At 42.8% G+C, this 979,629-nt stretch overlaps 6 protein-coding genes and 3 pseudogenes across 9 annotated transcripts; 7 read left to right on the top strand and 2 right to left on the bottom strand.

The window, feature by feature from the left end:
* Positions 1 to 22,906: 22,906 nt before the first annotated feature.
* On the top strand, positions 22,907 to 48,266 carry GLO1 (glyoxalase I). Its single transcript, XM_033103071.1, has 6 exons — positions 22,907 to 23,114; positions 39,987 to 40,069; positions 42,389 to 42,529; positions 43,404 to 43,471; positions 44,168 to 44,257; positions 46,828 to 48,266. Exons 1-6 carry the CDS (start codon positions 23,031 to 23,033, stop codon positions 46,914 to 46,916), a joined length of 555 nt encoding a protein of 184 aa, XP_032958962.1. The 5' UTR covers positions 22,907 to 23,030; the 3' UTR covers positions 46,917 to 48,266.
* A 14,982-nt stretch (positions 48,267 to 63,248) lies between these two features.
* On the top strand, positions 63,249 to 446,859 carry BTBD9 (BTB domain containing 9). Its single transcript, XM_033103686.1, has 11 exons — positions 63,249 to 65,202; positions 106,260 to 106,471; positions 110,011 to 110,374; positions 111,461 to 111,725; positions 120,417 to 120,636; positions 123,636 to 123,755; positions 302,215 to 302,324; positions 344,532 to 344,721; positions 369,324 to 369,431; positions 424,145 to 424,223; positions 442,522 to 446,859. The coding sequence occupies exons 2-11, from the start codon at positions 106,287 to 106,289 to the stop codon at positions 442,717 to 442,719; spliced, it is 1,839 nt and encodes a 612-aa protein (XP_032959577.1). The 5' UTR covers positions 63,249 to 65,202; positions 106,260 to 106,286; the 3' UTR covers positions 442,720 to 446,859.
* Positions 446,860 to 459,617: 12,758 nt separating this feature from the next.
* ZFAND3 (zinc finger AN1-type containing 3) lies at positions 459,618 to 773,866 on the bottom strand. Of its 4 annotated transcripts, none has more exons than XM_033099911.1 (6): positions 773,790 to 773,866; positions 658,695 to 658,735; positions 539,603 to 539,785; positions 517,633 to 517,698; positions 488,771 to 488,938; positions 459,618 to 461,954 (listed from the first exon to the last, which is right to left on the bottom strand). In XM_033099911.1, the coding sequence occupies exons 1-6, from the start codon at positions 773,849 to 773,851 to the stop codon at positions 461,800 to 461,802; spliced, it is 675 nt and encodes a 224-aa protein (XP_032955802.1). In that variant the 5' UTR covers positions 773,852 to 773,866; the 3' UTR covers positions 459,618 to 461,799. The 4 variants fall into 4 exon arrangements, with proteins under 4 accessions (XP_032955802.1, XP_032955815.1, XP_032955805.1 ...); XM_033099906.1 differs by lacking the exon at positions 773,790 to 773,866 and adding an exon at positions 757,422 to 757,585 and having other exon boundaries at positions 461,559 to 461,954; XM_033099924.1 differs by lacking the exons at positions 517,633 to 517,698; positions 773,790 to 773,866 and adding an exon at positions 757,422 to 757,587.
* LOC117018208 (39S ribosomal protein L13, mitochondrial-like) lies at positions 551,984 to 552,572 on the top strand (annotated as a pseudogene).
* LOC117018709 (RWD domain-containing protein 1-like) lies at positions 640,820 to 641,521 on the top strand (annotated as a pseudogene).
* LOC117018742 (cytochrome c oxidase subunit 6C) lies at positions 766,019 to 766,408 on the top strand. Its single transcript, XM_033099938.1, has one exon. The coding sequence runs from the start codon at positions 766,047 to 766,049 to the stop codon at positions 766,272 to 766,274; it is 228 nt and encodes a 75-aa protein (XP_032955829.1). The 5' UTR covers positions 766,019 to 766,046; the 3' UTR covers positions 766,275 to 766,408.
* A 75,137-nt stretch (positions 773,867 to 849,003) lies between the features above and the next one.
* MDGA1 (MAM domain containing glycosylphosphatidylinositol anchor 1) lies at positions 849,004 to 909,014 on the top strand. The gene is made up of 17 exons (XM_033098992.1): positions 849,004 to 850,241; positions 879,116 to 879,255; positions 884,167 to 884,341; positions 886,031 to 886,227; positions 887,043 to 887,175; positions 887,430 to 887,699; positions 889,532 to 889,861; positions 892,676 to 892,972; positions 893,541 to 893,825; positions 895,459 to 895,610; positions 896,474 to 896,651; positions 896,903 to 896,926; positions 897,931 to 898,083; positions 898,704 to 898,838; positions 903,024 to 903,154; positions 903,356 to 903,464; positions 904,165 to 909,014. The coding sequence occupies exons 1-17, from the start codon at positions 850,175 to 850,177 to the stop codon at positions 904,254 to 904,256; spliced, it is 2,868 nt and encodes a 955-aa protein (XP_032954883.1). The 5' UTR covers positions 849,004 to 850,174; the 3' UTR covers positions 904,257 to 909,014.
* Positions 909,015 to 949,638: 40,624 nt separating this feature from the next.
* Positions 949,639 to 973,287, bottom strand: LOC117018846 (60S acidic ribosomal protein P0-like; annotated as a pseudogene).
* Positions 973,288 to 975,564: 2,277 nt separating this feature from the next.
* LOC117020811 (40S ribosomal protein S29-like) lies at positions 975,565 to 975,735 on the top strand. The gene has a single exon (XM_033103541.1). It carries the CDS (start codon positions 975,565 to 975,567, stop codon positions 975,733 to 975,735), a length of 171 nt encoding a protein of 56 aa, XP_032959432.1.
* The last annotated feature ends 3,894 nt before the right edge of the window (positions 975,736 to 979,629 follow it).

The following is a 979,629-nucleotide window of genomic DNA, read 5'->3' as shown; positions in this document are numbered from 1 at the left end:
AGAGAGGAGACAATGCTGCACTTTAACATTTATTAACTAATAGCCAGCACACTACCCGAGAACATTCTTACCTACACCAGGTGCATCTCCTTCCTGGTACAGTAATTTCAATGTCTTACAACCATCTTTCATAAAAAAATACACAAATGGTTCCACCTGTTATATAAAAGAGAAAATGAGGATCAATAAAATAGGAACTATCATAAAATGAACCAGGACCTGTGCTAGCCATTTTACATACCTTAATCGTCATCACTTTGTAGATTAAAAAAAAAAAAAAAAGAAATGAGGCTCAAACAGTTTATTCAACATACAAAGTGACAGGCGCATCAGAGGCAGGATTAGAATCCTAACTAATTTAACTCCCAAATTATGTGGAACACAGCATGAATTCTACTTCAAAACGTACATTAAGAACCTACCTATGTAAGCAGGTAGCCACTTACCTGATCCTCCTCACAGAATCTTAAAGAAGTAAATGGGTTAGTCCAACTGGAGTGTATAGAAAGAATTATTGTTAAGAGAAATCATTCTTAAAAGCTGGCTTGGGGAAGAGAAAACTTGCCTTATTAACCAACTGTTTTGTTTGAGCAATTATTTGATGAGTTATGTTTTTAGCAATTGTAATTTGACCCATATTGTAGCCAAACTAATATAAAAACAAATTATTATAATGAGTCTTCCATATTTTTGAGCATGAAGTTCTTATTTATTTACAAGGCAGCACAGTGTCTTAGTAAGTACTAGGTTGGTGCAAAAGTAACTGCGGTTTTTGCAATTATTTTTAACCTTTTAAACTGCAATTAGTACTTTTGCACCAACCTAATAGAAAACTAAATAGGTCACATAAACAAAAACCCTCCTACCTCATTTGGGAAATACAAACTTAGTGAACCCGCTTTACCTAGTCCCCCTAATTTCATACAGTAAGTGTTTCCCTTGGGAAGTGGGTTTCTCTTTACTTACTAACCACGGTGGGAAGTATCCCAGGTCTGGCAAAGACTCTCCCCCTAGCACAATGGTTCTCACACTTGAGAAGCATCTAGGGAGCTTTTTAAAAATACACACTGCTGGATCTGAGGATTTGCATTTCAAAAAGGTTGCAGGTAATGCTGATGCTGGTGGGACCAGACCCGTGTGGGAGTCACCACTTAGGAGATGAAAGAGAGCCACAGTGACGTGCAAAATTCTAGCCCTGAATTTTCTACTCTTCCATCTCACATAAACTTGACTCTCCTATACAATTATTTCAGGTTGTCACCAGAAAACTACAAAAGCTGTCAGTACAGCTATTCTTGCCCAGTTCCATAAATACTTTCTTGCTATCTGATATTTATGATCCATTGGCTTTGAAAGCATCCAAACACTCAAAATTAGAGCATGAGACTGTGATCAAAAGACATCTCAATACCAAATGCAATGAATTCTCATTTTTTTAGACACACTGTACTCCTGAGGTCAGCAGAGGGAATGCTGTCACAGGCCAAAATCCTGACTGTGGATTAAAAATTCACTTATAATATGTAATGTTTTACAAATAGTTCATCTGAGCATCACCACAACCTTGCACCAGGTAAGGAGGCATTATGCCCCTCTTGCCAAAGAGAAAACCAAAGCTAAAAAGAATTTGAGTGGAGGACTAAGGACACAAAACCACATTTCAGAGCTCAGAACTGGACACCATCCCGGGGCCTCCAGGTCTGTGCTCTTTCCACAGAACCTACTGTTGCTGCCTTGACTTTGGAAAACACTGTCACGTAAGTCAGGAAAGCAACGTCTGTGACTATCTTGAGCAGTGCTGAATAAAAGGAACAGCCAAACCGGAAGCGGCAGAAGCATGCAAGCTAATGTGGTAGAAACCTGTTATAGTCAAGGTCCTGTCAAGAAAAGGAGTCCCAACAAAAGGGTTTTCAAAGAAATTTTGTAATAAAGAGGCTACTTCTAGAGGCCAGAGCAGGGTCAAGCAAAGTTGTGACACTAGCAGCAACAACAGGACTAGCAAGAGGAAAACAGTACGACCTCAAAGCCTGAAACGGTGGGGGTGGGGGAGAGTGGTGGCGCTGGAAGCAGGCTGAGAACTGGGGGGCGGGGGTGGGTGGTGGGAAGCGGGGAGCTATAGTTACAGGAGGATGCAACGGTGGCCAGAAACAAGGCCAAGTGGGGAGGGGTCGGATTTCTCTCCCCTTCCATCCTCCAGTCACCTGCTGGTGCCTCCCAGTGGCTGAGCCACTTGGAAGCCAGAGAGCAAGGGAGCCCAGGTGAGGGATTCTAGAGAGGACAGCTTTCCAGGGCACAGAGAAGTGTGGGGCAGAATAGAGAATCGATCTGAAGGCAAACAAAATAACCATCACACCCTCTGCTGACTACTGCTTTGCGGTGCCTTCAGTAAACTGTTTTTGCTTTGGATTGTACACCAGGCTTCACACAAAAGGAAAACTTTATCATATACCCAGTTTCCTAAACCACCACAACAAACCATGCCACCCTGTGTTCCTTGTTGCACCTGTCCACAAATCTGGATGCCAATTTACTCTATGTCCTTGCCATTTCTCTGCAATCAAATAAGCACGCTAATCTCTCCCAAATTTTGACATTGGTTTCCCTCCTGGCTCTACTATCTTCCCTCCACTGTGGCTTTGCAATTCACAAACAACTCAAGGAAACACCTTTCCTCGCTCGATTCTTCCCTCAAGATCTAGATGTCCCATCCTTTACAGCCTAAGCAGTGTGTGGCCTTAATGGAAGAAGCTAACCACATAGACCCAAAGCCTGAGACATAACTCAGGAATGACAAATGGATTTGCAGGCAAATGGCACTGTCACTTCCTGGCCAGCATGCTAGCCAGTGAGAAAAACTTCCTCCAAGCACAGACCGCCAGTCCAGAAAGCCAGGTGGCAAATATTTAAGGATGAGGTTGCCAGCTCTCAGGCACCCATCTCCCTGACTTAGTCCTAGCAGCTGTCCTCCTCTGAAGGCACTAGCCAGGCCCAACGTCTACGTCTAAACCCTTTGCAGAGCTGTTGGGATTCCAACTGTGGGGTCAGTCAAATTTATGGCCTAGCCACTTTTAGACGAAACAGGGTTGATCACCTAACCGGTTCTCTCCCTACCAAGTGCAGGAATGGTCCTTGGGACAGGCCAGAAGCCTGGGCCTACTGAGAAACACGTTTTTATAAATTGGCCTTTCCTTCATCTCATAGTCATCTACTCAGGGATGTGTACAGGGTTGTTTTGTACCACTTTCTTCTACTAGGAGAATAGGTAGACACATAACCAGAGTTGCCAGAGGAGCCCAAATAGTGCAGGAAGGCTAGGAGAGTAAAAAAAAAAAAAAGAACTTGAGAACAACAAAAAATCCTCTTGCTGTATGGATGGTATCATCCACTGTCCAAACAGGCTAGAGAATTTGTGGGGTGCAGTGCAAGACTGGCTGTTAAAAAATATTAAGAATTAAGATGACAACAGGAGATCACTAAACCGAGAGCAGGGCCCTTCAGCACAGATGCCTATATAACTAACCAGCGTGCACGCCCATGAAGCCATCCATGGCTTCACCTATACCTTCCCACAGGGAACTTTGGTGACCCGGGAAATCATACCCTACTCCCAATTGTTTGTGTGGCACCTCGTTTTATGTACACATCTCCATGCATTTTTCTATCCTTTGCCATTAAAATAGCTCAAAGGTATTGATCTCTGCATCAGTCACATTACCATCTCATGTAACATACTAAGGGAGCGGAAAAATGAGTAATCCCATCATACTGTTAGGGAATTTCCAGTTGTCGTTTTATAAGGGTCCTAGAAAAAATAAAGGGCAGACGACTCTCCAGAATTTGGCAGCACAAGCAAGGGAGAGGCTCTTTTAGGAACCATCCATAGAATCGTGGCTCCTAGTACAAGCTTATGAGTTTTGCCCAAGTTTACTGGTCCCTGTAAAAGCAGGGGCATGGACCCTAATGATGACAACCTCAACCCAATGTCACCCGCCACCCAACTCTCTCACCAGTGCATTCAGTGAGACAATTGGCTCACCACCAGCATACATCTTGCTGGGACTCTAGCCAGTCCACTCTGCTAGTCGATAAAAAGTTCAAGCAGCTTTTTATTAGCAGCAGTTAATTTAATTATTAGTAGTAATTCTGTTGAAAATCAATTTAGAACCAGAGCTACCAGGAAGGAAGCTCTGATGCTGCTTCTGAGAGCTGCTAGGAAAGTCACAGCTTATCACACATTACTATCATTGAGGTGGCCATATAAATTTATCATCCCTAACTGGGACCCTTTTAGCAGTGAAAAGAGGGACTGTTAATAATTAGGCCAGGAAAGTAGGCATAATCCAGAACTGTCCTGCTGAAATATATGGTAATCACCTCGTTGTTTTCTACTATACTCATGTGCTAGTCACTGTTCCTAGCTCATATTTATGCCGTTTGTTTCTCTATCCAAATGATCTGCATATGCAGTGCATACAACCTGTTCTTTTAAAATATGACTCTACCTGTGCATGACTCTCCCTCTAACTTCTAAAGCCATTTTGAGTTAGAATTTTAGTCAAATTCTAGTTTCTGACTCTTCTCTTTCCTTCCTCCTCAACAGTAGACCTAATGAGAAATATCATTCAACTGGCAATAATATAAATATATAAAATAGTTTCTCTAGTCAGTAAAATTCCAGCCTTCTCTAAATGTTTTGTTCATGACAATGACCCCAGTTTCTTAAATCAATCACTTCTCAAAGATCAGATTAAAAATAATGATAACATTTCTCATGAAGATGGCGCTGAAAGCAAAGAAGGAAGCCCCTGCCCCTCCCAAAGCTGAAGCCAAAGCAAAGGCTTTGAAGACAAAGAAAGCAGTGCTGAAAGGTGTCCAAAGCCACCAAAAAAAAAAAAAAAAGAAAAAGAAAAAGAAAAGATCAGCCTGTCACCCACCTCCTGAAGGCCCAAGACACTGCGGCTCTGAAGGCAGCCCCAATACCCTCAGAGGAGCTCCCACAGGAGAAACCAGCTTGACCACTGTGCCATCATTAAGTTCCCCTAACTACCGAGTCAGCCATGAAGAAGATAAAGGACAACACACGTGTGTTCATTGTGGATGTCAAGGCCACCAAGCACCAGATCAAAAAGGCTGTAAAGACGCTCCATGACACTAACAAGGCCAAGGTCAGCCCCTGATCAGGCCAGATGGAGAGAAGAGGGCATGTGTTTGACTGGCTCCTGACTATGATGCTTTGGACGTTGCCAACAAAATTGGAATCATCTAAATCGAGTCCAGCTGGGAAATTCTAAATATAAAAATGTTTCACCGTAAGAAAAATAATAATGGTAAGACAAACTTACAGATGGGCAATCCAAAATTAATTCTTCAATAGCTACTAAGTCCAGGCCAAGGATTTCTGATAGAATTTCAAATATATATTTGTATGAAGGTTCAATTTTCAGTTTTCGGCCTTCCCTTGCTTCTCTAAATCTTGCCTAAAGAATAAAAACCAGTGTAAAAATTTAACTATGAAGAAAACTACCAAAATATTTCATTTGACATAAAAGTAACATATACGAAAAATCTTATTAGAAGCAAAACCTGTTTCTCTTTTAATGTTTCCTGTAGATTTGGAATGCCGCTCATACTTCGGCGAAATTTGGATGACCTAGCAGTGGAAGGCTGAGAAAACATTTCAGAAATCACTGACTGACCCAGTCGGGACACAGGCTTCGGGCGAACTCTATATGCCTCCAGCTCATCATTGTCTGGAAGAATCATACTTTCATCAGACGGAATGAGATTCAGAATATCACCTGCGGAAGGAGCAGGACCTTTTTTAGAAAAAGAGAACCCATGTTCTCCAGAGACTGCCTCTCCTGCAGAGGTTGCCTCTCCGGGGGCATCTTCCTGCGGTGCCTCTTCAGTCCGGGGCTCTTCACCGGCTTCCTCCGGTGGCGGAGCCTCTTCTTCCGAAGGAGGAGCCTCTTCTTCCGGACGGGGCGAAGCCTGCTTTCTCTGATCAATATCTTCTGAACCCGGAGGGGTTGCCTCTCCTGGAGACGGAGGAACTTCTTCTTCTGGAGGGGGTGGGCCACCTTCTTCTGTGCTCATGTTAACTGTTCTTTCCTCCTGCAGAGCACCTTAAATTTCAAAACCTAGAATTATAAAAGATTTTCTTTTAAAAAACTGTACAGTAAATTGAGTGTTAAACGTTTTCATTTATTTCTCCCCTTGAAGCTAAACAGGTAGCAAAATCTATTTCTCCTTTACTATGTTATCTAAAGAAGCTAAGTTTACAGGACTAGAGAGATGATTTTTTTAAGGGGGACACCAACACACGCACGCACACACCTGGGGGCTTTGTCAAACTAGAAGAGCTCCTCCTGATTATGATATGACACTAGGGGACTTTTTCTCCACATTAATCCCTGTCATAGTAACCACTGCAACTGATGAGCGGGCACCTGTCCTCAGGTTTGTAAGGACTGGAAAAGAGTGAGAGCCACTATATTAGAGGACAGACTGGTGACCACCACATAGATACTGACTCATCCAAGAAACCAAGCAAAGAACTACATAGACTGAAATGTTCCTTGCTTGGAAGAATGCTGTGATACAATACAACTCACCAATCAGACACTCAACTATCTAGCTATCTCATTTTTATGACCATAACCAAGAACCTAGCAAAAGCATAATATGTCCTCTTAGCAACCAAAATAAATATCCCAAGTCTAAATATAAAATTCATGCTAAAAGGCGATTGAGACTATATATTGAAGCAATGGTACCATATAAAGTGTAAAGCCAATCCAACCAATCAAAAAAACTCTAATTATAAAGGGGTTTGGAAGTTATCATGAGCACATAACCAGGAAAATTAGGGGGCACCTCTGGAACGGGAGAAAATGTGAGTTACAGGAAAAAAACACATTGTAGGACAATAATGAAGCCTCCATCAAAATAAACAAGTTTTCAGGATATGGCTAAGATCCAGAAACCAGAATAACTTGAAGAACAAAACGATAAATTTCAAAGCAAATAGTACAAAAGAAGACAAAGAGGCTTTCTAGTGAGAAATTCTGAGAACACTGATGCAGACTTGGCCTAAGTAAAATGGTACTTCTTAGGGGGGACACCAGCAGCCCTCCATGAGACACAGAGCACGCATGTAACCGGCACTCACAGCTGCCCTCTCCAGGTTTTCCAAAGAACCCATACACAGCTCAATTGTTTTCTCTGACATCCCAAATTGGCCTACTCAAGAACAGAAATACCCAATGTGACTTATCTTTTAGCTGCCAGCTAACCAAGATGTGCAAACAGGAATCATTGTTCCCAAACTGCAGGCATTTTTTTCTCATCCCTCTCTCCTCTCTCTTTTTTGTAAGTGCTGGTTTTTGTCTTTGTTCCTTGGCCACAATCTAAAGTCTGTCTTCTTCACGTGTGAGTGAACTCACTTAGAAAATAACTAATTAAATGTCTCTGAATTATTATTGGACACAACAATCTGCAATACCCAAGAGTTGTGTGTGCCTTACATTCTTACACTTGAAATTGGCCTACAGGAGTTGGTCATGCTATCTATTATAATAACTCATGAACAAGTATAATGATACAACTTAGTGAAGTTATATCAACTGTCTGTCACGCTGCCCAAATTCATGCTTTTGAATTCTGCAAAACAATTAACTTTATTCAGGAAGAAAATTGTGACTTCTCTCAGAGGATATCGGTAGCCATGGTTGTCTGGTTTCTGAAACCAAAGTAAAATTTAATTTCTATATGAGTATAATGGTAAAACACATGTACTGACTGAGCTCAAGAGAACTGGAGAGCTTTTCTGCAGGCAACCAGTGGTCTTTCTTGAGCCACACAGTTATTTAAGCCACTACAGAGCCACTATTATTTAAGCCATCGAGCAAAAGTTAAAACGGAATCATGATATTTTGTTTAAGAAATCAGGGAATTATGCAATAAATCCTAATGAGTGTTTTCATCTAAAAATTGCTACTATTTTTTAAGTGTTGGCATATTAAACTTTCAGAAAATATTATTATTCAACACAATTCATTCCTGAAGACTCCAGATAGTTGAGACTCATGGTGCATAACTTCAGAACAAGAAAAAACATCTTAGAAATCCTAAGTTCAACTCTCCCTTTTTACTGATAATGAAATTAAGATCCAGAGAAGTTACAGGTCTTACTCAAGTACACAGCCAAGAATGCTCTTTCTCAACCTCAGATCATACCATGTCACTGCCCTACTTAAAGTCCTCCTCCGGGTGCCAAATACAAACTCTTGTGTTCCTCAGGGCTTTCCTGACTCAGTTCAAATCTCTCCAGTTTCTTTTATTGCCGGTGCACTCTGTGCTGCCTGCAGTCACAGCAGCTCGAGTAGTTCCAGAAACAAGCACTATTTCTCACCTCTAGGCATTGGCAAGGAGGTCCCAGCCTAACGCGAAAGGCAAACATACCAACACTTATAGTTATATCAGAACCAGCCAAACTGTGCACAAGAATCTGTAGTATCAGAGGAGAAAATGTGGGAGGGAAATCTCTATGGAGGAGCTGTCACTTAAGTCTTGATAGGATATATATGAGTTCCATGAAGAAGATTCGGAAAGTAATATTAATTGCCAACAATTAAATGCTAGGTTCTGTGCTTAGTGAGATATATAACTGTGCTTGATAAATAAATACATACACACACACACACACACACACACACACACACTTCATAGGTAGGACAATTAAGTTCGCGAACTTGTTGCAACGATATTGCTAACCTTTTATTTGATATCAGAGGGATTATTCATTATGAATTTGTACCAACTGGACAAGCAGTTACCCAAGTTTACTATTTGGAAGTGCTGAAAAGGCTGCATGAAAAAGTTAGATGACCTGAACTTTTCGCCAACAATTCGTGGCTCTTGCATCACAACAATGCACTAGCTCACACGGCACTGTCTGTGAGGGAGTTTTTAGCCAGTAAACAAATAACTGTATTGGAACACCCTCCCTACTCACTGATCTGGCCCCCAATGACTTCTTTCTTTCCCAAAAGATAAAGGTAATATTGAAAGGAAGACATTTTGATGACATTCAGGACATCAAGTGTAATCTGGCGACAGCTCTGATGGCCATTCCAGAAAAAGAGTTCCAAAATGCTTTGAAGGGTGGACTAGGTGCTGGCATCAGTGTATAGGTTCTGAAGGGGAGTACTTCGAAGGTGACTGTAGTGATATTCAGCAATGAGGTGTGTAACACTTTTTCTAGGATGAGTTCGCGAACTTAATTGACCTCATATACACATATATACATATATATGAATGTATATGTATATATACATGTATATGTATATATACAGAGGATACCAAGAAACATACACATTTTAAGAAAGGAAAAAGCTGTAATTAAAATTATAATACTCAACATATACCGATAACAAAAGATGAATCCAAGGCATGTGTATACATTTTTTGGCATCCCCAGTATATATATATATATATATATATATATATATATATATATTTAATATTCAACATATATATTCCACAAACTATATACACTTTGAGCATTTTTTCCAACACTAATACACCTAATTTATTTCAGTCTTTAAACATTTATGTTCTGCTAAGATGATGGGTGTCATGCAGGGTGTCATGCGGGGTCTCTGGCCCCGCTCCCCACATAAGAACGCAGGACATGGTGAGGCCAAAAAGGAACACCCACGGAGCCATAGGTAGGGGAGCCATACCACTATACTCTCGCTGGCGGCTGGGTTGGAGACACAAGAAGCAGGAGCCACAGAATCTGCAACGCACACTCCGCCACACTTCGCGCTTGCTAGCTTAGCCACTGTAGTTACATCAGCGGCTAATGGCTAACTGGCAACAGCGGATGGCCGACTCGTCACAGCTGATGACCATATACTACCAGAGCCAGCACCTGTCCATGTGAGGCTGAGAGCCTGGAAAATGCTCTCTGGGACTCTGTCCCCACAATGGGTTTCGCTTCTTTTAAAAATAAACCAGCTAAAGGACTCACCCTTACCAATTTCAAAACTTACTACAGGTTATATCAAGACAATGTGATAATGGCATAAGTATAGACATATAGAACAATGGAACAGATTTGAGAGGCTAGAAATAAACTCATACATTTATGGTCTATTGATTTTTACAAGGGTAGTAAGACAGATGAATTGGGAAATAATAGTCTTTTCCAACAATTAGTACTGGGACAATTGGAAAACCATGTGGATGCACATTTAAAAAAAATGAATTTGGATCTCTAACTCATATCATATTTTAACTCAAAAATTAACTCAAAATGGATGAAAGACCTAAATATGACAGTGATAACTATAAAGCTTTTAGAAGGAAACATAGGTGAAAATCTCTGTGACCTTGGATTAGGCAGGCTTGCCCAAATCTTGGATTAAGGAATGTCTTTTTGTATGACACCAAAAGCCACAATCAGAGAAAAAGTAAATAAACTTCATCAAAATTAAAAACTTTTATCAAAGACACTATCAAGAAAGTGAAAAGACAACCCACAGAATGGGAGAAAAAAATTGCAAGTTATAGATTTGATAAGGATCTAGTATCCAGAATATATAAAGAACTCTTACAACTCAACAATAAAAAGACAACCCAATTTAAAATGTGCAAAGAATCAAAATAGGTATTTCTGAAAGAAGACCTAAAAATGGCCAACAAGCACATGGAAATATGCTTAACATCATTAGCCATTGGGAAATGCAAATCAAACCACAATGAGATAGCTTTTAACATCCACCAGGATGACTATATATTTTTAAAAAGACCAAAAAAAAAGTGTTGGCAGGATGTAAAGAAATTTAAGTCTTCATACATTGCTGGTGGGAATGTAAAATAGTGCAGCCTCTGGGGAAAACAGTATGGAAATTTCAAAAAGCTTTTTGGCACCCCCGGTGTATATGTATATATTACCATACGACTCAGTAATTCCTCTCCTAGCTGGAATTCTACTACCAATTCCACCCAAGAGAATGGATAACATATGTTCACACAAAAATTTGTACACAAATGTTCATAGCAGCATTGTTCTTAATAGCCAAGAAGTGAAAACAACACAAATGTCCAATTAGGTGATGAATGGATAAACAAAGTGTGACATATCCATACAATGGAATATTATTCAGTCACCAGAAGGAATGGACTATTACGTGGTACAGTGTGGATGAACCTTGTAAACATCAAAGTGAAAGAAGCCAGATGTAAAAGGCCGCATATTGTATGGGTCTATTTACATAAAATGTCCAGAAAAGGCAAATCCATAGAGACAGGATGTAGATTAGTGGTTGCCAAGAGGTTGGGGAAGGAAGAATTGGGCCTAACTGCTAATATGCATAGGTTTCTATTTCGGGTGATGGAAATGTTCTGGAATTAGAAAGTGGTTATGGCTGCACAACAGAGAATATAATAAAAACTACTGAAGTGTGTACACTTTAATATGAATTTTATGTTAGTGAAATGTATCTCAATTTTAAAATGCTATTTAAGAAAAAGAAAACATGATAAATGCTGCAGTAAGGAAATGACCAATTTACTGACAGTCTATCCGGAGGTTTTGGCTGTGAAAACTTCCCCTCCAACCTACGGTGGAGGGGGGAAATTTTGAAATTAAACAAGAGAAAGGTAAAAGATAGAATCATTTAGGTACTCAGGAACTGTTACCCATCTGTAGGCACCAGTTTCCCCCTTTGCTCAAATAGCTATTTGTAATCTTTTAAAGAAAGGGTATTAAAAGCTAAAAATGCTTAAGTTAGTTCTGAATGTAACCAGTTAGGTTAAACAATATTTATGGTTACTAAGGTCAGGCTGAATTGAAAGCAAATTAAAAGGAAAGGGGAAAAGAAAAAAAGGAAAGAGAGCTGGGAGGAAGATAAAGAGAGTAGGAAGAGAAGAAAAAAGAAAAGCTTCTCCCTGTGTTTCTGTACTGCAGCCACAGCTACTCCTCAGAGTGGCCTGAGTAGTTATTACAGGCCCAAGGCTATGATACTCACTTTGGGAGACAGAACACAAGATGTGGCTCTTGTCCTCAAGAATTCACAATCTTATTGGGGAAATAAAGTAATATCAATGAATCAGTCAATCAAGGGTGTACAATTGTGGAGTTCTGCTGGAAAAGGAATTTAGAGAAGGGAAAAATTGGTGTGGACAAAGTAAAGAAGATTTCATGAGGATTTGGACATAAATTGGCCTTGAAGGATAAGTAGGATTCAATAAGAAGGAGAGGGAAGAAATCTAGAAAGAACAGTAAAGGGATAAAGCTATGAAAAGCTATGAAGTCAAAAAGGGGTGAATTTAATGGCGGGAGGACTCTGGGGGGGGCTCAGTGTTTAGAGCACAGTGATCATAACACCAGGGTCACAGGTTCGATTCCCACATGGATCAGTGAGAAACAACGGCTTGAGCTTGGAGCTGAGCCGCGGTGGGTGGCCGGTTGCTCAGTGATTAGAGCGCAGTGTTCATAACACCAAGGTCACCAGTTTTTGATTCCCACAAGGGCTGCACCCTCCACAACTAGATTGAAAACCACAACTTGACTTGGAGCTGAGCTGCATGCCACAATTAGATTAAAAACAACAACTTGACATGGAGCTGATGGGTCCTGGAAAAACACACTGTTTCCCCAATATTCCCCAATTTAAAATATATATATTAGGATTATGCCACATTGTAGTTATTCTTTCAAAAGACCACATGTAGCAAGAATTCAGAATCAGTTACGCTAGTTAGAATAACAAATACTAAAACGTGGTTTTTATACAAACACAGGTTCTTAATGTTAACATGTTAGGGAATAGGCCCAGTTCTACTTAGTGCTTATTTTTCCCAGCACTAGGTAGTTTTTGAAAATCTCCTAATCAAGAATTTGTCAGGTTTATAATAAAATACACTGAAAGAGTTCATTGTGAGTTGCTCTGCTCATATGGTAATCTAAAAATATAATCCATAGCCTCAATTCAGGTAAATATTTAAATGTTAACAGACAAATACTTTCCACCTCTATACACCTCTTCTTCCCTCAGTTTCCTTGGAATTTAGGTAAAGCTGTATAAGGAAAAGAAAAAGCAGCAATGAATTTCTGGAACTTCAGAACTACTACTCACAGGGCACATGTTCTATGTAAAGAGTTCAATTTGTGCTCTAGTAATTGAGTGCCAACATATATATTTGTTGAGGGAATGAAGGAAACTCAGGACAGCATAAGCTCTTATTTTGTGAATATAGTCTTTACGGTTAGTAGTCTGTGAATACTGAATATAAGGAAACTGGTAACTAGGTATTAATCACGATCATGATTGAGAAACAAATAAATCCTAAATAATTTGTATGGTTTAAAAATGTTTAAGTAAACCGTATCATATATCTAAGACTCTCAAAATGAATAAATAAATAACCACTACCATTTTGGGGAGATTTTGCTTTGAGGAATTGTATAATTCTTCCTCTAACAAAATAATTTGAGATGCATTTTCTACATGGGTTTCAAGTGCCAAGTGGCATGTAATGAACCCTAAATATAAAACATCATGTTACCACTTGCAAAGACTGATGCAACTACTTAATTTTAAGTTAGAAAATGTATACAACTACATTAGTTTATAAGGAAGGATTCTTAAAAACTACAGCAAAATTTTGAATAGATTACATAGCAGAAATGGAAAAATCTTAGTAAATATAATATAAATGAGCTTACTATATATATACACACATATATCGTATACATTTGTATGTTCATATACATACACACAAGTTTGGTTGTTCACTTCAATGTGTTTGTAATAGCGAAAACAAACACACTTCATGAAAACAATGTCCCTTAATAAAGAACCCATTAATTGGACTGTAATACCCTGTTCAACAAAATTTTAATGCAGACATTAGCAATAAAAAGAATGAGGGAGAATATATATACAGATATGGGAAATTCTCCAACACACATTGTTACGTTAAAAAAAGCAAGATACATATAGTACTGTAATGCAGGGTCTCAGCTCCCGTTCCCCGCATAAGAATGCAGGATATGGTGAGGCCAAAAAGGAACAACAACGGAGCCATAGTTGGGGAGTTATACCAATATATTCTCGCAGGCAGCTGGGCTGGAGATACAGGAAGCAGGAGCCACACAATCTGCAATCCACACCGCCCGCTCCTCTGCCAACCAACTGCCTTGCCAGCACAGCCACGGCAGTTACAGTAGTGGCTAACGGCTAACTGGTTATAGCTGATAGCCAACTAGTTATAGCTGATGGCCACTAATAACCAAGCCAGCACCTTTCCACGTGAGGCCGAGAGCCTGGAAACTGCTCTCTGGGGCTGCTTCCCTACAGTACATTGCATTTAAAAGTGTGTATATGCATATACATGGTATTTCATATATTCTAAGGTACACATTTTTTAAAAGTTTAATTGGCAACACTTTTTTCTTTCCTCACATTTTTTTTCTTTATGCTCTTACATACAATGTGTAATTTTCATTTATGTTATTGCATAAAATGAGTAATAGTTTAGATTTGATAAAATACACCAAAAGTCTTCCAGGAAAGATACACCATAAATTATTAACAATGATCACCGTGAATAAGAAAGACTGAAGGAAGTAGAGGAAGAACTGTACTTTTCAATTTTATGACTTTCTGTATGGCTTTTTAAAAAAATACGTTTATGTGCATATTTTACTTGTATTATATGTGTGCATATCATATACAATAACATACAATATGTGTTTATATTCTTCCCCTATTTATCTTAGGACTTAAAATTTAGAACCTAAAATTCCCCATGAATTTTAGGATTTAGCAAGATTACTTCTGCAATGAAGAGGCAAGTCCTTACTACAAGCACTCACACTCTCCGGGCCATAAATGCACAGAGTGGATGCAGGATAAACACTTGTTTATCTTCTTCTTCCTGTTCTCCCATCTCCTCCACAAATTGTTGCCACATGCAATCATTTTAAATTCTCACTACCCCTTCTTAAGTTCAATTTTGGAGGTTCATTGGATGTCCACTAAGCCATCCCTAGTCATTTTCAGGAGCAATAAGGTGTTGGGACTCCCCCACGCATAGGAATACTGAAGTGAGTTGCCTGTGTGCTAAGTGTACAACCACTCCAACCACACCTTCCCTCTTGTGCCATTTCTGTAACCCTATCTCTTCATTCGTTAGTTCATTAGTGATTATTGAGGGTCTTCTGCGTGCTTGTTTGCTGTGGCTACATATAAAAACTGAGAAGCTTCTCCAAAGCAAAATGCACAAATTGGGAAGACAGACTGTTAAACACACACAGGGTGGTCAATGTCAAGAAAAGGCGAATTAAGAAAGGGCTGAGAGAGACAGGCAGAGAAAGAAATTTCTGGAAAAAGAAAAAAAAAACTTGACAAAGATGATAACTTTTGAGTTGGATCTGAAGAAGAGCTGTCCTGTCATGAGAGGTTGGGAGAGGGAGAGTGTTAGGTCTCTGAATGTTAGAGACCTTGACTTAATGTTAGGTCTCTGAATGTTAGGTCTCGGAGAACTTGACTTACAGACAGAGCCATGTCTGCCAAGAAAACAACAAAATGTCTGTTGGCCTGTGTCGTGCAGGAGACCCTGCTCGCTGCGCCATTTGTCGTGCGAGGGACCCTGCTCGCTGCACCATTTGTTGTGCAGGAAAACCTGCTCGCTGCGCCATTTGTCGTGCGGGTGGCCTGCAGGGCCCTCCTGTCCCGCTCCCCACCTAAGAACGCAGGATATGGCTAGACAAAAAAGGAACACCCACGGAGCCATAGATAGGGGAGTCATACCACTATAGTCTCACTGGCGGCACTACAGTCTCACTGGAGGCTGGAGCCACAGGACCTGCAATCTGCTGTCCACTTCTCTGCCTGCCAACCGACCGACTGACCAACCAACACAGCCGTGGCATTTATATCAGGGGCTAATTGGCTAACTGGTTACAGCTGATGGTCAATTAGCCACAGCTTACGGCCATCTACTACCCGGGCCAGCACCTTTCACGTGAGGCCAAGAGCCTGGAAACTGCTCTCTGGGACTCTGTCCCCACACCTGCACCTGCAGACAGAGCCAAACTTGCGATGACAAAAAACGCCACAAAACAGCTACTGGCTTACAGGCAGTCAGCATTTTCTGTTCAAACAAGGCTGTGCTGTCAGCAGAGCCCCTATAAAACCCTCCTCACCCCCTCCTTCAGGGTTGCAAGTCTCCGTTAGACATGCAGCCTGGGCTGTAGCTGTCTTTGCTCAGCCCGATAGACTTTCTCTTAATAAAATAGACTTTCTCTTAATAAACTTTCTTAACTTGCCTGACCGTGCACGTCCCTTTACTGGCCGACCTATCAGGGAGTATTCTAGGCAAAAAGATGGGGTTAGGGGGTGCAAAGACAAGAAAACTGTAAAGGGCATGGCTTGCTTGGGAAAAGCGGTAACTTCAGTAATAAGACTTTTGCGGTGCAGGGGAGTGAGGAGGATAAAGGAGCAGAAAAATAAGCCTGGAGTGATGGGTATTTTGTGTTTTACCTTTGAATTCTTAAAAGAGAGCGTAGGGTGTGAAGTCACTTAGATGTCCAAGGAAGATACTAGGATTTACAAAGGGCAGCGGTTTAGCTGGGGGTTTGTAGTTAAGTGTTAACTGAGCTGGTTGGAAGGATTAGTTGGAAGGTGGGGGACTGAATTTTAGCACCGACTCCAGTCCCCCAAAGGGGGACAGCAGGCCGGGCCTCAGCAGGCGGGTATCCAGCTGGAGGAGGGCTCCCCCGGCCAGAGCCCCCGAGCCCGCGCTCACAGCGCATTGCTGACCGCACACTCACCGCCGCTCTCGGCTCACCCAAGCCGGGCGAACGGCCGCGCTGCTGGGGGAGCTGATCCTGGCCTCGTCAGCGGCCTAGGCTCTGCCGGCCGTTGGGAGTCCGACACCGGTTCGCTTCGGAGCGCTCCGCGCAGACTCCGCAGGGCGCTGTTCCTCGCCCGGGGCGAGATGCCGGGCGCTAACCTTGCAGAGGCACGGACTTCCCCACCCCCACCCGCGCGCACTTATGGGCCAGGACGCTCACCCCACCTAGCGGAGAAGTGAAACTTCCTGTAGGGGCCCCCTCAGACCACTGAAGGACAGCTGCCTAGAGATGGAAATTTCGCGGGTAGGGCCTGGAGAGGATTTCAAGATGTGCTTCAAGTTATATTAGAAAATTTTGGCATAATTTTAGTAGCCAACCATTCAAATAAAATATACATAAATATTGAATAACTATCCACAGTTAATTCTCCCAAGCTTTTCTTCCAGAATTATTGGTTTGTGGGTGAAACAGCACATTAACATCCTGTTTAGTTGTCCATTCTATTTGGTTAAAAAAGAAAAAAGACCACCAATGCAGAAATCTAAAACACCTGACAATAGGAACCTAGGTAACTAATAGAATGATGTTCATTAAGAAAAATTAACAACCATAAAACTTTTAAACATACAATCTGAGCAGATTTTCTCATCTTAACTTTACTAATAAAAATGAAAAAACATGTATATGCCCCTTGTCATGGGTTGAATTCTGTCCCCTCAAAATATGTCCAAGTCTTAACTCCTGGTACCTGTGAATGTGACCTGTTTTGGAAATAGGATCTTTGCAGATATCGTTCAGGATCTCAAGGTGAGATCACCTGGACCGACAGTGGGCTCTTAATCCTGTGACTGGTGTCCTTAGAAGAGAAAGATGAGAGATTTCAGACACAGGAAGATGGCCATGTACAGACGGAGGCAGAGATTGGAGTTATGCTGTCACAAACCAAGAAATACCAACCACCAGCAAAAGCTGCAAGAGGCAAAGAAGAAGCACAGCCGAGCTGACACCTTGATTTCACTCTTCCGGCCTCCAGAATTGTGAGAATAAATTTCTGTGGTTTTAAGCCGCCAAGTTTTTGGTAATTTGTTAAGTCAGCTCTAGGAAACCGATTCCCTTCTACCAGAAAAGGAAACACTTCTAAACTCTTTGGAATTTGTCTTCTCAAAAAGTTACTATTCTGAACTACTGACTTACAATAGTTTGACTTATGATTTTTTTACTTGACGATGCTGTGAAGCAATACACATTCAGTAGAATCTAACTAGCTGTGATGTTCAGTAGGTTAGTGTATTAAATTCATTTTCAACTTTCAATATTTTCCATTTACGATGGGCTTATCGGAATGTAACTCGGCCGTATGTTGAGGAACATCTGTCCTCCTTCCCTACTAATGCTCTTCCCTTTGTTTCTATATGTGGTGCTTATTACTTTTAAGCTTTAAAAAAGTATATTCTATAATATTTAAGTATACAGAGAGGTATAAAGAACAATACAGCTTTTTATTTACCCAACATCCAACTGAAGTTATAAAACAATGTCAAAACATTTAAATCCCCAGTATGTCTCTTTTCTATGCTTCCTCTACTACCCCCTGAGGAGATTATGTTCCTGAATTTGTAGTTGTTTATTCCCAGGTACTTCCTGATCCCATTACTAGGTGTGTATTTAGCCCTAAGCAATATATTATATTGTTGTACAGTTTAATGTTTTGCAAAAACTGAATTGTGCCATATGGATTTTTCTCAACTTTTAATTATTTCATTTCCATTTGTGAGATTTATCCATGTTGGAATATGTTCCTCTGATTCATTCATTTTTACATATGTATAGGATTCCACAAATAACACAATCTATTTTTCTTGTCATTGGACGTTTAGGCTTTATCAATTTTTTTTTCTATTCAAACCATGTCTCTTATACTTAGGGTGTAGGCACAATAAGGATACATACGTACTGTCTAGGATACATACGTACTAGTGGATCCTAGGATGTACTATCTTTACGTTCCCTGGATACTGTGAAATTATTTTCCAAAGTGTTTATGATAACGTAGGTTTACACCAGCAAAGGTATGTGAGTTTCAGTTGTTTCACATCCATACCAACACTTGATACTGACAGACTAAATTTTAAAATTTTTGTCAATCTGAAGGGCATCAGAGGAGTCTCATTTTTATATTAAATTGCATTTCCCTGTTTACCAATGAGTTGGAACATATTTTCATATGCCTTTTAGGTATTTGTGTTTCCTCTTTTGTAAACTGCTTGTTTTTCTCTTTTGTTATTTTTTTTCTGTTGAATTGTTTATCTTTTTCTCATCGACTTGTAAGAGTTTTTACATAATGTGAATACTGATCCTTTGTTAGCTATGTTTGTTGGTCCACACCTTCTCCCACAATATGGTTTGTCTTTTTACTTTTTATGGTGGGTTTTACTCAAGATACTTTTTTTTCTTTTATACTTGGTGCGTTTACATCACATTTAGAAATTCCTACCATGAATTCTTAAAGATATTTTCTGAAGTTTTTAAGTTTTTAATGCTTTTCACATTTATATCTTTTTTAATTTGTGAAAAGATTCTCATTTCATATAATAAATTATTAACATCCAAAATGTGTAAAGGGCTCCTAAAAATAAACAAGCAAATAAGACACCATATTAGCCATCTGTTGCCACATATACGCCTATAACATGTGCGTGTCTGTGGGTCAGGGATGTGGGGGTGCTCCGAGGGTGTTTCTGGCTCCGGGTCTCCCAGGAGCTGCAGGGCATCCAAAGCATCCACTTCCAAAGTGGTACTGGGCAGCTGGGACAAGGCTGAGTTCCGGGCCACAAGGTTCTCACCACAGGACTGCTCTGCTTTCCCCAGAGCGGTAATGGGACAGAGGGAGAGGGAACAACTGGACAAGAGAGCAACAAGATGAGAGCCACAGCCCTCTATAACCTGATCCTGGAGGGGCTGTACCACTCCTCCTGCCATCTGCTGTTGGTCACACACCTGGGAGGGGCCACACAAGCTGTGAGTAGCAGGACAGCAGAATCATCGGGGCCATCTGGAATGCTGGCTGTAAGATTAGATGAAAGTTTCAGTTTGATAGCTTCTGTTATTGACCACATGTAGGCAAATGGGTGTGGTTACACCTTGTCCTGTAAGTGTACCTTGAAAGGACAATTGGCAGTCACCTCTGATGCAGTAATGCCACTTCTTAGGTAGCTCTCCTGAAGAAATACTGAATCATGTTCACATGATTTGTGTTCAAGGGTACTCAGGGAAGGAATGCGTGCCTGGCACGGTGTGATGAGGCTCCCTCTATCTACATTTATATCTTTAATACACTTGGACTTCTGTTTTTCTTTATAGTATGAAATAGAGCAATCTACCTTTTTTCATAAACTATGGTGTCCTAGCACCAGTGATTGAAAACTTTACCCTTTCCCCGCTGATCTGCAGCACTAGCTCTGATCTATATCAAGTTTGTGTGTGTGTATGTGTTAGTTTTGTATTTCTGCACAGCAAATTACCCCAAAACATAGCAGCTATAAACAACAAATATTTATTATCTCATAGTTTCTGTGGGTTAGGAATTTTTGAATGGTCTAGCTGGGTAGTTCTGGCTCAAGGTTGCTCATAAGTTCAAAATTAAGATGTCAACCAGGGCAGCCGTCATCTCAAAGCTCTACTGGGAAAGGACCCATTTCCAAGCTTACTCGTGTGGCCCTGGGCAGGCCTCAGGTCCTCAGCAGCTATTGACCAGAGAAATTAGTTTTATACCACACAAGTCTCTCCATACTGTTGCTCTCCATATGTGGCAACTTGCTTACCTTCTGCATGAGCGATTGGAGAAAAAGAAAGTGAGAGAGCACTCCCAAGAGAAGAATTACAGTCTTTATATAATCTAACCTCAGGAGTGACATTCCATCAGTTCTGCCATATTCTATTCCTTAGAAACAAGTCACTCAATTCATACTCAAAGGGAGGCCATTAGACAACAGTGTGAATACAAGGAGGTGGGTCTCACTGGGGCCATCTTACACCTGCCTACCAATGTTTCCATTTATTGATCTATACCAGTGCATTATTACACTGTGTTACTGCAGATGTATATTAAGTCTTATTATCTAGAAGGGTAGGTTCCCCTACTTACTAATTCTTCACATGTGCCTTGCCGATTTGGGGTTCTACAAATAGAATCTAGAATCAGTTTATTCAGTTCATAGAAAAACCCACAAGATTTTTATTGGATTTGCATTAATGATTTAATCTGTAAACAAATCAAATATTTATGACACTGAGTCTTCCTATCCATTTACATGATTTATCTCTCACATATTCTGGAAAGTTCACCAGAGGAGTTAGAGGGGAAAAAAGTTTGGGACATCTTTTCGATAAAATATCTCAGATAAATTTCTTTTGTCTAGGCTTTCTATTAAAAAATTCAGTGGTAATATATAGTGTATGGAGGATTTGTGTATTGCCTCAATTTCTAGGTTTAGAAACTTTAAGGTCTATCGCCATGTTGAAGTTCTGTAGTTCTAGTACATTGAGTTTTGATGAAACAGCCCTCAATAAGTTAGTATCAAATAAGTTCAAATTCTTATCCTGCCCACCTTTTTGCAGTGGACATCTATGGTTCAGTTTGCCCATCAACTCTTTTCTTTTAAGAACAGCATCCCTCTTCTTTTGGGGAACTGCTTCAGCCCCCATTCCAACCATGTGGTTCTAATCCAAGCTGTCAATGACAGTGCCTTGACCACAGGAATAGCATAGGTCCTAGCCTAGGCCAATCATAGCTTCACCCTGGATTTTATCAAAATAGAATTCAGGGAGGGAGCTTACTCCCTTTTCGTGAGAGGTTGAGAGCTCCAAGTTTCCAGACTTGTGGAGCAAGTATGTCTGACAAAATGCAGCTGAGATGAAGAAAAAAGCTGAAATGAGAGATGCAGACATGTTGGTGGTGGCCTGGTGCTAGATGTCTGGTGCCAGATGCATCCCTGCCCTGCTTCAGTTTGATTAGGTGAACCAATAAGCTCCCATTTTGCCTAACCTCTTGCAACCAACATTCCTGACAACCCTCTACCTTCTTGCTGACTTACTCTCCTATTTACTTAGAAACTCTCTTTCAAATCTCATTCCTCATTCATTTATCAACATGAAGTCCTTTTCTAAATTATGTATACAGTAGTCATGATCACTTAGTTTTTTAACAACAGGAAATATTTGTTGAGCATCTACTATGTGCTGGCTATCAAAGAACACAGTGATGGCTAAGTCTTCCAATGGACAACATTAAAATACTACTGTGTATCCCCCAAAATAAGACCTAGCCGGACAATCAGCTCTAATGCGTCTTTTGGAGCAAAAATTAATGTAAGACTGGTCTTATTTTACTACAAGACCAGGACTTGTCTAACATAAGACAGGGTCTTATATTAATTTTTGCTCCAAAAGATGCAGTAGATCTGATTGTCTGCTTAGGTCTTATTTTTGGGGAAACATAGTATGTGCCTTGGTAAAATTAACATAAAACACATGGAAAGTTACGGACCTTTGTCTCATAAATAGTGGAATCATTACAAATCTCATTCGAACCTCACCAAAATCCTGCAAGGAAACTCAGAGAGGGGTCTGTTATTATTCCAAGCTTCTAGAGCTAATAAATAGTGTACCTAGGTCTTTGACTAAGTCAGAATTGCTTTAATTGATCTTTGTTGCTTAAACTGAGACTTACACTTTGAAAAGAGTAATTCCCAATTTTCTTTCCATCAGATTCCAATTTCCCACCAAGTGGCAGAGATGGTTACTGAACTTTAACAGTTAAACAGCAACAAAATTAGGTCATTAAGCAACGCAGAGAAACCACTCTGCTTCTGGCAGGTGTTTTGGGGCTTGTGTTTTCTCCCCTCAACCGGGCCGCCATATGCGCAAGGCACCTTGGGAGTTGTAGTTTTGGGGCACAGAGCCCTGTGGCTGGAGGCGCTGACTCACTGGGACCCAATCGGCAGAGAGCCAACTTATTCTACGCTCAGCTATTGGCTGGAAGTCAGCGGCTTCGCAGCACCGACGAGCCGTCGCTACAGTAAGGGCAGCACAGGATCCGGCGGAGTACAGCGGGTGCCGCGTTCCTGAGGACGATCGAACGTGATACAGCAGTGCGGCCATGGCAGAACCGCAGCCCGTGTCTGGCGGCCTTACCGACCAGGCTGCCCTCGGTTGCTGCTCGGACCCGGATCCCAGCACTAAGGTGGGCGCAGAACCTATTTCTCCCGAGTCGGGGCCTTGCGTGTCTCGGTTGGGGTTCTAGGAGTGGGCAGATCACCGAGCTCAGTTCGGGCTGGCTTCGAACCCCACTTGACAGCCTCTGCAGCTTCGCCCGCCCTGGGCGGGCCGGAGTGGGCTGGGAAGAGGGCTAATGGTGTCCAATGGGGGATACGTGAGAGGATCCATTTCTTAAGGTTGCTTCAAAGCCTGCAACCCAACTTGCATTAACTTCTTAATTTTGGGATGGTAACTGGAAGCCACGACCAATCTAGGGTCAGATCCCTTGTCTGTCGGTGGGTGTATTCCCTGGGTCAATCACCGTGGCGGATAAAAAGAACAATTTCAGAACTCCCAACCCATGTTCGAAGTCCCCATCCTTGCCGGCCTCTCCCAGCCTGGATCATTTTTATGTAACTACCCTGGCCCCAGGCTTAACTCCTCCAAACCAGTTGATCGCTCCGAATTTAACCGCGCCCAGCGTTTCGCATTTGCTTGGCTTTTACGGTGGTCACGGCCACACTTCGGTCCTCCCTGTGCGTGGTGGTTGGTTCCCAGGAGAGACGACAGACTCCTGGAGCTTAGATCCGAAAGGAATCTTAGAAGTATCTTCACCGATCGCCTCATTGCAGATCCACTAGAGAGGAATGACCTGTTGCATATGAAGGCTTTCGTTCCTCCAGCTTACTTAACATGTCTGTACTAAGAGTCAGTGTAACTCATTCAGGTGTGGTGCCTCTCTGCGTTGTCAAAAGTAGACACGGCAGTCACCGCGGGGGGGGGCGGTATACTCATCAGTGTCAGTAAACGCCTTTGTATTTATTCATTAGACTGGGGAATTTCTTAATTCCTTGAAGATTGAATGTGCTTTATGCCGCCCTTTAAGAAGGGCGGATGACTTGGTCCTGCTTGCTCTTTGCCTTCAGGGCAAAGAGTCATACACCTCTGATTGCTAAAGCGTTTGACTGACACCTGGTAGTTAGCTTAGGAAAAATCTTAGTGCAAAATTAAGGGGGAAGAAATATATATATATATATATATATATATATATATATATATATATGTATATATACATATATATATGGTTGGTTCAAAAATAATAGCAGTTTTTGCCATTTTTAACCTTTTAAACCTCAATTATTTTTGCATCAACCTAATATATATATATATATATGCACATTGATAGTATAGTATATGTATATGACTACATATATAATTTATTATATCTACATATATATATACACACATATATATATCCTTTCACCCCATCTCACTTTTATAGCCTCTGATAGTAATACCTAGTTATTTTACATAATACAGAGTCATTCATTATAAATCAATTTCCCTGATAACTGGGGATTATATGTACTGGGCTATTAAAAGATTTCAGGGAGATCTTTGTAAAATGTGTTAAATACATTTCCTTGCATTCTTAATTTACACTCTTTATAATCTAAATTACTCTTGATGATTGGGAGTAGTTCATATGTTGAGACCAGTAATTTTTGGCTCTTGAAGTATGTACCATGTAGGAGACATAAAGTGGAATGCGTACTAGTAGCTGGTATACATTGAGTGTACCACACCCTAGGTTGTTGTCTTAAGTACATTATTTAATGTAATCCTCACAATAACCCTACCAGGAAAGCATAATTATCTCTATTTTACAACTAAAAAGACTCTGGCACATACCGTGTTTCCCCGAAAATAAGACCTAGCCGGACAATCAGCTCTAATGCGTCGTTTGAAGCAAAAATTAACATAAGACCCAGTCTTATATGCTAGGTCTTATTTTCGGGGAAACACGGTAGTAACTTGCCCAGGAGGAGTCCACAATCTCAGCCTCCGCCCTATTCAGCTTTTGGACTATAGACTTGAGCACTAATTTTGGAACTTGGCATGAAGGAAAGTAAAAAACCTAAATAAATTAAATTCAGCCTGATTGCTGATCACCTGCTATATGTAAAGAAAGTTTGGGGGATACTGGGATGAACAAGATGAGGTCCCTTCACCAAACATACAACAACATTAACACAAGATGGAACTGGGATTAATGTGCTATTGAAAGTATAAAGCACCCTGGGAGCACAGGAGGTGGAGAGTTTTGAAGGTGGCATCTGTGTTATGGTATGTGCACAGGGTGTTTGGAGCCTGAAGACCTTCATTTGAATCCCCAATTCTATCACTGGCTGCAGTGATTTTAGTAGCGCACTTGTAAAAGCAGCATAAAGAGAGTTGCTATGAGGATAAAGTGCACTGATGTTCTCTAAACTGTGAAAAGTGGTATAATTCAAGGTTGTATTTCAACTGTGGGGATCAAGGAGTGCATCAGGCAGAAGGTGGGGTGGGCCCATGCCTGAAAGATGGGTGAGATTCCAATACCACATGGAAGACAGGATTACATGGGGGGGCAGTCTAAGTGGAGGAAACATCTGAGCAAAAATGTGAGATGGCAGAAAGATGCAGTGTGGTACCTATTCTGGAGAGGGACTTACGTGTTTTTGGTTGAAATTCAGGTCATCTAAGCAGTGGAGCAGTAGTAGAGAAGGCTAGAATGGTAGGTTGGAGCCAGCTCATGAAGAGAACTTTGAGTGTCACATCTAAGGAAGCTGGATTTTATATATGAGGCCTGACAATTAAGTTCACGAACTTGTTGCAACGATGTTGCTAACCTTTTTTAATATCAGAGGAATTATTCATTATGAATTTGTACCAACTGGACAAACAGTTACCCAAGTTTACTATTTGGAAATGCTGAAAAGGCTGCATGAAAAAGTTAGACGATCGGAACTTTTTGCCAACAATTCATGGCTCTGGCATCACGACAATGCACCAGCTCACACGGGAGGGAGTTTTTAGCCAGTAAACAAATAACTGTATAGGAACACCTCCCTACTCACCTGATCTGGCCCCCAATGACGTCTTTCTTTACCCGAAGATAAAGGAAAAATTGAAATGAAGACATTTTGATGACATTCAGGACACCAAGGGTAATACGACGACAGCTCTGATGGACATTCCAGAAAGAATTCCAGAATTGCTTTGAAGGGTGGACTAGGCACTGGTGTTGGTGCATAGCTTCCCAAGGGGAGTGCTTTGAAGGTGACCGTAGTGATATTCAGAAATGAGGTATGTAGCACTTTTTCCAGGATGAGTTCGCAAACTTAATTGTCAGACCTTGGATGGGTTATGAGGAACCATTCAGGGTTTTGAAGCATTCTGTTGAATAGGTTGGAGGGATCCAACCCTGGAGGTGATGAGGATACCTAAAAGCCTCCTTCATAAAGAGAGATAAGCGAAGAGAGCCTGCTTTGCAAAGGAGAGAGCAGTGGTGGTGGGATAACTTGCTTTTTGATCCATTTGCATCTCTGTCATAAAGCCAGACCAAAGACTGCACATCCTGGGCAGTCTTACTTGGCTAACTTTCTCCATAAGGCCAAATACTTCTTTTCCCATCTGGTAATCTGAAATTCATTCTTTTTACTCTCCATCAGTGTTCTTTAGTACAGTAATTTGGAGTACAATCCCATCTGAATGGTAGGTGATAATGAGGTCGGGGAAAAATTTAGTGTCGGTGAGATCTAAGCTGAATTTTATCTAATACAAATAAGGTAGCCAGGTAGAGTTGGGTGCAAGGGTAAGGGAAGAAAGAATGGAAAAGAGGAAGAAAGAGGGATAATGGTCAGATGGACAAATGACTGTTCTAGGCAGAAAGAATCATAGTATATGTAAAGGCACAATAACATCGGGGAACAGATGCAGGGAATTACAGGTAATACAACGAGACTGAAGTTATAGGCGATGGGATTTGAGGGGAATATACACCAAACAGTCGCTGGGATGCTCAGAGGAAATCCGAGCACTCCCATTATGTTCACGTGTTTTTCAAACCCTGTAAAGATTTCTATTTGGTAAATATGTTTTATAATATATGTTTTATTAGTATATTGTACTTGTACATAACTAAAATAAATACACATTTATTGGGGGGGAATGCATGCTTTATATTTTTTTAACTGACAAGGGTATGAAATAAAAATGTTTGAGATTACCCATTTAGGGGAGTAGTGACAAACAATGAAGGTAGAGAACTATGCGTCAATCATATGTGCTTGCTGTTGGGACTTTCTCCTAAAAGCTGTGAGGCACCACTGAAGGATTGATTCGTAACCCAGAAATGACACAATTGGGTTTTCATTATAGAAAGATCATTCTGGAAGTGTTATAAGATCGCTCTGGATTGCATTGTAAGCCTACAAGAAGCAGAGAGACCAGGGGGGCTATTGCAATTGCCCAGCAGGATGTAATGAAGACATGAGCAAGGTAATGATCATTAGAAAGGCAAGGAGAAAGATTCCAGAAGGGTGTAAGCAGTCATGTTGACGGGACACTTAGATTAGATTACGGAGGAGTGGAGAGGGAGGAATCTAGGGAGACTCCTGGTATCTGACGGGCTAACAGGGATGCTGGATACAGGAAAGAGTGTTTAATTTGGCTGTGATCAATTTAATATTTTGACACAGGTGCAATTGATGAGTAGGCTCGTGAAGACTTAAGTCCAGAGCTGAGGTTAGAGGTTTGGCCTGGGGAATGCAGTTTGAGAAGCAAAAGCAGTAGTTGATAGTGGAACCTCTGGGCATATTTTATAACAACAGCAAGAACAATAATGAGTGAAGTAGTTTGCTCTGGGCCGTGCTAACCACTTTCTCTGCTAAGCACTTTCATGCATTATCCCACTTACTAGGGGGATATTACCCAATCCTAGGAGCTGAGAACGATAGTTAACCCCCTTCTAAAGATGTGAAAACTGAGGTTTAAGAAAAGTAATGATTTACTCAAGGTAACAGTGGTAGAGTCAGCATTGGAACCATATTGCCTCTGAATAATTATTTCTCTCACATTTGTGTGTGTTTTTTTCTCCCTTTGCATGAGATTTGAAAGGCCTCATGTTACTGAGGACTTCTAGAATTTTCCTGTTTCTCTTATCTGATGTAAGGTGTGTTTACTAATATCACAGGTCATTTGTAAATTAAAAAAAAACTTCCCTTTGTGTCTTTCAGCTTTTTCTGTGTCCCTTATCTATAGGGAAATTATACTTAAAGTATGTTGTTAGCTGCTGCCTTATAGAGTGGGAAGGAAAGGACCACATGAAACCAATTTAGATAAGATAGAATAAATGGAAAGGGAGTGGCTGAACTATTTTCTGGAACATTTGTTGCATTCTGACACAGATTGAGTTGGGGAAATAACACTAGAAGGAGGAAGGTAGTAGAGAGAAAAACATATCGCATCATATTGTACATCAACCATGTGCCCCTGTTGTCACATAGTAAAAACAATCTTGTCCCCCTCAGATATGTGTGTATTTTCAAAAGGATCTTTCACTGAAGGCAATTGTGATTTTAAAAAGTCAGGAAAAAATGAAACTTGACTAGTTTTCGTTTTATAGGAGATAAGACACTGGGAGTAAAGAGTTAAGCCCTTTCCCCTTTGATGAGAATCTGACCTTTGGTTAACTCAAGCTGTTTCCCAAGGAACAATAAAAAATGGTGTTTGTTGCTTGGGAATAATTGCTTATGGTAAAAATAACTCGATTGGTAAATTGCATCTGGAAAGGGAGAATCATTAAATACCTAATAGGAAGCTCTAGCTTTGGGCTTCCCTGAATGTAGTGACTCTTACAGTCAGTCATCCTTTGTGGAGATTCTGGAAGCTGTGCCTGTGGAGTTGCTCCTGGAGATACTGGGTCCTGTGGTACATAGGGCTTCTACACCAGGGTGGAACTTCTCCCCGCACCAGAGCTATCTAGACTTCTTGAAGGGCTCCAGCTGAAAAGGAACACCTTATACTGCCAGATCATTCTGGAGGTTTTATAAGATCACTGGGCAAGCTGTGTTTTCCTGACTGAAATCCTTTCAGCCTAAGGTTGTCTTGTGAGTCTGAATGTTTACTTGAACCTTAAGACTCCTTGCTGGAGGTGATGCAACACTTTTGAAAATTCCTTGGGATAGAGTGTTGGGCTGCGTTCCCGAGGAAGTTGGCATCCCTGCTATTAAGGCCAAAACACACACTTTAGGCCAAAGAAATTTAAGCGTTTCTGAAAATTTGGCTAAAGCCAAACTTAAGTTTGAAACTTCTCTTTTCTGAAGACCAAAGGTGATAGAGGCAGTGGAGATTTTGATTTTGAGTCTATTTTGATTTTGTACTATCATACAAAGCTCCTTAGTAACAGTTTTAGAGAAATGAGTGTCTTTGTCACTACAAACAGAATTTGAGAGGTAGAAAACACAAAGGCGAGCAACTTTTTTGCCATTTTTTGACAAGTTTTGATATATCCTAAAATCAGACATTCGGTGACCAAACATATCCCATTGTGGGGGCAATTGCATAAAATCCATTTGGAGATTTCTTCTGGGAATGGAGTATACATAGTTTTCCCTATTCCTCCTGCTAAGTACAGCTAAAACCTCTGGACATTATATATAAAACAAACATAGGGAGACTCTGAAAGGTGGAAGGAAGAAGGCAGACTGGCTAGGAACCTTGAGACCCTAGGAGCAACATGATGGTAAGTTTCCTGGGTTTTCTTTTTGCCTCATATAGCCCAGAGTTGGAGCTGAAGAAGCTAACAACCTGGAAATGCCAATAATGAGTGTAGACTAAAAAAGCCCAATGAAACCTGCCCTCTCTAGTCACAGAACCAGGAAATAGGCAGTATTTCCTGACAAGTCAGGAACTTTTAGACAATAACTGCTCTGCTACAACCAAAGACTATAGAAAAAGCTATGACTGCAGCCCCGCCCGTGCCAGGAAAGGCTGACGGAGAACCTAGCCTCCTACCCACTAGGCTGTAATGAGGTACCCAACTTCCCCTCTGCCAGTGGTATAGGATGATATATGGATCTTGATGTGTTTGTCTGGTATCAGGTCTCGCAGCCGCCGAAGAATGGAGACATGACCAGAGAGGTAAATTAAAGCAATACACAGTTTTATTGCAAAAGCACAAGAGGAAAACTCCCCGAGAGAGGGGGGATCCGAAAGTGGAATGCCCCGCCGGCTAAGCTGCGCTGGAGACTGTGTGTCCTTGAGTCCATAATCTTTAAGTTGTTTACCCGGAGCTGATTGGGCCCCCCGCCCCTCCTGACCTGGGCTGGTGCTTTGACTGCCTGCAGTCTGATGTGGTAGCCCCTCCTGCCCTGTTCCCTTCTCTACATTTTTTCTGTCAGCTATTGTTCTCTTTGGCCTTGCGGTCCTCTGCTGCGTGTCCCTCACTGCCCACGACTTTCCCATCTTACTTGAAACCGTTTTTCTGGGTCTTGATGCCCTCTACCGCGGTCCTGTCCCTGACTGCCCATGACTTTCCTATCTCAATCCCCCCCTCTGATGACCTAACCCTAACTGCGGTTGGTTAGGGGAAGGGGCGAAGACCGCTCTGGTTGCTTCCTACAGAGAAGGGGCGGAGTTTGGGCCGGCAGTGGGCTGGTTGGTCAGAGGGTGGTCTAGCGGTCTGTGGCAGATGCGTGGATTTTGGAGGTCCATGCACGGCTCTATGTTGAGTACCATTTGTAGCTTTATGGTTTCTAGGTGAGAAGAGATAAACCAAATGAGCAGATTGAGGATGCAGGGTCTGAATTGAGCAGAAAGAGGAGGAGGGGCCGAATAACTCCGGGCATGCAATTTGGATAGCATTTCCAAGGCAAAGCAGAAAGGTGGCAGAAGTATTAAGGCTCACCCTAACAAGCCAACCCAGAGTCTGGGTCTCATTGGAGCAGGGAGGTTTTGTAGGACTGCTGGAATGAGTCCTAAGAATACGATGCAACTCCGTTCCAAGCTCAAGCCTGCCCATGAGAGAGACCGTGACAGGGAACGGGTGTTAGGTCTAGGGCAGCGCAGATGAGAGTGATAGAAAGAGGAAAAAGGCCAGTATTAGGAGAATATAATCCCCTACTATCGTCCCTTTGGGGTTAAGTCCCATCATCCAGGCACTTATCTAAATGGCACTGGATTACTTTCAGATCTCCTTGGGGCTGGAGTATTCAGGGCTGGGATCTGTAGGTTCCAGTGCCTGACTGGAGAGTGGTAGATCCAGGAGTCGAAATCTGGCACCTTAATTGCTGTGGGAGTGGAAAGGATTACTGTGTAGGGCCCTTTCTAGACCAGATCTAGACTAGGAGACCAAGAGGGAAGGGTTTTAATAAGCAACTTCATCCCCTGGAGAAAATGGGGCTGCCTTTTTCTCTGGGTTGTGACCCTAATATCTGTTGGATGGCCTGTTGGAATTGGGCTAGAGAGGTAACATGCTGGATCAATTCTATGGTTTCAAGGTCTACTAGTAGGTCATTTGGTAGGAAGGGCCTGCCATAGAGCATCTCAAAAGGGCTTAGGCCCCGTTTGTTGGGGGTGTTTTGAATACAAAGGAGAACTATAGGGAGCAAGATGGTCCATCTTGGCTGTTTCTTGGGATAGCTTTCGCAGATATCTTTTAATAATGTCATTGGTCTTTTCTACCTGGCCAGAGGACTGGGGTCTTCACGCATAGCGGAGATGGTAGTTTATTCCCAAGGCTTTAGAGACTCCTTCAGTGACCAAGCATTTGAAAGAGAGTCCATTGTCATTTGGAGGGATCTGGGGAGACCAAACCTGGGTACGATTTCTGTGATTAGAGCTTTAACTACCTCTATAGGTTTTTCAGTCCGGCAGGGAAAGGCCTCAACCCAATGTGTGAAGGTGCCTACCCATACTAGGAGATATTTGTATCCTTTTGCTTCGGGCATGTGGGTGAAATCTAACTGCCAGTCCTCCCTGGATGCCAGTCCTCCCCTTTGTATTCCATGGGTGTCTGAGGATGTGTTAGGGGGTTGTTTCTGTGGCAGACCTTACAGGGAGGTAAGGATGTTTTGCAAATGTCTTTGCCTGTGAATAACTGTTGAGCCATCTATAGGGTTTTGTCCCGCCCTAAATGGAAGGTCTAGCGTAGGGTTTTTGAGGACCTTCCCCTGATTTGCTGTTGGGAGGTGGAGCCGGTTATCTTCACTTTGTAGCCATCCTGTAAGCAGATAAGTGTAGCCCGTCTCCTTTGTCCACGGTTGTTATTCCTGTGTGTATTGGGACTTGATATGTGTTGCCGATCCATCCCAGACTAGGGGAGCTATTGTGGAGCTAGTTTGGTGGTGTTTTTGGCCGCCTGATTTGCTAGATGGTTACCTTCAGAAACTTCGTCATTTCCCTTTTGGTGTCCCTTGCATTGTATGACCGCCATTTCTCTGGGGAGGTGTACTGATTGGAGTAACTGATTAATCTCCTGATGGTATTTGATGGAGATCCAGTGGCTGTTAAGAAATTTCTTTCTCTCCCAGATGGTTCCATGGGCATGGTAAAACTCACAAGGCATATTTGGAGTCAGTAAATATGTTAGCCCTCTTGTCTTTGTTTAGTTCAAGGCTCAGGTGAGGGCACTAAGTTCAGCTGGCTGAGCGCTGGTCCCTGGAGGTCAGACCTTTCCTTCTATGGTCTCATGCAAAGTGACTATGGCATAGCCAGCTTGGCGGGCCCCGTTTTCTATAAAAGAGCTCCCATCAGTGAAGAGCGTCCACTCTGGGTTCTCTAGGGGCACATCCTGCAAGTCCCATCTGGCCACATAGGTCTGTGCTAACATTGTTGACAGTCGTATGTGAGTTCCATGTCATCCTCAGGGAAGAAGGTGGCAGGGTTTAAGGTAGAGCATGTCCCGATCTGTGTGACCGAGCCTTCTAGCAGCAGGGCCTGGTATTTTAAGAGACAAGCATCTGTGAGCTGCTGGCTAGTTTCAGTGTTTAGTAATTCCCAAATGTAGTGTGGGGTGAGATTGAGACCTTCTGGTACTAGGAGAGTGGTTGCTGCAACCGTCTGGAGGCAGGTGGGCCACCCGCGAGCTACCAAGTCCAATTCCTTGCTTAAATACCCTACCAGTTGTTGGGCAGGCCCTTTTTGTTGGGTTAAGACTCCCAGTGCTATTCCTTTTCTCTCTGTGATATAGAAGTTGTAGGGCCCTCTGGTTTGGAGGCTCAAAGCCGGGACAGTTAGTAAAGCCTGTTTCAAGAGGTTAAAAGCCTGCCTGCCCTTGGGGGTTCCAGAGCATCAGGTGCGTCTTGGCTTCTTATTTGTCTTTGATTATTTGGTACAGAGGTCTGGCTATTTCCTCATAGCCAGGGAATCCATAGACGGCAATATCCTGTAATGCCAAGAAACCCCTAAGTTGTCTGAGAGTACTGGGGAGGGGGTACGTGGAAATGGGTTGGACCCTTCTGGACTTCCGAAATGCATGCCTGAAAGTGCTTCCTCTGCCAGTTTCCCATGGCAGTATCGGGGTCCCATTGGGGATCATTGGTGGGTACTGCCTGCTTTCCTGTGGGGGAAGGGCTCCCTGACAGGATCCCGTCCTGCCTGTTCATTATGGTGTATTAAAAAATCGATCATCCTCAAATCACTCGGTGGCTTGTAGAGCCACTTGTCTTTCAGAGCTGGTAAGTGTCAGATTAAGGATTAACATGGTGTCTTTCCACGAGAGTTCAAAAAACTTGAGTTAGGTTTTGAAAAGCCTCTATGTATTTGGGTCACCTGAAAACTTACCTAGGTCTCCCTTTATTGTTTGAGGTCTTGCAGGGAGAAAGGGACCTCGACTCAGACCAGGCCGAATTCTCCTGGCATCTCTTACAACGGAAAGACATTTGCTCTATGGGTGGAGTGGCCGGGGGCTGGCAGTCCAGGGAAAGGAGGACAGATAGAGGGTGCTGAGGGATAAGTTGGCTCGCAGGGGGAGGGGGGGTGGGGGGGAGAGGCCTGAGGACAGACCTCTGGTGGGTATGTTGTTCCTGTAACCCGACCTCAAGTGAGGGGGAAAGTGTTCTGTCCGAAGGCTTGGTGGAGGGCTTGAAAGGGTGGGGTCAATTTTACATTTTTTTGCATAAGTTTGGATTGTCCCTCAGGGCAAGAAAAGCCTGAACATGTGGAATTTCAGACCATTTACCTTCCCATCTACAGAATAGGTCTAATTATATTATGGTATTGTAATTGATAACTTCCCTCAGGAGGCCAGGTCTCCCCATTTTCTAATTTGTATTGGGGGCCATGCTATAGAGCAAAAGACTATTACACACCATTTCTTCAGGGTCTGGGCGTCAAATTTATCCCAATATCTCAGGATGCATTTCAGAGGGGTGTAGGCGGTTGAGGGCTGATTGCCTATTCTGAAAAGGAGGAAGAAGAGGAAAAGGCATCCCTTTGTCGCTCTTTCTCCCACTACTCTGCCTAGGGGGTCCCCTAGTCCCGTGGGTCTAACCCGCTGCATGACCAGGAGCTAGACGGTGGGGGGGCTGCAGGTTGCCAGGATTAGTCATGCTTACCTGGGCCGCCTGACCCAGACACCAAGTGAGTGCTCGCCTACCACCACGATCAGAGACCTATATAATACATGGCTGACGATGGGCCATCTCAGGGTGGATGGATGGAGGCTCCAACTCTGGGCATCCTGGAAATTGACGGCGCGATCTATGTAGAAGTGACTCAGTGTGAAGAGAACAGTGATGAGGGTGTAAATGGCCCAGACCTGGGGGACGGGAACCTGCCAGGGGGAGAGGGACTCTAGGGAGTCCCAGTCTGGATAGGGGCTGAGGAAAAGGTTGCAAAAGGCCTCAAAAAGGCCTCAAAGAAAGAGGATTCCTTGATGTAGAGGAAATCAGGGATATGGGAGGTGACCTTCATGACTGCTGGAGGGATGGCAAAAACAGGTGTAGGAGAAAGGCAGCGAAATATTTGGGGCCCATGGATGGAGACCTAAGTGAACATGAGCCACCAGGCAAAAGCTGCTGAAGCGGTAGGAATGGGCCAGGGAACAGAAACACCAGAGGTGCTGGGTGGGAACCTCAGGACAACACCACCTACGATTGAGGGCCTGGACGAGTTCCCAGTGGGACTCGAGGAGAAATTCTGCCAGACGTTTGAAGAGAAGGTCCCTGGTGACTAAGGAAGTACTGTAAAGGCAAAGATCCATTTTATTACCTTAGATATTGCTGGAATAATGTGTCACGCAAGTGAGGAGGTCTAATGGGGAAAGAGCCTGGACCAGTCTCACAAAATGTCAAAAGCAGGAAAGGCTGAAAAGAAAGCGACAGAATGGGAGAGAGCAGTCCAAGTAGTGTGCCGAGGACGGTCCGAGCGGCATGCAGCCGATGGATGTTCCCGATGCAAATCGGGATCAATCGCCTCCGGTCCCAGAAGACCTGTCCTCAGAATTGTAGAGACTGGCAGCCGTGCTAGTCGCCTTTAACTGGCTGACGGAGGCCCAATGTTTGTGTGACAGGAGAAAGAGATGAAAATGATGAAGGCCTGTGAGTGGACAAGTAGAAAGGCAAAGATAATATTTACCTCTCCTTAATCTCGGACGAGCCCCCAAATGATACAGGATGATATATGGATCTTGATGTGTTTGTCTGGTATCAGGTCTTGCAGCCACCGAAGAATAGAGACACGGACCAGAGAGGTAAATTAAAACTGTACACAGTTTTATTGCAAAAGCGCAAGAGGAAAGCTCTCCAAAGAGGGAGGGGGGGATCCGAAAGTGGAATGCCCCGCCGGCTAAGCTGCGCTGGAGACTGTGTGTCCTTGAGTCTATAATCTTTAAGTTGTTTACCCGGAGCTGATTGGGCCCCCCTGCCCCTCCTGACCTGGGTTAGGGCTTTGACTGCCTGCAGTCTGATGTGGTAGCCCCTCCTGCCCTGTTCCCTTCTCTACATTTTTCTGTCAGCTACTGTTCTCTTTGGCCTTGCAGTCCTCTGCTGCGTGTCCCTCACTGCCCACGACTTTCCCATCTTACTTTGAAACCTTTGAAACTATTTTTCTGGGCCTTGATGTCCTCTACCGCAGTCCTACCTATAACTTTCTTATCTCCCCAAGGTAGTACCAGGAAAAGCTGAGTAAGGAGCCAGAACTTGTATCTTGCCAGGAAGTAACAAGCTTTTCCCACCTTGCTGTATCAGTGGAGAAACATGTTAAACCTGAAATTCTGCCCCAACCCTGGCAGTGGAAATATTTAACACAGTTATAAGTGGGAGAGAGTAAAAGGGTGTAAAGAGAGGTTAGGTTTCTATACTTGACTCAAACTGATAAAATGATGACACCACACGTGACTGTGATAAGTTAACTTATATATAACGGAACACATAGAACAACCACTAAGAAAGCTATACAGAGGTACATGGCAAAAACATTCTAGGTAAATCAAACTAGAATTATAAAAAAGTGTTCCAGTGACCCATAGGAGAGCAAAGAAAAAAGAAAACAAAGTAAAAATGAATGGCCAACTTAAGTACTAATATTTCAATAATTACATTCAATATAAATATACCAATTAATACAGAAGTTGGCAGAGTGGGTTTAAAAACATGCCTCAGCTCATCTATATATGAGGTGATAGAACTGACTGTGGTAATCATTTTGCAAATACGTAAGTCAAGTCATTATGCTGTACACCTGAAACTTACACGGTACTGTGTGTCAATGACATCTCAATTAAAATGAAAGAAAAAATTAAGTTAAAACATGCCCCAACTTTATGCTATCTACATGAAACTCACTCAAATATAATGATAGGTAAGTTAAAAGTAAAAGGATGGAAAACAACATATTATGCAAACATTCATCAAAAGAAATCAGGAGTACCTATACTAATATCAAATAGACTCCAGAGCAAGATAATGATCATTATAGAAAAGTACATTATATAATGATAAAAGTGTCAATTCCCCTAGAGACATAGCAATCCTAAATGTGTGTGCACCAATTGACAGAACTGCAAAAATATATGAAGCTAAAATTGACGTAATGGAAAGGAGAAATAGGCAAATCCAGAATTATAATTGGAGACTTCAATACTCCTCTCTCGCCATCCGATAGAACTAGACAGAAAATTAGCAAGGACGTAGACAAATTCAACACCATCAACATTTCAAATTCAACATCTAATCAACATTTATAGAACACTACCCAATAATAACAGAATACACTTTTTTCCCGAGTGCCCACAGAACATATACCAAGATCGTGTCATGTGCCCTAAAACCAGCTTCAACAAATTTAAAATAATTGAAATTGTACAGAGGGTGTTCTTCGACTACAATAGAATCAAACTAGAATCAATAGCAGAAAGATAATAAGATCTCCAAACACTTGGAAACTAAATAACACATTTCTAAATAATCCAAGGATCAAGAGTATTCTCAAGATAATTTAAAAAAAACACATTGAATGAAAATGAAAAAGGAATCTCAGGTAACAGTGGTAAGAGGGAAATGTATAGCATTAAATGCATACATTAGAAAAGAGGGAAAGTCTCAAGTCAGTAATTTAAATTTCCTCAAGAACTTACAAAAAGAGCCAAATAACCCCAAGTACGCAGAAGGAAGGAAATAAAAAAAGAGCGGAAATCAATGAAATTGAAAACAGAAAATAGAAATCTGTTAAACGTAGCTGGTTCTTATAAAAAACCAATAAAATTGACATACTTATAGCAAGACCGACAAAAAAGGGAGAGGCACAAACTACCAACATCAGGAATGAGATAGGGGATAGCACTACAGACTGCAGACACCAGAAACGCAGTAAGGAAATACTAAAAGCAAGTCCATATACATTGACTCATTCAGTTCCTTTTAGTTGTAGGACTGAGGCCCCGGTTTCTTTGCCTGCTGTCAGCTGGGGGGCATCCTTACCTCGTTGCCCATGTGCACCCACATGTCCGAGACAGCAGTGAGTGGCACATTGGATCCTTCTCATCCTTGAGATCTGATTTCCTCTTCTGCCACACCTCTCTACTTTCTTTACTATCTCTCTGTCTCTTCTGGTTCCTCTTCTGCTTTCAAGGACTCATTGAAACCATCTGGATAATCCAGGTTAATCTTATTTTAAGGTCAACTGATTAGTAACTGTCCTTCCATCTGCAAAGTTCCTCAAAGCAGCATCTAGTGTTTGATGAGTAACTAGGAACATCTTTAGAATTCAGTCCTTGCCTGCAACTCCCTCCAGAGACTGCAGTGCACCGAGTTTGGTGTGAGGAAGCCAGCTGTCCGCACCCCCTTACCCCCGGAGGCCTGCCAGGGACAACTGGTGTAATTGCCTGGGGTCCGCTCACACAGGATTTTGGCCCAGAGCCGGCTGCAAGCAAACTCTCTGTAACTGGTAGAGAAGCCGCAGTCACTCACATTAGCCGGGAGAGGAGAATATTTGCTGTTGTGTAGTGCTCATTTGTTTTAATTTCTGCTTAAACAAGAGTGTGAGGTGGAATGGGTGTTGCTGCTTTTATTTTGGTCTCCTTTCATCACAGTCACAAAGTGACGTTGTAGGTGTATTTGCACTATGTCCAACAGAAAACCAAAGCTTAATTGCGAGTGTCTGCTGAGTGCCTGGATATGAGGAGATGTTTTTCTCAGTTTCAGCTGCTTGCTGAAACGGAGACCTTCAGGAGCACAGCACTTGACTGAGAGATGCCATCCTAATATTCCAGAACCAACTGCCTTATATAGGATTATAAACTGTGAAAGAAGAATTGTTCTTATATTCATTAAGCGCGGCTTACTAAAATAAAGTCGTTCTTTGTTTTAAATGAGCATTTTAATGCTTAAAATGATACTAGTACATTTTGGTTACTTTAAAAATTTAGCAAAACGAAAATGTAATTCTTAATGATGCTGAATGGATCAACTACATTTGTATTTTATATGATGTGAGTTATAGGGGAGAGATGTCTGCGTGGCTGTGAAGCGAGAGTTCAGAATTTTCAGGCCTGTTTTGCCCGTCTGTGGGTATAACAAGAATAAAGATCTACTAGGAAGCACAAGTGTAGTTAACAGACGCGTGGTCTGGAAGGTACCAGTAACAGAAGGAGACCTGAATTTAGAAGGTTGGGACAATTAATTTAATCACCCTGAGTATGTTTCTCATCTATACAATTGGGATATTAATACCTTATTAATAGATTGTAATACCGCGTAGTTATTGTACCTAATGAAGGCAAATCTCCTGATGATGACAGACCCTTAGGAAAGTATTAATGCTAATAATAATTTAATGCCCTGAGTTAATAATACACTCTCTACCCTTTTATCAGTCAAGTCAAGCCTTTTGTTTCCTGGTTTTTAAATTGAACAGTTGCACAGTGGTGTTAGAGACAGTAGCTTTTTACCCTTTTAGTTATTTAGGAGTCTGGGATGTTTTAACTCCTTGCCATGATTACCAATAAATAGATCTGGAAGGGTGTTTATGCATTCATTCAACAAATGTGAGTGATTGAACTCTTTATTTGTAACGTCACTGCTTCAGTTTGGGTCATCCAAAAGCCGACTGCAAATAAGGGTTTGGTTCTAAGTAGTTTATTTGGGAGGTAGTCAAAGAAATCTCTGTGGAGTAGGGAACAGAGGCAATAAACCTTGTGTCACAGTGGATTACCACTGAGCAGCGGGGCGTCATTGCTGCTGAGAAGCCTCAGAGACTGTGGAACGTGCCTCAGAATTGTCCCAATAAGAGACAAGGAAGCCAGGTTTTCTAATCCATTATTGGTTGAGGGTATAAACTCCCTGGCACTTTGGACCTGCCTTACCCAGGGGCCTGCTCTTGTGACCAGAAAACAGCCTTGGGCAGAGAGCCACAGGCAGGTGTAGGCAATGGGTGTAGGAATTGTTTCCAGGTGATCAGGCTGAGGGGACAACGTTGCTGTCTTAAACATTATGTTACAACGTGGACTGTTTGCATCTTGTTACAGAAAGCACAATTAATGTGCGTAAAAAGTGATGAAACTTAAAGGTGTTTAATAGCTACTGTTTCTCCTTAGGATTTTCTGTTGCAGCAGACCATGCTGCGAATTAAGGATCCTAAGAAGTCATTGGATTTTTATACTAGAATTCTTGGAATGACGTAAGTAAACTATTTACTGGTGCCTGTAATGTTTAAATGCATAGCTTTGCAAGTATAGGGAATGTTTTCAGATCTATTTTTTAAAAGTGTGTCCAAGTTTGTTTCATAAGTCACAAAAGTCTCCTTTTGACCAGGAGTCTAGGACTAGGTTTTCCTGTCCAGGGCGTCTGTCAGGTTCCTCTCCTGTATTTCAGCCAGGCTTGCTGGGCAACAAGACACCAATACTTGTATTTGCTCTGACTCTGAAAGCTGCCAGTTAATCCTTAATATGTCCAGACCCTTGTGAGTTATGGCCACTTTTATAGCCTCTTGTTCACTTCAGAAAAGGCATACATATAAAGACATATTACTTAGAAAATGAATGAGTTTACCAAAAACTGGCCATCTGTCCCATATTTATATGTGTTTTCTTTTGCTGAACAGGTAATATCCACTGATCTTATAATTCTCAAAGTATATTCGTTTATTTTTCTTGATTTGAGATATTTTTCCTTTGTTTTTGATAATATAAATAAAAATAGAATGATTTTTAATTTACTATCTGGATAACCTCCATTGACACTGAGAAAAATTCAATTAATATGGTGTATGTCTGTGTTTAGAAAATCTGACCAGTTCAGAAACATACAAAACGAAAAGTAATAACCTCCCTCTCCCAGTTCTTATCCCCAAAGATAACTGCTTGTTAACAGTCTCTTGTAATATTTTTTCCAGAAGAATTAGTTTTTTTATATATTTATGGCACATTTAAAGCTCAGACAAAAACGGATTTATTGCACACTTGCCCTTTGTCAGGATTTGACATTTTTCTTCATTCCATCTCTACAGCATGCCTATGACGTAGCTCATATCTCCATTTCACAGATGAAGGAAGAGACCAAAGATTAATTAAGTTACTGGACCCAAATTCCACAGTGGGCACGTGGCAGAGCTGGAATGTGAATCTCGGTCTGGTTGACGCTAGTGTTGACCTTGTTTTCAAAGAGCCCCCGAATAGCAGCCTTGACATTATATGAAAGATATGCTTAGCTGAGGAAAACAAGTTATGAGCGGTTCATGTGCTCCAGTTCCTATCCGATTGGTCCTTAAGGCTCATGCGGTCTGCTTTAGTGGGTGTGGAGATCGCTTTTCAGGACTACAGTATTTGAGGTGTTTATACTTTATTATAAACATATTAGAGTAAACCTTATTTGTGCTAAGCCAGTGCATTGATCTTAGTTGGCCAAGGCATATCACATAGCAGTGATAATTAAAAGGTTTGGACCAGAACTCCAGACACTGTCCATTTGCTATGTTTGAATCGTTCCCTCTTATTGATTATGAATGCGGTCATCTTGGAGCATTTAGTCCTCAACAATCTAAAGGAAATTGTATTGTATGCATCCTCATTCTACCCTACTCCTTGCAAAATAATCTTAACGTTCTTTGAACTCACTTTATAGGCCATAACTTCAATTAATTTTTTTAAAACCTCGGGATTAGTAAGTCATTCACGCTCTCATATCAGTCTCTCCTTTTCCACTGGCTCTTTCCCCTCAGCCTACAGAAAAGTGTAACTCTTCTCTATTCTAGGATAATTCTTGCCCTCTGCTCTCTTGCCCTCCTTCCCGTCATCACCGGCCGGCTACGTAGGTAGATCACGCTTGTTATTTCACTTGCTCACCTCCCATTCTCTCCCCATCCAGGGCAGCCCAGCTTCCGCTGCCCACACTGGCAACTGCCCTCACAGGACCTTTCCCTGTCTGGTGACCTGTTCTCAGTCTCAATCTTGTTTGACCTTTCTGCAGGATTTGATTCTGTTAGCCACTCTGTTGATATTCACGTCTTCTAATAGTCCTCTGCCCTTCCTTATCTCCTACTGCCTGTCCTCAGTTTCTTTTCCTAGGAGTTTTGGCATAGTACGAACTCAATACATTTATTTTATTTACCTGAATGCCATATATCTGAAAGAACAATAAAATAATGCATTATATTTGTCAAAAAATTAAATTTTCTTTTGAAGATACTTTGCCCATTTATAAAAAGTACCATAATGCCAGCTAAGTTTCATTTTATTTAAAGAACTGATGAATTACAAATGTTTACTTTAAAAAAATTTTTTTTTTATTTCACTGATATTTACAGGCGAATAGGGTTTTTTAATGAGTTTTTTGTTGTTGTTTTTTTGTTTTGTTCCCCCCTGTTTTTCCTATGAAAATAACCTCCATGCACACAGGTGTTATTCTTAACAGAACTTGAATACTGTCATTCAAGTTCTGATTTTAGTATGAGTCAACCTTTCCTGTTGTTAATTGATTCAGGCTTATTGTTTAATTTCAGGCTAATACAAAAATTCGATTTTCCCGCTATGAAATTTTCGCTCTACTTCTTGGCTTATGAGGATAAAAATGACATCCCAAAAGATAAAGATGAAAAAGTAGCATGGGTATTCTCCAGAAAAGCTACACTTGAACTGACACAGTGAGTATAAGGTTTTATCCTTTTATATTCTACATTTTTTTAAAAGCTCGTTTTCTTTTACATTTTTTTCCTTACCAGCCTAATTCAAACCAGATCTACTTAGTCACGTCGCATTTGTAACAAGATGTTTGAATGTGTTTTCATGGATTTTGGGGTCTTCGTATTCTTGTGGTACAGGAAGGGCAAGTGAGATCATTTGCTTTTTAGATAGAGAGCCTAACTGAAATGGCAAGGTATTTGCCAAACTATAGCTAACAAATGTTTAGGTGCTACAACTAAGGTCTTTATAATTTCAACATTTAAAAATGTTGAAATAGGTATTCCCCCTTCTTTCTTTTTATTTTTTATGTTGTTTCTGTGCACTCGTTAACGACTAATAAACAGCGTTTGTTTCAGGGTGTGTGATTTAGTGTGTCCCCTGATTCAAAATCGTTCTGGAATCAGACAGACCTAGGTATGAGTCTTGGCTCTGACAATAGCTCTGCGACCCTAAACAAGTTATATCACCTGTTACCATAAGTAACAGTCTCATTTATAATGGAGATGCTCAAATATATAGCTCAGGGAGCTGTCATGAGGATTTAATGAAACGTAAAGTACCCAACACAATAAATGATAATTGCTATTATTATTGTTATTATCGTTATCCAGATGCCTGGATCTATTATCATTATCCAGATGCCTGGATCCATACTTTGCCTGTTTGCCATTTCTGTAGTTGAAAACTTAATATTTATGGTAGCAGAGATTAGTCCAAGTATATATTAAGTATCCTATATACAGGGTAAGATTTCAAAGACAGATTGTTGCAACTTTGTTTTCAGAACATCTGTTCTACAGGTCACTTGTAATTATGTTTTCCCTTCTTTTGTAGCAATTGGGGCACTGAAGATGATGAGAGCCAGAGTTACCACAGTGGCAATTCAGACCCTCGAGGATTTGGTATGTTTACCTGTTTGTGTGGATATGGATTTGTGTGATTTTGCACTGTGTGCCTGTTTATGATTTGTAATAAATCTAAAACATTAAGTATAATCAATTTATTAGGAGTATGGTTATTTTTATTTGCACAGATAATTTTATTTAGGAGTTATTTAATCACAGAGTCTCAGTCTGAACTTTATATCTACTCACAATGATTTTACTTTTCAGTCTCTGTTGTATTTCCAGTAGACTTTTTACTTAAAAAAAACAAAACAAAAACTATGGTTAATAATAATCTCGATGTTTTGCTAGCATGTACTTCTGTAAAATCTTCAATCAAGACAACACGATTACAGGTTTAAATTGGCTGCTATGTTGTCAATGTCAACCACAAACCTTTTAAGTATGAGTAAATGATCACTCTTTTTTTGGTGTAGTTATTCTTAACAGATTGAACTATATATGAGCCAATATTGGGCTTATTTTAAATAATTTATAATTCAGAGCAACTAATTAATTTATTATACCCAGCCAGTTAGACTTCGATTCTTATTCTTTCATATATTATAGATTATGAACCTACTTGATTCAGTCTGTTTTTGGATGCCTTCTGTTTTGAAATATACTAGGTGGGAAGCGATTTGTGGCACTTGGCTGCCCTGTTGTAATGATTTCTTCCTTTTCTCTGCCTTATTTTGGGGGTGGTCACCTAAGGTCACATTGGAATTGCCGTTCCTGATGTACGCGGAGCTTGTAAAAGATTTGAAGAACTGGGAGTCAAATTTGTGAAGAAACCTGATGATGGTCAGTCTGCTACTTGTTTTCTTCAGGCCTCTCTTTAGTTATAGAACATTTACTAAGCACCCACAGAGAGGGTACTATTGTAGTAAAACCTTTTTGGTTGCAAGCAGCTTTGAAGATGTCTCTTTCAACCAGCTTAAGGAAAGAAGGGAAATTATTGGAAGAGTATCTGCTTATTTCAGGGAACTGAAAGACAGAAACTAGGGTGGCCTCACAGGTGACTAGACACAGGATATAAGGTGCCGTCAAAGACTAGTTCCTGTTCCCACCCTTAGACTCTACCACATTCTCTCGTTGGCCACCAGCTTTCACTGTCTCAGGTGTTGTCTAGCCACCCAAAAACAAATTCCTTAAGGTCTATTTTATCTGCTATTAACTAGACCAGATCTCTTTAGTTAATAAGTGCCTGGTATTTTTCACCCTTTACAACCTTTGCCTGTCCTTATGTTTTAAGTATGTCTCTTGAAATTGTATATATCCAGATTTTGTTGGATTTACATGTAATTTATTTTACTTAGATCTGTATCTGCCATCATAATTTATTATTTCAGTTTTCATTTGAAATATCCAGATATCCTCCCCAATAAGAAAAGAACTTGCTCCCGTCTATTCCTTTCATATTACTATTTCCCAGACTGGGATATTATTAATTTTTCTTGTTTCTTTGGCTTTGGCTCTTTTTAAAGATAAGAAATATACCAAAGTATTTGATCACCTTTTCTCCATGTATCTCTTGTAGCATCTTTTAGATTTTTCTGTCCCTTTATTAAGTACCTCACCCAAAACTGTTTCCAAAGGTTTTGTGAGGCAAAACTTTTGAGACTTTGTATGCCTGAAAACCTGCCTTTATACATGAATGACAGTTTTGTTGAATATAAAATCAGGTTTATTTTTCTTCAATCTTGCAAATAGAATTCCATGTCTCATTTTTCCATCCAGTGTTGCTGCTGAAAACTCTGCTGTATAATTTGTGTTCCTTTGTATATTATCTTCTCTTGTTCTGGAAGCTATTTATATTTGTTATTTCTTTGTCTTGGCTTTCTTTCCAGGAGATTTCCTCAAACTAGCATACTAGTTAGCTAATTTTTCCTCACATGTATCCGTTTGATATTCATCTTTTGTGTTCTCGTCTATTGTTTTATTAATTTCAGCTATTATAATTTTGAGTCCTAATTTTTCCTTGTTACTTTAATATTCTTGTTTCATGTTCTTTAATATTCTTATTTCATTATATTTCATATTCCTCATCACTTTTACGTGTTTTAATGGTTCTTGGTCCATTGGTCTAATATTTATTCTTCTGTTTGACTCTATAATCCATTGTTTGTTTTATGGTTATGTTCCTCGAATTCTTGTTACTTCGGTCTCAGAGGGTTTTTTCCTGCATCTATTAGCTGTTACAGTCCACAGGCAGTGTGAATAGAGGGGAAGGCCAGACCCCAATTTCTGAGGTCACATTTTTCCATTTCAGCAAACAACTCTACTACTAGACCTACTGATAGGGTAGGTTGATAGAAATGAGCAGGAGAAGAAAAAAATTAGCCCCATTAGAAAGCCCCTTGCTGCGGCTCCTACTTGGGTCAAGACCCCTGGCAGCTGCCTGGCAGGACTTCAGGCTGACACGTACTTCTACATCAAAGAGATATGTTGTTAAAAGTCAGAGGAGCGGGGAACTCATCCTGTTTGTCAGCAATACCTTACTAGCCCAACAGGACTCCAGGTTTTCACATACCCAAAGATGTTGTTACACATCCCCCCAAACCAAAGGACTGTATTTACCCATACCCCTACATAAAAGGGATACGTTTACACATGCCCCTAAATCATAGAAATGCATTGCTAAATGCCAGAGGACTAGGCACCTCAGGGGAAGGACGGATAAGAGAGGGGAGAAGGGGAGGCAATTCTACCCATAGAAATAAAAGCCTTCACACAACGTAAGGCCAGGCTGCTTCCCTCTCGGGTCAGCCCACTCCACACCTTGGAGTGTACTTGCTTTTACTAATAAACTGCTGTTCTTGCTGCACAAATTTCTGTCTCTTGGTTGAAGTCTTTCCTTCAAGAAGACAAGAGCCGAGGTTATCGATGTCATTTTCCCGGTAGCATTACTAACTAGCCTTTCAATCCCAGTTATGAATTGGTAGAGCTTGGAATACACAAAATTGTTTTTAAAGGGTTTGTATGATCCAAGCATCTGAGTCTTTTGGCTGTGCCATGCTTCCTTCTTCCTCATTTTTTCCTTCTCCTTTATTTTCTTTTTCCTCTTTAAAATAAGACAATTTCTGTGACTACTCAACTGGTAACATGAAGTGATATCGTGAAGATGAAGTAATTACCTGGTACCTAAAAGATGTAGCGAGTCCTATAGTTTATTTCAGGAGAGTTGTTTCCAGCTATTCATTCTGAAAAATGCATTTGGGCAACAATAACAATACAATTTTTTAAAGTTAAAACTATAAACAAATAATGTACTTCATTAAAATGCAAATTAAAATTTGAAGTAATAAAAAATATATTTAAATTTTTAAGTTTTTCACAAAGTCTTCAATAATGAAAATCATTTCATTTTACAGGTAAAATGAAAGGCCTGGCGTTTATTCAAGATCCTGATGGCTACTGGATTGAAATTTTGAATCCTAATGGAATGACAACTATTATTTAGTTCTGTGAGAATACTGCTGAGATTTCAGTGAAGACAGTGTGAGAGATAAAAAAGGAAACAATGTGATTCAAGATATTCAGATAACAGAAGCATCTAGGACTGATGGTTCATTGTCTCAATTCAGATTATTTTTAAGTCCATTTCCCTTTCCTATTTCAGGTGTTTTTCACCTATCTGTTCAGTCATTCTAGTAAAGTAGTTCCATCTTATGTCCTTGAATGTAGTTGTATAGAATTAGTTTCTTAGGTGATAATTAGAATCATTCCCTTCAGAGGCTGCATTTTCCTTCTATGACTTCTCTACCAGTCTGCCTTTGAATCATCACCTTCAAAAAAAACCATTTAACATGTTTTTGTTTGGGTTACCTTCTGGGGTTTCAGTTCCTCAGAAATAACTTTTCACAATGGAAAGTAAAGAACACTGAACAAAAATGAAACTTTATGTGGACTTCAAATAGTCTAAAGTGTTTCTTTTACAAAAGAGGAGACACTCTTGGGAGCAGTTCAGAATTCTGCTGACAAGGATGCTGATAGAAAAACTAATTTGTTGTTTATAAAGTGTTTTCAAAGTTCAAAGATTCAAGGACTAACCTCTTTATTTTGGGATGGGGAGGAAGATGGGAATATTATTTACTGGATGGTGAACACTGGATTAGGCTGTCTCATACTTTTATCTCATTTAATCCTCCCAACTGTCCTGTGAGAAAGAAAGCAGGCTAGACGTGTAAAATAACTTTGGAATTGAAGGCAATATAAATAGGCTCAAGTACCCAAGATTTCATCATTTTTAGTATTTAGCTAAAATTAGTACCTCACCTCCTCTCCTAGTCTCCTGTTGTTAAACCTTCAGTGAGTTTGAGCATTATTCTCTCAGCTCTCGGGCCTGAGTACCTCAGTAAGGCAAGAAGCAGTGGAGGAAGTGTGTAGCACACAGCCGCTCTGGGATGCCCAGTTGGTCTTATGTGAGTGGTGCCTGTATTACAGAGAGCCCCTACCCCAAGGTCTTACAGACGCCAGTAATCATTTAGGATAAATGACCATCAGTGATAACGTAACTTAGTTATCGGAAGTCAGCTCAGTGGTCTTCCCTGCCATGATTGACATTTGACGGGTTTGAAAAAACCAAACTGATTTTGAAACTCTCTTCCAGCCCCGAGAATAAGAACATCCAGTTGGTAGTTTTAACTATCTTTAGATTTTCCGTAGATCTAGTGGAAGACCTTTGGAGAGGCCATGCCAACTGTGCTTACACAGCTGAAAGCAATTTACATTTCCTTTTTGCATGGAATGGATTTATGTGAGCAAATCGAACAAATAGCAGTACTTGTAGACTGAAATAAAATAAATATTTAAAAAAGGCTATGTTTAATTTGTAAATTTCTGTCCAGCATTTTCTTTCTTAAAAGAAGAAAAAAAGCTGCCCTCAGAGAGTACTGTAAGAATTTGAAGGAGTTTGCAGGCTCATTCTGAACTGAGACTAGATGTGATTCTATATATCCTGCTAGGCAGATAGTTTTGATGGATAAGGAAGTGTGGGAAACGTGGGAAGAGGAAAGTAAATAAGGAATAAAGGATTGAGGGAGAAAAAGTACACAGGAGAAGAAGGTCAAATATCAAAAAGTAAGTTGTGGGAACCAATGGAAACCGGTTTCACATGTTGGTTATAGAATTGTCAAATGGGCGGGTTATTAGATTCATAAATTCAGTCATTTAAACATTATTTCCACAGAAAGAAGCCGTCTCTACTTGCTAAGTAAAACTTACCAAAAGATAGCCCTTGCTTATTCCTTCAATTCATTTTTATGTGCATTGAAAAATATATATTGTATCACCAGGCTTCACTAGGAATTAGGACAGTTCACTTAACTTCCAAATTAACTTACCTGAGAAGTGGTGATTTGAAAGGATGGAGTTGAGCACAAGAAGTTTTCTTGTTTCCCACAATTGGACAACAAGACTGTAGGTTACTGTCAAGGTAAAATCAGTCTCCATGAACCCTACACAGCTAAGCCTAGGACTCAGTTATAATACAAGTCATTTAAATTAGTGGGTGAGAGAGAGTCATGGTGCCCCTACATAGTATTCTAACCAGGATTGTGTATAATATACATAAAAACTACTTAGTAACACAACTGCTTGTGAAGAGAGTTATATCAGCAAGGATGCTTGCTGTTGGCAATAAGAAAAAAACCAAGTGTAACAAGCGCTTCAGAGGTTCTAGAATGGGTTGATGGAGGGTTCAGACATATCAAGAACCTCAGTTTCCTTCCATCTTTCCGAGCCTGTCATTCTCAGCATTTTCTTTTTGGGCTAATAATACTTGTGATCAAGGATGCCTACCATGATTCCAAAGGTGTCATGTATGAACCAACACTGTCCAGTGAAAGAAAATAACCTTATGTTCTTTAGCAAAAGGTTATTTTCTAATCCTGTCTCTGATAACTGGAAAGGGAACCAGACCACTGCATTGGATCATATTTACCCAAGTTGCCTGCATAAGGGTGTACACTGGATCAAAAGTGAGACTTCCAGAATGGAAAAGCAAATAAGAGCTTCTGAGTAAGCATAAATCGAAACTGCAACAAGGTGAAATTAAATATTGAGGACCTAGTTGGTGCAGGGTGCTGTAAAAATCATACATCTTCCCTCAAAGAACTTAGTTTAAGGTTGTGGTTGTCAACCATATCAGACTCAGACGACACTTTTTATTATAACATGGAGGTATTTAAACATTTATCCTAAAGTGAAATTCATATATAACTTCCCTATAATACATAGTTTCAGAAAGGGTCAGTCCAATGCCTTTATTGTAATGCAGAGGAAAAATGAAATCAATTTGTAATAAAATATGCACTGTAATACGTAAAGATCCAGATAGCTGCTACACTAGAAAACTGAAGCAGTCAGGTGCTTGCTCTTAAGTATGGAAGAAGTAAAACTGTTCAATAGAGTACTGTTAACACTATTTGACATTTTAAAATAAAGACTGAATTCATGATTCATTAAGAGCCAGTTACCATTTTAATTGCATACTAATAAGTGTGTTTCATTGGTCAATGACTATAATATTGCTGTTGGAAACATTTTCCAAAATGGTGATCAATTCTTGCTAAAGTTTTGAATAAAAGAATAACACTCCTGTTTATAGGATAGTTTTGTCCCTAATGAATATTGAAATTATATATACAAATAAGTAAAATAGAAGTTCTAGGCTCAGATAATAAAAAGCAAACTTCATAATTTTAAAAAATTGAAATAATTGACATAAAACATTGTGTAAGTTTAAAGTGTATGATATGTTAATTTGATACATTTATATATTGCAAAATGATGACCACCACAGCATTAGCTAATACCTCCTCACATCACGTAATTACCATTTCTTTGTGGGGGGAACAGTTAAAATACAGTCTTGGCAATTTTGAAGTTTATAATACAGTGTTGTTGACTATAATTACTATCCTGTGCATTAGATCTCCAGGACTTACTTATCTGCTACTTGCAAGTTTGTATTTTACAATTAAAAAAATTTTTTAGAGTAGTTTTAGATTTGCCCATAGCTCTGGCCATTGCCCTCCTTGTTCCTACGAAACCCCAAACGCAGTTTCCCTTACTTAAAAGACCTTACATCATTGTATGGTACATTTGTCACTATCAATGAACCTGTTTTGATACATTATTATTAACCGAAGTCTGTATTCAGATTTTCTTGGTTTTTACCTACTTTTTCTATTACAGGAGCCTCTCCAGGATACCACATTACAGTGAGTAATCATGTCTGCGTAGGCTCCTTTAGAATGATAGTTTTTCAGACTTTCCTTGTTTTTGATAACTTACAGTTCTGAGGAGTTCTAGACAGATACTTTGTAGAGTGTTTCTCAGTTGGGATTTTCTGAATTTTTTCTCACGATGAAACCGGAGTTACGGGTTTTTAGGAGGAAGACTACAGAGGAGAAATGCCCTTCTCATCACATCTAACAAAGGTACATGCTGTGTACCTGACCCATCACTGATGATGCTGACCCGATCACCTGGCTGCTGTGCTGCTTGTCAGGTTTCTCCACTGAAGTTCTCCCCACACCCCGTCTCCATCCTGTGCTCTTTGGAAGGAAATCAATATATGAAGCCCACACCTAAGGTTTGGGTAGTTATGCTCCTCCTTGAGGGAAAAAGCAGGTTTTTACCTAAGTGAATATTCAGTGAGACTACAAAGCTGTGCAGGCCATCACAGGAGGTCTCACGTCCCTGTCCCTAGTAGTGAAACCCATCCGAAAATGCCCCACGAATTTCCAAAACAATCCCTAGGGGGCAGTACTGGCCTGTTGAAAACCATCCATCTAAGAATCAGCCAAACTAAATTAAAAGCACAAAAAAAGTCTCTCCTTGTCAATCAGGAAGTATACATAACATGTACTTCTTTTATATTTCTTTTCTGTAAGTTTTCACTCATTCATGACTCTAAATATTGGAAATGTAGACATAAAGAAGAAAAAGTCTTTGCTACCGAGGAACACAAAGTCTATTTATTAAGAGATTTGGGAACAAATAGTCGCAACTCAACGTGGTAAATGTCAGACAAGAAACATAACCAAGGACTATGAAAGTACAAAAGAAGCATTACCTAACTCAAATTTAGGAACTCAGGGAAAGCTTCACCGACCAGGTAACAAGTGTACCTCAATGGACTGGTTAACCACCTAGAGAAAGGGCGTGAAACGGCATTTCAGACAGAGGGAGAGAATACGCAAAGGTACACAGATGTATGAGAGTTACAGACCCCTTCTCTGGCCACTGCCCTCCTTGTTCGCAGGAAAGCAGATACAAAATAAGATGTAACTTAGGGAACGACCACATTAATACAGGACTCTGATCCAAGCCACAACTGATTAGTCCAGGAATGAACTCCTGATCCAGTTAAGTCAATGTGAAGCCTTCCCCGAGAATGTTAGGACTGGAGCTGAAAGAGATGTCAATCTCTCCCTATTAACCAATTCTAGTTTCTTGAAAGTGGTGAATTTAAAGCATTTACAAAGGAATCTGAGTTCAGAATCTATGTTTTATGCGTCCTTCCTTATTTACATAGTTTTGTTTGCCACTAATTCAGCAGCAATTTATGTTAGCTATTTTTGCTTTTGAGAGTTCTTCAGAATGTTCAACTTTACTTTTACATAAACTCATTGTCTTATGTAATATTTCATTAAATTATATATTTATGAGGATAACTGGCTTGAACATATTGGGAATGGACACAACTGACTTGATAAGCACACAACCTACTGGGGACGTACACGCCAACTAGCAATAGCTACTGAGCCTGCCAGGGCATCAGTTATTTACTGAGGAAACGGTGAGTCAGGTTAATCCAATAATTGGTGAAGTAGAAACTGGTTAAGAGAAGTTTTATAGTAAATGCATTGATATGAGTCCTATCAAAACGATTATAGAACTTTTTAAAAATGCCAGAGTCTAGGACTGCTGTAATTGTCATGAAATGGGCACTTTCATAGACTTTATCAAGAATCAGTACAGAGAACTGACTCCGGGTGGTGAACACACAATGTAATTTATAGATGATGTGATACAGAATTGCACACCTGAATCTATGTAATTTTACTAACAATTATCACCCCCAAAAAATTAAAAAAAAAAAAAAAGAATCAGTACAGACTTTGAAATGTTCAGATCCTTTGATCTGGTAATATTGATATGTACTGGGGATTCTGTTTCCTAGAAAATAATCAGAAGATTTTAGGTTTAAAAATTATATCCAATTTGCTGTCCATCGTTATTCATAATAGAAAAAAACTAGCAACAACTTAAATGTCCCAAAATGGGGAAGAGGAGAACTGCTATAGCACCCACATAGGATAGAACGTTATCTGTTTTAACACCATTAAATTATTTTCAAGAATATTTAAAGATGTGGAGAAATGCTCATGAGATATTAAGTGAAAAAAGTAGTATGCAAACTAATGTACAATATGTTCTTTGTTTTGTTAAAAAAAAAAAAAGTATACAAAGAAATTACTAGAAGAAAATGCACCAAATTGTTATTCTCCCTGACTGCAGGGATTACCATGATTTTATTTCCTTCTTTAATATTTTTCTGTATTTTCCAAATTCTCTAAAATGAGCAAGTTCTCTTTTATAATCTGGAAAAGTGAGAAATACAGCTTAATTTCCTAACATTTATTTTTTTCACCTTTTGGGTAAAATGAGGTATTTTAGCAAACATGTTTTTTGTCTGCTACCTAAACTTCTATTCAGAATGGTAACTTCAGACTGAGTCCGAGTTGTTTTAAGATTTGCGCCTGAGATGTCACAAGCCCAAAGAGCACCCCAGCTGGCTGAGTGCTGGATGGAGGTTCATTGAGACTTATTGACCGGGGAGAATCTCTGGTGGCGGCCGGAGGGGTAGTGATCAGAGTGGAGAAGAAGCGAGGTTATACAGGTCCCGCAAAACAAACACGTTCCGTGGGAGAAACGGTCTGGCGGGCCCTGCAGGCCTCCTCTCATGCACACCGCGCCCCAAGAAGCCGGAAGACCTTGCCGGCTGGGCAGGCGTCCAGAACTGGCTGTCTGCTAAGCAGCGTTCCCATGGAGCCAGGAGACCCTGACTGCCTGCAGCTTATCTGCCTGTCCCTGTGCTAGGTCCCCTACAGTAACTTATATTAAAAAGATTAGAAAGATGCTATATATTAAGATATTTAAAGCTCTTTATATGGTTAAAAGGACAATATCTAAATGAGCAAGTTCAATTTGGTGACATTCAACTATTAAACATTTAGAGATATTGTTTAGTTTTTTAAAAGTTGGAACGTAGTAAGGCCATGACGAAGTTAGTCGGCATTATCTTTTTAGCCACACTGCCTGCTCTTAGCTGACTGCCTCTGAATGAACTTTTCTTTTTGTTGTTTACACTTCATTTTGATTTACCATAAGTCCATGGTACACCTTGGACCACAACCACCACCCTGTGTGTATTTAAGAAAGTGCTAGTCGATGTATGTTGCAAACCGAGGTAGTGTAGTCTTCCAGGATTCTGAATAGCCTGACTATTCCAGGCATGTTCTCTGTACCAGCAGCACCTGGGAGCTAGTTGAAAATTAAGACTTTCAGGCTTCATCACCACAGACCTACTGAATCAGAATCTTTATTTGCAAAGGATCCCCCCAAAGTTGATTCGTGTGCGTAATAAACTGTGAGAAGCACTGTTGGACAGACTCCTTTTAAAGCCACTAATATCGGAGAAGTATATCTCCAAAAATAGGAATTATTTTCTCCCACTATTATAAATATAGTAAGACACCCATTTGTTGTCATGACTATAAAGGATATGTATCTACCCACAAACTCAGGGGTGTGAGAAGTAGAATTTTTAATTGGACATAATTTAAAGCCCATTTTCTGAGCAGGTAGGTGGGAACTGAATCTCAATAAACTCAGGACCTCTCTGCTGCTTTTCTCTGAAGGAAGTCTGAAGTTCCTCTCATGTCTAAAAGGTTGGAGAAAGGTGAGCTTTCTGAGTCGTCCATAGGTGAACCATCCTGCTGGCATTTGCTAAAATGTCAAGTAGCCTACTCAGTTCTTTGTTGTAAATTTCTGCAGCTTGCTTAGAACATTATTCATTCTTACTTGGAGGCTATTTCAGGTTTGGCATGTCCCTTGCTGCTTCATGCTGCTGTTTTCATGCTATGTCAGCCTATGGGGAAATCACTGGGGCTAAGACCTCCACAGTATTTACCCAGGGAGCTCTGGATCATTCTGCTGCTCCAGCATCACATGAGACCATGGAAAACTAGCTGTACAAGGTTTACATAGGGTCCTGTCTTGTAGACATCTCTCAAGGCCATTTCGTCCCAGGAATCTTGATGACTTCCAGGGGTTTTACCTGGGAAGCCAAATTAGGGCCCCTCTCCTTTTAGATCTCCAGACACTTATATTTCAGGACCCTGTGTTCCCCTTTATCTTCACCCAGAGATCAGAGGAAGATAGGGCCTTTTCATAGGGACTCCCAGGTTTGGAGCTCTCCATACTGACTCCCTCCTTACAACCCAAAGCATAAGGGTTTAGATTTTTGAAAGTCAGAGGCCTTTTTTCTTTGTAACATCCCTAGGCCTATACTCTAGCTGTGTGATGCAGAGAGAAAAGTTGGTATTTCAAAATATCATGCCACAATAGGTTTACAAGGAATACTAACTACCCTATTGGGGGCTATGAGAGGCAATTACATCTCTGAAAGACTAATCTGAAGAGTCCACGCCTAAATCGGTGGTTCTCAAAATTTGGCAAGCATCTGAAACACACAGAAGGTTTGTCAAAACATGGGTGTCAGCCCCGCTCCCAGAGTTCTGTTTCAGTAGGTCGAGGGGGCTCTAGAACTACCATTCTAACAAGTTCCCAGATGATGCTAAAGCTGGTAGTCGTGGACCACACTTGAGAACCACTGCCCTAAGGGTTCAACATTCTCTATGGATTTGCAGGTTTAATTCTACAGACTCACTGTAAATCTGTCTATTCAGCATCACTTCCTGATTTCCCTTATCCTTTCACTTGCAGCCCCACCATTAATATGTGTCCCTTGGCTAGTCCCAACCTCCTTTCCAAAAATGACATAAATGGAATTCTTATTCCTAATAGGCGCTCTTCTGCACATTTCTTTAAAGAAACACGCTCCTCACTGTTTTCCCAACCACACCACTCCGTTCTCCTCCCAGCACTACGGGCAAACCCCGTTCCATTGTGAATATGTTTTCCCACATTCTCAGCATTTTGTTTTCACCTACTTTCCTTGTTCATTAAAATTTCCAGCATCTGCTTCCAGAATCTGCATGACTTTGGTGCTTGTACATGGACTGGAGACCAGAGTGAGGAATTAGTAAGTGAATTTAGGCAAGACTGCTGGATAGAAACTCAATATACAAAAAATCTACTGTATTTCAATAAAAGAGCAATAAACAATTAGGAAATAAAATTTTAAAATGATTTTATTTAAAATAGCATCTAAAACAGCAAATACCTAGGAATAAATCTAACAAGATATGCAAAACCTCTATAAACGAGAATATTATCAAACTTTATGAAAGAAATTTTAAAAGACTTAATAAATGGAAGGATATACTATGTTTATAAATTGGAAGAATCAATACCAAGAGGTAAATTCTCTCTAAATTGACCGTAGAGTCAATGAAATCCTAGTGAAACTCACAGAAGGATTTTTATGGAAATTGACAAGCTCATTCTAAAATGAATATGGAAATGCAAGGGGCCAATAAAGCAAAAGTGGATTGCTTTCTCTACCAGGTGTCAAGACTTATTATAATGCTACGATAATTCAGGCAGAGTGGTATTGGTATACACAATAGATCAAAGGGAAAGAATAAAGTCTAGAAACAGATCCTCATGGAATGGACACTTGATTTATGACAAAGGTAGTGCTGCAAAGCAGTAGGTAAAGGAAAATGTTGCAGGTAGGTGCCCAGGAAACAGACTTGAAAATGTACAGATGGTTTATTTGGGCGTGCTTTCAGGACTGTGCCTGGAAGGAAGTGAAAAAAGCACAACTGGGCAGGAGGAGAGGTTTACTTGTAATGCAGTGGCAACAGAAGCCTCAGCCAATTCCATGAGCTCTGAAGCTGGGACAGACTCATAGAGATGTTGCAGGTTGAGGCAAGGGGACCAGGCCTGGTCTTTGTACTATTATTATAATCATTGTTATCATTATTATTGTCCACTTGGTGCATCAAATTCTAAGAACTATATATTAAAGTCTCCTAATAAAATTGATACATAAAGGCTGGTTGGCCTTTTTATGATAGAAAATATCCTTTCTTTTCTGTATAAATGCCATTGGCCTTGAATTCCATTATATCTGAAGTTAATATTGCCACTTCTGTTGGTTAATAGCTTCCCTCTTCTTCCACAGTCACATCAATCTTGAAAAAACTTACATTAAAAAGTTGGTGTAGTGTTACATAGGTACTAAATTTATCAGAGTAATCACTTTGTAAGTTATATAAAGATCTAATCACTATGTTGTACACCTGAAACTAATATAATATTGTATATCAACTGTAATTGAAAAATAAAAAACTATTTAAAAGAATAAAAGTAAACTTAAAACAAAGTTGGTGTATATCTATCCTTCAACGTCATTTTCTATGTTCATAAGTAAATATAAACGTATTGTTTATAAGCTGAATAATGGTCCCCCAAAATATCCAGGTCCTAATATCTGGAGTCTGTGAGTGTTGCGCTTTTATGAAAAAGGGGATTTATTTGTACCTATGATTAAGTTAGGGAACTTGGAATGAAGAGGTTTATCCTGGATTATCTGGGTGGGAACTAAATGAAATCTTAGGTGCCCTTTAAAGGAGACTGGAAGGTCCAAGAAGGACCTTCCACAGGTAAACGCTATGTCTACTGCCTCTCATGATCACATTAAAATTACAACTAAATCATACAACAATCAACCTTGAGACTTCTGAGGACTAGCTGAGCAGAACAACTATAACTAAGGACATAAAGAAGAGGCCACATCGAGACTGGTAGGAGGGGTGGAGGCACAAAATAGGCTGACCTCACACCCACAGGAGTGGTTGAGCACTTGGAGGGACACCTGGTGGCACAGGTCCCCCTGAAGAGTGAGGGGTCCCAGCCCCACACTGAGCTCCCCAGCCCAGGGGTCAGGTGCCAGGAAGAGGAGCCCCCACAACATCTGGCAGTGAAAATCAATGAGGATTCTGTCCATCACTCCGGTGAAACTGAAGGCAGCTGTTAACTCAGATGTCCTTTTGTAAGGGCCTGCGCACAGAATCACTCGCTTGCAAGCACTCACCCTGGGCCCCGGTAGAGGGGCGGCAACTCGAGAGGCACCAGAGACATACAGGGCAAGACTGAGTTGTGTGGCTTCCACTCAGTCTTTGAAGGCTAGAGGGTAAGGGCTCGCAGGACAGCTGCCATTATCTCTGTGAGGACCTGCGTCATATGTAGTCTACAGGAGGGCACCGTCTTTCCTGTGTTGAATCCTCCCCGAAAGGGCCAAATCGGAAACCACATTGTCTGGGAAAATCCGCACACACCCCCCCTTGGGGACTCCCTGGACACTGCCCACTAGTGTGGTATCACCAAGGGCACTCTCAGTCCCACCCCACAAGCTGCTAGAGGACTGTACAGCAGCGGATGGCCCCTGGTGGCCTGGGAAACTTTCAGTGGCAGGTGGTCAGCTCCAGTTCACACTGTAATCTTTCTTGGGTAGCTCTCCGGGTTTTGTGGGCCCGAGGCAAACAATGGCTGGTTCTCAGGGGGGTTTGAGTAGTGGCCATAGGTTCAGCAGTGGCACAAGAACTGAATCTGTATTAACTTTGTGAAAACCACCAACCACACCCCCTGACTCCCTGGCATCCCACACCCTCCAACGGAGGCAGCATTGCCGGGAGCAGTCAACACTGGATCAACCAGACCAGTCTGAGGACCTAAGGAGGCTCTTTTAGCAGCTGAGCCTCATGGGCAGGCAGCCAGCAGGTGGCAATAGGCCTAGGGGGCCCTGCACCTTTTGCTAAGCTGCCCCAAGCCCGATACTGGTGGCAGTCGGCCTTGGTTCACAGCAAGGCCACCCCCACATGCCTCCAGGTCCAGCGCAGGCAGCAACCAATTGCATACAGCTTTATAGCTTATACCAGATAGCCCTGGGCTGCTCACAGGCAAGGCTGACATTGGCCCCTCCCAAGAGGCACCGGAAACCCAGAGGCTGGCCTCAGACCAAACCAGAGCACTCCTGATTAGCCCCACAAGTGGCACACCCAAAGGGTGGTCTCAAGAGGCACAAGAGCCCACTGGGGTGAATCCGCTGTGAGGGGTCAGCCCCCACAGAACCAATCCTCATAGCCAGTCAGGCTGAGAGTCAGTCTCACCCACAGAAGCTCCAAAAGCCGTTAGGGCTCAATTACTATAGGCGAATACACACAACATATACAAGGGACACTCCTGGAACGCGGGCACACGTGATCAGGGAGACTGTGCCAGCGGACCACATAGGACACCTATTCCGTAAGGCCACCAGGCAAAGGCTGAGAAACACAGGAGATCTACCTAATGCATAAAAGCAAACACAGCGTGGCAGCTAGAATGAGAAAACAAAGAAACATGTCCCCCAAAAAAGGACACAACCTCCAGAACAAGAACTCAATAAAATAGAGGCAACCACCTAACAGAGACAGAGTTTAAAATACTGGTTATAAGAATGCTTAAGGAACTTAGTGAGAACTTCAATAAAGAGATAGCCAGCATAAAGAAGGACACAGAAACCATAAAAAGTACCAGTCAGAAATAAAGACTACAATAACTGAAACGAAGAAGAAATCAACAGCAGAGTAGATGTAGCAGAGGACCGAATCAACGATTTAGAACACAGGTTAGGGTAGCAGAAAACACCCAAATGGAACAACAACAAAATAATGATGATGATGATGATGATGATGATGATGATGATAAAAACCGAACATAGTTTAAGGGACCTGTAGGACAACATCAAGTGTAACAACATCGCATCATAGTACCAGAAGGGGACGAAAGGGAGCAAGGGATCGAGAACCTATTTGAAGAAACAATGACTGAAAACTTCCCTAACCTGGCAAAGGAAATAGACATACAAGTCCAGGAAGTGCAGAGTCCCAAATGAGATGAACCCAAAGAGGCCAACACCAAAACACATTATATTAAAATGACAAAGTGAGAATCCTAAAAGCAGTAACACAAAGACAGCTAGTTACCTACAAAGGAGCTTCCATAAAACCATCAGCTGGTTTCCCAAAACAAACTTTTAGGCCAGCATTACCCAGTAGAACCTCCTACAATGAAAGAAATGTTCCACGCATGCACTGTCCAGCCACTAGCCACATGTGGCCACTGAGCTCTTGAAATATGAGGAGTCTGAGGAGTGAATTGAATTTACACGTAAATAGCCCACGTGGCTAGAGGCTACCTACCATATTGGACAGTGCAGGTCTAGACTGTTAGCCCTTGAGAAACAACTGCATCTTCAATCTCCGTATCCCCTCCGTGCCTGGCAGAGTAATCCAATAAGTAAAAACTGACGTATGAAATAGGACTGCACTATTTCCAAGTTTTGAGGTTCATGGTATATTAAGAAAAGAAGTACCAAACCAGGATAACAAAAATTGTGGTACATTTTCATTGTTCACCTTATGTTCTTTTTAGTCTTTTGATGAGGACTTTTAAGATCTCCTCTCTTAGCAACTTTCAAATATGCAATACAGTATTAACTACATTCACCATGCTATACATTACATTCCATGGCTTATTTATTCTGTAACGGGGGAAATTTGTACCTTTTGACTCCATTTACCCATTTCACCCACCCTTGACCTCTGGCAACCATCAATCTGTTCTCTGTATCTATGACTTGGTTTTTGTTTTGTTTTTTGGTTTTTTTAGATTCCACATATAATAAGTAAGATCACATGGTATTTGTTTTCTGATATTTCACTTAGCGTAATGCCCTCAAAGTCCATCATGTTGTTGCAAATGGAAAGATTTCATTCTTTTTTATAGCTCAATAATATTCCAATACACACATACCCCACATGCTGGCGCACAGAGGATACATCTGAATGCCATCCAGGATTTTCCTTAAAAAAACGAAAAACTCTTCAAAAATAAGAAAATTTAAGTGTTCAAGGCTGTAAAGTTCTATCCAATAAAGCAGAAGGGTCTGTAAACTCACAGAGATGTCATATATATAGACATATATATATATATATATATATATATATATATATATAGAGAGAGAGAGAGAGAGAGAGAGAGAGAGAGAGACTTTTTTTTTACAAAGTTCACATTAGTTACCTATATTTAGACATCAGTAAATTTCAAATCTGGCAACCCCAGATGCTCATACCCCCACATGGAAACCATCGGCTGGGCTGTAGAGTATTTACTCACCCCTGAGGCATCTGAATGATGTCAGAGAATGAATAAGATTTGGATTGAAAACATTCAAAGAAGAAATGATCAGTTACTCACTCTGGCTATAGAAAAACGTGAATAATACTTTGATAAAATATACGGCTTTTAGAAAAGTGACTGGTGGGTAAATCTACCTGGAAGAATTACTTGCAAAACATACCCTTAAGCAAAGAAAGGAATGTGGTATTTAGTTACTGGATGTAAGCCAATTAAATTTCAGGACATGTACCAAAATAACTATTTCAGTTTTAGAACAGGCGACCTTTTTTCATTCGTTCTGAAGAAAGGTAAACCACAAAAATGAACTATACATTAAAGTTAATTATAAAAGAATATCATCAGCATTAAGGAAGATAACTTTCTTATCTATAAAGCAAGGTGGCATATGTCCTAATAATCCAAAAGTGGTTTCAAATTATTTAGACACAGGTTGAAAACAAGGAGGGACACAGCTTACCTGTTTGATGCTACTTGAAATACTTTCTGATCTGTGTGAACACCAGTTTGATCTGTACTCTCAAGATCATAGCAGAAGTCCTAGTTTTATAAGAATTATGATTCAATATTGAACTCGTGGAACTTAGCCTGAAACTAGTTCGATTAGAGTCCAAGCGTGAGAAATCATTTCTCTTTTAAAAACCAAGGCTTACATTTTATAGTTATAAAATAAGTGTATGCTCTCAACAATTTAGAAAATAAAGAAAAATTTAAATTATTTTCCCCCAAACATTTTAGCTTGAATATTTTCAAACCAACAGAAGACAGATATGCAGGCCAGGGGTCCTCCCAGTTACTAATGCTAAGCCACAAAATGTACTCGGAGCTTCTCGGCGAAGTGAAAGCAGAAAACAGCCAGTTATACAATTTACATTGCCCATAAGGAGAAAACACATCAGTTACTTAAGGGCAGCCAAGTGTTTCCTGCCATGGGACTGAGAGAGAAAATCCTCTTGTGTTCATTTACAAAGGAATACAACGCGAGACCACACACCACAACCCGCCAGGAACTGCACTGCTGACTAGAAGCCCTCACTGTGAGCAGAGGGTGCCTGGTATGAAGGGACAGTGTGGGGGTAAGAGCACAGACTCTAGAGCCCAACTACCTGGGTTGGAATCCTGGCTCCATCACTTACTAATTGTGTGACCTTGAGTAAATTATTTAACCTTCTATGCCTTAGTTTCCTGACTTGTAAAGTATTGTGATTGGTATTCACCTACTTCAAAGGGCTGTTTTGAGGCTTAAATGACTCAATGCCCATAATGTACCTCAGACAGGACCTAGCGCTTAGTGAGCGTCTTCATTATTACAGTAAAATCTAAAATAAAGGCGTGCACATGATGTAATATAATGGTACAGAGGAAGGGCACTTAGCCAACGAAGGGCCTGAGGAAGGTTTCCTAGAAAGAGGAGGCTTACACTGGGTCTCAAGCTGATTCTTCTATTTAACTGCTGTTTTATGACCTTGGTCAACTTACTTAAACTTTGTATCCTCACCGGGTAAAACAGAGCTATGTCAGTCGCTGATACAGTAAGTTGATGTTAAATGAGGTAATTGTGGAGAGAATGTTCCATGACCTGACCGTTGTCTGTCCCGTGAGCTGGACCTGGGAAAGAACGAAGGTTGCTTTCTGCCAAATCCCCTTAGAGACTGTCTGATCATTATTCTGACATAAACAGCACCCCTCCCTTGCCTCCAGCTATGTGCTGGTTCCTAGGATAGGCTGTTGTCCTGACCTGGTCAAGCATGCAAAGTAATTGCCCGTACCTGGTACTTCCTGTCACTATTCCCCCCTTATCCTATATAATCCTTTGACCCCTGCCAAGTGGTGTGGGGATCCATTTCATCTCGCAGCTGCCCAAAACATGCCTTGTATGTAAGCCTGCTTTAATAAACTCTGTTAATTACCAGATTGGAGTGGCCAGCCTCTTTCATTGGTTGATCCCTGCTCTCTGCTTACCGAGGTCTATTTTCAGTCAGAGGGCTTTGCCCTGGGTCTGTGTGTACTAACAATAATACGTGAGGATCAGGTGAGCACATGTAACAGAGCATGGCATGGAGAGCAAATAAATGTTTCCTCTTGGATCTGGTGGAAAAGTAAATAAATTACTCTTGCATTCAATTTTTACACAATCCTTTTATTTCCAATTAAACAGTACGCAATTTACAAGCAGCTGAATATAAATAATTATTGAGATCATAAGAAAATTACTTAGAAGGAATGTTAAATCATCATCATAGGCTTAGCACAACTCTCCTTTGTTTTATCACCATCGAAACTATCATCTTTACTCTTGAGTGTCCTAGTTTCCTATTGTTGTAACAAATTACCACAGACTTAGTGGCTTAAAACAACACAAATTTATTACTTAAGGTTCTGGAGATCTGAAATTCTAAGTCAAGTCATTTGGCAGGGTAGTGTTCTTTCAGGGGGCTCCAGGGGAAATACTGTTTACTGGCCTTTTCCAACTCTTACATTCTTTGGATCCACCTTAAAATGTACAGATTTTTAAAATCTCTCTTTCTGATGTCTACTTCATCGTCATATCACCTTCTCTGACTCTCCTACCTCCAGCCCAGACGGATAATCCAAGATAATTTCCCCATCTCAAGATCCTAAAGTTAGTCATATCTAAAGTCCCTTTTACCATGTAAGCTTAACATATTCGCAGGTTCTAGAAGATGAGGACAGGAACGTCTTTTGGGGGAGGCATTATTCTGTATCCTACAACTGACAACGTTGGTATCGGATATTACCTGTGGACCAAGAACTTCCCAATGCCAAACTGTGGAATTAAATAGGTTTATGAATTTTGTAGCCCCGGCCCAGACAACCTCAACCCCAGCCCAGGCCCTGCTCATGGAAAAAGAAGAACACCAGAACAGTTCTGTGAACGAAGCTTTCTTTCAAGAGAAAAAGAATGACATGAGTACACGTTCTTTGAAATTCACCGATCATAAAGTCAGTGCTCCAGGGAGGAGTGAGCTGGGGGCGGTGCAGCACAAACCAGGAATATTATATTAATGGATGTTACTCCACATGGAAGGAGACATCACCCGTGGAGAATAAGTGTTTCCCCAATAAACACATCCACATTTGAACTCATCATCATATCCCACATCTGATCATCCTCCCAGATTATCACCAGCACTTTCTAGTAACTTAGATCAGAAACGTGTGGATAACCCGAAGACTCATTTGTCTTCGCATCTTGCTGAATTTTTCTACCATCCACCCCTTCACCCATAACAGAAACTTGGCCTACTTATTTGGCCCCTACTCAGTGCTGTCAATTCTACCACCTTAACAGCGCTCACATCTGCCCCTTCTACAAGCCTTGCTCTTCCTGCCCGTTTTCACTTTCATACATTTACTCATGAGCTCCCTTTGCCTGGAATTGTATCTTTTCCAGTTACTCTCTCTAAACTCCCACACTTTGCCCAAGCGTCAAGCAGAATTGATTATCCACCATCAGCCAGGATCAGACTTGAACCTGGCTTTCTGACTCCAAACTCCATGCTCTTAACTGCTCTTGCTCCACGGTCTTCTCTTTTAAAGCTAACAAGGCACCTTGGCATGCATTTCCTTTTAGCCTCACAACTCTCCAGCGGAGGTTCAATGGGCATTCTTATCCCTATTTACAGAGTGAGGAAACTGAGACGGGAACCCAAGGCTCGGCCCATCGCCCCCTTGCTCCTGAGTCAACGAGTCCCTCAGCCGTCTTCCCTGTAAGCGCGCCGTCACCGCCTTCCGGCTTTACTCCTGTGAGAGCCTCACTGCACTTCGCAGAACTACCGAAGGGGTCCGCGCCCGTCTGGACCAGGCCAGAGCTCTCTCCACCGCAGGCGCCCTGTCACTTCGAGGCGGCGATCAAGGCGGGGACTGTCCCATTCGCAGTGACGAAATCCGTGACGCCATACAGTGACGTACGGTGACGTGACTTACCCGGAGCCCGGTGCCGGCGGGACAGCCACACCCTGGGGACCCAGGCTCCGAAGGGCAGCGGGTAGGGCGGGCGGGGCAGAGTCGCCAAAGCCGCCTGAGGCGACCCCGGGGCCCTAAACCCTCGCCTCCAGCCCGCCCCGCGGCCGATGTTCGGTTGCTAAGTGACGCCAGCGCGCTGAGGCGCGTGCGCGGCCACGGCGGTGTGCGTGAGAGCGGGCGCGCGCCGCGGCAGCGGCGGCGACGGCGAGGACGGCGGAGACGGCCGCGGCCGAGGGGGCGGTGGCTACGAGGGGTGTGCGGAGCCGGCGGAGGAGGCCTCTGTGTCGGCGGCTAGGTCGCCGAGGAACATCGTCGGGGTGAGTAGCCGGGGCCCCGCGGGGGAGCTGGGGCCTGGCCGCACCTGCTGCGCGGGCCCGGGGCGCGGGGCCGCGCGCCCCCACCGCCCTCGCGCGCACCACTCCACGCCCCTCCGCTGCTTCCTCCCGGGGCGGGGGCTGACGAGGGTCAGTTCCGGGACGCGGGCGCTGCGGGAAGCGGCGGCGACGGCCGGAGAAGACTGTCTATAGTTGTGAAAGGTGTAGTCGGAAGTGGGTGCCTGCAGGCTCGGGGTGGCTCTGCCAGGCTCCCCAGCCCAGTCGAGTCGGAGAAGCCCGGCTTCCTACGGCAGCCTCGCCTCCTGCCTGAGACGTCGTTACTCGAGACCGAGAGGAGGAGGACCCGGCGAGGCCGGGCCTGGGGCTCGGAGAGTTCGGCGCCGCCGGGGCCTTCAGCGCCCCTGCTCGGGGGTGGGAGGAGCCGTTGTTCTGGACGGAGTCGTGAAGCAGTGCCCGCGCGCCGCGCAGACACACCCCTGACCGGGGGAGGCTTCCGTCGGGAGAGCGGGCAGCCCACCCGTTGCCTGGACTTGCCAACTTCACCTTGTGTGCACGTGCGGATGCGCGCCTCAAACTTTGTGGGCTCGGGGCGTTTCATCACATTGTTGCTACAGGTTGTGAGGCAAGGGGCGGGTGTCCCCGTTCAGTGCTTACTTCCTCGTAGGTGCAAATCAGCTGTTGTGTTTCCCAGACCCGAGTCGTGCTTCTGTCATTCTTAGGGCCCAGGAGGTGTGGAGGCAGTGTCACTGTTTTCCTTAAAAGTAGCTCAGGCTTGCTATTACCTGGGAGAAAAGACAGATTGTGCTCAACGTGCGGGCCGGACAGTGTGGATGGTTGGTCCAGCCTGAGTGTAAAGGCGCAGCAAACCATGAGCCCAGAGCTCTCCTCTGGGCGGGCTGAACTGCTCGTGGGTAGATGTGTGGGGGTGGTAGTTACCATCCTGGGGAGAAAGTAGAATTGGAGGTAGGGAGGAGGGTCAGTCTTTTCCGACTGTTGATTAAGGCAGTGCCTGGAACTGGGAGAAAGATAGACTAAGGTAGATAGACTTTTCTGAAATTGAATCATGAGTTGTGCAAGAAATTCCTTGAGCGTTAAAATTCTGTGATTCAGTGTCTTAGTTGAGAAGCTGTAAAGCACGTTGCCTGCGGTTCTCACATCTTGGAACCACTAATAACCTCACTCTGGAACACTTAAGAGTACTGGAGATTCAATGTCTCCTGCTCTCTGGAGTAGAATAGCTTTTAGGACAGGAATCACACCTATTTTCATCATGGTGATACGTCCAGTACTTACAGAAGTGCTTACCACAGAGTAGGCAAGCAGTAGATACCTGTTGTACGTCACACTGTGTAAGTGTTGAATCATTGTGTAGCAAGCATTTAGTTCAGATACATGTGCTCCCTCTGCCCAGTGTTATGCTACATGTGGGAGGAGGATTGTGGGATCACAAATGACGGAGAAGACCTGGATTTTTCCCTTCAGTTGCAAACAGCATAGAAAATAAAGCACATATAAGACTGTTTATCAAACCAAATGAGGCAGTATGTAAACAAGTGCTATGTGAGCTGCTCCACTTGAAGTGCAGTAGAAATTTAGAAAAGGTAAGTTAATGAACTTCGTGAACACTTCAGAAGAGGTTTGATGTGAGCTGGTCTTTGAAAGAAGGACAACATTTGAACTAGAGAAGAGATAAGAAATGTGTTGAAAATAGTGTGAGTTTGGCCATTGGGGTACATATTGAGGAGACTCGTCTGGTGAGAGGAGCAGAAGGTGTCTGATAGGGGAATATTGGAGCGGTGAGGTTTAGCAGGTAGGAGAGAGAGTTTTCAGAGCGAGCTGGCTTCTCAGCGAGCCACTGATAACATGATAGAGCCTGCTTGCTGGGTGGGATGGGGGTTGGGCTGCTCGGGGTGGCGTCTCGCACAAGAACACGTGTCATCCTTCCTTAAAATGAAAGGGGATTGTAGATGAACCAGCATCAGGTTGTTGTGTACTTCTGATTTCAGTTACTGATTTGAATAAATGCCTCACGAATGTGCGTGTCATCGCATGTGTTTAGTCAGCAGCGCATGTCCCCATTTCTAAAATCTACCTGATGTGCTTGGGACGTTCCGCTGGAAATTGACTGAAGTGATGTACCCAAAGCAATTACCCAGCCACTCTCAGAGACACAGTTTTGCTGGGATTATCTCTCATAGTGGCCTGTGAGGTTTGCAGTTACTGCTGATCCTGCAAGAATACAAATCATCATGATATCTGGGAAAATGGACTAGTTGGAGAAGGATACTAATAATATTGACCAAAAGATTTGAGAAAATTAAAGGTGCTGCTGCTAAATATTGAAACTTTGCTCTTTATAATATCTTATGTGAAAATTCGTTTGAGTGGTATGTAGACCTGAGGTTGAATTGTTAACCTAAGATGTGTCCAATTGCAACACTAAATGTTGCATTATTTAACGACTCAGCAAATATTTATTGGGTGCTGGCTGTGGCCAAACAGTGTGTTGAGTGCTGGGAAGACAGAGAGTAAGACACACTATACCGTCTGAGATGCTGAGTGTTGGTCAGAGGAGGCAAATCACTACCCGTATGTTAGGATAAGCGTTAATCACTTTTGGAATGAATAAAACGCTGAAGGGGTCGATAATCATTTTGGCTGGGGAAAAATAGATAAGAGTCAGGGAAAGCTTTACCAAGAAGAGGCTGGAACTTGTCCTGAAGGTTGAGTAGAATTTTGCCACATGTAAAAGCGGAACAGGCATTGCAGGCAGAGGGGAGAGAGCATTAGCGAGTTGCCAAACACTGAATAGGGCTTTGGAAAACCTGGAGCTGTTTCTTGTAGGCTTGTTGTGTGGAAGAAGTGATGACACAGGAAAGGTGTGGTTGGAGCCAAATTGTGAGGGGGTTTTTCATTCCATTCTGAAAAGCCTAGGCTCTCCCTTCCACCCCCACCTCCTGTAGGTCCTGGAGAGCCTTGGGAGGTAGAATAATCAGATCAGGAAGTTAAGTGGCAGTTTATGTACAGACTGCATTAGAGTGGAGAGGTCTGCAGAGCAGTTAGGATGTAGGTGAGAGTTCATGGAGCCTGGAGAACACTGGGAATGGATGGATTCTTAGAGATATTTTAGATAGTAAATCTCTAAATGCTAAGACCAGCTAGAGGTGAGAGTGAGAAGTCCAAGAAGACTTGTCCAACTTGAGTAACTGGTGATTATGACGACATTAAATTAGAAAACTCAGGAGGAAGAACAGATTTGCAATGGAGAGAAGAAATGATGGCGGTTAATTTTGAGGTCCCTGTTTGTAGTTTGTAGAGATCCACTAGGTAGTTGGAAATTCTAGTCCAGAGACAGTTTAGGAATAAGTGTAATTGAAGCGACAGCCTCCAAAGCTATAGAAGTAATACCGTTTTAGGAGTTAGGATAGTGGGTAACGCCGTGGACTTGGGCGTCGGCATAAAGCTGAGGTGAGATCTTCGTGACATCACTTCACTTATTGGTTGAGTTTGGTGACCTTGGGCCAGTTATTTATCACCTCTGCCTAAATTTCTTCTGAAGTGAGTGGTTATTAATACTGTAAAGAATTGTTGTGGAGATTAAGTAAGAAAGCCTGTGCACAATGATTAGCACCATGTCTAGCTTAGAAATACTAAGTGACCGTGGGTGCTAGCAGTAGTGGTCAGCGTTACGGTTGGTGCGGTAACAGAAGGAGCTGTAACTACACAAAAAAGCGGAGAGTGAGAACTGGAAGGGACAAGGAAGGGAACTTTCGGGAATGAACACTTAAGATCAGTGTCAGATGGTTCTTGTACTTGAGCACACAGAAATACCTAGAAGCCTGGGTAAAACAGTTTTCTGGGCCCCACCCCTATCGTTTGTGATTCAGAGGGTCTGCGTGGGGCTGGAGAACGTGCGTTTTGAGCAAGTTCTCAGACGCTGCTGATGCTGCTATCTCCAGGACCAGACTCGCAGAACTGCTGACTTAGACTAGGGATGGAAGAAGAGAAAGCAGCTGAGAGGCTGGGTACCAACGGGGCCGGGTCTATGGAGCAGCAGGAGAGCGTTTAGAAGAGGACAGGCCGTCAGAGCCTGCAGACTCTGGGATGCACAGGCTGCTTCCCAAGTCCTTACCTAGACCTACCTCATCCTTACTTCTGTCTTCTCCAGAATTTGGCATCATGCTTGGTATGGTCTAGGTATAGCATTGTTTCACTGAACCTTTGAAGTTTCTTAATACTGTTTTTGTGCATGACTGCACGTGCGTCACACCGATTTCATTCATCATATCTCTGCTGAGTCACAGAGAAGGCACTGTTTTTAATTTTACACACACGTGTGCGTGCGCAGTAACTACAGACAGTTTCTTTCAAGTAGCTGATGCATAGCTGGGTGCTTTGAAGGTGTGTTAGATGCCCTCCCCCTACTACTTTTTAATGTCAGAGTGCAGTTTGCAGAATAATTGTCAACAGCAAGTGTCAAGATTATAATCTGTCTCTTATTAAGTACTTTGCAGTTTGATAGGAAGACAAATAATATACTCCCTGTACTGGGGAAGTTTACAATAGGATGGGCAAAATGGGCAGAACCCAAAGGAAAAAAAAGGAGGAGATATCATCACAAATGTAGATGGAGAGGAACCTGAATATAAGTACTTATTCCTTATTTTTGCCAATATACTTTGGGTCTCACATGTGTCATATACTGAGGATTTTGGCATATAGCACAGTCAAATTCATTCAGCCTTATGTATGAAAGGAGCCATGGAAACCTACAGATGAGCAGAAATTCTTTAAGCAATCAAGGAAGATATAATTTGGTAGAGGAGGAAAAAACATCTACAGTACTGCGTAGACTATGATACGGGCTGTGTAAATGTTGCTCACAGACTAGGTTCTCCAGTGATTGTTGAGTGCCCGAGTGTTCAGTTGTGATCTCAACTCATAAGCTACTGCAGTGTTCCAGAAATGGTAACAGGTCATATACCCACATTAATCTCCTGGACAGCGTTTTGCATCTTTGTGTAATACAAATAAAATATCCTGGCAGTGTGTGCGTTTCTTTTCTTGGTTTGGGAAATGTACTTTGGGAAAGGCCCCAGTGCCGATTTTCCGGTGCAGACATGCTGTATTTGACCCAGGTTTTTTAATTGACTGACAAGAGACTTTACATAAATGTTGAGATGTCCTGCTTCTCTATGTATAGGTGCAAAGTCTTCTAGAGGAGGAACTGTACTTTTCCATGCTAATGACTTCAAGTAAATTCCGAACTCCTTTTTAATCACTTAGTGAAAAATATTTTCCTCTCACCCCAAGCAGTGTGTACTTGAGATTTACCGTATTTTAAAACAACCATAAATTCTTTGTTACATGAAATCCTATCTTCAGCTGAAATTGTCTCTGTTGTAGCACATGCTATAATTTTTCTGACTTGTATGTGCACAGTATTTTCTGGAAATGCTCTAAAGAAAAGGTGGTGGTTTTTAAAATCTAAAGCAAGATTTCATGAATTACAGGTTTTTTTTTTTTGTGATTTCTTGAAATGTTGCATCCATATCATGAGCTTTACTTCTAATACAGCTGAAATGCTTTCATTTTTATGCAGTTTTTGTGTGTATTCTTGTATACTTTAATTTACAATTAGTAGTTTCCATAATTAATCTCAATTAGAACCAAACATTTCTAGGTAAATTAATGTACTTTCCAAACTTTTAGATGAAGTGTACTTGCTTAACCACCGTCTGAGGTCATGCATTTCGTCTTGCATAGAGCATGACGACTTTGGGGTACATGGGTTGGATGAGTCTGTTAACTTACATTAAAGTCCTTTGGGAACTTTAGAAGCTCTTCTTTTTGAATAAGGTCCTAAAGTAGATCCATTTTATTCCAAATCATACTCTTTACAAGATGTATACAGAACATAATTAGTTTAGTCAGGGAAACGTTTCAGAACACATCACAGTTAGGTCTATATTCTGGAACTTTGTATCTTTAGATGTTGACCATGTCTTGCCTTCACCACCCCCACCCCCAACAGGTAGCAATTACCTGCTTACATTGCTCTTGTAACCTTTAATTTTAACCTGCACAGAAAAGAATTCTCATGTAACCTTCACCACATTCCTTCAAATGTTAACACTTTGCCACATTTGTTTTATTTTCTCTGTCTCTTTCCATATATATTTTTCCCTTACTGTTGAAAAGTTGCATATATAATGCCCTTTTACCTAAATCCTTTCCTAAAAAAAGAATATTCTTAGTAACCCCCTTCTAATCCTCACAACCCAGTAAATTGCCATTAACGTAGTGCTATTAGGGCATCCACAGGCCTTGTCCCCAATGGCTTATCCATGAATACCCTTTCCAGCAACGTCGACAAAAACCCAACCGCCACAGCAAAACGCTGCTCATGTAGTGACTTCAGGGGTTTTCCTTTGCTCGGCTTTCTCTTGACAGTTGCTCATCCTTTCTGTGAGACACTGACATGTTGGAAGAGGCTAGGCCAGGTTTTTGTTTTCTTTTTCAATAGAATGTCTCTCATTTGACGTTTGCCTGGTGTTTCCTCATGATTAGAGCCACAGTAATGCATTTTGGCGGGAATGCCACAGATGTGATGTGGTTTTCTCTGTGTGTCATTATATGAGGCCAGTGGTGTTGACGTGTCTCATTACTGGTGACATTAACTCAGATCATTTAGTGTAGCCCGATTCCGCCTGGTTTCTCCAGGGTAAATTAACTGTTTTTCCTTTGTAAGTAGTGTGCCGTCTGGGGAAATAATTTGAGTCCTGTGAATATCTTTTACACGTTAACCTTTCACCCAGTACTTTCAGGGTCCATGGATGATTCTTTCCTGAATCAATTTTGCCAAATGAAAATTTTCTAATTCTATCATTCCTTCTATATTTATTAGTTTACTTCCCCCCTTTAATTAGTTAATACCACTATTAACTCGTAGATTCGTATGTTATCCAATGAGTTACAATTCTTTGTAAATATTTATAAATCAAATTTATTTTCTTTCCTCAAATTGTTCCATATTTAACCAATGGAAGCCCTTTCAAGCTGGCTTATGTCTTTTTGATGTGTCCTCATTATTCTTTGAGCACTTGTTTATTTTTCAGTACAACAGGATAGTCCAGGTTCGTCTTGATTTTTCCCTGCCCCTGCCCCAGAATTGGGTCCAGAGAACCCTACTGCAAAATTGTATCTAGAAATAGAAATTTGCACTCACAGCTCTTGAGATATTGTTGCTTCTAGGTCTTGTTAACAGACAGCGGTGTGTGTGTGTGTTTGTGTGTGTACCCCACACTCATCTATATCTATTTTTGTGTGTCGTGTCTACCTGTATTAAACCCGTTAGTTCACACTGATACTTCCAATTCCGATCCTACACCGCAGGACTTATTCTGTCCATTCCCCTTTTCATATTTGTAACTTCCTTCTCCAACAGTGAGAACCTGGCTCCCCTTTATTGGCACCGTATGTACTTATTTGTGTATTCCTAATACACCTAGAAAATCGGTTCAAAACTGTGAACTTATGTTTCTGTGAAAATGAAACCCACTAACCAGAGTTCAATATTCATTAATGTAAGTCTAAAAATCAGTCTGAAGGAATATAGTACAGATACTTTGTTCAAAAGTTACATTATGTCAGATAAAGACAAATGCCATCGATTTCATTTATATGTGGAATCTAAGAAATAAACTCAGATACAAAGAACGAGCTGATGGTTGCCAGCTGGGAGACGGATTGGGGAAGTAAGTGAAAAGGGAAGGGGCTAAGAAGTACAAATTGCAAATTATAAAAAGTCACAGGGCTGTAAAGCACAGCATAGGGAGTGAGTCAGTAATACTGTAATAACTATGTATGGTGACGTGATGGTACTAGAGTTATCTGGGGATCACTTCATAAGTTATGTAAATGTCTAACCACTATTTTGTACACCTGAAACTAATATTGTATGTTAACTAAATTGAAAAATAAAAGATTATTTTTTAAAAAGTTACATTATGTAACCCCTTCAGTGTGGTTATGTTATGCATTTGAAATGCACTTTGGTTGTAGTCTCTCCTCATCTTTGTTGATTTTTTTTTTTTTAATTTTCCTTTGTTAAAAAAAAATTTATAGGGGTGACATTGGTTAGTAAAATTATATAGGTTTCAAGTCAACAATTCTATAATACATCATCTATATATTGCATTGTGTATTCACCAACCAGCAGTTCTCCTTCCATCACCATATATTTGATCCACTTTACCCTCTTCTTTCACTCCTCCTCTCTCTGTACACTTGTATGTACTAAACAGTTGGCCTACGGGAGATATAAAACATAAAGCAATAAATGAGCAAGAGAAATAAAGAAAAAACTCATAGACACTTACTGTCCTTCTTTTGAAAATGTGAAAAGATTAACATGGTTGGAAAAGTCAGAAGGCATTCTCAGATGAGTGTCACCCATTCCTTTTGTTCTGTCTACTGGTACCGTCTTCCTGTCCCCTGCCCCATAGATAATCATTGTTTCTGCTCCCTGTGCTTCTTTTCTGCACAGATAACCACATGTATGTATATTTTAGTTTTTCTTCTTTCTTACACAAAAGGTGTGATGGATATTCTTTTGCTTTTGCTTGTTATACATATGTTCTGGAAACCACCCCACCTCGGTTTATAGAGATCTTCATTGTTTCATATTCGTGTGTGTTTTTGTTGTTGTTGTTGTTTTCAATTTAAAGCTGCATAAAATCCCACTGTGTAGAGGTCACCTGTTTACTTTATGGGGTTTCTTATATTTACACACTGCTTTTAGAGCACTTCCTCTTGTATACACTTTAAAAAAAGTATACACTTTAAACACAGTTTACTTTGCCTGTTTTTGAACTTTTTCTGCAGACATCACCTTATTTCATTACAGTTCGCTTTAGTGTGCTTCACAAGTGTTGCATTTTTCATTAATTGGAGGCAAGAGCCTCCATTTCCAAAAGATTACCACTCGCTTTATTGCGAGACTCGCCTTATTGCTGTGCTCTGGAACTGAACCTGCAGTATCTCTGAGGTGTGCGTGTAAAAACAATCGTACGTGTATATTCTTAAGGTGTTTGGTTTCTTTAGCTTAATATTACATTGTAGGTTTATCCATCTTGTTGAGGACAGCCGCTTTTGTCCATTTTCACTTCTGTCTAGTATTCTACTTCATAACTATACAATTTATTTCACTCTTTCTGTTGCTTTTGGGAAGGTTTTGGATGACTGATTCAATTTCCTTACTGGTGATCGGTCTATTTAGATTTTCCGATTCTTCATGATTCAGCCTAGGAAGGCTATATGTTTCTAAGAACGTGTCCATTTCTTCTAGGTTATTGAATTTGGTGGCATATAGTCGTTCATAGTGTTCTTGGATGGTCCTTTGTATTTCTGTGGCATCCGTGATAACTTCCCCTTTCATTTCTGATTGTGTTTATTAGTGTCTTTTCTCTTTATCTTAGTGAGTCTAGCCAAGGGTTCGTCAATTTTATTAATCTTTTCAAAGAACCAGCTCTTTGTCACATTAATTTTTTCTATTGTCTTTTTATTCTCTGTTTCATTTAGTTCTGCTCTGGAACTCTTTCTATTGCTGATGGAGATTTCAGGTGTTTCTAGGGTCTTTTGTTTTGTGTTTTAGCTATGACATTCTTGTACTTACCTTAGAATAGAATTGCTCAGTCATATAATATGCAGATCTTCAATTTTGGTAGATAACATCAAACTTTTCTAAAGTGGCTAAATCAATTAAATATTTCTATTAATTTTTCAGCCTGTGTATTAACACAGTATCACTTACATCAAGCTTGCTGAACTTCACACTGGAGTTTCAGTACCTTCCTAAAGTCCCAGAGACAGAGGTTAACTTAAAGAAGAAATCCCTTTGTAACACTTCAGGTTTCATCAACTCATTACCTTTTTTAAAAAAAATCATTTTTTTTAAGGAGGTAATATGTGGACATTGTACAAAATTCAAAAATACAAAAGGATGTACAGTGGAAAGTACGTCTTCCATTCATCCTTACGCCACAAACATTCAGTTCCTTCTTCTGGAAGCAGCCGCTGTTACCAGTGCTTCATTATTTTATTCAACAAATTTTGTTGAGCGCTAGTTGAATACTAGGCACTGTTCTAGTGTTTGCAGTTAGAGGGGTGAATAAAACAGGCAAAGATCTACTCCCATTCACGGAGGCTTCCATTCTACCAGGGGTGATTTAAAGTAATAAAGATTCCTATATGTCTTTTTCAGAAATATTCCTTTATGGCGTATTCTTATATGATGCTTAAAGATAAATGTCACCTACAACATTACTGTACTGCATCTTGCTTTTTTCCATTGTATCTTGGAGTCTATTCCATATTAATACATGAAAGGGCTGCCTCATTTTCTTTATCAGTTGCGTAATATTCCATTTTATGGGTATTGTCAGGAAATATTATGGAAGACTGTGAAATGGGCACAAAAGACTGTCCTGTCCAGGTTATCTTCCAGGTTATCTGTATCTTTCGTTGTCTTTCAGTTGTTTTCTAACTCTAAATTGTAGAAAACTGATCTAATGTATGCAGATGTTCTTGTCTTAGAAACAAATGGATTTTGTCCAGTGGAATGCAATTGACTGTTGTCCTGGGGAAATTGACCAGTTTCACATGTATTTATAAAGTAATTTCAGCATTCCAGATCGCCCGTATATATCTATGTGTCCTTTGACATCTCTCTGAACTGATTATAATGTCTTACTGGATGTTTCATTAATTAGAGTTAAATAAAATCTTTGACATGTTTTATACTAGTTATGTGTGTCATGATTTCACTTTCTTATAAAAAGAACACCTTTTCACAAATGTAGTATGTCTCGTTTTGATGGACATTTCATTTCTTTATAAAGCAGCTCATCCCAGTTTTAGACAGTTTTAATCACTAGGAAAATCTGTGCTATCATGAAGCAGTAGTATGTGGTGCTTTGCCAAGGAAATGAATGGCTCAGACAGTTTTTTGGGGCTTTTTGCTACCTGAAAACAATTTTTAATTTTCACTTTGTCAAGAACTGGGCATTACTATTCATTACGGTTTTTGTAAATATTTAGTTATATAAAATTGTACAATTGAAATAGAGCATGTGCTGTTGACTTTGAAATTTCTATCCATCTTTGGCTCCACAACTAATCATGAACTATTTTGCAAGGAAATTTTTAAAAGGCAGCCAAAAGCAGGACACTTTTAATCTTTTAGATTTAAATATATCTACATTGTTAACTTCTCACCAGCTTATCTACCTGTTGGTCCTTGTCTTGAACTTAACTACTGTACTTTTTAGTTATTTATTTATGTATTTATTTATTGGGGTGACAATTGTTAGTAAAATTACATAGGTTTTAGGTGTACAATTCTGTAATACATCATCTATATATCACATTGTGTGTTCACCACCCAGAGTCAGTTCTCCTTCCATCACCATATATTTGATCCCCCTGTACCCTCATCTACCACCCCCCAGGCTGAGACAGTTTTGATAACTTTTCTGTCAAACATTAAGACCTTGTCCCTGCCCTCGAGTTTATAGACTGTCACATCCAGCGCAACACGGGCAGTGAGGGTGCGAGAAGGGGCGGCTGGGGTTAAGTTTTTAAGAAAGAAACAGAGACTTAATGCAGTTTTAAATCTCAGAAGGCCAGGGGTCTCTCAGTCTCAGAGGACTGGAGCCCAGAACGAAGCCAACTGGGGGCTTTTATTGGTAAGTATACAAGGAAATGTTAACTGTTTTTTGACATGGTCTGTGAGACTCATTTATTATGTTTTAGAAATAACCCAAACAAATTATGTTGATCTTTCAACAGCCGAAGCAGAAAGTACTTGAGGAGAGATATGTGACTCCCTTGAGGGACAAATATCACGTGTTGAAATTGTTTTACAGAGCTGAACAGAGAGAGCTTAATCTTACTGCTCTAAAGACTCTTCTCACAATTAAGTGAGAGGGAAAAGTCAGGGTCAGCTGCGGCTTTTCCCAGGCTGGGGGAAGGGGAGGCAAGGCCCCTTCCCAGATCTTTCTAATGCAGTTCATTGGGGGTCCCCGCTCGGTTCCGCCTGGCTTGGGTTGTATCTCACGTGAGATATCTTATCTGTGTTTGACTACAAACCATCTTTTGGGGACCAGATAGAAATACACAGTCCCAGAGATGCACCGTCTCACAGACTCTTCTTTCCGTAAGGAAAGACACGGGGGGCAATCGTCTAGGCTGTTATGTAACAACAATAGATTATGGAGAAGGAGTAGAAATGATATCAGATGAGTGGCAGGGACACTGAGTCATCCACTGAGAGTGAGTTAAGTTTAGGTTCTCCTAAAGGTGGGCAAGGACTGCATGGACTTGCTTTCCGCACAGCATCTGCTTTTTCTTGTAGGCCCCTGGTCTGTGCTGGCAGAACCGGATATCTCTCTCCTTGGGACACTGGGTGTGCCAGTGTTCTTGTTTTTTTTCTTTTCCAATTAAAGTTTATTGGGTGACAATTGTTAGTAAAGTTACGTAGGTTTCAAGTGTACAATTCTGTATTACATCATCTATAAATCCCATTGTGTGTTCACCACCCAGGGTCAGTTCTCCTTCCATCACCATATATTTGATCCCCCTTACCCTCATCTACCACCCCCCTTCCCCTTCCCCTCTGGTAACCACTAAACCATTGTCTGTATCTATGAGTTCTTGTTTCTCATTTGTTTGTCTTGTTCCTTTGTTGCTTTCAGTTATATACCCCATATCAGTGAAATCATGTGGTTCTTGACTCTTTCTGTCTGACTTATTTCGCTTAGCACAATAATCTCACGATCCATCCATGTTCTCTCAAATGGCACTAGTTCATCTTTTCTTAGGGAACAATAGTATTCCATTTTATTTACACAAACACACACACACACACACACACACATACACACACAGTGTTCTTGTGTTTTAATGCTGATTATGGAACTAGTCAAGTCTTGGAGACTCATGAAACCCCATGGCTCCAGTTAGCAGCAGAGAGGGTTATGTGTTCTTACAGATGGTAGCATCAGCAGGAGCATATAGTGGAGTCACATAGTTGGTGTGGGAGTGGGGTTAGTGTTTGTATGCGAAAGTTAGGATAAAATGTAAAAAGTACTGTAAAAATTTTCTTTAGAAGATTGCTTAATGCCAACAAAGTACCATGTAATGGTTTTCTTAATATAGCTATGTCATAAAATAAGCTACTTTGGATTATAAAAATTTAATTTTACTAGAAGTTTTATTTGACATCCCATGCTTTGGCTTAACACCTCACTCCATTAATGCCATCATTACTAGGCATTTCTTGGTCTGCCTCAAAAGCGCCACTGTGAGCTCTCTTTGCAGTTATGTAATTGGTGGTTGGGTTAAATTGTCTCAGATAGTAGTTTGCTACTTTGTAGTACAAATAATCTTGTGTGTAATTGTTTTCATTGATTTTGTTGCTCTCTCTACTGTTCTGTTATTCCTCCTTTAAACATCTAATTACCTAAACATTAACATACATACACTTTGTTAACTACTGATTTATTGTGTACCATTTATTTCAGTAGTTATTAAATTATTTTGATATGGAGAAATCACCCACTGAGGGTTTTTAAAGGAAGGTTAATTCTAAGGAGGGATATTCTGGTCTGCCACCTCTCTACCTCTTCATTGTCAGTGTTTTTCTAGAGCCTTTAAAATTAATTTTTTGATGCCTCCACTTATTTATCAGTGATTGATAAACTTCTAAAACCACTCATACCTTCTGTTTCAGGCTTGATTACGGCAAGGAGCACATACTTGCTGAGTGGCGTTCATTATTGCTGTTGCGTGTTTTTGTGTGCCATCGCGAGAATGTCTGAGCTTGAACTAGAGCAACGAACATACATTAAATTTCTTGTTAAACTTGGCAAGAGTGGAAGTGAAATCAGGAACATGTTAGTCCAAGTTTATGGGGATAATGCCATGAAGAAAACAGCAGTGTACAAATGGATTAAACGCTTTTCTGAGGGGAGAGAACGTGTCACTGATGAAGAGAGGTCAGGGCGGCCAGTAACAAGCAGAACTGATGAAAACATTGCAGAAATTCGTCGAATTGTGCGTCAAAATCGTGAGCTGACTCTGAGAAGCATAGCTGACCAAGTAAACATCGACAGAGAAACAGTTAGGAAAATCTTAATTGAAAATCTTGGCATGAGAAAGGTGTGTGTAAAAATGGTCCCGAAGGAACTTACCAATGAACAAAAGCAGAGGAGAGTCGAAGTTTGCCAAGACCTTTTGGAGAGGCAAGACGATATTTTGGGCCGTGTTATTACTGGTGATAAAACCTGGGTGTACCAATACGACCCTGAAACAAAGCGACAAAGTGCACAATGGAAGTCAGTCAATTCTCCACGACCAAAACACTTCGGTCAGTCCAAATCAAGAGTCAAAATGATGTTGCTAACCTTTTTTGATATCAAAGGGATTATTCATTATGAATTTGTACCAGCTGGACAAACAGTTAACCAAGTTTACTATTTGGAAGTGCTGAAAAGGCTGCATGAAAAAGTTAGAGAAAAACGACCTGAACTTTTCGCCAACAATTCATGGCTCTTGCATCACAACAATGCACCAGCTCACATGGCATTGTCTGTGAGGGAGTTTTTAGCCAGTAAACAAATCACTGTATTGGAACACCCTCCCTACTCACCTGATCTGGCCCCCAGTGACTTTTTTCTTTACCCGAAAATAAAGGAAATATTGAAAGGAAGACATTTTGAAGATATTCAGGACATCAAGGGTAATACGACAACAGCTCTGATGGCCATTCCAGAAAAAGAGTTCCAAAATTGCTTTGAAAGGTGGACTAGGCGCTGGCGTCAGTGCGTAGCTTCCCAAGGGGAGTACTTCGAAGGTGACCGTAGTGATATTCAGCAATGAGGTATGTAGCACTTTTTGTAGCATGGGTCCGTGAACTTAATTGTCTGACCTTTTATATCAAGTCATTGAGGGGAGTGGTGGGTAGCTCTCACTCTTTGTAACTCCTTCCATATAAGTAGTTGAATTTACATAAGTTAAATTTGAGTATAATGTAACTCCTTTATGATAAGAATTGACCTAATTCAGGTGGAATTGGGAGGGAGATTTCCAGGCAGATATCCTTTCATCCATTAAAGATGTGTTGACCTCATGTTAGGTTATGTTAAGTGCTGTGGGTACAAAGGAGAATCATTTCTGTTCCCTGCCCCTAAGAATTTATAATCTAGTGGGGGAGGTAGATTTAAACATAGACGCTTGTAATACAGAGTAGTAAGTGCTATGATAGAGATACAGAGGGTGCCAAAAAAATGTATACACATTTGAAGAAAAGAAAAAAACTATTAAAATTGTAATACTCAGTATATACCTTTTGTTATATATATCTTTTGTTATTGAACAAAAGATGAATACAAGGCATGTAGATACATTTTTTTGGCACCCCCTTTATATCCAGAAGCCTATGAGCTTAGAACTTCCATGCCTCGGATACTCAGCTATGAATACTTCTGAGGAGACATCTTGATAAACTCTGATGTGCAGAGAAGGTTTCCCGGTGAAGGTGACACTTCATGAGGCCTAAGGAATAAGGCCTCACTGTACAGCGGGTGAAGGGAACGGGGTGTTTTTGTCAGAGAAATGGCGGTGCGTCAGGGCAGGTGGATACTACGTTTGGTGTTATGAAGCATAAAGTGAGACACAGCGCATCTATCTGAGAAAGAAGGCTAGAGTGATAAGCGAGGGTCAATTCAAGGAGGGTGTGGTGCTTTGTCTGCGACTTGGATATCATCCAGTGACCGTAATACCATCATTATGATTGTATTAGTCCTAATATCACTATAATGACCATTCGTTAGAGTAAATGCCAGGAACAGTACTACGTGCTTTATAGTTATTATCTCATCTGATCCTCTGGGGCACGCACTAGTGAGAATATGGAGGTGCAGAGGGGTTGGGTAACTTGTTCAAGGCCACGTCTAATGGGTGCAGAGGGTGGATTCACAGTGCATAGGTCTTCCTACTCCAGAGCCTTGTAGTCAGAGCTTCATTAGAAAGAGTTAGGCGGGGGAGTAGCATGATTATATTTTAGATTGATTATTCTGTAAGCCGAATAGAGATGGAATTGACGGGGAGAACGTGGGCGGCAGGAAGATAGTTGGGAAGCGTTTGAAGTAGTCCAGGCGAGAGGTGATTGAAACCTGAAGTAGAATAGAAGTTATTAGATAGGCCTAGAAGGGATGAATTAGAGGAATATTGAGGAGGTGGAATTAGAAGATGTAGTAATTGAGTAGATCGGGTGGGGTCAAGGAGAGGAAGGAGTCAGGGGAGACTTACAGGTTTTTAGCGTGGTTACCCTGTAATGAGACTGCATTAAAATAAAGGACACTGGAGGAAGAGAAGCATTAAGGGAAGAGTGTAGATTTGAGGTGCCGGCAGGGCCCTGCAGGAGAATCAGACTGTAGGCACATGAACCAGAAATTCAGAAGGGAGGCCTGGCCAAGAGATAGAGCTTTGGAAGTTAGTAGGTGGTAGCTGAAACCAGGAGGATAAGTAAACTCACCGGGAAGGCGTAGCCCTGGGAAACACATCTCTTAAGGAGACATAGTGAAAATAAGACATAGCAGTAAAAGGGAACCGGGAGAGGAGAGGAGAGTGTCACAGAGGCTAAGGGAGTGGAGTCCAAGGAGGCATGTTGAAGAGTGTCGCGTGCTCCCTCGTGGTCCAAGAAGGTGAGGATAGACACGCGCCTCCTAGGTATTCCAGTTATTACATGGGAAGCACGAGGTGGAACACCTGGCTCTGAACTCTGCCTGGTCTCAATCTGAGGGAAGCTGGTTAGACTCAATCCAACAAGTTGAAAATCTTTGAAAACTCTGGGGAGTGTCGACTGCATTCCTGAGAGTTGGGTTTCGCTGCTTCCTTTATAGTGTCATGGTGAATCCTTCTGTTCCCAAATGGACTATAATTTGCTGTAATTTGTTTTCGATGCAACAACATACATATGTGCGAGAAAATCATCACCAAAGTGTGTCGCGCTATGTGGTATTTTGTGAAAAGAAAAATGATGGAAGAGATTGGTAGAGGAACGGGGGGAAGGAAAATGATAGTTACGGAATGGCATTAAGTAGTAGGCCTTGTACTATGTCATTCATGTACTTTGTATATTATTTTATCTCCTTGTTATAACCATCCTGTTGGAGGTGGGGTTATCCCTATTTTCTAAATAAGTACATTGAGATTCTATAGTCTATCTTTCCTTATCTTATCCCAGGTTCTGCCATTGATGCTGAGTCTTGGGCCTCAATATCTTCATCTGTAAAAAGCTGTAGATATGATCCTTAACTTCTTTCCAGCTCTGGGTCTAGGAATCTGTGAATATTTACTAATAGTGTTGCTATTTGGCCATGAAAAAAAAAAGCTATACATGCAATCCTCCCCCTAGTGACTTGACTTAATAGTAACACTGTCAGGTTGTCCAGAATAAATAATTTACTTTCCCATCACAAAGTGAGTACCTATTATATATGTGGGCTTAGAAAGCTACTGTAAAATAAATCAAGTAAATAGGCTTCGTGACAGGCTCTTCATCATTGCTGCTAGCCCTGGGCTCATGGGCCAATAGCTACCTGCAAGGTGGTGTGACGATTTTAAAGTGTGTAATAGGTTAAGTGCTAAGTAAGTACTTTTATTAATTTAGGAAGTATTTTGGCATGTGGCCTTTAAAATTATTATATTATCATAAATCTTGATTAAGGCAACAAACATATTTACTATGACAGGTTTCACAGCTAGGGTGAAATATTTTATAGTGTGTTTAATGAGCCACTAGATGGTGATTCTCTGTTCACATCTGAAAAATGAAAGTTGGGAAATAAATTAGAAGCGTTAAATGTTTAATTGTGAAAATTAAATTGAAGGAACAGAATTATGTGTCCAGTGAGTGCGTAATTATTGAGGAGGAAGGGGGAAAGGAAGTCATGAGGCTTTCCACCTTTTAAGTCCATTTTGGAAAAGGTTAGGATAAAAATACAATGCTAATGTGACTTTCAAAGACGTGCTGTACAACAGTGATACATAAAGAACCAAATTAGCAAATACTAGGTTCATGCTAGATTAAATATTCTCTCAATTTGGAGCCACCGTATTCTAGATTCACTGATGCTGGCAACAGTTTCTCCATGGATTGGAGTCTCCTCTCAGAGGGCATTTTGTAATTTTATATAAGAGCTTTTTTGTTTTCTCACGTGGGTGAGACATAATTTTATTGTTAATTATTTTCTATTGATTTCTGCCTCATAGCCAGTGTATTTTTTAAAAGCTTAGTAGGTTCTAGATCTATTTATTTCCGAATGATAGGCGTTGGTACAAGATATTTCTTATGAAAAGTGGGCATTGGGTCTGATAAGTTGATGGCCGTTGAATGAGATTTCTGTTAACGTGGAACAACGTACGACTAACTCACAGCTTAAAAACAGCAGTCACGTAGTCCCTCCCAGTTTCTGTGCAGAAGGCCAGGCGCAGTCGAGCTTCATTGTTTGCTCGGGGTCTCCCAAGGCTGAACTCCAGGTGTCTGCAGGGGCTGTGATCACACCTGCGGCTCCACCACGCTCACTGCAGGTTGCAGAATTCAGTTCCTTGCGATCATGTGACTGGGGTTTCGGGGCGGGAATTCCCGCTCGTTCTCAGGAATATTTTTTCGCTTTCCCATTCCCGAAACCCGAGAAAAGTTGCTCGGGAAACGGGAAAATCGGCTCCTTGAGCCCAGTAACCACAATGGGAATCAAGTACTACTCACGATGCCTCTCTTAGGCATTTTTCCTGTGAATCGCTAGGGTTTTCAGATGGGAATTTCCACCCTTTCTTGGGAATTTGTTTCACTTTTTCGTTCCGGAATCCCGAGAAAAGTTGGTCAGAAATCGGAAAATCGGCTCCTTGAACCCGGGTGGTATCAGCCATCCCTTTATGGAAACGATTCATCGTGGAGAACAGAAAACAGTTCATATCTGGATTCTGGAACGGGAAAGTGAAAAAAATTCCTGAGAATGGGCAGGAATTCCCGCCTGAAAACCCTACATGTGACTGAGGTCCTCGTTTTCTTGCTGGCTGTCAGCCAGGAGTCAGTGTCATCTCCCAGAGGCCACGCTCAGGTCCTAACCACGTGCCCTCTCCCAACATGGTAACTTCGTTCTGCAAAGCAGCAGGAGAATCTCAGTCGCCACGGCAGATCCTCATATAAGGTGCCTGGTCACTCCCGTGACTATCCCAGGTTCGCAGGTCCTGCCCACAGCGAAGGGGAGGGAAGAATACAGGATGCTATTCCCGAGGTGGGAACCAGGGGCAGCTTGGATTCTGCCGCCTGTGGCCACTAGTATCACATCTGCGTACCTGTATCTGTCCCGTATGCCGCGGATTTCAGTTATTTGAAACAGGACACTAGCTGCTTTAAGTATCAAGCACCTACAGTAGGCCAGGTATTTCTCTAGGCACTAGATGGACAGGGGCAGCGTCCTTGCTCCCATGAGGTTATCGTGTGGTGACAAGTGCAGGAAGAAACTAAAATGGGGTAGAAGATTAGCAGTCGGGTAGGGGTGGGTGTTTTTTAGGTAGGGTGGTCGGGGAGCAGAGACTTGAATGGTGAGTAGCCAGTAGTGTGGATTGTGACAACAGAACATTCCAGCAGAAGGAAAATAATTATGAGGACCCTGTGTTCAGGGAGAAGTTTGTGTTTGAGGCGCAGCAGGGTCGGTGGCCGGAGCAGAATGTGCAGGAGGGCATTGCAGGCGATAGTTCAGGGAGGTGTGTGGGTGGCAGCTCCTGCAGAGCCCTGCAGGCCCAGGTAGGAAGGCACTGAGGGCGTTTATGCTTGGAGTTGCCGATCTGATTTACATTTTCAAAACTTCCGTGTTGAGAAATGGCCTCTTAGGTGATGGAAATGTGTACATACAATGAGATGAGCCTATGAAGGAAATGAATACGTACGACGGCTGCAGATGACAAGGGACCCTGGCTAGTTGAGGTCGAGGAAGGCTGTAGAGGGAGAGGTACAGGGAAAGGGTTCATAATCACTTTTATCATTGGACTTGAATAGTGAGTAGCCAGTACTGTGGATTGTGACAACAAACAGTCCAGCAGAAGGATGGATGCCGAGTGGACAACAGTTTGGAGCAGAAGCGGAGAGATCCGTTAGGCGCTAAGTGATGGTCCAGGTGAGAGACAGGGTGGTACGCACTAGAATGGTAGCATGGAAATTGCCCAGAAGTAAATCGGTATCAGAGCTCATTTAGGAAGTCAGATCAGAAAACTTGCTGGTGGATTAGGTTGGGAAGTGAGGCTGAGCGACGTGTCGTTCTGGTTCCATAATTGGATTCACTGGCTGGGGCATGTTGCTCGAGGACAGGCTTTTAGTGGAAGAGACGACGTAGGGAGGATGGAGTGAGTTTTGAAATACATTGGGAGGACCCAGGTGGAAATGGAAAGTATGTGTGGGAGATAGGTGTCTGGGATTCAGAGAAGAATTCTGCTCACATGTGTATGGCCTTTTTGGTAAGTTTTGAGGACCTAAATATGCCAGACACTGTACTAGGATCTGGGAATGTAAAGACGAATAGTTCGTTCATTCAGTATTTGTTGAATACCTACAGGTGCTGTGTCTTGGTTATTGCCCTGTGGGAGGTTCCTTCCCAACAAGACAAGTCAGGAACCAAATCCAGGACAGTATAACGGGGCACTGAGAGAGCGGACCAGAAGCTGATTCCAGAGCATATGAAAGGGGCACTGACCGAGATTGGCAGCATCAGTGAGGGCTCTTGCTGAAGGCCATGAAGCCTATTCTGAGCCTTGAAAAAGGAGACAGAATGAGGAGACGAGGGGATAGAGGAAGTTGCAGTAGTGAAAGCCCTGATCATATGAGAAAAGGCAACGACATCTCAGAAAAGGAGTACTCTAAATCCCTGGCTTCCGCCGTAGGCTGAACAAGTGGGAAGGCAGTGCATTGCTTACCTGGGAGGTTTCTATGGTGGTGAAGTTACTCTGATGAAGCGATTGTTGTTCTGCACCCTTTTGGAAAGAGGAGAGAACATTCATGCTGGAAAGGACTTCAGAGAATTTTCTGCCATTTCTTCTCATTTACAAATGAGGCTGCCAGCAGGCAGCAGCAGAACTGACTTGCTGATACGTTGTCAGCACGTCCATGTCTCCCAGAGTCCCGGCTAAGGTTCTTTCCACTGCTACAGGAGCGTCAGTACCCTTTCACTGCGTATTCCTCCATCCTCTGACATCGTTCTATGGAAAGGGAATGGTCTGGAAATACCCAGACGATGCCGTGGAGTAATGTTAGTCTCCATGTGGGCTGTGTATTTAGGAGCTGATCCCAGCCTGGGTTAGTGTTTTAGCTGTATGGCAGCAAAACTAGGCTGTTCCTTAATGGGTGGACTCCTTCAAATTCAAATAAAGCGTTCTCTGGGATGCCTGTGTTTGTATCCTCTCTCCACTTTCCCCCTACTTGTGTCTTTGTCCTTTGTTTTCATCATGCAAATAGTACTATTACTATAGTAGTAGCAGTGATAGTAGTGGTTAATATTTATAGCACATTTATTATGTATCAGGTACCATAGTGATCGCTTTACCTCATTTAATTTTACTAACAGCCCTGTGAGGTAGCATTTTATTATTACCACGTTTTACAGAAGAGAAAGTGGAGGTTTAGAAGGAGGTTAAGTAACGTGTCTGAGGTTACACAGAAGTAAACGGTGGTGCTAAGATTCGAATTCAGACAGTGTGACTTTGGAGGATCCTTAGTGCCTTTCCTACGTCAGTTTCTAAAGCAGTGCCGTCCAGTAGAAATGTAACATGAGCTACAGAATGCAAGCCATGTTTGTAATTAAAAGTTTTGTAGTAGCCTTGTCGAAGGAAAAAACCCAGGTAACATTCATTGAAAAAGAGTTTTATTTAGTCCAGGTATATCTAAAGCATTATCCTCGCCAGCACTTGTTTGTTGATTTATTGATGATAGCCATTTTGACGTAGGTAAGGTGGTATCTCATTGTGGATTTTATTTACATTTCTCTAATGATTAGGGAGGTTGAGCATTTTTTCATGTCTGTTTGCCATCTCTGTGTCCTCTGTAGAAAAATATCTCTTCATGTCCTCTGCCCCTTTTTTAATTGGGTTGTTTGTTTTCTTGGAGTTGAGTGAGTCTTTTAATAAATTTGGGATATTAACCCCCTATATGATATGTCATTGGCAAATATCTTCTCCCATTCAATAGGATCCCTTTTTGTTTTATTGATGGTTTCCTTTGCCGTGAAAAAACTTTTTAGTTTGATGTAATCCCACATGTTTATTTTTTCACTTACTTCCCTTGCCTGAGGGGATATATCAGTAAAAATCTTACTCTGGGTAATGTCTGTAAAGTTTCTTCCTAGTATTTTCTTTTAGGAATTTTATGGTTTCAGATCTTACATTTAAGACTTTAATCCATTTTGAATTTATTCTTGTATATGGTGTGAGGAGGTGGTCCAGCTTCATTTTTTTGCATGTGTCTGTCCAGGTTTCCCAGCACCATGTATTGAATAGGCAGTCTTTACTCCATCGTACATTCTTGCTTCCATTGTTGTACATTAAATGACCATATAGGCATGGATTTATTTCTGGGCTCTCTATTCTGTTCCATTGAACTATGTGTCTGTTTTTGTGCCAGTACCATGCTGTTTTGATTACTATGGCCTTGTAGTGTAATTTGATGTCAGGTATCATTATACCTCTCACTTTGTTCTTATTTCTCAAAACTGTCGAGGCTATCCGGGTCTTTTATGGTTCCTTGTGTATTGTTGGTGGGATTGCAGATTGGTGCAGCCACTATGGAAAACAGTATGGAGGAATCTCAAAAATCTGAAAATGGAACTACCTTATGAACCAGCAATTCCACTCCTATCTGGAGAAATCCAAAACTCTAATTCAAAAAATTTTATGCACCCCTATGTTTATTGTAGCACTATACACAATCGCCAAGACATGGAAACAACCGAAATGCCCATCGTTAGACGACTGGATTAAGAAACTGTGGTACATTTATACAATGGAGTATTACGCAGCCATAAAGAAGAAAGAAATCTTACCATTTGCAACAATATGGATGGACCTAGAGAACATTATGTTAAGTGAAATAAGTCAGTTATAGAAAGACAAATACCATGTGATTTGTTATATGTGGAATCTAAAGAAAAGAATAACTGAATGAACCAATCAGAAACAGTTTCAGAGAAATAGAGGAAAAACTGAGGGTTGCTAGATGGGAGGAGAGTGGGGATGAGGAAGAAGGTGAGGGGATTAGAAACCACAGTCTGTAACAACAAGATGGCCACGGGGCTACGACAGTCAATTTGAGGAATGTAATCAATAATGTTGTAAATATTTTGTAGGGTATCTGATGGACACTTATCCCATTAGGGAGAACACCTCAGGGATGATGTAGATGCCTGATCACTGCACTGTACACTTGAAGCTGAAGCTGAACAATAATGAATGTCAACTATAATTTTATATATATATATATATATATATATATATAATATAAATCTTACATATAGTTACAAGAAGCGGAGTATAGCATTAGGAATAGAGACAGTGGAAATGTAATGGCTGTGTGCGATGTCAGAGGGGTAGTGGATTGGGGGAGGGGGGTTGTCACTGTGTGAGGGATATAAATGATAAATGTCTAACTAGTACATTGTTTTGTACACGTGAAACTAATTTAAAAAAAATAATACTAAAGCATCATTTCAACATCTACTCAGTATGAAAATATAAACGGGATATTTTACTAAGTCTTGAAATACAATGTGTGTTTTATAATTACAGCACATTTCAATTTGGACTAGCACATTTTGGGTGCTCAATAACCAGATGTGGTGAGTGGTTACTGTTTGGGGCAGTGCAGCTCCAAAGGGACAGGAAAGTGGATGAAAAGTTCTGACCGTGTTCTACTGTATGGGAGCCAGAGAGGAAAAACCTACTGAAAATCTGCAGATGAGACCAACTGAAAAAGAAGGAAGAGTAGTAATTCCTGGGTCTGACCCCAGTGAGGAGGGGGTGAGGTTGGAGGGGAAATTGTAGCGATCATTTGCTCGGTGATCTCCTAGGTACAGGTGCTGCAGCTCAAGGAGAAGAGTAAATGTTTTGAGTTTGTGTTTATGGGTAATGCTCATTACCTATTATTCTTCTCCCTGGAGCTAACCTCATAATAGGCCTTTGCCAGTTTTTTGTGGACTTAACTATTAGCTGAGAAGTAAATATCTTTAGAATTGAGCTATGTGAATTGTTTCCTCCATGAACTTCCATTCTGAAACATTTGCGCTTCCCGTGGGTCCTAACCCTTGTAAAGAGCAGCACAGGCTTATCCTAACAAACCAAGTACCACAGAAGTGTAGAAAGAATGGACAGACCTATCGTTTTTCTGTTCTTAACATGCAAACCTTGCAGTGTCTCAAAGCACATCAACAGGAGTTTTATATTTTTGTGAATCGATTAATACACTAGCTATTTTTCTGGAACAGGACTCCAGAAAAATAACTAACAAATGGAGACAAGCAATCTGCCCAATGTAGAGTTCAAAGCAATAGTCATAAGGATACTCAATGATCTCAGGGAGAACTTCAACAAAGAGATAGAAAAAATAACAGTGAAGATAGGAAACATAAAGAACCAGTCAGAAATGAAGACTATAATCACTGAAATAAAGAATACATGGAGGGAATCTACAGTAGATTAGATGCAGCAGAGGACCAAATCAGTGATTTGGAAGATTAGTTAGTAGAAAACACCCACCAGAGCAGCAAAAAAAAAAAAAATCGGAAAAAAGGACAGTTTTAGGGGACTCTGACACAACATGAAGCGTACCAACATTTGCATCATAGGGGTACCAAAGCGAGAAGAGAGCAAGTAAGCAATCGAAAACTTATTTGAAGAAATAATGACTGAAACCTGTCAAAGGAAATAGACGTACAAACAAGTCCAGAAAGCACAGAGAGTCCCAAACAAGATGAATCCAGAGAGTCCCACACGAAGACACATCATAATTAAAATGTGAAAGGCTAAAGACAAAGAGAATCCTAAAAGCAGCAAGACAAGAGCAGTTAGTTACCTACAAGGGACCTCCTATATGATGGTCATCTGATTATTCAACAGAAATTTTGCAAATCAGAAAGGACTGACACGAATATTCAAAGTGATACAAGAAAGTACAACCAAGATTGCCCTACCAAGCAAAGCTGTTATTTAGAATCAAAGGACAGATAAAGAGCTTCCCAGAGAAGGATAAGCTAAAGGAGTTCATCACCACCAGACCAGAATTACAAGATATGTTGTTAAGAAGATATGTATGTTCTTTAAGAAGAAGAAGAAAGATAAAAAATATGAATAATAATATTGCAATAACTACATACTTACCAGAAATTACTTTCAATGTAAATGGATTAAATACTCCAATGAAAACATAGAGTGGTTGAATGAATAAGAAAACAAGACCCTTAGATACCAGGTTGGGCAATTAAGATCACGAACTCATCCTAGAAAAAGTGCTACATACCTCATTGCTGAATATCACTACGGTCACCTTCAAAGTATTCCCCTTGGGAAGCTATGAACTGATGCCAGTGCCTCCTCCACCCTTCAAAGTAATTTTTGAATTCTCTTTCTAGAATAGCCATCAGAGCTGTCGTCGTATTACCCTTGATGTTCTGAATGTCATCAAAATGTCTTCCTTTCAATATTTCCTTTATCTTTGGGTAAAGAAAGAAGTCATTGGGGGCCAGATCAGGTGAGTAGGGAGGGTGTTCCAATACAGTTATTTGTTTACTGGCTGAAAACTCCCTCACAGACAGTGCCGTGTGAGCTGGTGCATTGTCGTGATGCAAGAGCCATGAATTGTTGATGAAAGATTCAGGATGTTTTCCTTTTCCTTTTTTTTTTTTTTTTTTTTAAGATTTTATTGGCAGAAGGGAACAGGACTTTATTGGGGAACAGTGTGTACTTCCAGGACTTTTTCCAGGTCAAGTTGTTGTCCTTTCAATCTTAGTTGTGCTCAGCTCCATATCCAGTTGCCGTTGTTAGTTGCAGGGGGCATAGCCCACCATCCCTTGCGGGAGTCGAACTGGCAACCTTGTGGTTGAGAGGACGTGCTCCAGCCAACTGAGCCATCTGGGAGCTCAGCAGCAGCTCATCTCAAGGTGCCGTGGTCAATCTTAGTTGCAGGGGGTGCAGCCCATAATCTCTTGTGGGAGTCGAACCATCAACCTTGTGGTTGAGAGCCTGCGCTCCAACTGAGCCATCTGGCCACCCAGGAGCTGAGCGACACCTCATTGACTTCATTCTAGTTGCAGAGGGCACAGCTCGCTGGCCCATGTGGGAATCGAACCGGCTGCCCCATTGCCCAGAGCTCGCTCTCTAACCAACTGAGCCACCCGTCCGCCCCAGGATGTTTTCATCTAACTTTTTCACGCAGCCTTTTCAGCACTTCCAAATAATAAACTTGGTTAACTGTCCAGTTGGTACAAATTCATAATGAATAATCCCTCTGACATTAAGAAAAGGTTAGCAACATCGTTGCAACAAGTTTGTGAACTTAATTGTCATGTGTTGTATGCTGCCTACAAGAGATTTATAGATCGAAAGGCACACTCAGACTGAAAGTAAAGGAATGGAAAAAAATATTTCATGATAAACAAACGGAAAAACTAGTGTAGCAATACTTTTACCAGACAAAATAGACTTTGAAACAATGGCTATAACGAGACACAAAGAAGGACCCAGTAATCCAACTTTGGGTATATATCTGAAGAAATCAAAAATGCTACTGTGAGGGGACATGTGCATCCATATGCTCATTGCAGCATTGTTCACAATGGCCAAGCAGCCTGGGTGTCCCTGAATGGATGAATGGATGAAGAGGAGGTGGTACATATATGCAATGGAATATTACTGAGCCATAAAAAAAGAATGAAATCTTGCCATCTACAAGAACGTGGATGGACCTAGAGGATATTGTGCTGAGTGGAGTAAGTCAAGCAGATAAAGACAGATGCCATATGATTGCACTTATATATGGATCTAGAGAAGAAAGCAAACACAACAAACTTATAGATACAGAGAACAAACTGATGGTTACCAGATGGGAGCGGGGTTGGGAGGGTGGATGAAAAAGGTGAAGGGATTAAAAAGTGCAAATTGGTAGTTACAAAATAGTCATAGGGATGCAGAGTACAGGTTGGGATATGTAGTTAATGAGATTGTAATTACTGTGTATGGTGTCAGGTGGGTACTAGACTCATCAGGTCATCAGTTTGTAAATTACATACATGTCTAATTACTGTGTTGTACACCTGAAACTAATATAATATTGTATGTCAACTGTAATTTAAAAATAATTATCAAGAAAACCTGTTATTGACTAAAAATGTATTCACATCAGTGTTCGCCCGTTTCTCCTCACATTGCTTCTCAGTAAAGTGCAACAACTCAGAGATCATCAGTGTCCATGATTTCATCCTTTTGGTTTTTGTAAAAGCCTCCTTTTGATAAACAGGGTATCCTGTCACTTTTTAAAGTTTCCACTTCTTAAACGTTTTTGAAATATCATTTGTAAAGAAGATAAATTAATTCTTGTTTCAAGAGAAGGAAATACTTTAGAAGTTTACTGAGTTGAAACGTAAAACTTCCCATTCATCCCTTTCGTCCCCTCACTCCCACTTCCCTCCCTGGACGTTACGGGGTTTAACAGTGTGGTCTGTGTGCTGTTCTCCAGGTATATACCTGTTTACTTAATCTGTTCAGTGGATACTTAAGTGCCTTCTCAAATAGATACACATACTCACATACACTTACATAAATGGATCCTATTGTACTGAGGCCTGCTCTTTTCACTTACAGTGTTTTAGTGCTCAGGTCAGATCATTCAGATCTAGTCCATTCGTATTAATGGCTGCGCTGTATGGATGCATTATAATTTATTTCCACTTGCCATATTAATGGATATTTAGTCCCCCAGCTTTTTGCTATTACAAGTAATGCCAAATTAATAACAATTTATTCCTAGAAGCACAATTGCTGGGTTATAGGAAATATGTATTTTAAAATTTGACAGCTTCTGCCAGACTGACCTTCCAAAACCTGAAGCAGTTTAAACTTCCAGCAGTTATGAAATCATTGTTTCCTCCATATGTGATTTAGTCCTAGAGTTTTAGAATTTGAAGGGACCGCAGAATGTAGCTGAGTCCTTCTCATCCATTTCCCAAGGTAGAAACTGAGTTTCGGGGACTGAAATGATTTGCCTAGATCTGACTCCGAAGAACTATGAGTACTTCCCAGCCCCTGACCTGTGTTCCCTTGGAGGCATCTTACTTTAGACACATTATGTATTGCACGGTGCTACCGTGCTGTTATATTGTCTCTTCTTTTCTGTTGTTACTGAAAACAAACTTCCTTTTCAGTCTCACATTTTCCGATAGTATCACGAGACTTCTGCCCTTTGCCATCTTGTCTTCACGGAACATCTTTCATTTAATATCCTTAAAAAGCTACCTTCTTCCATTATTTAACACCCACCTTATCCACAAGGTATATGGGTAACTTTAGTTTTGGCCATAGGTATAGCACAACAGAGTGTTTTATGAATCTTGTTTCCTCATGAGAAGCAGACCCTAACCTGTTAGCCAAGTAATATATAAGCTTCTTCGTGTATAATCTCGGAGAAGAAAATAGACCACAGACATTTGTTTATTACAGTATCGTTGGTACATTTGCTCATTTTATCTTTGTCGAATAACGTGATAGCATTTCAACTAAATGAAATCAACCTAATATTAAAAATTATTAATCACCGGAAGCTGAAAAATAATGAATGTCAACTATAATTTAATACATATGATCATATATATATGATCACAGGATGTGGAGTACAGCATAAGGAATAGAGACAGTGGAAATGTAATGGCCGTGTGTGATGTCAGAGGGGTAGTAGATTGGGGGGAGGGGGGTAATCACTTTGTGAGGGGTATAAGTGTCTAACTATTACATTGTTTTGTATACCTGAAACTAATAATAATAAAAAAAGAAAAAATATTAATCACAATTTATTTTTTCTCTTAGAAATGAGAAAGCATTCTGCTTCTAAGGTATAAATAGATTTTCCTCCTCTTGTGTCAATATATTTATTCCTAAGGAGCCTGTGTTACAGGCTTATTTCTCTTATAAAGGCATGGTCGTAATATCTTTTCTTGATGGGCTGTGAGAATTTGTGTCAGGGACATCAGTGGGTCACATGTCAAGATTATAACCTCAGGTAAAGAATGAACTGATGGAATTCTAAGGAACAGGGATCAGCCTTGATGTATATTATGATGATGATAAAAGAGATAGAATTCAATATTAGATGTGAATTACATTTGGTCCGTGAATGTTGTGTAAATCTGAGGATAGCAGTCTAATCCTAAAGTCATCAATTATTCAGGAGCATCTCGGGGGTATTAGTGCACGGAACACAAAAGACTCGTCCAGTACCCTTTAGAGGTTTTGTTCTAAAACAGAAGAAAAACCACATACATTATTGTCTTTTTTTTTTATGGGTTTGCTTCTCCTACAGTGTAAATGAAGTTTATATGTGCACCTGAAGAGGGTGAAAGGCAGGCCTCATATTTGCTTATTCATGGGGCTTTGTGGCAGATTTGGGGTCAGATTGAGTTTGGAACATGAAAGGGTGACAGTTTTACAGGAACGGTTCAATTTCTTAATCTTAAAAGACGTGGGATTCTTGAACATTTCCCCTAAGTTTTCCTGTTCCTAAAAAGAAAATTTGCTTGACATGTGCTGTTCATTTGCTTGTTCTTGAGTACACGCTATGGATTTGGATTTGTCTGTGGACTTCGCTTTGCCGATAGATTGGAAAGTAACTCCTAGACTACATCAGGATGATTACCTCTGAGTTCCATTCTTCTTTTTCCCCCATTGGAGTAAGAATAGTATGTTGGAGGATCAAAGACAATGCTTGTAAAACTAAAGGGAAGAAACTACATAGGAACAACAGGAAGACTAGTATAATTTGTGAACATTTCCTTTAGATTATGTTCTAGAATGGCAACAAGTAAACTCTAAATCAAGATTAGGTAGACTAGTTTCTCAAGAGTTTATCTTTTTTTTTTTTATGTCACAATTTCACGAACATCTCATGCCAAGATATCTGGGTTTAACAAACGGCATCAAAGTGTGCACAGTAGGACATTTTTATAACACGTACAAATGAAAAGCCAAAGTTTTTACATAGACAATATTGCAACTGTTCACAGTAGCTTTGCTACAAAGAAATTAAATTGTTGCAATTGATGATTGTACTGCTTTAATGGGTGTTCCTGCTATAATAACCTTTATTAATTAGGAAAGTATGGCATAATTTAAATCTGGGCAAGAATATTACAAACCCATAAGTTGTCCCTGAAGAAATTAAACAGAAATGGCTTGTTCTGTATTTTGAAATATCATTACAACTAATAACCTCTGCACTCATCATGACTTTTTGTTTTTGGCTCCAGGTGCATGTATATTTTTCTGTTCCCAGCATACAGTTCATGTAGTTTTCAGTGGACTTGGGTCCAATTAGGCTGAGAAGCTGAAAAAGGCAGTTAAATAAACTGAGATGTATTGAGTGATGGCCACTTGTTAGAGTTGCAGTCTGACTTGTTATCCCCAAAACCCATCCCATCTTATAGAGGTTGCCTTATAGGGAATTCTCCAGTGGAACAAACAGGAGCTGAAACACGGAGAGGAAGTTGGTGGCTGGATGGCATAGGACATTCAGAACTTAGGTTAATAAAATCTGATGCGAAGTTTTTGTACCTTATCCCTTTCTGAAGATGAGCTCAAGAAGATACTGTGTAGGGAAGAAGCAAGAAGCCTCAGTATTTGGGGAAACTTAAAACATAATACAATGAAGCTCACTTGGGTAATTTGGTATTTATTTTGTTCTAGGATACCTGATTTGTATGTTTTGGTTTATTTACAGGTATTTGGGAAAGATTGTTTCAATTAGAGGTAGGATCCAGAGAAACTGAAGAAGGCTTGAATTGAATAGAAAATAAAAATGATACTGCATATTATATATTGGGCTGTTTTTGCTTAGGAGTTATATGCTGAGGGTACCAAAATAATGGGGTGCCAAATGTATACACATGACTTGTATACATCTTTTGTTATCTGTATATATTGAATATTACAATTTTAATACAGCTTTTTCCTTTCTTAAATGCATATACATTTTTTTGGCACCCTCTGTATTTTGTGATTGAATTATAGAGGAGCGTCTCCCAACCACCACAGAATTAGATATCATTGCCAGACTGAGCCAGGGGTATTGCCTGGTCTAGGAGAACATTTCTCATGGCCCAATGCCACTGGTGGGCCCAGATCAAAAAATATTGGCTAATTTCAGGTGATCTCATAGAATCTCACACACACACACACACACACACACATATAAAATCATATATATTTATATATATATTTATATGTATATAAAATCTCATATATATGGATATATATATACATATATAACCATATCCTTTGGCAACTTATTAATAACAAATAATAACCAATCAAGTGAAGTACTGAGGGTATGCAAACTGTAGCATGCACAAATCCACAGCAGCATAATATAGAATTGATAAAGGATTCTGATTTAGTGTTCTAAGAAGTCTGGCTTCTATATGGTCTGTAGCAGCTTTGCAAAGCTCCTATTCCAGTTATGAACATACATAGGAGAATTATTTTGCATTTTTAGAAATGTACATATCATCAGTGTTTTTTGAGTTGGTTGTGCTTTTAGTTGGTTCTTTTTTTTTAATTAAATTTCCTGTTTAGCCTTCTCATTATCAATGTAATTTTGTTGTAGGTTTTTCAGTTATCCCTTTAATGTATATTGATGCATATTTGTATTAACAATATTCTTGGTCTGTAATTTTTCTATTTCTAGAATTAAACTACATTACAGTTAAAATAGGAATTAGTTTCTCTATATTAGTAATGTAGATTTCTATGTAATATCCAAATATTGGCTAGGAAATTGGCACTTTATTCTTATGATCCATGACATGTTTTCCCTGGTTTGAATAGGGTGTGTTAAACCTTTGAGAATTGCTGGTCTGAGGAGCTAGTTGGCAAGTCTAAGAGTCTGAGTCAGAATCATTTCTTATTCCGTGTAACCACAGCAGAACTCGTGTAAGTTCAGGGCCTTGACACACCTTGGTTTCTATCTACTATTCATTGTCTGTGGCCTTGGACAAGTTGCCTAATTTTGTCTGTGTCTATTTGTAAATTAGGATAAAAACAGTACCGACCTAGTCCAGTTCTTTGCATTAGATACGATGGTCTGTGTGAAATGCGTCGGCTCTGTCTGGCTCACAGTAAATCATGAATAAGTAGTAACCGTTATTACTACGTGAGAAGTACTTTCTGAGTACCTACTGCAAAATGGTGAATTTGCTACTAGATTGTAAGTTTGTTTTAAGCTTCTTTTGGGGTTAAAACATTCAACCAATATATATTTATTGAACATATGTTTTAATTCCTTTTGTATGGATGTTCAATGTTAATAATAGTGTATGCTTCAAATGATCTTGATTATTTCAAATTTTTGGGGGGAGTCAGTTTATTATTAAAATGTATGTGACGTAACATTGTATAGTAAATGTTCAAGGTGTATAACATGTTAATTGGATACAGTTATATATTGTAATGATTACCATTGTAGCAATAATTAGTACTTTATCATGTTCCATAATTATCATTGCTTTTTAGTGGTTGGAATAAAGTTCTAGTCTCGTAGCAAGTTTGATGATTATAATATAATATTGTTGTCAGTATTCACTGCACTCTGCATTAGGTTTCTAGGACTCATGGCAGGATCACCTTATAAACTCTAATTTTAGTAGAATTGTCATAGCAGCCATTTCTTCTTGTTTGCTTGTGTTACCGATATTATATTTTCTTCAATCAGTGGCATCCTTGTAAGAACCTTTTTTAATCCATGTGTAATTTTGTAAGTGGTAATTTAATTAAAACTAGATAACATTTGGCAAATTCCCATAAGCAAGCACCCAGGTAAACCTGATATTTCCCTTGAGCAAAGGATGACACTGCCTTCAGTCCTGCCACTTTGTGGAATTCCCCCTCTGCTCTCAAGATACCGCTTTATCTTATGACACAAGTGACTGTTTTTGACGTGCAGGTCATGAGAGAGAGGCTGTATCCATCCACATTAAATATTACTAAAGCTTATTTTTTCCTGCTTTTTCTAGTTAAAATACATATCAATAGAAGTGTTAAGGTTTTCTTACCAACTCTTATGATTTGTTTTCACTCTCCTTGGGATGTGAGCACCCCGTTTTGGAGAGCAAGTAGCCAGTTATTTGAATATTAACTGTTATTCTGATACAAGAGTGTAGCAATTTCCTGAGTTCCCATTGATTTAGTATTGTGTTTAGCACAACGGTAGTTGTTTGGGTATGGTATTACCGACGATCGGACGATAACTGTATCTGACTTTCTAAAAAATCATCAAATTGTGGCTCCCTAGTTGTAGACTTGACATTATTTGTCATGTAGTCCTACCTTCCTCCATAGACTGTGAGGTCTACAAAGTTAGCGAAGTTATCACTTATTAATCTTTGTGTTTCTGTCACTAGCATTGGGCCTGTGTTTATAGAGGGAGCGTAATAAATCTTTTATCGAATGAATTATATACAGATTCAGAAACTAGTTTGTCCCTCGGCAGAGAAGTGGACAATCGATGTGGGAATTGGTGAATGGAGTTACATACTCTCTCAATAAAATAATCTTGTCAAACATTTTTGTTATGATACGGTTCTTCAGTGTTTCAAGCTGAGCATATCTATAAACATTTATTTACAAACATATAAAATCATAGAGTGACAACAATTTGGATCTGGACTGGGTGTTAGTAATCATTTCATCTTTCCCAGGCAAAGACATTTCAGGAATCCTGAGACGAGAAAATGCCCATGAACTACCGTCATATTTCTCACGTTAGCACCTTACTGCCCGGGTGTTATTACTCTTCTGCAAGGTTGAGAATTGGATTTGCAGAATATCAGAATCAGGGTTGCACCTACCAGTATGGCCATCCTATACCTGCTTCTTCAAGCTTTTGGATGACATGGGTAGAGTATATATCAAAAGAAGTGAGGTATCCTTCCCATGGGAATGTAGATTGTGATGTTTTTTAGAGTGTTTAAGATGCAGACACGATATCATTTATCTCCCCAAGCGATACTCATTTAAAGTTTAAGGACTACTGCTTCAAATTACACCCCACTGGGTACCAAGAGCAGAAAGAAAGTGCTAAACCATATGCTTGTAAATGCCATCTCTTTCCTCAAGAGAAAGGTCTTTTATATTTTGCAATTAAAGAGCAGAAGGTCTTTTTTCCCATAAAGGCCTTTCAGTCAGGAAATAGGCAGGCGGGTGGAGAGAGAGGGCTTCCCAGGGGAGATTTATACAGCATTCAAGGACTCAGTGGCATCTCTACCTGGTGGAACTTGCTCTTTGTCATTTCCTGATTAAACTCTGGAGAGTAAACTGTAATTCTAAAAACTGTGGCAAACCCTTGTTAAGGAAGAGTTTGTAAACAGTTTTGCTGGAAATGAGCTTTAAGTAAAGAAACTGATATTTAGATCGCCGTGGTTTTTTCAAACTCCTGAAGAGGCAATTAAAACATTACAACATTATGCCCTACGTATGGTGTTTCACTTTATTGATGCACATTGTTTATTATTATAAACAAATGGGTGTGGGTTTCTCATTGTATCATAAACAGTCACTAACCCTGAGAATTTTATACTGCTGCTTTTGTCTTTTCTTATTTACTTTTTGATGTATTTGAATCAAGGTAAGTTGGCCAACCACAAAAAATAGTGTAGTTTCTATGTCACTATCCCTGATAAATAAATCCATGTGAAGTCCCAGAACCCTCAGCTAATAATTGTGTACGGTATGCTCAATGGTGAGGTTTCCTGGTTGAGATCTTCCTGTCCTCTCTTAGAGTAAGTCCCTGCTTCCCCTGCCTTCCTACTTTCTCCTTCCTCCCACCTGGAAGGAGCAGCTGGAGTGAATGGACTATCCCGGCCCTATCCTGTGAATGGCCGCAGGAGCGCCCCTTAGAGCCTTTTGCTTGCCTGGAGAAACTCTGCCTTCGGTCTAGAAGAAGTCATACCGACAATCCCTAGGTGAGGATCTTTATTGGGCTGTGTCAGATAGAGTGTCCTCATAGGCTACACTGCCCGGTAGCTGACAGTCATTGCTGTTTGCCTGTCGTAGTGTAATGAACTTTCTGTCCTTGCCTTCAAGTTGTTAATCCGTTTTTATCTGTGGGGATGATGTGTAGTCCCTCTGCTTAGCATTTTCTGTCTTAGTCAATCAGGCGCTACTGGTTGTGGCAAATTTACACACTTGCTGTCTCATACACAGGCGAATGTATTTTGTTATTGTAGTGGCCAAAGTTACTGAAATATTTGTATATAGTTTTCTGACAAATAAAATATGCTTGTTATAAAAATTTTAAACATTACAGAAATATGTAGCTCTCTGTGTAAAACTTTTTCCACCACCCTGATCAAATTGGGTTAACCCTCATTAACAATTTGGTGTTTGCCTTTTATTATTAACAAAATAAGATTTTACTATGATACTGTTTTACAGTTTGTCTTTCTACGTGCAAATACAGATATTTAAGATTTTTTTCAATGTCAGTAGCGTTTAACTTTATTCTTCTTAAATCATTGTATAATATTCCATTGTGTAGACTTACTATTACTAGTTTACTCAGTTCCCTTTAAGTGGGCATTTAAGTTTTTTCTAATTTTTTGCTGTTACAGAAAGTGCTGAAATTGACATCCTTATATACTTAATTTTGTGCTCTTGTGTGAATATTCAGCTTACTTTTTTCAAAGTGGCTAGCCAGATCTTTTAGTGAAAAAAAAATGCATATTTTTCTTCCACTGAATTTAAATGCTACATTTGTACATACCGAATTCCTGTGTATACTTGAATTTTTTCCTAGACTAATATGTTCCAATGATATGTGTCTCTAATATGACATTGTTTTAATTACTCTAATTTATGATTTGCTTTCTCATCCAGTAAGCTGGCCTCCTCTTACTCCTTTTTTTTTTTTTTTTTTTTAAGGATATATACCAAATGACATATTTATTCTTCCTGAAGAACTCTTTACACCAATTTACTGTAAAAACTCTGCTGTGATTCTGGTTCCTGTATTAATTAGAGCTGTGTCAGCTTAAAAAAAACCTCTTGATAAATATAAAATTGTGATTTCTCATTCTCAATTTTCCAATGTCTGCCAATTTGTCAAATTGCTTTTTAACAAGAATGTTTTGTTAAATTTTGCTTTCTGTTAGTAAAGCATTGTTTTTGTTCACAGTTTAAAGTACAATAAAATATTAAGTATGCTGTTTTTAATAGTGTGATTTAGGGATGATTGGTCTCTTTACAGCATTGGATCTTTCTATCTCCAAACAATGTATGTCTCATCATTCATTTTTCTTAATTCCCTCAATAGAGTTTTATAATTTCCTTTACATGTTCTATGAGGTATTTCTAGGTATTGCATGTGTTTTGCAATTACAAATTGCAAATTTGTTTCTCATATTTTCTAGCTGGTTATTTTGACAAGGAAAGGTACTCTTTATTTTCAGATAATAATTTTATGTGGTCATCTTAGTGAATCTTCCTTATTTCCTCTCATGTTTTCATTTGATTCTCATGGTGTTTCATGTGGGCAATGAGATTTATCAGCAATAGTGATTATTTTGCCTCTTAGTTTCCTCTTCAATTTACCTGTGACTTGGCTTTCTTAATTGCACTGTGTTTTGTTCCTGAAAAATGCTAATAGTGAGAAGAGCGGACCTGTTTATCTTATTTCTGAACTTCCTAGGAATGTTTCTAGGAAACATTCTTACACCTGTAACAGTTAGCTTTGTATGTATATGTCAAGGAAGTATCCTTTTATCCCTATTCAATTAAAACATAAAAAATAAACTTATTAATGTGTATATAAAAAGGTATTTGAGCTTTTATAATGCTAATTATATGATTTATTTCTCCTTTGACCTTTTAATTTGATGACTTAATTATTTTCCCTGATAGTCTTCCATCCTTTTGAAATTGACTCTGTCATGAATCCTTCTGCTTAATTTTGTTTTCTAATATTGTACATAGAATTTGTTTTCATTTATCCTGGTTTTTGAGTGTGTGGCTATGGTACATCTTTGTTTCAGGGTTACATTAGCTTCATAAGAAGCAGCAGAAAACTTTTTCCTATTCGCACAGGAATAGTTTACCATTGGAATTACGTGATCCTTGAAGTTTTGAAGAAACCTGTCCATAGAAGTTTGGATTTGGCATATGGGAGGTGAAAGGTCAGGTATACATTTGGGCAACTGTGGTAGGTTCTTTCCAATCTAAGATTACATGATTGTACCAGGTAGGTTTGTAGACTCCTTGTTGCTCACATTATTAGATCCTCTGATTGTTTCTGGGGATATACAAAAAAGAGTTCAGATAGTATTACTGAACTTTTATCTTTAAAGGCCTGCTTGCAAGGTAGACCCTTGTCTGGCATCAGGAAACAGATTTTAGAAGGGCTCCTGCCATTAATTGATGAGCTATGTAAAGTGTTTGTACAAACAGCATCGTTTATGTTGAACACCGCTTTCCTTCTTGGAGTCTGGAATTTGGATCCTCGCCAGGCAAGGGCTACCTGCAGTAACCCCCACCCCTCCCCCACTAAACACCCTGGGTACTGAGTCTCTATCCAGCTTCTTGGTTGGCAACATTTAACACTTATTGTCACACCTTGCTGGGGGAATGAAGCACATCCAATGTAACTCCATTGGGAAAGGGTCCTTGGAAGCTTGTCTGGTTTCCCTCAGACTTTACCCCATGTGCTTTTTCTAAACCTTTGCCGATTTTGCTTTGTTTTCTTTTGCTGTAATAAATCAGAGCCGTAAGCACAACCATATGCTGAGTCATGAGAGTCCATTTCACGTGACAAGCCCAAACTGTGATATTAAAAAGCAGCGGCAGAGTTAAAAAATATAACTTCAAACAAACAAAAAAACCACCTAATTTAACCATGTCATTATAGGTGTGGAAACAATCTCATGGGAACAATCACAGGGTAAAAACAGTGAACTTAATTTTTTCCCCCAATTTTATTTATGAAATTAAAATTGGTGTTTTAAAAAATTAAATTTATTGATGTGTGGTTTCTAACACAGGCTTTTTTTAATGCAAGTGGGTGGATCCAAAGTATCACTTTATACATAAGCTAGGGCATCAGGTGAAAATATTTTCTGCATACAAGCTTTGGCATTGATAACTTTGTTCGCACCATTTGCCTCTTTGCAATAAGATTCAACATGAAATTATACCCTAAATGAATTTTCTCAGCGGATATTTTGTTTGTGTATTAGTGCACCTGAGTAAGGGTTGTGAACCCGCAGCAGGCTGATGCAGTGGCTCTTCTGAAAGCTGGTCATTACAATCACTTCAGAATAGTGATTATACATTTCAGACCAATGACATCAGAATCTGATGGCTGGGCTCGAGCATCTTTGTATTTTTTAAGTTCCGCATGTGATTCCAATGTGTGGCAAGCTCATTGAGAATCACGGGTCTAATTAAAATTCTTTATAAATGCCAATAAAAATTGCATTTATTCCATACTAAGTGGCTATATTCTATACCTGGCAATATTTGCTTTATGTCTCCAGTTGGAAAAGCATAATTAAAATGTAAATTTACCATAATGAAATTATATGTATTAAGAAGTACAGATCTGGAGAATCTATTAAGGTGATATTTATACTTGTACATATAGTGTTGTTTATTAAGTATCATTTGAAGAATTATAAATTTACTTTTGATCCAGTTACCCAAAAAATCCATCATTGTCCATCACTTTGCCAGTCATTTGACTCTTAACTCATGATGTGGATAAAAGTTGAAGAGATAGTTATATCAGTGAATATATTTACTGGGTGCAGGCACACCTCCTTTTATTGCTCGTCCCTTTATTGCACTACACAGGTGTTGTGTTTTTTACAAATTGAAGGTAAGACCCTCCACGAGAAACCTAAACCAAAAACTAAAACAGTCTGAACCTTTTTCTAGATTATAGTCGATCTTTGATCACATGTTACAGCAAGAGTTTGCCAAGTATAGCCTGAGGGTTAAATCCCGCCCTTTTCTGTAAATCGTTTTATTGGAATATAGCCATGCTCATTCATTCACTTATTGTCTGCGGCTGCTTTTCGTTGAATAGTATTGTGACAGAGACCATATAGCCTGCAAAGCCTAAAAATATTTACTGTCTGACCCTTGACAGAAAGTTTGCCAACTCCTGTGTTAGATGTTGTATCACACATTACATGACTGATTTACACATGATTTGCTGACACTTCTAAATGGATCCTCTAAAGCTGCATTTTGTCTTTTATACAGGTGACTGGAGATATTCTGTTTTTAGAGTTTTCAAATGGAGGTGGCAGTTGAAGGAAAGGACTTTGCTCTGTCAGTGGGGGTTGGGGGGGAAGCTGCTAGCCCTCGGGTGCTCCTAGGTAAGGGGGCCAGGAGCTTGTGTACTGACTTACGTGGGGTGGGTGTCTCATTGCCTAAGGCTTCCTCCGGGGTCCTGTCCTCTGCATCACAGCCCTGGCTGTTGCTCCCTTTGCAGGGGTGGGCGTGGAATAGCAGTAACTGGAGAGCCTGGACCGTGAGGAGCTTCCACTGCAGTCACTGAGGATAAAGGCCATTTTCATACACTTTGCTAATAATGGATCTGGATGTGAAAGTTTAAAGATTAGGAGTGGCTTAACCTTTAATCCTTCCCGGTCCAAGTGGAGAGTTCTGGAAGGTGTGGAGGGCTAATGGAGAGAGCATATCTGGCTCAATTCCCCTACTCTCTGGTGTGGCACAGAGTAGCTGGCTCACCTCTGAGCTGTCAGCCACGTCTCCACCCTGGGCAGCAGGGTGCTCGAGAAGGCTCTCCTCCACGCCGAGTACTGACACCTGAGAAAGCAGTACCTGCAAATGCAGTGGAGATTGAAGAGTAGAAACATTTTTAGCCATCGGAGCATATAACTCCCCTTTCCAAATGGAAAGATGTTAATCAAGTTTTAGCTCTTTGATTTTCAGTTACATTTGTAGATAGGAATTGCATTCAAAAGCAAGGAAGTGCTTGTAAATGAGATTAAATGATGTTTGGTGTAAACAGGCAACATGATCATCAGCACAAGTTTGAGAAAAATACTGGGGGTTTTTCTTATTTTGAGGGGGATTAGGATGCTTGTTATAAACTTCATTAATAATGTCAAGTTAGTTTTGTAGATCCAGGGATTTTATAATTTTTTTATAAAATATTTAAGATGGTTTCAGACCAAAACCTCTGAAATTATTTGAAATGCAATGGTTTATTCTGTTTGTGATTGGAGTCTAAATCTCTTCCTGAATGACTGATATTGGGAGTGGTTACTAGTTATGCTTTACCTTAGTAAATAGATCTGCTAACAGACGAGTTCTTCTGGTGGTTGAGTTTCTTTTTCCTGAGGTACTGAGAAATAAGGGACCTGTATTTGGGAGCAGCTCTGTAGATTGTGAGTGCTCTAAGTGCTGTTAGTGTTTGAAAACCCTGGCTTTGATTTTGGCTTTTCTGGTGTGATAAGGCAGTGAAGATAGTGGATTTAATGGAAGCAAGCTGAATTGCTTTCCAGAATAAATGGGTTAATAAAGATACCAGTAAAGATGAACTTTCTCTCATGAGATTTTATTAAGTACTTTACATTTTTTTCTTAGCTGTGTTTATGGTATGTCGTTTCCTAAGTGCACTCCCCTCCCCCACTAACTCTCATTCCTTCTTTATATCCTAGGTCAGTGACTATCACCTGTTCTACAAGATGAGTAACAGCCACCCTCTTCGCCCCTTTACTGCAGTGGGGGAAATTGATCATGTGCACATTTTGTCTGAACATATCGGTGCTTTGCTGATTGGAGAAGAATATGGCGACGTCACATTTGTTGTGGAAAAGAAACGTTTTCCTGCCCACAGGGTAATTTTAGCAGCGAGGTGCCAATATTTTCGGTAAGTCTGTAATGCTTTTCGAAGATTGAAGTCAATTGTAGAAAACATTGGTATTTTCTAGTCTATGAAAAATATGTAACCAAGCATAACAATAAATACTGGTAATCCTTCACTTCAACATCTAAATGAATTTCATCTTTGTAGACTTTTTAATTTTTCAAAATTGCCTTTTTTCAGGAGCCACCTTAGAATGCTAAGGTTAGAAGGCTCCCCAGGCTAGACTGGGTGCCCAGTCAAGCGATTTTTGAGGCCTCAGGAGTATTTCTCGGGCTGAGTCTCTGTTGCCCTCACCTTCTCCTCACAGTTAGTGACCAGTGGAGCTTAAACTGATTTATTGGCAGACTGGCTTCTTGTTGCCTATAGACTGCCCTCTGGACTTGCTAAGGAACATGAATACCTCTTAGTTTCAGACTAGTGAGATCTAGGACCTGTAGAAAGCCCAGCACATCTGTCTCTAAGACAAGCAGTTTGATAACCCCAAATGACATGAAACTTAAGTGTTTACTGTTTCATAGTTATATTAGAACTAAAACTAAACAACATATTTATGTATTTAATTAATGTAAAAATTTATCTTGTATGTTGCTATTATTTGTTACTCAAACCCTTAATTTCCAGGGTTATAAATGTTAAACTGAGTTCTAATTACTCTACATTTTGCCTAATGTTAAAAGGGAATCATCACTGAATGATAATTTATTTTTGATAACATCCATAGATTCTATATCCAGAAAATCATGGATTTGCATGGGAAACTTGATATTGGGAAAATTGAGGGGGCCGATGGCTTAGAGAATATTTCCGTTACTTCTGGTGAAAACCAGCCTGAATTTTACAATCAGAATTAACCGACACAGTGAAACAACACCTAGCGTCACGCACATTGTAGTAAAGTGTGTCTCTTGGCAATATTTACTATTTAGCTAGTACTCTTCTAGTACTTTATGAACATTTTTAGAACATTCCATCTTGTACATAGAAAATACCGCTGTCGATGAAGCTAGGGCTCTAGAAAAGAGAGAGTCTGTTAAGAGTTCTAGTGAACTCTCTCCTGTTGGTCTTGATAATGGTCAACTCTGCCAAGGCAGCGGGCCTTGGTCTGCTCAGTGTTATCAGCCTCTGTCCTCTGCACACTTTTCCCTTTGTGTTTCTTTCCCTTTTCTTACTTTTGGTTCGCTCATTACTATTAAAATGTTTTTTAAGAGTCCATCCTTTCTGAAGTCAGACCTTTTTAGTTTATGTTTAATATTTGTTAATAGTATATACTATACCCTCTTTCAAAAATAATTTGAGACAACTGTACGTGGGTATCTTTCAAGTGATCTGTATATTCTTAAAAGAAACTCAAATACTTTTAGAAATTTAAAGGTCATATTGAGTGAATGGAATATACTCCCGTCATTTATTAATCTTGTTCTTGAGGTCTCTTTGTGGCTAATTGACCTTTACAGTATGTGATGGCTAAACTAGGCTGAACTCAGAGTCATTACCAGTGCCACCTGAGATTCTCCTGGCTGCCACTGTTCATGTGCGAAGGCTGAATTAACTGTCAGCAGTCGGGAGAGGCCTTACCAACTGTTGTCGCAGAGCCTGTCACTTCCCAGATAAGGGCCAGCTAACTGTACAGGAGGGAGCTTTCCACAGGGTGGGGGTTCATATTTAGGGTTTCAAGGGAGCCTCATCAAAACCGCTTTTAAGGCATTGAGAATGCAGGTAATAGCATGGATCACACAGGAGTGGGAGTAAATCTTGGCGAGATCTTCCCAGGAAGGTGTTCTTTAATCTAGTAGTAATTTTAAAGTTGTGGCTGGATGCTCTCTGGATTCATGAAAACCTTCACGGATGTTTTTAGGCAGAGTATAACCCAGTGAAGAGGTATGCTCAGAATATTCATGAATCTTTTGCTGGATGGTTTCAACTATTTTCCTGAGGCAAGCAAGAATGCTGGATGCTGGGGGAGGGTGGGAGGCGTTCCAGGCAGGCTTGGAGGGAACCCTGGAAATGCTAGTCCTGCTCTGAGAAGGTTAGGATCAGGCCGATCTCTTTTTGCTCCCTCTTCTCTTGCTGTCACTTCTACATATTTTCTTTCTCTCTCTTTGCTCTTCGTTTTCTGTACTCCTCCCTTGTCGTCCTCTGGTCACCCTTTCTTTTCTGATGGAGTGAAGGTTTAATTGGTTCCTATTATTTCTCATAGAGTAATAGAGGTAGAAATTCAAATTCATTACCTGACTGAATTGTCTAGTTTTCATTTTTTAGATGAGCAGATAAGCAATAATGTGGGTATTGTTTTATAATCTGACAAATACTGAGAGACAAAAAAGTCAAGTCATCCATAATTCAATCATCAGTTTCATTTTTAATTTACAAAGTAACAAGGAAAGTCCCTCCCTCCCAGCCGTCTAATCCCATTCCCCAGAGACAACCACTGTTAACAGTTTAGTATGAATTTCCCCTGATTTTTCTCAATATAAATAGACTATATATACTATGTGCATACATATCTAGGCATGTGCTATACACTTTTTTTCCTTAACACATATGGGTCTGCAACTTACCTACTATATCTGGACATCTTCACAACACAGTCTATATTGATCTCCCTTGATCTTTCTAATGGTTACACAGAATGTGTATATCACAGTTTTTTCAACCACGTTCCATGACATTTAAATCTTTCCTAGTGTTTCCATTATTTCAGTATATATTCTTACACGTTTATCTTTACCATGCTGCATTATGTCTGTAGAATTGAGTCCTAAAAGTGATCACTGAGTTGAAGGGTATGCGCATTTTATTTGAATAGGTATTACTTAAATTACTTTCCAAACAGGGGTGCCCATTTATACTGTCAAAGCAGTGCCTGAGAGAGCCTGTTTTTCCATTGCTTTTACAGCACTGAATATTAACAGGCTTTTTAGTTTCTGCCAGTCTAATACAGAAGAATGGCACCTGATTGTGTTTAATTGTTTGTATCTGTTTATATCTTTTCCTATAGAGTTTTACTTTTTAAATTGCCTTATTGGCCTGTGACATGTTTATATTGATTTCACTCTTCCTCTCAAAAGAGCACTTTCATCTTTCTGTTGAATGAATGTCTGTTACACGTCTTGAGCTCTCAGGATATTTCATTAGCCCAGTTGTTTATAGAATTCTTTTTTTTTCCAACTTTTATTTATTTAAGTGTGTTTTTCCAGGACCCATCAGCTCCAAGTCAAGTAGTTGTTTCAATCTAGTTGTGGAGGGCGCAGCTCACAGTGGCCCATGTGGGGATCGAACCGGCAACCTTGGTGTTAAGAGCACCGCGCTCTAACCAACTGAGCCTACCGGCCGCCCCCTAGAATTCTTTCAAAATATTTTAAAAATTCTTTTTCTTAGTTTCATTAGAGAACTGTTTAAAATGACTAGTGTGCATTTATTTACCTGAATCTTTGTGTCATTAAACACACTTAAGTTTGTGTCGTGTTGATATTCATTATTTCATAATTTTGTAGCAAATTGTATTTGCGGTTTTTCTCATGCATTTCTTCTCTGACGTGCAGAGCATTACTGTATGGTGGAATGCGGGAATCTCAGCCTGAAGCAGAAATCCCTCTCCAGGACACCACTGCAGAAGCCTTCACAATGCTGCTTAAATACATCTACACTGGGCGGGCAACACTGACGGACGAGAAGGAGGAGGTGCTGCTGGACTTCCTGAGCCTGGCGCATAAATACGGATTTCCAGAGCTGGAGGATTCTACCTCCGAGTACCTCTGCACCATACTTAACATTCAGAATGTCTGTATGACGTTTGATGTTGCCAGTCTCTACTCACTCCCCAAGTTAACTTGCATGTGCTGCATGTTTATGGACAGAAATGCTCAGGAGGTGCTCTCAAGTGAAGGCTTCCTCTCCCTTTCTAAGGTGTGTCCTTGTCTGCAAGGAATTTGCAGGCAGGCATTGTTTTATTTATATCTGTACTGTAGAAATACAGCGATGGACTTAGACGAAAAATAAAACTCGTAAGAGTGGAAGAGGTTGTCTAACCACCTGCCTCTGGCTTCTGAGACTCTAGGTCGTATAAGAGAAGCACAGTGCTTCTGTTTTCTTTTAAGGTTATTCTGGTAAATTCTATGTGCACAAGAGACTGTGATGCTGGATGGTTGTTTTCAATGTGATGACAGTTAAATAGGCTCGTTTGTGGTGTGGCATACTGCATTTTGGTTTTGGTTTTCTTTGACAGAAAATGCAGCTAATAGTTCTTTCCTATGAGAGGCGACATTCATAAAGGAGATCCGGCGTATCATTGGGTGGCTTTAAGTTACTGTTTTGTTTTTGGTTTTTGCTGGCTCAAAACTCACTATTATACAGTGTTTTACACTGTATAATAGCTAGAGTAAAACTGGTTTTCTCACATCTTTCTCTGAACCCTGCTGGTTGCTCCTCCTTTTCCTTTTGCTGTTTCTCCTAGGACCTGAAAATTTTGAATCAGAACACCTATTTGAATTGCTGCATATCTTGGTTTGAGTTTAAACTATGATTTTTATTGTCCTACTTTATTTTTAGAGGCAAGGGTCTTTGAGGGTTTCTCTAATGTTGCTGGAGGTCAGTCTGAAAATCTGAGAACCAAAAATACAATAGTGCAGTAATAGTGGGTAACAAAAGATTTTCAATTTTAAATGCCAGATGTATCTTACTGACTTACAAATGCAAACTCCCCTGAAGAACCTGTGTGGAATGACAGCTCCTCACGTTGCCATTTTTCTTCTTGTTGTTTTATTAAAGATGGGTGCAGATGTGTTGGAAAGACTAGATATGGGATGTCTACAGCTGTTTACACAGCCATAATGTGCAAGAGAATATATGGCACAAAGAATACAGAAGGATGATGGTCAAAAAGAGTTAATTGTTTAAATATAACTGATGCTTGCAGTTCTGTAAGACTTTACTGATTGGTCATGCACGTGGTTGAGCTCCATAATAACTAGAATTTTTTTGTATCGTTTTCAGACAGCACTTTTACACATCGTATTAAGAGATTCATTTGCAGCTCCTGAAAAAGATATTTTCCTAGCCTTGTTGAACTGGTGTAAGCACAATGCAAAGGAGAATCATGCTGAAATCATGCAGGCTGTGCGTTTACCTCTGATGAGCCTCACTGAACTTCTGAATGTTGTGAGGCCTTCAGGGCTCTTATCTCCCGATGCCATTCTGGATGCTATTAAAGTTCGATCGGAGAGCCGGGATATGGACCTCAATTACAGGGGCATGCTCAGTAAGTACCTGTATATTCTGATCTCACCAAGGAATTCGGTTTGCAGCTTAGGACAGCCTCAACTACAAAGCTGTCGTGCAGGTGTTCATGGTGTGTGTGGGCCTAAGAACATATACCTCTGCTTCCTGTGGAACCTCTTTCCCTGGGCTTCTCCTGTTACTTCCTCCTGAGAATGCATAGCCATGGAGACTCCAAAATAGGTATTTCTTGCCATTCATGGACAAATTTCTCCAGCTGCTCCCTAGAATAGATATTTTCCTGAAAAGCTGTTTCTCATCTAAAGACGTTTCCTCCTTTTCTCCATCAAATCAGTACTAAGAACATGCTATGTACTTATTATTATTTTAGGGACTGTGAACATGGAGAGTCTAAATAGTAATAGCTAACACTTATGTAGCATGTCCAACACTTATTGTGGTGATTTTCTTATTAATACAAGCACTAACAATTAATTATATTTATAAAGTGTTTGTATGTTCCAATAACAGTCCTACACAATCATTTAATTTTCATAGCAATCCTTTGAGGTGGGAACTGTTATTGGTTCCATTTTACAAATGAGTAAGTTGTAGCACAAAGAGGTTAAGTAAGTTGCCCAAAGTCACACAGAAAATTTCCAGGAGCTGAGGGTCAGACCCGTGTAGTTAGACTCCAGAGGCTATGTAATTAACCACTAAACTATGCTGTATAAGTGCAAAATATAGTCTCTGCCTTTGATCCTTTTAATTTTATTGTGGAAATAAGACATCCCCCCATGGAAAGTTGACTACAGCAGTGTTCAAGATGGGTACATGCTGTGAATTTCCGAAGCGGGCGTGGCTTGGAATGATTAAGGGAGATTTCTTGGCGATCACGAAGCTTGGGGTGAGCCTTGGCCTTTGACTTAAATGGCATCAGGGTCCGGTGCATTACAGATGAGAGAACTGGTGAGGTTAATAGAGGTTAGAGCATTTAAATGACCATGAACAGAAGAGCTTGACCAGAGTAGGAGGCTTATTACCGTGTTTTCCCAAAAATAAGACTTACCCCGAAAATGAGCCCCAGTTAAGATCGTCAGCCAGACGGACGCATTTAGTATGTTATGACGATGTTCCAGAAGAAGATGACATGACTATATTTGAATAAATGTAGATTGTTGCACATGATAAAATAAGACGTGCCCTGAAAATACGCCCTAATGCATCTTTTGGAGCAAAAATTAATATAAGACCCGGTCCTATTTTTGGGGAAATACAGTATGTTGATTAATAAGGAAGAAAGTCTGTAAAGATTAGATCAGGCAAAATCATGGAAGTCTGAAACTAGATTGGGATTTCTCCTATGCGCAGTGAGAAGCTGATTTTAGAGAGGGGGAGAGACATGAGTACAGTGGTAGTTTTGAAAGATTGACCCATGGTGCTGCACTCAACGATTTGGAATAGGGAAAAATGGGATTCAGAGAGACCAGTGAGGAGGGTATTTAACCTGTGCACAATTGATACACCCTTAACTAGAGTGGTGGCAGGGAAAATGGAAAATAATGGATATATAGAAGAGATATTATTTTAAAATATTAAATCTTGATGATTCAGGGGATTTAAATTTAAGGATTACGTTTAGGAGGAAGTCACTTTATTTTATCAAATCTAAGAAACCAGAAATTCTGAGGCACCGTTGTTTTATGTACAACTAAGAAAGGAAGCAATGTTGCCAGTTAAACCATGACATACCATCATGTCTATAGCCCAGTTTCAGAAATGTTAAAATTTGAAGAAGTGTGTGTTGTAAAATTAATGAAATATAGTAGTCCTTTGAAGAAGATCCTGATCTTATTTTTAGACATACTGAGTTTGAGGGTTTTGGGGACATCCAAGTTCTTTCTCATGTTAGCCATTTCCCTGAGCAATCTTTTCCTTGACGATGGCTTTAGACACTCTCTTGAAGTACTGATTGATCTTAAATACAGAGGGTGCCAAAAAAATGTATGCACATTTTAAGAAAGGAAAAAACTGTTAAAATTGTAATATTCAACATATACCGATAATAAAAGATGAACACAAGTCACGTTTGACTTCCACAATTACCATCAGCATCCAGACACTTCTGATTACTGTGAACTACTGCTTGAGCAACATTGACCAAAGTGTCCACTTGTGGACATTGTTTTGGCATCCCTGGTAGGTTCCCTAGCTAGGACTTCTCTCCTTACTCATCACATTTAGATTTCTTTTCATTGGGCTTAGAAGAAAAAGCATAGATTTTAGAGCTAGACAAATTTGACTTCAAATCCTGCATTAGTCGCTTACTAGTTGTATGACCTAGTATTAAATTACATAAGGAATTTTACCTTTAGTTTTATATCTCCTAGTGTTGTTATGAGAATTAATTGAAATAATACATACAAAGAATGTGTGTAAGCTCAATATAGGAAACCACTGTTATCATATTGTCATTCTTCTTCTTCTTCCTCATCTGTGTAGGAATTATCACATTGTTTTAAACATTTTTGTTTACTTGTCTTTTGTCCTTGAAGGCAGAGATGATCTTTGAAAGAAAGGCCTATTGATCTTTTATATCCTCAACATTTAACATACTGAATAGCGTGTAACAGACACTGGGTGAATGAGTACAAGGAGAAATGTCTAATAACACTGGAAGCAGGTTACTGGTGTTTAGGAAGCAGTCAAAGCTGGTGATAAAAGAGTTGAAACCTGGGCTAGAGAATAGAGAAAGAAGTAAAGACCCCAGCCTGCAAGTTAGAGAAGACCTACAGCCAGGAGGCTGAAGGGAGAAAAGGAAGAATTAGAAAGGTAGGAAGAAAACTGGGATCGGGTTACAGAAGCCAACAGAGGAGAGAGCTTTTACAAGAAGAGGGTGGTCAGTAGTATCTTGTGATGCTGGGAGGTCAAGAAGAATGTGAATTGAGAGAAAACTTTTTGACATAAATTTGTGTTGAGTCCAGACAAAAGCTTGGCTAAATAGGGAATTAAGCCATGGGTTTGAAAAGATAGTAAATACAATGTGTTGACCATCTGCTGTGTGACTTGCAGTGAAAGGTTGTAGAGAAATAGTATGGTAGCCAGAGGGAACGGGCAGGAGAGGGCCGGGAAGGGATTGGAGGTGCTGGAGAATGGTACTAACTGAGGGTCAGCTTTGCATAAAATGTGGGAGGATGGAAGGGGGAGAGGTAACGAGACAAGTAATACAGTTTGAGACGTTCTGAACATTCATTGTTGGATCCTCTTATATAAGCTCCTGTTTTCCCTTCTGGCCCTAGTTTTGATCTGAGGTGCTGGTAGGGCCCCATAAGTGGATTCGTTATAGGTCTCGGCTTGGGACATTGCTGCAGGATTTCGGAGGTGCTTTGCACATTTCGCATTGTCGCTGGAAGCTTGGAATTGGTCAGCTGCTCAGTATAGGCGTCAGACCTGGTTACAGTAAACCCATGAAATTACCGTGAAAGGGAGTAATCAACTAGCTGAGGCACACTCACTTCTGGAATGACATACTTACTGTAATTATTGCTCATAAATAAATGTTCTTCATTTTGAAATAATACAGTGGGAGCTCAAAGAAGAGATTATACAAATGTTTGGGAATCTTTTATTTAACTTCTAAAATTGAGAAATGATGAAATAGCAGGACATTTTTCTGATTTTTTAATTAAAAGAATAGTAAAACCATAATATAAATACTGAGGAAGCATACCGTGTTTCCCCGAAAATAAGACCTAGCCGGACAATCAGCTCTAATGCGTGTTTTGGAGCAAAATTAATATAAGACCTGGTCTTTATTTTACTACAAGACCCGGTCTATATAATATAATAATATAATACCAGGTCTTATATTAATTTTGCTCCAAAACACGCATTAGAGCTGATTGTCCGGCTAGGTCTTATTTTCGGGGAAACACGATATCATTTTACCAGCAGATCCTAAAGAATAGGTTATTTTCTAAGTAAATGTTATCCAAACATTTATATCATTATTTATTTCATAAAATTTCTTTACCGTTAGGGGAAAAAAGGGTCTAAAATTTCAGAACTGCTCTTGTACTGATGATCTGGAAAGGTAGTTCTGCTTATTTTGAAATTATTGAGCAAATTTGTTTGTTTCTTTGTTCTTTCCTGGATGCCAGTTCTTTGTCTTTGGGGACTTTTCATGAAATGTAGAGAGGTTCTTATTTTAGGACTAGGGATTAGTGTCATTCTTCTAATTCTTTTTCTTTGAGTTCATTAATTTTGGTTACTGGAAGGTTTAATTCTTAGACTTGCATGCCCTGATGCTTTTAAACCAAATTACAGCGATTTTCCCCATAAGGAAAACAAGGATCCAACGGATCTAACCTTTTATCTTACCAGTTAAGGTTAGTCTTTCTGGGAAGGTGGTTTAGACTAGCTTTGTACATATGTGATGATGAGCATTTGTCTATAAACCTGGGAAAAGAGAATTACCTTTTAATGATATTATTTTTGTTTCCTTAGGGTATTTGAACAACTTGTGCTCAGGCCATTCTCTTAATGTTTAGTTTTGTCTTAGCTGTAGAGATATTTATTTCTGCGTTGAAAGTTAGTGCTTATTCTATTCAGGCTGAGTTATACTTTGTTTTGCTTATTTCAGGTTTTAGACTTTGGAAAACAGATCAGCAATTTCTTGTTTCTTCATGCTTTTTAGCAGGGTTTGTATGACAGCTTCCATCCTCAAGATTTCCTTATTGAGTGAAAGTCAGTCTGTTCATAGGACTGCTTAGTTAAGTTATTGGTTAATGTGTGTGTGTGTGTGTGTGTGTAAATCTGTGCTGTAGGTGCATGGCAACATGTACTTATTCCCATAGTTAACAGCCCAGACCAAGGAAGTTTGCCACTGTGATATTAATTGTTGCTTTGTTTTTGGCCTCGGCTGAGCTTCTTGAGGACTGTAATTATGTCTTACAGTGCCTGAATCTAGACTTCTCAAAATACAGTAAATGGATGAATGAATCCATCCCTTGCTTCTAAACTAGAATTTAAAATTTCTCTCACTTATCACATAAAGACAATAACAACGAGCCTTTAATACTTTTAAAACTCTTTGACTTCTATTACTACTGTATCTTCCCAGCTATCGTTTACAGTATCTTCTTCTGTAAACTGGGGGGCTCACAAGTAACCGCTGCTGAGTATTCCTCTGTGGCGGGAGTTAGTATCTGAAATGCGTTCTTGTGTCCATGAGGTGCCAGCTCCTAGAGGGCTGAGTCCAGCGCAGTGACCAGCGTAGAGAAGGCCGCTGAGGAATTGTTTTCCCTTTAAATAAATAGGATGAAGGCCCGTTTCAGCTCTTATATGTTTTCATTCTTTAATCTTTACCAGTAACTTGCCTAAAGTTATTGAGTGAAATTGATGCCCAAGCTGGAACCATAGTGCTGAGCTGACTCCCAAGGCTGGTGTTCTTTGATAGTCTCCAGCGTGGGTTATGTTCTGTCATCTCTGTTTCGTGGTGTGTTTGAGTACCAGTACTGTGCAGTATGGAAAGGAGGCCTGCCGAGAGTGGAGATGGCAAGCACGTTCAGGTAAGACAGGAGTTGTCGAGAAAGTCTTATGTAATGCCACACGTGTTGGAAGGGAGGATCCATTCATTCTTCAGGGAAGTCAGGTTAGGGAGTAGAAGATGATTGAAGGGACAGAACTGGGGAAAGAGATTGCAGAGGGCAGAGAGAGAAGTGTGAATCCAAACAACCCATTGGGTAAACAACGTCTCAGCCTAGGTATAAGACAGGTCAATAAAGAATGATTAATAACAAAACAATTGAAGAAAAACACAAGATCATTAACCCAGCACCACTCAGATTTCGGCATTGTGTAGCCAGGGGCAGGCACTGCTCCATTTCTCCTTAGTTTTTCTTTCTAATAATTGGCTTGGTTCTGCTTAGCTGTGGAACTTCAAAGCTTAATTTTTTTCACTTAATGTTTAGAAAATGCATCAAAAATGACAAAGGTAAAGAAAACTATTATTGTTTAATCCCTGCCACCCTACATTTTTTTGAGCGCTATTTTCTCTACTGATAGACAAATATAAGCACTAAGAATATTTATGGTTTGAATTATTTTATTATGACTTGAATTTTCTCATGATCACTTTTTGTCTTAAATTCATCATTTAACTATAGAATTTGCCCTTACTTGGACTTATATTTTTATCCTGTGAGGTACTCAGATTATAGTTACCATGAGAGAATTTCCACTTGTATAGATGTTCCCCATTTTGAAGTGAAAGATGCTTTCAGGGAATCTTTATCAAGAACAGTCAGAAAAGTTCTCAAGTGCTCTTGAAATAAATATCAAAAGATGACTTAGACTTGTGTTAGAATTTCATTTCCATTTCAGACTTTTAGTTACAGTCACTTGAAACTCTTGTGTCAAGTATGTTATTCCTAGCTTGATAAATTTTAGAGGTTGAAGAAGTTTATGGTTACAGAAAATCAAAGGGTCCTGGCAGTTTCTAAATCGGAAAGCTCAGTTCTCCCTTTTTAGTCTTGGCCTTGACTGGTGGTGTCAGATTGGAGGAGATGGGTCCAGTGGTCAGCAGCAGCAGGCTTTGGACCCCCACATCTTATACTAGTAATAAGGGGTTCATTCCAGCACTGATAGCTGAAAAGCACAAATTTGAAGCTTGTGTTTGTTTGCTAGCTTTATAAAATGTTTTATGTCTAGTTTGGAGGCAGCAGGAGGGCAGGGCCCAGCTGTCTAGTTCACTGAGGTGGTCCCAATGCCTCACGCGGTACCTGGTACAAAATGAGTCCACAGTAAATGTTTTCTGGCTCATAGAATGCTTTATACTTACACAGTACTTCAGCATATATTATTTGTAGTATAATCTTTACCGTCATTCTGTGGGTGTGTTGGACAAAGTTTAAAGTTTCGATGAGAAAGCAAATTCAGAGAGACTAAGAGGCCTGAGTCTCAAACTTAGGTTTTCTCATTTGAAAACCAACTTTTTTTTTTTTTTTTAACTGTATCAAACTATCTGCTTCTTTCCTCTGGGTCTTAAATCACCTTAGAGGGAAGTGGTTAGAAAGAAGAGGACGTATGTTCTTTCCAACGAAACCGTTCATGAGGTAGGTGGCAGAGTAGGGCCCATGGAGGCAGGCTGCCTGGGTTCTAATTGCAGCTCTGATACTTGCTGGTGGGCAAGAAAGTCCATCTGATCTTTCTCTGCCCACACTTCCCATCTGCGAAATGGACATAGTAGTAGTAATATTACATTCAAAGGATTTTTGTGAGGAGTAGGTCAAAGGAATTAATAATGTTTGTTAAATAAATGAAAAATAAACAGGAAGGATACGTATGACTACCGTGAGCTAGTAGAACTTAGGAAGTTATAAATCTGTGGCACTTAAGCTTCTGGTGGTAAGGAGTTGAGTATGACTAGGTTTGGTTTTGTTTGCTTCTGAGTTGCCTTAGTCTTTTGCAAGTTAATAAAATCCAGCCCAACTGCATTTCGGTTGCATTTATTGTTGTCTTCTGGAGCCATTCTCTTACCTGTTTTCATTTGAAATTTTTTTTTAAACCCACATTTTCGAAGAAATCTGCAATGATGAATTATGTACCCGATTTCCCTAAGAGCCTAATTATAGCTCATACTTTCCCTTGTTCAAATCAGGTAGCCCAGATATATACATACTGTGAGAATTCAGTATTTATTTATAGTATGTAAACTTGCTTAGTTCTCTTATTATAGTGTGCTTTTTAAAATAATAATAATGGCAGTCTTTTTTTAGAGCTTACTGTGTGCTTTGCAAACATCCTCTCATTTAATTCTTAAAACAAAACAAAGAAACAAACAAAACACCTGGAGGATAGATATTGTCCTGCTGAGAAATTTCAGTTCAGAGAAGGTAACTTCCCCAGAGTGATGTACTTGATAAAGGTGGAGCCACTGTTTAAGCTTCTTGAAGCGCAGGCCCTTCGCATCTATTTTGTGCCGTCTCTGGTCTCTCCATGGAGAGTGTTGATTTTAGAATGTTAGTACATGGAGGGTAGGTTCCAGATCTGTGAAGCAAAATTTGCATAGAGGGTTTTAGAGTCTCAGTGATAATTGGCCTTAATAAATCTGTTGGAGAATGGAGGATATTTAATTATAACCATAATACTGATTTTGATGACAGACTGTCTGAATTTTCATTTTTAAAAATACTCAAGTGAAGTAAAAATGTATCTTTAAACGTAGTTTTGTTTTTGGCTGGCTTAATTGATTTAGCACATCCATGTATGACCAGCAGCTCTGCTGTATTGGACCTTTCTTTCTCTGTTGTTTTATCAAATGTCTGACATGTCTGCTTTGCCAGATGTGCTCCGTCCAGATGGCAGGTGTAGGTCATCTTACATGCTGTTTTTGTCCAGTAGGTATTAAATTAAAGCTACTCATAGTAGGAACTCAGCAGAACTGATTTGTTTGTGCTAGTACATGTTTTTTCTAGTATTACCAACTTTTTCTTAATAACATTAGTCCTAAGCACTTTGTGTCAGTGACGGTGTCGTTAAATTTAAACTGTGGGTGGTATCTTACTCCCCTTGGCGATTTTATCTCTTCTATCTCCATAGAATTGTCTTTGCCATTTTTAAATTAAGTGCTCCTACTAGAATCAACTAGAATGCTAGAATTTTATCTTTTTCCTCAAAATATAGAATAATAAGTAACCATTAACCTTGCTTTTTCTATTTTTTTTAACTGTAGTACCAGAAGAAAACATTGCAACTATGAAGTATGGAGCCCAGGTTGTAAAAGGGGAGCTGAAATCTGCCTTACTAGATGGTGATACTCAAAATTATGATCTGGATCATGGATTTTCTCGGCATCCAATTGATGATGACTGCCGTTCTGGCATCGAGATTAAGCTGGGTCAGCCGTCCATTATCAATCACATTCGGATCCTCCTGTGGGACCGGGATAGCCGGTGAGTCATTAGCGTGATTCGGACAGAAACCGGCACTGTGTCTGACTGAGCTGGCCTGACTTTGTGGTCCGCTTTGGTTTTACAGATGTGATGGTGTATTTCTTTGTGATCACTTGGGTGTTTCTCTTGAAGTTTAGCTCTGGGGGAAGAGTTAAAGGGTATATTCTTTTACAAAAACAACTTTTTGGTTTTTTTGCTTTTTCTGCTTATAAAAGTAATGAGTATGTGTTTATTGTGGAAAATGTAGAAAATATAGAAAAGCACAAAGAAACAAAAAGGGCTAGTAATCTCACCACCTGTTAATAATCTTTATATATATCTAACTGGTGTTTTTTGTTATGCATAGTATGTCGTTCACACAGACACACACACACACGCACGTGCGCAAAAACGGAAACCTGTAAAACCACACATAGCTTTACAAAATAAAAGTTAGATGTGTAAAAAACTAACTTCACTTGTAAATTAATGCGTTGTGAATATTCTACCCTTTAAAAAATATTCCTCTATAATGTTACTTTTGATTGATGTCTGGTATTCTACCTTATGGGTTCCCGTTATTTATTGACTTGATTCCTTACTTTTGGATATTGCAACAACTTTTAAAATGCATTTTATTTTATGGATGAAGAAAAATATGTTTTTTAGTGTGTGGATAAATATCCTCAAAACAAAAGAAATTTGTTTAAAAAATTTGGTGGGTTCCGTTTACTTTTACAGTAGCTTCAAGATTCTGCCTTCTTTCTAGCCATTCTGATGCTTTCACTCATTGTAGTTTCTGAGGTTCGGCAATGATAGCCGAAGTACCAGCGCGGACTGGATGACCAAGCACTGAACTCTCTCATGGCTGCTTATCATTAACCTAAACCCTACGTATCTAGAAACTGATGTATTGTCTCCTAGGATCTACTTACACCTCTTTGAGTCAGGGCATGAATTGCTTAATGGTGTTGGTGATGACACCCTGCAAATCTTCCAAGTTAGTTCATTTCTCTTGTTAGCACCCTGGCTACCACTCTGGCCTTTTATTTATTTTTAATAGTTTCAGGTGTACAAAACAATGTAATAGTCAGACATTTACACCCCTCACATTACACCCCTCACAAAGTAATAACCTCCTCCCCCAATCTACTACCCCTCTGACATCGTATATAGCTGTTACTATACCATTGACTCTATTCCCTGTGCTGTACTTTACATTCCGTGACTATATATATATATACATATACATAATATATGTACTTTTATGTACATATATGTACATAAAAGTACATATATATAATTATAGTTGACATTCAGTATTATTCATCTTCAGCTTCAGGTGTACAGTGCAATGATCAGGCATCTACACTGTCCATGAAGTGGGCTCCCTAATTAGACAAGTGCCCATCTGACATCCTACAAAATCTTTACATTATTGATTATATTCCCCAAATTTCATATCTGCGTGGCAATATCGTGGCTACCAATTTGTGCCTTTTAGACTCTGGCCGTTTAGACCATTTGAGCCAAGTCTGAAGTAGGAGACAGCATTTCCTGTGCACAGGTTTTGAGGTCCCCAGGTTCTCTCTGTCGGTTTCTTTTTTATTAAGAATATATTTTCTGATACATATCTTGTTGGACGTAATGTGATGTTTAGTTGGCAAAATGGAGTTAATTCACATATCATTTCTAAGAGTTTGATTAATACTACTACTATAATAATAGTACCCATGTAGCACTTTTATGTGGTGTGCACTGTTCTAAAATCTTTACATATATTAACTCATTTAATAATGAAATTAGTAAAAAAAAATAATAAAAGAAAAGGTTAGTATGTTTGAAACTGAAAGTAGTTATCATCATTTCCATGATTTAAATATTTATAGGCCATTTTGTTTTAGTATGTGCATTACATTCACAGGGGACTTAGGTTTACCACATAGCAGTTCTTTTCTCACAGAAGTTGTTAACCATTCTAAGCAAAGGTGAAAAATTCAGAATCTTAAGCCAAAAAGATTCTGACATGTATTGTAAAATTATATCCTGCATTACTGATAACCCAGAGAGGTTCAATAAAAGGTTATAACCAGTTTGAGACTGAGCGATAAAATGAATGGGAGTAAGAGGACAGCAGAAAATGAGGGGATGACACAAAATAAGCTGACCTTTTCTGGTCACAACTGTTGGTTGCAGGCTGACATTTATGGCCATCTAAATCTTCTGAGATTGTTCCTGTTGATATTACAGTACAAGTAATAACTGCATCTCAAATTTAAATTTGGCTTTTGACAGGGGAATATAGATTTGTTCAGTATGGGACCAGCATGTAATGGTCCAGGGTAGCTGACTAGGGGAGGATGATAGGCCATTTTCATTACTGCCAGATCATTAACTGGTAAATTTTAAGTTGTACCCAAAAGAAACATGTATTATCTCTTCACCCATGTCATTTATTTTTCTGCAGGCTGAATGTATGTATGAGAGTGAAAGGAGACTGTGAGGGCGTGGGAGATAAGCTGGCCTCTGTGGGGAACCACTGGAGGTGACTTTCCTCCTGAGAGCGGGGCGCTGAGCTCCTAGGCCAGGGAAGGGAGAGGGAGAAAGCACACACACCTGTCTTGTTCTGTCCTCTCTTTGTCATGGCTTTACTAGTCTGCTCATACGGTATGAGCAAGGCATCCTGGCCCTGTTGGAAAAGGAACAAATGTCTTGCATACGTGATATGTGCTAAACACCGTGTTAGACCCCGGATGGATGAAGATTTGTATGGCATGGTCTCTGTTCTTAAGCAGCTTGTGATCTAACAAGGCAAACAGACCTGCTGAGAGAGAATGTCAGTACATTGTGGGGAACGCTACAATACAGGGGTCTATACGGATATCATTATTTCCGAATTTGATTGTTAGGCAGAAAATGTAATTCCTGAATAGTGTATTTTTTTGTACCTTTTAACATTTTATTAAAGTATAATTTTGTATTGTTACTTTAATATGTACTTTTTTCCTTTTGATTGATAGGTCTTATTCATACTTCATTGAAGTGTCGATGGATGAACTCGATTGGATCAGAGTGATTGATCATTCACAGTATCTGTGTCGTTCTTGGCAAAAGTTGTATTTCCCAGCCCGTGTCTGCAGGTTAGTTCTTATGGCTATTAACTGATTTATTTAAGGAGATTTGGACTTTGAGAAACAGACTACATTTTTCTGTCTCATGGAAGAAGTTTTTCAGAGTATCAGCTACCAAATGCATCCCAACTAAAAACTTAGCGAAACTATAGAAAATTAATCATCCTAATATTTAGAGTATACTATGGAGCTATTTATCCAAAGTGTTTTGTACCATATATATGTAGTAGACACGTAAAGGAGTACGAAGGGATGGGGAACACCGAGAAGTAGAAATGCTTTTTCAGCCGCCTGCTGTACCTTAAAAGCAGTGTTACTGTTAGAGGGTGCGTTCTTCCCACAGAAGCCACAAAAGGTATTTCTGGAGGCTTCCCTGGCAACCTTCTGGCCAGGAGAAGACTATTGGAAGCCAGCGTGCATGTTCTGAATATGTATGCTCTTTTCCTAGGCCAGTGGCTATCAGTTGAATTTGACAGAGCAAGTGTTCCTAGTGGGGTTGGTTTGGGGCAAGGGAGGCGGAGCTGGTGGGGCTCAAGGTTCTCACCCTGTCTCAGTCAGACCACCTTAGCTTTCATTGTTGTTATGTATTGCAGCCCCAAGTTAGTTTGTTTTTATAAAGTATTGATAAGCTAATATTTCATATTCTTCCTTTAGGTATAAGCCTAAATTTCTTTCTGAAATTCTGCAAAACCTATAACGAATTTGGGAGTTGGGAAAGGTGGTTAAGGCCCCGCCCCCTCAATTCTGTTGTGTTTATTTCTGTTGTAATTTTCCCCTTGGAAATTGCCCTCAGATATTCTTTACCTCAGAGTCAAAGGATCTAAGGCAGAAATTGATTGATTCATTTATTTAGGTGTGGCAGGAAGAGACAGTGTTCACGGGGAATGTGGAAATGCCCCCTTACCCAGTCCCCTCCTCACGCTCACCTGTCACCTTGACTGACCTCCCACTGTGGCTGATCTGGAGCAGGTGGGGTGCCCCGCAGCACTTCTGCTCTTGGTCAGAAGACACCCTTATACTTTTTAAACTTATGATCTGTCATCATCAGGCTGAATTCTGATTTCCACCACAAGAACTCCACAAAACCTTTCAGCCTCTGGTACAGTAAAGAATGTTGTCTACATTTTTTTATTATGGGTATGACCAGATATAATATTGTTACCCAGGGATCCTCGTGTGTGAAAATGAAGAAAATCAATTTCATTTCCCCAAAGGGGACTAAAGTGTCTCAGGTCTGGCGGTTGCTCTTTTATCAGAGGAGTTTTGAATGGATTAAAATGAGAGGGACCAGAAATTGAGTGAAGATTCTGTACCTCAGAGCTGCCTAGGGATACTCTGATGGTGACAGAAGGCCCTGGCGTGGAGGAGGTGATTGAGTCTGCATCGACTCCGTTTATTACTGTGGTATTGGATTAAAAAATAAACAATATAACAACCAAAGCGTCTGATGTGGACCAGAGGACCGTGTGTTTGTATTTAATGTGATACAATAGGAGCGTGACTCCCGGAACAAATCATTGTGAGTGTAATACCAGCCATGACAGAGTCTATGTATGTGCTTTACCCACCTTAAAACCGCCGTTGTGGGAGGGAAACATATGCCCTCAGTTATGGTCTCTGGCTTTTAGAAAACATACTTCCCCTTATTAAGCAATAGGCTTTGTTTATACTCCCTTTTCCTTATTTCGTCTCTCCCGTGTGGCCTTGCCTTTGTGGGTGTAGCTTTTATATATTGCAGAGCCTGGCGGTGTTCATGGTGCTAGTTTTTGTCTTGCTATAGCCCACTCCAACTCTGGTCAAGAAAAACTGAGAAAAGGTGGTGGTAGAGATAATGATAATGAGGGAAAAAAGAAGGAGTCTCGGTATTCATATTAGTAAAAAGTTTTAAAAAATTTATAACCACTTTAATGTGTTATATTAATTACTACATTCCTTTGTAAGCTCTACCTTTTGTTTGTTTGGGGATTTTTTCTTGTTATTTCGTAATAGGTCGGAATTTTGGTAGTATTTAAAATGAACTTAAGAATAAGTCCCTATTGATTATCCAAGAGTGTCTTATACTTGGTGTTTCTTATCTTCACGATCATTTAATTGACTACCTAAACAATGTTTTAAATACACTTCTTCCAGGAACTTCACTGGCACATACATATTTTTTATTTCCTTAGCACATAAGTGTTCAGTTTGTATTATGTTAGTTAATTTGCACATTTGTATGTCACCTTTGTTCTTCAGTGTCCTTCTCGTGTTTGTCTTGCCTCTGATAATAAAATTACAAGCTCTTGGTAGCAAAGAATATGGATTCTAGTCTTCCAGTATTCTTGCATAGCACTCAGGCTATGACTTTATACGCAGTAGGTACTCTGTAAACGGTACTGCAGGTTTCGTGGGGTTAAAGCACTAATTGGGTAATGAAGAGAGATTGATGCAACATTAATACGTACATATATCCATTAGTACTTTTTATCCATGTATTTGCTAAAATGTTTATCAATGCTGAAAAACTCTCTGGAGTGGGAAGTTGTTTTGTACTGTTTGCAAAGGTTACTTTCTGGTTTTCTTCTTAAGAAAACTGAATTTTAGGGTTCATCCCAAAGGATGTGAATGTCATGTATTGACGAAAGATTACATCAGATATATTCACTAAAGAAGAGGTACTCTGTGAATTGGGGAGTGTGAGATTACCCAGCCCTCTGTCTGAGTCAAGGCTGGACTACACGAAAATCAGCATCGTGTAGTAGAAAAACCATGGGTTAGGGGCTTAGATAGAGCTCTTCTCAAATATCAGTTTCATCTAATACTGGCATTGTGATCTTAGTAAAGCTGTGCCTCTCTGAGCCCTCATTTCTATTCCAGTAAAAAACAGGAATAACACCCCCCTTCATGGGTCTGCAGTGGAGGGTTAGACAGCGTAGCACACGTACAAGTACTGAGCACAGTGCCTGGCCCAAAGTAGGCCCAGTAAATAGGTTGTTTTTATTTGTTTTCTGTTCTTATTAATTTTTTCTTAATTATTTTTTTTTCTAATTTCTGAGATTCTCAACTGATATTTGACCTTGGGAGAAAGAGATTCATCCCTGCCACCCTCTTTGGCCACGGTGGCTTTCACTATGAGGAAATGGTTCCTTACCTCGGAAGCCTAGTCTTTTCCGTGTGTTTCCACATTGCCAGTCTATGTATAGCAATCCAAAACATGCGTTAATTGGGTCTCTATCTAAATAACCTGCCCATTTGTATGTTTCCAGCAGTTTTCCGATATTTTGGTTTTGGTAAAGCATTTTTTATTGTGGTAAACAACATAAAAATTTCCATTCATATATCTTGTGGAATGTAATTCAGTCAGCATTTCTCCTCACCAAAGTAGTAGACATTATCTAGTGGCAATAGGGATGTCGTCAGACTGCAAAGCCAGAGTGATCGTTTGAACCGTAATAGTGAATGGATGGAAGTGATCTGCTCTGTCTTTCTGGGTCATTTTCAGGAATGCATTGTGGGTTAAGAGGGGACTGCTCTGTGTAGCCAAAAGCTTAGACTAATAATCTCTCCAACCCTCAACTGGGGATGAAGAAAAACCACTTGTCAATTTTGGCACAATGTTTCATATGCACTCAGAACCATGTTGTCTTATCAGCTTTCTCTTTCTCAGAAAAAGGCAATTTCTGCTTTACCCATAAATTCTCTAACCTTCACATTGTCTTCTAGGCTATCTAGTAAGCTCTCATCAAGCCTTTCCGCAGCTCTTAGGTGGTGGAGACAAGGACTGAACAAGAAAACACTAATAAGGAGGGACAGATATTGAGTGCCCTGGGGTTTTTAAAATATTTTTTTCTGGATGTTTCTCAACGTGGTGCTGTAATTTGGCAGCCATATAATGTTTCTGAAATATGAGAAGACTTGAAAACATGGGTGTGAAGGGCAGAGGTAGATTTCAGAGCCTGTATGTGGCTGGTAGCTGGCATTACAAAAGTGATCTTGGTGTAAAACCTGGGAGTTGAGTCTCAAAGCAAAGTTCTCCAAGTGAAGAGATATACCTATTGAGAGAGGGAAGCAAAGAGTAGGTGGCAGACATGCTGACTGCAGGGGCTGTTAGAGATATTAGAGGAGAGTCAGGTGGAGCAGAGTTTTCTGAAGACAAGCCCAGAAAGGGTGTTGAGAACCGCGCTACTTGACAGTTTAGAACATGGTGTAGGAGGGATAAACTCAAGTTAACACAAAACTGGGCTTCTTCTTTCTTTCTTTCCTTTTGTTTTTCATTATCAAAATAGAAATGTCTTTTTTGTGATGTTTTTATTATAAAATTATAATGTGCATATTTTATTTATTTTTTAAAGATTTTTTTTTTAATTAGGGAAGGGGAACAGGACTTTATTGGGGAACAGTGTGTATTTCCAGGATTTTTTATTGGGGAACAGTGTGTTTTATCCAGGACCCATCAGCTCCATCCAGTCAAGTTGTTGTTCTTTCACTCTTAGTTGTGGCGGGCACAGCTCAGCTTCAAGTCCAGTCGCCCGTTGTTAGTTGTAGGAGGCGCAGCCCACCATCCCTTGCGGGAGTCGAACTGACAACCTTGTGGTTGAGAGGGCGCACCCCAACCAACCGAGCCATCCGGTGTTTTTGGCTTGTGAGAACTTTATATTGGTATATTGATATATATATACATTGATTTTATATATGTAATGTCATATATGTGTACATATAAACATATACTGTGTTTCCCCGAAAATAAGACCAGGTCTTATATTAATTTTTGCTCCAAAATACACTTTAGGGCTTATGTTCAGGGGATGTCATCCTGAAAAATCATGCTAGGGCTTATTTTCTGGTTAGGTCTTATTTTCGGGAAAACACGGTAGTAGATGTATTTATGTGTATGTCTTGCCTGTCATGTATTGTGCAATTTGTTATTAGTTTTTTATGTTTTATTAGTGCTTTTTGCCAAACAGAATTTCACTTTTTAAAAAATGTCAAATCCATCAGCCTTTTTATTTCTGGTGGTCTGGTATCATGTTTAGAAAGGTGTTCTTCACTCTAACATTAAAGAATGTTATATTTTTATAAGTTTTTTCCTACTACTTATGATTTTCATATCTAAATAATCCAGCCAGAATATTTTTTGTGTATATTTTCAGGCAGGGATAGTCATTCAACTAAGACCATTTATTTATTTATTTTATTGTTTTCAATCCAGTTGTGGAGGGCGCAGCTCAGCTCCAGGTCAAGTCATTGTTTTCAGTCTAGGTGTGGAGGGCGCAGCTCACTGGTCCATGTGAGAATCGAACTGGCGATCTTGGTGTTATGAGCACTGCACTCTAACCACTGAGCCAACTGGCTGCCCAAGACCTTTTATTTAATCTTCGTTCCTTACCCCACTAATGTGAATGGCCATATTTATCACGTGCTGAATTCTAGCATGTACTCTGTTCCATTGATTTCTTTGACTCAAAGAAATTTTGAGTCAAAATTTGACTCAAAGTGTTTTAATTATGGTAGTTACTCTTCCTTCTTTTTTCTTCTTTTCTTAGAGTGAGAAGTTATAATATAGCCAGTGTGTCATGGAAAAAAAGAAAGGGTGTTACAGAGCATCTGCCCCCTGTCTTCCGGTCTCAGTGGTCACGTTAGAGGCCATAAATGATGATAAACACCTCATGAGAATGGCTCTACCTTAGGTTCTAATATAGGTATGCGTCCCCAGCTAAGGAAGTGTATTTTTCTTCACTTACTCATCTGTTGATTTATTCACCACTCACTCATTCCACAAATAAGCTCCTACTTTGTGCTGTGCATTATACTTGATTCAGAGGCCTCTGCACGGAAGACTGCCAGAGTTTCTGCTCTTAGGGAATTTGGGAGAAACAGGTGTAAACAAAGAGTAAGTACACATCAGGCAATGATAAGTGTTGGGAAGATGGTACTGTGATAGTGACAAGGGTCAAGGGGAGGAGGATGGTTATTTTAAATAGGGGGTCAGGGAGCCCCGAGAGAGAGGTGATTGTTTTTAGCTGAGATGAAAGGAATGATATTGTCTAGCCATTGTTTTAGATATTTATGCTTCCTTTGGTGTACATTTCATGTTCTTCCGGAGGATCTGGTCGACTATAGGAAGCCTCATTAGATGAGTACTAAAACTGTGCTGTTTTTTGGTAGAGAGCACCTTCATCTCTTTTATTGCTACCATACATTCCAAGTGCCCCCCAATCCTTGCCAACCTTAGATGCAGCATAATTTTTTTAACCCATCTTCATTAGATTATAGTTCCTACACAGTGCTGTAAATCTGCAAGACATAAAACGAATGAGAAAATAAACATTGCTATTTATGGCAGCATGCTTTTCCTACCATGTTAGCATTGTACAAAAGCATGTGTGTTTGCTCTTTTCTCTTTTGTTCCCTCCACCCCCATAACCAGACACTGGTGTATGTATTTACTTGTAAAGACAGGCACTTTTACACTAGGCGGTGGTCCGCCAGGGCGCTTGAGCACCATAGCTAGAATTACGCCGAGCATTCACTTCCTTGACACGATTGACGTCTTCAGAATTCAAGAAAAGCCTTATTTAGATGTAAATCAAAAAGGAATCATTTGAATTTTTAAAAATAGTCATTTAAGTTTATACCTAGTTTGAATTGTGCCTCTACCTACAACTTCGATACCATAAGTGAACGAGCATAGATAGAGCAATCCTGCATAGAGGAAGATTTTTTTCTAAGAATGCAAAGCAAAATGTAGCCACATGGTGTCACTATATCATTACAATTTTACTAGGGGCCCAAAAAAAAAAAAAAGGAAGGTTGAAATTGCTTCTTTTATAAAACCATATTTAAATATAAGTCGTTCTGAAGTCTGTGATTTGTGAAATAACATGTGAAACTATTTGTGCTATTTAAGCTCTTCTGCTCATGTGGAGCGTTAATTATGCCCAGAGTCCATAGATGTACATTCAGGTGCTTGCCAGCTCATGACGTGTCATCTGCAAAGTACGGCAGACACGTGCGCTTCTGGAGGACAGTTACTCGGTTTCATACAAATAACTTTTTAAAAACTCTTCCTTTGGAATTTTGAAATAAACAGAAGAGTAACTCAAAGGAGATAGATCCATTAAATATTTATAAGGAGTCAGAAAGCAAAAGAGAGGAGCAATGAGGAAAAGAGAAAGGGTTATAGGACCTCAGGCAAGACACATGAAGGGAACAGGCTACTGTTTGTTGAGCATCTGTATGGGCCAGACACATGTCGTTCGCTTACATGATTCTCACGATAGCTCTGTGAGAGAAATACCACTAACTGTCTTGTTTTTACAGAGGAGGAAATTGAGCCTCAGAGAAACTAAATTTGCAGGTCTGTCTGCATGCACAGTTAACATCCCATCTTATATTGCCTCTGCAGGATACAAGGAAAAGAAATAGCTCTGCTTTAGAGCAGGAGGAGACATGGAGCCCTGACGAGGCTCTGGTTGCCTCTTTGGCAGGAGCTGTTTCCAGGAACGCTGAGAGAGCGGGCCTGGTGTGGCCACCGTCTGGTGACCAGACGGTGGCCGGATGGCACCCGGACAACAGGGTTACTGGTGCAGAGGAGGGTACGGATAAACAACTGGGAAGGGCTTCGCTCTTAAAATGCTCCAGAGGATGTGTAGCAATCCTTTATCTCGGTCTGTTTTGTCAGTGTGCCAACAGAGCTTTGAATTTTTCTGCCCCTTAGTTCCCCATAAGGTCATTATAGATTTTATTATTACAGTGAACCTAAGGTTCTTAACTTCTGATTTGTTTTGCTTCAGCTGTGTTCAGAAACAAATTTCAGATATTATAGAATTTTTCTTCACATCTTGAATTGCTTTTCTTTTTAAGTTGAGGAGTTTTCTATTTATTATTTTCACCTAGAATCCTCTTATTAGCGCCCCCACCCCCCGCCCAGTCCACTGTGTTTTATATTCAGTAAGAACTTTGAGACATGGCTGTTTGTGCTTAAATTATTCAGTTGGATCCAGGGTTTTTTGGTTTTATTTTGTTTAAAGGATAATTACATGTTGAGATTCTTTTGTGTGTAGTATAAGAATTAGAACATGCTTTATATTTTTGCTTTATATTTTATTTTATAATTTTAGAATATAAATTGGTGTCTTTTAATAATCCCATTGCATGAGGTGTTATTACCACAGAAAACCATTGTCCCTTTTTTATCCTTGAAGGGCAAGAACTATATTTGGTGGTGCTAATAGTTGCTTGCCAAGCACTTAGGCCCAGGATTAAATTCAGACAGCACCTCCCTAGTTGATCATCAAACATCCTTTTTCTCATACTTTGCCTTTCCTCAATTACTCAATTATGTAAAGGATTTATTCATTTAGACATTCATTCAACAAACATTTGTTGAATACCTGCTATATTACAGGCACTTAGTTTAGGTGCCAGGCATAAAACAATGAACAATACACAATTGTTGCCCTCAAGAATTTTATGATATAATAGGCATGGCAACCTTTTAAAGATTGTTAAAGTAAAATATGATGGTGCAATGATAAAAGGGTGTGTGTGTGTGTGTGTGTGGTGTGCAGGAGCATAGTTACGGGGGATCCTACAGAAGAGAGGGTTTGAAGTGAGCCTTAAAGGACCAAAGAATCAGTCCTGAGCAGGCAAAATAAGAAAGGGCGTGCTGTGTATGCAGGACACTTCCTGAACTGGCCCTGGACATGGCCAGAGCCAAACTCTTCACTCAAAGCTCTCCATGAATGGGTCTTCCTGCTTCTCTAGCTCATCCTTGGTTCTTATTAAAAATGCCCTGTTTTGTCTCACTAGTCAGACTCATCGACTTACCATCCACCTACTCATACCTCCTACCTAGTGTGTCTCTAAGCTTGGAGACTGTACCTGACTCACTCCTCCCTTTATGTGACCTGCTATAACTGTTTCTGGTATCTGGGACTTGGTATTAGTTAAAGTTATGTTTTTTATTTAAACTTCTTTCAACAAGATGAGAAGACTTCCTGTGAAGAACTGTACATTGTGTTACTTTTCACAAATAATATTCAGAGAATAGTAAAAATTCTCAAGAAGTGAAGAAAAAGTCCCTAGTTCGGATCCAGGATTTGAGTCAGTGTGTCTTTTACTTAGAAAAATAACACATTTTTGTGGGCATTTCATTGTTGGATACATGCTTCATATAAGGAAATTAACATTCGTGTATCAGTTTTCCTATTGGAGATCGCCTTTTGGAATCTGTTTTGACACTGCGGCTCTCCCAACACTTACTTATGGAACTTAGGAAATCCTGAACCAGTAATCCAGGTACTATTGGCATGGGATTGTGGGTCTGTCAAGTAGAAAGCAAGAAGGAATAGAATGCCGAGCCATCTGGGACCTTGGGCTCCCTCTTATGAGCCGGGGCCTCCAGCCTAGGGAACAGAGACAAAGGTTAGCTATGGAACTGGGGACAGGAATCTGGGAATTAATGGAAGTGGTGGGGAAGACTTTTCAGGACCTTCAGCATGGCTTCTGGAGTGAATAAGAAAATGACATTAGTGGAATAATGCTTCATCTACTTTGCTTTTTGGAAGATGGAGAAGAGAGAAGGACAGCTAGATCTTGGAGGTCAAAAACAACCCAAACCCTTGGATGCACATTTATGTGTGAATTATATCATCATTTTCTAATCCTGTTTACTTTGGAAATGGTAACCTAAAGAAGATATTGGTTAAGTAATTAAAACTCTCTTAGTGGAGAGCTAGACCCATGTGTATTTAAATTGTACCCCACACTGCTGAGCAGTGATTGCTGTGACCTTTTATAGCATTTATAGCTTGAATCACCCAATTTAGCCATTAATTATATAATATATCTTGTATGCCTCTCTAATTGTTTTGTGGTTCCTGGACCTCACTTTTTTTTTTTTCATACTAGTTGCTCATCAGATAGCTTAGTCAACCTTTTTTAGTCCTCTAACTTCTCTGAATGCAGGTAGCTGGATAATAATAATTTTTACTGGAAAAATCCCTTTAACACTGTTATTTCCTCCCCCCACCCCCAATGTTAGAGATACCAGAAAACAAGAAGATTTTATAATCTTTATTTCCACAGAAAATATGCTTAAAGAGAACTGTGCGTACAAGTCCCATGGTTAATAAAATCATCAGAGCTTTCTCAGTGATCATATAAACAGTACAAGTTCCCTAGATCAGGGTTCCTTCTGTGGATACAAGGTTAGCTCAGGGGAGAGTGGACCAGAAGTGAAACCAGATTGCTTGTCGGCTGCCAGCAGTTCTGGGCAGAGTGCCAGACGCGGTTCACCTTCTAAAAATTCATCTCCTGGTATGAAAATAGAGGGCTCGATCTCTGCAAGGAATGGTGGTAGCCTCAACACTTGGACCGCCTTCGGCCCTGAGTGCTCTGCTGATGCGAGGAGAGGTGGGGGGCTGATGATCACTATGGACCGCGGCTTTGACCTCATTTAAGGGCTGTAATATTTCCTTTAGCAGCCTTACTTCATTATGTTGCAAATGATAATTTCCTAAGTTAATAATTGTTCTGCCAAATAATGTGGGTCATATACACACGAATATGTCCTGTCTGATAGGAAGCTGTAGGCTTAATTTCTAATATTCGTAGGAATTCTAGGCACATTATGAAGCTATTAGGATGTAACAGCTGTTTTAGTTCATTTCACTCTGCAAAAGAAATGTGATACAGACTAAAATGATCAGTAATTATGTATTTTGAAAGCTAAACCTTCAGTTATAGAAAGAGCTAATTTATACATTAGATACTGATAAAACTACAGTATGATATGAGTTTCAAAGTTAGTGTTATCTCCTGCCTGAGACTGTGAAAGAGAATCTGTGCAACAGACATTTTGCCTTCTTTGAAATCCTCCTTTTGGATTGCCTATTGTAATTTTGAAGTTGTAAATCAACAGTAGTGAAGAACTGCTTGATATTTTTCTAAAGAAAAAAAATTAGAAGGAATGTTAGCGGGAGTAGGATTTAGAAGGATTTTATTTTACTTCTGTTGATCAGTGCCTACCATCTGCCTTCCGTTGAATGTTGTAGAAGCATGCATGCGTTTCTCAGTTCTGAACAGATGATGTGCATGGTTTGTTGAGATATATGTGTATTCTGGATGTGTGTGTGTATATATACCTACAGTGCTTAAAATCACACTTGAAGTGTAAAACAGATAATGAGTCTCCATTTGGGGCTAATTTGCATATTCAGCTCTTGTACACAAAACAAAAGACTACAATGACACTGATTTTCTTTTCTACTTTAGAATCGGCACTAACCAGCTGTCAACAAATATTTTGATTAAACACTTTTCTTTATTGGGGAACTTTGGGGCACATTCTTTATATAAACATATTGTTTTCTTTGATTTCAAGGGACATATTTTCAGTATGATTCATGAATGCATCACACCGGTAAGCTGTCATGCACAAAAATATATTTTTCTCTGTAAACTTCCTTTTTACCATTGATTTCTCTAGGGCAAAAATATGGCTCAGAACAGAATATCCCAACTCAAGATATTTGCCAGAAATGGAGGTGGTAAATAAATATATAAGCTTGCTTTAACTAAACTGAAAAATTTAAAGCATAGATTCATAAATTGGACTTTTCCAAGAGATTTTTAAAGAAGATTTAACAATTCATCTAATACATTGAAAATATGATTTGACTGCAGAAATTTTGTTAATATTTTGACATATAGTCATCCAGTCTTTCTGTGTGTAGCCATACATAAACATGTTATTTACAAAAATGGTATTATATAGCACGTACTATATTGAAACCTTGCACATATATGTTTATATTCATGTGGTGGTTGTTCCATGTTAGTACATATATATCTGCTTTATCCTTTTTAGCAATAGCATAATATTCTAATGTTCTGGTGTTTACCTAACTAGTTCCTACTAAGGAACTTTTAGGATGCTTCCAGTTTTGCTGTTATAGATCAGTGTAGTCTTTGCACACTTTCCTGATTCTTTCTTCACATAACGAGAGTCAAAGGATATGATCATCTTAAAATGTGAAACATTGATTAATGCCATGCAAAAGCATTGTACCAGTTTATTTCCACCAGCATCATATGATAGAACTTATTTCCCCACATCCTTATCAACAGTGGGCATTCTCATTTTTAATCTTTTGTCAGGCTGGTAAGCAAGTCATGATCTCTCATTTGTTTTATTGTGCAAATTTTGTATTATTTGTAAAGGTAACTGTATATCAGCTTACTTATAAGCATCCATATTTTCATAGAAAAGATGAAATTTGAGTTGGCCTGAAAGGATGGGTTGAATTTTGACTGGATAATTTTAGAGGGCGTTTACCATGAGGTCTTCTAGGAAAGTGGTTCTTAATGTGTGTGTGGGGGGGGCGGGGGCGGGATTTTGTCTCCTAGGCAGTGTCTGGAAACATTTTTGGCATTCACAATGGAGGGGCACAGTGCTCCTGGCATCTAGTGAGTAGAAGCCAAGGACGCTGCTAAACACCCTACAATGTACAGGACAGACTCCACGACAAAGGATCATCCAGACTAAATGTCAGGAGAGCCAGGGTTCAGAAACTGATATAGGAGCAGGTTGCAGCAATTCCATATGTGAAGGGGCTTGAATTAAGATGTCTTTGCTTAAAATGGAGAACGAGAATAGATGAGAAAGACATTTCAAAGGAAAAACCAGTCCAGCTTGGTGACTAATTGAATATGGAGGGGGGAAAAAAAGAAATTGAGTTAAATAGAGCTTTCGAGTTTGGAACCTAGGTGGCTGGGAAGTGGGCTGACGTTGGCAGACAGAAGTTGTGAGGGAGCCAGTTTGAGCGAGTTGTAGAATTATTACTTAAGAAATGCATAGTGACACTGTTTGCTGTTTCATCTGCTTTGCTTTTATATAGTGAGATTTTAATTTTATACTTGGTGCCAGGATTGTTTGGATTTTGGATTACAAAATCTGTAACTGGTACCAAACATTTGGTCTCAAACAATTTCCTCTTTCTGAAATGGTCTTTCATCTCTACGACTGAAATCATGTCTATTTATTTGGCAAGGTGATGTGCCATTTTCTTCAGGGAATCTTCCTTGATCTCCCCAAATGAAATAAAGTCTTTTTCCTTCATGTAGTCAACAAGTACTTAACAGGTGCTTGCTACATGACAGGACTGTGCCAGGAACTGGAGCTACAGTGGAGAGCTTTAAACACACAGCCCTGCCCTTGTGGAGTTTACAGCTTAGTAGGCGAGTCAGAGATTGAATAAAATAATTACATGTAAAAGAAGAATTATAAGCTATGATAAATACAAAGAAAGAAAAATACAAGTGAGCATTAGTAGTGTAACAAAAGAATATACAGAGGGTATTGTAAGAAAGGAAAAAACTATATTAAAATTATACAATGAATCATGCTAGCATTCATTTGATTAATGCCATCTTTCGAGCGAACGTCATACTACACATTGCTACCGTAATTCAATTCAACTTCGAAAACTAATACATAGATAACATCTGTTAAAATGTGTACGTTTTTTTGGCACCGGTAGTTTCAACTGGGCAAGTCAGGGGAGAATTTTTAGGGAAGTGATGTTTAAGTAGAAACCTAAGTGATGAGTAGGAGTGAAAGCATTTGGAGCAGAGACAGGTCGGAAAGCCTGGAAGAAGGAAAGGACTTGGCTTGTTTAAGGAAATGAAATCATTGTGGCTGGAGGGTGGTGGGAGGTGGAAGGGAGAGGTCGGTAAAGACCAGGTTGTTCAGGACGGGAAGGACCACACTGAAGAGCTGGTGGCTGACCAGAAGTGCAATCCCTGGGGAGGGTGGTAGGCACAGATGTGGCGTGATCTGACTTAAAATTTGTAAAGACCTGTCTCCTTTGTGGGGAATAGCTTGAGGTGGGTGGGAGTGGCAGCAGGGAGACCAGTTGGGAGGCCTTTGCTTTGTAGTTCAGGAGTGGTATGGTGGTTGGTTGTATATGGATGGTGACAGTGGAGTTAGAGAAAAATGTCTGGCTTTCAGGTGTGTTCTTTAGCTTGTGAGACTTCTGAGGAGTGTTATTGCATATACAGTCTTGGAGCAGAAAAAGGAGGTCTGGGTTCGATTAGAGGATGGTATTTGAAGCCAGGGGAGTTGATTAGATTCAAAAGAGATAGAATGTAGTAGAGCATAGAAGGAGAAGAAAAGAGGGCTTAGAACCGAATCTGAGGTGCTCCAGAATTTGATCAGGTAGAAGAGGGGAAGCCAACAAAGAAAATGGGGGAGGAGCAGCCAGCAAGAAAAAGACAACCAGGAAAGTGCGCTTTCAAGGAGGAACAGGTCAACGATGCTGGATGTTACTGGGAGATCAGGTGATGAGGAATGAGAAGTATCTACTGGCCTTGCATTGGGAACACAGAGTGCACGGTTCCCCTTAGCAGTAGCAGTTTTACTGCCAGGGTTATGTGTGTGTGTGTGGGGGGGGGGGGGGGGGGGGGGGCCAGATGCGAGTTGGTTAAGTAATTAAATGTGTAATTTGAAATAGAATTAAAAATGCATACACCCATTGAGATAGCAACCACCCCCTCACACTTTTTTTTTTTTTAATTTTGGTAAAATTTATTCAAAGGAAATATGGATATCAGGATACTTACTGCAGGACTGCTCATAGAATTAAAAAACTAAACTACTAAAATGTCCATCAATAAGGGATTTCCATAAAAATTATTAGATGAAAAACACACAATGCAAATAGTGTGTTAATTATATTTCTTTTGTCAACAAACTACTTTGTACATGTATATGTATATAAATGTTTGCATGGATTTATGTAAGTATAGAGAATGGTTGGAAGGATATACATTAAACTTTAATATTGATTATTTCAGGAAAATGAAGATGGGGTAAGGAAAGTAGAAAGGTAGTATTCTATTTTTATTTATCTTTTGTTATACTTGCTATAACGTCATTTTTAAATTAAAAAGGAAGTTGAACTTTTAAAAAAGCTCTGGGAGGTGAGGAAATAGAGAAACAATTGATAATTCTCTTTTGAGAAACTTTGCAATAAAGGTAAATAAAGATACAAGATAGAAGCTAGAAGTGGATGCACTTTTTAAGAATGAGAGGTATTAAAGCATGTTTAAATGCTGATTAAAAGGATCCAGGAAAGAGATTGAAGAGGGAGAGAAAGATAGCCAATGAAATGAAAGACACCTTTGTGTTGTGTAACGGGCGGAAAGAAAGAGGACAAATCCAGTTCCAGACTGTGAGTGCCAGTGTGATGGCTTCTCCTTCCTTTAGGATGTGTGGAACAGAGTCATGAACTAAGAGTGAGAGCGAAGTTGGAGGTTTGAGTAGAGTAGAGAAAGGTAGGAAGTTATTGCAGACAGTGGGAGAGTAAGCTTACTAGGGAAACTAACATGCCAGACAGGGTTGATTGTCTGTTTGAGATTGGTAGGCATGATGTGACAGTAGTGATTCCGTGTGTCTTGTGTGAAATTCAGTTGCTCAGGCTGATGTTCAGAGAATTGAGTGGCTGAGGAGTGGGTGGGAGTCTGGCTAGTCCAGTACAATAGAAGATGGGAGGGGCAAGAAAATGGAGAGTGTTTGCAAAGATGCAAAAGAAAAGTCCAGAGATAATTGCTTCTCGGGCAATAATAATAATTTCTCACATCCTGGTACTGTTTTCTACTTTGTTTTTGTTTTATGTTGACACTACTGTCTCGACTACCACTATTGTTTTTAAATGCATTTAAACTATGGAAAAGATGTAGCTATTTCCTGGCTTTCTTTATAGCTCTTAAAAACAGATCCTGGGGCTTACCTTTCAATATAAAACTTACGTAAAGTTATGTGTGCACCCAGAATTTGGAAAGCAAACTGAAAAAAAGCAGAAGGTTTAATTGCAACTGAGAATATGGCCCAGACGGCGCTTACTGCCGTGGCCTACCACACACTTAGAGGATGGTGCAGTGTTTGCAGACTTTACAATTGCTTGGTCAGTTGAGAGATGATTTTGAACATTGTCAGTGAACAGTACTCATTGATTGCCTATTATCCCTTTGGTTTTATCAGTTTGTTATTTATGTTGTCATCTTAGAGAAGACATGACCAATAGATATGACATCTTCGGAACAGATTTTAGGAATGTGTTTTATTGCTGTCAAATGTATTTGAAAATATACTCTTCAGAATCTGGGTCTGAAGGACACTGGCTCACATGTTGATCTTTGGAGGTTTGGGATTTGTTTGGTTTTGAATACAAATTGTTGTTGTCTTATTTTTAAAATGGCATTATCTATAGAATGCTGGTAATACAGATGGATGCCTTCTGAGTACTAGGTGCTTTTGCATAAGTTATTTTTTTCAGTCCTTAAAAGAACTCTTGGAGATTGGTTTGATTATTCTCATTTTACAGAGCCTCAGAAAGGTTAAGTACATCGCCTAAGATCTCAAAACCAGAAAAGTCTAGGATTCTTAACTCCAATTTGGCTAGCTTCAAAGACTATCATGGCATACAGTATCACTGAGAAAGAACCCATTCACATATTTAAATAACGCCTTTCCTTTTATTTGTAAGGCTTTGCAGATACATGTGTGGGTATGGGACCTCACTGTTTTTGGGGAGCTTTGTTTATAATACTGGATTTATCAAGGGATTCTGACAAAGTCCTCGTGATGATATCCTAACACTTGCTTTTATAGATAGATAGAACCTCATTAGAGAGTTTTGGTGGTTTGAATACTGTCATAATGCCTGGAAGAAGGAGGAAAGTTATTGTTTATTAGCTAAGATATGGTTTATAGCACAGGTAGTGCCCACAATTTCCCCAAAACTGTAAGTATTTCGTTTGGTCTTACCGGGGAGCTAACAATTATTGTCCAGCTATTGTATTGTACAAATGAGGCAAGTGAGACTTAGCATAATGAATTTATAATCACACAGCTAGCACACAACATCTGGGATTGAAGCCCAGGTCTATCTCATTCTAAAGGTCTTTTTAACATGCAATGCTGTCTTTTCCATCTCTGTCTATCATCTTTGACATTATCTTTGTTTTTTAGTGAGACTTCAAAGATGAAAAAAATGGATTCTGAACTTTAGGATTCTGAAGTAATAGCGTTTACTGCAGGGTAATCAACACACGCACACACACACACACACACACACACATACTTTATAGGACAAGGATAATATCCATATGCTACATATTTTTTAATCTTCTAAAAGCATTTAGTACCCTCAGTACTATCCAGATTCTGGCAGCTGCCAGATGTACATTTGGATGCTTAAATAAGTCAAGATTTTAATTTTGCTGCTATGGTTAGTGCATGGTGCCAGATTAAAATAATTTCCATTAAAGAGTGCAATGCATACTAGGTATCATTTTATTCAGTGTATTTATGCTGTGATGATAGGGCATGCAGACACGCAACATTAAAATGTAAATAAAATGTGGACTGTTAGGACGTGCTTCTGGGATGTGCTTCTAGTCCCCCGAGAAACTTTCCTAGCTCCCGAAGACAGAAGCATTTCTATGATGGCTGTGGCCTTTCATATATGGGTGCCCTTCTTATTTAATATTCATTATCTTGTGCCTTGCAGGCACAAAGGTTGCATAGGGAAACAGAAGTCATCGTAATATAAAAATGTTCACTGATGAACTGGCCACGTGTAAAATTAGTTCCCACTCAAACATTCATCCCTGTTGAATACTATCCCTGCCTGTCCTGTTAGTTATCGTGTTCCACTGATTGTTGGAAAGATATAAAATCATTGTACTCGATTGTAAAGTCAAATTGCAGATTTTGCTAAAATATAGGAAATAAAAATTTAATGGAATCAAGAAAAGTAATGTTGAGGAACTGCCAGACTTGCATGTAAAGCTATTGGCAAATGAAATTCTGGCAGTGTTAGACCAGGGAGCGATTGAAGAAAAGAAAATCAGCCAAAATAATGACATGGTAGGCATTTCAAAAGAAGGATACAATATTAAAGATTAAGTGAAATTTGGTGATGTCCAAGTATTTTGGGAAGAATCTCTGTCACTATAATTGTGCTGGGAAAGCTAGTCAGGAAATGTTAGAAAAACTATACCAAACGGTTATCTAACAATTGTTTAGTACTGCTGCTGCTATTTTGGTTAACACATAGTTGCATTTATTATTTAAATTTTGTTAAGTATAAGATAAAATACATTTATATTTGATTTCTCAATTTTTTTAACGTAATGAAACTTTTACTACATTCACTATGAAAGTTTGGTTCCTGTTTCAAATGAATTGACTTTAAATGTCCTTTTTCAGATCTGTTGTCCTCGAATGATGAGAAGCTCCTCTAATGGGTTATATACTTGTCTTCATGTGTCTGTGTGGTGTTCCTCTCAAGTTAAGTTGGTCATGAACAGCAGCACCGAACACTGGCGGGCGAGTTGGAGACAGGGGTGCCTCATCCTGAGTGAGGCAAAGAAACAGAATCTTGATGACCGATAGTCTCTTCTAGAAGAATAGCTCACCAGTAGAGTATACTTCTATCTTAGAGAAAGGGCTTCAGGCCACTCTAAATGAAAAGGCAATACATAAAACAGGATTTCCATTTGGGGGGGTCATTGAGGGGAATGCAGTTGTTTTGGTTTTGAAGTCTTTGTTTCTGTTCAGTAGCAACTGCCCATGGCTGTAACGTTACTCAGACTCCCAGATGAATATATTTTGGAGCTTCCTAATCCATTTGAAAAGAAAAGCGTGTGTGTAACTAACTCTACCAGCCTTCATTGGCACACGGGTAGACTTGGCAGGCTCAACTGCAGCAGCCAGAGTGGGATCTGATGTACCCTGCAGCTGCTTTCACGGCAGCCGTTATTTCTGGGGATGATGTTCCTTTTTAGATTTTGTTGTTGTTAAGTCATGGAGTCTGTGTGCAATACTTCGTGGCAATGTTAGTGTCAGCAAATTCAGTGTTTTCTGGGTTTAAAATATGTGTAAAGGACATGTATCCATTGAAACTATAGTACATAGTTGATTTTCTGATAACTTAACATGCAAGCCCTGTTCAAAGCAAAAGCAGAAGACTGTTTTTTGAGACCTGCAAAGTAATGTGTACCTTAAAGCCATTCTCCAAATAGAGCTCATGCATTATGACCCCTATTTACATTCATGCTTCCCTTGAACTTAGGCTAGAATTATTTATCTGTGCAATTTAAGGAGCAACATGTTAGTTAAGTGCTTGATTTAGAGTAGCTGGCATTTCAATTTATTTTTCTTTATCCCTTTGAGAAGGGTTGAATTAGTCCTTGTGTGGTTGAGATAAGCCACTTGATCTGGGGACAAAACATTTCCTGGTGTGGAGATGTCTGTAGTACCTGTAAGAGGGACATGTCATGACTCTCTTAATAGTGGGGAGATTGTTTTTCACTGAAAAGTATGACATGTGTGATTGGCTTCTTCTCCATTTCATGGCCAATCATGTAGGTCATATATCATGCTAACCATAAATCTTGATTTATATTTTTCCAAGGATTTTACTCTGAAATTCATCTTAGAGCTGAAAAGGTTCAATACCATATGGTTTCTTTTTATTTTAGTGTGATTAAGAATGTATTTTCATTAAACTATGAGGTCTGACAGTTATGTTCGCGAACTCATCCTAGAAAAAGTGCTACATACCTCATTGCTGAATATCCCTACGGTCACCTTCGAAGGACTCCCCTTGGGAAGCTATGCACCAATGCCAGCGCCTAGTCCACCTTTCAAAGCAATTTTGGAATTCTTTCTGGAATGACCATCAGAGCTGTCGTCATATTACCCTTGAGGTTCCGAATGTCATCAAAATGTCTTCCTTTCAATATTTCCTTTATCTTCGGGTAAAGAAAGAAGTCACTGGGGGCCAGATCAGGTGAGTAGGGAGGGTGTTCCAATCCAGTTATTTGTTTACTGGCTCAAAAGTCCCTCACAGACAGTGCCGTGTGAGCTGGTGCATTGTCGTGATGCAAGAGCCATGAATTGTTGGCAAAAAGTTCAGATCGTCTAACTTTTTCACACAGCCTTTTCAGCACTTCCAAATAGTAAACTTGGTTAACTGTTTGTCCAGTTGGTTCAAATTCATAATGAATAATCCCTCTGGTATCAAAAAGGTTAGCAACATTGTTGCAGTAAGTTTGCAAACTTAATTGTCAGACCCCGGATACCATCTGTTTATTATAAGATGAAAATAGGTAAATGCAGTAGTCCCCTTTTATCCACGGGAGATATGTTCCAAGACCCCCCGGTAGATGCCTGAGACTATGGATAGTACCAAACGCTACATATACTATGTTTTTGCCTATACGTACATACCTATGATAAAATTTAATTTATAAATTAGACTCAGTAAGAGATTAACAATAATAACTAATAAAATAGAAGAATTATAACAATATACTGTAATAAAAGTTATGTGAATGTGGTCTCTCTTTGAAAGTAAGTACCTTATTGTGCTGTGATGATGTGAAATAGTAAAATGCCTGTCGTTGAGATGAAATGAAGTGAATGATGTGGGTATTGCTGGCTACTATTGACCTTCTGACCACACGTCAGAAGTAGGATGATTTGTTTCGGGTGCTCCTGGACTGTTGAGCCATGACAATGTCAATCGTAGGAAGTCAGGAGCAGAAGATAATGATGGTTGGGGATCCTCAATAGTTGAAGGTGTTTTTTGGGGTGTTTTTGTTTTTTTCTGAAACATTTTAGAAGGACATTGTAATTGGAAGTTGTCTCTTTTTAACTCATCAAAGTGTTGCTGCAGAGGTTGTACTCCTTCAGTAGTCATACAGGTGACTTTAATGTTGTATTCTAACTGAGGATCGCATTGCGTACGTTTTGTAAAATAAGTGTTACAAAAGTACCAGCACTGCAGTACCCTTGCGGTCAGTCTGATAACGCAGATGATTACAAGGGACTAACGAGCAAGTGTTGTATACAGTGTGGATACACTGGGCAAAGGGACAGTTCTCATCCAGCTCGGGGGGTGTTTGGGGGTGGGGGGGTGGGGTTGGGGGGAATGGAGCAGCTCAGAGTGAGATTTCATTACACTATTCAGAATGACACACAACTTAAAACTCATGAATTCTTTGTTTCTGGAATTTTCCATTTAATATTTTTGGACTGCAGTTGACTGCAGGGAACTGAAACCATGGAAGTGAAATTGTGGGTAAGGCAGGGACTACTTAGATACATTGATATATATGTACATATATTTCTTTTTAACCTTCATGCAATTAGGTAATAAATATAAATCTCTTAGATTTGATTATTTAGAAAATATGTTAGAAAAATTGTAAATGTATTTGTTGAAACAATAGCTCTTTTCAGGGCAGATTTAGCCATCTTTGTGACCAGTGTTTTTCTTGCAGTATGTCACATATCAGTGAAATTTCAGAAAATGTGTTGAAGTGCAGTTATCTATAACAGTGGTGTTTTGTGTTAGAAAGCTACAGAAATATGTTACCTGGTTGGAGTTACATTTAGCAGGCTGGGTAATTGATAGTTTCTCATTCCTGGTCCGTTGCCTGGCTCAGAGTTGGCATTCAATGACTGTTTCTTGACTTAGCTAATTAATTAATTGATTGATTCTTGCAATAATATAGTCTGATGACTAAATGAGATTTAAGAACAGTCATGTAACTTTTAGTATAATAATGTATTTTAATCATCCTGCAAGAACAGGATTTAGAAATAATTTTCTTTGTTACAAGTTTACAGTATTTAAAAGGTATGACATAGTCTCAAAAAGATAAGTTATTTTTTCTTACATTTACTATTTAAACCTCTGTAGAGTTTTACTTTTTTTTGTTGTTACTCTTTTCATTGAAGCTCATAGGTAATATTCTTTCTGCCTAGATCTCTGTGTTTCTAAATGAGCCTTCAAGGGTCCAGTTTATATATACAATGCAGGGGTCACTTTGTCTTCCATCCATGCAAACTGGGTAAGAGTGCCTCAAACCGCCAATTCCATGGTCTTGGAAAGTCTAAAACTTCTCCCAAGATAGCTGAGAAATCCCAGGACTGACTGACAGCTCCCCTGACTCTGGTCTCCTTTATCCTTACGTGCTAAATTCGTGCTGCATTGTGAAGAGTCCTCTCCCACGGAAGCATTAGTGACCGACGGAGACTTTTCTGAGGCTTTCACTGGGAGAGATAAGGAAAGGTTTAACATCATTCATCCCATTATTAATTGGCTTTGAAAATCTGTGTTAGACATTATTTATTCATTGAAACATATTTAATGAGTCAAGCATTGTGCTGGGCACTGGATAGTCAAGTGTGAGCAAAAAATAGATAGGTCCCCATTTTCATGGAGCCTGTAGACCAGCAGGGGAGCCAGGTAATCAAGCAGGCACACAGATTGATGTAAAACTCTAACTGTGATAAGTGCTGTGAAAAAGAGGTGCATAGTACTTGAGAACATTTAAAGGAGAGTTTTGACCTTACTAGGGAGGGGAGTGGGTGAAGATTAAAAGTCCTGATCTGGACGAGCTGGACGAGCTGGACGTGGGGGTGGAGTGGTGAGAGGTGAGAGGTGAGAGGCGAAGGCATGTTTCCAGAGTCTTTTCCCCATATGTTGTCGTCTTTATTTTTTTCTTGGACACTTCTTCTGTCTCTCAGTGCCCAGTCTTGTTGGCTGTCTTCTCCTCAGAACTTTCAAGTTCTTCTTCCTCTAATAGGCAGAGCAGTCCTGCTAATCTCCAGGTCCTATCCAAAACTTAATTAGTTTTTATAAAACACTCAATGTTCCTGCCACGATTTCACCCCCAGATCAAGGAAACTATTCTAAACCACACACTGGCAATGTCATTCAGTCATTTTTTAATTCATTCATTCAACAAATATTTATTAGACACTTGTTCTCTGCAATTTGCCTTCTAGGAGCTGGGGACATAATCCTCAAGGATTTTACAGTCCAGTTAGGGTAGCATTCAGGTAAACCTCCTTATAAGACCGTTGGGCTTATGAAAAGAAAAAAAATATTCTTTTGTGACATATGAAGTAGTTATATATGTACATCATAGATGCATCAGAATGAAATAACACCAAAAAAATTGTGACTTTCAACCTAAAATAAATTTAAAAATTTGAAAATTGCATATAGCTTAATTTTCCAAACTGTTAAATTACCAAATTAACTATTATGTAAATCTTTTAAAAATTTATGTATAAATATTTTTTAAAGCAGACTTGCCTGTTGTTGTTGCATCATTTCTGCCCAATTGACTTCTAAAGGAGTTAACATCAGATAGGTGGGTAATTTTGTAATAATTGGAAGAGTTTTTTACATTCCTGTTTTTTCTGAGTCTATATGTTAGAAATTCTCATTTTGTTTGGTATTATATATTTTTAAAGACAGGTGGGCTGTGTTAAAATCATTCCCTTTCTGTAACCAAAAGCCATACTTCTTTGATAAGACTCAGGGAGCTTTTCCAGAGGGATCATTTGGTCTGGCTGTTGGGGAGAGGTAAACTTCTGTAGCAGAAAACTTGACACTAAGACTAACCCAGTGACCGGTAGATTTTGTGAATGTCTTCCATGTGCCCAGTGTTAAGAACAGCTTAGAAATCTGCTGGATTCAGAACTTCCTCTTCTAATGGCTTAGTAGTCAGTCTTAGATCTTTTAAGTTGTATCATTCAGCTAGATTACTAATGGGAAGTCTTGCCATTATCTGTTTTTTTCAAGGGTAGAAGGCTCATTATCGATTGCTTCTTATACTAGAACATTGTCTAGAACTTTTTAAAAAGACTTTTTGCCCTTGATCTAGAGAGGCCATGTGTCCCACCCCTCAGCTAATATTAGGAACTGAGGTGTAAGGTCTGTCCAGATGTTTCTGTTCTAATACTCAAAATATCAGCCTAAAGATACTAGAGTTCAGGTAAAGTTTTCTTTTTTATCAGTTTTGATGACCAGCCTGCCCCCTCCAAATCTAGTCAGTATTGGGTGAAAATTATAGACCCCTTACCACTATCTTGGAATTAATTGGACTTACAGATGGACAGACCATGGTGTGATGATCCTGTTTGTCTTTTGCCCCCTTCATTTTCACCATACTTCATGTCTGGTGTCCTTTTCTAATATATTAACAATATGCTGATCTAAGTGGCCAGTGGCCAGGACATTGGCTATAGTTACGAGTGGGTAAGGTTGGTGGATATTAAATAATCATGCAGCCATAGAGTCTTCTGTCTTTCATTTCCTTTAGCTTTGGGATCTGGCTGCCCTTGCTATCTTGTTCTCTCTCTTGAGGGTTTCCTGCATCCAGGAGGTATCCTGCCATCACTGTCTCTTCCTGGACTGCTGGTGTACTCCCTCCTTGCACACTGTGTAGTAAGTTGAACCAGAATACTTTATATAACCCAGGCATTCGTCTCACGATCATCTCATTCTCTTTTGTTTTCTCAGCACATGAGTCTGAGCGTGCTGGACACTGACTGCTTCAGGTTTCTGTACTTGTAGTTGGCCTGAAAATGGGGAAATCCCAAGACAGAGAATTGGATTTCAGGGAAGATAGGGGCTCTTAATTGCATCCTGATCCTAAGCCAAAAGCTCTAGTCCGGCATCACTGGATTCCTGCTTGGTGGTATTTGGATGCTAAATTAACTAATTAGTGATAAAGTGATACTTTGACTTTCATTCAGCTCTTTCTTCTTTTTAAAAATGTAAATATATATGGAAAAAATGGTAAATGGAAGAGCAGAAATTCCTGTCTTTGGCCACAACACTATCAGAACTCCTAATAATTTCTATATTGTGGATGTTTCTAAAATCTATCCTTCTCCTTACTATTCCCTGCCCTAAATCCTGCCATCAATATCTCTCGCCTGGATCTTGCTGTTTGCCCTTTGCTAGTGCATTTTCCACACTGCTTTCAGGGTCATCTTCCTAAAATGCAAACTGATCGTGTCATTCCCCAGCATAAAACCTTTCAGTGGTTCCTTCTTGTCTATACTGTGAAAGCCAAGCTCCTTTGCACAAAGTCAATATAGTATAATAGTTAAGAGTGCAATGCTAGAGTCAGTTTGCCTGGCTATATATTTGCCTTTTATTTATTAGCTGAGTGACTTTGGTAAAGTCACTTAATCTCTCTGCCCTCACTTTGTACCCCTGTAACATAGAGATAACAATAGTGTCTTCTTTGTGGGAGAAAGATTGCTATGGTGATTACATTGTTTAAAAACAGTATAAAGGTATTAAAACAATGCCTAGCACATAGTAAGTACTTAGTAAGTGTTAGACCTCTGCTTACTTGTCTAGTCTCATTTCCTGCTGAAACATTCAGCCAACCAAACCAACTGCTTATAGATTCCAAATGTATGCTATACTCGTTCACTATTCTGTGCCTTTAAACGTGATGTATCCTTTGTCCTGAATGAACTTCACTCTGCCTGATGCCTGAGCATTACCTTCCCTGTGAAATTTCCCAGAGTAGTATGAACATGAGTACGGTAGGCATTAAAGACTCAGCAAAGTACAGATTGCAGAGAAATGCCTGTCTTAAAACAGGTTATGCTCTAATGGGCAGAGATAGACAGTTAAATAAAGTAAGTAAGTGAGGCAGGGAAGAAGGACTAGGGTATTTAGGGGGTGGTGTTTGCAACTTCAAATAGGCACGGGCTCATTAGAAAGGGGACATCTGAGTGGTGACCTAAAGAAGACTAGGAAGCAAGCCCATGTGGTGGGAGTGTTCCAGGCCGAAGGCATTGTAACTGGCTTTGATGTGGAAACACGCCTGGTGTGCTCTACAAATGGTCAGGAGGGAAAGGAGTGTAAGACAGTGTCAGAGAGGAAATGGGGCCAGATGGGTGGGGCTTGGTTGAGAGATGGGGAACCGGTGGAGGTGGTGAGCAGAGGGATCCAGGATCCCTGTGATCTGATCGTTCTAACTGCTGGGTGGAGGATGGGCTGGGCTGGAGGGGGGCGAGGATAGAAAGAGTAATTTAGGCAAACGATGGTAGTGGCTTGGAGAGGAGAAGCCGTGAAGGTAGGGAAAAATGCTTTCGATTCTGATAATATTTTGAAGGTAGAGCTGATGGCACTGGCCAATAGATTTGATATAGGGAAAAGAAAGGAATCAAGGATGAACCAGGGTTTTTGGCCCGAAGAACTGAAAGGATGGAACTGCAGTAAACTGGGATAAGGAGGGCAGTGCAGAGTAGATTTTAGGATAGCCCAGTTTGAGCATTTTAGATTTGACATGCCTTGCAGATGCCCAGGTGGAGATTTTGAAGAGGCAGTTGAATATATATCTGAAGTCCAAGGGAGAAGTCTTGGGCTGGATATATAAATGTGGGAGTTTCCAGCAGAAGGTGCTCATTAAAGCTGTGAGACTGGATGAGATCACCGGTGTTAAGAGGTTGAGGACAGAAGAAGCATCCAGCACATAAGACCAGGAGGAGCTGCTGCTGAGGCAGGAGACAAGTTAGGCAGGGACGGTATCTCGGAAGCCAAGGAACGGAGTGACTACCGTTGTGCTGCCGAGAGGTCACGTGGATGAGGACTGATGATTGATGACGGGCTTTGCCAACAGAGATCCTGAATGCCCTTGTGAAGTAGTTTTGGATGAGGGGTGGGATGAAAGCCTAATTGGAGTAGGTTCAGAAGAGAAGAACTGAGAACAGCATATACAGACAACATTTTTGAGACACTTAACTGTGAAAAAGGAAAGAAGTAGGGCAGTGGTTCCCTCCTTTCCGGAAGCTTAGCTGCACAGTCACTTCGGTATCAGCTGTCTGGGAAAAGTTGCTTTTGCAGAAACCTGGTTATTACCATTAAGCTTTTTTTCCTCTCCTGACAGCTGTCATGTTGGGTTGCTTCCCTCCTTGACGGGCCTACGTTAGGACCTACTGAAACCTTGCTTTCTTTCTGATCCTCAAATAGGATGCAGAAAAACTGAGCCAGCCACTGTGTGGGAACAAAGATACTGTCCTCCAAAGCAGGTTAACAGGAGTGTCAGTTTGGAGACACAGCGTTTCCTAAGACTTGGGGCAGTGCCACGTGCACGAGAAAAAGGGCAGATATTTATTGAGTGCTTCCCCTGTGCCAGCTGAGTCTGGGTGTTTCACATCATTTACCCATAATAGCTACTTGGGGTGATAGAGCTTTATAAAGAAACTCTTACAGGTAAATAACTGGGGTTTGTGACAACCTTGGTAGCACTATGTTTTATCTTACCAGTTTTGGTAGCTCATTGGGATGCCCAGGGGTGTTTTATGAATGAATGTGAGGTGCCAGACACATTTATGGAACTGGGCACAGAGGCATTTACAGGAGTCACATTGTGGGCTACTTTTAAAAAATATTATGAGCTTCTGGTGAAGAAGATAACTCTTTTTTTAACCGAGGGGCTAGATTTTGGGAAAAACACCCCAACCCAATGAAAATCATCCAAAAGATTTTAAATTCTTAGAATTTATGGGTCCCTTTTAACTGTGGGTTCTGTTGTGCCTTTCTGCAGTTATTGATTTTTCCTGGTGCCTTTTCTATAATGCCTGCCTGGCCATATCCATTTCCCTGTGGATTTATTGCTCATCTTTTTACTCTGCTCTCGTTAGAGGAATACTATGTCAGACTTTTATCCCTTCCATCAGCTTACAATAATTTAAAGGTACGTTGTGCTCCTGGCCCAAACCTGCTGACAGTGACCCTTCACAGTGTTTGAATTATTACGTGGTTTGCAGCTAAACACCTAGTCTGTTGTGGGTTTTGTTCTTTTTGTTTGTTTGTTTGTTTGTTTTAATGTATGGACCTCACTTCTTTGCTCATTTACATATCTCTATGGAAAAATAAATGCCAGAATTGGGCAAAAAAGGAAATCTTGCTTTGAAATTGCTCTATTTTTTTTTAAGGTGCCATCTAGGAATGCACTATTAAAAAATTTTTGAACTCTGTAGGCACATTTTCATTTTAAAAGAAGGGAAAATGACTTTTAAAAATGTGTTGGCAAAACCTGAAAAGAAAGCTCTAAAAAGAAAAAAAGGACTCTAGCCTGACAAGAGAACAGGAAGAAATGATTACTGATGATTTCAATTTCCAGTAAATTACAAAGCATACGTAATAGGCTTAGAAGAGAGATGATTCCTGTGGCATACTTCATGCTGCCTTCACAGATAAGTGTGTAAATGAAAGGGAAATGAATTGTTTCAGCCTGGCAAATCTATACCATTTTGGTAGAGTGAAAATGAATGAAATTGAAATAATTCTATTACTCCCCACTGAAAATAAAACATATAAATGTTTTTGATGTGTTCCCAGAGAATAGTGTACTTGTAGATTTGCTGCAAAGAAACATAACACTGAATCAGAGGTAACTAAATAAATATCAAAAATAAGAATGCAATAGTGTTTTATATAATTTACACTATAAACTGTGGCTACGAGTGATTTTTTTGAAACTTCTTAGAACTTAGCAACTTTTTCACAATGGGAAAGAAACTTCACGCATGTATTTATTAACAAAAATTGATTGGAAGCCTACAGTGTGCCAGGTAACATTATTATTAATGAATGCCCTGCCAGTAGGAGCTTGTATTCTAGAGGAGGAGACAGATAATAAGCAGCACATAGATAATTGTATCATTTCACTTATCACACCGTCAGGGCTGTGAGGGAAAAGAGGTCCTCCCTGAGGAAATGACGTTAGGCAGAGACCTGAGGAATGGCAAGGAGGTCACCGGGTAAAATTGCAGCCCCTTCCCTGCCCACACACACAGTCTCTGACACACAGTCACCACCCGCCCTGTATCCCTGTCCCACTGTCTTTTTCTTTAGTCTTCATCGTCTGCTAATACAGTATATTATTTATTAGCTTATTTTGTTTATTGTTTGTACCTCACTACTGGATTATAAACTCCTTGAGGGCAAGGTTTCTTGGCTGATCCCAGCATGTTGAACAATTGTAATGTATACTGGTTGAATGACAGAACCATGTATATGGTGTCCTAAGCCATAAAAGAGCTTAGCCTCTAGGTTAGTAGAAATGAGAAAGGGGTTGGGAATAGGTGTTGACTGAGCCCGTTTAAAGCAAGAACTATGATGATAGTATATTATTTATTTGACAAATATTTGCTATTCAGTGCTAAGCAGTGGAGTTAAAAGGTCAAATAAGACATTTGTGGCTCCTATTGTAGTAGAGGTTACATTCTAGAAGGGTTTTATATATATATATATATATATATATATATAAAACAGGTAAATAAATAAGCAATGTAATATTAAATAGTAATGACTTCTATGAAAAAAATAAGACAAGGTGATAGAAAATGAAGGTGAGTTGCAAGGGCATACTGCTGTATGTCCTATGGTCAGAGAAGACTTTTCTAGAAGGTGACATTTGAGCTGAAACCCGAATGACAAGGAACCAGCCACGTGTGTATCTATGAGAAGAGCATTCAAAGCTTGGGGACAGTGAAGAGAGAGAAGGATAGTACAGATGAAGCATGGTGAGTGAGGGGAGTGGCAGGAGATGAAATTGGGCAGCTTAGATCATGCAGGGCCTTGGAGGCCACGGTAAGAGTTTAGATTTTTATTTTGATTCAATGGAAAGTCATTAGAAAGTTTAACCAGGAGAATGATATGGTCTGCTTCACATTTTAAGTGGGAACTTGTACTGGAATAGGTTCACAAACTCATTTGTTTCCAGTGGTCACATAGTGTAAAAGTATGGAGCCGACCCATAGAAACAAAATAATATTGAAACTGTTGATAAATGTCACCTTTCTTTTGGCCTACGTGTTGGGATGTAATGGAGAGGTGGCTGGCAAACCAGACACCGCAGGCCCTGAGCCCCACCAAGTTAGGACAAGTGGAATTTTATGCCCAGCGTTGCCAGGTCTTTTAATTTTCCAAGAGAAGTCAGGGATCCAAATCGTTTTGTTAAACTTCTCAATTTATTACTGTTAGCAACTAAACCAAGTAGTTTATGAAAATGCTGTTGGCCAAACAGAACAGCCTTGCAAGTACAATAGAGTCTCACAGATGATGACACTTTGCAATCTCTGGATTAGGGTGATGGCAGCAGAGACACAGAAAAGCAGATGGGATTGAGATATATTTTGAAGGTGGTAACGATAAACGTGATGACAGAGTGAATGTGGAAGATGCAGAGACAGGGAGGAGAGGGAGGTCTCATCATTGACCTTGGATTTCTGGCGCGAACAACTGAGATAGGGAAATCTGGGGAAAAGTATATTGTGGGGGCAGGAAGACCAACGTTTAGTGTTGAGGCCTTTTAGGTTTGAGATCTTGTGAGTCATCTACATGTAGAGTTCCAGAGAGAGTTGGCTGTGAAGGACGGGAGCATGGAAAACAGGTCTTGATTGGAGATACAAGTTGGGAGTTACATATAGTTGAGTTGAAACTATGGGAATAGATGAGCTCAACGAGGGTGAAGGGCTGAGAGAAAGTAGAGAAGAGGGTATGTGTCAGCCTTAGAGTCATAACTGTATTCTCTCGGCAACCATCTCTGTTCTCCCTTTCCATATACTCTATATAAATTTGTGAGTTAAACGTGTGGTTAAATTTATATGTTTCCTACTTGAGAAAATAAATACTGCTTTTATCTTTTTAGTAAGTGTGACAGTGATCCTAGGAACCTCAAGAATTCTAACTCAAAAGGAAGAGTTACTGATACACAACCAGAAGAAATGACTGGTTTTATATCAAACATGCTAGAAACAGAGGAAGAAAGCCAGGCTTTGACTAATTCTGAGTAGCGAGTTCACAGTGCAGGTCCATCCCAGAATGAAAATTCTATAGTTGGCCTTCATATCCAACTTAGAAAATTTCTCCTGTTGAAATTCTTCCCTCCTTCCTGTTCTTCTTCCTATCTTCCTCAAATACTTGAGCACCTACTATCTGCAAGGCATAGAATAAGCATAGGTAACATAATAGTAAACAAACAAACCAAAAAAACCCACCATGAAACTTATTGTCTGTTTTCAGTAATAACATCTGTTCAAACATTCTATTGTTCCGACATCCGTTTTGTGATTTTTTTCATGCTTTTTATATGGGAGGGAGTAGTGTGGGAGGCAGAATAAAAATGAATAATGTGCCCTTCACGTTAGGAGTCTTTCACCTGAGACCACCAGAAACATTGTCATTAAGTTTCTATTTACCATTTCACCTTTGTCCAACATTAACACAGCTATTGTGTTTCCTTGACTCGCTGCCCCTCTGATCAAGCTGTGACTATATGTGAAAGAGAAGGACCGTGCTCAGTGCAGACCACCTGTGGGCGGTGCTGTGTGCCGGGGATCACCACGCCAGCATATGGCAGCCGAGAACCCAGCAGGCGATACATCACAGCTCTGCTTGGCTTTGGAGTTACATTCAGAGTCGTGATTTTCTTTTTTAAAAATTTATACTTAAACCTTTAGGTATCTTAACACTTGCTTCCAGTGAGGCTCTGCCGAAGCTCTCCTGCTACTTAGCCCGTCTTTGGTGTCCAGAGATAGCAGTATTTTCTTGAGATAGACTTTTTATTCTATAAATCTTTATAAAGTGAACCCTTTGGGTTGACCTTCAGGTATAAGACATACTGCTTTTGTTTAGTGCTTTAAAAAAGAACAAAAAGTAAATCTGAACAGAGCCTGGCTTTTCTTTTTGTTAGAATTTTGTATCTGCCTTTAAACCATACGAGCACCTGGAGGCATCTTAAGATGGACATGATTTTATAAATCTTAAATAAAAATAAATGCTTTATAAATTTGGGATTTGCAAGTGTGTAATACGCTGTAGTCAGTGAATCTGTTATAATACGATAAGTTTTATTGTAATATAAACCAATTTATCGAAAGTATGTATGGCTTATGGATTATTAGCCTAATCCGTAAAATGGGCCCCACTGTGGCACATTTCATATTAATTTATTACAGCTCCACTATGTGTAGTATTACTTAGTACTTATTCAATGCCAAAAATGTCTTAGGCACTGAACAAAATCAGAAAATGGAACTTGACGCAGACCAAAATGTTGTTTGTCACACTGACACAGCAGTTGGCAGAGGGAGACAAGTCCTGCTGTTCTGTGTACCTCCCGTGTGGGGCCTGCGCCTTTACTCTACTATTGGTCTCTAAACTATTTCAGTCCCGTTTTAAAATGTGGAGTACACATAGGGTCACGTGCTCGTGATCCACGTGTCCTATTCATTGTGGGTAGTAATAGCGTCAACATTGAAGAGGAAAGCGCTAATAACATCAACATCCCTACGCTTCACTCTGAGAAACCTGTAAGACCGGCAAGCCAACCACCAGTGACTTTCTAGAAATCTGTATTTCCCTGAGCTTGTGAACTCAAGTATAGCACAAAAATTTTCATTCGTTGCATCTCCATGAGTCCGATCTATATTAAGACTAATACAGAATTGTGTTGTAAAATATCTTATTTTTAATACCTGTGGTCAAGTCTCATTTATCTCTTATAATTGGTCTGCTTTCCATTTTATTTGTGGTGAATATTTATACCCACATTGAATTGGTTCAACTACCGATTATGCTCTCATTATTTGGCTTGTACCCAGAGAACGCAAGTCATTTTTCACATATCCTGAGAAAAAGATAATCAAATAAATCTCTTTTAAAAATTAATAGATATTTGAAAGCCAACTAGAAGTGATTTGCAGATTGTTTTTGATCATCTGTGCTTCAGTTAACATAAATAATCCAAAGTTGGCTGTGGTACAGTATCATTCTTGACTAGAACAGTGGTCACCTGGTTATAAATACTTTCAGACCAGCCACCTGTCCTAAAGGAATTCAAGCACCAGAGTCTCAGATTCTTTGCCTAACTTCTGACCATCTTGGAAATTAGTGTTAATCCTGAGTTCATTTGGTTAGAGGAATAAATACATTTAAATAAGGCTGATGTTGGTAACAGTCAGATGAACTAACATATAAACGTTAGTTAATGACATTAATTGTTGATAATAGTTAAATGTGGCACAGGTGATTAAAGATTTGGTAAACAAAGTGCTGTAGACTTAGTAAATTTCGATTAAAACACAGATGAAGATAATAATTTTACATGTAAAAATTACTCCTGCCTATATATAAGTAATGTTAAAAGAATGTTATGTAGATAATACCTGTCACTCCTAAAATGTACTTGGATTTCAGAGTTAAAATCACAATGAATACTTCTATCATTTCTCCCCCGCCTCCCACTCTCATTTCCTTTTTATTGCTAGTGTTGACAATGCATGTGCTCCTCAGAAACCCCTTAATTTCCCCAAAGTAATCTGTAATTTTCTCGTCTCTTGGGTTTAATACTATGGTCTCAACTAGTGCTTTTTTATCTGAAGAAACCAATGAATTCCTAGGCATCAGGTATGTAGGAATAGATTCATACTGAGCAACTTTTTTTTCTAAATTGGTACCTCAGTACTGTGAATTTGCAAAAGTGGTTATGGGTTCTAATATGCAGTTCTGATGTTTAATTTTATCCATCTCTGTATCAGTAAGAGTACAGATTAAGTTATTGCATCAAAGAGACCCAATGACTTTGATAAAAATAGAAGGTATTTTTCTCTCGCTTTACAATCTAGGGCTGATAGGCAGTCTCTCCTTCACGACCTCATGGGACTCAGGTTTGCAGGGTGGTTCTGCCATCCGTTCGCTGTGACTTGCATGATTCCTCTGGTGGACTCCATGATAGCAGAGGAGTGTATGCCCAATGTATTAACACCAAGGCTTGGAAATGTTATTCATCACTTCCACTCAAATTCTGTTGATGAGAACTTAGCTACTGGCCACACCTACTGGCAAGGGAAGCTGGGAAATATAGTCTCAGTTGGGTAGCCATGTGCCAGCTAAAATTTGCTGAAGAGGGGAGAATATATTTTGCCACTCCATCTTATATCTAATGTTTTCTTTGTTCATACATAAAATTCAATGTCAATTCAAAGTAAAGCACTTCCCCTAACTTCCCACCCCTACCTCTCAAAGAGAAATAAAAATGAAAGAGATATGCTTGCCCTTGTGTTAAAATGGAAGATTAACCTGATACATTAGATCTGCAAAATCAGCAGAAATTGCTAGAATTGTGTTTTTTTTCTTGCCTAGTACTCTCCCCTCGTTTGGTATTTTTAACTACAGAGGGGAAATCAGAATAGGGCTCAGACTGTGGATCGAATTATCAGATTTTTCGGACATGCTTAATTAGATTGAAAGACCAGTTGGAAATGCCTGACAGGTAGCTGGAAATAGAAGACTGAAACTTAGGAGAGAAGTCAGGGCTGGAGTTAGAAATACGGCAGTCGTCTCCTTAAAGCTAATATTTGAGCCATGAAAGAATCAAGATCTTCCAGAGGGAGAACAGGAAGAGCTGGGCCTACTCCTTGAGGAACATCTGGTTTAAGGCAACGTGGCAAAGCAGCCAGAGAATTGGGAGAAAACCATGGTGGTGTTAATGGACATCAAAGAAGAGAAGAAAGTGTGTCAACACAGTTGTAATGACGAGTGGGGAAAAGAAGGAAGAGGGACACACGCTAGAATGGGGCTAATTTATTTAATATCTGATTAATTTATTTAGCAATATGCAATAGCAAAAGACAAAGACAATTAATAGAATATGTTAACATCAGAAAGTAAAGGTGGTTAAGACTAAACTATATACATTGATAACAGTGTCATGTCAAAGGAGTACACATACATGTAAGTTTACGAGATCCCAACATATGTTTACTATTGATCAAAATCACTTAGCTAAATACACAAATAAGTAAGGAGTATCCAAAAGCAGTGATAAGCTCTATAGGATAGTAACTATTACAGAAGATGCCGAAAGCTCACCAAACTGGGGGAGAACAGTATTGGAAAAATCATAAATCAAAATCTTGCCAGGTCTGTAGCTGAGAGAAACTCAGGCATCTCCCACACCTCTGCTTGCTAGTTCCCAAGAATGCTGCTGCTGTTGTGGTCTTTGTTGTTAGAAGTCAAGGCGTCTTCTGACGCTGTAAGCTATAAGTTGCATATAAGTTTTCAAGGTGGTTAGCAATTTGAAGAATGTTGCTGTTGTTGTCGTTGTTGTTAGAAGTTAAGATGTCTTCTGATGTTGTAAGCTGCAAGCTGCATACAAGTTTTCTAGATGCTAACAAGTTCTCAGGAAGGCTAACCGTGGGGAACAACACTGGAGAGGCCGGGAGCCAGCCAGCCCTCACCAGGTTCGCGGCTGGAAGTCAGGACATCCCCTGGTGTCGTAAGCTGCATGTTGCTGGAAGTCTTCAAAATGGTAGAATGATGAGAAATCACCAATGACAAATGACGAAATAATAACTACACTGTCAACTGAGTTTTGTCATATATACATACATATATATATATCTATATATATATATATAGATGTTTGTGTGTGTGTGTGTGTGTTTAAAGATATATATATATCTCCAAAAATGTACCTTAGAGGTAGGCTCTTTGTTCCTGCCTCCCCCTCCTGGAGTGGCCAGTCCCGGGAGGGTCCAGCAGTTACTGATATGAATGCTGCCCATCTGGCCGAAAGGCCAATTCATCCGGATAAGCGATATCTGCTGTTCTTGCTTGGGACCATCAGCCCAAGGTCTTCCAAAGCCTGGCAACGTGCCTGTCACGTCGTCCTGATATAACTTAGCTACTTCTTCACTTCATCTGTTGATGTGGGCGAAACAGACAGAACAAAGAGGGAATTCTCTCTGATCGAACTAACCCTAAGCTAACCATCAATCACCTCGCAACACGGACAGGACAACAAACATCGTTTCATATCTCCCCTACTCGAGAGAAAGAGACCAAAGGGGTAACAGAAAAGCAACCTCATCCCATATCTCCCCTGCTCGGGAGAAGGAGCCCAAACAGGGAATTTACTCAACCCCTGATCACAGCACAGAAATCCCTTCACATGCAGGAACAGACAAAAGCTAATAGACAAAAGTTCACATCAACCAATGAAGGCAAGTTTTGTTTTCCTCAACATCTATCCTACAACAGTGCATAGTGAGCAGCGTTAGAAGCTGCATAACTAACAGACTGGGGCCTACGCTAGTTCTTGGGTCTGACAATAAGGAGGTCATAGTAAGTTGGTAAACGAAGTTTCAGTAGCGTGTAAGAAACCAGATTTGGGAACTGTCATTTGAGATTGGAAGAAGAAGGAGGCGGAACAAATATATGGTGGCTCTAGTAGGTTCACATGAAATTTTTTTTCAAAAAAATGTTAGGTGTGTACATTTTGAGGCACAGAGAGAGAAGCCAGTGGAGAGGGAGAGTAAAGATTTGGGGGGAAGGAGGTGGAATGAACTGGCAGGAAGCTAGAACAGATGGGAAGTATGAAGCAGAGCCTGTGGGCTTAGTGTCGGAAAGGAGGCCCATCGTCCTAGCCGATGGCAACCTGTGCCCCTGGCAGGGGTGGACACCTCGCAGGTATTTGGAAACAAAGGTGTGAATGAAAGATAGAAGGCAGGTAAGGTGTAAAAAACAGTATTTAGAAATAGGGAGGAAGTGGAAAAGAGTGAGTTAATAATACCTGAGGACTTCAATTCTGTTATGAAAGTAGGAAACAAGATCACCCGAGAAGATGTTAGTGAAGATGACGACGGTAGTTAACATTTCCTATGTGTCAAACACCATCCTAAGTGTTTTCCATGTATTATCTCATTTAGTTCTCAAACCTATAAGGTAAGTACTATTTCCCCACTTAATAGATTGACAAATTAAGGCAAGAAAGATTAACTGATTTCCCCCAAACCATACATTTTGTTTCACTGTTGAAAATAAGGGCGAAGTGAGCATTTGAACCAAGCTAGTCTGCCTTCATGGATCGTGATCTCAACCCCTGGGCTACTGCTTCCCAGGCCTGGGGGATGAATGGGAGAGTTCAAACATGCATGAACATTTACAACAGTTATGGTGGGAATAGTGCTCAGGAAGCGAGCCATAGATATATTATTAAAACATCTTTAATAGTAATGAGTTTTTAAAAAATGACTTAATTTTTTGGTTATTCTAAAAGTAATATATGCTTATTGAAGAAAAGTTAGAAAATAAAGTATACTTTTGAATATAATAATCCTATATCCAGAGATAACCAATGTTCACTATTTTGTATATTTTCATGTAACTTTTGTCTAGGTTTGTTTTTCTTTTTACAAAATTGTATCATAACGTATGTTTGTGTGTGTACACACACACATAGTGTTTTTTATATATATATATATATATTTACCACATATATATATGTGGTTTTGTGGGATTTTCATTTAAAATTTTATCAAGAATATTATTTCGTGTCATCAAATATACCGTAAATTTCACTATTTCTCTTTTGTTGAACAATCAGGTCATTTCTGTATTTTGTTCTCATAAATAATGCTACAGTGGCCATCTTCCTTTGCCTATAGTTCTTATTATTACTCAATGATAGTGTATTAGTTAGGACTCCTTGGTTTGTAAGTGATAGGAACCCATCTTGAACTAACTTAGGTGAAAAGAGAATTTTTGGCCTTAGGTAACTGGTGAGATGGCAGGGATGCAGATGGGCCAGGGACACCCCAGATACCTCAAACCCTCCACCGATTGTTCCTGGCTTTTTCTGCATGTTTTCTGAAATGGTTTCCCTCCATACCCTGGGAAACACGCCCACAGATAGCTTCTGAGCTATAGCTCACAGTAGTGTCAGCAGAGGGGGTCTTGAGCTTGCTTTTCCCCCCAGAATTTTATTTTGAAATTTTTCAAACTAAAGGCTTTACCACACATGCATATTACTGTACTTGCTTTATTATGTATCTGTCTATCTATCAGTCCTGCTGTTTAGCAGTGCATCTTTTAAAAATCCATTTCAAAGTAAATTGCAGACATCAGTACACTTCCCCATAAATATTTCAGCATGCATATCGTTACCTTAGACCTCACTATTTGTTTACATTTTTTTCTGTTGATGTAAAATTGTCATCCAAGAAAATGCACAAATCTTAAGTTTTCATTTGCTGACTTTTGACAAATTCACACACCTGTAACCCAAAACATTCTGAGACTCACTTTTTATGATTCTAAGATTTTTTTAAAATCTCAGGAAATTGCCCTAGTCCGCTTTCGGTCGGGGGCCAATCCCTGAGCTCAGAGAGTGAAGGAAGCAGCATTTCCCGCATGTAAGAGGATGCTTGGACAGATACAACTCTAGACATCTGTGGGAGAGAGCTTCCTGGAAGTCAAATTACATTAATTGAGTTTAGACAGCCTATCTTTATGCTACGCGAAAAGCGTGTTTGTTGGTTTCATCTTCTTTAGAAAACTGCTGCTGCTATCTCAGAGTAGTGATTTCTTTCTGTACCTGTGCCTCATCATTTTTTCTTTAATTGATATAGTACATGTTTTATATGTATTTAAAAAAATTGATTGTAAACTCTTGAGGGCAAAAACCAGTTCTTTTCATATCTAACCTTATCCCTTATATAACATGTGATGGTAGCTACTCAAATTCTTGTCCAGCCAGCCAGATTCTTTATGCATCTGTAAAGGTGCTTTTAGCTGCAAGTAATGGGAAACCCTGACTCAACGAGGCTTAATAATAGGGAAGTATACTTCCTCGTGTAGAAGTACAGAGACTGGCCAGCTTCACGGTTGGTTAACTTGTGGCTTAATGACAAGGATTTTGCTGTCTTTAGGCTCTACCATCATTTGTATTATATGTCAGCTTTGTCCTTAGACTGTATCCTTTTATGGTCATAAGGTGGCTGCTACAGGTTCAGGCCTCACATTCAGATGCAATAATATCTCTTCCTTTTTACCCCTCAAAAGAGCCAAGAAACCTTGCCCAGCGGCCTCCTAGCAGGCTTCCATGTTATTGGCTAAACTAGTTAATCCTAACAAGCTCAGGTCAGTTACTGGTGAAGATAATGGAACCATGGTCATTTCTGATCAAGATTTACTCCTCGATAGGGCATCCCTCCCCTTTCCACATGGGAGAGGAGTGGTCAGACACTGATATAATCAGGACTCTGCCTGTAAGAAAGAAAGAAGGTAGCAATGTTGTACAGGCACCGGTAGCAGCTATTACACAGCATTGTTCCTTAATATTGGTCCTTAATGATGATGCCTGATCTTGTCCTGTGAGGTTGGTGGGGGCGGGGGGGCACACTGAAGAAATTCTATGCTTGATTCTGCTTGATTCTTGTTGCTGCCTGAATGTTGTTTTTTTACCCTTCTTCTGCCTCCCCCCTCCCACTCTGATTCAAGCCATTGTTTCTCAGTGTAGTTGTGTAGGACACAGCTCCCTGGCCCATACTGGTATTATGAGCCTTGAGCTTTGCCCAGCTGAGGCAGTCGGTTACCAGTCATTGGTCGGCCACTCACAGCAGCTCGCGGCAGCTCTCGCCAGTTGCCGGCCACTCACGCTGGCCACCGGCCGCTCATGGCAGCACACAGTAGCTCACAGCAGCTCACGGCATTTCACACCGAACTCCGGCTGCTCACAGCAGCCCAGCTCCAGGGAGAGCCGCTGTGGAGAGCGCAGCTCTCTGGCCCACGTGGGAATCGAACCCACAGCCTCGGCATTAGGAGCACAGCGCTCCAATCACCTGAGCCACCACCTGAACCACCGGGCCATCCCCTGAATGTTTTCTTAATCAGTGACATATGGTATATTAGTGGCCCTGATCTTTTATGTTTTAGGTGCTTCATATTTTTTCTACTTCTTCCTAGAGTTAATCAGTTTTGACTCGTGTTTTATTTTGAACAAATATGCATTTTAACAGTTTCTTTTTAATTTCATCTGGAATTAATTCCTTTAAGCCTAATGTCTAAGCCTGAGTTCTCTGGCAGAGCTTGAGGCAACGATTAAAGTGTTGATGCTTTCTTTGAGAGGTGTACGTATAGGTGTATAAGGAAGGGTAAGGGCAGAAGGAAAAGAAGCAAGGAAAGGTGCAAAGAAATTGATTTGATGTATTGTAGAGCTAGCTCTTGCTTCACAACAAGCTGGGAAGAGACACAGCAGGTCACTCAGCAGGCACATTCACTTGCCAACACAATTTCTCTGAAAGGTTTGCAAGGAGGAACTACCCTTGGAGTGGTCTTGGGAAAAGAAAAAAGAAAAGGGCGGATTTACCTGCCTGGTTTCCTCCTGTACCCTGTTTTGAGTTGATGGGGTTTTATCTCATGGGAATGACCTCCTGTCATTTCAGGCTGCCCCATCCAGGCCCTCTGTAGGTACTCAGGATGCTGTATCCCGTGCCTTGCAGTGTGTATTTCATCCAAACCCAAAGGTGATGTGGATTAGGCATGAGCTGAGAGAGAGGAAGAGGATAGATAGACACGGAGGTGACTGTACCTGAGAAGGTACTCAGGTTTGTGTCCCAGTACACCTAAGAAGGTTGAAGTTGAACATTTTTGCTGTAGCATTACTTTGGTATTTAATTACTTGGAAATGTATTAGTTTCAGAAAACAAGCCAGCAACTGCTTTTGTGATCCAAGGCTATAAAGTTTAAGATAATCACCTTATGAAATGCTTTGCTTTTCTCTGGTCTGGGAATCTCATATAAGGAGTGTTGGCAGTGTTCCAGAGTCCACAAATCATATTGGCTGTTCTGGATCTAGGTCAACATCGATTTCTTCACAGTCATCTTAAAATATGGTTGGGGCTGAGTGGAGTGGCTATGGGCACCCTTAGATTGTCCAGTCGTTCCAAGTTTATCAAGATTGATGGATTCTTTGGAGCTCGGGACACTTGGAAATCCTCTGAGTGTGGGCTTTGAATTCTGAACGTCCTTACAAGGATAGCTTCTTTTTTAAAAAAAAAAGCCAATTTTTGCTTTTTATTCAGAGTGCAGAGAGAAAATTGTATTGAATTGGTGGCAGAAGAGACACAGTCTGAAGAAACGCAGGAAAGAATGTCCTTCCTGGGTTGGTTTGGTCTTTGCATTCCTTATGTTTCTTCCATTTTCTTGGGTTAAGATCTCTTCGTTTTTTTTCCATTAGTGTACTTTACTCAGATCACTATGACTGCTTAATAGGTATTGCAGAGTAATGGTAGCTGTTTTTGTGTGGGAGATTAAAGGATGAGCTTGTCAGAGATGAATGTTAATTGGGTGTATCTAATAAGCCTGAGGGGACTTCCTGCTTTTGTGTCGTCATAGGAACCGAGGCAGAGTGTTTGGACATTCATTGGCAGGTTGCTAGCTGAGCGCTCCTGCCCTGTTCTGAATTGCCTACAGTGGGTGGCTCTGGCGTGGCACTGGGGGGCCATGTAGCTCTTTGAGCTGCATTGGAAGCATGAGAACTCTTTGCCCATCTTTGGTTTGTGCTCCAAATTTTTGAAAGTATCCTGAGAGGATCTCTGTGCTTTCACCAGACTTCAACGTCTGGACTTAACCTAGGGACGTAGTCACATTAGGTCTGTTGGTGTCAAAACACACAGTTCTAACGTGCATCTGATTAGTTGCCCCTCTTTTTCCTATTTTTAAAAATTAGTGGAATGACTGAGTATTATTTATTCTAAGATAACCTTGAAAATAAAAGGCCCCCCTCCCATTTTCTAGTCCCGTGAAGACGATTGCCTCTCTCTTCCATTCACCTTGGACACTTGTTACCTGCCGTGAGGTGTGAGGCTACTTACAGAGCTGATATAAGATGGGATTTTTTTTCCTTCTTTTTGAGGCTCTACTTATAAGCGAGAATCATAAAAATTCAAGAATTGTGCCAAATGTTCTTTTGTTGATAACTGTGATTTAGTCAGTTATGTAACTGTAATGTATAATTTACACATCCCGAAGATCATCAGTCTCCGTACAGAGTGACTATATTTAACCCTCACTTCTTTGGAAAAGGAGAACATTACCAATTATCTTTGAAACTATGTTTGTGGGACAATGCACACTGATTCACCCGCTGTCTCCATTTTTAATTTTGGGGCATTAAGTGGTATTTTATGATATATTCTATGCTTTTCACGTATAAAGGCTCAGAGGAGAAAGAGAGAGCTTAGTAGCTGGTGACTGTATCTTGAGGCTTCCCTTGCTTATATTGTCTAAACCAAGAACAACTGATATAATACCACTTCGTCTCTATTAACGTGCAGGTCCCGAGAGAATGAAAGGGTAGATTTCTGTCCACGATTATCTTTTAGTTGCAGAAGGGGAGTGGAGAGAGAGGATGTTGAAATATTTAATAGTGAACAGTTCTACACTTAGTACTAAGAGAATAACATTGCCTTTTTCTGTATTGTGTTGCCACTCGTGCCTGTGTCGTTTGAAGACATTTTGAGAAAGAAAATGGTTAATGTTGATTTTCTTACATCTTAATCTTTGTAAGTTAAGTTCAGTTTCAAGCTCAAATTCCATAATGGTGTCTTTTAAACAAATTCTCTTATTTACCACCCAACATTTTGCTTCATTGCGCTGCCGCAGGCTCTGTTTATATGAAGTTGTCATGATGTAGAGGAAACGTTGACTGTGTTCACATAGGACTGTGTTCCCTTAAGAAAGAAAGCCTTGAATAAAAAAATGACGTTCTCATTAAAGCAGCTCTTTAAGAGTAGGTGGGAGGAATTGCTATCGATCTAATGGATTTAATAGTTCATATACAAAGTCTGTGGAATAGAAGTAATATTCTGCAGCTGAGTAACTGTAGATTAATCCATCTTCAGACAGAATTCTGGAAGCATCTGTAAAACTGGAAAATTACTTTTCCTTTCCCTTTTTCAGGCACAACTGGCCTAAATGTATTTCCCAAATACTTTAGAATTAAATTATATCTACAAAGTAGGTCTATTAAAAATTATATGAAAACTTGAAATAAAATCATAAAATATAAATGTTAGGTTCTTCTTGGCTGCATAGACTCTGTTGCTAATTTGTTTGGAAGGGCTGCAGTGTTGAAGGGTAACCAGAGGTCACTTGTAGAAATTCTTTCTTTGTTAGGTGGTGTAATAGCTAGTGGTGGTCTATTTTAGTTCATTTGGGTGAAGTAGTCCTTTTAAGGTGGGTGGTGAAGTCAGACGTTTAAGCTTCTCTTCATGCTCTCTGTCGTTGACCCTTTTGAAACCTTTTTCTTTTATTCCACTCACTGAAAGCACGTCACCAAGCCCTCCTTTTTTGTCAGGAAAGGCCAACCATTTCTTTTCCCCTTCCTGCTCTAACCTTTAATGAGCACTTGGCTCTGTGAAAATATGGGGGTTCCCAGGACCTGTGAGACTTTTGGTACGCATGAGCGACATGCTATGGGTGGAAATGAGGCGGGCCTTGTTCACGTCTCATTCTCATACACATTACGTATTCCGTTCGTGTTATACACCTATGAGATACTCGGTTTGGGGAGCATATCCTGTTTGAAGGTTCTCGAGGAAATAAATAGTAAAATAATAACAGTAATATTAACAAGTACAGCTTTATTTATGAGAAATGAAAAAAATGCAGAAGGAATTGGGACTTTTGATACATTTACAACTAAAGGAAGAATAGACCCATATTAGGAATAGCAGCAGTATCATATGTTTCTAGAGAGCAATGCGGTGTACAAAGCACTCTTCAGCTAAGTTTCCTGGCCTTATGTGATAGCAGCGGACGAATTGTTTGGACTCCCATGGTTTCTTTAGATCTCTGGTTCTAAATCTTCACACCAGCCATTTTAATTGGCATTGTTGCTGCATTGTATTATTAGACTGCTTGAATAGTCAGATAGTCTCCTATTGGTGGCAGCTGTTCTTCGTGTTTAATCCTTTCCCTCTTCTGCTTCTCTCATCTCTGTCACTTTCCAGCGTGAAACGTAGAGCATATGTAGCCATCTTTATTTACTTTTGTTCTATGCTGGCATTTGCTTTTCACTAAATGAGGATGTCCTTTATGAGACAACTGGCAATTTGTTTCTACAGCCAAGGATCATATACTGCCTTTCCTAACCTAGGTTGTGTTAGTAACTCTTCAAAAATAAAACCATCATCTGATTGAGCGCTGCACTGGTGCCGGTGAGCTATAGACGACCCCCCACCCCCCAAATACCTACCACCTGAATGTGTCTGGGTGACGGCATTTAGTGCTTCTGCCCTCCTCTCCTGATAGTGTTACAATCAATGAATGAATGTATATTATGTGTGTATGTCTTCATATTAATCTCTTTCCCCAAAGCAGAATCGTTCCTTGGGTTCATTTTTATTAGCATTACTCCTAGTTTGATTTTAACATCAGCCCAAGGAGCATTTCTTTTCTTCCATTTATATTAAGGTTGTTAAAAGCATCATGGAACTTTCATACCAAGATGAGAACACTTCTTAAAACATGCTTTTATTAAATTAACCTTATAAGAAAAATTCTGTAAGCCAGATAACCACAAGGTTCCCTGGGCTCTAGTGGGGTCCACAGTTTGGCATTGGATTAAGGGTGGGCACTATTAAGTCCTCAGAATTTATACTTGGAGTATATGGTTCAATCCAGTCAAGAACCATTGTACTTCTTAACATTACCTTTTGATTGGATCCTTGTTATATTTTTGTTCATTTTGGTGCTTTTAGACTATACATACTTTAAAACCTTGTTATTTTTACAGTACACGTATCACAAAGTTAAACTTCAGCCTTAGGCTACATGGAAATACTTAAGTCTCAACCACAAAATTCTGTCAGTATAGTAGGTAGTTAAACATTTACATAAAGAACAGTTTATAATGCTATGGGTTCATTTTTTTGAATCATAGTTAAAAAATGACTTCTGAAGGGTGATGATGTTTCCTCAAATTTATTAAACTATCGATGACCGCCTCTAAAAGGATGATTTATTGGTTTTAGTTTTTTTGTGTGTGAAAGAGTCAGGCAAAGTAGTTTACCACCAAGCAGCATATCTGCTCTGTTATCAAAGCTGGTAAAGACTCTGCAGAGCATGTTATGTAGAGTTATTAAAGAAGAATTCATTTCAGTCCATGAAGCAGGCCCCCCCCTTTGCGTGGTGCTGGAGAGACCGCGGTGAGTAAGCCCACGTCCCTGTTCTGAAACAGCTCTCACTTTACTGGAAGAGTGAATTTTACGTAGGTCGTCTCGGTTGATGGCACCTAATCGGTCTTCGCCATATGGTGTTTGGTGTGCCACGTGTCCCACAGTCACTCCATGATTAAACGAGTGATGCGAACCGTACTGTCCCTTTCCTCCCGTAAAACTTAGTGGATAGAGCTCAAAACCCCCACTCTGAGCTGTGAAGAGGGCCCCAGACCATTTCATTTACCTTTCCTGTACTTGTACACACCCAAGGTTTAGGTTTTCCCAGATTATATCTCATGTCCTGCCTTTTTATCTATCCAGGCAAATCTTTATTCTTTCTTCTTCTACATGAAAAATGTCCAGCTCTATGTGAAAAAAGTGAATGGTTTCCCTTCATACTTTGAATTGTGCATAATGAATATGTATGTAGTTAATCATCATAATTCAAATGGGATTCAAAAACGCGTACACTAAAGGTACTTACAAAATACTACAGAAGAACACAGGAGGAAATGATTAATTATTTCTGGGGAATTCGGAGAATATTGAATTCAGAGAATTATAAAGAAGATAATATTTACGTCAATCTTTAAGGATGAGTAGGAGGGAAGGTTATTTTGGGCAGAGAGAATAGTATATATGAAAAGTTAGGGCATCGTGAAAGAACACGGCAGGTTTAGGAACGTGGCTGGACTGGACGATGTGCCCGTTTGCTTGGCGGTGCTGGTGCAGGGCGACACGCCACCAATAGGGTTCGGATGGTGAGTGCCGAAATGCAAAACCAAGCTTGTGGGTTCTTTAGAACGCTGTGTACTAGCACAGTACAAGCAGGTTTAGACACCTGATAAGTATTTTTTCGAGGAAACATGAGGCTAAGAGTAGCTGGTGCTTTGATCAGGAGAGGAAAATGTGAGTGATCCTTTAAGAACCATATTCAATCATCAGGCATTCGTTCAACAAATAGGTGCTGAGGCTGCTGCTCTCAGAGCAACAATGGAGATAACGAGATGCTTCTGCCCTGTTTGTGTGATGTCTCTTCCCCAAATTCGGGGTTTTATTAGATGTTTCTTTTGAGAAGTGTTAATTCTGTGCCATTTTATTATGTTTTATGCATGCTTGCTCCTAAAGCACTGTGTAGTTATTGCTCTCTCTAAAAGGTTCAGAACCATTTAAGCCACTCCACTGCTTTATTTCAGTTCTCACTCTGCATTTTGAGGATAGTCCAGGTGCTCAATGGCTGGCATTTTTCTGCGGGTTGTGCCTTTCCAGCCAGTATTTCTAAGGTCAAGAAGGCGGAGCACACAGGGTTATAGATGTGAAAGCTGATTTGTACTGAACCTTTTCGGCCTAACATAGCTTAGCTGCCATTCTTTACTTAGAGTTGATGCAAAGAGCGTATAGTTTAGCATCAGCAAAAAAAACAACAAAAAACAACAACAACAAAAAAGCCCTGAATAACACTGAAAGCAGAATAAAACCTTTATTCTTAAAGATTGCACTCCTGGTAATATGTCCTTGTACGCGTGTGTGGAAGAACATTCAAACCTATTCTTGAGGATTATTTTAAATTAATTCATTCCTTCCCTTCCTTCCACTCACTGCTCTGTTCCCTTCTTTGCTTCACTACATGTTAAGTAACTTCTGTGTGTCAGTACTCTGCTGAGTGTTGGGTTATAATAGTAAACGTCATGCTCCCTGTCCTTAGAGAGGGTACAACAGTTCCTCTGAAGCCAGGCTGTGCATACACGGACGCTGGGGTCCCTGCCCTAGAGGTTCTGATTCTGTACTTCTGAGGAGGTGGGTAGTAGGTAGGGTTACTGACGAGTCAATAGGCAGTTGTAATCCCTGAAGTGAGCCGCAGGATAGTGAGTGGGTGCCGGGGAGGGTCACCTCGCCTCTGCTCGGAAGATCAGGATTGGTGGAGGAGTGAGGAGGGTGAGGGTGCAGGGTGGAGGCATGAGCCTGCTTTGGGCTTGTGGGGATAAGATGTGTGCACTGCAAGAAGAGAGCCTGGGACATTGGGGATTCATGGCGGTTGGAGCACAGTATAGGAGGCAAGGAGTAGTGAGAGATGAGATTGGAGAGACAGGCAGGGTCTGGATCATTCAGGGCTTTGTCTGCCAGGTTTCAAGACATTTGCATTTTATCCTGAAGACAGCTGGAGCCATTGCTGGGTTTTAAGTAGTAGAGTAATACAAGATTTATCATGTTTTCATATAATCACTCCTGCTACTCTATGGAAAATGGCTTGCAGGAAGATAAGAATATAATTTAAAGACTTTTGCAGAAGTCTAGGCAAGAAGTGCCAGTGATTTGAGTCAAGGTAGTGGCAGTGGAGATACAGAGAAGTGGACAATTTAAAGAAATAATTAGTTGTTAGAATAGGCTGACCTCAGGTAAAAGTGAATGTGTTGGGGGTGGGGTATATGTGTGAGACGTCAGTGTAGTAAGGACGAGGTTCTCAGCCTGGGGTCATGGCATGGGTGGGGGTGTCAGTCACTAGGATGGGGATCCAGGAGAAGGGGCAGCGTTGCAGGGAAAGGTGATGAGTTCAGTTTAAACATACTGAGTGTGAGGTATCAGTTGGACATCAAAGTAGAGATGTCCAAGCAGGCAGATGGTCTGAAGCTTGGGAGTAGGATCTGGGATGAAGAGAAAGATTTGGGAGACATTTCCATGTAGATAACAACTGAAACTATATGAGTACATGAGATGACTCAGCGTGTGTAGAGAGAGGAGAAGGCCTGGGTTAGAACCCTTGCAAATACCAACATTTTAGGAAAGGAGGAGAAAAGGGGGAGCCTTAGAAGGAGGCTGAGGAGGAGTGGTAAAAGTAGGAGGAACATTAAGAGGGTGAATTGTAGAAGGCTAGAGAACTTTTTAAGAAGGAAGGAGTGATCACCAGGCTTAAATGTCATGAAGAGGTCAAAAAGAAATTTCCATTTTCTTTAATAACAAGACTGTTATGTCAGAAGGAAGAACAGTTACATGGCATGGAGAGAAGTACTAGATTGAAGGGTGTGAGGTAAAATAATGACGAGTAACATAAAATCATCATGTTGTATACCTTAAATGAATACAATGTTATATGTAAATTATATCTCAATAAAACTGCAAAGAATAATAATGAGTAGACAATTGTTTCAAGAAGTTTGAGACAACAGAGATAAGACAGATGGGTGATAACTGAAGGTGGAGGGGTTGAAGGAAGATGGTTGGGGTGGGAGACATTTGATCATTTTGTTGATTCCCTCCTGGAGTGATCATTCATTAAAGGCGTCCATGAGCCAGACCCTGTGCTCTGTGCTGAGAGTAGATCCTGGTTCTCATGGATCTTAATTCTGGTGGAAGAGCTCCTTAAAAATTGAAAAACAGACAGACAAAAATCTTTAGAAGCACTATGAAGGAAATAAGCAGGATGCTATGGCTGAAAATAACTGAGGACCTGCTTAAGACACTGGGGTCAGGAGAGGCCTCTTTGAGGAGGTGTCATTTTAAATCGAGATTTGAAGGGTGAGAAGGAAACAGAATGTAGAAAACCTAGGAAAGAGTACTTCATGAACATGGGGAGCGGCGGGGAATGTAGGGGTGGGGCGGGGTGAGAGAGGACGTGCACGTTAAATGCACAGGTTCTAGGATGGGAAGGAGCTTGGTATGTTCCGGAAACCAGCAGGAACAGGTTTTTGTGGCCACAGTGGGGTGAGCTGGGGGAGAGTAGTGTGAGTTGAGGCATTTACGCATCGTATTAGTTTGTATTGTATTCAAGGATAATGGGAAGCCATAGGAGAATTGGAAGCAGAATGACACAGTCTAAGTTCTAAAAAAGTCACAATGACTGTTTTGTGGAGAATGGATTAGAAATAGAAATAGAGTGAGGATAGAAGCAGGAGATCAGTTAGTGGTGACTTGGGTTAGGGTGAAGATAGAGGGAAAAGGACGGCTAGGAAAATGTGAAGATAGAATCAACATGATTTGGCTAATTGTCTGAGGGGTCAAAGGACAAGGAAGAGAGAGCATTGAAGTGTCTCACTAGTGTCTGTATAAATGGTGACACCATTTACCGAGGGGGAAAGCCCTGAAAGGGGCCCAGATTTTCAGTGCTCATTGGGGCTAGAAGGATATGCACAATTAAGAGTTCCCATTTTATACACTCTACAATTCAGTTGTATTTATTTATTTTTATGGTTAGTAAAATTACAAAGGTTTCAAGTGTACATTTCTATAATACATCATCTATATATTGCTTTATGTGTTTACCACCCAGAGTCAGTTCTCCTTCCGTCACCGTATATTTGACCCCCTTTACCTTCCTGTACAACCCCTCTCCCCCTTATCCTCTGGTAACCACTAAATTGTTGTCTGTCTGTGAGTTTTTACTTGTTTGTCTTGTTCGTTTGTTACTTTCAGTTTTATGTCCCACACATGAGAGAAGACGTATGGTTCTCGAATTTTTCCATCTGACTTATTTTGCTTTGCATGATAATCTCAAGGTCCATCTATGTATGTTGTCACACATGGCACTATTTCATCCTGTCTGATGGCAGAGTAATATCCCATTGTGTATATATACCACATCTTTATTCAGTCATCTATCGAAGGACACTTTGGTTGTTTCCATGTCTTGGCCACCATGAATAATGCTGCAGTGGACACAGGGGTGCCCTTTACAGATAAACGTTTTTATATTTTAAGAGACTGCTGGATCATATGGTAGTTCTGTTTTTAAGTTTTTGAGGAACCTCCATGCTATTTTCCATAGAGGCTGTACCAATTTACATTCCCACCAGCAGTGTATGAGAGGATTCCTTTTTCTCCACATCCTCTCCAACACTTGTTATTTCTTGTCTTGTTGATAATAGTTATTCTAACAGGTGTGAGGTGGTATATCTCATTGTGGTTTTGATTTGCATTTCTCTAATCGCTAGTGAAGGTGAACATTTTTTTTTCATATATCTGTTGACCGTTTATCAGTTGCATTGACTTTAACTCAGCAATTAGCTATGCGGAAGTTAGAGGAAAGGTTTGGTCTGTAGGTAGAAAATGAAAATTTGTTGGTACATAGATGTGTTTCAAGCCATGAGAATACACAAGATCTCCTGAGAAGACGATGCAGGATTAAGCCCTTGAGGAACACCAGCATTTAGAAGTCAGAAAAAGAAGACAGAGCTTGCAAAGAAAATTGGGAAAGCGAATGAAGTAGGAAGAAACTCAGGAGAAGGTGGTATCATGGAAGTTGAGAGAGGGGTGTTTCAGGAATGAAGGGTTATTATGTTGGATGGTTCCAGTAAGGTCAGAAAAGTAGCTTTGGATTTAACATCATCTAGATTAATGGTTACCAGGGCAAAAGCATTTTCAGCGTAGTGGTGGGGGTAGAAGATGAGTGAAAGCAAGTGAGGAAGTAGAGCTGTACCAATTACACTAGATCTGTTAGAATCAGTCTACTTCATTCTTTGAAGGGTTGTGCGATGGTCCTTGGTGTGGTTCCACCATAATTTACTCAACCTTTCACTATTGATGAGCACTATTTGCTTTGTTTTCATTTTTTCCATTGAAAATAAGGCTGTAATAAGTATTCTCTCACTCTTCCCCACCCCGTGTGTGTGTGTGTGTGTGTGTGTGTGTGTGTGTCCATGTACATCATCACACACTGGTGAATTTATTTGTACAGGAGAGATTCTAGGAATGAGCTTACTGGGATGATGGATGTGTGTATTTTATTTAATTTTAGCTGGTATTGCTACTTACCCTCCCAAAAAGCAGTAAAAATTCACATTGTCACCAGCAATTTGTGAGAGATTGTGATACAAAGGAAAGGGGTCTAGCTGTAGGTGCAAAGTCCTTAAAAAGGTATGAGGACTTGGGGTGTATAATACATGTGAAAGGACTGGGCTTCCATAGAGAAAGGGACGCTTTCTCCATTGTAATGGGGAAGGAAGGCGAAGGAGATTTTAGATGCCCATGGTTTTGTAGTTTGGGTGGTAGTAGCATGAGGAAGTTTTGTCATCTCAGTGACATAAACTATGAAATCATCAGTTGAAAAGGAGGAACTTGCAAGGCACAAAGTATGAAATTGTCCCTAAAAAGTCGAAAAGGGTTATAGTAAGATTGCTGAGCCTTAATGAATTTAAAATGAAGTGTGCTCGTGTGGTTTCTCTCTAGCTGTATACTGTTACTTGGGTTTGAGAAAGTAGATCCTTGGGGTCATCTAGGGCTGGAGGTAGCCAGGCCAGTGATGGCGAGAAAGGAACAAGGGAGGAAAGTAAAGGCGCTCTGCAAGGGAGCGATTATGCATCGACCCTAAGAATCTAAGCTAAACAAAGGCAAGAACAGAGGGGGACAGAACGGGGTGTGAGATCGTGACAGGACCAGTGGTTAGAAGCTTGAATGACCAGGAAAAATTTTTAGCGATGGGGATACTAAAGCAGATGAATGGGGAGTATGGAAAGGGGTGTTGGCTGTCAGTTGTTTGAATTTAGAGTTGTGGCACGGGTATAGTTCCTGTGACCAAGTCAAGGTGTTGCCCATGGATTGGGGTCACCAAGGAAAGAGGGTGTCAGGACCTGGGAGGCCAAGATGTTGTTTGCATCGTGTATATTCTTGTTAGCATGTGATGATAGGAAGTGGAGTGGAACCAAAGTGAGTCAGGAATACAATTTTTCAGTTGAGTGTGAAGTTGGTACATGATGGTGACAGCAGGGGGTGGGAGTAGCATTGGGGAGCGAGGATCGTTGTTTCCCTCGACTCCTGGCCCTGGGATATATGGGGCATTGGGAGAAAAAAACAGCCGCTTCTTGAAATGGCTACTGGGGAAGCATGTTTAAATGCTGGTGATAAGGAATCAGAAGTGAAGGAGAGGTTGGAGAGCAGAGGTTCCTGAGAAGGAAGAATAGACGGGCTGTAGAGTCTCCCTGGAGAGATCAGCCTCCTCGTAGACGGCAGTGGGAGGGGGAGCAGGCTGGGCTGTGGGATACGAGGCCGGAGGCTGGTGCTTCTCTCTCTTCTGGAATAAGGCAGCGAGAACAGCGGCTGAGGGTAGGGCTGTTAGGGATTGGATAGGAGATGTGAGAGGAATGGAGGAGGTTTGAAATAGCTGTGGAGAATGGAAGTGACACATATGAGTAGAAGGATTGTTAGGAGATGGTAAGGGCTTGACTGAGATTGGAGGTTATGAGTTAGGCATAAACTTCTCTCTCTCCTCCCTTTCTATTACATACGTCATGTCTCTTCCCCCTGTTTCCTCCAGACTAATTTACTTTCTCATCTATGTTTCCATAGTATTAAACACCTACTTTTATATCACTTATCACATTTGTTACAGTTATTTACCTGTTTTCCTGTTTAGAGTGTGAGTTCCTAGACAGCAATGCTTATGTCTCATTTATCTTCTCTTCATGATCACCTGGAATAAACACTGAAATGTAGCAGGCACTCAGCTAATGGTCATTGGATTGAATCGAATTACACAAGGATCGTCACTTTATTTTTCTAGAAGTCCTTCTCCTTCATTGATCTGAAAGCATACATTCTAAACAACTTTACTGGTTTCTGTGGTCACAGTGTGCTCATTATGCCAAGCTACCGTGTGTCCCCGAAAATAAGACCCAGCCGGACCATCAGCTCTAGTGCGTCTTTTGGAGCAAAAATTAACATAAGACCCAGTCTTATATTAATTTAAGACCCGGGTAATATAATATAATATAAGACCAGGTCTTATATTAATTTTTGCTCCAGAAGACGCATCAGAGCTGATGGTCCGGCTTGGCCTTATTTTCGGGGACACACAGTATCCTATTTCCCGCTGTGTAAGAGTAAGGCCTGTGCAGAAGATGAAGATGCCCACTCGTCCCTGCAGGTTTGGCATGAATTCATTTGCCTTGGGAATTTCTGTCAGCAGAATCTTCGCCTTGCTGCTGACCTTACCGTTTGGCAGTGAGGACATTCTTTGAGCACATAGTGGATGGCGACTGTCTTCTGAGTGAATAGGACTGTGGTAGCATTCTTTCCCTCCTGAGTGAATGGTACTGTGCTATGTGATTTGAAAACTGTGGGAGGCTCAAATTGGAGGAGAGAGCTTTTCTTGTAAAAAGAACTTTATAAGCAAAATTAAAAAGCCACCTTGCTTCCAAAAGGTGGGACATAGTGTGCTGACATGAAGACCAAACAGCCATGGAAAAATATTAATTTGCCCATTGATGTGCTCATAGTAAAGTTTTGTGGGTAGAAAAATGAAGGAACGTTAGGTATTATATTCGATGTCAGTAGCCACAGCTTTGGAAGGAGGCTTTCTTAGGGTCTGTCTGAGATAGAATTGCAGAATCTCACGTTAGGAGGTACCCCAGAGCAGCTGGTCCAGCCACCCAGTGCTGCATTGGAATCCCGTCTTCACAGCCCCTCCAGGTACTGAGAGCCGAAACCAGGTTCCGCATTGGCACCAGGGCACTGCTTTCTCTATAGCAGTATTCTCAAACTGCTGTTCCCGGGAGCCTTTGATAGTCTTAAAAATTAGTACAGACCTCAACGAGTTTTTGTTTCTGCAGGGTATATCTCATCAGTATTTATTTATTAATTCAAAAATTCAATAATAGCCCCATTACATGTCAATATAAGTAACAGTTTTAATGAAAAAATAACTGTTTTTCAAAACAAAATAAATTTAGTGAAGAAAGTGGCCTCCCAAATCTCCTTGATATACTAAATAGAAGATAGCTGGATTCTCATAATCTATTTATTTCTCATTCAATTGTCGTGATATCATGGATCATGTAGCCTCTGGAAAGCTCAGCCATACGTACATGGGAAGCAAATAACTTCTGAAAATCAAGAAGCTTTGACCTCACAAACCTCCTGAAAGGGTCTCGGGACCCCCAGGAGTTCCCAGACCATACTTTGAAAATTGTTGTTGTCTTGTACACCAAGGAATGGACAGATTGATGAAGTAACTGGTAGGACTGGAATGAAAGGAAAAATGGATACAAACGGGGCCAAGAAAAACTCACAACTCTGGTCGTCAAGTATTGAGTGCCTGCCATGTGCCTGAATGGAAAGGACTGAAAATACTAACACTCATGTTATTTGTTGCCCATCTTTTTCAATATGAAGCCTCACTTTGACTTCCAAAATATTTCAGGATTATAAATTAGCTCTTTTACTTACAGCATCCATTAATTGAGAAAATGAAAAAAAGCTACTGTGAATTTAATTACGGTTTTTAATAAATTTCTGTTTTAATCATCACAACAGTATCTGTGAACATGAGAAAACAAGTACTGTGTCTGTTTTTATGCGTGATTCAGTTGGTCAGCAAGCAGTGCTTGGTGTCCGTGGGGATCGCAAAACCACTGCCCGTAACTCTGTGCCTGGTCAGTGTAGCTGCCCCGCCAAGTATGAGCCACAGGTTGGGAACCGTGGTTGTGTGGGACTTTTTTTTTTTTCCTCAGAAGTCATTCATCAGTTCTCGTCACCAGTGTTAAAGGTGTTGAGTGATAGAGTTGTTTTGAAACCATTTTGACTTTGGGTGCCTTGGAGTAAGATGGCTGGTGTCATGAGCAAAAGCCAAAGACAAATAAATGGGTGTGCTTCTGGGGCACCCAGCTCTTTTCCCTCGCACTTCTCCTGCCAAGAGCAATGGATGGGCGCTGCAGATGGAGCACTTTTCCGCTGCCCTGTAAGATGCTGCTGAGAGCTAATGGAAGAGAATTGTGTTGAGACAGTTAATACTGAGTTAGAGAAAAGTGGAAATGTGGTAATAGTGCAAGGGGAGGTGTGAGAAATTAAATGGTATCTTTTTAGAAGTCTGCCTTATTGCAGTCTGCATTGCTCCTTGGGGATTTTTCTACTGAGTACAAGAAAATCAGCAAGCACTTCTTGAAAAACCCAAATGAAATTACTGCCATAAATTTTTATTTTTTTTTCATGGTATAAAACCCTTAATTTAGATGGGGAGGGTTTATTACCAGTGTTGTCTTGGCATGGCTAAGTTCAATTAATTTCAGATGACAAGCTCACCCCCCGCCTCCCGCCTTTTTCCTTTTTTTTTTTTCCCAATATGTGGAAAGTACAATTTGTTATTGGTTTGCCTTTGGCTCTGGAGACCTCATTAAGGGCCCGAGAAAGGGATTCTATCCTCTTTCTTTGACACCTTTCTATTTTCTGTAGGATGCAGACCATTTGCATTGTCACATGGAAAGCATGTATGGTATATGTGAGGGGAAGGTTCGTGGATAAGAGCGGTGGTGCTTATACCATTTAAATACTGATTTGAAATGACTGTTGCAAGTTAAGAAATGGTTACCACGGTGTTAAACTAAGATAGGGAGCTCAGCGTAAGACAAGGTCTCTGAAAAGAATGTGGGCACATTTAGACAGGAAAACTTATTTAGCTGTGCTGACAGTTCATATGTAACATACCTGGTTGTTTGAAAACAGGAACAAGATGTCAACAGAATATTGCATTTACTCACACGCCTAAGATATACGTGCTGCCCCTTCCAGTTCTTGTTTCTATCGGAACACGGTGTGTGCGTATCTGGCAAACACGGGGAATAATCTATGGGGTTTTGTTTTGTTTTTCTCTGCATGGTAATATAGAATCTCTTGTAGTGTGAATCAAAGGAGGCGCAGGAGATTCATTACTGCTTGTGAAGTGTACTGTCTTTGTCTTTCGGCATGCGGTTCTTTATTTTACTTACAAAGCAGATATAAAAATTAAAATTGAGGTGATTGAGAATATATGTTGCATAAATAAGCAATTCAAACAAAAGTTTTTACCATTATAACAAATAAATACCCTGCTTCAGAGGTTGGAGATTAGAATCCTGTTATATTAATGCTTGACAATTAATTAGCTATTGTCTATTAAGTCCCCAAGATGACAAGTTACTTAAATACTATTATTAGGAGTAGCTGGATTCGTAATGGTAACGTTCAAGTGTCACTGGCAACAATAAGGAGATGTTAAAAATAAAGATAAATACGTGTGATCACAGACAAAGTGATGTGTATGCGGAATGCAGAGCGGGCGGTCCCTGCGCAGTTTCCTGAGGCCGCAGCGTGCAGGGCCCAGTGCTTGGCACCGTGTTCTGGGGAGGAGGAGACAGAAGTGCTTCATTTGTTAACACTTGTCTCTGCTTTTGTGTATTGCTTAACCCCTTGTCAAAATAGTGTTCACTTAGCAAAATTAAGGGAAAATAAGAAAGCTGACAGAAAACAGGCTCGGCAGAAGGCCAAGTGCAAAAGACAAACCTCCAGCCGTAGCTGACATGCATTGTGTAGACTCCAAATGTGCTAGATCATTCATTAGTGTGTGTGTGTGTGCTTTAAATATGGTACGTAATTGGTATGGAGCAAAACGTGTGGAGATTTAACTTGATTGTACAGGTTTTTGTTCTGCGGAATTTATATCCTTAGGGCTCCATTCGTTTTGAATGTAATTTTATGAGACAATCAGCATGGAACCAAGAAGTGGCCCAGTATCAATAATGGGGGGAAATTCCCAAAGGAGATGATACTCATGAGTCCTTGTGATGGACAGCGAAGCTTACCAGAGCAGTAGTGGGGGCTACTTGGTTTTCACAATCAAAGTATTTTAAAACTACATGGTGCGCAGAAGCAGGGGTGTTCGTCAGCTAACGCGGGTGTCCCCTTACAGCCCGCAGCCTGTGTTGCTGTTGGGTTTGGGCTGTGTGATCAGCTCAGGCCAGTAGACTCTGAGGGGAGGGATGTGGACACTTCCTGCCAAGTCCTGTAAAAGCCAGGGTGCCCCTTCCCACCCTTTCTGGTTACTTCCTGCTCTGGGACTCGGTAACTTTAGTACTAGGTAACAGGACAACATAGAGCCATGTGCATTCTGAAATATATATGTGCCTTTAAATAATGACAGAAATTCGGCTTATGATACATGTGCCTATTTAGCATGATCTGCTATTTCGAAGTATGTACAGCATTGTCTTCTCCATGAATATGTAATGTGAACGACAGACTAGTTCTGGTGTTGTGACTGGCCCTTGATGCCTCGTCGGAGTCCTGGAAAAATCTCACTGGGGAAAAAAACTGAGATAAGTTGAATCTGGCTTTAGATATTTAGACAGGTGCCTTAGGCAGCCAAATTCACATAGTAAACCACTTTTATCAATTATCAGATTTCTGTCACTCGAATGTTGACCTTGCTATAGATTTTTATTAATATGAAAGTAACTTTATAATTAGTGTTTCTGTAAAGCCAACAAAATTCAAAAATGCAGTGTTGCAACTAAGGGATGCCTCCATTGGAAACAAAATCCATTTGTTTTCAGCCTACCTAACACTCGTTATTTTCATTGAATGCTTTTGTATAAACCCAGCTGTTGCCATGTTGGTTGATTGCTGGTAGTTTGACTCTAGCCAAGCTTGTTTAATTAAGACTTAAAAAAATCCTTCAGCCCTGCCTGGGACTTGAGAGAATAGCCACGTCTGAGCCTTTGCTTGCTGCAGCAGTTGCTCAGCTCGTTGGTTGGAGTCTTGCAGCAGTAAGATCTAGAAACCCTCTAGTATATGATGATTTTCATCGTAATAGGTCTAGTTGTAAGGAGTAATCACCAGTATTGATAATAGTTCTTTTTTACTGAATACTTTATTCTCTCTTCCTCTCTTCTTTCCTCCCCTCCCCTCTCTTTCCCTTTTTCTTTCTATATAATGACCTGGCAAGCTTGAAGAAACAAACTCCATGCTGCTGTCCTGAGTGGGGTCCAGGAATCCGATCATTTTGAAGCGCCAGCCGGTTCTCACACTAGACTTAGGAAACGTCCTAATGAATGTGGCATCTTTTGTGATGGGTAAAATGATAGAAGAGGGAGTGCGACGTGAAAGAATAAGAAAGGAAAGCATATTCTTAGACCTACATCAGAGAATATAAATCACAAATCAATACAAAGTTCAGATGATACGCTATCCAGAAATTGTCTGTGATAGCAACAGGGGGTGGCAGCAGGTCCCGCCATGCATACATTTTGAGAAACACAGTGTTTCTATTTGGTACAGTTGCATATTCATTTCTAACAGACTGCGTCTTAAACGGATTGGCCTTTTATAGATTCTATGAATATTCAGAAAGTCACCAAAACCAATTCCGTCCTTTACCTCATGCATCTAGATCCATCTGTCTTTTGCTTGCTTGATGTTCCTAGCTCTGTGGTGTGAGATGTCCTGTTGAGAAAAAGATGTTTCCCGTGTGGATGGGTGGGACATGCTGGTACCTTTGCTGCCCTGGTGGAAAGTTCCACCCTCAGGGTGGGTCCTGGAGAGAAAGAGAGAGAGTGTGAGAGACCAGGCCCTCACACTTTTTTTTTTTTTTTTGATCGCAATTCGTTTTTAATACCACAAACCAGTTGGGGACGAGAGAAAGAGAGAGAGTGTGAGAGACCAGGCCCTGCCTACTTGGGGATCTGCCATGGGCTCTGAAGCTTCTGGGCCATTGTTCAGGATGCTGACACAGCAGGGAAGCAGAAGGGCTCTTGCCACCAGTAAGTCTTCAGGGTACTTGGCAAGCTGGCAGAAGTTGGAAGCCTTAACCATTTGCATTATAATTCATGTAGCCATTAGTCTAAAGCCCAAATTTTAAAAGTTGTTCCTTGAACCCTTCCTCCCTTTTACCTTTTCATTGTCCTGAAGCTGATATGTATCTTTTAAGAAAACATGTTTTCCCCAACAGTTAAAAATTCATGCCCTTTTTGATAAACTTAGAAATCTTACGCCTCCTTTAATATTACTTAAAATATCCATTAAAAAGTAAGAATTGTAACAAACGAATCAAGGCAATGACAGTCTTAGAAGGATGGGGTTCTTTTTACCTCAGTCACATGAGATCGGAGTGAAAGTGGGGTTTGCTTGCTTGCTGCAGTGTTTTTCCTGTTCTTGCTCGTGACGGAGCACAACATATCAAGCCTGTTTCACTGCTTTGTGTTCATGGTTACAAAGGGCAGAGAACCTGCTTTGCAATATGATCTAGTTTATTATAATTCCAAAAATGCGTGTTCAAATCATACATGCACCCATCTTCCCCAGAGAAGATTTTGATATGGCTCCCATACCATCTCCTGCCACCTCACTGCTTTCCATACTTAACTGTGAAGAGAGAAACCGACGCAAGTAATTAAGATGGGATAAGTGAGACATTCTTATTCATGAGCACATCTGTCTCTCCGCCACCATCCCGGTGGCACTGTGTTATGGCTCCTCCTCCTCGCCATCCTCCCCACCTCCCTCCCGACCTCCCGGCTCGGTCAGTGGGCCTGGTCCTCCAGCCTTGCTTGGGCAAGAATAAGCCAGCGTCGCGGATTCCAGTCACAGCAACGATTCTGCTGGGGAGACGCCTGCAGTGCCTTAACCAACCTAATGCACAGAAAGGCTTAGTGCCATGAGTCGTATGTGAAGCGCGGAACGAACGCTAGTTCTGTCTTCTTTCCTTTCCTTCCCAGAATTCAGGGTTTCTGCTTCCAGAATCAACTCTGACTCTTCTAACGTATGGTAGTAAAAGAGGACAGGATTTTCAGAGATGAAATTCCAAGTGGGCTTTGTGGATTCCTCCATGTGACTCCATACCTCCTAACGCTGGTCTAGTCCTCCTTGCGGGAAAATGGGTCTTCTGCATTCTGTCAGTGGTAAGAAGGGATAGAAGGAAACTAGCATTTTTTGAGGATCTCCCATGTGAGTGCATACACTGCGCTGAGTATTTTACTTGCATCATTACATTGAATCCTCAGCATTCCCATGAGATGGCAACGATTATCCCCATTTCATAGATGAAGAAACTAAGGCTCAGAGGTGTTATTTGCCTAGGTTGCTCTGCACTGGCAGAGTCAAAATCCAAATCCAAAGCCATTTCTCTTTACATTCTACAGAGTTGCTTCCTTGGTTTCAGTGAAATAAATGATTATTTTAAAATCATGTTCAGACTTTTCTGTTCTTTGGAGGAAGGTAGAAGAAGAAGAAAAATTAATTAGATAATCATTATTCTTTTGAAAACAACTACCTTATTCTACTCAGTAGTTGTTTGCAGAAGAGTCTGGGGTGATGCTTTCATACCTTGCAGTTTATACAGTAGAAAACCAAGAGTATTTTAATCATTTAACTGTTTTCAGTTGTTATTATACATAGAATTATGATCCCTTTGTATATGAGAAACCAATGGAATTTCAAGAGTAGAAGTATTATAAATTAGCCTAAGGGACTTTTTTTGATAACCTTTAAGGGCAAATATCTTTTCCTACCTCTTCAGAATAATATTTGAAGCTCTTAACTTCGGATCAATTTTAATAGGAATTCTAATGATGAAAAAATAGTGTACCTACAATGAATCTTTTATATGATCACATAAAAAAATTATTAGAAGACATTTCTATAATTTTGCACTTGTTATGTGTACTCATTGTATTGTATATCAGGTAAAATAATTGTATAATTTTTATAATCTCACTCTAGAGTTTTGATTTTTTTTTTTTTAAAGATTTTATTGGGGAAGGGGAACAGGACTTTATTGGGGAACAGTGTGTACTTCCAGGCCTTTTTTCCAAGTCAAGTTGTTGTCCTTTCAATCTTAGTTGTGGAGGGTGCTGTTCAGCTTCAAGTTGTTGTCCTTTCAGTCTTAGTTGTGGAGGGCGCAGCTCAGCTCCAGGTCCAGTTGCCGTTTTCTAGTTGCAGGGGGCGCTGCCCACCATCCCTTGTGGGAGTTGAGGAATCGAACTGTCAACCTTGTGGTTGAGAGGATGCGATTCAATCAACTGAGCCATCCAGGAGCTCAGCGGCAGCTCAGCTCCAAGGTGCCGTGTTCAATCTTAGTTGCAGGGGGCGGAGCCCACCATCCCTTGCGGGACTCGAGGAGTTGAACCAGCAACCTTGTGGTTGAGAGCCCACTGGCCCATGTGGGAATCGAACTGGCAGCCTTCGGAGTTAGGAGCATGGAGCTCTAACCACCTGAGCCACCGGGCCGGCCCTACAGTTTAGATTTTAGCACATAAAAATTAGTTAAATACTACTATAGTGCTAGCATCCCAGCCATTATTCTATGATTATAGAAAGTAATTCACTCATTGCAACTGTGTCTGTCCATGTAAGGTTTTGTTTTGTTTTACTTTGGTTTCTTTTTTTTACTCTCCAGAGCATTTCTAGGGAACAACTTAGATTTGAATAAAAAACTTTAAATTTGGTGAGGGAAATTTGGCAATGGAAACATGATCTGATACTGAAAATACATGCTGAGATAAACCATTGTATTAAAAACAGGAGCTAGCGTTATATTATTAACACCATTCAAAGTGAAGATTGCCTGCTTAACTTTGGCCTTTGGGAATTGCATTTGAGCCTTTGACCACTGGAGGGCGCTGTGCTACTGCAAACCACTTATCAAGTCAGAAGTCATGGAATCTCTTCATTTGTTCTTCTCACTAAAAAGATAAAGGATTTACATTCCTGTAATGCCAAATCAGTTCATACTTAACATTCAGCCTTAGCTGTAGAGACTTGTTTGAATGACAGTAATGGCTTCATTTCAAGTTATTTAAATGTTTAATGCTGTGTAATTTACTCAAATGTGTATCCTTTATTTAATTGGATGAAAATAATATACTGTTAACATTGTTTTTAGCATTAATTAATGTGACTAATTGAAGTTAAAAACTGTAAAACCAATTTCCCTATTTTGTTGATGATCAGACTGCAGAGAGGTTTCCCTGTGGCCCAGGCTGATCCCAGTTCAGTGCTCATCTCCCCCCATTCCTGCGCTCCGCCCCACAGGCATTCCACCTTCTTTCTGCTATTTCTGTAGTTAATTTGATTTCAGTGTACCAACAGCTACAGTTGGTAGCAAAACTGATTAACTGTAGGCCGTTTCCCCTCCGAAAACTTGTCTTGACAATGTATTATGATACGAGCTTTCAAACATTATTTCGTTATTTCAAAATGAATGTAGTCATGATTGAAATCACTAAGTTAATATGAGCACTTAAAAAGACGGAGAAAAGATAGAAGTATGCTTTCACGTCGTAGCCCTATCTGTCGGTGAGAACTCATTTTCAGCAGGAAGTGGCAGAACCTCAGTATTCCTGCCAGAAGGACCCGATCAGCACAGCTCTTGTTGCCATTGACTCATTTATAAGAAAAAACAAAACCAAAAGCCCCAGCTGTTTTCAGAGCTTTAGTCTGGTCTTGGAAATCAGATGAGTGTAAGTCAAAACAAGGTAACACCTTTCTGGCAGGTTGCTGGTACTGCTGTGATGTGTTATATTAAAACTGCCCATTACACTTCTGTTTGTAGGCATAAATAATTCTTTCTTCCTAAACATTGCTCTTCCAGGCTGCTGGAGAAAGGAACATTTTCACTATTGTAATTGTTGATAAATATCCTTTATTTAAAGTAATTGTTCGGGCCAGCATGCTTTGTTATTCTGAACCCCTTAGAAAGTTTTGTCCATAACCCGGATAATTTTTTGAGGGTTAAAAATGCAGAGTCTGTCATTCTTAGATTAAATGCTAGATTAGAATTGTTATTTTGTTTTTGTTTTTGTTTTTAAAAAAACAACTATAAACAGAATTGGTCAACAGCTAGTATTTTATATCATCATGTAATTCTTTATATGCAGTGGTGGTTTTATGAATAAAATCTTGAAAGCTTAAATTTAATTTCATGAGCAAAATGCATATTGACTTTGATTTGTTTAGCAACAGTTTCTAAAAAGAATTTATGTGATGTTTGTGCTACACCATAATTTTCCTTATCAAACTTTAAACATGTGTGTGTGTGATGTATAAATATATGTATATATGTTTTAAACATTGCATGTATTTGTATACACACTTAATAGTTATCTCAGTTGGGTAAAACAAAATAATTGAAACAAAAATTATGCTTATTCTTAAATATATGCTGTATAGCACTTTTACGAGATGAGCTTATGAAATTCACAAATGACAGAGTAGCACAAATTTAAAAATCGTTGTTTTAGTTGCATCATTCTTCTCTTTTAAATCCATAAACAACAAGAATGCCCCAGTACTTTATTAAGAGCCCTTTTTTCCATCTGATTCTTCCAAACACTGTATTAGGAAGTAGACATAAATAGTGTCCCCATTGTGTAGAGAAGGACGCGGAGCTATCAGAACATTAAAACAACTTTACCAAGATCACTGAATAGTAGGGTGTAAAGCTGGGGCTGAGATCAGCGTCCTGCTCTGTCCTCCTCCCTCCTTGCTGCTGTGAACCCTGAGGGAGACTCAGCAGAGCTCCTTCTGCAGGGATGGCTGGCCTGTTTGCCCTGTGTGTTCTAGACTTGCTTGCTGTGTGTCAGTGTTTTCACCTCTAAAATGGGATCTGGTTAGTTGTTTTCCAGTTCTATCCAAGACAGAATCAACAATAATGGAGTTTTAATTTATTGAGAAATTTGAGCCTGAGGGTAAAAAGCTACTTTTACGTGTAGTTTTTACCTTCTGTGTTTTTGGAAGGGGGAAGTGACTGTTTCCTTCGTCTTTACATAAAAGACAGTAAACAAGCTTGAAAAATACTGGAAGTAGACAGATGGATGAGGCATCCACCATTGTTGAAAGATGGGAAGTATCTCTCTGATTCTTCCTAACGCACCTCGTGGGCCAGGTGGAAGACTCCGGATTTGTTTTTCTTCCTTCATTGCTTCATAGCTTTACAGATTCTTACAGGGGAATGTGTGTGTGTGTGTTTTTAATGTACTTTTGGTGTGTGATAATAGATTTCTTTCAAGACATGCAGTGTTATCAGTGTTTGACTGCTAAGATTAAATTAAGCCATAAATTAGGACATAACATTTCCTAAAGACATTTTATGTTTTAATCAGTGCTAAGATGAAAAAGATAAATTACAAACATAGCAATAAAGTGAAGAAAACGAACCAGTGTTATTACTTAATATTATGCAAGAAAAAAACAATTGCTTGTTAAGTACATGTAAATACTACTAGTTAGCTAGCTACCAAATAAAGATAATCTCATTAATGCCATTTCTTGTGATCTTGTGTGACCTGGACTTGGGATGTCCTGGTGCTACTGTTAAGTTACTTCATCAACAGTCTACCTTTCTTTCCAGCATCGTAATACTTCAGAGCGTGTAGTATTTTTTCACAATACTGTATTTGCGGGTACTTCACAGGGACAGAGAACATTGCTTTCATCTCTACTACAATCCTGCCAGCCTGTTCTTGAGACCATTTCTTCTCTTATGCTTGAGTTTCACTCTTTTAAAAGTCCCTTTCCGTCTCTGGTATGACCTAATTGATGCCTGCGCTCGAAGACCTCCCTCTCAACGTGACCCTCGTAGAATCTTTTCCCTTTCACCTCAGAACTCCTACCACTTTTTCTCATCCAAGTTTCCCCCCAGCCCAGCCTTTTTCTTTCTTTCTTTTTTTTTTTTTTTTTAAATTCTGGCCTTTAGGCCCATATCCAACATTTACAGTTGACTCAGAGTAAACCACAGGAGTGTTAGCTGATGACTTCTCTGGGAAAAATCTACACACTAGTGTTGAGCCCATTTCCAGTTTTGGTTCCCTCTGCCTTTCACCCTGTAGATCACACTGACCTACTTGAAATGAGTTTCTCTAACCTACATGTCGAAAGGACTGTGAGTTCTCCCGTCAGGCATTGCCTTTGGCCGCCTCTCACCTTCTTCACCCTTTTCGATGGCAGGTCTCTCTGGGCTGTGGATTCTAACCAACCTGCAGCATCTAGCACTGAGGTCCCTTCCTTCCTGCCTCAGATAAGCATGGGCCTTAGAACTAGATGTGTCTTTTGAGATGGTGTCTCCACACTATCGTTTTAGAGATGATGGGTGATGCCCACAGAGACTGTGGGCTTACCTGAGGACATGCGGCGAGCAAGCTCAAACACGGGGGGAGCACCCCGGGGCCTGATTCTTAGTCCATCCTTGGCATTTCCACTGCACAGCCCTTCATTTGGCCACCGCTGGGCAGAACGTCGGCGGCTGTGCCGATGCGGGAGACAGACACTGGCTACTTTTCAGAGACTAACTAATAGATGGTTCCGTGGCCGCTCCCGCAGGTCATTCCTTATATGGCCCCATAGCAACACTGGGCTAGCACTGATCTCTATCAAAACCACAAAGAACAAACTCCAGGATGTTTGACGAGACAGAAATACTACATTTCTGAAATTAAATGCAACGAAATATTTTGAAAGACAAAATCAAAAGACAAATGGCAAAGTGGGAAAAATACAAAATTTATAACAGAAAGAAAGGTTAGAATTTTATGGTTTGGCTCTTTAAAAGAGTAAGATGAACACCCCACCAGAAAAATAGGACTAGGACATGTAACAGTGGGAATAGACAATTCACAAAAGAAGACATATAAATAAATGGCCATGCGAAGAAAAGATCAACCTCATTGTAAAGCAAAGAGAAACCATTTTATGCTTATCAAATGGGAAAATATTCTGAATTATGTGTATAATCATGTTTGTGAGGGCCAGGTGAAACGTTCTCTCATACGAGCTGGTCCTGGAAGGATTAATTAAAATTATCATATATACATACAATGGAATTGTATGGCAATTACAACTATCTTAGGAGAATTTTATATGACACAAAAATGCTCAAAAGTTAACTTGTAACAAGTTAAGTGGGGAAAAGATACTAAAATAAACAATATTCTGATTTTTTAAATGGCGTATGTGTATATGCATTTTTTAAAAAGCTGTAAGGAAATCCACCAAATGTTAAAAGTGTTTATCGTTGAAGGAAGGGATCTTGAATGATTATTCTTTTTTTTAATTTTTTTCTAAATTTCCTGTAATGACGCATACCACTTTTGAAATTTAAAAAAGAAGCAAATTAAACTTCTGTTTATAGAGGGGTTGGGACCTCACCTTCAGATCACACATTCTTTGCCGGTCTGCTGGCTCTTGTCTGACCTTTTGAAAAGCTGTCTCCCTCCCCTTGGTTTGTGCGGCTCATCTCTGTAGGAAGGTACAGGCCACTGGGCAGCATAGTGAGAATAGACCCAGCCTAGGAGCCAGGATGTGCCATTGTGCTGTGTGTGCTCTTTGTCACCTGAGGAAGTCACTGCCCTCCCCTGAGGGGGTTTCTTCATTTACAGAGTGTAAATGAAGGGTCCCTAGTTTCTCTGTTAGGCCCCAGGCAGCTCTAAAATTGGATCACCCTGATATTTTTCCAAGCTCTTAACACCCTCATTTCCTTTTTATGTCCCCTTATGTCATCTCACTGATCCTAGGTTTGGAGCCCAGACCCACTTTGAAATCTGACTTTGGGAAGTTTTGTTGTCTACGGTAAACAAATAAACAAAAACCTGCATAGATACTTTCTAAAAACTTTAAGGAGTCACTTTTTCTAAGCAGGTATTTTGTCCTCTATTACAGCTATTTAATAAATTGCTTCTATTTTTAAGTTCTGGACCAGGAGTCAGCAAACTTTTTTTGGCAAAGGACCAGATAGTAAATATTTTAGGCTTTGTGGACCACACAAAGTCTTTGTGACATGTTCTTCCTTTTTCCTTTAAAACAACCCTTTTAAAGGATGTAAAATCTAAGCTTGCAGGCCTTAAGCTGCCCATAATTTGCTGACCTCTGTTTGTAACCTTAGAGGAGCAAGAAATTATTTTGTCATACCTACTGATGCTTGCAAACTTGTTTTTCTTTTCCCACTTGAAGACAGGTCTTCAGACTGTAAATAAAGTAATCCTTCAAAATGACAGAAAAGAATTTATGTAATGGGTAACCAAAAGCACATTATTTTGTCCAGTTCATCAAATGTCTGTATAACCAAAAGCTCAAATATGAAATCTGCATTATAGGACTGTTTTAAGTTCTTTCTATCATGTTCTTTATACTAGTCTAAGAATATCTTAGAATTCTAGATTTGGGTGAAGATTCAAAAAGTTGACGCTCGTGTTTTCAGCAGAGCTGTATCCAGTGCGTCAAACTCTCCCTTCCAGACAGAGGAGTTGAGGTCACAGATAGCGTAGGCAAGCACACCTAGGGTGTGGTTCCAACCGGTCGGTGATGGACTGTGGACAGGCCTTTTCAGGTTAGTCAGCTGTGCTAAGCCTCCGTCTCCTCATCTGTCAACCGAGGACAACACTGTGTGTTTCCGGAGTCCTACAAGTGACAGAGGAGCTCAGGCTGTAACAGTCTGGGTCCAGCTCTTGGCACGTAGGAGGCACTCAAGTGGTGTAGGATTATTATTAGCCCTTTCTGTTTTGAAAGGATATTCAGTGTTTTCCTCAGGAACTAGTTATAATCTCAAATAGAAGTCAATCCCAGGAAGTGTTTTCAGAACTCTAACCCACAGCTCATCTACTGTAGAACTTAAACCCAGTCTACTGAACCTGTAGTCCATTCTTTTTATTTAATCCTCATTAGACATTTAAAAAAAAAGAAAATTAGTAATGACTCCCTGAAGAATGAAAATAAAATACGGTTTCCTCATTAATTCTCATTCTGTTAACCTTTTGCTGTAAATCTGATTTCCTTGTGCGTTAATTATTTTTATGTTCCAACTTCGTCCTTACTGTGCCTTCTGCAGTTGAAAAGCAAAGAGCTAGATGCAGTGCCCTAAGCCAGGATTTCACCGTCATGTCATTCATCCATTCAGTAAAGGTTTCCAGAGCAGCTCCTGTGTGCTGAGCACACCTGGAGCTGGACATACCGCAGTGCACGAGACCAGTCCCTGCCCTCATTCAGCCTACATTCTAGGAGAGGGAGACAGATGAAACGTGAAGAAATAAACGTGATACTTGCTGGTGATGGTTTAAAGAAATTGGAATGGGGTAACGAGCTAGCAGGTGACTGAGTGTGGGGAAGGGACCCTTGAGCTGGGTGATCAGGGACGGCCTCTCTGAGGAAGTCAGGCGAGCTGAGCCTTGAATTATGGGAAGCTGGCCATGCAGAGAGCTAAGAGAAGAGTGTTCTAGGCTCGTGAACAGCAGTGGCAAAGGCTGTGAAATGGAAACTGGCTTGGGGTGTTGGAGGAACAGAGAAAAGGCCCTATGTGTCTAACATCTGGTGGTAGATAGTCTCCAGGGTGTTGGGGAAGATCTGGCTAGAAATGAGGGCGGAGAGGGAGGCAGGAGCCAGGAACTACCGAGCCTTGGTAGTGTGGAATTTATTCTAAGGACGACGGGAAGCCATTGGAGGGTCTATGTCAGAGAAGAAAATGACTGGGTTTGTGTATTTTAAAGATCACTGTAGCTGCTGTGAACATGGGCTGTAAGGGAGGCTGGAAGTTAGGCAGGTAAGGCAAAGGGCATAGAGAAAACTGAAGGCGTTGCCAGTGAGACAGAAGGAAAACAAGGAGAGAAAACATGGGAGCCCAAGGAAGGCGGTCCTTCAGTATGGACGGGGGGCGCGATGGGAGTGGGTGCTACACAAGACTGGGAAGAACAGAAAATTCCCTAGTGGGTTTAGTAAGACCGAGCTTATGGGTAACCCTGCGAAGAGCGGATGCAGTTGAGTCGTGGGAGAGAATGGAAGGCAAGCTAACAGGGACAGCAGTAAATGGAGATGGAAAGAGTGTTGCTGAGAAGGGAAGCAGAGGTCCAGGGGGCTGGATGTTACGGTATGTTTGTATTGTAAGCGGAATGATCCCACAGGAAGGGACAATTGATAACGCAGGAAAGTGGATGTTTGCAGGGTGAAAGTCCCTGATCCGCAGGAGAGGCTGGGACCTTGAGCGCAAGTGGAAGCTGGGCTTTAGGTAGGGATGAGGTCACTTCTTCCCTTGTAATTGTAGGGAAGGCTGAGTCTAGATGTGCGTGGGTAGATTAAATGAGGCAAAAATGGAAGCATTACCTTCATGTTCACGGTCCTTGTATTTTGCCAGGTCTTTGTGCTATGTCATGGCCCTCCAGGTCTTTCTGTGCTGTTGTGCTGATTTATTTGTGCAATAAATTTTTTTCCCCCTCTCTAGGCCATGTCTCTCACATACAGATCTGTTTACATGTCTGTCTCTCCCACTAAACTGGCATCTCTTCAACAAGAGTGGTTATCTTTGTATCTCCAGACACAGCTCATTGTTTGGCAAGAGCTGAGTTGCAGGAATGACAGTTACATCAGTACAAAGGACACACGGAACAGCTACACAACAAACATGCAGTAGAAAGGAAAGTAATTAACGAGCATGAGTAAAATTGTTTACATTACTTAGAAGAATTAATATGATTTCTTTTTTTTAATTTGAGTGAATTGTTACTGATTACCAGAGTTGAGGGGTAACTATAAGGGTTAAAAAAAAGAAGAAGAAGACCACTTGGAAGAGGGTGGGATTTTTTTAACAGCCCATTAGAGGAGGGATAGTTCATGCCTGCCATGTTATGACGGAAAGCACAGTTCTAGATTCAGGAGGAAATGAAAAACCCAAGTGTGTGTGGGAAAAGCAACTCCGAGTAAGGTCAGCCTGCATGTGAGGATCTCAGAATAGCAGGAGAAGCCGTATGTTTACAACAAGAGTAAATGTTAAAGAGATATGACCTAAGCAGATTTATGCCCAGATGAGTGAGAACAACTTTATAGAAAGTTTCAGTTTAGCGTGTATAACTCTTCTCTACGCTTTTTTCTACTTGGATTGGGGGGGGAAACCCACAACAAAACAAAATAGTTAACTTGTCTCTTCAACATTATACAGCACATTCTAAATGAAACATGACTTTCTGAGTTACAAGCTGCCCCTGGCAAAAGAGGCTGGTTTTAAGAGCATAATCTCAATGTGTGCCCTGAAATTAATGTTCCGTGGGCACTGCAGATTTGTGTGACGTACTATATGCTCTGTCCAACCCAACTGGTCTCTTAACCGCCTGCATTAAGTGTCATGAAATGAGTGGCCCTGAAAGGAACCATCTGAATAAAGCTCTTAATGCCTGTGTAAGTCCTTACTGCATGACCCCAGCTCACCACTGTGGCACTGGGAGCTTTCTCTCCCACTTTTCATTCTTTTGCCTTTAATGGATGGGAGATCTCCACACCAGGCTTTCTGTCTCTCTCGGCTGCCCAGTCCTGGTAAATAGCACTGCCATCCCCATTGTGGGGAAAGGAGGCAGGCACTGGCCTGTCCATCATGTCTCTTCCCTTCCCAGAGGCCAATGGGATACCAGCTGAACCAAGGTTACAGTCAGAGCCTCCCACCCCACAGAGTTTATTTCCTCCAGATTCATTATCATGCTACCTGCATCTTTACCTTGGATTTTTACTTTTCAAAACATTTTCCGATGCGCGGCTTCATTTTATTTCACATTAAGCTGACAAGCTAACATCTCACTACGTATTAACTGGGGATACAATCCGCCCTCACTGTGCTCTGCCACCTTGCCAAATTGTGTTTGTTACTCAGCTCTCATTCAGAAAGGAATTAATTTGAATTATGTGATGCTATGGTTGTCTCCTTAAAGAAAGCTAGATTCTCACGCACACACCTTGGGAAAGCATCTGTGAATGTACTTGAATCTTCCAGATTATGTTCCTCCTCTCTCTTCTTTTCCTCTCACACCATCATGGGGCCCTGTAATGTTAAAATTAAATCTTCCTATTTTGCGTCTCTCTAGTCAATGGCATTTTACTCAAGGGGCTCATGGTTTCTGTCTTCATCTCCTTTTACCTGAGAGAAGCTGATACAAGTAGAAAGGCATTTTTGAGTCTAAATGTAAGGCTCCAGGTGTAAGTTAAGAGAATTGTTACACTGCTGTATATGCCCAGGTGCTAATTTACTTCCCCGGGAGGATTTTGAGCAAAGTTGGATTCAGAAATGAAAATTCTTGTTCCGGGGTATGTTGACCAAGCAGTCATGGCAGCAGCAGTGGCCCAGCCAGAAAGGGAGTGGTTCCCTGTACAGCAGTGACTCAAGCCTGGACCTGGATTATAAAATGTTGAAATATTTTAAAGAAATGGGATTGTTTTCTTCCTCCAAGGATTGTAATAACTTTGCCATTGTACTGCCTTATATTTGCCACATAACAAAGTTATGTTTTTACTAACTTTAAGAAGGTAGATACTAGGTTAACCAGAGTTTGGATAGCGCTGTGTGAGTGGGAAGCTGGGGCGGGCTGGGGGGGGGGGTGCTGAATGAGTCATGTGTCTGAACTCTGCTCACTTTGATGTGCACTGGGCCCCCGCTTCTATTTGCACTGCTGCTATCTACCTTTCATTGCATATTTGGAAACTATCTTATAGCTCGAACAAAGCCCAGGGAAATCTCTACTCTTACAGTTTTGGTTGTATTCTTGTGGTTTCCAGCTGATAACAACATAGTTTAGAGAGAACTTTTCAAGCTTTTTGAGAACTCCTGAGACTCTTATTTTGTCTTCACCTACAGCCAAGATAATTGAAGCATTGTCAATCTATTTCAGGCGCACTTCTTCAGGTAGAATGTGATACTATTTGTGATGTTCAAATAGACCAAAGGGAACACAACTTGTAGCTCTTCCTGGAGCTATAATTCTGGTTCTATGTGTGATGAAAATGAAATGGAATTTTAGCCCACAAGACACACCAAGGCAGCTTAGTCATTCCATAGTAACGGCCTTTCTTGTAATTTTCAAAGTCTCTTCTGATTTTTAGTCTGATGATTGTTCATTCCCTTCATCAAGGAAAACAGGATTTCCCAGCTCTTCCCTTCAGTTGCTGAGATAGATTCCCATAGAGTTTGAGGGGGAGTGAAGTAGGTGAGAGCTCATGCAGAAGCCAGGAACTCACATTTCTTCCCTCCTCTAGTCTTCTGCTTTGTCTGCCTGTCCATATGTCCTCTCAGTGACAAGACCAGAGGTGGTCCTGTACGGAGAGGATGGGAAGAAACAGCGTCAAATTCAGTGATACAGAAAGGGGAGAGAGTGATTATAAATGAATGATGAGATTTGGTATCGTCCTCACTGCCAGCCGTGTAACTCTCTTTAAAAAAAAAAAAAAATGGGAGCCAGGATAGAGATAGTCAAAGCATACTAATAGATTTATCAAGCGTCCACATGCCCGGAGATGCCTAAAACACCAGTAAATGGAGTTGTCAGATGATCCATGTGGGTAAATTAATATGATATTCAAATCAATAAAGTAAAACCAAGATATTTTAAAGATGGTATGGCTTATGAAAGCCCCGTGCTCACAAATGCATAACCTTCCTCTGCCCTTGACCCCTTCTCTCACACGTGTACACACTGGCGCCGACACTGGCAGTGAACTTTTTGAACCACTGATCCCCCCTCCCTAATCGAAGGCATTTGAGGAAACAGAGGACACAGCAACTGACCACATGCTAACTTTTTCTTAGGTACTTACACATGCGTTTGTCTCACATAATCCTGCAAAGCATCTCTGTGCAGCAGGGGTATTCTTATTCTCATAGATGAAGAAATTGAAGCTCAGAGAGGTTGCAGTGTTAACCAAAAAAAAAAAAAAAAAAAAGAAAAGAAAGAAAAGTGGTTAGATTTTCAAAACCAGGTCTGCCTGACTCCAGAGACCTTGAGTGGATTCTCTTTCCACTAAACCTTGCTGTATCACCAGAAAACTATGTCCGTAAATACATCTTTACCTGATGTATTTGTAGCATCTTTGCTTGGTTTGAGTCAAACTAGTGATTCTTAAATGACTCCAGGATAAGAGGAGCTCCAGTCCAGGCTTTACAAAAAACAGATATCCCCGTTAGTATTGCTTTCACCCTCACTTTCTGAACTCTAATCAGCATTGATTCTTTCTTATTCCCTGATAGCATTAAGTTATGATAACATTAGAGTGACAGAAAATAAAATAGGCAAATATACATACTGTTTAATAGATCAGTAAAATGTGAGAATTGGCAACAGAGTAGGTCTTATCTAAGAAGTATGGACATAAATATGAAGCACGGGCTTTAAAAGCATTACAGGTAAAGATAACTTTGTTTGCTAAACAAGCATCTTTTAGGTCTGAAGGAAAATACAGTCTGCTTCTGAGCGTCTTATTATAAGCGTGTCCTATAGACAAGGATTTGCTCTTACAAAAGGAGCCATGTCTATACAATTTTGAATAGTCCACAGACTATTCAGACCTTCCATCTCCCATAGCAGGTCTAGGTAAGGGTTATGTTATGATCTGAATGCTTGTGACCTCCAAAAAATTCCTAGGTTGAAGCCCTAACCCCCAATGAGGTGGTATTTGGAGGTGGAAGCTTTGGAGGCAGTTAGGTTTAGCTGAGGTCATGAGTGTGGGTCCCCATGGTGGGATTAGTGTCTTTATAAGAAGAGGGAGAAAGACCAGAGCTCTCTCTTCCTCTCTCTCCTGCCACATGAGATGCGGCGAGAAAGCCATCATCTGCAAGCCAGGAGAGAGCTCTCACTAGGAACCAAATTGGCTGGCACCTTGATATTGGCCTCCCAGCCTCCAGAATTCAGAGAAATAAGTGTCTTTTGTTTAAGCCATCCAGTCTATGGTATTTTGTTATGGCAGTCGCGCCGCCTAAGACAGGTGAGTTGAAATGAATCGATCTCAGTCTCTGATAAAATGTTGTCACCTTTTAACTACTTCATTTTGCTTCTGTTCCTTTTACCTCTGAATTGCTGTACTCTTCTCTAATTTTGACTGTCATTCCCAGTGATTAGGGAAAGAAAGCACAGATTAAGGTTTCTCTCTTCCTTTTTCCGACTTCTGCCTCAGTGGATTTCATGCCATTTCAGGAACCCTTCCGTTTTAGGAAAGACATCTGTCTTTGCCGTGTATCCCTGGTCCTCAGCTCTTATTTCTCATCTTGAAAATTCCACCCATCCCAGGTGTCACCTCGCTTAAGCCTGGGTGTCATTGGTAGGACACTTCACAGTGTTGTTACTGTCATTTCCTGAGATTATTTTTTAAATCATTTTTTAAAAGTTTCTATTTAAAAGCTCCAAGGGAAGATTAGGTAGAGTAATAACATTTTCATATAATTATTTGCCATATTGGCATTGAGGCAGAGAAATCTGTTAGAAAAACTGTTTGCTCTTTTCCCATGTGTCCGTGTTGAATAACGTAGAGTGGGATGTGCTATCTCTATTCTGAAGCTGTCACGTGTTGTAATAACTGGTTTGACACTTATTATCTTTTTTAATGCAAAGAGGAAATTGTCAAGAGTTTGCAACAGTAGAATGGATCCTTTGTTACTTGTATTATTTTCACCTGAAAGTATTTTTTACCAAAGTATGTCTTTGTCTTGATAAAAGTGAAGTTTATGTGTAAAAGATGATGGCATGACATGAAATGCCAGAATTTGGACAGTAGCAGAGCAGTGCAGGATTCAAATGAATCATTAATTGGTATTTTTTAGAACCAATGTTTATAAGCAAAGCTGTCAAATCACAGCCTAACCTCGTAGGATCTTGTACTTTATCTGAATAATTATTCATCAGTGATTTTCATATACCTTCCTGGAGTGGTTAAAGCGTCCTTTCCGTGCCAGTTCATAAGCACATATCCCACACCCTGGCTTCACTCAGGCCTGTGTACATTCATCAGAGGGGTGTGAGGAGGGAAGATGCAGCCTCACAGGGACACTGAATTATGCTTTTAATTTTATATCCCCGGGAGGAATTCCTGATCAGATTATTCTGGCTTTTGTGTTGTGCTGCCTCGAGCACAGTTTCTAAAGTGCCTAATGGTTAAGCTTAAAAACTACTTTCATGTACTTTCAGTGAACCTTTGATAGTCCACAGATAATACAGAGTGAAAAACACAATGGCAATCCCAAATTCATTTTCTCCAGCCTGTCAGATGGACTGTCGGGAAATTGAATGAACATTTCCAAACTTGCTTGCCAGTTTACACTGTTTGCCGAGTTAGAGAGAAGGGCACTTGGAGTTAGTTCCCTGCCATAGATAAGCCCACTGAACCTGATCGTCGTGTTACCAGGCCTGGCTCTGCTGCTGCCTCTCTCCCCCAGGGACCCACAGAGAGGCTCTCTGTGCTTTTAGAACTGTGTTTTATTAATTTCAGTGGTTGAGCAAGACCCCCATCCCATGTCTCTTCTCTGCCCCAACCATCCGTGATTCAAGGTATGAAGTATGGCATCACCTTTTGGCCAAAAAGCATCAGGAACCCGAGATCATGGCCACGCTAGTCTGATAGCCAAATAGTGTCCCCTGTATGGAATGATTTCATTCTGGGCAATCAGCAAATATGAAGTGTCTCTATAGAAGACGCTGCACTTGGTGCTGTGGGGCAGGACGGAAAACAAAAACGTAGTCAGTCTGACAGAGACATGAGAGCTAGAGGCACAGAAAAGAAATGGATGAGGCAGGCAGCACCTGCTCTGTCGTGTAGTAGGTGTGGGGAGCAGGACATGAGGTCCTGAGGGGGCCCTCCCACCTGGGAGCTGCCTTCCCGTATAATGTGGGCCAGGCAACGAATGGTAGGGGCAGGTCACAGCCAACACAATCACAGACTTTGGAGCAAAACTTGGGAGGGCAGTACCGAGCTAGGAGGTAGTTGTCTTCCTTTTGGATGTAACCATTACTGGGAGGTTTTTCTGAGAATAAAAGTGCGACTACTGTAGAAAATTTGGAAACGAGAAAAGTATATGAAGAAAGTTAAAAAATCACCCCTAGCATCACAATCCATAGATCATTGCTTCGATCTTAGATCTGTTTCTTTTTGATCATGTACATAAGTATGTATTATTTTAAAAAATAAATTTCAGGTCATATTACATGTTTTACATCCTTTTATCATCTAATGTTGTATTTCTTTTTTTTTGTATTACGAAATATTCTTTGAAAAAATTTTTAGGACTGTATATTCATTATATAGAAATATCATAATTTGACTTTTCCTGTGTTGAAACACATATAGATTGTTTCTGTTTTGATATTGTAAACAATGCTGTCATGAATATTCTTATATATTAATTTTTGCTTATTCTTATATATAAATTGTCTGATTAATTGAGAGTTCAAAAAATTATACTTCTGCTTTCATATAGAATTTAATGTGGCAGTTGAGGAGTTTGAACTTTAACTTGTAGACATTAGAGACCATCTAATATTTTTATCAAGATGTTGACTAAATTTGACTCTAGAAAATAAATGTAATTGTATCTTAGAAAGAAACTAGAGGATGCCTCTACCTTAGGCAGGTAGGAGGATCATATAAGAAGACTGTAAGAACTGAGGTTGATATTTATTGATTGATTCACTCGTTTGTATGAGCCAGGAGCTGTGCTGCACCCTGGGAATGGGGATGGCTTGGATGAGCCGAAGTCACTGTCAGCTGTCTCCAGAACTATTGCAATAGCCTCTTAACTTGTGTCCCTGCTTACACGCTGGCTCCCCTGTATTTTCCACCCAGCAGCTCCCGTGTTCTTTTTAAGACATAAATCAGATCATGCACATACCCTTTAGGTTTCTCATTATACCCAGGATAAAAACCAGAAAGCGTTAATACGGCCACTGGACTGCCCATTTACCTCCTCCAGCCTTACTGGCCTTTTTTGAATTTTCTAATATGTGCCGAGCTCTTTTCTACCCTAGGGTTTTCCAGCATGTTGTGTTTCTTCCTAGAATACTCTTCCCTGATTTTCACCTAACCACCTCATACTTACCCTGTAGTCTCAGCTCAGTTTTCACTCCATGAGAGAATCCTTTTTGACTACCATCACCCCTTGTCTTAATTAAGCCCTCTCATAGAACCCAGGTCTTTTTCTTTAAAGCACTTATCACAATTTGTAGTGATACCTTCATTTGTGTATTTATTTAACGCCTGACTCCCCCACTAGACTGGAAGCTCCAGAGGGCAGGGACCATGGTGTCTTGTTCACTTTTGCCCAGCATCTGTCACTGCCTTTGTCACATGGTGGACCTGAAAGAATAAATAAAAGGTGGATAAGACAGACGTAGTCCCAGTCTTCTTAGAGTCTGTAATCTTACTGAGCTTCCACGTAGGCTCTGAGGGTAAGAGAAGAAGAGTGAGCAGAAATGATGAATGCAAGACTTTAGATGGTCAGTAGGATAAAGATGTCATTGGCAGAAATGGTTAGGCCAAGTCAAATTAGGAGAGAAATAATGAATCCAGTTGTAAGTATGTGGAATTTAAGGATCAAAGGGGGATAATTCATTGGAAAAATCCAGCATGTCAAACACCGATCTTTTACCTTAATTGAAAAAAACCTTAATCCAAACCTATTGTTCTTTTTTTCATTTGGGGATATTATTCGTGAATCAGAGCTCTTTTTTATTTTTTTAATTGAGGCCTTGGTGGGTTTTTTCTTTTGTTTTTTAGAATATTGCATTTTTCCTTCTAAATTGCAGATGAGGAAATAGAAAGAATAGAGCCAGCATTTTAGTCTCACTTGAAGACATGGCATGCTGCCATCTCCATCACTGCAGCCCTGACACTTCCCCACTCCATTTGGAGGAGAACAAAAAGTTGGAACTTCCCTTCTTCCTCCCTACCCCAGCAACTACCATAAACGCCCACTTCAATTATATTGGAAAAATATCTAAATTACAAATTTGGGGAGCTTCTGTAGTGTTTTAATGTACTTACTAGGATCCAACCATATATCACACTTGTAGTATTAGATTTTGAATATAGTGTTTAAAACCTTGGTATTTTGCAGAATTGCAAAGATAAATTTAAATTGGAAGCTGATTGTCCCCTAGAAATATTCTTTGCTCTCTGAAATGGGAGTGATGCAAGAATGGACTGGATTATGACTTGAGCAGGATTATAGATCTTAGAAACCAAACCTAGGTGTAAGCTCATCTGTTCACATTGTAGACCCAGCATACTTTTTAGAAAATGACTGGAAATTTGAACCAAAACCCTAACTCATGTTAGTGCCTTTTAGGCTTGCATCTACAGAAGTTTATAAAATTTATCCCTGGACCGATTGGTTCTTTTTACCTTGTTTTCAAGATTGAAGCTCCCTTTGAGATGTTAGGTACAATCGGGGGTCATACATAATTTTTTTAAAAGTTATACAGAAAATCAGGGCATTGTCTTTTGCTGCTTGGGCACCTTTCTTGACAGTGCCCAGTTCTCCTTTTCAGTGTCCGACTCAGACTGGCACAGTGGTACTTGCTGCTTAACGCTCTGTAAAATGTTATTTAAATATTTCTAACTTACTGTTTCGTGCTGGGTTTTATGGAACATAAATTTCTATTTAGATCACTAATTTACAGTAGAAGTTTGTTACTAGTATCACTGCAGGCTCCATCCATCTAAAAATATGGCTCATAACCTACGCTAAAAATATGTTATATATTTGCACTATATGTAAACAGTGTTGTGTTTTATTAGTGTGCAGTGCTTTGTCTCTGGAAACATTGGCGTTGCAGCATATATTTAGAGGGGCTAGGAACTCAAGTATGGTCGGAAGACTACAGAAAAGTGAAATCGCTGCCGGCTGGGATTTATGGAATTTTCAGAGTGCTTTGCAGAAAATCTATATGCAATACCTCCATTTTCTACAAAGACTAAGTGGAATCTTGCAGAATGTTCTGGGAAGCTCTGTTATTTCATGTATTCTGCATATTTCTAAGTGGTTAATAAAGGATTGAAACTGCAAATATATTCATCTCAAAGGAGGCAGTCATTTTGCTTTAATGACCATGTTTTTACCTGCAAAAATTATTTATTAAATGGACTAGAAATAATGTAAGTTAGATATTCTTTCAGGTAGTGAAGAAACATAATTCCAAGGAATGACATTTAGTTTTCTTTCTTTAAGTGTCCTTGAGCTGGAGGAGATGATTTAGGGGATGGAAGGTTTAAGACTTCGAATCATTTTGGATCTAGTTTCTTCGGATCATTTTGACTGACCTTTAGTTATTACAAGTCATTTGGACTGGTTACCTAAAAGTATCAATTCTGAGCTTCACTAGTAATAATAAAGAAAAGAAAGTGGATTCACTATGATGAAATCCTAGTTAGACAAGCTAGTTCTGTTCCTGATGTCCTGATGGGTCTGACTCCCTGGCCAAGGAAGCCTCCTGGCTTCAACAGCAGCGCAGTCACTGGCCATTGCCTGGTGAGCAGGTGAAAAAATGATTGTGCCTCACCTTTCAAGGGTGTGTTGAGATCTGATGGCTAGTCTCAGAAAGGGAAAATCTTACATCTTGCTTTAAACACATTTGCAGAAAATTAAGGCCATTGGTTCTGCTCCTAAAATAGTGATGCTTTGGTAAGAAGTTTACCATCCTGTGTTTATATGGTGGTTCCTCACAGCTCCAAAACCCGTCATCTGTGATGAAGATTTTTTACAGACAACTCCCAAAGAGTTTTAATGTAGCAAATGAATCTTGGAAAACTGCTCTCTTTCTAATTTACTACTTCATTCAATGCATGTTAAAGAAGAAGCAGTGAGTCATATAATTGAATGTGATTTTAAAGGCCTCTGAGGTGGCACTTTCCAGTGGATCCTCACTGGCATTTTACTTGGCCTGTTGCGCGGGGAGGCCGGAGGTCTTCCAGAGCTCGTCTCTTCTAAAGGCAGGTAATATGAAGGGCGCTTTCTTAGCGATGTGCTGTGTGTCATGCCTCTAGGTGGCTCATGCTGTCCTGCTGTCATCACTGCGCTCTACACAGGCACAAACCCCTCCAGCTCCTCTCTTGTTGGTCGTCTTTTACTTGGAAGCTTCAAAACGATTCACATTAAAATGATAAAACATTTTTCAAAAGCTGGGCACTAGATCATTAAGAAAAAATGGGATAGTATCTGAGTAATAAAGGTTTTCAAAAAAGGACCTTTTTCCTGAGTTTGTGATAAAATGAGCACTCCTTAACCAACATGTGTATCCACAGACAAGGCATTGCCTGCGACTCCCCGAGCTGTAATCCACCTCACCTTCAACCTCTGCTTTCATTTTCAAGACCAAGGCATCCTTTGGCTCTTAGGAAATTCTGTGGCCAGGACCATGGCTGTCCTCCATCTAAGCTGTGGCCTGGCTGGGCGGGATGATAAATGGGAAAATCGGACTGCATTTCACGGCCAGGTTTTCTTTACTTTGTCGTGTTCTTTCCTCCCCTGGTTATTTCTTCTGTTCTTATAGAAAGGAACACAAAGCCCTTTGAACAATTGCAAAGCACACAGTCTGCAGAGGCCTTAAAGATTACTGGCAACAAAACATATTTATGTCTTTAATAAGGAATTGAAATTTACCACTCACTAGATAAATTTTCCCTCTCTGTTCTTTCTCTCTGGAAATCATTGGTATTGAGTGAAACAATTTGGTCTATAGGATATTTACATTAATGTCTTTTGATTTCTGAGGAAATATTTCATACTAGTGTTTCCTGCCAATAACAAAATTTTGAGATAATTCTAAATACTGGTATATATGGACAGTTTTCAGTTAAATATTAAAATATTTTGTGTGACTTCCAGTATTTGAAGACCAAGAATGCATCACATATAATGAATGCTGGTGGATATGAAAGTTTATTGAAACGGCAAAGAGGTGACTATGGAATACAAGTGGTATATTTCAAGGTGAAAAGAGAGTGATTCTTTGTTGAATCTACATTATAATCACTCAGATGAAGTGATCGTGTTGTCTGTGTAGCAGTCTTCTAACAATCTTTCTTGAAAGACAAGGTTCCAACACCCCGAAGCAGGCAGAGTGTTTTAAGAGTGGCCTTTGGGATTATTGCTCATCCCCCCCTTTCCATACTCCTCAGGATACAGGGTCAGGCAGGGCTCAGAGACTCACTTGCAGCTGAGGGATTGGGAAGCCTGTTGAAAGTCAGTGGCATATGGTAAGCCTGGGCCATCCACTGCTTTTGTTTTGCCCCATTTAGAATATTTACATGTTGGCCACTCAGCCAACATTTCTGAATAGACTTTGTTTTTTTTTTGTTTGTTTGGTTTTTTTTGGTTACAACTTTACATTTTTACAGACATACAAACAAGAATACTATTCTGAAAAATTGATGTTTTATTTCCTTATTAAGGAATAAATTTCTTTTTCTTTGTTTTTTCTTTTCCTTTCCTTTCCTTTCCTCTTTCTTTCGTCCTTCCTTCCTTTCTTTCTTTCTCTTCCTTCCTTCCTTCTCCTTTCCTTCCTCCCTCCCTTCCTTCCTTGTTTGCTTGCTTTGATAATCTTCTGAGTCCCAAATCCATCCTTGAGATTTCCCTTATATAGTCAGACATAGTTCAGTATTTTGAATGGTTATTAGGGAAGTAAGGCTAGCAGAAGTTTTGCTCAGAAAGAGGTAGTCAAATAACCTTTGAGAAGGAATATGGAAACTATATTTTTACCTATAAATGTTCTTTAATTAAAGTTTTACATACCAACATGGTGATATTCATTCATTGGCCATTCTCTAAATTTTTTAGTATATTCTCTGGGCCTACGGTGGTATACTGTACATAGTAGAGGATTCAATCTTTTTTACATTGAGTTTTAAAGTACTATCCTAGGGAACCCAGAGAGTTACAGAGGAGAATAAAACCTGATTTCTGCCTTCAAAGTGCTTACAATTTGATAGGTGCAAATTAACTCAATAAAAGTAGTACGTGTCAAGCGAGATAACAAATACAAAATACTGTGGGAGTCTAGAAGAAGGAAACCAACCAGGGAAGGCTTCCTAGAAAATATTTATACTGTGCCCTTCTGTGTGAAAAATCCCAGGCTTCTTTCAAGGCCTAATATAAATATTTTTTAGGAAGCCTTTCCTGATTATCCCTCAGTGCCCTTGTCATTTTCTAAATATGTCATTTCCCACTCCCTGTAACTCTCTAAATGGAGGACGGGCAGTGGAGGTGAAGGAGTCAAAGATGATGAAGTCGTGAAGTTTGGGAGATTTAAAAAAATTGTGGAGCCAGAACAAAGAGAAGTCAAGAGGAGGGACGAGAAAGCTTTTTTGATGAGTTGATCAATCTCTTGGGCATTTTGGAGCTGAAGTGCCAGCAACATATCAAATGGCTTTATCCAGAGGCAGGTGAAATCATGGAGGGTGTTGCATAGGGGAGATGAGGTTTTCAGTTGACACTGCACAAAATGAAGTCACGAGGATAGATGGAAGAAATTGCCTAGCAGGTTATGGTATCTCTACATTTCTGTTACCTAAGTTAAACTATCCTTAGTATTCTTGATTAATAGCTAAGTTGGTATTTTGAACTAATAATCTGTTGGTAGGATGAAGACAATATCTGTGATTTCTACTTTGGATTTATAATTGAGGTATTTGTATACAGAGATGCTAATAAAGCTGCATAAATTCAGAAACAGAACAATAGTTATATTTTTATTCTTGTGAAAATTACAGACATTTTTTCCCCTAGGTTTAGGGAAAGAAACCTGGAGGAAAAAGAAGGGCCTGACAGTTTTTGGAAACCAAAGCTGAGAGGGACTAAAATAGAATGAGAACCTTTTCCATGGCATTCTCTCTCCAGGATTTAGGGACTTGTCTAAATAACTTTTTCTAATCTGTAATCCTTTTTTTTTTTTTAATTCAAAACCCCAAATATGCAAATCTGTCATTTGCATTTTGGTTTAATCAACTCTCTCATTAGCACATTCTAATGTAAGTATTCCCTGATTTATTGACTGAAGTTTACTGGATTCTATATGTATATTTAGTTATTTATAAAATTGCTTCTGTTCTTGTTCTTGAATTTTAGTGCTTTTACTTATCAATAATACATCTTATTTGGGTGTTAGGAGTGTTCCAGATTTGAAGGATTTTCTAGCTGCTTTAAAATATGATTGAAAAATGCCAGATTTTTAAACGAGTGGCTGGTATTTCTTTTTAGCTCTGTTCTGTTCATTCAGTGTGACCTCCTTTCTTTTGGGTCTTGGGTCTTAGCATTGCCCTGTCCCACACCTCTGCCTTTGGCTTTTTTACCTTGGTTTTTAAAATATTGAACCATTTACAGATAAACTATATACCTCAATTTCAATAGTTTATCCACTTTTGTAAATGAATTGTACCCATAGAGAAATATTTTGACGTTTTAGTTAAAGACAACAAACAAACAAAACAAAACAAAAATCCACTTTGCCTTCTTTAAGAAGCAAAAGGAAGTGTGGAGCTCAGGGTTTCAATCAACTTGGGAGAGGTTGACAGCACTCCAGATTCTACAGATATAAAAAATAATAATAATAAGAGACTATTATGAACAATTTTGTGCTAATAAATTAGACAACTTAGTTGAATTGGACAAATTTGTGGAAAGACAAAAACTAGCTAAGTAACTCAGGAAGAAATAAATAACCAGAATAGCCATATATCTATTAAAGTAGTTAAAATTTACAGCTAAAAACCATCCAACAAAGAAACACCAAGCCCAAATGTTTTTACTGCTGAATTCTACCATACATTTAAGGAAGATACGACATGAATTCTACACAAACTCTTCTAGAAATATTGGAACAGAAGGGAGTATTTCTCAATTCATTCTTTGAGGCCCTAATACCAAAACTGACAAAGATACTATATAAACATAAAAAGAAAACTATAAAACAATACTATTTAGTTTTTCCTCATGGAACAGTGATTAAAAAGTCTTAGCAACGTTTTAGCACATTGAATCCTCTAATCCATAAGGATAGTACATCATAATTGGGGGTTTTAAGGGGTGTCCCAGGAATGCAAGGCTAGTTTAACATTCAAAAATTAATGTAATTCACCATATTAACAAATTAAAATGGAAAAATCATGTGATCGTTTCAATAGAGGCAAAAAAAGAATTTTATTAAATCTAACATCCATTTCTAATACTCTCAGCAAACTAGGAATAGAAGGGAACTTTCTCAAACTGATGAAGGACTTCCATGTAAAGCCCATAGCTAACGTAATGGTAAAAGACTGAATGCTTTCTTTCCACATCAGGGACAAGTCAGGGGTGTCCACTCTTAGGACTCCCCTATAGTATTGTACTGGAAGTTCTAGCAAGGGCAGTAAGACAAGGAAGAGAAATTAAAGGCATTTAGATTGGAAAGGAAGAAGGAAAACTGTTTTTATGCTCAGACAACATCATCTATGGATCTATGTAGAAAATCCAATGGAATCTACAAAAGAGCTACTAAAACTAATAAAGTTTAGCAAGGGTGCAGGGTACAAGATCATTATACAAAAATCAGTTGTATTTTTATAAAATATCTATAAACAGTTGACAATAAAATTTTTAAAAGTAATGCCATTCACAATAACATCAAAAAATTAAAATACTCGGGAGAAATCTGGCAAAAGATGTGCAGGTCACTGAAAACTATAAAACAAGGATGAGAGAAAGACTTAAATGGAGAGAGATACTATGTTTATGAGTCAACAGTATCCACACTGTTAAGATGTCAGTTCTCAAATTGATCAATAACTTCACACAATCCCAATTAAAATCCCAGCAGGCACATTTGAAGAAATTCCAAAATCCATGTAGAAAAGTAAAGAAGCTAGATTAATCTAAACAGCTTTGGAAAAGAAGAACAAAACTGGAGCCCTAACCCTACCGGATTGTAAGACTTACTATAAATCAAGGCAGTATGGTATTGGTGTAAAAGTTGACAGATTGGTCAAATGGGACCAAAGAGAAAGTCTGGAAGTAGACCCACGTGGTTATGGACAACTTATTTTCCACAGAAATGCAAAGGCAATTCAATGGAGGGGGAAAGTCTTTTTAACAAATGACGCTGGAGCAAATGGATATCCATATGCAAAAAAAAAAAAAAAAAAAAAAAAAAGAACTTCAACTTATGCCAATACATAAAAATTAACTTAAAATTGATCATTGATCTAAATGTAAAGCTTAAAATTAGCAAACTTCTGGAAGAAAACATAAGAAAAAAACCTTTGTGACCTTGGCTTAGGCAAAGGTTTTTTTAGATAACAGCACCAAAAGCATGATTCATAAAAGGAAAAAATTGATGAATTAGACTTTAACAAATGTAAAAACTTCAGCTCCTCTAAGGACACTGTAAAGACAACGAATAGATGAGCCACAGACCGTGGGGGAGTATCTACAGATCATATATCTGATTAAAAGAAACAAACAAACTTGTATTCAGAATACGTAAAGAATACTAACAACTCAATAATTCAAAACCAAAACAAAAACCCAAGAGTAAAAGGGCAAAAGATTTCAACAGATACTTCACCAAAGATTATATATGAAATACGCACATTGAAAAATAAGGCAAATAAGCACATTGAAAAAATGCTCACTGTCATTAATCGTTAGGGAAATGCAAATTAAAGCCAAAATGATATAACACTGCTAGACTGGCTCAAATTAAAAAGATCAGCCATACCAAGTGTTGGTGAAGAGGTGAAGGAACTGTAACTCATAATCAGCTGCTCTGCTGGTGACAATGTAAAATGGTATAATCACACTGGAAAACAGTTTGGCAGTTCCCAAATTGGCAATTTCCTAAAATGTTACACATGCAATTATCATATGATTTAACTATTCTACAACCCAAGAAAAATGAAAGCATATATCCATACGGAGACTATATGCAAGTATTTACAGCAGCTTCATTTGTAATATCAATAACCTGGAAACACCCTAATATCCATCAACAGATAAATGGAGAAATGAATTATGATGCATCCATGCAATAGAATACTACTCAGCAATGAAAAAGAAATGAACTGTTGACACAAGCAACACCATGGATGAGCCTCAAAATAATTATGTTGAGTGTTAAAAGATAAACTGAGGTACATTAAATTTTTGAAGAGTTTATTTATTGGAAACATTGATTCCAGTCAGGCAGCGCCAAAGCAGAAGTGGTGAGGAGCGCTCCAGCAGCAGGGGCTGGCGGCAAGGTATTTAGAGAGAAGACCTGGAAGCAAAGCAATGACATTATTTGATTGGGTATAGCTTAAGCGGTTGCATTATGTGGGCAAGCCTAGTTGGCTGTTTGTAATTGGGTCTTCTTCCTAACGTTGAGGCATTTACAGAAATTAACTCGGGCTCACATAGTGCCTTGGAAGCTGACATAAGCTACCAAGGCACTAGAGCCACCTCAGTCTAATGGCCTCCTTGTTTGATTACTTTAACAAGTAAGGAAGCCAAACCAAAAAAAGTATGTACTGTATCATTCCATTTATATAAAATTTTAGAAAACTCAAAATAATCTATAGTGTCAGAAAGCACTACACATTCGGAACAGCAGGGTGGGAGGTGGGAAGACACTGGAGGGGAAGGGATTACACAGGGGTCCAAGGAAACTAGCTTATAGTGATGGTTTCATATGTGAAAAATTATCAAATTACGCAGTTTGTTTCAGTTCAACCTTAATAAAGCTGTTAAAAACAAACAAAAACCACTTTCCTTTCTTGAAGAAGGGAATGGAATCGTGAAGCTCAGAGTTTTTACCAACCTGGAAGAGATTTTTAGAACTTGAGTCTGGGTTCCACTTGCCAGAGGTGGTTTTGGTGGAGACATCCAGGTTGGTGGCTATAAAACCTACTGCTGCCGTTGCCTTTACCCCAGAGGGTGAATGGTGTACGAGGGAAAGTCCTCCTCAGGACCCGGGAGGTGATTTCCTAAACAACAAAATTTAATCACTTTTATAGTTAGGTGACAAAAATTAAAGATTTCATCAATTACTAAGTTATACAGCGTTTTAAAAAGCCCCAACCGAAATAATTAGTAACAAATTCCAAGGGTTAGCCGACTGTCTGTATGGTATATGAGGAAACATTTCTTTTTGTTTATTATAAATTCACTAGCCATTAGTTTAAAGTGTCCCATTGTTCTTATATTACACTAGTAAATTCTTTTTTCTTTTCTCTTGGAAGAAGAAATAAATATGCAACCGCAGCGTGCGTAGTGACGTTCAGACGAATGTTGTTACCGACCAGAAAACAAATCGCAGTGTGTTGTCAGCTTCCTGGGTAGAAATGACATAAGGGCAGACTGGTTTTATCATTTTTCAGATCCAACTGTTTGATGATTGCTGTGATATTACTAAGTTGGAAAGGAAGAAAACACAAAACTTAAATACACAAACTCATGTAGAAATAAGATCCTTTGCGTTTTTTCACTGTGTACAATTTAGATGCAGACCCTTGGAAGTTTAGTGTTGTAACAAGAAGTCTGCTAACGTATGTGTTAAAGAGTAAGCAAATGTTATCTCTGAAGTAATTATATCAGCATTGACTCCCCGTTCGATTGAATAGGCTGCTTTGGTAGGGTTTTTAGTTGATGTCTATATCATGAGCTAGCTTGGGATGATCCCGAAAGATGAGGAAACAAATGAGACAACACAAAGCTATAACTCTGTCGAGGGAATGCTGCAAACCAGGATGTACAAACCAATTCAGGAGGTAACAATAGGAAATCAAATGACTCTTAAAATCAAAGACTGCCTGCTGACCTCTACTTTAAAAGAATTAGTCTTTGCAAATAATTATACTTGTAAATTGAATATAGTTGTGTGCAATGTGAAAGATTCTTTGACCAGAATTGGTCTCTGAATTTATCTCCCCCAGATTGTCCCTAATTCTAAATGTGATTTTCAATTGGGAAGGTCTATTAATAAGGTTAGGTGAAGCCATGTTGTAACAAAAACAAAATCTCAGTCACTTAGCATAACAAAAGCCTATTTCTTTTGTTATGACAAAAGAAACTGACATTTTTCTTAACTGACATTACACATTTACGTAGGTCAGAGATTCCACATGGTCTCCCAGGGACTGAGGCTGATGGAAGCTCCACTGTTTTATAGCTACACCATCTGGAACATGCGGCCTCCTTGGTCATTGCAGAAAGGGACGGGGGAGTTGCCCAGTCAGACACTAGCCTTTTTCAGCATGTTCAGAAACTGACATGTTCTTTTACTGGCAACACATTGGCCAGAACCAGTACTATGGCCCCACCTACCTGCAGGGTATCTGGAGAATTGTGCGGGAGTCCATGCATATTCAGTGATAAGTAAATGTCTTTGCTCTAGAAAGAGGGGCAGATTTTTACATCATAGGAACTCTGCTTTGCCCGACACCTTTGAAATAACACCTTTAATATAAAGTTTAATGGTACATAATTAAAGTCTCCAACTGGTAAAGATGCTTATAAAATGGCCTTTTTATGTCACACTTAAATTTTTTTTGTACTCTCATCTGTTAATAGGAATGGGGAAAGGGAACCAATATATTCTTCAGTTTATCATTGTTCATATAAATAGCAAATTGCCAGTTTCCATTTTCCAAATAATTAAAAGAAGTGACTGACCAAGAAGTGAGATTTTGTGGGTATGTTTGTGTAGAAATATGTAGCTACAGTGAAAACTAGCGATATATTTTGAAAACAGCTGGAGTGATTTCCGTATCTTTGGTGAGGAGTTTTCTCCTGTTAGGGGGTCTGTCTCTCAATCCCAGTTTTTGCTTTTTCCTCCAGTAAAGTTAAACCATTGAGGAAGAGAATCTTATATCATGATAGAATTATCTTGATCTTTTATTTAGCCCATTTCCTAAGTTTTTTCTTGGGGTTGGGGAAGATGGTAAATGGTGTGGAAGTAAACGTAGGGTAGCAGTGGCAGGGACTGTTGGAGTCCCTTTGCACCTTAGGAATGTCAGGGAGATTTATATTCGGATCATCAAATCCAAAGTTATTCAGTCTCAGTTTAACCCAGTCATCTAACCTATTAATTTGTAAACTCTAATAAAGGGAAAGAGCACATCATTATTTTGCTTATAGGAAACTAAAATAGTAGAAAAGAGAATTCTATGAGAGTTCTAATTGAAAACCAACTTCTCTTACACGCGAACAAATATTTCAATCTGCTGTTTTTAGGGCTCCTTTTTGCCTGAGATACAGTTGCCCATCGTGGATGCTGCAAAATTGGGCTTTTGAATCGGGCTCCCATTCTGGACCTCCAGGGTCCTCAGAGTCGCTCCTCTTTTCCACTCCAGGACCCCTGGGGGCATTTCCCTCATACATTGTGCCCGTGTGAGTTCCATAAGCGCTTTGTAAGCATCGCCTAAGTATTAGGCACCAAGATTTTTCCAATACAGATGTGAAAAGGACGTGATCTGTGCACTTGAAGAGTTTACAGGCCTTGGGGGAGAGACATGGGGAAATTGATATTTTAGTAGAATGTTGGGGTGCTTAGGGCTTTTCTCAGACTTGTGTGTGCTTCTAACTCGCACTTACAGCTTGCTGGGCCAGGCCTTTCCATTGTGTGCCAGCTATTGACTTGAACTCTTGACTTGAGTGTCTCTTAGACATCTCAAACTTACCATGTCCCAAATGGAACCCTTGGTTTTCACTCCTCAGTTAGTTATTCTCTATCCCAGTAAATGGCACTATGATCCACCTTATTTTCTTGGTCCCCAACCCTAGGAGCCATCTTTTATTCTTCTATTTTCTTGTTCTCCACATTTCAGCCCACTGGCGAGTACTGTTGGTTTCAGCTCTAAAATACAGCTTGACTTCATCTGTAGTCATTCTGCCCTGCCACCACTCCAGTGGCACCAGCATTATTTCTTGCCCGACTGTAGTGGCCTCCTAACTGGGCTCCTTGCTTGCCCCTCCAGTTAATTTTTCAAGTGTTTGCCAGACAAATTTAAAAGTTAAGGAAGATTGAATGACTTTCTTTGTTTTAAACCCTTTGAATGGTATCTCACCTTCATACTTCGCCGAGGCCTATAAGACTTTACATGGTTTAGTCCCTGCCTCTGCTTCTTCATCTCACGCCTCATTCTGCCTCCCTCACTGAGCTCCAGCTATGATGGCCTACCTTTTCCCCTTGAAGTTATCAAGCTCCTTCCCACCAAAAGGCATTTGCCTTGCTCTTCTCTCTGCCTGCTTGTTCTTCTCTTTGGCTTCTTATCATTTGGATCACAAATATTATCTTCTCAGAGTCTTTATTTCCTTCAAAGTGATTATTTTAATGCCATGCCAGATAATTAGTGAAAGGCTGTTACAAACTGTTTGAGCCAGGGGAATGATAAATAAAACAGCTGATATTTGAGGAGATAATGTAAAAAAGACTACAAGGGAGAGAATATATTCACAAGTCACATACATGACACAGGCTTTGTATCCAGAATATGTAAAGAACACTCAAAGTGCAACAATAAGTAAAACAGACAACCCAGTACTTTTTAAAAAGGCAAAGATGTAAACAGCTGCTACATCAAAGAAGATATCCTGATGGCAGATAAGCACATGAAAAGATGCTCAACATCATTAGTCATTAGGAAAATGCTAACTAAAACCGCAATGAGATAACAGAAAAACTGACAATAACAAGGCCAGGCAAGGGTCGGGAGCATCTGGCGTCCTCATTCGTTGCTGGAAGGAATGCAAAATGGGACAGCCATTCTGGAAAACAGTTCAGCAGTTCCTTATGAAGGTAAACATACAGCTACACCTGACCCAGGCATTCCACCCAGCCATTCCTCACTAAAACCAAAGTAAGAATGTTTATAGTAACAATATTAATGATTTACAAAAATTGGATATAACCGAAATAGCCTGTTGATGTAAGAAATGTCCCAATCCGTAGAGAATTTTTGTAAGAGTTCATTTGTGCCAAAACTGATGACAGTTGCCTGGAAGCAAGCGCTCAAATGCTCCAGAGAATGACAGTTTTGCAGCTTCTTTTATGCATTTGAAATTAAGGAGGGAAGATAAGGAAGATTACATGGAGGTGGGAGAAAGCGAGTCAGGGATCAGATTACAGGTTAGTTAACAAAATTATATGCTCTCTTGAGGGTAGTTACAGATTATTTCAAAGGTGAGTTGACCTAGATGTACGAGACCAATGGACAGGGCTGGCTTAAGGCAAAGAGACCTTTTGCTACAGAATTTACATGCCTGGGATGTGACTACCCACCACGACCTGCCCAGTTAGGAATTTATGATCAGGTCACCCTGTGAGGTTACTTTCAGTTAGATTTATTACAGAGTCCCTTTTTCATCCACGATGCCTTTAAAACTAACTTGTGGGAAGATAGTTTTTAAACATAAATTTTTCTAAGAGTGGGATGATTTTCAGTGCTTTATGATCCAGCATGATGTGAATTTTAAACTCTTTAACCTCAAAAACAATTAGACTAAAAAGTTACATAATGCAATGTTTCCCCCAATTTTAAATACTTTGTACTAGTCTCTAATAAAACAGCTGTGTCCACCAGAGGATATGAACACTGAGTTAACATGTATCAGAAAGGGTTTTGTACACTAACTTCATTATATTTTGTCGCAACCCATTGCGCATGTTAGGTTAATTACTTGAAACCCAGACCTACTTGCTTGAAGAATTTCCATTTTGAAGTGTGTCCGAGTCATTGTTCACTGCAGCTTTTGATCACCTTTGAAAAACTTCCCAGCATTTATTTTTCTGTTATCTCCCTCAACAAAAGGAAACTACTTTTCGTCCTGCTGATGCACGACCTGGCATGTATAGCTCTGTTTCATGAGTCTGTAGCATACAGGGCTGGATTTGGAATGCGTCCTCCCCATTCCCGCGCCATCTGAAATTTATCTCATTTTCTGATGTCTTCTCTTTCCCAAAAGCAACTTGATTTATTTATGTAATAGTTATTGCACTTGTAGTATTTTAATTCCCTCTATCATGTTCTCTCTTCGTCTAGGATGATATGCGATATGCAGGGGGACATTTGATGTTCCAGTGGATATCGTAAGAGAATAAAGAGCTAAGGAGGGAACATTCTTCATATAGAACCTCTCCCGTGATCAGGCTGCCCTCAATCACAGGCTGCTGCCGTAGCTCGTCTACATCATCACATCACTTTTAAAACTTGTCATTTAAAAACTATAAAACCAAATATTTAAAAGCACTCTGGATGTTTACTTTGCTGAGCCTTACTGTTGATTTTGGTGTTTTATGGAATGCTGTAGAGGAAGGAGTCCATTGTTAATTATGTCCTAACCCTATAAAATATGTACCAAGCTGCTGAACAGAATGATGGCAGCAGACAGAGAACAGAGTTTCATTTGAATTCATGCAAATGTAGAGGTTTCCCAGAAAGCCATTGTGAAAGTATGAGCCACATTTTGAAAATAAAACAAAGAATAACGCCGTGGAGTAGAAATCTGTAATGAAACCCATAATAGCTGAAAGAGTACAATAAATTCTGCGGGGAGAGCTTTCCATTTTGTTCCTTTTCAAATTCTAATGCTAAACTCTATTAGTAGTCAGTATAAAATAATGAGACATGAAGCCCTGCTGGTGTAAAACTATTACTAATCTGTTACTTTGCATAAATTTTCACTCTTAACGATTGTCTGTGGTCTTCTTATGAAGGACCTGTTATACGCTTTCCAGCTAAACAGATGAGACCTCTTACCCATCTCCTTTGAATGAGTGGTGTTGGAATTTGCAGGCATTGCACTTTTTATAAGTCAGGAAAAGAAAGGGATTGCATGCAAGGAACATAAGGGTATTTACTCCAACCAGAGATCGATGTTCTTATGTGACTATGTGAATCGAAGACCTTTTCATTAGTTTTAGTGTCACATTAAGGAAAAGCAAAAAGGCACTTTTACTCTAAAGATAGGTATATTCTAAAGTGATCACCTTCCTACATCTAGGTCACATCTTTGTGTTGTTTTTAATAATTATATCAAGAAACTTGTCATTTCCTCCCCCATAAACTCTGATCTTGCCCTTATCTTTCCTATTTCAGTTCCTGTTGTTTCTTGGTCACACAGACTTATAATTTAAGTCAGCTTTGATTCTTTTTCTCTTACTTCATCTGTTTAAGCAGTTGCCAAGTTCTTTTGATTCATCTTTCATAATTTCTCTCATATCGTCTCTTTTTTCCTCTTCTCATTGCCAGCATTCTACAGCAGGCCATTATGGACTCATGCCTAAATTATTACATTTTTAATTGGTTTCCCAACCTCCAGTTAATTTCTTTCCAATCCATCCTGCATATTACCACTAGATTTATCATACTGAAACATGGCTTTTCTTATACTTACCAATTTGAAAGTTTGTAAGTGATTGCAAAAACAATTGAAGCTATTAGTGTTATTAAGAAACAGCATAATATAGTGGTATATTGGCTTTGGAATCAAATAGACATGGGGTGGAGTCTGGCATTAGTCCCTTAGTAGTGGAATGACCTTAGGGATGGATTACTTGACCTTTCTGGGCATCAAGTTCTTCAACTAAAAGTAGGGAGAGTAATGTCATGGTTATTATAAGGGGTAACTACAATATGTCAAGTACCTAGTTTTAGTGGGCTTAATAGTTATTAATAGTGATACTTACTATTACAAGAAGTATCGTTGCTTCTTGTTATTGTTGTTTTTAGGACAAAATGGAGAAAGGGAACAGAAATTAGAAGATAGGACCAGGGGTGATGCCCTCCATTAGAAAGCATAAGGGAAAAGAGCCTTTCTACGCTGGCAGATGCTTGTGAAAGAATGAGGGTTTTACAAATTTGTATTTCTTACAATGTTTACAGTTTTTATATATCTAGGCCTCCTCTCCTCAAATAGACTACAGACTGTAATTTTTCAGATACTTGAACTCAGATTTCTTTGTAAACCCAAGGATCAAAGTTTGGTTTTGGTGATTAGGAACTTTCCAGATTGCGATTTCGTGTGGAACAATAGGTGCCAGATGGGAATGAAAAAGAGAGGTGCACAGGACAGAAATAGCAAAGATGAATCAGGAGAACTTCGTAGTAAATTATAGGAAGTAGAGGCAGAGAGTGGTAGACCTTTTATCCACTAAGTTTAAAGTGAAAATAAGGAATGAAATGGAGGCACTAGCTGTAGGAGGCAACAGGGACGGGGGAGGCTTTGCCATCACAAGGTGGTGACACAAAGTATTAGGTTGGTGCAAAAGTAATTGCGGTTTTTGCAATTATTTTCAACCTTTTAAACCACAATTACTTTTGCACCAACGTACTATTTAGATGACAGGAAGGAATGAGTGTGGAGAGTAAGTGCAGGAGTAAGGGCCCCCAGGAAACAGAAGGACCAATGATACTGTTTTTCACATGGTACGTAGGATGCTTTGGGGCACTATTGTTGTCTCCCTGTGTTCTCACTGTCCTTGTACCATAGAAGAAATGGAGTCTGCTACTCTTTGGCCTCTTCCTGCAACTCGTGGTTATTATAATCTCTGAGGAATCTCAAATTGTTTGCCATTTACAAATATGTCTGCGGTACTCATTTAAGGCGAGTTGTAAGAAGTAGTGGCGGTGGGCACAAAGAGGGATAATTGTTTGTGAAAATGCCTTATTCCCGAAAACCCATAAAGAAAAGGGCTGTCACTCATGAGTTAGTTTGAGTCCAGGTTTATCAGACCTTCTGGTCTCTTTAAGCACTGAGGAGAGCAGAGCACCTGCCTTCACAGACCCTACAGTTGAGTAAGCACAAAACATCCACGTGCATTCATTCAACAAACATTTAAGTTTGTTTAGAATACAGTGTGTGCCAATTCACTGCTAAGTAATGAGGATAAAATGGGGGAGGAGACACAGACCTTTCCCCAAAGGAAAGGTATTTGTAGTGTATGGGTATGTATTGTTTTGTAGTAACAAGTTCCATTGGCGTGGTACAAAGCAGTGATACAGTTTAGAGTTGTTAGGAATCACATGTGGTAGGAAAATCTGACAAAAATCATTTATCATTTGTTTCAGCTGGATCTTGAAGGGGTGGGTAGGTTTTCAGTAGGTAGAGAGCAGGGGTTCGTGAAACTTAAAGTGTGTTTTCCGACAGGGGCAACAACAAAAAATGATCAGAGCAGGTAAACTGTTTGGACAGCCCAAGTAATATTAGCGGGTAAGTGACAGACGAAGCTTCAGAGGTCACCTAGTCTAATGCTCAGTCTTGAGGGTACATTAGAATCACCTGGAGAGCTTGTGACAATGCAGATTCCCAGGCATTTCCCCCTTCTGAGTCATGAGAGCTAGAGAGTGGTCCAGGAACTTGCATTATTTTCTGAATTCCTATTATTTTCTGTTTAGTAAGCACTTTGGCTGGTTCTAATTCGGTTTGTCCTTGAATTACACTCAGAGAAACACTGACCTGGTCCCAGTCAGTCAGTGCTTAAACAAGCTCTTTCTATGCCTCTCTGCTAAGTGGTTGCATGAAATGGGACTCTGTCTTCTGAGACTGCCTATTCTGTCTTTGAATAGCCCCGCTACCGTAAGAAAGTTTTTCCTTTTATTAAAGTGCTGAGATCTCCGTCTATTCTATCCCTCAGTTTTAGCTCTCCCCTCCTTGAAGCCACAGGAAACAATAATAGACCTTTTCCCGTGTGAGAGCCCTTCAAGCACTAGAAACCTCTCTTCTGTAGGCTGAATACGTCCAGGTCCTCATTGGTTTGCTTTTGATCCTTTCCTTGTCTTGGACGCTTGCCTCTGAATGCTTTCCAGTTTTTCTGTGACCTTTGTAAAGTGCAGCACCCAGAACTAAACATCATTGCTGCATGGTCTCTGCGTCGTGAGTGAATAGTACCCAGATGGGCCATGTGGTTTTATCAATTATTTTCTCATATGGTCCTCATAAATATTGGAATGGCAACATGGGGACAAAAGGTTGATTGGAATAACCTTTATTAAGAGATTATGTGCCACCAAGAAAAGAAAGGGACTGGAACTGGCTCGGGTGCTTGGTTGTTTTGCATGTTATTTGAACTAGAGAGACTACTGTCCTTGTCCCTTCCCCCCCCCATCTTGTTTTCTAAAAATATGTATCTCTCGCCATCTTCTTCCCTCTTATGGTTTGCTTTCTCCCCTCCCCTTTTCTTTTTTATTCCCTTTCCTTTCCTTATGTGTTAAGAATTTTGCAGGTGTCAGGTTAGAGAGGTTATTATCTGTGCTTTCATGTCGTCCAGGCACTCTTAGGTAGGGCAAAATGTAATACCGTCCTGGAGAATTTGGGGGGCGGAAGAGGGGCTTCGGCTGAGGGCAGAGCAACGGCAGCCAGGTCCAGCCCTGCGCTTCCTCCTGTGTGGCCCTGACACACTGGCGTGGCTGCAGGAAGTTCTTAAGCTTGGGCCCTGGGGTTAAGTTAACCAGAGCTGCAGCTAAACAAGCTGCATTTAAATTATAAATTGCCTTTTGGAGGGTTATGTAAATGTACGTCTCTAGGTCTGTTTTAAAGCTATTGAACCAAGACCAAAGAACAGTCACGGATTTTCCTGCAGGCTTCATTCTCCTATGGCTAAATTTCAGCTCCGTTTTTTTATCCCACCAACTTCTTTGAATTTACCCTCAGAAAAGCTTAACTATCAATTTTTCAAGACGGGGTTCTTCTCCAACTTGGTAAACTATACCATATACCCTTCTTCTAATAAAGAGGTTGGTGGATAGGGAAATGGAGAGTGGGAGAGACAGTGTTTTTTCCTCTCATAATTTTTCTTATTTTATAATCTTATGTATTCAGAAAAGATGTCTAATAATTAGCTCTTTTGTGTCCAAGTGCGGTGGTCCTGGACAAAGTCTGTACTCAACATCCTTGAATTTTCCTCACTTGCATGCCCTTTGGCAGCATGCTAAATTCGTTGATGACTATTAGAGCTCTTGTTTCTTCTGATGTTTTTCTTTGAGAATAAGGATACCGGTGAGCTTTATAAGAAGTCAGGCACAGTTTCCAAATGTTACTGTTTTAGTTTCTTTTTGACTTTGCTGAATTATTTACATCTTTTGTTTGTTGCTTGTTATACCAGGTGATTGAAAAGTCCTTTGAGTCTCTTCCTATCTTTCTGATCCCAACATTGACAGCTGAATTGTAACAAATTGCTGTATCCACTGACCCAAATTCTCTGTCTCTCATTGATGGGTCATACATACTTCCGGGATTGTTAACAAAGCAGCAGGATTTTTGAAAGTCTTCACTCTACTGCAGTACTTTGTCTCAGTACTAGTCAACTCTTATAGAGCTTGATATATTTTCATTTGCTTTTTAAAATAATAAGGGCAGTGAAGTAATTATGGCAAAAATCCAAGCAATGACCGTTCTTTTGATGAGTTGTAAAATTGCCATTAATAAAGAAGAAAAATACGAATTACATGAGGAGGACTTATTGTTGTTGACTTTTTTTTTTTTAAACTGAAGACTTTTAAGGATCATTCAGGCCTTCTAATTAGCCAGGTATGCACAGGAATTATGCCTGCCCTGGTTTAATTTCCCTAGATTTCTGCACAGGATTTGACTTAGGACTTTGCAGTATGTGTTGGAGAAATTAATTCCACTCTGCTAGCTATTTAGTGTAGTCCAGTGAGCATTTGCTTGGGCATCAAACAGACCTGGGTTCATGTTCACCTGTGTGACCTTCAGTAAGCTACTTTTCTGAGCCTCCATTTCCTTATCTATAAATATAAAGTATGGCTATTACTAGACCCTACCTCATAGAGTGCAGGATGAAACGAACTCATAAATGTACTCAGCGCCTGGCATAGAGTTAGCAGTCAGTAAATGGCAGGTGTCAGCGATGAACGAGAGTTCCATGAACACGGCCACCTCACTGTCCATGGATAGAGACAGACACTAGGCAAATCCTTCTAAGAGTAGTTGTTTATTTCTGATTAGCTACACATGAGGGCAAAGTACTGGGTGCATTTAAAGAGGCTGCTTTCCTGCTTCCCTTGTGATGGTTTACACTGACCGAACACGCAGTGTCTTCAGCTGGGCCGATACCTTTCTGGAGAGGAGGCGGGGCCCTGGTTACCTGCAGCCTGTGGATGGAGTCCTCAGCACTGAGGCGTCTGGCTTTTTGTTTTCCTCTCGTATTTCACCAATGAGTTCAGTGCGAACTCCCTAGGAGGACCAGCAAGGCCTCCATTAGGGTAGAAGAATTAAATACTGACATTTACTATACTTTTCCAACTACCGCTTAGATTGTGTGCTTCTAGAACTGAGCTTTCCAATTGTTTTTCTCTTCAGTGCTTGGCACGATATTCCATATATTGGTTCTCAATACATTTTATTAGTCAAGAGATAAGCACATAGTGTTTTGTCCTTCCTGATGTACCCATCTCACCAGATTATATGGTAACAGTGTCACTACAGATGTCTTCTGGAATTGTGGATTCCATACATTCATTTCAAGATCTTCTGATGATATTTTTTATTTTAACGTGTAGTCCTTCAGACATTTTCAATTTTTCTGTTCAGGTGTCTGCAATTAATGAAAAACTGTGATGATACATAATCCAAAAAGAAAGTTTAAAAAAAGTCTTTTAAGCATTTATTTTATAGCGAATCTTCAATATTCATTGACTCTGTGATACTTCAGGGTAATCACACGACAATGCTGGAAAGAACAACTTCAGGGAGGGCCATGTTGGATCACACTAACTCTCTGTCAGGCTACACAACTTACTGCAAGTTCACACCGACTGGTTGGTCAGCCTCGCGTGCTGGACTGTGACTTTGACTTCCTGCAACCTTTTATTAGCCTCTTCAGTTTGACTGCTGGCCAAATATGGGGCCGTCAAAGGAAAAGGAGTTAAGACCAAGAATCCTATCTAGGTTTCTTCTACTGTGGATCACTCAAGAAAATAATAACCTGCAGACACTATTCTATCAGTAAGAATAGGCAGAGTCATCCTGTAGTAACAAACCACTCCAAAATCTTAGTGGCTTCTTTCTCACTCATACACCGGATTCAGTGAGAGTTGGGGAGGGGGAAGAGGGAGGCGGGTGCCCACTGTAGTCAGTGAGGGTGCAGGCTGACAGAGACCCCATCTCAGCACATGCTTCCGTGATCGCCAAGGCAGGAGAAAGAGGCCTGGGGGGGGGGGTGTCATTCTGAGCAGTTCAGTCTTCCAGCTCAGATACCACGCAGGTCACTGCTACTCACAACTTGCACGGCCCACCCAGCCACAGAGGAATAGGAAATTCAGTTTCCCATTAGCCCAGAGGAGAGGAGAACTGGATGTAGGTATCCGTAAGTAGAAATAAGGACTAACGGTGAATGACCAATTAGGGATGAATTAATGAGTCTTCTCTTAGTGAAGTTACCTTTTGTAATGACCCTATGAAAAAGGCACTATTTTCATCCCCATTTTATCGATACTTAATTTGAAGTACAGAGTAGTTAAGTGAGAAGTCCAAAGTTGCATGACTGGTACTTTCAAAGCCAGGATTTCAACTCGAGTAATCTGGCTCCAGAGTCCAAGCTTTTAACCACTAGGCTATATGGTACTTTAAACATTCCATAGCAGATCATTTTCCTCAGAAAATTGATTTCTTAAATAATTATTCATGTGCCATAATGGAGACTCCTAAGGCTGGAAGAGAACTGAGATATTGACAGGGGGCTGGACTAGGTGACCAAAACACTTCCTTCCAGCCATGATTCGATTATGATTCTGGAGTAAATAAAAAAAAAAAAATTATTACGTGTGCCAGGTACTGTGCTAGGCTCTGGGGATTGACTGTAGTGAATAAGACAGAAAAGGTCCCTGTTCTCATGGAGGTTTTGTGCCTGTGGAATAGAGAGTCACTGAAAGAAAACACAAAAAGTCCAGTGGAGGCCCATAGCCAGGGGACATCTTCCAGGAGGGTTAGGGAAGGCTCCGTGTCACGAGATGAGGCAGACAAGGAGGGGATAAGGAGATACTGAAGCCCGGTGCTGAGGAGCAGGTGGCCACGTGAATAGCTGGGGCATCTGTTACGAACAGAGCACAGAGGTCAAAGGCAAGAGCGTCACACGCAAGCCCGTGGATGCAGGAAACTATTAAGCAGGGAAATGAACCACCAGATCTGTGTGTGTACAGATCCCTCTGGCAGAGGCACAGAATGGATTAGACGGAAACCAGAGTGGGTCAGGGAGACCAGTGGGACTGGGACTGTAATTGTCCTGAGGATGCTAGTTAGGGGACTAGGGTGGTGGCAGCGGGGCTACTAGATGTAAATAGGTTTGAGAGACTCAGAAGGAAGCTGGTTTGGGGCTTGGTGATTAACTGAGTGTGTGGATGGGAGTCAGAGGTGGTTAGGATGGGGAGGGAGGGGAGAGGAAGGGGAGGGGAGAGAGGGAGTGAAGAGGAGGGGGGAGGGGAGGGGGAGTGAAGAGGAGGGGGGAGGGGAGAGAGGGGGAGTGAAGAGGAGGGGGGAGGGGGAGGGGGGAGTGAAGAGGGGGGGGGGAGGGGGGGGGAGTGAAGAGGAGGGGGGAGGGGAGAGGGAGTGAGAGGAGGGGGAGGGGAGAGGGAGTGAAGAGGAGGGGGGGGGGGGGAGAGGGGGTGATTGGGGAGGCGAGGTGAGGAGGGGAGCGGGAGTGAGGGGAGAGGGGAGTGAAGGGGGGGAGGGGAGGGGAGAGGGGAGTGAAGAGGAGGGGGAGGGGAGAGGGAGTGAAGAGGAGGGGGGAGGGGAGAGGGGGAGTGAAGAGGAGGGGGGAGGGGAGAGGGAGTGAAGAGGAGGGGGAGGGGAGAGGGGGAGTGAAGAGGAGGGGGAGGGGAGAGGGAGTGAAGAGGAGGGGGAGGGGAGAGAGGGGGAGTGAAGAGGAGGGGGGAGGGGAGAGGGGGAGTGAAGAGGAGGGGAGAGGGGGAGTGAAGAGGAGGGGGGAGGGGAGGGAGGAGAGGAGAGGGAGGAGAGGGGTGAAGAGGAGGGGAGGGGGGGGGGGGGGGGGGAGGAGGGGGGGGGGGAGGGGGAGTGAAGAGGAGGGGGGAGGGGAGTGAAGAGGAGGGGGGAGGGGAGAGAGGGGGAGTGAAGAGGAGGGGGAGGGGAGAGAGGGGGAGTGAAGAGGAGCGGGGAGGGGAGGGGGAGTGAAGAGGAGCGGGGAGGGGAGAGAGGGGGAGTGAAGAGGAGGGGGGGGAAGAGCAGGGATAAATATGAATGAAGGCCAATTTCCTGATTTCTGGCTGGAGCGGCTAGCTGAGCGCTTGCTCTTCCCTCCAGTGGGAGAATGGTGGAGAAGCCTTTGGAGGGGAAGATGAGCGTTGTGTACCCCTGTAGTGGGACACAGGAGTGGAAGTGCCAAGATAAGGGGTGAGTGACAGGGACAGGGTGTAAATGGGAAGTCAATGGGAAGACACGTGCCAGAACCCTGAGTGAGCAGCTCGGCGGTGACCCAGCTCTAGGCACTGAGGCATGGGAGGGTTCAGCCGGGGAGAAACACTCATGTCTCATCCTTCACATGGACCCACCCAGACTGAAATATCAGGGTTTCAGTCTCTGCTGATAGTCCTCACAGAGGCCTGTCTATTTTGCTCTGATTAAGTCAACGTAGAAGTATTGTCCAGTCTTTCTTGGGAAATTGTTTGTGTGCCCTTTGTGTCACAAGGTCATACACCACAGTCCATTTGCCTGTTAAGTCAATATTTACTTGTCATACAAAGGCAGAAATCACGAGGATTCCGTGCAGCTTGAGTGCCTTACAATGTTGTTGTTTTTAAAGCCTTGCTAGTTCTATATTCAATAGCACAGGTGACATGATTCTGCATCGCTCCCAAGATTCTTCCTCCGTAGGAAAGGGATCTCTGTTGCTGAGCAGAGTAGATAGGGTGAAGCTTCTGATGGCATCGTATTAGCATGGGTGTCTTCTTCCTCACTAGGTATTGCTGTATGAATTCAAGTTTATTCCAGACTAAATCTTGTCCCCACAAGATATTAGTTGAGTAACCGAAGCCCGTCCCCAGCGCCAGCATTACGAAGGTGCCACAGTTTTGTCACATATATTTCTATACATTCTAGTACTGGGGAGCCAGTATTTCCTGCCACAGTTTTGCGTAGGCCCTTAAAATAGGAACTTTTGTTCTTGCTCAGGAACTTGGGGAGGAAAACTTCATGCTTAGGAGAGTGGCTCTGGAAGCACACTGTCTGGGTGGGCTCCTAGTGCTCTACATTCTGGCTGGATGGCTTTACGCTGTGTCACGGGAGGACTTTAAGTTTTGTTTGTGCTGTAGGTAAAATGGGACTACTGGTAACATCGACTTCATAGCTTGTCAGGAATAATGAGACACTATGTGTAAAGCACTTAGAATAGTATCTGGCACATAGTAAGACCTCAGTAAATGTTAGCCATTGTTGCCTTCCCTGTATCTTCCAGGATGGAGGAGACAGGTTTTCCTATCCGTAACTCTCTGTAGCATCTAATAGTATTCTGGATTCAGAAAACTCCTGCAACTCCTTTCCCCCTAAAAAAAATCGTGGCAATTAGTAAAGAAATGGGAAGGACTCAGTACATCCAAAGGAACCAATAGCACCCAAGAGAAATGAAAACCAGCCGCTAACGTGACCTTTGGACAGCGCATAGCACCTTAGGGCTGGGGTTAGGTCACCCCCAGCATTCCGTGCTCCTCAGGAGGTTTCTCTTCACCTCAGTGTTAGCTCTGAGTTCTGGGGGGGGGGGGGGGGGAGCGGGCATTTCAATTAGAATTCCAGCTCCGACACTCATCCAGCTGTGTGACTCTGAAAAGGTCGCTTAAAATCTGAGTCAGGGTCTGACATGTCATCCTTTAACACAGGTTACTTCCCTTTGCCCTTTTTCTTCCCATCCCCCACCCAGGGAAGAAACTTGATTGCTGGATTTTTCAAACCTTAAATGCAGAACTCCCATTTGAACATTTTCCCTTGCTTTAACATTGTATTCTAGGTTAATCTAGTACATTTCGGTATGATCTCCCCCTTTAGTTATTAATGATACCATCTTTTCTACGTGAACTATTAATATATACTGAGTAGAAAGCCTAGAATCTTCACTTTATGAGGATTACAAAGTAAGACAGATGTGACATGGATATAAGATTTAAAGATGACTATGTCAGAAAACGTGAAAAGGGTATTAGAGGTTTCACAGTTCTTCTTAAAATGTCATTCTTTTTCAAAGAAATAACAGTAAGCCCAGAAAAAGACAGTGATTATTTTCACGCTTCTTCTTCTCAGCAAATAGAAGTAAAAATTAATAATAATGGCAAAAAGACCCATGAATTAAAATAAGGTATTTGCATCGTCCTATATTCTTCTTCCTCCAGCTGTTGTGAGCTGATAAATCGTATAGTTGATAACTCTAGAGCCATGGGGCAAGATACTAAAATTCCTTTCCCTCTTGTAAGGAGTTATGTTGCTGTCACCCTCCCATGGCTACCTTAAGATAGTGGGACCCATTCAGGGGCGCTTTGTCATTAATGTCCCTGTTCTCCCTCTATCTTTCTGTCACCTTGACCTTTCAATCTTAAAACATACACAGGTGGTATATGCAGCTTCACTATGTATTTATATATCCATACTCCTTAAACCTTGGGTTCATTTTAATTTGTATTAATACATTAGTATAGTATACAGTCTAACCAACTTAGCCCTTTTTGATACCATGCTTGATTCTGCATCTTTAGGAGGATAGAAGAAACTGACTTGCTTTAGATATCACAGGAAGTCAGGGGGAAAACTGGATGTTCAAAGAGTGGTACCCACATACATATTCCTATGACTACAACTGTCATTATTGTAGACTTGCAATTTGTAGCACTTCCTGTTTACAGATCCTGTGAGAGGAATTCACTCTGTGACTTGAGTAACGCCAGCAGCTGACTCAAACACTGGGATTCAGGTTCTTGCCGAGGGAAAAATGCTAGGGAGCAAGGCATCCAAACCTGTCTGCTCCCCATACACTTTTTTTAAAATGAAAAACTCCCAAGAATGAGAACGTTGACGTTCTCCTAATTAGAATTTCGATGGCTATTGCTTATTAGTTTCACTGTGGAAGCTTCTGTAGCTTTTTTCCTTACTTGCAGTGTTAGACAGTAAAGTATCTGGGGAGAAGTGAGTGGGAGATTTGCATTTAAGATGGGAAAATGGAATATGTCTGTTAGCTATGGCAGGAATCTTTAACTCTTTGCCTCATTGCTTTACCTTTAATAAAATGATATTTATCTACTTATCAGCACTAGGCAGCAATTCTGTATAACTTTCAGTTTCAAGATTTTTAAGAGATTCATGACATTTAATAATTTTGCTCCAAATTGTTAAATTTATATTCAGAATACTAATATTGGACACTCCCTTAGATCTGTGGTTATACCAGAATACTCTTATGCCTCGATGTATTATTAGAAAGATAGAAATGGAGCACTTCTGTTCTAAAGGTAGTTGTTTTTGTTTTTTACTGTGTTCTAGATTTTTTTTTTTAAAGAACATATCTTTAATCATTCTTTCTCTAAGATCAAATTTAATAGTCTTCTGTGTCCTGGCTTATGAAAGGCTGAGAGGAAAATTGTACATACAACACAAAGTGGTAGGTTTCTCTGGGCTGTAAGTAAGCCGAAGGAACACAACCCTTAGCTGTGACAAAAGAAGTCAAACCTCTATTAAGAGTTGTATATATTCCTAGAACTCTGCGGATACAGAATAAAAGCATAACTCCTGTTCTCTAAAAGTTTCTACATGGGGAAATAGAGATACTACTCGTATATCCTTATCTATATCTATATATGTATACGTACATATATACATACATACACGAAACAACTAAAACAAATTTAATGTGTAATCACAGACTTTGTAAATGCAGCAGGCAGCTATTGGGGAGAGAACATGGAGAGAAAGCGATTTGAATTTGGATGCACTCATTCCACAAATCTGGATTGAGTGCCAGCCACTCACTGTTCCAGTCACTGAGGATATATGGCGATGAACCCAACAGATACGGTCCCTGTTGTTGTGGAGTTTACATTTTATTGTGGAAGGAAGAAAGATACATAACAAAGAAGTTAAATAAATCTGGCAGTTTCAGATATGATGAATGCTAGGAGAAAAGAAAATGTGGTTGAGGATTAGGAAACTTTACATTGGGTGGTCAGAAAAGATAAAATATGAGCTGAAAATTACATGACAGGAAGGAATTGGGTAAGTAAAACTCTCCGGGAAGCATCCCAGGCAGAAGGAGTGCTCGCGAAAAGCCGCGAGGTGACAGTGAGCTTGGTGTGTTCAGGGACCAGAAGAATGCTCGTGGCAAGAGGGCGGGTGGGGAAAGGGAGAGCTGGAAATATGGCTAGGTGTCTGTCCTGTAGGGCCCTCGGCTTTGTCACTGAGTTTTTAAGTTTTATCCTAAGTGAGATGGGTACCATTAGAAGAGGATCTTAAGTAACTTTTTGAAAACTTAAAAAATGTGTTTTATTCTTGTGGCAGTGGACATACAGACACACAAGAGTGGGAGTAGAGAGACCGTGACTCGGAGGAGAAGCGATGGCAGCTGGGCCATGGGTGCTGGTAGTGGAAATAGAGAGCTACGGTCAGATTCAGGGTATATTCAGAATTTGTTGATGGAGTAGATACAGAGATGGGAGGAGAGAAATTTCTGGTGTGAGCAAATGGACGTGTGATGTGTGAGGAGGACCGTGAGGAGGGAAGTTTGAGGGATGGGAATCAAGAGTTTTGTTTTAGCCGTGTTAATTTTGAAATACATAGTTCTAGCATTTACTAGCTAAGGAATATTGAACAAATTGTTTCCGTGTCCTCGTGTGTAAAATGGGATGGCGATAGACCTGTGCCATATGGTTGGTGTGAAAATTAAATGAATTAATGTCCCTGAAGCACTTAAAACAGGATTGGACACATATTAAGTTCTCAGTAAATGTTAGTTGCTGCTGCCACTGCTGCTGTTACTGTTATTATCAGTATCTCCAAGTGAGACATTGAATAGGCAATAGGATCGATGAGTCTGGAACTCAGGACAGAAGCAAGGGCTGGAGATAAACTTTGATGTTTATCAGCATATAGATGAATATTTAAAATCATAGAATTAGATGAGATTGCCAATGGAAAGAGGGGAGGGGCGGGGAGAGAAGGGGCGCAGGGGGAGGGGAGGGGAGGAAAGAGGAGAAGAGAGGCAAGAAGTGAGGAAGGGGCCCTCTAGTATCTAGAGATCAAGAAGAAGAGGCAGAGGCAGCAAAGAACTTGAGGAGGAGCTATCAAGAGTCAGGAGAGAAACCTGAAGGATGTGGCATCATAGAAGCAAAGTCCAGAAAATGTTAGAAGACAAAAGTTGACCATATCAAATGAGCCTGAAAGTAAAGTAAGAGAAAACGAAGGACAGCTCTAACCATTGGATTTGACAAAGGGAAAATTAATGGTAATCTTGACAAGAGCCATTTCCATGGAATGGTGTGAATGAAAATCTCTATTGGAGTGGCTGGAGAGAATGGGCTGATAAGAAGTGGGGCCGTAACTAGAGAACGATGGGGGTTGGGAGATGTCTTGGGAAGGTTATTTTAATATGGAGGATTAAAACACATTTGTATGCTATTTGGAATGACTCAGTAGAGAGGGAGAATTTTATGATATAAGAGAGAGAGGGAACAATTCCAAGAACAAAGTCCTTAAGTCGTGAAAACAAAGGGTATTATCCAAGAGAGGCTCTGAAGCGGAACAGAGATACTTCTTCCATTGTAAATGGAGGCAAGGCAGAGTATGGATACGGCCGAATGGAAGATGGCGGGTTTGGGGATGGAATGATGGGAGCTTCTGTTTAATTGAGTATCTTTAAAAATGAAGTATCAGGTGAAGTTGTTAGCATGAGAGAGAGGAACAGAGTTGAAATATTCACAGTGAATTGAGGATCTAGACAAATGTGATAGACAACAAAAGTTGATTTTTTAAAAAATTCAAAGCTACTTTCTGAACAGTAAGGGATGGTCCTCACATAGCAAAAGTGTTCTGATATTATTTGCTACCAATGATAAAACAGAATTATTAAACTTCTGTCTTCCTTACATTTTATTCAGTAAGGAGTTTGGCCTTCAAACAGGAAAGGAAAAAACAAACGTGGAGGAGGGAATTGAAGCCCAGGGTTGGTAAGAAGGTCAAAGAGAAAGAAGTGTTTGCTTCTTTAGATGAGTCTAATCTCTGGGTTCTGTTAAATTACACGGCAAAGAATTTTCAGATCTGATTTTGGAATTTGCATTCACCATTTTTTCTAGCAAGAAGGCTGACTAATATGACAGGTGATTTTCTCTCCCCCCAAAAAGAGAAATTCTATGTATAAGTAACAATAGGCCTGACTTCTATCCCCAGCAAAATTCTAGAACTAGCGATTAACCTTACAGTTTATGAGCACTTAGGGAAAATTGCAAGTTCTAGTAACCAAATAAGTCATTCCCAAATAAATGGATTTCTCTTAGAGTTGTGTTGGAAAATCAGGGCGATGATGTAGAAACTGTGTACCTTGATTTCAGCACATTGTCTGATGGAGTTTCTCAGGATATGTTTTCAGATAAAGATGAGCTAACCTTTAAGGATCTGTGTGTGCAAAGCACTTGATAAGATGGGGAAATTATATTCAGAGTGTTGGTTCTTGAGTCAGTGACCCCCGTAAGGTTTCTAGTGGAGTATCCCAGGATGCAGTCTGGCACTGTCCTGATAATGATCTTCAGAAGCCTAAATGAAAACGTAACAGGCACGTGTAGAGAACCAATGCCGTAGATGACAGAATCAAATGAATCAGTCTTCTCAGTGACTGGATAAGCTGTATTATTTAACAGTCATTCAGGAGTCACTCATTAGTTCATTCATTTATTGGTATTTATCAAGAGCTTTATTTCAAATACTATTCTTGATGTTGGGCGGACATGGGAAAACAAAGGGAAACAAATCCCCGTCCCTGCCTTCCAGGACTGTGTGGTAAGCTAAGCACCCCTATGCCGAGCACGTTTCCCCCAGCGCAGTGCACAGACGTCTCTTAGGGCCCACGGAGGGCAGTGGCCAACCTAACTAGATGCTGCCCCAGGCAGTGCTGCTGTTCTTCCACGTGCCCAACTCCTGTAGAAGAGTCCTCACTCTGCCCCTTTTCTAAAAGTCTTCTATGATGCACCTCTTGATGTGTAAATGTCAGGATGTGTTTCAGTCTTTGTAGCCCCATTTTTTTGTGCCCCACCCTCACCCTCACTCCCCTCACCAATGCACCCTTCCCAGAACCTCCAGCCTTGTTCTCTGTTCCTCATACCTTTGAAGGGATCCAGTTACCTCTTTTTATGCAAATGTAGAAAAGTACCTTCACTTATGCAAATATCGAACATTAACACTTCCTCCTGCCCAGGAGCAATGTTCCCTTAAACATTACACTGTTCTGGAGTAGCAAACTATGAAGGTTAAGTGTGCAGGAACAGTTTAATCTTGTAATCAGATAAAACTTACTCTCGTTAACACAAAACTCAGAGTAACGCCCCTTGTCAGTATCGTGCTGCACTGTAATTATCAAATAGAGAATAGTTGACCTAAGAAAATGCAGTAGCATTTCTTTTGTACGTGAAAGTAGATCTTTGTGTGTTTTCTCTTCTTTTTGTTAGTTCTCCGTTACCTGTAATTATCTTTACCGTTGACAGGTTTTCTGGAGACGAGGATAACCTAATCGTTTTGTGCACTCATAAATACCACATAAATACTTTGACACACAGGTTAGAAAAACAAAAGTAGTACTTCTCGCTTCTGGGATTCCCTCTTCTCCCTTCTAGGGAGGTGTCTGTCCTGTGCTTGGTTAACTCTTGCTCCCTAGTGTGGACTTTTCTCAGCTCCAGCTGTACACTGGAATTATTTGGGCTGCTTTTACAAACTCCCAGTGCCTAGGTCTGGAGAGTCTGACTAAATGGGTCTGGGTTGGGCCTGCCAGCAGCATTGTTTTTAAGCTCCTCGGGTAGTTTTTAAGCTCCTCATAGACACGCAGCTAGGGCGGAGTGTCACTGCACAGAATGGGATGGACGTAAAACTACGTCCCAGACCAGTCAGGGTGAGCACTGTGGTGTTGCTGTACAGGGCAGAGAGGTCATGCCGGCCTGAGACGAAGGATGCAGAGTGGAGAGAGACTTCACCTGGGAATCTGGGGAGACCAGAAACTGAAACTTCATTCCAGGCATTTAAAGAAGTGTTGAAGGCTGGTTGGTTCTGTCTCCTAGTCTAGACATGATACCACATCAGACTTCTTTATTATTTCCTGCAGCACATAAAAATAGACTGTAGCAGCTCTAGACAGCCCATCCTCTTCTCCAGGAGGTCCATGCTGATCCTCCTTTTTATAAAGGCACCAAGAAATATGTCAGATTTAGCTTCTGGGCTGGGCTTGCCATTCAATACAATGTGATTGCGAGGGGCAACCTGAAACAACCTCTCCCGTTCCCCCACCTTGGAGGTGCCTTTCACATAGAATCTCGGAGCTTGAAAAGAGCGTGAAAGGAGCTGAACAGAGAGAAGTTGTCCTTCTCATTTTTAGATGAGACATTGGAACCCGTAGAAATTAAACATACTGCCTAATGTCACACCAATGTTATAAGTGTTAGAACTAAAATGAAAATCCATTTCTCTTGGCTGCAAGTTCATTGCTTTTTCTATCACATCATATTGTCTTCTAGTATATTCTTTTGAACATTTCAGTAGAAAATATCCCTATATTTTGAAGGTAGATTAACTTTTGGAAAATCTTGTAACTCATTCAGATTGAAGCCTACTAGGGTGAGAAATCAACCTGATATTTGTGGTCGACAGTTGACAGAAATTTTCAATGAACTAGAGCATTGATATCAAGCCAATTGGGGGGCAGTATTACATTTTTTTTAAATATCACAGAAAATTTCTCAACTGCTTCAGAATTTCTCCTTTGTAAATTGAAAGGATAGTAAGACCTTGTGGGATGAATTTTCCATGGACACTGCCATCTGCTTGCTGATGCCTGAAAATCCTTAAAGAAGACAAAGATTTTCATTTCACAATTAGAAGTAAAAGCCTTAAGATACAAATGCCTCTGAGGCGTACCCACCAAAAGTCATTCACAAGTCAATCAGTGAGTATAAAAATAATACTAATGGCCATCACGTGTATTTAGTTTCCTTTAGGTACCTAGCTTCTAGATGTTTTGCATACTCATCTGCAGTAATTCATACAAAAAGTTGAATGTCAACATCGTTTCCATTTTACAGTTAAGGAAATCAAGTTTCTGAAAGGTCAAGTAACTTGTCCAAGTGAAAGTGCTGAACATGGCACGAACCCTGTCATGAACTATTTAAAAATGTAATCATCTATTCTTGGATGAATAGGCCAACAGGTCTGGCTTAAATTTTTAAGATTCCAAAAATATTATTTTAACCCATTTTGTTATCTGATTTGTTGTTTTTTTATTATATGATTTAACTGTAGAATCCCAATACAGTTATAACTTTGATCCTTTGACCTGATGGATTTCAAGTTTTGTTAACCATTTTGGCTTTAATTGCCCAAATAAAAATGAGGAGTTTATTTATAATGGCCTGTTTCGTACTAGTGTGTTTGTCCTTGATCAGTTTATGATTAGTTCATGGATTTTGATAAAATCTCCTGAACCCTTACAAGATATCAAGGCACATGCCTAAAAAACCCTGTTTAAAATCATTAGGTGGGCAAGTCCTGACATCTGAGAAAGGTTTTTCAGGTGGGGATGTTCTCAGGGATTATCTTCGGTGAGTTTTGTTTCTCACAGAAGATGTCGTCTTAGAATATTAAACCCCTGCTCCACAGGGGAGAGCGCCACAGCCTTATGTCATGTAGAACATTCCCGTTTTATACGAAATAAGAAGTAACGGCCCTTACCAGCCAGAAATAAAATCGTGTGGAAAGTATAACCTACCCACAAAAGTAATGTTTTTTAAAAAACTCAATATAACCCCAACTGGTTTTTTAATAGAATTTAATAGGCTGATTTTAAAATTTATAAAGAAGTAAAAAGGGTCAAAAATAACCAGGTCACCCCAGAAGGAGAACAGGGTGGGAAGACTAGCTTGATTAGCTATCAGGACCTATCAGGGCACATGTCGGGCTTGAGGTGCTGGGAGGGCTTCATTTTACAGCCATTTGTTGCATTATGCCTTTAGGCTTTTCCCATTTTTCTGTATGTTGGTTATGTCACAATGAAGGGGGGGTGGTGAATAAATCAGAATTACGCTCTAGTTGTGGCTTAAAGAAGAAATTAAAGGATTAGACTGGAAGGTAGAAGTGCTCCCACAGATTTCCAGAATGTGCCTAGGGCGATGCCATTGCCATTGAAAACCCCTGATTTCGAACACTAACTTGATAGGGAGATTTTATAACTGTGTTTGATGGCACCGGGATTTTTGTTTGTTTGTTTAGCCAATTGAAGAGGTGTTTCTTAATTATTTTTCCTAAGTCCCTCATGCTGCATTCTTAGCTCATTACCACTGATCCTTAATGGAAACTGAAAGCAACTGATCACCATTTTCAGAGGCAAGCATGCATGTTTTGAGCCAAGCCTTCTGGTTTTTTTGGGGTTTTTTTTGCCTTCTGTATTTTAATATTTGTCCTCTCCATTTCCATTCCTGTCTTTGTTTCTTTTGCTGTACGGACATACCCTGTGCTTAAAATGACCGTAATTATTTATTCCATTGACAGTTGAGCTTCAGTCAGAACTTCTAGGGTCTGGCTAATGCCTTACTGCTTGGTGTCATCTCAAACTTCAGGGGAGTCTACTTGTCATCCATTTATCTGGTCATGGATGCAAAAGTTAAACGTGTAGAATTATTATAGTTGGCCGTATTACTATGAACCACTTAAATCCTTTGTTCCGTGTGGCTGACATACGGAAGTAGACATCTTTGAGATGAGCCGTCTCCTCTCTAAGGCAGTGGAGGACATATATACGAACAATGGAAATTGTTAGAAGATAAGAATAAAATTTAAAACCAAAACATATGTTTAGAAACATATGAATAAAATAATCTTGCCATATAAATAAATAATCCTGCCTTCTAAAACTAAAATATTTTCTATTATTAAATATTTTTAAGACATCATAAAAGGAAATAAAGAATCTTGAAAGTTTCATCCAATAATCTTAAAACTGTAACATTTAATTTTTTACCTTAATATTTAACAGTTATAAGGTCATTTAAAATTTGTATGCTTTTCTTTTTCTTATGTAACATTATTTTTTAAACATTTTCCACATAGCCATCACATGTACCACTTTTTATTGTTGCCCGGTAACCCAATTTTTTTTTTAAACGCTACCATTGACTTCTTGGTAATCTTAGATTTAACAAGTCAGAAGCATTCACACAGGTGCATTATCCAGGAATTTTACTGAGGCACTGAAGTTTGGGTCACTGCTGGTGTTGCCCCACAGGTGCCAAATGAGTTTCTTAGCTAGAGAGTGAGCCAGGTCCCTGCCCAGCATAGTGTTTCAGCACCATCGTGTTTTCTATGGGTCCTGTGTGCACAGCAACTCTTATAAAATGATTAAAGAAAAATACCCTCATAGAGTCATGTAAGTTCCTGGATATTGTTACCATAGTAATGATGCAGAACGGTGTTCATTTTAGTGGCAAAATTGGCTGTATTAGTCTTATAAATAGTTACAGTCGTCTACTTATAGAATAATTGAAAGCTTAAAAGGATTAAATTTTTTCCAGTTTTGTTTATTTATCAGGGAAATGAGACATTGTCAGAGGTTTTTCAGAATTTGTAGATTTATGAGTATAATGGGATAAATCAGTTTTGACTATTTCAGGTCTATCTAATGTAATGTGTTTATATTACCTTGTTGTTAGGCATTTAGTTTGTAGAGAAGGAAGCTTGCTTTGAACACCATTAAAAGTGTTAAAATGTTTTATCTTAATATTTCTAAGCCAGTATTTTAGAATCCTGCAAAATGAGCATTTCCTCTTCTTTCTGAACTAAATCATACTTTTAGATTCTTTTAGAAATGAATTTGAAATTTCAGACCAAGTAAATGGGACTAATCTGAGGGTCTCATAAATGCAATATCCAACCATTTCTGACCACTGCTTATTTTTTTGATAATAGCTTTACTGAGATATAATTCAAATACCATATAATGCACCCATTTAAAGTATACAATTCAATGTTTCTATTCACAGAGTTGTGCGACCATCACCACGATTGATTTTAGAACATTTTTATTGCCCCCAAAAAGGAACTCCTTGCCCTTTAGCACCCTCCCCATTTCTTCATTCTCTGTAGCCTCAGGCAACCACTAATCTTTCTGTATCTCTAGATTTGCCTATTTTGAATATTTTATGTAAATGGAATCATAAAATTGTGGTATTTTGTGACTGACTTCTTTCCTTTGGCAAAATGTTTTCAAGGTTCATCCATGTTATAGCATGATACATGTACTGATAAGTACTTCATTCTTTTTTATGGCTGATAATATTCCATTTTATACATATGCCACATTTCGTTTATACGTTCATTGTTTGAAAGTAGGATTCTTCAAGAGCTAGAAGTCTCTAGCCCTAAAACTGATGAGGCTCAATTGGTAATAGAAATACATATGGGATGTTTTGTCCATAACCAACCTCCAAAAAGGGTAATGAGCGATGGAAAGGGTGTCCTGACCCTTTTCTAGAGCCGTTCTTGGAAACAGAGATTACAAGCAAAAATTAAATCTGCTCAGTAACCTCCCCCAAACAGAATTCCCTTTGGCTCATCAGGATGATGTGCAGGGACAGCAGAGGACGTTGGGGCTCTGTAACAATGGAGCTCAACCAGGTCCAGTCTCAGGAAATCTGAAGAGAGGAAGCACCTAAATAGACGATGCAATACATGTTGAAAGAGGAAACTAGCACCATTCCTATGTAAAGGTAAATTCCATGCTTGAAATTCATCTCATTTATTTTCCTTGCACGCAAACACATAGCTATTTTATAAGAATGGGCTTAGTGGTCTTTGCCCTACTTAGCGTGAGAACGGTGGTATCATACTCATATCCTCTAGCCCACGCATGCTCACCCAGGGGTATGTCACTCCCCAGGCATGAAAACTGGCTCTTGGGGTCAAAAAGATCTTACTCTTTTTATGTATATAGCACAGATATACTGGGGTGCCAAAAAAACGTATACACATGACTTGTACTCATCTTTTATTATCAGTATATATTGAGTATTACAATTTTAATCGTTTTTTTCCTGTCTTAAAATGTGTATACATTTTTTTTTGTCACCCTCTGTATACACAGTACATAAAGAAGTATATAGTTGTACTACTAAAATTTCATTGGGGGAGGGAACAATTAGGAAAAACAAATCTAAAAGCTCCTTAGTGGGGATTATAATGAAAAATGTGTTGAGAAATACTGCCATGCAGAGGAAAATCGTTACTCTAGGGGGATCTGGGAAATTTCAGGCTCCATTTGGGGATTTTTCAAATCTGTGGATCTCCTGTAGCAACCAGGAAACTCACTAGCTCGCTCCATTCATACACACACATACTCTGCTGCTCCGTACCTCCTCCCCGACCTCCTCTGTAGGGGTGAGGATGAGATGTGTTGGGAGGATAGAGATGGAGAAAAGGACTGGAATACACTTGGGTAGATAAGTCCAGATTGTCTGGTTTGTAAATGGACAGTCTTATATGCATTTGGGCCAATTTCTGCATCTGGGCCTTAAAACATTTACATGTAGTTGTGCAACCCTGAGCATATTTCTTCCCATACTTAGAGTCAGAAAGAGTGATTTTGTGTAATTTATTTCCCTTGGAAGGCTCATCTCATAGCAACATTTTGGTTTCATCAAGATCCTTTATATTTTTCCCTTAAATTTTCAATGCAGTTAAATCTGACTCTTTATGGGCCATAAGCAAAGACATAAATGATAATAGAAAAAAAAAACACTCTTCAATTATAGCAGGCAAGAGTTCCAGGGTACATTGTTCAGCTGCTTTCTTTGCCCATGGTAGAAAGCTGATAAATGAGTTTTAAAGGATTTTCCTTCTTTTTTTCTTTTTTCCATCTTCGCCTTTGAGAAAAAATAAGCTGTGATGATCAGTTACCCAAAAACAAATGTTACTCATATTGTGGGAAAATGATAAAGGCAACTAAAACTTGTATTCGTATACTTATTCAACAAATGCCTCAATACCAGTTATTTGTGAACCTTTATTAGATACTGGGGCATACACAGAGGTGAATAAAACCAATTCTCACCCTCAGAGAAGTTATATTCTAGGCAGAGGAAATAGGTTTTAAAAAATAAAAACTCAAACCTTGTATCTCAGTGAGATACGTGCAACTGTAGTGTCCCGGGCCGCGTACAAGTCCTGAGGGGACACCCAACTCAGCGGCCTGGGGCTCACTCACAGGCGACCTCAGAGGAGCTGCCCGCACAGGTAGGTAAGGCACTCGAGCAAGGAGTGGAACCTGTGTGTCGCAGGCAGAGCACAGGAGATGACAGAACACAGTTCCCGCTCTTGGGCAGACCAGTTCCTCGCTACCTTTCCTAGAAATAATTAATAGTACTGGAGACACTGAGGGCTATCGAGGAAAAGGCTGAGCCCTTTGGGGACTGTGTCCCATATTGCAGTGCGTCCCCAGCTATGCTGTGTCGTTAAAGGCCTTTCTTGGATGGCAATTTCACACCTGTGCCACTAAAGAAAACTCCTTGGGTCTTTAACCTCTCGCCATCCCACATCCCAGGGTTTTCTTCCAAGCTCCTGCAGTGCTTGGTGCTTTGGAATTCTGTTCAGTGTAGTTTTCCTTCATCTCTTTCCATGTTAGCAATGTTTAGTCCACAGCAATGTTTTAATGTTCCATACAGCCAGCCTCTCTTCTGATAGGGCTTCGTAGGCTCTACCCTGGTGTGTGAACTTTATTTCTAAAGTCATTGAGGAGCCATTTGAAGAAATATGATCAGAGAAGGGAGTCTCTCCTCCCCAGGCAGGCAAGAAGTATCAGTGGATAAGAATGAAATTGGATGAGAGTACCAAACTAAAGACAGAAAAACTAATAGGAAACTGTGATCATAGTCTAGACAAGATGGGATGAGGCTGTGTTAATGTGGATGAAGAAGAGGAATTGGATTTGAAAGTCATTTAGGTGATAAATGCAGTAATACTTACAAAGCAATTGACTAGAAGTAGAGGGTGTCTCTCTAGCTTCTGCCTTGTGTGCTGGATTAGTTTCCTGTTGCTGCTGTAACAAGTTATCACAATTTAGCGGCTCAAAACAGCACAAATGATTGTCTTACAGTCCTGGAAGTCAGAAGTCTGAAATAGGTTTCACTGGGCTAAAATTAAAGTGTCACCAGTGTTGACTTCCTTTGTGGAGGCTCTAGGGGACAAACTGGTTTTTTGCCTTTTTCCATATCCTAAAGGCGGCCCACATTCTTTGACTCATGGTCCCCTTCCGTCTTCAAAGCCAGCAATGGCTGGTTTATTCGCATATTGTATCCCTCTGACTCTGGATTTCTGCCCTCCTCTTCCACACTTAAAGACCCTTGTAATTACATTCCCCCCCCCCCAATAATCCAGAGTAATCTCCCCATCTCAAGGTTAGTTGATTAGCAACCTTAATTCCCTTTTGGCAGTAACCTAATGTGTTCCCAGGTCCCAGGAATTAGGACAAGGACATCCTTGGGGATGCGGGGCATTGTTCTCCCTACCACAGGTGCCTGTGTGGATAGTGGTGCCATTGCTACTGAGTTAATGATTATCATCTTTCATATTTGGGGTTTAAAGTGTCTGTGGAACCTTCTAGGGGAAATGCCCAGTAGGCAATCGAAAGTATGGGTCTGGAGCTTAGTAATTATTCTTTGGGTGTACTTAGTTTAAGGATAATAGCTGAAGGTCATGATTACGGAGGAGATTGCCTGGGATGGGTACATAGAGTGAAAACAAGAGAAGGCATGGTGGGACGCTTAGATAACCCCGGTATTTAAGGGACAGAACAAAGAAGAGGACCAGGCATAAAAGGGAAGGATGCTGATGAAGAGCCTAGGAAGAGATGTGAAGAGTGAAAGGAAAGAATGGTGTCATAGAAGAATGCACAGCAGTCAGTGGGACTGAAAAATATCTGAACAGGTCCAGTGGAGTAGCGGGGGCAGAAGACCAATGGCAGCACACTGAGGAATAAATGGAAGAGGGAAAGTAGAGATTGATGTGAGGGAAAGAAACAAGAAAGGGCAGTAGCCAGAGGGAAGATACAGGTTTGCGAAAAGTTTGCTGTTTTTTAAAAATAATAAATGGTTGGGGGGAAAATGATGAATTCATATTAGCAGAACCCTGTGACTTGCATCCTCTATTATTCAGAGAATTAGTAAAATTTATTGGTAGAGCCACTATTAGCTATTATTTTTGAGATTCCATGGAGCACAAAAGACAGCTATAAAAAACTAGAGAATAGCTTTGGGATGGGACCCCTGTAATTATAGATGTCTTCCTATTCCAGACAGCAGGGAGGGTATTATACAGGGTGGACGATAATATAACATCTCATCAAACTCCCCTTAAAAGAGGCAACTTGAAAACAGTAGGCACTGACTAGCAATGACGGTGTTTTGGCAAATGGCAAATTTTGTCAGTTGTTAAGTCTACTTCTGTAGTAGACAGGTCATGAGCAAAAAGAGGAGATAATAAATGTAACACCTAAACTGCGGTGAAATTTTGGGGCTTATTCTGTATTGTGTGAGTGTTAAATGTGCAGGTAGCTGACATAGTAGCTGTAATGCCACTTTAGTCATTACAGTGTCACCTTCCCTGTTTCAGATCATCCAGTCTTCACAACAGCTCCGTCAAATAAATACTATGTTATTATTCCCATTTTATGGATGGGGAACTTCTCACAGGTCACACAGTAACTCAGTGGGACAGAAGGGCTGAATCAGGGATCAAAGGAGCTGGCTTCTAATCTGAACTGTTTAATTTTTTAAAAAAATAAGTAGCTCTGTGATGGTGGGCAAGTTCCAGCATAGGACGGTGCACTACTTTTGTTTCTTTCTTTTTTTCTAAAGAAAGAGATCCTAGAATGCTTATACAGGAAAATGACATGTAAACGTAAGATGTCACAATATACACCAGATGACATTCTTAGGAAATTATGTCCCTTTTTGATCTCTGTATTTTGACAAGTGATGAGTAACTGGCTGATCTGGAGAAGAACAACCCAGATAATTAATTGGTTAAAAAAATACGCCCCCTGAAACAAAGATTTAAATCAGAGCTTACAAACTGGAGGTGTAAACAGTGGCATTTTTGCTCGACCTATAGAGTATAAAGAAATCTGAACTGGTTGTTAGCTTTTAAAATTTGTGGAATTTCCTATAAAAACCAAATTACCAGCAGCCATTAGAAAGATAGGAAGCTTTGTCAACACTAGGTCCGCACTCCCCTTTGGCTGCAGTAAGTTTTAGGTGTGTGTTCCTGGTCTGCCTTCGCCCTCTCCCCATGCCACCCACAAGGACCTTGCAGTTTGCTATTCCTAGTTTAAGCCATGTGGCTGGGGAGGAGTCTAACTGTGAGAAAGAATGCTTTTTAAAAGAGGGATATTATGGTCCTCCTTGAGGGAATAGTTAAGAAAAAGGAAAGAAGGAAGGAAAGAGGGAGAAGGAAGAAACTTAATTCTAATCAAAATAAGAGTGTAGTGGGAAGAAATGATTTTCTAAGGGTTAGGCGGTTGCTAGCAGGGGCAGACACAGAACAACCCCATGGACACCACGTTGCATAGCCCAGGCGAAAGTTGCCCCTTGGGGTGTACATAGCCATCATATACAAGTAGATGCAGTGGGCTGGACTGGAAATTTCTAAGGCAGTTTACAAACTTTTCAACTGTGAAGTTTTTTTATATAGCCCAGATAGCTGCTGGTTCCACAGGGCCCTGGCACGTAGTAGAAATACCTCATCCCCTCACTGCAATGTTCTCTCAAATGCAGTTCCTACCTGTACTATATGAGAGAACTGTTTCCCACAACCTTTCCAACAGAATGAGTTCTTCAAACGTTTGGAAATCTACTAGATGAGAGATCTTTTACTCTCTTATCAGGAGGGAACTTGAGCATATTTTCATGGGGGTGCTTGGCAATTGTTTCTGTAAACTCTGCTTAGTTCTCCCAGTTTTCTACACGAGTTTTAATCCTTTATTTTTAGGAGTTCTTTATATATTGGGAATATTTACTTCTGTATGTGATAGGAGTTGCAGATAATTTTTTCTCAACTTGTTAATTTGTACTTTTCCTTTGCTTATGGGTTGTTGTTTTTTTAATATGTAGAATTTTATTTGATTTTTATGTAGTCACATTTACCAGTCTTCTTTCTATTATACTTCTGGATTTTGAGTCATCTAAAAAATGTTTCTCCACTCCCAGAATGTAGAGGAATTTACCCTTTTTTTTTAACTGGTACGTAATATTTTTTTCACTTTTTATATTTAAATCTCTGATTCGTTAACAATTTATCCTCATGTACGGTGTGAAGAGTCTTCACCTAACACCATTTACTAAAAACTGAGTATTTTCCAGCCCCCGATCTGAGATGCTAATTATTGTATAATATGCATATATTTTCATATGCATTTTGGATTTTCTACTCTATCCCATTGAGCCGACATCACATTATTTTATTTAGAGGCTTATCATATATTTTCACATCTGATCTTTTTTTTCAAGGTTTTTCTGGCTTTTCTTGCTTGATTGCCCTTCCAAAATAGCTTTTAATTAACTTGTCCAATTCCAGGGAGGGGTGTGGGAGGGGACTGATGGTATTTTTGTTGGGATGTCATATTAAGTTAAGAATGAGGGAGTAGTGATACCTTATGATTTTCAGTCTTCTCCAAGAACATTGCCCCTCAATTTGGGCCAGGTTGAATTTGGAGAGCTTAGCTGCCCAGCAGTTAGAATGTGGGCAAAAGGTCTCGAGAGACAGGTTGGGCTGGTGATATATGCTGGGAACCATTTGTATGAATCATATATGAAATGACATTTTCACTGTTGCATCTTTAGTTAGTCATTCAGTAACATTCTCTGAAGACCTTCCTCATTGAAGATGTTTTATTCGTAGTAGATATATGACTGGGTAACATTTTTATATTTCCTGATCAATGAAAGAAATGTTTTGGGACTGTTTTTAAATCCTGTGTACCACAATTTTTCAGTTTTGTGGAATAAAAAAGTTAACGTTTTGAGACTATTTCATTGACTACATTTTTTTTTTCTAATTCCAAGATAAAAAGATGGCTATTTTGAACTTTTTCAACTATACAAAAATATTTAAAGAAAACTCTTGGTGTTTTGAAGTCATCAATTTCTAGAGCAAAGAAAATGAGAGTATTTTTTAATAACTCATCGATGCACTATAGCCCAGAAAATGTAATAGTTTAGCCTCAGAACTTAATAATTATGGAAAGGGGTTTACTATAAGGAGATGACTAGATGAATTAGTTTGAGTTATGCCTTGCTTTGGATTTTATACTCAGGAAATCACATAGTTATAAAGTCACATATTCTACAGATAACCTTTTCAAGAAATTATTAATCAGAAAAGTAAGCAGGAGTTATGAGCATCTGTTTTTCTGTATTTTAGAAATATTTTTATAGATTAAAAATAAGGATTAAAAAAACAACTGGTGGCTACTCTATATTATGCATTGTCTTCTATTTTAGAAACCAGTTAACACCTATTAAAACTTAATAGACCATCTCGGGAAATAATGCCACGGTGCTGTAGATTAAGCTTGTGTGAGAAATTAAGATACTGCACCTTATGGGCCACAGCTATTTTTCTGTTGGATAGTTGTCTAGGTATCTATTTTTCTCTAGCACCAGTTCCTGCGGTAGTACCTAAAGCAATAGAATTTTATATCATTTTCTCTCTTGATACTTGCTTTGGGCTCTGTGTGTGCTGAGAATGGATGGGGCGGAGGGAGTAGAAATGCTCCTACCTTTAGCCTTAGTTTCAGAGAAAGAGAGGTAAAGACAGAAGTCATCTGGAAGCAAGACTTGGGAAATAATAAAACCTGTTGCCTCTTCTTTGCATACATCTCTCTTTTCTGTATGGATTCTACACAGAAGCTGTTTTCTTTGGAGTAGTTCTAGCTTGTATGTTAAATGGTTTTTCAGGAATTTTTCTTATTAAGCTACTATGCAGACATAATGACCCTCACGACTATATCTCTTGACACAGGGCTAAGGTGTGAATGTAGTAGTTTTAGAATTATTTCAATCCAGGCAGAAGAAAACCAAACTTTGGGAGGCTTATCTCCCTATCCACATTACAAACCTTTGGATTTATTCATCTTCAATACATTTAACCTTTGGGCATTAGAATAAGTGGGCAAAAGGAATAAGAGAAAGTAAGAACTTTGAGAAAAAGTTGAAAAATATATACGGATATTGCATTTTCACTCGGACTACATTGCTACTTTAACTAAACAGAACACCATGACGGGCAGCCTTTGGGGACAGACGTTGCAGTTGGCGGGGACAGAAGTGGGCTGCTATGCCTGTGTCTGGGGCCACCACAGGGAAGCATGTTCACTCACTACTGAGATGCCATGATTTAAAATCATGACCTTTAAGTGTGAATAAGTGAAAGGGCTTACCTTTACGTTATATATCAACCTTCACTGGGACTCCTTTTTCAGGGGGTAAAATTGGTTATCTCCAAATAAGAAAGCAGCTTTTTTTTAAAATCATATGTCTGAGCACACATTAGAGTGGGCCCATTCAGGTCCTTGAGTGCACGTTTTCTTGAATCAATCTGGATGGTTAGGCAAGCACCATGGATTTTGTTCGTCTTCTAATTGAATCCACTTTTGATAATCGTTTACACAGTGTTTTCAAGATTTCCTACTGATTATCTTTGTAGCCATGAACATAGGAAAACGTTGTGAAAATATCCTGGGAAAACAAAATACAGTCATATATTACATAATGACATTTTGATCAACGACAAACCAAATATACCACAGTGGTTCCGTAAGATGATAATAGAGCTGGAAACTTCCTACTGTCGAGTGACATGGTAACCATCTTCACGTTGTAACACAAAGGTTGCAGACATAACGAGGCTGTGGTTGAGTTGACAGACAACTGGAACCTGGGGGGGGTGTGAGGCGACACTGAGGAGCTCCAGAGGGGGTTCCTGAGGAATTGGCTAATGAGTTGTTGGAACTGGAATAGGAACACATAGCTGGGGAAGGGGCAAGAGGAAAGGAAACCATAGGAAAAGAAAAAGAAGAACCCCTAAGAAAATTCAGTGAGAGGTTGAACAGAAGTTTTTGGCAGACCCCAATAAGCTCCTTTCAAAGTTTGAAAACATGGACATCCTCCTGTCCCCCAGCACCAAAAGGTTTTCGTTAATAGAGAAGAATGTTCAAGATGCATTATCTGCTTACAAGCAAACTGATGAAAAACAGAAAGAAACCAAGCAAACTACCATGGACATATTTCTGAAAGGGGTGACACCTCAAGGAGGTCCTCGGGAGGTCTTCAGAAGAAGGCGTTGTTGTCACAGGAGATGACAGCTCCATGCGTGTTATTGCCCCTGAAGACCTTCCAGTGGGACTAGGTGTGCAGGTGGAGACTGTGTAGGCCTAGGCTGTGTGTCTGTGTCTTAGTTTTTAACAAAAAATTTAAAAAAAAAAGTTTTAAAGATAGAAAAAAGCTCATTGAATAAAATTTAAAGAAAATATTTTGTATAGCTGTGTAGTATGTTTTAAGCTAAGTGTTACAAAAGTGTCAAAAAGTTTTAAAACAAAGTTTATAAAGTAAAGAAGTTATAGTAAGCTAAGGTTAATTAATTATTGAAGTAAGAAGAATATTTTTTGTAAATTTGGTGTAGCCAAAGTGTACAATGTCTATAACGTGTACAGTTATAGACACTGTTATGTACAGTACAGTGTGTCCCAGGGCTTCACTTCACACTCACTCAACACTCACTCACTGACTCACCCAGAACGACCCCCAGCCCTGCCAGCTCCACTCATGTAAGTGCACCATTTTTTATCTTTTATACCGTATTTTTACTGGCCCTTTTCTATGTTTAGATATGTTTAGATACGCAAACACCATTGTGTTACAGTTGCCTACAGGATTCAGTGCAGTGACGTGCTGGACAGGTTTGTTGCCTAGGAGCAATAGGCTCGACCAGAGGCCCTGGGTGTGTGGCCGGCTATACCAGCTAGTTTGGTGAAAGTACACTCTGGGATGATTGCAAAATGATGAAATAGCCTAATGACGAATTTCACAGAACGGTTCCCCATTGTTAAGTGACATAGAACTGTATTGTTTTGCTTTTTGTTGAAAATAATCCCTTAACTGATTTTATTCTGTGTGTTTCCCCACATTTAACCACCCAACCTACCTTCCTTTTCCTAAATGAGAACTGAAGTCTAGCACGTTGAGAAAATGACTTTCAGTGCATGACCAGAATTCTTCAAAACCCTAACCAGGCTACTCAAGGGTTAGTCCTGCGGCCGATCGCACACGGGTCTGCGGGCTGGTCCGCTGCTTGTCTGGTTCACGCACAGCCAGGCTCGTGCGCAGGCATCAGAAAGGTAAACATACCTGATGACTAATTGGTCTTGGACATAAAATTTCAAAGAACCAGAACTCAAAATTGATCCCCCACCTAAAGAGCTTCCTCTCTTACTGCTCAAAAATGATCTTTCAATTTGAGCTCATTTTGAAAGCTATTGTTTGAATTGGACGGGGAATAAATTTATTGAAAACAACTTATTGCATAAACTCTGGCAATTTCATTTTAGTATGTGACCAACAGATGTGTTACAAGTTGGATTCAAAATGAAAACAAAAGTTTAAACGGTTTTAAGCAGCTTAAAACAAAAGTTTAAACCGTGTGGTCACCAAATAATTTTCCAGACCTATAGGAAAGTGAAATTAAAATCTGTTGAGAATTATTCAGGTGCAACATAGATTTTTATTCAGTTCTTTCTTTGTTCACTCCCATCTTTGTCCCCCTGGTTATGTTTGTGTGTGTGTTTATTTGCAGAAAACAGTCAGGTAGTGGGAAGAGAATGAGGAATTTGGACTCCGAAGATTTCGTTTCTAGACCTGGCTGTCACTTAGTCCTGTGAATCCTTAGAGTGGTCACTGAGATTCCTTGGTGATAAAAGTACCTGTTCTACGTCCATCATAAGGGCAGTTATAGATTTCAGATGATATGATGCATTTAGAAACTTGAATGTCCCCTGGTGCCATTCCTCATAAAGAGATCACACATCCGGGATCAGTCCTTTAATCTTCTGACACGGTTTTTGAGGGTCCGGGTATCAGAAAACTTACCCCAATCCTTCTACCACTGAACTCTCTGGAATTGGGAATGCCAAGTCCTTACTGTAAGAAAATTTAATTCCCTAATTTAAGAGGCCTTTCCAAGTGCCAATTCTGACAAGAAATGTAATGGAGTGGTAATGTATGTATATTCCAGTATAGTGTGATGTGGGCCTTGCTCCAATTTGCTGATAGTAGAATTTGGAGGGTGTTGTTGTTGTTATCAATTCTCCGACTGTAGATCAAAATTTCAGCAGAACTTACACCTTGACAAAGAATTTTGCCTTCGGCCTGTGGCCTGTGCGGATATTCCCTGCAGTTACTCTTTTCTGGGACTCTGAAATGTTAGCGCTGTGTTGTAGCCCCTGCCGTGTAAGAAGGTGCTACGTCCCCCTCCCACAGAGTTGCAAAAAACTTCTTTCCTTGTCTTTTACCCCTGCCTTTCCCTGAGGACTATGGACTCTTGTTGGATCTAAGCTTACATTCTGGGTGAAGAGGCCGCAAATGTAGCCCACCGGAAGGGTAGCTTACTAAGCCAGCCCTCCGCTGCTTTCGCTGCCCTTTGACGCTGTCCGCTGTCCGCACTTACTGGGCCGTGAGACGCCTGCACCTCACCACCACCCCGCAGCGTCTTCACCACGCTCTTCCTCCCCGTCAGGCTTTTAAAGTTTGCATTTGTGACTGTTGCACACATGTGACATGTAAAATGAGTCTGAATGCCAAAATGTTTATCATCTTAAAGATCATTATAATATTTGTGATTAATATGGGAACTCAAGTAGGCTTTCTGGCTACTTTTCCTGATTACTGACTTCTATTTATTTGAGGATATTTGATTGTTAGAAATTATAGAACAAATCGGGATAAAATAATTTGAAGGTACAGTCACAAAATAACATTTGCACTGGAGATGCAACTCTGTGTTTTCTTTCCGTTTTTTACAACAGAACCAATAAAAGGATTAATACGTGTTTTTGCAGGAGCTTAGTTCTCATTGTCACTTCCGTATTGGAGCAGAGATTTACTCTCTGAATTTGAATTTGATTTTTCAGATTTCCAATTTCCTATAAGTTTTTATGTGCTGATGTAGGGTTGCTCTTTTTAGGTCACGGTGATGGCTTTTCTCGAAGCTATCTTTTTCTACATGACTGACAGGAATCATTACTCTCTATGGCAAGAAACCAAAAGTTGGCAGGAGTCCTACAACGACTGTCCAATTGGATTTATTTTTTTTAACTGTTGTGCCAATTTCCAAATTATCTTCAGTTATAGGGCATCTGTTTCCTTAAAAAGGTTCACAGTGGGCGATCCACATGCAGTGACAGCCCTGGCCAGGTCAGCTGTGAGGGGACAGGCCCTTAGACAGAAGCCAGAGATCACAGGACATTCCTAGTGTTGTACAAGTCAAAGCCACAACCACCAGGCAGTTTTGTGTTGTTCCTGAAACTCGCACATTGTGACTGTGATTCCATCCGAGGTATGAAGCTGACGAGGATTCACAATAAGCACTAACAGCCTCAGTGATTATAGCAATATTTCCTGCCTCAGCCACTTGCTAGCAGGAATTGTAAAGAGGAAAAAGAAAAGGACCAGGGCTCTAATCTGAAGCAATTTCTGAATGTGCTTCTTCAGAGAGAATTAACTGAGGTGGAAAGTGTTTCAAGTGAGGGCACCTTTGGAGCTGAGCTCCATCTTTTCACCTGGAGTTAACCAGTCCCACTTCTCTTGCGGGCTTTGCTGGCCAGGGCCAATTTGACAATAACAAGCCCACAATGAAACTCCTCTGTTTAGTTTCCCTTATCTGCTGCTAACTAGAAATGTTTTTGCTTATTTGAACTTTGCTTCCCTAGAATCTTGGTACTTGTTTTGAATTTGGGTTTTGGCAGAAATAGAGCCCGTGCATGCCAGGCAGGCTCAGGGATGTGTGTTTAGTAGTGTGGGGTTTGTTTTCTTTATTTATTGACTTGCTTTGGGCTGAAGCTTTCAGTTTTTAAATGTCTGACTCTTCTCCCATTGTCCCGATTGTGCTGTCAGTAATGAATGCGTCCACTATTTTGGTACTGGGCTGGATACGATGCAAATTTGTCCACCCTATTCTTTTATCTAGTCAGTTTGCACAACTCGGCCTACTGCTGTTTTAAAATATTCAGGACTCACAGAAATTGTCCTGTGGTAAATGAAGAGCACTTCTTCTCTAAGTCTGCTGAGGGGAGAAAATAGGCTAGCACTTTTAAAGGAATAGATTTATATTAGCTACCTTTTTAAAAAAAAAATGGTTTTTTTATTGAGATGTAATTCACATACTATAAAATTCACCGTTTAAAAGTATACAATGAAGTGTTTTTTTAGTATATTCAGAGGTTTTGCAACCATCACCACTATCTAATATAACATTTCCATCACCCCCAGAACAAACCGTGTGTCCATAAGCACTCACTCCTATTACCCGCCCCCCCCAACTCCTGGCAACCACTAACATACTTTATCTCTATGGATTTGTCCATTCTGGATACTTCATATAAATGGAATCACATGCTATGTGGCCTTTTGTGTCTGACGTCTTTCACTCAGCATAATGTTGTTATGGTTCATCAGTGCTGTAGCATGTTCAGTACTTCATTCTTTTTTATGGCTTAGTAATGTTCCATTGTATGGATAGTCAATATTTTATTTATCCATTCATCAGTTTATGGATATTTGGGTTGTTTTCATCTTTGGGCTGTTATAAATAATGCTGCTTTTTGTGTGGACATAGGTGTCCAGTTCTCTTGAGTATATATACCTAGGAGTGAAACTGCTGGGTCATATGCTAATAACTGTTTAACTTTTTCAGGAACTTCCAGACTGTTTTTCACAGCTGCATCATTTTCCATTCCCACCATTAGTGTGTGATGGTTCTGCTTTCTCATCATCCTCACCCACACTTGTTGTTATCAGAACTTTTGATTATAGACATCCTAGTGGCTATGAAATGGTATCACATTGTGGTTTGCTTTGCATTTGCCTGATCACTAATGATGTTGAGCGTCTTTTCAGGTGCTTATTGGGTATTGTATATCTTTGGAGAAGTGTCTTATTCAGATCCTTTGCCCATTTTCACTTGAGTTATTTCTTCTTTGTTTATTTGTCCATTGTTTAATTGGGTTATTTGTCTTTTTATCGTTGAGTGGTAAGAGTTCTTTGTATGTTCTGTTCCTAGGCCCTTATCAGATATGTGATTTGGAAATATTTTTCTCTCATTCTGTAAATTGTCTTTTTACTTTCTTGATTATGTCTTTCGAAGCACAAAAGTTTTAGTTTTGATGAAGTCCAATTTATTTTTTCTTTGCTTGCTTGTGCTTTAGATTTCATATCTAAGAAACTATTGCCTAATCAACGGTCATGAGGACACACATCTGTGTTTTTTTCTAAGAGTGTTATAATTATAGCTTTTATATTTAGGTCTTTGATCCATTTTGAGTTAATTTTTATGTATGGTGTGTGTATAGGAGTCTAAATTCATTCTTTTGCATGTGGATATGCAGTTGTGCCAGCACCGTTTGTTGAAAAGATTATTCTTTCCCCTGTTGAATTGTCTTGGCACCCTTGTCAAAAATCAATTGACCATAGATGAATGGGTTTGTTTATGGGCTCTCAATTCTATTCTATTGGTATATATGTATTTCCTTATGCCAGTACCGCACTATCTTGATTACGGTGGTTTTGTAGTAAATTTTGAAATTAGTAAGTGTGAGTCCTCCAACTTTTTCCCCCCCAAGATTGTTTTGGCTACTTTCCATATGAATTTTGGGATTATGTTGTCAATTTCTACAAAGCCAGCTGGGATTTTGAAAGAGATTGCATTGAATTTGTTTATTGCTTTGGGGAGTGTTGCCATTTTAACAATATTAAATCTTCTAATCCATGAACACAGGATGCCTTTCTATTTATTTAGGTCTTCTTTAAACAATATTTCATAGTATTTAGTGAATACTTATTTCATTTTTATTAAATTTATACCTATTTTACTCTTTGTGATGCTATTATAAATGGAATTGTGTTCTTAATTTCTTTCATATTATTCATTGCTCGCATATTGAAATACAACTGATTTTTGTATATTGATTATATTAGCTGCTTTTAAGAATATGTTCTTGTTACAATATCAGATGTATTGGAACCAATTGATAAAGGCAGCTGTAGTTTTATTTGGGAGACTGTGACAAGCTAACATGTTTTGGCACAGATGTATCATGCACTAAGATCCATATGTTACACTGACTTACTCTCATCTAGTGCTCCCCTCTGTCTCCATTTTACAATGAAAAATTTTTGTCCATAGTCCTACTGTTAATGAATAAGTGCTAGAGTTGGGACTTGAACCCACACCTCTCACCCCCAAACCTGTCCTCTTAACCGCTTGACCATATTGCCTATGAGAAAGACTTCAAAGTAGTTCTATGCTGAAAGCTAGGTAATAGATTGCGCAACGTGGAAATATTTTCCAGGTCTCTAATTCTTGTCTCTTATCAGGGTTGATCGTTTTACTTTTGTACAATAGTGATTCTCTCCCTCCTTTGGAGAATTTTAATTTCAGAGATATCCTTCAGCAGAATGTGTGAGCCATTATAGCGTCTGGAGGCAGGAAGTGCTTTCAACAGGCAGGAGATACTAAGTAGCAGTAGAGAAGATGACGTCAGGGGGTGACTTTGAGAGGCATTTTGAAAGTCGAGTCAAAAAACCAGTTCTACATGGGGAATGAAGAAGGACTGAGGTGTTTAGCCTTCATGACTGAACAAGTGATGATGGCATTGGCTGAAGGTAGGTTAATTTGGTGGGAGAGGATGGTGGGTTCACTGGAGCGCAGAGGGAAGTCGGTGGTGAGAAGGTTTGGAATCTTAAGCGTATAGTGCGGTAGAAAGACAACCTGATTCATATTGTAGTTCATCACTCACTATAGGTTATTCAGCTTATACATTTAACAAATATGTTGCTGATTGTGTAATGGTAAATAAAACACACATGGTCCCTATCTCCATAGGATTATAGTCTGTTGAAGGAGTCAGACATAGTAAATACAAAGTATATAAATAACAATTGTGATACACACTGTGGAGGGAAAGAACAGAGAGTAATAGGATATCCTGATCTGGAAAGGGGGTCAGGAAGGAAGGGGCTCTAGACCTGTGAGCTGCCTGAAGGATGGTAGGAATTAGCATGGCTTAAAGTGGGGGAGAAGCCTTCCAGGAAGAAGGAGTAGTAGATATGCATCTCACAGGATTCTGGTGAGGATTAAATAAATAATATACATGATAATTCCTAGCGAGGCCTGTCACAAAGTAAATGCTTTAAAAAACAAAAACCTTTCTTCGAGGTGGTTACAATGAGCATGAATACTTTTATCATCAGAAAGCCAAGGAAACCTTATTGTTTAAAAGTAGTTGAAGCTCTGGGAGAGACTGAATAGGCCTTGGGGAGTGCATTTACTGGAACAAGAGAGGATCTGGGATGGTATCTAGGGAATGACTATTGAGGTAAATCAAAGAGGAGGAGAGTACAAAAGAGCCAGAGACAAATGGTCAGAGAAGCAGCAGAAGACTGGAGACAGTTATAAAAGGTGGAGGGAAGGAAGGCTTTTGAGAAGGACAGTGCTTAATCATGCTAGCTGCTCCTAAGGCTGTCAGTGGAATAAAGACAAAATAAGTCATAGGGTTGGCCTGTAGAAGGACATTGGATGACCTTTAAGATCAGTTTTAGGCAGAGCAAGGGAGGAAGAGGGCAGAAGCTGAGTGTGAAGTAAAGAAGTAAAAGGAGTGTGTGTATGACTCTGAGTTCAAGAAGTTTGATGGTAAAGGGAAGGAGAAAGGGAGTGATGGCTTACAAAGTGAATAGGGTGCAAACAGGCGTGTTTAAGGATCTGGTCTGAGAGGAAGTGGTTAGTGGAGAGTGAACTGTTAAAGATACTAGAGAGAAGGAATAACTGATGGGGCAGATGGAGGTAAAGGAAGCAGGACAGGATGGGGTCAGGAACACGGGTGGAGAGGTATCCGTTACAAAGGAAGAGTGACAGGAAAGGGGGGAAGTACTGAAAAAAGGAGAGTTGGAAGACACCATTTCTCATGGTCTCCATTTTCTCCATGAACAGGAGGCAGGGTCACCTCTGAGAGTGAATGGTGCAGGGGTTGGGTAGAGAGCTTTGGAAGAGAGGTAAAGGTTTAGCATGGTCCCCATAATGAAGAGAAGGCTATAGAAAAAGGAACTGCTGAACAACTGCGATGGCCCTACAAAATTAGGTAGACTAGGAGGTCTGGTAATATGTTTTTTTCTCACTTATATGGTATTAATTCACATTTGTGTAATATAACTATAATTTACACAGAGCTTTTACTGTCTTATACATACATCTTACTTTGCCCTCCAGTAACCCTATGAAACAGACAAATTCCTAGGTTCATTGACTATCACACCTTCGTTTGTCGTTTCTTCTTTCTCCTTTTTCTTACAGAGAAAGTAGTCAATCATTGTATAAGTAGCAGACAAGTAAACAAGCAGGTGTGGTAAGTATTAAAATGAGGGACGTACGTGGTTTTATGAGACCACATGGGAATAGTGCTGTATCAGAATTAGGTTCAGTTGCATATTGTAGAAAACCCAAGATAACAATGGTTTAAGCACACAAGTGTGTATCCTTATGTAAAAGAAGGTTGAATATAGGCATTCTAGGACTCATATGATGACTCCATGAAAACATGAAGAACCAGGTTCCTTTTATGTTTTTGTTCTGCCATTATGAGTATTAGCTTCTGTTCTATGCCATTTTGTCCAAGAGGGCTGCTGGGACTCCAGCTTTCATGACGAAAATTCCAGATATCCGGAAGACAGAAGGGAGCAAGTACAAAAGAGTGCATTGTCCTGCTGAGTCGACAACTTTTAAGGACGCTTCCTAGTTCTTTTGCACAACTTTCCTTCTTACATCTCTTTGGTCAGAACATAGTCAAATGGTTACTCCTAGATAGCTACAAGGGAGTTTGGGAAGTGTAGTTTTCATTCCAGGCAGCTATGTGTTCAGCTTACAAAACAATCAAGGTTGTTTTATTAAGGAAGAAGAGGGGAATAGACTCGGGTGTGCACTTCACAGTCTGACATAGATAACCAAACCCATCTAGGGTGGTTGGTGAGCATATATGGGGAATTAAAATTATTTATTAGTTCACCAGTGACGTCATTTTACTGACAAGTAAACTGACATTCAGGAAGGTTAAGTAGTTACAGTTCACATAATGAGTAGCTAGCATAGCAGAAACTAGTCTTTATACTCACAAACCCAGCATTCTTTCTATTGTACCATTGCTTTTCATGTGATTATATGCATACGTATTTGTATTTGTAGTTCAACAAATAGACAAGTTTAAGATTTAGAGCTTTACTTGCAGATATTCTAAATATTCTAAATCTAGGTAGTATTTTATACGTTATATTAAAGTCTAGAAAGATTAAGAAGTCAGTGGAATTTAGATGTGGTCCATTGAAAAGCTTTTTATAATGGATTTAATTTAGTTTTTGTTCAGAAACTCATTTGGCTTTTGAGACACAGTCATTTCTCAGGGTTTGCAAAGTGTTTGCAAATTCTTCCCACCATAAGACCTGCTATTATATCATAAGGAACACTGGTGAAGGCTATTCCTGAACACCATTTATTTTAAAAACAAACCTTTTCCTGCTAAAAGCAAATGTTTCTCCGTCTTAGTGCTATGAAAAATATTTTATCTTAGAAAACCCACAATGAAATGAAAATAGTGTGATGACAAGAGGCTCAGAGCTGAGGAGCAAGGCGTATGTGACTCTGTGCAAGTCACTTCTAGACATAAAATGAAATAAAATCATTATGTTGTAAAGAATGGGTACGGGAATAAATGAGGAGAAAAATGGTAAGTGCTTTGGCTCTTACATTTGAAATAAACAGATAATGTTAAACCATGTTTCAGCTATTAGCTTAATTTTCTTCTCCTTTATTGTTATAATTTACTTGTTCAGGGGTTTCCCCTTCCTGACCTGTTTGCCTATGAAGGGAGGGAAAGGATAGTGCAGTCATAGGAGCTGAAGAGCAGGTGGATGGAGGATGGTGAAAGGGCCTGGCTGTGAGCAGCCCGACTTCCATTGTGTCTTTTTAGTTTAAGTTCTCAATGACAACCCTCAAGAGGGTATTGACTTCCTTTTCCCTGGGTATTTTGCCTGATTATATGATATCTTCCTGCAAGTGAGCACTGTTTTCTTGGTATGCCCTCATATTCCTAACAGTCAGGCTTACCGTGCGTATTGTTACCTGAGAGCGAGTGAATGGGAGGAGAGGGTGAGGAAGGAGACAGGGAGGAAAGAGGGACTTACGAAATCGGCACAGGTACGTTTTAATACCTTTCTCACCAAACCTTTAACCAAGGACTGATTTAGATCAAACGAGGTCATGTCACTCCTCTACTTAAAACTTTTCACGACTCCTTTTTGCCTTCAGAATAAAGTCCAAGGTCCTTAGCTTCAAATACAAAGCACTTCAGGATTTGCCCCCTGTGTGCCCACGTGATGTTTCCTGTTCATTCCTCATACTTTATATTCCAATAGTGCCAGACTCTTGCTGCTTCCCTGGATTTGTCAGATTTTTTCACAACTCTCTGTGTTGTGAAAGAAACATCTCTTGATGTTTCTTCTACACAGAATGCTCTTTCTCTCTGTTTGGCCAGCAGTCTTCCCATCCCCAGACTTAAATAGCCACCCAACCCTATCCCATCACTCACTGTTTTGTTTTGTTTTTGTTAAAAGACTTCAACATTTTTTTTAAAATAAATTTTATTGGGAAATATTGGAGAACAGTGTGTTTCTCCAGGGCCCATCAGCTCCAAGTCATTGTCCTTCAATCTAGTTGTGGAGGGCGCAGCTCAGCTCCAAGTCCAGCCACCGTTTTCAATTAGTTGCAGGGGCGCAGCCTACCATTCCACGCGGGAATTGAACCGGCAACCTTGTTGTTGAGAGCTCGCGCTCTAACCAACTGAGCCATCCGGCCGCCCCCACTCACTGTTTTTTGATCCAGCTCTATTTCTGGTATAACACTCATCATCATCTAGAACAGTATTCTTAATGTATTTGTTTGTGTTCTCTGCTTTTCTCCCTCTGCATACTCTGCCCAGTAATCCCATGTGCTCAGGTGGCATCAGTCAACAAACTGTAAGACCCGGTCTTATATTGTATTATATAAGACCGGGTCTTATATTGTAGTAAAATAATACCGGGTCTTACATTAATTTTTGCTCCAAAAGACGCATCAGAGCTGATGATCCGGCTAGGTCTTATTTTCGGGGACACACGGTAGCTGTGTAGGAAGGCAGCAGGTGAAAGGGAGGCTTGTCAGCAATGCTGGCCTTACTTCCTCCCCTCTGAATGTGCAGAACCAGGAGTCAGTTACCAGGAACCCACTGGGATGAAAACAGTAACCCAGTAAATAAAATGGGGTTACGTGTTCCTTCCACTCTTCGTTTCTTTTAAAAATCATTGTCTTATTTTATATTTTTCTTTATTTTTATACTTAAGAAATCAATTCTCTATTTGTTTTTCGATTTTGGTTTTGTTGGACAACTTACTTGATGTCTCTGACTCATTATTTTAGTGTATAAGATGGGGATGGAAATGACGCCTTCATAAGGTTGTCATCAGGCTGAATAAATACCTTCCATCAGGTGCTTGGTGTGGTCTCCGCCATATAGTAGGCACTCAGTCAAGATTTCATAGCACCCTTTCCTAGTCTGTTTCCCTGTTTTGAAGTAGTGCTTAGCCGTGTGTCATGGTGATCAGGGTCATGGCGCCCCAGGAATAAGTGACTCAATTCTGGCAGAGAGGTGGTTCCCTAGGCCATCTGATAAAACGCAGCTGCCTGTAGTCTGCTCTCTTTCTTCATTTTCTTCCCAGACAACCAAAGTAGTGCACTCTGAATGTGTTGTGCGTTTCTAGTGTGTTTTTTCTTTTCTCTCCTTTTTTTGTATTTCCTTTCCCTCTTTGGCCTTGTTTTCTTCTCCTTCCCTTTGGTGATAACTGATATTTTTAGATCCCTGCTTACTTCCACTTACTGGTATCACTAAGACTAATCCCTCACCCCATCTGTCTTTACAAGACCACAGGATCTAGACTCTGAGAGAAGGACCCTCCTCCTGGGAAGTCTTTGCTCCCAAGACTCGCAGCTGGGATTAATCACTCAGGCTTTACTTGGTGCCCTGCCAAGGAAGTGCTTGTGTGGGTGATGTGTCCTCCTTTTCCTCCATATCATCTGCAGAGAGATCTGTCTAGAAGGAATGTGATGGGCCTCACAAATAAACCATCTAGGGCGTCCAAACCATGAGTTGAGTGGCCCCTGAAAACAGCTCCATGTCAAAAGTGATGAACAGTTTTTGTGGATTTTGAGCAAGTTGCCAATCGATCAGCTGCTGTTTAATGAGCGAGAGGCTCTGCGAGAGGAGCAAAAGCCCAGCTGCCTGTTCGGAGCCACCTGCCTTTTCTCTTTACTTCATTTTCTTGCTAATGAAGGAACCAATTGGTTTAGAGCGATCAATGCTGACCTATTAGGATCAGACATTGTTTTGGCATTGCCAAGGCAATTAAATTCAGCAGGGTGAGGATTAGAGAGAGAAAGGCTGTGGAAAAAGAGAAAGGAGACTTTTTATTCAGAAACAACGATGCGGGTGTTAGAGGTCTAAAAAGGATTAGTTAAAAAAGAATTAATCATTAGAGCATTTTCTTTCTTGATAAAATAATCAGAAGATTTGTTGACATTAGGTCTTAGATTTGGGGAGGTAGAAAGCGCTGCTTTACTGATCTGACTTAAGGTACAAACCTTTATTATTGCCCTCTTTCCTCTTTAAAGCTGTGACTCATCCAAAAAGGCTTCTTTAAGGCTTTTTGTACTGTACTGTGTAGTAGGTATTGTGACCTATATGTGCAAGGTTTTCCAAAGTAGCTCTGATTTTAATCAGTCTGGCCCCTCATCATTCCATTAACCAATGGTGTGATTCAGAAATTATTAATCAGTTTGTCCCTGAAGACTTGATGGAAAGCATCATATATAAAACCCTTGAGAGCAGGGTTCATGAGCCGATCGTCCTGGCATACACACACCTCCTCCTGATTCTTTTAGCCAAGCACCGTGCCTTCCATGTAGGTGCTCAGTAAACATTTGAGTAAACTGACTGACAGACTGCCTGGATGAAGAAGAGATTGAGTCTTTTAAAATGGGTCGAATTTGAAGACTTGATATTCGAGGGTTAGGGAAATAGCAGGAATAAGCATCTAAAAGGAGGAATGAGTCAAGTAAATTAGGGAGACCCTAGGTGCTTTCTAGAGTGGATGGAAGCCATCTACTAAAGCAGGAGTTCCCAGACTTGGGGATCTCACCAACCTGTGCAATTTCCAAAAGTAATTTTGCTAAGTAAAAACGTTGGCTATCACTGTTGTTCCTTAATACCAAAATATAGAGTGGCTATCATTTTGTTTTTTTTAAAAGGGCAGCTCTTTACATTGCTTATATTTTGCTATATTTTAAAAATTCTATGTAGTTCTTTGGGTTCTGTAGGAGAGCTGTTTACACAGACACAGGCAGTGGCCCCTTGGTCCTTGTGGAGTGCCTCCCTCAGAGTTGTCACTAGTCACCTTTCAGACTGCTGATGGGTGCCCAGGAAGTAACTGAAGCCTTGTTACCATCACGTCTTTGTAATAAGAGTGGAGCCAGGGATCAGCTTACACAGTGGTAAGTGTGAGTCTCTGAATGTTCCTCAGAATTGGGTAAGTTCTTTGACTTGGAAGTGGTGTCCAGATGGCTGCATCTGGTTGATCTTTGATTTCTGCCCCCCGCTGGTTTCCCATGCTTTTTGTCTTGATTTATATGTCATCTAAGGATGTTCCTTTTGTCTTGTCCGTGAAGAGCTAATTGTCTTGAATAGGAGCTACTGTTTTTATTTCAGAATGCTCCCTGGGGTTTTCATTGGATAACTGCCCCTGAAATTGCCAAAGAACTTTATACCAGTGGTCTTACAACTTTTTTGAATCACAAACACCATTAGTTTGAAAACCAGCATCATTAGCCATCGAAGAAATGCAAATCAAAACTATGAGACACCACTTCACATCCAGCAGGATGCTTAGAATCAAAAAAGTCTGGTAACAGCAAGTGTTGGCAAGGATGTAGAGAAACTCATAAACGCTGATGACAATGTAAAAAAGGGTACAGCCTCTTTGGAAAACAGTCTGACAGTTTCTCAAGAAGTTAAATATCAAGTTATTAACACCATTTACCCAACAATTCCACTTTTAGGTGTATACCCAAGAGAAGTGAAAACATGTCCACATGAAAACTTAAACATGTATGTTCATAACAGCGTTATTCACAATAGCCAAAGGCGATGAAAACCCAAATGTTTACTAATTGATAAATGGATAAATAAAATGTGGGATAGCTATGCAAGTGAAATATTATTCAACCTTAAAAGGAATGAAGTACATGGTACAACATGGCTAAACCTTAAAAACATTATGCCAAGTGAAAAACCCAGTCATAAAAGGTCATACATTATATGATTCTTTTTCTAGGAAATGTCCTGGATAGAGACAGAAAGTAGATTAGCGGTTGCTTAGGTCTGAGGGAATGGAGAAGTCGAGAGGTTGACAGTTGCAAGATACAGGGTTGTTTTCTGAGGTGATGAAAGTTCTAAAATTCTTAAGGTACTGGCTGTACACCTCTGTGAATATACTATAAACCATTGAATTATATACTTGAAATGGATGCATTGTATGGTATGTGAATTATATCTTACTAAAGCTATCAAAAAAGATTTTCAAGTGGACACCCCTGATACAAATATGTTTATTCATTTATAAATTATACATATGTAGTCCTGTACTATTGTGTACATTATAAAACAAACATTTTTAAAGTATACAATAAAGGTAATGGTAATATAAATCCTAGTATTTTCTTTTTGTAACCAATGAATCAGAATCTTACAATCCCCTGGAGTGCATGCATCCCACTTGGGAAACCCCTCTTTTTGACTACAAGGTGGAAATTAAGGTGTGTGAGCCAACCCTTATAGGAAGCCTCGGTTTCCCAAGTCCAAAGAGCCTGATATGATTGTACTGTGAAAATGTCTGGAAGTCAGGGAGAATGAGTCTTCTGTATTCGTATAGCCCAGCACATTCAGGTATGTGACAGCACCAGCAGAAAGCTATTTCCAGTCAATGTACCATCAGAAAGAAGTTTGAGTGGCATATGATGACAATCAATGATGGCCCTATAATCTCATATTTCATAATTACTACTAGAATATATTCAATATGTATGTAAGACTCTACAGAGAAAAGAAAAAACTTCTATTCCCAACTGAATGATATAAAGCTGTATTTTTATTAAGAGCTTTCACTGACAATATAAATCATAAATCACCAACATGAAGCTTGAGACACCAGAACCACAGAGAAAATATAACCTGTAAAATTTACCATTCTGGTATAGTTTCATAGTCATAGTGCCCAGGATTTTAAAGCTATCGTATACTAAATTAAGGCATTTAATTTTTTTATTCAGTATTTTCTTTTCTTCAGATGAGTTAGTCTTCTTGATTTTTTATGCTATTTCTTTATCGTATCAGCTGATGATAATTAATTTGGGTATTTCTGTATTTGAGTGATTGGTTCTTGAAGAAGGTGGTGGATAATCACTACATATTTTTTGTAAAATCTTTATGTACTATGAAGTCATTCTAAAGTACATTCAGTTGTGAATGGATGTGCACACCCAGCAATATCTCCCACAGGCCTGTAAGTGCCGTGCAGATTTTAATACATGTGTTGTTGGTGGTGATGTTGAAGGGTTAAAAGGAGAGTATTTTGAAATTTCCTGGCTCTATTTGAAGTCTAAAGAACATAGTACTGCATTGGCTTGTGTTTTGGTGCAGTAATGTATCATTAACAATTTACTGTGGTGTATCAAGACATGAAACAGACCACGACTCCAGCATATTTCTCTGGTGAGCAAAGGTACAGATTTTATGTATTGAGTTGAAGGAAATGAAACTTTCCCAGAGAGAGTAAGAAGAAAGAAATTTGGCTCTAGATGTAATATATGTCTTTAAAATGGGGTAAAAATAAGTTTAAAAGATTCTTTATTAAACCCTCACCTCTATTAATTAATCTCTATACTATAAATTATCACAGATTTCCTACCAGTTAAAGACAGTTAAAAGATCAAGTGGAGAGTTTGGTACATTACCTAGTCCTAAAAATAAATTATTATTGCTCTATTACCATTTTGTTTAAAAATCTTTGTTTAAAAATCTTTTTTGCTAGTATAAAACCTGTGATCTAACACAACTCAGATTTTATTCTTGAGAAAGGGTAAGACAATACATCAAAAACACAGTTTCTGTAATCTGTTAAAAATGTACCTTTTATGATGACGTTTTAATATTTCAGAAGTCATGAAGGTTTAATTTGAACTTCCAGTTTAAATGATTCTTGGGTTTTTGGTATTAGTATTTATTAGAAACAGAGTCACTACAGAGTTTCTGAAGTTTAGAAACAGAATAGATGTTTTTATACAAATACAAAGAACTACTGGCTAAAAGATTGATGGGGACTGCTGTTTTCAGCACACTTGGTGTGAAAAGGACCATATCAAATCTCTAAACACACTAAATTCAGTTGGTATGTTCCCTTTCAGTCAATATGTCTAGTAATACAGTGAAGAGATAGGAAAAAGCTAGTACAGCATACACAAATAGCTCACTATCCCAATAGCTCAAACATGGTTGTTGCTTCTTCCTCAGTGAAAAACATAAAGCTGTAAAACAAATCATTATAAGAGTCTGAGTAGCCTGTAACCCTAACAGCTAATACAGGTACTGAGTTATACCATCTTCCTTTTTTCTTTTCTTAAAAAGCAAAACAAAACAGCCCCTACCATTGGAGAGCCGATGCTACTGTCATTGTACAAGTCAAATAGGAGAGGGCCCTACTTACCAACAACACAGCCGGGCTGCAGCCAATTAAACTGTGAACCTCAAAGCTGTTTTGCTAAAGCAGACGTTTTGTTAGGACAGTTATACAGAAGCATTTTCTTGGCACAAAGTGCACATCTGAACATTTAAATCCAAATATGCTAACAGATGTCTCTTGAGCAAGAGCATCATAAAACCAGATTTCACTTGAGTGAGGAAAATACTTTTTCCGTCATTTTCTATTTGTCACTTGGAGATTACATTTCACTTCAGACGATAGCCCTGTGGGCTGTGATTAGAAAGGGTATCTGAGAAGCTAGAATTGGTGTATCCTATCAGTGTGAGGTGAGCACATGCATTTCAAATCAAAGAGATGCTACCTAGTCTGAGAACATGGAATGCTAATGAAATGGACCATTATTTTTCTCTCTTGGTTTTCAGGCTTCTTTGCCACAAACGTCTGACGCACTGAATTTGCCCTTCTCCTTTACGATTCTGCATGAATGTATTGGGCGCCTGGGAAAGTCCTTTTCCCAAGAATTTAGTGGAATCATTTATCTATTTGGCTCATTTCTCCTCTGAGCACAGATGGAATAAACAAAGCAAATGATATACTTTTAGAAGGTTTCACCCAAAACCATATGTTATATTTTGTGGCCATTACTCATAATTTCTGTCATGCTGACCAGATACTGACTGCTGAATAATGCATGTCAGGTACACAATCCCTTCATACGGCTTTTGTCTAGTAATTCTAGAGTTACTATAATCTCTCCCTATAACAAACAAACATGTAAAGATTTTCATTCAGAAACACAATGGTGGTTAAAAAGAAATGTGATTTGATTATTTAACATGAGTTCATAGTAAATTGAATATCCAAAAGTAAATTCTTAAATATATCATTGTTCATTCTATGGCCAAGTATCCTTTCTTTCCACCTGATATAAAATGTCACTTAAGAAGTATATCGGATACATAGTTTGACCAAATGGAACATTGAGACCAAAAATATCAGTCTGGACTATTGGCAAGTAAGAATAAATCTGAAAATGTATCCCAAATATAAATATCATTATAATTTTGTTATATTTTTAGTAGTCAGAATGTTCAAATTTGACCTAAAAATGCAGGAACGAGAATTCTCAGTGCGATGATCTGTTAAATTGATCCTCTGATCGTAGCCACTTTCAACTGAAGTCTGAGGAGAAGCAAGATATTTTGGGACAACTCATTTTGCTCTAATTGTGTAGTCTTTTCTTCCTTCTTTTGATAATTATTTTATTTAAATTGAAGATAATTTATCATGGGTGTTGGTCTGTGTTATTTTGGAGTCTTTCCTTCTTGTGAAATTTTGAGTTTGGCGAAGTTGACATCTACCTTAAATTTATCCTGAAAGGACGTGAAGATTTCTCAAATAGAACTGTTTCTCGAAACTCATAGCACAAATGGAATAAAATAACTAAAGTAGTTAAAGGGTTTCTGCTTAAGGTTATGAATAATAGTTTACCAAGTAATATTATAAAGATTAGAATTATGATATTTAATATCTAATAGTTGGCCTGGTATTTGTTTTAATTGTATAGGCATATTTTGATTTAAAAAAATGTTCTTCCTAAAGATATCTAGTAAATCTACTATTTCTTAATATTTGCAATATTAATCGTTTATTTGACCATTGTGGTTTGTAATAATTAATTTTATGCATGAAATTAATAATTTTCATGCCATAGTCATTACTGTTGTAGCATTTTTCTCTTACAATAATAACCACAAATTCAAACATCAGCTGATTAAGATTTCAATATAAAAAGCACAGAAGGAGCTTTCATACCATGTTGCATCTAGTATGCTTATCTCTATTTGAAGCTGAACAATCAGATATTAACTGTAAGTCCTAATGGCATCCTTTGTTCCTATTACTTTGGTTGTTATACGAATTAGATTTTACAGGAACCTACATGTCACATGATCTTTGATCACGAATACAGTCAGGGAAGCCAGAAATGACACAGATCTTAGGCTTTTAATACCCTTCCAAAGGCCAGGGTTGAAGACAAATAGCAGATCGCTGATTCAAAGCTAAAAGAATCCTAGATGTTTAGGTTTGATATGCAGCAAGTGTATTTTTGTCAGTATATTCCATACAAGATGAGACAAAATTCCCCATGAAGCCTGGAGGTCATTTATCCTAGAAATGTTTTTCTATTGAATTGGCCACCATATTCAAGTATTGTTGTTTGAAGTCATTCAGGAGGTATCACGTATACCCCACACCGTTCCCCAGACTTTGGAGGCCTGAAAACACTGTGATTTTCCTTATCAATTATGTGACTGTTAGGAAATACTAGTTGTGAAGACCTTCTAATATGTAGCTTTTGGAGGTGGTGGATTCCAGTTTGTGAATGCTAACTGATCTAACTTCTGTATTAGCTAAGCAGGCCTTTGCTGGTGGGATGCATTTTGCATATCCAGAAGGGCCATTTGTCAAAGGTCTAGGCTCAGAGGAAAGATAAAAAGGAATTTATATCTGACAGCAATCTTTGTCTCTTTTAATACCATTTTATTGAATTCTTCATAAGGTGAAAACTACTTGGTGAGTCTAAAGATATACAAATTAGGCCTGGAGAATCAAGCACATTTGATGTTACAGCAGAGAAGCAATAAAACTTTATATAATGCAGTGTGCTTTATTTTTATGTAGCCTAATTCACACTATCACAAGACACTTTACAGAAAGAATCAATTGCAAGCTTAAAAGTAAAAGGAAACTTTTAAGGTGAAAGTTAAGGACAGAATATACTCTTAATTTTGCACTTATCTTCCAACTGAGCCAGAGTCACTATGCCTTAGGTTAGTGAGGCTGAAAGTTTTCCCACTGAGCCCTAAAAAGCCAGCATGCCAAAGGGGGGTACTAGGTGATGGAGTAGGGTACCGAGTTCTTGTGCAGCTGGCCAGTCACCTGTCTCCACTACAGCCCTCTCAGGCGTCTTGGGGTTTGGGCAGAATTCCACCCAAGTCCATGGCCATCTTTCTTCTCAGTCACCTGCAGGCGGACACCTTCATCTTCCCTATTGTCTCCATGGTACCTCCTGCTTTTATCCCAGTTTTTCTACTATCGTTAATTGAGTGTTGTGTGTGCACGTGTGCATGTGCATGTGTGAGAATATTTTTTTCTTTTATTTTTGCTAAACATTTGATACACTTGTAAGGTTCATTTTTGGGGAAAAAAATTATTAACCTCTTTCATTCCTTTAAAATTTTCTTAAAAACGTTATTACCTGGACTTTAAAATTTTGAAGAAACATAACATACACAAGAATGCATATATTGTTTATGTACAGTTTAAAGAATGAGTTTTAATAAAATGAAGACCTATTATTCATCACTAAGTGTAAGATTGAATATTACCTGTATTAATGGCGTTTTTACAACACTGGGTCTTCCTATCCACAAGCATGATGTGTCTCTCCATTTATTTTGGTCTTCCTAACTGTCATTCAAAAAAATTTCCTAATTTTCTCCACATCTTCATATCTTTTGTTAATTTTTTTCGTAGTTGTAACATTTTTGTTGCTATTGTATACACTATCTTTTAGTTAATACATTCTGTACATTTATTACAAAAATGTGTACAAATACAACTATCTCTTCAATTTTTTTAAAAAATATTTTATTGGGGAAGGGGAATAGGACTTTATTGGGGAACAGTGTGTACTTCCAGGACTTTTTTTCCAAGTCAAGTTGTTGTCCTTTTCAATCTTAGTTGTGGAGGGCGCAGCTCAGCTCCAGGTCCAGTTGCCATTGCTAGTTGCAGGGGGCGCAGCCCACCATCCCTGGTGGGAGTCGAACCGGCAACCTTGTGGTTGAGAGCCCACTGGCCCATGTGGGAATCAAACTGGCAGCCCTCCTAGTTAGGAGCACAGAGCTCCAACCGCCTGAGCCACCGGGCCGGCCCAACTATCTCTTCCATTTTTGTCTGGCATCTGGCATCCTTGCTAGATTTTCTTATTTATCATACTTATTTGTAGATTCTGTGGGGTATTTTACATGGATAATAATTTAATGTCATTTCCCCTTCCCCCCATTTCTTACTCTGTTCTCAGGCTAATAATGAACAGAAGGAGTAATGGAGGTCATCTTTCTCATATTTGTTTGTCTTTAAATTTTAAAGGGCATGCTTCTATTTTACCATTATAAAAGACATTCGGTAATAGGATTTTGATAGAGGCCCATTTTAGGTTAAGGAAACTGCCTTATATTCTGGTTTGCTAAGAATTTTTTTAATTTTTGAATAGTGGTTCAATTTTATCCAATGCTTTTTTTGGAAATACTGAGATGATCATATATTTTTTCTTATTTAAAGTTAATGAATAATATTGTAAGATTTTCTAATGTTGGATATACATGGAATTCCTGGACTAAACCTAATTTGGTCATAATGAATTACCTTTTCATACATCATTTATTTGTTTTGCCAAATTTTGTTTAGTTTTACATTTGTATTTGTGAGTCAGGTCAACTAGAATTTTTTTGTACTTTTTTTGTTTGATTTTGTTTTCAAGTTTTATCAGCCTCGTAAAATGTGTTGTGAAGTATTGCCTCTTTTTCTTTCCCCTGAAAGAATTTGTATAATATTAAAATTGTTTCTTGAATGTCTGCTAAAACTCACCTGTAAAACCTTCCAGGCCTTGTGGGAAGATTATTAGCTATGAATTAAATATCTTAATATTTATAAGGCAACTCTGGTTTCCTGTTTTTTATTGAGTCAGTTTTAGTAATTCATGTTTTTTAAGAAATTTGTCCATTTCATCTAGGGTTTTAAATTTATTGACTTAAAGTTGTTCATAATTTCCTAAGCATCTCCTAAGCATCTTAATCTCCTAAGCATCTGTAATTATGTTCTACTTCTCATTCTTAATTTTATTTTTCCATTGTCTATGTTATTCTTGATCTTGTTGGAATTTTTTCAGTTAACCTTTTCAAAGAGCCAACTGTTTTTTTTTTTAATTCTCTGTATTACTGTTTTCTGTTTCAGTATTTTCTGTTCTTATTATTTCTTCTTTCTACTTTCTACAGCTTTTGTTTTTGTAAGAACAATTTTACCAATAATAACAACCAATTGATTGAATGTCTAATTCCGTAATTTTCAGTCTTTTCTGATGTAAGCAAACTGTAGACTTCCAACCAAGAACCACATTAGCTATAGCCTTCGGTTTTTAAGATCTTTGTCTAGTAAGTCCAATGGCCGGCCTTCCTCTTGGACAGTTACTATCAGTTCCTTTTTTTCTTGTGAATAGACCACTACTTTCTTGTTTCTTTGCATATCTTGTCATTTTTTCTTGAAAACTGCACATTCTGTGTATTATAATTATGAGACAACTCTGAAAATCAGATTATTTCCCCTTCCCAGGGTTTGTTGTTGCTATTGTTATTGTTTGCTCGTTGGTGACTTTTTAAACCTAGTTAGTGGTTTTAGAACCACTGTTTTTTAAAATGTATTTTTTGCTATGTATGGCCATTGAAGTCTGAGTTCTGTTTTCTTAATGGTCAGCTTGTATGTTCCCCCCCACCATAATGCCCTCAAAGCCCACCCATGTTGTCACAAATGGCAGAATTTCCTCATTTTTTATGGCTGAATAATATTCCATCATATACATATAGCACAATGTCTTTATCCATTCATCAGCCCATGGGCACTTAGGTTGTTTCCATGTGTTGGCTATTGTAAATAATGCTGTTACGAACATGGGGGTGCAGATATGTTTTCAAGTTAGTGTTTTTGTTTCCCTTGGTCATATTTCCAGAAGTGGTATTGCTGGATTATATGGTAGTGCTATTTTTAACTTTTTGAAGATCCTACATACTGTTTTCCATAGTGGCTGCACCAATTTACATTCCAACCAAGAGTGCACAAGGGTTCCCTTTGTCCACATCCTCATCAATACTTATGTCTTGTCTTTTTTATGATGACCATTCTAACAGGTGTGAGGTGATATCTCATTGTGGTTTTGATTTGCATTTCCCTAACGACTAGTGATGTTGAGCTCAGCTAGTGTTTTGACAGTTTCCTTGGAGAAAAAAAAGAAAGGAAACCTCTCCCATATTGGCTCTGTGTTGAGGCACTGCTTCAACACGTAGCAAGGCTGGTTGCAGCTCTGTCTTAGCCTTTTACTTCCTCTCCACACAGAGCCTGAAGGCCAGCCAGACGTGAAAACTTAGGGGCCCGCAGGCCTTTCTGAACATGCACCCAACCTTTGGAATGACTGGTGTGTTCTCCATTCCCCGTATGTGCAGGAGTTTTTTAAAGTCCCCCATGTATCTCCTTTTCTAACCTCTTCCTTCTCAGGTTTCTCAGTCTGTCATTTGTCCCAACTGTTGTCTCTTACCCCAGTCTACTGTGGTTAGTAAGCCTTTAAATGCTTCTGTTCAAAGCCATTCAGGAAGCCTCCTAAGCCCTGGGAATGTTCCAAGTTGGGCAAAAGAAAGGCAAACCCTTGCACCAGTCCTTGAGGGCACTACCAGGTGGATTGAAACCCACAACGACAATTTTTGGGGAACAAGGTCTGTGTCGCTCTGTCTGGCAAGGGATCTGCACCACAAGTGTGGGTTGCTGTCATGGCTGCTGCCAGTCTGAATTGGGAGGGATAGTAAGTGGGCAGTGTAGAATGCCACCGCTCTCTCATATTGCAGCAGCTTCTTTTCTCCACCTTGCCTTCTCTTGCTTGTGGTAAGTTAATTCCTAAATTCTAGAGTTCTGCAAAAGTTTATTATGACAGTCCTTGCCAGCTCATGAGTTGCTTTTTTGGTGAGATGGAGCCCTGGAGTTTCTTACACTGCCATTTTCAGTGACGCCACCCTATAATTTTTAGTGAGTGTTATTTTCATTATTGTTCTTATATTCATATTTTCTAAGTTTTATTACTTATTCCTCCTTTGACCTATGGATTGTTTAGAGAGAAATTTAGGTTGCAAATATATAAGTTTTTTAAAGCTATTTTGAAGGTGTGTGTTCGTGTGTGTGTGTGTGTATTACTATTTTTCAGTTAACTTGTTGTGGTCAGAGAATGTGATGATAGAGATCCTTTGAAAATTGGTGATGCTTGCCTAGAATGTAGCCTTTTTTAACAAAAAAGAGTAAATATCTTATGTGCGCTTGAAAAGAATGTGTATTTTCCAGTTAGTGGGAACATTATTCTTTATATCTGTGTTATTTTACTTATATTATTCAAGTATTCTATATTTTTTCTGATTTTTTTTTGTCTGGTTGAGCTATCAGTTGCTGAGAGAGAGCTGCTAACATCTTCCAATGATAATGGATTTGTTAATAGCTGTTGATGATTTTTTCCTGCACCATCCAATAGCCTCTAAATATAGTTTTCTTCGAGCACTCTATCAGTACCTTTTCTGTCACTTAAAATATCCCTCTATTTCCCATTGTTCTCTAAGCCTTATACACGGCTATTATTCTAGGGGTCTTCTTTTTTGTTATGCTTGGAATTCTATGCCTTTCTCCTGAGTTGGAGTGCCTTTTTTAAATTTATTATTTCTCATTTCTTGATTTACTCCATTGTTTTAGTAGAGCAAATTCTCTGGAAGTCTTGCAGATTACAAAGATTTCAGTGGCCAAGGGTATGGTGATAAGAGCCTTCAATATTCCTGTTTTTTGAGTTACTCTGATTGTTCAGATTGGTTGTCCTCTATGCCTGGGGTACAGTGGTCATGTCTCTTCACTGTCACCCTAGAGATTCCCCTTGATTCTCTTCTTTGTTGGATCTTCTCTTTCCTATATTCCATGATTTGGGATAAACCCTCATTTTTGTAGAGGATGCCCCTCAATAGTTTTCTGAAAAAGATTCATGTGAAGTAAACGTTCTGAGACCTTGGACCTTGTTTGACAGTTTAGCTAAATGTAAAATTCTAGGTTGAAAATTCTTTTCCTTTAGAAATTCAAAAGCATTTTCCTATTGCTTTCTAGAGAAATCTGAAACTGTTCTGATACAAAAACTGAAACTGATCTTTATGTGACATGTTTTTGTGTTTTGTTTACTTTTGTTTTTCTCTCTCTGGAAGTTTGTAAGCCTTTCTCTATCTCAATTTTTCAAAAATTCACAGTCTTGTGTCTAGGCTAGTTTCATTTTTATTATGGTTCTTAGCCCTATATTTAATTTTTTGATTTTAATTTTTTATTTTTTAAGGAGGGTGCAGCTCACAGTGGCCCATACAGGGACTGAACTGGCAACTTTGACGTTATTAGCACCACGCTTTAAGCAACTGAGCTAACTGGTCACCCCATTCTCAGCCCTTTAAATATGAAAACCGACATCCTTCAATTTTGTGAATTTTCTCCTATCCATTTTCTCTGATGTCTGTTTTCGAAACTTCTGTTATTTGGATATTCACCTTTCTGGACTGATCTTCCCATTTTCTTATTTTTTTTTTCTCCTATTTAACTTTTTTTTGTTGTTGATTTTTAAATTTTTTTGTGTTTTTGTCTTTCAGCTATACATTCTGGGATATTTTCATATCTTAATTTCCTGAGTTTTATTTTTATTTTTAAAATTTCGGCTATCCTGTTTTTAATTTCAAAAGCTCAGTTTTGTTCTTAAATAGTTATTTTAAGGTTTTCTGTTTCTTCCAAATTTCTTTTCTTTACATTTGTTTATTTGTTTGTTTTTGCCTCTGTCTTCTTGTATCTGTCTTCTTCATGAAGAGGGATTTCTTTACACATATAGTCAGCTGTGCTGCTGGAAATGGAAGTCCTGACTAAATCCTTTAAAAGATCTTTTGCAAGACGGAATCTAAAATTTTTTTTTTAAGGAAGAATTTACTATATTCCTTATTTATGCCACCCTATTGATTATGTAACAATCCATAAATAGAAAAATTAGTAATTCTATTAAAATTTTTTAAAATGTACTGTATGGAAAAGTAATGATTATGAAAAGAGAGAGGGGGGGAACAACCTAACAGTTAACCTTCTCAAATATTGTAACTGGAAATTCCCAGGAGAATCAAGAATTATGAAAGTGAGTGAGAGTTCATTGTGGGTAAATCTAACAGGAGTGGGGTGTGTGTGTGTGTGTGTGTGTGTGTGTGTGTGTACACGTGTACATGTACGTGCTCTTAATTTTTATGAATACAAGAATGAAATACACAGTAAATTGAGAAACAAAAACCCAAAGTAGAGGTTAAATCTTGTTCCTCATCTTTAGACAATAGATTACTCTGGTCTCAGCTATAACAGTTGTGTACTATCATTGGTTTCTGATATTCTTAAAAGGTACCGTAATAAATAATGTCTGTCTCTTCATAGATAAATAGAGAGGATGATTTTATTCTCTTTTGAGTTGTTTCTAATGGAAATACTAGTCCTAACTCCAGAGTAGTAGTTTTCTTGCTGCGTCTGACATGACTTCTTCTGAGAAGAATGTATGAGACAGCAGTATATAGTTACATGCTAAAATCCATCTTCTACAAAGGAGTAAGAAATCATTATGTAAAATGTTTACTTTTCATTTATCTACATGTCAAAATAGACTTGTAATAAGTTCAACTAAAAATTTATGTACTTTCTGAACAGAATAAGGTGGTTATAAAAGAAATATAGTGGGTTTAGGTAAGTGAACCTGATGAAATATTAGAGACCTCATCCATCAACTCAAGAAATTGGTTCAGATAAGCCCAACTTTGCTCAAGAAACTTATCTCTGCCTTGGAGAGCAGCCTTTAGTACAAGGCAGGATGGGAGGGGTGGGTATTGCAAAACAGGATAATGCACTTAGAAGAAATTATGACGCACAGTATATTCAGATGGAAGTCATTGTAATTCTAATTATCCAGTCCATTCAGGGTGCTAGATAGCTTTTTATGATTATAACCACTCCAAGAAGGACAACTGTAAGGTAATAAGCATTCAAAGCTATTGAGTACCCAGAGTGCATAGACTAGGTAAAATGAATGATATCAGAATATATCAGCTTGTCTCCAATTTTCTTTGTATACAACTGCAGTAAAATTTGATGTATATTGCAGGGTGTTAGGAGGTTTCTTAGTGGTTAATGATTTACATAATGATTTCCCTTTTATCAGAGAGTTAACAGAGCTCTTGTTTCTGCATTCAGAATAATTCTGTTACAGCCTTCATTCTGTTTAATTTAAATGTCTATCTGCATACATACCTTAAGATGTGTGCATTTTCTGTAGTACCCTCCATACATGGTATTTATATTGCATAGATTGTGGGAAAGTTCCAGCACTGAGGATAAATTTTCCTTCCCTTAATTTCATTCCTATTTCTCCTCAATTCCCTGTTTCCTACCACACTAACAAATATTACCAAAAAAATTCTTTATCCTTGGAATACCCTTCAACATTATTTGTAGAGAGAAAGGTCCCTGTTTAGCCAGTTCTTAGCCAAACTATATATACATAACTCCTGCAATCTTTCTGCTTGAATCATTTATTCCAAGTTTTTCTTCTCATGTATTGCTTTCTCTAAAGTTTGTTTACTTTATATAACATCTTACTTTTTTTTTTTTTTTAAAGAAACTTTCCTTTGTGGCTTCCCATGCTCATTAAGCAGCAAGAGGTAATTTGGAGTTTGCTTTTTGCCCTGGAATCTTGGGTATGATTTCTGGTTATATTAAACGAGACATAAGATTGCAGACTTTCCTTTATTTTCCTGTCATAGTTAACCTCTATGTGGTTTTTCTGATTGGCTCAAGGTTAATTGCTTCGGGGGAGTTTTAGCTAAGTCCAGATTTACATTTTTAGTTCAGTATGAACTTATGTTCGAAACATACTTCTTCTGTTTTAAAAGAATTAGAATTGCTCAGTGTACAGTGAGTGTGTGTGTGTGTATGTGTGTGAGTGTGTGTGTGTGTGTGTGTCCATCCCTCGCAACACAAGCAAGGGATGAACTTTCCAACTTGCCCTTTCCCACAGACCTTGTCTTCTTGAAGAAGTCTGTTCAATAATTCAAATGGTTAAATTCCTCGGAGCAAGCAAAGGTCTGATATTGTTGCCAGAGCTCAAACATCTGGTAACCCTTCACGCTGTGGTTAGCAGGGATAGACAACCATCTGAAGGCCGTCGTTCCAGGCCTCAGCTCTCTGACTTTCGGGACTGGCCAACTCCCTATCCTCTCTAGTTACTGGGTACGCTGATTAGCATAGAGCTTGCATAGAAGATGGTCAGTACTTTCAGGACACAGACTTTCTAACTTACACTAAGACTTCTTAAAGCCAACTCCTAGCACAATAGTGTTATCTTATGATTGCCCAGTAAATATTTGATGCTAAAAAAGCAGGATACAGGCCACTGAGTTGTCCAAATAAGCCTTTCCACAGTTCCTGTTGAACATGATTTTAACCAAATTTATGTTTCATTATTATATTGATTGTCTGCGCTTTGCATTCTGAGAAAGAGCTCATGTGGACAACTCAACAGGATTTCTTCCAGTAACTTTCCTGGTACTTACCTGGTCCCGACACATCTCACCTCCTGGCTGCTCCTTTGGTGCTGGTTTTTATCAAGGGACTTAGAATTCCATGGATGGAAGGAATATTGAGACGTGATTTGGTCCTTAGTCCTTCCTGAAAGACGACAACATATGAAAGACAAATGTAAGCCTCTTTCCCCCCTCAAATCTGTAGAGTGACGGCTAGCACATCTCTTCTGCTCCTAGAGACCGCCTTGTGTTTTTTGGACATTGTGTTCCAAAGATCACGAAAATGCCTCTGCTAACTCTGAATCCCTTTCCTTGTCACTATGTCAGGCAAAAAAAGCCAATGACACTTTTCTAAGACATGGTAGGTGTATCCATACGTCTGTCAGGGCTTCCAAAGCCACATAAAAGGTATTGATTCCAATGCAGGGTTCGGTCTCTGTGTGGGTCTCTAGCGAGTACACGTGCGTGTGCGTGTGTGTGTGTGTGTGTTAGGGGGTGGTATCTGCATGTATCCGTAACTCTTTTTTTTCAAATTATTTGTTTTAAAACATTTCATTAGTTAGTTTGTTCATTCTGATGATTATGCTAAAAATGAGAAGTCTCAGGGAGATAGTTCTTTTATTAGGATGCAGTAAGTTAAAATAATTTATTAGATTTTCAAATAATGATATTTTAGAATAATCTAGACATTTCTAAATATCACCAATCTAAGTCTGAAATTTACAGAATATACTTTTTCTGTGCTGTCTCCTCTGACCCTTATGTAGTTTTGGGTATTAATATTTTAAAAGCCTGTTTTTCAGAAGATGGTAGGCATCGAAGCAGAGTTAAGCGTGACTTACCTTGCTATCTATCTATATATTCCTATTCCAGTTTTGATTTTTAACATTAACTTTTAAACCTGAATGTTAAACCAATATTAACAAGTTTGTGTGTACCTCCCAACACTAAATATAGCAGAATGCTTTCCTAAAGTGCATATTTTATGGTCTCATTAAAACTGAAACTATCACAATGTTTCCTTCAACACAAATTGGGTGTTTTAGTAATGTACTCATAATGTTGGAAGTATGAAGGGGACTTAATCATGATTCTTATAGTCAGTGAACTTAAAAGCTATTAAACAGGTCCACCGCTTAGTCAGAAACTTTTCTGAATTCTAGATTATTTTCAGTGGTGTCTGGAAGCAGCAAAATGACACATTTTACCCTTGATCTCTGTGGCTGTGTAGCCTTCTTAGGACAGCAGCCAGCACGGACCAACACCATGGTCCTTGTCAAATGCTGGTCACCACAGATAGCCAGTGGCCCTGCAGCTTCAGAAAAGCAAATAGAAGGACCTAATTCTGCCCCTCCCCCAAAGATAACGCAATGCACGCACATACACATGCGAGGCCCATGGAGAAAAACCTAGAGGGGGTGATGGAGAAAAACATGGAGAAAGACGCAGGTGGAGAAAACTCTCAGCTTAGAGTTTTCAAAGAATCTGGCAGACCTTTGCTATACTTGTTTTATGGCAAATGTAAGATGCTTTTGGCTAGAGGGGAAGTCATTTGGATGTATGACAGGTAGAAAGTGGTAGAAATCATGTCAGGTTTGGGAAATTGTTGGAAGGAAGACTAGAAAGAGGCTCATGTGGTCTGAGTGGAGGATACAGAGGGAAAAGCCAGGGGGTCTGACTAGACTTATCAGGGCATCACTTCGTACGGTATAAAATGTCCAAGCACTATGTCGTACACATGAAATTAATGTAATATTGTATGTCAACTCTAATTTAAAAATAAGTTTAAAAAGAAAAGCCAGGGAGTCTGAACATCCCTTCTAGGACTTTCTAGCACCAGATGGGTGGGCCATGGTCTCAATGCTGAGAGTGCCAAGAAGGTATCCCCAAAAGAGGAAAAATACCGAAAATGATAAATTTGTTTTCCTTGAAATTATGAATGAAAGTGGTTTTATCCTGTTCTGCTTCATACTTTAAAGTGTTCTTCTTTTTGTTTTTCTTGAAGGATCTGTAGATTGATGGAGTTGGATTTTCTTTTAGCTGCTGTAGCACTGTGTTTGATTTTTTAGAAAATGGGTTATGTCATTCCACGCCAACCCACTAAACCCCTAGCTCACCACTGCAAAAATAGCCTGAGGAAGTGACAAATTAGTGTACCTCATCATACTGTGATTAGGCTTGGAGTCTTTTAATAATGAGTGTGACTCCACATGGGAAGAGAATAAACTGGCAGTTTTTACCAAGATATAATTTCCCTGGGATTTTAGAGATATTTACGTTGTAATCACTCTAGATTTGGGGTTATGAGTGAGCCAAAGGTGTGGTTAAGATTCTGTCACTCCAGGCTCAGAGACGCTTGTCTCATTGTTGATGCAGGTGACTGATGGCCCGGGAGATGGTGAAATGTGTGCATTGCATTTCCCATGGGATTCTTGGGGGTGGGCTGGGGTCAACATCTAATGGAACCTACTTCTTTTACACTGAGGTGTTGTGATTTGTTGTTGTTAGTCTATGGATAAAATAGCCTTCTTTTGTTTTAAGTTGTTCAAAACAACATACAAATCTCCCCTTCGGTTTTATAAAAATTAGAAATAGACATTGAGGTCATAAAAGGTACACGAATTTAAAAATTGTATTCTTCCAGTTGTAATCACAGGTTAGATACTATATAACAGTTTAGAGACGTGAAAGAAGATCAGTAACCACGTCATACTCACTGGATTCGCTGTGGGTGCATGCTTTATTTCATAAGCTCACCTTGCTTACATTATTTTCAGTGTGCTGGTGCGCAGATTACAGAAAGATCGGGAAGCTGAGAGATTTATTATTTACAGAAGGTGGACAGTACAGTCTATTGCTTTAGGAAAACACACAGCTCAGAGCAGCAGCCTGTTTGACATTAATGAATCATGGCGATGGCGGTGACCTTGAGAAGCCGTCTATCTCATTCACTGTATGCTTTTGCACAGGTCTGTGTCTAACAAACACCTCGGGGCAGAGTGGGCCTGTCATGCGCTGGACGAGGTCCTGGGAAGGAGGGCCTACGGTCTCCCCTGGTCCTGGCCAGTGGCCATCTGGTAATCCTGAGTGGGTTTAGCACCCATCACAGTCGCGCTGGGCTGCTTGTATCCATTGCTGCCTGATTATTGGAACACTTTCAGAGTTTAAATTTCTCTGTCTGTTGGAGAAAAAACAAAGTTAAACTCTAACAAAATAAAAGGTCTCATCTGTGCACAATCCATGGAATGGTAAATTGTCCCAGGCGGACTGGATCGCCTTTCAGGAAACTAATACTGCTGAGATCCATTAAAGCAGTGGGGGGCTGCCAAGTGCTCACATCCGAGACTCATCAACTTGTGTTTTTGCTGACCACTCAGTCAGTCAGCAATAGCAATGCGATAAGTCCTGGATGATAAACGTGGTTCTGTTGCAGAGACACAGTGGATCACAGCAGAGAAGAAGAAATGTTTCAGATGAGAAAAATAAATGCCAGGAGCAAGGTCCTCTTAGATTAGATCAAGTGCTTTCAGATCCAAGAGAGTCTCATTTCCCATATGGAAACTGTGGAGGGGGGTGGAGTGATGTTTTAAAAATGTCCCACGCTAGGCTCTTAGCCTTAGACACCTGCAAGTCTGCAAAACATGTTGAGGGAAACCCTTGACTCTATGGCACATTAAGGGCAGATTTCAGGCCTTGCTTAATGGAGTAGAGACATTTGTTACAATGAAATGCAGATCTGCTGTTAGTGTGAATTTATCGTGCTGCTATAGCATCTTTATTATTTCCTATAAAATACAATCTGATTTAAAAATAACCAACCGGTCCTATGACACTTACAAGGTTGAATCTGATGGGATGTCCATTGCAGATAAATAGCCCTGTAAATAATTTGTGCCTTTTGTCACTTGAATGTGCGTTCTTTTAAACCTACAGTAATTAGCAGTAAGTTCTGGAGTAAACTAGAGAGTGAAAAGTACCAGAAAGTCATGCAGGTTAGTGAGTTCTATTGATTGTTTAAAATAATTCTATAGTAACGACTATGGGAAAGAAGCCAGTGTTTTTCCAAGTCTGATTAATAGCTGATTTAATTCATAAGCCTTAAAGCCCAAAGCAAAGATTCATTTGTTTTCAATTCTGTTTTATGTTTTTTGGAGCATTGAAGCCTGGCTAGTTTATTTAAATGAGGTGCGTTTATGACTTTTAATATGATTGCCCTCCCATTTACACAGAAAGTGATATATTATATTCAAAGAGGCAGGATGAGAGCATGGCACTGGCTATGAAACATCAGGAGGCGGCCTGGATTCCATAGCGGAGGTCGGTTCTCTCCTGACGCTGCCATAATCAAGTCCCTTACATTTTCATGGAATAGAAATCTACTCAGACGGGCTGAAGCAAACAGGGAAATTACAGTCAGGGTCCAGGGAGGCTGATGGGTCCAAGGAAGATGTGGCCAGGCCTCAATACAGATCAGCATAGAGAAAATAGCAAGTGGTCGCGAGCTGTAGTATTTCTGTCGTGCTCCCAGACGGCTCCTGTCTCACCGCCGCTTCTGCCTGCAGACAGACAGACATGCTCTTCTTCATTGAGGAGTATGTGGCCAACCATGGTTGCCCTCATTTCAGATGTATATGACTTCCCAATTCAAAAAATTGGGGTGGCCGGGTGGGTCAGGTGGTAGGAGCGCTGTGCTCCCATTGCCTGTTCGATTCCCACATGGGCCAGCGAGCTGCGCCCTCTACAGCTAAGGTTGTGAACAACGGCTTGTCCACGCGAATTGCTGTCGGCAGCCCGTGGCCTTAGCCCGTTGGAGTACAATGCTCATTATACCAACACGGGCCAGGGAGCTGCCTGGGGTGGGGGTGGGGGGGAATACTAACCAGTTAGCTAGTACCCCGGCTCCTAATTCCAAATTCCTGGAAATAGCATCCGATGGATGGGCCCCACGTGCTCAGGTAGCCCAAGAGCTGTGGCCAAGAGCCGGCACCAAGGGCGCCAGGGCCAAGCTCCAGTTTTGCCGGCGGTGTTTCTTGTCATTCCTCCCTTACCGATCACTCGTCCCCTGTGAGTATTCCAGTGTTACAGACGTTGAGAGAACAGTTCCTTCCCAAGGTGCAGAGGGAAGAAAGACACTGAAGATGTTTCAGGCAGAGGAAGCGGCAGGAGCGTGAAGCCGCGCAGTGCGCTGGGCACCCAGGGGGAGTGGGCAGGGCGTGCAGACCGGAGGGGGGCGAGGGATCTGGAGCCGCTGTTGGGAATGTGTGGCTTCCCTGAAGGTCATGTGTGTATCTGTTTGTCTGCTCCTCCTCCCCCCATGGAGCTGGTCATTGTCGGATTTTAGGCAAAAACTGACACTGCCAGATGTTGCGTTCTCATGAGCTTACTTGGGTGGGATTTTGAAGAATTGGATTGGATGGAGAAGGGCCAGAGTAAGAGGCAGAGTCATCATTTGAGTGCAAGTGTCGGTGGGAGATTAGGGCCTGCACTGGGGCCAGGAGGTGAAAGGGAGGGACACAGTTGAGAAATATGAAGGAGGAACAGTGGGCAAGACTTGTTGGTCGAATAGCTGTGCAGTGAGGAGAGAAGATCAAAGGCAATACAAACGTCTGCTTGGGAAACGGGGGAAGATAGGGTGCGTGACCTGAGTTGGAATCCAGAAGCAGATTTGAGTAGACGACGATGAGTTCAAAATTGGACAATTGAGCTTCAGATGTCTGTGGGACATCTAAATAGATATTTCTAGAATTCTAAGCCTCTGAGTTTGAAACTTGGAGATCAGTGCTCAAGGTATGGATTGCAACTCAAGACTACTCAGGTGGTAGCTAGAGGGATGAGAATATATGCGATCACCCTGGGATAGTGTACAGCGTAGGGAAGCTCAGCCAAGGTCCGTGGCGGGGCTCCAGGGGCTCTGAGTGCCCGATTGTGTACAGTGTTGTACGTATGTACTGTGGGGGAGGGCGTGAGGAGAGGACACTTAGTTTTCATCAGATTCTCTAAGGGATCTCCAAATCAAAAACTGGCTAAGGAGCTTTGGCGTAGAACATGTATTCTGAAAGGGGGCAATGCCTTCCCCCCAATGGGGCAAAAATTGGTTCTTAGGAGGCAAAAAAAATCTCATTTCTCTTATGTATAAAGTATAGATATACATACATAAAACAGCTATACAATATGTCCATGGTGTTAAGTTTCATGGGGGCAGTTAGAAAGAAAATGTCTTAAAAGGCTCCTTAGGGAAGTGATGTAGGGAAAGAGTGCAAAACATTGGTGTGGAGTAAAAGGAGCAGTGGCTTCTCGTCTGTTTTGCTCTCAGTATCTAAAAGCTGAGGACAAAAGAATCGATAGTTTTTATTACCGGCAGCAATGTTGCTGGCCACGGCTTTTCCTCCTTCGTATTATCGCATCACCACCACCATCACCACCACACGTATCCACTATATTCTTTCTGAAAAGCTATCCTACAGTGGGGTAAGTTTACTGAGGGTACAGGGAATAAAGGAAAATCATTGCATTTTTCAGGAGGGGGTCTTTTTGCCAATGTCTAGTGTAACACTTTCAAGATGATACACATAGTAACTGTTGAGAATATCTAGTTAGAAGCACATTTAAAAACCAGTCTTCCACATTAATTGATACGTCTCCTTACCCTATCTGCTGACTGAGAAAGAAAGCACCATTTGTGGTCTGGGGTTGCTGGAAGCTTCTAAGAATTGTACTCCCTGAGCCTTTTCTCTCTCTCCTCTTTCCGGCTACTAATTTTCTCTGCTGAATATCTATCGAGCCCTCCTGAGTACATGACACCAGATTTAAAAATTGAGTAGCTTTACAGAATTCACGGAGGACCTAGTACTCTCTTTGAGGAGCTTCTCTTCTCCCCCAAAAGTAAAAGCAGCAGTTTATTTCAGAGGCAAGTCCTTGCTGCAGTATAGTTGTCAGCAATCATGCTCCGAGTCCCTTGTTCTCAAGAAAACCTAAGGCACCATAAATATCAAGAGGCTGTCACTTCACTGTGTAATGTATTATGTATATGTCTAATCTTAATTCTTTTATAAGTTGCTTATGAAAAAAGATGGTCAAATTAACCAAATTTCACAAATCTTTCCATTCTTTTATTTTAATGTAAATTATTGGCCACCCTTGGGCCAGCGCTGAGAGCAGCAAGTTTTGGAAGGGGAAAGCAAGATCAGCAGGTTTCTGGCACTGTGGTTCATTAAGTCAGGAATAGTTTATGTGCATTAACTCTTGTTCTAAAGTGTTCACGTTTTTAAACATATGTGGGTATGGGTTTTCATAGGGTAAGTGTCTGCTTTGTGCACTTCAAGAAAAACAGCCTGGCCCTTTGAACCTGTAATTCATCGTGAAGCCTTATTACTGACCGTGGAGGTATCATCAGGCTCCACAGTCAGGACTCTGAGCATGCTCTGTGTGTCCTTACCTTACCTCAGCAGGACCAAATGCAGCAGCGCCGCAGTAGTAGCAGTACGGGGGCACGGGAAGAACCTGAGCATACGTCATTAGAAGGAAAGATCATTCTTCTTTCTTTTCCTAGTGAATGCTCATAAAGCTGAAAGGTTTTTTGTTTTGTTTTTTTCATTCTTCCAAAAAGAAACTGGAAGGTAGATCACCATTACATTTATCATTGTTTTCCACTTTCTTTCATGGGATCAATCATAATTCTGTGCTTGAAACTATTTAGGAGCATTTCAGTGTTTAGCAACTTCCAAAATATTTGATTTTAAACACGTCTTTGGTTTTAATTCATAAACCAACAGTCCTGTTTGTGAAGGGAAAGCCAGGCCTGTTTTATATGTGCTCCGTGGTTCTGCCCTGTAATGAAGTGTACAGCATAGACGTGCTTTGGATGACGTGCTTTGGAGACAGCTTTCCTTTTCAGACTCTGCTTTTCATGTCAGCTGACTGGCACGCGCAGTGCTGGGGGATGGAGTGGTTCCTCGGTGACTCCAGATAGCTGTCAGAATTCATCTGTAGACGGTAAAAGATTTTCCTTGAAAAGAAGCTCGAGGAAACTGCCGAACACTGCTTGCACTTCATTCTAAGGATGCACTTCCTACCATGATGGAGGCAAGGAAGGGGGACACTTATTTTGCAAATCAAAATTGTGAGCCTCTTTTCTTGACAAGTGAAAATCAGATTCGGTGGGTTTTTTAAGAAAATATGTAACTTGTAAATCCTTTACATTTTGATAAAGCAAGCCTATTCACTTATAAAGCATGTCGTATTCTCCTTTTCATTCTGAAGAAGTAAAGCTGGCATTTTCTCACTCTTAACCACCAAAGAACCAGATGAGAGCCAAAATTCAATGTAATCTCTTCCTTTTGAGTGAGAGGTATCCAGTCAAAACAGAAACAACAAAATCTCTGTTTTCTGTTGTTTCTTCTGACCTTGTTTCAGGAAACCAGCAGTTGTCTAATTTGTGAGCAGTCTTTCCTTCCAGTTGTTAAAAGCAGAAATTATTTTTTAATAATGTATCTATAAATTATTCATTAAGGAGCACACAAAAATGGTACTCATAGATTGACTTGTCCTTGAGGGATTGTATTATCAGTTGTGGAAGCCTGCTACTCTTGCTGGTATGGTTACAGTGTGTCAGGTTTTTATAGCATGATTATAAGGGTGTCAGATTTTTTACTTCCTGTTTTAGTTCATGTCTCATAGCTACGCAGATTAGGCCCCAGGTCTATGGCCAGGGTCTTATGGACAAATGCAAATTTAAGTTAAAAAAAAATAAAAAGGACAACAGGAAACTACAATTCAACAGCTGTTGCCACTCTGTGCTAGCAAAGCACAGAACATAATGCAAGGTACTGAAACAAAGCCTTGATGTTTAGCCTGATTCAAAGCATAGCTCTTCTCAGTTTCTGAGCAAGCTAGTTAAACACTACAATTGTGCCTCCGTTTACTCATCTCTAAAAGGGGGATAGTGAGGGTGTCTACCTCATAAGTTATGGGGAGTTGGTGAGATAAAATGGGGAAAGTGCTTAGTTTAGTGCCTGGTGTAGACTCAGTGCTCAATAAATGTTAACTGCTTTTTTTCTTGCCATAATTATAATGTTAGCATTATAAGCCACTAGACATTAGCCTGGATGTGCTAAGTGTTACAGTTCAGCACAGTCCTGAAAACACATTTGGAGGCTGGATTCTCAGTTCCCTCAAATACTTCGGCATTTCTGTTGTCACAGGATTCAGTTTACACAAAACTGGTACCTTACTGCATGATTTTGAGGGATCTCTGAGAGAAGTCTTAGAGCAGAGAGAATCCATCACCTCTCACGAGCTACGGGACCTTGCCTTATTCATCAACCTAGTTGGCTTAGTTCTTCTCCAGCCTATGATATGCCAATAGTTTCATTTTATCCTGTTAGAAGAGCTAACGAAAGAGTAAGGATAAAAGATTTACTCTGAGTTACCTGAGTTTGGTAGCAGAACCAGACACAAAACCACTTTGACTGCTATTTGTGGATATGGTTTATAACACAAAGGCCTTCCACTGCAAAGATAACATATGTGCCATATTAGCTGCCAAGGTCAGCCAAGGAATATTGCAAAGGTTTTATCTCATGGATCAAATTGTTTAAATGTTAGTTCTAAACATTTCATCATAAATATTTAAAGCAAATAACCAATTGCCACTAAATCATAAAGCACAACTCTTGTTAGTCTGAAATCATGTGCATGGAAAATTACACATCACTTTAATGTATTTTCTGTCTGCTTTGGTGTCCGTATAAAAATAATAAACCACAGATGCATGATGACATCATCATCACTGAACCAAAGAAGGAAGAAAAGGAAATCATTTTGTGAGCTGAAGATTTTGTGAGCCAGGGATTTAAACTGTTCCCTGTCAGATCTTCAGCGCTTAGTATTTTTAAGAGGGAGTTCCCGTATGTAGAGTCAGCTGAAAGATCAAGGACAGTTAACACTCATTCCTGCAAAATGAGTCCAAAATTTAAACACAGTGTCCTCCAAGTGTCCCTTGGCACCAATGAATGTGACTTTTTTTTTAATGCTACATTAGGTTCTCTAGTTCATCCTTCTAAGCTCCATTGCATTTTCTCTAATGTTGTGTCCAGTTTTAAATGATTTGAGTGATGGACCCTCCATCTTTTACCTGGCCAGCATCACCCCAGAGTGCCAGGATTCACAGGGCCTCATTTCCTGTCGCCGCCACACTGCGGCAGACCAGAGAAAGGAGTGGCTGAGCTCACAAGGTTTTAATTACTGCCTAATAGGCTATAGCAACCTGAGCATTTTATTAAGAGGGCATTTAAAATTAGCATTTTAGTTCAGAAGATGCTTTCACACTACAGCAAAAATCCTGCTGAGAGAATCTCTGATATGCAACCTAACGTCACCATTTTCTTAATTTCTTCCCATTGCTTGTAGTAATATACCCCTCAAGCCATTTTATATTCTTCTCTTTGTGCTTCCTGATTACATAAATAACTTTGTCTCCTCCTTTTCCGTTTTTCCCAGTTATATTTGCCCAGAGTATTTGTAATAAGTATAATCCTGCAAATAGAATTAGAGTGCATTACATGTAGAGCTTTCAGAGTTAGAGTAACTTGTTCAAGTAAAGTAGATATTGATGAATCCCAGAGAAGTAGCAATATGTACCTTCTCATAGCAATAATCAGGATAGTTGTGATTTTTTTTTTTAATTTTACCTTCATCTTCTTCTCTTAAATCATTCAGTTTTGTCATTTCCAGGCCACTCTCTGCTATTACTGACACTCCCATGAGTGAAAGACAGATTTCAATATCATCATCTTTCTAGAGAGGAATTTTTATCTCTCCTCTGTGATGATATTTGAGCAACTTGCCATCATACCATGGTTATTTAATGCTATTGTATTCGTAAGCAATTCTCCAACCTGCTGACGGGTGTCACTTAGAAACCTTACTGGTGTTTTTCCTTTCTTCTGCTACGCCATCAAATCCAGCCACCTCATTCCTGCAGCTGTCCCTTGTCTCACCAGTATATGGCTACCTGATAGAAAGAAGTTTTGAAAAATGAAATACTGTCTAATTGAGACGTATGTATACACTGAGACATAAGCATCCCATTTCATACTGTATATGGACACCACTGGAATTCTTTGTCCTTTGCTCTTTGGGAGTAATTTATACTCCTCTAAGAAGTAATTTCATGTAAGTACGATTTGCTTTGATGAATTTTAACAATCTTTAAAAATTCCATTTTCTTAAATGCAGTTTTTATGGTTACCTTTTATTTATCCACTTTGATTCCTTCATTTAGCAAACATCTGAGGATATTCAGGGCACCTACGTGGTGCTGTACTGGGTGCTTTGAAAAGGGAAATGAACAAGGACAAATCTGTTTTCAAAAGATCAGAGTTCAGGAGGGGAAGCCCAAAAGTGCACACTTACCTATCGTACAGTGTAAGAGACCGTAGACTAGAAGTGATGAAGGAGAAACGAATGCTTCTGGTGGTAACTCAGTACTCAGGGGAGGCTACATAAAGTGTGTGTCATTGGAGCTGGGCTTTACAGGAGGGGTAAGGGCTCACTGAGCGAGGAAGGAGAGAAAGGTGTGCCCGGAGCAGAAACGCGTGACGAACGCATAGCCCCCTGAAGTACACCGCGGAGTGATCCGTGATTCAAACATAGGGCACAGGATTACAAGTAGCTGGTACTGGAGCCAGGAAGATACGTGGAGGTGTGCTGCAAACGCGAAGCAGCAGTCCACTCATCCAGAGGGGCATCGTCCCCAAAGTAATTAATCTTCGCTTCTGAAATGTGTGTTTTCATTGCTGTATGACTATAGGTGTTTGTTATGAGTTAGACTAATGGTTCCCTCCCATAGCTGTGCGTTAGAATCTCTGCCTCATTCCAGTTAAATTAGAATCTCTAAGGATGGGGTCCATATTTTTTTAAGCTCCCCAGGTGATGGTCAAGAGCAGCGAGGGTTGAGAACTACTGACCCCAACCTCCCTCAACACTTGAACAGGTTAGGGGAGGCACCCAAGGATATGCGACTCATTGAAACTGAAAAGGGGTACCTTTAAGTCAAAATCCACTCCACCCTTAGACTGGTCAGAAGCAGCAACCCCTGCCCCTACCCACAGCTCGCTCCCCTGCAACACTGACACGTGCTCACGTCACTTCCACTTGCTAATGGATAAACAAATCCCTGTCTTGACTGCAGTCGCGGGCTGGCCATCATCGGTGGTTCTTTTCCTAGCCACGCCCTGTGCGTCTGCTCTTACTCCCGCTCTGGCCCGGCCCGGCCAGGCCGGGCCCGGCCCCACGGCACCACCCGGCCCAGCCCAGCCCCACGGCACTGCCCGGCCTCCCCACGGCACCGCCCAGCCGACCGCCCCACGGCACCGCCCGGCCCGGCCCCACGGCACCGCCCGGCCAGGCCCTGCCCCACGGCACCGCCCGGCCCGGCCCCACGGCACCGCCCGGCCAGGCCCTGCCCCACGGCACCGCCCGGCCCGGCCCCACGGCACCGCCCGGCCAGGCCCTGCCCCACGGCACCGCCCGGCCCGGCCCAGCCCCACGGCACTGCCCGGCCGCCCCACGGCACCGCCCAGCCGACCGCCCCACGGCACCGCCCGGCCCAGCCCAGCCCCACGGCACCGCCCAGCCCGGCCGCCCCACGGCACCGCCCAGCCCGGCCGCCCCACGGCACCGCCCAGCCCGGCCGCCCCACGGCACCGCCCAGCCCGGCCGCCCCACGGCACCGCCCAGCCCGGCCGCCCCACGGCACCGCCCAGCCCGGCCGCCCCACGGCACCGCCCAGCCCGGCCGCCCCACGGCACCGCCCAGCCGGCCGCCCCACGGCACCGCCCGGCCTTCCCAGCGTTCCTACACTCTGCACGTGCTGGTTCTTCTCCCGGGGCTTTCCCTCCACACACATGTTCTCCTGGCATCACCCCATCATCGTTCAGTACCCAGAGATCACATGCGGGAAGCCCCCTCTGATCTTCCCAGTCTGGATTAGATGCCATTCCTTTGTGCTACCGTGCTATTTTCGGGTAGAATTTGTATAACATTTATTAATACATATTGTAATTACCTGTCCGCATTAAAACAATGCGCCTTTTAGGAATTCACTTCTTCATATTTGTTTCCATATATAGTACCTAACAGTACTCGATATATAGTAATTCCTTGATAAAAAATTGCTTGGGGTTTTGAAAATTAATCTGGGGAACGTAATTTAGTGGTTACCAGAGGGTAAGGGGGGTGGGGGGTGGGAGATGAGGGTAAGGGGGATCAAATATATGGTGATGGAAGGAGAACTGACTCTGGGTGGTGAACACACAATGTAATTTATAGATGATGTGATACAGAATTGTACACCTGAAATCTATGTAATTTTACTAACAATTGTCACCCCAATAAATTAAAAAATTAATTTAAAAAAATTGTGAAGTTAATGATGTGAATGAAACTCATTGATTTAACATTTTTGAGTGCTTACAATATGTTAGCTACCAATTACTGAGCGCTTAGTATGTGCCTGGTTAAGTCCTGACTGCCTAACCACATGTCTCACATAGCTTCTCAAAGTTGGGTACTGTTACTTTCCCCTTTACAGATGAGGAAACTTGAGGCTGTGAGAAGTTAAGTGAACAGCAAAACTGAATTTACTTTTTCTGGTATCTTTCTCAAATCGCTTAAGAGATTAAGTGTATGTCACACTTAATTTGACCTGGAGGGACTTCTGTCATTTAGCTGTAAACTTTCTAAGCATAGCATACTATCTTCCAGTTACATTTATTTTACCAATTGGCAGCATTGTCAGTTGTCTGTGGTGTTTGTCCAAGGTCTTTTTTCAAAAGATGGGATCTTGTGTGGTTTAACTAGTAATTTCTTTTTGTTAAAATATTTATACTTTTGCTAGCCCTTCAGTAAAAATAGAGGACCAGCAGTTCATTTTATTTTGGGATTAAGAGAAACCAAATGATTAAAATCAACAGATAGTCCTACAACCATCAATTCCCAGGCTTTTCTCCCCGCGGAAGAACCTCTTGAGCCAATAGCTTGAGCAGGAAACCTGCTCATGAACAGAACAATCGGCTACTTGGACTGCCCCTGTTCTTTCCTTCCTCTTCCTCCTCCCTGCTAATAAGTAGCAAAATAATGGCTAATAATGACTAGGGCCAGGAGGAAGGGAGAGCAGAGAAGGCAGCCCGAGCAACCCACACACTCGGTTAGCAGCCTCTGCGTAAGTTAGTTTTCTTTGGCTCTCTTCTCAGAGTTCAGCATTTTCAAGTTACTGAGGGACGCACTGTTTCTCCAGGCACCGAGGCGAGCGTGTTTTCCGTTTCTGCCATGATCACTTTGATTCAGCTGTGTGGGCCAGACGGCTTGTGCTTCTGACGGGCTCCAGACAGGAAGCGGAAAGAATGACACAGTTCCCTATCCCACCGAGAGGCAGGCCCAGAATGGCCTTTTCATGCCCCTGTCTGTTAGACTGTGCCTGATAGAGGCTGAAGAGCATTTGTGTGGCAGGATCAGCCCTGGAAGATAAGGACAGTGCTGAGCGGAATATGAATGCAGCCCCGCTTCGCTTAAGGCCCAGAAGGGGAGATAACTGTTGGTGGCATAGGGTGACCATTTATCCGGGTTTGCCTGAGTCTGAGCAGTTTCTTAGGCCTTGAGATTTTCATTACTAAAACCAGCACATTCCCAGGCAATCCTGGGTGGTTGCTCATCCCGTATTCTTACCTTTCCTTAGCTTACCAAAAAGTTCACAATCAGGTGGAAGTCATTTCCTATTGTCTATAAATTCTGTCTGGCTCACTGAGTAAAAACAAAGACACATGAGAATTTCCTTGGACTCCCTGGAATAAGCAGTAAAATTGAATGGATCCTTGTTGAAAGCTTTCTTCCTACTCCACCTGCACCTCGCCTTCCACGTGTCTGATTTAGAACCCTGGGCGCCCTGCTCCCCGTGCCTAGGAGGTTATCTCTTTGTTCTTCCTCCCCCTCTCCCTTCACTGCTGCTGCAGTAACTCCAAAGAGGATGTGTAGTATGTACTTTCTCCAACTCTGGCCCTTGCTTCCCAGGGCTCTGCTGAGATGCAGCTGGTGGAGCGGGGCATTAGGAAGCCTCCAGACGCCCCACAGCTGAATCTGTCAGGTCCCCTGCAACAGCTGTTATCTGAACGCCCTGGGTCGCCCCGACAGCAGCACAGGAAGGAGCCCTGCAAATGGCAGGAAGCACACCAGACAGCCCGTGTCTGCTCCAGAGTCTAGATCACCCATCTGCATGTGCGGCATGGTGATTGTTCTGGAGAGGGTGGGAAAGGGAGGCGACGGTGGTTTTCCACAGTTGTCAAGGTAAACAGTAGCCAGTGCTGTCTGTGCAGCTGTTTCAATGTGAGGGTGAGCTGAATTACTTTATTTTTACTCAGTGGGAACTAACACACACACACACGCATCCCTTTCTTTTAGAGAGAGGGAGACTGGCTAACAAATCACTCAATGATTTGAATCTTTCTGTAGAATGGTGATAATTTTTGGAATTGTCTGTACACACCCTGTTTGGACATTTAATTAGTGAAAAAACTAGTTCAGAAGATGAAATAGCTAAATAATCTGAAACAACCATTTGAAGACCTGATAGAAGGATGGGACAAGGAGGAGGATGGAAGAGCAGCAATGAGGCGAAAATGTTATTTCAAGGCAAGAGGGAATAAAAACGTGTAGTCCTCAGGCGGAAGGCAGGGAAGGAAATGAGGGGGAATGGTTCTTAGCTCCTGTATTATTGTCCTAAGTACAATTTTAGAGGTTGTGCCCTTGTGACCGTAGCAATTTGCAAGACCCACGGTCTCAGACTCAGTAAGTCCAGAAAAGATGCTTGATTGAGCCTTTATCCTTGTAGGAATAACCGCAGGGGTGGAATACTCTTGTGAAAAATAGTTAAGCTTTCAGGTAATGATGGCAGAATGAACACGTGATTCTCGCGCCCTTCAGAACAAAACCCCACTAAAATGACAGTAAAGGGATTTGTTTTAGGATTAACCTACAAGGATAAAGAAAATGGGGAGATAAGGTTAAAGAAAAAAACATGGAAGAGGAAGCTGTAAAACAGATAAACAAGTGGTAAGTGATCTAACAGTCTCAATTAATCTGAATCCTAAGCCACCGAATCCTCAAAGGCTTAGGATTTGGAGGCACCAGGCACCTTTGAAGCTGCGGTGCATGAAGTGGTAGCAAAAGACTAAAGTGAGGAAGATTGGTTAACTATGTGTTTATGGAACAGTGAGAGCTCCAGATTCTCTCCCCCACATCACAGTACTTGGACTGCTTCTGTGCCAGTCCAATGGAAAACTGGAAATTTATTCCTCCCCCAAATTTATTGACATATAACATTGTGTAAGTTTAACATGATGATGTGTAACATGATATGATCCACTTATATATCGTGAAGTGATTACCACAACAGGGTTAGTTAGCACCTCCATCACCTTACAAAGTACCTTTGTGTGTGTGTGTGGTAAGAACAATTAAGATCTACTTTCTTAGCAACTTTCAAGTGTGTAACACAGCTTTGTTAACTAAAGTTACCATGTTCCACATGAGATCCCCAGAACTTATTCAACTTATAACTTCCTTCCCTGTCTTCAAAAGTTTGTACTTGTTAACCAACATCTCCCCATTTCTCCCAGCCCCTAGCTCCAGGCAACCACCTTTCTTATGTGTTTCTAATGAGTTATGCTTTTATAGATTCCACATATAAGTGAGGTAATAAAATATTTGTCTTTGACACTGGAAATTTATTCTTTGATAAAAGTAAAAAGAGGGGCTCTAAACTAGGAAAGACACCATGCACAGTTGATAAAAGTTGTGCTATAGGAAGATTAAATGGTGAGACCCCAACTTTCAGTAACACCTTGCCCCCCAACCATCTTCCCCACACACAGAGACAAATATCCATGCTCTGTTTCACCACTTAACTTCTAGAACTCTAGTAGTCAGGCCCATAACTTCCATGCAGAGGATTAGAAACATCTTCCTAGGCAATCTGACCAGCCCAAGAGGGAAGAGCTAAAAAATCTGAAAGTGAAGTTTTCCTGACCCATTTTGGTAACTATATTTTCAGAATTTCCTATTATATGTCTAGGTTCCTTCCTGGAAACCTTCTTGACAACCAGACATCTGAAGAAACTAATATAAACAAACAGGAAAAAAAATAAATTATATAGGGAGATGAAAACTAAAAAAATAATAATTGCTACCTTCAGAAAGATTAAATATGGCAATCTTAGACCAAGAAGAAGATGCCATAAAAAAGGAACATTTGGAGAATAAGGAGTACAGTTGAAGATTTAAAATATTAAAGCAGAAATGAAAAACTCAGATGATAAAGTTGAGGAACTTTCCCAGAAAGTAGAACAAAATGACAAAAATGGCAAATAGAGAAAGTATAAAAATGCAAATGAAGATAAGAAGGTTCAATCCATCTAAGAGTTTCATAAAGAGAAATTAGACAAATTCCAGGGGACAAAGTCCATAACAGTAATTCAGAAAATTTACCAAAACTGACGTACATGGGTTTCGAGATTGCAGGGGCTTTCTGAGTGCCCAACCCAGTGGGAGAAAATAGACCCACACCAAGGTACATTATCTTGAAACTTCAGAATACTAGGGATGTTGAGAAAATCTACATGCTTCCAGAGTAGGACATGTTTTTTTAAAAAGGAGAAGGAGGAGAAGGAGGGGGAGAAGAAGGAGGAGGAGGAGGGAGAAGAGAAATCGGGTATCGTAATGACTACTCAGCAGCAAAACTAGAAGCTTTACAGGCTGTAGAATAAGACCCTCAAAGTTCTGAAGAATAATGACTTACAACTTAAAATTCTATACTCAGCTAAACTACCAATCAAATATGAAAGTAGACTAAAGATATGTTAAGACATGCAAAGCCTTAAAATTTTTACCTTCCAGATACCATTGGGAAAAGCTATTGGGAGATGCTTTCCAGCAAAATGAGAGAGTAGACCAAGAAAGAAGACAACATGAGATACAGGATAGGGACAGTTTATCAGCGGGGAGAGAGATGAAAGGAATCCCTAGAATAATGGTAAAGATAGATCCCAGGATGACAGCTTGCATAAGATTTAGAGGACAGCCAGACTGGATTGAAACCAGCCAAAAGTCTTTTTCAAGAAACTTCTAGAAATACCTGATATGTCAGAATCTTTTGAGAGGAGCTTTAGTTCAACTAAGGGAGAGTTGGGAGAGAGGAGGTGAATTTGTGCTAAGTGTATACAAAACTAAGCAAAACAAAAAATCAAGACTTTTTTTTTTTTTTTTTTTTTTTAAGATTTTTTATTGGGGAAGGGGATCAGGACTTTATTGGGGAACAGTGTGTACTTCCAGGACTTCCTCCCCCCCCAAGTCAAGTTGTTGCCCTTTCGATCTTAGTTGTGGAGGGTGCCGTTCAGCTTCAAGTTGTTGTCCTTTCAGTCTTAGTTGTGGAGGGCACAGCTCAGCTCCAGGTCCAGTTGCCGTTGCTAGTTGCAGGGGGAGCAGCCCACCATCCCTTGCGGGAGTCGAGGAATCGAACTGGCAACCTTGTGGTTGAGAGCCCGCGCTCCAACCAACTGAGCCATCCGGGAGTCAGCTCAGCTCAAGGTGCCGTGTTCAATCTTAGTTGCAGGGGGCGCTGCCCACCATCCCTTGCGGGACTTGAGGAGTTGAACCGGCAACCTTGTGGTTGAGAGCCCACTGGCCCATGTGGGAATCGAACCGGCAGCCTTCGGAGTTAGGAGCATGGAGCTCTAACTGCCTGAGCCACCCGGCCGGCCCAAGACTATTTTTAACTCTAGAAGGAAAAAAAAATTGTGCAGGAAAGGAAAGTGCTCCATATATTAGTTGTGAATAATGTTTACATAATCATAATGGAAACATTGAATATTGATTCAACCAAAGTTACAGTACAGTCTAAATGGGGGGTACATGTGTATGTGGAGAGGGGAGAGCTAAATACTTGTGTTGCGTGGTAGTAGATTGTTAGAGAAAGCCTCAAACTGAAAAATCAACAAGTAGCATTAAAAACATGATAATTAGAGCTGAGATAAATCCTAAAACAATCCACTAACACAGGTAGTAATGGTAGCCTCCGGGGAGGGGAGAAAATGCAGCGTAGAGGATATGTTTTATAATAAACCTTATAGGCTATTTGATTTTTTAAACTATGTATATGTAAATCTTTATTTTTAAAATGTAAAATAAGGAAAAGAAATAGCTAAGTTAGTTTTGTTTTGTTTTAATGAGGAGTCCAACACCACTGTGGTAGCAGTGTCTATTAGTAATATAATAGAATCTTCTTGTTTATTAAAAAATAAATTTTTAGGGAGACCCGATGGCTCAGTTGGTTAGAGCTCAAGCTCTTAACAACAGGGTTGCTGGTTCGATTCCCACATGGGCCAGTGAGCTGCACCCTCCACAACTAGATTGAAGACAACGAGCTGCGGCTGAGCTGCTGCTGGTGGGGCAGTCCAATGGCTCAGTTGGTTAGACCGCGAGCTCTTAACAACAAGGTTGCCAGTTCAATTCCCACATGGGATGGTGGGCTGTGCCCCCTGCAACTAAAGATTGCAAACAGCAATTGGACTTGGAGCTGAGCTGCACCCTTCACAACTAGATTGAAGGACAACGACTTGGAGCTGATGGGCCCTGGAGAAGCACACTGTTCCCCAGCATTCCCCAATAAAAAATAAATAAAATAAGAAAATAGATCTTCTCTTACAAAGTACTCATTTTACTTTATGTACATTCATCTCATAACTCTTTCTTTCCTTGAATTTCTGAAACAAGTGTAAGGACTGACATTTTCTTTCTGATCACTGGCTTAGCAGTAATGCTATACCAATAAAGTCTAGGTCACGTTTGGTTGAACTCTCAAGAAGCTTTGGGGAGGGGAAAAAAAGTCCTTGCTGAACTATTCCATCTCCCAACCTGTTTAGTAATCCAGTAGAAATATGGATTGGGGACAGGCTTCAAAATTGAACTTCAACAGTGTATACCGTGTTTCCCTGAAAATAAGACCAGGTCTTGTATTAAGTCTGGCTCCAAAAGACACATTGAGGCCCTTGTTCAGGGGATGTCATCCTGAAAAATCATGCTAGGGCTTATTTTCCGGTTAGGTCTTATTTTGGGGGAAACACATGTAGGACTCCTAATCCAAAAGGTGTGAGAATGGGGAAGTGTGTTTTAAAATGGTTGGAGAGACTGGTATGGGTTTGAAAGCGCCCTGTGTCTGCTCAGCCCCTGCTATAAGCTGCAGGTTCTGCAGACCACCAAATACGCCACTTGGAGCATCTTGCTGTTAGGTTGGTGCAAAAGTAATTGCGGTTTTAGCAATTATTTTTAACCTTTTAAACCTCAATTACTTTTGCACCACCCTAATATTTTCTTTTCTGTTTTGCTTGTGTTCAAGTTTTAACACACTGAGAGACTTTAGCAGCAAAATCTCTCATACCACTAGTGCTGAAATTAGTAATCTTTCATGCAATTTGGAAATTGGAGTACAGGCTTCTGCAGTGACATCAGTTACGTGCTTCCAGCTTTAATAATCCCTGAGATAGTACATTATACATATCCATACCAGTTTGGGCACCCAGGACAAAAATACCTCTCTCTCCCTCTCCCCCTTTCTCTTTTTCTGTTATTGTTTGCATTTCCTGTGCTGTTGGTGGTGAGCATTCTTCTCAAGTTTATTGTAGGATTATTTTTATTTACGTTGACTACTCTGCCTCTGGTTGGTTGCTTTGTACATAGTTATACTGATGCTTCAGTTATGTGCTAAGTAAATCTCTAGATCTTTTTCTTTTTTTCTGGTCCATTCTCTAGGTACAGGTCCAGAATTTCCCAAAGGGCAAAGAAGAGTCCCTGAAATTTCCCGTGAACATTGAAGCTGTGTGGGACTTTAATGAGCTGGGCTTGTTTTCCCCAAATACGTTTTAGTTAGTTCTTTGCGGATTGCTTGCAACACAGATTTCTTTACATCGTGTGTAAAGAATGCAGAGGCTTTGAGGGACGTTGTTCTGTGGACCATTGAAATCTCCAGCCTGATTGAGTGTGGGAGGCATAGGGTTCCATGAAAGGAAATGATGACTGCAAAGCCTAGCACGTGGGATGCGTTCAGAAGTTGGTAGCATTTCTTGTAATTCCAGTGCTAGTTCCTCAGGGGTCTGGAATGAAGGTTTGTGATTTCCTTACTCCCTGTGCTCTCTTTTTATTACTCTCTTGACTTTGGTGCTCAGTTTTCACTTCCGTTTTTCCGACTGTCTTGGGCAATTCCTGTCCTATTTCTCAGTGTGTCAAATGTTTACATTCTTAGAAGGATTCTTAGATTTTTATTTGGGAAGAGGCAAATTCTTTGTCCTTGTGTTTGCCTCTCTTCCTACTCTATTTAATCTTCTACTCAAAAGGAAAAAAGATTGGGGGGGGAGGCTCCTCCAGCCCTTCAACTTTGAAGTTACCATAAATGGCATATATCCACCATGGTCTTAGGTTTAAAAAAAAGAAACTTGCCTTACCCACAGTGATCCTAAAGCAGGCTTGCTACAGGTCATAGTCGCCAATGAATTCTTACAGATTCATAGGGAAACTAACAAATTTAATTTTTCTTCTGCTTTTTCTCTAGTGCACAATTCCATTACACTCATTTGTCTACATTCGTGGAAATGCACAGCCTGTTGGATAAACTGAAAAGATTATGCAGCCATTTTAAAGATAAAACTAGTGAAATTCTCTCCTCCAGTCCCAGCATCTCAGGCCAGGGGCAAAGGTTAATGAAAAAATGCAATGTTGAACTTTTGGTAATTTAGTTCCATTTCTTAAAATATACTTTGTGTTGGTTTCAAATGTTTTATTGAGCAATAAAATCGGTTAACAGCATTCCCACATGGGGATTTGTTCACGTTAGCACATAACAGAGAGAGAAGAAGGGATCGGCTTATTCATGTTCCTGCGCGCTCTCTCCCCTCCCCCTCCCCTCCCCCTCCCTCCTCTGCCCCTACCTTTACCCCCCCATCTTCTCCCTCCTCCCCACCCCCCTCCTCTCATTCATTTATTTTATATCCTCCACTTCCCATTTTGTCTCTCTATTATCCCTTGAAAATTACAATCCGAAAAAAAAGCAAAGATAAAAAGAAAACTAAGCTATGAAATAAATAAGACATTTCTTCCCATGAAATCCAAATCAGTTCCTCCTTGCGCATCCTCAGAAGCCTACTTAATTAGATTTTTGCCTATATCCTGCTAAATATCATAGGTATCCTGTGTCCACATCTCAGACTCATTAACACTGTTTCCAAGTTCTCAGGCAGAACTAGTTGTGCCTTCCCATTTGACCCTTCTTTTATTCCTGCAGGGAGAAGTTTTGGAACTGTTTATCCTTCCAATTTAGCAAGTTGGTCTGTAAAGTTCTGTGCTAAATAGATCACCTACCACCCAATGGATAATTATTTGATTTTTTTAATGTGTTGTCTCCTGACCTGAAATGTAAATTTCACAGGGAAAAGATTTTATCCTCATTGTTCAATCCCATGTCCCAGCACCCAGCAGCAGGCACTCAGTAAATACTCAGTTAATATTTGTTAGATGATTCAGCGATCATTTGTGTGTGGGGGGGGCAGGGGTATTTCTCTTTTAACCATGTTTGTTTTGTTTTGGTCCTTGAAACAAGAGTAGTTCACAGGGAGGACTTTTAAAGTTCATGTTGCTAAGTTTGGTGTTTTAAGGTTAGGCTACCGTGTGTAAATAGACAAGAAGCTGGTGTGTTTTCCCTCCTCACTGCTACCAGTGGTGTTTTAGTCTTCCCTTCTAAACTGCACTATAGACTTCTCTTAGATGAAGCTTCTATGTCCTGTCTTTTGAGTCCATTCCTCACAATGCTTAGCACAACTTCTCGTTCCTTGTAGGTGTTTATTAAATCTTGATTAAAAGCAGATTTACCCAATATATTGATTGGTAAATGTGCAAGCAGGGATTTAAAGAAATTAAATAAATTTTAATTTATTTAAATGATATAAATAAAGTAGTATGTCACTTTCACATGGTTTATTCGTATGTAAATATTATAATTACGTTATTTTGTGGTACTAATTCCAAAAATAATTTCATAAGTTGAAGTCATATTGTTATGGCAGGTTTTAGATTCTACCTATTTGGGTGTGGGAAAAAAAGCCTACTGTTCAAAATTCATTTATTTCCCCCAAATAAAAAACAGCTCTTTAATATTTATCTCTTCAGTTGGAATGCCCATCTATTATGGTAGCCCCGGGGTACGATGTATTAGTAATTATTTACCCATCTTCTCCCTTCCGCATACCTGATTCTCCATCGCATCAGTTTCTCTGGAAAACAAGGTGACTTCTTGTTCCCCTTGCCCCTCTGGTTGAATAGTGGAGGTGGCGCAACAGAACTACTCCCTCTGCAGGGCTGACGGTCAGTCGGCATCGGGACTGCTCTCTGGGACGGCAGCCTCTGCCCAGGCTAACTGGACCCAGTGTTTAACCTTTCAATAATTCTTCCTCTCTCAAGTAAGCAAATGCTGCTGGGAACCTTTGCTGAAGTCAGGAGAGGAGAATCTATAGCTCCACACATCAGCCAGAGGGAAGGTTTTCCAAGAGTAACAAATCTTTTCTGTTGCAACATGCTTTTTCTAGAAGCCTTTTGTCATTCTGGCAGTAAACTGTTTTCCATTTGCTGCCTTAGCGACAAGACCTGAAGTCACTTCCCCCTCCAGTGTGTGGTTTGAATATAAGAGCACTAACATTGTATCTAGAACGAGAGAAAGCTATCATGCTGGGAAGCCCACAGACATGACTGCTTATTGGGTTAGAGAATTATTCATGTACATTCCTAGTATCTCCTTGAAAAGAAAGGTCAAGTAGGAAGTCGCGGGAATGGTGAATCCGCACCCCACATGGTCACAAGTCCCTCGTAAATGCTAGAGTTAGAGTTTTTGTTAGTAGGTGACTACACCTGGCTGCAGTAAGAACAGTTTTACTCCTTGGAGTTCTCTCTGCCTCAGAGGAAGAACCAAAATGTTAAGACTCCCTTCTGGTGCACCAGTCTTAGGCTAACTCTAGTCTTCTCAAGTCTTTGTTTAACCCAAGGATACGAAGATCACTTTGAGAATAAAACTTTGTTCACCAAAGAACAGAATTCTGATGGATTCTGGCTGTAGTTGATCCCTTGTGAGCTCATTTAAATACTTCGAATTCCATTTTATCTTGAACAGAAGTTAGGTGATCATATAACCAGAGGCAAAGGTTAAGGATTAATTATAACCACAAGGAGGCTTGTGCACCGCCAGAACTAAAGGTTGTGGGATACCAAGGGGTTTAAAGTGGGAGTGTACAAGTTGCTGTTTTTCTCTATTTTCTTTAGTATGTTAAAGATGTATGTGATTTCAAAATTAACTTTGAAAGCATCCTGACAAGAAATGATGGCAAGATATGTTAAGAATAGGAATTTGTACCTTCCCAGAACAGGCAGGATCCAATGAAATCTCCAACGCAAATTGTCACAGTATTATGATATCTCTTTGTTGGGAAATACTGTTTTCTGAAACTTCCAGGGTTTGCACAAAGAAGAAAGGGCTTGTGGGTATGGGCAGCTGGACCAACATGAGCAAAAGATTCTCAGTCACATCCTCATGCATAGCTGAGTTAGGTCAAGAATGTTTTAAATAGGCTTTTCTAAAGATTCAGGGCTTAAAGCAAGAAATACCATAGAGCCAAATAATTTGCAACTTGGAATGTAGCTTTTTACTATAACAGGTTACATACTGATGTCATTTAAATATCCTGTAAGTTTTGTGTTATTGACCTCATTTTATAGGGAAGGAGACTAAGGTTCAAAAAGGTTTAAAGCATTTTTTCCCCACAGTGACACAGCTAAGTGGCGGGGATGGGCTACAAACCTGGTCGGTTAGACTAATGCACGTGCTTAGAACTTTATAGTGCCTTTCACTTTCAGCTGTCCTTGGAGATTTTAGGTTTCGTTTTATTAAAGAGGACAGAATCTCTTTTCACCCACAACATTATGGCTCCTAGAAACTTCTGCATTGAGACATCCTGTTCTGAACTGTGTTCTGGATCCAAGCTTTGCCAGTGGAAGACAACTAACATAGGGAAGGGAGGAGAATATCGGAAACAGACTGGTACACTGGGGCTCGCTCGTGTGGACAGCATTCGTCCTCACCAGAAATGGCCAATCTGTTGCTTATCTGCCTTCCTCAGCACTGTTTAAGTTTTAATTATCTTCCAGCTGTCTGAGCTGCTGTTGAGGACCTCAGAGAGAACAAAGGATTGCTGTTACATTTTCAACAGTGCCCCTCTCTGAACACTGATGAAGTCACTAGCTGTAGAGTCGGACTGTACATTGGAGAGATGATGGTGGAAGGAAAAAATTAATCTTAAATTTTGCCTTTTATTCAAAATCTTTTGCAAAAGAAAAAATTTATCTTCTCCTGTTCAAGTGTTGCACCCAGAGCAAGTTGCTTTTTTTTTTTAGGTAAAAAAAGAATAACTTCTCTTCTCCCTTGAGGAGGCTCTGTCCTGAGCCCCATTGAGGAAATCTGCTCATGCTCAAGGATGCTGTCTGCGCTGCCTCCCCTGCCTCTGGGCATCGCTCACGATGGATCAGGGCTCTGCTTCCTCTGAGCCGCGCAGGGTCTCTAAGTTCTTTGTGCACAGCTGCAGGCTGCCCTCCCAGTCTCTGGAGGTGGGGGTGAGGTGAGGCCTGTCTGCTAATTCTAGCCAAGGTCTCTCATAAAGGGCAGGCCTATGCTCTACAGCTCCTTGCTGGAGAAAAGGAGCATGGCTTCTTTCTGGTGGTTTCGTTACCATTTTTTAAAATATGTATTTGAATAGGGACTTTATGCCATTTTTGTAAATTATGCTATAATTTTATGGAGACGTAGAAAGTATTGTAGAACTAGTATAATTAAACTTGTTATGAGCATTACATATAAGAAGTGTGATACACAGTGGTGAAATGCTAATTTGACCTCAGATTATGCAGCAGAGATAACATTATCTTCACTTACATAGAACTTTTTATCTGGAGGCATCTCTCAGTGCCTTTCCAACCTTATATATTGTCTTGTTTGTTATCACAAACACCATCATTAAGGCTGTAAAATGTATTCCAGTACAGTTTTTTTTCTTTTCAGTTTCTTATGGTTGGAGGACGAGGGAGGGGAATGTTGCATATTTTCTCCCATTCCTGACATCAGGGTGAAACTTGGAAATGACTATTGTCTAAACTTGGAGATCCTGGTTCTACGTAATGTTTTAAAAGAAAGAAGGGAGGGAGGGAACATCCCTGCATCCCCTTAGATCAGCGGACTGTTACCCTCAAAAGCTGCCAATGGGGAAAGGCTCTATTCATCACTTCTTGGCTCCTCTGCCTTGCACAGAGTTAGGAGAGCTGCCCCTCCTTTGCTGGAGACGCGACGACATAGGGAACAGGAGAGTGATCTGATCAAATTCCACCAACCACATTCCTCAAAGGGCTGCAGACCACAGCACTTAGGCTGTCGTGACCATTGAGTGGTGGAAAATGCTGTGCTGTTGGAGTTCCTGTGGGTTTGAGGAGATGGACAAAATTAGATGCAGGCCAACGTGCCAGGCTTAACACACCCCTTCCCTTCCAGAAAGCCCAGAGAGTGTCACCACCAACAGTAAAGAGCAACACAATCTGTTCTACTCAGACCATTTAGAATTTATTTTAAATGAAGCCCACCTAGCCACCCAAAGCCGGTAAAATCAGCACCTTCTGCCTGAGGGCTCACGAGAGCAGATCAGGGCCAACTTCCTGCTTTACCAGCGGGCTCTGGTGATGCACCAGTTGCCGCGACTCTCCCCCCGGGGAGAAGCATAGCTCCTTGCAGTGGGTGTGGGCATGCTGAACAGCCAGTCCAGGAGATGGCAGTTAGATTGGTCATGGAGATGAGTGATCAGCTCATGTCAGGCAGCAGATGGCTCAATGAGGTGCGCGGGGAATGCTGTGAGTGAGATTCAGGCTTGAAGAAACAGGAGGGAAAATAGCCCAGGATATAAAAACCCCACATACAGTCTCCGTAATGTGAATTTTTTAAATCGGCATTTATGTTACACAGTTAACTCGGAGTGATGAGAAATGTAAGGAAATTACCGAATTAGTGAACAGCGATTAACTCAGAAGTAAAATTGTATCATCTAAGTCAAAGGTTGTTTTACGCAGCGGAGAGAGGATGTTGCTAAGCCCTTGCTCAGTCTTTCATCTCCTAATTGAAATCTGTTCGTGTCACATGCCCCGTCCTGCAGATCGCATAGCTCATAATTTGGGAGACTGTTATCAGTTAATCTAGTTATTTTTCCTTGTCCTTCCTTTGAATTCCAGTAAGACGGTGTGTGGCACATTCTCCGTGGATTTGTGTGATACTCAGAAGGATGAGTTTGTCTGTTCATTAACCTGTGAACTGTCAGGTCCCTTTGGAGAGTGAAAGGAGCAAGTCACTGCAAGGTTAATGCTTGTTTGTTGGAGGTGAAGCCTCCAGGGAAACACACAGGGGAAACAGGCCAAGATGCTCAAGACCTGCCCCGTGAAACTGCACTGTGTGCAGTGCCAGGTCCGTGTGGCCAGGAGGGAGGCTGAGCGCAGGCTGGGTCACCTCTGCAGAGCACTTCCTCTGGTCAGGAGAAGGCTGCCCAGCAGTCAGGTGGGGAACTGGGGTAAGTGTCTAGGGTTAACTTTGTAGCAAGAATTTGGGAGTAATATTAAAATACAAGAAACTGTGAGTGGTTTCCAGTAGTGTCTGTGGATTTTTCTTTTGAACAAGAAAGCAATATTGATTTCATGCATTTGTCTCCAATGGATGAAATCTCTCACTGAGTTGGAAAACATTAGATTCTGCATGTGTTTGTGCACCTGTGCGCACACACATTCCTAACCAAGGCGAACATAGAGGCTGTTTGTTATTCTTCAGCGTAAGTGTCTCATGGACATATAATTGTACTGGCACTCAGGGGTTACCTGGTGTGATTTTCCAGGTAAACCAAACCTAAGTTCAGTTTAATTCTTTGGAAAGGGCTTTCTCCCTCATTTTGCTATAATTCTTCCAGGCTCAGTTGGAGGTAGCCCTAAGGAGCAGGTACAAGGTCTGAAGTCAAGTTCAAAGTCTCCTTTACTTCATGCCTTGGTACACTGTATTTACGTAATGTATTTTAATTCTGTTATTTGGGGTTGGTTGTGATGGAAGCGCATTTTCAACAAATTTTCTTTTCTTTTTTAACCCTAGGTATATTCGAATAGTTGGGACTCATAACACAGTGAACAAGATTTTTCACATTGTGGCTTTTGAATGTATGTTTACAAACAAAACCTTCACTCTCGAGAAGGGCCTGATAGGTAAGTATTACAATTACATTTTGTACATATACTTAGATAGTTTATCTTCAGATATTTTGTTATTCCATTAATTCATTCATCATAACTCGCTTCACCTCTTAATCATCTTTGACTAAGAAGTTCGGTTGATTTGATTGCCTTATGGCTGAGTGACATAGGGGAGGGCTTATGTTTTTAGAAGTAGTCAAATACTAATTTCAGTTAAAAGAATATAAATATTTTACTAGTAGTTAAGAATTGAAAATGTTCCAGGGATTCATTCAGACTTGCTGTGTGGGGGATGCTTGTGGTAGTTAGGCAAAGCCCTCCACACCAAAGCTTTGTCTGTATTTAATGGTAGGTAACATCAGGGAGGACGTCTGTGTAATATTGATCCAACGCTCATATTTTCCAAGGCTATGCAGCTATTTGGGGTTTTGATTTGGTAGGAATGGTGTATTCAGCTGTGAAAAATATTTTTTCATGGACACGTCTGTCCATATTTGCCCTGTTTAGCCAAGTTTACCTCAAGAAAGAAAATGCCTGCATATAATTTAAATAAGACTGAATTATTGTGAAAGTCAAGTTACCTTGTGGGAAATACTGCCTGACTGCTCTTTCAAAAGGGTATTTTCAATTTTGGCTTAGTTGTTTGGTTGCTTTCTGTTGTGTTTTATTTTTGTTTCAGGTTTAGATACTGTTTAGTGTGGCATTGGGTACAGTCCATCCCAGGGCTTGACATTCTAGGTATCATGAGTGGCTTTTCCATCTAGAGTGGTTGTCCCTTTTTCCTTTTTTTTCATGCCTGTCACAGGTTTTTGCTCACCTCTTGCAAAGATCATAGTTTGACTAATTAGATCCTTGAATCTGTTCCTTTACTGTAGCTCCTTTGAAAAGGCACTCTTTATGTTCAGGTGGGGGTTATGAGAAGCCCCTGCCTTGGTGGACCTAAAATAGAAGCCTTTGTCTTTACAAAGGAACTCATTTTTCTTCTCCTTCTCAAGTCGTCTCCACGCTGGGGCACATACCATATTGGCAGATGTCCTAAAAACGTGGTGATGACTAGAATGGGAAAGATGAGTGCAACTTGCAAATGTTTTCTAATTCTTTGGTCATACATCTAAATTTTTATAACACCAGCTGTGCCCTAAATGTAATCCTTTACTTAGGGAAATTTAGAAGAATAATGTTAATAAAATAGGGAGAGTAGAAATTATTCCAACACACAGAGAATTTTTAGAGCTCAACTAAAATAATTAATTTGATTTTAACTTAGTTATGGATATAATTTTAATATTAATGTTAATAATTTTTGTGACTTTTAAATAATTTGAAAGTTAACAGAGCTGAAGCATTACCTGATATTACTAAGGATTTTAATTTTGGGGGGCCATGTGGTCTATTGGTGATGGGGGTTGTGGCGAGGGCACTTCTTTTCACCTGCTGCCCACGTCCTTTTCTAGACTGTAGACCTCCCTGTGTATCTGTAGTAAGGGGAGTCATTGCTGAGAAGGATCTTAGAAACCAAACCACCTTCATAGTCATAAGCCCTGTGGCATTTCACTACTCACTCATTTCAGCCCAGGGCACTGCATTTTTGAATGTGCTACACAGAAGGTTCTACCTACTTAAAACAGCCCCCCATTCTTACTGGAGAAAGAACACGTTTGTGGACACTGTAAATTATCAAAGAAACAGGCTTATCTGGCATGAGAGGCCATCACGGGAATGAAAGTGAGGATCACTTGTAGTGAGGGATGCATGTCAGCACGGTCAGCAGCCATAATAGTCTCAGGCATGTCAGAGGATGAAAGAAGACTGCAGAGATGCAGCAAGTGGTTTTGGTGTCCGGTCAAACACTTTGTTCCGAGCCCTTTTCTGTGGTGCTCACAAGTTTGACCGCAGAGAGCACTGCAAACATCTGCCTGTCATCATCCCTCAGCTGAATGGCAGCAGTGGAGCGGGCAGGCAGAGCTGTGCACGCCCCTGTGGGCAGCTGGCCTACAACGGGCTCTCCTCTGGTCCCCCTACCGCCTTCCCAGCTCAGAGCTGCTCCCGGGCTGGGCACACAGGCAGGTGAGTGAGTCCTGACGGAGTACCGGGATTTCATTCTCTGACATGGCAGCTCTGCCTAGTTTAAAGGGGTGTCTGAAATAGTAATGGCCAGTTTTCCATGTTGATAATCTCGGGTGCGTTTTGGCTGCACACAGGACCTCCAAGAAAGCAGTCCTCTAGTGAGGGCACTGTGTATATAAGAACCACCCAGAGTGATTTTTAAATTGTAGCTGCCAACTTCTTACTCCTTTCCATGTCCTGAGAAATGTGAACTCCTCCCTTGAGAACCACTGATACAAACTCCAGGTTTTCATGGGGATTTAAAAAAACAAAAAAGAATAAAACTAAAATAATGTATCCATGAATAACAAGTAGGGTATCAAACTCTACTTTTATGCTTCAAGACTCAGAACTTCTTTCTTTCACAGTTCCTGGTCTTTGTTTCATAGTTTTGGCTACTCTAATTAGAGTACTAGTCTCCTTATAGGCCTTAAAATTACTTTAAAACCATTTTAAATCAGATTTTAATGTTATTACTTAAACATAAAATGATGCAAGGAAACACAAATAAAAATAAACTGCACTAACTTTATAAGATTTTAGGGTTCCCCCCCATTTTTGTTGACAGCATTTCGTTCCTCGAGCTGCTTCACTGGTACAGGTTCCTGGGGAAGCTCTGAACCCTGTGGGCTCGTGTAGCCATGGGAACCGGCCCCACCTGACGACACTGACCAGACCTGTGCGTCAGACGCTTCCCCACAGTGGTCTTCCTCCGTGTCTGCTGCCCCCACAGCCACTTCTCCTTTGGTGGCAGCCTCTGGATCAGGCTGAGATGAATGCTTGCCTGGGAGAGGCAGCTGTGATTGGCTGTCTCCTCTTTGTAAGGAGGCTTATGTAGGAAACTTGAACTTGTCTTAGCCGTGAGGCATGGAAGGAATCATTAGGACAGATAGGACTGCTATTGCGTAAGCGTCCAACCTCCCAAAGAACGTGTCTCCTGTGCGTTGGCACTCCGCTTTGTGGTACATACATGGCATTTGCCAAGTCCTTCCACGATTTCATAATAATGGCCCAAAGGTCCTTTTCATTTAATCTTGTATTTAAATTCACTTCTTTGAATACCTGTTAATTACTCAGGTAGGGATACTATTACCCACTACCGAACTTACCAACTCACAGACAAGCTGCTTTTATCTGTATGCTACCACCTACTTCCTCCGCATCATATTATTTCGACGCCAGTCCCAGACATTTTATCATCTTATCTGTAAATATTTCAATATGTATCTCTAAAAATAAAGCCTCCTTTTTTGTAGCCATAATCACAATATCATTATAATACCCCCAAACTGAACAGTAATTATTTGAGTATTAATTATTCAATCAGTGTTCAAATGTCCCTAATTAGATGAAAGGCTGGGATGAATTTATGTGTTTTTAGAGATTGTTTAAATCAGAATTCAGATGAGGTCTATACTGTCAGTAAATAAATAGATGTTATGATTCTTTAAATCTCTTTACATCTATAGGTTCCCTTCTCTCTCTCTCTCTCTCTCTCTCTCTCTCTCCCTCCCCCTTAGTCCCTCCCTCCCTGTCACCCTACCTCCCTTTCCCTTTCTCCCTAATTACAGTTTATTTGTTGAAGAAACTAGGTTTTTATCCTGTAGAGTTTCTAACAGCCTGGATTTTGGTGATTAAATCCCCATGGTAATATATTTGTGTTCCTCTGCTGACTTGGTAGTTAGAGGTTTAATCTGATTCCGGTTCTTTTTCTCCTTCCTTCCTTCCTTCCTTCCTTCCTTCCTTCCTTTCTTTTTTCCTTCTTTCTTTCTTTCTTTTTTTCTTCTTTCTTTCTTTCTTTTTATAGTAAAAATGCTCAATAAGTGGTGGTATATGTGTCTATCAAGAAGCACAGAAAATCTTTGCTTATCTCTCTCTTTTCGATATTCACATCCATTCATGATTATTTCCTAGATTCATTATTTCATAATTTGAAATTGCGAAATAGTTATATTCTAATTCTATCATTTCTTCTTCAGTTAGTAGCTAAAGGAGAAAAATTTTCCTCAACACTCATTTGGTAATCCTGAGATGCAATTTGCCCAAGAAAAGAAGGATGAATGTTACATTCTTTCTTTTTATTTACCAGCTTTCAAATTGAAGGGTAGTTACGTAGCATCCTCCAAATGTGACCAATGAGGTTTGTTTGTGGGGTTTTTTGGAGAGGGAGGCAGAAGGAGAATACATATCATTTCAAAAATATGGGATTAAACAAATTGGACAACTTTTAATCCCTTGCAGTTATTATTGGTATTCAAATTTTACCCACCTCTAGCCTCTTCTGTTGGCCCCTGAGCCCTTCTGACATGCCCTCAGGAGTCCTCAGCAGTTCCTTGATTTCTGGCATGACAAGATAAACAAGGTTCATCTTGTACATTTCCTGTCCCTGATCTGGAGTCAGCCATTTCTACAAGAAGCCCTGGTTCCTTTAAGTGGGAAATGACATATGAAAACGTCAGTCTCAGTAGTTGCCACTGGGTTGGACATTATTTCTAGGCCTTCTCAGTGAACAGAACTAAGAAATATATGCATGTTTGTTTATTTATCATATATTTAACAGGTAAAATCTCTCATGAGTACACGCTGACATTTCTAATTAAAATGCAGTATGCAAAGTTTGTTAACCTTTTGGTCTTTCATCTCCTTTTTTCCATACTAAAAATCTTGGTTACCAGTGATACAGCATTGTAATTCCTTTGCTTTGTCCCCAGTACATACCAAACAGTCTCAGAATTACAGTACAAGTACAGTGAACCTATGATTACTGAAAATAGTTCAAGATTTTTGCAATTATTTTTTGGGCCCTTAGGGTATATCCAACTAGAGATGTGCAGTATAATTACTGTGTTTTAAAGTCACTTAAAATAATTCTTTGTGTGATGCCACTATTTCAGTATACAGTTTGAGTCTTTGTTTTATTTGCTTTCTGTATTTAGTGATTGCCTTCAAAATGTTTTTTGTTTTATATCTATAAGATATATACATGGTTCCAAAATCAAATTTACAAAAAAGCTGTATTTAGAGAAATCAAGCTTATATTCCTATCCCCTCTATTCCTGTAGGTCATCTTTTTTCCCTTTAGTTTTTTGGATTATCCTTCTGTTTTTGTTTTTTTTTAATGGAAAATAATTATATTTTGTATCCTCCCCAACATTCTTAAAAAATTAGCAGCATAATATATGCTATACATACTTTCTTTCTTAACCTTGCTTTTTTTTGTACTTAACACTTACCTAGAAATAGCTATATAGAAAAATCTTATTCCTTTTCTTTTTTTTTAATTTTTATTGGGGAATATTGGGGAACGGTGTTTTTTTCCATGACCTATCAGCTCTAAGCCAAGTCGTTGTTTTCAATCTAGTTGTGGAGGGTGCAGCTCACTGGCCCATGTGGGAATCGAACTGGTGACCTTGGTGTTATCAGCGCTGAGCTCTAACCACTGAGAAAACCGGCCATCCTGTTCATTCCTTTTTTATAGCTGCATGGTACTTCTTGGTATAGATGTACTGTATATTATTCAACCAGTTCTCTATTGATGAACCAGTTGGGCTGTTTTCAGTTTTCTGCTACTACAAGTTATGCTGTTGCCTTGTGCATAAGCTTTTTCCTATTTTTGCTAATATATCTTTGGGATTCCTAGAAGAGGGTTACATGGTCAAAGGATAAATATACATGTAATTTTGCTAGATATTGCCAAATTTACCTCCATAGGGATTGTACCATTTTAAAATTCTCATTGGCAATGTATGATAATGATTGTCTACCTAAGCCTGCTGGTGGCACATACTGTCAAACTTCTGGATTTCTGCCAGTTCGATAGGTGAGAAATGGTAACTCAGTGCAGTGTTAACTGTATTTCTCTTATGAGAGAAAATTAGCATCTTTTCATATGTTTGAGGGCCATTTGCATTTCATATTTCTTTATTAAATAGCTCTTTTTCTAAGTCGTGTAGATGAATAGAGAATATACTTTTAGTACGACCTGGGGGAGCAGTAAGCACTTTACACTAATATTTGAGTGTGATTTTTAGCATTGCATGAGTCTGGTTTCCCCTCTTAAGGTCTCCTAGTTCTTCTGGAAAACTCTTCATCCTCATCCTTGGTGCTACCTCTGCTTAAAAGATAATAACTAGAACATGGAATTCTAGGCTCAAAATTCAAAGTTCTTTAACCCTTTCAAAGAACAAGAAGAAGCTTTCATTACCAGCTTTAAGCCCTTAAGTGTTCCCTCTATGTCTGTCAGCACGCATCCCTGACGACTGGTGACTTTGTTGTTCTGGATTCTTCTAAGTAGTGACATAGGGCAATCTCAATAGACAGCACAAGCCAGGAAGTCTGCTTCTGAAACTCTGGGAGCGCTCACTGGGGCTGTCCGTCTGAACAGGACCCCAGGAGCCCGTAGGCACTGCCATTGGGCTCCCTGCAGTACCAGCAGCAGCAGATAGAGATGTTTAATTTCTTCTTCCCATCTTCCAGTCTCTCACCAGTTTCTGCTCTTGGCAGAACTTCACCAGGCACCAAGCTGGAAAGCACGGGAACCGTAGTTTGCAGAGTTTTATCCTCCAAGATGCAGGGTAGAGCAAGGGAAGGAATGGAGCTGAAAGCAGATAGAGGACTGGTGCAAAGGCAGAAAGTGTAAAAGGGGCTCTAGACAACAAGAAACTTACCATCTGATTTAGAGTAGCTGGATAAGCACATTGGCAAGTCATAGAAATACGCAGAGTGGAGAATACACACAAGGGCACAAGCAAGGGTGGACAAAGATTAAATATTTAGTTGGAACCTGACTTATTTTCTTGCCCAGTAAGATAAGGCTTCATGAAGAATGGTGTTTTGAGCTTGGCCTTGAATAATTCAGTAAACAATACAGAGCATTAAAAAAGTGCTAATTTAAGCCAGTATTTCTGATTAGCTAAGGTGAAACTTTTATTAGAAACTTTTATTAGAAGTTATTGATTCAGTTGGATATTCTGCATACAAGTATGTTTAAATGAGAAGTTTGACTTCACCTCAGTTGAGAAATTCAGTCAAAGCTAAAGGTGTATGTACGTATGTATATGTACACTTTTGTATGTGTATATACACACGCATGCAGTTTCTCAGGTTATATACAGAATTTCTGTTAAGATTTTAAAAATTGATAAGCAGTGTGGGATTGAAGTGTTTTTCTGATTTGATTAAAATTTTGTCACCAAATTTTTAAAAACTTATAGTCAAATGTTAAATGCTCTAGTTGGCTGCTGTTATATTTTTAAAATTGAGTTTAAGCACTGAATAACTGTTTCTATAATGCTCATTTGTTCCCAAAGATAATGAATGATTATGAAGTAGTAAGACACATTCTACCAGCCACTCTGTTTCACTACTTTTTGGTCAAACTGGATTTGTTCTTAGCATTCATTAATGAGAATCACAAAATAACTTGTACTGAAAGGCACAAATCACAGAATAAAAGATGGCTTAGTTGACATTCCATACTAACATACATTGTTTATGCGTTCTTTAAAATAACTAACCGAAAAAAATCTCAGAAGTAGTTTGCTGCTAATAGATACATATAGTATATGAAAAGGTATATTTTGATTTTGTTAATACTCTTGTTGACTTTTCTACAGTGAACATTTTTTTAACTTGATTTAATATAAATGTTAATTTTTGAAAAGAAGTGCTAATTTGCATAGCAACAAAAATGGCTGGCACTGGAGGCAGGAAATAGAAATAAGTGGTCTGTAGTTGCTACTGTCATCTAAAAGTATTTTAAAATTGGGATGGTGACGTCAGAAGCATGATGGCGTGAAAAGTCGTCTTGATCTCTTCCCTTGAAGTTACAACAAGTTAAACAGCTATAATTCAACAAAGGATTCCCTGCATAATACAAAAACATGTTTGAGAGATCTGCTCATGGAAACATCTGAAGGTGGGCGAATCAGAGGAGAGAAGGGGGAAGAGGAGAGATGAGTGCCGTGGACACAGCCCAGAGCTGACTGCAGGTCTCAGGAGAGGGGAGGATTCAGCCTGCAGTTGCACTCTCTGTGGCCCTGAGCATTCCTGCTTTAGAGATCGGTATATAATATGGCTGAACCCAGCGATCGGGCAGAGACCAAATACAGAAGTGCGACAGCTGTGTTCTAATAGCCACCATTGCCAGACAAAACAAAGCCAGGGAGCCTGGCCAGGTCCCTGCAACCTCCCAGAGCTAGCAGCAGGCCCCAGAAGAACCTGTAGCAGTGAGCGTTGGATTACAAAGCAGAATATCTACAACCCTGAAAACTGGAGAGATTTCCTGAACAGCAGATACGAACTGCAACTAATCCCAGTGACAAGTGGCCATACAGAAGCAAGGCAGCTGAGGTTGGGCAGTCGCCATTACTGGGAGACCAAAACCACAAACACACCAGTGGCCTCTCCCAGCCTACCCTGCCCCCACCGTTAGTGGCTGGTCCCAGCAGGGGAACCTGGGACAGCTCAAAAGAGAACGATACGACACTCCAGCGCCACCTACTGAAAAACAAAAGAAAGGCCTTTTCTTATCAACCTGCTTCAGAGTTAAGTCCTATAGATACCTAAGCAGAGACATAATCCATCAAATACCATGAACAACCAAGGTAACAAGGCACCTCAGAAAGAAAATGAAAAATCTCCAGCAGAAAATAAACTTAAAGACATGGAAGTATGTGACTTAAGTGACAAAGAATTCAAGATTGCAGTTCTGAAAAAACTCAATGCTAGAAAACTCAGATAGGCAGCGTAATGAACTCAGAAATAAAATCAATGAACAAAATGAATACTTTACCAAAGTGATGGAAACTTAAAAAAAAAGAACCAAATAGAAATTCTGGAGCTGCAGATCTCAATAAAAGAGATGAAGAATGAAATAGTTAGCTTAGGAGATAGAGCTGACCAGATGGAGGAAAGAATTAGTGATATCAAAGATAGAAATCTGGAAATGACGCAAATTAAAAGAGAGAGAGACTTGAGAATTAAGAGAAATGAACTCCACAAGAACTGTCTGACTCCATCAGAAAGAGCAATATAAGAATAATGGGTATATCAGAAGGAGAGGAAAGGGAGAATGGAACAGAGAGCTTATTCAAACATATAGTCAGCGAGAACTTCGAATTCTTTCAAACCTATGGAAAGAATTGGATCTTCGAATCCAAGAAGCAAGCAGAATACCCACTTATCTAAATCCAAAAAGGCCTTCTCACAGTATATCAAAATTGTCAAAAATTAATGACAAAGAAGGAGTTCTCAAGGCAGCCAGGGAAAAGAAGACAGTATAAAGGAAAGCCCATTAGATTATCATCAGATTTCTCAGCAGAAACTCTACAAGCTAGGAGGGAGTGGAATCAAATATTCAAATGAATGAAAGACAGAAATTACCTCCCAAGAATAATGTCTCCAGCAAAGTTACCCTTTAGATATAAAAGAGTAATAAAGACCTTTCCAGACATATAGAAGCTGAGGGAATTTTCCACCACAGGGCCTGTATTACACAAAATACTGAAGGAGGTTATTCTGCCTGAAGCAAAAAGACAAAAGGATACAAAATTATGAGTAAGATGTATAACAGACAGAAGCAGGAAATTGCAACCCCTATTCAGAATAGGGCACTATCCACTTAAATATAACACAAAGGCTAAAGGAAGTAACAACATAAAAAAGAAAAAGAGAAGAAGACAATTGCTACTGCAACTCGAAAATGAGCTCACAGCATAAACAGGAATAATTTGTGGCAACAAAAACATAAAAGGGGAAAGAGTAAAGGTCTGAATTTGCAAGAGGGAATGGAGAAAAGATGCATGCAGAAGAAAAAGAACTACTGTATATATGAAACTTTCTTTTATGTAAACTTAATAGTAACCACACACACACACAAAATTTAGAACTGACACACAAACATAAAAAAAGAGGAAACAGGGGGAAAATATCACAGAATACCACCAAATTAAAATAACAGACAGAGACACAAGGGCAAAAAAACAGTGGTGACACCAGAAAGCAAAAGATAAAATGGCTATTGGAAATCGTCATATATCTGTAATCACTCTAAATGTAAATGGATTCAACTCACCAATAAAAAGGCACAGAGTAGCAGATTCGATAAAAAAGCAAAACCTATCCATATGCTGCCTTCAAGAGACACATCTCAGCTGCAAGGACAAATATAAACTCAAAGTGAAAGGGTGGAAAACAATACTCCAAGCAAATGACATCCAGAAAAAAAGTGGTTGTAGCCATACTTATATCTGATGAAAGAGACTTCAAGATAAAAATAGTAATGAGACAAAGATGGACATTTCATAATGAGAAAGTGTACAATACAGCAAGAAAACACAATACATATCAATATATATGCTCCTGATCAGGGAGCACCAAAATATATAAAGCAACTACTAACAGAACTAAAGGGAGAAACTTGACAAAAACACAATAAATACGCCGTTGACAGCTATGAGTAGATCATCCAAACAGAAAATCAATAAGGAAATACCAGTCTTAAATGACACATTGGACCAAATGGACATAATTGACATTTACAGAGCCTTTCATCCTAGAACACGAGACTGTAAATTCTTTTCTAGTGCACATGGAACAGTCTCAAGGATAGACCATATGTTGGGACACAAACTTAGCCTCAGCAAATTTAAAACGATTGAAATCATGCCATGCGTATTCTCTGATCACAATGCTTTGAAATTGGAGGTAAGCTCCCCCCCAAAAAAAAAAAAAAAAGAATGGGAAAAACCACAAATACATGGAGATTAAATAAACAACATGCTACTAAAGAATGACTGGGTCAAAGAAGAAAAAAAGTAGAGATCAAAAGATATATAGAAACAAATGAGAATGAAAATGCATCATATCAAAATTATTGGGATATTGGGAAAACAGTATTAAGAGGGAAATTTATATCATTACAGGCCTCTCAAGAAACAAGAAAAATCCCCAATAAACAACTTAACATTACATCTTAAAGAACTAGAAAAAGAACAACAAATGAAACCCAAAATTAGCAGAAGGAAGGAAATAATAAAAATTAGAGCGGAATTAAATGAAATACAAAACAAAAAGACAATAAAAAAATTAATGTAACAAAGAGCTATTTCTTTGAAAGATTAACAAAATTGACAAACCGCTGGCTAGACTCACTAAGGAAAAAAGAGAAAAGACAAAAATAAAATCAGAAATGAAGAGGAAAAGGTATGACAGATACCACAGAAATAGAAAGGATCATACAAGAATACTATGAAAGACTATATGCCACCAAATTCAATAACCTACAAGAAATGGACAAGTTCTTAGAAATATATAACCTTCCTAGACAATCACAAAGAACTGGAAAATCTAAATAGGCCAATCAACAGTAAAAAATTGAAACAATCATCCAAAATCACCCCAAAAGCAAAAATTCAGTTACAGATGTCTTCACTAGTGAATTCTAGTGAACCTTCAAATATGATTTAATACCTGTCCTCCTCAAACTTCATTTCAAAGAATGAAGAAGAGGCAATAACTTAGGAGGTGAACATTACCCTGATACCAAAACCTGGAAAGGATAACACAAAAAAGAAAACTACAGACCAGTATCTCTGATGAATAGTTGCAAAAATCCTAAACAAAATACTAGCAAATCGAGTAAAACAATACATTAAAAAGATGATACATTACGATCAAATGGGGTTCATTCCAGGGACACAAGAATGGTTCAACATATGCAAATCAATCAATAGATACACCACATAAACAAAATAAAGGATAAAAATTATATGATCTTATCAATAAATGCAGGAAAAGCATTTGACAAGATACAACATCCATTTATGATTAAAACATTTAATAAAATGAGTATAGAAGGAAAGTACTTCAATATAAAGGCCTTATATGACAAATGCTCAGCTAATAATATTATATTCAATGCGAAAAAACTGAAAGCTTTTTCTCTGTGATCAGGAACAAGACAGGGATGCCACCTGTCACCACTGTTATTCAACATAGTATTAGAAGTCCTAGCCAGGGCAGTCAGGCAAGAAACAAAAGGCGTTCAAATTGAGAATGAAGAACTCAAATTGTCACTTTTTACAGATGACATGATTCTTTATATAGAAAACACTAAAGATGACACCAAAAACTATTAGAAACAATAAACAAATGTAGTAACGTTGCAGGATACAAAATCAATGTACAAAAATCCATTGGGTTCCTATATACTAACAATGAAATTTCAGAAAAAGATATGAAAAAAAAATTCCTTTTGCAATTACAAAAGAGTAAAATACCTAGGAAGAAACTTAACAAAGAATGTGAAGGATCTATACACTGAAAACTACAAGACATTATTAAAAAAACTGAAGAAGACACAAAGAAATGGAAAGTTATGTGATCTTCATGGATTGGAAGAATCAAAATAGTTAAAATGGCCATATTATCCAAAATAATATACACATTTAAAGCAATCCCTATCAAAATCCAAATGGCATGTTTTAAAGAAATAGAACTTGAAATCATTAGGTTTGTATGGAAGCAACAAAAGAACTCAAAGAGCCAAAGCAATCCTGAGAAAAAAGAAGAAGGCCGGAGGTGTCATACTCCCTGACTTCAGGTTATATTACAAAGCAACAGTAATCAAAACAGCATGCAAAACAGACAGCAAAACAGACACACAGACCATTGGAACAGAATTGCGAACCCAGAAATAAACCCATATGTATATGGGCAGATAATTTTTGACAAAGGAGCCAAAAACATGCAATGGAGAAAAGAAAGCTTGTTTAATAAATGGTGCTGGGAAAATTGAAAAGCCACATGGAAAAGAATGAAACTAGACTGCTGTCACCATACACCAAAATTAACTGAAAATGGATTAAAAACGTAAATATAAGACCAGAAACAATAATTGCATAGAAGAAAGCACAGGTACTAAACTTATGGACCTTGGGTTTAGATAGGATTTTACGAATTTGATCTCAAAGGCAAGTAAAGTAAGAGCAAATGTAAATGAATGGGACTGTATCAAACTAAAAAGCTTCTGCGTAGCAAAAGAAACTATCAACAAAACAAAAAAGCAACCAAATGAATGGGAGAAGATATTTGGAAAGCACACCTCTGATAGGGGGCTAATATCTGAGATATGTAAAGAACTCATACAACTCAGCAGCAACAACAACAAATCCAATTAAAAAATGGGCCAAGGGCTTGAACAAACACTTCTGCCAAGAAGACAAACAAATGGTCAACAGATATATGAAACGATGCTCAATTTACCAATTAGGGAAATCACTAGCAATTAGGGAAATGCAAGTCAAAACCACAGTGGGATAGCACTTCACACCTGTTAGAATGGCTGTTATCAACAAGTAACAAGTGCTGCAGAGGCTGTGGAGAAAAAGGAACCCTCATACACTGTTGGTGGGCATGTAAATTGGTGCAGCCTATATGGAAGACAATGTGGAGGTTCCTCAAAAAGATTAATAGAATTCCCATATGACCCAGCAATCCCTCTTCTGTGTATCTACCAAAAAAATCTGAAAACATTTATCTGTAAAGATATATGTACCCCTGTGTTCATTGCAGCATTATTCATGGTGGCCAAGTCATGGAAACAATGTGTGTCCTTCAATAGATGATTGGATAAAAAAGATGTGATATATATACACAATGGAATATTACTCAGTCATAAGAAAAGATGAAATACTGCCATTTGCAGCAACATGGATGGATCTTGAGATTATCATGCTAAGAGAAATAAATCAGATGGAAAAAGTTGAGTACCATATGATTTCACTCATATATGGGACATAAAACTAAAAGCAACAAATGAACAAGACGAAAACTCGTTGATACAGGTAACAGTTTAGTAGTTATCAGAGAGTAAGGAGGAGGGGATGGTAGAAGAGGGAAAAGGGGGTCAGATATATGGTGATGGAAGGAGAACTGACTTTGGGTGGTGAACACACAATGCAATATATAGATGATGTATTACAGAAATGTACACTTGAAACTTATATAATTTTACTAACCAGTGTCACCCCAATAAATCTTTTTAAATGAGAATATTTTTTTAAATTGTAAAATAGAAAAAAATCGTAACTGTGTTTAGAATTCTATCAAGTTCCTGTGAAAGTAAACAGAGTTGGAAATCTGCTGTGAAGGGCCTTTGGAACCCACTGAACTGGGAATATGACTTTTGTGCTTTACAACTGTGTCTGAGAAGTAAGTGTCCTCTGGAGCAGAAACAGAGATTTGTGCATGGGGGAGTTCATGAAGAGACGAAGGTGTTAGAATGTGGCAAAGAAGCAAACACGGTGGAGCAGCAGCAGGGCCCTAAAGACCTTGATGCACGTAGTAGTTTCCTAAAATGGTGCTATTGAGTCGGGACTAGCGCAGGCCAAGACGCTGTGCTTTTCCCAGCCTATTTCTCTAGCTGGATATTAAGGCTGGTTCTGACTGTCAGTGAAGCTTAACTTCTTTATCTACTGTCAATTACATGGCATTAAGCAGATATTTATTGAGAGGCTGCCAAGTGTATGTTAGACACTGGGGATAGAAAGAGACACAGGTAGTTTCTGCGTTGGAGGATCGTATGAGCTAATGGAGGAGAAAGACACTTAAACAGAAGGTGATGACGCAGCAAAATAAGTCACATCCTGGGAGATTTCAGCAGGTGCTCTGGGAACAGAGTTGTGGGATGATGTCAGGGAAGGTCAGGAGAGAGTCACCACACACGATGGTCAGCGTGGGCAAGTCGTCTTTATCTCTGACCGACTCCAAAGTTGGTGCCCCTTCAGTAGACCACCTTGTATCTGCTCGGGCGTTGGAGTATAAATTGTTATTTGTAGTCTCTCACCTTTCCCTGGAGAAAATTAAGCATTCTTTCTCACAAGATCATAAGAGTTACAAAAATTCAGATAAGTTAATACCCCACAATAATGCATACAGAATATAATGGAGTTTGTTGGTTTGCCTACTACCCTGGGGAGCCCGTGTTCTCAAAACAAAATGGGCACCAGTTCTTGTGGGAGGCGGGGCAGAGGGAATGATTAGAAAGTAACTTCCCCACAATCAATTAGGATTGTTGGTTTTGTGTGTGGTCCTTTATGTACATTTAAGTTCCCTTATGCTTTATACCTGGTTTTTCATTTGAGAATAAAAAACAGCCTGAAAGTTTTTATTGCTCTTATTTTATAGAATTTACTTCTACAGTTTACAGGATTGAATTTTTTTGGATACCCTACTTCTATATCACCTTGTTATAGAAGTTATATAGCAGTTTTATATATATATATATATATATATATATATAGAGAGAGAGAGAGAGAGAGAGAGAGAGAGAGAGAGAGAGAGAGAGAGAGAGAGAGAAGTTATATATAGCAGGGACATAGCAGTGTGTGTGTGTGTTTGTGTGTCCAGGTAAACATGTAAATATGCACAATTGTTTTTTAAATATGACATCTTAGAGCATATAGCCAACATTATGCAATAATAACACTTTCTCACAAATCATGGTTCTGCCTCAAACTGGCATAGCAGTAACCAGGTTATAAGTGGGAAAGGTGCTTCTCTGGGAAAGATAGCCCAGTGGCCAAGGGGATATAAAATCTGATTTTGTTCACCTAGTCCCTTACTCAGTACCTCAATCTACCCCAAACCTGGCAGGTAATTTTTTAATTTAATATTTTAAGTGGCTGTTACAAATATATATTCTTATTTCCCCTCTTTTTATTAAAAAATGTAGCACATGTTCACATATATTTTTTCAGTTAACAGTGCTTCTTGGAGATCTTTCCTTCCCAGTACACATAGAGCTTCCTCAGGCTTTTGTACGTTTGTGCAGTGTTCCACTGGACAAAGGGGCTATCATTTATTTAAGCAGCCCCCTTTGGTAGACATGCCAGTGTTTCCCGTCTTTTACAATAACAATCCTGATGACCCATTTTATAAATAGTAAAGTTTAATCAAAGGCCGTTCCAATAAGGCCTAAAACAAAAAATACCCATTATAAGTCCCAGGACTGTCGACATAATTTGCATGGCACAGTGCAAAACAAAAATGGGGGACTCTTTCTTTATAGAACAGGAAAAAAGTACCGCTAAAGGTACTTTGTAAAAAGCAGTCTTTTGACTTGGCATGGTTTTTTTATTTGCTGTTTAATATAATTCTAAGTAAAGAATAAATAAACTTTTAAATTATTAGCATGGATTTTATCATTCATCTTTGTATTGTGCAATGGAGGTTTTATATGCAAATATGAGAGAATCACCAAAATTACAAAATGCACATTTGGTAGCTCATATACGTTGTATGTATTTAGTTCTTATCAGAACAGTAGGAATTCTGCACAAAACTAAATTATTTTAATTTACGCATATTCTACCAAAACTTTGTACCTTGCGTTTACCAATGAGTAAGTAAGGACTAGCGAGAACAGGAACCGTGGGTTGCCTCATCTTTCTCTTTCTTTCTCTGTCTTTATTTTCAGCGTAAGCAGTTCGCTAATATAGGGAAATAAGAGTGAAAAAGGATATGATAGAGTTCCTTGGTCATTAGTGCTGCTTGGAACACTCTTGCCTTCTTTCTATATGTGAGGCAAGTTCTGGTTGGAAGGAAAAGTGTGGTGTCTCAAGGCTGTCAGCGTCCCAGCTTACTCGGTCACAGTTGTAGCACATTTACCTTGTCCTTGCTCCCTCAATTCCCACGTGTTGTGGGCCCACTGGGATTCTGTGCTCGTGGGGCATCGTGAACGCTATACACAACTTGGGGCATTGTGGACAGGTAAATGTTGGATATCTCCTCTGTTACAGGCTTGCTCCATTGTCCCATCAGACTTTACTTCAAAAACATAAGTTCAAATATAAGATTATTAAGAATTTTAAGACAGGAACAGTGGAGCACTGAACTAAGTGCAGTGGGTCACTTCTATGTACAGGGCCTGTCTGAAAGCACGGGGTGGGTGCCCGTGAAGCTGGCACTGATTACCACTTCTATTTAACATTGCTCTGGAAGTTCTGATGGTGGAGGGCAGTGTAGGGAAGAGCAATAAAAAGGTATGATAATTATTGGGGGAAGGGGATAAAATATCATTATTTGTAGATCTGATATAATATACCCAAGGAATTAACTGACAAATTATTAGGACTAATAAGAACTCTAAGGAATGTAACCGGATGTAATCATATATACAAAAATCAATGGTTTTCTCAAGTACCCACAATAACCTGTTAGAAAGTATAATGGGGAGGGGGACGGATTCCATTTATAATAGCAATAAAAACTATAAAATACCAAGTAACAATCCATGAGCCATACTTCTCCTTTATACCTAGTCCATCCCTAGCCGTATTACCAAGCATCACCCACCCCTGAACCACCTTATACCATTAGAGATGATAAGCGTCAGAAGCTGGGAGGCAGAAGAATGATGTGCGCTCTTAAGTTGTGTAGGTATGAGGTGAGCATGCCAGGGCGCTCTGCTAAAATTTTTTATTTTTCCCCCCACAAACAGCAATATCTACCTGGGAATAAAGTTAATAAATCCACAGGTTCTAATGTAAAGAAATGATAAATATTTAAGAAACACTAACTAATAAAAAGATTTTCCTGGATGAGAAAACTTAATATAGTAAAGATGTTGGTTCTTTCCATCTTAATTTATAAATTTAATACAGGACTTACTCAGAATCCCAATTGTGCTTTTTAAGAAAAACAAAAACAAACAAAAAAATTTTGACTAAGTTCTTTTAAAATTTTTCCAAGAGAATAAAATAAATAGAAATCCATCCCCCCTAGAATGAAATAAAATTAATGAAATGAGAGGGTCTACTACCACCAGGTATTAAAATTAGTACTGCATACTAAAGTAGTACAGCATTAATGCAAAAATAAATGGTAAATAAATTAAGCCGTCATCTAAACTCTGAATTATATCCCAGTATATGTAAGAATATAGCACAAGATAAAGATGACATTTCACATCAGTTGAGAACAGAAGCGTAATGCAGCAAAGGGTGCCGAGACAGTTGACAATTGAAAACACTTACATGAAATTCTTTCCTTATACTATATACCAAAATAGTTTCCTGTTAAGACTTAGATTTTACAATACTATTCCAAAAGAACTGTAGAGAACTATTAATAAGTCTTTATCTAATCTCAAGTTGAAGAACACTTCCTCAGCATAAAAGCAAAGGCAGAAACCATAAACAGAATTCAAAGGTGTTTGACAAGCTGGGAAAAAATAATTGCAACATACATGACAATGATCTATTCACTTTAATATATATGAAGTACATTCAAATAAGTAAGAAAAAATATGAATTCCCAATAAAATATATGTACAAACAGCAATTTATTAAAAAAACAAAGAAACATAATAGTCAATAAACGAAAGAACTTGGCCTCACTGATAGACAAAGAAATACAAATTGAAACAAGATACCATTTTTTGGCCTGTTTTATTAGCAAATCTTTTTAATTTAAAATGTTTATTTACATGAGTAAATTTAAAATGTTTATTTACATGAGTAAATTTAAAATGTTTATTTACAACAATCATTTCTCAGCAAAAACCAAACAATACAGAAGTATGCACAGTAAAATAAAATGTTTGTTTTAACTTGCATTAGCCTAGTTATTACTAAAATTGAGTATCTTTTTATGTTTCTTGACCATTTCAATTTTTTTATGAAGTGTAACTTCATATTTTTTGTCAACTTGCTATTTGCTTGCTTGTATTTTTTATTATTACCATATATTGCCGTGTGTAATGTGCACTTTTTTGCCCAAATTTGTGAGAGAAAAATAAGCATGCATGCTATACATGGGTAGTACTGCATAATTCCATATCTATATAGATGTTTTTAATTCTTTCATTTATGCGTATGAATTAAAAGTATAACTCTAGAAATCAATAACAATATCCATATGCAAAATCCGGATGATCCCCTGGAATGGCATCATCTGTTTTGTTGAACTTGCAACAAATTGGCTATGACGAAGAGTTCTTGGCCTTCTATGACGCGTAAATATCATAAATTTGTTACCAGTACATAAAATTTCTTGGACCTTGTATCTGTTCTTGGGTTTTATAATTATTAATAAATAATTAATAAAATGTCTTGTACCATAATATGTTAAAAAATAAAAGCTAAAATTCCTTTATAATACAAAAAAACAAGTATCTAAATATAAACAAATAAAAATTTGAATTAAAAAATTAAAACAAAAGATTTTTTTTCCCCCCTGAAAGTTTGGGCCAAAACCATGGGTGTGCATTATACATGGGAGCACATTGTATACAGCAAAATACAGTAATAGTAACTTGTAGATTATGGATGTTAAGTCTTTGTCTTTTATATGTGATGCAAATATCTTCTCCCAGACTGTTAGTTACTTTTTAACTCTGTTTATGATGTCTTTGTTGTACAGAAGTTTTTTATTTTGATTTAGTCACATGTCAGTCATTTCTTACTTCTTGATTTTGTGAGTTGCTTAAAAACTCCCTCCCCAGACCAAAACATAAAAATATATTCCGCTGTAGTAGTTGTTAGTGTTGATTATTATTTTGTTACTGGTTTTGTGTCTTTTTGGCATTTAGCTCTTTAATCCATTTAAATTTTATTCAGTGTTTGATCTGAAGTAAAGGTTTACCTTTTATTTCTAAAATATGTGACCAATTATTTTGAAATCCTTTATTGATTATTTCATCCTTTCCCTTATTGATTTAAAATAGTAGACATCATACATCTGTATATATATTCTAGATTCTCTATCACATAATTTAAAAAACTACAGCTTTATAATCTATTTTGCTGTCTAGTACTGTAAATCCACACTCATTGTTATTCTTTTTCTAAATTTTCTAGGCTATTCTTTCAAATTTTCTTTTCCAATGAACTTGAAAATCAGCCTGTCAAGTTTCATTTTAAAATCCTGTTGGTAAAGATGTTTTAAATTAAAATACATATATGGGTGAGAGTGTCACAAAATGGGCAGTGTCATATACTGCTGAAATATGTACAGTACAAGTTTTCTAGAAGGCAGTTTAGCAATATGTATTAAGAGTCTTAAAAATATCCATATATCTACTCCTTCTACCTTTAGTAATTTATCCTAAGAAAATATTCTGAAAAGGCATTTCTTCTACATGAATGTTCAGTGCAGTTTTATTTGTGATCACCAAAAAAGGGGAAGCAGTACAAACATCCAACAATGGGGCATAATGAAATTATGGCACATTCACACATCAAAATTTTTCTGTCCTCATTCATAACACAGGGAAATGCCCACATGCAATGTAAAATAGAAGAAGTAGGATATCTTTATATCCAGATTGGGTGCCACTTTTGAAATTAAAGATAACATATGTATTTTTATGTGCATGCATTCATTTGCCAAGACTGCCATAAAAAAATACCACAGACTGGGTGGCTTAAACAACAGAAATTTATTTTCTAACAGTTGCAGAGATTGGAAATCCAAGATCAAGGTGTCAGCATGTTTGGTTTCTCCTGAAGCTTCTCTCTTTGGCATGAAAATGGCCATCTTCTTGCTGTGTCCTCACATAGCTTTTTCTCCATACCCACGCATCGCTGAGGTCACCTCCTCTTCTTATAAGGACACCACCCTTATGACCTCATCTAATCTTAATTACCTCTTTAAAGGCCCTGCCTCCAATGCCGTCACATTCTAACGTGTGTGGGGGGCTGGGGAGGAGGGTGAAGATTACCACTTCAACATACGAATAAGGGTGGGACATAATTCAGTCTGTAACTGTACGTAAAAAAGAATATAAAGACAAACATTAAAATGTTAACAGGGGTTTTCTGGTTGGTGACATAACAGGTAATTTTTATTTTTTATTATATTTTTCTGCATTTACATATTTTCTTCAGTGAATATGTATTACTTTTATAATCAGAAAAAAATGTTTCTTTTTCAAATAAAGTTATTTCCACATTGCCTTTCTTAAGTGAGACACAAGGCAGAGTGGGCAGGGCCAGCGCCAGTGCCCCCCTTACACCTCTGCACCCCACGTGCTCCCCAATCTGGCCCACTAAATGAAGAAAAGTCCTGTTTTGGGGCTAGGGAAGGGAATTTCTTCAGAAAGTCTAGTGGTTCACCTGATGGTGCTATTGAGTAAACCAAGAGTTCTTGAGAATCTGGGTGAAAGGGGCAAAACAAAAAAGAGTATATACTCTATGATTCCATTTATAAATATTTCTAGATCATGCAAACTAATGTATTTTGTCAGAAAGCAGACCCATAGTTTGTGGGGCTGCAGGAGGAATTACAAAGGAGTGTTAGGAAATGTTTGAAAATGATGGAAAGCTTTGTTATCTGGATTGTGCTAATAGTTTCATGGGTGTATGCAATATGTCTAACTCATCAAATTGTACATTTTAAATATGTGCAGTTTATTATTGTCAATTATATCTCAAGAAAGATGTTGAAAAATGGGAAGAGGGAACTGGAAGGAAAGATCCCACTAGCCTTTGGGGCATTACAGTGTGACTTATTTATTAAAATAGTGATGTGAGGGCTGTGCTTTTGTGAATCAAATAAACCCTTTAGGATTTGGTGACTGTTGGAGCAGACTGCTGCATAAAAGGTTTTGGGAGGGGACCTCTAAACCTGATGGCCCTTTTCCTGCCTCTTAATTCAGTGTAACAGGGCTTGGGAGTGTTGCTGATTCGAGTAAAATTAAGTCATTGTATGATAGTGGGTGCCTGGTAGGTGAGCAGGTCTGGGATGCGGAAGGCTTTTTGAATTTATTGGCTCGTTAATATTGTGACGATGGGTATGTTTCTTTTATAGCTGTATTCGATACTTATCTTTTTAAAGATAGGAATCGGTACAGTGCAATGCAAGAGAGAAATGTACTTAAAAATTACAGCATTACCTGTGGTAAAATTATCATAAAAACTACTTAGTACTCAAGCAGGGGATTACTTCAATTCTGCCCACATAATGACAGGAAATGGTCGTTGGTGAAGTTGTTTTCCATGAAGCTGTGATGAAATCAAGTAAAATGGTAATAAAGTGGAGTGTAAAAGTGAGGGGCTCAAGTGAGATGTAAAAGTGCAGAAGGTGTTAGAATGTTTGAATTTGAATCTGCAGGAAATGATTCTGTAAAATACTAAATGTGAATTGATTTGAGTTCTCAGTTCAGAACTGTCAGCAGTGCAGGCAGGTCTCTGGGCCTGGGAGGTGGACCCCCCACGTCCCGACTGGGTAGCTCCCATTTTGCTAATGGCTACAGAAGCTAGTAGATGACAGAGAAATGGTCTTTGTTGGCAAATGATAGTTTAGGAAAGGGCTGAGAGCCTTGTGTCCTTCCTTCTTGCTCAAAACCAAAGCGCCAGTCACCCCGGGAGCACGAGCATACTTTTTGCCAATGATCCTTTGACGAATTAATGTTCAACAGATGCCTGTTATAAAAAATTGGAGGTACACCTCAGTAAAACCTCAGTGAGCTGTGGAAGCATACTAACATTTGTATCATCAGGGATATTTTTACATTATAGAAATCACTTCTCTATTGATGCCACATTCCAAATGTCAAATCTTTTTTCCTCTTGCCACCACTGCTGCCAGCCTAGTGCAAGCCACCAGCTGTATTGTTGTGCTGCCTGTCTGTCCAGTGTCCCTGCATCCTCCCTCGTCCTTCTCATCCTTCTCCGCACTCCTGTCGCAGTACTGCTTTGCTCACAATCACTCGGAGCCTTTCCATGGCTCCTAGGACAACGTTCAAAATCCTGACCATGGCCCCCCAGGCCCTGCATGATCTAAGCCAGCATATCTGCTTCTCCGTGCCAGTCCTCAGCTAACTTCCTGCCTTCAGGCTACGAGCCTTCCTTCTGCTGCTAGAATGCACCCTGCACTGCCTGACCTCAGAGCCTTTGTAGGGCCACTCTCTCTGGAACGTCCTTTACCCTCTCCTCATTCTTACCCTCGCCTCATCACACTCCTTCCCCTTTGTCCAAGTAGCCTCCTGCTGACCCTGTAAGTTTCAGCTTAAATGTCACTTCTTAAGAGAAGTTTTGCCTATCCTCCTACCCCCAGTTTAGGTGAAGTTTCTTTATATGATGCTAGTAGATCTGGGGATTTTCCTTCAAAGCAATTAATTTCATTTGTAACCAGATATACATTGATTCACATGGTTTGATAATAGAAGGGATTGTACCTGTTTTGTTCACTGCTATATTCCTGGCACGTGGAATCTTTATACTCAATAAATATTTACTGGATGGACGGATGGATGGATGGATGGATGGATGGATGGATGGATGGATGGATGGATGGATGGACGATGGATGGATAATGTATTGCATTCTGAAGACCAGAAGATCAACCCAGATTCTCATTCCCACTCTCTGCTGATTTGCTGTGTAATAAATAAGACACAATCTCTCTGAGCCTTAGATTTCTCAGCTACAAAATGAAAAATCTAACCTAGCAATCTGTTTTTTAAAATAATAATAAAAAAAAAGTATCCTTTGGGTGTCAATAATTGTGTTAATCATATACCTCAGGTCATAATACATCACCCTCAGTGGTCCAAGCGAGGCCTCTCTTTTATTTATATTTCATCTTTTCACTGAACCCAGCTCCTCCAGTTCCCCTCCCCTTATGATCACCTCTGGTGTGCTTGATTTTATCCTTAATATGCACATGTATTTGTAAAATAAGTAATGAGTTTTGTATATGTGTTTTCGTTTTCAAACATGTTTTTATGCTGTAAATCTTATTCTTATTCATATTTTCCTCACTCGATATTATGTTTTTAAGACCTAACCTATCATTGCTTCTTAATGTTACTCAGTATTCCATCATAATAATTCTATTATTAGCAAATTTGTATAGTCCTTACTATTCGCCAGATACTGTTCTAAGTTCTTTACATAAAATCATTGAACCTTCACAACAGTCTTGTAAGGTAGGTACTGTTATGATTCTCACCTGTGATTCATTCATTCCCCTGGTTATGGATACCTAGGTTACCTCCAGCTTCATGCTCTCAAAAACGACACTGCAGTGAATTTCCTTGTATCTGTCTCCTTTGCACCTACATGAGAATTTCTCTGTATTCAAAAGTATGGTCCCCAAGTACTAAAGCACACGTCTTTAATTTTGCTCTGTCCTGCCAGTCGGCCTTCCTACACAGCTGTGCCAGTTCCTGCTCTAACCACCTGGCCTGCACGAGAGCCCTTCCCCCGCGTCCTCACCCACACTTAATGTGTGCTCTTCTCTTGGACATTATATAGTATCTCATTGTTTTCATCTGCATTTCTCTGATGCCTGGTGCGTTTCCTGCCACTGCTGCTGCTGTCCCCTCCTGCAAGCCACCACCGTCTTTCCTCACTGCTGCTTCCTCACTGCTGCCATAGTCTGTCTACTCCCGGGGGTCCCCGCACCGTCTCTAATCCTTACTGCTCTCCACGCTGCAGCCAGTCATCTTTTTTTTTTTTTTTTTTAAGATTTTATTGGGGAAGGGGAACAGGACTTTATTGGGGAACAGTGTGTACTTCCAGGACTTTTTTCCAAGTCAAATTGTTGTCCTTTCAGTCTTAGTTGTGGAGGGTGCTGTTCAGCTTCAAGTTGTCCTTTTAGTCTTAGTTGTGGAGGGCACAGCTCAGCTCCAGGTCCAGTTACCGTTGCTAGTTGCAGGGGGCGCAGCCCACCATCCCTTGTGGGAGTCGAACCTTGTGGTTGAGAGGAGGAGCTCCAACCAACTGAGCCATCCGGGAGGCAGCTCAGCTCAAGGTGCTGAGTTGAATCTTAGTTGCAGGGGGCGGAGCCCACCATCCCTTGCGGGACTGGAGGAATTGAACTTGCAACCTCATGGTTGAGAACCCACTGGCCCATGTGGCAATCGAACCGGCAGCCTTCGGAGTTAGGAGCATGGAGCTCTAACTGCCTGAGCCACCGGGCCAGCCCCAGAGTCATCTTACTGGAACACTGCTTTGCTCAGAATCACTCAGAGCCTTTTTTTTTCTTTAATCCACTGAAATGATAGATGTTCTGATGATGACCCACACTTATGTTCCTAGGGTAATTGCTATTGGACATGATGTATTTTTAAAATAATTATTGGATTTGGTTGACTACTATTTTATTTTAGAATTTTTATACCTGTTTTCTTAAAGAAAATGGGCCTATAAATTTCTTTTCTTGACCCATCTCTAAGTCATTGTGCAACCAAAGTTATATTAAAATGACTTGAGCAGCTTTCCCTCTTTTTCTGTTTTCTAGATCAATATGTAATAAGATATAAATTATCTACTCCTTGAACTAAGTGAGTCTCAAGGCTCCTTTCTAACTATAAATTTGATGATTTGATGAGCTACTGTGAGTTTCTTACCAGTGTATCACTGGTTGTGTGGACTAGCCAAGCAGATTTATGTACAGCCAAGACCTCATGATGGCAGAGGGGGTTAACCCACTACGGGTGCTAATGGTGTTTTCCATCGTGTGCCCACTGACGGCTGTAAATAGGAGTCTGTCGTCAACTGGTATCTATTTTCATCCTTTCACTTGTTTAAATTTTAGCCACAAACATTTTGGTGTGTAAATTGCGTCTAATAGATCATAAAGGAGCCTTCCTGGCCCCACTCCCATCCCAGCTGATTTCCCGGCCTCTCCTTTCTTTCCTCATAGAAATACACTGTTTTCTTTTATGCTTATTTCCTCTCTTCTTTCCTGCTGCACTCTTCTTCTCATCTGTCTGATTTATGGTTCTAGAAGAGAATTGGCTTCTTTGAGCCAGAAGACAAAGAAATGACCAGAAGGGGTGGTTTGGGCAAGATTGGAATAAGTGGGTAACAGAGGGAGGGGATTTGGTCTCTACAGATTTGGCAGGTGATAGAAAAGAAGTTTCCATGCTGGTGCGTAGTGGTTTCATGATGGAGAGATTCCAGGGTAGACGTAGGGTGTTGGTGGCAGCACCTCGTGGCCTTAGAGACCTTGGGCAGTGCAGACTCACTCTTGTCAGTTTAAATTGAGAAGCTTTGCATCATGATTCCCAGGCCTCACTCTCAGAGCTCAAGTGAAATGAGAACATGTGACATTGCTATTCAGACATCTCCCACTCTTCTTAGCACATATTACTTTAAACCATAATAGTAATTTTTGTATCATGTTATTTTTATTTTTCATTTGCCTGAGGACAGAGTGCACACAGAGAAGATTATTCATCAGACAGCAACTACCTGGCACACGCAGTCCGTATAATGACAGTTAAGCTGCAATCCACAGACTGACAAACAAGCTATAAAATTTAAAAACCAGGATTTCTTATGGTGGATCAGTTATAATAATTTTATGTCTCAGTATTTTACATATGTGACATTTTGTGTAATAAACAATTAACTGCCTGCTTTTGACATTTGAAAGTTAATGTGAAGAGAGTTACAAAGCACACTGTAAACATCACCTCCCTTGCTGAAATGGTAAATGGCCATCGGCCTCCAGGAGGGTGAGACGTAATTACTCTCACAGTGCACTCTGTACCTTTTTGTGACCAGTTTGGGTTTCATTGTCTTTGATGAACAAGATAATTGATATAAATGAATGCTGTCCTGTAAAATGGTTCCCCAATTGCAGATTTTCATGCGGGAGGTATAATTTTCCTTATGGCACATTACTGCTAACCTTTAAATGGGTAGGGTGGTTGATCCGCCTTACACAAGAAGATATAAGGGGAGCTGGTCCTTTTCGGAGCTGATAAAAACATTGGGTGTAACCAGGACACAGGAAGAAATGCCTAATGTCACATCCATGAGCACGAGCCTGTGGTGTTTTGTGCGGGAGGTTTAGAGGTGGGACTTAGAAGAAAAGTCTGGAGATAAAAAGGAGATGCTGTCATGCTTAGGAGGAGAGCCAAGGCTGTGTGTGCTGAAGCAGGGGGTCCGGCCACACCTCCTTCCCGCTCTCCCCAGCCCCAGCTCTCAGCTCCCAGAAGGCAGGTCTGGCTGCACGGACAGACTTACAGGCTTTAACCAGGAAGCCCTAATGTGCTTTACTCCTCTTTTTTGGTGGACAAGGACCAAGGCTTTCCAAAACTACCATTTTGCCCCGTAAATTAATACTCAGCATTCTCGGAAGCTCTCGAGGAAACGTCAAGGGTCGGGTCAGCAGAAGAGGCGTGTACCTTTGCACCCAGTCAGGAGGTCTGGAATAAGATCATTGACAATCTGCTTTGAAGACCCATTTCTCTTTATGCATAAAGGATAACAAGGAAGAAGGAATGAAAAAGAAAGTGGGCGAAGGCTTAGGAGAGAGCGTAAAGTGACATATCCATGACTTCTCTCAGGGGAAAGTTGGGCAACTCATCAGTCAGAGTCATGGTGGTTTCAAAAAGTAATAATTAATAATCATTTATTTGTCTAGGGCATTCCAATATTTAGTTTTAAAACACATTTAAATTCATGGCAAAGGAAAAACCGTGGAAGAATGAAATTTCTCCCAGGACAGTTCTCTGTGGCAGTGTTCACACAGCCTTTCAAAGATGCGCATGCTGAAGGTAGTTTGCTGTCCAGTTTAATGTCATCTCTTCACGGAAGGGACGGGCTGCCTCCCCCCACTCCCGCTCTCGAAAGGTTAGCCTTTCTTTAGAATAGTACAGGTTTTCCCAGCAACATCTGTCAACTTGGCAACGAGCACACCCTAAGGAAATTATGAACATTTGAAGACCATCTGAATACTGCAGGAACCTTTCCTCGGTCTCTTCCTCTCCTGTCTCCCTGCTACCCCTCCTGACTTCCCCCAAGAGGAGTGCGGCAGCTACGTGGCATTTACCACCATCGTTCTCACTGATAAATGACAAGCCCATTAGTGTGTGGTTTTTTTTAATGTGTTTTGATTTCTCATTCAATTGTGATAGCTCATGAAACCCCAAAGCAGTGACTGTCCTAGAAGGCAAGCTGTGAACGGACCCCTTTGTCTAATGAAAAGAGACCCCTCGCCGCTGTACTGTTAGCAAAAGACGCTTCTTTGGTCTAATGACTCAGATCATCTTGATCTGATTCAGTGGGTCAGAAATTGCTGTCCCAGCAAATATCGACCAGAAGGAACTGCTTTCTTGGTTATGCTGAAACTGCCAGCTGCATGTTACGCTAGCAGGTGCTCATCGTTTTTTGCAAGTCAGTAGAATTATTATTGGTTCTTCTTTCCCTTGCCCCTGTCCTCTTACAATTGCAAGGTAGTTCATGGGAATACAAGTCTCCCCTCTTGTGTAATACCCAGATTTCTGAAATGCTCGTCCCACCTACCCATTCCTCTTGGGGGGAACCTGGCTCTTCCTGGCTGGGGAGGTGCCAAGCCTGGATCTTGCTTTCCTCTGAAAATTTCAAGATACTTTTGTAAACATCGCCTAATTTATTCTGTTAATATCATAAGAAAGTAAAAAGAAGAAGGGCTCATCCTCTTTAGAGGTAAAGAAACTGAGTCACGGGGGGTTAAATGGCTTCCTTGAGGTTGCCTAGGAAGCCGGTTGCAGAACTGTGGGTAGGTGTTTGGAGCCTGCTTTCCAGCCCATTGCCTTAGGCAGTGGGTGTCAGAGCTGAAGGTGGGCAGGGGAGAGCGGACATTTCTCTTCTCAGAACTAAGGTATGAAGATGTGCAAAGAGAGCTAGGACTCAGAAATAAGATGCTTCTTAATCAGCAGATTTGAAATATTTGTAATAAAGTTCCATATAAATACTCACACCCATTTTTCATGTCCCAAAGACTAAGTGTTAAACCATTAAAAGAATAATTAATTCAAAATAGTAGCAAAAGGCTCTTTTTAAATTACATTTTATTCTGTTTTAGACAAGACTTTTCATCACATACTATAAATCTACTGGAAAACTGATTCACAGAATCTACTGATTCTGTTTCCTCAATCAAGATTAATTTTAGCTTCCAGAAGGTAGTATAATCTGTGTGTTTTGCTGAGGTTTTTTTTCTGATAAACTACTTTACTTAGAGGTATGAATAGAGTTGTTCCAGGTCACTTGGAAGACTCTGTCAGTCTTTGAAGTTAGGTCGCCACATCCCCCAGGCACCCCAAGTTCACCTGTCTGAGAGGTATCATCACCTCACTCTCACCTGGGGGATTGCTCGGGCTCACCACAGCCGTGGGCTGGTCCCTCAGGCTAAAACTGGGAGAGTGCCGAGGGGGCAAGTTTTTCCCTCGGGCACCCTGTGTGGTTTGATTACTGAGTCTCATTCTGAGAGCCACGCATTCAGATGTTGACTCACCTTTACCCATATGTTTCTGCTCAATTCCATCCTGCTCCCTTGAGATTCTCAGAGATTCTTCCTTCTCACACAACTCATTCCAGGGTGGCTTGTGGGAGCTAAGACATGTGAGAATTTGGCGTCATCTCTGGCCTTTTTCTCTCTGTCTCCAGAAGCTGCAGCAGGAAGTTTCTGCCAAAAAGGAATTGTAGGAGCACACTTGTCAGATCTGATTGGGACATTTTCTGTGCAATGTCCAAGGCTCCACTTAATGTTTGAACACTCATTACTGATACTACTTTAATAAAAACTCAAATTTTATAGTTACTGATGCTTTTTAAAGAAATATCATTTAAGATCTTAAGACTGAAGAGTTATCCATTTGCCCAGCTTAAAAGTGTTTGAATTAGATGCATCCTTCTGCTTAAAAAGAAGAAAGAGGAGGAGGAGAAGAAGGGAAAAGCTACTACTTTGTGAAAGGGATAGTTTTTTAAAAATTCCTTACAAAACAGTATTAAGCAAACCACCACTTCTTTTGTGGAGCTTTAAAAAAACCTTTGCACATCCTTTGTTCTGTGCTCTTCGTGAATGAAAAATATTCCCCCAGGCTATGGTGACACCTCTGATCTTGAGTCACAAACCTTTCAACCAATAGCGTGGAACAAAAATAACTTTGTTGATTTCAACTTCTTTTAGGTGACAAGGAAAATAAATCCCTGTAAAATTCTTATAATACTAACAGAAAATGATTCCCTTTACACGATAACTTTTTTAATTTTTTGAGATAGAGTTTCCAAAACCTGCAAAACCAATTTCAGCAACTCTGTATGTTAGGTATTCACCTCACACCCTATGAATAACTTATCCCTAAGTGGGGGGCAGATGTAGAGTCTTTCTCTGGCAGATTATGTCCAGAGAAAAGAAAAGAGAACTCCCAATGAGATATTGCCTGTTAGTTCAAACACAGAGTTGGATGTTTGGAATATCGTTTTTCTTACACCTGGACATGCCTTTGTCCTAAATTTCAAGGCTCACCTACAGAGTGAATCCCTCTTTGATACGCTGCAGGGGTGACTGCTGTTAAACATCTGATGCTTGATTCTTTAAGGTCTTTTGAATTGAAGATTCTAGCAGCTAAAACCTCCAGCATTCCAACTACACATAAGAGAGTAGACCTCTTACGTAGTTCCGGACCGCACTTTCCTCAAAGGCTCCAGCGTGAGGAGAGGAAGTTCACTGACCCCAGTGAACTTGTACATTGAGAGCCCCGGGCCCCGCCCCACCTCACCTTTCTCCTTGGAGTAACCACCTCTGATTTCTCACCTTCATCTTCTAGAAAACCTCCATTTCTTCTGAAGTGTTTGGAGCTCTAGCTTTAAGCAGTTATAGAGTTTGACTATTTGGCGTGGGGGAGAGGACCAATTTGAACTTTGGGAACATGTTACTTCTTCCTGTCATTGGCTAAGTAGAGCCCCGTGCGATTGTCAGAGCCGTTATAAATCAATCTCAAGATGTGGTGTGATTTGGGCAACCTTGGTGATGTCAGACCTGGAGCTAGAACAGGAATGACGAGAACGCTAAGATTCATACTAATTAAAACAGGCAAAAATGAAAAGCAAACGGAGAAAAAGGCTCAGAGGACTGGGGCATGGTCTGTTTTCTTCCCGTGGGCTTCCCCTGCAGGTACGGAGAGGTGCTCAGGACAGAGTCCTTGGGAATTGTGTTCCGAAGCAGCCTTCTCACTGGGCTGGGAATGGCAAAATTGGGGGAGAGAAAGTTTAAAAGGTTTTACTTCAGCGATGTGATGTAATTATGATTGAAAAGTGATTTTTTTTAACCTGATAGATAAAACTGGGAATTAACGTAACTTAGTGCCAGTGGTGTAGAATACATTTGTGTAGCTTTTTGATAGTTTCCAAAAAGATGGGCTTGCGCTCTAACTAGCTATTGTTCTTTTACAGCTGCTCAGACACAACAGCTGCGGGTATTTTTTTCCTTTAGAATCACTTGACAGAAGGGTGGCTTGCAGTTGGGTTGGAACAGCAAGTTCTTGTATAGGCCAGGGGATTAGTACCCGAGGGTGAGGCCCCCTTTAAAACTAAAAAGTGTAGGTCTGTAGGGGAATATCTAGGTGTGACCTTCAGCTAATAGCCTTCGTTGTCTTTTTGAAAGAAATACTTTGTATCTCTGAAAATCTTGGCAGTAGAGAGGAATCTATGCTGAGACTATTAAGCACTTGTTTGCTGCGTGAAACACTGTGCTGTCAGAAAACATTCTGTAAGGAAAACAGGCAGGAAAACAGTGAATTAAGCCCAACACAAGCACAGCTTTTGAAGACGATGGTCCCCTGTAAGTGCTGAGTGCTATTTCATTTTTGAAAATTTGCTTCAAGTGGGTTTTTTTCCCCACCTCTCGAAGGTGATCCCTGGAGGCAGTTAAATAACATGTCAGTCTTATCTTTAAATATAGCTGGTACAGGTGGCCCTCAGGTCACGTCCTGGTGAAGTAATACTGCCTTTTAAAAAATTTATTACTCCCAAATTAAATTTACTGGCACGCTCTTGGCCACCCGGGTGCTGCGTAAGAACAGAGAGCAGTAAAATTGTTTTCAGAGCACTCCTTCTGCAGCTCCCACGGCCTGAGTCATCCCGATATTCATACACTGGCAGACTATATACACTTTGTTAACATGCAACTTTTGCTTTCAGAAGCAGCAAATTAAATTTGAGCAGAATTGCTATGTGCACAGAGGGGGAAAAGCAATTTCTGCCCCGGCCGTTCTCCCTTCGCCTTTGGCTCAGAGCACAGGCTATTGTAATAGGTGTGCGGCTGGCGGAAGGGTGGCAAAGGGAAACCAGAAAGAGACAGACGCGAGATGCTGGATTTGGGCAGTATGGTTTTGTAAACAAAGCGACACAAATTGGGGCAGAAATTCCAGTGGGACGGGGAGGAAACTGGAAGACTGGAAACACAGCACAAACCTGAGTCCCATCCAGATGGTGTTTTTAATAAATTTATCAGACGCATATGAAAGACGGTAATGAACATTCAAGTGGGGAGTGGCCCGGCCCCTATGGGGAGAAAAGCAGTATGACACCTTCTGTGCACTGCAGTCTGTTAGAATCACTCTCTAATTTTTCCCAATAAAAAAGACCACAGAACTTATTGAGACCATCGAGTAATTATTAGGCAGTCCAGCCAGGCAGACTGAGGTTTGTGTTACCAGGAAGAAAAATTAGTAACAGAATTATTTACTGCTGAAATGGAGGATGCGGCCTGTATGTGTTCCAAACCCAGCAGTGACATTTAGGACAAACCTCTTCTGTGAGAAGCCTGTCGTGTGACTAAAGCAGATAGCTGCCCCCCTCAGGCATGCGCTTTTATATTCTTTAAAAGCCACAGGGTTTATACTTCCTCCTCTTCCTGCACTCCCCAAAATGGTTTCTTCATCAGAAATATTTTAGCCTACCACCAAACTTTCTATGTGTGGATAAACTTTTAGGGGGGACGTCGAGAGCATTGAGAGTGTATGTGGTGCTTATATAGCAGCTCTTCTGCTGTGGGCATATCTTTTTTTTCTTTTTAATGTTTAGGTCAAGACCCAAAGATTGATTACACTTTACTTTTCTAAGAAAACTTTCACCGAGAAAGCAATTTTTTTCCTGCTTTATTCAGTAATTTTTAGATTTTCTGGCTTTGGGTAAGGAACTATGTTAGGCAAGGTTAAGTGCCACAGCCTGCAGAGGCATCCTTTTCCAGCTCTGATTCATTCATTCAGCAAATATGTACGAATTTAAGGCCGACTATATGCTGGGCACTGTAGCTTGGCAGTTGGGAGTATAGCAGTGAAAAAAAGAAACAGAAGTTCCTGCCCCTGTGAAACTCACGTTTGAAATCCCCTATTGTCAGGTTAGATGGGTTTTAAATACTGATGTGGATGTGGAGGATTAGCACAGTGCTGGAATGATTGCCTCATCGCGGTGATTTACAGGAGGTCATTCATTACCCACCGAGTTTGTGCCTGTGTCCCTGCCCTGCCCTTCTTTCCGCTTGTTGGCATCATTGGGTCATTTTATTATTAATTTGACTCATTATCAAAACATAGGCATGCAAATTAAGAAAAGGGGTAGTAATCTTTTGATTTTTGTATCTTATGAAGTAGATACAGTTGCTTAATCAAGTTGCTAGTAGAGTTCCAGCAAAAGCTATTTCTTGAAAGGAAATTTGGGACTTTGGGGTAGATTTCTCTGGTACAGTCCATCTCTGAGTGTCTATGTTGAGGTGTGTCTGTGCCGGGCCCCTTTTGTGCATCCTGACTTTGACTAGTAAACATTAATGAATAATTATGTCAAAATCCGAGGAGAAGCCATGGTATGCTATTCTGCAGCACATAGGTATAGGATTCCTTGATAAAAAGGCAAAATTCTTGAATGTAGCATGTATGTTATACCACCTCAAGATTCCAAAGGGACAGAGGGTGATATTACTAAAGCTGTTTTGCTTAGAGAAAATGTTAGCAACTGAAAGAATCTTCTCTAATAAGCCCATTTATAAATGTATCTATAGAAGAGGGATTCTGAGTGCTTACCCCAGACTTGTTTCCCAAAGAGCTGGAAACCATATCAGTAATGATTTTGTGGTAGTCCCTGATGCTGTTGTACTGATTGACCACAAGTTAAAATCAGATTATCTAGGAATAAAATTGTGAAGCGGTAAGATAGGGTAGGTGGAAATTGACCAACTCAGCAAGAGTCCACGGAGACGGCCGGTAAGTCCTCTGGATAGTTCAAAATAATCATAAAAGGTTTCATCCTCTCAGAGGCTTGCCATCTTTCTGTTTTTCATAAAAGCAGTGTAAAAACATATGAAACTGTTTTAATTTAAAACAACAAAAAACAATATTCCGTATGTGCAAAAGAACGTAAGGGACATATGTGTAAAGTTTGGAGGCCAGGAGCACACTCACGCCCACCACCTCGCTTTAGAAATAGAACATTCCTAAACCTTTAAAGTCCTTCATGTGTCCCTCCCCCATTTGCCTTCTCACTGCCCTTCTATCCAATGGTAACCATTCTTAGGAATTTTAGTGTTTACTATTTCCTAGCTTTTCTTTCTAAATTCACCACACAGGTATACAGAGGATGCCAGAAAAATGTATACACATTTTAAGAAAGGAAAAAACTGTATTAAAATTGTAATACTCAATATATACCAATAACAAAAGATGAATACAAGTCACGTTTGACTTCTGCAATGACAAGAGGTGCTCAAAGTGGTTACCATCAGCATAATTTTAATACAGTTTTTTCCTGTCTTAAAATGTGTATACATTTTTTTGGCACCCGCGGTATAGCACTAAATAGTAGAAGCAGAAGTATCTGTGTATTTTGCTGACTTACGCTTCTTAACCAACTTTCTTTGTGAGATTGACCTTTGTTGATACACATAGTTCTAGTTCATTTATTTTCAGTACTGTGTAGCTTTTATTTAGTAATGAAGTTTTAATAACTAAGTGTACAGGTTAGGAACACCAAAAGAGAATTAGTGAACGCAAATAGTAATTTATGAAATTACCCAGAATGCTTTAAACAAGAGGTAAAGAGGGAAAAAATGAAAGGAAGGTGAAGAAACAGAGAATGCAATGAAGTTTCAACAGAGGTCTAATGGGAATTATAGAAGAAGAAAGAACAGAAAATGAGGGAGAATCGATACTCAAACAAGTAATAGCCAAAATTTTCCAGACTTGATAAAGGCATAATGCTCATATTTAGTCCTAGGCAGGATAAATTTAATCTACATTAAAAGTACCACAATAAAATTGCAAAACACCGAAGAGAAAGCCTTAATATTAACTGTAGAGAAAAAACAATTATAACAGAGGAATAGCAGACTTGAGCAGGTATAACAATAAAAGCCAGAAGACTATGGAATGATATCTTCAAAGTGCTGAGGAAAAATAGCTTTTAACTTAGAGTTCTATACCCAATTAAGCTATTTTTCAAGAGTGGTGGCAAAGTCAGCAAAGGAAACCATCAATAAAACAAGAAGGGATCCTACTGAATGGGAAAAGATATTTGCCAATGATATATCTGATAAGGGATTAATATCACAAATCTATGAAAAACTTACTCAACTCAACTCCAAAAAAACAAACGATCCAATTAAAAAAATGGGCAGAGGACTTGAAGAGACATTTTTCTAAAAAGGACATATGAAGAAATGCTCAACCTCACTAACCATCAGAGAAATGCAAATAAAAACCACAATGAGATACCACTTCACCCCAGTCAAAATGGCTATCATCAATAAATCAACAAACAACAAGTGCTGGCGCGGATGTGGAGAAAAGGGAACGCTTGTGCACTGTTGGTGGGATTGCAGACTGGTGCAGCCGCTATGGAAAACAGTATGGAGGTATCTCAAAAATCTGAAAATGGAACTACCCTATGATCCAGTAATTCCACTCCAAGGTATCTATCCGGAGAAATCCAAAACTTCAATTCAAAAATCTTTATGCACTCCTATGTTTATTGCAGCACTATACACAATAGCTAAGACATGGAAACAACCAAAATGCCCATCGGTAGATGACTGGATTAAGAAACTGTGGTACATTTATACAATGGAATATTATGCAGCCATAAAGAAGAAAGAAATCTTACCATTTGCAACAACATGGATGGATCTAGAGAACATTATGTTAAGTGAAATAAGTCAGACAGAGAAAGATAAGTACCATATGATCTCACTTATTTGCGGATTCTAAAGAAAAGAATAAGTGAATGAACTAATCAGAAACAGTTTTGGAGACAATGAGGAAAAACTGAGGGTTGCTAGATGGGCGGGAGGGGTGGTGGGGGGGGGAGGGTGAGGGGATTGGAGGGCAGTCGGTGACCACAGGATGGCCACGGGTTTGAAAATTAATCTGGGGAACGTAATTTGGTGGTTACCAGAAGGTAAAGGGGTTGGGGGGTGGGGGATGAGGGTGAGGGGGATCAAATGTATGGTGATGGAAGGGGAGCTGACTCTGGGTGGTGAACACACAGTGTGATTTATGGATGATGTGATACAGAATTGCACACCTGAAATCTATGTAATTTTACTAACAATTGTCACCCCAATAAATTAAAAAAATAAAAATAAAAATAAAAAAGAGTGGTGGCAAAGTACACTTTCAAACAAAGACATCTGAATACTAATGAATGTGTCTTAGAAAAATGGAAGTTGAGCCAAGACAAAAGGACTATATAAAAAAAGTAGTGGTGAACAAATTGGCAAATGTGAATAAATAAGTTTTGACTGTATGAAATAGTAATAATAATAATGACTGATGTACAGAGTATAAAGCAAGGAGGAACGAAAATGTTAGGTAACAATAATAAATAAGGCAGGAGACAAGTAAATGTGTATTAAAATGTTAAGGTCTTCTATATTGTTCAAGAGAAGAGAATATGTGATTTTTAATTTTAGGCATTGTTTGGTGTGGTATGCATATCTAAAATTTAGTAAAAGAATAGAAATCTAGAGTTTCCAAATCAAATCAATGAAGATAGTTGATGACAGAAGTAAAGGCAACTATCAATCCATTCAAAACAGGGTCGGAGTAGATAGAGTGGTGGGGGAAGCGGAAAGAAAAAACTTGTAAATAGAAAGTAAAAGTCAATCCAAAGATATCGATAATAACAATTAATGTAAGTCATGTAAATCTGCCAGTTAAAAAACACTGAATTTTTTAAAAACCTAGTTATATTCGTATGTTATTTGCAAGAGGCCAGAAAAATAGAAAGTAGAGTGATACTAAGGAAACAGTAGCCAAAATAAAGTTGCTATTGTTATTTCACATTAGACAATATAGACTTTAGGGCAAAGGTATTATTAGGGATAAAGAATGATACTACACAATGATGAAAGGTTCAAACCACCAGGAAGATACTATTCTAAAACGATACACATGAAATGATCTAATCTCAAAATATGTAAAGCAAAAATTGACAGAATTATAAGGAGAAACTGACAAATCTACAGCCAATAGTGGGAAATTTTAACAAACCTCTCTCAGTAATTAATAAACATATAAGCGATTTGAATAATACAATTAATAAGTTTGATGTAGTAGATATATATAGAACCATACATCTCCCAAATAAGAGAATACACATTCTCTTCAGGCACATATAATATATTAATAAGACTTAACTATGTATGAGGCCACAAAGCAAATCTCAAAAAATTCTACAAAGTCAATATCATAAAAACCATGCTTTTTTTTAAATCCACGTTGCTGTGTAATTAAAATCAGTAACAAAAAGGTAACTTGAAAAGTTATATTTAGAAAGTTAAAAATATACTTCTAAATAATTTATGGGTCAAAGAAAAAACTATAATGGAAATTAGAAAATATTTAGAAATGATCAACTTTTAAAACACTACATATCAGACAAACCCAAACTGAGGGACATCCTACACAATACCTGACCAGTAATACCCTTCAAAATACCATACATCAAAACTTAAGGAGAGGGGGTGGGAGATGAGGGTAAGGGGGATCAAATATGTGGTGATGGAAGGAGAACTGACTCTGGGTGGTGAACACATAATGTAATTTGTGGATGATGTGATGCAGAGTTGCACACCTGAAATCTATGTAATTTTACTGGGAATTGTCACCCCAATAAATTTAATAAAAAAAAAGAGAGAGAGAAAAAAACTTAAGGAGAAAGAAAGATAAAGCAGGACTTAGAGGTAAAATATTACCTTTGAACTCATGTGTTAGAAAAGAAGAAAGGTTATGAGCTATGTCTTCTTTTCAAGTAGTTAGAAAAAAAAAGTAGAGTAATTGCAAAGGAGTAGAAGGAAGAAATAATAAAAAGAACAAAATTTAGTGAAGTAGGAAATAAAGAATCCACAAAGCCAAAAGTTGGTTCTTTGAAAACACTAATAAAGTAGACAAACCTGTATAGGACTAATCAAAAAAGAAAGAAAAGGTATAAGTAAAAATATTCAAGATAAAAAGAAGACATACTATGAACGTTTTTATAAGCTGGTATATTTGAAAACTTAAGGAAAATGAAATTTTTCCTAAAGGGCCAAGAATATCTGAAATAATTTTGAAGAAAAGGGAAGGCAGAAGTATTCATTTTACCAGATTTTAAGATAACTAAAAAACTGTAGTAATTAAAACAGTATGGTATAGGCACAAGGCTAGGCAAATCAGTGAAAAAGAGTACAGAGCACAGATCTTAAAAAGTGATGCAAATACATAGGAAGCCTTTTATGTGACTAAGTAACATAAATTAGTGGGGGAAAGGATGGACTGTTCGTTAAATGGTGCTGGGTAAATTAGCTAACCTTATTAATAAAAGATGAAAGTAGATTTCCATTTCACAGCATACCAAAAATAGATCCTAAATAAAGAACCAAACATGAAAAGCAAAATTAGAAAACTTTTAGAAGAAAATATTGGGAAAATATCTGTATGAATTCAGGGTAGGAAAGAATTTATAAACAAGAAAGGAAAAGCACAAATCACAAAGGAAAATATTAATATTTCAACTCAGTACACTAACCAACAAAAGAATAACAAATCAGTTAGAAAGACAATAGAAACAGACAAAAGATAAAGATAGGCAATTTACTGAAGAAAGGTGGAGAATGATACCAGAGGGGAAAAAAAGAGAGAAAAATATGTTCAACCTTATCTAACAAAAAAAAAAACTAAAACTAAAACCACATTGAGATATCATGTCATAATCATCTGTCTGATATTACCAAGAGTTGGAGAGAGGGAGCAATGAGTTCAAAGTGTAAATTTTTAGTCACTTCGGTGAATAATTTGACGATATCCCGGAAAATTGAAGGTAACCCATTGCCATAAGTGTAATTCCGTGTGTGTGTGTGTGTGTGTGTGTGTACTTGTATATTACATATGCACAGAGGGTGCCAAAAAAATGTATACACATTTTAAGAAAGGAAAAAACTGTATTAAAATTATACTACTCAATATATACCAATAACAAAAGATGAATATAAGTCACGTTTGACTTCTGCAATTACAAGAGGTGCTCAAAGTGGTTACCATCAGCATCCAGACATTTCTGATGATGGTGAACTACTGCTTGAGCAACGTTAACCAAAGTATCCACCTGTGTACATTGTTTTGACACCCCAGTATGTATATATATATATACCTTATGTATTCCTTGAAGAAACTCTTACCCATCTACACAAGAAGATACCTTTGTAATCACAAAGAAACCAATGGTAGCAATCTAAATGTCCCTTAGCAGGAGACTAGATATATAAATGTTTGTATATTTATACATTGAAATGTTTGATATACTTTACATGAATAAACTAGATTTATCTGTCTACTGAATGTTCCTTCATCCAGGTTTAATGCTTGTGGTAAATGTTAATATTCACAGAACATTCCCTTTCTTCTGGGTGCACAGCCAAGATGCACTTTCCCCCCCTTTGAAGTTAGGTGAGACCCTGAGACTTGCCTCAGTCAACCAAATGTGAGCAAAGTGACGTGTGTTACTTTTAGGGAAGACTTTTCAGAGCCGGTCCCCAGCTTGCTCTTCTCACCGCTATTGTGATTGAGGAAGCCCATATTAGTACAAAGCCTCTGTCACCTGGGTCCCTGCATGATACAGAGAGCAGGGCCACTTTGCTGATTGTCAGTGAACACACAGGGTAAGAAAAGGATAAACAAGTGCTGTGTGAAGCACCCAGGAGTGGGTGGCTGTCTGTTGCTGCAGCCTAAGTTACCTACCGTAGTATTTTATATGTCAGGTCAGGTTACTGTGCATCTCGTACCACTTCCTGAAGTTCTGTCCTCCAAATCACAAACTTCCTCTTTCCGGGGAGACGGAGGTACCAGGGTTTCGCCTCTAACTGTAGTTCTTCACTTGTCTCTTTTCATGGGGAGCTCCTCTCTAAGCCCCTCTGTCAGGAAACTGTCCTTACAGGTGATTTCATCAGTAGTTTTGCTTTTTGCTTTGGAGTTAAGCTTCAAGTCAAGGGATTCATCACCAGAAAATCCATCCTCTCTTCCTTCCTCCTTCCCTTACTCCCCGCTTCTGTATCTGTGGATGGCTGTCCTCATTCGCAGACAGCAAAGCAATTAGTGAAGAAGGTCTGTAAGAGAAGGGTTCAAGTACAGGCATGCCCAACTTTGCGAAATAAATGCATTGCATAAAAGACGCATGTAAGATTATTTACTCCACATCATTATAAGGTTGGAAATGTTTTGGCATGGTGGTAGTACTGCTCACCTCTCTCTTTTCAGAGAGTGTAATATACTGGAAAGTAAAGTATATTCCAATGAGAAATTGTCTTTTTTTCAATCTATTTTTAAATTATGTAAAGTAGGCTATAAATTTTGACTGTAAGTAGCTGGGGTTAATTGTAGATTTGGGTTAAATAACTTAACTATCTGAAGGAAAAACCAACGCAAGTAAATGCACAGAAAAGCTCCCGGGACTTAAAAGGCCTTCACCTCTTCATTTTCTTCTTATTGTGTAGAGAGTCTACCTCATTTGGGGACAGCTAGCATTTTGTGCAAGCCCTTGATTTTTATAAATGAACAGGCTGATATGGATTTGAAGTATATAGAGAGACTCAGAATCAAAACAAAGCTGATGTTTCGAAATACAGCAGTTTGTGAACAAAGAGAAGAGCATATGGGTTGAAATGCACGGAATAGTAAACAAACAAAAAAAGGGAAATGAATTGTGGCTGAGGGCAACTGTGTATTCTGAAAAGGGATTGGTACCATATCCCGGATTACTTCACTGCTTTATAAATTCTAAACTACTTTGTGTGTGTGTGTGTGTGTGTGTGTGTGTGTGTGTGTGTGTGTGTGTCTGAGTGTGTGTATGAGAGAGAGAGAGAGAATAAACATACATTTTTAAACAAATTTGTTCCACTTTTTTAAATGTAATAAATATGTAGCTTAGATAATACTAATAAAACAAGTGCCTGTGTACCCACCACCTAGCTTCAGAACAGAACAAGACCAGTACTTTTAAAGCTCCTCCAAGATTTCTTCCTGGAAATGAAATCAATTAATGGTTCGACCCATTGATGGCGGTCTCTCCAAGATTTCATCTGCCCCTTCCCGGAAAAATTGTCCTGAATTTTCAGTTTTACATTTACATGTGTATTCCTAAACAAAGCATGTTTTCAGTTTTGCTATTTTTTTTAACTTTGTATAAATGGACTCATACTCTGTGTTTCTGTGCCTTGCTTTTTTCAGTTAACATTGTTTTTTGCTGTTTTTTTTTTATTGGGGAATGTTAGGGAACAGTGTGCTTCTCCAGGGCCCATCAGCTCCAAGTCAAGTCGTTGTCATTCATTCTAGTTGTGGAGGGCGCAGCTCAACTCCAAGTCCAGTTGCCGTTTTCAATCTTAGTTGCGGGGGCGCAGCCCACCATCCCATTTGGGAATTGAACCGGCAACCTTGTTGATGAGAGCTGGCGCTCTGACCAACTGAGCCATCCGGCCGCCCCCAAGTTAACATTGTTTTTTGATTCATGTATTTGCATGTAGCTGTAGTTCATTAATCTCAATTGCTGTGTAGTTTCTTTCCCATTGTAGTAATATCTCACAATATATCCATTCTATGTTTTATGAGGTATTGTGTTTCTTTATAATAAAATTATGTAGGGTTAATTACTACATGTGGTTTAGTTTATTCCAACCTTTGGTTCAACTTTTTTTTTGAAGCTGTTTAGCGTGGAAAATGTGTTCATAACTTGATATAATCAGGATATTCTAATTCCCTTTTATTATTGATTTGAGATAGAAATTAATTAGTGTTGTTCATAGCACGCTATCGGGATATATTTGGCTTCTCTTATCTTGATGCTGGATCTTGCATTGGATTCACAGTTCCCATGGAGAACGTTGCAACGATTGCTGATTGTGCCAGTGTGATTGAAGGAGTCAGTCGGAGCCGAAATGCCTTGCTGAATGGGGACACCAAGAATTATGACTGGGATTCTGGCTACACGTGTCACCAGTTGGGCAGTGGCGCGATAGTGGTTCAACTGGCACAGCCATACATGATTGGGTCAATACGGTAAGAGGATTCCTGTTCACTCATTACTTTTAGAATGGAAGACACACGTGCAAATTGTGTTTCGGTACAACGATGACCCCCTAACGTCAGTGAAGACACTGTTCTGTTCTTTGCTCTCAGTATCGAGGAGAGAGGTGGAAAAGGGGGAACAGAGAGACACAGGTGTTTGTTTGGAGTCTCTGGTGGGGAGATGCACCAAAATTAGACGTGAGGAAGGACTAGGACAGAGACCTCTCCCTGGGTATAGCTTTCCCCTTCCTAAGTTTCAGTTTGTACCAGTTCAGGGCTTATAGGATAATGTCAAGACAGGTTACAGAGAATCAAAAATCGTTTTCAACTTTAATAAATGACATTACATAGGAGCCAAACAGATCTGAATATGAGACTTCTAAAACATCTTCTTTGTGCTCTTTATGTCTGGGTTTTAGTTGCTGTTTTCATTTTCTTTTAAGAAGGGAACTTGAACCCAATATTGCTTGATTTATAGGACCATGTAATTTTAAAATGTGAGACTGGTGACATCCCTAGAGGATAAACTTTTAGTTCAAGAGAGCTATCTGGGTCTTGAATAGGCTGCCTTTTTTTTTTTTTTAATGTTCTAAGAAGGTCTCTGAAAGACTAATGGTGTGTGTGTGTGTGTGTGTGTGTGTGTGTGTGTGTGTGTGTAACATTAGATAAAATACTTTACGTTACATCTTAGCCTGCCGGTTAGAGATGTTGGTGGCTGCCTTCGCACCATCATTTTCTCCACCACATTTGTTTTGTTGTTTCCTGACCTCATCTTAAAGTCAGTAAGTGTAAAGAGAGAAATAGCACAGAAAAATAAGGTAGTAGGATTCCGAAAGGTAAACGTTTGTTGATGTTTAGGCTAATCACCATAGGGGCTATTGTTACTTGTGCCAGTTCCTGAGGGTGCCCTGGAAAGTGATGGTGGATTTCGTGGAGAATTCAGACTGTGGATTTCTTCCTTTAAATTGTCAATCCCTTTTCCCAAAGAGTGAGTACTATATACAACAAATCACAGATAGAGAAGCCTTGAGTTTATACTGCAGACCAGACAACTCGCTTTGTGCTTAGGAAACGGGAGGAGATGAGCCACAGTCTGGACAGGCTACCGGTACAAATAAACTTCCGTCACATAGCAAACAACACCCCTGCCTTCCTTTTTCTCAGCTGCATGTATTAACTAAAGCATGCATAAGCCATCTATTTTATAAGCCACTCTAGAATTTTTGTCATAGGTGGTGTGAAACTTATCTGAATATTTCTCATTACAATCTAACCCTCTTCACTTTAAAAATCTGGAAAACAGTTGTCCTTCTCTTGTCACTGGCACTTCTTACTGTCTCCACAATTTCTTGAAGATTACCAATCGTGTCTCTGAGATTACATCTGCAATTTCTTTCTGCAGGCTTGTGGTGTAACTCATCTGAGCCAGGAGACTTGAAATCATTTAAATTGACTAGATACTCTCTTTCTTTCACTTCACCTATTTGGGGCTTCAATTTTCTCTTTATTATGTTTGTTCTGCCATTTCTCATTTGAAGACCAGTCTTCTTGACAATGAAGATGGAAGCAGACTGGCAGCTTAGTTGCTCTGCCCACTCTCTTTTAATATTCCCTATATCCTGTCTGTTTACTTGGTACTCCATGTCCCCCCCGAACCTGAAAATGTTCCGTGTGCATCTCAAACCAATGTGTCAGAAATGGAATTCCATTATCCCGCCTTCCCTGCTCAAGCTGCCTCACGGTCCTTCCCACTCTCATTCAGTGGCACCCCCCCCCCCGACATCTATCCATCAGCTAAGCCAGAAACATGGGAATCTTTCTAAATTTCTTCCTCACCTCCCCCCTCAACCAGTCGGCTGTAAAGTTCTGTCAATACCAGCTCCTCCACACCTCACAAATCCTCCCCACTGCCATCACCATAGTTACTGCTTGCCCCTTTGTAGTTTCTCTTCTCTGCCTGGACTTCCAGACTTTCCTCTGGCCCTTCCTTCCCCAGCTGTGGCCATCTCCCAGTCTTACCACAAATCTGATTTGGTCGTGCTCCTTCCTAAGAGGTTTCATGGCTACTATTTGCTTTCAGGAGAAAGTTCAGATGAAAGCACTGAAGAGGGATCTGATTTGCTTCTGGCTGTACAGCCTGTGTCCTGCTTCTCCGCCCGCCCTACACATGCCCTGTCTGGCCAGCTACTTGCAGTTTGCACATGAGTGTCACCTCTCTCTTACCCCTGTGCCTTCAGTTCTTTGAACGTGCTGTCCCTATTGCTTGTGTCTCTCACTACCTTCTCTTCACCCCATTTTTACCTGGCTCTTATTCCACCTTCAATACTCCACTCCTTTGGGAATGCTTCTTTAACCTTCTGTCATCTCCTGGGCTGATTTAGCCATTCCTCTTCAGTGATCTCATTCACTCTCTATGTAATTCCTATCGGAGCATGTGTCATCTTTATAATTGTTTACTTGCTGCTCCCTCCCAGCCTCAGCTGCTATGTAAAGCCTGTAGCAAATCGGAATAAGCGTCCTTTCACAGACTGAATATGCAGATAAGGTAGTCTGTCAAGATAGAAGGGGAAATTTCATAGGCGTAGTAGGAGATCTGGCGTTTTAGATCCAGCAGGGACTTTGTGAGGTCTTTGCCAAGGTGGCAACTCAGAGACAAACAGGCTCTTCACGTGACAAGGCCACCTTGGCCTCTAGCTCCTGTCAAAGAATCAGAGGTGTTGAATCTGACTCCAGAAAAAGGTGTGATTGGGGCTTCAGGCAAGAGAGAACAGTGCCCATTTGGTTTTCTTTAAATGTGGAATGAAAGTGGTCCTCCCAACACAAAATACTTTTCCTGACTCAGAGGAGGGATGATGAGCACAACCAAAGGCAGAATTGTGTATCTCAGCACAGTGGGGAGCCTCCAGCTTCCTGAAGCCCAGCTATTGTTTCTGCAGTGAGAAAATCCATGCAACTGAAGCCCTGTGTAACTGGCTGAGCGCTCCAAGAGACACGTATCTGTGAAACTCCCATTATGTTGTCAGGAACTGCATTTGCCTCTTCTGTGACATTATTAAGAAGGAAGGGAGAGGGATTTCTTGACCACCAATGCCTGTGGACGATGCTGGCTATCTTGGCAGGCCATGGTTAGCAGCCGCTGATGGCCCGAGATAGATGTTTATTGATGGGAAACTAGATCAGTGGCACCTCTTCGTGGGGGTGGGTAATTGACCAATGACAGGTTGATTAGTCAGTGGTACCTGACCTACAGCTTCCATTGCTTGTGATGACTGACTTGCTTTCCTAGTCACTGTATCCAAAGAAGCCCAGTAATTCTGAATCAACACACAGAGGGAGAGCATGACAGCAGAGGGACTAACGCTTTCCCCATCTAAAAGAGAGGAGACTTGGCAATCCTGGAAACTCTTAGTACACTGGCTTTAAAAATTGACATTTCTTTGTAGACGGTGACTACACATGCAGAGTTCTCAAACGCAGATTGTCTCGACCATTGCGTTCTTTATTCCTGAGAGAGGACATCATTGTTTTGTGGATAAAGTTTCCTTCTGTTTGTCTGTTATCATTCACAGAGACCACGTCTCTCTTTCCGGTGTTTGCCCTGTAGCTGGGTGGGCAGGCGGAGCCTTCCTCCCTGACGAGACAATGCTTGCTCCTGACCACACTGGGCAGGAACCCAACCCTGCGCGTGGGTCTCACACCCGCTCCCTTGTGGTGTCCTGGAGAAACTGGCCTTCAAATGTGGTTTCTGACCATCTGCACCTCCCGCTATGTTCTTTCATTCATTCCACAAACATTTATTGAACCTTTTACTGTGTGCCAGGCGCTGTTCTAAGCACTGGAGACACAGCATTAAGTAACGACACCAGTCATCAAGCTGGTGCTCTCGTGGAACTGACATTCTCGTGGGGAGACAAACAGTAAACAGACACTGCTTGTAACATGTCAGAGATTTCAAAGTGCTATGAGACAGTCAGGAAGGGGGACTTGGGGATGGAGACAGCGCAGTTTTAGATTTAGAAGAGCTAGCCAGCTGGGGACCTGGGGGATGAGCGGCGCGGGCACAGCGCCACGGCCCTGAGTGGGGAGCTTGAATGGCAAGTTGCAGGAGCAGCAAGGAGGCCACTGAGGGAGGGGCAGTAAGAGGCAAGCTGAGGGAGGTAACTTGGAGAGGTGACAGCCCTGAGATGTTTTGTTGCTGTTTCTACAGCCGGTCACCAGCTCCCAAACCGTCCGCCTACCACCACAACCACCATCCCAGTGTTTCATCAGCACAGTTAGAGGAGAGGAAGGGGAGGGCTGGGAAGCCATCCTGCCTGTAGATGTCCTTGCTCCTGACCTGCCTTCATCTGACCCGCTCTCGGGAAAGAAGCAGCAGGAGGCATCCCAGCCCTGGCCGTGTAAGGGGAAACTTTCTCCCCATCGGCTGTGTCTCTTTTCCCTACGAGCCAGAGCAGGTGGTCTAGCGGGGATTAAGGAGCTTGTCTTGCGGTTGCTCGGTGTCGAGACACAGCACAAGTTACTCGTTTTATTTGAGAGAAATTGCCCACAATGTACCTTAAAAGTGGGTAACTGAGTAGTAATTACATCATTTTCATGCAATTTAAAAAACATTAAAATTTAAATAACAGGAAATCTTCAGAGGCCTGGCCACATAAAAAGCTCAGGGTAGAGTCATAATAACTAACCAAAGCTACCTAGTGTCTTAGTTTATGGTCCCCCTGCCGCCCTGGTTTCAGACTTCCTATCTTTCATTGCTAATCACGATATTCTTCTGAGTGTTTTCAGGTTGGTATGAGCAGCCCCATCGACTGCATTCAATACGCCTGTCACCCAGTCTTTTTCAGCTAATAAATGACAGCACTTTGTTGAAACCCTAATTATAAGACAGTCAGTTAAATGAACAATTTTTGCATTAGCTTGAGAATGATGGTTTTGTAACTGATATGTGCAATACTGTAAGTAAAATGCCCATTATGCTTTAACTAGCAAACCTAATTGTAAGTAAGTAGGCTGTCCACAGATGAAACCGTGCAGACGGATGCAGCCAAATGAACCCATAGTCTCTCGGGGTGTCGTGAGGACTAAGGAGTTAATGACACAAAAATATTTTGAGTTCTTCAGCTGGAAACTGTTAGATGAATACAATATGTTAGGGCAAAATGGGCCTAGCCCAAAGTATGTTCTTGCTGAGTATTCCCAATCTCTTTAGTTTGTGGGGGTGAGGCTTTTTATTTTGCAGCAGGAAGAGCCAGTTCTACTGCTTATAAAGTGAATCTGGCACAGGGTGGCTGAACCACAAATCAGTTTATGGTTTGCAGTTATTAAACATAAAACGAAGCAGCAGCAAGTCGATCCTTTAAAAAACAAAGAAAATTAGGTATGCCACTGTGGTCCTTACTCATCCGGCATATTTTTCTTTCTCTGTGAGCTGTCAAGCCCGTGCCTGGTTCAGCTGCCTTTTCACTATTGTGTGGCTGCAACCAACTCTCGATGATTTATTTCGTTTGTAAATTCCTGAGACCCTTTTTGACTGCTATTTTCCCTTCTTCCCACTGCGCACCACCCTGCCAAACTATTGCTCATCCGCTTCCCACCCAAAGGCTAGGCCCAGAAAAGAGAAAGGAGAGGAGTCACGTACCATTCCGTTTTGTTTCCTATTTAATAGCTGCAAGTGGAGGCGTAGTCGATATGGGGTGGGGAGAGGACTCGGAGCTGGCTCGAAGGGTGTTTTGTAATGCTCTGAGTGTTTCCACGCCCGTGCTGCCCTCAGTCTCTCACAAGACCCCAGAGCATCTCCAGTTGAAGAGAGTGATTTTGTAGGAGTGAGATGGACGTGGGTCTTTGCCGTGATGTCCGAGCACCTGGTGCAGTACTCTGTGCAGTGAGTACTCAATAAACACTCATTGACGGAACTGCCAACACAGTATGTTAGTGCAGCTACGGGAGCTCTATCTATCAGCTAAATTGGACATCATATTTGCTCGGAGCGTCTGATCTAAGTATATGTGAAGAAACTGCTAAAGATTCGGCATCTCCAGCGCCTAACTGAGATTGAGTTCTGGAGTCAGGCACAGACTGACGCTAGCACCGGTGAGGATGCCTGCCTCACACGTTCCAGGCTGCCTCCATTTCATTCCATCGAAGGGCTGCTCAGGCAAGCGATACATCTATTTACATTACAGCCTCCTTCACAACCTAGAGAGCTAGAAATTTCCATTTTATAGTCTAGAGAATACAACAAACATCAAAATATATGAATCCTCTGGCTTGGATTAAGATTGCCAATAATTCTAGTCAAAATTGGAAAGATATTTTACAAAATTTGCTTCATCTCAGTCAGGCTGAGTGTCGTCTGTCACAGCTCTGAACCGAGGAATTCTTCCTTGGGTTGCTGATCCATGATTTATTTACCAAGTGTTGTTTCTCTCTCAGCCTGTATGCATTTCACTAAAATCTTCTCTTATCACCCTCAGACCTCGGAACTCTGGTTTCCAAAAAAATTGTTGAATAAAAAATTTTGTCTGTGGTTCCCCGTAGAGGTTGAAGTCTGAACTGTGTGAAGGCTTATGGGACCAGAAATCCTGGAGCCTGGACACAGATAGCAGAGTTTGGGAGCATGGGAAATATGCATCTGCCAGTTTCATCCTAGAGGTGTTTCAAGTCTGGAAAGTATTGCTATGGCAACTAAATTGCATGTTAAAAATACAGGAGGGACACTAGAATTCAGATGTTCTTTGGAAAATCAGTAAAGGTTAAATGCTAGAGGAAAATGTGTATATGTGTGTTTGTGTGTTTGATTTACCTCACATGTCAACCATTTGTCTCTCTTGAGTGATTAGGGAACTTGACAACTAGTCATCATAAAATATAGCTGGATACATGAAAAGAAAAATCCTCTTAGTATTCAAAGATTAACCCATCAAGAAGACATTTTTACAGAGTCTATCAGCCCCATTTGACCCAGTATTTCATGCACAAATGTATGTCTAGTGATTATCTGGAATTGGTATTTAAGGCCCCGCTCAACAACTACTTCACCAATAGAGCTTTGAACAGCCATTTTAAAAAACCAGAATCCTTCACCTTGGAAGGTCAAATGAATGGGTCAAAAGCATCAACTCACTCCTTCTGTGCTTTTACTCTGGCAGGTGTTTTACACGCTGCTGCCCTAGAACAGGCCATGCAGGGTCACAGAGATGTGGCTGTCTTCTTGAGGGCCCAAAACAGCATAGGCCTTTCTTTCAGCAAATTGAATGAAATGTCTACAAATTTAGCACATCACATTGCTTGAAAATACTTTTTGAGTATTAAGTGAACAAAGCAAATCTGAAAACTGATGAAGGGTCACAGTCATTTAAGGTTAATCCTTGAATTAATCCAAAGCAGAAATCTACCTTTGAAAATCTTCAATTCCTCAGGTATCCTTAAATCAAAGATTTACTTCCCCCAGGAGCCCAATTTTGTCACCTTGTTAAGATGCTTTTGGTACATCTCTGTAGCACCTGATGTCAGTATCTCTCTCTCTCTCTCTCTGTCTCTCTTTTTTTTAAGATTGTCCCTTTGTAAACTGGTAACCACAGGGCACTTAACCAAAACTTTCTTGTATTTCTGATTAAGAACAAGTAGAAGCACTGAGATAAAGAAAAACTCTCTACTTCCCCTTCTTACCTCTTCTACCTCCATCCACCTCCACTCTGCATCCTTCTCCTAGGAACAATGTTGGTGATGGCAGGCTGGTTGGTGCCTCTCTCAGACGCCTTTCAGCAATTTTTCTGGGCGCTCAGTGGGTTAGCTCCAGCTGAGGAATCATTTTTTTCTGCTGTGTTGCCTCTTTCAACAATGTATCAGATTCAGTATAAGAGTTATGGGTTACTAGATAACTGCAGAGTATGCTTTTACTTCTCCCTGGATTTTCTTTCCTTTCACCCCTAAGGCCTAACAGCTTCTCTTCCTTCCTTTTACCTTATGACATCTAAAACCGTGTCCCTCAAAGATGATGACATTGCCAGCCTTGCCACATTATCCTTTTATTGTAACTGAACACCAGCCAAGACTGTTTAGATTTTCTATACTGTTTAATGTTTTGAAATGGCTAATGGTTCTTTTAGTTACTTCATCTTAAAGTAGCTCTGGAACTTTAGCTGCTTCACTGTCTCCATGTAAGAGATGAAGAAACCAACATACACCTAATTTAATTCCTTCTCTTTCTTTCCACCGTGAACGTGGAGATGCACCGAGTGCTACAACTCTTATGTTGGAAGATTCCAATTTATTGCAAGATCCTACACAGCCTCCTATGGTCTTAAAAGGAAAATTAGACAAATATATGGTGATGGGAAGAGAACTGACTCTGGGAGATGAACACACAATGTGATATATAGATGATGTATTACAGAATTGTACACCTGAAACCTATGTGACTTTACTAACAATTGTCACCCCAATACATTTTAATTAAAAAAAAAAGAAAAAGAAAGAAAATTAGAGGAGGTATAGCACCTTTTGGTCAGCCCACCCTCATTTCCTAAGGGTATAAACTTTCTTTAAATGTTGTGGCTAAGAAGTAACAGCATGTATTTTTATTACTAGCACTCATTTACTCCAAGGAGCTTGCATTGAGGTTGCATTTGACTGCAAATAATAGAGAACCAAATTAAGAAAGATTCTCAAAACGTTGGGTTTTTCAATTTTTTTTGTTTTGCTTGTATGTTTTGGTTTCACGTGACAAAAAGTACACAGGTGTTGGCTGCTCGTATTGGTTCTGCCATTCAGTGAGCTCTTCAGTTTTCTTGGTCTTCCCACATGTCTGATTGCCTCAGAGAAATAAGACTGCTAGGGCTGTAACTATGTTAGCATTAGGCAGAAAGGAGGAGGGCCCAGCGCGGTAGAAGGGGAAAGAGCCCTGCCAGCCAGCTCTGGCCAGTTCTATTAGGAAAAACTAAAGTTTTATTTGAAACCACACGTTGCCGACTTCACTTAACTAGTCGGTAGAACTGTGTTTGCCCCAGCAAGGTTGGAGAAAAAACTGAGGGTCGTGGTAAGGGGCTGGCTCTTCCAGTCACATTTCTGCCACAAATCCCTGCCTCCTGCTTGACATTTCACATCTGCTTTGGAATTTTTATAAATCTCCATATTTCATGTGTTCTGTTTATTTTTCTTTAAACAGCCTTATTGAGATGTAATTCATATAGCATACAATTCATATACCATTTAAAGTATAGAATTCAATAAGGGTTTTTTTTTTTCCATTTATTTTTTTTAAAGATGCCCTTTAAGCCCACAACTTCTGGATGCATCCAAAACAGTAAATATAATCATTGTATTATATTATTATTCAGCCTCAAAAATGTTCTGTACATAAAAAGGCTATGTCTGCTTTCTGGGTAATTTTGATCCAAAACATGAAGCATTATTGATTATATATGTTTGATTTCTTGTTCAAGAAATTTACTTCTTGAAAAAAACTGTAAGTTTCTGTTACAAACTGTTACCTAGTATTTAATTGACTGATTTCTGTGACTGGTCTTTCTGTTTTATGAGCACAGTCATACTGGCTGCACCTAATGAAATTTGGGAGGCAGGGCGAGATCCCAGGTACTTTCCGATTGATCAAAAGGGGAATAAATTGTATTTGCTGTGATCTTACTGTAGTTAAGTACATTTTATCATGTCTGAGTTCTTATTAAAATTGGCGATCCACATGGAATCTGTTAACCAGACTTATCTGATTAACCAAAATACCTGTTTACTTAACCAGGTTATAGTGAGTTGAGTTTCTTTCCGTACATATATAAAATTCTAATATCAGAAACTTTATTGCACATCCATGTTATTTTGTAGTGGCAGATTAATTATGACAAAAGTCCTGCTAAGAATAACCTTTTTAGTCTTTAAGATCTGGAGTTAAAAACAATCACGTCCATCTGCCCTAGGATGAGCTAGTACTTTAAAGGACCTCGGACTTTCACAGGGGGTATTGGGCCAACACTGTCATACCACCTCCAGTCTTTCCTTCCTCTAAGTTCTTGGCACGTGGTGTTTGGTTTGTAGAATTCCACTGAGTGTTTCTGGCTTTTGGAACATTTCGAACAAGTACAGTCAGGGATGTACAGTCAGGGGAGGGTAATTATAGCAATCCTAGGATTTTAGACCTTGGGAGAAGAAATTCAAACACACTCTCCTTTTCCTTTCATCATTTCTTTGTGCCTCGCCCTGTCCCCGTTTCCTCTCCTCCCAAAATAGTGGCCATACGCCAGGCATGTAGCTCCTTCCAGGGGAGAGGCTGCTTTGGGTTGGGAGGTGGCGGGACTGGCGTGGGTCACAGTTCAGTGGGATCATGTCTGTTGTCTTCCACTGCACCCCAACGTGGCCTTGGCTAGTAAGAGACCCCGCCTTCCCTTTTTGTTCCTCCCTCTCTCCCAATCTCTCTGCCTTCCTCACAACAAAGTGATAAGCAGACCCCTCCTTTTCTCTCCTCAGGCATTCTTACTTCCTCCTTTATCATTTAGGGCAGCCAGGGTAAGGTTACTCCCTTAGCCCAGGGACAACTCAGTGCTACGGTTTCTCCAAAAATAAGACCTAGCCAGACCATCAGCTCGAATGCGTCTTTTGGAGCAAAAATTAATATAAGACGAATGCGTCTTTTGGAGCAAAAATTAATATAAGTCTGTTCCTAGCTTGCTCTGCTTGAAGCTGTTCAAGCATAACCATCTTGGGAGTAAGGAGTGCTCCATGTCCTATGCCTTTTACATGAGATTTTGGGGTCAGAAATTCTACTAGCAATGAACTATCCCTTTGCTTCCCACTTGTGACTTTCCTTGACATATAGTTACCTCAAGAACCTTGTGGGAAGGGGTCATTGTGGTCTAGGATGCTAGTTCTTATTCCTAAGTTCCTTAGGCGTATACCTTCTTATTGTCCCCTGATGTCTAATGCAAACCCTTGTCAATTCTTTTCTTGGTGTCTAACCTTCTGCATTAATTTCTTCCCTGAGGTTAAAAAAAATAAAGTATCTATAATCAAGTAGTGCTTTTATTAGAAAGTTCACAGTGGCCCTATTAGAAACAGCGAAAGCATTATATAGAGACTTGTCTGAGAATTGGCAGTAATCAGATAAATAAGATCTTGTTGATAATAGCCTTCTTGGTAGAATAGGGAAATGGCTCTGTCTCTGTAGTGAGATGTTAGCTGTATGTGTTAGACTCACACAACAAGTAGAGAATTCATGAAGATAGTTGGAACTACTTGGGAAAAACATGTTAAATAGAGTCATCCCCTGAAAATTGGTTTCAGTAAAGATTCCAAATGAGTAGTTCTGATAAAACACCAAGCACAGTAAGGTTGTTATTGTTCTGCGGTCTGAGTGCCTTGGTCAGCTGTCTTTGTAAGATGCCTTTTATAATCACAGTAGACAGAGCTGAAGCGATAGCAGGGGGACAGATCCATACAAATCCATTTTCTCCTGGTGACCAATAAACAACTCAGCACCGTCTATCTAATTGGTACAGCGTAGTCCGTGGTGTCATTTTCCTCCATAACTGATACGTTATTATCTTACTGGTATCATATTAACTGCCTTATCAATGACTATGTAACTTTTGTGTGTGGATTGTTTATTGACTTTAAACATCTCTCTAACGTCTCCACCCTACCCTACTCCTTGGAGGCCCTTTAGGAGGGATCTGGAGGGTCGTGCTCGGTGACTGTCCTGTTTGCACGTCTTCACTCTGAGAACGCAGCTCCTGGGCACCTCATCAGTTCAGGGAATAGGGAGGTTTGGGGATGGTTTCCAGGTTTTCATTTTTAATTGGAGCTTTTTGTTTTTTGGGTTTTTTTTTTGGTCCCATTTCTTTTCTTGTTTTTTTAGTCTTAGGAGAAATACCAAAAATTGGGGGTGAAAGGCAAGCCAAGAATAGTGAATAGTCAGTGCAGTTGTCACAGTAACAAAAACGGGATTAGGACTATGGCAGAATCTAAAAATTCCTTGTGGAATTTGCTACATGAAAATCTACTGAAACACTTTCAACAGAAGAGATTTGAGACATTTCTAGGCTAAGCTCAGCCTAGGAATGTACCTTTATTTTCTACCTTGATGCCGTAATTCCTGACTGCTCCATGCGAACACCTGTGGTTTTCTGTCTGTTCCTGACATTGGCAAACTTTTTCCATAAAGGACCAGGTAGTAATTTTAGACTTCATATGCTATAGTGTCTGTCACAACTGCTCAACTGTCATAAAACTTCACTGACAAGAAGAGGCCTCCATGGGCCATAGTTTACCAATGCTTAATCTCTTCAGCTCCTTTCCTCGTGAGTAGCTCTGGTCCACAGAGGTGAAAGCAGAGAATGAGGGAAGTCCGTTAACCTTCTTCCATGGTTTCAAAACTGAATAATGATACTTACAAGCCTGTTATTATAAGATATGAATATTCATATTAGCATTGAGTCTGGGGGACAAGATAAACACCACGACCCAGTGGTTTCTCCTCCTGTGTTTTGTGGGGGGTAGGGGGAGTGAGCCTTGGGAGCTGCCACAAGGAAGGATCAAGAGCAAGTCTGGCAAGTGAGGCCACAGTTCTAAATCTGACCCTAAAAGCAGTTTTGCTTTTATCTGTTACAGGTATTGGGGTTCTTCCAAAGCAATGTCTGTAAAAAAAAAAGTTCTGCTGTTAGCGAATATTTTTTAAAATACTGCTTTACAGTTTTTGCAATAATGATACTACCTTTTCGTGATGCATACTTTATAAGAAGTACCAAAGGATTTCTTAATGTCATTATTACAGTCGTCCTGTGGTCATCTCAGAGGACTGTTTCCAGGGCCCCCTGTGGATACCCAAATCCATGGGTGCTCAAGTCCCCAACATAAAACGGTACAGAACAATGCATACACTCAGCCCTCCACAGCTGTGCGTTCCCAACCACAGAACAAAAATATGTGCTGCTTTTGATCGGTGATTGGGTGAACCCACGGATGTGAAACCCGCAGGTATGGAGGGCTAACTGTACTTTGTCATGAAAAGAAAAAAAAGGATGTTAAAAAAGGGATCACAAATCATCTATGTTAAAAACCATCTCCCTCTCTTTCCCTTCCCCTCACACCCCACTGAACAGATTATAACTCTGAGAAAATAAGGTTGCAGGATAGAGGCAGAGTGGGGACTGGTCTCCCGTCAGACGCCACTGCTCCTGGCTGTCCCATGCTGCCTCGGGATGTCTGTGTGTCCATCGGCCCAGAGGAGAGTCAGCAGAGCCCTTCATGGTTCAGACAGGCCGGGAGGTAGCTTGACCCCATAATGTCACGGAAGCCACACCGTTTCTTCTTCCCAGCTGATTGTTTCTTCCTTTGAGCTTCGGGAGCCCCCAAGCTCCTGGATGCCCCGAGCTACCAGGGTAGAACTGTGCTTACAGCTGGGACAGTTCCAGCACCGGCTCCTTGGAGGTACCCCAGGATGTCTCCCATCCCCGGCACCTAAACACCCATTTCATTGTCTGAAGAACGGTAGGTCCAACAGTCTCGTGTGTGACTCAGACACGCTGCCTTAGCCAGTCTCCTCCCCTCAGCATGAATCTCAGTGTTGACTCTTGGCGATTCAGTGCCAGAATGGGAGGATTCAAGAAATCTGTGATCTCACCACACTGGACATGATTCCTTCCCTGGCTTGTGAGAGTTCTTAATCTTTTCTGTCTGTACCTTTCTGAATGTGAATTAGAGCAGTGGTGTAGAGGGGTGTGTGTGTGTGTGTGTCTGTGTGTGTACACATGTACGAGTACACGCGCATTGGGTGTCTGCATGGTACCAGGACTGTGTTCTCACGATGCCTGTGTGGGTCCTATCAGCCAAAGTAAGGAGAAAGTAAACAGGGGTCCAACAGATAGGGTTATGGGGCACAGGGAAGATAAATGTTTGTTCTTCTTAATGAGAACGGATAAGCCAGATGAACAAAAGAAACAGCTTAATTCACAGAGTGCAGTATTCTAATGAAGCCTCACGCTGTGCTTGAGTCCCAGTGGCAAGGGCTAGCTAGCTGCAGCAGGGCCTTGGGCGGGTAGGAGTGATTTATTCATATCTGCCTCCTTCGCTCACATTTCCTCCTTGCAGCCATCCAATATCCATCATCGGAAAGCCGAGGTTCTGCTCAGGAGTTTACCCTGGTAGCTCGCCTGGAATACATTTTGAAGGATTAGTGTACATGGCATAGAGACTGGCCCCGGTGCCCAGTACACTCTGGTGAATATTCATGTTGGCCCCTGGGAGGGTTATTTCTAAAAAGGCAGCTCATGTAGAATACATCTAAAGAGGGAGTGTTTTTCTCTTGCCTGCCTATCCTTCAGCCAAACAAATACGGGAGGGAGGGGAAGCTTCTCTGCAATTCCTGTGAGTACTTATGAGACAGAAACCGGCATCCTCACTTCTTCTGCAGCGGGGAGGGGGGGGCAGCCCCCCCACCCACCCCCCCCCCCCCAGTCAGAGCCCTTGCCTGGGCCTCCCACTCTGGGGAAAACAGTCTAGGTGATTCCAGAAAACAATGACAACTGCCCACTTAGCCTGTGAGCCTGTAGCCCACACCAGGTTGATTTAATTACAGCTGTTTAGCCGTTAGAAAAGTTAGAGTTATTAATGTTCAGCTGAAAACATTTGAATTAAAACTTACGATCCCAGCTTTGAAGACCTGGATCAAGAAAACTGTACTGAGTGGCCAGTGATCAAAAGAATTCCATTAAAAAACATAATTAGCCATTTTTCCTTCTAGCCGTTACCAAAAATTACATAAAATTTTGCCTTTTTTCTTGCTTCTTACCATTCTTCAAAAGATTTATCACACAGTTACATATTAAATTGATTAATTATCTTTTGTTTATAAGTACTTATAGTTAGGATTTTCACTTTTATATATCGGTGGAGAGGACGTTACTATTATTAGTCTGATTAATCTTGTCTTTATTTTAATGGTAAGTCATGTCCACATAGAGGATTATGATTTGTCAGACACCTCAGACTTCAAATAGAATAATCTACATATTCTGCATGTCTAAATTTTATAGCACTTGCAACTTTTTATAGTTTCATTTTTCTGTTTGAGAGGGTAGTTGTTTTCGTGTGAAAGCCTTCACAGAAGAATTCCATGAAGGAAGTTCATTAGGGAAGGGACTTAAAGGGAGGAAATTTAGTCCAGGTGAGAGAAAGATAGAGCGATAAAGAGAGAGAGATAGAGACAGAGATGAGAGAGAAAGAGAGTGCACGCAGGCAAGCGTTTCATTGTACAGGGCCTAAAAGAACTGTGAGATTTGGGAATGAGACGAGGGTAAGACAGTAACTTAGTAGGGAGAGAATCAGAGGAGAATCGAGCAACAGCTGGCCCAGGTGGCCTGCTGACGGAGGAGGACGGCCTGTATTAGATGGGCAAGTGTTTTAAAATCATTTTCAGCAAGAGCTCAGGACTTTGTGCACTGTGCCATGTGGAGAAGAGAATATGATTCAAAGCTGGAGCAAAGGTTGAAACCCAGATCTGATTTGGGTGAAAAGGTCAGGCTGAGAAGACAGAGAGAGAGACGTAGGAAAATAGTACTGGCTGTGTTAAGAGAGACCAGAGAAGAGATTTGGTGAGAACTAAAATAAAGAGATGACAGGACTGCATAGGAAGAGTTTTGCCTTGTAGTTCATCCCTGCTGGAATGTTCTCTCACCTTAATATTCAGAGTTGAGCCTCCCACCTCGTTTTTGCCCTTCCGTTCTCTCCCTTATCACCGGGCTGAGAGAATACAAAGATCTGCCTGTAGCAGATCGTGAGTTCTCCCATAGACAAGTAGACTCTGTGCATGTGGGCACATATTAGCATGTGGTCAGAGAAGGGGTGGAAGAATGAGCTCAAGAGATGAAATAGTCAGCATTGGTATATTCCGTAAATTATCTCTTATGTGAGATTCTCCAAAATGGTGTGGGGATAGAGGACTGCTGGGGGTGTTTTTGGACAGAACCGTATTCAGTCCATGGAGCGTTAAAAGCTGTACCGGGATGAGCTTCCTGGGTTTGGTGAGAAGGGTGATTTATCTGTAGTTCCCTCTCCACTGTCCTGCTCCCCATGTCTCCTTCAGTTCAGCTCAGTAGGGCTCAGGATGTGCTGGGGACAGTGAGGAATGCCAAGACCACAGCCGTGCATCGTCCCTGCATGTAGAAGCATGGTCAGGGTGGTCCCTTCTGATTGGACTTGGTCCTAAAAACTGAAGGGAAAGGACATTGGATGGTGTTATGCAGGGAGCAGGAGCTTCCCCTCCCTATTGGATGAAGGTCCACAGTGAGGCCATTTGATCGCATAGGAGTCATAAATATAAGTAAAGATCAAGGAGTTAGACCCCTAACACTCAGCTAGTAGGATAGCAAGCTTGGAGCTCTTCAGCATGCCTGTCCCTTCCTCTCACCCTGCAAATAACTTCAGAGATTTGGGAACAGGGAACAGAAAAACGCACACAAAGGCGTATTGCCTACAGCTGTTAATAGACGAAACTGATTCTGGCCTTCAAAAATTACAACAGCCCCACTAGCCTTCCTACAGCAAACGAAGCTGCAAGTGAGCAGGACTCGGTACCCAAGGAGCTAAGCCCTGTGGTCTGGCAGGACCCTCTATTTCTACCTCTTTCACGTGCTTTTCCGATCCTGCTGGTGAGCCGAATCAGGCCAGTGTCACTGACTGTGTATCCGAGTCATGATGAGGAAGCTGCTGAGATCAAGGAAGGTGGCCTTACTGCCGAGAGGGAATTGACACCGCCAAATTTAAACGCAGGCAAGGAGCTGTAAAAGCCGCATGCCTGCCTAGCGTGTCACTGCCGAAAAGGTCTGCAGTATAATGAGACTTCACCTTTTAAAATGGTTCCCTGTTTGAAATGGTTCCCAATATGTTTGATGCCAACACCTTGCTTAAGAAAGGGGCTGCATTGGAAAGAGTCACCTTGAAAAATAGAAGAAAACTGCTTTTCTTCTCAAGGGCTGTTTGGCTTGGACAAAATTTTCTCATATGTCCACATTGAAAGCATAAAATGAAAGAATTTTCATCACATTGGGCTGTGTAATGAAATCTAGATCATTAGCCTGGGCCAAAACTTATTTATTACTAACGAGTTTGCCAAGTGATTGAATAATCTGTGAAAGATTGCTTGGGCAGTGTTTAGTCCCTATAAGAAAATTAACCAAGTAACTTAGAAAAACAGATTTGCATTGAAAGCAGGAAGTGTGTGATTATAAATTGTTGTTGTTTTTCTAAATGTGATAATGTATGCAAAAACATTTTGAAACCCGTGCGGTGTGTGTGAGTGTGAGGTGGGATTGTGTTCACCATTTCGTCCACACTCTTAGATGTATTGAATCTTGCAGCTGCACCCATGCTATTTGGCACTATGCGGTTGTTACCTTTTATGTTACCACCAAAAACTAGAAATTAAAAACTTAATCTCTCCAGGGCGTGAAATGATGGTCTCAATTAACTGTTCAAAGTTGGTAGTTTCGTATCGTCTCCAGCTTTTGGGAAGTTTTGTCTCTAGCCATCCAGATAGCCATGTCCTACGGGTGTACTCTCCCTCGACATTTCTCTACTTTCATGTAATTTACCTGGATTATATTGTGTTAAATGTAAGACGTGATGGAGAGAAAGCCCCTCTTTTCATGCTGCCCTTTCTCAGTGAGCCAGCCTGCACAGTAGAGCCCCAGTGTGTACTTTGCCACCTCCTCACTTTTTGTCACCCTGGGGCTTCGGTGACTAAACACAGACATGACATCCGCGTATGCGAGACCAGTGAGAGCTTGCACTTGTCTTGCGCTCACCAGATACAAAAGAATATTGTTTACCAGAGCCATATTTCTTCCTCTCTTAGAGAAATCACCCTCTATGTCGAAGATATGGGAAATTAAACAATATCAGACAGTGTGTAGACTCTCTGATGTCCCCTGACTGACATATTTCCCCAAACCCTCTTCCATCTGGTAAGCAGCTTATATTTCCCTTCTCATACTATTGGAGAAAGGCTGGTGTTGCCTCTGCCCTGAAAGGTTATGGCCTCATGGTGGCGGCTCCCCGTGTCTGGAAGCTGCAGGGTGGCTACCGGGCCCACTTCGCACACTTTTGATAAAGCCTAGTCACTTGCTTTCAGTCTCTTGCTGAGAATCTTATTTAGGGCCTGCAGCCCTCCAGCAGCTTTTCTCAGCTTGACCTTGCTCCCCACTGGAGGAAGACGCTACATGATCGAACCCTGTGACAACCAGTTGTGAGGATCCCTCTCATCTTTGGGAAAATCCCAGTTTCTTACCAGTAAGGTTGTTCCTCGGAAGCTGTCTGAGTCCCTTCCAGCAGCTGTTACAGCTCCCTCCTGCCTCTCAACAGCAGAGATTAGAATAGAGCCTATAACGCGATGTTTGTCTTTCTGATCCTCATTCAGAAGAGTGAGAACTGGACTCCTCAGAATGAGGTGAAAACACTGTAATTTCCCTTTGTGGCCACAACTTCCTACTCTCTCCCTCACCTTCATGTCTATCACATCCGTTCTTCTGCGTCGTGGCCTGCAGTCCCTCTCTATTCTGAAAGTTACTCAGCTCCCTCTGACCGCACTTAACTCCTCGGCAGCCAGAACGGGTGCCTCCTCTGCCCAGCCCTGCCCTGCGTCGCCTTGTCACTGTCCACCTGCCTCTTCTCTCCTGCTCCTTCAGAACCACTGCTGGAGACAGTTGTAAACTCTGCCGATGGTTCCATTTTTGCCAGGGCCCCTCCCTGCAGCTCAGCTGGCCCCACAGAGCCTATTCCCAAGCCTGTTTTGCCTTTCGACCCCAAACTGCAGTCCTCCCATTCTCAGTTCTACAAAGCACCTCCTTTCATACTTGTGTGAAAAGGTTGCCATCCAGAATGAGCTTCCTCACCAGCCCGGGTCCTCCCCCCATTGTCTCTCTGGCCCTGTAGCCATCACGTCATCCTTGTCGTCTGAACATCCACTCTTGAGTCCCTTTTCTGTCTCACACACTCTGCGAGGAGCTTATATTGTCTTCGGCCCTGTAGGTTCCAAGCTGCAGAAACCAGGAAAAGGTGGCTTACGCTATAAATGATGACTTTATTTCAATGATTGGGAGATTTCTCATAGAACACTGGGACAGAAATTCTGGTGGCCCTCACAGGTACTAAATTAGGTACTGGAATTCTGCCAGGAGCCCAGACAATCTTCCCTGGGCCATGCCATCTGTCTCCTTTGCTTCTCACTGCAGGTGACTTCCTTCCTTTGTTTCTTTTGTGCTTCTGCTGAAAGAGGATCACCCCCAGAATGCCTGCATTTTCATCATTTCATTTTAAATGAACAGGGCCAGTTAGCTAGAATCTCACATAATTCTAAAATTTTTTAGAGGAAATCTGATTGACACAGCATGGGTAGTGTTTCTTCCTAGAATGCAGTCAAGTCTACAAACCAAGCTCAGGATATACATACCATGTTTACCTCCAGGTTAGGCCAGGAAGTCTCAAAGAGAGGAGTTTACTATGTAATGGACAAGTGTGTCAAAAACAAAAACAACCTCTACTGCATATTGCTGTCGCAGAGAATTATCAAATGTTAGAACCGAAAGAGACCTTAGAAACTATCAAATCTAGACCTTTAATTTCACAAGGGATGAAGCTGAAGTACAATAAATTATGGCACATAGTCAGTACTCAGTAAATATTTGTCTAATTGTTGAATGGAGGACAATTATTTCTGAAGAGCTTAATTTCTGAAGATGTTTAACAAAGAATAGTCTGTACAAATTTTGGAGGTCAGATTTGATTTTGACTGAGAGATTAGAAGTGGGTTTGATAATATAGTATTATCATATTACTAATATCATGGCAATTGATCTTCCCTTAGTTGTCTTGTTTTCACCCGAATGAGAAAACTCTGCAACAGCAGCAGTCGTGGCTCCAGGCCTTCCAGTGGAGTCTCCCCCAGACAACGGACAAGTTAGAAACAGGCGAAACAGACACTTGCTCGTCATCTAAAAGAGGAGCCAATTCAGTGGAGAAGCTGTTGATCTCAACTATTAAACCTCAGCCATTGTTCACAGTCTGGCACAGAATTAATCCCTTAAGAAAGGGATGAAAAAAAAATGCCATTCAGCACAACACAGTTTGTCATCGCATGCATAATGCAGACTTTCCAATTAGAATGCTACAATTTGGAAACTTTCTTCACAGACTGATGAGAGAGCAATTATTTTAAAGAAGGGAAAAAACTCAGTCCACTGGGTTTGCCTCAAGTCACTTCTGACTCGAGCCACAAAGACAGGAGTTTTGAAAACATATTCGCTATTGAATTTTGTATCAAAACACCAGCAAAGAGAGCAATTAGTTGCTGTAAACTGAACCGTAGTAATCAATGGTTTGCAGCCAGCCAGAGCATTTATGGGAGATGTAGGCAAAATCACATCTGTTAATCAATTTTTAAAAGCCCAGCATTTTACTGCTTTGAGGGGAAACTCCACAATGAGAATAAAGGAAGACGGAGGAGAGGCATTTCCCATCACCAGGCATTTCATGTGCTCATTAGGTGAGGGGTGTGTGGCAACAGCTAGACACAGACTGATCTGCATTTGGCCAGCGGCTTCCTTTGAAAAGGGCTTTTGATGTAGGGCTGGAGGTCTGCAGATGCAGGGCATCCACTTAAAGAGCTCCAGTCAGTTCAAGTCAGGGAGTGCGTGGGGCCGGGGCCAGCGCCCTGGGCAGACATTCTTCGGGCAGATTACAAACCGGAAATATCTCTGTGTTGTTGCAGGTGGAAAGACGTCGGAACAGACTTTGTGGGCAGGGAAAGAAGTGAAGGGAGTTGGCTTTGCAATTGTGCCTTCCAAGAACAAAATGCCTCTCCATGGAAAAAATAAATGGAGCCAGCTTTCCCTTTACTGTCCTTAAGCTGTGCTTGCTTTTTTTCAGTTGAATCAACAAAGGATTTTCATTCCTGGCTAAACCTAAATTCCAAGTAAATAATACCCTGGGCCCATGAATTCGAATCTCTCTTAAAAATTCAAAAGTGTAGGTGAGTCTGAGCCCTGGGCTTGATAACCTCAGATCCATTATCAGTGTCCCTTTTCCACTCAGGAGTCACCATGACCCCACATTTCCAGCCCCCAGGGACTCTTAATAGAGAAATAGAGAGGAGATGTCTCGACCAGCCTGTGCATTTGGCTGCTGTTCAGAAAAAAGACTTTAGGCCAGGAAAAATTACTGAGGTAGAGATCGATAGACTAGGCTAATAAAAATTAATATCTTCAGCATACAAACTATGATAGGCAGTGGATTAATATCTTTAGAATACAGAGGGCATCTTGTAAGTCATTAACAAAAGGATAAATATAAGTAGAAAATGGGTAAAATGTTCAAGTTCAATGACAAGTAAAAAGCTGCAAATTAAAGTATATAATGAGATATATTTTGTCTGTCAAATTGACAGTATTTTTAAAGATAAAGCACAGTATTGGTGGTGACTGACAGAAATGGGATTTGTTATACACTTTGGGTAGTGTGAGTATAAATTGGTACAGACTTTTGTTTGTGGGAGGGGGAGAGGTGTACAGCAATTTTCTAACCATATCAAGGCCTCATATGCCCTGCTCCAGGAATTTCACTTATGGAAACTTTCAGAGGCAGCAGTCATAGATTTAGCTTATAGAATGTTCACCGAGTTTTCATTAACAGCGCAATGTTATCAACTACCTAAGTGCCCCGTAATAAGAGACTGATTAAATAAAGGATGAGACATCCATACAGCAAAATTCTGCGAAGCCAGTACGTGTAATGAGGAAGACTATTTGATGATACAAAAAAGGTATTCATAATAGACCATGAAGCAAAACAAGCAAGTTACAAATAACTTGCACCGTGTGTATGTGTTTATGAAATTATTGGAATTACAGGTGATCCTCATTTAACATAATAATTTCCCTTGAAACAAATTGGAGGACTTTATAGAATAAACTACTATGGGACACAATATGCACAACTTGAGAAATTCTTTCAATATGCTGTCACTCCAAGAATCTCTCCGAGAACATTTATAGTACTCATAATCGGTCTTTCTTTTCATCTTCTCCATATCCCATATCCTTGGGGTGGTCTTTTCCCATGAAACATTTCGAGATCTGGATAGATTCTATTCCAAAAGGGCCTGATTGTTTTCATTGGGATACACTGGTAGGAACACTAACTCATTATTATGAGAAGGAGCGGGATTATGGTAGACTTGGCTCTCCATAAATAATCCAAAGGATCCATTGGGGAAATAGCCTCAACATTGTCTCCCAAAAAGCCCGTTACCAGAGCTGTTAAGTAAAGAGAATAATTAATTAATTTGAAATGTTTTCCTGGTTTGAATCAACTCTGGCAGAGTTATGAATGATTTCGGCCCAGAACATGTATGAGAGAAACTGACACTATGAACAGAGCACATATTTGGAGTAGAATTATTTTAAAAAAAGATCAATGGTCATTCTAAAAGGCTTATAATCATTTTGAGAACCATGAAAACATAGATGCAAAAAGTACACTTTTAAAAGTTACTAAACATAAATATAAATTAGCGTAGGCTAACTGTATCAACGTGCTGAGAGACAACAATAATATTTGAGGAAATGACTAATGAGGGAAATGATTCACTTTCTTACCAGGCAAACTGATATAATCTAAGAGTAGAATTATTGGACTCGTAAAAACAATAGGGTGGGATCCTGTCTGATTCATTCAGGGTACTCTGAGAGATTAAATATTCCCATGAATTAAAGGGAATCAGTAGGTGTAATCTGTTTATGCTTTCCAAAACCTTTTAATAGTTTTCTGTGCTTAAAAGATGAATTCCAAAATACTAGGTATTGTCGACTTAGTCATCAAGAGCAAAAAAAAGAAATGAAAACAAGGAACAAAGGGTAAAGGGAAAGGGGAGCACAGTGGTATTTCTTATCCTCAATAATAGCTTTATAGGTGAGGCTAAACTGAACCTTGTACAAAGGATTTTTATTGGTTATAATTGCAAGATTAAGGGAAAATCATCTGAACTACTTTGTAGAGTGATAGGTTACCGGTTGAAAATTGTGGCCCAGATCTATCCAGGGGGAGTAAAGGAAGCATTTGGCAGAGGGATTACAGAAGTAGGCTTTGGTGAGGACACCGGGTGAGAACCTGGTGTTTATAATGCCATCATTAACTGAGCTTAGACAAGTTGTTTAACAGCTTTACGCCTCACTTTCACCAACTATAATTTGATGAGAATAATAATGTTTGTTAAGAGGATTTTTGGAAGGATTTAATACGATAAATTACATAGAGCACTTAACATAGGGCCTGGTGCACAGTAAGCATCAAAGAATTGTTGACCGTTATGGTAATAATTATCGTTATTATTACCATATAATGTATTTGCTCAGCAAACACTCATTGAGTGTAGGCTCCGTGTGAGACACTATGCAAGTACTGGGGATGGAAAACCCAGTAAGACGTAGGTACTGCCTTCAGGGAGCTCACTGTCTTTCTAGTTGGTGGAGAAAGGAAATGTCATGACTACCTGTAAAGCAGTAAGATAGTATATTGTATGGAAGGACTTAGGAGGCTGCCATGATAGAAAATAATGATCTCTCATCCCTGTGGCACTGTCAGAAGCAGAAGCAGAATGCTGGACTGGAGTCTGATCCCGTATTACAATACTTAGGGTTTGTTTTTTGTTTTGTTCTTTGTTTTTTTACTCTATTTTTAAAAATTGAGGAGTAACACACATACAGTGCACAGATATTTTGTATACAGCTCAATGAATATTACATGTCACTACTACTCAGATCAAAATCAGCATATTTCCAGCATCCCAGAGGGTTCCCTTATACCCTTGTCCAGTCATTACCTCCCTCAGAGGTTACCGCTATTCTGTTTCCTGTCACCATAGATAAATTTTGTCTCTTTTGAGCTTTATGCAAATGGAATCATATAGTCAATGATTAGGTTCTTATGTGGGCTAAAGAGGGGATAAGAAGAACAGGACCAAGATAATTTCTAAATAATGGGAAAGTTTTATTAATGAATATATATTTGCCTGTATCTCTAAATCAGACAATCTTACCAAAACTATACAAACAAAAAGCCTACTAAGAATGAGAAGGAACCTAAAATATGATAATTAAGGTCATTGGGACATATTAGTTATTACCAATTAGAAAACACAGATTCTCCCAAGAACGTGGCCTCAGGATGTTACCTTTGGAGAGCCCAGCCCACTGAAGGTGAGAGTTGTAAGACTGGATGGAGGGATTTGGTGACATCTTCTCCCTGATCAGCCAATCAGACGAACTTTGCCACTTGGCCGACAGAGGCTGCCTGGGATGGGATGACTTGTGAAATAAATTCCTAAAGAGCCAAACTTCTTCCTGCAGACTAACTCCACCTTCTCTCACCAAACTTTTGTTGAGAGATTCATTTTGTTGGGGATTCACTTTCTTTGTCCATTCCTAGGGGCAAAGGAGGCAGGCAGGAGGGATGGGTAGACATGGATCCCGCGTGCCTACAGCCTAAGGAACAGCCCGTCAGAACATTCATAGCATCCTTGTTTGCCGTTTGTTCAGGTTATTGCTTTGGGACTGTGACGATCGAAGCTACAGTTACTACGTGGAGGTTTCCACCAACCAGCAACAGTGGACCATGGTGGCTGACAGAACTAAAGTCTCCTGCAAGTAAGTGACATCCTTTGAGGAGTTTATTCCAATTTAAAAAACAGGCTTTCCAATGGATTCCGAAAGTTCCAATGAAGATTCATGGAATCACCAAATTATATCTTATTTGGAGGTTGAAAACATTCTGATGATTCTTTACTTCGGTTTTGACTATTAAGTACTTAAATGAGAATTTACGATATATGACCAAACAAGCTTTCCGTCTTTTGTGATTTAAACTTGACCTTCAAAAATGGCATGTACCTAAGCAGGTAAAGAAAGATACAATCCTCTCTTGGGTCCTCCCCCCACATCCCACACTACCCTTTAGGACTTTTAGAAAATTTTGCTGATGCAGTACACACGTTAGTAATTATTCTGGGACTCTATCCTATTCCCCACCCCCATGTCATTCACAAGGTTAGCTTTAAATATTTATCTCTTCTCCGTGTTAGCTACACAGTTACCTAAACTGAGGAAAGCTCGTACCTTAGGTTCTTTGTAGGCAAATGGGCATTTCATGCAAAGGGCACTGGGGCTTTGTTGGAGTTTGCTCTGGCTGTGGGGAAGCCAGCAGGAAGGATTCTGCTCGTTCTGACCAGCCTGGAATCATGCCTAGAATGAATATTTACACGTGTGTATACTCATGTAACTACCACTGAGTTCAAAATTAGCACAATTCCAGCATCCTAGAAGATTCCCTCATACCCTTTCCAGTCATTACCGGAAGAGACCTCAGGTCCACATTCTCTGGGAGGCATGATAAAGCAAATAGCTGATATTTTTTTAATTGAGATATGATTCACATGCCATAAAATTCACCTTTTTAAATCATATAATTCAGTGGTTTTTAATATATTCACTGAGTTACGCAACCATCACTACTATCTAATGTTCTAGAACATTTTCATCACTCCAGAAAGAAATCTACCCATTAACAGTCTCCCCATTTCCCTCCAGCTCCCTCGGCCCCAGCACCTAATAATCTACTTCTGTCTGCATATTCTAGACATTTTATACAAATGGCATCATGTAGGAAGTGATCTTTTCTTCTTGGTTTCTTTCGCTTAGTATAATCTTTTCAAGGTTCATTCATGTTACAGCACGTATCAGCATTTCATTCCTTTACATGACTAAATAATACTTAATTCGATAGATAGATAGATAGATACCACATTTTATTTATCTATTCATCAGTTGATGAACATTTGAATTATTTCCATTTTTTTGGCTGTTATATATAGTACGTCCATGAACATTCCTGTGTAAGTTTTTATGTGAACATGTTTTCAGTTCTCTTGGGTATCTACCTAGAATTGCAGTAGAATTGCTGGGTCTTAATGGTAACTGTTTGAGTTTTTGAGGAACTGCCAGACTTTTCCACAGCAGCTATACCATTTTGCACTCCCACCAGCAATGTATGAGGGTTCCAATTTCTCCACATTCTTACCAGTACTTTTTATTGTCTTTTTGTTCATAGCCATCCTAGTGGAAATAAAATGGCGTCTCATTTTGGTTTTGATTTGCATTTTCCTGATGGCTAATGATGCTGAACATCTTTTCATGTGCTTATTTGGCCAAGATTTTGTAATATCATTGATGACGGCTTGTTTGGTGCGGTATCTGACGACCTCACCCTTATTAGTATAGTAATTATCACGTAGCATGTTTATGTTGGTTAAGGTAACACTTGCTACTATAACAAATAGTGGCTTCAACCTTTCAGGGGCTTACCACAATTGTGTTTCTCAGTCATGTAGCAGTGAGTATGGGTGTTCCCGGTTGTCAAGCAGCTCTTCTCCACAGGTGACTGAGGAACCCAGACATCTTTCTTTTGGGGTTCTGCCATCACCTAGGGCCTTGCCAGCATCATCCGCATGTGGGTGGCAGCTGGGGAAAGAGCAGAACGCAAGTCCCCCAGTTCAAAGCAGCCTGGGCCTGGGTGCCGTGAACAGCCCTTCCACCTGCACTGCACCGGGGAGAACTGGTCAGTTGCCACAGCACCTGCTATACGGCTGGGAAACACAGTTCCTGGCTGGGCAGCGTCTCAGTGGCGCACAAAGTCTGTAACTATCGCTGCCATAGCACAAGAACACTGACAATCATTTAATAATAGTATTCCAGTATTTCCATGTTTTATCTCATTTTGTCCCGAATACAAAATACCTTGTGGGATGTTGTCCTTATTTGGTAAGGAGAAAATGAAAGGCCCTTTCCACCACACTGCATTGCCTCCTAGAACCCAAAGGGTTCCTAGAGAGAGCTAAACCAAGCTAGATGCTGGAAACTGGGAAATGAAGTGGTTAACTTGTTTCCAAGCTCCTACAACCCTTTTTATACAAGAGGAGGCCTTCAGGGCCCACAAACAACTCATTTGTCCTTTCAGAGCCATAGCTTATGGGGTGTACAGTGCACAGGCCAGACCCTCTGCTTCTCTTTACACATCTCACTGCTTACCATCACTCATCTCTTCTGCCATTGTATGTGCTACAAATTGGATTCCTCTTCTCTTTCTTTTATGTCCCCTTGTTGAAAGTATTATACAATGTGGGGTTTTAGCAAGAACTGGCTGACTAGCTACTGACCAGGTACATATCATATTGATTTTATATTTATTTAAATGGGTTTTTTCTTGATTCAGAAACCCATTCACTCATTAGATCCTTTCGCAGTAGCTTTGCATTAAGTCATCAACATCTTTTTTTCCCTCTTTTTTATTTCTTGTTTCCATTAGTTGGTAGATTTAAATAATTTCTATGTTTTTAACTTTGTGTGTTAGCACTTAGATGCTACAGCAGTAAATGCTTTACACATTAATAAATAAGTGATACATGACAAGAACAAGAGTAGTAGCAAGAAGGCAAGTGCGTGTTAACCCTCTAAGAATCACTGGAACCGAAGGTTATGGTTTTATGTTTATAGGCATAAGCTGAATCCATGGTGTCTTCCATTTCTGAGTTAAGTCTTAAGACATATAATGGAAGATATGCAGATGATAAAAGAAGAAAGCCTTTCCTTTTTAACTAGTACACTCCAGAGCGGTCCTCAAGAGAGGATTCTATTAGTGTCAAGAGTTATAGCCTGCTTTTTATTGAAATAAAGAATGTAAGTCAAAAGAAAGTGTGAGTCATGTTATAAATGAAATCCTATAGGATCTTTAAAGATTCCAGCGTGCCTCTTGGTAATATTCTACCTAGTCAAGAAATCAGAGGGCAGATTTTTACTATCCTCTGAAAAACATCTAGGAGATGAGCTTCTTCAGTGTCCCCCTGTAAATCCCTCTGTTCTTGGGGGGTTGAGGGCAGTGTATTTTCCTTTATTGGTGTCCTAAGTTCTATCTGCTACAGTTGGATCATCTCTTGTTTTGCTTTCAGGATAAAGGCTCATTTTCTATGATAGAGAACCCTGTTTTTGTACTGACTGATTTTGATTCTTTGCCAGCTTTATTGAGATATAATTGGTACATAACATTGTGTAAGTTCAGGATGTACAGTGTCATGATTTGATATATGTATATATTGCAAAATGATTACCACAGTAGTTAATGCTTCTATCACCTCCTGTAGTTACAATTTTTTTCTTGTGATGAGAACTTTCAAGATCTGTTCTCTTAGCACTCTCAAATATTACAGTTCAGTGTAGTCACCGTGCTGTACATTATATGCCAAAATTTATTTATCTTACAACTGGAAGTGTGAACCTTTGGACCACCTTCACCCATTTCCCCCACCCCACACCCCCCTGCCTCTGGCAACTGCCAATGTATTCTGTTTCAGAGTTCGGATTTTTTTTTTTTTGATTCCACATATAAGTGGAATCATACCGTGTTTGTCTGACTTGTTTCACTTAGCATAATGCCCTCAAGGTTTATCTATGTCGTTGCAAATGTACTGACTGATTTCACTTTTTACCCCTCTGTTTTCACATAATCTATTCCTGTACCCATTAGCCTTATTCTAAAAGACTTCACTCTCCAATCTTTGATTCCTTTTCTCTACTGTCCTCCAAATTGTTGAACCTACGACTGTCAATACAGTAAGATACTAACATCAGTCTTTTTTATTATACTTGTAAGACATGCACAGGGAAAATTTAATACAAAAAGGTATAAATGAAAAGTGAAAATGTACCATCCCATCTTCTGTTCCATTGCTCAGAAGTAACTACCTTTGACTATTTTTTTTAGTTTTTATAACTTCTCCACTATAAATAATATTTTACATCTGTTTATTAACTATACTATAGTATAATAATTAACTATATTAATTCCTTGTTATAAAAAAATGAGGAATTTAGTTTACTTAACCACTCCTCATTTTTGGTTAATTATGTTTTCCTTTTTAGTTCTGCTACTACTGAACTTTTAAAATTAAACAATATACTTAAATCTCTATATTTTGATCCATCAATTGTGGACAGTATTTCTTGACTCGCTACTTATTAATAAGGAAATTACCACTCCTGTAGTTCCCTCTGTCTCCCCATTTTCTGTTAGCTGTCCCATCACATTGACATTGGAAAGATTTATGAAACTTATTTTTTGTTCTATTCTATTAGGTTGGTGCAAAAGTAATTGCGGTTTTTGCAATAATTTTTAACCTTTTAAACCTCAGTTATTTTTGCACCAGCCTAATAGTCAAATCTTCCATGTGCTAAGTATAAATTGATTCTGAAAAAGGAAAACCACTAAGAGTTCATTTTACTATTATAACTACATAAATATTGTTCACTACATATCTAATAATTCGTTGGATCTATTGTGAGGGAAATAATTCTGTCACTAAATTTGTGCCCCTCTTCAAAGAATTATACTGTGTTCAGATCAAGTAGACTCGATTTTCTCACCAGAGCTCAAAATTATTCCACAAATAATAAATACCTTCATATTAGCCAGCTTTTTGTTTTTCTAGAGTTCTTAATTGCCTCTTTTTCCTGTTAACAGAAGTTTCTAAAGCATGCTGTTTGGTCATTGTTTAGTTTTTGAACAGACTGCTTCCTAGGCCTGCCTACTCTCCTACAGTTTCTTTTTCTTTCCTATTTAGGTTGGTTGCACTGTTTCTTGGATTTCTTTTTATTTTTGTAGAATGTGGATAGAAGGTTAACAAAACCTGTTGTCCTTTACAGGAGGTACTGACCTAGGGCCCAGTTAGTTACCTCTCTCGATCAGTTCCCCAGAAAACCTGACAGAAGTGGAATGTCCGCTGTACGATTAGGCATTATTGCTTATGATAAAAATTACCTCCACTTGTAAATTGCACCTGGCCTGGGAGGACTGTAAATATCTGGTTGAAAGCCGTAGCTTTGGGTTTCCTGAGTGCGCTGACTTTTGAGACTAGGCATGTCCCTCCTGACCTGTGTTTGTGGAGCTATTGCAAAGAGATCATTGTTTTAGTCTGGAATATGAGGCTTCTAAGCCAGGGTGGCTCCACACTGCCCAATGTAAGTCGTACACTGACCTGAGCCGTCACCTGCATGCCAGCAGGAATAACTCCTGTACGTGGTGCAGACAAGGACCCCACTGAGGAGAAATGCCCATGCCCCCGAGTGGCGTCTGCACGTCCTGTTAGCTCTCCTGGGTGACTCTGAAACCAAATAGGACGTGGCTAGGTCTTAGTTAAGAAGATCCCTCATTGCACAGTGTGAATCTAGAGGGAATTTTCTTTAGAAAGAGCAAAAGCAAATTTTCAGAATTTTGCATGCCTGAACCATAATTTGACCAGGTATAGAACTCAGTTCCTTCAGGATTTTCGAAGCCTGGATTTATTGCCATCTAGCATCTAACATTGCTGATGAGAAAGCTGACATAATCTGATTCTTATTCTTGTAGTAATTTATTTTTTTTTATAGAAGACTTTAGGAGCTTTTCTTCATCCCTAGAGTTCTTAAATTTCACAGTGATATGGCTGGATGTGGGTTGTTTTTTGTCCTTCCTGCCCACTTTGCTTCAATATGGAAATCTGCCCAGTTCCTCCTCAGATTTATCAATGTTTCTTGTACCTACCATTTTCTAGAAATTCACCAAAACCTTGATTTGCTAATACACTTCCCTCCGATTGGCAGCACCTTTATGAATGTATTCCCTTTGTATTTCTTTGATGACACCTCATTGGTTTCCGGGAAGAGAGAAAGGTAACTGTGCCTGTGGGTCGGCCATCTTGAACCTGAACTCCCTGAAGCTCTACTGCAAGGGCTGCTGGTACTCCCCAGTGACCCCAAATCCTTTTCCTTTCCTTCCCTTCCTTGTGCCTGGCTGCACTTCTCCCGTGTTATGTATCTGCCTTGTTTCCTGCCCGCGTGCGCTCCTTAGTATATTGACCTCATTTGTGTTCATTTTTAACCATTTTTTCACTGTGTCATGGTCTCATTAACTAATAATTCTGTCTGCCAAAGCTTTAATGATCGCTCAGCCATCATCTGTCCAAGACTGTGCCCTTGGCAAACATTTTGGCAAATATAAATGATTAGATATAAAGAATTGGGTGATACTGAAATTTTTCTTTTCCACTTGAGCATTCTGTGGTCCAAATATTTGCACTGCCTAGTATATTCAGCTCTTTTCTTAATTTTCTCACAAACTGTTTATCTACCTTCCAGACATACTATCCAGATTTCCTTTTCAATAAGTTTTTGTCTCCAACCTAAGTGTTTATTCAAAATGATTTTGTAAAGAGTTTTTAATAGCTTAAGAAAACCGTTATATAACAGGATTTCTTAAAGGAAGATACAAAATTGTAGAAGTATTATCACTAGTAGGAATAAAATATGGAAGAATAAAACCAGAAGGAAGTGTTAATAATGGTTGCCTTTGTGTATTGGATTATGGGAAGTATTTCTCATTTTCTACATTTTTTGACCAATTTACATGTATTTCTTTTAAAAATCAAAAAGCAAACTTTTGAAAAGATTCTTTTCTTGCTGCAGCCATAAACATTGTGTAGATGTTTGTCCTTGCCATTATTTGAGGAGCACATGCTGGCAGAGTGGCATGTTTATTCACTGCCAGCAATAAATTAAAGAAATTAAGTAAGTGGCAATATCCTGGCAGCTTTTCCGAACCTCGAAGTCACTTACCCTCAGCACAAGTTGTGCTTCCCTGAAAGGACACTGGAGCCACGTTCTCCTGCTGCTCCTGCTGTTGGGCCTCGTGAAGCCCAGTTCTCGGAGAGCACTTCTTTCTTTCACCTTTCCCCAGGACCTCAGAAGCCCATTTCCACTGGGGTGTCCTCTCTCCTAGGGGCCTGGCCTATTTGCAACCGTGGAGCACCACCTTGGATCAGGCAATTTCTACTGCATCCTAAATTTAGAAAGTTTCTCCCCTGTAACTTCCCTGAGAAGAACTTGGGCCGTCTCTGTGTCACCTGGAAAGGCCTCTGTGGGTGCAGCTCGTCTGCTCCCTGGTCTGCAGCATGATACTCATATCTGAGAAGCAGTATGTCCCCTCACTGCATAGACTGTCATTTTGTCCTGGGGAAGGGCAACGTTCGCTTCTGGAGTCTGTGTCTGTAGCTGGTGCTGTTTATTCACTAGGAATCTTAGAACAAGGAGTCATGTTTCCTTTTCTAAGTGCTGCAGTGGTGGAGGGCAGTGAGATAAATGAAAGGTGGAGACTTACAGCCTTAGTAAACTTTTCCAAAGTGTATCAAGATTGAAAAACAGCACATTTAAACCTAAGCTATTTACCTTACCAGGAAGATTTTCTGCATCTTCCCTGCCATTGTTCGTGATAAAGCTAAGAAAGCATTCCTTCTGCCAGCTTTGTCCCTAGGCCTGACACTTAACAAAATGAAAATCTTGAGTTGGTCCCAGGAGGTCACTGTTAAATATGTGACCTGGGGGTTGTGTGTAGTTCTTGGGGTCAACTAATGTGATGCAATAAAAAGAAAATGGGTTTTAAAGGAGGAAATGTCATCACCGTGGAGGCGGCCGATGAGAAGAAGTTCATGTTTAGTGTCAAGTTTTAGTTTCCAGGATGGGATGGCAGCTCTTGACTGTCACAGAGGTCCTGTGTTGAAATATGACTATTTCTCGCAGGTCTCTGCTGTGGTAACAGATGGGCGGCTCTCCTTGGATCCCCTTTCCTGTGAGGTTGGAAGAGTGTACTTGCTTGTTCCTTCTTGACATGTGAGCCAATTAATGGGCTCTGGTTGTGTAATTGTCACCTTTAAAATGCTCGATGGAGATTTTATTTTTCTCTTTTCATACTTACTTTCATTTTTCTACACAGCATTTGACAGTAATGAAAAAAGCCAGTCATGTTCTTTCCTATGTTTCTTTTTAAAAGGGCAAACATTGGTGTTAATTTTGTCAGGAGGTTTAGAACTTGACCAGTAAAGGAACATGTACCTGTAAGAGGAATGGCAAAAAATGAAAATGAAAAATAACAGGTTTCAGATAATGCATGCACACGTGCGCACGCACAGACACGCACGGCAAGTCTGGCACCAGGCAGACTCCTGTGCCAACGATGACATATCCGAGCCCGCTCTGTAGAAGCCGTCTGTCTGTTAAACCCTACTTGAAGATGCCTGTTAATCAAACTGTTGTTTGTGGAGTAATGAAGTACCAACATTAGATGAATATTTTGGGGTAGAAAACATCATTAGGGAGGCAGTCACTCATCCCTGCGCATACAGACAAGGGACTTATCTTCTGTACTGCAGGAAGTTTTTATGCAAAAATTTACCCATATATTGGAAGCCAAGTGGAAAGTAGATTTTGATGCTAAGTATGTGAACGGAGTTGTAAATTTAGAGCTATCAGCAGGTTCTGTCAACCACCAGTGGAGAGGCTCCTCCCACCCAGAACATTTGACAGATGAAGGAGCTGGAAGGCAATGATGTTCCCGAGGCTGGTAAATGATCAGGAGGGAGAAGCTGAGAGAGCTCCTTCCTTCTTCCCCGCTTCATCCAGGAGCCACATTATTCTGGGAGGGTAATAATTTTTTGCACGCCTGTTATAAATAAAATGAAGCATACCTCAATAAAACTTTCTCAGTGAGCTGTGTAAGCACACTTAAAATGTCCATGGTCAGAAAGATTTTAATTTTATTATGGAAATAACTTTCATATTAATATCACATTCCAAATGACAAAAATCAATCAAGACCACCCTAGTCCAGCTGCCGTCATCTCTGTCCTCTCTGCTCCACTCTGCTACTTTCACACACACACACACACACACACACACACACACACACACATTCTCTGCACCCTCCTCAAGTTTACTTTACTTACTTAGCCAGAGTGACATTTTTCAAGCACAGCTCTGGTATTATACCTCCCTAGAACCATTCACTGGCTTCTCATTGCTCTCTGATAAAGACTAGCATTCTTCGCGTGGCCTAGAGTGCCTGTACATTCCGGCCCCATCCGGCCTCCCCAGACTCATCCTACGTCACTTTCCTCGTTCACATCAGCCTGGCTTCCTGTCCCATCCCACCATCCGTCTTGTTTCATCCCCTCACAGGGCCTTGCGCCCCTACCCTTTGTCTGGTTACCCGCATTATCCTATTGTTCTCAGCTCAAGGGCCACTTTCTCAGGAAAGCCTGCCCTGCCAGTCAAATCAGTCAGGTCACATTGTTATTCCCGCTTCCTGAACTGAGCTGCCTTCCTCCATAGCTCACATCACGGTTTCCGTCTGTGGTGATTGGGTTTCTGTTGTTCTTCCCCACTGGAAACGTAAGCTCTGTGGGAGTAGGGGTTCCATCTTCTGTGCTCACTCTTACCCGTGGTAGCCTGGCCGGGACCTAGCGGTTGTGTTGTCTGCATGAAGGCTGGGTGAGTGCTCCCGCTCTGTCTCCAGCCATGCACACATGCTGCTTACATTCATCTGGAGCCATTGTCATCACAGGGCCCACTCAGGAAGTCTGTCCATCCCAGCACTGATGCTGTCGCAGGGAGCAGGGAAGAGTTTGTATGAGAGAATCTATGTTGCTCATTGCTTCTGATAAGGTCGTCCTTATAGATGAGGAATGCATCTTCCCAACTCTCCTTATTAATCCGTTACTGCTCTGTCATCCTGGATTCATGTCCAGACTTAGTCCACAGATTCAGTCATTGCCAGAGGTTCAGTTTTCTCTGGTCTCCACATCTATCCTTGCCCCTCAGTTAATGACTTAACAGTTTATCACTTGAGACTGGTTACTAGCTGGAAGTCCATCACTTTTATTTTTAACCACTCTTAGAGAAAATAAAGTTTTCTTTATGGAGGGCCAAGTGCTTTAAAAACTGTTTGCCAGCTGTGCCCCTTTCACTTTGGAAATCGATTTGATTTAAAATCCCAAGTTTGCCAGGTAAATATGTTTTGATTGCTTCTCTGAGTTTTCAGAGTAAAAGGTTTAAAAAGAAAAAAAAAAATAAAAGCTGGCCTTAATCTCTGAAAAGGAACTCTAAACCATTGCCAAGGCATTCTGTGTAGCTCTCCAGCAGGGCAGAGTCTGTCCAACAGAACAGACCACTCTGGCTTCCTGGAGCTCTGAATCCCTCCCATAGTTTCGGGATGCTACAGAGGGCCCAGCCCCCGCACTGTGCAGAGAGGTGCGTGGGAGGCACCCCTTCCCATGACCAAGCCTTGACTAACCCCTCCCCTGACACAGGCATTGCCCACAAAGCAATGCAGTCTGCCCCTCAATGGGCCTCCACGAGGAGTCACCCCCTAACATAGGCAAGCCAGCTGAGCCCATCAAAACAGCAGAAGAGCAGTCATCATAGAAATCCATTTTTAAAAATGGATGGTCAGCATGCACACCTGCAGTAGCGGAAAGTAGAACCTATGAGGAAGGTCGGTACAGTTTTGATCATATCTTCTTAAAGGGACCGCCTCGGTTTGTCTCTGGGTCCTAATCAGCAGCACTGTCTTGGTAACCATGCTATGATTAATGCTGACTCAGCTCTGTCCCAGAGTGCTGAAAGGCTCGTGTTTTCTTCATAGGTTAGAAAAAGAAAGGAAAAAGAAAAGTGTTCCCTATGAGTTCAGGGGTCCAGCCTGCACATAGAATCAGTTTTTAGGTCTGAAAGGGCACTCTTCCTTGACTGTCTGATTTATTCTCATGGCTTCAGCTGTCTCTTCCATTCGTACTTTCCATTGAATGTTGGCCCCTTCCTCAGTGGCTTCTCAGACTCACCTTGTCTAAAATTAAGCTCATTGTCGTCTTTCCCCATAAAGCAGCTCCTCCCCTTCAGTGTCCAGCTTGTGCTGGTGGTAACCCCTTCTGGGCGTTGCTTGCTCTTTTGACTCTTTTCCTTGCCCTCCACAGCCAGTCAGGTGTCATGTCTTTTCTTTTACACCCTTCCTTCCTTTGTTTCTGTTCGTATTACCTCTATCTTAATGCCGCCCTCATGCCTCCCTCCCAGAGTATTGTAGTAGCCTCGAATGAATTTCCTTGAATCAATACTCTGTTTGCATCTGTTACTGGTCTTGTGTCTGGAACACTGTTGCTGGGTTGGCCTGGCTGATTCCTTACTCCTCCGTACAGGAGCCTCCAGTGCTCTGCTGAGAAAAGCCTCAGATCCTCACTCGGGTCATCTTCTGTCTCTTACATGACCAGCTTTTCCCAAACATCTTGTTTTCAAATATTTTGCCCCACTGTCAGATCTCATGTCCAGATTTCAAATATATAATTACCATGTCTGTCTCTCTGACTCTCACCAAACTTCCTAATCTTGATCTCTTTAATTCTTTCCTTACAGGTATCCAGTTTTCCTTTCAATCTGGCCCAATTACTATAGCCCAACAAGTCCATGCTTTAGATCAGCTAATTATTTTTATTTCCACCTGCTGATCTTCAAGTCTCTAGCTGTCCTCTGGTCCCTTCAAAACCCAGCCAAAAATGCTCTGAGAGTTTTTCCTTGATCTTGTTCCTGCCAAACACAAGAAACTATTCTATTAGCTAAAAGCCCACCGTAATTTGTATATAACTGGTTAACACTCACTTTTTCTTGGGTCTGTTTTAGAGAAGGGCAGAATAAGGGGCTAGACTGGGAGGAAGCTTGCTTTTCAAAAATCTAGCCGTTTTTCAAGCTGCACTGGGATTGACCCCCCTGGAAATACAGGGCCAGATTTTTGTTCTGTAATCGAATGCATAGCCCAACCAACTTTGATTCAATCTAATATTTGTTAAGTTAATGCTTCATTGTGAGGGAAAATACTGAGGAGACAGGAAGATGTTTCTCCTCTGAAGGAACTTACAGGTTATGTACATTCCAGACATTTGGGAACCATCACATACACACACACACACACACACACACACACACACATACACACACACAGTGCAAAATACAAAACAGGATCCTGTAATCATAAAATATTGTAACTGAAAGTACCTTGGAAATCATAGCCCAGGCCTCTCATCTGGCAGATTAAAATCTGAGAGAGAAGGCACAAGTGCCTTTCCCAAGTTCTCGTCTAATGGAAGGGTCCAGATTAGAACCCAGATGTCCTGATTCCGAGTCTCTTTTTCCAAGAATTTTGCATGGCCTGTAAGACCATAATAAAAAACAGACATGTAAGGGCTGTAAGAATATGTGCATGATCAGAATATGGCATGAAGTTAGGGAAGTTTTTCTGCAAAGATGCGTTTTGAGTCTAGTCACCTACCACCGGCCTCCATTGCAGCTGGGAAAACTGGTGATTTCCCAACCAAAGAAACCTATGAACTTCAGATTTAAAAATCATCTCAAGGAACAAATCAGAAATAGACTCACCCTCCAGATGGTATAATGAAGACTATAGATTACAAAGAAATCCATTTATATTTTATGTGATTTCCTATCTTGCTATCACTCTGCTTGCTCCACAGAATATTAAGTTGTCTAACCTATTAGCTGTATCATGATTCATACTTTACAAGCCGGTTTTAGAAGTATAGGCTCTACACTGGTGGTCAAGTCCACATTACCTAGGGTGTTATTATCCCGGTTGTAGAGTATATTAGCCTCTGCTTTTCTTCCCTGTTCCTTCCTGTTGCTTACTTTAAAAAAAAAAAAATCATTACTCTGTTCATTAGGCCATTTATTAGACTATTTCCTTCTATCAAAAGAGACTTGCATGTGTATTTTTACCCTCTGTTTTAAACCAAGATCCATACAGCATATTTTCCCCACAGTTGACATTTTCTTTTCACAATCCCTTGAAACAGAATGTAAGTGAATTTCACCATGGTGCTGTAAATTACGGACTGAGTATCAGTAATAACATTTCTTACAAAGTTTTAAAGTATGGTTTCAGAGTGGTGATCATCTGGAATTGCACACATTAACCAGCTGCTTTAGGAGGAGTTGGTGAGTGTTTTCTGCTCATACACTTTCACCTCTTTATCCAAATTTACACAACAATGCAGAGTCCACGATATAGATATAAACCTAAACTGAACAAAAGAATGTTTGTGCTGCACTCTAATGATGCAGCTCGGCAGTTTGACCTGGAGGGGTGATGAGTCGTCATCTCGTCTGTCCTTCTGCCACCAGGAGAGCTGTGCATTAAAAGTATCCCCGTGAGTTCCTGATTTCCCACTGGTGACAAAGACTGGATAATATCTCTTGCTTCCTCATCTCCTCTCTGAGCCTGTAACTGTACATTTGTTAAGTGGGAGGATGCTCGGGCAAGGGAGGGAAGCCTTCGTTGGTACTGCTGCTGTTAGATGAAAGTCACTTGTTCATACTGTTCTTTTTTCCTTCCTAATTCTCTAGAGAGTTGCTGAATTCTCTGTAGGGTTTGGCGGTGGATATATAGGCTTCATAGAAATTCTGACTGCTGAGGCTTGGAAATGTATAGTCCTTTCTCCAGGGTCTGCTGTGGGTGGGGGAAGGAGGGGCTCGTGGAAGCCTATTTGTTTGTTTCACATTTCTGAATCTTCTCAATTCATTTCTCCTGATTAAAATGAAAATTTGCACCTATACTAATCTAATGTGGAGATCACAGGTTTAAACTAACATGAAGATGTGATTCCAAAGTTCACCTTCTCACAGCACCATTGAGCCCTCGTTTCACAGCTTCTGCCTGTGTGTAAGTGCTTCAGGTAGATTAATAAAAGGCTCAGATGCACAGAGATGTGGGTGGATTGCCCTGTGAGGATGGAGGCCCACAATAACATTAAGTACAAGTTTCTAGTAAGACGTGGCATGTACTGTGATCTACAATTACAAATGCATTCATTTTTGAATTTCTGGTCTGATTTTCAAATTTACACCTGCACATTGCATTAATATCGCATTCTTACATTAATATTAATTAACATTATAAATTTCTGAGAAGATGAAAAGGGAACACAGGGCACAGTCTTTCATGTTTGGGGATGGAACAACTTATATTCTCAGGCACTGTTTTCTCCTTTTGTCACTTTCTTAACCAAGATTATTATTCAACTAGTATTCAGTCATTGCCCTGCTAAAAAACCCTCAGTTTGCAGGGCATGAGGCCATGTTCACTCAAAAATGTATTATTTATCCATCATTCACTTAGCAGACATATTTGAGCCACTGCTCTGGGTCAGGCCCTGGGCTGAGCACTTCCATCCTCTGGGCCCAGGTTTCCCATCTGCTCAGGGTCAGTAGGAACCGAGAGGCCTTGATCCAAATGTAAAGAGAGGCATTTGTGGATTCTGACACACCCAGGTAGACCAGATGTTCTCTGAACCGGTAGGGATAACATGTGTGAGCAAGCAGCATGTCAACCTGGGAGCGCTTGCTCCGCAGACAGCAGTAGCCTTGGCCTTGGTAGATACATAAAGGTCATTCCTTCTCCCTTCCGCCTGCTGGAGGGAAGTGCAAGTGTGCCTGTGAGCACAGGTCTTCCTGGAGATGGCGGGATTGCAGCCTGCACCCTCAGCCAATCCACTTCTTCGTTACCTTTGTATGGTTTACCTTTGTAAACCATAACCTCAGCCCTAGCGAGCCTTAGCAAATGGAGCATGTTTTGTCGCAGGCCAGTGCCATTGTTCTGGCTGCCCTCTATGATGATAAGTGTGATGTTCATTTTGTAACGAGCACTTGCAGTTTCTGTAAACTGTGTAATATCATATAATAAGCAATAATTTTCCACTTACCCTTGATAACAGGAGATTTCTGCTTGGCTTTTAGCTATAGCCAAACTGTGGGTGGTTTTTCACCAAGATGATGAATTTTCAGCGGCATCTTTTTGCACAAGATAGATTGACAAGCTCTTTTCCAAGTGTGTCCAAAATGTGTAATAGCTAATCTTGCCTTTAAAAAGTCAAAGTCAAACAAAATGATTCTGAAGTAGCCATTTGTAATAAAATGACTATATACATTCTTAAGCTCGTTTTTGCTGTCTCCTGGCTGTGCTTTTCCTCAAGGGATTAGTAGCTTGAAGCTGAGCCCAATAGCTTGGATGATAAAAGTGTCAAGTCTCAAGTTATTGTTTTAAATTTCCTATAAGAGATTATATCTTAAGTATAAAGTGAACTCGTCCTGGATGACTCGGTCCCCTCCCCGAGAGAGGAAGGGGGCCGTTATGCTGTGTGTTCTTCTCCCCTGAGTCACACACCGTCAAGATTGGATGCGGTTCTTGCTCTGATTTTTTTTTTCCAATCATTGGGAAATACTTTTAGAAAAGAAACAAACACAAGCTTTACCCTTTAACCCTCCTACCTCCGTTTAAAGTCATCTCTTGACTTTCCCTTGATGCTCAGAACACCATAAAATTCAGTGTTTTCCTCTAATAAATTAAGATTTCTCTTCCATCAGAACGCCTTCCCCCTTTCTGAGATATGGCCTGCATTATCTATTCATTCATTTCTGTAGGCTTCTGGGTAACCACTTACCCTTTCAGATGGCTTGAGCAAGACCAGCAGCTGTGGGTTTTGTGATCTCGGGGAAGTCATACGAGTCATGATGATGGGAGCCCTGGTACTTTCATAATCGCCGGTTACTGCCATTTATCTGTCACACGCTGGCCTTCCCGCAGATTTCTTGCCTGGCACTTCACATTGCCTGAGTTTCTAAAACTAAGATATCAGTGAATGGTGTCAACTAAGATGCCGAAGTGGCTTGAGCTGACCTCACATTTAAGAGATGATTGTGTCTTTTTGGCACAAAAGGTGGGATTTGTTCGTCAGGATGATAAATTTGGACCTCCCTGTGTGCAGAGCTCTGTATGGGGTTATGAAGAGAAGAGAGGCCACTTGCCTTTGGTCGTTCTAGTTTTAAAACAACATACACATATAAAAGACTCTGCTATCATCTGACTTCTTAAGTGTCGCCTAAAAAGCAAACTGGACTCAAAGGATCGTTTGCTTCCTATGTCTGCTTAAAAATTCATCCGAACCACAGAAGAAGTAGTGTGCAGTTTATGAAGTCAGTTTATTAGAACAAAAAAAGCGAGTCATAGCTTTAGAAAGTTAATTTGCTCATCAGTGAAGTGTGGGAGAAATACAAAGTTCTGACAATGAAGTTCGTGAACTTGTTGCTAACCTTTTTTTGATATCAGAGGGATTATTCATTATGAATTTGTACCAACTGGACAAAGAGTTAACCAAGTTTACTATTTGGAAGTGCTGAAAAGGCTGCGTGAAAAAGTTAGACGACCTGAACTTTTCGCCAACAATTCATGGCTCTTGGCATCACGACAATGCACCAGCTCACATGGCACTGTCTGTGAGGGAGCTTTTAGCCAGGAAACAAATGACTGTATTGGAACACCCTCCCTACTCACCTAATCTGGCCCTCAGTGACTTCTTTTTTTTACCTGAAGATAAAGGAAATATTGAAAGGAAGACATTTTGATGACATTCAGGACATCAAGGGTAATATGACGACAGCTCTGATGGCCATTCCAGAAAAAGAGTTCCAAAATTGCTTTGAAGGGTGGACTAGGCACTGGCATCAGTGCATAGCTTCCCAAGGGGAGGACTTCAAAGGTGACCGTAGTGATATTCAGCAGTGAGGTGTGTGGCCCTTTTTCTAGGATGAGTTCGTGAACTCACTTGTCCGACCGCGTATGTGTTTGGGCAGACGCCGGGGCTCCTGTGAGCCCGGCATTTGCAGTGTTGCTCAGAGCAGGTGCGTCCCGTTCGTTTGGCATAGGCATACCTTCTGTTTCCCACAGACACCATCTCAACTGCTCTGGGGTCTCAGGAGCTATTGTTTTGTTTCTCCCTGCATCTTCCTTGAGAGAGCGATTCTGCATGTGGAACTGAATCAACTCTGCCCATGAAATAACCCAGGTGGAAGCAGATTTTTAATCAAATACGAATAGAACAACCCATTTTCTACCAATATCTCTGGAGTCTTAGCATCTCTGGTGCCCATATTTTTTAGTTGTTTTCTGGGATTTGATTTCTAGCCCAGCATGTTGTCTTTTGGGGGTTATTTAGATTCATTTAATTAAATTAGAATTTTTAGTTCTTGGATCTCTCACTTTGGAATTTTACATGGAGACAGCCCACACACACACAACTCAAGATAGAACATTGTGTGTCAGCAGACAGTTGTGATCAAAATGAAGGTCTTTCCTTCAAAGCAGAAGTGATTTGCCCTACACTGGATTTGGGTGTTACTGTTTAGCTTTTGTTAGGATGTCGGGCATTTGGATTTCAGGTTTGGGGGTAACTTTCCAGGTTGTTAGAAATGATGTCACAGGTGAGTGTTCTTTAGAAATGTCTAGGTCAAATCATTTGTTAATTTTACTACAAATGAAAAGTAAAGTAAGGTAGGGGAAAGCTCAGGATTATATTTTCAAAGACAGAACCTAAAATCTGTACTAGTTTTGCCAATTCGTGGCCTCCATTCTGTTTGGAGGGAGGCTGAGGAGGGAAGGAAGGGACCTAACGAGAGGCTATGGGGACAGGGAGGAGAAAGCAATGGGAAAGCTGTTGGCATCATTATTGTTTCTTAAACGAGGCACTCCTTTCTTCTAATGAGAAGATCTAATTTACGTTTCCTTGAGAAATGATGATTCTGGCTGTAAAGAGATCTAGAGTCTGTTTCCTGGCTCTGAAGTCTTGTCCCAGGCAGCACAGTTATGTCAGGTATTGAGGCCTGACCTTTGAACCTCAGGTCAAAGGTCTGTCCATGTCTTTTTGCCCCAGGGGTCTGTGGGCAGCACTGTATTTCAATACATTGTTTCCCTGTGCATTTTGTTTTATGCATTTGAAAGCATTCTGAGAAGGGGACTGCCAGAGAGATCCTTGGCTCCAAAAGGAAAGATGTAAGGGTTAAATGAGTACTCACCTGTGAGAAGCTTCCCATAAAGCAGACACTTCCACAAAAACAGGGAGTACCGGTTACTGACAACTTTGTTACCGTATGATTCCTTTACTTCATTTCCAGTGGACCTCCTGTGACCTTGTCCATCTGGCGCATGTGCGCCCTCGGTCCAGGGCCATTTGCCGCTAAGATGAGCATGTCAGGCTCATCTTGGTCACTGACCTCTCCATCTTAAGCCTTGAAATGTGAGTGGTGCCCTCAGTTGTTACACTTCAGCCAGTGGTGCTGGGAGCCAAATGAAGTCCACAGTGAAAACTGAGCCCTCCTCACCAGGCTCAGCTTTCAGAATAATTCCTCTTTTTGCAGCTGCATTTCACCTCAGTCCTGAAGGTTTGTTCTCAAAGATCAGGGCTGGGCAACGTGCCAGCCCCTGGCTTTGCATCAGCCCTTCCTCTAACCCCCCTTGTCTGCCTGACTTCTTTGACGATTCCCTTTATACTGACAGGAAGCCTGCGCAGACATTTATCCCTTCATCCCACCCCTTTTTATGAAGTACCTACTATTAGGTTGGTACTATACCAGGCAAAAACCCACCTGACCACAGAATCCATGAGTCCATGGGAGCGGCTGGTGCTTGTACTTTGGCTGAACCGGGTGACTGCCAGGAGTGTCAAGTGCAGGCTCCCTGTGGGTTAGCAGCTTGCCGTGCATTCTGGTACTTAGCTGTCCCATGCACTTGGCTGGTGGCGGGTTCCGAGCCCTGCCCCCAAGGAAAGCGCAGGCTAGGGGGGTGAAGTAATGTGTGCATGAATGAAAGTGAGAATCTATTGGAATTGTTTGTGTTAAATGTAAAATGATTTCAATCTCAGCCTTTATATCCGTGATTACATTCTTGAAATACTAGTATCTCGCCACCACAAAGAAAAGTGTGCGACATTAACTGCACGTGAATGAAGTAAAAGAGGCAAAATAAAAATCCCCAAACTGAAAATCAGGAGGCCTGGCTTTCAGCCGTGGAGCTGCCTCTGACCGGCCAAGCGTCCCTGGGCAAATCCTTTACTCTCCCAGTACTTCTGTCTCCATATCTGTAAAACACCGTATTCCGGGGGCTGTTTTTACTGAAATAGTATTTTTTTGTTACGTTATCCAATAAAAATATAAAATATGACGGACTTACCTTTAAAGCTCCTTCTAACATTTCTATACCATGGTTCTGCAGTCCTAGGATAGTGTGTTGGCTGGACAGATACACAGACACTGGCCTACATATAAAATATATGTGAGTGAGTTTTTACCTCTTACTATGAGGTAGAACCAACCGCTGTGGCTGCTTCCCTCCATCTCCTTAGTCCCTGGAAACTGTCATTAACCGTCATGTACCTGGGCCCAAAAAGCTACAAGGAGCTCCACCTCTAGATAAAAGCTTACAACCTCAGATATTCTTGTTGGGAAGTTAAAAAAAAAAAAAATCTGAAATATGTTCAATAGCTTAAGTTTCTGGAGATGCACGCTGTTATAACATACATAGTTAAATTATATTTGAAAGAATATAGTCATGTAGAAGAACAAATAGATGAGTTTGTGTTGAAAGAAAGGTCAGGAAGTTAGCCTTTTCCTTCAAAAATCACCAAATACATACCTAATGATGGAAAGCCTTTTCCTAATGAAATATTAACATCCATTAGATGTTGGATATGCATTAAAAATGTCTTAACATTTGTATTTTTAGCATGGACACAGTGGTATCAGTTAAAATAATTAGCCCTTGCCTATAATCTAAAAGCCTTACCTCTTTACTCTTAACTTTTTTAGAAGGCAGATGTTTTAAAACTGATTTGAAAATCAAATTTGCCCTTCAGTGATTTCATTTGGAAGAAACATCGAAGTAAACATTATAAAGAAGGCTTTTCAGTACATTATGCATGCAAATGTGGCAGCTGAATTCATTCACAAGTGGAGGTGGGTGACTGTTCTGGTTGAGAAAGGTTGAGTTGTTTAAATGAATCCAAAGGTCACCAGCGCTCGGATTGCGCAAGTCTGTCCTTTAGTGCAGGGCTATTGCTTCATGTTAAACTCTACCTGCCAAAAGGTGAGACGTGAAAGCTTCCAGCAGGCAAAGTGAGGCCACGTTAGTGGTGAGTGGCTGTTTGAACACTGGAGCTTGTGCATCCAGCTCATGCTCTCTGCCTAGTGCTGTCCCAGATGCAACGGGATGGGGTCCAGGGGTGGTTGTGCTCTTCCCGGGTACCCCAATACTGGTGCTGTGAATGTGGGGGCTGTGGTCATAGAAATCAAATATGTGCTGCAGAGACTCTCTCTGATACATTTATAGGTTGTCTAATACCCGCTCAAGGGGCAGGGACTGGGTTTTATTCATCTTTCAATCACCAAAACTCAGCACAGAGCCTGACATGTAGTAGGAGCTGAGAAATGAGTCATGAACAAGTGAATGAATAAACTTATGAATGAATGAGTGGTTTTATTTGGGGGGCAGTTTTTTTAATCTAATTATAACACAAATTTGTTCAACTTATAATGAATTAAATGTTATTGCTATAGAAGAGTAGAAAATGAGATTTAAACTAATCCAAAACAAATTTTTGCTCTCTGTCCTGAAAATCAAAACCTTGACCCCTCCTACTGGTCTGGAGAGAAGAGTTCTCCTGCAAAAGAAGTATGACCTCCCTGCCTAAAATGTGAATTAAAAACCCAGTTGGCCTAGCTCCTCAGTGGTGGATGCGGGAAGGGGACTGTCACTCAGGGTGAGGAGAGTACCCATGGGGAAGGGCTTGCTGGAGCGGGTGGGGCTCAGCCTGGGCTTTCGGGGGAAGTGGCACTCTGAGGCGGTACTAAGCCACGATCCACAGAGACTTGTTTGAAAAGGTCTCATTAAATGAATGGCAGCTTGAAAGTCCACTCCTGCCCCTTCTCTGACTGGCGATTTCTAGGTCATCCTTTATGCCCTGCTCAATGTCACCTCCTCTATGAATCCCTTCCCCACCCTCCAGAATAAACTTGGAATAGGTAGGATGCCCAACTGAGGCAAAATGTGGGAAAGAAAGACCTGTTCTCCTTGATTAGTCAGGAAATGACTCACAGACTTGGCAAGGGAATAGAGGGTTTCAGGCTGGATGAAATGATAAAACCACTTTTAATTCTCACTTCTCTGTTAATGAGAAATTGAGAAAGCATTTTAATTGCATGGCTCCTCCCTGGTGATGAGGGAGGAGCTGAAGCTGGTTTGTTCACTGCTACCTTCTGCTGTTTGGTAGAAGCTCGGTGCCTGTTAATGGGCATGAATGGTGCAGGAGGTCAGCTGTTTCCTAATCTAGAACTTAAAAGTCACACCTGGTACTTGAGGAACTTATGGGTAACATAATAATTAAAAAGAAACTAGGGGACCCAGAAACTCTACTCCCCAAGGTATATCCCCAAGAGAAATGAAAATATATGTCCACACAAAAACTTGTATATGAGCGTTCATAGTAGCAGTCGTAATAGCCCAAAATTGGGAACAGTTCAAATGTTTATCGACTGATAAATGAATAAACCAAATATGGTATATCCATTGAATATTATTTGGCAATAAGAATTAATGAAGTCCTGATTCCATGGCACGTCATGGATGAACTTGGAAAACATGCTAAGTGAAAGAAGCCAATCACAAAAGATCACATATTGTCTCGTGCATGTGTATGCAATGTCCAGAATGGGCAAATCTGTAGAGACAGAAAGTAGATTTTTGGTTTCCAGAGACTGAGCATGTTGGGGAGTGAGGAATGATGCTAAAGAGTAAGGGGTTTCTTTGGGGGAGATGAAAATGTTCTAAAATTGATTGTGGTGATGTTTGCACAATTCTGTAAATATGCTAAAAACCTTTGACTTGTACACTTTAAAGGGGTGAATTGTATAGTGTGTGAATTATATCACAGTAAACCTGATATATATATATACACACACACACAGAGAGAGAGAGAGAGAGAAGTCTGTGGGACATTTCCAAACCAGGGCTGAAAGTATCCTGATAAGAAGGACTCTCCATGTCAGGGACCAGGGACATCTCTGTACAGTAGGAAAGCCCTTATTTTGCCCTGTTTTGTTAACAGGAATCCTCCGGGTTACAGAGCCCCCACCCTAGTTTTCATCTCACAGAGGGACCACATGGCTGTTGTTGGAGTTCTTAGCTGTTGAAGGAAGCTAGGCTAAAAGTGCAGCAGAGAAACATAACTCTTCTTTCCACTACGTTTTCTCTGCCTTTCCTTGTAATTCTTTGAGAAGGAAGAAGAGAGGGGTAGGTAACAGATTAATTTTTCCCATCTCTCCTGTTTCCTGCCCCTGCCCCACCTCCTCCTATTTCTTCTGGCCCTCTCTGCACAGATTGTGGATGGACCAGGCATTACTGCTTTAATACAATTTTAATTTACATATTCAGATCCAGAGATTTCAGTCTCGGGCTCTGCGGTAAAAGAGGGCAAAACACAGAGCAGAGGACTAGATGTCATAGTGAAAAGAATGGTCCTACCTCCCTCACAGGTGGCTGGACCGCAGCAGCCACAAGGAGCCAGTACGGGTTTGAGGAGGCTCAGCTCAGTGGTGTTGGGTTGATGAGCTGCCAGGCTCCTGATGGGCCTTCCAGCCCCTTGTGAGCCTACTGTATGTGTTGGCCACTAAGTCAGCAGTATGAATTCCTTCTGTAAACTGAGTCTTACACTGGCGTTGTAATGGGATTTTAAGTCAATAAAATTCAGATTCTGAAATCAGAATGATCCTAGCCCCTAATGTTGCACTGAAATAAGTACATGTAAATGCAGGAGTTAGAGACATTTGCATGAACTTGACCTGATTGAGCGGGAGTCCTCAGAAGTGACTCTTTTGATATGAAAACAATCTAATCCTATAACCACAGAGCTACATATGAGATATTAATTCTGCACTGACATCGTAGAGGTCTCTCACAGTCATGGATTGCAAAGAGCATGTCTGTGTTAGCCCACATAATGCATTTTTACTACCAGTTATTGTCTGGGCCAACTCAATACTGGTAATGCAATTTGATTTTTTGATGGCATCATAAGATATTGATAAAAAGTTGATAATTATAATACTGGAAGAATGGAACCAAGAACCATTTTTATTAATACAAGTGAAGACATAGCAAATCTATTTGATTACTCCTGATTCCATAATTCTCACTATTATTAATTCATTCAAGAAATAAATCAATTGAGCACCTACTCAGTGCTGGGCACTGAACAGGCAGACAAGATCCCTATTTTCATCAAGTTTACATGCCAGTAGGGGAAAGCAGGCAATAACAGATAAATAAGAAAGTTTCGACTACTGAGAAATGCTATGAAGAACATGAAACAGGGTAGTGGGTAGATGGTGACAGGACTACGACAGGCAAGAAGCAGCTATGAGGTCAGAAAAGCCTCTGAGAAAGTGACGTTTGAGCTGAGATAAGGGATATGAAGCCAGCCTTACAAAGGCTTGGGACGAGAGAATTTCAGGAGGAATGAAGGCCATGACGCAGGAATGAACTTGGTGTGTGTGCAGAACCAAAAGACGGCTAATGCGGCTGAAGCTTGGTGAAGGAGTCAGAGAGCGGCACGAGGTGCGATGGAAAGGCCGCAGATCTCAGATGTATAGGACCTTTAGGTCTTGGGAAGGAGTGTGGATTTTATTCTGAGAGCAATGAGGAGTTACTGGCGGGTTTTACGCAAGGGGGAGTAGAATGAACTGATTTCTGCCTTTTATAGATAGCTCTAGTTGCTGTGTGGCGAATGAATTGGAGGGAAGTAAATGTGGAACTGGGAAACCAGCAAGGAGGCCATTGCTATAAGCCAGACAAGTGATGACAGGGTCTTGAACTAGGACGGTGACACTGGAGATGGTGAGAAGTGGGTGGGTGGCTGTGGAAAACCTACTGTTGATTGACTGGATCGGGGGCCCGGGTAGGGATGGGAGAGAGGAGAGAAAGAGGTCTTGATATGGACCTTCTGGCTCTGTCCTTGGTCCTGGTCATTTCAACACTTTTATCAATGTCCTGAAAGAAGACAGAAAGCATGCTTCTTGGGTTTCTTAGATGGGAGGGGTGACTACCGTGATAGATGACACACGTGAGATTCAAAGTCTCTCCAGCCTCTAGTGTGGAACCAAACAAACAGGATGGGATTTAATGGGGATAAATGTGATGCCCTCCATTTAGGTTCAGAAAATCAATTCTATAAATACAGTGTGGGGCCAGTGATGCTTGGGAAACGTTTATGTGAAAAAAGAGCTGTGATTTTAGCTGACCACAAACTCAGCGTGAGGTAATAGTTAGGATGCAGCTGCTACAGACCTGGGGCAGTCTTAGCCTCCACTGGCCGCCTCCACTAGCCTCCAATGCCTATGCGACCTTCCTGTCGTGCTCTGTGTTGGTCAGGACACGTGTGGCCATGCTTAAAGAGGTGCCAGTACGGGCTTCAGGAGATTACTGCTTTAATGCAATGACCAGATGCTGAGAGTTCAGGAAGTTGTTTCATTGGGGGGGGGCGGGGTTAAACTGAAAGAACTAGATGTAAAACAAGACCCAGGTAAGACAAAACCAAGGGAGTTGTGAGGTCATAATAATTATCTGTAAGTATATGCAGGTTGGCACTAAATAAAATTTTTGTTCATGCCACCAGCACACATTTAATGAGCATCTACTCTGTGCCAGTTTCTTTTTTTAAGTCCCTGAATTTATGTCTCTCACGTGTGTTGCAGAGAGACAGATATATAAATGAATAAGCACAATAAAAGTATTCCAGGTCCCACAAGTATGCATTAAGTACAGTGGGGACACAGTGGAAGGAATGGCCATTCTGTTAGGTTGGTGCAAAAGTAATTGCGGTTTAAACGGTTAAAAATAATTGCAAAAAACCACAATTACTTTTGCATCAATCTAATACCTGAGGAGGGTTGAGAGAGGCCTCTTGGTGGAAGTAACCATATGAATGCGTGCTTGAAGGAGAGGCATGAGGGCTAAGTTGCGAAATAGCTGAGTGCATATTCAACTAACTAAGTACACTTCGGCATGAGTGGAGAGCAGAGTGGGAGGCCCAGGGACCTGGGTTTGAGGGTGAGGAGGATCTGTCTATCAGTGTTCCCTGGGCAGCCCCTGAAGCACAGTGTGCCAACAGGGAAAGAGCTGGAGACAAGGCTGAAAGGACAAACTGGGACCAGACTGTGGAAATCCCAGGGCAGTATGTCAGGGGTTACCTGGACAAGGGGGTATCCTTGTTCAAAACAGAGGAGTGCTATAGCTGTGCTTTGTATTCAGGCACATGTTCTTACCACAGTAAGATGAGTTGGGAGTAAGACTGGAGACAGGAAAACAAACCAGGGAGCAGGAGTTAGAGATGAGAGGCGAAACTAGAGCAATAGCAATTGGGACAGAAAGTATTGTAGGTAAGAAACTGGTGGAGTGAGCAGGGAAAAACTCTTTATAACTCTGTGCCCTAGTGCCAGGGGGGATGGGGTGTGCAGAATTGGGGCAGCCAGTCAGCAGGCTGGACAGCCAAAGGCAAACCAGTCAGAGGCCAAAGGGTTTCATCTGAACAAAGGACCACACATGAGTCCCGAGGTGCCACTGCCACAGAACCTACTGTTCCCAAGCCCGTCCGCCGATCAGACACAGGTGCCTGAGTTCTCAGCATGGAAGGACTGCTGGCCCCAGCCCGCCTTCTCCATCACACTCTTACTCAGAGCTCTGTGTGCAGGAGGAGCTGCCAGCACAAAGGAAAGTGATCCCTGTTTTTCATAAACACAGAGCTGTGACCTGCAGATGTCTCTGGCCTCTCCAGAAGCACTCGTGAACCTCTCCCATAACCGGCTAACTCAGCCCGCCACTGTCGCCAGCCAGCCCTGCTGTCTCAGTTGCATTCTGCTGCTGAGTCACCTTCCTGCCCTCCTGCCCCCTCAGAGCAGAGGGGCTGAGGACTGGAGCTGGATGTGTGTCTGGGGCTCTGCGACACCAGCCAAGCCTCACTGGACGGCTCTTTATTCTCCAGCTGTTTTTGAGAGGCTCATTGTTTAGGCCTTCAGGAATCTTTGGATCAATAATCTGAGGAATTTGAAGCCAGGAGGTGGAGGAATATAAGCTGCGAACCATATGATAAATATGTGCCCTTAAGACAACATTAAGTGGCAGCCGTGATGGCTACAGCTGGGGCTTCAAAGTACACCCCCCCAAGGTGGGAAAGAAATCAGGATCCCCGAATTCTCTGAAAACGTGAAGAAAGGAAATATCCGACCACCTGTCTAGACGATGTTCTGTGTGTACTTGCAGGAGAGTGGTTGGTTTCCCTGTGAAGTGACTTTGTACTGGGGGCGGGGGGGGGAGGGTGGGAGGACTTGAGACGCAGGTTGGATGAGAAAGCCACTCCAGGACACGCTTGTTAAGTGGTAACCCTCACACTGCCCGAACCTCTGCTTGTCTCAGCTGTGAAATCCTGGGTCAAATTGTGGTTATGAAGTCGAGTGCTTCCAAAGCAACCCTGTGTCTCTAGGTCTTTGTTTTACTCACGGCTGCTCTGTCAGCTATAGGCTTGTCTTTGATGGGCCACAGCAGTGTTTTTCATGTCTAACTAGTGTTTTAATGTTTGTGAGAGACGGTAGTTAATTGGATCCCTATGGTACCACGAATGGCTTCCAAAGCCTCTCATGTCGGGAAGGTAGCTCTGACTGTGTGTGTATGTGTCTGTACACAGGTGCCCTCACACCTGAGCAAGCACCACGAGATTTAAGTGTTCTCACCCAGATCTCAGATTTGAGTTTTTAATACTTCTTTTTCCACATCAAAAATTTTGGCATCTCCCCTAGAGTCTTAGCCGTTTTCCTCTCACACTCTTTCGCTTATGCGTGATGTGCTGGGGCCAGTTGGAGCTGCCCAGCCAGACTTGTCTTGATCAGTGTCTAATCCGCACTCACAGATCTGCCATGAGCCTCTCCCATCTGGCTGGCTGCTGTGTGCCAGCCTAGCCCCCTTTACTGGCTTCCCTTTCGTAGGGTTGCAGCGGCAGCAAGGCCCCCATTCTCATCTCTGCAGTGCTCTACTCAGCTACTCTGAAAACTTCCAAGTGCCAGCCCGTTGCTCCGCCTCGGGAAGGGTGGCCACAGGCAGTTCCTCATGCCCAGGCTGCCATGCTTTGAATTGTGCAATTCGACCAGCTGCGCCGCGCTCGGTATCTTATCAGTTCCCCACGAGAGAGGGTTTCGCACTCCCATTCCTCTAAGGTGACTTATTCTTAGTAACCTGAACAAGCTTAACTAACATACACCTATGGATGGAGCAGAGAGACCCAGAGAGGGCAGGTGGGGCAGGAATAGCTAAGTACCTGGGGGCAAGACAGTCTCAGGTTCTTTAGGATTTGGGATGTCTACGAAGTAAAGAAGCTAGTCCACCTCTGGCCTTTAGCCTCATATTCTGTCCTAGCCAGTGGACTGTGCTTGCTCATGGAGCACGAGTATTGTTAGGCTTCTCTTTTCATGTACGTGTCTGCCTCACATGAATCGGTGCACTTGGGGCTCGTCCGTAAGTGCTAAAACTGTATACAAATGTTAGATCGCTTCGACTAGATCATAAGCTCATTGAAGTCCAAGGTTGCCCCTCATACCTCTTTTGCACTCTCATAGGTAGTCACTAATCTCTGCTCTTTGCCTGGCTGGTTAAATGACCATTTCCAGCCAAGCTAGAATTGGCCTTCTCTGTTATCCTCTCTCATAGTTCTGTGTTCTTCTCCTTCATAACACTTGTCACAATTTACTGTGTTTCCCCAAAAATAAGACCTAGATGGCCAATCAGGTCTAATGCATCTTTTGGAGCAAAAATTAATATAAGACCTGTTATTATATTATATTAGACCTGGTCTTATAGTAAAATAAGACTTGGTATTATATATTACATTATATTACATTATATTATATTATGTTACATTACGTTACGTTATATTATATTATATATTATACCTGGTCTTATAGTAAAATAAGACCGGCTCTTATAAATCTTAATTTTTGCTCCAAAAGACGCAGTAGAGCTGATTGTCCAGATAGGTCTTACTTTCAGGGAAAAACGGTATAATTCTGTGTTGTCTGTAATTTACTTATTAATGAATGTCTTTCCCATTAGGCTTTAAGTTCCATGAAGGCAGGGACCCTGTCTGCTTTGTTCATAACTGTATTCCCAGCACCCATGTAATGCCTGGCACATACCAGTATGTTTTTTCATTATAAAGGTGTGGTTCCCCTGGTGGACAGTAGTAAGTTTAGGGCCAGAGATTGTCTCTGTTCTCCTAGATCTTACCAACTGGGAAAGTCCATGGCCTTTACCTTCAGGTTCTGTGGAGCTATGTGTACCCTAAGCATTGCTGCCTCTTCCCTCTGACTGCCGGTGGCTTGATTCAAATGAATCTCAGAGCCTGTAGAACACATCGCTGGGTAAGCGGTGGCAGCTACCTTAGCTGATCTGCCCCTGTCCCATTTGTCCATGGAGGACCTTAGGAGATGAAGGGCTGGATGGCTTTGGGGCTACAGATGCAGAGAGGTGGGTAAGTGTACAAGTAGGGGCGAATGCAAAGGCTACCCTGGGTGCACCCACAGGGGAAGTGTGCTCTTTCATATCTTCCTGATATGACCATATGTACCCTCATAGGGGAGCTCCTTAAGACATCCAGTCACCATATACCAGCAAGAATTCCATCAGAAGCTAGTTATCTTCAACTAAATGTGTCTTTCTGATGCACATTTATGGATTTACCCAAATTAGATTGTGGAATTGCAGCATCACACTTCATTATTACCTTGAAATCACAATTTCATTCTGAATGACCAAGCCTTGTAAATAATTTAAGCACCACCTGTCATGCATACTCTAAAACAAGCTGCAAGTTGGTAATGGGTGATATTTGGATAACTGATTAAATAGATTGATCATGGAAATCAGAAATGAAAAAAACAAAACTCAGTTCTATACTTGAACCAGCTATGCACTGGTCTTTGATTCAGTAATGAACCGTCCTCTCTACTGCAGATCTTGCTCTCACTCAAGCTTTTTCTCTTCCTTTTTCCCTTTCTTGCATGGAACTCCCTTATCCCTCTTCAGACCTTGCAGTAGACAGCTTCTCCCTTTCTACTGTTTACACATTGTGTGTTCTTTGGCTGGTAATCTCTAAAAGCCTTTGTGTGAGGTTTTTAAGTATTTTTCATCCAACATTGGTATTGCCCCAAGGATCCTCTTCCCCTAAGCAGTGACACTAGATTTTGACAGTCCTTTTCTGTCTCATCGTTATGGGATGGCCCTTGTCCAGAATCATGCTTGTGGTCATATCTAAGATTAGGACTATTGCTTGGAAGGCCAGGGACTTGCCAACTGAGCCAGGCAGACAGACAAGAAGAGGAGTGACAACATAGAAAAGTAGGTTGTTCAGGCCATGAGACCCAAATAAATCTTATTACTGAATTATCCATATCTCAGAATTGTAAAGAATCCCCAGCCACTCCAAAAGACTAGGAAAAAGTAAGACCAAGTCAGGGATTTCCAAAGCAAGATTCTCAACTGGGGAAATTGGGGGAATGTGTTCGGACTGGGTGTAACCAATTTAAATTTTTTTAAAAGAAAGGAAAATAACAAAAACACAAATATATGGTGATGGAAGGGGAACTGACTCCGGGTGGTGAAAACACAATGGGATTTATAGATGATGTAATACAGAATTGTACACCTGAAATCTATGTAATTTTACTAACAATTGTCACCCCAATAAATTTAAAAAAAAGAAAATAACAAAAACAGAGAATGAAAGAAAATGTTTGGCTGAAATGATAAAATTGGACAGCAGTGTCACAGAGTAAGGGCAGACCTATATGGATAGCTGAGGAAGTAGGTGGAAAGAAAGATAAGGAAATATCTAAATTCAGAATTCCTGTGCAAGAATACCTTCCCATGTTTTAAAGGGTGATTATTTGGCACTATAATTTACCGTTTTTTTAATAAGACCTAGACAGACAATCAGCTCTAATGCGTCTTTTGGAGCACAAATTAATATAAGACCCGGTCTTATTTTACTATAAGTAAAATTTATAGTAAATTTAAAATTTAAAATAAGACCGGGTCTTATCTAGCATAATATAAGACAGGGTCTTATATCAATTTTTGCTCCAAAAGACTCACTAGAGCTGATTGTCCAGCTAGGTCTTATTTTCAGGGAAACATGGTAGTAGGATCAACTGTTAGGATATTTTCAAATTATTTGTTTTGATAATATACAAATCTTCCCCAAAACTTGGGATTAGAACTTCATTTCTGCTGGCTTGCCCACATCAAATCTATTTTTTTAAAAAGATAAAGAATAAGTAAAGAAAGCAGCAGGAGGAAAGCTAGAGTGGGAGGCTGGCAAGGACATGTGTGGCCATACACCTGCTGTGTGTGTGTAACACACCTCACTATAAATGTGTATTTTACATGTCTGTCTGTCTACTTTACACTTGACATATGTGGGTCTTCCTATTTTTGAGAGACAGAGATGAGTGTTACATGTTCTTCCACTAGAACCTTTACACAATATGCTACATCTCATTTTGTCCATTATTAAAATCAGGGTTCTTTTGTTAAGTAAATAAACGGAATGAATTATCAGTGCTAATTTAGACCTTTCTCCCTTCATCACTGTGATTTTTATTAACACTTTTAAGCATTGTATTTGAGTGGCTAAGAGCCCTGTTTTTTTTAAGACAAATCTTATATTTCAGTGTCAAATGTATCCAATTCATGACAAGTGCTTAGACCAGTCTGTTACCTTCTCTGGGCTTCATTTTTTCCTTGAAACAATGACTAATTATTCCAGCTCCTCGCGGCACTGTCGGGATCTTTGGAAGGTAAATGAGATCCTATCTCTGACAGCATTGCCTGATCTTCAGAGGAAATCTGCAATATTATTATAAGTTGTTACTGTTCTCACCCAAATTGCACCCCATGTAATGCTCGTGACACCCAGTCTAGCTAGGCTTTCACTGGCAAAATGATTTAAACACGGTGGCTCATCTTGGGCTGTGCTCAGCGTTCACTGTGACATTCTGTGGGCAGCAATTTAGTGGTGCTCTTAGCCTGTGTGTCTGCACTGGGATGTCTGAGACCTAAGTGAAGATGGAGGCAGTGTCTTTCTGTGGGGGAGGCTTTGGGTTGGGAGGTGGCTAAGTGATTACAGGAAGGCAGGTGCTGGTTTACCTGTTTGCCAGTTTATTTTCTTTGGGGAGGCAGTGTTTCAATTTACTGCATTCCTTGGAGGTTTGACATATCAATTAGATGTTATCGACAGTAATAGAGGGGCAGTTGCTGTAAATGTGAAGTTTTTACTGGTAAGCCATGAAATGACACCCCAAGGGACTATAACAGTGGCGTGATGAATATCATGTTACCTGCACACGGCAGAGGGACTGATTAATAGGGGAGGATGATTCTGTCTCCTGCACTAAAATGTTATTTATTCATTTGCTGTCAATCAAACCTTCTGTTCTAATTGGCTGAAAGGTTAAATCATGAAGATCTGCTCATAAACCAAGTTAAGGTAGGAAGAAAAACAGCATTAAATCATCCTCAGTAGTTTGTTTATTTACTGCATTATTGCCTCTGTGTGACCTTGGAGAGCCTTTCTCTACCCTCTGGTTACAGTACCAGCCTTGAGCTGAGGACTCACACGCATGGGTGGAGGTTGTTGGACAGAAGGAGGTGTTTGCCGTGCCTGGCAGTATAGCTGAAATCTGAAAAAGGCCGCGCTCGGTGCCACCGTCCCTCAGCCCGGCGGTGCCAGAGCTCTTCTTTCTGCTACAGTGTTAACGTATGGCTCTTGTATTGTAGAGCACTTGTAAAAAAGGAAGAATTATTTTCAACAAGATAAATATATTTCCACACTAACAGTTTTATAAAGATGTCAGTGAATAAGTATCGGCATCATTAAATCACATTTTAAAGGCAGGCTTCTCGTTGTGATAAATCTGTATTATCAAGTCTCATTTCTGAAATGAATCATACATTGTAAAACTTTATGAGAGTTGAATAAAAGATCCCTTGTTGGCCAGTATAAGTGTATATTGTCACACCATGCAGAAAGGATAGCTTCAAATCCCAGTGAGAACACCAGTGGGTTATACCCCTTCCTTATCAGCAGTGTTTTAAGGACGAGCTACTTTGGGGTGGTAAGGAACTTGCCTCACTGCCCAAGTAGCTTATTCAAAGAAAGTCAAGAGTAAACTACCATTCAAAGGATCACAGTGCAGAGGGAGGTGGGGCCTGCTCACCCTCCAGGGGTCTGTCCTCACCACGCACCACGCCGGGCTTCCTGCTCATGCGCTCCCACCTCCACTGCCCCAACCATAGAGGCAGACACTGCAGCCTAAGAAGTAGACTGCTTTTCCATTAAATTTCTTTTCTTTTTTAAGTGCTCAACAATTTGATATGTAAAATGAAGCAGTCAAATCAAGACTTTTGGGGCACTAGAGTTTTTGTGTGCTTTTTTTAATTAAAGTTTATTGGGGTGACAACATTAGTAAAATTACATAGATTTCAGGTGTACAATTCTGTATCACATCATCTATAAATCCCATTGTGTGTTCACCACCCAGAGTCAGTTCTCCTTCCATCACCATATATTTGATCCCCTTTACCCTCACCTACCACCCCTCACCCCCTTACCCTCTGGTAACCACTAAACTATTGTCTGTGTCTATGAGTTTTTGCTTATTTGTTTGTCTTCTTCCTTTGTAAATCATATGTTTTGGTGTGCTTTTAATAATGCCTTATGTCCATCATCTTGATGCTTAACAAATTCACTTCCACGGTTGTTTATTTCAGTATTTTAAGCACAGACTGCCATGTCAGCCCTTGAATCTGACATACCATATTATCATGATAAATAATGTATTAAATAACATTGATATACCACATTTAATATAAATTAGCCAAAGATAGTCTATTTGTCAGCCCTTTGGAGAGTGTCTCTGAGATGGCAGGCGTAGCTGACTGAATGCCTTCCTTTGTGTTTGAAATTATTTATATTTGTGTATCTATTTTAGGCTATCACGTTTATGAAAAGGTGTAACAAATGCCATTGGTGAGCCATATGGTAAAAACGGCCAGCATTGTCTGCTTTTGCATCTTTTGGTGGCTGCTGGGTTCATTTACCGTAGGCACACTCACCCATCTCAAGACCACCTGGCCTTGTTCATTCATGGTGAATAACAAAACTTTACAAGTGGAGTGTTCCAAGGTTGGATCACACGGGAGATGCATGACAAAACTCCTAGATGGTATGACAAAACTGGAACAGTTTCAAATCCGGGGATTCATCAGAAAGATGAAAGTGAAGAAGCTGGAGTTAGGTGGCTAATTTGTAAGGGGAGAATATTTAGTCCAAAGAAGAGAAAGTGACAAAGCAATGTCCTTATTTTCCTTCTGAAGGAACAGATAGCAGCACTTGGATACATGCTGCTTCTTACTAGACCTGCACAAAGAGCTAGTCAGTCAGCAGTAGCTGTCGTGTCACCACACCTGGTGCCGTCTCGGTGGCACTAGCAGAATCTGTACGAAACAGTGATCTGTCTATAAAGTCACACTCAACAATGGATTACTTTTCCACTGATCAGAAAGATAAAATGTCATATGTGACTAGAAATTAAACTTTATACAGAGACAAAGTAAATGTCATATATAACTAGTCATTAAATTTTCATGCCTGAGAAATATACAATCTATTGATCGTGGGGATTTAAGAATAAAACAAATTAAGTCAAGATAACCAGTGTTTCCTTTATGAAGTTGCCCAATCGTAGCTTCACTATGTCTGTCCTTCGTGTGAACTTCTGTCCGTGCCTCACACACTCAGCCTAACGGGCAGAACCCAGGCAGTCGGCAGTAGACGTTCCAGACCAGGAAAGTTGGGACCTGGACATGGGGCCAACCTACTGCTACAGAAGAGAATATTCCGGAAGGCCTCTTCAGTAGGAAGGGGTAAAGAGCAGGACAAGCAATCCTCAGGGAAGTCTGTCACTTAGGGAGTATTCCAGGCAAGTTCCTGCCTTGGAAACTGGGGTTCAGAAACAGACTGTAGCCCGAGGAGGACTGGAAAGGTTATGGCAGGACCATAGGGTGTCCAGAGGAAGGGACAGAGCAGAGGTCAGGCCCCAATTCATCCCATAGGCTGTTTTTGTCTGATCTGTAAGCTTAGAATGGTTTTTACATTTTAAAGAATAAAGAAGTTCTTAAAAAATAAAGAAATATCTGACAGGGAGCTGTGTGGCCTAAAATACTTACCATCTGGCCCTTCACAGTAAAAGTTTGCTGACCCTGGGAGTGGCACAGACTTGAGTACAGAATAATTGCTGGGACCAGGGGTATGACATGCTTGTTGAATTACCCGGAGTGAGGTGAGAGCCAGTTCTTAGGACTCAAGCTCACAAGAGCAGGACCTAGAGTAGGGCCCCGCTTGCTGCTGAGTGACTTCCCGTACCCCCCCGCCCTTAGGGATAAGATGGAAACAGGGCTCAGGTAGAGTCTGCAAGTAAGAGAGAGTCAGGCAGGTCCTGCAGCAGGAACTCTCAAGGTGTGGCAGCAGAGGGACACCTGACATTATAGTGGCAGTTTACAGAATGCTCTCCCAGCCTCTGCCTCGTTGGACCTTCTTAACTACCTGCAGGATAGGTGTTTTCCAGGTGTGACAGCCAAGACTCCAGAGATGAAGTGATTCACCCACGGCCCTGCAGCTAGTGAGTGGCAGAACCTGGGCCAAACCTCAGACACGTGACTCCTGCCTCATGGACTTCCTGCTCCACCGTAATTCCTCCCCCAGTAGTAATCCTTGGCCAGCAGACCTCGCTTCCTGGCCAGGATACCTATGGAGTACTTTTGAAAGCTGGATTTGGAACCTTCCCACGGTATCACCTCCGTGTCAGTCTCTCGTCCTCACCGCCACTAAAATTACCTTCCTGAGTTCTTCTGATTCCCTTATTCTAAAACCTCCCATGATCTTCCCAACTCACTGCCTTTCATCTACTAGAGCCTCAGCTTGTCTTTGTTATCTTCTAGAACCAGTGGGTCTCCAAGTGTGGCCCTCAGGCCACCACCATCCCCTGGGACCATGTTAGAAGTACCAACCCTCAGGCCCCAGCCCAGACCTACTGAGGCAGAAACCCCGTGGGTCCCGTCCCACTGTCCCCCCATATCTGTTTGGCACACGCTCCAGGCGATGCTGGAGTTCAAGTTTGAGACGCCCTGAAACGGCACGTCAGAATATGGGCACACACCCCCTCCCCCCGTCCCGCCTGTGGGACGCCCTGAACGAGCGCATCGCCGGCGTTCTCTGTAGAAGGTCATTGCTGCACTCTTTGCTGACAGCGAAGGTATTAGTGACAGCTACAGCACAGTCGTTGCGTGTTGGTTCTCTCACGAGGACCAGTGAGCATTCCGCTTCCGCGGCAAATTCTTCAGATGCTCCCCAGCTGCTAAGCACTCCCATCCTGAGGACGTAACAGAATTGAGGAGTACAGGACGTAAATCCATTAGCATACATGCGGTAAAACCATCTATCCAGGGACCAGACTCGGGAGTTCCAGCATCTCAGATCCTCAGAGGGAACCTGTGTTTGCCAAATGCTGCGTTTCTGTAGGACGCGCATTAGATCATCTGGCTAGACTCACTGCTACAGAAAGGGGTCCCAGCCGAGTGCTCCCCAAAGTGTTCTCACAACCCAGACCCACCTGCTAACAGGGCCTTTTGGCCCCAAGTTGGGAGTTACGATCCTTCCCACAAAGGTTATAAAATTGAAGACAAGAAAGTGAAAATCATAAACACCAAGATGGATATTCCAGCCCAGTCATGTGCTCTGAGAAAACAAACTGTACAGTGTCCATTGCATTCTCAATTTAGTGTGGCTCCCTCTCACGGTATTTTGTCACATCCAGAAGAAATGGCTCCAAGAGGACTTTTGTCATCTTTAGGTATAGAATAGAGCAGTGGTCCTTCACAAGGAGTGAAGGGCAGAAATATATTCTCCCCAAAGCCTTAACATGGATACGGAGGGCCCTTTCCCTGGGGTAGTGTTTAGGCAAGGGTTGGAACTGTTATTAGCAGCAATGGTGTTAGGGGGGGTTTTGGTGGTGGTTCATCTCTCGTTTAAAGGCTCCTCAGTACAGAGTTTCAGATCTAGAATTCTGCTGACTTGATAGGGGGGAAAAAACAAAATAGCTGAATGACAAAACGACTGAAATATCATCCATTTCTCCCTCTCAGACCCCACAGTCCTTCAGGCCTGCCCAGCAGGACACCAGTGTGATCCTGATGGGGGCAGACCCATAACAAAACAGGGAGGTGACTAAATTGTCTAGCAACTTTCGCAACATCTACTTTGTGCTTTCACACACTTGGTTGAACTTTTCAAAACTATTGACGAAACAACTTGCCAGCTGTGATTACCAACAGCTCTATTTGATGGTCTTTGACAGAAAGCCAATGGCAAGTGCAACGTCCTCTAGCGGTAACAAGGGCCTTCATTAGCAGCTGCTGAGGGGCTGCATGTCCTCCTGGACCCGGGAGAGTGATTCCTGTCCCCTAGCAGTGTTCACTCGAGCATCGATAAACTGTTTGCTCGGTGTGCCCAGGGGCAGACATGAAGCCTGCCTGTACCTCTCCATCACTCGGAGGGTTTTTTATGTTCCGATCTCCAGGAACACAAATAATATTCTTTCTAAGCCGCTCCAAAATACAAGTGATAGAAAATATCATGGAAAAGGTGAATTGCCAGACAGTAAGCCCTCATGACTGAGAGCTTATTCATAAAATGATGACAAATTTATTGCACACATTCACTGCTGGCTTTCTGAGATTAATAGCTGATCTATCTGATTTTAAAGCCTGACAATGGAATCAGAAAGAGTTACTGGTCAGTTTTCACATCCATCCCCTTCACCCAGCAACCTTCCTCCCCAAGAAAAAATACCGAAAAATAAGCTGATTGAGCCTTAGCGACAGCCTTACAGTATTTCACTGCAGGAGAGTTCCATGTGCCAAGGATAACTTTTAACCTTGTTGAATGTGGTTTGACTTCTTGACATCTACCTTCAACTCTGCCAAACCCTGAGGGCAGGGGCCTAGAGCTGTGAATAGCTAGGGGTAGATTGAAACACACCCTGAAAGGAAGCCATATTTCTGTGCGTCTGGAGGCTGCTTGTTTACTATGAAGTAGTAAAGAAGTCATTGTTTGATGTCTTAGCCTTGGGGGCATGAACAAAATTCAAAGCAGGTGTTAAGAAAGCCACCGCATCAAATCTTGTGCTCGCTGATGCGCACGCACACGGCCTAGGTTCAGAAAGTATGGGGAAGGAATCGCTAAGGTTACTGGCCTGAGGAGAATCAGGATTCATCCCAAAGAGTGAGGTGCCTCTTGTGCAGCTTCTTTCTCCCTGATTTTGTTCCTCTGGCTAAGAAAAATGATCCCATGATCACCCCCGGCCGCCATACCACCAGCCTTTCTCCTGGCCCAGCTAAATCCTGCTACCTGTGTGGGCATCTGACTTTTGTGTCATAAAGCATCTAAAATATTGAACTTAATTTATGTACTTAACACATGCCCTGGCTGTCACCTGTCCTGTCTCATTGTCCACCGTGCTTTGTGAGTTCACAGGGAGACCGCAGGCTGCCTTTTTCCTTCCTGCACTGTGACACCAGCACGATGCCACACGGCAGCCTGGCTGACAAGCCTGAGATGGGCAGAGCAGGGTCTCAGGGGAGTTCCTTCTTGCCTGTGTCTAGGCCAGTGTACAGCGAGACTCTGGGGAAGGGGTCAGAGGGTGACTTGGAACCAGCCCACAGAGACGGGGTGAGGGGGCTGCAAGAGAACACATACCTCTTATAAGTCTTAAGGGAGGGCTAAGCCAACAAAGGCTGGACCCAGAAAGTCACCAACACCACGATGAGGGTAGTGGGATTTGTTTTTTATCACGAAAAGTGTTGGAAAGAGGAAGAAATGATTTTTTTAAACTCAACTTTCTTACTGTCAGAAAATGTCCCAAAGAAAGATGCCCTGCACTGCCTTCCATCAGCTGGCAGGCCATTCACTGTCCTGCTTTAATTGTGTCGAATGTGGCAGTTTATGCAAATTCTGGAAAAGGCCTTGATGGGACTTGCCACAAACACTTGCTACCTGTTCATTACCGAGCTCACACTTCGAGATTCCGTGCGTGAAGTGGCTCTAGGCTAGTCTTGGGGCAGCTTAGTGCTAAGAGCCACAGTTTTCATCATAGAGAAACATTTCTCTGTACTCGGGAGATTTTTAAAGTTCTCCCCATTGCCCCCAATTTCTTACCTGTTCAGCTGCAAGTATTAGGCCCTAAATGGCTGGAAAGGGAGAGTCTATTTTTAAGTTTGTACTGACTATACCCCTGCTGAGTGAATTTGGCATGTCATCAGATCTGAAATATCCGCAGGGGCTTAGTGTAATTTTTGGGTAGAAATTGGCCGGGTTTGATTCAGAGAATGTCTGGCGGTCCTTCTGGAGAGCTGTTGGCTTGCTTAGCTCTGTGTGCTGGAGTGGGTTTCTGAGGTCAGAGCTAGGCTTTGTTCTCCACTGACTTTGGGCATGAATTTCATAAAAGCAGCCCTTTTTTTAAACCTGAAATTCAGGGGGGCATTTAGTCCTCATTGTGTTCTAAATGCACTTGGTATTTAAAACACTAGGAAATGAAGTCACCAGATTCTTAACATTTAAAAACTGGCTCCTGCCCATGCCTGGTCCTCACATTTCCAGTGTGCATGTTGGAGACAGTGTGCTTCTGGGGAGAAGTGGAAGTGGAGCTGGACGGCCACACAGAGCCAAGGAGCCAGCGCGTTCCTCGGAGGCAGCCGTCTCTGCAGAGTGAGCTGCTCTCCTCATGGGCTGAAGGAGCCACTCACGTCATTCAGTCAGTAATTCTGTTGTGCTTGTCGGGGACAGGGAGACCTCTGGGGAGCAGCACACCGAAACTGCCCTCTCCCGCCAGCCTCCAGAGCTGCTGCTGGCAGGAAGTGTGACCACACTGCCAGCGTTTCCATCCATTCGTGGTTCTTAGGTTTCAGGCAAATGTCAGCACAATTCCCAAGCGCCTGAGCTGGGTACTGAGAACAAAAGTAAGAGCTTCCCTAAAAACGACATGTAGCAAATCAAGGTGTTCAGAGTGTGTGGAGCTGGGAGGGAGGAGACCTAAGTCCCCTCGCCCCACCACCGGCCTGGCCTAACGTAGCTTATTTCCCAGCACACAAAACCACAGCCCCAGGTAGGCAATTGCCCATGACATCCCCAGGGCTGGGTCCAGGTCATTCTACCCAGCTGCTGTCAAAGAGAAGGGAATGACTAGCCCAGAACCTGTGCCATGGATGGAGACCTTCCTCTCCCTTCACCTCCAAGGGAGGCCGGCTCCCCTCTAAGGACAGGACGCCACAACCATTCCTGGTCACCATGTTGAGTGGCTTTGAATGTCTCTGGTGGGCCAAGAGTTACTACTCAGACGGCCAGAATTGGCAGGTTGCTGATTTCCTTCTGCCCACCAGCCAGCTGTGGGCTCCAGCACAACAGGAGGGTCAGTTAGTGGACTCAACACAAGGCTGGCCAGTGTGGTCCAGCATACTCTGTCTGGCCCCTGAAGTCTGTCCGAGTGTTTATTTCCAGAGACAGCTAGGAATTTTGGCTTCCCACACAAGTGGCAGCAAGGATCCCCTTGCTTGTGAACTACACACACACACTCCTGTCCAGCCTCTGCCTGTTACACCTCACTGGTGCAGGGGCTCCTTAGTATTTATTTTGCAGTGGGGAAAAAAATTGCGTTTTGTCTCTGATGTGGACCTAGCACCATTTGAGCAATGAATTTTGTCTGAAGAAGACGAGTAACTGATCGTCAGCTAAGGGATAACCTGTCAATATCAGACAAGGTTAAGCCAAAGTGGATATTGATACAAAATCCATATCTGTCCGAGCCTTCAAGAGCTCCAAGAACATGGACGGAATCTGGAGAACTGGAGGTGAGGCCCTCCCACCTCTGCACTGAGCCTTGTGAAATGGTTTGTTCACGTTCTTTCAGGCCCCAGATCTCTCAACTTTGGGCAAGACTGTCTTTGATAGTAGCTATTTCTGCACCCACTTCTTACTCCCTTTTGTTCAGAAATCTTAGAGGTGTGAGCTTGCCACAGAAAATCTTTGTACCTTAAAAGCTCACTCCGTTGGCCAGCTCCACCAAAGAAACCAATAAACAAAGTCTCCTGAGGAATGAATCGCTTTTGCCCTGAGTGGGGAAGGAGATGTAGCTATTAGACTGAGGAAGTCAGATGGCCTGTGACCTAACTGGGGTTGGGAGGGTCTGTAGGGACTACTGCAGAGCTACTGCTCAAGGCACGCTCTCCCTTGGAAGAGGCCCAGGTTTCTCTCTCATGCCTGAGTCTCTTGGAGGAGGCAGACAATAGGCAAGGACAAAGGTCATTAATTATAAGATCCAGCTGTGACAGAAACCCCATTAGGAAGAACTCTTCAAAAGACCAGACATTTAGAACTGTTTCAACAGAGTTTAAATTTGCAAGGGAACCCATTAAACCTTGTAAGAAAGAAATGCCAGACCGAGAAGGTGCTTTACAGACACTAATTTGATTGACAAGGCCTCCCATGTTTGTACACCACACAAACGCTCTTGCCAGATGCAGCTGTGTGTGGGCCTGGGCACGCGCACACACCCAAACACACCAGCTCCCGCCACCGCTTGTGTACAAACATGAATGCAGAGGCAGGAAGAAACATGAATTTTCTTTTTTTCTGCATGATACTCAAAACCATTGCGTTTCTTAGCACAGCTGCTGCAAGAGAGAGAGAGAGAGAGAAAAGCACTTGGCCCCAGAGTCTGTTTATGTGTTTGAGCCGAGAAAGCGATTTTTATTGCAAGGAGCTCTAAGTGAGACAGACAGAGTCAGAGAATGAGAGAGAGAGAGATAATTATCTAAATTATGTTCGTGCTATTATGGAAGACGAATATAGTTAAAATGTAATTAAATATGATGGGCTAGCAGGATGTAAGCCAAGCTTTGGAATGCTAATCATCCATTACTGCGCCCCCTTGAGGGGATCAAGGAGCTGGATGGCAGAGGGCAGGAGTGGGGGCTTGGGGATTGGGGACTGAGTGCGATGTGGACTGTTAACACAGACCCCTCTGCTCACATCTCCCCACGTCCGCAGACACTCCACGAATGTCCCCGGGACGCACACCTGCCACAGGGTTAGAGTTCTCAGCTCAGCTCATCTGAGGAGCTGGCAGGAGGGTCCCGACCTTATCTTAGAGAGGAGATAATTCCAAAAGGGAAAATTATGCTGTGAGCAGGGAAAGCAAAACCCAAGGCCGATTCACGTTGGAGCTGTAAAGGCAAGTGCATTTACCAGAGAGAGACCTGAAGTTCCTTCCCCTCAGCCCGGAAGCATCAAATGCCCACCCAGGTCCAGAAATCCCAGGGGCAGGAGGAAACTAGGGGAGGGTTGATCTGGACTGTAGTTAGAACAAAAGATGACATGTGTCATCTTTTGCTCCATCCACAGCAGGAGGGAGGGTGCCATCCTGGCCATACCTTGAAATCACCTGAGGAGCTTAAACAAGACTGTCACAGGGCCCACCCCCAGAGATTCTGAGTTTTAATTGGTCTGAGGCGCAGCCTGGAGTTGGAATGTTTAGAATTCCACAGGATAACCTACTCACCAGACATGTGAGCAAGGAAGTAGCTGCAGCTGAAGACTGGATCAGGCGGTACGTCCTTCCTAGAAGCTCACTTGTACCTGTCTCAAGGCCAAGAAGAGAACAGTGTAAGAAGATCGATTTTTTTTTAACTGAAACATAATTTTTATATCAGTTCTGAGGCTAGATCCCCAAAGAATTTTAGAAGTGGCGGGATTCCTATGGAGGAGTTAGAAATTGAATTCATTCCGTTTTGCCGCTGCCTGAACTCTTTCTAAGGCTGTGATAGAAACCTGACCCCCTGCTTGGGCCAGGTGGGTGAAGTGAGCAAATACAGCAGACAAGGACAGGCCCCGGGGAGTGATAGAGAGGGGCCTGGGTCCAGTCACGTTCGCCTCGGCTCCAGCCAGTACTGTCTTTGCTGCAAAGAGGGCCCAAGGATGCCCGACCATCTGGTTTTCAAGAGAAAGCAGAGATTTGTATTTTCATTTGAAGTCTCCCAATTTTAAGTGGCAGCTAATTCAAATCTTACACAATACTCAGTAAACCAGCAAAATGTGTCTGTAAGCCTCCCATGTGTGACCTTTGCTCTCAGTAAGCATTTGGCTGATGAGCATGTGAATAAATAATCACTAATCCTGGTGCTTCCTAACCACCTCAGGTCTGCAGTCAGGTGAGACACACTTAGCACTGTTTTTTCCAAGCCTGGTACATAGAGGCCTCTTCATAAATAGCTGCTGCATGGATGGACAGACAGGGTGAATGGAGCGAGCCCAGAATTCTCTATAAGTCAGAGCAGTGAGACAGCTGTACTGTCCAGTTAAGCATCGTGCGAGACAAAAGAACTTTCTCCCCTGGGGGCCACATTCGACAGTGAGTCCTGTACCGAGGCTTCCTTTAGACCGTGTCAGACATCTGAGGACCAGGGAGCTCCTTGGAAGAGGTTAAGTGATCTGGGCTGCCTGCCACTCTCCTGCACAGGACACCTTCTCTCCGTCTGCTTCTGGAGCAAGTGAAGGCGTCCCAAGCTGGGAGTCAGCCGAGAAAGGGCCCAGGCTGAGCGCTGTGACAACATAAGGATTCCCACCTCCCCCAGTGTTGTGGAAGACACTCCCTCATGTGCCCAGTCCTTGGCACAGCTTTAGATATGATTTAAGAGATGCCTGTGCTCCACCCACCTCAAGATTGAAGAAGACAATAAGAACAAGTTGCTCAGAGGGATGGCAGGCAGCCGTGGGGCCAGCACGCGAGGCTCTCGGAAACAATGGTCTCTTCAGGCCAGTCTGGAGGCTCACTCACAGCCTCTCATATCCTCACGCCCCCGTGTCACACTGCTCAGAAAGGGCACCACCATCGCTGCATAAGCTCAGCTGATAGAGGACAGCCTTTGGTATTTCCTTCCTTTTTCAGAATCTTTTTCAAAGGTTCATGTTTGCCTTGCTGCCCTGTTCCCAAAGATTGTAAATAAATCTGTTCCCCACGTACTGTATTTCCCCGAAAATAAGACCTTGCTGGACCATCGGCTCTAAGGTGTCTTTTGGAGCAAAAATTAATATAAGACCCAGTCTTACTTTATTATAAGACAGGGTATAATATAATTAATATAATACCGGGTCTTATATTAATTTTTGCTCCAAAAGACGCATTAGAGCTGATGGTCCGGCTAGGTCTTATTTTGGGGAAAACAAGGTATCCTTTCTATTCCACATCACCACAGGCTTTGCTCCCTTTCTTGTCTCTGTGTTTTAACTTTTGAATTAAAAAAACTTTTGAATTTTTTTTATTTTTATCAAAGTTAAATATGCACGTAGTTTTAAAAATCAAGTAGAACTACAAGGCTTAGAACAGAATGCAGCAGTCCTCTGCTTCACCCTTTCCTACCCCAAGTTCCACTCCCCACAGGCAACTTCTTTCCTCTTTTTGTCTTTAAAAATGTTAATATTTTGAAAAGATAATACGTTCAAAGAAAATACATTTAATATAGTTTAAAAATTAAAAAGTACAGACAGTGAAATGTCTTCTTTCCACTCACCTCTTCCTCCAGAGATGATAGTTTACACATAAACAAATGTATGTGTTGTCCCTGTGTTTCTATACCTTGGAGATCTCTAGAGAGCCCCTCCTGTCCCGTGTGTGTGTGTGTGTGTGTGTGTGTGTGTGTCCGTGTGTCCTCCCACCCCACTGCGTAACTGCATAGTCTTTCCTAGTGTGGATAGAGACAGTCCCTAGTGACAGGCATTTCGGTTGTTTCTATCTCTTGTTCATATAGTGCTGCCGTGCTGCCCTTCCTCCTGCTCTGTTCCCATGCTGGGAGCATATCATAAGCTAACGTGATGTAGGAGGAATTGCTAGCTCTCGGGGGTATGCACATTGAAAATGTTGCTGGTTGGGTGTATGTCAGTTTGCACTTCCTCCGGCAGTGTGTGTGTGAAAGGCCTGTGTCCCGCCACTTGTCCATCATAGCACGCAATCACACTTTGAGATTTTGAGGCAAGCATGTTCATTTCTTTTAGACCTTTCTTTTGGTCTGTACCTTCATGTTTCTAAACTATATGCTTATTCTGTTTCTTAATTCTGTGACCAAAATCATCTGTTGTTTTCCTATTTTGGAAAATAGGAATTTAGCTTTTTTGCCCTCCCACTTTGCATTTATGAGGTCTGACAGTTAAGCTTATGAGCTCATCCTAGAAAAGATGCTACAAACCTCATTGCTGAACATCACTATGGTCACCTTTGAAGGACACCCCTTGGGAAACTATGCACCCACACCAGTGCCTAGTCCACCCTTCAAAGCAATTTTGGAACTCTTTTTCTGGAATGGCCATCAGAGCTGTCGTCGTATTACCCTTGATGTCCTGAATGTCATCAAAATGTCTTCCTTTCAATATTTCCTTTATCTTCAGGTAAAGAAAGAAGTCATTGGGGGCCAGATAAGGTGAGTAGGGAGGGTGTTACAATACAGTTATTTGCTTACTGGCTAAAAACTCCCTCACAGACAGTGCCGTGTGAGCTGGTGCATTGTCGTGATGCAAGAGCCATGAATTGTTGGCGAAAAGTTCAGGTGGTCTAACTTTTTCACGCAGCCTTTTCAGCACTTCCAAATAGTAAACTTGATTAACCGTTTGTCCAGTTGGTACAAATTCATGAATTATTCCTCTGATGTCAAAAAAAGTTTAGCAACATCGTTGCAAGAAGCTCGCGAACTTGTCAGACCTAGTATACTTATGTTCTTCCTGTCCCCATCTTCCCACTCTAGGCACGTCACTGTTTTCCATTGTATCATTTACCACAGCCATAGCATGACTGTGTAACTGGCGTTCAGAGCTAAGCCACATACTCTGTTATGATCACCTTTCTTTGTTCATTCATTTGTTTTTCCTGGGGTTAAAAATGACTTAGTATTATATTTAGAGACAGAGATAGATGCAGCACGAATTCTTCCCCCTAACTTTTGTCAGAGTGACCCGAATTCCCTGAACCTGGTCTCACACCTCCGGTAAATCAGGTTGTTTGTCCCACTAGAGAAGGCCTCTTGGAGCCCCCGCTGTCCCTCTGCATCTGGGCCGGTTGCTGTTCCCCATCGTCCCAGAAGTCCCCTCGCCTCTGTTCCATGCCAGATCCTCTGTTTTCTGGATTCCATAACTTTCTTTGCCTTTGTTTAATACTTTGTTTTTGGGGAGCATGTTTTCCAGTAGTTTTTTGTGAATGACCTGGAGGTGAATTTTTGAGATTTATGCCTGAATGAAAGTTTCTTTGTTCTGTCCTAATACTTGATGATAGTTTGACTGGGAATAGTCCTCTGGTTGGGAATTTTCCCCTCAGCATTTATTAGATTGGTGCAAAAGTAATTGTGGTTTAAAAGGCTAAAAATAATTGCAAAAAACGCAATTACTTTTTTTTTTAATTTTTTTATTGAGGTATAATTGACATACGAGATTTTGTAAGAAACAATGGGTAACTATGAACTTTGGTGTTTTGTTTTTTTTGGTTTTTTTGTTTGTTTGTGTTTAAGATTTTATTGGGGAAGGGGAACAGGACTTTATTGGGGAACAGTGTGTACTTCCAGGCCTGTTTTCCAAGTCAAGTTGTTGTCCTTTCAGTCTTAGTTGTGTCAGGCGCAGCTCAGCTCCAGGTCCAGTTACCGTTGCTAGTTGCAGGGGGCACAGCCCGCCATCCCTTGCGGGAGTTGAACCGGCAACCTTGTGGTTGAGAGGACGTGCTCCAACCAACTGAGCCATCCGGGAGCTCAGCGGCAGCTCAGCTCAAGGTGCCGTGTTCAATCTTAGTTGCAGGGGGCGGAGCCCACCATCCCTTGCGGAACTTGAGGAATTGAACTGGCAACCTTGTGGTTGAGAGCCCGCTGGCCCATGTGGGAATCAAACCGGCAGCCTTCGGAGTTAGGAACATGGAGCTCTAACCGCCCGAGCTACTGGGCCGGACTGCAATTACTTTTGCACCAACCTAATAGACCAAAGGGCTCCATTGTCTTCTAACTCCCAGTGTTGCTTTTTAAAAATCTCATGTGAGGGGAGGCCGGTTAACTCAGTTGGTTAGAGCATGGTGCTGGTAGCACCAAGGGTGCCAGTTCGATCCCTACATGGGTCACTGTGAGCTGCGCCCTCCTAAAAAAAGAAAGAAAGAAAAACAAAATCTCATGCGACTCTGGTTCCTACATCTTTATCTTAACCTGCTTTGCCCCCCTCCAGAAGCATTTAGATCTTCTAAAGTTTCATACACTTTGGTGTGAGTGTTTTCTCATTTATTGTAGTGGCCCCTTTAACTTGGAAACTTCAGTCCTTCAGATTTGGGAAAATTTCTCGTGCTACTTCGACAATTTTCTAGCTCATATCTTCTCCACTCTTTTTTTCTAGAACATCTACTAATTGGATAGTGGACCTGTTGGTTTGATTCTGTCATTCTCTTATCCTTTTTCTTCTACTTTCTGTCTTTGTCATTTTGTTTGTCATTGTGGGAAATTTCCTCAACTTAAGCTTCTAACTATTTTGTTGAATTATTTATTTCAACTTACCGTTTTAATTTATAAGAGCATGTCCTTGCTCTCCAAGTATTCCTTTTCCTATCATTTTATTCTTATTTCAACATGCAATAATACTTTCTTTTATCTTTCTGGAGGTAACACAGGGGTTTTTTTTCCTGAAGTTTTATTCTGCTAACTGAATTATACCTATATCCTCTGAGTTATTTTTCTTTTCTGTTTGCTTTTGGTCTCTATCTTTCATGTTAGACTCTTTGATGATCCTTGCCTGGCTGTTTACCTTTAAAAGTTAGGTACTGAGAAAGCTGTCTGGAAGCTTTTTGTATGTGGATGGTTTTGTGGGCTTCATTGAAGGTCATCAGACAGGGATCAGATGTCTCAGGGGGAGACCCCTGCCCGTTCATTCTTACCCATCCCTGGCTGCCTTCTGCTCCTCCTCACTGGGACGCTCTTCCCGCTGCATGGCCACTTCCTCCATAGGTCTCAGCTCCGTGTCACTGTACCAGAGAGAACGTCCTTAAATATGTTACCTAAAGCAGTGTGTCCCTCCCAGTCCACTGACACTGCTTCCTGTTTCTCCATAGCCCTTCTTTAACTCTGATAAATTTGTCTCTTCCACTAGAATGGAAGCTTTGTGGGAGCAGAACCGAAAACAGGGCCTATTCCATAGGAAGCACTTGATAAATATTAATGGCAGGAAGAATGCACAGAAAGAAGGAAGATAGACCAGTATCTCCACATCTTTCCTCTTGGGCTGGCCAGTCTCCATACCGAGCCTGCAGTCTCCTGCCTGGGGGTGAAGGCTGGATCACGGTGGCCTGAATGCCGAGGGCGGGAAGGGGCCTAAAAGTTTCCGTCTGGCACATTGACTTCCATGTAGTGCCTCCCTCTCGCCCCCTTCAGGTTCCCGCCCTCCGCTGTGCCTGGCGTCCCCAGAGTCCAGACCCTCTGCTCAAGGACTCCCGAGTAAAACCTGTCTCCTGCCAGGGGAGGGGCTCCTCCCCACGATGCAGGAAGAAGGGGAATTGGCGCTCCACCTGCTCCTTTTACCTGCTTTCAACTCTTGGTTCCGCCCCTGGCGCACCTTCCTCCCCAGAGGTGGCTGGGGCTCGAGGACATGAGCCTTTTTCGGGTTTTGCAGACGAATCCACTTGCTTCCTGTGTGTTTTCTCTCTGCGGTGTCGACATACAGAGTTGGGAACATCTCATCCTTTCTCTGTTCTGTGCTCATGTATGTGTTTATTATAACACATACATTTGATAAGAAACCTTTATTAAACTTCCTTCCTGTCCTTTTAGTGGAGAAAGCAAAGATTAACCCTTCTGCCCTATTTTACTGCAGTTTGGCCAGATGCTTTCGTGTTTCATCTCCCCACTGTCCAGCAGGTCTGCTACAGAAAATTCTGACATTTGCATTCTCTTTATAGCATAGGCAGCAGAGACCTGTAATTTGCAAGAGCTGAAAAGACCAGGCACCCTTGGCATAGGTTCCACAGAATCCCCGGAGAAGGCAGGACAAGGCTAAGGATGGAAAGCCGTTCTCTGTGTTCCTTTCTCCTATAGCCCTGAGGGCCTGTGCGCTCTTTCTCCCAGAGCCACTCACACAGACCCTGCACTTGCAGGTGGCAGCTCTGCTCCTGCCCCACCCGCCCTCTCCAGGCCTCTGCTCACTCCCGACAGAGGTGCAGCTGTCCTATGCGGTGCCACCTGGCAGAGCCACTCTCCCACCTGGGAACCACTCCCTCTTCTCCCTAATTTCTATATTTGCAGTTTATTTAATTCCACCTCTGGCAAATTCTTTCTCACATAAACACGACCATGGTTTTAGTCCCTTTATTCTCCCTCTTTCTTTTCATTTATTTCAAGAACTATTTAAAATACAGAAAAGAATAAAAAACAATAGAACATTCTCTAACATACTCATCCCCAGAATTGACTGTAGTGAATATTTTTCACATACACTTAAAGTCTTTTTTATTTTAATCAAATAAATTAAACATTCCAGTTAATGTGGGAATCTCCTGTGCTCCCCAAAAGCAATCCTATTCCCCACCCTCTCCTCAGAGACAACCACTATCATGAATTCAGCGTATCCCCTTCCAGAATATTTAAAAAATATTGTACAAGCATGTGTCTTTTCATGAGTAACGTGTACGGTTTTGTGTGTGTATCGTCCCACACTGGACGTGGTGTCCTCTGCCTTGCTTGTCAGTAGACCTTGTGTGGTTTAGGTCTCTCCGTCGTGATGTATATGGAGGGAAGGAGCACCTTCGGAGCCTCTTCTCCTATGGTCCATGGATGTGAATATAAAGATATAATAGTACTAGCCAACAGTTTCGGTGGTTGTACCATATGCCACGCACTCTCTGTTTCCTCATACCCCTAAATGTAACGCCTCTACTCTCATCACCCCAGTTTCACACAGGAAACCTGGCCTTAGGGAGCTGTCCTTTGCCTGAGGTCAGCTCGTAATCCACGAGTGTATGTGATCTCCAGCCCCGAGGCTAGACACCAACTCGTAGGTGACGTGTCGGTCATACTCTGGGACGCAGGTGACAGCGAACAGTCAGCGCCCCAGCCTCTCAATCACTGGAAAGGTTCTCACCGTGACCTTTGGTGGACAAACTAACCGTCACTAAAGCACAAACTAACCGTCACTAAATCTAGCTTCTGTGGTTGACTCGGACCTGGTGGCTCTGGGACGTTGACAGATAACTTACCTTCTCTTTCTGCCCCGTCCACACCTCAGAAATGGGCCTCCGCTTGGCTGTTCACCTGCCAGCAGACCGTGCTGGGAACCAGGTGAGGTCGGTCATGATGGGAAAGCACTTGGGAAACCACACAGTGGTCTGCGGAGGGAGGCTTTTAGGAGGACGGGTTGTGGCCTACTTTTCCCTCCTTCTCAACAGCCCACCCACCATATTCCAGCTACACCCCCATGGTTTTATGTTCATTACAGCGTTCAATCCTCATTCCTCAGCAGCAGCTTTTCAGAGATTGTTTTAAAGCTCTTGTTTTTTTCTGGCTTGTTTAATTACTACTGTGGCAACATCATTTTTTTCTTCCTTTTTTTAACTTTGTATATATCATATTTCAGCCTCATTGTGGGTTAAATTAAGTTTTATGGGTGGGCCTGGGAACCCAATCAAAATGTATAGCTTTATTTCTCTGGAAAAATTGCTTCCAAGCTTCAAACAACTAATTATAAGGGAAGTTTTGGAACACCACCAATTTGTAAGTTGGGACCACCGTACCATTTGCGGTGTTTTCTAATTAGTTCATAGAAGGATAGCTGATCTCCCCACAGAGATGGTACACTTCTTAAGGGCAAGCACTACCGCTTGCCTGGATCCCCCTTAGCACCCGGCAGGTGCCAAACTTAGGAGTGTATTCAACAAATACTGGTTTCATTCCTCCAAAGCCCGGCTACCTGTCTGCCTCCAGGAAATGGGCGTTGAGGGCAGTGCCTTGGGCTGCTTGGAACCTCTGCAGTAGTCATTAAATCACACACTATCAAACCTGGTGACTCACAGGGAAGCGGCGTGTCTTGTAGGGGTTCATTTGGCAGAATGGTAATTACAGTAGTAATAACAATATCAACTATTGGGGTTTTTAACACCTAGTATATGCCAGCACTGTTCTAAATGTTTTACACTTATTAAAGAATTTAATCGTCACCAAAGTTTTATATAGTTATTGTCCTCATTTTACAGATGAGGAGACTGAAGCCCAGAGAGGTTAAGCAGTTTGCCTAAGGTCACAGAGCTGATAAAAATACAAAACTGAAATTTAAACCCAAGCAACCTGTCCACCACTGGGCCATACTCTCTCTCATCCCTGAAAGGCCAGGATTAAAACCTATGTATTTGATCCCCTTTACCTTCACCTTCCATCCCCCTCCCCTTTACCCTGTGGTAACCCCTAAACTATTGTCTGTGTCTATGAGTTTTTGTTTCTTCATTTGTTTGTCTTCTTCTTTTGTTGTTTTCAGTTTTATATACCACATATCAGTGAAAACATGGTTCTTGACTTTTTCTGTCTGACTTATTTCGCTTAGCATAATAATCTCAAGAGCCATCCATGTTGTCGCAAATGACACTATTTCATCTTTTCTTATGGCAGAATAGTATTCCACTGTGTATATATACCACAACTTCTTCATCCATTCATCTATTGAAGGACACATTGGTTGTTTCCATGTCTTGGCAAACATAACTAAAGCTGCAATGAACATTGGAGCACACATGTCTTTATGGATAAATGTTTTCAGATTTTTGGGGATAGATACCCAGGAGAGGGATTGCTGGGTCATATGGTAATTCTATTCTTAATTTTTTGAGGAACCTCCACACTGCCTTCCATAGCGGCTGCACCAATCTGCATTCCCACCAACAGTGTATGGGGGTTCCTTTTTCTCCACAGCCTCTCCAACATTTGTTACTATTTGTCTAGTTGATGATAGCCATTCTGACTGGGGTGAGGTGATATCTCATTGCGGTTTTCGTTTGCATTTCTCTGATGATTAGTGATGTTGAACATTTTTTCATATGTCTGTGGGCCATTTGTATGTCTCTTTGGAGAAATGTCTCTTCAGGTCCTCTGCCCATTTTTTAATTGGATTGTTTCTTTTTTGTTTTTGAGTTGTATGAGTTCCTTATATATTTTGGATATCCGCCCCTCATCGGAAGTGTAAAACCTGCTGTCTGGACTGTCACCCCTGCCAACTGGAACTATCTTGCATTACAATACAGTGCTGGTGTTTTCACTTGCTTCGTATCATGCTATTTGTATTAAGTAAGCTAGGTACTTTTTTCAGTGCTTACATATACATTCTACCAAATTCAAACAGCACAAAAGGACAGTAAATGTCTCTTGAAATCCTTCTGTCCAAAGCTAAAATCTTGACACCACTTTGGCAAACATTCTTCCAGACGTCTCCTTTGAACACCTATGTGTGTGGGTGCCTGTCTGCAGTGTAATGGAATTGGCACCTCGTTCTGGATGCATTTCTGTAACCAGAGGGTGGTATTATTTGTCAGCTTTGGACACACGAGGAAATTACAGCTCAGGAAAGGGGAGTGACTTGTCCAGTGGAGAGGTAGCAAGTGCCAGGGTGGGGATATCGACCGCCGGTGAGTGTTTACGGTCTGCGGTGTCAGTTCTCAAAGCAAAGGCCACATGTATTTTTTGACACCCATCGCTCCTGTGCAGACACTTCCTCCCAGTACCAGGTCCTGCTCTGAACTGAGTGGGTGCCGTGCCCCGAATGCTCTAGTCTTCTGGGAATGCTGCCTACTCAAGAAGAGATTCGGGATACTTGGCAAGTAGAAATATTTATAATAAAATAAAAATGGCCGTTGAGCTTTTGTGTCGACTAAATGATGGTGACAGTTTCCTGGCCCTGTGAAACCTCGGCTGAGGCAGCCTCCTTGGAGGTTGCACAGTGATTGTAAATGTGGCCCCGATGTGATCATGACCGCTCCAGTGCCACCTACCATTTCCCCATCCAGCAGCACTGAAAGTTGTTTTGAAGAAGTTGAAGGTAAATGGAATCTGATATTTTGAGAGGGGGAGATGCTCATTACCTCATCCTAACCAACTTCCCTTCCTGCTGGTGCTTTGGTCTTAGGGTTGGTATCCAGTTTTGCTGAAAATGAAATCATCTGTTCAACTCTCAGGCTGTGTTAGTGAAAATGAACTCTAATGTGATTAGATATTAATGTAATGTAATGGAGGATTGGTATTAAATTGAGGCCTTCTGATCTTATTACTCCACAAATGCTCCCTCCTGCTCAGGCTGAGGCCCTGCCAGCCCTGCCTCCCCAAGCAGAAGCGAGGGGCAGTGGTGCCAAAGCCCCTGAGCCCACTGCAGGAGCCTGGGGTAGGGGGACAAGGGCAGACGGGCAGACGGTGGGAACTGCAGTACGTAAGAGGCGGGAGATGGGCTGCGGGCCCAGCTCTGCCCAGGACGGCCCACCCGAGGCCTCGCTTCCCTCACTGCCTGGGCCTCCACGTCTGTCTTGTGGAGGCAGGAGGGGCTGCACACTGGAGGCATAATTCTGGGCCTGCCTGGGCTCTCAGAGCCACAAGGACCGTGAGCTTACAAGTGTCAGATGTCACCTGTATATCCAGAAGCACTTGAAGATTTTCTCTGATAGGCCTAGGGCTAGAAAGCTAAGAACAAAATCTTTACCTCCTTCTCTCCTAGCCCCTCTCTACCCCAGTCTAATTTATGAAACTGATTTGAACCTAACAGTTGTCACTGGATGTTGTCACTGATCCTAGTTCTGTTTCCCTTTCCTGGAGCGGTGGTCTCAGAAGCAGGCGGTGGGCCCGTTTTGGTGTGCGCCGTAGCTTCCTACAGCAGCGGGCATAGGACTGATGCCCCACACAGTGTGGGCACCTCGCTTCCCAGACCTGCCAGAAGGCCATGAGTCTGTCTTCGGTCACACAGCTTAGCTAGGAAGTGAGAGCGAGGCCTGTGAGAGCCCAGGCCCCAGCCTGCCCAGCAGACTCCCCAAGAGAGCCATGTGGGTCTGGGAGCAAAACAGTCCCCGACAGAGCAAATGGGCCCGGAGTGCCAACTCCGGGGATGGTCAGATGGTATCACCTTCATGTATGAATAATATCATTTTTACAAGGATGGCGATTTCTCTTGTACTGTTTCCAGAAAACTGCTTGCAGAGGCACAGACTTTGCACACAGGATGGTAACGACTTTTTAATGACCTTCAGGGGCCTGGTGTCCAGGCAGCAGTGAATCAGTCTCAGTGGGAGGCTCCTAGCGAGAGAGAAGATGGAACACCTGAAGCCAAAGGGGGAAAAACAAACCACAGATACATATATTTTCTTTGGTAGCATTACTTGGTAATTAGACAATTACAGGAAACAGCTTCCCAGCAGCTGGCATTTCCACGGTGTGAGCGGAGGAGGGAAGGCAACTGTGAACTCCTCACATTTATTATAGGAAATATTATTGGCGTTTACAGTCTGGGTGCCAACGCTGTCCTCCAATGCGTCCTGATGAGCTGTGTGGGGTAAGCCCAGACCAGAGCCCCCCTGTCAGGTTTGTTTAAGGCCTGCTCTGCTGGGCTTTAAAGGAGCTGGCCCAGCCCCTGGTAATTGATGAGGAATTGCCTTTAAAATATTGGGGCTGCTTTGGGTCCCACCCAGAGACTGGGCAGTCCTAGAATAAACCGTCTGGGGGATGGATGCGTTTGGAAGCTGGCACGCGTCGGGTAGGGGACTCTTCTTCCCCAGGTGCCATCACTTGCATGGGGGGGTGGGAGGGAGATCAGACAGAAGAGCCCGGGGTTCACACTGCAGTGAGGGGCTCCACAGCCACCCCTTGCCCTGCCCTCCCTCGCCCACGCTCCTGCCCTGATCCTTCCCAGAACCCTTCAGTGAAGTCACTGTTCCCACTCGGACTCCTCCATTCAGCCGACCGCGTTCTGAGGCAGGCCTGGTTTCACAGCGGAGAAAATGTGTTTTATGAACTCCCGCCAACCCTGATCACTGTTACACGGCCTCGCTCTTGTCACAGTATGAGCTTGGTCTGCGCTTAGGGCTTGTTTATGGAGAGCTTTATGAGGACCCCGGTCACCTTCACAGAAGGGGAGGAGCGCCGTCTTGCATGAGAGTGGAGGCCGTGAATGGGCCACGAGGGACTTGCTGCCCCTCGGCCACACATCAGGCGCTGCCCCGCCGCGTCCCCCACCCTCCTGCAGCACTGGCCTCCCGGTGACAGGACAGCGGCCCCTCCTCCCTAGTTTGCAGGCAGGGCTCCCTGTGCCGTCGAACCAGGCCAACACTTGTGCTTCCTCTCACAGGTCCTGGCAATCAGTAACTTTTGACAGACAGCCCGCCTCCTTCATCCGAATCGTTGGAACACACAACACAGCCAATGAGGTAAGTGTCTCCTTTCTTGAAAGATGCTGTGACGTTTCATGATGCACAGGTAAACGCTGCGTCTCGAGGTAAGTGGAACTGTTTGTTCCACCCGCTAATGGCCTGGTGTTCAGACAGCGTGGTGCAGAAGGAAGCCCTGCTCTTGCACAGCGGGGGTATCGTCATCATTTCTGAATGTCTCCTCACCGGCACATGAAAGCCAACTCCTATGGCTTTGCTTTCTCCTACCCGCCTCTGCGGAACTCGCAACCATGGAGACCTTGAGAGGTCAGATGTCCTGTCCTCAGTCCTCCGTCGGCCCGTCCCAGCCGGCGGCTCCCTCAGACGTCCCTGGATCTCTGTGGTGTTCAAGACCGCCCAGGCCCAGGGGGCGGCATGGTGCCCAGCTGCTGGTTTCCTCTGCCTGCCTACTCAGTCCTGTGCTGGCTGCACGTAAATGTTGATGAGCGAGCCTGCCCCGCCCAGGCCTGCTCCCAGGGCCCGGCAGTCATTCCACGGACCTTGCTGTTGTTGGTCGATGTTCCCTCACCTTCGGATTTAATGAGGGAAGAGTAGGCGGGTTGTGTCCTCCCATATTTGGTCCCGATGGTCAGGGCAGCAGTCAGGTGAGGCCTCAAACATTGCCGTGCTGTTTTGTGTGGAATGGAAATGGCTCAGGAGAAGGGCACTGGGTTCGGGAGGGCGCTGATAGTGATCGCACCAGGACAGCAGACTAACGCAGAACCGAGCCAGGCTCACCTGAACTGTCGTTCCCTTACCATGGCTTCCCATCGGGCTCACAGAGGCACGCAGGATTCACTCACAACTTAAGGTGAGAATAGCATCCGTTTCCATTTGGAGTTTAAACAATCAATCAGAGTTAATTACCTTTTCTGTTCTGCAGTGGGTGTTGAGCAAGCACACGTGGGGACGGTTGGTATTTAGCCAATGGCCATGCTGTTGACGTAGTCTGCCCCTCTCACACTTTCTGTCCAGTCATATGTGTTTCGTGTGGACCTCTGAAGGACCGCTGATTAGACAGGAATTATGAGCAACAGTAAGGTTGAGACTTAAGAGGTAACTGAATGGCATAAAAAATAGTAACAGCTCTGCATTTTCACTGTAGCGTGATCTTTCTCAGATCCAAAGGGACCAGCTTCTGGGTGGGCAACCAGGGCATCTGCACAGGGCTCCATGCCCGGATGGGCTCTGTACTAGGGGTACAGCGCCCTGCAGCCATCTGGAAGTTCTTAGCGATGTTACCTTTGAATTATTTTGTTTAATAAAGGAAGCCCCCAGGGTCAGTGGAGCACCCTCCCAGTTCCTGGAGCCTCAGCTCACGCGCAGGCCCACCTCTGCCCCTTCTCGGCTTCCAGGAAGGGTCCTCAGCTGCCCACTCCCTGTCCTCAGTGCCTGAACCTGCCGGCCTCCCCCTCCTCAGCCTGCCCCACAGCCACCTCCACCCTCCACTCTCAGTGGGGCCCGGGCTTGTTGGCAGGGAAGGTCAGGGAAGGCACGAATCCTGCATGTGAGTCACCCGACGAGGCCCCTGGCACCTTGGGCGTCTGCCCTGGTCTACGGAGGTCCTCTGTGCCCGAGGGCATGCAACATCAAACAGCAAATGAAAATTCTTGACAAGTCAAGAGAGAGACTGAAAAAAAAAGCTTTTTCCTACTTTTCGAACAAGAGGCTCCATGTTTTCGCTTTGCCCTGAGCCTTGCACGTGACATAGCTGGTCCGAGATTCATACGCTATGTTTGTTGAATCAGAATTCTCCAGAGCACATTGAGATGTTTCTGGTACTTCAAAAAACATTTTAAAAAGTGAAAATGTTGGGATAATTTATATTCATTTTTGCCTTTTTATTTATTTAAAATAAAAACAATACACACCCAGAATGTATTTCTTACAGAAAACAATTTGTAAACTGAATTCTGAAACTTTTTCTCTTACCTCTTCATTTCAAAATAAACATGAAAATTATAAAAGTAAACCATTATTTTTTAAAGCATAAAATTAAAGAATTCTAAACATCAGATCATAAAAGCACTTTTTATTTTTTTTGATGATGTAACAAAAGTAAAATTTGAATCTGCATTTTTAATACATACATGATCCCCAAACCAAATATCATATTTTTTGAAATTTTGCTAATAAATCCCAATTTTTCTAACCACTTAAATTTAGGTTAAATTAATTATGTATATATTATTAAATTGGAAAACCATCTAAATTTATCTTTCCATAACAATATGTCAGGCTAAAGTGAAATGTTTTCACTTGCAGTCACTTGTTTCTTATATTAAGGCATCAAAAAAGGACCAAATTTTTCTTTATCTCCTCAATGGGGCTCTGCAATTACGTATTACAACAGAAAGCATTCTCAACTTGGAGAAGGCTGAGAAGCACTGAAGTGAGTCTGAGCAGGGCCTTCTTCCAGCTCAATCCCAAGCTCCTCACCTCAGGGACCAGATGAAGAATAATCTCCATAGACCTCTAACGTTGGAGTTCAAGGTCTTCTCTCTGATGAGTTTCCCAAAACTATATGTGCAGGGAGCCCAAGCCCCTTTGGACCAGTTAGTTTGGAGACTGAACCAGCCAGTAGAAATGGGTTCATTGGTCAGTCACCAACTGGTGATCTGTTGCATTTGGCCAAGGAGCAGTTTGCTTGGCTGCCTTAGTGAATCAGTTATTGATCAGGAAAAGAAGCTTCGATGTAGCATTGCCGGCTGTGAAACATCTTAAATCATTAAATAAATAGTGACCAGGATCATAAGGCAAGATCCATAAATTGTATCATTCTCAGAGCATACAAGAAAACACAAAAAAGTTGAATTTCACTGGGCATCAAGCATATACAGAGGGTGCCAAAAAAATGTATACACATTTTAAGAAAGGAAAAAACTGTATTAAAATTCTAATACTCAACATATACCGATAACAAAAGATAAATACAAGTCTTGTATATGCATTGTTCTGGCACCCCCGGTATAGCAAACCTTCAAAGGAACGTGCTTCACTGCAGCATAGCTGGATTTGGGGATGTCATTTGGAAGAAGTAGCGTCACCTACCTTAGGCACGGTGGGAGTGGGTGTAAGTCGGTGTGAGGGACAGGGGCTGCATTAAGGAGGGGGAGGTGACATGGGTTGGCCGGGCAGAACTCCTGGCAGAGGCAGCCCTGAGGAAGCACCGAGATGGCACAGATGGCTGGGGAAGGAGGCTGGGGCGGAGTCAGGAAACTAGGATGGCGGGGTTCCGTGCTACCCTGATCCCTAGTCCCACGGGAGTGACAACCATGCCATCAGAAAATGAGGGGCAGAGCACCTTCTCACAGTGGAGGGCATGTAGAGGGAAGGCAGGGCTTCCTCCGTCTGTCATTGTTTGTTTGCCAAGCGACACCCGTGGCCTCCATTTAGTCAGAGCCAGGACCTGTTTCCCTTTAAACATGGATGTTTACCCACCCGAAGACTTTGTGCCAATTTCAGAAGCATAGGTGGACTTGGTTTTTAGCATGGAACATTTAGACTGTCTATGTGACAATAACAGAAAGAGAAATGTGGGTGAATAAACTGCCACATCTCCCAGATAAGACTGCTTTCTGCAGGTGGCGCCCCATCCAGAGAGGGAGGGTCAGAGCAGGGCACAGCAGGGAACGTGCAGCTTGAAAAGCATTCACAGTAGCTGGGGTTGGGCTGTTCTGGCAGAAGGTGGAAAGTGGCCTGCATGGTGTGGAAGTGGCCAGAGCTGCTGGCAGCTCTGCGACTGTGGCAAGAGAAACCATGCCCACCTGTACACCTCCGGCTGTTGGAATAGCTGAGCCTCCCGCACTAAACCACATGGGGGTTTCTTGCCCGGTGTAGGTATGTGTCTGTCTTGCTCCGGTCGGCCAGCACGCAGGGCCCAGCGTCTGTCTACTGCACGTTAATTTCCCTCACTTCTCTCCGGCCGGGCCAGGGCCGGCTCGCAAGTGACAGACCCTTTGGCCGGCTGTGAAGATTCAGATTTCTTGATCACCTGTTTTGGCACACTGCTGATTTCCTGCGGCATTTCATCCCTCTCCTCTAGGAAGTGTATGTCTGCTGCTGGCTCTGTCTTTCATCTTCCTTTGGGAGCACTGCAGCAATGAATTCAGTTAATTTTCAGCTACGTTTATAACTTCTGTCGATAAATTCCCTAATGCTTACCTCTTAAAGGCTGTACCTTCCCTCAGTGACCTCCTGCTCCAAGGGTGACGCAGTGTCATCCTTGTCATTTATATTAACTTCTGAGAACATTTCCCTTTGGTTTCCCGTGTGTGTGTGTGTGTGTGTGTGTGTGTGTGTGTGTGTGTGTGTGTCTGCTCCTCTCGCTGCTCTGGACGCTCCCCTGAGTTGCCATATCCCTCAGTCACGTGCTTGTCCCCTTTGCCCGGGCCGCCTTCTTGCACACGCTCCCTGCCCACTCGCAGTGTATCCTTTGTCTTCCCCTCACACTCGGCACTAGATGGCAGGCACATGTCAGTTTGTCTTCCAGCACATCCACGCTCTCTTCTGCTCTCCTTCAGTTGTTTTCATTCACTGGCTTCTCCCCAGTGTCTGTAGCCAAAAAGGTCCTTCTCGCCTGTTTCCTCAGCTGCTTCCTGGGGGTCTCCATCACCAGCTCAGCAGTCGCAGGCTCATTCCAGCCCACCTGCCTCAGTGGCTAATCGACTCTGAGCGACTCAGGAGGCAGACACTGCTCCCCTTTCTAGGTCTCTCTTGTCCAAAACAAATTAGAAACCAGGCCTTGGTGACAACACTGCCTGTGTCCCAGCAGATCTGGGTTTCGCTCCAGGGGCCGCAGAGCCACGCTGGTTCTGACACAGCGCCTCCCACGGACCCGTCCTTTTCGTTCCATGAATTACCTAGAACAGTGGTCTTTCCCACTCCTCCATCCTTAAGGGGAGCAGCCTGGGCCCAAGGAGACCTGTCTCTGGACCCATGAAAAGAAGTTAATGTATTAAAAGAAATAGAAGTTACGCCTGTTTTTGGTTTTTGTTGTTGGGGTTTTTGTATGTTATGTGTGTGTGTTTGGGTTTGTTGTTGTTGTTGTTGTTGTTGTTGTGGTTTTTGTGAAAACCTGCATTTGAGAGCAAGCTTTGGAATGATTTTTCCTAGGCAGGGAGCTCAAGGGGCTGAGCAGCCCCAAGGGTTAAAAAGGACCAGGAACAACTAACTATGCCACATACAAAGCCTGGGCTCTTGCTCATGAGAACCCACATGAAAGCTTTTGCCAGTCAGTAACAGAAACCAAGGGTGGTATTGACAGTCTGTAGGCAGCTCTCAGCGTTCCATTTGCTTATCGAATTTATGTAGCTGAGGAGAGAGGCTGTGTCATATTTATCTTGGTATCCTCGGCACCAAGCATGGGCCTGGCAAGTACGCGGAGCACCTGCCAGCTGAATGAGTGAATGAATCATTCGGTCTGTCCATGCCTCTCTCCCTCTCCCTATCATCAGCCAAACAAAGGAAAAGAATTAGTAATTCAGCTTCTCATCATCGAGATACCATGGCATTCAGAGGCAGGGTTTCTGTTGTCATACTGAGGAGCTTCCTAAACCAGGAACTTTTGTAAACGGAAAAGTATGTGTGCCAAATACCTCAGCATCTCCTACTTTAGGGCCCTTATAATAATAATTATTATTACTACTATTATTATAAATTATAATACCTGGCACTCACTGTGTGCCAGGCCCTATTCCAAGCCCTTCATATTTATTATACTATGTAATCCTCATATGTGAAGTAGGTTCTGCTCTCCCTGCATTTTAATGAGGAGACTCATTACCAGGTGTCAGCAAAGGTGAGAGGCGATGGGCGCTTCCCGTCCAGTGTAGTGGGGGTATGAACGGAAGCAGCCACTTTGGAGAACAGTTTGGTACAACCTACCAATGCTGAACACTCGCACACCTGCCCTGTAAACACTTACCTGTGTTTAGTCTCTAAAGAAACTCTTACATAATCTCAGGATGCGAGAATGAGGGTGCTTGCAGCAGCACTGCTCATCCCAGACCCAAACACGTCCCTGCGCGACGGTGCGTCTGCGAGAGAAGGGACAAGCAAGTGTAGGACGCGGTCCAGCGGGGCCGGTGCGATCTGTGTGACCCCAGACCCGAAAGTACGTGTGGTAGGATTACATTCATGTCATTGTCCAAAAAAGGCAAACTAAACTGATTAAGGATGCATACACAGGTGCTGAAACTATTCTTTTTTTAAGCAGAAGAATGATCATTATTATTAAAGCCAGAACTGTGGTTTCCTCGGGCGGCAGGGCTCGGATCAGGAAGGGCCACGGGAGGGACCACAGGGGCCAGCGGTGCTCCCGGTCCTTCACCCACGTGGGGCTTACGTGGCGCTCACTGGATACGGTTAATTCAGCAAGCCGTGCAAGTGCATTTCATGCGCGTTTTAGTGCATGGCCTTCACATTTAATGTTTTGCTTTAGGCAAAAAAGGGAAATGGATGAGGAAACTGAAGCTGAGCGACGTTAAGTGAGTGATTTGTACAAGGTCAGCCCACTGGTGAGTGGCAGAGCCCGGATTTGAATGCAGGCAGTCTGGCTCTTAGTATCCAGGCTGCTCCATCTCCCAAAAAGGTGTAATAAATAGTAAAGCCACAGAAATGAGCCCCGCTCTGCCGTGGCCCGGTTATCTGAGTCACACCTTGGCGAGCAGATGGGTCCTACAGGCAAGTTTGTGCGCAAGCCCGTGCTAGATCTAGGAGAGAAACCAAGGCAGCGCCCCTCCTTAGGGGAACTGCGGCTTCACTGCCTGAGAGAGACCAACCCACAGGAAGAGCACTTGACTCTAGTGGCATTGCGAGTAGCAGTCGATGGTAAAGATGAAAGTGCAGTGGTGGGAACTGAATCGGGGGGCTGGTGTGGATGGATGTAGGGGCCCAGGCCTGCGGAGGGGGTTCCTCATCTGTAAAATGGATCAGATGAGCCCGGCCCTTTGGGATTGGGTAGCCATGAAATAGATGGTATGCGGAGGGTTTTGGAGGGGGAGGGGAGGGGGTGCAGGTCCTCCTCTCAGGCTCGATGCTTGTTGGGTGGGGAATAGTCACCTACCCACGAGCCTGAGAAGGAAGGAAGGAAGCTGTGCACGAGCCGGCACCTGCAGGACCGAAAGTCTGCAAGTGGCTACTTGAGCTGCCCTCCAGGACCACTCAACGCGGAGCCTGGAGTGAGGCACAACTTATTTACAGGCTTCTGTCAGGCCGGTGAGTGGCTGTGGGCTCCCAGTGCCATCCTTGTTCCCATAGCAACATGTGGCTCTAGTGCAGAAAAAAACAAACAGGGAAACGGACTCTGTTTTTTATTAAAGCTCTTTCCTGGCATAGCGATCGTATTTCCCAGACTCCACCCTCAGGTCTGATCATGCTCTCTCTGCCTCCCCAAGGATTTCCCTGGCAGTATCTAGAGGGTATCCTCTCAGGCCTGAAGGTGCACCTCAGTCACGCTGGCTCCCAAGGCCAGGGTTCCCAGCCGGCAGCACCAGAATTGACAGGGACATCCTGGTGGCAGAGATACGGAGCCAGTGGATGGACAGGCAAGCCTCTCCATCCCTCAGAGAGCTCGTGATCTGCACAGAGACCCCGTTCCAGCCCTCAGACTCCGACATCTGCCAGAGAGAACCCAGCAGTCCAGGGGTTGCATGTGGCAGTGATGGGCAAAGGGTACACACAGATAAAACCTGCTGGGAAATAGAAATCACTGAAATAAACCAGGTTTCAGACAGCACCTGGATGCCCTGTGCGGTGTATATGAGGCCGAGGTGGCATTTGCAAGGGCAGGACTAGCTGTGTGCAGAGAGAGGATAAGCACTGCAGCGGCAGAGCCCAGGGCCGGGCCAGGTAGGCCAGCCTGGCACCTGTGAGTTTGTACAGTCGTCCTAGCAGGAGGCTTTGCCTGGCTCCCCCACTGCACCGCACTTCTTGAGGGCAGAGACCGAGTCGTGGTAACTTCATGTCCCAGCACCCAGCCCAGTGTCCAGCACGCAGTAGCCTGTCCATAAATCAGACTGGGGCCAGAGCTTTGGTGCAGGGTGCTGAGGGAAATCAGCTCTGAGGACTCACTGGTGACAACCTGGATCTGAGGAACGAGGGAAAATGAAGATCTCACCAAGGCTGTAATCCCTGTGACCTTGGAGAATCGTAGGGCTGTGATGGCTATGAGAAGGTCTGGAAGCATTTACTGCGAGAAAATATGGGATGGGTGGGAGGTGGTTAAAGGTGAGCTTAACGTGGATTAAAGACTACACATGGTCAAAGTCAGGTGCCTCAGAAGAGTCAGGCTAAGAAGAAAGGAGGATGGAAAAGTAAGCCTGAGAAACAGGCATAATGCATGGGGCGGGAGGTGCGAGAGGGAAGTGGGTGGAAGGAAGGGCAGAGTCTCGGCATGTGGACCAGGAGACCTCAGCACTGGTGGCAGCTGCACCCTCCACCTGCTGTGTGACTCCCAGCAAGTCACTGCACCTCCCTGGCTCTCAGGACACTTATCTTTAAAATAAGGAGAATGAACTAGACCTTAAAGGTTCCTTCCCAGTGAGACAGAAAAACAGCAGAAAAATATTTAATTTGTAGCATAATTGTAACGGAAGACCTTTTTATAGGCATCTTCTTACTTAAATGTCTATTATGAAAGATGTCATTGGAAGAAGGGAGGGAAGGTGACACAACAGCGAGCACGTGTCATCGTTCCAAGCATTGCAGTCCTTATGCCTCTTGTATTGGAGCAGCGATAATTCTGCACCAAGCAACTGGCCCGGGAGCAGGTGCCCCCGGAACCTGAGCAGGTGAGTGCCGGGAGCCGCTGAGCAGTGAGATGAGGGAGACCTCCAGCCTGTGAGGATTATCTCAGATGGTCCCACTGCTGAGCCAGCAGTCAGGCGCTAGGCCTGAAATCTCCATGCAGCTGGAGCTCTTCCACACAGAACAGACGCACATGCCCTGGATGAGGTGAAGAACTGCCCAGGAAGGCGGGGGTTCCTGCACAGCCTTCCGGGGAGACTGGGGCCATGGCCAGGCTCTCTCGATGCCTGTCCGGCGGGAAGGGGGCCTTGATAGGGCCACATCAGCCAGGTCCTACCTGGGAACTAGGACGTTTCCCTTCTTTTGTTCTTTCACTTTTCAACAATAAAAAGATACCTTCTGCCACTCCAGAGCCAAACTAATTAATTAAGTGAATCGCTGCCCCTGCAACCCTAGGGTGTGCACGCATAGGAAACGGAATCAGGAATTCCGGGGCTGCCTGGGGTGATACATATTGGAAAGGCCCTTTTTCCAGAACGTTCCAAGCCATGGAGTTTCAGTTATTTGTGGGTGCCCTGGCCGATGTGAATATGGGATAGTGACATTGGAAAGTTGCCATGTGTAAGCAGCGTCACCACGAAACTTACTTGCATCCCATGAGAAGGGAATGCTGTGCAAAACGATTTGGTACCCGCCATCCTAGGCAGTGCTGAAGACTGCTGCTCGGTCTGCACGTCTCCCTGTGAAACGGGTTCCTTACCTGAAAGCGATGTTTCGGGCTGTTCGGATGTCCATATACAAAATTCAGATTTATAAAAGCGGTGTTTTGTTAGAAACATTTGGTCTTCATTTTTAAAGGAACCCAAATAAAACATCCCTGCAGTCTGTGGAAGGAGTTTTCTGCCCCCGAGAGAAGTGTAAGAAAGGTGTTAATTGTCACCATCATCAGGATCAGTTAAGTTGACTGGGCCGAGTGGGTGTGAGATGCTGCCACGCCCGCCGGACGCTGTGAGAAAAACAGGAAGTCCGTGGGGTGATATAACTCAGAAGCCATGTCTGTTTCTGACTTATGAGCAAATATCATTGAGAGGTAGATATCTATTATAAAGATACCTCGCCTTGTAAATGTAAGTTGAAAGCTTGGATCAGAAATCCTATTTGTATCGGTTGGCATGAAAGCGGTCTGTGAAAATTACTCAGGAGAAACCAGAAAGGCAAGGCAGAGCCATTGATCACCATTTATTAAATTTTCCTGATTTCTGCTGCAGTTCACAGTGGACTCTCAAGCCAACTTGGGAAAATTAGCAGAGGCTTCTCTGCTTTTAAAAACCTTGAAGACATGTCAAACAAATAGTGCTTGGGGAGTCCCTCTAATAAAAGGCAGACAGCAGCCAGCCGAGGAACCAGCCTGACCGAGAAGGCGCTGCCACAGTCCTGTGCCTCCTTTCCAGGGTTCCCAGAGAAAAGAACACCCCGACTACCTCCAGTATCCAGAGTTATGGCTCCCGGAGAGGAAAGGCAAAGTGATACCCAAACAGCTACAGAAAAGGACGCTGGATAGTGACCGAGACTGTGGCAGAGTCATGCACACGACTACATTCCAAATTAGCTGGCTCGTCTCGGGGGACAGATCCAGAGGCCATTGACGCTGGTTCAGCGAAGGTGCCCCTTTGTGAGCAGCGGCAATCAAACAGGCTAATGGGATACATGATTGCCGAAAAGGGGAAGGGAAAATGATGCGGCAACGGTGGTAATGGTTTTGCATAAATCAGTAGTGTGACTCTGCCCTGTATGCCTCATTCACTTTTGGTCACATCCTTTCCAAGGGGTATTGCAGTCTTGGGAAGGATCAGACGAAAGAAATTGGATCACACAAGCTTCTGAGCAAAGAGAAACTCAGGACCTGGCTGTTCCACCTAGAGGGAGGTCCCCAGGTGCTCAGTAGGAAGAGGGGCTTGGGGGTGTGATGGGACCAGCAGCACATTTCCAGATGGCATCCCCCCACCCCTGTCCCCCCACTCCTCCAGTTTCCCGGGAAAGGAGTAGAGACGCCACAGCCCCCCTCCCTTCATGCACCTCTGCTGGCCCCAACCACGTGCCTGCTGTCTGGGTGTCCATGTGCAATGCGTGCACATCTGAAGGGGGGGTCCCGAGGGAAGGAACCCCAGCCTGCACAAGATGCTGGGAGGCGCACACACGCTGGTGCTTGTGCTGCCTCTGCAGTAGTCCGGGACCTGGCTGGGCGTTGGCTTTGCACTGGTGCTGTGTTAGATGCAAAGCTGGTGGACTGGATTATCCCGAGATGGCTGAGCCAGCACAGGGCTTTGTAGAGGGGTGACAGAGTGGGTAGGGGACAGGCTGCCGGGAGCGAGGTGCCAAGGCCAGACCTTGATCCCGAAGTGCTCCCTCTGGCCCCTCGTGGAAGGCCACTCCCCTCCCTACCTGCCTCCCAGCTCTTCAGGGCCTAGTTGCTGCACATCTTCCTCTCTGACTTTCCCAAAACTCCCCTTTCCCGAGAAAATTAATTTCTCACACACCCGTCGTATTACTGGTCACATGCTATTGTGGTATTCTGTGTGTGAGGCAGGCATCTGATGCCGAGAGACCACAGGCTTTGGAGCTGCTTGGCCCTGAGGTTGAATGGGTGTGACCTTGGGCAGCCCGTCACGTCACCTGACAGGGGCGCCTCTGCCCCACCCTCTCCCCTGTTGGGCTGGGAGGTGTGTGCAGTGCCTGGGTAGTGTTTGTGCTCAGTGAGGTCATCGAAGTTTCAAAAACAAAAACAGCGAAAGGATCTGACGGTGACTACAGGTCCTTGGTGGTTACTGAGCCTGGAGCCCTGTGGCCCCCGCTGCTGCCACCTTCCATAGCACCACAGTCTGCCAGCCTCGTCCTCCCAAAGAATCCCTGCAGTCACTGCGGACCCTTTCCTTCCCTGTATCAGTCTTACTGAATCTGTTACCAAGTTCTGTTATTCTTCCTTTTAAAATGACTCTTTCCTGTTTATCCCAAATTGTTGAGTTCTCCATCAGGGGATTTCAAGTGTTAACCTAAAAATAAAATGCCTTTCAAAGTGAGAGGCAACAAGCACTTATTTGAGATCAAAGAATAGCTATTCGGGAAGCACTGATTGAGGCAGAAACCCGAATAATGTCCAATTAGGAGACAAAGGCAATGGGTGTTTATGAGAAAGGGAAGGGGAACAATTCCATCAATAGAAGGAAGGCATTTCTATTGGTGCAGAGAACATATCATAGTGATGCTAACTCTAAACAACTTAGGCGTCAGTCTGGTAGGCATAGTACCTGCTCTCTTGTTATCCTTGCAAACGGTTCTTTGGGACACCGTGTTGCTTTAGGCCCAGCCCAAAGGTTATTGTGCCCTGTTTTAACATTCCAGACATGGGAGGCATAACACGTGCGAGGCAGTTCCTCTGGGATGGCAGCTGTGGCTCTATTTTAAAGTGGTTCTGTTTATATTATTATGATTTTTTTTTTTTACACGAGGTTTAAGGGTTTGTTGTCATCTACTTTCTTTTGACACTTAAATTATTTGTCACCGTAAACATGTATTGCTTTTGCAATATTTTAAATTAAAAAAATACTCCTTTTTTAAGAGTCTCCTCCCTCCAGAGCCCCTAGCTGCCTGCCCAGGTCTGGGCCGGGCCCTCCTTCTGTCCCCCAGCTGTGGCCTTTTGCCCACACTGCCCCCAGCACCCCCTACCTCACACCTTCCTGCTTTCTTTGTCATCACCCTCAGCTTGAAAGCCTGCAGTGGTCTCCCCTCTTCTTCTACACTGAGCGTTCCCTCCTCTGACCTTCTCAACTCGGCTCAGACATCTTCTCCCCCAGGAAGCATCCTTGACTCCCCAGGCTGGCTGAGGACCCCTCCTCTACACCCTCATGGCTCCCCTTATACCCAGAGCTCCTTGCTTTTCTGCTAATATGTCTGTTCACCTCATTGGATGGTGCACCCTGAGGGGCCCAGACTCCCACGGTGGCACATGCAGGAGGCGCTCATAAGTGTTTGTGGAATGAATGAATGAATGAATGAATGCACTCAGACCTCCTGACCTCTGAACCCTACTCACACATTGGGCTCCTCCAGCCACGCCTACTGTACGTGTCATGCTCATTCTTCCCTCTGCCTGGCACATGGAAGCACCGGTCCTTTCCCGACTTCCATCTGCCCTTAGCCTGTTCCCTCTGATGCCCACTGCACACTCTGTCTCTTTGTTGACTTCAGGCCTCACCCATCTTTCCATTTGTAAAACACCCTTTTTCACTTAGAACCCTCACCCCTCAGTTTGTGGCTTAATAAAAGTAACTGTTTCCTGTGTGTCGCCTTTGAATCCAGCAGACCTTTGTGGCTCTCCAGAGATGTTCGGGGCGCCCGCATTAAAGTTAGCTGGTCCTTTAGTGACACTCTTAGGACTCCAGGTCACAGACTGAAGCATGGCTCTGAGCCGCCCTCATCCCTCACATCCGGCCTCAGAACACCCACCAGAACCCCCGGGGAGCTCAGCCAGGCGGGTCGCAGCTGAGGCTGACACAGCCTTCGGTTTCCCCCAGCTTAGGTGGAAGGGTCGACCATGAGCTGTGTGGTTTCAGGGAGAGGAGTGGTCATGATTCCTCTAGGAGAAATATTCGTAGGAGAACCCCCAACTAGCCTGTGGAGATTTGCCGTCAGTATTGTTAGGGGAGTTGGGAATAGCAGCCGTTTGCATTATGATTTTAAATCAGGTTGGTTACATGGGCTAAAGATGGTTGTGCAGTTAACATCACGCAAGTTAGAGAAGTGGGACTGACAAGGGAATGAGGCAGGAAGAGTCAGGCCGGTGAACATTAAGTGCTCACTGCAGGTGGAGTGGCTTCCCAGGCTTGTTACCAGCTCCGTGCAGAGCAGGAAGCTACCCTGCCCCTCAGGGTAGCGTCATCTCCGGGAACCCTTTCTTAGGTGAAGGCACGTTCTGAAGAACCAGCCGTTAGTTAGTGCCCGGCCACACTGAGATCCTTTCTAACTTTATTTTTCAATCCAGGATTTTCATTGATGTGTGCAAGGCCCTGAGCGAGAGAAAGGACGAGCTCACCTTGGTCCTTGAGTCAGATGGGAACCGACAGAGCAGCAGACAGAGGCAGGAGGGAGGCTGGGCCTCGGGCGCGAGGCACTGGAAGCCTCACGGGGCGGGTTGGATGCGAGCACAAGGAAAGAAAACCCACTGGATACAAGAGGGGAGTGCTCGAGGAAGGACGAGGGTAAGGCAGTTCCGGGGTTAGCTTCAGCCTGCAGCTCTGAGACAGGGCGTGAGCCAGTGCTGGGGTCACACAGATGAAGAATTAATAACACCATGGGGCAGGATAAGGAGCTCGGGGTCAGGAAGGCACAGGTGCAGTGAGAGGCCACATGTTCAGGGAAGGTGGAGACACGGGCGTGGGAAGTGTGACTGGGCCGCGCTGAGGAAGGGGGCAGGGTGTCCCCTTACAGACAGCTCTAGGGGCAGCTTGAGAGTGTCGGTGGGACGTGAGGAAGCGGGATGTGTTCGTGGGGGTCGCCCTGGCCACTCAGCCTGGCTGTGTTCCAACTGTCCCGTGCTTGGAAAGAGCAGTGTTCATAAAGCAAAAGAGACTGTCAGTAACCCAGCAGAAGGCGGTCTTGTCACTTCGAATGCTTAAAGGTGAAGCTGGTGCAGAAGAGTAGATTAATAGTTGCACTTAGGAGATTCTCTGATTTACCTGGCCTAGCTCAGGTCAGAGCCCATGGCCCAAATGGTTTTTAAATCTCCATAAAAGGCCCTCCCACCTGGCTGTTGACAGGTAAGCACCTGCAGATGGGCCCAAAGAGGGAGACTTGCTATAAAAGAGAGGGAGGGAGGAAGGAAAGGAAAAAGGCGAGATGGTGCTAACACCACAGGGCAGGGACAGCACCAGCCTGAGGTGTGAGGAGAGAAACCAGCTCACTAAGAAAAACCAGTCCCTGCCAGAATGACGAGAGCAGGCCGGAAGATGCATGCCTCACTTAGCCTTAATATTAGAGTTTGAAATGTGAAATTTGAAACAGTGGTAGATAAATGAATTGAAGTGGGAATATGGAAAAATAGTGATGCAGGAAGGTAAGCACAGAATTTATATTTTAAATGTAATTTCACAGTTGACATTATATTTGTCTTCTTTGCGAACTTGATTCTACAGTAGACGGGTGTGTGTGTGCCTGTGCATGTGTGCACACGTGTATGGTATGTGCATGGCGTGGGTTCGTGTGTACACACGAGGGCGTGCGCAGTGTGTGTGCACGTTCATGCTCGAGCTGTGCAACGTGTAAGCTCCCGGAAGAGGCGGGGGCAACCCCTCGTCCCCCCAGCTGTCTGCCGCAGCTGTACCTCCTGACCCCCTCCAGTCATCCAGTCACCTCTGCCTGGTCCTGACTGAGGGAGAGTGGCCGTGTCCCCCAGCATCCTGCCCATCCCCAGGGTGCCAGTGCCTTATCCCCTACAGATGGGCCTTATCCAGGATTGGACTCACCCAGCATGGGCAGATCCAAGGTTCAGTGGCTCCTCTCCAGCCAGCAGACCCCTGGAAAGGAAAGGGTGGGCCCCTACCCAAGGGAACAGGAGGGTTGCAATTCTCCTGGGAGCACTGGGTGGTGGGGGCACGGGGGGCAGCAGTGTGCCCCTGTGCCCCGCCCTCTGGGCTTGAGAACCGCCGGCCGTGCCCTTGTGCCACGTGGCCTACCTTTCCTGGCTATCCACACAGGCTCCAGGCATCGGGGCACCTACCTTCCTTGGCGTATCACCACAAACCAGTTACTCATGGTTTAGCCTCAGCATTTGCAAGTTCAACTACAGCCTTACAAGTTACATCATCTTATTTATCTAGGGCCTCTGGCTGGTGTAGGAGAAGCCTGGCGGCCAAAGGCAGCAAGCCTTGGCATAAGGTAGCGCCTCACCGTGTGGAGAGCCTGGGTGTCCCAGCTGTTTGTCCAGGAGGCTGTGTTCTAGCAGCGGGTCTTCTGCCTCTGGCCCCCCAGCCCCGGTCACCGGCAGCCCTCTGGCTTCCCCGGCCTCAGTGCCAGCACACAAGTTTCTTTAAGACTGGGGGGCCACCAGGACCCTCAGGAACTAGATCTGACCCTTACCCCATTCCGCTGAGGCCGCCCTCGCTGAGCTGAGCCTCTGCTCTTGCTGGGATTCTCGCTGCCAGGCCGCCCCCTTGAGCCTGTGCCAACTCGTCTCAGCCTGAAGGTTGGAGCCCCTCTTGGATTGATCCCGCTGCTCTAAACCTCACCTCCAACCAAGGTCCGTCTGGTTTTCTCTTTCAATGCCGCATGGACCCTAGCACGTCCTCCTGGCCTCTGGGGCCTCCTGCCCAGACCTCTCACCACTGGTTGGGGAAGGCGCTGTTGGCCCAAGCCGATCTCCCTCCCGCGCTGCCCCCCATCTCCAGGCCCTGCTCCTCATAGCAGAAGAATCTTCCCCCAAATCCCAGGACCATGTTGCCAGCACACACACTCCTGAGGCCAGCAGCTTTGTTGTTGGAGCTGATGTGTACTGGCCGGGTCCTGTGGGAAGCAGCCAGTCAGTGTTTATGGGGTGAGCGACGGGTCCTGGGGGAGTCCTGCTCCAAAGCCCTCGCCAGCCCCACCGCTGACTTCCCCACGGTTTGCTGCCGGGATCTGCTCGGACACCCTGGGCTCGTCACGCCCCAGCGTCTTCAGCGTGTCACCCCTTGCCTGGGACCCTTCTGACCACACCGTGCCCTCGCCCGCCCCCCAGGTCCTGCCTGCTGACTGGGGGAGTCTGTGCCGAGCTGAGGGTTTCCTCGGTGCCCTAATACCTTACTCACATTTTGTTTGCATATCTCCTAAAAGGGGTTTGGAAAAAAATGTAATCCTTTGAATATTTTAAGATTGAGAAGTAAAATATGTCTTCAGTTTAAATAAAATTATTTTTGTTAATATGAGGTAGGAAAAAATAAACAAGATGGAAGATGAGGACTAATTATTAGGAATAAATATTATATAGGAATAAATAGGATAATCAAAACATCTGTTTGATTTGCTCAGACAGATTTTAACTAACTCATTGAACAAGGTACATCAATGTGAAACTAATTCTGGAAAACTTACATCCATGAGTTTTAGCCAGAGTATCTTGAAAATGTTTTCATAATTCTGGAAAAATTCCAGTTCCTTTTTATAAAAAAATTACATAAGTCGGAATATACTTCAATTCTGAATTCAGAACATCTCCCTCAGGCCACGTGTCACCGTCACAGGGACTGGGAGACATCGGGGCCTGTGACTCACCAGAGGCTCGTGGGGGGGTGGTCTGTGCCCCGGGAACACCCCAGCCAGGGGCAGGGCGAGGCAGGAGGGCTGTGCTTTCCTTCTGTGAGGCGGGAATGGCGTTGTGAATTCAGTCACGTTCTCAGGCAGTTTTGGAAAATACAGAATTTGAGGATCTGGAAATTGATTTCCTTCAAGGTGCCAGCATGCTCCTTGGAAAGCAGATCTGAGGGTACCCCAGACTGAAGACCACCACTGCAGAGCATGTGGTTCCTCCCCTTCAGAGAACTCAGGACAGGAACCCCAGAAAGAGCAGGCACCCCAGTGGCGAGAGGGCTTTCCATGTTTGCTAGCGAGGGTGCGGGAGGTACCCCTGAAGGCCCGCCTCTGAGAGACTTCCTCTGATCCCCCTCCGCCCTGCCCCCCGCAGCTCACATCCAGCGGTGTCCTTTGCTCGTACCAGATGTGTTAGGCTCACACCGGCTTCCCACAACCGTGCTGTGTGTTGTCAAGGTCAGGGCAGAGGCTCCCCCTGGCTGAGCGCTGGGCTGTGCGGTGCCCTGTCTGCAAGTAGCACAGCACCAAGCTCAGAAAGGTTTCCAGAGAGACTTGCTGCGGGGGAGAGAACCTTTTCCTGGCTGCTGGGGGGTGGCTGGCTCCTCCTGGTGAGTGCCCAGTCCTTATCAGATGTGCCCCCCACCCCCACCCCCGCCACAGTATAATTATGCACGGAAGGCGGGGCTTGTTTGCACCTTTGGAGATAAGTCAGGTCCTCCCCTGGGGTAATGCCTGCTGACTTTTTTCAAAATAAGTTTTATTGAGATACACCCCATCCAACTCACCCATTTAAAATGTGTAATTCAGTGGTTTTTAGCATCTTCACCGAGTTGTCCCACCATCACCACCGTCAGCTCAACCCCTGTGGACTTTTAGCCCAACTGCTAACTGCAAGAATTAATTAATTCATTAATTTACAAAGAAGAGCGCCTGAGACAACAGAGTAATTCAGTGAGAACATTTTATAGGGATCCATGTGGTGCTGCCTGTAACGTTCAGACTGTCGGTCCATTTACTCCTGTCCTGATTGAAATGTGTTTACAACCTTCTAGTTGCTTCCAGGTGTGTACGCCAGGGGCAGGGGGAGTGGGAAGGACTTCCTCTCACTCCCGTGTGACAGCCCTCCAGAGCTGGCAGCACAGGGTCCCAACTGGTGGCAGCTCCAGGCGGGACACCGACCTATCACTCACGGCTTGTTCCCTTCTCTCCTCAGGTGTTCCACTGCGTCCACTTTGAGTGTCCGGAGCAGCAGAGCAGCCAGAAGGAGGAAAACGGCGAGGAATCAGGGCCAGGGGACAGCAGCCCGGCCAGCCAGCAGCTCGACCCCCATGCCCTGCAGGCCCCCAGCGCCAGCTCACTGCCCTCCAGCCCGGGCTCCAACTCACGCTCACCCAACCGGCAGCACCAATAAAGGAAGCATGAAGTGGAGGGACTCGGTGGGCCCAGATGGCAGCAAGACCGGGTGTTCCCCCCCACCCCCCCTAAAGGAGCAGGCCTGGCTGCAGGAACAGACACAGAGCAGGTTTCTCCCAAGGGCAGGAAGGGGCCGCTTTGTTCTCCTCAATTTGTTCAAATCAGACTGGCCTCCAGGGGGAGAAAATGGGTCTTCAATCTTCATCAAGTTCCCCGTTAATACCCTACCTCTCTAATCTAACCCAGGCGAGGGAACAGAAGGAAGGAATAGGCAGGCCCGGGTCGGAATACAAAATTGGCATGTGCACACTCCAGTGGAAGAGAATATGTGAGCCCTTATTACCTGGAGGCACCGTTAGGAAATGGGTTTCCGTAGTGGTTACTTTGTGGAACACATAGCCCTGGCAACTAAATAAGTTTTTATTTCTTTTAGCTATTTTCCATTTGCTGAATCCTAGGTGTTCCGGATCTTTTTGAAATGCTCAAAACAGCAAATCACTTGTTTGAATCCCTTTGACGCTGTAATTTTCCTGCCTTAGTTTGGAATGGTTAAGCCGGAGGTAGAGCCGAGACACATCATGTGCTCTCCTAAACGAGGCCCAGATGCAGCTCATCGTGCCTCCTGGGCTGAGAAGGAAACCCTTGGAGGAAGTTCAGCAAAGTACACAATGAGCAAACCAACCCGTGGACACTCGAGTTAATCACTCGAACTGCGGGGTCCTTAACCTGTCATTTCTGAAATGTACTCAGCCTTCAAGCTTGGGGGGCTGACAAGGGAATAGCTATCATGCCACCTGCTAATTTAATGGTCAGAAGCACGTGTACATAACTCTGTACCAGCTTCCGGTTGGGCTGGACCTGTCCTTGAATCCACACATTTGGGCCACGTACGGCGGCAGCCCTCCTGCCTGTCGGTGCCCTCCAGCCCTCCTTTGCAGCCCAGTCTGGTGTTTGTCCCCCAGACCACAATATTCTACCAGGATTGATGAAAAAAAGCAGTTCCAAGCTGCTTTCCTCACTGAAACAGTCTCGTCTGACTCGCATAGCTGATCTGCTGCTGTTGTCTTAATAATCGGAGTGTTGTCTGCTGCTGGCTTACCTGCACAGTTCTCCCTTGGCCGTGTCTGTCAGCTCCACCTGAGGCTTCTTCAGACGCAGGGTTCTCTGTACCACCTGTGACCTGGCTTCAGCTGACAGGGGCTTCCCTTCTGGCGTCTCCAAGACACATTGGTTGCGGATGTACGGAGAGCAATGGGTCGACAGTTTTCTCCTAGTGGAACTTAGTTCTGCGGGACTGTTGGGTACTAGAATAGTAGGGCAGCATCAACTGTCTTATTCTCGGGGAAGGTAGTCAGTCTGCTGTGTGAGTGCAGGCCAGGGAGGGGCGGTCCGGGAGAGGAGAAGCCGCTGGGCCAGCAGCCCCCACCCAGGGCTCTATGTCTCCTTCTGCGCCCTCATTCTGATCCATCCACTTCCCCTGTGTGGGGTGAGTGGAACCCCTGAGGGGCGCCCCGCACTTAGCAATGGGAGGCAGGCGGGCTCCTGTAACCAGCGGTGCCTCCGCCTGCTCGCCCTCTGGGGCTGGGCCTCGCCTCCCGCTTCCCGCCCCTGGGCGTGTAAGCACAGGATTCCTGTCCAGTCAGCACTTCCGCCAGCAGTGCATTCGCACCCGGCGGGGGACACAGGCAGCCATGTAAGTCAGAGCAAAGGCCAACTGCAAATGTTTTGAAAGTGTCATCTATTGACGGACTTCTTTTTAAACTCCAAAGTCACCTGTCCAGAGAGGAGCCCGGGGCTCAGAGGCCGCACTGAGGACCCTGGGATAGGGGGTGGGGGGCGGAGCTAAAGAAGGATCTGGAAGAGGTGACTGAACGCTGTTTCCAGACCTGGCAGTTCCGCTGCCACACGGCACACCTGGCCATCCCAGGCCCAGGTAACTAAATGCCGCCGGGCAGCTCAGCTTCACCCCTGAAGGGGCACAGATGAGTCTGCGAGCGAAGCTCCAGCACTAGACCCACGCGGGTGCCCTTCCTGCCAGGGCTCGTCTTCTCCCTCCTGCCTCCTAGGAATTTCCTTTGGTGTTTGCACTTGCCAGATACCTGTCCTTGAGAGAATGGCGTTTGGCTCCCTCCCACTCTTCTGCAACATTTCTGATGCTCCTATTATTAGATGAAGGGAAAGGAGGGGAAACCGAGGCAGTGCTGACAGCATGGCAGCGGGGAGGACTGATGGCGGGCTCTGTACGGTGGTACCACCTCCGTCCTTCCCAGAGGCGGTTGCCGGCTCCCCTTCCCCCAGGCTGGTACTGAGGCCTGGCAAAACCTGCCCTGCCCTGCCTCCTGGTACCAGGCCGGAGCGCTGCCTTCCTCATGGCCTTCTGCTTTGAGGAGCACGAGGGGCTCTTTCTGCTTGACCAGCTGGGCCAGGGCCTTCCTGAGGGGGGCCAGAGACCCCACTTGTCGCGTGCGGAAGCAGACACACCCAGAGCGAGGCCTGGATCACTAGGGAAAGAGGGATGAGTGGCAGCAGAGAAAAGCCCGCAGGCGACACGTTCTCTATCTAGAGCCCTGGCTGCCCCACCGGAGGTCTCCGCTGCGGCCACCTCAACCCAAGTGGCCTGAAAACTTGAAGAGACTCAGGGAGCTACCTGGACATGTGGGTGACAAGATGGGCTGGCACGCAGACGGAAGGATTCCCGGACCCCCGCGGAGTGAGCCCGGCACAGGACAGAGCTGCTTCTGTGCGTTGGCAGCTGTGGGGTTTGAGCAGGAGACACGGGCAGGGCAGGGGCTGTGGCTCCCCCGCCCATGTGAAGACACAGCCTGAAAGGTCAGGCGGGGCTGGACCCTCGGCTGAGATGGACAGGGGTGCTTGTGACTTCTGTGATGCTTGTCAGTTAAACTAAAATGGCAGCTTTGTAACCACCATCCAGGTAAAGGAATAGAACACTGCCAGAACCCCTGCCCTTCGTTTCAAATCGTGGTTTTTGAAGAATAAAGAGCAAACTTCATTAGGTCTTCTGGGAAAGCCTTCAAGGTCACCTTGTGGCAGCTCCTGGGAGGACCGCTGGGGTAGCATTGAGCGTGCCAGGCAGGGCACGTGCGCAGTGGGCTGGCACCCGGGTCAAAGCAGTCTTCAAGGCAGGGTTGCTGCCAACGAACCGGGTGTAACAGTAATGCGTGTGGGCGCGCACACACACACATAACTCCCCACAGCCACACACACAACCACCCCCACACACAACCACCACCCACACAGACAGTCTCCCACAGTCTCATTGCTTTTTCTATTTTTTTTCTGATTTCAGTTAGAGACATGAGCCCATGATGGATGGGGACTCTTCTCAATTGCTCTTTAAATTGTCACTTTTTAAATCTTATTTAATGACAAATACATTAAAAGTATTTCATTCCTAGAAGAGTTGGGAAACGAAATTATTTTCAGCAACAGTGGGATGTTTGTTAGACCGATTCCTTGGCAAAAAGAAAAAAAAAGAAAATGAAATGAGTTTTGAATTGTGCAAAAAATTGCTCAGCAGTTATGTTGTCGCCCCAATTGTCAAACTGCTGTGCAAACGGCTCCAACCTGCCAACTTCACCTGTTTTTTTTTAATTTAGAAGATAACAAAATTGTAATCACTTATCCTGTCCAGAGATACAGGGAAAGAGGAAGGTATAATATGTGCTAAAACGCAGAGAATCCTGTGTGCCGAAGTCACTGGGTGATAAAGAGGGAGCATTCCCCATTTGGGGCTTCAATTAAGAACCTCCCTTTGGACAGAGAAGAAAGGTGTCAAAGGAGAAAAGAAAAATTCGTCTCTTTCCAGTTTTTCCTCGTTAGTGTTTGCTTTTCGGTATTTTCCGTTTAATCCTGCCTTGTGTGTGGGTGGCCGGTTCCTGGGGAACCCGCTGCCGAGGTGGTGGGGGCACTGTGGCTGTCGGGCTGTGGCTGCAGCGGGCACAGGCCACGCTCCGTTTAGTTTTGTGGCCGCAGCCATCAATTCTGCATGTTTGTCCTGACAGCAGTTCCAGCAGGAGTCCAGTGCTCGTTAGTGGCCCTAGGAATTTAAAATGCAGTTCGTGGTTCTGTACCACCATGGTTTTCATTATTACGATATTAAATTAGAAGTCCTCTGGTGCCTGGTGTTTGTTCAGGGCTTTCTTGAAAAGGGTAGGGGAATGATTTGGAGCAGGCTGGGCAAGGCCTCCTCGAAGTGACCTGGTCATACCCGGTTACTGGACCGGATGCTGAAGCCCTGGTGTGACAATGAATGGAGAAGGTGGCGAGAAGGGATGGTTGGAGGGTAGAGCAGCTTCCCCTGTGCTGCATCCGGGCTCCCTTCAAGGTTGTAGGGAGGAGAGAGGGCGTGATTCTGCTGGTTTAAATCGGGCTGGCTGGAGGGGCCGAGACTCCTGGCCATGAGCCCACATCTGCAAACTAGGGAGCTGTGCACATGACCAGAACGAGCTCCCCCGCATGTCACCCCCACGCCCCTCAGGCAGGACTTCCTGCTGGACTAACATGGGCTGGGACCTATCTCCATGCTGGGTGGGGAGCAGGCACAGAAGGAGCCAGAAGAGCCCCCCCAATACACATTTGTTAGAAAGTAACTGCTCTGTCTCTTTACATTACTCATTTAAGATAATGATTAAAGTACTAATGCTCGTGGAATAACATTCCAGCCCCGCAGAAGGGGTGTGGGTGCCCTCGCCCTGCTCTCTGGCCTGGGCCTGGTCTTTCACGTCCTCTGACTGACTCACTGAGCCAGGTGGGCCCACCAACGGCCTCCCTCCCCGGGGGCTTGTTTCTTCAGCACAAATACTCCCCTAGAGGCGGCGGCCTAAAGACTCACAATCAGCCACCTGTAATTTATGATAAATGCTCCAGCGTTTACCATTTGCGTCTGAGTATTTATAGCCCTGAACTGGGAGGGCGAAGAGGAGGAGCCCACACCTGTCTCCACTGCTGTGTCCTGCTCCACACAGGCTGGGACAGGTGAAGAAAGCCACCTTCGGGGCCAGTGGACGGCGGCTCCATCCTACCTGCAGGGGCCAGGCACAGAGCAGCCTCGGGAGGAAGGTGTGGACGGAAGTGGGCAGCGGATCTGAGAGGCCTCGGGGAGCTGTGTGTGTTGGGGGGGTTGGACCTGGGTCCATGGACGCCCTGCGAACAGGGTGACATTGACGATTGCAGTCCATCCTGCCACCAAACAGTCTCCTGCTGCCATGTGAGTCCCAGGGGCTCGTGGCCCAAGACTGAGCAGTGCTGGGGTGGACAGGACCAGGTCACCAAGCCTGTCCCAAGGGCTGCCTGTAGTTCCAGGTTTACTCCCAGGCCACATGGCCTCCCACCTGGGTCTGATGCTGTGTGCAGCTCCTACAGGTGTGCCCTCGCAGCCCCGCCCCAAGCCATGGGGTCTTCCTGGTCCCCCCACCGTCCATGGAGCGGGGCACTGACAGAAAGATCTGAGACGCTCACAGGAGAGGACGGCAGGGGGCGCAGTGCTGGCCGGAGCCTGGCCTCCCCACGCCAGAGGGCGGCTCAGTTCTCAGAGCTCCCTTCCAGAAGTGACCTGAGAGGCAGCGCTGCTCCGAGGGGCAGCCAGGAGGCTCCGTGTCCGGCTATCCTGAGCACCGAGGTCCCAACCACCCCCCACCCCAGCACCTGGAAAAGCGAGAGGAGAGAGACCTCGGGCCCAGCCTCGGGCCTGCAATGTGGAGGAGGTGGCAGGAGCACCTCGGTGGGCGATGGCCCGTGAGCTACTCTTGCCCAACTGTGTATCCTGAATTCACCAGAGAATGTCACCTCTGAGTTTGGGGGCTCTGTGCGCTGCCCCCACTCCCTTTCCCAGGCCTCTCAGATGTAGGAGGGTGGGGGCCATGCTGGGCCTGGAGGGGGGGAGTGGCTCTTCTAAAGCCATTTGTAAAGGACTCTAGGGGCTTGTCCAAAATTCAAAGAAGCATAAAGGGTAGTGTTGCTGTTTGGAACATGTATTAATTTGTGGGCAGGCTGTGGCTTTTTCCTCATTTTGTGGAACAACCTAAGTGAGCAAATGTGCAAATTGTGTGTGTTCAGAACAATCCCTGAGACTGCTGCTGTGGGTTCCTCTTAGGAATAAAGTGGTGACTTTCCGTTCTGTTTGCATTCGTGTCGTCCCTCCACGGCCTGTCTGCAGTCCCCTCCTTGGACCGGCCCACAGTCCCCTCCTGTGGACACTGGCTACTCAGCGTCCCCGCCAGTCCCAGGGCACGGATGAGGTGCCTGCCCGCCCCCGTTGCTCTGCCTCTGGGTGGGGAGGCAGACAGCACCCAAGCAAGTGCTGTCACTTTACGTCCCCACACAGCCCTGTGAAGTCGGCCAGGCATCACGTGTCCCCATGGGGACAGCGAGGCAGAGGGCTGACCTGTTCCAGGACAGAATGTGGGACCACAGCTCAGAGCAGAGTCCCTTAGAGCTGCTGTCCAGGCTCCTGTGCACTGGAGACCTCCCTGTCACACTCTGTCCACGTGAGGTGGCTTATTCGATGGCATTTTTTGGTGGGAAGAAAATTCCATCACTATGAAGCCAGGTCTGTTTCCCTTGTCATTTCTCCTGCTCTGAGTTCAACCCCAGCTGCCATGTTTTTCTACGTGACCAGCTCACAAGTCCAGGCTCTAGGGGTCCCACTCCTCAGCTCTCTCTTATGCAGCAGTCTCTCCTTCGCCCGCGGCCCCAGTGTGATACGCTGGCCCCAGCTCCGCGGTGCCGTGCAGGGTCTGTGCCGCGCTGCACTGACACGGGTAGGCAGTTGGCCACCTCAGATCTTGGCCTACTGAGCTCTTCTCACTTCAAACAGCCTGAATCAGGCAGGTGTTACCATTCAATGTCGTTTCTTTTCTGAGCCTAAACCCAGGACTTGACGTTTCTCTTCGTTAACTTCCATCTGGTGGTTTTAGCCTGGCAGTGGGGCCTGCTGTCAAGGCCATTTCGAATCTTGATTTAGGCATCGTCACATGCGCTTACCCTCCGACCTGTGATAGGCCAGAACTGACAGTGCAACCGTTTGTTGATGTAAGTGTCCACCGAGGCAAAACCAAATCTGGAGAGCGCTGGGCTTTGCCATCCGCACTGCACCCCCCACCCCGCCCCCTCGAGCTGCAGCCACGCCCGGCCCACCACACCCACCACTCAGCGCAGTGGGCTGAACACCTGCCAGGCCAGGCCATTTCCTAAGTGCTGGGGACATAGCAATGATCAAAGTGGACAAAACACTAAAGTCCTGCCTTCGTGGCTCTTCCATTCTAGAGGGAAATCAGGAACAACACACGTGTGTGTAAATGTGGCCTACGCCCCGTGTGCGGATCTGCAGGTAGAAATCGGAGGTCCAGAGAAGCTTCCCAGGTGACAGCTGGGCAAACCCTGAGGGTGAAGGACCGAGACTCACGGCCCCACAAGGAGACCTTCCCCGAAAGAGGGAGGAGAGCGGGGAAGGCCCTTCCCTGCAGGGCAGCGGGTGGGAGATGAGGTGAGTGGGATGTGCCGTGGGCAGGGCGACCCTGGAGTGTTAGGGAATGCTGGGCTCTTCTCTGAGATGGGAGCCAGTGGAAGTTTCTAGGCAGGGTGGCTGTAATCTGACTCATTCTCTAACAGGCTCACTCAGCTGCTGAGTAGAGAATTCCTGTAGGGAGAAGTGGGGAAGCAGGGAGCAGTAGGGGGGTGGGGGGAGAAACAGTGACACCTGGACCAGGTGAGCCACAGAGGTGTCGCTGTCCGTTGTGCAGGAAGGGCCGATGGGATTCATGGATGTGGCGGTGAGAGGAAAAGCCAAATCAGGGTCAGTGGACTCTAGGTGGTACCGGGATGGGAGGAGCTGGCCTGGGGCAGGTCAGTTCCAGACATGCTGGGTTTGTCAAACAGAGAGAAGGACCAGCTCATCAAACAAGAAACCCAACAAGTATTTAAGGAAAACAACACAAACTTTACAAATGGTCAAGTTCATACTAGCATGTCTGTGATGGAAAAGGAGCGACTTCTCGCTTATCCTAGCCCCAGAGGTCATGACTTATCTTTTCACTTCGGTTGAGCAAAAGTTAGGGATAAAAGTGTCTTAACACCGGGAGTCTCTGTGGGAAATATTCAAGCTTCTATTATATCGGAACCAGAATGAGTCAGGTTGTCCCTGTTAATTTCAGTTTGTCTCAGGGTGTAAATTGGGTTTCCGTTTCTTTCTGATAGTGGTGTGGAAAGTGCTGTTGCCGTCCCAGCAGGGCAGAGCATGTTTTTGTTTCTACAAGTTGGAGATGAGGGCTAGAACAGCAGTCCTCAGACTCTGCCTTGCATAAGAATAACCTGGGAACTTGATAAAAAGCCACGTGCACGCCTGCCCTACAGGTTGACCCGGGCTGCCTGCTGAAATGCTCCACTGCATCTGGTTGACAGCCTTTGGAGGAACGCTGACCAGACATGTGAGCAGCTGGGAACCTAGCCTGGAACAGAGGGCCAAGGTCTGGGCCGGGGGTAGAACTGGGGCTCACCGGTGTTTATGGAGCCAGGAAGAAATCACCAAACTGGGAGACAGGTCCCAGGCTGAGCCCTGGCGCCTCCAGCGGGTAAAGCCTGGGGAGGTGGGAAGGGACAGTGAAGGCGGCTGAGAGACCGGACAGCACGTGCCTGGACAGCCGGTGGTGACAGCCCAGAGGGAGAGCAGGTCAGTAAGATGAGGGCTGAGGTCTGACTGTGGATTCAGGTTTTCTGGAATCGACCACCTTTGGGACAGTCCCTGAGGCTGGTAGTGAGCCCACATGTGGGCACCTGGGATCCACACTTTCTCAAATGTTTACAATCCTTCTGACACATCGCTCTTTCATTTTGCTGGGGATTGGAGTCAGGCTGTAAGGACAGCCTTTGCTGCCTCTAAGAGTCTCAGTGTTTTCTCCAGTGACAAGATTTCCCCACCAGTGACCATAGTGGAATCTTGCAATATCTGTACCCAGCATACACACGCCCAGGACTTGGAAGGATAAACTCTGCTGAAGTGGCCACACCTTTCACTGTCCATTCACCTACCTGGGACTGCAAAGCTTCCAGTATATTCTACTTGTTTCATCTATTTAAATTTTAAAGATCTAAAGTCTTGGGCTTTTAATTCAAGATGGCAGACTGCTATTAATAGTTAGGAGGGCAATTGGCAGTCTCGACTAAAATGTAAAATGTGCAAATGAGGTACAATGAGCATACACTGTTGCCTTCCCCTCCCTCTAACGCATAAGCAATGACCAAAAAGATGTATCGTGTGGAAAAACAAACAAAAAACAAACAAAAAAACCAAACCACAATAGAAAATAAGGTGGGGATGGCAGAAACTCAGGAAATGGTGAAAGATAAGCAGTAGAAGGAATTGCCTAAAACCATGGTGGGCTTGATTTGACATTTACATATAGAACACGATATACAACAAAACGGAAGACACACGTCTTCAGACACACACGTACGATTCACAAGTGGCCACGTGTCTGTGAGGTGGGTCCAGCGGCAGAAGAGGAAATGTGCAGGTTTCTCTCTCCCGGGCCCAGCTCAGCGGCTACTGTATTATGGGTAGAGAGGCTCAGGCAGGCATGTGTGGGCTGTGAGGGCCGGCACTTCCCTGAGCCTCAGTTTCCTCATCTGTCAAATGGAGCCGATAGTAATACACCACAGGACTATAAGGAGGAAATACGTGTGTGGAAGGCCCCTGGGATAAGGGCCGGCATGGAGCACGTGTGTGATAAATGCCAGCTGTTTTGATTATCTGCTAACATCATTCCACTGGCCTAAAGCAGTCTTTAGGCCGTTCTGTCTCCAGAAATAGTCCTAAAACTCCATTTCATCATCAGGTCCCTTGTCCCCAAGCCTCAGCTCCTCCATAGCTGCCTCCTCGGCTCCCCTCCTGGCCACACCCTCTCCCACCTTTTCCAGGTGCCCTGCGGAATGAATGCCCTTCCAAGCATGTTGAGTCATCACCCGTGAGCACCCCACCTCAGGGGTGGGGTCCCTTTGGGGTGGGCAGGGCCCTGGGGCAAACCTTTTGTAGCTGCTGTGGGGAAGCCCCAGCAGGTAAACTGATTTAGGGTGTTGGGGTAACAGAGCCTGGCTGGGCTGTGCCTTTGGTGGGACTAGAAGAACCCGTTTTGATCAGCACTGCTGCACGCGTTGGCGAGTGCCCGGGGACGAGGGCTCGTCTGGGCTCTCCCCCGGCTCCGAGCATGGTGGTATCAGGGCAGCCAGGCTGTTTTTCAATTGAGGTGAGATTCACATAAAACTTGCCGTTTTAAGGGAGCAATTCAGTGGCATTTAGTACATTTACAATGTTGTGCAAACAGCACCTCTGTGTATGGAGGTCCAGAAGGCTTTATCTCCCGTAACGGACGCCTCATACCCACTAAGCACTCGGTGCCCCCGCCCTGGTGACGGCACATCTGCTCCGTGTTTACGGATTTGCCTGTTCTGGACATTTCCTTTGAATGGAATCATATAATGTGTGCCTCTCCACTGAGCAGCAAGCTCTTGAGGGGCGCCCTGTTACAACGGGGCGGCACTTTACTTCTTTTTGAGGCTGCGTGTGCTCCACGTTTACCCATCCGCCCCTTGGAGGACTCCTGGGCTGTTTCCACTTTGGGGCCACTTTGAATAGAGCTGCTGCGAACGTGTGTGTGCACCTATGGGAGTCCCTGCTTTCTTTTTTTTTTTGGGGGGGGGTGTGGAATTGCTGGACGATACGGTGATTCTGCTTAACTTTCTGAGGAACCACCAGACCGTTTTCTACAGAGGCCACCGTTTTTCGTGCATGAGGGTGCAAACGCTCTGCACACTTGCCAACACCTGTTACCTTCCATTTTTTGATCCTCACATCCTGTGGAGGTGACTAGCCACACTTTTCACCTGTCAGCCCTGAGCTCCTGGGGCCCACGCTCGAGAGACAGCCAGGGGAAGAGGCAGCCAGGTGAAGTCTTATCATATGGCTTTTAGATCAAGCCTGGAGTCAGGAGACAAACTCGTCATTAGAAGCAAGTCCCCACGGCCAGCCAGTATTCAAGGGGAGGGGCTCCACTTTTTGACCGGAGGAGTGTCAAAGAATTGAGGGATATGTTTGAAAATCACAACATCGCCATGACTTTTCTCATCCACTCACCGAGACCAGTGCTACGTGTAGTGCCAGTGTGTACACCACACGGAGCCTATGCCAGGCCAGCACTCAGCACCCCGCTTCCTCCATCAAGAGTCTTGTCAGCTGATGTACGCACCACTCAGCTACCGGGGTGACACACGCAGACCTCAGCTCATCTCAGCCTGGGACAGAGGAAGGACCTGTGGGCCCCCTGGACCCACAGGTAGTGTGTGCTACCACTGTGACCCTAAATGGCTATTTCACACCCTCAATCCCCCCAGGTTTTATGGAGCCTAAAGTTTATGTATTTTGGTGCCCCCCCTTTAAGAAAAAGAATAAAAGATATGACTACAAAATTAGGTTCAAAAGTGAATACGAAGAATGAGAAATCGTGACACATTACACATTTTTTAACATTGACAAACACCCAAACATACCCAAATCCAGAATATCAACTCAACAGTCGTGATTGTAACACAGGTCTGCAGTTTGGGGGCCCTGCCTTGTTTGGCTGAACTCCTTGAGCATCCGAATCTTCACGTGATAAATGTTTCATAATATCGTGTAAGAATAGAAAGAGTCCTCAATCTTTCCTCCAGCACGGTTGATCAAAATTTGTTTTGAATCATTGGTGCGTCAGAAAAGTGTCTTTCATCTTCACAACTCACACCATCACATACGTAAATTTCGAGAACTGTTGGGGAAACAGTTACCGAGTTTCTTTCCTGTATGAACCGAAGACTCTGGGACATGGCAAGAACACCTGACCTTTCCTGCTCTGCACCGACAAAGTACGGAGCCATGGCTGTGATCACTGCATGGCTGAGTGGTCCAGACGAGAGCAAACGTCTGTCGTGAGCAGGCAGCAATGAGAATCGAGTCTTCCTCTTTGAAGGTCACACATCCGATGACTGCTGGAATGTCCCACGGACTAGCGTCTGGCTCCAAGTCTTGTTTCCTTCTCACTCCCCTACCCTCTGGGCCAGGTTCTGTAGGACACGTTCATATTGCAGCAACCTCGGCCCTGCACCTTCAAGCCATAGGATGATGGGTACACAGTGGGCAGAAGGGGTCTCCCTGGAAGCCATCCCGACCCCAAGATGACCATCAATAACCCAACTAAACACGGAAGTGACTGCAAACCACACAAATATGTCCCACTAATTCTGAACTAAGTATGTCCCCCACTCAACATCTCCTTAGCCAAATCCCCAAAATGCCCACATGGCCTCAGCACCACCCAACAGAAGAGGATGTGTGACGGATGGGAAGTTGGAATGGAAAGAGGCACCAGTTTCAACCAACTGCAGGTAAAGTGTCTCGTTCTTGCAGTTTATACAACCTGGGAACATGTGAACCCATCGCCAGGCCCATTGCAGGGCCACGGGCTCAGCTAAAACTTCATTTCACTGTAATTCCACCCCAGCTCTCCATCAAACCTGTCACCCTCCCTCATCCAACCTCACACACACCCGATGACCCTGCCTCCTCCTTCCAGGAGGAAACAGAACAGAGAACGTCCCCAGCCTCCCCGGGCCACTTCACCTGCCTGCCCGTGCCTGTGCGTTTATCTTGGGCACCGCTCTGGACCTGTCCCCTCCCTCCTACATCTGTTTCTCCCTCTCTACTGGTCATTCCATTAGTATAAAAACAGTCATTTCTCCTTATTTCAAAATTAACTCCGTCGCCCCCGTTCGCCACTCCACTACTGCCCAATTCTGTTTCTATTACAGCAAAATCCCTTGAGAAGGAGGCTCCGGTGGCTACGCTGCCTGGTTTCTCCGACCCAGTGGCCAATCCCCAGATGCCAGCCGAGCGGCACCTCCACAGGTGGCCACCCGCCTCTCCCTGAAACACATCAGGACTCCACGTCTTGGTCTCTGCCTCCCTTGCTGGCAGCTGCTCCTCAATCTGCTTTGCAGGGTCCTCGTCTCCCTGGACCTTGTAACACTCAATGTCCCTGGCACAGGCTCCGTCCATCTCCTTTCCTCCCTCCCTGACCTCAGCCAGGCTGGTGACTCTAAGTACTAACTATGTGCCGAAGACTCAGAAACGCACACCTCCAGCCACACAGGCATGTTCTCTGCACTTCCACCTGGACGTCTAGTCTGCACCTCTGTTCTCATCCAACCCCCAACTGTACTCCTGCGTGGGTCTTGTGATGGTATCTCCACCTCCCTGGTGTTCAGGCCAAAACCATGAGGTCACCCACGACTCCCCGCACTCTCCCACACCCAATCTGTCAGGAACTCCCGTCACCTCCACCTTCAAAGTCAGTCCAGAATCTGCCTCCTCACTACTGCCCTGCTACCTGAGCTCTGTCCGCACCCCCCTCCACACAATCGCCTGGGCTCTCTCTCAAGTAGCCTCCTCCCTGGCCTCTACTTCCCTTGCTCCCTTCCCAGCTATTTTCCTTAAAACCCAAGGCAGACCCCATCCGTCCACAGTAGTTGATGGGAAACACCCCCGATGGTCCCCAGCTCAGAGAAAATCCCACAGGTCCTGCACTTACCTATCCCCTTGCACTTACGCTTTATTGCTTATCTGTCCCCTTGTCATATGCTCTGCGCTTCCCTTATTTTGTCCCCCTGTCCCCTGTGTTTTTGGTCACCACTGTACCCCCAGTACCTGGAATGGTGCTGAGCACATAGCAGGTGTCGAATAAGAGCCACCACAGCCAGGGCTGGGGGCAGGAAGGAGCCCCTGATCATAGGCCAAGAGCTTCCACCCTTCAGGCTGTGTCCTGATCACTGCCCCGTTCCTTTCGGGTGCCGGGGGCTGTGTCACCAGGGCAGATCCCTCTTCCTAGTCTGGGGCCACCCTCCCCAGCGTTTCCTGCTGCCTGGGGGGCCTGGGCCTGTGGACACCAAAGCACCTCCCCAGGGGGGTGGCAGAGTCTCCTGCCTGACCCTGCGGCCCTGCTGTTCCCAGAGCCCCGCCCCCATCATGTCCACACTCCCCAGGCAGCCGAGGCTCTTCCCACCTGGGGGGGGGGGTGCTGCATGAGGAGGTGGAACAGGAGCCCCCACCCTGACCACTTGTCCAGCCTGGCCTCCCGTCTGTGAACCCAGCAAGACGGTTCATCGCCGGCCATGCGTGAACACAAGCCCCGCATTTGGGGAGCATCTCATTCACCAACAGCTTAATCCCCAAATCTGTGAGACCCCCTTGAGCCAGCAGCTGTGTGTCACCCCCTTCCCAGCCAGGCCCTCGAGCGCACATCCTGAGGGTGACCTGTCAGTGTTATTTTGCAGGCCTTTTCCAGAAGCTGCCTGGGCGCTGGCGAGGTCTGAGCCAGCGAGGGGGGGAGCAGCGTCTCCGAGGGAGGAGCCAGCTCCGGAGCCCGCAGGCCCCCGGGGGCCTCTCGCTCTTGCTTACTGCCCACCGCAAACCCCCTGCAGCAGTTGATGGGAAACACCCTGATGTATAAACCCATGGAACAGGATTTAGGCCATGGGAAAGGCGAAGCTCCAGGAACTGGCCAGCATCCCGGGCAGGTGTTTTGGGCTTGGGGACAGCGCAGCACTGAGCCCCACACACACTGGAGACTCCAGGCCTGCCTGGCAAAAATTAACCCAGTTCTTTCTCAGGAAGCACGTAAGGCGCGCAATGAACCGCAGCAGCCAGTCCCAAGTCCCTAGGTGTGCTGATTAAGGAAAGGTCCTGCGGTCAGTCCGTCATGTGCGGTGCCTGCGCTACACCTGCCACCTGCCTCTTCCCAAACCTGGGCTCTGGCCAGGAAACCAGCACCAGGGGACCTGGACAAGGGCCAGGGACCTGGAAAAACTCCACTTTGGGAAGAGCTGGGACACGCTGCTTTCTAAGACTCAGCGTCCCAACACCTTGGCAGGGCTGGTCCCTTCCGTCTTTTCTAAAATTTTTATCGGCAAATATTGGGTAACAGTGTGCTTCTCCAGGGCCCATCAGCTCCAAGTCGCTGCCCTTCAATCTGGTTGTGGAGGGCGCAGCTCAGCTCCAAGTCCAGTCTCCATTTTCAATCTTGGTTGCAGCCCACCATCCCATAGTGGGAATTGAACTGGCAACCTTGTTGTTAAGAGCCTGCGCTCTAACCAACCGAGCCATCTGGCTTCACCTCCAGAAACTCAGAGGCAGCTCGGTGTCTGCAATCTAGTTGTGGAGGGTGCAGCTCACTGGCCCATGTGCGAATCAAACCGGCAACTCGGCTGTTAAGAGCTCGTGCTCTAACCATCCGGCCGCCCCCCTTCTTTTTTAATGTGAATTTTAAAAATTAACATTATGCAGGTGTACGGTCTTAATAGTAGTAAATATCATAGTGCTTCATTTCCATCCCCCACCCCAAAGAAAATTCCTGGACTTCAGCTTTTTCTGCTGCATTTGTATTTCTAAATAATGTATCGCTCTCTTGAATTTTCTATTTCAGACACTGACTTCCTCTCCGAACAGGAACTTAGCCCTTTTGTGCTACACACACACACACACACACACACACACACACACACACACACTTTCCTTTGTCTCCCAATAGCGTTCCATCATCCATTTTTGCCAGAGCAACACTCATCATTATTTGTATGTGTTTACATTATTTGTATGTCGGTATTAGTCATAGCTGAGTCATGTAGGGTCTATGGTTCCTCTTCCTTCCGATTTTTTGTTTTGCAATAAATTACCTAATTTTATTTGTGTAATTTTCTATCTCAGATTTACATCCAAACCCCGTGAGAGAAGCGTAAATCAAGTGTTGACACTTTCAGCCCCATCAGAGCCGCGTGCAGTCCTGGCGCCCTGCCCGCTAGGTGTGGACGGGGCGCTGCAGGCCTGGCCCTCGGCCGTGCACAACACTCTTGAGTTTCTGCATTTTTCTCTGCTTATTCCTTTTTCTGGAGCCATTTCTCAGGAAGCTTTGAGACTGGCTGCAAAGGAGTCCATTTTCTGAGGCCCCTGCAGACTTTTCCTGGGTGTTCCTACTGCTCTGGTGCCTGTCTGGGGTCCTTGCTTCTCTGTAGCGAGAGGGCTCAGTCCCCCGAGCGTGTGGCCGGCCACTGCCTTGCTGAGCACGTCCCCAGCCCAGGGCTTCCGGTTCCTCACTGCTGCCCACGCAGAGCGCTCTCCATTCCCACTACGTCCTCCCCACAGGCTCCTGCTGGCAGACAAGCCTCCCTGCTCCGCCGGCAGTCCCAGCGCCTCCTCCAAGGGCACCAGCCCTGTGCTCTGCCCGCTGGCTGTGGCTTGTTCTCCGCCGTGCATCTCTGACTTCCTGAGGATTCTTCGTCATCATCACTACGACCACTGTGCGCCCAGGGCTTCTGCCTTACGGGTGGTGGGGAGGGATGCCACTCCTGTCACCCCCCACCTAATGTTTTTAAACATCGTAAGACGTAGTAAGTGTATCCTTTGCACCAAGGAGTTCACACAGCAAATACATCATTCTGATCCTCCTTTCAGGGAGACTGCACCCTCCATCCTCAGGGTTCTTCCCTCCTGGGGTGCGGTTTGGGTCCCGCAGATGCTGCCCCTCCCCCCCAGGACCCTATGTAACCTCCCTGCTGCCAGCAGAGGCCTGGCCCAGCCGACAGCTCCCGTGCCAGGCCCACGGCCGCCCACAGAGCAGGGGAGCAGCTGTTTGGCCTGGACGCTTGCTGGACTCACGACCCCCAGGCAATGCAGACTCTCTACACACAAGAGCCCCCCCATCCCTCCCCAGCTCTGGCCAGGATGACCTTTTACCATTTTACCGGTTATGTAGGTGGTACATAGGAGAGTGGGTGAAACAGAGAAATCCAAACTTTCATACGATTGGTTTAATTTTTTTTTTCAGCAGGAGAAAAAAAGAATAAAGTTACAAGATTCTTTTAATATTTTCACAATGTTAAAACTAAAACTGAGCTCTAGGCTATGTGTGTAAGTAAATCTAGAACACAAAAGGGTTAAATAAGATTTTCTCTTTTAAAGATACAAGAATTTAAGCTTTCCTTACATTTAACAAACTTCACAGAACAGATAACTGCCAGGGAACAAGCCCCCCTCCCCCCAGCTCTACCATCAGGAAGTGAACGAGGGCTTGGAGCCCTGTGTGCGGCCGGGCTCCCCAGGGAGCCTGCTTCCCTATCGCTGCCTGAAGCCGGTGGGACCTGAGGGCTGGAGGGCTCGCCTCTTGGGGATCAGAGCGTGGTGGGGGCCTAGGCGCCGCCTCACTGAGGATGGCCATGGACTGGCCAGAGGGCCGTGGCTTGACAACAGTGGTAAACGCGGGCAGACCCGGCCCCTCTGCCCTGGGCTGCCCGAGAGCAAGACACTGGTCTGGGTCCTGAAGCAAAAATTAAGGCTGGAGATTTTGCAGCGGATTCCACTCTGGTGGGGTGGGGTGGGGTGGGAGGAGGTTGGGAAGAACATGATTTCCTATTTCAGTATTTTGGATCAAATAACATTTGAAGTTACAGGTATTGATTTGCAGACAGAGTTGAAGTGCTTGCTGTGACATAAAAGGGCAAGTTGCTGGGCTAATACTCCAGTAGGCTGTGAGTGGGCAGATGCAAACGGCCTCTGTAGGAGCCTTCCACTGCCACCAACCTGGGTCAGACAGGGGCTGGGGACACTCACCCCTGCCCCGCTTTCAAGGGAATCTCGATCTACCTGCCCACCCCACCTGACTGGTACTGATCCCCAACATGGGCACACAGGCCCATCTCCACCCTCCCCACCTGGCCTGAGCTACTGCAGCTACTGAGCTCCTCTCTGCCCACGTCTAGAGGCACAGGCTGAAAATCGTGCCCTGCCCTCCCACTCACCTGCCAGAGCCAATGTCTCCCGGAGCTGGGCCAGGGCCACGAACCACTGTCCTAAGATCCAGCCCGCTGTCCCCCCCTTACTAAACGTGCTAAGTGGTAGATGTGGACTGGTGGTCCTTGGGCAGAGGGGCTGCAGACACGGGAGGCGGGGCCATTGTCCTCTCCGCGCCCCACCCCCACCCCAGGGGCTGAGCAGGCTCCTGCTGGAAGAGGCAGAGTCTGCGGGCAGCAGCGGCCCAGGCGCTCCCCAGCTCTTCCGCTGATTCCTGTTGGCTATGAAACGTCTTTAAAAAAACTCCAATATAGAAATCTAGCTGCAGAGGCCAGTGTGCAGACCCCAGCTGCAGCTGCTGTGCTGCGATTAGCCTTATTTGATCAACTGCCAGATCCCTGTACGTGGCAAAAGCAAACCAGAGCCAGTGGGTCAGGGGGCGCCCCTGGCCGCTTCTCATGACCACGGGGTCCTGCGTAGAAAGGTGGTTTTCGTATGTGGACTAGTCTTGAGTGGAGCTAATTTTCAAAGTGAGGTTACTGTTTCTCTTCTCGTATGATGAGAGAGTTTTTTCATAGCAAGTCAGGTAAAAAATTTAATAAGATTTTCCTAAGAACCTGCCACCCACCCCCATTTCCAGCTCTGCGGGAGAGCGAGGCCACCACCCAGCCCAGCCACGTGGCATCTCAGCAGCCTCCTGTGACCAAGGCACGCGTGGCCATCAGGTAACCTGGCTACTGGGAGTAAGGATAAGCGAAGAGGTGAAAGGCCGGACATTAACCAGAGTTTCTGGCAAAGCCATGTGCGTCGTGGGAACTTTCACATCAGCTTCCACTCCTCCATTCACTCAGAGTCTCCGTCTGGAACACTTTCCGCTTAAGGCTTTTTATAAGTTTGACTCCAGCAGTGACAGGTATGTGTTGTTTTAAATCCACTAGCCATGCTCAAAAAAAAAAATATTCTTCATGTTTTAATTTTATACAATGGCTAGCAGGCACCTTAGTAACCAGCCAGAAATCAATTTCAACCACCATCAACCCCTAAACTACAGTACCAGGATGGCTGGCTAAAGAAAGGAAACAGACTGGCTGTAGTCTGACGCGTGCCCAGTACAAGGTGTCTGGCTGACTTTGTCCTAGATAAGGCTAACATTAGTGAGCTAAGAACAGCGTCGTGTGGCGGCCGCCCCGGGCTTCAGGAGCACCCCTCCCCAATGCGCTGGCAGGAGCGCCCCACTTTCCGGTCCAGTTTCACCATTTTCATGATGGCTTCCTCTCGGCCGCGGCCCATGTGGTCAAACGTACAGTCGTGCTGCTCGGGGAGGCGGTGTAACATGCAGAACACGTAACCTGCAGCAGCGGGAGAAGCAGAGAACAGACCATCAGAGCGGCCGCCTGACGCCCAAAGCCCAGCTCTCACTCGGGTCCGGAGGGTGGGGTGGGGGCATCTCGGTGAGTGGATGGTCACGGCAGGGGCTCCTGCTGCTGAAGAGTTTATTACAATACCCCCTACCCTGTAACAAGGGGCCTGCACACCACATTTCACAGCTGATCCTTCCGTCAGTCCAACATCCTCAAAACGTCCCAGGGCAGCTGCTCAGAGGCTGGCTCTGCATTTACTGCTGCTCCTGCCTGGACCCTAAAGGAGGCTGCTGCAGCGAGATATACCCCCTTTCCCTAGGAAATGAGGGGGCTCTGAGCCCCTTCTCTCCCAGCAGCCGCCATGAAGGCGGGAGAGCACAGAGCTGCCAGCTCAGCACTTTCTCTGGCTTGGGCAAAATGTAATATCCACCCCAGGACACCTACCATTTCTAGGAGGCAGAGAGGGAGCAGAAATGATTATGGCTTAAATTACATTCTACCTGCTGTATAGCTAGGGCCTGGGGGGATGGTGGGAGTGATCAAACCACAGCCCACAAGTGAGTGGGGCATCTCAAAGGAAAATGGATTTCAAGTGCTGGAAAAGGTACTACATATAAACAGAGGAAAGAACAGAAATGCTGAGCTCGAATCATCATCTCAAAGGAGCCTGGTGCTCCTAACTCCACCTGGCAGGTAGGAGGCTGGGGCTCCCGCTCAGGCCTTTCCCCTCCACAAGTGGAGGGGGCTGCAGGGCCATAGGAGACACTGGTGGGGCTGGCAAAACAAAGGATGAAGGAGAGGCAGGAAGAGGGAGCAGATGAAGTGTCACCGAAAGGAAACAAGGAAAGGAAGCCTCAGGGCGTCAGCAGAGAGGCTCAGAGGTCCAAGGGAACACACAGCGGTGTCAGCATGAGATCCATTCCTTCGTCCCCTCTTCTGGTTCATTTCTAGAGATGCTGATAAGTAAGTGGATGAGTGTGGGGGTGGGCACCTCCCATTCCCTAGGTCTGTCTCTTTCAGGGAGAGTGGGGTTGGTGAGCTGGCTCCCCGCCACCTCTCACCCCATCAGTTGAATCTGGCCACACCTCCAGGCCCCTGGGCCTAGACCAGGTCCACAGGACCAACCTGCAGATGAATCTGAATCCTTTCCTAAACCTACCCCCACCCCGGCCCCTGGAGCGGACGGACCCTCGGCCCGGTAAGTGCTCCCCTCACTCTCCCAACGAACGTCTTTCTTTTAAGCCTAGATCCCGGTGGCCACAGCACCACTCCTTATGACCCGTCCATCTCCACACCCTCAATCTCTTTTCTTCTCAGCGATGAAGGGTAGAGGCAGTGATTTTAGAGGAATAACCGCAATTGAAGCAAAGGCTGAGTGACCAGGATGGACAAAGTTTCAACCGCCTTAACTTTAAGATTACCTTCGCCCCGAGAATTCCCCTCATGGACACTACAGCGCTGCCCTGGCGCCTTGGGCTCAAGCTGTGCACACGCCTGTGCACACGGCCAGGGAGGCCGGGCCCACCCTCTGTGTGCCAGCGCACATTATTAACCGCTTCCCAGGGAGAGGGCGGCAATGTTTGCTTCTACATTGGGACTGGGTTTAAGGAAAAAAGAACAGAGATGAAATTTTTGCCTCCTGAGAAGCGGAGCTCCCATTTGGTCCAAAAGCAAAGTTAAGACTAATGAGTTCATGTGTTCTATTTACTGATAAGTTCATTACTCGGAGATATTGGATACCAGTTGTCTTTCTCCTAAAGGATTTCTCCGCAGAAGTGTGGATGGCCTCAATATGCACCCTCCATCTAACAAACACCATCATCTTCTTTGTGGAGCAAAGCCCACCCGACGGGGGCAACCTGCTGCCAGGTCAGGGTTTGGCACAAGGGCACCAGCGGTAGGGAGGCCTGACGTGTGTGCATTTTATAAGGGGCAGGGGAGGCCTGCTGTCCCTTGTCTTCCCTTTCTTCAAGATACTGGGAGGATGCAGGGGAAGGTCCCAGGGGCTCCTCTCTCCTTCTGATGAATGGCACTGGTTGAATAAAAACAGCAGGAAATGGATTACCCCTGAAACTACCCTGGCCCTGGTTTCAGCCTAACAGCTCATCAGTCAAAGGCAGACTGGGGTGGCGGGGAGAGGCTCCGGTCATGTGCTCACTGTGCCCCTTGTAACTGTGCTTGGACTGCCTTCCGACAGCTCGGGGGCGGCCCCCTCGGGGGATCTGGCACGGCAACCACAGAGGCGTCCTCATATTCTCTCTACACCCAGGATCCTCCATCCAGCCCAAATACTTCATTTCTTTACAGTTCTGTGAACTGTAAGATACACCTTGACACTTGGCTTTGATTTTTGAAGGTGAAAGCCAGTAAACAGCAGCTAAGTTTTGGGAGTGGTGCTGGTCTCAATTCCAATATGTGGCACTGTAACTCACTGAGGGAAAGTCTGGAGAAACTTCTGGAAAGCTCCGTTTCCAAGGTGCTGCACTGAGGTGATTAGACAGCACAAATGAAGCTCGTTCCCTCTCCCGTCAGGATGGCTCACCGAGCGGAGGTTACACGACGGAACTCGTCCCCGGTGCCGAGCAGGCGTGACCCACTGACAGCAGCCAATCGGCTGAATGACTTTCGGTGTCAGTAGTCTCCGCAGGCTGTTCTGGAGACGGGAGGGCAGGAGTCTTTATCCTCTTCCCTTAGTACCCCACAGACCTATTTCTAGGAACCAGTGCAAGTGTCATGAGCTTTCGATGACTCTGATGGTCTTCTGGAGACCAAGCTGGGTGAGGAGAGAGCTGAGTTCCGGCTGCCGGGGAAGGTGATGGTCCTGAACTTCAGTGATGAACAGCCGTAAAGCACAAGGGACTTACAGCCTCCATCGTGGCCAGGCCGTCCTCCAGGCCGGTCATCAGACACCAAGTGGGACCTTTCGAGTGCGGGTCTAGCAAAGCAGAGCCCAGAAGGGACGAAAGCACAGAGGACACTGAACTGAGCAGCTAAGCTGTGACCCAGGCTCTGCTACTGTCACCCAGGGTGTCACGCAATTCTTTCTTTCCTGATTTAAAAAAGTTACATATCAAAATTGCATTCTTTCACTCGTTCACATACATGCAATCCACATCTACACTCTCCTTATGGGCCCCTAGTTCAGCATCACGTAGTTTTGAAAACAATTTCAATATACTTTTGCTTATGACAGCTGGACACCATATAGTGCTTCGGAGGGATAAAGGGTAGGAGAATATGAGGAAAAGGATGCTGACCCCCAAGAGAGGAAAACACCGAAGGCCAAAGTTTTTGAAAATATGATCTGCCTGCTAACTTCGGCTGAACCTCCGCCCTTTCCCTGCCACGTCACATGACTGGCTCCCCTGCTCCTCGGAGACCCAGATGACTGGTTTTCCATGAAATACTGGCCTAAGCGGAAGCTGCAGAGTTATCTGAACAAAACACTCAAGCACTTGTGTGGGCATTTCTTTGCTTGCTGGCATTGAGGGCAATTTGGGATGAGCCCTTAATTACAAAGAGAGGGTGAAGCAGCAGCTCCACGAGCACTTTGTTCCATGGCCTATCCTTCATGGCCCTCTCTGCCTGCCGCTACCAGGCATGTGACAGGCCATCCTGGGCATGGGAAGAGGGAGGAGGCCGGACCACCACAGGTGACATCAGTTAGCCCCCTGCGAGCTGGGCTGGAAGGTCTCCAGAAGGTCTCCGGCAGCTACACCCTCAGTGTGAAAAACCTTCAATTAACCAGGCAACATCAGGAGGGGAGGAAGACCTGCCTGTCTAGACAGCCAGTGGCGGAGCCAGCCGGGGCTCGTCCTGGGACCCAAGCCTGTGGCTGAGGACAGCGAGCGATGGGGCGACAGCAGGAGCTTCCCTGACGTCACCATCAGAGACACAAAATTATGGAATAAGGCAAAAACATACCATTCCAGACCCATCTACCCCTCTGTCCCAAAAGGGTTCCCTGTGAATGAGACACGCTGAAGGGAGCATTCAGGTCACTCGGTCACTCACCCTGGCCACCGGCCTAGGGGATTCTTGTGGGAGGACGGGCATTTCAATGGAGGCTGCTCATGGGTGCAAACAAGCACCTCTGGCCTCGGCCCTCCTGACTAGACCTGGGGACTGTGACCAGTGAGCCAAAAGCCACACAGACGACACACGCTGGCCCAGAAAACAATCGCAGAAAACGGAACTGAAGCTCCTTCTCCTCAGACTCATAAAGGTCTAACATGCAGGTTTCTAAAAATGCTCATTTGGCCAGAACCAAACTTCAGACCTGACCCCTGAGCTTTTAAAGCTAACAGCTGAAAGTTACACAATTTATTCAGATCCTTCATCCACAGCTAACACTCATCTCTGCTTACACAGGCAGGAATGTGGGTTTTCTGCGACTAAACAAAAAACGATCTAGAACACTCTGCACAAAGGCCATCATTAGGCAAAGATAACACAACACCCAGCACCTTGCTCCCAGTGCTATGAAAGGTGCAACAGAGTTGTTTCACTCACTTGTTTACAAAACCCAACAACAATCAGAGCCCAGGGCCGAGGGGAAGGGCCTGGGTTCCCCAGCGCCCAGCAGTGCTGGCCGGCAGGGCCCTGGGGCAGCTGAGCCAGACGGTGGCCTCAGCGCCAGTTCCCTTCCCTCCTGCTCGGCTCCCCGCACCCTCTGGCCACAGGAAGGGCTACTGCATTGGGGGTGGGGAGGCGGAGGGAGGAGGAGGCAGGCAGTGCAGCCCTTCCCCTTCCCCAGGCCCTGGGTTCCCAGGCCAGCACTTCCTTCCAAACCCTAAGGACTGAGCAGGAGGTGGAACTCTTTTCCTATTGGAATTTCCTAAGGGAGACAAAGAAAGCGATGCCAAAATTCACATTTAAAGTCTGAGCCCTTGTCATTTTTATTCAATCCCTGCCAGACAGAAATGTTGCTTTTTGGCTTTATCTTGGAGTAAAAAGTACCATTAAAGTTGGCAAAATTGGGCAGCTCTGGATACTTCTGGACTTTAATTAAACATTGTTTCCTTGCAGATCCCTGCCCCTTGCAGGCTCCCCCAGGGGCCGGGCTGTTTTAAAGGCAGGGACCAGGGTAGGCCTCAGCTCCAGCTGCTCGGGTGTTTCTACCTCACTTGCAAGATGTTTTACACTTTCTTGCTCATTTGACTTTCAAATTGTCTAAGGTTCAAGCAGAACCTAAAAATACTGACAAGCGTGGGGGCTGAGGCACTGTGAAATGATCCACTGGTGTGCCTGCGGTGGCAGTGCGCGTGCAAGCCGTCTGCACAGACCCCACAGCCCGAGGCACAGCCCCCCCCCCCCCCCCGCCCCGCTGGTGCAGCCCCCTCCGAGGCCCTGGCAGGTGTGTCCAGCTGGGAAAACCAGAGAGCGCTGCCACCGATGCACAGGGGCTCCAGCAAACGGAGCCTCGCCCAGGCCTCCCGAAGCTTCCTGGGAAACCTGGGTAAGACCCTCCAAAGCTCAGCTCGCTAATAGGCCCCACTTGCTATCCAAAGTGCCTATTTAAAAAATAAACGACAAACATGCCTGACCCAGTGTTTGAAATGAACAGGCAAGCTCGTTAGAAAAAAGAATCCGTTTTCCAGCTAGGTAAGGGTTCCTTAAAGCTCAGGACAGCTAACGGACCTCATAGCTCATTTGTTAGTACACCCTGGGAGCAGCGGGAGGCTCCAGGAGAGCTTGTTGGAAAGCATCAGCCATTTACACTCGCACGTGGCAGCAGCAGTCCCTGGACTGCACCACCATCCCCTGACCCAAGGCCCAAGGCTTGGTCTTAGCACAGAAATGTAGTAAAGGATCTTAATGCATCTTATTTCATCAGGCTCATGGTACAGGCAAAGCAGCAGCAGGTGTTTTGGGAATGGACTGTGTCTACTTTCCTTTCTTCCCATCCCTGACTTGGCATCGTAGAAGGAAAAGCATCGCCACACTCCAAGAAACGGAAATGGATCCCGGCTCATGAGTGGCTGACACAGAGCCCGGCTGGGCTGGGGGAGGGACAGGCCGATGGGCAGAGGTCAGCTGCCTGGAGAGCTGGAACTGAAAAGCCACAGCGAAGCTGGGTACGTCTGTCTGCTTTTCAAAGGGAAGGAGAACCTGTAATCTAGAAGAGCCCACTCAACAATTTAATAAAACCACTGAATCATACTGAGACAATTCTAAAACAGAAGCAATCATGTTTCCCCCAAACCAATTAAAGTACCAGTTACATAGATACGAGCTAAATGTTAGAACAAAAAGCAGAGTGATAGAAAGCAAAGATACAAGAGCCTATTGTGGGGACAGAGTCCCAGAGAGCAGTTTCCAGGCTCTCGGCCTGGCGTGGGGAGGTGCTGGCTCGGGTAGAGAGAGAATGACCATCAGCTGTGACTGGTTGGCCGTCAGCTGTAACCGGTTAGCCAACTGGCTACTGACGTAACTGCGGGGCTGCGTTGATGGTTGGTTGGCGGGCAGAGAAGTGAATGGCGGACTGCGGATCGTGTGGCTACTACTGCGTGTGTCTCGCCTGGTTGCCAGAGAGAACATAGGGGTATGACTCCCCTACCTATGGCTCCGTGGGTGTTCCCTTTTGGCCTCACCATATCCTGCGTTCTTATGTGGGGAGTGGGACCAGAGACCCCACAGGCCACCCCACACAACAAATGGCGCAGCGAGCAGGGTCTCCAGCACGACACCTGTGCAACCAGCTCTACAAGAGCCGTCAGCACGAGAGGGAAATGACACTGTCCCAGCCCAGCTTGAGGAAGCTTCCGACGCAGTGTGTACACACATCATTTAAAAAGTATACAAAAGTCACCACTCTTGGTATCCTAATGCAGCCTCTGCGGACCAGCCTCATTCTTGCAGAAACTCGAACGCCCTCTTTCCTCTCCTCTGTGTGATGTCCGCCCCGTCCCAGGTCGTCCTCTTCCGTCACCCAACTCCGGCAGCCTCACTTGGCCTGACACTCCCGAGAACAAGTCTTCCCACCCTTCATTCTTGCCTCTACTGCGGAAAAAGCCCTTCCTACTTCTCCCACTGGGGTGGGGTGGGGTGGTCCTGGGGGGAGGGTGCCCACACCAGGAAGGACACTGAGCGTCACCTCTGAGGGCTGAGCACCAACTCCGAGCAAACCCCTTACAAGGCCTCCGTGCACAGGGCGGAGGCGCGGCTGCAGGCTCACATTATGCAGGGCTGGTTTATCTGGAGATGAACATATATTTAAAAACCAAGAAAAAACAGCTCAGGGCAGTTTCTGCCAGAGGAATAATGACTTGCTTTCAAACCCCGTTTCATTTTAGCAGCTGAAAGCGGCAGCATTAGCCTGTTGGTACCTGGGGCTCTTTCTCGGATCTGAGAAACCCTAGGAGCTGCCCACAGTCCTGGATCCTCTCCATGTGCCTCAGGGGAACAGTGAAGCAAAAGCGGGGAGCTTTTGGTTTTGGGGGTAACCTTCTCCTCTCCTCAGCAGGCTCCTGATTTGTTTGGCCTTCTCTTTCAGCACTGCCTTGTCCTGTAAAAGATTATCTTCTCAAATGGAGAAGTCCTTAGAAACCCACCTCCACAGCTGCAGTGGAGACAAGAAACAGGGCCGTCCCCGTACCACCCAGTAGCCACTGAGGGCATGGACGGGGCCCAAGGCTCCCCACAGAACGGGGGCCTATGCAGACATCCCTGGAGGCTAAACTAGCAAGAGCCAGTTCGTCCAGTCACAGGAAGTCCAAGTGGAGATGCCATCGGGGGACATCAGACTGTAAATGCCAGGTGTCTCTCTCCGGGGCAACACTCGGAAAGGAAAACTTTCCCCATTTTTCTCTGCTGGCCTTTCCATCCACTCGTTGGGGTTTCAGGGGAGCACGAAGATGACAGACCAAAGCTGGGAGAGACCTATGGCTTAGTCCCATCCCTGCTGTCATGGCAAGTCCCTCAACAGGGGAACCTCAAGTTCTCTTTCTGGATAACCCAGGGAGGAGCTTGTGCTTTGGAGCCCACATGCTGGATTCAAGTGCCTTAGCAGTTCTGTGGCTGGGTAAGCCACTGAACCTTTCAGAGCTTCAGTTGTGTCTCCTATAGAATGGGGTTGTTATGGGCACTGAAGTTCCGTATTTCCCCGAAAATAAGACCTAGCCGGACAATCAGCTCTAATGCGTGTGTCGAGCTGATTTGTCCAGCAAGGTCTTCTTTTAGAAGAAACAAGGTAGCACATGAAGCCCCCGGCACGAGGAAGGCTGACTGTCGTAGCCACTGTCATCCCTGTCACCTCACACAGCACAACTAACATGCCTGGCTTCAAGGCTCGGAGCCCCTCCCCCCTGCTGCCCCCACCCTATGGCTTTCTTTCTGCGCCTCCCTTTTACTTCTCAGTTTAGGCTCCGGTTCCCTTATCCTTTGAGATACCACTACTGACAAAGGAGAATGAACAAGGAAATCTTCCTCTGAACATGTGATGCACAAGTTTCCTCTGTCCCTCTCCACGAACCTGTTTGTACAGACTACAAATGCATGGTAAGTGACAAGCTCAGTAAAGATTTCTGCTCAAGATATGCAAATTTTAGTGAGACTGATTTAAATATATGAAGACACAGCGGGCAGCCTGGAAAGCACCCAGTGGTTAAGGACACCATGAAAGGGACACGGCAACTTTCCAAGGACGGCAGAGAGCAGCTCCTTTGCTGTTGTGGGGGGCTCCTCCGAGAATTCTGCACGCCTCTTTCATAAGCAGAGGCAGAGCATGTACGTTTCCAAGTTTGGTCACGTCCTGACGTGTCTATTTCTCTGAGACTGTCCAGCTGGGAGGTGGAGCGTGAGGATGGGCCAGAGGAAGCAAAAGGCGGCAGACACTGCAAACAATCTATATTTTCACCCAAACGGTGCCAGCATCACATGCATTGTTTTATGTGCTTCTCTTAAGAATGAAGTCTCTCCACATGCTTCTTGTTTTCACCACAATACCTCAAAAAGGTCATTCTGAGGACCTCATGAGTGTAAGCATCCTATTTTCACAAAATTTGAACTTTAAGCTCGTAAGTCCCACAACACCTGCTGTCCACTGTTAAAAGTCTGTGTGTGTGTGTGTGTGTCGGGGGCGGGGGGGGGAGGTGCAGAGAAGCTGAGTTCTTGATTCTCTGTGTTTAAACTTAAGTTTATTTAAACACACCTCCCTGGAGGGAAAGAGGCTTATATTCAGTGTTAGAAGACTGTTTTAGCTGCAGACATGAGTTCAGATTTGAGGCCAGATTATGAACTATATATATAAAGCCCCCACTGAATGGACAGCTTACTCCAGGGTTCTAGAGACTTCCTACCTGGATGGGCAGCAGGTGCTGAACTAATAGCCCAGTTCCATTTCACTTGGGGAGTGGGTGTGGAGGGCTCAGACATGAAAACTCCACCAAATGGCTCCAGTCTGGGTACTAAAAATACCGCGAATAAGGCCTGAGATCACTGAGTCCAGAGCGTCCGGGACAGATGATTGAGCCACAGGCTGTGTGACATACTTACTGTCCTGAGTAACTTACTGTTACTCTTTCCCTGCTCGCTCCACATCTACTGTGCTTTACATACTACAACCATTCACTGCTGGACCCTCTTTCTGTCTCACCCCACGCTCTGCCAAGGTTTAACATTCTAACCATATATGCTAAAAACTCTGAAATCGGTCTCTCTGCCCCAGACCTCTTGGAGCTCCATGCCTCTGTTCCTAATGATCTTCTTGGCATCCTGGATATCACGGACTTAAGATGTCCAAAATGGAACACTTGCTACTTCCCCACAAATGCGCTTCTTCTTCAGTGTCCCCCATGTTAGAGAACCAGGCCACCATGCAGCCTCATGACACACACCGGGGGTCATCACGGGGATCTTCCTCATTCTCCACATTCAATTACCAAGTCCCATGGATCCTATTTCCAAAAAGTCCAATCTGGTGTCTTCTTTCCATTTCTCCTGCCACCAGCCCAAGCGACCAGCATCTCTTGCCCAGGTGACCCCAACAGCCTCCTCGAGGTCGCCCATGTCAAACCATCGTCCTCCCAGCAGCCCACGTGACTCCACACACCCCACCCTGCGAGGAGCACACTTGACTTAAAGCCTTCAGTGGTTTCCCTGACGACCACACCCCTCAGCCTCAGGGCGCCTCCCCGGTTGCCACTCGCCTCCTCTTACTCCGTGTTCTGGACACACTGACCTCCTCACTACATTCTTGCTTCTCTAGGCTTGTTCCAACAGCCCTTCCTCAGGAAGACCTTCCCAGACCCTCCGAGTAGCCTAGAGCCCGCTACCCACTTTTGTAGCATCTTGGACTTTTCCTTCAGTCACTAGTCGCGATTATAATTATAGGGTCATTTGTATATATATTTTTTTCATTTAACTCGTTTCCCTGACTAGATTTCATGAAAGCCAGAAACGTGCTTCTGTAATTTATCACACACACCACACCCCCTGTGCCTACAACAGTGTATAGTTCAGTCAAAGCATTTTGGTTGAGAGAATGAATGAGAGGTTAGTCGACCGTGTTCTCCCAACCTCAGGGGACAAGCAAAAGCCAGGCAAGAGCTCAAGTGGCAAACGCGATGCCCTCCCCCGGCCTTGCAGCAGCACCTGCCCACCCTGCCCTTGTCATAACCCTTGACGTCATGACCCCGCTCCACACTCCCTGTCTCCTCACGGAGGCTGCCCCTGGGAAGCCTTTACTGCGTCTAAAAGCCGCCACACACCGCAGTCCTGCATTTTCTGCTTTTATAGTCCCTCCTTCAAGGAATCGCATTTAGACCCAAGGCTCCAAGTAAACTCTACAAGGTGATGTCCCTTGAATTTATGTTTCCATTCAGAAATTCTCCTCTGAAACTCCAAACTCCTATATCCAACTGTCGATTTGACAAGCACCTCGAACTGGATTGGCAGACAGGAATCTCAGCTGTAACATGTTCAAAACAGGACTCTTAATCCTCCTGACTCCTGTATCAGCTCATCTCCGAGTTTCCCTGCCCCAGTGAGTGACACCACAGACACAGCTACTCGAGCCACGCAGGACTCAGTCTTGATTCCTCTTTCCCGTAGTCCTCACATCATCTTTTTTAGTCATCTTGTTGGCTGTGCCTCTAAATGATGTCCTGATCTGCCCTGCTTCTCTCTAGCTCATGCAAATGCCCTGTGGCAGGAATGAGTGCAGCGTGCAGATGGACTGGGAAGGAAGCCAGGAGGGCTGGGACGCAGTGGGGCCAAAGTTCCACCGTGGCTCGCTGGGGCCTACAGGGAACGTGCTGTTGCCCTGCGTGAGCCTCTGCTGTCCCCCAAGCCTTCTCCCTCACAGCAGGTAGAGGGACTCCTTCCTTCCTTCCTTCCCTCGCTCCCTCCCTCCCTCTTTTCCTTCAGGTAAGTGACCTGAGATGTGCTTTTTTAATGTGTTAATTCCTCTTTGAATAGGTAATACATGAATATAATAGAAATTCAATTTGTATAAGATCAGATTCGGCAAAAGTCTCTCATCCCATTCTCAGTTACCCTCCCAGGAGGCAAAGCAGAGTCCATACATACACGAGCAATTATGTTTATCTCCCAGAAGGATATTTTAAAAATGTAAACCAGATCATGTCACTCCTTTGCTTAAAACTCTTCAGTGCCTTCCCACTACTTTTACAATAAAATTCCAACTCCTGGCAGAGGCCTACTAGCCCATCCGGTCCCCGCCTGCCTCTGCTCTCCAGGGCCAGTGCTCCCACTCCACAGCCGCCTTTCTGGTCCTCAGATCTGCCCAGTCTGGTCCTGCCTCCAGGACCGATGTTGTTCTCTCCATCCTGGACACCCTCCCCCAGCTCTCTGAATGGCGGGCTGCCAGCTCAGCTTCCGTCTCCTCCCAGATGCGGGCCCCATCCCTACTTGCAGCCCCCACCCCTCGCCCTCCTCATTCTGTCATTCTTTACTTCATGACACTTACTCCCATCACAAAGTCTCTTTCATATGTTCCCTTGTTCACTGCATCTGTCCCCCAAGGAATAAAAGCACCACGTGGTTAGTACTTCGTCAGTTTTATCTCCTGCCATTCCTCTGGAACTCAATAAAGATAAGTAGATTGAGTAAATAAATAATGTGAATCAACATTTGACTCCCTAAAAGGAGAAACATTACTCTAGCAACAAAAGTATGTTTAAAACTGTGCCCCTCCCCCTACTCCTGGAGAGGACCGCCATCCCAGTCCACTGGGTGAACGGGTACAGTGAGTGATCTAAAAACTATTGTTGCCTGGGGAATACTCCATTTTTTTTTTTTTTTTGCAGTAGGTGTACTTTCCTAATTATGCTTTTCTATTGCCATTATTATCGAGAGCCTATATTTGCTGAGCTCACTCTGAGAGGCAACCCAGAAATGTCCAAGATGGCATCAGGTGCTCTCCTGGAATTACAACTTTGCTATAACTCATGACCACAAATTAAGTGAGTAGATAATGAAGAACTGAAAATAAATCACACAGATTCCCACTGACATTCTTTTCCTACCCTACTCTGGTATATTTCATTACCCCAGATTCCATGGAAAATTGGTTCTGGCTGGGATAACAGTTCGGTTCAAGGGAAGAACAATTTAATTGATGCCAGAGTATTAACACAAACCTGGCCCTTTAATTTGTAAATCTGGCACTTTCCCCGTTCTTCGGTGAATCTGTAACACTGCACTGCACAGCTCTTGGGAGCACATGTCATCCTGTGTTTTACTCACAAGGAAGCACAAACTCCCTCGTGCTGACTCACAGCTTCCATCTCCCAGGGGATACTGGGAGCCAGTGCGAGTGCGGAGAGTGGAGAGCGTGTCAGACACACAGCAGGTGTCCTTATAATCCAGTGAACAAGCGGCCTGCTCAACTCCTCCAGACACAACGGGGCAGTTGCTAGACTAAGCCTCCTTGACCCAGAGGAAATGTCTTCAATGGCAGTAGCCACTGCCTGTCACCTCCCACGCTACGGCCTAAGAACAACCCATCTCCTGCATCAAAAGCCATCTCCTGACTGATACTTCACAGAACATTTTGGCCAGAGGAGCCTCTAACACCCGCATGGTACGCCTCCCCAGCTCGCCTGCAGCCCCTACGTACTTTCCTGGAGGACTCATCACAACAAGTGAAGCCGGCCCCGCTGGCTGCTGCAGAGAGAACCAGCCATCAGGTGGCGATCCCCACAGGCGGCCAGCCCTATCTGTCCCCCAGCCGTCCACCCGGGCACCGCACATTTTAGCATGTACAACAGCTGGCCATGCCCCGTGATCACGTACCAGGAGGTACCTTCTCCTTCCAACTATGGCCAGGCACTGTGATGGGGCAGAGAATAAACTAGACAGCACAGGTGGCCCTACCGCTCGACTCCACAGGTGACACCAGAGAATACCTGTCACCTCCCAGGAGGGAATAAGCAACGGCACCCTCCCAAGACCACACCAACCCTTGAGGAAATGCCAGTGGGCTTCCCACACCTACCACAGCTCCATTTCTGCCCTGTGCCCACCTCCTCACAGTTCCCTTCTCTACATTGCTTTCCTACTTTCTTTCTTTCTCAAGGTGCCTCAGCAGCTACAGTTGCCTTCGCTCCTGAACTGACAGTGGAGGGTGTTTCTAGATGGCAGGCTCAAGGGCAGGCCAAGTCTAGTGATGCTTGTGAGCACCCATGCCAAGCAGCTTCTACGCGTGCACCTGTCATCGTCTGCAGTCCACAGGAGAGGCCTTCATTTCCTCCTGAGTTGCCTCACCCAACAGGGATGGGAAGAATGTCTGTGCAAATAAGATGTGGAAAGGGGAGCTCTTTCCTAGAGAAGCCAGTTGATCCAATTCTTTTAGGCACCTCTCCAATGAAGTATACGGCTGACTCATGCACCCTTTTCAGTTTTTGGCCTCTGAACTTTGCTCCAGTATTTCATGGTCAGTTTCAGCTACCCGACTATGCAGTGTGACAAGGACCTTACAGCGAGGAGAGTGCCATCTCTCAGCACTTATTCCCTGCCCACCCAGCACTTGTTTCTTTTGAGTCTCTGGGTCTCATGCCCCTCTTGGGACCCAGCTCCTTAGTGGCATGACTTTCAGTCTTGGAGACTGAACAGTTCTAGTGCCCCAGGTCTAGTGCCACCAGGCACTTCTGTGTGAGAACCAGCAACCCACGAGCACTCGGGTTAGTGGGCAGATGTACTGAGCTCTAAAGGGACCTTCTCTGTATCCGCCTTCCAAAGATGGCGGTGCCCCCAAACGCAGGTTCTCTTTTGGTAACACGAGCATAGTATCAACCACCACTGCAGAGCTGTGTTGGTATTTGTCACAGTCTTATCCAGGATCACTGCCAGCAACAAGAAAGCAAAATGAGAAGTGGCGAGGCTTGTCTTCGAGTCTGCCTCTCCAGGGCCCAACAGCAGAGGAGGAAGAGCTATCATGTGATCTTATCAGAACCTTGGTCTGCTTAGGAAAAAGCACTTTCCAGAAACAGAAACAAACTGCACTGATACTGATCTCTTCAGGGGAAAGGTGCTATAGAAATCTCATTTAATAAAGGAGTCAGGCTCCATCCAGCAAGGAAACGAAGCTACCAGGCTCAAGCGTCAGAAGCATGTACTGGTCATCTGTGCACTGTCCACAGAGCTCCAGGTTAGGGGCCAGTAGAGAAGGAAAGAAGAAGTCACTGGTCCCTGCCCTTAGCCAGCTGGAGACGCAGAGAGGAAAACAGCTGAAGGACATAGAAGCAAAGCAAGAAATCAGCTGCCAACAAAAGCAATAGCATCCAGCTCTGTGTAAGGAATTGGGCGCATGAGGTGAGGTTAGTATCCAGGGGGAGGTCAGTTTTCAGGAAAAATGAGGACACGAATTAGCACTTAGGAGAAAATGGAATGTACACGTCAACAAGAATTAAGTGCCTCCTATTACCGAGGCACAGTGGGAGACAAAACGGTGGCACCACTGGGCCTTGCGCTCCAGAAGCATCTATCTAGACGGAGGGACAAGTGGCACATGGGACACAACTGAAACCAGTGCCCTGGGACGACTCATGAGCACCATCTCAGTAGATCACACAGTAGGTCACAGAAATTTTTACCAGTCCATGTTCAATAAAAGGCATCTCGGAAACGTGGGGGTGCTTAAATACGGAATGGGCTACATGGCGGAAAATACAGACAACTCACTTTGCAGTCATCTCCTCACTGTTTAGTTCACCCCATGGGCCAGTTTGGGGACACGAAAAAGTGATGAGATTCCGGGAGCTCAACAGACCTGGGCTCAAATGCCAGGTGCTCCCTTAGTATTTCTGAGTTACTTCAAAGCTTGAGTTTTCACCTCTGTAAAAGCAGAGTGCCATCTGTCCAGTGATGCTCGTAGAAGGGGCCAACGGTAGCACGCAGGTGCAGGCACCCAGCACACACACAGCAGGCGTTCAGTGAAGCCGTTCCTTTTCCTTCCCCCAGAGAACCAAAACTACAATGGTACAGGGTCACGCCTTCATTCCAGTGTTTACTAGGGAGTAGGCAGCACTACGTGCCAGCAGGTGCAGTGCGAGCTGGGATCCACCAGAGAGCGTGATCTGGTCCCTGCCCTCCAGTGCTTACGTCTAGGAAGGACAGACGTGTAGACGGACAATTTCAATAGATTCTGAGAAGTACGGCAACAGAGGCCAGCCATGAACTCCACAGAAGAGAACACTTTTCAGCAGTCTCAGAAAGAGATTAGCAGGTGAAGGGTTTTGTTAAACAGGACACCCAGCTTCTGTGAGGGCCCCTGATGAGGAAAACTGTGGAGACACACCCTGAGCCCAGTCTGGAATTCCTGAGCCCCAACTCGTCCTGGAGGGCCCCATACCAGTTCTTTATCCCTGTGAATGGACTTCCTACTGCGGTAACTAGGGTGCTGGAAAGCCAAAGCCACTGCGTTCAAACATTGGAAGAGCAATCTTGCAGGAGAGGAAGATGATTTGTGACAGCTGCTCTGGAGGGCAGAGTGAGGAGAATGAGGACATACAAGGAGCTCGTTTTCTTTCAACGGAGGAAGTACCTATTCAGTGTAAACTGCCTGGCAACCAGACATGCCACACTCCCTCCAGGCTAGAGATGTACACGGGCTGGATTACCTGCCAGGGCACGGGGGATGTGGTTTCTGCTGCGTACGTTCAGGGGGCTGGACTGACACCAGGAAGGGTAACTTCTAAGTCACTCAAGTGCTTAGATTCCACATCACAGAGTAATAAGTTTGTGAGGTAGGAATGAGAGATTGGTGTGATGACACATAGTAGGGCTGTGACCTCCAAAGAGCCCATCTTATTCATGTGCAAGATGAATCCCAGGTTTTATTTATGCAAATACACCCACCCCCAAAGTTGAGTATTTAATTAAACCATAAGCATATCAAAGAATTTTAATGAGCCCAAACAAGCAATGCCACCCTATCTGATAGTAGGTATGTCTTATCTGACTCCCCCTCCAATAAAAATTCAAGGCAGAAAAATATGTAAAAATAAATAATGCTAAGGTTCTTTATCTAGACCTGTTCCTTCAGCCACATATTCTATTGGGAAACCCTTGGGTTGCTCACGTATCCTGGCTTCAGGAATTTGCATGGAGACAGACCCAGCCATTCTCCCGCTCCCCTGCTTGGCCCTGCCTTCAAATACTGCTACAAAAGGGCTTTCCCGAAAGATGACCAGCAGGCTCACTAGATACCACATGTCTCTGACTTCTAAGTTTTTCTTGTACATTGTTAGTCAACACTGACTGGGTACACCCTGGAGGCCCCGTACTCTACAGGGCGCTATGGGAAGCTACGGAACGACACATGGTGCTGGCGCCTGAGGATTTTAGCAGCTAGCAGGGGACAGACCAGTGGAGGAAGGCATGTATTACACACTCAGAAGATGTAAATCCCTAAGTGAAGAGAATGGAGTTGACTAGATCTGATATAAATCCTCTATGATGTAGATCACCTCATTTGAAATTTCTAATAATTCCACTTGGTCTTAAATTACCTTTGTGTTTCCTATGAAAAAATGAGCTATTAAGTACACAGGCAGTATATCAAACTTTGGGCTTATATTAGAATTACTTGAAAAACTGAATTTTTACTTTCTAAAGAGGCTGTATCCCCTCTATCCAGGGACTCTGAAGTGCTGGCCACAGGCCCCCATGTTTTAAGAGGCACTGCTCAAGAGGGAATCACAGTAAGAACCTATTAGGGAGACCAAGAGTGTCTGCTAGCAAGTTAGTTTTAATTACACACATTAAAGGCCCTGGAAAGGACATTTCTTTAGCAAAACTCTGTGAACAATTTGTTATCAATTTAAAAGAAAAAAATTAAAAATCCTATTATTTTTGTCTAAATACTTTATTTTTACAACTGGTCTAATTTGGTGACATTTTGGCATGAATCGTCCATACATGAGTCCCCAGTCTTGAGGAAGGCCTTGGAGGCCAAACTAAAGGCAAGTTAAAAGAAGCAGGTGTATTAATTTGGAGGAAAGACCAACAAATCTTCTGGGTCCTTCAGGAGGGAGATGCTGGGTTCAGTGGAGACCACAGAGTGGAAACCAGGGAGGGATGGGCAAGAACATGTGATAAGGAGCCACAGTTACGGGGCTGAAACATATGCTGACGGGGGAAGCGGGCTCTGCTGAGAGCAGTTAACTGGTCAGGAACTTCAGCAGTCTCTGGGTTTTAGATCAAAGGCTGCACAAAATACCAGTGTTTAGTACTCAGGTGTGACCTGAGATTAGTGGCAACCTCTCTGTACTCTGTTTCCTCATTTATTTTAAAAAAATGGGGTTGGACTAAATGATTGTTAAGGCTCTTTCTAACCCTGATAGTATTTATCTACCCACAGATTTTTATCATTTTGTCTTGTAGTAAAAGCACTTAATTCAAACAGCATTTCCATGCATCACACAGTGCAGTTTGCTTTCATCACCTCAAGTAAGAATAACCCAGAATAGTATCTTGGGTGTCTCTTATGATGCTGATTTGAGAAAAAGGAGTATTCTTAGGTCTCCAGTTTTTCCCACTACAGCCAGACAGACACATTACATGTGATTATGAACAAAGGGAATAACTTCAACTGTAAACAGAAATGAATCCATGGGATAGCAAAACTCTTTAAAACAGTTTTGCTGACATTTTAGGCCACACAGTAGCTCACTATGGACTCTATTATCTGTTTTGGGGGAATGTATTTGAACATTTCCTTTGTTTTCCTAAAATGTATTCAACAGCTACAACTATTACAATTTGTTGGGGTGTGGGGCAGAGGTAGGGGACAGTTGTGAAATATCTACAGCTAAATTACACTCAATGGAAGAGGATTGAATGCTTTCTACCTGAGGTCAAGGAGAAGGAGGTCTAGTCTCAACACTTATTTAAATATTATGCTAGAGATCCTAGCCAGTGCAATAATGCAAGAAAAAACTAACAGGCATTTAGATCGAAAAGGAGTAAAACTGCCTTTATTTGCAGATGACATGGTCCTGGATGTAGAAAATTCTAAGGAATCTACAATTAGTAAGTGAATTTAAGCTAGGCTGCAGATAAAAGATCACGTATAAAAATGACTTATTTTGGAGTGGCAGCAAAGAATAACCTGAAAATACAATTTAAAAATTCTATTCACATTAGCATCAAAAAATTAAAACACTCAGGAATAAATTTAACAAAAGATGTATGCTGAAAAACAGAAAATTTTCTTGAGACATTAAGTAAGGCTTAAATAAACAGAGATGTATTATATTCATGGGTTAGAATATTGTTAAGATGGTGTTTGTATAAATCTTTTATAAATGGGAAAAATATTTGAGGTATGAACAAATTCTTCACAAAAGAAGATATATGAGTGGCCAAAAAGCACATTAAAAAAAATGCCTAACACACTGGTCGTGAGGAAAATGCAAATTAATATACCACAGTGACACAGCACCACCTAACCACCAGGATAAAGTTAAAAAGAAGACAATGTTAAATGTTGCACATTATGGAGAAATTAGAATTCTAATACACTGCTGATGGGATTTTCTTAAAACATTAAATGTACATGACCATTCAACCCAGCAATTCCACCTCTACGTATCTACCCAACAGAAATTAAAATATATGTCCACACCGAGACTTGTGCATGAATATTTATAGCAGCTCTATTCATAATATTCCCAAACTGGCAACAACCCAAATGTAGGTCAAGTGGTAAATGAATAAACAAATATGGTATTATCCATACAATGAAATACTACTCAACATTAAAGAGGAATGAACTACTGATAGGTAACAACATGGATGAATCTCAACAACATGCTATGTAGACACATAAGACTATATACATACTGCATGAATCCACTGATATTACAACTCTAGGAAAACCAAACTTATACCAACAGAAAGCAGATCGGTGGTTGCCTGGGGCTGGGGTAGGGGAGTGTGGGGATTGACTGAAAAGGGGCAGAAGGGAACTTTTTGGGGTGATGGAAGTATTCTAAAATTTGAATTTTGTCATGGCTGCACAACTTAAACTTACTAAATGTCACTAAACTGCAAAAATAGGTGAATTTTATGGTATGTGAATTGTATGTCCAAAAAAAAATCTGTAAAGACACACCCCCCCCACCCCGTTGGGCAAAGAATTAACTGAAATTATTTACTCTTGGAAGTAAAACAACAACAAAAAAACACCAATAATTTATTTCTTTTTGCGATAATCCCCATAATGAAGTATTTTAAGTAGGGTAAGCTACCCACGTAACTTTGAGAAAGTCACTGTGCTATTATGGCTGCTAAGATTGGACTACAGAAACAGTTGCAAATTTGCTATCCATACAGGAAATATTTCACTTCATTGGACAAGGGTCTCCTGACTCACTTACCAGTAGGGTACGAGTGGGGATGTGACACAGGCTCAGCCCATGTGCTCTGCACACTGTCTGATGCGCTCTGGCTGGGGAGGGGAGCTGTTTATGCGCCTGAAATCTCTCTCCAGCTCTGTCAAAGGACACGTGTAGGCTGGAGCTTGGACAGTGCTGAACTAATGGACTAAGTATAAGTATATGGAGTTAGTGTTCAGTAAAAGGTTTGATTTGTTTTGCTCGAACACTTCAGCTTGCAATTTATGAAGGAGCAGCAGAGGGACTAATCTGTTAGGTTTTAGACTAGGGCTCTTATACATTAAAGATTAAATGGGGAATACAGATAGCACAATCCTGTTTAGGTAAAAATATAGTGAAAGAAAGGGAGTAGAAAAGGGAAAAAATTCTCTCAGAATGCCTCAAGATTTCCAATTACTCTTAGCTCTCACACATGTAATAACACTCATCAACAGGGTTTTTTTGTTGTTGTTGTTTTGCTTTTGGGAGGGTGGGCAGGGCACTTCCTTCTCTTGAGCCATAGGTAACATACACCCCGCTGCCATCTTAGAGATACTGGAGAAACTTTAGGCTTTCACTGCCAGACTTAGCATAAAAAAACAGAAGCTCCTAAAGGATGGGGAGCCATACTCTATGTACCACATGCAGAGCACGGGCTCTCCACTCGAGCAATAATGATAACACCTAACCAGCTAAATCAACTGGGTCATGATGAAGGATCTCAGGTGTTTCCCTGGATAGCAGGGTTTTCTGATGGATCCATACTAGAACTCTGTACATGGAATAAGGCCTTCCCTACGAACATCCTGCCTTGTTTTCTTTCAGAGTCATAGGACACAATGCCAAATGTTTCTGACAGGTTCACATCACACTTGGACTAGAGTTAAAAAATAAAGGGAGGCTTATTTGTAATTTTTGATGCTGCTGAAATGGGCCAGCCTGGAAATCTCATGTCACCAACGTGCTTCGTAATCACCACAGGTCCTTGCCCCACACGGAGCCTTAGGATGTCACTATTCGTTCACTGTGCAGTCCCCGATAGTGGCAAGGACGGCTGCGACATGTGCGTATTATTTAGTGAATCAGTTCACATATTCTTAGATCATTCTGCTAAAAAGATTCAACACCCACCTGGTTTTCCTGTGTGCTTAATTAAAAAAAAAAAATAGTCAAATTAGATAGTGTTGACCATATTCAAAACCACTGTTATCTTCTTACTGCAAACCAATGTCCAAACGCTATAGCCTGGAATCTGGAATCCTTTCTCTTCCTTTCTAGGAGGCTCTCCTTACTCAACCCGAAGGCTCCATCCAGCTGCACAGAGGTCACTCATCTTAAAACTCAGCTTTGTCCAAGCTCTTTCCCCATAGCTAAGTCCCACCCTTCCTTGTGGAAGCCTGTCCAGAATCTTCCAGTTGAAATTCATCGCTCTCTCTCCATATTCCTGTAACATATGGCTTACACCTTGGTTAAAACTCTTCTGATAGGCTGCCCTGGATGTCATTTATTTTATGTATGTATCTGCTATCCTGTCAGGCCCAGCATCTCCCTACTTTTAATGCATATTAAAATCACCTTGGGAATCCTTGGAAAAGAGGCTGTTTCCAGGACTTGGCAAAGGTAAGTACAAACGCACCCAAAATAACATCTTATTATGCTAGAAAGTAAGGAAATGCTAAGGAAAAAAATTAAAAAGATGGGTGGGGGCCACATCACAAGGACACAGAAGTCAGCTTGCAGGAACTTCCATCGGCCAAATGTGGGAGAGTCTGAGCACCAAACTAAGTTCAGTAATGAATTATAAACCACTAAAAACTGTAAGAGCTCATGAGTCCATACCAATAATAAATAAATGGTGGGAAGAGGGTTTCACTGACAGAAGAACACAGGATGCCAAATGGTAAATGTAGAAGAAGGGCTAGAGTTAGAAAATCAGCATTCCGTAACCTTCATAGTAAAGACTGATTCAGGCAACAAACATCAATGGATGCTAAACCTAGGAGACATGTTTGATGAAGAATGGGACATTTACATGGTCACAAAGCATTTTCCCCGATTGCGTTCCAGCTGTAAGGTTACAGATAGTGACGACACAGTGGAGACATCGACCAGCACCTGGACTGGGTGAGTGAATCACAATTAACACCAACACTGAGAGGCTGATGGACATCTGTGGCTCCCGGCGTAAAGCCCTGAGAACACAGCATCACTTACGTAATATACTGACTGGGACACATACCCTGAATCTCATCATGAAGAAACATCAGACAAACCCCAAATGAGGAATGTTCTATTAAAAAAAAAACTGTGGGCAGGAAGGTAGGGGGTGGAGGGGGTGGTCTTCAAAAACGTCAATATCATTAAAAACAAAGAAAGGCTGTGAAAATGTTCCACGTTGAAAGAGTCTAAAGAGACCTGACAACTAAATGCAATACCTGATCGTGGAATGAATTCTGTACTGGGGGAGAAAAAAAATGCTTTTATTAAAGACATTACTGGACCAACAGACAAAACTCGAACATGGACAAAAGATTTGATGAACGCGTTCTATCAGTATGAATTTACTGAAGGTGATAACTGTCCTGTGGTTATATAAAGTATCCCTATTCTTAAGGAACATTCATTATTGTTTATAGGAGAAAAGGACCGTGAGGTTTGCAACTTACTCTCAAATGGTCCAGGAAAAAACTTTTACTTTCCAAATAAAAACTTAAAAACAGTACCTGGTGACCTCTGATTTCACTGTATAGAGCAAGGGTGTCAAAACTGCGTCCCACGGGCAAACTGTGGCCCGCAATCCATTTTTAATTGGCCCGCAGCAAATTCCAAAAATATTTAGTTTACTTAAATAAACCAGGTGAGACAATACGTACTTCACCTCGAGTGAGTGGCCCGGCTGTTTGTGTATTTTACCGCATATGGCCCTTGGTGAAAACCGTTGAAAAAAGTTTGGACACCCCTGGTTTAGAGGAAGGCCCAGACACCATTTTTGGAAGCTTCCCAGGACTGAGAAGTGCCCAGAGCAGGGATTCTCAAAGAGCGGCCTTCAGATGAGCGGCATCAGCTGGGAACTTGTTCAACACGCACAGGCCCGCTGCCTCAGAACTTCCGGGGGTGGGACCCGCGGGCTGGGTCTTACCACACCCTCCATGGGGTTCTGATGCCCACCCAAGTTTGAAGCCACTGACCATGACTACGAGCTCCTACATTTTCTATTTCTAGCTCCTATGTTCCCACAGCACCTAGCAAAATGCTTTGTGCATATAGTTGTATCTCAATAAATGCTTGCCGAATTTAGTCTGACAGGGAATGATAAGCCAGAAATGACCACTGAGGCACTTAGAAATGGTAAACTACTCTACGGACTCCAGCTAAAGCATCACTGAGTTTCTAAAGTGAATACAAAATTTATTTCGAAAGCAATAAAGGAAATCAGATTACGAAGGTTAGAAAAAACACTGTTGTCCCAAAAGGGAGCGTATCAGCTTACAGTTTGTTACGTCACTATCAATTTAAAATACATGATAATTTATACAAGCTATTAGACTGGTATTTAAAAATTAATTTTGTGGTCTGGGATGCAACGAGAAGTGATTAAAAAGCCACAGGTGTGTATCACGCAAGACCTGCTAAGAAAACACAGTGTTCACCTGGACGGCCAGGCCTCAGAAGAACACCCTTTAGTGGGTGGCATTTGGAGGGACAAGACTCCTACCATGAGAATGACCTGATCAATTTGCCTACTGAGTAGAAAATGAATCAAGTAAATCCATTTTTATGCAACTGTTTTCTATCTTGAGAAGTTAAACTGTTGAATATCCTCTAGGATGGAGGCTATCCTCCCAGCCTCACCACACACCTTATCTAATTGGCACCCGGAAAGATTTCACAGGAAAAGGGTGTTACTTTGGTATTGTTGATTTAAAGGTTATCTACTCACAGCGGCAGAGGAGAACTCATCTTCGAAATTCACCTACTTATTGCAAAGCCATGGAGTGTCTTGGCAATTAACAATTCCTATCACCTCTAGCTGTTCCCTATGTGAGAAAGCTCAGAACTCGTCTTACAAATTGCTCTTTTGAAGATCAAAGGGAAGCTGAATGTGTCTGTGTGCGCTCTCCATGAGACTGTAATTTAATGGAATTTTTAGAGCAGGCTTGCTGGCAGTGTTTGGATGACAGCCCCAGGGCAGAGGCTTCAGGGGAGCTTGGCCACTCTTCCCTTTGGAGCGTCTTCCCTGTCTTTAATTGGCACCTCATTAGAAATTAATGAAAATGACATCCTCTGTTCTTCCTGCTCTAGGCATCGAATGCTACAAAAAGGCCCATCACAATTCATAACACATTCAATTTATATAGCAATGGCTCTTAAGCATTATTTATGAGATGTGAATTTCTTGTCAGCAGTTAATAACCTGTACAGAGTGGAAGGGGAATGGAAAAAAGACTGTGAATATATATATTTTCTACAGTGGAGAGTGTTCTGTTTGAGTTCAAACTACCTTCCTGAGTCTTCACTTTCAGTAGTAAATGACTGTGTTTTCCCCCATCTAAGACCTTTCAGGGCAGTTAAATGTCTCTCTAACACGCCATGCATCCAAAGGAAATAACTAGACACCTCACCCTTTCCTGGAGAGATCCAAGCAGACAGGCAGGACGAACACAAGAGCTGTTTGTCTACGACAGTCCCACCGACATATGTTCCCACTGCTGTCCTGCATCTTTTGCAATGTGGCAGTTGCCTCAGCCATTTTTCTGGTATATAAGTGTAATACTCTCAATGGGCCAAACTGAACTCCTGGTTCTCTCTGGGAAGGCTACCTCTGGAAGGACTGCAGAAAGCTCAAAATGTTCTTCACCACCAGAAAAATCCCACCTCTCTATAAGCAGACCCTCAGAACTGGGCACAAGCTAAGGGACTATGTGTGAGATCCTGTAAAACGAATGCATGTCTGTGGCAAACCCAATGGGCACTTAGAGTCCAGTCTCCTGCCCAAGAGGTGAAGAGAACAGCTGAGTAATCCACACTTACCAGAGACAATCAAGCTGGCTACACTTTAGGAGCAGGCAGAGTCATCTAACATGTATTTCTAGATTTTATTCAGCAGTGCCTAAGACCTGAGGAAATTAGGTGGTTTGCATCAATGCTGAATGAAGGGTAAACTGGGAGACTTAGTTACAACATCTCTCAGGGGCTAAACTGTGAACTCTTACTGCTTGCCTGACAAGGAGAGGAGATATCAGCCGCTGCCAGAGGCAAGAAAGCACACTTGATGGACCAACTGCCTGATCTACTAAGGCAAATCCTGTGTAATACCCAGGATTCAGTGACTTTCAAGAAGGAAACAAGAACACAAGGTACCGGAAAATCCCATGATTCGAATTTAGGAACTAAAGGCCTGTGTTATAAAAGCAACAGGCAAAATGGTTAGTTAGGCTTCACAACACTGGTAAGAGACGGAATTGCTGAAATGCTGCAACCGTTCCAGTGAAGACCAAAGCAAGTATGTGCACCACAAAAGATTAGATGAAGTTTCCCATGTGGGGAAGGCAGTAGCCTCCGACGTTCCTTGGCTCACCACAGTATTCCCTCCTTACCTCACCAAGAACTTCAAATTACCTGGCAGGTACCTGGCTGAACGCAGGGTTGATCAAGGAGCAGCCTAAAGATAAGATTCTGGGCTCACCTGGGCCATGTCACATGCACAAACAACACTGAAGTTTGAAAACTCTGCTGGCAGCCTCCGCCCCCACCTCTTACCCCACACCTCTCTTCTTTATCCTTTCACACAAGCACCTAGGAGGAAACTAAATGCAAGCGGAAAAATGAAAACTTGTCCGGTGACACCGGGCCTCCCCACGCTGGTCCCCATTTCTGCAGCGGAATGGAATGCACACTTCGGTTACGTGCCACACCCCCGAGCGTACAACAAAGAGATCTCTAGTGGAACAACAATCTCGAGTGTACAACAGGAACAGGAATTCCAACTTTGTTCCCATGAGAAACTGGCACTCCCTCATTTCCTTCTCATTTCCAACAGGGCAGGTGACTGAGGGACAAGAGCAGAAACCGCCGTCTCATCAGAAGATGAAGGACGTGGAGTAACTGTTCACTTCCTAGCTGCTGAGAGAAGCATCTACCCCTGAGTGCCGGCACTAGCCCTCGTGGGGTATCTAAGGCTATCCCAGAGGGGAAAGCAGGCGTACGCTCACTCCTAAGGACAAAGAGTACATGTGGGATTCTCAGAGGCGAGACCTAGCAGAGGCGAGACCCCAAAGGCCTTAAAGCACACTGCTATGCCTTAATATCAGGAAAGCACAACAGGGGCAGGACAATTATAAATCAGCCGAAATGATGAGGGAAAGAAGGGAGACTGGTTTAAGTTTTGTTCCACTGTGCGTCCACATGAAGTTTTAAAAAACACATCCCTGGGCAGAGATATGCAGAGTTGGCATTATACTGGCTAAGAGAGAAGAAAAGGTTACTTTAAAGCTATTTCCAAGGGGTTAACTGACAATGAATTACGGTTCAAAGAAAGTACTTTTCTAATCATACTTTAATTTAAAAGGGATATGACGGGAGGAATCTTCCATTTATTATACATAGTAAGAAGCTCATTCAAAATTAATTTAATATCTGAATTTTATGGTACATGGCCCCGGATTTTGCTGGTTTGGTTAATTTCTAAATAAGTCATCAATGAGAAGGAACCAGAGCAATGTGCAGGGGAGGGGAAGCTGAACGCAGAAAGCAGTAAGGGCAGCTCTGGAGGAGTGTGTGTCCAAGCAGTGAGGGTGTGTGTTTGGAAGAATCCTCTACTCCGAGTCCTCAGACTCCAAACCTCCAGCGCTCAGGGGGTAACTCAGGAGAAGGACAAGGGACTTCCACCTCCTAGGAATAATTCCAAAGCCATGCCAGGGTATCACGGGCAGTCACCCCCATGCCACTGGGGGAGATGCTTACCGCAGCGGCACGATCCCAATTCCTGCTGCACCAGCTCCAGTTTGGTTTGGCACTGGAAGCACCGGCGTCGACTCTTCTGTTTAGATCGGCTGGTTTCCTCGGATCGCTCAGTATTCTCCAGTAGTCGTGGCCGTTTCACTGGCGAATCCTCATTCTCAGACTGTGAATCTGACCAAAACAACACATTCGGGGGTCAGGTTAGTGCCGGGCCGGGCAAGCACAGCTGATTAATGTACTGCCAGGCGCTCTTCTGACCAGGCTACTGCCCTTCTCCAGGAACTGGACCTGTGTGAGCAAGAGCCCGTTCTGACTGGCTGCACAAACTGTGACAAGCATGAACCTGCAGCGTTGACTTCTAACAAGCTAGGCCCAAACCAGGAGAGGAGGGTGGGGGTGGCAAACAAAATCAGGTCAATGCTGTTTTTAAAATAGCTGTCTCTACAGGGAGACCAGACCATCCAGAAATGAGGTCCTCTCTGTCTGTGCCCCTTCGGTGGGTCCCAGCTGTTACCGCTTATACTGGTTATTTACCTTCTTTTGGATATTTGCATCCTTACGTAAATGTAATTCTTTAGAGAAGGGACTACGTCTAGTACTTCTTTATATTGCCATGGTCAGCACAATTCCACACCTAAAGCCCGTGTTTGGTGGGTGATCCATAATCTTTTCTAGTGAAAACACTCATGTTTCTACCCTAAACACACAAGAATCAGGCTCCAATATTGGAAATTACCCCACCTTTATTCAGAGTTAAGGAGTGTCCCTGCTTGTTCACCAGGGAGCTGTCCCATGGCCTCCACTGGGCAGTGGTACAGAGGCAGCCAGCACTTGGTACCATAGCCTTAGGGTTGGTGCCAAACTGGCAGGGGGATGGAGATGTAGTGTGTGACAACATGTGTTCTGTATAACCTTAAAAAAGTAACTAAAATGCAATCAGGCTCCTGTCATAGGTGGGCTGTAAATAACTCTTGCCTTACAGAAGATGTCAGCGCCTGGGGCTCTGTACTCCACTGCACAGAGGAAGCTCCGCTTGCCAAGGTTCCCAAGTGGTATGTGCTGAATCTCCCCTGGGAGGGAGTCTCCTAAACCATCTTCTTTAAAACGGATCCAGATGCCACCCCCTCACCCCTCCACCACCACGCTGGCCCAAAGCATCACTGTGTCCTCTAGCCTGGTCTACCAGCCTCTTAACCAGTCTCCCTGTCATCTCCCTGCCCTGCAGTGCCTTCTCCACATAGCAGCCAGCCAGTGACCCTGTTAAAAGTCAAGTCAGAATTACTTCAGTTCCCCGCTCGAAGCCCTTTAATAGCTCCCCTTCTCAGAATAAAAGTTCAGACACTTAACCGTGACTCTCAAAATGCCCTGCACGATTTGGCCTGCTCCCATCTCTCACACCCCATGTCCTGTGCTCACTCCCCTTGCTCCATCCACACTGGCCTCCTTATTACCTCCTACCTCAGCGCCTTGGCACCTTCTGCTCCCTTTTTCTGGAACACTCCTCACCCAGATCTACACGGAATCTAACGTCTTTTAAGTCTTTTAAGTTACATTTTCTTGTAAATTTATTTGTCAGTGACAGTTGGCAGACATTATTATGTTAGTTTCAGGTGTACGACAGTGATTAGACACATAACGTACCAAGTGATCACCCCTTTCAATGGAATCTGCTCTCCTGATCCGCCGATAGCAGACCACTCCTGTCCCCACTTCCCCAGCATTTCCCCTCCTCTCTTTACTTGCCCTTCCTTCCTCCATAGCTCGTCTTTTAAAATCACCCCCTAGGAGAATGTAACCTCTTGGAGGGTAGGAAGTTTCACCTGCTTTGTCCACTAATGTGCCTACAGCTCAGTATGTATTTCTTGAATGACTGACTCTCCTCCTCGCAGTGGCCCAGTGGGAAGCAGCAGACGGTTGGATGCACTTCAGCGAGGTGGTCCGTGTCCCTCTGCCCAGCCTCGCTCTGTGTAAAGAAGATGCCGCGCTTCATCAGAGCGTACTCGCTGGTCCTGATGGTGACAGTTCGCTCATAGCCCCCAGCCCAGCGCTCTGTGCACTGACCCACAGAAGGCACGCACTATTCTTAGTGACTGTAAACTTTATTTTTCATCTCATTTGGTTCTTCCTGTCCTACATGACATTTCCCCCCAATACACACCAACTAAACAAGGCCTTTGATGAAAACAATTGAAAGACAGTTCAGCTGATTTCCCAGCTCTGCTGAGAGAAGCTGTCCAAACCCTGTCGAGCAGTGACTGAGGCAGCCACAGACACACCAGGCCCTCTCCCCCTCCCCCTACATGAGCAACAAGCAACAATCTAAATGTAAATCATTACAAAGCACCGGCCAAAAGGAATTCACCTTGTATGAGCCATGCTGCTCTCGAGGGGTCCGTTTCCCACAAACCAGCAATGGCACTATTTGTATTAATAAGCCTATTTAGACATACTTTTTTTCTTTTTTTGTAACAAGAAAATTCTAGAGTAGAAGTTGTAAACAAAAAAATGGTGTTTGTTCTGAGGCAAGATCCTAAATCTGGAGCATCCTTCTGAGAAATTATCCCCCAAACCCAGGGGGCGGGGAGGAGGAGAGAAAGGTCCACACACGGGGAGGCAGCTGAATCCTCTGAATTGATGAACATGGTTAAAATCTCGAGGCCGAGACACGATGCCAGCACAGCACTAACGCCAAGCGGAGCACTCAGACCTGAGGCTTTCATTCACACCACTACGTGTACGATAGGCCCGAGCGTGTGTGGAAATGCAGATCTCACCATGCTGTTTTCCACATGCATCTGTCAAATGTGCTGTCTACCTGCAAAGCACCCATCTCCATTTCTAAAGCAAACCTTTGCTATAAGGAGAAGACAATTTTTCTTTCAGCCATGCTCTCCATAGCTAACTATTTTTAAATAAGCGAGGAGTGATCTGTGAAGAAAATATTTTTAAATGTATGATTCCTAAGACTGGGAGACAATTCATATTTATATAATCATACTCGTCATTGGTCATCACCAAGCAACCCACTTGATGGGGCCCCCCAAATTAGGAGGCCTGTCCAGGCCTCATCTCTTTTCTTCTAATTCCCAACCTTGTTTGACTAATGAGCATTCAATAACAAAACTAAGGAATAAGTGTGCTTGATCTCGTGCTGAAATTTTCCTTGATCCATTCCACATTACATAGGAAGACTTCTGAGTTATTTGTTCAGGTAGGCAGAAAGCACTGGACATTCCTGAAACAGTGGGTCATATAGTGCAGACTATAGGTTAATCAAATATTAAGTAAAGGCAAGTAAAGAGCTGTTGGTTTCTGACGCTGCCAGCAGCTCTGGCTGCACTGCACTGCCCATCCTAACAGAGCACCGCTCGGCCCCAGTCAGGCCTTGGAGAATCGACGCGTCGGCATCTGTGCAAGTCTAACACCAAAGCATCGGTGTATAAAGTCTGAGCCATGGGAAGCAGTCTTCAATGACTCTAAACCAAGACAAACAAATTGTTTACCAGAACGGGTTATTTTTTTTAGAATCAAGGAACTGTCCCCAAACATTAAGACATCCGTAACTCGTACGCTCCGGAGTATACCTCCTTAGCCTTCACTCAGTCCGTAGTCCAGAAAGGAATCCTGTGCCCTCTAATGCTCCCCATCACAAAGGGGGGATGAGCTCCCTGAACTGTTTACCACCCTGCACTCGCTGCCATCCAGGGAGGTCACTGCGTTATATATAACTTGCTGGTGAAGCAAACCATTCCTTGGCGTTTTCTCACAAGTCAACTTAGCGTTTTAATTAGAAGCTAATGAAATAAACAGCAGTCTACAGGATCGTCATCAGGTCTGCACAAGAAATTTACATCTCCTCTGCTAATTACTTAATGAAACTTTGTGCCACGGGGTGAGCTGCCTAAATAAGAGAAACAGATGTCCAGGACCGGGATTCTAATCACATAATAATGAACTAAATAATTCAACTATTCAATGAGGAACTTAATATCAATTAAAAAAAAGACTACCAGAAAGAAAAGATCCAAACATGATCAAACTAAAGAAACCCTCATCTATTGCCCTATTTGAATAAATTAAACTTTGATTCTTTACTGTTTGCTCACAAACATCATTTCTGTTACCCTGAAGCACTTTTAACTTCTCTCAGCGGGACAGTCTACTTGCATAATCTGAACTTGGGCAGTAAGGGTTAAATGTGGAGAGAAAAGTGAACAGAAATAACTTTTCCATGCAGCTTTAACTGTCAGAAGAATCGAGTCCTTGCAAGGAGCAATCTCATTAGCAGCAGGAGGAGCTGTAGTGGCAAGCTAGAAACTATTCCCACCCCAGGAGTTAAGAGTGACTTCTAATTAAGGTCCTTCATGAAGGGCCAACAAAGCATTGTTTTCCCCGCAATATGCTGTTTTTTTGAGAACATCATCTAGTCTGCATAGACCCACACCAGAGCTGCCATACTCGCATGCCAGGTTCACCATTTTGGGTACTCACCAGACCCCATCTACTCCTGCCTATGTTTAACAGAATGAGAAAAATACCACATAAGATCTTCAAGTCAAACGAAAGCCTGGTCAAGATTTATAACGTGATTAAATGAGAAGGAAAATCTTAAGAAAAAATATTTTATCTATCAGCTTCCTGGGTTTGAAAGTAACTACTACTTAATTTGTGACAGAGAAAAAAAGTACAGTGAGTTTAAAACATCATCTTCTGAAGAGAGAAATTTTCTAATTATACTTTCCTAGCCAATCGCAGAAAAGTAGTGGTAATACTTTCAATTTAGAAACAGTTTAACTGGAAAGCTTGACTGGAGACAACAAACAGAGCTACTTATTTTAAAATTCTGTTTTGTCTCTGACAGAAATTCACATTTGTTCCTTACTGTCACTGTTCTTGTCTTTATTACTCATGTTCTCTCCCAGAAATTTCCAAATAAATTGTGTCAGGCCTGTCAGGGTTGAATCTCAATCTCTCTTAATCTCCCATCACTGTGCAGCTGGCAGCCTGCAGACGCCCGGGGCTGCTAACCATGGCTGTGGCCTTCTGACATCTCCGGCAGGCTCTTAGCCCGCTGTACAAGCCAATCCTCACAATTTAGATCAGGAGAGTGGGAGAAATAAAGTGGCAACAAAGAGGAGGAAACCTTCTTCCATTCTCGTCACCCGTACCTTCCCTCACTTCTAAGAGAGAAAGATGAATCTGTTTAATCTCACGCTCTATGACAGCTTTTGAGGTACTCAATCAGTTTCTTAGAACCTATCACAGTCTCTTGACAGACTGACGTTTCTGATCCGCACAGCCTGCGCAAACATCAGGAAGAGCAATAATTAATGAGCCCTCACACATCCCTGCTGTCTCTCCTTTGACCATTTTTAAGAGGAGCTTCAGCTGCTGAAACCCCTGTCCATGAACAGCACCCCCCCCCCACTGAAAAATCTGATAAAAGACTTTTTAAAAACCTGTTTTATAGGTCCTTTCTGTGGTTCTCCTCGTGCTTTGCTATCAGAGTTTATGCAGGGATTAGATTCATCCTCTCCTGGCATTTTACTGTGTGTCATGAAAGACTTCAGGAGAGAAAACTCCCTCATTATCCATTAAAAACTTTCCCCCCACTTTATCCAACTGGGATCTCCCCCTCCTTTATCTTCCTAATGGCCCTTAGAACAATTTTGGAATAACACACCTGTTAAAATGCTATTACATGGACAGAGAAAGAAATTCAAGTCTTTGGAAGAGGCTGATTATTAAAATTTTGTGGAGAATGCCTTTGTTTTCATTTGATATATGGTATGGAAATGAGTCTCGCTTGAAACACACCAAGGATGCCAGGTCTTAGAACACAACTATTTAAAGGTCCGTTTTCCCCAAATGGCCAGTCAGTACTATTCTTAGGCAGCAGACCCTCTCTCCTCCTTCCATCTCCCTCTCCCCCTCCCCTCCCAGCCTGTCACTTCCCCTCCCCAGGTTATTTTCTCTGGCTCTCTCCTTTGCTATCAGAGACATCTGAGGGTGGCATCCTTCCCTGTCACCACCTCAACACTGAAAGCAGACCCATGACCCTTCTTTCCTGCTGGGAACACAAGAGTGGGGGACCTGGGGTATATCTCTCTCTACCTCTATCTATGGATCAGTAGAGCCGACTCTCTTGGGAGCGCACCTGAACTTTTGGGGGGCTCTGTCCCCCTCAATGTGCTCAAAAGACATAAGGCATCAGAAGGCTTCTTGGGGGGTAACTGTATCATCTAATCATTTGATTTGGGTCCTCATGACAGCAATGCAGAAGATGCTTCTGTACAACTTTCAGGTTGGAAGACAGCTTAGAGGGCAGCAGAACACAGAAGTCACGAGTCAGGACTGCACCCTTTCTGGAGATGAGCACCCACACGTCCCCAAGGCATATTTTACAGACTGGGGTTACTTCCTCACAGTCCGTCTGCCCCCGCCGATTCCTGCTGGACAGATAGTCGGAAGCTAACTGCAGTGGCACACCTTGTCACCAGAAAAAAGTGATTATGAATTCACCAAAAGAGCAAGTAGGAGAAGCTAATGTGCTCTGGAGAGAACAGCTCTCCATGAAATAAAACAATCTTTAAAATCATGGCCCCTGAGTCCAACAGTTCTAAAGGAAGGGTTTTTCCCTCAGCTTTTCTTGCTTTCTAATCTGTCTACCTTTTATTTCTTTTTCTTGCCTATTGTGCTGGATAGGCTTTCTAGTATGAAGCTGAGAAGACATCGTTGCCTTGTTCCTAACCTCAGGAGGAAAGTATTTAGCTTTCACCCAACTTCTTATTTTGAAAAATTTCAAACATAAAACTTCAAAGAACAGTACAATAAACACCTGTGTATATTCCATTCACATTCAACAATTGTTAACAATCTGTCACATTGTTTTATCTCTCTCCTCCATATTTATACTCCCCGCCTCCAACCGACTGAAAATAAGTTGGAAACATCAAAATACTTCATACAGACACACCTAATAATAAGGGCATTTCCTTACATAACCAAAATACTACACCTAAGAAAATTAAAGATAATGCTCCAATGTCATTCAGTCCATATCCAAACTATCTCCATTGTTTTCAAAGGCATGTCCTGTCAAGGTTCAAGTGTTACATTTGGATAGTACGTCTAAGCCTCTTTTAATACAGAACAGGATGTGCCCCTCCCTCCCTCCATCTCTCCCTCCCTATGACACACTTTTTGAACAGTCCTGGTGAGTGTGGAATGTACCACATCCTGAATTCTTTCTATCTTACCTATTTATTTTAGCAGCACCATTTAACTTGTAAAAAAGGAGATTTATAATTGTACGTCTCCTCTGTTTCATATTGAAGACCAGAAATTAAAACTTCCAGCAAGCACCTGACAAAGCCACATGGCTGGAGGGTCGGCACAAGTAAGGGCAGGCGACGAAGGGCAAGCACTGTGCCTACTGCACCTGGCGGCGGGGGGAGGAATGCTTTCTCCACCTGCACCGCAGTCCTGCCACGCACTGCGCATGACTACACAGTTAGTGCCTTGCTTGCCAAGGAATGGATACTTGGGCAAGCATTAGGAGATGAGCTAGCTACTCGTGGTTTAAGTTCATGATTTCTTACAGTCTGATGGCACTGCCTGTGACTGAAGTTGGTCCCAGAAGGCCACAAGTCATTCCCCAATTATCTCCTTTCCAATAGCTTCTTAGCCTTTTTCTGATTGCCCTTCCCCTCCTGACTGACTCTACAATGCTGCTAAATGTTTCTATAGGACACCTCCTCATTGCTGAATTATTCAACTTTCCAAAATTCTTCCTTATTTTAAACCTAAGGAAAAATTTCACCAGAATAAAAACATAAAGCAGAAGCCAGGAAGGTTAATTTGCAATAATAATCACAATCTCATTAAGTACAATAATAGTCTCAGTTTATACGCTCTAATTCATTTAGGCCTCTAGATTCATGACCACTCTATTCAGGGCCTTGAAGACAGTCAACATTTCATTATTTCTCCAGCGCCTACTGTGTGCCCAGCAGTGATCTCTCCCCTCAAGGAGGCTACACTCCAGAAGGAAAGACGTCTATACAAGTAAACCTACAGCATACTAAGTGGCATATTAACATATGAACAGAATGCTATGAACACAAAATGTGGAAGTGATAAATTCTGTTGGACGGGCAGTTAAGAAGCAGAAGAGGAAAAGATCAGAAAAGGTACCTCTTCGACTTAAGAACTACATTGTACGTATGTAGACGGGTGATTTTTAGCTCCATTTGTCATCCCCACATTCTTTTCCGAGGCCTGCTTTTCAGAATACCATTTGTATATAAGTTGTTGCTCATCTATTATCTAATTTCTTCTCTTCACCAAAAATCCTATCAACCAACAGACCATTTCACAGTCCAAGGAGCAAAGGCCTCTGGAGAGCACCACTTTGAAGGGTCCTAGGGAAATAAAGCTGTTGTTTATCTTTCCTCTTTCTTTTACCCCAACTGGTTCCATTTGTTTCTGAGGGTTCATGAACATCTCACTAAAATGTCAATAGCTAGCTCACAGTTTTCCTTTCAACATGTTTACTAACCTTAATATTTGTCTGCTCAGACACACACTTACGTGGCTTTAAATGCCAATTTTTCTCTATCAGGAATCTTCTAAGCCCATTTTCATTTTATTAAGCAATTCATTTTTATATAATTGTAGGTTCACATGTAGTTATAAGAATTGACACAAAGCCCATCTACCCTCCATCCAATTTTCACCAATGGTTACACTTTGCAAAACTCTAGTACCCTACCCGACTACGATGTGGTATTGATCCAGCCAAGCGACAGGACATTTACATCACCACGAGGACCCCCCATGTCGCCCTAACAGCCATGCCTACCTTCCCTCTCTCCTCCCTTGCTCCCCCGCAACCCCTGGCAAACACTAATGTGTTCTCCATTTCTATAATTTTGTCGTTTTAAGAATGTCGTATATATGGACATATACATGGACATATAAATGGAATCATATTATGTAACCTTTTGTCCAAACTAATTTTTAAGGCCACTCATCACAGCAGGTGGATATGACAAGAGATTCCTTAAGTTAAGGTTCAGTAATAATTGAAATAATAAGCACTAACAAAAAGCACTTATTAGGTACCAGTAATTTCTAAATGCTTTTACTAGGTTGACTCATGTAGCTATTATAACAAGGCTATGAGGTAGGTATTATCAGTACCTGCATTTTAAGATGAGGAAACTGAGGCATGGGTTAAGTGAACTGCTGAGATCACACAGCTAGTCAGTATAAGAATTAGAATTTGAACTCAGGGATCCTGGCCTCGAGTTCTTACTCCCAACCACCATACCATCCCGTCTCCAACTGTTGTCGCACTGCCACGATTCTACTCCTGCTCTTCCCTGAGTCCCTTCCCATTTAGAAGATGAGTTTCTGCCACTTCCCATATATACAAAGACCCAGCTGCTTCTGGGAGGAAGATGGTGGGGCAGATCCTGGGCCACAGATGGGAACGAAAACAAACACCTCTCTCTGTTCCTCTTAGAATTTCCTTACCCAAATAATGTGGTTCAATTTCTCTGAGATACATCTCTGTTGAATAACCGTATTTGTCCTCTGCTCTGACGATATGACTTATAAGACTTACGCGTCATACCATTTTCTTCCCATTGCTGCTAACTCTCTGGATTTCTATGGACTACAGTCAGGATTTAATTCATATAAAATCAGCTTTATTTTTTCCTCTCATGTTATTTTAAACAAGTTGTCTAGAAAAGTTTCTTCACTGATTATTTGTAGGATGGTCTAAAAAAAAATTTCCCCTCCCAACAGCAAAAGAAAAACCAGTTGTTTTTATTTGAAATTTTATTTCTCTTAATGGTCAGAAAAGGTAAAACATGCCTTCTCACCTTTATATGGGCCCCACAGGCAGAAGTCAAAGCTTTTTCTTCTTAACCATACTGATAGCTTCCTTTCACTTAGCTCCTATGCCAGGTCTCTTTAAAAATACACAGATGCGGGTGGGTGGCCCATAAACCACTCCTTGGTTCGGTTCCTCTGAAAAACTGCAGCTACCATCCCTGTGGTTAAGTGTCACTCCTGCTGTGATACTTTTTACTCAAATGGTATCACCATTTAAGGGCATCACCAGGAGCTAAGGCTAAAGAGGTGCCGGCCAGCAGCAGCTGAAAGACCTGCAATACAGTGGTCATCCTTTGTAGCTGGCACTGGCCTGGCACCACTTCCTTGTTTTAGCTTCTCCATTACCAAGACCTGTCCTGCCTGCCCAACTAAACCACATTACTTCTCCCCTATAGATTTTTCAGTTGCTCATTGTAACTGACAAATTATCCTCAATAGATAATCTTTCCGTTTCCTAACCTGCTTGGGTATTTCAGAGTTCAACATTATAATGCATTGATTTTTTAAAATATTGCTTTTATAGCATTAGTGGAGTACAGAGTAAGGTAGCAAGGTGAAACAGAGAGAAAAACAAGATTAAGAAACCTAAGAGAAAGATACTTCTCAAAGGCCACACGCCCAAGTCCCCTCATTTCTGTTCCTTGATCGCAAATCACAGTCTATGATCAGGAGGGTTCTAAGACTCTTACAGTGTTAAGACTGGTCTTGAACTTCTGTTCTATTACCTTTTCCAACATTTCCAGAAAAGTAAGATCAGCAACAATTTATTTTCATTTATCCAAAGAAAGGGACAGAGAATCCATTAAGTACCTATATATCCAGATTTATTTTCATATAGCTGTGTATATGAGACAGGCAATACTGTTCTCTTTTAGTTCCTCAGAACATTCATTTCGAGGTTAAGTTGCCTAAAAACATGGAATAAGTCTTCTACTTACTCTGTATACATGAAGCCTAGGTTTTCAAATTATGTCTTACAAAATCATGCAACCATGCGAGCAGCTAGACAGTACACAGCCACAGACTCTACCCACCTCTTCCTACTGTTGATTTATATCTGAAGACGCTTTGGAGGGAAGAGATAGGCCAGAAGTCTTCAAAGAATGTACTCCCTTATCTTGGTCTCCAAAGCATGAATGATTTGCCCAGGGAGCCTTGGGTCTTTGGCCAGGAAGACTGAAACTAGGGGTCCTGTATGGCAAACAGTGAGTATGGGGGTAGGGTGAGCAAAGGAGGAGACACTAATTCAATTTTTCTGACTTTTTGTTAAAAACATACATACAGACAAAAAGTCAAATATGCCCCTGCAAATCATCTCACCCCTACGAAGCTTAACTGCCCTCCCTGTGGGTGTTTTTAATTTTCCAATTGTTTTGCCAGCAGGGGCAGAACTGGCCATATTTAGTACTCCACGGGTGTTTAACAACAACTATTACTACTACTACTCCTACTAAACGTCTCTGCAACAGGAACAAGTCCCTAACGATGGCAGCCTTGCCATGAGAGACTGTCGTCCTGTGGGCTGTGCTCCAGGTTGAATGCAGGGGAAAAACCGTTTGAACGTTATTTTGCTATTTAAAAAAAAATCAGCTTGAATGCAAAACCAAGTACTGTAGATGGTAAAATTAAATAGCTGATTTATTTTAAAACTATTTTTGTTTCTAATTTAGCATCACCTTAATTCAGTCCTTCTCTCTGCCTTTCACTTAGTTTTTTCCACCCAAGGTGTAGTCTTTTGGCTCATTACCTCCAGAGTAAATCCTTAAGCTTATAAATACTTCTGTACCTCACTTGTGATGTGAGGCTAAATGAACCTAAAGTTAGAGTTTAACACATGATGACAGAGCGCCCCCAAAGAAATTCGTGTCATCTCCCCTTCCCCAGTGAGATATCAGGGGTTCATCACTCAGGGCTGTGTAAGCGATGCAGGTGCTACCACATGTGTGGAGGGTTGGAGGAAGCTGCCTCAAGAAAATGGCTGTTGAGGTAAAGAGAAATAACCCCATTTATAAAACGAGCTGCTGGAAAATCACGGCAAGAAATTCTGCATAAAATTGTTATGAAAATTGTCTTTAGTTCATATTTGAAACACAAGAGGATCAAAGTACCTAACATTTTAATCTCAATTCAACTGACTTTGCTAACACTCTTCACTGAAAGAATTATTATTTATCAAGATGTTCACACGATGAACTGTACTGAAAAATCAATTATGTGTTACATCAATGTTAATTTCCCAATTTTGGCAACTGCACTCTGGCTATTAAGGTAATACCTTGACTTTAAGAATTACACACTGAAGTTTTGAGTATAACAAAGGCAACTTAATGAAATGGTTAGGGATATGGCTACAGTACGTGTACATACACATGTGTATACACACACACACACACACACACACACACGGCGGGGGTAGGGGGCTGATTAAGGGGAGTAGTGAAGAAAGCCAATGTCCAATGTGGTAAAACGTTAAGCAGAAGAATCTGGGGGAGGGAGGGTACCTGAGAATTCTATGTAATCTTCTTATAACTTTTATGCAAGTCTCAAATTATGTTTTAAGAAACCCCAACAACTATATTCCCGAGTAGCCATACTTGGGGAAGACTGGCTATAGTGCCTGCTGAATTCATTCCCAGAAATGCACATTGCTTAGGTCTTAGGAAAAAGTGCAAGACAAAACCGTTGTAGTAGGCAATCAACAGTAAAGTCCAAATTCATGCTTCTCCAGGTTTGTAGAGAAGCCAACATGTATCTATAAGCACACCTTAATGATTAGGTACAGACTTTTTACATGTCACTCCTTTAGTCCATACTTCCTCCAATCCCAATAAAGACCCATTTTTAATTGCATCAGTTACTGCAACTGCTGTTCCAGGAAGGATAATGACCAAGACCTTAAATGTGATTTTAATCTTCTAGAAATGGATTTATCAACAGGACGCCAAAGATAAAGTAGATCTGAGTCTCTGTCAGTTACAGAAACTATCAGTGCCAAGTTGGAAGACCGCTGCAGCTAACACCTCCCATTCAAATCAGTACCACACGAGTCCCCTCTCCTAGCCCAACTTTTTTCTAAAAGCTATCGTGCATATTTGGACACAGAATTCAAATTGTAATGTAAATTCTGGACACAGAATTCAAATTCTGTGGTTCCTCATGGGCAGAATTCAAATTGTAATGTAATGTAATCTTCGGAGAAGGGTCGTTCAACTTTCTCTAGGAAAAAAAGCAGCACCACCCAATATATTTTTTCAAGTAAATATCAGCCCACATTCAGGTAAAAATCTTAAAGATTGTCTGCTATATTCTCTTTCTTTATCCCTTGCTAAAGTCACAGAAAAATTAACACAATCTGAGTTAAATGTTCTATTTTCTTGCTTATAAATATATATACATTTTTAATAAGTTTTGAACGGGTGGATGGATGTGGGAAATGCATAGCATGTAACTAATTCCCCCGTCCATTCAGCTAATAGAGATGTGGTTTATTTAAAATTCTGAGTTGTGGTTCTGCTATTTGGGAATGGCTTTCTGAAGCTCTGTGGGTGGATAGTGGTAATGAAACAGAGAATTCAGAACGGCAGGGAGCACAAGGCCAAATAAGCTTTTATAGCAGAGTGAGTGTATGCACTAAAAATAATTATACGTATGTAGTGGGAGGCTGGTTAACTGAGCCCACGGAGGCACTTGGCTGTTAAGATAACTAATCACAATGTGAAGTCCCCCATGACAAAAATGCATCCAAGGTTAAACTGTCTGATTTTTAATCATAAAGAAGTGAATTTATTGGTGAAAGTTCTCTCATGTTGTTGTTCTGGATGCAAAAGTCTTTTTATCAAGATTTTAACCACAAGAAAACTATCAAAACTCTGTGGCTCCTAAATTGTGATTTGCCCCAGAAAGAAGAGGGGTTCTCAATTATAAGTATAAAAGCTTACAGAAGAGCTCAAGAAATAAGAGGTTTTTTTTTTTAAAGAAGATAAGCTTGTGAAATCTCTGTAAGAATTACTTTCCATCAATACATATGGTCAAATTTTACTTTTAAAACAAGGCCTAGAAATAAAACAGAATAAAAAAGCAGTTTGATCCCAGTTGTGATACCCAATTTTCGTAAAGGTTTTCTGGGCTTCCTGTTCGTTAGTCCTGGCCCTCACCTGTTTACACAGGGCTGCTCACTGCCCCCCGCCACCACCTCATTACCTGCACTTCCCTTCCATGTCTGCTCTCTCCTGTGGTCCTGGATTACCAGTTTGATTCCATTTCTTTTTCCAACCAGACTGTGTGAATTGTGCCAGTTCCTTCTAACTTTCCTCTCCACTCCCTCTGTTTCTCTCCACTCTCCTTCTGTTGGAATTACCACGTACCTTTCACCTAATTAACATTTATCAGGCATCATGGGTGGTCCTTTAAAAGCATTATTTCATTCCCCTCACAACAACTCTATGGTTGGGTCTATTATTTTACAAAAGAAAAAAATCAAGCCTCACAAAAAGGTCCAACAATTCTTCCCGTCATGTGGTTGGTAAAAAGGGGGCACTGGAATGTGCACCCACATAACTTGCCTCTAGAACCCACATTCTCAACCGCCAACCTCTCTCTGCTTCACTCCCTTCAGGACTAGGGACTTTAAGTTGGGTCCATTCTCATTTCTAGATTTCCTAAGAACTACAACACTCTCCTGAGGCTACCCTCCCTTCCCTTTTATCTCCCACCAGTGATTAAATCCAAAGGCACAGCCCTGACTTGCCCCAGATAACTTTTAGTTCAAGAGGACAAAACACACTTTCCTCTGACCCCTCCCCAAACCCAACTGAAAGAAAAGCACAAAAATAACATGAAGAATGAATCCACCGTAATAAGTAGAATCGTGTGTATGTTTAACATAATCAGCGAGAGATTTTAAACAAATTTCTAGACGTTGACAGTGATGGGAGTGAGTGGGCTGAGGCTGAAACGTGGGTGACTGCGGAGGTGGCAGCTACTGCATGTGAAGGAAGCAGACCGAGAAGCAGGGCGGGGCAGAAGGACCCACTGAAAGCAGACACTGTGCTGGCCTGCACCTCCCGCCTCGGTAGCAGCACACATTCACACATTTATCTGGACCGCTCCTCTCCAGAGAAATGCAATGACCTGTCCGGGCAAAGCTGTTTCTATGGTTCCTCATGGGCAAGTCGTCCTCCTCCACCTGAGAGACGTGACAGCAGCAGGCTCTCAACTGCCTCACAACAAATCCTGCCAGTTGACACCTCTGCCCGCTCCATCCCACACAGAGCCCCCACTAAAATTTCCCAATCGAGAAAGAGACATGTCAGAAACCCTTCCCACTCATCCAGGCCTTCTTTCTCAAAAGTCAAAACCAAACTGCACCAGGCAAATAAATGAGGAGAAGCATGATGGGTGAGACTAAAACAAACAGGAAAACTGGCCTCAAGGCAATCACAGATAACTCAGCAAAGAGGAGAGCACAGTCTGACCACTAATGAATACACTCAGAAGACATTACTATATATTATTTTATTATACTCATAAACAAGAAGAGGATACTATGAAAAAGAAACCTTCAGGAAACAAGAGTACGCCCACTGACTGCATGACTGTTGAAATACAATCAAAAGAAGGGCCTGAAGGTTATTAACAAGAATCACCCAGAACAAAAGAGGAGATGGAAACTCTGAGAAAGGAGTTAAGAGAAAAATCACCAAGCTGGCACGTGCAACATCTACACGCTGAGTCCTAAAGGAGAAGAGACTGTGAGGTTTGGGGAATGTCAAAGACAGGCTACAACTGAAGGAGGACATCGGTCTTCAAACCTTAGGGGCCTAGCAAGTATCCAACATCTTGAATAGGGGGAAAAAGGATGACCACTACGCACTTCACTGCAAATTTTAGAACACCAAGGATAAAAACACAATCCTAAGACTTTTAGAGGTGAAAAAATATCTCAGCTATATTACTTAGAAAAATGAAAATCATCCATAATATGGTAATAACAATGTATAGTGAGTACTAGACTAGTCAGGGGGGATCCCTTTGTAAATTATATAAATGTCTAACCACTATGCTGTACACCTGAAATTAATATAAAATGATATTGAATGTCAACTGTAATTGAAAAACTTTTTGAAAGTGGGGGAAAGGTGAAGGGAAATAAGAGGTTCAAATTTTCAGGTATAAAACCAGTCAGTCATGGGGATGTAACGTACAGCATAGGGAATATAGTCAGTGATATTGTGATAGCGTGGTACCGTGTCAGATGGTTGCTGGACTTATCACGGTGATCATTTCTTTAGGTATATAAAGGTTGAATGACTAGGGTGTCCCCCTGAAACTAATATAATATTTTATGTGAGTTATATTTTAATAAAAGTCTTTAAAAAAAAGAAAATCAGTGCCATTGACTTCTCAGCAATAACACGGAGTGCTAGAAGAGAAGGGAGTAATGATTTTCAGCCAAGAATTCTATACTTAGTCAAATTTTCCATCATGCTAAAGGGCAAAAAAAGACATTTTTAGATACCCAAGAACCCCAACTCTTGTTCTCTTAGGAACTTACTTGGAGGTCATATTCCGAAAAATAAGGGAATAAAAGAGAGAATGATGAGGGAGATTCTCAGGTGACACAGTAGGCTTCCAGAACATGTAGTCCAGATTGGAGCAGAAAGATGGTGGGCTCGAGGAGGCAGGTCTTGAGTAAAAGGTATAAATACAGGTAAGAAGAAAGAAATAGTGACACAAAACCAAATATTGCAAGAAAAAAACCAAAGGCAATTATAAAGACCAAAGAAAAAGGCTGTATTAAAAAGTTATACTCCAAATATAAAGCAAACTACAATGTGGCATGATTTTTCAGCAACTGATGGCATATCACAAAAACCCTATTTGGCTTTGATGTAGGAACATTCTCTTTCAATGGCCTGGGTACTATGACATTAGACCCACAGAAAAAGAAGTCTATTCTTACTATATAACTTAGCTGCCTGGCAGGGAATAACTTTTACAGAGTCATAATAATGTAAACACCATTTAATGGCTTTCAGTTTTGGGGAACAACCTCTGGACATACCATGGAAGATATGCTTGTGGTTACAGGCCCGCTTGTGAATAGTTAACAACTATGACAATAAAAAAAAGTGCAAGTGTAGCTGACAGGAGGTATGATAAGGAATATCCTCATTAAGAGATGGTGCTGAGAGTTGGTTCAAGAAAGAATGAAAACAAACAATATAAATACCAAACACTGGGATGAGGAATAATGTGAGCTAAACCTTCTTTTTGAAACCAACTGACATCTAAAAAGGAGGGATATTAGCATTTTTGTTTAGCAGTTATAAAGGTAACCTACAAGATGAAAGTACTAAAATCAGAAACTGCCAAGAGAGAAATGCTGGTCAGTTTTGTGGACTGGGACTGTCTCTAGATTCTCACTTTCTCTTACAAACTATTCTGTTAGGATTTGCTAGCGTGTGTTCCTTTTGAAAAAAAGAAAACATATAATTAGAAAAGAAAGGAATAAGTACACTTGTTCTCTGCTTCTTTCTTTTGGGCTAAATGTAGTAGCCAGAGATAGTCTCACTTTGGCCCACTGTGAATTTAAACGATTTAATCACAGTTTGGATTAGCTACCACTTGGAAATCCTATTTTCCCTCCTCAACCCACAACAATTCTATCCTTAGAACTTCAGTTCTCTGCTGCTCCTTACAGGGCATTTCCTATTTATTCCGAAAATGATGACCTTCTAGGAAGAACTCCCTAGTTCATCTTGTCTCAGCTAACTGTCTATATGCTGAAAGAGGAAACGTACTTATCTGTATCTGTAGCTCTTTCCTGATACTCTTGGAAGGAACTAATACTTCTGGGTTTCTGTCTCTGAAGAATCTTGGTTTGGTATCTCTATTTCTCCTCTAATATTTTTGGTCTCGTTTTCTTCCCAGGTACCTTTCCTGGTATCGTAACAAAGGCAGAGTATCTTCCTCCATGCTAAGACATGCTGACCCTTCTTCTCCCTCCAACCACCATGTATCAGTTTCAAGGGCTCAACTAGCTCTTTAACTGAATGACTTCTATTTGCCGTCTTGAGTTCCTCATTGTGCCTCTTTAATGGCCCCCATCAGGCTTTTAATCCCATCGCATCACACTCGCTTCTGTCAGGTTTTCCAATGATCTGCTGGCCACAGGCGACAGCTTTTCTGAGTCCCCGTATTTCCTGGCCTCTCTTCTCTTCCACCTTGCATGATCCTGTAAGAAGCTTTCGCATTCTTTGGCTTCTGTAACTCACGGGCTTCTTTTTCTCTTTCCCAGCCCCCTAAATCCAGTCCCTAGCCTGTTGTTCTTCTGCATTCATTCATTCCCATACCCATTAGCACACCTTTAATCACTGATTCCAGACCAATAATTTCCAAAGTAAACCTATATTTGTAATTTTCTACAGGACTATCTACAATAACGTAAAATTTAACTTATCAGAAACTGAAAATAGTTTCAACCAGTTTTTCTTCCCACTCTTTCCCTGCCATGAATCTCAGCTCTCTTTTCTCAGTTCCCCACGTTTATAACTTTATAGTCTTTCTTCAGTTAACTCTTAACGAGCCATTAAATCCTGTTATTATTATTATTTTAAAACATTTTTATCACATTCACCTCTCTTCGTCCATTCCACTGGCCACTACCCACAGAACACTCAATGAATAAATGGGTAAGCAGGAATTGCTTATTTGGTAAGTCAAATATTACTTTATGTGCAAAAGGAAAAACATCTATCCATCTTAACTCAGTGGCATGACATTTTGTACATTGAAAGATTCTCCTATAACACTGATTCTTAGTTTATCTGGTTTGTAATATTGAGATTATCATATATTAGGCTTCTTTAAAATGAGGTACACCTATGCAAAACTAAAGGCATCAAAGCACTCCACAGAAAAACAATTTCTCAAACAGCAGGAAGTCTCCTAAGTTGGTGTTGGTTTTTTTTTTGAAAAAACACAATTACCACGCTTATTTTAATGAATATATATAGAACATTGCAGAATACATATTCTTCTTAAGCATATACGGGACATTTACATATATTGATCTCATACAAAGGGATAAATCGGATCTCAAAAAATTTCAAGTGATTGGTATCATAAAGAACAGTTTTCTGACTTCAATTTAACATAGAATAAATATTTCCCTCTGAATAAATCAAGATAGTTTCATTTGTTTTGAAATTGGGCAGCATACTTCTAAATAACGCATGAGCCACAGAAAAATTCATGACGAAAAGTACAATGTATTTTGAACTGTGCAATAATGAAAGCATTTCATGTTAAAATCTTGTGAGTAGCAGCTCTAGCAATTTATAGTCTTAAATGTTCATTTTATAAAAGAAGAAAGTCTAAAAACTGAGTCAAGCATTCAACTTCAGAAGTGAGAGAAAAACGTAAAATGTCCAAAATAAATAGGAGGAAAGAAATAATATTTACAATATCAGAAGCTAGTAACATAGAAAACAAATATACAATATTAAGGCTCAACGAAGTAAAAAATTGGTTCTTTGGAAAAGCATAAAATTGACAAACTTTAGGTAATATTGACCAGAAATAAAGAGAGAAATCACAAGCAATGCTAGGAATAAAAAAAGGGTACTAAAAACTAAGATGTTAATAAAATGATGTATTTTTTATTTTTCAATTACAGTTGACATTCAATATTATATTAGTTTCAGGTGTATAGCATAGTGGTTAAGACATTTATATGACTTACAAAGTGATCCCCCCAATAAGTCTAGTACCCACCTGACATCATCTTATTACAATATTTTGCCTATATTCCCTAAGCTGTACTTTACATCCCTATGACTATTTCGTAACTGCCAATTTGTATTTCTTAATCCCTTCACTGTTTTCACCCAGCCCACACCCCCCTGCCATCTTGCAACCATCAGTTTATTCTCTGTACCTGAGTTTGTTTCTGTTTTGATTGTTCGTTTATTTTGTTCTTTAGATTCCACATGGAAAGTATGATATCTGTCTTTCTCTGACTTATTTCACTTAGCATACTACCCTCTGGGTCCATCCATATTGTCGCAAATGGTAAGATTTCATTCTTTTTTATGGTCAAGTAATATTCCATTGTACATATGTACTACATCTTATTTATCCATTCATCTATTGATGGACACTTAGGTTGTTTCAATATCTTGGCTACTGTAAATGCTGTCAATATTTGCTTTATATATTTATGTATTCCTACATTGGGTTTGTAAATGTGTATAGAGGTTATATCCTCTTGTTGGACCGACCCCTTTATCATTAGGAAAAGCCCTTCTTTGTCTGTTATAGCCTTCGTTTTAAAGTTTATTTTGATATAAGTATTGCTATTGAAGCTTTTTTTTTATTTCCATTTTCATGAAGTATATTTTTCCATCCTTTTACTTTCAGTCTATGTGTGTCTTTCGATCTGAAGTGGGTCTCTTAAACAGCATATGTATGGGTCTTATTTTCTTGTCCGGTCTACCACTCTAAGCCTTTTGATTGGAGCATCTAATCCATTCACATTTGAAATAATTATTGATACGTATGTAGTTATTGCCATTTTATTGTTCATATTTTTGATCTTTTTTTCCTTCTTCTTAAAGAAGTCCCTTGAACATTTCTTGTAATACTGATTTGGTGGTGATGAACTCCTCTAGCTTTTGCTTGTCTGGTACTGATAAGCTAGTTTTGAAGGCACTGCATAAAGAAGTGTTATTCATTTAAAGGCACAAGTGACAAACAACCGCACTACCAGAACGCTCATCAACTCCTGGATCAGGCTGGCAAAACCCTTTTCAAAGCATTCCTCTGTGGCTCTGCTGCAGAGTACAGAGCTCTCCTGTCTCTAAGGTCTAATTACTGTGATTTAGCAAGGCTGTGTGATCAAAGCTGCCCAGGCCGTACCTCAATTTTCCCAAGTATTAGGTGCTTACCTGCTACTCAAAAGCATTGCCAAGTCATATTTGCCCTTTTCCGTTCACTAGAAAACAGTCCTACTTCTAGACTTTACCTCCACATTCCAGTATCCTTTTAGCACTCCTACTGACTCTAAGGAACTCAATTCTAGGCATTTCACCAAGAAAATAATTCTTTAAAAGAGAAAGACCACATTAGTATTATATTTGCTCATAGCGATTAGCGTAATTTATCGTCGTCATCCTCACTTTTAGAAACAAGCACTAGTCACATTTCTTGTTCTCTAAAGCTGAAGTTATCGTATTTATGTTTCTGTACTTATTCTGTCTCCTTACGGTATAAGCTCCCCGGGGCAAGATGCTGTTTACCACTTCTTTTGCATGTTGCTACAGAATCCACTGTAACAGTGGCCTTTGAATAAAGTACTGGACTGGCTGACTGACCACAGTGCCTCAGCTGGTACAATACTCCATGTAAGCAACCACTTCTGAAGATATGATCTATAACCACGACAGCAGGCAATACAATAAGATTATAGCTTTAATCGGCCATGATTATGAAATATTTCCGAGGACTCTTCACGAGGGGGTTGCCTTAGAAGCAGACACAGGTTTGAGGAATAAATGCCAGCCCACCTGCTGGCAGGAGAGGCAATGGGACTGTCTCTTCAGATAGATGAGCAAGCAGGGAAAGGGATAACACAACTTGTCTTGGAAGTAAGCAGCACGACGAAGCAGTAAAAACCCATCAGCATACATCATCCTATCCTGGCCTCGTGTCGTGCCCAGCCTCTATCAGCCCTCGCTGCATCAGCGCAAGTCCCAGACACTTTATCCTGTTTATAATTGCTGATGAGCAGTAATAAGGCCTCCAAGCCTCAGCTCTGTCCGTTCCACTTCGGCACCCACCTATTAGGTAATAACTTTTATTTACAGCCTTCCTTGATGCGCTGTTCTATTAGTACAGCCAGGAACTGAGTAGGACAAAAAAAAAAGTCTCCTTAACGGGCAGTATCATTGTGAGGCTCTGATGATTTATACTGCAGATCTGGGGCTGTTTTATCTTGCTCCTCCTCGTAAGACTGCTTCGGGAAAGCTGCATTTCTAACACGCTGCCCTCTAACAGGTGCTAACGTGCTATGGAGCAGTACCTGAAAAGGCACCCCCAGCCCCACCCCCAAAATCCAAAAGTTTCAAAGGAGGAGAGGGGTATTAAATTCTCTTGACATCCTTTTAAAATAATGTTGGCTCAGGCATTTTGCCCCAGTGGAGCAATAGAACAGCTAATTAATGGAAGTTCAGGGCTTTTCTTCTTGGTAAGAGTGCAAGCTATGAGAAAATAAATGGCCATAAAGCCAAAAAAACCCCAAAAAACCAGTTGCAGCTGCATTCAAGGAGTCAAGCAAACTGAATTAGCAGAAAACATGTGGACCACAGGCAGCTCAACACCACAGCCGAAGCTTCTTACACACACACACACACACACACACCCAAAAAACAGCAAAAAGCCTCATCACACTGCCTTTCCCTCTTTATACTGGAGTGCCTTTTTATCCCTCAAGTGCAAAACTCCTCCTGACAAGACTGGCATCAGGGGACGCCACAGCTTCTCCTGAGTAAAACCCAAACAAGGCCTGTGAAACAAGCCTATAACTTCAAGTTCAGTAAGCTCAGACACGACATGTCTAGCTAGCCTGTCATATACACACAACAAACGGTGACACTAGGCCCTAATTCTCACTCAGGGGTACAAATGAAAAACAGTTAAGCTCTCTCTAACCTTTTTTGAAATTTATACGTTGAATGAACTGCTTTTAAACTCACCTGTAATTATTTACATACTGAGGTCAAATCATCTAATTATATAGTGCCTTGCTACCTCATTTTATTCTTTAATATAAGCAACAACTCAGGCAGATTAAAGTTTTTACAAGGAAAAAATGCCTCACAAGAAAAAGCATGTGGCAGATTATTTCCCTTCCCTAGTTATTCACTCAATGGCCCAAAACCACGTACTGTCAGTAAACAAATATTATGGCACACCATGATAACCTGTGTTTTCTTCAATGATAAAACATAAGGTGGCACCTTTTAGATTAGGGAATTTTTGCAATCTGGCCAAATATTTGGTATTCATTTTGTCCCCCGCCCCAGGAGTCAAATGAATTCCTTCAAGACCCAAGACGATGAGCGCATGAGGTAAAACAGTTTTTTAACACATTTGCTTTGCCATGACAGATTTATTGTTTTGATCTTTCTTCAATGGTTACATTAAATGCTAATAAAAAAATGAAGGGTTTATATCTTCCCTAATATTCTCCTGATGGGAACTTGCATATTACATAAGTAGGTCAAATTTCTAATTTTCTGTCTCAAATGCTGATACTGCAGACCTGAGGGAAAAGCTATACCTTAAGGACCAAAAAGGAAGAATGACAGAGAGAACTAAATTACACAGCGGAATCATACCCAAAGCCACCTTCCTTTAAAGCTATACAGCGTCCTTTCTAGAAGAGGCACTTACAATGTGCAATACTGACCAACATAGTTTGTAGTCACTGACTCAACTGTCTAGGATTAAACGCACTGGTTGAAATGTTTCCATGAATACTGACTCTACCAGGAAATAAAACACACAACTGTAGATATTTCTAAGATTTACAGGGCGGCTTCTGATTTAACACTTAACCACCCTTTAGCTTCTGAATCAATATGAAAGGTCTTCTATAAACCTCTTGGTAACATAACAACAATGAAACATTCCCCTTTAAGTGGCTTCTGAACACTGATGTGGAAAGTGTTTAGCACATCAATCTTCTCTTAACTCCCAGGTGAAAGGGGGGTTCCTTCTCGTCTTTGTAAAAACAGACAATAATACCATAAGCAGGTTGCCTAAGAGAAACGAGTCAAGAAAAGGTTTTGGGGAAAAAAGGGAAACAATAAACAATACAAGGCTATCTAGTTCATGGCACCGTTCATGACGCTAAAAAGAAAATAGGTGACCTACAAGGATAAACATGTGCTTTCCTACAGGAAAGAAAAAAAAAAAAAGGAAGTAAAAGAAAAGATGCAGGCAAAGGACATGTAGTTAAGCTGAATTAATGTGCTCCTTATAGAGTGGAAAGATGAGACTTTCTGGAAAGACTTCCTTGGTGTTTAATGGGACAGGTTTAGACCCACATGCTTTCATCTCAGATAGTTGCACAGCTCCCGTAGGCTCCATGAGTGATTCTTTTACTTGTTCTTGTAATAACTGTACACATTTTTAACATACACAGAGCATTAACACATTTGTAACATACACAGAGCATTTTAAAACCACCATTTTCCAAGTCTAGCAGAGAGAATACCATTTAGTCAGCATACTTGCTGGAAGAAGAGTAGCAGTGAACACAGAGTGGGGCAAGTCTGCTGACAGTACCATCTAGTCTGTAAACTTGCTTATGACGTTTTTCTTATTTTAACTTCAGAAATAAAGTGAAAAAACAAAATCAAGCCATGTTAAGAGTGGTAAAATAGGGAAGGAGCAATTTCCTTTTCTGCATATGCTAAAAAGTCTATCCCGTCATATAGTCAACCCAGGCCGGGAGTTAAGAGTTGGGGAACGCTGCACTTGGAAGGAGCAGGGTCCTGGGTTAGTAGTCACTGCTCAAGGACCCTGCTGGAGAGAGACTACTTCTCCAAGGAAATTTAAGACAAGATGTGGTTCGACCTGTCCATTACAGCTGCAATTTTAAAGTTCATCAATTAGTGAGCTCTAATAAATGAAATACGAAATAACATTTCTTTTCCTGTAACTCTCTGCAAGTAAGTCTTCTGAAAAAAGGTTACATGTCTTTAAATAAGAAATCCTAAGGAAAGGCAACAAACCACCCTCCTTTCCCACAAAGCACCTTAAGCATAAAAATAAGACCTCATGAAGATATTCACCTGAATATCCAAACACCTTCCAAATGAAGTTGTTGAAAAAGATGATCATAGCTCAGATTACAACATATGGCTTAAGGTATACCTTCATAGTTAGAAAAGATGAAGGACAAAAGGGCATCTTCTGGTGGTTCTGTTGCCACGGAAAGTGAACTCTTTTCCTTCACAGTATATTCATTCTTGGCAGGAATGTTGTGAGAATTAACAAGGGAACGTGTGCAAAACACTCAAAACTCTTGGAAGAAATGTAAACTCTCTCTAGTAATCTGAAGGTGTGATGTGCTGTAACTCGCACATTCTAACCAAAGCACTTTTCAGCTCTTTGCTGAGTAGATCTCCCAGAACTCAACAAAGCCGTGCCACACACCTTCACTTAATTTTTCTCTGCTTAAATACCAAAGTGATCACGGTGCTGCTGTTTGTTTTCCCATCTAAAGATTACAGAGTTTAATGGTTAATAGTTCCATGTGGCCAAAAGCCAGTGTCTAAAGAAAAGCCTTTCTACCTAGTTCCCAAGTACACGCTGACCTTGCATTTGCCACTACCGCTACTTTTTGCAACCCGTTCCCCAGACTTCGTAGACTCCCAGTTACCACAAAGCAATTCTTAAAGAGTTCCCTCTCCCATTTTGATGGTTGTAGACTAACTACACCACACTGCTGCCCACCTCTCTAAATTACAATACCCTCTGATGAACAGGAGTCCCTTCAAACACGCACATAGACATTAATCAACCACGCAGGCTTACATTCAGGCCCTGACTTATTAAACCACGTAATTATGGATCTAATGCTAATCTTTAGCTATAATTTTCAAAGTACTAAAAAGAAAATGACCTGCTTACTGAAGAGGTCACTAACTTTTTTTGAGTGTACACGCCTAAGACATTTGGCTATGTACTTTTAATATGTATATACTTGTATGTGTATTAGCTCATTTTAAACTATATGTGTGGACTAACATATAATTATGAAGTGAAACTGCAAAACAGACATTTTAAAAGGCTGAAATAAAGAACTTTCACTGTTTTCTTCCCATACCTACCTCACAGACTGTATGTTACATGCCCTTCTTCAGACCCTGCTGACTTATCCCCTGGATTCTAGTCTAGGTGTCCTTTTTCTAACATACATCATTATTAAGCTGGAGGCTGCCTTAGGTGCAAACTTGTATGGACAGACTCTGGGAGGGGGCGGTAAGATCTAATTCAGAGGGTGCCCCTCTAAGGCTCCTAAGAAATGACAGTACCCAAAGGTAATTATTCACGGACCGTCAGTCCTAAGCCCTGTGTTCTGGGAGATCTGTGGAAGAGCAGCTGTTCCGGAGCCCCATGTGGTAAAAGCACCACGGAGCATGTGTTAAGCATGAGTCCCACTCTCGAAGAACCTAGACATAAAGAATACAAGACCACTCCAGCAACGTAAAACTATAATTGCTGATGGTGCGTAAGACAAATGCTCAGAATCCCCACCATGGGCAAACTGCTGATTCCAGGACAGACGGAAAGATGGAGACAAAGACAGCCAGTTGGTTCTCAAAGCAAATCATTTCCGTTACCTCTGAAAATGAGGACGCTGTCCTCCACAACAGGACCACGTTTAAGGCCGAGGCAGCACACTAGCTCAAGGAGCCGAGGGGCAGAGAGGCTGCTGGAAAAGGGCAGCAGGCTGAATTGGACGGCCTTTAACGTCCACACTGAGAAATCTCAACTTTCCTTCAGGCTTTTTAGAAGATGACCTGGACACTGCATTAATTTCTTTCCAAGCCAGAAATTCGCAATTTTTTTCTAGTTAAGAGGTATGTAGTCATCCAAAAGAAGGCCTGGAAATGTTATGACTGAGAGGCTCAATGCCTCACTTATCATTTCACTTTATGGGGACCTAAAAATATTACCCTCCGTTCCTACTCACACGCAACAGAGAATGTGACCAACATAAAGTCAGTTACTGAAACTAGGTATGGCAATGCATTCTGGTACTTCTAATCTACTCTTTTTTCCACCTAAAATACCTACTGTTGTGCTATTAATACCATTTAATGGTTGGCCACTGTATACACATAATTTTTAATGTTAAGATTATAATAGCAGCTACCATTATTATCTATTATGCTTTATGTGTATTATTTCTCACATAAAACCTATGCGATAGATTTACCATCCCATTTTACAGATGAAAAACTAATTTTGAGATGTTAATTTATTTACTTAAAACCACATTTTGTAAGTGGCTAGGCTAGGATCTGAAACCAGATCTGCTTTTAAAACTCACATTTTTAACACTATTTCACTACATGCTGTATTTCCAAATCTGTGTTTCTCTGTCTCCATATTTCATTCAATGATATGCTGTCCCACAGTCTGGCTAGGAGTAGGATTACGGTCAAATGTGACAAGCAGTAACGTGACGTAGTACAAAACAACACAGGCGTTAGCATCTGAAAGATCTGTGTTCAAGTTCTGGCTCTATTGCTCACTAGCAATATCACCCCAGGAAATGTACTTGATTTTCTGAGCACCCACTTTTGTCATCTGTAAAAGAGGAATAACTATGTCGCAGAATTGTTCTGAAGATTAAATGGGTACGTATTAAAGCATACTGAATGGTGCCCGGTAATAGTGCTGACGTGCAATACAGGCTATTGTTATTTTTGGATATACAAACGGTACGGGAGCAGAGAGGAGGAGACAGGTCTGCCCAGAGATGAAGGACACGAGTACCTGATATTCAGGGAGGAGTCCTACTAGTTTCAGTGTCTCAGCTGAGCACACGGGTCTCTCCCCTAAATCTCTCAGGATGACCGGAGGTGCTCGAGGCTCACTCCTTGACGGCTACCTGATCATGTTGGTGGTGCTAACCGTAAACCCTGCCCTGAGGGCCAAGACTGGAAGGAAAGAAGAAAGACTGAAGTACACTGTGCATAAGAAGTGCTGGACCTGAAATCAAAGGGCTCTGGATGTTTTCAAGCTTCCGCTGCCGTGGGTAAGAAGCCGGCTCTCTGACTTCACAGCCGCTCATCAGGACCGTCTGTCTCACTCCGGGGCACACTTCTCTCTCCATCAGGAACTACCCAGGGGAGCTCGGGGACTGGGGACAGGAGGGAGGAGAGCACGCCAGGACTACCTCACACAGCCCCACCTCAGAACTGGTCTCTCAGAGCAGAAGAGTAAAATGAAGTTCCTCCGATTTCTGTGCCAGGATATTACTCCGAAACTGTGCAAGGACAGGCCTGCTTGAGGCTTAACATCAAAACTATGAGCATTTCAAAGGGGCGGAAGTTTCAGTGCAAATTTGTACACAAAAACAGTTTATGCTATTTTTGTTGGAGAGTTAAAAGGACTTTTTAAGTTATGAAAAATACTTTGACTGTGACCTTTAGAAAAACAATATAGTTATTTTGACTCTCCAAAATAGAATCCTTGAGATATTTAAATAGCAGACAGCATTATTATAAAAGGCAAATACTGTTTACAATAAATTAAGCTATAGGCTAAGGTAGCAATGGGCATTACGACTGCTCTTTAGAGAGCTACAAGATTCGTGACTTCATATTTAATAAAAATGTCACAGACGCACAAAGATTTTGGGGGGGACTTTATGCATCTGAAAGGAAGGATTTCAGCACACTCCATGGCTTTAAGACGAATGAGAGAAAATAGTTTCCCAAACTATTAGTATACTCTAAGTTAAAACACAGATTATCTGGACTACGACTTCTTTCACCTCCAGTCCCCATTATTTAAATAATGGTTTTTTTTGGAAGTCCAAGACTGAGACAAATTAGCCATGTGTTAGAAACTGGGCACTGAGATGCATTTTCCGGATGTTTCATTATTCCTCAGACATTCGGAAGCAGGTGGATTCTGACGTCCAGCTTCCTGGTTCCAGCTGCCAGCATTAATCCCGTCTCCTGACCTCCAGCAGCACCACTCTGACCTCTGCTTGCTCGCCACTCCCAATATTAAGCACATAATACATCACTTCCAAATTGATGGAAGAAATGAGAGTACCCGGCAAGGACAACGCATTAAAACCAGTAGCTACACTAATTTCTGTGAAGAATGCAGGTAAGAATGAACCCAGATTAGAACGAGGCACGTACCTGTACCACAGGATCTTTTGGTTGGTGTGATTAACGAGACATGAGCTGTGTCTGTGCATGGCCCACCTAGAAACAGAAAGGCAGGCATATCAGTCAGGACATACCTCTACATGCCCACAGCTGCTCCCTTGGATAAAGAGAAACCTAAAAGGGCAGAGATCAACCTGCAAATATGCATGAGGAGCCGCAGGAGGAAGGATGGAGAAAGTGGAGGAGTGGTAGGTTAATTCTCAGGACCTAATTTTAGCTCAGCAATTTAGTCTACGGATCCATACTTTTTCTCCATGATAACATGTTTTTCACAAAAAACAATCGAGTCTCACATAATGTTAAGCAGTTAAAGGATAAAACTTTAACTAGAATTCCGATCCAGGTGACAAGAAATTACCCACAAGTTTGGGGAGATGAGTTTTTGAACTGAGCAGTAAGGAGGAGTTACTCCCTGTTAAGCTGATGTCAGTGGTCACCCTACGTTTGAATTTATTGCAAGACTAGCCTTATTTAAGGGGCAGGGGAGGGGGGCAGGGGAGGGCTGCCTAAGGAACAACAAACTGCATGTCAGAGGAAATAAAGACCATTTTAATATATAAAGAGAGCGTTGCTGACCGAGGTAGAATATCTAGTTTAGTTATAAGAATATGGTAAGAAGAGGGTCTTCATGGAAACTTTGCGGGCCCAGAGATCTGATGGATCCATGTAACTCAAGAGTATCCAAGCGATATCGTCAGTCATTGAAAAGCAGTAATTCCATTCCACAGAATCAGGACTACCAACACATTCTTAAGCTGATATTGATATCAACACTCTCCACCAACCGTGCCCTCCCTATCTTCTGACACAGGAAGTTACCAGATATGCCCTGGGAGGGGCAGTGTGGTGACCATAAAGGAATACAAAGGCAAAAGTGATACATATATTGTGAAAAGGCTCCCCAGATGACTCTGACTAGCAAAGGGAAATATGGCTAATTGGAATAGTTGTATGTCACCTATGACAAGACTTCGTATCACTGAAGTTACTCGTGGAAAAGGAAGGAAAGATGAAGGAGCTCCGAGACCTGTTCCTAGAGTTGATGCCACTGAAATCCAAGGGTGTAGAGACCTGGGGAGCCCACCTAAGACGTTCATTGTTAGTCCACATTTTCCTTCATCAAGGCTGTAACAGCAGCAAACCTTAGTTGGTTTCAGAAGACACAGAAGGGAAATAGGAGAAAAAACCAAGCAAGTGTATTGTTAACGTCACAGAGCACTTAGCAAATACGTACTCTGTGTCACCACAGGTTAGTCTCATGCTCAGGGAATTTATAACCATGTCAGGACAACAAAATTTGTGTATACAAATAAAAAATACATGACAGCAACAAACAGCTGGGTCAAAAATTATCAAGTGTCAAAGAATATGAAACAAGTAATAAACATTAAATGTAATCAGGAAGAAGGATATTCATCATTGGCCAACATCACCTGGAAACACTTCTCAAGAATTTGCAAATGAGGCAAGAATTGAAAGTCAGACCAAAAGAGCAGGGCATTTTTCTACAAATGTCACATTTCCCAGAGGAAGTTTACCATACTAAAATTCCGGAGGTCCAAAAGGGCAACTGTGACATGAAAATAAGCAACACGGAGAGACAATGAGCTGCAGGAAAACCTAAGACAGACCCAGCATCCTCGAGAACTCTCTGGGCACCGCCTTCCATAGCTCCACCAAATGCTGTAATTTCTGCTTCCGTGGGAAGTTTGTTTTTTGTTTGTCTGTATTCTTATTCCTGAGAAAATAGCATTCTTATTTCTGGGGAAAAATAGGCCTTTCTAGCAGACTCAGTTTAAGTCCTGGAACTTCTCACTTTAACAAAATGAGGACAGCGAAACTGCCCGTAAGCCACAGGGTTGATGAGGTCATCTGCACAAAAAGACCATAAAGTACACAACTTTCTATTATATGTCATCGCTTTCCTTCCCTTTTAGCAGATTTTATGCTCCCAATGGTTAAGCCCCACTTTGTCATCTACTCTTGGGTTATGACTACATGGAAAGTTCATGAAGACCACTGCAAGCTGCCTGACTGGACATTTAATAAAATCCTTCCTATTGAGGTATAACACAGAGAATGTAATACTAGAATGAAGTGTACAAATCTTAAATGTATACCCTGAAGAGTTTACATATATATACACTCATGTAATGACCATCAGATTAAAAATGTATTAGAACATTTCCAGAATCCAGAAAGTTCAAGGGACTTAAAAATACAGATTCCCAGATTGTGACTCTGAAATATTTGATGCAATAATTTGGGGTGGGCATAGGAAAAGATTAGAGTACATTTTTTAAAAAATTAGTTTTAGGTGTACAAAACAATGTGATAGTTTGACATTCACACCTCTCACAAAGTGATAACTGCCCCCTGCAATCTACTACCCCTCTGACATCGTATATGCTGTTACAATTCCACTGACTCTACTCCCTATGCTGCACTCCATATCCCGTGACTATATATACATTAAATTATAGTTGACATTCAGTATTATTCAGCTTCAGCTTCAAGTGTACCGTGCAGTGGTCAGGCACCGACACTGTCCATAAGTGGTCTCCCTAATAAGACAAGTGCCCATCTGACACCCTACAAAATCTTTACATTATTGATTATATTCCCCAAACTATCTTTTGTATCCCTGTGGCAATCTGTGATTACCAGTTTGTGCTATCTAATCCCCTCACTTTCTCCCTCATCCCCACCCCTCTCCCGTCTAGTAACCATCAGTTTTTTCTCTGTAACTCTGATACTGTGTCTGATTAGTTTGCTCATTTATTCTGTTCTTTAGATTCCACATATAAGTGAGATCATATGGTATTTGTCTTTCTCGTCTGACTTATCTCACTTAGCATAATGTTGTCTAGGTCCATCCATATCGTTGCAAATGGTAAGATTTCATTCTTATTTATGGTCGAGTAATACTCCACTGTATAAATGTACCACAGTTTCTTAATCCAGTCATCTACCGAGGGCATTTCAGTTGTTTCCATATGTTGGCTATTGTGAATAGCGCTGCAATAAACATAGAGGTGCATATATTTTTTTGAATTAACATTTTGGATTTCTCTGGATAGATACCTAAGAGTGCAATTGCTGGGTCATAAGGTAAGTTCCATTTCCCGTTTTTTGAAATACTTCTGTGATTTCCATACTGGCTGCACCAATCTGCAATCCCACCAACAGTGCACCAGGGTTCCCTTTTCTCCACATCCTCGCCAGCACTTTTTGTTTGTTGATTTACTGATAGCCATTCTGACTGGAGTGAGGTGGTATCTCATTGTGGTTTTTATTTGCATTTTTCTAATGATTAGTGAGGTTGAGCATTTTTTCATGTCTGCTGGCCATCGGTATGTCCTCTTTATAAAAATGTCTCATGTCCTCTGCCCATTTTTAAATTGGGCTGTTTTTTTGGTGTTGAGTTGAATGAGTTTTTTATAAATTTTGGATAGTAACCCCTTATCGGATATATTATTGACAAATATCTTCTCCCATTCAGTAGGATGCCTTTTTGTTTTATTGATGGTTTCCTTTGCTGTGCAAAAACTTTTTAGTTTGATATAATTCCATGTTTATTTTTTCTCTTCCCTTGCCCGAGGGGATATATCAGTAAAAACATTACTAAGGGTAATGTCTGCAAATTTACTTCCTATATTTTCTCCTAGGAGTTGTATGGTTCCAGATCTTACATTTAAGTCTTTAATCCATTTTGAATTTATTCTTGTATATGGTGTAAGGAGGTGGTCCAGCTTCATTTTTTCACATGTGTCTGTCCAGGTTTCCCAGCACCATTTATTGAATAGACTGTCTTTACCCCAATGTAAATTCTTACTTCTACTGTCGTAGATTAAGTGACCATACAGGAATGGATTTATTTCTGGGCTCTCTATTCTGTTCCATTGATCTATGTGTCTGTTTTTATGCCAGTACCATGTTGTTTTGATTATTATGGCCTTGTAGTATGATTTGATGTCAGGTATTGTGATACCTCCCACTTTGTTCTTATTTCTCAAGACTGCCACGACTATTTAGGATCTTTTATGGTTCCATATAAATTTTAGGATTACATGTTCTATTTCTGTGAAAAATATCATTGGTAGTTTGATAGGAATTTTGCTGAATCTATATACTGCTTTAGGCAGTATGGACATTTTAACTATATTAATTCTTCCTATCCATGAACATGGTATGTGTTTCCATTCATTTGTATCTTCTTTAATTTCTCTCTTCAGTGTCTTATAATTTTCTGAGTACAGGTCTTTTAGTTCTTTGGTTAAATTTATTCCTAAGTATTTTATAGTTTTTGAAGCAATTGTAAACAGGACTGTTTTCTTAATTTCTCCTTCTGATAGTTTATTATTGGTATATGCAAATGCAACTAACTGATTTCTGAATATTGATTTTGTATCCAGGATTAGTGTACATTTTCAAACCAGCTGAGCACAACGTGAATATTAACAACCTAGTTAGTTCCAGTCTCTGATAACATTTTCTTTAACTCCCAGCTCAGAATCTGGCCAAGATCAGAGTTCCCACATCATGAGCTGCACAGAGCACTCACAGAGCACTGCACAGAGCAATAATGGCTTAACCACCAGCATACTTATTTAAAAGAACATAAAATAATTCATCCAGTAAAATTATAAGAAAAAGGAGAAAACTGGTCAAATCAAAACCCCCAAAGAAATCTGCCTGGGACTCATGAATTAAATAACACTCCCATGTTTACAAATGCAATTTTCACCTCATCTGTAGGTTGAGAGTTTATTCTTTCTAAAACTCTTAATGAATGAATTTCTGTAGGTTTGGCAAATATGCTAAGGCTACCTAGCATATCTCAACATGCATCATCATGAAACTGTTCTCCAGAGAGCTTGTTAAACTAACAACCCAATCTAATATATTCACTACATTACAATAAAGTACAAACAGAACCATAGTTGAGCCAAAACAAATTGACAGCAAGAGTAACTGGCAGTGATAATATATCCCAGCTTTGATAATTGGGACAATATTATAAACAGAGAACTTGGAATTAAGTTTGGTCTGCCACACTGTAACCTATGAAACTTAAAAAATCCAGAACAGACGCATGTAAGCACTGCACATATGTACATTCTACACTGATTGTGCTGTCATACAAAATTCCTGTACTCTCAAATAAAAGAAGCAGCCACAGGAGATTACACTACCTATCCTTACACAATTAACTACAAATCAACTCCGTTAAAATTAATGCAAGAAATTAAGGGCTACTCAAGGGGAACCCTTTTCAGGCTTTGTCTACAACAATAAAAATATAACATGAGTCCCATGTGGACATAGCAAACAAAATAATTTTGAGAGTTGATGGGAAGGGTTAAAGTCAGGGCGTCTGCTCCATCAAGAAATGAAGTTGGCTTTTCTTTACTGTGCTTCCTAATGCCTGAGAGAGGGGCTGGAGTATGGTCCCATAAATCATTGTAAACTCTATTTTGGGCCTTTCTTCTCCTTCTTTCCAAACAGCAGGATGGACAGAGCTAATAACTTAAGAGCAAGATGAGGAAGTTTCTTGAAGACTGGATTCTATTGGTAAAGAGTGAATGAGTGAGTGTGTGTGTGTTCGTTCAGTGTGATCAAGGTGTTGGGAAAATAAATGTATTTCTAAGCACAGAACAATTCACATCATTACCTTCTAGCCTATATTAGTGGCAACTGAGTTTGGAACAATACGTTTTGTATTTTTAAACATTAAAAAAAACCACAAAAGTTCCTTGGTTAATATGACAGGTGCTCCGGGGATTCTGAACAACATGAGAACAAGATTAACCAACCTGAACTAACTTTCAGCCGATCACCATGACTGTTTTTTGCTTTCTTTTGCTAGAGCAAATTAAATATCTGAATTTTTTCAAGTTCTTCATTATCTGGAGGTATTTCATAACAAAATCATTTTGCATTTGATATTAATTAAGCGGATTTTTTGCTAAGTTTCAACAATTTAGAGTCTAGAATTTGCAAGTAAATAAATGTCTGTGGTACCGTGTGGTTTGTGACCAGAAGTCTGAATACTCTATCTTCTAGGGATGTTTCTATTCTTGTATTAAAGGTGTCATACATAATGCAGCACTATGGATCGCATCTGCAAGTCCACATGAGAGCCATGAAATGAAATTCTTCAGCTGTATCCCCAACAACTAGAAATCTTTATAGCATTTGCAATAGGGTAGTGTATTTACTTGTGGAAACATACTGATTTCAGCCCTGTCAAGTTGAAGACAGGGGCCAAATCTACATACTACCTTCACTATAACCTGCAAAACCAGAAAGACTGAATAAAAGTATCCCATTAAACTATCAACACTCATATTTCAAGCCAAAGTAGCAGAATTCTTAATTTTTTTTCCCAGCCTTCTGTAGAGTTACTGAGCATTTCAAAAAACCCTGAGCTACTCACTCATGTAGTAGGCTATCCCATAACTGGTTGAAGACTATGACTCAAGGAAGTAGAAAACACAGGTTTGGAGGGCAGATGCATTTAGGCTGGCAATCATTTTAGGCACTCAAAATTTAAGGCTGAGTAAATACAGAAAAATAGTATTTCTCTTTAACCTTGAAAATAGAGATCAACAATCTACCCAGAAAGATTTTGTTAAAACAGCTGTGATGACTGGTTATTTTCAGCTCCTGGTTCTAAGAGCCCTCATTGGCTGCAGTCATACCATATGCTAAAACACATCAATTAGGAAAAACGACTGCCAAGGAGTCAGTCAGCTAAAAATTGCCAGAAGCTCAATAATCAAACAAATATTCTACTATCAGCGCTTTCATGGTAACCACAAAATATTAATAAACAAAAATAGCCATTCCTTTTGCAGATTTATAACACTTCAATATTCTTGCTTAATTAACATGACATTTACATAACAGTATCTAATTAATTTCCAACTAAAGGCTAATTAGAAGCACATCATCCTTTTTTAATCAGCTTGTCAATTCCACTCTATCTTAAGCGGCACATTGTTTACCTTTACAGCATCTCACCTTTCCAGGCTCACTGTTCGAAAAGTGATTTTGGGCAACAGAGTCAAGAGCTGCAATTCTCCCCCCTCTCTAGAGATTCATATCGATTTTTTTGATTAGGAGTCTCAAAAACAAAAATCTATGCAATGGAGATAGTGAAACGAATGCTACACTGTCTCCTGATGTGACCGTACTAAGAATGTAAAACTTTTAAAAATATTCAAAGGTTCTATATTTCTTCAACAGTAAAATATTCCTCTTTTAAAAGCCTTCAATGTACACATGGAGACTTAAAATACTAAACAGTAATAAATAAATGCTAATAAATGAGTATCAGGAACAGATCAGAACGCACAATAAGTCATCTCTTCAGAAAAGAAAACCCTATCCTCCAACCCCGCCCTAAACCTGCAGTTCATGCATTGTTTTAATCAGAAAGGACACACCTAATCTGTCTACATAACTGAGTTTGAAAAGCACCATCGATTGAAAACAAGGATATATAAAGATATAATGAGTAAGAATCTACGTTTACAGAAAATCTTCAGATAGATAATAGCCACCCAATTTCTCCAAATGAAACTTTCAAATTAAACCATTTACGAAGCTTGTTGCAGAATCTAAGTGTTAATCTGTTAGAAATTCTAACCCTAACTCATTGCATGATCTCTCACACCATTTGTACCTAAATTAAGGATTCATGAGAATAGGATTTTTAAAGTGGGTCAGAAGTTGCTACTGGTAGCTATCTATTTTGCTCATAAAGGGCTTTTCAAAAAAATTTCATTACCATTCCCCTAAATAATTACAGTGCTGGGCAGGTTTGCAAACATGAGACAGAAAGAGAGAGAGGTATGTGTGTATATGTGTGTGTGCACACGCTCATGCTCATAAGCCTATTTATTGCTCAAATAAATAAAATTAAAAATTCTCCCACACCATCTTCCCCAGGGAAAAACATTACAAGCAAAACGAAATCAGGAATGCTTTCTATTTGCTCAGTGCTGATGACCTCTTCTGTGGAAGCAGAGTGGACGTCCCTACTGGGGCTGTGCTTCGGAAGAAACGCTCTCTCCTGAACCAGCAATGGCCTTACTGGAATGAGCCTCAAGGGCAGGGGCAAAGTTTTACTCATCTTGGTAATCTAGCACATTAGGTGTTCAAAATATATTTTTCAATAAGGAAGAGAGTCAATAATATTGTCATAACTATGTATGGTGCCAGATGGGTGACTTGTTGGTGTGATAACTTCATAAGGTATGTAAATGTCTAATCACTATGTTGTACGCCTGAAACTAATATAATATTGTATGTCAACTGTAATTGAAAAATAAATTAAAAAATACAACAGTATTGAAAACCAGAAATTTGCTAAAAAAGTATATTTCAAGTATTCTGCACATACAAAAAAGGAGATGACTATGCAAGGAGATAGGTTAATTATCTTAACTGTAATGATCAATATGTATAGGTATATCAAATCAACATGTTCTATACCTTAAGAATATACAATTTTTGGGCCGGCCCGGTGGCTCAGGCAGTTAGAACTCCATGCTCCTAACTCCGAAGGCTTCTGGTTCGCTTTCCACATGGGCCAGTGGGCTCTCAACCACAAGGTTGCCAGTTCGATTTCTCGAGTCCTGCAGGGGATGGTGGGCAGCACCCTCTGCAACTAGCAACGGCAACTGGACCTGGAGCTGAGCTGCGCCCTCCACAACTAAGACTGAAAGGACAACAACTTGACTTGGGAAAAAAAAAGGCCTGGAAGTACACACTGTTCCCCAATAAAGTCCTGTTCCCCTTCCCCAATAAAATCTTTAAAAAAAAATTTTTAAAAAAAGAATATACAATTTTTATTTAAAAGTAAATAAATAAATAAAAACAAAAATATGTATCTTTTCATTATTGAATGAAAATGATCCAGACCAAAAGCAATGGTTGGACATACGACATACATAGCTATTTAGAAGTGAAATGGAACTATTAATAAATATGGTTGATTTTCACCATATTCACATGTTGACCTAGCACAGCAATTCTCTAACATTCTGGTCTTGGAATCTTTTTACACTTAAAAATTACTAAGGACACTAAAGAGCTTTTGTTTATGTGGGTTATGTCTGTTGATATTTACCTGATCTGAAATTAAAACTGGAAAAAAATTTAAATATATCTTTATTTAAAATTCACAAAAATAATTACACATCAGCATATGTTTTTTGAAAAATAACTATAAATTTCTTAAAACTTGAGAATGGCCTGGCTTAAAGGAAGACACCGGGGTTTTCATAGCTGCATCTTCATTCAATCTGTTGCAATGCATTGTTTATATAAAGCATATAAAGAAAAAACACCTTCACACAGATATATAGTTGGAAAAGAAAAAACCTTGTGGACCCCCGAATGGGTTCTGGAGACCTCTATAGGTCCTTGAACCACACTTTGAAGACCAATGGTATAGAACAAAGCAGTGCACCTAAATTATATTATATCCATTTTCCCTGAAGCATAGTATGGAGCACATGCACGGAGCACATGCACAAGTCCCTTCCCTTTCCAAAGATGGCTTTGCAACCTTCTTGCCAGTGGGGGGGCAAGATTTATGAAAAGGCTCTTGGTAGCTGAACTACACCAAAAAAAAAAAGCTCTTCTTTTTATTAATTATTAATTATATTAATTGAAAATATAATTTCCAATTTCTCCATAGTTTCCTCACATGACAATTGCCTTGTTCTAGTGTTGCAGGGACCAAATGATGCTCTAGTATAAATAATAGTAAAAGGTTTGCCCATTCTCAAAATATGTTAATACTGAAGTAAATAAAGGCAGGGGATAGTGGAATAAACTCTACAGTCATTAATTTCAACTGAGGATATTCTACTTCTACGTACGTAGGAAGAGTAAAAACATGTTTCATGGAACTCAAAGGATTCTGAGCAAGCAGTTAAATTCATCCAATTTCAGTTTTTCAGATGCAATCTCTCACCTAGAACCCTGATGACCAACAAAGAGCTTCCCACTGACTGACACATACCGACCACCAATACTCCAAAAAGTGATGAAGTCCAACAGCAATTAACACCAAAATTCTAAGACACCACCACAATCTTGGGGATCAAAACTAAGAATCCATTTCTGAGAGGTCAAATACCACCTGGCTAAGAAAGTCAGTTCTATTTTTAGACACTTTTGTTTCTCTCTGTGACAAAGCATATTTAATATGGATATGAAATCAGGAGCTGTCACATCTCCAATTTAGGCTTCAGTTGTAACTATTTACAGGCTTAACTAAGGCACAACTCAGGTTTCTAGATTTGCATTTTACCATCAACACAAATATGAATCTCATAACATTAATGGAGAAACCAGTCAGCATTAGAAGAGCTTTTATTTTTTTTTGACGTAGTTCAGCTACCAAGAGCCTTTTCATAAATCTTGCCCCGCACCGGCAAGAAGGTTGCAAACCATCTTTGGAAAGGGAAGGAATTTGTGTATGTGCTCCGTGCATGTGCTCCGTACTATGCTTCAGAGAAAATGGAAAAAGACAACCTTTTAGGCCAGAGGTATGGCCCCATGGGCACTTAAAAAAGAAGGTGGAACACAGGTGCCCTTCTTCCCGGCCCCTTTGCCGAGACTCTCCTATAGGTGTCTGTACCACAGCTGGCAATGTGTTCAGAGTGACAATGAATGGAAGGTACCTCAGTCCAACTTTCCTGTTTTACAGAGAACGCTAGAAGGTCTTACTAATTGGACCTCTTTTTGCAAGTAGTAGTTGAAAATGTCACCATTTACATTTATGTAGAGAAGTGTTTATATTGATATTTTGGAATTTTAAAAATTCCTTAACAAGGTGGCATCCTACTGTTTTTATTAAATCTAAAGAATTGTCCTTTGATAGATCAAAAGTAAAATGGTTTATGAAGTAACAACACATGAACACAAAATGTCAAGTTACATTTAGTCATTTTATGGCACTGGCAACTCGAATTTTTGGAGAGAAGTTCATAAACACAATTAAAATATATCTGTATAAGGTTAAAATAGCTACCTCTAATACACCCAAATCAATTCTCCTATTATAATGTGATTTTTTCCAGCCAAACACTTCTGTCATAATAACGCTGAGGTTTAGTTTAAAATCAGCACAGTGTCACCCATTACCCAAGTCTACACAAAAGAAAAACAACATGACAACTGCAAAGGGCTAAAGCTGTGTGAAGTGTAGTTGTTCACTGTGACCTTTCCTTTCACAGCAAAGCAGAACATTTCAGTTAATAAGAACATTTAAAAAAAAATCTGCATTTGCAAAGAGGGGGTCAAAGAGTTAGGTGTTGCTTCCAATCCTCTTCTGAGTATCAATGACTGTGTAATATCACAGGTACTCAAGGAAATCTTTATGGGAAACTAACCTCTCAGATTTGCAGCCTTCTAAAGGGGCCCTTAAAGATAAGTGTTTATGGTTTGCTAGCCTCTCTTGCAAAGGGGAATTTTGAAGGGGGAAATTCAGGTGAGAAAAATATGGCTATTTCAAAATTGGTCGGTGGTTGGCTATTTGCACAGTTAAAAAAAAGACAGTCTCCCATTATTTTAAAAAGCTCTGTTAAAAGTGATGAATGGTCACAATAACAAGACAACCAAATTACTTCATCTTGGGGCTACCAAATAGCACAGAAAATAATAATAGTAAGTAGTTGTTCAAAAGGTATCAAAACACATGTAGGTTTCCAAAAGTAAGAAAAATAAGGCAACTTTTCTAAATATTCAAATCACTAACCATTTACTGCGTGCTGCCTTGCCAAGCGCTATGCTGGGCACTCTAGGGTACAGCGAAGCAGCATAAAATAAAGTCTCTACTAATTTTGGGTTTCATCTCTAAACTCGTATTGAGAGATGACATTCTCAAGTCAAAGAGGTAACCTACACAGTAAGTGATTAGATGGTACAGGTAGGAAATATAGGAATGCTTTGGAGGAAGCAAGCAGTGTGGATCAAATGGTTTTGAGGTAGGCTTCCTAGAGCATCAATGAAAATGGTAATATGAGTGCCACGGTGTTTTCTGGGGGCAACAGGGGTCCGGTGTGGTTCAGAATTGGGCATCAGTGCTGGGAAAGATAGGCAGGTCAGATACAACGAGGGTCCAGATTATGGGGGAGAACGTGTCCGATACAAGATTAAGAATCTGGATGACCAAATAGGTGGTGATGAGTCAACAGGAGAATTTCCTTTTTTGTTTGACAAAATATCAATGGGAGATTCATCTGACAAGTTTTATGGACTAGAACAAGATTAGAAGCAAGAACAATTTAAAGATTATGTCTGTAATCCTATGAAAACATGGTGGCAGTGAGACCTTTCCAGACCTTTAGACTTTTTCCATTGAGCTAACTAGAGGATCATACACAAAGACTAATTAGGAAATATGAACAATATCAGAGTAATTAAGAATAAGATTTAGTTTGTGTACTTAGTATAATATATATTCTAAAATTAAGAGCCCCTTTAATAGAAGAAATTTAAAAATAATATGTATAACTTTATTCCAATAAATTTAGAAATCTAAATGAAATGGGTGTTTCTATAGTAATATTAATTGCCAAAACTGACTTTAAATGAGGTAGAAAATATGAATAGTCTAATATCAGATATCAGACTAATCAGCTTTATGAGTAAGTTCTTCAAGCTTTCAAAAAATAGATACATTACATAATGTTAGAATGTAAGACAAAAGGCTATGTTACATACAGCACAGGAAAGATGAAAAAATTTCCATGAGATTTATGTAACTGATGGCAAAACTAGACAAAAATAACATGCACACCACATATAAACACACACGTACATAAAATTAACTCACTTATTAAAAAGGTGTAAAATTTAAAATAAAGTTAGCATTTTGAATCCAGCAGTATAATAAAAGAACTAGTAGGGTTTATTCAAGGAATGCAAAGACAGTTTAATACTGTAAATCTTTTTAATTAGGAGAAATCCATATGATTGTCTCAATAGCTGCTGAAAAAGCATTTTATAAAATTCAACACTCCTCTCAGATTAAAAAAAAAAAAAGCAAGGTATAAATAGAAGTTTCCTAAACCCGATAAACAATATCCACAAGAAACCTACAGCAAATACGATATTTGTGAAATACTAGAAGTAGTCTCATTAGAAGTAGGCATGAGAAAAAAGAGAAAATATAAAGCTGTGAAGAAAAAATTCTAGCAAGAAATGTATAAGGTTTATATTAAGAAAATGATAAGTCTTTATTCAAGTATATATAAGGTTTGAACAAATGAAGAGAAATGATATTACTATATGAGAAGGCCCAATGGTGTATTAAAATGTCAATTATTCCCAAATAAATCTATATATTTAATGTAATTCCCAAATCACACTGTAATTTTTAATAGACCTTGACAAGCTGACTATAAAATTCATCAACAGAAAATACAAAAGAGCAGCCAACAAAATTTAGAAAAACAGGAATATACAAGTAGATCAATGAAACAAATAAAAGAGAGCCTAAAAATAGATCTATGTCTATATAATAATAATGTCATTTCAAACCAGGACTATTTAATAAATGGTTTTGAGATAACTGGTTATCCATTTGGAGAACTAAAAGGTAAATCCTTATACCTCGTATCATATACAAAATAAATTCCAGATGGATTCAAGAACTAAATAAATTAAAAGATAAACTACAAAAGTATTAAAATATATAGAGAAGTATTTTTATAATTCTGTGATGGAGAAAATCTTCTATGAAAGACACAAACCTAGAAGGCAAAAAGACCAACAGACTTGAATTTTAAAATCTGTGAGGTTTCTAATGGAATCTAAGACACCCAAATCAAAAATAAAAGCCAAGTGACATACCAGAAGAAAATATTTGTAAGATACGTAACAAAGATTTATTATCTAGAATATATGAGCTCCTACAAATCAGTAAGAAAAAGATGGCTAATAAATAAGCCAAGAATACGGAGAGGCAAGTCACTGGAGACATAAATAACTGGTAAACACAGGAAAGAGGGCTCAGTCTCACTAGCAAAAGATGTCAGGAGAATGCAAGTTAAAATGAGCTATTCTTTTGCCTGTTGCAAAAAAAATAAATACAATAAAAGGAACACCAAACATTTAAAAGTGTAGGAAACACTCTCAAACACTATTCTTAGGGGTATAAAGTGGTAATGTCATTTTGAAAATGAATCTGGCCATGTATATCAAATTTAAAATACACACATTCTCTGACTTGTTAGCTCCTCTTCCATGTTTATCATGGAAAAATGACACATGCACTATTAGCCATTTACAAAAATTTTTACTTCACATGGTTTATAGTAGTTAAATATTAGAAACAGTTCAAAAGAAGAGAAAATAATAATATGGAATACTATGCAGCAGTTTAAAAAGAATATATGCTAAACTGGAAAGATCTCTAAAACATACTGCTAAATTTACAAGCAAGTTACAAACCAATATGTATAGTATGTTCTCATTTGTATAAAAATGAAGAAAACCTTATATGAATGTAAACTTGTATATAGCTACACAGCAAAGAAAATATAACCCAAAATGAATAAACAGTGGTTATCTCTGGAAAGAGTGGAAATTTGGTGGGGGTGGGGTGGCGATATAAAGGAGTATTTTTACCTTCTCTTCTACATAAACCTATCTGTCTTTACCTATACGCTTAAAAATAGGATTAAAAACTACAGAAAAAGGTAAAAAAAGCCAGCAAATAATTTTTAAAAAGCATGATTTTGCTTTAATTTGGCTTTTATTTTGACTACAAGTTGAAGGTCAGATGACCCTATAAGTGTTTAAACAGTTCCCACCAGCTAACATTATGGAATAGAAATAATTTCTATAAGAAAACACTGCTAAACTGCTCAAGTCCTTCTGCATTTTGACAGGGATGAATTTAATATTCCCATTGATTCCTGGTGAATTACACATTCAATTCAATACAGCATGTAACTGTACATTATCATACTGTACTGCAAAGTATCCATCTTTCTAGAACACAGCCCTAATGAAAGCAGCATGCCTTACAGGATAAGCTTCAGGATAAATAAATGCACTGGGAAAAAAACAAAAACCCTTTAAATTAAAATCAAAAGAGACATTTAAAGTTTGGGCATTCTTCATTATGGGAAAGAATCTTCCACTTTGAGACTATTATATATCAGAAAAGCTCCATCTGTTGTATAATTATCTCTGATAAACGACCTGATGCTTAAGCGTTTCATCAAAGAAAAGGGAAGAGAAAGACACATAGAGAAGGAACTGTAAATAAATCTCCCCACAATATTTCACGTAAAACCAGCCCAGCAGGAAGTCATAAAATGTTTTAATAGGTAATATTTTCTAAGTGTTCTACTAGAGTAAACCAGCCTGTTTTGCCCAATATCTGGTCTTCCGATGTAGGCACACTCCAAAAAAGGGAAAACTAGTTTCATTTAGGGACTATTAGAAATGTAATTGGTAAAAACGAACAAAAAGCTTAGCCACTTGGTGGCAGTGATATTAATTTTCCAGGGGACACATAAGGGCTTGTCAGACAGGAATGAAGACTAGTAGTAGCCATGAGGATCAATGTATGTTCAAAAACCCAAGGGCAGGCTAGCAAGGGCAGCTGTTAAAATGCACCCCCACTCTATTTTATTTTTTAAATGCCTGGGGGAGCTAGAGAGTATCACGGAACCAGTTTCCAAGGTAACAATGGAAATCTCTTTGTTCAACCAAATGAATTTAACCACAGATAAAGAATGTTCTCCAGTTTCTATTTTGGGAATCACTATAAAATTAAAGGAAAATCCAGCCAGCACTTTGGAATGAAGACTTAATCATTAAAAAATCTTCACTAACATTCAGTTAGTATGGTTTTCACTTTTTCTGTATATTTTCTTTTGGCTACAACAAAAGCATCTCTTGGGTAGATGCAGTGTAGAAGAATAAGAAAAACTTGAGCATAATTATGGATGAAAAATGCCCAAAGCTGAGTTTCAGCCCTGTCACGTGACTCAAGGCAGGTCACCATGCAAACCGTTTTCTCATCTATAGAACAGGAAAATTACCTGCCCTGCCAAGGCGGTACACTTTCAGGACGATCCCAGGAAAAAAATGTTTGTCAAAGTGCTTTGTAAAACAGAGGTTGCCAAACTTCTATAAAGGACCACTGGCCTCTGTAGCAACTACTCAAGTCTGCTGCTGTAGTGTAGAAGTAGCTACAAACAATACATGAATAAATGAACATGGCTGTGTTCCAATAAAACTTTATTTATGAACATTGAAATCTGAACTTCATGTATATAGTTTTCACATGTCACAAAATACTTTTCTTTTGATTTTTTTTCAATCATTTAAAATTATTCTTAGCTCATGGGCCGTACAAAAGCAGGCGCTGGGCTGGATTTGGCCTTTGGGCTGTAGCTGCCAACTCCTCTGGTAAAGCAGAATTCTACATATGTGTTGGTGGCTGTTTGTTCCTTAGCATTTTCTCTGCAGAGCTTAGGAGAGTCTGAGGTGGGCCTTCTCTACCTGCTAGACCAGAATGTCAGAATATTTGAAAACAGTGTCTTTCCAGGCACTGGAAAGAAAACGGACCAGTCAACTCTCCTCTAACACCTCAACTTCCCTCCAATACGGAGCGGGATTGGGCGGGGGGGACGGCGAGGTGGGCATGCACATCGTAAGGCCCCCAAACAGGTCCTGCGTAGGATGCCTAGTCCTTTAAGAGCATGACGGTAGGAAAGCTCATTTTTAGCAGAGATAAAGAAAAGTGCATTTTTCCGTCTCTTAAATCCAATCTGGTAAAACTGACTTAAAGTGACCAGTCCTCTGCCCGTCATTCAAAAATATTAACAAAACAACAACTGGTTCAGTGTTCTATCCTGTCTCTCTTTAAAAGTTGGTTCAAGAAACACAGGACAAATCACACTTTATCTCCTCTATGAAAAACCCAGAAATTGGGAGAACAGTAAACAGGTAGTAGCAAAAGCAGAAAGAAATGTTCTTTTTAAGTGTTTGTGCAACACCCCTCTGTAGTTTTCATTTGCATGCCACGTCCTTTTCTCCATAAATCACTAGAGACAGCCGGCTACAACGTGGTGCAGAGCGCTGGGCCGCTCCGTGGTCTTGAGCAAGATACTGAATCATCCTGTGTCTCCATTTCCACATCTGTGAAACAGAGGTGGTAACAGTACTCACCGTACAGGGTAATTATGAAGATAAAGTGTTTGGAACAGTACTTGAGCACTGTGGTGTTCGCTGCTACCATTATTATAGCATTTAAATGCTGTGACAATTCTTTGGTCACTGAATTTTGTTTACACTGTTTTTTGAAGTGTTTCTAATGCCTCAAGTTCCATGGATTCTTCTGCAGACACACAAGATGGAAGAGGAACATACATGTTTTCAGACAAAGAAATATCATTTATGTATCTGTTTCATTTGACCTTCACTCAAGTGTCTTAATTCTTTTGGATAAAAATCTGTATTTTACACACTCTTGTCTATAGTTCTTCCTGTAGCCGTAATCTTTTCAAAACAGTATTAATGTACCCAAACTCTCATAACCCTTCCGCTCATATAACAATGAGAAGTAGAAAGCAGATGTAAGCAATACTCATTCTCTTGATAAGAAAAAAAGTAAAACCTTTTTATAAGCTCCAAAGAATACACAATGGTTCCTGTTCTACACAATAACAACACATCTATAACTACTATAGAGTTTACAAACTATGCAGTATTTGGATTAGGAATTCCAAACCCATTTTCTAGCAACTCCCACACCCTACTTCTCCATACGTCTCCAGGGGAAGCTAAGAAGGACCAACATATGAAATTCTGGTCCCCTGACCTGAGGACACTAAAAGATCAATATAAATAATCCCCTGCTGCCTCTTCCTCCATCTTTCTTCTCCTGGGTAGGTCGTAGCTGAAGAAATTTGCAAGGTGTCAATTGATCAGGCTGTCTAATCTCACTTGGGTCTTCAGTGCTGCTTGGCAACCACCCTGACTTCCGGTGCATCCGCCCTGACGGCTCTAACAGCTTTAACCACCTGCCTTACTCTCCTCATCCCTACATCCCCATCCACGAACCAGGCACACATCTCCACTCTAGCACAGTGTTCAACCTAGGAGAGGTAGCAAAACCACCTGAGAAAGCTTTTGCAAAAGACATGCTTATTAACTGCTGCTCCTGCTGCACCCCTTTCACCCCCAAATTCTTATGCATCTGTTTAGGAGAACAGGCCAGAATCTCAGGGAGAGGTGTATGTATTTGAAAAGGTGACCTCCTTGTGGGTAGAGACCAATCTTAATAATTTCTGTACATAGCCCTTTATCTAGTGCCTAACATACAGTAGGTGCTCAGCAAAGACTGCTAAATGAATATACAAACCACTGAAACAGTTTATTTCGGTAACCAATCCCATTATCACCCATTTCACATGTCTCTTGTCGGTTTCCAGTCTCCGCAGCATTTGCACAACGTTGAGGCAATGTGCTATAGTTGTTGAAAACAAAGCCTCTGAGGCTAAATTTGTGAGCTGGAACATGAACTACCCTGCGAAGCACAAGCTCTGTCTGTAACTTTGGGTAAAAGTTACTGAACTTCTCTGTGCTTCAACTTCCTCATCTGTAAAAACACCTACCTTATAGGGTATTATAAAAATGAAATATTAGTACATGTAAAGGGCTTAGAATATAGCAAACACCTCACAAATGTGAGCTAACATTTTCATTATTGTTATTAAACCCCACACCATAAACTGAAATTTGTTCCTGGCTTTTGTGATCTTGCAGAACACACAATACAACGTATTGCATGTCATTCTGCTCCTCTGACTTCTTCAGTTGCCTCCTCTGTTTTGGTTTCACTCAAAATTCTCTCCTCACTGCTTTTCCACTCTTAGCAATCTCCTTTTACCCCAAAGCTCCGCCTCTCGCCTCCATGTAGATAAAGCCAACCCTGACTTCTCTCCCCTGAGTTCCAACTCAAACTCCCCAGTGGACCACTCACGTCATCATCAAATCTCAGATTAGCAAATCTCATTTCCCCAGATCTGTGAAAAACCTGAGAATTATAATAGTGAGCCCCACAAGAATTAGGAAATGAGATTACCTTCAGAGAGTTTAACATGAAGACGAACACACAATGGTTTAAAGCAGTGATGTCACCAGAAAGCGAGAGAATGAATCTGAAGCCAGTAGAACTAGACAATCCTTAATCAGATTGAAGGTATGTATATAGCAAAACAAAAAAACCGTGGCAGTCTATAGTGGCCTAGACTGGCAACTTATGGAAACAGGAAGTGGTGTGCCCTAGGGGCTCCAGAGCTCAGGGCAGGTCTAAATCCAGGTAGAAGAGGGGGAAAAGTGTATGAAGAAGGAATCTCGTACAAAAAGACCTTCCCTATATGTCCTTAGAGTATACCTGACAATCAACCTGACTCAATTAAAAATTTACTTCATCTAATCCCACGTGTTCTGAGTCATACTTTGCCATTTGCTGTATAAATCCTTGTTATAGGTTAGCTTCCCATAAAGGTCTGCCTTCAGACAAGATGTTTTAGTCATATGAATGTAGTATTTTTATGTCCAATTCCTGTTACAAGAATTTTTCATGATGAAGTAATAAAGCAACTTTCATGATTTGAGTTTCCTTAATTACAGAGAGAAAAAGTGCTGATCTTGCCAACATGAGTATTTCTATTCTCTGTGGCAATTATATTTCACATTGTGAATTAACTGATTAAAAGAACTGAAGCCAAATGCCTTGAATTTGAATTCTGGTTCTGGTATCTACTAGTTCATGACCACAGGCAAATTACTAGATCTCTTTGTGCCTGTATCCTTATCTATAGAAGGGGATAAGGATAATATCTACCTCACTGGGTTATCCTGAAATAAGACAGAAAATATACAAGTACAATGTGTTGCACATAAAGTGCTCAATAATTGGTAGCTATTGTTATCTCGTCTCACATGCATTCTTGGCTGCTCTAGTTGGTTTGTTGTGGCCTGACCCTGGTGTGTGTGGGTCCAATCAGATAAGGTTCTATCAGATGAGATCCTGACTAGCTCCAACCTTTCCCATAGACAAGGAATTCCTAAACTAAAGGCCATAGAGAGCTTTAGAACAATGTTACTCAAAATTGAGTATAAATGATTGGTGTGTGTTTTTCTGAGACAACAGGCCAGCACTTTCATCAGTTCCTTAATAAGTACATGATCCCAAATAGATTTTTAAAAACAAAACAAAACCTACTGCCTTAACATTACCACTACCATTTTCATCTTTTTTTCTCCTCTTAAATGATTTCTACACCTTCCCCTGGGCCTCTAATCAAAAAGTTATAGTTTTGAAAAGTCTCTCTCTGCAATGTTACCGTTTTCCTCCGAAAATAAGACCGAGCTAGACCATGAGCTCTAATGCATCTTTTGGAGCAAAAATTAAGTATTTTTACTTATAGTAAAATAAGACCAGATCTTATATATGATATGATATGATATAATAGCAGGTATAATATAATATATAACCAGGTATTATATTAATTTTTGCTCCAAAAGACGCATTAGAGCTGATTGTCTGGCTAGGTCTTATTTTCGGGGAAACGGTATTCTAGTGTTATCGTTCCCAGTTTCAATACTGCCAGGTTATTTCTACAAAAGAACTGTAATAATATTACTTCTGCTCAAAAACATGACTACTGTCTAACATCCAAGTATCTTAGCTGAGCGTTCAGCCTTTACGATTTGGCCATAATCTATCTTTCCAGCCCTGTCCTCCATAAATGGCCCTAAAAGGAGTCACTTGCCATTGCAGAACTGAACTCCATGCAGCTTTCCTCTATGTCTCATTCTACTCTGTCTAGAATGTCTTTTCGCCACTTTGTGCGTTTCCAATACTACTTTCTTCAGTAAACCAACACCTGTCTTTAACAATCATTATCTTTAATAACAGATATATTTAATTGCCCCTGCTAAATAATCAATTCTTTGGAAAACGGTGCTATGGCCTTCTTTACTTTTATATTGCCAATTTTACCTAGAACAGTGGTTTATGATAGGTTTAGATATTCAGTCTCTGATAATCTTTTCAAAGTTAGTAGACAGAACATTCTAAGCTATCATATTCCAAGGATTTCTATATGGTCATTAAATTTGAAACACCAAATTTCAACCTGTTAACTAAAGCTTTTAAAAGGCAAAAACTGCTGTGTCGTAACATCCCTATAATTTTCAACAAACATTGTCACAGTTATAGCTGTGCCCTAAAGGAGATGGTTATAGTATTACCAAGATAAAGTGGACAAGAGACTTTCATTACACATACACGATAACGGTATTCTATCACCTACGACTTACAGAAGAGTAACAAAAACCATCTCCTCTTCCCTTCAAATAGTTGTGTTCTATGAAGTATACAGCTTTATTCTCTCAGTTAATTGCCTAGAAACAGTCATGGCCCAGTTAGTGACGGAGGCAAGGTTTCAACCCAAGGTTCCTAAAATAGGGGCAAGTTCCCTAGACTAGTGGTTCCCAACACTTGCTGCACTTTAGAATTCTCTGCAGAGTTAAGAAGAACAGATCCCTGGGTCTCCCTCCAGACCAACTAAATTGACTCAGGGAATGTTACTGAAAATTAAAATTGTTTTTAAAATCCCCAGTGGATTCTGACTGGCAGCCAGGGCGGAGAGCCAGTGGTTCAAAACCTTGTGCACCTGGACAGTTAACATAAAAGGCTACCTTTTAAGAGCATCTTAAGCTCTACAGAACAGATGAAACTCATTCTCTAACTTGCTGCTTTGGGCCTACATGTCAACGCTTAATCTTGAGTTAAAAGAGCTACTATCTTTTTTCTGGGAGGAGGAATTATGGTAGGATTCTTGGGCTGCTTTCTCTAACACTTCACAGGACTGGCACTTACACTCCTCTTTACTTGGTGAAGTTACATTCAGTTCTGTCGGGAGCGGCTGCTGGCTGGGACTAAGAGTTGGCGTGGTTATCGAGGTATTGTTGTTGTCACTGGTGGTCTCTTCGGAAAACAAATCTGATTGGCTGTTACTTGTACTTGGAGTGGAATCATCGTCTGGTTGTTTCTTCTGAAAATCTGAAGAGAAAGCGTGAGAAAACCAGTTTAATTAATGACTTCACAATATCCTTGGGTATTACAAACAATGAAAGTTAGTACAAAAATGAAATGTAACAGCAGCAATAATAAAGAGTAATTTGGCTGACCGAAAACTTGCAGTAAAATACTGGTCAAAAACAAAATTGGCGGAGAGTAACGAGACTGAAAGCTTTCCAAGATCCTTATATTATTCAAAAGAATGGTGTAATGCTGATTTTTATTGTAAGATTTTGCTAAGCAAAATGCATGTTAAAATTTTAGGGATAATCAATAGAAGGAAAAAATACAGAAAAGTTGTTCAAATAAACAGAGGGCAGGTAAAAAGGGGGAAAAAACCTGCAGAGAACAAAGCAGGGTAAATAGAAAACATAAAAGATGACGTTAGAAGTAAGTACAGACGTATCAGTAATGGTAATAAATATAAATAGACTAAACTTAGCAGTTAAAAGACAGAAAATTTAGATTGAATAAACAAAGTCTTGTTCTTCGCAGTTTACAAAAGACATACTAAAAACATAAATATGAGGATACAGAAAAATTTAAAGTATACCAGCAATACACATGATTAAAAAGCCAGTAATAGCGATAGTACTGTCAGAGAATGTAGACTTTAAGGCAAAAACATTTAGAGATAAAGAAGATCACTATGTAACAGTAAACAAATTTCTTTTTAATTGGTGAATATTGGGGAACAGTGTGTTTCTCCAGGGCCCATCAGCTCCAAGTAATTGTCCTTCAATCTAGTTGTGGAGGGCGCAGCTCACTGGCCAATGTGGGAATCGAACCGGCAACCCTGTTGTTCAGAGCTTGCGCTCTAACCAACTGAGCCATCTGGCTGCCCAACAGTAAACAAATTTTTTTTTAACCAGAAAGATAAAACAATTGTGAACCTGTATGCACATAATAACGAAGCATCACAATCTGTAAAGCAAAAATGACTGTATTTATATGAAACTGGAAAATTTACTATCATAATGGGAAGGTTTTAATATATTTGTCTCAGACAAAATAACTAGTAAAATTAGTTAAGATTAATAAGCATATAAAGACTCATGTACCCCAAAATTAGATAATGAATTATTTTCAAACACACGAGGAACACTGATAAAAACTAACTAAAACCTGGCTAAGCCTTGACCACACGTTAGGCTATAAAGCAAAAGTCTCAGTATATGCCAAAAAATGAGATATACACATTGTACAGAGCAATTAAGTTAAAAATTCATAACAGAAAATTCTTCATATTTGGAAATTTAAAAAATACACTTTAAACTCATGGGTCAAATCAGGAAATAGAAAATCAGAAAATACGACCATTACATGATAATAAAATGACTCCTTATCAATATCCAGTACAGACGCAGACGCACATGCCTTACCTACACCACAGTCACGTCATTCGTAGGATATGCCTGAGGAGCTCAACACACACTACAAGATCTTAATTATACACTGTTTGTAACAGTAAAGAGTCAGATACAACCTAAAGGTCCATATATAGTAAAAATATCTTCAAATAATGGAATAACGTACATAGTGAGAACTATTGCCACATACATCAACATGAATCTCAAAATGTTGACCAAAAAAACCCAAGTCACTAAATAACGTAGTAAGACTGTACTTATATAAATCTTAAAACTGGGTAAAACTCACTATATTGTTTAGGAATATGTATGTTCAAACTATTAAAAATATTAACACAATTCAGGATAGTGGTTACCTCTTAGGTTGAGGGAGGGGGATGAGAAGGTGAGAAGTACACAGGAAGATTCAAAATTAGAGGTAGTGTCCACTGACAGAGAATGGACTGAAACAGTGTATTCAAGCATATAATGGAACGCTCAATGGCAGTTAGAAAAATGAATGAAGCTACAAATGCAACAGAAAAATGTCAAACACAATGCAGAGAGAGAAGCTACAGAAGGATACGTATAGCATAATATCTATATTAAAATTTAAAATATGTAAAAATACCATATTGTTTATGGATACATAATTACAATATAAAAACATGCATGGAAATGATACACCAAATTCAGAATAGTGGTTATTGGGAGGAGAGGGGGAGGAAAAGGGGTCTTCAAATCTATCTGTAATTTTTTATTTAAAGCTGGTGGTGGGTTAAATTATGATGTGTTGTCTGTATGTTTCATTTAAAAAAAACCCAATGGTAGTCTGTGAAGTTATTTTACTACATCAATTCTGAGAAAGAAAAGATCCTGACAATTCCACACTGCCTTATCTTTCGAACCACCGAGAAGCTGCTGCCATTATGCTCTGTCATCCCACTAGAACCGCTACTTTGACCTATCCTGGGCATAAGAATAGCTAGCATTTATGTTACACTTACCATGTGGCCAGGCACTAAACTAAATGTTTTACGTGTATAACTGATTTACGTGAATCTCACTGACGACCCTAACAAGGGAGGTATAATTAACACCACTTTATTGATGAGGAATCCAAGGCTCAGAAAGTTTAGGTATTTGTTCCAAGTTAACAGCTAGTAAGTAACAGGATGAGGATTTAAATACAGGTCCATGTGACACCAAACACATGGTCTTCAGTCACAACCACAGGACAAAGGAATGGTGAGCACCAGACAGGCCCAAGGAGAAGGCCCCCATGTCAAGCGTCCACCCACTCGTGGCACCAGAGGTGAGTGCAGTGGAAGAACCACTACCTGGCTGTGCTCATCAGTGACCTAATGCCTCTACGGTTTCTTTTCTGTGTGTTTATTTCTTAGCCACTTTCTTATTCTTCAGTGTTTTCACATTTTTAAACGGCTTATTATCCCAATGTTCTTTGTACATACAGCACTTCAGAGAAAAAGGTATTATATAAATGGAATAGAAATACCATAAATGGAATAGCAATAATGGTGCTTCTTTTTGATGTCATGCCATCTCATTCGCTCTCCTATGTCAATAATCATCGTGTCCCTCCTGTAACTATCTCTCTACTATTTAATTGGAAATGTCATAAGGCCCTAAAAGAACCGAAACCGAATCATCACTGTACCACCTAGCACAATCCCCAGTCCTGGAGACAGGCACACACTAACGCACTCACTCAGGCCCAATAACCCTTTCGGGTCAAATGATGTTTTTGTTTAAAGATACTGATTGTTAACAGGTCCCACCCACAGTCTCCAGTCCACACCTGTCATGCTCCTTGACGCTCAGGCACTTTGCTTTAAGTTTTCTTTTGTGACCTGCAGTTGAACAAGACCTTCTTTTAACCCATCCTTCCACTAGGCCTTTTCGGCACCTCCACAGGGTGACGGTGTTTTATTCCAAACCAAACTGGCTGCACCCAACAGATCTAGTAGAAGCTCAATACATTCTCGGCTTTCATTCTATAACGAACCCAAGAATCTCAGAATTTTACAACCAGAATTAATTTTAAAGATCCATCTCAATCCTCTCATCTTACAGAAAAAGAAAAGCAAGAGCCAAGAAAGTCAATGCTATGTCACCAGAAATTCAGAGTTAATCCTAAGAGTTTTCTAACTACAAAGTTAACAGTTTATACAGTAGAAAGAGCTTTAGCATCAAATCTGGATTCAAACCCTGACTTCACTTTTTACTGGGTATACGGCTAAAAGCAAACTGTTTAACCTTCTGGGGCCTCATCTAGAAAATGAAGGGAGAGAGTTATTTCTACCTCTCAGAATAATGTGGATTAAATAAGATAATGTACTAGTATGTAGCACATGGGTACTCAACAAATGTCATTAAAAATAAAAAGGTATTTTCCTAAAGAAAGGGCACAGAGTTATCTCTTCCATTTAGCCCTGATGTCTGTATCACAGTTCTAGTTCTTACTCTTGTTCTTTTCTTCATGAATCATTCAGCATCCAACTTCTGACAAAAAAAAAACAAAACAAAACAAAACAGAAAAAATTCCAGAAGTCTACTCCAAGAACAAAGGGGAGCAGATCTGTATCACATGTAAAAAGTCAACAATATAGAGAAAATAAACCTCTTATGTTTAAACTACAAAAAAAAAAAAAGAAAAAAGAAAAGGTCAACAACAGAATAGGCAGAGACAGCCTGTGATCACACTACCCTGGAAACATGCAGGGAAAGTGCAGAGTCACTTCATTTGACCCAGACACAGAAAAGACTTGTTCACTGTTTTATACCTTTCGTATAAATGGGAAAACTAGAAATCTCCAAGCTTATCCATTTCTGTGAGGAAAAATTAGGAATCATTATCTATTTCCGTAAATTGCTAAGAGTTAAATGGTATATCCAAAGGTGTAAACTTGGTCTTGAATAAAGCTGTGAGTCTGAGACACGTTTGCGTGAATAAAGCTTTTCCAAATTACTAAACTATTATTTGTAAAACCTGAGTAAAAACCTTTGCATTTTAATGGGATTGCTGTTCAAAAGTGAACAGAAGCCAAGATTTTGACAGATTACCTTATTATCAACTAAGGGGGAAAATAATTTCTCAACAAAGGTACACTTGTCCTGAAGTATCCAGAAATGGGATGTTTCCTCAAGACAGAGAAACTGACCTAATGGTACCTACCAGGTGAGCCAAAATGGCCTGAGAAGTCCCTGGGGCCGGTTGCGCACATACTCACTAGACATATTTTTCTCCGTTGTCTTCAGAAAGATTTTTCTCACAGGTCAATTTTCTTACTACAAAGTGTACCTCAAAAAACTGGGATCACCAAAAAAGCACCTCACCCTACTCTGCTGACCAGCCCATTCACCGGGGCCAGACCGTATCTAGCCATCACTCCAAACTCACCTCTGATACATATATACAGCCTCAGCTGTTCGTCTCTCAGAGGTACCGTACAGATTTGGCAAGACGCTCAGCTACCCCACTTCCAGATCATGACAACAACTATGGTGTTTTTTTTAATGATTTCTTCAAGGCAGAGAATACACAAAAGTAATTTGGAAACGACTGCACTACATTCTTCCTTTGAAAACAAATTCTCTTTTTAAAAATCCTCTTCAGTAATCTAGTTTTTGCTCTTAGGAATGTACCGTGTATATTTTTTTCTTCGTCACGTACAGATCTGTGTGATCACTGATGGGTTCATAGTATGTCCACTGATAATACAGCAATTAAGCCAATTCACTATCGTTACACATTTGCAGTTACCAATTTTTCACTATTATAAGCAAGATTTCATCAAACATCCTCAGGTTATATTGCCAGAAGTAGATCAACTGGATAAGAGACGATGCACATTTTTAAAGCACTGGGTACATATTGTCAAATTCTCTTGGCACAACACCCTGTGACTTCCCACAGCGCAAGACTTCCGACAGCATGTAAGAATCATGTCTTCATTTGGCAGTCTCCCACCTCACACAGGACAAAACAGTGCTCAATAAATGTTAACTGAGTAAGTGGCAAAATGATTTTCTGTAGAAAACTTACTTACCACTGATTACACTTAACATTACTGCCCAATTCTTGTGTGCGTTTAAGGACACTGCCAGCATCTTCTGGGTTTGCATTTCTAAAAGATGAAGAGCTCAGTACCTGTGAATTTCTACTTCATAATCAGTAAGTAGAAACGAGATATTCAACTGCTTTTGTTCTAACTCACTCATTAAGTCTGTCTGGCCACTTACAAGGCTTCTGTATCATTATTACAGACACTAAAGCTGGGTATAAAGAAAATCAAATTGTAGGGGAAAGCGGAACTAAGAGTTTAGTGTCTACTATGAACAAGGCCCTCTGTCAGAGGCTTTCCGTTCATTCTCTCATTTAATCCTTAAAATAAACGGGACCAATGTCATCCCCATATTTCAGCCAAGGACAGTGGGGCATGGCAAGGTGGGGCAACCTGCCTCCTCCCAGCCGGCGCTGGAGCTAGGGTTTGAGATGTAGGTTTACGTCACCTAATGCCTGCACTGTTCTACTGCAGCAGGCGGCACTGAAGCAACCACCGCCCAACTTGACAAAACACGATAGCTTGCCACGGAAAAGAGTTCCTTTTCCACTTCCCACATTTCCATTCACGTTGTATCACAGATTGTAACTCCATGCTCCCACTGGAAGCTTTACTTTGGTGTTTGACACCATAAAATGCTTCATGTTTGAAATACCCAATTAAAGAAAAACGGGTATGTTGCAAATAAAAATTCAATTCTGATATCTCAAGTTTGGTTCATGCAAAGCACTGTATAAAGCAGGGGTGTCCAAACTGCATCCCGCGGACCAACTGCAGCCCCGCGATCCATTGTTAATTGGCCCGCAGCAAATTCCAAAAATATATTTACTTTACTTAAATAAACCAGGTGAGGCAATACGTACTTCACCTCGAGTGAGTGGCCCGGCTGTGTGTGTATTTTACCGCATATGGCCCTTGGTGAAAACCGTTGAAAAAAGTTTGGACACCCCTGGAATAAAGGCTTCCTCTATCAGAACAGTGTTTTCTCCTCTTCTCATCCCTTCTCTCAACTTATGTCCATAATAGGCTACAGCCTCCATTCAGAATGACATTCCCAGGTTTTTTAAAAGATGCACGTTCCCACCCTCATCCCAATCACAAACCTTAGATATCTCATTTTTAAAAATTACAATAGGGTGGTCATATGGCTCAGCTGGTTAGAGAGGTGCTCATAACACCAAGGTCACCGATTCGAGTCCCACATGAGACACTGTGAGCTGCGCCTTCCACAACTAGACTGAAAACGACCACTTGACTTGGAACTGATGGGTCCTAGAAAAACACACTGTTCCTCAATATAAATAAATAAATAAATAAATAAACAAATAAATAAATAAATAAATAACTACAAAGCCATTAGCAGTAGCCAGCCAATTCATAAACCAGAGTTTTAGCCTTCTAATTAAAATCTTCATAAAATTCTAGTTGCTGGATGTTAACCTGTTAACAGCCTCAGCAAAAACAAACTGGTTTAAGCAAAATTTAGCAAGAACCAAAAGACTGGTGGTTACCATTAACACCTTGGATCCTAGCTTATGGAGAAAACTGTGATCTACTCAATGTGGCTGGGGTTATTTACACTTCCTTTCATAAGCAATCTCTTCTAGCTTCTTTAAAAAACAAAAATGAAAACCTTTATCCTACCAGATTCTCACCTGCGCTCTCATGATGATTCCTTCTCTTTAAAAAAAAAAAAGGACTGTCTTCACTGATCTCAGAATAAACAGACTGATTGATACTTTCAAATGAGTTTAATACATACATGTTACATACACCATATATACCGGGGGTGCCAAAAAAATGTATACAAATGGGCACTTTGGTCAGCGTTGCTCAAGCAGTAGTTCCCATCATCAGAAGTATCTGGACGCTGATGGGAACCACTTTGAGCACCTCTTGTCATTGCAGAAGTCAAACGTGACTTGTATTCATTTTTCGTTATCAGTATATATTGAGTATTACAATTAATACAGTGTGTTCCCTTTCTCAAAATGTGTATAGATTTTTTGGAACCCTGTGTGTGTGTATCCTATTGATGATAAATGACTCCTGTCCTATGCTCCCCATTTATGCCCATAAACCTGTCCACTTTGAGGTATACCTCAGAAGTTAAAATAGACTTTGTCTTCTGCCCTTCTCCCCATGTCAGAGGATTGCACCAACATTCTCCAAGAAGCCTGGGAATCATCTCAGACTCCACACTCTCTCTCCCTTAATTCTACATCTCAGAATTACCACGTCTCGTCCCCTACAACTCTGAAGTATTTCTTGAATCCTCCACTTCTCTACTACCCTAAGTCAACATCACTTGTCAGGTTCCTTCAATAGGATCCTAACTGATTTCTTTGCATCCTACTCTCTCTTGGCCCACTCTAATCCATTCTCCACAAGGTAATCAAAGTGACACTGTAAACAAGACAAATTCTGATAAAGTCATTTTCTTCCCTAAATCCTTGAATGGCCTCCCATTGCCCTTATAATCAGATCCAAAACCTTAAACAAGGTTAAAAGTTAGAAGTCTCTCCAAGAACTGGTGTCTGGCTATCTCTTCCATCTCATCTTAAGCCACTGCTCCCCCTGCGCCAGGCATTCTGGGGTCTTTTTGGTTTTTCAAACACTTCACACTCTTTCTCAACCTGGAGTATTTTGATCGTGGCATGTGGAGACTACTTTTCTTTATTCTGCTATTCATGTTGGTAATTTCTACTCATCTTTGAACCTTCACATAAGCACTATTTCCTCAGTGAGGCCCTTGAGATAATTCATAGAAGGCACTTAAATATTTGTTGGATGGATGAATAAATGTCTATTTCATTATATACCCCAACCCCTAAGCAAAATGCCCTCCACAGAATACACAATACAGATTTGTTGAATTTAACTTATTTGATACTGCTGAAAATATTAGTTCTCTCAGACATTAATGGACTTCAAATTGCTATAAAATTTACAGGAATCAAGAATACTTCAACATACAGTAGAAATATTAAGCACCCTTGTCAATAAACAGATGTTTTGATTTTTTACAAACTATCCCTACACAAAATTTTCTTCCTCATGACTCACCACAGGTAACTGGTTCTGACAGGACTTGAGAGTCGAAGACCCCTCAATTTCTGTTTGTTTAGATTCAGACCACAAAGCTGCATTTCCTATTTGCTTAGATTCAGACCACAAAGCTGCAACTTCTATTTAAGAATAGAAATAACATTAGATTGGCTCCCAAAAGCACATGTTCAAATGCTTCTTGCAAAATAGTCAACAAGAGAATGAATATATGAAGCTTACAAATAAAACTCTTATCAGTAATTAAGCTTATTTTATGGTTTATCACTGAAATTATACAGCCCCTAGATTCTTTACACCTATACAGCCTACTGCTCAGAAGTGTGAACTAGCAAAAAAAGTTATTTGCAGGAAGGCTTGTTTCTTATACAGCATTTATTGTGCAGACTATACAGTTTTCCCAGTAATAATGTCTCACATTCATTTACAGGGCATAAATTAACATGTTAACATTACAGCAAATGTCTAAAAATCCATTAGTACAACAATAACATGCACAGGAGACCCATTTACCTCATTTCAGTCTAACCACAAAATGTGTCATTTTAAAAAAAAAATTGAAAAGCACAGGGAGAAGTTTTCTGAATATTGTGACATTAAATCTAGTTTCAATAAAATGAGCATTTGATGATGTGTGTGCATATATACACAACCCACACATATGGCTCAACCACGAAAATTACCAATAGGGCTTGGCATATTGTGGAAATATTAGGCAAAACTGACAAAATTAAATAGGCAAATTAGAAGCTAAAGACAAAACAAAAACCGCTGACCTATATGTTTACAGCTGATCCGTGGTACCATTTAAAGACATCCCCTCAAGCCATTAGTGCTTACTGGCATTCACGAATCATTCGAATGGCACAGGTGTAACACAGACCTAACTGCTGGAGAGGCTGGAGCCTGGACCACAGAATGGAGAATGAGCAAAGCATTTGGGAATCAATTAGAAAAAGTCATGCTACCCCCCTTTTTGCAGATCACTGTTTTTATACTTGTATCCACAGTCTTTATGCTACCAGCCCATCATTTTACTGTGCAGAAGTGATAGGAGAAAAGACAGAACAAAAACACCAACCTGGAGTATTACCATATTTGTTATGGTGACTGGTGATCTGTGATCAGTGATCTCTGATGTTACTATTATAATTGTTTTGGGGGCGCCAAGAACTGCACCTGTGTAAGACGGTGAACTTACTCGGTAACTGTTGTGTGTATTCTGTTTCATCGACTGGCCACTCCCCATCTCTCTCCCTCTCCTCAGGCCTCCTTATTCTCTGACACAAAACAATATTGAAATCAGGCCACTTAATAACCCTACAATGGCCTCTAAGTGTTTAAGTGAAAGTCCACGTCTTTCACTTTAAATCAAAAGCTAGAAATGATTAAGCTTACTGAGGGAGGCATGTCAAAAGCCGAGGCAGGAGGAAAACTAGGCCTCTTACACCAAAGAGTGAGCCAAGCTGTGAAAGCAGAGGAAAAGTTCTTGAAGGAAACTAAAACTGCCACCCCAGGGAATGATCAGAAAGCAAAACAGCCTTCTTGCTGACGTGGAGAAGGTTTTAGTAGTCTAGATGGAAGGTCAAACCAGCCACGACATTCCAATTAAGCCAAAGCCCAATCCAGAGCGAGGCCCTAACTCTCTTCAATTCTGTGAAGCCTGAGAGAGGTGAGGAAGGTGCAGAAAAAAAGTGTGAACCTAGCAGAGGTTGGTTCATGAGGTTTAAGGAAAGAGGTTGTCTCCTTAACCTAAAACTGCAAAATGCAGATGTAGAAACTGCAGCAAGTTATCCAGAAGATCTAGCTAAAATAACTAATGAAGTTTGCTACACTAAACAACAGATTTTCAGTGCAGACAAAACAGCCTTATAGTGGAAGAAGATGCCATTTAGGACCTCCATAGCTAGAGAGGAGAAGTCAATGCCTGGCCTCAGAGCTTCAAGGGACAGGCTGATTCTCTTGCTAGGGGCTAGTGCAGCTGGTGACTTTAAGTTGAAGCCAGTGCTCATTTACCATCTGAAAATCCCAGGGCCCTTACGGATTATATTAAATTTACTCTATAAAGCCTGTGCTCTATAAACGGAACAACAAGTCTGGATGACAGCACCTGTGTTTACACAATGGTTTACAGAACGTTTTAAGCCCACTACTAAGAAATACTGCCCGGAAAAAAAGATTCCTTTCAAAGTACTGCTGCTCACTGACAATGTGCCCGGTCACCCCAGAGCTCTGACGGAGATGCACGAGATTAACGTGGTTTTCATGCTGCTAACACAGCATCCATTCTGCAGCCATGATCAAGGAGTAATTCTGACTTTCAAGTCTTATTTAAGAAATACATTTCACAGCACACAGACTGAAAGTAAAGGGATAAAAAAAAAGATGTATCAAGAAAATGGAAACAAACAAAAAGCTGAGGTAGCAGTACTTATACCCGACAAAACAGACTTTAAAACAAAGGCTATAACAAGAGACAAGGAAGGACCCAGTAATCCCACTTCTGGGTATTTATCTGAAGAAACCCAAAACACTACTTCAAGGGGACATGCTCATCCATATGTTCATTGCAGTATTGTTTACAATGGCCGAGATATGGAGGCAGCCTTGCTTCCATCATTGGATGAATGGATAAAGAGGAGGTGGTACATATATACAATGGAATATTGCTCAGCCGTGGAAGGGAATGGGTTCTTGCTATCTGTGGCATGGATGGACCTGGAGGGTGCTGTGCTGAGTGGAGTATGTCAGACAGACAGACACAATGTGATTTTGCTTATATGTGGACTCTTAAGAACAAAATAAACAGAAACAAACTTAGATACAGAGAACATTTTGATGGTTGCCAGAGGGTAGGGGGGTTGAAAAAGGGGAAGGAATTAAGAAGCACAAACTGGTTGTTACACAGTCTGGGATTTAGAGTATAGCATAAAGAATATAGTCAATAATATTGTAATAACTATGTATGATATCAGATGGGTACTAGATTTATCAGGGTGACAGATGAGGGGGTTGGGAGTAGGGTGAAAAAGGTGAAGGGATTAAGAAATAGAAATTGGTAGAAAAATAGTCATGAGGATGTAAAGTATAGCATAGGGAATATAGTCAATAATATAGTTATAACTATGTATAGTGCCAGGTTGGGTACTAGACTAGTCAGGGCGCTCACTTCTTAAATTATATTAATGTCTAACAACTATGCTGTACACCTAAAAGTAATATAAAATAATACTGAATGTCAAAATAAAGTGTAAAATTTTATCAAAGAAAAAAAACAAGAAACATTTTGTAAGGCTATAGCTGCTAGCTACCCTGTTTCCCCGAAAATAAGACCTAGTCGGACAATCAGTTCTAATGCTTCTTTTGGAGCAAAAAATAATATAAGACCCGGTCTTATTTTATTATACTATCAGACTGGGTCTTATCTAACATAATATAATACCGGGTCTTATATTAATTTTTGCTCCAAAAGACACATTACAGCTGACTGTCCAGCGAGGTCTTATTTTCGGGGATACACGGTAGATAATGATTCTTCTGATGGCTCTGGGCCAAACAAATGAAAAACCTTCTGGAAAGGAGTCACCAGTACAGATGCCATTAAGAACATTCACGATTCATGGGAAGAACTCAAAATATCAACAATAACAGGAGGAAGAATTTGACCCCTGCCCTCATGGATGGATGAGTTTGACAGGCTCCAGATTTCAATGGAGGGGAGAAAGAAGGATGGTTCTGCAAGTAGGGGAACGAGTTTCTCCAGGGCCCCCCAGCAGTGGGCCACTTTTGCTCACGATTGGTATCTCCCAGATGGGCAAATGCAGCCCCCTGGCAAACTTGCTGCTGTGGCATCAGGTTTATGACGGTGCATAAACCTGAGTGCGGTGAAGATGCCATCACAAACACAAGGCACGCTGCAATCTGGAAACAAACAGGAACATAAGAAGTACACTTCTCATGTACTGCTTACCCAGGTGGACTTGAACAAATAACAGCTGCTCGACTTCACCAGGAGGATACAGTGGCAACTGTAAAACTAGCTATTTATGGCACGCTACCACAAAACCTTCACAGAAGAACTATGAGGCGGAGGTTGCATCCTTCTCCAGATTTTCCCCAGATAAAGACGTACCAGAAGATAGTCATAAGAATTTAGTGGAAGAATTTCCCCAACCATGAAAAGGACCCAGATGTCTAGATGAGTACACATAAGAAGAAAGAGAGGCTTTCCTAAGAGTGTGGTCTCCACCCTAAGATTACTGGCTATAGAAGAATGAAAATTGCAGAAAATAACAACGAGGTGATTGAAACTTCTTCCAGATAAATTTCTCCTAACCTACAGGGTCAAGTGAGACAACTGCTGCATCCTGACCAGAAATTTGTTGTGCGTGCTGAAAATTTGTGCAAAAAGGTCAGGAAGGGATCTTCCTTCAACAGGGAATTGCAATAAAATACATTATTTTATAGAATTGCTTTATCATGTATCTGATTTGAATGTTATAAATGGTGATAAAAATAAAACTGCTTACTTGGTTAACTAAAAAAAAAAAGACAAAGGACTTCAGTGGAGGAAGTATTAATAACTGCAGATGTGGTGGAAATAGCAGAGAACTAGAATCATAAGGGAGAGGAAATACACTTACGAGTATTTTTTGGGGAAAATCCATGTATCAGAAGTGGAGCCTGTAGATGTGACTGCACTGTGGCAATCATCTCATGATAAAACTTTAAAGGATGACTAGTTGCTTCTTATGGATGAGCAAAGAAAGTGGTTTCTTGAGATGGAATGTACTCCTGGCGAAGATGCTATGAAGGTTATTGAAATGACAACAAAGGATTTAGAATATTACATAACTTAGCTGATAAAACAGCAGCAGGGCTTGAGAGGATTGACTCCAATTCTGAAAGTTCTACTATGGGTAAAATGCTATCAAAAGCATTTAATACAGAGAAATTATTCGTGAAAGGAGTCCATCACTGCGGCAAGCTTCCCTGTTGCCACAGCCACTTCACCCTTTAGCAATCGCCACCTGAAGGTCAGCGATTGCTTGGTCCTTGGTCCTCGCCACCAAGGCAGGACCCTCCGCCCACCAAACGATTATGACTCGCTGAAGGCTGAGATGATGGCTAGCATGTTTTACCAATTCAAGTATTTTTTAATTAAGGTATGTACACTGTTTCTTAAGACAATGCTACTATACACTTAATAGACTACAGTATAGTGTAAACATAACTTTTATATGCACTGGGAAACCAAAATACCTGTGTGACTCACTTTATTAAAATACTTGCTGTATAGCAGTGGTCTGGAACCAAACCCGCCATAGCTCCGAGGTACGCCTGCACAATTTCTGAGCTAACCTTAGGAAACTAATATGTGTGCACACAGGCCCATTTTTTCCCTCCGAAAACAAAACAGATACTATATTCTGAAAGGTATCACAGATGAAAAGGGTCTAAAAAATATCAGATTGGGTTTGAAAGACGTCGGGTCTCTAACATATGGTCATTACTGGTGACTTTATAATACAGTGGACCCTTGAATGACACAAGTTTGAACTGCGCAGGTACATTTACAAGTGGATTTTTTTCCTGCAAATACTCTAAGTGTATTTTCTCTCCCTTATGATTTTCTTACTAACATTTTCTTTTCTCTAACTTTATTGTAAGAATATAGTATATAATACATACAACATACAAAATACGTGTTAATAGACGTTACCAGTAAGGTTTCTGGCAAACAGCAGGCTACTGTATTAGTAAAGCTTTTGGAGAGTCAAGTTATATGCAGATTTTCAACTGTACAGGGGGCTGACGCTCTTAACCCCTTCGTTGTTTAAGGCTCAACTGTTCTAGATCAGTACAACAGTCCTAACTCTGATTTTCTCAGCTGCTGATTAGACAGCGTGGGCTTGGCAAATAACCTGAACTTTCTACCAGGCTGCATTAAATTCTGTTATTGCCGTATGAAAATCTCGGTATATCCATTGCAACAAAACTATATTAGGCTAATACTGGTTTACTGAAAATAAAGTTTTATCAGGAAAAAAACTGTGATTTCCAGCCAACTAAAACCCCTGTTTTGATAAAATACGAGATATTGTGACTCTAATTAAAAATTTTATTTTCAAATTAATAAGGCCATGCTATGTTTATTTGATTTCTCTTTTAATGATTGCAACTCAGGCTCACTCCTGATTCTGAAAGGGACAAAGGCTAATTACTAAGTGAATGCACTGAAATATTTATAGCTCCCTATCAAACAGAATAAACAAAATTACTAGAAAGTCCTTCTTAGGAACCAACTGCCTTGTACTAACTAAATAGTCCAATCTGATTTTGTCTAAAATTCATTCAAGACATGTAAAATATGTATATCTAACCCACTTAAAATATAATTTTCATTTAGGAGTATGCTTTTTATTTCAATTGCAAGCTTGGTTAAATGTGTTTTGAATGGGAAGAGGAAGAGGAAGTTACCCATTCTAAAATTACATCGAATGGTATGTGACATAGGCAAATCCTTCCTTAGTTTGTATTAGTACTAAGCAAATGCAGTGATGATGTTCTACGTAGCTACAACTCTGAAGTCCCTCACTCTTATTCTAGGTTGCCCAAACAAGAGGACTTGTCAATCAAATCCTTTATAACTTCTAATTTTGGCAATTAACTGGGTTTAGATCCTGCATTAGTCTGGGAGACTTTATCATTAATTCTGACCAATGAGAAAAAGGAAAATGAGATTTACTTCAACTGCCACCCCCGGTACTCATTTTTCATAGATAATGCTCTTGGCTTCTAATGAGGGAAGCTATAAGAGTCATGTGAAACACACTTTTTGAACGGCTGTTCACTACTCTTCTCATTATCCACTATAGAGCTCACAGGATGTTGACCTTTGAACTGTTTGCATTTCCATTTTTGCTCTGACTCTTAAGAAGCTGAGATCTCTGACTTTAACAGTTACACAGATGTTTATGGCACGAGTTTCTGTGTTCAAATTCCTCGTCTTCATCTTATTAATCGATCTGAATTTTCCCTCTGTCCTGATTTCTTCAGTTAAAAAACAAAGGCTTATTGCACTCTATGTCACTGTTTTACCAAACTACCATTTTTTGGAAAGAAGTGGTGATAATTAATAAAAATAAATACCATAATCTCGTTTTTATGTGGGAATTTCATAAAGATAAATATTTGTAAATAATATATATTTATGTCTGTATCTATATTTAAATGAAAGCTACCTAGAAACCAAACGGGAGAAAAATTACTAGAAAATATATGAGTATATCAAATTCAGAATAAAATTCTACATGAACTGCATTAGAATTTCTGTATGAGGAGATCAGTTACAGATTTTTTTCCCTCATTTTACCCTTCAGGGCAAAGAATGCATGTTGAAGAAATATCCACTAAATAGAACCAAACAGGTTTTAGGGCAAGACATGCCATGTCTAAATAATAGATCTAAAAATTGAGAAGCTGAAAAGTAATAGACAAACAAAACCGAACAGAGAATGCTTAGGAGGTGAGGTACGACACTGACAAAGCAGCACAACCATTTCCCTTGTAGTTCACACTTCAATTGTCTCAGCACAAATCATATAAACCTAAAAAGATCTGCCCTGAAAAGAAAGAGTAATTACTCTGCATCTTCAAATATACTGTATCAGAGCAAAAACATCTCAACACAACCAGCCCCAAAGCTCCCATTTCATGTAAGTGATCTACCATTTCACTTGGTTCCGTGTGTGAGTAACGCTGCAGTGCAGACTCAGGGAGAAAGCTAGCATGTCAAGGAGGGCGGCAGCACTTTCCCAATTTCTGTTAATACTGTGTTCAGCAATTTGATTGATGTTAAATTCCATTCATCTTTTTTTCTAAAAACTAAAACTTTTTAGAAGCGTGACAAGGAAAATCACATTGTCTTCAGCCAAGTTCTTGCCGAGGCATTGCCTACGTAAGAGTGAACTATGGCTCTAGCATTCAGGAGCTCAAATTCTTCAAGATGAAGAAAAGACAAACTTTTGTTTCAATTTTATAAATATTACAGTTACCACCTTATTTGCATACATAACAATGTTTTCAAAAAAACAAACAAAAAAAACACCTCTTTTAAAAAGAGCACTCACTGACTAGCCTTATTTTTAACCAAATTGATATCCAGCATTGTTTTAAATCAATCTTTTCCACTAACCATTTAGTCATGGCCAGAAGTTTAAAACAAAAAAAATTCTCCATGGGTAGAAATTAGCATGTTGCTATGGATGCACAAAAAGAGAAAAGGCTGCAGAAGGTCCCTTTAAAGGGGGGAAAAGAGCAAAACTGGCTTATACTAGCAGTGATTACAAGTGAAGGGACAGATTAAAAATGTGGGACTAGATCTTTACTGGATTGGCTGTTGAATTGACTGCAACTATCTATATAAGAGAAGCTGTTCATTGTAACTACTCCCATGCCAGACCTTGTTCCAAAGTCTGTAGTTTTTACATTGTCATTTAAAAAAATAATTTCATAAAGTATACTCATAAAATTTTGGAACTGAAGAGCTTTCAGAAATAATCTACTACAAGGTTTTTGAAGTAAAAACAATTTTTAAAGTACCACCAGCACTTTAAAGAAACAATAGAAAAAAATATAAGAGTGCACTGAAGATAGCAAGGTTAAATTTTGTTTTCTCAAACTTGACTTTGTTATATGTATTATGCACATACATATGTGTATATTGGATCACAATGCAAAATGTATTTCTTATTGTAGGATGTAGTAAAAAAAAAGTTACAATACCAATAATGTAATACATCTTCATTTTATATACGAAGAAATTGAGGTACAGAGAAGAAAAGAAATCAACTTGTTCTGGGCCATCTTAATCACTGTATTAAGAACTCAAATGAGCAACACAAAAATGTCTGACTCTAGAAGGGAAATGCACCCCACTATGGATGCTAATCCGTAACTTTCCCAAGTAGGGTTTTGTACTTAATATAAATTATATACTGCTAATCATCTATTCTTTAAAAAACACCCCAAATGCCTCATTTAGCCATTCAGATAGTTGTGAACTGTTAGTCCTGAATGGCACCAAAAGAAAGACAATCCCATCTTTATCTCTGTCTCCCTCTTTTGCAGATGTTTCTTGTGGCTGAAATACAGTAATCACAAAAATGGCCTTATGCTTCTTAAAAAAAGCTCAAGAAACAGATCAAAAATTTAAATGAGCACAGTTTCCACCCTCCTCACACTGGCCACAGGCGAGGACACCACTTTGTATCACAGGCTTCGGATATGATGGCGATGAGGACACAACTTCACTTCTCTGGTATTTCTCTCAACACTGCATGACTTGAATCTAATCATGAGTAAACATTTGAAAAACACAAATTGAGGGGCCTTCTACAAAATAACTGACTTGTATTCCTCACAACATCAAGGTCAAGAAGAACAAACAAAAGAATTCCAAACTAAAAGAGATGGAAGAGACATGACAACTAAATCCAACGATTAGACTGATCCAAGAGAAAAAATAGCTATAAAGGATATTACTGAGACAACTGATGAAATTCTATGGATTATGTAATAAAATGGTATCAATACCGTGTTACCACGAAAATAAGACCAGGTCTTATATTAATTTTTGCTCCAAAAGATGCATTAGGGCTTATGTTCAGGGAATGTCATCCTCAAAAATCATGCTGCGGCTTATTTTCCGGTTAGGTCTTATTTTTGGGGAAACACGGTAGTAGATTTCCTGATTTTGATCACTCTCCTGCAGTCATTATGTTAAGACAATACTCCTGTTCTCAAGGAAATACACATTGAAATATTTAAGGATAAAAAGGCACAATGACTTAAATTTTCGCTCAAATGGTTCAGGAAAAGATGCGTGCATGCATGCGTGCATACACACGCCATATGATACGTGTGTGTACGATAAAACATACATCGAATGATAAAACAAATGGGATAAAACGTAAACTGCTAAATCTACGTAAAGGATACATGGAACTTCCCTGTATTATTTTTTACAGTTTTTCTTTATGTTTGAAATTGTATCGAAATAAAAAGATTTTTTAAAAAAGTGTACATGGAAAGCAGCCTAAGTGTTCAATGATGAATGAATGAACACAATATGGTATATACAGACAGTGGAATATTATTCAGCCATAAAAAGGGAATTCTGTTAAATGCTACACCATGAATAAACTTTAAGGACATTATGCTATATGAAATAAGCCAGTAACAAAAAGACAAACAGTGTAGGATTCCATTTATATGCAGCACCTAGAGAGGTCAAATTCACAGAGACCGAAAGCAGGGTGGTGGTTGTCAGGGGCTGAGGACACGGGATTGGAGAATTGTTTAATGAGTATAGAGTTTCAGTTTTGCGAGACGAAAAGTTCTGGAGGTTGGTTATATAACATTTAAATGTTTTTAACCTTACTGAACCGTACACTTAAAATGGTTAAAATGGTAAATTTTATATGTGAATCTTACAATTAAAAAAAATAAACATATGAGTTTTCTTTTTATAAGATATATATACCAGAATATTCACTACAAAATTTGTGTAACTATGTTAACCAAAATGTCCTTTAAGAGGAGATGAAGCAGATCTGTACGTACAGACACAGTGGAAAAAAAGTTTAAAATGTAGGCTTACAAAATACTACGTTTAATATACTATTTGTGTTTTAAAATTAAGTTTTTTAGTTTTTTATTCATTTCTCCCCCAAAAGTCTAACAGAGATGTACCATAAGTTTAGGAGTCGTAATACCCAGATGGTAGAGTTAGAAAGGGGAGTATTATTTTCCTTACCTATGTCATGGCTTTAGTTTAACAATAAGTATGTATTTTAAAAAATATTGAAAACCAAACACTGAGAACATGACAAATACCTGCATTCTCACCAACCAGAATTAACTAATTTAGTATCTGTTGTATTTGTATTTGCATTACATATGTGTATGTGTCTGTGCATGTGTGTGTGCGCGTGTGTAAGTAAACTTTTAAAAAAGTACTATCAGTCAAGTCGTGGTCCATGTACTTGTATTAGCCATCCAGTGTATAGTACTGGTTTTTTAAATGTACATAAATGGTACCATACTGCATGTCTCGTACTATGAGCGGCTTTTCCTCGATGTTAGTTTTTGCACATAACCATGCTAACACATATGTATCTAATTTTTCATTTTAAGTTCTACATACTACATCTTATGAATATACTACACTCCCCTCCTGACTCCTTCTGAGGCAAATCTCTGGGAAAATTCTACAAATCTTTGACAAAGCTAGAATGAAAATATGTACAGAAAAGGTGAGAGAGAGACAGAGAGACAGACAGACACAGGCCAATTAGGCTCTTCCATATATATTTTGAAGCTGATGATAGGCCACTTTAACGTTCAAGTTGTTAGGAATCATTGACATCAGATCGGCAGACCTCTGAGATTTTATACACCTTTACATCTTCTCATTCTTCTCAAATAACCTGCAGTGGTATAAAACTGACCTTTGGTAAGGAAGCAAATTTTAAGAGGGATAAGACCTCACACCTTTTTTATTTTCTTAACAAAATATAAGGAAACAGAGAAAGAGACAACTGACACAGGCAGGGTTTCTCAAACTTGTGAAAACTGGGAACGCTGGTAATATAGCCTGTTCCCAGATTGAGAAACTCGGATCTAGATTTTATCTCCTAATCTTATATTAAAAACAAAAGACCCAAACCTGTTCACTTTACCACCCGTGGTTTTACTTCTACCTCAAAAGCAAACACAGCCAGACCCCAATTAGCTGGAGCTTCAGGCCAAGCAGATCTTGGGGTCTGATCCAACAGCTTCAAGAGATAGTGATGCCCCAGGCAGATTATACGGTAAGAGATTCGGCTCCTTTCTCGGGTGCCTTGCTTCAAACCCTTTGAAACCTTTGTATCCAGAATAACATCTAAACATGAAACTAATGAATGTTATTTGGCAAAGACAAATGACTATGAAGTTCTACTGACACTGAAAAGGTACAGGTGACAATTCTGAACCTTCTAAGTTATGTCAGAAACACGTTTTTTTCCTCTTAAAAAAAAAATGAAAGCATTGGGTGAGGGGAACTCGACTTTCGGCTGACTTTTCCTGTATGAACATATTTGGAGACCCTGCCTCAGAATACTTCCTGGAGGCCTAGGACAAACCTTGCCATTTAAAAATATCCTATTGTATAATTTCTCTTGTACATTCCTTCCAAATCCAATTAAAATGGTGTATTTGCTTTAGTTTTAGTTGATAAAATTCGCTTCAAGTTCACCCATTTAAAAATATCTGGATGAAATAAAAAGTCATGATCCCTTTCATAAAGAGCTAATGGACCAACATGCTAAGCAGAGTCTCCTGTTTTGACTGCAAACAAAAGGCTGCGCTGCTTGTATCACTTCTGTCTTCCATACAGCAGAAAGCAGGCTAGAGGATAATAAAGCTTTCTAGTTAGCAGAGCTGTTTCTACTCTTAGGGTCCTCAATGCAGCATGGCAGAGAAAAACAACAGGGTGAGATGCTAAGCCCAGAGGACTCAGACCAGCCAGTCAATTCTCAAAGCCCTGGAAGCCGCACTTCCCAAACGTGGGCTCCCAGGGAGGAGCAGAGTGCGGCCCCTCACTGCTTTGAGTCTCTGCCCTCTCCGTGCTGTGGCACGGGTACTAATGAGCTCACACCCTTCCACATAGCGTCCTCGGAGATAATACATACTAATATCATGTGAAGGAAAAGTTACTCCCTGCAAGGAAAGATTAGGATGTGCAGTTTGGGAAAGCAATCTGTGATTCGCCCATTTTGCAGTACACATTCAGGAGTACGCTGGGTTTGTTACCAGTTACTACACTTGGTGGCACAGGCAGTCACTGGTGGGTCTCCAGAACAGCTGGGAGGAGACATGAGAGCACAGCCTCTATACCCACCCCTCAGGAGAATAACAAAGGTGAGCTTCTTAAAGGACCCAGAGTCCTCATCCTAATTAAGGAGTATCAGCAGTGACTGGGTGACCTTGTGCCCCGGCCCCCCAATGGAAGTGCTACTGTGCCTCCAGCTCTGGACATCGATAGGTTTCCTTTACTTACATTAAAGCGCGTGCGCGCACACACACCGCTCACCTACCAGCTGGTGCCTTTCAGTTAATTGTACTGTCAACGTCACCTAATTACCTGGGCGACTTGGGCTGTGAAAAACATTTTATCAAGAAGCTATTTATGTATTTACCTTTAAAATGATGATGGATTAGTGATTATAATGCTTCTTAAATAAGTGCCATTACACTTTCTTGAGAACCAAAAATTTGAACCGAGACATACTCTAAATTCTTCCTGGAGACAAGTGAATACTGGGTCAGCCTAAAGGAGAATGTAAGTTATTATACTTATTTAAGGATAAATATGTTTGCTACAATTTGTGCACGAAACCAGGGCATAGAGGGGAAAAAGCATCGTCAAGTCTCATTTATAATGTATTTCTGCATTATGGATACGCCTATCCTCTTTCATTAGCTGACATGCCCAACCATGCTTATCCTAATCACGGTGGTACAGGTCATGATCTGAAAAATCTGAATGAGAATATGGCAGGAAACAGTGTTTACTGACCTCCTGGGAGGTGAATTCCACGTAACTACCCTCCCAGAAATTCTGTTCTGCTGAACCCCAGATGGCTAGCTAGTGTCAGACATCAGGAAAACCGCAACAGGAGGGCTACACTCAGATCATACCAAAAACATTTCTCCTCATTTCCTGATATCTTACGTTGCATGTGCTTACCCATTACATTTACAACTCTTTAAGAATTTCTAAGCTACAAATGGCCATGGAGACATACACATTTTCTGTTCCCTAAAAGATCGAATAACTCAAAGAAAAGGGAAACATATATTGAGTCAGTAGGATATATGACTACTGTGTTTCCCTGAAAATAAGACCTAGCCAGACAATCAGCTCTACTGAGTCTTTTGGAGCAAAATTAATATAAGACTCTGTCTTATATTACAGTACAATGAGACCAGGTCTTTTATTAATTTTTGCTCCAAAAAACGCATTAGAGCTGATGGTCCAGCTCGATCTTATTTTCGGGGAAACACAGTAGAGCTGAGATTCTGCTTCTTAGGCAGAAACCACATTATGTTTTCCATAAGCTGTGAAGCAACTTGGTGTCTTATAAAATAAGACACACTAAATAGAAAAAGTGTTGTCTGCCCAAGTGAGAAAAGTATACATTATACAGAAAATGAATTCTGATCTCAGTTTCTGGATATCGCTTCAGATAGTGTACCTTTTAAAATACATTCGTATGTTTGCTATTACATGTTAAAGTTGGCTCACCAACTTAGCTTCTGAAGTCTCCATTTCTACTTGGTTCAATTTTTACAATTTCTATCTATCGATATTCTCTACTTGATGCAGAGTCACTGTAATCATACCTTCCTTTAAACATATTTATAATTACATAATTTTTAAACATGTTATAATTTGGAATTTTTGTCTAAGTGCAACATCTGGGTCCCCTGAAAGGCAGTTTCTATTGCCTGCTTTTTTGTCCTGGGTATGGCCACACTTTCCATTTTCTTTGCATGTCTTGCAACTTTTTGTTGAAAACTGGACATTTTAGGTAATATATTGTATCAACTCTGGTTACTTCCTCTCCCCCTTTTTGGGGGGCTTGTTTGGTTTGGATGGTTATTTGTTAAGTGGCTTAGTTGGACTAATTCTGTGAAGTCTATTTATCCTGCCGTTTATAGCCTCTGATATCCCTTCTCAGACTTTTCCCTTTGTTTTCTGTCTATTAGCCTAGATTCGTACGGGCCACTCCAAGGGCCAGTGAAGCACTGCTTGGCCAAAGGTTGTGCTCAGGCCTCCTCGGCCTATTAGGTTTTCACCCTTGACTGCTGAATATGTGTGTAACTTGGAGAATGCTTTCACTTCTCAAGGAGTTTATGATGACGTCCGGCTGTCAGCCAGGGATAGCAGCTCACAGGCTCTCTGGTCACCACAGAGAGGGCGCAGCCCTGGGCACGCACACAATCTCACATATCACCAGGATGAATGTGGGATGTGGTGTTCTTTTTAAGCTTGGCTTTCTAGGACCCCCCAGGGTCAGAATAAGTTACTGTTCCCTCCTCGTTTGTTCACAGGTTGTGCTTTAAGGTGAGCTTTAAGCCCCTTGAGCCATTTTGTCCGTGTGTAGTCCGTGTGTAGCTGGGGGAACGCTTTCAAGTCCACTCCACATCCTGCTCAAACGGTTCCTGACTGGTGCGCTGCGAGCGCCTGGGCACAGCCTTCCAGGTCCCGAGATACAGCTGGGATCCCAGGAGGGCCCTTTCTCCTCACTTCGTCCAATTTCTAGCTGGTTTACATTTTTGCTTATTGCTACTGGTATCATAGAGCTACCTTTCACTGCTTAATTGTGCCACCGTTTTTAACGATGCCCTTAGGCATGAACTTCTCTAGGCTTTGTTCCAAATACAGGCAACATTTTCACCACCACCATCCCTGCCACGGCGAGACCTCTATCACCACACAGGTGCAGAGGGTGAGGACAGCGGTGCGTCTCCCAGAGGGTCACCCTGGTGCGTCTGGGCTTGGCCCTCCTGGTACAGAACCTCTGCCCGAGGAGCAAGCTGGGGCAAGGGCAGCCGGGCTCCAGCACCTCTGGCCTGTTAGGCCTGAAGCAAAGGCCTTGCCCTGTGAGTGGGAGCTGGGTCACGGAAGGAAGCCCCAGTTCTCTAAGCCCCCATGTCCAGAAAAGTGCTTCTGCGATAGAGGGCTGGAGGCAGAGAAGAGATGATGGCTGCCTGTCCCTCCTACAGTGACACTGAGTCCCTAGACTTGGATTTGGGGGAAGAACGAGCTCCGTATTCTCAGCTGCGCCTGCCTGGAGTAGAGCTTCTATAACATGGCGCTGGGACAGGCAGTGGAAGGGAGCAGGTTGTGACTCAACTGACGCAGGCTCTTGTTCTTACCAAGATCTACTACTGTTTACTGAATAAGTGTTTCTCCATTTGTTGTGTGCCCTTAGGAAAATTTCCAGATATTAAAAATTTTTTTAAAAATATTTTTCTGTAGACAGTTGTTTCACTGGGGAGAGCGTCCACTAACCTTCTTACACAGCTATTCCAGAAATTCCCACCCTGAACTATTTCTAGAAAATTAAAACATGGATATGACATAATCTGCACCTTTCCTCGATTAGTGGTATATTTGCTCTGTTCTTAAATGACCCAACGCTGTTTATATAACAGTTTGTATTACAGGGAAAGAAAATGCAGAAATTTTTACAGTAAGAATTATATTTATGCAGAATTTTCTTATACTATTAATAATTAAGCAACGTAAATTTATTGTGTCTAAATACAAATACTACTGAAAACTCAAGCGTGAGTACATTACAAAATGTACCACCCTCCCACTTTTTGAGGATTATTTCTAAGGGTTTCAAAGGTAAATACAGCATCACTTAAATGCTGGACATACATGCCCAGCCATGTATCATCTTGGTTGCTTAGAAACCATGAGGCATCCCTGAAGAAGCAAAACTAGGGCAGTAGAAGGAAGAAAATCTTTGCTAAAAAGAGGTACAGAGAAAAATGCCTTGGCTATAATTATATATTTTGAAAATGAGTTTACAAAGTAAACAAACATAACTGAAAGTTTAAGGATGTCACATGTGAAGATGTCTTCTTATGCAAAAGCACTTAAATTCTTACTGCTCTTGAGTTACATACCTCAACTCAATTTTAGTTCACCAAGGAAAAAGGACAATTTTAATACATGTACAAAATTTCCATAACCCCATGCATCAAAGTGTCAAAAAAACCACCATGAAAGAAAAGCTGACCTATATTTATGAACTCCAAAGGTCAACATGAAATCAACTTTACGCTAGTCTCAGGAGGTGTAAAAATTTAATTTCCATTCAATTCTGACTATTTAATAGCATGAATCAGATGTAAGGCAAGCGACCAACAATGCTGTACATTTAACAGGAAATTTCAAACCTGATTATATTTAAAAACGACAGAAGAAAACCTACAAAGAATGTAGTGCCTCTAATCACAGGTAGAAAACATTTACTTAGATTGGTTCTAGTTTATATTATCTATGAAATATCCATTATAATTCATATTTGGTTATATCTAAGCAAAAAATGATCATTAATAATTAAATGAATTTAAATTCTAATTGTTGATATTCACTCAGTCTCTCAGAAGATATATGTGTGACTGAATTTAAGTGCTCAACTCTTCTGAAATAAAGCATAATAAAAATAATAAATTGCAAGAACAAGTGGCTAAAGCAAGAATTTCTTAAGAAAAGCATATTCTTTTTTAAGAAGAGTAAAATGATTTTTAAAGTTGCCCATAGTTACAGTTCCCATAGCAGTTAGGAAAGTTACTTTAGAAACTGGTAAGAAAAATAAAATAAAATTAAAAAATTCTTGGGCACAGTCTGTATCAGACACTTTTATGGTTCATTTGTTTGTGAGCTATACAAATCTTGACAGACTTACACAACGTGCAAATGGTGCTCATTTTCCTGCTCTTTAGACATAAAACAAAAGAAGGAAAGGACTCACCACGCAAAAAGGGTGGTGGCTCCTCCTGTACATTTTAAAGGTCAGTAGAGGGACCAGTGTGCTTCTCTGTATTAAATGACAGTATTGTCTCTGCACACCCGATTTCACTGAAACATTCCGCGATCATTTCTTAAAACATGATGAACGGCCTGAAATTTCTCAGAAAATGGACTATTTCCTATTTTCCTATATTGAACCTAATTCTAGGGCTAGAGACGCTGTATTTAGGGTCCAAATCTGACTTTCTGTTAATGCATGGCAGGCACACAGAGCACTCACAGCACATAGTAAACCGAAGAAATGGGAACTGCTACCTTGTTCTTATCCTGCAGACAAACTCCCCAAAATAGAAACAACCAAGGGCCTTCACCTCATTTCTAATGGCATTTATCACTCTACTTCAACTAACCATTCCCAAGGCAATAACTTGACCCTCAGGACCCCCAAACGACCCATTTCAGAAAACCTGAAACTCACCACCACATACTCCAACCACAATCTACTTTCCTTCCAGTCTGTATTCCTTTCCTTTATTCCTACTGTTCTTTTCTTCCCCAGCTCCACTTAAGTAACCAGCTTCTTTCCATTCTTACACCCTTATCCAACCAGCAAACTCCTAAAGTCCATTATTTGGATCATTGGCACCGATCCCTAATTCTACTGCAACCCTGTCTTCTGTTCCCTAGGTCTGCAATCAAACCAACCCTACCCTGGGTCAGTCCCACCATCTGCTCCTAACCTAGACTGACAAATTCTGTTAGAAATACTGATACACTAGGTGCATTGAGCCACTTCGAGCCGACTAGCCCCCCTTCGACGCTCCCCATGTGCTGGGTCCTCACCATCGCATATAAACATGCTAAAATCTGTTCCCATGATACAAGCTGGAATCCAAACAAAAGCTCTTTTGATCTTGACCCCATAGCTATCACTCTTTCCTTTCTCTTTCAAGATTCCCAAGATAGAAAGTCTAGATGACCTTAGGTTTGATGATTTCTTAGATGCAACACCAAGGCACAACCCATGAAAAAAAGACTGATAAATCTGACATCATTAAAATTAATAATCTCTGCTCTGCAAAAGACGATGTCAAGAGAATGAGAAGATAAGCCACAGACTGGGAGAAGTATTTCCAAAAGACATATCTGATAAAGGACTGTTATCCAAAATACACAATGAACTCTTAAAACTCAATAGTAAGAATACAAACAATCCAATTAAAATCAGGGCCAAGACTTTAACTGACACCTCTGTCAAAGAACATACACAGATGGCAAATAAGCATATGAAAAGATGTTCCATATCACATGTCGTCAAGGAAATGCAAATTAAAACAAGACATCACTATACACGTGTTGGAACGGTCCAAATCCAGAACACTGAAAATACCAAATGCTGGCAAGAATGTGGAGCAACAGGAACTCTCTCTCACTGCCAGTGGGAATGCAAAATAATAGAGCCACTTAGGAAGACAGTTTGGTCGTTTCTTACAAAACTGAACATACTCTTACCAGGGGATCCAAGCAATCATGCTCCTTGGTATTTACCCAAAGGAGGTGAAAACTATGTCCATACAAAAGTCTGCATACTGAAGTATAAACTTTATAGTAGCTTTATTCAAAGGTGACGAAACATGGAAACAACCAAAATGTCCTTCAGTAAGTAAATCGCAAAATAAACTGTGGCACATCCAAACAATGGTATATTACTCAGTGCCATCGTGTTTCCCCGAAAATAAGACCCAGCCAGCCAATCAGCTCTAATGCGTCTTTTGGAGCAAAAATTAATATAAGACTCAGCCTTACTTTACTATAAGACCGGGTATAATACAATATAATATATATAACATAATTAATATAATACTGGGTCTTATATTAAGTTTTGCTCCAAAAGACGCATTAGAGCTGACTGTCCGGCTAGGTCTTATTTTCGGGGAAACACGGTAAAAATAAATGAGCTATCGATCCATGAAAAGAAACACATATTACTACCATATCTTCCCGAAAATAAACCTACCCCGAAAATAAGCCCCAGTTAAGATCGTCAGCCAGACGGATGCATTTAGTACGTTATGACAATATTCCAGAAGAAGATGACATGACTGTATTTGAATAAATGTAGATGGTTGTACATGAAAAAATAAGACATCCCCTGAAAATAAGCCCTAAGGCGTCTTTTGGAGCAAAAATTAATATAAGACCCGGTCTTATTTTCAGGGAAACACGTAAGTGAAAGCAGCCAATCTGAAAAGGCTACATACTATATGATTCCAACTATGTAATGTTCTGGAGAAGGCAAAATTATGGCGACAGGAAAAAGGTCAGTGGTTGCCAGGGAAGGGAGGGACGAGTAGGTGGAGCACAGAGGAGCTTTAGGGCAGTGAAACCTCTTCACACTGTAATAGTGGGTATGTATCCCTGTGTATTTGTCCAAACCCATAACACACAACACCGAAAGTGAGCCTTATGGACTTTGGGTGATAATGACGTATATGTAGGGTTATCAGTTATAACAGACGTACCACTCTGGTGGGGGATAATGGGGGAGGTGGTGCACGTGTGCGGCAGGGGGCATATACAGAAAATCTCTGTACCTTCCATTCAATTTTGCTGGGGACCTAAAACTGCTCCAAAAATAGTCTACTGAAAAGAAAGATTCTCAAGATATATATTCTTGTTTGATTTATTAGGTTGGTGCAAAAGTAATTTGGTTTTTGCAATTATTTTTAAACTTTTAAACTGCAATTACTTTTGCACCAACCTAACAGCTGAAGAAGAGGTGTGCACATAGCATCAGAGCAGAGAAACTAATGCCTGTGTGAGGATTAACAACTCAAAACAACCACTACCACCTGTTCACTGAGCAACTGCATACCAAGGATCAGGTAGTGAGGCTAGTTGCCTTCTCCTGTTTTGAGGAAGTACAGGCGCACAGAGATTAAGTAATCTCTCAAGTCACAAAGCTAATGAGGGATAAACACAAACAGAACGCAAGAAAGCAACTGTGGATTGAAAGAATAATCATCATCATATTGGGAAGTGATTTCCTTAAAGCACGCATATGGTCCCCAGAGAGGTGAAATTCCCCAAGGGGAGTAACTGGTTTGGTAACACTGGTGAAGAGAGGTAAACCTTCTATCAATCAGTGCCATGCTTAACTTACAAGATTTGATTTTAAGTCAGTCCAGCAATAAACATGAAGTTTTACTACTGCAGTTATTTTCCCTGAGGAATCCAAGATTATAAATTGTAACCTGCCTTATTTAGTTTTTACACTATGATACAGTTTGAAGATTAAACCCACAAGTTCAACAGAGTTCATTACTGTATAATACTTTTAAAAAATTCTTTTTAGGGAGTAGTATTAAACAAATTGTATTATTGTATTTATCAAATTAAATGTTTTAACTAAAATAAATACCACTCAGTAAATAAATGACAATTCTTGTTGGTTGTTAAATTTAATTATTTTAAAAGTTTAAGTCAACTTTATAAAATGCCTAGTAAAGCCAGTCTATTTTTGAGAACTATTTTTTAGAACTGATACTTTTACACATACCTGAAGTCTCTATTTGGTGAAAAGACCTGTTATCAGCTTCTGACAGAGAATTTTAAAAATTTTTTTCCTTCTGGTTTTATTACTATCAACTTTGAAACCATGTTGGAAAAATGACCTTGTTTATTTTTAGTTACTTTGGTCAAGAATCTTTAAAAAGACACTGGATTCATTCTTTCATCAAGAGGAGATCCAAACTGGTGGAAGAGGTAAGCACCGTGCATGCTTCCCTCCGTGAACACATTAAAATTACAACTTTATAAATTATAGAACAATCAACCTGGAGAACCACCTGAAGTCTAGCTGAACAGAAGTTTTATAACTAAGGATATAAAAAAGAAGCCACATCAAGAAGGTAGGAAGAGTGGAGATAAGAAACCGACTGGCTCCAAACCTCTGTGTGGTGGGCTGAGAGTTAGAAGGGACATCTCAGCCACAGAGTTTCCCCCCAAAGGAGCAAGGGACCCCAGCCCCACACCAGGCTCCCCAGCCCAGAGTACTGGTACCGGAAAGAGGAACTCCCACAAATCTGGCTGTGAAAAATGGGATTCCACCATCCGGGATGGGACAGAAGGCTCGGGAAACCCAGATGTCCTCTGAAAGGGCCTGTGCACAAACTCTCTCACTCCCACTCACCCTGGGCTCTGGTGGAGGGATGGTGACTTTGGGGGAGGGAGGGAGTTTTGGAGGCGTGTTGGAAGCATACAGGAGCAGACTGAAATATGTGACTTCAAGGAAAGGGCTGGAGGTCAGTCGCCATTTTCCCTGTGTAGGGTCATCCTCCAGTGCAGCTGGCAGGCAGGCACCATCTTTCCTGTTAAGCCCTCCCCCCATGCCCATGGCCAAGGTGAATCTGAATTGGTCTGGTGAGCTTCACTGGGACCCCACCCCGCCCAACTCCCCCAACTCCAGAGGCACTTTCTCTCAAGCAGCCAGCCCCACACACACTGCACTCTTTCGTGGAAAACTATGCAAGTCCGTGGGCCCCAGGCAGGTGGAGAATGGCCTCGGTGAGCTCTGAGACTTTTGCTGAGTAGCTCCAGACTCAGCACTGGCACCAAACCAGAGTCTACATTAACCTGGTGACTACAACTCTTCCCACTGTAGTGACTCCTTGAGACAAGGCTTTATCAGTGGCTGAATCTTTAAGGGAGGTGGCAGCAGGTCTCTGGATGTCCTGGCTTTTTGTGGAGCTACTCCATGCCTGGTATTGGTGGTAGCTGCCCTCAGTTCACAGTGTGACTTCTCCCACGTGCCTCCAGGTTTAGAACAGGCAGTGAACAACTGCGGATCACTTTGTAGCTCCTATCAGGTAGTCCCTGGCTGGTCACAAGCTGTGGCTGACCGGGACCTGCACCAGAGCTCCTCGCAAAAGAACCCAGAACCAACATACTTGTGGGTTGGCTTCAGACCACAGCAGAGCACTGCCCAATTAGCCCCAGAAATGACACACACAAAGGGCGGTCTCAACCGGCACCAGAACCCAATGAGGCAAACAAATACCACTCAGTGGGGTAAGCCCCACACACAGTAGCCTGTAAACTGTGGATATGGCCAAACCTCACAGCCAATCAGCTTGAGGGCCAATCCCACGCACTGACATGCAATAGCAATCAAGGCTCAACTATAACAGGAAGGCACTCACAACCCACACAAGGGACACTCCTGGAGCAGGTGACCAGGGAGACTGTGCCAGGGCCCCACAGGAAACCTACTACATAAGGCCACCAGTCAAGACTGAGATACATAGCAGATCTACCTAATACATAGAAACACACACAGAGAGAGGAAGCCAAAATGAGGAAACACAGAAATATATCCCCAATGAAAGAACAGGAGAAAAATCCAGAAAAAGAACTAAATGAAATGGAGGTAAGCAACCTACCAGAGACATAGTTCAAAACAATCGTTATAAGAATGCTCAAGGAACGTAGTGAAAACTCCAACAGAGAGACAGCAAGCATAAAAAAGGACATAGAAACCATAAAAAAGAACCAGTCAGAAGTGAAGAATACAATAACTGAAACGAAGAACACTAGAAGGAATCACCAGCAGACTAGATGAAGCAGAGGATCCAATAAGCGATTTGGAAGACAAGGTAATTTTAAATACCCAATCAGATCAAAAAGAAAAAAGAATAAAAAAAATAAGGACAGTTAAGAGACCTCTGGGACAACATCAAATTTAACAACATTCGCATCATAAGGGTACCAGAAGGAAAAGAGAGAAAGCAAGGGAGTGGCAAGTTATTTTAAGAAATAATGGCTGAAAACTTTCTTAATCTGGCAAAATAAATAGACATACAAGTCCGGGAATCGAGAAGAGTCCCAAACCCAAACAAGCCCACACCTAGACACATTATAATTAAAATGGCAAAGGTTAAAGACAAAGAGAGAATCCTAAAAACAGTAAGAGAAAGGCAACCAGTAACTTATAAGGGAGCCCCCATTAAGAGTGTCAGCTGATTTCTCAACAGAAACTTTGCAGGCCAGGAGGGATTGGTACAAAAATATTTAACATGATGAAAAAGCAAGGACCTACCACCAAGATTACTCTACCCAGCAAAGCTATCATTTAGAATCAAAGGAACCGATATAGATCTTCCCAGACAAGAAAAAGCTAAAGGAGTTCATCATCACCAAACCAGTGTTATAAGGAATGTTAGAGAGACTTCTTTAAGCCTGGGGAAAAAAAATAAAGACCAAATAATGAACAATAAAATGGCAGTAACTACATATCTATCAATAATTACTTCCACTGTAAATGGATTAAATGCTCTACTCAACGGACATAGGAGGGCTGAATGGTAAGAAAACAAAAACCCTACATATGCTGCCTACAAGAGACTCACTTCAGATGAAAGTAAAGGGATGGAAAAAGTATTTCACGAAAATAGAAACAAAGAAAAAAAGCTGAGGAAGCAATACTTAAATGAAACAGACAAAATATACTTGAAAACAAAGGCTGTATCAAGAGACAAAGAAGGACCCAGTAATCCCACTTCTGGATATTTATCTGAAGAAACCCAAAACACTACTTCGAGGGGACATTGTTTACAATGGCCAAGATGTGGAGGCAGCCTCGATGTCCATCATTGGATGAATGGATAAAGAGGAGGTGGTGCATATATACAGTGGATATTGCTCAGCCATGGAAGGGAATGGGTCCTTGCCATCTGTGGAAGCATGGAGGGACCTGGAAGGTGTTGTGCTGAGTGGAGTATGTCAGACAGTGAAAGACAGAACCAATGTGATTTAGCTTATATGTGGAATCTAAAGAGCAAACAAAACAAACAAAAAAACCAGAAACAAACTCATAGATACAGAAAACATTTTCATGGTTTCCAGATGGGAAGGGGGTTGGAAGTATGGGTGAAAAAAAGGGTATGGGATTAAGAAGTAAAAATTGATTGTTAAAAAGTCGTTACAGGGATGCAGGGTATAGCATAAGGAATATAGTCAGTAATACTGTAATAACTACGTATGGTATCAGATTTGCTGGGGTGATAGATGGGAGGGGATGGGTTGCAAGGTGGAAAAGGTGAAGGGATTAAGAAGTACAAATTGGTAGTTACACACAGTAGTCATGGGGATATAAAGTAAAGCATAAGGAATGTAGTGAATGGTATGGTAATAACTGTATAGTGCCAGGTGGGTACTAGACTAGTTAGGGGAATCACTTCTTAAATTATATAAATGTCTAACCACTATGCTGTACACCTGAAATATAAAATAATATTGAATATCAATTGTAACTGAAAATTTAAAAAGAGGGAAAAGGTGAAGGGGAATTGAGGTTCAAATTTCCAGCTATAAAGCAAACAAGTCATTGGGATGTAACGTACAGCCTGGGGAATATAGTCAATAATATTGTGATAGCATGGTATGGTGTCAGACGGTTGCTGGACTTATCATGGGGATCACTTCTTTAGATATATATGTGTAAATGTTGAGTAACTCTGGTGTGCCCCTGAAACTAATAAAATATTATGTTAGTTATATTTTTAATAAAAATCTTTGAAAAAACAAAAAACGACACTGCATATTTTCAAGACAACTCAGCATACACAAGATATGCTCCCTCTGCTGGCTTTGCAGTAGTTCTTTTTAGATGTTCCTTAGTCCTTGAAATGGATATACAAAATACTTCTTTTTTTCCCCTAATAAAATAACTAAAGAAGGGTGGCACACTCCATTATAATGTATTGGGTGGCCTTTTATCAAAGCAGATTTTGCCTGGGTCTATTAGACCAAATCTCAATGGACTTTCCCCTTTCTTATTCTGGATGATTTTCTTTATTTTAACATCCCCATTTCTCATATGGGCTAGGGTGGAAGTGGGGAAAGTAAAAGCTTTATACAAAAAGAAAGGGGAGGGACTAGTTTATTTCACTAAATAAAAACAATGAAGTATGCAGTTGGGCACATCTGAGTTCACACAAAAGCTGAAATTCGATGTAAAACATAACCGGTAAATTCAAATCTGTTTTAACAAGCTGAGGATTACTGTTTCAGTAAAAAAGGCCAACTTTGTATTAATGCTTTTTCAGATCCCAAAGGGGATGGAAGGTTAGAAAATCAATGCAGAATATTCTTTCATTAGAAATTCTATTTTTTAATCCTAGAATTTTAAGTCATTTACAAAATAAAACTTATTTTGCAAGTGTCTAGTAGGTTAAACAAAAGCTTTAACTCTGCTAGCTTAAATATCTAAAGCTATTAATTTTCATTATTTTGCCAAGTGCCATTAGATGAATGCCATGAGAGTTGTTATAGAAGTGTCCTGTGATTGACTGAGCCATCCCTGAAAGGCTTCTAGAAAGAACATGAAAATCTACCTGCTTCTTGACTACCAGTAAAACAAAATGAAAGGACTTTCAACTCAAGGCACGGGTGCTAATTGTGTAATGAGTATAGTGCATTACCACAGAAAACGGACTGTGGATTGGCACGTATAATTCAGCACAAATGGCGACTGTGAGTAAATGGAAGGGTAAATAATCCTTCCAGACACAGCTGACTTGCTGCTCTACGCTACTGGCTGTCACACACATGCTGCTCTAATAGCCTGGTTGGAGCAGCCTATACACCATCCCTTGTGAGCCTCCTATGAAGGACAAACTTGGTCTCCCAATGAGGTAAGGAGGAGCACATTGCTATAAATACAAGTTCCATTAACTAGATCAAACAAGCGGCTGGTGCGATGATATAAACTCCAGCTAGAAAAACATTTCAACTTGAATTACACACAGAAAGGCAAAATTCCCACCTTAAAAAAAACCAAAAACAATGAAGACTGTCAAAATTGGACTGATATTTTCTATCCCTGAAGTCTATGTCCCTTTTCTCATTATAGTCTATGTTATATGAAGTTTAGTTTCTATAAAGAGAAACTAAAGCCAAACTAAGTGTTTTCCTATCTTCTCATATTCGATCTAAATAAATTATTTCAAACTTAGATCTCAGGAAATCTACTCTTGGAGATAAGGGTTTACTTGCAGATATTTTGGCTAAAGTGTTTAAATTTTTCAGCTACTACGTTTCCACATCCTTTCAATAAGCTTCTCATTAGCTTTACACCAAAAGGATACTTTTTTGCCAACAAAGTAACTATGATATAACAGCCTTTGTATTAGCATTTTGGCCAGACAACCAAGGTTAGTCTTACACAGAGTGGCAGCACGCAGAGGCTCTGCACAGTAAACTCGCATCCACAAAACCAGGTCTGACCTTTACTTTCTAGAGCCTAGATTTGGATAATAATAAATTAATTCAATCAAAAGCAAAGAAGTTTGCTATATTCTCAGTTAAGATAAGACATGGCTCCTACTTTGCAGGTACTTGAGCTGAACTAAATCCAGGGACTTCTTTGGGCTTTCCTTGGTTATCATTTTGCTCCAGTTATTAGGTTGGTGCAAAAGTAATTGCGGTTTTTGAAATTATATTTAACCTTTTAAACCATAATTATCTTTGCACCAACCTAGATAAGCAACTTTTCTCAGTTGCCTTTAATTCTAGCTTTTAAAAGAGATGCAGATGTTTATCAAACACCTTTTGAAAACAATGCAGACTTCTGCCTTCACCGGTAGTTCCTCAGTACGTTTTAAAGGAAGGGGTGCTCCGAGTTCTGTTCTCTTCTGGGCAATGAGGTCCATGTCGCCCTGGAATTTGTTCTGTCCTGTATGGCCCTTCCCACCACATCTCTGTGACCACTGAACACAGCCCAAGTGGTATTTCTGATACAACTGAACTATCTCAAAGACTTCTCACAGACCTTCTCTACAAGGTTATTTCTACTGGTGAAACTTTCAAACAGTTCATATGCTCAATGAAAAAAAAAAGATTAAAGTATAACATGACCATACAGCCTGGATTATTATACCACCACTAAGAATAGTTTCAAAGATTACTTTTGCTATAAAATGGAATTGTTATTATAACGTATTATATTGATTATACTGCAATATACTCCATAACAGAATTATTAGCATTCTCATATTAACATGGGTAAATGCTCATGATATGTTACATTAAATAATGCAGGATACAAAATTAAGTAGGATTCAAATTATGTAAAATATATATGTATAACAAAGTAGATACATTAAAATGTATTAAAATGTCTAGGCAGGAACTCTATTAGGCAATTAGTGCTATTTCGATTAACCAATAACCTTCTGAGGTATTTATTATAATTATCTCCATTTACAGTTGGAGAAACTACGGCTTACGGAGGTTAGGAAATTTGCTGAGTCATAGAGCTAGAGAGTGGCAGAGTCAGATACAAGCCTGTTGGACTCCAAAGTCTGAACACTTTGCTCTCTGCAGCCAGGAAAAATTCCGGAACTGAGACAGGTTTGCAACTTGACCTTGAACAGAGGACAGACTGAACATACTAAGGGGAGTCTGTCGTTTCCAGAAGAGCAAAGTAAGAAAAGAAAGGGTTGAGCATAGTGGCGTCACTAGCTAAGAAGCTGAGGTTTGAAGCATAAAACGCAGATCCAGGGAAGAACAGAAGAATACCAGTTATGGAAGATGAACCTGAAACTGTAGTACGTATTGAGGCAGCTAGTCAGGAGGTGAATGAAAGTTGTAGTGAAATCCAAGTATATGATTACAGAGTAACTAGGTTTTCAAGGAAAAAGTGCACAAACAAGGAAGAAGCGAACAGGTGGTGATAGCAACCTGCAATAGTTTGTGGATATATGATGGAAACATTTTGAAAAAACTGTACTGTGTTAAAGAAGATGAGTAAAGAAGGCTCCTAGAACCCTAAAGGCTTCCTCTAGAAACCCTAATTTTCTCAAGGTAGGAGTTCAGATAAAACTGAAACCGCTAGCCAGGCCCAAGACTGAAGATTTGTGTCCCACTGACTTTCCAGTTCATCACGTGCTATTAAGTAAGGCTCAATCAAGATGGTCCAGAGGTGTCTGTGACGAGAGACAAGGTCAACCTCACTGAAAATACACCTAATCACAGTTCATTAACACAATTCCCTACGAGCAGAAAACAGAGCTTGATTTGGAGTTCGCTATTCTGCTCGATGCTTTCTTCATAAAGAAAGGAAAAAGCTAAGTCACCTAGTTATCCTCCATAATGGAATTCTACATGAAATGTATGAAGTCTATCCATGATAAACCAGAAGCCAGGCCAAAATCCCATGGGAAGGTAAAAAGCTGCAACTTGGAACTTATTCGCTGGCCCATTACCTTGCACCTTATTTTGTCGCCACACTGTTAAGGAGAGGTCAGTAAATGGATTCCCTACTATCATAATACCGTAAGTCACACAAGCTTTAGTTGTAATGGGACATCATCACCTTCTGAACCTAATCAAGCAGATGTGCAGTTGTCTGAGGAAATTAACTTGGAAAAAAGACATCTTGACTCGACAATAAATACCAGCTTGGAATACAGACCACTGAACAGTCTAATTGTAGTTTACTAAGGTTATCCAGAGATGACTTTAAAAAAAAAAAGATGGAGAGAAATATTTTTTTAATTGCAATACTATACAGAAAATTTGCTGTAATGTTTACCTAAAACCCTCTTAACATACCACACAGACATTTAAGTCCAACAAATCCTACCCAAAATTTATAATTGAGGCTAGAGACTCATGTTTTCTCATTCACATACATTGCTAAAGTATGCCATAAAAAAAAAAAAAAAAGAAAGGTATGCCACATGACTATGTGCTCTTAAATCTAAATTTCAGGAGGCACCAATTACAAAACAGAGGAAGGGAAGGGACAGCCTCGTTCCCAGGCTTGATCCAGTGTTCCTGGGATACTGGCTAAAGGCAGGCTTACACAGCTCCAAGAAATAAGGCCCTGAAGACAATTTTCAGACATTAGGTAAGGAATGTGCTCTCCCACATGAAGTGACAACTTGGGGGGAGCAAGCAATTAATTCCCTGGGGAATGTAGGTTAACCACCTCCAGCCTGAAAAGCAATGTCTTCCAGTCTTTGCAACAAGGGGCCCATGCGAATCTGAGAAAACAAAATCAAGCTCCACGTAGGGCAGCTCCGATGAGATCAGCGTGCTCCTACCTGGGATTGTGACCGAGGGCTCCCTGAGATGTTTTGCTGAGTCAGTCTTCCACTCGCCCTATCATACTCCCACCCTCCTAAGATATTGAGATTGTTTTCAAAGCCTCTGCTGAGAGCATCAGCCTTTTGTAAAAATATTAATATTTTATACTTACCAAGGCAGCCAGCCGTGAAAAAGTTTTTCTTCAAAATTTTGCTTTGATTCCTTGCTACTCTCTCTCTCTGAGCTTCTGAAAGCCAGATAAGTTACACACACTGCTGGGTCTTTCAAGCCTTAGTACATTCATTAATATTTTATAGACTTAATTCCAAGGCAGCTAAACAATATATTCTATTAAAAATGCTCTATTAAAAAGAGGTACCTTTAAAAGGGCAAGCTGCTACCTCAAATATACTTGCAAAAGGAAGACTTAACCTTGGAAAAAAGGTATCTCCATATGCTATTCAAAACTCCTTGGTTTTGTTTGAGGACCTTAAAAATTCCATGAAAATTCAGCATGGGGTTTCTAAATAAGGACTGAAGGAGAACCAAGTACTTGTAAACAATGAAGCATTTAAAAGGCTCTCTGTATTTATAGTTATGAGAAATATTTTAAAAGCAGAAGGTGAAAGGACATGGAAGAAAATCACCGTAATTTACTCTCTTAACTATCCCTTTTCTGTGGGACTGACGGATGCTTGTCCTCACATAACAATACCATTTCCATGTGCTCATTTGTTCATTACTCATCACGAGAGCCCATGTCCTTAGAGCCCTGGAACAGGCTTTCGAAGATTTCTCTTCTGGGACTGGGGAAAATATTTATGAAAGGGGATAGGAATTTACTTAGTTCAAAAAGAAAACAGGTCAGTAAACCCAGTCCTATTTAGTAAACATTAATCAATTAAAAAACTTGGACCTGGAATTTCATCTGTAAGAGAAAAAACTAGCTAATGTGTACGCAGGAACTAAGACTAAATTTGCTTCCCAAATAGAGCACCCATACTTTGAGAGAGAAGTCTAGATTTGTATTACACACACACACACACACACACACACACACACACACACACACAGAGTTAGGCTATTATATTAAAATAGAGCCATAATACCTACCACACATGGTAGATGGGAGATGTCCACTGTCGAATTTTGAAAGCATTTCAGGCTCATCTACAGAGAGATCTTAAAATAATACATATAATGCTTCCATAATCCATAATGTGATGCAGAAGTAAAAGGCTATGTAAGCACACTGAGTCCTTCCGTTGTTGCCAAGCATTTCCTAATGTACACTGTGGGTAAACCACGCCCTCCATTACAATGCTGACACAGGGCGTAAAGGAAGCTGTTCTAGGACTTGGGTCTGGAGAAGAAGGATTCATAAGGAAAAATTACAAAAACAGTGTATCAGGTATGAAATGGTCCAGTATAAATTGGATTCATGAGTGTTTATGGGGACAGAAATGAAGAATTTTCCATGAACTGGATTTTGAAGTAGATCTGGGAAAGGATTTGTTAATAATTTGTAATTTAAGTACTATGTCATGTCTTCTGGTAAGCTTTATTGAGATATACATAATTCACACATGATACAGTTCATTTAAAGAATAACATACCCTCTCACCCACTCTCAGCCCCAGGAAACCACCACTCCACTTTGTTTCTGTAGAACTGCCTATTCTAGACCTTTCTTATAAATGGAATCATACAATATTGAGACTGACTTCTTTCATGTACCATGTTTTCAAAGTTCACCCATGTTACAGCATGAATCAGTTACTTCATTCCTTTTTATGGCTGAGTAATATTCCCTATATGGGTGAGACTGGCTAAAAGATGAGTAAGCAAGTTATTTGTCAGACTCATCTTCTCTTTAAAGGCTAATGTTTTGTAGTTATAAATACCACTAATTCAGCATAACTAAATATTTCATAAGAACAAAACAGACAAAAAAGATTGAGTTCACAAGAATGACGCAATCATGATTTTTTTCATGTAACTTTTTTTTTTTAGGAATCTGAGTGCAATATTAATTCAAGTTTCAAAAAAGAAAAGCATTCAGAGAAATTCTCTTCCTCATTTGATATGCATGAGATACCATTTTTCCCCCTTCATTCGGATATTTTGTCTCCTAAAAAGGGTACAAAAATAAGCACCACTTCTAATTAAGAACTGAAAGTAGACTAAGTAATTACAAACAATGTACTGATGTGACCAAAGGAAGACCTTTGCCTCTCCTTAGTAAAGCCCCCTCCTAAAAGTATGTGACTTGTGAATTCTCGGAGGGAAAAACTTTTTTTTAATTCTGTTATGTTTACAGCAACTTAATTAACACCCCGAGTTAGAAAAATGAGACTTATTTCTAAAGCAAAAGAATGTAATAAGTGGGTCCAGAACGAAAATGTATCAAACTCAACACTGAAACCTGAGAACAGTGTCTCCTGGATGATTATGAAAAGTGACCACGTACCAAATACATCAAAAGATTCAGTCAAACTTTTAATGAATAATATACCTGTAGTTTTCATTGAAGTGAAATTCACACAGCATAAAATTAAGCATTTAAAAGTGAACAATTCAGTGGCATTTAGTACATTTATAATGTTGTGCAACCACTACCTGTGTTCAGTTCCAAACCATTTTCATCACCCAAAAGGAAACTCTGCCCTGTTAAGCGGTTGCTCCCCATTCCTACTCCCTGTTGCCCCAGGTAACCACCGATCTGAATCATGTCTTTATGGATTTACCTATTCTGTACATTTCATATAAATGGAATCACACAATACGTGACCTCTCATGTCTGGTTTCTTTCACTTAGCATGCATGTTCATGAGGTCCATCCATATTACATGTAGCATAAATCTGTACTTCATTCCTTTTAATGGCTGAATAATATTCCACTGTATAGAGCAGGGGTGTCCAAACTGTGGCCCGCGGGACAACTGTGGCCCATGATCCACTGTTAATTGGCCCGCAGCAAATTCCAAAAATATATTTAGTTCACTTAAATAAACCAGGTGAGGCAATACGTACTTCACCTCCAGTGAGTGGCCCGGATGTTTGTGTATTTTACCGCATATGGCCCTTGGTGAAAAACGCTGAAAAAAGTTTGGACACCCCTGGTATAGATAAACCACAATTTGTTTCTCCATTCACCCAATGACAGACGTGGGCAGTTTCCACCTGTGGCTGTTGTGAATAGTGCTGCTATGAACAGGAGTGTACATGTACTTGTTTGAGTCCCTGTTTTCAATTCTTCGGGGTGTAGAATCACTGGGCAGGATAATATATCTTTGAAGTAAGGAATACTGAATGCAGTGATTCCTACAATGGGCCAGTATCATTAATTTGATTTTTTCCCTAATAATGGAGTAGTTTAAACACTGAGAGAAAGTATTAGTGACCAAACTGTGCAAGCAAGTACAAGTACCACTTAAATTATTTGAAATCTTTTTTAAAGCATTTTTTTGGGGGGAGGGGGATCATTCCTGATTTTTCCAGATAAATAAGGACATTTTTCTTGTGTGTAAGAAAACTGCTCTTACACTTGGAAATTTCTCTTTTGACAAAATGAAATGTTTGTTCCTTGCCTATGCCAAAAAGTCAGATTTATGGACACCTTAGAAGCAACACATTCTGGATACTTTAGAAGAATTAGCTTTCAATTCTTTTTTTAAAATACAAAAACTTCCAAATGGTTACTAAAATGTCTTAAAAATTGTTAGCTATACCTAAATGAGACCAACTAATGTTCAATAAAAAAGGGCATGTCTACCTTAAAACATATTTCACACATACACGCTTAGCTCCTTCTTCATGTACGTTTTCTCAATAAAAACTATCAGAAAGATTACATCTTCCTCAACTCAGTGTTTGGCTAGCTCACCTCTGAAAGCCCCTTCTATCATTAAGGATTTGTTAAAAGGTATTACCAAACACCTTTTCCCTTAGTAAATTACAAATTGGGTAAATTACAAATTGACATTCTAGTAGCAAACTTGATTTTACTTATTTGCAAAGGATATGCCAAATTCAGTGTTTAAAGCTAACCACTCAGTCCCATATACCTGCTCCCTAAGTTTACAAAGGAAGAAAACAAGGCCCACAAGAGTCTTCCAGTTAGTTAGCAGCCCAATAACCCTAGGATCCTGATCTCCTGAAGTCTAGTCTAAAGCTGTTTCCACCAAGTTGTATTGTGCGCTTTAAGATCAAAAGAGTGATAATCCTTGGGAAGGCTGTTTAGCTCAGTTGGTTAGAGCGTGGTGCTCTTAACAATGTTGCCGGTTCGATCCCCACATGAGCCACTGTGAGCTGTGCCCTCCACAACTAGACTGAAACAACTACGTGACTTGGAATTGACGAGTCCTGGAAAAAAACACTTCAATAATAAATGAAAGTTGTTGTTGTTTGTTTTTTTTTTTTAAAAAAAGGTAGGAGAATAAGATATACAGAGGACCCACTTTAAAAACTTAAAAAAAAGAATGATAATCCTTAAGTCAAAAATTCTACATTAATAACAATTATACATTTCACCTACCTGCTCTTAGATGAATTCTGACCAAATGGCAGAGGGACAGAAAAGCACACTGGCTAAGGGGCTTTGGGCTCAGACAAACTGAGGACTAAATTCAGCCTTAATATGTAAGAAATATGTGACCAAGTCACATTAGAATTCTCTGAGTAGAGAGAAAAGAAAGGGAGTGGGGAGATGCTGTAAGGATTAAATGAGAGAACTTCATAACTTAGTATTATGCCTGGAACATAGCAAACTCTTAACAAATGGTAGCTGTTGTTATTAAAAGAGCTGCAAAACAAAGAGCTGACTTATTTCTGTTGCAGAGATTAGGTAGAAATAACTGTCTTTATAAATAGCATCTCCAGGAAGATTCAGAAACAGCAACAAACAACATGGCATTGCAGTGACACTAAAATCATGATCAGGCTTACTGCTGGTGAAATAAAAGGCATTTTCTTTCTTTTTAAAAAGCTTCTTTACTCCTTAGAACAAAGGGAAAAACAGTAGATGCCGGTTTTAGAAAAGCCGGCTATAGTTTATAGCAGATCTTCTCACCCTTTAATGTGCATTCAGGCACTTGGGGTTTTTGCTAAACCGAAGACTCTAATTTAGTATTTGGTAGGTCTGGGGCAGGGCCTGAGGCTTCTTCATTCCTGACAAGCTTCCAGGTGATGAGGACGCTGCTGGCCTGGAGATCATACTTTGAATCGCAAGGGTTTACAGAGGGTTTACCACATTCAAACCACCATCACCTAACTTTGGTCCTGATACCAGGGCTTGATTTCCAAATCACAGGATTAGAATGGTGTTGATACCACTGTAAGTCTGCTATGACACACGCATGTACGTTTAAGTACTGGTGGTTTCTTAAATATTCACTAAGCCAGTCTTTCCCTGCCAGGGCACACACTGCTTCAAAACGGTGCTGTTGTCACTCTCCTTTTCCCACACTGAAGGCACATGCAGCTGAATTGGAGTAAGCAGGGACTATCCTGGGCAGGGCAGCCCTTTAGAGTCAGGAAATCTGAGAACAGCAGCCCACCTCAGTTTCACCTTAGTGATGCATGCGGTGGATTACGAGGAATGGTGTTACCTCTGCTACCAATTTTTCACCCATTCACCTTTAGATTATCTGCCCCAACAGGGAGACCATGAAACCACAACTTATCCAGGGGAAAAGGGAAGAAAAAACCACATCACCAACAGGAAGACAGAAGTGAGAGCGTTTCAAGTTATATAAGAAAGAAAGGTGGTTTTATTGTACCCCTCCTCCTTCCGCTTTCCACCCCACTTTCTCCAGTGAATGAAATATTCTAGTCCTTGTGGGTATAACTGAAACTTAAAACTTCCTTGGTTTTAGCAAGGGAGAAAAAGCTAGGGAATCACTAAGTCATATAAAGATAGGCATGTAGCCGTGGTCTCCTTGCCACTTCTCTCACCTCCCCCTTTTAGAAAAGGGCACAGAGGCAGACTTAATGCTCAGTGGCTTTCACAGACAAATCATTAATCTTCTCCACATTACTTATCACCACAGCTAGGATAATGTTTGCTCTAATCTAACAGATTTTCATTTCAAAACCAATTGTAAAGCTCAGCAGGGTGCTATCTACAACTTTAATGAGAGCTTCTTACCCAAGACTCCTCCAACATGAGCTTGTTCAGAATTGCTGCATTTTACTGGTGGAGGTTGTTGAATGAAGCAAGGGAAAGGTTAACCAAGATACAGAATTTAAAACAGAAACTCACTTCCTCCTATGTCTTTTCTATTCATATAAAACACTAATAAATTGGACCCAACTGATGACAGGATGTACGTTTACATTCTGTGACACCTAAGCCAGCTCTGTGTAACTCCTTTATGGACCCATTTACATTGCATCCTGTGGCTCCCTACAATTAATGCAGAGCAAGGGAGTAACTCTGTAAACCTGCTGACAGCTGTTTAATGGGACAGGTGAAAAGGAGTGGACACAGCCTGGCAGTGTGCTTAATGGATACACAAACACCAAAGCCGTCAGACTGAAGTGATTCTGGCAGAAAATTAACTTAGAGATACAAAACTCATTTGGTGAGAAGACCCACAGTAATCTGGACAAGAGCGGACTGTATAATGGGGAAAGGGGCAAAATAAGAAGATGAGTTTTCCAAATTCCTCTTTAAGAAAGAAGCACTAAAAAATTTTTGTAACATGTCACAGTGTAGCTAGCTTTCTTGCTCTAAGATATAAGCCTGCAGTTGCTTCCTTTTTGGAAAGCAAATGCTACTATTTAACTATAAATAATGCAATGAATGTCAGAGATTTGTTTGTTAATAACACTAAAGCATAATATTTTATTAGATAATCTGGAACATGTTTTTAACATCAACTAATTCTACCTTCTTATTTTTCCCCCTAGCACTGTGGCATTCAGGGCAGAGAAAGGAGAAAAACAGTATGTTCTGGATTATAAATTGTGACGCCCTGTTATAAGAATGTATGTAACGAGTATACACATTATACTCCAAGCTTCATAACTACCCTAGAGGCAGGTGCAGTTATCCATAGGAGAAAACGGAGACAAAGGCATTCCTCTGACCACGTCACAGAGCAATGAGGTAACAGAGCTATGATTTGACCACTAGTCTGTCTGGACCTACAGTCTGTGCCATACAGGACATCCTACCATTACACAGCAAAGGCTATTATGAGAAAACCAAAAATGGGATTTTGATATTAATGTTCAAGATGTCTTTTATTGACAAAAATAGGACTATTTAAACATAAAAGGCAAAACCAAAAAAGTATTAGGAGAAAACATGGATTTTTTTCTTTATAATTTCAGAGAAAGGACAGCCTTCCAGTCTAACACAAAACTCAAAAACCATAAAAGTAAAGACTGATAAATTTGACTACATAAAAAAACAAAAACTTTCTGCATTTCAACACATGCCATAAAAAGACCAAATGACAAATAACTGGGGGAAGTAGTTGCAACACATAGTACAGGAAAAGGACTCATTTTCTTAACATGGAAGGGTTCTCACAAATAAAAAAGAAAAATATGGAAAGCCTAATAGAAAAATGGACAAAGGACATAAAGACACAATTCACAGAAATCTAAATCACTCTTTAAAGGTACAGAAAAATGTTCAACCACAGAATATATGAACTACAACAAAATAAATCATTTTGTAAAAAAACCTAGTTTGGCAAAGATCAAAAAGTTCTCTACTGCCAAAAGAGCGGACTAAATGATACCGTCAAGCACGGCTAGTGCGAGGAGAAACCGTGGCCACCTCTATGGAGAGCAACTAGATAATGTCAAAATTAGAAGTGTATATACCCTCTGACCAATCAGTTCTACTTCTAGGACTTCATCTTACAGATATAATCTCTCATGTGCAAAGTACCCAATGTGCATAGATAATACCTGCAACATTGTTTTAGTAAAAGCTTGGGGTAGGGGCAGGGAGAGTTAAATATGCAACACAGAGAACGGGTTAAATAAATTATTGTATAAATGTAAAACTATGCAGGCATAAAAAAAGAATGACTCAACTTCAACTCTATTTGTACTGATCTGAAATGAGCTCCAGAACATAATGAGTGGAAAGAACCAAGTATAGTAGAACGAGTAAACGTAAAAACCAAAACGAGTACCTCTAAAGGCAGGTAAACTGTGTGGGTCAGGGTCTGGAGCAGGAGCTCTATTTTCTGTGATACAGCCAGCTTTATTGAGATACAATTAACATACAACACGTGTCAGTTTAAGGTAGACAACTGGAGATTTGATACATTTTATAGGTTACAGAGTGACGAGCACCAAAGCATGAGCTAACACCTCCACCTTGTCACATAATCACCATTTCCCTTCCTGGTGAGAATTTTCAGATTTACACTCTTAGCAACATTTAAGTATATAATACAGTATTATTAGCTATACTCAGTATGCTGTATATTAGATCCCCAAAACGTGTTACTCTTGTAACTGGAAGTTTGTATCTTTTGACCAGTAGCTTCCCATCCCACCCGCACCCCAACTCCTGGTAACCACCACTCCCCTCTCTGTTTCTCTGAGTTTGGCTTCTTTAGAGTCCACAGGTAAGTGATCTTACACACGATGTCTTTCTCTGTCTTACTTCACTTAGTAAGATGGAACATTTTAAAGTTCTTTACCTTCTTTTATTTCAAAATGCAAACAACTAAAATGTTTTCTTATTTGTTTGACATTAAAGGAATATGTAATGCTAGTGGCTCCTTTTTATGATAAAGATTATGGACGACCAGGCTAAGAACCACTGTTATGTTTTAATTATTCAGGAGACAGGTTACAAGTGACATTATCTAACCCATCTTATTTTGAAAGTCACATATAAACATGCTAAATTCATATTCTAGTGAGATAAGTGGCTTTTCAGCTACGAGTCCACCAAGGACTGCAAAAGGGAGCTGACCCTAAAAGCCCGTGAGGGAGCAAGGGGAAAGAGGGTGAGTTAATAAGAACTGGTTTTCCAGGAACCTGGAAAAAGCACACTTTTGAGAGCAGAGGGATAGAGACGTGAGGGAGTGGGGGGAGGAGGACGAAACCCAAAACCAGACACCCAAGGATACTGACGTGAATGTTATTTTTTGTCATCTGAGAAAATATATACCTGTTTCCATAAAGGAAACAGCACAGGTAGAAAAAAACCAAAGAGGCCCATATCATATCTATGACTAGGGAAGTAAAAGGTGAAGGAAGTGCCTTGGAAGATAGAAATGTACATGTAGAAATGTATGGTCCTTTTTTAATGAGAAGAGAGGCGTCCCTTCTTCAGTGATACACAAATAAACACCATTATCTCCCCCTACCTTGACTTTTCAAGTATCAAATACAAAAATTCTAAAGTGTATATTCACTTTGAGAGCACCATTTATTTTGCAGTTTAGTATTCACACAATGAAAAGATAGGCTCTGCTAAAATGCCTTCAGAAAAACTATCAACTGTGGCTTAGGGGAACTAAGCAGATCACGCTTTCAGACTTGACTTTAACACCACTGAGCTACCTCCCTGGGCACACTAATGACCAGCTTTACTACCAGCTGGAGTCACTGGGGAATGAACGCAAAGGCGGCGCCTCTGCTGAATGCCCAGCTGCCCCCCTCCCACAGAGGTTCTTCCCCTGCGCTCCAGCCCAAAGCTTCCTCTCGCCTGCCTCTCCAGGAATGGTGAGTTACCTTCTGGCCGGTGTTTCTAGAAGTGATCAATCCACTGGGGGAAGCTGGATGAGGAATTGATCCTGTACTCAAAAAGCCATTCCCTCGCTCCCCGTGGCTTCAGGCATCTGCCAGACACCCACACATTTAAAATGCCTAGAACCCTTTCACTGGTGGCCTTTTAAAATGAAATTTTATCAGATATATCACTGCACTCCCACCTTCCTCTCAATTTGATGAATGTGACCAGATGGCAAGCAATGCCAGGTTACGCAAGTTCAAGACAGTTTGAAAAAAAAAAAAAAAAAAAAAAAAAAACAGCTCTACCTCTTTCTCTCTTCTACACACAGTAAGGAAGGGCCCCTGGCTAGATGACTGAGTCTGGCTTATGAATACAATGTTTCTAGAGATCTTTAAAGCCAGTTCTCAAAACAGTTCAAAAAATATATATTAACAGTAATCCTGTATTAAAAATCAAGAAAAAAATCATCTTCATAAAAAAGATACTTTTTACTCCATGAAATAGCCATTTCATCTGTTGCACTTGTATTTGTTTTAATATATTTATAGTTATTTTTATTAGTAATTTTTCATTGGACAAATTTCTCAAGGATGGAGCTTTCAGTTGTTGAAAAATTACCACTGACCTACTTTCACGGAACAGTTTCCTTTTAAAAAGCAAGGTATTCAAGAGGAAAGCACACTAACAAAGTTAACTTCAACGTTCGTTCATTATTAAGTTTGCAGGTGGAACTCAGTACAGAAATAAAACTAATGGGGTCTCGAGGTTTTGGCATGGATTTTGTGTTTTAGAAACTTTTGATTACACCAGTTATTCAAAAACCAAGCAATAATGTGTATTTAACACACTGTCCCCACAGCACCATGAATCTCTACCGAACAATGGCTCCTTAAAGTAGGATTATTTTCTTTAAGTGGTTAGAGGCTAAGTGTAACCACCATATAGTGAGCACTTATTACCTGTCGCATACTTTTTTTTCTTCTTTAAATCTCACAACCCACCGCAGGAGGTAAGTTTGATAGCTTCTTTTCAAAGGAGCACACTAACACCCAAAGTCAGAAGCTAAGTAGATAAACTGGGATTCTAACCCACCTATATTTGACTCCGAAACCTAGATTCTGGGGTAACCGGATGGCTCAGCTGGTTAGAGCGCGAGCTCTCAACAACAAGGTTGCCGGTTCAATTCCCGCATGCGATGGTGGGCTGAGCCCCCTGCAACTGAAGATTGAAAACTGGACTTGGAGCTGAGCTGCGCCCTCCACAACTAGATTGAAGGACAACAACTTGGAGATGATGGGCCCTGGAGAAGCACACTGTCCCCCAATAAAATTAAAAAAAAAAAAAAACACCACCATGAACAACCCTAAATTCTGAACCAATGCCTTTAGTCTCAGGATTACGTGCACGAAGTGGTCTGCTGTTCTGCATTACTGAGGTATGAGCACTGAATTTGTGGCACCCTTAAACATACTACCCCAAATGTATCTAATCATGTTTTATAAATATACAGAAAGTTACAGAGAATAATATGATAATCTGCTATCTAGCTTTGCTACTCTTAACATTTCACTGTATTTGCTACAGTCTTAAAAAGAAATAAAACATTACAAGTCAAGTCAATGTTCTGCATGTACTCTTCCCCAGTCTCATTCTCTCTCTTTCCCAGAGGTAACCACTATCCTAAATTTGGTTTAGGATTTGCATTCCAAGGCATCTTTTTATACTATGTCTACAAGCATCCAGAAAAAGTATGATTTTTACATGTTTTCAAACTTTATATAATGGTATCATACATATGCATCATTCAGAAACTTGTTTTTCTACTCAGCCATGTTTCTGCGATCTAGTCCGTGCTGACAATGGCATCGTGTTCCAGGGTATAAACAAACCACAATTCATTTATTCATCTGACGCTGACAGTTAGCTTGTTTGTATAATAATTTTTCCAGTAATACAAACACTTCTCCTACCTATCTCCTTTGCACAAGCATTACAGCATTTCTAGGGTACACACTTAGAAGTAGAATTGCCAAGCCAAAAGGAATGCTGCCTTTACCCAATATTGCCAAATTGCTCATGAAAGCAATGTTCAATTCATACTCTTACCAATAGCAGGACCCACATATTCTCACCAACACTTGGTACTGCCAGACATTTTAATTTTTGTCAATATGATGGCTATGAAAGAATCTCTTGTTCATTTTAATTTGTATTTCCCTGATTAAGAGATTGAGCATGTTTACAGAATTACTAGCCACAGTTTTAAAAAAAGAAACAACAGCACAGTTAACTGAGCATCAAAGGCACAGATGTAATTTAAAATGGATATAAAAGTTTTTCCTAAAAGTAAATATTTAATGTTGAATTCTAGATACTAAGAGAAACAGCAAAATATATACTCCCTTTCCCCTGCAGCCTTAAATAAAGTATAAGTGTTTTCAACTATCGGTCTTAGTCATTGTATTGGTAAAAAGCAGAAAGATAAATTAAATGATCAAAGATATCTTCCAACTAAAAATGTAATTTAAAATGGTCAAAACCCTTCTATGGGAAAAACACGTAACTCCATGTATGAATGAATAAATTAATCAATCAATGAATCAAAGACACAGCAACCAGCAAATTGCTTTGTATTTAGAAAACCTCAATAATTTTCTGAATTTGCAAAACTGTACCTGCAACACCTTTAGGCACCTTAGAGGAAATATATTTTGTGCCTATGAAACAGAAAAAGAGACAGAAAAAGAGCGGATGCTTAACTAGATACCATCTTTTCTGTATCCTAGAGAATAAAAGGAAATGCCTTCTCCCTTTAGAAAACAGGGCCCCAGGAGGAAGAGAATTTCAGATAAATGACAATATGAATGAAAAGAGAGGACTGAAGCCAGATGCACTCTGCTCACCCCAGTGTTTTTAAAAATTAAAAACAAACAATATCTCTAAATACCTTACCAATTATAAATCTGAGTTAACTAATTCTTTTCTTTACAGAACTTAGTTTTATAATATTTTAAAAACTTTTACAGGAAAGTTGTAAGACTAGTACAAAGAACCTCCCATACATCCTTTTTGCCCAATTTGCTTCATCATTCATTTTTTCTCTCTGAATATTTTTTGGAACCATTTGAAAGTAAATTGAACAAACACTTCTCTTAACAGTAAATATCTAGATGTCAAGGCTGTTATTTATAAAATTTATCAAAACCCCTTACACCTGGCTTGGGAAAGGTATTTTCCCACAAAAAGCAAACTTTCAAATGGCAGGAGTTTAACTTTAGCACCTATGCCTTACAGGTTAAATAGTACAGTGGTTCATAAATTTTGCTTTAGATTGGAACCATCTGAGGATCTTTACAAAATACCTGGCTCCCATTCCAAATACTCTGCTTTAATTGGTCTGAGGTATGACCTAGGCACTAGGATTTTTAAAACTATCCAGAGTTTTAAAATGTGCACCAAAGTTTTAAAACCTGCCTTAGGGTTTAGGCTCCTATACACCATTTGAAATACTGGTTCTAGGAAAATATGTTACAGTTTCAAGCAACTGATGAAAATAAACAAGGAAAATACAATCAAACTGCAAATTGAGGCAGGCAGAAGCTCTCAACATATGGTTTTAGACAAATAATGTGTGCTTCCTATGTGTTATTCTGGGGCTGTAGGATGAATATAAAAAGGCACAGCAAAGCCAGGAAACAGGCAACACACATTAGTAACTACAGCAATAAGCACTGTATTAAACATATTTTTAGACTAATAGGAACACAGAACGTATTTACTTTGAAGGGTCACAGGAATGGTGAGTGATCCAGGAAAAAAGTGACGTTTGAGATCGTCATTAAAGGATACAGAGGACTTTGCTGGACAAGATTGGAGTGAAGAACATTGAGAAAAAGCATCAGCAAACACTCTGCGCCACAGAAATGTTAGAGAATGATCAGTGTTCTTTTAAAACCCCAAACAGGGGTTAAGGAAACACAGGCCTTGGTACATAGATAAATCTTGTACCGTATTTGCCCAAAAATAAGACAGCCAGACAATCAGCTTTAATGAGTCTTTTGGAGCAAAAATTAATATAAGACCCGGTATTATATTATGTTGTTATGTTATGTTATATCATATCATATCATACCTGGATTATATTATAGTAAAATAAGATCTGGTTTTATATTAATTTTTGCTCCAAAAGACACATTAGAGCTGACTGTCCAGCTAGGTCTTATTTTCAGGGAAACACGGTATGTAGAAATCAATGTAACTCAAATCTGTGATAAGGATTGGGCATGATATTTTCAACAGTGCCTGGTACACAGATAAACGGAGTTTTCTGGCTTCTGAGTCTTCCTCTTTATTTTCTGGCTTAAAAAAAAAAGTTAAATGAATAAAATTCACAAAATACAGGAAAGTATGATTATGAAAATAAAGACATCCATAATTATACTACCCAGATAGGCGATGTTGATATGTTAAGTAGCTTCTTACTAAAGTTGTTGTCAGTCCAGATATTTTACTCTGTAATACAAGAGAATTCTAGAGATGTCCTGACGACGTCCACTAAAGACAAGACCAGTTAAAGTTGCAATAAGACCACAGCAGCCACTAGAGGGTGACCAAGTCTGATGCATCACTCACCCTCCCCGACTTTCTCAGCGGGCCTTAATTGACATTCAGTTAAGATTTCCGGACCCTAACACTTCATTACATAAAGATTAAAAATTAGTTTCAAACAGAAAGGAGAGATTCCCTCAGGCCCATGAAGTGTTAACAGTTAAGATATCAAATTTGGCTGCTCATGTATTTTACCCTATGTCTCCTACTTCTTGGGCACAAGATGCAATTTCTCCAATAGGGATGGGATGTTTGCAGCAGTATCCCACTACTGCCTGCCCTCCCTTCATGTACTGTGCATATTAGGCTAAAAAAAACTTAATTCTGAATACTTGTACAGAATTTGCCCCAAAGTACTATAATATCCCAACTATCAAATGTCAAAACTTGAGTATATCTTCTCCTTTATATTTTAAAGTTTCATATTATACTTTCACCAAAAAAATTGTATGATGTGAAATATAGCTATGTACCACTTAATTAACTGAGAAAAATGTTAAAACCATTTTGAAGATCTACATAAAGTTTTAGTTCCCCAGGAACCTAACTGATAAGGTACAATCGCAAAGAATTATCCTAATGATACAATCATTTACAGTGTTTGATCATATTTTAAGTATAACAGATTTCTAGACAACCAAGAAAACCAATTAATATAAAATAATTGTGATGCTGATTGTGGAGAATCAAATTATGTTCTGAGAACATAAAGGTTACAAAGTAAAATGGTAACAGAATCTGAAAGAGAAAAAAAAAACCCACAAAAATTCATCCTATTTGGTGCTTTTAACACAAGTGCCACAAAGTATACATTCACATCCATTAAAAACAAACCTTAAGGAAATGCAAAATAAAACCATAAAGATATCACACACTCCCTGGAATGGATAATATTTGAAAAGATTGATAGTACCAAGTGTTGAGAAGGCTGTGGAGCAACTGGAACTCTCATACATTGCTGGTGGGGATGCAAAATAGTATAGCCACTTTGGAAGTTTGACACTTTCTTATCCTTACCATATTTTATCACACATACAACCCAGAAATGCCTCTCTTGTGTATTTATGCAAGAAAAATTAAAGCATGTCAAATACAATGAGCTATACTGTAATGTTCACAGCAGCTTAACTCAAACTAGTCCAAAACTGGAAGACATCCAAATGTCCATTAACTCAACGAATGGTGAATCCATACAATGAAAAGGAACAAACTACTGAAATATACAACGACATAAATCATCCCCCTAAAGTTAAAGAAGCTGGACACAAAAGACTAACTACTGTAAATTTCCACTGGTAAGAATTTTTAGAGAAAGCAAAACCATAGTGACAGAAAGGAGGTCACTGTCAGGGACTAGAGGTGAAGGAAGCGTAGAACCATGAAGAGGCATGAGAAAAACTTTGGGGGTGATGGAAATGCTATATATATCATGATTGTGGTGGTGATTACCAACTGTATACATTATGTCAAAACTCATCAAATTATGAAAGTCAATTAATGGTATTTTAAATAAATTATATCCCCAAAAAGCTGATGTAAAATTTCATTAAAAACCTACAAAATAAACTGATTCTAACACTTAATAGGTCAGGGCTTAATATAGCATTCAGAAGAAAAATGAAAAAGGATGGTCAAAATGAAGGCATACACATGGGGAAATAATTTTTCTTCTTTGTATCGTTTAAAGGACCCATCATGAATGTTTACAGGTTTCCACATGTAAAGATCTACATATGCAAGACATGCATATGTGTAGTAGTACTGATTTTACTACTCACCAATGGATAAGCATTCAGTCTCTGCTGCTTATTACATTAAGTCTGGAACATGTCTCCTCATCACTGTTCTCACAGTTTCACTGGCCTGCCCTAGAACCCTCAGAAACAGTCCCTGATTTCTCAAAAACTGTGCATCTTAAACCTTAATAAAATACAAAAGAGGTAATCCATTCATTCCATCTCTAGGCCTGCCCTAATTACTGGGTAAAGGAGCACAGCATGGAAAGCACCAAAATGACCTGTTTTATACCTTTGTCACAGTGCCTAAAATCTCCACCACTAGAGGCGCTCTTCTAAGCGATTAAACGGTGTGAGAGTTCCACAACTACCATGTTTCCCTGATAATGAGACCTAGCCGGACAATCAGCTCTAATATATCTTTGGAGCAAAAATTAATATAAGACCCGTTATTATTATATTATATTATTTTATATTACATTACATTATATATTATATATCATATCATATGATACTATTATATATCATTATTATATTAGACCTGGACTTATATTAAAATAAGACTGGGTCTTATATTAATTTTTGCTCCAAAAGACGCATTAGAGCTGATGGTCCAGCTAGGTCTTATTTTGGGGGAAACACGGTATTATACAAAAAAATACACGGATGTGGTGAAAGATCCACATCAAGTATGATCAAATCAATATAGTTTTATGGGTACAGAATGTCTTTTGGGGGAGATGAAAATGTTCTAAAATTAGACTGTAGTGATGGCTGCAAAATTCTTGTGAATATACTAAAAACTACTGAATTGTAAACTTTAAACAGGTAAATTTTATGGAATATGAATTACATCTCAATAAAGCTATTTTTAAAAAAAACATCATTTATCATGTTTAGAACTCTGGAATCAGAAAATTTTCAATGAAGCATGAAGACATGGGCTAATTACTGGGAAAAAGACAGGTGCCAGAGGGAGCCTCAGTGACCAGTGGGGGAGAACACGGAGGCGCAGAAGGAAGAGAGCATGCGTTACTCAGAGCTGGAAGAACAAGCCTCTGGCAGGAGCACTGAAAGGATGCCTAAAACTCCCCACGTCTGCTTCTGAATATCTGTCTTTAATATAAATTTGTTGCTTTTCTACAAACTACTCATGTTGTTTTTTCTTCCCCCCTTTCCAATTTCATTATCAAGTTTTACTTTTATTAACCACCTACTAAAGTATTTTAGATCATTTACTTCATCTATGAAACTGCCCTGATTATAAAATTAGATGAATAATCACAGAATATGAGACCTTAAATAACGCATTGCTTGCTTTCCTATTTTTACAGAAGATGCACAGAAAAAGTGACTTGCCTAAGGCTATGAGCTCAAAATCGCTGACTTTAAGTATCAGCATACATCACCTTTCTAAGTTCACAAAGGGTGTAATTATTTCTTAAAATCATGTAATCATGTACATATGTATAAAATCTTTTATACATATAGAAAATGGTTTTCTTTATCTACCCTAAAAGAGCTATAAAATAGCCAAGTACGATCGTAGGCACACACAACATACTGGGGTTGTCACTCACACTCAATTCAATTGGTAAAGGAAGACTTCGCTATCAAGTGGCAGATTTTACCAGAGTGGAGCAATAAATTATATAAATTCATATTCTTGTCAGGGCTCTGAAACAATCACAGACTATATTAGATATGTAAAGCACAGCCCTACGGGACATCTATCTTCAAATGTGACCTTGCAATTAAGCATTCACCAGCTATCTTTCATATTCTGCATACGAAGTATTTAGAGAAACATTCACCTAAATGAACAAACTAAAACAGAGAAGTTAGAGCTTTTCACAATCTGCCATTACTACATTCCCACTGAAGCTCTAACAAGGCATGAAAAGACTGTAACAACTGCAGATGAAAGTAAAAAGCACACCACTGAACCTGAATTAAACTAATCAAAACTATGCTATTGGATATAAACTTTCAAAATCCAGTTATAGTCCTGTACTAAGGCTTTGGGCTAAAGGTCAGCTTGTATCATTATGGTCAGTTACCTGCCAGAAATGAAACAAAGGAACACTTTTTCTCTACAACATCCTCTTCCTAAATATTCTCATATGCCCTTCAACTGGCCTTTAAAAGTGAGCAATAGTCTTTCTGTTAGTAATGGACAAGGTCCTCAAGAAGCTTAGTGTCGTCTTCAGGAAGCTTAAATTTACACTAACACTGAAACCATCTGTGGGGTAGAGATGGATAAAGAGGAAAAAAGGGGAGACGGAGAGAGGGACAAACGGAAGGAGGGAGGACCTCCCCACTGCTACCCAGATCCAAACAGAGCACCGTCCTCTTGCTTAAAATGTTCAATGTAAACAGAGCCCTGAAAATGGCTGGGATGGAGGGCGGTTAGGGGTGGAACAGATAACTTCTAAGGTTAGAAAATTCCATTGTCTGTTACTGTGTAGTCCAAAAACTGTGACGTAAATTTCTTCCTGCTTAAAAAACATTCCATCTGCAATTTTACCTGTTTTCCTAAACATAAAACTAAGCCTGAAAAGAGAAACTTTCAAAACAGCTTCCAATTCCTTTAGATATACCAATTTATATCTAATTGAGAAGCTAATTGTAAGTCACATTATGATTAATGTCGCTCTCAAGGCCTCTCTGTACTACACTTTGAGGCTAGTCTTAGTTTCTATTTTAAACAACCTGTTTCCTCTAATAATCCTTATTTTGGAACACTCTTTAATTAGGTAAGGCAAAGGCTAGGTGAAAATTACCTACTTGAAACCCTTGCTTTCAGAAAGATCCTCTAAATCAGTATCTAAGTTTACTCTGCATGTGAATCACCTGGGGATCTTGTTAAAATGCAGGTTCTGATTCAGCAGATCCAGGGTGGGGCCTGGGATTCTGCATTTCCAGCAGCTCCCAAATACTGCTAACATAGCTACTCCCTGGATTATACTTGTAATAAGTAACAAAGCCCTAAATCATACTTCAAGATTTTAAGGTGTCTATTCCACGATCTCAACAGAATTGTTATTTGTGAATACAATAATGCAACACGGCAATGGACACCAATGTACATCAGCTTTGTGAGCGCCTCATGAAACTGATTTGAGTTGCTTTCTCAGCGTTTTCAAATAGCTGCTGAACCCAAAATTAATTAAAAATATTATTCTGCAGCAGTGCTGCTTACTACTGGGCAAGAATTAACTTTGAGCTGCAATAAGCTAGCATCATAGTTTATAATTTTAAATTGGTACAGTATTGTTCAAATTATGAACACCTGACTAGTAATTCCTAAATCCTAGGCCATGGACCAGGTGATGACATTTTTCACAGTTAAATGAGAAGAATAAGGATAGTATCAGTTTTTCATAAAGGTAAATATATGCTAAATTGTTATATGTTTGTTATAATTTATTTGTAACTCTATGTTGATTTTCTTTTTTAAATATCCAACTGAATGAAATAAAAGTTGGCAATCCTATGTTGGTCACTTTCCCGTCTTTCTTTTTAACAACTTAATATGATCCAAAGTCTGAGAACCACCAAATTCAAATAACTTCTCCATAGCTCTCACTTCTATGGGAACTGGGGGTGCTGGACTCTCGTGTGTGTGTGTGTGTGTGTGTGTGTGTGTGTGAATAAGAATCACTTGTGGCATTTTTTAATCCTCCCCTCCAATCTCCAGGTTGTGACTGTATTTACCAATGGAACTGTGTCGACTCTCTCAGGTGAGTCTGGGTTGGGGGAAGGGTGGTTTAAGTTATTTAGACACAGAAGGTGAGGCGATGCCTAAGGTCCTTGGAACTCTGACAGCCTCTGATTTCAGGGAATCTATACCTCTTGTTCCACTCTTCTTTCTGAACAATCCAGAGCTGACAAAACCGTAATTCAAAAAAAAACTCACCCTCTGCTTTGTAGGCTGAGCACATGTCAGTATTATGCAGAAGTTTTGTTTTTCCTGAAGAGAAACATGTGTATGAGTTTTGTACCTGTGTTATTCATAATAGAAAGAAGCTGTTGTAGCTGGGTTCTAGCAAGTTACTTTGCGTTAAAAGCACTGAGGACAAAGCACCCAGAACAGCAGAGTTCCTGAAAAAAGCCAAAATTTGTATTTAATTTTAAAAGGACAGCCTCTTAAGTAGGCAAATTTCACATATTCTGTATAAGACAATCAGAATTGTTTAGTGTGACATACAATTCATGTGAAATTTTCTACCATCCCACATTCTATTACATTAAATGTAGAGACACACAAGAGCTGGCCTATTTAACTTATATTTTCTGTTATTAAACATTACCTCAAGTCCATTAAACTCACCTTCTCGCCCAACTCCTTCCCCCACAAGACTGTATGTATAAATTGTATACTATGTGTCATCATAGGACGATGTCGATCTCTCGCTGAGGTATGATGCATGCTGAAGCTGTCACTCAGAAACAGAAGTGAGATTCAGTGCCACTCCACGCAGAGGACAGGTGCTGAGCTACGTAGCTGGCTCGGCCTTCATCTGCGTCAGTTAGCACACTATGAGAAGACTCTTCTGGTTCAACGATCTGTGATTACCTAATTAATAACTTTTTAGAGGGATTTCAAAGGGGACCAGAATTATGGGCTTAATAAGTCTGCCAAATGTCCATATATGAGGTGTGATTAAAAAAAAATACAGTGACTGCTTAAAAAAAATTCATTACAGTAAAAGACACATTGCCATTAATCCCCTTCAAAATCCTCCCCCTTGCTTTGAATACACTTATCCCATCGTTCTTGCCACTTTCTAAAGCAGTTCTGGAAGTCCTCTTTTGTGAGTGTCTTTAGTTGTGCCGTCATGGCTGCTTCAATGTTCTGAATCATTTTGACTTTGGGGAAGAGCCAGAAGTCGCATGGTGACAGAGGGGGATTAATGGCAATGTGTCTTTTACTGTAATAATTTATTTTATTTAAACATTTACCGTGTTGTTTGATCACACCTCATTATGTGCTCATGTCCCCTGAACTATACACTCAGTGTAGTGTAGACTGCTAATACCCAAGTAGTCTATTTTACCTAATACATGGCAAAAAAACTACAAAACCACAGCAATATTCTGAATCCTGTCCTGTTCTAGAAACCTGATTAAGATTTTTTCCAGTTGTAATATCCTCCTCTTAGCAGGTCACACATTATTAACTATACAGAATATATTAACTGTAGAATAATTAAAAAGGTTTTTTTTAAATCCATCATTATAAGAAAAGTGATTATTTGATTTAATGTGTTCATATTCTTGTACAACACTATGTAAATGGAAATCTATTTGTCAAAGGAAACAAATTACTGTTTTCAATGGTGCTTTGAAAAAGATAGCTCTGTCAACATTGTTTTCTACTTCTTACAATAAATAATTCCACTACATATGCTAAAAATACACATAATCACAACTTACTTAGAATCAAGCAATAAAGTGCCCAGTTCTTACTGGATTCTATACATACCCCTGAAATGGCCTCATCTTTAAGAAGCCTCATCACAGAGCAGAGCACCAATCATTAGACTTAATCAAACTGGTACTAGCCTGTTAAAATCTAGAATACAGCTTTGACTCCAGTGACTTAGTTATAATTATCCTTTCTGAAATCTATCTTAAATACTTTTGTCTAAAAAAGGACATGAGAGTACAAAACCAGATTTTACCCCTTCCTTTCCTCTCTCTCTCTCTGTCTCTGTTTCTGTCTCTCCCCCGCCCAACACAAAAGGACCAGAAGAAGCACATACTTTTGAGACTAAAGGAAAAAAACAGAATCAATGTAGTATGAAAAAAAAGAGCAACTGTCACAGTCCTGGATCTGCAACTTCCTAGCTAGGTGAGACAAATTTCAGTTTCATTAATTCTAAAATAAAAGTGTAGAAATGAGTTTCACAAATACTTTGAAACTACTGGATTTTCCCCCCTTCCTAATCAGAAAATGGGCTTGAGACAGACAATACCATGGCCCTGAATTCTTTAAATACTATTTTCAAAATGTTTTCATAGACATGATGTCATTTTATTCTCACAAGAATTCAATGATATGGACAGAATAAGTAGGACTATTATCATTCTTTACAAAAACTGTCTTTCAGAGTGGTTAAATGACTTGCCTAAGAGCCCAAAACTAAGAGATGGACGGAGACTTGTGAATCTTTTTTAAGAGCTCCTTCTACTACACTACATGATTCTGATCTAGAAAAGTTGGGTGCTATTAAAAGTATATTTCTGGCAATCAACTGTTAGGTCTTATTGGAAATGTAATAATACATACCTAGACTCATTTTATATACTGACACTATAAAGAAATTAAAGTTTGATTGCAAGGAATTATCCTTAGAAACCATCTGTCAATGTCTGCCATCCATTGGTAAAGATATTAAACCCTGTCTTTGAGACTTCAGCACTAGTTTTCAAAAGATGCTTAGACAGATCTATCCAGTGAGAGTAGATATATAGAATATTTCCTAACAGAGCCCAAAATAAAACTGTCCTATGTGGAGCTCCTGGGGTTTGAAATGGCACTAAAGAAATTTACCAAAGATTCTCTGCAAATGTGTTGGGCAGACTCTCATTTTCGATTTTCCTCATATAAAAATTTCAAAGCCACTGTTCTTTCTGATTATCTCATTGAAGACTGTCCACCTCGTCTTGTTACAGGTTGAGCATTTCACTATCCACATATACTTCCACTAATTTGTGATGCCAAGAAAATCACCAACTTTCAGAGCTAGAAGGGATCACAATGATTTTCTAGTCCAAGACTTGTATTTTACAGACTCAGGTAAGCCTTGGCTGAGCCCCTCTCAACAACTGCCACCCTATTTTTCCAGTCTGGCATACCTTTACCACAACATGCTGACATGTTTTGCAGCTGGAAATTTAATGGGACAAAAGTTTTAAATGGTTAAAAATAAAGGTTGAGAATTATCTCTGGATCTCATTTTTCCCGTACCATTCTTATTCTACAATAACATCATGTGTTGGGTTACAAAGTCAAGTTTGAAGGTTATAAATTTTATGTGTTGCACATTCAAATATTCAAAATTTAGAATTATAGGATCAAAAGTACAAATGAAAAATTTGTTACATTTCATTTGTTCATTTCCATCTGAATTACCAGCTATTTATTCTTGTCAAAAACAAATAATAGTGTGTTGCCTTTATCAGGACACTGCTGCCTAAAGCAACCCTAAAAAATGTAAAAAAAAAAAAAAAAAAAAAAAAAGAATGTTGGGGGTGAGGGGAGGAAAAGGAAAGGAATCCCACAGAGGAAAAACACTGATCACATCTCCAGGGCAGGCAATATAACGCTAAGAGCTAAAGTGTTGGAAATCCGGTCCCCCTGCCACTCTGCTAAGATTCTACCAACTTCAAAATACACGAGTTTTCTATAACCACAAGATCTCAAACTGAATATATCCAAGTTTGAGGATATGAACTTGAAGCCCCTGCCATAGCCTCTCCAAATTTTTTAAATTCAGTACTCCGAAATTCTTCCTTTGTAAAACCTAGAGAGCTGACCTCAGAAATCTGAATGATGAGCCCTGGTCATACTCTGGGTCTGACACTAAACATAAAAAAAGTTAACGAGGACAGTTGAGAGAAAGAAAAAGTGAGTTGCCACTCAATATTAGAGCCCTAAAGAAAAAGTAAATTATAGTGCTTTCCTTCAGAATACCGAAAATGATGGCTGGGTTACTGAGAACCACAGTAATCGGAACTGAGGGGCGCCCTGAGGGCAGGCGGAGAAGAGACACAAACAGGAACCTTCAGATTCCGCACAGCTTTGAACAGTACAAGTTCACTTACTCCAATTTCATTAATCCCATTTATAAGCAAATACAATATCAAAGATGTCTAAATAATCATAAATTAAAATACAGCAGTATGATTCAGAGCTAGATTCTAAGCTTCCCAAGGCTACCATCTTTGTACTAATAACGTCTTCACAGAGCTGGGCAAGTGTTTACTATTGAACCAAGCCTAGTTTACACTTACACGGGCTTACCTAACACATGGACACTTACTTACAGTACTCGATTTTGTAGAAAATCACGTCTCTTTTTTTGAATATTCTACAACTCAGTCTCTTTATTAAGGTTGGACAAAACTTCTGGGGCTTCCTTTATTTAAAATGTTCACATTTGATTGTATTTTCACCAGTAAAAACATATACCCATCTGGTAATACAATACTCAATTTTTCCTTGCCTGGTAATTAGATGAAGATCTTGGTAAGAAAAGAAGAAAGGGTACTTTTTACTGAACAACCACTATGTGTTTGTTATCTGCTAGGCACTGCGTCACATTCCAGCAGCTCTCATTCTAGTATATTAAATATAGTTCATCAGTCAAATATAAGCAAGGTACTTCCTTTTGATTGCTGAGCAATTTGATCTTTGAATTAGTTTTGTTTTCATGTTAATGTCAATGATTTCAATGGAGAAAGAAATATTGGAAGCCCAGTACAATTTTAGCCACTTTAAATCAAATCTAAACTGAAGATTCAAAGCTGATGGACCTTGAGCCCTAAAATTTCTGTAAGTTTGGGAACTATTCTTACCTGCATTTCAAATAATAAGAAAACTAAACCATAAACAATAACCAGATAATCAAGCATAAAGGTAGCAAGCACATTGTTAAACTTTGCGTTCACTTAATATATCAACATTTAGACTAAAAGGGTTGAGAAGAAGTCAGGCCAATAGCCACAACTCATTTCTTTTGGGTGCAACTAGTTTTTAATTCCCAGGGAAAAAGAAATTACCTTTACTTTTATTCCTCGGACCTTCTTGACAGAACTTATTGGAAGGTATGGTAATGTACAAATACATATTTATTCGTGCTCTAAAAAAACTTTCCAATACTAGATAAATCAGACATCTCGCGACACCAGTTACATCGTACACATTTAGGATGTTTACCTATGACCACTGGATGCATTAATGGCTTAAAAAACAACAAGTGCTAATAGCAAGCCTGTATTTTTATCGCATAAAAAGTATTGCTATACTCTCTAAAATCTGGAGCTCTGAACCTCTGGCCAAAAGCACACTAAAAGATAAGATTCTAATATAGTTTATGTTGCTCTGCTCGGTGGGAAGATCCCATGAACACAAAATAAATCAAACAGGAAAGAACACCAGGATGAAGATCATTTATAACAGAACACAGACTGTCTCACAAAATACATTTCCATCAGCCCTTTAGTTCTCAGACCTAACTATAGTTTCAGGGACACTCTATACCTTCTAAATGTCAGACATTAGTAGAAATGGACTCGTGAACAGGGCACAGTGAACCAGTTTCAGAAAAACTGAATTTTGTTTCTAGAGGATTAAGGATATTATTCAACTTGGAAGTCGGTACTACCCTCTCCAGATCAAGAGAGTATGATTTCTTTAAGCAGAATGAATACAGATGAGTCAGAATTCTTTCCACACTAAGGCTCAGAGTTTATTTTGGAGATTAAAAATTCTCCCTTGGAAAAGGATAGGCATCCTTGCATTTCTAAATTACCCTGCATCTTCAATGTGTTCTTCTTTGAGTCTAATAGAGTTTTATCTAATGCATCAGAGGAAGATTCAGGGTCTACAATTTTTTTCATTTAGGAATACTTCTACTGATGTATAAAAAGAAAGAATTATTAAGAAAAGTAGAACACAAGTCAGGATCTGTGGACTTTTTACCTTCTCATAAACTTTTGTGGAGGGCATGGGAACACCAGTTTGTATTTCTCAATTTCAGAATTAGATGAAAAAGATTTTGTAGTTAATTAATAGAAGCCCCAAGTGATAAACATGAGAATCAGGACAGTTCTCATATTGGAACCTCTAGGGTCATCACAGGAAGCTTTTTGGTTTCTCTGAATTTGCTTTTATTTAAAAAAAAAAAAAACACAAATTCCATCAGGGCATAAATACAAGCAATTCTAGCTGAGTGCCACTAAGAAGTATTTCTTTAATGTTTTATTCTTACAGTTTTAGATTTATTGAAAAGCTGTTAAGATGGCACAGAGCGTTCCCATCTCCCCAAACCTAACTTCCCTTCTCATTAACATCTTACACTAATGGTACGGCCTATTGGTTACTATTAATGAACCAGTATAGATACCCTATTCACTGAAGTCCACGCTTTGTTCATATTTCCTCGCTTTTTACGAATTCCCTTTTGTGTTCCAGAATCCCATCCAGGATACCACATTACATGTAGTTGTCATGTCTCCTTAGGTTCCTCTTAACTCTGACAGTTTTCAGACTTTCCTTGCTTCTCATGACCTTGACAGTTGTGAAGAGTGCTACTGGTCAGGGATCCTGCAGACCATCCATCAATTTTGGTTTGCTTGATGTTTTTCTCATAGTTAGAATGGGTTTATGGTTTGGGGGATGAGGACCACAGAGGTGAAGTGCCATTCTCATCAAGTTATTTCAAAGGTACATGCTATCAGCACGAATTGCCACTGTGGACGTTAACTTGCTCACCTGGCTGAGGGAGTGCTTGTCAGGTATCTCCATGTTAAGTTACTCTTTCCCCACCCTTCCCTTTGGAAGGAAGTCACTGCCCACAACCTACACTTACAGGGTAGAAACTTAGGCTCTTCCCCTACTTGAGGGAGGAGCATCTATATAAATCATTTGAATTCTTCTGCACAGCAAATCTGCCTCTCTCCCACTTTTATTTAATAAATCACTAATTCTATCAGTATGGACTCATGGGTATTTATACTTTGGGTTATAATCCGTTACTACTTACTTTTGTTACTCAAATTGTTCCAGCTTCAGCTACCGAGAGCTGTTTTTAGTTGACTCCTATGTCCCCTTTGACATACTCCCATCAGGGTGGCGTTTTTTTTTAAAGCACTTCCTTTATTTTCTGGCATTACAATACGCTCTATGCTCATCTTGTACATTTCCTGCCCCAGTCCCAGAACTGGCTGTTTCTCCAAGAGCCCTGGTTCCTTTCACTGGAGAATGGCGTTAACAACCAAGATGTGGGTGCTAGGTGTGCTCATTGCTCCTGGGATGTCATTGCTTATAGGTCTTCTCAGCTGACAGAGCAAGGAAATATATGTGTGTACCAACCTACATATACATATTTCTACAAATAATTCTATACGTAACCACCTGTATCTGTAATAAGCTAAACCTGAGTTCTTACTGATGTCTCCACCTATAATCCATTACCATAGATCATTCTAGAACCTCCTCCCCTTGCTGATGTGTAATCTCCCATTTGGGCAGTGAAAAGAAACCTGGCTTCAACCAGCCACCATCGATTCACTTAACTGTTCATCTCTAATATACATGCATAGCAGCCTCCAAATCCTTAACCTGTGTCCCCTGGGGAAAACAACTTTTATCAACTAGAGTGGAGTACTTATGTGCAGGTCTTCTGCCTTTAGTCTTACAGACACTACCTGTTCCCAAAGTTACTTAGGTCAGCACCTTTTTCTCCTACCCCTTCAGTGAGATTGTTTCAAACACTTGTATTATAGTAAATCTGTTTTGTCACATTTTGTAATCCATCCTGGGATCTCCCAATCTCCCAATGATCTTTTAACAGTATACATCTAAACATTAAGGTTCATTCTTTGCACTGTAAAGTTCTATGTGTATTGACAAATGCATAGTGTCACGTGCCCACAATTCTACTCTCATACAGAACAGTTTCACTGTCTTAAAATTTGCCACATACTTTGCCTGCTCAACCCCCCTTCTCTCCTCCCAAATCCTTGGCAACCACTAATCTCCGTACCATCACTTCAGTTTCCATTTTCTAAAACATCATACAATTGAAATCATATGGAATGTAGCCTTTTCAGACCAATGTCTTTCACTCAGCAATATGCATTTAAGATTCATCCATGTATTCTTGTGGCTTCATAATTCTTTCTATTGTGGAATAATATTCCTCTGTATGGATGTACCAGGTTGTTTATTCATTCACCTACTGAAGAACCTCTCTGTTGCTTCCGGGTTTGGAAGACCATAATGAAGCTATTAAAAACATCCTGTGCAGATTTTTGTGTGTGGTTTTTCCCTTCTCAAAGGAGGTTTCAACATAGCAGTTAACATCCTTTCTTCTTCCTGAGCAACCTTCCAATTCTGCTGACCATCCACGAAGCTGCGAAAATCTCTTCCCACGAACTTCGTACACCTGCCCAAGCAGCCTCAGGTTATCTAGTACAATTTTCACTGCATATCTCCTAGCCACTGTTTTCAAAGCTCACCCATGAATTTACCTCACCTGAAGAAACATTTCCTAAGGGCCTACTACCGTGTTTCCCTGAAAATAAGACCTAACCGGAAAATAAGCCCTAGCATGATTTTTTAGGATGACATCTCCTGAACATAAGCCCTTATGTGTCTTTTGGAGCAAAACTTACTATAAGACCCGGTCTTATTTTCGGGGGAAATACGGTATGTGCCAGGCCCCGTACTAGGACTCAAAGGATGAGTGAAACAGTGGTTGTGGCCCTCAATGGGGAGGAGGGGACAAGCCCCCCAGGCGTGCCCCGTGCTCCCCGTCCCCGCAGCGGCTGTCTTCACCTCAAGTCGGCGCTGGCTTGAGGCTCCTTGGGGACAGGAACTCCTGTGTGTTTTCATTCAAGTCTCTCCTCTTCTCTTGCCACCAGATAACTGAGCTGGCGAACTTCCTAACTGTCTGACAGGTAGGATATAAACTCACGGTCATCACCGTCAACAGGCATTCCTGAACCTTCTCCTAGCAATGCAATGCCATTCATCCCTCTATCCCTGTTTTTCTTATAGGGCTTAGAATTATATACCACCAGTTCTGTTCCAGAAAACGTGAAACCTAAAAGCCTATGCCACAGGACGACAAAACTGAAATGCTAGAGTACTGTTAATTTAATATTGCCTGTATTCTGCAATTCTTACTTTTCCCCATGGAAATAAGAAAATAGAGTAAATAAATTAACCTCTTTCCATAGTTTATATGCAAAACAACTGGATAATGCAAAATTACTTTATAAGGAATATAACATTTTATTCTGCAAATTTATTTCTCCCTGCCTAATTAACATAATAAACGTATTGCTAGATACAAACTTAACATACGAGGTTCAAGAGTATACTTGACCCATTTCTGGGAATTTATCCTATAAAAATAATTCAACAGAAGAAAAATATTCGATGCAGAAAAATGTTCATTACTACATTATGTATAATAATGAAAAACTGAAAACAACCAGAACACAATCTCTAAGTAGGGAAATGGATGAGCAAATGTGGATAAATTACGTCAATGTCATAGTATGTAACAATTCAAAATAATTTTTAGGAAAGATAATGTGAAATGGCTGATACAATGACAAAGAAATAGAATATAAGATCACAAATACACATTACAAAAATATGCATACATGGAGAGAATGAAAGGAAATATACAGAAAACAATTTAGGTGATGAAATTAACCATTTTTCCTTAAGACTTTTCTTTTACAAGTTTGAAGAAAAAAGTATATATATTTTTTTTACAAGTTTTACAAGTTTGAAGAAAACAGTAGATTAAGATTTGAAGGTTCTTCTAAATCATAATTGAATAGAAAAAACAAACAAACCCAAAAACCTGTAGGAGGTGGATAACTGACCCCAAGAAACGAAAGGAGCTAAAACATCTGACTGCCTGGTCTGAATTCAGGCTCTGCCAGCTATTAGCTTTGTAATGTGGGACAGTCACTAATCTTTAAAAGTCCTCCTATTAAATTTATTCTTAAAGTTCTGTGGTAATGAAAAAAAAAGCGTGTAACAAGTGCATGATAAATGTAAGCAGTTATTATTCCATTTATATATGTGTTGATCAGATAATAGTGTTGAAAAGAAATACTGTGAAGACCAGCAATAAAATCTTTAAGCAGCACATATTTTGTGTTGATTATGTGCCTGGTGTTGGCAAGGCTACAGCCTTCGAAAATATGTTCTTAAATTTTTTTCTGTAAGAGAAGATCTCCATTGTTTAAATTTTTTACTTAGAATAATTTATTTGTTAGTATTCTACAAAAATTACCTACTGATGTTTTGATTTTTCAAACACATTTTTACTCACTTTACCTGTTAGTTTTGTTTTAGTTTCTGGACTCATTAAAAGGCTTTCCAAAAAATAAAATTTCATTCAAGGAAGAGGCTCTGCTTTACTCATTTTTGTATTTCCAGGCACAGTACACACAACATATACAGTCAACATTCAATGAATATTTATCGACTGAATTCTTTAACTATTTTTATTCCCACTGCAGAATTAAATTATGCAACAATCTGGCTATAGTTACCATTGCATGTTCCTAATGCAATTTTCCAAAAGGGAATTTCTATTGTATTCTAGAACCTTTCATTAATAGAAACCTAGAAACATTGTACACCAAAAACCGACAGAATGGGGCTACCTGTAACAGAATTCACTGCACTCATACATCCCTGAGGTTGCTAAAGGCAACTCAAGTTGAGAATTTAATGCTTGAAGACAGTAACTTCTCCTAAAACCCTTGCCTCTACAATTGCAAATGAGACTGATACCCAAGATAGAAATTTCCTTCACCTTAAGAAAGCTGAGAGAACTAAATTTCTACTAAGTAAATCACTTATAAAGGAGGGAAAAATCTGATTAATCGGATCTGCCAGGAGTCAATAGCTGCCGTTCTGTCCTTGACACAGCGCAACAGAACTAATATCCTCACACAGGTGTCTCCAGCATTATGTCACCTTCCGGTTTCTACCCTAGCCTTTTACTCTCTCATTCATTCACTGTCACATTCAAGGGCACTCTTCAACGGCTACACCACAGCCAGAGAGAAAGGCAGTTAGACCCGCTGCATCAGCTGGAGACAACATCCTAGAACACATCATCAGGCTCACCCCCGCTCTCTGAGACAGGGAACTTCGGGGCTGGTCACTACTGTCCATCAGTCTATTTGGGGAGCATGCCTGAAGTCCAGCCATTCATGATGAATGCTAACACCGCACAGAAAAGCACCTGCAAAAATCTGGCCCTACGCCCTTGGTAAATCTTCATTGTTTCAAATTACTCTAGTGAGCCACAAGATGTAACAAACTGCTTAATCCAGACTGATTTGTAACTAAGCAGCTGTGCTTTACTGATGGAAATTGGAAGGTACAAGTTACAAATCACATATTTATGTTATAAAGGCATCAACATTGTATTTGATAAATATAGACATCCTGAAGAAGTAAAGAAGTACCCTACACCCTGCCAAGCACGCAATGTCAAAACAATGAAAAATGTTAAGACTCCGGCTCATAATTAGTCATTCTACTGCTAGGGAAGTGACGGCAGGCAATTTCTGTGGGAAAAGTAATGTCTGAGCTTGGAATAAGCAGTCTCTCCCTATCGAAGAAGTGGACACTTAAGAACTGCTTCAGCCTGCTCATAAATATTCCCATTCACTCAGAGAGACACCAGGTGGTCTACCTAATCTGATTCTGAGTAGAAGGCAACGTAAGAGAAATAAATTCAAAGAAAGAACGAGTGTTTCCTCATTTCCCTGGTCCAATATGGGAAGTAAGCCACCTGTCCTCTGAAAACACTTTAGGATTTTTCCTCTAGTGACTCCAACCTCTTTGCTTCATCTCTGGGATCATGACATTATAATCATTATACTTCATCTCTGGGATCATGACATTATAATCGTTATACTCATACAATTATCATTTTTTCTAAAAGAAGCCAACACACACACATACACCACACATTTGTTCTTTAAACCACAAACACACAATTCTAGTTAAGTAAATATAACAATGCAAAAAGTTAGAAATCAAATTATCTCACTGGTTCTATGATATTCCCTGTTTAAGTAGTAGATCAATAATGATTTATCTTTACTGGTGACACCCAAATCATTATCACTTTCCTCTCAGCAGCAAAAGATGCTAAGTTAAATCGCGATGCATGATGGGCAGCACAGATACAAAATTCTTTCTCCTTCTAAGCACAGAAATGCTGCCTAGAAAAACAAATTCAGGAGAGGTCTTCAAGGGGGAATGAATTTAAAAGCCTGGTCTAAGAAACAACACAGTTCCCAAACCTTATTACATTAAGTCAAAGAAAAGCCCCAATCAATTTAAAGAAAGCCAGTCAGCAAGAGTAGTAAAAGATTTTCAAAGAATGCAAATCATATTGCCCATTTATAAATTTAAATGATTTATCAAACGTGATTTATCACCATGGGCAAGAAAATCTTAACATTTCATTTGTTTATCTTCAAATGGGTTAAGTGTGAAAAGAATGCGGAATGAATATAAAAAGTTTAATAACCACAAATCTTTTTTTCTATTAGGATTTCATTATGATGCTTACAATATGTAAAAGCTAAAAGATTGAGAACAGCCTTTGAAAAATATGAAACTCCAAAAGAGGATCTGTAAAGAATAAAAAAACAAATATTAAATTGATACTTACAGAATACAAAAGCACACCAATATGATTTTAAAATACAGTACTATCCAACAAAATAGGGGCATGTGAAAAAATTTCCCCTAATTAAGATAACAGCATTGTAATAATCAGATATACATTGTATACCCTAGCACAATCCTCGCAAAAACATTGATGCAGTGGTTGTTTGAAAAAGGTATATTTACTCTGTCAAAAACTAACCAAAAGTCCTAAGGGGATAAGACCCTCCAGAGACAAACAGAAGGGAAATGCCTCTCCCTTGTAGTGGAGGCTACATTCTAGAAACCAATGATAATACATGCTTTTAAAAATCAGGGCTATTCCTTACACCCCTGGAGGTTTCCAGAGCCACTTTTCCAGTGAAAAATGCTCAAGCCTGCAGAATTCACAAGAGACCGTTCAAAGGATACTAGGTTCTAACGTGGCACAATATCCTGGGTGGAAACTGACTCCCAGAAATACAAATTCTTGTCTCTGATCTCTTAAACAACAGAAAAGCCTAGATCCAATTCAAACACATCTGCCATACCTAGGGTCATTCTTCCTGCACCAAGTGAAACAAGCTTCTCTTCCATGTCTGTAACTAATTAGACCAAGACCAGCAGCTGCAGCGAGGCTAGGCATAACGGAGGTGACCGAGAAGACAGGTAAAGGGGAGCACTGGTTAGCCTGGCACTGTTTAAAATGGTTATCATTGGCCACGTGTGGCTATTAAGTGCTTGAAATTTGATTAGTAGTTTGAATTGAGATGTGCTATAAATATAAAATACACACCAAATTTCAAAGACATATGAAGACTGTAAAATACCTCATTAATAATTTAATATTGGTTATATATTAAAATATTTCATATACACTGGCTTAAAATGATTTAATTTCAGCTTTTTGTTTTGTTTTGCTTACTTTTTAAATATGGTTACTGGAAATTTTAAAATTATATGCTTCTCATATATGTTCTTATTGAACAGCACTGACACTATGACCAAAAAGAGAGCATGATAAAAACAGCGGCAACTTTGTTTATTTACTAGGGGCATTTACCATGTTTCAAGTATGCAGTTTGTGGGATTGGGGGGGGGCGGGGCGGGTAGTGTAGACCAAGAAAAGAAAAACCTTCCCCAAATCACAGAGCTAATAAATACCACAACAAGCATGTGAACGCAAACCTTCTCTTCTCATTCCAGAGCTGAAGCCCAGAACCCCCAGGCCAGCAGTTCTCAAAGTACTGTCCCAAGACCATCAGCATCACCTGAGAACTTGCTAGAAATGAAACTGGTACCAGAACTATCCAAAGAGAATCCAAATCTGGAGGCGAGGCGGGGTACAGCAGTCTGTATTGTAACTAGCTCTCCTGATGGTGCTGATTCAGCCCCAAAGTCTGAGAGCCATTTCCCTGCGCTCTACAGGTAACAGCCAATCAAACCCTCTCAAAGAAGATTAACTATGAGAAGTCTGAGAAAAGGCTAGTCTCTGTTCTCGGATCCTCTGCTGAGACCTGCTCTACCAGATAAGCGGAGGCTCGACAGCTGCATCCTGAGCCTGACTTTGACAAGCCCACCATCCAGGGCAGCCGCCCATTTCATTTAACTTCTAGATGGATTAAAGATTTCAATGCAAATAAAGTCACAAAAGTACTAGCAAACAATACAGTTTTTTAGTGATGTTAGGGTGCCGGCCTAAGTATGAACCAAACCCTGACACTATAAATGATTAATTCAATAATACAAAAAAAAACAAAAAAACAAAAACACCTGAATTGAACAAAAATACCGTGAACAAAGTTTAAAAACAGAAACAACTAGGGCAGGGTGATTTTTGCAACAAATATCACAAAGGGCTAATTGCTTAATTTATAAAAAGGATCCTTACAAATCAAAAGAAAAAGAACCACCCAAGAGAAAAATGCCTCACCAAATTAATTAAAATAGATTGGTCACAATAAAGGAAATGCAAATGCTCAATTTCACTCATAGTAAGAGAAATGAAAATTAAAAAGATTCTTTTTTCACTTTTCATACTGGCCAAGGTAAAAGGGCTTGAAAACATGTCTAAAGGTAAGCTTCTAATCCTCTTGCTCCACCCCCATGCCTTCTGCAATCAGTGTGTGGTATTCCATTCAGGAACTGCTGAGGCCAAACATCTTACTATTACACTTGATTTAATCTGACTGGTTTCTCTCTCCCCCTTTCCCGCCTCCCCCACATCTCATCTGCCAGCAATGCTGTCCACTCCACCTTCAAAACAGTTTCCAAATGTAACTAGTTTTCATCACTCTCACTGTCATCACTCTGATGTGAGCCACGAGGAACTCTCCCCTGGATTATGATAACCTCCTAACTGCCCTTGCTCCTGTCCTAGCACAAAAGAATCATTCTAGCTGCTAAAAAACTCATCTATCAGATTATATCACCACTCTGCTCAAAACCCTTCAATGGATTTCCAACTCATTCCGTAAAAGCTCAAGTCTTTACCATGATACACAAGCCCTGACAAGATCTGAGCCCCTTAACCCCTCATCTCCTACAACTCATCCTTTGCTCTATCTCTCTCTGCTACAGTCATACTGGTTCCCTGGCTGTTCTTAAACATCGAGAATACTTCTGCCTCTGGATCTTTGTACTTGTGTTCCCACTACCTGGGATGCTTATCTTCCAGACATAACATGGCAAGCTCCCTCCCATACTTCAGATTTTTATTTAAAAGGCCTTCTCTGATCAGCCTCTCCAACTCTGACACTTCACGTAGCACTTTGAAATGATCCCCTTCACTGAGTCACAGCATCCAATGGCACTAACAAAGTCTGGCTCTGATCCTCCTTTTGTAGGGGACCTGGTGTGAAACTTCTTTTGGGAGCACTTTTTAATCTGTTTGGGTTATGAAATTTCATCGGGTTGTATCTTGTATGCGGTGATACAAGATAAGTGGGGTCTGACCGCATTTATCTGATTATCTGGTAGGATCTACTGACTAAAGATTTCAGTCTTCGATACTGCAAAGTTTCTTTCATTATTTCTTCGACCCTTCTCCCATTTTTTTCTGCTTTCTCTCTTTGTGGACTCCTACTAGACAAAATTTCTGAGAAAAAATAATTTTGAATTTAGACCTTTATACCCAAACAGCATTCATGCCAAAGAGCAAAACACTAACATTTTCCACCATCGCTCTCAAATTTACCACGTAATTTCTGATAACAATAACAGAGCACACTGTCCAACAAAAAAAGTGATCCTCAGCAGTAGGAAGATGTGAGATACAGCAGAGTTGTAAGCAAACAGAACAGCTCAATTCATGGTTATGTCTAAACAGATCGTTATTTTTTTTTATTTGTCTTTTAGCCAAGCAAGTAGGTAACTCCAAAGAAAAACATGATTATCAAAAAATCTTAGGTGCCCTTATCCAATCTAATAGCAGCTCAAACTTAATTAACATGTCTCGAACCCAACCCCTCATTTTCCAGTCAAAACTATTTCTCTGGTAGCTTTCTTCACCTCAGTAAAAGGCAATTCCTTCCTTCGGTTGTTTAGGTCAAATATCTGGGGGTCACCTATCAAAAAACTTCCTGGCTGATCTACCTCCCAAGTGTATCCAAACTCCTAAAAATTCCTCCCAACTCCATAGTCCTGGCTCGCACCACCATGGTCTCAAACTGGAATTACTGTAACCATCTCCTAAATGGTCCTTCTGCTGCCTCCTTTGCCCGCATAGGGCAGCCCAAGTAACCCTTTGAAAATTAAATCTGATGACATCATTCCTTTGATGTGATCAAACGAACCCTACTCTCCACTGACTTTCCATCCCATCCAGAGTAAAAGCTCAGGTTTTTCCTAAACTCTACAGCGACTTCCTACCTCTTCAGAGTAAAAACTGAAGTGCTTACACAGCCTACCAGAGTCTCCATGACTCCGGCCTGTTACTGCTGACGCCATCTTTTACCCGCCTCTGCAGCTTGCACTCTGCACCAGCTGCCAGTGGTGTCACCGCTGTTTCTGGAATACTCCTCAGCCTCTTGCACTTGCAGGTACCTTTGCCTGGACACTCTTCTCCCAGACAATCACATGGCTTGGTCTTTACCTAGTGACCCACCTCCCCTCCACAAGTAGGAACCCACCCCTTTCCTAGCATTCCCGTCCACAGCACGCACGACCGTCTGACACACTGCACATTTCTCTCTCCTCCCACAAGAACATAACTCTGCCAGTTTCATTTTCTGTTATATTCCCTAGTGGTATGATAGTACTAGTATACATTGGAAGTTCAGTTAAATATTTTTGGAATGAAAAACTATATACTTAAAAAGTATGCACACTTCGCATTGCTCTTATTTCTGGAGCCTAAGCGTCTCTGACATAGAACATACTCAGTCAATATTGCAGAAACGGAGAGAAGGAGGAAAGAGCCACCAATCTAAGGCGATCCTTACATGAGCCAGAACAACGAGAGGAGTTGTTAGAGGAAATATGAAAACAAATCAAAGTCAAATATTTACTTTATCTCAGAGTAAGGGCTAGCTTCACAGGAGACACAGAGCTAAGAAAAGCATTTCGAAAGTAGTGCATTTTAATTTTACAAAACAAAAAGCCCAGTAAGTTTATAGTTAGAAATTATGTTGAGAGAATGTGAAGAGTTTGAATTACATGGGGAAAATAATGCAGAATGTCAGGAATGGGGAGACAAAATGACAAAATAAATAAATTTCAGAGCAGTAACATTTCTGGCAGGGAGTGGGGGGAATGGAAAAGAGTTTGCAACAGATGTAGCAAGATACCATAGCAAGGACAAAATTTGGCAGGAAGAGAAAATATAAAGGTCACACTGCAGATACATATTGAGACCACATATTTACACAGCTTACTAGGAAAGCAGCATTAAAGTTCATACCCAGTGATACAGAAAGAATCCTATGTGCTTCTACGGTTATCAGGAAAAAGCATTAATCACACAGTCCAATGGGGTAATAACGCAGCTGTGTGAGGGCAAAGATAACGTTACTATGGGAACTTTGCTTTTTTTTTTTTTTGACTTATTGGCAAAATTAATATTTTTTTACTTCTAATGTAGCATTAAAAACTTTTACCAACAAATCTAAGATACAGTATTTTCTCCCCTCCAATAACCTTAACAACCAGTAATTTTCAAAACATGCTCTGTTATTATATAAGGCCAAGAATATATAAGTAATTAAAACAGTTCTAGACTTGCCTGAGGAAGTCAGAATTTCTTCTCAGAAAATACTAAATCTATTAAAAGATATTCTTTTAAAGAGGGTGTTTCATTTTGAAAGCATAGCCAACAGTAATGCAGTTATCCTCCACTTTCTGATCCTGGGGAACAAAACACAGGCACTGTGCATGCACTGAACCTGCCTGCACCCACCGTTCCTACTATTTACACAGAGAAAAGACAAAGGGAATCCTGAAAGCTGCCAAAGTTACTACTGGTTCTGCTAGTAGCAAAGTGGTCTTTTATAGTCGGCATCCAGTAACAGAAGGGAAAGCCTACTGCTGGAGTGGACAAAGCATGGCGTTCTGTTATCTTACACTTAAGGGGAAACCAGTCTGTCTTTTTAACAAGTGAAACTACATTATACATAATATGTACTTTATACAGGCTGTGTATTTATCATACCATTCCAGCTTTTCCTATATTTAGTGTTACTTTGGGTTTTACTTGTTATTTGGTATGATTTGGTAGGTTATTTTTTGCATCTGGGAATTTTCAACAATGTCTCCATATAAATGAACTGTAACTGCTGCCTTGCTTTACGCCCTTCTGCCTTAGGAAGGGTTCACAGGACTGCTCTACCTTGAGCAGGGGTGCGACACCTGTGATCCTCCCCTTTTAAGGAGGAGCCGTTGAGAGCCAAGCAAATCATAGGGTCATTAGATCCACGCCAGTGTCCAGTGTCCAGTGAGGGGTTGGAATATCACTAAACTTCATTGGTTGTTCTCTCTTCTTAATTTTGACTCAACAAAGTGCAAGCAAAAGACCTCAGGAATTCTGCACCAGGGCAGTAGTGTTTACTCAGGGTAAGATTTAGATTCCGTAAGTCAGAGGCAGGGCCACGGTATGTAGTGTTCACAAAAAAATTCTGCAGGTGACTTGGAACTCTTGTTTGAAAGCAGGCAATTACTACCTTGAAAATGAGTACGATTTTTTCAGATTTTCTAGTTTGGGTTCACAATCCCAATCCCAATACCACACACGAAAAACAGCTATCCTCATTTTTCTCAGAAGAACACACTCCAGGACCATACTTTAAATCTCTATAAAGTAAATTGTTTCTTCCACTAACTTCCCATTTAATTGTAAACTTTTTGGCAATAAAGTTACCAATTAAAGGAAAGTGATATTATTACCGGGAGGATTTCTAAAGCAAATTCAAAACGGAACCATTTTTTCCAAATCTAGAAAGCAGTTCCTCTGAACATGTAATCTGTAACCTCTGACTCCTTGTATCACAGGAATGAATTCCTCTTGTTTGGAGATCTGCGGGCCACCCCTCTGACTCCCCTCCTTTGTACTGAATATTTCCTAGAACCAGAGTTCAACTTCAAACTGTGTCTGCTGGTACCACGATCTGATTCAAAGTAAAACCCCACTCCAATCTAAATATTCTTGAATTTTTTCCAAGGCTGCTGGGTCTCTGAGATAAATCACTGACCTACATTCAGGAGTAAATTGTAAAACTGATATAGCACAGGCTATTTAAACGAGATCAGATGTTAATCATCGTTGTATTCCCCATGCCTGGATCATTTAGTAAACACTGTAAAAAGTGTTTTCACTGATATACTTAGGCTTCTTAATAACATGCTTAGTATATGGAACAAAGTTTGCCTTTTACCGTATAATAAAGGAATAAACAACGGGGAGAAAGGGAACGGAGGTAATCCTCCTTTCTGGTTAAATATGGATTATTAAATAATATAATACTCCTGCTTTCTTCAGAAATTCATCTCTTGCTCTAATGATTAAATTTTCTTAGATGGAAAGATAAAAGTAATTGACTTGCCAAAATGCTTTAAAAAAAAAAAAAAGGCTTATCACCGTAAAGCTGGACAGATGGAAGAACTCTGGGGTTTTTACTAATTAAAACACTTATTATTATCCACTAAACTAAGAATAAGAAACCTACAACTGGGGGCTAGCTACTGTATGTCATTTAAGGAAATTGGTGGAGTTATTGCTTCACTCCCCAAAGAAGGTATTTCTTACATGCAGATGGTACTGGTAGCGGCTTACTAAGCATAATTTTGGATGTCTATAATGACATTAAACCACTGCCACCACCCACATATCTGTTTAAATCCTCTCCTACCGTTTCCCCAAAAATAAGACCTAGCTGGACAATCGGCTCTAATTCATCTTTTGGAGCAAAAATTAATATAAGACCCGGTATTATATTATATTATATTATTATTGTATTATATATTATACCTGGTCTTATATTATAGTAAAATAAGACCGGGTCTTATGTTAATTTTTGCTCCAAAAGACGCATTAGAGTTGATTGTCCGGCTAGGTCTTATTTTGGGGGAAACACGGTAGGTAGCAGCGGATGAACCTCATCAGAGCTCAGTCACTTAAGGGCACAGGCTACAAATTCAATGTCCATAGAAACTGGGCAGGTAACATAAGCGAGTAAAGCCAACTACATTCAAAACAACAGCACGTGAGTGGTGAGTCTGCAGCAAACACAATACCCACCAGTCTAGAGGGGAGACATCTGCTCAGTTCCAGCCAACTGACCACACAAAAACTAAGAGAGAAAATGAAAACACTACGCTTTGTAAAGAGAAGCCACACACTCAAAAGTTTTGTGAAATCTCCCCTAGTTTTAAAACATTGCAGGCCACATTATAAACTTGTTCGGACAATCTCTACTTTTGTGCTTCCTTTTAAAATACAAATACCCCTGGAAGAGGTGGTTATCAATTTCAGTCTAGGGATATCAGCACAATGCCCTCACCACAGAACTCAACAAAGACTCGTTAGATGGATGGATAGCTCTGAGATTACAAGATAACTCGGGTGTTAAGAGAGACTAGAAGAATAAAAAGCAAATCCCACATAGCTTCGCAATTTCACAGACACGTCTGTCCTGTCTTGTTTAACTCTCCTCTGTATCTTAACTCTTTTTTATCTATTCCCTTTTTTCTTCCACAACTGCTTATGCTTTGCTCTGTTGGTGGCACTAACAACTTAAGTGGTTAACACCAACCTAAACTTCACTGATGACTTTTTAAGGATTTCAAATAAAATTCTAAGATCTTGGGAGGTCAGGGGGTAGGACTATTGCACTCATGTATCTTCCAACTACCACTTTCCTATTCTTGGCCCGACTTAAAATTCTGAATATAGGGGAGGGCCTGGTGGCTCAGGCGATTAGAGCTCCATGCTCCTAACTCCGAAGGCTGCTGGTTCGATTCCCACATGGTCCAGTGGGCTCTTAACCACAAGGTTGCCAGTTCAATTCCTCGAGTCCCGCAAGGGATGGTGGGCAGCGCTCTCTGCAACTAAGATTGAACATGGCACCTTGAGCTGAGCTGCCGCTGAGCAACCGAATGGCTCAGTTGGTTGGAGGGCGTCCTCTCAACCACAAATCTGCCAGTTCGATTCCTCAAGTCCCGCAAGGAATGGTGGGCTGCGCCCCCTGCAACTAGCAACGGCAACTGGACTTGGAGCTGAGCTGCGCCCTCTACAACTAAGATTGAAAGGACAACAACTTGACATGGAAAAAAAAAACAAGTCCTGGAAGTACACACTATTTCCAGTAAAGTCCTGTTCCCCTTTCCCAACAAAAATCTTAAAAAAAAAAAAAAATTCTGAATATATAACTATTTGTTAAACTGTATTACAAAAAAATTTTAAAATTTTTACTTTAAAAGGATTTCCTAGAGTATCACATTCCTCCACTGCCTCACATACACCTGGTGCTCAAAAAATACTAATTGCCTCGCTTACAGATTTTTATTTAGTAAGATAGAAGCTGAGAGAAAAACTAAAGTACTAGAAGTTTTACGCAATTGAACAATTACGAGTGAAAAATCCCTTTGAAATTTTTTCAATTTTCATATTCAATTTGTTGCGACTATGCTAAAAGCACAATTGCCACAGTAGCGCCATAAACATACAACACATACGCAATGTCCACTCTGAAAATGAACCAGCCAAGTCCTAGGCTTTCATACTCTCAGAAGGAGGTAACGCTACCAGCAACGTTACCGGGCTCACTGTCTTAGACAAGCTTAGCGGGACTTCACCTTTAACCTCTGCAGGAACAGCTCAGCCCCCACGACTGGAGTCGTTCCGGAGACCTGCATCTGGGATGTGGACGTCCTCTGGGCTTCTAAGGAAGTTTTAAACAAATCATCCTTGAAGTCAAAATGTCTGTCTGCCAACTCACTTCTTCTCATCAGTGAATCGGGGATGACACTGCTTAATTCAAATTATGTAATCAAATACCATTCAGAGGTTGCCAGAAAGGGAGATCTCTACATTCTACCATCAACTAAAGAAGAGCCCATAAGGGAGTGACTGACATTCACATTTTTCGTTTCGTCTCCAACACCAACTGGGGGAATGTGAAAGCTAAGGTTGCGTATATCTGATCCTCCGTTCCAACCCACGGTTCTGCCACCGAGAACCCACTTCTGCTTCTCATATGTACACTGGGAAACCTAGACAGCTTTTTACCTTAAAAGCTCTTACCGCTCAGTTCATTGGACCACTTTTATTTTTCAGTTTCTATTTCAGCGGTTAGAATTAATTGTGAGGATTGATATTTATTGACCTTTATTCTTTCTTAGAGTCACTAAACTACATTTCATGCTCCATCTATCTTGCAATTACCACATTGGTCCATTGGACCCATTTTATAAACCTAAGATACATTATGGAAGCTTAGTGATCTTATTTTTCCTATATCTTGAAAATACTTTGCCATTTCATCATCCTGGGAGTTATTTTATCATTACTCATCATTATTCATCAATTATATCCAACTATGCTTTAAAAAAAGACTACAATAATAAGAAAAAGGAAAAATAATGAAGTTGCCTACATTGAAGGATGATGCAACAGTGAAATAAATCACATCTTTCAGTTTTATCATTGCATTGTCCAAAGTATTTGCATCATTTTTCAAGAAGGAATTAAAGACTGGAGACACCATCTTTGTAGCCTGCTTTCAGCTTCCAATGAATACAGCTGAGAATTCAGAATTTTTCATTTTCTACCCAGGATGGCAAAGGGAAAAAAATTAACAGAGGAAGATGGTTCACAATTATTAGACAAGTCAGATGAATGCAAAGAGACAGAAAGCAGCACTCTAGACTCTAAGAATATATTTCTAGAGATAAAAAGAAAATATGGCATCAGTTAGTCTTTATCAGGAATGACACTGGCACACAATTATTTTGCAACAAGAATACAAACCACCCCGGGGCGGCCGGATGGCTCAGTTGGTTAGAGCGTGAGCTCTCAACAACAAGGTTGCTGGTTCAATTCCCACATGGGAGGGTGGGCTGCACCCCCTGCAACTAAGATTGAAAATGGGAACTGGACCCGGAGCTGAGCTACACCCTCCATAACTAGACTGAAGGACGACGACTTGACTTGGAGCTGATGGGCCCTGGAGAAATACACTGTTCTCCAATACAGTTCTAGAAATACACACTATTCCCCTTCCTCAATAAAATCTAAAAAAAAGACTACAAACCACCCCAATCTGCTAAAAGTACAATGTGACAGTATTCTTTCATCTTTTATGATGTTTGCATGCCAAAATTTACTTGATACAAAGAGGTTTGCTGTATTTAAATTCTAATTAAAATTCCTAAGTTTTCACTATCCTTTTATTCTTCTGTATATTATAAAAATGACTAAAATATAAAAAATCTGAATATCCACTGTACCCAGATGATAAATAGTGATTCTTTTTCCAACCTGCCCGAAATTCAACATCAATTTTCCTCATCTTACCCCCTACACTTAGCCTCTTGAAGGGTGCTACACTGTTTATCATTGACAAATACAAAAATGTATGCAATTGGTTAAATTTTCATTATATAACTCATGTTGACTTTCTATAAAAAAAACTTTAAAAATTATTCATGTTATAGTTTATATATTTATATTGTATATAAATATTTTACAAAACTAAAATATTATAACTGTATTTCTGCTTGCTTCTTTCCTTTAAAAATATAAATCTTTTAAATTAAAATTTACCTCTTGATTTAAAGCACTACTGTAGGATTCCTCCCACGGTAAAAATTAGCATTCTGGATCACCTACCCCTACCTAACCAAGATTAGAAATCACCACAATACCCTGAGATCTCATTTACAGAGGTCACAGACAAGAGACTCACATCTGCTCCCAAATGGGTAAAAATTAGAAAAAAAAACACAACCATTCACAGAAAAGAATCCTTTAGCCTTAATTTTGAGCAACGATAACAGCTCTCTTCTCATTCGCAAGCCCTGGTTACGGCACTACCCTGATTTACTAGTGTTGGCCTCACCATGTGATTTTTAAGTACCCCTAATGTATTTGGATAGAAGAAACCTTTTATTCCTATGAACATAATATACCATATTTTGCCGTGTATAGTGCGCACTTTTTTGCCCAAATTTGTGAGGGAAAACTAAGGATGCACATTATACATGGGTAGTACTAATGCCATATCTATATAAATGTTAATTCTTTTATTTGTGCTTATGAGTTAAAAGTGTAATAATAAATAAATGCTAAAATTCCTTTATAATACAAAAACAAGTACCTACATATAAAAAAATAAAAATTTGAATTAAAAAATTAAAACAAAAGGATTTCTCCCCTGAAAGTTTGGGACAAAAATGAGGGTGCGCATTATACATGGGACTGTGTCCTACAGGGCAAAACACAGTAACAGGATCCCAAGTCCGTCAGTCCAAACTCTTCTACCTACACATCTTACACGACCAGCATTTCTATCAGCCTTTAGGCTAGAAGCAGTGGATGGGTGTGGTTCCCCCAAACTTAGGCCCCTGAGTTTCGTACTTCTCTTTTTGGAAAACCTTTTATACTTTAATTTGACCCTCTTTCCTTGCTCTATTCTCCTTGTGCCCTCAGAAGTACAAGTATAGTCCAATTGTGCTTTTTTGTGCACAACCAGAAAGCAAAGACATAAATCCATGTTATAATTTTTCCAGGAGGATTCTACTTCACCAAGCAAGGTACTGCTTACCCTACAATTAATTTAAATATTGTAGCAGGGAAGATTTTTTTTTTTCCTTTATGTTTTAATCTGGGGACAAGAACAAATCCAGTAATAGAACGTCAACATTAATTTGAGGGGAGATGAAAAATGACTTAATAACACTGCAGCAGGATTAATATTGTACGATAGATCATGGAGCCATAAAACTCTTGACAAATTCATTTTCGTATCACTGTATATTCTTGCTAATAGGGCAGGGCATATCGGAAAGGCGGTTAATACCTTAGCGCACAAGTGTGGATCAAATTGCACTGCAAGGGATGTATTTCGCAGGAGATGGGAGGAAAGACGACTGTCCTCAATCCCCTGCAGCTTGCATTCCAATACAACACAGAGAACGAGAGCACAGTGATTTCAAGGAGGAAGCGAACGCTTGCTTGAAATTAAGTGGTACAATTCAGAAAATGAGTTGTTGGTCACCAAGAAATTTGCTTCCACTTCAAGACCCTCTAGCCAAAAAATGAGTGGAAAACAGATCAGCCAATGACACAAGATAGATTTTTAACCCAAAAAGCTATCTAAACAAGGGGCCAAGCCAATAGACCAAATAGGGGAATCCTAATTTGACATAAAAGAAGCTACCAGGTCCTTAAACAACACCAAAAGAAACTATCAGATCTTTACACTAAAAATAACTTCTGCTTCCAGCCAAGATGGAGTAATGGGAACTGGATTTATACTCTTGCCTGAAACAACCAAAAAACAAACAAGAAAAAGAAAAAACATGAGATGACAGTTTTCAATACTCTGGATGTCTGGCAAAAAAAGGACAGTGACTGTGGATTGGGAAACAAAGGAGCCAAGCCCTGTAACTTCTCAGCTACCGCCTTGAAGACCTTGCAGGCCATGGACCGGGGATGGGAAAGCAAGCAACCGGGACCCGTGCAGCAGCACTGGCTTCAGGCCGCACAACCAGCACGGCTGCAGCGCAGAAGGGGCCTGGGTGTGGGTTAAGGCTCTGCGGTTGCCATCTTGAAATTCTGTATCATTTTTACAAAAGGTCTACATTTTCATTTAACACTGGACCCTGCAAACTGTATAGCTGGTCCTGCGGGCTGATGCCCTGAACTCAGGAAATCAGCTGAGTCTGGGAGACTAACGCAGCTGGAGTTCATAGGACCGACTAACAGTACACAGGCATATAAAACATCTATCCGAGCCCAGGAAAAGAACCATCCCAAAGGATTAGGGGGAACAGTACCTGTCAGGCACACAAGTCTGGGAATAGTGCCTGTTCCCAAAGGTCAGACCAAGAAAACTCATAATTTAGGGGCAATGGGTGAAGTGCTCAAGATCTTGCCATGGACGTGGAGAACAATTAACCATAGACCGAGCACCACCCCGGATCCAGCTAAAAAAAAATCATAAAAGTGCAACTCCAAAAGACTGAATTGTTTCAAGTAAGTTAACTGCATCCCAGAACACAGCTGAAGAACATTTGTAGGTAGCCAAAACTACCCAGCATCCAACAAGGTGAAACGCAGTATCCGCATCCATCAGAGATGATGAGGTACACACAAGTGGAAAACACAACCCATGCCAAGAAGAATCAATCCTTCACAACTGTCATGGTCTGAATGTTTGTCTCCCACCCCAAGTTCTTATGTTGAAATCCTAACCCCCAAAGGTAATGGCATTAGTAGGAAGGGCTTTTGCGAGGTGATTAGGTCATAAGGTTGGAGGCTTTCTAAGTGGTATTAGTGCTGCTATAAGTGCGCCCAGAGCTACGCAGCCCCTTCCGTAGTGTGAGGACACACACAACGAGACGTCTGTTGTCCAGAAGAGAGCTCTCACTCAACCACACTGGCACCCTAATCTGGGCTTCCAGCCTCCAGAACTGTAAGAAATAAATTTCTGTAGTTTATAAGCCACCCAGTCTGTGGTATTTTATTACATAGCAGCCCGAAAGGAGTAAGCCAGTAACCAACCCAGAACTAAAACAGTGTTAGAACTAGCAGATAAGGACATTATAACAACATGGTACAATTCGTAGGCTGCTGCTAAAGCTGTATGTAGGAAGAAATTTATAGCATTAAACAACACCTTTATCAAAAAAGATCTTAAATCAATAAACTTGGTTTCCACCTTAAAAAAACTAAAAAAATGAAGAACAAATTAAATTCAGTATGCAAAAGAAATAATAAAAATCAAAGTGAAAAAAATTTTTGAACAGAAAAACAAGAGAAAAAATGTGAAACCAAAGACTGGTTTTGGTTTTGAAAAAATGAGACAACCAATAAACTGATTTAAACAAACAAAACAAAACAAACAAAAAATAAAAATAAATCTCTAGCCAGACTGACTAGAAAAGAGAGAAGATACCAATTACCAGTATCAGAAAGGAGAGGTGTCATCACTACAGTTTTACAGATATTAAAAGCACAATGGAATATTATAAACTGTATACAATGAACACAAGCTGCATGAAATGGACAAAAATCACTGAAAAGACAAGCCACTAAGGCCCACACAAGAAGGAATCGATAATCTGAATAGTCCTGTATATTTATTAAAAGTAACTGTATTGTTAAAACCCCTCCCACAAAGAAAACTCCAGGCATAAAATTCTACCAAACATTTAAGGAAGAAGTAATACCACTAAACAAACTCTTATAGAACTGGGGAGGATACTTCCCAAACTCATTGTTTGGTTAGAATTTACTCTAACAAAAACAGACAAAGACATTACAAGATAAGAAAACTACAGATAAATATCCATGATGAATATAGACGTAAAAATTCTTAATAAAATTTTATCATAATGAATCCACATTATCCATTAAAAGGATAGTGCATCATAAAGTGGGGCTTATCTCAAAAATTCAGGACTAGTTGAACATTTGAAAACGAATCAGTATAATCAATTCACTAGATTAACAAAGAGAAAACCATCTGGTCATCTCAATAGACACAGAAAAAAAACATTTTACAAAATCCAACATTCATTCTTGATAAAAAATAAAAATCTCTCCGCAAACTAGGAATAAAAGAAAACTTTCTCAATCTAATCAAGAGCATCTATTAAAAAAGAAAGCCTACAGTGCAACTCATACTCGATGGTGAAAGACCAAACACTTTTCCTGTGAAATCAGATGTGTGCTCTCACTACTTCCATTCAACACTCCACTGGAGGGTCTAGCAGGCAAGAAAAAGAAACAAAAGGCAACCAGATTGAAGACAAGAGGTAAACTCCCTTATTCACAGAAAACATAATTGCGTAGAAAACCCAATGGAATCAACAATAAAGCAATTAGAACTAACACGTTAAACAGTTTAATGAAGTGACAGCTTACAAAATCAATATACAACCAGAAATAGATAAAACTTTAAATACCATTTATAATATCAAAAATATTAAATGCTTAAGGACAAAAGATGTGAAAGACCTACACAGTAAGAACTACAAGATACTGCTGAGAGAAATTACAGACCTAAATAGATGGAGATGTATCTTGATCATGGAGTAAAAGACATAAGACTGTTAAAATGTCAATACTCCCTGAGTTGATTATTGACTCACAGCAATTCCAATCAAAGTTACCTAGCTTTTTCGTAGAAATTGAGAAACTGATTCTATAACTCACACTGAAACAAAAAGAACCTAGAATAGCTAAAACAACTCTGAAAAAGAATGAAGTTGAAGGGTTAACACTACCTGATTTCAATGATTATGAAGCCCCAGTAATCAAGTGTGCGGTATTGGTATAAAGATAAACAAATAGATCAATGCAACAGAATATTGAGTCCAGGGGAAAAAAATCCACATATAAATGGACAACTGATTTTTGACATAGGCTCAAAGGAAATATGGTGGAGAAAGAATAGCTTTTCCAACTATTGGTGCTGGAATTAAAATAAACTTCGATCCATACCTCATACCATATAGAAAAAACAGAAAATAAATCATAAATCTTAAGTGTAAAACCTAAAACTATAAAACTTCTTGAAGAAAATACAGAAAAAAATCTTTAAAAGCATATAATCCATAACAGAGCAAATGAATAAACTGAATTTCACCAAAATGAAAAGCTTCTGTTCTTTCAAAAATCAGTTAAGAGATGAAAAGAGAAGCCACAGAGCAGAAGAAACTCTTTACAAAGCATGTATCTGAAAAGGACTTGTATCCAAATTATATAAAGAATTCTCAGAACTCAGTAATAATTAAATGAACAATCCAATTTAAAAATGAGCAAAAAATTTCAACAGACAGCTCACCAAAGATCATGGACAGCAAATCAGGATACGAAAAGTTGCTCAATGTCGTTAGAGAAATGCAAATTATAACCACAATGAGATACTAATACACACCTATTTGAATGGCTAAAATGAAAAAGCCTGACCACACCAAGACTAGGGAGGATATGAACTAGATATGTTAGAAAAGGTTGGCAGTTTCTTAGAAGTTAAACATACACCTATCATATGATTTAGACATCCCATTCCTAGGAATTTGCCCAAAAAAAAAGGAATATGTGGAGTATGTGTCCATATAAAGACTTGTATGTGAATGTTTTCAGCAGCTTTATTTGACATACCCGAAAGGTGGAAACCGAAATATCCATCAATATGTAAACAGATCATTTGTAATATATCCACACAATGCAATGCTACTTTAGCAGTTGAAAGGAATGGACTATACTGATACAGGCAACAATATGGATGAGTCTCAAAAAAAGCCAGACGCACCCCTTGCCCCACAAATACTATACTAGTATACTGTATGATTCCATTTATATAAAAGTCTACGTAATACAAACCAATCTGTAGTGCCAAAAGGCAGATCAATGGTTGCCTGAGATGAGGGTGGAGCGGAGCTGGGAGGGAGAGACTCCTAAGAGACAGGAGAAAACTGTGTCGAGGACAAATATGTTAATTATTTTAATTGTGGTGATGCTTTCACAGGCATTTACCTATGTCAAACATACCTCAATAAAGCTTTTCAATGTACAATAAACATGTTTCAAATGTAAGCCACATAAGCTAATTCAGACCACCATCCTATTAATACTACTTTCCATTATAATACTTTCTCCTTTTTTTCTTCAGAGTTTACAACACTACCAGTAAAAGCACTTCTCAAACTAGAATAATGTCCTTTAAAATCTCCCTCAGGTTTCTGCCTCACAAGTAGGAATGCTTTTATATGTTATGACATGTTCCCATTTCATAACAGGAAACCGACCCTCCAAACCGACCTTCCTACAGCCTGTGTGTCTCAGCAGGGGATTAATCTGGATTGCGCACACAGTAAGGCGACTTTGCAGGAGACCCTATTTATGAAAAGGCCAAGTCAGCCTTCACTTCTCACTGCTCGCGAAGAACCCCTTTTCTGATTCAGACAAGCAACCTGAGTAAAACAGTTATTTCTCTTCATTACTTACATTAATACTAATTTCACAAAAATACATTTCTTGCTGCTATAGTACAAGCAAGGAAACTGAGGCATCTTAGAATGAAGTAGATGAAAATGTGAGGAGACAGTTCATGGCTAACAGGCCAGTTTCTTGGGGGCAATTATGACTCACTTCATTCAATATGTGATAAAAATTATTCTTTGTACACTGAATCTATTTTCCTGTTTATTAAAATAGTTTCATTTCCAATTGACCTTCAACTGATGAATAATTCAGGGCTGGTGACAAACTTGAGAGATGCTAGTCTGTGCACTATATCCACTTCCAAGTCCAGCAGATTTGAGTAAAGCAGAAGTTTATTTTCCTACAGACAGTAGGCAATAAATTCTCAGGTCATGACAACTGTCTCTAAACTAACCTGTAACACAATATACTGATACTGTATTGTTCGTCTATAATGATAGTAAATATATGAGAAAGAACATTTCAGAATCTCCCCAATGTAAAAACTGGGAATAGTGGAAGACGGTCCTTATTTATTTTATGGAAAAATCAAGAGTAACTCCAGGCAGTGTTTAGGTCTTCGGGTTCAAGAAAATCCCAAGGGATCCCCTTCTTTCGGAACGTGCAGCTTAGGTATTCAGTACGCTTCAGAACTGTGCTGATACCACGTGCACCAGCGTGGTACTGCGCTATCACATGTGGCTATTCAAGTAACAGAGAAACCTCAGTTCCTCAGGCACGAGCCACATCTCAAGTGCTCCAGAACCCCAGGTGGCCGGTGGCTGCCACACTGGACAGACAGAGAATATTTTCACCAACACAGAAACTGTTAACTGAACAGCGCTACTCCAGAGTGACCAAGTTTACAGTATGATACTGGCTCTCTTTCACAAACTCTTTAGTTTTTAGATATTTTCATAAATGATGTTTTGTTTTGATAAAAATAGCATTTTCATTAAAAAATACAATTTTATGAATCCATGCTTTTCTAAGTGAAAGTGCTGAGGCCACCTATGGAATGAAACTCAGCTTTAGGTACCACCAACCTAGAATGCTGCACAAAATTTGTTCTAATCCTACGACAGTTCCTTTACCTCGGGTGTATCTAACTACCTGCGAAGTGCCATCAATAATCTATAGCTCTCCCAGCTGTCCTGCCCCCTTTGGGACACTTGAAGGCTAACAGAAAAGCAAGTCATGACAGCCTTACCAAATCAGCAGCTAAGTAACAGAGAAAAGCCAGTCAAACAATTAAGTCAAGAATACAGTGGGAGATCTAATGACTTTGACAAATGAACTCAGGGGAGTGAAGTGCCAACAAAACTCAATACGTGTTAAGTTTTTTCAAAATAAACTATCACTTTCTTAATGGATATAAATGTTGGTAAACTGCATGAATAAATTAAAATTTCATTTAAGTGGAATATTCATTGAAGCCATGTATTACTGACTTCACAGCACCTCTTCGAGTTGACTGCTAACAAAACTACTCTAATCCCAGTTTGCAGCCAATAGTAGAGATGAGAATTATCTATCACTCATCTCCCTCTTTCACTTAAATCTCTTCTGCCAAAATAAAATTTTATCCCAATGTCATCTATAATTTAATAAAACCAAAAACCTTACAAAGGGAAGGGAGGGCACAAAATATTGCACCTGGGCCCACCTACCAATCCATTAATGAGATAATCCCATTCAAATAAAATAACAATTATTGTGACACTAACTGATTCTTTGATGGCTCAAATCATATTTCAGTAACTTCTCTTTATAGATCTTCAAAATGAACATCCGCACCATTCCATATACCTGCAAGGGTCTAAAAATGGCTAGGCAGCCACATCTGTTATTCTAACAACATATTTAATGTGCATTAGACATCTAAGGACGTATTTTCATTAACAGAAGAATCATCAATTATTCCTGAAGTCTTACAGAAGCAAATACAGACTCTGAATGGCTGACAAAATAAAGACTGACTTGATGAAATGATGCTCTAAGACTGGGACTTACGTACTGAACCCAGCTTTATGTGGGTCCTCTTTGTGCCGCTAGAAGAGCAGCGGGTGCCTAAGTCACTGTTAAAAAAAGGTAGTGCACGAGAGTGAGATGTAACAGCTGGTTTCTACCAAGCCTAGTAAACTGCTAACAGGTTAAAAAAAAAAAAAAAAAGGGAGGGGAGGAGGGTAGGTTGTTTAATCTAGAGGAAGGAGGCAGAAGAAAAACTCACTGCACACAACTTTGGTCTTCCATTTTTCCCTTCCCTCCTATGCACCCAAAAATCATTTGGGGAAGCCCTTATTTAATAAGGACAAGAAACATCAGCTCGAGAAATCTGATGTAAATGCAACATGAAGTTATCATACTGCATTTGTATCAGATGTTTTTATTTGTCTGCTATTAAGCCAAAGGAAAATAATGCAAATATGAAAAGCAAACATTCCTGATTCAGAAAAAACCTTAAGTAAATCTTAGAAATAAATAAGAGGCTGCTGACTAGAATGAATCAACAGTAGATTTAGTCATTTTATTAGAACTTGGCAACACAAGGAAGTATACCAGAAAACTTCATCCAGCCATCAGCAACAAATTTAGAATGTGTTCATCGTGTTACTCAGAGGGTAGTTAAATCAACAAGTATCAAAAGCAAAAGTTTAATCTCAGTTAGTGAGACACTTGGCCAACCCAGGAATCATTTCCTCACAGGGATACACAGAACAACATCTCTTACTTATAAAACGTGTATGAGTGTGTACAAACCAAGAGCTGTGAATTAACTGCAATAATTAAGGGCTGGGACACTAGATGGCTTAAGAAAAAAAGTCACATAACCTAAGGACTAGGTTATGGGTTCAATAATAACAAGGCCCATAAAAGGACTCTGCTCTATATAAAGTATTTGATGGTGAGAGAGTAGAGACTGAAATTACACTCAAATGAGGCTAAAAGATCTTCCAGATGCAGACTGGATGGCATCATTCAGAGCTTTGTGAATAAAACACCTTTATCGAAATCACAAACCACATCACCAACCCAAACTGTCAATGCCGATCATCACAGAAAGACTGAGAAGCAATGAATGAGAGTTCTAGACCAAGGCGTATTTGGTCTTTTCCATCCCTGGAGGTTCCATTCCAACTATCCTGACCGATATGAGTCAAAACCTTGGACCTACTGGGGCCTGGTCCTCCATGCCGGGGTACTGGGTACTTCTCGCCACAGAATCAAATTCTGTCAATACTCAGTTCCTCAGATGGGTGCCTCTGGCCTCTCAATACAGCAGAAGAAACTGGCTGGAACTGTAGCATAGCATGCAAAAATTTGGGGGGCTTTTAATTTTTACTTAATTTCAAACTCTGAAAAACTGCAAGAGTAGTACAAGACACTGCTATATACCTTTTACCCCAATGCACCAACTGCTCACATTTTCTGGCATGGATAATCTGATAACATCTTTTATCTCTGACCTATGATTTTTCCTTCTGAAAATGACTTTACATTCTCACTTCTCTCACTTTAATGATGCTATATCAACTGAATAACCACAAGAGGGATTTGATTGTTTCCTAAAGATAAACACTGAGCAAAAATTTATGAAGCAAAATTCCCATCAAAGAAACACTTTCCCTCAGATATTGAAGGAGTAAGTAACTCCCAAATTACTGAATTCAGGTAGGGGCGGGACAAGAAAAATTATGACTCAATCAGAGCTAATTTCAGTAACTACTAGACCAATTTCCCCTCCATATTATTGCACTGAATTACATCTTTAAGAATTTTAGGGGTAGGATTTCATGATACCTCAAATTACTGGACACACTCTAGGACTAGAATAAATTTTCGCATCAGTTTGGTCTGATGAGAAAAGGCGAGCAAGTGTGTTGCCCCGGAGGGAGCGTCCTCTAGAACAGCGCCCACGGAGCACCACCACCTCGCTCACGTCCTGTCCCAGTGCTCACGGCTAAAGGATGTCAAACCTGTCTCAGTATCTGCTGGCCATGCTCCCGCTTTTCTCTGTGGAACAGCACAGAACAACTATAACTGTCACCCCACCGCCATGTTAATGCCCCGCTTCCCGCCTCCTATTTATCCTCAGACTGTCTGCTCTTTCACCCTTCCAAGGACAAGTCTCCACATCTAGTTGCCCCAACCCATGTCTCCATCCTGCCTGGCTTGCTGAATGCATAACAGCTTATCTTGCCAATGGGTAGGCCTAGCCCAATTAGTCCCTTCAGAGAAGATTCTTTTTCTCCATCCATTCTGAGCCCTCTTCTCTTGCCCACTCAAGAACCCACCTCATTCTACATCCTCTGCATCACAGTAAAAACTTCTCTTTTTAATCCCTAAAGAGACTCCTAGAAACAGCCTATTAAGCCTCAATTTCTTGTCAAAGGAACAATTCTAGCTCTGAAACAATCTGCAGAATACAAATTACTGACCCAGGCTGATCAAGGAAATGTTACTTTTCAGCTCTAATGTTGAATTCCTCCCACTTAGATTATTTTATTTTATTTATTTATCTTTTTTCACTTAGATTATTTCAGTCGGTGCTCTCCTACCAGCAGGATCATCATTTTAGAAAACTCTTAATGTTGTCATTTGTATATAGCAGCAAAAATACCAAAATAGGAGGACTGAGATAATACGGTCATTATGAAAATTCACTTGAGAGCCCAAGTTGAGGTGTCGGCCATTAGCAGATCCCCCACAGTGGCATCCTACATGCGAGCGGGAACACGGGGGAGTGTCCAGAACGGGGAGTCGGAGCCCAAGAGGGAAAAGCAGGGCATCCATGCAGAGGAGGAGGCAGCGACCGAGATGGGAGATTGGTAACAAACAGATGGGACTGATCGGTTAGTAACTGTCTAAGGACCATGGGAACCAAGTTTCTCACGGTAAGAGAAGGGCATTACAAAATAAGAAAGAAAACTAGAATAAATCCTGTGCTGTTAGTTTAGAATTGGACTTAATAGGAATTCACGATTTTTCAATATACTGAAAGGTACAAATAAATATAAAGGTTCATGTGTAAGGATCCACCAAGAGGGTCTGGAAACAAAAACGTCCCAAGGGCAGTAAGCACGCTAATCACCAGATCTTGGCTTCTGAATACTTACTGTTTTCCACTAAAAAGAACCAAGGGTCCTTGGAGAAATGACTGATTCCAGGGCCGGGGCAGGGAAAACATAAGATAAGCGTGGAACATCATCTTGCATCAGAATGCAAGAAAATGCTCAAGGATTTTTTCTTGCAAGGGACAGAAAATGTTAGAGAAGACAGAAATCAACCTCAAGGGGCTCTCACTGGCAAATCTGAGACAATTTGGTCATCAAAACACATAACGGTCGTAACAGATTATAACCCGTTAAATAAAATAGGAAACCATGAATCCATACAGACACAAATTTGGTAAATAATAAATACTGCCATGGAATATTTACATAGTTATAAATACTTTCCCACAAAGTATTTATTAATTACAAAGGCGACGAGAGTAACTTTACAGTAAGTAAAGTTGTCCAGCAGACAACTCCTCAATGAAGCAGTCCAAGGGTCGCCATTAGGACCGGGTCAAACTGAAACTGAACGACATGTGACAGGGTACAGTGAGAAGAAATCACTCATGTGCTATTTCTCCAGAAGTATGTAATTTGGCTTATAAGGAAATAACATAAAAATCAAACACATTCCACAAAATAACTGCCTTGTTAACTCAAAAAGTGTCAAGAAATTCACAAAAGACGGAAGACTGATTTCAGAAGGAAATGAAGAGACATTATGGGAATATATGCTATAAAAGACACCATTGGAACAACTGGCATACTTGAATGCAGTCTAGGATTAGATAATAGCAATGTATCAGTGTTAACTTCCTGATTTTGATCATTGTACTTCAGTTACGTATGCAGATGTTATTGTTTTTAGAAAATAAACATTAAAATATTTGGAAGGGATGGAGCATCAGGTTGGGAACTTACTCTCAAATGGTTCCAGAAAAAAGTTATGTGATTTTTTTTTTTTTTAAGGTGAAAAACAAAGAAAACCCACTCAGGAGTCTGGCAAACCTCATTTCAAAATCAGGTTCAGCCACTTAAAACTACAAGGCTTTAGACAAGTTGCTTAATCTCTCTCAATTTTGTTTGCTTGTTTAATAAAGGGGTAAGTCTGTGGTGAAAATTAAGTTAGATGTTTATAAAACACCTTAGCACAAATCAGCATCTTAGCACAAATCAGCTCTTAGCACAATGCCTGCCACTTAATATGTCCTTCTGACAGTTATACTTTCTCTGAAGATAAAATCTGATAATGCTGGGTCCCTGCTAAAATACTTGGAAGAGAATACCAACCCTAGCTGCATTTAGCATTTTGCAGACTTTCGGTTGTCAACCACAGTTGCTATTTGTAAAACGTGCTGTTTGCAATTCTGTACCACAGATGCATGGTCTGTCACTGCCTGTGCACAGAGGAAAACATAAATGCCAAGCTCCTCTGTCTACCGTTCCCCATCTGTCCACAAACATACAGTCTGGTTTGAGGCTGTCCTTTAGGGGACCCGTAAGTTATTCTACCACAGTACCAGGGACAGCTGCACCTTAGCCCACAAGGCAGCAGTCAGCATCCTACTCTCATCCACTTAGCAGAGCTGATTTGTCCAAGACAACGCATGCATATCTGGACTTCAAGAAGTACAGATTTCTTATTTCTCAACTGGAGAGCAACTGCGGGAGAACTGCGCAGCTCAGAGGAAAATAACAACTCCATTACGTGGGAAGGGTGGGATAGCAATCATGAAGGAAGGCATTCCAGAGGCTTCAGGTCACACGCTGTCCGGTCAATAAATGAATCTGAACTGCTAACTACTAAATGTTATAAACATGGTTCTGTTCTGTTCCCCACATCAGTGCACGTATGTTCTGTCTCCTATGAGAACGTCCGTGCACGCTCACACAGTGCTGCTCAAAGCACGGTGCGTGGACCAGTGCCACTCTGCCAAGTGTGAACGGTCTGTAACGAGGTAAGGAAAGATATCAATGGTAAGAAGTCAGAAAATTTCATAACTTCACAGAGTAACTTTGTCTATTGCATATAATAAAAATAAGACTTATATTTTATATCTTTCTTGTTGGTTATTTTTTAATCTATTAATTCATTTTTATTGTATTTTATAAAAATACTGGATTGTGATAGGCTGCGGGTGGGGGGAAGAACTGGTCTTTCACCACAGACAGTTTAAAAGATTTTCATATCCTAAGTTTGTTCACAACAAGCTAACATTTACTGAGCACTTACTACGTGCCAGGTACTGTTCGCTTTACACACAATACTTTATTAAATCTTCACAGCAAGCTAAGTCCTATCTCTATTCTCATTTTCCAGATAAAAAAACTAAGGCACAGACTACAACTTAGTACGACTTGCCCAAGTACCCAAGTAAATAATATGTCTGACTTCTGAACTTAAGTCCTTAACTACTAAGCCAAGGAGTCTTGAAAACAATACAAGTTAGAAAGAGAAAATGGTCAGCTTACTTAGAAATGATGAGAGAGAATTCTTCAACGAATGGTGGACCTGCTGGCGTTCACTGAACGTGTGTATTTTGGCCCAGACTCCGCCAAGCATGAGACAGAGGAATCCACTTTACCTGCCTCAAGTAGAGGGAGACAGGGTTCTCACAAGGACACAGATCACAGGGATCCACAGCAGGAACGGGGTCACTGTCAGGAATGAAAGCTGGCTGGCCGGCTCTCTAGGGGGCTCTGCAATCATGAGACTATGCATACTTCTGCGCTCTTCTCTCCTGCCTGCGGCGCTTCCTCTGCTGCAGCCTGCACACGCGCAAAGATATTCCAACCCAAGTATACCTGCCTGCCCATCAGCAGTTTCAATTTCCCTTTGCCTCCCTTAGAAGTTCATACTTAGAAGTGGTCTCCAATGAGCCACACAGATCACAGGTTAAGGGCTGGCTATCTCGTGACCCAGTCACCCCTCTGGTCCAGTAGCTCAGCATGTGTCAAGTGACATGGAACCAGGGTAAATCCATCTGCAAGAGCTAGGGCTCAGGGCAGGACTATCAAGTCCACATTTCTTCTACTATATTATGTTACCTGATCTTTGACAAGGTGGTAAGAGACTCTAAGGTCTGAGGAAAGATTTGGACTCAAGAATTTATTTCATTTTGCAGGAGGAGAAGGTTAAAGAAAAAACACTGGGGAAAATATGAAAATGGTACAAAAACAGAATTACAAGAAAAAAATAAGATATGGTTTTTAATATATAAAACACTGGTCCAAGCCAAAAAGAGCTGACACTTCTTTGAGAAAAGTAGGATTAGTAAGATAACAGACCTCATAATTGAGATCCTGAGAACAGGACAGAAAAACATGCAGCTATATATCCACCTTATATGCGTTACATTATTTTAACTAGCCCTGTTGCAGTATGGTAGATAGAGTTCTGTATCCAATAGAGAGATCTTGGATAGAAAGGTTTAACACCTAGATCAACAGAACAAAGTTAAGTTCTAGCTAGGTTCAGAGAGAAAAAAGAGCAGAAAATCTAAAGAAAAGAAAGAACTCGGGAGGGAAGGCTTCCGCATTCAGAAGCACTAGAGACCTTTACAAGAGAGGCTTTTGGTACTGTTAGTGAAGCAGGAGGGAAACCTAAGAACCAGCCATCTTAATTTTAAACCGGGGTGGGGAGTGGGGGAGCTCTCAGGACAGGTGACTATCACTCAACATGGAGATCAGTAAAAATTTTGATGAGTAATTTCTGTAGCTAGAATAAATCAACAAACAAGTGACTATGGCAGCCTTTCCTAAACTTCTAAATAAAGGGAAGGTAGCTACAAGGCTCTGAGATGGTTGTTTCAGCATCAGCAGTGAGTGTACGTGCTGAGGAGGACGTGACTCAGGAGGAGTGAGCAGTGCCACGAGAGAGGAAGACGCCACGCTCAGGCAAACGGCCCTGATGGCACTGCCCACCACCTCCGTCCTGAGAGTGGACGGTACATACGAAAGTGTGCTGAGAACAGGAACCTGAAACGTGTCACACCCAACACTTGGCATTCAAGGATTTAACACGTGGGGTTTCAGGCTTCACTACATGTAATAAATTATTTTGCTAGGAAGTTACTTGGCTGATCAGTGAGACCAAACAGATCAGCTCAGTGCGGTTTTACAGTTTACATTTAACACAGGATCTCAAGTAATTTTCACAACAATTTTGAGGGTAGAGTATTATCCCCCACGTTACAGCTAACAAAACTAAGTAAAAGCTATGCTACGCTGGTATCTTGAAGGTTCCAGAACACATCTCCCTCAAATTTCAAGAGCCCACTATACTGCTACTTCAATGTTTGTGCCTGATCGCCCCAACTAGACTTGACGGTCTTTGGCACAAGGATGCTATGCGCACTCTGCCCTACAATGCTTAATGTAAGGCAATAAACAGCAGACAGTCAAGAAAATTATCTTTTGAACAAATGCAATTTATTTCCATGTAACACTTTCAGGTTTCAGAGGCCTAGGTTGTAAGTGCTCCTTAGAAGGAAACAGTCTAAATTGGAAGCCTGAAGAACTGGCCTCTATTTGGTCTCAATTTAATTCTGAGCCTGGGAGATAAAAGTTATGCCAAGTTAACAGAAAGATGTTCAAGTACTGATATAACCAGGAAGCAGCTCTAGAAAGTGGTCGTTTGTATAAAAAAAGATCACAAGAAGAAGGTCTTTTAGTGAGGTCCAATGGAGTTCATATCAAATTCTTTTATGTTGAACTATTTATATTTATATATTTGACAACTTGTGTGAAGTCATTACCATTTCTATTCATATGTGTATTCATATTATTCAAACTGACATCCTTTGAACGGTGAAACAACATAAATGAAATAGCACCACAGCCAACAGAAAATAGATGGCTATGTTAACTCTTTAAAACTGTAGGATTTTTTTAAGTAAAAATCTGTTTTCAACATTGTGCCCATAACAATAGCAGGACAAAATTCCCATTTTTGAAGCCATCCATATGATTCGAATGCCAACATTTCTATCTTGATGAAGTCAGGCTAAATGCATTTGCAGGGAAAAATCACTACTGTGGAGAAACTGCACAGATAACATTGAAACATTTTCTGTTGCTGCACATGGATGTCACGGAGCTTGACTGAAGCGTGATTTATGGCCCACTACATTGTATTAGGCTATGTTGCATCCTGTTGGTTAAAACTTGAGCACAAAAGCAAAGCCCTGCATTGAAGAGAATTCTGAACGTGAAATGGGGCCAAGAAGACCACACTCCAGTACTCACCATTCCACTGCTACGCCCCGTGGATTAGCTCTTTAGTTCTTCAGCAAGAAATACCTTAAGTTAAGCCTACGAATGGGTACTAAATGAAGATGACTGGTGCTAAAACCTATGGCAGGATGTTGGTTCCTTTAGCCCTTTAACCATTTTTACACATTAAGCTAAGACTCAGATGTAACTCTGCAGATACAATTAACGGGGGCCAATCATCTTAAAGCTTAGAAATACATGAAGCAAACTTAGGAGACTTATTTTACCACAATTCATACCTACTTTTATGGAAACTTACCTTTGTAAAATATAAGCAATATAAACATAAGATATATTTGGGCATCTGGGGATCTTGAAAAGACAGGCAAGGCTTCTTAAAAGTCTTGAGTGTAGAAGAAGAGCTGATGTATATTCATCCCAAACTTTATTGTTAGACCTGTATCAGTTCAATTTTCTTCTAAATAAAAATCAAGTGCTCGGTATCGTGGATCAAACATTTAGCTTCCAGGATTAATTAGAAAGATGATAGCATTAGAAAAATAACCTCATTTACATGATTAAGAATAGACCTAAAGCAATTTTTCAAAAACCTTATTTTTATATTGAAAAATTCCTACCTCTAAATAAACATAAATAATAAAGGCACATCAAAACAGTATTTTGGCTACTTTTCTGTTCATAGTCATAAATTCTTTCCTCCAGGAAAAAAAAAAATCAAAATTTAATTTTGCTTTCCATCACACTGACCTGGTCTATTTGATTTAAGTAAAAGATTTTTGGACTAAATATAGTAAAGCAAATCATCGACTATTGACATCCTATATGTCACATGTCACTTATATCGCATATCTGAGTTTTCTCCAAAGGCATATGAATAAATTATTCCACTAGGAGTATTTACCAGAGTTGTGCTGCCTTTCCTCATAATTTTAGTCTAGGTCTGTAATGCAGCTAACATATGAAAGCAAAAACAAGTTTCCTAGAATAGTTCACATTTCCCTGACAACAACTAAAAGTAGAATTCTACTGCATTCCTTAGGTAGAAAATAGCTCACAATTCTATTTCCATTATATTTGTTTTCTTTTTCCAGCTTTGTTAAGGTATAACTGACAAAAAGTGTACATATTTAAAGTATACAACATGATGATTTGACATACACGTACAAGGTGTAATGATTACCACAAACATAATTAACACATCACCTCACATAGTACCATTTTTTGTGTGTGATGAGAACATGTAAGATCTACTCTCTCAGCAAATTTCAAGTATAACGAAGTATTAACTATAAACACCATGCTGTACATTAGCTTCCCAAAATTTCCTCTTATTACTGGAAGTTTGTACCCTCTGACCAGTATCTCCCATCTCCCCCAACGCCCCAGCCCAGCAACCACCATGCTACTCTCTGCTTCTGTGCGTTTAACTTTGTGAGCATCTGGAGTGAGACTGGAGTGATTTACATGTCTAACAAATTCCCGGGTGAAACTGCTGCTGCTGGTCTGGGGACCACATTTTGAGAACCACCGACTGTGGGAAGTGAATGCAGAGAGCACAGAATAGTTCTCAGGTTTTGAGGGGAAGAAGAAAAGATGATAGAGGTCACAGAAATAGTGACCACCATTTGCTGGATGACCCCAGGGATATAGATTCTAGAAAAGAGGGGTTTTCGGATTTCAGATTTGAGTAATGTTTGCTATCAAGTGAGGTAGAGAGAGAAAACAAATAACTGAGTAATGAGTATGAGATTTAAGGAACACTACTATCATTAGTGACTTTGGAGAGGAGTGCTTATCCTTTTGGGGTCACCGACCTCGGAACACTTGATGAAAACTGTGGATTCTTCTCAGAAAAAGGTTTGTGCGCTCATAGTTTTGCACACATTTTTAAGCGGGCCTATAAATTTCATTGAGACACCAGCATCCAAGTGAAGGATTCTGTTTTAGGGTCGTGTCATTTAGGGCCGTGGAGATGGGCACCAGAGGGTAAGAGGGACGGAGTGGGGAGGAGGTAACTGTGGATATGGGCAGACCTGATGATCTGGAATTTCCCTTCCTAGAGGTCCTTCAAAGAAGCCTGTGGCAGCCTGCACAACTCTTGAGTTTTTCGGGATCCTATGAAAGAAAATGTACTCATTTCAGAAAACCAAACTGCCCCGTGGCATTCCTGACTTCGTTACTCACACAAGATGAGGAAAAGTGCCTGTTCCCACCAAAGTTGAAAACCTCATAATCCCTCGGACACAGAGTTGAGTACAGAAAAGAGCCTGGCTTCAATTATGTGGAATAATTAGCTGTAGATGAAGAACTGCTCCAGGGCTCCCTAATAAATCTTAAAATCAAGACCACAAAAGACCAGGTCTGGGCGATCCGTGGGCAGCAGCGAGGGCCACCATGACAGATTCTGGGGAGGAGCAGCGCAACGAGCTGGAGGCTCTGGAGTCCACGTAGCCCCACTCCCCACAGTATTAGCAGAAAGTACGCACAGCTTCCCCATTACTGTGACATGTGAGGCTGGAAAAAATGACGAAACTGTCCAGATCACCCTCAAGTTTACATACAGTGAAAAATGGCCAGATGAAGCCCCTCTTTACAAAATATTCTCCCAAGATAATCTACAAGATAATAACGTCTCCAGCATTTAAAAATTATTAGCATTACAGGCAGAGGAAAACCTTGGAATGGTGATCTTTAGTGACAGCTGTGCAAGAAAAACTAAATGAAATAGATCAAATAAAAACTGGAAGAGAAGAAGAAAAGAAGCAGAAGAAGCCGAAAAGCAATTATTTCACGGCACTCCTATTATGACTGAAAAATTTCTTAAGTTGGGAGGCCAAATTTGATGCAGAACTCTTGGAAATTGAAAAGAAATGAATGAAAGAAGAACAGGAAGGAAAAAACAAATTAAGTGGGAAACAGCTATTTGAAACAGATCATAATCTTGACATATCTGACAGCCATTTCTTGGAGGACGCTGGAAACAACGAGGAGGCAGATGAGTCTTTGTTCCAGGAAATGGGCAGCTTGGAGCTAGAGGATGATGAGGATGATCCAGACCACAATCCTGCTGAGCCAGAGAGTAACTTGACTGACTAATGGACTGTCCCCATCTGCAGAGAGGCTTGACTGCCACAGCATCTGTGCCTATGCTGAGTGGGTGTTGATTTTCTTTTATTTTTTCTAAGAAAAAAACAATTTTCAGGAGAATATTCTTCTGATAGCTTTCATCATTGAACTTAATAAACTGACCTTAAAATTTCAAAACAAAAGAAAATGACCAGACTGTTTCCAAGTAACATAATGGCACCCCAGAATAAAGCACACGAAGGTTTACAGTAACACAACAATATCCAACACCCATAAAATACAATATCTGACATCAAATCACTAACTAATGGAAGATGTAAAGAAGCAGGAAAACTATGACTCAAAAGGAGGGAAAAAAATCAATCAAAACTGACCAAGAACTGACAGAAAAGGACGTTAAAACATATAGGATAATAATCAATCAATAAGTAAATAAGTAAACTAACAAACAAATGAAATAACTGTAACTTGTATGTTCAAGGAGTTCAGACAGAAGACATGAAAGATATAAAAGACCCAAACTGAACTTCTAGAGACGAAAACCGTAATGTCTGAGATGAAAAATATACTACTGGATGGGATTAGCAGGATAGGAGAAATTAAAAAAATTAGTGAACGTATCTAAAATGAAACAGAGAAACAAAAGAGAGGGAAAAAAGTAAAAAAATATATCAACAAAGAAAATATAATGGAATCATGAAAAATGTTCATTAATCCAAAAGAGAACAGGAAAAGGAGAGAAGAACAGATGGGATAAGTAGGAAACAAATACCAAATTGGTATTTAATAGATAGATTCAAATATGATAGATTTAAACCTAATCGTACCAATAATCACATTATATATAAATAGTATAAATAACCCAAATAAAAGGTACAGACTGTTGGAGTTGATAAAAAAGCAAGATTCAACTATATGCTTTCTATAAGAAGTGCATTTTAAATATAAAGACACAACTAAGTTAAAAAGCAAAGAATGGAAAAAGACATACTATGCTAACACTAATCTAAAAACAAGCTGGAATGGCTAAATTAATCTCAAAGCAGATTTCAGAACAAATTAATACTACCTAGGATAAAGATAGTCATTTCATAATGACAAAGGAATCAATTCACAAGGAGCATGTAAAAATCATAAACATTTATGCACCTAGTAACAGGGCTTCAAAACACATGAAGCAAAATATGATGGAACTATAAGGGAAAAAAAATCCATATTTATATTCAAATATTTTGATATCCCTCTCTCAATAACTAATAGACCAAGTAGGCAAAACATCAGTAAAGACACAGTACACAGCAAAGACAGTACACAGAATATTGTCAATCGACTTGACCTAATTGACATTGATAGAACATACCACCCAACAATAGCAGAATGCACATTCTTTCAAGTGCACACAAAATATTTACCAAGACAGATGATATTTTGAGCCATAAAACAAGTCTCAATAAGTATAAAAGAACTGAAAACATACAAAATATATTTTCTAAATACAACAAAATTAAAATAGAAATAACAGAAATATCTCTGGAAAATACCCAGGAAAGGAAAAAAGAACCAAAAAAAAAAAAGGACATACCATAGTATACTAAAATGCCCAATAGGTACTAATAATTATATACCCATAATAATGTACTGAAGTACTGAAGAATTATTTAATGAAAAATTGGACTATAAATATTTGGTGTAGAGGGAATGGGATAGGATGGTATAAAAAAGCAACCATTTTATATATCATAAAAAGTAAAACATGTCTGAAAGTGATAAATCAAAAAGTAGCAATATATATGTATATTAATCATAAATATGGAGAGTATAACTTTAGAAGAAACAGCAGAAAAAACTCGAAGTAGCTGCTACTGGGAAAAACTGGAGGGAGTAGGGAGGCGTAGAGCATTTTGTTACATGTAATATTTTGACTAAACTATGTGCTTGTAATACTTTGACAAAATAAAGACTTCTCAAACAGACTTCATATACATCATCTCATTTGATTCCTAGTGAGGGAAGTATAATGGCCCCATTTAACAAATGAGTTAATTGATATTCCAGGTTCAGTAGCTCGCCTAAAGTCAAAGCCACTACACTTTCTTTGATAATTATATATACAACATTCATCATGGCATCATTTACACAGATAATCAAAGGAGGAAAAATTATTTTCAGTGCTGATTTTTATTTATTTCTGCAAATATTTTTAGTTTTATTCTCCTCTACTGAAGATGACTAGTTTATTGGTTGCACAAAAGGAGTACTTACACTTAACCTCTTATTAACAATGAATTTTTAAAAGAAATTTGAACAAAGACTGGTTCTTGGCAAATGTTGAGAACAACACTGCAAACAAACGCCAAGATTAAACATTTCTTTTAGTCATTATTTTTAATTGCAGTAGAATACACATAACATCAAATTCACCATCTCAGTCATTTGTGAGTGAGTTCAGTGGCATTACGTGCACTCGCACCACTGTGCAACCATCACCTCCTCCAGCCCCTGGCAATCACCATTCTATAATACTTCCTGTCTCTATAAATTTGACCTCTCTGAGTACCTCCTATCAGCGGAACAATACAGTATCTGTCTTTTTGTGACTGGCTTATTTCACTTAGCATACTGTCCTCAAAGTTCATCCATGTTGTAGCAAATTTTTTTAAAACTAGTTCCCAAAACAGTAAAAAAAAAATTTCTTGATTGTGCTGTAAGGAATTAAAGCACCTGTAAATTGAATAGATGAGAATTTAGCTAAACTTATATTTTAGTTAAGAAAAATTAGTGTTTCCCTCTCCCTTAACCATGATCAGGAACAATAAGATAAAAGGAATAAGTCACAATTTTAAACTATTGAGACAAGGCTATCTTGATACTTTATCATGTACACAAAGGGAGGGAAAAACCCTACTTTCGTTTTTGAAAAAACCAAAAAAATTACTTTTCCTCTAAGGTCAGTGCTCTTTTGTGTCGTGCAGCAAAGGTCTATAAGGAAAGGCTTCTGTAACTGTAGACTGGGTCTTTGTTTTCTATTCTAAGGGCGGGGCCACACAAAAGACGAAAGTACTACTAACAATGTTAGGTGTTCACAAAATACTGAGTCATAGTAAATATCTTATAAATCAGAAGCGAAATAGCCCCCATTCAGTCACACAGAGCTCAAGTAGGAAATACATGAAACCTGACCTTTCCAATATACTTTGAAAAGGTTCCCTTGGTTGCAGTTTGGAAAAAAAAAACAAGCTTGTTGTGTGCCATTACAACCCCCTCCATGCCCGCACTCTGAATTTCTGCTCTAAATACCATGCATTTATTTCCATCTAAAACTCACACAGAGGTCCCAGACAGCCTTTCAATAGAGCCACTAAACAGACAAAGCACACCAGCCCTGTGAGATATCAAAAACATCACTCTGATATTAGGGTGCAGCTCGTTCTCTGAATTTTGATTTATGATGCAACTAGAATCACCCGCAGAATTTTAACAAGGACTGATAACCAGGAACGTCTCAAGTGTCCAGGTGTCTGACAAGAACTTAAGCAAGAGCTGTGCTTTTCATAGGCTCAGAATATTAACACCAAAAAAGAAAAAAGTCTGCTTAAGACAAAATCAGATATGCTATATGGCAACTATATAAAAAGTATTTTAGGCAAGACATTCATTTTTGTTTTCTTAAGATTAAACCATTTGGCATGTCCAAAAATAAGTGAATACCACTGCTAACTAAAATAAGATAGTCAATAAGGTATCAGTGTAAAATTTCTCATTGTCCAAAATTATTTGCTTTACTTGCTATTTTTCTACATAACATGTAGTTTCCACCAACCACTCAGAAGACAAAATATTAAGTACCTAGCACTGCCATTACTGAGGTTCTTAAATTGCTACACAAGCTATGGATGGCACCATGTTTATGTGACACTCAGCCATCCCAAAAGACAAAGAATGTATTGCTTTTGACTTTCCTTCCGATGAAGACTGATTTTGGCCTGCGGGAAGCATACAGAGTATTTTCTCTTCTCTTTCTTAGGCTCCTTCTCCTGCAGGACCTTTTAAGAATCTTGAGGGGAGAATTTTGTCTGGTTTGTGATAGGTTATAAAACAAGACTATCTGATAGAAGGACATCATAAAAAAAAAATCCATTCCCAGAGAGTATATATCTGGGGACATGAAATACTTCATCTTCGGATGGAAACAAAAAAGCTTTAATAAACACTTTTGTCAAGTTCAGGGGGATTTCTCTTAGGCAGTAATGATTTAGAAAACATTTTTAGGACATTTTAGTGATTCTATAATTGCTATATGGGATAAAATCTCATATTCTATGAGATTTTAATGCAAGCCTCATATTTAAGAAAAATGTTAAGATTAAAAAAATTGTAATAAATATATTTTAAGTTGTCAACTCTACTAACGCTACTGAACAGTGAATAAATTTAAGTAACTGTGCAAAACAATCAGCAAATGAGCTAACAGATAGTAAACAGAAAACTGCATAAAATCCCTTAGAAGTATTCACAAAAGTGTTGTTGCCATTATGTTCTAGATTTCTTCCTAGTCCCATCTTCAAGATTACTAATATAGCATAGTTACATTAGAAGGAGAAAGGAAACTGAGGCTGAAAGGTATACATAAAAGATGAAAATATAAGCCACTTTACCCCACCACCTCAGTTTACTTTGAAACTCATTAATTCAGTAGACGTTGGAATAAGCACCAGAGTTTTGAACAGGAAAGGCTTTAATATTCCTTCCAATCAAATATTCTATGGTTCCCATCTCCTAATATCACATGATTAATGGGATTGAACACTTCTAAACTTCCTAAAAACATGTTACAAAACACATATGATGTACGCTGAGTAACTGAATGGGCACAGAAGAAATGAACAATCTAGCTTTCGTTGTCATTAGAAGTCCAGGACCTGTGTTAAAAGAATTTTTGAGAGACTCTTCCTGATGTTAATTTGTGCTCCAAGCATGGAGATGAACAGCTACTGGCTCTGAGACCACATGAGTCAAACATAACACCATCATCACTGTATGCAAAGCTGGCAAATGCAGTGATTTCTGAAGATGCTGAATATTTCAGTTATCTGCCCTGGCCTGTGAGTTCAGCTACAAGTTAGAACAGTGTTAAGAAGAAGGTAGCAACAGATTTTAGCCTGTTATCTTACCTCAGAAAATTGTTCAAACTTAAAATACTATCAACATGAGCATTAATCTTCAAAAATGGATTATGGGGCATTTAATAATACTGTCATAATGACTGCCTCTTCAAACCATAAGTAGGGCTTACAAGACTTTCACAGGACAGTGTTAAAAATGAGTAAGTTTAGTTTAATTTAGTCCAATTAAACTAGTTTCCTCTAGTAGACTCGTTTTTCCAGACACAATTTTTTTTCAACAGGGCATACCTCCATACTTTTTAACTGAATTGTTCCATATGAATATATTCCTCTTGTTTGCTCTTGCTTGCAAAGGTTAATAAATGTTGAAATGTCTAATGTTAAGTCGTATGGAATACAGAAAACAGAAAACAAACAACTTCATGCTTTCTTTGTACCAATATTGGATTCTAGAGTTTATTTGATATTCAGCTAAAAACAGGACTCGATTATTTTTAGTGTAGACACAAAAACAATACTGGTGCCAACTTATGAGGGGTCTCCCTGTGGAGCGAAGCAGTAAACTGCCAGCCTGTGAAGCTCTAGTCAACGACATCTGTCCTTCAAATGTCTGATGAAACTGCTGCTAAAATTATAAATAGTCTTAAGTCACTGATGGCTCAAAATTCTATTATCATCTGAAAATAACATCCACACACTACGGCAAAATCTTGTGTTCTTCCTCATAATTTTCAAGTATCTTTTGGGGTTTCTCTATTACATTGGAAACTTGGCTTTGTGTATTAGAAAATAAAGAGACTAACATAGCTATGATTTTATATACCCTCACGGTCCTAAACATGAATTTCAAAATTCAGAAACACTAGCCACTGGTTAAATACTCAGAAGTTTAGAGAATTTTGCTAACATATGTCTCAATCACAAAGAAAAAAGTGGGTATGAAATGACAAACTTCTAAATGTATGTAATCCATGAGGAAATTTACAAAACTGTATTTTATGGAGGTAAATCTTTACCTTTCTTTCCCGGAAAAACTGCTGATCTTTAGTAATGGCTCTTCTTTGTGAGTCAAATAGTTAAAACCATCTCTTTTACTCCCAAATGAGTGTCAGTCCCACTCAGAGGTGCCATGTTTTATTTAAAACATACTCTTTCTCAGTAACTGCTTTGTTCTAATTGGCATGGCAAAGCCAGGTCCCTAAAGCACATAGCTCGTTACATTCAGTTTGGATTACAAAAACACCCGATGAAACAAACTGCATCGAAATGTACAAATTAACGGTGCAGGAGTGTGGGACAGGGAGGTGGAATTAGATTGTAATATGGTACAAAATCCACAGGGAAGCTGGGGAACAAATCACTAGTGTCTCTATAAACTATACAAGGTTTCCAAATGAGCAAATACACAAGGCAGACAGGATAGGCTTTTCCATAACTCAACCAGACGCTCCCTGGTGGTCTAGCAGTTAGGATTCGGTGCTCTCGCATAACTCAACCAAATTGCTAAATATGGATACAACAGAACGAAAGAATTTTTTTCAACACTATTATGCACACATGTATGAGAGCGTGGGAATACCAACGAGAAGGTTTAACAAATGAAACCTGCAGATTGCACTGTCTAAATATGAAACTCATCTTTACCTTCACACTGACAATGTGTAAACAGCCCTGCAATTAAATTACGCCTCCACTTTTTTAAGTCTTCTGAGAAGCTAAACATAGGAGACTAAATTAGAAATGGTACTTCAGTATGCAGTGCAGAGAGCAAGGTTAATGAGCTAAAAGTTATATGAACAAGAGAATGTTAAGAAATGAAGATCTCACCACCAAAATAGAAAATGCATGAGACAGAAACGCTCCCCCCACCACATATGCAAACCTTTCCCAAATTAGCTGTGCACTGAAGCACCGAGCACTGCTTCCCTGATTTTCCCTGGATATCTAAAGACAAACCGCAACTGAATTCACAGAAGAGAACCGGAAAAGTGTCCACCTCTCACCTACACACAAATGCAAAACAATGCTACCGCTGCTCCCTCACACGGTTTTCCCAGCACAGTTCAGATGGGTCTAAACCTACTCCCTTCACTCCTAATAATATCAAGCAGTGGGAAAAACTTAGAATTGGAGTCCAAACAACTAAGGTCAAGCTGTTCTTTGCCTTAAAATTTATTTAATCTTGGGAACATTATTTAACCCATTTAAGCCACAGTTTCCTTCTCTGCAACATGGAGATACAAAATCACCCAAGTTGTAAGGATCAAATGAGGTAATATCGTGCAAAATGGCTTTGTAATATAAAAGTACTGCAAAAATCTTAGTAATCATTGCAATTATTTCATCTCAGGATTTCATCACCTTTTTAAAAACATAGATATAACTGTCCGTGTTCTTCCTCCATCTTTATTTCACAAACATAATTCTTGTTCCACTTCCTATTTTAAGTATCCATTTTTTGGCATTCCACTTTTAAGATTATGTACCCTTGTTATTTTTCTCCAAACCAGAAGTCATAGGTTAAGGTATTTTTTTCTTTTCTATACCCAATATTTAGTCTAAATGTAAATTAAGAAATTTAAAACAAACCTTTGGTAAGAGTTACGATTGTTAACATATAGTCAGTTCTTTTTTACACACTAAGAACCATCTGAGCAGTTGGGCTTTTAACTGGCATAAAATTCTGTATGTTAAGGATCACACTTTAGTTATACATTAATGTCCTGAAAGTAATGCCCTATCATTTTTACCCACAATTTTTACTGTGGACTAAGAATTAAGTGCAAGGAGGCTACCAGGAAAAATGTCAAAAAGCAACCTTAGCATAACCCTCTAAATTCAAGCACAAAGGAAACAGCCAGATCCAGAATTAACTCTTAAGTTTCTATATCCTGGTGAAATCAAGACCACAAAAGCACATAAAAAGTCTCATGGTGCTTTCCTGAGTTTATCTGACAGGTATCCATCCATATTCCTGCCAAGACTAAAAGGAAACCCATAAACCTAAGTGTGATTGTTCCAATTTAGTCGCATTAGTCTGCTGAGAACATGGAACATAGGAAATATCAACACATATCACTTTTCATGTCATAAAGGGTTTGTTACCTTATTACGTGCAAAAGCGCCAACCACATCGAACCCAAGCATACCTCAGAACTAGGGAGTCTCCAAGCTTCTTTGCTAGAGACACATTAGTATAAAATTTGAGCACGTACCTCTTACATTTCTATTTATTTTCAAAAATAATCATATATTCCCACAGTGGATTGAATGCAGCAACCCATCCTCACGCTCCCTTCCCCCCCCCAAAAAAAGTCCACCTGAAACAGGTGAATGTAATCTTCTTTGGTAAAAGGTCCTTTGCAAATGTAATTGAGGATTTCGAGATAAAATCATTCTACATAAGGGTGGGTCCTAAATCCAGTGCCACTAGTCCTTAGGAAAGAGAGGCGAGAAAGCCATGTGAAGATCAAGGCAGAGACTGGAGGAACGTGTCTCCAAGCCAAGGAACGCCAAGGAGAGGCATGGAAGGGCTTCTCTCTCAGAGCCCCCAGAAGAAACCAGCCCTACTAGCTGACACCTTGATTTCAGACTTCCGGCCTCGAGAACTGTGAGAGAATAAACATCTGGTGTATAAGCCACCACGTTTGTGGTAATTTGTTATGGCAACAAAATTACGTACATTATAAAAATTAACAATATATAAAGGATAAAAAAATAAATGTAAGTAGAAATTCTAACTTTTTCTCTCTATGCCTCAATTGATAATCCCATGCACCATTACAGAAATCACAGCTTTAAACCAACATGTGGGCAAAAGAAAGCCAAATGACAAAGTCAGACTATCTTAAAAGACCCAATGACTATTAAATTTCGTCCATTTCACCTAAAATACTGACACATGGTCACAATTTTTCTATTTAACGCCAGAAAGAAGCTATCTTTCTGCTACTTACAACACTGAGCATTTTGTTTCCCATTAGAAATGCAACAATTATTTTTGACATAATTTCCATAACAACATCGTCTTCAACACACTGCTTCATTTATCTTAACTAGCATAACAATTAGCCACACAATTTAAAATGCTTATTAGTAAGACAGCAAATTGCTACAGACTTAGAGGTCAGAAAGGCTGCCACAGTGCAGCTCTGCTAATCAGTTAAGGACCTGCTGCCCTTGTCTTGCTTTCATTTGAGAACAAGTAAGCGACTCCACAAAGAAGAGAGTTTCTAATACAAAAACAGTCTTCACATATTCAAACTGAGTGTTAATTTAAAAAGAGAGGGGGAGAAACATGAATTGCAATTGTGGTATAAAAACAGTAGTTGAAAAGAACGTCTGTGTCCATCAACAAAGGACTAGATAAATTGGGGCATAGCACTGTAATGAGGGTGACCAATAATAGTTCATCGACCAAACTGGGACACACTAAGGAGTACAAAAGGATGCTATTAATTTCACTGATACAAAAAAACATAAACTGAGACTGTCCCAGGCAAATCAGGACATTAATTAACAGTTAAAATGAACTAGAGCAACATGTGTCAATGTGATTGGTTTCTAAAAGCATTATTAAAAAATAATGCAAGTTGTAGAATGACTAGTGCAACATACCACTCACAAATTTTTAAAACAGAATCGTATATTGTTTATATAAATACCCATTCATGATAAAAAGTATAAATACAAGGATAAGAAAGATAGTGGTTGTCTCTGAGGTGGAAAGAGGATGAGCGGGGTAAAAGAAAAACTATGAGATTTTAGTTCCCTTTTAAAACATGTTACAAAGGGCGGGAAAACAGGACAAAATGTTAGTATTTGTTAATTCTGGGTTGGCTTAACCCACAGCAGACAGGTAACTTGCAATGAATACATAATAGTTGAAAGAATTCCATAAGATGAACTGTCTCTTTTTTAATAACTACATAACCAATGTGCGTTATACTTAAGAAATCTTTCTTGGACTTTCAGCTTTAAAGAAATCAGTAATCAAGTCAACAGAATTACAAAGACAGAACTACCCCCATTCAAATGATTCATTTTAAGAGCAACAGTGAGTTGCCTTTCTTTTGGGAAAAGGCGATTTGAAACATCAAGGTAAGACAAGCATACTGATATCCTGCACAAGCTGACCACGCTATAAAATAACTAATTGGAGCGGGTATTTTTATACTGTTTTCCTGATGGGTACAGAGTTCCCACAATTTCTAAAAGGAAACCTGCATAATAACAAGAAGTACTTAAAATTTTCAGATTCAGTCTGTTCCTCTTAAGGCAGAACCTCAAAATTCAGCTGTAACCTACAATTCTTCCCTTTCAAAAGTTATTGGAATAAGGTCACTTCTACTCTTAACTTCTAACAGGAAATAAAAATAGAAAAGAGATTAGAGTGTAAATTCAAGCAGTAAGAGCTGTGGGTTCATAAGAAAATGTTTTAATTTACTTGCTATGAAATGGGAATTTGTTACTCTGTTCTAGGAATCACCATGAAACGCAAGTCACCTCGAAGAGCAATGTTTGCACTTTGGTTTATCTATCATTCCACCCTGTACACGGCATTGCTGTATTACTTACCTTACATGTCAACATCCCTATGCAGCAAACTACAGCCAACGCTATTTTGTTCATTCCAGAAAAGAACTAGTAATTTCTGAAGTCTCTCAGACATAAGCACAATGCACTTTACTTTTTAAATTTTTATAATTTTTACAATTACATTCATACTAAAAGTCTGAACATGTAAGCAAACAAAATCAAATTTAATTAAAATCCCCCCAAAATACTCCCACTCTGAGACTACCAAAATTAAAATTTTCATGTACCTTCTTTCAGCTTTATTCCGTGCAACTATGTACACATAAATTATGTGTAATCTAATTACAGGATACTTTGTAGTCTTCTCGATCAGTTATTTAATTAATGTCCTTATGTTATTTTAAAAGGGGGGGGGAGAATCCCACACTTAATGGCATGCTAAAAGCATAAATTATGGAACTCTATTATTCAATTAACATTATGGATTTAGGTAGAAAATTTGACAGCAATAAACAAGCTTGATAATTTTCAGATTGGATACAAAGTATGCAGCAATGGGGATACTGAACTCCTGCATTAATACTGGCGATTTCAATCCCTTATAGCCTCCCGAAGTCCATTTTGAAATTGAAACAACTATACGACAATATCATGAAATAATAAAAATGAAAGTGAAATTACTATACAGAATAGTTTTCTCCCAGCTGACAAAGGCTAGTAACAGAAATATATTAATTATAACAATATTTTCTCCAAAGTTAAATATCAGAACCCAGCATCCAAGATTATTCATTTGAATAAAGGTGCCTGAAACAGATTAGCCATAGATTTATATTAGAATGTTTCCTATTTGACATGTATCATTTTCTTTATTTATGGCAGTATTTCTTCACCAATAATGAGGTATAACACACAGGTAATCATGAAACAAAGATAAACTTAACTATCTTCCCACTAAGAAATATATATATTTAAAAAGTTACATTGAAACTAATTTTCAGATTAAATAACTCCACCATTAACTTATAATAGATGCTTTAGCTGCATTTTTAATTAATCTTCAACTGACAAGAGACCCCCTTACACTTTAGTTCTAGTCTTGTCCCCTTTCTGTAAATCAACATAATATTGAAAGTATTCCTTTTTAAAGAAACTATTCTGTAAAAGGTGAAAAAAAGAAGCTTTTTGCACTGTGAATAATCATCTCTCCCTTAAAATCCTTTTTATGTTAATCAGGGAACAGCAAGTTTATTAAAAGATAGTCTTACATGGAACAACCTGTTCAAATCATGTCTACAGTTTAAAAGAAATTGCTTACTTTGATTTCTCAATGACATACCTTTGTCATAGTTTAAATAGACACGTTAGTGTTAGTTTTTTAAACAAATTACTGAAATTTATTAAAAATTAAATACATACCGATGTCTGCAGTCCATAGGACCAACTGGTTCTCTTTACACTGAGCACGTTAAGTTTCTCTGCTGAATAGCATCTGTCATCAGCCCCACTCCAAGAACTTCCCATCCTTTGGGACATACCTTCAGCCACCCCCTTGTAAAGGATCAAGTGCTCTATAGATGATGACGCCTTCCTCGTCACCACACTGCTCTGTCCCCCCCAGCAAGCACTTCTAAGTGCTGGGGATAATGCCACATTGCTGAAGAAGCTACTTCAGTCAGCTCCTTAAAAATGTCTGTCTTCCCCACTTGTAATCATCCTATTTGGTGTTTCTGTCATCCATACTTTTATTTAGCAAAACCATTCTGTGAAAAGCACTGTTTTAATGAGAGCTGGGCTTCCCATATGGTACTACAGGAGGAGGCCACTGTGAATTAGGTACTAAATGTTCCTAAATATCAAAGACCAGTTAGTATCTAAAACTCACAAAGTCAGAAAATGAGTTGGCACACAAATAGGAAGCAATACCACAGGCAAGACATTTCTACCTTTGTACCTTTGTAAGAGGGAGGACTACCTTTCAGACGCTATGCTTGACTTTCCATGTGTATTTTAACATCGCAGTTAGCAAGCATGTTTAGGTCATGCTTTCACACAGAAAATCATGTAATCCAAACAAGTGAAAAGCTTAGAACAGAGCTCACAAGAAATCAGTTGGTTAACCCCTTGCCTAAAGACCAAAAGAAAATATGCCCTACTTTGCAAAGAAAACGAGATCCCAAATAACTCATGACTTCCCAATGAATTTCTGTAATTCAGTGGTTTTCAATCTTTTTAAACCACATCCCATAGTAATATGTATTTATATCACATCTTTTTACACATTCCTTTCATTTATATAAGTAACTCAAAGGTTTCACAAAACAATACTTACCCTTAATATTTGCAATGCATTCTGATTATTTTCTATTCTACTCAAATTTTTTAAAATGTTGATCATGACCCATTAAATTGATTTCTCTACCTACTAATGAATCAACATCCACAGTTTGAAAAACTGCATTAGAAAACAGTGTTGCAACCAATAAATGCTTCTTCACCATAAGTACCATGTCATGAAATTTTGTTGCTTTCTATTATAGACATTTACAGATTCTCTTAGTAAAGTCATACAAACAATATAAAAACATTAATGCAAGAAAAGGACAGTATGACAGGTAGAATATTATCAAAGGGATAGAAAAGCCAAAACTAGACCAAAAAAAAAAAAGATCCTCAATTAGCTTTAAAAATTGGAAAGATCTGTGGCAAGATCAATTGATGATAACTTATGTTCAAGAGTGTTTAAATGGCATCGTTTTCAATAGTTTAGACATTCTTTCTATAACTTCAAATAAACTGTATATCAGTTAAGCAAATCCTTTCTTTAGCGATAATACCATGTTTCCCCCAAAATAAGACCAAGCCGGAAAATCAGCTCTAATGCATCTTTTGGAGCAAAAATTGATATAAGACCCGGTCTTATTTTATTATAAGACTGGGCATAATATAATATAATTCCAGATCTTATATTAATTTTTGCTCCAAAAGACGCATTAGAGCTGATTGTCTGGCGAGGTCTTATTTTCGGGGAAACACGGTATAAAAATAATACCCGACTGGGAAGAATTATACATCGCCTCAGATGAGGAGAATCCTTACCAATCACTACAGGTGTTTCTGGCTTTTGCTCACAGAATAGTCTTATTCTTGAGAGAGATACCCAAATTTCCAAACAAATGTACAGACTTGTGATTTGAGGAAGGAAAACACACATGAAAGGGGGTTTGCTGGGGAAGACAGAAAAACAGCAGACACAGGAATGGAAAACAATATAGCATGGTAAAAGTAAATCCTGCCTGTTTTCTTTTGTTTAAGATGAAATAATAACCTCAAATAAAGAGAATCCAGAAGAGCGTTTTAAATCTATTGTACCTCAAATCATTACACTAATCAATCATTTCTTAGTGCTTCCCCAGAAAACTTCCTTTAAAAGTCCTAGTGATCATGGCATTACAAAACCTGGATGATAAGGGTCTTCAGGTCAAATGCCCTTTAAGGCTAAGAAAGAAACATATTACACATTTGTGGGAAAGACTCCAAATGGTCTTAAATTTCAGCCAAGCCAAACCAGGGTTCAAGATGAGGGTTGTCAAAAAATAAAAATAAAAATAACACCCTCGCATTTCGTAAAGACAAATTTTAGCTGAGCTGCAAGCCTTTGGGATAGCAAACTCATCCAGGCTGGACACTATTCTGCATACACGCAAACGGCTGACACAGACATTTCTCTTTCTGACAGTATCTATACACACTATTATTTGGTATGTAATTTACCGGCAATTAATATTTCAATGGTTTTTTAGTAACTCTCACTTTCCATATACTCATTTCCTTCCCTTCCTCTGACCTCATACAGCCCAGGAATCTTTTATTTAAAAAAAAATAGGAAAACTGTTTAAGCGATGGTAGTTATTGCGGGTGTGCTCACCATTTGGCAGAAGACTTCCTCAGAGGTAAACTGTTATCAGAGTTAACTTTAGCATCCACAGCTCCTAACCTAGTACCTACTCTCTAAACAAGACTTTAAACACGTTTTTACTCATTTCATTCAATTTTGTGTAAACAAGTTATATAACACACTCACTTTTTCACCACATAGGTTTATTCTTGAAAAGGAATCTTGGAAAAAATCTCTTAAAGGGTATTTAAAATGACAGTGGCTTCGGCCAAAATAACCTCCATGTTCTTACACAGCTCATGCCTCAGCTGCAATAATGTATTTCTATCCTCTATCTTCATACAGGAACAAAATCCACAAATATATCTTTAAAGTTCAATGCTCTTTTTTCTTTTGAACTTCAAAAAGAACATCAGATTTTGCTTCGGCAAGCAGGATGCTACTGCTCATTCCGTTCCAATGATGTTGGGGAAATCAGGAGTATGGGGGTTCAAAATAAAGAGAAAAGAAGGAAACAGTATTTTCTTTACACACTTGAAAATATCATCTTTATATTTTTAAAAGCAAAAATGGCAAAGCTGTGTATAGAGTAAATGGACACAGATCACCAGAAAGACAATAAGTAACCATAGAAAATAAAACTACAACAAGTTCAAAGAAATGCAAAGACCATGGCTGAACTGTCTTCATTGCTAATTTTTTAAACTCTGTATTCAGTTAGGGACCTGAGAGTTCTTTCAGGATGTGAGCCACCTTACTCAAAGGTGCATGGCCGTCCCCCAAAACCAAACTTTACTGAATTACAAGGGGGAGCTAACTCTGCGTGGAGACACTCATACAATCTCATGGACATTTGTCTCACTGCTACTTTCCTCTTTACTATGAAGTTAAATTCTCATCAGTGAAGAAGCTTTTCTTCATACCTGTAATTGTAGATATGCAGAGTAAGAAAAGCAGAATACATTCAACATGGCAGAGAGACTGCTAAAAGACGGATAAAAACCAACCTTACCAATATTTTTTCCTTTTAAAGACCTAAAGTATTCAACAAATTCTAAACTTTTAACAGATACAAACTGCCAGCTATCCCAGCCCTGCCCACCTAGCTCCTAGGTTAGGCAGAAATGTAAAGGTCTAGAAAGCTTACACTATGATTATTTCCCTGCCCAAACAGCACAATGAACTGAAGATGAAAGCTGACCAGTTCTCCACCTGACCAAACTCCAGCCAGGTCCTCTGAGCCCTCCTCTCAAGGAGGCCTCAACCGTGGCCTATAAAAACTAGACTCTTGATACAAACGATTTCATCTCCTCCTCTCCCCCAACATTCAGATTTAAACAATCACTAACAGTTTCTAACAGTTCAAGGCTTGTTCCCTAGGTTGACACTAGCCCGTCTTCAAGTGCCTGCCTAGGAAAGCTGGAAACTGCCGAAACAATTTAGGTTTGTTATAGCCAACACCTGACTATTGACCCTGAGCACCCTATCTTAGAGCATTTTACTAAAAAGAGTTTACAACTGTGAATCCTTCCCCTGTCCCTTTGAGATGTATATGTATCTCCTACAAGTCAGGAGCGTTTTTCTCAGGGATATGAAAGCCATTCTTTTCAAACGTGATGGGCAAGAAGCACAGGGCCTCAGTCTCTGCAGGAGGAGAATCCTAACTTGCAGGGTTGTCAGCTAAGAGACAAGGCGGCCTGATTACCATTTAAAGTGGCCAACCCTTCGTCATTTTTCACTTCCCTGATTCTACTGAGCCAAGATGGCAACCCTTGCCTTCTCCTTCAACTTCCTTTAAAACGCCCAGTACCTCTGCACAAATCGAAGTTCAGTTCAGTTCACACTGGACTCACTTCCCTACCGTAGCAGTACATTACTGAATAAAATCTGTCCTTACAATTTTAATTAGTGTCTCGCTTTGTCTTTGACAAAAATGAAGTAATAAAGAAGGAATGTTAAACATATCTCAATTAATAAAAACTACTTTACATAAGATCAGTCAAATATAAAGTTCTTAAAAAAAAAACAACCAACCACCATGAAAGCTTCAACTCCATGAAGGAGTCGTAATTCAAGGAGTCCACCAATCGGCCAGCGTTAGAAGGCTGAAAGGGCCCCTGACTGACTTCAAGCCCACACCCTTCACGTTACGTGATAACTCCAAGGCCAAAGAGACTAAATGACTTTCCCAAGGTGATATCTAGGACGGATTGGATTAGGAAAGGCTAACTCAGCATGATTTTTCTCCCTGACTCCAACATGAAAATATTCTTTCTCTTGTTTTCTCATTGGTAAAGGAACATTCACCATTAATCATTCAAGTCAAGATCAGACATGAACGTTATTACTCTACTACAATACGAGTTTTACAATTGCACTGTACACTGAGGAACGTTTGTCTGGTGCAAGTACATGTAAGATTTCATTTCACTGAAGAAGACTGCTTCAACAGTCCTGGCAAATATAGGAAGCATCTTGGTGAGGAGACACTGCTTTTGCTCACAAGCAAAGAAACAAAACCCCATGCATAAACCCAAAGGAGGGCCAAATGATTTAGACAGTCTTTAAAACAACCAAAAGAAGAAAAATAAAAGTAAATTAAAAATCCTTTTTCTGCACTTACCAGCAAAGCATTTGGAACAGAGGTTCATAGTCTTGCTGGACCTGAGGCAAAAAAAAAGAAAAAAAAGAAAGAAGAGCTAAAAATTCAGTATCACTCTAATCAAAACATAAAGATGTTTGAAACACAGGCAAAGAATTTCCCGGACAGCAACTGAACTAATAAACTAATGATAAGTCCCTAACCAGCCACCCCTCCCCCACAACAAAACAAAAACAAACAAAACAAAAATAAAACATGACATTTTGTTATCTGTGAGTTATCCAATGCATTATTTTTTTGTGATTAGCAGCTTAAGAAGATGACACAGGAGTCCATTTATCCCATGTGATTCCCACATTCCCACTGTTCACAGGGAACATGTATCACAGTTATCGCTACAAACAACGAAAACTCTGTAAAGAAGTAAAACTTTCTCCTCCTGTACTTGTACATGCTCATTTATCTCCGTAACATTGCTTGAACTTTTATCTCATCTTCTTTCCCCTCATTCTAGTCCTATTTTCAGATCCTGGTCACACTATGACCTTGTTATTTAAAATTCTTTCTTCAGAGGTTCCCAATCAAATTATTTTTCATGTCCTTTCATCTGTTAATAATAGCTACAATTCACTGAATAATAACTCGGATGGGCACTTAACATACATTATCTTAATAATCTTCCCAACATCCCTGAGATGACTATTACCATATTGCTTTGCTTCTAAAATGCACTTTTAAAAACATCACATTAACATTTCTACAACCAGGAAACACACAATTGGCTATAAACAATGAGTAATCTAGTGAGGAAAAGTTCCCACCACCTCCTCCCAGAGGTCTTAAATTGAGAGGTCCTAGGAAATCAAGGACGTGCACACATCTCATCCCTATCTGACATGTGAGCCGCTTGCCCCACGTCACACAGTTAGAGAACTACAGAGGAAGTATTAGGTTGGTGCAAAAGTCACTGCGGTTTAAAAAGTTAAAAATAATTGCCAAACCCGCAGTGACTTCTGCACCAGCCTAATGTGTGACCTGCGCTAAGTCCAAAGGCCATTCTGCCATCCTCTGTTCCCAACACGGCAGGGCTCCCGGCACCACCCAGCAGCCCACGCACAACATGGCGGGAACCAATAATAAGTTGCTTGTTAGGTTCTTCTCACTGCCGTTTCCCTTCCTGATTCTCTCCCACGTGGACGCATCCCTACAGCCTTCCTCCCAGAATACTCGTGTTGGATAAGCGGCCGATTTACAGCCGCAATCCTCAGCAACCCCCTCCCTGTATCTCCGTCTTCGCCCAGAGCTGCTCCTACACGTGGAACTGATACGGGCCAACGAACAGCCCCCAACACCCACTGAAAAACTTTTAAGTTTTCTTTCCTACAGAAATTTTAAGTTTCCTTCTCCTTAAAGTTTCTTTTTTCCCAGTTTTTTAGCTCCTACCCCCTGCTTTAGATAATTACCCTAAGACTTGTGATTTATACTTGATTGTAATCACTGAAGTCTAATGTTCTTCCCAACCCGTTCTGGGCCCAGCTCCTGGACAGGTAACGTCATCTGAATAACCAGATAGGTGGCCACTGGCCCTACAGAGCTGATGGATTTTCCATCACATAGCCACCTCGCATGAATAGCTTCGAGCTCTGCTCTTTAAGAAATGTATTAATTAAAATCTATTTTCTTCCTCATTCAGGGGCCTTGGGGATACAGAGGATACCCCAGCAATATTACCAGTCACAACCAAAGAAGCCAACGGTCTTCCAGGCGGATCTCGAGACCCCCTTCTCTCCTCTGAGATTAGATAGGGCGCAAGTTCCATGAATCCCCAATAGGTAGTGACAGCTCTACGCCCCTGCCCAGCAGGAGGCAGATACAGAAGAGAAGACCTCCTGTCCCTCAACTTCCCATAGAGATTTTACGGGGATCATGCCTCAGCGGGAAAACAAGGCAGGCAGTTAAAGACACATTGGGTTTCTGCATTCCTACACCTCCAACACAACCCTCAGAATGCAACCGCCCAAAAGACCTCCCCTCTCTGCCCAAAACTTCCCCTTTTCACTATAATTATGTACCCTTATGAGGAAACAAATGGGTACAAAATACCCAAGTAGATTAAACCAGTCACACCTGCTCAGTAAAGGCCACAATGACCTTCATTTCACCTGGGCCTCATTATACCATCATTATAATATCATGCATATGCCCAGAAGCTCATTAATATCATTATAACAGACTGAATTCTGGGAAGGAACATGCACAGTCTGAAGAGATAAGGTAATAGCCTCTTGTCAATCACAGGTGTCAATCAAGTGGTCCCATGCCCAGAAAGGAACAGCCCATTCTAGAGAAAAAAAGGGATAACAACTCCAAGTCCCCACCAGTCAGCGCCTTTGAGCCTTTTGAGCCCACTCTTCTGCTCAGGCCCCCTCCAATCCCTTCGGAGTGTGCTTTCTCTTCTAATAATGGCCCTTGAGACACCGCTCTCAGCTTGGGCCGCTTCTACCTCTTTGAAGTGTACTTTTTCTTCTAATGAACTGCTTTTTCACTACTTTACCTCGGTATCTCGTTCAATTCTTTGCTCAAGACGCCAAGAACCTGGACATCGCACCGAGAAAGGCCCACTCTCCGGTAACAAAAAAACTTGCAACTTTCCATGAGAGGCTGACCGGCGACCGACTGCCTCAGCTGGAGGGGGGGGAGGGCAAGGCTCGTAACAGCAGCCTGGGCCGGAGAGCTGTGTCCCACACAACCAGACTGAGAAACAGTGACTTGAACGTGGGGGGGCGGGGAGAGACAGTTAGGGGTGGGGGGAGGCGCTAGTACTGGAACCCAAGATCTAACGGTTAGTAATTGTCATAGGGTGACAAAATTTGGGAGTGAGGGGATAGTCATTATTTCTCTTTCCCAAAAAAGATCCCATGTTAACAGGTGAATCTTTCTTTGAGATTCCGCTTAAAATGAAGATACCAAAGACAGTAAATAAATGTGAGTTTCAATAAATGCATAAAAATGAATGAATGGATGAAAAGATATATTAATAGTGGAATCTAACATTTTATACAGGTTTATTATGTGGTAAGCATAATACCAGATGCTTTCAACCCATGTTACCAAATGAGAAAACAGAGGCTCCAACAGGGAATATAACTTGCCAAAAGCTACAGAACAAGAAAATGGATGAACCTGGTCTGCCTACCTCTAAAGCCTGTGTTCTTTTTCTTTTTTTAACTTTTATTTATTTAGTGTGTTTTTCCAGGACCCATCAGCTCCAAGTCAAGTAGTTGTTTCAACCTAGTTGTGGAGGGCGCAGCTCACAGTGGCCCACGTGGGGATCAAACCGGCAACCTTGTTAAGAGCACCGCACTCTAACCAACTGAGCTAAGCAGCCGCCCCCAAGCCTGTGTTCTTTTCACTAAGTCAAAGCAGGGCATCAGCATCCGGCACAGACACTATAGTAGTTTGGGAGAATGGTCCCACAACTAAAGACTTCATCTGTGGTAATCAAGTCAGCTCCCTGAGAAAGGAAAGCCTTTCATCCAGAGGAAGCACAACCCCTGTGCTCCCCTCCAAGCACATATACACATAGTGGGGAGCAATCCAAGGCTGCCAGTCATTTCAGTTCCAACTCACAGAAGATCTGGGGATAAAGGAATTCCTCTGTGACTGGAACCACCCCCACGCCCACCCCCAGGGAAGCAGGCCTCTCTTCCAAATGTGGTTGCTCTCTCTTGTCCAGCAGGGCCATTAGAGCCAGAGGTAACTTGATTATCACCTCTGCTGCTCCCCCCTGCCCAGCAAGAATCATGGACCGCCTGCAGAGAACAAGTGTGTGTGTACTAGTTTTAACATCTTGTGGATAGAAAAGGGGCCACAGGTTTAACCTGACAAGCTCAGGAGACTGAAAATAGCCACACAGGATGGCGTGAACATAAAAATTCCTAACTAAGGTGGGCCATGGCAGGAAGTCACATCTTTAGCCTGAAGCTTTTTTGATAAGAGCAATCTTTACCTTAGTGAGCCTGTCTATTGTCTTTTTCCACCTAAAATAATATCCTTGGAGTATCAGTAATCCCTTATTCCAGAACAGAGCAGGAAACTACAGAATCCCTCATTATTATTCTTGTCCCTTGATTAACATCTCTGTGTGAACCATTAACTGTCCTGCACCCACCTATGTAGAAGTACCTGTCTCTCCAATTTACTTTTATCCAATCCCAGAGATTTTTCTCCCACCCTCTTAATCTACCACCAATGGATTTCACGTAACCTTCCTCCTTTGATTCTATGTATAAAATAAGCTGCAAACTGGCATTTTGTGGAGCATTTTCTCAATTCCGTTGAGATATCGCTTCCCAGCAACTGTCGTCAGTTAGGCTCAAATAAACTCTTATAAGCTTTCTCTCAGACTGGATGTTTTATCGTTGACAATCTGTATTTCATAAAACTGGTTAAGGAAAAAAAATAGCATTTTTCTCTGCATCCCCTTATCTCTCTTCAGATAGTTTTATGTATTTAAAATACCCGCTATACCTATATATTACCTGAGTGACATCCATTCCACTCTCTGCTTAGGAATTTTTCAGCAACATGGTTATCATACGGGTTATAAATGAAACAATACAGCTTTATAATTAATCAAAACAGATGTCTGAAATCTGAATAAACCAGATTTCGGCTATAAAATAATGGCCACTGGTAATGCCAGTGTGGATCACATAGGTCAACAACAGTGAACTTGAAAAAAAACCAGCAGAGGCTTTGAGACCTCTGTCCCTTTCTCATGTTCAACACGTAAAACGTAAAGCTAGCCACGGCATACAGCACTAACTGCCCAAGGAAAGCCGTGTGACCAACAGGCACAGTCCCTGAACAGCAGTTCTCTCTCCTGGGCAGCAAACATGAAAGCTAAACATGATTCTCTTATGTTCTCACTGCTCCAAAGAAACTGCTCTTCTTGAGATCTTGAATGGCTACCATGTTTCTAAAACCAAGGTTTAGTAGGCTGAATAATGAGCACCCAAAGATATCAAAGCCTAACCCCTGGAATTTACCTCACTTGGAAAAAAGGTCTTTGCAGGTTAATTGAGGGTTTGGAGTTCACCCTGTATTATCCATGTGGGCACTAAGTGACATTACAAGTGTTTTTTTGAGAGGGAAAAGGGAGTGAGAGAGCCACACAGAAAAGGGGGTGTGAAGACTGGAGAAAAATGGCCCCAAACCTAGGAATGCTGAGGCAGCTACCAGAAGCTAGGAGGGGCAAGGAATGGATGCTCCCCTAGAACCCTCCGGAGGGAAGTCAGCCCTGCCAGATTTTGGACTTCTAGCTTCCAGAACTTCAACAGAATAAATTTCTATTGTTTTAAGCCATCAAATTTGTGGTAATTTGTTACAGCAGCCTCTGAAAACTAATGCACAGAGTAATGGCTCTGATCTCAACTTACTCCCGTTCTCTGCAGCATGTGACCAGATTCATCCTTCTTGAAAGTCTCCCTATTCCTGCCTTCTTGTCACTCAGATCCTAGATCCAATGTGCCCCTACCCTCCAGTTTTCCTCCCACCTAAGAACTCCCTTGTAGCCACCTTTGCTGACTCCTCCACGATGGAGACCTCTATCTGGAGGTTCCAGGACTCCGTCATTTACTCCACTTCTCGCTTTGTTACCTCATGCAGTCCCGCGGCTTTAAATACTATTATCTATACACTAAAGACTCATGAATATTCACTCTCACCCCAAACCTCTTCACCTTGCTCCAAACTCATATATCTAACTGCCTATTCAACATCTCAACATGAAACTAACCTCACTTCCAAAGCAGAACTCTCGATGTTCTCCTCCAATGTGTCTGACCCGTTTTTGTCCACCTTTGTAAATGGCAACACCTTCTTCCCACTCGCTCAAGTCAAAATCCCAGGAACCAACTTTGACGCCCATCTTTCCAGAAGTCTCTCATACACAATACTCAGCCAGAGCCACTGGCTCTATTTCCAAACAGACCTCAAATCGATCTGCTTCTCTCCTTTGCCAATGCCTCTACTCTGGCCACCATTATCTCACCTGGGCCGCTGTAAATGACTTTTTACTGGTCTCCCCATTCCCACTCTTGACCCTTTACAATGATTTTACTCATAGCAGCCAGAGTACCCTTTAAAAACAAGGTAAATCATGCTATTTTCCTGTTTAACCCCATCCAATAATTTCCTACTGCATTTACTAGAAAGTTCAAACTTCTCACCAGTCTTGAAGTCTCCTCATGATCTGGCTCTGCCTACCTCCCCTCTTCATTCCTTACCATTTTGCTTTTCTCAATTACCACATTCCAACCACAATGGCCTTTTTACTTCTGTTCTAGAATGTGCTGTAGAAGCTATTGCCAATGTTATTCCCTCTGCCATAAAATCTCTGTAAGATTGGTGTTTCTTGTCACTAGGTCCTGATTCAAACCTCCCCAGAAGGCTTCACCTGACCACCCTCTTCCTGTTTTCTTTCCCACACATCAATCTTTCATAGCTCACCCCCACCTGTGTGCTTGTGGACTATCTTTCGCCACCAGAAGGTAAGTGTCATAAGAGCAAAGACCCTCTCGGTCACTCTTGTTTGATATTTACTAGGCACCCAGTTATTCATTTGTTAAATGAATAAATGAATCCTCTCTTGAAGGCTAAACCATGAAAAATCTAAGTAGACTTAAAGGTCATTCAAACACCACCTAGAAGACAGGACATCCAGAATTTCTGTAGCTGTCAGCCTGTCATCTCTCGAGCTCTGTCACATTGTATTACTTAGCACTAGTAGGTAATGCCACCCTGTGTACCTGGCCATGATTTGTCAATCAGACAGGTGGCAGGCATTTTAAGAAGTTTCTTTCCAATGAGATGGAGTTGGAAAGAAACCAGCTAAATTTTCTTTTTATTCTTTTAATAAATAATGTTTAATGATACCTTCTGGTTTTGAAAATGAATGCCGCTTACACAGAATTTAGAAAAAGAACAGAAGCATTTAAGCAAAATCCAATGATCACTGATAATCCTATCCCCAAAATAAGAATTGTCAATATTCTGAAATAATTCTTTGTTTCATGGATAAATTAAGAATTTATTATATTTAACAGTATTGGTAAAATTTTGTTGTATGTTCACTGACGAGCATTTTATTATGCTTTATGACAGATACCTTACATATTTTTTCATATATATATACCATGTATCACAAAGAAATGTATAATAAAATATGTAAATTTCTTTTTTTAGTTTATACATATTTACATTTAGTATTTATCATGTCATTAAATATTCTTCAAAAACACTTCTGTTGCTCTAAAATAGTCCATTATATACTAATACTATAATTTAGTCGGCCTCTTACTATTGGATGTTCAATCTTTTTCCCAGATTTTTTTCTACTATAAATATTGCTATAATGAGCATTTTCCAGACATAAATCTTTGGTCATATTTAAATAACTTTCTTTAAAACTGATTCTGAGAAGAGAGAATGACTAGATTAAAAAGTTTGATTTTGACAAATATTGCCAAATTACTTCCCAGATAAGTTCTACCAACTTACACTCTCATTAAAAGCATATGAAAGCACTTGTTTCAATACCGTTCACTAACATTGAGTATTAATCACTTTTAAATCTTTGCTTGATGGGAGAAATGATTGCTTTAATCATATATTTTCTTCCAAAATAACAAATTTTCCAGTTTTGAAGAATATTAATTTTTAAATAAAGAATTAACCATCCAGCTAATTCACCTTGGGGAATTAAAATAGCATTCCTAATTTCTGAGAATTCTAGAGACATTTCATTTGTAATATTTTCCTGACATCAATACAATACTACGATCTCTCATCACCCAGGAAAACACACCCAGGCCAGGTCTTCCCAACAATACTTTAATATAAAAGCGCCAATAAAAAATTCTGTCACTATCAGTGTTCCTCAACAATTCTTTTTGTCCAACAGAGGAAGAAACTGAGGCACAAGAAAAACAAAGAAGCATCAAAAGGACAAGCAACAGTCAGTACTATGCATGCCTAAGCCAAGCCCTTCCAGTCTTGTGGTCCCAAATTTCTCTAGGTTAGGAATGGATCATAAAGCTAAAAAAAGTCTAGATTACAAAGGGACTTCCTTCTTAATGAAGAGAACCAATCAGTAAAAACCAACTAGCCAAATTTCCTAATTCAATCTCCTTTAATAATCCAGAGGAAGGAGGGGAGGAGACGACAAGGGGAGAGGAAAGATTGGTAGGGAGGGAGGAGGAGAGGCCAGTGAAGAAAGAGAAGGAAAAAACCTCCTCCTCTCTAAAAATCACTCCAGTTTGCCTTAGAGGTAAAACTAGATGGTTAAGGACTTCTAACAATCCGCTTGCCGCCTCATATACGGAGAGCCAGAAAGTCTAGCTTCTTACAACTGCTAGGAAGCAGTAAACAGCTCTACTAAATCATCACTCTTTGCTCACCCCAGGCAAACAAGAAAAAGGCCAGTTCAAACAGATGACATTCTAGCTGGCAATGACAAAGGAGGTTTTCAACAGTGCATCCAGCCTGTCCAAGCTGTTACACATCACTCTAAATCATTCAGATAATGTCTGCAAAGTTTTCTTTTTAAGGAAATATTACAAAGGAAAAGATAAAGTGATTAGTTTCTACAATGTAGCAATATAGGTCGTGCTACTTTAAAACCTAATTTCAGTGTAATATATTAAATTACAATTGGGGATTTCTAATGAGCCGTGTGTTCACATTTTATACTCGAATTCAAAGACAACACGGACATAGTAGCATAAGCCTCTCTCGTTTTGCTGTGTTTTAAATCCATGAACTAAAAAGATATATAGATGTAAAACAAGTCAATTATCTGTGGCCCTGTGCACATTACTAAACGCTTAGTCCAGCACTATCTAACAATTAAAACAAGATGAGGCATGGCCATCAATACACTAGTAAAAAGGAAAATATAAATTAAAGCAGGAGAAAAGAAAACAGTGAACTAAATAAAAATGCCAAATAATTTTTCCACATAAGATAAACTCAATGACACTAACTCTAAGACACAATGTATATATACAATGGCTGCAGCTGTCTTACCATATATGCACCAAAATTATTCTTCAAAAAGAAGGAATTGATTTACAATTAAATCCTTACTTTTGAGGTAAGCACAATAATTTTATACTAAATACCAACAGGGGAGGGACAGAGGGAAGGAGGAAGAAAGGGAGGGGGGGGGGGAGGGAAGGGGAGGAGGCAAGCCTGCCCAAAAACCCCGAAGTAAAAAATCCAGGTATGTCTTCATGCCCAGGAGAACGGCAGGTGGGATTTCAAAGGGAAGACTGCATCAGTGGGATCCAATCAGAGTCTGTGAAAGGGGAGACACAGTCAAGTTCTCCTCACCGGGCAAAAACACTAAAGCCTGGAAGACATCAGACAACACAAGCGCTGGAGGCTTTGTCAAGGTTTTGACACCAAACCAATTTTAAAAGGGACTAAAATATAGTTTTAAATGCAGATTTCATACTTATTTCTGGAGTGTGATCTCACAATTACAAGAGGCAACTGCCACTGAAAAAGAGCCTTTGAAGATCATGTAGAAATCAATGCAATAAAAGCCTTGGACTTTTAGGAAGATCACAAATAGCATTAAAATGATGGCAACTCTCCTAATATAACATAAACGGATTCTCGTGTCTTCGAATAAAATTTCTAGTGAGGATAAATAACATTTACAGATTTTTAAAGTGATCTATCTCAAACAACTTGTAAGGAAGTGAATAACTGAAAAACTGTGGTCAATAACTTTAAACATGGTTTTAGCAAACATTAAAGACACTGATATCTGTGAAAATCGGAGAGTTTGAATAAATCTATTTCATTAAAATTTATACCCAGATTTCAAACTATACTACAAAGTTATAATAAACAAAACAGTATGGTATAGGCAAAAACCAGATATATAGATCAATGGAATAGAACACAGAGCCCAGAAATAAATCCTAGCTTATATGGTCAATTAACCTATAACCAAGGAGGCAAGGATATATATATACACAGTGGGGTAAAGACAATCTCTTCGTAATGGGTATTGGGAAAACTGGACAGCTACATGAGAAAAAATGCAATTGGACCACTTTCTTACAGCATATACCAAAAAAAAAAAAAAAAAAAAAAAAAAAACACCTCCAAGTGGATTAAAGACTTAAATGTAAGACTTGAAACCATAAAAGTCCTAGAAGAAAACACGGGCAGTAAACTCTTTTGACATGTAAACGCTTTGACATGATTCTTAGCAAAATCTTCTTGGCTATGTTTCCTCAGACAAGGGCAACAAAAAATATCCAGACGAATTACATGAAACTAAAAAGGGTTTGCACAGCAAAGGACACCATCAACAAAATGAAAGGACAACCTACTGAATCAGAGAAGATATTCGCAAGTGACACATCCAATAAGGGGATAATATGTATCCAAAATACATACACTTAACACCAAAAAAAAAAAAAAATCCAATTTAAAAATGGGCACAGGACCTGAATAGACATTTCTCCCCTCAAAGAGGACATACAAATGGACAACAGACATATGAAAAGATGCTCCACATCACTAATCATCAGGGAAATGCAAATCAAAACCACAGTGAGGTATTACTGCCTCACACTGACCAGAATGGCCATCATCAAAAAAATAAACAAATAACAAGCGCTGGTGAGGATGTGGAGAAAAGGGAACCCTCGGACACTGTTTGTGGAAACGTAAATTGGTATAGCCACTACGGAAAACAGTATGGAGATTCCTCAAAAAATTAAATCTAGGACTACCATACATCTCAGCAATTCCACTTTGGGGTATGTATCCACAGATATATACACCCCTATATTTGTTGCAGCATTACTTACAAAAGCCAAGATATGGAAACAACCTAAGTGTCCATAGATGGATGAATGGGTAAGATGTGGTATATATGTACAATGGAATACTGCTCGGTTGTAAAAAAGATAAAACATTGATTGGCATTTGAGACATGGATGGACCTAGAGGGTATCATATTAAGTGAAATCAGTCAGATAAAGACAAATCCCATACGATTTCACTAATATGTGGAATCTAAACAAAACAAAATGAATAAACAAGAGAGTAAGTTGATGGTTGTCCATGGGGGGCGTTGGGAGGTAGGCAAATTAAAATACGCACGTGCAGTTACCATTGGGGTAAGTGACTGAAGAATATATGAGATCGCTCTATTATTTTTTAAAACTCCATGTAAATCTAAAATAACCTCAAAATAAAGTTAAAGAACAGATTTTTAAAACAGGTATGTACAATTAATATTTAAATTAGATATTTAACTATTTCATCTACACCCCTGAAAGTTTCTATATTCAAGTTCATCAAAACACTTTTTTTCTTATTGAGAAAATGGAGGATTGCCTTGTATCTGGGTTTCCTCATTTGCAAATATGTATGATATTTTAGGAAATTCAAACACTGTATTAGAATAAAACTAATGCTCAGCAAAATTCACCTTTGTAGTAGAGAAAATAGCAGGAGAAAAGACTGACTTCACTTCTGTCCAGTTACCTGAAGAAAGTGTATACAGTTGATTATTAAATTTCTCACTTAAACTATTCCCATCCGTTTTATAAAAATAGTTTTTTGGAATTCTTCATCAGTGGACAGCACTTTCTGAAGTGTTCTATATCTTTATCTGGGTGATGATTACATAGGTGTATGCAATTGTTAAAATTCATTATGTTATACACTTAAGAGTATGCATTTTACTATATGTAAATCATAGCTCAATAAAGTATTATTGGTACAGAACATACATTTTTTGAATTCTGCTCTACCTAAGGTACTATCACTGGTCCGTTACAAATGGAATTCTTCATATTGCTATAAAAACAATACACAAAAAATTTCTCAACCACTCGTTAGGGAGCAAAAATTTGTGAATTAAACTTAGAACAAGAAATTCGAGAGTGGTAACAATAAAGTACTCCCTGCCCTTCTTTCTCCCCTGGCTAGCCATGCTGCTGCCACAAATGGCTGGGGGGCAGGAGACACAACGTTTATGGAAATCAGCGTGTTTTTCCTGAATAGTGGTCAGCAGAATTAAATAGCTATGAAACTTCTGTAACGGGTTAATAACTAAAGAACATCTCTGAGGCAAAATACTGAGCTTTGCATATTCTGTCATCTTTGCAACCAGCATTACATAAAACTATTGAAGAAGCACATAAGCATCTGTCCTACCCAAGTGCAAATATTTCTGCATCATCCTGCTCAAGTGTGCATTTTATCTATAATTATGAAGATAATTTCGGTTTGCAAGCAGAGGAACTCATTTCCCCTTATTTATGAAAAATTAGATTGAACACAGGATAATTTTAATGAAAAGCAAACCTAAAGCATTATTATTATATCTTCCTTTGTCAGAAAATGAGACATAAATCTAGAAGATGATAGAGTTACAAGGGTTCAAACTACAGGGTTAAACAGGCAAGCAGCTGTATGGCTGAAAAAGAAAAGCACTCGTCAATTCTAGCAGCTGGAAAACATCCAAGTAAAAAGACATCTATCTACAAGAAGCAACATTTCAGTTCATAACATTCAGGTGAGATGCAAGCACCAACAGAACATTTACTAAATAAGGAGGAGAAAACAAAATCTAGCAATATATAAACAAAAGAAAATTTTAAATGTGCAGGTTGTCACTGACACTAAAAATGTCATTTACTTCAATAGCACCTTTCTTTTTTTTTAAATTCTAAACATTTTATATATCTGCCTACTAGGATATTCTCCCCGGGGTAAGCAAAAGGCTTGAGATTACACCTACCTTGAATCTAGTTGAGAAATGGCTGCAGGTGGTAGCGGAAGAGAAAGTGCTCTCATTTCCAGTCCAATGCTCATTGAAAAGGAAATAAGTTCAAAGTTCAAGATTTCCATTCCTGATTATTTTAGTCTTTCACCACAAAATACAAGATTGACTAAAGACTACAAAAGAAAATTCTCCATGTAATCAATGTTAGCAGTTATAACTGCCCAGCAGAAAAAGACAAAAAGAAGGAAAGTCAAGAGTACTTCTTTTCTGTCTCCCCGTCAATAAAACTTAATCTAAAGTATATCTATTCTATAATCACCAGAGATTCCACTGTTTCTCTGTGTATCATATTCATTGCCTCCCAACCCACAAAATCATGAATTTCTAATGTCTTACTGTCTAACCTTCCCACTGTTGTAAATGCCTATATAATCTTGTCTTCTGTGTAACAACACAGGCTGCTCTACAGGGCAGTGGGAAGAGCAGTGACCTGGGAGGAAAGGGCCACGGTCAACGTGTGCTCAGGTTTGGGTTGTCTTACACAATAAAATTAAGTGGGTTACTTAGACCAGTGACCTCTGACATTCTATAACATTCTATGATCACACAATAATAAAATCATATGTAATCTAGTGAGAGAACTACTAAACTCTCCTTCGTTATTCGTAGGCTAAATATCTATTAAAACCTTCTCATGAGGACTGTTTCCTAATTTTTCAGTTTTCTCACTCTGGAAAATTTTTCTGGGGTCTTCAATGCATGCTTACCCTCTGATGGTCTAGTAGTAACTATGGTGAAGAGATGGCCCTGTGATTTCTTTAAGCTCCGTTCCAATTGTATGACTTGTTATCAATGGTTTTAAATGTACAGGCATCACTGACTCTTCTTTTACTGGTTTTCTTACCACCTTGGGATTCGTGGTCCTAACATTGGTACAAACCCAGACCTACTCCCATACTGAATTTCCACCACTGTTTACTTTCCTTAAGAGAATGATCCTGCCTCAGTCCTGCTGAATTCCGTACCACATAGGTATGTTCACCAACTTTTCCAAACGATTAGGTTGGTGCAAAAGCAGTTCCAGTTTTTGCAATTATTTTTGACGTTTTAAACTGCAATTATTTTTGTACCAGCCTAATACCAGATAGTCTCAATTTTAATCCAATTTTAATAGTTGTCTTTTGAGCCACCTTTCCCACCCAACTTGATGTCACTGAAAAACTTAAGCATATTCTGTGTGCCACCATCGAAGAGCCTGGTGGAAATCCTGAAAGATTCGGGACCCGTCTGATCCAATTCAGCTTCGAGTGCATGACCACCCACCCTGCCCTGCAGTGCTGAGGACCGGGCCTTGCCATGGCTAGTTGTTCTAAGAGCTTGCTAATCACCGGTTAGTCTACCTTCTGTCACAGAACTTGACACAGAACTTGAACAATCTGACATTATGTTCATCCTGATGCAATGTACGCTTATATTTTTAAAGTATTCATGGTATTTTTATGATTACATACTTTAACTCACTTTTTCACTTAATCACTGGTGGATAAAAAAGTACACAACCTCGCCTATTAAGTATCCTAGCCAAAGATATGCTACCTAAACCATCACAAGAAAAACAAGATGAAAAGCTGGAACCTGGCAGAAAACAGACCCATAACAAATAACTTACAAGTAGGTGCCTTAACATGGTGAGGCTGCAGCTGCAGCTTCTTCAAAGAACATACACACCCTCCCAAGGCAGAACACGCCCACAGCTTCCAAATGCTCTCCCAGCCAGCAGACCTGCTTTCCAATACACAGGCTTATCTGCACTCCCAGCAGTTGAGCTGAATGGTTGTGAAGAACCAGTTTTTTGTTTCCCAATCTGCCTATGACCTATAAATATGCCTATTTTACTTCTTGTGATCACAGTTTTTTGTTCCCTAAACCAGTAAGTGCAAAAAGAAAGCATTATTTCTATGAAATCTATGCTGAATACTTTGAATAGATTAAAAGATATGTTGCTATTAAAAAAAATACTGTCAGATTATACAAGAGAACTTAGATTGAGGAACAAAGAATAAAAATCTAAAGAGTACCCTCAGATGTTTCATATATCAATAGATTCTCACTCCACTTAATGAGACCAAAACTGGATGTTAATTAACAAACATTTATTTAGGCACTGATGTGCCAGTTACCAGCTAGCATGAGTTTTACAATTATTAATTCACTACTATTGTTGTCTACATTTTTATACATGGGAAAACTGAGGCACAGAGTTTCAAGTAACTTGCCTAGGTTCACATTCTAGTAAGAGGCAGAGTGAGGCTCGGCTCCAGCCCAAACAGTACGTCCCAGAGGCCATCGTCCCACTATGCTAAGCTACTGCGGATGATGTACTATTTGTGCGGGTTATGTACGAAAAAGTGTATGGCTCTCAAATCAGTTGACCGATATGCGACGAAAAGGTCTCAAGCCTACCGCAAAAGCCAGAAATCATATACATTTATTTTAAATTAAACTAGAGCACCTAAGGTATTTTTTAGGATGCCATGCGTTAACACATTTTTTTCATTTACCTATCAGTCAGTCTCATTAGAATAAGAGACTTTTGGTATATATTTCCCATGTTGGGCAAGCGAATCACAGCCACGGTGCTAGAGTAAATGGCTTCACATTAACTACTGATATTACTGACATACCATATTCTCTTTTCCCAGGAAAAGTCCTTACAGGCTTAAACGTAACATTCTGAGATTCCACCCATGATTAATCAGCATCACAATAAAAGCAATTTCAGGAATGCACAGGGGACAAAACAAGCAACTGTACCAAAAATCTTTTCTAAAAATGCGGAGAAAAAGAAGTGAACTATAAACGAAATTCTTAACATTCAGAAACAATTAAATCTGGTTTTTTGGGTGAAATAGTTGATATATACATTTATTTACTATAAAGACAGTCTTTACTCTTACTGGACCCCCTTAATTTCTCTACTATCTTGTTTAGTTGAGTGCTAAAAACTGCAATCAAATATCAAAAGCAACTTCTAAAACATAAAATCCATCTCCACACTTTACATACAACCACAATAAACTCCTCTCTGAAATTTTAAGTACAAACTACAGTATAACAAGTCAAGGCGACATCTGGGATATGCTCATCCAACATAGCAACCTAAGGAAGACAATTGCAAAATGCCTTTTCAACTACACAATAAGGTTATTTTAAAAAGCACTGTATGTACCTCACCCCATCACTTCAAGCAATGGACGCTGAAACCTTTGGGCAAAAGGTTATTGAAGAACAAGATATCATAATAGTCTCAAACTGTCATCCTACAAATTACTTACTAAATACAAAAAGTCATACCTTTAGAATCTAGCAGCCAATACCTTAACCAAGTACTCAAATTTAGCTACACATTGAGGAGACAATCTGACATTATGTTCATCCTGATGCAATGTACACTTATGTTTTTAAAGTATTCATGGTATTTTTATGATTACATACTTTAACTCACTTTTTCACTTAATCACTGGTGGATAAAAAAGTACACAACCTCGCCTATTAAGTATCCTAGCCAAAAATGTTTAACTTAAATCATGAGAAAGCAATAAGACAAATCTAAAATGTGGGATAAGCAAAAAGAAGCAGAATTCTTCTAGAACTTTTTATCTTCTAGATTAAGAGACTATGAAATAATCAAATGTAATCTATAAATCATTTTTGGAATCCGGCCACCCCTATTGTTAATTTTTTAAAGTCTGATAATGATATAGTTATGTATGAGAACGTAGATATGACAGTTTTACTTTTTAAGTATTTCAGCATGTATCTCCTAAGAACAAAGGAGATACATGCTGAAATACTTAAGTAAAACTGTCACATCTACAAATGGTTCTAAAAAGGTATATTTATAGGAAGAGGTAAAGCATGGATAGCAAATGTTAACAATCAGTGAAGTGAATCTAGGTGAAGAGTATATGGACATTCATTATACAACTTATCTTAACCTTTCTGTGGTGCTGAAATTCTTCAAAATAAAAAGATAAGGGCGGATGTCCACACAAAGATTTGGACATGAATATTCATTATTCATAATAGCCAAAAACTAGAAACAATCCAAATGCCCATCAACTGTTGAATAAATAGTATGTGATACTACCCACTGAATAGGCTTACTATTCAGCAATAAAAAGGAACACACTACGAATGTATGTTACAACATGGATGAACCTCAAAAACATTCATCTCAGTAAAAGATGCCAGTCTTCTTTCTACATATTATGATTCCATTTATGTGAAATATCAAGAAAAGGCAAATCTATAGAAACCGAAAGCAGACCACTGGTTGCCTGGAGGTGGGCACAGAAATTTACCACCAGTAGTCCTAAGGAAACTTTTCAGGGTGATTAAAATGTTCTAAAACTGGATTGTAATAATGGTGGTATAAATTTACTAAAAATCATAGAACTATACAGTTATAATGGTTGAATGTTATGGTATGTAAATTATACCTCAATAAAGTTGTTTAACAAAAAGTTGGGAAAGGAATATTCTGTGATTTGAAAAAAAATCAATGTAAAACTGATAATTTGGAAAGGAATAAATTTGGGTATCTGTTAGTGTAGACTGGAAGCAGGGAGTAAGAAATCAGGTTAAGCTTATAAAAAATGGGAGTTACATTTCTACAAAAAATAGAATTTTCAATAAGATGTTATTTAAAAAATTTTAAAAAAAGTAAAGAATGCCAATCCCTTATGTTATATTCTCAAATACATTTTTATATTCCCAAGTAAGACCCCAAAAAGATAACATAAATTAAATTTATAATCAAAAGACTCTGCCTTCAACAACAAAAGACAAACAACCCAAATTTTAAAGGGCACAAAGGACTTGAACAGACATTTCTCTAAAGGTATACAAATGGCCAACAAGCACATTGAAAAGATGCCTAATGTCATTAGTGATCAGCAATATGCAAATCAAAACCATAATGAGCTACACTTCACACCAATAAGATGACTACCATATTTTTTTTAAGTGTTGGTCAGAATGAGGAGAAACTGGAACCCTCAGACATTGCTGGTGGGATGTTAGATGGTGCAGCCGTGGAAAACAGTTTGGTGGCTCCCCAATAACTGAAATATAGAATTACTATATGAACCAGAAATTCTACTTAGATATATACCCTGAAAAAACGGAAAATAAGTGTTCAAACAAAAACTTGTACACGCATGTTTATGGCAGTGCTTTTCACAGTCACCAAAAGGTAGAAAGAACTCAAATGTTCATCAACCGAGAAATGGGTAACAAACTCTGGCGTATATCCATACAATGGATTATTATTGAGCCATAAAAAGGAATGAAGTACTGATCCGCGCTAGAACACAGATGAACCTTAAAGACATACAAAGTGAAAGAAGCTAGTCACAAAAGGCCACAAGCTGTGATTCCATTCATATGACGTATACAAAATAGGCAAATCCAGAGAGAAAATGGATTAGCAGTTGCTCAGGACTGGGGAGAGGGGAGAGTGGCTGCTTAATGGCTTCCGGTTTCCTTTTGGGGTGATGGAAGTTTTCTGTAACTAGATACCGTGTTGCCCCGAAAATAAGACCCAGCCGGACCATCAGGTCTAATGCGTCTTTTGGAGCAAAAATTAATACAAGACCGGGTCTTATATTAATTATATTAGCTTAAAAAGTAAAAAAAAAGATTGGGTCTTATGTTCATTTTTGCTCCAAAAGACGCATTAGAGCTGATGGTCCGGCTAGGTCTTATTTTCGGGGAAACACGGTAATGGTAATGGTTGCACACTGTGAAAGTACTAAATGTCACTGAATTATACACTTTAAAATGGTTGACATAGTGAATTTTGTGTGTATTTTACCACACTTAAAAAACTCTGCTTTTGGGTATACAGCGTATTTAACTTGAATTTAATTATTATAATTTTTCTACTTCTTTTGGCTTTTATGTATACCATAGATCATATAATAGGTATGCCATAAAATCTAACATTTATTGAGTACTTACTACATGTAAGATATATGCTAGGCATTTTCTGTGCATTTTAATCCCCAAAAAACTGTAAGGTAGGTAGGTAGGTAGGTGTTATTGTCCCCATTCTATGTATAAGAAACCAAGTCTCAGAGAAATGAGGCAACAACTATTAAGAGGTAGAGGTGAAATCCAACCCTAACATTTATAAGATTACCTCAAATATAAAAGGAAAGGAATAAACTAAATGATTTCTAAGACACCTTCCAGTAATACAACTCTATGCATATTCAGAAAGAAAAAGAAAATCATACCCTTCCCCAAACTGTCCTGATAGCTTTCTGGTGAAATACAGAGGGTACCAAAAAATATATATACACATTTTAAGAAAGGAAAAATCTGTATTAAAATTGTAATACCCAACATAGACCAATAACAAAAGATGAATACAAGTCCTGTGTATACATTTTGGGGGCACCCCCAGTATATGGACAGAAAGTCAACACTAGTCCTAACAGATCTTCAGTGTGACATGCTTCACATCTCTCTCCCCTCCACCAAGACCAAGACATTGATTACCGTGCTAGTTACCACTTCCGGAGTAAGCAAAAGGTACAAGGTAATTGTCACCACTCATTTCAAAGTGAACCGTGAAGAGGAGCAGGGGGGCTGGCTGTATATAACCATCCCAGGAAAAGAAATAGCTTCACAATATAGACCCCCAGTCTCCACCCCAGACACAGTGATCAAAATCTCGGGCTAATGCCCAAGAATCCTTGTTTTCTTAAAAGCCCAGGTAGGCAGCATCATTTGGCAATTGCCACAGTCAAGTGGGGAAAAAAAATTTTTTTTTTCAGTCAAATGAAACATAACAGATAAGCCTGGTTCCATTAGCACTGACTTCAGAGTACAGGAGAATCAGATTTATTTATAATCTAGTTATGATGTCGGATCTTTTTACTGTACTTTCATTTCAGAGGACATGATTTCACCCAAAATACACTTGAATCTTTGCATTAATTCAAAGATTAACTCAAAAGATCAAATTGTACCTATAATGCCTTTAAGAAATCTTTTATGAATTAATTCTAGCTGCATATGTGTATTATGTATATTATGCGTGTATATACGAGGTCGCACAATTAAGTCCGCAAATTTGTTGCTATCCTTTTTTGATATCAGAGTTGGTACATTATGAATTTGTACCAACTGGACAAACAGTTAACCAAGTTTACTATTTGGAAGTGCTGAAAAGGCTGCATGAAAAAGTTAGACGACCTGAACTTTTCGCCAACCATTCGTGGCTCTTGCATCACGACAATGCACCAGCTCACACGGCACTGTCTGTGAGGGAGTTTTGAGCCAGTAAACAAATAACTGTATTGGAATACCCTCCCTACTCACCTGATCTGGCCCCCAATGACTTCTTTCTTTCCTTGAAGATAAAGGAAATATTGAAAGGAAGACATTTGGATGACATTCAGGACATCAAGGGTAATACGACAACAGCTCTGATGGCCATTCCAAAAAAAGAGTTCCAAAATTGCTTTGAAGGGTGGAATAGGCGCTGGCATCGGTGCGTAGCTTCCCAAGGGGAGTACTTCGGAGGTGACCATAGTGATACTCAGCAATGAGGTATGTAGCTAGGATGAGGTATACCTCATCCTAATGAGGTATCTTTTCTAGGATGAGCTCGCGAACTTAATTGTCAGACTTGTGTGTGTCTCTGTGTACACACACGTATTAGTAAACTTATATAACATTTACATTGGTGCCTGACAATCTAGCCTCAAATAGTTTCAAATAAACAAACGCAAATAAATGCAATAAACATTTACTGACACACACATCATGTGTCAGGCACTGCGCTGGATGCCGTGACTACAGCCAAGGACAAGACAGAGCCTCACAACACGTATTAGCAGGGATGTATCAGTCACTAATCAGGCTGCTATGGAAGTACCACCCCTTTTCATCATTTTCCTTATTTTACTTTCAGATGTGAACATTCTGCTTCATTCTTCCCTGGGGCATTATAGGATTCTCATTTTGTCGTATCAACCCCTTTAAATTCCAATTTTCATTTTACATGGGGACAATGTACATCTAAGCAGCCTCTGTTACTATTTCAAAGCAATTGGAAAAATCCCAGAATCCACATTTCCACTGGGCTGAGACTTTCCAATATGCCTAATAATGATACTTTATGACCTAAAAGTTCCAATGAATTGGTAGTAAGAAAACATTGATCTGCTTCAGTGGCACTGTAATTGGAATGGTGATTAAATGCATCATGTTAAATTTACCCTGGGCCTTTCCCAGTGTTGCAAATGTAAAATGAGCCATCAGCATCAGCAAAGCCTACACCACTCTTTCCTTCTAAAATGATACTTCTCCTGCATGTCCAAGGTGGGATGTTTGAGCTTCTCCTTTAATAATTAAGTGGCATAACATGACAAACTGTATATACCCACATAAGCTTCCACGGATGTACCCTGCCCACATGGTTTACTGCATTTAGCAACTTGGGACAACCTCATGTATATCAGAGCAGTGCATTTGCACCACTATAGTTAATGGTCTGTCAGCATTTCCATTATAAAGCAATTTTCAAAGGTTTATTGCTCTGCTGAAGAATTTGCTCTGAGCTGAAATCTGGCATTCTAGAAAAGCAAAAACTGTAGCCCGTAGTTGTTTATTCCCTTCCAAGTAGGCAAAGTAGGATTTTTTCTTATTTTTTTTTTAAGATAATCTGTCCCTTTATTTTAGAATTTCCTTATATAGCCCTTTGGGAATATCCACAGAACAAAACCTCACACCTCACAAAGGGACTATTGTTTGGTAATAGCAGCTAGTAACTTGCAATGGACAAGAGCACAGATTCCAATTTATACATGGAAAACAATTTTTAAAAAGCAAGCATATTTTTGATGAATAAATTGCAAGTTTAAAAACTTTTTCATCAGTTCTACCTAGTTTCATAATTTTACAGTACACTGCCATTGATATTAAAATCAGTGGATGACTTTTAAATTCTCATCAATTGTTAAATCTTTTAACCTTCCCCCTCAAGAACCACAGCTACCACTGACCTAATGTGAATTTTATCTACTCTCAATTCCCTCTTACCTCTATTGGTTAAAGGGAATAAATGCTGTAGGTAAAAGCCAGGTAGCAAGAAAGTTTATATAGTAGATAGAAGAAACTTTGAAGGCAATTTAGAAAATTCAGAAAGTGATGCTCAGAGCCTGAATGACCAAGTTCACAGAAAACAATTGTGGTACCTAGAAGATTGGTCCATTAGTGATTAACAATAGTATTCAATCTCTGGAAACTGTTCTATTAGTCTGAAAACTTGCCAGAATATTTCATTCCTCAAACAGAGAAGAAATCAACTATTCCAATATTTTAGTTTCTTGTTATGAAATCTAACTTGAAAGCTTAAATATTTACATTTTAAATTACAGGGTTTTTCAGTTATACAGCTAATTCTAATTCTGATACAACTCTACCCAATTAATAAGGGGGTTATAATATGAGAATGGTTTGTTTTCTAAGTATAAAGATTCTCATTATGTCCAAATAAAGACCCTCTAAAACTGGAGATTGGTGAGCAACGCAACCTTTTAAAAATGAACACTTTAAGAGAAGTGTAAAGATGCATCCTAAATTACTACCGATGCAGCTTAATATATTTTGCCAATTTTCCAACTTTCTGTTAAAGACAACTAGCTATAATCTCTGAAATTATTAATATTTAAAAACATCTATGAAACCACTTCCAGACAAGTAAAAAACACAGAATGTTTATAAAATGTTAAGTAAACGGGATCCAATTCATGATTACAGCCATTGGAAATATGGACATGAATGCACCAAACAAGGACTAGAAGATTCTAACATTCAAAGACAGAAAAAATTATGTTCTATGATTTTTATTAATGTTGCTATAGTTTCTTTATAACATTTTATATTCAGATTCCAAATTAATCCTACCTTTACCTTTGGGAGGCACTGACCATACTTGCCAAATTTACAAGTATCAAAGCTAAAGTCAAAAAAAGTTAGACTTACCAAGGACAAAACAACAGCCTACTCAGGATTAACCTTCAGTGATACCCATGTTACAAGTTAATTGGTCTGATGTATAGAATCAGAGATCTAAGTAAAGGATTAAGCTACAATTTTCTTAGAGGCCCCAGCTAGAAGGTCCCTCCAGGAGTTAACCCAAGGACCCGGGAATCCCTCTGGCTTTTCTAAGAGAAACCTCCAGTCAGCCTGCAGTGGTGGTGCGGACGCAGCAACGCAGACGCAGCGAGCGACCCAGTGTACGGTGTTGGCCATCACACCTTCCACTCAGCCGCACTGCTTTTATCCAAAGGACTGAAGTTTCTCTAAAAGGCTTAACTGAAACACACTGGGAAGTTAGTCACCGATGGTTTCATTTCCCTGTTAGGAACATAAACACAGCCTCATCAATGATTTCAAATAACTACAAAGGTTTTTACCAGGTTTGATAACAGCTTTTCATCTCCTACCCATTTGCCGCTCAAAATGCCCTTCTTTCTCAGGCAGCCCTTTTCTTTACCGTGGTGTTAGTAGGAAAATAAAAGACCCTGGCCACAGCAAAAGGACCAGAACGATCTGTGGAAATTAGGGTAGCTCCATGGTCCCCCTGCCTCTACCACCACACTAGCCTTTTTCAGTAAAGTTTACTTTAACAAATGTGTCGCATGATAGAAAATTGAAAAGGCACTAATAAAGAGTATGAGTGAAAATATGTCCCATTCCTACCCGTCAGCCAAATACCCAGTTCCCCTATTAGGAGCAACTGCTATTACCAGTCTCTTGTAGATCCTTCCCCGAGGCGCATCCTATTTTAAACTACATCCCCCTTACCTTCCAACAGCACCCCCTAGCCTGCTGCATGCTTTATTTTTCTCTCCAGCACTGATCAACAAGGACCTTATCAATAGATACTTATTATTTACTTATTATTTACTATTATATTGATTCCTTTATTCTTGGCCCACCCGTACCCGCAATAAAAAAACCCCCTGAAGAACTCTGTTCACTGCTATATTCCCAGAGCACGGAACACTGCGTGGAAGGAAGATAATGGACCCTTAACAAGTATGCACTGAATGAGTTAATAACCTTCATTATTACAAACAGTGATAACTAGCAAATTATCTATTCTTTACAAAATACAAGCTTTTCCAAAAAGGAAAAAAACTACAGGAATAGTATACTCTACTTAGGGAGCTAAATCAATTTAAGAGGAACTAAACTTGCAAACGCTCGATATTGCTCATTATTTGAGATTATAAATTTTACACTGAATTTCTACATAAAAGGAAGTCTACTACTTAAACACCACTTGTAAGATTCTTTTCCCGAAAATGAGATGTCTTCTGCAAGTCTATCTAAGGAAGTCAAATTTTAAATGGTAATCTGCAATCTCAGAAGCACGGAACAGGTAGGTAGTTTGCTATGTATTTTTTTAAGAACGAAGTATAAATACATTATAAATAAAAACATTAATAGTAAGTATGGGAAAAAAATCTTCACACATACACAGAAAGACACGTATTACAAGGCTTACTGCAGCACTGTTTCAATGAGTTAAATAACTAAATAAAATAATTAAAGCAAGACTGCCAAAAGCCTGAATGTCCAGGGACAGCTGGATGGCTCAGTTGGTTAGAGAGCGAGCTCTTGAGAAGTGGGGTTGCCAGTTCAATTCCTACATGGGCCAGCGAGCTGCACCCTCCATAAGCAGATTGAAAACAACGAGCTGCCGCTGAGCTTCCGGAGGGGCGGCCTGATGGCTCAGCTGGTTAGAACACGAGCTCTCAAGGAGGGTGCCAGTTCAACTCCCACGTGGGATGGAGGACTGCACCTCCTGCAACTAAAGACTGAAAACGGCGACTGGACTTGGAGCTGGGCTGCACCTTCCAAAACTAGACTGAAGGACAATGACTTGGAGCTGATGGGCCCTGGAGAAACACACTGTTCCCCAATGTTTCCCAATAAAATAAAATTTAAAATGTTTAAATTAAAAAAAAAAGCATGAATGTCCATCAAAAACAGACTAATTAAATAAAGTACACTGAATCTATTGTGTACAATATGAAGCTACCCAAAAGAATGATATAATTCTATAGGCTGAGATGGAACAATCTGTAAGATTTTATCACAGGAAGCTGAACAGTATGGATAGTACATTCCGAAATGTGTACTGTTTAAATGTATGACTGTTAAGAAGCACAGTATACCCATCACCAAAACCCCTGGTGAAAGCCTGCCACAGGGTAAAGGAACTGTGAACTGGGGTAAAAGGGTTTACTCTCACTGTAAGTAATTTGGAACTGTCTGGATTTTTTTCATGTGAATATTATCTTTTCAAAACAGATAAAATTATGGAATAAAATTAAAGAAATTTTACTTAAAATATGCAAAGACAATCTCTGGTATCTATTAGGCATAAGGGTTAAAATTAAATCAATCTCATTTTAGTGGTGCTTATTTCAAGGATTAATTTATAATATACAACTTAAATCCAAATATACATCTAAACTGGACAGATGAATACTTCTGGATCATGAAAGTATTCATGCCACCTCAGAAAAAGCACAACACAAAAATAAATAGTAGCACAATGACATACCTCTCTAACCTTCATCAGAATAGCTAAATTTAAAAGAATGACAATTGCAAGTTAACAGTACACACACACTTAATGTCGAAATATTGTATGCTTTTTCCCTTGATGTCAACAAAAAGGCAAGGATGTACATCTACTCAACACTGTACTGGAGATCCTAGCTAGTACAAGTAAGCAAGAAAAGCAAAATAAGAACCATAAAGATGAGAAATGAAGTAAATCTGTCATTATTTACAAATGACCTAACTGGATACATAAAAACATGCAAAGGAATCTAGAAATATCAAAAGTAGCAAGTAAATCTGGCACACTCTCTCACTATCAGGTCAACATACAAAAATTTTACTTCTACACTTGAAGCAAACAATTTAATAATGAAATTTAAATCAGTAATATTTATCACAGTACCCCCCAAAAATCAATACCAAAATATAAATCTAAAAGATGGACAGGGCTACACTGAAAATTATAAAACACTGCTGAGAGAAATTAAAGTCTTATGTAAATGGAAGTATACAGAGGGTGCCAAAAATATATATAAACATTTTCAGAAAGGAAAATGATTTAAAATTATAATACTCAATATATACCAATAACAAAAGAGGAATACAAGTCAGGCTTGACGTCTGCAATTATAAGAGGTGCTCAAAGTGGTTCCCATCAGCGTCCAGACACTTCTGATGACAGCAAACTGCTTGAGCAACACTGATCAGTGTCCACTTGTCTGCATTTTTTTGACACCCCCGGTATATACACTATGCTCACAGCTGAAAGGCTCAATATGATAAAATGACAACTGTCCTCAAATTGATGTATAGATTCAACAGAATTTCAATCAAAACCCCAGCTTCTTTTCAATTGCACATGACAGGCTGATTTTTAAATTTCCATGGTATGCAGACATAGGTATACATATAAATGTAGATTTGTGAAAATTCATCAAGTTGTAAACTTATCATCATACACCTGAAGTATATATGTAAGTCATACCTAAATTTTAAAAGAGGATATATTATGAACAATTTTATGGCAATAAATTTAAAAAGTCAATAAAATGCTAAGAAAAAAACTTACCAAATCTGGGAACAGAAAAATCTAACCAATCCTATAACTATGAAGAAAATAAGTCCATAATTTAAAGCTTCCAATAAAGAAAATGTCAGGTTCAGATGGCTTTACTGGCAATCTACAGAGTTAAGAAATAAGTCAATCATAAAAGCACACAGCTGAGAATGGAAAGAGAAGAAACACTTGTCAATTCTTTTGATGAGGCTAGCATAACCTTAATGCCAAACTCAACAAGGGCATTACAAGGAAAAAAAAAAATTACAGACCAGCCTCATTCATGAACACAGATCCATAGAATGTAAACAAAATTCAGCAAACCAAAGTGAACAATAAAAGAATACGACAGCACGATCAAGTGGGTTTATTCTGAAAATCTAATGTTGGTTTAACACTCAAACATCAATGTAATGTACCATATTAACAAAATAAAGGAAAAGAAGAAACGAGCATCCCAACAGATGGAAAAAAAGAACTGAATAAAAATTCACATGCACCCATTATTTTTAAAAATTCATTTAAGAACAGAAGAGAACTTAACCAGAATAATAGTACTGAAAAAAATTTTATTTTAATAAAACCAACATCAAACGTAATGGTGAAAAGCTGAAAACTTTCTGTTTCAAAAAGATGCAAGTATAGCTGTTATCACATTTATACATCTATTCAATGATACACAAGGGAGCTCAGTCAGTGCAGTAAAAAAAAGAGAAGGAAAAGGTACAAGAATTTAAAATACAGAAATTAAAGTAATTCAGAATAGATGATTATGTAACCAGAAAAACCACAGTCCCTATAAATTAGAATTAATAAGTGAATTGAACAAAGTTGTCTGACATAAAGTCAATATACAAAACCCCAGGGTATTTCTATGTAACAGCATCAGATATCTTTGGTGATATTAAGGCGTTACTTAAGGCACTATCTGAAGGCATTATATTAAGATAATTATTCTGTATGATAGTGGTGTTAGTGTTTTATCTAGAGAAAAAAAAACTGTCCAGAGTTCTAAAATACATTCTAAATTACTTTTCGATGAAATGATACGATGGCTAGGATTTGTTGCAAAATGATTGAAGGGGTATAAATTAAACAGAATTGAACACAAGGGTGATTTATAATACTATTCTAATTTTGTTTGCATTTTCCCATAATAAAAAGTGAAAATATCAAGAAAGTAAGACACAGACTAGGTAAAAAATATGTACGAAAGACATTATCGGATAAAGGTCTGTTATCCAAAATATGCAAACTCATCATGTCATTAAAATACAAATTAAAGCAACAATAAAATACCCCACACCAGCAGACCTGCACCACACACACATACACACACACACAAATGTTAATGAGCATTTATAGGAAAGTGATATCAAATGATATCAAATGAAAATACAGACCTATACAAAGAAAGAGCATGGAAATAATGATTATGTAAGTAAGACTTTTTTAAAGCAAAAATAGTAACAATGTAGTACAGATTTTATAACACACGGAGAAGTACATAACAACCACAACAAAGTTCAAGAGATTTTTAAAACAGAAGGCCTTTCTGCCATACATGAAGTAATATAATATCACTTTTAAGGCAGACTGTCATAAGATAAAGATAAAAGTAACCAGTAAAATAACACAATAAAAAGTTATTCCTACATGCCTCTTATCGGGTTGAGGAAGTTTCCTTCTGTTCCTAGTTTGTTGAGCATTTTTATCATGAAAGGGTGCTGGATTTTATCAAATGCTTTTTCCCAGTATATTGAAATGATCATGTGATTTTGTTTTTATTCTACTAATATATTACATTAATTAATTTCAGATGTTAAATCAGTATCACACTCCTGATATTATCCAACTTCGTTATGGTGTATACTTCTTTTTATATGTTACCAGTATTTAGTTGAGGATTTTTATATCCATAACCAAAAGAGATATTGATTGGTGTGTAGTTTTTCTGATTGTCTTTGTTTGGATTTGGTATCCAGGTAATGTGTTTTGGGTTTTTTTAAGTTTGTAAAAATTTGTATTAATTCTTTAATTTTTCTTTAATTGTTCTTTAGATAAATGTTTATCAATTTTGGTATTTTCAAAAACTAGTTTTTGGTTTCATTGATTTCCTCTATTGTTTTTCTTATTTTCTATTTCATTAATTTCACCTCCAATCTTTATCATCTCCTTCTCTCTGTTTGCTTTAGGTTTAATTTGCTCTTCTGTTTCCACAGTTTTCTTCTTTCTTAGTATAGGCATTTACAGCTATAAATTTCCCTGTAAGTACTACAAAGATATATCCCATACATTTTGATATGTTGCATCTTCCATTTTCATTCATCTCAAAGCATTTTCTGATTTCCCTTTTGATTTCTTTTGACCCACTGGTTATTTAGAAATGTGCTGTTAATTTCCACATTTTGGTTAAATTTCCCAAGTTTCTTCCTGCTATTCATTTCTGATATCATTCCATATGGTAGGAGAACATAATTTGCATTATTTCTGTCCTTTTAAATGTACTGGGCTTGACCACCTAGCATTATGGTCCATCCTGGAAATGTCCCATGTGCACTTGAGAATAATGTATATTCACATAATGTTGTTAGATGAAGTATTCTATAGATGTCTGTTAGCTCCAGTTGGTTTACAGCGTTGTTCAAGTTTTCCATTTTCCTGTTTAATCCTCTGTCTAGTTGTTCTATACATATTAAAAATGAGGTTTTGAAGTTATCAACTATTATCGTCTAATTGTCTATTTCTCCCTTTCTTTCTGTCAGTTTTGCTTCATGCAGTTTAGTGCTCTATTATGTGGAAACAGAAATTCCCATCAACTGATGAATGAACAAAATGTAGTATATCCATCCGATGGAATATTTGGTCACAAAAAGGAAGCAAGCATCAGTGTACATTACAACATGGATGACCCTTGTGAACAGTATAATGAGTAAAAGAAACCAGTCACAAAAGACCCATAGCATGAGATTCCATTTCTATGAAATGTCCAGAAGAGGGAAATCGACCATTTCCCCGAAAATAAGACCTAGCCGGACCATCAGCGCTAATGCGTCTTTTGGAGCAAAAATTAATATAAGACCCAGCTAGGTCTTATATACTAGAATATAAGACCAGGTCTCATTAATTTTTTGCTCCAAAAGACGCATTAGCGCTGATGGTCCGGCTAGGTCTTATTTTCGGGGAAACACGGTAGAGACAGAAAGCAGATTAGTGGTTGCTGAGGGCTGGGGTAAATGGAGGAGGTTGATTGGTAGAAAGGTGATAGCTAAAGCAGACAAGGTTTTATTTGTGGTGCTCAAAATGTTTGCTTGGTGGCTGTAACCCTTTTACTGGTTTCCAGAGTTGTAACAAAGACAGTTCTAGTAGTTTCTGCTTATTTTTCAATGATTCTGTGGAGGGATGCGTGTTTGAAGCTACGTGCTCCATCATTTGGCTGAAGTCACTCCTGGGCTTACTTTTAAGATATTAAGTTGGGTGGAACAATCAAGATAGTTCAAACTGTTTCAAAATAAAAACTGAATTTAGAAGCACTCCTACTATTCTATAGGTTGATGCTCAAATTCTCAGATCATCAAGAACTCCAGAATATCAGATTGTGCCTATTTCAAAATGAAATAAACTGATAAAACAATGTTGCTTTTGAATTAGCAAAATTTAAACTAATCTGATGGTGTTACGTTAGCCATACTTCTGGTGCTTTGGGTACTTTTTACTATCAAATTACTCCATAAAACTTACTATTAATGAAAATAATATATGTCAACTACATTTGTGAAATCTTTCCCAGTATTTATAATTTAATTCATTCCACACAACAAACCAATGAGACAGAATAATAGAGCAGATAAAGCAACTGTGCCTTCTTCATACCACACGTGCAGTCAGTAAGAGTCAGAGGAGAACAAAAGACCCCTGGCGCTCAGGCTCATGGGCTTCCCTTCAACCTGCACACCTCTGAGGAAACCCGCAAGTCCAAATTCGTATCTGCAAACAGGGATCACTCATCTAAATAGCTCAGATTTAATAAAAGCACTGTTAGGGACTCAAATAGAGGTGCTGTTTATTTTAAAACCATAAAGCAAAAATACACATTCATTAAACAACTGTTAACTGGGGACGAATTTATAAATGCATGTGTGTAATCAAAACTATTAATTCCAGACTCATCCCAGCAAAGCAAAGCTTGTCTGTGTTGTCAGCTGGGATATGAATATAGAAGGAACTAAAATGATTCTTGCTATTATGAGCAACTGCATGTAGCAGGTACATGTTTTTAATTCCTATTTTCGTCCTATCTAAAAGTAAGAATTGAGTGTTAAATGCAAGCAATAACATAAACTACAAGGCCTAATTGCTCAAAAAGTTACCATGACAAGTACCCTAAAGATAGACAGAGCATGTCTTAACATGCCAAATCATTTCACTTTTCTAAGATAGCTGCAAAAGTAATCAGAAAAAAATAACAGAATAAATCACTCTTTAAAATATATACTGTGCAGTTTCTAAAAGTGAAACATACATTTGAAAATAGAAAAAATATATATTATATAATAAAGGTTATATCAACAAACAAGAATATATTTTTTATTTTTTGAAGTCTGGCTGCTTATTGAATCATGGTTCAAATCAAATACACTCTAACCAGTAGGCAAGTATTACACAGCAGCAATGCCCAATAGCAAGTTGCAGACTCACCAAGAGGGGCCCACAGTTCAGTATCAAGCACAATGGGTCTCAATGGCATTTATTGTTATTTTCCTCTCACCACCTTCCTATGTCTTTCTTAACTATAACACAAGATATGTTATTAATTCGGTGCCTGAGACTCCCAAACGGACCTCTGTTCTCAGTGGGGCAGACACTGCTGGTAACATACCCAGACATTGCTCCTTCTCTTCACTCACAGAACCCCCATTTCCTTCTGGTGACCCCAGACATACAGCACCTGGGTAGAAACCAAGATAGGCCTAAGCCACTATGGCATCCACTGCTCCTCTCTGCCAGTAATTGATGTAGCTGTGGCCATGAGACTCAGTTCTGGCAAATGAAATGTAAAGGGAAGTTTCTAGAGGTGGCAGAGGAGTTACTGGGAAAAGTTTCATTCCCTAATAATAAAGAAGAGCAGAGGAGAAGTCCCTTTTTTCTCCTTCTCCTCCCTTCCTGTTTCAGATGTACTCATACAAAGGGGGATACCTGTAGGTGCTGTGGCCACAATGGAAAGACAAGCAAATTGCTGAGCTGCAGAACCTAGCCTGGAAACACCGACTCCAGACTTCTCGTTAAGTGAAATAATAAATGTCTGTGCTGTTGAAGCCCATGCTTCTCAAAGGGTGGTCCGTGTCCTGCTGCCAGTCTGCAAAGCGGATTACCAGTCCACAACGAGGTAAGTACAGAAATTGAGAGCAAGCATTCAGAAACTTCTCAGCAATTTTGTATTTCCACATTTTAATGTGTTGTTTTATAAAATATAACTCCGCGATGGATTTAAAGTAAACAAAAAAACGGGTCCTTCACTACATACAGAGTGGAGAAGCATTTGTTTAAGCCACTTTTAGTTGGGTACTAAGTTACTTGCAAGCCAAAAACATCCGGGGATTCAGCAATACCCAAGAGAAAGCAGTCCACACAAGGTGTCTTACATCCTCGCCCATTTTAAGAGTGACCTTTTAACAAAACATACCAAGTGAAATTAAACAAAATAGAAACAAATATGATCTGGAGAATAGCATTTTGGTCTCTCATCTAATCATAAGTTTCCCAGGATTCCAGAGCACTGTGGAAAAGGGGAAAGGGAAGTCATGTGAGAAAAATTCCATGCATATGCAATCCAAATGATACTGGAAAAAAAATAACTCTAAAAGAATATAGAATAAATGATTGAATCATTATGCATTCCTACTGATGCCATAATTATACACCTATATTTCAGATGTTAATTCTCTTTAGAATATTAATATTATCTGACTTCATTAAACCAGTTCAGAGCTCAGTTGAGCTGATTCATTCCAGTATCAGAGACGGAGCTGTGTAAAAATCAAACTTGCCCAGTTGGCTTTAAAGAAAGTTAAACAATGCACAATGGCAATTATTTTTTAACTCATCTATTAAAACTTTCTACTCATAATCTGCAAAATATTTAATCATACTCTGATATAGAAAAGCTAAAACACACATGAAAAATTTATAGCTGTACACTTAGAAAAGTATTTAACAGGAAGATGTAACACAATTAACCTTAATTTGTGGTTCCACCTTATGTTTTTTTTTCTATTTTGTAAATTAGGAAAACGCATAGGAAGAAGAGTCTATGCATGCTTTCTTAGAACAATCAAAAATGATAGATGAGACAGAGAAAGATAAGTACCATATGATCTCACTTATATGCGGAATCTAAAGAAAAGAATAAGTGAATGAACTAATCAGAAACAGTTTTGGAGACAAAGAGGAAAAACTGAGGGTTGCTAGATGGGAGGGGGTGGGGGTAAGGGGGAAGGTGAGGGGATTATAAAACAATCAGTAACCACAAGATGGCCACGGGGTTTGAAAATTAATCTGGGGAACGTAATTTAGTGGTTACCAGAGGGTAAGGGGGTTGGGGGGTGGGAGATGAGGGTAAGGGGGATCAAATATATGGTGATGGAAGGAGAACTGACTCTGGGTGGTGAACACACAATGTAATTTATAGATGATGTGATACAGAATTGTACACCTGAAATCTATGTAATTTTACTAACAATTGTCACCCCGATAAATTAAAAAAATAATTTAAAAAAAAACTAATGATAACTCTCCAAAAAAATAAAATAAAAATTAAAAAAATGATAGATGAGAGCGTGCAAGTAGAAATCTCAACACAATGAAAAGCCAAACTGCACTTGAGATAACATGGTGTTTGCCAAGGCTATTTGCTTTTCAAAAAGCTACACATTAATTTCTCAAAAAATAATTCACATCTGTAATCAGTAGCTAAAAGAGCTTGTCCAGAAATTATGGGTGTAGTTAACAAACATCTTAACAGCCTAATTAGATTACTTCTCATTGATTAAACACTTAATTACTAAACTAAATAAGGCAGCAACATTTTTTGGCAAAAAATGCATTATGGTATGCTTATGGAAGCTGCATCTAACATCAGATAGAGGTCTCCGACCTAAACAAAAACAAAACTAAAATGGTATTTTATAATCAAATTGCCTTGGACTTGAAATATGCCAGACAAGATTCTTCCATCACGGAATACAATTCAAGGTGGGTTTTTTCTTTTTCTCACAACTTTATTCCCAACATCAGAAGTTCCAACTTGGTTATGACTTTTCTCATAATATACATTAAGGTTACTTGTTTAAAAAATAGATATTTCTTTTAATAATCCTGCTATAAAGCAAATGCTTTAGTTGGTACAAAGTACAGTCAGCCCTCCATATCTGTGGGTTCCACATCTGTGGATTCAACCAACCAAGGATGGAAAATACTTGGGGGCAAAAAATGTTGCATTGTTGCTGACGTGTGCTGTGCAGTTAGGTCTACGATGGTTGCATCTGCACTGAACATGTACAGGCTTTTTCCTTGTCATTATTCCCTAAGCAATACAGTATAAGATCTATTTACATAGCATTTACATTGTGTTAGGTATTATAAAGAACTTAGAGATGATTTAAAGAAGACAGGGTGCAAATACTATACCACTGGATATGAGGAATTGAGCGTCTGCAGATTTTGGTATTTGGGGGAGACCTGGAACTAATCCCCCACGGATACCGAGGGTCAACTGTACTAAAGATTTTTATTTAAAGAAGTCATGATGATTACATAGTTTATACAAATTCTTTCATATGCCAAGAACAATAAATGCATTTCTTTTAAACTGAGAAGTAGTTGTGATGTACTTTTGCAAGAGAATTACTTCCATTACTCTGCAATTTCACTGCTTTCAAATTCAAGAACAAAATTTATACCTAGAATGACATTTAAAAGAAAAGTAAAAGGGGCTTGTTTCACCATACTATCACACTTCCTCCTTCATTAAAACACTCTTTATGCTTTATAATTGTCACTGATTGAACAATAAATTGCCATATAAAGGAACAGAAGCATGAGGTGCAACCAACAGCTTCATGACTGTAACATCCCTAACACGGATTCTTACTTTAGCACATACACACAGTCCCATGCACACGTACTGAGCCATCCTCTTATGTTTTTAAAAGGTAATGGCTTTACTGAGCGCAAGTGTGCTAAAGAGATCAAAGTGGAATCCAGGGTCCTTTCCACGCTACGACAATGGGCACCCTCTTCCCACGAGAAACCACTAGTCCTGCCCAATCTGTACTGTTTTAGGATTCAGCCTTTCACACCAACAGGCTTGTGCTCTTACTGATGGAGTCTAAACTCCTAACTGTCCACACAAAGCGGTGAGGCCCAGAGGCGCTTGCGTGACCCGTCTAACATCACATCACTCAAGTGAAACCCGGCACTGGCTTCCCCATGCGGCTGGAGTACTCAAAGCTGAATTTCAGCATATTCTTTGCACTGGAGACATTTTTTCCACATCCAATTGAATACTGTTCAGTGTTAAAAAGAAATAAACTATCAAGGCATGAAAAGACGTGAAATAACCTTAAATGCATATTATTAAGTGAAAGAAGCCAATCTAAGAAGGCTGCACACTGTATAATTCCAACTATATGACATTCGAGAAAAGGCAGAATTATGGGGACAGCAAAAGAATCAGTGGTGGCCCGGGACTAGAGTTGGGGAAGGGATGAACAGGCAGAGAACTCAGAGTGTTTTCGGGCAATTAAAATACTCTGGATGATATTATAATGATGGATAGATGTTATTATATTTGTAAAACCCTAGAAAGACAACACCAAGAGTGAGCCCTAAGGTAAAACTCTGTGCTTCGGGTAATTATGATATGTCAGTGTAGGTTCATCAATTGTAACAAATGTGCCCCTCTGCCGAGTGACGCTGATAATGGGGGAGGTTATGCGTGTGTGGGTCAGGGGAAATCTCCACATCTTCATATCAATTTTTCTATGAACGTAAAACTGCTCTAAAAAAAGTCTTTGAGAAAATGGAAAACAACACATTTGCTCAGCTGCTGCTCAGAACAATACAGACTTTTTTCCTTTTTCTTTTTCTCCTTTTCTCTGAAAACAAACAAGTATAAACTATATGCTCAATTAAGTGCTTCTTTTAAAGAAGTAATCTCAAGGAAGTTACTCTGGCCACTGAGGCTGTTACTCCAACAGTGTTAGACTTCTCCTTCACAACTGTCTTCAGACCCACACTTAGAGATCGTAAGAAGGAATTACCACCGTACGTGCCAGTCAGCTACAAGCCAGGCACTGAGCCTGCGCTTACACCTCACACCAGGCCTATAAGGTGGGGTATGTTCTTGGTTTGAGAGATGAGGAAACCAAGTCAGGCGCGTGCTGCCTTCACTGTCTACAGTGACGTCCATTAAGGACCTTCAGTGTTCTTCACCTGGATGATCATCAACCCTTTCTATCCAATCTTGTCTCCTTCCCAAAAAGTCACATGGGGATTTGGACACTACTACTACCTACGACTACTATCCAGCAAGAGCTGGAGTGCCTGAACTGTGCTAAATGTTCTTTACGCAGCAGCAGCTTGAAGAACCACCCACTGTTCATTTTTCTCCCTTCGCCTCTCTGAGAAAAGTGTTGAGTGACATCACTGCATACCTGAACGCCTCTGAGCCTGATGTGCTTGTGGGGGTCTGGCCTCCCACTAACAGCGCGCTAGGGAGATGGTAGAAGTGAGAGACTTGTACAGGTCTCTTGCTCTACAGCCTGAGGACACACTGGAACTATATTCTGGCAATCTCTCAAAGGACATGCAACCTTACCCGACGCAATCCGCACTTTTGTGAATCAAGACATACTTCATTTTCAACCATTTGTAAAGCCCTGACTGGTCCCAAACAATATCAAAACCAAACCACCTCTCATCTTTATGTGACCAAGTTCAAAATTACTCTCCATTACAAGAGCTACACATAGGCCAGACTTCTAGACATCTTTCTATCTACCCAAGTTCTTAAGGCCCTAGAGCACTTGGTCATCGTGTAACCTTTAGAAGCTCTAAGCTCTAGCTGAAAGTTTTCAGGCCTAGAAAATCTTTGGATTTTTAAGAACGACTGCGCTGGGTAGGGAAGTAGACAATAAAAGGGATATACCATTTAGATATGGAGATTTCTAAAGGCTTAGAAACATGGAAAACTTGTTTGTAATCTGATTATGTTCTATACTTTCAACAGCAAACGGGGGTGGGGGTTGGGGAGGGAGACATTAGGAAGAACAGAAAAATCCAACGGTAATTCTCTTTGCAGTGAAAAATAATACTGCGGGCACAATGAGACTGAATTATCCCAGGATGCACTCACCCTCCAGATGTGCCTTATCCACTACTTTTACTATCTGTGAGTCACACTACCGATTAACTAGAACTGTAAGATGTTTTAAATATAATCATATACTGGATAGTGCTAGTGAAACATTAAGCAACCACTGGAATGTCCTGAGCAGGAGGAAATGTTTATGGAAAAAACATAAAAAAATTCCAAACTTCCACAATGAACAAATATAAAGAGACACAGAGGATTTCTGTTAAGAAATGCCAGAACTGGTCAACTCCTCCCTGTTCTTATTTTATATGTAGCCCAGCCCAGGAACTGGGCTAATCCAGTCCTGTGCTTCTTTAATGTCAAAAAGCAGGGTAAAGACAAACTCTTTATGCTAAATAACTGGAGGGGGTGGCTGCGGGTGCAGGGGGTTGGGGCGGTGGTGCACAGAGCAGGGAGGCTGGTGTCCCTCAATTAAACAGGAGTTACACTCATCTCTGCCTTCCTTCTCCAGAGAACAGGGTAGCCTCTGGGACTGAGTCAGACTGGAAAACATACTTCCGATGCATCCTTCTTTCAAGCATCAGAGGAACCGTGGGCCTCAAAGTCCCGGCACTAACAAGCACCCCATCCTTGGGCAAAGCGAGAGGAGAATGAGAAGGCTATTTCATGCTTCTGATTTGATCACTGCACCCCAGTAAACAGAACCCGAAAAGCCTAAGGTTAAGTGCTTAATCTGGCCACCCCATCCTGATAAGGGAGGAAACAAGAAACCACTGCTAGTACAAACAGCTCTAAACATCTTCACCTAAGTCAGCGGTGATCTTCCCTGTTTCAGAGGCGGTCGCATGGCTTTAGTGACAGACACCAAGGGTAATACTTCTGTTAACAGTGGCCCCGCAGTGTCATCTCCTCCCTCAGCCCCACGTCCGGAGACCTAGCCACACAACTGGCCTGTCACTGGAAAGCACACTCATGTCACAGCGGTCTTTGCAATCGCCGTGCTTTAGAGCACCTGGGACATTCAACAGCGGGCGCGCGCTGCCGCAACACCAGGGAAATGCAACTGGCTGTTAGGAAACGAAAAAAACAAAACTGTCCTGACACAGACCACCTGCACCTCCAGCCTTCCTGCGATTACACAGGGACCTCTGTGAACGTACTGTACTTTTTAACTCTGTACTAGCGCCCAGAGGAATGATTTTCTTTTTAACTACATTTGTTGAAATTCTAAATACAGTCTTGTCTCCACCCCTGCCTCAACTCCCATTCCTGCAGGCCTCGAATCTTGTCTTTCAAACCCTAAGGAGCCAGGAACAAAAATCGCTACGAAGGTTCCAAAGATTTCAAATTCTTGTCTTTACCCTTTAGTGGTCTACTGCTACGTTCCAAACCCTATATAGCAGGTATCGTTTGGCTAAGATGTGAAACAGCAAAGCTCCAGCAGTCCAGCTGTTCCCTTTTCTAATTAATGAAAGGGGAACTGGTGGCGGGATGAAAGATTCAGGCTCGCCCCAGAGCTACCGCCTCCCTCCGGCATCAATCCGACCTCTTGCTGGCCTCAGCAGAAAGACAGAACAATCAGCTCTCACCTCTGGCGTCACTTCACAGGACGTTAGTAACGACCCTGACAGTCTGGCCCGCCACCCACCAGCGCTTTAAGTTAAAGGTCACCATGATGCCGGCCTCCCTCTTGGGACGCACCAGCACACAACAGTCGGGGCTCTAATAATGAACTTTTCAAAACATACATAATGAAGCGGTAATTTATGATCTAGAACTATATAGCTTTTTCTGAATATATTTTTTCATTATTAAATGTCTCCTTCATGAAAGATGTTTATAAAACACAAAATATACCTGAAAATGGAAACTCTGAATAATAATTTTAGGGAATATTTTCTCAAAACGTGCAACACAGACTTTTTAATTCCTTTAAAATTTTTAGTTCAGAGGAGCTATCTCATCCTGGAGAATTTTTCCAGCTTGATCTTCATTTCCAAGTGGCTCATTCAAGTCAACTCTGGATCATCTCTCGGGAAAGATTCTCACTGAGCTCCCTTAGCAAGTTATTTCCAGTGCCTGGCTGACCTCACTGTCAGGTAAAATTTTAGCAGGAGATTAGAACATTTTTCTTTTTTAGTTCCAGAACAAAGTCGTTTTTAGATCAAAAAGAATTGCTGCAGCATCCCTGCTGACACAATAGGATAAAGCAACGAAGAAAAGCCCTGGTTAATACCATTCCGCTACTGGAGAGTTTATTTCTAAAGCTGTGAATATAGTTTTGAAATATGAAGCTTAAAGTAACATGGACAGCCAGAGTATGTGGTTTTTGTTGCTACATTTTTAAAAATTAAATCCTTTAATAGCTATTTTGTCCATTCACCTTTCTTTCAATACTGAGAATGGGGAGAAGAAAAACATTTCATGCTAGTAAATGCTTTATTGACCTAACTCTTATCTGAACAAAAATGACCCATACCTCACAACCTTTAATTTAAAAGCTTGTGGATTTTTTTAAGCCAAATATACAACACATCAAATGCAACGATTTTGCTTTGAATCCTCAGAATACAGCCAGGCAGCCAGCACTAATGATCTGTCCCACGTACAGCCCACTAAACAACCCCTCAGAAAGACGTTCCAAACCAACATCTTTGGGCTATCCTGAAAATAACACAATATTTAGTTCAAAAGAATTAAATATCAAACATATCTGGTTCCAAGTGGTACTTTTCATACCCAAACTCACATTCTAAAGGATCAATATAATATGCCTGATCAGTAAATCAGGAATTCACTATCAACCACATCGAGATAAAAAGTATTTTACTCATCCATGCCATTCAGTTACTCGAATACTCTTTTAAAATATTCATTAAATACAGACAAAACAAACTTCCAGACCCATACATTCAAGTACCTCTGATTATGTAGTTAATTCATTTAGCTGGGTTCTGGTACATGGAAATAGCTATGTTAGTTACACAGAAAAAAACTCCATTTCATAACCACAGCAAATAATCACTCCTAGTATGCAAATCCATGAGGGTATCAAAGATAATAAAGATGGTTTCATACAATCCTCCCAACTTTATAAAATCAGTACCGCCCAGATCTCCCCAAAACACCTCTCCTGCTTCTGGAATGAAAATCAGAGGCAGGTCTGTGCTGGCCCACAGACCTACGAAGCACCGCACACAAAGAGAGCTTGGAGCAAAGTGTCCCCAAGCTGCTCTCCCTCTGCCGTCCTATCCCACTCCCCACTGTAATTCCTCCGAGGCACACTTGACTAGGAACAGAAAGCCAGCAATTACATAGGTCACAGGAGTTTGAAGGAAGAACAGGATGTTTCCCCAGGCTGGTCATCACAGACGGGCTGGGCAGGAGGGGTTTCCCTCTGAGATGCCTGACTCCAACTGGAACCAACAAGGATGCCTGTTCCAGGCACGACGCTCAATCAACCCCATCAAAGCCCACCTGTAGGACTGATTAAAAGGGAGACAGGGTTATCTGGAGCAGACAAGCTGTCCGGAAGCAAAACGAGACACTTCCCTGGCATTTAGAAACCTCATCGGGAACACGGGGACTGAGGGCTACCTATGCAGTGAATGAAGCAAACTCCCCTTTACCTCTCATTCTACCCGTGATTGTCAGGTGTCTCTTCCTACCCACTCTGAGAAGCCTGCCCAACCAGATCCATACAAATCCTTTTCCAGAAACTACACTAATTCACAAACTTAACAGCTTGAAGTTGTTTCCTTTCTCTTATTTCTCCAGTTTCAAAAAAGTATCTACACAACCAGGAACCAAGGAAATAATTTCCATGGTGATCTGAGGTTCATACTAAATATCTACAGAATAACAAATGAGAACGCTGTACTGAGGGATTTCTCTCCCCACAAGCATGAGGAAAATACCAATGAGAAGTCCTATGATTTGTCCATGCTCAAGATAAACAACAAAGATCCCCATTTTATGTATTTCCACTGGAGAAATGATGGCACATTATCAAGAATGTCTTTAAAATATATTATTGAACACCAAACAAAACTCTCCAGGCCTCCACTCACATGCATAAAGTGCCTGCATAAATATGCAAACACTAAAACCCCAAGATCCTGTGCCACACAAGGAAATGATTGCTGCAGGCACAGAATTAATTAATACATTTCCAGAGCTTCCACAATGGAGCAGGAATACCTTCAGAGCAAAGGAATTTAATAAATATGCATAAAAATAACTAAATATCTAAAGTAACTAATTTCAATAAGCCCATTTATATCGGTGTGTATTTTAACCTCAGAAACAAGGCAAAGAGATTGTGCAAGGACCATCCCATTCCAAGCCAATACAGTAATATCCTTACATCAATACGTGCTCTTTCTACCCCACTCCAAAATGCCCTTTGCCTCTGTCTTAAATCACATAAGACACACACCATAACTCACTATTTTTCTTTACAGATCTTTAGGGGTTAATATGGAACACTGACCAGAGATAAAATTAACTATCTCATTATCTCCTATAAAGAACTACAGGTCATTTCAAATACATGAACAAATACAAGAACTGCTGCAAGAAAAACATATTTCAAAAATATAGCCTTTATTATACAACATGGATAGGACCCTTCTTTTTCCATATTTTCTTCTATACCTATCAACATAGTCAAGAATCTAGGTTTGTTTTGCTGTAAGGCTAACAGAAATGCCTTCTTTCACCACTAACATGTAGGCAAGAAGTTCTTTCACCTGTTCAGAAGGTACTAGGGTAACAGCATATACCGAGAAATAATAAAGAATGGTATATCTAATGAAGTTGAAGGCAGAAACAAATCAGCATCCATAGGATTCCAAAAGTCATCAGGGAAATGAAAACAAAACTTGGATAACTAGTAACCTAAATTGATTTCATTTCTGCTGTGCCTTCCCCATCAGTATATTAACCCAATTAAAAATAACCAATTTGCTTTATCGCCTGCCTCACCTTTTCCTATTAGGTTATATGCTAAAACCAATAATTTTCCAAATTTTCAAGTAGTAAACTTCCTCTCAAATGAAACCTTACAAAGAACACAATTATAAAATTGAAAAAAGTTTTTTAGGGTAAGTATGTATTATAATTCAGATGTAAAGGTTTCACATATTATAGTCAATTATTTAAAAAATCAGGTTCATGGGATTAACATAGACTGAAATTGAGGGTTAAAAATAAGAATCATATACAGAAATGAAATATTATACAAACAAGAATACATAGACGGCAATCAAAAAATCCTGATTCATGCACCTAAGTTGCTAGCGATAACAGATTAACTTTTATTTTAAACAGGTACTCAACTCTGCCTCAGACTATTGGGAGGCTCTTCAGATTAAACAGACGGAAATAAAAAAAACACCACCTACACATTTGAGATGTGCACAAAAAAGACAATATAATAGCAACACTGTATTAGTGGTAGCCAATGTATGAAAATTGAGTTTATTTTCAAAATAAAATTCTAATCAAATATTTGTGAAAGCCTTAAAAGCGACTCCACAGAACACTGAGTAACTATGTCAAATCACTCACCTAGGCCACCTTCTACTATTATACATCACAACTCTGACCCACCTCCCAGGACATCTCCAATTAGACAGGAGGCGGGAGGTCTATTCCTTCTCAAGTTCAAGATACAAAAAGGTTATTTGAACCTGAACTCCAAATATGTCTAAGACAACATAATACTATACTCAGCTAAATCAGTATAAACGGGTGTCCCTCAAATTCAAAGATGAATTTGATGATTGTTCCTCTAGTGAACCTGAAGAGTCCACAAGATTAGTCATTTCCCCCAAAGATGCACCGAGACAAGTCTTTCGGACTGGTAGATGCTGCAGGTATCATCTCTGCCCCAATCAGATAAGTCAAGCATGACAACGGCCAGCCAGCTGGCTAAGGCCAGCCCAACACCTATTTTTTTAATGACCCACAGCTAAGAAGGATTATGGATTGCACTGTGCCACATCCCACCCCCCCAAAAAAAGATATGTTCAAGTACTAAACCCCACTGTCAGAATGTGCCCTTGTTTGGATTTACGGTCTTGACAGAGAGGTACCCAAGTTAAAATGAGCTCGTTAGGGCAGGCCCTCAGACAAGATGACTGGGAAACCTGCACAGACAGGCACGTGTAGAGAAGAGGCGCCACCTCCCAGCCCAGGAGAGGCTGGCACAGATGCTTCTCTCACATCCTGAACGAGGAACCAACCCCGCAACATCTCCACTTCTGACTTCTAGCCTCCAGAACCCTGAGGCAATGCATGTTAAACCACCCCGTTTGTGGTACTTTGTTACAGCAGCCCTAGCACACCAATACAAATGGTTTTCACATTTTCAAGCAGCTGAAAACACAATCAAAGAATGTTATTTTTTAACGTGAAAATTGTATGAACTCACATTTCGGTGAATACAATCACACTTACTCATTTCTGCATTGTCTCTGACTGCTCTTGTGCTGCAGGGGCAGAGTTGAGCAGCTGCATGAGACTATATGGCCCAAAATATTTCCTCTCTAGCCCTTTACAGAAAAGTTTCCCAGTCTGAGAAAAACAACTACGAGTATGTCACAAAGCATCACACTACAGTGTGTACAAAGACAGGGAGAAGGTGAACCTGTTACTATTTTCCATCTTTCTTTCAGTTGTTCTTCAGTATCCTGCTTTTCTTCAAAAAATTAGCTAATCACACCTACTTTCCAAGGCTACTACTGTGTGTAGATCGAGTGAGTGTTAAATGTGAATGCCTCATTAAATTACAAAATATAATAAACATGAAAATTATAAAATTCCATGCACATACAACATAAATAAGTTGAAATAAATAATTTTAAGGGAAACAACTAACATATTTCTGGATCATGAACCTGATAAGCCCACCAATGTTAGCAGAACTTGCGTGACTGATAAAACCAGATAAAATACTTCATATAACTGTCAATGACAGATCCAAGAAATGACAGATTCAGTAAGCCGAAGCAAGCAAACAAGTGTTATATATGAATTAAGGCTGTGTTAACCATTTATTATCAAACTACCAATTTATCAATCAAACTACAGGCTAGCACATGGAAAGAATGATAAATTGTGTTAGCAATAACTCTTGGTTCCAATTTCCTAAAAGATAAAATCTCCTAATTGTTCATTGAAAAAAACTATTAGGTACCACTGCTTTGGTCAATTGTTTGGCATATCTACTACAATTGAACAAGAGAGTCATATACTATAACCCAGTAACCCAGTTACTTAATACATGCCCAACGGAAATGCACACACATGTATTCCAAAAGCCGTGTAAAGGAATGTTCAAACAGCACTTTTTTATAACAAGCCCAAAATGGAAATAATTCAAAGGTCCATTTATAGAAGGAATAAACGAATTACAATAAATTCACACAATGAAATACATTTCGGCAATGAGAATTAACAAACTATTCCTATACACAACATGGAATAATCTCACAAACATAAAGACACCAGACTAAAAGCAAAACACACAAACAACATCATTTATACAAAGTTCAGTAACAGGCAAAATTAAGCTATGACACTAGAAGGTAGGAGAGTGGATAGTTTGGAGAGGCAGGTCGGGGGACTAATTGGAAAGGGATAGGAAAGGGGCTTCTGAGGTGCTGGTAATGTTCTATCTCCCTCCCTAAGTCACGTTCACCTAGAATAGCATCCTGAACTGCCGAGTTACAACGGGGGCCCGGTGTGTGTGCATGCGTGAATGCATGTATCATATATTATACTTCAATAAATGGTTAACCAAAAAATTAAGTTCTACTTCCAGGAGCTTCTATCTAAGAATACTGGAAATAGAATTTATTATGCTCTTACTAGACCAACAGTCCCAAAGATAACCATAAACTCTGAACAAAATACAAAAAGTAACTACCTGAAGGCACTGGAGAGCAATCAAAAGCAGAGAGACACTGGAGGTGGGTCACTGGACAAAAGAAATAGCACTAGGGAAGTTTTCTTTTTTTTTTCTTTTTACTGGCTTTTTGCCTGAAGGCAGGCCCAGTTAAGCACTGTTAGGTAACTGAATGTGGATAGAAACTAACTCTTACTGGTATGAAGACCTAGAGGACAGAGTTCAGAATGACTCCACCAGGTGGAAACTGAGAGGTGAAATCAAGGAAAGGAGAAAGCCACAAAGGAAGAGATCCCAAAATCTACATATAAACTTGGCCCCAAATCTCTGCCTGATACCTGAAATATGCATGTGTAGGACAGATTAAGAGCATTCTTGATTAGACTAAAAACTGAATACAGATTTAAACTGCCAACCACAGGAGATTAGTTGGAGATGAGCCCATCCTACTAAAACCAAATACAGAAATCAATACTCTTTGGAGGTACACAACAGATACAAAATCTCTATAACAAATTTGTTCACAATGTCCAACATGCAATTCCAAATTACTAGACATTCAAAGAAACAGGGAAATATGACCTATAGACAAGACAATCAATAGAGACCAACACCAAGATAACCTGGATGTTTTATTTAGCAGAGAAGAATTTTTTAACCTTCACCAAGGTTTCTCTAATGTTAACATCTTACATAACCCTCATACAGCTATAAAAACCAGGAAATTAACTGACATAATATACTATTAACTTACGTACAAATCTATGTGAATTCTGTCAATCAATCCACTAATCTTTTTTTAATGGCCCAGCATCCAATCTGAGATATCCCACATTGCATTTAGTTTTCAGGTATTGTTAGTCACCACCAACCTGAGGTAGTTTCTCAGTCTTTCTTTTTAGACAAGATATTTAAAAGCAACTGTATGTTCAAGGATTAAAGAGGAAAATATGCGCATAACAAATAGGAAATCTCAGCATAGAAATAGAAATTATTAAAAAGAACCAAATGAAATTCTAGATTGAAACATACAATATCTAAAATAAAAACATTCAATGGATGCAGACAAAAGATGGCAGAAGAGTCAGTATACTTAAAGAAAGATCAATGGCAATTATTCAGTCTGAACAGAGAGGGGGGAAAAAAAGAAAAAGAAAGAAACCTGAAGTCATATGTGGTACAGTACCAAAGTCTAAACCTACGTGTAATAGGTATAATCAGAGTCCTATAATCCGAAGTGAGAGTGATGGAACAGGGCTGCAAAATGCTGGGGTCGCCTCAGGTGCAAGTCTCTACTGGGACATCCCCATAGCCACTGGGACAAAAGCCGATACTTTTGTTAGATAGGACCATGAGTTCCCTTCCGCCGGCCCACCTGCAGGTCCTCGGGAAAGGCCCTATGACTCTTTGTGGGAAAGAATTTGGTCTTTCTACTTCTAGATCTGTTCACATTTTCTTTTTCTCCTTACCTTGGTCTTGGTAGTTTGTGTCTTTCTAGGAATTTGTCCATTTCATCAAAATTACCTAATTTGTTGGTGTAGAGTTTTTCTAAATTAGTGTTACTTTATAATCTGTTTTATTTCTGTAAGGGGACGGGGTAGTGATGTCCCTCTTTCATTCCTGATTTTAGCAATTTGATTGTTCTCTCTTCTTGGTCAGTTTAGCTAAAGATTTGGCATTTTAAAAACACCTTTTCAAGGAGCCACCTTTCGATTTTATTGCTTTTCTCTGTTTTTGTTTTCCTTACTTCATTGGTTTTTGCTCTACTCTTTCCTTCTGCTTACTTTTGGGGTTTAGTTTTGTTTGGTGGTCTTATACTAGTATCTTAAGGTGAAAGATTAGGTTATAAAGTTGAGATCTTTTTCCTTTTTTAGTGTAGTCATTTACAGCTACCAATTTCCCTGTGAGAATTGCTCTAGTTGTATCCCACACGGGCCAATGAGCTGTGCCCTGCACAACTAGATTGATGACAACAAGCTGCCGCTGAGCTTCCGGAGGGGCGGCCGGGAGGCTCAGTTGGTAAGAGCGCAAGCTCTCAACAAGGTTGCCAGTTCAATTCCCACATGGGATGGGAATTGAACTGGCAACCTTCTTGAGCTGCGTCCCCTGAAACTAAAGATTGAAAGCGGTGACTGGACTTGGAGCTGAGCTGCACCCTCCACAACTAGACTGAAAGACAACGACTTGGAGCTGATGGGCCCTGGAGAAACACACTGTTCCCCAATGTTCCCCAATAAAATTTAAAAAAAGAAAAAGACAGTTTGGCAGTGGCAGATATATATATTATATATGTATATAATATATTATATATATATATTTCACACACACCCCAAAGGAATAGAGCTGAGAATGCAAAAATAAACCCTCTAATTTATGGCCAATTAATCTTTGACTAGAGTGCTAAGACAATTCAATGGGAAATGAGTAATCTTTCCAACAAATGGCTCTGGATAACTGGATATCCACATGCAAAAAATAAAGTGGGACCCCTATCCTAAAAAAAAACAAAAACAAAAAACACGAAATCAATCATAAACCTAAATAGAAGAGTTAAAAACTCAGTAACACTCTTAGACGAAAACCTAGGTGTAAATCATCATGACCTTGGATTAGGCAATGGTTTCTTAGGTATCTAAAACAACAAAAAGCAAAACCAACAAAAATTAGAGTACATCAAAATTTAAAACTTGTCTGTTGCATACCATCAATGAAAGACAACCCACAGAATGAGAAAAAACGTTTAGAAATCACATATCTGCTCGGGAACTTGTATCCAGAATCTATAAAGAACTCTTACAAGTCAATGTACAACAAATAACCCAATTTAAAAATGGGTAAAGGATATGAATAGACATTCTTCCAAAAAAGATACACAAATGGCCAATAAGCACATGAAAAGATGTTCAACATCATCAGTCATTAGCAAAAGGCAAATCAAAACCACAATGAGAGACCGGCCTGGTGACTCAGGCGGTGGCTCAGGCGGCCACAAGGTTGCCGGTTCAACTCCCGCAAGGGATGGTGGGCTTTGCCCCCTGCAACTAGCAACGGCAACTGGACCTGGAGCTGAGCTGCGCCCAACACAACTAAGACTGAAAGGACAACAACTTGAAGCTGAACGGCACCCTCCACAACTAAGATTGAAAGGACAACAACTTGACTTGGAAAACAGGCCTGGAAGTACACACTGTTCCCCAATAAAGTCCTGTTCCTCTTCCCCCCCCAAAAAAAAGAGCTCCTAGAACTAAAATAATAATAATAAGTTTAAAAAAAAAAAAAAACCCACAATGAAATACCATTACATACCTACTAGGATGGCGATCATCACAAAGACAGATAATAGCAAGCGCTGCTGAGGATGTGGAGAAATTAAGACCATCATACACTGCTGGTTGGAATGAAAAACCAACTACTACTTTGGAAAAGTTTGGCACTTCCTCAAAAGGTTAAGCATAGAGTTACCATATGACCCAGCAATTCTACTCCTAAATATGTATTCAAGAAAAATGAAAACATCTACACAAAAAATTGTATACTAATGTTCATAGCAGCATTACATACTAACTAAAAAATTAACTGATATATGATAAATAAAATGTGGCATAGCCATAAAATGGAATACTATTGTGCAACAAAAAGGAATGAGTACTAACATATATAACCTTTAAAATATTTTGTTAAGTAAAAGCAGCCAAGTATAAAACACCACGTATGATTCCATTTATATGAAATGCCCAGAATATGCAAATCTATAGACACAGAAATTAGATCAGCAGTTGTTTAAAGCGAGGACAGGGGGATAGGAGGAAATGGGGAGTGACCATTACTGGGTACATAATTTCTTTTAGGGGTGACAAAAATGTTCTAAAATTAGATGGTGGTGATGGCTGTACAACCCTATGAATGTAATAAAAACTACTGCACTGTATACTTCAAATAGGTGAATGGTACGTAAATTATATCTCCAGAAAACTGTTAAAAGAAAATAGAGGTATAGCAAAAATGCCAGAAAACTAAAATGGAATCCTAAAAATGTTCAATTAACCCAAAAGGGCCTGGAAAATATAAAGAAAGGAACAAAAAAGAGTTGCAACAAATAAAACAAATACTAATATAAGACCTGAATCCAACCATATCAATAATTACATTGAATATTAACAAACTCCAGTTAAAAGGCAGATATAGTCAGAATGATTTGCCAAAACCAAGAAACAAACGCATGCTGTCTACAAGAGACATACTTTAAATACAAAGAATCAAAAAGGCTGAACATAAAAGGATTCAAAAGGACACACCAAGCAATGAGTAAGAAGCTTAAGAAGGCCAGGGTGGCTATATTCACATCAAAGGACTTTATTATCAGAGTGATAGTGAGAAAAAAACAAAGAAATAATGATAATATCTATTATAAGTGAGGGTTACAAAAGATGCAGTGGGAATGTAGACAGAAGAGTAATGAAATCAACCTGACAAAGTCAGGAAGGCTTTCTGATAAATTCTGATAATAATAAAAGGTCACTGATCAGGGAAAATTACAATTATAAATGTATATGAGCTTAATATTAAAGCTGCAAAATACATAAAGCAAAATTTTCCAAAATTTTAACGACAGAAAGATAAATTCACATAGTTGCAGATTTTAATTCTCATCTCTCAGCAACTGATAAAACTAGATTTAGAAAATCAACATAGAAGGTCCAAAGACACTATGAATAACCTTGAGCTAATTGACATTTATAGAACTATACTCAACAACTGTAGAATACACGTTCTTTTCCTCAAGACCAGCATATTTCAAAACAACCTATGGATCACAGAAAAAAATCAAGAATGAAATTAGAAAATACCCTGAATTGAATCAAAATAAAAATACAATGTACTAAAAATTGTGAAATATAGCTAAAGCAGAACTGAGAGAAAAACGTATGCCTTTAAATGCCCGTATTTGAAAAAAAGAAAAGTATAAAATGCCCTAAGAGCCTACAGCAGGAAACTGGAAAAAGTGCAAAAAAAAACCAAAGTAGAAGGAAGGAAATTAAAATAGGGGCAAAAGTCAGACTGATAGAAAAACAAACAATAGAGAAAATGAATAAAGGAAAAAGTTGGGTTTCATAAAAGACTAACAAAACTGATAAACACCTATTCCCAATATCAGAAATGTAACAGGCAGTATCACTATAGACCCTACATACATTAAATAAATAATAAATGAACGTCTACTGCCAACAAATTCAACAACTTAAATGAAATGGATAAATTCTGTGAGAAATACAACTTTAAAAAAAACTGACATGACACAGATTAAAATATCCTAATAGCCCTCACTCTATTAAAGAAATTGAATTCCTCATCAGATGAATTCTCACAAAGAAAACCACAGGCCCAGATGGTTTCACTGGCTAATTCTCTCAAACATTTAAGGAATAACTAATGCCAGTTGAACACAAAGTCTTCTAGAACAGAAGGGGAAAAAAAAAAAAAACATCTACCAACTCACTTTTAGGCCATCATAACCCTCAAAGCAAAACCTGACAAAGAAAACGACAGACTAATATTCTTCACGAGCAATGTGCAAAAATCCTTACTTAACAATCTATTAATACTAACAAATGGAACTCATGGATATATTTAGAAAAATGATACATCATGACCAAGTGAGGCTTATCTCAGGAAAGCAAGGCTGTTTAACATTAAACAACCCATCTTCATGCACTACATCATTGCAGAAGAGATCTCTTTAGCACCAAAAAAATCTAAGAATGTCCCTAACTTTCTCAAAACTCTCTGGTGCTCCACATACCCACATGCAAGACAGAAACCTTAACACGGTTTCACAACCCGCCCCTTCGCAGCAGCTGGTTACCAGCTTCAACATGCATCCCATACTCCCTCTCCAGCGGCCCGTAACTCCCTCTGCCTAAGACAGCTCACTTCCCTCCTTCCTTCCACTCACAAACTCCAAGCCTACACCTCACCTGAATTCCTCAGAAAGCCTTCCTGACTTCGTCAAATTGATTTCATTACTCTTCTCTCTACATTCCCACTGCACCTTTTGTAACAATTATAATAAATATTACCATTATTTTTTTGTTTTTTCTCACTATCACACCCACAGGGCAGGAGCCAAATCCTTTTACCATATGAACAAAATAAAGAAGAAAAATCATGATTATTTTAATAAGACGCAGCAAAAAACATCTGACTAAAGTCAATACACATCTATGAAAAAACACTTTAAACAAATTAAGAACTAAAAGAAATTTCTTCAATCAAATAAAGGCATCTAAGAAAAATATTCAATCATACTTAACATCCAAGTGGCATTAACCTCAGTAACAATAGTCAACATTTATATGTGCTTATTTATATCTCACTGGTCCTCACTACCTTGTTTTAAAAAAGAAAAGAAAAGAATGCCTCTCATAGGGAGCTACTATTGTCCCAACTGCTATAATAGCAACTCTAGGTCAGAAATGTTAACTCATATATCCAAGGAAGAAGCCAGTACTAGAATCCAGTCTTTGACCTAAAGCACTTTTCCACGACAGCACGCTGTCTCTTCAGGCTCATGTCACAACGAACAATTAGTCCCCCACAAACCACACTTTGGAAAGACTTGAGTGAGGGACCCTGATGTGGCAATTCTTAAAATTTTCTAGCCAGGCTACTGGTTTAAGGTGATCACACCTAACAGTAAGATACTTAAATACCTATTTATCGTTCATTAGTTGGTAAAATAAAAAAGAACAAGTAACACCAATGTGGAATGAAAATTTTTAAAACCCATATTAAGAAGAATTTCAAATCCCCTTCCCTCAAAATGGCACCAGCGAACAAGCACTGTTAGATAAGTAACCTTTCCCTTAACGGGTCTAAAATGCAGCAGGAAAACAGGTCATTCAAGGCCTCTAAAAATTCGTATCTCTAATCAGCTACCTGTCAGTGCCTTAACTGAGTAGCTGTCAGCTGGAAACTTAGGACCACAGCTCCTTAACAGAGAAGCCGGATCATAGGGCCACTTCTGAGTTTGTTTCTGAGTCATATGAATTTTTTATGTAGGAAAATATGAATGCTGTCTTAACATTTCCATCTGTGATACACCCACAGCCAGCAAGTTCCACAATGAGGCTGGATTTGCTTCTTTACTGAACAACATGCACTTCACTTCAAAGCACAAGGGAAATCCAAGTCTCTTCAAATAATCTAACAGAACTACAACCAAAAAATAGGATTTTTTTCTATAAACTAGCTAGGCCACCCGGCTGCCTATAGACCAATCATTTCTATGCATCCTCTTTTGTGCCTTTGTGTTTCCTAAAAGGGAAAGCTTGACAATGAGTCTTCATTTGTCTAGGACAAAACATGAAACAATCAAAATAGGCCCTCTCCACAAACGGCGGTGTCCTCTCCGGGACCATCCAGGTCCTTATAAAGAAGCCCGTATGTTTCCTAACACAGTACCCTTTATACACAAGTTCCTAAAAGGCGTGGTGAGTTTCTCATCTGACCTTACTACTGTTGAAAGTCAGTGACCACAGAAGTATCTCTCACTGACATTTACAGTGATTGAAGTAAAAATAAGGACCTCTTTTCTTCAAGCGACACAGAAAATTCAAAGGTCACTGGATAATACACTACCACGTGGAGGAGTGCGCCAGTTATCTCAGCTACTTCTTAATTCAAAATGTCTGCTTTCAGCCATCTTTGGGAGCGTCCTATAGAAACCACTGAAGGACCTAAACTTTTATTCAAGTAGTCTCAACAAAATCTCTTTATTATGACTACTTTATGGATAATCCAATATTATAACTTCAAACTTCTCTTTAATTCCAAGAAGAATTCAGAAACCTTTGGATGTCTTTAAAAACAAGAAGCCCTTTTTGGATTTCTTTTCCTATTAATCACCTAAAAAGGGGGGAAAAACAGGAGAGTTATTACCAAGGTAATTTAGAATCACCTCAAGTACCACATCATGTAACACTGTTGAGCAAACTACAGATCAACACTCTGAACTTCACCAATACCACCCTCAAGTCTAATTTTAGGAAGAAATAAAAACATTCAAAGAATGATAATCTCAACCAGTCACTTTCTAACACACTTTTTTTTTTAAGCTCTCATCTCGCTAAGTAATGCCAATCCAACCACCATGACCATCAGCCTGGGGCTGGCAGAGTTGCCGCTATCTCAAGGTTAAAGTTAGGAGCTGCCATCTTAACAAGAGGCAGACGTTGCCTCAAGAGACACAGACCAGAAATGAAGTAATGCTTTCTTCAGAGATCCCAGACCGCTAACAGGTGAAAGCCCCACTCCCAGTTTCAGTTTGAGCAAAGAAATTTGTGCGCCCACGATCCTGCCCCCAAACCTATGGACCACATTCTCTGTGATCCACTCCTATTCAACCCAGCTCTCCAGCCCCAGTGGCAGGAGCCTTCCCTCCTGCTTCCTAAGCACCTGTGAAGTGCTAAAAATAACTGTCCTTTGTGTCGCTAATCTGCAGCTAAATTCTGAGGCCAATTTATTTTCTTCACTCAAACCACATCCCCAACCCATATAGTCCCATTTCACATAAAATTTGTTTCAAGATATTACAATGCATGTGAAATATGTAATTTCTAAATTTTCAGCAAAAAGGGAAATTCTTCAGTTAAAAAAAGCTATGAAAATGCTTAACTGCGATTACAGTTTTATCTGAGTTTAAAAAGCATAACTTCAACAGAAAAAAAACATATACAGGAAAATATTGACAAGTCTTATTTTACATACGTGTGTGTGTGTGTAATTTTCTTGAATTGGTCTTCATGCAAAAAAGACTCCTAAATCCTTGTGCACTGTTGGTGGGAATGTAAATTGGTGCAACCACTATGGAAAGCAGTGTAAAAGTTCCTCAAAAAATTAAAAATAGAACTATGATATGATCCAACAATTCCATTCTGGGCATGTATCTGAAGGAAACAAAACCACTGTCTGGAATAGAAATCTGCACTCTACCCCCTGTTCACTGCAGCGTTATTTACTATGGCCAAGACACGGAAACTTAATATCTATCAGGAGATAAATGGATACAGAAAATGTGTTACATATATAAAATGGAAAATTATTCAGCCATGAGAAAGAAGAAAATCCTGCCACTTGAAGACAACATGGACGGACCTTGAGGGCATTGTGCTAAGTGAAGTAAGTCAGACAGACAGACAAATACTGTATGACCTCACTAACATGTGGAATCTAAAAAAAAAATACAGCTCATAGTTACTGAGAATAGATCGCTGGTTGACAGAAAGGATGGGGGGATGGAGGGTGAAATGGGAAAAGGTGGTCAAAGGTACAAACTTCCAGTCTGAGATAAATGGGGGGACCTATAACTTACTGTACGGCAAGTATAGGTAACAATGCTGTATTGCATATTTGAAAGCTACTAAAAGAGAAGATCTTAAAAGTTCTCATCACCAGGAAAAAGATTTTTGTAACTATGTGTGGTGACAGATGGTAAACTTATTGTGGTAATCATTTCACAATATATACATATATCAAATCATTATGTTGTACACCTAAAACTAATACGTCATATGTCAATTATATCTCAATTTTTTTTTAAAGGCTATTCAACACAGGCATACATAATACACTTGACAATCTGCTACATTCTCTCTCCTAACCATTCATCACGTCCCATTGGGAAGATGAAACTTGCAGGAAAATCTATAATCCTTCCCATGTAGAATTATGGTAAGTACTTAACAGTTCTCATATTTAATTAAGAAACCAACATTTTGCTTATCTTTGATCCCCAGTAAGTGTGCCATCATGGAGAATGTTGTCTGGTAAGAACATAAAGGTAACCTTAACCTGTCCATATGCATGAATGAAAAAAGAAATCATGGGGATAGACTCAAAGCAAAAGTCTTATTTGATGTAGCCTTTTTATTTAAATTCAAAAGCAGAACTTTTAAGTTGTCACTAATCTTAAAATTGATCAAGGTATGTGTCATCAACTTCATGAACTTGGTAAAGGCATATCCTTAAAAGATCAGTTGGGAAAGAAGTCCCTCCCTTAGGCCTCAGTAATCCGGACCATTCCTTCCTTAGTGCGTGTCATCTACCCAATCCATCCCCCGTTTTAGACAAAAACAACTGGACCTGTCAGGATTCCGCATATGATCCAAACACCACTTGTCCTGGACTGTTGGGTTTGTCTGTCTCCCAGAACAGATGGATGCTTTGCTCTAGTTAGGCAGTTGTCATCATCGAACCCGTACTGTTTACCCATTTGAAAATGTTTGAGAAATCATTTTGGCTAACCTGAATAGAAAAATCTATGAAACTAAAACTTTTCAACGATCACACCAAAACAGGTCATCATTAAGAATCCAAGAAATCAAAGTATAATATAAAGAATAAAGTTAAAATCACATAAAATTTTCTTAGGCTATTCCCTCGAGTGCATTTAAAAAACGAGGCCAGATCCAGACTCAACAGGCAAACGTGCCATAAATCAGTTATTCCATTTCAACCCGTGACAGTGGTGTCGAAGGGGGTCAGTGCAGCACCACACATACAACATACACGTATGCCTACTACCAATAATAGTTCAATAAATACCACTAATATCATGCCTTTTGTCACGTGCTTCCCTCTGCCCGGAACGTCTGTCCTCCCTGCTTCTCCCTATCTGAGCCACATCCATTCTTCAGTCTTGAAAGTCATTCTTCATGCCTGCCTTTCCTGTAACGCCATGATGGCTTTCCTCATCTTTGATACCCAATTGTTTGCGGCCTGTAACATTCATCACGCTATTTAACGAGACAATGCTTTAAATTTTAGTTAATATTTCATTGTCATATAATAGTATAGATCTCGAGCAGAGGAGAAGCTCCAAGTCTTCACGGAGCTTCATCTCTTCCTTCTATGCCCAGTTCAACACCTATCAGTGCTCTACAGAAACTAAAGCAACATTCAGTAAATAAATGCCGTAAGAATGAATGACCAAATAAAGGCACAGAAATTACAAGCTGTTCTGTTTGGGGTTAAAAAAAACTGGGTGAAAAAGGTAGCTGAGGTGGCTCTTGAGAACACAGAAGAATTTATGATACATACTATAACTAAAATTTAGTTTACCTTAAAAAAAAATTTTAATCTAAATGAGTATCCCCTGAGGATTAAATACCACTGCAATTAAGTTACAAACAAGGAAGGACATAATGCAATCAATTCCTTAATCAAAATGATGCCTATACCATTAGCCATTCTACAGAGAATACAAAATTTGACAGATATTCTCAACTCAGAATTGGAATTCTTTTCCCTAATGCTTTGTATTTCTAAAGGTTCAGCCAGCAGGGGGAGTGCAAGTTCATTTACATTGTAACCACAAAATACTTAATGGCTAACAAATTTTTCAAATTCTGGAAACTTTTTTAAATTAAATTTCTGAGTATTAACCATAAAAATCACTGGAGCCCATCTACTTATAAATTATTGTACATAATATAAATACTCCATAAAACTGTCACCTCTTACGTCAAGTCCTTTTGTGATACAGGTACATTCCAAACAAGTAAAATAGAAACATATATCCATTTTAAAGGCAGAAAAATAAATCTATATCAATCAAACTTCAGATGACAATGGAGAAAAGCTGCTACTGTCTGAGATGTTACCCAAACTGAAGTGCAAGGCCAGTCTCCTAATTCTAGCAGCTTCTCCTCAATTCAGTCTTCATCTATTGTTCATCCCAAACCCTCATCGGCTGGTCTCCAGGCTGCTGCTCTCAGGACCCTTTCCACTAAGCAAACCTCATTTTCAGTCTTTGACCATTAAGAGTCATCAGAAAACAGTTAAGACCCTGGAAATTATATCTTTCTAAGATACAACTTAAGGAGGAGCACAGTCTCTGTTGACAATTACAGAGAAGCATAACTACAAAAGGTACAGGGGAGGAGGATACAACAGGCGGATCAACAATAGGAAACACTGAAAATCAAGTTCAAATTGCCAAATATAACTACTCAGGTAAAATTATTCTAAGCAAAAGTGAGTCATGATTGTCTGTCTTTAATAAAAAAGAACTGAGACAGGTGGAATCTAAGTGTACTACCCAAACAAATGTTCTGTTCTGTTCAAAAAGTACTTCTACATACATTACCATATTTGAGCCTTACAACAACCCTTCTGAAAAGCAGGCAACATGTCTTTTTCACAATCACAGGAGCTGAGGTGTGGAGAGGTTGTCTTATTCAAGGGAACAAAGCTAACAAGTAAGTGGTAGCTGTTAACTTGGGCTTTCTAGCTGCAAAGTGAAAGCTCTTTGCATGACAACATGATGTCTTCCTGAAGCCCAGGCCAGAACATGTGCACTGGAAATACGGCTGACCTGCTCCCACAGACACACATTTTTTTTTTCAGTAATAGATACGTGAATAATTATATGCCAACAAATTAGGCAACCCAGCAAAATGAACAAACTCCTAGAAACATACAACCTATCACAACTAGATCATAAAGAAACAGAAAATCTGAACAAACCAATAACTAGTAAAGAAATTGAATCAGTAATCAAAAACCTCCCAACAAATAAAAGTCCAGGACCAGATGGCTTCACTAATGAATTCTACCAAACATTTCAAGAAGAATTAATGCCAATCCTTCTCAAACTCCTCCAAAAAACAGAAGAGGGAACGCTTCCAAACTTGTTTTACGAGGCCAGCATCACCTGATACCAAAACCAGACAAGGACACTACAAGAAAATTACACATCAAAAGCCCTGATGAACACAGACGCAAAAATCCTCAACAAAATATTAGCAAACTGAATTCAGCAATACATTAAGAAGATCATACATGTTCAAATGGGATTTATTCCAAGGATACAAAGAAGATTCAACATCCACAAATCAATCATGTGATCTGCCATATCAACAAAACGAATGATAAAAATCAGTATGATCATACTCAGTAATTAAAAGCTGAAAGCTTTCCCTCTTAAGGTCAAGAGGCAAATTCTCACCACTTTTACCCAACATAGTACTGGAAGGCCTACCCAGAATAATCAGGCAAACAAAAAACGAAATAAAAGGCATCCAAATTGGAAAGGAAGTAAAATATTGTCTCTATTTGCAGATTACATACCTAGGAATCAATTTAACCAAGGAGGTGAAAGATCTACACACTGAAAACTGTAAGACACTGATGAAATAAACTGAAGACACAAATAAATGGAAAAATATTCTATGCTCATGGATTGGAAGAATATTATTAAAATGTCCATACTACCCAAAGCAATCTACAGATTCAATGCAATCCCTATCAAAATTCCAACGACATGTTTCACAGAAATAGAAACAAAAAAATCCTAAAATTTGTATGAAACTACAAAGACCCCAAATAGCCAAAGCAATCTTGAGAAAGAAGAACAAAGCTAGAGGCATCACAATTCCTGATTTCTAACTATATTACATAGCTATAGTCATCAAACCAGTATGGTACTCTGGCATTAACAACAGACACACAAATCAGTGGAGCAGGACAGAGACCAGAAATAAACCCATGTATACATTAATTTGACCCTTAATGAAAGAATGGATAAAGTAGTGTCCACCAATGAATAAATGGACAAAGATGTGGGGTATGTGTACACGTACACACACAAACACACACACACACACACACACACACACACACACACGAACATTATTCCCCCATGGAAAGAAGAATTCCTGCCATTTGTGACAATACTGATGGACCTTGATAGCATTATGGTAATTGAAATACACCAGACAAAGGCAAATACTACATGATATCACTTATAGGTAGTATCTTTAATAAAAAAGGTCAAAAAGTCAAATTCATAGAGAGTAGAAAAGTGGTTGCCAGGGGCTTGGGGGCAGGGGAAATAAGGAGAGGTTGGTAAAAGGGTACAAAATAATTTGAATGATGATGATACATGAGTAGAAGCCAGTGTGACGTGCCCAATGCTGGTCCTGGTAGCATATCTGTTCTTTCCAGTTCTTCCAGTCCAAACAAATGACAGTGCAGTTACTGGCAAACTCAAAAATAATGTTTGCAGCAGAGCACTGTAAACACAGAAGAGCCAATTAAGCATTGAGTTAAACACATTGGTCTTCAAAGCACCACACAAAGGGTTGTTCTAGAACAACAGCTTATGTAACTTTTGTAACTTTTCCTTACCTGGTTTAACAAAGAGGTCTCAGTCACACTTAGCAAATATTAAATATACAGTGTTTTAGAAAAGTTGGGCAGCAATACATGCCATTCAAATCAACAAATACAAATATATAGCAGGATGTGTTGTATAATCAATGCCCCACTTTTCAGTCGGTATGTGGGAATGCAGGCTTTGGATATATAGCGGGGGTGCCAAAAAATGCAGACAAGTGGACACTTTGGTCAACGTTGCTCAAGCAGTAGTTCGCCATCATCAGAAGTGTCTGGACGCTGATGGTAACCACTTTGAGCACGTCTTGTAATTGCAGAAGTCAAATGTTACTTGTATTCATCTTTTGTTATCGGTATATACTGAGTATTACAATTTTAATAGTTTTCCTTTCTTAATATGTGTATACATTTTTTTGGCACCCTCTGCATTTGCAAATTTAAAATTTTTAAGAAAAAAGTACCCTCTACTGTTAGAAGCCATCCTCTTTCATGAGCCTAAAATCTCAAGAACTATTTGAAAGCCGTAATACTCCACAATCTACTCAAATACTGGTTTGTTTTGTTTTAAATCTTATTCAAAACTTGGCACACTTCAAGTCTAGTTTGGAAGACCCTCAGTATCTGTGGCAAACCATCTACAATTTACCATCCTTTCCCCAGGAAAAATGCCCCCCGAGGCTCTTCTGGCATAAAGCTGTATGGGTCTCCCAGTGAAGATGACCCTGCAATTCTGATCATGCCAGGCTGAACCAGGGGACGGTGCTGCAGCCTGAGGCAGCCGGAGGCAATGGACACCTAGGCTCAAACTGGTCCCGATGGGGTAACTGTCCATGGAATGGGGACAGATCTATCCAGATGTTCCCATAAACAGCAGGGCACATAGTTCAGGCAGTGCTCCAAGGGAGTCTCCACTCGTCATGAGGACTCCACCTTTTCCAGCCAGGGAAGTATGAGGCCCCTGAAGTGAATGCACAACTAGCAAGCAGGCAATACTGGGAGCTACTGCGCACTTCTCTCAACAAAGCCCCATTCCTGAAGGTGTGTGCCTATTCTGCACAACCCTTAAAATGTCTACCTAACACAAATGACTTACTCCTCTAGACACACCAACGTGCTTACCTCATCACACCCCTGGACCTGGTCACTGGACAGCCAGGCTGGCACACACACCATCACGCTCCTCTGGCAAGGCAAGGCAAGGCCAGACCCTTCCCATTACCTAAGCATTTCTCATCACAGTAATCCATAATAACCCTGAGCTGCTTGATAACTCATCTCCTTCAAGACTTCTCCAACTGATCCAAATGACATTAAATTACTCCTTTACTCTGTAACTCCTCCATATATTTAGTTTGTTCTGTAAAGCACCTATTTCAATGAACTTACAGTGAACAGAAATTACCTCATGCTAAACATTATTTGAAATTTGCTTGGCCTCAATTTTCTTTTTAAATAGAGACCTCTATTCCCACACGGTTTAACTAGTATATTTATTTACAACTTTTCCACAGTAACATATATTTTTCAGATTCACTTGTAAAAAGCATTTGTCTCCCCAATACACGGCAAATAAACTAAAGTCTTTATCATGTCTATTCTTTTATATGTTTCCACAAAACCCAGCACAGTGTTTCATCCTCAAAAAGTGAACAATTTGGTTAATAAGCATAATATTTATCCTAATTAGATTATTTTGAAGGACATTTGAAAGCAGAATATTTTTATTACTCCAGTATTCTGGATTTTCTAAAACAGTTGCACAAACATGTAAAAAGGACAGTTATAACCATGGATTGTATTTTAAGTACAGTACTCACTATGTTAAATAATATTATTAAATATAGCTTCACAAAATTATTGTATATAAACAAATGAGATATATGTATATTTCATTATTTACAAAGCACAAAGGTATTAGGCAGTGAACATAATGCACAATATCAAGAGAACTTAGGAGTTTAGAACGTAACAGACAACCTAAAGTAATCACAAATAGTATGCACATGGGATGGAGGGTGTCCCTGACGAAAAGGACTGGGAGGTAGGAGAAAGTGAGTCAGCAGGTGGTCTTTGCTTCACTGAACAGGTAGAGTTTCGAGTGTGATCTGAAGCAGTCAGAAAAAGCTAAGTACCATGTTTCCCCGAAAATAAGACCTAGCCGGACCATCAGCTCTAATGCGTCTTTTGGAGCAAAAATTAATAAGACCCGGTCCTATATTAATTTTTGCTCCAAAAGACGCATTAGAGCTGATGGTCCGGCTAGGTCTTATTTTCGGGGAAACGCAGTATGTTGAGTATGGAAAGAAGCAGGTATCTGGCATACCCAGAAATAGAATATTAGGTGTGTAAAAAGGAGAGTAACATGACTCCAAATGCTTCTACATGAAGCCATGCAGGTGAACTGACAGAAAATAAAAGACTGAACCAATACTAAGGTTTACACAAAGAAGGACTAGATCTAAGAGGGAGAGAGGAAAAGATAGAGGGTTATGGATCGTCCCTGTGCAATGTCAGAGTTCAGGAGAGTATAACGCAGTATTATGCCTAAATATAAACCGTGTCATTATTTTACAAAATTTCTATCTAGAAAGAAAATTTTTCCTACTTATTCCCCAAAGAGTGAGGCAGCAATGATTAAAGGTACACTAACTATTCACAGTACATAAAGTTTTACATATGCTCTCCCATTCTGAAATGCAACCCAGATTTTACATGAATTCAATAAGACACTCCAGCCCCCTCATCCCCCCCCAAAAAAAAGGAAAGAAAGGTGTTGCTTTTCATTTGACTAACAAAATTGACAGGGTACTCACTCTCTCTTCGAATTTTAAACTTTGAAGCAGGTATCCCCGGTAAGAAAAAATTCCTAACATTAAAACAAATTCCTCAGGGCAGCCAGATGGGGATGGCCCAGTTGGTTAGAGCGCAAGCTCTTAACAACAGGATTGCCAGTTTGATTCCCACATGGGCCAGTGAGCTGCGCCCTCCACAAGGAGATTAAAGACAACAAGCTGCTGATGGGCAGCCGGATGGTCAGTTGGTTAGAACGTGAGCTCTCAACAACAAAGTTGCCGGTTCAATTCCCGCATGGGATGGTGGGCTGCGCCCCTGCAACTAAAGATTAAACACGGCAATTGGACCTGGAGCTAAGCTGCGCCCTCCACAACTAGACTGAAGGACAACGACTAATGGATCCTGGAAAAACACACTGTTCCCCAATATTCCCCAATAAAAATTTAAAAAAAAACACAAATTCCTCTTTCATTAGGTTCAAATCACTATCAAACAATTAGTATAGCAAAAAAAGAAAATCAACAGTTGAATTAAATTATGGACACAAATTTCAACTGCCACAGAATCCAAAGTAACTCCCTCAGTGTACTCTTCCAAAAAGCAGGATTTTAGATGGTTGATTATCAGAGGGGAACCACCAGAGAGATCAGAAAGAAGTATAAATAATAAGCACCCACAATAAAAATAATAACAACAATAATAAGCACCCATATCACAATCCAGCAAGATTCCAAATACCTCACCACAAAACTATTACATTTCTCCGGTGAACCTCAAAATTCTAATATTTTGCTTCTAAAATGAACTTATTACTACTAACTTATTGGCTTCAGCTTTTTCAGACCAAAACATACATAATTGCAGAAGCTTCTGATCAACATAAACAACCATAATTAAGTAATACAACTTTAGGCCAACCCAGTCCTCACCAAAAAAAAAAAGAGAGAGAGAAAAAAAAGAACTTTTAAAACTTGGTATTTTAGCCCATATAGTCTCATTACTATAGTAGTTAAGAGAGAGTTCTAAAATCAAACACACCTGGTACACACCTGGTAAATCAAACAGTCCTGCCTGATCCTGGGCAAGTAACTTAAATCTGAGTCTGTTTCCTCTTCTATAAAATATAGATTATTACTAATATCTATCTCATAGAGCTGTTAAGGCCAAAAGGAGGCAATACATGTATACTCTTTGAACAGTGCCTGGTAAATGGAAAATGTTCAGCAAACAGTTTAATTACTATTAACATGTCTCGAGGTTTTAAAATATAAAATAACCTAGGGACCTCCAATACTACCTCCAAGAACCTCTAACAAGTACAGAGACCTGAGGTTTTACAATAATGTCCTAATATGTCCTCCACTTCATTCTGACATTAAATCAATTATTTTTTTTTTTTTACCTGAATTCATGCCTCTCTAAAGATGGCACACTCAGGAAAATGTTTTATCTGTTGTTTTCTTTCTGCCTGGTAGACTTATAATGGGTAAGGCCACTAAAAAGAAGAGCAAACGTCCTAGTTTTGTGTCTTTTGAGTTTTCTGTCCTGAATGTGCATTGCTTTTGTAATGAGAAAATACAATAGTTGTTATAAGATTAGTTTTTCCCCTCAGTAATTTATTTTGGCAGTCAGGAATTCTTATGTAATGTACTTATTTATTCAAGTGCCTAATAAAATAGTTCAGATTCTTAGAGGTTTGAGTATTTTCTTCCTATTTCTTACACCTATTACACTGCTCATGAGCAAAAGCTTGGAAACAAAACACATTTACTAAATCACATCATACAAGTAAATTTTATACACAAGTTCCCTTTTAGAGCACAATCTGTTTAGAACTCAAAACTCCTTTTCTCTTAAAAGCAATGTTATGTGTATGGTTAAAGTTCCTAGATTAATTCAAAAAGATTCTTTAGCCATAAACTTACTGAATTCTACTAGTAAGAGTTATTGACCTAGGTTTTAAAATCCAGGGTCAAGCCATACAACATCAGGAGGAAAAAAAAGTTTTAAAAGTCCAGCATCTTTTTTGCAGCTCAGGAATAGCCTTTGGCAAAATTTTAAAATAGGAAGCTTGCCTTGGTATCTTCTGACTGCCTTCTAGTTTGCACCCACCTATTACAGAACCCCATCCAAGCCCCGTCTCCCATGATGCAATCTTACCCAGGCCTCTTCTCCCCTCCATCCTACCAGTGCAACAGATCACATTTAGGTCAGAATGAACCAACTCACATTGAACCCCTTAATTCTAACCTGGAGCATTTGCAGTCATATAAAATGAAGTGCAACATTCAGGCCACATCAAAACAGACATTACAGACCTAGAACAGAACCAGCCCCAGTCAGCTTCTCACAACTTTTATTTTACTCTTCTTTCTAAGCCCACAAGGCTTCGAAAACTACCCAAACCCTCAAAGACATCTGTATCAAAGAAAAGATTAGAACAGAAGCAGAGCACGCACACCCTTTCAGAAACTTAAAGAGTTTAGGAAATACAGGTAAGAACACGTGAAATTAAAGAACTATGAATATTTAAATTAACACTAAATGCTAGGAGAACACAAAAATTATGTCTTAAGATACATTAATAAACACCGGTTTCCCCAAAAGTAAGACCCAGCTGGACAATCGGTTCTAATGCATCTTTTGGAGCAAAAATTAATATAAGATCTGGTCTTATTTTACTTTAATATAAGACCGGGTGTAATATAATATAATTAATATAATATAATATAATATAATATAATACAATATAATACAATATAATACAGGGTCTCATATTAATCTTTGCTCCAAAAGACGCTTTAGAGCTGATTGTACGGCTAGGTCTTATTCTCGGGGAAACATGGTATATGAGGAGGAGGCAGAAAAGCACTCCAGGAAGAGAGAAAAATGAGAAGGAATTTGGAAAAAAACAAGACATGTGTAGGAGGTGATAGAGACACCACACTGGGATAAAAGAGGAAAGAAAGGACATGGTTTTGACACGGGGTACATGGGGCTAAGCAGAAAAAAGTCTGCAAGTGAACAGGTGCAGTTTAGATTTGAACAGACCAAACACTGAGCCACTGCCAGCCAGATAACTCTTTGTGGTAGAGAACACCCTATATATTGTAGGATATTTGGCAGTATCCGTGGTCTCTACCCACTTGATGCCATTAGCACCTCTCTCCACCAAGTGGTAAAAACTAAAAATGTCTCCAGATTTTGTCACATGTTCTCTACGGAAGAAAATCACCCTTCCCACACCAGTGGAGAACCCCTTACCTAGTCCAAGCCCCTTTATGAGGTAAGAAAACCGAGACCCAGGGAAGTCACATAACTCACTAAGGTCACACAGCCTACTTTTGGTTTTGCCAGAGCCAAGACATATGCCAAGCCAAGAAGTATGCTACATCAGACTTTGTGATCTTCCTCAAGTACGCTTAGAATGGCTTCTAACAATTCTTTAGAAGTTAACACAATATTTTTGATACCTAAATTGGACCTTTTACCTGCTGTATATGCTATATATGTTGTATATGCACTGTATATGCTATAATACCTATTGTTTCTACACTTCTTTAAAGAATCTGTCTTTAACCTAAAAGCCCCAAAATAAAACAAAACAATTAAGCCATCAAAGGAACCCAAGCAGGCAATGTACCATCACACCAAAACATCTGCTGGTCAGATCCCTGAGCACCTGAGTGTTCTAAGAAGCAAATTTCTCCTAATAGCTGAAAGTTGTGCTTGTAAGTAGCAAGGTGTTTTTTTTCCGGTTTTAACTCTCTTGGACAGGTATCTTTATTTTTATATACTGCCTTGCCCTCTTTAGCGAAAACATCAAACATAATTTAAACTCTATCAAGGAGCACTCACTACCTCCTTTGGTGGGTAAATGACATGAACCAGTCAGTTTTCCAAAGATCACAAATGAACAGAATGGAGAAAAGACAGACTCCACAAGAAGCTCCATTTAGTAGTAACAGGCCAAACAGAAGAAAAAGGCTGCCTGAACTAGGGTGGCAGGGATGGAAAGGAGGTGGCAGAGACATGAGCTATAACTAGAAGACCAATTAGGTGAATGATGGGTGGGGAAAGGAGGGGGTATAAAGACTCAAAGATGACCCTGGCTTCTGGCTGGGCAGATAGAACTAAGACTGGGAAAATGGTAAGAGAACCTCATTTCCAAGGAAAAAGATAAAAGAGCACTCTTTATTGGGTTTTAAGGCCTAGCCTCAAGACCTCAGTCACCCAGGATTCACATCAGCAAGTCAAGTTTCTCATACATTTCATCCGCAGTGAAAAAGGGAAAAATAACACCCATCTAATTGTAAAGATTAAATAAGACAGTAACGGTAAAAGTACTTTGAAAAGAACCAGTCTACTATAAGGACTAAAAATTCCTCTTTTCTTCTTATTCACGGCAAAACTTCACTAAGTACAATTTTCACTGGGTACCTTTATTTCCCTATCGCAAATCTTTCCAATCACCACCCTAAATAATTCACATTAAAGCCACCAACGCCATCTTCCTGGTCATTTCTGTCCTACTGTCCTGGGTTTTTTTATTTCACCACCGTGTTTCACCTCTGCCTTGACATTGTTTACAGCATGTGTTATAGGAAAATCACACTAAGAAAATTCCCTCTGAAAGGTGCTTTTCCATTGGCCATTTTTCATCTGTACGTGTGTTTCTTCCACTGTATCTTGTCTACTCTATTCCCTATCACCCCAGTCCAACATCTATAGTCTCTCAGCCTCCAACACTTCTCCCCAAGGCTAAGAAAAAATTCACCCCACCTCCCTCCCCCCAAAATCCTCCTGGCTGTGAAGGTCTGACTAGTTTGGATAAAGGGGGGATCACTGAGGTGAATGTGTGTTCCTCTCTGGATTAAATCGCAGGAGAGAAAAGGGTTGTACTAGGAAGTCAGAACGCCACAGCCCCTACTCCCGAAACAACCAGACTTTGTAAAGAAATTTAGGGGTTTTACAAAGAACAAGGAAGGGTAGGAAAAAATACATATATAGAAAAATAGTTGAATGCACCACACAACCCGGCACAGCTGGTAATGTTTTATTGGGCATGTTGTGTGACCTAGATCTACTGTCACAGCCTTCAAGAGTAACTGCCCCCCAGAAAACGTCCTGTTTAGGCAAGGGATGGACTCAGACTCACCTGGTGGCAGAAGGTAACTAGAAAACATCCACATGTAGTCAGAGGTGAAGTAATTAGATAATCCCCCCAAGGAGCTTATTATGGTTCTTAAAGTGGGGTCCCCACAGGGCAGCGTCAGCAGCCGCATCAGTGGGGAACTTCTCAGAAATGCACATTATTGGGCCCAATCTAGGAATGCGGCCTGGCAACGTGTATCCCAGCAAGGCTTCCGGGAGACTAGGGTGCCCCGTGAAGTCTGAGAATCACAGAGGGACACACACTCGCCCGTACAGGTCCTCGGAGCCCGCTCCCATCCAGTCTCTCAGGCTTACCTGGATCTGGCTCGGGGTTAGTGTGCGATTTGCCTGTATCCCTGAATACCTAGAATAGTGCCTGACTCAATAAATGTTTGTTGAATGAACAGCCTTAAAATAAACTTCCCCCTTACTAAACTAGCTGCAATAGAATTGTTTCTTGTAATCAAACTCACCTTAATTAGGCAGCGTGTACCGGGAGTGGGGATGGGGACACAGAAGGCCAGAACCATGGGGAGCTGATCCATGGGGCCCTGAGAGAGTTAGGACATTGTTTTGAGAAGACAGAGCTAAGAAACATACCGTGCCCAAAAGAAAAAGTGAAGGAATTTCATGGGGCAAAACTGAGAACTGAACAACAGAGGCCAGGAATTGGTAGCTGCACGGAACTGTACGTGGACCTTGTACAAGGCTCTGAGGCCAAAACAGAAAACTGTCATGTTTTCTCAAGGATCTAGGTATTTAATAAAGAAAGACTCTGACCTCTGCCTCAATTAGGAGGGACGAAAGTCTATGTATCTAATGACTTACCTGATCTGTATGTAATTTATACCTTAATCACACCATGGAAATGATTTATGCCTTTCAACTCTGCTGCAGCAAACAGAACACAGAGAGAACCATCAAAAACAAGAGCAGTCAGACTAAATTCTGAGAGCTCTTAGAAGCAGAATTCTACCTTCTTCCCCATCCCTTGTTGATATTCTGAACACTGACAGCAAAAATTTATTCCCCAAAAGGCAAAATAATAAAACAAAAACAAATAAAAACTTTTCCTTTTTGGGGGGGAGGGCTGCCTCCACTGTCAAACCCTTTAACTCCAATTCCCTGTACATCACAGAAAGATTCTCTTTCTCAAATACGGTGTTAATAATGCTACAGTCCTCCGGTGGTTTCCTAATGAGACCATCTTCCCAGTGGTCTCAGGAAGTCACACTGAAACTACTCACCACGGCCTCGTCTGCTAAGGGGACATTATTCCCCTTCTTAGACGATTGCCCACTGCACCCCCACTTACGTCCTCTGCTGCATTAAGCGTATCACCCAGTAGGGTGCCACCCTCACGGAGGCCACATGAGGGCAGGTTCTTGTATCCCCAGGGCCTAGAACCATGCTTGGCACAAAGTAAACAGTAGGACATCTGTGGATGGATTCACCCCCATTCCCGTTCCTAATCCCAGTTTAAAAATTTTCTGTATTAATCTGTCTATCCTTTCTCAGACAGAAAACCTCACCTCCTCCGAAAGGCCGCTTCCAACTGGCTCCAAAGAGCTTCCACAGAAAGAAAAGCATCTCGTTTCTGTTAACACATATGCACAACTATCACTGGCTATGTTTCAATCACCTATGTTTACTCTTATCGATCTTCCCTTTTAGATAAGATGCTCCACGGCTAGACGGCTCACCTCCACTCAAGTAGTGAACCTACAGGGAGGTGGCCAGGGCGAATGCAACGCTCTAATGATCCTTGCTCAAAATTAATATAAGACCCGGTCTATTTTATTATAAATATAATATATAATATAATATAATTATTATAATATAATATATTATATTATAATACAGGTCTAATATAATATATATATTATATTATATTATAATATAATATAATATATAATATTATAATATACTATAATACAAGTCTTATTTTACTATAAGACCAGGTCTAATTAATATAATATAATATAACATAACATAATATAATACTAGGTCTTATTTTACTATAAGACCGGGTCTAATATAATAATATAATAACAGGTCTTATTTTACTATAAGACTGGGTCTAATTAATATAATACCATGTCTTATTTTACTATAAGACCAGGTCTAATTAATATAATAAATATAATATAATATAATATCAGGTCTTATTTTACTATAAGACTGGGTCTAATTAATATAACATAATACAACATAATATAACATAATTGATATAATACTGGGTCTTATATTAATTTTTGCTCCAAAAGACACATTAGAGCTGATGGTCCGGCTGGGTCTCATTTTTTGGGGAAACATGGTAGATACAGCACAACCATCTCACAGGTACCTGCAGCCGGCAGTAGTGGCAGAAGCAAGGGGGAGCAGAGGGACACAGAGGAAGGGACCTGGCAGAGTCCACACCCAGATGAGACAGACTATAGGAAAAGGCAGGAAGAGGGTGGCAGACCCCACAAAGCCTCACGCATTCTTTCCTCGGCTCTACCACAATCCCTCCCACAGGCACCCGATTAAATCAAGTTTTAAGCCATCAGCTATCCTTTAGGACATTTTCCTGCTATTATCACAATTCTATTTCATCTTGAATATGGCAAAGTTTTAAACCAAGTCAAAATACTAATGTCACAGGCACAAATTATTAATGAAGGCAAATCATTTGGGGAAGATAGGTGTCCATAAATTACACCCCTCCCCCAAAGAGGTGAAAGAAGTAAGACAAAAAGAAAAATAGCACAAAGCAACTCTAAAAGGAGAGCGCTAGCTCTGGGACGTGATCACCTGTACTCCCCCCAACTCCCCTGCCCCCATCTTCACTCCAACTCTCTGGCCATCTGCCACTACTACTGAAGAGCAGACGGTAGGTAGAATCTCAGCTAATTCGTCTCACCTTGCAAGGTAGTTTAATTACCTGAATAATACAACACTATTGGCTGATACGCTGTAAGACATCAGTCAAACCTTGGCACTGATTTTTTAAAGATCTACAGGAAAACATGGTGTTGAAGAACCTCACTTGTCAAAATTAGATCAATGTTGTGTAAGTTCCACACAAAATAGAAATTTAAAAGAAGTCGTCGACGGCTTTCTCCTCAACAGGTCTCTTATCCCTATCTAGAATTGTCTTCAGCTTCATACAATAGAAAACCACCCGCGTTAAGGCAGCAAACACATACCTCCCGTCTTTTCAAACGAGTCATCACTGATAAGCTCAGTCACTTTCTAAACTAGACAGCTCCCTCTCCAGTTTAAAAGTTCCATGGCTAACTTAAGTTATGACAACTCAAGCAGTTCTATTTCTGCATTTGCTAATTAAAAATTTACCAGAGATACGGTTTTTAACGAAAACCAAAAGGAGGTTAGCAGAGATTAATTTATGATAAGGCTACGGAGACAAAAGGAACGTTCCACAGAGGCAGACTGCCCATTTTCCCCACTGAGTGCTGCAGCTCCAGGAATCTAATGATTCTTCATTTATTCAAAAAGGAAAATGATAATAAAATTCCCTAGTGTTGACAGCAGGTGATTTTTAACTTCACGACTGCCTGACAGGCACCTACAGGCTTTACCTGGCCTCAATCTGTCCAGTTTAGAACTGCCAATTAGTAGCTTCTCAAAAGCAAATCTCAATGTAAGCCATTGGAAAAAAAAAAGTGCTTTTCAAAGTGTCAAATACAATGGATTAGTCAAACTCAGCATATTAGAACAAAATAAAACCTGGATGCTCAATCCAGGCTTCCAATGTCAAAGCCAAGTGACAGAGAACGTCCCGACCGAGCAAAGAAAGGATCCAATTCTCACAACAGTGGTGATCCACATACCCCACCTTAAATACAAAGAATGCGGCAGCGACCTAACAGGTGTCTCCACTGATAATATTAGCCTTTCTCCACGTGGTTCCACAGGAAAGAATTAAGCACTAAATGCCCTAAGGCAGAAGTTAGCAAACCTTTTCTGTAAATATTTTAGGCTTTTCAGACCACATAGTCTCTGTCACAACTACTCAGCTCTGCCACTGGAGCTCGAAAGCAGCTTTCAACAGTTAAGTAAATGAATGAGCGTTCCAATGAAACTATTTATGGACTCTGAAATTTGAATTTCATATAATTTTCACAGAAATATTCTTTTTTTTCCAATGGCTTTAAAACCATTCATATATATATATATATATATATATATATATATATACACACACACATACACATATATATAAATAAAACTCAGTTCTTTGACTAGGTTTGGCTCTGGGCAGTAGTTTGCCAACCTATTTCATCATAAGGCATCCTTGTATAGAATAGATTAACTTCTCCCCTATGCATCCGGAATGGTAGGAATTGTGCACCATACTACAGAGAATTGAGAAAATAGGCACTCAAATCATTTTCTGTATCTACAGTGCTGACTGTCTAGAAGAGTACTCTGTCTAGCATGAAGCTAACTAATGAGATTTTATTAGCACTGGTTAACTTGGGCAAATAACTTTACACAAGTTAAAACTTATTTAAGTCTCAAAATATAAAAAATATAAAAAGGAACTTTCACATCCAATATACTGCCAATGGATGATATAAATGAAACTATTGCAAATTAACTCTGATTAATGTATCACCAGAAATAATAAAGAAATTATTTTAGTAAAGCCAAAAATTCAATTATGGTCTTTCAATCTATTTTGTATCTTCAGACATTGTGTTTCTTTTTAAAGCAGAATCTACCTGAATAAAAATCGTAAGTATAAATTACATGCTCTCCTCAAACACTTACCTACTAGATTTGAGTTCCAGCTCTACCGCTTTCTAGATGAGTGAGATGGAGCAAGTTCCTCTCTCTTTACTTGTCTGTTAAGGAAAGGAAATACTCATACCTGTAACCCTCCAAGAGTAGTCAACAGTGTACAATTAAACTTAGGTGGAAGAGTTTGTATAGTACTACAGAAATATCAGCTGCCATTATAGATGCTCAGTGACGTGTTTCATGTTATCATTTTCTTGTTAATAACACTAATACCTGCTAGGCCTTGGGTTCAGTGGCATATTGTGCACTTAGGAGTATATTCCATTCAACACATTTAAGTACAGCGTCGCGTGAGGTACTGTGGACAGAACGATGACTGAGATGGTCCTAGCCCTCAAACAGCTTACAATGAACTCACATGTACTCATCAGTCAGTGCTTAAGAGGAATAAATACAAACCAACATGAATATACTGTGGGGTAAGAAAAGGGTTTACAGTTTTTAAAAAGGGCCTGGGTACGTACTGGGAGACATACGAACTGTAACAGAGGGAATTGCAAGAGCATGGCTACACAGGTAAAAGAACACTAAACACATCCCAGAATACAGGGCAGTTCAAGTTCTAAAACAAATTCCAAAAAGAAAGCTTCATTTTTAAAATCTAACCAGGAAAAGAAAAATCGCACTGTTAGTCTTTAAATTCTGAAAGGTAATCTCTTGAAGGATAAGCAAAGGCTCATTTTAAAATAATCAGGAAAATTATGGGCCACGCTGGTTTGAACACACTTCATCATCATTTCCCGAAACATTTTACAAACATTACCTCAGAGGATTTGTTTAGAGGCGACTGAGTTACAGGAAAGGGACAAGCCTGGCCTAGCAAACCTCTGAGGGAGTGGGGACTGACACACTCAGCTCTCCTGATGACACGCAATACATCAACCTGCTTCAGAAACCATTTTCTTAAATTCTTCAAGTTATCACCGTTCTCAGTAAGAAAAGCAATGTAACGAATTAGCTCTTAAAAGAATAGGCTATGTACGTTTCCTTAGGAAAAGAGGGCACTAGGAAATGACATTCTTCTTCTAGAGCTTTTCCAATTTACATCATTAAAAACCTTCTCCACAACCAAATTTTATTCATGTTTACCCCATTACCAACCACAAGAACCAAGTAAGTTTATCTTGGAGCTGTGCTTAGGCATAGCAAATTTTAACCCAGAAGAAAATTTCTTCAAAAACAAAATGAGCAATAAGAAGAGTGTCCCACAATTCAGTTACCTCTCCCTTCCAAGACTGCCACTGCACCCGTCGCTGCACCGGTGGAAGAATGAGGAGGATCCCAACCCCTGTGCTACTGCTCTGGTTGAGGGATGGAGTCCATTCCCCTGCCCTTGAATCTGGGCAGGCTCTGTAAGTGCTTAGACCAATAGAATATGGCAGAAGTGATGCTATGCCACTTTCCAGCTGAGCCTGTCCATTGTGAGAAATGGTAATAAACTGTTTTTTAAGACCCTGGATTTTGGAGTGGTTTGTTAAGAAGCAACAGATAACTTAGAAAAGCCACCAGATCACAACTCCTGCTTTCAGGCCTTTCACTACAGCAAACAGCCAAAATGCGGTTCACTTACAAAAGGAAATAAAAAAAGAGTTGTAACTTTTGGGAATAGGTTTTTAACAGAACAGGCTGTCAACTCTCAGAGATTTAAAAAAAAAAGAAAGAAAGAAAAAAGAAAAGGACCAAAGTGTCCTAACTCCTCCTAAGAAATGCAAACTGCCAAAAAATAATGTCAGTCAAGTTCTTATGGAACTTGAAATTGTAAAACCAAACTCCCTGAACACACCAAAGTAATGCATTTATTCTTCACGCTACAGAAAACCCTCTGGTCTGAAAGGTTAGCACCAAGCAGCAGTCCTCTCCAGAAAGCAGTATTTGGGAAGGAGCGGAGTAACAGACAACCGCATGCTCCGCACACTATGAATTGCTTGAAATAAGCATGTAATACTTTTTAAATTTTAAAAAGGTATTTCCTTTGCAAAAAAAAAAACAAGTCACTGTAGCCCTAACAACTTTTAAATGCCTCTGAGGGACATTAAGAATGACAGTAAGTGCCATTCTTAGCTATGCTGTATAGAACGTTGGTGCGAGCCCCCACAAGGATACCCAGTGGTTAACGACGAGAAGCGCCTACGCCCGCTAACTTGCCCCTCTCATCCACCACCACGGGCTCCTTCCTTCCGGCACAGAGGGGCACTCCCATCAGCACAGCGCCCAGCACGGGAGGACAGCTGGGACACTGCCTGCCCGGCTCTGAAGGACACGAGGCAAGAGGCTAACCGTGTGAGAACCCCCACGCATCCAGCAACTCTGTGCGAGGCCTCCTTCCACACGTGTTCCACGGTGCCCTCCTCTCCGGGCTTGGACCACACTCCCAACCCCAAGAAAACTGACAAGATTGTTGGGTGTATATGAGACTGACAGCAAATCAAACCAGAAAGTGCTGGGCACAAAAGGAAAACAACAATTCCTCTCTTGAACATCTTTGAGTTTTCATCAACTATCCACATCTCTGGCCTCTTCTCTTTAGACCAATTCCTTGCTCCTAAGACATTCATTCCATCAGGAGACAGAAAAGAAAAACATGAAATTCAGAACATTTCGTTCTGCTCCTGATTAGTAATGTCAAGTAAAGTACAAAGTGGAACAGAAATCACCACAAGGAAAGCAACAAGGTTCTGGAATTGTCTTGGGTTTTCTCCAGGTTGCACGCCCGTGTTCTCCCACGTAACGGAGTGCTCAGTCAGGGGTCAGAACTCCCTGTTATCTACAAGCACTTCCGCCAGCTCTTCTCAACCCCCAGTTTATCAAATTTCCTAAAAGGATAGAAACAAAGATTCAGCAAGGTCCAACTACCAATACTTCTTCCAGAACATGGAAGTGCTATGATCTCAGTCAAGTTTTTCCCTGTACTAAGCCCAAATACTCCAATGTAGCTCCCATCCCTCCACAGAAAACTACAGATAACTCAAATCAAGATACAAAATGAACTGATAAATCAGCAAGTTATATAAAAACTAGATAAACACAGAAAAATATAAGTACAGTTCAGTAAATTCAGAAATAACACATGAAACAGATTAGTGAAAACTGACCACAGGACCCCCCCCCCCACCCCCCCCCCCGCTGAATACATTCATGATACTGAGCACCTGGAGCAGGCGGTGGAGGACAGGGAACCGTGTGGAGTTCTCTGACAGCAGTATAATGCAGTCACCCCCGCATCTGCAGGAGATGGGCTCCAGGACGCCACGGACACAAAATCCCCAGGTGCTCACGTCCCTCCATACAATGGTGAACCTGCATATAACCGATGCACATCCTCCCATCTACTTTAATCGTCTCTAGATTACTTACCATACCTAATATAAGGGAAATGCTATGTAAGTAGTTATTATACTGTATTATTTAGGGAATAACGACAAGGAAAGGTCTGTATACCTTCAGTACACAAGCAACTATCCTAGGCCTAACTGCAGAGGCACGTCAGCAACAATGTAACATTTTTCCAAATATTTTCCACACTCCAGTTGCTTGAATCCTGAGATGCAGAACACGGACATACAGAGGGACAACTGTATAGGCAGAGTTAAGAAATGATCTTATTATATTCAGCATTAGTTAACTTTTGGGATATGTTCCAATCATTTTTTATGGGGGGAGAGAGAAACTACAAGGATCCACTGTCGGTAGAAAAATTACCAGAGATTTGGTAAACGTTAAAGGAACACGGAATATCCAATCCAGAAATGAAAAGAGGTCTCATTTACCTATGATTGTTGAGTATATTAAAGGTTTATTTAATGAGGAAAATGCTGAAAAACTGTAAAAACAGACTCAAGAGTCAAGTCATTAAGGAAACACTGGTCTGTGAACAGGAATGAAGGAGACCACATAGTTCCCAAAACAAAACTCTATTAGCTCTCAGTACTGCCTTCAGCTTCAGGGAAACGGGCACGATTTTACAACATTGGATCACACATGAGGAGAGGCACACTTTTGTTTTAAAAAGAAAACTCACCTTAACAGGGCACTTAAAAGGTATTTTAAAAATCATTCCCTTGTAAAAATCACCAAAAAAAGGATGAGATGGTTTGGAAATGGGGAGCCCATGGGGCTAGGGTATCTCTCAAACCTTATCTAAAATCAAATTGAGACAACTAGCAAAGGCAAGGCTGGAATATAAAGTTATCTAAGAAAATTACAATCTATTCTAATCCATTTCCTGATGTCAGGTTTGCTGAAAAGTGATTTTTGTATTATTATGATTTAAGAAGTGAATAAGAGTGTCTATAAACAAAATAGACAAAATGGTGGTATATTTAATAATATGGAATAATAAAAAGGAACAAACTACTGATACACACAAAGCTAACAAGTAACAAAAACATTACACTGAGTCAAATGAGCCTTAACCAGAAAGAGTACACCATGATTCCACTGACATGATTTTCAAAACAGGCAAAACTAATCTACAGTGGGAGAAAAATTAGAGCAGTGATTGCCTAAGGAGGGAAGGGGGCGGGGGCGGCAGTCTGACTGGGAAGGGACCGGAATGGGTTATGTACACAGGTATACATCTGTCAAAACTCACCAAACAGTATTCTTAAGATTTGTGTTTTTCACTGTATGTAAACTGTACTTCATAATAAAAAAAAATGTTAAACTCTAGTTAATAATATGCATGTTGAAGTTCTGCGAAGTAAAATATACTAATGTCTGTAATTTAATTGGAAAATAAAAAAATATGATGGATTAACAGATGCATAGTGAGATAGAAAGCAAATAAAGCAAAATATTACAGAATCTAGGTGGTAGGTAAATGGGTGTACAATCTGTATACGATTCTTTCAATTTTTGTTTTTCATGATAAATGAAAATTTTATCATGGAATTTTTCAAGATAAAATGTTAGGGCAAAAAAGGAAATCAGATTATTAGAGAAATAGTCTCTGTCCATTAAGATCATAGGTACTCAAAAACTTCAGGCTCCTCGGGAGCCTCCTCTTTGGACAAGGAACTATTATGACCCTCTTCCATTTCTAGAGTAAAATATTTACTCAAGTAGATCACTCAATTCCCTCTGTGCTGATTCTTCTATCATCCCAATGACCTTCCAATTAATTAATCTTGAAATCACAAAAGGGATGCTTAAACTGAGACAAGTGTATAATAGTATTACAAAGTAAACAAAGTATAAGTATGCAAAGTATATCCTAAAAAATTTTCTAATCAATGGGTTCTGTGCTTTGTTAATATAATTAACCTTCCTTTTATCTCCGGTTTTTCTTATCAACTGGTGTCTTATGAGTGTGGTTAGCATAATTATCTCCCCAAAAGTCTTAGGAAACCTTCAACAAAAGAGCATCCAGTTTGGAAGCAAAGGACCACACTTTGGACAGTAATGTCAAAAACCAACACCACCCCTGAGAAGGCCACCATGCCTGAAGCAGCCCCTGGATTTTTCATCTGTAAAATTTGAGTAACATCTGCCCTGCCCACAATACGCTTGTGAGGATAAGTAATATAACATACAAGAAAGCACTTTTAAAATAAAGTTCTACACAAATGTAATGTATTATGATAATTTCATGATATTACTAATGATCTCTTGAAACGACCTATTACTGGACACGTAATGGAAGAATTATTTAACCAGATCACTACCATAAAAGAATAAGGTCACTTAAGAGAACTTTCCAGTACAAACACTTGACCCACAGTGATTAGTCCTGACTCATACGGATACCTGTGTGAGTCAAGAGCTAATATTCGCAATTTACCCACCAGGTCTTCTTGTCTCATCCATATTCAAGTACACAAAGTAACCGGGAGGAGACCCTGTTGAGTGTAACGCTTAGTGGCACCCCTGTGGGAGTGCTGATAAATACCTCTTGCAAATCCAAGGTTGGTAACACTATTAAGCAATTACAAAGGTCTTAATTCAAGCAGTTATCATCAGGTAAATTACCTTGTCCATTTCAGACAGATTCCCACAAAAATCATCAGCAGCACCTATGGGTTTATATCAAGACCTCATTCTGGTTTTGAAAACAAATTTCTCCTCAACCCCTACAGCTACTCAACAAGTTCAGCACAACTTTAAGATTTGCATTCCAGTGAGAAAGCATCATACGTGAAGACAGGGTCCTCTGCAGAAAACTGAGAAATACTTAAGAGTATAATTTGTCTCTCTCTCTTCTTTTTTTTAAAGGAATGAGTGAAGATGAAAAAAATTAAGTTTCATTTAGAAGTTTTAATTTGAGTCTAAAATTCTAGGTTCAAAGTTTATAATAAACACACACTGTGTGGACAAAAGAAACAAAAGGAAAAAGAGGCTGATCAAAGCTTGATCCTAAAGCCTTAACCATTCCGTATTTACTGATTAGCTATAATGTGTTCCAAATCATTATAAATTACAGAGGACACAAAAATTTATCCTTTATACAACCCAATAATAACAGGAACTGCTAGGAAGCATAAAATGCATGCTAATTCCTTCGGCCAATTTTTCAAAGGATCAACAGAGGCTCTTCTTTGTCCTACAAGCATTCAAATGTACAGAAAAATAAAAAATAAACATGAAAAATATTTAAACACTTGTTCCTCTACACAGCAATAGCCCATCTAAAACAAGATACAGCAAACAGTGGACACAAGTTATCTTTCACATCAGAATCTGAATACAAAATACCATCTTAAAGCTGTTTCTTGATTCAGCAGGGCTACCACGACACACATTTAAAAGCGAAGCCCAGCCAGTCCTTATAACATTTGGGAGGGGGAAAATCTAAATCGTCAATGTTTAAACATAAGAAAGAAGAGTATTCCATATATAAAGAGAATATGGCACATATTAAACACAGTCCAGCTACCTGCTACGGCCTGCACATTAGGCAAATACATTTACCTTCTATTTAAAGGCAAACACTATTCCCACGTAGCTTAGGGTGGAAGTGCAGCATAGTAGAAGGAATACAAGTTCTGAAGAGAGTCAGGCCACTGACTTGCTCTATAAAATCTTAGAAAACTAAGCCTCAGTTTCCTTGTCTGTAAACAGGAAACTACTATTTCACCAAATACACAATTCCTATGAGGATTAGAAAAATAACACACATAAGGTGAGTGTCATCCAGCAAATGGTAGCAATTATTACTGCTTCCGGTACTAACACATACTTGCGCTAATACTAAAAAAGAGAGGGGGAAAAAAGACTGAAGCAAAGAAATCACAAGAGAAATTAGAAAATATTTTTGAGATGAAAACAACATACCAGGGGACCCAAGCAGTGCTTAGAGGAAAATTTATACCTATAAATGCCTATATTGAAAAAAAAGAGAAGTCTCAAATCAAACTAATCTTCTCCCTTAAAACATGACAGAAAGAGTAAACTAAAAACAAACACAAAGAAGGAAATAATAATGATGTAAGCAGAAAGTAATGATATAAAGAATAGAAAAACAACGGAGAAACAGAGAATTCGTAATTAAAAACTTTCCCCAAAGAAAAGCCCAAGGCACAGATGGTTTCACTGGTAAATTCCACCAAATATTTAAAGAAGAATTAATATAAATCTTCACAAAATCTTCCCCAAAAATGGAAAAGAAGGGAATGCATCCCAACTCAATCTATGAGGCCAACATTATCCTGATACTAAAATCAAAAATATCATAACAAAAAAAAAACTAGAGACGTAATAAATGTAAGTCTCCAAAATCTCCTATAAACATAACTGTAAAACTGCTCAATAATTACCAGCAAACGAAACCCAGCAACAAATAAAAAGGAATATACACTAAGACCAAGTCGGATTTATCCAAGGAAAGCAAGGTTGGTTTAGCATCAGAAAATCATTTGCTAAAGGACAAAAACAAACTGACAATCTTAATACACACAGAAAAAGCATCTGACCCAATACAACACCCTTTCATGGGGGGAGGAAGTAATTCAACAAACTAAGGATAGAACAGAACTTCTTCAACCTGATAAAAGGCATTTACAAAAAAGCTAATAGCTTCATTACCAACTAACTTTATTACTTAATGCTGAAAGACTGCAAGCTTTCCCCCTAATATCTGGAACAAGACCAGGATGTCTGCTCTCATCATTTCTATTCACCCTTGTATTAGAGGTTCTAGCCAGGGCACTTAAGCAAGAAAAAGAAAATGTATCCACATTGGAAAGGTAGAAGTAAAACTATCCCTATTTGCAAATGACATGACCTTGTATGCAGGAAAAAAATCCCTAGAAATTCACTAAAAAAAACTACTGGAGCTACTAAGTTCAGCAGTATACAAGATAAGTACGCAAAAATCAATTGTATTTGTATACATTATCAATGTCCAACCTGAAAATAAAATTTTTAAAAAATTCTACTTATGATAGTATCAAAACCAATAAAGCAGGTATAAATTTAACAAAAGAGGTACAAGATGTACACTGGAAACCAAACAACATTGTTGAAAGAAACTGAAGACACAGGTAAATGGAAAGGTATCCTATTATTTAAGGATTTTTAAAGATACGAAAACTAAACATTGTTAACATGACAACACTCCCCAATTAACCTACAGATACAGTGCAATCCCTTATCAAATTCCTAACTAACTTCTTTGCAGAAATTGACAAACCGATCCTAAAATTCATATGGAAATTCAAAGGACCAAAATGGCCAAACCGATCTGGATAAAAAAGAACAAAATTGGAGGACTCACACTTCCTAATTTCAAAACTTACTATAAAGTACTCAATACAGTGGCATAACGATAGGCATTATAGATCAAGGAAATAAAACTGAGAGACCAGAAATAAACTCTTACATTTATGGTTAACTGATTTTCAACAAGTGCCACGACAATTCACTGGGGAAAGAATACTTTTTTCACCAGATGGTGTGGGAGCAGCTAGATATCCACACACAAAAGAATGAAGTTGGAACCCTGTCTCACACCATATGCAAAAATTAACTGAAAATAGGTTAAAGATTTAAATAAGAGAAGAGCTAAAACTGTAAGGCAAAAAGTTATAAATCTGTATGATTTTGGATTAGGCAACATTTTCTTAGATATGACACCAAAAGCACAAGCAACAACAACAACAAAAAAGATAAATTGGACTTCATCAAAATTATAAACTTTTGTGTTTTAGAGGATATTGTCCCCCCCAAAAAAAACAACCTACAGAATGGGAGAAAATATTTGTAAGTCATATATCTAATCAGGAACTAGTATCCAGAATGTATACATATAAAGAACGGTTACAATTCAAAAGACATATAACCAAATTAAAAAATGGGCAAAGGGTTTGAATAGCCATTTCTCCAAAGAAGATATACAAATGGCCAACAGGCACTTGAAAAGATGCTGTGCATCACTAAAAATTAGCAAATGCAAATCAAAACCTCAATGAGATACCACTTCACATCCACTTGAAAAAGCTGAACAAGTGTTGACCAGGATTTGGAGAAACTGGAACCCTCATACATTACTGGTGGGAAGTAAAACAGTGCAAGCTGCTCCAGAAAACAATCTGGCAGTTATTCAAAAAAATTCAAGAGTTACCATAGGACCCAGCAATGCCCCTCCTAGGTATATATCCAAATGCCCCTCCTAGGTATATATCCAAGAGAATTGAAAACACGCATTCAAATAAAAACTTGTACACAAATGTTCACAGTATTACTCATAACAGCCAAAAAGTAGAAACAACCTAAATGTCCCTCAACTGATGAATGGATAAACAAAATGTGGCAAATCCATACAAAAGAATATTATCCAGCCATAAAAAGAAATGAATAATACATGTTACACCATGGATAAACTTTGGAAACATTATGCTAAGTGAAAGAAGCCAGATACAAAGACCATATATTTTATGATTCTATTTACGTGAAATACTCAGTATTGGCAAATCAATAAAAACAAAGCAGATTTGTGGTTGCCAGAGGAATAGAGGAATGGGCAACGACTGCTAATGGGTAGAGGATTTCTTTTTGAGGTGAAATTTTCTGGAATTAGATGGTAGTGATGGTTATACAATTTTCTGAATATGCTAAAAATCACTAAATTGTACACTTTAAAAGATGAATTTTATGATGCATGAACTGTATCTCAATACAAAAAAACTAAGCAGAAAAAAAAAAAAAAACTGATGAACAAAGCAATCCAAACTTACTTTCTACAAGTAAGTTGTAGAAACTTACTATAATGTTGTAGTATTAAGGCCACATCCAAAAATTTTCAATCCCTTTCAAAACCAGAATGTAGAAACTTACTATAATGTTGTAGTATTAAGGCCACATCCAAAAATTTTCAATCCCTTTCAAAACCAGAAAATAACAATCCCAGAGTTTCGGCTAAAACAAATATCATCCGCAGCACTTCCAAGACATCCACTTCTGTCTGAGTCAGGAGCCCACGCACCAACTTTCTAACCTTTCTGAGTTAAAACACAGCAAGCACGTGTGCTTGTCTGCAGATCGAGCCTGGGCCCACACTGCAGCCCTGGGCCTTCCCGCCTGTTTCCCCGTAGTAAAGCAGCAGGGAGTCAGAAGAGCTTCAACCTCACCCTCCTGGCCTGGAATATGCTAAAATGAAGCAACAGTTGCCATCGTCTTGAGACTATTAAACTGTATCGAAGTAATTTTAAACAAATTTAAAATACATCTTTGTATTTACCATTAACATATACTATTAACATATTTACCATTACCACAATGGTATACAATGGTACTTTAATAAGAGCTCATCTATAAATTCAAATGACCCAACTCTGATCAGAGTTCAAATGCTGGAATGTTTAAAATTCCTTGAAGTCGTAACATAGTAGTCATATAGCTAAATAAACTGAGGACTGTTTATAGAAAATAACATGCAGCAAAATAATATTTTCATATTTGAAAAATGCAATTTGACCTTAATTCGCAATCACACTATGTGTGGAATAATTTGTCCTTTCTTCTTATACTGACACATACAACCCATAATCATGAATGAAACAGTATAAATCAGTCTCAGCCAAAAAGTCTGCTCTCATCTTACTTCATACCTCATCTAATTTTTCCTAAATACATACTGAGCTTTATTTTTAAGAAACAAACTTCATTACCTCCCATATGATCAATTCCTTTCTATTCTATCCTAACCTGTACCCCCTTGAAAAAGAGGCGGGAGAATATTGAGTGTCTTTTCAACAACATAGACGTACTTCAAAAAGACTTAACACACCATTGGAAAGACTTCAGAAAAGACATCTAAATATTTACAGGAATGAAAGTACAGACTAAATAAAAGAGACTTCTTCCTAGAAAAACAAAATTCTCCTGAGAGAGGACGATTGAGTCTATGCAATTAGGTAAAATATCAAGACAGATGAGGTGAGTACAATCTTGTCCACAAGAACCTAGAGATTCTAAGGAAAAAGTACCTCTTCACACCTGAAATGTTAGAAGTTCAAGTTCTGTTTTCATAAAATCTAATGCAAAAACTTAAATAATTGCTGGAAGAGAATAGATACCAAAATTATAAACAGATTCTTAATTCATGATTATTGGGTTATTAACAAGTTGTTCATTGGTCCACGTGGGATGTAATTATGACAAAGGCACCTGGGTACCGTGCTGGGCCAGAACAATGCTGAGGTGCACGATGTGACTAAAAGGCGTTACTTAAATCTTCCAGCACTTTTAAGCAGCAAAGAAGTCCCACACACCATCTTACCTGACCACTCTGCAGCACGACCCTACTGCCGCTTCCCCACTGAACTATTCCTTACTTGGTCTCAGTGACCCTACACTCACCTAATTTCTCCTATCTCCGTCCAACCATCTCCATCCCAAACTCCGCTTATTCTACTTGTGTTTCTCAGGATTCCATCCTCACCTATCACTCTATCCAACTGGACCTCAAAAGGAAAAGAACACACAGGGGTAGTAGTCAAGGGATGGAAGGGAAAAAGGCAACAATAAATGCCCAGATCCCACCTTGGATACACTAAGCTGGAGCTGGGGGAAGCAGCAGTAATGTGTCTTTTAGAAAAGGCTATGATAGTGGTTCTCACAACCCCACCCCGACTGCAGAGAGGACCGCTGTTCTAACACCACTTGCTGGGTGACCCTACCTGCTCCACTGGCTTCAGCTATGACCTACATACTCACGTCACCCTAAATGGTGAAGCCCTGCCTCAGCCTCTCTCTCCTAAACTTTGAACACCTAAGGCATTTCCACATTTGGATGGTCCATAGCCCTAAAATTCAACACGCTTGACACCATTTTTGTAGCATCATAACAATAATACCCATGAAGAAGTGACTAGATAACCTGGGTAAATTAAATCTAGTATGTGCACTTACGGGGACACTGTGCTGCCATTAAAAGCAGCAGCTAGAAATGTATATGCTGATTTGGAAAGAACTCTAAAGTATAATTAAGTAAAAAAAAGCAAGGTACAGTAGAGTGTATAGTACGCTACCATTTGTGTTGAAAAAAGGATACATGCAGTGTATGCACAGGAAACTTTTGAAAGGATACTCAAGAAACTTAACCCTGATTTTCACTAGAAAGTGAGACTAAGTGTATCACTTAGAAGGGAGACAACCCTGTCATTGTACACCTATTTGTGCTGTTTCAATGTTTTAGCACATGAGTAATTCTTTGTAATTTTTTAAAAGGATTTAAAAAATATTACAAAGCTATACAAGTATGTTTATATGCTATCTGTTAAAGGACTTGTGTTCAGAATATATAAAGAACTCCTACTATATGTGTGTGTGTGTGTGTGTGCGTGCACATATATATATATATATACACATATATATGTGTGTGTATATATATATATATATATATGTATATATATGTAAAAGGGCAAGCAACCCAGTAGAAAAATGAGCAAAAGGTTTCAACAGGCACCTCACAAAAAGGTTCAGACAAATGGCCAACAAGAAAGGTGCTCAATTTCATTAGTCATCAGGGAAATGCAAATTAATACCACAATGCAATAACCCTGTACACTGTAATGAAAGAGACAGTATCAGGTATTGACAAAGATGTGGAAGAAGCAGGAACTCTCACATACTGGTGGAGGGAGTGTAAACTGATACAACCACTTGAAAACTTACAGTACCTACTAAACCTAAACTATATGCATACACCTTATAGCCCAACAATTCTACTGCTGTGCATATACCCAAGAGAAATGAGTGCTATGTCCACCAAAAGACACATGGAAGAATGTTCACAGCAGCATTATTCATAACACCCCCAAAACAAAAACCTCCAAAAAGCAAAATGAATAAATTATGCTATCATACAATATAAAACCACAAACCCATGAAAAATCATTCTCTCTCTACAAAAGCAATGTACATGAATCTCAGACATAATGCTGAGGGGTAAGAAGCCAAACACAAAACAGTAAATATTACATGATTCCATTTATACCAAATTTAAAAACAAGCAAAACTCATCTATGGTAATAGAGGTCAGAATAGGTTGGGGGGGGGGGGGCTTAGGTGCAGGAAATGTACTAACTACATGTCAGTCTGGGTAGGTGGTACTTATACAAGCGTATATATATATAAAAAAATCAAGCTGTACATAAAAATTCACCAAACAATTAAGAGAATGAGAAGACAAGCCACAGACTAGGAGAAAATATTTGCAAAAGACACATCTGATAATCAGAGGACTGCTGCCAAAAATATAAACTCTAAAAACACAGTAAGGAAACAAACCAGATTTAAACATAGGCAAAAGACCTGCATAGACACCTCACAAAAGATGATGTACAGATGGCAAATAAGCCGATGAAAAGATATTCAACACCACATATCATTAGGGAATTGCAAATCAAAATGAAATACCACTACATACTATTAGAATGGCCAAAATCCAAAACACTGACACCATCAAATGCAGGTTAGGCTGTGGAGCAACAAGAACTCTCATTCATTGCTGGTGGGAATGGGAAAAGGTACAGTCACTTTGGAAAAAAGTTTGGCAGTTTCTCACAAAACGAAACACACTCTTATCATACAATCCAGCAATCACACTCCTTGGTATTTACGAAATTGAAAACTTATGCCCGTACAAAAAAACTGCAAATAAATGTTTATATCAGCTTTATTCATAATTGCCAAAACTTGGAAGCAACCCAGACATCCTTCAGTAGGTGCTGAATGGATAAACTGTGGCACATCCGAACAACGGAGCGTCTCAGTGCTGAAATACAATGAGCTATCAACGCATGAAAAGCCATGCGGGGCCTTAAATGTGTACAAAGTGAACGAGGCCGATGTGAAAAGGCTGCATGCTGCATAGTTCCAACTACAGGACACTCTAAAGAAGACAAAACTATGAAGGCAGTAAAAAGACCAGTGATTGCTGGCGGGTAGGGATATGCATAGACAGCAGAGAGAATAGTTAGGACAGTGAATCCGTTCTGTGTACTACAATGGTGGGTACTTGTCATACAGCTGTCAAAAGCCACAGAATGTACAAGAACAGGAGTAAACCCTAATGTAAACTCGGGACTTCGAGTAATAATGATGTGTCAGTGTAGGTTCACTGACAATAACAAATGAACCATCCTGGTGGGGGGTGCCGACAGTGTGTGGGGACAGGAGTGAAGGGGAACTCCCTGTACCTCCTGTTCAGTTTTGCTGTGAATCTAATACTGCTCTAAAAAATATTTTTTAATTCCTCAAAGTACGCACTGCAAATATGTGTGCAGTAAAGAAAGTAATTCCTCAATTAAAAAGTGGAGAAAAGAAGCCAAGAAGACCAAGTGTAAGGAAAACTACGGCGTCAGAAGTCAGGATAGTGATTGCCCTTGAGGAAGGCGGTGCCAGGAGAACAGGAGGGGATTCTCGGGGGGCTGGGAACGCTATTTCTTGATGCAGGTGCTGGTTACATGGCTATAGTCACTTTGTGAACATTCACTTTGCTATACTCTTAAGATTTATGCATTCTTCACTATGTATGTAATACTTCAGTAAAAAGTTTCACTTAAAAACGATACAATATAAAAGTACATTGACATGCTGTCTAATTTACCAAAAACTATCCACAACTTGCCTAAAATTAACCATCTCTTCCCCACAACCACTCATCATCATCTGGACAGAATCACTTCAACTTAAGAACTTCCGAAGCATAAACTCCTTCTACCAAACACCTCTGCACACCCTGGCGGACGGCGTCAGCGGCTGCTTCCACAGTTTCACTGTGGGTTTAGGGACAGATTCACAAACGGCCTTGCAAGGTCTAACCAGTTTGTAAGTAGAACGCCTATGCCCACCACGCGTGACTGACACCATTTCTCCCGGAGTTACCCACGGCGGAAAGCCCGCTGCCTCCTCTCCTCTCCGCCTCTGCCTCCCACCCCCACCCAATGCCGCTGCTCTGCGGGCCTTACTGCCCCAGTGCTATGCACTGAAAGGCGTGTGTCCCCCAGAATTCATTGTGTGGATCCTAATGCCCAGTGTGTTTGAATGACAGGCCTTTGGGAGTCACTGGATCACGAGGGCAAAGCCCTCAAGAAGGGGGTTAGTGCCCGTACAAAAGAGGCTGGAGAGGACCCTCACCCATCCACCATGCGCGGCTACAGTGAGAAGACACCAGTGAGGAAGCCGCCTGCCTGGCAAGCCCTTCCTCACCGTCATCACAGGGCAACTACTGCTCATCTTTTATTCCCAGCAGACAGTGAAGCTGCTGGTGCCATGACTTGGCCTTCCAGCCTCCAGAAGCGTGAAAAGCAAATCTGTGTTGTTCATAAGCCCCCGGTCTATCGCATTACAGCAGCCCAAACGGACTAACACAGCCAGGTTTTAGCCTGCATTCATTCTCAGCTCTCCGACTAGAGCGGACCCTCAGGGTTGCTTTCTGTAGGGTCCACAGACCTCACAGTCCATGTATAGAATGTATTTAGATCGAACTGGTTTCCTTCATAATCACAGGCGTTTTATGCATTATTCTGAGAAAGGGGCCATCGGCTTCATCCAATTACCAAAGGGATCCATGGCCCAGAAAGACTGAAATGCTCTAACTGGACTCTGCTTCCTTGCTTATACCCTCCAATTCTCCTCCACACTGCTGGAACATATGTTTTGAAACATAAGTATCTGTCAACCATGCTTAAAATCCTCAAGTCGTCCCAACTGCTTCCAGGATAAAATCCAAACTCAACAGCACAGCAACCACGTTCATAACTGGCCCCTGCTCATCTCCCAGCTTCGTCTTGCCTCGCGCCACACACTGCAGCTAAACTCCGAGCTGGATCCAAGGCTCTGAACTCAGCAGGCTTCCTCCCTCCTCTGCCTTTGCTCAGAGCTGTCGCCCCTGCCTGGAAAGCCCTTCCTCACCATCTTCACAAGCCTAACTCTTGCTCGTCTTTCATACCCAGCTGAAGCACCATCTCCCCGAGACACCCTCCTCCTGGCCGTCCTCCGCTCCCGGCCTGGGTAAGATGCCCTGTCACTGCTCCCTCGGTGCTGTGATGACCTCCCACTGCGCCTCCCTCATGGCGTTTGGTCAGTTTATCGGTCTGCCTCCCCTTCTAGACTGAGCTTTCTTAGGGCAAATGCCAGAGCAGTATATAGACCATGCGTAGCAGAGCTCAAGACACACATCAAGTGCTTAACAAATGCTTGCTGAACAAGGGATTGGCTCCGGAAAACAGCCAAGCGGCCACAGGCTGCTCAGAAACCTCATCAACTAACTAGGTGGCACTGGTCTGCAGCTCACCATACGTGCAAACTGCCCAGCTGAGGCAAGATAGTTCTGCACCTATTAACCTGCCCGCGATGCTCCTTCATTCAAGGCTGGGAAGTTAGCCCTTAATAAATAGAATTACCTTGGTCAGGCACTGTGCTAAGAGCTTGACAGGCATTAACTAAACCTCAAAACAATGCTAAGATACTCTTTTTTAAAGATAAAGAGGCAGAGAGGTCAATCACCCAAAGCCAAGCAGAAAAGTTATGAAGTCAGGGTTTAACCCAGGACTGTGACCCCAAAGCCTCTGCCTACCCACTGAGCGCAGCTGGTTTGCTGGAGAGCAGCACGCCCTTTGTCCTTGGAGGCATTCTGGAAGAGCCGGGTTTGATGAGAAAGGACTTATTCCCCAGGCAGACTTATTAAATTCCTTAAGATTTACTGTAACCTCCCCCATATGTATTAGTTGGAAAATCTTTTAAAAGACAAGGGCTTGTGAGAGTGTTTTTCCAAGAAGAGTAAGTAAACCAGAGGATGGGGGTTGAAAAGAGAGACAAAAAAAATCAGTCCCAAGGAATGGAGTGGGTTGTGGCAATCCCAACAAAGGAAAGAAAGCAGACTGCATGTCTCTGAGCTGCTACAAGGAGACACCACGAAACACCATCCTTTACCTGGCGGAGAAGGTGCCTTTGGGCTTAGCAGAAGGAAGAGCCCATGGGGTTCTAACAGATGGAACACCAATTTTGCTGAAAGCTGCTGCCATTTCCACTACGTTTTAGTTTGGATGAGAGCACCGCAGCTCTCATCCGATGATGTTTAACACTTCCCTGTAAGACCCCAGGGACTCACACCCTACACCTCAAGACAAAGTGCTTTCTTTAATCTCACCACCACCCCTTCACGTTAGTTTTGGCCACCTCTCCTATTTTGACTAGAAGCTGGTGACCACAAAGCATTTTCATTCCTAATTCCCAGCCCACTTCCATCCACACTGCCCCCATCCTCATCCCCTCGCAGTCGTCTTCCCCCGAACACCCTGTGTCCTTACTCTTCCACTCACCTCCAAATCTGGTATCGGATACACATCTGTCCACTGACTTTTCTGCACCCAAGTTTAAACACAAAACCAAAACAGTCCCTTCTTCCTGGCCCCAACTCCAACCAAAAACATGCACAATATAAGCATCTAATTCATCGACAATGAAAATCATTCGGGTAAACCTGGGGGGCTTTCAACTATGGGATTAGAATATCTAGTCCCTAGACAGTTCAAAACCAAGGGTAAGAAAATGCAGTCTTTATGGACATACACTTCCACAGGACAGGTTTTACTGTGACTGTCATTTTCTAAATTAATCTATATTAACATTACTGAGAACGTAAACCCCTGGAGACCCCAGTGTACACCATGCGGTACTCCACACTTTCACTCAAGATTGTATCTGTATCATTTAAGTCATAGCAACTGTTCCTGGGTTAGATCTTGCCCAATATGCACTCAAGAAAAAAGATTAGCCTCTCAAATAAAATGCATGGTTTGAACACATCTTGAAAACGCTACAGTATTGGGCGGCGGAGGGAACATGGATGACAGGCAAAGCGAATGAACCTATCCACAGAAACAGGAAATACAGGTCTCAGATTACATGAACATGTCCCCCCAAATCAACAAAAGAACAAAACACAAGTTCCTCTAAGCAAGCACTTTTGTGGATTAACATCCAAGAACACTCCTTTATTTTTAAAGATAAGTAGAACAGCTTTGTGTTGTATTAAAAGGGGAAGAAAAACTAGACAAAACTATGTAAGTCATACACTGTGGAGATTTTGTATATAAAACACACAAAGTTTCATATGCAGACACTCAAAGACTTGCAAAACCTGGTTTTCTAGATTTCAGGGGCATCTGAAAAAGATAATACATACCATCCACACCTCCCCAGGACAGAAACCAAGAGAACATAAATCTAGAAACAACCCATACTGAAACACACCCCACTTTCTCCCACCTCCAGCTTATTTTTTATTTCTCGCTGGTTTATACACTTCTGGCCAGCTTAATGACTGTATTTATTCAATCATTCTGTCAAAAAAAGTTCTTTAAGAAGATAACTTTGCCAGCACATCTACCCGTGTAAAGCACCCTAAAAAAGGCTGAAATTTGACACATGATGACCTGTGATCGGCAGAGACTCTTAACACAGACACGATCACCTAATCCGTGGTCTCCAAATTCTTGCCCCCAGCCCCCGTTTGGTACCATGAGGTACAGAAACGTCCTCACGTGGTGTTCGGAAATGCTACCAACGCACGTTAAGAGGAAAGCAAATGTCTGGCCCGAGAACCTGACTGGGGGAAGAGTATTTGTGACACTTGTGAATAGTCAGATACTTCTCCATACTTCTCCTGCCAGGAAGTATGGCTGAGAGTGGGACTGTTTTACATAAATGCACTTCAACTTACCACCGTGTAAGTCCAAGAAGCAGGTAAGATATCAACAGCTTTTACTCCACACCCCTCCACTTTAGCAGGAAGAAATGAGCAAAGGCGCACCCCAAGAGCGCCCCAGCACATCGTCACCAATCTCACTGCTTGCAGGTCATTAATGACGAAGCGGCAATGGGGCTAAATATTTAGAGCCGTCGGCAAACTAGAAACACAAAATGCGGTGGTGTGGTCTGCCCCCGCCCCTCCTCCTGGCCAGAGCGGTAGCAAAGCTGCATCAATAATCTCTCCCAGCACATTCCTCTGCCCTAATAGAAAATCGCACCTGCCTATATCCAGGGCAGCCGGTACAGCTGAATGAACAGATGCAGCTGTCTAGTATTGCCATCTTCTTCCTACTTCTCGTGGATAACAGCTACAGCCACACCTCCGATGTCAGCGCGCTGTGCAGCTCTGCCCCTGCCTCACGCGTGACACTGCATTTTCATTCATCTCACGCCATTCCGTCAGCATCACAGAGCAGCCTGGTTTTGCCCACTGCTGCTGGATATTCCAATACACTCCACCTTGCTCTGTACATAGAGGCTTCAATTTACCAGAAAATCCAATGTTCTTATCACTAACCACCCATCAAAAGCTGACGTATGAGCCAGCCAGCCTGCATGCCTTCCCTCTTTCCCTCTTTCTTTATAATGTATTGAAAGGGAACACAGATGCAGTGAAGATGGGAGTGGAAACTGATAAAAACTTTTCACAAAAATTGCATAGCTCCTTTTGTAAGAATCGTAAAAATGTTCATATGCTTCAACCTGTAGTTCATCTTATTGAAATGTTTCCATAAAGTATGTGCCCTAAAGAAATAAAAAGCAATATATAAGAAAATGGTCCTTGTTACATTTTCTACATTAGCTTTTAAAAGTGGAAATAATCGAAATGTCTTAACACTGTAGACCTAAATAAATAGAGATAGACAAATGAATAAGTAAATGCCATATCAAACTAGTGGGATACATTGCAGCTCTTTTAAATGAGCATTTAGGAGATTGGGTAGCAAAGTATCAAAATACTTATAGTAAGTAAAAAAGTAAAGAATATTAAATTTAGTTTATTCTAGATTGAAGGTATGTAAAACATCACAATTCCATATTCAGTGAGACCAGAATGAAGTATTGGGGGGGCGGGGCGGGGGAGGAGCTGCCATGAGATTTACATTCGTGAAAACAAATATTATTCTTCTACAAAAGTTACACACAGTCCAAGGTAAATACCTTCAAAAATTCTTCACTGAAGAGGAAAACAAAAACTGCTTCTTAAGTCCAATACTTCCCTGTACAGACCTGAGACTGCCTTAAAGTTTAATAGTGCTAAGAGCAAAGGTGACTGACTCAAAAGCTAACTTAAAAAAAAAAGTTCAAATTATAGACTAACTTGTATGCTGAAACTTTAATTCCCAAAACTGATCAAAGGAGCACTTCCCAGTAATCTGGATTAACAATAGCCTTGCTTCCCCCAATGGAAATAAAATACTATGTTAGAGCTGGAAAGAAACTTAGAGCTAAATTAGATAAAACCCTTATTTTCAGAATATGAGAAAACAGAGATCTGGAAAACTCACAAGAAAATAAGCTTGAATGTCAATTGTATCTCAATAAAACTGGAAAGAAAAAAGAAACTAGACTTGAAAATCCTGGCTGCCTATTTAGTCAACACCCTACAACAGCACTGTCCCACAGAACTTTCTAGGACGATGAAGTATTATTCTATATTTGTGTTCCCCAATAGGCTAGTCACTAGTTCTTGAGCAAGTGAGTACTTAAACTGTGGCTAATGTGACTCAAGAACGGAATGTTTCATTTTATTTCATTTTAATTAGTATGAATTGAAATTGCTACATGTAGCCAGTAACTACTATACTGGACAGCACAATTCTAGAACAGGGTCTTAGATTCTGGTTATTAAACACTTCAAATAAAGTTGCTTAACCTCTCTTCTGCATTTATTAGGCTGGTGCAAAAGTAATTGCGGTTTTTGCAATTATGTTTAACCTTTGAAACCGCAATTACTTCTGCACCTACCTAATACCACATATAGGAAATGTCTTATGTCTAAATATCTCCTTCAGCAATATAATCTTGTCATCTAGGGACCCAGCCCAGAGCAGGACCACCCTGTTTCAAATCCCCTAGAAGAACTGAGTGACATCAGTGTCATCCACCAACTGGAATGAAGGCCTTTTTTACAAACTACTACTTAACACAAGGTCCCACAACATTCAACAACCCTGAATCTGGACGACATTCTAAGTATTTCATTAAAATTAACCCAAGTGTTGGGTTGTGACCAGTCACTTCCTATATGTAACTTTGTTGAGATACCAAACTTAACCTTTCTTCAAAAATAAATGTTTAACCTCAATCTTACTCCAAGATTACTGTAGGATTTTAACACCTTGCGTAACTTTGCACAGACACAACCTCCTTACGACCTAATAAAAAAATCTAAATTATATTAGTTTCACTCTGTTCTCAGCAAATAATATTTAACACATGGAGATTTTTTTTTTTTAGGACTTTATTCATTTCAAAGAATTCTTAACCCTCTGATTTTTCCAGCTAGGAAAAGGTTAATTTGTGAAAACAAATGTTAACTTTAATACCATTTAGGGTTATAAAAAGATTTGTCCTCAAAACTTTTCAGTACAACTTAAGTATAGGGTTCTCCCTATACTTAAGAGAAGGAAAGGAGAAGGGTGAATGGGGAGGGTAATACCAGAAGAGCCACATGGCCTACATGTTAACTGGATGTAACTCTAAAAAGCTATTGCCTCAAAGCAATGTAAACAAAGAACATGTTTTCTTTAAAAAAAAAAAAAATTATCTCCTTGTGTTCCATTACACAGAAAGGGCAAATTTCATATTTTCTGGACACCTCAAATGTAATCAGAAAAGCGGGGCAAGTAGATAAACATACTTCATTTAAATCATGTATTTCAGATGCACACAATACTCAAAGATGCAAACAAAAAACTGCGCAAATAAGCTGTTTTAAGAGACTGTTTTATGGGGGGTTTATAACAAGGGATAATTAGTGACATCACTGGAATGAACATTCTACTGATTAACTAGTGATTCATGTTGTGCTGACATGAACCTGAAAGCCCAGGTGTGAACATACTCCAACTGGGAGACAGACAGACTGAAGAATCAGAATGAGTGTGCTGGCCACACACTGCTGGGAGCCACAGGCACTGGCCAGGTGACTCCCCAAGGGGCAGAAACAGACATCTACGTCAATTCCCAAAAGAATGGGCTCAGGGGAAAAAAAAGAAAGAAAGGGTGGAGGGAGGGAAGGGCAGGAAGGGAGAAGACAGAAGGGGGGAGAAGGAGGGAAGAAGGAAGGGAGAGGAAGAAAGGAGGAGGGAGGGAGGGAATATTTAGATATATTAGATAACTAGCAGTTATCTTGTGATTGTCCAAAGTAAAATGGAATAAAACAAATCATGTTATATGTTCAATCAACTTTCAATTAATAACCATGTCAGGAATGGAATTTATTTTGTGCAATTACCCTTGATCTCTGTGTGACCCCATCTTTATTTAAAATACATCTATTATCTAGCAGATCTAGTTGGTAAGTAAAATTCTTCAACAGGACAGATCACAAAAATGAAATACCAATAAAATCTATTTCCCTAAAGAGATGTACCTATGCAATATTTATGACATGATCAATTAGAAAGGCTTCTCTTTTTTTAATCAAAACAGTGAATAGTTTACCCAGTAAGTCCTGTATTTAAATACTCCATTATTCCCTAAATAGCAAACTGAATATTTATGTCTACTCTAAACTTAACTTATGAAAGAAATTGTATTTCCCAAAGTTTTCGTATTACACTGTGATAGTTTCTCCAATTGCAAAAGTAAATTATTAGTAATTGCATTTTTATACTAAATAAGCAGAACGGGGGGTCCACCTTTCTCTATCCAACCTAATTATCCTTTCTATTACCCTAAAATACACTCAGTATAGTCTTATTGTCTTAGTCTTTTTGCCTGTCTTTTTATAATATTCCAGGTCTGCTTTTTCAACAACTTTTGAATATATCTGTGAAAAAGCTACATGCTTCAGGACATTCTAAATGTCTAAACAATTCAAAATGTAGCTTCAAGTAGTAACACTTTTATCTGTATAGTTTAAAAGTGCTTTTGCGTATGTATGTACTTCAACAAAAGAAAATGTACTAATTGACTATGTCATTTCAGATTTGACAATTATAAATTAGTATGTATTTTGCATGATTACTGATTTCCTAAAATAAGTCAAGGAAGTGTTCATATTTCACTAAAAGTTTTAAGTCCTTGTATCAGGGAAAAAAACTGTTTATGGTCATTAACCCTAAAAACATTGTATGTAGTATACAATTTCCAAGTTTATAAATCGGTATATCTTCAACAATTTCCAAGGTAGCAAAGTTTCCCAATGGAGAGACGTGTCTCTACAAAACGGTAACTTAGTTACTTGCACACAATTACACGATATAAACCAAGAGGGAGAGAACTGGAGACTGTATTCTAAGCACTAACACATTTGCATCGTATGCCCCTCTTGGCATTCTCCTGTCTAATTGCATTCCCAGGAAAAAGACCTCAGCTCTCTCATTTAACTAAACCCTGCTGATTGGTATTCTGACTGGACAATGCTAGACAGTTAAGTCCTACAACCTAAGTCATTAGAGCAAAGCGCCATCCTAAAGGAAATGCCTTTAGTCTGCTGGTGCCAAGACACTCGGCTGAGGCTCCTCTGCAAATGGCTGGGTGTGGGCCGTGGCTAGCTGACTACAGATCGACAGCTTCCACAGAGCACAATGCTAACTAAAGTTTTTAAACTCATCTTTGTTTTCATGAAGAGAAAAGGCAAAGGGTACCTCTCCTGAATGGCTTTCACACTTATCTACCTATCTTTCTCCATTCTCCCTGGCATCACTGGGCTGGATTACGCCTTCTGACAAACCTTCTGTACCTCTGGCAACACCCTACAAACATACCTACATATACCATATTCATACAGACACACACAATCGTCCCCACACCCCCAGGCCACACTCAAGATGATCCAATAATCTTTCACATTAAAGGAAATCACATCACTGCCCACTCAAGGTTGGTTCTTCAATAGCGCCCCAGGATACAAGCACTCAGAATAAAAGTCCTAAGCATTACCCATGGGGCCCTGCATCACCAATTGCTCTCACCATCTAAGCTTCATCTCATCTTTAGGAGATTCCCCCTTCATAATCTACCTATGGACCCCAATAAACTTTCATTTCCTCAAATGTAATGCTCTCTCTCTCTCACATCCAGGCCTTTACCCATGCCTGAAAGACTCTTCTCCCTACCTACTTCCATTCTCTCCTGCAGGTCTAGGCTGGTGTCACCTCCTCCAGGCGATCTTGCTCTACCTTCAGTATCAGCCCGGGTAGATGCCCCTCCCATCATATCCTGTACCTCTCCTAATCCACTTTACAGTAACTGTCACTTTACTTCTCCACGCCCCCTGCTCCCAGAGGATGGAGTCAGGGCCCCCTTGACCGTCACTATATCAGAGGCACTCAAAAATTTGTTGAATATATTCTAAGTTTACTTAATTATATAACATGATTGTTACTCATGCAATAAAGAAAACATGTTCGCAATCAGTTATGATACAATGGAAATTAGGCAGCAATTTCATTATACTTTGGTATAAAATGCAAACTACATATGTGCCTACGAGTACCTTTAGGAAAGGTAAAAACATTACACATTAAAAAACACAAACACTTTTTTACCATGAAAATATTAGTTTTATGGTCACTATTCCTGTTAGGCAAATTGCAGTTCATAAAAAGTGCCAGGCTAAAAGTATCAAAAAAGCAGCTCTGGATGCTTATAGGTCAAGTATGTCATCAGGGTAACTACCCCTCTCTGCCTGCTACTACCACAAACTCTTGGCATTACTCAGAACTTGCTGGCTAAAGGTAAAAGGCTATTCCAATTCCTTAGTTCTGTCTTGATATGGGTCAATAAGGGTTCCACTCATGATAATGGTCCCAAGGACATAAACATGGTGCCAGGAAACAGGACTCTGATACATCTTAGCCATTAGTTGCCACTGGCAGCTACTTTTCTTTGAGCCACATGTCTTCTTATGAGTTACAATCTGAGGCTTGTGACAGCAGATTTCTCCAGGGCTGCAGACTGATGTCATAAACAGGATGGTACTAAGCACTCTAAAGAGCTCACCAGCTCCACCCTCAACTCTGTATGGAAGAGGCAAGTTATTCACCCTAAGTCTCAGTTTCCAATCTATAAAGAGATAATAGCTCCTACTTCATAAGATTCTTGGAATTAGATTGTCCAAGACAGCACTTAGCAGATAACCCAATTATTTTCAAATCACAACGAAGCAAAGACTATAAAACCTAAAATATTTTCACATTTTCAGAACTTTTGGTAATGCCATACCTTATTTTTACTAATGTCCTTCCACCCAGAGATTTTTAATAAAGGCAGAAAGATGAGAAAATGAGATTCTATGTCTTTCTCATAACCTTTGGATTTCACAAATTCCACAAAAAAACTCTACACTAAGATCTACTTTCTAATCTTTCTCAGCACTCCAAAAATCACAGCCTTCGTTTCTACCTTAACATTCCTGAGATCTAGCTGAAAGATTGCAAAGGTAAAGTACTTCAATACATCTTCCCAAGATGTTCTCGGCAGAAATAGTCATTTCCTTACTGCCTCTATGCACCTCCAAATATACCGAGCAGGTGGAAAACAAAAAGATAAAAAGAAAAAAGGTCTCAATCACAAAAGTTGGCCTTCAAAGTCTCTAGTTTCCTTAGAATAGAACTAGAATCATAAGGTATGTTGGAGGCACCTGTTAGATAAGAGAGGAGGCAATCTAAGAAACTCAAAGTGTTGCAAGGAGAATTTAAACTAACTATAGGTAAGAAAGTTGATTTCCCACCTCATATTTTCCCGTTCTAACACAGGATGGCCAAGTAATAAGATAGGCTGGCCAATATGAATATTTTTATCTTTAAAAAAAAAATGGGGGGAGAAGGAAATTTGAGCCAATTAAGCAAATTGGCTCTCACGTTCCCAAGCCAGACTGACTGAGTGTTGTTTTTTATTGTTTGTTTGTTTGCTTGTTTTTTGACAAAGAAATTTTACAGATCTCCTGAAATGTGTTTTAAATAAAGGTGAGACCTCAACAGTCTTGTAACTTTACCTCCCCCACCCCCTGGATTCTGGGCTCGATTTTTAAAAATGGGTGACGTGTGAACAGCTTCCTAAAAGCAAATGGGGCACTGGGATATCATTTAGGAAGTGATGATGCAAGTCTCTGGGGGAGAGGGAGGAGGGGAGGTTAAAAAGTCAGAGGAAATACCCTTCTGGTGCCTGGGCACCAATTCATACACCAAAGGGTGGGGGACGAAGGGCTGGCCTCCACACGTCAAGGAAGGGGGGTTATCCCAGCTCCACCGGAGGTGCCAACGCCGCCCCCTCATCCCTCCCCTGTGCCCTGCCCCCCAATCCCGTGGCCCTGGTGGCCCGGGTTGGCCCGAGCCTCGGGCAGGCGAGTCCCAGAGGGTGGCAGCGCACCCAGGGCAGCGCCTTCTGGGCCCACCCCCATTCCCCACCCGGTGCCCCTCCCTGGGACTCGGCCCCTGCCCCCTCCTCGTAGGCCCGGCTGGGGCCCAGCCCCCAGGGTTCGGGCCTTCCAGGGCCCCGAGGCCTGCCCAGAAAGCCCGGGCGCCCGAGCCCCCGACCCCCGCCCCCACCCCGTCGGCACTTACCCCCAGAAGCCGCAGGGACAGCGAGGCGGCAGACTGGGCGCTTTGCTGCGCTCGCTCCCGGCGTCTCCCATGGTGCTCGGCGGCGGCGGCGGCGGCGGCGGAGCTCGGCGGCGGCAGCGGTGGCGGCGGCTGGGCCTGGGCCCCGCTCGAAGGAGGCGGCGGCGGCGGCGACGGCAGGGGGCTCGGGGCGGGGGGAGGGGGAGGGAGCGGGCGCGCGGGCGGGCGCGAGTCCGGGGCTCCGAGCCGGGATTCCAGGCCGGTCAGCTGGAGGCGGGCCGCACCACTCGGCCTGCGGAGACGGGGGGTGCCGGGGGAGGCGCGGAGAGGAGAGGCAGCGGAGTAGAGGAGGAGGGGCGTGCGGGTGAACCGAGGACCGCTGGGGAGGAGGGAGACCCGGCGCTCTCGGCAGCTCCCACCGCCGCTCCCAGCCAGAGCGATGTCCCGTGCGGCGGCGCTGGTAAGGACCTGAGGCCCCCGCCGGCTCTGGCGTAGCAGCGGCCGCAGTGAAGCCCCAGGGCCCGTTCGCCTTCCCCTCCCCCGGAGGCTGCAATGACCGGACAATGGCCGCTCCGCCCCCTCCCCTCCTTATGCACCCCTCCTAAGGAGTCACAATGGTCTCGCCCGGGGGAGCCGCCGCCAAAGCCCAGCAGCTGATCAGCTGGGATCCGGGCGTGCCACTTTGTTCAGCGCCTCAAAGGAAGAGTATGGGGCTGTAAGCAAACCGAGAGCGGCGGGCTATCACTCGGCGACCGGCCTTTGAGGCTTTTGTATTCTTGGAACTTTTGAAATCTGAAGCGAACTTATCTTCCCCCACCCGTCTGAAGAAGGGAAAACAGACTACTAAGTATTCGGGGGCGCGTTGCCTCCCCCCAAACGTTAATGGTACGCCCCAAGCGGGAGGGGGAGGAGCAGATTAGTTGTTTAGGGTAAATTGGGCCAGTCCCACAGCGGCGGCCGAGCGTAGCGCATGCGCCGGGAGACGCCGTAACAGGGTACTAGGAGGGAATGCTTCCACACCCGGAAGTGGGTCTCGGTCTTCCCGGGGCCGTCGGGTCTTTGGCTACCAGAGAGGTCTCTGAACCTGCCCTTCTTGGTCCTGGGCGATACCGGGGAACATTTCTCCACAAATTGCCAACCCCCTGGGAATCTCTTTCCAGTCTCCCCATAACCGTCCCACTCTTCCAGTTCCACCCGTGGCACTTGTCTCCTCTTGGCAATAATGAACTTAAGGGAAATGCCCCTCCCCTCCCCCCGCCTCACCAAGGGCGGGGGGAGGGGAGGTAGTGTCCGGGACAGGTTCCGTGCCCCTCCTCCCGTATCGGTACCCCAACCTCGGAGACATAAATCCACGACCTATGCCTAAGCTAGGAGAACCGCTCTTCCTCCTAGAGTGGACATGGTTGGTTTTTAAAAAGGAGCTATGACCGAATCAGTAATGGAAATTGATAAGAGATCAAAGAAGTTTGAAGCACTAAAAAATGAGTCATTTAGTGCTCCTTGTCTTGGATTCTGAATTCATTCTGAGCTCCAGCCAAACGAGCAGAAGGCGACTGTTGGTGACTAATTTCAACACGGAGGGAACGGCTACCAGACCTGGAGAGTTGACCCACAGCTGATGCCATTATGGGCTTCCTGGCTCCTCCAAATTGCTGCTGTGTACCCCCGACCGGGTGGGGATACCAGAGCCTCAAAGGGTATTGCCTAGATTAATTTTATTACGAAATGTGTTGTGTGTTTTTTTATTTCTGTATATGCCATTCTGTGTGTCCATGCTCTGGACTTGTTAACGTTGATATCACATCTTTTGGCCTCTAAAGAGCAAGAATCACGTTTAGTTTAACATGGTCCTAAATATGCTGTTGATGATGAAGATAATGATTACAAAAATCAGGCCATTTAAAACCAACTCATCCCCAAATGCAAGTGCTGATTTATTTTGTGTAATATTTAGTTTCAACTTTGTGGATTTAAATCTTGACTTAAACTGACATAAAATCGCCATGTTGGTGGCAGACTTACAGCCTATGAGTTTAACAGACTGGGATTAAGTGGACTCTGTTGTCATCTTGATGATTTTCTTTTATATATGGAAAAGGAAACCCTAAAACCAAAAGGAAATTTTAATATAAACCATGATTGTCATCTTAAAAACTACTTGTCTACAAGCATTTATGGCGTACCCAGTATTTCCTAAGGCCTTACCCTCCTATTCCCCTCTGCCCGAACTACCCTTTCTCTCTTGCCCAGCACACTGCTACTTCAAACACGTTACCCCTTCAATGCCTGACATACTCTGACAAAGCACAATTGGTCCCTCCTTCCTCTGCGCACATTAACTTCCATTATAGGACCAGGAAATTTGCATGTTTGTCTCTTCTCACAAAACCTAGCTCCAAAAGAACTGGCTCTTAGAAATAGCTGCTCTGCAGCCCCAACCCAGTGGATACAAGAGCCTTAGAGGGTATTACCTAGATTAATTTTACTAACAGATGTTAGTATTTTATTTGTATATATACCATTCTGTTTGTGCATTCTCGGTGGACTTGTGGGGACCACAAATCTCTATGAGATTGAAGCAGACTCAGTCCGTGTTTGCTGAGCAGAAGAGCAAATCTGATAAAAGCCACCCTTAGTCAAAACTTTTTGGTCAGCAAGTAACAGAAACTTCTCCATGCAACTTCTCACTGAAACTTCTCCATGTGAAAAAAAGAAAAATTATTGAAGGAAATAATCATAAAGGACTGGAACAAAGATCAAAATATCAACAGGAAGCCATGTATTTATTCCTTCATTATCTCTTTCTCTATGATCAAATGTTCTTCTATCTCTACTTCTCTCTGCAGAGCCACTTTATTCTTTTCTGCAGACCTGCTTTCACTGCTTCTCTGGGAAGATAAAACATGACTGTCCAAGCTTACCTAGCCTTACTTCAAGAACCAGCAGAGATTAATTCGTATCTATGAGTCCCAGGTCCCAGGAGAAAGAACCTTATTGGTCTAGCTTATGTCAGGTTGTCCTTTCTTGGTACAGTTGCCCTTAGCCAGTGGAGCAGTACCTGGTCAAGGCTCTTTGTTTTGTAATGCAAACATGGCTGCCAGAGAGCTAGCCTTGTAGCCTGCAATTATCAAAGGTTAGATTCTTGGCAACAATTCCAAAAGGTGTCTACCACCAAAAAATGAATAAATTGCAGCCTGAAATTCAAAAGCCTAAAGAACAATGGACACATTCAAGAATTTTCCAACAAACTAAGTCCTACTTAAACTATTTCAGGCCTAAATTTAAATGGCACTCCCTCAAAGACGTCTTCACTGACTGCTTCCCCCACCCCCAATTAAAGTTATTGCCCCATGTTTACCTTCTATAGCACCATTTTCCTTTGTAATACCTATCACAGTTTATTTATTTGTGTGTCTCCTCTCCAAAGATCATGTCTGTCTAGTTCACCGCTATATACACAATGCCCAGGGCACATTTGGTAAGGCATTAATAAACATTTGTTGAATAAATAAAAAGGCACAATAATTTGTTAATCAGTGTGACATCCATATATGAATTGGCATCCTAATCAGACTATCCTGGAGGAATGTCTCCACCACCACTCTCCAGAAAGACTGAAACTCACTGTGAGCTTTTTCATCACACTGTAGTTGTACAACATGAGACCCAGTGTTCATCTGCTTCCTCTTATGTTTGTAGCCAACTAACTCTTCACTCTTAGTTCCCAAGGTTTCTATCTGAGAAGCCCTTGAACCAATTCCTATAACGTCCACTTAGTTGGCTGAAAGCTCAAAGAGGACATAAAATGTCAGTGCATCATCAAATTAGGAGACCAAAGTGTGAGATAATTGGCAGAAGTGCTTTTGTCATAATTGGCTTGACTTTTTTCTAACATGGATTACATTCCAGATGAACCTGTAATATGACTCTTGGGGGTAGTTTGCAATGACCACCAACCCAAAAGGAGCTCAGTAGGGTCTAGTAAAGGATAATATTAATGCTTCAGCAGTCACAGCTCCTGAAGTAGCAACTGAAGTTGTATAGGAAAGAGCCAGGTATGACGCAAGTCAGGGGCTAACAAGGGATCCTTTCTTGGTAATACTGAGTCCAAAGACCTTAGCCCTGGAAGATATAAGTGAAAAGGATGAGCTTGTAGAGAAACCCAAGAGAGAGCAGAAGGTTCTCCAACTCTGATTCTAGCCCTTACCCCACAACTCTAATTCCTAGTTCAAACCCTTTCACTATTATAGTTCATTCTAACATGGTATTAGCCCCAATGTCCAATCCAAACTCTAGCCTCAGTACGAATCCTAATCCTAATATTATCTGTAAAATGTAATCCTAGATTTCAAACAACCTAATCCCAACCCTAATTCTACGAGCTCCTTGCCTTGCTGCTGAGTTATTTTCTCCAGCTCTTCTTTCTTGTGTCCCTTGACCCTGACCCACTCCAGGGGACAGAGAACTCTATAGCCCCTGGACCCCTGGGGACAATGGGAGCCAGTTGCATTAATCCTAAAAAAGTAAAGAGCCTTGGGCTTCCAAGGAAGAGAAAGTGGGGCATCTCTCCTCTGTGCAGGACACAGAGACCCTGCCCAGTCACAACTTGTCCTGTTACCTGATTCAGGTGCTCCTCAGCCTCTGACAGTCCAGAAAAGATACAATCCAAGCTACCTGTATAGACTCAGGAAAGTGTGCTACAGTCAGCTAAGAGCAGAAGACCTAAGACCCTTCTGCAAAATGATCAGGTTAAATTAGATGAGCGGCTTCAAACCATGTTCTCCGAGCAAGAATTCTGTTTTCTGCTCTTTTCCTTCACTTGGGTGTGGTTTTCCAAAGGAGGAAAAAAAACCTTTTTTTTTTAAAGTCGCTGAACCAGACTTTCTCAGGTTCCTTCTGGCCCTTGATTTTTATGATGTGCAGTTGATTCTTTTAGTCACTTGCCATCCAGTTGGCATGGATAAACTCAGAGCCAAGGGAAAAGAAGAGCAACCAAGCATACCCTCTCCAGCCCTTCACAGGAAACTAAAAATAAGTTAAATAAAATGAAGAGTACGATGGGGAAGGGAGGAAAGGAGAAAATGCTGCCATTTCACGTTCCATGTTCTCACGTTCATGAAGCAATTGCTGATTTCCCTGCTACTCACACCCATCATAGTGTGAAATTTGATTTTACTGACTTCTAAATTTCTTTTGAAGAATGGAAATATTGTTTTTCTCAGAAATACTTGACCTTTGGAAAAAACTTCCAGTAATAAAGCAAAAATCCTCCCGAATACCACCACCCTGAGATACCCCTTGTTAACAGTTCGGTATATAGCCCTCCAGGCTTTTCATTTATATATGGTCATATAAATGGGATAATTCAACACATAGCATACGCTAGCTGATTATTTTTAACCTAGAAATGTGTCATGGATATCTTCCATATCTATGCATATAGCTTTGCATAGCTTTGTAGCTAAATGTATTAGTCAGGTTTCTCCAGATAAATACAGACGGTGCCAAACAAAAATGTATACATGTTTTAAGAAAGGAAAAAACTATTAAAATTGTAATGCTCAATATATACCAATAACAAAAGATGAATACAAGTCATGAGTATACATTTTTTGACACCCCTAGTATATATATGATTTATTAAAAGGAATTGGCTCATGCAATTACAGAGACAGAGATGTCCCAAGATCTGTAGTCCAAAGGCCTGAGAACCAGGAGAGTTGATAATATAAGTTTCAGTCCCGATGGAGAAGACTGATGTCCCAGCGGGAAGATCATCAGGCAGAGAGCAAATCCTCTCTTGCCCAATCCTTTGATCTACTCATGCCTGTAACAGGTCTGCCCATATTGGGAAGGGCAATCTGTTTTACTCAATCTGTTGATTCAAATGTTGATCTCATCCAAAAACAGTCTCACAGACATACCCAGAATGTTTAACCAAACATCAGGGCACTCCATGCCGAGTCAAGTTGACATAAAATTAACCATCACAGGAAAATCATGGGCTCCAAAGTCAAGCTACCTGAGTTCAAATCTGGCTTCGACCACCTACTAGCTCTGAGACTTTAGGGAAGTTACTGAGCCTCTCTGTACCTCAGTTTCCTCATGTGTAACAGGAGGCACCTGTATGGGCTATGCTTTTCAATTGCCCAGTTTCGCTTTGGTGGTCCCACTTCTTCTGCTCCTAGGTCTCCTCAGAGATTCATGCACTAACTAGGTTCAGTCAGGGAGCCCTATTCTCTGGCCACAGGAATTCAGCTGGCTCAGGAATTCAACTTTGCCTTCTGAGGTCAAGTATCCTTAGGCCCATGTAAGCTCGGAGCTACGAAGGGACCCTCCATGTGGAGCCAGACTACCTGGGGATCAAGTCAACCTAAAGGAAAAAGAGATGGAGAGAGAGAAACTAATCATCAAGCCATTGCCTGAATCTTTGAATCCAACTAAGTCTGAAGCCAGAACTCCCCTCTGGACTTTTCGGTTACATGGACCAATAATTTCTTTCCTAATCTAATTTGAGTTAGATTTCGGTATGTCTCAATGAGAAAAGTCCTGGCTAAGCACAATAGTATCTACTTATGTCATAGGTTTATTGTGAGGATTGACTCATATAATCCATGAGGAAATCTTAACAGGGCATGTGGCAAGTAGTAGAAACTCCACAAACATTCACTATTATTATTATTTGTTTCTTTTTAATGGCTGCTGGCCACTCTACTGTATGGGTGAATGGGTGAACCATGTAATGACTCCCCTCTTGATTAATTTATCTTATCATTCATTCATTTATTCAATCAACAGATACTATGTGTTAGGCACTGTTTTAGGCATTAAGGATACAGTGGTAAATGAGACAGATAAATTTCCCTATTCTAGAGGTGCTTATCCTCTAGTGCTGGATAAAAAGGCAATTAAAATGTTTTTTTTTTTGAAATGTCTTAAAGAACAATGAAGTCCAGCTTTCCACTTTCATAAAAATTTTTACAATGAATATTTGTCCATCTGTCCTGTTAATGTCTTGGATAAATTTTTTAGAAATAATTACAATACCATTTCACATTTGTTATGTATGGCCAAACTTTTCTCCACAAAGGTTGAACCAGTTTACACTCACTCCAACCCTGAATGAGAAGGCAGATTTCCCCACACCTCAGCAGCGCGGGGATATCATTACTCTTTCTAATCATTGCCAATGTGCAAGATAAAATATGGCATCTAATGGATGTTTTAATTTGCATTGTTTTGGTTATTGATGAGGTCTCTTCTCACAAAATTTAGATTTGGATTTATTTGAATTGATTTTTGTGTGGATTTTGAATTTGGATTTATATTTGTGTGCATTATCTATTTGTATTATCTGTTTATGTCCTTTGTCCATTTTTCTACATTAGATTTTTTCTTTTCTTATGTAGTTTAAGATAGTTAGGTTGATATTGAGAATATTAACCTTTGTCATATGTACTGAATACTACTTCTCTTTCATTTGTCTCTTAATTGGATCTAGGCTTTTGATTTTCAAGAGTCTAAAATGCAGGAGAACTATGTGGATTAATTTTAGCTAATGTTTGAATTGCCCACTTGGGCACTTTTTTCTTAAGGCCTCTAGTTACTGCTGAGAGGTAAAAAAGCAAAGGAGAGAATTAAAGGGGGAAAGGTAGGACATTGCAGGACATGGGGGGCAAGCGCTGAAAGGAAGCCCAGCCCCTCAACCTGCCCAAACCTCCCTCTTGTCGGGCAGATAGTCTCAGCTCTGAGGCAAATGGCCAAGGCCTCCATGGGTCAGCCCAGCCCACGCCCTTGGGCTTGGTGCCAGCCTGAGCTCCCTGAGATGAATCACCCAGGACATAGTTCTCAGACTTCCCGATTTCGTGACAGGAGGTGTGGCCCTATAGTTCTGTCAGCACCTAGGGACTGGCCTAAAGCTTCCCATCAAGTCTTTGGCTCAGGTTGATATAATATCTAGGAGTGAATGGCCAGGCTGAGCTCTAAGAACTGACCCAATGGGAAGAACCAAGGGTACTTGTTGGAGGGATTGCGCCGGGGAGTCAGGAGTAGGTATTTAGAACACTGAGAGGAACCGGTGGCTAAGGAAACGGTTATGAACGGGGAAGAGGTGGAGATGTCCAGGATGCGATCAAAAGGCAAAGGCTGGTGTCTTAGTTTGGATTTCTTCTCCCCCTCCCGCCAGAGCTGACCCTGAAACAAGGACCAGGAGGTGCAGAGAACCTTCTAGGAATAAGGGTGTGTCGTGAAGCCAGATGTCACTGGGAGGGACTAGAGCTCAGTGACTAGTCCTGTGAGGACTGTGCCAAATCACATCTTGAAGTTATTCCAGCTGAAGGGTGGAGGGACTGAGTATTTGTACATGCAGGTCTGTTCATAGGTGATGGCTATTCACAGCACTTCAGCCTGCCTTTTGCTGGCAGAACACCCTTCCCTGATTTCAGAGAAAGTCCTGAGGCAAAGAGATGCAGAGACAGGCCATTGGAAATTCCTCTGAAGTGGTAAGGCCAGAGGGGTATTGATGGAGCACTGAGTGTCTGCCATAGTGGAGACAGTGCGTATACGAGGTCTGATCAAAAGATACAGTGAACTGGAAGGACGTTGGTATTAAGGGAGAAAATAGCTACCATGTCTTCCAGTGCTTTGGCGAAACCTCAGATGCGTGGCCTTCTGGCCAAGCGTCTGCGATTTCATATTGTTGGAGCAGTCCTTGTTTCTCTGGGGGTTGCAGCTTTCTATAAGTTTGCTGTGGCTGAACCAAGGAAGAAGGCATATGCAGATTTCTACAGAAATTATGATTCCATGAAAGATTTTGAGGAGATGAGGAAGGCTGGTATCTTTCAGAGTGCAAAGTGATTTCGGAGTGTAAAGAATTTCTTTGACTTCCATGGAAGTTTGTCGCTGACCTGTGTTCCTGAACTATGAAACATGCATATTTGGGCTAAAGGATAGTTTCTCTTGATAAATAAACAAATGTTGTAGACAGTAAAAAAAAAAAAAAAAGATACGGTGAATGTTTAAATTAAAAACAATTTATTACAGTAAAAGACACATTGCCTTTAATCCCCCTCAAAATCTTCCCCCTCACTTCAAACACACTTATCCCATCGTTCTTGCCACTTTCTGAAGCAGTTCTGGAAGTCCTCTTTCGTGAGTGTCTTTAGTTGCACTGTCAAGGCTGCCTTTACGTCCTGAATCGATTCAAAACGTTTACCTTTCATGGTCATTTTGACTTTGGAGAAGAGCCAGAAGTCACATGGTGCCAGATCCAGTGAATAAGGTGGATGAGGACATACTGTAAAGTTGTTTTTTTTTTGACAGAAATTGCCATACCAGAAGCAATGTATGACATAGAGCGTTATCATGATGGAGGATGAAGTAAAGACACTCAACGAAAGAGGACTTCCAGAACTGCTTCAGAAAGTGGCAAGAATGATGGGACAAGTATATTCTAAACGAGGGGGTTATTTTGAGGAGGATTTATGGCAATGTGTCTTTTACTGTAGTAAATGATTTTTAATTTAAACATTCATAGTATCTTTTGATCACACCTTATATGTACGTAGATTTGGTAAAAATTACCCAGGGGTTTCTTCCTAAGGCTGCAATTAATCAAGCAAGGCTAGTTGCCTTCTGGTTAGGAGTTAGGGAGCAGAGTCAAGGTTACAACAGGATCAGAGAATTAGGGTTCTGTGAAATGTACTCAGAGAGGCTTATCCATCCTGTCTGAAATTATACAGCTAATAGCGAGTGGCCAGGGCAGGATTGCAGCCTGGTCTGTATTACTCCAAAGCCTGTTAAGAGGACAGAGTGCAGGATGGCCTAGTGAAGGGAGGCAGGTATCCCCAGCATGCTTGCTGCCTGGGTTTCTACCCTGGCAGCCAGGGAGTGGGGCTAGGAGGAGGCTGCGCAGCTGCCATCTGTTCTCTTGGCTCCATTGCCTGGCAACTGCCTGCCCATGTCTACTCTCTGCTCTGGAGGAGGATGCATTCCTCCACGGCCCATCGGGCAGGACGACGAGCCATGCCCTCGCCAGGGCTGCACCACATGATGGATTCAATGATTATAACCTTCTGATGTGGGGGCTGCTGAGTCATGTAGCAGACCCAATCCCATCTGGTGTCTCTTTCTTGGAAGAGATGCTGGGAGGAAAACTCTGCATAGTGTTCATGCTGGGGGGAGTGTGTGCATGTACACACAGGTACAGGTGTGTACACAGGTGTGAACCTGTGCACACAGGTATGGATGTGAACATTGACAGTTCAGAACTATTGTGGTCCTATTTCCTTCGCAGAGATCATTTAGCAAATTAGTCATTGATAAATAATAATGCTACCATTGTTTAGTACCTTCTATATACCAGCAACGGTGGTAGGTGCTTCACACACACGGGTTATTGTAGTAATATAAACTTTCAAACTACCATGCAAGAGTAATTTTATCTTTCATTCTGCAGATGAGGAAGCCAAAGTTCTCAAGGCTAAATTAGCTGCTCAAAGACTTAATTTTTAAGTGGTAGAGCCAGGATTTGAGACCAGGTCTCTGATTCCAGTGTGTGATGTTTAATTTCCATCTCATCCCAAATCTTCTCAGAATGAGAATTAACAAATGACTGCTACACGTGACAATATGAATGATTCACATAAAACTAATAATGTTGAGCAAAAGAAGTCAGACACAAAATACCTAATGCATGACTTCATTTACATAAAGTTCAAAAACGGACACAACTAATCTATGCTGTTGAGAGTTGGGAGAATGGTTAGCCTTGCAGGGGACAGGGAATGACTGGAAGTGGATACTGGAGGGATTTCTGGGGAGCTAGTAAGAGGTAATATTTTATTTCATGATCTGGGTTCTGGTTACATGTATGCATTCAGTTTGTGCAAGTTCATTAACTGTGTGTGTATGATTTGTGCACTTCTCTCTATGAATGTTCCACCTCAAAAAAAAAGTGAAAAAAATCTTGCCAGGAGCTGTGAGTGATTCAGAGAAGGAAACACCACAAAGCCTACTCTTGGGATATTATGGGTGGGGGCGTCCTGTTCTCATCAGGTGACACAGTCTCAGCCTAAGGAAGCTCCCAGGCCATGGAGTGGGGAGGGGTATTGAGGTCAGTGGACTCCAAGCTGAGTGCTCCAGAAGGGCCAGCGAAGAGGAGTGAGAAGGGCCTAGGGAGTTAGAGGTGGTTCTGAGTCTGAAGACCAGGACATGAGAGGAGCTTGCAGAGGTGGTCGATGTGTAGTGGTCAAGCGAAGGCCTTTGAAGCCCAACAGACCTGGGCTGACCTCCTAGGTCCATCTTCTACTGCCTGTGGGACTTAGAGCATTTATCCTCTGAGAGTCTTGGCTACGTTCCCTGTACAATGGGTCACTAATACCAAACACTGCTATGAAGATGACATAATAATAATTTTTAAAAAAAGCTTGGCACAGAGCGTGGAACATGGTTGGCATTCAGCGAAGGTATATTTGGAAAGTGGAAGATGCCTCATAATCACTCTGAGTAGCTATGGCCGGAACAAAATGATTTATTATCCGTGAGACACGGCCTGGACTCTGCTGGGCAGGAAGGAAGGAGTGAAGTTAGCAGTGGCAGCTGGGACACACTGATATACTTTGCAATACAAGTCCCACTGGGAGAGATCCCAGAAAAGAAACCCAGGGAAAGGATCCAGGCTTAGAGCAGCAGGAGACGTTTCCAGATTGGCAGCTCAACCAGAGAGAAACTTTTGGGGAGAATAACCCTATTTAATGGAAGCTTATGAAGCTCTGTGCTGTGGGGTGGCAATTCTTCCACTAGGAAAGTGTATGGAGTCTACTCCTCACCTTTTTTCCACAAAATACAGAGACTAATAGAATTTGTCCTAAAAATCAGTGAAAGGACCCCGTTTGGCCAGAATGAGAGAGAAACAGGCCTCTAAAGACACAGCTGACAGATGAGATACGTAAGGAACCTTCGGACTCATCTCCTAACTCAAGTGCCAACTACCCCAAGAGGCTTCATTCTCCAATGTCCCGCTTAGAAATTTTACACTTTCTCTTTCGTGCTCCTGTAGTATACTGTACACACTGCATGGCCCATGGCACATTCTGCCTGGAGCAGGGAAAGAGGAGTATATCAGTTATTTCTCTGCTTATAACATAAAACCCAAATAATAGTGGCTTAAACACAAGAGCAGTGTCAGTTTCATTAATAGCAGTTCATAAAAAGTTGTTCTTCGAAAGGTGCCATCAAACAAATGAAAAAACAAGCCACAGACTGGGAGAAAATATTTGCAAACCAAATATTTGAGAAAGAACTGGTACCCAAAATATATAAAGAATTCTTGAAACTCAGTAATAAAAAGACAAATGATCCAACTTAACAATGGACAAAGGATTTGAATAGACACTTCACCAAAGAAGATAGGAATAGCTGTAAGCACATGACAAGATGTTCAACATCATCGGTCATTAGGGAAATGCAAATCAAAACCACAATGACCCATCATTCCACATCCAGTAGAATGACTATAAGCAAAAAGACAATAACAAGTCCTGGTGAGGAGGATGTGGGAAAACTGGAACCCTAATATATTGCTGGTAGGAGTATCAAATGGTGCAGCCCCCCTGGAAAATAGTTTGGCAGTTTCTTAATAGCTTAACAGGTTTACTATACAACCCAGCAATTCCACTCCTAGGTATCTACCCACCAAGACAAATGAAAGTATATGTCTGCGCAAAAACTTGTAGACAAATGTTCATAGCAACATTATTCATAACAGCCACAAAGTGAAACAACCCAAATGTCCATTAAGTGATGAATGGTATACACCCGTACATTGGAATACGATTCAGCAGTAAAAGGAAGCACTGTACATGCTACAGCATTAATGAACCGCAAAAAAAGGGTCGGTGAAAGATGCAAAAATCCACATACTGTATGACTCCATTAGTATAAAATAGCAAGAAAAAGTAAATTCACAGAGGCAGAAGGTAGATTTGTGGTTGCCAGGGGCTGAATGGGAATGAGGGCAAACGTAGTGAAGGTTGTACAGCTCTTCTTTCATTTTTGTTTGTTTGTTTGTTGTTATTGAGGTTTAACATACAAGAAAAGTGCACAACCTTAAATGTACAGTTTGATTTACACACACACACATACACCCTTGTATAACCACCACCTAGCTCAAGATACTGAACATCTGAATATCTCTGACTTCCCAGAAGATCCCTCCTCGCCAGTACCCCCACAAAAGTAACCACCATTCTGACTTCTGTCACCCCAGAGGAGTGTTCTCTGTTCTTAGAAGAACACTGCCCCAGAGCAGGCACTCAGGTGGTGTCACTCACCACTTCCTACTCTCACGTGGCTCTTAATGTTCGCCCTGGGCTCCTTGGCCACTGTCTTCTTATCGTAACACTCTACCCTACACTGGACACCACCCCTCTTTCTTCACCCCCTCAACATGTTCCAAACACATCACGACAGTGTTGATTTTTACTGAAGATTTGGAGTCAACTGGGAGTAATTACAACACAGGGAGAGAGCAACCTGAAGTTCCCTATTAGCCATCACAAGGCCAGGAACTGTACTGCTCATTCTTTGTCATCAAGTGGGTCCCTCCCAGGTCCCTTCTCCATCATGTCATTGCCCAGCCCCGATAAGGATCACAAACTCCAAATCCTACATGGGACAGGAAAGGAACAGACTTGGATGAAGTGGCCTGGATAGAAGGAGGGGCTGTGATGACCTCCAGAGTACAGGCCCCCGTGAAACAAGGCCAGACACATTTAGCTCCAACCCGTGTTCCTCAGGCAGGAGAAGGAGCATGTTTTTAATAAAAGGGGTCAGCTTTCAGCCAGTTTCCACTGTCAGCTCCAGACCCTTCAGGCTTTCCTCTCTTCCCCCTTTCTGGCCTCCTACTACACCTACTATGTTATGCAAAGCAATTCAGTTCCCCTTAGGTTGGGTCTCCCCACCCAGGCTGGACCCACAGCACCTCCTCTTTCCCACCAATATCGCCCATCAGGACTTGTCCAGGTATTTTCCTAAATGAAAGAACCATCTACTCAGGAGGTAGACGAGATCACATTAGCTTTTTTTTTTTTTTAAATAGCACTTTCATTTTTCCTGCTTTAGTCTTATTTAAAAGATGAAGAAAGTGAGATCCAAAGAGGTTAAATAACTTGTCCTGATCACCCAAACCCTTAATTAGTGAAACTGGAAGTTGAGCCCTGCCTCCTAATTCCATGAAGGTGGCTTGGTCGTCTCTCTATCCCCAGAACTTAGCAAGGTACCAGGGCTCAATCCATGCATGTTGTATTTGCGTCGCATTAAAGGATGGATTGGAGGGAGGAAGGCATCCCAGGCCTGTGAGGAAAACTGGAGAGGAGAAAGGACAAATTGGTGAAGGAGTTGGGAAAGGCAGTGAAGCGAGCAAGGCCTGGACCCCCCTCTCTGGCTCCAGGGAGTGGGCTGCCCCCTCGCTCATTCCTCTGCCTCCTGCCCAGCCTTCCAGGGAGACTGTGCTCTGGGCAGAAGCCACTGCCATCATTCATCAAAGCCTGGCAGCCTGAGGAAGCTCAGGGCCTGTCCTGTAGGACACTTTCAATCAACTTTGGTTCAATTTATTCCCTCTAAATGACTCTGAAATGTAAATAAAATTAAATTAGTGGTACTGTATTTGTCTCTGGTTAGGGCTGTAATGGGCTGCAGTAATGCTGCCCCTGAGATCAGCTGTGGAGAGAGAAGCCCAGACAATAGCAAGGTGGCCAGCTTTGGGGTACCCCTCAGATCGCACCCCCATTCTCCCTGCTCTGGAAGGACAGGCTACACTGTCCAGGTTCATCCATTTTAGGTGGTGGAGCGAGTTCATGTCACTTCCATCCTTTCTTCTTCCACCTCACACCAGGCCAATCTGGACCACCCAATGGCTCTCCACAGATACCCCCATTCTTACTGCCCCCCACACCACACACACACACTCTTTCAAATTTTTGGAGCTTAAGAACTGGGCAGAATGGTTTTTTCTTTGCCCACCAAGCCAAGAGTCACAAATGGCTCCCTCACCAAGACTAGATCCCTGGGTCCACTCACCCCTCCAAGAAACGGGCTCCTCTGCCCTAGATCGGGTTTTTCTCAACCTCCACTCTAATGACATTCCGGGCTGGATACTTCTTTGTGGTGGGGGAGTGTCCTGTTCATCGGAGGGGTGTTTCACAGCATCCCTAGTGTCTACGCACCAGGTGCCAACAGCATCCACTCTTCCAGTTGTGACATTAAAATGTCACCAGACATTGCTAAATGCCTCCAGTGGGGCAGAAATGATCTCTAGTTGGGACCTTTTGCCCTAGGGGAGGGGAGTGAAGGAACCAGAAAAAGGAGGAAGCATGAGGGAGAGGTGAACTCCCAAATCCTACAGCGCACATGTCTTTTCACTCTCCACCAGTCTCATCTATCCTGTTTCCCAACATAGCTTCTTAAAACAAATAATATTGATCTAACATAGTGATACATGACCATCAGCCTTTGGACTAAACTCCAGGAACCCTGACCTCTTCATTGGAGAAGCCTCACTCTACCCTCTCCCACTCCCATCCCCCAGTTTACCCAGCCAGCCTGGAGGACTGCCCACCAAGAAGCCAAGAAAGGGTTTTCCTTTAGGATTTCTCCATTGCTAGAGATGCCCCAAGTGGAGTTCTCACTAGATTGGGATTCTCCAAGGAGGAAGAAATTTCTTGCCAAGAGGAGATTCCTAAAAGAAGGAAACTCCAAATCGGAGGTAATTTTCCAACAGAAGGAGGCCCCAACACTTTTCACAGACTGGCTGTTAGAATTTCTCAGTAACTTCCTAGTACTCAATGATGTAGCAGAGCCCCCAGGGGGTTGGAGGGGGTGGGCAGCAGGAAGCTCTCCCAGAGTGCCGCCCCCTCTGTCCAAGTGAGGAGAAAGCTGGGAAGGGGGAGGAGCATTATCTTCCAGGGTTCAGAGGTCCTGACAGCAAAGACAATAGCAATGAATTTGCCCCAGGGAAAGGGGGACAGGGTCAAGTCCCCACCCCAGGTGCCCTTCCACCTCTCAATTCAGCCATCTGAATTTACAGAACCAATATTGGGAAGACAATACGGGATTTTAACTCTACTTATACATCCCTTAAAGCTTTCATGTGGTCCCAAAGAAGGCCTCGCCAGAACATTCCAGCTTACACAGAGGAAATCAAAGAAAATGAATTATAATCATAGCATAAAGCCTAAGCCCCGAAGTACAGAAGCCTGGGAGGCTCCCCACCTCCTACTGGGTTCATTATCACAAAAAGCATTAAAATCCCACCTCCCGTCCATGGATTTCATGTACATCTGATTTGTGTACATGTGTTTGTTAGATTTCTACCTTTCGGCCAAAGTCTGTTCCTGGAAGAATTTCTGCTGTTTGAAAGTCAGTAAAAACACCATAATCCAAAAGTACGGTCATCATCTGGAGCATGTCCGTCAATCAGCTTCGTGTTTGTAGGATGTTTATTTGACCTACAGCTGCTGGGCTAACTCATCAGAATGTGCTGATCTGGACCCAACTGTTCTTGTGCTCAGTTTTAGGCTAATTTGATGTTTTCCCTGCTAATTCAGCCGTGCTAAGTGATAAAGGATCCACTGACAAGACAGAAGGGTGAGTACTTCGCACATCTTCACATTGGCCCCTCAGCACGTAGGGGCTTCCAAGTACAGTCTCCGCCCCTTCCACGCGAACAGAACTGCTCCCTCGATCATTCCGCACTCGTACACACTGTGCAGCGCCCTCCTGAGGACAGATGGAAAGGAGTGGCTTTAAGATGCAGTGGGAAGGACTGAAGTTCCTTCCCTCTCTCTCTCTCAGTGACTCTCTCTCTCCAGCTGCCCCGCGGAATCCCTCTGGGTCAGACTCACGGCTCCCTGGGCCTCGGCCTGCCTCCTTCTCTGGCTTCAGCTGTCCCTAGGCTGTCCCTGCCCCTCAGCTCTGAAGGGGGCCTCACGCTTAGGGGCCAGAGGCTGAGTCAGCCGTACAGAGAGAACTTCATCAATCCTGTGTCTCCTTTGTCATGTTCCAGGAGGTGGCCAGAAATAGAGCTGGACTGCAAGGAATCCCTATCGTTTTCCAGATCCTTCCTGGGCTCCTTCCCGAGAGCGCTGAAGTTCAATCCATGCCTCTTTCTCTCCAAAGCCCATTCAGGACAAGTAGGATTAAGGTCCCTGTCCTCCGACCGTGTCTCCCCTGACCCCAGGTTTCCTGTCCCGAGCCGGCTAACAGCCTCCTCCAGAATGAGGCATTAGCACTTTATGGATGGCACACTGCTTGGTCGCAGTGCTAGTTCCCTTTTTGACTTTGATGGATGATGAGAGATTGGCTAGGAAGTGTGTGTGTGTGTGTGTGTGTGTGTGTGTGCGCACTAAACAAATGAGGGGAAGTGAGGCCGACAGAAACACAAACATGACGAGAACAGGAGGCAGAAGGAGAGGCTCAAATACAAAAGTTAACTGAGGAAGAAAGACAGGAAGAGTTGGGAGAGGAGGAAAATCAAAATGGAGCTCTAACAGAAACCCAGGTTGGTCCAGAGGAGTGAGAGGGGTTGAGTTGATTCCGTCGCTGTGCCTCAGTTTCCTCGTGCATGAGGACAATATAGCAGCTACCTGACAGTGTTATTGCGGGCAACACGTGAGTTACGGTACCTACGTGCTCAGAACAGTGCCTGGCTGTTCTATGTCATTAACTATAAATATGAACTGTTATTATCGTCATCATCACTGTTGAATTATCATCTGTACGTCCAGTTTCCAGTCCTGGGGCACAGGACACATGGGGAGAATGAAAAGCCTCTTCTGGCTCCTCTGTCCCAGCCTTCTCACCACCTCAACCACACCCTTTGCCAACACTTCTCAGCACCACTCTTTATCTCGGGGGACACTTTTTTTCCCCCTGAAAACTTCCAAAGTTCTCTCATCCCTGTACTTCCTCACTAAACTGGACAATTAGTTCTATGTATCTGAAGTGTGTTTCTTAAACAATAGACCTATTGGTTGTATGAGGTAGGAGATAAGGCAGAAGGGGTGGTTTAGATTCTAGCCTAGAGTTTGGGCTTTGTTCTGGAATAAATGGGGAGCCATGGATGATGTTAGAGAAAGAACATGTCGTGGTCCAGGCTAAGAATCCCTAGGATTGGTTTTCAAGGACTATTAAGTACAGGGTAGTATCTTAAACTCTTCTCAGTTGTTTATACGTTTGTGAGAATGACTTTCAAATACTTCCATGGGAGCAGGTCTGAGAGCAGAGGAGAGAGAGAAAGAATGAGGATTTGAGACAAATCAGCCTCGGGACCGTGGCCTGGAGGTGAGGACTGATACGGAGCCCACACAGCCAGGGCATTTTATCCCAGGTGCTTTTCTGTGATTGAGCCTGGTCTGGGAGCCAAAGAAGACTGGTTCCCACCTGAGTTGTGCTGCATGTGCATGTGAGTTGGGGGCCAAGGCTCAAACACACACTTTGAAATGCACTGTAGAATCCGCTTAGCATTGGAGGGTTGAGTGGGTAGAACACCGTGGTTATAAAAGAATACTCTGAAACCACACTGCCACGATTCAAATCCTGGTTCCTAAGTGTGCAACCCCGACTAAGTGAATAATGCTCTCTGTGCCTCAATGTCCCCATTTGTAAAGTGGGTGTGTCATAGCACCTACCTCGTAGGGCTGTTGTGAAGAATCAGTGAGTTAAAACACAACAGCGCCCAGCCGCAGATAAGTCCTCCAGATGGCACGATTCGTATTAGCACCACTAGTATTCCATTCTTATTCATATTACAATACCATATATTATCAGTATTACTATACCATTATTATTAGTTGTAGGACACTGAATTGAGAATGAGGACACCTTGATCTCATCTTGGTCTTTGAGAAGCCCCTGCTCCCATGGGGCTGTCCCCTCCTTTTTTTCACAGGGTTGGTCTCCAAGGGCCAAATTGGTTTACCATGGCCCTGTCCACTGGCCCCTGGGATTGGATCAGGGATGGTACCTGCGTTGAGCTTTGACAATGGGAGGCTCTGCCTAAGCGTTTGAAATTGAGAGAGAGAAAGAGAGCTCTAGGCAGCCTGAGTCAAACCCAACTTGAGGCTGGTCCTATAGTCTAAGCTCATTTGGGGCAGAGACCTTGTATGTCGGGGCCCAGCTGTGATGGTACCTATGGATCCACAAGACACTCCTCTGTCTTCATATTAATAATAATACATTTCCCCTGTCTTCCTTAAATTTGTTTCTGTTGCTTGGAACCAGAGTATTAACAAATACAGCCTTACATATGTATATAATCTTATATTGTGTGTGTATGTGTGTGTTTCTAGATATACTTCCACTGTAACACACACACACTTCATTTCCCACTTCAGTCACCTGTCATTAATCAAGGTCAGGCAGGTACTCTGGCCCCTGTGGCCAAATGATAGACAACTCATGGGAGGCCAGGCCTTTATCTCTTGTAGCTGCTTCGCCCCACTCGGGCATCAGTCCTAATGGCTTCCTGAAGTTCCATAAATGCGGCTCATGCAGCCACACCTCCACACCTTTGCACATTTGGTGTCCTCTACAAGAATGCCTTCCTTTTGGGCTAACACTTCCCCCAGTATTGGGACTCAGCTCCAGCATTGCCTCCTCCTCCCCAGTCTGGACCAGACACTCCTCTAAGCTTCGGTGGCACTTCCGACAACTGCGCACTAGCCACACTGAGCCAGTTGACCCATCGGACTCTCCCTGGACCAGGAGTCTCCTGAGGGTAGTGCCTGCACCTTCTGTTTCTGAATCTCCAGTGCCCAGTGCAGTGTCGGATGCACAGGGGTTGTTCAGGGCTGTGCTGAATGAGTACAGACATTGGGGTAGTGGGGCCAGCCGGATGTTTATTGGTATTTACTATGCATGCTAGGCTCTTTTTGTATGTTACCCCTCTTGATTTTCCTCAGAGCAGTCTTCCACGTACACATTGCTATCTCCATTTTACAGTTCAGGAAACTGAGGCTTAGAGGATATGTTAGGATCAGGTTCTGTTGTAAGTAACAAAGACCCAAGACAGAAGTTTATTTCTTGCTTATGTGATGGTCCAAGATGGTGGCTAGAGCTCCAGCCATCACATCTTTGTTCCAGGTAGAAGATAGATGAAGACAGAATGAAGAGGAGGGCAAAGGGTGCTTGCCTTTTAAGCAAGGTTCCCCAAAGCTGCCACAGGACATTTCTGCTTATGCTCCATTAGCCAGAACTTAGTCACATGGCCACACAGGTGTAAGGGAGGCTGGGAAATGTCTTCTGGGTGGCCATGTGCTGAGCTCAAATTTGGAGGTTGTATACTATGGAAGAAGAGAGCCAACACTAGCAGTCTTTGCAAAAGAAAGATTAATCTACCCACTATCACACAGTGGAGAAGTTGCCAGAGCTGAAACTCAAGCCCATTTCTGCAAACTACCAGAGCCAGTGTTTCTTTTGGTAAATCATACTGCTTCCCACAATCAGGAGCACAGGGTAAGGTGTTTACAAAATTTTAAGGAGTGGGTATGGCATATTAGGGTTTGGCAGTAATGAGAGTTCTGAGGTCAAGATGAACACAAATATGTGTATTTACACACAAGTTCATTGTCAGCCCCATAGGGATGGAGAACCTCTGTGTGAGGGAGGGGCTGGCAAATACCCATGATGCTCCTGGCCTGAGCATCCTCCTCTCAGAGCAGGAGGTTGGACCAAGGCTCCCAAAAGGACTGGGGTCACTTCCTGGTGCTAGCCTCAAGGGACAGAGTCCTTAGCCCAAGCCCAGACAGGCCCTCAGAGAAGACCTGGGCAGGGCAAGGTTTCCTCATGACAGTCTGCAACACTCCAGGGTGGCCTAGTGCTAGGCTGTGGAGAGGGAATACCAGCTATGAATAGGAAATTGCTGGATTTCACTCCTAGCATGAAGCCTCAATCACTTCTCAAGTAAAAGCTTTCAGGCTTAAGCCCTTTAGGATTGGGCATGGTTCTGTTCTCCCAGGGGGACACTCCAGGCAAGGTAAGGCACCCTGGCACCAGCGGGGACAAGTAGGAGGGGACAAGGGAGGATGCAGCCTCAGCCAGTGGAGGCAAAAGTGTTCCCTGCGTGAAGCTGGCTGCCAGGGGAGGGTGGAGCACGCTGTACATACGCTGAGGGTGACACTGGGTCCCAAAACACTTGCATCCTCCTTCAAGCTCTCCAAACACCCTCTCCCTCCAAAAGCATAAATAGTGCTGTTTACAGCTCTGTGACTTTGGGCAAGTCACTTCACATTGCTGATCCTCAGTCTCTTCATCTATGTAATGGGCAAAAAGAGTATTTGAGGTCAGGAAGAGGTTGCCTGGGGGAGGAAGCATGCAGGAGCCATCTGGGGCATTGGAAACGCTCTGTATCCTGATCTGGGTGGTGGGGCACACGTATAGGTAAAGATTCGTCGAGTTGTATGTGCACTTAAGGTTAAGGCACTGTATCGCAATACAAAAGTAAAAAGTCAGAAAAGATTCTCATTCCCCTCATTCTCAAGTCTAGTCTGTGCAGATTCACAGAGAGGGTGAAAGCAAAGCATTTTGCAGTCCGACATTATCATGTTCTCTCGTTCCCTTTTTGCACCCATGATGAATTTGTAAGACATAATCTCAAAGAAAATAGTTTCCCTAAGTCTTTCTGGGGAACAAAACTGGGAGTGTGTTTAGCTACATAAATCAACCAGGAAGATTTCCCTGATTTATAAAACTTGAGGCATAAACCCAAATGACAAATGAGACATTGTGGTTTTCAGCAGGAGAGGTCTCATCACGCTCATTTTGGGGTCAGCGGAGGCGCGTAGAGAGAAAGTGATTTGCCCAGGGTGGCAGGACGTAGGAGACTGGAAGGTCTAGCACCCAGGCCTCCTGACTCCCAGTCCAGTGCTCTTCCCAGGGCAGGAATTGTCCAGATGGCCTGAACACTGGGCCTGGCTCCTCCTCGCCCCCCTGTGGCCAGCCTGGGAACACTCGTGTTGCAAGGCTGCCAGGACTGTGGGTGCACAGATGGGCGACTCAGTGGCTGCCCCTCCTCTCTGGAACCCTCTGCACTGCTGACAGCTCAGCCATACGTCATCCCAAAGGATGAATGAGCGGGAGAACAAACTCCACCTCCTTGAAGTGGGGGCAGGAATCCCAGAGCAGCTTCCTTGCCTTAATGCGCATTCTTTGCAAACTTGCTTGTCCGGCCCCTGGGCTTTCAGAGGAACAGAGATGGCAGTGCTATCTCCCAGGTGCCTTGGCTGACCCCTTGACCTAGCCAGCTCCAAGCTGAGCCCCCAAGAGCTCCCACATTAAATGTGCCCCAGTGAGAGTTCCATTCATTACCCATATGAATAAGTTCCCCTATGGTTCACCTGCTCCCAATGCCTCTTTTTTTCCCTACAGCCCCTTTCTCCCTGCTCCCTGACATGTACTCTCTGACCCAACCTCATTACCTACCGAGCCAAGAACCCCTTCCTGGCTGAGTTGACAGCCTGCCAGTGATGAGTTGACACCCATCAACCCTGCAGACCCACCCAGCCGGTTTCTCCATCCCAATAAATCCCAGTTGGTAGCCAGTCTAAAACAAGGCTTAAAAGCAATTTCAGTGTGAATGCCTGGGTCTGTTTTTTCACTCCTTTCAGTCACTCAATAAGCGTTTACTGGGTGCTAACAGTGTGCTAGGCATTATACGGGATATCAAGAATACAGAGACACAAAACATGGCCAGAGTCCCTCATTTGCCACATAAAAATGTTTTTCTATTTGTCCCTTCTCTTTAAGAGCTCTGGTTCCATTTTTTTTAGTTTTTTGCTTACTAGCTGTGTAACCTAGAGCAGAAAATAAACAAGCAAAAAATCATTATTATAGATGCCAAGTACTATGCTGGGTGATTTACATCTGTTATTTAATTCTACTGACAACCCTGTGAGGTAAATATTATTATTCCCATTTTTCTAGGTGAGGAAATGGAGACTCAGAGAACTTAAATAAACATGTTCGAGGCCACACGACTAGTAGCTGGCAGAGCCATGACTTGAACCCAGGTCGTTCAGCCTCCCCCAACCTGTTTCCTCATCTGTGAAATAGTATCTGTGCCAAAGAAGCCATGCTAGACACACCCAAGCAGATTTTAAGGATCTTTGCGTTTCCCTGCCCCTAGGTTCTGGGTACAGACCTGGGCCAGGACCTTCGCTGTGCCAGGATTGGCACGAAGACCCAAGGCTGTAGTTGGAGGCTTATGGGTTCTATCCAGAGGGTCCTGAGGCTGCCTCTTCCCCCACAGACATGTCCACCCTGGCGTTGTAATCTCATCCCTGCATGGCACAGCTCAGTGGGAGGAAGCAGAGAGTGGTATCTTGTTGTCTATTTTAAAAGTCAAGTGTGTGTCTCAAAATAATGTTAATGGATTCATCGAAAGACAAGTACGAGGGGGCTCAGAGCAGCTTCATTCGTAATAGCCAACAACTGGAATCAACACAAATGTCCACCACCAAGAAGTTGAATAAATAAATTGTGATTATGTATATATATATATATATAAAATATATATATATAATATATATAATATATATGATATGTATTTACATGTAGTGCAATACTACTGCTAGTATATAATGAAACACTACTCAGTAATGAAGTTTTCCTATAAGCACCACATGCACAAGCATGGATGAATCTCAGATACAAGGCTGAGTGAAAAAAGCCAGGCAGAAAAACATCGGGTACTGTCTGATTTCATTTACATGGAGTTCGAGAATAGGCAAAGTTAACTTGTGGCAATAGAAATCCTCACAGTAGCTACTATTGATCCGGAGAAGGCATACACCTTTTGAGGTGCTGGAAATGTTCTCTGTCCTGATCTAGGTCATGGTTACATGCGTGCATCCATAGGTAAAAATTAATTGAGCTTCCCCTTAAGTTTCACATCCTTTACTTCCTAAGTGTTGTGTCATCATTTGACAAATAATGTTACTGCCTCCCAGGGGGTTACCCAAGTCCCAGCACTTCCCCAAAGTCCCTAAGCACGCCCTCCCTGATGGCCACCTGAGCAGATGAATAAATGACGCTTTGCCTAAGGGAGGGGCGGGAGTGGGGTGTCAGGACAGGTGGGGAGCATCAGGGGCTGTCTCAGGAAAGAGGGCAGGATGGGCACCACTGTTCCCAGACTCCTGCCCATTCCTCTAGGAGCAGGTGGGTGCTTCTTCCCTTAGCCACCCCCTAAGTCACTTTGAGGGGGCATTGTCCTTGGTTCATGGGGTTGTACCCTGGGGTTCTCTCCTGACACCCTAAGCAAATGGCACCGACAATCTGCAAATCCAAATAAAGATCTGCCATATTCTTTTAAGCAGAGAAAGTCTTGACAGCCCTTGCAGGTGCTTTACCTCGTTTAAACCCCTGGGGTTTATTGGATTTTACTGCTGAGAAAAGAAGCCTGAGAACTGAGGAGCTTGTCAAAGGTCTCCTGGTGAGTTAGTGGGGAGCTGGGTTGGTGCCCAGCCTCTTTCCCCGCTGAGACCTCCCTCTGGCTGGAGTTTGGGGGTTGGGGGGTAGGGAAGGCTTGCTCCAGGCAGCTCTTTCAGAGAGGGGTGGGGCTTCTCCATCCCGGCCCCGCAGCGTGGGAGGGAATGTGCACAGGAGAAGGAGGATGTGCTGTGGTGACTGGACTGGTTATGGGCCTGTGGGGGGTATTTGAAAGCTCCGGCTTCCCTCCACCCCACCCCAAGGGAGAAGAGAGCTGAAAGTTTTCCTGCTTTTCTGGGTCCATGACACCGCCTTCCTCCCCACCCACCCCCTAGGCCTCTGTCTCCTACCTTGGGCCGTGCTGAGCCCTTTCAGTACAATCCGTGGTATGGTTTTTGCTTTGAGAGTTTTTCCCATGTTTATTGGCTGGTTGGGAGAGCTGAGAGTGGACGATAAGGCAGGAGAGAGCTGGGGTAAGAGGCAGAACTGCGGAGAGCGGGGAAGCAGGGAAGGTTGGGACGTCACACTCTGATGCGGGGCCCTTAAGAACCAAGCTCCTTGATCCAGTTCAAGGGAAAGAACACCTACAGTTGATCTGCTGCCTGAGAAAGAGATGAATAGACACAATCCTGCCCTCCAGCCAGCCTTGTGGTGCTAAGGACAGATGACAGAGAAATAGCTCAGTCCTTTCTTTCCAGGAAGTTTTCTTTGCTGCCTACCTTCCACCCCTCCTCTTAGAGTTTCTTCTCCGCCCTTCTGTTCTGTCTTCAGTGGAAATGGAGAGGCGGAAGAAGCTCAGTGGAGCAGAGAGGAAGAGAAATACTGACTCCCAGCCCCACCTCCTTGACTTTCCCTGAGCTCCTGACAAATCTCTCCCAGGCTCTCTTCACCTGCTTGCTCCCTGCACCAGCCCCTCTGGGGCATTCTCTGGGTCCGAGATGGCTCCTGGCACAACCTGGGCACCCTGGGCAGGTGACTGGTGGCAGGCCCAGGGTCTGGACATCCCAGGAAGAGCAGGTGGTAGTGGCAAGTTGCTCCAACCAAACCCAAACATTCCACACTCCAGGGCTTCCAAGCCACCCGTTTAATTGTCAAATATTTCCCACTTAGTTTTAACTACGATTTTTTAAACTGAATAGGTCCCCAAATCCCAAAGCCACAAACTCCCTCCACTCCTGTCCCCAACCTACCAGTTCTTCTCAGAGACAATCAACCTCATTGAGTTTCCTTCTGAAGATACTGCGTATAGACCCATAAATACATGTTTATTATTTTCCTCTGTTTTACACAAACATACACTGTCCTGAGCTTTTCACGGGGTATCTTGGAAGTAGGTCCACCTGAGTACATATCAAGCTTTCCTCATTTTTATGCAGCTACATTGTATTCCTTTGTGTGGATTCTAACATATACACAAAGCACCTACTAAGGGCCAGGCACTGCACGAGGCCGTGAATGAGCCGGTCAAAGTACCTGACCTCGTGGGGTTTATAGTCAGGGGGAGAAGAAGAGAAGAACACAGGCAAATACCTTTACTGTATAAGAAGTTTTGTAATGGGAGAACTGTTTTAAAATAGAAAGCCAGAGGAATGCGAGGAAAGGCTTCCGAAGGAAGTGACATCTATGGTGAGACCCAGTGGGCATTAGCCAGATGGGTAGATGCGTGGAGAGAGAAGAGTGTTTTAAACTGAAGGAACAATGTGTTTTGGGGGCAGACACAGGCCACTCTGGGACCTTGGCGATTCAATATGGGGCAGGTAGGGAATGAGGCTGGTGAGGTCAGAGGGTCCCCATCGGTCTTAGTGAGGATTTAGACTTTATCCGTACAGTGGGGAGCACTGCAGGGATTCAGACGTGATTGACATAACGGGGCTTGTGTTTTGGGAAGATCCCGGTGGCTGCTGTGTATGAGGAAGATGGATGGGAAGTGGGGCCCCATGAGCAGCAGGGAGGCCAGCTGGGTACTCCGTTCCCCAGGCCTGAGGCCTCCACAATCACGGGCTTAGCAACCTGCCCTCCCTGCCCCCTCATGGCCTTGGGGTAATCTCAGCTTTTTAGGGCCACATTCCCTCACCTCTAAAACACAGGTGGGGAGAGCAGTGGATTAGGTGAGCCCCCAGCCCCTCATGATTTCAGCCTCCTGCTGAATAAACTGACTTCTGGGTTCTCCTGGCCCCTCTCCTGACACCTTTTCTTATCTGGATCATTTTATGCAAACTGTGTACCCTTCTTATCACCAAACTCAGCTTTTCAACTGTGTCAATGCTTGGTGCCTGATAATCACTCAATTATCTCCTTCTCTTCCTCTCTCCTCCAGACTTGCAGACAGAAACCCCTTCTCCAGGGAACCAGTCTCTCCTGGTTGGTTATTCAGTCATTTCTTGGGATCCTGGCTCTATCCCAGTTTCTCCAGTTCCCAGCTAATGTCTGGGCCCAAGGATACCCAACGGATGGGTACCTCCCCATTCGACAGGAATTGGTGACTCTCCCATCTGACAGGAAGTGGGTTCCAAGTCTGGGGGTGCTCTCATCCTCTCCCCTCTAGACTCCTCATTCTCTAGGCCGCCCCTTCTCAGAGACCCTCCTGGAAAACTTCCTACCCCGTGCTAGTTATTCGCTTCCCTTCAGATCCACTTTCTGCCCTGCTCCACTCGGCTTTGTGTCCCAAAAGGCTGACCCCTACAACTGCATCTTATGGTCTCTTTGTTCACTGGCTTCTAGTTGGGCTCCATCGCTGATGGGAGCCACTAGCAATAAGTCTGAGAGCAGCTGGAGAGAAAGGTCAGGGTATTGAACCCACCCTTCCCTCTCTACCAGGCTGCAGTTTGGACCATGGCTGCATTTCTCCACCAAGACCATAGACTGCAGCCCCTGTTGGGTGGGCTGCCAGCTCCCATAGCCACAGCTCTTGGCAGCCTGCTCTCTTTCCCCCTTCGTGCCTGGGATGGTAACTAGCCCTGGGTGCTTCATCACCTCTTATTAGTTTCCTTAAAGCTGCCCACACCTCTGTAAATAGTCCCTTCATTTATATGCATTCAATTAACCCTTAGTGGGCGCCCTGTGTTTCCTGCCAGGTCTGATGGACACATTCCTCAAACTGCCCACCCCACCTCCTCCCCTCACCCTCTTGCTGGGATTAGGAACTTTGTATGTCTCCCTTGGGGCATTGGTGATTCTTCGCTTTGGTCTCAGACAAGTTGCTTATGCTCTGTTTTGTGATGGGCAAATGGGAATATCCGCAGGCTTCATTCCTAGGTGGCTGTTAGGGTCGTATGCCTCATGAGTTGTGTGTCTAGCGTACTGCCCGGCTTAAATGTTAGATTTCGATCCTTTGGGCAGTGGCTTCCTCTCTGCACCTGCTTCCACCTGACCTGGGGAAGAGCATTCCCTCCGAGAAGGGGCCCGGCCACAGGAGAAAGAGGGAGTTAGGGAGAGCTCCTGATGAAAAATCCTGTCCCCACGCCATATGTATGACTCCATTAACTTAGACAGTACCTCTCAATGCTTCGTTTGCCTTTTAAATAAAGAGTGGAGTGGGATGTGTGGGGGGGATCCGCTCATTACAGGAGGACCAGAAGACGCCGCTCCCCCTCCCCGGGCCCATGCTGTCCGCCATTAGCACAGCCTGGCCAGGCGCTGTTCTCACTCCATTAGCCTTCAGGAATAAAAAGAATGATTTCTTAAGTCAAGAATAATTATTTCAACCAGCTTTCCTCCTCAGCTTGCTGCTGTGCGGGCTGGGCCACGTGTGCAGGCTGATAAATTAATTTCCATTATTTATATTGGGCTACAGAGGAGCCACAAGTCTGGGGAATGGTGGGGCAGAGGGGTGCTGGGAAAATAAGAGGGAGATGGAGAGACAGGGACAGGGAAGTGGGGAGAGAAGAGCACGGCAGGGGGGGTGGGAGGGGAAGGGCGTGGAGCAGGGATCAGAAATAGAGAAACAGAAGATAGGAGGGTGGTTGGGTGGAAGGAAGCCAGAGGGACGGCAGTGTTAGGTCCGGCTCCAGGCTTACAAGGGCTGGCCTGAACCTGGGGGGTGTGGGCACTGGCTCCTCTCCCTGCACTCGTGAGGGTGGCTGGGTCTGGACACAAAAGCTGACAGAAATCCGCCTCTCCGGGAAATCTGCCAGCATGCTGGCCCCCTATCGTCCCCACCTGGGACATGCTCTGGCATATCATTTAGCACTCAGGGCAAACACTCTTCATGCCCCATCACAATGCACAGGAATGTCTCCTTCTCCCCGAGCCTGCCAGGCTCCTGCCATCCCCCAGGATATGGAGAAGTTCTCACTGAACTTCTCCCACCCGTCAGAACCACAGGAGGCTTGGAGAAAACATCCCCCCCACCCACCCCTGGCCTGCCCCTCTCTCCTTCCTATTCTTCTTCCTTCTCCCTTTGCCTTTCTTTCTCCTTCTCACTTTTCCTTCCCCTCCTGGAATGGAGAGGGTAATTGCCCGCCCCCAGAGGAGGGGTTAGGGGGAGATAGGAGGCAGACTCCCCTCCCTCTATTCAAAGCCTCAGGACCTCCCCCTCCAAAGTAAGGGGGGCCTCCCCACCCCCATTTCCTGCCAGGATGCAGTCAGAGTTCACTTGGCTGCTCCAATTTTGGCCTTGCATCTTATTAAAGGGGATACAGTTAGCCCTTGAACAAAATGGGTTTGAACTGTGTGGATTCACTTATACCATGTTTCCCCGAAAATAAGACCTAGCCGAACAATCAGCTCTAATGCATCTTTTGGAACAAAAATTAACATAAGACCCGTTCTTATTTTACTATAAGACATGGTATAATATAATATAATGTAATATAATTAATATAATATAATACTGGGTCTTATATTAATTTTTGCTCCAAAAGACGCATTAGAGCTGATAGTCCGGCTAGGTCTTATTTTCGGGGAAACACGGTACAAGGATTTTTTTTTTTCAATCAACAATTTGTGAACGAACTATGTAGCCCAAAACAGACAACATAAGTTCACAGTATCCATAAATATAGTATAATACTGTAAAAGTATTTTCTCTTCCTTATGATTTGCTAACATTTTCTTTTCTCTAGCTTCTTCATTATAAGCATATAATACATACTGTTTCCCCAAAAATAAGACCAAGCTGGACAATCAGCTTTAATGCATCTTTTGGAGCAAAAATTAATATAAGACCTGATATTGTTTTATATTATATTATATTATATTAGACCCAGTATTTATTATATTATATTACATTATATTATATTGCATTACATTATATTATATTATATTATATTATATTATATTATATTATATTATATTATATTATATTAGACCTGGTCTTATATTATAGTAAAATAAGACCAGGTCTTATATTAATTTTTGCTCCAAAAGACGCATTAGAGCTGATTGTCCGGTTAGGTCTTATTTTCAGGGAAACACGGTATAACATACAAAGTATGTATTAATCGATTGTTTATGATATCAGTAAGGCTTCCAGTCAATAGTAGACTATCAGTAGTTATGTTTTTGGGGAGTCAAAAGTTACACACAGATTTTTGACTGTGGGGGAGGTCAGTGCCTCTAGCCCCTACATTGTCCAAGGGTCAACTGTATATTACATTTTTGTTTGTTTGTTTTCTGTCTTTCTTTTTTTGGAGGAAAATCTTAAGGGTGCGGTTTGATGAGTTTTTACATAGGTATTGCTGGGGAGGAAAAACGTTTCCTTTACCCTTTTAGGTTCTTCTGGTTGGTCTAGGAATTAAATTAACATGAGACATTAACAACGGAAAAAACAAATTTAATTTCATGCGTACAGGGGCTCCTCCACAAGAACATGAGGCTCACAGGCACTCAAGCAGTTGAGACTAAGGAGCTACGGAGAAGGGGTTTGGGGTGTGGGACTTCAAAGAGGGGAAGGACAATTCACAGGGAGATGGAAAGAGCAAATGTTTGGTAAACAAATGTTTGCCAGATCATACCGAGAATTCTGATAGAAATAAAGTTATCTTTGGTAATAGCTCTTTTACAGGTATAGGCTCCCTATCTAAATTCTTTTAGGCAGTCAGGGGGAGGTAATGAGATAAACTTCCTGAGTCTTCTGTTTCTTAAAAACACCTACCTAGGGGAAGGGGGGTTGTCACTGTGTAAGGGATATAAATGATAAATGTCTATTACATTGTTTTGTACACCTGAAACTAATAAAAAGGTAAAAGAAAAAATAATAATAACTAGCCTAGGGGTGGCCAGTTAACTCAGTTGGTTAGAGTGCGGTGCTCTTAACAACAAGGTTGCCGGTTCGATCCCCACATGGGCCACTGTGAGCTGTGCCCTCCACAACTAGATTGAAACAATTATTTGACTTGGAGCTGATGGATCCTGGAAAAACACATTTAAAATAAATAAAAGTTAAAAAAAAATCAGCCTAAAACGTGTTAAAACATGTAAAAAATGTTAAAGAGATACATTTTGCAGTGACAAATTTTGCTCCCCCACCTATACACATACTCTTGTAACCACCAACCACTTAGATCAAAACAGAAAACATTTCCAGTCCCCCAGAAAGACCCTTTTATGCCACAATCCCAGTCTAGACCCACCCCACCCTCACCACCTCAGGGGAACTATTATTCTGACCTCTTATGTCTCCAGGTTAGTTCGGCTGGTTAGTGAACTTTATATAAATAGAATTATGCAGTACATACCCTTTGTCTCTGGCTTCTTTTGCTCAACATTACATCTGTGAGATTTGTCCACATTGTTGTTTGTAGCAGGAACTCGTTGTTTTTCATGGTTATAGAGCACGCCACTGTGTGAATATAGCACAGTTCATTCAGCCATTCTCTTGATAGATACCTGGGTCGTTTTAGTTTTGGGCTGTCGTGAGTAAAGCTCCATGAACATTCTTGTTCCTCTTATGCTATGCACATTAAGAGCAGTGTAACCTTGGGCAAGTGCGATATTGTGATTTGTAAGAAATATATTTGGTCCTTGTCCATGGCTCCTGACTCACGGCCCCAAACCGAAAGCAACGGGAGCATCTTCTGTCAAAATATTTGTTCTCTTGTCCTCGGTTTCTGAAATGGCTTCAGAGCCATAAAGGTGAAATGGTTGTCTTGTTATTCATAACAAGCCCCTTTCCACCACACCTCAGTTTGTGTTAGTTAATAAGGTGACTTTTGGAAAGCACTAAAGGATGGGGGCTGGTTGCCAAGAGAACCAACCAGGTGATTGAAGGGTTGGAACTTTTAGTCCCATCCCCAGCCTCTGGGGAGCAAGGAGGGGCTGGAGGTGGAATCAATCACCAGCAGTCAATGATTTAATCAATCACACGTATGTAATGCAGCCTTTATAAAAAAAAAAAAAAAGAAGGGGGTTTAGACAGCTTCCTGGTTGGGGAACCAGAAGACTTCCACGTGCCACCGTGCTGGGCCCCAAACTCCACAAGGACAGAAGCTCCTTTGTCTGGGAATTCCTATGTATCTCTTCATCTGGCTGCAGATTTGTATCTTTTAATATTCTTTGTAATAAACCAGTAATCTAGTGAGTAAATGGGTTTCCTGAGTTCTGTGAGCTGTTCTAGCAAATTAATGAAACCCCAGGAGAGGGGTCATGGAAACTATCAATCTGTAGCCAGTTGGTAACAGGTAACAATCTGGGCATGTGGTTGGCATCTGAAGCAGGGGCAACCTTGTGGGACCGAGCCCTTAGCCTGTGGGGCCTGATGCTATCTCCGGCTAAATACTGTCAGAATTGAGTTTAATTGTAGGACACCCAGCTGGTGTCATGGAGAATTGCTTGGAGGTGTGTGGGGAAACTCCCCCTCCCGCCCGCCCCACTGCTCCACCCACACTTGGGAATCGTGGGTGCAGAATCTTTTAGCAAGGTGTCTAGTATCTCTGAGCCCCACTTTCCTCATCTCTGAAATGAGAGGGAAGGAAGAGGATAACCATGCTGTTCGGTGAGCGTGAGGATTAAATAACACAGGCCAATTGTCCAGCACGGTGCCTGGCACACAGTAGGTGCTTAATAAATGCCCTTTCCTATCTTGTAATCTGTTGGGAGCTGGGAAAAGAGACTGTAGTATGTAATTTCCAGCCTGGCACCCTGAGGTCAGAACGCTATCTCAATAGCAATCACCACCACCACCAAATAATAATAGTAATAGCGCTGATGACCATTTATTGAGCTCTCACTTGGCAGAAGATGACTTTTCCTATCATTTCTATCATCACCCGTAGCTGCTCTCTGAGACCCAGTTCTCTGTAGCCTTTCACACTTCCGGGAACATCAGGTATGATTCCCATCTTACAGATGGGGAAACTGAGTCTAGTTTAATAAAAACATTTGCTCCAAACCACTCAACCATATGGCCTGAGAATAAAGACATGTTTCTTTCACTTCTGTGACTGGCAGAGGTCTGACTCGGGGTAGGTGCTCCTGTTCGTGGAACGGATGGAAAATGAAGTCCCTCCTGCACCCCATCCTTCTTCCTGAACAGCCTGTATCAGGGAGTTCTGACTGCTGCTCTCTGCACATGAATTCTCGCCTAGAGATGCCTCCTTTGCCTTACACTGCTATGCTACGAGCAATGGGGAGCTTTACAGCCAGGTTTGAAAGTGAACTGGGTCACCTCATTTGCTCTCGCCCCATCTTAGAGACCCTCTGTGTCCTGGGCTGATAGGAAACTCCCAGGCATCATCCCATTTGGCCTCGGGCCTGGGGATTGTCCTAACCAGGTCAGTGGCCTGCCTGCACTCCAAAGCCCTTAGAGAAGGGGCTGCCTTTCCTAACGCTGGAGGTGGGAGTGGGGGACAACGGAGGAGACCTGAAGCTGGGGACATAGTGCTGGGAGGCTGGACAACCAACGCCAGTCTGGCTCGCCCATGGCCTGGACCTTGCTTTCCTTGTGTAGGACAGGTCTGGATGAATACAAACCCTTTCCAGCTGTAACGGGTATTGGAAGCGAGGCATGGACAGTTTCATTCCATTTCAGAGGCTTTGGTGAGTGGGTGGGTGCGGGACTAGTGGAGGTCGCCACAGCTCTGCTCATGGCCTTGGGCCTTACAGGCCCCAAGAAGCTTTCTTGCCCCCCCTCATAGCCATTTAGAGGAGGGGTTCTTAATTGCAAGGCGAAGGGCCGCTAATGAGCCCGCTGAGGACCTTGGAGACAGCTGTGATGGCGATAAAGGGCTTCCCTGAGTTTCCTTAAAAGCCTGGTGACAGTGACACCTCCATTAGCAGGAAGATTAATCACCAGAGGGGTGTCAGTCACTCTCTTCCAAGGTGCACCCAGCTTCCCCTGCTGTCTCTGCTGGCTGGACACTTGGGGTTGAGAGACACCTCCACGCATGACCTGCCCTGTCTGATCTGCGATGAGAGAGGAGGGCAGGGAGATAGGAGTCTGTGAGGATGGACCTGGGGACGTGGGGGACAGAGGGATGGGGATGGAGAGCTGAGAGACAGGGGCAAAGGTCTCTAGGGAGTGATTGTGGAGGTGTTGACAGACCCCAGGAGAATGCAAATAGTTGCAAAATATGCAAACTTTAGTGATTAGTTGGGTCAACAGCTTGGGTCATTTGAATAATCAGTTGACAGCTCTGTGCTCTGAGCTTCTGACTGGGCTCAGGGGAGGGTCAGGTGGTATGGCCTTGGTGGACCCCGATCAGGACCTGTGACCCCTCAGCTTGCTAGCCCTCCTTGGCACCCTGCCTGCCGACTTCCACTGGGCAGCCAGAGGCTCAGAGAGATCCACGTTCAAGCTGCAGACTGCCCCACCCTTTCCTGAGGTGGCCGTTGCCAGGCTCACCAGCTCCCATCTCCTCCCCTCCCCTTTCATGGTGTGTGAACTTCCCTCTTGCCTCCTCCTCCCCTTCCTCTTGCTACTCCCCTCCCCCCATACTCCCCCTCAGCCTCCCAGTCTTTCTGTCTGTCTCTCTGTGCCTAGTCTCTGGATATTTCCACCTCCTACTTCCCTCTCTCTACCTGTGAGTTATTCCTGGTGACCTTTCCTCCGTGCTCTTGATGGAAAATTTACCAACTTCAATGCCCTTGTGCCTTAGTCACTTAATTTGCACCTGGTTCTCATTTGATGGGTTCAGAGGGTCCCGCCAGCCCTTGTGGTGTGTGTGGGGTAGGATCTGTTCCATCATCTCACCTCATCAACCCATAGCTGCCAGTGCAGAGGGAGCCCTGAGAAGGCAGCTTGTCCATCCCCCTGCCTCCCCCCAGGCAATGCTGGTCAGGCAGAGAGGCCTGTCCATGCTGGCAGGACCCAGGAGGGCAGTGCAGTTTCTGAACACCCGGAACTGAGGGGGAAAATTCTTTCTATAGTCTTTGCCATGGTAGGGGGAGAAAATTAATCAGTATTCGCCAAGTCCCTGCTGTGTGCGTGGCAGTGTCTAGGTACTATAAAATAAAGTGTGTGTGTGTGTGGCAGTGGGCAGATGTCTTCAGAGAAGCCACCTTCTAAAAGCCCCCTCCTCAATGTGCCCTGCCAGCAAGGGGAGGTCTGTAGGCCTGGCAGGTCTTAGCGGAGAGCTCTACCTCTGGGCCATTAGCTGGGAAGGCAAGAGGCCCTGAAGTAGAGTGGTGAGGGAGACCCAGAGGGTAGGGAGAAGAGGCAACTGATTTGACCTTCACCCCAGGGAAGAGGTCTGCAGGGGCCTGAATCAGGGACAGTGGACCCCTTGCTCTGACCCTCTGTAGTGGTGGACATGGGTAGCAAGGGGGGACCAGCAGTTCTGAGTGGAGGACAGCAGGGGTGGACACCTAACATCCCCACGCTGGCTCCTCTGCCAGGTCTATCGAATACTGATTCTAGGATGATGAGCTGAGGTTGGCATCGTCCTACATAGTGACACTTGGAGCCAGACTTCTTGTTGGGGGTGGTGGCGGTGCTTGCCCCTTATCTGGTCCAGGGACACTTGCCTGTTCCTAGTTCCCCAGGAAGGAACTGGGAGATCTGGGGCTCTGTGCAGGGATGACAGTTGGAACTCCCTGCATGGAGTTCCCTCATGTACGAAATGGAGATTACCCTGCCTGCCTCCTGGCGTTGTGGTGAGCACCAGATAAGAAGGTTTAAGGGCTCTGGGGATATTAAGAAGCTATGCAAGGGGAAGGTCTTGAGTGTATAGCCTCCCACAAGGGTTGCTTTGCAGGCTCAAGTAGATGTGTAAGTTATAGTGTGCTCATGAAACCTGCCCTTTTGCTTCTATGTCCTGTGCTCAGCAGTCTCAGAACCCCGGTACACACTACCTCCATGTTGGCCAGTCCCCTCCCCCTCACCTCTGGGATGGAGACCTCCCTTTCCCAGTCTTTTTCTCTCCCCACCCAGCAGTGTCCTTGTGACATTGCCAGAAGGCTGAGAACCAGACCCCCACCTCCCAGGGCCTCTCTGTGAGCCGAGTCAGCTTTCTAGCATCCCCTCCTGCAGTGGCCCAGACACCCTGGCTGCCCCTGACCTTCAGGCAGTACCAGGATCCTCTTTCATCTCTCCTATCTGCTCCCCCCAACTCCAGCTTCAATCCTCTCTGCTTGCTGCCAGACTGTAAGGCTGACTATCTCTGCAGCCCCAAGGGGGGATCAGGTGTGTAGGGGCTGGGGCCCCGCTCCTCCCTGGGGCCCAGGAGGAATTGAACAACTTCTCTTCCCTTCTCTGACTTGGCAACATGAGCCACCATCTCTCAAACTGGAGCAGAGAAATGCATAGCTGGGAAAGGGCTCGCAGAACTCATCTGGATTCTGGGCAGCCTGAAGCCCAGGATGGCTTGCTGCACTGGACCTGAGGCTGAAAGGGGTGGGCAAACAAGGGAAAATAGAAAGAGCGTTACGGGGCTAGGATGCCTTACTCAGCTCAGGCATAAAATTTAAGGGGTGCCAAAAAAGTCAGTGATCAAGAGAAATAATATTTTTAGGTAATATTTAAAAAAATAAAAATGCAAAACAAAATCCGTGATTGTTGGAGGCAGAATAATGTTCCCTCTAAGAGGCCTGTGTCCTAACCCCCAGAGCCTGTAAATATGTTACGTTATATGGCAAAGGGGAATTAGGGCTGCAGATGGAATTAGGATTCTTAATCAGCTGACCTTAAAATAGGGAGATTATCCTGGATTGTCCAGCTAGGACCCCTGGAATCACAAGGTTCTTAAAAGTGGAAGACAGAGGCAGAAGAACCAAATATAATAACAGAAGCAGAGGCATTGTGATGTGATGTGATGTGATGTGATATGATGAAGATTCTGCTAGCTTTGAAGATGGAATGAAAAGTATGAGCCACAGAAGGCCAGCACTCTCTAAAAGCTGGAAAAGGCAAGGAAACGGATTCTCCCCTCCAGAAACAAATGAAGTCCTGTTGACCCCTTGGTTTTAGCTCAGTGGGACCAGTGTCAGACTTCATCCTACAGAAATGTAAAATAAAAAATTTGTGTTGTTTTAAGTCACTAAGTTGTGGTAATTTGATACAGCAGCAATAGGAAACTAATACCATGATGAGCCAAATATCAATATTTTAAAAAAAACTTTTATTTATTTAAGTGTGTTTTTCCAGGACCCATCAGTTCCAAGTCAAGTAGTTGTTTCAATCTAGTTGTGGAGGGCGCAGCTCACAGTGGCCCATGTGCGGATCGAACCGGCAACCTTACTGTTAAGAGCACCGTGCTCTAACCAACTGAGCTACCCGGCTGTCCCCAAATATCAATATTTTAAGTAAAGACAGGATTAGGAGACTCTAGGCTCCAGGCAGGGGATCTATAAATAGAAATGTTGAGATGTTGTATGTCTGAAAGTGTCTTCATTCTATCCTCCCTTTGGTTGATAGCTTGCTGGATATGTAATTCTTTATAGAAAGACACATCTCTCAGAACTTAGGATGTATTGATTCATTGTCTTCTAACTTCTACAGGTATGGTTGAAAATCTGAGTGCATTCTGATTCCCTTTTCTTTGCAAGTGACCTATATTTTAATCTCTAAAGACTTTCAACATTTCTTTTTTTATCATTAGTGTTTTGAAATTTCACAATGCTATGGTTTTGTAGAAGTCCTTTTCTGTTCATTGAAATTATAGATGATTTCAAGCATGTCTCTTAGTACTGGGAAATTTTCTTGTATTATTTCTTTGCTTATTTTTTCTGCCACCATATTCTGTTTTTCTTTTTCTGATACTCCTATCAGTCATGTTTGATCTTCTTAACTGATGTTTGAATTTTCTTATTTTTTTCTCTCTTATTTTCCCACTCTTTGTCTTTTTATTCTACTTTGTGGGAGATTCCCACAACTTTATTTTTCAAATTTATGTTGAATTGAAACAGTTGTCCTTTTAAAATAATTTTTTAAAAGCATCTCTTTTCTGAATGTTTCCTTTAATATAATTTTAGTTTTATTACATGGATACAACATATTCTCATCTCTCTGGAAATAATTTTTATATTGCTTTGTTTTATTTTGTAAGTTTTCATCTGATTTCTGTTTCCTCAGATTTCCTCCCCCCCACCCCCCACCCCCCGTTTTTCTGTTTGGTTTCTGTGTTTCAGGTTGGGGACTTTCTGTACACATGTGGTGATACCTGCTGTCTATTTCTATTGAAAAGTGGATTACTAGGAAATTATTTGACGGCTCCATGGGAAAGCTGTCAACTAGTGGGTCTCATGGAAGGTGATCAGGAGACCTCACTGCTTCATTGGTAGGTGCCTAGTGTCAGTATATATAGATTTTTCTCTTGAGCCAGTCAGTTTCTCTTGAGAGGGATTCTCCAATTCCCCCGTAGGGCTATAAACTTGACTGCCGCAAAGCTGAGAACCGAGTAAGGAAGAGAGCTAGAGTCCTGCAGTTCAGAATACAGTCAGTCCTTCCTTATGTAACGTCATTGATAGGTTCTCTTACTTTAAGTGAAATGATGTACAATGAAACCAATTTTACCATAGGCTAATTGATATAAATAAGAGTTATATACCAACAGCATCTCATCAACTTTATAACAAAACAAGCTTGAAAGAAACGACGTTATTCAAGGACCTGCTGTACAGACTCTCATTTATTATCTTTTCCAGTAAAGTACCTGAAGTGAATTGTTTGATAGCCCTGAAAAGGTATCCATGCTGTCATTCCTGGAACCTATTAATGTGAACATAGTTGGAAAGAGGATCTTTTTAGATGTAATTAAGTTAAGGCTCTTGAAATGAAGTCATCCTGTATTATCAAGGTGGGCTCTAAATCCAATGACAAGTGTCCTATAAGTGACATACAGAGGAGAGACAAATAGAGGAGAGGAGACGTCTATGTGAAGATGGAAGCAGAGATTGGAGTGATGCAGCCACAAGCCAAAGGAGACCTGGAGCCATGAGAAGCTAGAAAGGGCAAGGAAAGAGTCTCTGCTAGCATTTCTGTGGGGAGCACAGCCCTGCTGACACCTTGATTTCATACTTCGGGCCTCCAGAGCTCTGAGAGGATAAATTTATATTGTCTTAAGCTACCCAATTTGTGGTACTTTGTCACAGTAGCCCTAGGAAACTTATTCAGTGCCTGATTTACACCTGGCCTGTTATCCCTGAGACCAGACGCCCTTTGGTTCAACCTCTCCTGGGAGTAAACCTCCAGTCTTCTGCTGGGGTGGAGATGGGTAATTGACCGAGGTCTGAGAGGAGGCCTAAAGGTCTAATTGCTCCTACTACGTAGAGACTTTTGAAACCAATCTTCCAGTTTCAGCCTCACCCCTTACTCCCACCTTTAGTGGTGCTTGGCGTCTTCAGTGCTCGATCCTCCCGGAAGTTCTGTGGTGTGAATCATCTGGCTTCTTGTTGACATACCCCTTGTGGGGCTAAAATTATGCTTTTTACAGAAAAAATCCGTTACCACTCATCCGTCAGCTTCCCAACTTCCGAAATTCTAATGACGTCTCTCATCCGCTATCAATTTTTCTTCCATTCTCTTTCTTTCTGTGGGTTTTTGCCTCTAAAAATATCTTAAACGGTCAGTTAGTGGTGTTTTAGAAAGGAGCAGAGTAACTGTGTACAATCACTTTGTTTAATCAGAAGGTTCATATTCTTAATTTTAACTACTGTAAGGGAAAGGCATGCACTCCCCAGTTTGCCACTCCAGGCACTGTCCAGGCCTCCCCACTCCCTGCAGCGCCACACCTAGTCCGATTTGCACATTTATGTTTCCCACCTGGCCTCCTCCTATAGGCATCTACTTTTGTTACCACTGGTTCAGGTACCTTCCAGAGATCAGAGAACCATAGTGGAGGCGGGTATTCGGCCAAACAACTTCTCTCTAATTTTTCCCAGTTAAAAACATCCTGGAATTGGGCTGGATAAGTAGAAAAAAAATCGGAGTTAAGAAAATTGGGGCAGGAGCGCAGGGACTTAAGGATGCTTACAAGTTATCCTGATAGGCATTGAACTGTATCGCTTAGATCCATCTGCTCCTCCCCATTGGCGCTAACTTCCTGGGCCCGGTTGTCCGGGCACGCTCTCCTTTGGAAGGAGAGATTATGGTACCGAGTCAATGATTCGGGTTTTCAGATCTGAAAAATGAAAGAACAAACGAAACAGAAACAAACTCACAGACACAGAGAAGAAACTGATGGTTGGCAGATTGAAGGGGGAAGGGGAGGCTGGGTGAAAAGGTGAAGGGATGAAGAAGCACATATTGGCAGTTACAAAATCGTCATGGGGATGTCAAGTACAGCATAGGGAATATAGTCAATAATATTGTAATAACTATGTGTGGTGCCAGGGGGTACTAGACTTATGGGGAGATCACTTCGTAAGTTATATAAATGTCTACCACTCTACTGTACACCTGAAACTAATATAATATTGAATGTCAACTGTAATTGAAAAAAATAGAGAGTCAATGGTTTAGGAGTCCTGCTTTTGGAATTGGTGCTTGCCCACTGGGAAACCCAAACACTGCACTCAGCTCCTCAACAGTCCCCACACCCGTCTGCCTCCAATACTGAAGGGTGGAGAGATCTTTCCAAAAGCAGTAAGAGGGATTCTGGGAGGAGCTAGAGCTGCAGAGGCCAAGCTCGTGGCTCTGAGGCAGGGCTTGAAGGGGCTGCTGAGCCGGTACTGTGTGTGGGGAAGGGGAGTGGAGGTGAAATTGGCGATGGTTCTCCAGGGAGCGCCACCTAAGTGACATATTCAACCTCCCCTCCTTCTCTCATGCCTCTCCTTCTCCAAGGGGCTCCAGCCAAGACTTCACAGTGTAGTTCTGACCAGTGGGGGTTGTTGACTGGATTGAGTTGAACGGCTGCATCCCAACAATCACTTCCTGGGACCCAGGGAAGCAGGGTCCAGTATTTTAGGCTGTAACTGCTCTCTCCAGATGAGCCAGGAGCAGCCACCTCCTCACTACCCACCAGGGCTAGTGGCCCCGTGGCACTGGGCCTGGGCCAGGGGAGCCAGGGGACAAGCAGAATCTGAAAGCCCCAGGGCCCTGTCACCTCTTCCTCTTCCCCTCCACTCTCCCCTTTCTCCTGCTATTTGCTTGCCATCCCCCAGAAAATAGCAGGCACAGTCAGCAACTTTTATTTTTTAAAAAATAAAAAGGCACTTTAGGGCTTTTATGGAGGAGGCTGAGGCCCATTAAGACATAAATTAAATCTTTGTGGGAACAGCCAGAGTGCAGGTTCCCTGTGTGAGGAGGGCCCCTCACCGCTCAGCTGCCCCCAGCCCCAGGCTTCCCCAGGCTGTGTGCCCCACCTGCCATTCTCTCTCCCCCTAGGATCAAAGTGCATCGTAGCAGCTGAAGGAAAATTAATCAGTGTTGGCATTAAGTGGGTTATAGGGCAGGGCTAGAGCGAGGTGGGAGGAGAGAGAATGAAGCAGGTGAGGGAATAGAGGAGAGAGGGGAGGGGTAAAGGAATGGAAGGCGGTCATTCTGCCAAACACTTGCCATATTGTTTTATTTAACCCTCTCACCAAGTATAGGGAGGGAAGTATGATTGTTACTGCCCATTTTACTGATAGGGGAAACTGAGGTTCCAAGAAGTTAAGTAACATGACGAAGGTCAGGCTGCTAATGCCAGCTGGTATTTTAATCTCCTTTTAGAGGACTGGGGAAGAGAAAAAAGGAGAGCTAGATACACACCCGTTGTTCCCCTTCCCTCCATCCACTCCCACAGCATTTCTCTGTAGTCAGTTTAGGAGCCAGGAAGGCCTTCTAACTGCACTTTCCTGTGCCTGGTCGCTCTTGAGGGCCCTCCAGAGAAGGTGTGCTTTATTTGGCTTAGGGGCACCCATGGATGGGGCACCCAATGGTGTGGGGGGAGGCACCATTAGCCACTCTACCCAATTCACCTGTTGGAAGCCATGCTAGGCCAAGGGCTTTGGCCACCACGGATTTGGACAGAAGTGGAGGGGCAGAAACTGAAAAGGCTTTGGGCCTAGTGGGCTCCACAGTGAGGGAGCTGGGGGCCAGTGGGGGAGGACCACGTGGAGCGGGGCTGCCAGAGATGCACGGGCTCCCCTGGCCTTCTCATACTTGTTTGGGTGCTGACCTGTCACTCATTCATTGACTCAACAAATGTTTATTCAGCACCTGCAGTGCAGCCTGTGGGGGACTAAGTGCTTCAGTTAGGGAGCAGTAAGAATGAGAACAATGCCATAGTCAACTTTCTAAGAAGCATATTTTCCCCACAATTTTAACATTTCTGAAATCAGGATGTGTCTTACAAGCAGAGAAATTTGGTTATTTTCAGCAGTGTTTTATTTTTCTTAGAGGTACATAAAGTCATGCTGCAGCCAAACCATGACAGCTTAGATGTGATGAATTTGGAAGTAGCTGTGCTTCCTACATGCCAGATACTGTTCCACCTGTTCTACATGTCTTAACACATTAGGTCTTCCCAGCCACCTCTGAGGTAGAAATTCTTACTGTTCCCACTTTAGAGATGAGAAAACTGAGGCACAGAGAGGTGAATTCTCACTTCCCCTCAAAGAGTTGAGGCCTCATGGGCTGCCTTGTGAACACCAATGCCACACTTGTAGGCACAGCAGAGTGTGTAGAGGGCGACAAAGAAAACCTCAGAGGAGGGGGGCCCACTCTGGAAACCTCCCTCCCAGACTCTCCTTTAGCTGAAGGGCCCGCCCCTCTCCCTGCCCCGACTCCCCATTCCCCTCTCCTACATTTGTGGTACATGGTGATTAATCACGGAGGCAGCTGTCATTTCTATCAGCTCAACAGGCATCAGCTCAGTCCAGGTCATGGGAAAGGGGAGGATGGGGTGGGGAGAGGAAGTGGGGGAGCGAAGCCCCAGAGAGACTCAGAGCTGGAAAGAGAGGGCCTCATCCAGCCTGGCTCCTCCTGCAGACACGTGGACCTTTCTCTGGGTTTGCATCACTCTTTTTTCTGGTCTGGCTCAGGCGGCAATGCACCTGCTGATGGCAAAGGTTTACAGTACAAAGGAGAAAAGGGGGAGAAGTTACCAGAAATCCTGACCCCCACCCCCTTGCCCCCCTTACCATCCATACTCCAAAGCAAGCCAAAACCAGGTTGAGAGGCAGAGGGTCTGGGATGTTGCTCCCCCCCGCCCCACTAAACCTGTGACCCTGGGCTAGTTTTTGGGCCTCCCTAAGCCTCAGTTTCTCTATCAGAACAGTGGGATTAATTCTCCACAAGAGACCTGGATGGGGTGGGGGTTGCCTAAGAAATGCTGATTCTCCAGGCCCTTGTTCCCTCTGTCCTCCTGTTCTTCATCTCCTGACTACACCCCTCTCTGCTCCCCTCCCCCCCATTCAGTGCTACCCCTTCCCCAGCCTGACTCTGCCAAGTGCTGGGAAATGAAGACCTCACCTGCCAAGAGGAGCTGGGAGGGGCACTGCGGGCCCTGCCAGCAGCCCAGAGCTGTCAGTTTGGCTGCCTTCTCTTGCTGGTGCTGGCGGTAATTAATTAATCAACCCATCCAGAGGCCCAGGCAGCCTGGGCAGCCCCTCCCCCACACAATACAGCAAGACTGCAGCACCTTCAATGGGTTAGGGCTTGGGAGGCCCTGTAACCTCAGCCACATGGACCATGGGTCCTACCTGTGAGAGGGGGTCAGGGGGAGGCAGGGAGAGGGGCTGTCCTCTTCTCAAGCCTGGTGTGTCTCATGCTTGTTCACTCATTCAGCAAACACTGCTGAGCACCTGCTGTGCGTCTTGGGTCAGAGTCCCCGAAAGCAGAGTCTGAGACAGAGATTTAGACACACATGGTTCATTAGGGGGTGCTTGCTTTTCAGGAACCCCTTGTAGAGAAAGGAGCCATCTTAGCCTGCTCGAGCTGCTGTACAGAATGCCATAAGACTGGGTGGCTTAAACGACAGACATTTATTTCTCACAGTTCTAGAGGCTGAGAAGTCCAAAGTCAAGGTGGCAACCAATCTGGTTTCTGGTGACAACCTCTTCTTGGCTTGCAGACATCCTACTTCTTGCTGCGTGCTCACATGGCCTTTCCTCAGTGCATGCTTTCCCCGTCCCCCTCCCCACTCTTCCCCCTCCCCTCCCCCTCCCCTTCTCCTCTTTTTTCTAAGGGCACCAATACCATTATGAATGTCCCACCCTCATGACTTAATCCAAAAGGTCCCACTTCCAAATACTATCACATTTGGGATTAGGGCTTCAACATATGAACTTGGCGGGGAGACACAAACATTCCTTCCACAATAAGACCTGACCTTGATGTTATTCCATAACACCCAACCTTGGTCTGATCTGCAGGGAGCTCTGGAGCGTAAGCCAAACTGCAAAGTTGTCTCCCCCTTTGAGAGGAGGGCCAGCCCTTTCACCTGTTCATCAATTGATCCCTGGCTGTGGGCTATGGTTGTGGGTGGGGGGGCACCTCCACGACAGGTGCTTCCCATCAGCAGAGGCAGCTGGGAGCCATTAGCAGGCAGGCACAGTAGCTGAGGGGTGGTGAACCTGCCTTGCTGTAGGGGGTCTGGACAAGGAATCAGCAGGTTCTCCTACACCCGTGGTCCTCAAGGTGTGGTCTCTGGCCTGCAGGATCAGCCTCATCTGGGAAATGACAATTGTTAAGCTCAGTCTCAGGGACCCTAAATCAGAAGCTCTGGGGGTGGAGCCTGGCAAGCTCTGTTTTCAACAGAGAGCACTGAACTACAGGGTACACAGGGAGCAATGCAGTTACTGTCCCAGTGCTTATGGGACTTCCGGTCCAGTGTGGCCGGCCAGCAGGATGTGCATGGGCCTGTTTGGGGGTCTGTGGCTGGTGGCTCAGTTGGTGTGACCAGAGTTTCCCGGCAGTGGTGTTACTCCCCAACATCTCTCCCCAGACCTTCGTCCTTGCAGTCCTCCACAGCCTGGGACCCCCCCATGACACCCATGGTAAGGTCCCCTTCCATCATCACCCCACCACGGCACCACTACAAGGGGAGTGCATTCATATTCAACCAACAGCTATTCTCTCTGGGCTCTCTCTCATAACTTATTTTATTTGATCCTTCCCCGGCATCTCATGTGGATATTAGCATCCTTGTTTTATAGCTGAGAAAACCATGGCTTGGAATTACTTGCCTAAAGTAACACTATTGACAAGGGGTTGAGAATTTGGGCCTTTCAATTCCAGTGTGTATTCTGCTATAAACAACTTTGGCAGAAGTCAGAGTAGTGGTTTCCCTTGGGGTGGGGGTAGTGCTTGGATGGGGTCCACAGGGGTTTTCTGTGGCACTGGAAGGGCCATATCTTGATTTCAGAGGTGGTAACAACTATGTATGAATAGGTAAATGATCACTGAACTTTACACTTAAGATTTATGCATTTTATCATATATAACTTGTACCGCATTTTAAACAATGCAAAAATAAAAGCCCTACGCAGTCACAAAAAGACAAAATACTATATAATTTCACTTATATGCGGTATCAGGAGTAGTCAAACTCAGAGAAACAGAAAGAAGAATGGTGGTTGCCAGGGTCTGGGGCTCTGGGGCTGGGGCTTGGTTAATGGGTACAGAGTTTCAGTTTTGCAAGATGAAAAAGTTCTAGAGATTGTTTGCACAATTATAAATTATATGAATATAGTTAACACCCCTGAATTGTACACTTAAAACTGGTTAATATGGTAAATTTCATGTTGTGTGTATTTTATCACAACTTAAAAAATATTGAAAAATAAAGCCCTCAGAATTTTGCATTGAGTCAAGAAGCACAAGACCATAAACGGTCGCCCTTTCGTGGTGTTAACCAGCAAGCAATTTGCTTCCCGAATGAACTAGCTAGAACTTTGGAATCTCGAGGTCAGAGAAGGCAAGCTGGCCCATTTGGTCTTGAACTTTCTCCTACAACATCTGTGCTGGATGGTTTCCAGCCTGTGCTTAAACACTTTCTACTGACAGGGAACTCATGCCATCCACACTTAGGACACAAGTAATGCAAGACAATGCTGGGTACTGAGAAGATGCAGACATGCAGAGAACGTCTGTCCTTTGCGTGGCTCTGTTAGAAAGTCTGTACTTATATGAGGGCCACACCTGTGCCCTTTGGTCCCAGTCCAGGCCTTGGGGCTATAGGAAATGAGGGACACCTCACACAGGACTGCCTTGCAGGGTTTTGTTTGTTTTTTTGGTTTGTTTTGGCTTAATACATTTCACACTTGATTTCTTCTCCTCTATCCACAAGCTTCCAGTGTCACCCATATGGACTCTGCCCCTCTGACTCTGCCCCTTTGTGTCCTGTTGCCGGATGAGTCAGCACAGTGGGTGGTAGGATTATTCCTGAATGTCATCCCTGCATCTGGATGGCTAGCAATAATGAAACTACAACACGGAAGTGACTGTGAACAAAAGAAACATATCCATTAAACCCAACCTCAGTGGGTCCCTTACGTGGTTTCCCCTGATGGATGCCATCAATGCCCAAGGCCCTTCTGGTACCATCCAACATGAGGAATGATGAAGGGGAAGTCTGGTTGGAAAGAGACAGGGATCTTAATTGATTAGAGTTAATCAATTGAAGCAGAAGCTACGTCAGCTCCATGGTGATTCCATCTCCTAGTCCCCAGAGAGCAGGGCAGCTCTGCAGGCTTTTAAGGACCCTGATCATCCTCATCCCTGTCCACATGCCCAGGCTTCCCTTTTGTGGTGAAACATGACCAGCGCCTTCAATGGTTCCTCAAAGACAGGTCCCTGGTTCCTGTCTGACCTGGAGGCATCTTACCTACATCCCTTTAAAAGGGTCCAGAACCGAATGGCCGGCTGCTGATACCACCTGCCAGAGCAGGACATCCAAGCCTGCACCTCCACTGATGCCCTCACACAGCCTTGGGGCCCGCGGGTCACAACTAGACACTGCTCCATCCTTCATTCAAGGACTGATTTGGCCACTATTTCTGAGTGCTTCATCTGTGCCAGGCCCTGAAGCAGGCCCTGGGGATCCAGAGACAAAAGAGGAGGGTCCCTGCCCTTGGGGAGTGCACGTCCTCCACGTACAGAGCTGCCTTTGTAAATTTATCATGCCCACCCCTCCTGTGCCCATAAAGTTAGCTTTTAGACCCTGTGGCAGGGCCTTGCCCAGATCCTTGACTCAATTTCATCTTATTAGATTTGCTCCAATTGGCCATTCTGCCAAAATCATTTTGGATCTTGCTTCTGTCATGCCCTGTCCTTCCTCTCGCTCCCGGCTTCATGTCATCCGTGAATGTGATAAGCCTGCCTGTTATGTCTTCATTACAGTCTGGGATAACAGTGTTCAACTGCAGGCCAAGGACAGAGCCTGGAGGCATTAGAACTTTCCCTCCAGGTGGACACGTATTCCTTCATCGGCACCCTTTGGCGACATTGGTTCAATCCACCTAATTACACGGTCACCCAGCCAAATTTGTTCATCTTGCTCACAAGGACATCATAAGATGCCTTGTCACATTTCTCACTGAACCCAGAGACACCACATCTGACAGTTTCCTTTCTGTCAGTCTAGCAACCCTGTGAAGAAAAAAAGAGTTGATTTTGTTCTCTAGCCATTGACGCCACACTTTTAAAAGGAAATCTTTTTACTGAAGCCTATATTCAGAAAAGGCCCCATATCATAAGCTTGATGACTTTTCACAAGTGACACACCATGTAATCAGCACCCAGATCAAGAAAAACAATACTGCCCCCTCCCTCCGCCATTTCTCTTTCCAGTCACCTCCCCCTGTCAAGACTTACCCTCATGACTTCTAACACCATAGATTAGGTTCTCTCATTTTTGAATTTTGTATAAATGGAATCATAGAGGCTGTATTATTTTGTATCTGGCTTCTTTGCCCAGCATTATATGTGAGATTTGTCCATATTGTGTGTAGTTGTAGATGTCTGTTCTCGTGGTTGCATAATATTCCATGACATGAATCTAGTACAATATATTTATCCATTCTACTGTGGATGATTAAGTTTGCTTCCAGTTGGGGTGATTATGAGTAGCGCAGCTATGAACATTCTGCTATTTATGATTTGGTGCACATATGTACTCATATTTTGAGTCTGTCGTTAGGAGTGGAGTCTCTGGGTCATAATGTATGCATTTTGTCGATTTTGCCAAACAGTTTTTGGAAAGTAGTTGTGCCATTTTATACTCCCACCAGAAATATATGAACATCCTCACCAACATTTGATATTGTGGCTCTTTTTCATTTTCTCCCTTCTGGGGGCATGAAGTGGTATCTCACTGAATTTGCATTTCCCTGATGACTAGTGATGTGGAGCATCTTTTCATGTGCTTATTGGCCATTTGGATGGCCTCTTTTGTGAAGTGTCTTTTTAAATCTTTTGCTCATTTTTCTATTGGGTTGTCTGCCCTTTTCTTATTGATTTCTAGTAGTTTCTTTTTTATATTCTGGATGTGCACTGACTCTGCTCTTAACCTCAGCCAATTATTTTTGCAAATGAGTGTATTTGATCCCAGCAGACAACTCGAGGGGGAATGAGCGTCCCTTTAGTGAGAAGCCATGTCATAGAGGCGCTGGCAACTCCAGTTGTCGTGATTGGTAATCAGGCTGCCATTTTGCTCTTGAAAAGTGGTGAGGGTGTATGGAAGACAGAAGGATCCAGAAACCACACATGGAAGGAAACAGAGCAAAAAGGGAAACCCCACTAGCCTTTGTGGGAGACTTTGAGATTACTTGTCAGAGATCCAGGGCTTGAGCACTGGTCTCACCACTTCTGAATGTGTAATCTTGAATAACTCACTTAGCCTTCCTAAGCATCTATTCTCTCCTCAAGGAAATAAAGATAATACCCATTTCACAGAGTTTTCTGAGGTTAATAAGAAAGCAGTTTATTTAATGTAATATTCCAGGCAAATGTCATGTATGTCTTAGAGTTGGGAGGACCCCATGAGTCTGGCTTTCTATAATAACTGCTCAATAAATATGCATTGTTGAGTGCCTGATGTATACTAGGTTGGCAATCTGGTGGTAAAGAGGCTCTGATGTCAGATTACTTGGGTTCAAATGCCAGTGTCACCACTTACTATCAATGTGTCATTGGTCAAGTTAATTAGCATCTTTGTGCTTCAGTTTCCTTATCTTTAAAATCTTTAAAATATCTTTAAAATAGGGTACCGGTAAGCACCTAAACACACAGCATAGACGTGTGAATTAAATGAGATAATTTATGCAAAGACGTCTACCAACATTACAGAAGGCCCACAAATATTAACTATCACTATTATAATCAGGAGCTTACATATGTCATCGCACATTTTTATCCTAATGAAGGAGGGTGTGTGTTATTGTCTCCATTTTACAGGTGAGCCGAGGTCAGGTGAATTGTCGAGGTCACGTGACTTCTAAGTACCAGAGCTGGGATTTGAACCCAGGCCTCTCTGGGTATGTTGCAGTTCAATGCATCTAACTGGACTGTTATCCAGCTGATAGTCGTCCACCCTATTTCCAGGAACATCCAGAAAACCCTCACCAAATGCCTCCCTGGATTTGTCACAGTGGGGGAAGTGGACAAGCGAGCCTGAGCCCTTGGACGCAACTGCAGGGTGGGTTGGGTATGCCGGCTTGGCACGCAGGGTGGGGCCGAAGGGGTGAGGTCAGTGAGCCCGGGAGCTGCAGAGCCATTAGCTCTGGGGCTCTGCATCGGGGGCTCTCCTGAGCCCCAGGCCAGGCAGCCCGGGTTGGCCCCGGAGCTTTCTGTAATGAGCCTGCCGTACGGCTAGACAGAGACTTATGACTTCTGGAGGCTGGGCCGCCTCCTCCCGCTTGTCCTCCCTGGTTATTTATCACATTTGTTTCTCTGGAGAGACAGGGCCATCGCTTACACTGTCCAGAACAGGGAACGCAATAAAGCCAGTTCTACAGGAGACCCTAAGCCCTGTCCCCTTCACTGAGAGTGGGAGGGCGCAGAAGGGCTCTCCTGGTGGGGAGGTGGGGAAAGGCACCAGCAGCAATGCCAGCCTGAGTCTATCTTCCCAAGAAGTCTCCAGCAGCATCACCAGGACCACAGAGACAAACGTCACTCACCCTGCCACAGCTAAGCCTGTGGCACTAACAGGATTACTAACAGCATCTCAGCACCCACTCATGGTATCACCGCTCCTACCACCCTGGGTGCTGCTGCCACCGGTAAGACTAACTCCGTCACTGGTGACATCACCCTCATGCTGCCGTAGCCAGCATCACTAGTGCCACTATCACCACCGTTATCATCAACAGGAAGGTAATTACTGGCCTGGCTTCAATACCCATTTTAGCTTGGCGCAGAGAAACGAGGCAATCAAAAATGTTACGGCTGTTTCTGCCTCGGCTCCTGACTTCTGCCACCAGCAGGGACCTCTGTGGCTCTTGGAAGAAGCATCCTTCTTATCTGGTTTCCCTGGTTCTGTGGAGATCGAGTGGGGTTGTGAGAGGAATTGGGCTCCAGACAGACCTGACCTTGGACTCCTCTGTACCACTGACCAGATGATAGGCCCAGAGCCGGTCATATGCTTCCTTGTGCCTCAGCAGCCTTATCCGTAAAGTGGGGATAGTAAAATTCACCTCATTAGGTTATTTATTGTAGGGATAACAGAGTTAAACACTTAGCACTTCATAGGTACTTAATATGTGGCACATAAAATTATTATTATAATTATCACTATTCCAGGGTGAAACTGCTGTCCTAGATACCCAGTTTACCAAATGGCAGCCTTCTTTCATCTGCCCAGAGAACTTCCTGGACTTCCTCATCCTGGTCACCTAGCCCAGGACAGTGGTTTCTCTCTCCATCTCCTGCTGCCTGACCCAGTTTCTGTGAAAATGCAAGTTTCTCACTGAGCAGAGACAGCAGAGTCACATCTCCGGGTCTCATCGTCCTATTAGGACAACATCAGTGTAAACATTAGTTATTCACAAACCCAATTACATTTTGATTGCTCTGACCCAAGTGAGATTGGGGTTACTCTCAATCCACATTTATTTTTCGGCACAAGCTTCCTAAGGTGTGGGAGAGTAAAACAGTCTCCCTCCTCCTCCACTGTACCCAGACAGGAATCGTCCCCCGGTTCCCTATTTTCTTTTCCTTCTCTGCTCCAGGACACAGCCTTTTCTGGGCACTCTGCCATTAAATGGAGAGCAGGAGGGGCTGGGCCATGGCTTTATTACGTTCCCTGTTCTACACTCAAAGGAGACCCTCCAACAGGGAAGCGGGTAGGAGAGGGCAGGAGGAAGTTGCAATGTCTTTGCCCAGCAGGGGGACTGAGAGAGTAGCTTGTGTGTGTGGGGGAGTGGCAAGCTGACCTCCCAATACCTGGGACACGTGTGTCCATACTCTAGGCTATGCTCTTACTTAACATATTCCAATTCGAGTTCTGGATCTTCCCTCCAAACCCACTTCATTGGATGTTTTCCCATCTCAGTTTATCCTCCAATTGCTCAGGCTAACATCCTCGGAGTGGTCCACAACTCCTTTCTTTTTTTCACTCCAATACATTAGCAAATCCCGTTGGCTCTACTTCAAAATATGCCTAGAATATGGCTGTTTCTGACCACCCCACGACTCCCGTCCGGGTCCAAGCCACCACCATCTCTTGCCTAGCTGACTGTAATAGTCAACTAAGTGGGCTCCTGTTCCATTACAGTCTGTTCTCAACACAGCCGCCAAAGTAACCCTTTTCAATCCAACCAAGTCAGTTCACTGCTCAAAATGCTGCAAGAGGTCCCCGTGTGGTTCACAGTGAAAAGTCAAAGTCCTTAAAATGCCTCCTGCACCCTAGCTGACCTGGGCTCTGCCTTCTCTCTGACTTCGCCTCTGCCACTCTCTCCCTCACTCCCTCTGCTCCAGCCACAAAGATGCCCAGCAAGTCCTGGCTTGTGCACTTGCTGTCCCCTGTGCCTGGGGAGCTTTCCTCCCAGATATCCACATGGCTTGCTCCCTCATCTCCTTCAGTCCTCTGCTCAAATGTCACCTTATCACTGCAGCTGTCTCTGTCAGGTCCCAGCAGAAAACAGATGGCATATTCAAGTTAAGATCCTTTGAGGATAGTTTACAAAGATGTGGGCAGGGTGTCTGGAAACCACAAGGGATGGCGCAGGATCCTGAAGCTATTAACAGTGAGGGGCTCCAGCCCTCCCGAGGCCAGACAACAGGGCAGGGAGGTTGGGTTGGAGACAGGCAGCTGCTATCAAACCCTGGAGGCCAAAGGACTCAGTGGAAAGGATAACGTGGTGGGGCTGGGAATCGTTGGTCAAGGATGTAGCCCGCCTAGGTAGCTTCTCCCTTCCCTCTGATCTCCTGTGGGGGGTCCCCACTAGTCAGACTTAACAGAAGCCAGAGAGCAGAGGGCCCTGGTGAAGCAGTCCGCGAGGGTCAGTCTCCCGGGGTGTGGAACTGGGTGGAGAGGAGGTCTGGAGTGGAAGGGAAGATGGTTGGGTCATCCCTGTGACTGCACTGTTTAAATATCACTTCCCGCACCCTATCCCTCTTCCCTGCTTATTTTTCTGTATCCCACTTATTACCTTCTAAAATACCATATGATTTTTGTTTATCTTCACCCATTGGGTGGTAAGCTTCACAACGACGGGGATATCGTCTGTTGCTGCCCACGGACGTATCCCATGCCTGGCATATCATAGGTGCTCAATAAATATGTGATGAAGGCGTGAATGAATGAACAAAAGGGGGAGCAGTGGGGAAAGTGCCAGGTGAGATCTAATGGGGTTTCACCGTGGGAATTGCCAACCGTAATGCAAAAAGAATGCATTCGTTGTTCAAGTAATTGGTGGTAACTGATGGTAATTTCAAGTAATTAAACACTAATTAATTCAATGAGTCAGTAATGTATTTATTTATGGTATTTGTGTTCGTTCCCTTATAAATATTGGTATTACTTTTGTCAGGCAATTAAAATCCACTGGGGAGGGCACTGAGGTCCCCGGATGTTACGGAATCTTGGCCTGGCGGGACAAACATTGAATGAAGGCTGAGGGCGGAGCTCACAGAGGGAGGGGGTGGACCAAAGCAGGCTCTGGCAAGTGTTTTGTGCGTGTTTGGCTGATGCTGGTTGGGGTTGGGGATGAAGCTATTCAATCACAAAATCCTTTCCAACTTTTTGACCTCCTCTTTTATTTCCCTCCCCAATTCAGAAGTATTCTTTTTGGACTGGAGGTCTGTGGGGATAGTGGCTATGGGAGGGCCTTCCCTCCCCTGACTTCTTTTCCAAGAGAATAGCAGTGTCCTGAGCTCTGGAACTCCTGCCCTGAACCCTGATCTCCTAGGCATGAGACCAGCCAATTCTGGGCTGGATAGAAAATAAAAAAGGAGAAGAAAGGAGGATACCACAGCCCATAGACCCCGAAGGACCCAGAGCAGGACCTGAAGGTCTGAGAGGAGTTGGAAGGGGGGGTTCACTGGGGGAGAGCCTGAGGTCATAAAAGGTAAGTCCCAAGCTCTGGGGGTGGGGGTGGGGTTCTAGGTGGCTTTGGGCCAGGCACGTGTAAGTATCATAGTCCCACAAGTGGCCTGGCATGGAAGACCATGAAATGCTGGTACCCATAGATGACCCTGCCCTCATCTTTCTAGAGTCCCAACCCACATTCGCCTGCTGACACCCTCAAACTGGCAGTGTGGCTCCTTAGGCCAAAGTGGAAACTTCCCCTCCTCCACCGTACTTTGCTTTTTAGATCCTTCATGGGTAGTTGGTAAATCGTACTTGTTACGGGTTAGAAAAAATACCAAATGGGCATAGAGAAAGCAGTGGGGGCAGGGCTGGGTGACTCAGAGGTTATAGTATGGAAGAGATCTCCTCTTTCTTCATGAGCCCTCCACAACTGCTGTCCCCCTTCCTGTGTGACCTTTTCCCCTCCAAAGTGGCTTCAGGCAGACGCTGAGGCACAAGCTCTGGAATCAGATGACATGGGGTCAGATTCTGGCTGGCTTTACTACTTCCTCATTATGTGATGTATTGGGCAAGTTACTTAACAGCTCTGAGCCTCGATGTTCTCATCTGTAAAATGGGGATAATAACAGTACCTGTCCCACAGAGTTGTTATAATGTTTAAATATGCTTATGCACATAAAGCACTCAGCCCACACAGCCTGGCTGGCAGGAGGTGTCTAATCCACCTTAGTGATTAGAAGAACTAATACAGTTGTCCAGCCACCTGTGACTCACCGTCTGCATTTCACTTTGGCATCACCTCTAACCTCAGTGGATCTCATGTCCCTGTTGGTTCTGACCAGCCCTGAGAAGTCTCCTTCCAAGGGCTCAAAGGAAAGAGCCCTGTCCTTCCAGATGGGAAGGGGGCATCTTCTTCGCAGCAGAATTTCACTCCTGGCCCCCAAATGCCAACACAGAACTGTGTTTCCCCCTGCACCTCCCCTGCAGCCCAGTGTCTGGAGGGGCCCTGCATAGCTGCAGAGTGACCTCCAGCTCAGGTTTCTGCCTGTGTCTCTGTGACTCACCACCAAGCAATCTTTCTGTGTCTCGCTGTCTCTGGCTCGGTCCTGATCTCTCATTTCCCCTCCTCGCTCCCATTTTGTTCTCTCTGTTTGTCTCCCTTAATTAGCCATACTTTGGAACTGAAGTGTTTTTATTATGTTTTATTTATTGAACGGCTGTACGTTTCCTGTTCTTAATTTAAAAGGCAGATCAATAAAATGCTTTACATTCCCTGCTTAAAACAAAACAGACCGAAGTTAAGTTGTTCTTTGCTCATGTGGCTCTTGCTTACTTATTCCTTTTTCCGTAGGAAGAAAATGTGCCTCCTCCCCATTCCCTTAATCGGCAGGAACACGTAATTCATTCAGTGGCTCATTCATTCAGTTAACTATTCAGTAAACAACTATTGAGCCCCAGTTGTGTGCCAGGTACTGTGCTGGATTCAGGGGACATATAGGTAATACAAAGAAATGTTCCTGCCCTCAAGAGGCTCCTATCTAGCTGGGGAAACTGACTTGGGGACTGATATGTGCCAGAAAACATGAGAGGTGCTATGGCAATGTGTAATTATGTTGGATGTGGCACAAGGGAGGGAGTGGGAAAGGTTTCCTGGGTGGAGAGCAAGTTGGGAGGGGAATTAAAAAATGAGTAGATGTCTTCAGGCTCACTCAGAAGGAGACCCTAAGACAAGGAAAAGGGTGCAAGGAGTGATTGGGCGAATCTCAGGAGGCACTGGTAGGGGAGGATAAAAGAGAGACCTACCGTGTTTCCCCAAAAACAAGACCTAGCCGGACCATCAGCTCTAATGCATCCTTTGGAGCAAAAATTAATATAAGACCCGGTATTGTATTATATTATATAAGACCCGGTCTTATATTATAGTAAAATAAGACCGGGCCTTATATTAATTTTTGCTCCAAAAGACGCATTAGACGTGATAGTCCAGCTAGGTCTTAATTTCGGGGAAACACAGTAGAAGGAAGGGAGTTGAGACAGGACACATCAGTGAGCAGGTTTCCACTGTGGTCAACTGGGGGTCACTCCCTCTGGGAACCTCTGGGAGACTGTAGAACATGTCTCAGAGTTGTCCCAACTGAGTGGTGAAGGAGCAGGGGTATTTATACTCCCAAATCCCATCCATCATTGGTGAGGCTACCCTGGGAGGCATTAATTCTTTGGCACTCCTGGCCGGCTGCATAGGTTGCAGAAGGAGCTCTGGTGGCCAGAGAGAGCCTTCAAGCAAAGGATACTTGTTCTGGCAGTTGGGAGTCAGCTTGGTATACACTGAAGTGGCAAGGACAAAGGGGTCCAGTGGGACACTGACATCATCTGCTACGGTAGGTGTTGGGGGAGAGAAAGGGCATGCCAGACAGGTGGAAAGTGTGAGCAAGGGCAAAGGGTGTGGGACCCCAGGAGTCCACACATAGTTTTGGATGGTTCCAAAATTCAAGACCAGGAAGTGTTGCATCACCTGGACCTCAGCTTTCTCATTTATAGAAAGGAAATAGAAACACCTTTCCTACCCACCCAAGGTGATTTGCACAGAGCCCCCACCCCCCACCCTCCACTTGGACCTTGCACAGCAGCCCAATTCAGCCCTTTCCTTGTATTTTCCCGCCATACCGCCTGCCATCCTCCCAGGCCCTGGATATGCAAGGCTATTTATGATGCCCTCTCGATATCTGTCTTGGCAGAGCAGCGTGGAGGGGGACGGATAGAGCCTGGGGTTCTATACATCAGTCACCTGGCTGCAATCTCTAAAGAGATTTTAATTGTGAGCTCGGATTTACTCCCATCATCAGCAGTGCCCGCCTGCCTCTTTACTGGCGGAGAGCGGGGCCTGCAGGCCCGCTGTGGTTTGCCAAATGGACGTCTTGTAGCAACACTGAAGAAATATTTGCTGCAGTGAAACAATGTGCCTGGCGGAAAGCAATCGCCCTAAATCGCCCCCTGACAGCCCACCACAGCTCTACCGGGGCTCCTTCCACTGTACGCGCAGCTTTTTTTCCAGAAGTGTAGCTCTGCTACCTGCCCTGGGAACAAGGATAATGGCCTCAAACTGGAATTGGAGGGCAACTGAGGAAGGAAGCACCACTTCTGCTCTTCTGGGCCATGTGGAATAGGGGACAGTAGGAGAACAACGTGGCAGGGAATGGGGTGAGGGTGGTGTAGGAAAGGGAGCCTGAATTAGGAAGACCTGTACCAGGCCCACCCTGAGCAAAATGTACGGATTTTAGCCCATTTATAGCTGAGGACACAGAGGCTAAGGGAAGTGGGACACTAGCCTGAGACTGCACGGCAAGCTATGATGGAAGAGGCTGGAAACCTTGACCTTGGTCTTCTGGGTTTTTGCATAAGAGTTTGTCTTTGGATCTCTCAGCATCCCTTTCTGAAATCCCTTCCCTTTGTCTCAAGGCTTCTTCACTCCCTCTTCAGAGGACCACGCTCCTTCACTCTCAGGATTTGCTCTTGGGAAGTGACTTGCTTCCAAGGACTTGTGCCTCTGAATGGGTTTTAGGGGCTCCTCTCGTAGAGATGGCCAAGTCTTTTCTCTACCTGTGGAATAAAACTATTTGTATCCTGATCAAAGGAGAACCTCTGGGGGGAGGAGAAGGAGGAGAAGGAGGAGGAAAAGAAGAGAGCCTTCCTAGGCTGTGAAGTCACCAAAATAAGGGTCTCCTATTCTGCTTTCCCTGACAATAGGTCTGGCCTACATGCACATTCCCTTTGACTCAAGCCTATTTTTTTGCAGCATTTATCCAGTAGAAAACAAAACAAAACACAACCACTATCCCACAAGAATCATATACTTGATATCTATTGCCACACTGCTGGTGATAGCAAACACACACACACACACACACACAAAAGCAACAAAAACTGGAAACCTGAATGTCTATTAATAATAAGGAGAATGGTTGAATACATTATGGTCTGATTTTGGAATATCATGTAACTGTTAAAAAGGAGGTGGACCCAATTGTTGACTTGGAAAACTGCAATGAGAAAATCAAGTTGCAGAGTAAGTGTGTGTTTGGATTTAATTTTTAAAAATCTGTATATGTTTGCACATGGAGGAGTCAGATTAGGATTAGGTTTAGTTGTGAGTTATAGAAAACATGACTACAAAACAACAGTGTTTTAAACAGGGTAAAGTTTATTTCTCTCCTACTTAAAGTTCTGGAGGGAAGTAGTTCGGGGATGGTAGGGTAGTTCTACTCCATGAAGTCCTACAGTTTCCTTCTGTCCACCATGAGTGGCCTCCACTTCCAAGGTCACCTCATGGCCCAATATGGCTGCTTTAGCTTCAGACATCACTTCAACATCCAGACCAACAGAAAGGAAGAAGGCACCAACAGTAGCATGCCCTCTTCCCTTAAAAGGTCACTCCCTCGAAGTTTCATATATTAATTTTGGTTATAGCCTATTTGCCAGTACCGAGTCCCATAGCCACATCTAGCTGCAAGGGAGGCTGGGAAATGTAGTCTTCATTCCATGTGGCCACATACCCAGTTAAAAGTCTTTTAGGAAAAACAGTATGGATATCAGGGGACAACCAATCATCTCTGACCAGGGAAAGGAAACAAACTTTATATTGATCCTTTTAGGGAATGGCTTTGCAAAAAATACTTAAATATTAGTTTTTTCAACACCCTACACTTCTATATTGCTTGACCTATTTGAATTATTATTTAAAATGTATTACTTTATTGCATTTCAAATACCACCCCACCCCCCAATAACTTATTTCTTAAAATCTCTCTGATGGCTCTTGTTAGGCTAGTATACACTCTAAATCTCTTAGCATGGCATTCAAAGCCCTCTCAAATCTGCCTGGCCCACACTTTGCAGCTTTGCAGCTTCCTCCCTCCTCCCTGCACCTGCTAGGGCACACTGAATCACCCACTTTTCTCCCATGAACTCCCCACCGCTGTGACTTTGTATATTCTGGTTCCTCTTCCTAACACGCCCTTCCTGCTCCTCATTTCATCTTCACAGATACCATTCACAAGTCACTTCCCGGGGGAAATCTTCCCTCCTTGCCCTGGGTAGTCATCCCTCTCCCCATCCTCTGCTGCCCTGAGTCCTCTCTTAGAGCAAAAAAATGTGCCCTCTGGTGGTTTCTCTTCTGCATCCACCTTCCCCACGAGACCAGTTCCTCAAGGGTAGGGACTGTCACTCATTTGTTCATATCCTCTGGTACTCACGATAGCACCTGTTCTCAGTAGGTTTTCCATGAATGTGCAGATGCTCCCTACAAGCATTGTCTCATTTAATCTCCACATCAGTCTGTGAGGTCAGTACCATCCTTCCCCATTTTACAGGAGAGGGGGCAACATGCACAATGGTTATAGACGAGGAACCAGGCAGGCCTGCACTCAAGTAATAATATTTGGGTAAATTATTTAATTTTCTAAAGCCTCAGTTTCTCCATCTGCAAACTGGAGTGACTGATACAGGTTGGTATACAGTAGGCACTCAATATGTGGTAGTGATTATGGACTATCAATGCCATCTTTCTCTCTTCTTTCCTCCCTTTAGCCCTCCTTCAGTCCAGTGCAGGAAGCTGCTCACATTCCCTGTCCAGCCCTGCAGCCAGGTCCAGGACAGGTCAGGTCAGCCCCAGCCCATCCTCCTACTAGCTGTGACGGGGAAGTTGCAGGAACAAGAGGAGAAGGAGGAGGACAGAAGTTTGATGTCCCTTAAGTGATCACAATGCGTCTCCTGCAGCTCCTCCCAGAGTTCAATGATCTGGGCAGTGTCTTTACTCCTATCTCCGGTTCGCTTCTCATTGATCAGAAGGAATGTTCTCTACACACAGGACCTTGTCACACTTCTAGGGGTGGGAGTGAGGCACGTTCTGGGAAGAGAACAGGTGCCCACAGGGGGAGAGACCAGTGCCAACTGATACCCATCTTGGCAGCCTCCTACAGCCTCGGGCCAGGCAGCCATCACCCCCATCCTTGGGCACCCTTTCACTAAGTGTGGCACTCCAGGAAGAAAAATCATCTTGAATTCTAGGGAGGGAACACACAGAGGCTTCCCATGCAATGGAGCTAGATTCTAGTCTAAGCCTGGGAACCCTGTAAATCCAGCGTATAGATGACCCTTCCTGGACTACACACACACACACACACACACACACACACGCACACGCACGAGTACAAGCATTTGGGTGGCAAGAGGTCCAGGAGTGAGCCTAGAGGATCCTGGAAGGATCCCCCATAGTGGATGGTGGGCTCTGTGGCTGAGTGCTGGGAGGGCAGGCTGGGGTTCAGTCTCTTTTCTGGGTGGGGGAGGGGAGCCGGTGGGCAGAGACAGGTCAGCCTTTACCAGGCTGACCAGGTGATTTTTGGGTTCTGGGTTCTGAAGCCCTGGCTGTCACACCTCACTCTCTTTTGTCACTTGTTTCCCTACTTCTGAGACTGTGTCTTAACTACCAGGTCCGGACTGTTTCTCCAGTCTCCTTCCTCAGGTGGTGGGGGTGGGGTAGGTGTAGAAACCTCAGCCTCCTTTACCAGAAGGGGGCCTCCTGAAGGCCAGAATCCTTGTCCTCCAGTAGACAGGGAATTCCGCAAATCCTGGGAGAGGACAATTCCTCCTGTTACACTGGGCACTAATTCCCAGAGCATGGGCCATGCCACCCCCATCAGACTGGGCACCCAGCTCTGGCCTAAGGGCCACGCAGCTGGAGTGGGGTTTGGGCAAGAGAATGCAGGAAGAGATCTGCTGTCTCTGCGCCCCCACCCCACCCCACCCCAAATTGCCTCCTTCACCTTTCCCAGGTTGTGTTTACCGTGGCCTCCTCCCCCTGCCCTGTTCTCCAAGCCCGATCTGATTGCTGTAATTAGTTAATCAGTAACTGGCATAATTTCCCCCTGATTAATGCAGGAATAATCACCAGCCAGGGCTGCCTGCAATTTGCTTATCAGAGTCACTTTGAAACAGCTTTGCAAATAAACGATTGGCACCTTCCTGGGGTTAAAATTAGACCCCAAGGAGGTCGCCCTCTGTGGTGGGTGGGCGGCTGGGATATTGGGAGGGGTCGACAGGGGAGCCCCTACCACATTCCTGTGCCCAGGCGTGGTCGGGTGGCCTGGGGTGGGGGGAGCGGAGTGGGAGGGGGCACACCCTTGGGATGGGCAATCCGGTAGGTCTCTCGGCTCCCTGGACCCTGAGAAGTCAAGGGCCTCGGGGCTACTTCCCGGTCTCACGTTGTCAGTGGACTCACCTGAGCCCCAGGCATGCCACCACCTCCGGAGCTCGCGAGCGCCACGTTTCCCACGGTGTCGGCTGCAAAAATGTTTGCTGAGTGAATGGAGGAGGGATGCTATTCCTGTCCCGTGTACCCACCCCACGGGGCTCCCAGGGAAATAGGGAGGCAGGGCACACGCGCTCGCTCCCATCGTTTACAGCCACGCGGCCATTTCAGGGGTCGGGCGTGGTGCAGTGCCCTCCGGGATGGATCTGGTGGGTGGAGACCAGGACACCGGCTTGTCCAGGAGTAGGAAGCTGTTGGTAAAGGGACACACAGGGTGATAGGGCAGGAAAGGCCTGCTCTAAATAATAATAATAGTAGTAGCAGCAACAAGACGTCAACCATCCTGACCTTTTATGGAGCACAGGAATTGTACTAGCTTCTTTACAAACATTATCTCAGTTAATCTTTAAGAGACAATGAACACTTAATGAGCACATACCATGTGCCAGAACTGCTTCTTTCTTTCTTATAATTTTACTTTTAATTATGGAACATTTCAAACATACACAAAGAGAATTGTTAATAATGAACTCTTGTGTACTCAACACGAAGTTTCTACAAGTTATCAATATTCTTCTCATCTTGTTTTATCTATTCCACCCTCCATTCTTGTTGTTTGAGTATTTTAAAACCGGTCAGTCCCAGACATATCATTTCACCTGTAAAATAAGATGCAGATAATAAAGCCTGGTCCTCACAGGATTGTTGAAAGATTTCATGAGATCATGCATGCTCAGTGCCTAGACACACATGCACTCTGTAGATACTGCTTATTATATAGAAGTGGGGAATGTTAAAATCTCATATAAATCTATAGGGACTAGAGGAGAAGCAAAAGACAGAGCCAGGGATGTGTGAGGCTCCAGGTACTGGTGCGGGGGTTGCTCTGACAGATCCTGGGGGTGTGGGGCTGGAGAGGCTTTCGTGATTGTTACTGTTTCCTGTGCCTGTGAGTCACCTGTGGAGCTGTGATTGGGGACTGACAGTGATCACAGGGGATGCTTTGGCCTTACAGCCGAGTCATGGCCCCCAGGGGGTTCCATGTGGCTCATAAAGTACACACCTCCCTTTTCAGCTCTCAGCTAGTGGCCTGAAGAGCCGAGGGAAAGGGCAGGCCTGACATCAGGGGCCCTGGAGGACTAGTTCTCACTCTCTCAGAAGGGGGCGACACCGCATTCAGTTAGGAGAAATCTGGACGGTCCCTATTATACCTCCCTGCACCGAAGCGCTGCAGGCGCTGTTGTTGGACTTGCTTCCTGGTGCTCCACTGGGTAAGGAGGGATGTGCAAAAGAGGTGGTGGCAGCTGCTACCCCTGGCCACCAGGTGCCCACAACCTGGTTGGAACACAGTGAGTTAAGCAGTGATCTACAACAAGCCGTGCGCTGTCACATGGTCGGCTGATTATCCAGATTGGTTCCCAGGCCTGGCCTGCTGGGGCCTGGAGCTTGTGGGTGCGTGTGGGTCCACACCTGACTTGCAAATGAGCTGTCCTGTGCGCACATTGTCAAGGAACACCTGTCACAGAGAAGGCTTTGTCAGGGTGAGAAATAAGAAGTTAATTTAGAACCATTTCTCTGTCAAACGAGTGGAACTGTATGACGAGCTGCATTCAGAAGATTTTTTTCACTCCACAAAAGAATTTAAAAATGAACTTTATTGAAAATTGAGCTGTTTTCAGTTCTTGGGCAGCTGCCGTTGGCCAGTTTGCAGAGAGTGCAGGCAAATGAGCTCCGTGGGATAGGCGTGGGGGGTGGGGTGTCTGCATTTCTGCAGGTGAGGTTACCACGCCCCTCCCACCCTGTCCCCCACCACAAGTAAGCCCCACTTTCCTGGGCTTGCCCTCTCCCTCTGCAAAAAAACTAACACTTCGTATGCATTTCATTCCTTCTTGAAACTCCCCGTCCCTTTACTTTGCTGACACTGAACTCATTCACTTCTCCTCCTACCTACTTGGCTGCTCCTCCTCTGTCTCGTCATCTATTCCTCACTTCTTGCTCTGTCCTCCCCTTAAATGCAGGCAGCTCCTCCGATACTCCCAACAGAGTTCAATTCCAGGACCACCTGCCCCCACCTTGTTTGACCTCTTTGACCCTCTTGTCTTCAACTCCTTTATTGCCACCAAGCAGACTCCCAAATAAATTCCCATCCCTTGTCCTGATCTTTCTCCAAGGACATCAGCCGGTGTTCTCCGTGTGTTCTCGAAACTTCCACTAGGCTCTCCTGCTGGAAACTCAAATTCAATTTGTCTATAGCAATTTGTCAGAATCTTCTTCTGCAAATTAGATTATCTTTCTGCAATCCCTAAACCCTCCACCGGCACCACCACGCTTTCTGTCACTTTATCCAGAGACTTGGAAGTCACAGCCAGCTCCCAGAATAACCACGAGGATCCAGGGGGCTCCATCCTGAATACCTCTTCTTTCTACCCCCTCCTCGCCATCCCCACTGACCACCCTCCTGGCTGGATCCTCTGCCATCTCACAGAGACTCTTTGCCTCTCATCTTGTTCTACCTCCTATCCAGCCTCCAAACAGCGTACAAAGCCAGGAAGGCCTGGGAGAGCTCTCCATGGTTGGTCACAACCAACTCCTTCCACCTCATTTCTCTGTATTCACTCCTCTCTCCCTGAACCTTCTGGGGTGGCAACTTGCCTACATTTGTCCCTCAGAAAGGCCCTTCCCTGCCCCATCCCCAATGCCTATCTATTCCATTCCACTCACTTTATTAATTCATATTAGGTTACCTGAAAATAATACAGACCCCAAATAATAGTGACTTAACCAAGAGAGATGTTATTCATGTAGAAGTTCAGATGGAGCTCTGCTCTGTGAAGTCCTCAGGGACCCAGGCTCATTCCAGCTTATTGATTTGTCACCCCTCGGGTGTGGTTCCCATCCTCATGATGCAAGAAAACAGCCAGAGCTCCAGCCATCACCTCTATGTTCTAGGCAGCAAAGAGGGCAAAGGGCTTGTGTGACTGCTTTTAAGGAAGGCTACCAGAGGTACCATGCTGCATTTTCCCTTATATCCATTGGCCAGCCGAAAAGGAGGATGGGAAATTTATTCTGAATCATGTACCTGGCTAAAAATCTTGTCGGGAAGTTTATATATATATATATATATACACACACACACACACACACACACACACATATATGTATGTATATATGTGTATATACATACATATATATATTATATACATAATATATATGTATATAATGTATATAGTTACAAGAAGCGGAGTACAGCATTAGGAATAGAGACAGTGGAAATGTAATGGCTGTGTGCGATGTCAGAGGGATAATGGATGGGGTTGTTGACACAGTGTGAGGGATATAAATGATAAATGTCTAATTATTACATGGTTTTGTGCGCCTGAAACTAATAAAAATAAATAAAATTAAAAAAATAAAAATAAAAATCTTGTCGGGGGTCTTGCTGCTGTAGAAGAAAGGGAGAGAGGATATTGAGGGAACAACTAGAAGTCTCTGATGTCACCTGGTAGAGACCCATTCAAATGCCTCTCCCTTCAAGTGGCTTCTCAGAGCCCCACGTGGACTTAACCACTTCTTCCTGGGCCCTTGCCTATAGTACTTTCCAGAAGTTCTCTCTGTTGTCTATTGCAGTCGGTTCTGGAGTTGTTTCCCCTCCTAGACTGTGAGCCTCTGGTGGGGGCAGTGTCTTTTACAGCCTCGGCCTCCTCGTGGCCAGCGCAAGTGGGGCAGAGACAGCTCTCAGTGAGTGTGTGTGGGCCACACTGAACCCTTGAACATCTCGAGTCCTTCCTCCCTGGGGACCAGTGGTATGGCTTTGGAGGTGCCTGGTCTCTGTCAGGATCACAGCCTGGAGCTTGTGTATACGTGGACCTCCCTGTGGCTGGGCTTTGTTCGCTTTATTGAGGTATAACTTATACACCTTAAAGTGCCTTAATCCGAAGTCTAAGTGTCTAAGTTAATAACTTATGACAGATGTTCACACCCATGTAACCACCACTCAGAGCAAGAGAGAACATTTCCAGCACCTCAGAAGGTGCCTGTGTGCCCCGTCCTAGTCTTAGCCCCCACAGAGGTAATCACTATTCAGGGTGCGTGCGTGTGTGTGTGTGTGTGTGTGTGTGTGTGTCTGTGGTTTTATGGATGCTTGTGTTAACTTCAGCAACAACTGGCTGCTTGGTGGCCAGGAAGAAAACAAGATCCTGGGTTGGGCAGCGACGATCTCCACAGCTGCAAGTCTCCTCCCATCGCTCTACGTGCCAATCACACTGGCCTTTAGGTTTCCTGAACTCACTCAGCTTTCTTTGGCCCCAGGGTCTTTGCACATGCCATTTCATTTTCCTAGAGCCCTTTCCTCCACACATGGCCTATCTAATTCCTGTTTTACCTTCAGGTCTCAGTTCATAAAGCTCACCCGACCTCACTTAGACTGTGTTCTACCCTCCCACAGCACCGTGCACTTTTTCTTTTGTAACAATCATCACCGCTTAACTCTTCAATTCTTGCTCTCAGCAGACACATCCTAAGAGGATCTCTCAGTGTCATACATCCCTTGAGTGTGAGTGGGATTTACTTGTAATCTATAGACTATGTCAAGGGTTATAGGATTTTACAGTCCCAAGTCAATTGACTTTGAGTTAATAAAAAAAGGAGATTATCCTGGGTTAGCCTTACTTAATTGGGGGAAAGCCCCTTGAAAAGGGACTGGTGGCCTCCCTGAGATCAGGACTCTTTCCTGCTGGACTCAAAGAAGCAATTTACCTTGAGTTCCACCTCTACAAGGAAATTAATTGTGCCCGGGGGAGCTTGGAAGCATATCTTTCTCCAGTCAAGCCTCTGATGAGAACTCGGCCCAGGTGCTGGGAGTGTTGACTGATAATAACTCACAATTGTTCCTTCTTTGGAGAATTGCCCTGGGCCAGTGGGAGCCATCTTTTCCAGGAGGTTCTGTCCTGGCAGCCAGGGACAGCCCACAGCCAATGACTGACTGATGCAGCAGTGCAAAAGGCCAGCCTTCTTGCCTCAAAGCAGGTGTAATTTATTCTTCAGAGCTTCCTGAGGGATCAGGCTGAAGCCAAACTCTAAGTGGAGACTACCTCCTTGCTTGCCCCTCCCCCTGCCTTACCCTGTACCCCCTTCCTCCTGAGAGTTTTCCTTCAACAATCACATCACTTGAATACCTGTCTCCGGCTCTGCTTCTAGGGAGCCCACCTAAGACGACACTCAACAGCAATGGAGTCACTTCATGAAATCTACACTCCTTCGTTTGGCATTCAAGGCCTTGTATGATGAGACCCAGAGCACCCACTGCCCCACCTTGTTCCTCACACCCCTCTTCCCTTGTGCTACACTGGTCCAGAGCAGAGCAGATCACTGAAGTGCACACTGAGTCAGGCATGTGTTCCTCCATTTCCCCCCTCTGAGCCTTCTCTATGCTCTTCCTCCTGCTGGGCCTCCCTCTCCTACCTCCCTCGTGCACACATATCACACACATCGAAGCACCACCCATACTTCCAGTGCTGCTCCCTGGAACCCTTCTTTGCCCTCAAACCAGGAGTCCCATCTCGCACTTTTGACCTTTCAGAGCACTTCTTGTCCTTCCCTAATGACGCGAATACTTTCTGCTTAGTAGTCATAAGGTAACACCAAGTTAAATGGCACTATTTCTGTCTTACTTGTGGCCCCAAAGTCAACAGGTGCCAACTAGTCCACATCCAAAGTGAGGTGTGAGACCACTCCAGCATGACTTACAAAGGAGGTGATCTAGAGCTGGGACTGACTGCCAGTGCCTTCAGGCTGTCTGAGGGGTCGGGAGGCTGAAAGAGCTGGAGGTTAGGAGGAAAGGTGAGCTAAGGGTGAGCTGAATCTCAGCTCCCCATGTTTGAAGGGTGGGGTATGGTGGCTGGGTTTAGGACTCATGCAGGGGAAACCTGAAGGGTCAGGGTTTGCTCCTGGCTACCAGCTTTGATGGCAGATGAGTCAGCAGGGGCAAAGGATGCTGAGAATTTTCCATGGAGCATCTGGAGGCCACCTGGGATTGACTTATAGTCTTTCCAAAGGGGTGGACCAGCAGATGCCCAGAGATTGAAGGCTCCAGATGAAATGACAGCTGGAGAGTACCACACCCACGTTAGGGAACAATGACAGGTGAGAAAACCCAGCAATGCATTGAGAGGGGGTGTGTCTCTAAAGGACCCATGAAGGCCCCCATCAGAGGAAAAGGCAGCTGTGTACACATGCCAAGCCCAGGGAGACCTCCACTAAAGTACGCAACAATACCAAGCAAGTGAAACCTTTCCTGCTCCACACTTCCTCACCCCCAGACTTTGAGGGGCAGAAGAGGACTGGTGAGTTGGGGAAGGAAAAGGGGGCTTTACTGTGGAAAGAAAAGAAAAGGAAGTGAAACATGTCCTCCCCTCTTCCCACAGCAGGGGGCTGGCCAGAGTCAGGCCCCACCTGGGACAGGCAGCCAGGGAGATGCTTCAAATGTACATGAAGATGCCTCTCTGGCAATCTGTAGGCTGGACTTTAAAAACCAAACAAGCTCTATCATGGAAAATTTCAAACATATCCCCAAGTAACGAGACTCCTTTAATGGACCCCCAGACGCCATTGCTCAGCTTCAGCCGTTACCACTCATGGCCGGTCTTGTGTCATCTGCACCCTCACTCTTACCCCTCCCCCCAGATGGACTGAACATTTTAATTACCAAATGAAAGATTTTGTGGGGTTTTTTTTACCAAGCAAATGAGAATTTTTACTGCTGAAGAGTTATTTTGGCTCTGTGTGGCGTTGGGAGAGTGCTTTCCCCTCTCTGTGCCATAGTTACTGCGAGGTCACGTGCACCATCCTTCTGACCTCATGTAAGATGCTGGTCACGGAGGTCCTCTGGGCATGCACAAGTGCTGCGAGGACGGGAGGCGGCGATGCTTTCTGCGTGTGTGTGTGGCTGGAGTATGGGTGACGTGCACTCGGCATGCGGGTGGGTGTGGGTGGAGTATAGTGACATGTAGTTGTGTTCTGGTGTGTGGTTGGCATATGCAAGGTATGTAGATGGGAAATTGGGTGGCATGTGGTTGGCATGTAGATGGTGGCCAGAGTGGGAGGTGTTTGGGTCTCGGCCGCTTCGCTCTGGGCTCAGGATATGTAATGATTTATCTGATTTGCCCTCCCCTGGGGCTCCCCTCCCGGCGGCCTACTGCATCTCATACATACCAAGGTCCTTATCACATCAAGAATTCATAATCATCCCAAAATATTCAATGGGATATGAAATATTTACACACAAGTCTCCAGACGATGAAATGAAACACGCCTGTCCCCAGACCCTGGCAGAAATCATTCTCCTGCAGGAACCTAAAGGAATGGGGCTACCTGGGCCCCCATCTCTCCTTCCAGAGCTCAGGGCCCCCAGGGCTCATACTGTGTGTCCTTGTTTGGTGGGGAGAAGCAGATCTCCTCCCAGCTCGCTCTGTGGGCATCATGTCTCTAACCCTCCCCAGGAGAACAAGGATGCCTCCCCTTGGCAGGGGCTGCCTGAGGGGGTGGCAGGGAAACTGAGAGGGGCTTGTCTCATATCCCAGGAACTCAGAACCTTGGAAATGGAAGCAATCACAAAACTCATTCCTCCTCTTCACAAAATGCTTCAGGGATCCTCATTTATCTGCTTGCTTAACTCCAAGAACAAGGAGCTCATTACCCTCGTTTAATAGCTGGTGACTGGTGGTCAGAAAGCTCTTCCTTGTATTGAAATGCCTGCAAACTCGAGTTGCCAGCCCTCTTCAGCCTGACAACCCTCAGTTCCCTCTGAGGGTCACCTTGTCCATCCTCCTGCCAGTCTGGATTTTCGGTGTCTTGAGGCCCCAGCCCTGCCAGCCGCCCTGGGATGCCCCAGAGCACAGATGGGCCCCTGAACAGCCGTAATGGCCTCGTCTGTTTAATTAGCATGCAATTAGCCTAATGCATATTTTACCATTACACCAGAGCTGCTCATCAATCACCTGAAGCCGGGGACAGACGGACAGACAGTCTACCTGCAGAGCTAGGAGGAAGGTCTTTTCAGTGATTTTTTAGGGGCACAGCACCCCCAGAGGGTTACAGAGCAGCCTGGAGGGCTGTGCTATGTTAAAAGCCCTAAAGTCCTTCCAGGGCTTTGGGATGATACTCAGACCTTAGTTTCCCCAATTGCAGATCTACCCCCATTTGGGCCAGAAAATTTGGCTGTGGTTCCTGTTAATGAGGTTGACCCCTCAAGGATACTCTCTCCCCCATCAGGCTGGAAATCCTTTGATGACAAGAACCCTCTCTTCTTTCTCTTCTCCTGTCTTCTCACGCCACCTGGAATTCCCAGCTAACAACTATGATCGAGAAAGAGTACCAGACTGGGAGTCGCTGAATACACGTGTTATGTTGACCAAGCCGTGCCTTCTGGCATACTAACTAGTACGTCTTCTGGTAGATCCTGTTTCCACCATGGTGGAGTGGAGAGAACAGAGGCTTGCAGGCTGGATCAGCGATCCATTTCAACTCTAACACAGGCTAGCTGAGTGAACTTAGGAGAGTGTCTTAACCTCTCTGAGCCTTTGTTTCCTCAAATGCAAATGGATTATAATAATACCTATCTTATGGGGTTGGTGGGAGGATGAAATGAGTTAAGAGAGTGCAAACTCTTATAGATTCTTAAGACATGATGCTTTCTTCCCTCCCTCCCTCCCTCCCTCTCTCCCTTCTTCCCTCTCTCCTTCCCTCCCTCCTTCCCTCCCTCCTTCTTTTCCTCTTTCTCTTTTTTGTTTTTTTCAGGCTGTCTTGAAGTCACAGGACCCTCCATGGACTCCAGCCACTTTGCTGGATCCCTGGGGGACAAAAGAACCCTTATTGTCAGTTCTGAGTAGGGAGAGCTGGGGTTTGTGACGAGCGGTAGTATGTATTGTAGCCTTGGGTGGGTAAAGCAGGGCATTCCTGATTGACACATCTTCCATGACGATCAACTGGAACGTGACACTGTTACTGTCAGACCCCGAGCGGCAGAACACAGAGGAACCTAAATATTTCATGGTCAAATTCATCAATAATGGAGACCGAGACTAAATTACATAACTGTCACCTTTCTGTTAAATAATATTTTCTGCGGGGGGCTGGGAGAGGGGCATGGAGGCCTTTATTGCAAGTCATGAATGATTTAGGCCGGCAAATAAAAGGGATCAGGAAGAGAAGAAGGGAGAGGGGTTTTATAGGATCCCTTAACTCATCATCCAGGATGGCTGGAGGGACTCCGAAAGCTGTGAGGGTCTCGGGGAAGAGGGTGCTGGGCATACCATGGAAGGCTTTGGGTGCTGGGACACACCTTCCAGCACAGGACACGGTGGTGGTTAATGTGCTAACCCAAGTCTCACTATTCAGTTCTTCCTTCTTCATGGAGATGGACAGAGAGAGGCTCAGAGACAACCAGAAATCAGGGGTTATGTTTCCCCATCAAATAGAGAGGTTACTGAGGGCAGGTACTTGTCTCTCCCATCAGACCAGGGGTTTCCTGAGGACAGCAGCTGTGTCTCTTCCATCAAAATTGGAGCCTTTACAGTCAGGTTCTGTGTCTCCCCCAATGAAACTGGAGGGTCCCAGCCCCAAGGCCAAAGCCTATGCCTTTGTCATCAGAGAGCACCCTGAGGGCAAGTGTTCCCCTTCCATCAGACCTGGGCACCCTTGAGGGCCATGGCTGTGCCTCTCCAACAAATCCGGGGCTCCCCGATGATCTGACTTGTGACCTGCTGTCAGATCGGGGTTCCTGGAGGGCAGGCATTCTGTAACCCTGATCAGAGGGGAGCCCCTGTGGGCAGGAACTGTGTTTCTTCCATTGGACCGGAGACTTCCTGAGCCTATGCCTTCTCCATCAGGTTGGGGAGCCCCTGAAGGCAGATGCTGTGTCTCCCCACTCAGACTGGAAGCTCCCCGAGGGGGTGCCTAGACCTTTTCCTCACCTTCCTCCTTTGCTTGTCAGAGAAGGAGAGGAATGAGGCCAAGTAGCCCCATGTCTCGGGGCGCCGGCCGCAGGCCCTCCCCTCCCCAGGAGGGAGCCTCAGTGGGCATGTCTGCCAGCTCACCCTGCACCGTCAGCCCTCTGTGGGAAGGGCGAGGGCTGGGAGCGCTGTGCCCGCTAAGTGTATAATTACACAGTACTGGGGGTAATTTTCCTCTTCCTCAAGACGCGCACGTTGGCCCTGATTTTCCCATCTGCAGATAGTAAGCTCGTAATTAGCAGTGAATTATCCACACAAGTGACAAATTTTTGTGCTTTCAAGTAAACAGACAAAATACCCACAGTTCATAAATTGCCTCTCGGTGCAGCAGGCACCTGGCTCCTGGCGATGCCCAGCCTGCCCTCACGTGGCAGGGAAGGGGGTGGAAAGCCAGCGTGAAGGCCGAGGCTGCAGTCACAGGCACAAAGGGTAGACTGGCTTGCCTTTAGAATCAGTCCTTCCCGCTCACGGACCAGCGCCAGCAGGTCAGAATCCTCGGTCCAGGTCAGCTTCGTGGTCCCCGATGTGGGATGGATGTGGCGCACTAGGGTGGCAGCATCAGTCAGCCTTGAGGGTCCCCATTCTCCCATGTGTCACCCAGGAGCTCATTGAAACCAGTCCTGTGTCTTCTCTCATGCTCTCCGGGTACCACAGGCCTGCTGAGCAATACCTCTTCCTTGTCTTTGAACACAATTCTTAACCTCTTCTGTGTGTCATGGATCCTTTGGAGATGGGACATTTAAGGAGGTGATTAAGGTTAAGTGAGGTCAGAATGGTAGAACCCTAATTTGATAGGACTAAGGTCCTAATAAGAAGAGGAAGAGACACAAGTTCTCTCTCTCTCTCTCTCTCTCTCTCTCTCTCTCTCTCTCTCTCCACATGCACACAGAGGAAAGGTCATGTGAGGTCACTGAGAAGATAGCTATCTGCAATCCAGGAAGAGAGGCCACACCAGAAACCCACCCTGATGGCCCCTTAATCCTGGACTTCCAGCCTCCAGACTGTGAGAAAGTAAATGTCTACTGCTAAACCACCCAGCGTGGAATTCTGTTCTGGCAGCCTGAGCAGACTAACATACCAACTAAGTTCTCTGAGGCTTTTTCTCATTGGTAAAACGGGTAACCTTCAGGCCTCCTGTAGGATTGTAAGGATTAAATGAGACAGGTATGTCAAACTCTTACCACCTTCCATAGCACATAGTAAGTGCTCAATTGCTGTACTATTATGAATATTTTAGGATTGGGGTGAGTTAGTTCTCTCTCTCTCTGCCCTTCCTCTTCATGTTCGTTCACGTCATGCCCACCACACTCCCAGACGTGATGAACACTCATTTACTAAGAATCGATTTCCCGTGCTCCCCAATAGTCTTAAGCTTCCTAATACCATCCAAGGACTACAATTCCCCTTCCCTCCTGTCGAGGAGATGGCTGGATACTGGAGGCAACAGGATCTAAGGCTCACATGCTCTGTCAGCCTCTGAACTCAGGGCCCTCATCTTTTAAAGGGAGGTAATATCACCTACCTCATCGGGCTGCAAAGGGATTATATTTGCAAGATGCCTGGCCCAAGAGTCTGGTACCCGTGGGCACAAAGTAATGAGAGCTGTGATCAGTGGTATTGTCCCTGGGAACCTGTTACTTTGGTGGCCCTCAGTGGCGCACACCTCCATCCGTCATGGCCTTGTGTACTCCCCTCCCACATTGATCCTGGGCTGGCCTGAGACCTGACTTAACCAATAGACTACGGTGGAAGGGACGCTGGGTCCATTCCCGGCTGAAACGGTAAGAAGACCTGGCAGCCCTTGTGTGCTGGAGCTGCCACATAAGGCTTGCAAGGGCTGATTGCTAAATTTTCAGGAACTTTATGAGCTCATTGACATCAAGTTGGTAGCTTGAAATTAGTCTTGGTGGAAGTATTTACACCACAGAAATTGGCAAATGCTACAAATTAGGTCCCTCCCTCCCTCCCTCACTCCCTCTCATCCTTCCTTCCTTCTTCCCTCCCTCCCTTCTTTCTTTTTTCTTTTTTGCCTGTAAAGCCAGTTACCAGCACTGCCTGGCAGCTTCCACTTTTGAACTTTTGTGAGCTCTGAACTACCACCTAAGTTCAGCTACCTTTCAGGAAAGACCACCATGTGGAAAAGCCCCAGGAGAGGGAGAGGCCCTGAGACGACATGGAGAAGGACCGAGGAACCCCGATGAATGACCCAGTCAAGCCCTTCCAGGCAGCTCCCGGCCTAGCTGAGGCATCCGACCTGTGAATGAAGCGACCATGGGCATTCCAGCCTCAGGAGATGTCACATGGATCAGAGATGAGCTGTCCCTGCTGAAACTCTGAAATTCTGACCCACAAAGCTGTGAACAAATACAAGTCTTGTTGTTTTAAACTATTAAGTTTTGGGGGTACTTTAGCCTGCATGAATTGATAAAACTACTATCTATCCTTAGACAAAGGGCCAGACAGCCTCACGTCCCCTACCATAGTCTCTTCATTATGTGGCTTCTGTCCTCTTACATATTACCTGGGTTCCAGGGAGCCCGAAGGAGAGGTGCCCAGCTCTCCTCACTTGCCCCTGAACCACCCTGATCTTCCAGGGATCCCAGAGGGTGTCCCCATGCACACCCCGCCTGCATCCCATATAAGCAGGCAGGGAGGTGCGGAGTGAGGGATCCTGCTGAGAAGGCCAGTGTGGAGCTGAGGGAGGAAGGAGCCCCCTCCCTTCCCTGTTGACATTTGAAAAGGACAGAATCAGGAGGAAGGTAAATGTTACTCTTCTCTTCTCCTGGGGACCAGGGAAAAGGGAGGCAGACCCAGAGTTCTGATTGTTTCAAGTTCAGTGAGGGTGCTGGGCTGCTGGGCATGAGGTCCCTGCAGGGTGAGGGGGTTGTTGGTGGGGTCGCATCCTGCAATGGAGGCGTCAGGGCTGGTGTAGGATGCCTGCCCTTCCATCCCGTGCCAACACCCCTGAGGCTGGGTAAATCCAGGGGTCCCAACCGGGGTAATGCCACTGGTCTGCACTGTGTTTCCAAATTCCTGACAGCTGCTAATGTGGGGGATTTTGGGAGTGAGAAATGGGAATTCTGAGAAATCTTGGAAATTCCTGAAATCAAATTGTCTGTATTTCCTATAACACTCTATTTACATGTTTTAAATAATGAGTGACCATAAATCATAAACAGTGAATCATTTTTCAGAAATCTTTTGTTTAAAAAAAGATATAATGTGAAATGCATGGTTTATGATTACTATAAACTAATATATTTTTACAAGATTATTTATTTCAATAACATGTAAAATTTTTCCCTACGTGATATAGACATTTGGTAAGAGGAAACATTAAAGGAATATTAAACAAAATTATTGATAAATAAAAATCATTAAGCATTGAAAAATACAAATATTTAATATTTTAAAATTTTCATTCTTAAAATGAAATTTATAAAGCACACAAAGCATTAATAGCTCTGGTATTCTTTATTTTTGTTTTGCAACAAACATTCCAGAAATAGAGAAAAAAATCTTTTCTGCTGACATTGTTGAATCATCAAAAAAATGTCCAAAAGTGTCTCCAGTTTGGGTGTTAGGGCACATATTGCTGCATATAAGCCTTTTTTTTTCTTTAAAAGTGAATATATTTTGTCTGCTTTCCCTGATTTTCCTTTTACCATTGAAATTGATATTGATTTTACTCATTCAGATTTTTTTTAATCTTTTTTTTTTTAATTTATTGGGGTGACAATTGTTAGTAAAATTACATAGATTTCAGGTGTACAATTCTGTATTACATCATCTATAAATCCCATTGTGTGTTCACCACCTGGAGTCAGTTCTCCTTCCATCACCATATATTGGTTATTCAGATTTTAGATCAGTTTCTGATTTTGTGTGTGACAATTTCCCCACTTTCCTATTTTCTTCTCTTTGCATTTCTTCCATAGCAAATATTCAAACACTGGAAAATGCCACTGAGCTTGACTGGATAGTACTTGAAGAATGTAATCTCCAGTCCCTAGCAAGGTAACAGCACTACCCATTCCAACAGCTGCCAATTTAAGGGCATATTTTGCTTGGAATATTGCTCATAGGATTGTATAACATATACTATGCATATAAACTTATTTATTTTATTTGTAAGAATGTCTCACCATTGGCAGGAGATAAGGCCACAAACATACGTTGATGCGATGGCAACAGCCACAAGCAAAACGGACTGATTAGATGGTGGGACTGTCACCTCTGAGCTCCGTTTCAGTTCCCAGAGATGTTGACGTTAACCTTCCTCCATGTATCAGGATTTCCAGCTCTTGTTTTCAAGTTGACATCAGCTGATGCCTTCAACCAGTAACATCTCTGGTTGCTTATGAAGCTTTAATTCTTGCAGGAGAATCATACTTCTTCTCAGTTTTCAGTTTTCTTGACTGACCTTTCTTGGGATTTTGGATTCAACAAAGAGAATTCCTAAGAGACGCAGGAAGACATAGCCGCATTGTAACACGAGGTCTACAGCATAGCTTAAGGGATGTGAGCTTTATCCAAGGAGAGTGAACTGCTGACATGCCTGCCCCTATGTGGGATGCTGTCCTCCAGAGACTAGAAAGGTCCTTAAAGAGAAAGCTGGACTCTGGTAGAAAGACTACCAGCCCCGCTGGCCACCCAATTCCCCCCTCCTCTGTTGAACCCTTACAAGGTCACGTTCCCCAGGGCCCTGTTTTATCTCTCTTCTTGTCTTCATCATACGCTCTGGGGCACCCCAACCATGGTCTTTGTTTCAATGCACGGGTGAAACTCAAATTCACATCTCTAGTCCAGACCTCTCCCACTTACCTAAAGACCCATTTGCAAGAGTTTTTCTGCTTCCTAACCATGTGACTCCAGATTTTCTGGCTTAGAAGTCTGAATATCCAAGGTAAGAATGCTTCCAGCAGGGGACAAAATGGTTTCACTGACCTGGAAGGTGAGTTTGTCACCGGGCCCTTTTGATTTCTCACGCAGAAAGGGGGATTCTATGTTAGCTGAGGTGATTGACGCCAATTCTCAATGAGAACCAATGGGGCAGAGAGGTGCGTGGGGCGTCTCCTAGGACTTCGAGGAAGACCACAGCAGCCCTAAACCGGCAACGCCATGCCACGCTCAGCCTTCTCCAGACAGCAGGTTAAGATCGTCCCACCAGATAAAGGGCTCTGACCAGCTGAGGTACTTGTGAAGGGCGAATGGGGCATGGGGTGAAATGACTAATACCAGCGAGGAGCTTGTGCATAGATGCAGAAACAGGAACTATAGTGTCCACCCGTGTTGTACTCCTTGCTTTGGGTATATTGATCTGTTTTGACAACATCTCCTTCCTTTCCCCGATCCTCATTCCCTACCTATCGTGTTTATATAGGGGTGTTTTTGACAGTTACAGTTGCAATGTGTTGGATGGATTAGAGAATGTCAAGATGGGAGCATGATGGAGTTAGAAAGAGAATGGACAACCTAGGTATCCTGGTGTAATTACTGATATGAATGTGGGTTTTCCCCCTTTGGACAAAGGGTAAGTTTTCATTTGTGAAGAATGATTACATTATGTTAGGTGGAAGTAGGCTTTAGTGGTTGTGGTGGTCACGGTGGGTAAGTGTAAGAACGGAAGAAGGGGGTCTGATGATGTCGGGCAGCCAAGAGCTGGGCCATAGTGGACACTTGTCATTCTTCTTGGCTGCCTACAACCTTCAAACCTCTGTCCTTTATTTGGGTCCTCCACACTTTATGTGGTCCTCCACACCTTAAGTGTCAGCTCACTTTCCCAGGATCCCTGGCACCAGGTACATAATTAGACTGCGTTGAACAGATGTGCCCAGGAAAGTCTCTGAAGAAGCACGGCAGGGAATCCACTTGGGTGATTGTAGCGGTACAGGCATCCAGCTTCCAGAGGCTTTGCTGATGAAGGTTCTAGGTAGTACCACTCTTAGACCTGGGTGAGAGGGGTCCCTGCATTTTAGAGTCCTGCTCTGGTCCTCCTGCAGCCCCACTTCTACCCTCCAGACCAGGAATCTTCAGGACCAAGGGACATGCTACCCACTGCCCCCCTAACCCCACTCCTACATCATCCTGTAAGAACCAGGATCCCAAATCCCCTGTCCAAATGGCCCCGGGCCCACTTGCAAGGCCTGTGCAGCCCTCCTCCCTGGATCTGTCTTCTGAGGGTGGATCACGCTGCTGTTGTATGCCCTAATGCCTGAGGAACAGCCGGGGGGTGTTTGTTTGTTTGTGGGTGACATGAACAGAGCTAGGACCTGTGGGCAGGAATGTCCAAACACAAGCACAGGAGGCCCCTGGCTGTGCAGGATGGCGCTACGGGGAAGAGAGAGAAGGGCATGGGGGCAGGGGCCAGAGGCTGGCTCTCCCTGCACCACCATGCTGTGGCACAGTTCTGAGGGGTTTCTGGATTCCAAATCTGAACCTGACCTTCCTGGCTGTTAGAAAGGTACATTTGTGAAGGTGAGAGAATATGTGGAAGCTTGTATTTTCCAGAAATGCTAACAGCAGTATATCTTGTCCCATTTACTCTATCAGATTCCCACCAAGAGGAAGAGTCTATTTTCCCTCCCCTTGAACCTGGGCAGAACTTTGTGACTGCTTTGATGAATAGAATGTGGCAGAAGTGATACCACGTGACTTAGGATGCCAGATCATAAAACGCAATACAGCTCTCGGGATGTCTCTTTCTTAGAACACTTGCCCTTGGGACCCATCTACCATTCTGTGAGGAAGTTCAAACTAGCCCACATGGAGAGATACATAGAGAGGCCTGAGTGGGGAGAAACTGAGGACCCAGCCAACTACTGTGTTTCCCTGAAAATAAAACCTAACCGGAAAATAAGCCCTAGTATGATTTTTTCAGGATGACATCCCCTGAACATAAGCCTTAGTGCGTCTTTTGGACCAAACCTTAATATAAGACCTGGTCTTATTTTCAGGGAAACACGGTACCAGACATGTGGGTGAACAAACCTGCAGATGATTTCAGTCCTCAGCCTACGAATATTCCAGCCGAATCTTCAGACATTATGGGGCAGAGACAAGCCATTCAGGATCTGAATTCCTGATCCACAGAATTTATGAGCATAATAAATTTGTTTTATACCACTAAGTTTTGGCATAGCTTGTTATGCAGCCATAGTAACTGGAACAGATTTGAATATATTTCATTTAATAGATTGTTAGATTTATAACTTTAAAATGCTTTGATACATAGTATATGGGCCTCCATTTGCACTTTCCCTGGGCCCTGCAAATGTCAGGCACTCTCTCTAGAGTTTGGTGCCCAGTGTCATTAGTACAAGTTGTGGGATCTGTGCCAAGTCATAGGGGTAGAAAGGCATCTACTGCAGCAGGTCTAGGGTGTCATTTGGACTCTGTGACTGGATATGTGGTCTCCAAGCCATGTCCTCTGGTCCTCCCAGAGATTTCATGAGCCACTCAATATCCTTTGTAAATTCCTCCTCTACATAAAGTAGTCAGTAGTTTCTGTTGCTTGCAGCTAGAAACCTTGATTGAATTGGAAATTGGCTCCAGGTTATTTCACTTTGATTCAGTTCAACAAACATTAATTGAGTATCTGCCACATGGCTGGACCTATTTTAGGCAACAGTGATACAAATGAATAAGACAGAATCTTATTATTAGATAACAGCTAATAGTTATTGGGCATTTGGTTTCTGCTGACCGCTGTGCTAAACATATTTTCCTGCCATATATATATATATATCTCGGTCTCACAACTACTTTATGTGGTAGATACTATCATTAGCCTCATACTGGAAAAGCCTCAGAAAGGAAACTGAGATTCAGAGAGGTCAAGTAACTTGCCCAAGATCACACAGCTAGTAAATGGTAGAGCTGAAATTAATGAGTAGATGATGGACATGGGGCCATCTGATTTCAGTGACCGCTTTTAATCATTTGTCTCCAGGCAACATCTGTTTGGTGGGAGAAAACATGGATAATGTCATTATAATTTCAAGGGGCTAAGGGGATTACTCCAGAAGATTGGAGGAGGAGCACTAGTGGGGATCCAGGAAGACTGGGAAGAGAGTTGCCTGAGCTGAGTCGTGAGGGAGGGGGGAACTGGTGAGACAGAGGGGGATGGGCAGGACCCTCCAGACCGTGAGAACTTCACGTATTAAGGGCCAGACGAATGAATGGCCATGACTAACGTGGCTGTATTGCAGTGTGTGTGGGGGGGGGCGGGGAGGGGGCAGAGGAAGGGAGGAAGGCAGGGCCCAGATCCCGCAGAGACTGTGTGCTAAGCTGAAGATCCTGAACTTGATCTTGGAGGCTGAGGAGAGCCATGGAGGGATTTTCAGTGGATTTGTAATTCATAAATCTCTGACAGAGCAGGAGGACAGGTTGCAGGGAGCTATCGGAGGCCTTTGCATAATCCAAGTGAGAAATGAGTAGGATGTCACTGAAGCTATGGTGATGGAAAGAGGAAATGGATGAAGGGGATGGATATGAGAGATATGAAGGAGGTAGAATCTGCAGCTCTCGGATGTGGGTTTTAAGAGGAAAGGAAGAGCTTAGGGTCCCAGGTGTCTGCCTGGGTGATGGGGCAAGTAGTGAACCTTTCACTGAGATAAGAAACACAGAGGAGGAATGAGGTTGAAAGTTTTAAGCAGAGAGGTAGGCAGCCTCATGGAGCTCCAGGCTGAAGATGGAGCTAACAACAGCTAACAGTTACTAAGTGTACACACCACGCTAGGCGCTGTGCTGAGAGCCAGCCGCGTGGGGACATGGCGAAGATTAAACGATTTAATACACATATTGGGTTTAGACTAGTGCTTCTCACAAAGTGAGCACTCTGGAAGAATTGGTTATCGTTACAATTACTAGCCTTGTTTTACAAAGAAACTGGGCAGAGACAGGTGAGGTATCTTATCCAAGATCACGCAGCCGAGAAGCGACAGTTTGACTCCAGGGCAGTGCCCCTGACCTCACACCACGCTGTCTGTGGGTCACAAAGTGGGGGTGGTGGTCGGAGCCATGGGGTGGATGAACTCCCAGTGGGGGACTGTGAAGGGAATAAAAGCGGAGGCCAGGAGCCGAGGCCCAGGGGACACTGACAAAGCTGCCCCCACAGATGCTCAGGTGCCCGCAGGGCCCCTGTAGTGCCCGCACTCTAACACTCATGCTGCTCACCCCCGGAGTGTTTTTAAACAACATGTTCCTAGTATATGACTGGAGGAGTTGAGGTGCTGGGTCACCTTGAGGGACCTTGGAGTCCCCGTGAATTCCAGCACAGGAATGGTGCTGAGTGGCCTCTTCTGAGAGGTACACGTAGTACCTCATAAAAGGCTATGGTGAAGGTTGAGGGAATACCGTACCTGTACTCCATAAGCAGAGACTTTATTGTTATTGGCCATTATCATCATTATTATGGGTGCTCGTGTTGGAATCTCCAGAGTTTAACATGTTTAGGACTTAAATACCCGGGGGATGAATGTTGGAATCAGAGCACGTTGGTTCTGGTTCTAGCTTCTCTTTGGGTGAGTCACTCAGAGCCTTAGTTTCCTCCTCTGCAGACTGGAGACACGAATCCCCACCTCACAGGGTCCCCAGGATTAAATGAGAGAATAGGGGCCTGTACTTTGAGGACAGCAGAGTGTCCTACAAATGCAATGCACGGTCATGCTCTGTCTGCCCTCCCTGGGGGTGGTGGGAAGCTCAGTTCCTTGTCAGACAAATGGGGTGAGGTCGGCACGGTGGCGGGGAGGATGTGGGCGACCACTGACTCACCAGGCCCGGGAGGGATCGTTGGAGCTAATGGACTATGGCCTCCCCCAAGCCTGTCCCAGTTCATGTCTAACGGTTTGGCATTCAGTGGTGTTGCATCCTGGATGCAGACTTGCCTCTGCACATATGTGTATACATCTGTGGGCGAGCACACTTAGGGGAGGCTCAGCTAGCTCCCAGCGTAAGGAGGGGCAAGCTATGGAACCTTTGAGAAGCCCGCTCTTACGTGCGGTAGAGGTCACTGGGGTACTTGGAGCATTTGGGTTGGTTTGGGGCTCTCTCCTGATATCTGCAAGCCAAGCACGTGCATGTGTCTGTGAGCTGCTTAACTCACATGAGACACACAGGACAAATGATGGAGCCAGTGGTGATGGCAAGGCTAGCGTGGTGGTTATATACCACTGTGTCCTCTGGTTCTTACACTGGTGGTGGTGTTGAGGGTGGGTAGACGGCCTCTTGGCTGCCCCTTGCATACACTGTAGCCATTTTCCCTCTAGCTTAAGCTCTTCCTTGAGAAGGAATGGTGATGAGGAGGTTGGAAGAGGAGGAAAAAGGAGAGGCGTCCTCATTTCTCAGCACCCAGTGTTCCACCAGCAGCCTCTCCCTGACAATCCAGCTCGCGCAATATCAATTTTTTCCTCCAGAAAGCAGTTCACTTCCACGGCGTGATTGGGGAGGTAGGTAATAATAGGTGGGAGCCACTCTCTGCCTTGGCATTTTTCTCTAAGTGGAGTGAACACACTCAGCCTGGCCCTTTCTCTAGACCTTTGCTCCAACTGCTCCCCCCACCCAGAACACCCTCCATTCAGGTTGACATCTCACCTGAAAGACAGAACGACTCAGCTCAAATGCACATCTTTTATCGCTCCTGCTTAGGTCTTGCATAATAGAATTTAATTCTCTGTTCTCATTACTCCTAGGTTGCAAAGACAACTGTGTACCTCTGAGGCTAACAAACCGGGGTGGGACAAAGTTACATTGTGAATTCGGTCAATGTCCTTCTATGGTTTACACTATAAGTTCTTGGGGTTCAGTTTTGTGTGGTCCAACACACCGAGGCCTGGTACAGTGGTATATTAGTAAATGTTTAACAGCCAGTTCTCTGGGGAAAGGCCTGGATTTGTACCACTCCCCCATTTGCTGTATGGCTGGCTTAACGCTACCAACGTGACATCACTGAAGGTGCAGTCGAGAAGAGACGTGTACAATTACCGTGTTTCCCCGAAAATAAGACCTAACCAGAAAATAAGCCCTACCATGATTTTTCAAGATGACATCCTCTGAACATAAGCCCTAATGTGTCTTTTGGAGTATAACTTAGTATAAGACCTGGTCTTATTTTCAGAGAAACACAGTAGCTCTGTGAGCTGGTATGAGCCTGTTCCAGCATGCAATTGTTGATTCATGTCTATGCTCCACAAATGTTGACATCAGCTAGTGCCTGGCACATTGTAGGCCCTCAGCACATGTTTGAATGAATGAATGAATCAACGAATGTATCAATGAATCATGCATCAATAAATGAATGAATGGATGAAATGCTGGATGAGTGGGTAGAATTAAATCAAGTGTCTAGAGCAGTGGTGACTCACGGCTGGCTTTGGCAGGGGGAGCTGGGAGGAGAAAAGAGGCTGTGTCTGTGTTGGGCATGTGCATTGCTGGCCAGTGCCAGGCAGATCCAAGGTATCCCAGCCGCCCCACCCAGAGGGCCTTCCTGCCACCCCAGACTTCCCCCAGTGCTGAGGCCGCATTGTGGTCTCTCATAAATAACCTGTAATGACGCTGAATTAGTTTTTCTTGTGTAGGCTTTTGTTTCTTCAATCCTGACAAAAGCCCCACTAATGAGTTATTGGAAAAACCAATCCCTGCTCCAGGCCAGAGAGGCTGGGTGAGCACAGAGGGGAGGGTGCAGAGGTCACTTGCCCTGGGAGGGAGAAGGGAGATGGAGATATTCCTTCCAGCCCAGGAAGGAACATAGATTTGGGGGACTGGGTCCCTCAGGCCTGCAGTGCCAGATGGGGACATTTGTGGAGGCTCTGGATGATAAGTGCTGAAGCCCTGAGAGTTTCTGGGACGCATTCGTGGTCACTGAGAGAGCTGCTGTGGAGACCTCTCAGAGCCTGTCCAGGGCAGCCACTGACTGAGGCCTGACTCAGGGTTCAGGAGCCAAGGCAACCAAAGTCAATTACCATGGCAACCACAAGGCCCTCAGGCCTCTTTTCCTGGGTCCCAGATCCTTCCATGGTCCTGGAGACTCCCCACCAAACCTAACTAAGGCTGATTTCTCAGCACTCTGGCAAGTGGAAGCTTGGGATCAGAATTTATTTGACTTGAAAAAATAAAACAGTATGACATTTATTGCATGTGGATGTTGCTGAGTAAATTCAAACCCACTCCAGTGTGGAGGGACCTAAGGGCCTCTGTAGGAAGGGGACTGAGCTGAGAGGCACACACAGGCCCCTGTCTGCTAGCAGGCCTGGCCAGGCAAAGCCAAACCCAAGGTCAGGCCTCTCGGCTGCTTGGAGGGTCAAGGATGCCACAGGGGAAACACTGGAGGAAGTTTAGTTTTTAAAAAACGTATTTGAAAAATCACATTTATTTATTTCTGATTGTAAAAATAATACTGCTTGCAGAAAATTGGGGAAAAATAGAAACACATAAAGACAGAAATGCAAATCATCCATAATCCCATCGCCCACGATAATCATTAAAATGGTATTATCTGTCCTTCTCATCTTTATTCTACGTACAGCTTTTTATGTAATTGAGAGAATATTAATATTATTTATATAATTTATATCCTATCTATAGCTCAGGCCCCTGAGCTCTGCATGGTGAACAAATGAAGAACACATACACATAAACACTCCTACACAAACACACACACTAATTTGTAGAGAGAGTGGAGAATGGAGCAGAGGAAACTCACTGAACAGTGAACAACATGGCCCAAAGAGCAACATGGCCCAAATTTTAATCCCAGGTCTATTGCTTTCATCCTCTCTGTGCCTCACCTTCTTAATCTGAAAAATGGGGTTGGCAAAACCTCATTTAATGACCTCCCAACATTTTGGGGAGGGTCAAATGTGAAAGTTCTTCATCAACCATAGTGGTGTCATTAAGCCATGCAATGGATTGAAAAGAATTAGAAACCCTAGCTTTAGCATTTAATTTGCTGTGTGGCTTTGAGCCAGCTCTTTAGTTTCTCTGGTCCTTAGCTACCTCCTTAGTTAAATGAAGGACTAGACTATGTTTCCTAATAATACAACTAACAATATAGCACAGTTACTATGAGTTAGGCACTGCACAGAGCACTTTATATGCATGTCCTCACTTAATCCCCCTAACAGCCCTATGGGGTTGGCACTATTCTTATCAGCATGTTATGGATGAGGAAACTGAGATACAGAGAGGTTAAGTAACTTGCCCACAGTTGCTCAGCTAGTAAGCAATAGAGCTGGGATTAAAATTAAGGACTCCTGAACACTGCTGTCAATCAAACTCCTCTCATGACGGGATGTTCGATATCTGCATTGTCCGATACAGTAGCCGCTGGCATGTGTGATTATTGAGCACTCAAAATGTGGCTACTGTGACTGAGAATCTAAGTTTTAAATTTTACTTTGTTTAATCTTAAAAAGCTACTAGGATGTCAGCTTTTGGCCCCTCTTCCACGTGACAGGCAGCACTAAGTAGCTGTGGAGATTATAGACTCTATAGGTTCTGGAGTCAGACTCTGATTTGAACACCAGCTTTGCCACTTGCTAGCTGTGTGACCTTGGGGGAATGACTGAACCTCTCTGTTCCTCAGTTCCCCCAGCTCTAAAAGGATAAAAAGCTACTTCCCTCGTAGGGTGGTCGTGAGGGCAAGTGACCTTTAGGCTGGGCATTTTATGGTTATTTTATGGTACACACATTCTTTCAGATCAACCCTGGGTTAGGGGATGGAAAAGATGAGAGGTAGCACTAGACCTTTCTCACTGGGCTGAGTGGGAGAATCCCGCCTTCCACACCTGAAGGCACCCAGGACTGTGGGCATGGAGGATCCCTGAGGTGAGCCAGCTAATGAACTGAGTTAATCAAAAGGCAGTGAGCCCCCCACACACAATTCTCAGTCTGTGGGGAACGACAAGCCTTAGAGGTAGACTCCGGGACCCCTCCCTCCCCCCAGAAATCTGCGGTGCTTGGAGGGGTGCGGGTTCTAGGCCACGCAAACCGAGAGAATGAAGGGCCAGAGGGGAGCAGGAGGCCAGAGCAGGGCTGAGGAGTGGGTTGGGAAGAGAAGGAGCAGGGGAAATGAGGTACAGGGTAGGATAACACCAGCGTGTGTGTGTGTGTGTGTGTGTGTGTGTGTGTGTGTGTGTGTGTGTGTATGTGTAGAGGAGGGGTCTGGTCACAGCAGAGGAAGCTCAGCAGGGTCACCACATTGCACTCCGAGGGTGGGATGTGGGCACCATTCCTGGCTTATTCTATGTGGATGGCGCCCCCTGGAGTTTATGCCACACAGCGGGTGGTGTGTGTGTGTGTGTGTGTGTGTGTGTGTGTGTGTGTGTGCGCGCGCGCGCAGGATTATTCCACTCCAGATTTCTCTCCCCAACACTTTGCGTGAATCAAAAAGAGGTGATGGCTAAAGGGAAAAGAATTTGCTGAGGAGGTTAAACAGAAACGGAGCAAGAATCACTAGCGCTGTCCTTGGGTCCAGTCTCATCCCTCCCCTGCCATGACCTCAGCTTCACCCCGCTCCTCCCCTTTCCTCCTTTCTCCTCACACCCCAGCCTGTCCTTTCAAGCTGGAGAACATTTGATCCTGCTTCTGAAGAGCTGCCCTAGAGAAAGTGAGGGAGACCAGCTCAGCGAAACTTGAAACCTTCCACGGGGTTGCTGGGGCCCTTGGGGGCAGATGCAAGAGGACAGAGCCATCCTCAGCCTGGCATAACCCCCACACCTCCAGTAAACACACCTGACCCGGACGTCCCCTCCTAGAAGGCATCCCAGAATGAGGCAGCAGTGGGGGGCACTTTCCCTGCCACCTGTTTACACAGGATTTCCCCAGAATATTCTCCTCCTCACTTGTCTACTTCCCTTCCCTGGGAATTTGCTTCCCTTCAGCCTGTACGTAGTGCAAACATGTCTTCTTGTCTATTTATTATTTCTATTTGTCCCTAATCCACATATTGTCTGCATAATTTGGTTCTTCCTTATCCTGATAATTCAGGTTTTGCCCAAAACTGACTTTTGTTTGAGTTAGTCAGGTTAATCCAACTCAATTCATTATAACGAGCAGACGTTGAATGGCTACCAAGTACCCGACCCTGTGCTGGGTGCTGTAAGACACCTACCCTGCCTGTGAGCTCACAGCACACATGGAAACAGAGCACATGGCACAGATGCCACTCTAAGCCTGGGGTGGGGGTGACATCCAAGAGACTGGAGTAACAGGTGGGGCCTTCAGCTCTCTAGCGGCTCTGCAGTCCCCTTAGCCAGATGTATCTCCCCAGGAAGGCCAGTGGCGTGAGGTGAGAATGGTGCTTCTCGCTGTGGTGTTCAGAGAGAGTGGGTTCTCCTCCCTATGGGTGCTGACTGCTGCATGCCAGCTTCACCATCTCATCTTCAAACAGGCCTGGTTCCCAGGAGCCCAGAGAGATATTTGCAGTAGGAGAAAATCCCCAAATAAAACACCAGGCTGCTTCCCTCGGACTTGGTAGAAACTTGGAAGGCTGTAGGCAACAAGGCTTAAAGGCTAGGAAACCATCTTGCAGTAAGAGCCCAGAAGTCAGAGTAACAGGCCACGTTATTCCCTATCCCCTTAGTCCTCACCCATGTAGTGAACACTTCATTATTGTTACAGGGTATCTGCTCCTAGATCTATATCCCCACTCCATTTTTATACCAGGACCTATAACCCTAAAATAGCATTCTCCCCACTCCAGTTGGGGGTCCTCAGGGTAGGGGCTGTGTAACCCTACTCAGACTGGGGTTCTTTGAAACTGTGTCTCTCCTCAGACTGGGGACCCTGAGGGCAGTGCTGTGTCTTCACTTGTTGGACGTCTCCAGCAGGGTGCCCAGTATGATGTAGGCAAACGGCTGGCTCAATAAATATTTGTTGTATTAACAGTCAAGAGAATCTGAGTTTTCCAGCCCATTCACCCTTTCCCAGACCCGGCCCCCCGCCTGTAGGGAAGCAGAGCTATGTAAAAACTAGTGCTTCTTATACGTGCTCAGAGTGGGAAGACCACGTATTTACAATCTGGTGTTAAAACCAAATTACTTTTGATCCACTGAACCATCAGCTCAAAAAAGTTAAACAAAACCTTCCCTGTTCTAACATTAGTGTGGACAAAGGGAGCTTGGGACAGCCCAGGTGACCCTCACTTGGGAAATGGTGGCATCCAGATAACAGGCCTCAGACATAGCTGGCAAGGCTCTGGAGTTTGGGCTAGAAGCAATCTTAGAACCATTCTAGGCACATCTGCTAGTTGTGGAAATGAGAATCTGGAGCCCAGAGAGGAAAGATCACACAGTGAGGCGGGCACGATTGTGACATACTGGCCAGAAAGCAGGGAGGATCTCCTGTCTGTTTTGTATCCTCCACCCCTATCATTCTAGGACTGGTATTTTCAGTAACTCACTGTGAAGCCAGTCAGTGAATGTCTCTTGGCCTCAGTTTTCACATCTGTAAAATGGATGGGGCCACCTGTCTTAATTTACCTCACAGGGACATTTTAAGGACCAAGTAGCATAGTGGGTGTGGAGTTCCTTGGAAAGTTCAAAGGCGAGGGTATGCTTGGTGATGTTTCTACAATAATTTACAAGAGAATCCAAAAAGATTGGCCTTTCAAGGTGAGCATGGTTCCTAATCCTATAATCTAGCCCCATCAGTATTCTTTCATCAATCCATATGATAAGCATTTATTGAGCACCCACTAAATGCCACGTGCTAGGGATACCATAGCACCCTCTTCAATTAATTCCTCACACAGAGCCAGGGTGAGCTTGTTAAATTATAGTCAGATCCTATCCCTCCACTGTTCAAACCCTGCCATAGCTCCTATTTTACTCCCACTAAAACTCAACATCCCGCAATGACCCCAGGACCCAAATGAGCTGCCCCCTTAACCTCTGACCTCAGCTACCACTACTCTCGCTTCACCTACTTCACACTTGCTGCCCTGCTCCCTGCCATGCTCTTCCCCAGATACTGACACTGTCTGATCCCTCTTCTTTTTAAGGTCAAGATTCAATTGCCAGTGGGATCTTCTCTGGACACCCTCGCTAAACTAATATTTCAGTCCTCACTTTTCCTCCTCCTCGCTTTAGTATTTTCCTTACCATGTAAATACTATTTATTTTCCTTATTTACATAGTCTATTGTCTGTCTCTTCACTAGAATGTAACCACCATGAGGACCAGGGTTCTTGTCTGTTTTGTTCACATTGAATCTGCAGTGTCTAAGTAGTGCTTGGCACGTAGTAGGAGCCCCTTAAACATTTGTTAAATGAATGAATGGTGGATATACAGACGGGGTTCCTGCTCCCATGAAGCCTGCATTGCACTAGCAGAGGGCCTGCTGGGGGTATGGGTGAGGAGGGAGTGGAGGGGCTGCAGACCCGGGGCCCCAGAGGTCTGTGAGGCCCCTCCCCTCCGAAGGTGCCATCGCGGGATTGCATTATTACTAGTCTTGAGCAGCACGATTTATAACCGGAGTTAACTGCTAACTAATTAGCAGCTGGAACCATTAATTGGCTATTTGTTAGAGCCCGAATTAATAAACCAGTCTTTCATCAGGGTCGTAACTCTCCCTGTTGCTCATCCCCTCCCAGCCAGCCTTCCCCCACCTGTCCAGAAAGTGTCTTGCCCTGAGATTAAATCGATACCTGCCACTGTATGATTTTCAGAGACAATTTCCCTCGCAAGGTGAGGCGCCATCCTTGCAAAGACTTCCTCTCTTTTTCCCTCTCCTCTTCCGGGTTCTGACTTGTCAGAGGTGAGTGAGTGAGAAGCAGAAGAGATGGGGGAGCTTTCTAGTAAAATGCTCTGACAACAAAAGCCCACAGCTGCCTTGCTGGGTCAAGGGCTGGGGCTCCTTCTTTCCTGGCCTTTCATACCCCCACTTAATCAGCAACTAGTTCCTGAGACCTGGAGCCCAAGGGCTGGGCTTTGTCTGGGGGAAAGGAACTGGATTTTTCTTAGAGCATATTGGATGGAATCCAAAAATTGGCAGTTGGGTACTGACCACCGAGTCTCCAGGCTCCAGGCCTCAGTTGGCCTCAGGTCCAGTGTTCTAGCCCTCTGCCATCTGCCTCCCCCCAACAGCCAAAATTGGGGCCCAGAAAATTGTTCTCTGTTTGAAGAGACCAGGAAACACTTCTTGTGAAAATACTAGGCACATAGGTCCTTTCGTCTCTTCACTATAGAACGGTGGGAAAGAGCAAGACCACAGAGCCATACTACCTAGGTCAAAGCCCAGTCCGGCTTTTAGCAGCTGCACGAGGCACTAAATCTTTCTGTTATTTTATGAGAGTAACAGCCTTATCTCACGTAGCTGTAATGAGGATTAAATATTTAATCTACATGAAGGGCTTAGAACAGTGCCTGACATGTGGCGTCAGCTATTATTACTCACGTCTCTCAACCACTCTGACTGGGGTCCTATTCACTTTACAGCTGGGGAAACTGAGGCCTAGAGAGCTAAGAACTGGCAGGCAGGACTGATGGCTCCCAAGCCTAGTGCTCTTTTCCTTCTCCCCATTGCCAGACAGGGTTCTGGCAGAGGCAGCAGGCGGGGCACACTTGGGGGTTGAGATGACTGAATTTACAGGCACAGCAAACAGGCTGTCAAGGTATTTACACTGCATACAATTAGCTGTCGGGTATTCACAAGTGGATTTGCTACAGCAAATGCTCAATCCCAGCTTGGCTCCAATTCGGTCCTCAGCTACCCCCATCCCCCATCCCTCCCCATCAGGAGTTTTCTTTCTCCTCTAGGCCAGTGTAGGTGTTTTGAGATGACAAACGCAAGAGAATGTCAGCTGAATCGGTGAGGTTCTCTGTTCTCCCCCCACTCAGTAATGCACCCCAAAGCTAAAGAAGAGCAATTAACTGCTGTTTGGGGCTAGAGTAGCTAATTGGGAAACAGGAAGGCAGTTTCCCATGACATGGATCAGTGCTCACTTAACTCAGAATGGGCAAAGCCAAGGAGGGTGGCAATCACTGTGATCACTCCCTGAAAGCTTCCTGGAAGAGGTGAGATTTTCTAGGAATTTTCAAATAGTGGGAAGATGACAATAAAAGAAGCTACTGTAATCACACCCTCAGTTAGTGCCACTTTCTTTCCAGACTGGGTGTGGGAGGTGGGTGGGAAGAAGCCAGATAGCTCTGTACCTCTGTGGGGCAGAAAATGGTTTTTCTCTTTGGGGTAATAGTTGGAGGGTGGGGAGTAGAAAGTATGGCTGCATTGAGGGTATCCAGGCTCTGTGATATCTGGCCTATGATGGGAATCACTTATTCATTCATTTAACAAACCTTCAGTTGACATCTGCTGAGTGCCCAGTGCTAAGTTGGATGGGGATCCCCTTATTCAGCCTTGGACCCACAGGAAAGGAAGGAGAGGAAAGGGAGGACCGGATGAAGGAGGCTCAATTAAGTTCAGGTGGGCTGGATATTCATTCTTCAGATGTTCTCAGACTACCTGCGATGGACAGAAAGGAAGCTTAGGTTTCAGCTGATGGCACCCCCCCCCCCCATGCTGCCTTGAATTTCTCCCGACACCTCTGACTCCTGCCCCAGCAGTTGGGAGCACTTACCCCTGTGGGTGTCGGCCCCTGGACAGTCAGGAGAGGAGGGACCCAGCAGGAAATGGGCCTGGGGAAAGGGTCGTTATTATTATTATTATTATTTATTTTTAATTTACATACGGAAAAATCCTTTTTTTGGTGTACAGTTCTTTGAGTTTTCACAAATGCAGAATCGTGGAACCAGCATCACAGCCTAGATACTGTACAGCTCCCGGGGTCGGGGGAGGAGGGTTGTAATCTCACCGCTTGCTAGCTGCTGCGGTTGTCTGCGCTCCCACGGGTCGCCCTAACACAATCCCTGCGCACACGCCAAGATAAATAACGGCGACAGGTGGAGTAGGTGAGATTAGCAGCACCCGGATAGGGGGACACGATGAGAGGCGCGGGGGAGGCCGCCGGCCTTGCTTTCCAATCTACACCCCTCCCGGCCGGCGTTTGGGAGGAGCTATCCCCACCCCAGCTCCGGGAGGGCCCGGTTGAGGTAGAGGAGTCTCGGAGTGCCGGACCCCAGCAACTGGAGCGGGCCCGGGGCTCGGCTGACGGAAGGGAGTGCATCCCTGGGGCGCTTGGGGGCGCCTGAGGCCCCGAGGGGAGGCTGGATGGCGAGAGGGGCGAGCTGGGGAGCATGGGGGATGGCCTGCGGAGCTCCGGCAGAGGAGTCCTTTGGATAAACCTGTTGGCAACCTGTGGGCCGAGGCAAGGGCAGGAGCTCTAAGCACGCCCTCTGAGCCCCCAGCTCGGCGAGCTACTAAACGGTGGCTCCACGCCCTACGCGGGGAGAGGCCGAGGCGGCCTGGGAAGAGGCGGGGGCTCGGCCGGGGGCGGAGGGACGCGGGAGCGGAGCACACATCCCTGCAGACGGACAGCAGGTGGCCGGCTCGCGCGCCTGCTGGACCTCAGGAACCGCGGGCGCCCCTGCCCTTGCCTCCGACCCCTGCTTCAGTCCCGCTCCCAAAAGTGCAAAACATTTACAAAGTGTGCAGTGCCCGGCAGGTTTGGGTCCCCAGGGCGAGAGGCCGTGCTTGCCCTGCGAGCGCACTGGGATCAGTGCACCCGGCTCAGGCAGCCGGTCTGGGTGTGCAAGGGCGGGCAGAGAGCGAGTGTTCGAGCGCGCGGCTGCTGAGCCGGTGCCGAAACCCACGTCCCTCGGCCACTGTCCTCGGGATAGATGGATCCATTTCTGCTTTCTGACATTTTCCTGCCGGGGAGTGGGGGGGGGGCGGAGAGAGAAGGAGGGAGGGAGGGAGGGAGGGAGGGAGAGAGAGAGAGAGAGAGAGAGAGAAAGAGAGAGAGAGAGAGAGCGCAGTCTGTTTCCCCTAGCCCTGTTTTGTTTTCTCTAATTGGTCCTGGGGGAGGCGAGGAAATTGGACAGAGGCTGGGCCGGGCGAGCTGGGCTGCCTTTAATTGGCTCCTTTTTTTTAACTGGAGGGGAATCAAACAGGAGAGCGAGCGACAAAGGGTGGGAGAGCGAGAGACCGAACGCGGAGACGCGAGGAGGGAGGAGAGAGGGAGGGAGGCGGGGGGAGCGTGGAATGAAAAGCGCGGAGGGTGGGGGGAAAGCAGCACAGCGAAGCCCAAGTTGCGGAGCGATTGGAGCGCTTCCGCGAGCCGGAGCCCAGCGGCCGCCGCGCCCGGGATCCCGGCCCGGCCCCGCCCGCTGGGGGCCCCCGCCGGCCGAGGCCGCCGGGCGGGGGCGGGGAAGATCAACTTGGGGCGCGACGCAGCCCGGCGCTCGGGAGAGCACCGCGCCCGGGAGCGCCACCTCGGCGGCCAGACGGCGCGAGCCGAGCGCGGCTAGCGGAAGCCGCCAGCGGCGTCCGCGCTGCAGCCCCGGCCTCGGCGACAGCGCGAATATTATTCAAACGTCTCAAACTTTCCTCTTTTCCCCGCTTTTCGGGGTCTCTTTTGGCTGGAATTGCTCTCCTGATTCCCGCGGGGCGCTCGGGCGCAATTCCTCCCCGGGGTTTCTCGGTGGCTGGGTTAACTTCGCGGGCCCGGGGCCCCGTGGCTCTCACCCCTCGGCGGAGCTCAGCCCGCGCTGCTCTCCAGCTCAGGAGGGCTGCTTCGCCTCCGGGAGGGCGCCCAGCCCGTCTCCCTTGCACTCGCCGCAGGCCTGGAGACAGCGGATTAACCAGAGAGGAGCTGGGGCCTCCCCGCACCCGCTCCCGCTCCGCTCCGAGGAGGGGCGTCCTCTGGGCCGGGAAACAAGTTTATCAGTCGTCGGTGGCCTGTTGGATTGAAGCACCACCGCCGACGCAGAGGGGTCCCTGGCGCCCAGTATTCCGAGCGGAGAGCCCTGGGGTCTCAGGGCGGCTCCGCAGCCGGGTTCCTCGGGCCGGGGCGCTGGCTGCTGCGTCCGGCGCGCGGAGGCACCCAGGGCCGGGCCAGCGCCCCCTGCGTCCCCACACGGGCAGCGGCGCCGGAGGAGAAACCCGGGTCGCCGCCGCCGCCGCCGCCGCCGCCGCCACCACCTCCTCCTCCTCAGTCTGCGGGTCTCCGTCGCCGCTGCCGCCCACTCCGTCGCCTCTCGGGGAAGGGGGAAACGCAGGGGGCATTGCGGGGCCCCGGCGGATGCGCCCCCCGCCGCCTTTTGGGCTGCGCCGCCTCGCGGGGATGAAGCACCGGCCGTGAAGATGGAGGTGACCTGCCTTCTACTTCTGGCGCTCATCCCCTTCCACTGCCGAGGACAAGGAGTCTACGGTAAGAGCCCGTGTCCGGCTCCACGCCGGCTTAGAACCGCGCGGAAACTTTGCAAGAAGCGCAAAGTGCGCGCTGCCGGGGTTTGGTGGGGACCCGGGCTCGCACTCTGGAGCGGATGCCTGGTTCTCCGCCCTTTTCCAGGGCGCAAGGAGATCGAGCTAGCTGCTTCGGAGCACGCAGACGGGTTGTAGGGTCTGGCGTGAAGCCGATGATGCCAGGGGGGAGGTACCCACTTTCTTAAACCCTGTCAGGGGCGGCAGTGGCTACGAATCCTGAAACCTAGTAGGCTCCGGAGACTGACAGACTCCATCCCGGGGGCTGGGGCAGCGACTTGCACCGAAACCTGGTTCTACTCCGGCTCGGCCTCCGGAGTGGAAGCTGAGCGATGCGCAACCCGGAATTGCGCGCGGCTTGAGGACGAGCTGGCTGCCGGCACCGCCGCGGAGCCGGGGCTCACCTTCCCGGCTCCCTCTGCGGCTTCGCTTCTTTTACTCGCTTCTTGACAGCTGGAGCGGATGCCAGCATCCCCTGGATCCGGCGCCTAAAACCCCGCCAGCATCCCTTTTCGGACCTCTCCTGAGCCAGTTCTTCCTGTCCCCGGTTCCCAGCTACAAAACCTCAGCCCCACGTTCCTTCTCCCTGTGTGCACACGCAGACACATTCAGCCACCGTCCTCAGGAAACACAGCACGCACCCCCGGCTACGTGTCCAAACTCTGCCTCCTGCCCCGCAGCTTTGCTCCCGCGTCCCTACACCTCACTTTCAGGCACCAAAGGGACTCTGGTCACCCCTTCTCCCTTCTTTCCCGTGGGTTTTCCCTGGGAAAGGTCAGGAGAGCAGGCATCAGCCCTCTCAAGGACCCTCCCTCCGAGTTCTAGCAGCCGGCAATGCCCTGACCCCACAGCACAAAAAGTCAGTCTCAGGGCCAGTCGCCCTGACTTTGCCTTCCCTTGACTACAGGGCGTCTGTGTAGGCCACTTTTTAATGATGTGGAGCTGAAGTGGGGAAGATTCTTTTTCTTTCGCAGGGGTCAAGGGTCTCATTATTCACCTTTCATCAGGGAAGAGATTTTGACCTGTTCTGTTGGTGGGGGTCAGAGGCATTGTCCCCCACCCCACCTCTGGCTGCCAGCCTCAGGTGCAGATGCTAAATGCTTCCTTCTGGGGGTGCCTCACAAGAGGGAGGGGTGTCCTGAGGCGTTTCTGGGAGGTGACAAGCTCCTGGCCCTATACAGCTACCTGTCAGGCTTAATTCCCTGGGGAGGTTGGCTCAGGCATCTGGCCAAACTCTGCTTCTTAATTAGTTTGTGTGTCTCTTATTGCCTGGCCTTTTACATAGGCCAGAAAAGGAAAGAAGGAGGAAGAATGTAGCAAGGACTGAGAGGCTGGGTTGTGGGGAAGAGGTCACTGAACGGGTCCCAGAGGCCTCAGCCTTTCCAGGGCAGGAGAAGACACTGGGGTTTTGTGTGTGTGTGTGTGTGTGTGTGTGTGTGTGTGTGTGTCCTCTTTCTTCTTTCTCCCCAAGGTTTCCCTATAGCCTCAATGTCTCCTTAAGTGGTGGCCTAAAGAGGGACATCGCTGAGACCTTTACCTCTTTCTCACCACACTTCAGGGGCTCTGGAGAGTGATGGAGAGACCTCCTGTTTGCTGCTGCACTCCCACCCTATCCTCCCTCGGAGTGCCCTTGGGTAGATCTGGCAAACCCATTTCCTGGCCATCCCTCTTCTCCATCCCCTCCACCCTTTCCAAACTTCTCCAGGGCTGCACAGAGCCTATCTTGAGGAAGCTCCTTTGAGCCTAGCCTGGAAACCCCAGCGATGAGGGCAGGGAGTGGAGAAGAGACGCAGTGGTCTCTGCAGACCCGGATTTCAGAGTACTTTGAGGCCAGAATTTAGTCAGTGGCTTATCTGTCCCCTTTTCTTGGTATTGTCTCCCCTCCTTAATATGCTTGGGTCCAAGCTGCTCTCACTCAGAGCAAGTCAAGGTGGGTCGTGTGCACTGGCCAACCCCAGACTCTTGGGTGACCTTTCCACGTGCCCTTGGAAAGTGTGGTTCCAGGGAAGACTGGAGCCTCAGGGGAATTGCTGAGTTGAAAGTCTTCATTGAGGTGGGTAGAGAGAGAGGAAGATCTATTGTGAGGAGGAGGAGGGTAGCTTTGGCCAGATACAGCAGAAGGGAGAACGCTTGTAGGGCTGGGTCTGGGGTAACAAGTAGTATAGAGAGCTGATTTTCTGCCGTTCACTTTTCCTCTATGCCCCAAGCAGATGAAGCAGCTTGAGAAAGAGTCCTGTGTAGGGGTGAGGAAATGGTCACTCATGTCCATCATTGTATGCCAGCACCCAGCATGGCGCCTGGCACACAACAGGAGCTCAGCAAATATCTGTTGCACAAAGGAAGGGCCATCATTGGGGAAGTTTGAGGAAATCCTTCTTGAAATTCTTTCTTTCCAAGAACTCTGTCTAGGATGGTTTGCAGAAGGGTCGTTGAGCATTCTTTGGGGGCTCTGCTTAGCAAGAGTCACAAAGTCTTAGACTGGTGGCCGTAGGGAACCTCAGAGAGGAGAAAAGAGAAGAGGCTGGAAGCCTAGTGCTGTTTTGGCAGTGAGGAGAGAGGCAGGTTAGACTCCAGACACAAAAGAAAAAAGTGTGCCCTGGACAGGGAACCTTAGCCCCTTCCCCTCTGCCCCCAGGCCTATGTGGCTGAGGGAAGCGTAGATTACCATGGAAGCTGATTTGAAGAGAGCGAAGAAGAGCAGGATGTAGAGAGCAAACCCAGCAGAATCTGGCCTGAGCCTCTGCTGAGTCTCTGCTGAGGCCGGTGGGAGGCAGGTGCCCGGTTTCCTGCTGAGGTTCCTCTTGCCGGCTCTGAGCTGCCCTGTCTGCAGTCGGACTGGGGAAGCACGCTTAGTCTGGCCAGGTGGCTTCACTCTTCTCTGAGGCACAGATGTCACAGCAGCCGAGTACTAGACCAGATGGTCTATTTGGAGCTGGTTCCTCCCCGCCTCCGAATCTCCTGGTCCAGTTTGTTGTACTCCTGGGGGATCCTGTAATCTGCTTTCTGGCAGGCCAGGGGGGTGGCTGGCCCCAGAGGCCTATCTCTGGGGCACAGGCAGTAGCCAGGTGAAGGAGGGGGCGTATCCTGTGTGAGGACAGCATCAGAGAACAACCCAGCCTTCCTCCTGGTTTCCTCCACTCCTCCCATGGCCATGGATTTCCAGCTAGGGGCAGGTCGAAGGGATCCTTCTCCCTTACAAAAACACAACAAACCCCTGGATTATTTAATATGCAGGAGTGGGAATTGACATTATCCTTAAGACAGGTTGTTTGCAACTTACTGGTGGAAGTCAAAATATTTCACCAAAGGTGTCATCAGAAACTACTATCCTATGCTAATTTTTATGGGAACATGAAGACAGATGTTGGAAAATTTGACAAGAGCAACATAGCTTACAGAATTATCACCAAGTCAGGTTTTTTTTTCCCCTCCTCTGAGGGGTGCGGAGAAGGAATTTCAGGAAGTGTGTCTCCCAGAGCCGTCTTCTGGGTGTTGATCTAGGTGTGGGCACTCTTGGGATTTTCCCTAGAGTTGTCACCCCGTGTCTCAAAACTGCCTGTCCACATCTGATTCTCCCCCTGGAGAAGACATCGCATCAGAAAACTGGTCCCCTAAGGGCTAACAGAAGGCTTAGGGTTTTCAAAATGTCCTCAAGAAGGTCTATGCCGCTGTCCCACATTTCTTCTCAGTGACAGAAACTGCATGAGGGAGAGAGAAGGCCTTGTGTCCTCAAATCTAAGCTGTTTGGTTTTCTTTGCCACCCCTTTCCTCTCTGATGTTGGCCCCGGAGCCTGCCTGAGGGCTCCCAGGCCTGGTGTCAGGCCAGAGAGACCCCCCCTTAGGGTCAAGCTCTGCATGATGTCCATCCTACACTACAGGCTGGGAATCTATTTCCTGGCTGGGTGAGGTTCTGGGGATGGTGGTGGGGGTGGTGAGAGAAGATTTTATTAGTGAGGAAAGCACCCATGAGGGGGCAGGCTGGGGACATGCTAAGGGCCCACTTGTAATTGGCCAGGCTTGGCTGGGAACTGCTGGGGCCGGGTGGCAAAGCCTCATTTAAAGCCTGGTATTAGCTCTGCTTTGCTGGAACATGGAGGGGCGGGTGGGGGGCTCCATAGGGAGAATGGAGGGAGCTAATCACAGCAGCCAAGGCTGGCAAATGAATGATGCAGGAAATCAATACCTGGGGGCGGGAGTGGAAATCCGGGCAGTGGTAGCAGCCGTGGCTTCTCTGGCCGCCCAGGAGGCCCAGGCGGGCCTGGGAGGAGTGAGACAGAGGCAGGAGTGTGGTGTACCCTCCTCTCCCCTTCATATCCTGCCCTCATGACCCACCAATTCTGTCTTCCTCCCTCCACTCCCTTCTGTCTTGCATTTCCTTATGGCTGGGCTCAGGGAGGTTGGGCCAAGAGATGCCTCACCCAGCAAAGATGATACCTGGGACATGAGACCTTGGGCTTCTCAGTTCTACAAGAGCCCTGCCAGGTCTCTACCTGCCTCTGGACACCTGAGCCTGACTAGGCCCCAGGTGCAGGGGTGTGTGCCTAGGGATGCTGCCCTGTGCAGCTGGCACTGCCACTCCAGATGTAGCCAGCAGGGGGCGGGCTTGGCCACCACATTGCTTATTGCTTTTCCTGGACTCTCTTGGCTTCAAGACTCTGGTGGGATGAGACTTGAATTCCTCAGCCTGGGGCCCACGGGGACTCCTTAGGCGTTCTGAAGTTTCAGGTCTCCCTTCAGCTCTCATGTTTCCCCTCCCAGTGTCCTAGGGCATTCACCTGTAGCCAAAGCCACATTTCCTAAGCCCCCCTAGGCCAAGGTGGGGCTCACCCACGTGGGTTCCTGCCCAGGTGGGGCTGTGTGCAGAGCAGGGGCTCATGCCCTGGCAGAGCTGCCTCTTTGTGAACCTGGGGTGTGGCCCCTCTCTTGCATCTTCCTCCCCGTGGTCAGAAGACCCTGCTCTGCAGGCCTGCGTCTGCTAATGGCTTGTACTAGGTACTAAGGGTCCCCTATTGCATTTAAATGCTGATATGGGAGGCAAAAGCAATGCTTATCTCAAAGGAATGAATCCTTCTTTTAAAAACAATGAAGTCTCCCTTTCCCAGGGTCTTTGAGAAACAATCAGAGAATACTCAGAAATATAAGGAAGAAAGCAAAACTCGTTTGACATCCTGTCATGCCTTTGGTTCTTTTGGGCATCTTTTTGTGCAAAGAGGAAGGAAGCTTTCAGGGAAAATCATTGGTTAGAACAACAATCCCAGAAAGGTGCATAAGTGCCACATGCCTTAACCAAGCGTTAAATGCCTTCTCTCCTTTAATTTCCATAACATTCTGAGAGGTCAGCACAGCAGGTCCTATTGTCCTCCTGTAACAGATGAGGAAACCAAGGTTTCAGGAGTTTAAGTGAGTTGCTTAAACCTTAGGTCACACAGCTGATAAGAAGTGGTGCTGAGATTTGATCCCTGTGCGTCTTCTGATTTGGGGGCAGGAAAACAGTATGGTGTGTCCCTGACCATTCATTAAATATCTACTGAGTACTTCTCTTGAGTAAGGCCCTGTTCTGAGAAGTGACAGGACCACTGAGGGGAATAAGATGAGGTTCTGCCCTCAAAAGGAGGGGGCGGGGAGTCACAGACCAGATGGTGGTTCCAGGAAGAACTTGATAAATGCCTTGTGGTAAGGGCAGATAAAGGGCTGTGGGAATTCCAAGGGGAAGGAAATTACTTCCAAGGCCTTGTGGAGGAAGGGGCATTTGAACTGGCCTCGACAAAGAGAGGTGAGGACTGAGCAGGCATCCCAGGTGGAGGCAAAGGTACGCAGGATAAAGAGCCTGGGTGTGTGCGGGGAATATTGAGTCACTCAGCTGGGCTGGAGCATAGGTTGAAAAGGAATAGGGGCAGTTGGAGTTGGAACAGTATAAGAATAATAATAAAAATCGCTAATGTTTACTCCCCGGGCTGAGATCACGAATGTGCATAGTCTTCTTTCATCCTCACCACGAGCCCTTGAGAGAGTCATTCACAGCCCATTTTACTGATGAGTAAACTGAGGGTTCAAAAGGATGAAATTACTTGTTCAAGTGGCAGAGCTGCACTTAAACTCAGATCTGCTGATTGCAAAGCCTGTGCTTGGCGGGAGTAGGCGGGAATCCTGGGTTTGGAGGGCCTGTTAGGAGGACCTTGAGCAGGGAAATGTGTTGTATTTCAGGCCTGGTAGCCACGCAGCTGTGAGGAGGTGAGGGTCGGGAGGAGGAAGACCCGTCAGGAAGTCCTGCAGTTGTCCAGGAAAGCCAGAGTGAGAACTTGTTCCGGGAGGGACTGGGTACAAGAACTGCAGTCATTCAACAAACATATGAGTGAAGGCTCTGTGTGGAGCGCTTGAGATATTTGGAGATAAACAAGCTCTTGCTCTCTTAGAGTTTACATTCAAATTGAGGGGAGACAGTCAATAAACAAGTCGATGGATACGTATATAATACATCCTGTGGCAATGAGATCTGTGATAAAGGGTGAAGCACCCAAAGGGACAAGGAATGGTGGACTGTGGTTCAAGTTCATATACAGTGGTCGGGGGACTCCTTGAGTAGGTGCCACCAGAACAGAGACCTGAAGATGCCAAGGGAGGAGGGAGAAAGCCCTGTGGGTATCTCCAGGAAATGTATTCTAGGCAGGAGATAGCCAGTGGAAAGGCCATGGGGTAGAAGCCTGCCTGGCCTGTTTAACCCCAAAGAGGAGTCAGGATGGACGGAGCAGAATGAGCCATGGGAGGGGAATGGGGAGAGGGAAGGAGGGGTGGGGGTCGGAGGGTTAGTTTGCAACCTTGAAGGCTAAGCAAAGGACTTTGGCTTTTATCCTGAGTGAGGTGAGGAGCCCTGGGGGGGTTTTGATCAGAGGGGGGACATGAACTGACACCTTTTCAAAAGAAACCCTCTGGCTGCCATGTAGAGAATAGACTAGAGGGGGTTGAGTATGGGGGAAGGGAACCAGTTAGAGATTCCTGCAAAAGGCAAGAAATGAGACTGCGTAATCATTAGGTCCTAAAAGTACTTCAGGGAGAGCTCAGACAAGGGATAGGAACTGAAAATGACGTTGAGGTTTGGCACTGGGAGACGGCACTCCATGGCATCAGGGTAGAGCAAAGGGAACTGATGTCAGAAGATCTGAGGCACTGGAGTGAAGGAGTTCAGAGCCTGGACTTCTGGTCAGAAACCCGGGTCTGAACCCCAGCGCTGCCCGCACCAGCTGTGAGAGCCTGCCTTCCATCTGCTTTTTAAGGCCTGGCTTTCCCGTGGGTCAGATGGGAAGCAGCGTACCCACTGCATGAGTTTGTGACGAGCATGCCATGTGCCGTGCCTGGGAAACCCTGAGCTCTGTGCCTGGAGCTGAGCAAGCCCTCAATAAAGTTTTATTTTCATGACAATGCCAGTGCAGTTTTGAATGACCTGGGGTTCTGGTGTGGGATGTCTGGGAGAGATGTTGACGGGGCTGGTGGACAAGAGTGTTGGTACTCAGGAGAGATCTGCTCGGAAGAGGTGGACACGCGCGTTTGGATTTATGTGACTAGAACGATGTGGGTTGAAATCGTGCAGTGGAATACAATTCTCAGGGAAGAGAGAATAGAGTGAGACAAGAGACTGGGCTGAGACCAGTGCCCTGGGGGTGGGGGGAGAAAGAGGACAGGACAGGTGGCATCAGGTAGGTAGGAGGAGACCAGACAGGGGACAGGGACGGGAAAGACAGGGGAAAAGACAGAGTCCGCTAAAGAAGAGGCATCTGAGGTGGGGGAGGAGACAGAGGAAGGGCCATCTGGGGACTGGGAGGCAGGCAGCTGCAGCACCAAGTGGCTCCTCAAGACCCTGCAGATTCTCATCAAGTGGGTCTGGGGCGAGGTTGAGATTCGCATTTCTAACAAACTCTGGGGTGATGCCAGGGCTGCGGGCCCATGGACCAGTCTTTGAATGGCAAGGCCATACGGGAAGGAGGACTGGATGAAAATGGGCAGACTCGGGTTGGAGGGCCAGGCGGGCAGCTTGTTGCCTCAAGGGACCCTGGCCCAACAGGCTCACCTCTCTGAGCCTCAGTTACCCCATTTGGAAGCCTGGTTCAGGCACACCCACCTCTTGGGGTTTCAGAGAAGCCGAGAGTAAGAGCACTTTGTAAACTCTCAGGCGAACTGTGCGGACTCTGTTTCATGAGAGTAGAGTGGGTGGCAGGCAGATGGTAGGGATCCCCGGGTGTGGGTGGCATGTGGAAGCCAGAGGTGCCGGCTGCGCTTTTGAGAAATGTGGCAGGCCAAGGAGGGCCAGAATGGCAGTTCCTACTAGACAGCCTGGGCCGTCTGCCGGTGGGAAGCTGGAGCTGCAGGGCTGGGTGACCTGTGGGGAGGTGGTGACTTGGGCAGGCGTGAGGGTGCTGCTTGGCTGGCTTTGGAGATTCCACCTCAGGCTCTTCTTGGTTCCTTTCCAGTCCCAGAAACGCAGCCGAGGTAGACTTTGATTATCTGGAGGGCTGGAAGCTGTCTAGAGAAGTGGTTCTCAACCTCTGCAGCCTGTCAGAACCACCTGGAGAGCTTTTTCAACAGCAGATGCCTGGCTCCGCCCCAACCTCCTGAATCAGACACTCTGCAGGTAGCATCAAGGCAGCTGTGGTTGCGAGAGCTCTCCAGTCGATTCGCGGGCGCAGCTGGTGTAGACAGTTCATCAGAATGAGTCAGGCCCAAACAGATGTCTTCTGTCTTCCCCTGGGCTTTCGGAGGGCACTTCTGGATTTTCCAGGTCATTGCCCAAGCTGTGTTTCAACCAAGCTCATTCGGACCCTGGGGACTTGAAAAGAATTATTTAAAAATTTTTAAAAATTAGGAGCAGGGAGACTTTCTATTTCAACAGTGCTAACTGGAAGGTCCACGTCAGGAGCTTGGGAGATTGGCCCTCCTCCCTGCTTCTAACGAGAAGATTTCCAGAACTGGACCTAGACAGACTGAAAGAAGCTACCCCAGAAATACTGTTTTCATTGACCTGAAATAGGTAAATTCTATTACCTATTTTTGAAATGTGGCCCTTTTGTTTATTCTCTTCCCTGTTTGGTTTAGAATCAAATGAACATTTCAGAACTGGGCTACGTTGTAGCCATTCAGTGTAAACCAAGCACATATTTTGTGAGTACCCGCTAAGTGTCTGGAAGGGTGGTGGGTGCTGTGGCTGCAGTGTGAAGGGCACCTGTGCCCTAGGAGCTCGCAGTGGAGCAGGAGAATGCAGCCTTTTCCAGTGTCCTCCTTTTCCAGATGGAGGAGCTTGAGTGACTAGCCTGAGGCCCTGTAGTTGGCAGGTGGTGGAGTCAGGATTTGAACTCAAGCCTGCCCAGTGCCAAGTTTAATGCCTGCCCACTGCTCCGAGTGCGAGGCTCCTGAGGGCCATATCTGGCTAATTTTTGTTCCCTGGATTGTGCTGCAGAGGATGGGTTGGCCGATGGGAGCAGCATGAGGACCCCAGTCCTGTATCCGTTAGGAGTCTCATTCTGATGTTAGAAACAAAGACCTGATGACAGAGGCTCCAACGAATTATAGGTGACTTTCTTAAGTCTAGAGGTAGGCCATCCATGGCTGCTATGGCAGCCACTGGTCACGAGACATCCAAGTTCCTTTCAGCTTGTTGCTCTGCTGTCCTTACAGTCATGGCTCGCAAACTTTGCTAGAATTACCTGGGGAGTGTTCAAACATCGTAATGCCTCGGTCATACCTAGTAGCAATTAGATCAGAATGTCTAGGAGTGGGAACCAGGCGTTAGCATTTTTTAAAAGGATCCACGTTGATTCTAATGTGCAGCAAAGTTTGGGAACCCCTGCCTTGGAGCATTTTGCCCCAGAATCACCAAATAGCTGCTAGGGCTCAGCCATCACGACACGACACATTCCAGGTAGGCAGAAGGGAGGAGCATTTAAAAGGGAAGGCCTACCAGCCGAGTCAGCTTCCCTTAGAGTGTTTTTCCAGAAGCCCCTTCCCGACGACCTCTGCTTACATCCCATCGGCCATTCTTAGCTGCAAGGGAGGCTGAGAAATATAGCCTTTTGATGGGTATATTCTCACCTATTAGAATATCGGGGTTCCATTAGAAAGAAGGAGAAAATGGATATTGGGTAGGTCGTGAGCAGTCTTTACCACAGATCCCCAGACAGGGTCAGTTGGTGTTCCTGAGAGAGATACAGATGGATGTGAACACTGCCCTCCTCGCCCTCCCCTCCCACTGGGTGGGGGCCTCTGATTACTCAGAGGATGCCCAGAAGGAACTTTAGGGACGACTGAGACCCAGAGCAGGGAAGAGACTTGCTTGGGGTCAGCCACTCCCTCATGTGAGGGTCCCAGGGTCCTACCTGCCAGCGCTCTGGTTCCCTCTGCTCACCCCACTCATCCGTCACACTTTCCTTGAGGTTGTTGATTCTTGGTACCTCTCTCCTCCAGCAAGTGGCCCTGTCAGTCCCAGCTGCGGGAGAGCTCTGTTGACCCTCCTGATTTGGGGGAAGAGAAACTGAGGGGCTATGCTAGAAGCCCTGGGCCAGAGTCCTATACAGGCAATCGAGCTCATTCTTCTGCCTCTCGGCAGGTCCACACCCACGTGAGACCGGGCTAGTGCACTGCTATTTGCTCAGGGTCTCTGGTCTTTCATTGTTGGGAAGTTCTTTTCATTGTCTGACTTTATTTTAACTTGCTGTAACATAACCTCTTCTCAGAACGATTGAAGAGTGGAGGCCTCTGAGCTGAACTGGAATATCTCCTTGGCCCTGAGACTTCCCCCATGTGATTCTTAAGACACTCTTAGTGAGGCACTTTTTCCCATCTCTGAGAGGGACGGCCGGAGGGTAGAGGTGAGGAGGGAGCTGGATTCTGGTAGGCTATCTACCTGGGTTTGGCTCCGGTGTCCTGGTAAAATGGTGACCTTGAGGTCAGTTTATCCTCCAGCACAATACATAAGCCCACAAGGCAAGCTGAAGAGCTGTGCTCTGGTAAGGCCTGGCTTTACTCTCCTTTATGAAATAAGGCTACAGGGTAGACACAGAGAAGGCCATGAGGTGGGGTTTGATGGTGTGGCAAGGAGTGAGCTCAGCTGCCAACCAGTGGTCTTAAGTGACCCAGAAGCAGATCCTTAAGATTCAGTGCAGGAAGAGACTGAGACCAGAGAAGGTAAGTGGCCTGTCAAGGTCACACAGCAATTAGGTGCCAAAGCCGAAATTAAAAGCCATGACAAGGGACTCTACAGCTGGATCTTTCTCATTCTCCTCTAGCACCTGGCAGGTTCAGGAGAAGCCAGGGTGTGTGAGCAGGGTATTTATAAGCTCATTTTTTACCCATAGCTCTATCATTCTCTCCCTATCCCTATAAACCCCCTATAAACCCCAGGCCTCAGTGAATCCAAACTACCGGATCTGGGGCTCATTCTGCGTCCAGGGCTCCTGGTTAGGTGTTAGAAGCCCTTAATGAAATGTCCGGGAGGCCCTGGGAGGTCCCCTTTGTGGGTAGAGGAGGCACCCAGCTTGGTAGTGTGAATTGGAGATTGCTACCAGTCTCCAGCAGGTCCAATCTCTCTGTCACACTGCCTGTGGGCCACCTCAGAGTTACTAACAAGTTAGCCAGCCGAAACACGGCCCCTGTTTCTGGAAGGTTGTTCTGGGAATACCCAGCAACTCTTGAACCTTGTCGCAGTGGCTCAGGTTCATTGATCAGATGAGTTGGATTTTGAGGCATCGGTGCTCAGCAAGGAGGTTTCCAGGGAAGTGATGGGTGGAGGGAGGGGAGCGGGGTCTGGTATTTGGTGTGTATGTGTGTGTGGCGACATGAGGACCCTGGGTTGTGGCCGCGTAAGAGATGGAATAGGGGACACCATGATAATCGGAACTGCCTTGGACTTTTGGTTTGGGTTCCCCAGAAGCAGACCCTGAGATGAGGAGCCGAGTGCAGGTAGTTTATTTGGGAGGTGAGTGTGGGAAGCTCTGGAAGGGGAGAGGAGATGTGAGATAGGGAAATAAAAGGAACCAAGAAAAGGTGCTTCGTCAAGCCAGTCACCACCATGCCTCACTGGGGACCTCTGGGACACTGTAAAACACACACTTAGAGTTCTCCCTCCATGGTGACGGAGCTGGGGCATGTATACACCGACTGCCACCTATCGCTGGTGGGGGGCTGCTTCTGGGGGTGTGAATTCCTGGTACTCGTAGCCCACTGCACACCCAAGCAGTGTGAGCTCTGGCCTCAGGAAGAGAGAAGCAGGTGCTGGCAGGTGTGCTCTGCAGCGGTGAGGGGCGGGGTGGTGGGCAGGGAGCACCCACAGCCTGTACTACATCCTAAGCCTCGAGTCTTGCTTTTTCAGGTCCAGCGTGTTTTGCTGAGCTCTTTGTTCTTGGGTCTTGTCTTCTGGGCTGCATGTATAAGCCCCGATTCCAGGCTGAAAACTTTCCTGCAGCCACCAGACCTGTGAGCTGCTTCTTTATTTCCTTGGATTCTGTGACCAGAACTCCAGCCCGTTGATGTCCCCAAGATCTACCTGGTAGAATCCAGGCTCTCCCTGAAGGATTGAGGGGCCTCACTCCTGGGGAGGGCAAGGCTGGGGATGTCACTGAGGACAAACCCAGAGTCTCCAGGGTCCTTTGGGTATTGCCATGAGAGGCATGACCATTAGCTTCCGACCTGCTGGATTCAAAGCTAAGAAAGAGGTGGGATCAATCCCTGAGACAAGCAGACTGCCCCTTTTCTCCGCAGGCAGGATTCTGTGTGGGGGATAAGGTCTACTGCATTCTGTTCGCTTTGCTCTGCAGGAAAGAAACGTCCTGCGGGTAGTGACACGACTAGCCTGCACCACATCAGAGTGGCACCTCCAACCTGTTGCCAATTTCTCAGTCTCTTCACTACCATCTGGGACCTGAGATTAATTTGTTAGTTAATCAAATTTTTCTTGAGCTCCATCTATGTGCCCAACACTGTTTTAGGTGCTGAGGATACAGAGAAAAGAAAAAGAGACGATCTAGAATCACAGGCTTGTAGAGTGACAGAGCCAGGAGAGATCTGAAGGTGGATCTCATTTGTCAGAAGAGAAACCTGAGGCCGAGAGGTCAAGAGAAGTCCTCAGGCCACACAGCAAACGGACAGCCCAGTTTGCAATCATGGAAGGTCAGAGGTGATGGGCTTAGAGGTCACCTGGCCCTAAATGCTCAGGCTTTAGAGGCAGAAACCAGTAGCTCGAGGCGAAGGGTTGCACCAAGTTAGTGGCACTGCTCTGCTTGCTAGTGAACACATTTTTGTCTTCTGCGTCTATCTCCGAAGCCAGATCCAGGCTCCCATTTACTGAAGGGAATGTGTGTGCATGCATGTGTGCATGTGTGCCTGCGCGCGCGTGTGTATGTGTGTACATGTGTATGTGTGTGTAGCTTCATGTGGGCTAGGGCAACGGGCAGGGGACATGAGTGGCTTTCTCCTGATCAAGCCATCCCACCTTCTTCTGGGGCATTCAGAGGCTGCAGTGAGCTCTCCCTCTTCCCTGCCCTCCGCCTCCCTCTGCTCCCCCATACAGCCATGACGCTGGCATTGCCCACTGGCGTAGAGGCCTCGGACAGTGCCAGGCGGGCTTGGTACTGAGGGATGCCCTGATGTACCCAAAGCAGTAACACCCATCTGGCTTGTTCCCTCATTCCCTCGGGAGCTGAGGGAGCGGGCCTGTGAGGCTGTCCAGGGGGAGGGTGGCTGCCTCCCCCGCCTCCACACAATCACCCCCCACCCCCATTCTGTGAGAGCCGGGGCAGGTCTAAGGAGTGGCTGCAGAATTTAAAGTCAGGTTGAGAGGTGAAAGGAGGGCATTGGGTGGGGAGTCCTGGCTGGTGGTGGCGGCGGCAGCGGTGGTGGTGGCGGTGGTGGCAGCGGTGGTGTGTGTGTAGAACCATTGGCGTTAGATAAACTGCTCTCACTGTGTACCTCGATAGGAGCCAAAATACATTCTCCATGTTCTCTCTACTTTATCTACAAAGTGTGCACACACACTTCATCTGTATTTTTTGTGCACATGTAAATATACGTGGGCATGCTGTGCTGAAGGCATGTATATGCGGACGACATGGCACACAAGAACGTGGGTATATGTGCAGGGGCCGTGCTGGGCTGTGGGAGGGACTACAGACCTCTTTGGGAGCTTCTCTGGGTTCACCTTTGTCTCTCTGCCCCTCTAGGCAGCTCCTCCACACCCTTGCCTTGGTTCCCAGGCAGGAGGACAGGAACTGGCTGTCAGTCAGGTGCTTATGTCCACCTTAGCTTATGGCTGCCGCCATCCCTTCTTGGAGTCCTGAAGTGGGGGCAGGGGCAGGCCGAAGCTGGCCTGAAGCTCCTGGCTAATTTTCCCGGCCTCCATCGATCCAGCAGCTTCTCCTGAGTCTATTAGCTGTCGGCGAGTGAAAATATCCCCCATCATGAGCCCTGACCTGAGACAGGGAGGGATCCATAGCAATTTGTTCAAACAGAGGGAAGCGTTTCCCTCTGATTTGTATTCCAATTTATTCCAGACAGGAAGGGGGTCAGGGTGGGGGGGTGAACCCTGGCACGCAGGAGCTGGGCCCAGGCCCATCCCCTTTAGCCCCATGCCAGCCAGGGTGGCAGCTGGTGCTCCCCATGGTTCCTGGCAGGGGTGCTAAGGAGGGGAGGGTGGGCCCCAGCAGGGGGATGGGAAGAGAGGCCCTCCAGTCTTCCCAGCAGGCCTTGCTTGGCTGGAGAGCTCAGTTGTGGATTTGGTTTTCACAAAATACAAAGCCGCCTGCTTGGAGCCTCTCTCCCAGGCACTGGGGCCTCTGCCAGGCGTGCTCTCACCCACAGTGCCCGTGCCAGGGTGGGGGCTGGGCTGGGCGCATGGACACAGTGGCCCCAGCTGGGCTGAGTGGCAGGGGGCCTATTCTCTTGGAGGCCTCCCCAGCCTGCTTGGCAGGAACAGAGATGCTCAGGCTCAAAGGAGATCTGGCACCTTGGAGACACGTCTGTGCAGGGCGGGAGCCCCTCACCGCGGGAGCTCTGAGCGTATCTTTAAGACACAGCGCTCATGCTTTGTTCCTCGTTTGTCTGAGCAAGTTGCGGCTCACTGATGTCCTAACCAGGAAGTCTCTTTTGAGCTGACATTTATTAAGTACTTACTATTTGCTGGGTCCTGGGCTAGTGCTGCCAAGTACCCAGTCCTTGCATGGTCCAGTCTTCCTCATGCACCTCAGTTTCCTCGCTTTCTGTATAGTTCTGTCACCTCCCTCACCCATCTCTGCTTGGTCTTTCTCCCTTCCTCCTGGGAATCACTTCTCCCTTCCACTCAAGAGTGGCTCTGATAACTGAGGGTCTCAGGACTGATAGGGGACGCTGCCACCCCTTTATCCAGAGGGACCCTATAAACAAGCTAGCTCTCTTTCTTCTGGGTCACTTCCTTTGGCCCCACTTCCCTGCCTTTGCAGAGGTGGTGCCATGGCAACTGCAGAGGAGGATTCTGAGAAGGGTTAGCCAAAGTGGTCTTGGACAAACCCCCACCCCCACTGCTTCCTTCCCGCATGCATCAGCGCCCCCAGCAAGGAGAGTAAGCAGAGAAGTTTTTCACACTGAGCTGTCAGCGGCTAGCAGCTCTGAGGTCAGCTGTCGCATATGACTTGCCAGGCTCCATGACACCACCAGGATCTAATTTCAGAAGCAAGCAACTAAATATATCAAAGTCAATGAATAATCATCTTTCTCACTCAGCTGGGAGGGTCGGGAGGCAGTGTGGCCTGAAGGATAGGAGCAGAGGCTTCTGAGCGGGATCTGGGTTCAAGTTCTGCCTCTGCCACTCACTGGCTGTGTGATCTCGGGCAGGCTATGTTCTGTGCCTCCGTTTCCCCAAGCACAGGAGGGGGATGATAATAGCACCTTCCTCAGGGCGCTGTGGCGAAGAGGAAATGGGGGAACTCACTGAAAGGCATTCTTGGCCCAGTTCCTGGCACGTGGGGAGGAAATGACCCAGCTGTTCAGAGGAGGACCTGCTACATGAGTGATTCCAGCACCCGGGTTTGGCTCAGGGAGCTGATAAGTCACAGAGGCTGCCCCCATGGAGGTAGCATGTGAAGCTCTGTGTACAGGCGTGTGACACAATAGTGGGGGAAAGAGAGAGCAAGACTGAGCGCCTGGCCCAGGAGAAAAGGTGGCAGGATTCTAGCCCTCCTCTCATTTTCCTCTTGGAGAAGTTCGTAGCAGGAAGGTTCCCTTTGCACCACTTCATAGGTTGGGAGACAGGTGTGTTTGCAGCCCCTTGCTACCTACCTCCCTTATCACCGCCATTCCAGACCGTACTTTCCTCCTAAGAGGCAGTCCCCCTCCCCCATCCTCAGCCCCTCGAGCCTCCTAATGGCAGTGACTTTTCTGTGCCTGGCTGTGATTGAACTCTGGTCCAATTGGCCTCCCCCACCCCCAAGTCCTTTACTTTTCTCCCCCAACCTACTGGGTTTCAAGTCATTTACAAGTTGTTCAGAGGCGCAGCATTATAATGAGATCCTACAGTGCATGCCACTTATGTGGTTTCTGAAATTTTCACCAAGAAAGGAGAGAAGTCCTTCAGTGATGGAGAGAAAAATAACGAGCATACTTAAACAGGGGGGCAGGGATGGCATTTCCTGATTTATAAATGTACCTGATGCTAAAGAAAATATGTTCCCAAACTTCATGTTTCCTGAGGTGGCTCTTGAAAACTAAAGATTGTTCATCCCTTTCAGGGACATAATGTGCTTTCCGTCCCAGAGGTGTTCACCTTTTGAAAGGGACACAGAGAATGAACAAGTGACAATGAATATCCTGGGTGTTGATGAGTGTTAGGAAGAACACACAAAGCAGGGAAGGGGATTGGGAGTGTTGGAGGTGGGGCAGGCATGCAGTCTTAAATAGCGTGGTCAGGGAAGGCCTCTCTCCTAAGAGAGCTGAAAGAAGTGATGGTTTCCAGCGAGCTCTGGAACTCTGGGGAAGAGTGGTCCATCAGAGAGAGCTGAAAGTGCAAAGGCCCTGAGGTCGGTATGGGCTTGGCCTGCATGAAGAGCAGTGTGGCCTCAGTGGGAGGAGGGCAGAAAACAAGGGGGGACGGGAGCGGATGACAGAAGTATGGTGGGCTATTGAGAAAGCGTTGGCTTTGACTCCAAGTGAGATAGGGCCACAGTAGGGTTTTGAGCAGAGGAAGGATGGGATCTGACCTTGTGTTATCAAGGAATCCCTCTGGCTGCTTGTGGAGAACAGACGACCAGGCAAGGAGGAAGCAGGGTCGACCTAGCAGAAGGCTGCTGTAATAATTCAGGCAGGAGATCGTGGTGATGGCTAAGACGAGGGTGGTTTCGCAGGGGTCGGAGTCAGGACCAGTTTTGAGAGGGTCAAGCTGAGGGGGCTCGATGGTGGATTGGGTGTGGGGTGTGGGAAATGGAGAGAAGTCAGGGGTGGCTCCCAGGTTTCTGGCTGATACTTAGTCAGCAGGGGACAGTGCATTTTTCACTAATGGGTGAATGAGAAATGGCTTCAGGCCTTAGGAGTGTTGGGGGGTGAGTCCTAAGGACTATCCTCCCAAGGTCAATGGATGGAGAGAGGCATAAAGTTAATCAGGCCCTTACATGTGTGCTTTCTGGTTTTTAAACTCAGAGCTACCCCTCCCCCTACCTCCTGAGCTGGGGAAAAGGCCCAGCGTGGAGGAGCTATGCAGAGGCAGCTTTAAGAGGTTTCAAGCATTCAGGGTTGTGGCACCCAAATCCTACCCCACAGCTGGATAGATGATGTCCGGGAACCCACAGTAGCCTGGGGTAGGGGGTCAGACTGCTGCCTGGTGGTGGTAGACAATCTAGAAATCCTGTCCTTTGCTCCCCGGCTCTCTGTCCTGGGGTCTAAGGCCATACCGCTTTCAAGCTGCAAGATTGATTTGGCTTTCAAGGTTGTTACTGTTATTATTATCCACTTAAACAACTTCACAGAGGAAAAAAAAAGGAGCTCAGTGACCATCAAACATTAACCGTTCATTCTAAATTCCCCGCCCATACCTGTCAATATATTTTTACATAGTAGTAAACAGTGGTCTGTTCTGCTTTCTTGGCTGACTTGATCTCCTCCACACGTCTCCCGGTATCGACTGAGCCCTCAGCCCTGTCACTTTAATGGCTGCAGGGTACCCCCTGCATCGACGTGCTGGAGTTTGGTCACCATTTCTCCATTTGCTGGGCGTTTGGGCAGACGCCAATTTTCCCTTCTTCTAAATAGCCCTGCTGTGAATATCCTTATGTGAATTATTTTTTTCCTTTTAAAGTATTTCCTTGGGGCCTATTCCCCAAAGTGAGATTGCCTAATAGGTCATAGGAGAGGAACAGTTTTATGGCTCTCATTTTGTACTGCCAGGTTATGCTGCGAAAAGTTTGAGCCAGCCTTGTGTGCAGCCCAGCCACCATGGATTTTATCATTTTATTTTCACTGGTTTAATAGGTGTACTGTGGCCTGCTTCTTAACAGCCAATGTTCACTTCCTGAAGCCATATTTAGGTCTTTCAGCACCTAATAAGACCTGATCTGTGCAGAACTTTACAGTTTACACGGCACTTTCTGGTATGTCATCTCAGTTAAGACACTGTGAGCCCAATACCGTGTTTCCCCGAAAATAAGACCTAGCCGTACAATCAGCTCTAGTGCGTCTTTTGGAGCAAAAATTAATATAAGACCCGGTATTATATTATATTGACCCGGTATTATATTATTATATAATAGCGAGTCTTATATTAATTTTGCTCCAAAAGGCGCATTAGAGCTGATTGTCCGGCTAGGTCTTATTTTCGGGGAAACACAGTACTGTTGTCCTCTGTTTTATATGACAAAATGGGGTTTAGTCAACCAGTTGTTGCAGGTTTGGTTGGAAAGGACTCCCACGCACCTGCCACCATCCCTTTCTTTCTGAGGACCCAGAGTCCCCGGATGTTCATTTCAGCCCCAATGCAGTAGGTCAGCCCCGTTGTCTTTCCTCAGTTCCCGTGGCCAGGCCTGTGTCAGGCCCCAGGCTGTGCCCTGTACTTCCAAGTTGGGTCTCAGCTCTGTGGGGCCTGGAGGAAGCTACTGGGCTTTGGGGTTAGGTGGGGCTTTGGGGTTCTTTGCTTCAAAGCAAAGCCACTACTCCCTGACCCAGGACTGGCCCAGGCTCTATGTTCTGAGTTGGGGGCCTGGACCTGGCAGTGTGTCTCTGGTCCCATGCAGGAAGTGCCCCATCCCTAGTGTTGGTCACAGGTACACTGGAGCTTCAGGTTCCTAGGGACAGGGTCACTTAGGAGGCTGTGGAGGTCACGGCAACTCTCAGACTTGGGGTACCTTGTCATGGTGGACATACCCTGAGGTATGAGTTCGGTTTTATTCTGCTCCCTTCTAACTATACTTCTAGAGTATCTACTAGGCAGCAGGTTCTGTGCATGGTATATCCCATTCTTATAGTATTTAACATTCACAATAGAAAGTTCTCTTATGTCCATTTTACAGTCAGGTAACTGAGACCCTAGACTAGAGGGTTCAGTGATTTGCCCCAGACCACACAGCAATTGCTTCAGCAGCCTGGCCGGGAAACCCATGCCCTGGGCTGTGTCTCCTCCAGTCCTGATTCTCCTGCCATGGCCTGGGATATACCATGCACAGAACATGCGCTTTGGCACATGGGAGCTTGGTCATATCTAGTCTGGGCTGCTGTCAGCCCCCAGGGCCAAATGAATTGCAGTGATGGGGTCGCCAGGACCAGCAGAGCTTGGTGGGGCTAGTTGGCACTTAGGAAAATTTTACATGAGTAACTCCGGTCCTCACATCCCTGGGCAAGGTAGGCTCAGGTCCTGGGTTCCAGAAGCCCTTCCTGCCCTGATGGGTGGCAGCCTCTCTTTCCCACCATCATCCTGTGTGTTCATCTGGGGAGAGCTTTCCTTCCAGTGATAACCTCCTTCAGCCCCCCTTGATGTTCTGGTCTCTTGGGATTATGGCTCTTGGTATCTCCCCCAAAGTAGACTTCCTCATTCAGTTGTATATTTTCCTCTTGCAGACCCTTGGAACAGGTTCCCAAAGGGTCCCAGTCTATATTACCAAATGGAAAGGGAACTGAAATTTATTGAGCACCTACTAGATACTAGTCATTGAATTCTGTACCCAATGTATATTATATTATTTAATCCACACAACCCAGAAGTTATTTCCCCTAGAGCCTCAGATGTAGTATTATTCCTGTTTTGCAGTTGAAGAAACTGTGGCTTCAAGAGGTTTAATGATTTGCCCAAGGTCACGAAGTGATTAGGTGGGAGCGAGAGCCCTACCTCCTGCCCCTTACACCACGCCACCTAGGCAGCCCCTCAGACATGCAGTTACAGCCTTGGATCAAGCAATGCCTGACTCGCGGCTTGTGCCTTTCTGCTCTCTTCCCAAGCATCCTGCCTACAATGGTGATTGTGAGAGTTCTCTTATTCCTATCTTCTCATTGTTGAGAGTTTCGATCTCAGTGTTCTGGGGCCCACCAGGGAGAAAGTCCCTTTATAGTTTTCCCCAGGGACCTCTGATTTCTCACTTACAGGGCTTTCCCCGTGGCCTGTCCTGATATCCCAGAGTTCCAGACGTGGTGTACAAATTAGACTTCTACTGATACTCTGACAACAAAGAGTCCATGAGAAAAGCTGGCACTCTCAACAGCTGTGTGCCTTCTGATGAGGCCAGGATGTGGGTGCCGTGGTGCCCAGCATTCCTAGGGACTGGGGCACGGATGGACTGGCCGCCACTTTCGGCAGAGGAGGGCTGCCAGGACTGCCAGGCTCTGCAAATGGACCCAGGCCCTGTACACAGTGGCAGGTTGGACAAGCAGCGGCAGGTCGTTCATCTGACTACGAGAGCACAGCTAGATTTTATGCTCCGTTGTGGTGACAGGATGGCAGCCTGTGCACTCATCCTTTCAGCTATGTCTGTTCTCCATACTCACTGACAGCACTTTGTACTGGAGGTCAGAGACACATACACTTGGATGGGGGAGAGATTTTTGCAGCCAAAGGGGAAGTTGGCTGAATGCAGATTTGGTTTGATGAGCAAAGAAGACCTTGCAGTGGAGAGCAGACTTAAGGTGGTCTGCAGCAAGGGGAGAGCAGAGGCTCTTCTGTGAGGGGGGCTGGGCTTTATTTGGCTCTGCATCCTAGCGCCGTGGGCAGGACATTTCACATAATAGGTGCTCAGGAAATGTTACAGAAGGAATCAATGAATCGATGGCACATTAACAGGTGACTGTGTGTGCCGTTGGAAATACGGGGAGGCCAGGGAGCAAGGGGGGCGGATGGAGAGGGAATCGGCCTGGACCAAGGCCTAATGACCTGAGAGGCTGCCCAGGAGTAGACACGACAGTGTGCTGTGCGTGCCATCCAGACGACGGGCATGCAGGTCAGGCAGAGGAGAGTGTCTGGGGTGGGTGGGACTATTTCAACGTGGTTTTCCCAGCAAAGATTTGGAGCCTTCCCAACACTTGGAGTTTTTCTGAGAAGTCACCTGGCCCACCCCTGGGTGGCAGCGAACAGCGGACAGGCTTGAGCCAGCTCCACAGCCAGCCCGCGCTGTGGGGGGGGGGGCAGGGCAAACCCCCACTTTGGAGAGGACAGGGTTCATTCATGTTTGATGGCCCACGGTCCACAGCAGAGGCACATAGGCGTCACCTCTCGCAGAAGGAGACCCAGGCTGAGCCAGCCAGGCGCCTGCCCTGAGAGCCTCCTCCCAGACCCAGCCGCCACTCTCTCAGCCCCTAATTAAAAGAGAAAAGCTTGTTAATATTTCAGCACTGTTAACCCCACTAAATTATTAAGTGTCCATTTGCATTACATGCATAAAAGGATCGATAAACATGTACGAACCAGGAGCTGGGAGGGTGAGGAAGGGATAGTTTCTAAGGATGCTGCATGAGACTGGTCCGCCAGCGACTCAGGGACGGTCCTGTGCCGAGCCCTGCCCTGAGCCCCGTGTTCTCACCCTGTGCCAGCACTTGGGAACTGGACGTGCATGGGGATGAGCACAAAAGTCAGAGAATCAGACAGACTCCCATTCAGCCAGGTGTCCTCAGACAACTTATTGAAACTTGCTGAGCCTCATCTTCCTCATCTGACAAATGGGAGCAATAGTAGGCTTGCTATGAGCAATAAATAAAGTACTAGATGTAAAACACTCGATACAATGCTGGCACAGAGTAAATTGTTATTGTTGTATTATGTATACATTGTTACGTTATTATTCTCTTATGGGAGGAGGGGGAGAGACTTGAGACATGACTGCAGCTCACAGCAATCCCTCCCCCTTCCTTTCTGCTTCTCAGTAGGCCTTTACCCCAGCTCTTCTAGACTCTAACTTCCCTAGTGCAGCACCTGGGTGCCGTCACTCCCTGTACACCCAGCACCAAGCTCAGCACCTCACACTCACAAGCATGTGTTGGATGACTGTCTGGTGGAAGTCAGGACGAGAACACAGGTCCTGATTACATATTGTCTGGCCCAGAACACTCAGCGATGCTTGCGGGAGGTGGTTGGGGTGGTGGTACCTGCCTAGACATCTTAAGATGCAACTGGGCAGATAGAACCAACTCCAGGTGGGGAGGTCTGCAACCCTCACCCCTTCTCCTCTCTCCTTGTCCTTTCCCCCACTCTGCTCTGTTTGGAAGTTTCCGCAGCCTGCAGACACTTCCCCTGAAAGAGTCAGGAGCAGGAAGGAGGAAGACAGCCCCCACTTGGCTATGATTAACCTTTTTAAATGCGGGGTGGGGAGGAAACCTGACAGAAAGTTGATGGGGCTTTAAATTCAGGCTTTCCATGCATGTGCTGTCGGCCTGCCTCATTTGGCTCTATATCTTACTGTTGCACCCTCATGCATTTGACAGCACCTTGGCCAGCAGCCAGGAGGAAATTCTCTTATGGGGGATGGGGGCCCTTGATGAAATTCCCTTTCTAGGTTCCAGTGAGAATTCTCTTTCTTCAGAAGCCCAGTGGGCAAGTTGGCATTTGCCTTAACGTGAGTCAGACGTTGAGAGTTTGTTGCTTTGTCACTGAGCCTACTGGGTGCTGGCAGCCCTCACCCCCACCTATAATTCCGGGTGTCTACTTTTGGGGGAAGAAAGGAGTGAGCTGGTAGGCCAGAAGCGTTCTACCAGGGGCTTGCTATTTCTGCCTCAGCTGTTCTCATGACGATGCTGCCCCATGGGTGACATCTCTCACGCCACTTGACTATTCTCAGCCAAGGGACTGGGGCAACGTGTTACTTGACTCCACACAGCCTTAGTTTTACTGAGCCTTGGATCGGCACTTCTCCGCCCGTTTTACAAAACACTTCTGTCTCTCAAGATGTTAAGAGACACTCCGTGAAGAAAGGAAGGGCTTCTGGTCAAATACATTTGGAAAGCACTGGATTATATCAAGTTAACAGATGTGTTTACTGCAGGGCTTTTCAGAGCCTTTAATAATATCATGTGCTGAGACTGAGGAGAGAGAAGATGCAGCATCTTATTTGGCAGTGGACCATCGATGAACATTTTCTGGCACACAGGTTGGGGGACACAGTTTTCCTTTTCCGTGGGGGTCTGTCAATAGGGCTTGGAGAATGAAATAGGAAGTCTCATAGACCAGAGGCAGGAAATGTACTTGGTTCCAAAATCCTGTCCTGTTTTCTATTCACCAAAGTGGTGTCAAGCAGAGATGATCAAATCCCGCGGAGCCTTGAAATTCCCAGGAGCCCGTTACAAATACAAACTCTGAGGGCCTGGAGAGTCAGAGCTGGTGGTTTCCCGTGGGCCTGGGGATCTGCGTTCGACAGGCTCCCCTGGTGACACAAGGGGTGGGGGTAGGGGTGTCCGTGGATGGCTGGGCCGGTGAACTGAGTTGCAAGCTAGCAGGTGGAAGTCCTGGGTTAGAGTCTCTGCTCTGCCACTGGCCTGTGTCTGTGAGTGACATTGGGCATTTCCTTCTCCAGGCCTCAGTTTTTCTCCTCTGCCAAAGGAGGCTATACATAGGACTTGCTTTTCTGCCTCTCAGAGCTGAGGTGAGGAGCTTGGAAATACACAGAGCACCCTGGGAATGTACCAGCCCTCATCATCTGTTGCAGATAAGGCAGGATCCTGTCAGGCAAAGGGCTTCAGGCCCCCAGGGAGGTGGCCTGAGAAGAGTGCAGGATCATTTATAGAATAAAAATGTTGGCTGGCATGGTTACCTTGCTCACTGTGTCAGACACCGTTTGAAACACTTTCGTGTTTATGTATTTATTCCTCACATTTCATGTTTATGTATTTATTCCTGGTGTTGCAACTGAGACAACGAAGGCTTAAGTAACTTGCTGAAAGATGCAAAGTAACTTGCTGAAAGCTAAGGGTCCGGTAAGAAGGGTGCTCAGAGAAGGATGCCATCCGTCTCCTGTTTTCCAACTCCTCCGAAGCCCTGCACAGCCCTCAACATGAATCTTGAACATATTCATGAGATATCCCTACCGGTATACTGTCTGCTTTGAGTGGTTTCACCCCTGGAATGTAGATGGGCCTACAGAGCGTGTTCTCCTGTACACCTCTCTTGCTCCTATGCAATCAGTCATTTCAGTAGCTATCATTTAGTGAAAGAGCACATACGGTTTGGCCAGATGTTTTACATACGTTGTTTTAAACCCTCACACCAGCCCCGGGAGAAGGCATTATTGTTCCCATTTTACAAATGAAGAGGCTGAGTCACAGAGAGGTTAAGTAACTTGCCCAGTGTCACTCAGCTAGTGGGTAGCAGAGCCAGGAATTCATCCCAGATTGTCAGCTCTTTCCATTTCTCTAAAGCAGATCTCTCCTCTACCCACTTCCTTGTCACATCCCCCTGCTTTGGAGTCGTCTTAGCACTTAGCACACTCCGCAACCATCCTGTTCATTTCTGTTTCCTTGTTTGCTATCCGTCTCCCCGACAGTGCTCTTTCAGAGCTGGTCCTTGTTTGCTTTTCGTGACAGCCTCTTCAGCACCCAGCACAGTGGCAGGCTCGAAGCATTTGTTGTTTGACAGACTGAATGAAGGGATTATGTCGTGGTGCCTCTTGACACAGGCCCTGGCCTGGTTGCCTTTGGAGTCAGAAGATGCTGCTGCTGGCAGTGGGGGCTGCGGTTAAGTGGGACAGAGCCCCTTTGGGGACTGGAGACGTGGTGGGATCTCTGTTGGTTCAGGGTCAGAAACATGGTTCCAGCCATTCCATCCGTGGAATGTCGTCATCCATGGTGCCCATTCATAACCCCATCTCCACTGAGGAATGTGGGGGGCTGACTCATGTTAATGAAAGTCAGTGGGGGCTGAGGGGCAAATTGAACCGCCAAGGCCAGCACTCACTCCAGAAGGGAAATCTATACCTGGAAGAAGTCCGCCAGGGGAAGCAGCTCATCAAAGTAGGACTCAGAGTAAATGTAATGGTTAGTGACATCAAACGAAACAAGGTAACCTTAACAGGCAGTGTCATCAAAGGTATGCTCTTTTTTTTTTTTTAATTGAAGTGTAACTTAGATACTGTAAAATCTGAAGCAAATAACTGAATGCATTTTTACATGTGTATCCACCTGTGTAACCACCCCTCAGATTCGGATGTAGAACATTCTCTTCCTCCCAGATGGGATCCCACCTTCTCTCCAGAAAGTTCTCTTGTGCCCTTCCCAGTAAAGAACTCCCCACCCCTACCCAGGGGCAACCACTATTTAGATCTCGATTGCTCTAAGATTGGGTTTTCCAGTTTTAAATTTCAAACAGATAAAAATCATACACTATTTACTCTGTTGTATCCAAATTCTTTCACTTCAGTCGTGCCAGTGAGATTCAGTAGTGTTTCTGTGTCTATCAGTAGTTCATTTTCTCACGCTGTGTAATATTCCATTGTATGAATATACCGGAATTTATTTACTTGTGCTACCCTTGATGGACCTGTGGGGTGTTCACCTATCATGCATAAAGCTGCTATGAATGTTCTATTGTTTGGTTGTCATAAGCACTCATTTCTAGTGGGTGCCTACCCAGGGGTGGAATTGTTGCCAAGATGTGTTCCAAAGTGGCTCTACCATTTTAGAGCTAGATAGTCTTGATATTAGTGTCATCAAAGGGGATTGAATCATTCATAGCCCCATCTCCAGTGAGGAAACACACCCGTCAGATCGTAAGGGGCCGTGTCTGCTGGCCGGGCCTCATCTTTTCTGGCTTGTGCTGGCTGGGCCCTGAGAAAGGTTAGCGCTCCAGCTCTTTTTCAGTATTCCTTGTCAGTCACCAAAGCTTTTGTCATTGCAGCACTGCCTGGCTATGGGTAAGCCACAGTGTCCAGGATGATAGCTTGTCTTCCATTGGAGCCCGTGAAATCAATGTCTTTCTTGTTGAGAACTACCACAGGCCTCTTGTTGATATCCATATGGCCTCCTGGTCTTATCAGCGACTGGCTTACACATCATGCCTTGGTGGGTTCCTTCCTGATGAGATTTCCGGGGGACGCTGGCCACAGATGGCTATCTCTTCTGTGTTATGGTAGTGTTCATGCATTTTCATTGCAGGGGGCACCAGTGTCAGATCCATTCCCCCAGATTCTAGGGTGCTTGTTACATAGGGACTATGTACTGATTACATAAATCATTGAAAGTATGAGTCGAAAAGACCTTAGAGGTCATCTTATCCACTCCCCTCCTATAGGTGGGGAAGCTGGGGCCCAGGGAGGTCACATAGCTTGTCTCTTGACAACTGGTCTAGGTTCGTTCCTGTGTGGCAGCCGGGCAGGCAGGATGAACACCTGGACACTCAGAACTTGGGTTGGTGGCAGGTGCCACTGTTGGCAGAATCTGCTGCTCTTTAGAGAGACTCTTGTGGTTAAACAGGGCCTGCGTCACATGACCTGCGGCCCACTTGTTGCCCCCACAAGCTTCTCATCCAGCACCAGGCTGCCTCTGTGGAACCCCCTCTGTAACTGGTTCGTGTCTGTCCCGTCAGTGTTGCTCGGAGAGAGTCCATTAAGGCGCTGCTTGTGGCACCTGTAGAACACATTAGAGTTCTACTATGCGCTTCTCATTTGCCTGGTGTTATTGTCGCGTCCACCCTTGTGTGTTCTCAGGGTTGGTGGTGTTCTCTCCACGTTAGAGATGAGAAAAGAAAGGCCCAATGATCGCTGGTGGCTTACCGCCAGTAATCCATGGTAGATAATGTAGGATTCTGCCCTGGCAACTGGCAGGAAGGCCCGTCCTCTGAGATCTGGTTCAAAATCTGCCTCTTCCATAGAGCCGCCTGTGATTCTTCCTCCAGCGGATGGTGATGTTTCTGTCTTCTGACCTCCCAGGGACTCTGGACCTCTCATAATGCTTAGCCACGTTACCATGGGATATTCTTGTCAATTCATCCGTTCCACATCCACTGAGCGCCCGCTGTAGTTAAGGCCTTGTGCTGGGCATACCAAGATGAAGTTCACAGTCTGACAGGCAGAAAGGCAAGAACCTTGAATTTGACAGACACACAGATTGATGCTTTGTTGTTGTGCTGGGGGAGTGACGGACACGGAGGCAGGGAGGGTGCAGGTTAATCGTGGGACACTTCCTGGAGGAAGTTACATGTTTTATGTACGGGTTTTATCTCACCTCGGTGCACCTCTTTGGGACAAGGACTCGGTGTTCACTCCCTGTGTCCCTTGTGTCCTGGATCAGCTCTCCCACCTCCACTCTTTCCAGTCAGCTGTGAGCAGACAGGTGTGAACTTGAGGGCCTTGCCCTCCCACCCAGAACCCAAGCATTGGTGGGCTGGGGGCTGGTTTGCCTCTAGGACAGTGGGGCTTGACACTGAGGGAGGGGCTGTGAACTTTTACAGCTCAGCCATTTCCCCTTTGGGATCCCCCAGCCCTGGGCACTGTGAGACAGGTCAGGGAGGAGCCAGTCTCTTGAGAGCTTTCCAGGTCCCTTGTGAGAACTTCTGATCCTTGGAGAAGAGGTTGGCACAGGCTCAGGGAGCAATGAGGGAAAACTAACAGGCCTTTGGTTGAGGGGAATATGTAGTCTGTGGGGGTGGGGGAATCTTCGGTTAGGCTCTCTAAAAGCAGAGCTTGGGATGCTTAGGGGTGGGCACAGTTCAGGTAGGTGATTTGCTGAGAAAATGATCTCAGGAGAGACTAAGGGGATGAGGGAAGCAGCTGGGCAAAACTGTGGTTAAGCTGACTTAGCCTCAGCCTGTTCCCTGGGGTAAGGGGTGGGGGCTCTGGAGCGTGAACAGCACCAGTCATCCCATCTTGAGGCAAGGGGGCTGGGCCTTTGCACTCATGTTGGCCAGTCATTGGGAGTGTGTGTGTATGTTGGGGAAGAAGGTGGCCTCCTGGGCATTTCTGGCCCAGGCGGTTCCCACTGGCTGAGGGCGATTCCCTGGGGAAGGTGAGCTGTGTGCACATAGCAGCTGTCACACAGAGCAGATGAGGATGGATGCACCAGCCCGATGCAGGGACCGGGTGGAGTACTGCAGGACAGGGGCTGCTAAGACTGTGACGCTCACCGAGTGATACCCAGTCTGTATCGATTACAAAGCCCCTCACCCTCATCAGCTCATTCAAGAGCACAGATCTCCTGCCAGGGGGTTGGGATGGGGAGGAATTGCCCCTTTCCTGAGTTCCTGGCCCCTTTGGTTCTGGCCTGGGGGCTCTGGGAAGATTCTTGCCTGAACTCAATGGGGTCAAGTTTTTGAAGATGGCCTGGGGAGGTCCAGGCTGACCCTCCCCCCCCCCCACATACTCAGAAGGGAGCCTCAGGCCCCCTCTAGCACTGGTGCATCTTGTCTAAACCTCCCCCACTCTTTGCCAGCTCCAGCCCAGGCCCAGATCGTGCACGCAGGCCAGGCGTGTGTGGTGAAAGAGGACAACATCAGCGAGCGTGTCTACACCATCCGGGAGGGCGACACCCTTGTGCTGCAGTGCCTTGTCACCGGGCACCCTCGGCCCCAGGTAAGCCCCTATCCAGCCTGCACAGGCCCCTCCTGCCCTCACCCCCTCCCTCCCACCCCTACTCTGGAATCAGAGCTTGAGAAGAGGCAGTAGGAGCTGGGGACGAGAGGCACACAGTGGCAAATAAACAGAAGACAGGGGACTGGGGCTGGGCAAATAACTGGAAAATGAACTCGGTGGGGAAGGGCTAGAGCAGGGGTGTCCAAACTGCGGCCCGCGGGCCAACCATGGCCCACAATCCATTTTTAATTGGCCCGCAGCAAATTCCAAAAATATATTTAGTTTACTTAAATAAACCAGGTGAAGCAATACGTACTTCACCTCGAGTGAGTGGCCCGGCTGTTTGTGTATTTTACCCCATATGGCCCTTGGTGAAAAACGTTGAAAAAGGTTTGGACACCCCAGGGCTAGAGGCTGTGGGCTTAGTCCCCTGAAAACATTGATGGCCAAGGGGAAAAACTGAATGTCAGTTACTTAATTCCACTCTATTCCTGGTATCTGTTGAGCAAACACAGCCTCATATGTACCTTCAGCCACTGTTTGAGGGTGGACTGTGTGCCAAGCACTAGGCTAGGTGCTTTTTCTAGTGCTTTCTCTTTGGCTCCTCACAACCATGCTGTGAGGAAAGCATTAGAACCCCCATTTTACAGCTGAGGAAATTGAGGTTCAGGGAGGTTAAGTAAGCTCCCAACATCACACAGTCCTTGTGAGCGTGGAGGCAGAATTTGAATCCAGAACCATAGCTTACCACACTTCCACCCAGTGTACCCATCTTTGGGTTGGGGGCTCCAGGAATTCCCAACAACATCTAATATAATCTCTACTTTAGGAGCCTTCCGGTAGGCAAGCCCTACACTCTTGTGGTTAAAAGACTCAAAGCAATTAGAAAGCAACAGATGCAGAGTATCTGGAAATGCCAGGTGACTTTTGTCCCACACCAACAGTGTGGTTCAGGCGGGAAGTGTTGGCCAGTTGTCACTGAGAGCTGATGGGAGGAGGCAGAAAGCAGTGGGCTGGGGGATGGGTGGAATTTGCTGGTGAGCTGCTGTGACCTTTAAGAGCAGCAGAAAAGGTTTCGATTGGATCCTAGGAAGGAGAGTGAAGTGCGAAATCCTTTTTTCGGGATAATTTTGGGAACAGGGATGGCTTTAGTAGGTTTGGCCTTGAGACAGGCAGATGGACCAGGAAGCCCATAAAGACTCTTTCAACCTGAAACTGTGATCGCTGCTTGCTCCTTCTCAAAGGTTTGTTTAGAAGTGAAATCAATGCTGCCAGTCTTCAGGCTGGTGTTCGTGTCAGGTGTGACTATTAGGGGTGGTTCTCCCTAACGCCAGGGAGGCAGCTAAGGCTGCATCGGCTGTCTGTGTGTGTCGCCTTGCACATCACACATATGAGTCATCTGTAGTGGTGGCTGTATGTGCATGCTTCCGTTTTTCCATTTCCATCTGTGGTTTCATGATTTTTCCTGGGCTCATATTTAACTCTGTCCCATCTCATTTCTCCCGTCTAGCCAGCCTTTGAGGACTTTCATTTTTGTGTCTCTTGTGGGGTCTCCTCCTCTCTATTCCTCATTACCCTTCTAGGTCAGACCTTCAGCCCTGTTCCTTGGACCACTGCAGTAGATGCTAACTGGCCTCCTATTCTCCCAAATCTCCCCTTCTAATCCACGCCTGCACCATGCTCCCAGAATCCTCAGCCTCCAACCTGCTGCATCATATCACTCCCCTGCTCCGAAACCTTCGATGGCTCCCCATTAACTACCAGACCCAGTTCAGGCTCCCGGTGGAACTGAAGGGCTCCCATAGTCTACCCCCACCTGCCTTCCCTGTCTGATCTCCCACTGCCATCCTCCTCACACCCTGGGCTCCAGTCGGACATGCCCAAGGACACCCTGTTCATTCCTGCTTTAACCACTGCTGCTCACTTCTCCTGAAATGCCTCCCAGCTCCGTTTGCCCTCATTTTATTACAACAAGTGTTTGTTGGGTACTTGCTGTATGCCAAGCACTGTAATGGGGCCTGAGGATACGGCTACAGTTCCTGTTGCCATGGAGCACCCAGTCTCAGAGGGGCGCAGCAGCATCTCAGAGGCATTCGGACTGTATACTTACCAGGACTGTATACTTACCCCCAGGGTAGTAGTATGAATGCACACGCGGAGAGGATGTGAGTGAGGCCACAGGGCTATCCATGGCTAGGAGCTGGAAATGGACTCTCTATTTAAAGCGGGAAGCTTGACAAGAGTGGCACCACCTATAAATGGGGACCAGAAGACCTCTGTCTCACAGCCCAGAGTCACAGCAGGGAGCAGACTCTCTGCTTCAGCGTTTGGGTGCAAACAGAGTCACCCACAAGAGAGCATGCCCCTAAGCCTGTCTGTGTTTTGTACTATCCAAGTGGTGAGGAAACCCTAAGCTGAGAAACTAACATAAAACCTGGTTGGAACCTATGAACCCATGTATTTGGAACGTAGGCAACTGTAAAACTACACCACAGACAGGCCTGTCAGGGACCAAGTGGGACTTCTGTGGAAGATAATTCCCACTGATTACAATTACAAGCCTGTGGAGTAAAAATTTTAAACCCACTTGAAAATACAGTGCCAGGAATGCTAATCCATGGACCCAAATAATTGAACAATTAATATCTGAGGAAACAGAGATCATAGAACAATTTGAAAGGATCTTTAAATAAGTATGTTTAAAATGTTTAAAGAGATCATGGAAGGAATAGAATCTATACAACAGGAGATTATAAAACCTGATCAGTTAGATATGGAAAAAAGCAAATAGAAATCCTAGGGGAAAAAAAATAGTCTTTTGTAAAACTTGGCCTTGATACCATAGAGATAGCTAAAGAGAAAATTAATGAATTGGATGATAGATTTGAGGAAATCAGCCATAATGCAGTCTGGAGAGGACAAAGAGATGGAAGTGTGAAAAAGAACTTGGGAAATAAAAAGGATAGAATGAAAAGCTACAACTTAGCTATAAACTTGGGCATTCTAGAAGAAGAGATTAGAGAAAACTGTGAAGAAGCAATATTTAAAGAGACAAAGGCTGAGAATTTTGTAGAATTGAAGAAAGGTATAAACCCTTAGATGGATACAGCAAACTATGTCTTAAGCAGTATGTAAATAAACCCCATCTAGACAAATCAAGTTAAAATCACAAAAGTCAAATACAAAAAAAAAAAAAATTTTTTTCATGGCCTTGTTTCCCTCCAAAGCACCCTTTGTTCTAAGTATCAATTGCCTGAAACTACCTGTAGCCTTCCCCAAGTTTTATAACCTCTAGGTCCTTCAGGGTAGTGTTGAGGGTGGCGAAAGGATAAGTTTAGAAATCTTATGGCCTGCAGTGGCCCCTCCCTGCATGAGAAGGTTGCCCTTTCACCTACTTCTTCCAGCCTGTTGTTTTTATGACTTATGGCCTGACCTATTCACCAGGATCAGGGCCCTTGCCCTGTCTCAGTAATAAGCAATCCTACTCAACTTTAACATGGAAGCTTCCCTACCCCATCCTCCAGTCCTTAGGACGAAGTAATCTAGAATTTATCAGTTTTTCTTAAACCTCTGGTACTTTGAATAGTAGCTCCAGTTTCTTGTGTGGTCCTTGATAGTGTCTCATAATCTAAGACAATGTTAATAAATATACCGTATTTCCCGAAAATAAGGCCTAGCTGGACAATCAGCTCTAATGCGTCTTTTGGAGCAAAAATTAACATAAGACCCAGTCTTATTTTACTATAATATAAGACCCGGTCTATAATATAATATAAAAATATAATATAAAAATATAATATAATATAATACTGGGTCTTATATTAATTTTTGCTCCAAAAGACACTTTAGAGCTAATTGTCCGGCTAGGTCTTACTTTCGGGGAAACAGGGTAGACATTTGTTGAGTGATTAATATATACCAGGCACCACACTTAGGTTCCTTGTTTCTAAACCTCACAATGACCTCAAAAGTGGGTATTACTCTATGTAATAGTTATAGTTGTCTATTGCTGCATAACAAATACTCCATAACTTAGGGACTTAAAACAACAAACACCTATTATCTCCTAGCTCCTGTGGGACAGGAATCCCTGAGTGGCTGAGCTGGCTGGTTCTGGCTCAGGATCTCTCACAAGGCGCTAGTCATTTGAAGACTGACTGGGGCTGGAGGATCCCCTTCCAAGCTAACTTTCATGGCTGTTGATCAGAGGCTTCCCTTCCTCCTGTGGATCTATCCTTTAGGGTTTCCCATGACATGGCAGCTGGCTTTCTCCAGAGCAAGTGACGGGAGAAAGCAACCAAGATGGAAATCATAGTCTTTTGAAGTGACATACCATCACTCCTGCCACATTCTATTGGTCACACACACCATCCCTGGTACAAAGTGGGAGGGGACTACAGTAAGGTGTGAACACCAACCAGGAGGCGGGGATCATTTGGGGCCATCTTGGAGGCTGGCTACCGGACACCTCTTGCACGGATGAGAAATCTGAAGCCAAGAGATGAGTAACCTTAGTCTTCCAGGCACTAAATATACGTCAATTTAATCCTCCCAGTCACCCTAGGAGGAGAGTTAATATTCTCCATTTTATAGACGAGGAAAGGACGGCGGGAGAGGTTGGGTAACTTGTCCACAAATCCATGCTCCTAAACACTGCACTATACCGCGTTCTTTGAAACCTCATCCGTCTGACCCCCGATTCCCAGTCTCTTCGCTGAGGCATCTTACTCCTCCTGTGCATTCCTACAAGTCTGTTTGAGTTAGTTTCCTAGGCCTGTATGTCCCAATTACGCTTGTGAAAAACCATGGGGATCGGAGGGGAGGCACAGTGTAGGGCATTCAGCCCGGAGGCCCCCCACCCCACAGCGGCCTCTGACTCTGCCGTCCCCCACCCACAATGGCCCGACCCAGGTGCGGTGGACCAAGACAGCAGGCAGCGCATCTGACAAGTTCCAGGAGACGTCGGTGTTCAACGAGACGCTGCGCATCGAGCGCATTGCACGCACGCAGGGCGGCCGCTACTACTGCAAGGCTGAGAATGGTGTGGGCGTGCCCGCTATCAAGTCCATCCGCGTGGATGTGCAGTGTGAGTGGGCGCCCTCCCTGTCCGGCTGCCGGGCTCAGGCTGGGAAGGACGAGAGGGGGTGGGGTGCGGTGGAGAAGAGGCACCCTCGTGGAGAACAGAGACTTTCTCTCTCCCGTGCTGTAGAGGGGCATCTCTGCTCTTCCTCCGATGTGTGCTACCCCGTACCACTCACATGGTCCTATCTGTAATCCCACACGAACCTCGCAGCCTCCCTGTAAAGTAGTCACGGAGGACAGGACAGGTTGCACACATTCCACAGATGAAGAAACTGAGGGGTACCAAGGACTCCCGACTTACTCACAGGCATAAGTCTCTTCACTGTGGTCCAGTGCCCTTCCCACAGTACCTCATGCCTCTACTTTTGTCCTGGGAAAGCTCTGAAACTTCCCTGCCTGACCACATGCAGGACCAAGCACCCCTCAGTCCTTCTTACTGCTTGAATGGAAAGCCCCCCGTCTGTACCTGCCACCATGGGTATCCCCTTAACTCCAAGATACTGTCTCCCTTCTTGCCACCTGCCTCTGTGTCCATCTAGGCTGACCCAGGTACCCAGAAGCTGTGGGGCCAGGCCCAAGGGCCTGTCTGGTACCATCTTAATGAATCTAACCATTAAATATGCCCCATGCCTCCCAAGTGGGACCTGATAGAGTGGTGAGCAATGGCACCCCAGATCCTTTCTTCTGTACCCCATCAGTCACCCAGGGGCCTGCCAAACCCTGGGGCTGAGGATCATTTCTCTAGTTATTGGTGCTAGAAAGGGCTGGCAGGCATGACGTGGACTTCACCAATGCCCCACCTCTGCCCACGGCCTTGGTAATGGCCTCTATCCAAGTGGGCTGTGGAAGCAGGACAGAATGCTGGGATGTTGGGACATCCGCTGTAGAATGATAGAATGTGGAATATTAATGCCTTTGGTTCACAACCCTGGCTGCACATTAGAATCTCTAGGGGATCTTTTTTAAAAGTAGTGGTGCCTGGGTCCTCCTTCTAGAGATTCTGATGGAATTAATTGGGGGTTTGGTTCCGACATTGGGATTTTTTTTTTTAAACTTTTTCTTTTAAAATTGAGGATTAACCTACATCCAATAGAGTGCGCTAATCTTAAATGTACAGTTCTTACATATGTGTATGCATGTGTAAACACTTTCCAGTTCAAGAGAATTTCCAGGACCCTAGAAAGTTCCCTCATGACCCCTCCTAGTCAATAATCTCCTTAGAGGCAATCACTGTTCCAATTCCTGACACCATTAATGAGCACTGCCAGGCATCAATATTAAAAAGAAAATCTCCATATGATTCTATTGTGCAAATAAGAGCAAGAACCACCAATCTAGTCCAATTTACCAAAGAGGAAACAGGCAGAGAAGGGACTTAGGCAGGTCACACTACAAATTAATAGCTAGCCTGGGATTTGAACCAGGGTTTCCCGATTTCCAGTCTACGGTTGCTTCCTCCACCCCATGACGGGAGGGTGGACAGACAACCCCATGCAGGTCCCCGGGGAGGGATAGCTGGGAAGTCATTAAGTCCAGTCCCCTGGCTCTAAAGGTTGGTCAAGCTTGCAGGGCTGGGAGAGCATCTGGGTCCCTGGAAGCATCCTTGAGGGTGGCTCGGCTTTCCCTGCCAGGAGCCCAAGTCCCCACATTGGGGTCACCCAGTCCTGACTCCACTGGGGCTGTGCCCTTGCAGACTTGGACGAGCCGGTGCTGACAGTGCACCAGACAGTGAGTGACGTTCGAGGCAACTTCTACCAAGAGAAGACGGTGTTCCTGCGCTGTACTGTCAACTCCAACCCGCCTGCTCGCTTCATCTGGAAGCGGGGCTCTGACACCCTGTCCCACAGCCAGGACAATGGAGTTGACATCTACGAGCCCCTCTACACCCAGGTCAGGACGGGTGGTAGCTGGCCTGGTCTCCTCATGATTCACCCTAAGTCTTCCTCCTGTACCCAACAAGAGGGTGGGTCATGGTGGCTGAGGCCTCACCATCTGGAGTTCTTGGGACTGCCCTGACTTCAACAACTCTGTTCTGATGGCAGAAGCATACATTCTGATTGGGCTTCAGACAACCTGGGGCAGACAAAATCGGGACAGAAAGCTCAGGGAACAGTGATAAGGACAGGAGAGTCCCCAAGGCAACATGTTCTTCAACATTGCCAGTTAGGAAAGGCACCCCGTAGAGGCAGGCAAGTCATCCCTGCCCACCGCTGGCTGGCAGAGTATTTGGAACCATGGGCAGACACAGAAAGAATTGGAGGCAGAAAGGTGACTCCTGACTCCACTTCCCATAGGCCCCCTGCGGTCCCAGGAAGTGGTGATGAAGCCATGCTACCAGGGAGGGCTTTCGGAAGTGGCTTTCCTAGGTGGCTGTCAGTGTCACTTGTAGCCATGGCCTTTGGAGCCAGTTCCATGTTGGTATGGCTGTAAGACAGAGCAGGGTGCCCTCCTTATCCCTCCATTTCCCAAAGTGGAGAAACTGAGGCCTGGTCCTGCTCAGGGCTACCTCAGGCCCAGAGAAGCCCAGGGTATGGAGAATACAGCATCTACTGAGGCTCAGGCGCCCTGGGGACAAATGGTGTGGAGGTTGAGAAAGATAGGAATTAGAATAATAATTTGCTTAAGCCTCTGGCGCTGGGTAAATGTGTGAAGGACCCCTGGAGACCCACACAGACCCCTCACAGCAGTGGTTCGCTGTTGCCCAGGGGGAGACCAAGGTCCTGAAACTGAAGAACCTTCGGCCCCAGGACTACGCCAGCTACACCTGCCAGGTGTCTGTACGCAACGTGTGTGGCATCCCGGACAAGGCCATCACCTTCCGGCTCACCAACACCACGGGTACAGGCACTTTCCCGCCCATCCCCTTGCCCACCTGAGCTGACTCCCCACCAGGAGACAATGCCTCACTCCACACAGGCCTCTAGGCACATCTGCACTAGTGCATCCCCTCCTCCCTCTGCCTGCTTCCTGCTTTCTGCCCTTTTGTCTCCCTCCAGGCCTTCCCCAGCTCCATGGCTTCCCTAGCTCCCTATATCCCTCACATGCAGCCCTGCCTCATGATACCCTAAGACCCCACCTCCTTGTCCTCTTAGCACCACCAGCCCTGAAGCTGTCTGTGAACGAAACTCTGGTGGTAAACCCTGGGGAGAATGTGACGGTGCAGTGTCTGCTGACAGGCGGTGATCCCCTACCCCAGCTGCAGTGGTCCCATGGGCCAGGGCCGCTTCCCCTGGGGGCTCTGGCCCAGAGTGGCACTCTCAGCATCCCTTCAGTGCAGGCCCCGGACTCTGGCTACTACAACTGCACAGCCACCAACAATGTGGGCAACCCCGCCAAGAAGACCGTCAACCTGCTGGTGCGATGTACGTGGCTCTGGAGGGGTGGGAGGAAAATCAGAGGCAGACAGGGTCACTGTCCCCCAGGAACTACCAATGAAAGGGGAGAGGGGCCTGTCTGCTTCCCCTGGGTAGGTCAGATATGCTGATGAGGCATGTTCCAGGCACTTTTATTTCCCTGCAATTCAGGCATCTGCCAGAAGATGGTAGGACTAAAATTTACCAAGGAGTAGTTTTATTTAGTGTTTACAGTCTACATATCCAAATATAACCTCAACAATCCAAGAGATAGGAAGGGCTGGTGTTGATTACATATATATATATATATATGTATATACACACACACACACACACACACATATATTTTTTTTGAGATTGGGAAACTGAGGTTGTAAAAAGCTACATGTGGACTTCCAGTCTTCAAGAGAAATTTCCTGCCTTTTTTTTGTACACTGGTTTCTACATGATTCACTGAGTTAAAGTAAAACTAACACACATTTCCACATAACATATATGTAAATCTTTATTAGAAAAGCATTTCAGTGAATCTGAAGATAATTATTAAATGTTAAGATGATATAAAACTTGGAGCATGAGCTAAAGAATTACACTTTGCTTACTAAACCTCAGCCTCAGTAGTCAGCAGTAGCTGCTCAATATGATCTTGATTTTGCTATTCTGCTACATGGAGAAAACTTTACATTATGAAGCTTTAGGTTGTTTGTTTGTTTACTTATTTATTGTATATTTTTTAAAGATACAGGCTGTTTCCAGCTCTCTAGATTCTGCCAAATTCAATTGAGTCTTTTGAAGAAATGGGCTCTTTTGTTGTTGTTGTTCATCTTTCACTGACTAGTCTCTCTGTCTCTCCTCATGATAAGAAGCTAGCTCTCTATGACTTTTTACTTAATCAGAGTGAGAAAGAAAGTAGCAAGATTGTGGCTGATGACTATTTTTTCCTTGATGGTACTTTACCATCAGAAGATTATTTTTCTCCACTGGTTTTCATTTGGCCTTTAAAACCTGGGTTGATGAGATTTCAATTTACATCAAATACTTATGGTCACCTCTTGGGGTGACATACAGCCTGCTATGCCCAACCCAGTTCTGGTTTATTGCTGTTGTACCAGTCTCCTCTCCAATTAGCACCCAGTATTAAGAGTTCTGTCTAACTCTTGGATTACGTCAATCAATATTCAGATTTTTAAGAAAGGCAAGACCTTTTTCTTTCTAAATTCTGTATTTTTATGTAATTACATGTAAAATGATTGCAATGGGCTTTCATTATAAAAAAATACACAACCTGTTGCAAAGAGTCAAGTCGCACAAAAGGGTAAAATGTGCAAACTAAAATTTCCCTTCAATTCCCCTCACACCCACTTTCTAGACAGAACCGCCATTACATTCTGGTGCATCCTCCCAAAATTTGTATTTTGCAATTTCAAGGTTTAAAACAAAATAAAAATAAAGTAGTATAGTTGTTAAGAGTACAGGCTCTGAATTAAATTGTCTGTGCCTTGGTTCCCTCCTTTATAAAATGGGGACACTAACGTGCCTCCCTCACAGATTGTGGGATGAGTTAAGTGAATAAACTCCGTAAAGTGCTTGGAACAGTGCCTCTCAGTGTATGTTCAGTCAACAGTGGCTCTAATGGTTACTAAACCCACTTTTCTGCAGCGAGCTTTTTTTGAACTTTTAAAAATGCGTCTGAGCAAGCAGAACAAGTTCCAAAAAATATAGTGGCTGCCAACCTCCAGGAGGGCCACTTTGAGGGGAGGAGCTGGCTCTGAATGGGGGTGGGACATAGCCCCTGGCTTTGGGCCAGCCCCAGCCACCCTTCCCTCCCCATCCACCTATAGCCATGAAGAATGCCACATTCCAGATCACCCCAGATGTGATCAAAGAGAGCGAGAATATACAGCTGGGCCAGGACCTGAAGCTGTCGTGCCATGTGGATGCAGTGCCCCAGGAGAAGGTGACCTACCAGTGGTTCAAGAACGGCAAGCCAGCACGCATGTCCAAGAGGCTGCTGGTGACTCGAAACGACCCTGAGTTGCCTGCCGTCACGAGCAGCCTAGAGCTCATTGATCTGCACTTCAGCGATTACGGCACCTACCTGTGTGTGGCTTCCTTCCCAGGGGCACCTGTGCCCGACCTGAGCGTCGAGGTCAACATCTCCTCTGAGACAGGTGGGCAGCGGAAGGGGCAGCGGGGAGGTGTGAGAGAGCTGGAGAGGCCCCCAGAGGGGAGGTGGGGCAATAGCTTGGGAAAGGGAAGCCAGAGTGGAGAGAATAATATTTGTTTATGCCACACAAATTTATCAAGCATCTATTATGTGCCAGGTGCTGTGCTAGGTGCGGGGGGTGGAGTGGTGAGCAAGATAGGCTCTGCCCTCACGGAACTAAGTAGGAAGGCAAACATTTTTCAGATAGTCTCACAAATTTATACCCCTGCAAACTGTGATACAGGAGAGTCAGGAAAGAGTTTCCTGAGATAGAATGTTTGGTCTGAAAGCTGAGGGAGGACAGGATTTTATAAGGCAAAGGAGAGCAAGGGAGGGTGGAAGAGAAAGGCAGGCCAAGGCATCAGCATGTGCAAAGGCACTGAGGCAGGCAGGCAAGTGCGTGGGCCATTTGGAGAACTGAAGGAAGGAGAATATGGCTGGGAGAATGGAATGAGATGAGAATGGAGAGGTCAGCAGAGGCCAGATTATCCAGGAGGTTTGGGTTTCTATTCTAGTAATAAATAATAATGACTAACATTTATTGAGTTTTTACTGTGTTCTGATGATTTTATATTTATCTCATTCCCCTTTATGATTTACCTTGTGGGATAGATGGTTTATCTTCAATTTTTAGAGATGAAGAAAAGGGCTCAGAGAGTTTAAAAAACTTACCGAAGGTAACAACAGTAAGTGGTGGAGCTGGGATTGGAACCCAGGCAGTCTGACTGCAGAGCCTGCGCTCAGCCACCTCTGAAGGGTTTACACCTTGACAATGGCAGGAGTTTGGAGGTGATGACTTTGGAGAGGGTCTCTAGAATCTCATCTCTAGTCCCCAGCACCTTGCACTGAAGAGCTGGCTGCCTTAAGCTCAGGCTTTTTAACTCTCTGGATCTCAGTTTCTCTTCTGTGAGACATTGAACCAGATGGCCTCGGAGGCCCCTTCCATCCTGACATCTGCCCAGGTGAAGGGAGAGGCCAGGTGAAGCTGGAGGGGTTCAGGAAAGGCTTCCGGAAGGAGACTGACCTGAGCTGGGCTTTAGGAGTGGACCAAGCCTCCATAGATTCCACAAATCTCTTTTGCCCATCGCTGTGTACCAGGCCATGGGTGAGGAGTGAGTTGGGGACCCAGACAAATGCCACAGACCCATCCTCACAGCCCACTGTCTAGCCTTGGAGACACATCTGTTGGGGTACAGCAGGACTTGGAAGGGCAAACTTTAGATAGGACATAGTTGCTAACGGCAGGATCCTCAGAGCTTGGGGAACACGAGAGAAGGAGTACCAGGCTGCCAGGGGATGCCAGGGAAGGCTTCTCAGAGGAGCCATTCTCCATGTGAACATTTGCTAGGTGAGGGGACAAGCCCAGGAGAGACAGGATAGGGAGGCCCTCAAGCTGTATGGGACTTGGTGTGTCCAGGGAATATCCCACAGCTGGGACACAGGACGAGAGAGGGAAGAGGAGGCTGGGGGTGGCAGAAGCCAGAGCACAAGGGCCTTGTTTGCCCAGCCAAGGAGTTTGAGCTTTAACCTGAGGGCAGTGCAGCCTTGGGCGGGAGAGGGGGAGACAGCTCGTTAGCCTGTGGGGACACAGAAGGGTTGGGAGCTGAGATGTGTTAGAAGTCAGGTAATCAACAGGGCACAGGGCTGTTTCCTCCATTTGGCTCAGAAGCCTGATGCCTAGGGCATGGAGTTTTTTAAGGGCCTGTGGAAATGGTTTAGACCTAGAAAAATAAATCAATTGGCTCCAAAATACAAAGAAAACTGCAAAATTAAAGCCAATAAATGTATAAATGTTTGTAGAGTATAAATTATGCTAACTCGGTAACTGGACTTCAACGTGCCTTGTAGAGTTATTTGCAATTTACATTTAATATAGAACATTTTAATTTGTTTGACATGATGTGAGATGGGACCCATAGACATCTTTAAAAGACCCTCCATTTGGACAATGTGTCGGGTTGGATTAGGTTTGGCTATGAATAACAGGAAAAACCCTAAATAAAAGTGGCTTAAACAAGCTAGCCGTGTATTTCTTCTTCATATTCAAGTGAGCAGTGCCTGCTGGAATGGCGGCTCTCTTCCAAGTCCTCAGGGCCCCAGATTCCATCTTGTATTGCCATTCCATTATCCTTAGCATGTGCCACCTCATCCACAATGGCATTTCCAGCTGCAGTCGTCAACCTGCATTCCAGCCAGCAAGAAGGAGGAAGAGAGGTGCATGGCCTCTTCCTTTAAAGACGCTTATGTTGTCAAATCCCAATGGCCAGAATTTGGTCACCTGGCTACAGCTAGCCAGAAGTCAGGCTGGGAGATACAGTCTTTATTCTGGCCGCGTGCTCTGCTAACGTCCAGATATATTATTACTTTAGGTGAAAGTGAAAGGATATTGGGAGTACAGACTAGCCATCTGTGATAACACTCCAGAAAGAGAAGAGGGCGGCTTTAACTACAGCAGGGCCAGCAGGCAGAAGAGAGCATATTGAGGAAGGAGACATTTAGTAGAACTGTTTAAAAGGTCGAATCCCCAAAACGTTGAGGTAAGGGGAAAGAAGGAATAGGCCAGCACGACTTCAGCTCCTTTTCCGAGCTGGGAGAGCCTGAGGTAGAGACCAGGAGGTGGAGAGGACCTGGGGAGGTGAGTTCCGTTTGGAGATGCTGAGAGGTCCGTGGGAAGTCTGGAATGGGAAAGAGAGGCTCACACTTAGGGGTAGGGAAGCAGAAACTCCGGAGCGGAGGCCAGCGGGTAGCTCTAACCCCGCTCCTACCGCCCCCTCCCCAGTGCCGCCCACCATCAGCGTGCCCAAGGGCAGGGCCGTGGTGACAGTGCGCGAGGGCTCGCCCGCCGAGCTGCAGTGCGAGGTGCGCGGCAAGCCGCGGCCGCCCGTGCTCTGGTCCCGCGTGGACAAGGAGGCTGCGCTGCTGCCCTCCGGGCTGCCCTTGGAGGAGACCCCGGATGGGAAGCTGCGTCTGGAGCGCGTGAGCCGCGACATGAGTGGGACCTATCGCTGCCAGACGGCTCGCTATAATGGCTTCAATGTGCGCCCCCGAGAGGCCCAGGTGCAGCTGAACGTGCAGTGTGAGTCCCACCTTCCCACTTGGACTACCTCGCAAGCTGTCCCTCCCTGTTCTCAGTCAAGCCTGTCCCTTCTTTACCCCTTCACCCGCCCCAGTCCAATCAAACCCCCTACCTACTGCTGATACCTCTAAATCCTCGACACCTTGACATATTTTTTTTTTTACAAATAAGGGAAACCGAGTCACAGAGAGGTTAAGCAACTTGTGTAAGTTCTTACAGCTAATTAGAGGAAGTGCTGGGATTTGAACCTACAGCCATCTAGCTCCAGGGATCAGGCTCTAAACCCCGACGTTCTGTTGCTTTTCATTACATGGGAGCTGAAGGGGCCATTTGAGGCATGAATAGAGCCCAGTGTAGGAACCATGGCTGGAAAGAATGGCTGGGAAGGGGTAGCAGGTATCTGCAGGTCGGGGAGGTATGAGTGTGGCTATTGCATGGGTGTGTTGTGCGTATCCTCCCTGAGAACTTTGCCAAGGGGGCACGGGAACAAGGGCGAGTGCGTCGCCTCCCCCGTGGGGCGGCTCCTCAGAAACCCCTCCGCCCAGCTGACCGCCGCCCCCGCCCCCAGTCCCGCCGGAAGTGGAGCCCAGCTCCCAGGATGTGCGCCAAGCTCTGGGCAGGCCTGTGCTCCTGCGCTGCTCGCTCCTCCGAGGCAGCCCGCAGCGTATCGCCTCGGCCGTGTGGCGCTTCAAAGGGCAGCTGCTGCCTCCGCCGCCATCCGTCCCCGTCGCCGCCGAGGCCCCCGACCACTCCGAGCTGCGCCTCGACGCCGTTACCCGCGACAGCAGCGGCAGCTACGAGTGCAGCGTCTCCAACGACGTGGGCTCGGCTGTCTGTCTCTTCCAGGTCTCGGGTGAGAATCCAGTGGGTCCCGCCCCACATAATCACGCCCACTTGGGCTCACGCTCCGCCCCAATTCTTGCTCTGCCCACACCCGGCTTGGGTCCCGCCCCCTTCCCGCCCACACCAGGTTTAGGCCCTTGCCTTTCCAAGACCCGCCCATGCCACCTGGATCCAGCAATGACCTCCTCTTACAGCCCCGCCCATTCCACTCTTGCCCACTCGAGGTCTAGGCCTTCTCCATTCAAGGCCCACCTATACCTGTCCTAAGCCCCGCCCATTTTAGCTCAGCCTTCTTCCTTGGACTCAGACAGCCCCGCCCCTTTCAAGCTCTTCCTTCACTACGCCCTCTCTAGCCCCGCGGGCACCAGGTCTGGGCCCTTCCCTTTAAAGGCCCAGCCACACAGCGCCTAGGCCCCGCCTACATGAGGTACAGGCTCCACCTCTTCCAACCTTATCCAATCCCAGCTCTCCGCTTCCTGCTGTTCTCACATTTCCCCTCCAACCCCTCCTACACCAGGTTTAGATCCTCCCACTCAAGCCCTAGGCACCACCCCATCTCAGGCGTCAAGTTTCAAGCCCCTCCTTCCTCGTCTTTGGCTCCAGAGGCTGGGCTTGGGGAACCTCCTCTTTTCCAGACCGTAGGTCCTGTGTGAGGGGCCTGAGCTTAGGGGAGCGAAGACGCCCCTCAGTATCGTCTCTGGGACCTCGTGGGTGGTACTGGGACAGCCAGCACACATTTCCTGAGCTGTCACCTTAGAGTTTCAGGTCCTTCGGTGCCCAGAAATCCCTCTCAGCCCTATCTCCTCATCAAGTCATTCGCGAGTGGGCTGTTTGGGGCTGCAGACGGGAGTATGTGGGTCAGAAAGGGGTGGAGGTCGTGTTGAGGGGCGAGGGAAACGGAGAGGGGCTGACGGGGTTGCCGACCCTTGTCTCTCCTCCTTCCATTGGTAAGAGCCTGTTCCTTGTCAAAGCCGGTGGCAGCGCCCTGCAAAGAATTCCAGGCATGCCTGCCCCCCATTCCACTGCGCTCTCAGCTCTCCCAACAGCCCCGACTGACTGGAAGATCCTTTAGCGCTTCTTTGGATCCCCTCACTCAACAGCAGGGGGTTAGCACCACAGGTCACTGGCCACCTCCCCAGCCCTGACAGCCAGAGGTCCCGGTGACATTTCCCACCTCCTTCCCCTCTCCCCTGTTCTCCCATACTTTCCCTGTCTCCCCACCTTTTTTGCCTCGCTCTATCCTTCTCCTCTCTTCTCTTCCTTATACCTCAATTCCTTGATCCATCTTCCTGTCTTCCCCAACCCTCTTTCCCTGTGTCTTTTCTAATATCCCTTCTGTCTTCCCAAATTTCTCTTTGCTCTATCTTTTCCTTGGTCTTTCCGCTCCGTTCTCGCTAATACCACCTCTTAAATTCCCAATCTCCCTTACTCCATCTCCCACCTTCCCTCCTATCCCACCCTCATTCTCCCCAATCTTCTCTGCTATCTCCTCTCCTCACAATATTCCCTTCTCTTTGTCTTCCCCATCCCCTCTCTCTGTTCCACTCCATCCTCTCTGTCTCCCCCTCCCACACCTCCTCTCTCTGTGTCTCTCCCCATCCCCCACCCTCCATGGCCCCATGCCCCCCTCCCTGCCCTCTCAGCCAAAGCCTACAGCCCGGAGTTTTACTTCGACACCCCCAACCCCACCCGCAGCCACAAGCTGTCCAAGAACTACTCCTACGTGCTGCAGTGGACCCAGAGGGAGCCGGACGCTGTTGACCCTGTGCTCAACTACAGACTCAGTGTCCGCCAGGTGGGCCAAGGGAGAGAGGGGTCTGGGTGCCAGCTGACCTTGGAAGTGCTCAATGAGCCAGGGGGAGGGGTTGGAGATGGGGCTGGAACATACTGACCCTTCTTATAGACGGCTCTTCAGTGCCACAGGGAAAGTGTTCTGGACACAACAGCAGGAGCTGGGAGGTGCCAGGGACCTGACCCCTCTGGACCCATGTTCTGGGCCCAACCCTGAGAATTGGGCAGGGTCAATGGAGGTGGAGGGGAGCAGAGCCAGCTCTGCTCATGAAATGCAGAATCTTCTCTTACCTCAGAAGCTAGCAGCAGAAACTTAAGGCACGAGCTTAAAGTCTCACCCATGAGGTCTCTAGAATGCAAGGCCAGAACCACTATGCTGGTCTTGTGTCCTGTCTAGGGACCATGTGGTTCTGCCCAGCCCAGGGGGCAGTTTGGTGGTGGGGGGGAGTGTGACTCTGGGGCAGACTGCTTAAGCTAGAATCCAGCTCTGTATGAACTTGGACAAGCTATCTCTGTTTGGCCTCAGCTTCCACATCTATAAAATGGGGGTGAAATTATAATATTCTACCTCTAGGATCATTATTTTGAGGATTAAATGAGTTAATAATTGCAAAGCATTTAGAACAGTGCCTAGCACACTAAAGTATTCAATACGTGTTGCTGTCACTTATTATTAAGACAGCCGTGGCAGGTAGGCATGGAAGGGGTGATTGCTGTACCCCACAGAAACTGAGGACCTGGCTTCCTAGTTCTTTGCTCTTTCTGCTCCTGGACACTGATCCCCAGAGTCATACCAGGGGCTGCAGGGCCTGTTGCTCTGGTGGAGGGCATGGCTGCTGAGCTCCTGGGAACTCCCTTTATCTGCAGCTGAATCAGCACAATGCCATGGTGAAGGCCATCCCAGTGCGGCGTGTGGAGAAGGGGCAGCTGCTGGAGTACATTCTGACTGACCTCCGTGTGCCCCACAGCTACGAGGTCCGCCTCACGCCCTATACCACGTTTGGGGCTGGTGATATGGCCTCCCGCATCATCCACTACACAGAGCGTAAGTGGTGGTGGTGGTGGTGGTGGTGGGAAGGGAGGGCCCATCTTATGCCCAGGGGACCCCCTCTACCTTCCCCACATGGTTGCTGAGCTTGGGGCTGCCCACTATTCAGTGTCCTGCTCTGTCACTGCAGGCCAGGCCCCTCTGGCCCCAGTCTTGGCTCTGGGGACCCTGTCCTCTGGTTCTAAGCTCAGGCACCCTCTGCACAGCTCCACTCGATTCTGACTTGGTTTTCCTGTTTGCTTTCTCAGCCATCAATTCTCCCAGTCTATCAGGTGAGACACCCCCACCCACTTCTCCTTCCCCTTAGGGACACAGAAGCTCCCCTGGTGGGAGGAAAGGACCCCAAGAGAGACCAGAGAGGAAATGCGATAGAATCCAGCAGCTGGAAGGAGAAGCAGGAGGGAGCAGGGCTAGGCTCAGAGATGTTTGTATCCAGGATTTATTCTGGGGCTTAAAGGTGGGCGGCAGAAGAGAGGTTGGGGGACGTCTCTAACTCAGGGCCTTTTGTCCTCATGCCGCATCACTCACTATCCCCAAAACAAAGGCCAGGCTAATCGGTTTCCCCTGTTCTCTGGGGCAGGGAATCCTTCACTTGAGATCCATGGATCCCCAAAGAATCTGTGTATAGAATCCAAGGGCTCCATGAATCTGGAACCTGGAAGGGTATACACTTACTTAACTTCTCCTAACTTCTAGCAGAAATGTAATATCTCCTTCAATGATGAGGGTAGGCAACCAACCTCAGTAGTATAATTAGTACTTGTGACTTTGTCATCAGACATCTGATGTTTCCACATCACCTTAAAGTTGTTGCAGCTATCTCTAAATGTCATTTACATTCATTAGTATTTCAAAACTACGGCAGTTTATTAGACCTAATACTAGATCTTGTGATTTAATTAGATAATAAAGAAACCCACTTATATCACAAATTTGTTTAAAAATATTTGATAACTGTATTTCAGTATAATTGATTTCCTCTGTAATCCTTTGTATTTCATTTTATGCATCTAAAATCATTATTCTAAAATGGGGTCCTTGAACTTCACTAGATGCCAGAAGGGTCTGTGGTGTCACAAAAAGGTTAAGGAGTCCTGCTCTGGAAACAAAGTAGTCCGAGGTCCTGTTACGTAATTTCTCAAGCCCTAGAATCCTGGGCCCACTGCTTGGATGCTTGGGAGCTGCCTCAGGTGGCCAGGGAGGGCACAGCTGGACCAGAGGGCCTGAGAAGGCTGACCCTCTTTGTCTCATCCCCAACCTCCCCACCCCAATGCAGACAACACCTGCCACTTTGAGGATGAGAAGATCTGTGGCTACACCCAGGACCTGACAGACAACTTTGACTGGACACGGCAGAACGCCCTCACCCAGAACCCCAAGCGTTCTCCCAACACCGGTCCCCCCACTGATATAAGTGGCACCCCTGAGGGTGAGGGCATGGCCTGCTGCTAGGAATGGAGGGCTACTTCAGGGTTCTGGCCTCAGGCAGTTCCATTCTAATGGAGAGACACAGCCCTGTCCTCGGGGAGCCCCGGTCTGAGGGGAGACTCAGCCCTGCCCTCAGGGAGCCCAGTCTGAGGGGAGACACAGCCCTGCCCTCAGGGAGCCCACTCTGAGGGGAGACACAGCCCTGCCCTCAGGGAGCCCAGTCTGAAGGGAGACACAGCCCCACCCTCAGGGAGCCCCAGTCTGAGGGAAGACATGACGCTGCCCTCAGGGAGCCCCAGTTTGAGGGAGACACAGCCCTGCCCTCAGGGAGCCCCAGTTTGAGGGAGACACAGCGCTGCCCTCAAGGAGGCCCAATCTGAGGGGAGGCATAGCTCCGTCCTAACAGAGAAACAGGAAGTGCTTCAGTAGAATTAAGAGCTGATAAAGGCTGGCCTAGACTCCTGTTCTGTGAGGCAGGGAGGATGGGGTGGGTTGGGGTGAGGCACCTGCCATTGAGACACATGAGACTAAGAAAAGAGTGGTAATGGTGATGGGAAGGACAGAAAGAGGCTTGGGTGGGGTGAAGAGGAAGCTGTTGGTGAATCTCTCCCTTTCCTGCAGGCTACTACATGTTTATTGAGACATCCAGGCCCCGGGAGCTGGGGGACCGTGCACGGTTGGTGAGTCCCCTGTACAACGCCAGCGCCAAGTTCTACTGCGTCTCCTTTTTCTATCACATGTATGGGAAGCACATCGGTGAGTCAAGTTTCCAGGTAGTCTTCCCCAGTGTGTGTTGGGGCTGTGAGGGGCGAGAGGGGTCCGCAGGAGGCTAGGGACCGGCCCACATGAGGTCTGGGCTGAATCAGAGATCCTGAGGGGGGAGGGGGTCTGGGCAGAATCTGGACAAGGGAGGAGGTCCAGAGCCAGCTTGTGTGGGATGATCAAGGCTCCCTGCGGCTACCAAAAAAAAAAAGAAGAAGAAGAAGAAGAAGCTCCAGCAGGATGAGATGGGAGTCTTGGAGGGGCTGGAGAATTGCATGTATTGAGTGCACGCCAGGTACCAGGTGACATCCTGGGTGCTCTGCATCTGTGGTCTCATTAGCCCTCATAACCACCAGGTAAGCGAGGTATTACCACGTCATCAGAGACATTAAGCATTTGCCCAAGACCACACAGCAACCCAAGTCCGCCTGACTCCCTCGAACCCTAACACAGGCTTAGAAGGGTGCTGCTTCGTGAGCTGTGAGAGGAAGCCCTGCTTCGTAAGAGTGCATGTAAAGCAAAGGAATGCCCCTTTGGAAAGAGGTGTCGCTGGTAGCAATGTCACATTAGTAATGAACTCATCAGTGCAGTCATCACTTCTAGAGCCCTTGCTTCGCGCCAGGCGTCAGGTGCTGCAGTGAAAGGAATGCACAAGCTGCCCGTCCTCCTGGCTCCTATAGTCAAGTTGGAGAGCCAGTCAAGTTAAACAGCTAATTGCACCGGATAGGATTTAGTGGCCCCGTGACACGTGTCCACAGCAGAAGGGTAGGGGCCACAACAGCTGGTTACAGGGACCAACGCTGGGGGCCTGGTTATGGAAGACTGCGGAGGAATTGACAATTTAAAAAATTTTTATTCATTTGTTTGTTTACTTATTTATGGGAAAGTTGTATATTTTGCATGGGTCAAAAGGTACAAAAGGTGCGTAATGAGAGACCCCTCCCATCCCAGTCCCCCTGCTATCTCCAGCCCCTCCCCAGAGGCAATCGATGTACTAGATTTGGGGGAAGTTTTCCTGAAATACTTTATGCGTATAGAAGCAGTACACATACATTCTGTTTATCCCCTTACCCTTCACCCCTCCGCCCCCGCCCCGTTTACACACACTGTTCTGAGCCTTGTTTCACCCTGAACCTGCGTCTCGATGACCAGGCCTTATCAGGCCACAGGCGCTTCATTGTTTTCCTCAGCTGCACAGCAGAGGAAATGACTTTAAGTGTAGACCTAAAGGCTCATCATGCAGAAGTATCTGCAGCTTGCGTGATGGGTCAAGGTGAACTGATGAGCTGGAATGGTGGGATGGAAGGTTCTGTAGCCACTGTGGACCCCAGACCATGCACACCGATGAGTTCGCCCATGGCTGGGTCTGGACTTTGTGAGAAGTTCCTTTGGGGTGGGTGGGGTGGGTCACCAGGACTGCCCGCCCTGGCCAGTCCTCTTATTTCCATCTGGCTTCCCCAGCTGGAGTAACCGATGCAAACCAGGACAGTTGGTCACTTGATCCCCAGCTCAGGAAGGGCACTGGGGACCAGCTGCCAAGAGGAGCGGGTTGGGTCCAGTAGGGCCCTGGGAATTCAGACCTTATGTGCTGGGATGCTGGGGTATCTGGGAGCAGTGGGGGCTCCCGAGCTTGCTCACTGGTGGAACAAACCAGTCAATGAAAGCTTCCTGTGGGCAGATTTGATCCTACCTGAGGAAGACCCTGTAAGCAAAGGAGTGGGCTGCCCTGTCCCCAGACAGGACTGCCCCGCGGGGAGGCTATGGAGACCCCTGTCCAGGGCATGCTACTCCCCTGCGCCATCCCCTTCCGTCACCATCTTCTCCAGGTCTCCCATCCCTGATCCCGACCCTGCCTGCTCCTCTGACCTCATTCCCTGCTGCTCTCCCTGCCACAGAGAGCTGTGCGCATGATGTTCTCCTGGCCTGGAATGTTCTTGTCATCTCCTTCAGGTCTCCTCAGAAGGGCCCTGCGCCCCATCTGAAATACCTCTCTGTTCCCTGCATTATTTTCTTTATAACACTTACCAGTAGAGCATAAGCTCCAGGAGGGCAGGGGTCTTTGTTTTATTCACTAATGTATCTCTAGTACCTAGAACAGTGCCTGGCATATAGTGGTGTTCAATCAGATGATTGAATGAATGAATGAATGAATGATGGGAGGTCTGGGCTTGATGAACCCTGAGGTAACTTCTAACCCTGAGAGTCTATGAAAATCCTGATGACAGTTGTGAAAAGTTCATTCACCATGTAATTATTGAGAACTGATGGCAATTTGACGCAAACTTTCCCTCAAGGAGTCAAATAGGGAGAAGATATGAATCCCCGTAACTGCCACACCCCTGAGCAGAGAGAGGGCTGGGCTTGGGGAGCTGTAGTTTAAGGACTCAGAGGTCCCAGGAAGCATAGAGGACTTCCAGCTCAAGCCTAGGAAGACTTCTTGGAGGAGGTGATGTTTCCGAGAGGCTTTGAAGCACAGGATGGATTTGGCCAGGGGGACATGATAGGGGAAGGGCATCTCAAGCAGTGGGAACAGCCTGAGCAAAAGCCCAGAGGCTGGAAAGTTGGAGTATGTCCAGGCTCTAGCATGCAGTTCCATTTGGCTTTGGAGGAGGTGAAGGCAGGGAAGAATTGCAGTGAGTAGGCACATCCTTAAGGAAGATTGAAGGTCTTGGGCCCTGGCTGACCCCTGTGAGAGGTTGTCAGAAAGCCTCTGAGCAGGAGGTCTTGGAGCTTATGGGGTACTCAGGGAAGGGAGAAGAGATTCCATTTTAGTTTGAGCAGTGAAAACGTGGGGTTTTTCCGTTAGGGTCCTTGAGACAGGGTGGTACAGGAGGAAGAGAAGTCATGGGGATTGAGGCTGGACCCCAGGGGGATCAGAACAGGGGTAGATCTTTAAGAGAGGGAAGAGAGAGTGATCCCTTTGGAGCTGCTGGGGAGACTGGAAGGCACTGGGGCTTGGGCCCTGCTGACGCCAGTGTGTCACCTCCTGGCCCACTGGATGCTGGCTGCAGCCTTCTCATGGCACCATCTCCTGGGAAGGGTCCCCCACCCGGGCCTGGGTCTGCTGTTGGGTGAGGGGTTATTTCTTGCTGTTCCGGTCCCTCTTCTCCTCTCCTTTCCCACCCTACCTGGGAGCTCGGGGCACCAGCTGTCCCCAGACCTCCTGTTTTGCCTGCTCTTCTTGGTCCAAGCCATCTCCTTTGATCTCAGGCAGGTAACATTTGGTGGCTCTCCCCCATAGGGGGTTCTGTCTATCTGGTGTCACAGATGGTGTGACTTTGTCTGTGGGCAGTGCCATGGAAATGCCAGCCTCCAGGTGCCACCTAAGTTGATTCCTCTTCCCTCCGAGCCAGGTGTTTCATGTCACTGGGGCCTCGAGGTGGGCCAGGAGAGCCAGGGAGGGGGCATGACATTGCCCGCATGCTCTTAGCCAAGCCATGACCCCCTCCCTCTCCTCCAGTGCCCCTCAGCACCTCCAAAACTCCTGGCCCTGTGACTGTGGGCAGATGGGCTCAGCACCCACAGACTAATGCCTCCCAAATTTCACTTGAGCTATTTTTACCCTGGTTATGTCACACATATGCTAATATCTTTCTTTAAATCAACTCATTCTTTTTTTCCTAGCTTTGTCCTAAGCATTAATATTAGTTAGATCGTGGTTTTGAAGGGCTAGCTTTATTCATCTCTTAAAACATACATATAAATACTAAAATTTTTTCAGTCCATTTCTGTACCTCCAGAATTCACCTCCTGTATCATGTACTGCCAGGGGTGTGCATTGTGTGTTTTGGAATCCTCCTGTGTGCTCAGACATAAGCCCTGGCTACCTCCCCTGTCTAGAGGGGAGAGGGCAATGTGTGTGTGTGTGTGTGTGTGCGCGCGCACATGCTGGCAGTGGGGGATTAGCTGATCAGGAGGGAAGGGAAAAAATAAAAGAAAATTTGCAAATTGTCCTGATGAACTGAAGCCCTGCTGGTGTCTCTCTCTTTCCCGTGTCACTCCCACCCCAAAACCCCCGGGGATAATGGGACATTGAACCAGTCTGTGATGGGGAGAAAGTCCCATCCAGTAGGAACAGTGCTGTGGGCAGTGGTAGAGAGGAGGGCTTGGTGAATGGGGAAGGGCCGGGGTGCCCCTTATACAGATGTCACTGCTCCCTTCTCTTCACACCCACTGCAGGCTCCCTCAACCTCCTGGTGCGGTCCCGGAGCAAGGGGGCTCTGGATACGCACGCCTGGTCCCTCAGTGGCAATAAGGGCAACGTGTGGCAGCAGGCCCATGTGCCCATCAACCCCAGTGGGCCTTTCCAGGTGAGTCTGCCAGGCCCAGAGGCTCCTCACAGGCTCTCCCAGCCCTCGGGCAGTTGCTCTGGCCACGAAGCACTTCAGAAGGAGGAAAGCAGGCGGAATGGGGGTAGGGATGGGGGCTCCCTGGTACACCGAGGGGAAGGGTGGGAGTCTGTCCAGCAGAACCGCCCTAATCCCTGCTTCCTGCTCTCTGATCCCACCCAGATTATTTTCGAGGGGGTTCGAGGCTCAGGCTATCTGGGGGATATCGCCATAGACGATGTCACACTGAAGAAGGGAGAATGTCCTCGGAAGCAGATGGATCCCAATAAAGGTGAAGACGAGAAGCGGGGGCAAATCTGTGGAGGGTCGTTTGGGTGGGCACCTGTGTCAGGGGAAGGAGGGTGTCTGAATGGGGGTTCAGGCTGCTGGCTGACGGGCTGCACGTGGTGACTGTGTGAACACTTGGGGCCCAGCCTGGCTCAGGACAATGAGAAGACCAGACCCTGCCTCCGTGAGCTTGCTAAGCTATTGACCTACCGGAATGCCTGTGTCTGGGTCCGTCTCTGTGTGGGTCCAGATGTGACTTTTGCCCCCCATCTGGGGGCCAGGTGTTTGCCATAATAACAGCTCAAGTTTACTGAGTGATTACTGTGTACCAGGCAAGATACAAAAAGCTGTATATGCATGAACTCATTCAGTCCTCACAGCAGTGCTCTGGGGTAGCTCTTACTTTCAGACTCATTTTACAGATGAGGAAACAGGCCCATTGAGGTCAAATGAATTGCTCCGTGTCTTCGTGAGCCACAGAGCCAGGATTTGGACCCTGGCAGGCTGAGTTAGCTCCCACACCATACCACCTCACATCTGTGCTGAGTGCTGTGTGCGTTGAGGGCAGCGCCCACCACCTTCAGGCCCCCAGAGAGGGGGCCGGAGTAACGGGCCCTACTGCAGCCCGCCCGACTGCCTGCCACTCCCTGGCCCGCCCAGCTGACTGGAGCCCTGGCCTGTCTCCCCTCTCTCTCCCATCGCAGTGGTGGTGATGCCCGGCAGTGGAGCCCCCCGCCAGCCCCACCCGCAGCTCTGGGGGCCCATGGCCATCTTCCTCTTGGCGTGGCAGAGATGATGAGAGCTGCGTGGCCCCCACCCCGCCCCCGGCACACCAAAGTGTCTGCATCTTACCAAAGACTGAGCCCCGCCAGCTGGGCGCCCGGGGCAGGGCCAGCCCACCAGGGAGGGGGCCTGCGTTGGCTGCGAGGATGAGCAGTGAACAAGGACAGAGGCCTGGCGCTGAGGCCCTGCAGACGGTCGTTCCACACACGCACACACTCACACACCCACACTCACACACACACAGATATATTAAAGCACAAGTTTCTATCTTACCTGCCAGCACCTTCTTTACTGCAGAGACGGGACTCACTGGAAGGGTGTCTGCCTCCAGGGGCCTCGGTGCCATGCCGGCCTCGTCCTGGCTGCATCTGGGGGGTGTTTCTGCCCTTCCCCCATCCCTAACTTAAGGCTGAGCTCCTGCCCACCCTGTGGCTTTACCAGAAGGGGAGCAGAAACGGGGGCCCTGCTCTTGGCCGGACTCTGGGACTCCTTGGGATGGGGGAGGCCAGGGTCAGAAGGGGCCAAGCGGGACTTTGTAAGCAACTTTGTTCCCAAGGCCATTCTGTTCCCAGGACAAGGGCTGAAAGGTGGAGACCGCAGGCCACCCAGATCCCCTGACCTGTTCCTGGGATGTCATATTTTCCCCTCACTGTGCCCCCTTTGAAGGGACCCAGCACGGGGTCTTGAGCCCTGAAGACTGACACCTGCACCTCCCACCCCCATACCCCCTCCTGAAGCAGCTGGATTCCTGAGAGCATGGTCCCCACACTAACGGGCTGGCCTAATCTCAGCCCCCAGCAGCCCCTCTGAGGAACCAGGGGAGTGTGTGGGGGCCAGGCCATTTTCTGGAGTGAGGCTTGACTCTGAAAGGGGCAGAGAAGTCCTGCTTTCACAATTTTGTGCTCCCGTATAGAACACAACTCAGGAGTAGAGTGGAAACTCCATTTCTTATATACTTGGCATGAGGGGGTACCCTGGATGAGAGGGTGTGTGTAGGGAGGCTGCCCCTGCCCTCCTCCATTGCGAAGCACCTTCTAGTTGGCTGTTCCCTTCCCACCCAGGGTCAGTGAAGGAGGAGGGGTTCGCAGAGCTGGGGCTGGGGGGTGGGACAGTTGCTGGTCACCCTGTTCCCTGGGAGCTGAGCTCATGACCCCAGCTGGGAAAGGGCGCCCTGTCCTTGGGTCCTGGGTCGGGAGCCGGAGATGGGTATGATGGGATCTAGACTTCTCAACATCACCCCTGAGCCCCCACCCAGCCATCCATGAGAGAGGAGAGGCCCCTTCCAGGATGAGTCTTCATGCATGTGTGCATGTGGCTGCGTGTGTGTGTGTGTGGGGGGGGGCATTTGTGTCTATGTAGCACTGTGGGTACATCTCTGGGCAGGAGTGTGCAACTATGAGCCTGCGTGTGCAGTGATACATATGTACCCCGTCTCTATGCGTGCCTGTGTATGTCAGCATGCATGTCCATCTTCATGAGTGACAGGAGATGCTTGTGGGATGCTGGCCGAATATGCCACTTCCAGCCCTATTGTGTAGTCTCCAGCTGCCTTGCCCCCGCCTGAATTTCTACCTTTCATCCTCTATGGATGACAAAGAGCTATACAGATGACCCTATTGGAAGGCAACAACCTTTGGAAAGGCGTGTCACAGGGTTTCTCCTGGCATTCGGTGGAGACAGCTGCAGAGAAGAGACAGCACTGCAATGCCAGGAGGCAGGCAGGGAACCAAAGCAAACGCTGCCCATCTCACCGCTCTGCCAGGCCTGTGCTACCATCATCACGAACAGCTGGTGGGTGGCTGGGCCAAGGCTGGAGCAGGGCCTCCTGATACCCAACCAACCCGGCTGCCTTCCTGGCCCAGCCAAGGCCGCTGTCCGAAATGAATAGCCACAGGTTCCCAGAAGATGCTTCCATCGCGCCTGCTGGGTATTATTCCTTAATTGTCCCATCTGTGCAGGGTCTGTTGCCCCAACTAGACTGTGAGCTCCTCCTAGCTTCCCAACCCTCTCCCACCCCTCCCAACCTCGTGCCTGGCACAAGTGGGCCTGTTCTGGAATTCACTCAGCAGGCTTTGCCCAGGGGGATGGGATATGTAAGTCTGCTCCCAGCCCTGGCTGCAGGATAGAACCACCAGAGTCTTTGAGAAAGCACTGATGCTTGGGTCCCACCCCCGAGGTTCTGATTTAATTGGACTGGCGTGCAGCCCGGCATCAGAAATGTTTCAGAGCTCCTCAGGAGAACTAAGAGTGGGAACCGTTGGCCTGTTTCCTGCCAGGTGCTTCCTCTGTGTTCTCTCTGGGGCGGGGCTGGAGACCCCGAGATGAATAGCTCTGAGAGCTCCCTCTTTGGGCTCCCTGGCACCCTTGGCCTACGTCCCTCAGATGGCTTTTGAATATACCTGCCCCTGCGTTGGCTGCTCCAATATGGGGACCCTGTCTCCCCTGCTCACCTCCATATCCATAGAGTCTGGTGCACAAAAACTGTTCGGCATATGTCACCTGAGCTGAATTGCACATGTGTGGCCCCTGAGTTTCTGGTCTGGAGAGATGGGACCTGGTGACGTGGACAGAGAATGCAAAGCAAGGGAGTGACAGAGCACGGCTGGAGGGAGGTTGCAATGGGGCAGGGACAACCCCGACTTCAGGGTGGCTGGACCTGGGCTCACACAACGTGCCTGAGGGAGACGCTGCGGTCCCGGTCCTCGTGCGTGGACGGTGAGGTGGGCATGTGTATGTCTGTGCGCTGGCAGGACTGCAGGGGGTGTGGCTGTCGGTGTGTGCTAGCACTAACGTGTGATATGAGCGCTGACGGCGTGCCAGGCTGTGTGTGTGTGTGTGTGTGTGTGTGCCCGTGAGTCAGCACCTCTGTATCAGTGTCACCTGTGCTGTGTGTGTCTTGTGTGCCCGTGGGTGTCAACGTCTGTGTGTTGGTACATGGCCCATGAAGACCCACAGCCCAGGGGAGACCAGGCTGGCTGGATCCAGTGCATCTCCCCAATGGCGGTCTCAGCTCTGGGTCAAGGGGGCTGAGGCATTTTGTGGCCTTAAAACTGAGAGTCCAGGGTCAGCTCTCAGGGTGTTAGGGTCCCTCCACCCCACCACAGGTTGGTGTCTGGAGGAGAAAGGGACACCTGGGGCCAGGCGCTGTTCAGGTAGGAGAGGGGGCATCTCAGCGTGGCTCCTGTCGCTGGGGTACCAAGCTAAGCCTGCAACCTAAGGCCCCTCCTCCTGGGACCCTGCTCCCACCTTTGCCCTCTCTGGGACAGCCCTGACACCTCTTCCCCATTCATTCTCCTTTCTACCTGTGCTCTGTGAAAGCCCCTGGCTCAGGTTGTCCGTGCTGGGCTGGGCCTCAGGTCCATGATCCTCGTGGTGCACGTGAGGAAGGTAAAACCCAGTGCGGGGAAGGGACTGGCCCCAGTCACACAGCTAGTTAGGTGGAGCCAGCTTTGGAATCCAGGTACTGAAGCTCTGGGTTTTCTGGCCACTGGCCACTGCGCCTGGGGTTTCTTGCCAGGTAGCTATGAGGAGCTTAGTCAAACTGCCCACTCTGCAGCTGCTGGTACAGATGTTACAGATGTTACTGGGCCCTGCATTGGGAGATATAATGCTCTCTGCCCCAAATTCTGGCCACAGCTCCTCCCACCCCAGGTCAGGTCTGGGTGCCACATGGAGGCCACCTCCCTCTGCCCACACTGGCTATAGCTGCTGCCCCTCCCCCAGGCTCTCAGAGAGAAGGGACTCTGTCCCCCCTCCCCTCTGTCTTCACACAAGTCTGGGCTGGGAATGAAGCTCAGTGTGTGTTGGTGTCCTCATCCTGTTGACGTCCCCTTAAGGACCAGGAGGGCCTGGGGAAACAGGGACAAATCCTGGTGTTTTCTTCTCCCTGGACAGCTCAAGGGGGTTGGGAGGTATTTCCAGGTCTGTCCCAGGAATAGGATGGGTGAACCTCCTTTGGAGAGTCCCTGTGGGGCCACTGGTTGAAGTTCTGGTTTCAGGGGAGCCCTTCTTGCTTTCAAAGGCAGGGTAGCACAACCCTCTCTAAGTCAGTGCTATGTGTGTGTGTGTGTATGTGTGTGTGTGTGTGTATGTGCGCGTGCGTGCATGCGCAGGCGCATGTATGTTTATGAAGGTGTGTGCGCTGGGGCAGAAAGACTACTCTTCCTGGGTATCCCGTGACCCTTAGAGCTGGAAGAGACCTTAGAGACCATCTAATCCAATGCCCCCACTGTATAGATGGGAAAGCTGAGATCCAGAGAGATGGCACATGCCCACCACCCCCCCCTCACGTCACCTGCATTCCTTTCCCAGGAGCCCTACGAGAAACGCCCTCCTCCTGGTATCCCCCAACCCCACACACCCCCAGCTGCTCACACTCACTATCTTAGCCCAACTCTGCTGGCCCCTTACCCCATTGGTCCCCAGCATCCTTCCTGCCCCAGGGTGGCCAGCTCACCAAGGCCTTTATCCCCAACCCAGGAGAAAGGGCAGGGGAAGCAGGGGGCTGCTCCAGCCCTGAGGCCTCATGAACTTGGGAGAGAAGCTCCCCACCCATGCCTGGCCCACCCACCACCAAGGTCAAAGCACAACAGGAGACCCTCACTAACGGGTGTAAGGTACTGGGGTTGTTTTAGTCACATGACCCCGTCCTCATCCGTTTGCCTTGCTGTCTGTCTCCACCTCAGCCTCTGTCCTCTCTTGTCTCTCTTTCACCCCCAAGACCCCAGATGTAACCTCTAGTTGCGGACGCGGTTGTTTCAATAAAGCTGCAGTGTTCTAGCGCTCTGGGTCAGGCTGTGTGTGTGGGTGGCACGTGGGCAGGCGAGGAGGGGGTGCGGGTGAGAGGCTGGGGGTTTCCTCTCAGGCTCCTGGGGGAATGCTTTCTTCTCTTTGGCACCTGCTATCATGGACCCTTTTTTGCCTCCCAGAGAGTGAGGACTTGCGTCCTGGCCTCCAACCCAGTGAACTTGGAGGTCCTCATTCATTTGTTCCTTCAACAATGCTAGCCAAATACTACCTTCACAGAAGCTCCCGGTTAGTGGGGGAGATGGAGACAAAGCTCATACACCAGGAAATGTATTATTATGAATACAGTTAGGGCTGTGAAGGAAAACTGGTGCCGTGAAAGAAGGTAAGAGGAGGTTCTTATTGGGCTTCAGGGAAGACATCTGTAAAGAAGAGACATGTGGGAGAGGTCTAAAGAAGGATTGGAGTTATGCTACTGGAGCAGAGGGGTCTTCCCTCTGCAGAGGGAACAGAATATGCAAAGGCCTGAAGGGTAAAAAAAAAAATCTTAGAAGCCTTGAGAAAGGGGTGAAAGGACAAGAAGAAGGACTAAAGTTAGTCAACCACTTATGTCAACTTTGCCCGTTCCCTTCCTGGCACCCAATCCCACCATCCCTCCTACATAGTTCTACTCCCCCACAATCTGTGTTCCTGTCCTGGGCCCACAAATCCCACTCTGCACTCTATCTGGGGCTGCCTCCTTCTTCACCACTAGTTAGCTGCCCAGTGGCCCCGAAATCATATGGTGCCAACCTTTCCTTTCTCCCAGACCTTTTAGAATCCTAGAATTTCAGAGCTGATCTCAACCATCTACCACTATGTTTTCCTTAGGAGAAATAGCTTGCTAAGGTTCTGGGGTTGGGCAGTGATAAGGAAAATCCACCCCAGATCACAGACATGGGTGCCATGATATAAACTACAGAGAGATCAGGCAAATGAGAGAGAGTCTTTCGTGTAACTGAGTTACAGTGACTCAGGTAGGTACAGCATATAATTTCATTCTCATGTTCCAGATGGAGAAACTGAGGCTCAGAAAGGTGACAAGACGAGGGGCTCCATACCCCAGCTTTATCAGCTCACACCTTGGGTAACTTCTTGATGGCAAACCCGGGATTCCTCTTGTAGAGCTTGGGGCCCACCACTGCATTGGGTTGGCTCACTGGGTGCAAGGAAGGGAGACCCATCTGAGCTCATTCCAGTGCAGTAACATGATTGTGAGGCTATGTGTAGGGAGGTGGACAGACACTCTCAGAAATCCAAGCACAGGAGGTGTAACAGGGATGGGTTTCCGGAACAATACGGGTATTGTGGATTCAAGGTAACTTTCAGAGTTTATGGCTCCTCACATGTGGCAGAAAAAAGATGGCCGAAAATTCTTTGTTATTCCTCCCATAGAGAGGGAAGTCTAATTCCCTTTCCCTTGAACCTGGATTGGTCATAGTGACTTGTTTGGCCAACAGAATGTTTGACCTTCTGTGTTGAAGATACCTTGCAGTGTCAGTTCAGGCCTCTGGGAACATTCTCTCTGGGAGCCCTGAGCCACCACCATGTTGGATGTCCAACTGCCCTAAGACTGACACGCTGTACAGGCTGCAGGAGGGGCTCCAGTCGACTGTTGCAGCTGAGCCCAGCCTTCCAGCCATCTCCCTCAGAGCACCAGACATGGGAGTAAATCCTCTTGGATCATCCAGACCAGCCCATCCACCAGCTGAATACCTCTGTCGATGCCGCATGGAACAGAAGACTCTCCAAGCCAAGCTCTGCCCAAATTCCTGACCCACAAAGTCATGGGGTATAATAAAAATAATTGTTTTAAGTCCCTGAGGTTGGAGGGCTTAAAAGATAACCACCCAGGCATGATTCAGCCACTTTCCACCACCCTCTTCTTTTGGCCCACTCAGTTCCTCTCCTGACGCATGGTATTTGCTCCTTCATGACTTCAGCTTTCCAGGCATCATGACCTCTCCAGCTGCAACTTCCCCTCACAACCTTCCAGGGGCAGCTTCTAGCATTTACCGACTCAGCCTCTCTAAAGGAAGGACCCATTGGACTGGCCCACCATTTTGTTCCCAGTCATGCATATATCAGTGGCAACCTGTTGATTGGCTACGCTTGGGTCAGGTGTCACCTCCATCCAATCAGCTGGTTAGGAGGAAGGGGTCATGGATATAAAACATAGCTGCCTGGAAACTGTTCCTTCTAGACAGGCTGCAGGTGGGCTCACTTCAGAGGGGCAGGGGAATTGGCAGACACCTTAGACGTGCCTCTCTGGCTCTTCCCTCTTTCCCTCTCCTCTGTGACCACCTATTTTCAGGAGCACAGTTGTTCAGTATGTGCATCATGAAAATGACCCTGTCCTAGGGCAGGTCCCAATGCAAACCTTACAGGTAGATCAGGTAAACGATAAGAACAGAGTCTTGTGTTACTCACTTACGATGACTCAGATATTTTTATTTTCATGTTTACTGATGAGGAAACTGATGCTCAGAAAGGAACGGTGGTTACAAGGCTCATTAAATCAGGAAGGGGAAGCATCTGGAGGCAAAGGCACATGTTTGACTTCTGTGTGGTGCTGTGTTCTTTCAGCCAGACCGCTTCCTCTCCTTCCTCCCCTTCGGGAGCGTTCTGGTTTTCTCACCAGCTTATCCCTAGGGGCTGGGAGAAATAGGTCCCTTTCCTGTGTGGCCCATCCCCTTCGGATGAAAATTGTCCCTGGTCCTGATTTTCTATTTCTAGCTGCCTGACCTTTTTGCATATGTCCTTTGTGGAAAGTGACTATAGCACCTTTTTAGAAAGAGGCTGGGTATAAATAAATCCAAGAAAAAAAGTCAAAACTCTTCTCCTTAAGGTCACGCTGACCGAGTGGAGGCGTGCCTCCATAATGCTTCTTGAACCCCTGACTCCCTAATTTATCTTTCCTGGGCATGCCGCCCCATCAGGGCCCAGCGTGTCCCCTTGCTCTGAGGTCAACTTGGCCCCCGTGAATGCAAATCCTCCCACTGAACCCATCACCCTGTCTCTTTAGCAGTTTTTGTCTTTAAAAATGTTCTGAGCTTCCCATTTCTCTCAGGCCCCATGAGGCCAGCCAAAGCTCAGCCAAGGGTACTCAACACTTTGCAGGACCTCATTCTGTCTACACGTGCTGCCCTAAGTAGAACCCCACTCTCAGTGCCTGCATCCCCCCAAAACCACCTACCTACCCATTCACTCTCATCTGCAAGGTGGTGAGCAGTAGAGTGAAACATGAGTGAGAGGGGCGGGGAGTGCCAAGTGTCCACGCAGAGGGGGTCTCTGCTGGCATTGAGATATGGCCATGGCATATTGTGCAGAGAGAAAGGCAGATTAGAAAAGAGCAAGCTTGTTACTATCTCATCGTTTTCTACCGAAATCTCTGTGTGTATATGTGAATGTGTGAAGTTTTTTAAGTCTAGATGAATATTCGCTGGGTTATCGGTAGTTATTGCAGTGGCGAAATTTCAGATGCTTCTGACTCACGTGTATTGTTTTTAATAAACAGGAAAAAAATCTTTTTTCTTAAGAAAAGCCAGAAGTCATCAAAGAGTAGAGATTAGAAATAAAGGTCACTTTGTTCTTAGCATTAGTTTTATAACTACATGTCACAGAGATTATGAAAGGGCTTTGAACTTAGGCTTGAAATCTTTTCCTGCTGATTTATTCCAATAAAAATGCTCAGACAATAGGAAGGAGGAGAAGAATTGGGTTGTGCTGACCAGGGATGAGGAGGTGGGGCTGTCAAGCCAAGTCCTGAATAAGAGAAATCCCAGGGAGAATAATACAACTTCTAGCAAGAAACACTGGCATTGGGGGTGTACCTGGCACCGGTGCGTATGTGAGTTGTGTGCGAGTGTGCGTGCACTTGTGAGTGTACGTATGTACCTGCTCCCTTTGGGACACCCGCGGCGTGGGCACCCCTGTGCAGCATTGGTGCCTCTCTCCCTCCCAAGTCTGTGGGGCAATTTAATGAGGCCTCACTCCAGCTCAGGTGAGGGTATGGATAGACACAGCCAAGGTGGGAGCAGGGAGGGCTGGCTGCTGCGGTCTGGGGAGGGCCTGGGGGCAGGCACGAACCGTGGTTGGGCCCTTCCCAGACTCCTCTTCCACCCGGCAGGCAGAAAGCCCCCCGGAAACTCTCAGACCCTTGACTAGAAGCATCCAGGCCTCTGCTGATCTCTGGCCCAAGACTCGGGTCAGAGGAGGGGTCCTGAGTCCATGGGAGAAGGAGAGAGGGGCTGAGGACAGAGTCTGAGCTCCGAGAGCGGAAAGACCCCTGTGAGGATGGACAGGAACCCCTGGATCCAAATTCTGGCTTGTGATTTCGACTAAGCCAGCGCCATCTGGGCCTCAGTTTCCCTGTATATTGGGCGAGATTTGAACTTGAATGTTCTTCCAACTCTGGGAGTCAATGAAACGAGGGGTGGGGTGTTCTTAAGCAACGCAGAGGAAAGGGACTCCCACAAAAGGGTAAATGGTAACCCCAGGGATATAGCCCTGTTTCTGTTTGTGGGACCGAGTGGCTATCTATCTCTGTCCCCTCCTCAAACTGGGGACCCTTGTTAACCAGGCTTAGATGGAAGCTAGTCAACCTGTCCCCCCTCCACACCACGATCCCTTAACTGGCCCTTCCCCTGCCAGGAGGCAAGCAGGTGGCAGAAAAGGCAAGATGGCGTCTTGGCGGGGTGCCTGGTGGGGTGAGGGCACGGAGTGGGACTGTGGCGGCTGAACCAGGAGGGTGAGGGGCTGCGGGCTTCAGGCTCTGGGCTCCCTGCCCAGGGGCGGGCAGCCTGCTGTGCACCAGTGGCGCCAGCCCTGGGGATATGCTCAACCCCGCAGAGGTCTGGCTGAATCTTGAGGCAGAGGGAACTTGGCAGGATGGGGTGAATGTCAGATCTGGAGGCAGAGCCAAATACAAAGGAGGAAAGGCCAACAGTCTGCAGGAAGGATGGCTGTAGGGTCGAGGGAGCCTGCAGATAGACTTGGGGGTGGGTGGTGGCAGCTACTAGGATGGTGGGCAGGGGGTGGGAGAGAAGTCCTGCCGTCCATGGCTTCCCCCAGACATCAGAAGAGCCCTGTCCAATCTGGCCCTTCTATCCTGGTGGCAGGGGTGGCCCAGGAAATCCAGAAGGTTCCCAGTGATCATCAGCCAGCGCTGGACACCCGTTCCTAGAGTGAGGGTGGAGGTGGAAGGAGGTGGGTGCTATAGTGCGTTTCAGAGATGTTCTTCACCTCCTTCACCCTGGGTCCATAGGTGGGGACAACTTGGAGCGCAGTGAGGGTGGGGAGTGCCCATTTCCCCACCTCCTAAGATGGAATATGAGGCCCTTTTCTTTGTCTAAAATTTGAGAAGCAGAGAAGGTTCTGGATGGATCAATCTCCCATTCCCCACGCCCTACAGGACACTATTCCCCTGCTGACTCTGGTGGGAGGTGTGTATAGCATCTTGGCGACTTCCAGCCTGTGGAGTGGTGACGGTGGGGGTCGGGCAGGGGTCCAGGTCTCTTCCCTCAGTCGTGAGCCCCAGCCGCTGGTGAGAAGGCCTGGCTCTGAGGAAGTGGTGCCCCCTCCTTCCATCCTTGACTGCACCCAGCTCCAGAGCCTGTCTGGCAGAGGGCCACACCTTTAGGAACCCCCATACATCTCTCTTCTTGCCTCTCTCTTGCCTACTTGTCACCATGGGAACAGCAGTCAGGGTTGGCAGAGGTGCCTGTCATCTGCCGACCTGAGCAGGGCCCAGCCCATCCTGGCTGGTGAGAATTGAGTCAGTCTGGACATGTTGCCAAGGGTTTCAACGTTGAAGGAAACCTCCGGCCACGCCCTCCAATAGCTGGCCAGAGTCCTCCCTACATTCTCCCCTCTGCCCTGTTTGAACTGTGCGGGTGACCAGGAGAGCAGCACTTCGCAGACAGGTCATTCCCTGTTGGCCAGCTACCGTCCCTTCCCAACCCTCTGCATCGTGTGTGATGGTGGGGGGGAAAGCAGTGGCAGAATGGAGGTGAAGCCTCTTTTCTGTACCCCAAATATTCCAGAATGGGATTGGTAAACCAAGGCTGTACCCCTCGAGTCATTTCATGGAGGTCATGGGAAATAGTATAATGCCCAGTGGGAGGAGCAGACACTTGGTTCCCAGAGTCCGGTTCTGGTCCAGGCTCTGCCATGGAATTTCTTTTGTTCCTGTCTGGACCTCCATCTTCCACCTGCAAAATGCAAGGATTGAATGATTTCCTTAGGACCCCACAGCTCCGACTGCCAGTGTTCTGTTATGAGGGTAACGGATCGGGCACAAGGAAGCATCACTAATAACCAAAATCATGTTTTGTTTGTATTTCTGGGTTAGCAGAGGATGGATTCCTGCAAAACATGTTTAATCCGAGATTTGGGATCCAGTACACTTGCTCGTCCCCTCAGGCCCTGCCAGGTTCTTAAGCTTGACTGAGCCCCGTTCCCTTTTCCAGGAATGGCATCCTTTTCAGACCGGGGTGGATTTCTCTTTCTCCCCTATTGCCCTGTTGGTCACCCTCAACCAGCTTCTGGGTGCCCTCTCCAACCTGGATCCATCCAGGTGGTTCTAAGCCCACCTCCCTCACCGCCCACCCTGGCTCCAGGATCTCTGACCTCCTTCTTGCCTCCAACACCCAGGAGAATCTCCATCCCTTTCCCTCCATTGTCTGCTTCTCCCTTCCTGGATCCTGACCCTGGGAGTACTTCCAACTACTAGGGCTGGGGAGGACATAGTTGCACTTTTACTATATAGTGTTTGTTCGTTCATTCGTTCATTTGTTCATTCACCCACTTAGTCACTGTGGCAGACACTACTGTTGATTACTAATGCCACAGTCACTCCCTTCTTTTTTGCTCCCTTCCCACTGTAGAGCTTGAAAAATGGAAGCACTCATTTCTCAGCTTCCTTTGCAGCTAGAGCTGGTCATGTGACACAGTGATGACCAATAAGATAAGAGGAAGTCAGCTGGGGGCTTTTGGGAAAGTTTTCACTCTCTGTGGGAAGAAGGAGGATAATCGTATCTTACCACCCTGGCCCTCACCCTGCTTCCTTCCTATGGGCATGGTTGTGTGAGGTCATGATGTCTGGAACAGTGGCAGCCATCTTGTGACCATGAGGCACTAAGCCCAAGAATAAAACCCAATACTCTGAAGATGGTGAAGCAAAAAGGTAGAATGAGCTTGAGGTCCTGAGCTGCTGAATCAGCCCTGAGACAAACCCCTCCACATTTCTCATTAAGTCAATAAATATCGTAACAGTTAAAGCTTTATAAATGAGGTATTATCTTTTTTGTTGTTGTCACTGTAACAGCAACAATTTAGATCAATTGATCACTCACTTACTCATGAATTCACTCATGCATGTATTCACCTTCTTGCTGTATTGATTTAGGATAGAGGTTCAGATGCTGTAACAGAGACCCCATATAATAGTGGCTAAGTTAAATAGAAATTTATTTCTCTCTCACATAACAGTCTGAGTATAAGTAGTCCAGGGTTGGGATGGCAGTTCCAAGATGTCAGGCACCCAGGATCTTTCTGGCTTGTTGTTTCACCTCGCCTGGAATGTTCTCTTGTTCACACGCTCCAAGACGTCTCTACCACATCACATTTCAGCTGGAGGGAAGGGGGAAAGGCAAGAGAGGGCTTCGTTCTCCCTTTTAAAGATACGATCTGGAAATAACATATGCCATACCTTTGTTCACATCTCATTGGCCAGAACTTAGTTACATGGCCACTCCTAGCTACAAAGGAGGCTGGAAAATGCATGCTTTATTCTGGGTTGCTGTGTCTAGCTATACATTATAAATTTTTTACTGTAAAAGAAAGTGAGAACATACATGGGGTGCAACTGGTAGTATTGTTGATTTTTTTTTTTTTGCACACTCACTTATTCATTCATTCATGCCCTCATTCATCAAACATGTATAAATACAAACTATGCAGAAAGCACTGTGCCAGGTGCCAAGGGCCCGGGTTTCGGGCTGCTCGTGGTCTAGTGGGAAAACAAGGCAAGTCTAGACGTTCAAATCCAGCACAGCTTTGTGAGCACCTGCTCTGCCCAGACATGCATCCAAACTGAAGAGCAAAGAGCACCAGGGACATTACATTTGGTGGCCCCTGAGATGAGTCACCCTCCCCCTGTGTCCCTTACCTCTACTGAGCCCAAGGACATGGGAAGAAGGGAGGAAGGTGACAACTGTGAGTGAGAGCATGTCCCTCAAACCAAATCTTTGCTTAGAAAAGACCTTCTTAGCTTCTAATGAGAATCCTGCCTGCTGAGATGTAAGCTCTTTCTGTCCTTTTGTGTGACAGGCATTGGTGCTGGCATCTCCCTTGGACCCCCTTCTGATGCCTCTGAAGAAAGGCTGTCAGTCTCCCACTCTCACGGCAGCAAGGTGGCTCACTTCCTTTGGGAAGCAGAGAATTTGTGTGAGTGGTTCTGACTCCGTGCCTGGCACACAGTGAATGATAAATGGATGAATGAAGAACCAAGGAGTGTGTGATAAATTGTATTGTCCAAAATTGGCCGCAGCAATATTTCTGGGTTTGCGCGTAGCTCTTCTAGGACCTGGTCACTCCTCATCAAAAGGTGGATCTATTTTCTCTCTTCTTGAAATTGGGCAGATGTGTGACTGCCTCTGCCAATAGGATACATACAGCTCGGCCGGGATCCCCGCCCCCCCTCCCCCGCACCTCTCTCTCTCTCCCCTCACCGACATTCAGGGTCAGCCCCAGACACATGACTGAGTGAGCTTCAGACCATGGCAGCCCCCTCCTTGGATCCACCCCTGTTGATGCTGGTGGAGTAGAGATGATGGCTCCCCACCAAATCCTGCTCAAATTAAAGATTTGTGAGCAAAAGAAATGATATTGTCTTAAGACACTAAGTTCTGGAGTGGTTTGTCATTACTATTTAGCAATAGATAACCAAAATGGCATGGTACATCTTAAATGGCTGCGAATTCTTTGCAACTCCCATCAGGAGATGGGGTCTGTTTCCCCTGCCCTTGAATCCGGGCAGGCTTTGACCAGCAGAATACAGCAGAAGTGAAGTTGCACAATGGCCAAGCCTAGCCTAGCCTCAAAGACCTTGCAACTTGCAGTTTCACTGTCTTGCTGCCCTGAGACTGGGAAGGGATGAGCTATCCTGCAGATGCTGGAGATACCAGGTCCAGCCAACAGCCCCCACGGACCTCCAGACATGAGTGGGCCCATCTGAAACCATCCTGCCCAAGAGAAGCTGCTGGCTGCAGCCCCGTGAGGGATCTCAGGCAAGAACCCAGCCCAAATTGCTCACCCCCAGGCGTGGGAGTAAATATTTCTTTTTTTTAAGCCATTGAGTTTGTTACACATCACTAAATAGCTGATAACATCAGCTTCCTGCTTCTGAACCAACATATGAACTCAGAGGTACTTTGAGTGCCCTGTGCTGTGCCAGGTGTGGGGACAGAGAGCCAACTGAGTAGTGGAATCATAGGGAAGATCAAGTCTCACCCTGGAGTAGATTGCTAGGTGACAACTCAAATCTGTCTCCCTCCATCGTGGCAAAGGGACGGTGGCGCAGCAACATATGGCTGCCCAGCTACACCTTGTCTGTCGGTCTCCTTTGCATCAAATGACTCAGTTGTCTCCAATGGGGTGTGGGAGGAAGTGAGGGAGGCCACTCCAGGCCAGAGCCTGTAGGACAGCGGGGCTGTCTTTCACCCCAATGGGCGCTGTCTTTCCCCCTACATCACTTTTGGGCAGACAATTGCTCACTGCCTAGAACTCAGACGACATGCAGGAACTTACAAGCCCTAATTACTTTTTGCATTCTGTTGTAGGAGTCGAGTTTTACCCTATTTCATGCAGCAGCCTCTCTTGGAAGGCGGTGCCCCAGGTCTTGGCTCCAGACTGGAAGCTTAGGACTGGGGCTGGGGGTTGGGAGGAGGTGGGTGGTGGCTCTTCCTGATAGAATGTGAGCTCCAGGAGAGCAGACACTTGTGTTCTTTTCTGTCACAGCTATGTCTCCAATCGAGTGTTGGAAACAGAGCATGACAGATAGTAGATACTTAATAAGTATTTGTTGAGTGGATGAGTGATCCAGGGAATAAGTAGTATTTCCTTGTAATTCTGGGAGCTCCCTGAGGGCAGGGCTGAGTCTCCATCTCAGACTGGGGCTCCCTGAGGGCAACGCTGTCTCCCCTCAGACTGGGGCTCACTGCGGACAGGTCTGTGTCACCCCTCAGACTGGGGCTCCCTGAGGGCAGGGCCGTGTCTCCCCTCAGACTGGGGCTCCCTGAGGGCAGGGCCGTGTCTCCCCTCAGACTGGGGCTCCCTGAGGGCAGGGCCGTGTCTCCCCTCAGACTGGGGCTCCCTGAGGGCAGAGCCGTGTCTCCCCTCAGACTGGGGCTCCCTGAGGGCAGGGCCGTGTCTCCCCTCAGACTGGGGCTCCCTGAGGGCAGGGCCGAGTCTCCACCTCAGACTGGGGCTCCCTGAGGGCAGGGCCGTGTCTCCCCTCAGACTGGGGCTCCCTGAGGGCAGGGCCGTGTCTCCCCTCAGACTGGGGCTCCCTGAGGGCAGGGCCTTGTCTCCCCTCAGACTGGGGCTCCCTGAGGGCAGGGCCGTGTCTCCCCTCAGACTGGGGCTCCCTGAGGGCAGGGCCGTGTCTCCCCTCAGACTGGGGCTCCCTGAGGGCAGGGCCGTGTCTCCCCTCAGACTGGGGCTCCCTGAGGGCAGGGCCCTGTCTCCCCTTAGACTGGGGCTCCCTGAGGGCAGGGCCGTGTCTCCCCTCAGACTGGGGTTCCCTGAGGGCAGGGCCGTGTCTCCCCTCAGACTGGGGCTCCCTGAGGGCAGTACTGTGTCTCCTCTCAGACTGGGGCTCCCTGAGGGCAGGGCTGTGCCTCCCCTCAGACTGGGGCTCCCTGAGGGCAGGGCTGTGCCTCCCCTCAGACTGGGGCTCCCTGAGGGCAGGGCTGAGTCTCCACCTCAGACTGGGGCTCCCTGAGGGCAGGGCCGTGTCTCCCCTCAGACTGGGGCTCCCTGAGGGCAGGGCTGTGTCTCCCCTCAGACTGGGGCTCCCTGAGGACAGTTTGCTGCTCCAGGTACTGTCTCAGGCCCAGAGCAGTGTCGCTGGGCAGCTGAGACCAATGCAGGACAAGACTCTTGGGTATCCCTCCCCTGTCTCCCAGGCCCTTTTAATCTGGGCAGTGGCTGTGGCAGGGGCTGCCGATGGCATCCAGTGATGGCAGAGGGTGGCTAAGTACCCTTGGAATGAAGCCTAGCCTCATTACAACTTGTTTGAGAGAAGAGCCAATTAGGAAGGTAATTTTCTCTGAGCAGTCTGAAGAATGGAGTAAAATGATACCCAATCAGACAGGAAGCCGGCCACTACTCCACCTCCGCTGGCTCCATGGAGGCCCCCCAGATATCTGGATGTGGGCAATTGGGCCTCACCCAAGGCTTCAGGACTACAGAGGTGTCATGATCAGCCCCTACCCCCGTGGTGCCCCCACTAACCTAACACCCAGCTTCTAAGAGCCCCATGCTTCTGACATTGGGAAGTTCTCGATCACAATTGCCCTCTTTGAGGCTGCAGTGTCTTTCCACTACATCCTTTGTGGGGAAGGAAAACAGGAAGCACCCTTTGGGAGAGGCGCAGAGTTGCCCTCACCTCCCCTTCTCCATCCAGGACGTCCTGGGCCACGTCCTGGGCCTTCTGTCACTGGCAGGCAGGCAGAGGAAAGATGGTTTCCTGGGAGTTCTGCATTCATCAGGACTTGAGGAGAGCAAATGACAGAAACCCGGCTTAAGTGATTGCACTAAGGCAAAATAAACTGGGGGTGGGGCCTTGCAGACAGATTTGGAATCTGTCAATCAGAGGGAGAGAGGGACTAGCAGGCAGGAGAGGCTTGGAGGCAACTGAACCCAGGATTCCAACGCTGCCATGTCGTTCTGTCGTTTCCCCTCCGGTCTCCTCTCTCTGCCTGTTAACTGGAGTCTCTCAGACCCTCTTCCTGCCCATGGCAGGCACGATGGCTCTCTCCCTCTCCCAGCTCCAGACTGAAGAATCCTAGGGAAGCATTCTTGGCCCAGCTGTGAGCATGGGCTCACTCCTCAGTAGATGGTTTATGGCCAAGGGTGGGGAGTAGGATAAACACTCTCTCCTAGGGTCACAGAGCTGGACAGAGTTCCCCAGAAAAGGGGATGCCAATTCCAGAAGGGGCTGGGAAGACCATGTAATAGTTTTCAATTATGGGGACATAGCTGTCTCCTTCCTGCACTATGCGTCTGGCATCTTGCCAAATAGGTGATCTGTCTCATCTCCTTTATTTCTTGAAACTAGCATAAGAGAGGTTCTATTATTATCATCCGTGATATGCAGACAAGGAAACCAAGGCTCAGAGAAGTTAAATAAACTGCCCCAGGTTACACAGCTGTTAAGTGAGAGAGTCAGGATTTGAACCCAAAACTTTTGGTGGCACCAGTTGGGGAGGGAGGAAGATATAATCCATATGATGAGGTAAAACTTGGACATGTGAAATGGAACTCCTAATACATGACGGTCTGTGCCAAGTGCCCAAAGCAGAGTTCACACAGAGCTGAAGGAAGCCAGATCCAGGGGGCAGAATTGAGCAGGCTCCAGCAATCTGGGTAGGCTTCCTAGAGGAGGTGGCATTTGTGAGTATAGTAGGATGGTTGGGCTGCTCCAGAGTGAGCTTGCAGGCAAAGAGGTGCAGGTACTGGCAGTTGGAAGTTGGGCTGGCTCATTGCAGCGGGAAGGGTGAGGGAACATGGGTGGGCTCAACAGCATCTAATTCAGTGGCCAAGTCAGAGGGCTGTGTGGTCCAGGTCAAAAAGGTGGGCTGCAGAGACCCTGTGAGCAGGGCTGACACTAGGACATTGTGGATTTTTAAACAGAGGTGCTGACAGGAAGGAAACAACATTTCTGGAAGAGGGGGGTCTCAAATACTTATTGAGTATAGCAACCCACAGCCGGGGCTAAGGGGAGGCATAAAGCAAGGGGTGTTGGGATCTCTTTCCACCCTGCACCCCATCCCAAGGCAGCATGGGTCTTAGACTTGGGAGCCAGCCCTCTAGCTAGCTGAGCCACCCTGGTGGAGCAGCACCCAGCAAGCACAGTGCCAGGCACAGTAGGTGCTCAATAAAGAGGAGTTGCTATTACCCATCGTAGGTGGGTGACAACACTGGCAGGACTGCTCTGACTCCTGGGATGTTGGATGGAGGGAGGCTGTGAGAGAGCATAGCTGTGTGCCACGCATTGCCGCAGAAGGTGCGTCCTCAGGGCAGGGATTTGGTCCGTGTGGATCACTGCTCCATCCCCACAGCTTAGAACAGGGCCCTGCACATAGTAGGGGCTCACTAACTAACACGTCATGCATATAAACACTCCCAGCTTCTCAGAGCCTCATGCTCTTGGCATTGGGAAGTTCCTCTTGATCACTAATTGCCCTACTGGGGGCTGCAGTTTCTCATATCCAGTGTCTCTGCAGGGGAAGCCTCACAGTTTCCATTTCACAAGTGGGGAAAACTGAGGCTCAGCGATCTCAAGGGACTTATCCATGGTCATACCGGTAGAAAGTGAAGGAATCAGGTTTTGCTGATTTCCCAAAGCCATTTTCTCAACCAGCAACCCCATCACCCTCCACAGATGGGTGGTAGCCAGGCAAAGGGGGAGGGTGGGGTTCTGCCACCCCCATCTGACTCACTGGTGAGAGGTCTGTTTCCCTCTCCCTCCATCGTTGTCTAGCCCTGCTCAGGGTTTGAGCCCTTCAGACATGGGTGGGTGGATGGGGGAGGCAGAAGGCAGAGGGGACCTGCTGAGGTCTCAATGGTCCGGGCCCATGCTGGGTACCACGTTTTTTGGGGAGTCTGAGGGAAGTGGCCTCAGCAGCAGGGGCAGCCTGCTAATTAGGACGCGGTCTCTATGACTCACTATTCTGAGATGTCATTTTCTAGGGGGTTGGGGGTGGGGATGGAAAGGCACACACAGAGTTGTTTTTAATTACATTTGGTTTGCTAATTTCTGATAGAAAATAAATATTTACCGGGAGCCATATTTCTTCATTTCACGCCAGCTGATTCCCGAGTTTATCTGGAGCCCAAGTAGGCACTTCCTGCTCACCTCCCAGCACCCCCCGCCCCCCCAGGTGCCCACCCCCCACATTGGAGTCACACACCCGAGCCTGGAAGAGGGGGTGGGAAGGGAGAGAGGTGGAAGGAGATGGAGAGCAGAGAGGAGCCAGGCCTGGCTTCTGTGGGCGGCAGGTCCATGTTCAGGCGTGGACAGGGAGGAAAAGGGCCTGAGGCCGTGGAGAAGCAGCTCCCTCCTGATGCTCACACAGCACGGTGGCTGGAGCACGGCGGGAGTCTGAAGCCCAGGGCCCAGCTCTGTGCCAGCGCACCCTCCCCTGCCTGGGCCTGTTCCTACCTACCAGGAAGATCTTTAAGGACATTTCTGGCTTCCACATCCTGACATGTGGTGATTCTGGCCCCCTGAAGGGTCCCTCCGAGGACAGTCTTCTGAGGCGTTTTCGGGTGGTGGGGATGGCAGGGAGATTTCAATAGTCATTTGTTCACTCCTTGGCTTCCAGATGGGCCCGTGGAAGGGAGTGGGAGAGAGGAAGGGGAAAAGAGGAAGGGGAGAGGGTAAAAGGTATAGGAAAGAGAGAAAGGATGGAGAATTAATTCCCTTAGGGTGGGGGGTGGAGATAGGTGGCCTCCAGAAAGTAAGGGCATCTGCCCTTCTCTCTTCTGAGGGTCGAGGTCTTGGGATTTACAGGGGACACGTAAAGATGGGGTGTCCCCCTGATGCTGGAGAGGGGAGAGGAAACTAGAGGCCCCTTAGTTGAGGGCTGAGGCAGAGTGAAGAGTTGGAGCAGGGCAGTTTCTCAGCCTCAGACTATTAATATTTTGGGGTGTGGGGGGCTGTCCTGTGCATTATATCCATGTTCTCTACACCCTAGATGCCAGTAGAATCTTCCCTCTGCCCCCCCCAGTTGTGACAACAAAAAATGTCAGAGGCAGAGAGAGAGAGAGAGAGAGAGAAATGTGTGCACACAAGTGCACAAAATTGCCTCATTGAGAAGCACTGTCTAGGATAATTTGGGGGAGCAGAGGGGAGGGAGGAGCATCAGGATGCTAGGGAGGAGTTTGTGGGTACTTTGGACTGAGAGGTGATGGGGCCCCCCAAGGAATGGGGAAGAGATAAGGAGATTTGGAGGCTGGAGAATAGAGAGGCTTCTGCCCCCAGCCTGGTTTCTAAATCCAAGTTAAGCCGTGATTGGTTTTTTTTTCCAATTACATTTCAATTTAGCTCAATTACTTTTCCATTATTGTTCAAGCGACTCGGTTTTAATTGAAGCTACTGGTTCTTATCTCTCTCATTCCCCCATATAGAATTGGGGAGAGAGCAGGAGGGCTGGGGTTAGGGGAAGCCCAGATTAGTGGAGTTCTGGGGGCAGTGAGCATTTTCAGCAGAAGGACCAAGGCTTTGAGGGGTGGTGTACACCCAGGAGCTCTCTGGCGTACGCCAGAGTGACCAGACAAATTGGTAGGGGGAAAAGGAGAGCTACAATAAAGGAAAGCTATAATAATGACACTTACCAAGTACTGGACATCATTGTAACTAAGATCAACAAGGTATGTGCTGTTATCATACCCGTTTTACAGATGGGAAAACTAAGGCACGGAGAAGTTGCCCTGAGTCATACACCTGATAAGTAGCAGAGCTAGGAGGCAATCCAGCCCTCTGGCTATTGAATTTGGGTACTTAACGTCAGGTTATACCCTCTCTTTTACAATTATACCCACTGGCCCCCTCCCAGCCCCATCTCCTTGACACTCCCTCCCTCCAAGCTCTGAGGCTCTGGCTCATTTCCTTCTAGGGTGTTTGATGTTCCATCTGTTCCTAATTCCTCCCCAGCCTTCAGGGCCGGGTCTTCCCTACCTCTTCCAAGAAGTCTTCCCTGATTGCCCCTGCCCTCCTGTACTCTCCCACAGCTCTGAGCTGCCCATCTACACATGCATGTTACTAGCTGCTATAGACCTAGGGGTGGAAGCAGGAAATGGGTTGGGGTGGAGGGTGGGTTGGACAGGGCAATGATTTGGAGTTGAACAGATCTGAGTTAAGTGAATTAAGTCACCTATAAGCTGTGTGATTTGGGCAAGTCACTGAAGCTCAACGAGCCACCGTTTCCTTGTCTGTAAACTGGGTGTTAATAACACTGACCTCTTGGGGTGGGTGTTCTGAGGCTTAAACCAAACAAGATGAAGAGTGTAACACACCAGGAAGGGGAACGAGGCTTAAGCAGGATAAGGGGTTTCTCAGCACCCCTGTGTTGACCCTGAGGCACAGACACAGTAGGACTCAATCTCCCCCTTCACAGAGATGTGTCCAAATGCTGCCGGGAGGTGGAGCAGAGCCTGGGACTGGGATCCCCATCTTAACCCCAAATGTCAACCCTGTGCCAGAGGAGACGAGGGATGAGTATGAACAGCTGTGAATGTTCAGAGCTCATGCAGTGAAGAGCTTGGGCTTTTACTCCTCTGCTACCTTCCTTGTTCTTCCTGGGAGCCCAGGGAATCCACAGAGGGGCTGTCCTTGTGACTCCGAGGTGAGTGAGTGACAGAGGTGAGAGTAGGCAAGCCCCTGCCATGCAGTTGTGGTGTGTGTGTGTGTGTGTGTGTGTGTGTGTGTGCGCGCGCGCGTGCGCTTTTCTCAGTTAAGAGAGATGTCTTCCATCAAAAGGAATAGAATATTAGACCCAAAGTGGCTTTAAATTGTTTTCCTCAAATAGCAAACAGTCTGGAAGGGGCTGGATGTAGGGTTGGTGCATGACCCAGGCTCTTCACAGACCCCTCTGCTCTGCCGCCTTCAATGTGTTCACAGTGTCCACCTCATCCACGGTCGCAAGAGGGCTTTCAGAGAACTACACTGCAGCTGCTCAAGACAGCATCTGGAGCTGCAAGGAAGGAGACAAAAGAAGGAAGCCCTCCTCGTGCCCCATCTCCTTTCCTCAGGGAGAAAAGTCCTTCCCAGAAACCATCCAGCAGGTTGTCCTACGTCTCATTGGCCAGAACTGAGTCACACCGTCACCCCTCGCTGCAAAGGAGTTTGGGAAAGCGTCTCTGGCACCCTTACCTCAGGGTGCATCCTGTGGGGCCCCAGCGTGATGTAGGAAGGGTCTCCTAGAACGCTTCCCCCACCTCGGCCTTGGTGGACCTTGACCTTCGTGCCCTTCATCTGGAGTGTCCCCTGAACCACGTGAGGATCTGCAAATGACCTCAGGATAAGCCGCTTTGGTGCTTCCCTCTCTGGTAATAAGCTTTCATCCCCAAATTAGCCTGGTATTGGTATTCCCTGCTGCCTTTTCATCCTTTTTGAAGCTTTTAAGTTTATTTATTAAAATTGCATTTTGTCCAGTTCTTTTGTTGTTTTTATAAGGAGGATTGATCTGAAAGGCTTAGCATGTCATTACCTGGAAACAGGAACAGCGATGTCTGGCAAAGAGGAATGGGGTGTCACCCTTGGGTTAGTCCAGTGAGTCATCCCCCGAGGCGGGGCACACTGCTAAACCCCAACACAATCGGGGGTCTCTGAGAGAAGGAGGAGGGGAAATGGCCGCCACGTGGCCACCAGCAGCCAGCATCACAGTGATAATTATTGCTGAAACCACTGGGACAGGGCCCAGGGGACGACGGAGGAGGCTTGCCTGTGAGGTGTGCCTGTTTGCTGGCACTTTGGAATTTATTGACATCCTCTTCCAACACAATTGAGACCATCACAAGCTCACAGAAGAGTTGGAAGTTATGGTACAAAGATCTATTTATCTTCTGAATCGTTTGAGAATAAGTTGCAGACCTAATGTCCTGTCGCCTTCAAATGTGAGTGTTTCCTACCGCTGAGGGTATTCTTCTGCGTGACCACAACCACCAAAATCAGGATATTAAAATCGACTACCTTCTGATCCTCAGATCCTATGCAAGTTTTGACAACTGTCCCTATAATGCCTTTTATAGCCAAAAGATTCAGTCCAGAACCACGCGATGCATTTAGTTGTCACGTCTCTGTCATGTGACACTTCCTTCACTCCAAGACAGTTCTTTGATTTTTTTTTTTTGCCTTGACTTTTATAACTTCAACATGTTTAAAAATTACACGCCAGTGATTTTGTACAATGTTTCTCAATTTCAATTTGTCTGGCAAGAATATCAAAGAAGTGACGCTGTGTTATTATGACATCCTATCAAATTTCAATATGTACTATTTCTGATGATGTTCATGTCCAACAAACATTTTTGAATCTATGTATATAAAGACTTCTCAGTGTCGCACAGCTGCTGTCCAAACCTGCACACGTAAAACAAACTGAGGCCGTGGCAGCCCTGTGCTAAGTAGCATGTTTGGGGTAATTCCACGGTTTAGTCATTCAGGGGAGAGAGCAACCAAAGAGGGCTTCAAGGAAGAGATTGAGTATGGCCTCTAAGAAGGGAGAAGATTTGGTAGGGACTGAAGGGCAGCATTCCAAGATAGGAGTGAGAGTATTTGCAAAGGCTCAGAGCTGCAAAGAGTAAGACGTGGGTGACAGAGACAATGTTATGTATTCAACAAAGCTGCGTCGTTTCTCTCTTGGATACACAGAAAGACGACATTTCCCAGATTCTCTTGCAGTTCAGTTGGGCCAGGTAACTGAGCTTTGGACAACAGAATATGGATGAAAGTAATGAACACTGCTTCTGGAATTCCCAGAAATCCTTCTGTATGATCCTCCACACTCTCTCCTCCCTTGCACGATAATCAGGGGCCCAGTGTCGGACCCTGGAGATAAGCAGGGAACAAGGCTCTGATCCCTTTGAAGAAGTCCCCCAACCATAGAGACAGACAAGTAAACAGGCAATTAAATTATGACAGAGTGGGAAGCCCTGTCCCACAGGCTCAGCCAGGTTTATTAGCTCGTCTTCTTCCCCCTGGGAAGAGTGGTAGGAGCTCTCCAAGGTCCTGACTTGGGTTCGCCACTCCTACTGTGTGGGCCCTGCCACACATCAACCAGGAAGATGGCGTCATCCGCAGGGGATAGTTCCTCCCTTCTGTCTCAAGGTGAGGGCATCTTTCCTTCTGAATACACAAGAGGGTTTGGAAGGAGGTGAGTGAGGAAAGCGAGAGGACTGGATGTTTGCATCAGTGCATGTTTATGGCAGCTTGTGCCTTGGGGTCGTTGTTGGATGAGTTTATATGAACGTGGTCCTCAGAAGTACACTGACAAGATGGCTGCCGTTGTGATGGGTTTCCCTAACGGTGCAATTGCAGACATCAGTAAAAGGAGTTGGACTTTTCTTCTTTTATAAGAATTTGGGTTTCGGTCCTGAAGAGATGAAGTAAGCATACCCCTTACCTTGTCTCTTCCACTGCATAAAACTATAAATGGAGGTAGATGGAGGAAAAATTAGAAGTTTCACCTCTCTGGCATTGCCCATCTTGAACTCAAAGGCAGCCTGAAGCTCAGAAGTCACACAGTGATGGCAGTTTAGTCAGCAGGCCAGGTGCCTAAATATCTAAGAGAGGGAGACTCTTATCTCTCACCAGAGTAGCTGTGATCCCAATGGCAGGGCGAATCCCCATTACTGTTTTATTTCTCTTTATCCTCTCACTACTTGGTACTGGACACAGAGGCAGTAGTGGGAAGAATACAGCAGAGTGGAGAAACTAAAATCCCAGATTTCTGGCCGCAGGTCTGGGAAAGGAGCCTCCAGGGATATGGGAAGTGCCAAGTGGATCATGGAGAAGAGGGAACTCAAGAGAGTAATCCCATAAAGTTGTGTATGAATTCCAGGCCTCACTTCTGAACTGTGTGTGCCTGGATCTGATTCTACACAGCTCATCCAGGCTTTAAGAACTGAGCCACAGTATAGGATCTCTCAAATCCCATACTGGCCACTGAGTGGCACACACATGGGACTGTCCCTTAAAGCATTGCAAACACTTTGAAAATTAAACTGACATTGGAACCACAGGCCACAGAAGGCAGGTCAAAACTTGCAGCCTAAACCTAACTTGGTTGATTACCTGCTAACAACAACAACAGCAAAACCCCACACACTTCTTAGGATTTAAACAAGATCCAAACTATCTAGGATAAAATTCAAAATTGTTTGGCATGTGAAGAATAAGGAAAATGTTAACTCACAAGAGAAAAGAAAAGCAATGGTGCCAACCCCACGATGACACAAATGTTAGATTATCGAAGACTTTAAAGTAGCTATTATAAACATGCTCCGAGAAGCTAGGGTGAACACTCTCGAAATAAATGGAAAGGTAGAAAGTCTCAGAAAATAAATAGAAGATATGAAGAAGAAGAACCAAACAGAAATTTTAGAACTGAAAAATACAATAATTATATTAAAAACTCACTGGATAAGCTCAAAGCAGAGTGAAGATGACAGAGGAAAGAGTGAATGGACTTGGGTGATCCATAGTTATTCAATGTGAACAACAGACAAAAAGAAGATTTTAAAAAATGAACAGAAATTCAGGAATCTGTGGGACAATACCAAAAGTTGAACATTTGTGTTAATAATTAAAAAAAAATGAAATTCAAAGTATATTTTCTGACCTTACCAAATTAAACTAGAAATCAATAACTGAAAGACAATTGGAAAATCTCTAAACACTTGGAAATTAAACAACACACGTCTAAGTAATTCATGGATCAAAGAGGAAATCTTAAAGAGAAAATATTTTGACCTGAATGACAGTTCTCAAATCAACAATCTAAGCTTTTTCCTTAAGAACCTAGAAAAAAAAGGTAAAATAAACTCAAAGTAAGCAGAAGGACTAAATGAAGATCAAAGCAGAAACTAATGAAATGAAACCAGGAAAGCAATAGAGAAGAATAAATTAAATTGAAATCTGGTCCTTTGAAAATATCAATAAAATTGATAAACCTATAGCTAGATCGACAATGAAAAAAGAGAAAAGACACAGATTTTTAACATCAAAAATGAAAGAGATAATGTCACTACCAACCCCACAGACATTAAAATAATAAGAGACTACTGCAAACATCTCTGTGTCCATAAATTTAAGAACTTAGTTCAAAGGTCAGCAAATTATGGCCCATGGACCAAATTTGGCCCACCTTCTGTTTTTGTAAACAAAAATTTTTTTGGAACGTGACTTTACTGGTTTGAACAGTCCCCACCCCCACCCCCAAATTCATATCCACCTAGAACCTCAGAATGTGACATTATTTGAAAATAGGTTTTTGCAAGTGTAATTAGGTAAGATGAAGCCTTATGGGATTAGCATGGGCTCTAAATCAAATGTGACTGGTGTTCTTATAAGAAGAGAAGTGGAAAGTTTGGATACAAAGATACACAGAGGAAAGAAGGCCATGTGAAGTAGAGATGGGAGTTATGATGTCACAAGCCAAAGAATGCCTGGGACTGGAAGAAACAAGGGAGGATTCTTCCCTAGAGCCTTCAGAGGGAGCATGGCTTTGCTGACACCTTGATTTTGGACTTCTGGCCTCCTGAACTAAGAGACAATACATTTCTATTGTCTTACGCCTCCTAGTTTCTAGTAATTTGTTATGTCAGCCCCAGCAAACTAATACAACCACGCTCATTCATTTACGTATTGTCTATGGCTGCTTTTATACTACAAGAGGCAGAGGTGAATAGTTGTACAAGAGGCTGTATGGCCCAAAAGCCTACAATATTTTCTGTCTGTCCTTTTGCAGAAAAAGTTTGATGGCCCTTGACTTAGATGAAATAGACCATGTCCTTAAAAGCTACCAGCTACCAAAATGCACCTAAGAAAAATAAATAGAATAATCCTATATCTATTTAAAAAATTTAATTCATAGTTTAAAAACTTCCAAAAAGAAATCTCCAGGCCTAGATAGTTTCTCTAGTGAATTCTAAGAAACATTTAAAGAAGAAATAATGTCAATTCTACACAATCTGTTCTAAAAAAACAGAAGAGAGGGAAAAACTTCCCAACTCAATGTATAAGGCTAGGATTACCCCAATGCCCAAACCAGATGAAGGCAGTAGAAGAAAAAGAGCACTATAGACCAATATCTCTTGTGAACGTAGAAGCAACAATCTTAAACAACATACTAGTGAATTGAATACTGCAACATATATGAAAAGAAGACTATACCATGACCAAGTGGCATTTATCCCAGGAATGCGAGGCTGGTTCAATATTAAAAAAAATCAACCAATGTAATCCATCATATTGGTAGGCCAAAGGAGAAAATCCACATGGTCATATCAAACTGAGATAATAAATGTACATTTTTTTTTTAAAAGATTTTAGGGGAAGGGGAACAGGACTTTATTGGGGAACAGTGTGTACTTCAAGGACTTTTTCCAAGTCAAGTTGTTGTCCTTTCAATCTTAGTTGTGGAGGGTGTAGCTCAGCTCCAGGTCCAGTTGCCGTTGTTAGTTGCAGAGGGGACAGCCCACTATCCCTTGCAGGAGTTGAGGAATCGAACCAGCAACCTTGTGGTTGAGAGCCCACTGGCCCATGTGGGAATCAAACCAGCAGCCTTCGGCGTTAGGAGCATGGAGCTCTAACCGCCTGGGAGCTGGCCCTATGTACGTTTTAAGCTGCTGAGTTTTGTGATAATTTGATACTCAACGATAGATAATTAACATCAGCAACACATTGGATGCCCCTCTGTGCTTCTTGTATTTCTTCCCCCACCCATCTCACATCCCCAGAGAAAATTTTGGTAACCACTAACTTGAATGTGTTGTTTATCTTTCCCAAGCTTTTAAAAAATACTTTTACTCTATATGCATATACCCCCAAACCACACATGGTATATTTTACATGTTTTTAAAGTTTATATATATGGTATCACATTGTACACAATTCTTCTGCTACCATTCTTTACTTAGTATTGTATTGTGAGGTTCGTCCATGCTGTGTGTATAGATCTTATTCATTCATCCTTACTGCTGTATAGTGGTAGAATTATGCCACAATTTATCCATTCTTTTCTTCATGGCCATTTAATTTGTTTCCTTTGTTGTTGTTTGGGTTTCGGTTTTGGTATTTTGCTTTTCCAGTATTGCTGGGAAGCTTCCTGTCCATATCTCTGTGTATAAATGTGTGGGAATTTCTCTAGGAAGGGGAAAAGCTTGGTCTAATCCTTGGGTGTTAAGGTTTCTTTTTCTCCCAGACTCCACGAGTCACCGAGCCCTGTCTGTGTACCTGAACTAAGCACTTGAAGTACTTACCATAGATTACCTCTATTGGAAGGGGATTTAAGTGCTGTTTGTCCAGCTGTATATGATGTCAGAGGGGTAGTAGATAGAGGGGCGGTTTGCCACTTTGTGAGGGGTGTAAATGTCTATCGCATTGTTCTGTGCACCTGAAATTAATTTTTTAAAATGCTGTTTGTCAAACTTTCTGGGGGTCTGCCTCTCTCAATTTTTGCCTTGCCAGTGTAGTTTCTTGCTCACTCGTTTTCCCTATTCCAATCTTTCAACTTCTGTCAAGGGCTGAAGAGAAGGCATTAGGGAGCAGGAGGGGAGAGAAGAGAGACCCCCCCCCAGTCTCTGCCATTGGGCTGAAGGCTGCTAATGGGACAAGCTGAGGAGCGTGCGTGAGACCACTGGGAGGGAAGGCAGAGGCAGGAACCAGGCAAGGGCGTGCGTCGGGGGGGCCATCTTCCTCTGCAGACCTCAGGAGCACTTCTATCTGGACCAGCGGGTACCAAAGTGTAAGTGAGCATCACAGGTCGCCTGAAATGCTGCAACACGTGCACGCTCACAACAACATACACACACCCCCCCCCATAACAGCAAGGACCCACACCACGCACACAGACACACGTATATAAATGTACACACTCACACAGCTGTGCATCAAGCAAAACACCTGTGCACACAGCGCTATACATACAACACATACACACACCCCACATGTGCACATGTGTATGCACTCTTCACACTCTTTCTTGGTCGAATAAGAGTGGGAAATGATTTATCCTGTAACCCTCCCTTGTGGATTTCCGATGCACATCGAATGTCAAAGCCTCCGAGAATTTCAGCATCAAAGAACGTCCACTTCTTCTTGTTTAGAACCCTTCACTGGTTTCATATCATTTACTTCCGAATTATATATTTTGTGTTGTTGTTTGTTTCTCAGCAGAGAAATAGTTTGGCTTTTTTTAATTAGGAAAATAATGCATGCCCATTACAACAACAACAACAACAACAAAGTTGGGTAATGCAGGCGAGAGCAAGAACAAAGTAAAAAGCACAGAGGGAAAACTGCTAAGCATTTCGGTGTACGTTCTTCCAGGATTGTGTCTCATAAATATGCACATGTAATTCTCTTTTTCACAAATGTTTCATAACTTGTTGTTTTCATTCGATAATATGCATTAAAAACCTCTTAATGATTGCATGGTATTCCATATTCTGGCTTGTGGAAGATTGTATTTTCCAAAGATGGCTGCAACAGTAGCTCCCACCTCACAAGCTCTTCTAGAACCTTGCCCCTCCCCCACCAATAATTGGAGTCTGAGTCCCCTCCTCTGGAACCTGGGCGGACCTTTGTGACTGCCATTAATGATGATGAGATTAATCATAAAACTTCCGCCTTGTCCTCCTGGGACCCAAGCCCCGTGCTGTGAGGAAGTCCATGTTGTCATGAAGAGACTCACGGGGGAGAGGAGCCGGAATCCCCGGCCACAGCCCCAGCCGAGCTCCCAGCTGACCGCCAGGACCAACGCGCCAGCCAAGTGAGGAAGTCACCTTTAAGTGACACCTCTGGTCTGAATTGAGCTGTCCCAACTGGCGCCAGGTGGAACGCACAGCTGCCTTGCCTCATGAGCCCTGCCCAAACTGCAGATACGGGGGACAATAAATGATGGTTATTGTCTTAAGCCTCTAAGATTTGGGGGTGGTTTATTACACACAACAGATAATTAGAACATGGATGTATCACACTTGATGTTCGCACCACACTATTTATGCATATTGAGATTGTTTCTGATCCTCTTGCATTCGTGTCTAGCTTTGTTTTTCAGTCTCTCCTGCCTTCTGGATGGCTGCAGCCCTGTCTGATATGGGGTGGGCGCACACGGAGGAGCTCAGTATGTGCTTCTTGCGAGGCTGGTGAGGGAATGGGTGATCTCATGCGGACCTGAGATGGGCCCTGCCTTCCCACCCCTCTGCTCCTGGGACATGGCCTTTGTCTGTTACTAGTAGGGCACCTCTCTCACTGCACATGTCACTGGCTCCCATGGGTCCCTGGGAAGGGCAGGCCAACATAAGGGGAGTGGGGGAAGTGGCCTCAGTGGGTGATGGAAACATGAATGAAGGTGCCCCAGTTTCTCCCAGAGGAACAGCAATAAACCTGAGCTCACAGACTTCTGGAATAGGGTATCCTGGAGTGAGCTGAGGGCAGAGTAGTTCAGAGCCAGCTTGGTGGTTTGAAGAGAGGCTACAGTTGCTGGCAAAGATGCCCACAATCCTGCTGCCAGGAGGCAGTGATCTCCCCTACACACACACACACACACACACACACACACACCCCTGTATTGTTAGATCTCAGCAGCCCCCTCTTGATGAGGGGCAATCTCCCACCATTCACTCTTGGCCCAGCTGCCCCATCGCAATCCAAATGCTGAGATAGGAAAAAATCCAAGGGACAGTGCCAAGAGAGTTTTCTGCTCCAAGTGCGTTCATGGTCTACCCCGCCTCTGCAGACTGGACAGAGGACAGAATGCTATGGAGCCCCAGTCGGAGGCAGGAAGCACAGCACCTGTCCTCAGGGAACCCCCGGTCTGAGGAGGATGTACCACTCCTGCTCTCAGGGAGCCACTGGTTTAAGGGGGAAGGCAGAGCCCCTACTCTTAGAGTCACCAGTCCAAGTGAGGAGTCACAACTCCGGCTGTCAGGCCGCTCCTTGTCAGAGGGGAGCTCCCACTTTGGTTGGCTGTCAATTGTGCACAAGTAGGGACTAAAGATGCTAGAATATGAAAGATCTCTGATTCTCGATGTAAGGTCTATGGAGATTATCGTGGCATGTGAGAAACCACTGCTTTCAGCTTGTGGTGGGAATGGACTGCAGTGGCAGGAGAACTGGAGCCAGGCAGCAGGAAGGACTTCTCTCCATGAGAAATGAAGGCTCCAGGACGGTGGGGTTTGGTGCAGGGAGGGAGGAATCTGTCCAAGTGGCCGGGTCTCTCCCCTGGTGTAACACATATCTCCTGGAGCTCAGGTGCCATCAAGCATGGAGGCCAGAGAGGGCTGGACCACCTCCCAAAGCTCCTTACAATGAGGAAGCGCTGTCCTTGAAAATGAACAGAACCTAGAAAGAACCCCTTCTCAGGTGGTCTGGAAAAACAATGTCCCCTGCACACTATCACCCTCCCCAGCAGGACCCTACCCGAGACGTCCCCTCCCTGTTTCTCTGCCACCAGCAGCATATTGGCCAGAACTCTGGCTGTCACCAGGAGATCTGGATTCAAGTCCTAGTTCTGCTTCCGGTTTGCTGTGTGACCTCTGGCAAGTCAGTGAACCTCTCCAAGTCTCATCCATCACAGAGAGAAGAGAATCTACCACGTGGAATTATTGTGGGGTTAAATGCGACGTTGTCAGTGAAAGCAGCTGGTAAGCTATAAATCATCACATAAGCATGATGGGCTATTACTGCAGTTTAATTGTCATCATGTACCTGACTGTGGTGGCAGGATCCCAGGTCCCTCATCAGGGTGATGTGACAGCTGCCTGCCCTTTGGGGTTGCAGAGTCTAAGGCAGGAACATGGGCTTTAATGTGTGGGTTCCACTTAGTGACCAAAGCCCATCTCCAGGAATCCCGTTAGGACCTCTGGGCTCCACCCGCACAAAGTTCATGCAGCCCTGCCAGGTGGATCATAAGGCTGTGTCAGTCTGCCTGTTCAACTCCCTCCCCCTGGCTCCAAGAACTGACAGCCCGGAACCCTGAGCATTAGCTAGTCACCGTTCCTCTTTCTAAAAAAACACAACTCTATTAAAATAACAACATGATTTAGTTAATTATTCTCCATAGTAAGTTGGTAACTGTAGGAATAAAATTCATCCAGCCTCCTGATGCCTGTTGAATTTCCTAAAATCCTGCTTTTCATTTGTCACTGCATCTCCTCCCCCAAAAGCTTTCAATGGATCTCAAGATTGCATAGGATAAAGCCCCAAACCCTAGATCTCAAGACCTCCACTACCTGGGCCCTCCCTACTTCCCTATCTTGCTGACAGGACTCTATACTCTGGACAAACTAGGCATCTATTATTCCGTCTTTGTCTCTACCCCCTTTGACTGAGCCCCTTTAAGATTCTGGCCAAATCCAGCTTCCTCCATGAAGCCTTCTTTGATTGCTGTAGCCCAGAGTTTCTTGAAATGGACTTGCACCATTAGCATCAGAATCACATGAAATGGGAAGTGGGGGAGGTGGTTAAAATTCATGGGCTCCACCCCAGATTTATTGGACTAGACTCCCTGAGGGGAAGGAATGTCAGAGGCTTTGCTCATCTGACAACCCCCACCCCCATCCTGTCATGCCCCAGGCCTTGGTAACTGGCTGTCCGGCTCTGAACCCCTATAGCACTTGGCACGAGACCTTTCGTCTAGACACATCACATGCAGAAACATGATGGACTAGACACTCCAAAGCACCCTCTCTCTATAAAACACTCAGATCCTTAACAAACCATATTAAATAACATGGGATCAGGAGAATCTTAAAGACTGCCCTCCGGGAACATGCTGATATTAGGTCTACAATAGGATAACTACAGAGAAGGCAGAGAAACTGACCTGACACTCCTGCTGTAAGCAGGGACTCAGGCAGCCAGTGTCCCCTGGCTTCTAGCAAAATCTATTGCAAATTCTCTCTGGAGGAAAACATTGCAATTTAGTCCCACAGGATTCCCACAGATTCAGGTTAAGCAAAAGAAACCTCATGACCAAAGTTCACCACACATTCATGAAAATGAGCCACTGTGCGTGAGAGTCAGCAGAAACCATAAGCCACAGATGTGAATTCCCAAGGAGTTCACATACTGTGATAGTTAGACACTGATTACAAAATAACTATGCATAAAATGTTTTTAAATTAAAAATAGAATGGCAAAGGTAATCATGGAACAAAAGTTTGAAAATGACAAGGCAGAGATTTTTAAAGGGCTGAATAGACCTCATAATAAAACAAACTCAATGAATGGGTCAAACGGGAGCTTAAACACAGCTAAAGAAGAAATTAGTGAAGTGGAAACTAGAGCCGAAGACAGCACTTCTGTTGCAGCACAGCAAGCCAAGAAAATAAAATATGAGAGAAGGGTTAAAAGGTAGATAGACTAATAGGAGTCTCAGAAGAAGAAACAGAGAAGAGGAATTATTTGAAACAATAATGGCTATGCAGTTTCCATTTTGGTTAAAAATATGGATCTGTAGAGACAGGAAACACAATGAAAATAGGGCAAGTTAAAAAGGTCTCATGTAGACCACCTGGCCAGGCTGCTTGAATTTTGTGGGTTCAGGGACCAGCAGGTCCTAACTGGCTTCCTAAAGATGACTTTTAGCTATTAAGAGAAACTCATTGTGCAGAACACCAAACAGAAAGAGAAAATCCTAAAAACCGCCAGAGAGAAAAGACAGATCTGGTCTCCTGCCTTCTTATAATGTCAGTTCCCTGCAGATGAGCACATCCAATCTCTCTAGACAAATCCAAGTCCCTTAAGGCCCAAGCCTCTTTTGTCCTCTGTCACCTGTGAGCCCTTGGGTACGTTACTAACTTCTGAGTCTCCGGTTTTCAGTGCTACCGTAAAAGGTTGAGGGCCATGTTGCAGTATGGTGGGAAAGAGTCTTGGCTTTGAAGACCGGCAGGCCTGGGATAAATTCTGGCCCTGTTAGTTGCTGCCTGTGGTCACTTTTGTTTTCCTGGGGCTGATGCTCACACATAGTCATTGGCTGTGTGTTGCTGTCGGAATGAAGAGCAAGATAACAAAACACCCATGTAAGGATTCCAATTTTTAAAAGACTTACTTAAGTACCCACTGTGTGCTCAGACATGCCTCATACATTCTCTCAGGGAGCCCTGATGACATTTGAGGAGGGGACTTCAGGGGCCAAGCATGAGAAAATCATTCCCTTCCGTGGTGTACTTTTATTGGTCTGTGCAAGGGCCCCTCTATCTTCATTTTCTTTCCTCTCCTACATCCCTGACCGCCACTCTCATTGTCTTCCTGACATCAGCATACATTCTGGAGCTGTTGTTATATATCCTTGAATATGTATGCCTATCCTTGTTAAATATGGAGTGTTGGTTTGTCTGAGAACATGTCTCTAATTTCCATAAATGATATTGTGCAATGGACCTTAATTCTGTTTCTTTTTTCCCACTCAACACTCTATTTTTAATATCTGTTCCCATATCTGTCTGTGTAGCGAGTGTGTTATTTTTTCATTGCAGCCTTGCATTCTATAGTGTGCCCACATAACAGGTGAGGTAACTGAGGTTCAGAGAGCCTACATGACTTTGCCCAAGGTCATACAGCCAATAGGAACTGGCCTTGGTCAGAACCTTCACAACAGGTCTCTCTTCCTTCACAGATTCAGAGAGAGGTACTCATTGCTTCTTCTCATCGGATCCACGGACCTACCTGCTCCCTGCAAGAGGATGGTCCCCTGTTGGGCCTCCACTGGCCTCCAAAACACCGCACTAACCCTAGCACTTGGGTTCTGAAACGCTCCATCCCTTCTTCAAAACCTCTTCAGTGGTTTCTTTTATAGTCTTTAATTGAATATGTCTAATTAGGTAAATAATTGAATTTATTTAAATGGATAGTACAATTGTATGTTTTAATACTCCGAATATACAAAAGGGTATACAGTGAAGTCTCACTCTCTGCCAATCCCAGCCACCAGCTTCCCCAACCTGGCAATATCCAGTGTTACCAGTATTTATGAATCTTACCAGAGATATTTTATCCTTACACAAAAATATGGTTACATGATGTTTCCATCCCTCTCCCATTTTATGCAAATGCTACCATATTCTTTATACTCTTCCACATTTTTGTCACTTCAGACTGTATCTTGGGGATTGTTCCACATCAGTATTCTAATAGCTTTGGCTTTCTTTATGACTGTAAAGTATTCCATTTTGTGGATATACCATCATTTATTCATGTAAGTCCCTATTAATGGACATTGTCCAATCCTTTGCTAAATAAATAGCTGCAATGCATATCAATGTACACGTGTCACTTCTGCTGTAAGCAAGTGGAGTGGATATTATGACGCCTTGCTCAGACTCCTTCAGAATCCGGCACTCATTTCCCCAGCTGCCAGAGTGTTGGCTGCTCACAGCTCACAGCTGCACACCTCTTTAGGCTCTGCCCTCCACTTATCCTCACCCAGGGCTACACCTCTCCCTGGGCATAACATTTGCTAACTGGCCCACAAGGGCCCTCTTGCCCCAGCTAGGGACATCCCTGCCGCCACCCCAGCCCAGAGCTCCTGTGGGGTCTGCATGGTAGTTCAATTCCTCCCTCTGCCCATCCTGCTTCCCTCACTCCGCTACATGTGTGGCTCCCAAGAACGTTCCCCAGTTAATGCCCTGCGAGCAAATCTCTGCCTCAGAGTCTGTTTCCAGGGAACACAGTCAAAGACAGAAAATCTGTTTGTAGGATAAATTCCTCATTAGGGAACTGGAGAACGAGTGTGCTTGTAATTTGGGTAGATTTCAACATATTTTCAAAGGACAGAACAAAAGAATATGTACGCAACTGGCATACAATCTGTCCTGAATGGAACTCTTCCACCTGACCCAGAGAAGGTGCTTTTGTGCCGATGGTCACTTAGGGTTTCCCTGTGCAGCATCCCTATGCAGCAGGCAGGACAGACCATCTGTCACTTTGCTGCTGGGGACACTGGACTGGGAGGGGGCCGCTTGCCCAAGATGGCACAGCTGGCACAGCAGAGATGGGTCGTCCTGGTTTACACTAGACATGGGGACGCTGAGATGTTTGGATGAAGCGGGGATTGGAGGAAGGGAAAGAGACTGCTGGAAAGATATGAACAAATAGAAGGTGCAGCTGGGGAGTTCCAGCCCTGTGAACCCACACCACATCGGGGAGAGCCCTAGAAGTGGCCCCATGTCATCCCTACCAGTGCTCCCGGGACCTCCGGGGTTTCTACCCCTCAGAACTGGAGCAGGAAGTTGCTGAAGTGAAGGAACTTCTCAAGGGCAAGAATCTGAGCTCAGAAATAGAGGCGGAGAGGAAAGAGGAAAGAAAACATTTCCCTTCTTTGTATGCAGACCTGTGAGAATCAGAACCTTCCTCCCCCAGCTCCTCCTCCTGTGAAGAAGGGCTGCCCCATTCTACAGCTGTGCAAATGGATGTTTATTGGGTGACTTCTCCAACAGCACCCAACAAATTTGCCTCAGAGACATGACTCAGCAAAGGTCTCCTGATCCCCACCTTGGTTCCATACCCTGGTGTGGGATGAGGGGCGGGGAGCAGGTTGGGGGCCTTTCCCAGGGCTTCCGGGGCTGCCCACCCCCAGAAGGTTAAGCTCCAGGATCCTAGCTCACAGCGACTCTGCTACTCGGAAAGGACGGCAAGCAGACCTCACACCCTCTTGCTTCTCAATGCTGCCTCTCAGCCCAAACCCTTGCTGACAACCCCTCTCTGCCACAGCCAATCACAGCATTGTCACTGCAGGACACTGTCAAAGGACTTTCCAACTTGGGGGGCTGCAGCTGGGGGTAAAAGGAAGGTAGAGTTCGCAGGACCTCCTAGTTAGGGCTCTGCCCTTCTCTGATGCCCCCCAGACAGCCCAGTCTGACCCAGCCCTCCCTCTTCTTGCCTGACCTTCTCTCACCCCTCGAGGCCATGCACTGTAAGTTGTCAGACATCAAGAGAAAGTGATTGAGACTAACCAGAAGGCCAAGTGCAACCTCTCCCAAAACTACTCAAATGCCTGCCTGATTTTTAGACTGCATGAAAGAAACCTTATGCACTAAAATCACCTTTCCAACCATTTATAACAGTCCTGACTTACTGCTGGACCCTGACAGCTGTATTTTGATACGTGCTCTCAGCCTGAAATGGCCTTTCCCTCTCCCCTACTCTTCCACCTTGCAGACAGACACATTCTCTCCATCTTCCAACACTTACCGGGCACTGCCTCCTTTAGGAAGCCCTCCCCCATTTTCCCAGGGGAGTGTGATCTCCCCCTCCCACTGACCTCAATAAGCACTGCTGACACCCAGTGTTATGAGTTCAATTGTGGCGCTCCAAATTTATATATTGAAGTCATAACCCCCAGCACCTCAGGATGTGACCTTATTTGGAAATAGTGTTGTTGCAGATATAACATAATTAGTTAAGATGAAGTCATACGACGTATCTTATATAGGCCCCTAATCCTATATGTCTAGTGTCTCTGCCATGTGCAGAGAAAGAGACATGTTCAGAGGGAAGATGGTGTGAAACTACCATCTACAAGGAAAGCCAAGCCTGCTGGCAAACCTGGAAGCCAGGACCGAGGCCTGGAACAGATTCTCCCTCACAGCCCTTAGAAGCAACCAAGCTTACTGACACCTTGATCGTGGACTTCAGCCTCCGGAACTGTGAGAGGATAACTTCCTGTTTCCAGCCCTCCAGTCTGTGACAGTACGTGGTTGTGGCAGCCCCAGGAAACCAATGCACGCACTGGGCTCTCAGCATGCATAGGCCAATACTGAGCTTCTTGCCAGGATGACCGAGCATTCCCGGGATGCTACAAGCTGGGTGCTTTCACCCTCAGTTACACTGTGGGAAACGGAGCCTTATAGCTGGTTAAGTGGTAGAGCCAATATATGGACTCAGAGCCTATTTTAATGTCCTAGTAACGTCCGTATAGGCATTATTAGTAGTGTTACTGAAGGAAGACCCACCGTCTTACTTAGACCCCGGACTCAGTGCTGATGGCTCCCACAGCATCATGAAGGAAGCAGAGCTTCCAGCACCCTCGAGGGCTTGCCCAGGGTCCTAGCCAGGAAGAGGCAGGCCCAGGATTGACCTATAGGGCCTTCTGTCTATAGGGTTTTCCCTCTACTACGGACAGATGGCTTCACAGTGCCATGCTGGTGGGCACATCTGTTTCCCAGCCCAGCTGTGTGTGTCCTGACAGGGCAGGAGCTTGTCACCCCAACCTCTGGGCCCCTGGGCCCAGCAGGGTGCCAAGCACACAGCAGGTGCCTCATAAATGCGGTGGGAAGAGTGAATCCATGCGTGTCTCCAATGCAACAGTCTCCTTGGGTCTCATGACAGCATTTCATATACCGCTCCAAGTATCGACAGAATTCTCATCTCAGCCTGCTAAATGCCTGCCTAATTTTCCACTCTATTGGCAGACTTCATTTTATTTAACTGGCCCCTATTGTGTAGCAATTCGATGGTTTCTCATCTCCTCCTAAACTAGGGGGAGGCACCAGGAACACCCAAGCTGTGGTGGTGGCGCCTTCTGAAGGAGCCAGCCTCAGAGAGCATTTCTGTGCCACTGAAATAGCCGCTAGCTGGGGATAGGCTGGGGTCAGGCCTGGGCCATTCTGGGGCTCAGGAGGTATCACCCTGTCCCCAGTCACCCCCAAGTCATGTCCTCAGTCTCCGCTCACCTTTGCTGAACCCCTCAGGGAAAAAAGGACAGAGCTCCCACATGGCCGACCTCCCACCCTGTCCCATCCACCTCTGACCTCCACTCTCTTGTCTTCTGCCTGTCTTACATCTTCCAGCCCTTCTCTGAGACAGAGTCCTGGAACTCTTTCAGCAGCATTCACTGAGTGCCAGCCTGGCGCCCAGCACTGACCCAGGTGCTGGGGATTCAGCCATGAACAGAAGACACAACGTCCTTGCTTGCGGAGCTGACATTCCAGAGCAGAGAGATGGCTGCAAAACAGAGAGAGGAGTCGGTGGTGATAAGCGCTATGGCAATGGGGAAAAGGCTGATTATGTAAATAGGGTGGTCCAGGAAGGCCCCGGGAGGAGATGAGCAAAGGCCTGAACAAAGAGAAGGAGTGGACCATGTGGACATGAGGAGGAAGAACTTTCCAGGCCCAAAGAACAGCAATTGCTAAGGCCCTGAGGCGGGAGAGGTTGGTGGTCCTGGAAACGGCAGGAGGCCCGTGTGGCTGGAGGGGGTGAGCCAGAGCGGACGCAGGGGGCCGGGACTTTCCTCACGGCTTTGGCTTTTCCCCTGGGTGAGATGACACGGTTTGCACAGAGCCGGGGCTTAGACTGGCTTGTTTCAGAAGATCCGTCTGGCGGTGGAGAGGAGACTATAGGGAGGACGAGGGTAGAAGCAGATGAAATAATGCAGGCAAGAGACTGTGGTGGCCTCTACCAGGGTGGTGGCAATGAAGCATGCGCGCGCACACACACACACACACACACACACACACACACACACACAGTCATTCTGGGTCTATTTTGAAATTAGGGCGGACAGCATTATCAGACCTGGAAGGAACGTCAGAGATCATTTCCAAGCCCCGTGTTATAGACTACAGGAGGTCCCCCTTCCCCACGCTTGCACTTTCGGCAGTTTCCACTACCCACAGTCAACTGCGGTCCAAAAATATTAAATGGACAATTCCAGAAATAAACAATTCATTAGCTTTAAATTGCGTACTGTTCTGAGTAGCGTGATGAGATCTCACGCCTGCCTGGGAGGCGAGTCATCCCTTTATCAAGTGTCTCACACTGTATACACTCCCTGCCTGTTAGTCACTTAGTAGCCGTCTCGGCTATCGCATTGACGGTCACAGTATCATAGAGCTTGTGTTCAGGTCACCTGTATAGTACCTAACGCTATGTCACAGTGCCTACATCATTCGCCTCACTTCACCTCATCATTCACCTGTATCATCTCCCATCATCACAAGAAGGGAGAGGCCACTACAATACGACAGAGAGAGAGAGAGAGAGAGAAAGAGAGGTCACATTCATTTAACTTTTATGAAAAGATATTGTTATAATTGTCCTATTTTATTATTAGTTGTTGTTGTTCATCTCTTTCTGTGCCTAATTCATAATGTTAAACTTTATCATAGGTATTTATGTATTGGAAAACACAGAGTATATATACAGGGCTTTGGTGTTCGGCTTCAGGCATCCACTGGGGTCTTGGAATGTGTCCCCCACAGACAAGGGGGACTACTGTACAAAACTGAGGCCCAGAGAGGGAAAATGACCTATCTGGGTCACACGCGCAGTTGGAAACTTAGCCCTGGAATCCTGCCTTGGCACTTCCGCCCTCTATGCTCCTGCCCCAACATCTATCTCTGTCTCTTGAGTGTTTCATTGTGTGTCTCTTCCATTCTTTGTCTCTCTCTGTTCCCAGGCTCTGTCTCTCTATCTCTGAGGATGCGGAGGCCCTTATTTCTCCTCCTGTCAGGCCCAATTTGGAGCATTAATTAGTGATGAATTAGCAACGTAAATCCCAGCAGTTGCCGTCACCTGGTGCCCACCGGCTCTTGGAAGGGACCTTGCAAATCTGATCTTAATACCTCTGCCTCTTCTCCTAGGGCAATTACTTCTCACATCATTTGTCTGCAGAGGCTGTGACCACCCCCCATCCTCCCAGCCCAGCTGAGGACAAGTTCATCTTTGTCAATTAATTATTGAACGGTTTATTTCGCACTGGGAGGTGATAAGAGAAGGGAAAGCCGCATGTTGTGAAATCATCACCATAATTACACAGACGCTGCTGCAGCGCCCAGCATCACAACGTTGCAGATGCCTGTGGGGGCAGGGAGAGAAGAAAGGGCAGAGGCTTGTTGGTGGGCAAAAGACCAGGCTGCATAGCCTCAGGGCAGCCCCTGGGCCTCCCTGGATTGTAATCAACAGACTATCCATATTGAACTTTCAGAGTCCAAGTCCAAACAGGGAATTAAGCAGGGCCGTAATCATGGGGCAGGTTGTGCCTCTCCATCGGGGATGATTAGAATGTGGGAAGGCTCAGACTGTCTTTCTGGTCCTTCCTTTCTGAGCTTAGGAGCCCATAGCATGCACAAAATATGGCTGAATGATAGAGGGTCTTTGATACTCCAGCAAAAACCCCTTTCCTTACCTTACTCTAGCAAAACGGCCCACAAAGCCCAGAGCATCTAACCCACACACCCTGCCCCATTACCTCTCACCTTATCTCTGACTGCTCTCCTCTTTACTCACTCCACTCCAGCCACACTGGTCTCCTTGCTACTCCTTGCAAATGGTAGGCACACTCCCACCCCAGGGCCTTTGCATGTGCAGTTTCTTCTGCTTAGAGTGTTCTTTCCTCAGAAATCTGTATTGCTCACTCACCTTTTCCGGTCATTATGAAACATCACCTTTTAGTAAGATCCTCTCTGAGCACCTTATTTAAAATTGCAAGCTACCCACTCCCTTGCCCTGGCACAAACACACTCTGTCTCTCTTGCTGTTTTTTTGTTTTTCCAGATCATTTCATCACATTTGACATATGATGTGTTTTACTTATTTTTCTTCTTCTCCTTCTTCTTCTCCTTCTTCTTCTTCTTCTTCTTCTTCTTCTTCTTCTTCTTCTTCTTCTTCTCCTTCTCCTTCTCCTTCTCCTTCTCCTTCTCCCTCTGTCTCTCTCCAAACTATAAGCTCCACAAGGGCTGGGATTTTTGCACCCCTCACCCCACCAATATTTCAACCGTGTCTGCAGCACTAAAACAGTGCTTCGCACAAAATAAACAGTTAATCATTGATGACTGAATGAATGAATGAACGAATGAATGAATAGTTGTGTGGGAAGGGGTCTAGATATGGAAAGGACAGGAGTGAGTTGCTCTTCCAGAATAGGCTGGCAAGGTCCCCTGCAGCACCAGGAATTAAGAAGATTCTTGACAGAGATGGGGAAGCCTGGCCAGGGAGGAAAACTACTGGAAAAGTCATTTTAAAAGCAAGAGTTCCAGTTGATTTCATGTCTGCACATGCCTTGAGGCTGGCATGCTTGATTCTGCCCACCATCGGTCACACACAGATTGGTCCCCCTCCAAGTCTCCCCAGCGAGGGGACAGGAACATGAGAAGCTGCAATACTTTGATTAACTCCCCAGCAAGATTCCCCTCGCTGTCGCCTGCTCTCCCAACGCTGTAATGGGGGCAGTGTGCTGGGCGCTGGGGGCTGGGCACCGTGTCTCCACAGCGAGTGAGGACGGATGCTGAGGAGCAGAGAGACAAGGGCTAGGCCTCTGCCCCACCAGGAGGAGGGGAGGGGCCTGGGTGGAGAGAGGATGGGAGGCGCTGTGAGAAGGCTTCGCCTTAGATGGGGAGGAAGGCGATGCAGAGAGAGGTGAGGCACGTGAGGGGACTTCGGGAACTGATGGGGACAGGCCTGGGCCCCAAGGGGGCACCAGCTCTTCTTCCAGGACCCGCGGGCCCTGAAGCTCCTAACCTCTCCTCGGAGCTATGCTGCCCGCCCCTCTGAAATGAAGATGGTGATTTTTTAGAGCCAGTTTCCCCCAAAATCTCTGGAGATGCCGAAGCTGCTGTTTCCATGGAAACCTTCCCCGCCAACCTCGGGAAAGAGGAGCTGGGCAGCCCCCACCGCCCCCACACCGCCCCTGCTCCAGCCTGCAGGGGGCCCCAAGTTGAATATAATCCCCCCTCCCCCAGATTTTCCCAGCAGGGGCTCTGCTTCTTCTTCGCTGAGGGGAAGGCAGCTGGTTTTGCCTCTGGCGCTCGGGCCTAGGCGTGGGGACACTAAAACCCAGGCAAGAGAGAAAATGAGGCTACTGGGAGGAGGGGCAAGCTCTGTCTGCCGGCATCACCTCCCATCCCTGAAATGACGGGCTAAGGGGCCACTCCTCAGGGAAGGGCCCCAGGGACAGGATCTTACCTTTGCAGGAAATCCCAAAAGATCCCATTTCCCTCTGGCCCTGCACATCTCTAGGGAGTTATCCACCCAGGCCCCAGTCCCACCTGAACTGCAGGGATCACACTGCAAACTGGAAAAAAAAAACAAAAACACAAAACAAAAACAAAAACAAAAACAAAACCCAATTCTGTCCAACTCAAGTAAGGAAGGAATTTATTGAAAGGACACATCAGAGCTCCTTGAATTGATGAGGCAGCTGGAGAAGCAGGCTCAGAAAACTGGCCAGAAGCAAGAAAGGCCGATGAAGGAGGGCAGCCAGAGTCATGCCCAGCGAAGGCCGAGCTAGGGCAGGGGACACCACTGCCCGTGGCCACCAGCATGTCTGGACACTGGTACATTGTGAACAATTTTAATGGTCCCCACTTCTCCATATTATTCCCTCCAGGGCAAAGGGAAAGGAGGAGGGAGTTTTTTGGGTAATGAACTGTTCAGGGTCCTGATTGGGGTGGTGGTGGTTATATGAATCTACACATGTGTTAAAATTCATAGAACTGGACACCAAAAAAAATTAAATCACGTTTACTGTATGTTAATGTCAAAAATAAAATCCTGGGCAAAAATGCCCTCAGGCCGAGATGGCTTCTGTGCCCATAGCCCAGCTTCTGGGGCCGGGGAGGGGGCCTATCTGCACCCCTTTAGCTTCCAGAATGAGTTGGGGCCCTGCCTCCCTGCCAGACTCACACACTGGGAGATTCTGTGAAAATGTAGGAAGCCTGAGTGCTGGGCAGCCAGCAGATGGGCAGATATCCACTTACCCCAGAGGAGCATTTGGGTGCTTGCGTGCTTCTGAGGACATGCAACCACTTCAAAGGCCCCCAAATCCCTCTCCTTTTGGGCTAAGCCACTTCCTCTGTAGGAGAAGTCTCTGTGGCTTCTTGACCTTGCAGTCCACTATGGCATGCTGAGTAAGGAGGCATGAGAAGTAACAGAACGGCACTTAGGAAGTCTGGGTTTCTGGTGCAACCCTGTTCTGCCATTGTCCTGTGCTACAGTGGGGTGGAGAGAATGACTACATGTCACCTGAGAAGGAGCAATCTTATGCCAAAGCAAGAGGCCCTGGTGTCAGGGAGGAAACTCCCTCCTCCAGCCAATTTCGGCCATAGGATTGTTCCATGAGCCAGTGTGCTGGTGCGTCTCTGGGAGCCTGGGGTTGCAGACATAGTGCGTTTCCCAGGCCCAAGGGCTGTCCCCTGCGACACAGACCTCAAGGGGGGTGGAGGGGCATGGAGTCTTTATTAAGGAGCTTAGGACACCCCAACGCTGGGCCTCACACACTCCAGCTCTCAGTATCTCAGGGAATCAGGGAGGGAAGGCCCCCCACTACTCCCCCAGCAGTCCTCTACCAGCTCCCACTAGCCCCCACCAATTCTACCTGTGTCTGGGGTGGGAGCCTACTCTGGTTTCCGATCAGGAGCTTCCCAAACACTGTGGACAATGCCTTCCCTGGGAAAATGCAATTCCTGACTCCTGGAACTCATGCAAGGAAGCAGCAGGGAGGGAGAGATTCCTGGACCTGGATATCAGGAATGTGCATCCAAGTTCCCGCCTCCCCTTGAGCACCTCCCTCAGCTCAGGAGCTTTCTAGGGACTTGCTCCCCCTACTGGCATCACATGGGGGTGGAAGGGGCCCGCCCCACCAAGGCTCTGGGTGGAAGTGTCTGGGAAGGTGAAGGCAAGTGGAACAGCTACAGTTTGAGAGACTGTGCAGATGGCCCAGAACCCCGACAGAGCAGGCTGGGGTTGGGGGTGGGGGGACACACAGCCCACGGTGTCCTCTCTCCTGTCTTCACATGGCCCTGGGCCCAGCTCTTGCCCTGCTCCTCTGTCCCCACCTGGAGCCCTGCTACCTGAGCCAGGACCTCAGAGAGGGAGGTGGGGAGGGAGGGTAGCAGGGGTTGCTCCAAGGAGGGAGGGGATGTACTGAGGGTAGCATAAGCCTTCCCCCAGCACATGTATCCAAAGGAGCAGAGGCTTTTCCACAAGGTTAAAGACCACGTGATGTGTAATGCTGACCGCACGAGAAGGCCATGTGACAATAAGACCAAGAGACACAAAGGGGGCGCCCTTTTTTTGGCCTGCTACCCCCACAATCACAAGGCTCAGCCACTTGGCTCCATCAGCTTGCGGAGGAAGGGGCTCTCTGACAAGGTATGGAGACGGGGAGTCTAATACTGTGGACGCCAGGACAATAGAGAATGGACAAGGGTGAAAACTCCACTGAGAGCCAACATTTACTGAAGTCTTTGTGGCGTCTCCGGCAATAGAGATAAAAGGGACGTCCCGGTTCCTAGATGATCCGTGCTGCGGGAAGGCAGACAGAGAAGCAGTTAGAATCCAGTCAGTGCAGTTAGGAAGGTGAGCACAGGGGGGTGCGAGCATCCGGGAGGGAGCCTACCCCCCTGAGGGAGGGTAGGAGACACAGACGTGATCCTGGGGATGACGTCAGGGGAGGCTGACAGGAAGAGAGTGAGGGGCACCCGGGAGGCAGGAGGGTGGGCCTCATAATTCAGCTGCTCAGTATGAAACCAGTTGTGTCTTATGCGATGCTTCCACCTGCATTCTATTACTTGATTCTTTCTTTTTTTCTTAAAGAGAAGTCAGCCTTTATTTCCTTGTTTCACAAATAAAGGAGGCTGTGCTGGTTGCTTTTTGGGGATTAGTCAAAGAGACCACATCCCATATCCTCATCCAACTCCTCTGACTCTGCCTTTGCTTCCACCTTGGCTGGGGCAGTGGTGGCGGCAGCCACAAATGCAGAGGGATCAGCCAAGAAGGCTTCGACCTGTTCACTAAATGGGAAGGTGTCATCAGTCTCCACAGACAAAGCCAGGACCCACTCGTACCTATTGATGATAGAGTGGGGTACTGACGCAACAGTCGGGTAACCAATCTGCAGACATACACTGGCAACACGGCGGACACCCTCCAGGAAGCAGGAATGCAGTTTCCTCTGTGATGTCAGGCACTTCCGGGCTGTAGATGCCAGCATTGTCAAACACCTGCTGGACAACCAGCCCAGGGAAGATACGCGGCCTGTTCAGCAGTGTAGCTTCGCTGGCCCCCACGGTGTCCCCAGTCTCAATCAGCTGTACATCACTCAGGACTTCAATGGTGCCCTGGACATTGTAGTGGTGACACCTAAAGCCTGGAAGAAGGAGGTCTTCTTGGGCCCCAGACCAGTGTTCTGGGCTGGCGCAGTGATTTCACACGGGCAGTGGCGCCAGCATGGGCGGCAGCATGTCCCTGATCTTAGTGAGGTCCTCCTTGGTGAACACAAAGCCCACAATCCGCTGGATGTGAGGCAACGGTTTCTCCAGAGCTGGGTCGTTTTCCGGGTGCCGTCGGATGGCCTTGCGCGCCATGGCGTTCTTACCCACCAGCACCACCGCCTCCCCGTGGAGGGACGTGTGGACCTGCTGCATCTGCTGGGAGCCCACCTTGTCTGCTCCCACAGTGAAGCGTTTTGGAGCATCATGCACAGGTTGGATGTTCTCAAGGAAGTAGCTGAACTTCCAAGTCGCTTTGTCTTCATGGGCATCCCAGCGGTGCGTCGGATTGCCACACAGGGTTTAAAGACCATGTCACTCTCCTGGCAAGAGGAGCTACATGAGGTGATTCTTGACACAAAGTCTGGGTGCTGGGAACGTTCTGTATCTGTACAGTCTGGCAGCCGCTGTCCACATGTGGCTGCTGAGCAGTGGCAATGTGGCCCGTGCCACTGAGGAGCTGAACTTTAAGTTCTATGTCAGTTTTTAAGTCATATAAATGTAAATTCCAATAGCCACCTGGGCTTCCTGACTACTGGATCCGACAGCGCAGTATGGAGACACTGGGACACATCCGTGACATTAAGTTCCAGTGGGACAGACAGACACTAAACAAAACCTATGTGGTCCTGTGTCAGGTGGTGATAAATGCCATGGAAGAAGACTGAGTTACAGAGTGATGTCGTGGGCCGCTGTTCTAGAAAGGGTGGTGAGTGAAAGGGTGGAGAGCCACGGGGTCATCTGGGGAAAGGCCTGCCAGGCAGGGGAACTGCAATGGCAAAGGCAAAGGCGTGGAGATGGGAACGTGCTTGCAGCAGAGGCCAGAGTGGCTGGAACAGGGGTGGAGTGGAGGATGGGAAAAGAGGTCTGAGCAAACACAGGGACCAAAGCGAGCTAGGCTGCGCAGGTCACAGAGCCCTTGGGTTTTATGCTGTGAACTGGAGCCGTTGCTATTGCCACAGCCGATTGGACCAGGAATTGGTGCCTGAGCCCACTCTGGTAAACCGACTGTGTGCTTACGTTCTGTCTACGCATGCTGCCATTTTTGCTGTGGATAAAGGAAACAGACATGATGTGTGTCTTGGCTGCCTAGTTCTTCTCCTGCTCCCCTTCTCCCAGCTCTGACTTTTTGGGGATCTGCTCTCGCCTATTCCTATCTCTTACCTCTGCTGGCCTCTCAGGCTGATGTCTGGTAGATCTATCTGTGACTGTTCCCCTGGCTGGCACTCCTTCCCCTTCCCCTGGTGGCTTGGCAGAGACAACGAGGGCCTGGCCCGTGGGGGTGTGGCAGTGCTCCAGCCCTGGGGAGTGATGGGGGACCCAGCCTGGGTACAGGAGACAGGAGATACCCGCAAGTGGAGAAGAGTGGCGTGGAATGCTGTGCGGGGGAAGCCCTGTTCTAGAGACAGAACCAGGATTTGTCCAGGACCCACAGAGCAGGGGAGGCAATGCAGATTACGTCCCAAGGTAACTGAGAGGGTACAATGCTTCCCATCTCTTTCCTAGCTCTTTCTCAGCCTCCAGCCCAAGGAGACACGTGGGGTGGGGTGAGGGAACATGCAGAAGTTTCTGGGTCTGTGAAGAGAGAAATGGAGGGGTGGGGGTATTAGTTTCCTTGTTGCAACTGTAACAAATTACCACAACCTCAGTGGCTTAAGACAACGCATATTTATTCTCTTACAGTTCTGGAGACTGAGTCCAAAGAGAGTCCTAAGGTGTCAGCAGGGCTGCTTCCTTCTGGCGGCTCCAGGGGAAACACTGTCCCTTGCCTCCTGCAGCTTCTAGAGGCTGCCAGCATTTCCTGGCTGTGGCCACATCACTCCATTCTCTGCTTGCATCACCGTGTCTCAGACTCTCCTGCCTCTCTCTTTGCTTTACAAAGCACCTTGTGATGACACTGGGCCCACCTGGATAATCCGGGATAATCTCTTCACCTCAAGACCCTTAATTTAATCACATCTGCAGAATCCCTTTTGCCAAATAAGGTAACATTCACAGGTTCTGGGGATTAGGATGTGGACATCTTTTGGGGGGCATCTTTCAGACTAGCATAGGGGCCCCACTGAGGGTATCCTGCTGCAGGCACCGGACTGTGAGGCCCTTGAGGCGGGAAGCCTGTCTTTTCTTGCCCTTATTCCTGCTCGCCAGAGTTTGTCAGGATCATAGGATTGCATGGCCTCTGGTGCCACATGGATTCATTCCTGGCTCTGCCTTTTCCTAGCGGTGATCCTGGGCGAGTCACTTAACCTCTCTGTGCCTCAGTGTCATTATCTGTAAGATGGGAATAATAACAGTACTGACCGCAAAGGATTTTTGTGAGGACTCGATTAAGTAATTCATATAAGGTACAGAGAACCTCACCTGGCATGTGATTAGCGTGTAGGTGCCGTGATCAGAATGTGCGGAGCCTAGCACACGGCGAGCCGGTCAGCTGCCATCATTACGGTTATAATTCCTTTTATCATGCTTCCAACGGACCCAGCCCTGTGACAGGCATGTGGGAGCTACTGAAGGAGGAAGGAGCTCTGTTATACCTCAGGGAATTCCGTTCTAATCAGGAATACAAAGGCCTGTAGAAACAAGAGTTTTTGTTCTAGAATGACAATGTCTAAAAATTCTCACAAATGTTTGTACTACTAAAGTTTCTTCGTTATGCATCTGGGATAGTCATTAGTGCATTTGGCCAAGTTTTTTTCCAGCTCTCCACCTTCTAGGAGACAGGGTTGAATTACACTTTCAGGTCTCGTTGAGGGTGAGTGGGTGAGCGGGTGAGCGGGTGACGGGTAGGGTCCAGGATTGTCCTGGCCAATGAGCTGTGAGCAGAAATGAAAGGGTCACTTCCAGGCCTGAGCGTTTAATTACTGCAAGACCCTCCAGAGTTCTCTCTCTCTCCCTCTGGCATGGCTTCTCTTCCAGCCTGATTCCCCGAGTGGCCACGACGAGCAGCGCTTCCTGCCAATCTGCAATGGACTTGAAGAGCAAGTGAGAATTATATTTGGTTGTTTGAAGCCCTTGCGATTTAGGAGTTACTTGTCACCTCAGCATAGCCTAGCCTCTGCTGACTAATTCAGCCACTAAAATGGCTTACAGGGGAAAAAACCCATTCAGCACCACCATGCTCTTAGTGATGATGGCCTGCTCAGTCGTGGTCTCTCACCAACGTATAGTTTATATCGTTGTAATCCATGAAGAGCATCCACTCTTGTGTTTTACCTTTCCACTTAGTATGTCCTCCCTAGGTGTATGCATCAGTGAGAATGTAGTTTGGCTGCTAACGACAGAAAACCCAAATTAGCAATGACTTGAACACCCACAACTACTTCAATCTCTCAAGCAAAAACTCTAGAGGTCGGCAGTCCTGCCATGATAGCGAGGAATCCAGGCTCCTCCTCTCCTGTTACTCTACCGTTCTCAATAGATGGCTTCCTCCAAATGACCACAGATAGCTGCCCAAACTCAAACTCCATTCCATCCTGAAGGAAGGAGGAAGGTGGGGGTAGGAGGTGGGAAGATTCTCTCTGTAATGACATGTCACATGTGATGTTCTATGCATATCCCATTGGCCCGAACTTGGTCACAAGGCCACATCTAGTTGCAAGGGAGGTTGGGAAATGAAATATTTATTCTGGGCAGTGATGTACTATGCTATTTTTCCCCCCTAAGGCAGAAAAGGAGATGGTTTCAGGGAGACGACTGGCCGTCGCTGCCAGTCTAGGATGGTATTTCTTCCCGTATACGTTCTATGGTTTAATGACCAGTTGGACCTTTTCTAATTTTTTCACACTCCAGAAAACCCTATCAGTGCAAATTGCGTTTCTTCATTTCTGTTATTTCCTTGCGATTTATTTCCCAATGTGCGATAACCTGCCAGGTTGAAGGGTGTGACTCGTTCTCTCTGGCAGTGGCGGCTGTTACATTTTGCTGCACTGGGCTCCCAACATCCGCCCAAACAGCAGAGCTGTGGGGGATTTAGGAGCCAACGTCCCTGTTTCCTTCCAGCCCAGCCAACATCGGCTTGTGCTGTTTGAATTTATTTTTACTGGCTTAGTAGATGTGTTGTTTAAGGATGTTTTCGTTTTCATGTCATTCATTAGCAGCCAGCTGAGGCTTGAGCCTGGGCTGGTTTACAATCCACATTTTCACAAATAGCAACTCTTTTGTTTTCAACTGCAAGGGAAGTTTAAAAGCCCGGTTTAGAGCTGAGAAAACTGAGGCCCTGAGGCTAAAGTCACACGCCAGTTGCAGCAGAGCCAGGACTGGACCCCAGTTCTGACTACTAACCCAGTACTCCTGTAAAAAGAACCTATTTCAAGTACATTGCTTTGTACACCTGAAACTAATAAAACAAAAAAAAAGAAAACCTACTTAATAATAAAACAGGACTGTAATGGATGCTGAGGTACAATGGGGTACCCCTGAGTGGGGAATTGTGGGCCTCCCTAGATGAAGTTTATCTGACTCAACACCTATGGCTTCGTGCAAGCTGCTTCCTCTCTCTGAGACTCAGTTTCCCCATAAGCAGAGTAGAACGATGGGGAGCAGACTCTCTCCAGGGCCCCTCAGCTCTGGATGGAAAAATGCAATAATAGGGGTGGGCGGCCGGATGGCTCAGTTGGTTAGAGCATGTACTCTTAACAAGGTTGCCAGTTCGATTCCCGCATGGGATGGTGGGTTGCGCCCCCTGCAACTAAGATTGAAAACAGTGACTGGACTTGGAGCTGAGCTGGGCCTTCCACAACTAGACTGAAGGACAACAACTTGGAGCTGATGGGCCCTGGAAAAGACACACCGTCACCCAATAAAATTAAAAAACAAAAAATTTAAAAAAGAAAATGCAATAATAATAAATGCTGGCAGTTTAGGAAGGTGGGGTGGGATGGGGAAGCAGGGAGCACTGTCTTTTGGGGATATGGGGAAGGTGGGGCACTTCAGGAGAGGGGTGGGCTGGAGCAAGTCTGCTCAGCCCGTCAGTGTGTGATGGGGCTGTCACTGTGTTAGTCTGGGGGCTGGAGTTTGGGCTGAGGGTAAACATGCACGAGGCTGCTTTGGACGCACAGGTGAGGACTGAGTGTAGGGACTTCACTGCCACTCTTTCCTTCAGCCCAGGGAAGGGGGGCGGGAGCTAGGGGTGGAGTCTGGGGACCGGGGAGGGAGGCAGACAGGCCTGTTCTGGAAGGTCTGGGGTGAGCGGAAGGCTGGGATCCTGACCTGGTGTCCAGCTCCAGCCCGTGGCAATCTTCTCAAAGGACAGAATGTTGCTTGGACGTTCTGGGCTACTGAGGCTGGTGGCCTTGGAAAGGTGACACTGGGAAGTCAGTGAGTGCCCGCGAGACCCCATTCTCCCTGGCCAACTTCTCCCCACCCGGATCCAGTTTGTAAGACCTCCCACTTAACTGATTTCATTTGAATTCATTACCCTGTAAGGTGAGGGGTCAGTCTTATTCCCAATTGTACAGCTGAGGAAACTGAGGTGAGGGGATTAAGTGACCCCACTCATCATGAAGGATCGAAGCCTAGGCTCTCAAACCCGAGGGCTTCCCTCATTCCACGGCTGAGACTGTGAACAGCAAACTTCATGCAAACACTTCAGAAATGGGTGAGTGGGGCCAGGAGAGCTGGGGCAGGAACAGAGAGGAAAGGACAGAAAGGCCGTGACTAGAGGACTGAATGCAGCACTGACAGGGACGTGCCAGCCTAGCGAAAAACTCTGTGTGGGTGTGTCCAGGTGAATGTGCATATACACGTGTGAGTGTATATGAGTATGTGTGAGTGTGTGTGCAAGAATGAGTGTATACTGTGTGAATGTGTGTGTTGATGTAAGTGTGTGTGAATGTGCATGTGAATATGGGAATGTGAGCGTGAGCATGCATGTGTGAGTGAGTGTGCTTTTTGGAGGGAGGTCCTGAGGGATGCGGCCTAAGGGACGAGAGAACCAGGGCGCATGCCTTGGACTTTAGGTGAGGGGTGGGGATGGTGCCATTTCAGGGGTGGGTGAGAGGAAGGGATGGGGCTCTCCCCTACTCCTTAAATGGCAGCCACAGTGCTCCCCCTTGGTGGAGCTAGTGCCAGCCCAAAGGGTCTCAGGCACCAGCTAGGATTTAGAGGGGCAGTTCTGACCTGACTCCTGGAGGCTACATCAGGAGCCCTGCCAGAGGTGGGGAGAGGCCCACAGGCAATTAGAAAGCGAAGGTCAGAACTGCAGGGGCCCAACAGGTATCACTCCCTTCTCTCAGCTTTTCTCCCCCCCCCCCCAAATGACCCTTCTCAGCATCCTATGTCCCCTCTCCCATCTCCTAGACCTCCGAACATTCCAGTGCTGGGCTTTTCTCCACACTATGTGCTCTCTCCCTCGGTGATCCCAGCAGTCTCCTGCTAAAAATGCCATCTGTGTGTCAGTGACTCAAATTTATTACCACCTCTCAGACCTCTCTCCTGAACTCCAGGCTCATGTGTGTGTGTCTGCCTACTTGACATCTTCACTAGGATGTCGAGGGGACATTTCAAACTCCACGTGTCCCAAACTGAGCCTCTCATCTTCCCCCACAAACCTCTCACACCCAGAGTGTTTCCCTACTCAGTAAATGGCAACGGCATCCTTCTCAATGCTCAGAACAAAAACAGGGGAATCATCCTTGACTCTACTCTGGTTTTACACCCCCATCAATCCATCAGCAAATCCCAGAGGCTTTACTTTCAACATCTATCCAGAATCTAGCCACTTATCACATCTCCCTTGCTGCCCCCACCCCTGGTCCAGCCCCGTCACCTCTGCCCTAAAGGACTGCAGAACCCCTCATTGGTTTCCCTGCTCTTCCCACGACCTCCTATTCTCACACAGCTGCCAGAGATATTCTTTAAAAACTTAGGTTATGTCTCTCCTCTGCTCAGAAGCACTGCTCATCTCGCTCTGAGTAAAAGTGTTAAGCATCACAATGACCTACAAGCTCTACAACCTGGCCCCTCATTACCTCTCTGACTTTCCATCCCAACCACTCTTCCTCTCCTTCACTCCACTCCAGCTTTCCTGGACTCCCTGATGGCTCCTCAGACACATGGCACTCTCTTACCTCAGGGCCTTTGCACCAGCTGTTTCCCCGCCTGGATGCTCTTCCCCCAGATATCTGCAGAGCTTGCTCCCTCGCCTCCCTCAGCCTTTCATCCGATGTCACCCTCAGGGCTGTTTGTCTATTTTGTTCACTGACGTCTCCCCAGTGCCCAGATGATACCAGGCAAACAGTAGGTTCACAAGGCACATTTGTTGAATGAATGAATCTAGACCAGCCCCTCATTTCACAGATGAAGAAACAAAGGCCCAGAGAGGGAGACAGTGTCCCTGAGTCACACAAAGAAAATGAGTGGCAGGACCCAGGACCAGACCAGGCACCTCCGGACTGGCAGCCCAGTGCTCCTGCCCTTCCATGCTGGGTAAAGCTGAGAGTGGCAGACACTGTGGGGCCCGCCATGATCTCCTCCGATCCCTTTAACTGGTCTGTGTGTTCATCCCCAACTCCCGTGTGCTTTACAGCTAATGTCTGACTCGGTGATGGTTTCCAGCAGTTTCCCTTGGGCTGTTGGAGCCACCTCACCTGTAAGGAGAGCTCCACCTGTAGGAGTTTGCGTTCCTTCCCCTCCATACACATCCAGGCAGCCCATAGCTAAGGACTGAGGGGAGAGTAAAAAGACCAACAACCTTGCTTTGAAACAGCACCAACGCTGCGGTGGGATTTACACTCCAGAGTTCTTTGTGGGATTAGATTGAGGTTAGGCCCTTGTCTGAAATCTCCCCGGGGTTGGCCTCTTCTTCTTTCCTATGCTGCTTCACCTCCTCTCTTGTCAGATTCTCAAGGGAACATTCCTGTAATATACTGCCTGTGCGTGAGTCCTCATAGCAGTGTCAGCTTCTGGAGGAACCCAACTTAAGACATGGACTTCTGTGCTAACCTGGGATAGACTTGGGAATCCGTGACGTGTAGGAGAAAGACCCCAAGCTTAGAGACCCAGTTTTCAATCTGAATTTAGCCCCTGACCTGTGCGAGACCTCTGGGGAAATCCTGAGCTCTCTGCGCCCAATTTCTCCCACTGGAGAAATGATGTGAATTACAGCTTTCTATGAAGATGCCGTGAGGAATAAATGAGATGAAGTACGAGACGCACCTCGTGCAATGGCAGCACATAATAGTTACAGAAAAAAGCATTAGTTCCTCTCAGTCTCCCATTGTGGTCTGTTTACGACCCTGCTTGCCTCTCTGGATACAGTTCGGGCTCCAAGATTTCTCCCCAGCAGCGGAGCAGAGAATGCATAGCCTTGAGTGTGATGATTTAGAAACTTGTCACTTCTTCAGGGAGCACTGGGGACCTAAAGGAGGGGTATCCTTAGGCCATTGGGCATCTCCCAGAGGACAACAGGGTGAGGTCCAGGGTGAATAAGACTCTCTGGGATGAAGGGAAGAAGCACCTCTCTCTCTCTCTTTCTTCCCAAGGGTTCCCACAGTTTACCAGCAGCTACGTGGTACCCCCAGGCAAGAAAACATGGGCAACCAACTCCAGATTGTAAAAACCATTCCTGGGGGGGGGGGCAGCATGCCTTTGAGTGACATGATGGCAGCAACAGTGGACAGTGGTGAGGCCCAGGAGCCCTAGAAGCCACGGAGGAGCTGAGGTCAAAGAGGACTTATGACTGCAGGATCCGAAGAGCTTCCTCCACCAGCATCCATCTCCCTCCCACGTGCTGGATGGCTCCCAGGCTGACCCCACTGTCTGCTCATCCCACACCCTCTGACATTTCATCTGCAGCCCTGTCCCCGCAACCCCACTCTTGCCCTATATCTGCGTCCAGGCTTTCTTGTAAGTCCAATCTGTCCCCAAAAGCAAGGGTCAAGTTCATCTTTATTTCTTTTAGAGTATAAATATTATATTCTATTATATTTTAGAGCTAAAATTTTATCACTCATCAGATCCAACCGCCCCTCTATTTTGAAAACATGACAATAGCAGCACAGAGAGGAAAATTGGTTTTCTTGGGGACCCACAGTGAGTTAGCAGTGTAGCCAGAACGGCATCCCTGATGCCATTCTGTTGTATTTTGTCACCACAGGGACATCCATTGTAAACTGGCAGATGAGGTCAATTCCAGAGCGTCAGCATTCCTGCCTGTGGCAAAGTCTCCAATACAACCTGAAATGTGCAGAAGTGTGGGCCACACGAAGCTGTTCTGTATTCTGCGTATTGTTTTTATCAGTAGCTGGAGGAAAACAAAGGGGAGAGAAGAGACCAGTATAAAGTACCTGCCATGTGTTGGGCACTGCATATGTACCAAAATGGTAAAACTGAGTTTTCAGTGGAGTCACCATCATACCATAGAGGTGCAATTCCAGAGTCAGATCTTATGTATAGAATTTGCCAAGGAAATGGTCAAGAACCAGTTTCATAACTTGTAGTACCCTTAGCCAAGGCAAGGACATAGAAAGAGAACAGTTAGTAGAAAAGAAGATGTGGTGAAGGGATTATGTTGGAGAGAACTCTTGCTATGCTCTAGACCCCATCTTAGCCCCATTAGGATGGCTATAATCAAAGACACAGATAAAACCAAATGATGGTGAGGATGTGGAGAAATTGGAACCCTCATACCTTGCTGACATGAATGTAAAATTGTGCGGCTTCTTTGAAAAGTCTGGAAGCTCTTCAAAAAGTTAGAGTTACCACTTGACCCAGCAATTCTACTCCTAGGTAAATTCCCAAGAGAAGTGAAAACATACGTCCACACAAAAACCTGTCCAGGAGTGTTCGTAGCATCATTATTCATAATGGCCCCAAAGTGGAAACAACCCAAATGTCCATCACTGATGAATGGATTAAAAAAATGTGGTACATCCATACAATGGAATGTTATTCAGCCGTAAAAAGGAACGAAATACTGCTCCATGCTACAACATGGATGAGCCTTGGAAACATGCTAAATGAAAGAAACCAGTCACAAAAGCCAACGTATTGCAGCATTCCATTTATATGAAATGTCCAGAGCAGGCAAATCCATAAAGACAGAAAGTAGATTAATAGTTGCCGAGGGCTGGGGATGGGGTGAGGAAGGGGGACGGGAAGTGACTGCCAATGGGTTCAGGGGAATTTTGGCGGGGGAGGGGGTGATGAAAAGGTTCTAAAAATGATTGTGGTGATGGTTGCACAATGCTTTGAATATACTAAAAACCACTGAATTGTACACTTTAAAAGGGTGAATTTTACGATGCGTGAATTATATCTCAATAAAGATGTCACCCAAAAACGTGACTGCAGAACCATCACTTACCTAAGAGAGAGCAGGAAAATCATGAGCCTGCTGGTGTTTTCCTTCGTGTCAGAGGAAGATAACCCCCATCGAATAAATCTGAAAGAGGCTGTGGGACACAATAAAAAAAAAAATCACAGTGTTTGTTCATCAGATCACTAGGAAACACTATCTTGTTTAAGGTGCTTGTCCAACCTGCCCAGGATTGAGTGCTACCAGAATCCAGTTTCGAAAAGACCTTGAGATGCTGAAATGTATAAGGATGAAAAAGATTAGGAAAAAAGTAATCTAATGTTTAATATAATATCTGCATAAATTCAGAAGAAGGTGGGATGTTCAAGAGAAGTTTGCGTGAAAAAGACCTGATTTCAGTTGGCCATAAGTTGCTAACCATTTGATGTGATAGCCATAAAAGCTCACTCCATCTTAGGTTATATTAAAAGAAAGAAAACCTGTGAGTCAAAGGAAATTATAGTCCCAATGTGGTAAGAACCCAGCTTACTTACTGTGTTCTCTTCTAGGCATCATATAAGATGTACACTGGCAAATAATATCCAGTCCGGAAGAAAGAGACCAGAAATGAAAAGCTAAAAAAACATGTGAAATGAGAACAACAAAAATATCTGAGAGTATTTAACTGGGGCATATAAGATATAGCTTAGAGCTATATAGCTGTCACATGAAAAGTAGAGTAGACTTGGGGGCTGGCCCAGTGGCTCAGGCGGTTAGAGCTCCATGTTCCTAACTCCGAAGGCTGCCGGTTCGATTCCCACAGAGGCCAGTGGGCTCTCAACCACAAGGTTGCCGGTTTGACTCCTCGACTCCTGCAAGGGATGGTGGGCTCTGCCCCCTGTAACTGAGATTGAACATGGCAACTTGAGCTGAGCTGAGCTGCTGCTGAGCCCCCAGATGGCTCAGTTGGTTGGAGCGCTTCCTCTCAACCACAAGGTTGCCAGTTCGACTCCTGCAAGGGATGGTGGGCGCAGACTCCCCCTGCAACTAACAACGACAACTGGACCTGGAGCTGAACTGCGCCCTCCACAACTAAGGTTAAAATGACAACAACTTGACCTGGAAAAAGTCCTGAAAGTACACACTGTTCCCCAGTAAAGTCCTTCCCCAATAAAGAAAAAATTAGAAAAATATATATGAGAACAGCAATTTATAAATACAGGTATTTACTTCTTTAAAAAAAAAAAAAGTTGAGTAGACTTGCACTATACCATTTTTTAGGGATGAGCAAGGATCATGCATGTAAGTGATAGAAAAGTAGGTTTGGGTTTAACATAAGGAACTAAACTAGTTATCAAAATAGACCATCTCAAAAAGAAATTATACTAGCCATAGTTTATTGAAAAATAAGTGAAAGACACTTATTTTTATTTGCTTATTTTGAATAGATTCTACATTCGCAAAACAATACAGAAAGGTTTAAGTGAAAAGTCTTTTTCCTATTCCAAGTTACCCTCTTCACCTCTTGTCCTCATGCATATGGGGACAAAGCTTCCATACGGAAATTAAGCCCCCTTTTTATACAAAAGGTAACATATGATATACAGGGCTATGTCTTTGCCTCCGTCTGGATATTTTCTATTGACCTGTTACAACCTTCTTTACTATTGTGTCTATTCTGATGTTAAACCCATATACTGAGTTCTTCATTTCAGTTATTTTATTTTTAAGATCCGTAATTTTCATTTGATTCTTTTTTATAAGTTCTATTATCTGATGAAATATGCTATTTTGTAATTGTTTTTTCATCTGGTTTCTTGAACATGGTAATCATCGCTATTAAAGTCCTTACCTGTGGATCACTTGTGGATCTGTTTCTATTGTCTATTTTTTCCCTTGGCTTAGGTGATCTGATCCCGTCTCTTGGCATGCCTAGTACTTTTTTTTACTGAATGCCAAACATTTGTGATTTAAAAACTTCACAGTATATCTAAAGACCTTTCCATTAATATTTTGAAACATATATTGATACATTGAAAAACTCCTTTGTTTCTAGATACATATTTTATAAACAGTATCTCCAAACCGTAGAGCAATTCTGCAAGATGTATACCTTGCCCAGAGAGAGAGAGACTCACAACTAAAAAACAGCTAGGACAGCATTCATATCCAAGTCTGTCTAGCTTCAAGTGGGTGCTGCCCTGACAACACTTATGAACAGCCATCACAAGAGGGGCTCAGGTGGATCCTGGAGGGCCAGCTGTTGTAGAGACAGCTCCTAGGATCTAATGATTAAGAGGCTCACTCAAGTTAGCTCAAGGGTCATAGCAGTTAAGAATTCATGTGGCTACAAGAACTGTGTGTTAGTCAAGTTATCAACAGGAAGTAGATAGCGCACTCCAGTTAGGATAATTCAAGGAGGGCTTATATACAAATGGATTAATTACACAGGTATGGGTGAGATGTAGGGAGACCACATGGAAAGTAAAGAAACTCAGAGTTGTCACCACCTCAAAGCTCAAAGGGATAAGGAGAGAGAAATGTTACTGGAACCCAGAGAAGAGAGAGTCATGGAGAATAGGCCACCTTGACAAGAGCAATAACCTTCAGCCAACCCAAGGTGACCTTGCAGGTAGAGAGCCAGGAGAGTAAATAACCCCATTGTCACTATCCTCCTCCTTTCTGGTCTCTTGCCAGGGCTCCCTGTTGTACAGACACAATCAGAAGCCTCCTGAAACAAAGAGGAGGAAGAGGAAGTGATCTAGAATGTGTCTAGACAGGCAGAAAAATATCTGGCACAGAACACACACACACACACACACACACACACACACACACGAGGCCTAAGCAATAAAGATATTTGATTGTATCACATATGTGTGTGTTTGTAGGCAGTCCAGTTTTATTCAGTGGCTCAGTGATGTCATTGAGGACCCAGTCTTTCTCCATCTTTTCGCCTCACCACCCTCAAATAGTTGACTTGCTATCCTTAAGCTCATTGCCTCACAGTCACAAGATGGTTTCCACAACTTCCAGCATTCAATATAGGAAGAAGGGGCACACTTCCTTACCTATCTCCTTTAATCAAGGAGTAGTCATTCACAAAAGCCTCCTGCCCCGAGCAGTCTTCCTCCTGAATTTCATTGGCCAGACTGGGTTACACCCTTGAACCAATCACTAGTAAGGGTGGACAGGATTGCCTTTGTTGGCTTAGACCAACCATGTTTTCATCTCCTGGTGCCAGATTGGATCCACTTCCTTGAGCATGTTGCCCCCACCCCAACAAAATCAGGTTCTATAGTCTAAGGAAGACGGAGGGATGGTGTCATGTAGGTAATTGGCCATATCAGCCTCAGGTATTTTTACTTTCCCCCAGGAAGCCCCAGGCATAGCACAGGAACCCAGGGGAAGCAGCGCAGCTGTGCTCAGGGCACCAGAAGCAGCTGAGGTTCCGGATGGGCCAAACCTCCTCCCAGCCAATCTCTCTGCACCACAGGGTCTCCTCTCTCTGGCCAGGCACTGCTTCTATCTGCTCTGCCCTCCTCTCACACACCCATTCCTCTGCCTGTTTGTGGCGTCCCCTCCCCCAAACCCTAGCTTCTCCAGCCCCTCTCAGCCTGTTTCAGGGCAAAGCCCTACTGTAGTTGAGGCTGGGATGGGGGGAAGGGTGGGATTGTGGGTACAGACAGCACAAGAGCAGCAGGGGCTGGGGACAGAGGCAGTGTCCTTTATAAGGGTCCGTGCAGAGGTCAGGTGAGGGCAAATGAAGCTGGGGCAACGTAATGGGATAGAATTTACCCAGATGTGAATAAATGCATAATGAAATCCGGGTGTGTTTATGCATTTGAAAGAGGGTCATTCAGTGCAAACTTGAAATCAAAACTCTCCTGAATGCTACATTTGTACTATGCCCCATCGACTGACAACTGGGGAAGAGTGTCCCCCATGTCCACACCTCTGGCGCAGGCTCAGAAACCATTACTAGTAAGAAGGGCATTCTGGGGGGTGTTGTAGAGGCTATTGGTGTCCTCCTAGTCCCCTCTGTCAGGCCCCTACATCCAGCCCCAGCTGCTAAGGGCTCACAGCTGCCCCCTTTTCTGGAGAACAGAGCCACACTCCCCGGATGTCTGGGAGGTTCCCACCTCCCCACCCTGGGCTCCTCGCTGCCAATAACTGCCTGATTGGGTGGATGGGGGTAATAAGAAGTCAGCCCCCCATTCCCCCAGGGGCCAGCTCTGTGGTGCTGTTCATGTTCCAGAATCTCCTGTGGGTCAGGCCCACCCAACCTAGCTATTTCTCCTGGCCTAGCTGGTCCCTTCTCTCTTACTCCCACAATAAATCATCCACAAAGAATTCCCATCCCAGGTTCTGCTTTTAGGGAGAAGTTAAACTAGACATCTAAGGCCCATCCACTCTGAGATTCAGAGGCTCAGGGTTCTCCATCTCACAGAGCTTCCCAGGGGTGAGAACAATAAGCAGGAACCCCGTCTCCTCCATCCTTCTCCTTCTCCTGTCACTGCACAGAAATTCTTAGAGCAGCCACTGTGTGCTGCACATGCCGCTGGGCTCTGTGAGTAGAGGCACAAGATGCAGACCCTGATTCCAATTGTAATTAGGGAGGCAGAACACGCCTATAAAAAGGGAAACAGTCATAGCAAACGTATATGCCAAGGCCCCAGCAGGTGAGAGTTCAGCAGGTGTGCAGAGAAGGGACATGGCTGAAGTCAGGAAAGCTCCCTGGAGGAGACACCAGTTGGTTTAAAACGTCCATAAACAGGAAGGAGGCCAGAGGAATGAGCTAAGAATGAGCTAGGACTCAGGGCCCAAGGCATCGGCCATCAAGCAAAGCAGAACTGTCTGCAAGGAAGCAAGAGAGGTAAGATGGGAGAAGCAGGAGGGACAGGATGGAGAATGAGACCAAAGTTCAAAGCCAGAGTGACCGGGAGAAGGAGACTCAAAAATAGGGAAGTCCGTTTGTCTTGTTCATTGTCATCCCCGCTTTCTCCCCAACAACGCTTAGCACAGTGCTGGGCACGGAGCAGGTGGGTTGTGTTTGCTGAACAGGGTCCTACACACGGGACCCTTCCTTCTCACCCTCTTCCCTGGATCCAGGCTCCTCTGAGCAGGAGCAAGGGCTGAGGGATAGGAATGCAAGTGGAGCCTTCCAGGTCAGCGTGACCTGGTCCCCAGGGAACTGGGGAAAGGAAAGGCCCTCCCCTTTCATCCCAGCAGGAATTTAATTAGGAGAGCTAATTAGTGGACAGGGAGTGAGAGATGGAGGCACTGGCGCTTGTGTGCGTGCGTGCATGAGCATGGAAGCTGAGGATAAATTTCAGGCTTGTCTTCCGCCGGGAATGAAGCCGCAGGGACGGGCTGCTATAATTGGACAAGAGCCAGGGCCCCTGCGCTGGGCTGGCTCCATCCCCCTCCACCAGGGACGGGCTCCAAGGGCTTGTGTGGGTGCACCTGCGCCGTGTGTGTGTGTGTGTGTGTGTGTGTGTGTGTGTGTGTGAGCACCCACACATGCTCACAGATACACATACACTCTGCTACACAAGTTTGCACACTCACACAAACACATCACACACATGCATGTACTCACACTCACACACACCTTCACACACATCCACTCACTCAATTCATACACTGACACACACTCACACACTCCCACGTACCTTTGCATACAGGCACACTACACACTTACACACTCGTGCACATGTTCACACAATCACCTCCACATACCTCCACACACTCAAAATATACTCACATACACATTCACACACTTGCCCACACACAAGCACACATTGCCCGTGCACTCACACATACCCACACTCGCATACACGCATGCACATGCAGGAGAAGCAGTTTTTAACTCCATGGCTGCACACCCAACTCAGATCCCTCTTAACGTGCTAGAATGTTCTGAGCTGTACCCCAGGGCTATCAGCTGAACTGGCACCCTCCACCATACAAACACCAGCCCTCTGCCCTCACACCCAGGCCCTCGATAAGATCTTCTCCCACCCCTTGGCTCTCCCAAAGGGAAAAGAAACTCCTCAAAGCGGATGCCATGGTCTTCCTTGCTCCCATGGCCTACACATGCCAGGGTGAGGAAGTTCTTCCTTCCTGCTACCATCGGTCCTCTGCAGACTCAGGCCAGTCTGGTTCTCATGGACAGATAACATTCTTACCGGACATGGACAGTACAGCACAGGTCCCAAGAGAGCCCAAGCCACGCTCCAGGGCTGTATTACCTGATAAGGGCAGGGCTGTGGAGGTGTGTTCAAGTGCATGGGAAACGTGTGCATGACTTTGGGTCTGGCCTCCAAGGCTTCTAATCCAGTTCTGAGTAACCTCGGGCGAGTTACTAAACCTCCCTCAGTCTCCTTGTCTGTAAAGCAGGGCAACCACGGTTCCAGGTGCTGTGAAGAGTGGGTAAAAGTATACGTGTAATGTGCTTAGCACAGAGTGAGGCACGTAGTGTGTGCTCAATAAATGTAACACTTATCATCATGGGAGCGAAACCCAACACGCCCAGCTTCCCACTCCCTGACCAGGGTTCACACTTATCCTCCAGGCCTGGCTCCCTCTGGCCTTCCTTCCCTATCTCCGAATAAGAAGACAGGTTATTAGTACAAATTTGATCAAAATGACACATGGATTAGCATGTACGCTGCAAAGTCTAATTCTGTTTACTGTTCTAAGGGAGCATGCAATTATTACAGGAGCTGGGACAGAGTGTTTTTAATAACATTTCTTGTTAAGATTTAATTATAGGAAATTGTATTTTCTTAATCACTGAAAACTCAACTGGCTAGGAAGAGAATCGTGATAATTTTGTTTGCAGTTTATTAAATCCTTAGGATATTCTTTCTCTTACATTTGCTTTTATTATGTGCTGCTGCTAAATGCTTTTTAACCCTTGGAGCTGTGAGGAGGGAGGCCTTCGGGGGGCCATCCCCTGCCTCCCTGTCCTCAGGGCCTCCACTCCTGGCAAACTCGAAGGCCAACTACCCTACAAACCAAGGCAACTTAGGAAACTGAGTTGTTTGGTTTCCTGCTCAGTAAAAAGAATGGGTGTGTTCTCCTCCTTGTTTGAAGTTGTGCTGAGAAACCGTCCACAGAATACCTGGCCCTCACACCAGCCTCCCCTGGAAACCCAGCCCCGGTGTATTTATCTCCCTGCCAAGAACCCCTGAGGAAGATTGCAGAAGTAACCCTGTTCTCCCACCCGCATTCACAGAGTGTTCCTGACCACCTCAGGAGGTCCTGAGCCTAGAGAAGTGACCTGCGAGTAAGATGGCACTAAGGGAGCCACCTGACCGCCATCTGTTCTCTTCTGGAGAGGGCAGAATTGTGGGTGAAGTTTCATTCCTATAACCAACTTTATAGGAGGCCTCTTTCCTACCAGATGTTAAGAACTGGGGATACAGAAATGACGATGACAGAGCCCTGCCCAGGGTGTCCACGGGGCCCTCCAGCCTCCTTTTCTGCAGCTTCGGTATGTGCGTGAGGAGGCACAGGGAGACAAGGGGTGGTAAAGAGAGCCTTATACTGAGGAAATGGGATGTGTGAAAACCACAGGCACAAAGGAGGCACAGTCTACCAGTTCCTCCAGGAAACCAGACTCGGGGGAAAAGATGCAATATTATCAACAACATGAGGAGTGATGCTTATAAAAACCAATGTGAGACGCCAGCCCCACAGGAATTTGTGCTGCGTGGTTAAGTAACAGTTTCTCAGCCAAAGGAAAGCGTCTCTGACTATGAAATCCTGTGATTCTAGAAGAGAGAGCGAGAGCGAGAGAGCGAGAGAGAGAATGTGTGTGTGTGTGTGTGTGTGTGTGTGTGTGTGTGTGTGTGTGTTGGTGGGCATTCTCTTGGTCTCAGTCACAGCTCCATCTCTACCCGCCAAGCCTGCCTGGACCTTCTCCATAGAGACACTGCCTTCACAGGTAGCCTTTGCTCCAGAGAGCGCCACCTTTTCAGTCAACAAGTACCACCTGTGTCTAGCCTAGAGCTCTGCAGCAAATCAAACCCACATCTTTATTTTTCAGGAATTCGGAGAGAGGGACAACCAGACAATGAATGGAATTCCCTCATCCGACACATGTCCAGGTCTTTTCACTCTCCTCTACACTCTGAGACCCTAGCTCTTTTAACTACCCCCCAGTGGCCTCTCTGTTCCCTCCAGGTCCCTTTGGTGTCTTTGTTCTCTGGATCTGGGGAAAGCAGGCCTGACAGTGTTAACCCCCAATGGCAGAGTGCAGGACATCAAAGAGGCGGCAAGAGAGGTGATGGATAATAGATGGCTGGGAGCATGAATGATACATATGCAGATAAATGATGGATAATGGGGCCCGCGTGATGTATAGGCTGCAGCCCTAGTAATAGGTGTGTAAGATACATATAGATTGATGGAGGGAGACAGTTTCTCAGACAACAGACACAGGGTCAGCTGGAAGGACTGATGCAGGATCTGTGACGGATGCATTGATACTAGATAGGCAGGGACATAAGAGTCAGGACTGGTACCCGGGAGACAGCACAGAGGGATATATGCAGAGAGGGACTCCTGGGCACAGGGGAAAAAAAACAACCGGCAACAAATGGACACCCAGCACCTTCCACTGACGGCCACTGCTGTTTCCCAGACAGCCATGCTAGGTCGCAGGACAGAGCGGGTGAGCTGAAGAAGCCGGGACGCTTGGACGGGTGATGAATGTGTCGAGAGATGATGAAAAGATGGGCGGGCCCAGTGATCAGGGCGCTCCCCCTCTCTTCCCTTGGCCTCCCTGCGCCCTGGGCTGGGCTTCCAGGCCGCTGTGTGCTGCCCGGCGGCGGGGTGCTGCGCTGCTAGTGGCCGCACGGGGGCGCCCACGGCCGGGTACCCCCGCGGAGGGGCGGGGAGGGGCGGCGGACCGCGGCGGGTCCAGCATCGGAGTTTGTTTCCATGACGCCCGGGCCCACGTGACCTCCTCCCCACTCCCCCCTCTCCTTCGCTTCATAAATAATGCCCCTGGTTAAAAACTGCTCCCCAAGGAAGGACAGGAGAAAGACTTCTTGCTGGGCTGCTTTCCCCAGAATCGGAACAAGTCATTGAAGCCCTACTGCCTTTCAGAGCTACCCGAGTCAGTTTGTTCCTTTTCTCTGTCACTCCCTCGGCTTGTCCCTCTTGCCCAGTTTTAAATCGTTTCTCTCTCACCAACCCCACCTCCTCCTTCCCCGGTCCTCAGGGTCTTCCCGACCCCAGCTCCTCTCCGAACCAGCTGGTACAGCATGAAGAGACAGTGAGGCAGGCTATTGTTCTGGAAAGGGCAAGGCAAAACTCCTGGGAGACGGCGCGGAGGGCGGCTGGAGCAGATAAGACGCTCTATCGGCTGAAGCTGGGATGTAGCGTAGCTCGGGTAAGGGGGCCTGTCTCAATGTGAGTCAGGCTCAGCCGCCCCTCCCCCGCGCACAGATGAGGCATAGAGGCGTCGGGATGGACAGCGGCAGATGGCCCTCCCTCAGCTCCAGCTCAGAGCCGTCTCCAAGTTGGATGGTACAAAACTACAGAGGAGGAGACAGGAGGAGCATAAATCCCAGTAGCAATGGCCATGGGGAGGGTTAGTGTCCTGGAGGTGGAGCTGTCACTGCTGGAACAAAGGACCCTTGCCTAAACCCATGGTTTCCTTGTGTTGGCTGGAAGCTGGACGCAGACTCAAGCTCTCCAGAAGAGACAAACTCTGCTGCCTCCAAGGCGCGCTTTCCCAGTTCTTTCCAGCAACAACTTATTACCCTACCGCAGGGCCCCTGGAAACAGAGAACCTTGGAGAACCTTCTGCAGAGAGGCCAGCCAGGGAGTCACAGAGAGGTTAAGTGACTAGCTCAGTGCACCACAGCCTGGAAGCGGCAGGGTGGTAGCTACCATCAAACCCAGGGAATTCTCAGTCCTGAAGAGTTAGGGGAAGCAGCAGGGAAGGAAGAATGAGACACACAGAGAAAGTGGTCAAAGGTGGGATTTCCCCCTCCAAACAAGTCCCCACCCCTGCTTCACATACCCTCTCCAGTTCACTGCCCTTGAGATTAAAAATATAATCTGCCCAGAGATGACACCAAAACTGTTTTTAAGAAGCAGTAGGAGGTTGTCTAGGATTGGCCAGAAGTGAAGGGGGGCTGAGAGGGAATTCCAGGCAGAAGGGACCACAGAGCGGAGGCAGAGAGGCATGGAGTGTGAGGGGAGTAGAGACAGCTCTGTGTTGCTGGGGGAAGCTTCAGCAGGAGCAGAAAGGACTGCAGGAGAAAAAGCAGGGCTGAGGTCACAGAAGTCTTGTTCTCCTTCTAAGAAGCTTGAAGTAAGGAGCCACCAAAGGGTTCTGAGCAAGGAGTGACAGTTTCAGATCTGTAATATGGAGGGTGTATTGCAGGCAGTGAGTATGGAGACTGAGCAGCCAGTTAGGAGGTTACTGCAACCGTAAAGACGGAAGGGGAAGCAATGGGGAAGCACATCGGAGTAATAAGGATTGGCTTGGGGGGAAAGAGAGCATCAAGAAATATTCTGGAGTTCCAAGCATCAGGACCTAAAAGGATGGAGACAGAGTGAGCAAACCTGAAGTCAAGGCTGACCCCTGGGTGTCTGGGTGGGGTGTCTGGCCTGGGTGTGGGTCAATGGTAGTGCCACCCTCTGAAAGGTCACGTGGGAAGAAGAGCAAGCTTAAGGGCGATGTCCAGTTTGGAGCATGTTGAGTTTGAGGTACCTGATGGTGCACAGACCGTCTGTCCAGGGGATAGTTGGGTATTCTGGCCTGAGCCCCAAGGGCAAAGGCTGAATGGACCAGTAATGTTTGTGGGGGCTGAAATCCAAGGGGGAGTAGAGGCGATTGACAGAGGTGGGGGAGGGCCAGAAAGGGCCAAGAAGGAAGTTGACAGAACACTATGTTGGGGGAGGGGAAGGGATTTAAGGGGAGGGGAGAGCAGAGGGGCTGGTGAAGGAAGGAGGGAGTGGTGCCAGTGAAAAAAACACTAGTGCCCCCATGGACTTGGTGCTGGACGTCTTATACATAACCAAGTTCTAGCAGGGAATTCAAGGAACATTCAAACTGAGTAATTCAAAGAGAGTTTAATGAAGGCGTGGCAAGATGCAAAGGTGTGGGGAGGTGTAGGAAAGTCAACAGTGGGTGGTGAAGCTCCAGGGCTAGTAACAGGGAAGCCATTCCCAGGGAAACCTGGAGGGAGAGCCACCTGGAGAAGCCACTGGACAGGAACTATAGCTGGTGTGGAGGGACACAGCCAGTGGCCTGCAGCTCTGCAGGGAGCAAGTCAGGGGATTAAATACCTCAGCCTCACTCCCCTCCCTCCCTCCACCTCCTGGGGGTCTCCCCATTGGTGGGGCCCAACCTGAGGTCAGCGACTTCACCATGATTCCCACCACTTGCTTCCAGTTCTCAGCTCCCTCCCTTTCTTCTTTCTGTGATTGCCTTGAGAGCTCACTAAGAGTGAGCTAGTGGCACACAGAGAGGCTGGCTGCCACGGAGCTGGAGGGCAGGGACCCTGAGCCATGCAGCCCACAGAGGTCAGCCCTGGAGCCCACACTAACCATCAGGCTGCACAACAGCCTTGGTAAGCAAGCAGGTAAACACACTGACCCACGTAACTCATGAGACAGGGGTGCCCTGGATGGCCCCCCTTGCTCCTTTCTCTCAGCTCTGCTTCTTTCTGCCTGACCACCCATTCCTCCACATCTAACCTCACCCCAAAGGGAGAAGATGCTCTTCCCTGCTAGTTCCAGCAGCAAAATCCTGGAGAAGGTGTCTGAGTGGTCTGGCCCTGGTCACCTGCCCACCCCAGAACCAGCTACTCTGCTTAGGTGGGGGGAGGGTAAAACCATGCTGGGCAGTGGCCACCCCAGGCACATTCCAGTAGAGAAGAGGGTGGCAGCTGCTGGGAAGAGGAGACTTATAGATTAAAGCTGGGAATGTGCTGAGGAGACAAGCTGGGACCAAGATAGGGCCCTTTGTGTTTCCAAGTGAAACAGGAGGTGAGAAGGCAGCAGAGGGAAATTCTCTCTTTGCCTACTGCTGGGCGTGTACCAAAAATACACCGAGATTTGTCCTCGCACACACCCATAAACACACATGTTTGTATCTATATAGGCACATACACACGCCTATGCAAACATGCTTACTCACTTTATACTGCTGTGCAGGCTTATACAGTCACTGACACATACACTGTATCAGTCAGGCTAGGCAAGGTGAGGCTTCATTCACAAATAACTCCAAACTCTCAGTGGCTCAAACACACAAAGGCTGCATTCTTGCCCACACTGCACGTCCATGCCAGCCTCTGCTCATCCTAGGCACCCAAGGACCCCGGCTGATGGAGAAGCCATCAGCTCAAACTTTGCTGGTCACTGTGCCAGAGGGAAAGAAGACCTCTGAAAGGTCTCACACCAGTGACTAAATCCTTCCCCCAAGTGACACTTTCTCTTCTGTTCATTGACCAGAACTGGTCACATGGCCCCACCCAAGGAAGCCAAAGACCCTGAACATTTTAGCAAATAGTACTAATGACTACCACAACATAACACAGGTGTGTGCTCACACACTGATTGCTTTTCCCACGGCTTTCTTATTGTAATCGTTTATATCTCAGACTCCTAACAATTCCCTGTGCCCAGCAATTAGGGTCAAAAGTGCCCTGCCAGGAGCTAGAGGTCATTGTAACCTCCCACCCTTTTATTTCAGGCCCTGTGTGCTGCCCCCAACTCTCCCTCTCTCACCTGGGCCCCCATCATCCATCTCCCCTCCACGCCCACTCTTCATTGCCGCCCCTTACCCCATGCTTCTTCCCTCCTGCCAAGGAGAAAAGAAAGGGACAGCTGCACATTTATTCAGTGCGACTTCACACCGCCCCACCGCTTGCTTCCAGTTCCCCGCTCCCTCCCTTTCTTCTTTCCGTGATTGCCTTGAGAGCTTACTAAGAGTGAGCTAGTGGCACACAGAGAGACAGGCTGCCACGGAGCTGGAGAGACAGGGAGGTGAGGCCCAGGGGACCTGGGGGTGAAAGGAGAGCAAGCAGACACAGAGACTCCGACAGGGCCCAGGATGTAGAAAAACAGACATGAACAGACATAGGCAAAGAAGAGACATAAAATGTAGCAGAGAGAGAAGCAGACACACAGCCAGTGACAGAGGCAAATGGAAAGAGACACAGATTGACAGAGACAAAAATCGGACACAGAAATAGGTAGGGACAAAGACTTGGGCAAGAGAAATCAACGCAGAAAGGAGCAAAGATGAAAAGGACTGTTGAGCTCCAGGGTGGAAGCAGGGATGTGTCCAGGGGGAGTGTGCACGTGTGCACGTGTGGGTTTGTGCGTGTGTGTATTACCATCTAGCTCTGGTTTTTGAGCCACATTATCTTTCATTGAAAGCAGGCGCTAAGATATCTTTAAAGATAGAGAGAAGACGTGGCTTTTAAAGCAAGTGGCCGGGCTTTGAGGCCAGGCAGTAAGCTCAGAGGACTGGCAGGGGTTCCTTGGAGATTTCTAGCACGACTACTCGGTTCAATAGCATTGGTGCTGTCAGTTGGAAGAGCCTTCCGGCACGGAACTGTGAATACATTCTCGGCTGCCTCCACCCCACCTCTGTCGCCGGCTTCAGGGCAAAACAACCCTGAAGGGAGGACAGAGCTGGGGTGGGGTGGGGGCATGCAGTCCCTGCTATGTGCAAAGGGTGGAGGGGGCTCTCAGGCTGAAAAGAGAGGCAGATTCCTGCCTTCAGGGAGCCCTGGATCTGAGTAGAGACATAAACCTCGTTCATTCGCCAAATAATTATGGAACCTGTGCTAGGCTCTGTGCCAGGCCTCCGAGAGGCAGGCAAGACAAAAACCACATGCTCCCTGCATAGGTTCTAGTCTGGTATAGCAGACAGACTCTAAATAAACTGCAATATAACAAATCAGGTTAAATGCTACAAAGGAAACGAAGGTCCTATGTGCGAGAATGGTGGCAATGGGGGCTTCTTTAAGCGGGGTGCTCAGGAAAGTCTCTCCATGTGGGTGATACCGCAACCAAGATCTTCCTGATGAAGAGGAGCCAACAAAGAGGAAAAAGGGGTGTGGTGTGGGATGGGAGTGGGGAAACAGGGCCCACGTGGAGGGAACAACCCCAGCCAAGGCAGCAAAGTAGCAGCTAAGGAGGGCCAGCGTGACGGGAGCAGTGAGCCAGGGACAGTTGGGAGTGAGACCAGCCAAGTGGGAAGGAGGCTGTGGGAAAGCCCTCCATGGAGTATGGATTTTAATCTAAGGACAATGGGGGAGACACGAGTGGTATTCATCCACTCGAGTACTGGCACCCTACCACACAGGTCAGGCACTGTTGCTGGAACCCAGCTAAGGTGTTGGGATGACGTAAGACAATTGTGGAGCAGAGGAAGCCAGCACATCTGATCGTGTCACTCCTTTGCTTAACTCCCTTCCGTGGCTCCTGCACCCTTAGGGAAAAGTCCAGACTCCTCAGCAGGGCTGTGAAGGCCCTTCCACCCTGTCCCTGCATTTCTCCCCATCTCCTCCCTCCTGCTATTCCTCTGCCTCACACATACCGCTCCCCGCCAGGCCACTGTACACACTGTGCCTCCTGCCTGGTGCTCCCTCCCCCCTGCTCTCGCCGTCCACCTGCCCAAATCCTGGCCTTCGTTCAAGGTTCAGCTCTAGTCTCCTTCTTCCTGGTGAAGTTTTTGCTGAGCCCAGCCCCCACCCCAATGCAACTGATCACTCCCACTGCAGGCCTCACAGCACCAGGTACCCAGGAACACTTCACTGCCCTTGTCTGTCTGTCCATCTGTCTCCCAGATGGAGTCCAGGGAGAACGGAGCTATGCCTGTCAGAATCCCCAGGTGAATAACGCACCTGAGGTCATGTAGCTGATTAGTGGCAGAGCTCTTAGTCCAAAAGGGTTGCTCCAATTTCCACTCCCAACACCTCCTCAGAATAATTGGAGGTGAACCCTTGTTTGTAGGGAGACAGTGGTGGCCAGAGTCTGGGAGATTCGTCTAAGTAAAATTTCCAGCCTTTCGCCTTGTTGCGTCCATGAAAACAAGATGGATCATCAGCCCCTCTACAGGAGCCACTCAAGAAAACTTGGCCAGGGTTCTCGCTCTTGCCACAACTATTCAAACCGGCACAGTCTGATCTGGAAATATGGCCTCAGCATGTGCCGCCAGTGTTTCCCTCGGTCCACAAAGAATATAGGCTTCATTAAGTTGGACTGAGTGATCCTTCTTGAATGGATGACCCAAGACATCTACCCAACCACAAAAATGATGCCAGCTCTTTGTATACAAAATTTTAAAAACTTAAAAAAAATTTTTTTTTTTGAGCAAATGAATATGGGTTAGGGTTCAGAAAAAAGGGCAGGGTCATGGTTTGGCAACGGTAGGAGGTCAGGGACTCTGAGCTGGGAGAAGGCGCTGGCAAGGGGCAGAGGTGTGCTAAGGATTCTGGGTAATGGAGGCAGGGACCTGGGGAGGATCTTGGGGAGGGAAGACGCTGCCCACTTGCTGTCAGGTGTGAATGATTTAGAGCAGTGTCGGGGCGCGGTTAGCATGAAAGACTGCCTACTGCCAGGAAAGCGACTCTGCCACGGAGAGATTTTTATCCAATATGTCATTGCCTCCTCCAGGAACTTCCTGAGCTGCCAGGACTGAGGCAAAGAGAAAGCCCATCCCCCAGAAGACGACCTGTCCGAGACTCCTACTGTGCTTCGATTTCAAGGAGGACATGGTGTCTGTGCAGCAGCATCCGTGGGTAGGACCTGGGGGTGGGCGGTGGGGGACAGAACTGAAAAGTCCAGGCAAGGTGGGGGGAGGTCAGGAGAAGCGAGGCTGGGGCTAGGGAAGCCTGGGAGAAGGAAATATCACCGAAAATGGTGGAAATTCGTGAGGGCCCCAGTCCCCACCCCTCAGAGGCAGCAGACCCACAGAGGGCCTGCTCCTGTCAGATGGAAGCTGGGAGAGAGGGGATTTGGAGGCCGAGGCTAACTGCTCCCATGGCTGTTGGCTCCTCTCTCCTTGAGCACCCCTGGGGGAAAGGAGGATTTCTAAAGTCCAGTGTGGTTTGGGTCCCCATACACCAGCCCCCAGAAGACCATACGACGAAGCCACATCCCTGCACATCCAGACCATCCTGTTATCATCTACTGAGGCTGGACCTGTACTTGGCGCCAGAAAGCAGGCCCCACTCTGCCCTGATCCTGACAGCCAAGACAGCTGCCTTCAGCCCCTGTAGGACAGCAGGACGAGCCAGCCTGCCGTGGGGGAAAGGCTGGGTCAGAGGGCCCTAATGGAATGGGCTGGCCTAGAGGGATGTGGCAGCCCAGGGAAGGGGACACAGACTCATTCAGGACCATGAGGCCCACAAAGAAGGATGGGCAGGGATACAGACAGGGGCCAGGGCAGGGCGCAGCGGGAGAAGTGCAAAGAAAAGAAGGCAATTCTAGCTTCTGTAATAGGCAAACCTCCACATCTCAGTGGCCTGACCTATAAAAGTTTGCTTCTCTCTCAGTCATAGTCCAATGCAAGCATCGCTGTAGGGGCAGTCTGCTGTGTGGCCAGCAGGGGCCCAGGTTCCCTCCTTCTTCTGGCTCTGCCCTCCTTTAAAATCTCTGACTCCTCTTTGTTCAGCCAGCAGACAGGCACAGATACCCGGGTAGGTGCACCCAATTCTTGATCTTTCTGGCTGAAAATGGCGTGCACATTCCCTTGGTGAGAACAAGAATTGTGGCCCCAACTGGATAGAAGGGGGTCCAAAAAATGGGGCCCCAGCTGGGCAGCTGCTTCCCAGACAAGAACTCCACAACATGGAAAGGGGGTCCTGAGTTTGTGGTGCATGGCAGGCCAGTTCTGCCTACATTGCCAGCATTTATTGGACATCTATTCTGGGCCAGGCCTTTTATAGAATTTGACTTATTCTATTCTTCACAACCCTTGAGAACTAAAGACCATTTGACCCATTTTGTACAAGGAGAAATGGAAGCTCAGAGAGGTTCAGAGGCTTAGCCTGAGATGGTGAAGCCTATATTTGAACCCAGGTACTTGCACATCCAGGCCCATGGCGTTTCCTTTTCCCAAATCACCAACCTGTTTCTCTAGAAAATGACAGAGATGGAGACAGACAAAAAGGAGGGAAGTAGGGAGGTGTGACCAAGATTAAAGGAAAAGACAAGGGATAGAGGACAAGAAAGAGAAAGACACAAATAAAAGGATACAATCTGAGATCCTCACAGAGGGAGAGCGAGTAGTGAAACCTGAGACCAGAAAGAGCTGGAAGGACTTCTCAGGAAGCCCCTGGTCCAGATAGGGAGGTCACGCCTCATGCCCTCGCACCTCCTTCTGCAAAAATGAGCTGTCCACAGAGAAGGCTGGGCCAGACCTCTCCCCTCATCATACCTCTGCTCCAGGCCAGGTCAAGGCCACCTCCTCTTTGAGCCTTCTTTGCTCAGCCCCACCCCTTTGAGAGAAGAATCTGGCTTTAGCTGACCCCATAGGCCTGATTTCGAATCCTGCCTCTGCAGGGACTAGCACTAGATCTTGAATGGTTGAGGGCTCAGTGAAGAAGTGCTGGATGAAAGTGCTGTATAAACACTGACAAGAAGTGGTACCCAGGTACCTGTTCTCAGGTGCATTTTCCAGAAAGAGCCACAAGATGAGGAGCAGCCTGGGAACTGGGGCTGCAGCAGGAAGCCCCGCTGGCTTAAGGAGAGGATGGAAATAAGGCACTTAAAGGCTGCCCTGTTTCCCAGCTTCCCTGTCAGAAGCGGCTTTTCTGACAGGGAGGGTAACTTGGGAAATGAAAAGTGAATGGGTTGCTAAAATATTTTACTTCCCCAGCTGTGTCATCACTGTCCAAGCGGGAGCTTTTTAATGAGGGGCCATGTGTCACATGACCCCCTTGCCCCAGCACATGACAGAGGATGACTGCTCCCCGCTTGCAGGCCCCAGAACAATCTACCGCTGCAGGGCTTGTAAATTGTTACGGCCCAATGAAGAGCTGGCCCTTAAATGTCACGTAACCCAGGAATTAAAATGAAGACAGGCAGAGGGACCTGCCATTGGCACAGCCCAAGGTGGGGCTGACGAGCTGGGGGGCAGCCTCCTCAGGAAGGGCAGTAGACCCGAGGTCTGGGGTTAATGAAAAGTGCCCCCTACCCCCCAGGTGATCATTATCTCCAATAATTATCTCGGCTCCCGTGGAGGGGTGGGCAGTGGTGCAGGGACGGACTTGCAAAGCTGTCATTAGACTGGACTGGCTAAGAATATAAACCAGGCACCTGTAGGGTTTTCTGTCCTAACACTTCCTCTCCTCCCTCTCTCTCTCCCTGTCCCTTTCTCTCTCTCTCTTCCTCCATCCCTTCTTCTCTTCCACTCCTTCCTTCCAATCTTTCTCTCACCTCAGCTATTTACACGGTTGACGGTTGACGGATTTTTCTTTGCCTCAGTGGACCCTGAGGGCAGAATTGAGGAGGAATTTTAATGAGTCTCACCCAGGACCCAGGGCCAGGGACACCACACCAGAGGGGTGGGCCAGCTTTGCTTTCTAGCTTCACTTTCTAACTTTGAGGGGCAAGGAGAGTTCAGCTTCCTGCTTTTCCCTGGAGGCCCTTCTCTGGAAGAATGTAGACCCTCCCTGCCTCCTCTCTCTCCCATACCTTTTTTTTTTCATTGCAAAATGAATCCCACGTCTAGAAAAGGGCATGAAACAAATGTTCCATTTAACAAAGTATTTTAAAGCAAACCCTAGAGTAGCCACCACCTCCGCCAAGGACGAGAACATTGGCAGCACCCAGCAACCCCGTGACAGCGTCCCCACCCACCTCCCCCTTCCCCGAGATCACTTCTTGCTTCTCTCTGTAGTGGTGTGCTCCCTCACTGGTGTCGTTGTGTCTGTTTCTGAACTTGACATAAATAGACTCGTATGTTATATATTCTCTTGTGTCTGGCTTCTTTCAGCTGACCTGGCGGTGTTTGTGTGACTCATCCTGGGGATGGTGTAGTCACAGTCCATTCATTCTCATTGTCGTAAAGAGATTGTTGCTGTCGGAGGGCCGCAGCCCCAGCACCTGTCTCCCCAGCCCAGGTCTCACCGGCTGCAGCGCCTTAAAGGCTTTG

This window comes from Rhinolophus ferrumequinum, chromosome 3 (assembly GCF_004115265.2).
Source record: "Rhinolophus ferrumequinum isolate MPI-CBG mRhiFer1 chromosome 3, mRhiFer1_v1.p, whole genome shotgun sequence".
NCBI classification, from domain to species: Eukaryota; Metazoa; Chordata; class Mammalia; order Chiroptera; family Rhinolophidae; genus Rhinolophus; species Rhinolophus ferrumequinum.
Note: the sequence above shows the minus strand (reverse complement) of the source record. Positions and strands in the feature narration are given on the sequence as shown.

What these genes read in the sequence shown, in the direction of transcription:
- BTBD9 (XM_033103686.1), top strand. Translation starts at nt 106,287, where the DNA reads ATGAGTAACAGCCACCCTCTTCGCCCCTTTACTGCAGTGGGGGAAATT. An exon ending in CAATTACAGGGGCATGCTCA is followed by an intron (nt 111,726 to 120,416) that starts GTAAGTACCTGT and finishes TTTTAACTGTAG; the next exon opens with TACCAGAAGAAAACATTGCA. An exon ending in TCTCGAGAAGGGCCTGATAG is followed by an intron (nt 302,325 to 344,531) that starts GTAAGTATTACA and finishes TTGGATTCACAG; the next exon opens with TTCCCATGGAGAACGTTGCA.
- GLO1 (XM_033103071.1), top strand. Translation starts at nt 23,031, where the DNA reads ATGGCAGAACCGCAGCCCGTGTCTGGCGGCCTTACCGACCAGGCTGCC. An exon ending in ACTAGAATTCTTGGAATGAC is followed by an intron (nt 40,070 to 42,388) that starts GTAAGTAAACTA and finishes GTTTAATTTCAG; the next exon opens with GCTAATACAAAAATTCGATT. An exon ending in GCTACACTTGAACTGACACA is followed by an intron (nt 42,530 to 43,403) that starts GTGAGTATAAGG and finishes CTTCTTTTGTAG; the next exon opens with CAATTGGGGCACTGAAGATG.
- ZFAND3 (XM_033099906.1), bottom strand. Translation starts at nt 757,492, where the DNA reads ATGGGAGACGCCGGGAGCGAGCGCAGCAAAGCGCCCAGTCTGCCGCCT. An exon ending in CTGTTCCAAATGCTTTGCTG is followed by an intron (nt 539,786 to 658,694) that starts GTAAGTGCAGAA and finishes CTTTCTCTTCAG; the next exon opens with ATTTTCAGAAGAAACAACCA. An exon ending in TTCACCAAGTAAAGAGGAGT is followed by an intron (nt 517,699 to 539,602) that starts GTAAGTGCCAGT and finishes TTCTGTTTCTAG; the next exon opens with GTGGGCCATGCACAGACACA.
- LOC117018742 (XM_033099938.1), top strand. Translation starts at nt 766,047, where the DNA reads ATGTCTTCCAGTGCTTTGGCGAAACCTCAGATGCGTGGCCTTCTGGCC.
- MDGA1 (XM_033098992.1), top strand. Translation starts at nt 850,175, where the DNA reads ATGGAGGTGACCTGCCTTCTACTTCTGGCGCTCATCCCCTTCCACTGC. An exon ending in CAACATCTCCTCTGAGACAG is followed by an intron (nt 889,862 to 892,675) that starts GTGGGCAGCGGA and finishes CCCCCTCCCCAG; the next exon opens with TGCCGCCCACCATCAGCGTG. An exon ending in TATAAGTGGCACCCCTGAGG is followed by an intron (nt 898,084 to 898,703) that starts GTGAGGGCATGG and finishes CCTTTCCTGCAG; the next exon opens with GCTACTACATGTTTATTGAG.
- LOC117020811 (XM_033103541.1), top strand. Translation starts at nt 975,565, where the DNA reads ATGGATCATCAGCCCCTCTACAGGAGCCACTCAAGAAAACTTGGCCAG.